Raw genomic sequence first — 849,259 nt, 5'->3', positions numbered from 1 at the left:
TCCTACCAGCACCCACCTAGTCTTCCATTATGACTAGAACCACCTCCGTAGGAACTAGTTGAACCCAGCTATTCCCTGTTTAACTCTGGGTTACCTATTACCCATGGGCACTCTGGGGAGAGGTAGACTCTGATGTAGCCTTCCCTCGGAGCGGTACTCTCTCACGTGATGGGACATACACCCCTTCACAAACAGCTAAAATGGAGAGTGGCCACACGATACTTAAAGTCCTAGATTTCAAACGTACGGACTTTAATAAAATGGGAGAGTACCTGAAGAAAGAACTGTTAGGATGGGAAGACATAAGAGAAGTGGAAAGACAGTGGTCTAAGCTGAAAGGAGCGATAAAAATGGCTAGGACTTTTATGTGAAGAAAATAAATAAAAACAAGAGAAAAAGGAAACCGATATGGTTCTCCAAACTAGTGGCGGAGAAAATAAAGGCGAAAGAGTTGGTGTCTGTGAAATATAAAAAAACCCCAAGAAGAGGAGTGCAGAAAGGACTAGAGGGTGAAACTGAAAGAAGCCAAGAGAGAAATACGTCTGGCGAAAGTGCAGGCAGAAGAACAAATGGCTAAAAATATAAAAAAGGGAGACAACATTTTTTTCAGATATATTAGTGAAAGGAGGAAGATGAAAAATGGAATTGCTAAACTAAAAGATGCTGAGAACCGATATGTGGAGAGTGATGAGGAAAAAGCAAATGTGCTAAACAAATACTTCTGTTCTGTGTTCACGGAAGAAAATCCTGGAGAAGGACCGAGATTGTCTGGCAAAGTAACACGAGAAAATGGAGTAGATACTGTGCCATTCACAGAGGAGTGTTTATGAGTAACTTGAAAAACTGAAGGTGGATAAAGCGATGGGACCGGACGGGATCCATCCCAGGATACTGAGGGAACACAGAGATGTTCTGGTGAGTCCTATTAAAGATTTGCTCAACAAATCTCTGGAGACGGGAGTGGTTCCTGGGGATTGGAGGAGTGCGGATGTGGTCCCTATTCACAAAAGTAGTCACAGGGATGAAGCGGAAAACTACAGGCCTGTGAGCCTCACTTCGGTTGCTGCAAAAATAATGGAGGTGTTGCTGAAAGAAAGGATAGTGTATGTCCTTGAATCTAATGAGTTACAGGATCCGAGGCAACATGGCTTTACATAACATAACATTATTCTTCTATACCGCCACAATCAAATGAATTCTAGGCAGTTTACACAAAAGAGAAACTGGACAATCAGCGAAATACAAAATATTTTAAGTTATGATAAAACTTTGAATTAGGAGATAAATTTATCAAATAGTATAGTCTTGATTTCTTTTCGAAATGCGCCGTAAGAAAGCATGGGGCTCATAATCGAAAGAGAAAAATGTCCAAAAAACGGCCTAAGTCGGCACTTGGACGACCATAAGTCAAAAACGTCCAAGTGATGAAACTAAAACCGGGTTTTGGATGTATTTAAAAACGACCTAGGCCTTCATAGTGCTGCTGAACGACCAAAGCTAAATGTGGCTTTTCAGTTGGAGTGTCAAGGGCGAGAGTTGGGCGGGACGTGGGCGGGCTTAGACTTAGTTGTACAGCATGTATAACCGAAAGTTATACAGCCCAGGATCGACGGAACTTGGACATTGTGACTTAGTCATGACGGAACTTGGACATTGTGACTTAGTCATGACTTAGACATGGTCTAAGTCACAAAAACCCACCTAAAGTCACCAGATAAGCACTGCAAACACATAAAACAGACCCCCACACACTACCCCAGTGATCACCGACCCCCCCCCCCTACTTTACAGAGAGGATGGTGGATGCCTGGAATGTGCTCCCGAGAGAGGTGATGGAGAGGAAAACGGTGACTGAGTTCAAAGAAGCGTGGGAGGAACACAGAGGATCTAGAATCAGAAAATAATATTAAATATTGAACTAAGGCCAGTACTGGGCAGACTTGCATGGTCTCTGACTATATATGGCCATTTGGGGGAGGAAGGGCTAGAGAGGGCTTCAATGGCTGGGAGGATGTAGATGGTCTGGAGTAGGTTTTGATGAAGATTTCGGAAGTTGGAACCCAAGCACAGTACCGGGTAGAGCTTTGGTTTCTTGCCCAGAAATAGCTAAGAAGAAAAAATTTGAAAAATTTAAATTGAACCAGGTTGGGCAGACTGGATGGACCATTCAGGTCTTTATCTGCTGTCATCTACTATGTTACTATGTGCAGGAGACAGAAAGTGTTGGACTCGTGGAGAGAGGGAGAGATGGACAGGGAGGGCAAAAAGGAGGGAAGGAGAAATGCCACACTCAGGGAAAGGGGGAGAGGGCAGAGTAAAAAATTGGACTCATAGAGAGAGAGAGAGAGATGTCGGATGAGGGAGGGAATGAGGACTGGAGGAGAGAAAGCATGCAGGAGGCAGAGAGAAAAAAATGTTGGACTGGTGGAAAGGAGGGAGAAATGTTGGATGTGGCAGTAGAGGGAGTGGGAGAGATGCACCCTGGATTTCTCTCTTTCCGCATTCCTCGTGCAGCAAGGGAGGGAATGAGAGGACAGTGAGAGAGGGAGACATGTTGGCAATGGGGGTGGAGGAGAGAGGAAGAAAAACTGGACTAATGGAGGGACAGAGAAAGATGTTGGTTGGGGAAGGGAATGAGGTCCGGAGGAGAGGAAGCGTGCAGGAGGCAGAAAGAAAATATTGGATACACAGTCAGAAGGAAGTGCAACCAGAGACTCATGAAATCACCAGACAACAAAGGTAGAAAAAAATGATTTTATTTGCAATTTAGTGATTGAAATGTATCAGTTTTGAGAATTTATATCTACTGTATATTTTGCACTATATTAATCTATTTTTCTATAGTTGCTACTGAGGTGACATTGCATATTTTAAAATCATCTGCCTTGACCTCTTGGAAAAAAAAATACAAATGATAATTACCATTTTCTCTGCATAGTATGCTTTGTGCTTTTGTTAAATTTTCTGGTTACCATTATGTATTAATAAAATTATATTGTGTGCATATGAAAAATGGATGGAAGAAATTGCATTACAATTAGTACTATTATTATGGAGGTGGGGTCTGGGGCAGAGCTTGGGTGGGAGTACTTGGTTGATATTTGTTAGACTTAGGGCTATTTGGCTTGAAGAAGTTGAGAAACACTGCTCTAAAGTATACATATACCTTATAACGGATACCACCGACCATTTTAGTAGCCTTCCTCTGGACTGACTCCATCCTGTTTATATCTTTTTGAAGGTGCGGTCTCCAGAATTGTACACAATATTCTAAATGAGTTCTCACCAGAGTCTTATACAGGGGCATCAATACCAACATTTTCATTCTGGCTATACTTCTTCCTAAGCACTCTAGCATCCTTCTAGCTTTTGGTATCACTATGAATACACAAAATCAAATGAGAAGAATATGTTTCAAAATACACCTCATTCCCAACTCACAGAAAAAGAATAACAGGTACAACACTCAACTAGGTTGTTGATCAGAGGAAGTGGACATTTTTGACGCACAACCTTGATATCATCAATATTTACCTGGGTGCCAGATTGCCATTAAAAAAGGAAGGCTGCTTTTGACAGCCTAGGATCCGTGCTGAGGTTTCTGACCATAAACATCTGTATAAAAATGAATTTATCTCTGGACAAAGAAAACTGTAGAGTGCAGAAACAAATGACAAAGTCCTCTTGATGACTTAAAATACCTGTCCACAAGTCCTAATGCATTATGTGCAAAGAAGGGGTTAGGAAAGTAAAATGGACTTATAGTTTGGATAAGGGACCAAGTAGCACATATATCGGAGTTTCTGGTGGATTTGAACCCACCACATAGAGAAGATGGAGCAAGGAACATTAGCTATTGAGCCACATCAGCTGCTCAGTAGGAGCATATGCCCATGTATGTGTTAGAAGATAATAGTCCGCATGGAGCAGGGGGCCTGCAGTGTGCAGAAGAGAAGATTCTCTCTTTATATTTATATAATGGTTTTGGCCAGCATGATAGCACATTACTCCCTACACCAGAGGTCAGCAACCTACATGCGCTCTTCTCCCTTGTATAGATAGGCCCGCAACACCTACTGAAATACTTGGTGGCACAACAGGGCTCTTCTGGCAGGAGTATGCCTTCTCACTCTTGCTTCCTCACAACTGCCTTCTAAAATAGCTGCCACAACCTCTTGCGGCAGCTTGCGGTACTACAGGAAATGCTGCGAGAAGCTGCTAAAGGTCATGGAAACCATTTTAGAAGGCAGCCGCAAAGAGGCAGGAGCAAGCAGGCCATGCTCCTGCCCCAAAGGCCCTCAAGGTAAATCCTTGGGGGGGAAGGGAAATCATGAGATTGGGAGGGAGATCAAAGGGTCGGGGCCTGGAGAGGGCCTTAGCTATGGCTTGGGGGAGGGGGAAAGATGAGAAGAACAGAGACCTGTGAGGGGTTGAAGGGGAGAAAGAGGGGAGAGAAGCTAGACCTTGGGAAGAGAGTGAGAGACCTGAAATAATTCAAACCCCCTTCTCTACCCATTGCAGCTCTTTGTAAATCTTGGGTCAAATATTTAGGAAAAAAGGCTCTTTGCTTTAAAAATGTTGCCAACCCCCCTGCCCTATACCCTCCATCAAATCTATGAAAGTGAACACACTGTTACAAAGAATCTCATTTTCACATTATTGGTCATCATTCAATATGAGATATATAAGGCACCAATAGGCACACTGTCCTGAATCATGCTTAGCAGCGCCTATCTGGAACCGCCTGAAAAATAGACCAACTTTTGGCACACCTAAAATGTAGGTGTGGATATAGACACCTACTGGGAATGATTCTGTTAGAGGCTGCCTAACTACAAACCACACCCATACCTATCTCCGTAGGTGACTGTTTTTTTTCTTAGAGCGCCTATAATTTTCTAGGCGGCTTCTTACAGAATCATGTTCAACTTATAGGCACCTAATTTTCAATTATCCCTTGTTAAGAGTGCCAAATGGGGCTTATTATTCAATTAATGGAGGTGCCTACTGAGGTAGCTGCCTCCAAAAGAATTTCCTAGTTAACGCTTTTTCATGAATTCTACTCTTATTGTCATTCAACCATTGATATTTTGATTGGAGGCAAAAGAAAAAAGGATATCTAGCATGTTTTACTAGAGACAGACATTCAGAAAATTTGCATGCCATTTTGTTATGGAAATTTTTGTTTCCAATGAATGCCATTAATAGTGCATCCTCTTCTTAAGGAGTATGCATTATGGCCCAGATACTATAAACAGTGCCTGAGGTTAGGCGCCTAGATCAATGCGCCTAGCTGATCTAGGCAACTTAATTTTTTTAACTGTCTTAATCTGTACCATTAATTGAAAGCACCATTAAAATTAATTAAAAAATTAATTAGATGGTAGCTGCCTACCACTTCGAGGTAGGTATCTACTCTAAGGTGACTACCAGCAAGTAGGCATGGTTAGAGGTAGATTCTAGGCAGATTTAGGGTGTGGTTGGACTTAGGCGCACTCATTTAGGCCAATAAAACCTTGGCCTAAATGGCAGTGTGCCTAAACTTTCAATGCTTGCTGGTGCCTAGTGGATGATCGACAATTCAACTCGATGTCTAGCAGTTAGGCACCATTTATAGAATCAGGGCCTAAGAGCATAATGCACACTCTTTCCTAAAAGAAACTTTACAGGGGTATTATGACCCTTGACAGTGAGACTACCTTCAGAGTATGCCATCCTTTAACCTGTCATTACAAACTGACTATGGGCTCAATAGCAAGAACTGAACAGTTTTCAGGAAAGAACCATTATTTTCATTAAACATTTATGCCACCCATAAAACAATTCTGTCAGTATAAACAAACACACAGTATCTCCCATTTCATATTCTATGTACTCTAATCCGGTGTTTCTCAGCTTGGTCCTGGAGTATCCCCTTGCCAGTCAGGTTTTCAGGAAATCTGCAATGAATATGCATAAACTTGATTGGCATACACTGCCTCCATTATATGCAAATTTCTTTCATGCGTATTCTTTGTGGATATCCCTAAACCTGACTGGCAAGGGAGTACTCCAGGACCAAGTTGAGAAACACTGTTTAATCCCCTCCTCAACCTTACATCTTCTAAATATTTGCAGGCCTGCAAATAATGTGGAGGAATGATGCCATCTCCTGGACAAGATGCTTCAATATATTAATCTGAAAGTGCTTAGGTAGTCCCAGTCTGTTAAAATAAAAGACTAGAGAGAGAAAACAATTATCAAAGACAAAGGCAACAGAATACTGAGAACTGTCACAGTGATGACTAAGCTAACTGAGTAAGCTGATAATATGGAATAGGAGAAAGCTCCAGGTAGTTACAAATGATGGCTGATTGCATTTGGTCCTACCTACAGGTCCAAATGAACAAAAATCTCAAGCAGGATTATTATACCAGGTCACTCTGCTCCAAAAATAGTGTAAGCTACTATGAAATAAAGTGTTTTGTAAGTTTATACCCTCTAATGGTTAAAGCAATAGGCCACGAAAGCAATGTTACTTACCGTAACAGTTGTTATCCAGGGACAGCAGCAGCTATTCTCACTAGTGGGTGACGTCATCCGATGGAGCCCCGATGCGGACGTCTCACAAACATACTTGCTTGTAGAAACTTTAGAATTTTCGAGTCGCCCGCACCGTGCATGCGCGAGTGCCTTCCTGCCCAGTGCACCGGGCGCATCTCCTCAGTTCAGATAGCTAGCAGAGAAGCCAACCCAGGGGAGGTGGGTGGGACGTGAGAATAGCTGCCTGCTGTCCCTGGATAACAACTGTTAAGGTAAGTAACATTGCTTTATCCCAGGACAAGCAGGCAGGTATTCTCACTAGTGGGTAACCTCCAAGCTAACCAAAAGGGGATGGTGGGAGAGTTGGTAACTTAGGAGAATAAATTTTGTAATACTGTTTGGCCAAACTGTCCATCCTGTCTGGAGAAAGTATCCAGACAATAATGAGAAGTGAAGGTATGAACCGAGGACCAAGTGGCAGCTTTACAAATTTCCTCAATCGGTGTTGATCTGAGGAAAGCAACAGATGCTGCCATTGCTCTGACCTTATGTGCTGTGACCTTACTGGGTAGGGGTAATCCAGCCTGGGCATAGCAGAAAGAGATACAAGCCGCCATCCAGTTGGAGATGGTACGCTTAGAGATAGGACGTCCCAACTTGTTCGGATCAAAGGAGATGAAAAGTTGAGGAGCAGTTCTGTGAGGCTTGGTGCGTTCTAGGTAGAAAGCCAAAGCACGCTTACAGTCCAGAGTATGAAGAGCTGATTCTCCAGGATGAGAATGAGGCTTTGGAAAAAACACTGGAAGAACAATGGATTGATTTAGATGAAATTCCGAGACCACTTTGGGGAGGAATTTTGGATGAGTGCGAAGGACCACCTTGTCATGGTGGAACACTGTGAAAGGTGGATCCGCAACCAATGCTTGAAGCTCACTGACTCAACGGGCCGAAGTGAGGCCAATGAGAAACACCACTTTCCAAGTGAGATACTTCAGATGAGCCTTGTGAAGAGATTCAAATGGGGGTTTCATAAGCTGAGAAAGAACTACACCACGGGGGGAATGGGCTGCTGCGCTATCTGAAGAGGAAGGCATCGCAGCAGGTGTCGGAGCCTGAGCCGGCACAAACGAAGCAGGCTTGAGCAGACTCGGAGCCGCAGAGGTGGAAGGCTGAAGAGTCGAGGAGGAAGTCGAAGGTGTAACGCTCTTTGATGAAGACAGCTCTGTCAAAGCCTCCATGCTGAACAGCGACTCCCACAAGAAGCAGCGACGCTTGAACACATGTGCTGTAAGTGTGGAGCAAGGCTGGCACGATTTCAGAAGGTGTTGAGGCCCGAGACACCGAAGACAGCGTCGATGAGGGTCTGTCAGCGAAATTGCGCGCTGGCATTTGACACACTTTTTAAAACCGGTGATAGGCCAGGACATAGGCTGAAAAAGCTCCGCCGCAAGATCGAAGCCATGGGGCTGTGGCCACGTGGCCTGCCCGGTCGAACGGAAGAAATTTATTTTTTATTTTTTGAAAAAACAAGAAACACGACGAAAACCGACAATTATGAGTAAAAAGAACCCAAAACCATGGACTCAGAAGGCACAAGTGAAGTTACTTCGCGCAGAGAGTCGAAGACGGACTTCTCGGCTCCGCGGAAAAGTAAGAACTGAGGAGACACGCCCGGTGCACTGGGCGGGAAGGCACTCGCGCATGCATGGTGCGGGCGACTTGAAACTTCTAAAGTTTCTACAAGCAAGTATGCTTGTGAGACATCCGCATCGGGGCTCCATTGGATGACATCACCCACTAGTAAGAATACCTGCCTGCTTGTCCTGGGATAACCAGGGGAACCCAGTTCAAACCCCACTGCAGCTCTTGTGATCTTGGGCAAGTCACTTAACTTTCCATTGTATCAGGTATAAACTTGGATTATGAATTCTCCAGGAACATAAAAAGCCTACTGTACCCAAATGTAATCCGCTCTCATATATAAAATTCAATAAATAATGTTTTTTTGAAACACTGTATTGTCCAAAAATTAAATTAAAAATGTTTTGCTGACCTACACGAACACTCTACTTTTCCAATGTGAAAGAATACAGAAATATTCAAGAATATGAAACAAATGCTGTTTTATCCTTTGCCATAGCATACCCAAATTAGATATTTCCCAAAATTGTCTTAACAAGCCCGAGTGAAATAGATCCCATCTGTGTTGAACCATTGTATCTGAGTTAAATCCAGTACTTCAGGGCATTGCTGCCCGATTTCCGATTCAAATCGATTCACCTTAGGTGAATCGATTTGTTTTTCTAAAAAAAATCAGCCTGGCCGATTCGGTGGGGGAGTGTCAGTCAGGAAGTGCTGCAGCGCTTAGGCGCTCTTTGCAGCATCCTCCGGCTTCCCCCGTGGCCTCCCGGTCTTATCTTTACCTAATTACGGGATCACTACAGCAGCACGTTCCCTGTGCCGCGGTCCTGCCCCTGACATCAGAGAAGAGGTGGGATTGTGGCAGAGGGATTGTGCTGCAGAGACCGACATTTTTGCCTTCTTCGTGTTTTTTCACTTATTTTTTCCTTCATTCAATTAGTGCTCTTGTAGCGGTAAGTGCCTGAGTTCGTGCATGTCCTGTTCGTATAGCTTATAGTTTTATTCGTATTTTTCCTTAACGCTTTTACTTTATGCAGCTTTATTTGTGTTTTAGTAATTTATTGTCTTCATTTTGTTTGTTCAAGAGACTACCGTATTTTCACGCATATAACGTGTGCGTTATACACGATTTTTACAAACCGTGCATAACCTTGCGCGTTATACGCATGAGTGCGTTTTACAACTTTTTTTTTACATAGTTCCCCCCCGACGTCCGATTCACCCCCCCGCAGGACCGCTCGCACCCCCACCCCGAAGGACTGCTCGCACGCACTCGCACCCCGAAGGACCGCTCGCACGCACTCCCACCCGCACCCGCACCCCGAAGGACCGCTCGCACCCCTACAGCCTCCCGACCCCCCCCCATCATGTAGAAGCTCCTACCGTTGTCCTGCTGCTTCCTCTTGGCGGTCCTGGCCCTTCTGTGAGCCCTGCGTCTGCGCTGCTTCCTCTTCCGACGGTCCCGCCCTTTCTCTGACCCGTGTAAAACCCGTGTGCACGTTTTACACGGGTGCATGGTATATGAGTGAAAATATGGTATTTTGCCTTACATTATGGGCTCCTTTTATCAAGGTGCGCCGGGGGTTAGCGCGTCGGACATTTCATCACACGTTAACCCCTGCGGCAAGCCAAAATATTAACACCTTGTCAATGGAGGCGTTAGCAGCTAGCGCAGCAGGCGGTTACCGCGCGTTAAACCCCTACCGCGCCTTGATAAAAGGACTTCTATGTTTGAGCACCTTTATGCCTGTAATTAAATACGTTCATTCTCTGGGGTCTGGGCACACAGTATTGGTTCAGACTGTAGAAAGACTGTGGTCTCGTCACTAAAAGAAAGGCATGGTACTTTTAGTTTTTTACTCCATCTTAGTATTTTTATTAAGTGCTCCAGTATTTTTAGCGCTGTAGTTCGATCATGTATCGTTTTGTTAAGTTCATTTGATGAAGTGCGCCAGCATTAGTAAGTGCTTCAGCTTGCTCAAGTTGTCTTTTAAAGTTAAATTAGCACTTGTCTGTAACGTTTTGGCTTCATGTAGTCTCGTCTGTGTTTGATGTAGCCTCCGCACCTGCACCAGCATATCCTGTGCTGTGCTGTGCCGGTGCCCAAAATTTGCCTCTGGTGCTGGGCCTTGAGCATGTGCGCATGCTCAAGGCCTGAGAGTTCACGTTGGACGTGAGAGTTCACGTTGGATGTGAACTCTCAGGCCTTGAGCATGCGCACATGCTTAAGGCCCAGCACCGGAGGCAGATTTTCGGGCACCAGCACAGCACAGGACATGCTGGTGCAGGTGCGGAGGCTACATCAAAGTAAGAAGAGTGTTCGGGTGGGTTGGGGGGACCTCAGGTCGCAGAGGGGGGGTGCCCGATGGCGGCGGGGGGGGGGGTGCCGGATTGCGGGGGGGAGGGTGCCGGTTCGCAGGGGGGGCGCTCGCAAATCGAGGTGCGCTCGGTTTACGAGGCACCAAGTTTGCAAATGTTTTGCTCGTCTTGCAAACCGAGGTACCACTGTATTGTTTTATCTCTTCAGAGATTATACTATCTATCCACTGTATAGTACTTTGGAGCCTATTAAATGTGTTGTTTTGCACATGATTTTAGAGAAGACATACAGTTTTTATAGTTTCTATTAGTTGCAATGAAAGCCCCTATGCTTTCAGTTTCATTTTGTATTTATGCCGTTTTGGAAATGAATATCATGATATGTTTTATTTTTATTTAGAGTACGATTTGAGTGACTTAAGTATTTTTATTGATTTCAATATTATATCAAGTAGACTTGTACAGAAAGCAAATTTAACCAAAGCATATTACAATCATATAAATCCATACTTAACAATGTTAAGCAATACAAGAAAAACTATTATGGTAAAATTAGCTCAATCCTCATTAGATCCAAGAATTAATTGTGAGAAATAAAGAAACAATCAAAAAAAGTAATGCTATTCCTATAGATCAGGAAGGAAGTTACTATTTTTTTTTAGAGCTCAAACTTGAGTTTTCTCCTTGTCCAGGAGGGACATCACCAGAAAATTAGTCAAATGTTGTGGCTCAAAGAATACATATTTAGTTGAGTGATAACGGACAATGCACTTACAAGGATGTCTCAAATAAAATGTAGCTCCCAATGAGATGACCCCCGGTTTCAAAAGAAGGAAGTCACGTCTACGTTTTTGCGTTTCCCTTGTAACATCAGGGAACATTTGAATTTTACAACCAAAAAATTCCTTTTGTTTATTCTTTAGAAATAGTCTCAATAACCAAGATTTATCAATAGAAAGAGCCAAAGTGACTACTAATGTTGCAGGTATTACCACTTCCTTATCTGACTTCTCCAGAATCTCTGTAATATTCATTACTTGTCCTTCAGTAGGCTCAGGTTGCTGTTGATGTGGAATTTTGCTGGGGAGATAATAAAACTTGGACAAATGGTTGAAGATTACCTTCCGGAACTTCCAAAATTTCTAATAAATATCTCTTGAGCATATCTCTAGGGTGTTACCATAGTTAATCTTGGAAAGTTTATCAATCTCAAATTATTACTCTGTGCCTGATTTTCTAATGACTCCACTTTTCCTCTAAGATTCAAGTTATCTTTAATTATAGTTTCCTGGAGTTGTTTTATTTTAACCATATCCTGCTAAGTCTTTTCAAGTAAACTATTAGAAGAAGTCATATCCAATTTTAATTTTCCTAATTCTTCTGAGTGGTGGATAAGTTTATTTTCAGTCTGTTGGAAATTGGGACTAATTACCTTCCCAAAATTTGCTACCAGGTCCCAGAGGGCTTCTAAGGTCACCTCAGCAGCTCTAACCCAAAAAGTAGCTTGTATTGTAGTGCAGAGTCTCTCACCTTCCTTGGTTTGTTCTGGCTTCGGTTCCTTCTGGTTCAATCCTCCTCCGGGATCCCAGAGTCTTCCTTGGAGGTTGCCTGAACCGGGATCTCCATTTTCAAGCTTCCCGGTGTTAAGTTGTCTGCCTCTGGGGAAAGTAATACCCCTTCTTCCGGGGTTTCCTGACCCCTGAGTGAGCTGGCCAACTGTGGTGGAGGAGGCGGTGCTCTAATATCCGGGCTAAGAGTGGTGTCTGGCCAAGAGGAGTCCCGTCGGTTTCACTTACACCCGGGATCCTCAGTGGGTTAGCGTTTGGATTTGCAGCAGCAGCTCCTGCATCTTCCAAAGAAGTTCTTCAATGTTGCCGAGGGACGGCAACTCGGAACACAGTAAGGCACCAGCAGCGCTCCTGCCTCTCCTCTTCAGCATTGCGTCGCGGAAACAGGTACAAGCAGGCCGTGAACTACAGTCTCCAGCCAAAAATCATGTAACTAGACGAGCTTCGATCAGTGGCGTGTACCCGATCACTTAGGCAGCGGCTATCTTGGATCCTGCAAATCTTTTATAATTTGTGCATATATTAACTGACAGACTCTTAAGGTATGCTATTTGATTATTTATTTGTTTTTAGGTTTGCCTGTTTAGTTTGTCAATTTTATATTCAGAGTATATGACCTCTTTATTATGTATTTATTCTGTTCTTATTTATCTTGAATGCTTTTTGAACATATTTACATTTTTATACATTAGTATGTATGATTGGTGTGCATTTTTGTTGCAATTAGTAATTTATTAGTGCTGTCCTTTTATTTTGTATGCAATGTTTTAAATATGCTTATTATACATATGTCACATTATTTCTTGATATGAGGTGTTGGTTCTTTATGGTTGGTTCATATCTTTTGATCATTTTATTGCATGTTATTAATATGGTTATGCATTAACTATGTATGATTTTATATATATTTTTAATTAATTGGTGCCGTCTTTCTTCTTTTATTCATTGATCCATATATGTTTATTGCTATTTTTATAATTTTTGTCATTTTCATTTATTGTTTTTATATGCTTATGATATATTTGCAATTTTATTGATTTTTATGCATATATTTATATATTTGTTCCATTTATTAGTTGTGTCTCTTATGCTTGTAGACTTCTGAAGCAGGAAGGTTTGGCCAAAACATGTACATGTTGAGTCATTGAGTTTGAACAAATAAAAGAGACTTGTGAAATAAATTGAGTCCACCAGTCTTGATTGGACATCTCCACTTCTTGCTTTATAAAATAAACCCACCAGGATGTTTGGAAAAAACCCCCAAAAAACCCCACCCAATTGGGCAGGAAAATTGAATCGAATCGATTCAATAGGCTGAATTGAATCGAATCAAATTTTTTTCCCCCTGAATCAGGCAGCACTACTTCAGGGTGAAGAACATTGCTGCATCTGTTATCCTATATAATAAAAAGCTAGTCGCGCATGCACACTCCTATCGGCGTGCTTCCGTGATTAGTAGGTCTGTGGCCGCAGGAGTGCACATGCGCGCTTATTACCTCATAACAGCCTCCCTGCTCTCCACCTAGCGCTGCTTTCAAAGGGCCCGGTAAAGGTCAGAGAAGGTGGCGATCGTGAGAGGAGCCGCCGGAGCGTTAAACTGGTCGGGGCTTGGCCTGTTCGGTCCGTGCAAGCTCCTCTCTCGTGGTCTTGCCGGCAGCCAGGAGGGAAGACGCAGACCAGCACGAAGCTCCAACTCGGCGCGCCTTTGTCGGCACGCGCTTTTGACCTGTCACCAGCTCCGACACCAGCAGCAGCGCCACTGCCCACCCGCCGCACCTCCTCTGTCAGCTCACACGGCAGCTCCAGCAGTCCCCGGTGATCCATGTAGCCGCCCGCCTCGCACAGTCCATCTGCGGACGGCTCGGTTATCTGCCCCCAGTGGCTCAGCGTCGACCGACAATGCCAGGAGGGCAGCGCCACGTTCAGGAGCTGCCTTAGGGCGCACGCCAGCTTCACACCCGGGAGGCTGCCGGGCCGGAGCGACATCGGCCAGGTCAGAGCTGCCGGGCGGTTTCGGGGGCCGCTCGGAGGTCTGGACGCTCATCCTCGGCTTTGATGAACATGAGCCCGCCTAACCCATGGAGAGAAAGGGAAGGTAATATCCTTGGCATTCAAAAAATAGGACAGCATGGTCTGATGTTGACCCGTTTTTCACAGGGCATTGATGGGCCTCTCTATATCTGACCTTTAATATACTACCTGCAGTTCCCCCACACATGCTATTGAAAAGTATGTCACTCTCAGCAGAGCTGGTTTTTACAGGAGAAATCTGCTTAAATTTATTGGGCCGATGCAACACTTTTGTTTTGTATGAAACCTACCTGTTTTTGGTTTTTTTTTTCTCATAGTCCCTAAGGCATATTGGTAAACCTGGCTAGCTGCTTAAATCTGACAGCCTATTTTATATCAAGGGGGTGAAGAGTAATGTATTTTACCTATTTTAAAGCAAAGTATAACAAAAAAATTGTGTCCCTCCTTTCCCTATCATCACAAATCTAAAGTCCCTTTTATCAAGTTGTGTTGGGGTTTATTGCAGGCCACTGTGGTAAAAGCTCCGATACTCATAGAATTCCTATGAGCTTTGGCGCTTTTACGGCAGTGATGCTCATCCTCAGCTCCCTGCCGGCCGGTGATAGGTATATGTGAGGGAAGATCCTGGATGGCGGCTGCGGGTAGCTCTCAGCTGCTTCCTCCGCCGGTTCCCCGGGACCGGTTATTCTCTCCACAACAGTTGACCCACCAGTTGTGTTTCGCTGGGATGGTAGTGAAAAGCAATCTAGAACTGGGCCTTCACAGTATCACCACTGATTGGATAATACCAATCAGACAGATAGTGGGAGGGAGGGAGACAGAAAGAAAAGAAGAAGGAGACAGGGGCAGGGAGAGAGACAGAAAGAAAGAAAGACAGCGGCAGAAAGAGACAGAAATAAAGACAGACAAATATATATTCTAGCACCCGTTAATGTAACGGGCTTAAAGACTAGTATAAAATGAATCTGTAGAAAAATTCTAAACAAGCCAAACAAGGAGTTGTTACCCCCCTAAGATAAAGTTATTCAAAAGGAAGATGGCTATAAGAAAATTTCAGTGTGTTTGAATATCTCCTGGGGCACTGTCAGTTCCATTATTGCTAAGTGGAAACTGTGTAGAACCATCAGAACACAACATTGATCAGGCCTCTTCTACTGTAATATTATCTATGCTGGAATAACTCGAGCTTTAAATCATAAATTACAGACCTTACAAAATATTTGCAGGCCTGGAATTCAGGGTTGGAATCTCTATTTCAACCCCTTGCCTCTTTATATGTCTTTTTATTAGTATGTATAGAGATCTTGTATGATCATATAATACCCTCTTATCGGATACTGCATTGGTTGCCAATGGAGGTGCGGGTGAAGTTCAAGTTTGGTTGCTTTTGCTTCAAGGCTCTGTTTGGTCTATTTCCCAAATATATAATTGAGCTCTTCTCTTTTGCAACCAATAAACACAGGAGAAATTTGTATTTGAATTTTGTTTTTCCGCCTGTTAGGGGCTGCAAATTTAAAAAACATCATGAATATCTTCTGTCATATCAAGCAGCATTATGGAGTAAGGACCTGGACCATCTGATTATGCTTTCTGATTCCTATGTGGAATTTAGGAGACATTTAAAGACATATTTGTTCCTGAAACATTTAGGCAACTAATTGGTATGGATATTGTAATGAACCACCTAGATCATTATAGCATTATTTCTAATTATTTGGTTATCTAATTTCATCTCTTAATTGTAATCTTTTTAATTTTTTTGTAAACCACATAGAACTTTACGGCCCTGCGGTATATAAATTGATCATTATTATTATGGACTCTGTCTTATTTATATTTGGAGTTCCTTTCTAGTATATTGTAGACTGTATAATAGATTAATTCGTTAATTAAATAAATAATTGGCAATGGCACAGAGATTAAGGGGTCCTTTTCCTAAAGCACTGGCAAAAGTGACCTTAGCAAAGCCCCCTACATGAGTGTTTCTTATGCACTAAGGCCACTTTTGCTGTGGCTGGAAAATGGTTGAATTTCCCATTTTCTGAATTAATAGCCATATGCTAATTTTACCATTAGCGTACAACCATTAAATAACTTATCATATAAGCCCTTATCACCATTGATTTTGTAGGCAGTAAGACCCGGATTCTACACCGGATTCTGTAACCAATGTCCATGTTGCAGACGCCGGTTACAGAACTGGGTTACTTTAGATGCGGCCACTATACTTAATCGCAGCAAGGGATCTCCTTGCTGCGATTAGTATAGCAGCCGCGGCTACAGCCGCCAGTCTCCCCGATGATTGTGGCAGGAGGTTGCCCAACCCCTCCTGACCACAGAACCCACGATCGCCGGCAGGAAGGTGTTCAACCCTTCCTGCCGGTAGACTCCCCCACCCCACCCCCGACGATCACGGCAGGAGGGTGCCCAACCCCTCCTGCCCACAGAACCCCACGATCGCTAGCAGGAAGGTGCTCAACCCTTCCTGCCAATAGGCCCTGCCCTCCCCCCGAAGATCACCTGCAGGAGGGTATCCAACCCCTCCTGCCAGATCCCCTCAATGACCCCCCATCAAATCGTCCCAACCCCCTCCCCGGACCCCCCCAATGAAACCCCGCAACCCCCCTTCGGGCTTACCCGCAAGTTGGCCAGACGGGTCCTCGCACCGTCCAGCCAGCAGGCACGCCTCTGTCTGTGACTGAATTCAAGAAAGCATGGGATAGGCATGTGGGTTCTCTTAGACTCTAAGGAGTGTCAAACTCAATCACATAAGGGGCCGAAATCTGAAAAAAGGCTATGTTGTGGGCCAAATTTTAAAAAAAAATAAATACTTAAGGGGTCCTTTTATTAAGGTATGCTAACTGATTTAGCACGCCCTAAATGCGCACCTTAATATAAGGACCTTTTTAGTCCTCAGCTGCAGGTCTGCTTGGGACCTGACTCTGCAGGTTCATACTGCATCATCTGTAGGTTCACGTGGCCTGCCGAGGATCGCTGGTCAGCAGTAGCGATCCTAGCAGGCCACCGTAGCCTCAGCTGCACGTTCCCTCTGGCGCAGTCCCGTACGTCAGAGGAGGGACATCTTTTTCTCCCCCTTACTGACTCTGAGCCAATCTATAGGATTCTCAGTTTATGTGTATGCTGATGACATACAACTCCTGCATCCTCTGAATACAAAAGATCCTAAAGACATCAGTAACATAAACACCACATTAGAACGAATTATTCAATGGCTCAGAGACAATACGTTGCAACTAAATATATCAAAATCAACATCAATGTTGTTCCCGTGGAAAGATGGCCTTACACTGTCATCTCAAATCATCTTAGATAAAATCCCACTACAAATTGTTAAGTCCACAAAGATATTAGGAGTAACCCTTTATCACAAGCTCACTTACCATGATCAAATCAGCTCTGCAGTGAAATCTTGTTTTTACAAACTACTCCTAATTAGATCATTATCAAAAATGTTAGATCCAGCAGCTTTAAACATTCTAATTCATTCCCTCATAATATCAAGGCTGGACTATTGTAACTCATTATATAAAGACATCTCCGAGAAAGAACTTAAAAGGCTACAAATAATTCAAAACACAGTCATAAAGATCATCACTAACTGAAAAAAATTTGACCATGTGACCTCCCTTCTGAAAAATGCTCATTGGCTTCTAATTTCTTAGAGAATTACCTATAAAATAGCATTAATGATTTTCAAAATTTGACTTACAAATTATCTGATATTTCTTGATTGCCTACTCATTCCTTATACTCCATTGAGAACACTAAGATCGACAGAACATCATCTGCTCACCGTCCCCTCCATGAATATTATTGGTACAAGGCGGTCAATAATTTTCTCAGTGACAGGTCCTGAGCTTTGGAACGCCCTACCAGGGTATCTACGTAATGAAACAGCATTAGAAAGATTTAAAGACTCCCTTAAAAGTTTTTTTATATAGGGATGCCTTTGAGACTTAACTTCGCTGAGTGTGAGCATTCCTTCATTCATACCACTTCCAGCTCCGATGATCAAGCCCCTTTTCAGAGGCCCCTTGATTTTTTTACTATTCCCTTTAAACCTGCCCTGTTGTGCTCATCCTTACTTGTTCTTGCTTTACTATAATATTTGTAGTTCCTCCCCTTTTTCTTTTATACCAGTCTTACAAGTTTGTCTTTAATTGTGTCTATGTACAATACCGTTTCCCCAATTTTAGATTTGTAATACGCTTTGAAATTATGACAATGCGTGCACATCAAATTTTAAATAAAACTTGATGCTGCAAATGTGAAAAGGAGTTAGATGTCTAGGCTGACAAAGAGCAGGCAGAAGGAGGTTGGGGGCTATTACTGGTAGATATTGGGGACTAAAGAAAGGACAAGATCAAGAGATGGAGTGAAAGAAAGAGGTCTCATACAGCCAATTTATGCAGCTTACAAGGTGATAGGGGGTTGAGGCATGGAGACAGGTCTGATGGGAAGAGGAGACTGGAATGGAAGAAGGAAGAATGAAGAACAGATAAACTCTATATTATTTACATAAAATGCACTAAGGGCTCATTTTCAAAGAACTTAAGACACTCAAAGTATCATAGAAATCTATTGTACTAATTGTTTATTGAACACTTCTATGCCGCTACTAATGACTGGGCAGTCAATTCAGAGCAATTTACATGAGATTCTAAATTAAACCTTAAGTTTGTATACCGCATCATCTCCATAAAGATAGAGCTCGGCACGATTCTGTAATGGTGTTACAATATATGAGCTTCTTCAAAGGTGTTACAATACAGAGTTAGTGTTTTCTGAGATGGTTTTCAATACAGACACAGCTATAGAAATAATTAATAGTAGTAATAATTATACCATAATCAATTATCCTACATAAATGCACAATTTATATCATAATCAGAAAGGAAATAAAAAACTATACTCTTCAAGAAATCCCTTAATAAAGCTTAATACCATGATAAAGCTTAACCCCCCTCTTACCATCCCCTCCCTAACCCCAGATCCTACTTTTCCCTCTCTTGGAAACCTTCTCTGATCTAACATTGTAACCCTTCTTCCATAACTCTTTTTGTAATCCGCTTTGAACCGAAAGGTAATGGCGGAATAGAAATCTGTAATGTAATAATCCAGTGTATTGCAAACTGTGTGCCATGACAGATTCCAGGTGTGCCGCGAGACACCAGTGCTGGCTGCCTACAGGACATGCCTCTAGCCACAAGAGGCATATCCTGTAATCAGTCAGCCGGTGCTTCTTCTCTTCATCAGTGCCTCTCCTCCTCCAGCACCCCCCTCCTCACCGGCGGTAACTGGAGGCTCAGGGCCATGGCTTGAAGGCATGCACAGACATAAACATGATGACATCACACATGTGCGTGATATCATCACATCGACATCTGTGCATTTCCAGATGCTTTCCAGGCGCAGCCCCACATTTAGTGTGCTGAAGCTTCAAAAAATTTGTGGCAATACTGCCATAATCAATCTGCAATAATCATACTGCCATAATCTATTATATACACCTATAATAGCATTGTGTATTGTGTTCATACTAAATCCTACTTATTTGCATAGTACCTGTAATGCATTCTATGTTTGTCTTGGCTTTACAAGCTTTTTTGTGTACAAGTGCTTTGAAAATAAGCCTCTGAGTATATTATCGGGATGGAAACTTGCCCTTCTCAACAAAAAGGCGTTCCGCTTACCCTATTAGCTCTCATACCACAATTTGATGACATGAACGCAAACCCAACGAAACAAGGCAGAATTTTTAAGGCTCAGGTTGTCCACGACCAAAGCCCCTCTTGCTGTTAAGCTAAAACAGATGCCATTCATCTCCAACCGCCTCACTTAGACGGACGGTAGCAGAGCAGAACTCAACTCATAATCTGAGGTATACAACCGGTAAACAAATCCAACACCCATCCCCGGAGTAGACAAGCAAGAAAAAAACCTAAACTGAACCGACCAAGGAGGATAATTTAAAAATAGCGGCAAGCTCCCTCCCACCTTACATCACTTCCGCCACCCCTAACCCGGGAAAAAGATCGCGCCGTTCTCTTATTAGCATGGCTCCGCCCACGGCCCCTCCCTTCATTGTCTGATTGGTATTTCTTGTCCAAGCAGTCCTATTCCCTCCTTACGTCCTTAGGCCTTCCTGCAATTTAATATCCTGTTCCTGCCCTTTTACCCAAGGCTCCTCCTTCCTATGTCGACCTCCTCTGTCACCTCTTCCCCTCCTACCCGGTGCTACTTTAACCATGTTTCTCACTTTGCGTTCTCTCTTGCGGCTCAGCGCCCGCCGGAGTCGTCTCTCGTCCTCTGCAGCAGCGGTCGCAGCCCCTGCTCATCCGGCGCAGTCTTTGAGAATGGTGAGCAAGAGCTGCTTCCCGGGGCGACCTTGGACCGTCTTCGCGACGGAGACTTGGGCGCCTCGGGTCAGGGGACTGGGTTTCGTAGCTTATGCAGGGACGGCGCACGTGAATGGAGTCCCCGGGGACGCGGGGTAAAGAAGTGTCTGGGCTGATTCGGTTAAAGGCTTTGGGAATGATGTACAGGCTAAAGTTATACTTTAGATCCCTGCGACGGATCCTATGCAAAAGTCCCCCCCCCCCACCGCTGTTTGTCTGGTCGTAGGCCTTTCTACCATGCGTTAGAATGATTCATTTAAAATAAATTGCCCCTGGTATATGACATTTATTTTTGACGTGGATTTACAAAACCGGGGGATATGAAGGGAAGTAATAACTGCAGGATAGTAAAGAAGGAGGTGGTTCTATAAAGCTTTTCTTGATCTTAAAAGATTTTTTTTTTTTTTTTTTTTTTTTGGGGGGGGGGGATATATGCTTCCTAAGGAGGAGAAGCCTACTGGTTAGTATAGTGGCCTTAGAATCCGGGGGATTGGGTTTAATTCCCACTGCTGTTCCTTTAGAGAATGACACAGGGACAAAGCTGTCCCGTCCTCTCAAGCTCTGTCCACATCCCCGCGGACTCTGTCCTCATTTGCACAAGCCTCGAACACTTAATGATTTTATATTTCAATCTTTTTATTAAAGTATAAAAGCTTTATAAATCAGAAACAGAACTTCCATTTCGATCTGGTTTTGGTACAACCTTTCCAAAGATTTAGTTGCCTATGTTTTTACATCATCTGGGAAGGTAATCCGATTGTCTTTCAGATATGAATGTAGAAGAGAACCTAAATTGTGTGGTGGATGAACAGGAAAATAAGTGTTTATTAAATGGAAATGCTTCTTGATGCCAACAAGGCTATGGATGGATTTATTGCAGTAATAGTAAGGTGCTTGAGCAGCTGAGCATGATGGAAGGACCTTGCAGATGGTAGGAGTCCGATCAGCAGACAAGACTTGTTGCCACATCAAAGGCAGACAAGACACAAATGATGTCCATTTAACAGTAGTTCATTTAAATCCAAAAAACAGCTTCTGCAGTTGGGTTTTTTTCCTCATTGAATTCAGTTGCCAGCTGTTTAAGATGTGTGGTTAAGGTTTTACATGTTGATACTAATCTCTAGTTTTTAGAGAAAAACAAGAGAACAATGTTTGTCTCGGTCTCTGTCCCCACCCCTGCCCTGTGGGTTCTGTCTTTATCCTCACTTTATCACCCCACTGTTAATTGTGGGTCCCTGTGTCATTCTCTTCTTGTGACTTTGGGCAAGGCACTCAACTCTCCATTACCCCAAGTACAAAATAAGTTCCACTATATATGATATGTAAACTGTTTGTAGTCTTCTGCAGTATATCAAATAGCATCCTTTTCCTTCATTAGATTGTAAACTCTTTTAAGCAGGGACCGTCTTTTCAGTATTTAATGTACAGCTCTGCTTGTAGCACTATAGAAATAATAGCAGTAGTTACTGCTTTGTAGCTCATTTTTAGATAGGGTAAAGGCAGTTCTATAGGTGCCCACATTTGTGTTCTTTGTGCAGGTAAATATTTATAATAGCATATACATAATATGCACACATCTGTATAAGTACTATTCTGCAAATACTTGCTTAGCCTAATTTTTTTCAAGGGGGGTGTATATAGGTGAGGAGCCCGGGCTTAACACTAACTTTTAGAATACTATCTGGTCAGTACTTAGCGTTTTTATGTGCTATCCACCATGGGCAGGATTAGATTCAGATATTCAGTGCTGAGCCATGTTGTGGCATCAGCATGGAAGATCTGGATCTGACTGGTGAATAATTTATTTTAAAAATTTTTAACCTGCAACATCTTACTATTCCGTGCAGTACAATAAAACATACGCAGTTAAAACAAATACATACATCAAAGACTATTGCTATAATTGGTAACATGGAATACAATGCAACTCTCAATTGTAAACATTATCAAAAAGAATTGTCTTTAAAACTTTTCAAAATTGCAAAATTCCAGGTAAATTTCTGACTTCCAAGAGCAAATCATTCCAGTGATACATACCTTGAATGGAAAACATAGCATGCCTGTTTGTAAGGATTTTCACTAATTTAAATGGTCTAACTACCAACAATAATCTGTCTACTGAATGTAAAGGTCACAGAAGATAATATTGTTGGAATGAAGAGACAAGGTGAATTACAGTCATTTAGTGCTGAAATGTATGTGGGTCCTGTCTGACTATTGACTTGGACTTGGCATAAATTCCGTTCCCTGCACCAAACACTGATTCTCCCTGGAAGAATTTCTGACTCTCCCTTGGTAAAGCTGTGATCTCCAACCCTCCCAACTCCCCCGGAGGAGCATTGGGTCCCTCAACAAGACCCCAAGCATCTCCTGTAGGCACCCCAGACCTATCTTTAAAATTCCTGGTGGTCTAGGGTCCACAGGGTAGCAGTATGTCAGCTGTGGCTGTAACGTCATAATGACTGCTGAGATTTCTAGCAGCAGCCTAATGGCACTACCCTGTGGACCCTAGACCACAAGGGATTTGAAAGATAGGGTTACAGGTTGGAGCCAGTACACAAAACCTTCCAACTCTGACGCCTTTATTTATGGTATTTCCACTTCGATTCTGACTCCTTTATGTATTTGTATAGGAGTTCTAATCTGCTACTAGAAAGGTGGAAGCAGATTAAATAAATAAATATCAATAAATAAAGCTATTCCACTTATGTAATGTAGCAGCACTATCCCCAACGGAAGAAAAAGCCTCAGGTAATATTATCTAAATATATCCAAAGGTCTAGGTTGGAAAATCAGGAGTATATTTTTCTTCAGAAGGACACCTCAGCCCCACCACTCCACCACTAAACCATCTTAAGAAAGCGGGAGATTTACATGGTGCCTCATCATTGGCCGTCCGTCTTGAGTGCTACATTAATAATTCATTTATTCATATATTTGTTAAATTTTTTAAAAATTAAGTAGTGTATGCATATAAAAATATATATTAAAGAGCTTGTATACTTAGCTTAAACACAGCCAAACCTGGGAGTCTGACCCGACATATTTCGCACATCTAGTGCTGTCTCAAGGGTCTCCCTGTGTGAATAACAAAAGTATAAGGAAGCTGTAGTGAATCGTTCTACAAACACTACCTCCCCCCAACCATCACTCCCCTCATTCAACTCTGTCTTACCGAGGTCGCCGTTGTCATCCAACTCACAAGTAAGGTATATGTGAAAGATGGTGCCGGCGTCCTCGGCTCCCATTTAAATACAAACGTTGTGATGTCATAACCACTCTCCCCTGAAACATTCATTGGTCCGTTCATCCACCAATCAAAGTAGCCCATTCAACCTCACCATTCAATCCCCGAGGTTCCAACGTGTCCAGTGAAAAAATCAGCCTCTGTTCTTCTTCATTTAGTCTCCTTAGATCTTTCCCACCATTCCTCCCCGTTATCCTATTAATGACACGCTACCTAATCTCATCTACACCATGATTAAACCGATGCCAGTGTGTTACCAAAGGAGCTTGGGTGACCTTGTTGATTATACGCGATTTGTGCTCAGTTAATCTAACCTTAATCTTGCGATTGATCCGACCTATATAAACAAGATCACACGGGCATACAATCGCGTACAGGACATCCTGTGAATTACAATCTGTAACTGTATTAGAATGTAAAGTCCTTGGTCTACCCGGAACCCTCCAAGATTTACCTCTAATAGTAGAGGGGCACCACTGGCATTTACCACATTGTTCGTGATAGCCCCTCACTCTCACCTCCCTTCTACCATATTTTTGTGAATTGCATCTCTGTCCCAATGTCACACCCCTGGAGTATGCTATCCGTGGGAAGTCACACAAGGGTGGGTGATTGTACTATATACCAGTACTGTCTTAAAAAACCCACCACTAGTTTTGAAACCCTCGAAAATAGAAGCACACAAGTCAAGAGCTCGTTAACAACCCTGACCGGTCCCTCTGGCTCTTTCAAAAGCAATTCCCTCTGGGCAAATCTCGCCCTTGATTATGCTTGCCGGATAGATCTTTCCGGATATCCCCTCTTACGAAATCTATCAGCTAACAGCAATGTTAAGGACTCTACGGGCCCTTAAAAATTGAGCAATAGGTAAGTTGAAACGCAGTTTGAAGGGGTGAAAGTTGTCAAAGTGCAAAATTGTGTTACGTGTAACTGGCTTACAGTATAGAGAGGTCTGAATCATCCCGTCTTGTATTTGAATGTTAATATCTAAAAATACTATTTGGGTACAGTGGCATGTCATAGTATATTTTATATTATCGTCCACCGCATTCAGGTATTGGAAAAAACGGTCAAGTTGTTCCCTAGTATCCTGCCAAATAAAAAAGATATCGTCAAGAAACCGGCCCCAGAATACAATTTGAGAATACCATTCAGATCCATATATAAGACTTTCTTCAAATTTAGCCATATACAGGGCTGCGACTGAGGGGGCCAAAGTGGCCCCCATAGCCACACCCTGAATTTGTTGGTAAAATTGCTGGTGGTATTGGAAATAGTTGTTCTGAATAACCCATTGGGCCAGTTGCATCAAGAAAGCGGTGGACATACGTTGGGGGGGTACTCTCCGCTGCAAAGTCAGATGAATGTGAGTGGAGTAATGAATAAGCCCTGAAGAAACAGCTACACGCCATGAAACATTGGCCTATATACAGCATCATTCACAACTTCACAATTTTTGAAGGCAGCTTACGCATTTTGTCCTGCATAAATAAGGTAGTGGACATTGCACATTCCCCTTGGAAGGTTTTTGCCAATGATGTGGGTGGAGGAGGTTTGAACATCTTCATGCTCTGCCATAATATTACCTGAGGCTTTTTCTTCTGTTGGGGATATTACATAAGCGGAGTAGCTTTATTTATTGATATTTATTTGTATAGGAGTTTGTGGGGATGGGGACAAACCTTGTCCCTGTGTCACCATCTAGGTGCCGACTTAGGCCGGTTTTTGGATGTTTTTCTCTTTCGATTATGAGCCCCATACTGTCTCCCACCAAAAATGAAAATTCAAGTGTGAAGTCTTTCCAGTTCTTAACTATTGATTGTATTGCCTGCCACTCCAGACAGTATCAAGAACAGCTTATTTCTATTAGCTGACAGTAAGGTCACTGAAGTAGCACGTGTTCCACCTATTGCTATGCTATATGAAAAAGGTATACAAATTTCCAATATATTCTGTATTTTATTCCAATCCACACTTATTTCCAGAATGTTTGAACCAGTGGGCAATAAAACAAAAGATGATCAAATGTACCCACTTCCTTTTTACAGATCCATGCGATATCTTTGATAGTGCTCCATATCCGGAACCAGAAGAGTTGGCTAGAGCTACAATGAAAATGCATATGATCCAAAGTTCCATCTTCTTTATGGCAATGCCAACATGGGGGTTTGGTCTCAGTTTAGCCTTCCAGATACGGAAGGGGGTCCAAATTGCTTGCCACATAGGAAAATACAACGATTGAGAAAATCAGATCGCCACAACTGGGGTCCCTGTCGACGGTTGTTGGTAAGTGAGCCCTCTTTTAGTGCGCAACAACCCGTCATGCCAGTAAAATCGGCGAAAACACCGAAACACAAAATTGACTACTCCATGCTCAAAATGGCGGCGTCACCAATTCCCACTCCAACCTCGATACACTGGAGTGAATGGGCACAGGAAATTTCAAAAATGGTCACTAAATCCTTGGAAGATAAACTTCATAAATTACAATCAGCAGTTGACTGTATTAATGACCGCTTTGAAACACAGGCTGGCCGTATTACAGCAGTAGAACAGAGGATATCTGAAAATGAGGACGCAGTACTACATGAACGGGAGAGGGTGATTAGTTTACAGACCCAGGTGACAGCACTGACAGAACGTTTAGATGCTCAGGAGAACCGTCAGCGTCGTAATAATATACGAGTAGTGGGGCTACCTGAGCTCCAAGCAGACCAAGACCTCTATCACTTCTTCCAAGTTTGGCTACCAAAGCAACTTGGCCTGGTGACCCCAACGACTGGTTTTTTATGCGAACGGGCACACCGTTTGGGCCAACGTACAAGTGATAACAACCACCCGCGAACAACAATTGCTAGATACATCAACTGGAAAGAAAAGGAGCTTATCATGCAAGCTTTTCGGAAATCTGGCCGGCTTGAATATAAAGGACAAAAATTGCTACTATTCAATGACTACTCTTTACATGTATCCTCCCTTCGTAAGGCGATGGCACCACTATGCTCCATACTTCATCATCGAGGAGTGCGATTTGCACTTATATATCCTGCATCCCTACGCATTTGGCATGATGGGAAATCACACACCTTCACAGACACAATAACTGCTCAACAATTTATAGATTCTATACCTGTGACAGTAGCTGGCGGAGCCCTGGCGATGGATCCAACGGTTTAACTCCTCCTTATTTTTGCATCTTCTAAACCTACCTTAGATTGATCAATATAGATATATGACATCCTGCTTGGATAGCTCCAAATTCACTGTCTATTTTGTCTATTCATCTTCTTATAATTCGTAATGAATTGTATATACTATGTCATATATTCTGCTAAATCAAGCACACTAATCTCAAATTTTCTATTATTGAATAGGTGTGGAATTTATTAGTTGTTCCATATGTGTTATTATTCCGTGGTCACAGGATCACATTTAAATTGTTTTAAAATATGTAGAATAGTGTGGTCCACTCTTTTTCTGACCATATACTATGCTGATATTATTGATTTCTTCTCTTTTACTTTCACACTTTTCTTTATCTCTTTTCTTCTTAGACAGGAGTGTCTGCCCGAGCTTACAATTATATCAGATATTTTTCTGGACAGAGGAGATATAATCTATGATTCAACAATATATATCATATATTATGGCTGATTTACATGTTTTTTCCTTTAATGTGAATGGTCTTAACCATCCCATTAAAAGGAAAAAGATAGCCAATTATGTATCCAATAAACATCCTGATATAATTTATTTGCAGGAAACCCACCTCCTACCCGCTGCTGCCTCGAAATTTCAACTAAAGGGATTTTCAACTCACTTATATTCCCCTGCAACTCATCAAAAGAAAAATGGTGTGTCAATATTTCTCAATGATAAACTATTTCCCGTTATTCACAATTTTAAAATAGACACTGAAGGAAGATGGTGTCTAGTACATGCTGCGATACACTCAACTAATTTTATTTTTCTTAATATATACGGCCCGGTCAAAGACCACCCAGACTTTTTCAAAGAGCTTCAGCTGGCGATAGTTGAATTTGATACTTGTTCTCTGATATTGGGAGGGGACTTTAATCAAATTCAAGATTTATATATTGACAGATCTTCTTCTTGTAAACCCTCCAAATCCAAGTCTTTCACAGCTCTTCATGCTTTAAAGGACGCCTATTCTCTTGTGGATCCTTGGCGCTTGCTTTACCCGAAAGGTAGAGAATACACACATTTTTCACCTCCACATAATACATACTCGAGAATTGATTATTTTCTCTTATCCCCTTCTCTTATTCAAGATCTCACCAATACCATTATACATCCAATCTCTCTCACGGATCATGCTGCCATCTCTTTATATATTTCCATCTCAGCCCCACATAAGGAATCCCCCTCATGGCGGCTAAACAACGCCTTACTGCTAGACGAGGAAATTATTGAAAAAATCAATTCTTTCACTGCGGAGTTTTTTGAAAATAATTCTAAAGATCCTGAAATTTGCCCTTCCATTGTCTGGGAAGCATACAAAGTAACCCTTAGAGGCGAATTGATTAAAATTGCCTCTTGGAAAAAGAAACAGTCCATGAGAAAGGAAAAAGATTTAGAAAACTCCATCAAAACCTTAGAATTACAACATATGTCTAACCACATACATGACCCAAATACTTTCCAACGTATTCAAAATCTTAAATATGAATATAATACTTTAGTTTCACATATAGCTAGGCGTGATATTTTTATCTCTAACTCTGGTCATTACATGGGAGATAATATAATGGGTCGTCCTTTGGCCAGATACCTTAAAAATAAATCTAAAAGACTACATATAACGGCTATTCAGAATCCATCAGGTCAATTAGTCAAAACCAGATCTCTAATTTCCTCTCAATTTGAAAAATTCTATACTTCTTTATACCAATCTGAATCTACCACTCCTGAAGCAGATATAGACTCATATCTTACCTCCTTAACTCATCCGACCATTCCAGAATCTGTTAAATTGGAACTTGATTCTCCAATAACTATATTAGAAATTGAAACTGCCATATCTTCCTTACCTGCTGGGAAAGCCCCTGGCCCAGACGGCTTCACGAACGAATTCTTTAAGCAATTTCGCACCCTACTAGCTCCTCATCTCCTTAAATATTATGACTTCCTCCACTCCACTCCGGACAAGCAATTCAATTTCACTGAGGCCACCATTGTAGTAATCCCTAAACCTGACAGAGATGACACTTTAGTTAAAAACTTTCGCCCCATCTCTCTCCTCAATTTAGACTACAAGATAATGGCAAAATTACTTGCATTAAGACTTACCAAAATAATCCCACTGCTTATACATAAAGATCAAACAGGGTTCATTAAACAAAGATATATAGGAGACAACCTGCGCCTATTTCACTATATTAACGCTCATGCTAAAACAATGTCAGACCCTGTAATAGGCCTAGCTATTGATGCTGAAAAAGCCTTTGACCGAGTGGAGTGGCCTTTCCTTTTCCGTGTCCTGAAGTGGTATAATTTTGGCCCATTTTTTACAAACTGGATAAAAACGCTATATCATCAACCCACAGCTCGTATTAGGATTAACAACTCTTTATCCAATAAATTTCCCCTCCATAGAGGTACTCGACAAGGCTGTCCTCTCTCACCATTGCTATTTAATTTAGTGTTAGAGCCACTCCTTTCAGCTATACGACAAAGTCCCTCAATTAAAGGTATTCCCTCCTCTGATCGAGATTTCAAATTAGCAGCTTATGCTGATGATGTTTTACTTTTTCTGAGAGACCCTTTACTCTCCCTTCCCAATCTTATTCATATTATCACTCAATACTCCCTCCTTTCCGGATACTCTGTTAATTGGGAGAAATCAGAGATCTTCCCTCTAAATGATAATATACTTCCATCAGATTTGGCTCATTTTCCTTTCTCATGGTCACATGAAGCTGTGAAATACTTGGGGATTTTAATACATAAAGATTCGGTTCATGCTCAAGATCTTAATATATCTAAAGTCAAAAATCTAGTTCTAAACACTACATCTAGATGGAACCCACTCTTTCTATCCTGGTGGGGTAGAATTGCATCTATCAAAATGACTCTGGCCCCTCAAATTAATTATATTCTTTCTATGCTCCCTCTGTTATGCCGGAAATCATTATTTCATTGGTTAAATATGAAAATATCTGAATTCATTTGGAACAAGAAAAAACCTCGAATCGCTCTCGCCAAACTGAAAGCCTCTAAGATCAACGGTGGTCTCAACTTTCCTGATTTCTATCACTATTATATTGCTTCATTAGCCAAATATGGAGCTTACTGGCTCACTAATTCCTCCACTCAAAATCTTCCCACTCAAGATCTTCCTGCCTGGTTTGAATTGGAATGTTTTTTATGTACGCCTTTACACATCTCATGCTTACTAACGGTGTCAATACCAAGGCACTTAAAGAGATACTCTTTATTGGGTGCAACGCAGCATGCTCTTTATCTTATAGATACATTGACTGAAATCTCAGTTAAGGTTAGTCCACTCATGTCCCTTTGGAACAATCCCAAAATTCAAAATCACGACAAATCTCTATCATGGAAAAGGTGGCAGCGGGCAGGTATATGGTTTGTCCATCAATTGTCTACCCTCAACTCGTTAATTCCATTCGATATACTGTGCTCTACATACTCGCTACCTCCCTCTACTTATTCACAATGGCGTTCTCTCACTGGAGTGTTGCCGTCTTTACATATACGATTTGACTATATGACTTCCAAAAATACTATTTACAACTGGTCTTCTCTGTCTCTACTAAAAGGTAAGGCGATATCATCCTTCTACAGTATTTTAAGAGATCACTCCTTCACTTTTTCACCTCAATCTATGAAGCACTGGGACGCTATACTTACCACTCCGCTTTCTGACATTGATTGGGAGCTTTTCTGGTCATCAACAAATCGCCCGCTTTTATCTTCTAGAGTATCACAATCAATGTACTTCCTTATGTGGCAGGCAATATGGACCCCACTTCGCATGTGGAAAGCTAACTTAAAACAAGACTCTGTTTGTTGGAACTGTTTGAAAGAGGAAGGAACTCTTGATCATATGTTATTTCATTGTACTCTAGTCCGCTCTTTTTGGACCTACGTCTGGAACACCATACAATCTATTACTAACTGCCCAGAAGAAATCTCTATAGACATTATAATCCTTCGCTCTCAACACCCATGTTTCACACAATCAAATTGTCCACCTAAACTCATTGATACCATGTTGGTGACTGCCCTCATGCACATTCTAAAAAATTGGAAATCACCCTCGCTATTAGATTATACCTTTTGGTGGAACTCTCTGAGTATGTATCATAGATTTGAATCCTACGCATATGAGAAGAGAGTTACATTCCGAACCTGCATGAACTTGAAATACAACAAATCTCCATGGTCATTCTTAGATTCCTATGTACGCTCATCTTCTTAGACACTCCTGTTATCCTTTTCTTCTCCTCTCTTCTCTCTTTCATTTTTCTTTCCTTTTTTCTTTACTGCTCTCTCTTATCTTTATTTTATATATCCCTTACATACATTTTTAATAATTGGAGCCTTTGCTCCTATACAGTTAAACATAAATTTATATATTTTATATACAGAAAGCTTTATTTTGTTTCTATGTACTTTAAATGATTCTTGTATCCTTTAAAATACTTAATAAAAACTATTGAACTTGAGAAATTCTTTTTTTTTTTTTAATTCTTTATTCATTTTTACATCAAATACATAGTGCAAACAAGTAAAATAGCATACTGCACTCTGTTCCAATCGAATAATATACAGTTATTACATCCAACCTCCCAACCTCCCTCCCCCTCCTGGATGCATATAACAATCTTTCACAAAACAAAGGAAAATAATATTAATTTATCATAATTTGCAGTACTTTGTTAATGGGCCCCAAATTTCCTTAAATTTACTATGATGTCCTCTCTGTATAGAATAAATGTTTTCAAACTTATAAATTTGACATAAGGACTCCCATCAAAAGCTATAATTCAAGTTATCCCAATTTTTCAGAATCATCTGCATGGCCACTCCTGTCATGATGAGGAGCAATTTATTCTGATTTGCATTTATAGGTTTCTTGGTTAATAATATCGTACCAAATAATACTATTGATAAATTCTTGAAGAAAGAAACGGGCAATTAGTCTTGGACCAAAATAATTGCCAACCTATGTCTGAGATATGAGTTGTCAATTTGTTCGATCATTGAGAAAGTATAATGGTAATCTCGTAGGATCCAGTAGATGACGGAAGTAGCTTTCCCCTGGGCAATAGCTAAATCACTCCAGCGTTGAACAGTGTTCAATGTGCTGACATAATCAAATTTCAAGACAATATTTTTCATTACAGAAACCAGTAATAGCCATTGTGCATAATAATGTTGGATTTGTGGGAATTGTTTACATAATGATAAGGAGATTACAGAATCTTTACAAAATAATTGTTGCACACACCAGAATCCGGCCTTTTGCCATTTTTTCCAGAAAAAGGTTTTACCTTTATGCTTGATTTTTGGATTATTCCAAATTGACATAAGAACATAAGAATTGCCATTGCTGAGTCAGACCAGTGGTCCATCATGCCTAGCAGTCCGCTCACGTGGCGGCCCTCTAGTCCAAGACCAGCACCCTAACTGAGACTAGCCCCACCAGCGCACGTTCCTGTTCAGCAGAAACTTGTCTAACTTTGTCTTGAATCCTTGGAGGGTGTTTTCCCCTATAACAGCCTCTAGAAGAGCATTCCAGCTTTCTACCACTCTCTGGGTGAAGAAGAACTTCCTTACATTTGTACGGAATTTATCCCCTTTCAACTTTAGAGAGTGCCCTCTTGTTCTAACTACCTTGGAGAGGGTGAACAACCTGTCCTTATCAACTAAGTCTATCCCCTTCAGTACCTTGAATGTTTTGATCATGTCCCCTCTCAATCTCCTCTGTTCGAGGGAGAAGAGGCCCAGTTTCTCTAATCTTCCTCTGTACGGCAGCTCCTCCAGCCCCTTAACCTTCTTAGTCGCTCTTCTCTGGACCCTTTCGAGTAGTACCGTGTCCTTCTTCATGTACGGAGACCAGTGCTGGACGCAGTACTCCAGGTGAGGGCGTGCCATGGCCTGGTACAGCTGCATGATAACCTTCTCTGATCTGTTCGTGATCCCCTTCTTTATCATTCCTAGCATTCTGTTTGCCCTTTTTGCTGCCGCCGCACATTGTGTGGACGGCTTCATCGACTTGTCGATCAGAACTCCCAAATCCCTTTCCTAGGAGGTCTCTCCAAGTACCGCCCCGGACATCCTGTATTAGTGCATGAGATTTTTGTTACCGACATGCATCACTTTACACTTATCCACGTTGAACCTCATCTGCCATGTCAATGCCCATTCCTCGAGCTTGATTATGTCACGTTGCAGATCTTCGCAATCCCCCTGCGTCTTTACTACTCTGAATAACTTCGTATCATCCGCAAATTTAATCACCTCGCTCGTCGTACCTATGTCCAGATCATTTATAAAGATGTTAAAGAGCATGGGTCCAAGTTACTAAACACAGAGATATCAACTGATTTATCTAGATAACATAAAGCTTGTTGCGTTGCATTCAACCGTGTAAATTTTTTTAGCAATTTGGGAATATTCATGTTGCATAAAGCTGGTAAGTGGTAAGGAGAACACAATTGTGTTTCAATTTCTAGCCAAGTGGGAAGCTCTAATGGGGGTTGGCTATGAAACCAATGTGCTCCATATTTGGCGAGCTATGTGATAAAAGTGGAAATCTGGGAGATTCATACCTCCATTATCCCGGGAAGCTGTCAATTTTATGAGAGAAATATGTGGTTTTTAATTATTCCAAATGAATTCTGAGAGTTTTTGGTAATCCAGTGATAGAGTGACTTATCACAAAAGGAAGGTAGCATAGAAAGTAATTTGAGGGGTAAGAGTCATTTTTATGGATGCAATTCTTCCCCTCCATGACAAGTAAATGGGGAGACCATTTGGTAATTGTCTGTTGAATATTTAATTCCATAACGTGAAGAATCTTTATGAATCATAATACCTAAATATGGGGTCCTTTTACTAAGGCACGCTAACTGATTTTGCGCATGCTATATACTAAGGCGCCCATTATATTCTATGGACGTCTTCGTATTTAGCGCATGCCTTAGTAAAGGGACCCCTATTTAATAGCAGCAGATGACCATTTGAATAAAAACATTGCATGAATATACAGCCTCATTCTACATAATTAAAAACGAATCCTTGTTTCATGATGAATCATTTTTGGGCTATAATGTATCTTAAATAGAAAAAAAATCTAAAGATAGTTCTTCAAAGTAGCATTTCATTTTAAAAGTGTCCAAGTTAAATTTTTTAAAATTTTGATTTTTATATTTTAAAATCATTGATTTTTATCTACTTTGGTAGGTACTGCATTCTCCACTAGTCTGTAGCTGTTATTGCTCTTTTAGAAGTAATCTTCAGAAGATGCCATGGTGTTCCCTGTTCTACAGGTCCTGCCTCTTCCCATGGTTTGTAAACAAAGTGTTAATAGGACTGAAGGAAACAGAGAATAAAATATCAAAATGTTTTTTCATTTTTAATTGGTTCCTCTTGGTAATTTTTCAGACTTCTCTGTTTTCCTTTGAAGGGAAACAAAAGGCATAACAGATCTCAGATCCTGACACACACGGTGTTTAATGGAAAGGGGATGCCAGGGACTGTAATACAAGTCATTTTAACATCCCTGGCATCTCCAAATCTGACTTTTCCAAGAAAAGTACTGCCTTAAGGGTCATGACTTGTAACTGAGTTCTGCTGCTCTGCTTTTGTTTTTTGTCCTGGCAGTTTGCTTCTGCTCCTTTTGGGCTTTTATCAGAGCTGCGCTTTGACTCTTATGAACTTTCAATCACAAACTATCTGGGGATATTTCTCCCTATTTTATATTCCTATCCAACTTTGGTCCAGTCCTTATATCGACAATCCTCAGCTGGAGGCAATACACCAAGACTCTAAGGAGCCCTAAATACAGCCACTAGGTGTCACTGTGACTTAGACTCCTTCCACTCAAGGGGCTGCAAACTCTACCTCTACATATAGTATCTTTAGGCCTAGGCAGCCTGGGGAGTGGAAGATCTAGCAGTTTATATAGTTCTGAAACATAGAGACAACGTTCTAATTATGACAGTTGTAAGCACTAACTCCTGCCAACCTTCTTATCTCAAGGCCAGCTCCAATGCCTACAGAGTCGAATATGACACCTTTGGGGAACTCAAAGTGCCAAATGACAAGTACTATGGTGCCCAGACTGTTAGGTCTATGATGAACTTTAAGATTGGAGGCGTGACAGAAAGGATGCCGGTGAGTAACTTCAGGGGGTATTTTTGAATATGTACGAGTATGTGGAGTCTGATGTATCTTTTCACCATTATTTTTATTTTTTCTTGCAGTACTTTAAATATTACTCAAAATTCTGAATGATTGCTTTGTTAAAATAATGAAACATAATCAGTTTTGAGTGATAATCTAATTTGAAATACAATATAGGAAAAGGTTAGCAAAAAAAACCACTTTTTTTGACAGTTTCCTTAGGATTGCTGTAAGAGAACATCATGACCCTCAGAACCCTTTCCTTCCCTTTATCTCTCCCACAAGCTCAGTTGCTCTAAAGCTCCCTCTTCCTCACCAGGTCCCATATTTCAGTGCTTATCCTTTTACCATTCTTAATTTTTGAAATTCAGATTTGCTCTTTAATTTTTATTTACTTATTTTAAGTTCATAACTTTACAACATAGAGCTATCCAGTGGTACCATTCATCACTATAAGAATAACATACAAATGCCAAGTTCTAAACAGTTTAATATAAACCCTCTCCCTTTCTGCCCCAATCTGTGTTTCACTAAATTTCAAACCTGTTTCATTAATAGAAACATAGAAACATAGAAATAGACGGCAGATAAGGGCCCACGGCCCATCCAGTCTGCCCACCTTAATGTCCCTCCCCTACCTTTGCCCTGTGAATAGATCCCATGTGCCGATCCCATTTTGACTTAAAATCAGGCACGCTGCTGGCCTCAATCACCTGTAGTGGAAGACTATTCCAGCGATCAACCACTCTTTCAGTGAAAAAGAATTTCCTGGTGTCACCTCGTAGTTTCCCGCCCCTGATTTTCAACGGATGCCCTCTTGTTGTCGTGGGTCCCTTGAAAAAGAAGATATCTTCCTCCGCCTCGATGCGGCCTGTAAGATACTTGAACGTCTCGATCATGTCCCCCCTCTCTCTGCGCTCCTCGAGCGAGTATAGCTGTAATTTGTCAAGCCGTTTTTCGTATGGTAGATCCTTGAGTCCCGAGACCATCCGGGTGGCCATTCTTTGCACCGACTCCAGTCTCAGCACATCCTTACGATAATGCGGCCTCCAGAATTGCACACAGTATTCCAGGTGGGGCCTCACCATGGATCTATACAATGGCATAATGACTTCCGCCTTACGACTGACGAAACCCCTTCGTATGCAGCCCATGATTTGTCTTGCCTTGGACGAAGCCTGCTCCACTTGATTGGCAGACTTCATGTCCTCACTGACGATTACCCCCAAGTCTCGTTCTGCTACCGTTTTTGCTAGGATCTCGCCATTAAGGGTATAAGACTTGCATGGATTCTGGCTGCCCAGGTGCATAACTTTGCATTTTTTGGCATTGAAGTTGAGTTGCCATGTCCTAGACCATCGCTCCAGTAGGAGTAGGTCGTGCATCATGTTGTCGGGCACTGAATCTTCGTCTGTTGTGCATTTGCCCACTACATTACTCAGTTTGGCGTCATCGGCGAATAATGTTATTTTACCTCGAAGCCCTTCTGCCAAGTCTCTTATAAAGATGTTGAATAGGATTGGGCCCAAGACTGAGCCCTGTGGTACTCCACTAATCACCTCCGTCATTTCGGAGGGGGTGCCGTTCACCACCACCCTTTGGAGCCTACCTCCAAGCCAGCTCCCAACCCATTTCGTCAATGTGTTACCTAATCCTATAGAACTCATCTTGCTCAGTAACCTGCGGTGTGGTACGCTATCGAATGCTTTGCTAAAGTCCAGGTACACGATGTCCAGGGACTCCCCAATATCCAGCTTCCCCGTCACCCAGTCAAAGAAGCTGATCAGGTTGGATTGGCAGGATCTCCCCTTAGTAAATCCATGTTGTCGGGAATCCCGTAGATTCTCCTCATCCAGGATCTTATCTAATTGGTGTTTGATTAGAGTTTCCATTAGTTTGCTCACTATCGATGTTAGACTAAACTGGTCTGTAGTTTGCTGTCTCCATCTTTGAGCCTTTCTTGTGGAGTGGAATGACGTTAGCCGTCCTCCAGTCCAACGGGACGCTGCCTGTACTAAGGGAGAGGTTGAAGAGCGCGGACAGTGGCTCCGCCAAGACATCACTCGGCTCCCTAAGCACCCTGGGGTGCAGGTTGTCCGGCCCCATTGCTTTGTTAACCTTGAGCTTTGACAGCTCACCGTAGACACTGCTGGGCGTAAATTCAAAGTTACACAGTTCAAGTCCTCCCTCCCCAAGCCATGCTTCTTACTATATAGATCAGTATATCGCAAGTGTGCCACAGCAGATTCCAGGTGTGTCCCGACGAGACACCGGTAAGGAGAAGAGGGTGCCGGTGTGGGCTGGCTGCTTATAGGATGTGCCTCTCACGGCAAGAGGCACTTCCTGTAGAGAGTCAGCCGACACCGATAATTCTTCTCTTCACCGGCATCTCTCCCTTAGGATCCCCCACCGAAGTGATGGATTCAGGGTTGCAGCCAGATTGGCCTCCGCGCCTGTGCGGACATTAATGTGATGACGTCATGCATATGTGTGATATCATCGCGTCAACGTCCGTGCACTTCTGGGTGCTTTTCAGCCGGGGCACTGGGTTTAGTGTGGCTTCCAGTCGGAAAGTTTGCGGGACACTGCTAAAGATCATTATCCCAGGACAAACAGGCAGGTATTTTCACATATGGGTGACGTCATTGACGGAGCCCGGATGCGGATGCCTCACAAGCAGACTTGCTTGAAGTTTCGAGTCACCCGCACCGCGCATGCGCGAGTGCCTTCCCGCCCATCGCAGGGCGCGTCTCCTCAGTTCTCAGTTTTCTGCGGAGCCGAGAAGTCCGTCTTTGACTCTCTGCATGAACTTTGTTACTTAGTGCCTTCTCTGAACCGCTGTTTGTACTTTTTTTCCTCATGAATCACTGTTTTTATTTTATTGTATTTTATTTTAGTTAAAAAAAAAAAAAATTTCTTCTGTTCGTTTTCCGGGACAGGCCGCTTGGCCGCAGCCCAAGGGCTTCGATCTTGCGGCGGCTATTTTTTCTTCTATTCTTCTGTCTGTTAACGGGCTTCAAGAAGTGTGGCAAGTGTCAGCGCACGATATCTCTTACGGACCCACATCGTCGCTGCCTTGGGCCGAATCATCATCCTAGGTCATGCCTGCCTTGTCAAACACTTCAGCCTCGTGCGTTCAATCATCGTTGTATCTTGGTGGACTAGCTCTTCGGGATGGAGTCTTCTACTGATCCCTCGACTTCGAAGGTGACTTCGGCCTCGACTCCTACCGAGGCTTCTACTGCTTCCACCTCGAGCCTCATCAGACTTTCATCGTTTGCAGCGGCTCTTTCTTCGATGACATCTGCTGTATCTTCCCTTGTTTCCTCAGGTCAGATAGCTCAGCAGTCGGTTCCACCGGTAGTGCTTAAAGTGCCTAAGACTCCCAGGTCGAAGCATACTCACACTACCTCGAAGGAACCTCCAGCCAAAGCAGGTGGTCCAGTTTCAGACGCGGATCCATCCTTGCCGGCTTCTTTCCAGACCATGTTAGAGAAGCAGTTTCTTCAGTTACTTAGAACAGTGTTTTTCAACCTTTTTTGGGCAAAGGCACACTTGTTTCATGAAAAAAATCACGAGGCACACCACCATTAGAAAATGTTAAAAAATTTAACTCTGTGCCTATATTGACTATATATAAAGTAATTCTCTTGAATAGGAATCAAATAAACACAAAGAAAGTATTTAATAATTACTTTATTATGAAATATTAAGTAAACAGAATAGTGAAAAATTATAAAATACTTTATTCAGTGCGAAACCTGGGCCTGTTTGGCTGAACACAAAGCTGATATTCTGGCTGGAATCGAAGAAAGACACACACGTAGCTCTTCGTCAACAGCCGTTCCCTTCACCGCTCCGTCACCGTCACCGCCATCCCTTTCACCGCCCCGTCACCGCCACTGCCATCCCATTCACCGCCCCGTCACCGTTCCCGCTGCATCCATATAAGCCTTAGTACTGTAATATTTAGCTTATTCCTTTCTTATAAATCAAAGTTCCTGCTGCTGAACTAGAGAAAGAGATGTTCAGCTGGCAGGGCTTTGTTTATAAATTTTTATCAACACAACTAATATACTATTTTATCCTAAAGCAAAAAATAAATAAATAAATATAATTTTTTTTTCTACCTTTGTTGTCTGGTTTCTGCTTTCCACATCTTCTCATTCAATTCCTTCCATCCACTGTGTGTCTTCTCTCTACGTCTTCCATTTGCTGTTACTGTGCCTCTCCCTTCACCCCCCCCCAATTGGTCTAGCACCCATCTTCTTCCCTCCGCTCCCCCATAGTCTGGCATCTGTCTTCTTCCCACTCTGTCTTCCACATTTCCCTTCGGGGTCTTTTCCTCTCCACCCTCCTTCAATGTCTGTCCTATTCCTTTCCACCACCACCCTTCCCTCCCTCCTTTACCATCTGTTCCTTTCTACTACCCTTCAGCTCCTCTCACGTGGCTTATCTATCTACCTTCCTCCCTCTTATTTTCATGGCATGTTACAATGTAATTTGTGCAAGCCACTGGAGCCTGCGAGCTCGGTCCCTGTCCCATCCCCACAAACCATCTCGCTTCTGTGCTCCTATTTTCTCCATTTCTAATATCTCCCCTATGTATCTGTCATTGCCCCCCCCTCCTGTGTCCATATACCATCCCCATGGCATGTCCCCTTTATGTCTCTGTCCCTATGCCCCATGCACATAATTTCCCCTCTTTCTGTTACCTTCCTGTGTCCAGATTTCCCCTATCTTCCTCTTCCATACCAGTGTGTCTCTTCTTTTCAACCCCATCTAGCTTTTTTCCCCTCTTTCTTCCCCCCCCCCGCTTCTAGCATCTGGCTCACCTGCCTGTCCTTCCCTTTCTTTCCTGCTGTGGGTTTTTCTTTCCGTCTTCATCCCCTTGGCCCAGAATCCTTTTCCCTTTCACTCCCTCCTTCCAATTTGAGCCGGGAACACGAGCGATCGCACAGTCCCCGCAGCCACCACTCGCCTGCCCAATCGATCCTACTGTTTAGCCAGCTCTCTCCCTTCGCCTCACCTTAGTTTGTAGGTTTTGTTTTTCGGCGACATGCACGCTTTCCCAAAGAGCCGCGCACGCGCAGCTGCTCAGTGTTCAATCTTCTGCTCTGCTGCAACTTCCTGTTTCCAGTTGCGTCAGAGCAGAAGATCGAAACTGAACAGCAGCGGGGACCGGGGGAGTCTCATGGGAGCGCGTGCGGGACCTGGCCTGAGGCCTAATCAGTGTCTGCACCGTACGGCACACCAGGCAACATCTCGCGGCACACTAGTGTGCCGCGGAACAGCGGTTGAAAAACACTGACTTAGAAATATGGGACCGAAACTGCTTCCTCTTATCCAGCCTGGGCATTCAGCAGACTCCCGCGAGGTCGAGCCGCTTCCTTTGCCTCAGTCTGAGTTTACACACTCTTTGCAGGGAGCAGAGACTCTGCGAGTGTCTGGTCTGGTATCTAAGCACGTGAAGCAAGGAGAAGATTCTTTGCAAGTGCCTCGACAGGAATTCTCACACTCTATACAAGGAGCAGAGTCTTTGGAAGTGCATCGAGGTTCCTCCATCAAGCCTCTGGAGCTTCGATCTATAGCCTCCAGTCCTATCCATTCTTTGATAGCATCGGCTGCTTCCGTCTTGGAGGCGAAGTCTCCTCGATCCTCGAAATCTGCTTCCAGGCACAGTTCTCACCGACGATTGAGGCCTTCATCGAGGCATCCCTTCAGGCATAGTTCTTCTTCTAAAGAATGACCTTCTTCAACTAAGCCTCGATCTACTCCAACTTCGACTAGACCACCTTTCCTTCGTCAGATGGCTGTAGACTTGGATCTTCAATTAGACACTGTTCATAAGCTTTTGAATCAGACTTTTGGTCGATGCATGGAGACACCTTTTTCCATACCAGCTGTTCCAGGCAAATTGGACTCTAGGTATAACATTGTGCATCGCAAAGGGTTTGATAACTGCTTGTCGAGTCCTCCTTAAAGAGGTCCCATCTTTCCAAGGTTTATGCCACCGTTCCTCCTGGAAAGGAAGGGAAAACTATGGACAAATTCGGACATCGCATCTATCAAAATGCTATGATGTCCTCTAAAGTCCTCAACTATAATTTTCAATTCATCACTTATTTTGAATTCCTTATTTCTTTACTACCAAAGTTCTTGAATTATTTGGATATTCAAATGCACTTTGAATTTCAAGAAGTCCTTGCTTCTTTGTCTCTACTCCGTTTGCATATCCTCCAGTCATCTTATGATGCCTTCGAGTTGTCTGCCCGAGCAGCTGCTTGCTCCGTAGCTATGCGTCGTCTTGCCTGGCTTTGTACCATTGACATGGACCCTAATCTTCAAGACCGCTTAGCTAATATTCCTTGTGAGGGCAGTTACCTCTTTGATGAATCTATCGAGGCAGCCACCAAGAAATTGTCTGTCCATGAAAAATCCTTTGCTTCTATTGTCAGACCTAAGCCAAAGCCAGCTCCTGCCAAACCTGCATGCCCTGCTCTTATCTATCAACGGCGTTTTGCTCCGAAGCTGGCTCCTTATACTCACCCTCCTCTTAAGAAACAGCAACCTCAGAAGCAACAAAAACCTCAACCTTCTGCTGCACCTAAGGCTTCTCAGCCTTTTTGACTTTACAATAGAGCATAACCTCCATCTTTCTGTCTCTGTCTCATTTTCCCCCTATAGGAGGTCGTCTCCATCATTTTTACCACCGATGGACGTCAATTACATCCGACCTCTGGGTCTTTACCATCATCAGGGAAGGATATTCTCTTCACTTCATTCAGGTTCCAGCAGAGCTTCCTCCAAGAGAGTATCCTTCCAATCCTTCCCAGACTGCCCTTCTTCTTCAGGAAGCTCAAGCTCTGCATCGTCTCCATGCCATTGAACCAGTTCCCTTGGAACAGCAGAACAGGGGGTTTTACTCCCGTTACTTCCTTGTTCCGAAGAAGATGGGCGATCTGCGACCCATTCTGGATCTCAGGGCTCTCAACAAATTTCTAGTCAAAGAAAAGTTTTGAATGTTGTCCCTGGCATCCCTTTATCCCCTCCTCGAGCAGAATGACTGGTTATGCTCTCTGGATCTCAAGGAGGCCTACACTCATATCCCATTCACCCGGCCTCCCGTCAGTACCTCAGATTTTGGGTGGGGAATCTGCATTATCAATACAGAGTACTACCATTTGGCCTGGCCTCGTCTCCCAGAGTGTTCACCAAGTGCCTGGTAGTGGTAGTAGCAGCTCTAAGGAATCATGGTCTTCAAGTGTTTCCCTACCTCGACGACTGGCTCATCAAAGACTCCACGTCTCAAGGGGTTATTGTAGCGACCTGACAGACTACCTGGTTCCTACAAAGTTTGAGATTCGAGATCAATTTTCCCCAAATCTCAGCTTCAACCCCCACAGACTCTACAATTCATTGGAGCTGTTCTGGACACTGTCCAACTCAGGGCATTCCTTCCACAACAATGACTGGAAGTTCTTCTTCAACTCTGTCAAACAGTGTCTTCTCGCTCTTCCATCTCAGCGAGACACATGATGGTTTTTCTAGGTCAAATGGCCTCTACAGTACACGTGACTCCTTTTGCCAGACTTCACCTCAGAATTCCTCAGTGGACCCTGGCATCTCAATGGACGCAAGTTTGCGACCCTCCCTCTCGACACATTTCAATCACTTCTTCATTGAAGAAGTCTCTCCGTTGGTGGATGCTCTCTTCCAATATTTCCAGAGGCTTGCTTTTTCAAATGCCCCCTCATCAGAAGGTCCTCACGACAGACTCTTCGAGCTACGCTTGGGGCGTTCATCTCGATGGTCTCCATACACAAGGCCACTGGACCAGTACGGATCGTCAATGTCACATCAATCTGTTGGAACTCAAGAGTGATTTTCAAGGCTCTCAACGCTTTTCAACATCTTTTTCATGACCAGGTAGTCCTCATCCGGACGGACAGCTAAGTCGCCATGTATTACGTCAACAAACAGGGAGGGACGGGATCTGCCTCCCTTTGTCACGAAGTTCTGAAAGTTTGGGACTGGGCAATCCGCCACAACACTTTCCTCAAAGCTGTCTACATTCAAGGGGCGAATAATTGCTTAGCAGACAACTTGAGTTGTCTCGTACAGCCTCACGAATGGACACTCCATTCCGCCCCTCTTCATCACATTTTCTCACAGTGGGGAACACCTCAGATAGACCTCTTTGCAGCTCCCCACAACTACAAACTGCCTCAGTTCTGCTCCAGGATATACTCTCCTCATCGCCTTGAGACAGATGCTTTTCTTCTGGAATGGTCAAATCTTTTCCTCTATGCATTCCCTCCATTCCCTCTCATTCTCAAGACTCTGGTAAAGTTGAAGAACGATCATGCCACCATGATTCTAATTGCTCCTCAGTGGCCAAGACAACCTTGGTACTCCCTTCTACTTCAACTCAGCAGCAGGGAACCATACCTTCTACCAGTTTTTCCTTTTCTGCTTACACAGAGTCAAGGATCTCTGCTTCATCCCAACCTGCAGTCTCTACACCTGACAGCCTGGTACTTTTCAACATAACTCCTCTTCAGTTTTCTCAATCTGTAAGAGATGTTTTAGAAGCTTCTAGGAAGCCTACCACTCGACAATGCTATCACCAAAAGTGGACTAGATTTTCTACGTGGTGTTTTTCTCATCATAAGGAACCTCAGCATTCCTCCTTATCTTCTGTTTGGACTACCTTTTGCACTTATCCAATTTTGGCCTCAAGTTTACATCTATCCGAGTCCATCGCAGTGCAATTACGGCTTTCCATCAGCCTATTGAAGGGAAACCCCTCTCTGCTCATCCAGTGGTTTCCAAATTCATGAAAGGACTCTTCAATGTCAAACCTCCTCTCAAACCGCCTTCTATGGTTTGGGACCTCAATGTTGTCCTTACTCAACTAATGAAGCCTCCATTTGAACCAATTGATAAGGCTCATCTGAAGTATCTCACTTGGAAAGTGGTGTTTCTCATTGTCCTCACTTCTGCTCGAAGAGTCAGTGAGCTGCAAGCTTTAGTTGCTGATCCACCATTCACGGTGTTCCATCATGACAAAATAGTTCTTCGTACTCATCCTAAATTCCTACCGAAAGTGGTGTCGGAATTTCATCTCAACCAATCCATTGTTCTTCCAGTGTTTTTTCCAAAGCCTCATTCTCACCCTGGAGAATCAGCTCTTCATACTCTGGACTGTAAACGTGCTTTGGCCTTCTACTTGGAACGCACCAAACCACACAGAACTGCTCCTCAACTTTTTGTTTCCTTCGATCCAACTAAGTTGGGCATCCTATTTCTAAGCGTGCCATCTCCAACTGGATGGCGGCTTGTATCTCATTCTGCTATGCCCAGGCTGCATTATCCCTTCACAGTAAAGTCACAGCCCATAAGGTCAGAGCTATGGCAGCTTAAGTAGCTTTCCTCAGATCTAAACCTATTGAGGAAATTTGTAGAGCTGCTACTTGGTCCTCGGTTCATACCTTCACTTCTCAGTATTGTCTGGATACTTTCTCCAGACGGGATGGACAGTTTGGCCAAATTGTATTACAAAATTTATTTTCCTAAATTGCCAACACTCCTACCATCCCATTCTGGTTAGCTTGGAGGTCACCCATATGTGAGAATACCTGCCTGCTTGTCCTGGGATAAAGCACAGTTACTTACCATACCAGGTGTTATCCAGGTACAGCAGGCAGCTATTCTCACAACCCACCCACCTCCCCTGGTTGGCTTCTTTACTAGCTATCTGAGCTGAGGAGACGCGCCCTGCGCTGGGCGGGAAGGCACTCGCGCATGCGCGGTGCGGGCGACTCGAAACTTTGAGTTTCTTCAAGTAAGTCTGCTTGTGAGGCGTCCGCATCCGGGCTCCGTGGATGACGTTACCCTATATGAGAATAGCTGCCTGCTGTCCCTGGATAACACCTGTTACGGTAAGTAACTGTGCTTTCTAGCTCTACCACTGTTCGTAGTTCCACTGTGCTTACACTTGCTATTCTCCATTTGCTGAATGGTTCCCTAATTTTTTATTTTTTTTTAAATAAGCCAATTCTATTTTAACAATACTGTAAGTTTAGACATTTTATTTATTTATTTAAAAATTTATATACTGCATAAAAACATATTAAAAATACTAAAACATATTTCGACAGAACAAACACAATAAAACATTAAGGGGGAAATTCTTCAATAGCATTGGAGCTTATCACACATTTAGGGAAGTAGTGCACACTAAATGCTGAAGCCCACTGTAACTCCCTGATCCAAAATGGCAGGCCTTGAAGCTGGAGGGTCATGCTTCCCTCCTGCTTCCAACTTCTGAAAAAGGTACCGGGGAAGGGGGGGTATAGAGGAACATGTGGTGGCAGGAGGGAATGGGCATCTCTCCTGATTATATTGGGGGGGGAAGGGGTAGGGTAGGGATGGTTTCGGGGAGGACCCTGTTGGCATGAGGGAGTGGGTATCCCTCCTGCCAATTTTCTCTCACGCAGGGGTGGGGGTTGTCACCATGGCAAGAGAGAGTGAGCATCCTTCTGCCAATTTTCCACTAGCACTGGGTTGAGGTGGGGTGGGGGGTCAGTCTCTGGTGCCAGTTCATCGGTGAGATGTCAGGGAGAGCTGTCATTGGTGGTGGGTTGTTTTTTTTTAAATGGGGCAGATATTGTGCGTGTGTAACACACACACAGCATCTGTGCCCACTTAAAAAAACCAAAACAAAAGATTTCCTGCCACGAACAGCTGAGTGGTAGGAGCCTGCTTTGGGGTTTCCCCTGTCGGCTCTGCGCATGTGTGAGAGTCGCTGTCACAGCAATCAATCGTACAGGAGAGTCAGGGATTATGATGAACCTCCTTGCGAATCATTACCATGCAGAATTTTTAGTGCAGAGTTTCTCAACACGTGGTATGCTTACCCTTAGGGGTACACGAGCCACTTGTTGGGGGTATGCAGCACTGTGTGCGTCTCCTGCCCCCTTCCTCCTTAATTGCCGGCCGCCATTGGGGATCCATGCCCTCCCTCCTGCCTGTCCCACTTCACCGAAGCATCGCCGCTGCTAGGGATCCCATGCCCTCCTTCCTGCATTCCCCTGTCCGCCTAAGCTGACCCGAAAGGTTTCCCTTCGATGTCAGAGCTGACGTCAGAGGGAAGTTTTCAGCGGAAGATCCCAGTTACCTCCTCAAGGATGTGTCGCGGGCAGCAGCTTTTGCAAGCTGCACATGGCTGACCCAGAAGCCTTCTCTCTGACATTAGAGGGAAGGCTTGTGGGTTAACCACTTGCAGCGAGTAAAAACCGCTGCCCGTGATGCGTCCCTGTGTGTCTGAAGGGAGCAAGGAGCAGCTGAGCTGGACGGCCCTGAAGGAAGTGAGTGCGTTGTAGCAAGTAAGGGAGAGAGGGGACATAATCGTTCAGTGTTTTCCCCAGAAATTTTTTCCAGCCGGGTGGCATGAAAAAGTAGCCGGGTGGGGCGGGATGAGGAAATTTGGTGGTGGGGAAAATTAACCCCCTCTTTTACTAAGGTGCGCTAGCATTTTTAGCGCGCGCAAACCCCTGCACTACGTGGGAAAACTAACACCAGCTCAATGCTGGCATTAGCATCTAGCGCGTGTGGCAATTCCTACGCACGCTAAGCGCATGCTAAAACCACTATTGTAACTTAGTAAAAAGAGCCCTAAATGTGTACTATTTTTATTAGTTAATTATTATTATTATTTTCCAATGCTCAATATGACTTCCTTTTTTAAGGTTTGACACTTGTGCCAGAATATTTTTACTAAATTTAAGAAGTATATGCCCTTTTTCAAATGGTATAGAGGTTAAAAAAAGGGACAGGCGTTAATGAAGTCATTAGGTTCAATCTAGCCATTTATTTCTGCATGAATTTAAACAACAAAAAAAAAAAGATAAATACAGTGGTACCTTGGATTACGAGCATAATCCGTTCCAGGAGCATGCTCTTAATCCAAAATGCTCGTATATCAAAGCAAGTTTCCCCATAGGAAGTAAGGGAAACTTGCTTTGATATGTTCCCACCCCCCACCTTCCCCCCCCCCGAGGCCAGCAGCGCTGCAGCCCCCCCCACGAGAACTGGCATTGCTCCCCCTGAAGGCCCCCCCGCGAACCGGCACCCTCCCCTCCACAATCCGGCACCCCCCCGCCGCCATCAGGCACCCGCCCCCCACCGCGACATGAGATTCCCCCAACCCACCCGAACCCTCTTCTTACTTCCATTGTAGCCTCCGCATCGGCATCAGCACCAGCACCAGCATGTTCTGTGCGTTGGTGCCGGTGCCCGAAAATCTGCTTCCTGTGCTGGGCCCGTTCCATATGGCATCTTCCCTCTTTTTATGCTCCTTCAATAAACTGTCTATCCTGTGCCCCTTCTCTTCTCCTTTGTACATGATTGATTTCAGCTCTGCCACCTCTCCATTTTTCTCTCTCTGTCACCACCCCGTCCCCTATGCTCTGGCATCTCTCTCTTCTCCTTTCTTTCCTTCGCACCCCACAGTCTGGTATCTTCCCTTCCCTGATTCTCTGGCATCTCACTCCTTTCCTTTTCTTCCATCTCTCCCTCCCCCTCCATGCTCTGACATCTCCTCCTTCCTTTCCCCCTTCCTTTTCCCTTGGTCTGGCATACTTTCCTCCTTCCCTCCATGCCCTGGCATCTCTACCTCCCTCCCTTTCCTCCAATCCCTGGCATCTCGTTTCATTCCCTCCTTCATCTTCTTTCTCCCTCCAGTTGGGTGCAGCAAGTCTCTCCCCTTCTGCTCCCTTTCCTCCTTCTATCACCCAAGACCTGGCGTCATGAATTAGCATTCACAATTTGCTGCTGTTGCCAGCTTCGGGCCTTCTTCTCTGTCGGGTCCTGCCTTCATGGAAACAGAAGTAGGCAGGACCCGGCAGAGAGGAAGACCTGAAGCTGGCAACAGCAGTGAATTGTAAATGCTGTTGCTAGCTGAAGAAGTTCATGACGCCAGGCCGAGCACCCGGGGCAGACTGCTACTCTCCCCCCACGACCCTCCTATCTCTCCCTCCCTCCCATCACGAGACTCTAAACAGCACTGCTCTACTCTAAGCAGGCTGCTTCAGGGCTTTCTCCTGCCGTGATTCCCTCTGGCACGTCACTGATGAGGGAAGGAGAGAGAGATAGGAGGGTCGGATCGGGTTGGGGGGCGCCCGGGATGATGATGAGGCTGCTGCTGCTACCAGCGAATCCAGCAAGGGTGAGGCCCCAAAACACAGCACTGGCGGGCCTCCCCTGACCATTTCGGGCCCTAGGCCTGTGTCTACTGGGCCTATCCTTTAATCTGGCCCTGCTTCCCCCCCCATATGCCCTGACATCTCTCTCTTCCACTCCATGGTATGGTATCTCCTTTCCCTCCCTCCCATGGTCTTTGCATCTCTTTCCTCCTTTTCCTGATCTTCCTTCTCCCTCCTTCCCTCTCTCTCCCCAATTGGATGTAGCAGTATTTCTCTTCCCCCTCCCCCCATTGGGTACAACAGTATCATCAGCATTTATCTTCCCCCCCCAATTGGGTACAGCAGAAGCAGCATTTCTCTTCCCCCTCCCCCCTAATTGGGTGCAGCAGCATGACTCTTCCCCCTCCCCCTATTGAGTACAGCAGCAGCATCATCATCATCATCATTTGTCTTCACCCCCCAATTGGGTACAGCAGAAGCACCAGAATTTCTCTTCCCCTCCCCCTCCCCCTCTAATTGGGTACAGCAGCATTTCTCCTCTCATTCCCCCCCCCCCCACCCCGTCTCACACACCCGGCAGATTCGCTACAGACAAAGGCAAGTTGCAAGATTCCCTTGGATACTGACCTATCTCCCAAAGGGCAGCGACAGAGGAAAGCTTACAACTTGCTGCTTTTGCTTACTTCGGGCCTTTCTCGTTGCCGGGTCCTGCCTTCGCGGAAACAGAAAGTAGGCAGGACCCGGCAGCAAGATAGGCCTGAAGTAAGCAAGAGCAAGTAAGCTTCCCTCCGTGGCTGGCCTATCTCTCGCATGCTCCAGGGCTCTAATGGTCCGTGCCGGCTTCTCTTTTCTACCCCCCCCCCCCGACGTAACTTCCGGTTTCGGAGGGAAACCGGGTTTGAGTCGCTTGCTGGGGTTTTTTTTTGTTTAAAGTCCAGCGGGTCTTTCGGCGTCTCTTCAGGCTGTGCGTTAAGCAGTGGTGGCAGCAGGATTCGGCAGATGACAGCCGGGCGGGCATCTAAATTTGCTGGGTGTTGCGCCCGGCTGAAAAGCGCTGGGGAGAACACTGTCGTTGGCCAAAGGGAGAAAGGAGGGGGGTGGGAATTTGGGACAAAGGCAGGAAGGCATGAACTCAGGACACTGAAGGAAGGGAGGGGGGATGAACATGGGACTCAGAAAGGAAGGAGGAAGGAAGCACTAACTTGGGAGAATTGTTGGGCTTGAGTGTGTGAGTGAGCGGGAAATAGATGATGCACATGGGGAAAGGAAGAAAGAGAAAAATTGTTTGGCATAGAGAGAGAGACGATTGAGGTAAAGATGCATGGGGAAGAGAAAGATGAGAGGGAGAAATGTTGGATATGGTGGTGGAGTAGGAACAGAGAGACAGATTGAAGGGGATGCAAGGGGGGGGGAATATTGGACATAGTGATGGAGGGAGAGATGTGGCATGGTGCTGGAGAGGGGTGATAGAAGGAGAAATGGGCATGGGGCTGGTGAGCAGTGGTGAAAAATGTTGCACATGATCTGGGGGATGAGAGAGGGAGAAATGTTGGATGTGGCAGTAGAGGGGGATGGGAGAGATACACCCTGGATCTCTTTCTCTCTCTCCCCACTCCTTTTACAGCAAGCGAGGGAATGAGAGAAGGACAGTGAGAAAGAGAGGGAGTCGTTGCTAATAGGGGTGGAGGAGAGAGGAAGAAATGTTGGACTCATGGAAGGACAGAGAGAGAAGTTGTTTGGTGAAGGTCTGGAGGAGAGGAAGTGTGCAGAAGGCAGAAAGAAAAAAATATTGGATGAACAGTCAGAAGGAAGTGCAACCAGAGACTCATGAAATCACCAGACAACAAAGGAAGGAAAAATGATTTTATTTTCAGTTTAGTGATTGAAATGTGTCAGTTTTGAGAATTTATATCTGCTGTCTATATTTTGCACTATATTTGTCTATTTTTCTATAGTTGTTTCTGAGGTGACATTGCATATTTTAAAGTCATCTGCCTTGACCTCTTTGAAAAAAATCCCCCAAATATAAATGATAATCTCTCAGGCTGTTGCTGTAAATGCACTACAGCTCCATAAGCTGTGTCAGACATTTAGCTTAGGCTATAAAGTCAGATGCATACAAAAACAGTATTAATAAAATTTAATCTCTACATGCTTCTGTTTAGAGATTTTTTTTATCTGCTGAGAACCAGAGAAATTTCTGTGACTCTCGTGACATGGTTCAAAGATGTCTTACACATATGTATCTGGGAGTGGGGTTAAACACAGAACACACAACTTCCTCTAGGGCAGTGGTCGGCAAACTGCGGCTCGCGAGCCGCATGCGGCTCTTTAGCCACTTGAGTGCGGCTCGCGGCTCATGTCCAACCTGCTTCCCTTCCTCACTGCTCTCCCCCAAGCCACCACCATTTGGGAACAGGCTGCCATCGCCACCATCCGGGAACAGACCGCCGCCAAATTCTCCCTGCTTCCCAGCTGAAGCGCAGGGCCGACCGACTCTCGGCACCTGACGTCAATTCTGACTTCAGAGAAGAAGTTCTGGGCCAGCCAATCGCTGCCTGGATGGCCCGGAACTTCCTCTCCGACGTTAGAATTGACATCGGGTGGCGAGAGGTGGTCGGCCCTGCACTTCAGCGGGGAAGCAGGGAGAGATTTTTATAAACAGACTACTTTTATTGACGGATTGAAAAAAAAAGGACTTCAGTTTTGGGATTCACCTTTTCAATTAGTCATGCAACACTGTGCCATTGAGAAAGTCTGTTTTGTAAAGCTGACAGTCACCATAGATTTATTTTCCAAAGCCAAGCTAAAGGTGAGCTGTTTTAATGACAGGTTATTTCCCTGCCCAAGTGAGTGTACAGTCTATTCTATTCTGAGGCTTTTACTTAGCATTTTTCCTATAGAAAAGAGAATCTTTAAGTCTCTAAATGACTTGTCCAAGGTTATTATGAGTAGTGAGTGGCATGTGTCTTAGACTGAACCCACTTAACCACTATGTGAATTCATTTCACTTCCCTATGTCAGAAACTATGCATCCTTATTGCTGATTCATTAGCCATCACCTGTATCACTGGCCATCCACCTCTTACCACCTATTATATCATGGCTACTTCCTTTCCATACAAACAAACGACACAGTCTGAAGAATGGGGACAATGATGTCTTTAATAGATAGCGGCAATGTCAGCCTATTCCCCGGCGGCGGTGGCTTGGGGGAGGGCAGGGAGGGAGTCAGAAAGAAAGAAGGGAGACAGACAGAAAGAAAGAAAGTAATGGAGCATGGAGAAAGAAAGAAATGGGGCACAGAGAAAGAAAGACAGACATACAGAAATAAAGGGGGCATGGAGAGAGAAAGAAAAAAGGGGCAGGGTGAAAGAAAGAAAAAGTTGGGGGAGGGAATGAGGTCTGTAGGAGAGGAAGCATACAGGAGGCTGAATGAAGGGAAAAAATATTGGATGCACAGTCAGAAGAAGAAAGTGCAACCAGAGACTCATGAAATCACCAGACAACAAAGGTAGGAAAAATTATTTTATTTTCAATGTAGTGATCAAAATGTGTCTGTTTTGAGAATTTATATCTGCTGTCTATATTTTGCACTATGGCCCCCTTTTACTAAACCGCAATAGCGGTTTTTAGCGCAGCTAACCTATGAGCATCAAGAGCAGTGCAGGGCATTCAGCGCAGCTCCCTGCGCTAAAAACCGTTATCACGGTTTAGTAAAAAGGGAGGAGGTATATTTGTCTATTTTTGTATAGTTGTTACTTAGGTTGTTACTTAGGCAAAAAAGTCATCTGCCTTGACCTCTTTGAAAACCCGCAGAATATAAATGATAACTAACATTTTCTCTGTGTACAATGTGCTTTGTGTTGTTTAAAAATTTATTGTTGGTAGATCATTTTGACTTGGCCACAAAGGTAAGGGGGAGGGAGGGAAGGAGGGGAGCTGCTGAAAGACATCTAGTAATCCTTGCAGGCTTGATTGTGCAGGGAATTATTTTTGTAAAATCATGTTTTGTTATGTGACTGGCATTATTTAGACTTTAATTTCTATGAATGAATAGAATAAAAATGATATAAAATTGCTTGCTTGTTTTTATGTGCGTGCGCTTAAAGGAAGTGGACAGATAGTGGGCTGAGGACGCTGAAGGGAAATGGGGAAGAGATAGTGGGATAAAGACGCTGATTTATAAATTAATAATTGTACAGAATATTGTTTCTTTTTATACTTTAATATAATAAGTTCAGTATAAAACTATTCGAGGCTTGTGTGGATGTGATCAGATGGTTTGCGGAAACGGGGACCGAGCTCACGGGGACAGGGCAGGGACGGAGACAATTTTTTTCCCCGTGTCATTCTCTAGGCTCTGCCACAAATCGATTTCGATTACGTGCGGGCGAGTGGGGTGTCAGTCGGGTTGACGTAGCCGTTGTAGCGCAAGTGGGGTATGGCACTCAAAAAAAATCTTAATCATTGTACTGCTGATTTTGGCTCTTTTGACTAATGAGTTTGCCTAGCACTGCTCTAGGGCAGTGTTCTTCAACCACCGGTCCATGGACCAGTGCCGGTCCACAGGGCCAGCACGTGCATCAGGCCCAAAACAGTGTTCTTCAACCGCCGGTCCACGGTGCGTTCGATGCGGTGTTATCTTCGAGCCAGCTCCCTCTTCCTAACTGATTTAGTGCACAAAGCCACGGGCAGTAATTGCATGACCTTCACTTCACCTAGGCCACCAAAAAATTAAACACCTCCAGTTACAGTTCTACATCCTGATATCCTTTTAAATAGCTACTTCATCAAGTTTCCCTGACTGGCAATTTTTCTGTTTCTTGACCAGCAATAGAAAAACTTTTCTTTTTTGCTCAATAATGTGCCCCTCCCGCCAAAGTCAACAGCTATAATCTAGTGTGTAAAATTCACTCTTACTCTAAATGGATTATTGCAGTTTGAGTCACAGTAGGCTCAGGAAGACTGCAACATGTAACACAGAAACATCCACCTTCACTAATATTACCTCTACAGAATTCCTTCACTCTACTAGTGCACTGCGATACTCAAGAAAACAGAAGGGAGGTGGGACTGGAAGCGATGAAGGTAACTCAAGAGAACAAGCGCACCCTAAGCACAAATAAAAAAGCCAAAAACAGAAAACTATTACTGTTGGGGGATTCCATCATCAGAGGCATTAACCTTGGAACACAGGGCGAGGAGACCAAAATAGTGAAATGTCTTCCAAGATCCTCAGCTACCAGGAGTTCCAGGCAAAAACTGACTATAATTAAGGAAGAAACTAAGGATTTTAACACTGATGTTGTTATTCATCTGGGAACAAATGACTTGGCCAACAACTCCACACTTGCAGCACAGAAAGCTTTTCGGGAGCTTGGTGAGGGCGTGAAACCTTTTGTAAAGACTTTAGCTTTTTCTGAAATACTGCCTGCATATGGAAATGGAGAGCAAAGAGTGAAAAACACAGAGGACTTTAATAGATGGCTCAAAGCCTGGTGTCATCAAGAAGGCTTCAGGTACATAGGAGGATGGGGAAATACATGGAAGGACAAGAAGCTATATTGCACTGATGGGCTACATATTACTACAGCAGGAAAAAGAAACCTTGCAGAGAAATTTAGACAATATTTTTCTAGGCATTTAAACTAGAAGGTGGAGGTGGTGTATGTACGAAGGACAATTATAGAGACCACCCCCGGCAAAAAAAAAGATGTAATAGTAATAAAGACTGCAACACAAGCAATATCAGCAACTCATTTCTTAGTATTGCAACGGAAAGTGAAACAACACAAAAATCCATATCGCTGAAAAATAGCTAAAAAGCGATGACCACAAATACTCGCAGTCTAAGCAACAAAGTTCATGATCTGCAAGCCCTGATGTTAGAAGCAGATCTAGATATTGTCGCTATCACAGAGACATGGTTCAGTGAATCACATGGATGGGATGCAAACATACCAGGATATAATCTTTTTAGGAAGGACAGAGATGGTCAAAAAGGTGGAGGAGTAGCTCTCTATGTAAAGATCAATATCCAAGCGACCGAAATGCAAGGGACCTGGGGAGAGGAAGAAGCGATATGGATTGCTCTGAAAAGAGAAGATGGAACTTCTATCTACGTGGGTATAGTCTACAGACCTCCAACTCAATCGCAGCAAATTGATAAGGATCTGATTGTGGATATCTAAAAGTTTGGAAGGAAAGAGGAGGTTCTGCTGTTGGGAGATTTCAACCTGCCGGATGCGGACTGGAATGTTCCGTCTGTGGAATCGGAAAGAAGTAGGGAGATAGTGGATGCCTTTCAAGAGGCTCTGCTCAGACAAATGGTGACGGAATCCACAAGGGAAAAAGCGATATTGGATCTGATCCTCACAAATGGAGAGAGTATCTCTAATGTTCGAGTGGGTGCTCACCTGGGAAGTAGCGATCATCAAACGGTTTGGTTTGATATAACGGCTAAAGTGGAGAGTGGCCGCATGATACTTAAAGTCCTAGATTTCAAACGTACGGACTTTAATGCAATGGGAAAGTACCTGAAGAAAGAGCTGTTAGGATGGGAGGACATAAGAGAAGTGGAAAGACAGTGGTCTAAGCTGAAAGGAGCGATAAAAATGGCTACGGACCTTTATGTGAAGAAAATCAATAAAAACAAGAGAAAAAGGAAGCCGATATGGTTCTCCAACCTAGTGGCTGAGAAAATAAAGGCGAAAGAGTTGGCGTTCATGAAATATAAAAAAACTCAAGAAGAGGAGAGCAGAAAGGACTACAGGGTGAAACTGAAAGAAGCCAAGAGAGAGATACGTTTGGCGAAGGCACAGGCGGAAGAACAAATGGCTAATAATGTAAAAAAGAGAGATAAAAATTTTTTCAGATATATTAGTGAAAGGAGGAAGATAAAAAATGGAATTGCTAGGCTAAAAGATGCTGGGAACCAATATGTGGAGAGTGATGAGGAGAAAGCAAATGTGCTAAACAAATACTTCTGTTCTGTGTTCACAGAAGAAAATCCTGGAGAAGGACCGAGATTTTCTGGCAAAGTTACACGAGAAAATGGAGTAGATTCTGCGCCATTCACGGAGGAGGGTGTTTATGAGCAACTTGAAAAACTGAAGGTGGACAAAGCGATGGGACCAGATGGGATCCATCCCAGGATACTAAGGGAGCTCAGAGAGGTTCTGGCGAGTCCTATTAAAGACTTGTTCAACAAATCTCTGGAGACGGGAGAGATTCCTGGGTATTGGAGGAGAGCGGATGTGGTCCCTATTCATAAAAGTGGTCACAGGGATGAAGCAGGAAACTACAGGCCGGTGAGCCTCACTTCAGTTGTTGGAAAAATAATGGAAGTGTTGCTGAAAGAAAGAATAGTGTACTTCCTTGAATCTAATGGGTTACAGCAGGGGTGCCCAATACGTCGATCGCGATCAACAGGTAGCTCAGGAAGGCAATGTGAGTCGATCGCAGAGCCCATCCCGGGCTCCGTGATAGACTCGTGTTGCCGTCCCGATCTACCGGGCCTATCAGCCTTCCTCTCCCCGACGTCAAAGACGCCGACGCGGGCATTAGGCTGTTTTTGTCATTTCAGGTGGGGGGTGGCAGCGGCAGCGGCAGCAGCCTGAAAAAGAAATCATCCTGGCCGGGGTCGGTGTCATGCTCCGGAGCTTCTACAGCCTTCCTATCTCCCTCTCCCTTCTACCTGCTTCTGGCCACACCCCCTGCTCCGTGGCTCTCTTCGGCAACTCAGCAGCAGCGATCGACACAAGCTTCTGACGTCGGGGCCTGCCCTCTGCGAGTCCCGCTTGTTTCAACTTCCTTTTTCCACAAAGGCGGGACTCGTAGAGGGAAGGCCTCGATGTCGGCAGCTTGTCTTGATCACCGCTGCTGACGAGTTGCTGAAGAGAGCCGCAGAGCAGGGGGGTGTTGCCGGGTGCAGGTAGAAGGGAGAGGGCCAGATGCAGGACTCGTGGGTGAGAGAGGAGAAGAGAGAGAGAAAGAGAGAGGGGAGGGAAACAAAAGGAAATATTTCATACTGGGCTGGGCCGGAGTGGAGGGAGGGTGGAAAGATTCTGGCTACCGGGTGCAGTAACAAAGGAAAAGGGGGGAAAGCTGAAAATGGAGATAGTGACACAAAGAAGAGAAAGGGTAAGCAGGACCTACTGAATAAGGATAGAGATACAGAGGGGACATGAAGAGGAGGTGAAATAGAGACATAGAAGTAATGCTGAAAAAGTGTGTGTGGGGGGGGGAGATAAAGACATTGAAAGGGCAAATGGTGAACATGGGGTAAAGACAAGGACAGAGACAAATGAAGATTCTGAAAAAGTGGTGAGATAGGGATATAGGTGAGATGGACACAAAGAAGGGTGATGCTGGAAAATAGGTGGAATGGTAATTCTGACAAACAGAGAGACAAACAGAGAAGGGAAATGCTGGATCAAGGAGAGATGGGGCTCAGGCTGGATGGAATGAGGAGAAATGCCTTGTTGGCCCTGAACTTCCTCTCCTACGTCAGAATTGACGTCAGGGAGCGTAATGCTGGTCAGCGCGACGCTTCTGCAGGGAAAGCTTGGAACAGCGGTGGCTTGGGGGCTATTCCCCGATGGCGGTGGCAGCAAACCGAGTGGCTTGGGGGAGGGCACGGAGAAAGAAAGAAAGGGGGCAGACAGGGAGACAGAAAGAAGGGGGAACAGGGAGACAGAAAGAAAAAGTTGGGAGAGAGAATGAGGTCAGGAGGAGAGGAAACATACAGGAGGCTGAAAGAAAGGAAGAAAGATTGGATGCACAGTCAGAAGAAGAAAGTGCAACCAGAGACTCATGAAATCACCAAACAGCAAAGGTAGGAAAAATGATTTTATTTTTAATTTAGTGATCAAAATGTGTCTGTTTTGAGAATTTATATCTGCTGTCTATATTTTGCACTATGGCTCCCTTTTACTAAACCGCAATATCGTTTTTTAGCGCAGGGAGCCTATGAGCATTGAGAGCAGCGTGAGGCATTCAGCGTAACTCCCTGTGCTAAAACCTACTATTGTGGTTTAGTAAAAAGGGAGGGGGTGTATTTGTCTATTTTTGTATTTTGTTACCGAGGTGACATTGCATAGAGTCATCTGCCGTGACCTCTTTGAAAAAACCCGGAATATGAATAATTAACATTTTCTCTGCCTTTCATTGTGCTTTGTGTTTTTTTTAAATTTTATTGTTGGTAGATCATTTTGACTTAGTCATTATAAAAGTAGCTCACAAGCCCATAAAGTGTGGGCACCCCTGGGTTACAGGATCTGAGGCAACATGGCTTTACAAAAGGTAAATCGTGCCAAACGAACCTGATTGAATTTTTTGATTGGGTGACCAGAGAGCTGGATCGAGGACATATGCTAGATGTAATTTACTTGGATTTCAGCAAAACCTTTGATACAGTTCCTCATAGGAGGCTGTTGAGCAAACTTGAAGGGCTGAAGTTAGGACCCAAAGTGGCGAACTGGGTCAGAAACTGGCTGTCGGACAGACGCCAGAGGGTGGTGGTTAATGGAGGTCGCTCGAAGGAAGGAAAGGTGACTAGTGGAGTCCCTCAGGATTCAGTGCTGGGGCCAATCCTGTTCAATATGTATGTGAGTGACATTGCTGAAGGGTTAGAAGGAAAAGTGTGCCTTTTTGCAGATGATACCAAGATTTGTAACAGAGTAGCCACCGAAGAGGGAGTGAAAAATTCGAAAAAGGATCTGCAAAAGTTAGAGGAATGGTCTAATGCCTGGCAACTAAAATTCAATGCAAAGAAATGCAGAGTAATGCATTTGTGGATTAATAATAAAAAACGTATATGCTGGGAGGAAAGAAGCTGATATGCACGGACGGGGAGAGGGACCTTGGGGTTATAGTGTCCGAAGATCTAAAGGCGAAAAAACAATGTGACAAGGCAGTGGCTGCTGCCAGAAGGATGCTGGGCTGTATAATGAGAGGCGTAGTCAGTAGAAGGAAGAAGGTGTTGATGCCCCTGTACAGGTCATTGGTAAGGCCCCACTTGGAGTATTGTGTTCAATTTTGGAGACCATATCTGGCGAAGGACATAAGAAGACTTGAGGCGGTCCAGAGGAGGGAGACGAAAATGATAGGAGACTTGCGCCAGAAGATGTATGAGGAGAGACTGGAAGCCCTGAATATGTATACCCTAGAGGAAAGGAGAGAAAGGGGAGATATGATTCAGGTGTTCAAATACTTGAAGGGTATTAACGTAGAACAAAATCTTTTCCAGAGAAAGGAAAATGGTAAAACCAGAGGACATAATTTGAGGTTGAGGGGTGGTAGATTCAAAGGCAATGTTAGGAAATTCTACTTTACGGAGAGGGTGGTGGATGCCTGGAATGCGCTCCCGAGAGAGGTGGTGGAGAGTAAAACTGTGACTGAGTTCAAAGAAGCGTGGGATGAACACAGAGAATTTAGAATCGGAAAATAATATTAAATATTGAACTAAGGCCAGTACTGGGCAGACTTGCACGGTCTGTGTCTGTATATGGCCGTTTGGTGGAGGATGGGCTGGGGAGGGCTTCAATGGCTGGGAGGGTGTAGATGGGCTGGAGTAAGTCTTAACAGAGACCCAAGCACAGTGCAGGGTAAAGCTTTGGATTCTTGCCCAGAAATAGCTAAGAAGAAAAAATTTAAATAAACATCCTATAACTCCAATATTCTATACTTTACCAAAGGTACATAAGAATAAACAACATCCGCCCGGGCGTCCAATTATGTCATCTAGAGGTTCGGTACTTGAACCTCTTTCATGTTTTGTAAATTTCTTTCTCAGTCCTTTAGTAGAAATGAGTTCTTCATATTTAAAAGATACGACTCACGTATTGAACATACTTAAAGAGATTCCTGAAGAAGAATTTCCTTTTATAATGGTGTCTTTCGATGTGGCATCTCTGTATACATCCATACCCCAAAATGAAGCTATGGAGGTAATAAGAGATTTTTTGGATAATCGCCCTAGACCTCACCTTATCCCCACCGAGTTTTTAATGCAATTAACTTCTTTAGCATTAAAAGAAAATTATTTCATATTTGAAGACAAATATTACATCCAAAAAAAAGGTGTGGCTATGGGCGCCACATTTGCTCCCTCCATAGCGAATTTGTATATGTCAAAATTTGAATCTGAATGGATTGACAATTCACCATACTCTGACCATATTTTTGTGTGGCGCCGGTTCATAGATGATATCATCATGTTGTGGAAGGGTGACGAAATTGATCTCAAGAATTTTGCACAATGGTTGAATTCATGTGATGAAAATTTAATTTTCACCATGACTTATTCGAGAACTAAGTTAAATTTTTTAGATCTAACCATTGAACAGCATCAAAACTATTTCAATACAGATGTGTACTTTAAAGACACAGATAGAAACACATTGCTATCTTATGATAGTAGTCATCCTGGCAAATTAAAGAATAGTCTACCATTCTCACAATTTATTAGACTCAGGAGAAACTGTTCAGACTTTAAGAGCTTTAAGAAGCAAGGAAAAAGGTTAGAGCTCAAATTATTATCTAGAGGGTATCCCCAGAAAGTGATAAAAAAGGCCTTTAAAAGGGCAAAATATTGTAATCGAGAATGGTTGCTATTAAAAACATCTAAAAATAATGAAGAACAAAATGACACTATAACGTGTGTCATTAGATATAACAACTTTAGTAATATCATCTCTAATACTCTACACAAATTTTGGGATATCGTTACCATCCATCCTTCCCTGCAAAACCTTAATCTGAGAATAGCCTATTCCAGAGATCGGAATCTAAAAAAGATCTTAAAAAGCAGTGAAAATAAAGGTAGTGCTAAGGATAATAGTTTTCCTAAAGGGTTTTTCAAATGTCTCTCATGCAATATTTGCAAAATGAGCATACAAACAAAAACTTGGAAACCCTTTAGATAATAAAGAATTCAAAATTAATTATTTTCTAAATTGCAGATCTACCTTTATCATCTATATTATATTATGCCCCTGTAAAAAAATATATATGTTGGGATGACCACTAGAGCATTCAAAACACGTATACAAGAACATAAATCGAATATTAAACGCTCTATTACATCAGAGCCCATTGTAGAACATTGTATATTTCATCAACATAAGTTTGAAGATCTTCAGTACCTAGCGATAGACCATGTGACAGAGGACAGGAGAGGAGGTGACAGAAAAAAGAAGTTATCACAAAAAGAGAGTAAATGGATTTTCAGATTAGGATCCATAGAACCCGCAGGATTAAATAGTTTTATAGACTGGAAACCTTTCTTTTAGTCTTGCTATCTATTTTTATAAGATGAAATGACTTATACTATGTAGCTAACTGATACTCTGAATTCAATACGAGTCAGTTTTTTCACTATGTCCATTATTTATTTTGATTTATTTCAATCGTTGGGATGATTTGAATAGAGTATGTTTGTTAATCTATGTTTATATTGTTCACAGCAAACGCATGCGCTGATAATAATACACAAATCACATGGTGCTTCTGCATGAATCTGCGCATGCGTTTGTGCTTATATAAACCTGAACAATATGGCTGCTAGACGCTCCTGCCCTGAAAGTATGAGGAAGCTAAAACGAGGTTGGTAACTTTAACGGCATTTTCATGTAGATTAACTGATGGTGTTTTACTATTTTAGATTTGGTTAATTGTCTACAATATTGGTAAGATGTAGTATCGCTCCTTTATGAGTAGAAAATAATATGTCCCTTCAACTAAGCTGGAATACGGTAATCACTCGGTCAGTTTTTTAAATCGGATGTGAGCCTTGTGCTCTACCGAGTGTTTTACTAATGTTTAAATTTGCCTTTTTGATTCACTTGGGCTGTGTATAAATGGACTATTACCTTGTAGTGAAACACAAGCCATTGTAAATGCTGTCCTTTAAATTAGACGCAAGGTTTAGCGTTTGATTAGGAGGTTTTTAACTAACACTGAAAGTTACCCTCTATAAATAATTCAATTAGTTCTATATGTACAAACGCTGATCCTCCCACTGGAAAAGCTAATATAATCTTATGGACAAACATATATTACATGATTCAGCAGTTAATAGAAAATTAAGATGTTGAGATAGCTCTGAGTATAAAAATTTTCATTTCCTATCTGTTAATGTTTAATATAATAATAACTTTTGGACAATTTGGATTTTTTAGAGTTTATATTAAATAATTTACTCTGATATTAAATTATTTATCCTAATATTAGCTTTCATTAGTAAACATTTTGATTTGTGAGATTATAAGAAATAAATTAAGGAAGTTATTTATTAATTAATTAATAATTGATAATTTGGATATTTATAGTTTATATTAAGCAAGTTATTCTGATATTAATTAAACTGTTCTGATTAATAAATTTTTTTGATATTAGTTTTCATTAGTAAATATTTTGGTTTGTGAGTTTAGAAGAAATAGATTAAGGATGTCATTAATTAATTAAAGTTAATTAATTTATTAATCTTGATTAATTCTCATAGATATGCACAGGTGTTTTCTTATTGGCTATCTGTTTTTTTAATTATCTATATATTGATTTAAATTATGATTATGATTCCTTTTTTCATATAGAATATTTATAATTGTTTATTATTATTATTCATCATAAAATTTAATGCATTGAATTGTTGATGGTATAGATTTATATGTGTCGGGCACTTATTTAATTTAATTTATTGCTTAATATTTAATATTAATAATTTTAATATAAATAATTTTAATTAAATATAAATATTATTATAAATGCTTGGTTTTTAATATTTAAAATTTAATATTTAAAGATTATTATTTAATATTTAATAACTGAATTATTTAAATACTTATGATTGAAGAGGTATTTATTTAAGTTCTTTATATTATTTTATTTCTCTATATTATCCAATTGACATTAGATTATTACAAATTATTTATTGTAAAGTATACATTAGATTATTTACATACTTAAATTGATTTCCACATTGAAAGTATTTATTGAGTCATGATGAATTTGTAAAATAATAAACCTGTATAATAATAATTATGTAAAATTAATAATTAAGTAAAATGATAAAATGATAATTTAGTAATCTATTAATACATCATGTATTATTTATTTATATAAAGACGGACCATATAAACTAACTATGGTTTTTAGCTAGGTATAAAGTTAAAACAGTAGTTCTCAGGACATGATGGTATAATAATTTGTTTATTCTATGTTTATTCTATATTGTAATATGTGTATTTTATATCATATAGTGCTCCCTGCAGGAACCCTTGAAAAAGCCATTGTTGGCGAAACGGGTCCCGTCGGGCAGTATTGCTTGGAGCAAGAATGTTTGAATGAATGAAGAATTTTCAATAAAAGAAATGAGAAGAAAGATACAAGTTGGTCTATTCTTCTATTGTGCATCCTTTCCTGTTGAGTGAGGATTTGTTTGGTTTGAAGTGATTCCTCCTTCCTGCCCTCCACCCACCTGCCGAAGCCGACACAGAGGGCTTCCCTCTGATGTCAGAGCTGATGTCAGAGGAAAGCCTTCAGGGGTCAAGGGGGGGGGAGGTGTTCCTAGTTACCTCCTTCTGCAGCAATTGTTGCAGAGATGTACAGGCATCAGTTCACACGCTGCACTTAGCTGACCTGGAAACCTCCGACATCAGCAGGAAGGCTTGTGGGTCAGCCACGTACAGCATGTGACTCGCTCTCTGCGTGTCCCTACAACGAGAGCCGCCGAAGGAGCGAGTACAACTCGAGCAAGTAAGAGAGAGAGGGGACATGATCTGGGAGAAAAGGGGAAGGAGTACATTGGGACTTGAACATAAGCAGTGCCTCCGCTGGGTCAGACCTGAGGTCCATCATGCCCAGCAGCCCGCTCACGCGGCGGCCCAACAGGTCCAGGACCTGTGCAGTAATCCTCTATCTATACCCCTCTATCCCCTTTTCCAGCAGGAAATTGTTCAATCCTTTCTTGAACCCCAGTACCGTATTCTGCCCTATTACTCCCTCTGGAAGCGCATTCCAGGTGTCCACCACACGTTGGGTAAAGAAGAACTTCCTAGCATTTGTTTTGAATCTGTCCCTTTTCAACTTTTCTGGATGCCCTCTTGTTCTTTTATTATTTGACAGTTTGAAGAACCTTTCCTCCTCTACTCTCTCCCCCTAAGCGAAATAAAGCGAGTTACCTGGGCTTTTACCTCCATCTCCCTCTCACCATCGGTCCCCCGTTACTCCCTTCTCTGCCACCCCCCTTTTCTTTGGTCATAATTCTGCTCTCCCTCCTGCTACAGGCGCCTTAGGATGGAAATAGGGATGGGGCAGCCCTCCCTCGCTTCTTCTGATTTCCACAGTCTGTTTCCAACCCACAACACTACGGTACACCCACAAATGAGTGCAAGACAACTGCACTCTGACAAAAGCGGAGGAGCACGGTTTTGGGACAAAGGCTAGAAGGCAGGGTGAGGGGTCACGAACTCAGGACACAGAGGGAAGGGCTTGAACATGTGATACAGAAGGGAGGGAGGAAGGGGACACTAACTTGGGTCATAGCAGGCAGGGAATAGAAAGGGAGAATTGTCGGGCTTGAGTGTGTGAGTGAGAGGGAAAGAGATGGTACACATGGGGAAATGAAGAAAGGAAAATTGGGCATAGAGAGAGAGAGGAGTGAGGTAGAGATGCATGAGTAATAGAAAGATGAGGGAGAAATAGTGGATATGGTGGTGGAGAGGGAACAGAGGGACAGATTGAAAGGTATGCAAAGGAGAAGAATGTTAGACGTGATGGAGGGAGAGAAGTGGCATGGTGCTGAAAAGGGGTACTAGATGGAGAAATGGGCATGGGGCTGGTGGACAGTGGTGAAAAATGCTGCACATGATCCGGGGGATGAGAGAGGGAGAAATGTTGGATGTGGTAGTAGAGGGGGTGAGAGAGATACACCCTGAATCTCTTTCTCTCTTTCCCCACTCCCTTTACAGCAAGCGAGGGAATGAGAGAAGGACAGTGAGAAAGAGAGGGAGTCAGAGAGGGAGTCATTGCCAATAGAGGTGGAGGAGAAAGGAAGAAAAGTTGGACTCATTGAGGGACAGAGAGAGAAGTTGGGGAAGGGAATGAGGACTGGAGGAGAGGAAATGTGCAGGAGGCAGAAATAAATAAATATTGGATGCACAGTCAGAAGGAAGTGCAACCATATAAATGATAATTAACATTTTCTCTGCATACAATGTGATTTGTGTTTTTTAATTTTCTGGTTACCATTATTTATTAGTAGGATTATATTGTGTGTATATGAAAAATGAATGGAAGAAATTGCTTTACAATTCTATTGTTATGGGGATGGGGTTTGGGGTGGAGCTTGGGCAGGGGTACTCAGTTGATATTTGTTAGACTTATGGGGTACTTGGCTTGAAGAAGTTGAGAAACACTGGTCTTGATGGCCAGTCTCATGTTTTTGAACTCATTTGGAGAGAGGTCCCTTGGCCTTTCACCTGGATATTTCCAGTGTTTGATTTAAACCATAAGGCCAAAAGTGCTAAACTCTAAAAATTAACCTTTCTTCTTGTGATAGTCTCTTATTCAGGTCACTCCCTCACCAGGAGAGACACAACTTGTAACACATATTTTAAATTCTTCAAAAATGTGTTCTATCTGCTTACAATTCTCAACCATAGGCGTTTCCAAATAAGTTTGTTTCAGGCAGCTTTTGTGTTCAGCAAGTCTTTGGGCTCCTTTTATTAGGCTGCATTAGTGTTTTTAGCACATGCAGCATTTTAGCGCGTGCTAAACCCGCGCTATGTGGCAAGAACTAACGCCAGCTCAATGCTGGCGTTAAGTCTAGCGCGCGCGGCAATGTAGTTTGCACTATTCCGCACGTTAAAGCCCTAACGCCTCTTAGTAAAAGGAGCCCTTTGTCTCAATATCTGTTCATTTTTCCCCAATATAAAGAAGTTTATGAAGGCATACAATGACACAAATTACATTAGTTGTACAATTTGAAAAATTTGTTACATTTGAAATGACTTACTTGAAGTACTTATAGTTTTGGGACAGGTAAAGCTGATGGTACTAGCTTATCTTTCAGATTGGGGCCTCTGTTATATGACAACAGCAACTCACTTTTTTGAAAACAATCCAAATTTTGAAATAAACACCAGTTTTAAAAAATGTTTTGAATGTCTTTAGCTAAGTGAGAAAACTGGATGGCACATAACCATATGAGAGTCATTTTTTAAAACCTTTTTTTCTTGTTCAGCAATGCTTTATTGTCTGTTTGAGAGAGACTCTAGTATATTTTATGAACTCTTCAATATGGATTGCCTGGAAGTCAAACCAACTACTATAGATTCTCCAAGGTTTGACTGCTGATGTAAAAATGCATAATGCTAAATGTCCTGGAGACTTAATTTTGATGTATTTGAGAGAGAGACATATCTAAACACATTATGTTCATTATTTCAGGTCCAGATTATACGAGCTTTTGGCATCTTGAAGCGAGCAGCTGCTGAAGTGAATCAGGAATACGGTCTTGAGCCCAAGATTGCTAATGCTATTATAAAAGCAGCAGATGAGGTAGGAAGATGCTACTTTATAAAAACAGAAGTCAGGAATGTTTCCTGATTTTTATTCTTTCTAACACTTAGAACTTTTCATGGTAGTAACAGATTGTTTGATAAAAAGAATTTGGCATTCTGAGATGCAGAAGAAACTTGGCATTAAGCATCAGATTCCTCCCCCCCCCCCCCAAATTACTAGGCATATTGCTGCCAAAAAGCAATTTACTTATTTGAAACTTCTGGTTAATGCTTAAATTACAGTACTGGCGAAAGGGGAGTTTGGAAAAACACACATCTTGTTTATTCCAGTGCTACTTGTGCTTTAATGTAGCCCTTATTTGGAGAATTATCATGCATCACGTCACATCACAGTGACTGATGTGCCTTTATGTAAGGTGATGCGAAAACAAGCAACAGGAGGCAATTCACAGAATGGGCACTACCTTTTGCTTCTATTAGCATGCTTTTTTTTTTTTTTTTTGCTATAGTCTGGGTTAAAGAATAGCATTTCCAGGCAAAATAATATTTTTTTTGTTTTGTTTTTAAGAGTATTGTCATAAATAGTGCATGCTAATGACTTTGCAGGTAAAGTTTGAAAAAGGGAGGGACTTTGGGAGAGTGCTTACTTTTTAGCCTCGTGTTGGGGGTGAGGAGATGACATCAGGTCCACCGGGCAACTGAGGGGGGGGAGTGGAATCTAGGGGACCAAGGATTTGGGCCAGAAGACACTATAAATTTAACATAACATAAGAATAGCCTTACTGGGTCAGACCAATGCTCCATCAAGCTCAGTAGCCTGTCCTCATGATGGTCAGTCCAAGTCACTAGTACCTGGCAAAAACTCAAAGAGTAGCAACATTCCATACTACTGATCCAGGACAAGCAGTTGCTTCTCCCATGTTTTTCTCAATAAGTCTATGGACTTTTCCTCCAGAAAATTGTCCAAACCTTTCTTAAAACCAGCTACGCTCTCTGCTCTTACCACAAGCTCTAACAATATGTTCCAGAGCTAAGCTATTCTCTAAGTGAAAAATATTTCCTTGTATTGGTTTTAAAAGTATTTCCCTGTAACTTCATCGAGTGTCCCCTAGTCTTTGTAATTTTTGATGGAGTGAAAAATTGATCCACTTGTAACTGTTCTACTCCACTCAGGATTTTGTGCAATTCAATCATATCTCCCCTCAGCCGTCTCTATTCCAAACTGAAGAGTCTTTCCTTATACAAGAGGAGTTCCATCTTCTTTATCATCTTGGTCGCTCTTCTTTGAACCTTTTCTAGTGCCGCTATATCTTTCTTAATCTAATCTAATCTAATCCTTAGGTTTGTATACCACATCATCTCCACGTTCATAGAGCTCGACGCGGTTTACAGTAGGAGAAATAGGAAGGAACTACAACAGAGGGTTAGAGGTAGAAGTGTGAAGAAAATTTAGAGGACTTGGGATGCCAAGATATAAGAGTTTCCTTGATTCCTAAGTTGGAGGGAGACTTACATTTTTTGAGAAAAGCCAGGTTTTCAGATGTTTGCGGAAAACTTGGAGAGAGTTCAAGTTCCGAAGAGGGTAAGTAAGGTTGTTCCAGAGCTCAGTGATTTTGAAGTGGAGGGAGGTCCCTAACTTTCCTGTGTGGGAAATGCCTTTTAGCGAGGGGAAGGATAGTTTTAATTTGTGGGAGGATCTGGTGGTATTAGGGTTTGAGGAATTCCAAGAAAGAGGGATAAAGGGAGGGAGGATACCATATAGGATTTTGAAAGTTAAACAGGCGCATTTATAGTGGACCCTGGCGATTATTGGAAGCCAGTGGAGCTTGGCCAGGAGTGGGGAGACATGGTCAAATTTACTTTTAGCGAAGATGAGCTTGGCCGCGGCATTCTAAATCCGTTGGAGTCTGTGGAGGTTTTTCTTAGTTAGGCTTAAGTAGATAGAGTTGCAATAGTCCAATCTGGAGAGGATGATGGATTGGACAAGGAGGGTAAAATGTTTTTGATGGAAGCAGGATCTAATTTTCCTCAGCATGTGAAGGCTGAAAAAGCATTTTTTTTACCAATGATTGGAGGTGGTCATTGAAGGACAATGTGGAATCAATGATGATGCCCAAGACCTTGCTCGAGAACTCAAGCTGCAGAGAGGAGCCAGAGGGTAGTGGGTTGGAGGTGGGTAGGTGATCTAGTTTTGGACTGAGCCAAAGAAGTCTTGTTTTGGACTCATTCAATTTCATTTGCACAGTGTGGGCCCAGGATTTTTGGTTCATTATACAAGAGGATATGTTCTTAGACAGGTTGGTGATGTTCGAATCGGTCTCGAGGAGGACGAGGATGTCGTCTGCATAAGTGTAAATTGTTTCAAGGGGGGATAGGTGGAGGAGTTTTAGGGAGGACATATAGATGTTGAAAAGGATAGGGGATAGTGGAGAGCCTTGCGGGACTCCACAATTCGGTTTCCAGGGGGAGGATGAGGTGCCATTCATGTTAACAATGTAAGAACGAGAGCGGAGGAATTTAGAGAACCAACCTAGGACTGTGGAGTTGATACCTATCTCAGAGAGTTGGTAAACAAGAATATCATGGTGAACAACGTCGAAAGCAGCGGAAAGGTCAAATTGTAGAAGGACGGCGAACTTGTTTCGAGAGTGAAGTTGTTGAACCCTTGAAATCAGGGAAGACAGTAGGGATTCGGTGCTGAAGTTAGGACGAAAGCCATATTAATAGGGTAAAAGAATAGAGAATCTCTCTAAGTATGATGAGAGTTGGGAAGAAATGATGGAGATAAGGAGACCAGAATTGAACGCAATACTCCAGGTGAAGTCACATGATGGAGCGATACAGAGGCATTATAATATTCTTAATCTTGTTTACCATCCCTTTTTAAAATAATTCCTAGTATTTTGTTTGTTTTTTTGGCCACTGCCACACATTGGGCAGAAGGTTTAATCGTATTGTCTATAATGGCACCCAAATCTTTATCTTGGGCACTAACCCCCAAGGTGGACCCTAGCATCCAGTAGCTGTGATTTGGGTTATTCTTCCCAATGTGCATCACTTTGCATTTGTCCACATTAAATTTCATCTGCCACTTGGATGCCCAGTCTACCAATTTTCTAAGGTCTGCCTGCAATTTTTCGCAATCTGCCTTCATTTTAACAACTTTGAACAGTTTAGTGTTATCTGCAAATTTAATCACCTCACTCATCGTTCCAATTTCCAGATCATTTATAAATAAGTTAAATAGCACTAGTCCTAGTACAGATCCCTGCAGCACTCCACTATTTACTCTCCTCCATTGAGAAAATGACCATTTAACCCTACCCTATGTTTTCTATCTGATAACCAATTCCTAATCTATAATTGAACTTTGCTACCTATCCCATGACTCTGTAATTCTCCTGTAATTCTTTCAGTAGCCTCTCGTGAGGAACTTTATCAAAATCGTTCTGAAAATGTAAATACACTACATCAACCGGCTCACCTTTAACCACATGTTTATTCACACTTTCAAAGAAGTCAAGCAAATTGGTGAGGCAAGATCTCCCTCAGCTAAACCCATGCTGACTCTGTCTCATTAAATCATGCTTGTCTACATGTTCCACAATTTTATTTTTTATAATTCTTTCCACTATTTTACCCGGCATTGATGTCAGGGTTACTGGTCTGTAATTTCCCAGATCTCCCCTGAAACCCTTTTTAAAAATCAGCATAACATTGGCCACCCTCCAATCTTCAGATGCTACAGACTATTTTAGGGACAGGTTGCAGATCACTAACAGCAAGTCAACAATGCCATGTTTGAGTTCTTTTACTACCCTGGGATGTATTCAGTTCCTCCACATTATTACCCTTGAAAACCACTTCTGATTCAGGTAGAAGATCTCTTACATCTTCTTCCGTAAAGACTGAAGCAAAGAATTCATTCCGTCTCTCCACTATGGCCATATCCTCCCTGAGTGCCCCTTTTGCTCCTTGATCATCCAGTGGTCCCACGGATTCCCTCACAGGTTTTCTGCTTCTAATGTACCTAAAAAAATTGTTATGAGTTTTGCCTCTTTGGCAAGTTTCTCTTCACATTCTTTCTTAGCTTTCTTTATCAATGCTTTGCATCTAGCTTGCCAGTGCTTGTGTGTCTTATTTTTTCATTCGCATCCTTTTTCCATTCTTTAAAGGATTTTTTTTTGCTCTAATAACATCTTTCACTTCACCTTTTAACTATGCCAGCTCTTGTTTCCTCTTCTTTCCACCTTTGTTAATACGTGGAATACACCTGGTCTGAACTTCAACAAAATTATTTTTAAATAACATCCACGCCTGGTTTACAGTCCTAACCTTTGCAACTGATCCTTTTAGCTTCTTTTTAACCATTTTCCTCATTTTATCATAGTCGCCCTTTGAAAATTAAATGCCTCTACAATAGATTTTTTTTGCAACGTCACTCCAGGTATCAGCTCAAATTTGATCACGTTATGATCACTATTTCCCAGCGGACCAAACACAGTTAACTCCTGTACCATGCCTTGCATTCCACTAAGGACCAAATCTAAAATAATTCCCCCTCTTGTCGGTTCCTGGACCAGTTGTTCCAAGAAGCAGTCATTTATGACGTCTAGGAATTTTACCTCCCTAGCACACCCTGATGTAACATTTAACTAGTCAATATTGGGGTAATTGAGATCATCAAAAAGTAAAGAAAAATTATACTAGACATTGACAGAAAGAAATCACTGGCTTTAAACAAACCAGAACTCTGTACCACTGCAGGGATGACTTATCCAAGAGATACTGAAAACATACTGCTGAAAAACACACTATTGTGATGAAAAAAATAACTCAGTTAAGGCTTCATAAGTCTTTTAAAAAACTCCATTTATCCCAGAAGCGTGATGTGCAGATATGCAGAAGGACATACAGAGCAAAAACTTTTCAAAAATGCAAAAATTCACATAGCGTGAACTTCCCATTCATCACTTTGTCCCATAAACTCTCACAGACCTGAGCACAAATAGTCAAAAATGCAAAAAATCACAGAACATGAACTCGCAAAAGGACTTGCAGAGCAAAAACGTTCAAAAATACAAAAAATCACAAAACATGTTTCCTTGTTTGTTTGTTTTTTTGCAAGCTGGCGTCTGACTAGGATGTCATCTTTAGTGTTTCCTTATTTTTTTGTTTTTCTTTGGTTTTATTTTCAGTCTTCCTTAGTTCTTTCTGTCATTTATTCTTTCTTTTGAATTTTATTTTGTTTTTGTTTTACCTTAGATTTGAATTTGTTTTAGTTCAGGATGGAGGTTCCAGACATTGTTTTGTGCCGGTGGCCTGTGGAGCTCAACCGTCGATGTTCAAGTTTGTTGCGACTGTGTGCAAATTTGCCTTCCCTTGTGGTCTGCGAGCTTAGCTTTGAAGCTGCCTGCAGTCCTGACCTGACACAGTGGTTGCTTCTATCATGACAGCCATGGTTTTCTTGCCTGCCGTGTTAAGAGGCATCGGCCCTGATGGAGATGACTGGCTGTGGAGCCCTGTGTCTTTTCCCCTTTGGTGGCGGCAAGGTCTCAGGGTTGATGCGGCTTCTTCATTTGCTGATGAGCTGTGGTGCACACAGCTCATCAGCAAATGAAGAAGCTGCATCGAGTCCAGAGGCCTGCATGGCTTGTGATCACTAGCGTTGGATTGGCATTAAAGGATCTTCGCGACCTGCCTTTGATCCTTGCCTGCTGTCCTCGGCTGTTGGGATTGCTTGAGATATGCTGTGGCAACGGAGCTGATTTCTGCTTCAGGGAATCGGTGACCAAACAACAGAAATAATATCAGGCTGAAGAGATAATCCTTAAGACTGACCTTTATTCACCACTTTTATTGTTTGCTTTATTTCTTTTCTGTTTATTCATCATAATATTGTTTCTTTTTCCTTTCAATTGTTTCTTTTTCCTTTTCAATTCATATATATAGTTCTACCATTTTTCTTAAGTACCTTATATTAGATTTAACATGGTGGACTGCTGTGTTGTTTCAGATGACTACTGCCTTACACTGATCTCAACTTTTATTTTGTTTCATTTTTATTTTTTCTTATATTTCTTTCTTTCATTTATTGTGATTTAATACTTTTTTCTTCTTTCTGTTATATTCATATAGTTCCACCACTCACTTTTTAGATTGTGATCCCGTTTGGGACAGATAGGGAATATCTATGTGCCTTAATACCATGGTATGGTTTATTCTATCTTTAATGTTAATTTTTTCCTTGATGAATTATTTTTGTACACCGCCTAGAACCAAAAGGCATTTGCGCGGTGTATAAATAAAGACTTATGTTATGGCATGGTATGTTATGTTGTGTGTGACTGAAGTATTCTGTTAGCTTGATTTTCCTATGTAGCATTCTGTAGTAATTTGACCAGTTTTCTCGATAGTGGAGGGGATATTTGTGAGGGGGAGGAGAGGGGAGACAGGGGTTTTGTTGATCTTTGCTGTGTAATATTTGTGATTTATAAAATGACAATTGTACAGAATATTGTTTCTTTTTATACTTTAATAAAATAATTTGAGGCTTGTGCAGATGGGATCAGATGGTTTGCTGGGACGGGGCCAAGCTTGTGGGGATGGGGACAAATTTTGTCCCAGTGTAATTCTCTAGCTAGGATCTACATCTGGGGGTTTGGCCCTCAAGAGTGATACAGTATCCTCTCGCACTGAGGTTGTGTCTCCAGGGGCTTCTGCCTAGGAGGGAAAGATTGGGATGGCTGTTATAGTTAGAAATTTGATCATTAGGCATGCAGCTAGCTGGGAGGCTGGTGGACATGAGGATTGCTTAGTCATTTGCCTGCCTGATGTAAAAGTGGTGGACCTTATGTGTCATCTAGATAAGATTTTGACAGTGCTAGGGACAGGGAGGAGCCAGCTGTCTTGGTACATGTGGGTACCAATGACATAGGAAAATGTGGAAGAGAATATCTGGAAGCCAAATTCAGGGACTTAAGTAGAAAGCTGAAGTCCATTACCTTTAGGGTAGCATTTTCAGAAGTGCTTCCTGTTTCAGTGCAAAAAGCACATGAGTCCTGAACCTGTTGGTAGTGCATCTTCACCCACAAGGGATGCAGAAGGTATCATCTTACATTTTCAATTCCGTCTCCCTGCATCACTGGACATTGCCCTCTCTCCTCAGCTTTTGCCTTATGCAAGTGAGTTGAGAAGGTGTCTTTTTCATCTGCTCTGTTTAAATTTCTTATTTTCGGGTACCATTCAATGTTTTTTTAGAGGCTTTGAGTGCTATAGAGGTTCCCAGTAATTCTGGGACAGCTCTGCCTAGGAGAATCTGCAGATTCTGTGTTCTGAGGTCTCTAGCAGGGCGGGACACTTGCTGCAGGGCACCTGTCTAGTCAGTCTGCCCTAACACTTGGATTGGCTTGGGGTTCAGCCCCAGGAGTTAGCATAGTCTGTATTTGGGCTCCGCGCTGGTTGGGAGACCGTGTGGGTACCAGCTGCATCCCCTCCTGAAGAATCATGTGGAGACTGGTGGGGTAGAGGGTTACGGGGCTGTTCACCCTATGTAAAAGGCAGCCAGAAGAGACAAGTCCCTGGATATGCTCTTGCTTGTCTGAGGCAGAAAAAGCTTTTTCTCTATTTAGCTGCAGTGAGAGCTGATGCAGGAACAGCACATGGCAGCACAGTGAGTACAGTCTATTACTTTCTATGAGAGATCGGGATGGAGTTGTTTGGGTTTTTTTGAGAGTTTCTGGTGCTTCCTTCCCCTAAAATCCTGTTGACATTTTTTTTTTTTTTTTAAATTCTTTATTCATTTTCGTATGTTACAAAAAGTGTAACAAATAAACTCATTTAAAACTTAAAGATACACACTTGATTAACTCTCATATAAGCATCAAATTTAACATTTCATTACAAATTAAAATTCTACAATATTTTAAATATTATGAAAGAAATCTAACATTTATATCATTCTTATTGAATCTAATAATCCCTCCCCCTCCCTTCCTATTCAATAAATCATAAAATCATCCTTACTGTGAAATTATTGAAATACTCATGTATTATATAATAACAACAAGTAAAACCCACCCTTTTCCCCCCTAATCAAATACCTTAACATGGGAAAAGTTAATCATTCATTACAAAAATCTGTTAACAGTCCCCAGACTTTCTGAAATTTACTAATATAACCTTTTTGCGTTGCTATTGTGAGCTCCATTTTGTATATATGACAAACGGAATTCCACCAAAAATTATAATTTAACCTGTCATATGTTTTCCAATTGTATGTTATTTGTTGTATTGCTATTCCAGTTAAAATAAACAAAAGCTTGTTGTTATCTGACGAGATTTGACTTCTTGCTCTCATAGTTGTTCCAAATAAAATAGTATCATATGTCAAGGCTACCGGATTTTCTAGCATCCTATTAATTTGAGGCCAAATTGATTTCCAAAATTATAAAATAAATGGACAATAGAATAAAAGATGATCTAATGTCCCAGCTTCAAGATGACAGTGCCAACATCTATTAGACTTAGAACTATCTATTTTTTGCAAACGAACAGGGGTCCAAAAAGCTCTATATAAAAGGAAAAAACCACGTTTGTCTCATAGATGCTGACACCGTACATCTTAACCTCCAAGACCAAAGTCGTGGCCATTGAGATGCATTAATTTGATGCTTTATCTCAATGCTCCAAATGTCTCTAAGACCATTTTTTGGTTTTTTGTTTACAAATCCAGATATTAATTTATACCACTGTGCAGCTCTGTGATCCATTGAATCCATCTGAAAGCATAAGAATTCCAAACTATGATAATTAATGAGATTTTTCCATTCAGGGAACCCTACCTGAATGGCCTGCTTCAATTGCAACCATCTAAAATATTGCGATCTATTAAGACTAAACTTATGTTGCAATTGTGAAAACTCCAGCAGCTTACCATTTTTTATTACATCCTCCAAAGTACGGATTCCTGCCATCATCCAATCTTTTGTCTTTTTATAGCTCCCCTAGGCCATTTTTGGTGCCAAAATAGCTGCTGTTACGGCCATCTTAGATTTTATTTTAAAAAAAGCCTCTCCTTACTACTACTCAAAACACCTTTTTTGGGACTGGAAACAGTCAGGATGGACTTCACAGGTGGCTTTACCATGGTATCATGCCAATTTTGCACTTGATGGGTGCCTGGAATGCGAGAAAAAGGTAGGAACAGTGGGCTTAGCCTCTCCCCCCCCAGGACCCTCCAGAGGCTCAGAAGTTTTTACTCTTAGTCATTATAAAATTAAAATGGGTACTCAGATTTCAGACAACTGAATTCCACCTTGTGGAGTACCACAAGGATCTCAGTTATCCCCTATTCTCTTAATATACCATATATACTCAAATGTAAACTGAGATTTTTGGGCCAAAAATGGCCCAAAAATGGGAGATTCTGTTTGTATTCAGGCCCACCTTAAATCTTGGTAGTCCAGTGGTATGGTGAGCCAAGCCGGGACGGGAGCAATACCTTCCTCTCCCAAGGTGAGGTGTCTGGTCCTGTCCCGGCTGCCAGCTGGCTATAGAATAATTGTGTGCTCCTTCCTTCCCTCCCTCCCTCCCTGCTGTAGAATCAACATACATCTCCTTCCTCCTTCCCTGCTGTGGAATCAACGTATGTCTCCTTCCTCCTCCTGCGAGTCTGGTGGCTTTTGCTTCAGATTTCATAGATTGTGGAGTTTTATATTCATTTGATACCCTAACTCAGAGGAAATCTATTTTTAGCCGAAACAAGGACCGTATTGGGTCTATGTCATATACTGGAAAATGGCAGAAACACTGATAAAAGAAAAAATTGATGAACATTTTGAAAGAAACAAACTTCTGATAACCAGCCAACACGGTTTCTGCAAGGGAAGATCTTGCCTAACTAACTTATTGCACTTCTTCGAAGGAATTAACAAACGGATGGACAATGGAGACCCCATAGACATCATATATCTTGATTTCCAAAAAGCCTTTGACAAGGTGCCCCATGAACGCCTACTCCGGAAACTGAAGAACCATGGGGTGGAAGGAGATGTACATAGATGGATCAGAAGCTGGTTGGCGGGTAGGAGACAGAGGGTGGGAGTGAAGGGCCACTACTCGGACTGGAGGAAGGTCACGAGTGGGGTCCCGCAGGGCTCAGTACTAGGGCCGCTGCTATTTAATGTATTCATAAATGATCTGGAAACAGGGACGAAGTGTGAGATAATAAAATTTGCAGATGACACTAAACTATTTAGTAGAGCTCGGACTAAAGAAGACTGTGAAAAACTGCAAAGGGACTTGAACAAACTAGGGGAATGGGCAACGAGATGGCAGATGAAGTTCAATGTTGAGAAATGTAAAGTATTACATGTGGGAAACAGAAACCCGAGGTACAACTATACGATGGGAGGGATGTTTTTAAATGAGAGTACCCAAGAAAGAGACCTGGGGGTGATGGTGGACTTGACAATGAAGCCGTCGGCACAGTGTGCAGCGGCTGCTAAGAAGGCAAATAGAATGCTAGGCATCATCAAAAAGGGTATTACAACCAGAACGAAAGAAGTTATCTTGCCATTGTATCGAGCAATGGTGCGTCCGCATCTGGAGTACTGCATCCAATATTGGTCGCCGTACCTTAAGAAGGATATGGCGATACTCGAGAGGGTTCAGAGGAGAGCGACACGTCTGATAAAAGGGATGGAAAACCTTTCATACGCTGAGAGATTGGAAAAGCTGGGACTTTTTTCCCTGGAGAAGAGAAGACTTAGAGGAGATATGATAGAGACTTACAAGATCATGAAGGGCATAGAGAGAGTAGAGAGGGACAGATTCTTCACACTTTCAAAAAATAAAAGAACAAGAGGGCATTCGGAAAAGTTGAAAGGGGACAGATTCAGAACGAATGCTAGGAAGTTCTTCTTTACCCAGCGTGTGGTGGACACCTGGAATGCGCTTCCAGAGGGCGTGATAGGGCAGAGTACGGTACTGGGGTTCAAGAGGGAATTGGACAACTTTCTGCTGGAAAAGGGAATAGAGGGGTATAGATAGAGGATTACTGCACAGGTCCTGGACCTGTTGGGCCGCCGCGTGAGCGGACTGCTGGGCACGATGGACCTCATGGTCTGACCCAGTAGAGGCATTTCTTATGTTCTTATGTACACTATTTGCATAGTTTTGCATAGTAGCTATGCAGTTATCCAGCATCTACCAATCGCCATAAATGCTGGATAACTGAGAGTCTACTGTATTTAATTTGTTATCAATTATTAAATGAATTGTGGAGTAAGGATTTGGAATCTCTCATTAATAGAACACTGCCTTAGTACAACCACAAGTTTAAACTAGAAAGACATACATGAGAAGATCAAGCAGATTTTGATATGTGGCTTTAGTGAGAGAAATATAGTGTAACTGCACCACCATATAATTGGCTAAAAAGACCTTATGCATTTTTTATAATAAATTCTAAACCATGAAATAAAGTTCAGTCATCCCCACATCCGTATATATTTCTTCTTCACCTAATCACCCCCCTTTCACCTGTTTACAGGAAACAGCTTCACCAACATAGGCTGTATGTTGGCAGGCAGCACAAATGAGAGAACCAGGGCCATAGCAAGGTATGTGCGGGTAGTGCGGTCATGTAGGGCACAAGAGAGGTGGGGGCACTAAAGCTAGAAGGGCATAGCCTGTGGCACAGAGGGCTTTTCTGCCTCCCTACCCCACCCACCCCAAACACACAGTGCGGAATCTCTGACTGTCCCTTTCCTACCCTCTCCCCTCCCTCCCAGAATCCCCCTCTCTTCTAAACTTCCATTTACAGGTAAAAGTCCATTCAGCAAGCACAGCAATGCTTCATGGGGCCTCCTGTTCAAGCACATTCCAGGCATTGATGAGTCCTACCCACTTTTGACACACACTTCCTCTTCCTGTTGTTGGTTAGTCAGTACCTGGCCATGTTTGAGCAGGAGGCTCCACAAAGCATCGCTATGCTTGCTGAATGTGATCGTTTCCCCGCAAATGGAACGTTTGAAGAGCAGTGGATTCTGGGAGGGGGAGGAGGATAAGAAATGGACAGATAAAGATGTTGAATTATGTGTTTGGATGAGGAAAGCAGGAGGGCACTTTTCTGGGGGAGGAGGGGTGGGTTTTGCCATAGTGTGTGTTTGTACAAAGCACAGTTATAACTTGCTACAGCCCTAAGGAGAACCCATGTTGTTGCAGTTGAAACACATTGCAGACTATGAATTCTTGAAGTGATTCAAACTAGTAATATTAACAAAATTGTTTTGGCGCATCCCTCTGTTTTTTCTCCCTGCCAGTACTTACAGAGAAGGCCTGCAAATCTCCCAGTGGGATTTAGTATGAGGTGCTTTCAAAAACACTAAAATGAGCATCTCTGGAATGAAATGAATAGCTCAACAGTAACTTATGAATTGTAATAACTTTTGTTGCAGCTGGTATCTGAATTATTTAAAGGTCTCTCATGCTTACTTTTTTTTTCCATTCATTTTATATTATTTACATTGCTGGTAGTCCTACTAGTCTTTTGTTTCCACCCTGCTTTCCCCTGTTGCAGTACTGAGTTAGTAATAATTTCCTGACTGCTATGCTTGAGTTACAGCGTTAGCAGCTTTTCATTATTCTAGCTCAGTGATGCTTGCGCTGGTGCTGTCTGTCACAGAGTGGGAAAGCAGCGGACGAGTGAGTGACAGGTCTGAGATTATCAAAGTGACATTGTGTGTATAACTCTGCTGTTGCCTTTGCAGCATTTGGTACTACTGTATTTTTTATTGTTAAATTTTAATTTGCATCCTGTCAGACTGCTGCCTCATGCTCTTTACAGCTGTCATGGCCATCGATAATGCTGTTCAGAGACTAAGACCAAAATACAAGCACTTTCTGCATAAGGCAAAATGTTTGTGTTTTGCTTCTTGGGAAAACATGTCTTTCTGAAATGTCTTATAACTTGAATGTTTCTACTGTTTTCCATTATGGTCATTAGCAGATGCACATCCATAATCATTGTGTCATGAGGTATGACCTTGGCTTTTGGGGGGTGGGGAGGGTTAGTCTGTGGAGCTGTTTTAAATAGAGTACCTTGCACCCATGACCTCTGTTTGACCTCTTTGGATCAAATTTAGACATAATTGTGATCACTTTCCACTGTGTTATTTTAATTAATTAATATTAATTTTTCATCCTAAAAGGCAATTAGCAGCAAGGTGGCAAATTTCTTATTAGCAATTTCCTGAGTACTTGTCTCCAGCAGACAAACGGCTGTCAACAGTTGATATATTGGATCTATTCCTTGAATGTTGATACGATAGCCAACCCCTATTTTTTCTTTATTTTTTTTTTTAATGTGTCAGATCTACAGATGGCCTCAGACTTTCTATATGTAGAACAGCTAAACTTTACAGTTGGTAATAGGGGCAGAATGAGAATTGGTGAAAAAAGTTATGTTCAGCAGAAAATTCAGCAATGAGGGGGAAATTGTATGGTGTCTAAAAAATCTATGTGGGAAAAAAAAAAGGTCTGTGCTATTCTGTAAATCATGCCTAAAGTTAGGCACAGTTCAAAGAATAGTGCTTAGCGCCAGGACCCATGACTAAATTTAGGTATGACCATTTGCACCAACTAAAACCTGGTGTAAATCCACCACGCCTAACGTAGGCGCAGATCAGCTGTATTCTATAACAGTGTAAAATGCAGTGTGCTTAAATTTTCGAAATGCATATGACCTGCCCATGCCCCTCCCATGGCCAGTCTCCCTTTTTGGTTCTGCTCACTAGAATTTACATGTACCTCTTTATAGAATACATCTAAAAAGATGTGCGTGTAAATTCTAAATCTAGTATAATAGGAGTGTCATTCTGGACAATAGACTATTCTCCCCATGATCGCAAACTGTACAGAAGAAATCCATTCCATGTTTTCAACTCCTCCTTTTCCAGAGGGCTTTGCTTCCCCCTTCAATTTTTTTGCATGCAAACCAGAAAGTGTCTTTCTGATCTTCTTTGTATATTTCTTTATTATTTTTGGTATTTTCATGGTTTTTGCAGCTATTGGTGCACCAGAGCTCCCCAGTGCCGGGGGTATGCTCTGCCCATGTAGAAAAAAAGCAGGCTTGGGTCTGCAGCTGACAGGTTAATCCCTTTGGGACTTGTTTGACCAGGCTGCAGTAAACTTTATGGAGCTCTGGGTCCTTATCTCTAGTAGTTTACCTCATGTACTGAATCGCAGGGGCTTCAGTGCAGGCTGCTAGGCATCTGCATGGGGCTCAGTGAGGCTCTTTAGGGTTCCGGCAGCGATTTCTCCTACTCCTTTGCGTGCACAGTTCCATAGGGGTTGAGAATCAGTCTGACTGGCAACCTGAAGATCTCAGCGTTTGAGGATTGGCTAATTGAGACAGAGATTCTTCTCCCAGTTACGGCTTAGAGAAGAGGCAGGCTACAGCACCTTCAGAGCACATGTAACATTGAGTAATGCTATTACAGCCTATGGGAAAAATCGGGGGAGAGGAGGTCTGAAAAACCTATTTTTGAAGGTTTCTGTCACATCCTGTAGGGACCCTATCTCTAAAATCCTATTTTTTTTTTTTTTATTTTATTTTTTTTTTTTACTTTAGTTAGGTAATTTTTGAGATTTTTTTGGAGCTAAAATGCTGCTGCCGCGGCCATATTGGATTACCAATTTTTTTTCAAAGTTCTCCATATTCTTCAAATCACCTTTTTTTGCCTCAAAACTGGCAGGGATGGCATCCTCAGGCTCTTTTACCCCTAATTCATGCCAGATTAGCACTGGATGGACTCCAGAAGAGAGTCATTGTGAGCCACATGCCTCACAGCATGCGAAAGGGGGCAGGAACATTGGGCTTAGTTTTCCCCTTGGTCTCTAGCACTGAGAATCCTACAGGAAGTGTATTATTAGAAGAAGATCCCTCCCGGAGCCTCGGAGCAATAGCATACCTAAACGTAACAACATGGAAGCCGCGGAGCCCAAGAGACATAAGGTGGAATTACTGAAAGGGGATTCAGGGCTGCCTGGTAAAGCTCTTTCTCCTGAATTTAATTTGACATGGAGAGCTTATTTGGTTAGCCGGGATCCTCATCTGAGGTCTGGCAGTGAGCCAGGGTTCATGCAAGGGTGCTTGGGCTCCCAGGGTGTCTCAGGGTTATTGGCAGAGACTGACCAGGATCCGATGGACCTTTTTGACAGGGATTCGGAAGGCAAAGGGTCAGTCTGTATGCCCTTGCTGTCACAGAACGAGTCTTCCTTGCTGGGTGATATGGGGTCACAAACAGGAACAAGTATGCAGGAAGCAGCGGTAGCCCTTGACCAAGGGGAGCATCCCATGGTATGCTGGCTGTTCAGGCCTTTGGTGCTATTAGAGCTCATTACTGACTCCCTGCGGGAGTTGCAATTAGACGTCCAGCAGGCTACTTCCACTGAGTGTTAAGAACATAAGAATTTCCATACCGGGACAAACTGAAGGTCCATCAAGACTAGCATCCTGTTTCCAGCAGTGGCCAACCAAGATCTCAAGTATCTAGCAGAAACCCAAATAGTAGCAACATTTTAGAGCTCAAATTGTGATGTCATAAAGCCTCATTCCACCAACGCCTAAGAGCCAAACTCATCAGTGATTTCACAATGACTTGGTTTCCCTATACTTGTGCCCATTTACTAGGTGCTGGTCACCTATAAGTTTCCTGCCGGGGGCTTTAAAAGTATTTACTATTTATTATTTAACTTTTTTTGGCCTGTACTGATTCGTCCTCTTATTAATAGTTCTGTTACTGCCATGTTTGTTTTATGAGGGGATTTGAAGTTTTGCCAAATTTTTGTTTTGTAGTAAACATGGCATAAATTGCACATGAGGCAAGTCTCTTTCATTTGAAAGGAAGATCTGGAATGAGATGGCGTAGGATGAAGTTAAGAGGTAATAGACTCAGGAGTAATCTAAGGAAATACTTTTTTTTTTTTACAGAAAAGGTGGTAGATCCATGGAATAGTTTCCTGGTAGAGATGGTGGAGACAGAGACTGTGTCTGAATTCAAGAAAGCATGGGTCCGGCACTTGGGATCTCTTAGGGAGAGGAGGAGATAGTGGATGCTGCAGATGGGCAAAGTGGATGGGCCATTTGACCTTTATCTACCATCATGTTTCTATAAATCCCTGTCCATTTCTGCTTGTGAAGAAGGCCTGTGTATCACACCAATGTAAGGCTTTCATTCTCTCGTTCCAGATTTTTTTTTAAATTCTTTTTATTTATAACAACTTTCTTATTTCAATCAAGTAGAATAATTATAACTTGAATAGATCAATATAACATAATGGAAATTGGCAAAAGAAACAGAAAACAATTGTTTGGATATTTAGTCCACCATATTTGAAGGGATCAACAGGTAATACAATATTGAAGAATTATAATAACACAAAAGGAAAGCGGCATTACTCTGAATTTCCTACAGCCGGTATAGCAAGTTATACATTAGTTGCTACCGATGCTCCTCCTTCTCTTATTTCAATAAACTCTATCAGCTGTTTGGGTTCAAAAAATAAGAAATTCTTAGTTTGATAGGTAACAAAACATTTCACCGGAAATTTAAACAAAAGGTTCCACTTAAGGAAAGGATTTTTGGCCTTAATGCCAAGAATGCCTTTCTCCATTTCTGAGACTTTTGAGCCAAATCTGGAAATATACGAATTTTGGCCACAAAGAACTGATCATTTAAATGACGAAAATACAGATGTAGAATATATTCACGGTCACTTTCCAAAGCGAGTGTAACTAACAGGGTTGTCCTTTCAGTTACTACCTCTAATGAGCTCTCTAGGAAGGTTGTCAGATCTAAATCCCCCCCCCCCCCCATTATCTCCTTGGGGGTAAAAGCCTCCCCAGAACTTTTAAATTGTAGGTAATTAACTCTAACTATAGGAGGTAAATTTTCAGGTGGAATACACAATACTTCCTTAAAATATTTTCTAACCATCTCTATAGGAGAGATCACCGGAGATTTAGGAAAATTTAAAAGTCTCAAATTGTTCTTCCTCAGCTGATTTTCAAAACTCTCCATTTTCTAGCTATATAAGTCCTTTCTTTTAATAGTCCAAATTCTACTTGTTTCATTTCGGAGAGTTTTGTTTCTTATTTCTCTAATTTTTCTTTCATTTGAGCAATATGCATACCCTGTTGCTTAACTTTGGGAAAGCTTGTAGTTAAAGTAGAAAAAGATAGTTTAAGATTAGCATCTATAACAGATATAGCTTGCCATTAGTGCCTCCATGTCAATTTTCACGGGTTTCTCCAATGCTCCAAACTGTATGCTGGTCCCTCCCGAAGCACCTCTCACCTCAAACCCGGTGTGGGGCAGTTGGTCCTCTCTCTGCTTACCCACTTCCAACAGGGCTTGAGCTGGGAGCCCTCCTAAGCCAGACAGTGAAGATTCCATTCTAAGGAATGAAGCTTCCAGCTCTCCTTCCACCGGTGTACTTCCGGGTTGGAGCCCTCTCCACATGCACGGGATCTCCTGAAGAAACCAGGGTTCCCCCCGAAGTAGATAATGCAGACTCACCTGCACGGGAGAACGCCTCCATAATCGTCGCCTGCTGTAACTGCTGCTGGGTTACCGGCACCACCGGAGGGACAATGCAGGTCGCTTCCTTTCTCTTCCCCATGCCGTCAGGTAGAGGAAGGCTGTTCAGCAAAGTTGTCGCAGCGCGATATCGGAGCCTCTTCTCAGGCGTCCGCTTCCGACGCCATCTTTGAGCACTCTTTCCAGATTCTCGTTCACAGTGCCTCATCTAGTGTTCCTTTCTTACCTCAGTAATGCTGTCACTATAATATTGTCACTATAATATTAGTTTTAAGAATTTACATAATAAAAATAAGCTAGTGCAGTGGATAGTTTGGTTCTACATCCATACCAACAGCAGCAATCCTTGACAAATTCTGTTAGGATCTAGGAGGCAGACTTAAGAACAGTTGGAATATTTATTTATGCACAATCTCGCAGCCTGTGGCCATTCACTCCATGCACTTCAGCCCCTTCCTCCTAGCCCCAGCATCAGATCCATCTCTGTCCCAGCCTCTGTTTTTCACCTGCCTCCTGGTTAGCTACAGTCACCGTTTTAACCTCATGCCCTCAGCCCCCTTCTACTACTACTACTTATTATTTCTATAGCGCTGAAAGGCATACGCAGCGCTGTACATTTTAACATGTAATAGACAGAAGAGCTTACAATCTAATTTAGATAGGACATTTCAGGGTTGGGCAGGTTATAGTGGGTATAGGTATCTGACAGCAGTGAGGGGGAGTTAAGAGTTGAAAGCAGTTTCAAAAAAGTGGGTCTTTAGCTTGGATTTGAACACTGCTGGGGACGGAGCATGACGTATTGATTCAGGCAACCTGTTCCAGGCATACGGCACCGCAAGAAAGAAGGGACGGAGTCTGGAGTTGGCAGTGGAAGAGAAGAGTACAAATAAGAGGGGCTTGCCCGATGAGCGGAGATCATGGGGGGGAGGAGTATAGGGGGAGATGAGCGAGGAGAGATATCGGGGGGCTTCAGAGTGAACGCACTTGTAGGTCACAGTGTTAGGACCCCTTTATCCCACTTCTGTCTCTTAACATCTGCCCTTTCTCCCGTCTCCTGTCCCCATGCTATCTTCAGTTTTTCTCTTCCTAGTTTTAGCACTAGTCCCCTTTTTTCACTTGCTCCAGCATCAGCCCCCTTTTGCCACTCCCACCATTTGCCAGCATGAACCCCCTTCTGCTAGCCACAGCCCCCTTTCTCCCATTCTTAGACTTTAGCAATTGCCCATTATCCCAGGCCCAGTGACAGACTCTTCTGCCAACCCTATTCCCAGCATCAGCCTTCTGCCTGCCTGGCACTTTAAAATCCCCCTACAGAGAGTCAAGAGCCTGTGCTTTCACTGCCAGAGTTGTCGGGAAGATAGGAGGATGATACTAGGGTCAGCTGTTAGGAAATTTGGATGTGGCTTCCCCCTTCTCCAGCCTCACCCCCCAATTCCAGTGCCTTTGCACATCATCCTTTGTGTGACCCTGGTGCTACTATATTGCTGCCATTGTGCTCTGCGCTTTAAGTGCCAAATCCAATTTTTTAGTCACCATGACGACTTGGTACCTGGGGTTTGTTTAGTCCTGATAATGTCATATTAATATTTTATAACAATGATAATATTGTAATAGTGTACTCGGAGACCTTGGATTGAAATGAAAGCTGAACTGTTAGGCACTCCAAGCGGTATTGCTATTATTCTCAGCAATTTTTCTAAAATTTTATGTTCAAAATGGCTGTATTATTATCATGTATTAGTTTGAAAGAGTTAAGTTCTAAATATGTGCTCTTTTTATTCAACATAGGTATCTTCAGGTAAACTTAATGACCATTTCCCTTTGGTGGTGTGGCAGACTGGATCTGGAACTCAGACTAACATGAATGTCAATGAGGTCATTAGCAACCGAGCCATTGAAATCCTGGGAGGCAAACTGGGGAGCAAAGATCCAGTACATCCTAATGACCATGTCAATAAGAGCCAGGTCGGTACAGAATAGAATTGCTCATGTATTCTGGGTGATCATTTTTAATTAAATTTTATATTGTTACACATATTGTACCCTTTCAATAATCAGCATAATACAACTGTATTCAATGAATATCTTATTTTTTTTATTGGTGGGAAAGTTGCAGTATTAGATTCAAAAAATCCCAGGGTATCCATTTTCAGACTTGCAGCTGCCTGACTTTGGCTCTGTTGAAAATGATTCAGGGCTTACAGGGTAAATTTAGCTGCCTAATTATACTAAATACGAGCACCCAAAATGGCAGGCCTAAGTATTGGTGCCAGGTTATGACCACTTAGGTTTAGGAAAAATTCCATCTAAAGCGTCATGTTAAATTAAAATTAATTAAAAAAAAAAAAAAGGATATAAAATGAGGTGCCAGATTATTTTTTCAGGTATGTTTGGGAGAGGAGAAAGGCCAGATGTGGAATTGGAAAGTGCCAAGGATCATTGTGTGGAGAGTGTTCACTGTTGTTCAGTGTTCACAGAAGAAAATCTTGAGAAGGACCACTGATGACTAACTTGGGAGTTGAGAAAATGCCAGCAGCAATAGCAAAGAGGATGGAACACCAGTGGCAAAGGATGTCCAAGGGCACCAATAACTGAAAGCTAAAAGGATAAATACAAAGGATCCTTGAATGGCAAGATAATGGATTTCAAAATACAACAGTTACAATCCTAAGCAAAGGCATGGGAGGGAGTAACCTTCATAGAGTAGCAGTTACAGTCTTAGCCCCCTTACTAGGCCCAGTGTCCTGTTTCCAATGGTGCCCAAGCCAAGTCACACACACATGTGATAGAATCCTAGAAGAGTAAAATAGATTTCATGCTGCTTATCATAGAAATAAGCAGTGGATTTTCCCCAAAAGGCCACCTTAATGATTTACAGACTTCTCTTCCAAGACTTGTCCAAACCTTTTGTAAACTGGACTATGCTGACTGCTTTTATAACTTTCTCTGCCAACAAATTCCATTGCGTGAAGAAATATTGTCTGATTTGTTCTAAATGTGTTACTTAGTAACTTCATTGTGTTTCCCCTAGTCCTCGTATTTTTGCATAAACAAGTGATTCGTGTCTACCCATTTCACTTCACTCATTATTACATAAGCCTCTATTACATCTCCCCTCAGCTGTCTCTTCTCCAAGCTGAAGAGATACAATTCAATTGCAGTGTCTTTACATATTGTGTATTTTAGGTTTTACAATAACCATTTGAGGAAAGGCTATGATTTGATTCCATAGGCTTTATTTTATTCTTTTACTACAGAATACTAAATGGTTAAGTCACATTATTATGACCACAGCCTACCTGTGACATCGGGGATACACATGTCGTGCGAAGACTTCATGGATGTTAGCAAATTGCCAATATAGCAACTGTGCCTGTCATAGAGGAAAAAAGCACGATTTATCAGACACTGAAAAAGACATGATCATTGGCTACCAAGCCAAGGGTGGCAGAGTTTCGGAAACAGTGGAGTTTGTGAACTGTTCACAGGCTGAGTGGACAAATGGAACCTTTTTGATGACCTGATGCGGTAACTGGGACAGCATGAGCCATCGATGCGAGAGGTGAACATTGGCTGCGCAGGTTGGTGCACGCTGATCAGCAAGCTACCGTGGAGCAATTCACCATCCAAATAAACTAGGGGGCTTCGAAATGTGTGTCCCAAAATGACTGTGCAGCAAACCCTTTTGTGAATGGGGCTCCAGAACAGATGGCTGGTGACTGTACCTGTGCTCATGAGGGTTCATCACAAAAAAATGGCTGCAGTTTGCACAGGAGTACCGACATTGGACTTGTACTGACTGGCAGAAGGTTTGCCTTCTCCGATGAGTCACATTTTGATCTCCATCAAACAGATGAACGTTGGCATGTCAGGCGTGAAACCACTGAGAACAAATACCCAGCAACCAGTGTTGGACGTAGAATGTTAGCAGTACCGGCTATAGGAACGGAGTAGCTAAAAGCTTAATAAATTCTGCACATTTAGTATCCCCGACCCTGAGGAAGTATGAAACATGTCGGTGGGGACTGGTGCAGCAACATGAAGAATTACGTTCTCTATTTAACCCAGTTTAATGAATTAACTTATGTGGAAGTATTTGATATGAAGTATTTGATATGAAAGATTCAGCGAAAAATATTTAATAGAAAAACTTTTTAAAAAAGTAAAAAATAAATCTTTTTGATAAAATTAAGAAATTACATACCAGAATAAAAAAGGAAGCCTGTGAGGAGTGCTGCCATGCCATTCATATTGATTTGGGTGGCATTCTGAGATCTCTCAATGTGAATGAAAGAAAGAACTGCATGCCAGAAGTATATAGTGCTAGCAAGGGTTATGAGATTTGATATAGATAAGACTAAACAGCCAGGAAACATGCCATTCTATATCAGAAATCTCAGTCTATCTCTGTCTGCTGGTGAATGGACACAACCCATTCATCTGGATTTGTCTGCTATGACTAAGGGAAAGAAAATTATTGAGTAAGACATTATTTTACCTTAGTATCCAACCAATATTAAGTAATAATAGTTTCTAACCACAATTTTATGAATAGCTAGCTGCATTATGAGAATATTGTAGGACCATGAGTGACCTCTAAATTTGTCCCAAACTATTCCAAATTTTAATAATATCTTATCTGCATGAGGTAGAATATATTCAGACTTGTGAAGGCATGTTCTGATAAGGGTCTTATGGACCACCCTACTAGTCCTGGATATCTGGTTCATTATGGAGTGTATTGTAATAGGGACTAGAAATAGTACACTGAATTGGGATGTCAGTTCAAAAACAGCTGGCCAAAAAAGTCTCCATTCTGGAACTGTGTAACTTGGCTCACAATCAAAAGGTTTCCAACCTGGAAATTTGAGCAAGTGATTTTTATCTCTCCATTACCTCTGGTAGAAACTAGAGATGCTAAGATTTATTTATTGGATTTTTTTTTTTTTAGTTCTCCCAAAGGAGCTCAGAACAGATTACAAATCAGGTATGCATGTATTTTTCCCCATCTGTCCTGGCAGGCTCACAGTCTGTCTAATGTACCTGGGGCACTGGAGGATTAAGTGACTTGCCCAAGGAGCAGCATGGGGTTTTAACCCACAACCTCAGGGTGCTGAGGCTGTAGCTCTAACCACTACATCACACTCTCCTATGCCAGAGAGTGAGTTTTATGGGTGGATGGTGTGCCTGAAATATAAGTTTACAAAAAGCTTCACAAATAGAAGAACCAAAATAAAATATTTAGCTTTCTTTGCTTCTTCGGATAGGTTATAGACAGAGTGGAGGCAGTAATTATTTCTGGGCAAATTTCTCAGGCTGAAATTTGATAAGAGGTGGGGTATCAGTTTTTCATCAAACTTTTGCAACATCTTTATGGACAGCCCCATTGCAAATGAGCACTACAACAGTATAGGGGTAATTATATAAAGCTTTCCTCGCATATAGCTCATGTTTTATACACAGTTGTGCTGCCAAATTTGCGCATACAAGTACTTGTGCAGACAAGATTGCATGTGGCCATTCCCAGCACTATAGTTTGGGCAGAGTTGTAAGTCCATATCACATATTTTATACAAGAAAAAGCAAACAAATTATACGTGCTTTGTAGGTGTAGAATTGTGTGCTATTCTGTGTAAAAATTTTGAAAGCACTTTAACTTTCCATAGTATTGTAAAGTTTTAAATTAGAACTGTACTTAATAGCATATTTTACTACTAGTCTTTAAGCCCGTTACATTAATGGGTGCTAGAATAGATGTGTCTGTCTGTGTTTCTTTCTCTCTCTCTCTCCTTGGCCGATGTCTGTATCCTTCTGTCTCCCCCCCCCTGAGCAAAGCTGTCTGCCCCCAGGACACACCTCCCCCCCAAAGCAGGCCCCTTTCCCTCTCCCTAACTGTCTCTCCATGGCCCTCTTCTGTCTCCCCCCCCCCCACGAGCAAAGCTGTCTGTCCCCAGCACACCTCCCCCCAAAGCAGCCCCCTTTCCCTCTCCCTATCTCTCCAAGGCCCCTTCTGTCTCCCCCCCGGCACACCCCTCTACCCAAAGCAGCCCCCTTTCCCTCTCCCTATCCATGGCCCCTTCTGTCTCCCCCCAGCACACCCCTCCCCCCAAAGCAGCCCCCTTTCCCTTTCCCCCTAGCTCCCGGTATTGATTCCCTTCTTACCCTCCCAACATCCAGGCGTCTTCTGGCCTGCTCCTCTTCACCAAAGCAGCCTGCGATCGTGGTGGCCGGCTTTAGCGAACTTCGCAGGCTGCTCTCCAACTCGGTAGCACGTTCCCTCTGACGCGATTCCGTGCGTCAGAGGGAGCGTGCTACTGAAGCTGGAGAGCGGCCTGCGAGGTTCTTTAAAGCCGGCCACGATCGCAGGCTGCTCTGAACAGGAGAATCAGCGGCGGCAGCGGCGAGTGAGGGCGGGAGGTGACACGGTGACTCCTTCTTCTGCAGGAGGTGGAGAGCGGCTTGCGAGGTTCGCTACAGCAGCTGGCGAACCTCAGCAGGCCGCTTTGAAGAGGAGCGGGAGGGAGGAGTCGCTGGTGTCTTCTGCACAGTCACGTGCAGGCGCCGTGAGGACTGGCACAGAAGCACACCTCACGGCACCACCACTCACAAATTTTCAAGAGCGCATGCGCATCTAGTATTTTATTATCATTATTATTCATCTGAATAATGGGCATTGAGCTTTAACGTATATAAAATAAGGGTCATGAAATCAGAGATTATTTGGTTTTTTTTAGTAGGATTTAGCACAATAGAGCCTTGGATTTTTTATATTTGGATTTAAATCATTATGCAGTTGATTACAAATAATGTACAGGCAGACCCCGAGTTACAGATGCCCGACTTAAGTACGACTCATACTTAAAAACGCTGTTGTGGCTTCATCTGATTTCACTGAACAGTATTTCCAGTGGCATAGACTCCTAAACTTGTCCTGTAGCAGATTCAGGAATGATGGGTGGCCACATTAAGAACAGTGTGTGGTTTATGTCACAGTCCTACCCCGAAGGGGCAGCTTGTGCCAGAACAGGTTTTTGCTAAACCTGGGTTAGCCATACAGAGAGCCAACCACGGGGATAGGATTGTGACCAAACATAGAGAGAAATCTATGTTGCCCTTGTTTCCTGATGGAACTGATCTCCAGGGAATAGAGGAAGGTGAGGAGAACAGCTTAGAACAGCCTAGGAGGAATTCTCCTCCCTCTGTGAGTTCTCAGCTGAGGGGAATAATTAAAAGCCCCAGGAAAGCTAGGCAAACTGTGCAGGCTGCCCCTCCCCCTCAGAGAGCAGGGCGTGTTCACCTTGACAATTTAGAGGCTGCTCTGAGAAGGAGAAAGGCAGTCTACTCTAAGCCAGCCCAGAGAGAGGTCTCTCCTGATTGTTCTCCTGAGTTCCAGGACGTAGAAATGATTGAAGCAGACACAGACCCTGTGGCCAGCCAGTCAGCAGTGCCAGAACCCATGGACTGTTTAGAGCCTACCGGACTGCCTGAAGATATCTTCATGGAAGAGAGTTAAGTGGCAGGGCTGGGTAGTGTGAAAGAGAACAGTATCTCTTTGCTGGTATATATGGTTTAGGAAAGGTGTTCTGCTGGGAACTGAAAGGGACTTGTGCTGGCTTGTTTATTTAAAGAAGAAAAAAAAACGTTTTTGTTTTCTGAACTAAAGGTTCTAGGGTTGCATGGACTGTGACTGTTATAGTGTGCAGGAGGGAAGTAATCTATGGGGAGAATCCACTTTCCATACTGGTTGGGTTTGTGGGGCCATTTGTGGCATTCTGTACTAACAGAAAGTTTAATTGTGGATTCACTTACTCCCCTCCCCCACCAGCTGCGATTGAACTGGTTGGGACCAAGCCTGCCTACTTCTAAGGCTTGGACACTGCACAGTAGTGTTTGTTAACATTGGCTCTGCTTACTGGACTGACTCTAAAGCAGTAGTACTTTGGAATTGACCCTTTCCTTCTGAAGTCAATAGGATTGCAGAGGGTGTTTATGAGACTGTTATATAATTACCTGATGAAGGTGAGAGCTGAGTTCTGACTTTGTTTTTTTTACTATCAGCTCTATTTTTGTTTCCTGGACTTATGTTTTGTTTGGGAGCTGAGACTTATTGAAAGTCAACCCTGGGCATCAAAAGCCAATAAAGTGATTGGTATCTGAAATGTAAACTGACTCTTGTTGATTTTGTGTTTCATACCTGAGAGTGAATTTGGACCAGCAGGACTTCCTTCTTTACGGGAAGCATGCAGAAGGAGCGCTATCGTGAGCGGGGATAAAGACCTAACGGAGTCATAGGCACCGTCCCCGCTACATTATGCATGCTGTACCTTAGAGGGAATGGAAATAATTGATCTTCCCTAACCCTATAATAGGGGTGAGAGGAAGAGACAGCTCGAACCAGCGATAGAGGGAACACTGGTAGAGACAGTTGGCCCTTTTGTTAGCTGGGAGCAGAGGTAAGCACCAAAAATCTTAAGATCTACAAGTTCTGAGTTACATGAAAATCTGACAAGGACAACTTAAAAAAACATAATTCGTTCTTAACCCGGAGACTGCCTGTATTTGGGACTGAATTGAATTGAATATGAATATTCAGTACAGTCCTAGTTATTCAATATACTTTTTTCTTTCTTTGGACCTTCATATCAATGACATGCGGAGATCAGAGAATGAGATAACTCAAGCCTTCAACAGTGTCAATAGTTGTAATGATAGGTCCTCATATTAAATCAATTTTGAATATATTAGAAAAAGGTTTGTACTGTATTTACAAAAAAGAAAGAAAGCATTACGTAGCTTTCATGTCAGACAATCCCCAGACTTGGAATTCAAGCCAGTTGTCTGAAGACAAAGTTGTATGGTAAGCAGCCCCCCCAATAATGAGGTCTTGTACGTCAATGATTTGAAAACTTTCTTTCTTGTGTGCATCTCTTCAGTGTTCATTTAAGATAGCTTTATGTCTTGCAGGCGGAATATAAGAAATTAAAAATTTTAAAAGTAATAACATTTACTCTGCATTTTGTTTCTCAAAAGAGCTCAAATGATACTTTTCCCACGGCAATGCATATCGCAGCTGCACAAGAAGTCCATGAAGTGCTTCTACCTGGATTGCAGAAGCTCCACGATGCCTTGGCTGCCAAATCAAAGGAGTTTACTGACATTATTAAAATTGGCCGAACTCATACTCAGGATGCTGTTCCACTTACACTTGGTCAGGTATGAAAAGAAGGTTGATTTACCAAATCGTAGAAAATATGTTCATTTTATGAGCAGGAGTAGTCAACTAGTTCATCTGCTGTCCTTAAATAAGGGTTTTTTTTTTTGTTACAATGAAGCGACAGTTTTGCTGAAATTTTCAGCCTAACACAAAAAAACCTTTTTAGGATGTCTCTACTAAAGGGTAAAGGATTTGAAATATAGCCTGTGGTACAACCAAAGAGGTTTACATTTATTATATGCAATGAGTGTGGTCGGGCAATCAGTTTCCCAATTATCCTGATTTTGGTCTCCTGTAAAACAGCTCTCTAGTGTCTACTGTTAATTTTCAGACTGCTAAGGATGGTTTGCATTGAATTTGGCCTTGGCTGATTACCTCTTATGAGACAGCGATTTCTTTGTTTATCTTATCTGTTCATGCTATATGAATTCAATTAACCTGTGATCTGGAGTTCAATGAGAATTTTTTGCCAGTGGATATTCAGCAACTTTGAAGCAGCACAGAAATAGTCTCTGAACAAGTGAATGCATTCTTTCTAAGCTGCTGTCTTAGGCTAGGCCCCATTCTCAGTCGTGATTTTCATTGCCTGAATTGGTGCAATATACACAAGTTCTTTGCGCTAGCTTTTCAAATAAAAGACCATATGTCTTTTCACTTTAAAAACTGGCTAAGAGATTTTTCCGTAGATAACTTTTTATTTATTCAACTAAAATATGTTTCGTTTTAAAACTAACATCAAAACAAAACTGCTACTTCAGTTGTACCATTGATATCATCAGCAAACAGTGGTTGTCTCAATTATTCAATATATAGCCTTGCATATGGTATAATATAACCAAAATATTTGTATTTCTTGTATGGACCTTCGTTTTAAAACTAAGCACATTGCCATTCAGTCTGAACCTGCTCCAGGAAGCTCCTCTTCTCAAATGACAGCACAAGTCCTTTCAGCCGTTCACAGCTGAGGTGAACGAAGCACAATATGCTTATGAAAATCACAGTCCCTTTTTAAGATATAACCCTGTGCAGTAGTTCTTCAGACTGTACAAGCTCTTGACTGTTTGCTGTTGTGCAGTGTAGACTTGCAGCACAGTCTAATGGTCTGTATATTGACATTTTAAGATATTTATAGATAATATTTAGACAGCTTTATACTCTCTTTCCTACTATTCTTTATGTTTCTTCCTGTGGTAAATGTTCCATTTCATATTTAAATATTGTATTGGGATTCAAAGCCTGTGTAGATATGCACTGTATTTAGTTGTTCCAGTTTGGTCAGTCAGAGTGGATGCAGATCAAAGAAGGTTAATAACCAGTGGGATAAATCAATTTTCCATCTGTGTTCCAACTTGAAATTCTCAGTACTGTGTGTACTAGTTTCACCAACATCATTCCTGTGTTTATTTCTAATTGATATGAAGTTAAAAGTTTCAAAATAGAGTTAATGACTGATGTGATGATATCATCCTGCATCTTTTTTTATTTCTTCCACCTACACATTTTCTACCCTTTCTCTTCTATCTTTCCCCGAAGCTTCCTTTTACTTTGTATACTTCTGGCTGATTCTGAACTGGTGTTTACCAGACTTTACTATGACACCTTAAGCCAGTTATGACTTTATTCATAACCATATTCCCCTCCTATTGTCCTAGGTGTGTTTCTGGAGTATGCAAAATTTCTAAAGGTGTGCTTTACCTTTTAGCACTTACTCATTAAAGATGGCATGCACTCATGCTTCCAGTCTAATCCAATTTTTTTTTAATTACAGGTGGAGGGAATACATTAATGCATTTCCCTGTCGAGTGCACAGTTCTCATTCCAACTTTATTGGTGCTGTCTTCTCCCTTTCTTCTCTTCCACTTACCATCAGAAACACGGGGCAGTTCCCACTCCTTTTTTTACCACCCTGCAACACTCAACCCCCACTCACTCACTTCCCCCATTGTCTTCACCCATCTGACATCATCTCTTCTCTCCCATACACACTTAACCTCCCAACCCCCTTTCTATTTTTCCCCATTTTTCTTCCACCAGCTCATCTGATCACTACCATGTCTTTCCACTAGCTGTTGTAGTCCTGTGGGGGCTTTTTTCTCCTTTGACTGGGGGCCTGGGAATTCCCATCAGCCTCACTGATCCTGTTGCTGCTCCTCCCATTGCTTTCCATTTGTGTTTTTGTTCACCTGTTCATACGTGGATAGTTTGCAGATTTTTTTTTTTTTTTAATTATTATTTATTTATTCAATTTTCAAAATACAATTCAAGATTTACTTGTACAGAAAGCTTTTTAAGTCAAGAAAAGAAAATCACAACAATATTATAAATTTTAAGGATGCCAATTAACTTAAGTCGGCTCAAGTCCACAAATGATCCAAAATGTAATTATAAACGGAAAATACAAAGAAATAATATTAAGGAAAATAATGCAAGTCAGCTGATGAGGGCATCTTAAATTTCCTATACTCCTCCATTCTTTTCCTTCTCAAGCCGAGAAAGAGATAGAAAAGTTGTCAACTGGTAAGGCCTATGGTCTGACCCGGCGGAGGCACTGCTTATGTTCTTATGTTCTCAGGAACTTCTAGTATTTCCGTCAGGTATCGTTTTAACATTTCTCGCGGGGTAATTGTTGTAATTCATGGAAAATTAATCACTCTGATATTGTTGCCTCTTGAAAAATTTTCAAATGTTTCAATCTTCCTTCTTAAATTAACATTGTCCTTAATTAAGGTCTCTTGAAGTTGTTTGGAAGATTTTAATTCATTTTTGATACTGTCCAATGAATTATTTGAGTCAGCAATATCTTGCTTTATTAAAGTAATTTCTTTTTCTTGGTCTTTCATTTTCCCCTCCACTTGCACTTGTTGAACATTAATTGTCTTCGCCATATTTGCCACCAGGTCCCACAAGGCATCTAATGTAACTTCTTGGGGTTTAACTATAGTAGGAATTTGTAAGTGTGTATTTAAAAGTTTATGCTCACCATTCGACAGCTCTCCTCCAATTCCCTCCGCTTGAGTAGGTCCAGTTTTAGTTGTTGCAGCACTCCCGTCCGTATTCAGGCTCTCCTACATAGCCTGTGAACCTGAAACGGCTTCTTCAACACAGCTCCGCGCAGCCTCTAGGAGAGAGCTCATCCCGACTTCCGGTTGGCTCTCTACCCCTGGGGAGCTGGTTGCACGGGGGTGCAAAGGAGGAGGTCTTACGTCGGGGCTCAAAGTGGTCTCAAAACTTCGGTGAGACACCTCTGCTCCGTTCCCAAGAGGTGTCTCCAACTGAAATCCCGACGTCGTCATGGTGTCCTGAAAACGCCGAAACAGCGCTTCAATGTTGCCGGAGGTAGGTGTTCCGGAGCGCAGGGAGGCCCCACCGGTGCTCTTTCCCCTTCTTTTCGGCATGTTTAAGGCAAAATTCAGCTCAAAGGAGCTCAAAAGCTTCCAAACTTTAGCGTCAGTTCGGCGACTGCTTCAGCAGCTTGCATCCTCGGCCATCTTGGATCCAGTTTGCAGATTTTATGGTTACCTATATAACTTTCCACTATCAGAAGGTTCATGGATTTAAAGTCTGCATCTAGGTGCAATTGAGGAACACAGGAGACGTCAGGAATTGATGGTGTTCTTACGCTATCAAGAATTCCTAAAAATGCACAAACCAGGTTAATTGGTATTTTAAGTAACTAGGAATTAGTTTAAAAAAATTGGCACATTTGTATAAGAATCACTGCTTTCCGGTACAACTCACCAAGATTTGCAGTGCCGCAGTGAGATTGCAGGTATGCTGCAAGCCGCTGGCACTGGCTGACTACTTACAGAATGTGCCTCTTGCGAAGAGAAGCACGTCCTATAGACAGTCAGCCAGCGCCTCTCCTCCTCACTGGTGGCTTAGGGCCTGTCTGCAGGGCCTTGACTCATGCGCAGATGTCGGCGTGATGACGTTACGATGCACGTGAAGTCATCGCATCAATGTTCGCTCACTTCCAGGTACTCTCCAGCTGCAGCCCGCTGTTTAGTGGGCCGCTACCAAGTATGCTTGCTAAATGCTTGCTATTCCTATGAGTGGCTCGACATTTAGCATGCGCTGTTTGGTGGCACAGCTTTGTAAAAGCCTACCATAGATTCTTACTAAAGAGGGTAAAGGAGTCCAGATACTCGTCTACACTGTGGATATTATACCAGTCTGATGCATAATCCATAATAAAAAAATAAATGCGAGCCCTATGTGCTCCTGAAAATTGTAATTGAGCAATACATTTCTCAAATTATTTTCTAATATATAAACTTCATTTTGTTGTAATATAATTTATCTTAGGACAAGCAGGCAGCATATTCTCACATATGAGTGATGCCATCCACGGAGCCTGATACAGAGAGTATGAAAAGTGTACTGTCACTTTAAGTTTTAAGAAACTTCACGACTGTTCGCTCCATGCATGTGCGAGTGACTTCCCCCTGAGTACCTCAGTTCTTTGTTTTCTGTGGAGCGAAGTCTCTTTTTGACTGGACTCTGTTCAGTTGGCATTGCCTTCCAGCTTCGTGTTTCTTTTTTCTAGTTTCTAGTTTTTTACTTTTGTTTATATAGTTTCTATTCTAAAAAAAAAAAAAATTGTTTTCTCTTTGTCCAACCTCGGACTTCGACCTTTAGGTTCTTTCCCCTGGTGGGACTTTGCTCACCATTGAGTTTAATCTCGTCAACAAGATTTTTCCCATGTTGAAACCTACAACGGGGTTTAAAAAGTGCTGCAGGTGCCAGAGGCCTATTTCAATAACTGACTCCCATAATTGGTGCCTTCAATGTTTGGGCCCTGATCACCAAATTGAATCGTGTATTAAGTGTTCCTCCTTGCAAAAGCGTTCCATTAAAGCCCATCATAGTCAGTGGGAGAAGCTGTTCAGCTCCGCTATGGACATCAGGAAAAACTGCAGAACCGTCGCCTTTGAAAACTCCTACATCGATATCAGGAAATCTCCTAGCATTGGGGAAGCCAGTTTCCAAGTCATCCTCTTCCCAGCAAGCGTCGCAGGTCTCTAAAGCATCAAATCTCTTGATGCAGACCACACATCGATGCCATTGATCTAAGGATCTGCAGGTTGTCTCTACTAGGTGTGCATCTTCGTCGAGGTCATCCTCTCCGTGACAACCTGTTGCACTGATTGTACCGGCAGGTGAGCCTTCAGTACTGGTGCATGATGCTCAGCAGGCATCACAGGCCTTGATGGCATTGAGTCTCTTTATGCCAAAAGACATCATCATCGTTCTGCTGAGCTGCAGGTTGTTTCTCCCATATGGGGTGCATCTTCTGCCAGGTCACCCACACCGAAGCAACCTGCTGCACCAATGGTACCACCTGTTGCTACTGGTGCACTCTTTTCAAGAGAAGCTCAATGAATTCTATCACAGGGAGATTGCCACTGATTTTAGGTCGCACTGCATGCATCTCCTGTATTCAACTCCCTTGGTACCAGCCCAATCTGATTATACCACTATGAGGCATCAAGTTACTGATACCATTGATCCATTGGAAATACTGCTCAGGGATCATCTTTGAGGTGCCATAGTTCTATCTCTCGGCGCCGATTTTTCTCCAGGCATGGTTCTTCTCAACAATGCTCTCCTTTGAGACTTTGAGCTGCTTTTTTGGGCCTAAGTCCTCTTCTGTGAAGCGTTCCAGACCAAGACATCAGAGATCCTCTTTTAGTCAACCTCCTTTTTTGACGAGGCATCAGGAAGTTCATCAGTCCTCTTCCGCCTTTTCACCAGACCGATATTGAAAAAGTTGCAGGACTTCTAGATATTTTTTTCCAGAAGTTTTCTTGGATTTGAAGTATGACTCAGAGTGCGGGTTTTCCTTTTCTGAGCCTCTGTTGGTGCAGCTTTTCCCAAAAGAAGATCTTCTCCTAAAGAATTCTCCTTTGCTGCTTACATTAACCAGTTGTGCAAAGATTTGTCTCTTTCAGTGGAGACTGATGCTTCATTTAATGCTGAATTTCAAAATATATTGAATTATTGTGGATCTTCAAATTGCATGAACTGTTTAAACAAATCCTTTTAAAAAATTGGGAGATGCCTTTATTTATCAAGGCTGTTCCAGAGAAGATGAATTTGCTTTACATAATTTTCTCTACTCCAGGATTTGATAGTCCACAACTTCCACATCATTCAGTATTAGCAGAATCAACCCTCAAGAAGTATTTTCCTACCAAAATTCATGCCTCATTGTCTGTGGGACATGTTTGGACATTGCCTTTACCAAAACTCTATGCTGTTGAGCAGAATCCTTAATTACACTTTCTACATGTCTTTGTATTTTCAACAACATGTACAATGGTTGTCCAATTTTGAGCAATACGTTCCTTCAGAGTATGTTCTGTTATTTCAGCAGACTATTCATACTCTGTCACAGACTGCGACGTATCTTCCAAGATCATTGTCTGATGCTTTTCAACTGTCTTCCAGAGCATCTTCTATGTCAGTGGCTATCGGACACCTAGCTTGGCTCAGACTCTCTGATAGAGATCTCAATCTCCAAAATAGATTGGCCAATATTCCATGCCTAGGGAAGGAGCTTTTTGGCAAGTCCATCGAAGTTGCTGCACAAAAATTGGCTCAGCATGAGCAGACTTAGAGCACTTTAAATAAAGCACAATCTAAGTCTTTTTCTTCGAGGAGATCTACTAAACAACCTCCTTCACATCAGGGGCATATGCCTTCTTTTTCTAGACAGCCACCGCAATAGCAACAAATGTGCTAGTGACCTTGGACTGCTTCAAGGGCAATTCACAGGAGAGGCTGTTCGACTCTGCCCAATTTGTCCAGCTCAATTGGAGATTGCTTTCACTATGATATCAACGTTGGTCTTTCATATCAACTGACCTATAACTTTTCATAGTCCTTCTAGAAGGTTTATCTTTTTATTTTATAGCCAAAATGCCTACTGAAAAAAAACCCTCCAGTTCGCAGCAAAAATGGATTCCATTTCAAGTTTTGATTTTCAGCAGTATTTATACGTCATGTTTCCTAAGCACTTCACTGCACAAGCTTACATTAGTGGGAAATCCACCATGGGTGTAGAGCCTGTACGGTGTTTTTTTTCCTATTGCCTGGACTTCATTCCACTAAGAGGGGAATCTAACATGGGTGTAGGCAGTGGATGCTGCCAGAAGGATTCTGGGCTGTATAAAGAGAGGCATAGCCAGTAGAAGGAAGAAGGTGTTGATGCCCCTGTACAGGTCATTGGTAAGGCCCCACTTGGAGTATTGTGTTCAGTTTTGGAGACTGTATCTGGCGAAGGACGTAAGAAGACTTGAAGCGGTCCAGAGGAGGGTGACAAAAATGATAGGAGGCTTGCGCCAGAAGACGTATGAGGAGAGACTGGAAGCCCTGTATATGTATACCCTAGAGGAAAGGAGGGACAGGGGAGATATGATTCAGACGTTCAAATACTTGAAGGGTATTAACGTAGAACAAAATCTTTTCCAGAGAAAGGAAAATGGTAAAACCAGAGGACATAATTTGAGATTGAGGGGTGGTAGATTCAAGAGCAATGTTAGGAAATTCTACTTTACAGAGAGGATGGTGGATGCCTGGAATGCGCTCCAGGGAGAGGTGGTGGAGAGGAAAACGGTGACTGAGTTCAAAGAAACGTGGGATGAACACAGAGGATCTAGAATCAGAAAATAATATTAAATATTTAACTAAGGCCAGTACTGGGCAGACTTGCATGGACTGTGTCTGTATATGGCCGTTTGGGGGAGGATGGGCTGGGGAGGGCTTCAATAGCTGGGAGGGTTTAGATGGGATGGAGTAGGTTTTAACGGAGGTTTCGGCAGTTGGAACCCAAGCACAGTACTGGGTACAGCTTTGGATTCTTGCCCAGAAATAGCTAAGAAGAAAAAAATTTTAATTGAATCAGGTTGGGCAGACTGGATGGACCATTCGGGTCTTTATCTGCTGTCATCTACTATGTTACTATGTAAAGTTGGATTCCTCCAAAAGTCTTTCAGCAAGAACATCATAAATTGCCATGCATCACTCAACTTGCAACTGCTTCAGGATTCCACCATGGGGTGTAGAACCTGTAAGGTGTTTTTTTTTTCATGTTGCTTGGGTACTTTGCTATCAGGACATTGACGTGGTCTAACAGGTGTAGAGCCTATAAGTTAGATTGCTGACATATCAGATTTTTTTTGTACTGTTTTTTTATTTTTGAATCAAGATAAACCAGTTTTCTCTCACAACATGCCTAGTACCTTCCAGAACAATGAAGACCTCAGCACTTAATTATCCTATTTCCTGAATGAAGACTATTAACATAAATCAGTCCGTGTATGTAATGTAATGTAATTTATTTCTTATATACCGCTACATCTGTTAGGTTCTAAGCGGTTTGAAGAAAATATACATTAAGATTATAAATGAGAAGTAAGAAGGTACTTAAAAAATTCCCTTACTGTCCCGAAGGCTCACAATCTAACTAAAGTACCTGGAAATTAATAAAGAAGAGAAAATAAAGATGGTTGAAAAAAGAAAAATTCTATGTGAATTTATAGGATGGAAATTAAACTGACAGTGAAGAACTGTATGAAAAATACATATGGAATTCAGTTAGAGAGGGTAGGTTACAATCTATTTATGGTATTTGTTTAATTGGAAGATGTATGCAAGATGTTATCTCACAAATCTGCCTAATTCCATTCAAAAGTCCTTAGTTCAAAGTTTTGTAGTTTTCATAGGTCCTCAGAGGGCCACCACGCACTCAAATGTGTTTCATAGTGCGGGGCTTTATGCACCCTTTCGTCACCGGACCTGTATTTTAAGTTGTGTATAACATACGTCTTAATATCGTGACTAAAGTATAAGTATACTAAAAGTACTTAGCTTTTTGATTGACGCTAGTCGGGAGGGTAGAAACATAAATGTCCAACATGTTTCGCCCGTATGTCTCACAGGGCTTTATCAAGGCTCCCTCTCCCGTTCAATGACCACTTTCACCAACCACTGCGTCACCGACGAAGTACTTTTAGTATACTTATACTTTAGTCACGATATTAAGACGTATGTTATACACAACTTAAAATACAATTTAAAATACAGGTCCGGTGACGAAAGGGTGCATAAAGCCCCGCACTATGAAACACATTTGAGTGCGTGGTGGCCCTCTGAGGACCTATGAAAACTACAAAACTTTGAACTAAGGACTTTTGAATGGAGTTAGGCAGATTTGTGAGATAACATCTTGCATACACAGACTAGTACCTTCCAGAAGGCATTCATTTACTTCAAGTGTTTTTCCCTACACCTGTGCTTAAGGAATATTCCCCACAAAACTTTTTGATCCATCTCCTTTTTATTCTAAAAGGCCTGGAGGTTTGGGAGCAGCTGTAGGGGAGGAGACCACTATATCTTTTTTAGGATTTTTTTTCTCTTTTTGCTCCAGTTTATCTTGGTCCGCTTCCCGGAGAGGTAATAAGACAGAGTACAATTCTGGGGTTCAAAAAGGGACTGGATGACTTCCTGGAAGCGAAGGGGATAACAGGGTACAGATAGAGGTTTACCTTACAGGACATTGAGCGAATAGGGTATGGATATTTTAGGTTAGGTAGGGAACACTTTCAGGTCATGGACCTGGGGGGCCGCCGCGGGAGCGGACTGCCGGGCACGATGGACCCCTGGTCTGACCCAGCAGAGGCAATGCTTATGTTCTTATGTTCTTATGTCATAATCTCTGGACTGATGGTTTCTTCTGTATAGTCTACAATTAGACGCTTATGCATTCTGGAGTCAGTATGTGCATTACAAACCTGTTCCTATTGGGCTTTCCATACAGGTCTGCTACATTTTGTTCAGTTTTGCTTTCACACACAGATAATTTCTGTGTTCGGATGCACTTCATCTCAACTTCTCCTTGTTGCTGAGTTGCTCAAGTTCTACTATACTATATACCTCAGCCAGAGATTCTCATTCTTGGGTTTTCAGTCAATGAACCTAGAATATTTGTCCCTAGGAAATTACTCAACATATATCCTTCAATCCAAATTACCTTTTTGTTCTAGACATTCTTCTCCTCATTGTCTAGTAATGGTGGAGTATTCAGCGTGGTTTCCTGCGCTATTAACCGCTATTGTGTTTTAGCAAAAGGGGGAGTGAATTTCCAACTAAAGCATTGCCGGTTAAGTGTGATATTCAGCACACTGAAAAAAGATAGGACTGACTTTTATGCAGTCCTATTATGCGGCTACCTAGTCTGGTTAAGTCTCGACTCTGCTCCTGGAACACCCCCAAAATAGCCAGTTTTCAGATAGGTGCTATTTTTTCAGTGACGGTAACCAGTTAAGTGCTGCTGAAAATGAATGGTTAGCTCCGATCAAGCAATTTAACCGGCCAGGAGCCATTTCTGGTGGATAAATTGCTTTGAATATCAACCCTAACACTTTTTTTTTCCTACAAGCATACGTGTTACGTGAGTAGCAGCATGAAAGACAGTATGTATGGGATGTTGTCTTTTTTAGTTTCTAAATTTTATTGTGAATGTTTTTATTGGTACCTGCTTAGTTAATGAGCAAGTTATAGATCAGTGTCTCTCAAACTATGTGCCAAAGCTCAGTGGTGTGCCCCAAAGAGATTACGGGTTTGCCACGAGAGATTCCAGAATTTTACTTTATTTTTTAAAATTCCCTTCATAAGTATGCACTAGAATAGATGACATGTACATCACATATGCAAGAATTTGTCAATGTTATGCGCATCTGTGTGCGCAAGGATACAACCACTCAGACAAGCATCATTCTTTGACGTGATTGGTCCTTGAAAACTAATGTCAAGTAATTTTATTTTTATTTTTTATGCAGTAGTTATCCTAACTTGAGCAACAAAGCAAGCAAGGCTTTGTTACCGTTTGGATAGTCTTATCTTTGCGAATGTGGATTTTCAGCTCTGACAGAAATTAAATTGAAAAATGAGAACAACTGCAGATGGTAGATGATGAAATGAGTGTTTGCTTGTTGATTATCGAGCTGCATTTTGAGTTAATTTGTTCTCAGAAATGAGCACATCATCGCATTGATTAGCAATTCTATGCTATCTAATTTAACCCCCCTTTTATAAAATCGTGGTAGCGGTTTTTAGCGAAGGCTGGAACACTGAATGTTCCGCACTGCTCCCGATGCTCATATGAACTCTATGAACATCAGGAGCAGTGCAGAGCATTCAGCGAACTGACCTGCATCAAAAAAACTCTCGCGGTTTTGTAAAAACGGGGTTAGTTTCACTGTTATAGTTACCCATATATAGCTTAAAGAACTTTAAATAAATAGCTCTCAAATTTAATTTTTTGTTTGTTTTGCAATTTTATAATTTCAGTTATAATGTGCCATGAAAAACATTTGCTCCGTTTAGTGTATCAGAGCTAAAAAAAGTTTGAGAGACACTGGTATCGATGGAAAGAAGACTAAAATAAATAAATTGATTGACATCGCTGTGAAAGTCGGTAATAACCAGTTGGATCCAGTGTGCAGCATCTGTTCTGCTTTTGCTTCAGAGCTAGACAGCAAATATTACATTTAAATTGAGAGATGTGGTCCTTTCTGATTTTATATGTTTCAGATATATTTATAGTTCATGTAGGTACAGTTTTAAACAAAGAGTAAGTTTTAGATTTGAGCATCTGTTATCTACTCTGGTCATGAGAAATATGTCAAGTAGTCACTGACTTTGTTGCCTGTTTTTGTTTTGCTGCTGAAAGGAGTTTAGTGCTTATGTACAGCAAGTGGAGTATGGCATAGCCAGAATTAAAGCAGCTCTACCTCGAGTCTATGCACTAGCAGCCGGTGGCACGGCAGTTGGAACTGGATTGAACACCAGAATTGGATTTGCAGAGAAAGTTGCAGCTAAAGTAGCAGAGCTCACAGGTAACCTTTTAGATAAAAGAAATTTTATCCCTTTGCTATGTTAACAAAACCAAGTTTGCCCTTGAAAATGTGTTTAGTAACTTTTACAAGGATCTCTTGTTTTAGACTGTGAGATCGGAATCGTATTTATTTTAAAAATTTATATACCGTTTAAAACTAAACGGTTTAAATGGTTTACATACACAATGTTAAAATGATGACAAAATAAAAGCAAATACATGATAAAATAATCATATAATAAAAAAGAAATACATACAATCCTCAGGGAAATACCATAATGTGGAAAGAAGAGCTCATAGATAATTCATAAATTTTAGCTGACATAACTAAAAAAGGTCCTCTTATCTATACCCTTCTATCCCCTTTTCCTTCAGAAAATTGTCCAATCCCTTCTTGAACTCTAGTACCGTACCCTGTCCTATCACTCTCTCTGGAAGCGCATTCCAGGTGTCCACCACCGGTTGGGTGAAGAAGAACTTCCTAGCATTGGTTCTGAATCTGTCCCCTTTTAATTTTTCGGAATGCCCTCTCGTTCTTGTAGTTGTCGAAAGTTTGAAGAATCTGTCCCTCTCCACTTTCTCTATGCCCTTCATGATCTTATAAGTCTCTATCATATCCCCTCTAAGTCTCCGCTTCTCCAGCGAAAAAAGTCCCAATCTCTCTAATCTTTCAGCGTATGAAAGGTTTTCCAAGCCTTTTATCAAACGCGTCGCTTTCTCCTGAACCCTCTCGAGTATCTCCATATCCTTCTTTAGGTACGGTGACCAATATTGGACGCAGTACTCCAGATGCGGGCGCACCATCGCCTGATACAACAGCAGGATAACTTCTTTCGTTCTGCTTGTAATACCCTTCTTGATTATTCCTAGCATTCTATTTGCTTTCTTAGCAGCCGCTGTGCATTGTGCCAATGGCTTCATTGTCATGTCCACTATTATCCCCAAGTCCCTTTCTTGGGAACTCTCACTCAATAACAGCCCTCCCATTGTGTAGCTGTACCTCGGGTTTCTTTTTCCTACGTGTAAGACTTTTAATTTCTCTACATTGAACTTCATCTGTCATCTCGTCGCCCACTCCCCTAGTTTGTTTAGGTCCCTTTGTAAATCTTCGCAGTCCTCTTTAGTCCTAGCCCCATTGAATAGCTTGGTGTCATCTGCAAATTTTATTACTTCACTCTTCGTCCCTGTTTCTAGATCATTTATAAATACATTGAATAGCAGTGGTCCAAGCACCGACCCCTGCGGAACACCACTCGTGACCTTCCTCCAGTCTGAGTAGTGGCCCTTCACTCCTACCCTCTGCTTTCTGCCCGCCAACTAATTCCTGATCCATATGTCTCCTTCCACCCTATGGTTTTTCAGTTTCCGAAGTAGGTGTTCATGGGGTACCTTGTCAAAGGCTTTTTGGAAGTCTAAATATACAATGTCTATGGGGTCCCCTTTGTCCATCCGTTTGTTAATTCCTTCGAAGAAGTGCAATAAGTTCGTCAGGCACGATTTTCCCTTGCAGAAGCCATGTTGGCTTGTTTTCATAAGTTTATGCCTCTCTAGATACTTCTTGATGCTATCTTTTATCAGCGCTTCCGCCATTTTCCCCGGAACCAAGGTCAGACTTACCGGTCTGTAGTTCCCCGGGTCACCTCTCGATCCCTTTTTAAAGATGGGCGTAACATTGACTATCTTCCAATCCTCCGGGATACTCAGGGATAGATTACAAACCTCCTGTAGTAGTTCTGCTATTTCCTCCTTTAGTTCTTTCAATACTCTAGGGTGGATTCCGTCTGGGCCTGGCGATTTGTCAGATTTTAATTTTTCTATCTGCCTGTGTACGTCCTCAAGGCTTACTTCCATGGATGTTAATTTTTCTGCTTGGTCTCCTTTGAAGATTTGTTCAGGTTCCGGTTTCCGGATGTTTTAAAAGGAAGGATCGGCTGGAGGAGGTTTTTAAAAGGAAGGGCTGGCGGGTGGGCTGTGTTATTAAAGGGCACCACGAGGAGGATTGTAGTCAGCTGGGATGGACTACATTACATTACATTAGGGATTTCTATTCCGCCATTACCTTGCGGTTCATGGATCCCTCCTATCCCAGCCTACCACTAGATCACTAGAGGTGAGGGGGTGGCAGGTTACAGGTCAGGGATGGGGGATTGGGTGCAGAGCCTGGCAGGGAAGGGGGGACAGGGTGCAGAGCCTAGCAGAGAAGGGAGGACAGAGTCCTGCATGAACGTCTACTTTGAAAAATTGCGAGCCATGAAATCGAGGGTTATATACTCATGTGGTTTAAAAACTGGTTGGCGGATATGAAACATAGAGTGGGGGTAAATGGACAATACTCGGACTGGAAAAGCATTACGGGGGTTTGGTGCTTGGGCCTGTGCTCTTCAACATATTTATAAATGACCTAGAAATTGGCACGACAAGTGAGGTGATGAAATTTGCGGATGATACAAAGTTATTCAGAGTAGTGAGGGCACAGAAGGATTGCGAAGACCTACAACGGGACATAAACATACTCAAGGAATGGGCCGCGAAATGGCAAATGAGGTTCAACGTGGACAAGTGCAAGGTGATGCATGTCAGTAACAAAAATCATATGCACGAATACAGGATGTCCAGTGCTATACTCGGAGAGAGACCCCAAGAAAGAGACGGGAGTACTTGTAGAGAAGTCAATGAAACCGTCCACGCAATGTGCAGTGGCGGCGAAAAGGGCAAACAGAATACTAGGAATGATTAAGAAGGGGATCACAAACAGATCTGAGAAGGTTATCATGCCGCTGTACTGTATGTATGCCCCCACCTGGAATATTGCGTCCAACACTGGTCGACGTACATGAAAACGGACATAGTACTACTCGAAAGGGTCCAGAGAAGAGCAACAAAAATGGTTAAGGGGCTGGAGAAGTTGCCTTACAGTGAGAGATTGGAGAAACTGGGCCTTTTCTCCCTTGAAAAGAGGAGATTGAGAGGGGACATTATCGAAACATTCAAAATAATGAAGGGAATAGACTTAGTAGATAAAGGCAGGTTGTTCACCCTCTCCAAGGTATTGAGAACGAGAGGGCATTCGCTAAAGTTAAAAGGGGATAGATTCTGTACAAACGTAAGGAAGTTCTTCTTCACCCAGAGAGTGGTGGAAATCTGGAATACTCTTCCAGAGGCTGTTATAGGGGAAAGCACCCTTCAGGGATTCAAAAAAGGTTAGATAAGTTTCTGCTGGACCAGAACATAAGCAGGTAAGGCTAGACTCAAATAGGACATTGGTCTTAGACCTAAGGGCCGCCACGTGAGCGGACTGCTGGGCACGATGGACCACTGTTCTGACCTAGCAGAGGCAAATCTTATATTCTTATGCAGAGCCTGGCAGGGAGTGAGGGAGGCTGGGTGCACAATTTGGGGCTCAGAATGGTTTTTTCTCGTTTTCCTCTAAATCTAGGGTGCGTCTTATGGAGTGAAAAATATGGTAAATCTCACCTTGTAGTAGGCACCCTATTAGAAAATTCCCCTCATACATCATCAATAGTATTTACTTCTGAGTGTTCTGCCCCATATTCATGGGAGCAGACTGTGTTGAAATATGTGTTTAATATTGCCTTTTAACATATGTACTACCTGTAGCAGATTACTGCAACTGTGCCTTTAAGAATTAGTCCTCCTATGGGATGCTTTCTAGTAGCTGCTGATTTTCTAGCACACTGGGTTGGTAGCCTCCGTGTAATTTTGTACTGCTATTTTCTCTCTTTGGGCTAGATTCACTAAGGACACTGATCATGTCCCGACACTTTACGACCTGATTTTCCTCCGACCCGATTCACTAACCTCATGGCCGATCATCCTCTGATCAGGTCCGATCTGCACATGCAAATGAGGGGAAACGGCATGCAAAGTAGGAAGGACACGATTCACTAAACAAATGCAGGCAATTCGACTGGGCTGGCCGATCCAAAAACAAGTGACTGCTGAGGACCAGTCGCTTGTGAAAAAACCCTGCCCTCTGCCGCGATTCTCCTGCTCTGGCCACCCTTCTCTCTGTCGCGATTTTCCTGCTCTGGCCGTCCTGCTCTCTGCCCCGACTCTCCTGCCCTTCCCCGCAGTGCAAACCCATGGGTTTAAAGCAGGTTAAAACCACGGGCTCGCGAAGATAAATAAAAAGGCTCGCAAAGGTAAAAGAAGTAAAAGGTTTTTTTCCAGCTCTGCCGGGCACGGAGATTGTGTCAAGATTGTTGGAGAGCGATCCGTGCAGTTGGTTGTGGGCGTAATTCCGATCGTCCTCATTTGCATGAGGACGCGTCATGAATCAACCCCCCGGACCCTGATCGGACCAGTCGAGGAGTTTTGTGAATCTGGCCCTTTATCTGAGTAGCAGTAAGCCTCCATGTTTAGTCAACCACATAGCTTGAGAAAGCATTGTTCCATTAAGGCTTTTTAGCACACACTTAGCACTGTTATCTCTAAAAATTCAACCTTTTCCTCAGCAAGGAGCTGAAGTACATCTCTCAGTCCCTGGTCTAGGGTGGACATCGACAGGAGCAATAAATTCTGTACCAGCAACAAACTGTAAATTCATTTATTTCTTGTTTTTATTTCTGTATTAAAGATGGCTTAAGGAATTAAGAGTCTAGTTTGGTGGTGATCTGAGATTACAGTGCTAAAGGTTTAAGCTGTTAATATCCTCCAAGAGAGTCAGAACACTTTTATTTCCCAAAGCAATTCTATAAGTAGCTATTCATATGCGTAAAACATCAGTATACTCCTTTAAATCTCTTATAAAGTCGCCTCCTTAGTAACCCCCAGCAAACCAGCCTACTTTATATTCGCATATAGGATGGTCATTTATCAAGACGTCCTTTTCCGCAGGTAAGCTGTTTTATCCGTGGACATGGCTTTGACAGTTGCCCTTTTGTCGCTTTTAGCTTTCTTATTTTCTTGGTTTATAATTCAATAATCTTAATTTCTTCTGTGTGTCCAAATGGAGATATTTCTAATGGCTACTTTTCAATTCTTCCTTTTCTTTTTTCTCTCTCTTTAGGATTGCCATTTGTTACTGCGCCAAATAAATTTGAAGCTCTGGCTGCCCATGATGCTCTAGTTGAGTTAAGTGGTGCCGTGAACACGGTGGCATGCAGCCTGATGAAGATAGCCAATGATATCCGTTTCCTGGGATCTGGACCTCGATCGGGCCTAGGAGAACTCATACTACCCGAAAATGAACCTGGAAGCAGCATTATGCCAGGTAACTCACTACATTGTTACAAGAGTGACTTAAGAAAATGTTTAAGGGTAAAGGGTTGGGATGGAGTTAAAGGATGGGTTTAAGAGTCAGAAATTCCCATTTTAAAGACTGAATGATGGGTTTTGTTTCCCTTCCTCACTGTCCTAGCAGAAAAATTTGTGCCATGATATTTGAATATGGGTATATTGCTGGTGGATGTGTGCATAAGCAAAGTTGGGGGCAGAGCACACAGATAAATGCCTAATTGCATAATTCCATAGTTATGTACATTCCAACTCACAACTAAGCACAGGCATTTGCACCAGCTAATAGGGCTGGTGTGGTAAAAGTAAGCTCATTTTTGAACATTCTACAAAGAAAATTCAGAGCTTATTTTTCTTTATAGAATGGGCTTGAGAGAGAGCCATAATCGGCGCCTTTAGTAGGCACCCTGTTATGTCAGATTTTATTACATTATAACCTCTATATTCATGCAGCCCCATCATGGTTATTTCTGCACTAGGTCCTGCATTACACTGAGAATTAGATCTAGATATTCGATTTGATTTTCATCCGATCCGATTCACTAACCTCGTGGCCAATCATCCTCCGATCAGATCATTGATTCAAGGACCAGCTGCTTTATCAAGCAGTCTTTAATAGCATCCCAGTCTTGTCCTCCCTAGCGTACCATAAGATGGTATGACAAATTTTAAAAATCATCTTTAAAAATTCTGTTATGAATAGAATCCATAATTACTGATGCTGTTGTTTATAGGAAAAGCAACATAAAATACAAGTTCCCCACTTTTTTATTCATAACATATTTATTTTTCAATTTTTTATTTTGTTTTCCCTTAACTATTATTAATGTATTTTGCCAATTTTATTTTCCTTTCTAATTTCTAGCATGTATTACTTGTTAGTAAAGGAAGCTGTTACATTGTATGCCCTCTGGGCACAGGAAAATTTCTATTGTATCTGAATGTAACGTTCCTTGAACTACTGGAAACACACAAAGTAAATTATTGTTAAAAAAAAAAAAAGGAATTTTGGTTTTTACTAAAGAGAATATTGAGGCGATACCTACACCAGAAACCTTTTTTAAATTAATGAATCAGAGAAACTGAAATAAATCACTGTGAAATTGAAAGGGATAGTAGCTAAAGAATAACAAATCACCAGGACCTGATGGTAGCCACTCTAAACTCAGAACCGGAGCTCCCCCTTTAAAAAGGGGAGGGCCAATGGCAAGACAATCACTGCCTTGAAGAGCAGGGCAGGACGGAGAGAGTCAGGAGGCAGCTGAGCAGGAGAAGAAATAGGCGAGGAGAAGCAGAGAAAGCAGAGGGGAAAAGAGAGAGAGAAGGCAGGAGAGAGTGAGGGGCAGCGGCGAGTGATAGCTCCGCCCACCCCCCCAACATCATCTAAACTCAGAACCGGAGCTCCCCCTTAAAAGGGGAGGGACAACAGCACTCAGCCATTTGGCGCATGTCGAAGGCGAGCATTAAAGGCACTCGCCTTAGTGAGAGCACCTTTGCAAAGGGCCTTAAGAAGGGACGAGTCACTGTAAAGGAGAGGAGAGAGCAACCGCAGCAGATACAGAGGACACACAAGCAAGCAAGGAGAGCAGGGGGCAACCATAGAGGACACACAAGCAAGTAAAGAGAGCAGAGGACAACCGCAGCAGACACAGAGGACACACATGCAACAAGGATGCTACACAAGGAGAAGCCACTTCAGACAGCAGACCAGCAAGTGGACAGCAATGGAAGCAGCAGACAGAAGCAGAAGGTTGAGCTACCCAGTTTTCTGAACCGTTTGCCATATGTATGATTACCTCCCCTCTGGGAGGCAGTCTTATGTATGCACTCGATGCAAGGAACTGAAGGGCCTGAAGAAACAAGTTAGACTCCTGGAAGAAGTACTTCAAGCAGTGGAGGAGGAGGACAGAGAGGCAGAAAGCTTCAAGACAGAGGAAACCATTGAGGAAGAAGTCTGGGAGTTAGAGAAGTTCATCGAGGAGGCATGCAGGGAGGCCGTGGAAAATCACCCACATCAGTGTAACTGCCAAGATACACCTACAGTGAGGGAGGACCACCTGGAGGACAACTACAAGGAAGAAATGGGTGACACCACAGCGAGACCTGGAAATAGCGGAAGGAACCCACAGGAAGATGAGTCCGGTGCAAGCCAATGCCAGGATGAGGGAAGATGGAAGTGCACAGAGGACACGGACCTACAGCTGGAGAGATGGACATACACCGCGGACACGGACCTGCGGCCAGAGAGACATGAGAAGATAGAGAGGACAGCAATCGTCGTGGGGGGCTCCATCATCAGATAAGTTGACAGCCACATAGCTGGAGGAAGACTGGATCGGCTGGTGACTTGCCTACCAGGAGCCAAGATAGAAGATATAGTGAGCCGCATCGACAGGATCATCGACAACATGGAAGAGGAAGATATGGTGGTGGTGATCCATGTGGAGACAAACAACGTGAGCAACAGGAACTACAACAGGGAAGGACTGAAGGGCCAATTCTGGATGCTAGGAAGGAAGCTGAAGACCAGAACACAGAGGGTAGCGTTGTCAGAGATCCTGCCGGTACCCAGGGCCAACGAGAAGAGGCAGACGGAGCTGCAAGCAGTCAACGCATGGAAGAGGCGCTGGTGTGAAGAAGAAGGATTCCACTTTGTGTGCAACTGGATGACATTCTGGGGGGAAGAGCAAGCTATTCAGGAAGGATGAGGCAGAGGCAAAACGAGGCTACTTTCAAGCAACATCAAGAGAAAAATTGAGAAGTTTTTAAACTAGGAAGAAGGGGAAAGCCAACAGTCAACCAAGGGTCGATGGTTCGGGAACCGGTTTACCCAGAGGATACCGTGCAGGTGGATAGCAGGGAAGACTCACCGGATCATAGGCAAAACAGAAATCCTGACGGATCAAAAGGGACCCAAGAGGGGAGGAAAAGCAAGAAAGTAACAGGCTGCAAACTCAAATGTATGTACACGAACGGAGCGAGCCTAAGGAATAAGATGGGGGAATTGGAAGCTATGGCACAAAAATATAACCTTTCCATCATCGGCATCACGGAAACATGATGGAACGAGGAAAACATCTGGGACACTGTGTTACCGGGATACAAGCTATACCGCAGAGACAGAGTAGGTCAAAAAGGTGGGGGTATTGCCCTATACGTCAAAGAGGGAATTGAGGCTACCGGAGAGAACACGCCGGAAATGAAAAATAAGGTAGAGTCTCTATGGGCCAAAATTCCGGGAACAAATGGAACGGAAACGAAGATCGGCATCTACTACCGACTCCCAGGGCAGTTCAAAGAAACGGATGGAGAAATGACGGACAAGATTAAACGCAACTGCAAGGGAGGCAATGCAGTTATCATGGGTGACTTCAATTATCCGAGGATAGATTGGAACCTAGGCACCTCTGGCTGCGGTAGGGAGACCAAGTTACTAGAAGCTGTAGGCAATTGTTTCCTGGAACAACTTGTCAAGGAAAATACAAGAGGAAATTCAATTCTGGACTTAATTCTAAATGGACTATGAGGACGGGCACAAGGTGTAGAAGTAGAAGGGACACTGGGAAGCAGTGATCACAATATGATCCGCTTCAACCTGGACACGGGGGCAAAACATTGATCCAGAACAACGGCCACGGCACTGAACTTCCAAAAAGGGAATTGCGAAAGGATGAGACTCATGGTGGGGAAGAAGATTAAGAAGAGGATAAGCACTATAAAAACGCTGGAGCAAGCATGGTCCCTTTTTAAGGACATGGTCTCCGAGGCACCAATTCTATATATTCTGCGTATCAAGAAGTGATCCAAGAGGAAAAAGAACAAGGAACCAGCATTGCTCACTGTAGCAGTGAAAGAAGCGATCACAGACAAGAAAACTTAATTTAAGGAATGGAAAAGGTCAAACACGGATGAAAACTGGAAAAAGTACAAGCAACATCAAAGTGGGTGCCATAAGGCGGTGAGAGGGGCCAAAAGAGACTGTGAGGAAAAAATAGCAAAGGAGGTAAAAAACTTCAAACCGTTCTTTCAATATATTAAGGGGAAATGACCCGCAAAGGAAGTGGTGGGGCCATTGGATGACCATGGAATAAAGGGAGTGCTAAAGGAGGACAAAGCCATCGCCGACAAACTGAATATATTTTTTGTGTCTGTATATTACCAAAGAGGATATCCACAACATACCGGAAGCCGACAGGCTATACGCAGGAAACGAAGACTGGAAACTGACTGAGTTGACGATCAGTCTAGAAGAGATATGCAAAATACAAAAAAATCAATATATAAAAACGTACACAAGTTTAGCCCTAGTGGCATGCTATAAGTTTATATATTTGAAATTTTTGTTCATCTTTATATACGCTATGATTGGGCAGTGAGGTTATGGTACTGGGGTTGGTTTTCTCCCCAGTTCCTGCCTCCATGATTCTGAGCGTAAAATTTAGTAAAAAGCTATGAATCACTAATATAGTAAGTTTGCAAGCAACAGAAGAGTGATTTTTTTGTATTTTGTATTCTCTTCTTCATCATCACCCAACTTGTGAAATATTCAAGTGTTTGCCCCTACTTTTGTATATTGTAGAAGAGATATGCAGGCAGATTGATAGGCTTAAAAACGATAAATCCCCTGGACCCGATGACATCCATCCGAGTGTAATCAAGGAACTGAAAGGGGTTCTAGCTGAACTGCTTCAACTAATAACCAATCTATCGATCAAATCAGGAAGGATTCCGGAAGACTGGAAAGTGATAAATGTTAGGCCGATCTTCAAGAAAGGTTTGAGGGGAGATCCAGGATACTACAGACCGGCGAGTCTGACCTCGGTACTGGGAAAGATGGTAGTGGCGCTGATAAAGGACCACATCGTTGACCACCTTGAAGAGGACAAGCCAGCATGGCTTCAGTAAAGGAAGATCTTGCTTGACGAACTTGCTGCACTTCTTCGAGGGAGTAAACAGGCAGATAGACAAGGGTGACCCGGTTGACATTGTATATCTGGATTTTCAGAAGGCGTTTGACAAGGTCCCGCATGAACGACTGCTTCCAAAAATTGCGAGCCATGAATTTGAGGGTGAAATACGTGGATTAAAAACTGGTTAGCGGATAGGAAACAGAGAGTGGGGATAAATGGACAATACTTGGACTGGAAAAGTGTCACAAGTGGAGTGCCACAGGGTTCGGTGCTTGGACTCGTGCTCTTCAACATATTTATAAATGACCTGGAAATTGGAACGACGAGCGAGGTGATTAAATTTGCAGACGATACGAAGTTATTTAGAGTAGTGAAGACACAGAAGGATTGCGAAGACCTGCAACGTGACATAAACACGCTTGAGAAATGGGCTGCGACATGGCAAATGAGGTTTAATGTGGATAAGTGTAAGTTGATGCATGTCGGTAACAAGAATCTTATACACGAATTCAGGATGTCCAGTGCAGTACTTGGAGAGACCCTCTAGGAAAGAGATTTGGGAGTACTGGTCGACAAGTCGGTGAAGCCGTTTGCGCAATGTGCGGTGGTGGCAAAAAGGATTAACAGAATGCTAGGAATGATTAAGAAGGGGATCACGACCAGATCAGAGAAGGTTATCATGCCGCTGTACCGGGCCATGGTACACCCCCACCTAGAATACTGCGTCCAGAACTGGTCGCCGTATTCAAAGAAGGACACGTTACTACTCGAAAGGGTCCATACAAGATCAACTAAAATGGTTAAGGGGCTGGAGGAGTTTCTATACAGTGAAAGATTAGAGAAACTGGGCCTCTTCTCCCTTGAAAAGAGGAGACTGAGAGGGGACATGATTTAAACTTTCAAGATAACGAAGGGAATAGACTTAGTAGATAAAGACAGGTTGTTCACCCTCTCCAAGGTATTGAGAACGAGAGGGCACTCTCTAAAGTTGAAAGGAGATAGATTCCGTACAAATGTAAGGAAGTTCTTCTTCACCCAGAGAGTGGTAGAAAACTGGAACGCTCTTCCGGAGGCTGTTATGGGGGAAAGCACCCTCCAGGGATTCAAGACAAAGTTAAACAAGTTCCTGCTGAACCAGAAAGAAAGTAGGTAAGGCTAGGCTCAGGGTACAGGTCTTTGACCTATGGGCCACTGCGGGAGCGGACTGCTGGGCACGATGGACCACTGGTCTGACCCAAAAGTGGCAATTCTTATGTTCTTAAGAAAATCAATATTATCCATATCTTAAAATCAGTAAAATAAAGTGCACATCTTGAGAAATTAGGCTTGTATTTTCTTTCAAAATGCGGTTCAAGACAGCGGTTCAGTTTGGTCATGCAGCAGGTCTGCACTCTGAAACAGTTATGATATGTTCCTGATACTAGCCCCCACATTCCAGGAATGTTATGTTAATTAGGTTTTCTATTCCACCTTTACCTATCTAGGGGAGTCCCCAAATCATCCTTCCATCTCTGTTTCAGAACTATGAAATCTTTGCTTTTACCCACTAGAAACAGGGTTCTATGAAGATCAGAATTAATCAGTTTGCACAATATAATCACAAAATGCTTGCACCCTTTTGCCCAGCTGAAATCACAGGCTATTGTGATCTAAGAATGACACATAAAGCCTGATTCTATAAATGGTGCCTAACTTATAGGTCCCGGTCAGAGTTTTCAATCAACCACTAGGTGCCGCTTATAGAATCACACTTGGCGACGCCTAGGCATTGCTTGGTGTCCTTGTGGTAGGTGCTAGTATATTAGGCCAGGGTTTCCTGGTCTAATTTGCTGGGACCTAACACAGATGCCTAAGTCAATCACACCTATTCTCTGCCCCTAACCATGCCTACTTTCAGGTAGGTGCCATTAGGCACCTCGACTTAGGCGTTGCTAGGTGCCATACAGTATTCTGCACAGAACCCTAATTAACTAATTAAAAAATATTTTTTTATCAATTTTAATGGCGTGGTCAATTACCATGCCAATTTAAAAAAGTTTGTGTGCAGATCATCTTTTTGTGCTAGTGGGTACCAGCCACTTGGGACGGCTGGCTTCAAAAGTGACCATTGCTAGATGGATTCTTATGACCATTTCTTCAGTTTACGTCGGCAGCAGAAAGCAATTGCCAAGTGGCCATAAAGGTCCATTCTACCATCCCTGCCCAGCAGCCTTTGGAATATCATCCCATGGTCCAGGAAGCCAAAATGTTCTTGACAACACCATCCATGCAGCCACGCATTCATCTTCAGGATGTGAGCTTCTCTGCCCTAGCCTTTACCCTTGACAGGGAGAATCTATGAGAATACCACCTGCATGCCTAACTGCTTCACCTTCTCTCTCAGAGCCACAAAGTCACTTTTGATATATTCAGAGGGGTAATTAGCAGTATCATTAGTGCCAACATGGATGAGTAGCATCAGGTAATAGTCATTAAGCAAACTATCTGTAGCGTCTTGGATTTTGGCAACAGGCAGACAGCATACCTCCTGGGACATCATGTCTGGTCTGCAGATGGATGCCTCTGTAATCCTCAGAAAGCTGTGGTCAGGATAGAAGAGACAGTAATTGGGGAAAAAAGTACAGAAAGATCCTTAAGGAAAGTCTGCCATCCTCTGCAGCAAAGCTTATTCTGGAAAGGAAGTTCTCCTTTCCACATGCAGCAACCCAAAACATGAAGCATAGTGCATTTTTGGACCCAAAATTAATATAAGGCAGTGTCTTATTTCCGGGGAAACACGGTAGCTTAAAGAACTTTAAATTAGAGAATGACACAGGGATAAATTTTTCCCCGTCCCATCTCTGCAAGTTTTTCACTGTCCCTGCCCCATTCCTGTAAGCTCTGCCTTAACTGCACAATCCTTGGACACTTATGATTTCAAAGTGTTTGAGGCTTGTGCAGATGAGGACAGAGCTTGAAGGAATGAGGCAGGGACGGGAAAATGAGGTCCCGTGGGGACGGGAAAAAATTTGTCCCCGTGTCAATCTCTAGATAAATAGCTCTCAAATTTAACTTTTTGTTGGTTTTGCAATTTTAACAATTTCAATTATAATGTACCGCAAAAAAATTTGTTTAGTGTGCTGTGAAAAACATTTGCTCCGTTTAGTATGCCGGAGTTAAAAACGTTTGAGAGCACTGACTTAAACATTAGCTAACTTTTAATTTGGAAGTATTTTTCCCCCCAAATATCAAACTCAAAAATGCTTTTACAGTATTTTAATCTGGAGACTTCATAAGCCTTCAAAAACATGTGCTTGCTTAAATGTGTAGACTTCCTGATTTTAACATTTCACCGACTCCTTGCACAATTTTGTATGCTGCCCTTGGGGAAAATGTGTTAGCGAGTCCCTTGCACATCTGCCCTTGATGCAGGCTAAGAGCACTACAAAGAATATGGAAAGAACTGTAGACATCACATCTTACTAGTTGAAATTAATTCTTAGGACAACATTTCAAGAGCCTTCTACTTTTTCTGCTGTTGTGAGTTATTTTAGCTACAGCTGACTGCATCAATACATTAGGAATTTTTTCAGATTTTAGAGGAAGCTGGGTATTGAGTCTGAGTAGGTTTTAACTAGCTCTACAAGGCTCAGGATGCCGGATACCCAGATAGGGAGAATACAAAGAAGTGCACTTGATGCTGTAAACTGAACATCATAATAAAAGGAAGAGAGAATGTTTGAAAATATATCTTTTTAAGCTTTTTTTTGTTAAAGGTATTTTATTTGTATAAGCTGTAAGTCTTGGAAAATTGTCTAGCTTCTTCACTTGTAACCGCATTGAACTCAGATGGGATATTGCAGGATATAAGCCCGTAATGTAACATTGGCATGGATTCCATGAGCATTGGCTTTAGCAAATCTGAAATGGTGTTGATGCTTGTCTGCTAATTCTGTTCTGTCCATTTTCCACAGTTGGGATAAACTTAGTAATTCAAAAAGTGCTTGTTAATAGTATAATGAATACAAAAAAAAAATAAAAATCATTGATCTATCTTCTCTTTCTTTCCTGTCTTCTGAAGGAAAGGTGAACCCTACACAGTGTGAGGCCCTTACCATGGTGGCAGCACAAGTAATGGGAAATCATGTTGCAGTAACAATAGGAGGCAGCAATGGACATTTTGAGCTGAACGTTTTCAAGCCAATGATTGTAAGCCCCAAACCTTTTAAGGCTGATAATGTTTAATGCCACATTGTTGCTTTGAATATCTCTTCAACATGCATTTATAAAGTAATACATGCATTTTTGTTTTATATGTGCCAAGCTTCACAGCTGACTAAAGTCAGCATGCTGCTTGAAAAAGAAATGTCCATATACAGTGGTGCCTCGCATAACGGACGCCTCGCACAGCGAACGCTGCGCACAACGAACTTTATGTCTTGATCCGTACAACGAACTTCGTTTCACACAACGAAGTCGCCCGAGCTGCATCCTTCCGCGCAGGCACTGCGCTTAACTCCCTTAACAAGAGAAGGAGAGCCGGGGCACGAGGCGAACTGCGGCGGCGTCTCTAGAGGGGGTTTTCTTCTTTTTCTCTTGCAGGTTTTAGCCGGAGAGGGAGAAAGCCGTACAGAGGGGAGGAGGACACAAAGGCAGGCAGATCGGGGTCGCGGCGAGAGTTAGCTCCGCCCACCCCCGCGCGTCACAGGTCGCATCGGCCCGGGCTCCCCTTTAAGAGAAGGAGAGCCAACGGCGCCCAGCCGTTCGGCGCGCGGCAAAGGCGCTCGCCTTAGCGAGAGCGCCTTCGCGAAGGAGCCTTGAGAAGGAGCCCAGGCAGCCCAGCAACAAACCTAACTTTAACTTTAACAAAAAAAAAAAAAAAAAAAAATTGTTTCTTCTCACTATTTTCTTCCTTCTCTAACTTTTAGGCTTCTCATCCTTCTCTCTCTCTCTCTCTACTCTTTCAGCTAGCTGCAAGCCGAAAGCCACTCTCAACCACCGAGGGACCGTAGGAGCAAGGAGAAAGAAATGGAGGCTACAGGAACCCAGCAGAGCTACCCAGTTTACTGCGTCGAGTGTCATATGTATGACTACCTCCCCTCCGGGAGGCGGGCATACATATGCGGTCGGTGTCAGGAACTGGAAAGCCTGAGGATGGAGGTCGGCAGACTGAGGGTCAAGGTCCAGGAACTGGAGGGACTGGAGGAAATGCGCAACACAGAGGAGACGAGCTGGTCAACCGAGGACACAGACGGAGCAGGCCTCATTGTGGACCAGGTGAGGGACCTCGAGAAATTCATCGAGGAGGCCTATAGGAAGGTGGAAGGACAGGACCAGCAGCTGCACAGACGGATGTCGGCAGACGAGACCCAGGAACCACAAGGCGAAACCGGGGAAGGACCTAGCGGAGGAACCACACAAGAGGAGGAGACCGTGACTCACCGAGACCCCGAGGGTGAGACACCACACTACACCGAGGACACGGACCTGAGACAGAGGAGGTTGCTGAGGAAAGGGAAGTCTGCTATTGTGGTAGGAGACTCGATCTTGAGAGAGGTAGATAGTCACGTAGCTGGAGGAAGGGAGGACCGGCTAGTGACTTGTCTCCCAGGGGCCAAGACACGAGACGTCTCTGATAGGATCGAGAGGATCCTGGATGGAGCAGAGACAGAGGAGACAGCGGTGATAATCCACGTCGGAACGAATGATGTGAGCCGGAGGAACTTCAGCATGGCCACGCTGACTGACCAGTTCAAGGTCCTGGGACGAAAACTGAAGCGGAATACCCGGAGGGTAGCATTCTCAGAGATCCTACCTGTACCGAGAGCAGATGCAAAGAGGCAGGCAGACCTCCAGGCTGTAAATGCATGGTTGAGGAGATGGTGCCAGGAGGAGGGCTTCCACTTTGTGAGGAACTGGACGTCCTTCTGGGGAAAGAGTAAGCTCTACCGGCGGGATGGCCTGCACCTGAGCACAGAGGGAACTAGACTACTGGCTGCCAATGTGAGGAAGGAGATCGAGAGGGCTTTAAACTGAGGAGAGGGGGAAAGCCGACAGCTGATCTGATGTTGACGCTTCGGACAACAGTATCCAGAACAGATACTGAACGGGCTGACTCCAAGGAGGAAGTAGAAGGACCGGTGGATCTCATGATCAGACAGCGAGGGAAACAACAGGTAAAGGGAGCTTGCTGGGAGGAGGAGGAGACTGAGGGGCATGGAGACACAGGGGGACTGGATGGCAAGAAAGCGAAAGCTGAGGGCATTATAGGGGCTAAACAAGGCGAGGGGGATCGAACAGAGGCCGGGGCCCAGGAGGGGGCAAGAAAACCCAGAGGAAAAGCGGGGAAGTGGAGTGGCGGAAATGTGGGGAAGCTGAAAGCAACAAGGGTAAAGGCGGAGGGCAAAGCAGAAGTACAGGGAACAGGAGAGGTGGCCCAGGTGAATGCAGAGGTGGAGGAAAAACGACGAGACCTGCGGTGCTTCTACACAAATGCAAGAAGCCTCAGGGCCAAGATGGGTGAACTAGAGGTCGTGGCCAAGGGGGAAGACCTGGATATAATTGGAATTACAGAAACATGGTGGACTGAGGAGAATCAATGGGATGTGGCGCTGACGGGGTACAAGCTCTACAGGAGGGACAGGACCCACAAGAAGGGGGGAGGCATAGCACTATATATAAAGAACTCTATCGACTCAGTCGGGATGGATATGGCAAAGAAGGCAGAGGGGCTGGAATCGCTATGGGTCAAATTGCCGGGAAACAAGGGTGCAGACATAAAACTGGGGATGTACTATCGCCCACCTAGTACGCCAGAAGGAGTCGGACACGACTTGGAAGCTGAACTGAGACAGGAGTGCAGGACTGGAAATGTAACAGTGATGGGGGACTTTAACTACCCGGGGATAGACTGGAGTACGGGTCACTCCAACTGCACTAGGGAAACAGGATTTGTAGAAGCTGTGAGGGACTGCTTCATGGAGCAACTGGTCAGGGAACCGACGCGAGGGAGTGCTACTCTTGACCTCATCCTAAACGGATTAGGGGGGCCTGCAAGCGGGGTAGAAGTGGGAGGACCACTAGGCAACAGTGACCACAATGCGATCAGATTCACATTAGAAAGGGGGACACCCATAGTAAGGAGGACCGCAACAACTGCGCTCAACTTCAAGAAAGGGAACTATGTTGCTATGAGGAAAATGGTGGGGAAGAAGCTCAGAAATATCTTTAGGATGGAGACTGTGGAAAGCGCCTGGACCCTATTCAGGGACACCCTGCAAGAAGCACAAAAAATGTACGTCCCCAATTTCAGGAAAGGCTGCAAGAACAAGCGGTCAAAGGACCCGATTTGGATCTCAGCAGAAGTAAAGAGGGCAATAAATGACAAAAAAGTATCCTTCCGGAGATGGAAAAAGGAACCAACGGAGGAAAACCACCAGGCGCACAGGAAATGCCAAAAAGAATGCCACCGAGAGGTTAGAAAAGCAAAAGGGAAATACGAAGAGGGGCTGGCCAGGGAGGCGAAAAACTTCAAGGCATTCTTCAGTTACATAAAGGGGAAACGACCAGCGAGGGAGGAGGTGGGGCCGTTGGACGATGGGGATAGGAAGGGAGTGATTAAGGAGGATAAAGAGGTAGCTGAGAGGTTGAACACGTTCTTCTCGTCGGTTTTCACGAGAGAGGACACATCTAATATACCGGACTCAGAGGAGCTCATGAGTGGGGAACAGGCTGAAAAATTGGAACACATAGAGGTAAGTAAGGAGGATGTCCTCAAACAGATAGACAGGTTAAAATGCGGCAAATCACCGGGTCCGGACGGGATCCACCCAAGGGTTCTGAAGGAACTAAGACAGGAAATAGCGGGCACAATCCAGCATGTTTGTAACCTATCCTTGAAAACTGGAGAGGTACCAAAGGACTGGAAATTGGCAAATGTCACACCTATCTTCAAGAAGGGATCGAGGGGTGACCCTGGGAACTACAGGCCGGTGAGCCTGACTTCAATTGTAGGGAAGATGGTGGAAGCTATGATCAAGGACGGCATTTGCGAGCACATTGAAAGAAATGGTCTACTGAGAACAAGCCAGCACGGATTCTGTAAGGGAAGGTCGTGCTTAACGAACCTTCTGTACTTCTTTGAGGGAATAAGCAGTCGGGTGGACAATGGGGAACCCATCGACATCATTTACCTCGATTTTCAAAAGGCTTTCGACAAGGTGCCACATGAAAGACTGCTTAGGAAGCTGTGGAACCACGGGGTGGGAGGAGATGTGCACAGATGGATCGAGCACTGGTTGTCGGGTAGACTGCAGAGGGTTGGAGTAAAGGGCCAATATTCTGACTGGCGGGGAGTCACAAGCGGTGTGCCACAGGGATCGGTGCTGGGGCCGTTACTCTTCAACATATTTATCAATGACCTGGAAAAAGAGGCAAAGTGCGAGGTCATAAAATTTGCAGATGATACCAAACTGTGCGGCAGAGTTAGGTCCAGGGAAGAGTGTGAGGACCTGCAAAGGGACCTGGAGAAGCTGGAGGACTGGGCAGACAAATGGCAAATGCGCTTCAATGTGGAAAAATGCAAGGTCATGCATATAGGGAAAAAGAACCCGTTGTTCAACTACAAAATGGGGGGGGCATTGTTGGGAGACAGCAGACTTGAGAGAGACTTGGGTGTGCTGGTGGATGCGTCACTGAAGCCATCTGCACAGTGCGCAGCAGCCTCGAAAAAAGCCAACAGGATGCTGGGCATCATAAAGAGGGGCATCACAACCAGGACGCGGGAAGTCATCATGCCATTGTATCGAGCGATGGTGCGTCCGCATCTGGAATACTGCGTGCAGTATTGGTCGCCATACCTCAAGAAGGACATGGCGGTGCTTGAGAGAGTCCAAAGGAGAGCGACGAAACTGGTAAGAGGGCTGGAACACTGCCCATACGCCGAGAGGTTGGATAAGCTGGGGCTCTTCTCCCTGGAAAAAAGGAGGCTCAGGGGAGATATGATAGAGACCTTCAAGATCATGAGGGGCATAGAGAGGGTGGATAGGGACAGATTCTTCAGACTGAAGGGGACAACAGGTACGAGGGGGCACTCGGAGAAACTGAAGGGAGATAGGTTCAAAACAAATGCAAGGAAGTTTTTTTTCACCCAGAGGGTCGTGGACACTTGGAATGCGCTGCCGGAGGAGGTGGTCGGGCAAAGTACGGTACAGGGATTCAAACAGGGATTGGACGGATTCCTGAGGGATAAAGGGATCGTGGGATACTGAGAGAAGTATCCAGGAAATAAGTATAGAAACCCGACCAGGTCGTGCATGTGCAAAACCGGAGGGTTAGGACTTCGATGGGAAGATAGGACTTCAATGGGAAACCAGGGGGGCAAGGGGGCCCCTTCTGGTGATTCAGACAGGTGACCTGTTTGGGCCGCCGCGGGAGCGGACTGCTGGGCATGATGGACCTATGGTCTGACCCGGCGGAGGCACTGCTTATGTTCTTATGTTCTTATGTTCTCTCTCCGCCTGGTTCCCTCTTGCCTCCCCGACTCCCCGACACGATCGGGGCAAAAAGGAGCCCAAGCCCTCTTGCCCCGCCGATTCCCCAACTCCCCACACAATATCGGGCCAGGAGGGAGCCCAAGTCCTCCTGGCCACGGCGACCCCCTAACCCCACCCTGCACTACATTACGGGCAGGAGGGATCCCAGGCCCTCCTGCCCTCGACGCAAACCCCCCCTCCCCCCAACGACCGCCCCCCCAAGAACCTCCGACCGCCCCCCCAGCCGACCCGCGACCCCCCTGGCCGACCCCCACGACACCCCCAACCCCCTTCCCCGTACCTTTCTGTAGTTGGCCGGACAGACGGGAGCCAAACCCGCCTGTCCGGCAGGCAGCCATCGACGGAATGAGGCCGGATTGGCCCATCCGTCCCAAAGCTCCGCCTACTGGTGGGGCCTAAGGCGCCTGGGCCAATCAGAATAGGCCCGGGAGCCTTAGGTCCCTCCTGGGGGCGGGGCCTGAGGCACATGGGCCCAACCCGACCATGTGCCTCAGGCCCTGCCCCCAGGAGGGACCTAAGGCTCCCGGGCCTATTCTGATTGGCCCAGGCGCCTTAGGCCCCACCAGTAGGCGGAGCTTTGGGACGGATGGGCCAATCCGGCCTCATTCCGTCGATGGCTGCCTGCCGGACAGGCGGGTTTGGCTCCCGTCTGTCCGGCCAACTACAGAAAGGTACGGGGAAGGGGGTTGGGGGTGTCGTGGGGGTCGGCCAGGGGGGTCGCGGGTCGGCTGGGGGGGCGGTCGGAGGTTCTTGGGGGGGGCGGTCGTTGGGGGGAGGGGGGGTTTGCGTCGAGGGCAGGAGGGCCTGGGATCCCTCCTGCCCGTAATGTAGTGCAGGGTGGGGTTAGGGGGTCGCCGTGGCCAGGAGGACTTGGGCTCCCTCCTGGCCCGATATTGTCGGGGAGTTGGGGAATCGGCGGGGCAAGAGGGCTTGGGCTCCCTTTTGCCCCGATCGTGTCGGGGAGTCGGGGGGGCAAGAGGGCTTGAGCTCCCTTTTGCCCCGATCGTGTCGGGGAGTCGGGGGGGCAAGAGGGCTTGAGCTCCCTCTTGCCCCGATCGTGTCGGGGAGTCGGGGGGGCAAGAGGGCTTGAGCTCCCTCTTGCCCCGATCGTGTCGGGGAGTCGGGGGGGCAAGAGGGCTTGAGCTCCCTCTTGCCCCGATCGTATCGGGGGTGCCAGGGACCACACGGAGTCACCCACCGTACCACCCGATTCGGGTAAGAGCAGGTATCGGTGGGTGGCTTATTTGCGGGGGGGTGCCTTATTTTACATTTTTTTCTAAAAAGGGGGGACTGTCTTATTTGATGGCCCTGCCTTATCATCGGGGAAACACGGTAGAAAAAAAAAAAAAAAGAACAGTTAAGTCCCAGTTTTTGCCGCTGAGACTCTGCCCTCTCACTGTAAAATTAGACTCTACTTAGTCTGTCTTTAAATTTAAAAAATGTGTGTTGTTTTAAAAAACAATTATGTTTTTAGATGTATCTAAATAAAAATAATAACCAAAAATTTATCTTTTTTTATGTCATCTTAGCATATTTTATGCTACAGAACGAATTATTTTTTTTAACATGTATTGTTATGGGAAAACGCGTTTCACATAACGAACTTTTCGCATAACAAACTTGCTCCTGGAACGAATTAAGTTCGTTGTGTGAGGCACCACTGTAGTTTCAAATACAAGGGATCATCAAAAGATTTCTGCACTTTTTTTTAACGCTATTTATTAATATATCAAAAGCAAATTACATCACTTTTCCACATAATCACCCTGTTTTGCAATACATTTTTTTCAGTGTCTTACTAGCCTTAATGCCATCAGAAAATAATGTTTTTGGTTGTGCCCACTAAAATATGAAAGTGCAGAAACTTTGAAGAACCCTCGTATAATCAGGGCTTCTGATAGTAGATGGTTAGAAAATGTAGCGTTAGATGTTTTGGGATCATAATAAAAATAGTTGTGTATAAATCCTTTTGCATTGCAAAATAATAATGATTTAAATAATGAGAACATAAGAACTGCCATCTCCGGATCAGACCCATGGTCCATCGAGTCCGGCGATCCGCACACGCAGAGGCCCAGTCAGGTATACACCTGATGTAGTTTTAGTCACCCATATCCCTCTATGCCTCTCGTAAGGAGATATGCATCTAACTTGCCTTTGAATTCTAGCACAGTGGATTCCTTAATAACCTCCTTTGGGAGAGCATTCCAGGCGTCTACCACTCGCTGCGGGAAGCAGAACTTCCTGATATTTGTCCTGGACTTGTCCCCCCTTAGCTTCAAACCATGTCCTCTTGTCCGTGTCACGTTAGATAATGTAAATAATTTATTTTCCTGCTCTATTTTATCGATGCCTTTCAGTATTTTGAACGTCTCGATCATGTCCCCTCGCAGCCTCCTCTTTTCAAGGCAGAACAGTCCCAGTTTCTTGAGTCGTTCCTCATATTCTAAGTTCTCCATACCTCTCATTAGCTTCGTTGCTCGTCTCTGCACCCTCTCCAGCAGTTTTATATCCTTCTTTAGGTTGGAAGACCAATGTTAGACACAGTATTCCAAGTGTGGTCTGACCATTGCTCTATAAAGCGGCATTATGACTTTCTTCGATCTACTCGTGATTCCTTTCTTTATCATGCCTAACATTCTGTTTGCTTTCTTTGTCACTGCTGCGCATTGTGCCGATGGCTTTAGGGTCCTATCTATCAGTACACCCAGGTCCTTTTCTTGTTCGCTCTTACCCAGAGTTGCGCCTGACATTCTATACTCATGTTTCTTATTCTTACTACCTAAATGCATTACTTTGCATTTCTCCATGTTGAACTTCATCTGCCATTGCTCTGCCCATTTCTCTAACTGATACAAGTCGCACTGGAGTTCCTCGCTATCCTCCTGCGATCTGATTGCCCGGCATAGCTTTGTGTCGTCTGCAAACTTAATGATCTCACTGGATATTCCGTCTTCCAGGTCATTGATATAAATATTAAAGAGGATCGGCCCAAGTACCGAGCCCTGGGGCACACCACTAGTCACTTTCTCCCAGTCTGAGAACTTCCCATTTATGCCCACTCTCTGCTTTCTGTTTTCCAGCCATTTGCCTATCCACCTTTGTATATCTCCCTCTATTCCATGGCTTTGTAGTTTTCTGAGAAGTTTTTCATGTGGAACTTTGTCGAACGCTTTCTGGAAGTCCAAATATATTATGTCCACTGGCATTCCACTATCAATTTGCTTGTTCACGGTCTCAAAAAATTGAAGTAAATTCGTTAAACATGATTTCCCTTTCCTGAACCCATGTTGACTGGGTTTCAGCAAGTCGTGTGTATCTAAGTGCCGGACTATGCTATCCTTGATCAGTGCTTCAACCATCTTTCCAGGGACAGACATAAGGCTCACAGGTCTGTAGTTCTCCTCTCGATCCTTTTTTGAAAATTGGCGTGACGTTCGCTATCTTCCAGTCGTCTGGTATCTGTCCAGTTCTGATTGTCAGATTGGCAAGTTTTTGCAATAACTCTCCGATTTCAACCTTCAATTCCTTTAAGACTCTCAGGTGAATTCCATCCGGTCCAAGGGATTTATCACTTTTAAGTTTGTCGATCTGGTAGTATATCTGGTCCAACTCCACTTCGACTGTGGTGAGGCTGTCTTCTATTACTCTATTAAACACTTTCACTGCTTCTGGTATTTTTGCGGTATCCTCCTCCGTAAAGACGGACGCAAAGAAGGAATTTAGGTTGTCTGCAATTTGTTTATCTTCCTTGATGTACCCTTTTCTTCCCTGGTCGTCCAGGGGTCCTACCGCCTCTTTTGCGGGTTTTTTCCCTTTCACGTATCTAAAGAAGGGCTTGAAGTTTTTGGCCTCTTGTGCTATTTTTTCCTCATAGTCCTTTTTGGCATCCCTCACCGCCTTGTGACATTTCTTCTGATCATCTTTATGTTTTTTCCATGCTTCGGTTGTTTTCATGTGTTTCCATTTTTTGAAAGAGTCCTTCTTTTCTTTTATGGCTTCCCTCACCTGTCTGGTAAGCCATGCCGGTTCTCCCTTACCTTTTGTTCTCCCTTCTTTGGAAATCCTCGGAATGTGGAGATTTTGTGCTTCTGTGATAGTATTTTTCAGTAGGGACCATGCCTGGTCTACCGTTTCGAGTTTGTCCAACTTTTTCTTGAGTCGTTGTTTCACCATGGCTCTTTTTAAAGTTTAAGGTTGTGGTTAAGGTTTTGGCACGTTTTCTATTCCCGATGTCAAGCTTAAAGTTGATCACATTGTGATCGCTCTTCTCCAGCGGTACCGTAACCTCTACTTCTTTTGTCGGTCCCGTGAGGCCATTTAGTACCAAGTCCAGGGTGGCGTTGCCTCTTGTCGGCTCTTTTACCATTTGTTCCAGGAAGCAATCCCCTAGCGCCTCCAGGAACTTGGCCTCCTTGCCGCAGTTGGAGGTTCCTAGTTTCCAGTCTATCCTCGGGAAATTGAAGTCTCCCAATATTATTACATTGCCCGTCTTGCATTCTTGTTTGAGTTCCTCTATCATTTCTGAGTCAGTTTCCTCCGCCTGTCCTGGGGGACGATAGTAAAGGCCAATTTTCGTGTCTGCGCTGTTTTGGCCAGGAATCTTGATCCAGAGGGACTCCAGCTTCTCTTTCGTTTCCGTCATAGCCACTCCAACAGATTCTACTCCTTCCTGAACATATAGGGCAATACCTCCACCTTTCTGCCCTATTCGATCTCTTCTATATAGTTTGTATCCCTGTAGTACTGTGTCCCATTTGTTTTCTTCATTCCACCATGTTTCTGTTATGCCAATGATTTCCAACTTATCATGTCTTGCTATTGTCTCTAGTTCCCCCATTTTGTTTCCTAGACTTCTAGCATTCGTATACATACATTTGAGTTCTCTTCGTGTTACCTTTTTGGACTTTCTACTCTTTGCTGTCCGTACTGTTTCTTTCACGGTATCCTTAATCGCTCCAGTGTTGTCTCCCTTGCTTGCTGTGCGGTCATCCTCTCCTGTATCTGAGTTGTCCCTTTCTGCCTTGTCTTCCTTATTTGCTGTTTAAAGAAAAGTACATAGCCTCAGTATCAGATTCCCATCCTAGCATAGCTTCAGTACGCTGACCCTCTTTCTACCTCTGTTCGTGTCCCTAGGCTGTAGCAGATGTGGGAATGTGCACAAAAATAATAACTTCTCTTTCAGCCACACAATTATAATGTGTATTGTTGCTTGAACTATGGGGCTAAATATCTGTGGAAAACTATATAGTTCGAATATCAGTGGTTTGAAGGTGCAGGCCCCATACAGTTCAAACCTCTGAACTTTGAACTCAGTGGGCCTCTGTAGATATTGAGCTATGCAGCTCATAATACAAGGGAAGTTTCACTTATGGGGCCAGAGGATGAAAGAAAAAGAGTGGTAGAAAGAGTAGATGGGAATTGGGAGGAGGGGAGTGGTAGCAAAGAATCCTGTTGCAATAATATCATCTGGCCACAAGGGTAGCAGTGGATGATGTCATCAAAGCACCAAATGGCAGGCTTATTTTGGGAGGGGGAGGGATTTGGTTATAATAGAAAATCAGAAGCCCTAAGTATCATAAAGCAAAACCTCAGGGGGGAAAAATCAGATATTAGTTACTTCTATATATTGTTCAGTCAAGCCCTATCTTCTCCCCTGCCTAATTAAAGGAAGAATCCAGAGCTCAATTATTAATATGCCTCCAAAAATCTAATATTAGAAAAGTAAAATGATGATATAAGTCTAGCAATATCACAAACAGTTTCAAATCAATATAGCAAGATAAAACTAATAACTGTACAGCCACTCAAAGACAGAAACAGGCTTAATTGGGGCTTTTTTTTAAAAAACCAATATCAACTGACCAGTTCCAAAAAGTAGAAATGCCTTTCTCTGTTACAAAATTAAACATCTCCAGGGAAATTTAAGTCAAAGATTATTTCAATACACAACTTCTCAATGACATTCCAAGAACTTCCATTGTTTAAACTAAGTTTAAAATTTCTAAAAAAGACTTAGGGGCCCTTTTACTGAGCCGTGTTAAGCTTATATGAGTTTTACTATGTGGTAGACATCTGTGCAGGACTGTGCTAATGTGCACTGTATTAAAAAAAAGCAGCTAGCACGGTAAAAATCCCATGTTACTGCCTGGTGCAGGAGTGGACGGGAGCTGTGTGTGACATGGGTGGGCAGAAGAATGGTTGGCTGTAACAGATAGCATATGGGTTATTACTGTGTACTAGCTGTTGCAATGGCAAATAGTGCAGCTGCACTTATCACCACCTCACTTACCTCCCTATAATGTACCGGTAGCCAGTGAAGTTTTTGCAAAACTGGTATGAAGTGGTCGCCTTCTGTTAGTCCTGCTGCAGCATTCTAAATCAGTTGGAGCTGGTGCAGACCCTTTGCACTCAGACCAGTATAGACTGCATTACAGTAATCCAGTCTTGATGTTATCATGGCATGCACAACTGAGACAATACTTGCCTTCTCAATGTAAGAAGAGAGGCAGTGTTCTTGTCTCAAGTGATAGAAACAGCTCTCGAAGGTTGCTTAGATTTGAGGGATAAGAGTAAGGGTGACGGGATAATTGCGCGCCAGACACCAGCGCACCAACAAGCCGGCACTGACAATTCGGCGCAAGAAAGAAGTGTGCCGTGGGAAAACTTCGTTTTAAAGAGCTCCGACGGGGGGTGTGGGGGGGAACCTCCCCACTTTACTGCATCGTGTTCACGCTGCCATTGGGGGGGGCGTAGGGGGGTGCAACCCCCCACATTATAGAGAAAATGGAACTTTTCCCGAAAAAAATCGGAAAAAGTTCTGTTTTCTCTATAATGCAGGGTTCCAACCCCCCCCCAACAGCAGCGCAAACACTATGCAGTAAAGTGGGGGGGGTTCCCCACTCACCCGCTTCAGAGCTCTTTAAAATTAAGTTTTTCCACGGCACGCTTCTTTCTTGCACCGAATTGTCAGCGCTGGATTGTAGGCGCGCTGGTGTCTTGTGCGCAACAGACTATGAACCAGAGTAAAAGTTGAATCTAGCTGCATTCTAAGGTTCCTGACTTGTGATTTGAGGGGGAGTTCAAATTTCTCACAAGAGATTTTATGTCAGGTATGTGCCCACTTGTGCTAGGGGCCCATAGAAGCTTTGTTTTACTTGGATTCAGGCAGAATTTGTTGTTTTTAGCCCATTCTTGAATTTATGTTAGGTAGCCAGTTTGTGCCGAATTCAGAGCTATGGGTAAATCAGGTTCAGTGGGTATAAGTAGTGTACATTATCAGGGGTGTCAAACTCAAATCACATAAGAGGCCAAAATCTAAACACAGGCTTAGTTGTGGGCCGGATTTTTTTATTAAGATACTTACCACCTACTTTGACACACAGCGTGGGCCCCAGTGCCGGCAGCTGCTCCGATGCTCACAGGACTTCTATGAGCGTCATATCAATTACTGGAACCAAAACCCACGCTGCGCACAAGCAAAGGATAGGATTACCGGTAGTCTTAGTAGAAGTATAGGGATACAACCTCTCCAACCCCACGCCGGCTACAAAATAAATTAAAAAATCTTTTTCTCTCTTTTAGGTCCTAGTTCACACTTGCTGTCTAACACCAGCTCTGGCAGGATACACATTTCAAATCTAAAATAGAAAATAAAATTATTTTTTCTACCTTTTGTTGTCTGGTCATTTTGCTTTTAGTCCCAGTTTCTCTTTTTGATTTTGTCTATCTTTTAATTCTCTTTCCAGTGTCTGCTGTCCATTTTTTTCTCCTCTTCTCTCCAGTCCCTGTCTCCAGCATATTGATTTTTCCCTTTCAACTTTTCTCCTTTTTTCTTTTCTGCCTCTGTCCACTTAAATCTTGCCCTCTTTCTCATCCTTCTCCTTTTTAAATTTTCAGCTACCTATCAATTTTCCATCTTCTCTTATTCTGTAGCTCTCCCATTTCCCATCTCACTCCTTTCCCAGCCTCCAATTTCCTTGTCTCTCTTCTCTTGGTCCAACATTTTGCTCCCTCTCTTTTCTGTTGTTGTTCTTCCCTCCCCCTTTGATGCTGAACAATAAGATGGAAGGAAAAAAAAAAAAAGAGATGTTGCATCTCTCTCTCCCTTCCACCCCTAGGCCTAACATTTCTCCCTCCCTCCCTTCCATCTCCAAATCCAACTTCTCTCCCTTTCTCTTCTCAACTATCCCCCATCCCATCTCTCCCCCCTGTCTGTCTATCTTCCTCCCTCCCCCCAGGTCCACCATTTCTCCCTTTCTCTTCCCAACGGTTCTCCCTTCAAGTATCTTTTTCCCTCTTCCTCCACACTACCCCAGGTCCATCCTCTCTCCCTTTATCTCGCTCTCTTCACAGCCCAGCATGTCTTTCCCTCCAGCGCCAGTCCCTCTTTCTTCACAGCCCAGCATGCTTTTCCCTTCAGTGCCGGTCCCTCTCTCCTCACAGCCCAGCTTGCCTTTCCCTCCAGCACCAGTCCCTCTCTCCTCACAGCCCAGCTTGCCTTTCCCTTCAGCGCCAGTCCCTCTGTCTTCACAACCCAGTTTGCCTATCCCTCCACCGCCGGTCCCTCTCTCCTCACAGCCTAGCTTGTCTTTCCCTCCGTTGCTGGTCCAATGTCGCCGCCAAGCCAAGGAATCTGCCGGCCTCAGTGATTCAGCAGTGGCTCCTCCTGCTTTTCGCCTGCCGCGGTCTGTCTCCAAAGACGTGTAACTTCCTGTTTCTGCCCGAATGGACCACGGCGGATGGAAGGCAGGAGGGGGAGCCACCGACAACACTGCCGAATCCAGCAGACTTTCCGGCATGACAGAGACGTCAAACTGGTGCAGGAGGGAAGACACGCTGGGCTGTGAGAAGGGGAAGTTCGGGAGCATTGCCGTGGGCCATGTAAAAAGGCCAAGCGGGCCGGATTCAGCCTGTGGACCTTGTGTTTGACACATGTGGTGTAGATGTAGAACGTAGTGTACATTGACTGAATTAGCTTGGCTAGTGGCTTGAGGTGGATATTGAATAGAATAGGTGACAGTATCAATCCACAGTGAAGTGCTGCCAAACAATATGGACTGTTGTCTATCTGATAGATTAGATCGGAACAAAGCAAGTACTATTCCATTGATAATGCCAGCATAATATTGTGATCCATAATGTCAATAACTGTATTAACACTGAGGCAAATCCTCTGTTTCGTTTTCTGTGAAGATCTAGCAGGGATACAAGGACTGTTTCTGTTCCATAACTGAGTTTGAATTCAGATTGTCATGGATCTAGCCAATTTCTCTCTTCTAGTCAGTCAATGAGTTGAACACAGACTGTTTGCTCTTTATGTTTTCCTAGAAATGGGATGTTAGATGCTGGCCAATAACTTTCCAGTTTGTCCTGATCAAGAGTATTGCAGCATTGTCCTTTTTAATGTTGTTGGTAGTTTCCTATTTGAAATGAGTTCACAATTTTTGTGGTGCCTTCTATAAGGCCCCTACTTGCCTGCTGCATTACACTACGTAAGAATTTTTTTTTTGTTATTGTTCATGGGTAATAAGTGTTTTTTCTTAATGGCCATTTTCTATACTTTTGTGTCATAGGCAATTATTCCTCTCAAACTTTGCTTTTTGGCCCTGATTCTATAAAGTGTGCTTAAGTCCCGCCTAACACTAAGCGGGACGTAGGTGTCCAAACTAAGTGGTTAATGAGTGATTTAAGGGTCTTAACAAGTACTAATTGGCAGATGGGCGTCCTAAGAATGTAGGTGCGAGTTTTCAGACGCTTCTACATTTGTGTGGGCGCCCTTCGGGAACAACTGTACCTACCTATATAGATGTGGCGTTGCATGGAAGAGGCTTCGATGTGGACGTCTCTTCACTCATTAACATACATTTGGGCTCCATAATGCGTCCGTGTAATGCCAAAATTGTAGGAGAATGAAAACCAGGTCTACTTTTCAGTGTAGTTTGTGTTTAGTTAGACCTGATTTCTGTGAAAGCTTAGGAAATCCTAGCCATCCTTAGCATATCACTAAGCTCTGATATCACGGCAGTCAAGAGACACCTGACTAGAAGCTGCTGTGGCTCAGTGGGTAAAAGCCCTATGCTTATCTTCCAGAGGTTGTGGGTTCAAATCCCAAACAACTCCCCCCCCAGCCCATATTCCTATTTTAATTGTGGCATTCTACCTTGCAGGTGCACCTTGATCTCACAATGAGGTCAGCATTGTGCAGCTGCACACCTCCTTTTGCAATGCCATGCTAAGGTCCGTATCTCTTTTTTTTCTCTTTTTAACCTTTTGCAAATGAAGTTATCTATGCAATATATAAATTCTTTTCAAGTGGTTTGCTTGCTGAATGTACTTGTTTTAAGAATCGGCTGATTGGAGCACTGTTTTAGTGAAAAAAAAGGGTTGTTTTTTTAGCAAGAAGCCTAAAGCTGTGTTTTTTTCATGTGCTGTAATTAATAAATAACATTGCTGTTTGGCCAGAAAACTAGTAGGTTTGGCATGCAATATGTTTGTATTGATGTGCCCATTGATATGGTGGCTTATTAAATGTATTTTGAGCTTAATAAAGCAAAAATAAATCCCTAAATCCTATTTACAAGATCGCATCAACATCGTCCAAAGCCTAAGTCCTGTCCACAGAAATCACGTCTTATCAAACTCATGTCTATCTGAAGCCCAAACTATGCTCAAAGGTATACTGCCTTACAATGCCTATAAGACCTAGGGCTCCTTTTACAAAGCTGCGCTAGCGGTTTAGCATGCGCTTAGCACGCACTAAATTGCCGTGTGTGCTAGATGCTAACGCCAGCATTGAGCTGGCGTTAGTTCTAGCCGCGTAGCGCGGGTTTAGCACACGCTAAAATTCTGCGTGCGCTAAAAATGCTATTGCAGCTTAGTAAAAGGAGCCCCTAGTTTTACAATTGCTATGCAGATTGTAAGTTTCCTCTGTAGCACACTGGTTAAAACTACAGCCTTCTACACTGATGTTCCTGAGTTCAAATCCAACTCAGTACCTCTAACAGAAAATAAATAAATAAAAACATTAAACTAAACAGATTTTTAAAAAATGGTATGGTGCCAACATTTTACAATTACAGTCAAACCTCAGTTTACGAGTAACGCAGTTTGGGATTGTTTTGCAAGATGAGACAACACTCGAGCAAACTAACTCGCAAACCGAGCGTCAACTCGAAGCCCCTGGAACCGGCTTTGCTGCTCCTCTGAGGCCACCGGCAGTGCTCCTTCCCTTCGCGACCGCAATCACCTCCTCTCCCCTCTGACCGGCCCTGTCCTTACCTGTGCGCCAGTGCTGAAAGTGCCTGCTGCCAGTTCTCTGCTGGGCTGCTGTGGGGCCTTGAGCATCTGTGCATGCTCAAGGCCTTCTGGCTCTCACCCTCTCTGAGATTCTCATGAGATCTCGAATCTCACGACAATCTCGGAGAGAGTGAGATCCAGAAGGCCTTGAACATGCGCAGATGCTCAAGGCCCCGTAGCAGCAAAGGGAGGGATCAGCGCCGGTGGCTTCGGGGGAGCAGCAAAGCCGGTTCCCGGGGTGGGGTGTCAAAGTGGAGGACAGCAGTGGGAAAAGACAAGAAGAGATATGGGTCGGCTCGGGAGTCGGGTTGGAGAGATGTACTTACCGGTATTAAGTCAGTGGAACAAATCATCCGAGTTGCCATTATGGCCTATGGGGAAAGTTGCTTTGATATATGAGCACTTTGTATTACGAGCATGCTTCTGGAACAAATTATGCTCGCAAACCAAGGTACCACTGTATAATAAAAAAAAAAAAATAGCATATATTCACCATTCTCATAATGTCAGAATTATAACATTAAGGACATTAATTGGACTCCCACCTAAAAGAAACCCGATTCTGTAAAGAACATAAAAAAACCTGGACGTTCACCTGACACTGAGCACCGCTCAGCATTATTAGGTGCAATTCTGCAAAGTGCGTCTAGCGAGGACATCCAAACTACGCCCAAAGTTAGGCGCACTTTGCAGAATCAGGGCCTTTGAGCAATCACAGTGACTGAAATTCTGACATATTGTTAATTTTGAATGATTATGTTTTACTGTGTTTTAGGTCAAACTTTTTTAATGCGCAATAACTTCTAGTTAGTAATACTAAAATTATGGTATCATCAACATAGGTTGAGATAATTAAATGTTATTTAATAGTAATACTTATTTAGTCATATGTAAAGTTTCTCAAAATTCAAAACAATTGCTGAGAAAATGACAAAAAATTCTAGAGGGTTATGTTTTTTTTGCCTCACTCTGTATATTCAGCACTGCTGATTTATATGTTTAGCAGCACTGAATAATACAGTATGTATTAAAATACTGACGCTAGTGTTTAAATTGCTTCCATCACCACATCAATTGAATATTGACCCCATAGATTTTAAGAGTAGTATTTTAAGCTCACCCTTCTCTACTTGAGCATTAACCCAGGTAATCTCATTATCTGGTTGTTGTGATAATCAGCTTTAAACCTAAAAGTTTTTTTCATCAAAGTAGTTACTTCATTTTTTTTTCCTGTTGTCAGAGAGAGGACAATGTTTCCTATTCAATCTTCTTTTAGATTCACAGTTTCCTGAAGAAGGAAAACTGCATTTGGAAGTAGCTAATTCACAAAGACAGAATTACTTTTCTCTTTAATTGGCTTGTTTAAACCCTTGACATTTAGAAAAAGTATCTTAAACTTTGGATTTTCCATTAAATCTAAGTAAATTCAAAATTCTGGCTCACAGAGCATTTGACGTAAAGCTTAGGTGTAGTTAATAAAGCTGTTTCCTCCCGGAGGACACTTAGCAAGTAAAAAGCCACCAAGAGAAAATTGAAGAACTGGTAAAATAAAAGCTAACACAGCTTTTATTTTTATACCAGTTACACAGAGCATTCACATAGGTAAAAATCTGCAGTTATAAAACATGCTTCTCTCTTTCTTTTTCATTGCATGACTGGGAGGGATGGGGGGAGGTTGGGTAGGTGGGCGAGGGTTTGGGAGGACCAGGAATTAATGGTCTAAGAAGGAGTTTCACTGGGGTTCATAATAATCCAAGGTCCAGTTGTGTTATAATGTTCCTTTGGGTTATTCCTCTGTTGGGCTTGTCGAAGAGTTATTTATTCTTTTTGTATAGTCATGGCCTAACCTCTTTATTGTTCACATCTTTTGAGGTGGTGGGGGTGGGGGAGAAGGGGTAGGAATGTTGTTATATTATGTACTTTTCACTATTGTATTTTCATTCTTGCATTGTCAATATTTCTGTATTATTCTGTCTTCTGATGTTACAATTTGAAATTGATGTAGAACTTTAGATGTTCTTTGTATTAGCTATATTCCTAAATTTGCCATTGTTTTTTTGCATCAATAAAAAAAATTGTTTGATCGTAAAACATAGCATTAATCCTACCCCTAGACTAGCACAAAGGTCTAAACCCAGTCCTTCGGGCACACCCAGTCAGGTGGGTTTCAGGATATTCACAATGAATATGATTAAGATAGAAGTGCATGCACTGCTTCCTTGGTATAAAAATCTATCGCATGCATATTCACTGTAGATATCCTGAAAACGTGACTGGCTATGTGTGCCCTGAGGCTGATTGGCTGCACGGGCTAACTGATTGGCTGCCGCAAGTTCACAGCAGCTAGTGGCTCTGAATGGGTAGGAGTGAAGAGAGGTCGTTCCTGCCGAGATTCACCATTGGACTACCAGGGATACTAAAGGTACGCAGGGGAGACAGGAAGGAGGTAAAAATTCTTAGAATCGGCTTGGACAGGAAGTGGGAGGGATCTTTCCCGTCCTGGCCACCGCTGGACCACCAGGTCTCACGGCAAGCCCTATGGAGGCTTGTAAGTCATTGGCAGAGGGAGGGGGGAGAGGGTACAAAACCTGGAAGGGAGAAAGTGGAGCTGGGTGCAGGATCCAAGTTTTGGCATATCTAAACGCCTTCCGTAAGGGACACTGGGCCAGGCAACTGAAGTAACAAAAGAAACTTGACAAAACAGTTAAGCAGCAAAAATGGCGCTGCCAAACTTTCCAGCGCCATTTTTATACTAGCATCAGGCTCTTGAAGACACAGCGTTTGGCTACGGGCAGCAAGTGAGCCAACGATAGAGCTTGGGAGACAGGGGCGTGGAGGGTTTTTAGAAGTCTGATTGCCGTGTTTTGTATACACTGGAGACGACGTATGCATATGTGAAAAACCGATTGTTGTGAGTACCACTCATGAGATCCATTATACCATTCTGTCTTTTGAAGCATTACACTTGTGATTTTTCGGTCCTGCTTAGGTACAGCATCTGCTCAGTAAAATATGTGGCAATACTGAACTGCCTTCCTCTAAGGTTTTGTTTGGGATGTGTTGCACCCTGCCAGAACTTCAGCATGGCATTGCCTGAGACAGTGCTCATGCCTTGTATTTCAAAGATTCCACCTGTCAAATATGCTACTTGCACTGGTCTCCAAAAATAATGAGGCAATATTTCTGAACACTGAAGTCTTCATCTGTTAACATCCAATGGTCTCTTTTCTTTTATTTACAGATTAAAAATGTATTAAACTCAGCAAGACTACTAGGAGATGCTTCTGTTTCCTTCACTGACAACTGTGTGGTTGGAATCCAAGCAAACACAGAACGGATCAACAAACTAATGAGCGAGTCTTTGATGCTGGTGACAGCACTCAACCCACACATAGGTAAAAATGGAAATTATTGCATCTTGTTTGAAAAAAAAATATATTAATTAAAGCTCAACAAGATGTACTGTGGAACACCTGGCTGATCTCTAAAGTCGTCCTTAAGTTTGTTGTATCTTTCCAACTTCCTTAAAAAACACCACCACAATATAGAGTATGAAATTGATTAGCTCTTTGGAATAATGTTAGAATGAACAAGCACAGCAAAATCAGTTTTATTTACACACATTTTACCTAATTTAGCATCCCCATATCATTGTCTGTGGGTGTCTGGGTTTTTTTTAATTACGGTACTCCCAAAGCATTTTGTATTTAACTCACAATTTTTTAAGGTGTAGTTCAAGGCAAGTTGCATTCAGGTACAATAGATTCTTGTCCCTGGAAGGCTTACAATCTAAGGGCTCCTTTTACGAAGCCGCGTTAGCGGCTTTATTGCACGCAACTTTTTAGCGTGCGCTAACCCCCGCGCTAGCTGAAAAACTACCGCCTGCTCAAGAGGAGGCGGTAGCGGCTAGCGCAGCTGGAAAATTAGCGTGCTATTACGCATGTTAAACCGCTAACGCAGCTTTGTAAAAGGAGTCCAAAGTGTGTACCTGAAGCTATGGAGGGTTAAGTGACTTGTCCAAGATCACAGGGAGCCATAGTGGAATTTCAATTGTGTTTCTCTGGTTCTCAGCTCTAACCATTGGTCTGCACCTCCATTTTGATTGGCGGTTCACGTACCAGAGTCTACTCAACGATGTGCAAGGTCTAGCATGCCACTAAGTTGCCACCTGACTCCACGTCATAACAAGCTAGTCCAGACCAGATGTTACTACTACTACTACTACTAATTATTGTATGCATGGACATATACTTCTGATTTTCCCATCAAGTGTCCCAAGAAAATCAAAACCACAAGTCCTTGCTTGTAATAGGGTACAACCAGGTCTGAGCTAGATTATTCCTTATGATGTAGAGTCATGGAGCAGTCCTAGCTATGGTAATCATGACACTGATTAAAAAAAAAAAAATTAGATTATGAAATATATTGCATTAGAATCACTGAGGTGGAGACACTGGAGAAAAATCAGCAACATTTGCCAAAATGTCATATAATTTCCGGAAAAAACTATCAGATTTCAGTGTGGTAAGAAACATGCTATTGAAAAAGCAATGAACCAGATGTCTTCTTGGCTTTTCAAGTGGAGGTTTATGATGTGGTGATATCACAGTGGGGGATGGGTCACTGGACTTGATTGCCCTTTATCGGGAATGGTTGCTAAGTGACCATAAAATCTCTCCATGACAAGTCACCAACACAGCAGCTTTTGCATGCTTGGCAGAGAAGTGTTAAAAGGAGAACTAAAGGTGAGGAAAAGACAAAGGGGCAGATAAGAGAGGAGGAAGGGTAGGATGCACTCTTCATTTATTTACTTTATTTACAGCTGCTTGTCACACAAATCTAAATTTAGCCCCTCTTCAGCTTTGTTCATGATGGACTAACAAAATTAAAATATAAAATCAGGCCATGAAAATCTCATAATTAAGTTTACCTCACTAAATATAAAATAACGAAGCATATCAAGGCTATGAATTTAGGATCCATGTACATTGTTCAGAATTGCAAATGTAGCCTCTGTGTATAAGGGGACTTTTCTAGATTTCAATGGTTATCGATATTTAGAAAATCTCTTTAAGTTTGGGAGTTTTATTTCAAAAATTTGGGGCTGCTGAACAGATAACTTTTAATCAGATATTTTCATGTCCAGAAAAATGAAGGAGGGCCAGAAGGCATTCTTAGGTTTATACTTAACTATGCAAGGGAATTCAAATTATCAAAGGTGATATATTATATCAATCACTATCATTAATCACCTTATAGTTCCATCCAAACTAAACTGACTCAATGCTAATTTCAGCTGGTGCACTTAGTGAACACTCAGACCCACAACTTTATCCCAGTGAAAAGAATCACGGAGTAGCTGTGTAAGGATTCCATCATAGTTGTTCACGAACCGAGCATTGAGCTGACGGCTTCAGGGTCCTATCTATCAGTACCCTCGGGTCTTTCTCTTGTTCGCTCTTCCCCAATGTTATACCTGACAGTTTATACTCATGCTCCTTGTTTTTGCTGCCCAGGTGTATCACTTTGTATTTTTCTACATTAAAACTCATCTGCCAATTTTCTGCCCATCTCTCAAGTTGCTTCAAATCTCTCTAGAGTTCCTCGCTGTCTTTTTGTGATCTGATTGCCCGGCATAGCTTTGCATCATCTGCAAACTTGATGATAACACTGGTCGTTTCTTCTTCCAGTCTCCTCTTTTCAAGGGAGAGGAGGCCCAGTTTCTCCAATCTCTCACTGTACGGCAACTCCTCCAGCCCTTTAACCATTTTAGTCGCTCTTCTCTGGACCCTTTTGAGTAGTACCATGTCCTTCTTCATGTACGGTGACCAGTGCTGGACGCAGTACTCCAGGTGAGGGCATACTATGGCCCGGTAAAGTGGCATGATAACCTTCTCCGATTTGTTTGTGATTGACACGGGGAAAAAAATCTGTCCCCGTCACTGCCCCGTCCCCACCGTCCCCTTCACTGCCCCATCCCCGAACCCGCCGTCCCCGCCTTCCCCTTCATCGCCCCGTCCCCTCAAGATCCACCCTTCCCTCTCGCCACCTCACCGCCCTTCAGCGGCTCGAGAATCTCCCTCCCTCCCCCTTACCTTCGCAACGTAAAGAAACTTAAGGAAGGGAAGGCGCACGGTCACCGATCGCACGCACGGCCCCTTCCCTCCCTCCCTCCAGCCAAATCTATCTCCTTCCATTCCCCTTACCTTCGTGGTGCTTTAGAAAAGAAACTGATGCCGACGAATCCTGCCTGTGCTGCCCTGCAGTCACGTGTATGTGGGCGGAAGCTTCTCCTCTGACAATTGTCATTTTTTAAACACAAAAAAACAGAGCAAGGTTCAACAAAACCCATCTCCCCTCCCTTTCACAAATATCCCCTTCACTATTGTGAAAACTGAACAAACCAAGTTACTACAGAATGCTACATAGAAAAATCAAGCTAACAGAATACTTTAGTCACACATGGCAAGAATAATGTAAGAGGAGTGCAACTAGAGCAACTGCCCCCAGTTCAGAGAGAGAGAGAGCCTAAGCCAGCTGGAAGCTAAAGAAGTACAGCCTGGACTTTGCAGTCTCCAGTTATGTCTAATACCAGCTCTAGCAAGATACATATTTCAAATCTGAAATATTCTAATCACAAAATATAAAATAAATTATTATTATTTTTTTGGTAAATCATGTTTATTGAGGCCAATAAGAGTAACAAAGGGCATACAAGAAATATGGATGCTTTATTCTTCAAATCACATTGGTCTCAGGCTTTGGTTTTAGGTTCCTTCTGTGTTCATCGTGGCATGGCTGGCTCCTGAAGGTAAAATAGGCGCAAGAGGAGCTGGGGAGAAGATGCCGAGTCTGACACAGGCGCAATTGTTTTTTTACCACAGGAGTAAGATTTTTCACCACTCCCTCAGGGCGGTAAAAGGTCTTGTCCCCATTCCCGCAGGGCGGTGAAAGGTCTTGTCCCCATTCCTGTGGTAAACCAGTTGAAAATGTTTCCATTCCTGCAGATTTACTGCGGTGACCTGCAGTTTACCACAGTAAATGGTCCCCATGTCATTCTCTATTCGTGATCCCCTTCTTTATCATTCCTAGCATTCTGTTCGCCCTTTTCGCCGCTACCGCACATTGCGCAGACGGCTTCATCAACTTGTTGATCAGAACTCCCAAGTCTGTTTCCTGGGAGGTCTCTCCAAGTACTGCCCCGGACATCCTGTATTCGTGCATGAGATTTTTGTTACCGACATGCATCACTTTACACTTATCCACGTTGAACCTCATTTGCCATGTCGATGCCCATTTCTCAAGCTTGATTATGTCACATTGCAGATCTTCGCAATCCTCATGTGTCTTCACTACTCTAAATAACTTTGTATCATCCGCAAATTTAATCACCTCACTCGTCGTACCAATGTCCAGATCGTTTATAAAGATGTTGAAGAGCACGGGTCCAAGCACCGAGCCCTGCAGCAACCCATTAGTGACGCTCTTCCAGTCCGAGTCTTGTCCATTTACCCCTACTCTCTGTTTTCTATGCTCCAGCCAGTTTTTAATCCAGGTGAGTATTTCACCCTCGATTCCATGGCTTGCAATTCTCTGAAGTAGTCGTTCATGTGGAACCTTGTCAAACACCTTCTGAAAATCCAGATGTACAATGTCGACTGGGTCGCCCTTGTCTATCTGCTTGTTTACTCCCTCAAAGAAGTTCAGCAAGTTCATCAAACACGATCTGCCGTTGCTGAAACCGTGCTGATTGGCCCTCAGCAGCCCGTGTCCGTCAAGGTGATCAATGATGCGGTGCTTTATCAGCACCTCTACCATCTTTCCCAGTACCGAAGTCAGACTTACAGATCTGTAGTTTCCCGGATCTCCCCTCGAACCTGTCTTGAAAATCGGCATAACATTCGCCACCTTCCAGTCTTCTGGAATCTTTCCTGATTTGATTGACAGATTGGCTATTAATTGCAGCAGTCTAGCTATAGTCCCTTGATTACCCTCGGACGGATGCTGTCCGGTCCCGGGGATTTATCGCTCTTAAGCCTATCAATCTGCCTACATACCTCCTCTAGACTGACCATCAACCTTGCCAGTTTCCCATTTTTGTTTCCAGCATATAGCCTGATGGGTTCTGGTATGCTGTGTATATCCTCTTTGGTAAATACAGACACAAAAAATGTGTTCAGTTTGTCGGCAATTGCTTTGTCCTCCTTTATCACTCCCTTTATTCCATGGTCATCCAACGGTCCCACCACTTCCTTCGTGGGTCGTTTCCCTTAATATATCGAAAGAACAGCTTGACGTTTTTTGCCTCCTTGGCTATTTTTTCTTCGTAGTCTCTTTTGGCCCCTTTTACCACCTTATGGCACCTGCATTAATGTTATTTGTGTTTATTCCAGTTTTCGTCCATCTGTGATCTTTTCCATTCCTTAAACGAAGTTTTCTTGTCTCTGATCGCTTCCTTCACCTCTACAGTGAGCCAAGTCGGTTCTTTGTTCTTTTTCCTCTTGAATCCCTTGTTGATACGTGGTATATATAGATTTTGCGCCTCGGTGACTATGTCCTTAAAAAGGGACCAAGCTTGCTCTAGCATTTTTACAATGCTTATCCTCTTCTTAATCTTCTTCCCCACCATGAGTCTCATCCCTTCTTAATTCCCTTTTCAGAAGTTCAGTGCCGTGGCTGTTGTTCTGGACCAATGTTTTGCCCCTGCGTCCAGATCGAAGCAGATCATATTGTGATCGCTGTTTCCCAGCATCCCTTCTACATCTACATCTTGTGCCGGTCCTCGTAGTCCATTTAGAATTAAGTCCAGAATTACATTTCCTCTTGTATTTTCCTTAACAAGTTGTTCCAGGAAGCAATCGCCTACAGCATCCAGGAACTTGGTCTCCCTAGCGCAGCCAGATGTGCCTAGGTTCCAGTCTATCCCCGGATAGTTGAAGTCACCCATGATAACTGCGTTGCCTCCCTTGCAGTTGCGTTTAATCTTGTCCGTCATTTTTCCATCAATTTCTTCGGACTGCCCTGGGGGTCAGTAGTAGATGCCGATCTTCATTCCATTTGTTTCCGGAATTTGGACCCATAGAGACTCTTAACGTATCCGTCAGTTGTGGCATGTTCTCTCCAGTAGATTCAGTTCCCTCTTTGACATATATGGCTATGCCCCCACCTTTTTAAGCCACTCTGTTTCTGCGGTATAGTTTGTATCCCAGTAGCAGTGTCCCAGACTGTTTTCCTCAGTCCACCATGTTTCCGTGATGCCGATGATGTCAACGTTATCTTTTTGTGCCATAGCTTCTAATTTACCTATCTTATTCCTAAGGCTCCTTGCATTCGTGTACATACACTTGAGTTTGCGGCCTGTTCCTTTATTGCATTTCCTTCCCCCTTGTGTCCCTTTCGATCTGTCTTGCCTGTGATCCGGAGAGTCTTTCCCTCTATACCGGTTCCCGAAACATCAACTCTCTTGGTCGACTGTCAGCTTTCCCCTTCTTTCTAGTTTAAAAAACTTCTCAACTTCTCTCTTAATGTTTCTTGCAAGTAGCCCCGTTCCGTCTCTGCTGAGGTGGAGTCCGTCCTTCCTGAATAGCTTGCTGTTCCCCCAGAATGTCATCCAGTTGCGCACGAAGTTGAATCCTTCTTCCTCACACCAGCGCCACATCCACGTATTGACTGCTTGCAGCTCCATCTGCCTCTTCTTGTCGGCCCTGGGTACCAGCAGGATCTCAGAGAATGCTCTCCTCTGCATTCTGGTCTTTAGCTTCTTTCCTAGCTTCTAGAACTGATCCTTCAGTACTTCCCTGTTGTAGTTCCTGTTGCTCACGTTGTTCGTTTCCACATGGATCACCACTGCCGTATCTTCTTCTTCCACACTATTGATGATCCTGTCGATGCGGCTCACTATGTCTTTTCCCTTGGCTTCCGGTAGGCAGGTCACCATCCGATCCAGTCTTCCTCCCGCTAAATGGCTGTCGACTTCTCTGATGATGGAGTCCCCCATGATGATTGCTGTCCTCTCTATCTTCTCCTGATTCTCCAGCCGCAGGTCTGTGTCCCTGGTGTATGTCCATCTCTCCAGCCGTAGGTCCGTGTCTTTCGTTCTCACTGCTGTGTCACCCATTTCTTCATGGTGGTTGTCCGTCGGGTGGTCCACACTCTCTGTAGGTGTATCTCGGCAGTTCCACTGTTGCTGGTGATTTTCCATGGCCTCCCTGTATGCCTCCTCTATGAACCTCTCTAGCTCGTACTTCTTCGTCGATGGTGTTCTCTGTCTTGATGTTCTCCGCATTTCTGTCTTCCTCCTCCACTGCTTTGAAGTGCCTCCAGTTCTAGTACTCTGCCCTCCAAGAGTGACTTGTTTCTTCAGGCTCTCCAGCTCTCCGCATCAAGCGCATATGTAAGACCGTCTCACAGAGGGGAGGTAGTCATATATATGACAGATGGTGAAGAAAACTGGGTAGCTCAACATCCTGCTTCTGTCTGCTGCTTCCATGGATGCCTGCTTGCCAGTCTGCTGTGGATGTCTTCTGTGTCTGCTGTGGCTGTCCTCTGCGTCTGCCTGGCTGTGTGTCCTCTGCGCCTGCTGTGTCCTCTGTGTCTGCCTGGTTGTGTGTCCTCTGTAGCTGCTGTGTCCACCTGGTTGTGTGTCCTCTATAGCTGCTGTGTCCGCCTGGTTGTGTGTCCTCTGTAGCTGCTGTGGTCTCCTTCTGCTCTCCTTTAGCGGTGGCTCATCCCTTCTCAAGGCCCTTCGCAAAGGCGTTCTCACTAAGGTGAGTGCCTTTAACACTCGCCTTCGACGTGCGCTGATCGGCTGAGCGCCATTAGCCCCTCCCCTTTTAAGAGGGAGCTTCGGTGGTCGACGTCAGGGGGTGGGCAGAGCTATCTTTCGCCGATTACCCCTCTTAGTCTCCTGCCTCTACTTCTCTCTCCTGTGCTTTTCTCCCCTTTAGCTTCTCTCTCTCTCTGTGCCTCTCTCTGCAACTGCTTCTCCTCTCCTGCTTGCCTGCTCCAATCAACTCCGTGCCATTGCCCCTTCCCTTTTAAGGGGGAGCTTCAGTGGTCAACGTCGGGGGTGGGGTGGGCGGAGCTAACTCTCGCCGATTCCCCTTAGTCTCCTGCCTCTGCTTCTCTCTCCTGTCCCCTTTAGCTTCTCTCTCCCTCTCTCTGCAACTACTTGACAGAGTACAAACAAGTGTGGGATGAACACAGAGGATCTCTAATTAGAAAATAATGGCTATACATTGAAGGAACTAAGGCCAGTACTGGGCAGGCTTGCACGGCCTGTGTCCCGTATATGGACATTCAGTTGAGGACGGGCTGGGGTGAGTTTTGATGGCTGGGATGGTTAAGATGGGCTGGAGTGAGCTTTGATGGATACTCCAGTAGATGGAACCTATGCACACTACTGGGCAGGGCTCTGGGTTTCTGGCCCAGAAATATCTAAGAAAAAGGACCATTTAAACTAAATTAATTTATAAAGTATGTATGGTTGAGCAGACTGGATGGACCACTCGGGTCTTTATCTGCTGTCATTTACTATGTTGTTATGTTTGTTTGTGTGAGTGTCTTGAGTGTTGTGAACAGGAGAATAGAGAAGAGGGGCATGGGAGTTTAACTGGAGGAATTCCCTAACTCTTAAGTTTCAGTATATCAAAGTTTCTATGATGCAGAAGCTGGAATTTCCAATAGAAATGAATTAAGCAATTTGGTAGTGGTTTTTGGGGGTGTTGTGATAGAGAGAAGATAATTTTTCAAAGCCCCTGGTATGATCCATTGTTATTCCCCTTACTATTCTGACCTCCAAGACAAAGATTCATCTATCATCCATTCTAAAGGAAATCGAACTATGGATGACCGAATTCAAATTGAAGCTCAACACCGACAAAACTAAATTTTTCCTGGCAAGCCCTAACGACAAAATCAAAGACTCATCGATCTCCTTGAATAGTCAGGACTTCCCTATTGGACCACTCCATTAAAATCCTGGGAGTCACCCTAGATCACCACCTCACTCTAAATGCTCTCACAGATTTATTAGTTAAAAAATTGCTTTTTGGTTCTATGGAAACTCAGAACTATAATAAAATACTTTGATGCACCATCCTTCCGCTAACTTTTTCAATCTTCCATCCTGAGCTTGCTCAATTATTGCAACATTATTTACTTGGGTTCCTTCAAAAAACCATCCTAAGACTCAGAGTCATTCAAAATTCGATAGTCCGACTGATCTTTAGGCTGAAGAAATGGGAGCACATAAGCCCCTACTATCAAAAACTCCATTGGCTGCCCCTAGAGGCGCGAATCCTGTTTAAGTTCTCCTGTCTGTGTTATAAATCAATATTTGGTCTGGCCCCCTCTTACCTGGTTTCCCACTTCAACCTGGCAAGTTATCTTAGGCTCACACGAAGAATTCATCTGTTCACCTACCCGACAATAAAAGCCTGCCACTACAAAAGATTCTTGGACAGAACTCTTGCCTTCCAGGCAGGCAAATGGAACGATTGCCTTAGTAACATCTTCGCGCTCTCATCATCCTACTCCAATTTTAGAAAACTGGTAAAAACAAATTTGTTCAATCGATTTGTAAACTAAGAATCAACTCAGCTCTGCCTATTCAACCAGTAACCCTAAGAACTATATAGCTCTCATATTCTTTCATTATGTAAGATTGTATTGCTGACTTTGGTTGTAACCTCTTCGCTGATTGTCCAGCTCTTCTTGCTGTAAACCGCCTCGAACTTCTATGGCTTTGGCGGTATATAAGAATAAAATTATTATTTTTATTATTATTATCTAGCAAATTTTCACATTTAAGGGTTTTTTCCACTGATTTTTCCCCACACTAACCCCACCTCCTCCCTTTAAGAAGTCACAGGCTTTTTTGCTTGCTGTGGTATTAGCTCCGACACTTGTAGAATTCCTATGAGTGTCGGAGCTAATACCACTGCAACCGATAATAAATAAAACCCTAATGTGACTTCATAAAAGGGAGGAGGGGATAAATTTGTTCTCTGTTAAATTTTGAGTTTTTTTGCTCACCCCCCTCACCCATCCTGGCCAATCCCTACCTAGAATTAATGGGAAAGGGCAAGAATCCAGGATAGCAACTTGCAGGTTATACTTCTTTCTATCATGCTCAATCTCTACCTTAGACAGTGGGTAACATCTAGAATCCCCATGCACACATCTCACAGACACCCTATTCAATTTTCCCTTCCTAAAGGGAGAGGTCTCAACCTGCTTCCACAGTTGGCGCGAGATTACTGATTGTTCGGCCCCTGTGTCAAGCAATGCCTCTATCCTTTTCCCGGCCACCCATACCGGGACCTGGCAACCTGACGTGTCTGGTCTATTAGACTCCTGAAGGATAACAAAGTCTCTTCTCTCCCGGCAGAACTTTTGAGTATGTCCTGCCTTTCCACACCTGTAACACTTCCTCTCACTTCCCTGAGTTTTAAGCCTAGGTGTAGGAGAGGACGAATCCTTAGAAGGGGGTTTCTTATTCCAGCCCTTACTCTGTTCCACGGGACTCTGCCTAAGTGTGTGCCCCTGTACTGTGCCTGAGCCTTCTCCTGCGGGTTCTTGGGAGTCAAGGTAGGCCTCCGCAACTTCCAGGATCTGCCCCAGCGTTTTACAATTTTGCCTCTTTACCCAAGATCTGATACTCTTAGGGACAGCCTCCAACAATTGTTCCTTCACTATTTCGGCAAATAGGGCCCTAGCGTCATTCAAGAAAGGCTGTAGCTACTTTTCAGCCAGCTTGGTGATACGCTGGAGTAGGGCCTTAGGCCTTTCTGAATATAACATCTGTGTTGCCCTAAACTTCTGCCTATAGTGCTCACTGGTAAAACCAAGATAATCCAAGATATGGGCTTTTACAGTGGGGTAGTTGTTAGCATGCTCGGGGCCTAGGGTCTGGAATGCTGCTAGGGATTTCCCGGCCAAACAGGGCAACAACCTAAATACCCATTGCTCCTGGGGCCACCCTGCAGCCACCGCTATCCGCTCAAAAGAACAAAGAAAATCGTCCGGGGCATCTCCGGGCGCAATTTTGCACAGGTTCACATTTGTCAATGGATTCAATCCTACCGGTGGAGATGTTATACTCGCTATCTCTGGCCTCGTTGGTTGTGCAGTCGTCTGCTGGAGAATCTGTGCAAATATTTTGGCCTGCTCCTGCATGGTTACCATCAGTTCCCCATGCTGCCGCAACATAGTGTCTTGGCTGGCTTGCCAACGCTCCTCGCTGGACCTCAATATGCCCTTAAGTTCTTCGGCCTGTCTTTGCCGCTCTCCGGCCAGCGCTGCCAATATCTGGGCCTGCTCCATAGCACGGACCTGAAAGGCAAACAAAAAGAAAAGGAACCCAAGTGTGGCCGCTTGGAAAGAGTGTTCCTCCCTTACTAGCCTCCCCCCAGCTTCCAGTCCTCCCCAACCAGCACCACTTTATCCTCACCAGCTACCCCTAGGTACTCTTACCAGAGGTACTGATGAGTCTTCGCATTCGTGCTGATTGGGTGCACCGCCCGTGCTGTCTCCGGTCTGGAACTGGGTCTCCGACTCAGTCCACTGGTCCCTCTGGGTCCTCCTGGAACTCGGCTCTGGAACTCTGGTCTGGCTCTCTCCAACTCCAAACTCCAACTGAGCTCCTTGCTGCACTCCTCCAAAGGATATGCTGCTGTCTTTATCCTGGTTTCCTCCTTCCAGTTTTGGTCCTTGTAGACTCCTCCTCCGGTTTGGCCACAGGAAACTCCAGATAAAGTATTCCAAAAGTATACCACTCCAAACAAAACAATTTGGTTAATAGTCCAACATTCACTGTATCAACATCCAGGATACACAAGTCCAAAAATGGCAAAGCAAAAGAAAACTATTTTTTTTTTTTTTTTCAATAGCAGTTCCCTGGTGTGTCCTGCAGGAGGTGCAATATCCCACTCCTGATACCAAAATTATGTCACCACCACTATAGCCCAGGGCTGGGCCCTATAGCAATCCCAGTGGTTAACATAAACAGTACACCAGCATGTGACCCGGCATGGAGCCATCCTGCAGTAATCAAAGTTAAAGCCAAGACAAGTAAAGTTCCAACAATGGTAGTGGATTATAGAAATAGTTCTTTTTACTCAATCCTTCATGCAGGTAAGTAATTCATTAAACTTTCACACCATTGGTCAGGATTTCACACAGCATTAAAGAAATATTGTCAAAATGGCAAGAAAAATAGGACAGTCCAAAATAAAGTCCAAAACTTTCTTTCACACCTAATAAAGACTCAATTGCTCTTGAGCTCACAGCTCTCCACAGAGCTAGCACTGCCTGCTCCAAAGCAGGTAATTCAGTAACTCAAAAAAATGCAGTTCAAGATAATAGTTTCCTCTATTCTCAGTCCTTAAGAAAAATGAGGAAAGCCTCTGGCAACATTTATGACTGCCAGGAAAGGAGAGCGTACAGGTTTTGTCAAAAATACAGCCACAGAAATGGCTTTCAAAATCCCACCCAGGGTGACTACAAAACCTCTCCCCACACACTCCTAGCCTTCCCAAAACCAACATAAAAAAAAAAAATACAGCAAACAAACAGTTCCCAATAATCCAAACTCACTGTTTGTAGCTTGAGGCCAAGTCCACCTGCATAGGCTCAGGATAATTATATTCACAACCTGCACAAGCTTCTTGACAATCCATAGGCTCTCCATTCAGGAGTGGCAAGTCTTCATCTTGTCCAGCCTCAGTGAGCTCCATAGGCAAAGGTCTGTTGCTCCTGTTTGGCCCAGGTGGATTTTCAGGGAGGCAAGGCCTGAACTTCCTCCCTAACTGGCCTGCTGGTTTGAATGCCACTGCTGGCTTGCATACCCTAGGGGTGTGTCCTGATCTGAGTGAGTCAGCAGAAGTCCAGGGGCCTCTTGAGCTCCCCCGGTGGTGACTCGAATAAAGCTCACCTACTTCCTCCTCAGATGAATCCAGCTCCCTCTGGTGGTCAATGGCATTATCTCCTGAAACATAACCCTGGGAGATCTGGGAATTTCCCTTCCGTGTTTTTATTTTAACATTTTTCCTTGGCTTAACTGGGACCTTGGCAGAGCCCGGGTCTGACTGGTCACAATATATATATACAATTGTTGTTTTTCTTGATAGATTTACAAGTGATATTTTCAAGAATATGTATGATTTTAATTTGTACACTTGTTGAAAGATTAAAAATGAATAAAGATTTATTTAAAAAAACCAAACAAAACATTTACTTGGACAAGAAAGCTGTTTTGAAAGTTGGCCCTGGATATGGTCAAAGTATATAGCTGCATTGTATAAAATGCATAATTTTACTGGGACTTTCATAGAGACTTTTCTGGGGTGGAGTTAGGCAGGGGGGGTACTTTACCCATTGTTTTCCCTGGAAAAAAGTAGGTGCAAACCTAAGGAGGTTGTTTTTATTTGTCCATTTCCTAATGTTGAGAAACGGTTCAAAATCTACCAGTAAAAGTTGTGCAAACCATAAATACCTAAGCATCATCATACAGGGATATACAAAGGTCCATCAAAAGTGGTTAATCCAGGTTACAAGTTTCTGACAAGATCCCAAAAACAAAAAGCTGATTTTATGCTGCTTATCCTAGGAATAAGCAATGGGTTTTCTCAAGTCCATCTTAACAATGGTCTATGGACTTTCTTTTAGGAAATTGTCCAAACCATCTTTAAACCCTGATAAGCTAGCTGCTTTTTACTACATGGCTCTGGCTCTCTGGCAATGAATTCCAGAGCTTAATTACACATTGAGTGAAGAAATGTTTTGTTTTAAATGTACAGTAGTACTGTAGTAACCCCTCATCCTTGTATTTATGAAGAGTAAAGGAATTTGGCCCTATTCTATAAATGGTGCCGAGGAGTACAGGTGTCAATCATAAATTAGGTGCTGTTTGAAGAATTATGCCTAGTGGTGCTTAAAACAGTCTTAGGCGTACTCTGTGCTAGGTTTTTCTTGACCTAAATGATTTGCCTAAGTTAAGTGCCTACCGGCACTCAAATCAAAACACACCCAAGATCTGCCCGCAGTTTGCCCCAATTACGCCTACTTTCTAGTTGACATCTTAAAGTAGACGCCTACCTTGAATTGGTAGGCACCTACCTTCTAATTAATTATGATTTAATTGCAATTTAATTACCGTATTTTCGCGGATATAACGCGCGCGTTATACGTGATTTTACGTACCGCGCATACCCCTCGCGCGTTATATGCCTGAGCGCGGTATACAAAAGTTTTTAAACATAGTTCCCACCCCGCCCGACGCCCGATTCACCCCCCCCAGCAGGACCGCTCGCACCCCCACCCCGAACGACCGCTCGCACGCGCTCCCACCCGCACCCGCATCCACGATCGGAGCAAGAGGGAGCCCAAGCCCTCTTGCCCGGCCGACTCCCCAACGTCCGATACATCCCCCCCCCGGCAGGACCACTCGCACCCTCACCCCGAAGGACCGCCGACTCCCCAACAATATCGGGCCAGGAGGGAGCCCAAACCCTCCTGGCCACGGCGACCCCCTAACCCCACCCCGCACTACATTACGGGCAGGAGGGATCCCAGGCCCTCCTGCCCTCGACGCAAACCCCCTCCCCCCAACGACCGCCCCCCCCCCAAGAACCTCCGCCCGTCCCCCAGCCGACCCGCGACCCCCCTGGCCGACCCCCACGACACCCCCACCCGCCTTCCCCGTACTTTGTGTAGTTGGGCCAGAAGGGAGCCCAAACCCTCCTGGCCACGGCGACCCCCTAACCCCACCCCGCACTACATTACGGGCAGGAGGGATCCCAGGCCCTCCTGCCCTCGACGCAAACCCCCCTCCCTCCAACGACCGTCCCCCCCCAAGAACCTCCGACCGACCCGCGACCCCCCTGGCCGACCCCCCCACCCCCCTTCCCCGTACCTTTGGAAGTTGGCCGGACAGACGGGAGCCAAACCCGCCTGTCCGGCAGGCAGCCAACGAAGGAATGAGGCCGGATTGGCCCATCCATCCTAAAGCTCCGCCTACTGGTGGGGCCTAAGGCGCGTGGGCCAATCAGAATAGGCCCTGGAGCCTTAGGTCCCACCTGGGGGCGCGGCCTGAGGCACATGGGCCAAACCCGACCATGTGTCTCAGGCCGCGCCCCCAGGTGGGACCTAAGGCTCCAGGGCCTATTCTAATTGGCCCACGCGCCTTAGGCCCCACCAGTAGGCGGAGCTTTAGGACGGATGGGCCAATCCGGCCTCATTCCTTCGTTGGCTGCCTGCCGGACAGGCGGGTTTGGCTCCCGTCTGTCCGGCCAACTTCCAAAGGTACGGGGAAGGGGGGTGGGGGGGTCGGCCAGGGGGGTCGCGGGTCGGTCGGAGGTTCTTGGGGGGGGGCGGTCGTTGGAGGGAGGGGGGTTTGCGTCGAGGGCAGGAGGGCCTGGGATCCCTCCTGCCCGTAATGTAGTGCGGGGTGGGGTTAGGGGGTCGCCGTGGCCAGGAGGGTTTGGGCTCCCTTCTGGCCCAACTACACAAAGTACGGGGAAGGCGGGTGGGGGTGTCGTGGGGGTCGGCCAGGGGGGTCGCGGGTCGGCTGGGGGACGGGCGGAGGTTCTTGGGGGGGGGGCGGTTGTTGGGGGGAGGGGGTTTGCGTCGAGGGCAGGAGGGCCTGGGATCCCTCCTGCCCGTAATGTAGTGCGGGGTGGGGTTAGGGGGTCGCCGTGGCCAGGAGGATTTGGGCTCCCTCCTGGCCCAATATTGTCGGGGAGTCGGCGGTCCTTCGGGGTGGGGGTGCGAGTGGTCCTGCCGAGGGGGGAGAAGAATCGGACGTGGATGGGGGGCATCAGGCTTTCAGGATGGGGACAGGACTTCAAGGGGGGACAGGCAGATCTTCAAGGGGGACAGGCAGACCTTCAAGGGGGACAGGACTTCAAGGGGGGACAGGCAGACCTTCAAGGGGGGACAGGCAGACCTTCAAGGGGGGACAGGACTTCAAGGGGGACAGGCACGGAGAGGCGGGGCAGTGCACCGAAAGTCAGGGCGGGTGAACGGTGAGTCGGGGCAACCAGAGGAGAGTCGGGGCAGTGCACCGAAAGTCAGGGTGAGTCGGGGCAACCAGAGGAGAGTCGGGGCAGTGCACCGAAAGTCAGGGTGAGTCGGGGCAACCAGATGAGAGTCGGGGAGGGCGAAAGGAGAGTCGGGGTGGCCAGAGGAGAGTCGGGCAGCATGCGCGTTATATGCCTGAGCGCGGTATAGAAAAGTTTTTGTACATATCATCGTGATTTCTGCGCGCTATACCCCTGTGCGCGTTTTACAATGGTGCGCGTTATATCCGCGAAAATACGGTACAGTTTATTTTCAATTTATTTATGATTTAATTTTAATTATAATTTTCAGATAACTGCGCCAATTAAGACTTATTTAAAATAATTAAGTTAGGCGCCTAACTTTAGATCTCTTTTATAGAATTAGGGCCTTTACATCTACCCGTTTCACTCCACTCAGGATTTTATTACATTTTATAATAGATCTCTATCGCATCTTCCCTCAGCCTTCTCCAAGCTGAAAACTTCTTTATCTTTCCTCTTTGTGAAGTTATCCTATCTTCTGTCATTTTCATCACCCTTCTATGTACCTTTTTTTGAGATGTGTTGACCAAATTGCAGAGGATCCATGGTGCATTTGCAGCATGGAGCAATACAAAGGCATTATAACAGTCCATTTTTTTCCTAAAAATTTTTAACATATTGTTTGCTTTCTTAGCTTCAGCTGCTGCTGTACACTGAGCAGAGGGTTTCAGTGTATCATCAAGATAAATCCTTGTACTGCTAGCACAATGTTGAAAATTGCCCCTTAGATATAAAGAGCTTGCCCTTAGGAAGAGGTGGTCGGAGCATAGAACGAGTGATTTAATTTACTCGCCAGCGCTCCGGCTGCTCTCTCCTGCCTCTCCTGCTGCCCTCTCCTGCCTCTCCTGCTACTCTCTCCAGTGTCCCCCCCGAAAAACCGTATTTGCAGTTTTTCAAGATTCGCTGGGGTTCCTGGAATGGAACCCCCGCGAATATCGGGGGAATACTGTATATACCCAAGCTATAGCTAACATTTCTGTTTTCTTAAGATTTTGATATTACATTTTTCAGAGTAAAGAGCATGCAAATTGGAGAAATAATTGTTTGTCTTCTAACTACTCTCCTTTCTCCATCATAGTGCTTTTTTATGATACAGATAAAAAGAAAAGAAGAAAAATGCAGTTTCTCTACTATGTGTATTTTGTTTTATCACAGGATATGATAAAGCAGCCAAGATTGCCAAGACAGCTCACAAAGAAGGTTCAACGCTCAAAGAAACCGCTATTAAGCTTGGATACCTAACGTCTGAACAGTTTGACCAGTGGGTAAAACCCAAAGACATGCTTGGCCCTAAGTAATATAATTAAATGTAATTACCATTAAAGAAAGAAATGAAATAAAATATTTTGCTGTGTATATATTGATGGCCATTCTTCATATTTCCTAATAAAATATTGACTTCATTTTCTTCTGGGAGAACACTAAATTGCTTGCTTAAAATGTCTTTAAAAATTATAGTACAATAATCCACCTTAGAAAGATGGTTACTGCATGCATCCTTGTGACAGGGTGTAATACCTGTCACTTTTCAGTGGAGGAAGCCTGAGCAGTGGAGCTCATTGAGCCTGAGTGAAGAGCTAATTTGCATTGAGTTGCAGATGCTTCTGGGAGCTGTCCATTCACGCTGAGTGGATTGTGCTGAAAAGAACAGCTCCTGGCCCAGCGAGCTCAGAAGGAAGGAGTTCCTTAAGGAGCTGGTTGGCACTGATAGGGGGCCCAGCAGAGCAGCCAGGCCAGACAAGATGGGGGTCTGTGAGGACCTATACAGTGGCAGAAAAGAGCTAGAAGAGAAGCTGGAGGGCCTGGTAGAGCCTGGAGTTGAGGAAGTGACTAAGGCTTGATGATCAGTGAAAAAGAATCCAGACAGTGGGGACCCAAGAGGCCATGGAGTGAGGGACTGGCAATGGCTCCACAAGTAGAGTCCTCAGTGCATGTGTCTGTGCTAAGACAACTGAGAGGCTTGAAGAGCTCTCAGTGCATGTGTACTGAGTGACAGTCCTCAGTTCATACATCTGCAGTAAAACAGCTGGGGCTGGGGGAACCCTCAGTGCATGTGTGCAGGATAAGATGACCGAGTTATAGAGAAACTGGAAGAGTCCAAGGCTGAGGAGGAAGGACTGACAGCTGACCAGCAGAGGGATCAGCTGGGATGGTGGTGACCAGCGGAGAAACCGATAGCAGTTAGTGGATCTCTAAAAGGCAGCCTGGTAGACACTGGGAGCATTGGCCAGAGTTCTAAGAAGTGTCCAGTGAAGGGACCGATTGAGACGATGGCAACCGGTAGAAGAACTGGTTGTAGCTCTCCTGGTAATGTCTAGCTTACATCTTTTGTAATCTGCCTAGATCTGTAAGATAAAGGCAGAATATAAATCACTAATGTAATGTAAATGGCACCAGAAGCTCCCAAAGACCTAGAGGGCCAATGGAGGGTCAAAGAGGACTCTGGAAAAGACCTGGAGAGACGAAGTCCAGGGAGGACCTAGAGAATGACCAGAAGGAGCTGGGAAGACCTGATCAGGGATTTTAAGGGAATGTATGATGTTGTGTATTTAACCCTGTATGCTTGTGTTATGTTTTAACAGAGAACAAAGGTGCCTGGGGGTGGATATGTGACGGGTATAACCGCCTGGCCCGGTAACATGATCACAATCTCCTGTACAAAGTAAACTTATTAAGACTAAAGCAAGCCTAACAAATATTCCTTGGGTAAAGCACAGATCAAGATTTTAGGAGCCAACAGATAAAACTCTCTCAACCTCTGTCATCCCCACAGACTGACAGGAGAAGTTAACATCAAAGCTACATAGCATGTTGGCTGTCTTAAATTTTTAGAACTTCCTCCAAGGTCTGGTGCAGCTGCTTGAGGGCCTGATTTAATAGGAATGCTAGGGTGCAGAGGGAGAGGTATGTCCAGTAGGAAAAAGGAGGTATTGATGCCCCTTGTATCTGGTGAGACCTCATTTAGAATATTGTGTAAAATTCTGGAGTCTGCGCCTTCAATGAGATATCAAAAAGATGGAGTCAATCCAGAGGAAGGCTGTGTGGTCTTCGTCATGAGGCGTAGGGAACAGACTTAAAGATCTCAATTTATATACTTTGGAGGAAAGGTGAAAGAGGGGAGATATGATAGAGACCTTTAAATACCTACATGGCGTAAATGCACATGAGTTGAGTCTTTCATTTGAAAGGAAGCTCTGGAACGAGAGGGCATAGAATGAAGTTAAGATGTGATACGTTCAAGAGTAATCTAGGAATTTTTTTTTTACAGAAAGGATGGTAGATGCGTGGAACAGTCTCCCGGTAGAGTTGGTGGAGACAGAGACTTTGTCTGATTTCAAGAAATCCTGGGTTGGCAGTGGGATCTCTTAGAGAGAGGAAGAGATAATAGTTACTGCAGATGGGCAGACTGGATTGGCCATTTGGCCTTTATCTGCCATCATGTTTCTATGTTTTTGTGTTATAATTTTCCCATACAGAATATAAACGGCTCCAATAAAAAACTGCTTCCTTCCATAATTGGCTTCACATAACATAAAATTTTATTTGTATACCATAATAAACCATAAAGTTCAATATGGTTAACAAAAACTAAAGACCATATATGAGCGGTGAGGGTACAAATACAAACAGCCTGTGTTACAGTTACATTTACAGATAGGGATTACCAAGTATATGTAGCAAGCAAGGTAGGTGCCTGTTTATTCCATCTATGGCTTACTATACCGTCCTTGTCCTACGTTTGGTATGTGTTGCTGTTTCACTCTGGTCTGCTTTCTCTTTAGAAGAGAGAAACGCAGAGGATTTGGTAGTTTGAACTGTGCCATTCAAAGTGACTACAAGCCACATGTCTAAGTCAATTGAGCACTTAAGGAGCAATTCTGTAACATAGATGCTAACATTTGACACTTCCATTGCATGAGTAAATGTTCAGAATAATGGTATTTACATGCACATATGTGCAGAAATGCACATAATTGTCAAAATTAGTTCATATTTGTAGTAGCGGTATACACATGGGTGGAGCAGGTGATTAGCTTCAGATCACAACTGATGGCTATGTGCACAGTATTATGTGCTAGCACCTACATAGCCAATTGGGTAAAGTTAGGACTGCTATTTATGTAGCTTGATTAGCTATGCAGTGAACATCACAGTCTCCTCTTCTACATTAGTCACCTCTCAATACTCAATACTTAAAAGACTAATGTCTCCACTGTCTCATCACCTCTATAGTAATTGTTAAATTTTTAATTTTTAACGGGCTTCAGACATGCCATTTTTGTACGCCCACATTTTTGGGCGATACAAAATGCTCTTAATGGCTATGACTGCGGCTTCTTCATTCGCCCATATTATTTATATTTTTATTTTTATTTATTTTTAAAGTGCATAGTGCCCTCATAAATATTTGCAATAAAAATATTTTGCAATAAAATTTGACTTATCTTAAATATCTGTTGGTTCCTTAATAGGATAAAATATCGGGTAGGGGCTTGTCACATCGATATGTTTCGCCGTGAGGCTTTTTCAAGATAATATCCCCTATAAGAATAAAAGAAGACATAATGATTAGCTATGCAGGCACCTTCACTGAATATTGCCAGAACCAGCATAACTTCCAATTCCATCCCCTGCAATGTCCCTCTCCTGCCCACTTTCAGCATAGCAGTAAATACCCAAATTAGGCTACACTGCCTGGTAAAGTGCTGCTGAATATCAGAAGCCAGCCTGCTGAACATGGTTTAAGTGGACAGGAGCATCTCCTGTGTACCTATATTGTTTTGAATATCAGACTCTTAAATTTGCTGAGTTACTAAAACATCTTCCCCAAGATCACAATGTGGGATTTGAACCTAGCTTTCCTGGTTGTCAGCCTTTGTATTCACATAAACAAATCAATACCTATACTCTAGGAAAGACAAAAATAGAAGAAGCTGAAGGCCAGAAATTATAGCTATAATTGTGAATAATCTTGGATTCTCTACAAAGAGAACTGTTCAAGCAGTTGGTAATGGAACCATGCAGGATGGGGTCATACTGGACTTAGTGCTTGCAAATGGGACTTAGTACTTACAAATGGGGAAAGTGTTTCTGATGTTATATTGGGTGATCATCTGGCATCCAGTGATCACTGCATGGTACAGTTTAATATTAAGATGGGTATAGAGGCTCATTCAAAAGCAAAGATTCTAGACTTAAAAAAAAAAAACCTTTGTTCAGATGGGGGTTTATGTCAAGGAATTGTCTGGGTGGGAACGTCTAGCAGTAGTGGAAATGCGATGGGCAAAACTGAAAGCGATTGTAAGGACGACAAACCTTTCTGTGAGGCAAGTAAAAGTAAGAGGAAAAGAAGGCCGCTTTGGTTCTCAAAAGTAGTAGCTGAAAAGGTAAGGAATAAGAGGTTAGCTTTCATAAACCACAAAAGATCACAGAAAGAGGAAGACAGGCAAAAATATCTGGAAAAGTTAAGAGAGGCTGGTCGTGTAGTCAAGAAAGAAAAGATGCAAATGGAAGAAAAAATAGCTGACACGGTAAAATGTGGAGACGACATTTTTTAGATATATTAGTGATAGGAAGAAGTGCAAAAGTGGCATTGTAAGACTCAAAGGTGAAGGGGAGGAATATGTAGAAGCTGATAAAAGGTTGGTACAGTTTAGGGGGTGAAGAACTTATGTGCACAATGGAAAAGTGGGACTTGGGTATGATTGTATGTGATGCTCTTAAGGTGGCCAATCAGGTTGAAAAGGTGACGGTGAAAGCTAGAAGGATGCTAGGTTGCATAGGGAGAGGTATGGCCAGTAGGAAAAAGGAGGTATTGATGTCTCTGTATAAGACTCTGGTGAGACCTCATTTAGAATATTGCCTTCAAAAAGATATAAAAAGAATGGAGTCGGTCCAGAGGAAGGCTACTAAAATGGTGTGTGGTCTTCGTGATAAGGTGTATGGGGACAGAGTTAAAGATCTCAATCTGTATACTTTGGAGAAAAGGCAGGAGAGGGGAGATATGATAGAGTCATTTAAATACCTTCATAATATAAATGTGCATGAGTAGAGTCTCATTTGAAAGTAAACTCTGCAATGAGGGCATAGGATGAAGTTAAGAGGTGATAGGCTCCAGAGTAATCTGAGGAAATACTTTTTTACGGAAAGGTCTCTCCCCTCCCCATTCTCTCCTGACCCCTGAAGTGACTTTGGAGTGTGAAATGAAGCAAAGGGTTGTTGTTTTTTGTTTTGTTTTTTTTTGGAACATCTGTGTATGGCAGTCTATGCAGAGCAATTATGTTTTTGCTTTTACTGCTTCTAGTTTTACTTCACTGAGATCACTGCCTTCATTTTTCTATCTGGTCTGTCTAGCCATGCCATCTATTATACCCTCCTCTCCCTTAAAGATCTAACATACTTTTCCCAAACTTTCTTGAGTTCAGATACACTTTTTGTCTCCACCTCCACTGGTAGGCTGTTCCAAGCATTCATCATCTTTTCTGTGAAAAAGTATTTTCTGAGGTTACTTCTGAATCTATCCCCTTTCACCTTCCTTGTGACCCCTCATTCCAGAGATTTGTCTCATATGCATTTATGCCATGTAGGTATTTATGAGCATCTCTATCATAGCTCCCTTCTCCTGCCTTTCCTCCAAAGTATATATGGTGAAATCTTTAAGTCTGTCCTGTACTTATGATGAAGACCACCAACCATTTTAGTAGCCTTCCTCTGGACCAATTCCATCCTGTTTATATCTTTTTGAATGTGTGGTCTCCAGAATTGTATACAATATTCTAAATGAGGTCTCACCAGAGTCTTATACATTCAATACCTCCTTTTTCCTACTGGCCATTCCTCTCCCTATGCACCCAAGCATCCTTCTAGCTTTCACAGTTGTCTTTTCAACCTGTTTGGCCACCTTAAGATCATTAAATACTATCACATGCAAATCCCGTTCCTCTTTTGTGCACAAATGTATTTTACCTCCTTAAACTGTACTGTTCCCAAATGCATGACCTTGCATTTCTTAGCAATAAATCTTAGCTTCCAAATTTCAGACCATTCTTCAAGCTTCGCTAGGTCCTTCCTCATGTTATCCACACCATCAGGGATGTCCACTCTATTGCAGATTTTAGTATCATCCGCAAAGAGGCAAATCTTATTCAGACAGCTTGCTGGTGGCCATGAAGCTTCTGCACCTGTAATTTAAGTAAGTGTTGAGTTTTTTTATTGTTCATAACCAAAAAGAATTATGCTGTTACTGCTTTTCCAATATTTGTGGTTTTCAGCTTGGTTGGGGTTTTTTTTTCTCTCTTCCCGGGTATTTGTTTTCAGGAGGGCTTGTTTTATTTTTCCTTCCACCAGCTTCCTCAGAATATTGGCAGTTTTCTTTCTGGCTTAGTGGTTGCTCGCCTCTCAGTCTGAGGTGAGCATGATTGTGTGCTATGTTTGAAAAAAAAAAAAAAAAAATGGTATCTGTTATTGAGCACATTTTCTGTCTAAGCCAGGCCACACTCCAGTTATGCAGCTGCAATTCAGTGAGGTATCTCATCTGCACAGTCCCCATACTTTTGTGCTGTTTGGCCTTCTATGTTTTTTCCCTGCCTTCTTGTTAGCTAGTGGTACTCAGCTAAATTTGCTAATTTTCTCCATAATGTGACAGTTAATATTAAGCCTTTTTGTAGTGTGCAAATGCAACCGCTTCTTCTTTGGTTCAGTTTTGTGCTGGTTTGATTTACTGCTGCTATCATTCTTAGGGCTTTTGGCTGAACTCCCCTAGGTCAGTGGTCTTCAATGCAAGCCAATGGTGGCCTTCTGAGACTTATTGGGTGACCGGTGAAGACTATACCAGATCCCCCTCCAATGTTCCCTCTAAGTTGTGCAGCTGCAGAACTTTTAGCAGTTTCACCACACAGCTGGTGGTGTTAGGACCAGCACTTTCTCTCTCTGGTACTACTCTCTCACCTTATCCTGCTGCTGCTTTCCTCAGCCTGCTCTCGCAGACCTCACTTCTTTTGAGGCAGAGCCAGCATCCATAGATACATATGGGAAGTTCCCACAGCAGGAAAGCAGCAGCATCTGTAGGAATGCTAGGGGGCATATGGTGGATGTGGGATAGGGGAGAGGGGCAGATGCTGGTGAAAGTGGGAACAGATAGATGTGGGGTAGGTGGAACAGGGGACATGCTAGTAGTAGAGGGGGCAGATTCTGTATAGAAGTGGGAAGATAGAACAGGGAAGAGAAAAGGCAGATGGGGGTGGGACAGAGGAGGGAGATGATGGAACAGGGACAGAGATTCCTGTTGGTACAATAACTAACCACACCATGAAAGCACATTCTGAAGATAAAGCTTAAAAGTTTAATATAGGCCTTCAAATTTGCAATTAGAGGTTACATCAGTATATGTTTAAATATTTTTTATTGATTTCAATATATTATCAAGTATAACTTCTACAGAAAGCAAATGTAACCAAAACATATTACAATCATATAAATCCATACTTAACAAATGTTAAGCAAATTACCGTACAAGAAGAATTATGGTGAAATTAGCTCAAGCCCTCATTGGATCCAAGAATTTTACTAGCGAGAAAAACAAGAAATAACCAATACTAAGAAGTAATGCTGTTCCTATAGATCGGGAACAGAGTTACCATTTTCCTTTTAGAGCTCACGATTGAATTTTCTCCTTGTCCAGACGGGACATAGCCACAAAATTAATCAAATGTTGAGACTCAAAGAATACATATTTAGTTGAGTGATAACGAACAATGCACTTACAGGGATGTCTTAAATAGAATGTAGCCCCTAATGAGATAACCCTTGGTTTTAAAAGAAGAAAGTCGCGTCTACATTTTGCGTTTCCCTTGAAACGTCAGGGAACATTTGAATTTTACAACCAAGGAATTCCTTCTGTTTATTCTTTAGAAATAGTGGTTGCATCAGTATATATGATTTGTAGATTTGAAAGATTATTGCTAATATAATGGCTAATATAGCCATTATATTAGCAATAATATTCTTTATGGCTTTAGCCCCAGTTATATGAAGAATATTTTGACAATTTATACTATTTCTAGGAGTTTTTGTTTATTCACCGCTGTTTCCAGTTTTATTCAGTTGTTATCCATAATGTCACTCTGTTCTGATATGCATTAGGACATCTGAGGAAGGAGTGTTTCTCTGAAACACGGACCATGTCGGGTCCTATAAGTCCTTTTGGAAACAAACTGTTTTATGTTTTTTATGAATAAAGTCTTGGCGTCCTGTACACCCCCACTGCAGTTTTTGGTTTTTGTTCTTCGTTTCGTCACCTTACTGCAGTTCATTTGGATTTTCTGTTTGTTGTTGCCATGATCTATTACCACATAAACTACAGAACATTGATATCTCTGATTCAATTTTATATTGATTCAATGGGTTTCAAAAAAGCAAAATTATGTACCGTACTTATGTTGTGTACCACACAGATTTCAGGCTGCAGAGATCCCCAGTTGTTTTCCATATTATTTTCAGCTCCTTATGGACTGAATGCAATGCAATAGGGCTATCTTATTATATAAGCAGGATCTTCAAAAGGTTTCCACACTTTTATTTTTAAATACTATTTATTAAATATCTCAAAAGCAAATTACATCACTTTTCCAAATAATTACCCTGTTTTACATTACATTTTCCCCAGCGTCCTACTAGCTCTTCATGTATGCATCAGAAAGAATGTTTTTGGTTGAACGTATAGCCACTAATGCACTGCTGCTTTCACATCATCATCACAGGAAAATCTTCAGTCCCTTAAAGCTTCTTTGAGTGATCCAAAGAAGTAGAAATCAGATAGCATTGCTTTCTGGTTCATAGTATTGAACCTATGTTTCATCACCAGTGACTATCTGCTGCAGAAAGTTTTCACCTTCTTTATGATAACGGGTCAAGTGTTGGGAACAAATGCTCCTCTGTCAGTTCCTTAGGCACCCACCTTGCATACACTTTATGGAAGTTAAGGCTGTCATGAATCAGGGAATATTCAGATCCAACACCAACATTCAGCTTTTATGCCATCTGATCAACCATAATTCTGTTTTTGCAAATCAGTTCCAGGGCTCTTCATTCTGCATAGAAGTGGCTATCGCTGGACAACCAGAGCACTCTGCATCAGTAACATTCATACGGCCATTTTCAAACATTTCTATCCACTCATTGATGACTCCACAAGAGAGAATTTTGTCCCCATATTGAGCACACATACGGCGATGAAATTCTGCTCCTAGTACACCTGCCCACAAAAAACCTACATCTTCTCTGGTGCAAATTGTAAGCTAAGCAGCCATCTTCACCTCAGCATAACAGCTCTCCCCCTGTCTTCAAAGTGAGCTGGCTTGCCTGACTGGCTAATCATATAACATTCTATAACACGCCCTCTTACACTTCTCCCACCCCAACCATTTCCTGCAAAAATATGAAAGTGCTTAAACTTTATGGAAGAACCCTTGTATATGCAGATGAATTGCAAATATTTTTCCTTCATATAATTTCTCTGGCTGAAACTTTAAAATATATGGATATTAGTCTTAAACATATTTCTGCTTAGATGTTCACCCACTTAAATTAAACACAGATAAGACAATTCAATTGTGAGTGGGAGAGAAACTGAATCCTCTGCCAACTTCTAATCCTGTCTTAGAAAGAAAGGCCATCCATTTCCAGATGGTGGCTTGTAGTTTAGGAGTTTGGGTTGATTCAGCATTAGAAAGAAAATCTCAATCATGCGGTAGCTTCAGTTTTACAAAAATGATTTTTTATGTCAGATTAAAGTGAATTTCAAAAGCTGGGTCATTTATTTTTTCTTGACTACTGTAAGTCACTGTATTCAGGAATTTCAAAAGCTTTAGTAACTATTTTAATTACTGTAAAATTCTGCAATGAAGATTTTTTTTTTTAAATAAATTCAGATTTGATACAGTGACTTTGCTCTTGAAGGAGCATCTTGGACTGCCAATAATAGCCTGTATTGATTTAAAATTTTATGTTTTTCTTTTGTTTGTGTACAAATTGTCCTTTCTATCTAGTATCTTTTGAAAGATATAGATCAAGCCAGGAGATGCATATTAATAAATTTGAGCTCCCAGCTCTCTCATTTGTATGTCTTGCATTAACACAGAAAATAAGTGTTTGCTGTAGTAGAATTTAGGGGAGGAATTCACTAATGTGAGCCACTGTTAAGATGGGCTATTATACTGCACAAGTTGTGCAAGGTCTCATTGGATAAAATGGGGTCCTATGTTAAAATAGCAAGACTTGTGGTAAAATAAACATCTTAACAGTCGCACACAGTGCAACTCATTACCTGTTGAAATCAGAAATCTAATTAACTACCTCAATGGTTCTTAAACCTGTCCTGGGGGACCCCAGCTAGTTGGGTTTTCAATGAATACACATTACTATTCACACTAGGAATACACTTGAAAATCACTGCGTGTGTGTTCAAATTTTCCACCCAAAAATACAAGTCCACTTTGAAATAAGTCAACTTCTCATTCAAAATATTATTTTGAAAAAATTTTTTTTAAAAAATATGATGTTCTCAGACTCATAGCCAAAATGCCGCAGGATAGGCAAGGGTTACCATGGGACCATCATCGCCACATCAATGTCCCAACCGCCATGCTTTGTTACACTTTTACAATATTTTTGTCACCATCTCATATATATCCAGTGTACTTATCTTTATAGTGTGACTGGCGGTTCTTCCATTTCGTGGCTTGCCTTGCTGTCTGGACATTAATACCCTATTTGACATGGTTAGACTGTACCCTAGGGCAGGGGTAGGCAATACCGGTCCTCGAGAGCTGGAGCCAGGTCAGGTTTTCAGGATATCCACAATAAATATGCATGAGATAGATTTGCATCTCAAGGAGGCAGTGCATGCAAATCCATCTCATACATATTCATTGTGGATATCCTGAAAATCTGACCTGGCTCTGGCTCTCGAGGACCAGAATTGCCTACCCCTGCCCTAGGGTATCCTGTAACCAAAAGATAACTCCAAAAAGCCTGCCAGAGAAACTTAACAAGATACCAAAAAGGAGGCAGAAAAGATCATACGGTTCTCGGAGAGACTGCTTGCTGACCAAACGATTGTGAGCACACAAGTAGTGAGAAATCAAGATGTAATTAATATAATTGAATAATGGAGTGCCCTCAGTGTGATAAGGCAGCGAAGGGAGCAATGCTCCTACGCTTCACATCATGAGACAGGGACCAACCAGTCCCTGCCCCCACACCATCATGGGGTACTTCCAAGGTGTGTGAAATAAATCAAAAACGTGAAAAAAAGTGCAAAATAAAGCACAAAGCAATAACACAAGTGAGGTCAATCAAACAGTCTCTCAGAGAACCTCCCCCAGAGAACTCCCAACAGAATCAAAAAAGCCGACTTAGCTGAAGATGAAAGCAGGTGATAAAACGGTCTCCCGAAAGCAGAGAGATCCGCAGGATACCAGGTCCAACCAAGCCTGGTTTCGGGAACCAAAATCACTTCTCCAGGAACCCAGATTACAGAACACTGAAGACCATCGAGCCGGCTGGGAGAGGGCGGAGATAACAGAGAGAAGCGCAATTGCGCATTAAGAAGCCAAGACTGTTTGATTGACCTCACTTGTGTTATTGCTTTGTGCTTTATTTTGCACTTTTTTCACGTTTTTGATTTATTTCACACACCTTGGAAGTGATGGTGTGGGGGCAGGGACTGGTTGGTCCCTGTCTCATGATGTGAAGCGTAAGAGCATTGCTCCCTTCGCTGCCTTATCACACTGAGGGCACTCCATTATTCAATTATATTAATTACATCTTGATTTCTCACTACTTGTGTGCTCACAATCGTTTGGTCAGCAAGCAGTCTCTCCGAGAACCATATGATCTTTTCTGCCTCCTTTTTGGTATCTAGGGTATCCTGTGGCATTTTGGTTATGGGTCTCAGCACATATATTTTTTTATAAAAATATTTTTTAAAAATATTATTTTGAATGAGGAGTTGACTTATTTCAAAGTGGACTTATGTTTTTTGCTGAATAATGAATATGCATGAGGTGATTTGTATGCCTGTCACCTCTACTATATGCAAATCTGCCTCATGCTTAGTTCATGAAATACAAGTTTGGAACATTGTTCATGGAAAAGTCATTTGAAGATAATGGACTATGATCATCCATGCCTGAGCTGTATTTTGAAAAAGGAGTTAATGATTAATGAGAGTGGGTGATATATTTATGATATTTATGGTAAAGAGTGGGAGATTGAATAAATTAATTCTGAATTGTGAGTATATGTAGCAAGTTCTCTTCTTCTAATTATATATTATATGCTTATTCATTAGGGATATCTTGCAAACCTGACTGGCTGCGGGTCCCCCAGGACAGATTTAAGAACTACTGAGCTACATAATATTGCAAAAAATGTTTGAAAACAGTTTTTTAATTAATATTTTTATAGGTTTCTTTATTTAAAACCTTTATATCCATGCATTTCCGGATGTCCTCCAGCCACAGCTCCGCATGTAGTGTGCTGCGGCATCAAAAAGTTTGTGGCACACAGGCCTACAGCTATAGGTCATGATGGTATATAAACCCCTTGTTTATCATAATTAATAGTAGTAATAGTATTCTGAGACAGATTTAGACCAGGGCATGAGATGGTGCAGAGTTAATTTTGTTAACCCAACGGGTTCATTAGATGGCTCTGCAAATTGTCAGCATTGAAAACAATAAGGGCCATAATCAAAAGAAATGTCTAAGTCCGATTGTGACGTAGGCCACTAGTCGCCCAAAGTCAGCAGCGGCAAAATGTCCATTCTCGAAAAGTACATCTAATTTCTTTTTTTTTTTTTTTTTTTTTTATGAAAATCATCTATCTGTACGTCCAGGCATTTGATCATCCAGATCGCCACTACGTCTATCTTTATACCACATTCTCAATTAAAAATTACAGTTAGAGGTTACAGCATAACAGCACAAATTCAGAGAGAGAACTTATGCGCTGGGGTGGTGTGTGCAGGAGGAGAGAAAAGACCGGGGCTTATACTATCAAGTAAATTTGTTGAAAAAGTGAGTTTTTAGTGCTTTTCTGAATGAGTGGTAAGACAGGGCATTTAGGAGAAGGCCACTTAGAGTATTGTTCCAGATTCCTGCTTGAAGGGATAGTCTCCCTTGGATATGTTTAGCTTGAAATGTGCTGTATTGATGCTGGATGCGAGGCCTTCTGGAATCAATTGTTATAGCTTTGGATGGCAGTTGAAAAAAATGTGCATCCATGCACCAGATACAAAATTATTCTGTCTTTTTAGACAGCAGCAAAAGGATAATTCACTACACTGATTTATGTATTTAGAACTCTGTTCTGCCATAATTCTGAGCACACAGAGGAAATGACTAAGTATTGATGGGGTAACTGTCTTAGCTGGATTTGTTCCTTTTTGAAGCAGGAGTAATCATATTCATTTTTTGTGCTTTAGAAGTGGTGTAAATGTCACACTAGAATAAGTCCTGGTAGGCAGGTCTGTGGGTGCTTATTTATTTAGTTTATTTCTGAAAACTTTAATATACGGCTCATTCAAACATTGTCTTCTCTTGAGTGTCTTCGTAGCTGAACTCATTAGTGGAGAGCAGGGGCAATTCTAACATTTGCCTCAGGCAGAAAAATTGTGGAGTGGCAGCAATTCTTCTCAAATTACCCCTGGAATGGCAGCTTCAGTTTGCTCCCAGTTTATTTCTAGGCATGGCCTAGATGGCACAGAGGGATTGATGTTGGTGAACAGTTACCTCAGAGGAGATGGCTGTTGAGACAGAGGTAGTAATACAGCCATTTGAGACTCCATGACACTTTTTATGCTATTGACCAGGAGAGCTTGAGCTGGGCAAGGAGACACAAAGTGAAAGAAAGGATGATACGAGAGAGAGAGAGCTCAAGAATGAGTGAAAGGAGGAGTAAGGGAGAACTAAAGGATAAATAGGGAAGGAAAGGAAGGAAGATGGGAGGGAGGAAGAACTGAAGGGTAAGTGGGAAATACGTAGCCAGAAATTCATTTTTGGGGAGACTCAAGGGTAGACTGGTGGGGGTCGGGGGGTCGGGGGGGGAGGTATGGATATTCTTTCAGCTCTTTTCTGCCCCACTGTCAATACCACATAATCAATCATACTTTTGCTATTGGGGATTCCCAAACATAGCAGCCAACTTTCCACGCTGATTGGAGGTGCTACACACAACAAAAATAATGCTCCCTCATCAGAGTAATGGAGTTTTCTCAGTATTAGGGGATGCTCAAGCACCCACAGAGCTGGCTTTTATGTGCCCAAGCCCCACCAGTTGAAGCGATTCACTGCCTGAGCCCCTGCCCTTGCTGTCTTGAGCAGTGAGGAAGTTGGTGGCATATTTCAGTCGAATCAAAAAATAAGCCCCTCACATTCAATAACGTCAAAATAATATAATAATAAAAATGGAAAAGCAAAAAAGTGTAGATGTCAGAAATAGACTTATAAACAATTTACAAAACTTTATTCATTTCAGAAATATTATAATATGAAAAGTATCATTAACTTAATAAGATTATTATAAAATCAGTATAAAGATATATAAAAGACTCAAGCCCCACTAGCAAAAATTGTAAGCTTCATGATCATGAATGAAAAAGGGATCCTAATAGCAAAAGTTTCCACCCTTTAAACAATTTTAAATCTAGAAAATATCATCTATATATACCAAGAAGAGTGCTCAGAAGCAAAAGCATCAGTAGTAGAATGAATAGATACAATTTTAAATGTATAAAACAAACATGTTGAGGAAAGTTAGATCCTGCTTCCATCAAAAACATTTTACCCTCCTTGTCCAATCCATCATCCTCTCCAGATTGGACTATTGCAACTTTATCTACTTAAGCCTAACTAAGAAAAACCTCCACAGACTCCAACGGATTCAGAATGCCGCGGCCAAGCTCATCTTCGCTAAAAGTAAATTTGACCATATCTCCCCGCTCCTGGCCAAGCTCCACTGGCTTCCGATAATCGCCAGGGTCCACTATAAATGTGCCTGTTTAACTTTCAAAATCCTATATGGTATCCTCCCTCCCTTTATCCCTCTTTCTTGGAATTCCTCAAACCCTAATACCACCAGGCCCTCCCACAAATTAAAACTATCCTTCCCCTCACTAAAAGGCATTTCCCACACAGGAAAGCTAGGGACCTCCCTCCACTTCAAAAGCATCAGTAGTAGAATGAATAGATACAATTTTAAATGTATAAAACAAACATGTATGGTAGCATAACAGCTTAAAAGATGCAAAAACGATTACATTCAATTACAGTTACAGACAAAGCGAACACAGGCAAAAAAAGCACATGAAAGGGTCACCTGACAATCAAGTGAAAATACCGTGCAAAAAATAAAGAGTTCAATCAGATAAAAAGTGAGAACAAGTTCAGGCAAAATCCAAACAAAAAGAAAATTTAAGGCAAGTGTCCTGAAAGCAAAGCAAGTCCAAAAAAAAGAAACAAAGAAAGAAACAAAGTCCTTAGAATCCTGAAAGCTGGCAGTAGGATCAACCAGGAGATATGTATAAACGTCAGCATCGGAAAGCAGGGAAGAGTTAGGATTATCTGTGTTTAACTTATCTTCTAGACACCTTTCTATATCTGAGATCTCCGTTCTACAGTTGGGGATGTCCTTTGTTCCTTTTGCTCCGGTTGACAAGTATGATATTTATGCTCACCTTCATCGCTTTTTTAGAACCTTGAAATTGAAATTATTCTTTGGTTGGAATACTGTCCCTAATGCCAATCCTTCTTTCATAGACAGTCATCGTATTCCCTCTACCTGGACTCCACCGGGGGATCCTGATGTATTCATTTCTGTGTTCGAAAAATTAGTTCTTAAGGATCTGGATCACCTGCAGACTATCAATTCAAAATTACCTTATAATCTTTCTCAGGCTCAGAATATGGCCATTAAAAATCTTGCCCAAGATCCCACCATTGTAATTACCAGGGTTGACAAGGGTGGCGGAGTTGTAGTCCTTGACTCTACAATATATTTCATGGAAGCTCTTCGTCAACTTTCCGATGCTGACGTTTATACATGTCTCCTGGTTGATCCTACTGCCAGCTTTCAGGTCGAGGTGTTTAAACTTTTATCCCAAGCTCACCAGGAAGGGATTATATCTTCCAAAGAATTTAAATATCTTTACCGTCAGCATCCTGTTATCCCTGTCATTTATTTTCTTCCTAAAATTCATGTCTCTTAATCATCCCCCTGGTCGCCCTATAGTTTCGTGTAGAAATTCCTTGTTTGAACCCCTGTCTCAGTTTATTGATTTTTTTCTTCAACCTTTTGTGTTCAAGATCCCTTCCTATATCCGTGACTCTATGGACTTTATTACCCATCTGTCCAAGATTGAGATCCCTGCCAATAAAAAATATTTCATCATTTTAGTTACCATGGACATCACGGCCCTATACATCAGCATCCCTCAATCTGAAGCTATGCTTACTCTCAGAAAAGTTCTATCTGAGTCCTCTGAGGTTGGCAATTGGATGGAACTCATTATGTCGATGGCGGATTTTGTCATCAACAAAAACTATTTTCGGTTCAATGAGTCCTTTTACATTCAGAAAAAGGGTGTTGCAATGGGGGCCTCTGTTGCCCCCTCCATTGCCTGTTTATTTATGGCTATGTTCGAGGAGGTTTTCATCTATCCCTCTGATTTTTTTCAATATATCCTCTTTTGGAAAAGATATATTGATGATATCTTTTTTATTTGGCAGGGGTCTCCATCTGATCTGGATAATTTTTTGGTTTATTTGAATCAGTGTAATAGTAATATTCAGTTTTTTATGTCTCATAACTCTAATGTTATCAACTTTTTAGATGTTCAACTTCATTATGTTGATTATCATTTTGAGACTTCCATCTTTCGTAAATAAACTGATACCAATACTGTTCTTCACTACCGCAGCTATCATCCCAAAGCCCTGCGCAACAGCATTCCTATGGGCCAAATGCTTAGGCTGAAATGGATATGCTCATCCAAGGATGACTTTAGGGCCCAATGTGGTAACATGGCCCGGAGATTTCAACATCGTGGTTATCCCACATCAGTCATCAAACAAGCCTCCAAACGTGCCATGAATGCTGAACGTCAATGGCTTTTGCATCTCAAAGTTGACAAGGACATCCCTGACTGTAGAATGACATGTGTTCTACCTTTTTCTCCATGTTTCGACAAACACGTCTTCCTACAAAATACTATTGGTCAGCACTGGCATTTGCTTGGGTTTCATCCTGAATTCAAAGAACGTCCCAGATTTGCTTTTAAATGTGGCATAAATCTGGGTGAACAGCTCAAGCACCAGGCAAATGCCACTGCCACCAATACTATTTTGGGTCACACTCTTTGCCATCAATGCAAATACTGTCAATATTCTATGACTATTGATAAAGTTCTTATTCCTAATTCTAACAGATATTTCTTCCTACATCATCAAACTAACTGTAATTCCACCCAGGTGGTGTATGGTATTTTTTGTCCTTGTCAGAAAGTATACATTGGCCAGACTAAGAGAGCTGTAAAATCTCGTATTGCTGAACATTTGAGTTGCATCAGAACATGTAAAGCTGAGGCCCCGTTGGTTGACCATTGGTCTCAACACAATCATTTAGTCTCTGACCTCCGTTTCTGTGTACTCAAATGCTTGGCAGCTCCCGCTGATGGTGACATCTCTCGTTTGCTCACGTATCATGAGCAAAAACTAATTTTTGCCTGGCAGACTGTTATCCCTAATGGTCTGAACAGGGAAATAGAATGGCTGACTTTGAATTAACGTTTTCATGTATTGTTGTGTATCCCTGTCTGTCATGTTCTTGTTGGATTCTTTTTGTGCTGTTGATTTGATCTGTGGACTCCTGTTTAACTTTGATCCAGTTCTGGCTTTTCTTTTAACTTTTCAGATGCTCCCTGGTGCTGTCCTGATGCCTTATTCATGGCACCACCTTAATTAATAGTCTTGTCAACTGTTTCTTGTTTTGCTTAGGATATTTAAATGCATTTGTAGCTCCCTGTCGTCTCTACGTTTGCGTGGCGACGGTGAGTCTTATCTCTGATGAGCCGTGCTTTGACTTCCTGCCCAGTAGGTTTGCTTTTCATCTGTTTGCTTTTGTGTTTTTTAACTTGCTTTTTTGATTTTTTGTTTTTTTCTTTTGTTTTCTGACTTGTTGGCTAGCTCATATTTACTCTTTGGTTCTAGTGGCGTTTCTTCTTTTTGAAAAAGAAAGCTTGAAACACGGCCTGTGTCAAGGAAGAAGGAAGGAGGAAAAATGAGTTAAGAAGAATGTTCATGACTGATTTAGAACTGCCCCTCTTGCTCGTGGGCTTCTTGACTGTGAATTTTTGGTGTGTCCGTGGTGGTCCCTTACCTTACGTCAAAGACTTTAGTATACAGGATTTTCAGTCCCAGGATTTTCAGTCCTAGGATTCTAAGGACTTTGGTTCTTTTTTTTGGACTTGCTTTGCTTTCAGGACATTTGCCTTAAATTTTCTTTTTGTTTGGATTTTACCTGAACTTGTTCTCACTTTTTATCTGATTGAACTCTTTATTTTTTGCACGATATTTTCACTTGATTGTCAGGTGACCCTTTCATGTGCTTTTTTTGCCTGTGTTCGCTTTGTCTGTAATTGTTATTGAATGTAATCATTTTTGCATCTTTTAAGCTGTTATGCTACCATACATGTTTGTTTTATACATTTAAAATTGTATCTATTCATTCTACTACTGATGCTTTTGCTTCTGAGCACTCATCTTGGTATATATAGATGATATTTTCTAGATTTAAAAGTGTTTAAAGGGTGGAAACTTTTGCTATTAGGATCCCTTTTTCATTCATGATCATGAAGCTTACAATTTTTGCTAGTGGGGCTTGAGTCTTTTATATATCTTTATACTGATTTTATAATAGTCTTATTAAGTTAATGATACTTTTCATATTATAATATTTCTGAAATGAATAAAGTTTTTGTAAATTGTTTATAAGTCTATTTCTGACATCTACACTTTTTTGCTTTTCCATTTTTATTATTATATTATTTTGACGTTATTGAATGTGAGGGACTTATTTTTTTATTCGACTACTTTTTGCCCTTCTTATTTGTATACTAATTTTTTTCTCTCTTTTTCTTGGTTGGGCATATTTCAGTCACCAACAAAGCACTCCTGTGCATGCTCAGTTTACATAACATGAACTGAGGAAGCCCAGAAGCACGGGCATAGGCAGCTGAAGCATACCACCCACTTCCTTGCTGCGCAAGCAGTACGGGTAGAGATCCATCAGTGAATCTTTATGGCTAGTGGGGCTTGGACATCCCTACCAGACATTCAACCAGTATCACAATTTTGGAGGGGACCTGTGCCCATAGTGGGCTCATTCTCTTGAATCCCTTCATAGCAACTCCACTGGTATGTGGATAGAGAAGCAAAGAAGATGGAAGGAAGGAGAGATGAAGTTTCAGTACATGGGGAAGGAAAATAAGAGGAATAAGGAGGAAAAGAAGGGAAAGGTTAGAAGAGAGGGATAAATTGGTGGATTATATTTACATTACATAAATATTTATGAATCATTAATATACCCCAATAGGAGTTCAATGTGATTTACAAGTTAATAGGAAGCTGACCAGCACCAGGAATTATAATCTTACATTAAAAATCAAAACATAACCACAGAAGATCTGCTCATCTATTAGAGTGAATGAGATATCTTGCAGACAAATAGATTTTCAAGATCATCTTTACAAAATCATCTGTTAGTGTGAATTAGATATCTTACAAATAAGACTTTAGGCCTTTAAGAAACTCCCATAGTTCTAATCATATTAGAAGAGCTTTCCACCATTTTGCTGCCAATTATGTGTATTATTTTATATTTAATACCTCCAGGATTTGGAAATCGTAACTTCAGATGATTGCTAATCAAGCTATAGTTGTTCTTAAGAGATGGTAGTTCTACTAAATTCATCATATAGTCTGGGATTTCCCCATGGAAGATCAAGTAAACCAAGCATAAAAATGCCCCTTGCTTTCAAAGGAAGTCAATGTAATCTGAGGTATAAAGGTATCACTTTATCATATCTTATTGCTGAGAATATAAGCCTAGCAGCAACATTCTGGATGGTCTGTAATTTTTTCCATATACAGTAATTACTATACAACCTACATAGAGTCAAACAACAGAAGAAGACCCAATATTTACACAGTGAGTTGAGAAACCAAAAACAAAAGAAACTGTGGAAAAGATGTTCTTGATGTAAGCTTTTATTAAGTCTATATAGGAAATATAGAAACAATCCACATATGCATAAGGTGAAGGGGACCCAACATGGTCCATGTTTCGACAAACACGTCTTCCTCAGGGATGTTAATGTTTGCTATTAAATCAAAAGAACAAATATGGATGTTGAGAAAGTAACATAAACCCGAGAGTATGGATTATTCTACAAAGTCTGCACTCTGATAAACAGAGAGAACATTACAGTAATCTAGTTGAGACAATACAAGTGATTGAGCCAATAGCCAAAAGTGTTCTCTATCAAAGCAATGCCAATTTTCTCTTAATTTTCTCAGTCACAAACACTTTCATAGTTAAAGCTCATATTTGTGCTTCCCATGTCAGATGCCTATCAACTATAATCCTCAAAATTTTCAATTCTGATTCCAGTTTCAGTGGGATATTGTACAATACCAACTGAGTATCATCACTAGTGTTCCTAGCTGGACTTAACAATAAAAATTTGGTTTTATCTTTATTCAGTTTCATACTATCTTCCCAATCATCAACTAGACTTATAACTTCACATACCAAATTGTTAATCTTATTTTAATTCTTGAAAAAGGAAGATAATTGCATAAATGTAACAGATAGCAGAACTCTCAGTGGAGTTAGTGTACAAACAATTTAAACATCTAAGCATCCACAAACATCTCTCCCAATGCACTCAGATTATTAAATGGTCCCCTAACAGCAATCTTAAATGCTAATAATCAAAAATAAGTAAACACTGTCAATTCTTAGGCAAAAATGTAGCTAGGAGACTGTAATTAATTATAATAAAATTCTCATTGTTGGGCTTTTCAAAAAAGGTAGAAATATATGAGGGTGGTTTGAAAAGTATGGTAAAAAAAAAAAAAAAGAAAGTTAAACAACATAGGGGTCCTTTTACTAAGGTACAGTAGCCGTTTTAGCGCATGCTAAACTCTAATGCATGTTAATGCGTCCATTATATCCTATAGACTCATTAGCGCATGTTAATATTTAGTGCACGCTAAAACGGCTACCGCACCTTAGTAAAAGGACCCCATAGTCTCCATTGAGGGCTCTTTTTACTAAGGTGCGCTAGCGTTTTTAGCACATGCTAAAGATTAGCACGCGCTAACCATGCGCTAAATAAAAAAATACTAATGCAAGCTCTGTGGAGACGTTAGCATTTAGCACGCATGGCATTGTAGTGCGCGTTAAGTGTGCGCTAAAACTGCTAGCGCACCTTAGTAAAAGGAGCCCTTAGTCCAGCGAGTTTCCAGTTTTTTTTGTATCATAGAAAAAATAGCTTATGAAGAAAATGGAAACTCACTGGACTTAGTGTATAGCCCTCGATGGAGACTACGTTGTTTAACTTGCTTTTTTACTAAACTTTTCAAACCACCCTCATATACAAAGGAAGGGGTAAGAAAACAATGAAACTAATATTAACTATGACATATTAAATAATCCATATGAATAAAGTAAGATACTTGTAAAAAGTATCAAAAAGTTTTAATGGATTGGTAACTCTTGACCTGCTCTGAGCATTCATGCATTTTTCACACTTCCGTGCAGACCGGACAGTTGTTACAATCCTCAGCAATGTGCCTTTAGGCTCCGATTCTAGTAAGGGTGCTTCCAAAAATGGCACCGACCGCATGTCAATCACACATAGGTACCGTTAAGAGAATTGTGGCTTACGTCTAACATAGTCACTGGTAATGTAGGCCAGGGGTTTGCAGGCCTACAATCTAGGCACCATTTATAGAATACTGTTAAGTCTCATAAATGCAATTTAGGGAAGTTATCTGTTATGGCTTTGCTTTTTTATCCACTCATTATCCCCCCCCCCCTTTAACAAAACCGTAGTGCAGTTTTTAACACTGGCTGCAGCGGTAATGGCTTTGACACTCATAGGAATTCTATAAGCATCGGAGCTGTTACCACTGCAGCCGGTGCTAAAATCCATGCTACGGTTTTGTGTAAAAATACAAAAAAAAATGGGAGGGAGGTATATCAGCAGTGTAATAAAGTGCACTCTTATTTTATAAGAAATATTATTATTTTTTTAATAGATTTTATTAATATTATGATATAAATTAACAAACTTACTATTTAACTGTACAAATCATGATAGTATGTACATATGATTATGTAATAACATACATGAAGTAATACATAGTGGAGTCAGTACATGTGGAGGGGCATAATCAAAAAAAGCGTCTAAGTCCCCTTTTGGCCTAAGTCCTTAAACGTTCAACGCAGAAGCAGGGAAAGTGTCCATAACCAAACCAAACGTCCTTGTTTTGATTATAGCCTTCCTCTGCCTAAACGTCCAATCACCACTACGTCTAAAAGTACACCCACACCACGTCTACACTTTTCAGCCATAATGAAACAAAAAAAACGCCTAAGCCACACACGTCCAACAGAAGGGCTTTTAGGCGAAGGAGGAGCCAGTCCTTCGCCTAAAAACTGGATTCTGTAACCGGTGTCTGTCAAAAACAACACCGGTTACAGAACCTCCCCCACACACACACACAACGATCCAGGCAGGAGGATGCCCAAGCCCTCCTGTCATGTCGAACCGCGACCCCCCCCCCCCCCGACAACATCGGGGCAAGAGGGAGCTCAAGCCCTCTTGCCCCGGCCAACCGCGGCACCCCCGACATATCGGGGCAAGAGGGAGCCCAAACCCTCCTGGCCCCGGTGACCCCCCCCCACCACTACTTGTTCGGGCTAGGAGGGAGCCCAAGCCCTCCTGGCCCCGGTGACCCCCTACCCCCACCCCACACTACATTACGGGCAGGAGGGATCCCAGGCCCTCCTGCCCTCGAAGCAATCCCCCCTCCCCCCAACAACCACCCCCCCATAACCCCCGATCGCCCCCCCAGCCGACCTGCAACCCCCTGACTGACCCCACAACCCGCCCATCCCTACCCCCCTTCCCCGTACCTTGTTTCAGATGGCCGGACAGACGGGTGCCAAACCCGCCTGTCCGGCAGGCAGCCAACGGCAGAATGGGGCCGGATTGGCCCAGCTGTCCCAAAGCCCCACCCACAGGTGGGGTCTAAGGTGCCTGGGCCAATCAGAATAGGCCCGGGAGCCTTAGGCCCCTCCTGGGGGTGGGGCCTGAGGCACATGGGCCGGGTTGGACAACCTGTAAATGTTTTGGTTATACCTGTTGTATGCCTAGGTGTAGGTCGGCCCACCTCCCACCCACTGCCTGCCCTTTCCCCTCCTCTAAACACACCTCTTTTCTCTCTGTGTGTTTAGTGGCAGGGGAAAGGCCTAAACTGTTTTTAGATACATCTAAAAACCAGTTTTGGTTATGGGTACTTGGACGATCAGGCTTTTTGATCTTCCAAGTAGCCATTTAGGACACTTTTAAGACTTTTTTTTTTTTTTGATTATTACCCCCATATTATCCGTAGGAGAAATATTGTGAATATGGAGGAGCACATTCAATGAGCATCATATTAATCTGACAAAAATTAGTCATTATAAGTATTAAACAATATGTTTTAAATTACTCTATGTCAATGGTCCAAAACGCAGTAATTTTGGACAGGGCTCCAAATTTTAAAAAATGTGCCAGTGGATTGATGTTTTCCTGCAATTGCCCCTTCAAACTTGGTAGTAGTGCATCCATGTTCCACCAGACTATGAATTCGACTGTGGATAAATTCTTCCAAGAATGCAGTATGTTCTTAATAGCTAAAAATAATAATATATTGAGGAGGCAAGCATTTGGTTCTGAAAGAGGTTGTGCAAGGCCCTGTTGGCCAAGGACAATAATTTTAATATGTAACGATTCGTGGATCTTCAATATGGATGTGATGGTATGCCAAACCTTGACCCAGTAAACTGTAAGATGAATGCATTGAAATATCATGTGGGGTAGCATTCCCATTGATACCTCACAGGACCAACATAAATTAGAAACTTTGTGTGAGAATTTGCTAAGCTTATATGGGGTCCAATGAGCTCGAAGTAGGAAGAAGTATACTGACTGAAGAACTGAAGCTGATCTAATCGACTTAAAAGCTCTGGATCACACATCTTGCCATAGCTCATCACCTGCAGTAATATCTAAGCCAGTATTCCAAGCAATCATCAATTGTGGCATGGACACAGGCTGCCCTTGACGCAACAAATCATACTATTTGGAAGCTACTCCTTTGAGAGGAGCAGTGCTAGTACATTGATGAAGGAGATCAGGTATGGGTTTTAATTTTTCCATATCTGGAAGCGCTGTATTAACACATTGCTTTAACTCGAGCCATCTGTCAAGTTGATTAATTGGTAAGCTAAATTTATTACATATTTCTTCAAAAGTCATTCAGCAATTATGCTCAAGAAGATCTTGTAAGGTATGGATCTCACAATTTTGCCATATCTTCCAATTCAAAGTAGAGCCTTGGATTTTAAAGGCATCATTATTCCACAAGGAGATCATTGAGGTGTCATTCCATTTGATTTGCATAGCACTGTCAAATTGTTGTAATACTGACATAGTTGAGCAATGAATGTTATTTATTTGCTTTTGTATTTTTGAAGAGGGAGAGATTGACAGAGAAAGTGCAAGCGTGTTGGCACCAAGTAAACTTTTTTCCAGCGCTAGCCATGATGGGGGATTAATTAAAATTTTACTGTGAATCCATATCCACCAATGTTTGGTGGTATCTAAAGAAATCGGGAAAATTGACACCTCTATTTGACTTTCCAATTTTAACCTTGTGTATTGCAATTTGTGGCTTCTTGTTATTCCATAAAAATTTGCTCAGGAGTTGTTCTATACTGTTGTATATTTTCTTATGTAACAGGTAAGGTAGCATGTTTAACACGTAGCAAATCTGAGGCTGGATCATCATTTTTATTGTAGCAAGACGGCCCCTCCAGGTGATTCTAAATGGTGACCATCTATGTGTTAAGTCTTTTAGCATATCTAATATGTATTTAGAATTTAATCTTTCGGTATCTCTCAGTGATGGGCCTATGAGAATTCCTAAATATTTCAATTTATTTTCATTCCAGGCAAATCCGAGGGATTTGATGATTTGTTTGTCTTCTAAGCAGTTAAGCGGCATTAGTTCAGACTTAGAAGTATTCCATTTATATCCTGATACGTGAGCATACTGCTTAATAACTTGGATGACTTGTGGAATAGAATCCGGAGTTACTCATAGCGTGACATCATCAGTCTACGCAGAAAATTTGATTTCAATGTCTCTGTATGTAAAACCATGAATGTCCGGTTCAGCCCTAATGGCCGCCAGTAATGGTCCTAATGCTAAATTAAAAAGCAGCGGAGACAGAGGGCATCCGTGTCGAGTACGTCTAGATGGCTTAAATCTTTCTGAAAGGTGGCCATTAATGGATATTTTTGTTAACATGTTTATGAATTGGCCTGGTATATTGAATTTGCATAAAGTGGAAAAAATGAAAGGCCATTCTACTCTGTCGAACGCTTGTTCAGCATCCAGACTTATAAGTGCTAGTTTGTTAGAAACAGACCGACAATTGGCAATTATATTCAGTAAAGTACAGGAGTTGTTAAATGAATGCTTCTTGTTAATAAAACCCGTTTGATCTGTTGATATCAACTGTGGGATGACTCATTGTAGCCTTGTCATGAGTATCTTGGCATAAATTTTGGCGTCTACATTGATCATTGAGAGCGGTCTATAATTTGTGACATACTATGGATCTTTTCCAGGTTTAGGGACAACAATAATAGTTGCTTCTGTAAAGGAACCGGCAGATCCTTGCATTATCAATTGATCAAAAAACTATTGCATATAAGGGGCTAAGATATTTTGAAAAGACGAATAAAACTCAACCGTAAACCCATCTGGACCAGGTGATTTGTTCTTGGCCATTTCAGAAATGGCATCCATAATATCCTTTTGCGTAATGACTGAAGAAAGCAGTTCTTGGTCTTTGATGGGTAAGGTCAGAAGCTCAATTCCATCTAAAAAGTTATACGAAATTGTTTTATCCACTAACTCTGAGGTATATAGTTTTCCATAATATTTTTGGAATTCATTTAAAATATCATGGGTAGAGGAGACGGCGTTACCAGAATCAGTGATTAAGCTATCAATTGGCTTCTTTTCGCTTTTCTTTTGCAAGAAAGTCGCAAGAAGGTGGCCAGGTTTGTTGTTTTTGGAGTAATAATTAGCTTCTGCGATGAAACAGAGTGGGACGCATCTTTCTGTAACTTAGAATTAAGCTAGAAGTGGAATTTTTGCAGGTCCAAGAGAATATTAACGCTGTTGATATCCCTTTGGTGCTCAAGCTCTTTGTTTTTAATATCACGCTCCAGCGCGTTAATTTCTGCAACTTTTGTTTTTTCAATTTTGGAGTTGATTGAGATGATCTAACCTCATTTGTATGCTTTGAAGGCATCCCAACTTGTTACCCAATTGGTATCTTCGGGTTTATTAAATTGAAAAAATTATTTAATAGCCTTGGCAATGTGTTCCTTAAAATCTATTTCAAGAAGTAAACTGGAGTTAAATCTCCACTGCCTAGAAGGCAGAATTTGTGTGATGTTATCTAGAGGTAGGGATATGGCAGCATGATCTGAGATTGAAATTTCTTCAATTGAGGCATCCTTTAAAAATTGCCAAAGAGAGTGAAGGAACATATCTATTCGTGAATATGAGCAGTGAGGTGGTGAGTAATATGTGAAGGGTTCGTCAGACATCATGCAAATCCAAGTGTGTCATAATATCTATTAGGGTAGCCCTGGCCTTAGGTACCCTATAGGTTGCTTTCGATATTCTATCTAATTGGGAGTTCATAATCATGTTGTAATCACCAACTATAATATGATGCAGGACATTAGTTGCTTCTAATTTGTCAGCCAATTTTCCAAAGAATTCAAGAGAGTCTGTTGTGGGGGAGTAGATGTTAGTTGAAGTCAATGTAATATTGGTTATGTTTAGAATGATTTAAATCCACCTGCCCTGAAGGGTTTTGTTTTTGTTTTTTTTATCATACTTACATATGTAAAAAAAAAAAAAAAGAAAGATGGCAACCTTGACTGTTTTTTAATTTTTTTAAAATGCATCTTGACTTACATTTTCATTTTCCCATTACTTTTACACCACAACTCCCACTTAAAGTCCGCTAAAATCTGCAACCTCTTCTCATTTTGTAAATTGCATCATCTGCATTTTGGAACATATTTAGAGAAAAAATTCCAATACAATTTCATCATTTAACTAAATATAAAATAGCCTTTAAAGATATTTAGCAATTTTCTGATCCAGCCATGAGACTGAAATCCTATCATTATTTTATGACCATAATGATCTTTTAAATTAATCATGCATTGTACTAAATGCTTTCCTGCATATATTTTCATTATCCCATTACTGATATATTATCTGTAGCTGATGCATTCTAAAACTTGAGTTAACACAGGTAAATCTAGTCAGCTATACTAAAATCTTCATCCAGAACTTCTTGCTAGTGTTTACTCATTGCTTTGCTGTCTTCTATGCTTCTGGTGATCATTTTTTGTCACTTGCTCTTGTGGAACACAACAGTTTAGGGGCAACTTGACATTATGTTTGAAAGCTCGTATTTGTAAAAGACTATACATAGCCTAGTTGCATAGTTATTTGGTTATAAAAAGACATTTTATAATTGGGTGCCACTTCTTAACCTACTTAGTGAGAATTTCTTTTTGGTTTTGGCAGGCACTTTCCTCCCTAAGCCTGTGCGGGGTTCTATTTGTATTAGCATTTTATAATATTGATCATCCTTCTAACTCTCCAAATATGCATATTTGTTTCTCATCATTTTAGGAAAGGAAAATATCCCTTGTAGAATTTTAGCCAACTATCTTTGCCAGGCATATATTTAACAACAATGTAATCAATGTAAATTCTCAAATCAGTACTTTGTTTTGCATCTGAAATTAGAATATCTAGTAATTTCATTGACCTATAAGAAATGGATACTTGGGAATAAGATCCACAAACAGAAGGAAATATCAGCTCCTGCACAAACTCCAAGAGTTCTTTGTTCTACCTTAGATAATTTTACTGGTGTCGAGACCACTCTGTGATTGTGTAAGCAATGTGGAAAGGGAAACCCTGGTCTGTTGACACCAAAACAGCCTCCAATTTTGATCTGTGAGGGAATCATTAACTCATATGTCATTACGTTTTGAGAACCACCACAATAAGGATTACTTACAATTTGGAGAATATTATAAAAATTGGAAGCTGCCATTGACAAACAAAACATGTCACAGCTGCAGCCATTCATAATTCATAGTAGTAAGAAGATGAAATTCTACTTGTAATTGAATGAAAGACTTCAAAACTGAGTTTTTCATCAACTGCCACACCAACCAGATAGCCCACTCATATACTGCCAAAGATTTCAAGATGTATACTTTGGAGGAATGGCAGGAGAGGGGAAATATAATACAAACATTTAAATGCTTACATTGGCATAAATGCATATGAGCCAAATTTCTTTCATTTGAAAGGAAGTTCTGGAATGAGAGGGCATAGAATGAAGTTAAAAGGTGATAGGCTCGAAAGTAATCTAAGAAAATACAGAAAGGGTGGTAGATGCATAGAATAGACTCCCAGTAGAGGCGGTGGAGACAAAGACAGTGTCTGAATTCAAGAAAGCATGGGACAGGCACGTGGGTTCTCTTAGAGAGAGGAGGAGATAGCGGATGCTCTGGATGGGCAGCCTTTATCTGCCATCACATTTCTATGTGTATAAGATGTCCAAGTGCCACATTATGCCATTTTATGGACTTCTTTCTTTTTTGAAAATGGGCCACATGGATTCTGGAACTTGGAGGCTTAGCAGATGGCAGGCTAACTGCTGAGCTCCCTCCTATGGGCATACTTTATTAGTTTTAAAGTAATAAATATTCTCCAGATTCATTTTAAAAGCTGAAAGAATTTGAAAGAATGGCATCAACAAAATTAAAACTACAAGAAACTTCTGCTAAATCAACTGGGAAGGCTAAGAGATTAAAGGAAGATTCACAAACTGTCAGTGGAGTTCCATTACCTATGGACGCTCTGGACATTATTGAGGTAATGGAAGAATTAAGAAATATTAACTTAAACCTAATGGAAATAAAAAAAGAAGTGAATCTCATGAACAGTAAGTTTGATATTTTAAATAATAGAATAGACAAATTGGAAGACAAAGTTGGGAAAATTGAGCACATACAACTAACTTACAAAGAAGATCATAACATCTTGATGGAATTGAATAAGAAAGTAATAGATATGGAAAACAGATCTAGAAATCAGAACATTAGAATTATTGGAATAAAGGAGGGAGCTGAGGGGAAGAATATGATCTCTCATTTTTTGGAGGATCTAATACCAAAAATTCTTCCAATAAAAATAAAAGGTAATTTAGAAATAGAAAGAGCACATAGAATTGGAAAGAAAAATCCTCAACATCAAGAAAAATCTAGAACTGTAATATTAAGACTTTTTAGATTCCATCAAGTACTGGACATTTTAAAAGCTGCAAAAGAGATTAAAAATATAACATACAAAGATTCCAAATTGATCTTTCTCCCAGACTTTGCAAAAGAGACTGTTCAGGTTAGGAAAAAATTTTTACAACTTAGACAACCTTTGAAAGAAATAGGAGCTCAATATGGTTTATATTATCCTGCGCTATTGAAAATTACATACAAAGGAAAATACCATCAGTTTAGTGATCCAGAAAAACTTAAGGATTTCCTTTCATTACAAGAAACATCTATGAATTAGAAATTAATTTACTTCATGATATGAAATGTTGACTAAGAGATAATTAAAGAAAGTTATTAGTTAATTGAATATGAAGTTTGGCTAGGGGAAAAGAGGAATAAAAGGAAATTATTATTTTTTTTCATATACTTTAATGGACATTAAGATGACTGCTACAAATGACTCATTAACTGTAATAGAACGATTAGAAAGTTTCAAATTAAAACTGAAAAGGATTCTAATACAGAATTGAAAACAAATGAGATGATGAATATTCATAAATTCATATTTACCTGACGTCATAGGAGGGAGGGTGGAGCATCGAGTGAGGCCTTGAGGGAATTTCCTTTGGTAACAGCCAGGGAGATTCCTGAGACTAATCCCTGGAGGGTGAATGCTGTGGAACTTTGTGAATGGACAACGGTTGAGTTGTAGGTGAGCTGCTGCTGCTCTGTGGATTGAATTCCCCTTATAGAGGTAAATAGCGGCTCGCCTCCTCCCTATGGTTTTTGGTGCAGTAGTTTCGCCTTGAGCACTAGGGTGCAGGAAGAGTATGCGCTTCGGTAGCTCCTGTGGCATTATGAAACATTTTTGGACTGCAAATTGTTCAGCAGACTTCCTGGTGTCAAATAACTTCAGTGCTTCTGATTTCAGGCATCTAATAATGCTAAAGGGAGCAGCCATTTGTCACAGCTCTAGAGCCTAGATCTGAGAAACTACATGCCGGAGCGATACCCTACGTGTCCTCCACTCCTTGTAGCTCATTCTTAATCTGGGCAAAAACAGCTGGTGTCGGATAGTATCAGCGCTTTTTGTTTAAGGGGATAAACAACGGCGAAGGAAGCTGACAATGTCCAAATGGCAGCACAATCAAATATGGCTTTAATGACAGAATCGGAAGAAATATCTGAGCCCAAGGAGGTGAAGTTTAAGGATGTTGGAGTGTTTAGATTTACAATATGGAGAAACAAGATGGCGACGAGAGCGGACGCCTGAGTAGGAGGCTCCCTCTCTTGCAGTCGGCAGGCGTTTTGCTGAGTGACCTAGCAACCCTCTTACCTCGATATGGGGAAGAGGAAAGGAGCCCTTCACAGCAATCCTCCGGCAGCGATAGCGGCACCGCGTCTGGTGCAAACTACAATCGAGGGAGCGTTAGCCCACTCGAGCGAATCTTCGGGGGCTACTTCAGGTGTAAGCCCGAATACATCGGGCGAACTCAGCCAGCACATTCGGGCATTGTTGAGCCCGGAGCAGAGGCAGCCACCACCACAACCCGGAAACAGTGCAGAGTCGGGAGTTCCTGAGGAAATGATGACCCCGGAAGGCACATCGATCCCCAGAGAAGGAGGACAGCCAGCTCCAATTCTATCGGGAGCTGAAGAAGCTAGAGAACAGCAGCAGCTTTCCCACCCTGCAGAGGAGCTGAGAGGAGGAAGCAACATCAACTTTGGGGTGTTGGAGAAGCCTAAGGTAATAAATATGGAGGCTTTATGGCAGGCCATATCAGTTATGGACGCTAACCTCAAACTATCCTTTTCCACTTTAAAAATTGATTATGGGACTATTCACTCTAAAGTGGAACAACAGGGCTTGGTCCTTAAAGATTTAAGTGAGAAATTAGAAAAACAGGAGTCAAGAATATCCGAAATGAAAACTTTGGATTTGGAATTGGTAAAAGAAAGATCATTTACTGCCAGGAAAATGGAAAGTTTTGAGAACCAACTAAGGAAAAATAATCTGAGACTCCTAAACTTTCCTAAATGTCCCTTAATTTCACCAATGGAGATGGCAAGAAAATATTTTAAGGAAATTTTGCTAATTCCCACAGAAAGTTTGCCACCAATTGTTAGAGCTAATTATCTTCAACTAAAGAAACCTGTAGAAGTTTCCACTCCTAATGAGATTCAAGGGACAAATAATGACAACATGAATTTAACGACGTTTCTGGAGAACTCTTTAGAGGTTATAACGGAAAGGAAAACCCTGTTAATAACTTTTGCTTTAGAAAGTGATAGAGAATATATACTACGCTTGTTTTTTCGTCATATTAATGATCAATTTTTAGGTTCTAATGTTTGAATATTTCCTGATATGTCATTGAGATCTCAGAGGCGTAGGAAGGAATTCTTGGCATTACGGCCAAGAGTCCTAGCCTTGGGAGCAAATTTTATGTTGAAATTTCCTGTAAAATGTTTTGTTTCATATCAGAATAAGAATTACTTATTTTTTGAGCCTAAACAATTGATAGGATTTATAGAATCTAAAGAGCATGTAGTGCCTGTAACTGAAAATGAGTAACTTGCTATGAATGGCTGTAGCACCGCAGAAAAATGCCGCTTTCTAAGTTGGATAAGACTTGTCTTATTTCTTATTTTTATTTTTTCTTAAGTCTCTCTCCAAAAGTTGTGGACTGAATAATTTGAATTATTATTGAGTAACCAAAAACACTGTGTTAAGTGGAATTGGGGTTATAGCTTTTTCTTATAATATTTTGTGTAATCTGTGTACAAGTATGTTTATTGCTTGTTTGTATTAATTAAATTGAATAAATAAATAAAATAATAGATTTACAATATGGACGTATCGTTGTTGGCACCATCCGCTCCTGAAAATATAGATGCTGCCAGATTAGGTGCCTCAGAGAGAGCTATTATACAGACAAACCAAGGGACAAGAATACTTTGCTGAGGGTTTGTTAATTTCAGTTTTAAAATTGTAGGCCTTTTCTATCATAATTCCTATAGCAGCAAATTAAAATGATATTTATGAAAATATTAAGGCCAAAATGATGAGTCATGTTAAGTATATTCAATTTTACTTTTAGGAAAGTGACAGTGGTTAACAGAAATAGATTTATTATAGAAAGTGTAATGTTACAATAGTAATTCTTAAAATAAAATGAAATATTATATTGATATTATCTTAAATAAGATTTGAAAATTATTACATTTTCTGATGTCATAATATTAAAAAGAAAATCCTTATTTTATTTTAAATCATTAATATTTAAATAATTCTATAGTTTTGATGGAGTTTAAATTAACTCAGTGATTTTCATGAGGTGGATAATTATTACTTTGGTGGTAAACATACCTTAATAAAGTTATTGTTTAAATTAATTAAAGTGAACTTATAGCATAATTGATGTTGATACATTGTATTATTGTAATGTACTAATAGTTTTAAAATCAATTTACCACTTTTAAGAGGGGATGTAAAGAAAATTCTATTGCAGTTTTCGGATTTAGATGGATCTTATTAATATAATGTAATTCAAAGTACATATTCTTAACTGAATTGAATTCATGAAGATTTTATATAAAAAGCTAGATATTTAATTAAAAGGTAGTAAGGAGTTTTAATTATATAGATTGAACAATTTTTTTTATAGTAAAGGAGGAATAGTCAATCAAGATACTTATGGGAGGGAAAGGGCGGCTGGTCTGAGAAGATGTCTTCAAGTTATCGCATTATTAGGAGAGGAGGGATAGGGGAGGGCATAGGGAATGATTTTTGGTATCATAGAAATATAATATTTAAGGAATTAAGAGTGGGGAAGAATGTTTTATATAGTAAATGATTTATGTGTATGCAAATTATAATAAATTAATGTATTTGTTGGAGTTCAAATGTGCTAGAAATAAATATATAGATGGAACTTAAATTATTTTCGCTAAATGTAAATGGCCTCAATCAATCAAGAAAGAAGGTACTTTTATTCTTAAAACAACAGAATATTGATATATGTTGCATCCAGGAGTCTCACTTATCAGCTTTAGAGTCTCAAAAGCTTCATGGAGACTGGGTGAAACATTGCTTTTATGCCCCAGCTGTAAAGAAAAAAAGCAGGTGTTGCTATATTGGTGAATAAGAGATGTAATGCTACATTCAATTTAATTGCTGCTGATCCCTTAGGAAGGTGGATACATGTAGACATGAATCTGGGAAATACTACCATGGCGCTATTCAATGTATATGCACCTAATTCGAATCAAATTGAATTTTTCAAATCTCTACAACAATTATTGTTACCACTGGCTGCTTCTAATTTAGTTGTGGCAGGGGATTTTAATGCTGTTATAGATCCTTTAATGGACAAAAAACTAGTAGAATTATGAAATCATTAGGGTTGGATAATCTGGTTCAAAATTGTGATTTAAAAGATATATGATGAATATTTCATTTTAATGATCAGGAATTTTCGTTCTGCTCCCATGTCCACAAATCATTTTCAAGAATAGATTATATATTTATTTCAAATACATTAGTTCAGCAAGTAACACAAGCCTCCTTTGATCCAATTATTTTATCTGATCATGGTGATCAGGAGGTTAGAAGATCTGTGTGGAGATTTGATAATGCTTTGCTTGTAGAACCTAATTTTATTGAGAAAATTCAGTTAAAAATAAATGATTATTTTCAAATAAATAATATGGAAGATATCTCAATGGAGACGTTATGGGATGCTTTTAAGGCAACCATAAGAGGCCAAATTATTTCTTTTTCGGCGTATACTAAAAAACAAATTAAATATCAATTTTCTAGGTTACAACAAGAAATTAAGATATTGGAATCAAAATTAAAGGATAAATGGGAATATTCTATTTTACAAGATCTTTTGAAAGCTAAAGGGAAATATAATGAGATTTCTTCTAATATGATAAGGAAAGATTTATTTTCTCAACAAGCATTGTATTATGCAAATTCAAATAAGGCGGGAAGATTACTGGCAAATTATTTAAAAGCAAAAAAAAAAAAAAAACAAATGTAGTGGCGATAAAAGATGAAAAAGGAAATTCTTGTACACAAAATGATTCTATTTTAAAATAATTTTTACAATTTTATAAAGATCTGTATTCTTCTTAGCCTTATTTAGATAAAGAAAAAGATGGATTGGAATTTTTAAATTTAATCAAGGGGCCGAAAGTTCCTGAGTATATAAAAGAAAGTTTAGAAAAGCCAATATCAATTAAGGAATTGCAAGCAGCATTGAAGTCCCTTAGAGTTGGATCCACTCTAGGTGGAGATGGTTTTACAGTAGAGTTTTATAAATCATTCCAAATTACTCTATTACCATATTTACTAAATTTATATCAGAATCAACTAACTAATGGTTGTATTACAGCTACCATGGCGGAATCATTAATTATAGTCTTGCCAAAGCCAAATAAAGATCCCTCTCTGGTTTCAAATTACAGGCCTATTTCTTTAATTAATGTTGATGGAAAACTTTTAGCTAAAACTTTAGCAATACGTTTGGGTAAAGCTCTCCCTATTATTATTGGAATGCACCAAACTGGATTCGGTGCTCAAAGACATTCTTCTAATAACATTAGGCTTGCCTTGCATATGTTGAATTTATCAAAAGCCTTAAATGATCTGGCTTTTTCTGTATCCCTTGATGCAGAGAAGGCCTTTGATCGTGTTGAATGGACCTTCATGTATCAAGCGATGGAATGGTTTGGTATTGGTTCAGGATTTATACAAATGGTTCAAACTTTGTATAGCTCCCCTGTTGCTAAATTGTATATTAATAATAATTTCTCAGATGGCTTTAGGTTGCAGAGGGGGGTTAGACAAGGCTGTCCTTTATCTCCTCTGCTTTTTGATATTGTATTGGAACCCCTGTTACTAGCTATTCAGCAAGCAGATGAGATTCAGGGTATTCCTCGTAGATATCGGTAATATAAGGTCTCAACTTACGCAGATGATATATTGCTCTATTTGAGAAATCCTGAGACAACCATTCCTTGCTTACTTGAAATGATTGTGAAATTTGGAAAATTTTCAGGTTACAAGATAAATTGGAGTAAAACAGAAATTCTTCCCCTCAATGTCAATTGTACAAAAGGTTTGTTTGATTCATTTCCCTTTATATGGAGGGAAGATGGAATAAAATATTTAGGCATTTGGATTAAAAATACAATGGAAGAAACAATAAAAATAAATGAAAAATTGTTATTACAGAAGGTCACAGAATTGTGTGAACATAAGAACATAAGAACATAAGAACTGCCATCTCCGGATCAGACCCATGGTCCATCGAGTCCGGCGATCCGCACACGCGGAGGCCCAGTCAGGTATACACCTGATGTAGTTTTAGTCACCCATATCCCTCTATGCCTCTCATAAGGAGATGTGTATCTAATTTGCCTTTGAATCCCAGCACAGTGGATTCCTTAATAACCTCCTTTGGGAGAGCATTCCAGGCGTCTACCACTCGCTGCGTAAAACAGTACTTCCTGACATTTGTCCTGGACTTGTCCCCCCTTAGCTTCAAACCATGTCCTCTTGTCCGTGTCGCGTTGGACAATGTAAATAATTTATTTTCCTGCTCTATTTTATCGATGCCTTTCAGCATTTTGAACGTCTCGATCATGTCCCCTCGCAGCCTCCTCTTCTCAAGGGAGAACAGTCCCAGTTTCTTGAGTCGTTCCTCATATTCCAAGTTCTCCATACCTCTTATTAACTTCGTTGCTCGTCTCTGCACCCTCTCCAACAGTTTTATATCCTTCTTTAGGTTGGGAGACCAATGTTGGACACAGTATTCCAAGTGTGGTCTGACCATTGCTCTATAAAGCGGCATTATGACTTTCTCCGATCTACTCGTGATTCCTTTCTTTATCATGCCTAACATTCTGTTTGCTTTCTTTGCCGCTGCCGCGCATTGTGCCGATGGCTTCAGGGTCCTATCTATCAGTACACCCAGGTCCTTTTCTTGTTCGCTCTTACCCAGAGTTGCGCCTGACATTCTATACTCGTATTCCTTATTCTTACTACCTAAATGCATTACTTTGCATTTCTCCACGTTGAACTTCATCTGCCATTGCTCTGCCCATTTCTCTAACTGATACAAGTCGCTTTGGAGTTCCTCGCTATCCTCCTGCGATCTGATTGCCCGGCATAGCTTTGTGTTGTCTGCAAACTTAATGATCTCACTGGATATTCCGTCTTCCAGGTCATTGATATAAATATTAAATAGGATTGGCCCAAGCACTGAGCCCTGGGGCACACCACTAGTCACTTTCTCCCAGTCTGAGAACTTCCCATTTATGCCCACTCTCTGCTTTCTGTTTTCCAACCATTTGCCTATCCACCTTTGTATATCTCCCTCTATTCCATGGCTTTGTAGTTTCCTGAGAAGCCTTTCATGTGGAACTTTGTCGAATGCTTTCTGGAAGTCCAAATATATTATGTCCACCGGCATTCCACTATCAATTTGCTTGTTCACGGTCTCGAAAAATTGAAGCAAATTCGTTAAACATGATTTCCCTTTCCTGAACCCATGTTGACTGGGTTTCATCAAGTCGTGTGTATCTAGGTGCCGGACTATGCTATCCTTGATCAGTGCTTCAATCATCTTTCCAGGGACAGACGTAAGACTCACAGGTCTGTAGTTGCCCGGTTCCCCTCTCGATCCTTTTTTGAAAATTGGCGTGACATTCGCTATCTTCCAGTCCTCTGGTATCTGTCCAGTTCTGATTGTCAGATTGGCAAGTTTTTGCAATAGCTCTCCGATTTCAACCTTCAATTCCTTTAAAACTCTCGGGTGAATTCCATCCGGTCCAGGGGATTTGTCACTTTTAAGTTTGTCGATCTGGTAGTATATCTGGTCCAACTCCACTTCAACTGTGGTGAGGCTGTCTTCTATTACTCCACTAAACACTTTCACTGCTTCTGGTATTTTAGCGGTATCCTCCTCCGTAAAGACGGACGCAAAGAAGGAATTTAGTTTGTCAGCAATTTGTTTATCTTCCTTGATGTACCCTTTTCTTCCCTGGTCGTCCAGGGGTCCCACCGCCTCTTTTGCGGGTTTTTTCCCTTTCACGTATCTAAAGAAGGGTTTGAAGTTTTTGGCTTCTTGCGCTATTTTTTCCTCATAGTCCTTTTTGGCATCCCTCACCGCCTTGTGACATTTCTTTTGATCATCTTTATGTATTTTCCATGCTTCGATTGTTTTCATGTGTTTCCATTTTTTGAAAGAGTCCTTCTTTTCTTTTATGGCTACCCTCACCTGTCTGGTAAGCCATGCCGGTTCTCCCTTACCTTTTGTTCTCCCCTCTTTGGAGATCCTTGGAATGTGGAGATTTTGTGCTTCTGTGATAGTATTTTTCAGTAGGGACCATGCCTGGTCTACCGTTTCAAGTTTGTCCACCTTTTTCTTGAGTCGTTGTTTCACCATGGCTCTCATGCGATCGTATTTGCCCTTTTTAAAGTTAAAGGTTTTGGTTAAGGTTTTGGCACGTTTTCTATTCCCGATGTCAAGCTTAAAGTTGATCACATTGTGATCGCTCGTCCCCAGCGGTACCTTAACTTCTACTTCTTTTGTCGGTCCCGTGAGGCCATTTAGTACCAAGTCCAGGGTGGCGTTGCCTCTTGTCGGCTCTTTTACCATTTGAGCAATGGAATCCTTTACATCTTTCATGGTGGGGGAGAGTCCAAACTATTAAGATGATGATCTTGCCTGTGGTTTGTTATCAGATGGGTATGTTGCCAGTTTATTTTCAAGGGTCCTTTTATAAAAAATTAAATAGTATTCTTATAAAATTTATTTGGCTAGGTAAAACTCCTAGAGTGGCCTTGGTATTTTTACAAAGGCCAATTTCAGAAGGGGGGGTAAATTTTCCCAATTTTTATAGGTATCATCAAGCCTATATTTTGTGCCAGGGTATGTATTGGGTCCTCCCAGAGCTCATGGAAAAACTCCCAGATTGGTTGTGGCTTGAATGGCAACTCATGTCTCCTTTGCGCCTATCATGTGCTCAGTATCAAAATGCCTAGTTACAGTAAAGATAACAGAATATTAGCTGATACATGGAAAACATTGCGTTATATAAGTAATTTAACAACAATTCCAATTCACAAATCTACAAATCAATCTATATGGTTGAACTCCAAAATTCAAATTGGCGGAGAAAGGCTCGCCTGGAAGCATTGGATGATAGCAGGAATACGTTTATTAGATGATGTTATCTCTAATGTTAAAATGCTTGAATTTTCACAGTTGCAACATAAATATGGTCTTAATAAATCAGAATGTTTTAGATGGTTGCAACTGAAGCAGGCCATTCAGGCAGGGTTCCCTGACTGGAAAAACATTAATAATCAATATAGTATGGAGTTCTTATGCTTTCAGGAGGACTTCTTGGGTCACCAGGCCGCCCAGTCGTATAAATTGCTGACTGAATTTATTAAAAAGAAACTAAACACTGGTCTGAGAGACATTTGGAGTATTGAGATTAAGCACCACTGCATCTCAATGGCCACGAATTTGGACTTGGAGGATGATATGTACAGTGTCGGCATCTATGAGACAAACTTGGTTTTTTCTGTTACATAGAGCATTATGGACCCCTGTTCGATGACAAAAATTGGATAGCTCTAAGTCTAATAAATGTTTGCACTGTCATCTCGAAGCAGGGACTTTAGATCATTTATTATTCTATTGTCCATTTATTATGAATTTCTGGAAATCAATTTGGGACCAAATTAATTGTTTATTAGGCAACCCAGTGGCATTATCATATGATACTGTGCTATTTGGTATGGCAATGAGAGCAAAAAGTCAGATTTCTACAAATAATAACAAATTATTACTTATAATGACTGGGGTTGCCATTCAACAAATTACGTATAATTGGAAAAATTTGAGTAGATTAAATTATAATTTCTGGTGGAATTCCTTATGTTTATAAAATGGAAAGATTTATTGCAATACAGCGCAGTGTTTTCAGGAAATTTCAGGTATGTGGGAGCCATTTAGATGACATTTTATTTTATTTTTTTTTTCCCTTAAATTTACAAGTTTGATTGTGTGGGGGGAGGGGAGGGTAAATTTATTGTTACATATTGTATAAGGTATTGATTATATGATAAGAAAAGGTGGGAAGGGTGGGAGATAAGAGCATATTATTTGTACCATTGATGATTATTAAGTGTTATATTTATTTTTAATTTGTTTGGATATATTGTTACACTTATTGTAAATTTGAAAATGAATAAAGAATTAAAAAAAAAAAGAAAATGGGCCACATATTGATAAACTACAAAAACATGTTTGTTTACATGGATAGAATAAAGAATGCGACAGAACAAAAGATTAGAATAAAAAGTTCTTTAAATGCTAGAATGAACATTAATTGGGTATCAAAATACATGCTCCCTAGGGCCAAAAATGCCAAACCTGTTTGTTTCCCAATAGGATAGTGATTACAGATCTTGGCTTATACAACCTTAGAAGGTGATGTAAGTCTTTTCCTTTTTGAGGACATATGGGACCAGCAGGTGTTTGCTTCATCTTAGGTAGTGCTCACACTTGACCCTCAGCTGTTGCTGCAGATCTGACACTCTGAAATGTTCCAATTATAGATGAAGTCTGAAGTGAAGTTGTAGAAGTCGAAGGTGGGTAGCTTATCTCTTGCTACAGCAGTTGCCTTTTTATATCATTTTGGCATCATCAATGTCTATGAATTCTGAGTTCCAGGCAGGCTGGGGTTAATATAACTGAGGGTCCTTATTATATAAGAACATAAGAATTGCAGCTGCTGGGTCAGACCAGTGGTCCATTGTGTCCAGCAGTCCGCTCCCGCAGTGGCCCTAGGTCAAAGACCAGTGCTCTAACTGAGTCTAGCCTTACCTGCATACGTTCTGGTTCAGCAGGAACTTGTCTAACTTTGTCTTGAATCCCTGGAGGGTGTTTTCCCCTATAACATCCTCCAGAAGAGCATTCCATATTTCTACCACTCTCTGGGTGAAGAAGAACATCCTTACGTTTGTACGGAATCTATCCCCTTTTAACTTTAGAGAGTGCCCTCTCGTTCTCCCTACCTTTGAAAGGGTGAACAACCTATCTTTATCTACTAAGTCTCTAAGTCTATTCCCTTCATTATCTTGAATGTTTTGATCATGTCCCCTCTCAGTCTCCTCTTTTCAAGGGAGAAGAGGCCCAGTTTCTCTAATCTCTCACTGTACGGCAACTCCTCCAGCCCCTTAACCATTTTAGTCGCTCTTCTCTGGACCCTTTCGAGTAGTGCTATGTCCCTCTTCATGTACGGCGACCAGTGCTGGACACAGTATTGCAGGTGGGGGTGTACCATGGCCCGGTACAGCAGCATGATAACCTTCTCCGATCTGTTTGTGATCCCCTTCTTAATCATTCCTTCTTGCTTGCATCAGCCATATTTTCTAGACTACATATGGGCAACTCCGGTACTCTAGGTTTTCAGGATTTCCCCAATGAATATGCATTGAAAGCAGTGCATGCAAATAGATGTCAGGCATATTCATTGGGGAAATCATGAAAACCTGATTGGATTCCAGCCCTCGAGGACCGGAGTTGCCCATGTCTGTTCTAGACTCAAACAAATGGTACTGGAGCCCACTAGAAACCAGGCGATACTAGACCTGGTACTCACCTACGGAGACAGCGTCACAGAAGTATTGGTAGAAGATACGCTGGCCTCCAGCGACCATAACATGGTATGGCTTAACCTCAGATGGGGTTTCTCTAGATCAAATACAGTGACGAGAGTCCTCAACTTTAAAGGCACAGACTTCGAACACATGGGAGATTTTGTCCACCGGGAGCTGCAGAACCAAGCACAAACCGACAACGTGGAGAATATGTGGTCGACTCTGAAATCCACCCTGCATGAAGCAACAAATCGCTATGTAAAAACGGTCAGCAAAAGTCGGAGAAACAAGAGACCCCAGTGGTTCAGTACTGAAATTTTGGACCTCGTTAAGGAGAAGAAAAAAGCATTTATCGCCTACAAACATTTAGGAAAGCAGGAGGCAAAAGAAGACTATCAGGACAGGTCTAAAGCTGTCAAGAAGGCAGTCAGAGAGGCCAAGCTCCGAATAGAGGAGAATCTAGCGCGGAACATTAAGAAAGGGGATAAATCCTTCTTTAGGTATATTAGTGACAGGAAAAGAAACAAAGATAGGATAGAACGACTCAGGAAATCGGACGGGAATTATGCAGAATCGGATTCCACTAAGGCCGAGCTACTAAATGAATACTTCTGCTCGGTTTTCACCTGTGAGGCACCGGGATCCGGTCCACTTTTACAGACAAGGGAAAGCCAGAAAGACCCGTTTCAAGACTTCAAGTTTACGCCCAGTAGCGTCTACTGCGAACTTTCAAGACTCAAAGTGAACAAAGCCATGGGACCAGACAACCTACACCCCAGGGTGCTCAGAGAGTTGAGTGAAGTCCTGGCGGAACCATTGTCTGTGCTCTTCAATCTCTCCCTAAGCACGGGAAGAGTCCCCTTGGATTGGAAAACAGCTAACGTTATTCCACTCCACAAAAAGGGCTGCAGGACAGAGACGGCAAATTACAGACCGGTAAGTCTCACATCCATAGTATGCAAGCTCATGGAAACACTGATCAAACAGAAACTTGATACAATACTGGATGAAGAAAATCTACGTGATCCCCATCAACATGGATTTACCAAGGGCAGGTCCTGCCAATCAAATCTGATTAGCTTCTTCGACTGGGTAACAAGACAACTGGATGCCGGGGAGTCCCTCGACGTAGTGTATTTGGACTTCAGCAAAGCTTTTGATAGCGTCCCACACCGCAGGTTATTGAACAAGTTGAAATCGCTGGGATTAAGGGAAACACTAGCTGCATGGGTTAAGGATTGGCTGAGCGGTAGAATTCAGAGGGTGATGGTAAATGGTACCCCATCCAAAACATCAGATGTGACCAGTGGAGTGCCACATGGCTCGGTCTTAGGTCCAATCCTATTCAACATATTCATAAGTGATATGACACAAGGGCTCAGAGGAAAAATATCATTGTTCGCCGATGACGCCAAACTGTGCAACATAGTAGGTAAAAGCACTATGCCTGACAGTATGACGCAGGACCTACTACTATTAGAACAATGGTCATCGACTTGGCAGCTCAACTTCAATGCTAAAAAATGCAAAGTGATGCACCTGGGTAAAAGAAATCTATGCAGGACTTACACGTTAAATGGTGAGATCTTAGTTAGGACCACGGAAGAACGGGATTTAGGAGTAATCATTAGTGATGACATGAAAACTGCCAATCAAGTGGAAAAGGCTTCCTCCAAGGCAAGGCAAATGATGGGTTGTATCCGTAGAGGTTTTATCAGCAGGATGCCAGAGGTCATAATGCCACTGTACAGGTCCATGGTGAGACCTCATTTGGAATATTGTGTTCAATTCTGGAGACCACATTACCAGAAAGATGTGCTGAGAGTTGAGTCAGTTCAGCGGATGACCACCAGGATGGTCTCGGGGCTCAAGGATCTTCCGTATGAAGTAAGGCTGAATAAATTGCAGCTGTACTCACTTGAAGAACGAAGAGAGAGAGGAGACATGATTGAGACATTTAAATATATCACGGGTCGTATCGAGGTGGAAGAGGATATCTTTCGTCTTATGGGACCTTCGTCCACCAGAGGGCATCCGCTGAAAATCAAGGGAGGGAAATTTCATGGGGACTCCAGAAAGTATTTCTTCACTGAGAGGGTGGTCGATCATTGGAATGAACTCCCACGGCAGGTGATTGAGGCCAACAGCGTGGCAGATTTCAAAAATAAATGGGATATTCATGTGGGATCTCTAATGAGGTAAGGGCAGGAGGTTGGTGAGCAAACTCATGGGGGAAGGGTCACTGGAGTGGGCAGACTTGATGGGCTTTGGCCCTTTTCTGCCGTCATTTTTCTATGTTTCTATGTTTCTAGATGGATATCTATGCTGTTCATGTAAATCTCAAGGGAGCACATTAGAGGCATGGATTGGGTGGACTTATGACTTGTACATTTTTCTAATAAGAATGCAAGCAAGACTTCTCAATATATATAGGATTTCGAGTATCTAATATAATAAAACGCTAGACGTGCAAGCGCACTGAGACCTGCGTGATCTGAAATCCCTGATCTGTGAGATGTATGTCCGTGGCTTTGCAGATGCGCATGCGCGAGTCCCCAGCTTTACTGCTTCCCAGCTGCATTGCTTGCCAGCCGCAACCGTTGGACTCCCTGCTCTCCAGATCGCGGTGTACAGACCGGTAGGAAACTGGGAGCTAGGGAAAAAGCAAGGGCTCAGTGCGTCTTCATCGTCGTCTTCGCCCCTCCCCCCCATCCCCGTTGAGCCTCCCACCCGATTTTCTCTTCTCGCGGTCTGGCCGGCTACCTTAGTCCCTTGCCGCCGCCGCCACCCTCTTCCCTTCCCTTCCCTTCCCACGGTCGACAAACCTCTTGGCTCCAGCAGCGGCCACAGCACTGTAAACACGCTGCTTCGCCACCTCTACTGCCTTGATTTGCTCTTCTGTGTCCCTGATGACGTCATCAGGGACACGAAAGAGCAAATCGGGGCAGTAGAGGCCGCGAAGTAGCGTGTTTACAGTGCTGCTGCCGCTGCTGGAGCCAAGAGGTTTGTTGACCGCGGGAAGGGAAGGGGGTGGCGGCGGTGGCAAGGGACTAGGGTAGCTGGCCAGACCGCAAGAAGAGAAAATCGGGTGGGCCACGAAGAGACAGGGAGGAACTGGAGCAGAAGAGGGAAAGGGGCCTGCTTTGGGGGTGGGGTGTGCTTGAAGGCAGACAGCTTTGCTTGGGGGGGAGACAGAAGGGAGGCCATGGAGAGACAGGGAGGAACTGGAGCTGGAGAGGGAAAGGGGCCTGCTTTGGGGAAGGGCTGTGCTTGGAGGCAGACAGCTTTGCTTGGGGGGGAGACAGAAGGAGGGCCACAGAGAGACAGGGAGGAACTGGAGCGGGAGAGGGAAAGAGGCATGCTTTGGGGGAGGGGTGTACTTGGAGGCAGACAGCTTTGCTTGGGGGGGGGGAGACAAAATGGGGGGCCACGGAGACACTGTCAGGGAGGAATTGGAGTGGTAGAGGGAAAGGGGGCTGCTTCGGGGAGAGGGGTGTGCTGGGAGGCAGATAATTTTGCTTAGGGGGAAAGACAGAAGGGGGGCCACGGAGAGACAGTTAGGGAGGAACTGGAGGGGGAGAGGGAAAGGGGGCTGCTTTCTAGCAGGCTTAAAGACTAGTAAATATATAAAATGCAACTATACAATCTTCACATACACTCAGAAAATGTGTGAACCGACCAAGAACCATAATCAAATATTTTAGAATATGTCCAGGGCACAATTTAGATGTCTGGGGCTAGACCTGTTATAACAGCAAATAAATGGCAACAAGGTGACCAAACCAGAGAGATGAGAACTCAGGCCCATACTCCACTTTAATTACTTCACTTACGGTGGGATTTGTGAGTTATGTTTATGTTTTATTAGCATTTGTTATACTGCATCAGCATTTTACAGACCTAAGCGGTTTACATTAAAATACAAATAATTTATGAAAGGAACTCCATTAGAGATAGGAAAGCACTTACAAAACCCACCCTAATCTCACTGTTCTACATATAGGTGTTACCTGCAGACATTAGGGCTATTGGTGTGGTGTAAAGTTGGGTACAGTAGGTTTTGGGTGGATTTTGGAGGACTCACCATACAGTATAAGGGGTGAAATGGTGAAATGTGTACCTGGGACTTTTTATATGAGATTCACTACAAATCTCCCTAAGATGCCCTAGTGTTCTGCTGAGATGTCTGTGTGGCCAGTCTACTATAAATGCTGCCCCCCCCTCCTATATCACAATGGTTTGTTCTGTGCATTTTTCTTTTGGATGTGGTTTGGTTTTTTTTAATGGTTCAAAAATGCAGATGTACAGAGCACAAACATCAATTTTTGGGAAAAAAAAACCTAAGGTATTTATTCCTTGGTTAAGATTCCTCACACATGACTTTGTGTACACCATTGGTAATACTCACCAGCATTTTCACAGCATTGGTGATTTTAACCATAGTTCACTATTCACGGGTGACATACACTCGTTTGTAATCACACCTCAATCTTTCTTTATGCCATTTCTCAATAAGACCCCTGAAGGAGTGTTTCTCCGAAACATGGACTGTGTTGGGTCCATTCTCCATGTACACGAGAGCCATCCTTTAGAAAACAGTATTTTATTGATTTTATAATAAGCTTCCTGTACCTTGTACATCTCCCTCTGCAGTTTCTTTTTGTCTTTGGTACTTTTCCTTCACTGCAGACTCATTGGATTTTTCTTTGCTTGGTTTTCTATCTTTCACCCAGTTCATAATCTGTAATAGGACATTAAGAACATAAGAACATAAGAACATAAGCAATGCCTCTGCTGGGTCAGACCTGAGGTCCATCTTGCCCAGCAGTCCGCTCACGCGGCGGCCCAACAGGTCCAGGACCTGAGCAGTAATCCTCTATTTATACCCTTTTCCAGCAGAAAAATGTCCAATCCTCTCTTAAATCCCAGTACTGTATTCTGCCCTATAACGTCCTCTGGAAGCGCATTCCAAGTGTCCACCACACGTTGGGTAAAGAAGAACTTCCTGGCATTTGTATTGAATCTGTCCCCTTTCAACTTTTCCGAATGGCCTCTTGTTCTTTTATTTTTTGAAAGTTTGAAGAATCTGTCCCTCTCTACTCTCTCTATGCCCCTCATGATCTTATAAGTCTCTATCATATCCCCTCTAAGTCTCCTCTTCTCCAGGGAAAAGAGACCCAGTTTCTCCAATCTCTCAGCGTATGAAAGGTTTTCCATCCCTTTTATCAGACGTGTCACTCTTCTCTGAACTCTCTCGAGTAACGCCACCTCCTATCCCATGACTTTCTAATTTCCTCAGAAGTCTTGTCAAATGCCTTAAGAAAATCCAAATCCATAATATTTGATATGTTTAGATTCTATATAAAAGAGGCTTATATCAATATTATGTTAGCATCAATCTACTTAGGAAGATAAAAATTTTATCTGTATAATTGAGGTGCAATTGATAAAAACTAGGCTTTTCCCATATCATATGCCACGACGTGAACCTGCGCAAAAGAGGTGGCCAGTTCAAATTTATGTTTAGTAATTGGTTATTCACTTTTTCAAAATTTGTTCTAGACAACAGAAGTGAGACAAACATATGGTAACTATTATCATGAAAAACAAATGGTAAAAAATGAGACCTTCAGGGCTTTTTCTGCTGCCTATAACAAATGTACAAGGAATGGAACCTTTCATTATCCAACCGAGAACTGATTTTGAACGGTTCCTAAAAATAAAGGCAAACTCTAAAGAATGATAAAAACAGTAATTATGAAAGATCAAAATAACTGTGATACAAACAAAGAACACTGAACAAATTATAATTTCTTAAGGAATTGTCATGATTCTTTATAATAGTCTTAGAGTTTGTTAATGGTGTCCATTTGTCAAAACATGATATTTTCTACCAGCTTTGATATATTTGTAGTTACTCTTCACAGTGTCCCTTCCAGAGGCTGAGAATTAGGATGAACTTTCTCATTTTAGCACTTCCTTTCTGCCTCAAATAAAATTGGAACTGGAAATAGTTTTAAAACTTCTGGTGGAGGGAAATATTTCCTCTACCAGATTTAGAAATTTACTTGAGCTTGGATTGCATATGAGAGTAATTGCAGTGCCTTCTAAAAGTCCTCCTTCTCGGGTACATTTTTCACATACTGCTGTTTACTTCAAAGGCGGACGTTTTAGAAGGGTTCTTTGAGTTTGAGAGACACATGCAGTGCTGTACATGAAATACTTAAGAGATGGTCCTTGTTCGAAAGAGCTTACAATTATTTAAGAAAAAGGATGTTATTTGAAATACTGCCTATCTATGGTTAGTATTGGCATGTGTCTCTTACATAAAATCCATTAAGATATCCTTATTATTATGTATCTCTTACTCACTAGTACTTAATAGTATGTAACACATAAATAGTAACAAATAAAAATACAAAAATATTTACAAGATAAAGGAAGGGATGGAGGAACTGGTATAGATGATTATTGCTTGAAAATTGGACAGAATATGGACTTGGGATAATGTACGTTATATGAGGTCCTATGCACTGAAAACTGTCAATAGTGTTTGATATACCTTCTTCCTATTTGACCACTTGAGGATTGTTTGACTGGGCTTTTTATGAAAAAGAGAAAAATTGATAAATTTGATTCAATTAAACAAAGAAAAAACTTGAAGGCTCTTTTTGAGCCACATGTTACTTTTATATGAATTGATAATTATATTTCCGTTAACCCTGTTTAGTTTGGATTTTTATAGTTGTGGGTTGGATTTTGATTAAAAAGATCCGTCTTCTCTATGTATGGTTATAATCAAAGCAGTTTACATATCATATATAACTTATGAGGCTCATAATCCAAACTTTGAAATGTCCAAAAAAACCAGCCCAAGTCGGCACTTGGACGTCCTAGTAGTCAGGACGTCCAAGTGCTGATAATCAAAATTGACTTTCTGGACATCCAGCAGTACTTCTAGGCCACTGTGCATCCATAGCTCAAAAGGACATGTTGGGAGGTATGTTATGGGTGGATATCAGGAGGGCTTAGACCTGGACATCCTGCAGCGATAATCAAAGCTTTCCTAGGACATCCTAGATAGAACTTAGACACCGGTAGTTAGATCTGTTTTAGTTGCATCTAGGTGCCCCAAAGGTGCCCAAACTGACCAGATGACTACTGGAAGGATTAAGGCATGAGCCCCCCTTACTCCTTCAGTGGTCACCGACCCCCTTCCCACCACCCAAAGATTGAGAAAAAACAGTACATTGAGGGCTTGCCATCAGCTGATCACGGCAGGGGAATCTCCAACAGCTGAGCTGGTTTTGGAATTCCTGACAGCTCAGCTGATGGGTATTCACCTTGCCAGGATGAGCTGAACTGATAGGGAAATTCCTCTCTCCCTCACAGGCACTGATCCCCTACAGATCTCTCATACGAAGAAAGACTGGGCAAGTTGCAGCTCTACACTCTAGAGGAGCGTAGGGAAAGGGGTGACATGATTGAGACGTTTAAGTACGTCACAGGTCGTGTCGAAGGGGAAAACGACTTAGTTTTTCCCAAGGGACCCTCGGTCACAAGGGGGCATCCGCTCAAACTCAGAGGAGGGAAATTTAATGGCGACACCAGGAAGTATTTTTTCACAGAAAGGGTGGTAGATCACTGGAACAGACTTCCAGTGCAGGTGGTCGAGGCCACCAATGTGCTCGACTTTAAGAATAAATGGGACATCCAGTGGGATCCCTACGAGAGTTAAGAAACCAGGTCATCAGCATTCAGACCTAATGGGGTGGGTAAGTGGGGTGGGCAGACTTGATGGGCTGTGGCCCTTTTCTGCCGTCATCTTTCTATGTTTCTATGTTTCTAGTATATCTCCAAACTAACCAAAATAAAAGAAGAACTCCTGAGTCTTCTACCCCTCCCACATCTCCCAACATTCCTGAACCCCCCCAAAACCTCCCCCCATATCTCTGAACATTCCTGGACCCCCTGACATTCCTGTACCTTGGGATGACAAATCTGCAGGAGGGAAGCCCACTCCCTTCTGCCTATAGGGCTGCGTGCTTAGAATGATACGCCTTTCCCCTCCCAACGCATCTTGGAATACAGTGGGAGGAGCCTAAGGCCATGATTGCTGCTTGAATATGATAATTTGAGGCTTTTTCTCTACAATTTGATAATAAATATAATAATAATAATAATAATAATTTTATTTACCGCCAAAGCCATGAAAAGTTTGAGGCGGTTTACAACAAGAAGCGCTGGACAATCAGTGAAGTGGTCAACAATTCAAAGAGATCTATACAATCTTATATAATGGAAGAAGTAGAAAGCTATAAAGTTCTTAAGGTTAATGGTTGAATTTGCAGTGCTATGGAATTCTTAGTTTACAAATTGCTTGAACAAACTCATTTTTATCAATTTTCTAAAATTGAGGTAGGTTGAGGAGTTTGAGATAATGTTACTCAGCCAATTGTTCCATTTGCCTGCCTGGAAGACGAGGGTTCTGGGCAGGAATCTTTTATAGTGGCAGGCCTTTATTGTTGGGTAGTTGAACAGATGTATTCTTCGTGTGGGTCTAATAGAACTTGCCAGATTAAATTGGGAAACTAGGTAAGTGAGGGCCAGACCAAGTATTGATTTATAACACAGACAAGAGAACTTGAAAAGAATTTGCGCCTCCAAGGGAAGCCAATGGAGTTTTTGGTAATAGGGGCTTATGTGATCCCATTTCTTCAGCCCAAAGATCAGTCGAACTGCTGTATTTTGAATGACTCTGAGTCTTAGAATGGTTTTTTTGAAAGCTCCCAAGTAAATTATGTTGCAATAATCGAGCATGCTTAAGATGGAAGATTGAACCAGTAGGCGGAAAGATATTGCATCAAAGTATTTTCTGATGGTTCTGAGTTTCCAAAGTAACGAAAAGCATGTCTCTCTTTGTGGTAACCCTATGGCTGGCTAGTAACAATTTTAGTTTTTTGATTGCTTATTGATTCTGTTACTATCGATGATTGTTTTGGTGGCACATATCATTAAAAAATGTCCAAAGTCACTATTAATAAGTTATACAATATGTCGCATGAAAGACCTGCTCAGCAGTGGAGAAAAAAGCCTTAAAAACACTTCCTGCAGCAATTTATACTGAGTAAAATATAGCTGCCACATTCTTATCAGAGGCAAAAAAAACTCCACTTTAACATATTCAATAGATCACAAAACAAGACAGATGCCGATTGTGCGTGCAAGTCAGTCAATTATCTGAGCTTGTTAAGAAGGTTCTTCTGGCTCCAATAGACCCGATATCACTCGGATGGCTCCCCAACTTCCAAATCTATCCATGAACGCTCATAAAACTCCCAACAAGTTATTCACGTTTTTGTGTGATACAATTATCATTTAAAAATACCATCTTGGAAGCCCAGACCAAATGTATTCAACATTTTAACAAAGGTGGAAAGAAGAGTGAATGACAACTAGCATGGTTAAAAGCTGAAGAGAAAGAGGCTATTAGAGCTAAAAATACATCCTTCAAAGAATGGAAAAAGGATTTAAATGAAGAAAAGTTAGATGAAAAGCTAAAAAAGAATATGAAGAGAAACTTGACATAGAGGCAAAAAAAAAATCACAGTAACAAATTTTCACGTACATCAGAAACAGAAAGCAAGTGAGGGAATACATAGGACTGTTAGATTATCAAGGAGTAAAAGGGATACTGAAGTAAGACAAGGCCATAGTGGAGAGACTGAATGAATTATTTGCTTTGGTCTTTACGGAAGAATATGTGAAAGATCTACCTGTACCAGAAATGGTTTTCAAGGGTGACAATGCAGAGGAACTGAAAGAATTCTTGGTGAATCTGGATTAGAGAATGACATGGGGACAAATTTTTCCCCATCCCACAGGAACTCACTGTCTCTGTCCCATTCCTGTAAGCTCTGCCTTAACTGTACAGGACTCATAAACTTATGATTTTAAAGTGTTTGAGGCTTGTGCAGATTAGAGAGTTGCAAGGGGACAGAAATCTCACCCATCCCCGCCTGTCCCCGCCAGGATCCTCTCCGTCCCCACCCGTCCCCGTCAGGATCCTCTCCGTCCCCACCCATCCCTGCAAGGAATTACCTCCATCCCTCGCCCGTCCCCATAAAAAGGAGCAATTCCTGACAGGATCATCAGTTCCACAGTTTCTTTTGTGTTTGAAGCTGTTTTCCTTGTGGAATCTCTTTGGTGGAACCCTTTTTTTGTTTTCTGTTCAGGTAATTAAATTATAAACCCCCTCTTTTACTAAGGCTGACATGTCCATTATATTATATGGACGAACCCTGCTTCGAAAGTGGGAGTTCCGTTGGCTAGAGAGGGATCCCCGTGGGTTAGGGGAGATTCCCGCGATCCCCGTTCCCGTGCAGACCTCTAGTGCAGATGAGGACAGATCTTGCAGGAATGGTGCAGTGGCAGGAAAAGAACTCACCAGAATGGGACGAGAAAATAAGTTTCCGCGAGGATGGGCAAAAATTTGTCCCTGTGCCATTCTCTAACCTGAATGACATACTGAGTCAAATCAATATGTACTAGATGGTATACTTCCCAGGTTACTGGATAAACTCAAACATGAAATTGCTGGTCTGCTGTTAGTGATCCGTAACCTGTCTTTAAATTTGTCCATAGTACCTGAAGAGTTTTAAAAAGGGTTCCAGAAGTGATTCAGGAAATTACAGTCTGGTAAGCCTGACTTCAGTGCTGGGCAATATAGAAAAAACTATTATAAAGAATAAAATTACAGAACACACAAACAGTTTAATAAAACTTGATATACCACCTATAACCAATGCATGGACCTAAGTGGTGTACAATATAAAAGACAATAGACACAAAAATAAAGATTTTTGTGCTAGCCAGGCTGGGTCAAGAGTGGGGAATAAGAACATAAGAATAGCCATACTGGGTCACTTTGGTCCATCTAGTGCAGTGGCCAATCTAGGTCACAAGTACCTGGTAAAAACCTAAATAGTAGCAACATTCCATGCTACTAATCCAGGACAAGCATCAGCTTCCCCCATGATTACAGCACTCGGTTTCAGTGTGAGAAAGTTTGGAGGGTTAGTTTGGGGCTTGGCTCTCCTCACTTTATAGCCTCGCCCTCTTGATTAGACTTGTCTCCTTTATTTCCCCTCAGAGAATGGGCTTCATTCAGGAGAAAAACAGGTATATGGTGCCCAAGTGAAGCTTTCAGGGAGAGAGATTGATTTGAATACATTGGCTGGTCTCACTGGTTGCATTATCTGATGATAGCTGTGCCCAGCTCCAAGCTTTTCTTGTTAGTTCTGCCAGTTTTTCTGAATGTTGAGAAAACCTGCAACACCAACCGGATCCTGAATTGAGAAGTGAAGATTCCATGGGAATTTTGCTGATAAAGAACTTCCTTGCAGGCTTGTGGGTATCAAATATACTCAGGAATGAAAGTAAAGCAAATTTATTAAACATGATCCATATGCACCAGTATTGCATACTCTAAACCAGTGTTTCTCAGCTTGGTCCTGGAGTACCCTCTTGCCAGACAGGCTTCCGGAATATCCACAGTGAATATGCATGAAAGAAATTTGCATGTAATTGAGGGTGTATGCAAATCAAGTTTTACATATTAGAAACATAGAAACATAGAAAATGACGGCAGAAAAGGGCTATAGCCCACCAAGTCTGCCCATTCCAATTATCTGCCCCCCAGTGTTCATTCCCCTAGAGATCCCACGTGAATATCCCATTTCCTCTTAATATCCGTCACGCTGTTGGCCTCAATCACCTGCAGTGGGAGTCTATTCCAATGATCCACCACTCTTTCGGTGAAGAAGTACTTCCTGGAGTCGCTCTGAAATTTCCCTCCCCTGATTTTCAGCGGATGCCCTCTGGTGGTTGAGGGTCCCATGATACAGAAGAGATCATCTTCCAACTCGATACGTCCCGTGATGTACTTATACGTCTCAATCATGTCTCCCCGTTCTCCTTTTTGCCTGTCTTGTCTGTTTAGATTGTAAGCTCTTTGAACAGGGACCGTCTTCTTTGTGACTCTGTAGAGTGCTGTGTACATCTGGTAACATTATAGAAAAAATTAATAGTAATGATAGTAGAGTTGAGAAACACTGCTCTAAACTGTAGAAAGAGATCATAGATAACCAAAAAGCATCAATTAGATTCACAATGTAAAATAATAATGAGAAGCACAATGGCAAATTTAAGTTTGTTTTACCATAAAGGGCATATTTTTCAATATGCATTAGGACAGTATCCTTTTTAACTCCCTTAAGGAATTAAGCATCAACGAGCCCTTTCCTTTTGTTTTGTTTTTTTTCCTTATTTGTCTTTCGTTTCTATCCAAATTGTATTTCTAACCCTATTTCCTTTCGTCTCCCGTCTGTCTGTCTCGTTTATCCCTTTTTAATATGCCAATTATTAGTTGATGTTTCTTTGTAATTGCTTTCTTTTTGTAAGTATTAATGGTATTGTTAATGGCATTTTTATTATGTTCATGCTCTTTTTTTATATATATTGTAAACTTGCTTAGAAATTAGATAAGCGATTAAATCAAATTTTAATAAAACCTTGAAACCTTCCAGTCCTCCAGTGACATAAATGGGTGGGATTTTCAGACTATCCATAATGAATACATATGAAACAGATTCACATACAATGGAGATCTATCTAATTGTATATTCATTATGCTTGAAAAACTCATCCTGCTTGTGACCCTAGAGAACTGTCAGTGAAAATCTCTCTGTTAGGAAACTGTAAAAAACCCCAACAATTTTTCTCTAATTTGTTTTATAATAGAAGCAGTGCACTGCAGACCATGTATTTTTGTCCTTCAATTACCCTTGTATGGTGACTAAAGTCACTTGGTTTTCAATCCCTGATGTGTGTAATTAGAGGACAATAGTGCAGTCATGCCTTACATCTAGATTCTAAACTCATTACCACAGTTTTGTTTCTCAACAAGGATACATGCCTGACAGTACAGATGATTATGGTGTCTGGAAGTAAATCATCTTTGTCAATTGGAAATTATCACTGTAGTGAATTCAGCAATCAGCATCTTGAGTTTGAGGAAGTTTTTACATTGACACAAGTGAAAAAAATAAACCCATGGAGGGCATAATCAAAACATATGTCTAAGTCCGATTTGGATGTAGACGTTAGTCGTCCAAAGTCGGCACCGATAAAATGTCCATTCTCGAAAAGCACATTTTTTGGAAACTGTCTATCTGTATGTCCAGGCCGCAACTACATCTGTCTTTATACCACATTCTCGACCAAAAATTTGTCCAAGTCCTAAATGCCCAGAACAGGACCTTTTGGATTGGGAGGGACCAGCATTGTGATGAACTGGCCATCCAGACATGGCAACAGAGCATTGGGGCACCTTACAGGGCACTGCTGTGAATTTCACAAAAAAGGGGCCACATAAACATCTCACCAGAGGACATAATTTGAGGTTGAGGGGTGGTAGATTCAAAGGCAATGTTAGGAAATTCTACTTTACGGAGAGGGTGGTGGATGCCTGGAATGCGCTCCCGAGAGAGGTGGTGGAGAGTAAAACTGTGACTGAGTTCAAAGAAGCGTGGGATGAACACAGAGAATTTAGAATCAGAAAATAATATTAAATATTGAACTAAGGCCAGTACTGGGCAGACTTGCATGGTCTGTGTCTGTATATGGCCGTTTGGTGGAGGATGGGCTGGGGAGGACTTCAATGGCTGGGAGGGTGTAGATGGGCTGGAGTAAGTCTTAACAGAGACCCAAGCACAGTGCAGGGTAAAGCTTTGGATTCTTGCCCAGAAATAGCTAAGAAGAAAAAATTTTAAATTTAAATTGAATCAGGTTGGGCAGACTGGATGGACCATTTGGGTCTTTATCTGCCGTCATCTACTATGTTACTATGAAATACACTACTCACAATGGCTGTGCTTCAGAGCAAGTGGATGTATCTGATGCACAAACTTGACATCATTGTGACCTCATCAATATGCACCTAGATGGCAGAATGCCACTAAAAAAATAGGAATAAGTGCTGGGGTATCTGACCATACTTGCGATTTAAACCCATGACCTTTGGAAGATGGAAGCAGAGCTTTTAACCAATGAGTCACAGGTGCTTTCTTTTAAGCAATGGTTTTTGCCATGTGAGATGATACCCTAGGACATCATAACCATCTCAAAGTAAAAATAAGTTTCCCCCTGGACCCTGGAAAGGGCAGAGTGCAAATGTAAATGACAAAGTCCACAATTCATACTCTCTTATGAGACCAAAAGGAAGCTATTAAGGTATTGGGGGGGGGGGGAGGGTTGTGGAGGTTTGAACCCATAATCTATAGACGATGGAAGAAGTGCCTTTAACCACTGAGCCACAGGAACTTTTGTTTAGGTAGGGGTTCCTATTATTTTTTAGTGGCATTCTGCCATCTAGGTGCATATTGATGAAGTCACAATGATGTCAAGATTGCGCATCAGACACATCCACTTGCTCTGAAGCACAGGCATTGTGAGTAGTATATCTCTTTTTCTTTTCTTAACCTTTTGGAAATGAGGTTTAGTATGCAAGATATATATATACATATTTTTTTTTCATGTGCTTTGCTTAAGTAATGCATTATTAAACATATTTTCACCTTAATATCAACCTGGAGTCCTCTATACCCCCCAAATAAAAGCCCCATTCACATTTACGTCACAACTAAGTGATGCTTACATCGCGCCTACCTAACTAGCGTCTACCTAGCTCCCAGCTCATGCTCAAAAGTAGACCTGGTTTTGTAATGCCTACATTTTAGGCATTAGGTAGATGCGTTTGGGTGCTGAGTGGCATGCAATTCTCCAAATGGACGTCAAAATCAAAGCCACACTTATGCCATGCCTAGACCTATTTTTTAGGCACAACTTTTCCCGATGGGCATCCACGAAATTGTGGATGTCTATTTGTAGAATCGCGTCCTGCATTTGGACATCTAACTTCCAATTAATGTTTGTTAAAACTGTTAATTGGGCTTATTATCCACTTTATTTGGATGCCTAAGTTGATGAACGTCCACATTGTGGACACCTAAAGTTCTTTACAGAATCTGGCCCATAAAGCTTAAGGCAATAAATGCTTCAGCCTTGAGTGGTGTCACTGAGGTTCTTGGGAGACAGTGCTTTAAAACTTGGAAGAAAGTGGGTATATGTTTAGAGATAGATAGATAGATATAGATATGCAAGTATGAAGTGTGATTATCTTTGAACCCCAAGATAAGAATCGTACCTGAATTGAAGGGAATTTTGAATATCAGCCTACACAGTTGAAACTCTATTCTAGCTTCAATTGGCTGAAGAAAAAGGAGACTCTTGTATTTATGTGCTGAAAATATTAAGTGAGCTGTCATCTCTCATGACAATCTAAATAGATAACGTTACAATAATTTAACTGAGATAAAAGAGGTAGCTGTTCTTTCTGATTGTCAAATACTAGATATTTTCTAAATTTTCAAAAGCTCCCAATATCAAGAATTTAATTTTCTCCTTATTTAATTTTAGAACATTTGAATTGGAACAATTCTCTATCAAATCATAACATCTGTATTGATGTAGGCTTTTCCAGTCCAACTCTGCTCTCGGTCTTTCCCCACCGCTCCCCCACCACATGCGGACTTTGGCTTCCCCTCGCCTTAACTCTTAACCAGTGCAAGCAGCAGCTGCAGCCTGCTGCTCGCACTGGCCTCAGCTCTCCCTTGCAGGACTAGGAAGTGACATCAGAGGAAGTGCTGAGGCCAACGCGGTTAGCAGGTTGGAGATGCTGCTTATGCCGGTGAAGTTAAAGAGGGATGGGAAAGAGAAGATGTATAGGGAAGGAAGAGGCATGGGGGAAGGGAAGAGGTGCGTGTGCATGACGGGGGAGGGGGGAGGGGGAAAGCAATGGAGTGGGGCTCAGAAAAGAGGGTGGGGGCATCAGGTGCCTCTCACCCTCACTGCACCACTGTTTGTAGTTATAGAATTAAGGGGCTAGCTTATACTGTATATGCACATTATTTGCAAAGAGGGAAGCCATTGTGCCCCTGACATTAGAGGAGGGGCGGGACCACATCAGAGGGAATGTGCTTCTGAGGATGGTGGTAGTCTACAAGGATTGTGTACAGCACTGGTGATCCTCTCTGCAGTCTGCAGTAAGAGCAGGAGGCCCGAGGGGAAGCCGGAGGACCTGCAAAGAAGTGAAGGGGGGGGAGGAACATACAGGCCTTCAGGGGAGGGGGGCCCTGGTCTAGAAGTACACGGAAGGAGGGAAGGGAGAAGGGGTACTGCTGGACAGGGGGAGCAGGGAAGGGAGAAGGGGTACTGCTGGAAAGGGAGGAGGTAAAAGAAAGGGAGAAGAGGTGCTGCTGGACCTGGCAGAAAGGGAGAGAAAAGAAAGGTGCTACACACTGGAGGGGAGGATGAGATGGTGCATGGGGAGAGAGCATGTTGGGTTGGGGGATGGGAAGGAGGGATGCCACTGAGGGAAGAGGCAAGTTCAGAGAGAGAAAGCATGCAGGAGGCCGAAAGTATTGGACTCATGCAGAGGGCAAGATGGATGGGGAAGGAGAAATGTTACACTGGGGAAGGAGGGAGAGATGCTGGATGAAAGGGTAGTTGAGAAAAGGAGAGATGATGGGTTCCATTGCTGGAGCTGCAGGGATGGAGATGAAAAAAAGGAAGATTCCAGCCCTCTGGGAGAGGGAAGGGGTGGACAGAGATGGTTAGCACAGAGAAAGAAGAAAAAACAGACCCTGGCAAGTGAGTTATCAGAAGACAACCAGAGCCTGGGACCAACAAGATTTGAATAATGACCAGACAACAAAAGGTAGAAAAAATAATTTTATTTTCTGTTTTGTGATTATAATATTTCAGATTTGAAATGTGTATCCTGCCAGAGCTGGTGTTAGACCGCAAACGTGAGCTAGGATTTAACAGAGAGAGGAAAAGTCTTTTTTGTTTGTTTATTTTGTTCACACCACAGCATCAGTGTGAGTAGGAGAGGGCAAAGGGGGTGAAGAAGCTATAAAATTAACCCACCAGGATGTTTGAAAAAAAAAACCAAACAAACCCAAAAATAAACCACCCACTTAGGCAGGAAAATCAAATCGAATCGAATCGAAAAATCAATTCAATAGGCTGAATCATATCAAAAATTTTTTTCCTGAATCAGGCAGCATATATGTCGCTATCTGTTAGTTGCTAACAGTGCTAACTGCTAATGTGATGTTAAAATAACACTGGTATACAGATATACTACCAATAACTGTCCTAATAACTGCCTTCACTCTCTCTATAGAGTCTCAACAAATTGCATGTTTGACTTCTTCCCTCAACCCTTGAGAGTGCTGGCACCACAGGTTAAGAATCATATGTTAGGAAAGGATGGGAAGGGGGGGGGGGGGGTGATAAGAGTTTATGATTTGTATCATTGCTGATTATTAAGTGATGTATTTATTGTTAATTTGTTTGAACATTTGTCACACTTATTCTAAGTTTGAAAATGAATAAAGAATTAAAAAAAAAAAGAAAAAAAGAATCCCTGATCTAAATGAACACATAAAATCTTCAAGGTGGAGAGCATTGTAACCAATGACCCTGCGATATTACATGGGAGATTAATTGAAGAGATACCTTTTGAGAAAAGAGTATAGCTTTTTTTCTTCTCAGGATTTAGCTTCATTTTATGTGAGGAAAGCTGTTGAGCCTCTGAAGAACATTTGGAATTTAGGACAGCAATCCCATGGTGATTTTGAAGATCAAGATTAGTCATAATTTGGATGTCATCAGCATAAGTAAAAGATGTCAGTTCACGTGATAGGATAAATGCGAGTAAAGGAGTCATGAATACATTAGAGAAGATCAATAAGGCTCTCCATTTGTGTGATTATAGGGTTCCATATTATGTTTATTCTATAATATTATGTAATTTCTGTGTAAAACATATGAAGAACTGCAATAATATAATATTATGTAATTTCTGTGTAAAACATATGAAGACTGCAAGTCAACACTAGTTGATATCAACATCCTGAAGCATATTGATCAGTAGATTATGATCCACTAAGTCAAAAGCTGCAGATAAATTGAATGAGAGTAGTACAACTGTTTGATCATGATCTAAATGCATCTTAATATACATGGTAAGCCCTAAAAGTGCTGTTTCAGTTCCTGAAACCTGTCTGATTTGGGTGAAGCACATTAGCTTTTTTCAGATATATATATTACGTTCATCAGCTATTAAATGTTCTAGTCTCTTACAAACAAATAGAACATTAACCACAGGTCTGTAGCTGGAAAATACTGAATTGCTTATAGAGATATCTTTAAAATGTGGACAGATTATGACACTTTTCCAAGCTAGAGGTATGAACCTGCTTTGGAGGCTATTACGAATCATATGAAATAAAATGATAGTAGAAGTCTAACCAAGTTTGATGAAAAGGGATCAAGAGGGGCTGTGGTGGGTCTAATGGATTTTAAGGTCTTTTGAACAGCTAAAGATAGTATATTAAAAGCTGAGAAATGGCTAGAGAGAGAATTTTCTTCCTGAGAGTCTTGTGAAATATTGTGAGATGTTACTGAAGATGGTGGAAGCAATGCTGAAAATTATGTACGTGGAGTATAACTTTTCCTGTGAAAATAATGTGCCAGATCTTCAGCAGTAAGATTAAAATATTCAGCAGTTGAACTGATCGGTGTGGTAAAGCATTTAAGAATGCTATATAATGTGCTGGAATGCGAGGCTTTTTTTCAGTTTGGGCAGAACAGTATTTTTTATTTGCTTCTGTAAAACATCTCCTATATAAATATGCTTGATTATTTTTATATCTAACCAAACAATATGGGTTATGATGTTTTTGAAATCTACATTCCCAAGAGCAGAATTGATGTTTCATTAGTGTCAAATCACCACTGTACAATAACTCTTTTCCTTTAGATGAGTTGTTAAAGGATCCAGATAGTGTCAGAGTGTAAAAAATGTCAGACTGAAGCATGGTCAAAAATGTAGCTTGATCAGCTAAAAATAGTACAGAAAAAGATACCATGGAGATGCATTTTCAATAGGACATCTAAGTCTGACTTTGGATGTTTCCCGTAGGATGTCCAAAGTCAGAGACGGAGAAACAGCCATTTTCAAAATTGCAAGAGGTCCTAAAATTTTTCTTATTGAAAACCACTTACTTAGACATCTTGTCCACCAGGACATCCAATTTTGTTTGCCATTTTTGACAACAAAAAGTCCAAGTTCAAAACATCTAAATCCAGACCATTTGGATGTGGGAGGCACTAGAATTGTAATGGACTGGCTACACAGACATACCAAGAGTAGTGGGGCATCTTAGAGGGCACTGCTATGAACTTCACATAAAGGGTTCCAGAAATACATCTCATCTTGCAATTTATACTGAGTTCTCCAAAACTCCCCCCAAACCTACTAAAAAAGTCTTGGATTGTTTCCTAAAAAATAAGTCCTTAGGCTATTATTGAGATGGTTTGGGGAAATCCATTGCTTATTCCTAGGATAAACAGCATAAAATATGTTTTACTACTTGGGATCTAGCTAGGTACTTGGGACCTGGGTTGACCACTGTTGGAAACAGGATACTGGGCTAGATGGAATGACCCAGTCAATCTGTTCTTATATTCTCCCAGAATGATATGTTCTCACTGTGCTAAAATGGTTTGTAAATTTGAGACACTATTTCAAGTAGCAGGGAGAGGATAAAACACTGGGAGAAAGTCAATAGACAGAGATAAGTCCAGTTTGATAGACACACCATCAATGGAAAGACAGGACAATGTATTAGTGTGTTGAAGGGATAAAAGGCCTGATTTTGTAAGAGCACCTAATGTGGCAGATGCCTGGAAAATGGGTGTCTGCCATGTGCCAATCACGGACAGGTGCCACCTACAGAATTGTGGCTAGCAAGGACTCTAGGTGCTGGAAATGTAGGCCAAGGTTTTAAAGGCCCACATTTCTGGTGTCTAGGGTTCTTTTAGAATCACAGTGCCTAGTGATACCAAAGACTGGCACTGCCACAAAAAATGCCCCCTTCTGGGCTTTGGCATCACTAGGTGCCATGGATCCAGGCACCTGTTCTAGAGGGCATCTAAGATTTTTAATGCTGCAACCAATTATCACACTACTTAAAACCAATTAAAATACTTAAATTAATTGCTGGTAGGCACAATCTAGGTGCCTGCTGGCGCCTAACTTTCAGCAACCTTTGCAGAATCAGGCCCAAGTGTCTGTATAAATAATTGCCAAACCATAATCACATTTTCCTGATTGATTGATAAAATGATATTTACAACTTGTGGGGTCAGCAGTGGCATACGGTCAGGGCTTTCAGTGGATTCACCTTACCCCCTGAAGGCCCTGAGGGCACTGCTCTGAATTTGATTGGTTGAGCAGGCAGAAGGCAGAAGCTGCTCAACCAATCAAATTCAGAGCAGTACTGTTAGGACCTTCAGGGGATTGGGTGAATCTCCAGCCCTACGGCCCTGCCTTTTGTTGTTGTTTGTTTGCGTACTTTTTGCACCATTAAAAAGCAATAAAAAACAATTAGCTGGTAGGTGCCTAACTCAGTATACACCTATCCCATTTGAGGTAGGCATCTACTCCAAGGTGCCTACCAGAGAGTAGACATGGTTTGGGTCAGATTCTAGATAGGTTTTGGGCATTATTTGACTTAGACCTAACTTAAGCACACTCATTTAGGCCACGAAAAACCTGGCATAAATAGGAGTGTCACAACTATAAAGAGAGCAAACTGATACAATATATTCTAATTATTCAAATCTCATACACCCTGGACATTACTTGAATTACTTCCATTCCCATTACTAGGGTGGTGTATTCATCATTGGTCTGCTGTACATTAACAAAAGATGTGCATTCAAAATAGTGTAAATATGAAGAAGCATTTAACTTAAGCCCAACGGCTACTCAGCTTAAAGTGCTGTCAATTAAAGTGGCCATTGCACAACATGTGAGGTCATGCAGGAAGGAGACACAGTTCAGATCCCCAGAAGAAAATCAGTGATTTTAAGATCACTTACAATATCTGATACAGTGGGGGTGCTACATTGTGTTACATTGGACACACTATGAGTTTTAAAACATGATTCTTTGAAAATTGGAGTAATATTAGTCTTAAAAAACAGACTGATGTGCTCACCCAACATTGTATTGAGAAGAATCACCTGTTTATTGACTTTAAATGTTATATGCTGAAGCACATTCCTGTGACACAACACAGGGGCGATATAAAAAGAATGTTGTACCAACATGAGCAGCGATGGATATTTTTCTGTGATACAATCTGGCCCAAGAGTCTCAATCAAAGGGTGGAATGAAGCACCTTTTACCAGCTGGTTGTCTCACAGCTGATGGATCACATCAGCAGACTGGAAATGAAGACACCAGAAACAGTGGAGTCGCGGATATTTTAAGTCCAGACACGTGTCTTGGAGCCAGTAGTGCATGGAAATGTGGTTATTGGATCCAGCTTGAGAATTCTCCCTGATGCAGCCATAGTGTGGTGAAATAAGGGCCTTGTTGGAGGCTTTAGCGTGTGGTGTTTGCTTGACAAGGGCGTTTCAACAATTGTGTGCTGGGGTCTGAAAGTTGTGAGGAGACAACGCCATAATGAAGGAGCTACCAGGACTTTAAGCTGAGTAAAAAACATTTTGTATTCCATCCCTGTACACAGTGGTGGGCATAGTCCCTATTTTGAAATTTACATATTTGTAAGTGGAGTTTTTTTATGCCTATCACAAAAAATGAGTGGCTTAAAATCTATGTGGATTGCTGTCTCTAATAAAACGCTTGAAGCTTTTTCTCCACTTGGTTATTAAATGCATTTTTCTTTGGGTAAATCCACCACTGGCTGGTAACATTAATATAATTTGAAGAACTTAAATGTCTCTATCATATCTCCCCTCTCCTACTTTTCCTCTAAAGTATACATATTGAGATCTTTAAGTCTGTCCCTATATGACTTATGATGAAGACTACTGACCATTTTAGCAGCCTTCCTCTGAACTGACTCCATCCTGTTTATATCTTTTTGAAGGTGCAGTCTCCAAAATTGTACACAATATTCTAAATGAGGCCTCACTCACCAGAGTCTTATACAGTGGCATCAATACCTCCTTTTTCCTACTGGCCATATCTCTCCCTATGCAGGGTATACTTGGTGGTATAGAATATTGGCACTTTTTCTATTGCTTGGTAAAATTAACACATGCCCCACTCCCCCCAGTATTAATGAAGCCAGATAATAAACAAAAATCTAGAGCAATAATTCTGATGTTTGCCCTATCTGATATATCAGCCACAGAGCCTCCAATGAACTCCTTTTAAAATGTAGTTCAGTGTGGCAGCCCTACCAAGGTTTTGTAAGGGCTTGCACAACATGCTCTGTTTAGCGGAGGGACAGAGGTTCAGAGGGTAGTCTTGCTGTACTTATACATGGGGTTTTTTCCCACTTATCTAGCATGCCAATTAGCTTTTCAAATGAAGAGCTATAATAATGAATGCTATGAATGGAAGATAAATGACTGGGCAAGTTAAAATGTCTGTCAAATGTGATCTGCTCTTTCAGTGCAAGAACAATGCTTTCAGTGTAACCGTTGACAATTGCATGTACATTGCTTTTTTTATTCCAGAATAAAAAGACCATTTGATGTAACACCAGTGTTCTCTGTATCCATCTGTCATGGGGAGATAGGCCTCTATGCCTTTGAGTGTCAAAAGACTAGTAACTGGAGCTTCAAAACAAACAGTTTAGCTATTGGGATAAGGTAAGCACTGAGTTGGGTATGCTAGACTATACCTGGAGTGGTCAGGGCTGTGATGTGGAGCTGCAGTTGTTGAGCCAAAAGCAGCTACTTGACCTATCACCAATACGGTACCATATGACACAGCTATCAACCTACAGCTTTTAATTCATCACCCCTTAATTATGGGGCGATAGAGACCTAGAGCATGGCCACCAGAGGAGAGACACCTGAGGGCAAGGTAATGAGAAGGCTGACCATTTCAGCTGAAAACCAGAACAAGGCTGCACCATATCTCCTTCTTTCTTCATATGTCTTTGTGAAAGATCCCAGAGGTGAAGCAAGGATGAAATCACACATAGAGGGGACGTGTTGGCCAAACTGAGGGAATATCATAAAGGAAATAATCTCTTGTGTGCTCTATCTAATCCTACGGGATCTTATCCAAACGCTTCATAAATTATTCCCCCAGTTCTTTACTGGGACAAGTCTTCAAGGTGGAACAAGTCCTTATTCCAGGAATATAACTTGGAAGCATACAGGCTGTCTGATCTCACCCTGGTCCCACTGTCTGGGCTCTTCTAGCTTATCTTCTAGCTTATGCTGGTGCTCTGAAGTCTTTCAGCCTATCTTGGAACTGTTTTGGGACTCTTTGGGTATTTTAGGGCCTTCTAGCCAATTTGGTTGTCACATTGGCCTTCATTATGTATTCCTGGACCTTCCTGCCAAATATTGCTGCTTTTTAGTTCACTTTATTCTTTTCAAAATATAATAAACAAAACAGCAAAAGTATAACAAAGTATAGTAAAAATAACAGTATAATATGCTCAGTGGCAAAGAGGGGGGGAAGAGGGGGGTGCACCAGCACTTCTTCTCTCTGTCCCCCCCTCCAGGTCCTTAAGATGCAATTTGTCCTCTTCTTCTGTGTTGAAGAACATTGGTTTTCTATCTTTATTGAGTGGTAGTTTTGAAGTTGTTTGGTTGGTGGAGTTTTTTTGAGACCAATGGCTGTACTATAGCCCCAGTTTCCACGATTTAATGTGCTATATGGTGTGGGGTCATTTCTTTCAGGTCTCTTTCTCTCCACGTTTTTGGATGATTGTAATCTTCCCATAGGGGTCATTTAATGTATTCATTGATTTGATATTCTGCTATTTATATATAGTTTAGTTCTTTTGAAATTGACATTTTACTCATTATCAACTTTAAGGTAAATATAATACAAAAATCGTAGATTTGTTCTTGATCTGTCTCTGCTATCCTTGGGTCACAGACAGTAGAATGACTGGCACTGATCCTACTTTCCAATAACTGGTATTGCCGTCAAAACTCAATCCTGTCTATCCATAATCAGGACACAGGCCATAAAATATGCCCAGTACTGGCCTTACTTCCCTACGAATGGAATTGCAGTCTAAGCACTGACAAGTTTTTGTTTTGATTCCATCCTTTTTCACACACTAGCTACCCGTTGAACATAGAATTAGTTACAAAATCTTACTTTTAACTTTTACAACACGTTCAAACAATCAACCAGAGTTTATTGATAGACTCTTAATTCCTTACAGTCCTTCTAAATTGCTTTGTTCAGTGTCACAGAATCTCCTTGTCATTCTATCACTAAATTCAATCAACACGTTGAGATCCAATAATTTCGCTGTCACTGCACCTTCTCTTTGGAATTCGCTGCCTAATCATTTACACATCGAATCCGTATTAAATCAATTTAAATCAAAATTAAAAACATTCTTGTTCCAGGATGCTAAGGGCCAAAACAAGCTTTATAGCTTTTTATCCTTTCCTATTGTTTTTCCCCTTTTACTGTGCTCTTTTCCTCAATGATTGTAGTTCTAGCCCTTCTTCCCCATCTGTGTGAAGTTAGTTCATATGTTTTGTTATATGTTTTATTAACCTACCCTGGTCTTGTTTAGTACTTCTAATTTTAATTTGTTTTTATGGAAATTTTTTTTTACATTGTACACCGCCTAGAAATTCGATTAAGCGGTATAAATTTTTTTAATAAACTTGAAACTTAAGGATTATTTGGCCCCAATATTCAGACCACTGGAGGCAGCCTGGTTACATCCTGTAGTCAACAGCAATCCTGGATATTCAATGCCAGGGTAAATTGCTCCACCACGAACTTAACCAGCTAAGCTGATATTTATCAGCTGGCTGGCTGGCTGGCTAAGGCCTAGCAGCCAAAGATAGAATGGCTTTGCAGATGGGTCTGACCACTCATTTTAGCTGGTGAGTCAATGAATATTGGCTATCTCCCACTGCATATTGGGCAGTTTCTGTTTATCCCACCCATTTTTTAATTCCATGACTGTTTTCTCTATTACTTCCTCCAGGAGGGCATTTCAGGCATCCACCATCCTGTCTGTGAGAAAGTACTTCCTGACATTACTCCTAAGTCTATCACCCTGTAATCTCAATCCATGTCTTCTAGTTCTACTGCTTTCTCAACTCTGGAAAAGATTTGTATGCATAATGATACTTTTCAAGTGTTTAAATGTCTGTATCATGTCTCCCCCTATCCCTTCTCTCACCTAGGGTATACATACTCAGGTCTTCAAGTCTCTTCTTTTATGGCTTTTGTCACAAACCCCATATCATTTTTATTACCTTTCTCTGGACCATTTTCAGGTTTTTTTATGACCTTACCTAGATATGGCCTCCAGAACTGAACAAAGTACTCTGAGTGGGGCCTCATCTACATTTTGTATAGGAGTATTAGCACCTCTTTTCTTCTGTTGGTTATACCTTTTCTTCTGTTGGTTATCCTTCTAGCAATGGCACTGCCATGTCACATTGTTTCAATGCCTTCATATTCTCATATACTATCACTCCAAGGTCTCTCTCCTGAATCACACTTGTCATTCTCTCACCTCCCATTTCTTGTACATCTCCTTTAGATTTCTACACTCCAAATGCATTACTCTGCACTTTTTTTCCTATTATATTTAACTGCTAGACCTTAGACCATTCTTCCAATTTTCTTAAATCCCTTCACATGTTTTCTATTCTATCTGTAGTGTCCACTCTGTTGGATATTTATATGCCATCTGTAAACTTTTCCTTATATTCTTTCGCCAATGTCACTCACAAATATATTAAATAGACTCGGTCCCAGTACTGATCCCTGAGGCCCTCCACTATTCATCTTCCTTTCCTCTGAATTAATTCCATTCACCACCACCCTCTGTTAGCTCTCAATCAATCCATTTTTTATCAAGTTCATAACCTTGGGTCCTAACAATAGACTGCTCAGCTTATTCAGGGGCCTCCTGTGAAGGACAATGTCACAGGCTTTGCATAAATCCAAGTAGATTATGGTGCTCATTATATGGTGCTCATTTTCAAAAACATAGATGAGCAAAAGACGGATAAACTGGCACTTGGATGTCTTACTAGTGAAAACATCCAAGTGGGCATTTTTTTAATTGACTTTTTAGATGTCTATCTATTCATTTTATCTCCAGTTCGTCTAAATATTAAGGGCGCCTGTTTTGGGCAGGATTAGGGTAGATTTAGCACTTGGACATTTTAAAGTGATAAACATTTTACAAAACATCCAGGGCACAATTTGGACATTTTGGGCTAGACCTGTTTTTAAAAATAAATAAGGGTCAAAAAGGCCAAACTGGGCCAAACTGACCAGAAGACCACTGGAAGGATGAAAATACGGCCCACACACACCTCCCCAGTGGTCACTGACCCCTTCCCACCCCTGCAAATATCTGCATGAAACAGTACATATCTGTTTCTATGACAGCTGGAGAGTACTATGGCCAGTTCTAGTAGAGCTTCTAGTAGGTCTCTGGAGTAGCCTTGTTGGTAGTGCAGTGGACTGCAGAGAAGGGGACTTAGGCTCATATGCCACCCTAACTAGTTCACTTGTGGTGGAAAGTATAAGCCAACCAAAACCCATCACAAACCCACTGTATTGCCATATAGGTGATACCTGCAGACATAAGGGCTACTAGGGTGGTAGATAGATGGGTACAGTAGGTTTTGGTGGAGCTTTGGGGGGCTCACCATAGAATGTATGGGGGTTATTATGAGATGTGTACCTTGCATCCTTAATGTGATGTTCACAGCAATGCTCCCTAAGGTACCCCATTGCCCTGCTGACATGTCTGTATAGCCAGTTCATTTAAAAAAATGCTGGCCCCTCCTACATGTAAATGACTTGTTTTGGACATTTTTAATTTGGATGTGTTTTGATAATGGCAAAAAAAATAATAATTATCATGTAACTGAGCCATTTTAAAAAAATAACCCAAACAAACAAAAAAAACATGTTTTTCAGATTCAAAAATGGACATTTTCTCCACCTGATTTTTGGAAGTTTTTCTCAAAATGTCCAAAGTTGGGCTTAGACATCCTTTTGAAAATGCCCTTCCACATCTAGTTCATGTCCTTTATCCAGTTTTCTGGTCTTCTAGTCAAAGAAATCAATCAGATTTCTTTTGCAGGATTTTCCTTAGGTAAAACCCATGTTGCCTTAGATCTTGCAACCTGTTAACTTCTAGGAAGTTCACTATATTTTCCTTCAGCAGTGTCTCCATTAGTTTCCCAACCACAACAATGAGGCTTACTGGTCTGTAGCTTCCCACTACTTGAATGTCCAAACATCCACTCTTTTCTAATGTTCCAGAACCACCCCGGTCTCTAAAGATCTATTAAATAAATCCTTAAGAATCTGGGATGTATTTATCCCATCTGGCTCCATGGCTTTGTCCATTTTCAATTTTCTAAGCCATTCATAAACATTTTCTTCCATGAATGTTGTATATCTTAGGGTTTTCTTGAGCCATCTTGCATCACTGGTGAGCCTCCAACATCCAATTAGTTAACCCAAGACCCCCCCCCCCCCTTGTGGTCCTTCTCCAGTACTTTCTCCTTGAACACAGAACAGAAATATTTGTTTTTTGCACATCTGCTTTTTCTACATCACTCTCCATAAAGCAGGTCCCAGTATCTTTTAGTCTTACAATTCTATTTCTATCTTTCCTGCTTTTTTATCAACATACCTGAAAAAAACATTTTGACACTTCTATTTATATATTTAGTCATTTTTTTTTCACCTGTGCTTTTGCCAGGTGTATTCCCATCTTTGCTTCTTTAAATTTTTCCCAGTAATCTTTTCTGTGTGTGTCTTGTGCTTTCCTGTATTTCGTGAATGCTACTTCTTTGCCTTTATTTTTTTTCAGTCACCATTACAGTCACTGTAAAGGTTTCCCTTTTCTCTTGATTTTGTTTATGATCCATACATAATGATCTATTGCTCTATTTATAGCTTATTTCAGTTTGAACCATTGTCCTTTCACTTTTCCTTTCACCCCTTCAGCTCTTTCTTCAATCATACTCCATTCTACTGAAGTGAACATGTATGAAATCCAGGACTATAAATTTTGTGTCTGTACTGCATTTTAGCTCTTATATCAAACCATATTGTGTGATGTTACTGTTGCTTAGGTGGACACTTACCAGGACACTAGAGATACTTTCTCCATTTGTGAACACTAGATCCAGAATCATCCTTGCTCTTGTGAGCTCTCTTGTCATTTGTCTGAGCAGATCACTTTGGTAGGCATCCATAATCTCTCTGCTTTTTTTTCCCGATTCTGCAGATGGGCCTTTCCAATCCACATCAAGCAAAGTGAAATCTCCCAACAACAGCACCTTCCCTTTCATTCCCAGCCTACGAATATCTTCAATTAGATCTTTATCCAGCTTCTCCATCCGGACATCTGTAGATAACACCAGATGTTTCACCTGTACCGTCTTCGTCAGAGGAAATGCCAAAACAGTGCCTGAAAGATTGAAAAAATAGTTAATTACTTTCTTTAAGTAATAAACTATTTTTTCAATAAGCATTCTTTAAGTAATTAACTATTTTTTCAATCTTTCAGGCACTGTTTTGGCATTTCCCCTGACGAAGCCGGTACAGGTGAAACGGTGGCCCCGTCGGGTCTTAAGTGCAGTGTCAAATTTCACTAAGATAAGTGCCGATTATTAGTTTATGCACTATCGTTGAATGTTTGATATTTTGATTACCTTATAATTTCAAACATTTTCTATTTAATATTTATTTGAAAAATATATTTAAAAATATTTAAAGCACGTATATGTTTGTGCCACAAGCCAATGATTGAGATTCTGACCTGATGATGCATCTAGCAGCACACTGCTTGAATTCAAGGTCTCTGAGGCATGTTATCAATTAGCTTTATATTGCATCAGTGGCTAGTTCTAGAACTATTATTTAGTGTCACATGAAAGGTTCAGTGTCTGCAACATGGTGGAGGGCATTTGCTTGTGAAGATAATAAATCATTTTGAATACTGGACTAACTCTCCTTAGTGTTTTGGGAAGAGGAAGGCAATCCAGAAAACCCAGAGTGGATTAGTTTCCAGCCATGAATTGAAGTCCCAGAAATTTTAGTGTGTCTCCGACCCAAAAGAAAGTGTTGCCAGAAGCAGACATGTCTTCTAATCAGGGTGAGAGTGACCAGGGACACCCAAATCATATTGAGAAGGACTTGCCATATCTTAATATGTAGTTCCTTTTGATTCTATACTTTATGTTTAATGTATTCGGAGGATTATAATTTGTTTTTCTCATTGTGATCCACCTTGAGCCAATTTTTATTTAAGTGGAATATAAACATTCAGATTAGGTTAGTTACTAAGATTAGTGCAAAGCCAAATATAAATTAGGGATAATTATAGTAACATAATTATAAAATAAATGAATGGCAAAGAAAGATTAGCATAACCATCGAGTTTGATCGAAAAGGTTTTTGGACAAGTTATCTTCTCTATACTTATTTTGTTGGGATTTTACTGCTACTCAGTGCTGGTCACTTTTTTCACAATTGTATGTTGAGATTGTACCTGCAATGCAATGACAGGTCATGTTCTCCATGCCCTTATTGTTATGGTTGTACCTGCCAGGCAGGGCAGGTTACATTCCTTGTGATGTCTTTAAATTATAAAACCTCATAAACAATCCCAGCATATAGAGTATATAAATTTTACAGATGTAACTCTCATTTCATTATAAAGATTTGTTTAGGACCATCAGAGGTGGCACATTTCACATGAGCTAAACATGTGGAGGGGCATAATAAAAAAAAAGTCTAAGTCACATTTTGGCCTAAGGCCCTAAATGTTTAAAGTAGAAGCAGGGAAAATGTCCATTATCAAAAAAAATGTCCAAAAGGAGGTTTGTTTTGATAATGGCCTGCCTCTACGTTCAGCTGTTTAAACACCTAGACCACCACTACGTCTAAACTTACACTATATAATCAACCTAAAAAAAGCCTAAATCCCAAACGCCCAAAACAAGGGCTTTTAGGCAAAGGAGGAGCCAGTCCTTCACTTAAAAGCTGGATTCTGTAACCGGTGTCTGTCAAAAACAACACCGGTTACAGAATCCACCCCCCACAATGATCGGGGCAAGAGGGAGCCCAAGCCCTCCTGCCCCAGTGAGCTGTGACCCCCCCCCACCGACATCGGGGCATGAGGGAGCCCATGCCCTCTTGCCCTGGCGAGCCACGACCACCATGCCAACATTGGGCCAGGAGGGAGCCCAAGCCCTCCTGGCCAGATGACCCCCCCCACACTCGATTCGGGCAGGAGGGAGGCCATCCCCTCCTGCCCAGGTGACCCCCCCTACTCCCACCCCCACTAAGATATGGGCAGGAGGGATCCCAGGCCCTTCTGCCCTCAACGCAACCCTCCCACATTGCCCCCGAACCCACAATCAGCCCCCCATCCACCGACCCACAAGAACCCCCCACCGACCCCTTGACCCCCCACCCCCAATCCCCCTCCCCGTACCTGTAAGATTTGTTGGCCGGATGGGCGGGTGCCAAGCCCGTCCGTCTGGCAGGCCAGCCATCCCTCAAATGGCTGGCCTTAGGGCCTGATTGGCCCATGTGGCTCAAACCCCACCCACAGGTGAGGCCTGAGGCGCCTGGGCCAACCAGAATTGGCCCAGTAGCCTTAGGCCCCTCTTGTGTTCATTTAGACATAGGTCGAGGATCATTCAGTATAAATTAAATTACATGGATAAATAATGAAATGGAACCAAGGAGGCCAACCAAACTAGTAAGAAGTCTTCATCAGAAGACATATATGAAGAGACTGACAGTCCTAAATATGTATACTGTAGACTAGAGGTTTAAAAATCATCAGTTGTTAGAAAAGCATACTTAAAAGCTAGATATGCCCAACACAAACTATTGTTGCAATATAAATCTCAGGTTCAGGAAGACAAGCTGGTGGCAATTTTTCCATATTCTGTCATCAGTTCTTCAATAGCACAAATGATTTTAAAACACTGGAGTGTGCTTATATGTTGTTTTTCTGAGTCTCCGATCTTTGCTTTCAATGAAGCCAAACTATAGGAGAAATATCAACCTAAAAACGTCTTGACTATCTGCATAGTGGTGCTGTTAAACTTGAACATTCTAAATGTGTTGGATCCCAATGGTGTCCATGTACTAAAAGCTTTGGGGCTCATTTTCAAAGCACTTAAACTCACAAGGCTCATCTCTCTCTCCTATCCTTTTCAACATTTATATATCCTCCCTCAAACTCCTCCATCTCTCCCTCCTTGAAACACTTTACACTTACGCAGATGACATCTTTGTCCTCCTTGAGACCGACCAGAACCTCACCAACCTCTCTGCGAACGTATCCTCATGTATTTCGAACTGAATGAATCCAAAACAAAACTTCTCTGGCCCCAAATTGGACCAACTGCCCACCTCCATCCCTCTGTCCTCTGGCCCCACTCTGCATCTTGAATACTCAAGTAAAATTCTGGGAGTCATCATTGACGCTACACTTTCCTTTAATGATCACCTCAACTCCCTAATAAAAAAATGTTTCTTCAGCCTTCACATGCTGAGGAAAGTGAGAACCTGTTTCCATCAAAAACATTTTGCTGTCCTTGTCCAATCCACCATCCTTTCCAGACTGGACTATTGCAACTCTATCTACCTAAGCCTAACAAAGAAAAACCTTCAAAGACTCCAGCAGATTCAGAATGCCGCTGCTAAGCTTATCTTCGCAAAAAGCAAATTCGACCACGTCTCACCGCTTTTGTCCAAGCTCCACTGGCTTCCGATAATCTCCAGAGTCCACTTCAAATGTGCCTGCCTTACTTTCAAGATCCTACACGGCATCCTCCCCCCTTTAATTCCTCTTTCTTGGAACTCCTCTCACTCCAATTCCACCAGATCGACCCAAAAACTGAAACTTTCCTTTCCCTCTCTAAAAGGCGCCTCCCTTGTAGGAAAACTAGGTTCCTCCCTCCCTCTTAGAATCACTGAGCTCTGGAACAACCTTACCTCCCCACTTAGGAATCTGAGCTCCCTCCAACTCTTCCGTAAACATCTGAAAACCTGGTTATTCTCAAAAATGTAACTCTTCCTCCCTCTCTGTTTACTCTAGTCCTCTAAATTTCCTCTTCATCTTTCCCTCCACTGGAGTTCCTTTCCACCCTAATTCTTGTTAACCATGTCGAGCTCTGCGAATGTTAAGATGATGCGGTATACAAACCTAAGGTTTAGTTTAATTTAGTTTAGATGAAGGCAGATAAAGACCCGAATGGTTCATCCAGTTTGCCCAACCTGATTCAATTTAAATTTTTAAAATTTTTTCTTCTTAGCTATTTATGGGCAAGAATACAAAGCTCTATCCGGTACTGTGCTTGGGTTCTAACTGCCGAAATGTCCATCAAAACCTACTCCAGGCCATCTACATCCTCCCAGCCATTGAAGCCCGCTCCAGCCCTTCCTCCCACAAACGGCCATATATAGACACAGACCATACAAGTCTGCCCAGTATTGGCCTTAGTTCAATATCTAATATAATAAAACGGTAAGCCGTGCATGCGCACTTCCTATGTGTGTGTCCGTTTTCTGTGAGCTGTGGTTAGGAAGTGCGCATGCGCGGCTTACGGTCTGGCCTCGGAGCAGCAGCTGCCGGCCGCTAGCACCCCCTGCCATCTCCGTTTGCCTCCCGGCTCCAGCGGCATGACAGTTTTCAAAGAAGCACGGCTAAAACTCCTGGCGCTGACTCCCAACTCCAGCCTCCAACAGATGGCTGCTTCACATTGGATCCAGCCGCTGGCAGGTCTCGCGTTGTCCCTCCCCCCGAGGTGGATGTCGGCCGCGGCGGCTGTCGGCAGCCCGAGGCGGATGTCGGCCGTGGCGGCTGCTGGCCGCCCGAAGCTCTCTCTCTCTCTCTTCCTCCCCCCCCCGAGGCGGATGTCGACCGCGGCGGCCCGAGTCATAGACAAGTGCTTGCATCATTTAAACATACTGGAATACAGAGTTCTCTTTTTGTCACAGGCTAAAACTTTGGAACACATTGCCTTAGTTTACTTATGAATTAGTGCTGCTTACTTTTCAAAATCGGGGGGAGGAAATTACTGCACAGGGAAGTGGGGTGGGAGGGAAATGGAGGGGCAGAAAAGGGGTTGATGGACAGGGGAAGAGGTGCTGATGAACAGGGAGGGGGCAGAAAAATGAAGACAAGACTACTGCTGGACAGGGGGAGCAGGAAGGAGGTGATGATGGACAGGGGGAGGTAAAAGAAAGGGAGAAGGGCTTCTGCTGGATAAGGTGAGCAGTGATGGGGTGGTGGAGGACACAGGGGAGGTAAAAGGAAGGGAGAATGGACAGGGGGAGCAGGCAAGGGGTGGTAGTGGATAGCCAAGGGAAAAAAAAAATGACAGACAGAAATACAGAAAGCGGCTATGGAGAGAGAAAAAAAAATAAAGACAGACACACACACCTATATTCTAGCACCCGTTAATGTAACGGGCTATAAGACTAGTTTAATAATATTTTCTGATTCTAGATCCTCTGTGTTCATCCCACACTTCTTTGAACTCAGTCACCGTTTTCCTCTCCACCACCTCTCTTGGGAGCGCATTCCAGGCATCCACCACCCTTTCCGTAAAGTAGAACTTCCTAACATTGCTCTTGAATCTACCACCCCTCAACCTCAAATTATGTCCTCTGGTTTTACCATTTTTCTTTCTCTGGAAAAGATTTTGTTCTACGTTAATACCCTTCAAGTATTTGAACATCTGAATCACATCTCCCCTGTCTCTCCTTTCCTCTAGGGTATACATATTCAGGGCTTCCAGTCTCTCCTCATACATCTTCTGGCGCAAGCCTCCTATCATTTTCATCACCCTTTTCTGGACCGCTTCAAGTCTTCTTACATCCTTCGCCAGATACGGTCTCCAAAACTGAACACAATACTCCAAGTGGGGCCTTACCAATGACCCGTACAGGGACATCAACACCTTCTTTCTTCTACTGGCTACGTCTCTCTTTATACAGCCCAGCATCCTTCTGGCAGCAGCCACCGCCTTGTCACACTGTTTTTTTGCTTTTAGATCTTCGGACACTATCACCCCAAGGTCCCTCTCCATGTCCGTGCATATCAGCTTCTCACTTCCCAGCATATACGGTTCCTTCCGATTATTAATCCCTAAATGCATTACTCTGCATTTCTTTGCATTGAATTTTAGTTGCCAGGCATTAGACCATTCCTTTAACTTTTGCAGATCCTTTTTCATATTTTCCACTCCCTCTTCGGTGTCTACTCTGTTACAAATCTTGGTATCATCTACAAAAAGGCACACTTTTCCTTCTAACCCTTCAGCAATGTCACTCACAAACATACTGAACAGGATCGGCCCCAGCACCGAACCTTGAGGGACTTCCATTAACTACCACCCTCTGGCATCTGTGTGTTGATATGTGACTTCCTGCATGTCACATCCTATGACTGCCACTCTCCATCAAGGACATGCCCCTTTTGATAGTCCTCATATCTGAGTACAATTTTACACATACATGACAATGATGTGCCCTTATAGAATATTGCTTAACAACACATAACATTTGTATATCACTTTACCTTTCAGATCTATGTGGTTTAACAAAAGTGAAATACTGCTACAACAGAGAATGAAATACATTTTCAATGTTTCAAAAATTTCTTAAATAAATAAATCTTTAACAGTTTCCTAAAATTTTGACATGATGTAGATATAAAAAAATAATTGATAAAAATCAGTATCCCAAATAGCTGCTTGAAATGACAGTAGTCGATTATGATGTCTTTTATAGTTGTAACCTTTGAGTGATGGAAAATCAAAAAGGGAAGCTATCCGAATAGGATGTCTATGATGGGAAAAAATAAATTGATCAACTAAATAGGCTGGAGCCATACCAGATATTACTTCGTAACACAGACAACCACACTTAAACTGCACTCTAGCTTCAATGGGGAGCCAATGCAGCTCCCTTTATTAAGGTGTTATGTGGTCCGATTTTTTTAAATTTAAAAATCAGACAAATTGCTGTATTCTGTTACATGCACATTTTCTTCCTAATTCTATAAACACGTGCATCCAATTTGATGCATAAAAGGGCATTAAGCATGCTAGCATATGATAACTGTTAAAGACACCCATTATATTACTATGGGCATCTTTGGTGGTTAGTGCATGCTAACACAATTGCATGCACTAACTCGCTTAATGCCCTTAAATGAATTCCCCCTTTAGTTATAGAACAGTGTTAGTTTCATGCATAACTTTAATAATTAGCTGCTAATTGGCATTAGCCACCTTTCTGTGGTTACGATCAAAGCAGTTTACATATACTATATGCAGGTATGTTTTCTGTCCCTATTGGGCTCACAGTCTAAGGGCTAGATTCACAAACCTGCCTGATCGGGACCAACCCGTTCCCGATCCGCGCTGGTCCAATGAATTCTTCAAAGTTGAATATGCATATGGGGGCGATCGGAGGAACGCCCCCATCTGCCAGCATGGATCGCTGGTGTGCGATCCTGACGCATGCGCAGATGCATGCGCAGACCATCGTGGCCTTCTGCAAGTGATTCCCTTTGCCACGTCACTGATGATGTCATCAGTGACACAGCAGAGGGAATCACAACCAGAAGGCCACAAACTGCAAAGCAGCCTGTTTAGAGTGCTGCGGCTGCCGATGAGTGCTGGAGGGAGGTTTGTCAGTAGTCTCGTGGTGGGTCGGCGGGCTTCGCATGGGAGGGAGGGCTAAATGTTTCTTTTCAGAGGGACCGCGGCTACAGGAAGAGAAGCGGTCTGCCCTGGGTGCTCTGAGGCCTGGCATCTTTAACTTTGTCGGGCAACAACAGTGTTTACAATTAGCTGCTGTTGCCGGCTTCGGGCCTTCCTGTCTGCTGAGTCCTGCCTACTTCCTGTTTCCATGAAGGCAGGAGCCGACAGAGAAAAAGGCCCGAAGCCGGCAACAGCATCAACTTGTGAATCCTGATGCTGCTGCCTGAAGAAGTTCATGATGCCAGGCCTTGGAGCACCTGCTTAGGGGCTGCACTGATGATCAGGGACAGGGTGACAGAAGGAGGAAAGGGAGCAGAGGGGGAGAGAATTCCTACACTCAACTGGAGGGAAAGGAAGGAATGAAAGGAGATGTCAGGGTTTGGAGGGAAGGGAGGGAGGGAGGGAGGAAGAGATGCCAGGGAATGGAGGGAAGAAAGGGATGGAGGAAGAGATGCCAAGACATGGAAAGAAGGAGGAAGGTATGCCAGACCAAGGGAAAAGGAAGGAGGAGATTTCAGAGCATGGATAGGGAGGGATAGATGAAAGGAAAGGAGAGAGATGCCAGGGAATCAGGGAAGGGAAGGAGATAGATGCCAGACCATGGAGTGAGAAGGAAAGGAGAAGAGAGAGATGCCAGAGCATAGGGGAGGAGGTGGTGACAGAGAAAAATGGAGAGGTGGCAGAACTGAAATGAATCATGTACAAAGGAGAGAAGGGGCACAAGATAGACAGTTTATGGAAGATGCCATATGGAATGGGGAGAGGGCGGACAGTGGATGGCAGGGGCAGAGAGAGGGCAGACTTGGAAGGGGCTGATGCTGCATGGAAGACAAAGAGAGGACAGATGCTGGCTAGAAAAAAGTGAGTGAAGACAAGATGATTAAAGCAGAAATGACAAAAGATAGAAAAAGATTTTTTTGTCAATAAATAAAATTATTATTATTATGATATCTGGTTTTATTTAATGTTAGTAGCTAGTTTAAACGGACTCCTAAAAACATGGTTCTTGAAAAGAAATTTGGCTCTCAAAAGAAATCTTAATCGTTGTACTGCTGATCTTTGGCTCTTTTGACTAATGAGTTTGCCTACCACTGACCTAGGGCAATGGAGGGTTGAGTGACTTGCCCAGGATCACAAGGGCCCCAGTTCTATAAAGGATGTCTAAAACATACATCAGATGCCAAGGAATGTGGTGCATAGCACATATCAATCATGAGTTAGGCACTATTTATAGTATTGCACCTAGTAGTTCCTAAATTGGATTTAGGTGCCGGTAGGCACCAAAATCTTAGGTGCCCCCTATTTATGCCAGGGTTTTCTTGGACTAAATACCAATTCCTAAGTTAGGCATTTACCCAACACCTAAGTCCAACTTAGGTGCCTATGTGCAAAAAATGCCCAGTATCCCCTTGCTCAGGGGTAGGCAATTCCAGTCCTCGAGAGCCACAGGCAGGTCAGGTTTTCAGGTCAGCCACAGGCAGGTCAGGTTTTCAGGATATCCACAATAAATATGCATGAGCTAGATTTGTATCTCAAGGAGGTAGTGCGTGCAAATCCATCTGAGACATATTCATTGTGGATATCCTGAAAACCTGACCTGCCTGTGGCTCTCGAGGACCCAAATTGCCAACCCCTGCTCTAGCTGAAAGTGATAGGTGCCTACCGAATTCGATACCTGCCACAAAATTAATTTAAGCCAATTAAGATAATTAATTAAGTTAGATGCCTAGATTGGCCTAACTTTAGGAGTCTTTTATAAAATCTGGGCCAAGGAGCTGCAGCGGGAATCAAACCCAGTTCCCCAGATTCTCAGCCCACTCACTAACCATTAGGTCACTCCACCACTCCATAATTGGTGTTAATTGGCATTAATTGGCACTAATTAGTTGTTGTGTATGTAACTTCCATTATTTGGTGTTCTATAAATTGTGCGAGCACAATTTCAAGAGGGATGTGGATCTGGGAGGATCATGGGTGAGTTAGGGACATCCTTAGCAATAGCATAAGAGCTAGTTACAACTGTTGAGCTAGCATAAATGCTTGTATCTAACGTTAGGCATGTATTCTATAATTCATGCTTAGCGCCTGGCGCCAAACCTTAGGTATCCTTTTCAGAATTACTCCTTGCCATTTTTGCACATTAAAATAGCACGTAACTGCCATTTGCCGAGGAAAGGAAAGATATTTATCCACCACTTTAAATCTCTTAGGAGGGACAGTAGCTGTTGCATATGGTAGTGTTAAAAACTCCTTAAATTCCTTACAACACAGTAAAGAAGACAAATTTTGATGAAAGGAGATAACAGCGTTACCCTTCTCCTCCACTGCCAATTCCAGCCTTCGTTTCTTTCATCTAGCTGCCCCCTATGCCTGGAATAAATTACCCGAGTTTGTCCATCAAACCCCTTCCCTTGTTTAAAAGCAGATTGTAAAACCATGTTTTTGATATAGCCTTCAATCCTTAATCCTACTCCTCTGCCATCCAACCCAGCCAGCTGATTAACCGTTCCCCTTAACTGTATCCATGACTTCCTGTTTGTCTGTTTTGCCTGTTTAGATTGTAAGATCTTTCGAGCAAGCACTGTTTTCTTATTCTTTGTGACTCTGTGCAGCGCTGTGTGCGTCTGGTAGCGCTATAGAAAGAATTAATAGTAGTAGTAGTAGAAAGACTAAGGGACTTTCCGCTAAGCAATGCTAGCAAGAATAGACAAGTATTGGTGGCAAAGTGCTGGTAATTGCTGAAACAAGCCTTTGTTTTACTGGGCTATATTGGCAGTGCCATTTATGGATTTTTTTGTTATTGCTGCCCTAAGGTACTGGGGAATAATTTCACTACTACATGAGATGGGTCATTTTCCCTGTCCAAGGATCACCCTGGCATTATCAGATTGAGGAATCTAATGGGGATATATTTTCATCAGACTTTTTTTTTTCTCATGCACAAATTTTTTAACAACCCCCCCCCTTTTTTTTTTTTTTTTTAATCACTGGCTGTGGCAGTATTAGCTCTGCCACTTTTAGGAATTGTATGAGCGTTTGATCTTTTACTGCCATGGCCTGTGATTAAAAAAAAAAAAACCCTTATCAACTTCACAAAAAGGGGAGGGGAGATATTTTTTTATTATTTTTATTTTTTCACTTTTTATTGTTTATGCTGTGGTGAACTTGGGAGCGAGTATTATCATCAACATTTTTCCCGTGACTTATTCCAAGATCAACTACTTAATGGATGTGCCTGAGATAATTTTGGGCCAGATTAAGGTAAGTGGACATTAATTCTTTATTTAGATTATTGATATAGCAGACACAGTGAAATTGATTTAGCTGACTAAAATATTAGCGTGATTTGATCCATGCTATAATAGTTGACGAGAACAAAGTGTTGCTATGATGGTTCCCGATCCCACAGGTCCACATCATTTGACCTTTGAGTTGGAACACTGAGCACACTGACACCTTATATGATATATTTAATTTATTGTGTTTGTACATTTTTACATTTGTGATAATTAATAGTACTGAAGATATAGAAACAAAAGGCATGAAGATTTGTTGATATTATTTTGTGTACCTTTTTGAAAAAAAAAAATAAAGTTTCCCAGCAATTTAAGTTAAGTTGTCACTATCTGGTTAATGCCTTGGCAATTTATAAAGATATTCAGTGGCACTATCTGGATACTGCCACTGAATATCTCTCTTGGTGGGATTTATCCAAGTAGGAGCCATGCCTATCTGGAGAAGTCCTGCTGTATATTGATTCTTTTGTTTTCAAACCTCCTATAAGAAACCATATCAAAGGTTTTGCAAGCCATTTATCTATGCAGTTATCTTCACATCCAGTTAAAGAAATCAATCATATTAATTTGGCATAATTATAAACAAATAAGATTTTATTGCCTTAATTTTGTATATGGTAAACTTTCTAGTATGTTCTCTTCTCATGTTATTTACTGTAGGTTTGTTAATGGCAAAAATTTAACACCTGCTTCAGAGTTGGTGCTTCCTTAAGTCCCACAAGATGTCCCATTCTAATTAGGCCAAATATGAGTATAAGGACTGGTTAATATAGGGGATTTCAACCCTTAACACAATGTAGAAGTTCTCTTTGAGGACAAATATTATCTTCCCCACTGGTTTGAAGAAAAAGAGGCCTCCAAACCCTAATTATTTAATTTCCTCATAACCTTTTGGAATCATGAAGTCAGGACTTCCAAGCTCTGACATACCATCCCATTTTGCCTCGTTCCCCACAGAACATCCCACACATCTGACCTTATTAAAAACAGTACTGACTGTTTTCTAGAGCCTTTGACTTTTTCCTACCCTGGATTTCATATGCCAGCTTCCTATTAGCTAAGATGTTGGGGAATCTTCTAGGGGAAGAAAGGTGGCATGGGGCGGGGGGGGGGGGGGGAGAGAGAGAATGAGGCCATTTCAACACTTTCAGACTTTCAGATTTCTTCATGGGTCTAAAGGGGAATGGTGTTTGCCCAGAGATCCCTTTCTCTTGATGCCAGGTGCAATTTTCCCACATCAGCAAGTGGAAGTCCATTACCTAAGTTCTTATTGAGGAGTGATGCTGCAGTCTTATAATTTGCCCCATATGGGCAACATGCTTGCCCCATATCATTGAAACATAAGATTGATGCACTAAGTTATTGGTAAGTGTAGATAGTGGACTCTCAGCTACCTTAGAGGAACAACTTGAGAGTGAAGAAGGCAGACATGGATCTCAAAGACCCTTTACACTTTGTGATCGGGATGGAGGTGTAGAGTCCCCCATGCTAATCATGACTTTAATTCTGAGGAACTTAACATGACTTTTTTTTAACAGGATACAGTAAGGATACACACCATACTTTTTTTTTTTTTTTTAGCTTTGTTTACATTGGTTTTGTAGCCATGCAACATTTTTTTTTATACTCAGCCCATTAAACTTATTGTATATACAGTACTACATTAGGTGGCTCTTTTTTCTGTGCACGATAAATTTTTACCAACGTACATGAACATTTTTTTTTATAGCACAAGTTCAATTGCAGAAGTCTGTGTGTGTATTTGATTTTGCTTAATGGAAGTAGTACCCCAAGGGGAGACATGCAGCAGTCCCATGACAGGTAGCATTGCCATCACACACACACACACACACACACACACAAACAGGCGACAAGAGGCAGAGGAAGCAACGGGCTCCCCTGCGACGGTTCAGCAGTGCCCCTACCACCACCCTTTCGACGTTTAATTTTCACGTGACGCGCCAGAGAAAGCCGAGAGTGCGCGGGCGAGAGACCGGGAAACAGAGATTGGCTCTGGGCTGGCGCGCGGCGGGGAGGAGAAGGCACGCTCTCTCATTCTACGAGGTACCGGGAGAGCGAAGGAAGGAGCCGCAGCGACGGGGGCGGGGGCTACAGAGGGAGGAGGAGGAAGAAGGGGGGGGGGGGGGAGGAGAGATGCTGGCGAGCTGAGGCGCCGAGTTATTTGTGATGAATTGCATTCCCATTCCTCCGCTTGCCCGCTGAAAGGGACCCGCCGGAGCCCGAGGCAGGGAGAGCTGCTGCCGTGACCTTGACTCAGGTACTTGAAAAAGGAGGGAGGGGGCGGGCGGAGGAGAGGAAGAGGATATATATATATTTTTTTCAAGCAGAAGTCCTTTACCTGCGAATGCAAAGAGATTGGGCTGCGGCTCGCTTCTGCTGCTGCTGTCCGTGGTGCTGAAATTGGCTTGCAGCAGACTGCCATTTGCCGAGAGACGGAAATAGTCTGAGTGGGGGCTCCGACAGCACGGACGTGTCTGCGGACTCCCCTTTCTCTCGTGTAAGCAGCTGCATGTCACCCCCTCCTTTCTCTCTCCCTCCCCTCCTCCGGTCAAACTGGGTTAAGCTTGGGGCGGTTACTGAGCGCTTTGCTCAAAGTGCACGTTTTGGCAGTCTGGTAGGCAGCGATTCTCATCGATGTGGACGGGGCGGTGGTGATAGGGATGGAGTGGCCATCTGCTTGCCCGTCCTCTCGGCCGGAGAAGGGTCAACGCTTTCGTCCTCTATTTCTGGTTGGGTTCACTAGAAGCAACTTGTGACAGTTTTGCTTGGCGAGGTGACTCTGGCCAAAGTGGTGCAGCTACTCTTAGAAGAGTAAGATCGGTTCTATTATTATTATTACAGAAAGAGAATCACAGCAGCTGATGGGTGTATAGAAAAATAAATAAGACTCATCAGCTTTTATATAGATTGCAATAGAAAATATACTTATGAATATACAAAGTCATCTATCTCCATATATAAAGATCTCAATCTTTTAAGAGAAAGGGACAGTAATTGTTGAGTTTGGTACTGCAAAATCTACCCACATTTCTTGCAAGAGTGTGAAAGAGGATTTTGATGATCAGAGATTAAGAGAGAAAGACTCATGGCCTTTCTGTCAACTAATCTGTGTTTGCAGAAACAGACAAGTAGTGGTAGCGAAATGGTAATTGTTGAAACTGGGGCCTTGCTTTGCTAGCTGTGTTACCGAGTTATATTTGCACCCAGGGCAGGATTAACCAATAGGCCAAGTAATGGTCAGGGGAGCCCGATGAAGGAAAGCATCAACATTGTTTTTTCCAAACGGTGATGGGCCCTTCCAGCATCGATCAGCAACGCGGGCCCCCCCCTCGACGGAAAGTAAGACAAGCAAGCAACGCGGGTATGAAAGGCAACGAGAACTGTAATTGTGCAAGCGGTGCTGCTTGCCCAAAGCTTCCCTCTGACGCAGCTTCCTGTTTGGGCGCATGGTGGGGTGGGGCGGGGCAGGGGGGCCCAGTGTACTTGTGTGCCTAGGGGCCCTTGACAAATTAATCCTGCCCTGTTTGCACCAACTGATGGGTTCTAATGAATTTATCCATTCTTAGTACTTTGGTCCGTTTCTATGCAGAAGAAGCTTTTAACCTGGGAAGATAGGCACTGAAACTGGAGGGACTGAGTCAGAAAGGTCATGTCGTACTGATGTTTGCTTTCATCTCCTTTGTTTTCTAGAGCTCTTTAGTCAAGTCTATTATCTAACAGCAGAGCAGGGGAGGATATGGCGCAAGGAAATAACTATGGACAAGGCAGTAACTGCGTGGCGGATGAATCTCCGAACATGCTGGTTTATCGAAAGGTAAGATCCGATGATTTTTTGTGTTTTTTTTTTTCATTTATTTGTTTTTTTTTTCTAATTCGTTTTTGCTGTACATGGCCCTATTTCATTTCATTTGTTTTATTAAGCTTTCCTAACTTGCCTAAGTAGGTTATGGTATGCTGGACTTCCGTAAACATTTCTAGACTTCACTGCCGTGCTTTCCATGGGGCCTGTTTTATGTGCACTGTGGTTATGGATATTCATTTAGCAGCAAGCATAGAGAGAAGACATAGTATTATGAGATATGCATGTTTGTTATATGCACAAAAGACCAGTAGCTATGATACGATTAGATATGATTAATATAAAAAAATTTTTGAGTATAATTGTTTGCTTTGGACTTGAAAAACCTGTTTTATGATGGCCTTTTACATGCATAAATAGCATTTTTCTTGTGCTCAATTTCAGTTATTTGTACTTCTTCTAGTAATTTATGTGGCTTTTTGTGTGTATAGATTTGAAGGGATTTCCCCCACCACACACACTAAAATGTGTTTGATGTGTTGTATCATACAACATAATTTAATAAGAGAAAGATAGTGTAAGACATCCTCACTATTATTTCTTCAAAATGTCAGATATTTTTCCACTTTTATTAGCAGTCTTTTTTGCATAATCTTTAGGCTCACTCAAAATAAGGAAGTCAGTTACGCATCCCCCAACCCCCTCCCCCCTTGATATTGGTAGCAATTGGTTAACAATACAGTATTTGAAGTCTTATAATGGAACTTATTTGGTAGGCATCTGCAGAATTCTAGAGCTGGTGATACCAGAATGTCTGAACTGATGGGCAGCATTGTCCATATCTTTAGAGTTGATTAACTGTGATTTTAAGAGTAAAATCATTGTAAAGACTTTCTAAAGTAAATAAATTGATTATTACTTTCAAATATGTTGGCGTATTATAAATAAATGGATTCCATAAGCACTTTTGAAGCACTGTGTTTACCTTGCATTAATGACTGGCATCATAATATTGCTCTAACATCAAAGAGGATATTTTTAGAAACAACAGTACTTTGATATTAAGACTATACTTTTAGTCTAATGTCTGTGTAATAAATCAAATACATCAACCTGTAAAAATGTACACTTTTACTAAGTGGGAACTTACTGCAAAACTGATCACATTATACAGCACAGTCTCTTGCTTATAATTGGATAGTTGAAGTCCTGCTTAGGATAAAGATAAATTGAAATGCATAGTCAACTTTGAGCTTGGAGCTAGAATGCAGAAACTTTATATATGAGATTGGGGTATAACAAGGCTCCTGTACAGAGACATTATGGGGTCCTTTTACTAAGGCACATTAGTGTGTCTTAGCACATGCTAAATGCTAATGCATGCTAATGCATCCATAGGATATAATGGATGAGTTAGCACGCTAAGACGCACTAGCGCACCTTAGTAAAAGGACCCCTATGTGTTTGAAATTCCTACAATCCATGAACTTCTAATTTGTTAACATTTTGGGCTCCTTTTACAAAGGTGTGCTAGCAGTTTTAGCACGCGCTTTGTGCATGCTAAAATGCCACACGCGCTAGCCGCTACCGCCTCCTTTTAAGCAGGCGGTAGTTTTTTGGCTAGCGCGCGCTAATCTTGTGTGTGCGCTAAAAATGCTAGCACACCTTCGTAAAAGGAGCCTTTTATCTTTGTTTCTGAAGCCCCAGTGCAATATTTTGAGGTTCAAGCTATTATTCTCCCTATTGCACAGGTTGACTATTATAACATATTGAAACATCTTTCAAGAGTAAGATGAAAAAGTATTCACGGCATAGTTAAATTTAAATGATTTAATGCTTTTTGTTCACAGTTACAGTGCAGAAGTGTAGAAAATGTTCTTTCAATATGGAGCTGAGAACAAGTTTGTAAAACCCCTAGGATGATCTGTCTTTTAGCATTATTAGATCATAACCTAATTTCAGATAAGAAAGTTAACCTCACTGAATAAATAACTTAGACAAAAAAGGATATACTTGAATATTTATTCTATGGAGTATAAACATATATGAACCCTTCATTCTGTAACTAATAAATGGTACTTCCTTAAGGAGCAATAACCAACTAAATATATATTTATTGTATGTGTTAATCTAATCTAATTTAATTTGATCTATGTATTTATATAACACCAGCTGCCTCTATATAAGGGTAAATATTTGTGTGGGCAATGAATTGTCTGGTCAAAATTTGTCCTATCATTTGTGGTGGCGGGGTGGGGGTGGGTGGGGAGCAGTATTCTAAACCATGAAGATTTGCCTATCAAAGGGACTGATACAGGAAGTCACCATGGGCCTAACCATGTAGTTACCAAGGAAGCATAAGGTAGTGGTGTTTGGTCATTCCGTTCTGAGGGATACAGAAGCATCCATATGCAGACCAAATACGCTGTCTGCCTGGTGCCAAAATCCAAGATGTTACAGAGAGCTTGCCGAGACTCTTCAAGCCTAATGACTATTATCCAATGCTACTCATTCATGTTGGCACTAATGATACCACTAGGTACCCCTCCTAACATATAAAAATTGACTTTGTGGCTCTTGGAGAGAAGGTGAAGCAGTCAGGTGCACAGCTGGTATTCTCATCGATCCTCCCTGTTGAGGGTATAGGCCCAGGAAGAGAAGCTTATATCTTGGAGATGAAAGCATGGCAGTATGGATGGGGTTGTCGAGAGCATTTTGGCTTCCTGGACCATGGGATGATTTTCCAAGGGCTACTAAGGTAGGTGTACATCTATCAAAGAAGGAAAGTAGTGTCTTTAACAGCAGACTGGCTAACCCATAGGTGTCAGAATGGGGTAGGCAACAGGGACCATGGTCTCCTCAAAAATTAGCAACCAGAAGTATGGCTCTCCCGACTCCCCCATCTACCACCTCCCCACCACTGTAATTTAAAATCTTCAGGCAGTCAGCAGCACAACGAAGTGAGCCTGCCCAGGAAGTGTTCTTTCTGCAGCATCCTGCCTACATGGGAAGAGGACATGCTGCAGAAAGAACACTTCCAGGGCAGGCCAATAGCAGGAGGCTTGCTTTGTTATGCTGCTCAAAGATTTTAAATTATAGTGGCAGGGAGGTGCTAGGTGGAGGAGTCAGGAACTGGGGAGAGGTCGTACCACAGGATCCAGCTGTGGGTGGGTGTGTGTGTGTGTGTGGGGGCCTGGGTTGGGAATATGGGAAGGACAGGTGCTGCACGGGCTGCGAGGGGGTAGGGCAGGAGTATTGGGAAAACAAGAAGGACAGATGCTGCACAAGCTTGGAGAGGGGTGGAAAGGACAGATGCTGCAAGGGCTTAGGGTTAGGAAGAGAGGGAAAGAGAGATTCATGGGTTGGGTAGGGGGGAGGGAGGGAAAGAGAGATACTGCTAGTGGGTGAGAGAAGAGAAAAAGAGATGCATGGGCTGGGTGGGAGGGAGGGAGAGAAAGAGAGATGCTGCTAGTGGGTGAGGGAAGAGAAAAATAATTGTTTGACATAGGTGTGTGGAATGGGAGGGAAAGAGAGATGGTATACATGGGGAAAGGAAGAAAGAGGGAAACTTGTTGGACATGGACATGATGGGAGGAGGGAGGGAGAAATATTACACCGGTAGGGAGGAGAGATGACTCAAAGAAGGAAGAGATGTCAGATTACAGAGAAGGGTGATGGAAGGAGGGATGAGAGAGATGTCAGACCACTGAAATGGGAAGGAGAGAGAGATGCCAGACTGCAGGAAGGAGAGGAGAGAGATGTCAGACCATGGAAAGGAAAGGAGAGATGGAGAGAGATGTTAGATCACAGGAAGAGGGAAGGAAAAAGAGAGAGATGCAAGACCATGGGAGAGAAGATAAATTCTAAGTTATGGAAAGGAGAAGAGAAAGATGTCAAACCATAAGAGGGAGGAAGGGGGAAGACAAAGATGTCTGATGGAGAGAGGGATAAGATGGTGCACAGGGATGGATGGGGAAAGGGAGACAGAGGGAGGAGATGGTGCACAGCAATGGGTGTGGCAGGGAAGAGATAAGAATATATACTTCTTATGGACAGATGGATATAGGGGATAAGAAAGTGGTAGGAGATGGTACACATGGATAGTTGAGAAGGGAAGGGAAGATATGGAAAAGTAGATAGATTTTGAGAAGTAGAAAAATGGAAGACAGTTGATTGTTAAAAGTTAATGCCAAAGATGGGTGTAGAATAAATATGAAGGAAACTGACTCCAGAGAGTGATCCAATTTTATATGGTACGCTCAGAAATATGAAACTCCAAAAGAGGGGGATACCCCCCTTGCGGTAAGAGTTTACCGTCCACTCATTCAAACTTCATATATATGATCACTCTCTGAGACTTAGAGTAAATTTTGTATGAATTTTTATCTTTTTGTATGTATCACTTATCTTTTGGCAAAATAATCTGGGGAGTCCCAACGTGGCCCCGTTTCAAGATCTGCTTCAGGAGACCCAATTGGAAGCTTACAAAATTCTCAATTTGAAAAAAGCTTTAACACGTTTGTAAATCTCCGTGATTCATGGTCGTATCTGCAATACAAAAAGTAATTTTAAAACAGCATATACTATGGACTAAACCTCATGACCACACTGCTATGCAAACTTATAAAATTTCGTTAGCAAAACATGTGAGAAGAAGCGCCTAAATCATTACATACCACTGCTGAATGTCAATGTTTGCACAAAAAATTTCCAACCGACAAAGGATGCTATCCTCTAAACTAAACTAAATTAAACCTTAAGTTTATATACCGCATCATCTCCACAGATGTGGAGCTCGGCACGGAGGTGCTCTCTACGTGCTTCTGCGTGATGACATCAAACACTTGCTGACATTGCAAATAGTGCATTCCAAAAGGTTCAATAAAGTTGGGACTTTCAAGATGCAGCATGGTATTAAAAATGCAGTTATAGTATTAAAAATAATGGAAAGCCATGCGTATAGCACAGGGCTGCCCAAGTCCGGTCCTTGAGATCTAATGGCAGGCCAGGTTTTCAGGATATCCACAATGATCATGCATGAGAGAGATTTGCATGCATATTTCATTGTGGATATCTTGAAAACCTGGCCTGCCAGTAGATCTCGAGAACTGGACTTGGGCAGCCCTGATATAACATCTAAAAGATGATCAACATTCTTCAGAGGAGGGCTACCCACTCAATTTCATTGTTAAGTCCATGTGGATGGAGCGTATTGAGAGTGTAAATCCATTTTTGTTCTTTTTTTCCTAGCATATGTGCTACATCCCCACTTCTGGTGCTAATGACAGTATCCAATACAGAATATCTCAAATCTGCAAGATCATGTTGATGGTTAAGCCAGTGTAATACCAGTGGAGCTTCTTGTATACCAGATCGAATTCTACTTATATGCTCCCCTATCCTGGTTTTAATACTGCGAGTCGTGCAGCCCTCATAGAGTAGACCACATGGGCACTGAATGATATAGACCACTCGTTGAGAATTGCAATCCGTTGCCTGACGGGTCAGTCTATATACACTTTTTGCTGTAAGATGCATCTGTTGTAGACTTACACTGTGTTTACACATTTTACAATGTCCATAAGGGCTGTGTTCTCCTGGTGTACTGGGCTGTGAGTGACATCTTAGAAACTGAAAGCGCACCAACTGCTGTTTCAAATTCTGATTTTTAGAAAACGCAAATCTAGGGGGATTTTGAAATTCCGGATGGTATTTCATAATATCCCAATGTTGTTTGATAACACGCTTGATTTGAAAGGCAAGGGTGGAATATGGAAGAACACATACTAGAGCTTGTTCATCTTGACTAGGTTTGAGTGTAATAGTAACGATCAATTTGCATATAAGGCTCTCTTATATGCTTTATGAATGACTGAAGAAGGATACCCTTTTACTTGAAATCTGAGTTTCATATCACTGGCTTAATTAACATATTCTTCAACTGTGGTACACAGTCTCCAGAGGCGTAGGAACTGGCCTACCGGAATATTGTTCCTTAAGTGTTTAGGATGGAAACTATTGTATTGCAAAAGATTGTTTCTGTCAGTGGGTTTACGATAGATACTAGTATGGAACAACCCCTGATGTAGAAAAATGTTAATATCTAGAAAAGACACCTGACTTTCATCCATGGTCATAGTGAACTGTAAGTTCTTATCACAGCCATTGAGCCATTAAAAAAACAAATTAAGACCTGCTGCTCTGCCTGTCCATACTACCAGAATGTCATCTATATACCGTTTCCAAAACATGAGATGTATCCAATGTTCTGATGGGTATAAAAAGATATGTTCAGACTTAGACACATACAAGCAGGCAATGGAGGGGGCCATCTTGGCACCCATCACGGTACCTTTAATTTGTTTGTAGAACGTCATATCAAATGAAAGCAATTCATACCCAACACTATAGAGGCCAATTGTATCAAAAAGTGAACCCTAATATCTGATAACTCTAAAGCTTGTAATTCTTCCTTGATGATATCAATAGCTTCTTTTTGTGGTACATTGGTATATAGCACTATGATGTCAAGGGTGAATAGTATGATGTTAGAAGGTACATTCTGAAAATTAGCCAAAAAATTAATCATACTAGCAGAATCCAACACATATGAAGGTGCCAGTGGAACTCTATCTTTAAGGTATGTATCCAATATAGCAGATAATGGTTCTAGTACAGATCCTATCCCCCGAGACAATGGGTCTCCCCGGGGGATTAATCAATGATTTATGGATCTTCAGGACAAAGTAAATCACAGGTGTTTTTGGGTGTTTACAAAATAAGAACTTAAATTCTCTTTCAGTAATAACTCCCGTTTCCAAAGCCTGTACTAAGAGATAAGAAATTACATCTTGGATGTGCTCCGGAGGATCACTCTGTATAGGCTCGTAATAGGTAGAATCCAAAAGTTGACGTGTAGCCTCGATATCTTGGAGAACCACCCCTCCACCTTTGTTGGCTGGACGGATAATAATACTTTTGTCTGCTGCCAATGACTGCAACGCTGCTTGCTGGGTCCGAGATAGGTTGAAACATGTGGGAGAGGGGTTGTTCTCCAAAATACCTACATCTGTCAATATTAAATTCTCAAAAGTTTGGATATGTGGATCCACGGTGCCTGGAGGGCACCATGTGAATTTTAACTTTAGAGATTTATCATATGTGGATGATAGATCCATGGAGTCACCTTCCTTCTGAAAAAATGTTTCAATTTACATGTCCTGATGAATTTAAACAATGCTATTCTAGTATCAAATGAATGGTAGGAACTAGTTGGCACAAATGAAAGTTCTTTGTTTAAGACAGAAAGTTCCACTGTTGTCAATATTCTATGGGAAAGATTAAACACATTCGATGTCAGGGATGCGTCTTCATTTGTTTGGACCTGATAGGTCTCTGGACATTTGACTTGGGTCCTCTCTGAAAATTGACACTTTGACCCTGAGTAGAACTTTTTTGTTGTTTCTTATCATCATTAGATGTATCTGAGGACGTTTGTGTGTATGTGGGGCGCTTCATACGCCTATTGTTACGGGACTTGTTCATCCACACATAGACAAAGCCATTAGTATAATCTAGCTCGTCCCAATGTAATTTTTTTATTTTGGTTTTTCTTAAATCTTCCTTAGAGGTTTCAATTTTGGTGTTAAATTCCTGCATTGGTACTATTCTCCAAAGAGCCATTTGCTTGTTGGAACTCACTCCAATATGTTAGTAATTCAGATTTGGTCATTTCTATAACTAGAAGCATTAAATCCAATGAGAACTTATTCAGTATGGCATTCCATTTGTCAAGAAATGTCGTGCTAACAAGAAACAGTCTGGGCTCCGTCCTCATACGGAGCCCCCGCAGGATCCTTTTGAGATGGCAATATTCTGCCAATGTAGCAGCATGTAATTCAGCTCACACTATGCGTTTTTGTAGTGTTTTTAAATGGTCCCAGTCTGTAGGTATAGTAGTGCTATCCTCAGAAGTGAATAAATGAAATGATGATAGCAGGTCACCAGCCTGCTGATTGTTTTAAGAGTGCGCTTCCCAACCTATGGATGCCATGTTTCAACCCTGTAGCTAGGTACAAATCTGTTTCTTTAGAAAAATCAGGGAACGTAAATTCAATACTAGAAGTCAGAAAAGTATTTAGAATAAATATGAAGGAAATTGACTTCAATGAAAGTACTGTCTCCAGAGAGTGATCCAATTTTATATGATACGCTCAGAGATATGAAACTCCAAAAGAAGGGGATACTCCCTTCGCAGATTTAGGTGCTTCTTCTCACATGTTTTGCTAACGAAATTTTATAAGTTTGCATAGCAGTGTGGTCATGAGGATTAGTCCACACAGTATATGCTGTTTTAAAATTACTTTTTGTATTGCAGATACGACCATACATCACAGAGATTTACAAACGTGTTAAAACTTTCTTCAAATTGAGAACTTTGTAAGCTTCCAATTGAGTCTCCTGAAGCAGTTCTCGAAACGGGGCTACGTTGGGACCCCCAGACTATTTTTCAAAAAGATAAGTGAAGCGTTTACTCACTTTTCCAGTGATTTTTTCGTCTATATGCAACTTAAGATATTTAAACCATATAAGAAAATGAAGAGTTGATACAATTTTAAAAATTAAAAAAGCTAAAAAATACATACAAAATTCACTCCAAGTCTCAGAGAGTGATCATATATATGAAATTTGCATGAGTGGATGGTAAACTCTTACCGCGAGGGGGATATCCTCCTCCTTTGGAGTTTCATATCTCTGAGCGTGCCATATAAAATTGGATCACTCTCTGGAGACAGTACTTTCATTGAAGTCAGTTTCCTTCATATTTATTCTAAATACTTTTCTGATTTCTAGTATTGAATTTATATTCCCTGATTTTTCTAAAGAAATGGTAGGGCAGAAAGTGAAGGAGAGAAAAATAGCAAATAATAAGAAGGCCCTGGAAACATAGTTAAGAGCACAGACAGAAGGAAGTTCAACCAGAGTCTGGGAAAAGATGATTGGAAAAATGAAATTACCAGACAACAAAGGTAGGAAAAATAATTTTATTTTCAATTTAGTGATTGAAATATGGTGGTTTTGAGAATTTACATCTGCTGTCTATATTTTGCACTGTTTAGGAAGAAATGCATTTTCTTCTATTTCTCTGATGTACTGCGTGCAGAGTCTGACATTTTAGGGGTTGGTTCGTGTATATTAGGACTTTTAGTTTGTGCATAACTTTCGGGCCCTCCAAACAAAAACGCATTCTGCTGCCTTTGGGCTAACCTACTGAAGAGGGCTTTTATGCTCTTCTCCTGTCCGCTGTGCCCCATGCTCGTCTCCTGCCTGCTGCCCCGATGCACTTCTCCTGCCCGCTGTGCCCCATGCTCTTCTCCTGCCTGCCGCCCTGATGAAAAAAGCAAAAATTTTAAAAAGGCATGACTCCGAAAACCTCCTGCAGCCCCGACTCTCCCGGACTCTCCCACTGCCCCGAAGGCCTGCCTACCCCAAACAACAGCCTGCTCCGACTCCCACCCTTCCCCACAGTGCAAGCCCGTGATTTTAACATGCGGGCTTTTAAGTGGGTTGAACCACGGGCTTCTAACGTTAAAAAAATAATAGACAAATCTAAGCCAGGCCCGTAGATCTAGCGCATGCGTGCCTGCAGATGGGGGCGTTCCTCCGACCGCCCTCATCTACATATTTACTTGTTGGAAATTCGTTGGAGCTGCCCAGATTGGGCCCGATCGAGCAGGTTAGTGAATCTGGCCCTAAATGCAGTATGTTGTAACTGCAAGCTAGTGCCAATTAGCACCAATTAATTCCAATTATAGCCAATTGTTTGCTAGTGTCAATTAGTGCCTAATTTAGGCCCCCTTTTATTAAGCTGGAGTAGAGCGTTTTAGCATGGGCCAGTGAGGTAAATGCTCCAACGCCCATTCAATTCCTATGAGAGTCAGAGCATTTACCTCACTGACCCGCACTAAAATGCTCTACCACAACTTGATAAAAGAGAACATTAGTAATTATATGCATAGTTAGTATTATTCTATGACCTGCATGTGCAAATTTGTGCACTTAGGGGGAAATGATGTTGCCTAAAAAACTGGTGTCAAAAAAATCTGCTCTTAGCGCTATTCTATATGCTGCATCTGGAATTAGGCATGGTTTATAGGATATACTTTACATAGTGCCATTCCCAGACTAAAATTTAAGGTGGCCATTTACGCCAATGAAAATCTGGCATAAAGGTCTGCGCCTAAAATTTGCTTGCATCAGACATTTTCTATAACAGTGAACCTAACTTTTAGGAGTGCCCAAGGCTCACCCATGCCCCTCCCCTGGCCATGCCCCCTTTTAAGAGCTGTGCAATAGAATTTAGGTGATCAAAGCCCCCAACTGAGTATAAACCCTTAGGCCTCTACACAATTGGGAAAAGAGGGCAATGTATGGAAAGCATTATAATGTCTGGAAAGCAGTATATATTAATACTCGAAGTATGGGAAACAAGGTTCTGGATCTAGAGGCTGTGATGGAAGAGGCTGAGTTAGATTTAGTGGCAATCACAGAGATATAGTTCACAGAGAATCATGACTGGGATATAGTTATACTGGGTTATAATCTGTTCAGGAAAGACAAGGTAGGAGAGAAAAGGAGGGAGACTGTCTTTATATGTTAAAGATCTTATTAAAGTCACATGGTTGCAGGATCTGCAGGGTAAGGAAGAAACATTATGGGTCAATCGGGAAAGAGAGAATGGAAAATATATTTCCATAGATGTGATACAAATATACAGGCCTCCTTCACAGGCATAGTTAGTTAGTAAAATTTGCTTGCATCAGACGTTTTCTATAACAGTGCACCTACCTTTTAGGAGTGCCCAAGGCTCACCCATACCCTTCCCCTGGCCATGCCCCCTTTTAAGAGCTGTGCAATAGAATTTATGTGCCCCACTTTATAGAACACGCTTGGAAAGTTGTGAGCGTAATTTCTAATTATTGTCAATGAGTGCAAATAATTGATTGTTAATGGCAATTATGGCACAAACTGGCTTGTGAAGTAATTAAGTTGCACACACAAATTGGGAATATGCAAAGATTTTGTGCATGCAACTCTAGTTGGGGTATATGGAATCTGGGCTTAAATGCAAAAATGTACTGCATACACAATATTATAGAATGAGGGGTTAATGTTTAAATTAGCATGTGCTAGCTGTTGCTGCATGAGCATGGTAGCAGCTACTGTTTGGCATGAGAGCATATGCATGGCATGCATGACAGGAAGTGCTTACTGTGTTAGTGGATGGGAGTTAATTGGTATGGACTGCAAAATTACATGGAGGCGTTAAAGTACATTCTATCCCTACTACAAATAGTTCTAACAAGTGGTAAAGACCTTTTTAGTGTAGTATCTGCAGATGGTATGCTGTGAATGCCCCAACAGTTAATGCACAAGCTTCGCATATATCAGATGCTAATAATTGCTGTTAACGTGCAGTAAGTGGAAATAAACTTACTGAACTTTAGTAAAAGGGCCCCCACTGTCAGTACTGATGTAACCCTCTTAAATGAATGTATAATATCTGCACATGTACTCTGTTTTATACTGAGAAGCTTCCTCAGATCTTTTGGGTATTATTTATATATTTTTAAATCATTTTCTATACCTAGTACGAGGGGCTGCTGAAAAGTTCTCAGCCCAACCAACAAAGTTGGGGCAGTCTCCAGCAAAGTTGGGACACTTACCCCCTTTCTTGCAAAACTAAATTACCTGCACTGCTCCCGATGCTCATAGGAACTCAATGAGCGTCGGGAGCAGCGCGGGCCATTCAGCGTGGCTCCCCACGCTAGAAACTGCTATCGCAATTTCGTAAAAGGAAGCCTAAGTCCAGTGAATTTCCATTTTTTTCATTTCATATTTTTCTGATGGAATGAAAAAAGTGGAAAATCACTGGACTATGTGTATAGCCCTCAATGGAGGCTGCCCCAACTTTGTTGGTTGGGCTGAGAACTTTTCAGCAGCCCCTCGTATATATGAAGATATGATCTAATATGTAAAGCTTTGGCTTATAATCTGGAATTAAATTGTGGATCATGAGTAGGGTAGAATTACTGCTATGTGGCCTTGGTCAAGTTCATTTGATCATTTTTGTCTCTGGGATGTGATTGAAAAATACATCTTAATCTGACTTTCCTGATCAACACATTTTGTAATGTGTGATTATTTATAAATCACCTGTTTCATTGTGATATAAATATTTCTACTATAAGATGTATACAATCTGAAAGCATGAGCTTGATTTTAACTATATGCTCCATTGCATATACCCTGAATAGATGAAATTTACTAACCTCCTTAAAGCCGAAAATCAGTCAAATTGATTGTTCAAGTTGACCTTTTCCAGCACATAAATTGCTTCTATTTGAATGACAGATGCTACAGTGAAGTCATAAACAATTTCTGCATAGGGCCTCCCCCCCAAAAAAACAACAACAAGTGGTTACATTGTATAACAGCTATTAATGTATTTAAGAGTGTAGGGTTAATTCTAAAAAGATTTTTCTGTGTGTAAACATGTTTTACATACTAGAAGAGAAATCTTATTGCACAGTTGAATACACATGTAAAAATAGGTGCATTGACATGATGGAATATACTTATACACGGGCTGCATGTGTGCATTCCTGTGCATAGGATCCAGGTCTGTGAGTTCCCGTAGTCTCTTGAGACTACGATGGGAACTCCCTGCAGCTATTTGCTATGAGTGATCTACACGGGACAGGTAACCACTAGGTAAGGTCTGGAATGCCGGGAAGAAGGCAGGAGAGAGATGGGGAAGGTCCGGAATGCAGCTTTATTTAAAAAAAAATAAATAAAAAATTGCAAATAACCGAATCCGTGGATACTGAAACCGCGGATTCGAAAGGCTCACTGTACCTTGAAGCAGCTGCAAATTTTTGTGTGAGCATTTTTGTGCTGTTAGGAATAGTTCTGAAAGCCAGTTTTATAAAACATATAGGCACCCATGTTGCTTTTATAAATAGACATAAAAAGGTACCTTTTGAGATAAGCAGCCTTTTACAAAATTAGCTCCTACTTGTATAATTATGGTGAAGTGCTTCTGTTCAACAGTTCTTTTATTTTTAAGCTGTAAGCCTATCCTTGATGTTATGAATCCTTATTAATCTTATGTAAGTCACAATGATTCCTAGCAGACAATTGTGGGGTATAAGAAACAATATGGTACTTGATTGGTTTAAATCATATTTCACAGACCGATCTTCTACCGTACTCTTCAACAACTCTAGCTCTAAGACATTCTCTAATTCTTTTGGAATTCCTCAAGGATCGATTCTATCACCACTACTGTTTAATATTTATCTCGGTGTCAGGTCAAAAGCGCGCCGGGACAAAGGCGCGCCCAGACAATTGAGCGCAGCGCGCGCCGCCGCGCCGCTCTAAATGACTGTTTTTAGTGCTCCGACGGGGGGGGGCGTGGGGGGAACCCCCCCACTTTACTTAATAGACATCGCGCCGCATTGTGGGGGCGTTGTGGGGGGTGTGGGGGGTTGTAACCCCCCACATTTTACTGAAAACTTCACTTTTTCCCTGTTTTTAGGGAAAAAGTTCAGTTTACAGTAAAATGTGGAGGGTTACAACCCCCCAAACCCCCCATAACGCCGGCGCGATGTCTATTAAGTAAACTGGGGGGGGTTCCCCAACAAAAACCCCCGTTGGTGCCCCTAAAAACTGTAATTTAGAGCATTGAGGCGTCGCGTGCTGCGCTCAATTGTCGGCGCACGCTTTTGTCTTTCGCGCCACTGTCTATGAACCATTTATCTCGCTCCTTTACTGACTCTATGCCCATCCATTGGCATCACAGCATTTGCTTATGCTGATGATATTCAAATCATTTACCCTATCGATACTGCAAATGACTACAAAATAGATGAAATAAATAAGAAGTTAACTAAAATAAACAATTGGCTAAGGGAAAATATGCTTTTCCTTAGTATCTCCAAAACAAACTGTCTCCTTTTTCCTTGGAAAGATGGTTTACAAGTAAACTCTCCCATCTGCATTGATAACATTGCTATTAACCAGATTAATTCAGTTAAAATATTAGGTGTAATTATTGACTCTAAGCTCACTTTCCACGCTCAAATAGGTACAGTAGTTAGAAACTGTTTCCATACATTAAGAATGATCAGAGCACTATCTAGTTTCCTAGATCCTCAGTCATTAAATATATTAATTCACTCACTTGCAATGACGAAAACTGATTACTGTAATTCCTTATATAAGGGTATATTACAGAAAGAGATCCGGTGTCTTCAACTCATTCAAAACGTAGCTATTACGGATCACGTTACTCCGTTATTGATAAAGGCACACTGGCTTCCTATTCCCCACAGAATAACATATAAACTCGCCCTGATAATATTTAAAATACAGAAAATGAATGAACCAGCATTTCTAGATAAATTGATTAATCCTCATGAACCATCTAGGACACTTAGATCCTCAAATCAACATATTCTTTTTATACCCTTGTTGAAAATAATCGGCACTCGCCATACAACAATATTTTCTGTAACAGCCCCCACAATCTGGAATTCTCTACTTTTACACATTAGCTCTGAAACTAACTTAGAGAAATTCAAAGGCGCCTTAAAATGTTTTTTTTTTTCACAGATGTCTTTGAACTCTAGATACTCTTTCCACTTAAAGATATCTAGTGACGCCAAGTACCTTTTACATATCTCCTATTCGCCTTCTCCTGTTTCTTTTCTTTCTTTTAACAGAATCTTAGCAGCACAAAATGTGTCTTCCCCTCCATTTTTGTTTGTTCCTTATATGTTTCTTTTCTTAAATTTATTGTAGTTCCTACCTCCTTTCCTGTCTTTAGTTTGAAGATATTTGTGTTTTAAACTATTGTACCCCTATTTTTGATCAATATTGTACTTTCACCTAGAATTTTGATAGGCGTGTAATCAAATTTTAAATAAACTATGAAACTATGATATGGTATGGTATGGTAAATAAGCTACCGTTATTATTCATTGATGAGGCTATGGGGCTCATTTTCAAAAATGAAAACTATCCCAAAAAATGGCATAAAGGGGCAGATGGACATATTTTGTAGATAGATTTCTATGGTGCTTGTCCACAGTGCATCTAAATCTCAAGGGGGCATGTTAGAGGTATGGTTTGGGTGGGGATAGTATGAGCTTATGATTTGGACATTTTTCTGTAATAATCTATCATTTCAGAAAATGTCGAGGGCACAATTTGGATGTTTGGGCTAGACCTGTTTTAACAACGAGTAAATGCCAAAGTAGCGCTCAAACTGACCAAATGACCACTGGAGGGATGAAGGCATGACCCCCCACAGTCTTCCCCAATTGTCACTGACCCCCTCCAACCCCCCAAAGATGTAAATGAAACAGTACATATCTGCCTGTATGATAGTTTCAGATGTTATGCGAGCAGCATAACAGAGCACATCAGAGCAGCCTAATAATAATAATAACAGTTTATATACCGCAGGACCGTGAAGTTCTGTGCGGTTTACAAAGATTAAAAGATGGTACAAATTGATTGAATGTAACAGAGGTGAAAGAAAGTGGTTAATAGGTCAAGAGAACCGTTATTGAAGAGAAAGAGTTGTACGGGTCAGTTGTCTAGATACTTCAGGAACAGATATGTTTTTAGGCACTTCCTGAATTCCTCATAAGTAGTGGGTGAAAGCAATTGTTCTAGATCTTTTCCCCATAATGCTGCCTGATGTGAGAGAAGATGTTGATGGCATTTTTTGAGTTTACATCCTCTAACTGGGGGGGAAACGAAGTTCAAATGTGAGCTTCTCTTATGCCTGTTGGCTGAGAAGGAGAAAAGGTCAGTTATGTATTTAGGGGCTAGTCCGTATAGTACGTTAAAGCAGAGGCAGGCGAACTTAAACTTTATGCGTGCCTCCATTGGTAACCAGTGAAGCTGTCGGTAGTAAGGTGTCACGTGATCAAACTTCTTCAGCCTGAAAATTATTCTGATCGCTGCATTTTGCATTAATTGTAATCGTTGCATATTCTTTTGGGAAATAGCTAAATAGGCGATGTTACAGTAATCAAGTTGACTCAGTATGAGGGATTGTATCAGAATTCTGAATGCTGACATATCAAAATATGCTCTAATGGATCGAAGTTTCCAGAGAGTAAAAAACCCCTTTCTGATTAAGGAGTCTACTTGGTCTTTCATGGTTAGGCATTGATCTAGAGTTACACCCAATACCTTCATAGTATTCTGAATAGGGTAACTAAATTTATTGATGCATAGTGGTGTTTTGATGTCAAGTGGATGTGGCGAAGCGACAAAAAATTTCATTTTTTCTGAATTAAGTTTTAGCTTGAAGTCAGTCATCCATTGCTCCATCAAATTTAGTGCTTCTGATGCCTTGGGAGTAATTTCCGAGAGAGAGTTAGCAAATGGGATGATGATCGTAAAGTCATCTGCGTAACTGAATAATTTTATCCCCAGCTGGGTTAATTGCGCATCTAGTGAGGACATGTAGATATTGAAAAGCAATGGGGATAGCGGTGACCCCTGCGGTACGCCAGATGGATTGTTCCAGGTATCGGAGAGATCATAATTGAAATGTACTTGATAGGTACAGGACATAAGGAAGCCGCGAAACCAGTTCAACCCCTCTTCCCTGATACAAATAGCATCTGGGCATTGTAGCATTTTCCAATGGTCTACTAGGTCAAAGGCAGAGCTCATATCAAACTGCATGATCAGGGCATTGAGGCCCTTGCTAAACAATAGACACAGATTATCTAAGATAGCCGCAATTACTGTCTCAGTACTGAACAAAGGTCTAAAACCGGATTGAGTTTCATGTAAGAGAGAGAACTGGTCAAGATATTCCATCAGTTGGGTATGTACCAATCCCTCCATGATTTTTACAATAAAAGGAATGGATGCTACTGGTCTATAGTTGGTTACCAGTGCTGATGATTCTTTACTATTTTTTGGAATTGGGGTTATTATTATGTGACCGTAATTAGTGAGGAACTTCCCATTTTTTAGGTTATGGGCTAAGTAGTGCAGCAAAGATAGTTTAAATTCTAATGGCGGCTGAATAGGATCCAAGATGGCTGCCGCTGTCTGATGCTGGAAGGACGCCTGAGAGTGTTTTCCTTACCTCTTTGGAAATGCCGAAAAGAAGGGGCAAGAGTGTTGGTGGTGCCTCCCAGCGCTCAGAACCCACGGTTCCTACAATTGAAGACATCTTCAGACGCCTTCAAAACGAGCAAGTCGGTTCGGGGAATCGCCCGATGGAAGCGTCGGCAGAGAGGAGTGCTTCGATGACATCCCATGGGCTAGACGTGACTCTGAGCCCCGACGTTAGGACGCCTCCCCTCCAGCCGTTGCCGCTGGGAGCTAGCTCACCGCGAGAGGAGAGCATGTCAGACGAGAGTGTGTTCTCCCCTCGAGAAGCCAGCACGTCGGAGGGCTTGCAGCAGGAGACAACTCAGAGGGACTCGCTCCCTTTGGAGAAACCAGCGACTGGGACAACTCGTGCTATGGAGGAACAGGGCACTGAAGAGGTAGACCAGACATCTGAACTATCTTTGCCTACACTAACAATTCCTTTTGTTCCAGTTAAACCCCCAGAAGTCACTTTAGACTCGCTCTGGGAGTTAGTTGTGGCTTTGGATAATTCTCTGACTCCTCAAATTAAAAACTTAGATAAAGAACTTAAAGACCAGAAAGAAGTTATTAAGAATTTGAAAGAAGACATAGAAATATTGAAATCTGATACCCAAGAAGATAAGAAGGACATAAAAATGATAAAAAGTAATCATGACTTATTGGTAAAAGATGACTTGATAATGAGGAGAAAATTGGAAGCACTTGAAAACAATTCCCGGATTAATAATTTGCGTTTAATTAATTTTCCAAAGGTCTCTTCAATTTCCCCAAGAGACATGATAAAGCGTTACTTTCTGGAAATATTAAAAATTCCTGAGAATTCATTACCTCCATTGATAAGAGTATATTATTTACCTATAAAGACTCAGGATGCTCAGAAGAAAGACGCAATTGGAAAATCCCAGGAAAGTTCTATGGATGTATCTGCTTTATTAGAGCAGTCGGACAGAAAAGTGGCTATTCCAGCCACTCTCCTACTGACTGTAGTTCTGGCTCCAGATAAAGACTGGATCCTTAAACTTTTCTTTAAAAATAGAACCACAGACTTCCTGGGTTTTCATATTCAAATTTTTCCGGATGTCTCTAAGGAGACTCAAAAGAGAAGAAGGGAATTTCTAATGTTGAAACCTGGTGTGACCCAGATTGGGGGTTTATTTTTCCTTAGATATCCTTGTAAATGTGTAGTAAGGTATCATACTTTGAAATATGTGTTCTTTGAACCAGCTCATTTGACAGCCTTCCTCTCCACGAAGCACCTTGGGAATGAAGGAAAATCAGCGTCCAAGGAATAATTAGCTCCTTTTCAGTATCAGATAATGTGATTTCCTTTAGTTGTTATTTTGTATCCTTAAATCACTCCGTTTCTTAAGTCTTGGATCCTAATTTTGAGGACTAGTGTGCGATTAAGTTGAGAGTTATTTCTTCTTTTTTGGATAAAAAGTTTTTTTAATGTTGTGTTTAATATTATGTTTTCTTAATTGCACTTTCTGTACAAGATGATATGCTTGTTAAATAATGTAAAAATTTCTAAAATAAATAATTAAAAAAAAAAAAAAATAATTCTAATGGCGCTGCTTCCATAATTTCCAGGGGACTTGAGTCCAGAACGCAGTATGATTTTGAGCAGAGGTATCCAACCTGCGGCCCCGTGAAGTATTTTGTGCGGCACCGGTCGAGGGCGATGCAGTATTTTCCGCAGCTGCCCCCAGGTGTTTACCATCTTGCCGGCTCCCTCCTCTGTCTTGCTGCAGCATTTGCACGGCCCCAGAAACATTTTTTTCGGCCAATGCAGCCCAGGGAAGCCAAAAGGTTGGACACCCCTGATTTAGAGTATTTGTTGTATAGTTTGATATAATTGTTCCATTCTAAATCTTGAAAGGAACTCCAGATCATTTCCTTGTATGTTAGCTATTTGATGATCACTAGGGTCATTTGTTGAACAGTTGTTTCTTAGATTTTTAATTTTTGAATCGAAATGCTGTGTTAAATCATTTGCAGAGGGTAGTTTAATATTATGCACGGGTTGAGTGTGGCGTGTGGTGTCAAATAAATTTGTGATCAAGTTGAACAGCTCTTTTGTATTGATTCCTTGTGAACCCATGCAAGATAAGTTGATTTTAGTAGAGTAGAATGCTTTACGTTTGTCTTTTATCAGTTGTTTGTAGATTTTTATGTTAGATATCCATTTGTTACAGTCTGCCAATTCTCCTGTTTTTTTCCAATAGGCGGTGTAGTCAACCATAGAGATGGGGAGTCAGGCTCACATCCCACTCTAACTACTACACTTATGGTAGAATATTTGAGCTTTCCACAACTGACACCTGCAAGCATAAAGGCTATTTGGGTAGTATATACGGGTACAGCAGTTTTTTAGTTGGTTTGGAGGGGTCTTACCATACCCTATAAGGATTATGATGACACATATACCTGGGCCATTTTATATAAAGTTTACTGCAGTGCCCCCTAGGGTGCCCCACTGCTCTGTTGGGATTTTCCTGTGGCCAGTCTACTACATTCCAGTGGCTCATTTTGTGTATTTTTCTTTTGGACATGTGTTTTTAGAAAATGGTTCAAAAAGATAAAAGCACTGAGGATAAGCATATCTGAGAAATGACCATTTTTGAAACAAAATATAGACTTTTTCTGTTTCGAAAATGGTCGTTTACTACTGGATTTTTGTACATCTTCCGTAGAAAGTCCAAACTCGGATTTGAACGTCATATCGAAAATACCCCTCTGTATGATCTAGAAAAGCCCTTATAGCATGGACAAGGACATTGATGATTAATCTCTTCATAATATAGGGAAGAAGGGAAAAGCAGTCACACAAAAAGAAAATACAGGCTTTATTGTCCATTATGTCACAGCTTTTTGCATAATAGTCCTGCAGTTTAAACACTGTGGATATATACAATATGGTGCTAGATTACACTATTTCCGAGTTTAAATGTTCAGGCTGCAGAATGTGAAATAGTTTGATTTAGTACGAGGCTGAAAAAAAGTAAAATGCATTATTATATCACCACCCATGGAAAGGCATGTCAGGGTTATAGTACTTGAGGGAATCCTTTTCTTTTAATAGAAAGTCATCTGCATTACTCATTTTAGAAGTCAGCCTAATTATAATGTAATGAAATGTGGCATGCCTAGCTGTTGCACATGTACCTTAGGAATAGCCTTAAATTTTCCTGCCATTAGCCCATGGCAAGTATGAAAATTTAACAAGATTTTCATTTATATGTTTGTTTTTTGCTGAGCCTATAGCCCTCTTTTACAAAGGCGCGCTAAGCGTTTTAGTGCGGATTTAGAGCACGCTAAATCAACATGTGTGCTAACCGCTAATGTGTCCATAGGGTAAAATGCATGTGTTAGCATTTAGTGTGTGTTTAGCGCGCGCTAATATTTAGCGCATGCGCAAAAGCTTAGCGTGCCTTTGTAAAAGAGGGGGGAATGTTTGGCTGCAATTAAAAACTAAGGCCCTCTTTTACTAAGGTGTGCTAACCAATTAGTGCATGCTAAATGCTAATGCATGCAAGTTAGTCTATGGACACATTAGCGTTTAGCATTAACTAATTCGATTAGCACACCTTAGTAAAAGAGGGGGGTAAGGTATCCTTATACTAAGCTGCGGTAAGAGCTAGCGCACGCTTACCGAAGCTTAAAATTTCTTAGCCTGGGATGCACTCCAGCATCCTGCAGTAGGTTTCAAATCAGCATGTGTTAACCAAGTGCAAAAAAACACGTTTAAATTTTTGTTGGAGAAGGCATGTCTGGGAGGTAGCGAGTAGGCATTCCTGCACTAATCTTTTAGCGTGTCCACGTTATCATGCGCTAACTGGTTAGCATGGGATTACTGTGTGAGCCTTTACCGTCTACAAGATAGGTGTTGGTAAGAGCTCATGCAGTAATTCTTTTTAATGACCATATGAAAATGTCAAAATTAGCACGTGGTTATTAATTGGAAAAAAATAGGAAACTGCCTATTTTCTAGTTGCCTTATAAATGTTCTTAGCATGCAAGAAAAGTTGTGCTTAGTAAAAGAACCCCTAAATTAGATTTAAACATCAGCATTCAAGCATCAAATAAGTTATTAATGGCAGTTTACATTTCTTGCATCTTTTAGAGAGTGATGCAGAAACAAAAATTCATTCCCATTTCCTCCCTGCAACCAAAGATTTTTTTTCCCGTTCCTACCCTGTCCCCGCAGTGAAGTACACTTTGTAACCCCCATACCCTGCATTTTCCATTCCTGTCCCTTCACCGTCCCCACAATCTTAATTTTCTTCCCTGCATCTCCTCCCTCCTCAAAGCAGATAGGAAGATTTTATATTACTCTAGTCTAATACACCACCAATCTCCTCTGTAATTAGAATGCACCTGTTAAATGACTCTCTAAGAAAAATAAAGTCAATGCACAATCAGTGCTAGCAGAAAACCATGTCTTTTTCATACACACACAACAAAAATATGGAATAAGTAATCACAAACTAAAAATAGAAATAAAAATTAAACTGAACCCCAATGAAGCCAGACTCTGCATACAGTGCAACACTAGAGTAAGAGAAGCTGTGATGCATATCCCCCTGGTACTTTGGAAACTATAAAGATAGAAGTAAATTTCAAAACCTGACATATTCTAATCACTACAAATATAAATACAAACTAACAAATATAAAGAAATGGAAATATGATACCATTTTACTGGACTAAATACATTTTTCAATTAGCTTTCAAAGGACAAAACTCCCTTCCTAAGGTCAGGACAGTATAATATTGTTATACAGTAGTGTCCCATTCTAATCAGAGGAAGGTTTTAGTCTCTGAAAGTTTGTCTAAAAGGTATTAAAATTAATCCAATAAAAAGATAACACTCTATTTCCATTTTCTATTTTATTTATTGATGTTTTTTTAACATAGCCACTATACTATTTTAATAATTTTAAATAGAAAATAAACTTATTTTTTCTATCGTTTTTTTATTTCAGTTGTGTTGGTCTCTAGTTTATGCTTTCCTCATTTTCTCCTAACTCTCTTGCCAAGATTTCCTGTCCATTTCTTGTTTCTCTCTCCTATTCCTTTCAGCTTTCTTTATTTTCTGTCTCATTCTAGATTAAGGACCCTTAATCTAGATTAAGCCACTCTAGATCAAGCCATTCTAGATTAAGCCATTCTAGATTAAGCCACAATAAATACACCAAAGTCTATTCAATTCCTATGTGCTTTGGTGCATTTACCACAGCAGGATCGCTACTGCAGCTTTGTAAAAGGAGCCCTAAATACTTTCTTATCATCCAGTCCTCAATTTCCCTCTTTTTGCTGTGTCTACCTATAGCTTGTCACCTCTTTCCCTCATCCCAAGTCTTCCATGTTATTCCACTTATTCCTCCATTATCTCTCTATCTTCTTCTCCATCTGCTCTTTTATTCCTTCCTTCCATCCAGCATTTGCCCTCTTTCAATACCTCTTTCCATACAGCATCTGCCCCCTCTCCTGCTCACTTCCATCCAGCATATTTCCCTCTCTTTTCCCCTCTTCCGTCCAGTGTTGTCCCCTCTCTTTCTTCTCCCCACTTCCATCCAGCATATGACTCTCTCTCTTCTCTCTGCTTCCATCAGCATCTGCCTGCCCCCTCTCTCTCCTCTCAACTTCCACCAGTATTTGCCCCCTCTCTCTCCCCTCCCTCCCTACCTCGTTTCTAATAGCTTCTGCCCTCTCTCTCCTCCCACTCCACTTCTACCCAGTGGAATAGCGAGGGTAAGAAGCACCCTTGGCAAGGGTGCCCCCTGCCCTTTACTCCATCCCTGCCCCTTCTCCCCCTTCCCCGCTTGCCTTCCCTTCCCCATACTTCTTTAACTCTTCGCTGGTGTGAGCAGCATCTCCAATCTGCAGTCAATGCCAGCCTCAGCTCTCCTTCTGAAGTCACTTCCTGGTCCCGTGACCAGGAAATGAATTCAAGAGAGAGTTAAGGTCAGTGCAAGAAGCAGGTTGGAGATGCTGCTTGCACTAGTGAACAGCCAAAGAGGTACAGGAGATGGAGAGGAGGAGGAGAAGTGCTGGTACACCAACCAATATACACCTGGGGCAGTCCGCTCCCTCCCCCTTACTGTGCTACTGTTTCCACCAGTATCTCTGCCCCCACCTTGCTATATCATTGTTTCCACCATTTCTCTCCCCCATTCTCTTCTGCCATTATCTTTCCCATCTCTCTGCCGCACCCAACATCCACTATGTCTGTCCCTTATCTGTCTACTACCCCACATCCACCAGCATCTTTCTCCTAGCATCCACACTTCTACTGCTGCTTTCGTGAAGCAGCAGTAGCATAAGAAAGCTGAAACATAGCGGTTGCAGGAACTTCCCATACATATCTGTGGCTGCCAGCTTTGCTCCAGAAAAAGATGTGACATCGGAGAGGGTGGGCCAGCAATTGGGTTTTTTAAAATAGTGCTTTCAATTAATGGCACCAATTAAGCCAATTAAGAAAATTAAGTTAGGTGCCTAGATCGCCTAGACATGATGATCTAGTGCCTAATTTCAGGTGCTATTTATAGAATCTGGCCCCATAAGCAGGGCAGGATTAATTTGTCGAGGGCCCCTAGGCACACAAGTACACTGGGCCCCCTGCCCTGTCCCACCCCACCATGCGCCCAGGCGGAAACAGGTAGCTGCGTCAGAGGGAAGCTTTGGGTAAGCAGCACCGCTTGCACAATTACAGTTTCCGTTGCCTTTCTTACCTGCGTTGCTTGCTTGTCTTACTTTCCGTCGATGGGTGGGGGGCTGCGATGCTGATCGGGGTGGGGCCCGTGTTGCCGATCAATGCTCGAGGGGCCCATTGCCGTTTGGAAAAAACAATGTTGATGCCCTCCTTCATCGGGCCCCCCTGACCATTTTGGGCCCTAGGCACGTGCCTACTTTGCCTATTGGTTAATCCTGCCCTGCCCATAAGCTTTCATTGACAAATATTGGGCAGTTTCCGTCCCCCTGTCCCCTTTTTTTAATCACCCTTGCTAACTTACATTCATTGTAACGATAAGACTCTTGTTGGGAGCCATTCACAATCCTAAAAGCAAGGACCCGAAATACAGCCATTATGATTCCCTTTCCAACTAGGTAGACTTTGCATAACTCCCAGCCCTGGTTTAGCTTGGGAAATGGAAGTCCTGAGCTATGAATCAAAACCAGGTCCTTTCAAATGGTCTCAACCAATAGGGCAGCTCAAGAATGATTTCTAAACAAGATATTAGGCAAGTAATAAAAAACAATGATTATACAAAATACAGAATAATTAAATGTACATGCAGGATAAACTACTGCATTGAAATAGCAAAGGAAAAGAAAGTGGTATAGATGTGTGCACCTTATTCCTGGATGTTAAGCAGTTCATACTATAACTGTGAGTAGACAGATTTTCTTTTTCTTTTCTTTTTTTTAAAATCAGAATATCTGTAATTGCAGTAATGTGAGATCACAATAGCAGCTTTGAAGAAGCCTTACTCTGTTCAGGAAACAGAAGCCGCGGGGTTTAAGGCATGAGAAATCTGATTCACTCACAGTATTATGTTACCTTATAATTATTATTGAGAGCTGGTCTATGGAAATAGTATACACCCCTGCTTTTTTCTGATTTTCATGAAAAATGATTATAACCTTCAAGAATGATAATGATCTATCTAGCTGCAATTTGAAATTTGCAATGGAAGGAGAGGAATGCATTCTTTTTAAAAATAATTTTTATGTTATATGCATGTTAGGTAGATGCTGAATAGATTACAGTTTAATGCTTCATGCAATAGTTGAGCTCACAGCCAGTATTCAACATTGGATGTAATGAATTGATTTACAGCTAAGAAAACTGATATACACTAACACAATAGTATACTAGTAATTTTGTCTCTTGTATAAAATGGGACCCACTGTATAATAAATAGACATTAATAGCAGTAGTGTGTGCTAGTGTTAGCTATTCTAGCTGTTATTTTGGTACATGGTCAGGCTTGTTTTCTAGTAATAACTCAAATAGAACATAAGAATAACCATAATAGGTCAGACCAATTGTCCATCTAGCCCAGTATTCTGTTTCCACTGTTGCCAGTATAGATTATGAGTACCTGGCAGAAACCCGAATAGTAGTAACATTCCACGTTACTGATCCCAGGGCAAGCAGTGGTTTCTACTATGTCTGTCTTAATAGCAGATTATGAACGTTTTCTCCAAGTACTTGTCCAAACCTTTTTTAAACCCATCTATGTCAACAGCTGTTATGACATCCTCTGGCAATGGGTTCTAGAGCTCAACTATTCTCTGAGTGAAAAATATTTCTTCATATTGGTTTTAAAAGCATTTCCCTGTAACTTCATTGAATGTCCCCTAGTCTTTGTAATTTTTGACAGAGTTAAAAATCAGTTCACTTCCACTCGTTCCACACTACTCAGGATTTTGTAGACTTCAATTATATCTCCCCTCAGCTGTCTCTGTTTCAAGCTGAAGAGCCCCATCCGCTTCAGTCTTTCCTCATATGAAAGCAGTTCCATCTCTTTTATCATCTTGATTGCTCTTCTTTGAACCCCTTCTAATTCCGCTATATCTTTTTTGAGATACAGCAACCAGAACTGAACACAATACTCAAGGTGAGGTCACACCATGGAGTAACAGAGAGGCATGATAATATTCTTAGTCTTATTTACCATCCCTTTTCTAATATTTCCTAGCATCTTTTTGCTTTTTTGACCATCGCACTACATTGGGTAGAAGATTTGAGCATATTATCTATGATGATACCTAGATCTTTTTCTTGAGCGCTGACCCTAAGGTGGACCCTAGTATCTGGTAACTATGATTTGGATTATTCTTCCCAAAGTACATCACTTGCATTTGTCCACATTAAATTTCATCTGCCATTTGGATACTCAGACTTCCAGTTTCCTAAGGTCTTCCTGGAAAAGCATCATGAGTGGAGTGCCGCAGGATTTGATGCTTGGGCCTGTGCTCTTCAACATATTTATAAACGACCTGGAAATTGGTACGACGAATGAGGTGATTAAATTTGTAGACAATACAAAGTTATTCAAAGTAGTGAAGACACAGTAGGATTGTGAAGACCTACAAAGTGACATAAACACGCTCGAGAAATGGGTTGCGACATGGCAAATGAAGTTTAACATGGATAAGTGTAAGGTAATGCTTGTTGGTAACAAAAATCTTATACACGAATACAGAATGTCTGGTGCAGTACTCGGAGAGACCCCCCAGGAAAGAGACTTGGGAGTACTGGTAGACAAGTCAATGAAGCCGTCTGCGCAATGTGTGGCGGCGGCAAAAAGGGCAAACAGAATGATAGGAATGATTAAGAAGGGAATCACAAACAGATCGGAGAAGGTTATCATGCTGCTGTACTGGGTCATGGTACATCCCCACCTAAAATACTGCATCTAGCACTGGTCACAGTACATGAAGAAGGACATAGTACTACTCGAAAGGGTCCAGAGAAGAGCGACTAACATGGTTAAGGGGCTGGAGAAGTTGCCATACAGTGAGAGATTAGAGAAACTGGGCCTCTTCTCCCTTGAAAAAAGGAGACTGAGAGGGGACATGACTGAAACGTTCAAAATAATGAAGGGAATAGACTTAGTAGATAAAGACAGGTTGTTTACCCTTTCCAAGGTAGAGAGAACAAGAGGGCACTCTCTACAAGCATTCCGTACAAACATAAGGAAGGTCTTCTTCACCCAGAGAGTGGTAGAAATCTGGAATGCTCTTCTGGAGGCTGTTATAGGGGAAAACACCCTCCAGGGATTCAAGACAAAGTTAGACAAGTTCCTGATGAACCAGCATGTACGCAGGTAAGGCTAGATCTATTAGAGCACTGGTCTTTGACCTAAGGGCCGCCGCGGGAGTGGACTGCTTTGCACGATGGACTACTAGTATGACCCAGTAGCGGCAATTAACATAAGAACATAAGAATTATCACTGCTGGGTCAGATCAGTGGTCCATTGCACCCAGCAGTCCGCTCCCGCGGTGGCCCCCAGGTCAAAGCCCTAACTGAGATCAACCCTACCTGCGTACGTTCCGGTTCAGCAGGAATTTGTCCAACTTTATCTTGAATCCCTGGAGGGTGTTTTCCCCTATAACAACCTCCGGAAGAGCGTTCCAGTTTTCCACCTTTCTCTGGGTGAAGAAGAACTTCCTTACGTGTCATCTGCAAATTTAATCACCTCACTTGTCACTCTGGTTTCCAGATCATTTATAAATATGTTAGGTAGCACCAGTCACAGTACAGATCCCTGCAACACTCCACTATTTACCCTCCTTCTATGAGAAAAATAACCATTTGACCCTATCCTCTTTTTCTGTCCAGTAATCAATTCCTAATCCACAAAAGAATTTTGCCTCCTATCCCATGTTTCTTTAATTTTCTCAGGAGTCTCTTGTGAGAACTTAGTTGAAAGTTTTCTGAAAGTGTAGATACACTGTGTCAGTCAACTCTCCTTTATCCACATGTTTATTCACATGTTCAAAGAAATGTAGTAAATTGGTGAGGCAATGCCTCTCTTGACTGAATCCATGCTGACTGTCCCATTAAACCATGTTTGTCTTTGTGTTCCATAATTATCCCTCCCTTTTACTAAGCCACGGTAGTGGTTTCTACTTTGACCCAGAGTGCTAAATGCTCTGCCACTCATAGAATTCCTATGAGCGTTGGAGCATTTAGTGCTCCAGGCCATTGTAGAAACCTCTACCATGGCTTAGTAAAAGAGGGCCTATATTTTTTTATAATATTTTCCACTATTTTGCCCGGCACGGAAGTCAGGCTTACCAGTCTGTAATTTCCTGGATCATCCCTGGAACCCTTTTAAATATCTGCAAAACACTATCTACCCTAATGAAGAAATAATACTGTGATTTTTAATTCACTGTTAAGCCAAAAGAATTTCCATTTTTGTGTCATTTCATTTTGTTTTGCATTGTTTATTGTATACTGAGATGAAATGGTGCATTCTAACATTAAACAAAACAAAAGTAATATGAAGTAAAAAAAGAAATGAAGAAAAAAAGAATTGAAAAGGTTCTGCCCACACAAACCCATTAAGCTACTGTCCTAATTTATATGAACATATTACTTCAGAATTCAACTTATTGTATTCTATTCCCAGTTCATTTGTCAGCTAATCTTCATAGAAGGAATTTTTCATAGTACCAGAATTCTCTTTTTCTAACAAATTTAATAATATTCTTGTTAGCTGTGACCTTGGATCGTTATCTGCTTACAATTACGATATCCTCATTTGATGGAGAAATGACCTTCAAGCGAACTTGAAGTTCTTGATACACCCATGGAACCCAATTTCTTAGTTTATCAACATACCCCTGAAAAAGATCATCAAGCTTCTACTGGAGATACATTTCATAAAATTACAGATAAAGAATGCTAGTGTCACTAGGCATAATCCCACAAAACCCAGGTTCACAGTACCTGAAGGACTTAAACCTTGGGGGAACACTGTTATCACTCTGGATGATGGTCTTGTTTTGTGAGATCCAATTGCACCTTTATTTTGGTTAAACATCTATGGTTGCAGTCCTGCTGAGTTAAACTGCCTGCTGCTGTTTTATCTGCTTTGGTCTGAGGTTCTGCCTTCCTGCTCCTTCCAATCTGCTGTGAGGCACATCTACCTTCTGGTGGACCACCTTGGGCATGACAATGGGGATTTTTGCAACATGGGTTTTACATTAAGTAAATCATTCATGAAGTGTGTGACCAACTTCAGTTGTGAAGCTAGAAACATAGAAACATGATGACAGATAAAGGACAAATGGCCCATCTAGTCTGCCCATCCACAGTAACCATTATCTCTCTCTCTCTGAGAGATCCCATGTGCCTATCCCAGGCCCTCTTGAATTCAGACACAGTCTCTGTTTCCACCACCTCTTCCAGGAAACTGTCCAATACATCTACCACCCTTTCCACAAAAAAATATTTCCTCGATTACTCTGGAGCCTATCACTTCTTAACTTCATCCTATGTCCTCTCATTGCAGAGTTTCTTTCAAATGAAAAAGACTCAACTCAAGCGCATTTACATTACATAGGTATTTAAAAGTCTCTATCATATCTCTCCTCTCCCGCCTTTCCTCCAAAGTATACAGACTGAGATCTTTAAGTCTGTCCCCATATGCCTTATCACGAAGACCACACACCATTTTAGTAGAAGGTGAACTATTAACAAATGATAAGCAGAGAGTACACTAAGATGAATTCTGATTGAAGATATTTGAAGTCCAAGGCAAAATAAATGATACAGATACTGTAGAATCATCATGGAAGGATAATTGATCAGGTCATAGCCTTTAGTGGAGCATCAAATTGTAAAACCTTTCCATTTGACTGCATATGTAGGCTTTTTTTTTTTTTTTATTATTATTACATTGTTGAATTCAATAGGTTTTATTGAATTTTAAGAACATAACAATGTAACTGAAAATAAAGTAATATACAAAGTCAAATCAACAATACAGTAATACAGTCCAATAGCTCGTGTATATTTAGTATTGCATGAACCATAGATAAGCATGTCATATTATAAACATGTATAAACGGTATGTACCCAAATGAGTACTATAATGTATATTGACAATTAGCCTTCCGGCATGTAATACATGGCTGACTAGATATATGAAAGAGAATATCAGATGAGTGTAGATATAGTAATATCATGAACTATCTCTTTGGCAATAAGATAACAAAGGTGCCCATATTTTTTGATAAGTAGGCAATGAATTGGTGCGTTCTGCAGCTACATGTTCATATTTGGAGTAGAGGCAAACAGTATTCCACCAGATATTATGATCAAGTAGTGAAAAGTCTTTCCACGCTGAAAGAATTGATTTAAGTGCTATAAGTAACATCAGCTTCAGTAATCTAGACTCAAATTTATCTAATGCTCTCTGTATGGCTAAGTCACCAAACATCACAATCGAGAAAGATAAGGATACATCAATAGGTAATATCTCACATATGGTGGTCCAGATAGATGTCCAAAAATGTTGCAGAATTGGGCATTGAAAAACCATGTGGTGCAAAGTACCTACTCCAGTCAGGCAGGACCAGCATTTGTTAGAAGCTGAGGGTTGCAATTTTGAAAGTTTAACTGGAGTCCAGTATGCTCTATGATAGAGAAAGAGTGCTTTAAATGAAGTCAACCAATGGTTTTCCCAATCTGACATATCCAATTCCAAAGAGGAATCCTGTGCCCATAATTCCTTAAGTGTTTCTGAGAAGGTAAATTTATCATGTTGGAGGAGTTTATACCAGTTTGAAGCCTGCCCAGGAAGTAGAGTGAAAGTGTTAATCCATTTTAGAATGGTAGGTGGGTCCACTGATAGCGTAAATCTTTGGAGATAGTACTTGATACTATGTCTTAGTTGTAGCCATTGAAAGTAATGAGTTGGTGTCAAACCATATGTGGTAGATAGAGTATTGTAATCCAGGAATGAGTTTCCACTCATTAGGTGGTTGAGTGACCATATGCCAACTCTTCCACTCGATATGTTGAACCTGTATTTTTATATGAGAATTACGCCAGACTGAAGAGTACAGCGTCGCATTCCATTTCAATGGAGCGATTGAGTCAACTACAAGCAGTGCTTCTTTGGTAGAGGAGAGAACACGGTTGAGTCTAGTAGTTTCATCAGGAACAGTGAATGAATGATATTTCAAAGTCATCTTACCAAAAAGACTGCGCTCCAGTTGTACCCAGGCGGGAAGTTGAGAAACAGTGTGTTCCCTCAGCCAGTAAGAGCCCTGCCTACATAAAAAGGCTATGTGATATTCGTATAGGCTAGGAAAATTAACCCCACCGTTTTCTTTGTTACATTTGAGTTTGGCCAAGGCTATGCGCGGGGTTTTATTATTCCATAAGTAGCGAGTCAATGAAGCTTCAAACTTTTTATAGATGGATTGTGAGAAAAGAAAAGGTATCATTGACAATACATATGTAATCTTAGGCATCAACACCATTTTTATTGAATCCAGTCTGCCCCACCAAGATAGTTTGAGAGGTGACCATCTGCCTGTTGTGTCAGAGATGATTCGAGATATATAATCCACATTGAATGACTGAATTTCTTCAAGTGTTGGTCCAAAGTAAACACCCAAATATTTCAGTTTAGTCTGAGTGTATTTGAGATGGAGGCTCTTAATAATATCAGAGCAAGGTGGACCAGATAATGGCATGACCTCTGTCTTTGTGGTATTTAGTTTGTAACCAGATACCGTAGAGTATGTCTCAATCGTCTGCAAAACAGTAGACAACGAATCCGCAGCAATATACAGTTGAACATCGTCTGCATAAGCTGATAGTTTTATAGTCAAATCTGCAATCTGAATGCCCCTTATTGATGGATTAGATCTGATGGCAATAAGCAAGGGTTCCAGGGCAATGTTGAAGAGCAGTGGTGATAAAGGACAGCCTTGCCTGGTACCTCTGGTCGGATTAAAAGCTGTAGAGAGTATATCATTGATGCGAAGTCTGGTAGATGGAGCAGAGTATAATACTTTGATCATTCGAATGAAATCAACAGGGAAACCAAACCATTGTAAAACCTGGAACATAAAAGACCATTCTACACGATCAAAAGCTTTCTCTGCGTCTAATGCCAGGGTCACCAATGAAGCCATATCTGAAGAAGCTTGGGAAATGATATGTGTGAAAAGTCGTGTATTATCACTTGCCAACCGGCCTTTCATGAAACCAATTTGATCGGTATGAATTATTTTAGGCATAACATGTTGAAGCCTGGTAGCCAAAAGTTTCGCAATGAGTTTAGCGTCCACATTTATCAGAGACAACGGACGGTAATTTTGGACGTCCAACGGATCTTTATCTGGTTTCAATAATACAATGATTATGGCTTCTGTAATGGTTCCCTGTGCAGAACCCCTGTCAATGAGGTGGAGTAAGTAATTTAACAACATGGGAAGTAGTGTTTCTTGAAACGCCGAATAAAACTCCACAGTGAGGCCATCAGGACCCGGTGATTTGTGTTTAGCCATGGAATGTAATGCATCTTTAAGGTGTTCTAGTTCAATAGGCTTAGTGAGGATCTTTTTATCAGTGTCATCAAGTTTGGGTCCCTCTAGCTGATGCAGATAAGACTGAATGGAAGATATAAGCGGATTTTCGGTTGTATATAGGTCAGTATAAAATGATCTAAACTGATTAGAGATGTTGTCCCTGTCAAAGACAGTCTCTCCTGAGGGTGTACGTATAGCAGGGATAGATGTTTTCTCTGATTTTATTTTCAAATAAGATGCCAGCTGATGTCCTGCTTTATTAGAAGTTGCATAGTAGTGTGCAGCTTGCATGAACACCTCAGAAGCCGCAGAGGAGCTAAGTTGTAAGTTGTATTCGTAACGGAGTTTACGCAGTTTAATTTGTATGGAAACATTTGAGAGATCAGCAAAGTGAGACAATTCTAGTGTTGAAATCTGATCTTGAAGAGATTGTAGAACACTTCTACTTGCTTTGCGTGCTTTAGCGGTATAGGATATAATCTCTCCACGAATATAGGATTTGAATGCATCCCATGTGTTATACCAAGATGTGTCTTCAGCTTTATTGAAGTCAAAAAATTCCACTATACATCTGTTAATATGTTCACAAAATACAGAGTCAGACAGTAACGATGAATTAAAACGCCATATACCTCTTGATTTAGGTATGAGCATATCACGTAATTTCAAGGAAATTGAACCATGATCCGATACAGTAATCGGATATATCTCAGACCATTCCACTTTATTTACCAGTGAATGAGTAATCAGGAAAAAGTCAATCCTAGAGTAGGACGAGTGTGGAGGTGAGAAAAAAGTATAGGATGACTCATCTGGATGCATTAATCTCCACGGGTCCACCAGTTTGAATCGGTAGATGAGGTCCTGTAGAGAATGCCACGCTTTGGATTTCTTGAATGACACTTTTGATTTCCTGTCTTTTTCTGGAGATAAAATCAGGTTAAAATCTCCCCCAACAATATAAGAATTGTCTCCAAGTTGCATATGTAGGCTTTGAAGTAACTGTTGAGATGTCTTGGATGGGCTGAGGAATATCGAGAGTAGACACTAGAGACTTCCAGGTTTTAAAAGCTAGTGACTTAAAGTCTGGAAGAAGAAATTGGTCCTTATGTTAAGTGATCAGTGCTGGAAACTGAAACAACTTGCAAGAAGGTAGAATTTGCAAGGTTGTAAGGGAGAGGGAACCAATTCTGTAGAGGCCAGCTAGGCACTTTAAAATTTACTGTGCAACAGTTTTGCTGGAAATTGTGCAATACTTTTGACAATCAAGGGGTTACAAAAGGAACCAAAACTTGGTGTCAAGTAAAGAACTGATTAATATAATTAATTTATCAGAAAAGAATTTGTCATACATGGAAGAGTCTGTTATGCAATATGGGTTATCTTTTGAGCCGTATTCCCCATATGATTCTTTTTCAACTAGAGTTTGTTTGTACAGATTTTTTTCAGAAGTTGCGCTTATGAGTGTTTTTTTCACAGCAAGAGGAGATTCAGCAGGATGGGATTCAGCATGATGAGGTTTACCATGATGGTGGTAATGTGGCATTTTCTGATAAGTATAAGGCGCGCTAGTGCGTTGTAGTGTGCGCTAAATATTAGTGCACGCTAAATGCTAATGCATGGCAACGCGTCCATAGGATATAATAGATGAGTTAGCATTTAGTACGCACTAAGACGCACTAGCGCACCTTAGTACAAGGACCCCTAAATCTCATTGGGTCCCTCCAGGGCATAAAGATCCTGTGGTTGAAACTTTTCAGCAGCTAGTATTGCAAAGATTAGATCAAATTGAAGGCAGAACTTTAAATGATTTTCACAATTAAACTAGAAAACAAGAGCGAACTCTCAAAGATTTAAAGGAAGATCAGTCTGTTGTAATAACTAGGGCTGATAAAGGGGGTGTGGTGGTCTTATTAAATAAATGTGATTATGAGAGGGAAGCCATTAGGCAACTTGATGATCAGGGATATTATCAAAGTTTGGGCACGGTAGATCCAACATATGAATTTGGGTGTAGAGTAAATGAATGTTTTAATTTGGCTAAGGCTAGTTAGGACAAAAAACATCTGCTATAGGAATTTTGTGAAATTGTCATTAAATGCAATTAGTCCAAGTTTGGAAATCAGTATAACTTGCAAACAAAAGGAGTGGCCATGAGAGCCACAGTGGCTCCCTCCATTGCCAGCCTTTATATGGCACGTTTTGAATAGAGGTTTGTATATGATAGCCAGAATAGTCGGGGTATTGTTAGTTGGAAGAGATTTATAGATAATATTTTACTGATATGGTCAAGAGGTGAAGAATCTTTGAAAGAATTTTTGCAATATTTAAATACCTGTGATCCAAACATCTCTTTCCAAGCTACGATATCTACGGAGAGAATTCAGTTTTTTGATATAGAGATAAGTTTATAATCAAGGTCGTTTTATAACTTCAATTTTTAGGAAACCCACGGATCAGAACACTATCCTTCATTATAATAGTTATCACCCTAAGAATTTGAAGGACAGTGTTCTGGTGGGACAATTTCTAAGAGTAAAACGGCTCTGTACTGATCACATTAGTTCAGTTGTAAAAATTTGTTTCTTCAAACTTCGCCTTATTCATTCATTAACCTCGATTCTAGGGACAGATGCAATCAAAATTTTGGTTCATTCTTTAGTCATTTCCCACCTAGATTACTGCAACTCTCTTTATAACGGTCTCCCCCAAAAAGAAATCCAACGCCTACAACTAATACAAAATACAGCAATAAAACTCATTTACAAAATAACAAAATGTTACCCCGCTTCTGAAAGAGGCACATTGGCTCCCTATCTCACATCGTATCACCTATAAAATCATCCTGCTGACCTTCAAAATAAAACTCTCACACCAGCCTTTATATCTTGATAAGGTTCTCATTCCTCAATGTTCTTCACGTACTCTGAGATCAACAGATCAAAAACTCTTACTAATTCCTTCCATAAAAGATTTCTATTACACCCGTAAAATAAATTTTGCAGTAGTCGCCCCAACGTTGTGGAATGCCCTGCCACAGCAACTCCGAGATGAACAACACCTAGATAAATTCAAGATTAGCCTGAAGACTTTTTTATTTTGTGACGCCTTCACCTGTGCTTAGAGCTATCATCTTTTTTTTTTTTTCTCCTCTTCTCTCTCCTTCTCTCTTCTGTTCCTCTCTTATTTAACCAACCGCTTTAAAAAAGCGACCCCACCCAATATGTTTTACCCCACTTCCACTTTCTCCTTCTCTTCTCAAAACATGTAACTTTTCCCCACCTTTCCCTTTTACCCTCACTTTCATGTTTGTCCAGTTAATGTTTTTGATGTTCACTCTCGTCATTTTTAAATATCTATGATTTTTTTTCTCTTTTTAAAATTTTATTGTTAACCGGCCAGATACTTGTTGATGGTCGGTATATTAAAAAGAAAATAAACTTGAAACTTGATTCAGAAGTCATGTAAGATGACGGAGTGTATTAGCCAAAGGGGTATCCTAATAAAATCATCCAGCGTGCATTTAAAAGAGCAAAACACACGGATAGGAATTGGTTAATGATGAGAGCAAATAGAAGTCAAGATGGACAGATGATGTGTATATTGTCTTATTCAACTCAATCTCGACTTATTAAACAAGCAATACAGCAGAATTGGCAAATTTTGAACCTCCATGCTGAATTTCAGGAATTGCTGAGATTTGCCTATACTCGAGGCCGCAACTTGCAGGAGTTTCTGTCCAACTATTTGCATATAAATAAGGTAGAAGTTAGTTTGGGTAGACATTCTAAATGCAATGGGTGTGTATATTGTAAGTTTGCATTAAAAGTGAACAGGGTAAAAATACCCAATAGTGAGAGGGAGTTTTATTTATGTAATTGTACTGACTGTAATACTAGTCAGGTTATTTATAGAATTGTATGTCCTTGTGGAAGGTGGTATTTGGGGCAAACTCAAAGAAAAATTAAGCAGAGAGTAGTTCAACATGTGAATAATTTGCGTTTAGAAAAAGTAGATCTACCGTTGGTGGCTCAACCTCAACATAACATTAAAGAGTTGAAATTTGTGGTATTAATTTTAGTTCAATTGACAAGGGGAGGTAACATCTGAGAGGTCCTGTTGAGAAAAGAACAAAAGCTAATTCATTTCTGGGGGATGATAGAACCTAATGGGTTAAATAAAGAAGAGTGGAATTTATTACAATGAGAAACAGATGGGGGTGAAGGATATATAAGAAGTATGAAATAGGGTTGGACAGCAAGTGTCATTCTCTGAAGCAATTTGCTCAGGGTAAGATCCTGATTTGGGTGTCTCATCTCTGAAGCTTCTGCTAGTTGAGATATTGTAAAAACATTTTTATAATTTTTTTAAAGTATTATAGAAGATGACAATTTAAATGTTGTGAAGAATATATGTTAAATTATGATGATTATGCTATGGGGCTCATAATCAAAAGAAAAAAAGTCTAAAAAGTGGCCTAAATGGCTACTTGGACGATCCAAAAGCCTGATCATCCAAGTACCCATAATCAAAGCTGGTTTTAGACATATCTAAAACCAGCTTAGGCCTTTCCCCTGCTTCTAAACGCACAGAGAGAAAATAGGCGTTTTTAGAGGAGGGGAAAGGGCAGGGCAGGGTGGGAGGTGGGCCGACCTAGACCTAGGCGTGCAGCAGGTATAATCAAAACTTTAGGCAGGTTGCCTAGTCAGCACTTATACGTTTTGACTTAGACGAAGTCAATACAGGTCTAAGTGCCGAAAAAGGGGCCGCTGAGCTGATCATGGCTGCTGCGATCAGCTCAGCGGCCCCAGCAACCTGCCTAACCCCTACAGCAATGATCATGGCAGGAGAGATGCTTCATCTCCCCTACCGCGATGCCATCACTCCTCTACCCACCTGTGGGCGGGGTTTCAGCCGCCTGGGCCATTCTGGAGCCGGCTGGCCTGCCGGACGGGCGGGCTTGGCACCCGTCTGTCCAGCCAACATTTAACAGGTATGTGGGGTGGGATTGGGGGTGGGGGGTAATGGGGTCAGCGGGGGGGGGTGTTGTGTCAAGGGCAGGATGGCCTGGGATCCCTCCTGCCCATATTGTAGTGGGGGATGGGGGGTAGGGGGTCCACCTGGGCAGGAGGGGTTGTGCTCCCTCCTGCTCGATCTTGTAGGGGGTGGGGGGCAAGAGGCCAGGAGGGGTTGGGCTCCCTCCTGGCCGGATCGGACTCGGGGGGTGGATCGCGGGGCAGGAGGGCTTGGGTTCCCTCCTGCCCTGAATGTAATCGAGGGGGGGGGGGATCGCGGGGCAGGAGGGCTTGGGTTCCCTCCTGCCCCGATGTCATGGGGGGGGGGGGGGGTTGGGTTAGATTCTGTAACCGGTGTTGTTTTTGACAGACACCGGTTACTGAATCCAGCTTTTAGGAGAAGGACTGGCTCCTCCTTCGCCTAAAAGCCCTTGTGTTGGACATTTGGGGCTTAGGCGTTTTGTAGGTTCATTATGGGGTATAAGTTTAGACGTAGTGTGGTGGTCTGGGGTTTAAACAGCTGAACTTAGAGGCAGGCCATTACCAAAAAAAACCTCCTTTTGGACCTTTTTTTGATTATAGACATTTTCCCTGCTTGTACTTTCAACGTTTAAGGCCTTAGACCAAAAGGGGACTTAGACGTTTTTTTTTATTATGTCCCTCCATGTGTTTTAGAATGAAAGAGGAGCCTTTATCAGTTTTAGCTTCTGAAGATGATTAGTAGCGAAACACAGACCTGTGTTGGGCTAGACTGTGTGTGATGTTTAATAACCAGAAGAACTACAGTGAACAACAACATAAATGGAGCATTATTATTATTATTATTATTCAGTATAAATATGAACAATTAAGTGGAATAGTGCTACGAGATCGAGAGAAAAAAATATATGAGTTAGTCAGTGGCGTACCAAGAGGGGGGCGGGGGGGCGGTCCGCCCCGGGTGCCAAGCCCTGAGGGGGTACTCCCGGTCAGGTCCATTTCCCCCCCCTTCTGCGCCGGGTGTCGCGTCTGGAAACAGCCTGCAGCAAGATCGCGATGCCAGAGATCTTTGCCTGCTTCGGCTGTTTCCTCCGCCACGGTCCTGCCCCCTCCTCTGACAGAGGGGCGGGACCGCGGCGGAGGAAACAGCCGAAGCAAGCAAAGATCGCTGGCATCGCGCGATCTTGTTGCAGGCTGTTTCCCCAGGGCAGTAGCGTACCAAGGGGAAGCGGGGGGGGGGGAGGTCCATCCCGGGTGCCACCTTAGGGGGGGTGCACAGCTGGCCCGGCCCCTATCGCACTCCTACCCTCCCAGCGAAAGCAGCATCGGAGCCATTACTGAAAAAGGTAATGGCGCCAGGCCTTGGAGCACCGAGGCAGACCGCTTCTCCCCCCTCCCAGCCGAAACCCCACTGACCATCCTATCTCTCCCCCCCAAGTGAACCTTTCCGACCCTCCCAGCGAAAGCAGCAAACCTCCCTCCAGTAGCGTCGGCTTTATCCTCCCTCTGCCGCATCACTGATGACGTCATCAATGACGCGGCAGAGGGAGGAGAAAGCCGCGAAGGAGGTTTGCTGCTCTCGCTGGGAAGGTCGGAAAGGTTCACGGGGGGAGATAGGAGGGTCAGCGGGGGTTTGGCTGGGAGGGGGGAGAAGCGGACTGCCTCGGTGCTCCATTACCTTCTTCGGGCAGCAGCAGCGTTTACAATTCGCTGCTGTTGCCGGCTTCAGGCCTTGTTCTCTGCCGGGTCCTGCCTACTTCCTGTTTTCATGAAGACAGGACCCGACAGAGAGGAAGGCCTGAAGCTGGCAACAACAGTGAATTGTGAATGCTGCTGCTGCCCGATGAAGTTCAGGACATTGGGGAAGGAGCAGGGAGAAATCGGCTGCTGGCTTGGGGGTGAGGGTAGGGAAAGAATCATGGAAGTGGAGAAATTGGCACGATGGCTTTGTGCGGGCTAGGGGGAGAGAGAAAGAAAGGAAAAAATAAAGAGGGGGGGCCAGGGGGAGAGAGAAAGAAAGGCAGAAATAAAGAGGGGTCAGGGGGAGAGAGAAAGAAAGGCAGAAAGAAAGAGGGGGACCAAGGGGAGAGAAAGAAAGGCAGAAATAAAGAGGGGGTCAAGGGGGAGAGAGAAATAAAGAGGGAGGCCAGGGGAAGAGAGAAAGAAAGGCAGAAATAAAGAGGGGGGCCAGGGGGAGAGAGAAAGAAAGGCAGAAATAAAGAGGGGAGCCAGGGGGAGAGAGAAAGAAAGGGGGGGGGGGCAGGAGAAGAAAGAAGGACCAGAGACTCATGAAATCACCAGACAAAAAAGTAGGAAAAATGATTTTATTTTCAACTTAGTGATCAAAATGTATCCGTTTTGAAAATTTATATCTGCTGTCTATATTTTGCACTATGGCCCCCTTTTACTAAACCGCAATAGCGTTTTTTAGCGCAGGGAGCCTATGAGCGTCGAGAGCAGCGTGGGGCATTCAGCGCAGCTCCCTACGCTAAAAACTGCTATCGCAGTTTAGTAAAAAGGGAGGGGGAATATTTGTCTATTTTTGTATAGTTGTTACTGAGGTGACATTGCATAAAGTCATCTGCCTTGACCTCTTTGAAAACCCGCGGAATATAAATGATAATTAACATTTTCTCTGCGTACAGCGTGCTTTGTGTTTTTAAAATTTTATTGTTGGTAGATCATTTTGACTTGGCCACAAAGGTAAGGGGGAGGGAGGGAGGGGAGCTGCTGAAAGACATCTAGTAATCCTTGCAGGCTTGACTGTGCAGGGAATTATTTTTGTAAAATCATGTTTTGTTATGTGACTGGCATTATCTAGACTTTAATTTCTATGAATGAATAGAATGAAAATGATATAAAATTACTTGCTTGTTTTTATGTGCGTGCGCTGAAGGAAAGTGGAGAGAGAGTGGGCTGAGGATGCTGAAGGGAAATGGGGAAGAGAGTGGGGAGAAGACGCTGATTTATAAATTGACAATTGTACAGAATATTGTTTCTTTTTATACTTTAATATAAACAATTCAAGGCTTGTGTGGATGGAATCAGGTGGTTTGCGGGGATGGGGACCGAGCTTACGGGGATTAGTCCAATAAAATGGTATTTTTTTATTTCTCATTATTTGTTTTATTTTTATTTGTTAATTTGTAAAGTGGAGATTGTTATGTATCAGTTTTTTCAAATTTACATCTACTGTCTTTATATTTTGCACTGTGTTAGAGGACATGTGTTACTGTTTTTTGTGGTGTTGCATTGTATCCAGGGTCTGGTTTCTTGGCGGATCAGTTTAACTTTTGTCTACATATTTCTATTTTTAGTTTGTGATTATTCCATTTTGGGCGAGGGTGTATCTCTGTTCTGTGTGTATGAAAAGAACACAGTTTTCAGTTGGCATTGACTACAGGATCAATTGACTGTGCGGGATCTGGCTTGTTTAGTTTTACAATGTATGTGTTGGTGTTCTAGTGCTCACTGCAGTGTTTAAGATGCAGCCTTTTCCTAGGTACACTCTTGTGGTGCGATATGTAGATTGTTACTAAAAATCATATTTTTCATATAGATGGGGGGGGGGTGTCAAAAAATGATGGGCCCCGGGTGCCACATACCCTAGGTACGCCACTGGAGTTAGTCACATGGACTTATCATGAATTTTTGTCATTAATTATCTAGATCACTGTTCTTCAACCGCTGGTCCGCGGACCGGTGTCAGTTTGCAGAAAATTTCTGCTGGTCTGCGCAGGGCCGACGAGATCAATTCGGCAGTTAAATTTCCTGCCGACTGCGGTTCCTCCCGACTGCGGTTCCTGCTGACTGCTGTTCCTCCCAGCCTCAAGCGATCAAGACAGGCTGCCGTCGTCGGGGCCTTCCCTCTGTGAGTCTCGCCTGTTAGGAAACAGGAAGTTGAAACAAAATAGGCGGGACTCAGAGAGTGAAGATCCTGACATTGGCAGCCTGTCTTGATCACCGCCCCTGCTGAGTTGTTGAAGAGGGCCGCAGGGAAGTTGCAAGTAGAATGGAGAGAACTTCAGATACAGGTGCAGGTGGAGGGAGATGGTCAGCGTGTGCGAGCAAGATCCTGGGGAGCCTATACAGTGGCTGTCTCCCCTCCCACCAGCTCTCCTACTTGCCAGGGTAGTGATTTACCGGCAACTTCCTGCAGGCAAGTAATGAGAGCTGCTGGAAGGGGAGGAAGCCACTGTAGGAGGCTGGGAAGCTGCTGGATAAAGGGAGAGCTGTTACTGGACTTGGAGGGAGTTAGAAGAAGAGATGCTGCTGGGATGGGAAGAGAGTTAATGTTGGATAGAGGGAGGAGGGAAGGGAGAAGGAAAAAAGGAAGGAGAGAAGGGCGAAAGAAAAAAGGAAGGAGGGAAGGGAGAAAGAAAAAAAGAAGGAAACAGCTGGCAGGGAGATTACAGGAGGGGAAGGGGGGTCAGGGTGGAATGAAGAGATCAGATGAGGGAAAGGGGAGAGAGAGGAATGAGAAAGTAGAGAGACATTGATGCTGGAAAGGGGGTCAGTAGAGAAATGAGAGAGGGATAAAGATGCTAGATCTGGTGTAGGAGAGATAAAAATGAAGAAGGCAGTGAAGCTGGAATGAATGATGTAAAAAGGAGAGAGGAAGCACAGGCTGGATGGACAGGGGAGAGTAAACAATACAATGAAACCTTCCAATGTGTGGTGGTGGCCAAAAAAGTAAACAGAATGCTAGGAATTATTAAAAAAAGGGATGGTTAACATGACTAAGAATGTTATAATGCTCCTGTATCGCTTCATGGTACGACCTCATCTGGAGTATTGCATTCAATTCTGGTCTCCTTATCTCAGGAAATATATAGTGGTGCTTGAAAAGGTTCAAAGAAGTGCTCCCAAGATGATAAAGGGGATTGAACTCCTCTCGTATGAGGAAAGACTAAAATGGTTAGGGCTCATCAGCTTGGAAAAGAGATGGCTGAGGGGAGAAATGATTGAAGTCTACAAAATCCTGAGTGGAGTAGAACGGGTACAAGTGGATCGATTTTTCACTACGTCAAAAATTACAAAGACTAGGGGACACTTGATGAAGTTACAAGGAAGTACTTTTAAAACCAATAGGAGGAAAAAAAATTTCAATCAGAGAATAGTTAAGCTCTGGAATGTGTTGCCAGAGGTTGTGGTTTGAGCGGATAGCATAGCTGGTTTTAAGAAAGGTTTGGATAATTTCCTGGAGGAAAAGTCCATAGTATGTTATTGAGAAAGACATGGGGGTAGCCACTGCTTGCCCTGGATCGGTATCATGGAATATTGCTACTCCTTGAGTTTTGGCCAGGTACAAGTGACCTAAATTGGCCACCGTGAAAACAAGCTACTGGGCTTGATGGACATTGGTCTGAACTAGTAAGGCTATTCTTATGTTCTTATGATGTTTCGTTTCGTCAATGTGCTGTCATTGAATTCCTTGCAGAAATTCTCCAAAGACTTCAGCGTACATATAGAGATGTGTGTATGGGCGCTAGCAGTGTTAGGAGATAGGTGAAACATTTCAAAGAAGGAAACACAAGCATCCAAGATCAGCCCTCGCACTGCCTGCACTGAATGCAACAAGGAAGGGGTTGATAAAATCATTAAAGAAGATAAACATGTTACTAAGAATGAAGTCACAACAAAACTTGGAACAGGACACAGTGCAGTGCAGGAAATGTTTGAAAGCTCAGACTACTGAAAAATTTGTGCCTGCTGTGTCCCACATTTGTTGACCGAAAACTACAAAGTTCAGAGAAAAAAAATGTCACTCAAGGCACTTTAACTTAGTAAGATGACCCGGGACTTGTTCCCGGATTGGTCTATAGTGTTTTTGATGTCCAGGGGGAGGAGTATAAAGAGTTTGCAAAGGACACCGCGGCCATGTTTAATTGCTGAAATGGTCACGGGATAAAAGGAATGTTGGAAAACAATAGGTGGGTAGGTCAAAAAATTGTTTTTATGGAAGGTATATGGATAGTTTGGATGTATGTTAATTTGGAGTATGTTTGTTGTTTTGTTTCAGTTAAAGCACTAGCCCCGTCCTGAAGAAGAAATCAAAACGCGTAGATGGGCAGCAGTGCGCTAATTAGCTGAACAAAAGCCGAATAAATGCTACACAAAAAGCTAAGTTCATTCATGAAAATGATGGATTGAAAAGCAGAAAAGTTTAAAAGAAAGAGTTTTATGAACTTATATGAAGGTTGAATAAATGAGAATAATGGAATACAGATTAGTTACTAATTAAAGACAATAAATAGAGATAGTAAGTTTAAATTATATTAGGTTTTAATGATTGATACATAATAAATGCGGCAAAGAGCTCCGATACACACAGGGTGAATTTGGTGAGGAGTGCTGCTACGCTGACAAGTATCCATCAGAGTAGCTTTCTGAGATATCCCCAGTGTGTTAATATCATTGAAGAGGTCTTTGCAACTTTGATTACATATGGCAAGATAGATTTTTTTGAACTCAAGGCCTTCATCAGAGATATCGAAATGAAGGAGATGATTTTCCGTACCCTACCTACAGTCCCAACCTGGCACCCTCTGACTACCACCTTTTCGGTTTTGTGAAGAAACAGATGCAAAGCCAACACTACGAGATGGTGGAGGACATCCAGAAAGCAGTGTGTCTTTGTCTTCAGGCAGCTGAATCGGAGTTCTACTGCAAGGGAATTTTCAAGCTTGCAAAACAGTGGGAAAAATGCACGAGTGTAGAGAAATGGCGACTATGTTGAAAAGTGAAGAAAAGTCTGTACTTTAAGATGATTTACTTGTTTTTCCTATATTAATAAATTCTGATTTTTAAAAAATCATTGCTCATTAATTTCAGTATGTCCCTCATAGCTGAAGTAGTTCCTCAGTTCTCTTGACTTATTTGCTCTCACAAGTGAGATTTTAAAATTGATAAATGCTTTCTTTGCAAATGGCCCAGTTATTCTGCCTAAAACTAACTCCTTTCCTATTTTCTTTTCTCTGCCTCTTGGATTCTCTATAGCAGACTTTAGATTTCTTGTCATGGCCCTTGGGGATCATCATAAGGAAGGACAAATATTATCCAAAATCCTAATAGCTTCTTTTTTCTTGTACCTTTCAAAGTTCTTAGAAGCATGTTTAGATATTTGGATAAAAGTATTGTCTACTAGATAAAGGTACTGGATGAAGTTATGCCCTCCTTCGGGTCTCTTTTAACATTGGCCTCTAATATTAGTCTCCCCTTTCTTTTTTTTAAGCACCTCATCCGGGGATATTCTTATCACCCATTCAACATACATTTTCTTACAACTCCCTTGGTACTTTCTGAACTCTTTAAATAAGCTGCAAATGCTTCTATTGGGTCCTTCTTGCAACTCCCTCTTGTAGCTGGTTCTGTCACCTCTTCTCTACTCTTATTTCATATCACTTTGTCACTGCTTGAACCCTGTCTGTTGTGCATGTGCTCCTGTCTGTGAAAAACTATTGTGCCTGCTAATAGCCCCTTTGACAACCATAGGCCTGTGTTCTTCTTATCAAAGAATAATCTGTATAGAATGAACTAGAGAAGCCAAAATGTGGAGATGGTCCAAAAGTGAAATGTAATCACAGGTCCAAATATGAAAACTTCCCCCCTTTTACTATACCACAAGAGCGGTTATTAGCGCAGGGAGCTGCGCTAAATGCTCCCCGCTGCTCCCGACGCTCTAAGGAACTCTATGAGTGCCAGGAGCAGCACGACGCATTCAGCATGGCTCCCTGCACTAATAACCGCTATCATGGTTTAGTAAAAGGGGTGGGGGGGTTGGGGGTTTTCTAATAACTGGGTCAGTTATAAAACTTCATATTTGGACCTGTGGTTATGCCTTCATTTTTGGGTCACCTCCGCATTTTGATTTCTCTATATTCTTATGCCATTTCAGGTTTATATCGTCTGTCTTATTCCTACAAAATTATTGATCATACTCTTCCGATATACACTTCTCCCTCTGTATTTGTAGTTTCAGCAATCGCAGTTTCGATTATTCATGGTTTGTAGCTTGCTGGTTCCTCCCCCCAAATTACATCATCTTGCATAGAGAAATCGCCGATTCCAAACGTTTACAGAGAAAATCACTGATTCCCAGCACTTTCTTCACCGTGTTTTGCCTCTCCTTCAGGAACAGGCCGTGTCTCCCACCATGTTATTCATGGTTCCACCATATTCACAGTGGTTTTTTAAATAGAAAACAGCGAATAACATATGAAAAAGTTATTCGTAGTTTTTCTGTATTCGTGGGTCTGTTAATCCCCTATCACAGCGAATACGGAAGAAGAAGTGTACTACCTCCATGCGCCCTGTATGCTTCATATAAAACATTTTTATATGTGAACACTGCACAGCATTTCTACAGAGCCTCTCCAACAATGATTCCTGCTAATATTCTAAAAGCAGCAGACCAGCTTGCTATGTTGTCACAGCTTCATCCTTCTATTCTGTAGCCTTACATTTCTCATGACAGCTCCTTCTGTCACCGCTTTTATTGCTCTCCCTATTGAAAAATGAAAACATTGCTGTCTACTCATTCTTCCTAATCTTTTCTTTAACTGCTGCAGATACATATCCAGCCAGTAAACTGGCAGGACATCTGTATTCTTCAGGATTCATAGCTGGCATCTGTCCCCTGCCACCATCCCTGCAGCCCTTTTTTCTCTTTTTAATACCCCCCTCCCTACCGCCTGTAATTTAGTCACCTTGCTGTGTGCTCCCAATACTGTGGCCTGATTTTTTTTTTTTCTATATCTCCAACCTCCTGGCCATTTAAATCACTTTAAATATCGGGGGCCCCTAGTTTTTGTTGTCATGGCAGCAATCATCACATGTCCCATAAGAGGTATGTAAAGGATCTATATGCATGAGAAAATATGAAAAATCAAGGCATATGAATTACCACACAGCTTCCTAGCATGATTAAAGTGGCTATCTGTAGCAGTAAAACTAACCCCCTCTTCTACTAAACCACGCTAGCGTTTTTAGCGCGGGGAGCCACGCTGAGTGGCCCGCGCTGCTCCCGACGCTCATTGAGTTCCTCTGAGCATCGGGAACAGTGCGGGCCATCCAGCGCGGCTCTCTGCGTTAAAACTACTAGCACGGTTTAGTAGAAGAGGCCCTAAAAGTAGTTGTAGAAGTTTTTAAGCTATACCTAATAATGGCCAAGACTGTATTGGGGTGATTCTATAAGGAAGATATCAAGAACATACATAAATGACCAGAATGCTAGCATATATGTACATATATACATAAACACCAATCTTCTGGCTATACACTGTTCTATAAAATGGCACCTAAATGAGATAACAAGTCATTTGAAGGTGGATGTAGACATGGGTGGGATCTCAATTGGGGAGCACAATTGTGCTCAGGTGGGGAGCACAATTGTACACATATGTTGTATTTTACATGTGTTTTAAGAGTCTAGGCATGGGAATTTATACCAGCTTTGTACCTGGTTTATATGGTTGCACCTAAATATATATCTTCCTAATTTTATTTAGGGCACCACATGCTAATTCGTAGTTATACATGAATATAAGCGATTTGGGTGCACCTTAGATTTTTAGGAGCCAGTACAAACTAAATGCATATTCGCATATGCTCAACTTCTTCCTACGAAATCTATGTCTATGACAAATCACCCTTATAAAAAATGATGGATTCAGGAAATGCTCTTCTCTTTTTCTACTATATTAAAAAAAAAAAAATTTCTGTTATCATTATTATTATGATACATATAGGGATAAAAGACCTCAAGTGCTCACGGCTGACTAAGGACTGGCTTTTTTCTTTTTTTCACCAGAAATAGACACAGGTGGGGGAAGAAAGCCTTAGTAAATCATATCTTAAATCTTTAACCAATTACTCAGAAATATGGGGATGATACTAATTAACAGAACTGGCTATAGATGCTCCTTCTGATGAACTAGCAAAATAAAATCATTGGTGCTCTAGTGATGTTTACTGGAATTCATGATTAGCTTCTGGTTTGTAGTTTCCTCATCTATATTATAAAAGAAAGCATTTTACAATGGCCTCTCCACTCCACCTAAGTTGCTTTGCAAAGTACATGGCTCCTTGCTATGCTTTTAAATACATTCATGGGTCTTAGTCCTGCTAACAAGCATGTCCTACAGCACAACAGTCCTCCCGTTGCTTTCAATCTAAGCGAATTAGCTTTGCATGCTGGTATGCACAAGATGGGCCCGGATCAGTTGCTAATTGCTATACTGTTGCTTAATTAATGTTTTGTAATAGTAGAATACTGCACATATTTCACACACTCTCTCATGAAAGCTTTTTTTTTGGGGAAAATGAAATACATAACTATATTGTTTTATTCCATGGGTTTACTATTTATTTATTTATTACTGGTTGTGTTGTTTTTTTCAAAACCAACACTGTTATAATTTAAATAGCTGATCCAGCATCAGTTAGATCTTTCCATTCCTTCCATAACTAAAGAAGCATTAGGTAGTGTGCCAAAACATGAGCTAATTTACGTTTCTGTGTGTGGCTCGGATGAAGTCTGTGCGCACTGAACAAACAGCCTGTTTGCAGGTATTGCCAGGGAATGGATTCTCCATAGATCTGATTTAAGAGCTGTCAGGTTTTAATATTCTCAATGAAAGGTGAGAACAAAACACAGTTCACATATATATCATAGTAGATTACATTAAGGTATGGGGCTAGTTTATCAAAGGGTTTCACCTGTAGGCTCACAACAACATAAAATCTTTTGAGAATCAGTTGGATATCCTTTCTGAGCAAAATATTTTTAACATAGATAAATTATGTTTATTAGAAAATAAAAATATTTGGGGCCTGATATTAGAGACAGAACGAATAACTCTTGCAGTTGGCATTTATCCACAGTGTTTTTGACTGCTAAAAAGTTAAGGGGCTCATAATCAAAAGAGAAAAACATCCAAAATCTGGTCTAAGTCGGCACTTGGACGATCATCAGTCAAAAACTTCCAAGTGCCGATAATAAAACCGGGTTTTGGACGTATTTAAAAACAACCTAGGACTTCACAGTGCCGCTGAACGACCATAGCTAACGGGGCATTTCAGGAGGAGTGTTGAGGGCGGGATTTGTGCGGGACATGGGCAGGCTTAGACTTAGTCGTACTCCATGTATAATCGAAAGTTATATACCACAGCATAAACGGAACGTGGACGTTGTGACTTAGACCACAGTTCTTCAACCGCCGGTCCGCAGACCGGTGCCGGTCCGCAGAAAATTTCTGCCGGTCTGCGCAGGGCCGGCGAGATCAAGTCGGCAGTTAAATTTCCTGCCGACTGTGGTTCCTCCCGACTAATGTTCCTCCTAGCCTCAGGCGATCAAGATAGGCTGCCAACGTTGGGGCCTTCCCTCTCTGAGTCTCGCCTGTTCGGAAACAGGAAGTTGAAACAAAATAGGCGGGACTCAGAGAGTGAAGGTCCCGATGTCGGCAGCCTATCTTGATCACCACCCCTGCCGAGTTGCTGAAGAGGGCCGCGGGGAAGTTGCGATTAGACTGGAGAGAGCTGCAAATTCAGGTGCAGGTGGAGGGAGATGGTCAGCGTGTGCGAACAAGATCCTGGGGTGCCTTCACAGTGGCTGTCTCCCCTCCCATCAGCTCTCCAATTTGCCAGGGAAGTGATTTACCGGCAACTTCCTGCAGGCAAGTACCGAGAGCTGCTGGAAGGGGAGGAAGCCACTGTAGGAGGCTGGGAAGGTCTGGAAAAGGGAGAGTTGTTACTGGACTTGAAGGGAGTTAGAAGGAGAGATGCTGCTGGGAGGGGAGGAGGGAAAGGTATGGGAAGAGAGTTAATGTTGGATAGAGGGAGGAGGGAAGGGAGAAGAAGGAGAGATGCTGCTGGGAGGGGAGGAGGGAAAGGGATGGGAAGAGAGTTACTGTTGGATAGAGGGAGGAGGGAAGGGAGAAGAAGGAGAGATGCTGCTGGGAGGGGAGGAGGGAAAGGGTTGGGAAGAGAGTTACTGTTGGATAGAGGGAGGAGGGAAGGGAGAAGAAGGAGAGATACTGCTGGGAGGGGAGGAGGGAAAGGGATGGGAAGAGAGTTAATGTTGGATAGAGGGAGGAGGGAAGGGAGAAGAAGGAGAGATGCTGCTGGGAGGGGAGGAGGGAAAGGGATGGGAAGAGAGTTAATGTTGGATAGAGGGAGGAGGGAAGGGTGAAGAAGGAGAGATGCTGCTGGGAGGGAGGAGGGAAAGGGATGGGAAGAGAGTTAATGTTGGATAGAGGGAGGAGGGAAGGGAGAAGGAAAAAAAGGAAGGAGGGTAGGGAGAAAGAAAAAAGGAAGGAAACAGCTGGCAGGGAGATTACAGGAGGGGAAGGGGGTCAGGGTGGAATGGAGAGACCAGATGAGAGAAAGGGGAGAGAGAGGAATGAGAAAGTAGAGAGACATTGATGCTGGAAAGGGGGTCAGTAGAGAAATGAGAGAGGGATAAAGATGCTAGATCTGGTGTAGGAGAGATAAAAATGAAGAAGGCAGTGAAGCTGGAATGAATGATGTAAAAAGGAGAGAGGAGGATGGACAAGTAAGAGGGGCATAGAAAGAAGTCAGATACATATGGAAGGGGGAGAGGGCAGACATTGGATGGAACGGGCAGATGCTGGAAGGAAAAGAGTGAAAAGAAGATGAAAGCAGAAACCAGAGACAACAAAAGGTAGAAAAAAATAATTTTATTTCTATTTTGTCATTAGAATATATCAGATTTGAATTATATATCCTGCTAGAGACATAACTGGGGACTGCAGTATTCTGTTAGCATGATATTTCTATGTAGCATTCTATAATAACTTGGCTTGTTCAGTTTTCTTGATAGTAGAGGGGATATATGTGAAGGGGAGGGGAGACAGGGGTTTTGTTGGTCTGTGCTCTGTATATTTGTATTTATAAAATCACAATTGTTCAGAATATTGTTTCTTTTTATACTTTAATAAAATACGTTCAATATAAAATCATAATTGCGGCTTGTGCAGATGGGATCAGATGGTTTGCGGGGACCGAGCTCACGGAGATGGGGCGTAAACGGGGTTTTTAAATTTTAGTCCTAGTAGTTTGCCGGTCTACAAAATAATTCTTTTATTTCTGCCGGTCCACGGGTGTAAAAAGGTTGAAGAACACTGACTTAGACCATTTAAAACATGGTCTAAGTCACAAAAACCCACTTAAAGTCACCAGATAAGCACTGCAGACACAAACTACAGACCCCCACACACTACCCCAGTGATCACCGACCCCCCCACCCCATAAAAATCTTAATCACACCTTTAAAATTCAGCCTCCAGACCATCATCACCTGGCAGCCTGGCATAGGAAAGCCTAGTCGACCTGCACAGAGGCAGCTTAAGTCATCTTGGGGGTGGGTTAGGGACCCATGGAGAGGAGGACCCATGCCCATAAGCCACTGTAATCACTGCATTGCTGGTTACACATATGCACTCCCCTAAAAAAAACCAAACCCTTTTGTACTGCCATATAAGTGGCTTCTACAGCCATAAGGGCTATTGGGGTGGTAGTTAGGTGGGTCTAGGGGATTTTGGAGGTGGTTTGGGGGGCTCACCATTATCTATAAGGGAGCTGTAGCGAGATGAAGACAAGGCACCCTTTTTGTGAAGTTCACAGCAATGCCCTGTAAGGCAACCCACTATCTGGGTGCTATGTCTGGTTGTCCAGTCCATCACTTTGTAGACCCGTCCCACATCCAAAAGGTCTGTTTCTAGGCGTTTTTGCCTTGGACGAAAAGTTGGATGAAAATGTGGTATAAAGATGGATGATTTAACAGCTTGGATGATCAGATCATCAGGACGTATAGTTAGACGAGTTTTGAAACAGAAAATAATTTGGATGTATTTTTCAAAAATGTGTCCTAAGCAGTTTTTTTTACTTTGGACGACTTGCGAGTTGGACAAAAATGGACTTAGATGTTCCTTTCGATTATGCCCCTCCACCTGTCTAAGTCAATATTCAGTGTTGACTGCTGTTTAAGTGGTTTGATTTTGGCCGCTAAACTTAGTTATCTCTGCTGAATATTCACATTCGACCGATTTAAGTGCTATTTAAGCGTCGTTTCTGTCCGGCAAAATAAGACTGAATATTGGCCGGTTTGTCTTTTGTTTGTTGAATGTAAACGTTTTCATTTTCCATGCCATATACTATATAACATAACATAAACATATAACATAAAACTCACTTCCATACAGCAATTACTGCTAAGTTCTATGAAGTTCACAAAAGTTATAGTCTAGAGAGAGACTTGGGTGTGCTGGTGGATGCATCACTGAAGCCATCTGCGCAGTGCGCAGCAGCCTCGAAAAAAGCCAACAGGATGCTGGGCATCATAAAGAGGGGCATAACAACCAGGACGCGGGAAGTCATCATGCCATTGTATCGAGCGATGGTGCGTCCACATCTGGAATACTGCGTTCAGTATTGGTCGCCACACCTCAAGAAGGACATGGCGGTACTTGAGAGAGTCCAAAGGTGAGCAACGAAACTGGTAAAAGGGCTGGAACACTGCCCATACGCCGAGAGGTTGGATAGGCTGGGGCTCTTCTCTCTGGAAAAGAGGAGGCTCAGGGGAGATATGATAGAGACCTTCAAGATCATGAGGGGCATAGAGAGGGTGGATAGGGACAGATTCTTCAGACTGAAGGGGACAACAGGTACGAGGGGGCATTCGGAGAAACTGAAGGGAGATAGGTTCAAAACAAATGCAAGGAAGTTTTTTTTCACCCAAAGGGTCGTAGACACTTGGAATCAGTGTTCCCGCTAAGCTGCGCTGGCGTGTGCTGGCGCACAAAATATTACATCGCAGCGCACAAGTTTCACGTCACAGCGCACACTCGAGCGGAGGTGAGAGGAAGCGGCGGCGGTCTGCCCTGATCGCCTAAGATGCAGCAGCGGCGGCATCCCCGTAATTTACGGGGATCATGAAAGGAGCCGCCGCTGCTGCATCTTAGGCGATCAGGGCAGACCACCGCCGCTTCCTCTCACCTCCGCTCGAGTGTGCGCTGTGACGTGAAACTTGTGCGCTGCGATGTAATATTTTGTGCGCCAGCGCAGCTTAGCGGGAACACTGCTTGGAATGCGCTACCGAAGGAAGTGATCAGGCAGAGTACAGTACAGGGATTCAAACAGGGATTGGATGGATTCCTGAGGGATAAAGGGATCGTGGGATACTGAGAGAGGTGCTGGGATGTAATACAAGTATAAAAAGCTAACCAGGTAATAAGTATGGAAACCCAACCAAGTCGTGAATGTGCAAGACTGGAGGGTTAGGACTTCGATGGGAAGATAGGACTTCAATGGGAAACCAAGGTGGCAAGGGGGCCCCTTCTGGTTATTCAGACAGGTCGTGACCTGTTTGGGCCGCCGCGGGAGCGGACTGCTGGGCAGGATGGACCTATGGTCTGACCCGGCGGAGGCACTGCTTATGTTCTTATGTTCTTATGAGTACAAAAGATAAGAAGAGAGGCATAGCATGCCTAATTTCCAAAGTATTCAATGAAAAGATACATTTTTAAAACATGTCGCAATCGTAGCTAAGAGTCAGTTGACATAATTAAGGCGTTCAAATCCTTATCCCATAGTGTCACTTGAAAAGACAGCAGATGTTGAAATCTTTTAAATTTACAGCCTTTAGCAGATGGAAAAGAGAATAATGTGTGCGATTTCCAGGAATGTTTGGAGTTATTGAATGTAAATGATTCTAAGAGATATTCTGGGATTAAGCCTGCCAATACCTTAAAACAGAAACATCCAAACTTGAACTTAATCCATGCTTCAATTGGTAGCTAGTGCAAGTTGCGATAGTAAGATATAATATGATCAAATTTCTTCAGATTATAGATCAAGTGAACTGCTGCATTCTGAATTAATGTGCAGTCTCTGCAGATTTTTTTGGGCTCCAGCAAGATGCACAATGTCGCAATAATCAAATTGGCTCAAAATCAAATCTTGCACTAGCAATCGAGTTAATGTCAAATAAGCTCTTATGGTTCTAAATTTCTACAATGTGTGGCAACCCTTCCGTACCATAGAGTCAACCTGATTTTTCATAGTTAGGTTCTGGTCGAAAATTACACCAAGTAACTTGATGGAAGAGTGAACAATATAGGTTTAGCATTTAAGATAATTGATATAACCTCTTCCATCAAATTCAGTGAAACGCAGAAGAATTTAGGGCTCCTTTTAGAAAGGTGCGGTAGCAGTTTTGTGCGCTAAAATGCCACGCGCGCTAGCTGCTACCGCCTCCTTTTAAGCAGGTGGTAATTTTTTAGCTAGCGCATGCTAATCCGGTGCATGTGCTAAAAACGCTAGCGTATCTTTGTCTTCTTGGTATTAAGTTTTAAATTAAATTTTACCATCTATAATTCAATGGCCGTTAAAATGTCAGTAACCATTCCATTAATCTGGGAGAGAGAAGTAGAGATAGTAACCAAAATTGTAATATCATCTGCGTAACTGAATAATTTAATCTTAAAGTTGGACAATCTAGCACCCAGAGATGCTAAATAAACATTAAATAGTAAAGGGGACAGTGGTGAGCCCTGTGGAACGCCACAAGGGTTACTCCAACTGTTAGAGAGCTCTTTGTTCTGCCTTACTTGATATGTACGAGACATTAAAAAAACCTTCAAACCATTCAAGGACCTTACCATGCACTCCAATAGAATCTAAACATTCCAGTATTTTTTATGGTCAACTAAGTCAAAAGTGCTACTCAAGTTCTATTGTAGAATTAGTACACTGGTAGCCTTACTGAAGACGTTACAGAGATTATCCAAAATTGAGGCCAGAACTGTTTCTGTGCTATACAGTGGCCTGAAACTCAATTGTGATCCATGAAGAATGGAAAAGTAATCCAAGTAATTCAACAGCTTTTTATATACCAGACCTTCTATAATTTTTACAAAAAATGGAATGGACGCAATGGGTCTGTAATTGGCTACTCAGGAAATAGATTCTTTGGGATTTTGAGGAATAGGAGTGATAATAATATGACCTCCTGATGATGGAAACTTACCATTTTCTAGCAAATAAGTTAACCAGCTAAATAGATCCAATTGGAATTTTAAGGGAGCTGATTTCATAATTACTGGGTCTAAAGAGCAATATGATTTTACATTAGATAGATTGTGAGCCCACCGGGACAGACAGGGAAAATGCTTGAGTACCTGATTGTAAAAACCGCTTAGATATCCTTGATAGGCGATATATAAAAAATCCTAATAAACTTTATAAATTTAAACTTAAACTTATTGTAAAGCTGTTTAAAAAGTCATCCCATTCAGGGTGTCTGAATGTGCCCCAGGTTAGATTTGCATAGCAACTTTCTTGTGGAAAATGCATAGAATCCAGATTTTTCCTATTGACCAATGAACAGGATGATCTTAGATTTTCAATTTTTTGAATGAAATAATTTGCTAAATCTACAGAGTTTGGAGGTATGTGTCGATTGGGAAAATGAGGACATATCAAACATATTAGTAACAAGTTTAAATAGTTCTTTGGTGTTTGTGCCTGTTATGCTAATTTTGATGAATAAAATGCCTTGCATTTATCTTTTATAAGTTGCTTATATGAATGTACCTTTTTCCTCCAGATATCACGATCAATTTGTTTCCCAGATTTTAACCAGATCTGTTCTAGTCTTCTTACCATACTTTTTAAAGTATAAAGATCACTATCAAACCAAAGTTTGTTCTTGTTCAAAATTGATCCTCTAAACACAAATGTTTTTATTGGATATAAGCAGGATTTGAGAAATGTCCCTACTGCTGTTTACATGGAAACGGGCCACAAGAGAGACAATAAACAAAAGTCTGCAGAACAAGAAGGGGACGGAAAGGAAAATGGATCGCAAGGGAAACCAACAAGAAAACAAATCCATCGAGACTTAAACTGTATGTACACTAATGCAAGAAGCCTGACAAACAAAATGGGGGAACTAGAAACCAGGGCCAAAGATGAGAACCTAGACATCATAGCAATCACGGAAACATGGTGGAACGAGGACAACAAATGGGACACAGCACTACCAGGGTACAAGCTCTACCGAAGAGACAGGACACATCAGAAAGGAGGAGGAATAGCACTTTATGTAACGGATACAATTCAATCGATCGGAGTGGACACACCAACAATTAATGACCAACTGGAATCAATATGGGTTAAAATACCAGGAAGAAAGGGAACCGAGATAAAGATGGGGCTGTACTACCGCCCGCCCGGACAAACAGAAGCAATAGATGAAGAACTGAGAGCTGAGTTGAGGCGAGAATGTAAAAACGCTAACACCATAGTTATGGGAGATTTCAACTACCCAGGGATAGACTGGAGCCATGGAGTTTCCAATTGTTCAAAGGAATTGGAGTTCCTAGAGGCTGTAGGGGACTGTTACTTGGAACAGCTCGTCAAAGAACCAACGAGAGGGGCAGCTATTCTGGATTTAATCCTTAATGGGCTGAGAGGACCTGCCCAAGAAGTGGAAGTAGCAGGACCTTTAGGGAACAGTGACCACAACACGATCCAATTCAAAGTGGAACTAAGTATGCCAAAGGGGAGGAGAACCACTGTAACAACGTTCAACTTCAAGAAAGGGAACTATGATGCCATGAGACACATGGTAAAGAGAAAACTCAAGAACAGCACCAGAAAGGCACTGACGGTGGACCAAGCCTGGACCCTTTTTAAGGACACAGTGAACGAGGCGCAAAGCCGATATATACCCAGATTTAGAAAAGGGGGCAGAAAGAATCAAGCAAAGGACCCAGCATGGTTAACAAGAGAAGTTAAGAAGGTGGTAGGAGATAAGAAAAAATCCTTCAGGACCTGGAAAAAGGATAAAACTGAGGAAAATTGGAAAAAGCACAGGAAACACCAAAAAGAATGCCACCGCGTAGTCAGAACAGCAAAGAGAGAATATGAAGAGAAACTTGCAAAGGAGGCACGGAACTTTAAACCTTTCTTTCGATATGTGAAAGGGAAACAGCCGGCGAGGGAGGAAGTGGGACCCCTGGATGAGGGGGATAGGAAAGGAGTGGTAAAGGAGGAAAAGGAAGTGGCGGACAGATTAAACACGTTCTTCTCTTCGGTCTTCACAAAAGAGGACACATCCAATGTTCCGGAACCGGAAAAATTCTTCAAGGGGGACCAAGAGGAAAAATTATCGTGCATGGAGACGTACTCAAACAGATAGATAGGCTAAAAACTGACAAATCGCCAGGCCCGGACGGAATTCACCCAAGAATACTAAGAGAACTTAGAAACGAAATAGCGGAGTTACTGCAACAGATTTGTAACCTATCCCTGAAAACAGGGGTAATACCGGAAGACTGGAGGATAGCAAATGTTACACCTATCTTCAAGAAAGGAACCAGAGGCGACCCGGGGAATTATAGACCGGTCAGCTTGACCTCAGTTCCGGGGAAGATGGCCGAATCATTGATCAAGAACAGTATCAGTGAGCACATAGAAAAAAATAAGCTGATGAGAACAAGCCAGCATGGTTTCTGTACGGGAAGATCCTGCCAAACAAACCTACTGCACTTCTTCGAGGGGATAAGCGGACATTTGGACAAAGGTGACCCCATAGATATAGTATACCTAGACTTCCAGAAAGCCTTCGACAAGGTACCTCATGAGCGCCTTCTAAGGAAACTGTGGAACCACGGGGTGGAAGGGAACATACACAGATGGATCAAAAACTGGTTGGCAAACAGGAAACAGAGGGTAGGAGTAAAGGGACACTATTCTGACTGGAAAGGGGTCACAAGTGGCGTCCCACAAGGGTCAGTGCTGGGACCGCTGCTATTCAATATATTTATTAATGACTTGGAAACAGGGACAAAGTGTGAAGTTATAAAATTTGCGGATGACACAAAACTCTCCGGTAAGGTTAGATCTGTAGAGGAATGTAAAAAACTCCAAAGGGATCTGGACAAACTGAGTGAGTGGGCAGATAAATGGCAGATGAGTTTTAATGTGGAGAAATGTAAAGTTATGCACATAGGGAAAGGGAACCTGATGTACAACTACATGATGGGGGGGATGACATTGGGAAAAGGCAACCTAGAAAAGGACTTGGGGGTTTTGGTGGATAAAACAATGAAACCGGCAGCACAATGCGCAGCGGCCTCAAAAAAGGCGAACAGAATGTTGGGCATTATCAAAAAAGGTATCACTACCAGAACCAAGGAAGTTATCCTCCCGCTGTACAGGGCAATGGTGCGACCGCATCTGGAGTACTGCGTCCAGTACTGGTCGCCGTACCTAAAGAAAGATATGGCGATACTCGAGAGGGTCCAGAGAAGAGCGACAAAAATGATAAAGGGCATGGAAAACCTCTCGTATGCTGAGAGGCTGGAGAAGTTGGGGCTCTTTTCCCTAGAAAAGAGGAGACTTAGAGGGGATATGATAGAAACTTATAAGATCATGAAGGGTATAGTGAAGGTAGAGAGAGACAGATTCTTCAGACTGGCGGGGGCAACAAGAACTAGAGGACACTCAAAAAAATTGAAGGGAGATAGTTTTAGAACAAATGCTAGGAAGTTCTTCTTTACCCAGAGGGTGGTGGACACCTGGAATGCGCTTCCAGAGGGGGTGGTTGAGCAGAGTACGGTTTTGGGTTTCAAAAAGGGATTGGACGAATTCCTGAGGGGTAAGGGAATCCAGGGGTACAATTAGAGGGTTACTATACAAGACAAAATGCTCTTGAGTAATAGATCACTACAGGTCATTGACCTGGGGGGCCGCCGCGGGAGCGGACTGCTGGGCATGATGGGCCTATGGTCTGACTCGGCAGAGGCCATGCTTATGTGCTTATGTGCATAAAATAATTAGTTAAAGCCAGATCCATGGGCTTAGAAATAGAGGGTAAGGGTAATAGATCTGATATATTACCTAGCACAGAAAAAGAAGTTTACATATTATAGTAGGTTTATAATCTAAGGGCTCCTTTTATCAAGCTGCGGTAGGCGGTTAACGCACGGAATACCGCGCGTTCAACCACCTGCCGCGCTAGTCACTAACGCCTCCATTGATGAGGCATTAGTTTTTTGGTGTGCCGCGGGGGTTAGCGCGTGATGAAATGTCCGACGCACTAACCTCCGTTGCGCAACTTGATAAAAGGAGCCCTAAGTTTTGTACCTGGGGCAATGGAGGATTAAAGGGCTTGTGTGGGTGTGTATGGGGGGGGGTTGTCACAAGGAGCCACAGTGGGACTCAAACCCAGCTCTTGGTTCTGAGCCCTTTGCACTAACCATTAGACTATTCCTCCACTTCACTGTTGTTATATTTTCTTACGTATGGAATTTTAGAGATATATAGAAGAAATGAGGTCATTAACGGGTCCTTTTACTAAACTGCACAGTTGAGTGCCACATGGAAAATATGATGTTCATTTAATTCCTATGGGCATTGGAGCATTTATCGCACCTGCCCGCACGGTTGGGCTTTGTAAAAGTGGGGTGGGGGCTAATTAGACTCCGTGGAAAATAGAAATATATCGTATGAGTTCAAAGACAATAATCATTGGGCTGGTAGTTCAGGAAAATGAACTTTTCCAGAGATTCCCCATTATTATGCTATGGGCCTCATTAAGATGCTATGGATGTTGACACATGCCCCTCAATATTTAGTCAAAAGTATATGGCAAATTTGCAAACGAAATGTATATCGGGTACAATGTTGTAAACTATATAAATGTGGTGTACCCAATTATAATATTTATATATTCTTTCAAATACTTTTTCAAAACGAGCCTCAGCCCCACCACTCCACCGCATATATTTACTTCACATCGCGGGAAGTATATTGTGGTGCTTCATCATTGGCTACAAGTTATGAAAATTATTTTGAAAAAAATTTTTTTATTTTGATTTTATGAAAAGTCTTAAAGAATAAATATCAAAATGGATTTCCCATTACTATGTCTCTTTTAAAAGTAAGTAATACTTAGCTTCAGCCAAAAACCCAGGGAGTCAGACCCGACATGTTTCACACTTTGGTGTTTTCTCAAGGGTCTCCCTGCAAAATACACAAGTAGAGCTGTTATAATACGTTTACAACCCGCCCTGCCTGAATCTGTTTCTAAAACTGTTCTACTACCATTTCGCTATTTAGTGCTTACCAGGGGTGCCGCTGTCATCCGACTCCTATCGCTTATGGAAAAAAGATGGCGGCGGCGTCCTCTGGCCCCGGTTTAAATGCTAATTTCAAATGAGTAAGACTCCGCCCCCCACAGCTGATTGGATCTGACCAGAGTTACAGTGAACCCCATTCAATCTCACTGTTGAGCCCACACGGCTCAACAGTGTCAAGACTAAAGATCAATCTTTGTTCAGTTTCGTTCAATTTGACAGAATCTCCCTCTCCAGCCCGCCCTGTTATTTTCTTTATGACCCGCCACCTAAAGTCATTAACAGTGTGTTTGAACTTAAGCCAGTGTTCAACCAGCGGAGCATGCATGATTTCGTTAAGAACACGCGATTTATGTTCAGTCAATCTGGTCTTTATCCTTCTACTCGTGCGCCCCACGTATACGAGGTCACAAGGACATACAATGGAATAAATAACTCCTTGGGAATTACAATCTGTAATATGCTCTGATTTTAAAATAATAGATCTTCCCGGAACCTCCCAAGAGTCCCCCTGAATGGCTGAGGAACACCATTGACAACGTCCGCATATCCCGTGGGTGCCCCCTATCCTTACCTCGGGGTCAACCCTGTATTTTTGAAAATTACAGCGTTGTCCTAGCGTAATACCTCGTGTGTACGCTATACGAGGAAAAACTTCAAGGGATTTGTGGGAACGCACTACAAACCAGTATTTTCTCAGTATATCCACCACTGTTTTTACTGCTTTAGAGTAAGGAAGAACACACGTAAGAATCTCATACACTTCTTGCTCCTCTGTATGTTCCTGTAGTAATAGATCTCTTTGAGCAAATTTCGCCCTATATAGGGCCTGTTTTATGGATTTCTCAGGATAGCCTCTGCAATGGAGGCGATCACTCAATTTAGCAGCTTGAATTTTATATTCTTCCATTGATGAACAAATCCTGCGTAATCGCAAGAATTGGCCTATTGGTAAATTAAAGCGAAGTTTGAATGGGTGGAAACTGGTGAAGTGTAATATGGTATTCCGAGTTACTGGTTTGATATATAGGGATGTAGAAATATTCGCCCCGTTAGCTTGGACAGTAATGTCCAAAAAATCTATCGTGGTCTGGTGGCATGTCATTGTGAACTTGATGTTAGTGTCCACTGTATTCAAAAATTCAATAAACTTGTCCAAATTCTCCTTGGAGCTGTCCCAAATAAAAAAGATATCGTCTAGAAATCTGCCCCAGAACCCAATATACGTGTTCCATGGGGATGGATATATCCAGGTTTCTTCAAAACGTGCCATGTAAAGGGCAGCCACAGAGGGGGCCAAGGTGGCACCCATTGCCACCCCCTGGATTTGTTGGTAGAATTTATGATGGTACTGAAAATAGTTGTGTTTAATGACCCACGTGGCCAAATACATCAAAAATGTGGTGGAAATACGGTGAGTGGTTCTACTTTGGAGGGATTCTTTGATAACTGCCAATGCTTCCTCCTGTGGAATCTGAGTGTATAACGAAACAACGTCCAAAGTCACTAACCATCTGTCAGTCGTATTAAGTTGGAGAGCTGTAATATTCCCTTGAAGTTTTTCCTCGTATAGCGTACACACGAGGTATTACGCTAGGACAACGCTGTAATTTTCAAAAATACAGGGTTGACCCCGAGGTAAGGATAGGGGGCACCCACGGGATATGCGGACGTTGTCAATGGTGTTCCTCAGCCATTCAGGGGGACTCTTGGGAGGTTCCGGGAAGATCTATTATTTTAAAATCAGAGCATATTACAGATTGTAATTCCCAAGGAGTTATTTATTCCATTGTATGTCCTTGTGACCTCGTATACGTGGGGCGCACGAGTAGAAGGATAAAGACCAGATTGACTGAACATAAATCGCGTGTTCTTAACGAAATCATGCATGCTCCGCTGGTTGAACACTGGCTTAAGTTCAAACACACTGTTAATGACTTTAGGTGGCGGGTCATAAAGAAAATAACAGGGCGGGCTGGAGAGGGAGATTCTGTCAAATTGAACGAAACTGAACAAAGATTGATCTTTAGTCTTGACACTGTTGAGCCGTGTGGGCTCAACAGTGAGATTGAATGGGGTTCACTGTAACTCTGGTCAGATCCAATCAGCTGTGGGGGGCGGAGTCTTACTCATTTGAAATTAGCATTTAAACCGGGGCCAGAGGACGCCGCCGCCATCTTTTTTCCATAAGCGATAGGAGTCGGATGACAGCGGCACCCCTGGTAAGCACTAAATAGCGAAATGGTAGTAGAACAGTTTTAGAAACAGATTCAGGCAGGGCGGGTTGTAAACGTATTATAACAGCTCTACTTGTGTATTTTGCAGGGAGACCCTTGAGAAAACACCAAAGTGTGAAACATGTCGGGTCTGACTCCCTGGGTTTTTGGCTGAAGCTAAGTATTACTTACTTTTAAAAGAGACATAGTAATGGGAAATCCATTTTGATATTTATTCTTTAAGACTTTTCATAAAATCAAAATAAAAAAATTTTTTTCAAAATAATTTTCATAACTTGTAGCCAATGATGAAGCACCACAATATACTTCCCGCGATGTGAAGTAAATATATGCGGTGGAGTGGTGGGGCTGAGGCTCGTTTTGAAAAAGTATTTGAAAGAATATATAAATATTATAATTGGGTACACCACCTCAATATTTAGTGGCACTTAGCCAGCCAGGAATGACTCCCAGCCAACTAAGTATCACTTAGCTGTCTGTCTGCTAATATTCAGAGGGTGATAGCTGGCTGTCTCCCGCTGAATATTCGGTTTGCCAGATTGGCTGGTGACCAGCTATGTTGCAAGACATACAAGTTGGTCACCACTAATATTCAGTAGCTGGCTGGCTAAGGCTAGCGGTTAGATAGATCCACCTATAAAGAAGGTCTATTTTTCACTGTTTTGCCTTAGTTGGTCAGCCGCTGAATAATGGTGGAAAACTTTGACCCAGATATTTAATGCCGTGGCCAGATACAGCCTCAAAATTGAGTAACTGGGATCACCGTGGACTGCAGGAGGTAGCTGGGCTGCCTCCTACCGTCTGAATATTGGGGCTATGGAAAACAAAAATTAAAGCATCTAACAAAAGATAGCATTTTTCAAGCCACCTTCCATCACACATCCCAAACAATACTACCCCTATACACTCCTCCAAAATTCCACATAACCTTCACATTCTCTTCTCCTTATTCCAGTGAATCGCAAACTGTGTGCCGCAGCACACTAGTGTGCCTTCTGAGATTTCTGGTGTGCCATGGTATACTGGGGAAGAGGAGAGGTGCCGGCATCGGATGACTGTTTAGAGGACGTGCCTCTCACGAAGAGAGGCACGTCCTGTTAGCATACTCCAGACCCTGGCACCTCTTCTCGCTGCCAGCCCTTCTCTCCAGCGTGGATCTTTCTCTCGGCGCAAGCCCCATTTGAAGAGCCTTTGCGCATGTGCTGACGGTGGCGTGCTGATGTCACGCATGCGCATGATGTCATCACACTGATGCCAGCGCATTTCCGGGTGTCTTCAACCGGGGACACTAGGTTTCATGTGCCCCGGCTCGAAAAAATTTGCGGGACACTGCGGCTTATTCACATATGCCCTCACATACAGAACAGTCTCTATTATCCAACCTTTGCTAATCTGACCATCTGGCATAACCAATAGAACCCACTGGTGACATCATCGCATTGCCATTAAGAAGCGTGGCTTCTTTCTCGGTTTTCTGGTGTAGCACAGAGGGATGTTTGGCACCTGAGACAATTTTGGTTTTGACCTGGGATCCTGCTTTTACTGCAATACAGCACCGTGGTGACCCAGGACTCTGCTTTTACTGCCTTTGTTTATGCATTGTTTGAGGTGTTACCATTGTTTTTCTATTTTCGGACTTTTCAGTTATCCAACAATGGGTCAGTCCTGTTTACGTCGGGTAATTGAGACTATACTGTGTTTATCTCATACCCACCATATTGCACCCACCCATACTATCCCCATCTGTACCCCCACATAGTTCTGTCACATATGCATTGTCTACACACTCATATTCTATCCCAGCCATAAATACTTGTAACTTATTGACATCTCCATACCCCTCATACATATCACCCAGACATACAAACATACCTACTCATAAATCTTAATTGTTACATATAACCCCACATATATTCATATCTATAACATCATATACAGTATACTATATCCATCTAAACCATCTGAACATACATGCACATACACCCACTTTCTTAAAACCACACACACATATATCTTTTAAATTCACCCTTATAAAACCTCTTCTATATCTAAAAGCCTCTTCAGTCACATCTTACCCTATAATACAGACACACAGGAAAAGACACAGGTGCACACTTTCACGTACCGATGTTCACATAGACACACACAGACTGTTATAGAAGCAGATACAGATTCACCTGAGATATATGACAGCTCATGTGCCCATGCCTAAATGTGTCTATGTAGCCCACTCTTCCTTGGAAAGGGTGATTCCTCTGCAGACTGTAGGCACAACATAACAACTGCTGAGTAGACAGATAACAGCAGTTCATAGATGAATTTATTGGCTACTCGTACTTGAGCAGTTATTCTTGCAGATTTATGTTCACGTATCTCAGTTTTGCCGCACCCATTGCTGTTTTTATTTTTTTTGCATGGTATAGATATTGGCATCAACTGCATCAGAGTTTTCAGAGACAAGTTTTGTTGATCTAGTCAGTAAACACCACTAGAGTCTGTTGTTCTCCATCTCCTCCGCTGTTGTTTTGTCCACTCTTCCTTGCCAGCCCAACACTACTTTTTCCAAGGTTGGAACAAATGAAACATGTTGCAGCAGAGAAAAAACATACTGAAACATACGTACAAGTCAGTATGTGATGTAAAAATTCTATTGTCACCTTCTACAAATCTGAACTGGACAGCATTCCAAAGTTACATATCTGCATGCTTGTTAGGGTAAGATTTAAGAATTAAACACAGCAGTATAAAGGGAACAGGAAGGATTTATTTTGTTCAAGTGTTGCATTATGCTGGAAATTTAGAAAAGTGGTGATGATGTATACATATCTCTAAACAATCAATGATTGAACTTGGAAAAGCCTAAAATATATTTTAAAAATCTATTTGTTCTAATCAAGTCGGTGACATTTATTTTTGGTTTTCTCCTTTCTTATTTTTAATTATTTATTTTGGAGCTCAGTAAGTTATTCATGAATAAAAGAGAATGCATTGTTTTTGATGATACTCTTTTAGTGTCTATAAAATTTACATAGAATCCTAGAATAACTTATTTTACTTTCTAGGAAAAACCTTTCCTTGATTTTATTTATTTTATTGGGATTTCTATATTGCTTTTGCAATTGTAGATACAACATTTATAGAATATATGAAACCTCTGGGTCCAGGGCTGCCAAGAAGAAAGGCAGGGGGCAAGATTCTCCTGGGCCAGGTCAACAGGGGGCCGGATGCTGGCCATAGAAAAACCATCCTGGACATCATGGTCCTGCATTTCCCTCCCCTTCTTCCCTTAACAAGCCTGTCTCTGAAGGTGTCACCAGTAGTGGCAGCAGCAACTCTCACATGCTGCCTGTGGCTGATTAGGAAACCTCTTTGCCTCATCCTATCCCCATCTCATGTAAATTCCTGATGTGGCAGAAGGGAGGTTTCCCAGTCAGCCATAGGCAGAGTGTGAGAGTCACTGCTGGTGGAAGGGGGGGGGGAACAGGGGCCGGAGGCTGGATCCTCAACATTGTTTGCTCTGGGCCCGGCTTTGTCTCTTGGTGGCCCTAACTGGGTCAAATGTTTGCCTAGGCAGCTATTTATGGTTCACCCCACGGAGTGGGAACCAGGATCACAACCAAATCTATTGATTTCAGGAAAGAGGCCCCCCCCCAAAAAAAAAAAAAATCATTTCACACTTCTAAAACTCTCCCCACAATAATTAAGCCAACTTCAAGGATGTTGCTCTAAACCAATTTTTAAAAAATCATTTATAGTTACACTGCAAAGCATTGAACATGTAATAAAACTTCAAACTATAACAAAAGTAAGGCATATGGGGCAGACTTAAAGATCTCAATCTATATACTTTGGAGGAAAGATGGGAGAGGGGAGCTATAACAGAGACGTTTAAATAACTACGTAATATAAATGCCACGAGTTGAGTCTTTCATTTGAAAGAAAATTCTGCAATGAGAGGGCTTAGGATGAAGTTAAGAAGTGATAGGCTCCGGAGTAATCTAAGGAAATACTTTTTTACAGAAAGGGTGGTAGATGGAAACAGTCTCCCAAAAGAAGTGATGGAGACAGAAATAGGCACATGGGATCTCTCAGAGAGAGAACGAGATAATGGGTACTGCGAATGGGCAGACTAGATGGACCATTTGGCCTTTATCGGCCATCATGTTTCTATGTTTCTACTGCTTTAAACTCCTAAATCCCACCACCGATTGTGGTAGGGTCATACAGTTCTTTTTAGCATGGTTCCTGCTGCTGAGTATAGGTAGGATTAGCAGCTCTCCTTAATGAGATTATCAGTGCTGTTATCACTTACAGTTAGTTTGCTGACACTTTTGATGGAATACCTAGGTAGATTGTTCTTCAAACAGTGACTTTCAAATTCAGGCCCAGATTCTCTAATATCGCCGATAAAATCTGTTGGGTCACTGTAGTGCCGGCAAATTGTCTGATTTCAAAATGGCGATCGATATTGAAACAATTTCACATGTAAATGAGTTTCATAGAGATTCACCATAATCCAATCCAATCAGTCACTGGAAAAGCAACTGACAAATGCGCAGAGCTGGTAGGGGAAGCCTGAACAGCTGAGTAGCGGAGGAAACCCTGAAGCAACCTCCTGCTTGGAGCAGGAAGACTTTCTTTTTTTCTTAATGGACACACATATCTGTCCTCATTAAAAAAAAAAAAAAAGTTGTGCTGGCTACTCCCCTTCCCCCCTCCCACCTAATGACAGCCCCCAAACAAAAAAACAAATGATGTCCACTCCCTCCTGACTCAGCCACTGAGACCCTCCACACCCCTGACACCCCCCCCCCCATGAAGATCTGCAGGAGGGATTAAAATGAGCATTCCGACCAATGCCCCAACATCACTTTGTGATGCGCAAATTGTAGCAATGACTTTTAATGACTTGAAATTACCAACAGGTCTGGAGGTGTTGGTAAGCGTGTTACCAAAAGGGATGAAGGCTGCATACATATGCACTAAAAGCATATTTTATATGTGCCCCACTTACCTCAGCCATCCACTGGACCCCTGGATCCATTGGACATTCGACCCCCCTCATAAAGATCAACAGGAGGGGTGCCCACTCTCTTTTGCCTTGGCAGCCACCCGGACCCCCCCACACCTGACCCCTCCCCATGAAGATCGGCAGGAGGGATGCCCATGCAAGTAAGAACTGCGCTTACCACAAAACTCATGTGTGTTATAAATAAATAAATGTGACAGTTAAAACAGAAAGTGCAAGAGTACATTAGCACCCTTCCCCTGCACCATGAAATATAACTACCACAAAAGAAAAAAAAAGGGTGATGCTGATTTTATTAATAATAATATTTATTTTTATGGTGTCCTTTTGTTTTAGTGATAAGGATCCCCCTAGCCCTGAAGCAGCTTTAGTAGTGAAAAGCACAGTTACTTACCGTAACAGTTGTTATCCAGGGACAGCAGGCAAATATTCTCACACTAGTGTTTAAGCCCGTTAGATTAACGGGTGCTAGATGTCTCCTGCTTTTGAACTTGGGCAGAGGCAGAGCCGGGGCGGGAGGGAGTGACGGTGGGAGAGCAATTTCAAAGCCTCAGCAGCGGCGGCTCCTTGACCAATCCGCGCTTACAACGTCCCCACACTTGCAGTCTGGCTGGCTCCCCCACCAAAGCCCTTCGCAGTGGCAGCCCCTCCTGCATCCGTCCCCACGTCCCAAGCCTCTCCGAAGGCCGGCTCCCACGAAAATGGTACCCCTCTGTCCAAAGCCGTGGCGGCAGCCTCCCTCAAGACACATTTCAAATCTGACATATTGTAATCACAAAACAGAAAATAAAATTATTTTTCTTACCTTTTGTTGTCTGGTCATTATTCATATCATGTAGGGGTCCCAGGCTATGGTTGGCTTTTGATGACTCGCTTGCCAGGGCCCCTTCTTTCTTCTTCCCTCCCTCCATCCCGGCAGCTGAAGACAGACACCATCCCCCAGTGGTCTGAGACAGGAGGGAGCAGTTAGGAGAGGGTCTGAGGGCAAAGAGGGGCTCAACAGCGCACAACCACCTTTCCTTCCCTCCCTCCATCAGGTGCAGTGCAGCTCCACCAATGTTAAAAGGAACCGCGTCGAAATCGGAGCCCTGCCACTGCCGTAGCACGTTTCCCTCTGCCTTGGTCCTGCCCCTTCTCTGACATATGAGACCGCGGCAGAGGGAACATGTTATGGTGGCGGCAGGGCTCCAATTTCAAAGCAGCTTCTTTTAACATAGGCGGAGCTGAACTGAAGGGAAGGAACGGTGGGGCCGGGTGAGGAAGGCCGCCGCAGCCTCGCGGCTAGGTAGGGGGACAATAATGGTGCTTATGCTCAAGCCCCCGCCGCAGCTCCTCTCTCGATCCTGGTGCGGTTCGAGAGAGGAGTCGTGGTGGCGGCTTGAACATAAGCGCGATTGTTGTCCCCCTACCTAGCCGCGAGGCTGCGGCGGGGTTTCCATGGCAACCCGATTGCGGATCTCAGTGTAGGGCCGGGTCTGGCGGCGCCGTGTAGGGTGGAGGTGGGACCTCAGCACTGCACCGCCGGGCGGCTCGCGCCACCGGCCCCCAGGAGCTCGAGGCCGGTTGCGGACATGCCTGGCGTGGCATGGTGCAGGAGGAGTGATCGGTGGCGCGAGGTGGAGAGCAGGTGATGACAGTGATTGGTGGCGCGAGGTGGAGAGTAGGTGATGACATAAAACGCGCATGCGCACTCGTGTTTTCGCGACGGATCAGGGAACACATTTTTTTTAGTGCGCATGCGCGGCCTAGCATTTTATTATATTAGATATGGGTGACATCACCGACAGAGCCCGGATGTGGACAGCCTCGCAAGCAGACTTGCTTATAGAAACGTAGAAGTCAGCCGCACCGCGCATGCGCAAGTGCCTTCCCGCTCAGTGCAGGGCGCGTCTCCTCAGTTCAGATAGCTAGCAGAGAAGCCAACCAGGGGAGGTGGGTGGGTTGTGAGAATAGCTGCCTGCTGTCCCTGGATAACAACTGTTATGGTAAGTAACTGTGCTTTATCCCAGGACAAGCAAGCAGCCTATTCTCACATATGGGTGACCTCCAAGCTAACCAGAATGGGATGGTGGGAGCATTGGCAAATTAGGAGAATAAATTTTGTAATACCCTCTGGCCAAAATGGCCATCCCATCTGGAGAAAACATCCAGACAATAGTGAAAGGTGAAAGTATGAACCAAGGACCAAGTAGCAGCTTTGCAAATTTCCTCAATAGGTGTAGATCTGAGGAAAGCTACTGAAGCTGCCATTGCTCTGACTTTGTGGGCTGCGACTCGACTCTGTAGTTGTAATCCAGCCTGGGCATAGCAGAAATAAATACAAGCAGCCATCCAGTTGGAGATGGTATGCTTAGAGATTGGATGTCCCAACTTGTTTGGATCGAAAGAGACAAAAAGTTGAGGAGCAGTTCTGTGTGGTTTGGTGCGTTCCAAGTAGAAAGCCAAAGCACATTTACAGTCCAGAGAATGAAGAGCTGATTCTCCAGGGTGAGAATGAGGCTTTGGAAAGAACTCTGGAAGAAAAATGGATTGGTTGAGATGAAATTCTGAAACCACTTTAGGTAGGAATTTAGGATGAGTACAAAGGACCACCTTGTCATGATGGAACACAGTGAAAGGTGGATCAGCAACTAAAGCTTGCAGCTCACTGACTCTTCAAGCAGATGTGAGGGCAATGAGAAACACCACTTTCCAAGTGAGATACTTCAGATAAGCCATAGACATTGGTTCAAATGGAGACTTCATCAATTGAGCAAGAACAACATTGAGATCCCAAACCACTGCAAGCAGTTTGAGAGGAGGTTTGACATTGAAAAGTCCTTTCATGAATCTGGAAACCACCAGATGAGCAGAGAGGGATTTCCTTTCAATAGGCTGATGGAAAGCAGCAATTGCACTGAGATGGACTCGGATCGATGTAGACTTGAGGCCAGAGGTGGATAGGTGCAAAAGATAATCCAGAACAGAAGATAAGGTGGAATCTTGAGGCTCCTTATCGCGAGATATGCACCACGGAAAAATATAGTCCATTTTGGTGGTAGCATTGTCTAGTGGCAGGCTTCCGAGAAGCCTCTAAAATGTCTCTTACAGGTTGAGAAAACTGAAGAGGAGTTATGTTGAGAGACACCAAGCTGTCAGGTGTAGAGACTATAGGTTGGGATGAAGCAGAGATCCCTGACTCTGTGTAAGCAGAGATGGAAAAACTGGTAGAAGATATGGCTCCCTGCTGCTGAGTTGAAGTAGAAGGGAGTACCAAGGTTGTCCACCGAGGAGTACCAAGGGAGTACCAAGGTTGTTTATCGAGGAGCAATCAGAATCATGGTGGCATGATCGTTCTTCAACTTGACAAGAGTCTTGGGAATGAGAGGGAAAGGAGGGAATGCATACAGGAAGAGGCAATGAGTAGAATATATCCTGGAGCAGAACTGGGGCAGTTTGTGGTTGTGGGGAGCTGCAAAGAGATCGATCTGAGGCGTTCCCCACTGCAAAAAAATGTGATGAAGAGGCGAGGAATTGAGTGTCCATTCGTGAGGTTGCAGAAAATGACTCAAGTTGTCCGCCAAGCAATTTTTCACCCCTTGGATGTAGACAGCTTTGAGGAAGGTGTTGTGGCGGATTGTCCAGTCCCAAACCTTCAGAGCTTCTTGACAAAGGGAGGGAGATCCCGTCCCCCCCTGTTTGTTGACATAGTACATGGCGACTTGGTTGTCCTTCCGAATGAGGACTACCTGGTCGTGAAGAAAATGTTGAAAGCTTTGAGAGCGTTGAAAATCACTCTGAGTTCCAACAGATTGATGCAAGACTGACGATCCGTACTGGTCCAGTGGCCTTGAGTACGGAGACCATCGAGATAAGGTCAAGGAATCTGTTATGAGGACCATCTGATGGGGGGAGGGGTGTTTGAAACAGCAAGCCTCTGGAGAGATTGGAAGAGATCATCCACCAGCGGAGAGACTGTCTCAAGGAAGGAGTGACTGCAATGTGTTGAGAGAGTGGGTCGCAAGCCTGTGTCCACTGAGATGTCAGGGTCCACTGAGGAATTCTGAGGTGAAGTCTGGCAAAAGGAGTCACGTGTACTTTGGAAGCCATGTGACCTAATAGTACCATCATGTGTCTCGCTGAGATTGAAGAGTGGGAAGACACTGCATGACAAAGTTGAAGAAGAGCTTCCAGACGTTGTTGAGGGAGGAATGGTCTGAGTTGGATAGTGTCCAGAACAGCTACGATGAATTAAGATTCTGAGAGGGCTGAAGTTGGGATTTGGGAAAGTTGATTTTGAATCCCAAGCTTTGTAGGAACCACGTAGTCCGTTGGGTCGCTACAATAACCCCCTGAGATGTAGAGTCCATGATGAGCCAGTCATCTAGATAGGAAAATACCTGAAGACCATGGTTCCTTAGAGCTGCTGCTACCACCACCAGGCACTTGGTGAACACTCTGGGAGATGAAGCCAGGCCAAAGGGTAGCACTCTGTATTGATAATGCAGATTCCCCACCCAAAATTCGAGATATTGATGGGAGACCGGATGAATGGGAATATGAGTATAAACCTCCTTGAGAACCAGAGAGCATAACCAGTCATTCTGATCTAGAAGTGGATAAAGGGGCGCCAGGGACAACATGCAAAATTTTTATTTTATTACAAATTTGTTGAGAGCCCTGAGATCCAGAATGGGTCGCAGATCGCCCGTCTTCTTCAGAACGAGGAAGTAACGGGAGTAAAACCCCCTGTTCTGCTGTTCCAAAGAAACTGGTTCGATGGCACGGAGACGAAGCAGAGCTTGAGCTTTCTGAAGAAGAAGGGAGGTCTGGGATGGACTGGAAGGACACTCTCTTGGAGGAAGCTCTGGTGGAACCTGAGTGAAATGAAGAGAGTATCCTTTCCTGGTGATTGACAGCACCCAAAGGTCAGATGTAATTGTTTCCCATCGGTGATAAAAATGATGGAGACGACCTCCAATGGGGGAAGAGAGGACAGAGACAGAATGGTGGAGATTATGCTCTGTTTAAATAGTCAAAAAGGCTGCGCAGCCTTAGGTGCAGCAGAAGGTTGAGATTTCTGTTGCTTCTGATTCTGCTGTTTCTTGGGAGGCGGACGAATGTAAGGAGCCGTTCTCGGAGCAAAACGCCTCAGGAAAATTGGAGGAGGACGTGCTGGCTTAGGCTTTAGTCTGACAATGGAAGCAAAAGATTTTTCATGTTCAGACAATTTCTCGGTGGCTGCCTCAATAGATTCATCGAAGAGGTCATTGCCTGCACAAGGAATATTAGCCAAGCAGTCCTGCAGATTAGGGTCTATGTCAATGGTACAAAGCCAGGCCAGGTGGCGCATTGTTAAAGAACAAGCAGTTGCCCTGGCGGACAACTCAAAGGCATTATAAGAAGATTGAAGAAGATGTAATCTGAGTTGTGACAGTAGCTATGACTTCTTGAAATTCGAAGTGCTTCTGTGTATCTAAATAGCTGAGAAATTTAGGAAGAAGATCAATGAGGAACTTGAAATAAGTGATAAAATGAAAATTATAATTGAGGACATCATAGAATTTTGGTAAAGGTGACATCCAAACTTGTCCATGGTTTTCCCTTCCCTTCCAGGAGGAACGGTAGCATAAACTCTGGAAGGATGGGATCTTTTCATGGAGGACTCCACAAGCAGGAATTGGTGAGACAATTGCAAATTCTCAAATCCTTTGCAATGTAGAGTTTTATACCTGGAGTCCAGTTTGCCTGGAACAGCAGGAATTGCATAAGGAGTCTCCAGGCATTGTGTGAAAGTCTGAGACAAAAGCTTGTGAAGAGGAAGCTTAAGTGACTCTGCAGGAGGTTGAGGAAGATGCATGACTTCGAGGTACTCCTTAGAGTATTTAGAACCAGCATCCAATTGAAGGTCCAGATCAGCAGCCATCTGGCGAAGAAAAGAAGAGAAAGATAGCTGATCTGCTAATGCCCTGCCTCGAGAGGGACTCGAGGACCTTGAGGCAGCCTGGGTCGAAGATGAAGCCTCGGCGGGAAAATAGTCTTCAAAAGAATAAGGAGACTTGGACAAAGCAATAGAAGCCGCTGAGTCCTCGAGGTCTGGAAGTGGAGACCTCAATCGAGGAGTCGGTGGTCTGGTAGAGCTGGAAGGTGTAGATTGAGGCTTAGTTGAAGAAGGACGCTCTTTGGAAGAAGAGCTATGCCTGGAGGTATGCCTCGAGGAGTGGTGCTTGGAAGCAGGTCTCGAGGATCGAGGAGATTTCGCCCTGGAGATGGAAGCAGATGTTGCTACCAAGGAATGGATAGGGCTAGAAGCTGTAGATCGAAGGTCAGGAGGCTTGGTGGAGGAATCTCGAGGCACTCCCAAAGACTCTGCTACTTGTATGGAGTGTGAGGATTCCTGTCGAGGCACTTGCAAAGAATCTACTCCTTGCTTAGAGTGCATAAATGCCAGACCAGACACTCGCAAAGACTCTGCTCCCTGCATAGAGTGTGAAGTTTCAGCCTGAGGCATAGGAAAAGGCTCGATCACGTGGGAGTCTGAAAAATGCCCAGGCTGGATTAGAGTAGACAGCTTCGGTCCCATTTTGGTTAGGAACTGAACAAATTGCTACTCTAACATGGTCTGGAAGGAAGCCAGCAAGGATGGATCTGCGTCTGAAACTGGACCACCTGCTACAGCTGGAGGTTCCAAAGTGGCAGTGGAAATGTGCTTCAACTTGGAAGTCTTAGCAAGCTTGAGGACCACCACTGGAACTTTCTGCTGAGATATCTGACCTGAGGATCCAGGGGAAGATACAGCAGGTGTACTCGAGGAAAGAGCCGCCGCAAACGAGGAAGGTTTGATAAGGCTCAAGGTCAGAATCGTGGAGGCAGGAGGACCCTCGGTAAAAGGTGGAACTGAGGCCGCTTTCAAAGTCGAGGGTGTGACTGAAGAGTCCATCCTGAAAAGCTTTTCCAAAAAATCCAACAACATTTAAGGGCTCGAGGTTGAAGAGTAGCACAGCGCTCGCACGACTTTGGTTGATGGTTCGGCCCAAGGCACTTGAGGCACCAACGGTGTGGGTCCATGAGGGAAATCGCACGCTGGCACTGGCTACACTTCTGGAAGCCTGTTGCTGGCCAGGACATAGGAGGAAAAATAGCCGCAGCGAAGTCAAAGCCCGCGGGCTGCGGCCAACCGGCCTGCCCCGTCAATCGAATGGAAGATAATAAAATAAGATTTTTTTTTTAAACTAGAAATAAAGAAAAGAACACAGCATTTTGTGAAGAAAATAAACACAAACCGCGGTGAAAGAAGGCACGAAATAACAAAATTAAACGCCGAGTGTCAAAGATGGACTTCTCGGCTTCGCGGAAAACTGAGAACTGAGGAGACTCGCCCTGCACTGGGCGGGAAGGCACTCGTGCATGCGCAGTGTGGCTTACTCAAAACTTCTATGTTTCTACAAACAAGTCTGATTGCGAGGCTGTCAGCATCTGGGCTCCGTCGGTGACGTCACCCATATGTGAGAATAGGCTGCCTGCTTGTCCTGGAATAATGCTGGTCATTGTCGGCGTCAGGGTCCTAGCTGTTTAAACTTAAGTATGATTTTGGGCGTTTTTGAAGAGAAGATTTTGAAATTATTAAACCTTGAAGTTGAAGGCTTTTGACAAGATAAGTTGGAGCTTTTGATATTATTCATTTACATTGCATTGTTTGAAATTGCTACAGTTATATATAGTCATATTAACTGGAGGTTTTTCTATGCCGATGAAAAAGCACTGTTAAGCTTATGAGGACAGAAGGTCCTGAACTGTACCCTGAGGCTTTTGCTACTACTTTAAACTTTATTCTTAATTTTATTTACAATTTCAATTGAGCACCCTTACAGAAATCATTTTGGGATCGTGTGGAATTATTGCTTGTATGAAATGCATTACTAGTCCCTGCTTGCATACACCTGTGACAAACAACTCTTTTGCCTTATTGGTTCTCATCCTCCACCCAGAGGCAGGTATCCCCACAGGCCAACTCTATAGAGCAGAGAATCCCGCACCGCACAGCCACATGGGATAAAAATAGGTCACTCATCCGATTACCAATCCCAGATAATGCTGCTCAGCTTCCCAAACAGAGCCCACACAAATAGTGGCATAGTAAAGGGGGTGAGGATGGACAACTCTGGGCACCGCATAGGTGGGGCTGCTGGCACCACCCTGCCACATCATGCCACACTCATGCCATTCCTCCCCCCCCATCCTGTACCTCTGCAAATCTTTGTTAGCGTGAGCAACTTCTCCTGCCTGTTACATGCTCCAGCCTGGTTCCCCTCTGAATCACTTCTACTCGCATTGATGAAGATTTAGAGGTATGGGAGAGTGTGAGTGGGGAGTGAGGGGGGGAGGGTGCCGCCACCCTGGGCACCTCCTACCCTTACTATGCCACTGCACACAAGGCCTTACCTCTAAAGGCCTGTAGCAGATTTAGGTAAAAAACAAGCAGGGTGAAGCAAAAGCAGCAGTAAGGGAGAAAAGAGAGAGCTCTTTATGCAGATCTTTTCAGGCTGCTGATAGAAAGACAGTGAGCCTTACGGAACACTGGATTTTAAACCACCTGTTGCCAATATCCGCTCCACCCCAGTTGCTCTGGTCACTATTTGCTCCTCGAGACATCAGACCAACATCATGACTGATACGCACAAGGCCCTGGGAGGTGCAGCGCTGGTCTGTCGAGTGTGTCTACCTCTGTTATCTGTGGCCACACTTGTATACTGAGGACAATTAAACCAGTCCTGAACGAGACTAGCTTCAAGACAGAAGCACAATGTGTCCTACTACCAGACATGGACTACTGCAACTCGTTATATTGTAGCATTAAAGAAAAAGAATATAAGAGGCTTCAACTACTACAAAACAGAGCTGCAAGACTAATTCTCAAACGGAACCAATACGAGAGGGTAGGCACACTATTAGAGCAACTACACTGGCTGCTGATGAAAAAAAGAATCCAGTTCAAGATAGCCTGCATGGTCCACAAAGCGATCTATGGCGAGAACTCAGAGGGACTTACTTCTGATATTAAAGTCCCACATTCCTTATTTAATTCACACACTACACAACATTACAAACTATCCGTCCCCTTCCTTCTAAACCACATTCCTTCTAACAGTGTAACTCAAGAACTTGATCTAAATCTTATTGTAAACCGCATTGATTCATTGCAGAAAACTGTGATATATAAAACAATGTATTGTATGCTCTCGCAGGCCATTCTGAGGGTCTTAAAAAACTGAAGAGTAATTAGCAGAGTAAAGGTGGGGGGGGGGGGGGGGAAATGGATGGGAATTTCCAGCTGAGAGACAACAGAAATGCCAAGTTACCTAGTTCCAGGCTGGATATTTTAGGACAGTCCTAGATTTCAGCCTACCCCAACCTGGTGCATTATGGGTCTTGCAGCACTGTTTTCAATGAGCAGGATTGAGCACTATAAATCTGACACTGTTCTGGGTTGTAACTTCAAAACCAGACTTGTTCCAAACTTCCTGCCTGGAACTGGGTAACTTGGCTTCTCTGAGGGAATAAGGCTTAGTGTGACTCTTCTGAAAGGAAGAAGATTGAAAGCGGGCAGATGGCTCCAGAAGCGATGACTTGTTTATTCACGAACAGCTAGAAAAGAAATCCCCATGGCTGAGAGATATGATAGAACGCCAGTAGGGGAAGTAAAGTTGTGGGCTATGACAGACTTTGCTGGCCTGCCATCTTGGTATGTGGAAAGATGGGACCTGTTAATTCCCCTTGAGCTGCCTCATTTTTTGCCTGGGTTAACTCGGCACTATCCAGAGAGACGTGATTTTCTGCACTGCTACTCAGATAATTATTTAGATAATATAAGACAGCAAAAAGGCTGTCTTAAATATATCTGGACAAGTTATCTTAATGGAGGCTGAATATTGCCTCTCTCCAAGTACCTCATTGCTCTGTCTGGATATTTAGTAGAAGCCAATATATATTCAGGTTTTTTTTCCCTTTTGGTGGCTGGCATTTATATTTAAAAAATGATGACCATTGCTGTCTCAGTATCAGGGAGATGATTTTTATCCTCAGGGTTTTTAAAAAAAAAATATTTCTTAAGGGTTAATGCAAACTTACTCAATATGTTTGCTCTCTTGTTTATTTCTTCCTTGCTGTTGGAGCTATTATTAAAACTGCTCTCAAAGTGCATTCAACACACACTTCCTGTACATTTTCAGAAACCCAGTAGGCAAATAAAAATAATTAATTCATGGACAAACAGCCAATGAAGGAACCAATAATGTTCCAGCATGTGCATCATTATTGAATTGTGGCACAATTTGTCATCTCCATTGAAACATTGAAACAAGCTGAATGTATTATCTCATATAAGGTGGCTGTTTAGAATTTATATGCCACTTGAAAGTTGTGTGCTGGTTACTAAAAGCTTTAATGAGATGTAAAAGAACTGGATATATTCTCCTGCTGTCACTGATGCAGCATTAAAATAGGACTATCTATTTAAAATCTGAATTTTGTCATCCATTAACTTTTTTGGGACCAATCAAAACTTGGCATGAACTGCTTTAGCATTTTTATCAGTTTCTTGCCATAGAGATACATATTTTTCATAGTAATGTAGCAGCTTAGAAGATACAGGCCGATAAGAACCACACCAGATTCTCAGGACATATCCTGGGGCCCCTGTCAGTTCTGATACGTATATTTATTTATTTATTATTTAAGCATTTATATACCACTTATAGTCTAAGTGGTTTACATTCAGGTACCCAAGCATTTTTCCCTATACACTTCTTCCTCAATATTTGCAGGGGTTAGGGGTAGAGCCCGCAATTATTTAAAAAACATGAATAATATTCAGGTCGGTTCTGACACACACACCGCCTTCCACCGGAATCCCGGACCTTACCTTAAGCCCTCTGAGACTCCCCGGAACCATACCTGGTGGTCTAGCGTGCTTTCGGGGCAAGAGCAATCTTCCTATGCTCCTGCCCCGTGCAGATCACTCATAGGAAATGGCTGCCGTGAGCTCCCGTCGTAGTCTTTGCGTTAAATATGATCTTCACTGCAGTGTTCTGTATAATTTGGATTCTTCTTATTTCTTTTTTAGTTATGCCCTTATAAAGCACGTTACAGTAATCAATACAGGTGCCATCTTAGAATAACCAGAAAAAAAAGATGATGGTTTGAGTCTAGATTCTATAAATGGCACCTAAATATTGGCGCTGATAAAACAGTGCTCAGCAGTGGCGTAGTAAGTTGGGGGGAGGGGGTTATGGACCACCCTGGATGCCATCTTGATAGGGGCACCAGCACCTCTCCTTCTCTTCCCTCTTCCTCCTCGCTTCTTCCCACTCCTCCTTCACCATGCTTGTGCCTTCACTTCCTCCCGTACCTGTAGCTCTTTGCCGGTTCGAGTAGCAGCTCCAGCTTACTGCTTGTGCAAGCCTTGTGCTCCCTTTGAAATTGCTTCCTGGTCCCGGTGCGGGTAGCAAATTGGAGATGCTACTCGCGCGGGGCAGTTAAAGATGTACAGGGGATGGGAAGGGGTGCATGTGTGTGACAGGGGAGGGGGGAAGGAGCTGGAGGGTGGTAGAGAAGAGGGTGGGGGCTCCACCACCCTGGGCGCCTCCCACACTCACTAAGCCACTGGCATTCAGTGCTATTTTATAAACAGTGCTCAAAGTTAGGTGCTGTTTATGGAGTAGCACTTGGCTCTGGGAATCACATCTAACTTTAGGCACAGCCATTTATACCAAATGCAATGTGGTGTAAATTCTGGTGCTTAAATTAGATGTGGATCTCTCCTTATTCAATAACCACACACATAAATTTCAGGAACACCCCTGATCTGCCCATGACCCTCCTATGGCCATGCCCCCTTTTCAGAGCCACGTACAAAATTTCAGATCCTGTGCCTAAAAATACGTGCGTAAATTTTTATTGATTCCAACTAGGCACATAAGTGCCTAAGATCCCAATTACTGGCAGCAATTGGCTCATTATTCAATTAAATTACATGCACAAATTGGGAGCACGCCCCAACTTATGCATGCAATTTTTAGTGCTTTTAATAGAATTAGGATGAAAATATAAAAGGAGCAATGCTTGGAAGAATGAATTCCGTGATCACCATGAATGATCACCATGTTGCCAGAGAATTTACCTCCCTTTTTACTAACCCATGGTAGAGGTTTAGAGCACTAAATGCTTCAAAACTCATAGAATTCCTATGAGTGTCGGAGCAGTGTTGGAGCATTTAGTGGCCCGGGCCATGGTAGAAACCTTTACCATGGCTTACTAAAAGGGGACCTGAGTTAAAAGCCTATCTCTTTGAGAGTGCTTTCAACTCCTCACATTGGGATCTAAATCCCCAATCCTATAAGTCATGTCTGTATATCCAAGTTAGATTGCAAGCTCTTCCAAGCAGGGACCATGTATTACATGTCAAAATGTACAACACTCAAGGCACAACAAAGGAGTCATAAGGATGAGATGTCAATAATTCAGCCACGGATGTAAAGTTCAAAGTTCTCTTTATTGATAGCACTGTGAGGATTCAAAGACTCGACACTGACAGTGTTTCGGCATCTATGCCTTTGTCAAGAGTCTCAATGGCTGGTAGTTCTATCACATAAATAGAGCATTCTATACAGGCCAAATTTAGAAGGAACAGGAAAATATCTGGTGTCCAAAGCGAAGCTGAGGGTCACAAGTTAAAAAATGTACAACACAACAGCACAAGCAGAAAGAAGACTGGGTGAATAGGGGATAAATGGCTAGCAGGTAAAAGGAGGTCTGAATAGGATTCTGGTAAGAACTTATTTAGAATACTATGCAACAATTTTGGAGATGCTTCTTCAAAAAGATATAAACTGGATGGAGTCAGTCCTGAGAGTAGCTACTAAAATAGTGGTCTTCATTAAGCTCATAGGGGTAAACTTAAAGATCTCAATATGTATACTTTGGAAGATGGGACAAGGGAGATATGATAGAGAAATGTAAATACATTTGTGGAATAAAGCACTGGAGTCATTGTAATGAAGTTGTGGAATGGGGGGGGGGATATAAGATGAAGGTGAAAGGGGACAGATTCACGAGTAATCTTGTAAAGAAATACTTTACAGACAGGGTGATGGAAATAACTTAATTTCTGATTATCATATTGTCCAAATGATGATTAAAAATCATCCGCAATCAGTACTGATAAAAAATGCATCACCATTTGCAAAATCACTGTTTGTAGCTCTCCTATTACAGATACCCAATTCCCAGGTGATCTATAAATAACTACTAATCTTATGTCAATCCCACTCCAATCCTCACTTTCATAATTGAATATAGACTCTCTACTTTCAAAACCTTATTAAAATTAATTGCAAATCCTCTGCCCCTTTTCACTTTTCTATTTTAACAGTGAATCATATATCCCAGAGGGCAGATTGTTTGCCTCTTAGGACCTTCACTATCATTGAGCCAGTCTTATAATTATAGCCATACCATAATGATTGTCACCTATTAAATATCTAAATATATAACTATATTAAACGTTGATCTTGTGGTAACGTAACAAACCATGACTAGTACTAGTACCATGACTTTTCCTTTGTATTTTCATTATCACTATTGGTTTCAAGAAAGCCAGTAATTCATTTTATAGGATCTATCATCATATCTGCCTCTATCTACATTCCTTTCTGTGCTTTAAGTTCATTAGACGTTAACAGGATGGTTTTGTTGAATCTACAATCAGCTCACCTAGGGCTCCTTTTACAAAGCCACAGTAGAAGTTTCTGCATGGGCCGGCTAGGTAAATGCTCTGATGCTCATAGGAATTCTGTGAGCATTGGAGCATTTACCTTGCTGGCCTGCAGTAGAAACCTCTACCACAGCTTTTTAAAAAACAGCCTTAGATTCTTCTAGATACACAGATTTTTTACTTTCTGGCTTCTTCTTTGTGGAATTCTCTTCCTGACAACTCATTTGCTGAACAATCCTTCATTTGTTTTAAGGCCCTACACAAGACTCATCTCTTCTCATCACCCCCAAAATGAACAGACCACTATGATACTTGGCCTGGGATGTGGCCAGGCAAATGACATAGATTTTAGAATCTGTGTGTATTTGTTGCCTGCTGTATGATGTTTCTGTCCTTTATTTTAATTTTATGGAGTTCCTTTCCCTTTTCCTAAATTGTTATTATTGTATGTAAACCTCTTAGATCCTTAACTAGTACAGGCATTATATCAAGCCAATAAATAATATCTAATACAGTTTGAATATAATCAATTAATCCCCATTTTTATGAAGCTGCGTTAGCGTTTTTTAATCAACGGCTGAGACGGTAAAAGTTCAGATGCTCTTGGAATTCTGTGAGTGTCGGAGCTTTTACCGCCACAGCCGGTGATAAAAAATGCTAATACGGCTTCATAAAAAGGGTGGGTGGGTGGGTGGCGGGGTTTAAATCGGTTCATAGACTTGATATACTGCCTTGCTGTTGGTACAATCATAGTTGTTTACATATATGCAGGTACTTTTTTCTGTCCCAAGTGGGCTCACAATGTAAGTTCTGTACCTGGGGCAACAGAAGGTTAATTGACTTGTTCAGGATTACAAGGAGCAGCAGAAAGACTCAAACCCATTACTCCAGGTTCTTAGCCCACTGCGTTAACCATTAGGCTGCTGTTCCACTCAAGTAGTATTCTCCAGCAACATAGTGCTTCCCCCTTTTATTATTTATTTATTTAAAAATTTATATCTCACCTCAAAATACCTAAGCGGTTTCCAATTAACATTCATAATCCTTTAAAAAAAACAAACATTACATACATATATAATAGAACAATTAAATATCTGCCCTGCTTCTCAGCCTTCTCACTCCCTCACATAAAAGCACTTACAAACAAATGAGTCTTTAATAGTTTTTTAAATGTTGCTTTCTCCTCACACAACCACATTTGCCCCGGCAAGGCATTCCAAAGTTTTATCCCAGCTGATGAAAGCATTGCATTATTTATCTTTGCATGATGTACCCTGGCTACTTTATCTACTGACAATCTCATGCTACTTACAGATCTCTGTGGCCGGGACGAGCGAGTCTTGGCCTTAGCCCAAGCCTTTCCACCCTGCTTGCCATGCCCGGATATCTTTTTTTTCTTTTATCAAACCCCCTTCTTAAGAATGTAATGTTTTTATTTCTCTCCTTTCCCAGAGTGCTGAGATATTCCATTCTTTTTGTATTGTTTCCCATTAAAAATGCAGTTCCATAAAACCCATATACTTACTTGTATAACTTGCTCACTATCAATCATTCCTTATATTACAATAAAACATATCAATAAACATATTGTCATAGTCAGGAGCATTTCTGTCCCAGTCCATGAATCTGACCCTAGATTCCTTTAATCATGAAGAGTTGAAATTTTAGAAACCCCCACAACACCAGTAGCTAGGGAGTTCCAAGACTGGAGAAGAGGGGAGGAGGAGTCATGGATGTCCAAGAAGCTTTGCAAGACTGAGGTTGAGAGGAGTAGCCAGGAAGAAGATGTGCTTCCCTTGATCCATAGCAAATATGTTATGGATTCCAATGGATCTAGGGGAGACAGGTTCCACATGAGACCCAACTGGCAAGAAGAAACCATTCCCATGGAAGTAGAGAAGTATGAGTCACTAGAGGATGATATAGTACCAGAGTTAGAGGTTATGGACTGTTGTGAAGTAGCCCAGTGGGTAACTTCCCTGAGATAAGAACTAGGTATGAGAAGAGGGGACTTACTGAAAGTTACAACTGCTTGATTAACAGCATGGAGAGGGGGACAGTGACCTTTTTCATAAGTTAACTATCTGAACAGCTGTCAGGTTCCCAGAGCTCAAAAAGCTGGAGGAAGAGCCAAAACAAGAAGAGAACAGAGAATGTACCAGATTCCTAGGAGGAGCCAAAACAAGAAGAGACCAGAGAATGTACCAGATTCCTCTGGACCTAATTTGCATATATTTTATGGATGTTTTAAATCCTTGGATTAGGGGGCCCTGAGGAAGGAGTCCAAGGTTTAAAGCATCTCTGAGGAACTTTCACAGTTCAATATGTATGAGTTTGTGATTTTGAGGATAATGGAATGATGAATGTATTTATTTCCCCTGAATAAGAAGGCATCCCTAAACCAGGACTTCAGGAGCAGTTTGCTAGACAAGCTACTTACTGGCTCTCTGGGATTCTCCAGACAGGAGAAAGATATTTTATACTTTGTGAATCAGACATCTTCCATTGGATTTCAACACAGACTGGGTAATTGTGTAGATCTGAAGACTAAAGAGGATCTTACCAATAACAATATCAATTATTTTTAAAGTTGCTTGCAAAGGAGTATAATAAAGGGCAAGGCATGTTTTCTTTGGTAGTATACCTAAGGCAGCACTTTTTAAGCTTCTTGCATTTTCAAACAGCACACTTGGACACTGATATCACTGAAGGGGCAGGTCCATTCTGCACTGCCCATGGTTTCTCCTTATTCCCTAGCATGGGGATTCACTGCTGTCAGACAGATGAAATTTATGATGGTAAAGAGTGTCTAAGTGTCTCAAGCTTCTCCCACTTTTCAAGCACCAGACTCAAAAATTGATGATTTCACTGGAGGGATGGTGTCATGCCACACTTCTCAAGGTCTCTTATCCCTGCTCGAGCGGTTCATAGCACGGGAACCTACAGCTGCCAGTCAGATGAAAGATAATGATGGTAAAGATTCAGATACTCAGATACTTCAAGTATGTCACATTTTTCAAACACAAATAATCTCTAAGGGAGAAGGAGAGATAGTAGAGATTAGTAGATTACATGAATGGGCAGACTGGATAGGTCAAATGGTCTTTAGCTGCCATCAGTTTTTATGGGATTGATATTCAAAGTGATTTAACTTGCCAGAAATGGGTCCTGGCTAGTTTAACTAGGTCGTGTTAAATAGGGTTTATGTATTTTTTTGAAAAACCTATTTAACACGACCAGACTCATCCCAAGCTCCACCTACTATACTATCTACTCCTTATCAAATCTAAAATGTTCAAATTACCCAACATGTATTACCTAATTTCACGACAATTCTTATGTAATCCGCCTTGAACCGCAAGGTAATGGCGGAATAGAAATCACTAATGTAATGTAATGTAATTTAATTGCTTGTTCAGGGCTATCCACTGATATTCAGTGAACCTAACTGGTTAATGCTGCTGAATGTCACCACAGACCACTAAACTCAAAGCTGGCTGTTTTGTAGGCAGTCCAAGGGCGGAGTCATCAATTATATGGTTTTAAGCACTTATCTGCCTAAATTTAGTGGTTACATTGGACTACATAAAAATCAGTTGTCTTTATGCAGAGTGCTATGTGGTAAGTGCTGAATACCGCTTAAGAGACAGCCAGCTGCATAAACCTGGATATTTGATGTTGTCCCCAGCTGAATTGACCTCTGTTTCTCTGTTTCTATTCCCCTGATAGAGGCTAGAGGCAGTCAACATTTTCAAAAGTGCTGTTTGTCACTAGATGAATTTGATGAGAATATTCAGTGCTGGCCCTAATCCAGGCACTGGCACTGAATATCCGAGTCTTAGATGGCAGCCAGAACTTATCTGGGTACTTGCGATTCAGATTAGTACCCAGGTAAGTGTCAGCTTAAGAAATGTGTAGCCCTTTTGCAGTTCTAATTTTATCTAGGCACTTACCTAGTTAGTGATCTGAATATTTCACCTAACCAGGCAAATATTAGCGCTACACTGACTCTGCCTCCAGACCACCCAGTACTAGCTATGTCACATCATATTTTAAGCAGTACTGTGCTGGTAAGTGCTGCTGAAAATCCAGAAATGGCCTGTTCACTATGATTTAATTGGGTTGGAGCTTCTTCTGCTTGTTTAAATCATTCTGAATATCTGCCTTGTTGTTTCTATGACAATCTGTAAAGACCTCACAGTGCAAAGAAAAGAGATGCACATTCAAACCTAAAGAACTGGTGTGCTCAAGGAAGGCTGATTTAGGATAAAGACTCAGATTGTATACTGTGATTTTTGACCTGACTACCAATCAAAATGAATGCAAAAAACATTGACTTATATTAGCAAAACAGTCTTCAGGTGTTCCTTCAACTACATTTACTCCCACCATTTCCATCCAACTTCAGAAATAGAAAGATTGGAAGGAGTCATTGAAGGTTTGGTGGGAAGAGAATAACTTCTACTTTGTCTCTACTGTCATACCCTGCAAATTATTCAGACTATCTAAAGCCACATAGAATTGTAACCTATCCTGCTGCTTCCGGGAGTGCTCCTTGTAGGGTCACATTGTGGGGTTTGAGTTAGGTGTTGTGTATGGGATCTTTAGCTTAATGAGACTGGTTGGGGATTGCTTTATTGCTTTTTTGCCCTTTCTTTTCTTTATGTGCTTGGAGACCTTTCCTAGTTTGTGGTTTGAGTCATGGGATCTGTCACGGTGTGTGTGTGTGTGTGTGGGGGGGGGGGGGGGGGGGGTTATGCACTGTTTACAGTGGGGATTTATTGATATTTGCTGTATTCTTGCTGGGGGTTTTGCTAGTGTTCTTTTTTACTGGTTGTACTTTCCTGTACATTTCATCAGTTTTGTTTGTATTTGCTGGTGTTCTTCGTTTTTCTTCACTAAATAAAAAGCTTTTGATTAAAAAAAAATTATTTCTATTGTATTTTCCCCTCTTTGTTTCAATCCTCATACGATTTAGCAAAAATTAAATCCTCTCTTTTATTTCTTCGAAACATTACCCTCACATCTGCACTTATTACTGAGTGTACTGTATCGTCATCCTTTGTCTTTAAGTTTTTGTTTTTCTAATTTCCTCCCTTTACTTCCCCTATTCTTTAAATATCGATCAAGAAAATCATTAGTACTCTTAATTTACCAGACTTGGTCGTAAAGAGTTCGCAAAACGATTGGTACATGATCAGTTTGCTTTGTGAATCTATGCCTTGGACGTTTTGACTAGCAAGAAGTTCAAGTGTTAGTTTATGCTGTCTTTTGGACATCTGTCTTTTTTGAAAATGAGCCCCATAATGTCCCTCATTTGCTAACCTAGATTAACATGTTTACAGGTATTAATACATATCAATACATATTAATGCAATATAACAAACATTAAATAACACAAACTCCAGCGGGGCCTATGTATATACTCCAGTGGGGCCTATGTACTAACGTAGTGCTAAACTCAGCTTAACACACTTTAATGTGCATTACACTTATTAAAATGTTAACGCAGATCAGTAATTTTTTGATCTTTGTAATGTCTGCAACATAGCAAAATCACATTTAGAACAAACAACCCCCTGAAAATACACTCAGAGTATGATGAGAGAGAGCCAGCCTTACTTCATTGTTTTTTGGGGGTTCCACCTTGCCTCCATACCTGCCCTAAACTAGAGATTGCCTTTTTGAATATACAAGTAAGCTTTCTATATCTCCTCTAAAAAGCCTCATATCCAAATAGATTTACTTCAGCTCTTAGCAAAACTGGGACCATTTGACTTCCCTTATGCCCACGAAGCAATCATAGGGCTAGATCTACTCATTTCAATTAATGCGTATTATTGTTTCTATATCATTTAATACAGGCCCCATTATTGTGTTTAAGCCTGCTACATTAACGGGTGCTAGAATAGATGTGTAGAATTTCTTTCTTTCTGTCTCTCTCCCTCCTGCTGTCTATCTTTCTTTCTGTCTCTCTCCCTGCCCCTGTCTTTCTTTCTTTTTCTCCCTGCCCCTGTCTATCTTTCTTTCTCTCTCTCCCTGCCCCCTTTCTTTCTTTCTGTCTCTCTCCCTGCCCTGTCTTTCTTTCTTTGTCTCTCTCCCTGCTCCCATCTTTCTTTCTTTTTTTATCTTTCTCCCTGCTCCCTGTCTGTCTGTATGTCTTTCTTTCTTTCTTCTATTGGCTCCCAGCACTATCCATCACCATTTCCTTAGTCCTCTGTACCTTTTAGCCCTCATCGATCCCCCCACTGCATTTATCACCCTTTCAGTCCAAGCTCCATTCCTATCTATCCTTCCTTCCATTGCCTCCAAGGCCATTCTTCCTGTCCCTATATTCCACCCCCACCCAGCTTCTCTTCCTTTTTTACCCTTTCTCTTGTATCCCACCCCAGGACCAATTTCTCTCTCGTCTTTCCCCTGCCCATCCCTCTGGTACTGAAACTCGCCCCCCTCCCCATTCCAACATCTGCTACTTTAACCCTCTTCACCCAACCATACCCCAATACCAGAGCCTGCACCAATTCAAACCCCACCCCCCAATGGTATCCTCAGACCAATGTTCCCTCTAAGGATTGATGAGGTGTGTGCAAAAAAAATATATGCATGAGCGACAAGTTGCATACTCCACAAATTTATGAGCAGGCACGGAGGACGAGTGCCCGTGAGATTGTGGAAGAGTTAAATACTCAAAACTTAGAAGAATAACAATTTACTTAAAGTTTTTGCTTCGCCAGCTTTTTGGTATCTATACATACAGTGGCATACCTAGCATATGTAACATCCGGGGCCCATCATTTTTTGGCACCCCCCCATCTGTACGAAAAACATGATTTTTAGTAACAAGCCACACGTCACACATGAGTACCTAGGAAAAGGCAGCATCTTACATATTGCAGTGAGCAGTACATCAATACACCCATTGTAAAACTAAACAAGCCAGACCAGCACAGATCAATCCTACACCGTCAATCCTAACAGAAAACCATGTCTTTCGAACACACAGAACACAGAAAACACCTTCGCCTAGTATGGAATATGTCATCACAAACTAATCCCTCCCCCTTTTACAAAACTGTAGTGTGGATTTTAGCCACGGTGGTAACAGCTCTGACGCTCATAGAATTCTGAGCATCAGAGCTGCTACCACCATGGCTGGCGCTAAAAAATGCTCCACAGTTTTGTAAAAGCGGGGATAAAATAGAAATACACAGCTTCAATGCTCTAGCTCAGGGGTGCCAAAACTTTTTGGGCTTGCGAGCTACTTTAAAATGACCAAGTCAAAATGATCTACCAACAATAAAATTAAAAAACACAAAGCACACTATACGCTGAGAAAATGTTAATTATCATTCCTATTCTGGGTTTTTTTCAAAGAGGTCAAGGCAGATGACTCTATGCATTGTCACCTCAGTAACAACCATACAAAAATAGACAAATATACCCCCCTTCCTTTTTATTAAACCACAATAGCAGTTTTTTAGCACAGGGAACTGTTCTAAATGCCCAGAGCTGCTCTCGACGCTCATAGCTCCCTGTGCTAAAAACACTATTGTGATTTAGTAAAAGGGGGCCTAGTGCAAAATATAGACAGCATATATAAATTAAGACACATTTTGATCACTAAATTTAAAATAAAATCATTTTTCCTACCTTGTCTGGTGATTTCATGAGTCTCTGGTTGCACTTTCATCTTCTGACTGTGCATCCAATCTTTCTTCCCTTCTTTCAGCCTGTATGCTTCCTCTCCTCCAGACCTCATTCCCTCCCCTAACTTTTTCTTCCTCTCTCCCTGCCCTTTTTCTTTTTTCTCTCTTGATGCCCCCTTTCTTTTTTTTCTGTTTCCCTTCTGTCTCCCTGCCTGTTCCCTTTCTTTCTTTCTCCCTACCCTCCACAAAGCCACTGCTGCCACCATCGGGGGAAACAGGCCCCAAAGCCACCGCTGTGGCTGCCCCAAGCTCTCTCTGCTTCCCACCATCGGGCCGACCAGCATTCCCCCGATGTCAATTCTGCCGTTGGAGAGGAAGTTCCGCCCAGCCAGGCAGTGATTGGCTGGCCCGAACTTCCTCTCCAAAGGCAGCCTTAGGGGGGATGCACAGCTGGCCAGATCCGGACCTGGCCGGCTATGCACCCCTCCAAGGCTGCACCGGGGCGGACCTCCCCCCCCGCCCCCTCCTTGGTACGCCACTGAAGACATGGCAGCGGCTCCTCTCACGATCCCCAGCTGCGTCGGAAGTGCGTCGGTGATCTTACTATGCAGTCCTCAGTTTCCCACAGCAGTATTTTATTGAGCGACATGAGAAAAATTATGAACAACGCCAATGAAAATAGTGAGCGATTGCTCATGCGCTCAGCTTAGAGGGAACATTTCCTCAGACCATTCTCTCCAGCTCCTGACTCCCCCACCTACCTCCTCCCTGGCTACAGCACTGAATTTTTGGGCAGGCTGCCCCTCCCCAGCCCTTCACCCTGATGGACCCTCCACACACATACTTCTGGTCCACCGCCTCCACAGGTCTGCCCTTCCTCCCTCCACATGGGTACAATTTAAACTATTGACATTAGCACAAAATGCTTTTTATGAATTGCAACCATCATATTTAAGTACATTCTGGCCGATATCGGGACCACAGGAGATCACTGGCGATCTCTTGTGGCCTGTAGCAATACTGGGAATTCAATGCCCGGACCGTATCTGGTGACTGGCATTGAATTTCCTGTTGGTCTATTTTTGACTGGCAGAGACACTGTTAGCTAGGCCAATATTCAGCGGCTAGTGGGCTAAGTTTTAATGGACAAAGATCACCCTTTTAGGCAGCTCTATCTGGCCGTCAAACTTAGCCATCGAGCTGCTGAATATTGGCGGTGACCGACTTTGTTATGAGACATCGTGGAACATCGTCCATTCCATTAAGCTGGATATTCAGCATGAGAAAGCTGGCCATCTACCAGTGAATATTGCTGGATAACCCACTACATACTATTTAGCCGTCCGGGAGCGTTCCCGGCTAGCTAAATAGATCTACATATTTAACCCATTGACTATACCATATGTACCCCTACCAGGGTTCTTAGATCCTTGCAGGATTGTTGGATGGTTATGCCCCACTTGGCTAGATCAAGATATGAAGCTAGACGGGAGAAAGCTTTTTTTTGCTTAGCACCACAGTTATGGAATGATCTTCCAAAATATTTGCATATTGAAGCAAATTTTTTAAAAAAATTATGCTTAAAAGCCTTTATTAGCCAATCATTTGATGTAGCCAGTGGTGGTAATTGGATAACTACCCGGTTAACTTGGAATAGCCTTTATGCTGTCTTAAGTTAACTATACTGTATCTGAGCATTGCAATGAATACCGGCTGTGCCCAGGTAACTCTCAGTTCCATCAAGACTGTGCTCCCAGACTATCTCAGCACTATCCGGATAGTGCCATGGTTGTCTACCCAGATTTTTAACAATACTATTTGGTTTTGTGCTGTTGAAATTCCAGATATGACCCAGACAGCATTACTTAACCAGATTAAAGCCTCTTTTGCTTGATTAAGGAGTGTCAAATATTTGGGCCCTAAGTTGGTATTCTTCATGTAACCCATAGCAACTTATGGAGAGAAAGTTCTGAGTTGATGATTCAAACAGAAAGAATCACTATTATTATACAGGGCAATTTAATTATGGATCATTAGCACGGTTTTATTTTATTTTTATCACTTGGTTTGTACATTTCAGATTTTATGCTTCATTGTTTGAATTCCAGGCTAATGATCACATACTTTAATAAATGTAGCCCTTATTCTGTAGAATATCAGGCAATATTCAAAAGCACTTCTATGTTTTACAGCAGCTGATAAACATACAACTGCTCCGACTGTGAATTTTCATTGGTGATATATGCGTAATTAAGACACTTGCACATCTACTCTGCTCTCCTTATCAAACCAAAAATAAGTCAGCCAAACTAATAATTGGCAAAACCGCTTTATTGATTAACAAGATCCCATCAACTTTGAAAATTCAAAAATTTCTTGAACAATAACAAATAACTCATCAATAGCAGTTGTGGTTATTTAATTGGATATTTATGTTCAAATCTATTTTATTAAGCAACAGTAAATACAACTGCAATAACAAACATGGTATGCATTGACAGGATCCGCGAGGGTCCTCATTTGCCCTCCTCCCTCCAGGATTCATGACAGTATTGCACATGAACCAATCCCTCAACACCCCATTCCCATTTCTTCTTCTTTCTTTCTAACTGAATTCATCAATTACAATTATCTTTCAAACTGCACTGCAACAAAATTTAACCACCCTCCCTATAAAAATGGAAAAAAAGGGTCAGAAAATGTTCCTCCCCTCCCCTATTACCCTTCCTTTAACCTAAGAGCTAAGGATGGGCGCGCATAGGGTTACCAAATTTTCTATCTGGTAAATGAGAATGTGTGGCCCCGCCCTGTACTGCCCCCTAGCCCACCAAGTTCTGCCCCCCCAGGACTGCCCCATTCCATCCCCCCAAACCCAGCTCCATACAAGCCTTGTCTCTTTGGGCCAGGTCAGGAGTTCCTCAAAACTATGCTCAAAGCTGATTGAAGCAAAGGCAGGGTGTTGATCCAATCAACTTAATCATCAAAGCCCTTCTCCTGACTTCTTCTCATCTATCAAATGTTATTCCCCTCAGATAGCATACCCTTTTAAGTCTCACTCATTCTTCTTTTCCCTCTTATCTCAATTCCTCAGATGGAGTATTAGCTCAGCTTCTTTATGGTGCCCCCCTGCTCAGTGACGTAGCGAGGGTGAGGTACGCCCAGGGCTGTGGCGCCCCTCCATGCCTTCATCGCCACCTTGCTCCTTCCCCAATTCCACCTGCTGTGTACACCCCACTTCCCTTCCCTTCCTCCATACCTCTAGTTGAACTTGTTGCTCGTGGTGGTCAACAGTGTGCTTTTTGCGACCCCGTCAACTTTCCCTCTGACATCACTCACTTCCTATGAGTGGCTCCCGGAAGTGGCATCAGAGGGAGAGCCGATGAGGTTGCAAAGAGCACGTTGTTGACTGCCGCAAACAACTTCAACTAGAGGAATGGGGGAAGGAAAGGGGGTTGCTCGCAGTAGGCGGGATTGGGGAAACATAGAAACATGATGGCAGATAAAGGCCAAATGGCCCATCTAGTCTGCAGTCTAGTCCATTATCTCTTTCTTTCTCCGAAAGATCCCATGTGCCTATCCCAGGCCCTTTTGAATTTAGACACAGTCTCTGTCTCCACCAGTTCTTCTGGGAGACTGTTCCATGCATCTACCACTCTTTCTGTAAAAAAGTATTTCCTTAGATTACTCCGGAACCTATCACCTTTTAACTTCATCCTATGCCCTCTCATTGCAGTTTCCTTACATATGAAAGAGACTCAACTGAAGCGCATTTACATTACATAGGTATTTAAACATCTCTATCATATCTCCCCTCTCCTTCCTTTCCTCCAAAGTATACAGATTGAGATCTTTTAAGTCTGTCTCCATACGCCTTATGATGAAGACCACATACCATTTTAGTAGCCTCCTTCTAGACCAACTCAATCCTTTTTATATCTTTTTGAAGGTGCGGCCTTCAGAATTGTACACAATATTCTACATGAGGTCTCACCAAAGTCTTATACAGGGGCATCAATACCTCCTTTTTCCTACTAGCCATATCTCTCCTTATGCAACCTAGCAACCTTGTAGTTTTTGCCATCACATTTTCAACCTGTTTGGCCACCTTAAGATCATCACACACCCAAATTCCGCTCTTCTGCCATGCACATAAGCTCTTCACTCCCTAATCTGTGCCGTTCCCTCGAGTTTTTGAAGCCCAAATGCATGACCTGCATTTCTTAGCATTAAATTTTAGCTCATACATTTCAGACCATTCTTCAAGGTCTTTCTTCATGTTATTCACATCATCCGGCATGTCTACTCTATTGCAGATTTTGGTATCATCTGCAAAGAGGCAAATCTTACCCAACAATCATTCATCAATATCGTTTATAAAAATGTTAAAAAGAACAGACCCAAGAACAGAACCTTGAGGCACACCACTGGTAACATCCCTTTCCTCAGAGTGATCTCCATTGATCACTACCCTCTGTTGCCTTCCACTCAACCAGTTCTTGACCCAGCCTATCACTTTGGGACCCATCCCGAGGGCACTCAGTTTATTTATTAGACGTCTGTGTGGAACACTATCAAAGGCTTTGCTAAAATCTAAATACACCACATCTAGTGCACATCCTCTATCCAATTCTCTGGTCACTGAGTCAAAGAAATTAATCAGATTTGTCTGACAAGACCTACCTCTAGTGAATCCATGTTGCCTCTGGTCCTGTAATCCACAGGATTCCAGAAACTTGACCATTTTCTATTTTAAAAGTGTAGAAGAAGCCTGGCAGAGCGGAATCAAGATGCTGCACTCCGTGCTGGCTCTTCAGCAAATTTCCCAGAGGACCTTCAGCACTGCTCCTCCAAGACTTTTTAAGAACAGGGTCCCAGAAAAGCAGAAGATTTTCCAGGAAGATAATGGTCTTCCCGTTCACCTAAAAGGAGGGGTAGGAGATGCCATACTATATAGAATTTCCATGGCTCTTACTGTTGGGGGAACAGGCTACGTTCTTCATGGCTTTTATGCCCAAGAAGTAGAAGTAATTCCACATCCAAAGTTTTCACCTCTGTTTTTAATCCTAGTAATGTCTGTCTGGATGTAATGCTTCAGGGTCCTCTCTTGTCCTTGTCCTAGAAAAGCTATTCCTGTCTTGGGGATCAACATTTATTAAAATGCACTGTAGAAACTGCAAGCAATAAAACAGTTTTTACATGACTGTTAAAAAAAAAAAAAAAAAAAGTGTTTCCATTAATTTGGAAAAGAGCAGGTAGGAGGCGTGCGGCAGGTGGGATTAGGGAAGGAGCATGTGGAAGGAAGGAATGGGAAGAGGTGGGGGTGGAGATGAAGAGAGGAGGAGAGGTGCCGGCACCTCACCAACATGGCACCCTAAGCGGACTGCCCCCCCCTCTAAATAAGTTAATGTCCCTGCTTAATATTGCTGGAAGACACTCATATAGTGCTGCTAAAGATTCTTAAAAACTGCCTGGCCCAATCTGGATAGTGAAAAGGTGAAATAGGGTATGGAAATTCTGCCCAGCTATTTGGATTTTTAGTCACTGTCCATATATCTATATTTAGAGTGGCTAAATGTCATCATTATACATAAAGTTCAGCAGTCGCATGTATATTCAGCACCTCTGACTATACATACAGAGATGCTGAATATACACTACATGATTGATTTAATGCGACAACTGGCATTTAAAAAAATACTGACCTTAGGGTTTAAATATTGATCCCTTAGAAGTTTCCTTTTTATAATAAAGGGTCTTCTAGTTACTATAAACAGAATTCAAAAAGAAGGGTAATAAATTTTATCCACAGATATATAACTTGGACAAGCAGCACTAAGCAGAGCAGTGGAGCAAGAGAAAATGTTTCCATAATTCCTGCTCAGAGAATCACAGTAATACAGCAGGTGAACAAACATTGATTTTAACATCATGTGATTTTTCTCTATGCTCACAAGTACGTGATATTGTTTATTATCTTGCACAATGATATGTGATATCAAATGAAATGGGAAACCATGTATGGTACCTAGTTTTAGTAATTTTCTACATATTGAGGTGAAGGCAAATGGTTGTAATATTCATACAATGATTTACAAAGGAATTTAGAGTCACAGTAACATAGTAGATGATGGCAGATAAAACCCGAATGGTCCATCCAGTCTGCCCAACCTTACCCTCTCTTTAAATTACTGATTTAATTTAAATCTTTCTTCTTAGCTATTTCTGAGCCAGAACCCAAAGCTCTGCCCAGTACTGTGTTTAGGTTCCATTTACTGAATTCTCTGTCAAAGCTCACTCCAGCCCATCTAAACCATCCCAGCCGTCAAAGCCCTCCCCAGCCCATCCTTAGCCAAATGACCATATACGGACACAGACCGTGCAAGTCTGCCTAGGACTGGCCTTAGTTCTTCAATATATACCATTATTTTCTGATTCAAGATCCTCTGTGTTCATCTCATACCTTTTCGAATTAAGACCTCTGGTTTTACCATTTTCCATTCTCTGGAAAAGATTTTGTTCTACGTTAATAACTTTCAAGTATTTGAACATCTGAATCATATAATAATAATGATAACAGTTTATATACCGCAGGACCGTGAAGTTCTATGCAGTTTACAATGATTAGAAATGTTACAGATTGAGTGAATAAACAAAGTTACAGATTGAATAAACAAACAAAGCCTCATATCTCCCCTGTCCCTCCTTTTCTCTAGGGTACACATATCCAGGACTTCCAGTCTCTTCTCATACGTCTTTAGGCGCAAACCTCCTACCATTTTTGTCACCCTCCTCTGGACCGCTTCAAGTTTTCTTATGTCCTTTGCCAGATACAGTTTCCAAAACTGAACACAATACTCCAAGTGGGGCCTCACCAACGACCTGTACAGGGGTATCAACACCTTCTTTCTTCTACTGCTTACACCGCTCTTTATACAGCCCAGCATCCTTCTGGCAACAGCCACCACTTTGTCACATTGTTTCTTTGCCTTTAGATCTTTCTACACTATCCCCCTAAGGTTCCTCTCCCCATCCATGCATATCAGCCTCTCACCTCCCATCACATACGGCTCCTTACGATTACTAAACCCCCAAATGCATTACTCTGCATTTCTTTGCATTGAATTTTAGGGGTCCTCTTATCAAGCCGTGTTAGCGGGGTTAGCACGTCGGACATTTCATCAAGCGCTAACCCCCACGGCTGGCTAAAAAACTAACGCCTGCTCAATGCAGGCATTAGAGGCTAGCATGGCAGGCAGTTTAACGCGTGGTATTACGCGCATTATACCCCTACCGCAACTTGATAAAAGGACCCCTTAGTTGCCAGATAGTAGACCATTCCGCTAACTTTTGCAGATCTTTTTTCATGTTTTCCACTCCCTCCTCGGTGTCTACTCTGTTACAAATCTTGGTATCATCTGCAAATAGGCAACCCTTTCCTTCTAACCCTTCAAACACATTTCACTTAATTTGGGATGGTTACACTATTAAAGAAAAACTTTAAATATACTGTAGCAAAAATAAATATTTAGCAAGATGGCCTTTTATGAACACTAGAGGCAGGTCATTCACACAGTATGAAGACTCTCACAAAGGCTCAGTTCAATTTGCTTTTCTCTCATTTGAACTATTTGAGAAGATAAATATATCACATTGTTCTATTATGAAAATTCTGAGAGATCTGCTTTGCTGGTCTCATTTGTATTCAAACAAGATCTTATTGCTGTTTTGTGATTTTATTTTTGTTATTCATAAATGCTCTTTTGTGGTCAAAGGATCTGGGTTTTCCCCAGATGTTTCATAAAACAACTCAGGATAAAAGAGGGCTCTTTCTTGCTTTGAGACAGGACACCAGGGCTCTAGGGGCAACTTTTTTTTATTAACATATCCCTGCAAATGCCTGGTAAAATTTGCTGGGACAAAATAAAGTATGGCCTGGATTCTTTACACAGCGCCTGTATTAGCAGCCATCTAAAAACAGCCACCAGTCATGTGTCAATCACACATTGGTGCCATTTATAAAATTGTTTTTTAAACAGGCACCTTAAATGTAAGCCAGCATTTTATAGGCCTACATTTAAGGCACCTATGGATGCCTAAGGCTACTTCGGTCATAAACCATGCCCATGTTGGCCTAAGGCAGGGGTAGGCAATTCCGGTCCTCGAGAGCCGGAGCCAGGTCAGGTTTTCAGGATATCCATAATGAATATGAATGAGATGGATTTGCATGAACTGCCTCCTTGAGATGCAAATCTATCTCATGCATATTTATTGTGAATATCCTGAAAACCTGACTTGGCTCCGGCTCTCAAGGACCGGAATTGCCTACCCCTGGCCTAAGGCATCCTTAGGCATACCTAGAGAAGCTAAAGTAGGAGCACTCATAGACAGTGGAACACTTTTTCGTTTGGGGGGCCCAAAGGTTCTTCCCTAGCCCCAGTAGGATCCTGTGGCACAACCTCTCTCTCCAGCAACTTCCCCAGTTGCTGTAATTTTAAATCTTCCGGCAGCTGCTGTGCAGCATCAATGAACAGGCCTGCCCTGGAAGTCTTCATTCAGCAGCAATGCTGCACAGTGGCTGCCCAATGATTTAAAATTACAGCAGCCAGGGTGATGTGGTTGGGAGAATAGATCCATAATCAACTCTTCTGACTGCCATTTTTTGGGAGGCCATGGCCCCTGTGGCTTTTCCCCATTTTGACACCTTTGTGAGTACCATAAATATACCAAATAGCCAACAGAGCCTTGGAACACTTCACAGCTGAAGATATGCATGTGTTTCAGATTTGTTGCTTTTACATATTATTGTACAAGTACATCTTATCTCTTAAATATGAGGTGAACCAGTATAGAACCTTTCCAGAAGTGCCAATGATTTGAAATCTGTAATAACTACTTGTGGTCAACTAGATCAAATGCTGATAACAATTCCAATAATAGCGGAATGACCAATCTGTATTGGTCTCTCATTAGTGGAATCACTTGTGAGGATGAAGAATTCAACTCAATAGGGCTGATATTCAAATCAATTTAAGTGGGCAGCAACCTCTCCTGCCCGCTTAAATTGCTTCCTGCTGCCTAAGTGGGATTATTCAGCGGCATTTAACCAGAGAGAGTAGCTGAATATTCCCACAGACTGACCAGCTAAAAAGTGGAGCAGTTTAGGGGAAGTGCTGGGGGCGGCACTGTGGAGTAGCCCAGGATTTTGCAGGAGCTGGCACCCACATTGCTATGCGGTACCATGAGCTGCAATGAGAGGTCACCATAGCCATTTTGGAAGGCAGCTGTGAGGGGGCTACACTCCTACCCCTAAAGACCCCCCATAAATGACCAGGTAAACAGATATGCCTGGGAGGAATATCTGGACATTGGGAGGGTGGGGATTCATTTGGAGGGAGAGGGAGGGGGAAGGGACAAACAGGATTTTGGACATCATGGAGGGAGTAGGTGGGGATTAAAAGGCCCTAGGTGGATGGGGGTGGTTAAAAAAACTAGTTATGGAGATCCCGGCTTGATATTTAGCTGGGGCCTGCATAAATCGCTTATGTGGGCCCAGTTGAGTATCAGCCGGGCCCGCATAAGCTCTGACAGGCTGCTCGCCCACACTTAGCCCCTAGTATTCATGGCCCGGCACTGAATATTGGGGGCTAATTCACCCGGCAACAGTGAAAAAACACCATTTTAACCCACATTAGATACCTAGCGTACCTAGCATATGTGACACCCGGGGCCCATCATTTTTTAACACCCCCTTCATCTATATGAAAATTATGATTTTAGTAACAATCCACATATTGCATAACAAGAGTGTGCCTAGGAAAAGGCAGCATCTTAAACACTGCAGTGAGCACTAGAACACCAACACATATATTGTAAAACTAAACAAGCCAGATTCCACACAGTCAATTGATCCTGCAGTCAATGCCAACTGAAAACTATGTCCTTTTCATACACACAGAAGAGAGATACACCCTCGCCCAATATGGAATAATCACAAACTAAAAATAAAAGTATGTAGACAAAAGTTAAACTGAATCGCCAAGAAACCAGATTCTGCATACAATGCAACACCACAACACCACAAAAACAGTGACACATGTCTCCTAATACTGTGCAAAATATAAAAACAGTAGATGTAAATTTGAAAAACTGATACATAACAATCACCACTTTACAAATTAACAAATAAAAATAAAACAAATAATGAGAAATAAGAAAATACCATTTTATTGGACTAATCCATTTTTCAATAATCTTTCAGAGGCCAAATCTTTCTTCAGAACAGGACAGTATACTGCTGTTATGGTATCCTGTCCTGACCTGAGGAAAGGGGTTTAGTCCAAAAACTTGCCTTATTTCCATTTCCTATTTATAAACTTTTATCAATACAGTTACAATACTACTTTATTCTAAGTAAAGCAACAAAAAATCTTTCTACCTTTTGTCATTTCTGCTTTAATCATCTTCTCTTTGCTCTCTTCTTTTATACAGCGTTTGTCCTCTCTCCCTTCCATGCAACATCTGCCCTCTCTTTGCTCCTTCCACCCAGCTTCTGCCCTCTCTCTTTACCCCTTCCATCTACTGCCCACATTCTCTCTGCCCCTTCCATCTACTGTCCATCCTCTCTCTCTTCCATATGGTATCTTCCCTCTTTCTATGTCCCTTCAATAAACTTTATATCCTATGTCCCTTCTCTCCTTTGCACATGATTCATTTCAGCTTCACCCCATTTTTCTGTCTCCACCCCCTCCCCTATGCTTTGACATCTCTCTCTTTCTCTTTTCCTATCCTTCATTTCTTTGTTCCCACTCCACACCATGGTCTGTATCTTTATCTCCTTCCCTTCCCTCCCCCATGCCATGGCATCTCTTCTTCCCCCTCCACGGTCTGGTATCTCCTTTCCTTTTTTCCTTTCCCTCCCTCCCATGGACTTGGCATCTCTGGTTCCTCTCCCTTGTCTTCCTTTTCCCTCCTTCCCTCTCTCTCCCCAATTGGGTGCTGCAGCAGCAGCATTTCTCTCTCCCCCCCTTCCCTGTGCAGCAGCAGCATTTCTTTCCCCCCTTGCCTGTGCAGCATTTCTCCCTCACTTCCCTGTGCAGCAGCAGCATTTCTCCCCCCTTGCCTGTGCAGAAGCAGCATGTCTCCCCCCCCTTGCCTGTGCAACATTTCTACGTCCCCTCTTTCCCTGATCAGCAGCAACATTTCTACACCCCCCCCTTCCCTGTGCAGCAACAACAGTTCTCTTCCCTGCCCAGCATTTCTGGCCGGTTCCCCTGTTCAAAGTCACGGGCATCTACACCTCACGCAATCCGCGGCTACGTCGGAAGCCTTCTCTCTGACGTCGTGACGTCAGAGGGAATGCTTCCGACGCAGCCGCAGATCATGCAAGGAGCCGACGCTCGCAGCTTTGAGCAGGGGAGCCAGCCAGAAGTTGAACAACCGCCGGAGGGAGCACCCACGGACACCCCTGTTTACTGCCGCTGCTGCTGGTTAAGGAAAGCAGCAGCGGCAGAATAGGGAGGGTGGCCAGCTGTGCACCCCCTTGGGGCGTTCACCCGGGGCGGACGGCCCCCCTACCCCCCCTGAGTACGCCACTGCAATGCATTCATTTAACAGCTATTAAATTGTTATCACACTTTTATAAAGAGGCATTTAAGTGTTAGATAATTATTTCCTATGTGTATAAGACTGATATATGCAATCACACACAAAAAAATTGCTAATTTCATCCAGACTTTTTCTGGATAACTACTGTATATTCTTTCATCATATAAAATATGTTTTATATAGTTTATTTAAATTGATATCTTATTAATTGGGAACAAGATCACATATTCAAATAGAAATAATTAATTTAGCTCCTGAGAACTCTTCTTCTATAGTTATATCTCTAACAATATTTACTTTAAATTATTTCTAAAATCTCCTTGTTGCCATAGTAACCAGTGTTGATTATGACATTTACATGCAAAATACTGATTTCCAGAAAAGAAATCAAAATGAGGGGTTGGGGGAAGGGAAGGAAGAGGAATCAGATTTAGGGGGTAGGCCTTTACTTTTAGGAAGAAAGGATCTGATTCTGGTGGGGGGGGGAGGGGGAGGGAGGGCAGAGGAACCAGACCTAGGTCTGGTTAGGGTTACCATATAGCTCTAGAAAAAGGAGGATGGATTGAGACATCCAGGTTTTACTTCCACTGAAAGCAATAAGGACAGATAAAGACATCTGGGTTTTACTTCTATTGAAAGCAATGGAAGTAAAACCCAGATGTTGCAATCCATCCTCCTTTTTCTGGAGCCATATGCACAGCAATTTGCACGTGTGGCACATGCTCCAGAGCTCCAATAGGCCAAAATTGATGCCTGACCCTAAATTTTCCAGTGTACTTGGTGAGCTGCTACCAGGGCCGGCATTAGTGTGTGGCGGGGCGGAGGTGGGGGTGGCCAAACAGGGCAGTTGCTTTGGGCCCCAAAGTTCCAGGAGACTTTTTGTCCCCAGTGACTTTTTGTCACCTAGCATATGTGGTGTGCCGATCAGCCCCAAGATAAGTGGGATTTTTTCCTCTATCAGAAATTTTGTACATGTGAAGCACAGTTTTTGCTAAAATGTTTATAATGCTCACTTTTAAATGAAGGTTTTGCCTGTGAGGTTACCGCTCAACCACCTTTATATCCACCTTTGTGGTGGTGGGAGGGCCCTTTCTGAGGCTTTTTCCTTCCTTTTGAGCAAACTTAGAGCTTTACTGGCTTCTCATTACCTCTGCAGAATTTTACTACTATAACTTTGTTTGACTATACCAGTCTCCAATTGAAAGAGTTATTTTCACATACATTGGTTTTCAATACATCTGAGTTGTTCACAGCATCTAGCATATGTGACACCCGGGACTCATCATTTTTGGCACCCCCCAATCTGTACGAAAAACATGATTTTTAGTAACAAGCCACATGTCACATAGGAAAAGGCAGCATCTTACATACTGCAGTGAGCAGTACAACATCAATACACCCATTGTAAAACTAAACAAGCCAGACTAGTATAGATCAATCCTACATCATCAATCCTAACAGAAAACCATGTCTTTCGAACACACAGAACACAGAAAACACCTTCGCCTAATATGGAATATGTCATCACAAACTAACCCCTCCCCCTTTTACAAAACTGTAGTGTGGATTTTAGCCACGGTGTAACAGCTCTGATGCTCATAGAATTCTGAGCATCAGAGCTGCTACCACCATGTCTGGCGCTAAAAAACACTCCACAGTTTTGTAAAAGGGGGGATAAAATAGAAATACATAGACAAAGGTTAAATTGAACCAGCAAGAAGCTGGACTCTGCATACAATGCAACACCACAGAAACAGTGACACATGTCTCCTAAAGCAATAAATAAATAAATAGAAAATTTTTGTTCTACCTTTGTCTTCTCTGGTTTCTGCTTTCCTCATCTTCGCATTCAATTCCTTCCATCCACTGTCTCTCTTCTCTCTGCGTCTTCCATTTGCTCTGTTACTGTGCCTCTCCCTTTCTCCATCCTTCCAAATTGGGCTGGCACCCATCCTCTTCCCTCTGCTCCCCCATAGTCTGGCATCTCTGTCTTCTTCCCTGCCAACGTCTTCTCCCCACTCTCTCTTCCCCATGTCCTTTCAGCGTCCTCCCCACTCTGTCTTCCCCATGTTCTTTCAGTGTCCTTCTCCCCCCCTCTGTCTTCCCCATGTCCTTTCAGTGTTCTTCTCCCCCCCTCTGTCTTCCCCATGTGCTTTCAGCGTCCTTCTCCCCACTCTGTCTTCCCCATGTGCTTTCAGCATCCTTCTCCTCTGTCTTCCCCATGTGCTTTCAGCGTCCTTCTCCCCCCTGTGTCTTCCCCATGTGCTTTCAGCGTCCTTCTCCCCCCTCTGTCTTCCCCATGTGCTTTCAGCGTCCTTCTCCCCCCCTCTGTCTTCCCCATGTGCTTTCAGCGTCATTTTCCCTCATCTGTCTTCCCCATGTGCTTTCAGCGTCCTTCTCCCCCCTCTGTCTTCCCCATGTGCTTTCAGCGTCCTTCTCCCCCCGTCTTCCCCATGTGCTTTCAGCGTCTTTCTCCCCCCCGTCTTCCCCATGTGCTTTCAGCGTCTTTCTCCCCCCTCTGTCTTCCCCATGTGCTTTCAGCGTCCTTTTCCCCCCTCTGTATTACCCATTTTCCTTCAGCGTCTTTTCCTCCCTTTTTCCCTCTCTGCCCCTTACTTTCGTGGCGCTTTCTTCCCCCCCCCAGGACAACAGGCCCGGTCCGATAAATGTCCCTGCCCTGTGGCCGGCAACGTCTAAACTGCCTTCATACAGCAGCTGGCTGCTGTATGGCTGCCTTAAAGGTCATCTCTGATGCAACTTCCAGTTGCGTCAGAGATGACCTTTACAGTAGCCACACGCAACTCCAGCTGCTGTAAGAAGATAATTTAGACTCGCGGCCATGAGGTAAGGGACAGGGAGGGAGAAAGGGAGCTGTTTCAAATTCACCGCTGAATTTTCTGGACCTGGCCAGCTGTGCACCCCCCCTAAGCCTGCACCTGGGGCAGACCGACCCCCCCCCTCCCCCCCTTGGTACACCACTGCGTGTCCCAACACCTTTTCCCCAGCAGAGTCTGACATAGGCACCCGCAGCTTTCCTCTCTCTCTCTCTGTTCCACTCCCCACAGTTCCATAGTGCATGCTCACCTTCCTCAATATGTGCTGGTAGAGACACTGCAGCAATTGAAAGGAGCTGTGCTGGGGCTTCAGTCTTTCTTATGATGCGTCTTGCCTCCTCTGATCCAACTTCCTGTTCCGTATGGGCAGGACGCATCAATGGGAAGAATGAAGCTCCAGTGCAGCTCCTTTCAATCACTGTGGTGTCTCTGCCAGCAGCGATTGGGCCAGGTGAGCAAGCACCATTGAACCATAGGGAATGGAACAGAGAGAGTCGCTGGTACCACAGGGAGAGGGAGGAGAAAGATGCTGGATTTGAATGGAAGGAAGGAAAAACTAAGTGCTGCTTTGTAGGATCAGAAAGGAGGAACAGACAGGAAGAGGTGCATTAGGGAGAGGAGTAGATGCTGAACCAACCTGGAGGGTGGCGGGGGCCTACAGTGACTGACTGACTCACTAGGGGAAGAAAGGGGAAAGATGTTGGATGGATGAGGGGGCAGACCCCCTGGAGACATACTGAACTGGGGAAGTTGGAGAGTGTAGAGTTACCAAATGGCTCCAGAAAAAGGAGGACGGATTGAGACATCCATGTTTTACTTCCATTTCTTTCAATGGAAGTAAAGCCCAAATGCCTCTAGGTGTCCTTCTTACTTCCATTGCTTTCAGCAGAAGTAAAACCCAGATATCTAAATCCGTCCTCCTTTTTCTGGAGTCATATGGTAACCTTAGGAGAGTGGAATGAAAGGGAAAAATCCTGGGACTCTCTGATGCTCCGTTTCCTTCTTTAAGGCAGTGGCTTGCTATCAGAATAATTCCTTAAGATAATCAATCTCTCTTCTCTGCTCAGGTTCTATCTTCGTCACACTAACTGAGTTATTAGAACCAAAGATCCATGGATCGCCACAAAGATTCCTACAACAGGATCTGTTTAACCAAAGTCTATGCACAATTCAGTTAGAATTCCAGCTGGTATTTACCAGTCAAGTATTTCTTTCAACATACAATATTTATGCACACTATTTCAAAACAGGTAAGATTCTTGCTTATGATGATGGACTAGGCCAAGGGTGTCCAAGCTTTTAGCTTCCCTGGGCTGCATTGGCCGAAAAATATGTGTCTCGGGCTGCACAAACACGCAAATGCTGCAGCAAGACAGAGGAGGGAGCCGGCAAGACAGTAAACACCCGGGGGCAGCAGAGGAAAACACTGCATCCTCCTCGACCGGGGCCGCACAAAATACTTCAAGGGGCTGCAGGTTGGACACCCATGGACTAGGCAAGAATCCTGGTCTGTGATGCCACTTGTCAACCCCCTGGTGGTGAAAGATGGTACTACAGTTGGTGCATTTAAAATTAATTTTGTCACAAATTTTAGGGTTTCCCAGTTAAAATTTCACCAGCCAGCGTGTTGCACAAGAAAAATATATTTATTTTTACTAGTTGTTAGGATTTCAAAATAACACACACACACACACAAATAATTATCATACAAAACAATTTCAATTAAAATAAGCTTGCATTTCTCTAACAGGAACTCATTTTGTATCTTAGCTGAGAATACTAAAAGATTTCAGCAATTATTCTCTCTTAAATGTCTTCAAACCCAGATTTTTTTATAAATCTGACCTGGGTCAGTGTGCACACTTTTAAAAATATTGATCTCAGTCACTTAGCTTTCTCCTCTTCCCAGAGCTTTCTTGAATTTTGGGTACCTTTTGTCTTTCCTTTCTGGTCACCACGGTCAGGAACTTCCAGCGACGATCTCAGTAGCACACCTACTAGTCTATCTATACCAAATTGATTAAAAAAATCTACTTCCCTAACAATATGTAATTCAGAGTATTCTGGCACTTTCTAGAATATCGCCTCAACATAACTAAATAACTAACTAGCCCTAAGAAATAAAATTTAACAAAAACAGTCCCTGACTTTCTCACCCAAAACCAAATCACTATCTCATACAATCAGGGAATATAAACATCAATATTTTGCAGTCCGTGCAAAACAATTTACAGGCACCAAATGTCCTACTCTGTGCATCAGAGACTGAATCTGAGCCTCTATAGAAACAAAGCCTCTCACTTTCAGATTTTCTTTTAAAATCCCAGTTTTTTAAAATTCAAGGTTTCTAGCTAGGGTTCCTTTCACACATTGCCTGCGAGAATTGAGAGCTGATGACTCTTGCACCCTTCCCTGGTAAGCCCTAACTAGCAGCTTTACATTGCTTAGAACAGCTTTACCAGGCTGCCAGCCATCAAAGCTTCTCTGCACAAATGTACACTTCACAGGAACTTTATTCTATTTTAGATATTCCTATTTCCTCTATAAACAGTCATCCAAGAGCAGGCCTAACATCTCGCGTTTGCTCTTTCAGCCACTTCTCTCTGTCTTTCACCAGTCAGTTTTCTTACCAGGTTGATTCCTTCCCCTTAAACCTTACATATACTCATAGTCTCCCTTAACCTTTGTGGTACACAGCCTATGCCTGCTAGGTGTGTCCCTAGTGCAGAGCCCTGTTTAAAGGCCAACCCTTTCCCCAGTGTTACCGATAAACCTTTTTTTGATTCTCCTGATGCTATTTCTCCCTTGCTCTCTAGAGGGAGTCAGAGAGCACGAGTGCAGAGCACCCATCCCCCCCCTCTCAGGCCCAGGGTTGCTGATAGGAAATTCTTCCCACCTGAGAGTTGGGGGCGGTGCTGCAAACTAGTTGCCCAGAAAGGAAAGCTTCTGGGAAGTCAGTTAAAAGGAGGAGAGGCACAGGACAGGCAGGAGAGCTCAGGGCTAGGAGATACTGATGGCAGTTCTCCACTGGAATCTATGGAGCTGATGGAAGCCGGAGAAGAATCTGCTTTCAAGGAGAATGAAGAATCCCAAGCCATGGAAATTGACCTAGATTCTTCTGCAGCTCCAATGAGTGAAATTCTTCCAATGGAAGTGGGCTTCCTGGAAGGCAAGCCGCTCGAGGAATAAATGTGAGTAGCTGTGACCTTATTATATGAAGGACTTCCATGATTATGCATTGCCCTGTGGGAGCTTTAGTAATCAAGACTCCAAAAGATTGAAAGACTTTTGTGAAGGTTTTTTTTTTTCTTTGTGTTTCTCTTCCATGAGAAAGGACTGTTAACAGCCCAGGTAGTGGGGGTTCGCCTCACGTATTTTTGTGGTGGGATTGTGGGCCTGTTTGGCAGTTTATCACCACGTGAAGCGCACTACCTGCCCAGTATTCTAGCAGCTGGGTAAGTCACAGCCGTAGCTCTGACTAGTGCTATGGTAGTTAATTCAAAGACTGTTTGTATTTTGAATATTTTGTTTTTCATTGCTGAGAAATAAGTATGGGCTGAAGCCAATAGCCTGAGTTTTGGAAAGACTTGAACTTTTGAACATTTCCATTTTGGGACAGTTTGCTGTTTTGTGCTTTTTTTTCTTTTTACTATTTGGGACTATTTGCTAAACGCAGGAATATCCTGACAAGATTTATGTTTACTACCAGTGCAAGAATAAACCCTGATTTTGATTTAAGTAACTACCCTTACCTGGTGTGGCAGTGTTTTTCTTCCACTTTTATTTTTCCTTGTGCAGTTCACCGCGGCTCACAAGAGCACAACTCCCTTGTCCCAGCCGCTCAGGGCCCATTGTCCTGAGCCGGTTGGTGACACCTTTTAGAGGAAAGGTTTCAAGGTGAACGCTCAAGGAATCAACCAAATTTCAGCTATGAGAGCAGGACAACTTAACACAGACTTCACCCACTATCATTTTTCAAGTACCTTTCTTATTTCTAATCTTAATGTATATTTTCTGTAAACCGCTTAGAACCTAACGGATGTAGCGGTATATAAGAAATAAATTACATTACATTACATTACATATCTCCCTCCCAACTGACTCTCACCTGCAACTGTAGCATCTGGAATGTTTACACCCTGGTTACCAGGGCGACCAGCAAGTACAATGCAAGTGCATGGCTGCACAGAATAATTTTTTCACCCCTTTACAGTAGGAAGAAGGGAAGAGAGAGGGGTGGGTCAGTGAAAAGATGCTAAGCATGAAGGGAGAAGAAATAGGGGCAGCGGAGAACAATACTGATCATAGGAGGTGATAGGGGCAAAGAGGAACATGCAGGGCAGGGCAAGACAAAGATACAGAGGGAAACTGATGAATATAATGGCAGGATCATATCAGGATACTCTGAGAGCAAAATTTGAAACTGGAAGAAGGAAAGAGACAAAGGGGAGATTTTGAACAGGACCGATGAGGATGTAGATGGATGCTGGACATGGAGAGAGAAGAAATGTCAAACAGAAGACGTTGCAAAGACAAGAAAAATAACAAAGCATAAAACAGACACGGATCAAAGGTAGGAAATATTTTATTCAGTATATATTAATTGGAATATGTTAGCTTTTGGAAATGTGCATCTGATAGTTTGTATTTTAGTTTCTTTAGCATTTCTGTATGTTGAATCTGATTTCTTGAAGTTTCTAGTTCAGTTTTTTTGCCTTCGGGTGTTTTTAATGTGTGACCAAGGTGCAGTAATTCTGCTAGCATACAGTATTTGTGAGGAAATCTTGTTGCAGTTCTATTTTTTCCCACTATGTAGTGTATTGTGTTTTAGGGCCCAATGTGCTGTCTTTTCATGCATAAGAACATAAGAATTGCCTTACTGGGTCAGACCAATAGTCCATCCTCATGGTGGCTAACCCAGGTCACTAGTATCTGGCAAAAACCCAAAGAATAGCAACATTCCATGCTACTGATCAAGGGCAAGCAGTGGCTGCCCTCATGTCTGTCTCAATAACAGACTATGGACTTTTTCCTCCAGGAACTTGTCCAAACCTTTCTTACAATCAGCTACACTCTCCGCTCTTACCACAACCTCTCGCAATGTGTTCCAGAGCTTAACTATTCTCTGAGTGAAAAAAATTTCCTCCTATTGATTTTAAAAGTATTTCCATGTAAATTCATCGCGTGTCCCCTAGTCTTTGTAATTTTTGATGGAGTGAAAAATTGATCCACTTGTATCCATTCTACTCCACTCAGGATTGTGTAGACTTCAATCATATCTCCCCCTCAGCTGTCTCTTTTCCAAGCTGAAGAGCCCTAACCTATGAGAGGAGTTCTTTCACTTTTATCATCTTGGTCGCTCTTCTGTGAACTTTTTCTAGTGCCACTATATCTTTCTTGAGATATGGAAACCATAATTGAATGCAATACTCCAGGAGAGGTCACACTATGGAACGATATAGAGGCATTAATATATTAATATAAGATATATTCTTAGTCTTTTTAACCATTCCTTTTTAAATAATTCCTAGCATCTTGTTTGCTTTTTTGGCCGCCGCCGCATATTGACTCCTCAGTCATTAGTGGTGGTTTAGAAGCTCTCAATAAACAAACATTGGGTGGAAGGTTTCATCATAGTGTCTACAATAACACCCAGATCTTTTTCTTGGGCAGTAACCCCCAAGGTGGACCCTAACATCTGGTAACTGTGATTAGGGTTATTCTTCCCAATGTGCATCACTTTGCATTTGTCCACATTAAATTTAATCTGCCATTTAGATGCCCAGTCTTCAATCTCCTAAGGTCTGCCTGCAATTTTTCACAATCTGCATGTGTTTTAACACCTTTGAAAAGTTTAGTGTAATCTGCTTGAGGTTGTTGCTCTTCCTGTCCTAGGAGTTAGTGCTGTTATGGTTTGGTAAGGTTCTGAGTGTGTTTTTGCCCATTTTTGTATAGACTTTTGCAGTGAAGGGATTATTTGCTGGCCTTACTTACCAAAATATTAGAAATGGTTTTAGAGTCTCAGGGCCCCTTTTACAAAGCCGCAGTAGCTATGCTGCCATGGTAAATGACTCAAAACCCATAGGAATTAAGAACATAAGAAGTTGCCTCTGCTGGGTCAGACCAGGGGTCCATCGTGCCCAGCAGTCCGCTCCCACGGCGGCCCATCAGGTCCATGACCTGTAAGTGATCCTTTGTCTAAAACCTTTCAATCCCCATTATTCTTCTATCTATATCCCTCAATCCCCGTATCCTTCAGTTTTGTAAAAGGGGCCTTAAATTATGAGACACTGCCTCTTGAGGGATCTTTAAATACAAATACAATCCTGGGCCCACACTGTGCAAATGAAATTGAATGAGTCCAAAACAAGACTTCTATGGCTCGGCCCAAAACTAGACCAACTACCCACCTCTGTCCCACTACCCTCTGGCTCAACTCTGCAGCTTGAGTTTTTGAGCAACGTTCTGGGCGTCATCATTGATTCCACTTTGTCCTTCAATGACCACCTCCAACCCTTGGTAAAAAAATGCTTTTTCAGCCTTCATATGCTGAGGAAAGTTAGATCCTGCTTCCATCAAAACCATTTTACCCTCCTTGTCTAATCCATCATCCTTTCCAGATTAGACTAATTCAACTCTATCTACTTAAGCCTAACTAAGAAAAACCTTCATAGACTTCAGCGGATTCAGAATGCCGCAGCCAAGCTCATCTTCGCTAAAAGTAAATTTGACCATGTCTCTCCACTCCTGTCCAAACTTTACTGGCTTCCGATAACCGCCAGGGTCCACTTTAAATGTGCCTGCCTAGCTTTCAAGATCCTACACAGTATCTTCCCTCCCTTTATCCCTCTTACATGGAATTCTTCAAACCCTAATACCACCAGACCCCTCCACAAATTAAAATTTTCCTTCCCCTCGCTAAAAGGCATTTCCCATTCAGGAAAGCTAGGGACCTCCCTCCCCTTCAAAATCACTGAGCTCTGGAACAACCTTACCTCCCCTCTTTGGAACTTGAGCTCTCTCCAAGTTTTCCACAAACATCTGAAAACCTGGCTTTTCTCAAAAATGTAAGCCCTCTCCAACTTTGGAGCCTCTCCCCTCTTCAGAACTTGAGCTCTCTTCAAGTTTTCCGCAAACTTCTGAAAACCTGGCTTTTCTTAAAAATGTTAGCCTCTCTCCAACTTTGGTATCCCAAGTCCTCAAAATCTCTTCATATCTGGCTTCCCTAGTCCTCTAAATATTCTTCATTCTTCGACCTCTAACCCTTTATTGTAGTTCCTTCCTACTACATCTCCTGTAAACCGTGCCGAGCTCCGAACGTGGATAAGATGCGATATACAAACCTAAGGATTAGATTAGATGAATTGTTTCTACAGGTATGTTGGCTGAGGGCAAGTGGGATGTGTAAGAGAGAAGAGAGGCAGATTAGTTCCAGGCCTCTATGTTGGTGTAGGTATCATCTACGAGCACTTTTTTCAATCTGCTTTAATTTAATTGCCTAAAACCTAGATACTGTATATCTATTGAAGGTTATACCTTTTAATTTTCTTGCCATTTTATTTTTTTGCATTTGATACTTATTTATAGACTTAGGCCCCATGCCCAGTCACACCTACTTTAGTCTCCCAACACAGTCCCTCGTTCTGTATTTGGTGAAGGTCTGTCTGCGTTTAAGAAAAATACAAAGAGGCAGAAAAATATAAAAGTCACTTATAAGAAAAAAATAATTCCTAAAGATCGATCTTGAATAAAGATTCCAAAGCTATGAATAAGCACTCTACCAAAATTGTTGTTATGATAGTAGCCCTGAGAACCGCTTTGTATGTTTTAGGAAATCTTGCTAAGAGAATTCAGTATTTACACGTTACTCAGATAAGTTGCATTTTTATTTACTTGCACTGTATATTTTTGTATTTTCATATTTGCTACTTAAGACCTTCCCAATCAGTGGGTTCGGCCACATGGACTGTTGCACTTCATGTACTTAGTAGGACCGATCTTGAATATAGCAGCACATTTCATTCAGCCTTTACTTTATAGACACCTTGGTAAGTTTTTTTAGACCCCAGGGAATGGTTTAAAAAACTTGAAAGAGATATTATGATGTATAGAGTGGCCTCAATTAGTCACTGAATTTGTGAGTGCTACAATTGAGCTAGTTGCCTACAGCCTGGCTTTCCTGGGTAGGCCCATTCTTGCTATTCTAGCTAAGCAGGGTCAGGCTTGGCTAGTACATGGATGAGGGATCACTGGAGAATATTAGGTGCTTTAGGCTGCAGGGTCTCATGTTGGGCAGCAGCAAAATAGTGGAGCCACACACTGCACAGGAAAGGGCAATGGCTAAACCACTTCTGTACTCTGTTTTGAAACATCACAGGGAAGATTCCTCACTGTGCATGCAGCCATCAATAGTTGTCATAAAGGCATACTGACACCATCTTGGTTTAAACTGCCCATAGTTATCTAGAGCAGTTGCTCTATACTGAATAATCTTAGCAAGATTTTCTAAAACCATGCAAGTATTTTAGATCAAAGATTTTTATTGATTTTAACGTGTAAAAAGTACACATGGGGGTGTAGCTCGGTGGTAGAGCATTTGACTGCAGATCAAGAGGTCCCTGGTTCAAATCCAGGTGCCCCCTTGCGCAAAGATGACTTGCTCTTTATATCCTTTGAAAACCAAGACCCTTTAATTTAGGGGGAGTGTGTGGCGCAGGGGTTAAAGCTAAAGCCTCAGCACCCTGAGGTTGTGGGTTCAAAAACCCACGCTGCTCCTTGTGACCCTGGGCAAGTCACTTAATCCCCCCCATTGCCCCAGGTACATTAGATAGATTGTGAGCCCACCGGGACAGATAGGGAAAAATGCTTGAGTACCTGAATAAATTCATGTAAACCGTTCTGAGCTCCCCTGAGAGAACGGTATAGAAAATTAAATTCAAATTCAAACAAGGCAAGATACAAAAGCAAAGAGTCATAAGATATTATCAATATAATATAATACAGCAAGCAGTCCTATGCCTATCTAGAAGGAGGAGAGTATCAGCACATCATGCAGCCAGAAGCTCATGTAATATCCAAAGCACAGAGAGACACCGGAGCCATACACCTATAGGAATGTGTGCTTATTCATAGTTTTTGAATCTTTATTCAAGATCAATCTTTAAGAGTTATATTTTCCTTATAAGGGACTTTTATATTTTTCTGCCTGTTTGTATTTCTCTACATATAATCTATTGCCAGTTTCTCTGGGGTGTTTTTTTTTTTGTATTTACAGATTGTATGTGAAGAAGTCATCTGATTTAAAGTTGTTTTATGTGTGGTAATAATGGTAGGTAGGGAGACTGGGAGGGGAGAGGCAGGGAGGAGAAAGATTGGGGGGCCCCTCTTTAATTTCTGCCCTGGGCCCCAGCATGTCTAAAACCGGCCCTGGCTGCTGCTGCTAAGGATCACAGGCAGCCATCAGTGTCACCAGAGGTTCATCTGGACCGAATCTGAGGATGGGGTAGTCTGAAGAGCATTTGAGAGCTCAGGTAAGGTGTCTGCTGAGGGTTAGCAGATTTTCCATCTGGAAAATCCAGACCCCTAGATCTGCCCCCAGGCCTGCCCAGTCCCACCAGTCCCGTCACAACCTAGTTCCGCCCCATCACATCCCCCCGATCCCACCTCCAAGCCCGCCCCAGCCCCACCTCCAATCCCGCCTCCTGCTGCCTGTTCTCATCAGGCAGCACATCCGCGGCCCTCTTGCACAAAGGAAAGCTTTTCAAAACCCAGACAAAATGCTGGGTTTTGTAAAGCCGTCTAGAGACCCAGACGTGTCCTCAAAAGGAGGACATGTCCAGTGAAATCCGGACATCTGGTAATCCTATCCTCATGACATATTTTAATTTTAGAATGTAGTTTTTGATCCATGGTGCTCGGGCTCCAGAAGTTCATTTAAAATTAGTTTTTTGTGTGTGCTTGAAGGGTCTGGAGGTCTTAGGAATATGGGCTGAGGAGTTGTTGGATCTGGTCCAGGTTTAAAAGGCACTACTGCAGAATGCATTCAGATATCCTGTGGTAGTTTTGTGATCGACATGTGCTTCTCACTTGCTAAAAATAGATTTTGTTTTTTTAGCAAAGAGGTGTGTTTGGGGGTTGGTGAGTAGGCATGCCTTGCCCTAATTGGCTAGCATAACTACACTAGCACATCATTAGTCTGAGAGACCCTATCACCTAGAAAATAGGTAGCAGTATGGGCTCATGGGTTACTGGCCATGCACTAATTTGGAGATTAGCACATAACCATTAATTCTGAAAGTAGAAAATGCAGCCATTTTATAGCTATGCTAAAAGTGGCCTTGGCATGTGGGAAACACATGTGCAGGCCTCTTTTTAGCACAGCTTAGTAAAAGGGTCCCTTTATTTGTTAAAGTTGGTGTTTTCGTAGCAGAGTGGAGCACAGAATTTGGTAGTCCTGTTTTTAAGGTCCTGACACTCGGAAACATGACAGGGAATTTACTCTCTTCTTCCCATCCCCCTTACTAAGCTGCGGTAGAGGTTTCTACCAAAGCCTGGAGTGCTAAATGTTCCAACACTGCTCCGACACTCATGAGCGTCGGAGCAGCTGTTGGAGCATTTAGGAACCCGGGCCATAGTAGAAACCTCTACCGCGGCTTAGTAAAAGAGGGCCTTTAATTTTTTTGGAGAATGATTTCTGATGTTTTTTGGGAGAATATTGATGAAAAATAGCACAATTTAAAGTGCTTTGAAATTTTGGAAGAAATATTGTGATTTTAGTTTAGTCTGGTATGAGTTTAAAGTAAATTTGAGTTACGTTTGTAGTCATTTTTGTTGTAAAACTATTAAAAATTATCATTTCCAATGTTAGCCTATGTAGAAAATGGAATTCAAAATCCTGTAAAATATTAGTTCTGTACATGCAAAAGTTAGAAATATTTTTCATGTGCATTATTCTGATCGAAGAAAGGGAGCAACGGCAGGTGAAGTGACATCATCTGATTCACTGTTGCCTTAGTAACGGCTTTGGTGAAGGCAGAAGAGCTGAAGAACTGGAAAAAAAAAGTCTGTGGGAGTGTCTCTGAGAGAAGGAAAAGGTTGAGAAATTGTGTTTGAGGAGCTGAGAAATGTTTGGCCTTGATTATATTTATCAAAGTAGAGTGACTGGAATAGAGTTTGGTAAAGAATGATTTTTTAAACTATGATTTTAAATATGACGCTAATGGAGGTTACTGAGACTGCTTATGTTTGGCTGCTGCTCTGAAAGAGTTTACAGGATTAACAGAAATTGTCTGTTTAATTTGTGGATGATAGGGTTGTTCTGGTCAAGTAAGCTGTGGATGGCAAGTCCTGTCAGTAAAAGGTCCAAGGTGAAAGGCTTAAGTGATCCTAGTGTGACTATGGCCCTGTGTGATCCTACTTGGCTGCTGCTTCATTTGGATTGATTACAAACTAGACACGTGCTCTTCATTAGCACAGGGACCAGTTATAGTTTAAGACCACAATTATTTCTTTAATTTTAGCTAGCTAGCTGGCCCAGCAGGTTTCTAATATAAAAGAGTATGGCACAGTGGTTAAAGCTACAGCCTCAGCACCCTGAGGTTGTGGGTTCCAACCCATGTTATTCCTTGTGACCCTGGGCAAGTCACTTAGTCCCCCCATTGCCCCAGATAAATTGGGAGCCTGCTGGGACAGATGGGGAAAAAATGCTTGAGTACCTGAATAAATTCATGCAAACTGTTCTGATCTCCCTTGGGAGAACAATATAGAAAATTAAATAAATGTAAAGCTCCCAGATGGTGTTCCTGTGGAAAGGGTAGATGTGAATTGCTTGTTTAGTCTTTCCAAAAATATTAGGACTAGGGGGCATGCGAGGAAGCTACTAAGTAGTAGATTTAAAACAAACTAGAGAAAATATTTCTTCACACAACGTGTAATTAAACTGTGGAATTCATTGCTGGAGAATGTGGTGAAAGCAGTTAACTTAGCAGGGTTTGAAAAAGGTTTGGATAATTTTCTGAAAAAGAATTCCATAGGCCATTATTGAGATGGCTTGAGGAAATCTACTGCTTATTCCTAGGATAAGCAGCATAAAATCTGTTTTACTACTTGGAATCTAGTTAGGTACTTGGAACCTGAGTTGGACCACTGTTGGAAATAGGATACTGGGTTTGATGGACCTTCGGTCTATCCCAGTATGACAATTCTTAAATTCTTAGAAACATAGAAGATGACGGCAGAAAAGGGCCATAGCCCAAGTCTGCCCACTCTATTGACCCACCCCCCTTGATTTTACCTCTTTAAAGAACCCACGTGTGTATCCCATTTCTTTTTAAAATCCGGCACACTGCTGGCCTCAATCACCTGAAGTGGAAGTTCATTCCAATGATCAACCACCCTTTCGGAGAAGAAATACTTCCTGGTGTCGCCATGTAATTTCCCACTCTTGATTTTCAGCGGATGCCCTCTTGTGGCCGAGGGCCCTTTAAGAAAGAAGATATCATCTTCCACTCGATACGGCCTGTGATATATTTAAACGTATCTATCATGTCACCTCTCTCTACGTTCCACGAGCGAGTATAGCTGCAATTTATTCAGCCTTTCTTCATACGGGAGATCTTTGAGTCCCGAGACCATCCTGGTGGCCATTCGTTGTACCGACTCAACTCTCAGCACATCTTTTTGGTAATGTGGTCTCCAGAATTGAACACAATATTCCAGATGAGGTCTCACCATGGATCTGTACAACGGCATTATGACTTTGGGCTTCCGGCTGACAAAACTTCTACAGATACAACCCATCATTTGTCTTGCTTTCGATGAAGCCTTCTCTACTTGATTGGCAGTTTTCATGTCTTTGCTAATGATCACTCCCAAATCACATTCTGCCTTAGTCCTGGCTAAGGTTTCACCATTTAGTGTGTAAGTTTTGCACGGATTTCTGCTGCCAAGGTGCATGACTTTACATTTTTTAGCATTGAAGCTTAGCTGCCAAGTCAAGGACCACTGTTCCAATAGAAGTAGGTCCAGCGTCATACTGTCGGGCAAAGTGCTCTTACTTATTATGTTGCATAGTTTGGCGTCATCGGCGAATAATGTGATTTTACCTTGAAGCCCCTGAGTCAGATCTCCTACGAATATGTTGAAAAGGATCGGGCCCAAGACCGAACCCTGCAGCACTCCACTGGTCATCTCTGACGTTTTGGAAGGGGTACCGTTTACCACCACTCTCTGAAATCTACCGCTTAGCCAATCATTGATCCATGCAGTCAATGTTTCTCCCAGACCCATAGATTTCATCTTGCTCAATAACCTGCGGTGTGGGACGCTATCAAAAGCTTTACTGAAGTCTTAAGTACACAACGTCGAGGGACTCCCCCACATCCAGCTTCTTTGTTACCCAGTCAAAAAAGCTAATTAGATTGGATTGGCAGGACTTTCTCTTGGTAAATCCAAGTTGACGGGGATCCTGTAGAGCCTCCTCATCCAGGATCGTATCTAATTTATGCTTAATTAGTTTCCATGAGTTTACTCACAATGGAGGTGAGACTCACCGGCCTGTAATTCGCAGCCTTTGTCCTGCAGCCCTTTTTGTGGAGTGGGATGACATTAGCTGTTTTCCAGTCCAAGGGGACTCTTCCTGTATTCAGGGAAAGATTGAAGAGCACGGATAATGGCTCTGCCAGGACATCACGCAACTCTCTAAGCACCCTGGGATGTATATTGTCCGGCCCCATGGCTTTGTTCACTTTGAGTCTTGATAGTTCGCATTAGACGCTGCTGGGTGTAAACTCAACATTCCAAAACGGGTCTTCCGTGCTTGCAGCTGTGGACCGGACCCTGGTGCCTCGCAGGTAAAGACTGAGCAGAAGTATTCATTTAGTAGTTCGGCTTTATCGGAATCTGATTCTGCATAATTCCTGTCTGAATTCCTGAGGCGTACTATCCCATCTGTGTTTTTTTTTTTTCTATCACTGATGTACCTAAAGAAGGATTTATCCCCCTTCTTGATATCCTTTGCTAGATTCTCTTCTATACGAAGCTTGGCCTCTCTGACTGCCGTTTTGACAGCTTTAGACCTGGCTAGATAGTCTTCTTTTGCCTCTCCTTTTCCTGACTGCTTGTAGGAAATAAATGCTTTTTTTTTCTTTTTAACGAGGTCCGAGATTTCTGTAGTGAACCACTGGGGTCTATTGTTTCTCCGTCGTTTGCTTACTGTTTTTATATAGCGTTTTGTTGCTTCGTGTAGGGTAGATTTCAGGGTTGACCACATAGCCTCAGAAAAAAGACAGAGATAGGCCTATTACATCTTTACCATATGTAGCTGAAGTTATTGAAAAGGTTGTATTTGTTCAATTTATTGACTTTCTTTATACTGAGGTTGAGGGGTGGTAGACAGGAGTAGTTACAAAATTATTTTTCATGGAGAGGGTGATGGATGCCTAGAATGTCCTCCTGAGGGAGGTGTTGGAATTCAAAAAAGCATGGGTTGAACACAGAGGATCTCTATCTAGAATATAAATGGGAAAATTTTCATGGTCTGAATCCCGCAAAGGAGATGGTTTAGATAGGCTGGAGTAAGCTTCAACGGCAACCCCAGTAGTTGGAACCTAAGGACAGTATCGGGTGAACTTCTAAGGTTTGTGGTCCAGAAGAAACAAAGAAAAGACAATTCAATCATGAAATTGTAATGCATGTAGGTACAGGGCAGACTGGATGGACCGTTCTGGTCTTCTTTATCTACTGTCATTTACTAGGTTTCCAAATTTTAGATACCGAAACTCTCTTGATCTCAATGTTGTACATTGTACATGGGGAATTTGATAAAGGAAATTGTGTCTTTTTCATCAGCTTAGATATCTCTGTTACGTTTGATTCTATAAATCAGAATATTTTACTTTGTTGACCTGTCAGTTGGGTTTGGTGGTGTTGCACTTCAATGGTTCTGTTCATTTTTGTCACACAAAATGTTCTAGGCTACAAAAAAATCAGCAGAAATCAAAATTAGAATTGAAATTTTGTTGTCTTTTTCTAGTGTACCACAAGGACTCTGCTTTATCTGCAACTTTTTTTTTATTATTTTTAGATCCATGTGTGTCCCGTTAGGGAGATGTGGACTTCAGTATAGAATATGTGCTGATGCCATTCAATTTTTCTTCATAATTGAGAATACAATTCTTAAGAGCCTTGATCTTTTATGCTTTTATTTATGAACGATTAACTGTTGGATGAAGTCAAATCGCCTTAAATTGAACGTGTCTCAAACTCAAATAATGTTGTTGTCATTCTATTATTGATATTCCCAAGTCTTTTTGCATAGATGGTGTTAAAACTGATTTGGTTGAGAAGGTAAAATTATTATGGGCTCTTTTTACTAAGCTTCGTTAGCATTTTTAGCGCGTGCTGCAGAATAGTGCACGCTGCCCCCGCACTATGTGGAAAAACTAACGCCAGCTCAATGGAGGCATTAGCGTCTAGCACGCGCTAAAACCGCTAGCGCAGCTTAGTAAAAAGAGCCCAATGTGTTATTCTTGACTCTGCCCTAACTATGGGCTCCTTTTACAAAGCCACAGTAGAGATTTCTACCACAGGCCGTCAAAGTAAATGTTCTGATGCTCCTAGGAATTCTGTGAGCATCGGAGCATTTACCTTGTCGCCCCGTGGTAGAAACCTCTATTGCAGCTTTGTAAAAGCTAGTTTATGAGAGATCAAGTAGATAAAACTGCATTGTCTTTCCCAAGCTCAGAACATTCAAACTTCTAAGAGATTATCTCAGTCCATGAAATTTTAGACTAATGGTGCAAAGTGTTATTATTCCACATTTTGGCTATTGTAATAGTTTAATTGAATTACCAAAAATGGCACTGGTTGCCAATTGAGGCACAAATTTTATTCAAGTTTTCCTGCTTTTGCTATAAACTGGTGTGGGGAATGGCCCAAATTTAACTATTACCTCACTTCGAACTTTACACCCCATAAGGACAACCAGAAATCGCAACCTCTTTGCCTACCCGAAGGTCATAAGTTGCAAATACAGAACCTTTCTAGATAGAACTTTTAAGTTTCAAGCTGGCAGACAGCAAACCTGGCTAGGCAACTTCACTGACAAAGCCAGGCAGACCTATGGTGCCTTTCGGAAAGAAATCAAGACCGCTGTATTCAATAGATTTATTTCCCAGCCAGACAACGCCCCCCCCCCATCCTAAAACTTTTCTCTTTATGCTAATACTACGCTTCTTCACAAATGTATTCTGTTCTTCTCTTGACTATTCAGTGTCTTCCTCACCATCTGTATTCTGTAATTCGCTGACCATCCAGCCCCTTTGATGTAAAATGTTTAAGATTATACTGTAACCTATCTGTAACCTGTAAACCAGGGGTGTCAAAGTCCCTCCTCGAGGGCCGTAATCCAGTCGGGTTTTCAGTATTTCCCCAATGAATATGCATTGAAAGCAGTGCATGCACATAGATCTCATGCATATTCATTGGGGAAATCCTGAAAACCCGACTGGATTCCGGCCCTCGAGGACCGACTTTGACACCTGTGCTGTAAACACTACTCAGTGACTTCCTACCTGTTCTCACCTTGTAATTCGCTGACTGTACAGCTCTCTTTCACTGTAAACCGCCTAGAAGTCGCAAGATTATGGCGGTATAGAAAAAATAAAGTTTTTTATTATTATTATTACAATAGCACAAAGAGCCAGATTTTATAAATGGCACCTAAATTGGCAGATGCCTTGAAAAAAGGTGCTAGCTGCATGTCAATCATGCTTAGGCACTGTTTACAGATTCGCACCTTACAGTACCTATCACAAAACTTAGGCACCGGGAATATAGTCCAAGGTTTTACTGGCCTACATTGGAATTTTTTCAAAATCGTGCCTCTGTCTCCACTCCTAAACACACCCATTTAGGCATTAGGCACCTACCTTTTATAGAATTGGGTAGGCGCCTATCAGACAAGTAAATTTTTTACCAATAATAATCTTGTTAATGCTCATTTAGGTGATTAATGTAGGCGCCTAACAAAGGTGTTCTTTATAGAATCTGGTCCAAAGTACCACTGCTTGTGTGTTATATGGTTTATGTAGATTTGACCATATCTTGCCAACACTGATGCATCTTCATTGGCTTCCAGTGAATATTGAATTCAGTATATAACTATTACTGTTTTTTAAAGTTTAGACTAATTTTGTACCTGTTGCAATTGAATCAAGTTTACATGTGCATCTAGTTTCAAGGTAGTTACTTTCTGTATCACGTGGAGGAGCATTTTTGATATGACGTCTTAAGTCCAAGTTTAGACCAAAATGTCCAAAAATTCAGTAGAGAAAATGACTATTTTCAAATCAGAAAAATGGCTTTTTGTTTTGAAAATGACTATTTTCTAGATGTTTTTGAGCTCGGTGGATCTATCTTTTAGGACCATTTTCGAAAACAAAATGTCCAATAGAAAAAATTCACAGAAACAAGCTATTAGGATGTAGGAGTGACCAGCATTCTTAGCAGACTGGCCACACAGACATCTCAGCAGAGCAGAGGGGCACTCTAGAGGTACTGCAGAGAACGATACATACAAAATCCCAGGTACAGATCTCATCATAACTCGCTTATATTGTATGATTAGCCCTCTAAAACCCATCCCAAAAAACTTACTGTATCCACCTGTACACTAATGCCTGTCATCTTTATGTAGGCACAATAGGTTTTGGAGGACCCATTATACAATATAAGTGGGTTACGGTGACAGTGGCGTACCTAGGGTATGTGGCACCCGGGGCCCATCATTTTTTGACACCCCCCATGTAAAAAAATATTTTTTGTAATAACCATGAAAAATAAATGGTCATAATAGAAACAGGCACTGAAAATTTTCTTTTATTGAACCTCATATATGTAACCATTAATCCAAACATAACATAAATTATGTCTGAATTGTCATGACATCAGAAGTACATATGGAGTAGTTGCAGGTGATGCTTGGGACAGTTCTGATTGTGTTAGTTTGGTTTTATGTGTTTTTTGAATAGAAGGGTTTTTATTTCTTTTTTGAAGGTTTTGTAGTTTGTGGTCGAGGTCAATAGGTTGTAGAATTGGGGGTCGAGCGTTAGGAGGTTGTTGAACAGTTTTTTTTTTTTTTTTTTTTTTTCTTTTGACGATTTTGGTTGGAGGGTGTGTAAATGGTGTACGAGTTCTCCTATGTCTGGTTGAAGTGGATTTAATTATTTAGCTAAAGAAATTAGTTACCCCCCTCCCATTCCACACACATTAATTCTCTTCCATTATAAAAAACACTAAGTTTCCAAAAAAAAAAAAAAAAATACATTAAAATAAAAAGTGAAAACAAAGGCCCCTATAGATGAAAACATAACATAAGAATAGCCTAACTGGGTCAGACCAATGGTCCATCATGTCCAGTAGCCCATTCTCATGGTAACCAATCCAGGTCACTAGTACCTGGTCAAAACCCAAAGAGTAGCAACATTCCATGCCACCGATCCAGGGCAAGCAGACACTTCCCCCATGTCTTAATAACAGACTATGGACTTTTCCTCCAGGAATTTGTCCAAACCTTTCTTAAAATCAGCAATGCTATCTGCTTTTACCATAATTTCTGGCCACTTCATTTTTAAGCTTAGATCTTTTCTTCCAAACAGAGACCTTGCTAGATGTCAAATACAGAAAGAACAAGGTAACTTCACAAGGACTTAGCTGTGCAGGAAATGTGAATCTCCTCATACACCCACCATATAGTGCAAAAATGTGCAAAGGTCTGGTTTTTTCTTTCGATCACTACATAGCCTAATGCCACAAAAGCAGCGCTGTTACAAACATTCTGAAGGTCAATGCTAAGGTTAACAAAGTTTCCTTCCTTAGACCACAAGGAGATACTGACAAACCACTGGAAGAGATCCCAAAACAACTACCCAGGCACAACACCCAAAGACCCACTCAGTGTGTGAACCAGTTGAATGGAGTGGACTAACTGGGGGATGGAAATGGGCCCGGAGTTTGCTCAGCAGAATTTCCCAGACCACCTCTTCCTCTCAACACATTGACACGCTGCCGCCACCATCACCACCATTAGGAACACCTCACTGGTTAGGCCAGCAATGCTTATAAACTTTATAAAACATATCATTATATTTTCTTATAAAGCACATATTTTAACTGAATTCTCCGACATCCTCAGCCTTGCCATTCACAAAAATAGAAGGAAGAAAATTTCCTGTTTCCTGCTGTCTCATGTCCCCGGCCTATACAATATTTTTCTTCTGCAGACCCTTCAAAAGTCTGACCAAATCCTCGTTTCACTTGCATTATAAAGTACTGAGGATGCCATTTCTCTCCAATCCCAGGTCCTAAAGTCTAAGACAGTAGTGCAAACTAGTGCTGCCCGATTCAAGAAAAAAAAAAAAATTTGTTTCGATTCAGCCTATTGAATTGGTTTATCGATTCAACTTTCCTGCCCAATTGGGTGTTTGTTTGTTTTTTCAAACATCCTGGTGGGTTTATTTTATAGCTTTTTCACCCCCCTTTGGCTTCTCCTAACCACACTGGCGCCGTGGTGTAAATAAAATAAAGAAACAAAAAGGACTTTTCCTCTCTGTTAAATCCTAGCTCATGTTTGCAGTCTAACACCAGCTCTGGCAGGATACACATTTCAAATCTGACATATTGTAATCACAAAACAGAAAATAAAATTAGTTTTTCTACCTTTTGTTGTCTGGTTATTTTTCAAATCTTGTTGGTCCAAGGCTCTGGTTGTCTTCTGATAACTTGCTTGCCAGGGTCTCCTTCTTCCTTCTTTCTGCATGCTAACCATCCATCTGCCATCTCTGTCCTCCCCGTTTCCCTTCCCTCTCCAGGAGGTCTGGCATCTATCCTTTTTTCGTCTCCTTCCACAGATCCATCTTTTCTTAACTACCCTTTCATCCAGCATCTCTCCCTCCTTCCCCACCACCCCAGGGTCCACCATCTCTCCCTTTCTTTTCCCAACTACCCTCCTATCCAGTATCTCTATCCCCCCTCCACACCATTCCTTGTGTCCAACTTCTCTCCCTTTCTGTTCCTTCCCTCTCTAAAAACTATGGTCCATCATCTCTCTCTCTCTTCTCTATTTTCTGACCCATTATTTCTTCCCACCCAAAGTCCGGCATATGCGCGTCTCTTTGAACCCCCCCATTCCCTCTGTATTTTTACACCAGGGCCCCCCTCCCTGAAGACCTGTGCCCCCCTTAAAGGTCTGCATCCCACCCCTGAAGGCCTGCATCCCCTCTTGAAGGCCTGTCTGCCTGTCTCCCCCCCCCTTGAAGGCCTGCCTGCCTGCCCGACCGCCCGCCCCACCCCGAAGGACCACTAGCCCCCCTGGCCTCCCTGCACCACCTATGAAGCACCCCGCAGCAGGATCGCGATGTCGGCGATCCCTGCGCTGCTTCGGCACTGCTTCCTGCGCTGCGGTCTCGCCCCTCCTCTGACGTCAGAGGAGGGGCGGGACCGCAGCTTAGGAAGCAGCGCCGAAGCAGCTCAGGGATCGCTGATATCGCGATCCCGCTGCCGGCTGCTTCTTGGTGGTGCAGGGAGGCCAGGTGGGCGAGCGGCCCTTCGGGGGTTGGGGGGACTGAACGGCAAGGCTGGGAGCACCCCCTCAGGGCTTGTCACCCGGGGCAGACTGCCCCCCCCACCTCCCCTTAGTACGCTACTGTACGGTGAAATGTGTATCTAGGACTTTTTATGTGACGTTCACTATAGTACCCTCTACAGTGCCCTCTAGAGTACCCTCTAGAGTGCCCTTCTGCAGATGTCTGTGCGGCCATCTGAAGCTGTCTTACAGGCTGGTATGTGCTGTTTCTTTTACACCTTTGAGTTTTGGAAGGGGGTTGGTGACCACTAGGGGAGTAAGGGGAGATCATGCCTTAATCCCTCCAGTGATTATCTAGTCAGTTTGGGCACCTTTTTGGCCCCTTATTCATTTTTATAAGAGGTCTAATTACAAATGTCTAAATGGTGCCCTTGACGTTTTGTTAAATGTTCAATTATCACTGCAAATGTCCAAATCCTAAGCTTGTCCTAAGCCTGTGCAAAATATTCCTTCAACACGCCCCTTTAGAAGTTAGACAAACAAGAGATGAATAGCCTAGAAAAATGTCTAAAATATGGATTTTGAAAATAAAGATTTGGATGTTTTAGCAAGAAAATGCCCAAATGCCACTTTTTGCTATTTTTTGGAAGTTTTTCTCTTTTGAAAATGAGCCCCTTAATCTACTTGATATTCAGTTCATCTGGAAGAATATAGGTCCTCAATATTTTACATAGCTAGCCTAAAACTTTGGAAAACTTTGCCTCTTTCTATGAGATCACCGAGAAACATGGAACATTTAAAGAGATTTTTAAAACTATTATTTCGATATTCAGGGCTCCTTTTACAAAGGTGCGCTAGAGTTTTTAGCGCACGCACCGGATTAGCGTGCGCTATAGTGCGTGCAACCCGAAAAACTACCGCCTGCTTAAGAGAAGGCGGTAGCGGCTAGCACGCGGCGCAATTTAGCGCGTGTTAAGGCCCTAACGCACCTTTGTAAAAGGAGCCCTCAATGAGAAATGAGCAAATGCCTGAGCTTACATGATATTACGTTTTTGGCAAATTGGAGAGAGATAATTTAAAAATTTTAATGAATGTTATTTGTTCATTTGAGTACAAAGTTAGTATTTGATTATTTATGTTAACACCTTTTTGTGCATGTTTATTGTAATCTGCCAAGGATAGTAGATTGTACAGAATATAACTTTTTTACTAAAATAAAATAACAGGTGTAAGTGGGTATGTCTGAATGTGGCAATAGAGCTCATAACAAAGTATTCTGTAAGTTTTTATATGTGAATATTGGATCTGTCCAGGTTTGGTCCATGTTCCTCCCTTGTAAGCTTCCCTTTACATTTACAATTACGAACGACCTGTTCTGGACTAAATTTCTCAATCTATTCTTCTCCGTTCCTCAGCCTGCAGATTCAGAAACCAACTGGCATAACTGGGTCGCACTCTCTGAGTCCACCTCGCCCCTCTTTCCACTAAAACCATTTCCTACTCCCGTAAGGCCCCTTGGTATCTCCCTTATCACAGAGAACTAAAGCAGAAATGTCGAGCTCTGGAGCGCAAATGGAAAAAAATCTAAATCCCCTATAGACAGACAGTCCTGGAGGGTCAATATCAAGTTTTACAATACAGTTCTAAAAAACGCAAGACAGAATTTCTACGGAGATAAAATCTCCAGATCCAAAAACCAGAGCAGTACTCTATTCAACATCTGGCGTTCCTTAACTTCCAAAAAAGGCTCCACCTTGGTCCCCTCCTCTCCCTCAGCTGATGTTCTGACAAAATTCTTCAACAATAAGATCACTACTTTGAGATGCTCCTTCCTACCTACAGTCCCCTACAACTCTCTGGTGCCCACTGACTCCAATTCTACCCTAATGACCTCCATCAAAGTCGACAGATCCTGGTCCACCTTTAAGCACATATCCAAATCCCCGGTCCTCAAACTCTGTCTCAAACTGAAATCCTGCAACTGCTCCTTAGACCCATTCCCCTCCTACCTATACGAGAAAATTCCCATGCAGGCCATCTCATCTATTACCGAACTCATAAACTCCGCCTTACACTCAGGCCTTTACTCCCCAGAAATGGGTCATATTGCCCTGACCCCACTACTGAAAAAATCTGACCTAGACCATCCAGCTATCGCCCAATAGCAAATATCCCTTTACTAACCAAGATGCTAGAGTCCATCATATCTACCCAACTCTCATCATATTTAGAGAGATTCTCTATTCTCCTACCTTACCAATATGGCTTTCATCCCAACTTCAGCACCAAATCCCTACTGACCTCCTTAATCTCAAAGGTTCAACTACTTCACTCTCGAAATAAGTTCGCCATCCTCCTACAATTCGACCTTTCCACTGCTTTTGACGTTGTTCATCATGATATCCTAGTCTAACAACTCTCTGAGATAGGCATTAACTCCACAGTCCTAGACTGGTTCTCAAAATTCCTACGTTCTCGTTCTTACACAGTCAACATGAATGGTTCCTCATCCGCCCCCTGGAAACCAATTTGTGGAGTCCCGCAAGGCTCACCTCTATCTCCTATTCTTTTCAACATCTATATGTCCGCCCTTAAACTCCTCCATCTATCCCCCCTAGAAACAATTTACACTTATGCGGATGACATCTTAGTCCTCCTCGAGACCGACCCAAACCTTACCAACCTCTCGGAGAACATATCCTCCTGTATAACGAACCTTCAATCCTGAGCCCATACTGTCCAAATGAAACTGAACGAGTCCAAAACTAAACTACTTTGGCTCGGCCCAAAACTAGACCAACTTCCCACCTCCATCCCTCTGTCCTCTGGCACCACTCTGCCGCTTGAGTTCTCAAGCAATGTTTTAGGCATCATCATTGATTCTACTTTGTCTTTCAACGACCACCTCAATTCCTTGGCAAAAAAATGCTTTCTCAGCCTTCACATGCTGAGGAAAGTAAGATCCTGTTTCCATCAAAAACACTTTACCGTCTTTGTCCAATCAATCATCTTGTCCAGATTGGACTATTGCAACTCAATCTACTTAAGCCTTACCAAGAAAAACCTTCACAGACTTCAGCGGATTCAGAATGCCACGACTAAGCTTATCTTCACAAAAAGCTTATCTTCACCGCTCCTGTCCAAACTTCACTGGCTTCCGATAAACACCAGGGTCCACTTTAAATGCACCTGTCTAACTTTCAAAATCCTTCACGGCATCCTCCCTCCCTTTATCCCACTTTCTTGGAACTCCTCAAATTCTAAAACCACCAGACCCACCCACAAACTAAAACTATCCTTTCCTTCATTAAAAGGCATTTCCCGTGCAGGAAAACTAGGGACCTCTCTCCCCTTCAGATTCACTGAGCACTGGAACAACCTTACCTCCCCCCTTCGGATCCAGAGCTCTCTCCAACTCTTCCGCAAACATCTGAAAACCTGGCTATTTCCAAAAATGTAATACTTACTCCTTCTCTGGCATCCTAAGCCCTCCAAATATTCTTCTTACTATATCCTTTAACCTTCATTGGAGTTCCTTTCTCTCCCAACTCTTGTAAACCGTGCCGAGCTCTATGATTGTGGAGAGGATGTGGTATACAAACCTAAGGTTTAGTTTAGTTTAGTGAAACAAGTTATACATGCCATTCATAGAATAACACTGAGTACTCAGTTAGCATTTATACTACTTCTACTATTTATTATGTCTATAGCACTACCAGATACACGTAGTTTAGTACATTAAACACTAAAGAGATGGTCCCTGCTCGAAAGAGCTTACAATCTAATTAAGATAAGACATACAAGACAAAGGTGAATCTTAGCATATTGCTCAGGTTGGGGACTATAGAGGGAATGACAGATTTTTATTTATTTATTTAAAAAAATTATATACCGCCTAAGATGGTGTTTTACAGGTTAACAGCTGGGCGAGACTGGAAATGAACCCTTACTTATATAAGTGCTAGTATTTTATAAATTCATGTGAATTGGTGCATAATTGTACACATCATGTTAAAGAAATGAGGGAGATAGTGTATATCTTATCTGCCGAGGATTTAACGATCAAGCGGAATATAAATATTATAAATCAATCAATCAATGTATGTGTTAAATAGGTGTATTGTTTGCAGTGGTGTAGTAAGGGGGGGGGAAGGATCCGCCCTGGGCGCTGTCTTGGTGGGGGCACCAGCCCCCATCCTCCTCTCCTTCCCCCTGCTCCTTCTCCACCTCCCCCACTACTGCACGTGTGCGCCCCTTCCCTTCCCTCATTCCTCTTTAACATTCATGACGTGAGCAGCAACCCCAACCTGCTGCTCATGCCAGCATCGACTCTTCTTCTGACATCACTTCCTGAACCTGAGCCTTGGAAGTGACATCAGAGGAAGAGCCAGCGCTGGTGCGAGCAGAAGGTTGGGATTACTGCTCGCGCCGGGAACGTTAAAGAGATATGGGGGAAGGGAAGGGGCGCGTAGCAGGAGGATGCAGAGAAGAGGGTGAGGAGGGGTGCCTCTCACCCTCGCTACACCACTGGTTGTTTGCCTTTCTCTTGCTGTGCTTTTTTGCAGTTTAGATGGAGGATGAAGACCAGTCAATTTAGTCTGCTCATCAAGGTGGCTAAAGGCTTCTTTGCTTCTTTGTGCAGAACATGCAAGTTACCCCCTGTGTGATTTTTATTAGGCCTTTTAGATGGAGGATGCAGTTTAGATGGAGGATGAAGACCAGTCAATTTAGTCTGCTCATCAAGGTGGCTAAAGGCTTATTTGCTTCTTTGTGCAGAACATGCAAGTTACCCCCTGTGTGATTTTTATTAGGCCTATTAACTGCTTTTCCTTGCAGGTTAGCTCTTTTTATTCCTTATGATTTCAGCTACTTCTTTGAAGAACCTTAGTGATCTCCTTTTCTTCTTACTTTTATTTACTTTCCTAATCCAAAGATTTGTACCCTTAGAATATCTTTCAGTTTTGCTCACTGCTTTTCTACTTCTTCCAGATGTTCCCATCTAGCTAATGACTCCTTGAGATTCCCCCCATTGTAACAAAGCTAATTTTCCTGAAATCTATGACTGGAATGAACCCTGTCCTCATATGTACTACTGTAATATTTAACCACAGCATCCAATGATCACCCACTATAACATCAGAAATACTATCCTTATTCTTAAGTACTTGGTTCAGTATGGTCCTTTCTTGTGTGGGTTCCATAATTGTTTACTGGAACAGTTCTTCCTCTATAGAATTGAGAATGATATTCATTTTATAGTAGGAACATAAGCATTGCCATACTGGGATAGATCAAAGATCCATCAAGTCTAGTATCCAGTTTTCAACAACGACCAATCCAGGTCCAAATACCTGATAAGATATGAAAAGAATAAAACAGATCGTATGTTGCTTATCCTAGAAATAAGCAGTGGATTTTTCCAAATCCATCTTAAGACTGTGTGATAAAGCACTGATCAGGGAAAGCAACATTTTGGGTGCAAAAGAATTAGATTGCTGTTATCAGCAGTGATTCTTTTTCAGGATCAACAAAATCTGTTGGTGCTGGACTAGGTAGCTTCTTGGTGGGAGAGTTCAGGGATGGCCAAAAGCCAACTAGTTTTGCTGACAATCTGTTCAGTCTTTGCAATTCATCTGATGTCCATTGTACAATTTGCAGGATTTATGGGTGCACAGGGGCCATATTGGTGGCCTCTGAGATAATCAGACATGAAGAGACTTGAGAGTTGGGGAGCAGACCACCCAGTCTGGTTTCAGATGTGAAGATTATCTGTTATGGGTTGTCCTTGTGATTCAATGAGACTTCAAGATCAAAAAGAATCCAGATAATTTGATAATGGATGGTCATTTTAATGGAATTTTTTTTACATTATTCAAAGCAGGTGGTGTAACATGCAACTGTTGTGTAGAGATTAGTAACCAGCTGAGAGGCAGGCGACTGAGGATAGTTGTAAATGGAATTTTCCATAAAGAAAGGATAATTAGTAAAGTGCCTATGGGACTCATTATGGAACATTTCTTAGTGAAGGCTAGATGGCTCAGGGGAATATTCAAAGTGTTACATACACAGCCTTTCACTTTTAGGGCACTGGCTTATATTTCAACTAATGTGGTCTATGGGAAATGAATTGGTGATTTTAGTTCAGTTCAAGGGACCAGAGCAGGATTTTTCCTATCAGATAATTCCTGGTAGATGCCTATGAATCTGTGAATTCTACTGTGTTTCTTATGTGTTAACAAATTATATGAGGACACACAACATATAATATGTTCATATAATGAGTCAAAATGTTGTGTGATCATGGCACCGAGGTACCCCCCCTCTTCAATCCCAGTGTGTACCCAAAAAGAGGGAGAAAAAGCCTCAGATTAATGTAGCAGTATAGAACCAAAAGGTACAAATCAAAACTGATTTGATACTTTCACTGGCAAAAAACTTATCCCTATCTTATCCCTAACTTGTACCAAGGACAAGATGAGTATTATTTGTAAAAGGGTAGTAGAAAAATCACATTTCATGAATGAATTAAACTGTTTAGCTGCACTGAATTGCAACCGAAGATATATCAAGTCTTTGTAAATACAAAAGAATGCTAAAATAAATAAAGATTAACTCCTGCAATTAATTAAACAATATACATTTGCATTTATTTGTTTATTAAAAAATTTATAAACCGTATAAAACTATGTAGATATACAGTGGAACCTTGGTTTGTGAGCATAATTCATTCCAGAAGCATACTCATAAATCAAAGTGCTTGTATATCAAAGTGAGTTTCCCCATAGGAAGTAAGGGAAACTCACTTGATTGGTTCCACATCCCCCCTCCCCGAGGCCCCGGCGCTGCTCGCTTCCACCCCACCCTACCACATCCCAAAAGACCCCCCACACTTCCAACCCACCCTCGAACCTGAATCACCCCTCTGTCCACGAGCGCCCCCCCCCGAGAACTGGCATCACTTGCCCACCCAAACCCTTACCGTGATCTGGCACGCAGCACCAACTGACAGGATGTGCCTTTGCTGGAAGAGCCTGCCTTTTGCCATTGATCTCTGGCAGAAGGGATACCCAGTCCCTCCTACTGGATACCCCCATCCCCTGAAAGTTTGCTGGCATGAGAGATGCCCAGTTCCTATTGCTGGACACCCCCCACCTCACTCGAAAGTTTGGTCACTGGACCCCCCCAGCTCAACCTTATCCCCCCTCAAAGCCCACCTGATGGGACCCCCAAAGCCTAAAAGTATAGATGCCTCACCAGAATGGTGGGCCTGCCCCTTCCTGGTGCATTGTGGGATGCACCGGGAAAGGGTCTAAAGCTCTGAGTGGTCAAGGTGCCTAAGGCCCCTCCTATAGGAGGGGCCTTAAGCACCTGGCCAACTGGAATCTTAGGGCTGTCTCCCAGTGCATTCTGGGATGCGCTGGGAGTAGCCTAAGATTCCAATTGGCCAGATCCCTTAAGCCCTCCCATAGGCTCTTGCCATAGCACTGGTGCACTTAACACCATGTCTTAGAGTGGTGTTAAGTGCAACAGTTGTGTCATCTAGCTGGTCAGCAATAGCTGACAGTGCTGGCATAGGCACCAGCTCTTTAGTTGCTTTGAGTGTCTGAGCACTCCTAATATTATTCCCTGTAAATCTCTAGATTTGAAACAAAAATCTCCATGCATCAGATCTGCAAGGAAACATAGGAAGGAAATGCTTCCACCTCCCTCTGCAGTCTGTTGGCTGGATCTGTTCTTCTGATGGAGGAGGGAGTTGCAGTTGCCACTGGGGACTAAAAGTGCAACAGACAAACAAAAAAAGACAGATTAAGAGCTTTATTGATGTGACAATTTTACAAACTGTACTGTTGCCAAAGTAATATCTTTAGCACTTAAAGTTAAAGAAAAGTACTAGGAGAGAAGTAAAGGGAATAAGAAAGGAGTGCAGGGTTTGAAATAAGTTACTGCCTGGGAGAGAGAACGTTGATCTGAAATGCTGGATGAGACAGAAAGCAGCTGTAAAGGAAAGAGAAACTAGGTAATGTGGACAGGCATCGGGAGGGAAACTGAGTGGCGTAGAAACAAGCTGTGAAGGTGAGAGGATCTCAGAGAGGGGGCATAGGCTGTTTGAAGAAGGAAGCTGGAAGAACGAGACATGATGGGGGGGAGAGAAAAAGAGCAGGCAGAGGAGGTCCACCACAGAAGTAGAGGAAGTGAAAGAGATGAAGAATAGCTACAAGTATGTGGGATTTTTGAAAAGAGCAGTTGAGGGGAAGGGGGTTCATGGAGGATAGAAGAGAAAAAGGTGAGAAGTGGCAGGAGGATGAAAAACTGGAAGAAAGTGAGATGAGAGAAGCTATAGAGCATAGTGCTGCCCAATTCAAATCAATTCACTGTCTAAAAAAAACACTGCACAACAATTTTTTGGTTAAGTCTTGATTCCTGAAAAGTTTTTGGTGATTATGACAGGTACCAACTTGGTATGCTCAAATATGGTTTTGGTTTTACTGCATCACGTAAGAACTATGAGAAATAGACATTTTTATGTTTACTGACAATAAAATATATAGTCAAGTTTACGTTTCGCACAAGCGACTAAATGAAACAGAATTAAAAGTGTTTTGCTCCTGAGTTTCTTTTATATTCAGTGTCTGGTGCATCACGTTGTAGCATCCAACAATAGTCGGCAAGCATTGACGGATTCCAATTGCCCTGGTATCGTTTCTCCATCGTAGCTATGTCTTGATGAAACCTTTCACCGTGCTCGTCACTCACAGCACCGAGATTTGCGGGGAAGAAGTCCAAGTGTGAATGGAGGAAATGAATCTTGAGTGACATATTGCACTTCATTCTCTTGTATGCTTTGAGAAGTTTGTCTACCAGCTGAATGTAGTTTGGGGCTCTGTAATTGCCCAGAAAATTGTCAACAACGTCTTTCAAGGCTTTCCAGCCAATTTTTTCCGGCCCAACTAACAGATCTTCAAATCGCTTGTCACTCATATAACATGTCTGATCTGGGGGCCAACAAAAATACCCTCTTTGATCTTGGCATCAGTTATTCTTGGGAACATCTGTCTTAAATAACGAAAACCTTCCCCTTCCTTGTTCATTGCTTTCACAAAATTCTTCATGAGTCCCAGTTTAATGTGAAGAGGAGGCAAAAATATCTTTGTCGGGTCAACAAGCGATTCATGTGCTACATTTTTCTGTCCTGGAACTAACTTTTTACGGAGTGGCCAGTTCTTTCTAGAATAGTGCGACTCTCTGTCTCGGCTGTCCCATTCGCAGATGAAACAGCAGTACTTTGTATAGCCAAGCTGCAGTCCTAGTAACAGAGCAACGACTTTGAGGTCTCCACAGATATTCCAGTTATACCTGGTATACTGGACATACTTTAGTAACATTTCCATATTCTCATATGTTTCTTTCATATGTGCTGCATAGCCAACAGGTACTGAAGGATAAACGTTGCCATTGTGCAACAGAACAGCTTTCAGGCTTAACATTGACGAATCAATGAAAAGACGCCACTCTTCCGGGTTGTGATCACAACCAAAGACCGAGAACAATCCTTCAATGTCACAACAGAAACAGAGACTGTCGACTTGTGCAAAAAATTTGGTTATATCATGATGCCGGTCTCGAAACACAGAAATTTTCGTACCTGGTGATAGCAAACACCATTCCTGCAGTCTCGAACCTAGCAGCTCAGCTTTTGCTTTTGACAGACCCAAATCTCTGACCAAATCGTTCAATTCGGACTGTGTTATCAGATGTGGATCGCCTGATGAGGATGGTTCAAAATCCGGGTCAATGTCACTGTTAGAACCCTGCACTGCAGTTTCTTCATCTGGTTCGTCTAAGGTCCAATCCTCTGGTGGTTTCGGAACTGGAAGACTGTCATCATGTGGCATGGGTCTCATTGCTGAAGGCAGATTAGGATATTCAATTGACTTCTTGTTTTTGGCAGAGAAACCAGACACATTAGTCAAACAGAAATAACAGTCCGTCACATGGTCTTTCTGTTCTCGCCATATCATCGGAACAGCAAATGGCATCGTCTTTCGAGTACCTCTGAGCCAGGCTCTCAGACTAACAGCACATGTCGCACAGCAAATGTGAGGCGCCCATTGCTTGTCTTGATCACCTATTTTGCAGCCAAAATACAGATGATAGGCTTTCTTTACAAGGGCAGTCATCGAACGTCTCTGAGGCGTAAGTGTATATTCCCCACAGATATAGCAGAATGTGTCGCGGCTGTTACGACACCGACGAGACATATTGCCCGACACCAAAACGTCTATAGCATCAAGCTTACTTACTGTTATATTGCTACAGCTACTATACTACTATACTTTACTATACTGATACTATATACACACACGGACTATCTATATTAACCAAATGAGCAGGATCGGTGTATGGAAGCCACCATTATAGCATGGTGAGACAGCGCAAGCTCGTTCAGACCTGCCCAGACATGCCCAGGATGTCATCTTCCATAAAACAGCTTCCAACCTGGCTAGATTTTATGCATGGACATACCCAGGCGGCACAAACCGTTGTTGATAAGACACTTATGGGAGAAAAAATTGTTTGCATCCAAATATAAGAAAAAATCACGACAAAATTGAAGATTTCTCTGAAATGGTACGTGATGGGTAATTTTTGATGTAATATTCATGATCAGCACCCAAAATTCTATAAGAAACACCCAGCAGTGTTCAGGAAGCAAAAACTTTGTTGTGCAGTGAAATCAGACTCACCAATTCAGTGAGACCTGACACCTCTAGATTTCCTAAAGCAGCAGAAGTGGTGACTGGCAGGAAGAGGCAGTGCTTAACAGGCTGCTCTTGGTCTGCCCTGCTGGGGCCTTCCTCCTGCTGTGCCACTGATGAAGTCACTGATGATGTCTGGGAAGCTTTCAAATGAAGGAGGAAATCTTTCATGCAGCACGAAAATTAAAGGATTACAAATGGAATAATTTAAGACTGGATATTTATCAGGATGTAGCGGCTGTTACCTTGCGAAAAAGGAAGGATATGCAAGAGGTGACCACCTATCTTCGCAGAGAGGGTATTAAATATAGGTGGCTTTTTCCATTTGCTTTGGCTCTGACAGTGGGGAATACAACTAGTTGGGTTCGAACAGTAGTGGAGGCTTGGTCGGAGTTACAAAAATTAGGAGCTCCTAATCTCCCGGAGAGAATATGCTGGTGACCAAGGAAAAGATATAATTGGACCTTCTGGATGGCGTCGACAAACCAGAGGAATCACAGCACAAAATGCAGGAAGTCGACCGGATTTCTGGATGGTCTTGTTTATTTGTAGTTGCATGGTGCAACATCTGTCTATCATCACCCCAATAATTTTTAGGGTGGGTTGTATGGGTATTTGACAGTGTTTATTTCTATTTCTGTAGTGGTTGGAGTTTTGTCTTTTTCAAGTAGTAGGAATTTTGTTTTGTCTGTGTTCGGTTTTAGTTTGTGGTCTGTCATCCATTTTTCAAATGTTTTTAAAGTTTTTTGCAGTTTCTTAGTATAGATGAGAGTTGATTGGTCAGAAATGAGAATGGTGATGTCATCTGCATATCTGTGTGATGTGATGCCTAAGTGGTCTAGGCTGGTGCTGAAGGAGGTGACATAAAGGTTGAAAAGCGTTGGAGATAGTGGAGATCCATGAGGTAAGCCGTAGGGGTTGAATCAGGATTTAGATTTCTCCCTATTTGTCTTGACTCTATAGAATCTGGATTGCAGGAATACTTGTGAGTATCCTTGCAGTGTTCTTGAAATATATGCAGGTACTCTAACACTTGGCTGCCAATCAACCCTAGCTCCTCAGTCCAGCATTGTCCTATTAGTAAAAGGAGCCCTAAATAAAAAAAAAATAATATATAAAACTAAAACTGAAAATAAGGTGGTACCCTTTTTATTGAATTAATTTAATACTTTTTTTTCTAGTTTTTGGAGGCCAAAGCCTCAAATAACTCTCAATTCCCTTCTACATCAGCGGGCACAAAAATCCATAGCTTAATATAAATATCAACTATATAAACAAGGGAATAAAGGGGGAAAACTATTGGCCTGTTTGATTTCAACGGGCCTTGATAAATGACACTGCACAACAAAGTTTTTGCTTCCTGAACACTGCTGGGTGTTTCTTATAGAATTTTGGGTGCTGATCATGAATATTACATCAAAAATTACCCATCACGTACCATTTCAGAGAAATCTTCAATTTTGTCGTGATTTTTTCTTATATTTGGATGCAAACAATTTTTTCTCCCATAAGTGTCTTATCAACAACGGTTTGTGCCGCCTGGGTATGTCCATGCATAAAATCTAGCCAGGTTGGAAGCTGTTTTATGGAAGATGACATCCTGGGCATGTCTGGGCAGGTCTGAACGAGCTTGCGCTGTCTCACCATGCTATAATGGTGGCTTCCATACACCGATCCTGCTCATTTGGTTAATATAGATAGTCCGTGTGTGTATATAGTATCAGTATAGTAAAGTATAGTAGTATAGTAGCTGTAGCAATATAACAGTAAGTAAGCTTGATGCTATAGACGTTTTGGTGTTGGGCAATATGTCTCGTCGGTGTCGTAACAGCCGCGACACATTCTGCTATATCTGTGGGGAATATACACTTACGCCTCAGAGACGTTCGATGACTGCCCTTGTAAAGAAAGCCTATCATCTGTATTTTGGCTGCAAAATAGGTGATCAAGACAAGCAATGGGCGCCTCACATTTGCTGTGCGACATGTGCTGTTAGTCTGAGAGCCTGGCTCAGAGGTACTCGAAAGACGATGCCATTTGCTGTTCCGATGATATGGCGAGAACAGAAAGACCATGTGACGGACTGTTATTTCTGTTTGACTAATGTGTCTGGTTTCTCTGCCAAAAACAAGAAGTCAATTGAATATCCTAATCTGCCTTCAGCAATGAGACCCATGCCACATGATGACAGTCTTCCAGTTCCGAAACCACCAGAGGATTGGACCTTAGACGAACCAGATGAAGAAACTGCAGTGCAGGGTTCTAACAGTGACATTGACCCGGATTTTGAACCATCCTCATCAGGCGATCCACATCTGATAACACAGTCCGAATTGAACGATTTGGTCAGAGATTTGGGTCTGTCAAAAGCAAAAGCTGAGCTGCTAGGTTCGAGACTGCAGGAATGGTGTTTGCTATCACCAGGTACGAAAATTTCTGTGTTTCGAGACCGGCATCATGATATAACCAAATTTTTTGCACAAGTCGACAGTCTCTGTTTCTGTTGTGACATTGAAGGATTGTTCTCGGTCTTTGGTTGTGATCACAACCCGGAAGAGTGGCGTCTTTTCATTGATTCGTCAATGTTAAGCCTGAAAGCTGTTCTGTTGCACAATGGCAACGTTTATCCTTCAGTACCTGTTGGCTATGCAGCACATATGAAAGAAACATATGAGAATATGGAAATGTTACTAAAGTATGTCCAGTATACCAGGTATAACTGGAATATCTGTGGAGACCTCAAAGTCGTTGCTCTGTTACTAGGACTGCAGCTTGGCTATACAAAGTACTGCTGTTTCATCTGCGAATGGGACAGCCGAGACAGAGAGTCGCACTATTCTAGAAAGAACTGGCCACTCCGTAAAAAGTTAGTTCCAGGACAGAAAAATGTAGCACATGAATCGCTTGTTGACCCGACAAAGATATTTTTGCCTCCTCTTCACATTAAACTGGGACTCATGAAGAATTTTGTGAAAGCAATGAACAAGGAAGGGGAAGGTTTTCGTTATTTAAGACAGATGTTCCCAAGAATAACTGATGCCAAGATCAAAGAGGGTATTTTTGTTGGCCCCCAGATCAGACATGGTATGAGTGACAAGCGATTTGAAGATCTGTTAGTTGGGCCGGAAAAAATTGGCTGGAAAGCCTTGAAAGACGTTGTTGACAATTTTCTGGGCAATTACAGAGCCCCAAACTACATTCAGCTGGTAGACAAACTTCTCAAAGCATACAAGAGAATGAAGTGCAATATGTCACTCAAGATTCATTTCCTCCATTCACACTTGGACTTCTTCCCCGCAAATCTCGGTGCTGTGAGTGACGAGCACGGTGAAAGGTTTCATCAAGACATAGCTACGATGGAGAAACGATACCAGGGCAATTGGAATCCGTCAATGCTTGCCGACTATTGTTGGATGCTACAACGTGATGCACCAGACACTGAATATAAAAGAAACTCGGGAGCAAAACACTTTTAATTCTGTTTCATTTAGTCGCTTGTGCGAAACGTAAACTTGACTATATATTTTATTGTCAGTAAACATAAAAATGTCTATTTCTCATAGTTCTTACGTGATGCAGTAAAACCAAAACCATATTTGAGCATACCAAGTTGGTACCTGTCATAATCACCAAAAACTTTTCAGGAATCAAGACTTAACCAAAAAATTGTTGTGCAGTGTGATCAAGGGAAGTGGGTTATAACTGATCAGGAGATAGGAGATATTTTTTTCTGCTATTATAAGTCTCTTTATGGCCCTCTGTTAGAAAGGGGATTATTGGCAGGTTCATATTTGGATGGTATAAAATTGCCCTGTATTTCTGAGAGTGATAGGGAACATCTGAATGCGCCAATTACTCCGGAAGAAGTGTACTGGGCAATTGAGAATAGCCCTCTGCTGAAGGCGCCAGGTAAGGATGGCATGCATGTGGAATTCTATAAACTTTTAAAAGAAGAGATTATTAAACCTTTTGCTAGGATGTTTAACATTATGGTTGGTGCAGAGGCTTTGTCTGAAGGTAGGAATATGGCACAAATTCTGGTGTTACCTAAGCCGAATAAAGACCCCGAAAAAGCGGGATCATATCGTCCCATTTCCTTATTAAATATGGAGGTTAAACTGTTAGCGAAGATTATGGCAAATAGGATGGCTACTGTTCTGCCCTCCCTCATTCATGTTGTTCAGGTGGGATTTGTGAAAATTGTTGCTGTCTTTGGAACAGAGGACGATTTATAATTTACCTTCGGTGCTGATCAGTTTTGATGCTGAAAAGGCGTTTGACAAGGTACGATGGGATTTTCTATATGATACATTAAAAATATATGGTTTTGATGTTTTTTTTGTATCTGCGGTCTGTGCTTTGTATGCTCTTCCACAAGCTAAATTGGTGTTAAAGAATTTTGAAACTGATAAGTTCTCTATTTACAGGGGATGAGACAGGGTTGTCCCTTATCTCCGTTATTATTCGTACTTACTTTAGACCCCCTTATTTGGGATATATATACAATGCCGTTTAAACGAGGGATTGATATCGGAAATACAACTTTTAAACTTTCGGCTTTTGCAAATGATATTTTAGTATACCTCACGGATCCTTTGCCGCCTTTAATGGCAATATTGGAATTGATTAAAGAATATGGTGAATATGCAGGTTTCCGTTTAAATTTAGATATATCAGAGGCGCTAGCGTCCTCTGTGGCGGTAAAGGCCTTATGGGGGTTGGAGTTTCCATTGACTTGGGCGCAAGGGCAATTTATGTATTTGGGGACAGTAATGACTATGTCGACTTCCCAATTATATCGCCTTAATGTGGATAGGCTTCAACAAAAAATGGAACTATTGTTGGATACCTGGTAAACGTTGCCCCTTTCTCCATTGGGTCGCATCTGCTTGGTCAAGCTGTTTATCTTTCCTAAATGGTTGTATATGTTACAAACTTTGCCGTTATGTTTACTGAAGAAAGATTTAAAGATCTTTTATAAAAAAATTACTCGTTTCTTTGGGTTGCTAAGAAACCTAAACTAAAGTTGACATATTTACTGGGTAATTGGAATAGAGGAGGGTTGGGTTTGCCGGATATGCAGGTCTATAATTATGCATGTTTACTTCGTCATTTAGGTGATTGGGTAAATGTGACAAGCATTTACACTCCACTTCAGATGGAATAGGAGTTTTTAGTTCCTTATGATATTTTTGCGTTACTACATAGTACGCGGAATGCATTACCATCTCTTATTCGTTCAAGTGTTGTATTTAATACTTTACAGGCATGGTGTTGGCTTGTGCAATTATTGGGAGGGAATCCGATGGTTACTGATTTCTTGCCTTTGCAGGGTAATCCGGCTTTTCTTCCGGGTAGAGACTCTAGGGAGTAGATTATGGGGAGCATGAGGAATTTAAAGACTGGAACATATACTGGGAGATGAGGGGGAGCTATTGACCCGTGCAGAATTGTTAGCTAAGGTGGAGAGACATGGGGAGCTCAGTTTACATGTATACAAGTGGAACATTATGTGAGATCCCTTGACAGAGCACAGTTGAGTTTGCATTTGGGGGCTAGATTGAGAGTTTTTTGTTCAGGAGGAGGGGATATCTCTTTCGGTGTCTAGTATTCATGCTATTTTGCAAAAACTACAACCAGATAAGGACTATCAGAATATTCGGGAGAAATGGGAGAAAGATTTACAGCTTAATTTGAGTCATTGGGATGTTGCTCGTACTTTAAGAGCGACACCTGGGGTGATTCCGTGTACATGTTTAAGAGAAACGCATTATAGGGTTACATTACGTGCCTATTATACGCGTACACAATTGTTTTATAGTGGAGGTCTTCCTACACCATTATGTCATAAATGTGGGAGGGAGGGTCATACTTTAGGACATGCATTTTGGTTTTGCCCCATAATTCAGCACTTTTGGAAGTGAATAATAAATTATATGTCAAAGATAATTGGAAGACCTTTGCACTGTTCTCCTTCCCTCTTTATTTTGGATTTGCCAGAAGCTTTTGGCCATTTGCCTAAGGGACATAAGGCGCTGTGTAGGAAAATGAGTCTATTGGCTAGAAAATGTATACTTCAATATTGGACGATCCCTGACCCTCCGAGGTTTTGGAATTGGCAGAACCGATTACATCAGTTGGCCATTTGGGAAGCTAGAGATGCTGGAATTACTAGAAAGCGAAAGATGTTGTTTCTACAAACCTGGGATTCATATTTGCAAGACTTACATCCTAAGGGCTGTAGTGCAGTTTAAGTTGGGTCTCTTAATTGGGCTGTTATTTAATTGAATGAAAATAATACTGGTATGTTTTGATAAGGTAGGGTAGAGAGTACCATTGGGTGGGGTGGGGAGGGTGTGGAGAGGGGTGGTAGAGGTTACTGAAAGGTTCAAACACATAGACACATAGATAAAGTGGGGGTTTATTGAAAGTGGAATATGTTTATTTTATTATGTATATTTTATTATATTTGATGCATTATTGTTGTAATCAATGCCTTGATGTTGTATTTGTTTTATTTGATGTTTGCATCAATAAAACTGTTTGAATCTAAAATAAAATTTTTTTTTTAAAAGAAAGAGAGATGAAACCAAGAACATATAGAGAAAGAGTACTGAAGTTAAACTACATATACAAAAGTTGGAAAATTGTTTAAGGTTTTAGCAAAGATTTCTATGCTACCAGGGCTGGGTCAAGGGTTGGCAGTTACAATATTTTGCCCTTTTCTAGCCCTTCAAATCACCAGGATCAATACATTATTTTACTGAAAGGATATGGTGGAGCAGGAGGGAATTGTGCCAGCATGTGATACCATGTGCCATCATAAGATAGTTTGAAAAATCTCTTAAAAATTGTTAATTTTTGACACTTCTGTAATGGAGAAGACCTATAGTCAAACCTCAAATTGAATGGGAGATGGAGAAGAATAGTCTCCCTGTTTTCATAAAGTAATTATTCCACCCATTACATCTATGAGAGACAGTAAGGATGGACCAAATGGGCTCATTATGCAACATCAGCCCAAAGAAATAGTATATATCGCAAGAAGAGATTACAGGAGGGTTAGAAGGAATTTGGAATGGGAAAAGGCGTACACTACCCCTAAACTATATGTTTCTTTTTTTGGTGTTACTTTGGGCTCAGATACTGAGCCCTAGCTTCCCATCTCACTTTTAGCATATGTCTGTTGCTCAACTCTTGACTCACCTCAAGCTAGCTTTTGTGATGTGTGATCTCTGTGGCTACGGGGGCCACCATAAATGAACGGATATTGCTTTAATGAAGTGCCACCCCCCATGTTCTTCTGAGCGTTGGGAGCAGCGCAGAGCACTCAGTACATTAGCCTGCACTAAAAACTGTTATCGCAGTTTTGTAAAAATGGGGGCGGGGGTAGTAAACAGACCCTTAATTATTAATGTGAAACCATGCTGCTAGCATACATTAAAAGCCACATTAAACACTGGTCCCCCAATTCTATAAATGGTGCTCAAAATTGCGAGAGCAAATTTGGGCACGGGCCCAAGTTGTGTATGCAATTTAATTAAATAACGAGGCAATTAACACCAATAATTCTTGACGTTAATAAATTTATGTGCCTATCTTGTTAGGCAATGTTTTATAAAGATGTGCACGCACATTTTTATCACGTAACTGAAAAGGATGCATGGCCATGGGAGGGGCATGGGCAGGTCGATACATTCACTAAAGATGCCTGAATTATTATAGAATCTGGGAGATCTGCACCTGATTTGGGTGTGAGAATTTATACCATGTTTCAGTTGGTATAAATCCTTGGTTGTGGATCCCGGCACTAAGCGCTATTCATTATACGATGTTCAACTTGAAGCGCCATTTATAGAATAGCAATCAGTGCTCATTTTTCAGCACCCAAATTTGGGTGCCATACACTGAATCTAGTCCTAAATGTAGTTTAGTACATAAATCTCTTAATAAAATCCAAATAAAATTGCCATGCCCACCACACCGAGTAGTTAATCAGGCAGAATAGAATGGGTTTCGTGGTATCATACAGAATCAAAAGGATGAAACAGGATCCTCTATCATCACAGACAATAGCTGCTTGCAAGGAGAAAACTTACCCTACTGTGGACATTAACAAGCTAATAGCAAATTACGATCCTGCTAAAGAATATAACTGCAGTCATGGTACATGGGCTTGTCATGCTTCTGGGGCTTGTGCACATCTGAGAAGCTGAAAACTATGTTGGTAGTTTTGCTACCAGCAGGGCCTCCCAAGATGGACAGGTTTCAGCGGAGATGTCAGACTAACGATGTACCACCTATCTGGGCAGCAGCAGATGGGCAGTGCTGGAGGTGGAGGATCGCATTTGATGCAACAACATCAAAGTTATAATGTGCAGAAGAAAGTCCCGGCAATCTTCTTCTCTATTCTGCCACAGAAACTTGATAATGTTCATCAAGTCGCTAGAACTCGAACACGAGTCGATGGCACCTAACAACAACAAAGGGCTTCTTTTACTAAGCTGCGAAAGCGTTTTTAGCATGCGGAGAATTTTAGCGCACGCTAAACCTGCGCTATGTGGCTAGAACTAACGCCAGCTCAATACTGGCATTAGCGTCTAGCGTGCATGCTAAGCGCGCGCTAAAACCGCTATCACAGCTTAGTAAAAGGAGCCCAAAGTCTGTAAAGTGAAAATGGCTTCCTGTACACCAGAGCTCCCATTTCCAATAGAGTAGGCGAACTGGAATGAAAGACTTCTTTGTTATAAGGTGTTATATTACTGCTATTGTACAAAGCCAAAATATGTGTGAATAGAAAACGATTTTGAAGTTTGCAATATAATTTATTTATTGTATCAATTTATTTATTCATATTTTACCCACTTGTATCCTAAGGGGAGTACAATATCATATTTATAATCTTAAAACAAGAGTCAGCTAAATAATTTGAGAATATTTGGGATTTCAGAAGTATTTCTGCCAAGACTAGTAGAAATTAAATTTATGAAGGTCTTTCAAACTGAAAGAGCGCCTTACAATACCATCAGCAATGAAAAATAGGCAAGGCCAATGGTGATTCATATTTAGAGAGATCCTCAACTGTTGAAAATTCTGAGAATAAAGGTTTTGGAAATAAAGGTATTGTAGGAAGAAAAAAGTATTTGATTCCTGTGGAATTCAATTACATCACAGCATTAGAAATGGAAGAAACCTTTGACAATGGGAGAGGGACTAGGTAATATGAAAGCATGATACAAATTGTTCCATCCAGCAAAGACTGAAGTCACTGTGAATAACAATAATACATCTGAGAAGCTTGAAGAATTACAAGGTTATATTGATTTGAGTTCAGAAGAAAAAAAATTGGAAGTGAATTTAACTGTGAAAACAAGAACACCCAGGTAGTTTATTTGAAAAAAATAAAGTCTTCCAGAGCATGCCTGAAAAATGCAGTCATTATATGGAACAATAATGTTCTGCGCAAGTATTTTACAGCACATCTCATTAATTTTAAATCCTGAACTTTATTGGTAACCATGACTTTGAGGCTGATATTCTAAAAGTTCAAAGGCACTTCAAGAAAAAAGACTCCCCACCCCAGTATTCAGCCAACAGTGAGCGCTTTGCTGTCCACCATGGTGCCTGGCATTTTGCACTATTGTTTGCTGTCTGCTGCCAATGTTGAACTTGAATATTCAGTGCTGGGCCATTTCTGGTGACTGGCATCGAATATCTAGTTTCATTTTTAGTTGCAAGCCAATAACCAGCTAAGCCAATATTCAGCATTAATCAGCCATCAACTAGCGCAGTGTTTCTCTACTTCTTCAAGCCAAGTACCCCCTAAGCCTAAGAAATACCAACTGAGTACCCCTGCCCAAGCTCCGCCTCAGACCTGCCCAAACTCCACCCCAGACCCGCACAAGCTCTGCCCCTGACTCCACCCCCATAATAATAGTACTAATTATAATACAATTTCTTCCATCCATTTTTCATATTCACACAATATAATCTTATTAATACATAATGGTAAGCATAAAATAATTAAAAAAAACCTCACAGCACACTGTACGCAGAGAAAATGTTATTTATATTCGGGGGTTTTTCCAGAGAGCAAGGCAGATGACTTTAAAATATGCAATGTCACCACAGTAACAACTATAGAAAAATAGACAAATATAGTGCAAAATATAGACAGCAGATATAAATTCTCAAAACTGACACATTTTGATCACTAAATTGAAAATAAAATCATTTTTCCTACCTTTGTGTCTGGTGATTTCATGAGTCTCTGGTTGTACTTCCTTCTGACTGTGCATCCAATATTTATTTATTTATTTCTGCCTCCTGCATGCTTCCTCTCCTCCAGACCTCATTCCATTCCCCAACCAACATCTTTCTTGGTCCCTCCATGAGTCCAACTTTTCTTATTCCCTCCTCCACCCCTATTGGCAACAAGTCTTCCTCTCTCTCTCACTGTCCATCTGTCTTGAGAGATCCAAGCATCTCTCCCACCCCCTCTACTGCCACATCCAACATTTCTCCCTTTCTCATTCTCCAGATCATGTGCAGCATATTCACCTCTGCCCACCAGCCCCATGCCCATTTCTCCTTCTATCACCCCTCTCCAATACCATGCCACATATCTCCCTCCATCAATATGTCCAGCATTTCTCCCCCTTGCCTCCCCTTCAATATGTCCCTCTGGTCCCTCTCCACCACCATATCCAACATTTCTCCCTCTCATCCTTCTATTCCCCATGCATCTCTACCTCACTCCTCTCTCTATCCATGCCCAATTTTCCTTTCTCCCCATTTGCCCCATCTCTCACTCATATTCATGCCCAGCAATTCTCCCTTTCTATTCCCTCCCCCTATGTCCCCCTTCTTCTCTCCATTCTGTGTCCCATATTCATGCCCCCTTTCTTTCTGTGTTGAGTTCGTGCCCCATCCCCTTCACTGCCTTCCAGCCTTGGTCCCTAAATTAAGTTACATTGCCGGGGATCTCTGCCTGCCCTGCCCACACACTCCCTCCTTCCCCCAAAGCCGACATGTCCACAGAAGTCGCAGGTGCAATCGTGGATCCCTGCCTGCCCCTTCCCCTGCAGCCGACCCATCCATAGAAGCCACCAGGGATCCCTGCCCGCCTGCTTGTCCCCAAAGAGTTCTTCACTAAGACAGGGAATATTCACTAGATGATCAGCAACATTAATGTCAATGTCAGAAACTCGCAACCATGCAAGACATCTCATAGCAATAGACATAGCCGATACTCTGGATGTCACATCAAATGCATCAAAAACTGATCTTGCTATAAACTTTCTGGTCTGAAGGAAGCTATGAGGAAGAGTGTGTGGTGCAGTGGTTGGATCTACAGCCTCAGCACCCTGGGGTTGTGGGTTCAAACCCCACACTGCTCCTTGTGACTCTGGGCAAGTCACTCAGTCCTCTATAGCCCCAGGTACGTTAGATAGATTGTGAGCCCACCGGGACAGATAGGGAAAATGCTTGAGTACCTGATTGTAAAAACCGCTTAGATAAGCGGTATATCAAATACTAATAAACTTGAAACTTGAACTTGAAACTTGAATTCTGGAAGACACTCAGATTGGATATATTGTTCAAAATCAGCCAACTTCTTTATGAGTTGTTTAAGATAGAATGACTTATAGAAGTTGTAGCTGAGAATTCTGCTAGTCAACATAGAGTTCTGGAAGAGGCAGTGCCCAAACTTATCCATGGGAAGCATCGATGCCAGTACCGTCGGTATCAATGGCATCAATTTGTCTCTGGAGGCCATGGTCAATCCAAACAGCTTCTCTTGCTACCGTGTTTCACCAAAAATAAGCCCTACCCCGAAAATAAGCCCTAGCATGATTTTGGGGGTAGGTCTTAATATAAGCCCTAGTTGTTGACAGCCGTGCTTCCCCCCACCCACACCCCACCACGCAGCTGATCCACCGAACCCCTGCTGACTCTCCATCCTTCCCTCTCAATTGAACCATGCCGACTGCAACCACAAATACCTTACAGCAGAGCAGTATCGGGTCAGCAGCACTCTAAACAGGCTGCTTCGTGGTCTTCTCGCTAGGGAAATCCCTCTGCTGCATCACCGATGATGTCATCAGTAACACTGCACACAGAAGGCCCCAGTGAGAAGGCTGCTAAGCAGCCTGTTTAAGGTGCTGCTGGTCCCACGCTGCTCTGCCGGATGGTATTTATGGTTGCAGTCGGCGGGGTTTGGATGGGAGGGAAGGATGGAGGGTCAGCAGGGGTTCGACAGTTTGGCTGCACAGCAGGGGTGGCAGCGAGTGCTCAAGGGTTCTGCTGCACAAGGCATGGAAAGGAAGGATGGAAGCTGGGCAAGGGTTCTGCTGCACGAGGGATGGGAGGGAAGGCACAAGGGTATGGGTGAGAGGGGAGGAAAGATGTTGCAAATGTGGGGGAGAGAAAGGAAAGAGGAAGAATTGGGGTGAAGGAGAGGAAGGAAGAGATGATCACGTACATGAAAAAATAAGCCCTACCTGAAAATAAGACCTAATGCCTTTTTTGGGCCCCAAATGAATATAAGACACTGTCTTATTTTCGGGGAAACACGGTAGATGCATCAAGCCTAAGAGCATTTTTGTAAAGTAGAACAGCAGATACAAGTGTCTACTCGATGCTCTGGCCCCAGACACTGAATGCACAAGCTGTGCAGATCAGTATTGGAGATGGGCCATTGGTAACATGTTCACTTTTTGAACTGACTGGAAGGCCTCAACATGTGAGGAAAAATCTCGGAGGTGAAGACCACCTGTTATGGCCTTCACCAACTGACCACATGCCAACCCAATATGCTGGTATAAGTAATTTATATTTTATTAATCATCGATAACAGGTTACAAGAACAAATATTTCAGCATATGGAGCTGACAGATTAATATACATCAAGCGCTTGAGTATACTTGGGTGTCTGTCCTCCAGAAGTTATCAAAAGACTGTCCTTTTATATATTTCTGCCAGTCTGAGACCACGTTGGTACATATTATGTGTATAATTATTGGACATACACAGTTTGTCATAATGGTCATTTTTCTTATCATTTCATTAATTGGACAATATTTTTACTTTCCTAAGTCATATTGCACGTGATATCCTGTTACCAAAAAATTCTAATCTATTCTGACATATGCCTTTTTAATATCAAGGTTCTCCAATTTTCCGAGCAAGGTCTGCCCATTCCTTATTTGTACAATAATTATTTTTATATTCTTGATTAAGATATGTAGTAATCCTCTTCTGTGCTGGTAATTTTATTCTCACAAATAGACTTCTCTATTATGATACTTCAGCAGATGTTTGCTGGCTTCTGTATGAAGGATGGGTTCTGCTTGGCTTGCTAATTTTAGCAGAGATAAAGAGTTTGTGAGAAATGTAATGTTTCAAAGTATTTTTCAGGCCTGTAAAATGTATTGCCATTTTCCTATTATTCTGGGTATTTCAGGGGGCTCTGTCTTCACCTCCAGTTTCATGGAGGTCTTACCTTCTTCACCTGTACGCACCTGTACAGGCCTTTCTCCTCCCCCTCCTCCCTCAGTGGCAAGGATGAAAAATATAATGGTTACACCACGAGAAGGAAAACCAGTGAGAAAACCCAGAGAGAAAAAGGCCCGAACGCCCAACTGAGGAGATAAAAAATAACGAGGAAATTCTCTTTTTTTTTTTCTTTAAAAGAGACCGAAGAAAAGATTACTATAAGTGAATGAAAATAAAAGAAAACCAAGCCAAAAGGCAAAATGTAGGTTGACTGGGAATGCAAATTGAGTTGGATATATTTCAAAACACACCTTCTTCGCTTCGCGGAAAATGAATAACTGAGGAACCGCAACTGGGAAGAATGGCACTGGGAAGAATGGCACTAGCACATGCATGGTGTGGGCAGTTTTGAAGCTTCTTAAGAAGTTTAAAGTGACAGTACACTTTTGTAATGTCCATTCAAGGCTCTGCTGATGACATCACCTACGTGTGAGAATATGCTGACTGCTTGTCCAAGGATAAGTTGCCTTATGCATCCATAGGTGTTGCTATGTGTCTCCATAGGCATGAGACTGGTGCCTTAAATATAGGCTTTTAAAATGCTGGCTTACATTTAAGGCACGTGTACAAAACTATGGGCCCGATTCTATAACATGTGTTTAGTAATTGATTGACAACCATGCGGCTGCAAGTCTACAATGTAGGTGCGCTAAGGCACAATTTGTAGAATCAGGGACTTTTAGAAAGATGTTTAGAGAAGGATCCAAGATGGCCGCACGAGGAGTCACTTGAGTTTCACTCTCCCGGGAACTCCTTAAAATATTTTTTCCTACTTTCAACTTTTACCTGTTGCGATGCCGAAGAGGAGGGGATGGAGCGCTGCTGGAGCCTCGCAGCACTCCAGAACGGCTGTCTTCAGAAACATTGAGGAGTTAATGAGGAGAATGCAGGGCACGCCGACAGCTTCGGGGAGTTCCCCGCAGGAGACGCTTGGCGGAGGCGCGTCAATGACGTTCACCATGGGGCCGGAGACATCGCTAAGCCCCGAAGTAAGAGCACCTCCCCCACACCCTCAGTCGACCAGTTCCCCGCGAGAGGAGGAACTTCCTGAGGTTGGAGTTCACCTCCTCTCGGAGGCTAAGGAGAACTACGGGGGGGACTGTGCTGCAGGACTCCCTGCTAGAGCAGAGGAGTCTGAACGCGGAGACTGAGGAGGAAGCAGTGGGGGATGAGAGAATTCAACAGACTGCAGGAGGAGACACGCTGCCAGAGGGTGAGCTAACTAAATTAAAACTACAACCATTTCAAATTGTGAAGCCCCGAGAGCTTACATTAGACTTTCTGTGGGATCTGGTAGCCAATTTGGTAAGATCCATTAACCTGCAATTACAACAATTAGAAAAGAAACTAAAAAATCATGAAATTGAGATTAAAAATTTAAACATTGGACTTGAGGACTCAAAAACTTCAACACAAAATATTCATCAAGAATTAAAAGTTTCCCAACAAATTACTGAGGTATTAATCAAAGACAATACTAACTTAAGAAGGAAGATGGAGGCAATGGAAAACTTTTCTCGTGATAATAACCTCAGACTGATAAATTTCCCTAGGGCTTCTGTGATAGCCCCAAGGGAAATGTTGAAACGCTACAGGACGGAAGTATTGGAGCTTCCTGAAGAGTCATTACCACCATTTATGCAGGTTTATTATCTCCCAAATAAGCCTCAAGACCAACAACAGCAACAACAACAGAAATTGGGACCTGATTTAATGAATATATCTATCTAGTATTTTAGCCCGTTACATTAACGGGTGCTAGAATATATGTCTGTCTGTCTGTTTTTATTTCCGTGTCTCTCTCTCTGTCCTGCTGTCTTTCTTTCTGTCTGTCTCTGGCCCCCTTTGTCTGTCTGTCTTTCTGTGTCTCTCGCTGTCCCTGTGTCTTTCTTCTTTTATTTCTGTCTCCCTTCCTCCCGCTGGTGGTAGAATATATGTCTGTGTTTCTTTCTGTTTCTCTCCATACTCTCATTCATCTTGTCATCTCCCTTTTGACCTCATACAAATGGCTCACCACTTTCAGAATACCCCTCCCTCTCTCCACTGGTCAGTCTATATCTCCCTGTCCCTTTCTCTTCATTCCCTAGAATCTTCTTATCCCAGCTCTTTGCCCTCCCATGGATTCTTTTTTCCTCCATTTTCTGTTGTTCTTCTTCCTTCCCCCCTTGATGCTGAACAATAAGATGGAGGGAAAAAAAGAGATGCTGCATCTCTCTCCCCTTTCCACCCCCAGACCTAACATTTCTCCCTCCCTTCCATCCCTAGGTCCAACTTCCCTCCCCCAGGTCCACCATCTCTCCCCAATAGTCCTCCCTTCAAGTATCTCTTTCCCCAGATCCAGCTTCTCTCCCTTCAGACCATTACCTACCATCTCTCTCTCTCTCCTCTGTTCCTGGCCCCATAAGCTGTCCCCCATGCCCAGTCTGGCACTTCTTTTAATACTTTTCCCCTTTGCACTTTATAAAAATTAAAAAAAAGTTAATCCAGGGAATTTCCTAGGCCCAACATGTTCTCCCTCTTCTCTCCATTCCATTCCGATATTGCCTTCACCTTCTGTGTCGCTGAAAAATCCGCTGGCCTCAGCTGTGATTCAGGAACGTTGTCCTTGGCTCCCCTTCCTGCTTTCAATCTGCCGTGGTTCTCCCCCTCCCCCCCCCCCCCGGCGGAATGTTTCTGAATCGCAGGCGAGGGTGGTGGATTTTTCAGCAAAACAGAAGGCGAGGGTGACATCAGACCGGTCCCTTTCTCCCTATCTCCTTCCCTACTTCCATGTGCAGCAGCCGCAGCATTCCCTCTCCCTCCATTAACCGCGAGAGGAGCTTGCACACGGACCTAACAGGCCGAGCCTCCAGCAGTCTAACTTCCCGGCGGCTCCTCTGACGATCGCCCTTCTCCGACGCAGGAGCAGCTCGTGAGAGGAGCCGCTGCAGCGTCTGTGAAGTTGAAAAAAACTTCGGCCCGTTTCTGTGCTCGGCCACGGCGGGCTACAGGTGCCGCGGTCTGCAGCCGCCGACATTCGTTTTGACTTTTTTTTTTTTTTTTTTAGTTGAAAGACGCGGCTGTGGCTCTTCTCATGATCCCCACCTGCGTCGGAAGTCCGACGCAGGCGGGATCGTGAAAGTAGCCACCGCCGCATCTTTCAAAGAACCGTAAGCCGCGCATGCGCACTTCCTATGTGTCACTACAGCTCACAGAAAAGCGGCGCACACTTAGGAACTGCGCATGCGCGGCTTACCATTTTATTATATTAGATATTTTGGAAATGTCTGATAGAGAATTAGTGACCCCGGCAACTTTACTTTTGACAGTAGCTCTCGCACCAAATAAAACTGGTTGCTGAGACTTTTCTTTAAAAATAAACAAAGAGTTTTTAGGTTGTAAAATTCAGATGTTCCAGATTTGGCCAAGGATACGCAGAGAAGGAGACGATAATTTTTGTTAAGGAAACCTGGTGTTTTATCTCTGGGGGCGACCTTTTACTTGCGACATCCGTGTAAATGTGTTGTTAATTATCATTCTCATAAATATGTTTTCTTTGAGCCATCTCAACTGACAACTTTTCTCTCAACTGCATCTCTGGAGAAAGAAAGTGCTTAGTTTAAGAAAGGGTGCTTTAATCTCATCTTACTAGTTATTGCCTGGTTTAAATAATTTATTTGATTCGCCTATTTCCCTTCTTGGATCTGTTTGAGGACTTGAGTAGAAATTTATGCTCATATTTGATATTCTTTGATATATGTTTTCATTTGTATTAATTTCTTGCTAAATTTCCTTTCTGTACAAGTTGTATGCTTGAATATATTGAAAAATTCAATAAATATTAAATTAAAAAAAAAAAAAGAAAGATGTTTAGAATACTCTTATCTTGTTTGTTTCAGGCAGAATCCATAATCTGTCATTAATTCTCTAGTAGCCATTGTTTTAAATGAAAAGCTGAGTCACTGCAGGAATCTATTGGTAAGCTGCAGACAGCTTAAGGATATTCTATTGCAAGCTACACCTTTTTTTAAGTAAATAGCACAGTTTCTCTGGCTTTTACATTTACAAATTCTCTGAGGTAGGCAACATAGGAATGTGGGCGAAGGTGCCTAGAAACTAGGATTCACTCCCTTTTCCTCCACTTTCCCTTCTTTTGGGAGTTTCCTCTCTTCATCAGTCTGCTGCCTCTGGTTGCTGTAAACTTAAATCCGGCCCTGCTATGGAGTAAAATCCAGTAATTTGTAATCAAAGCTTTAACTGGAGTACATAACTAAGTTCGGGAGAGAGGACTACAGCCACTGGGTTAAAAAAGTGTATATTAGTCATGTGATATTAAATACTGAGTAAGATCATATTGCCTGATTTTAACAGAAAAGTCTAGGATTCAATCTAACCTTTAACATACAGGCAGTCCCTAGTTTAAGAACACCAGACTTATGTCAAACTTGTACTTATGAACTACGGTTCTGCCTTTTCCTAATGCACCCATCGTCATTCCCTCCATTCTGTGTCGCAAATTCGTGCTGCCCACGAGCGTTTACCTCTTCTGGCCTGCTCCCTCCTCCCAGTCACACTTCTTGGAGCTGTTACCACTGCGGCTGGTGCCTAAAACCACGCTACAGTTTTGTAAAAGGGGGACAGTTTTTTATTCTGCCATTCTGAGCTCTTTTCAGCATATTGCGTGAAAACAATGAAAAAGCTAAATTTGTACTTTTCCATGTGGTCCACAGAGTGTAAACAAACCAAAACAAGAGAAACTGCAAACGGGCATACAATGATGCAGGCAAAGTTTATTAATAAAATGCGGTTAAAAGCAAATGAACCAATGGACCCGACACGGTCCGTATTTCGGAAAACACGCCTACATCAGGGGTCCCAAATGAAAAGCCTCAGGGCTCCAGTGCGACCTCTGAACTTGTTTGCAGTTTTAACTAATTCTCTTCATTTGGGACCCCTGATGAAGGCGTGTTTTCCGAAACACGGACCATGTCAGGTCCATTGGTTCATTTGCTTTTAACCGCATTTTATTAATAAACTTTGCCTGCATCATTGTACGCCTGTCTGCAGTTTTTCTTGTTTTGGTTTGTCTTCATATTCCTGACTGCAGACTCTGTTGGTTCTCCCCTTAAGTTGCCTGCTCCACAGAGTGTAAAAAATAGTTCAGGAGATGGGATCCAAGATGGCCGCTGCATCTCTGCTGCAGTGAGGACGCCGTCGAGAATTTCCTGCAACAATGCTGAAAAGACGGGGTAGGAATGTCGGAGGAGCCTCCCGGCGACCTTTAACTCCAGCGGTTACTATAGATGACTTTCTCCGACGCCTACAGCGGGAGCAGGAAGTGTCGGGTGCCAGCTCGCTAGGGACGCCGCCGGAGAGTAGCGCGGTGGTGAGATCCCCTGGGCTCGATGTCACCCTTAGCCCCGACATCAGGATGCCACCCCTTCAACCGACGCCGCAAGCAGCCAGCTCTCCACGGGACCAGAATGCACCCGAGAAGGTAGCTTCTCTGTTTCCAGAGGCTAGCATGGAGGGCTCGCCGAACAGAACAACGCAGAGTGACATGCTCTCTCTGCAAGGATCTGCGACCGGGACAACAGAGGTTGGGGGAATACAAGACTTCACTGAGGTAAAGCTAACTTCAGAACAGTCAGACACTACACCATTACAACTTTTTTCCCCTACAAAACCTCCTAAAGTTACACTTGAAGCATTATGGGACTTGGTAGTGAATTTGAGGAATTCTTTAAATCCTCAAATAAAAAGTTTGGACAAGGAATTAAAAGAACAAAAAGAAGAAATAAAAGTGTTAAAACAGGATATATCTCAATTAAAAACAGAGACACAAAATACAAGTAAGGAGTTAATATCTTTAAAACAAAATCAAGATTTGCTGGTTAAAGATAATATAATACTCAGGAGGAAGTTGGAAGCTCAGGAGAATAATGGCCGAGCTAACAATTTGAGATTTATAAATTTTTCAAAGATCTTGTCAATTTCTCCTAGAGAAATGGTGAAAAGGTATTTTATGGAAATATTGGAAATTCCTGAAAGCTCTTTACCTCCTCTTACAGGAGTGTATTATCTGCCTGCCAAGCCCCAATCCAAAGAAGAAGAGAAAATTGAGGAATCCCGGGACAGATCATTGGACATTTCCGCAATTTTGGAACAATCGGATAGAGAATTGGCTGTTCCAGCCACTCTCTTGTTGTCTGTGGCTTTGGCTCCAGACAAGGATTGGATATTAAAACTTTTCTTTAAAAATAGGTCCAAAGACTTTCTGGGACATCAAATTCAGATTTTTCCTGATGTCTCTAGAGCAGTGATTCCCAACCCTGTCCTGGAGGAACACCAGGCCAATCGGGTTTTCAGGCTAGCCCTAATGAATATGCATGAGAGAGATTTGCATATGATGGAAGTGATAGGCATGCAAATTTGCTTCATGCATATTCATTAGGGCTAGCCTGAAAACCCAATTGGCCTGGTGTTCCTCCAGGACAGGGTTGGGAACCACTGCTCTAGAGAGACTCAAAAGAGAAGAAAAGAATTTCTACTTCTAAAACCTGGAGTGATTCTAATAGGGGGTATTTTCTTTTTGAGGTATTCATGTAAATGTGTAGTCAGATATTTATCTTTGAAGTATATTTTTACAGAGCCGTCTCATCTGATTAGTTTTCTCTCAGCGAAACGTCTTGAGAAAGGAATAACAGCGCCCATGGAAGGTTAGCTCCCCGCACTGTAGTAAGACATGGATTTCCTCTTAATTTATTTGATTTATATATGTTCTACTCTTTAAATCTTGGATCCAATATATGGAGGACTAGTGTGTGATCAATTAGACCATTTATTACTTTATTTATCTATTTTTATTTTTAAATTGAATTATATATTATGGTATATCTTAATTTCGGAAATTTAGTTTATTATGTTGTTTGATCTCACTTTACTGTACAAGATGTATATGCTTGGTAATATTATAAAATTCTATAAATAAATTAAAAAAAAAAAAATAGTTCTCATGGCATAAAATAACTCTTTGCAAGCTGTCCAGCATTTACTTTACTGCAAAAAGCCATGTCTGCATTCTCAAGCACTTTAACAGGGCTAGAAAACAGTCAGATCTGCAATTAATATTTGGATCTATACACTTTAGGAGATCTAATTTAAAATCTATTTTGCAAGCAGATGTGATTTGGCATTTTCAGTCCTCAGTTTACTATTTAATGGATCAATAGCTGTGGTTTTAATGTCTTCTTCTGCTTGAGTGCTTTATTTAGCTATGCCATGAAAAATTTGATATGTATGTCCTTTTTTTTTCTTTTGGTGGAGATAAAAATAAACCCATTTATGGTTACATTTAGTCAGTTTTTTTCAGCAATTTAAAACATAGATACCATTTCAGTCACTCATTTAGCATTTTTTTAAAGACACAGTAATGAGAGATCACATGATGCACTCAGCAGAGCAGACATGAGAAGGGTGTGAATTTTCTGTGATTCAATGGTGATCCGATATGGAGAAAGGAGTTTGAACAATGGAAAGATCTAAAAAAAACAAAACTAAGAAAAAGTGTGGAGAGGACAAGAAAGTAGAGGTGCCGGTAAATGTCTCCAATCTTATCTCTGCCCCTCTCCTTTCCCTTCTTCCCTGCCATTCTTCTTTTGTGCCCTCTGGAAAGTCTCCTCTGTTTCTAACAAGCTTGTTTACATCCATGTCCTCTTTATCTCTCGTTCTCTCCACCTCCTTGCATTAACTCAGACCTGTATCCGCCCCAGTGACTCCATACGCCTCACCTAGCTGGTCACGGTGGCGGTGTTGGGCTGTTACTCTCACCCTCCTCTGCATTCCAACCTCTTTCTCCACCTCAGTCTCACTGCTTTTCTTCCTTCAAAGTCTATTCTATCCGTTTATTTGTCCTACTACTTCTCTGAGTAGCAGTCATTTACCAACCTCTTGACAAGTCCATTTCTTCCTTTCTTACCAACCTTGACTCTTGGCTTTCCTTCTTTCTTGAATTTTCATCTTCATCCCTCATCCTTGATGACTTTAACATTCATACAACCCCTCTGACTCCTACACTTCCAGTCTTCTAGCCATAGTATCTTCATTCAATCTTCAGCTGTATTCCACCACCCCTACGCACCAAGATGGCCATTGACTTGATCTCATCGTCTTCTCTAACTGCTCCATTACTAATTTCTTCACTGCAGCCTTTCCCTCTCTGACCATCATTTGATAACTTTCACAATTCAGCACCCCCTCCCCCCCTCAACACATTCCCTCCAATCTCCACCAATACATTTAGGAATTTGCAGGCCATTGACCCCTGCACCCTCTCCATCACTTTATCATCCCTCCTCTCAACCACTATGTTGCACAAGTCAGTCAATGAGGCTGTCTGCTTCTATAATACCATTCTCTCCTTTGCTCTAGATACTCTCACTCCCCCTACTCTGTATTCTATAAGTTGCACCATACTCCAGCCCTAGCTGATTCCTAAAATTTGCTACATGCATTCCTGTGCCAGGTCTACTGAGCATCTCCGGCTCAAATCCCACACTCATGCTGACTTCATACATTTCAAATTCTTCCTTACCTCCTTCCAGTCTGCACTTTCCCTTGCTAAACTAGATTACTACACCCATTCGACCAACTCTCTCGGCTCCAACCCTCACCATCTCTATGACACACTGAACTCCCTAATTAAAGTAAGCACCCAATCCTTCCCCTCACCTCCAAACCCTCCCTCACTTTCCCCAGATTATGGCTGAGTGATTCTAAGTCATGGTTCGCAAGATTAATTTTGAGTTCTCAACCATGCCACTTCCACCTCTCCCTTCCCTAGCCCACTCTATCAACACTCCTTCAGTCCCTGCCGCCTTCTCTTTCTTTCCTGAAATCATCGAGGATGAAACCACACATTTTCTTTCCTTCTCCAAACTCACTACCTGCTCTTCTGATTCGATCCCCACCCATCTACTCAGCAACATCTCTCCATATCCTCAGTCTATCCCTTTTCACTACAACTGTCCCTGATGTCTTCAGACATGCCGTAATTACACCGCTCCCCCAAAATCCTTCACTGAACCCTACCTGCCCCTCCAACTACCACCCCACCTTCCTCCTCTCCTTCCTATCCAAACTGCTTGAATACACCATTCACCAGCGTTGTCTTGAAATAGGAGTGGCCCAACGAATTTGGCCAATCAAAATTTTGGCCACTCCCAATGCATCCCAGAATGCAGTGCAAATTGGGCCTTAGATTCTGGTTGGCCCAGGGGCCTTAAGCTCCTGGGCTAATCAGGGCTTAAGGCCTCTCCCCGGTGCATCCCACGATGCACTGGGAAGGAGCAGACCCACCATTCTTGAGAAGACGGGCGAGCTGGCTGGAGGCAGGAAGGATGCCTCCGGCCGACCAATGATTTAAGGTAGGGAGGGTTTGGTGGGTGGGATGGGGGTCCGGCGGGGGGGGGGGATGCCCGCTGTTTGGGGGAATCCAGCAAGAGGGACTGGACACCCATCATGCTGACGATGTACCGGGGGGGGGGGGGTTCCGACAGGAGGGACTGGACATCCCATCTACCAGTGATGCAAGGGGAGGGTGGAGGAGTTCCAGCAGGAGGGACTGGGCATCCCTCCTGCTGGCGATGTAAGGGGAGTGGGATGTGTGTGTGTGGGGGGTGTTCCAGCAGGAGGGATTGGGCATCCTTCCTGTCTGTGATGTACCGGGGGGGGGGGGGGGGCAGCTGCGGCCACTAAACTTATCAAGGTAGGGAGATCCTTTGCTGCAATAAGCTCAGCGGCTGCGGCTGCTTACAATGTAGGCCAGCATTTTGCTGGCTTACATTGTACTCCTCTACTGTAGGCCTAGTGAGGCATGTATGGCCACCTAGGTCCACCTAAGGCTACTTCCGAGCCAAGCCACATCCACGCCTAGTCTTAGTCGAACTTAGGCGGGCTTATGTGCCTCCCTAGGCTCCCAGAGGCGCCTCCAACCTAGGAGGCCTGCTTCGGGAGGCTTTTTTTAATTTTTTAAGTGCATCCTGATTGGGTGGTTAGGCAGCATTTGGCCGTCTACAATCAGGACACCGTTTATAGAATTTGGTCCATAGTGTCCAGGGTCCAGGTATTTTAACATTTCTTTGCATAAGCATTCCACAGACCAGGAGCATTAATAAAGGATACAAAGAAAAATCAAAAATCCTTTTCAAAACTTTGCACTGTAGCAAACAAACTGTAGAACTCCGTCCTTAGGTCCCCACCCTAAACAGTTCAATTGGACAGCTACAGGTTCAGCATATAACATGTAGTCTCTGGCAAAAACAATATTGCAGCCACTTTAGGGTTAAACATTCTGACCTGTTGTGATTAACTGAAGTCCATGTTCTTCTCCCCTGGCTATTCCAAACTGGAGGCATTTTCCCATTCCATTTCCTGGTCTCTCTCAAAGTTTTCTTCCAGGATTCTTTCCTCTGGTATAGCTTCACGCATATCCCAGTCCCTAGAGCAGACGTGGGCAACTCCGGTCCTCAAGGGCCAAAATCCAATCGGGTTTTCAGGATTTCCCCAATGAATATGCATGAGATCTTTTTGCATGCACTGCTTTCAATGCATATTCATTGGGGAAATCCTGAAAACCCGATTGGATTCCGGCCCTCGAGGACCGGTGTTGCCCATGTCTGCCCTATAGCATGGCTGGGTTCTGGTCACATTAGCACTGCTTGCACCTAACTCCCCCTGCCTCTTCTCAAACATCTTCCTGGGGAAAAGGGCTCTGCTGGGCTTTGTCCCTCCCCCCAGCTGAATCTTTAAAGGGAACTATTCTTTCTCCCCAGGGTTATGCTCTGGGGTTTCTTAAAGGGCCAGTATTAAAGATTCCTTCTCTGGGCTGTTTCTTTCTTTCCTTCTGGATAGCCTGGGGTTTAAAGCTGGTAGGCCTGGTGCCAAGGGTAAGTATGGGACTCTGAATCCTGTCTGCTCAGCACAGGGTCCCTGTCACAATATACAAAGCCATTTAAGCAGGTCTGAGAGACTCCTGTCTGCTTAAATTGAACTCGGTGGGCCGGCCACAAATATTCAGCAGTGCCGCCGAATACTAGGTCTGAACAAACATTTTGGAAGTGGGTCGGAGAGGGGCATTCCAAGTTCAGAGTCAGGGAGGAGCTAGCAGCTCTGAGTGTTAGCCATGCGAGCAGTGGTACTGAATATTACTAAGTGACCAAAGAGGACCGTATGAATAGCACCCCTGACTTTGGTTGCTTAGTTGTGCTGGTGCTGGCACTGAATATTGACCACTATCCACATAGCTTCTGCATAGTGGTTGAAGCTGTGGTTCAGCTCTCTTTCAAACACAAGTATTGCCCTATGCTATCATATACCAATAGTGCACAACCCCCATTGATAACAAACACCTGTAAGTACCTTCCCTTAAAAATGCACCCCCCCATAACCAATAATATACCTCCTCCTGGCACCTTCCCCTAATATCACCTCCACCCTGATAACAGACCCCACTTACCAGCACCTTCCCCCATAGCTCACACCTCCCCTAATAACAGTCAACTCCAGCACTTTCCCATAAGAGAGACCACCACCCCTCAATAACAGAGCCCCCCTCCTAGTCTGTCCTCGCCCACCTACCTGTAGATCCCCTTAGTGATTTCCTATAGCTCTCTAGATGTCCAGTTGGTCCGGTCACGCAGAAATATTCAGTACCAATATTTTTGCTTGTATGTGCTTTTTGATACATAAATGCAGTATAAAAAATAAAGCTTTGACTCATGACCCCAGTTCAATTGTTATTCCTTTAGGTAGGTTCTTCCACTTTACCAGACTTAAGACAAAGATACAGCATAGGTAGTAGAAATGAAAGCTTATTGCTTTTTTTCTGACAATGTTCATAAACATTGTTGTCAAAGACTTGCCCATTAGGGATGAGAGGATAACTGTTTCCATGGTAATTCTTTTCCTGATCTCTCTAAAAGGGCCAATGATATTAATTAGTACCAGTTGTGATGCCGGGTTTACTGATATGGACATCTGCCTACATAATTATTCCCAGCTTAATTCTTCATCATTATGATGTTTTAGCCCTGCAATGCTTTTAGTGCCTATCTCTATCCATTTCAATATATCAAGAACTAGACTGCATTGGGTTAAGACAGGCCTGCACAACTCCGGTCCTCGAGGGCCGAATCCAGTCAGGTTTTCGGGATTTCCCCAATGAATATGCATTGAAAGCATGCATGCAAATAAATCTCATGCATATTCATTGGGAAAATCCTGAAAACCTAGCCTGGCGAGGGCAGAAGTTGTGCAGGCCTGGGTTAAGAATTAGAACTAGCATCTCATTATGACGTAATTAAGCATTTTGCTGGGAACATGGATTATGTTATTTCCCTTTTCTAAGTTAGCCATCAAAGTGCTGACAGGTTTTTGATATTTGTTAAGACAAATATGTTTCAATTATTATTATTTTTAATTTATTAAGTATAACAATTTATTATATATACAATATTCTAAAGAAACATGAATCCACATCAAGCATTCTTAAACATACTTAAGCCAAAGGAAATAAGAACATAAGAATTGATGCTGCTGAATCAGACCAGTGGTCCATCATGTTCAGTAGTCCGCTCAAGTGGCGGCCCCTAGGTCAAAGACCAGTGCTCTAAATGAGTCCAGCCTCACCTGAGTACGTTCCAGTTCAGCAGGAACTTGTCTAACTTTGTCTTGAATCCCTGAAGGGTGTTTTCCCCTAAAACAGACTCCCCTACACCAGTGGCGTACCTAGGTTATGTGGCACCCGGGGCCCATCATTTTTTTGACACCCCCCCATGTAAAAAAATATTTTTTGTAATAGCCATGAAACGGAATAAATGGTCATAATAGAAACAGGCAGTGAAAATTTTCTTTTATTGAGCCTAATATATGTAACCATTATTCCAAACATACCATAACATAACATAAATTATGTCTGAATTGTTATGACATCAGAAGTACATGTGGAGTAGTTGCAGGTGATCCTTGGGACAGTTCTGATTGTGTTAGTTCAGTTTTATGTGTTTTTTGAATAGAAGGGTTTTTATTTATTTTTTGAAGGTTTTGTAGTCTGTGGTCGAGGTCAATAGGTTGTAGAGTTGGGGGGTCGAGTGTTGCAGCTCGAATGACTAGGAGGTTGTCGAACTGTTTTTTTTCTTTTGACGTTTTTGGTTGGAGGGTGTGTGAATGGTGCGTGAGTTCTCCTATGTCTGGTTGAGGTGGATTGAATTATTTAGCTGAAGAAATTAGTTACCCCCCATTCCACACACATTAATTCTCTTCCATTTTTGTTCCCATTATAAAAAACATTGATAAGTTCCCAGAAAAAAAATACATTAAAATAAGAAGTGAAAACAAAGGCCCCTACAGATGAAAACATAACATAAGAATAGCCTAACTGGGTCAGACCAATGGTCCATCATGCCCAGTAACCCATTCTCATGGTAGCCAATCCAGGTCACTAGTACCTCATCAAAACCCAAAGAGTAGCAACATTCCATGCTACCGATCCAGGGCAAGCAGATGCTTCCCCCATGTCTTAATAGACTATGGACTTTTCCTCCAGGAATTTGTCCAAACCTTTCTTAAAACCAGCTACGCTATCTGCTTTTACCATAACTTCTGGCCACTTCATTTTTAAGCTGAGATCTTTCCTTCCAAACAGAGACCTTGCTAGATGTCAAATATAGCACAAGGTAACTTTACACGGACTTAGCTGTGCAGGAAATGTGAATCTCCTCATACACCTACCATATAGTGCAAAAATGTGCAACGGTCTGGTTTTTTCTTTCGATCACTACATAGCCTAATGCCACACAAGCAGCGCTGTTACAAACATATTCTGAAGGTCAATGCTAAAGTTAACAATGTTTCCTTCCTTCAACTGACAAACCACTGGAAGAGATCCCAAAACAACTACCCAGGCACAACACCCAAAGACCCACTCAGTGTGTGAACCAGTTGAGTGGAGTAGACTAACTGGGGGGTGGATATGGGCCTGGAGTTTGCTCAGCAGAATTTCCCATACCACCTCTTCCTCTTAACACATTGACACGCTGCCACCACCACTAGGAACACCTCACTGGGTAGGCCAGCAATGCTTATAAACTTTATAAAACACATTATTATATTTTCTTATAAAGCACATATTTTAACTGAACTCTGACATCCTCAGTCTTGCCATTCACAAAAATAGAAAGAAAAGTTCCCATTTCCCCCGGCCTATACAATATTTTTCTTCTGCAGACCCTTCAAAAGTCTGACCAAATCCTCGTTTCACTTGCATTATAAAGTACTGAGGATGCCATCTCTCCCCAATCCCAGGTCCTAAAGTCTAAGACAGTAGCGCAAACTAGTGCTGCCCGATTCAGGAATAAAAAATTTGATTTGATTCAGCCTATTGAATTGGTTTATTGATTCGATTTTCCTGCCCAATTGGGTGTTTTTTTCAAACATCCTGGTGGATTTATTTTATAGCTTTTTCACCCCCTTTGGCTTCTCCTAACCACACTGGCGCTGTGGTGTAAACCAGTGGTTCCCAACCCTGCCTTGGAGGACCAGCAGGCCAATCAAGTTTTCAGGATAGCCCTAATGAATATGCATGGAGCAGATTTGCATGCCTCTCACTTCCATTATATGCAAATCTCTCTCATGCATATTCATTAGGGCTAGCTTGAAAACCCGATTGGCCTAGTGGTCCTCCAGGACAAGGTTGGGAACCAGTGGTGTAAACAAAATAAAGAAACAAAAAGGACTTTTCCTCTCTGTTAAATCCTAGCTCACGTTTGCGGTCTAACACCAGCTCTGGCAGGATACACTTTTCAAATCTGACATATTGTAATGACAAAACAGAAAATAAAATTATTTTTTCTACCTTTTGTTTTCTGGTCAATATTCAAATCTTGTTGGTCCCAGGCTCTGGTTGTCTTGCTTGCCATGGTCTCCTTCTTTCTTCTTTCTCCGTGCTAACCATCAATCTGTCATCTCTGTCCTCCACTTCCGTTTACCTTCCCTCCCCCGGAGGTCTGGCAACTTTCCTTTTTTTCATCTCCATCCACAGATTCACCTTTTCTCAACTACCCTTTCATCCAAGATCTCTCCCTCCTTCCCCACCATCCTAGGGTCCACCATCTCTCCCTTTTTCTTCCCAACTATCCTCCTATCCAGTATCTCTAGGCCCCTCCACACCATCCCTTGTGTCCAACTTCTCTGCCTTTCTGTTCCTTCCCTCCCTAAATCCCATTACCCACTCCTCTGTTTTTAGACCCATTATTTCTTCCCCCAAAGTCCGGCATATGCACGTATCTTTGAACCCCCCTTCCCTCCCTCCCTCCCTCCCTCTGTGTACTTCTACACCAGGACCCCCTCCCCTGGAGGTCTGTCCTCCTCTGAAGGCCTGTCCCCCCCAAAGAACTGCACCTCCCCCCGAAGGTCTGTCCCCCCGAAGGCCTGCACCCACCCTGAAGGCCTGCACCTCCCCCCGAAGGACTGCACCTCCCCCCCGAAGGTCTGTCCCCCCTGAAGGCCTACACCCCACCCCTGAAGGCCTGCACTCCCCCCCCCCCCCGAATGACTGCACCTCCCCCCCGAAGGTCTGTCCCTCCTGAAGGCCTGCGTCCCCCCTGAAGGCCTGTCCACCCCTGAACCCCTGCACCCCCCCGAAGGTCTGTCCCCCCCAGGCCTGTACCTCCCCCCCTACACCCAAGGACTGTCCCCCCCTCCCCCTCCCCCTCCCCTCGGGAAGGCCTGCGTGTTTCCTTCTGGCCTCCCTTTACCCGATTCCTCTTCAAAGCAACCTGCAGTAAGGATCGTGGGTACTTCAGCGATCCTTGCAGGTTGCCATAGGCCTCCCGAGCTGTCCCTCTGACCGCGGTCCCGCCCCTCTTCTGACGTCAGAGGAGGGGTGGGACCGCGGCAGAGGGACAACTCGGGAGGCCTATGGCAACCTGCAAGGATCGCTGAAGTACCCACAATCCTTTCTGCAGGTTGCTTTGAAGAGGAATCACAAAGGGAGGCGAAAGCCTTGGGGTCGGGCCATGAGAAGGGAAGTTCCCGGGCCATGACTCCAAGGCTGGGAGCATCCCCTCATGGCTTGCACCCGGGGCGGACCTCCCCCCCCACCGCCCCTCCCTTGGTATGCCACTGCCCTACACCTATAATTTTTCTTTTTTTAAATTTTAGGTCTTAATTTGAACATTTGTCTCTCTAACAGGAATCTTTCCAAATGATCAGGTTCAAAAAAGGCATATGACATATTTAAATAAGTAACCATACAGTTAGAAGGAAATTTTAGGAAAAAGGTAGCTCCCAGCGATAGTACTCGAGACTTATACTGAAGAAATTGTTTCCGTCTAAATTGCCCTACAAAAATCTGGAAACATTTGTAGTTTCTGCCCACAAAACAAGAAATCTTTTTTCAATAAATAATTTTTTATAACAATACTTTTACAAGACTCTGAGGCAAAAGTAACCAAGAGTGTGGCATGTTCAGAAATTTCATCCTGAGTTGTTTCTAAAAATAAGGTTAAATTTTCCAATGGAATCTTTCTTCTGATTAGATCCATCAAATATACCTCACTCTTGGCTTACTGACCCTCTCACTGGGAGATAGAAACATCTATTCAAAACAAGTGTCAGCATTGCTCATTTCTAGAACCTCTTAGAATTATTTTTTAAGTAGTATCTCAGGAGAAAGCAGAGAACATTTTGGAAAATTCAATATTCCCAAGTTAGAAGCCCTCAAATGATATTCCATAATTTCACATTGCCTATGCAGCCATAGACTATCCTTAATTGTTGACGTATTAGGGCCTGTTTTACAAAGCTGCGCTAGAGGCTGCTGCACGGTAACGGCCCCCAAAGCCCATAGAGATTTAAAGGACTTCGGCACTGTTGCCATGCGGCTTTGTAAAACAGGCCCTTACTTTGCTATAACAATCCCATTTGAACTTCTGATTTTTTAATTGCTCCTTCTAATTGATTAATTTTTTCTTCCATATTTTCTATTTTAGACACTACTTGAGTTGAAAAAACACAAAGCTTTTGTACTGGACCCTGTAAAACAGCTTCGGAAATATGTTTCAATTATGTCTATTTTGTTAATCAAATGACTTGCAAATGGTTCTCTTCATTTATGCCATAACTGTGGGCATAAATGGCATGCTTTCTGGAAATGTTCAGGCTGATATTGAGCCTGCGTTGGTCAGTGAATTTAAAGGTGCTGACCTCCACAGGATGAATCTGGTATGGATATTCTGTCTTGGTTTTGGCAGTTGTCAGAAATTATCTGAGTGCTGGCTGACATTCAGACTAGAGATGGTCTGTCATTTGCAATGAGATTGGAAATGTCAATAACATGGGAAACGTCATTGACATATTCTATTTCATTGCAAGCAAAAAAAAACTCCCAAACACTTAGTGATTTTTCATTTGCCAATAATAGTATGCACTCTTTTCTCTGAGGACAAGCAGGACATTATGTACTCACAACTGGGTAACATCATCTGATGTAGCTCGAGCATGGATGTTATCCAGCATTATTCCTAGAATCTTTTGATAGGCTCAACCACACATACACAAACACTTTCCTACATGCTTCTCTCATGCAGGACTAGCAGTCACCTTTTTCTAGGGGGTTGAGAGGACACATTTGCTGTTTCTCTCTTCAGTACCGTATTTTCACGCAAATAACACGCACCTGTATAAAACGCGCACACGTGTATAGCGCGCAGAAATCACGATGATAAGCACAAAAACTTTGGTATAACGCGCTCACGATTATACCGCGCATGCTGCCCGACTCTCCGTTCACCCCCCTGACTTCCGTGCACTGCCCCGCCTCTCCGTGCGCTGTCCCGACTCTCCGTTCACCCCCCCTGACTTCCGTGCACTGCCCCGACTTTCCGTGCGCTGTCCCGACTCTCCGTTCACCCCCCCCTGACTTCCGTGCACTGCCCTGAATTTCCGTGCGCTGTCCCGACTCTCCGTTCACCCCCCCTGACTTCCGTGCACTGCCCCGCCTCTCCGTGCGCTGTCCCGACTCTCCGTTCACCCCCCCTGACTTCCGTGCACTGCCCCGCCTCTCCGTGCGCTGTCCCGACTCTCCGTTCACCCCCCCCTGACTTCCGTGCACTGTCCCCCCTTGAAGGTCTGTCCCCATCCTGAAAGCCTGATGCCCCCCCCCCGACGTCCGATACATCCCTCCCCCCGAAGGACCGCCGACTCCCCAACAATATCGGGCCAGGAGGGAGCCCAAATCCTCCTGGCCACGGCGACCCCCTAACCCCACCCCGCACTACATTACGGGCAGGAGGGATCCCAGGCCCTCCTGCCCTCGACGCAAACCCCCCTCCCCCCAACGACCGCCCCCCCCCCCAAGAACCTCCGACCGCCCCCCCAGCCGACCCGCGACCCCCCCTGGCGACCCCCACGACCCCCCCCACCCCCCTTCCCCGTACCTTTGGTAGTTGGGCCAGAAGGGAGCCCAAACCCTCCTGGCCACGGCGACCCCCTAACCCCACCCCGCACTACATTACGGGCAGGAGGGATCCCAGGCCCTCCTGCCCTCGACGCAAACCCCCCTCCCCCCCAACGACCGCCCCCCCCAAGAACCTCCGACCGCTCCCCCAGCCGACCCGCGACCCCCCTGGCGACCCCCACGACCCCCCCACCCCCCTTCCCCGTACCTTTGGTAGTTGGCCGGACAGACGGGAGCCAAACCCGCCTGTCCGGCAGGCAGCCAACGAAGGAATGAGGCCGGATTGGCCCATCCGTCCTAAAGCTCCGCCTACTGGTGGGGCCTAAGGCGCGTGGGCCAATCAGAATAGGCCCTGGAGCCTTAGGTCCCACCTGGGGGCGCGGCCTGAGGCACATGGTCGGGTTGGGCCCATGTGCCTCAGGCCGCGCCCCCAGGTGGGACCTAAGGCTCCAGGGCCTATTCTGATTGGCCCACGCGCCTTAGGCCCCACCAGTAGGCGGAGCTTTAGGACGGATGGGCCAATCCGGCCTCATTCCTTCGTTGGCTGCCTGCCGGACAGGCGGGTTTGGCTCCCGTCTGTCCGGCCAACTTCCAAAGGTACGGGGAAGGGGGGTGGGGGGGTCGTGGGGGTCGGCCAGGGGGGTCGCGGGTCGGCTGGGGGGGCGGTCGGAGGTTCTTGGGGGGGGGACGGTCGTTGGGGGGGAGGGGGGTTTGCGTCGAGGGCAGGAGGGCCTGGGATCCCTCCTGCCCGTAATGTAGTGCGGGGTGGGGTTAGGGGGTCGCCGTGGCCAGGAGGGTTTGGGCTCCCTTCTGGCCCGATATTGTCGGGAAGTCGGCGGTCCTTCGGGGTGGGGGTGCGAGTGGTCCTGCCGGGGGGGGGGATGTATCGGACGTCGGGGAGTCGGCCGGGCAAGAGGGCTTGGGCTCCCTCTTGCTCCGATCGTGGATGCGGGTGCGGGTGGGAGCGCGTGCGAGTGGTCGTTCGGGGTGGGGGTGCGAGTGGTCCTGCTGGGGGGGTGAATCGGGCGTCGGGCGGGGTGGGAACTATGTTTGAAAACTTTCGTATACCGCGCTCACGCATATAACGCGCGAGGGGTATGCGCGGTAGGTAAAAACGCGTATAACGTGCGCGTTATATGCGTGAAAATACGGTACTTCTTTTCCTAATGCTTTATTATTTTTAGTAGTTTGGGGTATTTTTAAATTTCCTTGTTTTTTAATTTTCCTTTACTTGCAGCCGGCTTGGGACTGAGCACATGACTGGGTTTAACAAAAAAAAAAAAAAAAAAAAATCATTGAGGCATTTGATTTCACTTTAGCTATTTTTTTTTTCTTTGATATCCTAGAAGACTCCCAGTGTTTTCAAAAAGAAAAAAGGGAAAGGGATTGGGACTTATACACCATCTTTTTGTAGTTTTACAACCACACTCAAAACGGTTTACATACAGGTACTTCAAGCATTTTACCTATCTGTCCCAGTGGGCTCACAATCTATCTAATGTACTTGGGGCAATGGAGGATTAAGTGACTTGCCCAAGGTCACAAGGCACAATACGGCGTTTGAACCCTTGTACTTGAAACCCAACTATTGTACCTCTAACTGTAAGCTCTGTTCTCATATGCAGACGAGAACCCAGAAAGGGCCAAGAGGACCTGCATGAGAGTCTTTTTTTTTTTTTCTGCATCCAAGCCTGGTCCACTGGCATCAGAGGCATCGGTTACAATGACTCCCAGAGCTGCATCAGATACTGGAGACACTCTGGCATTTAAGAGGTCTCCACTTACCTTGACCTCAGGCATCGATAGTGTCTCTGTGGCCAAGCATTCTTTTACCTGACATCAAGGACATATAAGAACATTGGAGGCAAATAAGCTCTGACATTAGACCTCCTTGAAGCACAGTGACAGGAGTTCCAGGGCACTGACATCATTAGTTCCCAAGTAGTGGCACCACCATGAAGACCATTCCTCCTTCATACTGCCTTTCATAATTAGATTGTAAGCTCTTTGAGCAGGGACTGTCTCTTGCGTGTTTAATGTACAGTGTTCTGTGTATTTGTTAGCACTATAGAAATAATAAACAGTAGTAGTAGTAGTAGTAGTAGTAGTAGTGTCAGTGCTACTACAACAGTCTCCTTGGAGCCAAGAATAGTCTTCCGATTCAGTCCCTCACATCTTTTCATACTGTTACTATACCAACATTGGCCCCACCTTTATTGATGCCTGCCTCCGAGGAGCAGCTCTGGCCTATAATACTGTAGTTCCCCCTCATCTCCAGCATCCAGGAGAGAACCCACCCACTGACACTCTCACCCAGAATATGGCTATAAGTCCAGTGGCCCACAAAGGATACAGACTCGGCCAACTTGTGGTGAAGATATGGTCTTCTTTTAGGAGGAATCCACTGGAGGAAAGGAAAAAGTCTCCCTCAGAGGAGCTCTCCTATGTCTCTTTTTTATGGGAAATAGCAGAGTTTATCCCATTTAAGCTGGAAATTGAGGACAAGCTCAGAGCTGAAATGACAGACACAGATGAAGAACTGAGAGACCCATCTCTTTGTGTAGCTTGTACCTAAGAAGGCAGACTATGTACAGAGTACAGAAGGCTCCAGGATTTCAGAAATAGCAGCTTTCTCACCATTCTATGGCGATCAAATCCCTCTCAAAATCCAGGTGTTCTAGAACCCATGCTTCAGCACCCATGGGAAAGGATGCTTGAAACCTAAAGTCTTTTGTGAGGAAGGTTTATCAGGACTCTATACTCAATTCTCATATGAGCCTGCATTTGAAGAACTTGGTGCACAAAGTAGCAGAGTTTGCAGATCCTCTAACCCAGGGATCTCAAAATCCCTCCTTGAGGGCGCAATCCAGTCGGGTTTTCAGGATTTCCCCAATGAATATGCATTAAAAGCAGTGCATGCACATAGATCTCGGGCATATTCATTGGGGGAAATCCTGAAAACCCGACTGGATTGCAGCCCTCAAGGAGGGACTTTGAGAGCCCTGCTCTAACCCAAAAGCAGGCTGCTGAACGCTGTCAGCTAGTAGCCAAGCACAAGGAGTACCTGAATCACATGACCTGGGCAATCTAGGATGCTTTTGATGTGGAATTCTGAGTCTCCATATTAGGTATCAGTATGCACAGACTTGCAAGGCTGTTTGTTTCCAACCTAAAACCAGCTGTTCATTAGAAACTCTCAGATATTCCTTGCTGAGGTGATGATGGGGGTTTTTAGGACACAACAACCCCCCTAAAGCATACTGCCTTACAATGTCAGAGGCCCCAGCATACTCCTTAACTACAACCACTAGACATTCTACTTGGCTGAGCTAAGCCAGTTATTTTCTTGCTGAATACCTGAGAGCCTAGCTCTTAGGTCTGGCTAGGACTAGACCTTGTACCCAGATGAAGGAAGACTGTTACAAGACTATGTTTGGGGTGTGGCTTCACAAACCATGGCCCATGTCTGGGTTCTGTCAGCCTCAGGCCTTCTCAGGAGAGTGAAGCATTCATTGATGAAGTCCTCCAAGAACTGTCTCAAGACTCCGAGCAAGTGTACGAGACACCCGAACCGACCAGACTTGCAGCATTTGAAGTAACGACTGGGGTACAAGAAGAGACTCAAGACACCTGGCAACTAGTCACCTCTGCAAGCAAATACAGAAGGCAGTCCTCGTTATCTTCATACAAGCACAGCAACCCTACAACGACACCGTAAATCACCCTGAGCAACAGATTTCAGCTCCTACAAGAAAGACCCGCCAGCAGAACTCAGGAGGATATTCAGGAGGACATCCAGGAGTGTACTCCTGAAACCCAGCAGACGACTCCAACTCAAGAAGCAATGAATCAACACCCCTCCAAGAAGCGCAGAGTGGTTGTCATTGGGGACTCTCTGCTAAGGGGTACCGAGGGACCGGTATGTAGACCAGACCTGCAATCAAGAGAGGTCTGCTGTCTACCTGGAGCCAGGATCCGGGATGTGACTACCTGCGTAGGAAAAATAATCAAGTCCCAAGACCACTACCTGATGCTCCTCGTCCACGTTGGGACAAACGACACCACCAGGAACTCACTGAAGAAGATACCGGAAGACTTTAGAGCCCTGGGTGAGGAGCTGAAGCAGATGAAAGCACAGGTGGTTTTCTCCTCCATCCTACCAGTAAGAGACAAGGGGAGAGCTAGAGAAGAACGGATCCAGAGGACAAACGAATGGCTACGGGGATGGTGCAAAGAAATGAACTTTGGCTTCCTGGACCACGGAAAGGCACTTCAGGGACTGCAGGGACCAGACGGGCTACACCTAACCAGAAGAGGGAAGAACATCCTGGGACTACGCCTGGCTCGCCTGCTCCAGAAGGCTTTAAACTAGGTGAGCAGGGGGAGGTAAGGTAGGGTAGTAGGGTAAGGAACTCCATCTTGGAGCCTGAGGTAAGTAATCACGCGAGTACTGAAGGGGACAGAGGCAATACCAAAGGAAACAAAGGCATGATTGAGGGGGACATAACATCTCACATCAATACTGAGGGAGAAAGTGCGAGAGACAGAGACTCCATCTTGGAATCTGAGGTAAGTAATTGCGTCAATAAAGAAGGAGACAGAGGGAGAGACGGAAACTCCATCTTAGAGTCTAAAATAAGTAATCACGTGAATACCGAAGGGGACAGAGGCAGGATAGAGGGGGACAAACTATCTCGGACAGAGAACACTTCATACAAACTGAAAGAATGGACCGCCATGTATGCTAATGCCTGAAGCTTGGGCAATAAAATTCTGGAACTGGAAACAGAAATGAGAAACGCCAACCTTTATGAATGCACTACAGTACTTTTATGCATGCTTGGAGATCATCGACAGTATCCTACTGCCCAGGTGTCCCTCAAGACTCCAGTCAGATGGGCCCAACTGGAAGTTGTGGTCTTGCCATGACTTCCCTATCCCATTGTTTTAAGCTGGGATTTCTTGAAGTTTGGAGCTCTCTGGGATCAGTAACTACTAGCTCTCAGGGAAAGGAGGAAGGTTTTTAACTAAGATTTTACTTTGGAAGACCCCAGACTCTAGAAGAGCCCAAGGTGCCTAAAACCTGCCAAGAGAGGCATCAGGAAAAGTTGCACTGTACCCTGAACTTGGGGGCTACATTAGATAAGGATCCAGAATCAGGTGAAGAGGGATAGGATATCCCAGACCTATTGGAAAGCCTGCCCGAGTACAGTGGGAGTGGGACCCCAGGGAAGTTTAAGAGGTCTCAAGCTGAGGATGAGTTTGTTAGGATAACCAGATCTCATGACGGTGTATGGAAACTCTGTTGGCAATCAATATCCTTCTAAAATAGCAATCCTGTACTTTATAATTAAGAGGGATCTGGTGTATAGGGTGGCCAAAGGAACCCTGGAGGGGGTGGAGATAGAGCAGTTGTTAGTCCCACAGCTATATCACAAGCAAGTCATACAGTCAGCCCAAGTCACCTGTTAGGAGGTCAGTTGGAGAAGGAGAAAACCCGAGAATGGATTTTGGCCTGGTTTTTATGGCCAGGCATATACAAGCAAATAGAATTGTTCTGTCAATTATGCCCAACTTGCCAGTTGAATAGTCCTGCAAGGATTCTATTGACCTTTCTTATGCCTATCCCTTGGTCAACACCCCTTTTGATCGAATCGCTATGGACTTTGTGGGACCTCAAGAGCATACCACATGGGGTAATAAGTATGTTTTAGTCATTCTGGATTACACCACTAGATATTCAGAGGCCATTGCTCTGTGCAACATGAAGGTTACTACAGTGGTCACTGCTTTGTGGGACGTCTTCTCCAGGATGAGAATCCCTATGGAAATACTGACAGACCAAGGGACCACCTTTATGTTCAGGGTCATGAAGCAGATATGCGCCCTGCAAAAGGTAAAGACTTTACTGACATCCATTTACCATTTACAGAAGGATGGCCTGGTAGAGCGTTTTAATAAAACTGTTAAGCAAATGCTAAGAAAATCTGTGGCCAAAGATGGGAAAAACTGGGATTCTCTCCTTCTGTATGTGTGTTGTTTGTCATTCATGAAGTAATCCAGGGCTCAACAGAGTTTACTCCATTTGAATTGTTGTCTGGGTGGAGGCTGAGAGGAATTCTAGATATGTGGTAGTTCAGTTGTCACTTTGCAGACTGGATGTACATATTTCCCTACATGAACAATTTCCTGGTTCATTATCAACTATCCAGTCCCTTCCCTTCCCATTCCAGTTCAGAGATTGGAGTTCACTGGAGCCTGATAGACATGGTTAAGTCCCAAGCCTTCCTTCTAGAACCTAGAGTGGATTCCATGATTGATATTATTCTGTGGGTTTTTCAAAGCAATCAAGTCTCAGCTCAGAAGATATTGAGATTAATAGGCCCCATGACTTCCACTGCCCAAGTCACACTGGTGGCACACCCCCATTTGAGGCAGGCTTAATGGACTTTAGGTGCCAGGCCACGCTGAATCTAGCAGACACCATCACTGTAAACTGTAGAGGTTGTGGTGGATAATTTGGTCCAATTTGATCCTGGGACTACCATTCCAAATTCTACCTCTTCACAAAACACTGATAATGGATTTGGCTTCACACTCAAGACTACTCAGGAGTTTCAATTTCATATCAACCTCCTGGAGCTCCAAGACATTTGGAAAGCTTTAAAGGCTTTCAGAGATTGGCTAATGCAGAAAACTGTCATTATTCAAACAGACAACCAGATTTCTTTGAGCGATTGATTTTATGTAAGACTGAATTTGTCTGTTTTTTATTTTTATTTTGTATAGACTTAATACTTTATGTATGTAACTCCTTGTAAACCGTTTTGGGAAAAAAACGGTATAGAAACTTTTTTAAAATAAATAAACTGCAATATACTTTGGGGCTCATTTTCAAAACAGACATAAATGGTATAAAGTGGCACTTGGATGTTTTTCTCCCCAAAATGTTCACGTCACCATTTCTGAAACAGAATTTTCTGGTTCTGCTAGGCTTTTTGTCTGTAGTGTGTCTAAATCTCAGGGGGCCATGTTATGGGTGAGATTTGGGTGCGATTACCGTATTTTCACGCATATAACGCGCGCGTTATACGTGTTTTTACAAACCGTGCATAACCTTGCGCGGTATACAAAATTTTTTTTACATAGTTCCCATCCCGCCCGACGCCTGATTCATCATCCGGAAGGACCGCTCGCACCCCCACCGCTCGCACTACCACCCCGATGGACCGCTCGCACTCCCACCCGAAGAACCGCTCGCACCCCCACAGCCTCCCCCCCTCCCCCATGGAGAAGCTGTCTACCTTGTTTCCTGATTCCAGTGAGCCCAGCTGCTTCCTCTGCCGGCGGTCCTGCCCCTTCTCTGAGCCCTGCGCTACACTGCTTCCTCTTCCGGTGGTCCCGCCCTTTCTCTGATGTCAGAGAAAGGGCGGGACCGCCGGAAGAGGAAGCAGCGCAGCAGGGCTCAGAGAAGGGGCAGGACCGCCGGCAGAGGAAGCAGCTGGGCTCACTGGAATCTGGAAACAAGGTAGACAGCTTCTCCATGGGGGAGGCTGTGGGGGTGCGAGCGGTTCTTCGGGTGGGAGTGCGAGCGGTCCATCGGGGTGGGAGTGCGAGCGGTGGGGGTGCGAGCGGTCCTTCCGGATGATGAATCGCGCGTCGGGGGGGGGGGGGCTTCAGGCTTTCAGGGTGGGGACAGGACTTCAAGGGGGAGAGGAGAGTCGGGGTGGCCGAAAGTAGAGTCGGGGTGGCCAGAGGAGAGTCGGGGCAGTGAATGGAAAGTCGGGGCGGGTGAAAGGAGAGTCGGGGCAGCCAGAGGAGAGTCGGGGCAGCATGCACGGTATACTCGTGAGCGCGGTATATAAAAATTTCTTTACATAAATTTGTGTTTCCCGCGCGCTATACCCGTGTGCGCGTTTTACACGGGTGCGCGTTATCTACGTGAAAATACGGTAGTACTTGGACCTTTTGCAGCCATAATCAGTTTTTATAAAACATTCAGAGCACAATTTGGACATTTGGGGCTAGACCTGTTCTAAAAACAAATAAGGACATAAAGGTGCTCAAACTGACCAGATGAATTTAGGTTTATTTGGTTTTCTAGCCTGTCCTCCCAAGATAGCTCAGAACAGGTAACATAGATACTTTCTTATTTAAATTTACATATATAACATATTATATCATAACAATAATGTCAGCATAAATTAATTATTGTAAAAAAATCATTGCTGCTTTATAATTTACAGGCCCAATATTCATCTAGTTGTGATCAGTAGTTTGCTGACCACTGCCGTGTTATACCTGGAAATTCAGTGCTGGGCTGTGTCTAGGCTTTGGCATTGAAATTTTGAGTATACAGAACCAGTATAATCAGAGCTGATTAAGCACAATATATAACACTGAGCTGGCTATGAAGAACTGTATAAAGACAGGATTGCTTTTTAAGAGATCCTACTTATGTGATTATGTTCAGCACTTAACTAGCTATGTGCCACTTCTGCCCCCAGAAAACCCCCAGAAGTACTAACCGGGCATTTTCAATGACACTATCCAGGTAAATGCTGTTGAAAATGCCTGGTTAGCCCTGAATAGATGATTCCTGGGCATTTAAAACATTTTGAATATCAGGCCCTACGTGTTTATGTAGAAATTGATGGGGGTTTTAGTTGATTTTTTGGGTTCATAATCAAAAAACATAGATGTATAAAAAGCATCCTAAATCGGCACTTGGACATCCTAATCACCAGGACTTCTAAGTGCCAACAATTGAAACTGATTTTCTGGATGTCTAGCAAGGTGTCCAAGCCTCTGTGCATCCAGAGAACAAGATGGGTGTGGTGAGGCATGTTATAGGTGGGCTTTGGTCTTGCCTAAGGGCGGGTTAGATTTGGACATCTTGCAGCGATAATCAAATGTTTTGCAAGACATCCTGGACGGAACTTACATGTTTGGAACTGAACCTGTTTTAGAAGCATCTAACTGCCATAGAGGTGCCCAAACTGACCAGATGACCACTGGTTACCATCAAGGTAAGACACCCCCACACGCCCCATGCTCACTGTCCCCCTTTTATTACACACAAATGAGAAAAACAGTACATATCTGTCTCTAAAACAGCAGCATCTGGTATGGGGAAGCCTATTAGAGCTGCACACAGGTGTCTTAAGTAGCCTGGTAGGTGGGCTAGTGAACCATAGAGAGGAGGACCTAGGCCCATAAGCCACCTCTAACCAGTAAATTTATGGTAGAATGTGTGAGCTCACCCAAACCCTACTATACTGCCTTACAGGTGCCACCTGCAGCCATAACTGTTTTTGGGGTTGAACACAGGTGGGTTTTTTTTAGTAGTAGTAGGTTTGGGGGTTTTTTTGGGGGGGCACCATAAATTATAAGGGGGTTATGGTGAGATATACTGTACATCTGGCACCCTTTATGTGAAGTTCACAGCAGTGCCCTCTTAGGTGTTCTATTGGGATGTCTATGTGGCCAGTCCATTACTATGCTGGTCCCTCCCATGTCCAAATGGTCTACATTTGGGCATTTTCAATATGGATGTTTTTCTCATCGAAAATGGGGTATAAAGTTAGATATCCAGTGGCCAAGATGTCTAAATAGACTATTTTCAAAAAAAATTATATTTGGACAACCAGCAGTTTGCTATTTGAAAATGGCCATTTCTGTTCCTCTAACTTTGGACATCTAGCTTGAAACGTCCAAGTTGAACTTAAATGTTCATAGAGGGACCTTTTCAAAAATATCCCTCTATGTATATGTAAATGCCAACCACTGTGGGGAGCATTAGCCCTGGATACAGATTGCTGGGCCCCAGTTAAATATCAGCTGGGACTTACATAAGTATTTTCAAGTGCCCCTGCCTCTACAATCCTTTCACCCATGTCACAATTTCAATTTCTCCCCCCCCCCCCCGAAGAAGAATGGTATCTGGCCCTCCAATCCCCCGGGTCCTGATCGCCTCACACTCCCCATTCATGAAGTAGTCTGGGCCTGAGGCCTCCCCCCCCACATACTCTAGTAGGTACCCCCTCAGTCCTTTGAAAATCTATGGTTGGAGGAGGAAGTGACATCATTAAGAAATATGGCCACTTAATTATTGAGCTCCGTTGGGGCTCGAGCTTTTCAGTTTTATAATTTCAGTTTTATAAGTGCGAGCTTTCCTTTGGAGAGTACAATCGCTAAGTGTATGGCGAGTAAGAAAAAGTTGGAAAAATTCAAATTCCTGGGTGCTATGAGTATGAAAACACAATCGCATGTTCCTAGCTCCCCGACGACTCCGCTCAAGATGGCGCAGCCAGTCGCGGCCTCGCAGGCTGGATCCTCTTAAGGCTAATTCTTTGTTGGGTGAGCAGTTAGTGGAAGGGAGCATTGAACATTGGTTCCGGGATCTTAAAGCTGAAATGGTGGGCCTGCGATCAGACGTTAAGGCGGCCCTGGCGGAGATTCAGGCAGAGGTAGGTGATCTGGGAGGCAGAGTTTTGGTCTCTGAGGATCAGCTAGACCATGTGGAGACATCATTGCAGGAGACCTCCACAGTGGTGGACATGGCGGTGACACAGCTTGACGATCTGCGGCGGCAAGTCGAGGACTTGGAGAACAGATCGAGATGCAATAATATGCGTTTCACAGGTATCCCTGAAACTGAACGATATAAAGATGCAAGGGAAGTGGTGCTAGAATTTTGTAAACACTTGCTTGCGGAGGAGGATCGGGTGGATCAGTCTCATATTGCCCTGCAGCGGGCCCATAGAAGTTTGGGCCAAGCACGTGGGGCTGGTAACCGAGATATAATTACCTGTTTTGGAGACTTTTTGGTGAAAGAAAAGATCCTTCAGGTGGCACGTCGCCGTCCCTCCTTTACATGACAGGGGATAGCAGTCAGGGTTTATCAAGACTTGGCTACTGCTACCCTACAAAAACGGCGATCCTTTCGGGAGGTTATCCTTTTGCTGCGAGCTGAGGGATACCGATACAGATGGCTTTTTCCATTTGGATTGCTTTTCACTATTAATGGGAAACATCATAAAATGGACACTGTGGCGGATGCCTGGATGGCCCTGAAAGACATGGGATGTCGCTTGCCAGTGGAACAGCAAGAGCGGAGCTCTCCTGGCATGAGTAATGAGGTGGGTGGTCGGGCCCATCGGGTCCCTGCTGAGACTAGCCAGCCCTCAATATCGGATACTTGAACTGCTCTGTGTCTCTTTGCTTTTGTTTCTCCGATTCTAGCCCTTACTAGGGAAAGATATGTTCACAATCATGTTGCAGTGTTTTATAGTTTTCGCACTGTTGTACCTTCTGTTGTGGTTCATCATTTGTTTCTTGCTAAATGCCTTGTAGGGGTTGAGCTGCCAAGCTGCCAGAGAAGTCACAGCTCACTAGGTGATTGTGTGCTTGGCTGTTTTCATCTGAGTAGTGAGGAGAGTGTGTGGATTTGGATTGAGGGGGGGAGGGAATGGAAGGGATGAATGAATGCAGAGAAAGGGAGTGTGGTGTGCATGAGCCTCTTCGATATGACTCATTTTTCTCAACCTGGCTGATTCGAGGTTCATAGGATCAGCTACTTGGAGGGAGTAGGGTTGGGATGGAACCTGGCAGACGACAGGAGGTGGGCCGGGTGAGACGTGCTATGGAGGAACCAGAGGTTATCATTGGGTCCTGGAATGTAAATGGGCTTAATAATCCTGGTTTTTCGAGATCTAAAACGCATGAATTGGGATATTTTCTTATTACAGGAGACCCATTTGAGACCCAGAGATGTGGGTCTCCTCCAAAGACCACAATTTGATTTGATATGGACACATCAGGGGTAGGGAGCCACTAAAAGAGCTGTAGGGTTGGCCATATTGGTACGCAAAGGCTTGGGGTTACAGGTGGAACCTTTGTGCATGGCGCAGTATACCTAGGGGGGATTTCAATGTCTCACCGGATCCCTTTTTGGATCACTCGGGGGTGGGTGTAGATCACTTCAGAGCCCTGCCAGAGCACTTCGAACACTGATGCTCTCGCTGGCCTTGGTTGATAGTTGGCGCTTGCTTCACGGCTCCCAAAGGACCTACACCTTTTACTCTCATGCCCAAAATATTTATACTAGATTGGATGGGTTGTGGATTCATAGGAACCAGATGGGATGGCTGCAATAGGCGAAAATAGAGATGATGCACATTTCAGATCATGCACCAGTCTGGGTGGCCTGTACAGGTTTGTTGGATCAAGGGGGGTAGAAGATATTGGAGACTTAATGAGTCTCTATTGAGTTCCCAACAGTTAGTTGCTGCTGTAGAAAGAACGATCAGGGAGTACTTGGAATTGGATGATAATGGGGAGGTCTCTGATGCCATTTTGTGGGATGCACTAAAAGTTGTTGTTCAAGGGGAACTTATTAAATGGGGGGCTAGAGACATGCGCCAGCACACCCAAAATTTCCTCCAGTTACGTGCACGTTTTCTCCAGCTGGAAACTGTTCATCAGGCTCAGCGGGATACTCAGACACTGGCCCAACTGCAGCGGGTGAATGATGAAATTTATCAACTTCAGGTGGCAGAGACTGACCGAATGAGAGAACGTTTCCAACTTAACATCTACAAACACAGTAATAAGGCTAGTGCACAATTTGCTAGGTACATTAGGATCAAACAGACTTGGGCCACTATAGTTCGGATTCGAGGTGCTGATGGGGGAGAGTCGAAGGTAACAGATTCGGCGATTCAGCAGGAGTTTTTGAATTTTTATTCCCAGATCTATGGTCCTCCTGAGGCGATGGATAAAGAGGCACAGATTAGATTCCTTGACTTGATACCATTCCCTGAGCTATCGGTCTCAGATCTACAGGAACCCATTAAGTTGTCTGAGGTTCTCGGGGTGATCCGGGCATTGAAAAATGGCAAATCTCCGGGGTTGGATGGGTACACTAGTCGATATTACAAACTATTTTTTGCACAATTAGGGCCCTTAATGATCTGGGTGGCTAATGGAATCCCACAGGGGGGCACTCTACTGAAATCAATGGGAGAGGCTGGGGTGGCGATATTTCTGAAACTGGGGAGGGACCCCTTATCTTGTGGGTCATATCGTCCCATTTAGTTACTAAACTTAGATGCTAAGATTCTGGCTAAGGTTCTGGCCTTGAGGTTGGGAAAGGTGTTGCCTTCCTTGATCCATCAGGATCAAGTTTATACAGCGTAGGCAAGTGAGTGATAACATTAGGCGAACCCTTAATCTGCTTTGGGCGGCTAGATCCCGTCCTGATAAGACGGTAATGATGGCTATAGATGCAGAGAAGGCCTTTGATCGAGTCTTGTAGGGATTTCTATGGGACGTATGGGTCTGGGGGGCACCTTCAGTGCATGGGTTCAAGCCCTGTATGAGTCCTCAAGGGCTTGCCTTCGGATTAATCAATCCTATACGGATTTTTTTTCCATCCATCGAGGGACCAGACAGGGATGCCCGTTATCACCCCTATTATTTGCCTTGGGTATTCGTCACCACCCTGACCTAGTTCGGATCTTGCAGAATGGGGAGGAACATCGCATAGCGCTCTTTGCAGATGATATTTTATTGTATGTGGGACAGCTGGAGGACTCTATCCTGCGCTTATTACAGCTTTTTGATACATATGGGAAAGTTTTGGGGTTTAAAATAAATTTAGATAAGACAGAACTTCTGAACTTGACCCTGACTGCACTGGAGGTGGATGGGCTCCAGGGGCGCTTCCCATTTCGATGGGCATCTCACGGGATTAAATATTTACAAATTTATATCCTCAGGGATCTTTCTTGGGTATATGAGGATAATTATCCACCTATTTATCAATGGATTATATCTGATTTACAGCGTTGGAATGGCCTATGGCTGTCCTGGTGGGGCAGGATAGCCATTATGAAGATGAATGTGCTCCCGCAGTTGTTGTTCCTCTTTCAAACGCTGCCATTGCCAGTGCTTTCGGGGGAGCTGCGGGGGTTGGGGGCGGCACTTCGAAGTTTCATTTGGCAGAGGAAGCCTCCCAGGTTATCTCAATCTCTAATGTGGGCAGCCAGAGAAGTAGGGAGTAGAGGGATCCCTAATTTGTGGTGGTACTATCAATCTGCACAGATAAAACTGGTGCTTGATTGGGAATTAGGGGAACATAAAAGGGGGGTGCAACTGGCACAGGAGTATGGGGGTCGGGAGTTGCTGAAGAACAGGCTCTGGGTGTCGGGTTCACAGCGCCTCTGGATCCAGAGCATCAATAACCCCTTTGTTCGACATTTGGCACAGTTGTGGACCCAGCTATGGGACAAATTGGACAATGGAGCCTTGGTGTCTTCCTTGGCGAACATACAGGTGGAGCCCCTTTTTCAGGTGGGAAGGGACAATCGGATATTTCATTGGTGGGCCCAGAAGGGGTTGCTAGTATTTAGAGATTTGATGGGGACCTCTGGGATCCTTTCTTTTGCCATGCTTCAGCGGAAATTTGACTTGCTTGATGGGGACTATTTGGCCTATTTCCAGATTCAACATTTTATACAAGCTCAGGGTTGGGGTTCCCAGTCTTCAATCGAGCGGGAACATTTGGAGAACTTGTGGTTGCTTCTGCAGAAGGTTCCTAGACCACTTTCACTGGTGTACCAGTATTGGAAGGGACATTCTAAACATAGTAACATAGTAGATGACAGCAGATAAAGACCCGAATGGTCCATCCAGTCTGCCCAACCTGATTCAATTTAAATTTTTTTTAAAATTTTTCTTCTTAGCTATTTCTGGGCAAGAATCCAAAGCTTTACCCGGTACTGTGCTTGGGTTCCAACTGCCAAAATCTCTGTTAAGACTTACTCCAGCCCATCTACACCCTCCCAGCCATTGAAGCCCTCCCCTGCCCATCCTCCACCAAACGGCCATACACAGACACAGACCGTGCAAGTCTGCCCAGTAGACTTTGTTAACTTTGTTAACACACCCATGTTTCCTTTCAGACACATTGGGAGGGGGATCTGGGTTTGCAATTTACTATTAAAGAATGGGGAGTTATATGTGGGGAGGTCTATAAGGTTTCCTAGTGTGCATTGGTTCAGGAGAATACTTATAAGGTTCTGACTCAGTGATATTACACCCCAGAATGACTGCATAGAATGTTCCCCGGAGTGTCTGATCAATGTTGGAGATGTGGCATGAATGTGGGGCCTTTCCTACATGTTTGGTGAGACTGTTTGACCATTCTACCCTTTTGGAAAGCAGTGATTCATGCTATGTCTGATCTTCTGGGGGTTCCTGTGGGGGAGACACCTCAGAGCTGTTTGTTAGGCTTATATAATATACGAGAACATCTCTGGCAAACTAAGCTACTTAGATGGGGTATGGCGGCAGCAAAATGTTTAATTGCTAATCATTGGAAAAATAAGGCAGCCCCTACTCATCTTGAATGGCTTAATTGTTTGTTGTCCCTGGGGAGGATGGAGATGGAGGTGGCTAAATGTTGCTTCATGTATGCACCCCAAACTTCTACTTTTCACAAAATAGGAGATATTCTGACTGCTCTTTAGAGGAATCCTTGGGTCCTGATAATCTGTTGGTCTGCTAGTTGATGGGGGGAGGTGGGGGGAGGTGGGGAGGGTGGGTTTTGGTGGTCACTTGTCGTTGAATAATGCTTTTGGGGGGTGGGGGAAGGGGAGGGGGGTTATGTGGGAGAAAATTGTAATGCTGGTGTGCTTTTCTACTTTGCATTTGTTGTTTCATATGTATTTGTTGACCATGTTGAATGCTGCAGTGACTGTGTTCCCTCTAAGCGGGCGGGTGTTGTGAGCAAACTTTTTTCACTGTGAGCTAAAAATATCGGGCGCCAGCAAGTTATGAGCCAAATAAATATGTTGCTTTCTACCACAGAACTTCCTTACGTTTGTATGGAATCTATCCCCTTTCAACTTTAGAGAGTGCCCTCTCGTTCTCCCTGCCTTAGTTACTAAGTCTATTCCCTTCAGTACCTTGAATGTTTCTATCATGTCCCCTCTCAATCTCCTCTGCTCAAGGGAGAAGAGGCCCAGTTTCTCTAATCTTTCGCTGTACGGCAACTCCTCCAGCCCCTTAACCATTTTAGTTGCTCTTCTCTGGATCCTTTCGAGTAGTACCGTGTCCTTCTTAAAGTACCAGTGCTGGATGCAGTACTCCAGGTGAGGGCGTACCATGGCCCGGTACAGCAGCATGATAACCTTCTCTGTCTCTTCAGTCCAGCATCTGCCCCTTCCATTCACTGTCTGTCTTTCCCTGCCATCTCTCCTCCTGCCCCCCCCCCACCCCCCAATTTGGTCTAGCATCCATCATCTTCCTTCTGTTCCCCTCATGGTCTGGCATCTCTATCCTTCCCTCCCCCCTGTGGTTTTTAGCATATCTCTCTTCTCATTTCCTCCACTCAGATCTGATCATTCTCTGCTCTCTCTTCCCTTTTCTTCTCTGGTCTTCCTTCTCTATTTTCTGCCTCCATCTAAATTAAATTCTTTCTTACTATTTAGTCCCGTTTCCCTCTTTTCACTGTGTCTACACACAGCTTGTCACCCCTTTCCCTCACCCCTCCATTATCTTACTATTTTCTTCCCCCTTTATTTATCTCCTCCTTCCATCCAGTATGTGTTCTTTCCCCACTTCCATTCAGCATCTGCTCTCCCTTCTCAACTGACATCCATCTGCCTTCTGCTCTCTCTCCCTTCTTCTCACTTCCATCATCTGTCCCCTTCTCTCTCTCTCTCATCTCCTCCATTCCATCATCTGCCCCTTCTCTCTCTCTCTCCCCCCCCCCAACTTCCATCATCTGCCCCCCTTCCCCTCACCTTTGTGGGTCACTTTCTTTCCCCTGAGGGTGGCTCATGTCACAGGGGAAGCTTTGGCCGAGCAGAACCGCTTGATTGACAGTGGAACTTACTTGATTGATGTCGATGCTGGGGCCCGTTGCCGTTTGAAGGAAAAAAAAAAAGGTGGAAAAAAGGAACCTGTAAAGGCGAGAGGAAGGGAAACCTCCAGGACAGCTGCTTTTTGCCCTCCTTCAGCGGCCCAAGAGTTCAGACCAGCAGCGGCAGCTCTGTATGCTTTTAACTTCGGCACAGAGCTGCCCCTAATCAATAGTTTAGCGCGGTTTCATGAGGCAGCCTCGGGGCCTTTGATAGCCGGCCCGCTTCGATGATGCGATGTGGGCCGGCCTAGCAAAGGCCCCGAGGCTGCCTTATGAAACCGCGCTAAACTATTGATTAAGGGCAGCTCTGTGCCGAAGTTAAAAGCATACACAGCTGCCGCTGCTGGTCTGGAGGTGCGGAGACAAGGCAGGAGGCAAACGCGGTGGAAGGCAGGAGTCCCGGCGAAGGCAGGAGTCCCGGCACAGCGACTGCAACAGGAAGTTGCAAGTCAGCTGACGCCGGCCTTTCGTTGCGGCGGGGACCGAATCCTTCGCGGACCGGCAAGATTTTGTTTGCGGACCGGCGGTTGAAGAACTGTGCTCTACACTGTGTGCGCTGTGATGAGAAACTTGTGCGCTGCGAGGTAATATTTTGTGCGCCAGCGCACCCCAGCGCAGCTTAGCGGGAACACGTGAGTGTATATTTCTTCTTACAAAACTTTTAATAAACATTTAAAGATTAAAAAAAAGAAAATCTATGGTGGTCTAGCGGAGGCATATGGAAAAATGTTCACTCCCTCCTGTCGGCCACAAAATGACTCCAACAACCCTTAGTGGTAGTCTTATGGTATTAACGGTGCTCATGGTACTAAAGTGTGCAAATTTTAGGACACCAGTAAAAGGGCCCTGAAATTAGAAGATCACAGAACAGTATTTAAAGTAGCTATAACACAAGTAGATGGTGAAGAACTGCAGAAAGTCATTGCTAGACTGGATAGATGGGTGCCACAATGGAGTGGAAGAGTTGTCTAATGGTTAGATCAGTGGATTTATATAATCAGGAAAGCCAGGATTCAAATCCTACTGATGCTTTCTATGACCATGAGCAAGTCACTCAAACCACTATTGCTTTAGATATAAATTTACACCCCCACCCCCCTTTTACAAAAGCGCAGAAAAGGTTTTTAGCGCCAGCTGGTGCACTGAATGCTTTGTGCTGCTCCAAAGGTCATTGAGTTCCTATGAGCATGGCAACAGCACAAAGCATTCAACGCGCTGACTGGCGCTAAAAACCTCTTCTGTGCTTTTGTAAAAGGTGGGGGGGGGTTTAGATTGTAAGCACTCCTGGGGTTAAAATAATATTTCTGAACCCGAATGCAACTCCTCTTGAGCTTCTACTGAAAAGATATGAGTTGACTCCAAAAATTCCTTATCCTCCCTATGATCATGTCTGCAAAACGGTGGTTGCAGTTTTGATGCGGCATTAAAAGCGTTTAATGTCTCTAGACCAGTACCCATCATCCGCTAATAATAAGCAGGTGAAATGCATCTTTAATGAAGAGACTACAGGAAGTGACATATGACATTGCTAGAACTAAATAGAATTGTAAATATTTTATTACACTGGCTCTGTGCAATTATTTTTTTCTTAAAAAAAATTATATATATATATATATATTCAAATATTTAAGGCATTTCAATGATCTATTATCCTAGATGTTTTTCTGCTAGTTTCAAGCCACAGACAGATGGTATTGATGACTGAGCACTTAGACATTCTAGTAGAACTTCTGCTGAGCTAATATGGTGCAGCAAGTCTGCTAAGACAATTTGATAGCCAAGCAATCATTGCTTAAAGTAATAGTTTATTGATATTAATTTTGGATATTATGTTTGATTTCATAGTGTGATGTCATGCACATTATTTTCTTTGCATTAGAAAAAGATCTAAGTAAGCAGTAGGGGAAGGGGGGTAGCCTAGTGGTTATTGAAGGTTAGAGCCAGCAAAACCAGGTCTCACAGCCTGTTTTTTTTCTCACTAATGCTCCTTGTTACCTCAACCCTCCATTGCCTCCAGGAACGGCTTAGATTGTCAGAGAAATGTCTCATTTACCTGTTTATGCCTCATGAAATGGGGACAAATTTTCCCTATGCCCACAGGATCTCTCTATTTCCGTCCAATCCCTTTGTCCCTGTCCTATTCCTGCAAGCCCTGTCCTCATCCACACAAGCCTCAAACACTTTAAAATTATTGAGATTTCTTGGGGACGGGGACAAATTTGTCCCCGTGTCATTCTCTATAGCATCACCAAGCATATTTTACTAAGCTGTGGTAAAAAGTGGGCCACGTGAGTAATAACTCGGTTAGCACTTGCCACAGGATGCTCAAATGTATCTCGCATTATGCCATTTTAAGCTGTGTTAGACACACATTAGTGCCTAATACAGCTTAGTTAAAAGGCCCCTAAATCTCAAATCCATATATAAAAATACTTGATAGTTATTTTTGTTTTTATTACATTTGTCTTTCTCTTCTTTACATAGGTACTAGGGCATGTCAATTTTAGGGGTAGATTTTTATTTTTTCAAACTTTACAAACTTTTAATGACTAGATTATTTATTTATTTAATTTTAAAGATTTCTAACCCACTTAAACCTAAGTGGTGTACAAAATACAAACATATAAATGAAAGAAAAAATAGCTGACATGCTAAAATGGGGAGACAAGACATATTTTTAGATATATCAATGATAAGAAGAAGTGCAAAAATGGCAGACTCAAAGGTCAAGGGGAGAAATACGAAGAAGCTGATAAAGAAAAGGCTGAATTGCTTAACAAATATTTCTGTTCTGTATTCACGGCTGAAGTGCCAGGAGCAGGACCACAGAAGACAAATGCAAATAATAATGGAGGAGTGGTAGACCCTGATCTATTTTCAGAGGGCTGTGTTTGTGAGGAGCTAGCTAAATTAAAGATAGACAAAGCAATGGGGGCCAGATGGTGTACATCCGAGGGTGCTGAAGGAACTTAGGGAAGTTCTGGTTGCTCTGCTTACTGACCTTTTCAATACTTCTCTAGAGTCAGGAGTGGTACTGGAGGACTGGAGAAGGGTGGATGTGGTCCCTTTCCACAAAAGTGGATGTAAGGAAGAAGTGGAAAATTACAGGCCGTTAAGTTTGACTTCTGTGGTAAGCAAATTAATGGAAACACTTTTAAAACAGAGAATGGTGAAGCTTCTACAATTTGGTAGATCACAGGACCAGAGGCAACATGGATTCACTAGAAGTAGGTCTTGTCAGACAAATCTGATTAATTTCTTTGACTGGGTGACCAGGGAACTGGATAGATGGAGTGCGCTAGATGTGGTGTATTAACAAAGTCTACTACTACTACTTATCACTTATACAGCACTGAAAAGCGTACGCAGTGCTGTACATTTTGATATTTATAGACAATCCCTGCTTGGAAGAGCTTACAAACTAACTTGGACAGACAGACACGACATATACTGAAATACTTAGGAAACCAACCTATACAATCTTAGTCCTCAACAAACGATCTCTAGAACTGTTAATCACTAAGTCTGTACTTTGTTTATTCCACTCAATCTATAACATCTTTAATCATTGTAAACCGCATAGAACTTCACGGTCCTGCGGTATATAAATTGTTATTATTATATAGGGTTGGGGATGCAGAACCTAAGGTGAAAGGAGTTAGGAGTTGAAAGCACTCTCAAAGAGTTCAAAGCACTCTCAAAGCTTATGTCAGTGTTCCACACAGACATCTAATAAATAAACTGAGTGCCCTCGGGATGGGTCCCAAAGTGACGGGCTGGGTCAGGAACTGGTAGAGAGGAAGGCAACAGAGGGTAGTAGCCAATGGAGATCACTCTGAGGAAAGGGATGTTATCAGTGGTATGACTGAAGGTTCTGTTCTTGAGTCTGTTCTTTTTAACGTTTTTTGTGAACAATATTGCTGAAGGATTGTTGGGTAAGATTTGCCTTTTTGCGGATGATACCAAAATCTGCAATAGAGTGAACCCCGCAGATGGTGTGAATAACATGAAGAAAGACCTAATGAAGTTTGAAGAATGGTCTGAAATTTGGCAGCTAACATTTAATGCTAAGAAATAAAAGGTCATGCATTTGGGCTGCAAAAACCTGAGGGAATGGTAAAGTTTAGGGGGTGAAGAACTTATGTGCACAACAGAAGAGTGGGACTTGGGTGTGATTGCATTTGATGATCTTAAAGTGGCCAAACAGGTTGAAAAGGTGACAGTGAAAGCTAGAAGGATGTTAGAGTACACAGGGAAGCTATGGCCAGTAGGAAAAAGGAGGTATTGATGCCCCTATATAAGACTCTGGTGAGATCTAATTTAGAATATTGTGTACAATTCTAGAGGCTGCACCTTCAAAAAGATATAAAAAGTATGGAGTCGGTCCAGAGGAAGGCTACTAAAATGGTGTGTGTCTTTGTCAAAAGACGTATGGGGACAGACTTAAAGATCTCAATCTGTATACTTTGGAGGAAAGGCGGGAGAGGGGAGATATGATAGAGATGTTTAAATATCTACGTGATGTAAATGCACATGAGTCGAATCTCATTTGAAAGGAAGCTCTGGAATGAGAGGGCATAGATGAAGTTAAGAGGTAATAGGCTCAGGAGTAATCTAAGGAAATACTTATTTACAGAAAGAGTGGTAGATGCATGGAACAGTCTTCCGGTAGAGGTGGTGGAAACAAGAGACTGTGTCTGAGTTCAAGAATTCATGGGGTAGGTATGTGGGATCTCTTAGACAGAGGAAGAGATAATGGTTAATGTGGATGGGCAGACTGGATGGGACATTTGGCCTTTATCTGCCATCATGTTTCTATGTTTCTATTACAAACATATAAAAAGTATTCATATGGGACACATTTTAGGTATAAATTATGCAGTGTTGTATGCTGAATCTAAAGCTATCTTCAGAAACTACTTAAAGGAAGTCTTAACTTCATGAAATCACAGTTGAAATATATAGAGATTAAATAATATTTATTTGAATACTAGTGTTTAAGCCCGTTAGATTAACGGGTGCTAGAATAGATGTGTGTGTCTCTTTTCTTTCTTTCTCTCTCTCCCCTTGACCACTGTCTGTCTGTCTATGTTTATTTGTATTTCTCTCCTTGGACACTGGCTGTCTCTCCTTGGACGCTGCCTGAATGTCTTCCTTTCTGTTTGTCTCACTGGCCCCCTGTGTGTCATTCTTTGTGTCTGTGTCCTTGTATCATTGCCCCACCCCCCCAGAGCAAAGTTGTCTGCCCCCAGCATACCCCTTCCCCTCTCCCTGACTGTCTCTCCATGGCCCCCTTCTGTCTTCCCCTTCCCCCCCCTCCGAGCAAAGCTGTCTGGCCCCCAGCAAACCTCTCCAACAAAAGCATCCCCCTGTACCTGCAGCATTGGCACGACACCCTTCAGCCAATCGTGAGTGCTCAGAGCGCGAGAGGGAGGGGGGCCTGCAATTTTTTAAGCGTCGGTGAGGAAGGAGAGGTTGGCCCAACTCAGGGGCTTTGTGGACAGTCTTCTGCGGCTCGAAGCCCTCCTCCCAGCAGCCACTTCTAGCAGCACTCCGTACTGCCTTCCTCCCGCCGCCCAGAGTAGATGTCTGTATGTCTGTATTTTTTTATTTTTATTTTTTTTTAATTTGTCTCTCTCTCCTTGGACGCTGTCTGTCTGTCATTCTTTGTGTCTATGTGTCTCCCTGGTCCTCTGTCTGTCCGTCTTTCTTTCTGTCTGTTTCCCTGGCCCCCCTGCTTGTCAAAACAGCCCTCTTTCCCTCTCCCCCTGTTCTGCAATGCCTACCTGCTCCGTGGCCCCCTTCTGTTCCTCCCCCACCTGATTGCTGTCTGCCCCCAGCACACCCTTCCCCCCAAAGCAGCCCCTTTCCCTCTCCCCCTATTCTGCAATGCTTACCTGCTCCATGGTCCCTTTCTGTTCCCCCCCCATGATTGCTGTCTGCACTCATCACAACCCTCCCACCAAAACAGCCCCCTTTCCTGTCTGCTCCATGCCCTTCTTTTTCCTCTTCCCCTCCCTGCATCCATGTTTTCTGCCACCGCTGCCACTCCTATTTAAAGCGGCCTGCTGAGGTTCGCGGCCGGCTGTAGCTAACCTCGCAGGCCGCTGTCCACCTCAGTAGCATGTTCCCTCTGATGCGATCGCGTCAGAGGGAACGTGCTACCATGTGGAGAGCGGCCTGAGAGGTTCACTATAGCCGGCCGCAAACCTCAGCAGGCTGCTTTGAACATGAGCGGTAGCGGCAGTTGCGGGAGAATGGGGGGGGAGTCGTTGACGTGCAGGCCCCTGTGAACAGGAGTGGCGGCAGGACCATGAGGCGGGAGTGAGCTGTTCGGCTTCCCCTATCTGGGGAAACTGCCGTGCCGAAGAGAGCCGGAAGTGAGTTTTTTGACTTTCCCCTATTTGGGGAAACCGCCGTGCCGAACTCAGCTGCGCGTCGGGAGTGAGTTGTTCGACTTCCCCTATCTGGGGAAACCGCCGTGCCAAACTCAGCTGCGCGTGGTGCCGTAGTAAGCGCGGGGCATGCTGCACTCTTGGCGGCCACGGACATACGGATCATGGAAGCACGCCGATAAGAATGCGCATGCGCCGCCTATGGTTTTATTATATAGATACTAAGAACATAAGAATTGCCACTGCTGGGTCAGACCAGTGGTCCGCTCCCGCAGCGGCCCTTAGGTAAAGGACCAGAGCTCTAACTGAATCTAGCCTTACCTGTGTACGTCTGATCTACATCTGTAACCACATAATTGCCTTTAAAATGTAATTTATGCACTCATTTTAATATTATTTAATAAGTTCTAGCAAAGTGACCATTTCTTTTTTTCATCCGTTTCTCCTCATGAGTTCACTGCAGGAGAAACGGATGACCCCTAATATAATGTTCCCTCCTCTCCTGATTGTACACTTGACCAGCAGCCTCAGTTGTCAGCTAAATCTTAGTAGTGCCTTTGACCTAGTAGATCATGAGATCCTGTTGGACACAATAGGGCTTTCAGGAAGGGTTTGGAGTTGGTTTCAAGGTTTTCTGAAAAAAAGATCTTACCAAGTGGTTAGTGACGGCAATTATTCTCATTCTTGGAGCAACCCATGTGGTGTGCCCCAAGGTTCTCCTCTGTCGCCCACTTTGTTTAACATCTATATCTCTTCACTTGGATGTCTATTGCAGAGTTTAAACTTGAAATTTTATATTTATGCTGACGATATCAATATCTTGATTCCTCTAAATAATTTTGCTACCAATGTTATAAATCAGATATTATCCATTATGACTCAGATAGAACAGTGGACTATCAGTTTCAAGCTGAAACTCAGTGGCAGCTAATATCCAGGTACTGCTGCTGAATATCTGATATATTTTACCTGTGGCAGACAGTGTTAAAGAAAATAAAAACATTCGCTTTTGCAGGCTCAATATTAGGGGATTGCTTTTCTTCTTTTAATTAGTGCATCCATCTGTGACTCATGGAATGCTCATTTAAATACATCAAAATTGTATCTGCACATATGTCATTAGATATGCTCATTAGGTAAGACATGTAATTCTCAGATTTCTAATTTTTGTCTTCACTAAGATTTAACGTCCTTATGCTAAAATAAATGACTTTTCAGTTTCTTTAATTTCACTGCATATTGGAATAACTAATTTCCAAGATAATTATGTAAAAATAAAATTTCACATGCTATTTGCAAGATAGTTATCAGACTAAAATCTCACTCAATAATATTATACATATCCTATTATTTTATCAGGTTCATTAATCCTTTAGAAATATGTTTGCCTAAATGTTTCTTTCCCACGCCCCCCTTCCCCCCAAAAAAAGGTTGTCTGAGACAGGGCTTCTCAAATGTGGGATTTGGAAGGCTCACATAATCCACCATAAATGTAGTAGTTATTGTGGGATGTGGACCTGAGTCCCCATCTCAATGGTTGACTACACCGTCCACTAGGCTACTCCATGAACCAGCTTGCTGATTTACTAGGAGTGACCATAACATCTCAAGCTATCATACAGGCAGGTATGTATTGTTTTATTCACATCTTTGGGGAGCAGAATGGGGCCAGTGACCATTGGGAGTGTAGGAGGAGTCATGCCTTCAGCCCTACAGTACCCTTATGAAGAACACTATGAAAATCCTGAACAGATATCTAGTTCTTCTCAACAAAAACAAAGTGGTTGTGGAAAAACACACACTCCCCTCTGAACAGTTTTAAATCTTACATCAATAAATATTTCAATTATTTTATCAGTGTTTGGTCTTTTTATTTTGTGGCTGGAGCAGGCTAGCTAGCTGATCCTCAAATTGTAAGTTTCCTTAAATCTATTTAGGAGGAGGAAGGGCTACAGCTCACTGAAAGAGGAAGGGCTGTAGCTCACTGGTAGAGCTGCTGCCTCATAAGTCGTGAGATCAAATTCTGGTGCTGCTCATTGTGACCTGGGCAAGTCACTTAATTCTCCAGTGTCTACCACTTTGAATACCAAAACCAGAAAAAGGCAGTATACAAGTCCCCTTTCCCTTCAGGCATAGTGCAACTCAGAAAAACTGAGAATAGAGCTAAGTGCCTAACTTTTTTTTTTAATTGGTTTAATCGAAGCTGATAATTGAAAGCACCAATAAAAATTAATTAGTTGGTAGGCGCCAAACTTGATAGATGCCTACCACTTCAAGGTAGGTGTCTACAACAAGGCACCTACCAGAAAGTAGGCATAATAGAAGCAGATTCTGGGTGGAATTTGGGCATGGCGTCACTTAGGCACCAGTAGGTACCAAACTTAACATAGAAACATAAAAACATGATGGCAGATAAAGGCCAAATGGCCCATCCGGTCTGCCCATCCACAGTACCATTTATCTCTTCCTCTCTCTAAGAGATACCACGTGACTATCCCAGGCTTTCTTGAAATCAGATATAGTCTCTGTCTCCACCACCTCTACTGGGAGACTGTTTCCATGCATCTACCACTCTTTCTGTAAATAAGTATTTCCTTAGATTACTCCTGAGCCTATCACCTCTTAACTTCATCCTATGCCCTCTCATTCCAGAGCTTCCTTTAAATGAGACTCGACTCATGTGCATTTACATCACGTAGATATTTAAATGTCTCTATCATATCTCTCCCGCCTTTCCTCCAAAGTATACAGATTGAGATCTTTAAGTCTGCCCCATACATCTTTTGATGAAGACCACACACCATTTTAGTAGCCTTCCTCTGGATCGACTCCATCCTTTTTATATCTTTTTGAAGGTGCAGCCTCCAGAATTGTACACAATATTCTAAATGAGATCTCACCAGGGTCTTATACAGGGGCATCAATACCTCCTTTTTCCTACTGGCCATACCTCTCCCTATGCACCCTAGCATCCTTTTAGCTTCCGCTGTCAACTTTTCCATCTCTTTGGCCACCTTAAGATCATCACATTCAGTCACACCCAAGTCCCGCTATTCTGTCGTGCACTTAAGTTCTTCACCACCTAAACTGTACCGTTCCCTTGGGTTTTGCAGCCCAAATGCATGATCTTGCATTTCTTAGCATTAAATTTTAGCTGCCAAATTTCATTACATTCTTCAAGCTTTGCTAGGTCTTTCTTCATGTTATTCACACCATCCTGGGTGTCAGTAAAAAATGCTATTTTGAACTTAATTTCAAGGCGCTTACTAGCACCTAAAAATTGATGCTGGAATCACGCCTCTGTAGGCACTTTAGGATGCCTAATGCCACTTTAGACATGGCTAATGTTGAAAGTGGCATTAGGCAACCTAAAGCACCTATGGAGGCACAATTCACATCAAAGGTAGGTGCCGGGAATGTAGGCCTGAAAAACCCGGGCCTACATTTCCGGTGCCTACCTTTGCCTGAAATGTAATTCTGTAACTGGTGCCGTTACGTGATTGACATGCGATCAATGGCCACTTTTAAGGTGGCTGCCGACAATGGTACCGGTTAGAGAATCTGGGCTTAAGGACTAATGTTATCCTGTTAGCACCTAATATTATCCGGTTAGCACATACTAATCAGAATGCACTAGCTGGATTGTGCTTCCATGCCTATTCCCCACCTATAACATGCCTCCTCCCAAAAATATTTTTGAAAAATAAATGCGTGCTTAGTGTGTGCTAACATCCAACATACCGAAAAATACTTTAACTGAACTACAGTAAGGGAAAGGGTGCGATACCCCATTAAGTAATATACTAACTCCCAAATCTCCCTGACTCCCCAAGCATACCTCACTTAAAAGAAACTAATTTACTCTTACTTCAGCCTTTCCCGAACCAATCCTGCACACCAACTTGCATTTAAAAACTGCAAACAACTTCTCTTAAACTTTACAAGGCCCACAAATATAACAGAAAATCCCCTTCCCTGAATCTACAGAAATTATCCCCAAATCTTACCAATTCAATAAAAACTAGACCATTGGAACTGTCACAAAACTGGTGAACACTAGGACTTGCAGCACTTAGAATGGGCTAGGGTTACCAGATGTCCGGGAAAACACGAACATGCTCTTTTTTTCGAGGACTGTCTGGGTGCTCGGACGGTTTTTCAAAATGGGGAGCCTGAACGAGTTTAGCTAACTCTCTCAACTCCCCCACCTACCTCTTCCCCGGGCCTGTCACTGTAACTGAATCCTTGGGCAGCCGGAAGCAGCAAGCAGGTAAGCCTGCTACCACTGGCTTGCCCTGGAAGCCACCTCTCTGCAAATCCTACCTAAATGGGAATAAGAAGTTGCTGCAGAGAGGCGGCTTCTGGGACAGGTCAGTGGCAACAGGCTTACCTCGTTACTGCTGCTGGCTGTCAGCTGCCTGAAGATTCAGTTACAATAGCTGGTCCGGGGAAGAGATAGATGGGGGAGTAAGGAGCTAAAGAGCAACATCGAAGAAGGGAGGGAGGTTGGAAAAATGGCATGGAAGGGAGAGGGGGAAGAGGATTGAAGTAGCAGGATGAAGGGAGGGAGGGAGGACTGGAGAAACTGCATGGGGCTGGAGAAACAGCATCATGGAAGGAAGAGGCGAGACTGGAGAAACAGCATGGAGGGAGGGAGGGCTGGAGAAGCATCATGGAAAGGAGAGAGTGATAGAGAAAAAAGAATGGAGTAGGGTAGTGCTGGATGGGAGGGGAGAGACAAAAACAGCATAAGAGGAGGTTGAATAGAAATAGAGGGGCACCCGCAGGAGAGGGGAGTTGGAAGCAGAGAGAGAGAAGCACCTGTGGAGGAGGAGGGTTGGAGGAAGGGAGAGAGGAGCATTAAAAGGGTACAGAGAATGGGAAGGGAGACAAGGAAATGGGTGCAGTGTGGGCGGGGCTATGGGTGGACAGGGTCATGTAGCTTCTTTTTTTTGTCTCCAAATATGGTAAACCTAGTATGGGCACATGGCCATGAATGGCACCCCCCCCTGCCATGAGAAGCAAAAGTCTACTCCACACAACAGCCCAGTGAAGCACACTGTGCTGCCAGCTGTGTCTTAGGCTTCTAAACAGCTGGTTGGGTAAAGGATTGCCATCCAAAATAATTCATCAACAGTTCAATAACGGTTAACAAAAAGAAAAGCAAAATAATTGTCAGAATGGTCACAAAGTTTTCTCAAACTGTTCCCTTGTATTTTGAACAAAGATTCAGTAACCTTTATGGCATAACATGAGGGCTACTAGTCCTGGACTGTGCATTCAAATCAACCTCTCCAGCAGAGAAAAAGAAAAAGAAAAAAAACCCGCAGAAAACAAAACAGTCACAGTTTAGTGCATTCCTTGGTCCATTGGTATATCTAAGAGCTCTCTGCGCTCCTAGTGCTTCTTTCAATGGAAAAAATGCAGAAGGTGTAGGCAAAGCCTCACACTTTAGTTCACTCGAGGCCAGATTCACTAACCTCTCTTTTCCCATCTGATCCGTGGGCGATCCCAATTCATAATGTGCCTGCATGCAAAGTAGGTCGATCGGAGGCACGCCCCCCACCGACTACACGGATCGCTAGAGAGCGATCCTGATGCATGCGCAGGCCATTTTCTTTTCCTGTAGATGGTCTGTGCATGCTCTCCGTGCAAGTTATTCTCTGTCTCCCAACTGAATTACTTCAGCTATCTCCCCCTCGCCCCACTGGATCTTAGGCATGATAGAGACAAGCAAACTATTTCGAGTGGAACAAAAACCCCACTCTAATGTTGATATAAAGGCTTTCATTTCAATGTTCTTGACCTGTTTCTCCACTCCAGAAAATGTCTATTGGTATCTCACTTCCTTCTTCATCTGGAGCGCTGCATTCCCATTCCATTTCAATCTCTGTAGGAGAAACTTGTTCAGGTGGGGACCTCCCATAATCATCCTCCTCTTAGGCATTTTTTAGTAACTCGGAGCTAAAGCTCTCTGGGATCTGTTGCTCCTCTCTAAGTTCTCCCCTGGAAACCCTTACCTAGACTTTTATGTTCCCCTTTCTGGGTGGAACATGGAACCTGCTGGTAAAGCTTTCCTCTCTTAAGGAATGAGTCAAGTGTTAGTCCTTTGCAGTTGCCTAGTTCTTTAGGCCAATACGTCCTTTTCTTTCCCATCCCCTGGGGAAACTACTACCAATGGCTTAGTCTGGAAAAAAGGCTTTTTCCTATCAGTCAGGGGCTCTCTCATATGATCTTCCTCACGCTTCCCTTTATACTTTTTGGGAAAAATAGGCTATATCTGGGCAAGGAATATATGTCATCAACTGGGCTTTATCCCTAGAAACTGGGGTCTTAGACACCTTTGCACTACCCCTTTTGTGACAACACTTATTCCCACTACTTGCCGCTCAGCCTGTCACCCAGTATACTGACAAACCAGCTAAACGAACAGTCCATAGCTGCTCTCTTTACAAAAACTTGTACCTTTCAGAAAACCTGCCTGGACGAGCAGCCAGTCACACAGCCAACAGAGCCTCAGATGAGGCCCTTTCCAAAGTAAGCAAAATCATCCACAGACGTTCTGTCATTCCCTATGCTGTGATTAGGGCCTCCAGAGAGGAAGAGGAGTGTGCTCAGCCATAGTCTTACCCTCAGAGAAGTCTTTGGGGCTTTTAACTTTTCACAAACCTAGTCAGACATTACCTCATAGTTAATGCCATTCATTAATTCTGCATGTTCAAGATTAAAATAAAAATACATAAAACCCTAGAGAAATATATCTGTTATGTCTCATTTCTCACATGAAACAACATACACAAAACATCAAAATGTTTATTATCATTTTACCATGTAATAAATTGCAACATATTAATTGTGGCATTAACAGCTAACATTGTCCTTTATTATAAGGAACATAAGAATAGCCTTACTGGGTCAGACCAATGGCCCATCAAGCCCAGTAACCCGTTCTCACAGTGGCCAATCCAGGTCACTAGTACCTTGCCAAAACCCAAGGTGTAGCAATATTCCATGCTACCAAGCAGTGGCTTCTCCCATGTCTTTCTCAAAAACAGACTATGGACTTCCTGCAGGAACTTGTCCAAAACTTTCTTAAAACCAGCCAGTGGCGTACCTAGGGGGGGGCGTGGGGGGCGGGCCGCCCCGGGTACCAGCCCTAAGGGGGTGTTCCCGGCCTTGCCGTTCAGTCCCCCGCCACCCCCGAAGGACCGCTCGCCCCCCTGGCCTCCCCGCACCACCTATGAACAGCCGCAGCAGGATCGCGAAGTCAGCGTCAGCATCCCTGCGCTGCTTCCTGCGCCGCGATCCCGCCCCTCCTCTGACGTCAGAGGAGGGGCGGGACCGTGGCGCAGGAAGCAGCGCAGGGATCGCTGACGCTGACTTCGCGATCCTGCTGCGGCTGTTCATAGGTGGTGCGGGGAGGCCAGGGGGGCGAGCGGTCCTTCGGGGTGGGTCGGGGCATCAGGCCTTCAGGGTGGGGCGGGCGGGCAGGCAAGCAGGCTTTCAAGGGGGAGGGGGGTGACAGGCAGGCAGGCAGGCCTTCAAGGGGGGACAGGCCTTCGGGGGGGGGGGGTGCAGACCTTCAAGGGGTGCAGGCCTTCAAGGGGGGCAGGCAGGCCTTCAGGGGGGTGCAGGCCTTCGGGGGGGGTGTAGGCCTTTGGGGGGGTGCAGACCTTCAAGGGGGTGCAGGCCTTCAAGGGGGGAAAGGCAGGAAGGCCTTCAAGGGGGGGACAGGCCTACAAGGGGGGGGACAGGCCTACAAGGGGGGGGGACAGGCCTTCAAGGGGGGTGCAGGCCTTCAAGGGGGGTGCAGGCCTTCAAGGGGGAGACAGGCCTTCAAGGGGGGGAAAGGCAGTCAGGCAGGCCTTAAAGGGGGGACAGGCCTTCAAGTGGGGGACAGGCCTTCGGGGGGGTGCAGGCCTTCGGGGGGTGCAGACCTTCAAGGGGGGGACAGGCAGGCAGGCCTTCAAGGGGGGGGACAGGCCTACAAGGGGAAGGGACAGGCCTTCAAGGGGGGTGCAGGCCTTCAAGGTGGGACAGGCAGACCTTTAAGGGGGGACAGGCCTTTGGGGGGGGACCATGATTTAGAAGTACACGGAGGGAAGGGGGTGTTCAAAGAGACATGCATATGCCAAACTTTGGGGGGGGGAAGAAATAATGGGTCTGAAAATAGAGGAGAGGGAGAGAGATGATGGACCATGGGATTTAGGGAGGGAAGGAACAGAAAGGGAGAGAAATTGGACACAAGGGATGGTGTGGAGGAGGGATAGAGATACTGGATAGGAGGGTAATTAGGAAAAGAAACGGAGAGATGGTGGACTCTGGGATGGTGGGGAAGGAGGGAGAGATGCCGGATGAAAGGGTATTTAAGAAAAGGTGGATCTGTGGAGGGAGATGAAAAAAAGGAAAGATACCAGACTTCCTGGGAAGGGAAGGGAAATGGAAAGGGAGGACAGAGTTGGCAGATGGATGGTTAGCATGCAGAAAGAAGGAGACCCTGGCAAGCAAGTTATCAGAAGAAAACCAGAGCCTTGGACCAACAAGATTTGAAATATAACCAGACAACAAAAGGTAGAAAAATTAATTTTATTTTCTGTTTTGTGATTATAACATGTCAGATTTGAAATGTGTATCCTGCCAGAGCTGGTGTTGGACTGCAAACGTGAGCTAGGATTTAACAGAAAGAGGAAAAGTCCTTTTTGTTTCTTTATTTTATTTACACCACAGCGCCAGTGTGGTTAGGAGAAGCCAAAGGGGGTGAAAAAGCTATAAAACCCACCAGGAGTTTTGAAAAAAATCACCCAACTGGGCAGGAAAATCGAATTGAAAAACCAATTCAATAGGGCTGAATCGAATCAAAATTTTTTTTTCCTGTATCTGGCAGCATTAGTTTGCGCTACTGTCTTAGACTTTAGGACCTGGGATTGGGGAGAGATGGCATCCTCAGTACTTCTTATTTTAATGTATTTTCACTGCCTGTTTCTATTCTGACCATTTATTCCATTTCATGGTTATTGCAAAAAAAAAAAAAAAAAAAAATTTTTTTTACATGGGGGGGGGGGGAGGGTGTCAAAAAATGATGGGCCCCGGGTGCCACATACCCTAGGTACGCCACTGAAACCAGCTAAGCTATCCGCTCTTACCACATCCTCTGGCAACGCGTTCCAGAGCTTAACTATTCTCTGAGTGGAAAAAAATTTCCTTCTATTGGTTTTAAAAGTACTTCCGTGTAACTTAATCATGTGTCCCCTAGTCTTTGTAATTTTTGACGGAGCGAAAAATCGATCCATTTGTACCCGTTCTACTCCACTCAGGATCTTCTAATAGCTAATGCAGCCTCCCTCTTTACATAACTGTAGCGCAGGTTTTAGCGCCGGCCACGGCAGTAACAGCTCCGACACTCAGGAATTCTATGAGCGTCGGAGCTGTTACTGCCGCGGCTGGTGCTAAGAACTGCGCTATGGATCTGTAAAAGGGGGGGGGGGGGAGGGAAAGGTCAGCTTGGCATGGGAGAAACATAAGAACCTCAGGATACCAGTTCAATCCTGATTAGAATTAAGGGGGTTAATGTCTAATGTTAGGTGCCAGTTGTGTGCGTAAATTATGAAAAAGTTTAATTTAGTTCAGTTTATTTATATTTGCCATATAGCTTTTACTGCATAATAAAGGCCATAGCAATGTATAGTCAAATCAATATAAGGAAAATAACGCCAATAAAATTATAGAAAAGCCCTGAATCAACTGAATAAGAGCATTTTTTTTCTAAAATGTAGAGAGATGTCTTTTTTTTTTTTAATTTATAAGAAAGCAGCCTTTGCCTTGAATGATGTTTCAATAATTGTGCTACTTGTAATCCTCCTTTTGCTTTATTGTCTCAAAAACCTCTAAAATGCCAGAGGAACTTTAATGCCATGATTTTTGAAAGGCTTTGTCATTGTACAGGCAGTCTCCTTACTTGTGCACCGAGGCTTAAATAAATTCCAACAAAACGATAGCAATTCCCAGTAGATGGATCAAAATAAGAAGCCTGCTGTAGCAAATACTAAGATTCAGCTTATATGCTCATGAACTACAGTGGAAAAATAGAACTAAAATTAGCTCTGACATACCTCAATAGTTCCTTTCAGCAGTTAGAATATTTCACTGCTAAGATAGGGAAGGGTGATTTGGATGAAGTGTGAAACTAATCTATACCACATGTCAAAGGCATAATGCAAGAGAACTCCACTTATAAATCAGCATTTCTAGGGAAAAAAAATACTGTCAGGGTACGAACACCTTCAATATCTAATGATGTACAATTGTAAGTAACAGAGGAAAAAGACCTCAAAAGAACCCCGGTGTCAAGTCAATAGAAAGACATCTGTGTTAGTGGTTTTAAGGGTAATATCACTAGGCAAAAAAACCTTCTGTTGGTGTGACGTGCAAATTTGTGAAATATAATTTAAATCAAATACAGTGGATCCTTGGTTTACGAGCATAATTCGTTCCAGAAGCATGCTCTTAAACCAATTTACTCATATATCAAAGCGAGTTTCCTCATAGAAAGTAAGGGAAACTCGCTTGATTCGTTCCATCTCCCATCCCCCCCCGGCCACCAGCGCTGCTCCACCCCACCCCACCCCACCACATTCCCAAAAGACCCCTCCACTCCCAAGGCCACTGGAGCGCATTTATATCTCCCCCCCCCCTGCAAACCGGCATGGTCCCCTGCCCACAAACGCTGCCCACCCCCGTGAACCGGCATCCCCCCCACGGCATCCCCCGCCCACCTAAACTGCAAGCTCAGAGAGAGGCGGGAGCCAGAAGGCCTTGAGCATGCACAGATGCTCAAGGCCCAGTCAGAGGAGAGGCACGATCATCAGGCACCAGCACCGGCACCTCCTGTGGCTTGGTGCTGTGTGACGGTGCCACATTGGAGGGTAAACTTGCAGTTTGAGTGGGCGGGGCATGTCAGTTCATGTGGGGGAGGCAGGTGTTTGCGAGGGGAGGGTGATCCCGGTTCATGGGAGGGCAATATTTACGGGCCGGGGGGGATGCCGGTTAGCGGGCGGGGAGAATTGCAAATCGAGTCAATGCTCGGTTTGCGAGTCATGATTTGCAAGAATGTTTTGCTCGTCTTGCAAAACACTCGCAAACCGAGGTTTGACTGTATATATTTTTCTTTATCTTTACTGAACCTACTATTCCTTTAGTTCTTTCTAAAGTGCTGATTTGCTTCCATAATCATATTAAAGGGAAAAAGAGCAACCGCATATATAAAGCTTAATGCAATAATTTCTTGCTTGAACATGCAACAACTTTAAGGGCTCCTTTTACTAAGTTGCAGTAGCGTTTTTAGCACGCGCTGAAGGTTAGCGTGCGCTAACCCCCGCGCTATGTGGAAAATACTAATGTCAGCTCTATGGAGGCGTTAGCATCTAGTGCATGCGGCATTGTAGCGTGCGCTAAAGCCACTAACGCAGCTTAGTAAAAGGAGCCCTAAATGTCAAACGTAAATAGTCAGGCACTTATCTCTTTCTTCCCAACGGAGGCCCAACCCGTTTCACTCTATGATCAAGGAAAGTGCTCAATAAACTGTTCAAGCTATACCATTGCTTGTGTGGTTGCTTTTACATGTCTTACGATCACCCATATTTCTTTACCCACAATACTTGGGCAATCATAAGGCATGTAAAAGCAACCACACAAACAATGGTATCACTTGAACAGTTTATTGAGTACTTTCCCTGAAGAAGCTAACATAGGGGTCCTTTTATTAAGGTGTGCATGCTAAATTTAGAAATAAACCTGGTTGGATATCCAGAGAGTAAATAATTCCTCTAAAATACCTCAGCCCCACCACTCCACCGCTATGTTTGCTTCAAAACAGCGGGAGATTTGCGTGGTAACTCATCATCGGTATTTTTACCTAACTAAATGCTGTGGCAGTTTTAGACAATTTTTATCATTTTTTTATCATTTTTTTAATCCTTTTGATATCTTTTTTTTCATATATATCTATCTTTTTTATAAAACAAGTTATACCATAGTAATGGGTATACTTAGCTTTTAACCCACACAGCTGGACCTGGGAGCCAGACCCGACATGTTTCGTACAAACGTACTGTCTCAAGGGTCTCCCTAGTGTGCAAAGATAAAGAAAAAACGACTTAGGGAAATAGCAGAGAGATCTAATCCTACCTGCCACCTCCCATATGAACCTTTTCAAAAGTACTTAGTCAAAAAGCGCTCACCGAGGCCGCCGTTGTCATCCGACTCACAATCAAAACTTCTGTGGAAAGATGGCGTCGGCGTTCTCAGGCTGTTTTTAAATCCAAAAAAACAATGACAGACACCCCCCCCGAAGTAACCAAATTTAGTGCACCTTAGCATTTAGCGCACGCTAATCTTTAGTATGTGTTAAATCAGTTAGCGCGCCTTAATAAAAGGATCCCATAGAGTGATGCCGGAGAGGGAAGGCCCCGGTGGGGAAGGCAGTGAAGCAGCCCATTCAGAGTGCTGCCGCCGCTGCTATTTTGGAGGCTTTAGAGTGGAGCTTTGTCAGGCTCACGGTGGGAGGGTCGGTGGGGTTCCGCTGCACAGAGGGATGGGAGGGAAGGATAGAAAAACACTGCAGAGGGAAGACCCAGCCCCAGTGGGGAAGGCTGCAAAGCAGCTCTTTCAGAGCGCTGCCGCTGCTTTTGCAGGCCTCTGGAGCTGCTGCATAAAGGTATGGGTGACAGGCGAGGAAAGATGCTGCACATAAGAACATAAGAAACGCCATTCACCGGATCAGACCTTAGGTCCATCTAGTCGGCGACCCGCACACGCGGAGGCCAAGCTAGGTGCTCCCTGATGGAGACCTTGATTACCCGTATCCCTCAATGTGATTTGCAAGAAGGTGTGCATCCAACTTGCGCTTGAATCCCAGAATGGTAGTCTCCATCACATGGGGGCGGGGGAGAAAGGAAAGAGGAAGGGTTGGGGTGGAGGAGAGGAAGGGAGAGATGATTGGCAAATTGGGCAGCCCTAGTGTCAGGGATGGAGTCGGGGCATATCGGGGTGGCTTCAGGGGTCAGTCTTAACTAGGGCTTATTTTTAGGGTAGGGCTTATATTAGGAGCATCTTTAAAAATCATGCTAGGGCTTATATTTGGGGTAGGTCTTATTTTTGAGGAAACGTGTTCTTTTCTATCCAGTTTTCAGAATAAAAATACTCATACATCTCTGGTTTTAAATTGACCCATGGAATTTCTGCTGATATTTAGTGCTATTTAATTGACCAGGAACGGCAAATAACCAGCTATCTCTGCTCAATATTAGCTGTTAGTGGCTTATACTTGGTCGGCTATATCGCGTGATAGCTGCCAATTTTAATCGCTTACTGTCCAAGTTGAACGGCCATGTCAGACCACACAAAAAGCAGGTCTATCTTTGGCTTCTATAACTTAGGACTCCTTTTACGAAGGCGCGTTAGCGGTTTAATGCACGCAAGCTAAATTGGCTAGTGGCTACCGCTTCCTCTTGAGTAGGCGGTAGTTTTCTAGTTAGCGCGGGGGTTAGCGTGTGATTAAAAGTCGCACGCGATAAACCTTCTAACGCGGCTTTGTAAAAGGAGCCCTTAAAATTTGAGAATAACTGACTAACCTCCTCCTCCCCACTTTATCAAGCTGCGCTAAAGGATTTTAGTGAAGTCTGGCGAGGTAAGTACTCCAATGCTCATAGGAATTCTATGAGCATCAGAGCATTTACCATGCTGGCGTGCACTAAAAACCTCTAGCGCAGCTTGATAAAAGGGACCATCAGTTTGAGGCTGCGAAAGATAGACTGGATTTTTAATGCCTGTCACTGGAAATGGCCCGGCATTGAATATTGACAAACAGCAATGACTGTGGGAGTTAGCTGGCCTCCCTTCAGCGGTCTCAATATTGGCCCCTTTATGTATTTATATTTACATCTGCTCTTTGGCATGCATGCATTTTATTGATAATTTTACATACACTGATATGTACACTTCCCCCTCCCCATTCGCAGTTTCCGCACTTGCGATTTCATATAATTGCAATTTTTTTGTGGAGGGGTAAAAAAACAAACCCATATTTTTGCCTTCCCCCCGGCATCCCGGCATTACCTGGTGGTCTAATGGGCTTTCGGGGCAGGAGGGATCTTCCTACACTCCTGCCCCGTGTAGATTGCCAATAGGAAATGGCTGTGGGGAGTTCCCATCGTAGTCTCAAGAGACTACAGGAACTCCCCACAGCCATTTCCTATTGGCGATCTGCACGGGGCAGGAGTGTAGGAAGATCGCTCCTGCCCCAAAAGCCTGCTAGACCACCACGTAAGCCCGGGAAGGCGGGAGGGAGGCGAGGGTGGGACAGAGCTAGATATTCGCGGTATTTCCTTATTCGCGGTCCGGCTCTGCCCCTATCCCCCGTAAATAACGAGGGAGATGTGTATTTTCAAAAATGTTTGCATAAATGCAAACCCCTCACTAATCCTCCCTGGGAATATCTCCACTCAGTCTGAATAAAGTTGTACACTTATTTGCAATACTGTAAACACCTTTATCTGTGCACCCAACAATGATTTAGTGAGAGAAATAGAAGGGCATTTCAAAAACATATGTCTAAGTCCAATTTGGACGTATGGCACTAGATGTCCAAAGTCGGCAGTAAGAAAACGCCTATTTTCAAATGGCAAACCATTATACGTCTAGAAATATATATGGTTTTAAAATCCACTATCTGGACGTCCAAGCTATTGGGACTTCCAGACTGCCAGGATATCTATCTTTATACCACATTTTTGACCAAAATATTATCCAAGTCTCAAATGCCCAGAACAAGACCATTTGGACGTGGGAGGGACCAGTCCTATAATGGACTGGCCACCCAGACATGGCAACAGAGCACCTCAGAGGGCACTGCTGTGAACTTCACATAAAGGGTGCTAGATAAACATCTCACCAGAACTCCCTTATAGATTCTAGTGAGCCATCCCAAATCTCCCCAAAACCCATCTGTCTACAATCCCAATAGCCCTTATGGCTGCAAGTGGCACCTATATAGCAGTAGAGTAGGATTTTGGGGTTTTTGGTGGGTTCACAATTTTCACCATGAATGTAGTGGTTAGAGTGGCTTATGGAACTTACTTCTCCTCTCTATGGTTCACTAGCCCACCCACCAGGTTACTTAAGACACTTGTGTGCAGTTCTACTAGATTTTCCTATGCCAGGTGCTAATGTCCTGGAGACAGGTACGTACATTTGTATTCTGATCTTTGTGGGTGTGAGGGGGTCAGTGAGCACTGGGGGAGTGTGGGGGTATCTTACCTTGATGCATGCAGTGGTTATCTGGTCAGTTTGAGCACCTTTGTGGCAATTAAACCCTTCTAAAACAGGTCTAGTTCCAAATGTATAAGTTCTGTCCAGGATGTCTTGCAAAATGTTTGATTATCACAGCAAGACGTCCATGTCTAACCCCCTCCTCCTTGAGATTGCCCAAAGCCTGCCCATAACACGCCTCCACCAAGCCATCTTGTGCTGTGAATGTACAGAGGCTAGAACACCTCGCAAGATATACAGAAAGATGGTTTTGGTTATTGGCACTTGGACGTCCTGGCGATTAGGATGCTTTTTGAATGCCTATGGTTTTTTTTTAAAAAATTATGAGCCCCACAGTGTTTTAGCACCCATGCTTAAGTGTCCTTGTCAAATCTCAGCAAAATACGGTGTTACTCAGGGGCAATGTGAAAGAAGCATAATGACAAATCTGCCTCCAGTCTGTTTCCTTTGCCAGAAAGTAAAGTAGTCCCAGCTGAGATTTCAAGCTCGCAACCAAGCTGCTGAGTATACAGTATGCCAGTCTGGGAATGTTTTTAAGCTATGGAAATATGGATAGCTGAATTCCCAAGTGGAATCTGGGCCCTTTTGAATGATGAAGTCATATGTATTCGCTCTAAAGCTAGAAAACCGAAAATCTTCAGCATCTGTCTCAGGAAGGCAGTGGTGTCAAGGATACCTTTGACTGTTGAGAATATTCCTGGGGAGTTGAATGAAACATATTCACTACAAAGGACTTTAAGATAAACACATTTTTGTTGTTAAGCCCTGTATTGAAAATATAGTATGTTGACAATAGCAGAAGGGAAGGGAGGGGGGAGGTTGCCCTGAATACATTCATAGCTGTGATATTTTGTTTGAAATACCATATTTTTTTCCATGGAAAACTGAATACTTTTTTTTTCGGTGTTAGTTTAAAGAGTTTTCAGGTTTATAAATGCCTGATGTCATTGTGCTGCTGTTTTTATACCTGATTCACTCTGGCTTTTCTTCTCAATAACACTCGAGGCAAAGATTTGCAGAATATATTCATGCAAAGCTGATGAGCAAAGATACCATTATTTCTGCTATCCTATCACAAATGTATTTCTTCCCTTAGTTCCCTTTTGTCTTGATCTGTTCATCCATATATCTATAGTAATCAGTATATTATTATTAGTTTTGTACCCATTTTAATTTTTGTACATCACTTACAAATTGGCTAAGCGATCAAATCAAAATTTAATAAAACTTGAAACACTTTACATGAAACTGGACATTCAAGTTATGCCTTGCAATCTCAGTGTTAATACAGTACATTTGAGGATAATGTATGCAAATGTAAGCCATGCTAGAAATTTGGTATTTTTCATGTAAAATGGCATGGTAGAAGAGGAAGGAAGATAGAGCAAAAATCATGGTGTTACAGCAAGTCTTTTACAGGTGCAATAAATAATTTACAGGTGCAATAAATTATTTAGGGGAGGAGAGTTATTGACATGGGTCTTCCTTTTTGTTTTATCAACATGTATTACCATTACGACAGGTTATTTTACCACACTTAAGGGGGAATTCATCCATAGGTGCAAAATAATTTAGTGCGTGCTAAACGCTAAGATGGTCATTATATGCCTATGGGCGTCTTTAGTGTTTAGCATGCACTAACACAATTAGGGCCTGATTTTGTAAGGGCTGCGATCTCAGCAGATCAGATGTCAGTCACACATTGGCACCCTTTACAGAATTGCAGCTAGTTTTCCTGACAGATGCCTTAAATGTAGGCCAGTATTTTGCAGGTCTAAATTTAATGCATCTACCTCACATCTATGGAGACACATAGGGAGGTTTAAGCATACTCAAGGCACTTCTGGATGAAACCACACCCATACCCCACCTTGGGCATGCTTAAGTGTCCCTATGCGTCTCTGTAGTCACACTACAGACACATTCCTCGCAGGCATCCTTCCTCACATAATTTTTTTCTAAAAACATGCATTCTGATTGGGTGCCAGACGACGGTAGGGTGCCTACTGCTGCCTAAAACTGAGAAATGTGGTTTGAGAATCAGGCCCTTAGTGCATGCTAAATTGCTCAGGGCCCATTGATGAACTCCCCCTTTATTGTTTTTTTCACACAGGTTCCCACTGTGGATAATAAGACCCTGTGCTAAAATAGTATAATGTGGTAAAATAACCCAGTGTAATGGTAACCCTCATTAATAACCCCCCTCCCTTAGTTTCATCTGAGCATATTCAGTGCAAAAAATTAATACCCTGACATTTCCCATTGGATATTCTAAAAGCCAAGAATATGCAAATACAATTTATGTGAGGTACTAGAAAATGTGCTTGCTCATAGGTAAATACTGAGTGATTGTTAACTGCTGGGTGCTGTCCCTTGTGATTTTTCTTGTTTCCCATCCTTTTGGTTCTGCTCCTGACATGAATGGAGTGAAAGTGACTGGCCCTGGCTATTAGTCTTAATTTGTATATGGATTTTTGTTTCAGTGTTAAGGGTCTGCATGCTGATGCTTAAGCAGAAAAGAACACGGACTACCGTGATGTCTCATTTGGAAGATAAACCTTCAAGGACAGAATACACTTCTCCCTCCGTATTCGCAGGGGTTAGGTGCAGAGCCGGCCCGCGAATAGGGAAAATTGCAAATAATTTTTGGGCCGGCTCTGACTCACCCTTGCCTCTCTCCTGCCTCCCACCTGCATCCTCGACCTTACCTAGTGGTCTAGCAGTGACGCGGGGCAGGAGCAATCTTCCTATGCTCCTGCCCCGTGCAGAGTCGTCATCAAAATGGCTGCCGTGAATTCCAGTTGTAGTCTATATTTCAACATCTCACTAATATTTCTACCTCGTTAGTAAGCTATCACTGGGAAATCAGTAATATTGCATGTAACTGTACCACATACCAATAATTATAAATTATTTGTACAAAAGATTTTGGTATAGAAGACTATGAGCACATACATGTCAAGAAATCTCCTTCCCTCTTCTCTTTATCCTTCAGCAATTGTTCCTTATAAAATAAGCTGCTTGCCCTTCAAACAAGAGTGACTGCTAATAGAATGACCCTCCAGAAGTCCATTGACCTGAAACCTAGATCTACAATATATCTGTAGACCAGACAGGAGAAAAGGAAGACCATGATTGAGATCTTCTGTTTTTATAAATGTGTAAATGACTTGCAAATTTAGGGTCACTTTCTGCTCTGGATTGAATATCATCAGGTGGTTTGTGGAAAAAACTATAAGTGAAGCTATTTATGTTTTGCTGGTTGATTAGGAACAATCAGCATTTTAAAGGCCAAGGTCTTTTTAGGAAGTAATGAATATAATTGTTTTCATCTGTTTTTAAATGGCAATGAGCTACCTTTTGAAATGCTGAAGCAAAATTACTCTGAGTGTGGATTTCCTGCCAGAATTCAGTATCCAGTGCACTGGATGTCCAGAAGGAAGCCTCTGACTTCTACAGCTATAAGTATAGTAAATTAATGGATAAACTCAAGGCTATTATTAAAAAAAGATTGCAAAAAGACCCGATGCAGATCTGTGTTTTGCCTCAAGAGACAACAATTCACTGTAAATAGGTATAGATGCATATAATATTCCTACAGATGAACTGCAGAAAGAAGAAGAAGCTGCATCCAAAATAGTGAGTCTATTTAGCATGCAGGGTGATTATCAATGATACAGTGAAGATTATTGCACTTGTAGCATAAAGCCGCAGGTCAGTAGAAAAATAGTGACAGGGATGAAATGTCACTCTCTGATAATAGTATACAGTCTTCTTTAAATGTGTGTAGTCTTTTCCAATAGTGGCCTGTGCAAGAGTGCACACTCTTTAAGAAGAATGCATCTTCGTTCACTTAGGGACAGATTCTATAATTGGGTACCTAAAAAGATAGGCACCTGAAATTAGGCACCTACCGTATATACTCAAATATAAGTCGAGACCCTTATTTCCCCCCCCAAAAAGGAGGACAAATGGTTGACTCGAATATAAGACGGGGGCTTAATATTCAAGTGCCATGCTCTGCCAGGCTCTGCACCCAGCCATCTTCCCTCCCTGCCCTCCCAGGCTCTGTACCTAGCCCCCCTTACTCCTTGCCAGGCTCTATACCCACCCTGCTTCACCTTCCTACCTCTGGTGGTCTAGTGGAAGGCTTGGACAGGAGGGATGCCTCCTGTCTCTCATCCCGGCCGTTTAACTTTTTTTTTTTTAACACCCCCTCCCCCGGTGCAAGCTTACCTGCCATTTTTAATCCTTTGTGATTTAGCGATGTACGGGGCAGGAGCGATCTTTCCACGCCCTGTCCTCTCCATCTCCATTTCTTTTTGGTGGCCCGCGGTGCACCCGACAGGGTCGAGCTCTTCCTTCTTCCTGCTCGGCCCCGTGCTGCTCTCTGAATGGCCACCACCAGTTCTCGTCCCGTGAGAACTTGCAGCGGCCATTCAGAGAGCAGCACTGGGCTGAGCAGGAAGATCTCAGCCCTGTCAGGTGCGCCGCTGGCCGCCAAAAAGGAACGGGGACAGAGAGGCTCAGCATAGGGCAGGACGCCACGGGGCGGAGCAGCACAGGGTGGGGCGTGCACGTGGCGGGGCAGCACAGGGCGGGGCGTGCACCCATTACACCCGTACACCTATACACCCATTACAGAATCATACCTAACTAAAAGGGCACCTATTAGGCGTCTAGAATGTAGGCCAGAGTTTTAATAACTTGCATTATAGGAGCTTAAATATATGTTTATTTAAAAGATTTCATACCTGCTTATACCTAAGCAGATTACAACAGTACAATCATAATACTAAGACATACATACAAGTAACATACAATAATATATATCTTCATACAATTAAATTAATTCTTTAAACACCTCTTCATCCAATAATGTTAAAACAGTACTCCCCCAATGTTTGCGGGAGTTCCATTCTAGGAACCCCCGTGAATCTTGAATAACCGCAAATTCAGTTTTTCATGGGGGAGACTGGAGAGGGCAGCGGGAGAGGCAGAAGAGAGCAGCCGGAGCGCTGGCGAGTGCAGGAAATCACTCGCTGTATGCTCCAACCGCCTCTTCCTGCACTATGTTGGGCCTTACCAATCAGGAGCTGTGTGTCAAAGCAGCTCCTGATTGGATAAGGCCCGACTTAGTGCAGGAAGAGGTGGTTGGAGCATACAGCGAGTGATTTCCTGCACTCGGCGCTCTGGCTGCTCTCTCCTGCCTCTCCAGCTGTCCTCTCCTTGTTGGCGGTTCACAGTCGGAAAATACCACGAATGACCGGGACCGTGAACTGCTGAACATGAACGATCGAGGAAACACTTTATCTCATAAAATATGAATTCTTTCATTTGAACGCCTCAACAGAGTAGTTTTAAGTATTTTCTTAAACTTTTGTAAAACCAGAAGTGCCCTCAATGGCCCTGTCAATTTATTCCATAATAACACCCCTGCTATGGAAATTGCAGATCCCCTTGTACTTTCATAATGTACTTGTGAAAACTCATTCAGTGACAATCGTATTGCTCCTTCTGACTTTAAAGATCTAGAGGGATGATACTTTAGAGAATTGCGCCTAATGGTGCCTAAGTCCTTCTCCATCTCTAAACATGCCGACTTTGGAGTTAGGTGCCATTAGGTGCCATAAAATTAGGTACCTAGCTTTTGTAGAATCATGCCTAAGAAGATAGGCACCTATCACCCAATTAATTATTATTTTTTCAATTATGAACTTATTAAAGCTCATAATTGAAGCCAATATACTAATTAAGTTAGGTGCTTAACTTAGGTTCCTATTTTTGTAGGTGCCTATTTTTAGGCCCCTTTTATAGAATTTCCCTCATAGGGTTCACTTTTTAAGAAGAGGGCATCCTCTTTGCTCCATACCCCCTAGAGATCACTGGAGAAGGACATCATGTTTGGGAAGATCGTAGGAACCAGGCGATGAGGGCGACCTGCAATCATATAGCTTGGCACATTGAAAGCAATCATGGGGAAGATGCTGGAGGATCTTTCCAGTTTAGCACAAAATTGATTTCTTTTTAGATCCGCAATTCATCAAGTCGCTAGGACTTGAGCACGAGTCGATGGCACCTAACAACAACAATGCTTAGCTGCTAATTGGCATTCTAAATCATTTATTGACTAGAATTTGTTTTAATTGGTGCTAACTGACACTAATTAGCAGTTATGCATGCAACTTCCTTAAGCAGAGATTCTGTAAATTGTGCGTGCAAAATCTATCATGTGCAATTGCAATGGGGTGTGCACCTTGAACCTGTTGTGTAAAAGAACTTGTGTATATATGGGTGTGCTCATTGTACAGCAGAAAAAGAGTGAACAGCTTTCAATCTAGAACATGGTTACAGGTGCTCAGAAACTCCTGGTCTGGAGTGATGTATCTCTGAAGATCAAAACAGGGAAGTTAGAGAATCTCAGTAGGGAGTTTGCAATTAAGACAAAAACAGCTCCAATGCTCTTAAGTACAGGGTAAGCAGAGCTGAACTATTCCAAATTATCCCGTCAATTGCTGGGCAGATTATAAAAACAGCAACAATATACACATGCTTTAAAATGTTTGCATGCAAATGCTAGAAGTCCCAAAACAAAATGAGAGAGTTATATATACTACTTATGAAGAGGTAGAAGTTCGAGGGACCGTTGAAAAGTTCTCAGCCCAACGAAGAAGAGAATGATATAGAGTAGAGAATGACACGGGGACAAATTTTTCCCCATCCCCGCGGGAACTCATTTTCCCATCTTGTCCTGGCAAATTCTTTTCCTGCCCCTGCCCCATTCCTGCACAAGCCTCAAACACTTTAAAATCATAACTGTTTGAGACTTGTGCGGTTAAAATCATAACTGTTCGAGACTTGTGTGGTTAAGACAGAGCTTAAAGAAATGGGGCAGGGACAGGGACAGTGACAAAACTCACAGGGACGGGACAGGGAAATTGAGTTCCTCTGGGGACAGGAACAAATTTGTCACCGTGTCATTCTCTAATGTGGAGCCATGAAACTTACAGGTTATTCCATACTTTTCTTGACACTTTTCGTTTCATTTCATATCATTGAAACAAAATTGGCAGAGATATCTGGTTAGCAGAAGGCTGAATATTTTTGCTAACATAATAACTCTGGGAACAGCCTTAACTCTGCCCTTCAGATGCTCCGGTGTTATCAGTAATCATTTTTAGCAGTATTATCCAATTGGTTCTGTCATCATTGATTATTCATGTAGCAGGATGATGATGGTACTATTTGTTGAGAACATTGTATGAAACAGGATAAAAGTTTTGTGGGAAACAAAATGCATTCTGGGATTATTATTAATAGAAATTCCATATGTGATGTCAAAGAGGATAGCAGTGGGCATATACTACCATTCAAATAGCCAGTACAAAAATATAGTAAATGAAATTCTAATAGAAATTGTGGAAGCTGACACAGTGCTGTGAACAAGGCTGCCCTGTGAACTTCAATAAGATAAGTTGTTCAACATTTCATATTCTGCTCTTTTCACTGGTTTTCAGCATTATATCTGCTTAATTTCTCTTCTCCCTGTTTCTTACTTAAAAACAAACAAACAAAAAAGCACAAAAAATAAACCCTTCTCTTTCCTCTGTTAAATCTTATTTCCTCTTCCTCTTCATAGGAATAAGGGTAAGACTTTATTAACTCTAATTAAATCCTGGTGCCTGTGGCTCAGGGTGACTAAAGTAGGGAAAATCCTGTTATAAATCCTGTGTTTTAGGGTAGCCACTGATTTGTTTTAGAACCTGCATTTCTGTTTAAAATAATGTGTTTTAGGTGGTATAGAGCAGGGGTGTCAAAGTCGATCCTCGAGGGCCGCAATCCAGTCGGGTTTTCAAGATTTCCCCAATGAATATGTATGAGATCTATGTGCATGCACTGCTTTCAATGCATATTCATTGGGGAAATTCTGAAAACCCGACTGGATTGCGGCCCTCGAGGACCGACTTCGACACCTGTGGTATAGAGCCTATATTTCTGACTTACTAGTATTCAGCCATTGTTTTCTGCTGATTAGGTGGAGAAGGGAGGGGCTCTGTTTTACTTCTAAGGTTAACTGCATTATCTTTGGGACAGTGCTGTGAACAAGGCTACCCTGTGAACTTCAATAAGATAAGTTGCTCAACATTTCATATTCTGCTCTTTTCACTGGTTTTCAGCATTGTATCTGCTTATTTTCTCTTCTCCTCCCTGTTTCTTACTTTAAAAAAACCCAAAAAACCACAAAAAAAATAAACCCTTCTCTTTCCTCTGTTAAATCTTATTTCCTCTTTCTCTTCATAGAAATAAGGGTAAGACTTATAGTCCCATCATATATAGAGACCCAAATAACCAGGACTACTCAAATCAAGTCACTTCACAACCAATCAAGATGACCTTTATTCTATGCAATCACTGTGGTGCTTTAATTCCAAGACATACTATTTGGAGGCTTAAGGCTTGCCCCATCTGTCTTCAACTTGCTAGTATTAAGGAGGAGCTCTGTAAACTTAAACAGGAACTGAATACAATTAAAGCAGCTTCCATCACTCCACAAAATCATACCAACTTACCACCTCTACCTCAAAGAATAAAACAGCCCAGGAATAAATGGGTCACAGTAGGCTCAGGAAGACTGCGACATGTAACACAGAAACATCCACCTTCACTAATATTATCTCTACAGAATTCCTTCACTCCACTAGTGCACTGCGATACTCAAGAAAACAGAAGGGAGGTGGGACTGGAACCAATGAAGGTAACTCAAGAGAGCAAGCGCACCCTAAGCACAAATAAAAAGGCCAAAAACAGAAAACTATTACTGTTGGGGGATTCCATCATCAGAGGCATTAACCTTGGAACACAAGGAGAGGAGACCAAAATAGTGAAATGTCTTCCAGGATCCTCAGCTACCATGAGTTCCAGGCAAATACAGACTATAATTAAGGAAGAAACTAAGGATTTTAACACTGATGTTGTTATTCATCTGGGAACAAATGACCTGGCCAACAACTCCACACTTGCAGCACAGAAAGCTTTTCGGGAGCTTGGTGAGGGAGTGAAACCTTTTGTTAAGACTTTAGCTTTTTCTGAAATACTGCCTGCATATGGAAAGGGAGAGCAAAGAGTGAAAAACACAGATGACTTTAATAGATGGCTCAAAGCCTGGTGTCATCAAGAAGGCTTCAGGTACATAGGAGGATGGGAAAATACATGGAAGGACAAGAAGCTATATTGCATTGATGGGCTACATATTACTACAGCAGGAAAAAGAAATCTTGCAGAGAAATTTAGACAATATTTTTCTAGGCATTTAAACTAGAAGGTGGGGGTGGTGTATGTAGAAGGACAATTATAGAGACCACCCCCGGCAAAAGAAAAGATGTGATAGTAGTAAAGACTGCAACATAAGCAATATCAGCAACTCATTTCTTAGTATTGCAACGGAAAATGAAACGAAACAAAAATCCATACGAAAAAGGAGATTATCGCTGAAAAATAGCTGGAAAGCGATGACCACAAATGCTCGCAGTCTAAGCAACAAAGTTCATGATCTGCAAGCCCTGATGTTAGAGGCAGATCTAGATATTGTCACTATCACAGAGACATGGTTCAGTGAATCACATGGATGGGATGCAAACATACCGGGATATAATCTTTTTAGGAAGGACAGAGATGGTCAAAAAGGTGGAGGAGTAGCTCTCTTTGTAAAGATCAATATCCAAGCAACCGAAATGCAAGGGACCTGAGGAGAGGAAGAAGCAATATGGATTGCTCTGAAAAGAGAAGATGGAACTTCTATCTATGTGGGTGTAGTCTACAGACCTCCGACTCAATCGCAGCAAATTGATAAGGATCTGATTGTGGATATCCAAAAGTTTGGAAGGAAAGAGGAGGTTCTGCTGTTGGGAGATTTCAACCTGCCGGATGCGGACTGGAATGTTCCGTCTGCAGAATCAGAAAGAAGTAGGTAGATGGTGGATGTCTTTCAAGAGGCTCTGCTCAGACAAATGGTGACGGAACCCACAAGGGAAAAAGCGATATTGGATCTGGTTCTCACAAATGGAGAGAGTATCTCTAGTGTTTGAGTGGATGCTCACCTGGGAAGTAGCGATCATCAAACGGTTTGGTTTGATATATCGGCTAAAGTGGAGAGTGGCCGCACGATACTTAAAGTCCTAGATTTCAAACGTACGGACTTTAATGCTATGGGAGAGTACCTGAAGAAAGAGCTGTTAGGATGGGAGGACATAAGAGAAGTGGAAAAACAGTGGTCTAAGCTGAAAGGAGCGATAAAAATGGCTACGGACCTTTATGTGAAGAAAATCAATAAAAACAAGAGAAAAAGGAAGCCAATATGGTTCTCCAACCTAGTGGCTGAGAAAATAAAGGCGAAAGAGTTGGCATTCGTGAAATATAAAAAAACCCAAGAAGAGGAGAGCAGAAAGGACTACAGGATGAAACTGAAAGAAGCCAAGAGAGAGATATGTCTTGCGAAAGCACAGGCGGAAGAACAAATGGCTAAAAATGTAAAAAAGGGAGACAAAATTTTTTTCTGATATATTAGTGAAAGGAGGAAGATGAAAAATGGAATTGCTAGGCTAAAAGATGCTGGGAACCAATATGTGGAAAGTGATGAGGAGAAAGCAAATGTTCTAAACAAATACTTCTGTTCTGTGTTCACAGAAGAAAATCCTGGAGAAGGACCAAGATTGTCTAGCAAAGTTACACGAGAAAATGGAGTAGATTATGTGCCGTTCACGGAGGAGGGTGTTTATGAGCAACTTGAAAAACTGAAGGTGGACAAAGCGATGGGATCAGACGGGATCCATCCCAGGATACTAAGGGAGCTCAGAGAGGTTCTGGCGAGTCCTATTAAAGACTTGTTCAACAAATCTCTGGAGACGGGAGTGATTCCTGGGGATTGGAGGAGAGCGGATGTGATCCCTATTCATAAAAGTGGTCACAGGGATGAAGCAGGAAACTACAGGCCGGTGAGCCTCACTTCAGTTGTTGGAAAAATAATGGAAGTTTTGCTGAAAGAAAGGATAGTGTACTTCCTTGAATCTAATGGGTTACAGGATCCGAGGCAACATGGCTTTACAAAAGGTAAATCATGCCAAACGAACCTGATTAAATTTTTTGATTGGGTGACCAGAGAGCTGGATCGAGGACATATGCTAGATGTAATTTACTTGGATTTCAGCAAAGCCTTTGATACAGTTCCTCATAGGAGGCTGTTGAACAAACTTGAAGGGCTGAAATTAGGACCCAAAGTGGTGAACTGGGTCAGAAACTGGCTGTCGGACAGACTCCAGAGGTTGGTGGTTAATGGAAGTCGCTCGAAGGAAGGAAAGGTGAGTAGTGGAGTCTCTCAGGGATCAGTGCTGGGGCCAATCCTGTTCAATATGTTTGTGAGTGACAGATGTTTGTGAGTGACATTGCTGAAGGGTTAGAAGGAAAAGTGTGCCTTTTTGCAGATGATACCAAGATTTGTAACAGAGTAGACACCGAAGAGGGAGTGGAAAATATGAAAAAGGATCGGCAAAAGTTAGAGGAATGGTCTATGCCTGGCAACTAAAATTCAATGCAAAGAAATGCAGAGTAATGCATTTGGGGATTAATAATAGGAATGAACCGTATATGCTGGGAGGAGAGAAGCTGATATGCACGGACGGGGAGAGGGACCTTGGGGTGATAGTGTCCGAAGATCTAAAGGTGAAAAAACAGTGTAACAAGGCAGTGGCTGCTGCCAGAAGGATGCTGGGCTGTATAAAGAGAGGCGTAGTCAGTAGAAGGAAGAAGGTGTTGATGCCCCTGTACAGGTCATTGGTAAGGTCCCACTTGGAGTATTGTGTTCAATTTTGGAGACCGTATCTGGCGAAGGATGTAAGAAGACGAGGCGGTCCAGAGGAGAGCGATGAAAATGATAGGAGGCTTGCACCAGAAGATGTATGAGGAGAGACTGGAAGCCCTGAATATGTATACCCTAGAGGAAAGGAGAGACAGAGGAGATATGATTCAGACGTTCAAATACGTAGAACAAAATCTTTTTCAGAGAAAGGAAAATGGTAAAACCAGAGGACATAATTTGAGGTTGAGGGGTGGTAGATTCAAAGGCAATATTAGGAAATTCTACTTTACGGAGAGGGTGGTAGATGTCTGGAATGTGCTCCCGAGAGAGATGGTGGAGAGTAAAACTGTGACTGAGTTCAAAGAAGCGTGGGATGAACACAAAGGATCTAGAATCAGAAAATAAGATTAAATATTAAACTAAGGCCAGTACTGGGCAGACTTGCATGGTCTGTGTCTGTATATGGCCATTTGGTGGAGGATGGGCTGGGGAGGGCTTCAATGGCTGGGAGGGTGTAGATGGGCTGGAGTAAGTCTTAACAGAGATTTCGGCAGTTGGAACCCAAGCACAGTACTGGGTAAAGCTTTGGATTCTTGCCCAGAAATAGCTAAGAAGAAAAAATTAAAAAATTTAAATTGAATCAGGTTGGGCAGACTGGATTCAGGTCTTTATCTGCCGTCATCTACTATGTTACTATTAATAATGGCTGATTTCCATTACCTCAGTATTTACTAGAAACATATCATAGGATACATAGAAAAAATTAAAAAATTTAAATTGAAACAGGTTGGGCAGACTGGATTCAGGTCTGTATCTGCCGTCATCTACTATGTTACTATTAATAATGGCTGATTTCCATTACCTCAGTATTTACTAGAAACATATCATAGGATACACAGTACTGAAGAGAGAAAGTCTCTAGATGAAATAAATGACTAATTCTTATAGAAGTTCATAAACCATTACTAAGAAGACTTGGGGAAGGCTATTGCTTACCCCTGAGAGTAATCAGCAAAAATGGTACTACTTTTTGGTATCTTGCCACATGGTCAAGACCTGGATTGGCAACTGTTATACAGTAAATAGGATAGTTGGCTTGATGGACCTTTGATCTCACCCAGCATGCTTCCCTTATATGCTCTTAGTTCAGGAGTTCTTAACCTAATCCTCAGGACACTCCTAGCCAGTATAGTTTTCAGAATACTCATAATGAATATGCATGAGATAAATTTGCATGTACTACTTCCATTGTATGCACATCATTCTCATACATATTCAATATGGATATCCTGAAAACCAGAGTGGCTGGGTATGTTCTGAGGACTGGGTTAAGGACCCTCGAGTCAAGGGCCTTGACCAGTGGCATGCGCCTAAGAACAGCACCTGCATTATAAAACAAAAAAAATAAACATGCATCTCAGTTGGTTCATTAGACAGCAGTAGGACGCCTATCACTGTCTAACTTTGGGATGCCGTTTGGAGAATTTGGCCCAAAGTGTCAATATTCAGCATTTAACCACCTAAGTTACTGGACAAATCTACTGCATGAGTTCTATCTTTATAAGTTTTCGCTTAGGCAGTTAAGTGCTGAATATCACAGCTAAACAGATGAAGAACAGTCAAACCCAGCAGTGCTGGTGCCGGACATGGCCCAGCATTACATATCTGGGCATAATGACGGTGGAAACCAAAAAAAAAAAAAAAATGCTGAACACTCCCAGCAAAATATTTACCCCTGTAAGTTTAGGATCATGCATTTATTTTATTACAGTAGATTCTCATTTAACCAGTACCCATGGGGATTGATAGATGCCGGAAAAGAAGCCAATCTGGGGAGGTGGGAGAGTTGTGAGAATATCTGCCTGCTGTTCCTGGATAACACCTTAATCCCTCCATTGCTCCAGGTTCCATAGTTAGGCTGAGAGCCTGTCAGGACAGATAAGAAAAATACTTAAGTGTACCTGATTACTATTCAGTATACTGTAACCACTTTGGGTGAATATATTCATGAAAAAAGCAGTTAATAAATCTCAATTACAGTAGACTCTCTGTTAACCAGAGCTCAAGCAACCTGAACTCTCATTGTTGCTACAACCATTTTAATTTTCAAGGGCATCTATCCTGGCTTTTTATACCTTTTTTTCTACTTACAAGCATCTCTCTTGCTCTTAAATAGTGGATTCTGTCAAAGTGTCCACTTAGCAAAGCCTTTCATTCATTGAGTAAACTAGTAAAAATAATTTCTGATCAACAGTGCTTTTGCTGTGATTCCTTCCTGTCTGACTACCCCTTTCACTTAGCTGTCGATAGAGAGGAATTTGCCGGTTCCTGAACCAAAATTTACTGTAATATTTGTACATACAGTTTAGCTGGAGTTAATTGATAAGCCACACTCAAGGGAAATAATGTGGAAGTCAGAGCACATTCATCTGACAGACAGCCAAATTAAATCAGTCCATCAGTCCAACATGGAAAGGTAATGAATGAGTTCAAGCCAAAGTTTGCAAAGAAATTCAATAGAGAAAGACTGGTTCTTAAACACAGGCTGTAAAATTATATTGCAGAGTCAACCAGTATCTTCTAAGTGGATGTTTTTTTTCCCCTTTTTTTAAATCACAGTGTGAACACACTAGAATAGTTGTTGAAGCTCATTCTGTATGTCTCTATCCTTTACTTCACTTTAAGGTCATATGCTAAACATATCCCTTTTTGTATTCATGTTTCTTCAACACAGCATGTGGCAGGAGAATTCAATTCAGAGGTGCTCAGACTGCTTTGCTAAATTGCTTCCTAAGCTTTGCTTAATCGTAATCTCAAGTAAAAACATCTCTGTAGCTTTTGTGTTCCCATGTTTTATTTGGTCTTGATTTCTCTCGGCTTACTATCTGTAAAATGCTGCTTATAACATTAACATTTCATCTGCAGAAGAGCAGTTTAGCCACTTAATGCATTTTATCAATACTCATTATGCCAGTTGAATTCTAGTGGTTTATGCATTAGATTTTGAAAAAAAATATATATACCCAGTGGTATTTTGTGGCCAGAATATTTTTATGTTTTCTGTTCTGCTCCAGGGGATAGCTGAAATGTATTTCTATTCAATTTGATTACACATTATAATCAACTAATTCACTCAACAGAATTCATTAGATGGTTGAAACAATTCATTTGCTGGTACTGTTTCCTGAACCACCCATCTGGATGGTATTTTAAAACTGTGAACAATGTAGCAAAACCAGCTTGAAAAATTTTATGCCATTGCTCTCATAGAGGTGCAGAAAAAAATACTGAGGCCCTCCGTTCTTCGACGGAGGGCAGATAACATTGGCCCAGCATCCATGAGCCAATGGGAGGAGATGAAGTGAGTTGTTGTGGGGCAGGAACAGGGGAAGAAAGAGTGCAGATGGAGGCAAGTAGTAAGTAGCTGGGCAAAGTTGGAAAATAACATTTTACCATGAGTTGAAGCCCAGCCCAGTGGCACCATGGAATTGTGCTGTGGGGTTGGGGATGTTGTTATATGATGGAAGAGATGATCAGCTAGTTCAGTACCATATAGCTACCGGGGGGGGGGGGGGGTGTTTATCTTATGGTTATTGTTAATGATATATTGTTCGGATTAAATGTTGTTAGTGCAATAAAGCTGCGTCTGATTTAGTGCCACTGAATCAAACTTATTTGTATATGGTGTTGTTTTTATAGGCATAGGAGTCATGTGTGGAACAAGGGCAAATATGATTGTGTGTGTCAATGTTAGTATATACTGTACATAAGGCCTAGTATTCAACATTCTGTATGGCATAGTTTGAAACTGAGATAAGTTTCAAGTTTGTTTAAATCTTGAAATACCGCACAAGAGCGAACCATCTGAACAGTTACAAATATAAAATATCAATATTTAGAATGGAAAGGAACTACACATATATTCAATAGGAAAGGGATTGGCAAAAAAAAAAAGGGAGAAGTATAGGATTTTATAACAAGCAGAGAAAACATTCAGTAGTTTGTACCCTGCTCTTCGGATGGGCGAATGCAGGGGTGGGCATAAGTTGGTATATACATATTATAAATTAAAGGCATCATAAAAATAGAAGTTTTTAATTTTTGTTTACATTTCAGATGAGCTTGTTCTAGTCTTAGAAATATGGGCAGTCCTTATGGTTGAACTCCAAGATTCAAATTGGCGAGTCTAAGATCCTCTGAAAGCATTGGTTGCAAGCAGGCATACGTACACTAGATGATGTGATATCTAATGGGAAAATGCTTGATTTTTCATGACTGCAACAATCATTTGGAATTTCAAAATCTCAAATATATAAGTGGTTGCAGTTCAAGCAAGCCATTCAGAAGGGGTTCCCTGATTGGTGATATCTAAAAGATCAGTATAGCTTGCCGGGCCTATGCTTCCAGACAGATTTGCTGGGGCATCAGGCAGCCAAGTGGTATAAATGAGTATCTGGCTATATGAATAAGAAACCAAAAACAAGTCTGAGAGATATTTGGAGCATTGAGTTTAAGCAGTAGATTTCTGCTACTCAATGGCCACGGATTTGGTCTTGGAGGATGAGGTGTACAGTGTCAGCATCTATGAGACAAACTTGGGGTTTTTTTGTTGCATAGAAGTTTTTGGACCCCTGTTCGTTTGCAGAAATTAGATAGTTCTAAGTCAAATAGATGCTGGCACTGTCATCTCGATATAGAGACACTGGATCATCTCTTGTTCTATTGTCCTTTGATACTCAGTTTTTAGAGATCTATATGGGAACATATTACTCTGATTCTGGAGACCGTGGTTCCGTTGTCATATGAAGCGATATTATGTGGGACACTGTTATCTACTACATCTCCAGTAGACAGGCATAAAAACAGGTTATTGGGTATAATGACTGGGGTAGCCATCCAAATGATTATGAAAAACTGGAAGAATTGTGGCCGCTTAAATTTCACTTTTTGGTGGAGTTCAATATGCTTGTGTTATCTTACTTTGCTGTAGCCTCCGCAGCAGCACCGGCACCAGCATGTCCTGTGCGTTGGTGCCGGTGCCTGAAGATCTGCCTCCTGTGCTGGGCCTTGAGCATGTGCCAGGACATGCTGGTGCCGGTGCCGCTGCGGAGGCTACAGCAAAGTAAGAAGAGGGTTCGGGTGGGTTGGGGGGACATCAGGTCGCGGTGGGGGGGGGGTTCCCGATGGCGGCAGGGGGTAACGGATTGCGGGGGGGGAGGGTGCTGGTTCACGGGGAGGGGGGGCTCGCAAATCGATAGCAGATAAAGTCCAAATGGCCCATCTAGTATGCCCATCCGCAGTAACCATAATCTTTTCCTCTCTCTGAGATCCCACGAGCCTATCCCAGGCTTTCTTGAATTCAGACACAGTCTCTGTCTCCACCACCTCTTCCGGGAGACTGTTCCATGCATCTACCACCCTTTCTATAAAAAAGTATTTCCTTAAATTACTCTGGAACTTCATCCTATGACCTCTCATTCCAAAGCTTCCTTTCAAATGAATGAGACTCGACTCATGCACATTTATATTACATAGGTATTTAAACGTCTCTATCATACCTCCACTCTCCCGCCTTGTCTCCAAAGTATACATATTGAGATCTTTAAGTCTGTCCCCATACGCCTTATGACAAAGATCACACACCATTTTAGTAGCCTTCCAATTTACCGACTCCATCCATTTTATATCTTTTTGAAGATGCGGTCTCCAGAATTGTACACAATATTCTAAATGAGGTCTCACCAGGGTCTTATACAGAAGCATCAATATCTCCTCTTTTCTACTAGCCATACCTCTTCCTATGCACCCTAGCATCCTTCTAGCTTTCACCGTCATCTTTACATCCACCTTAAGATCATTGCATACAATCACACCCAAGTCCCACTCTTCTGTCATACACATAAGTTCTGTACCGTTCCCTCGGGTTTTTGCAGCCCAAATGCATGACCTTGCATTTCTTAGCATTAAAATTTAGCTGCTAAATTTCAGACCATTCTATAAGCTTCGCCAGGTCATTCATGTTATTCACCCCATCCAGGGTGTCTACTTTATTGCAGATTTGGTATCAACCACAAAGAGGCAAATCTTACCCAACAATCCTTCAGCAATATAATTTATAAAAATGTTAAAAATAACAGGCCCCAGTAACAGCTATGGGGAAGGGTCTGCTCAGCCTGGTTTCCCCATCAGCGGTATTTTTATGATACCCCTATACAATATGCACCGGGGTTTGCTCCTGCTCAGAGCGCACTGGCGTTTAAATGCTGGGAGGCTGTAGGGCTACGTGAGTTAGGTCAGTTGGTACTTCAGGGAGGTTTAGTGTCTTTTGCAGCCCTCCAAGATGCGCATGACTTGCCAGCCATGGATTTTTTCACTTATGTTCAGCTTTGTGATTTTTTACATAGGAAAGTGCTCCCTGAGAGGCAGACTCTGCTTTTTATGAAAGTATTTCATAAGGAGGTAGGGGTGAGCCTGATATCTCGGCTGTATAAGGCATTATTGTATAGCTGTCCCTTGGCTCGGTCTTATAAAAATAAATGGGAGATGTTATTGGATTTGACTCTGGAACAACAGCAGTGGGCCAAATATACACTAAACTGCTCTGAATTTCCTTGGCTACACCCTTGATTGAGCAGGGGTATAAAATGTTATTCCAATGCTATTATACCCCTGTAAAACTGTACAGATTGATTTCGCATGGGAACAGAAAATGTTGGAGAGGTTGTGGGGAAGAGGGGAATATTCTACATATCTGGTGGGACTGTGATAAAATTATTTTGTTCTGGGGTGGTTCAGAATATACTGCAAGCTGTTTTACGAGTTCCTGTACTATTACAAAAGGATGTTTACCTTCTTACTAACCCAATGTACAAAAAAAATATTCAAAACTATATATACCAGAGAAAAGGAACAAAAATATATTACAACTTTAGTCATAGACCCCAAAAATGGAGAAAAAGACATCAGTATTTCCAGGGATAACAATCACCTAGAGCAGGGGTGCCCACACTTTTTGGGCTTGCGAGCTACTTTTTAAATGACCAAGTCACAATGATCTACCAACAATAAAATTTTAAAAAAACACAACGCACACTGTACGCATAGAAAATGTTAATCATCATTCCTATTCCAGAGTTTTCAAAGAGGTCAAAGCAGATGACTCTATGCACTATCACTTCAGTAACAACCATACAAAAATAGACAAATATACTCCCTCCCTTTTTACTAAACCACGTTAGCAGTTTTTAGTGCAGGGAGCTACGCTGAATGCCCAGCACTGCTCTCGACACTCCTAGGCTCCCTGCGCTAAAAACCTCTATTGCGGTTTAGTAAAAGGGGACCTTAGTGTAAAATATAGACAGCAGATATAAATTCAGACACATTTTGATCACAAAATTTAAAATAAAATCATTTTCCCTACCTTGTCTGGTGATTTCATGAGTCTCTGGTTGCACTTTCTTCTTCTGACTATGCATACAATCTTTCTTCCCTTCTTTTAGCCTGTATGCTTCTTCTCCTCCAGACCTCATTTCTTCCCCCAACTTTTCCTTCCTCTTCCCTGCCCTTTCTTTCTCTCTGCCTCCCTTTCATTTTTTTCTGTTTCTCTTCTTTCCTTCTGTCTCCCTGCCTGCCCTTTTTCTTTCTTTCTCCCTGCCCTCCCCCAAGCCACTGCCACTGCCATTGCCATCGGGGACCAGGACCCAAACGCCACCAATAACAGGCCCCAAGCTCTCCCTGCTTCGGCCAACCAGCATTCCTCTCCCTGACGTCAATTCTGCCATCGGGAAGAGGAAGGCTGATCAGCCCAAGATCGCGATCGACCTATTAGGGGAAATGCTGCCGGGTCCTGCCTTCGCGGAAACAGAAAGTAGGCAGGACCCGGCAGGAAGAAGAACAAATGCTTGTCTCCCGCATTAGCCCGTAGCGAACGCTTGCTTCAGGGCTCTCAACATGTGCGCGCCGGCTTCCCTTCTCCCCTCCCCCCCCCCGGACATAACTTCCGGTTTCGGAGGGAAGAGAAGAGAAGCCGGCACGCACATGTTGAGAGCCCTGAAGCAAGCGTTCGCTACGGGCTAATGCGGGAGACAAGCATTTGTTCTTCTTCCTGCCGGGTCCTGCCTACTTTCTGTTTCCGCGAAGGCAGGACCCGGTTTTTTGTTCATCAGCGGCAGATGACAGCTGGGCGGATCGCCCAGCTAAAAGGCCCTAGGGAGAAAGAAAACTGGAGAGGAAGGCTGATCGGCCCGTAGATCAGGACGGCAACACGAGTCTATCACAGAGCCCGGGATAGGCTCCGCGATCGACTCGCGTTGCCTTCCTGAGCTACTGGTCGATCGCGATCGACCGCGTTGGGCACCCCTGACCTAGAGATTTCTATGCCAGCTTCAAAGCTGCTATAGGAAATGCATCCTTGGTCTAAAAAAACCTCCATTCTCTTTTTTTTTTTTCCAAATTTTCTAGTTATTCAAAATTTTCACTATTTCCAAACTTTTCAAACTCATCTATATATATAAAACCCCTAGCCGCGCATGCGCACTCAACTGCGTGCTTCCGTGATCTCTGATCTGTGAGATGTAGGTCCTTGGCCGCAGGAGTGCACATGCGCGAGTCCCCAGCCTCACTGCGTCCCAGCCGCCAGCGTTGGACTCCCTGCTCACCAGATCGCGGTGTCGGCTCCTCTCATGAGCCGCACCAATGTCGGAGAAGGCTTCCGACGCTGGCGGGGATTGAGAGGATCCCTGCAACACTCGCCCAGAGCAGGCCAGACCGCAGACCGGGCAAGGAAGCACCGAAAGAGACTCCAGCTGCGAGCCGCTCAGTGGGACCAGGCAGGTAGCCACGCGAGGGAGGGAAACAGAAAAAAAAAAACGGTACGTGCAGGGAGAATCTGGGCCTGCCTGCGGGAAACACGATAAGGGAAAGGGGGGGCCCTTGGAGCACGCTACACTGCGGGAGGGAAGGGGGAGGGGCCAAAAGAAGCATGCCATATCGTGCTAAGAGTAGGGAAGGGGGGTGGGGGAAAATGCTGATACTGCTGCACAGGGACTTGGAGGGGAAGGGAAATACCTGGAGGAAAGACACAGGGAGAGGGACAGAAAGACAGAGAAAGGGGGCCATGGAGAGAGAGAGACAGTGGGAGGGAGAGAGACAGAAAGACAGACAGACATATATTCTAGCACCCGTTTATGTAACGGGCTTAATGACTAGTAAGTTCATAAACTTCCAATGTTCAAAATAGTTCAATAATTCATAGTGCATTTATCTGTAAAAGTGTACCAACTATAGAATCAAAAAGTCCATAGCAGAAATCCACGGCTTGAAAATGTAGTTTCAGTGATACATTAAATTCCCTGTAATGGTCTCCTTCATATCATTCCATAGATTTTCCTTCTTAATAAACCAGTTGTAGGTTTGGAGAGGGGGGAAGGACCACTTTGTTGCTCTGGTTACTATGGCTGCCAGATTGTGCATTGATCTTATTGGAAAAAGGATATTCTTCCCTCTCGAGCTGAACTTCTCCTTAAATTGGATCATATTTATTTGATGTTGAAACTAACTGCTCTTAAGAATGACACTTGTGGTTCTTTTGGCCAGATTTGGCTTCCTTACTATATCTGGAGAGGCATTGCTCGATGTACTTTGGGGACAGCTATCTAATCGATTCCATACTGACTCTGCTTGTTTCTTATTTTGGGAACGATACTGATCAACTGGGGGGGGATGGGGGAGGATATGTTTTTTTCTTTGGGGTTTTGGGTTTGTATTTATAGTTGGCATTCAGCCTGTGTAATTTCTTGCTTTACAAAAATAAACAATTTAATTACAACAACAACAGAACAGGCCCAAGAACAGAACATCCCTTTCCTCAGAGAGACCTCCGTTGATCACTACCCTCTGACGCCTTCCAATCAACCAGTTCTTGACCCAGCCCGTCACTTTCAGTCGCATCCCGAGGGAACTCAGTTTATTTATTGAGCATCTGTGTAGAACACTGTCAAAGGCTTTGATAAAATCTAAATACACCACATCTAGCATACTTCCTCTATCCAATTCTCTGGTCACCCAGTCAAAGAAATTGATCAGATTTGGCAAGACCTATCTCTAGTGAATCCAATTTTCCTCTGGTCGTGTAATCCACAGAATTCCAGAAACTTGACCATTCTCTGTTTTAAAAGTGTTTCCATTAATTTGCTTACCACAGAAGTCAGACTTACCGGCCTGTAATTTCCTACTTCTTCCTTACTTCCACTTTTGTGGAGAGGTACCACATCCACCCTTCTCCAGTCCTCCGGTACCACTTCCGACTCTAGAGACTCATTGAAAAGGTCAGTCAGCGGAGCCACTAGAAGTTCCTTCAGCACCCTCGGATGTATACCATCCGACCCCCATCGATTTGTCTACATTTTTTTAGCTAGCTCCTTATGAACACAACCCTTTGAAAATCAATCAGGATCTACCATTGCTCCATCCCTGTTTACCAAGAATTGCTAAAAGCTTTAGCTTCATCACCACTTTAAATTACCCAATTAATCACTGTTTTGGAGACCAGTAACCAATTCAAGAAACACAGGCAACCCCACTGTTCTCAAAGATTATGTTCACTAAACAGCAAAATTCAATTGCAATTTAAATATATGCTTCACATCAAAAATGCAAGGAAAACCAATATATTTCTCTTTTTCTGATGATAGAATATTGTATTTCTGTTATTCCTTGCTTTTTTGATGTAAAGTATATATTTATATTGCAATTAAAAAAAAGTCATGGGATAAGAGGCAATGTCCTATTGTGGATTATAAACTGGTTAAAAGATAGGAGTGGTTGAATGGTCAATATTCTCAATGGAGACTGGTTTATTTTTTAATGTTTTTATAAATGATCTGGCAATGAGAATAATGAATGAACCCCCCCCCTTTTTTTTTTTACAAAACAGTAGCGTGGTTTTTAGCACTGGCAGTGGAAGTAACAGCTCCGATGTTCCTAGGAATTCTAGGAGCATCGGAGCTGTTACCGCCGTGGCCGATGCTAAAAACCATGCTACGGTTTTGTAAAAGGTGAGAGCAGAACGTTTCCGTTTGCTGATGACACAGTTACTCAATGTTGTTAAATGACACGAGAACTGGGAAAACTTGCAACAGCAGATGATATTGATCAATGTGTGCTACTGTTAAGATGGGTTATTTTACTACAAATTGTGTTATTTTAGCACAGTCGCCCATTTTATGCAATGAGGCCTTGTGCTAAATTTGAAAGACTTGTGGTAAAACAAGCAGTGTAAAATCTGTTTTTACTGTTTAAGGATCTTGCCAGGTACTTGCGACCTGATTGGCCACTGTTGGAAACAGGATAATGGGATTGATGGAGCTTCAGTCTGACCCAGTATGGCAGCGTTTGTTCTTATGTAACGATACACACAAACAGGAGATTCTCTTTTCTCAGGGTAAAACAAAGAGAAGCAAAAGAGGCGACTTTGGTGCTCAATCTTTTTATTCATTCAAAACCTGACACGTACATGTTTCAGCCGTATGGCCTGCCTCAGGGGTCTTATAGTGAAACAATCTAAATGTAAATAAATGAATGGTGGTTTGAAAAGATGGCCTTAAAAAGCTAATCAGCTGTGCTTAAGAGCAATGCCTATCTCCACTAACCATTCATTTATTTACATTTAGATTGTTTCACTATAAGACTCCTGAGGCAGGCCATAAGGCCGAAACATGCACATGTCAGGTCTTGAATGAATAAAAAGATTGAGCACCAAGGTTGCCTCTCTTTTCTTTTGTAACCACATCTGTTCATATCCATTCATCTGGGACCACCCTTAAATTTACAGAATAATTGAAAAGGTCAGAGAGTGAAGCCACAAGAAATTCTCTTAGTTCCTCCTATATCCTCAGATTAAAACTATAAATCCTATCTTGTCCCTTTGCTTTGTTTACTTTTAGTTTAGTTAGCTCCTCACAAACAGTTTTCTATGAATCATTGAATGTCTACCTCATTTCCATTTCTATTTGTTTTTGATTGATCTACAGTCCTTTCACACTAAAATCTGGTTAAGCAATGCTGCTTTTTTACTTAACAGCTTCTCCATATTTCCCCCTTCACATTTGAGTTTCATACTGTCAGTGTCTTCTTCACTATATCACATCTAACAAAATGCCTTCCTCCACTTGTTGCTGTATTAGCTATTTTTTCTTCCATTTGCATTTTTGCTTTCCTGACTGTTTTCCTAGCTCTTCATCTTTTCTATATAGTGTTGCTTCTTTTCCTCTTTCTTTGTTCTCCTGATGCTCATCAACATTAATATTTTCAAAACTACATTTTTCAAGAACTGTAATAACCTCATTTCCTCATACTTTGATTGCTGCTCTTATTATATCTTTAGGCTATAGAGTGGATCCTGGATTTGAACCAAGGACATTTTGATCTACAAGTACATGTTCTGCAGCTGAGCTACTCTCTCATGTAGGCATCTGTATCAGAAATTGACATTATCATTGTTCCATTGTTAATTTTCTGCTCAATTGTTACGATCAACAATTAATGCTAGAATTATTTTGTGTTTTTTAAATGTTAATACTAACAATCTTTTTTTTTTCATGATGAACTATGCTTATAATTGAGGTAGTTAAAATCTTCAAACATGATAACCAATTAATATGAGGTACTGTCGTTACTAAATAAAACTGCCAAAATAGAGGAAAGCATAATGAGTGCAGTCAGTAAACTGCTCATTGAAGGTGGCTTTTACTCACATCAGTAATCACAACAAAACCATGCATATGACTTGACTTTGAATATTGCCACAGGAAGAAAAAGATCCCCAGAGATCTGCACCTGCTTTTTCTGTGGGTAATTTTCCTTTGGAAATAAAGTACAGTCAAACCTTGGTTTGCGAGCATAATGCGTGCCAGAAGCATGCTTGTAATCCAAAGCACTCGTATATCAAAGCAAATTTCCCCATAGGAAATAATGGAAACTCAGATGATTCTTTCCACAACCCAAAAACTTTAATACAAAATACTATACGTACTTGTATTGCAAGACCTCGCTCATCAGAGAGAGAAGAACCATCGGCTCAGTTGTGATGATGTGACGCGTGTATACTGTATGTACTCATATTGCAAGACCTCGCTTGTTTAGAACAGACACTACACTCCCGCTGTGTCAGAGATTGCAGAACCATCAGCTCAATTGTGATGCGTGTATACTAAATGTGCTTGTATTGCAAGACTTTGCTTGTTTAGAACAGTCACTACATTCTTGCAGTGTCAGAGAGAGTGAGAAGAATCACCGACACAGTTATGATGTGTGTATACTGTATGTACTTGTCTTGCAAGACATTGCTAGTTTATCAAGTTAAAATTTAATAAAATGTTTTGCTTGTCTTGCAAAACACATGCAAACCAAGTTACTTGCAATCCAAGGTTTTATTGTATGTAGATGTGAAAAATTATTGTATGCTATGATCTTCTCTTAGTAAGTATGCGTTCAGGAATACACCAAACCATTTGGGAAAATTGTGCACATTGTCCTGCCTTTTGCTCCTTCGTTCTCATTGACTTTCTCTGGATTACTTCTAAATATGTCAGTTTGAAATTATTTTCTTGCCATTCTCTGTTTTGTTTTGTTTCTTTTCAAATTAAGGTAATACATCACTGTAATCTTAGCAACAAAATGTAAGTGGGGTACAAACGGTGGCATAACGAGGGTGAGAGTCACCCAAGGTGGTGGAGCCCCTCCCCCACCCCCATCCGCTTATTCCCTGCCCCCTCCTGATGCTCATGTCAGCGTCAGCTCTTCCTCTGACATCACATCCTAGGCATAGGTCCAGGAACTGATGTGAGAAGAAGAGCCGATGCTGGCATGAGCAGCAGGTTGGGGTTGCCACTTGCGCTGAGAACATTAGAAAGGTTCGTGGGAAGGGAAGTGGCATGTGTGGTAATGGGGGGCAGAGAAGGAAGGAGGCAGAGAGGAGGATGGGTGCTGGCACCCCCATCAAGAGGGCGCCCCGGGCTGACAGCCTCTCCCACCCCCCTTACTACGCCACTGGGTACAAAATATGTGCTTGTATATAATATGTAAACTGCTTTGCTTGTAACCACAGAAAGCAGTATATCAAGTCCTATTCCCCATATAAAAAAGTGTCATTAGTATGATAAGATTATAGAATAATAAAACCTGTGTGCATGAATGTCACATTCAAATGCATAAGTGCTAGGTGCATGTAAATGGGATAAAAGCCAGATTGATACGCTCGATTTTATACGGTGCAGTGCAAAATACACGGACTCCTGAGGAATGTATAGGCTGCTGAAAGACGAACCATGTTGGGTCCTTAGTATATCCACTCATCTGGACTTTGCTGCCTTATTTTTTATAGTACTTTTAATAAACTGATTTTATTTTGTGCTCCTTCTTTTATCCTGGTAATTTTTGGGTTTTCCACTCTGCATTTTAGTTTTTTGTGGTTTGCCACCCCTGGGGGGGGGGGGGGGGTTGATACATAGATTCTGATATGCGCTAGTATTCTATAACAGATTTTATCCTGTTGGAAACAGGTTTTGTCAAAATCTGCAAAATACTCATTGACGGCATCTCATGGAAATTTACCAAATCTTTCAAACCACCCTTGTAGTTCAGAATTCTGCTGCATGAGTTTTTATGAGCTCATTTTGCCAATATTATCTTCATTGCAGTGGCTAACAATTATATGGAGGATTAAACTTAAAGTTCGGACAGATAATATAGGGATGAGCATTCATTAACAACGACAGAGGAAATGTCAACAACATTCCTAAGTTGTTTCCTGTCATTGGCAAAATAAAATACTCAGGCTTTGTTTAGCAATGACAAGAGGCTGCCCTAAGATCCAAGCCTCCCATCCCATGATCCAAGACCTTCCAAGATCTAAAGTCCTTCCCACAACCATAAACGCTCCAAGGCCTACTTGAAATTCTAGTAGTATAATGGAGGTCCAATTGGGGCAAAAATGAGGTGCATTTACTTGAGTCCTTAGCTACAGCTATATCCAATATGGTGGAGGAGCTGGAGGACGTATTACACCTTAGCCTGGAGGTGCAGTAAGCCATCGAATAGGTGTTTCCAAGTCAGGATCCCCTGGACATGGCAGATTTCAGTGCTGTGAAGTTTACAACAGAATAATCTCTGGTAAACATAGATGATGCTGTGAATAAAATTAGACTGAAAATTAGACGGCTGGATGACAATAGTGTGATGGTGGTGAGAGGTTAGACAAATGTGGGACAAGATGGCAGACAGGCTTACCTTTTGATATTGCATTCAAGAGTTGAACAAGATAACTATAACTTAATCACCAATAGCAAATGACTGCCATTTACTGGATGTCTTTGTACCCCTGAGGCAGGCTTTAATGCTGAAACACAGATCGTGTCGGGTCTACAACTAAATTTGTACTCAACTTTTGAATAAAAGACTGTTTTATAGACTTTTCAATAAATATTTATCTATTTGTTTTTCCCTGGTCGATATGTATAGTTCCATCCCAACTTCTTCATTATCTGTGTTCCATTTGCATTTCTAGACCACAAATACCTTTCAGTTCATTGCGGTGTACAAAGAGACGAAGAGACTGGAAAACAACAGTGACTTACAAAATTTGCAGAAAACAATTTTTAGTTAAAATAGTAAGAGTTTTTAGTTATATAAATAAAAGTTAACAGATTTTCAATTACCAATAAATTTAGGAAACAAAGATGATTTCAATAGTTTTCTAAACTGCAAATATGAAGAAAACAATGATAGTAATTTATGAAATTCAACGTCTCAACTAGCGGCCTGAAAAAAGATCAATTGATGTAAAAACTTTTTATAAATACATTCTCTTACCGATGGAAAAATGAATATGGAAGTAATCCGTAAAGGGCAATTTGTATTAAAAAAAACTAAATTGGGCCATTAGGTATCCTGGAACTTGTCCCTGAAGAAATTTATAACAAAAAGTTCCAAATTTAAACAAGACCCTTGCCTTAAAAGGATGCCAGTGAAGATCTCTATAATATTGAGATACATGGTCAGACTTCTTCAGATTGATGATCAGGCGAACAGCAGCATTTTGGATTCTTAAGACCTACCCCCTCTTCTATGAAACTGCGATAGCAGTTTTTTAATGCAGTGAGCCGCGCTGAATGGCCCGCTCATAACGCAGTTTCATAAAAGGAGGCCTTAGCAGTTCTTTTGGAATAGAAGAGAGAGTTGATTTTAAGATTTTAGTTTGTCATAATTATTATGTTTGTTTTAACTGGTGTGAAATGTTTAGTTTTTAAGTGGTATAGAAAACTGTAAAATAAATAAATAAATTTACGCTCTTATGGGTTTTGGGGGTGGAGCAGGGATAAGTATTTGAGGTAAAGAACCTATTTGGAAATGTATACTGTATGAGTGCACGTTTCCAATCTTCTTTTTTTTTTTTTAAACTAACTCCCCCCCTTCACCTTTTTACTAAACCGTAGCGCGGTTTTAGTGCCAGCCGCAGCGGTAACAGCTCTGATGTTTATAGGAATTCTTTGAGCTTCGGAGCTGTTACCGCTACGGCTGGTGCTGAACACTGCGCTATGGTTTTGTAAAAGGAGGAGTAAATAATTAAGTAAAAATTGCAATATTGGTTGTCTCAAATGCACCTCTCTTTCATGAATGAAACAGACGAGATGACGAACAATTGACATTTCAAGTAATAATTTTTCTTCTTCAGAATAGATGTAGAATAGTGGAATTATTTGTATCTCTTCCATATTTCTCAGACTGTGAATGCCATTTAATCAAATTATTTCTTTATTGTCTGATGAAGCACAGAATGTGATTAAAATGCCAGATACCATTACAAGTGTAAGCCTAAATATCAAATATCAACTAAATGCTAGTGCTGATTTCTTGCTGAATAAACTAGTCAATTAAAGCTAAAAGTTTATTAGATACTAGGGAGCTACCTGACATGAATTCCTTGTTTGCTCTTTCTAAAGGTAGGAGGACTAGGGGGTATATAATGAATTTTCTTAGTACATTTAGAACAAACTGGAGAAAATATTTCTTCACGCCCAAATTCTGAATGCGGCGCCTAAGGTTAAGCACACACATTGTCGCACCTAGCCGGTTTATGCACACAACTTAATTGATTAATTGTCTTAATTGGTGCTAATAATTGGCAATTAATACCTCACATGATTCTATAAAACGTATGCACCATTTGCAGTATGCAAATTTTAAAAGGGAGCATGGCCAGGGTAGATCAAGGGCATTTCTATAAGTTATGCACATTGTTGTAGAATTTGCTCGATCTGTGCACACCTTAAGGCACCTAGGCCTGGTTTTACTGCCTTAAATGGGTGTGCCTAGAAGTTATCTGATGCACTTGATTCTGTAAGGTATGCATAACTTTTACAGAATCACGCTTAGTCCACACTGGTCAGAACCGATTGTTTAAGCAGAGCAGGGCAGGAACTCGAAGAAGCAGAAGCCAGAAACCAGACGTCGCTGGGTTTATGGCCAGAATACTGCAGAAAAAGAGAAGCAATAGAAGGGAAGATAATTCAATAAATAAATGGAGTGATTAAATAATCAACTCTAACAACATTGATAACTAAATCAGGGTCATGATAGCATCTAACGAATCAAATCTAGATCAATAAATTCTGAAAATGTCTTCATAAGAGGTTCCAAAGACTGAAGTCTGTATAATCTATGATATGTCCACCACTTTTTTCCTAAAACACTCAATAAGGATTGTGACTTAACATTTTTTATGAAGACATTTTCAAAATTTATTGATCTAGATTTGATTCGTTAGATGCTATCATGGCCCTGAATTAGTTATCAATGTTGTTAGAGTTGATTGTTTAATAACTCCATTTATTTATTGAATTATCTTCCCTTCTATTCCATCTTGTTAACAATTACTTGATTTACAGGGTTGATACATGTTTAAGGCCCTACTATATAATATCTCTAAGGAAAAGAGAAGCAAGGCAGGCACTTGGTGAAGCCTAAGTTTTTAGCCTTTGATCCACGTTTTTTGCCTTAGGACTTCCTTTGCGACCCCAGAGGAAGACAGGGTTGTCAAAACACGGACCGTGTTGGGTCCATAGTCATAAGAATATAAGTAATGCCTCTGCTGGGTCAGGCCAGAGGTCCATCACATCCAGCAGCCCACTCACGCGGTGGCCCATCAGGTCCAGGACCTGTATAGTAATCATCTAACCCTTCTATCCCCTTTTTCTTCAGGAAATCATCCAATCCCTTCTTGAACCCCAATATTTTACTCTGTCCTATCATTTGGGTCCTATCATACTCTATCCCATCATTTGGGTCCTAGACATTTTATCATGTGGACTAAATGACTGTATTTTAAATAAGGCCTGCATCTTAGACATCTCCTCCACATTGTTTTTGTTTTTTGGTTATTCTTTGGTTCTGTGGAGCATCAAGGGTCAATTTCTGTTTGTTAGAATCAGGTCTTTAACGTAAAATTAAGCTCTGGAATTTGTTGTTTTAGCATATGGTAAAAGCAGCTAGCAGGTTATCTTTTAAGAAAGGTTTGGACAAATTCCTGGAAGAAAAGTCTATAAACTATTGTTGAGCTGGACTTTGGAGAATCTAATGCTTATTCATGGGATAAGCAAATCTATTTTACTCTTTTGAGAACTTACCAAGTACTTATGAACTGGATTGTCTAAAGCTTCATCCTTTTTTCCATATTCTCCAGTCTCTTCTGTCTTTTAGCCCTTATTCCATTTCCTGTTTCCTCTCCATCTTTTTAAACCTATTTTCATCCGTATTCTTCTTTTTCAGAGTACCATCTCCTTCCTCTCTCACAGTATCCCCCATCCTTTTTCAATACACCTCATCTGTTCTCCAGAACTTCTGATTATTCACATATATGTTGCAACCTCTTCCCACATTTCATCCCTTCTCATATCCTCATTTCAACCCCTCACTCATAATCCCAGATTATTTAACCATGCCATTCCCCCATTCATACATCATATTCCCTCCAAATCCCCATCAGTTTCACAATTCCCTAACAACTACCCTTCCAAATTTCCATTCAGTCTTTCCCATACATAATCTCCTGCTCTATTCCCCAACACTTTCCCACTCAGTCATCAAATCCCAGTTCTTCCAAGTTCTATCTAGATTCTGCTACTCTCCCCCCAGTCCCATTCAATTTCTGCTCCCCTCTCCCCAAGGTCCATCCAGCTTCTGCTCCCATTCCCTTCGAAGTCCCACCCAGCTTTTACTCTCCTCCTCCCTTAGTTCCATCCAGCTCTTCTCTCAAGTCCCATCCAGCTTTTGCTCTCCTTCCCTCCTGAATTCCATCCTTCTTCTCCCCTTCCCAACTCCCTTTTCAGCCCCAGCATCTTCTCCTATCATCTTTCTTCCCTCCCCTGCTCCCCCAGTCAAACATTTTTCTCTCTTTATCCCCTTCAGACCCAGCTCCAGTTGCAACAACACTATCAACCTCTTCCCCCCCCCAATTCAGCAATTCACCTTCTCTTTCATCCCCTTTCTTGATCTGCCTTTTCCCTAACACTTCCCCCTTCCCCACGGGCTATCTTAGACTTGGTTTTCTTTCTAGCAGTAGCCAGAAATGGTAGTGGATCACATACTCTACCTGCAAATGACCTTTGGTAGCTTTCTTTGCTACATTCTGTCCTTGTAGAAACAGGAAGTTGTGTCAGAGAGGGCGAAACATAGCAAACAGAAAGCACCAAAGGCAGGTTACAAGCAAGGAAGTAGGAGGGAAAAAGATTTGTTAGACCTGACCTTTCTTTTTTCTTCATTCATTGACTCATCTGGGCCAGGCTGGTTCAATTTTAGCAGGCAGCAGTTGGATACAGACATACTGACATAGTGATGCTGATAGGTGAAGCAGCCACAAAAACAGTAATTCACTACTCCACTATTAGTTCAAAACCCTAAAAGACTTGAGAAGAATCAAGTTTAATTCTTTATTGCCTCAGTCTAAAAGTTTAATTTGTTATTTTTGAGAAATAGGAAAAAGAAGGATTTCTATAGGGCTTATGTGCAGCTCAGTATTCATAATCTAGAAAGTTGTCCCCAGGCCAAAGATCTATCATGCTTCTGAGGTCTAGTTGTTTTAAAAAGCACTGAAGAGGAGGATTAAGTCAATAAATATTTAGGAGTCAGTTCAACAAAGGATGCTAAAACTTAAGTACCAAGGCTCAGATTCTCTAACTGGTGCAAATTTTTTAGGCGTTCAAGCTCAGTAAAAAAAACACAGTTTTTAACTGAATTTCAAGGTGCCTTCTGGAGCCTAAACATTTGGCATTGGAATCATGCCTCCATGCCTAACACTACTGTGGGCGTGGCTAATGCCGGAAGTGGCGTTAGGCGGCCTAAAGTGCCTAAGGAGGCATAATTCACCTCAAAGGTAGGCACCAGAAATGTAGTCCTGAAAAACCATGGCCTACATTTCCTGCACCTACCTTCACTGCAGATGCAATTCTGTACCCATCGCCATTGCATGATGGATATGCGATCAGCAGCCGGTTTTAAGGCAGCCGCCAACAGAGCTTGTTACAGAATCCAATCCCCAAGAATTTGGGCACTCAGATAGTATTCTATAGTGGCATATTTACAGACCTAATCTGTTATAGAGTACCAGCGTACCTACCCAACTTTAGGCACAATCACTTATGGCAGGTATAAATGGCCACGCCTAAATTTGGCAGTTGCATACATAAATGTGGCTATTCTATAGCATGTGTAAGAACAGTGGGAATGCTGATGCCCCACCCATGCTCTTCCCATGTGAACAGCTCCTTTGAAATTACGTGAACGAACACTTGCGTACCCAGTAACAGAAGAGTGCATAAGTGCATTTTTGAGGCACCTAATTTGCGCCTAACTTATGGCATCCTATGTAGAATTAGCCCCTTAGGACAAACATTATCAATGTTTGCTACTATTAAGATAGATTATTTTACCACACATCTATGAGGGGTACTGAAAAGCTCTCGGCCCAACCAACTCCCTAAATCTGACGTTATTTTGCCACTGTAGCTGAAAAGAGTGAAATTTTAGTTTCACAAAGTGCCAGTTTGCAGATTCTAATGAAATAAACTAAAATAACACTCTTTTCAGCTACAGTGGCAAAATAACGTCAGATTTAGGGAGTTGGTTGGATCGAGAACTTTTCAGCACCCCTGGACAAAAAAGAGAGAATTATGCAGACTGTGATGGGGTGAGGTTTTGGATTTAGCTCACATCTTTTCAGTGGTAACTCAACTTTTAAGGAAGAACTTGAGACAACCCAGTTGTTGCTTGTAATGTATAAACTACAGATCTATTACTTTATGTTCAGCTACAGATGTGTATAACATTTGTCACCATGAATTTGTTGTTTTTAACTGCTAAGTCAAGCATTATTATGAGTAAGAGCACTTCATGCGGAAGATTTGAACATTCTACTTTTGGCATCTGACCCAAATATACAGAGATAAGTATTATTTATCTAGTCACATAAGCCACAGGAAAGGCAGGATGTGTGTATGCAGAACAGTGTGGAAGCTCGCTGGAGATTGCATGCAATTTATATATTTTATACTTTTTTATTCCATTAGCCAGTGAATAAGTATCTGTGTCATCATAAGTAAGGAGTGGCATAGCTAAGATTTTATGGACCCTGGGTATTAAAAGCAGACTGAAAACCTACCTTTTTGATATAGCTTTCAATCCTTAACCCTACTCCTCTGCCCTCCAACCCAGCTCGCTGATTAACAGTTCCCCTTAACTGTATCCATGACATCCTGTTTGTCTGTATTGCCTGTTTAGATTGTAAGCTCTTTCGAGCAGGGACTGTTTTCTTACTCTTTGTGACTCTGTACAGCACTGCGTGTGTCTGGTAGCGCTATAAAAATAATTAATAGTAGTAGTAGATGGGTCCCTATAATATCTTCTCTCCCTAGGTAATGGGAACTAGGGGGTAGGGGAAGATGAGACACCCTTTCAGAGTTCCAGTAAACAAACCTTGCAAAAAACAAACACATTACGGATCGATATAGAAAATCTGTCCCAGTAATAAAAATAGAAACTGAAGTGCAAGATATCAGCGATACTCATTTCCCTCTCACTTTTCTATCTCTAACATCTACTTTTCCTCCATGTCCCTATCCACAGTGTCCAGCAACCCCCCCCCCCCCCCTTTGTGCCCCTGTCCCTATCTTCCCCCAATGTTCAGTACTGTATCTGCCTTCTCAGTGTCGCTATTCTCTCTTCATATTCAGCATCTGCTCTTTTTATCCTTATACTATTCTGTCCAGCTTCTCCCTGTATCCTTCTCCCTCCCCTTTTGTTCAGCATTGCCCCTGTGTCCCTGTACTTAAGCTCCCTCCATGCTCAGCATCTCTTCTGTCCCTCTCCATGGCTTGTTTCTCTCTTCTCTGTTCTCTTCCTCCTGCATCCTCAACCCTGACCTCCCTCCAGCATTTCAGCCTCCCTCTCTACTTGGTCCAAGGTCTCTTCCCCTCTCTCCAGTCTCTCTCTCTCTTCCCTCTGTATACACCCCTTTCCCCCTCCCTTTTGGTCTAGGTCTCTCTCTTCATTCTGCTTATCCCCCTGTCCTGCATCTCTCCTCACTTTCCCCCCACCTTTGTTATAGGTCTTCTCTCCCTCTAGGTCTCACTCCTCCCTCTTCATGGTCAGGCATATATCTCTCTCCCCTCTTTCATCCTTCCTTGTTTTAGGGTCTCTTCCCCTCTCTTCAGTCTCTCTCTTTCCTTTATATCCCTCTCCCCCCTTAAGTCTAGATTCTGACCCTTCTCTTATACCTTACTATCAGTCAAGGTCTTTCTCTCATAGTGTAGGGAGATGTTAAAGAATACTTTCCTTTTAAGAGATAGGGGAGGCAAGCCCATTAGCAGGATCCTTATGCTTTAGGAATCTGTGGTCACTTTTCCATCCAGGATTGCCAATATACCTTTCAGGGCAAAGGAATGGGGAGTTCACAGTTCTCAGAGGGCAATAAAATCTTCTCAGGAGATAAAGGAGAGGGGGAAGAAGCTACTGTTAAGGAAGGAAAGCTCAGATTCTATTAGCGGCACTGTCATCGTCGTCTGCCTTAAAAGCAGCCACTCATCATGTGTCAATCACATAACAGCACCGTTTATAGAATTGTGTTTTTGTGAAAGGTAGAGTTATCATATTTGTAAAGACAAAAAAGAGGACACATGACAACACCTCGGCCACACCCAGCCTTGCCCCTGGCCATTCCCCCAGTTCCGCCACAGCCCATCCCTAGCTTTGCCCCTCCCCTAGGCAGATGCCTGCTGTGTACAGTCAGGACCGTAGTAAGCTATAATTGCACCCCATGCAACTTGCCCTCCATGGTGCCCCATCCTTTCTTGCACTGCCCCCACACTGCCCCCACCTTCTTCCCTGTGATATATCAGACTTTCAGTTGTGAGTTTGTACTTTTTTTCAAAATTAAAAATAAAATCCTTTTTTCTACTTTTCTAATCATGTTGGTCTCAGTCTCTGCTTTCCTATGTCTTCTCTTAACTCTTATACCAGGGTTTTATTTCATTTGTCATTTTTCTCTTTCCTCCTGTCTTCTTCATCTCCTCTACTACCATATTTCCCCGAAAATAAGACAGTGTCTTATATTAATTTTTGTTCCCAAAAATGCACTAGGACTTATTTTCATGGATGTCGTATTTTTTGTCATGTACAACGATCATCTCTCCCTTCCTCTCCTCCCCTCCAATTCTTGTGCCACATTGCAGAGGGTTGTGTACCTTAATAATCTGTCCCCTTCCACATTTGCTTTGGATGAAGGAAACAAAATAAATAAGCCAAATCAAAAGCACCTCTAAGCTTTTGTAACTGCCCCGTTGCAGTTGGTACCCAAGAATAAGGATGAAGAGGAGAGGTCTGCAGGGTAGAAACTCCCTTATCTGCAAGCCCCAATTTACCTTCAACCTACCTTCTACTCTGTCTTCCATCACCCAGCCCCATATATATTTATATTTATTTATTTATTTTATTTATTCAATTTTCAATACCTTTCTCCCAAGGGAGCTCAGAACGGGTTACATTAATTTATTCAGGTACTCAAGCATTTTTCCCTGTCTGTCCTGGCAGGCTCACAATCTACCTAATGTACCTGGGGCAATGGGGGGATTAAGTGACTTGCCCAGGGTCATAAGGATCAGTGTGGGTTTGAACCCACAACTAATAAATATCTCAAATACAACCCCACACAGAACAAACGAACCTGCTCAGCAACGCTACAAGGCTTAAACATATATACACCCAACCATTCACAGCAGGAGAAACACTCAATCAAACAGAAAACAAAAAAAGAAGTGGAGAAAAAGCCTCAGTTCAGCTTCATTTGGCAAAAAACTCCACTTCACATACACTCCTACATAAACAAACCGGTAGGGTGAAGAAAGCACTGTAATAGCTTGCAAAGTCAATGTTCAAAAGCACCAGGGGTACATAACCCCACACGTGAAAAAAATGTGGCAACAGGGCCTAAGGTACAGTGATCCGAAATCATAGCATTAGGCCAAAAAAATCACTTAGCTGCCAAAGTCCATCAGATATGTCTCAATCCAGCTTAGTAACACAGCAGCTAGAGTACCCACAACCCCAGGGTGCTGAGGCTGTAGCTTTAACCACCGCGCCACACACTCCCTCCAATATGCATGATACCCCAACTACCGGTCAAATGATAGCCTCTGCGCCCTGCTTGTCTGACCCATGAGCCTGCCTAATAAAACCGTTGACCCTCCCACCCATCCCCCCCTCTATGCAGCAGAACCCCTCCGACCATCCCACTGTGAAACCGATATACCATACCTCCCCTCCCTTCACCATTGGCAGCAGCACTCTGAACAGGCTGCTTTGCAGCCATCCCCGCCGGGGACTTTCCTGTGCTGCTGCGTCATTGATGACATCATTAGTGATGTGGCAGTTGTATATACTGGCCCTCTTTTACTAAACTGCAGTAGGGTTTTCTACAGTGGCCCAGAGCGCTAAATGGTCTGATGCTGCTCCAACGCTCATAGCAATAAAGCATTTAGGACTCTGGGCCATGGTAGAAACCTCTATTGCAGCTTAGTAAGGAGGAATAATGAATTAAAGAGATGAGACTGTCCTGATATCATGACAGAGTTTTCTCTATTAGGGCTCCACTGGATTTGAATTCCCTTCAAAGAGGTCTGTCAAATTTTAAGAAGGGTCATAAAACATTTTTATTTATCTGTGTGTGTAGTTATTGCAGATAGGATGATTTTTGTTTTTAATGTTGCTGTATTTTATTTTGTTGTTTATCTCATGAGTAATTTTATAAACTATTTTTTGTGAGACCCGCCCCCCCCCCCCCCGATTTTTATTTGTAAATTAGGTTGTGCCTAAAAGTAAGTACAGAAAATATCTCCTCCATTTTATATAAACTAATACAGAATTTCAGTACTACTAATCATTTTGTCTTTTCTTTTGATGTTTGTGCTGTATGAAAAAGAAATCTGAGTACTTTACATCACTGTGATTTCTGACAGGCCCTATCATTTGTTATATAATTTTCATTATTGTAAGTGTATTTAGATGCTTCATTGTGCATCAATGAAAATAACTCTTGAAGTAACAATTAATCAGAAGATGGATGATTCAGACATTTACAGGAGTGAAAAAAAAAATCCAGTCTTTCAGATTCTTTTCATACACCGTTAAACATGTCAGCACAGAAAATGACTTGACATTAGATAATTGCAGAGTGCTCGAATATTGTGGATGGCCATCAGACTACAAAAATGTTTTGTATGCATCAATTCAGGGGAAAGGCTTTTTTGGTTCTTTCATGATTAGGTCTATCGAGCTTATTTTAATAAAAGATGGACGTCCAACAGAAAGCATAAATTGCCACATGAATATCTTACTAGTCAAAACGTCCAAGTGGGCATTTTCAAAACTGACTTTCTGGACATCTTTCTGGTTGTTTTGTCTCGTGTATCTAAATCTTATGGGGATATGTTAGAGGTGTGTTTTGGGTGGGATTAGGGCAGGCTTAGCACGTGAATGTTCAGCAAGGATAATCAAACCTGTAATAAAATTTCCAGGGCTTTTTTTTTTTTTTTAATACGTTTGGAGCTAGACCTGTTTTAAGAGTCTAAATCATAAAAAGGTGCCCAAGCTGACAAGATGACCACTGGAGGGTTTAAGGCATAGGCAGCAGAACACTGTTTGGGGAGGAGGGGGGGGGGGGCAGGAGCTCTGCCCTAGCCACAACGGAATCCAGCAGCTTGGCCTATCACCAGCTCCCCACTCAACTTCTTACCTCCTCCCAGCATTGTATTTTAAATTTTCAGGTGGAGGAAATATGGGCCATGGCCTCCCCAAATATTGGCGGTCGCTGGTTAGTGCCCACTCTCCCACCCATTTCCTGATGATGTACTTTAAATCTTTGGGGAAGCCATCGCGCAGTGTCAATGGGCAGGCCTACCCCCGGAAGTAGAATGAAGGGTTCCAGGACAGGCCTGCTCATTGACACTGTGTGGTGGCTTCCCCAAAGATTTAAAGTACATCATCAGGAAATGGGTGGGAGAGTAGGCACTAACCGGCGACCACCAATATTTGGGGAGGCCATGGCCCCTATGTCCTCCCCCATTCTGACACCTATGGTTTAAAGCTTGACACCCCCTTCGCCTTACTCCCCAAGTGGTCCCTGATTCCTCCCTACCACCCATGGATGGAAAAGTACTTTTCAATTGTCCTATCATGTGAAAGACTTCCCATCAGCTGATCGCAGCAGGGGAATTCCAATCAGCTGAGCTGGTTTTGGTGACTCCTGCTGGCTCAGTTGTTTGGGGATTCCCCTGCCAGGATCTGCTAAACTGGCATGGAGAACCATGATTCTTCTCTCCCTTCCTTCCTCACACCCACTGATCCTCAGAGCCCTACATTCCTTCCCCCAACATCCACGGACACTCCCCAACATCACCCAACACCCCCCACCATCACTGATACTCTCCAACATCACCCGACACCGCCCGCCGACATTACTGACAACCGCGTACCTTCCGATGAAAAATTGGTAGGAAGGAAGTCCACTCCCTCCTACTGATAGGACCATCTCTTTAGAATGACAGGCCTTCCACCTCCCAAAGCATCTTGGAATGAAGTAGGAGGAGCCTAAGGTCCTGATTAACTCAAATTCCATTTCCATTTTACCAAGAGAATGGACAACAAAGATAGATGTACTAGGGACCAAAAGTTCTAGATAGGTCATTCTCAAAAGAAAAAGACATCCTGATATTTTGAGAATGGCCCTTTCCTCTAAATTCATTTATAATGAATATTCCTTCAACTACAAGATAAGTTGTCTAGATGCTTTCATTAATTTATAAATTTTAAGCATATACCTACAATTCTGCACAGTGGATGAGTTATGGAGATGGAGGGAGATCTATGATTATAACATGGTTCAATCTAGCTGAACAGCTATTTAGCTGGTCTGTAAAGACTAGAAGCTACTGAGGTCTTTTCTCCCTCTAGAACATTACAAAACATTTGGTTAATATAATAAGGGGCTCATAATCGAAATGGAAATACGTCTAAAAACTGGCCTATATTGGCACTTGGACGATCAGTAAGACAAGTTGTCCAAGTGCTGATAATCGAACCGGGTTGTATACTTATTTAAAAATGACTTAGGCCTTATCAGTGCTGCAGTACGCCAAGAGCTAAAAGTGGCATGTTAGGAAGAATGGTGAGGGCGGGATTTGGGCGGGATGTGGGCCAACCTAGACTTAGTCGTACTGCAAGTATAACCAAAGGTTTAACAAGATTGCCTAGATGGAGCTTATACATAGTGACTTAGGCCATCTAAAAACAGATCTAAGTGGCAAAAAGGTATCCAAAGTGACCAGATAACTACTGCAGACACAAAGTACAGACCCTCCCACTCTCCCCCAGTGATCAATGATTCCCCCACACTGCCATAAAAATCGGAATAGAAACATACACATCTGCCTCCAGAACATCAGCACCTGACAGCCTGGCATAGGAAAGCCTAGTAGAGCTGCACACAGGTGGCTTAAGTGGTCTGGGGGGTGGGCTAGTGAACCATAGAGAGGAGAACCCAGGAGGACCCAGGCCCATAAGCATGGTGAAACATGTGCACCCCAAAACCCCAAAATTGCCATATAGGTGGCACCTGCAGCTTAAGGGCTATTGGGGTGGTAGACAAGTTGGTGTTAGTGGGTTTTGAGGGTATTTGGGGGGGCTTATCATAACCTGCAAGGAAGTTGTGGTGAGATATTTATGTGGTACCCTTTTTGTAAAGTACACAGCAGTGCCCTGTAAGGTGCCCCACTACTCTGTTGCTATGTCTGGGTGGCCAATCCATCTCTTTGCTGATCCCTTCCATGCCCAAAAGGCGTTTTTGACTTGGACAAATTTTTGAACAAGAAAGGGGTATAAAGATAGATGACTTAGCAGTCTGGACGATCAAACTGCTGGATGTATAATTAGATGACTTTCGAGAAAACAAAATATTTCGGATGTATTTTCGGGAATGGACTTTGGACACTGCCAACTTTGGACAACTAGCGACTTAGGACCAAAACGGACTTAGATGTTTCTTTTGATTATGCCCCTCTAAATGAATATTTAAGATAACCTTTCTGGGCACATTAAATGACAATAAGTACTACTTATTGAATTAGAGAATTCCATTTCTGGTTCTAATTTGGTATTCTTTGTGAGTCCATACAGGCTACAAAGTGATATATTCTGCTGCAAAGTCTACTGTCTCACTACTCTAATACAACGTATGGTCTGTGAATTATGTTTTTATTAATAGTAAAATCCCTACACATTATATAATATGGCCTGTATTCTCTAAATGGTGCCGGTAGGTACCCAAACTCAGTAAAAAATGCCACTGAAATGAGCGCCTAAAAAATTGATGCCAGAATCATGACTCTAAAGATGCTTTAGGCCGCCTAACGCCATTGTGAGCATGGCTAATGCTGGAAGTGGTGCTAGGCAGCCTAAAACGCCTACAGAGGTGTGATTCACATCATAGGTAAGTGATGGAAATATGGGCCAGGAAAACCCTGGCCTCCATTTCTACCTTTGCCAGAGTTGCAATTTTCTACCTGGTGCCATTGTGTGATTGTCACATGATTGGCGGCCGCCGACAATGGCGATGGTTACAGAATCCGGGCCTATGTATGTAGAAACTATGGGGTAAATATTCAACCTGCGATAGTCAGCATTTTTTGGCCATCGTCAGCATTCATGACTAATTCTTATGCAGTTAAGTACAATATTCTGTACATAACCACCTAAGTAAAACTGAACAAAAACAAGAATGAGTTTTATGCAGTCCAATGTACCCAGTTAGCTTAGATGATTAAGTGCTGAATATCAGCATTTAAAGTGCCTGAGTGCTAGCTCCGCCCCCAGCCCACCCACAAAATAGCTGACTATGGCTTTAGCAATTAGTGCTGGTATTCAGGAACACTAATTGGTTAAGTGCCGCTGAATATCAGCAGATAGCTCCGCCCGAATGATTTCACTAGCCAGGTGTCTCTCCGCCCAGTTAAATCACTTTAAATATTGACCTTTATATCTCTGTCATTGATTCATGTTAATGCTTGATAGAGGTGGCCGAGGGAATGGAGGGAGATGTAGATAGACCTAAGTCAGCAGAACAAGTGGTGATGATTAAACTTGAGTCCCAGTAGTCCACCAGCCAAAATAAAAAGTGATACTTTTCAAGAGGAGAGAGTCAGCAGCTGCAGTTTATAATGAAACTTTGAAATACCGGTTGTCTGCTTCCACCTCCACACATGTGCAAAAACAATCTCCCATAATGGGAAACTAGGATGCACTGAAAATATCTCTGTGATGGAAGACTGTAATATCAAAGCGATTGTGCTGGGTAGCATGTATCTAAGATTAGAAGCAGAAACAAAGAATAATAAAGAAGGCTGAAACTGATATTCTAATGCACTTTAAGAAGGTACTTTATAAAACTTTATTGTTCTGCTTCTAAAATGATGATTAGCGCATATAAAAAGGAATCTTACAAAATTAGGTCACACCTAAAATTTTGTGATGCACAGTAGGTTTTTTCAGAGGTGGAGTTTGGTCAGAGTATGGGTAGAGTTGCCATTTATTAAATCCATGCACATACATATGTATTTTATGCCCTAACATTTGTTCCTGTTCAATAGGAATCCTCTCCTTTTGTTCTCTCCCCTCCCTATCATTTCTCCCCCTCTTCCCCTTGTCAAAAGCCTTTCTATGTATTTAATATGTCCATGCATACTGTTAAATTACTTTTTAACATTTTTTTGTACATCGCCTAGATTTTTTTTTTTTTTTTTTTTAGATAGGGGTCTATCAAAACCTAATAAACTTGAAACTTGAAATGTAAAGGCTCTGATTCTATAAAAGCAAATTATGTGGTAGGCACCATTGAAAACGGCACCTACCGCATGCCATTCAAAGTTAGACTCCCTCTAACTTAGGCACTAGTATATTAATTCAGGGTTTTCTTGGCCTAAAATAATAGCATCTAAGCCAGGCGTCTAACGGTGCCTAACTCCATGCCCAAACTCTGCCCGTAATCATGCCTACATTTTGGGTAGGCATAGGAAGGCATACACAGGTGCCTCGGTGTTGATGCCTATATGGTGTAGGTGCCTATCTGAAAGTCAATATTTGCTAATCTTTTTTAAATCTTTTTTAAATTTCAATTAGCGCTGTTTTATTAACAGCGCTAATTGAAACAATTAAAAATTAAGTTAGGTGCTTAGATTGGTTAAGTATGCCAATCAAGATGTCTAACAGCAGGCGCTTTTTATGGAATCAGGGCCAAAATGTCAGTGCTGACAATCCAGGAACTATTTCTGCCCGACTAAACTGTTATAAAATAACTTTCTAATAGCATGGAAAAAGATACATTCTACTAGTACTACTATTACTACTATTATACACTTCTATAGCACTAAAGGACATAGGCAGCGCTGTACATTTTGACATTAAATAGACAGTCTCTGCTCAGAAGTGCTTACATTCTAACTTGGACAGACAGACATGACATAGAGGGTTGGAAGTGCAGAGCCCAAGGTGAGAAGAGTTAGGAATTGAAAGCAGTCTCAAAGAGGTGAGCTTTTAACTTGGGCTTGAACACTGCCAGAGACGGAGCCCACCGTATGAAGCAGCAAGACAGAAGGGACGGAATTTGGAGTTGGCAGAGGAAGAGAAGGGCACAGATAGGAGGGACTTACAAGTTGAGCAGAGCTCGCAGGGGGTGGGGAAAAGACATATGGGGAGAGATAATGAGGGGCAGCTAAGTGAATGCAATTGTAGGACAGTAAGAGGAGTTTGAATTGTATTTGGAAATGGATGGGAAGCCAATGAAGTGACTTTAGGAGAGGGGTAACATGAGTATCGCAGCTCTCATGGAATATGAATCATGCAGCCAAATCTGCTTGCCATCCCACTCCTGCCCAATTCCAAGTAAGAGTACACATGAACTAGTTTCCAAGTTTATTTAAATTTTCTTATACCACTTAATCAAATTTCTAAGCAGTGTACAATTATAATAAAAGTAACTACAACATACAATAATAATAAGATGGACAGGGGCAAGGTAAAAGGAAGGGAGAAGGGGTACTACTGGACGGGGGAGGTAAAAGGAAGGGAGAAGTGCTACTGCTGGACAGAGGGGAGCAGGGAAGGGGTACTGTTGGACAGGGGGAAAATAAAAGGAAGGGAGAAGGGGTACTGCTGGACAGGGGGAGCAGAGAAGGGGTACAGCTAGACAGGGGGAGGTAAAAGTAAGAGAGAAGGGGTATTGCTGGACGGGGGAGGTAAAAGGAAGGAGAAAAGGGCTACTGCTGGACAGGAGGGAGCAGGTAAGGGGTACTGCTGGACAGGGGGGAAATAAAATGAAGAGAGAAGGGGTACTGCTGGACAGGGGGATCAGGGAAGGAAGGGAGATGATGGACAGGGGTGAAGTTAAAGGAAGGTAGAAGTACTGCTAGACAGGGGGAGCTGGGATGGGGTCCTGCTGGATGGGAGAGGTAAAAGGAAGGGAGAAGATGGACAGGGGTGAGGTAAAAGGAAGAGAGAAGGGGTACTGCTTGACAGGGAAAGCAGGGAAGGGAGAAGGGTAGTGGTTAACGGTACCCTCTCCAAAACGTCAGAGGTAAACAGTGGAGTGCCGCAAGGCTCGGTCTTAGGCCCAATCTTCTTCAACATATTTGTAGGAGACCTGACCAAGGGGCTTCAAGGTAAAATAACATTATTCGCCGATGACGCCAAACTATGTAACATAGTAAGTAATAGCAATTTGCCTGACGGTATGACACAGGACCTACTCCTGTTGGAACACTGGTCCTCAACTTGGCAACTTAACTTCAACGCTAAGAAATGTAAGGTAATGCACCTTGGCAGTAGTAATCCGCGCAGAAATTACACCCTAAATGGTGAGACCTTAACTAGGACTGCAGCAGAGCGTGATTTAGGAGTAATCATTAGTGAAGACATGAAAGCTGCTAATCAAGTGGAGAAGGCTTCATCCAAGGCTAGACAAATGTTGGGGTGTATCCGTAGAAGTTTCGTTAGCAGGAAGCCCGAGGTCATAATGCTGTTGTACAGATCCATGGTGAGACCTCATTTGGAATACTGTGTACAATTCTGGAGGCCACATTACCGAAAAGATGTGCTGAGAGTTGAGTCGGTTCAACGAATGGCCACTAGGATGGTCTCGGGGCTCAAGGATCTCTCATACGAGGAGAGGCTGACTAATTTGCGGCTGTACTCTCTCGAAGAACGTAGGGAGAAGGGAGACATGATTGAGACGTTTAAATATATCACCGGTCGTATCAAGGAGGAAGATGATATTTTCTTTCTTTAAAGGACCCTCGGCAACAAGAGGGCATCCGCTAAAAATCAGGGGCGGGAAATTTCATGGCGACACCAGGAAGTATTTCTTCACCGAAAGAGTGGTTGATCATTGGAATGAACTTCTAATGCAGGTAATTGAGGCCAGTAGCGTGCCAGATTTTAAGAACAAATGGGATGCACATGTGGGATCTCTAAGAGGGTAAATTGGGAGAGGGCAATCAGAGCGGACTGACTTGATGGGCTATGGGATATCTAGGAGGGTAAAGTTAGGGGGGTGGGTCATTAGTGTGGGCAGACTTGATGGGCTTTGGCCCTTTTCTGCTATCATTTTCTATGATTCTAAGGGCTACTACTGGACAGGGAGCAGGGAAGGAGTATTGCTGGACAGGGGGGAGAAGGGATACTGCTTGATAGGGGAGGTAAAAGGAAGGGGGAAGGGCTACTTATGGACAGGGGGAGCAGGGAAGGTGTACTGCTGGACAGGAGGGAGGTAAAAGGAAGGGAGAAGATGGACAAGCGTGAGGTAAAAGGAAGGGAGAAGGGGTACTGCTGGACAGGGGGAGCTGGGAAGGGGTACTGCTGAACATGGGAGGTAAAAGGAAGGCAGAAGGGCTACTGCTGGACAGGGGAAGCAGGGAAAGGGGTACTGCTTGACAGGGGGAGGTAAAAGGAAGGGAGAAGGGCTACTGCTGGACAGGGAGGGAGGGAAAAGGAAGGGAGAAGATGGACAGGGATGAGGTAAAATGAAGGGAGAAGGGGTACTGCTGGACAGGGGGAGCAGGGAAGAAGTACTGCTGGACAGGGGGGAGGTAAAAGGAAGGGAGAAGATGGTCGGGGCGAGGTAAAAGGAAGGGAGAAGGGGTACTGCTTGATAGGGGAGGTAAAAGGAAGGGAGAGGGGCTACTTCTGGACAGGGGGAATAGGGAAGAGGTACTGTTGGACAGGTGGGAGGTAAAAGGAAGGGCGAAGGGCTACTGCTGGACAGGGGGGAGGTAAAAGGAAGGGGGAAGAGGTACTGCTGGACAGGGGGAATAGGGAAGGGGTACTGCTGGTCAGGGGGGAGGTAAAAGGAAGGGCTACTGCTGGGCAGGAGGAGCATTGGAGGTAAAACAAAGGGAGAAGAGGTGCTGCTGGACAGGGGAAGCAGGGAAGGGAGAAGGGGTACTGCTGGACAGGGGGGGTAAAAGGAAGAGAGAAGATGGGGGAGGGAAGGAGAACCAGAGGTGAAGCATGCAGGAGGCCCTGGAAACATAGTTAAAAGCACAGGAAAATAAAGTCACCAAACAAAGGTAGGAAAAATGATTTTATTTTCAATATAGTGATTAAAATTTGTCAGTTTTGAGAAAGGAAAGATGTTAAACTTTAACTGTGAGGGACGTAGAAAAAATAGGGTACTTGGAGGGTTGCAGAAAAAATAGTTAATGTCTTATTAAAGAAATGACAATTTTGCATGAGGTAAAAACTCTTTATAGTTTATAAATCTTTCCTTTAACAGTTAAAGGAAAGATTTATAAACTATACAGAGTTTTTACCTCTTGCAAAATTGTCATCAGTAATAATAAAAGATAAGTGAAGGTTGATGGGGAAAGGGGAAATGGAGAGGGAGTTCTATAGAGGTGAAGGACGGAGAAAAGGGACAGATTTTTAAGTTGGTGAAAAAAGGTGGAAATATGGAACGTAAAAGGGGAAATGGGAGCCTGAATACGGGGGTAAGACATAAGAAGAATAGCCATACTGGATCAGAATAATCTATTCTAGCACCCGTTAATGTAACGGGCTTAAACACTAGTACATTATAAAGGTTTATTTTAGATAGCAAAATAAACAACCAACGGCAAAAACAATCCATTAACCGTTTTGATTACTAATATTTACAGCATGTCTAATAAAATGAGCACAGTGTCTTTTAGTTTACCCATACACTCTACCAGTAAATAAACCATATGACCTGTCGGTAACAGTACTGACTTTAGGAACATCTTCTGGTCCTCTTGTAACCAAGTTTTTAAAAAAGTATGAATCCTAGGGTGGGGGAATGCAGTTTGTTCTTGTTTGTGCTATAGCTCAGTGTTTTTCAACCGCTGTTCCGCGGCACACTAGTGTGCCGCGAGATGTTGCCTGCTGTGCCGCAGGGCCGCCGGGCCCGGAGCTGACAGGGGGCCCGAGGCAGGGGCGCCAGTAGCTCGCCAAGGCAAAGTGAGTCGATCACCCAGGACTCACTTTGTCTTGGCGATCTAATCTATCGAGACGATAAGTCTTCTTCTGCAGTCGGAGAGGAAGTTCGGACCAGCCAATCGCTGCCTGGCTGGGCGGAACTTCCTCTCCGATTGCAGAATTGACGTCAGGGAGAGCATGCGTCGGCGTCGGCTTTGGGGCCTGTTATCCATTGGTGGGTCCGACTCCTGTTCCCCGATGGCAGCGGCAGTGGCAGTGGCTTGGAGAACGACAGGGAGAAAGAAAGAAAGGGGGCAGGCAGGGAAACAGAAGGAAAGAAGAGAAACAGAAAAAAAGAAAGAAAGGTCAGGGAGAGAGGAAGAAAAAGTTGGGGGAGGGAATGAGGTGTGGAGGAGAGAAAGCATACAGGCTGATAGAAGGGAAGAAAGATTGGATGCACAGTCAGAAGAAGAAATCACCAGACAAGGTAGGAAAAATGATTTTATTTTAAATTTAGCAAAGTGGAGGCAGTATTACCACAGTTTTCAAAGGAATTTGCCCAAATAACTTAATAGTTAACTGGGTAAATTCCCAGAGATGAAAACTTCCCTTCACTTACTATGCACAGTTCTGAATTTATTATATCTGCTGTCTATATTTTACAATATGGTCACCTTTTACTAAACCGCAATAGTGGTTTTTAGCGCAGGGAGCCTATGAGCGTCAAGAGCAGCGCTGGACATTCAGCGCAGCTCCCTGCGCTAAAAACTGCTATTGTGGTTTAATAAAAAGGATGGAGGGTATATTTGTCTATTTTTGTATGCTATAAAAACCAAATACAGAGAGAGACTGAGAGCTGTTGACGAAGAGCTACGTGTGTGTCTTTCTTCGATTCCAGCCAGAATATCAGCTTTGTGTTCAGCCAAACAGGCCCAGGTTTCGCACTGAATAAAGTATTTTATAATTTTTATAATTTTTATTTCGTAATAAAGTAATTATAAAATACTTTCTTTGTGTTTATTTGATTCCTATTCAAGAGAATTACTTTATATATAGTCAATATAGGCAGAGAGTTAAATTTTTTAACATTTTCTAATGGTGGTGTGCCTCGTGATTTTTTTCATGAAACAAGTGTGCCTTTGCCCAAAAAAGGTTGAAAAACACTGCTATAGCTGGTATGGTGCAGGGACTATAGAATTATGAGAGACATATTAGTACAAAGCATACACTTGCCTGCTGGTTGCCCTGGTAACCATGGTAAACATTCTGGTTACTGTTGTTGCCTGGCATTATCAGTGAGGAGGGCTTGAAGATGTGAGACTGACGTTTGACTGATGTGTACCTGAGACTGGCTTGTTTTATAAAATTAAGGTAAAGGTAAACTGAAGTTTAGAAGGCTAATTAAAGATTGAGCTTCACAGATTTACTGGGTTCAAGGTATGTGTGTATTATGTATACCAAATGACAATAAAGGAGAATAGTGAAGTAAAAAATATATATATATATATCAGTTTTGCCAGTGTCAGGCCATTGTAGGGTTTTTTTTTTTTTTTTTTACTGACTGTGTAAACTAAAGTGATGGACCTGCCAAAGAAGAAAAAAGCATGTTCTGGTATAAATTGGTGCATTTGTCAGATATGTGAGAATGTGTGTGAGTGCGAGTACACACAATCTGAGTTTTTTTTGTGAGAGTGCTAACTAGGAGAAAAGAAAAATTATCTGTTTGATTTTATTCTGGCTAGCCCTTGTAAATAAAGTAATAGCAAGCAGAAGTGGCGTATAGGTAACGTGACCATTTATTTTTTTCATCAAAACGGGACATCTATTAATTTTCAGTCCCACCCCCAATCCCACCCTAGCCCCGCCTCCATCCCTGTCCCAAATTTCTTCCATTCATTTTTCATATACACACAATATCTTTTCAATTCACAATGGAAACCATAAAATTTTAAAAAGTCCACAAAGCACTGTATGCAGAGAAAATGTTAATTATCATTTACGAGTTTCGTGTTTTTTTCAAAGATGTCAAGGCAGATGACTTTAAAATATGCAATGTCACCTCAGTAACAACTATAGAAAAATAGACAAATATAGTACAAAATATAGACAGCAGATATAAATTCTCAAAACTCACACATTTTGATCACTAAATTGAAAATAAAAGCATTTTTCCTACCTTTGTTGTCTGGTGATTTCATGAGTCTCTGATTGCACTTCTTTCTGACTGTGTATCCAATCTTTCTTTCTTTCACATCCAACATTTCTTTCACAATCCAGCCCCATCCCCTTTGGGTCCAGGTCTCTCTCTCTTTTCCCTCTGTTACCCTTCCCAGATCCAGTGTCAGTTCTCCTTTGTACCTACCACCACCTTTGTTCCTGGTCTCCCTCTTTCTTCCTCCTCTGTTATGATCTTCCATCTCTCTGTTCTTCCTCAGGGTCTCTCCTACTCTGTCTGCATCTCCCATAGTCCAGGATCTGCCTCCTGTCTTTCCCCTTTGGTCCAAGCCTTTCCCTCTCTAGTCTTTCTTCTGCTTATAACCCCCCTCTTTCTCTGTCTCTCCTTCCTCCCTCCCTCCTTCCTATGTCTCCCTCCCTGCCTTCCAGCCTTTGTCCTACCCCTCCCCTGAAGCCAGCCAGCCTGCCTGCCTGCCTGCCTCCCTCCCTGCCGCACCGAAGCCTGCCTGCCTTTCTGTCTGTCTCCCTCCCTCCAGTGCCAAAGCCTGGCCTACCGCCGATTCTTCTGCTCATAACACCCCCCTGGTGTGGTGTGGAAGGGCAGAGGTGCTAGCGCCCCCACCAAAATAGTACTTGGTGTGGTCAGCACCCCCTATCCCCCTTACTATGCCATTGGTCAGTGCAGTGGATTGCAGAGAAAGGGACCCATGCCCATATCCCACTCTAACTACTACACTTGTGCTGGAGAGTGTGAGCCCACCAAAACCAATCCAGAACTTACTGGACCATCATAATGCTGACATCTGAGGTCATAAAGGCTATTGGAGAGGTTTGTAGTTGGGCCCAGCACATTTTGGGTGGGTTTTAGAGGGCTTACCACACAATATAAGGGGGTTATGGTGAGATGTATATCTGGCACCTTTTATGAAGAGTTTACTGCATTGCCCCCGCTTTGCTGGGATGTCTGTGTGGACAGTCTACTAAAAATGCTGGCCCCTCCTACTTGTTTAGTGTGTTTTTCTTTTGGATGTGCTTTTTTCTTTAAAAAAAAAAAAAAATCAAAAATAGTTTTAAAAGATAGATGCACATTAGAAAAAAATGGCCATATAAAAAAAGGATGGACATTTTGCAAATGTTTTGAAAATGGGCATGTCTGGTATTGGATTTTTGTGAATCTTCTGCAAAACGTCCAAACTTGGATTTGGACATCATATCGAAAATGGCCCTCCACATGTGCCAAGGAGTAGTTACAAATACTGATGTAGAAATATTAGGTCACATATGTGCATTCCCTTGATGAAATGGGTAGTATACGCACTGATTTTTGACCTAACAAGGCCATGCCCAAAACACATCCCAACATCCCCTCTTGCAATTTCTACATATTATCAACAGGTATGTATAAATTGAGCATTTTCTGAAATAACCACTTACACATGTATATTGTTTTTGAGTTTAAATACCAAATTCTCTTTGTTGAAAATGTGAATATGGCTTCTACCTTTTAGATTGCATTAATATTTTTATTCTGAAGCTTTTTTTATATTTTACATTTACTTTACAGATGGAAGATATTATAGCCCGCATGCAAGATGAAAAAAATGGAATTCCAATTCGTACTGTGAAAAGCTTTCTTTCAAAGATACCCAGTGTGTTTTCAGGTATGATGCAAACTCCTTTATGTAAACCTAGAAACACCAATATAAATCCTTTTAGTTAAGAAACTGATTTTGACTTATTAGATATCAGTGGACACACCACTAGTGTCTCAGTGGAGGGGTAGCAGTGGCGGGGGAGGAGGTCCGCCCCGGGTGCACGGCTTGGGGAGGTGCACAGCCGGCCAGGTCCGGGTTCTCCTGCCCTTCCTAGCCCCCGGCCCGCGCTGCTGCAATCTTACTTCCCCCCGCTGACAAGAAGTCTTTCCGACGTCAATTCTGACGTCGGAGAGACGTTCCAGACCAGCCAGGCAGTGATTGGCTGGCCTGGAACGTCCTCTCCTACATCAGATTTGACGTGGAAAGACTTCTTGTCAGCAGGGGGAGGTAAGATTGCAGGCGCAGACCGGGAGAAAGGAAGGGGAAAGGCGCTTTTTTTTCTCTTTTTTCCGCGGCAGGGAGGGCAGGATGTAGGCAGGCAAGCTGGCTGGCTTTAGCACAGCAGGGAAGGAGGGAGATAGGTAGGCAGATAGGCAGGCTGGCTTTGGGGGGTGAAAAAATCTGGAAGGCAGTGGGGGGGGGAATTTAAGGAGGCACTGGGGACACTAAGGACACGGGAAGGAGGCACTGGGGGCACCATGGACACGGGAAGGAGGCACTGGGGGCACTAAGGACACGGGAAGGAGGCACTGGGGGCACTATGGACACAGGAAGAAGGCACTGGGGGCACTATGGGCACGGGATGGATGCACTGGGGGCACCAAGGACACAGGAAGGAGGCACTGGGGGCACCATGGACAAGGGAAGGATGCACTGGGGCACCATGGACACAGGAAGGAGGCACTGGGGGCACTAAGGACATGGGAAGGAAGGAGGGAGGGAATAGAAAGGGACAATTGGGCCTGAGTGCAGAAAGAAAGAAATGAAAGAAAGGATACACGGTCAATTAATAGATGTCCCCTTTTGATGAAAAACGTAAATGGTCACATTGCCTCTGACTTACTTTCTCTGCAGTAGAGTCAGCAGCCACGCTGAGGTGCAGGAAGGTCCCGCGATGACTCGTCTGTCGGCTCTGCTCCGGAAGAAGTAAGTTACGTCGGAGGGGGTGGACCCGGCAGACGCAGTCATTGCGAGACTTTGCCACATCTCCCTGCATCTGCCGGAGCAGAGCCAGCAGACGATTCATCGCGGGACCTTACAGCATGCGGCTGCTGAGTCCACTCCAGAGCAAGTACGTCTAAGTGGGATGGACTGGCAGCCGGCAGCTACAGTCATTGTGGTACCTTGCTGCATGAAGGGAGAGAAAGGAGCAGGATTGCTGGAATGGAAGAGTTATGAAGGGAAAGAAAGGGGGCAGGGTGGTATGGAAAGGGTGGTGCTGATAGAATTGATGTACAGAGAAAGGGAAGAGACATAAGGGGGAAGGATATTGGAGGGAAAGAAAAGGGGCAGATGCTGATTGAAGAGGGGTGGATGGCGAGAGAAAGGGCAGACATTGGATGGTAGTGGGGAGCCTATGCTGGATGGAAATGAAGATTGGAGAGATAAGAGAGCAAATGCAGGAAGGAAATGGGAGGAGAGAAAGAGGGGAGCAGACGCTGGATGGAAGTAGACAGAGAGTGGAGAAGGTACTAGATGGAAGGGTTGGAGAAAGAAGGTACATGATGGAAGGAGGGGATAAATAAAAAGAGAGCACATGATGGGGAGTAAAGGATTGAGTTAGGGAAACACTGGAGGAGTGAGGGAAAGAGGTGGCAAGCTTTAGGTAGACAGTAAAAAAGGATATTGATGAGAGGGTAGTAAGAACGTAATCTAGACAGATGCAGAAAATAAATTGAAAAGGAAAATGAGGGAAAAAAGGGAAAGAGATTGCAGAGGAAAGGAGTGGGAGAGGGAAGGAGAGGAGAGAGATGCCAGACCAATGGGGTGAACGGAGAGATGGAAGGGGGAGGCATACAGTTTCTGGAAGGGGCATAGAAGGAGAGAAGATGCCATATAGGGGAAGAGAGACGGCAGACAGTAGATGGAAGGAAGAGAGTTACAAGAAGATGAGGAAAGCAGAAACCACAAAAGACAAAGATAGAAAAAAATGTTCTATTTATTTATTGCTTTAGGAGACATGTGTCACTGTTTCTGTGGTGCACTGTATGCAGAGTCCAGCTTCTTACTGGTTCAATTTAACCTTTGTCTATGTATTTCTATTTTATCCCCCCTTTTACAAAACTGTGGAGCGTTTTTTAGCGCCAGCCGTGGTGGTAGCAGCTCTGATGCTCAAAATTCTATGAGTGTCAGAGCTGTTACCACCATGGCTAAAATCCACACTACAGTTTTGTAAAAGAGGGAGGGGTTAGTTTGTGATTACATATTCCATACTAGGCGAAGGTGTTTTCTGTGTTCTGTGTGTTCGAAAGACAAGGTTTTTTGTTAGGCTTGACTGCAGGATTGATCTGTACTAGTCTGGCTTGTTTAGTTTTACAATGGGTGTATTGATGTTGTACTGCTCACTGCAATATGTAAGATGCTGCCTTTTCCTAAGTACTCATGTGTGACATGTGGCTTGTTACTAAAAATCATGTTTTTCATACAGATGGGGGGGGGGGGTGTCAAAAAATGATGGGTCCCGGGTGTCACATATGCTAGGTACGCCACTGAGGTGTAGACTTCGGGAGTTAGCTCAGTTTGAGATTTGGTCCTATGCTAGATCTCCGCACAAGACCCAATAGCATTATGTTACCCTGTGGGAAAGCTTGCGAGAGCTAATGTCATCTTGAGAGACTGGGGGGGGGGGGGGAGGGTGATGGTTCTTTCATCTTTGGTTTGAATATAAAGATATATTGATATTAAATGCAATGCATAAGTTCTGCAAAATTGTTTTCAGGAAAAATGGCATGGCAGTTTTGCATAAGTCACCTGCTTTTCATGCACAGAGAAAATATATAAAACAGAGGGATTGAATAACAAGTAAAAGAATGTAAGAAGGCATTAGAATTATTACACCACCTGGTAAATGACTAGCAATTCCTATCCAATTGGGAACCAGACACAGAACCCCCGAAATCTGAGGACTGGGCAGCTAAACTGCTAAGTGCTGTAGCTCAAATAAAATATTCTTCTATAGGTTTCATCGACTCATTAACCCCATTTAATCTTATCACACATTTTCATGTAAAGACAGATTTCCCCCCTGATATTGAAAGTTATTTAATTGGCCAGGAATGGCTCTTGGCTGGTTAACTAGCATATAACCACAGGTATTGAGTGGCTGGGCATGGATAATCAGCGTCTAACCAGCTATGTTGAAAAGCTAAAATATGCTATATAAATAACAGACTTATCTTTAGCCACTAAGTAATTAGGGATCCTTTTACTCTGACACAAATTCTATGAGTGCAGTAGAAACCTCAACTGCAGCTTTGTAAAAGCCAGCATTAATGAGCTAAAGATAAAACTGGATATTCAGTGCCAGTCATTGGAAACAGTCCAGCATTAAATATACATATTGAGCTCCAGCACTGGGCTACCCTGCACCAGCTGAATATCAGACCCACAGTTTTTAACTCCTCTATAAAATATCTTTAGCAGCCAATTTTGGTCAGGCTCAGGAGCGACAGGAGATATCATGTTTCCCCGAAAATAAGAGCTACCCCGAAAATAAGCCCTAGCATGATTTTTAAAGATGTTCCTAATATAAGCCCTACCCCAAAAATAAGCCCTAGTTAAGATCGACCCCTGAAGCCACCCTGACACTCCCCGACTCCATCCCTGACACTAGTGCTGCCCAATTTGCCAATCATCTCTCCCTTCCTCTTTCCTTTCTCTCTCTCCCCCCTCCCTTGTGCAGCATCTTTCCTCACCTCTCATCCATCCCCTTGTGCAGCAGCTTCCAAGACCTACAAAAACAGTGGCAATGCTCTGAACGGGCTGCTTTGCAGCCTTTCCTGCTGGGGCCAGGTCTTCTCTCTTTAGCGTCTTTCTATCCCTCCTTCCCATCTCTCTGTGCAGAACTCCACTGATCCTCCCACCGTGAGCTTGACATACCTCCACTTCAAAATAATCCAAAACAGTAGTGGCGGCAGCGCTCTGAACAAGCTGCTTTGCTTCCCCCGCTGGGGCCTTCCCTCTGTCGAACCATGGAGATATTTAAACATCTCTATCATTTCCCTTCTCTCCCATCTTTCCTCTAGAGCTGGGGTATCCAACCTTTTGGCTTCCCTGGGCTTCATTGGCCGAAAAAATTTTTCTGGGGCTGCACAAACGTGCAAATGCTGCAGCAAGACAGAGGAGGGATCCGGCAAGACGGTAAACACCCGGGGGCAGCAGAGGAAAATACTGCATCGCCCTCGACTGGGGCCGCACAATATACTTCACGGGGCCGCAGGTTGGACCCCCTGCTCTAGAGTATACATATTAAGTTCTTTAAGTCTTTCCCCATACGATTTATGACCACTAACCAACTTTCTAGCAGCCATCTAGACTGATTCCATTCTATTTATATCTTTTTGAAGGTATGGTCTCCAAAACTGCATGCTGATTTGTGCACACAATCTAAGGTGCCATATATAAAATTTAGGGGTCACTGCATTTCTATTTTTGCAGCTTTTGTGCACCACTGAAAAAATTAGCGCAAGACCTGAAAAAATAAAAATTAAAAAAAGCCTTATCTTTGGGCCACGTATCAAATGGACTTAGTGTGCAGGAAAGTCCCACATTAAAATGTGCTAAACCCATTTCTTAACATATTTCAGTAAAAGGGCTCCTTTATAAGCATTATCTCTCCAAACTAATTTTCTGGCATTACAATCACTGGTCAATAACTATGAAGCCTGCTTCAACCTGAGAAATAAATACACATGTAAAAGAATAATAAAAATACTTATTATGTTCAGCCTCTCAAATTGTTTGACCAAATGTAAAAGATTAGATACCTCCAAAGCTGTTTATACACCTGCAAATACATGATTGGCATGTAGATGTTATACTGTTTATTTATTTAGTTAGTTATTAGACTTTTTTTGTTGCCTTTTTGAAGAAATTCACCCAAGGCAGTATATAGCAAGAAGAATCCAAACATAAGCAATAGACCAGGGGTGTCCAACCTTTTGGCTTCCCTGGGCCGCATTGGCCGAAAATTTTTTTTCTAAGGCCGCACAAATGCTGCAGCAAGACAGAGGAGGGAGCCAGCAAGGCGGTAAACACCTGGGGGCAGCAGAGAAAAACACTGCATCGCCCTCGACCAGGGCCGTACAAAATACTTCACGGGGCCGCATGCGGTCCTTGGGCCGCACGTTGGACACCCCTACAATAGACAATTGTAGTGGGCTCATGCCTGGTTAAACCCTGCTTAGCTGACTGGCTACCAATATTCTGTGACTCTTAACTAGGTAATGCCACTGAATATCAGCTCCAACTCTCCATTTGCAACCGGCTAGCCAAGGGATTGTTCATGGGTGGAGTTCAGGCAGAGCCACAGCTTTTTAATCGATTAACAGCAATATTTAGTCTGCTAACTACTTAAGTAAATGGATACAATTAGGACAGCAAAAAGGCAGTCTTAACTTTATCCACCGAGCTAACAGAGCGGCGGCCAGTGAAAATCAGAAGGTGCGTGTGTCTCTCGGCTTCAAGGAAGTCAATGAAGGGATCTTTTACTTTCCAGGAAGGAAAAGAAGGGGGTGCACTGTTTACAAACAAGGTGGAGTTTCTGGGGTGCATGGCAACCCAAGCCTGTGCACTCAATGCGCATGCCCGAGCCCAGATTGCGGGTTGCAGAAGGCTCCTGACCGCAGAGGTAGATACCTGCAGAAATACATCTTCCTCTGGCTGCCATCCTGATCCAAGGTCTATGCATGGCAAGCATGATCTCTCACATGGCACCGACAAGCAGCTCTCCCACTCTGGTGAATCACATAGCCACCTCAGGTGCTCTGCTCCTCCATGTCCTGCATGTTTCCTCTCTGATCCCCAGGTGTGTGTACACTCCACACTTTCCCACTCTCAGATCTCTACCCGGGCGACTGTTTTTTTATTGCTTTTTTTATCTGCACGCTGAAGGATGACTCTGGGATGATGTCATTTGGGGGAGGATCCAGCAAGCCAAAAACTGTGAATAATCGAAACCACGAGTGCTGAAACCATGAATACGGAAGGAAAAATGTATAACACAGGAAGTGTTTACTATATATGAATGAAATGTGAATAGTAAAAACTTAAAGGTATGAATTATGACTATTAAAAAGCATCATGATTTTTTTCTTTCTAAAAGAAGTGTGTGAAAAATGTGTAGTTCTGATATGAATTTGAATAGACAGTTCCACTATGACTAGAATAATAAATCTGTTATAGCTTTCTTCTGACATTTTTACTGTAAGACAAATGAGAGAGTTCTTCCTAGCTCAGTTCTGTGGTGGTATCAGTCTGAAAACAATAAACCCATTCTTATTCTGTTTAAAAGAACTATTGCATTTTTTCTTTGATTATATGTGGGGGGAGGGGGGGGTAAGACTCCAGAAATTTCAACATAAATTGTATGGCGCAAAGCTTTTCTTCTAAATTCTTAGCAATATAAAATTTTGCAAACAGTTTCTGCATAGGCTTGAATGAATAGTGCTTTAGCTTTGTTTTAGCTTGGTTTGGCTTGTTTTAGCTTGGTCTGTTACAGTTATCAATTTGTAAAATTTAGAGAAAAGTAGTAAAGACTACAGTATCAAGAAAAAATTATGAATCTATATAAGCATGATAAATTAAAGGGATTTTCTCATTTTGAAGATGATATTAGAATGTGCAATATAAATACGTGAATTGGCTAGTACAGGGGCTGTTTTACCAAAGAGTTTTAAGCACTTAGGCCCATATTCTAAAAATGCACCTTAAGTTAGGTGCTGGTAGGCGTCCTACTGATGCCAAACGTAAGGCTCATTTTACTAAACCGCTAGAGGTTTTTAGAGCAGACTGGCAAGGTAAATGTTCCAACACTCACAGAATTCCTATGAGCATCAGAGCATTTACGTTGCTGGCCCACACTAAACCTCTAGCACAGTTTAGTAAAACCCTGCATTAATTGGTAAAGCCATTTAAAAATCATTTATAAATAAAAATATAAGCACCTTCTAGTGTCTAAAAAAAGCAATGCCTTTATTGTGTCTACAGAGGTACCTTACAATGCCTAGGTCACAGTAGGTGTGGTTAAACACCATAAACTACCTTAGGCGTTCTAAGACACCTCCGTAGATGTGATTCTCATCAAAGGTAGGCTGGAAATGTAGGCCTTTAAAATCCTGGCCTACATTTCTAGCACCTACCTTTGATGAAAGGTTCTTTAAACGGTGCAGTTACGTGATTGCCATATGCTTGGTGGAGAAGGCAGCACATCTTTCTGAGAGGAGAGGAGAGGAGTTAAAGACATATCTTTGAGTAAGTATATATTATTTTGTTCTGAGCTTTGCTAAGTTTGGGGATAAAAGCTAAATTGTAGGTTCCCTTATATAGACAGTTTAGATCTTAAAATAGCAGACTTTACATACCGTATATACTCGACCATAAACCGAGATTTGTGGGCCCAAAAAATGGCCACATGGGCCAAAAGTGGGGGTCTTGGTTTATATCTGAGCCACCACCTGACTATCAGCACTGGCTGTTCTCTTCCTGCTTCCCGCTGAACTCCTGCATCACCCTACTACATGCAGGCCGCCCCTCCCCCCTTCCTTGAGCTGTTATCTGCAGCACACACACCCTCTCAATGAAGCCAATATTCAAAATACATGCCTCTACGCCCCAGCCACTGACCTCCATGTACTCCTGGGTGCCGCTGCAAATCCGCTGACCATGCATAGGCCTGACTAGCCTCTGGAGTCACCAACTTCCATTCATTTTCAGGTTCTGCCGCTGCCGATCCACTTTCTGTGCATTAGGCCACCAATCTCTACCACCTCTCCCATGGGAGCCACTGACCTCCATGCGCAGGCCCACACATGGAACCACTGACCTCCACTCCCAGGTGCTGCTGCTGCTGCCGCTGATCTGCTCTCCTTGCATCTGGCAATTGATCCACTGACCATGCACAGGTCCAACTACCCTCCGGTTGGTGATCTGCCATATGTTGAGCATCTCTGCTTGCTCAAAGTCTGCCAGTACCTGCTAGTGCTGCTTGATTCTGCTGCTGGGGATGGGGGGGAGGGGTAAGAAACAGGGAGGTTATGTGGGAGGGATTGTTTATCTAAACAGATATTGTTAAAACTGCTGTTATTGTAAGCATTGTTTAGTTTTACACTAATAAAAATATTTAATGTAAAAAAAAAAAAATAGTGTTAAAACTTATGGCAAGGATGTGTAGTCTTTGTATACTGGCTCACCAGGATAAACCAAGTTTCTAATCTCAGTTTATATTTGAATCAACCTTTTTTTATCTCCTTTTTGGGAAAAAAAGGGGTCAGCTCAGTTTATATTCGGATCAGTTTATATTCAAGTACATATGGTAGCTTGTCTTCATAGAATAAAAGCCTTTTATAGTTCTACAGTTTTTAAGCTTGAACTTTCTGCTAAAGATAGTCTCTAGCAGGCAGCGCAGGATCTGCCCACCCTCCCCACTCCTGCCTACTCCTAGCTCATTTCTTTACTTATAGACTTAATTTATAATCAATTTTTCTAATTAGGACAACAGAATCTTTATTACATATTCTTATTATATTTCATTACCTGCTAAGAATCAAACACTAAATAAGCATATAATATAATCCTAAGGCTCTCTAAGAAACAAACAATAAATAAAGCATACAATGTAATTCTAAGGTTCTCTATACTAGTCTAATATATTCCTAGTAGCTTAATAGGGTTTAATTAATCAACTCAATAATAAGATGGAGATAGGAGTGCTATCCAGTCTGTTGCACTATTACACTTATGATTATCTCCCAGTTGGTGAGAAGTAATAAGTGTGTGCTCACTGCAAAGAGCTCCTAGCTCTGAGAATGAGTCCGTTCCCTTGAGACTAGAGTAGCAGACTTGGAGGTGCTGAGGGAGACAGAAGTACATAGAGGAGACCTACAGGGATGTTGTAGAGAAGTCCCACCTCCAGTCTGACAGCCCCTGTACTGCCTTGGAGGAGGAAGGTTTCCTAAAAGGAGAGCATCACCCTTGTGAAGTAGGAAATAATCCTGTAGCCACGACTTGCCCACCAGTGGATGCAATATCTTCTTGCTTTGAGGATGTGTCTCCAGCGCCTTCTTTTCAGGAGCGAAGGGTTAGGACAGCTGTTGTAGTTGGTGATTTAATCATTAGGCAAGTAGGTAGCTGGGTGGTTGTTGGGCAAGATGATTGCCTGGTCACTTGCCTGCCTGGTAGAAAGGTGGCAGACCTCACACATCACTTACATGTAGATAGGATTTTAGATAATGCTGGGGAGGAGCCAGCTGTTTTGGTACATATAGGTACCAAAGATATAGGAAAATGTGAGCAGGAGATTCTGGAATCCAATTTTAGGCTTTTAGGTAGAAAGCTGAAATCCAGATCCTCTAGGATAGCATTTTCAGAGATGTTCCCAGTTCCATGCACAGGACCTAAGAAGCAGGCAGAGCTCCGAAGTCTCAATGTGTGGTTGAGATGATGGTACAGGGATGAGGAATTTAGATTTGTTAGGAACTGGGCAACCTTCTGGGAAAGGAGGAGCTTGTTCCAAAAGGATGGACTCCACCTTAACTGGGATGGGTCTAAGCTGCTGGCACTATTGTTTAAAAAGAGAGCAGCTTTTAAACTGAGATGGGGAGGGAGGGAAGAGATTTTATGGTTTGAATATTAAATAAGGATTGTTGGAATGGAGTTTGTGTGTAGGTTTCTTGAAGTTAAGGAATGTAATTGATTGGGGGAGGGGGGATAAATTATGATATGTATTTTAACAGATTTTTAAGGGGTCCTTTTATCAAGCTGCGGTAGGGGCTTAACACGCGTAATACCACGCGTTAAACCGCCTGCCGCGCTAGCCGCTAATGCCTGCATTGAGCAGGCATTCGTTTTATTGCCGGCCGCAGGGGTTAGCGCGTGATGAAATGTCTGATGCGCTAACCCTGCTAGCGTGGCTTGATAAAAGGACCCCTATGTGTTGTATTGGAGATCAAAATGATTTAAATGCTATTACACTTATTGTAAGTTTTTTTAAAAAAATGAATAAAGAATTGGAAAAAAAACAACAACTGAGATGGGGAGGAGTTGACAGTTGCCCAAAAGCAGATGGTTTGGTGTAAAGTATCCTTGAAGGATACTATTGAAACAGGATATTTAGGGAGTCTCAATAGAAAGGTTTCCATAATGGTGAAAGAAAGCCAGAAGTGTTTAAGAGAAAGGCAGAGTATAGGACTCAAATTTATCCTGTCATCTTCTCAGCAGCCTGTAGACACAAGGAAAAATCAGAATTTGAAAAGCCTATATACAAATGTTAGAAACCTAAAAAATAAAATAGGAGAGTTAGAGTATATACTGTATTTTTCGCTCCATAAGCGCACCCTTATTTCCACCCACTTTTATTGGGGAAAAAAAAGTGTGTCTTATAGAGCAAAAAATATGGTACTTTTATACTAATCTTAAAAAGGCTCTGTTCATTTGTACACTATGAAATATATGGTAAGTGTAAAATCTTTTTTTACCTTTTTTTCATTTGTACACTATGAGGCGTGCCTGCTTGCTCGACGTGCAAGACCCATCTGTAAGAACAGGTTTGGTGGAGTGGGGGTTGTTAGCGCCGGGGGGGGTGCGTCTTCGGGCAGGAGGGATTGGTCACCCTCCTGCCAGCGACCGATATTGTCGGGGGGGGGAATCGGTAATGTCGGGGGGGCGGTCGGTAGTGTCGGGGGGGGCGGTCGGTAGTGTCGGGGAGGGGGGTGCGTCTTCGGGCAGGAGGGTTTGGGCACCCTCCTGCCAGTGATCGGTCAGGGGCCACGGCCCACTATATTTATTGCGGCAGAGAGATCCCTTGCCGCGATAAGTATAGCGGCCGCGTCTACTTACAATGTAGACCAGCATTTTGCTGGCCTACATTTTTAAGCTTCTCATCTACTAGGGAGACGCGTAGGGCTGCCTAGGTTCAGCCTAAGGCCCGCCTAAGGCCCTTAGACGAGCTTAGGCATCTTGCGGGTCTCCCTAGGCTCCCAGAGGCGCCTTCAGGCCTGCCTGGGGAGCATTTTTTTAAAAAAAACGTGCATCCCGATTGGCTGATTAGACAGCTGTAGGATGTCTACAGCTGCCTAAAATCGGGACGCACTTTTAGAGAATCAGGGCCAAAATATCCAAATATGAAACATAGGCCCTCTTTTACTAAGATGTGCTAAACGAATTAGCGCACGCTAAACGCTAATATGTGCATGTTAGTCTATGGATGCATTAGTGTTTAGCGTGTGCTAATTCGATTAGCGTGGACTAACGCACCTTTGTAAAAAAGGGGGTTAGTCTTAGGGCTCCTTTTACTAAGCTGCGTTAGCGTTATTAGCACACACAGCATTTTAGCGTGTGCTAAACCTGCGCTACGTGGCTAGAACTAACGCCAGCTCAATGCTGGCATTAAGGTCTAGTGCGCATGACAATTTAACGTAATCCGCTGACAGACATGTAGAACAGTATAAGATAAAACCCGAAGCCGTTGAGCAGATTAAGATCTCAGTGCAATGTGGATAACTGATCTAATAAAACTATTTATGAGTTCACTACAGTGAAATATAGCTGGAGAACATTAAAGAAAGGGCTCCTTTTATCAAGCCGCGCTAGCGGTTTAATGCGCGTAATAGCACACGTTAAACCACCGGCCGCGCTAGCCGCTACTGCCTCCTCTTGATCAGGCGGTAGTTTTTAGGCCATCGTGGGGGTTAGCGCCTGATGAAAAGTCGCGCACGTTAACCCCGCTAGCTCAACTTGATAAAAGGAGCCCGAAAAAATGCATACCAAAATCTCGCATAAACTGCTCAAAGTCAGACTCAGGCATTTGCAATTGACTCTGCAAGAAAATCTTTTCCTTAATAACCATCAAAAACTTTGGCTTTTGAAAAATCCCTATTTATGGAAGCTTTTTTAAATAGATGTGAAGCACTGTTTAATAAGAAGCAATAGATATAGAATGAGGAATTTTATATCCATGTTTATTATTTTGTTATTGTTATTTGTAAGGCATAAGGTATTGTTCAGCCTTGCACCTAATTATCTTGTGGATTTGTTCACATTTGTAAATTCAAAGCACTCTTGACGCACGCATGCTATATTTATCTTTCCTTCAGTTAAAGGTTGTCAATATAAAAAATATCATCAACCTCTTCTGTCATTTCAAGCTGCAATATGGGATAAAGATTTTAATTCTCTAATAGTGACCTCTTGCTCATATCAGCAAGTTAGGAGACAATTGAAAACATATTTGTTTACAAGATTTTTAGGAAATTAATGTATTATATTCAACTGTTTATATGCAGCTTTTTTATTCTATCTTGTAAACCACATAGAACTTAATGGTATTGCGGTATACTGTAGAAATAAATTTTTATGTCTGTTATATGTTATTTTATTTGTATTTTATGTATGTGTTTTTGTAACCTGCTTAGGATTTATGCGATATACAAGTTTATTAAATAAATAAATATGTATGATTCGATTATAACATCCCATCACGAATAAAATTTAAAACTTCATGCATCATACACCAAATAATTCATGGAAACTCAGCGGCTCCACTCATCCAACTCTTCTCAAAAGCATGGTCTACCTCCCACAGAACCCTTAACAGGATACTACTGAACTTCCCTTCAACAAAGAATCTCCAATACAAGCAAGTCTTTCACTCCATGCTCACCTTCCTTGGAGTGAAAACATGGAATAACCTCGCTGAAACGACCAGAACAGAACCCAACTACTACACATTCCAGAAAAAACTGAAAACTAGCCTCTTTGATACTTAAACTTCTCAGATCTTCCCTTGCCCCATGTTTCCCCTTTTCTCCTTCCCTACTCTCTTCTCTTTGTAAGTCGTCTTGAGCCTGCTTAGGTATGTGGGACGCAGAAATAGAAGATTATATTTTCTCACAGATTACAGAAAGTAGGAAGTTTGTATTTTTAGATGACCTGAATAGCTACTTAGAAACATAGAAACATAGAATATGACGGCAGAAAAGGGCTGTAGCCCATCAAGTCTGCCCACCTTAATGACCCACCCCCAGACTTCACCCGGCTAGAGATCCCACATACATATCCCATTTCTTTTTGAAATCGAGCACGTTGCTGGCGTTAATCACCTGCAATGGAAGTTCATTCCAATGATCGACCACCCTTTCGGTGAAGAAATACTTCCTGGCGTCGCCATGAAATTGCCCACCTTTGATTTTCAGCGGATGACCTCTTGTGGTTGAAGGTCCTTTAAGAAAGAATATATCGTCTTCCACCTCGATGCGGCCCGTGATATATTTAAAAGTCTCAATCATGTCCCCCCTCTCTCTACGTTCCTCGAGCGAGTATAGTTGTAGTCTATTCAGTCTTTCCTCATATGGGAGGTTCTTGAGTCCCGAGACCATCCTGGTAGTCATTCGCTGAACCGACTCGATTCTCCGCACATCTTTTTGATAATGTGGTCTCCAGAATTGAACACAATATTCAAGATGAGGTCTCACCATGGTTCTGTACAGGGGCATTATAACTTCGGGCCTCCGGCTGACGAAACCTCTTCGGATGCATCCCACCATTTGTCTAGCCTTGGATGCAGCTTTCTCCACCTGCTTGGCAGTTTTCATGTCTTCACTAATGATTACTCCCAAATCACGTTCTGCCCCAGTCCTAGCTAAGGTCTCACCATTCAGAGTGTAAGTTCTGCATGGGTTTTTGCTGCCTAGGTGCATGACCTTACATTTTTTGGCATTAAAGCCCAGCTGCCAAGTCGAGGACCAATGTTCCAATAAGAGCAGGTCCTGCGCCATACTGTCGGGTAAGGTGCTGTTATCTACTATGTTGCATAGTTTGGCGTCATCGGCGAATAGTGTTATTTTACCTTGAAGCCCTTGAGTCAGGTCTCTTATGTATATGTTGAAAAGGATCGGTCCCAAGACCGATCCCTGTGGCACTCCACTGGTCACCTCCGATGTATTGGAGGGGGTACCGTTAACCACCACCCTCTGGATTCTACCGCTTAACCAGTCATTGACCCATGTCGTCAATATCACTCCCAATCCCATCGAAGTCATCTTGCTCAGCAATCTGCGGTGCGGGACGCTATCAAAAGCTTTGCTGAAGTCCAAGTACACGACGTCTAGAGACTTCCCCATATCCAGTTTCCTTGTAACCCAGTCAAAGAAGCTGATCAGATTGGATTGACAGGACCTTCCCTTTGTGAATCCATGCTGCTGGGGATCCTGTAGATTCTCCTCGGTCAGGATCGTATCTAATTCTTGTTTAATAAGTCTTTCCATGAGTTTGCTCACTATTGAGGTGAGACTGACCGGTCTGTAATTTGCAGCTTCCGTTCTGCAGCCTTTTTTGTGCAATGGAATGACGTTAGCTGTTTTCCAGTCCATGGGGACTTTTCCGGTACTTAGGGAAAGATTGAACAGCACGGATAGCGGCTCTGCCAGGACATCACACAACTCCCTAAGAATCCTGGGGTGTAGATTGTCCGGTCCCATGGCTTTGTTCACCTTGAGTTTTGATAGTTCGCCATGGACGCTGCTGGGTGTAAACTTGAAGTTTTGAAACGGGTCTTCCGATGTTTGCCTTGCTTGCAATTGTGGACCGGTCCCCAGCGCTTCACAAGTAAAGACTGAGCAAAAGTATTCATTTAGTAGTTTGGCTTTATCAGAATCCGTTTCTGCATAGGTCCCGTCTGTTTTCCTGAGACGTACTATTCCATCTGTGTTTCGTTTCCTGTCGCTAATGTATCTGAAGAAGGATTTATCCCCTTTTTTAATGTTTTTCGCTAGTTGTTCTTCTGTTTGAATCTTGGCCTCTCTTACTGCCGCTTTGACTGCTTTAGACCTGGTCAGATAGTCTTCTTTTGTCACCCTGTTTCCTGTATGCTTGTAGGAAATAAAAGCTTTTTTTTTTTCCTTAACAAGATCTGAGATCTCTGCAGAGAACCACTGGGGCTTGTTCTTCCTCCGTCGTTTGCTTACTGTTTTTATATAGCGGTTTGTTGCCTCATGCAAGGTGCATTTCAGGATTGACCACATAGCCTCTACATTATTGGTTTCAGCTTGGTTTTGTAGCGCCTGATGGACGAAGTCTCCCATACTTAGCTTGGCTTCATTTGCAGCCTCCAAATGGATGAGTTGATCTCAATAAAAATAAGAGTGAACAAGAGAAGAATGTAACAATATGACACATAATTTATGTTCTTAAAGTAAATTAATGTGTTTCAGCATAAAAAAGCATATGGGAAGAGAATGTGACACTTTAATAATGTACTGTATAAAATTTATCAGTGAATAGCATAAGAGATTTAAAATCTCATATTGCTAAATTGTCACAACAGACTGTATAGTTGCAAGATTAAACTGAGCCATTAATCATAGGTAGGACAATTGTGCTACATTTTTGCACAGATAAGCATGTTTAGCCAAGTAAAAACAGCATTTGAACAACAACAACAACAACAAAAAAATCACACTTTAACTACAGAAAAAAGTTGTGGGAAACGGTGTTCAGCTCAAGGGAGAGAAAGTATATTGGTGGATTTTATTTTGAAATACCAAAAATGTATGTATGTTCCACTGTTAATGCACATTTTGAAGAGAGATTTATATTAGGTGGAAGGTTCCAGTGGCATAGTAAGGGCATAGTGTTAGTCTCGGCTCCCTCCTGACGTCACGTCCTGGTTGCAGGACCAGGACATGACATCCTAGAAATAAGTAGTGGAATTTCATTTTATGTCTGTTTTATGTTATTTTATTTGTATTTTATGTATGTGTCTTTGTAACTCGCTTAGGATTTATTTAGGATTTATTCCTAGGATAAGTAGCATAAAATCTGTTTTTCTCCTTGAGATCTTGCCAGGTACTTGTAAATTGGGTTGGCCATTGTTGGAAACACAGGATACTGGGATTGATGGACCTTTGGTCTGTCCCAGTATGGCAACTCTAATGTGGAACCTTGCATCACATAGCTATAGCATGGGTTCCTCTTTCCCACATGCATCCTTTTTGCACTTGCTCTCATTAAATGTCACTTGGTTGCCCAGTCTCTCTGTCTCGCAAAGTCCTCTTGCAATTTTCCACAATCTTCTTACAATTTAACAACTTTGAATAATTTGTGTCATTAGAAAATTTAATTACCAACAATATTCTTCTGTCCCCATATCTTAGCCTTTTGGAACTCAATCTGGGATCAAATAAATTGTTTATTGGAAAACCATGTAGCGTTATCTTATGATACTGTGATATTTGGAATGTATATGAGAAAAAAGAGTCAGATATCATCGAGTAATAATAAACTTTTAATGATCATGACTGGAGTTGCCATCCAACATATTACTAATAACTGGAAAGATCATACTAAGTTGAACTTTAATTTTTGGTGGAATTCATTATGCCACATATATAGAATGGAAAGATCAATAGCGATACAAAATGGAAATTATAATAATTTTATTAAAATTTGGGAGCCATTAATGTCTTTTTGTCATGATTAAATGCCATTTTTCTATTAATCATACATAGTAATGGGAGGGGGAGGGATACAAATATAGGTTTCTTATTATGAATGAAGAGATTTGAGGGAGGGTGGGGAGAGGGTTACATTTGTATGTTTAGATTATAATGATAAGATATGCAAGTGCTCTGATTAATTGTGTTTATTATGATACGTTGTACACTTGATGAAAGTTTTAAAAATGAATAAAGAATTAAAAAAAAAAAGAAAATTTAATTACCTCACTAGTTATTCCCATCTCTAAATCATTTATAAATATGTTAAAAAGCACTGGTCCCAGCATAGACCCCCTAAGGAATCTCACAATCTACCCTTTTCCATTGAGAATACTGATCATTTAATCCTATTCTCTGATTTAACCAATTCTTAATCCACAATAGGACATTACCTTGTATCCCATAACTTTCTAATTTCCTCAGGAGTCGTTCATGAGGTACTTTGTCAAATGCCTTTTGAATTCCAGATACATAATATCAACTGGCTTACTTACTTACCTTTTTCCACATGTTTATTCAGCCCTTCAAAGAAATGTAGTAGATTGGTGAGGCAAGATTTCCCTGGACTAAATCCATGTTGGCTTTGTCTCATTAATCCATGCCTTAGTATATACTGTGGTATCTTAGTACCACAGTTTGCTGACTCACATGATAAATGAATTACTCTGCTTGCAAGCCACCTTGAAAGCAGAATTATTCTAAGAGCACAGATGTGCCAGTCACCCCTCTCCTTATCATATTGCCCAACCCCAGATTACAGACCACCCCCAGTCACACTTTTAAGGAAAAGCGGTATATCAAATAAACTGAACATACATACATACATACATATGTGCTGGCATGGTGCCATTATTTACTTGGGTTCCTTCAAAAAAACCATTCTAAGACTAAGAGTCATTCAAAATTCGGCAGTTCGTCTGATCTTTAGGCTGAAAAAATGGGAACACATAAGCCCCTACTATCAAAGACTCCTTTGGCTGCCCCTAGAGGCGCGAATCCTGTTTAAGTTCGCTTGTCTATGTTATAAATCAATATTTGGTCTGGCCCCCACCTACCTGGTTTCCCACTTCAATCTGGCAAGTTATCTTCGGCCCACACGAAGAATACATCTGTTCACCTATCTGACAATAAAAGCCTGCCACTACAAAAGATTATTAGACAGAACTCTTGCCTTCCAGGCAGGCAAATGGAACGACTGGCTTAGTTACGTTTTCGCACTCTCTTCATCCTACTTCAGTTTTAGAAAACTATTAAAAACGAGTCTGTTCAATCGATTTGTTAACTAAGAATCTACTCAGCACTGCTTATTCAATCCAGTAACCCTAAGAACTCTATAGCTTTCACCTTCTTTATTATGTAAGATTGTATTGCTGACTTTGATTGTAACCCCTTCGCTGATTGTTCAGCGCCTCTTGCTGTAAACCGCCTCGAACCTATATGGCTTTGGTGGTATATAATAATAAAAGTTATTATTATTATTTTGTAAATACCTGTTCAATTTACATAGTGCATCTTCACAAGTGGGGCATACCCAGGGGAAGAGCATGTGCAAGACACAGGTATAGCTCTCAATTACACATGTAGTTTGCAGAATATTATAACATCTATGTACCCATTATGTGCATAAATGATTCGAATAATGGCATTTTTGAGCATATACCCAAATGTATACTATGCAACAGTTTTTGTGGTTCCTGCATTTTTGTACTTTGTGTTTATATGTTCTCTCTGGAGGCTATTTTACTTGTACAAGCTGGGAATTACAGCGTTTTCCAGTTTGTGACTCCTGAAGCAGACAATGTTTGCGAAACACAGTTCTATATCATATCTGCTGTTCTGTAATAGTGCTCTATTATAGTCCTGATGATCATACAAGTTTTTAGAGTGTCCTTCTACTATTGTTTTTCTAACAAAATTTTTATATTTTTAACTTTCGACCATCTGGTGCCTTTCATTTATTTTTATTGGAAGGTCTGTGTGTCATGACTGCACATGGGATAGTTTTGCATGCCAAGAAGGCAGCACATGTAAATTAATCTCATACATAGTCATTTTGGATATCCTGAATATCTGAACAGTTGGGTTTGCCCCAAGGACTGGATTGAGAAGCACTGCTGTAGAACACCAGTGCATTTACAAGGAAAATTTAAAAAGTCAGATTACTAAACATCCCTACATAGAATCTCCATGCTAACAGAATACCTGAGCTCAGTCACACACACTGGGAATATAGATAGATCCTCAGAATACAAAATAAGTGACCATAGATTAAAAATAGAAATACAAATATACATAAAAATGAAAATGAACTCCCATGAAGCCACACTTTGCATGCAGAATAACACCAGAGAAATATGAGATGCAACTCCCTCTATACTGTGCAGTAGATGTAAATTCCAAAAACGACATATTCAAATCACTAAACTGAAAATAATATATTTTTAAATTTTGTTGTCTGAAACTTTTATTTCTGGTTATTTCTGGTTTCTCCTTCCAGAGACTCCAACCCATCTGACATTTCCCTTGTGTGTTCCTCACTTTCTTTCCTACATCCATCTTAAACATTTCTCAGCTTAATTCCATTTAATTATCTTTCTATATATGTATTCATTAAGACTTCATTCCTCCTCACCATTCTCTCCTCTTCTCCCTCCTTTTACTACAGCTTCCTATAGCTTTTCATCTTTTTTCCTCCACCATTCCCCATCTATCTCTTCTTTCTCAATTTTTCAACAACTACTTTCTCTCCTATATCTATACGAACACAAGAATAGCCATAATGAGTCAGACCAATGGCCCATCTATCTCAGTATCCTCTTTCCAACAGTGGCCAATCCAGCTCACAGGAACCTGGCAGAAACCCAAATAGTAGCAACATTCCATGCTACTTATCCCAGGGCAAGCAATGGCTTCCCCCATGTCTGTCTCAATAGCAGACTATGGAGTTTTTTCCAGGAACTTGTCCAAATCTTTTTTAAACCCAGCTGTGCTAACTAATGTTACCACATCCTCTGGCAATGAGTTCTAGAGCTTAATTATTTGTTCAGTAAAGAAATAAGTATTATTTTTTTTTAAGTGTTTCCATGTAACTTTGCAATTCTCATTCCATTAAGCAGAAGTTCTGCTTAATCGAATGAGTATTACATAGAATAGCTTTCCTTAGAATAGACAAGGGACTCCTTTTACTAAGGTGCGTTAGGGCCTTAACGTGCGGAATAGTGCACGCTAAATTGCCGCACATGCTAGACCTTAACGCCAGCATTGAGCTGGCATTATTCTAGAAGCGTACCGTGCGGTTTAGTGCGTGGTAATTTTGTGTGTGCGCTAAAAACGCTAGCACACCTTAGTAAAAGGAGCCCAAAGAGTATTTACCAATAAGTGAGTGACTATCCATGTAACTTTGAGCATCCCCTAAGTCTTTGTAATTTTTGAAAGTGTGAAATATCAACTCATTTTTACCTGTCCTACACCAGCTAAAAGCAGATTAATTCCTGTCTGCATCTGGCGAGTTGTTACAGTTAGCTGGACAATCTTAGGCCTGCATTGGAAACATCTAGATATAGCCAACCAAATACTGTAGGAAACAGAAAATTGTATAGCTTGAATCAATTTTATTTCAGCAAAAGCATAAAAAATAGCATTATGAAGAAATGTTCCAGGGTCCCTTTAGAAAATAAGTGAAAATACTGCTTTTTATAGTATGTAGGAGTAAATGGAAATTGAATAGTGATAAGGTGTTTAGCATTACACTCTCTTGGTATAAGTGAGAGGGACAAAACCCTCTCTTTTCAAGCTGGCAAATGGAATGATTGCCTTACCACCCTCATCTCTCTTGCCCCATCCTACCTATCCTTCAGAAAATCTCTCAAAGCTTACCTCTTTGATAAATTTCTCTAACTCCATCCTTCCTTCCTTTCCTCTCCTTCCTCACCTATATACCTCTTCTTCCCCGGATCTTACTATCCTCATTCTGCACTCCCTTGTAACTGTATATATTCCTTTCTCTCCTCTCTTCATCCTTCCAAAGTATTTTAGATCAATGTAGTCTTGTTAGAATGTTTATTTCTTATTTTTCCTCTATCTCTATTTTTCACTTCTTTGTTATTCTCCAGGTACTTTAGTTAGATTGTGAGCCTTCGGGACAGTAAGGGAATTTCTAAGTACCTATCTTACTTTTTAATTTTAATTGTTATTGTTACTGGTTACTTTACCCTGGTTAATCTGACTCTGCATCTTCGCTGTAAATGTAAAGTCTCTTCTCCTGTAAACCGCTCTGAACTGTTTTGTGGTATTGCGGTATACAAAAATAAAGTTATTATTATTATGTTATCAGATTTCCTTATAAGGGAATTTTTGAAATCCCCAAAGAAAATGGAATAGATATCTAAATTAAAAATAAAATAGATTAACAACTTTCTGGTGTTCTAGGTAATTGCAAGTCTGAGTACAGGTTATATCCGGTAGATTTATATTAAAGAATCCATATACACCACCAAAAATTATACACTGGACTAAATTAAAATAGAAAATGATATTACTGTTTATATAAATATAATGTGATGAGCTCAGAACCCATTCAACACCTGGATAATTAACCCCAGATGAGAGGAGAGAAGCTGTTAATAAGAGTTATTGTTGTATTTTTATTTTCACTGGAGAGCACACTTGAATTACATGGAACACTGGGTCCATTGATGTTAGAACACCACCCACAAACTGAAAGATAAGTTTCTTTTAATTTTTATGGGTAAAATTCCATTATTAAATGTAGTGGTTATAAGGGTTAATGCTGCTGCCCTGTCAAGCTCCATCCATGGCAGTATTCAAATCCAGACTAAAAGCCCATCTTTTCGAGGCTGCTTTTAACTCCTAATCCCCACTCACTTGTATATTACCCATGCCTGAGAAACTCCCTAACTCCCCTACTGTTTGTCGGCTAAGCTGTACTGAGCAGAAACTATCTCTTGAATATTTTAATGTAGTGCTGCATACGTCTAGCAGTGCTATAGAAATGATTAGTGGTAGAAAGAGATGGGTCCCATGTGTACTGCAGTTCATTATGCAGGTGTTGAATGTGTTCTGAGCATATCATGTACATAAAAATAATAATATCATTTTCTATTTAATTTAGTCCTGTGTATAATTTTTGGTGGTTTAGATGCACACAGGGGATTGATGGTTTAAACTCCCTATATTGGCTATACACTGTAGAATACACACACACACATATATATGATACTGTATATATGTTGTGACAGGGAAAAGGCAAAAGTCCCTAATACACCAAGGTTTCAAGCTTTAAACCAGTGTCCCATAAACCTTTTGACACCGCGGCCCATTAAACTTGGTGCTGCAGCTGGAGGGCAACTGGAAGTGTGCGGACATTGACATGATGATGTCATGCACATGCATAAAAAAGAGCATTATGAAGAAACGTTCCAGGGTCCCTTTAGAAAATAAGTGAAAATACTGCTTTTTACAGTATGTAGGAGTAAATGGACTTGTAGGAGTAAATGGACAGTTAGAGAAATGGGCAGAGAAATGGCAGATGAAGTTTAATGTGGAAAAGTGCAAAGTAACGCATTTAGGCAGAAAGAACAAGGAACACGAGTATAGAATGTCAGGTGCAACTCTGGGTAAGAGCGAACAAGAAAAGGACCTGGGCGTACTGATAGATAGGACCCAGAAACCGTCGGCACAATGTGTGGCAGCGCAAAGAAAGCAAATAGAATGTTAGGCGTGATAAAGAAAGGAATCACGAGTAGATCGGAGAAAGTTATAATGCCGCTTTATAGGGCAATGGTCAGACCACACTTGGAATACTGTGTCCAACATTGGTCTCCCAACCTAAAGAAGGATATAAAACTGCTGGAGAGGGTACAGAAATGAGCAACAAAGCTAGTAAAAGGTAATGGAGAAACTGGAATACGAGGAACGACTTAAGAGACTGGGATTGTTCTCCCTTGAGTAAAGGAGACTGCGAGGGGATATGATCGAGACTTTCAAAATACTGAAAGGAATCGACAAAATAGAGCAGGAAAAAAAATTGTTTACAATGTCCAATGTGACATGGACAAGAGGACATGGACTGAAGCTAAGGGGGGACAAGTCTAGGACAAATATCAGGAAATTCTGCTTCACGCAATGAGTGGTGGACACCTGGAATGTTCTCCCAGTGGAGGTTATTGCGGAATCCACCGTTCTAGGATTTAAAAGCAAACTCCTTACAAGAGGCATAGAGGGATATGGGTGACTAAAAATACGCCAGGTATACACCTGGCTGGGCCTCCGCATGTGCGGATCTCCGGACTTGATGGACCGAAGGTCTGATCTGGAGATGGCGCTTCTTATGTTCTTATGCTTTTATGCATGATGTCATCACATTGACATCTGCGCATGCACGGAGGCCCTGAGCCTTTTTCTACACTGGTAGGAATTACTGATGGAGGAAAGGTGTGGGGAGAGGAGGAGAGACGCTAGCGAGGAGGAGAGGTGCTAGCACCAGCTGACAGCCTACAGGACATGCCTCTCGTGTCCTGTAAACAATTGGCTGGTGCCGACGCCTCTCCTCCTCCTCCTCAGCGTCCTGCGGAACACCTGGAATCTGCTACGGCACAGTTTGTGATACACTGCTTTAAACCATGAAACCTGTCCTGTCACTAAGAGGGAACCCAAGAGCAGCAGCTATTCAGGTTAGGAAAAGGCCCTGGGAAATAGGAACATTTCTAGTTCAAAGGAAGGGGGGGAGAGTGAAAACTAAACTACAACCAAAGGCTGAGAAACAGGCAAGCAGAGCTAGTACAGCTCAGCCTATTACAACCCCAGGCACACCTGAGCTTCTGTTTAAACAGGCAGGAAAGCTGAGAGCAGGAGGGATGTGCCTCACTCACCGGAAACCTAGAGCAGAGGAGAAAGTGCAGCAGTTCACTGACAGGGCTGATCTGCAAAGGAAGCCTGAAGCCAAAAGAATTGCTGACACCACATTGAAAGGGAAAGAATTCAGAGACTCTATCCAGAACTATGTAGATCAGGAAATGTTATCTGATTATTCTGAGTATGAGGAAATGGAGTCTCTAGGAGCTGTCTATGGAAATACAATATATGATAATGTCTCTGAGGGTTTTAGCTCTGAAGCTGATATGCTGTGGGAATCAGAGCAGGGCTCATAGGAGCCATTATAACCAAAAGCAAGTAATGATTATAAAGATATTCCCCAGTGAGTGTGAAAGGCAAAGGAATGAATGTTTGTGTGGTAAAGCAGGGCAATGCTTAAGAAGGTTTAAACCCTCATTCAAGGGATTCATTTGGGAGGGACTGTTACATCTATAAGGATGGTTAGAGGTCCCTTCTTACTGAACTCCTTAGTGCAGTAAGGGGAGTTCATTGTGGCAGTTGGGGTATGTGCACTGAATTTGAGGAAATAGAATTGTATGGAAGAGTGACTTAAAAGAATTCCAGTATGTAAAAGTGTGAATGGAGTTCCAGATGAGAACAGGCAGAGGTGAATTAGGCCCAATGTAGGGAAAGCCTCAAAGCCCTGCTCTTACCTCTTGTGGGAGGAGAATTTCAAGCCCATAAATTTAGGCATTGTTACAAAATGCCTGGGAGCCATAGACCCAGGAAGAAATGATATAGAGCATTTTGCTGAAAAATTTCAATTGTAGAAGCTGCTTGAAAGCTGGACATTTTATATGTATGTTAACAACACAGACTGTGTTGAAGCACTAGTTTAAGTGTTTGCTTTTTTTTGTGGTTAGAGCACCAGAAAGTGTTTGGAGCCCAAGGTAAGGGCTAATATGAACCGGGTATGCAATATAGACATGTGCAATAGCCTTGGTATATATCCTTTTGTATTGGCTACCCTCAGGTAAGGGACAGGAGGAAATTAGACCGAGTTGTAAAGAAGAAATCTCATCAGTTGTTTATTTCCAGGTCCACACTTTAAGGCCACTCCAGGGAACCACTTGGCCTGGAGCTAGGCAAGAGTCTTGGCTGATTTCAATGCACCTCAAGCATGACTCTATCTATCTATCTAACATAAAAATGAAGAGTGTGTGGGAGATTGGCAGGATGTTTATGTGAGTGTGTGGGAGATTGGCAGGATGTTTATGTGAGTACCAGTTCACATGTACAACCTGATGTGAGATTTCAGCCACCACAAGGGCTGAAGTGGACTTGGAAATGGAGCAGGCTCATGTAACAGCTGCATTGGCTCATGCATTAGAGTGAAGAGTAAAGTCAAGACTGTAGAAAGAGGAAGACAAACAGAAAATCTCTGGAAAGTTAAGAGAGGCTGCTTGAGTAGTCAAGAAAGCAAAGATGCAAATGGAAGAAAAAAATGGCTGACTAGATAAAACGGGGACAAGACTTTTTGTATATAGATATATTAGTGAGAGGAAGAAGTGCAAAAGTGGCATTGTGAGACTCAAAGGTGAAGGGGAGAAATATATAGAAGCTAGTAAAGATAAGGCCGAATTGCTTAACATATATTTCTGGTCTGTGTTCACAGCTGAAGCACCAGGAGTGGGACCGCAGACGGCAAACACAAATAGGGATGGAGGTGTGGTAGACCCTGATCAATTTTCAGAGGATTGTGTTTGTGAGAAAGATGTTGAGTAGGCGAGTCGGCTAGCACTAGTGTCTCTTCCTCACAGGTGCCTCTCCTGCTCTCTGCACCTCCTCACCGGTGTAATCATTTCAGTGTTAACAAACTCAGGACCCCGTCTGGAGGGCCTCTGCACATGCGCGAATGTCAACATGATGACATCAAACATGCACATGATGTCATCACGTCGACATCTGCACATGTGTAGAGACCCTCCAGCCGTGGCCCTGAGTTTTAAGTGTGCCACAGCTTGGAAAAATTTGCAAGACACTGGTTTACAAAAATGTACATCTGAAAAAATAATATAGGCTAAAATCATAACACGGACTCAAAACATCATGCAACAAACTTGTTTCAGAAGATGTGGGCAAACAAGCAAGCTTTATAGTAGTTTCAGAAAGAGAACAGATTTGCTCCCCTCCCCTCCCCCCAAATCAAATGGAATAGTTTCAAGTTTATTATTTATTTGATATACCGCCTAGCATTACATCTAGGCGGTTTACAATATATTTTAAAAAATCATATCTAAAAAAAAAGCAGGGGATTAAAAAATAAAAACATCAGACTGAAATACACAGTCAAAGAGACACAGTGACCGGAGACAAAAGGGGGGAGAGGAAAACAATACAATATTCAAACAAAATAAAAAAAGGAAAAATAAAAAGGTCACACAATTAGGAGGGGGTAAAGCTAATGATCTGTACTAAAGGACAGGAATTTCTTAGATAGTATAGGCATCCTTAAACAGAAAGGTCTTTAGATTCATTTTATATACAGTACTAGTATTTAAGCCCGTTACATTAACGGATGCTAGAATATATGTCTGTCTGTCTTTCTTTATTTCTGTCACTCTCCCTCCCACTGTCTTTCTTTCTGCCTGTGTCTCTCCCTGCCCCTGTATCTTTCTTCTTTTCTTTCTGTCTCCCTCCCTCCCACTGTCTGTCTTTCCTTCTATCCCTCCCCCTCCATTTTTCTGTGCAGCAGCAGCAGCATTTCACTCCCCCCACCCCACTTCCCTGTGCAGCAGCAACAGCATTTCCCTCCCCCTACACCACTTCCAGGTGCCTAGCCTGGGCCAATCAGGCCTTAGGATTAGTGGGGATGGGCGGACCCGCTATGCCTAAGGCCTGATTGGTCCAGGCTTCTAGAGCCTGGGCCAATCAGGCCTTAGATTTAGCGGGGATGGGCCGGGAAGGGGCGGGCCCGTCTCATTTCCACGAGGCGGGCCTGTCGGCTGGACGGCAGCAAGACCCGTCCAGCCGACCAACATTGAAAGGTTAGTTGGGGCGGGGAGTCGTCGGGCTTTCCGGCAGGAGGAGTTGGGCATCCTCCTGTCGGCGATTACGAGTTTATGGGGGAGGGGGGTCCGGGGTTCGGGGTTCCGACAGGAGGAGTTGGGCATCCTCCTGCCGGTGATAGGACAGACGGCCACGGCCGCTATACTTATTGCAGTAGAGAGATCCCTTGCAGCGATAAGTGTAGCGACTGTGTCTAATTTAACCCGATTCTCTAACCGGCGTCTGTACCATGGACGCCGGTTACAGAATCGGGGTTTAGTGTAGGACTGATTCTGTATAGGATACTCTCCTGGGCGTCCTATACAGAATCAGGGCCAGAGGGCTTAATTCTATACTGTATATTGCACCAACTAGAATGGCACATAGTGTAATTCTACAAGATGTATGTACCTTTTATAGAATCTTGCTTAGTGTCTGTGTGCATTATATAACTTAGACACACTCATTTAGGCCAGCTAAAACCAAGTCTAAATGCCTGTGCCTACATTGTGCACAGATCAGGCATATTCTATAACAATGCACATAACTTTTAGAAATGACCATGATCCATTCCCCTGGCCACACCCCTTTTTCAAATTTGTGCACTGCAACTGTTGCATACTTGTTTTTAGAATTACACTTTTAATTAGTGTCAATTAGCAATAATGAGGTGTTAATTGCCAATTAGCACTGATTAGGCCAATTAATGAATTAAGGTGGGTGTGCACATTGGCTTCATGCTCCGATGTGTGTGCTCAACCTTAGGCACTGTTGGGAAACATATTTGCTAAGCCAGTCTGCGTGGAATTGCCTTCATTGAATTCATGCTAAGTGTGGATGATCCCATTGTCTAACTTTGGGTGACCTATATAGAATTCAGTAATTATTATAAAATAGGTTTTCAGACTTGTTTGTTAGGTGCCATCAACTCATGCTCGAGTCCTAGCGACTTGATGAATTGCGTATCTAAAAAGATATTGGTTTTGTGCTAATCCAGAAAGGTCCTCTAGTGTCATCACTATGATTGTTTTCATGATTGCAGGTCACCTTTTTCGCCTGGTTCCTTCGATCTTCCCAAACATAATGTTCTTCTCCAGTGATTTCTCTCTTCTGATGGTGTGATCAAAATAAGACAATGGTAACTTCATCATTTGGGCTTCGAGTGACATAGCCAGTTTGATCTCTTTCAGAATCGATTTGTTAGTTCTTCTGGCAGTCCACAGCATGCCTAAAATCCTTCTCCAGCACCATAGTTCAAATGAATCAATTTTCTTTCTGTCTTGTTTCCGTGGAGGGGCATAATACAAAAAAAACATCTAAGTCCCCTTTTGGCCTAAGGCCATAAACGTTGAAAGTAGAAGCAGGGAAAATGTCCATTATCAAAAAAAAGTCCAAAAGGAGGGTTTTTTAAAAAAAATAATGGCCTGCATCTATGTTCAGCTGTTTAAACGCCCAGAACACCACTACATCTAAACTTACACCATATAATCAACCTAAAAAAAGCCTAAGTCCCAAACGTCCAAAACAAGGGCTTTTAGGCGAAGGAGGGGCCAGTACTTCACCTAAAAGCTGGATTCTGTAACCGGTGTCTGTCAAAAAGAACACCGGTTACAGAATCCCACCCACCCCAGCAACAATCGGGCCAGGAGGGAGCCCAAGCCCTCCTGGCCCGATGACCCCCCCGGCCTATCCGATCGGGCCAGGAGGGAGCCCAAGCCCTCCTGTTCCGGTGACTGCCCACCCCGCAGAAATGATCTGGGCAGGAGGGAGCCCAACTCCTTCTGCCCAGGCGACCCTCCCCCACACTTGATCCCGGCAGGAGGGAGCCCAACCCCTCCTGCCCAGGTGACCCCATACCCCCCACCCCCACTAAGATACGGGTAGGAAAGATCCCAGGCCCTCCTACCCTCAATGCACCCCCCTCCCACGATTGCCCTCCCCCGAACCCCTGATCAGCCCCCTACCCGCCGACCCACGAGACTCCCTCTGACGACCCCTCCCAAACCCTTCCCCGTACCTGTAAAATTCCTTGGCCTGTGGGCAGGGTTTGAGCTTCCTCCGCCATTCAAGGGATGGTGGGCTTGCCGGACGGACGAGTCCAACGAATTTTACAGGTATGGGGAGGGGGATTGGGAGTGGAGGAGGAGGAGAGGTCGAGGAGTCGGCGGGGCAGGGTTCTCATGGGTCGGTGGGTGGGGGGGGATAATCGGGGGTTCGGGGGCGATCGTGGGAGGGGGGTGCATTGAGGGCAGGATGGCCTGGGTTCCCTCCTGCCCAGATCATTTAGGCAGGATGGGCAGTCGCCGGGCCAGGAGCGCTTGGGCTCCCTTCTGCCCGGATCATTATCGGGGGGATGTGGTGGATCGCTGCAGGAGAGATGTCTCATCTCTCCTGCCACTTTAGCGATCCCAAGTGCTGCGTTTGGCGGCACTTGGTGGTATCGCTATTGTGGCAGGAGAGATGAGGCATCTCTCCTGCCGCAATTGTTGCGGTGGGGGGTGGGTAGGTTGCCGGGCTGCTGAACTGATCGCGCCAGCTGCCATCAGCTCAGCGGGCCCTTTTCGGCACGTATACCTGTTTTGACTTGGTCTAAGTCAAAACGTATAAGTGCTGACTAAGCAACCTGTCAAAACGTTTGGTTATACCTGTTGTACGACTAAGTGTAGATCGGCCCACCTCCCGCCCTTTCATCTCTTCTAAAAATGCCTCTTTTTGCTCTATACATTTACAGGCAGGAGAAAGGCCTAAGCTGGTTTTAAATACATCTAAAACCAGCTTTGGTTATGGGTACTTAGATGAGCAGGCTTTTTGATCGTCCAAGTACCTATTTAGGCCACTTGTTAGACTTTTTTAAAAAAATTATTATGAGCCCCATAGTGTTCAGCTTTCGCATCCATAACTGACCACTGAGAAAATGAGTGTGTGGAGAAGTCTTTTTTTTTTTCCATTTCTTTATTATTTTCAATACTTACAATAAGTGTAACAGTAAATACAACATTTTATACTCGAATATCACACTTAATATTCTTATAATATCCATTACAGAATCAATCCCCCCTCCCCCTAAACAATCACAATGCCCATACATAAAATATCTATAATAATCCATATCAATTATTCAAAATTCATTAACCTATCAACCCCCCACCTCCCCCCTCCCAGATGTGCATATTTAAAGGGGAAAATACTATTTAAACGTTATAATATTTTGTTAATGGCTCCCAAATCTCCTGTGGAGAAGTCTGATCTTCTATTGGAGTGTTACCTTCTTGCCTTTGAATACTTTGTTGAGAGAGTCTTCATTGAAGGGCAACTAAGTTCTATTCAGCAGAGTATTTCCTCTCTGCTAGTTGCTTCTTTGGTTATAAAGAACCCAGGAGATAGAACAGAAATTGTACAGGATTTCAGTCACCTTCAAGCTCAAAATCTTCATCATTTTCCATGTTCATGATCTTCATCTTGTTTATGTTCAGCTCTAATCCAACGTTATGACTTTCGGCTTTGACTTTTCTCAGTAGATACAGTATGTCTTCTTTGCTGCTAGTGATGAGCATTGTTTCATCTCCTTAGCACAGGGTGTTTATATTTCGGCCACTAACTTTGAAACTGACATTCTCTTCTTCCAAATTTGCTTTTCTGAAGATGATTTCACCGTACAGGTGACAAGATGCATCCTTGCCTGATGCCATGTTTTATTGAAAATAAATTAGTGTTGCCATATTCAGTTCTCACTGCAGCTTCTTGATTTCATATAGAAACATTGAAACATGACAGCAGATAAAGGCCAAATGGCCCATCTAGTCTGCCTATCCACAGTAATCATTCTCTCTTTCTCTCTCTGAGAGATCCCACGTGCCTATTCCAGGCCCTCTTGAATTCAGAAACAGTCTCTGTTTCCACCACCTCTTTGGGAGACTATTCCACATATCTACCACCTTTTCCATATAAAAGTATTTCCTCAGATTACTCCGGAGCCTATCACCTCTTAACTTCATCCTATGCCCTCTCATTGCAGAGTTTCCTTTCAAATGAAAGAGAATCAGCTCATGCACATTTATATTATGTAGGTATTTAAATGACTCTATCATATCTCCCCTCTTCTGCCTTTCTTCCAAAGTATAAACATTGAGGTCTTGAAGTCTGTCCCCATACGCCTTATCATGAAGAGAGAGGGCGGAGAAGGCAGCGAGTGGAGCGGAAAGAGGAACGGAGTAACAGAGCAGACCGGGAGAGAGGCAGACGGTACACGGAAGGGTGAAGAGGCGAGAGTTAGCTCCGCCTACCCCCCGACGTCACCAAACTAACTCCCCCCATAAAAGGGGAGGAACCAACGGCGGAATCCACAGCGCTGGGCCAGCTAAGGAGTTGCGGGGCGAGCTGAGCCTTGTGAGCACGTGGCTAAGTGCAGCTAACAGAGAGGGCTAGCAGAGGGCAGAGCGGAGGAGACAGCAAAGCCGGTGCAGTGAGGAGAACCGGAGAGAGAGCTAGCAGGGAGAGAGAGGAAAGAGCAGGCAGCGGAGGAGAGAGTGGAAGCAGAGCGGAGGAGGCAGTTAAAGCGGAGAGAGGGCGGAGAAGGCAGCGAGTGGAGCGGAAAGAGGAACGGAGTAACAGAGCAGACCGGGAGAGAGGCAGACGGTACACGGAAGGGGGAAGAGGCGAGAGTTAGCTCTGCCTACCCCCCGACGTCACCAAACTAACTCCCCCCATAAAAGGGGAGGAGCCAACGGCGCGCAGCCGTTCGGCACGCGGCGAAGGCGAGCGGCAAAGGCGCTTGCCTTAGCGAGACCGCCTTTGCGAAGGAGCCTTGCGAGGGAGCCAGAAACGCCAAGTAATTCACTTTTCTCTTTTCTCATTTCTCTTTTTCTCTCTCTCTTACCCACAGCAGGAGCACACCAGCACTTCACGAGAGCAATGGAGGACCCAGGATCCCAGAGGTACTTTCCGGTATACTGCACAGAGTGCAATATGTACGACTATCTCCCCTTGGGAAGGCGGGAGTACATATGCAGTTGGTGTCAGGAACTGGAAAGCCTGAGGATGGAGGTCGGCAGATTGAGGGTCAGGGTCCAGGAACTGGAGGGACTGGAGGGACTGCGCACCACAGAGGAGACGAGCTGGTCAACCAAGGACACAGACGGAGCAGGCCCCATTGTGGACCAGGTGAGGGACCTCGAGAGATTTATCGAGGAGGCCTATAGGAAGGTGGAGGAATGGGACCAGCAGCGGCACAGACGGATGTCGGCAGACGAGACCCAGGATCCACAAGGTGAAACCGGGGAAGGACCTAGCGGAGGGACCACGCAAGAGGAGGAGACCGCGACTCACCGGGACCCCGAGGGAGAGAACCGCACTACACCAAGGACACGGATCTGAGACAGAGGAGGTTGCTGAGGAAAGGGAAGTCTGCTATAGTGGTGGGAGACTCGATCTTGAGAGAGGTAGATAGTCATGTAGCTGGAGGAAGGGAGGACCGGCTAGTGACTTGTCTCCCAGGGGCCAAGACACGAGACGTCACTGATAGGATCGAGAGGATCCTGGACGGAGCAGAGACAGAGGAGACTGCGGTGATAATCCACGTCGGAACGAATGATGTGAGCCGGAGGAACTTCAGCATGCCCACACTGACTGACCAGTTCAGGGTCCTGGGATGAAAGCTGAAGCGGAGTACCCGGAGGGTAGCATTCTCAGAGATCCTGCCTGTACCAAGAGCAGATGCAAAGAGGCAGGCAGACCTCCAGGCTGTGAATACATGGTTGAGGAGATGGTGCCAGGAGGAGGGCTTCCACTTTGTGAGGAACTGGGCGTCCTTCTGGGGAAAGAGTAAACTCTACCGGCGGGACTGCCTGCACCTGAGCACAGCGGGAACTAGACTACTGGCAGCCAATGTGAGGAATGAGATCGAGAGGGCTTTAAACTGAGGAGAGGGGGAAAGCCGACAGCTGACCTGATGTTGACGCTTCGGACAACAGTATCCAGAACAGATGCTGAACGGGCTGACTGCAATGAGGAAGTAGAGAGACTGGTGGATCTTATGATCAGACAGCGAGGGAAACATCAGGTAAAGGGAGCTTGCTGGGAGGAGATTAAGGGGCATGGAGACGCAGGGGGACTGGGTGGCACAAGGGCGAAAGCTGAGGGCAATATAGGGATGCCACAAGGCGAGGGGGATCCAACAGAGGCTCAAGGGATGATAGCCCAGGAGGGGGCCGGTAGGGCTAGAAAACCCAGAGGAAAAGCGGGGAAGTGGGGTGGCGGGAATGTGGGGAAGCCGAAAGCTACGAGGGTTAAGGCTGATGGCAAGGCAGAAGCACAGGGAACAGGAGAACTGCCCGAAATTCAAGGGGAGGCGGCCCAGGTAAATGCAGAGATGGAGGAAAAACAACGGGACCTGCGGTGCTTATACGCAAATGCAAGAAGCCTCATGGCAAAGATGGGTGAACTAGAGGTCGTGGCCAAGGGGGAGGACCTGGATATAATTGGAATTACAGAAACATGGTGGACAGAGGAGAATCAATGGGATGTGGCGCTGCCGGGGTACAAGCTCTACAGGAGGGACAGGACCCACAAGAAGGGGGGAGGCATAGCAATATATATAAAGGACTCTATCTACTCGGTCGGGATGGATATGGCAATGAGGGCAGAGGGGCTGGAATCGCTATGGGTCAAATTGCCGGGAAACAAGGGTGCAGGCATAAAACTGGGGCTGTTCTATCGCCCACCTGGTATGCCAGAAGGAGTCGGACATGACTTGGAAGCTGAACTGAGACAGGAATGCGGGACTGGAAGTGTAACAGTGATGGGGGACTTCAACTACCCGGGGATAGACTGGAGTACGGGTCACTCCAACTGCACTAGGGAAACAGGATTTGTAGAAGCTGTGAGGGACTGCTTCATGGAGCAACTAGTCAGGGAACCGACATGAGGGGGCGCTACTCTTGATCTCATCCTAAATGGATTAGGGGGGCCTGCAAGAGGGGTAGAAGTGGGAGAACCACTAGCCAACAGTGACCACAACGCGATCAGATTCACATTAGTAAGGAGGACCGCAACAACTGTGCTCAACTTCAGGAAAGGGAACTATGTTGCTATGAGGGAAATGGTGGGGAGGAAGCTCAGAAACATCTTTAGGATGGAGACTGCAGGAAGCGCCTGGACCCTATTCAGGGACACACTGCAGGAAGCACAAAGATTGTACGTCCCCAGTTTCAGGAAAGGCTGCAAGAACAAGCGGTCAAAGGACCCGGTTTGGATGTCAACAGAATTTAAGAGGGCAATAAATAACAAAAAAGTATTCTTCCGGAGATGGAAAAAGGACCCAACGGAGGAAAATCACCAGGCGCACAGGAAATGCCAAAAGAAATGCCACCGAGAGGTTAGAAAAGCAAAAGGGAAATACGAAGAGGGGCTGGCCAGGGAGGCGAAAAACTTCAAGGCATTCTTCAGTTACGTAAAGGGGAAGCGACCAGCGAGAGAGGAGGTGGGGCCGTTGGACGATGGGGATAGGAAGGGAGTGATTAAGGAGGATAAAGAGGTAGCTGAGAGGTTGAACACGTTCTTCTCGTCGGTTTTCACGAGAGAAGACACATCTAATATACCGGACTCAGAGGAGCTCATGAGTGGGGAACAGGCTGAAAAATTGGAGCACATAGAGGTAAGTAAGGAGGATGTCCTCAAACAGATAGACAGGTTAAAATGCGGCAAATCACCGGGCCCGGACGGGATCCATCCAAGGGTTCTGAAGGAACTAAGACAAGAAATAGCGGGCACAATCCAGCATGTTTGCAACCTATCCTTGAAAACTGGAGAGGTACCAGAGGACTGGAAATTGGCGAATGTCACACCTATCTTCAAGAAGTGATCGAGGGGTGACCCCGGGAACTATAGGCCGGTGAGCCTGACTTCAATTATAGGGAAGATGGTGGAAGCTATGATCAAGGATGGCATTTGCGAGCACATCGAGAGAAATGGCCTACTGAGAACAAGCCAGCACGGATTCTGTAAGGGAAGGTCATGCTTAACGAACCTTCTGTACTTCTTTGAGGGAATAAGCAGTCGGGTGGACAATGGGGAACCCATAGACATCATTTACCTCGATTTTCAAAAGGCTTTCGACAAGGTGCCACATGAAAGGTTGCTTAGGAAGCTGTGGAACCACGGGGTGGGAGGGGATGTGCACAGATGGATCAAGCACTGGTTGTCGGGTAGACTGCAGAGGGTCGGAGTAAAGGGCCAATATTCTGACTGGCGGGGAGTCACGAGCGGTGTGCCACAGGGATCGGTGCTGGGGCCGTTACTCTTCAACATATTCATCAATGACCTGGAAAAGGAGGCAAAGTGCGAGGTTATAAAATTTGCAGACGATACCAAACTGTGCGGCAGAGTTAGGTCCAGGGAGGAGTGTGAGGACCTGCAAAGGGACCTGGACAAGCTGGAAGACTGGGCAAACAAATGGCAAATGCGCTTTAACGTGGAAAAATGCAAGGTCATGCATATAGGGGAAAAGAACCCGTTGTTCAACTACAAATTGGGGGGGGGGGCATTGTTGGGAGACAGCAGTCTTGAGAGAGACTTGGGTGTGCTGGTGGATGCATCATTGAAGCCATCTGCACAGTGCGCAGCAGCCTCGAAAAAAGCCAACAGGATGCTGGGCATCATAAAGAGGGGCATAACGACCAGGATGCGGGAAGTCATCATGCCATTGTATCGAGCGATGGTGCGTCCACATCTGGAATACTGCGTTCAATATTGGTCGCCGTACCTCAAGAAGGACATGGCAGTACTTGAGAGAGTCCAAAGGAGAGCAACGAAACTGGTAAGAGGGCTGGAACACTGCCCATACACCGAGAGGTTGGATAGGCTGGGGATCTTCTCTCTGGAAAAAAGGAGGCTCAGGGGAGATATGATAGAGACCTTCAAGATCATGAGGGGCATAGAGAGGGTGGATAGGGACAGATTCTTCAGACTGAAGGGGACAACAGGTACGAGGGGGCATTCGGAGAAACTGAAGGGAGATAGGTTCAAAACAAATGCAAGGAAGTTTTTTTTCACCCAAAGGGTCGTGGACACTTGGAATGTGCTACCGGAGGAAGTGATCAGGCAGAGTACGGTACAAGGATTCAAACAGGGATTGGACGGATTCCTGAGGGATAAAGGGATCGTGGGATACTGAGAGAGGTGCTGGGATGTAACACAGGTATAGAAAGCTAACCAGGTAATAAAAAATAGTATAGAAACCCAACCAGGTCTTGCATATGCAAGACCGGAGGGTTAGGACTTCGATGGGAAGATAGGACTTTAATGGGAAACCAAAGTGGCAAGGGGCCCCTTCTGGTGATTAAGACAGGTCGTGACCTGTTTGGGCCACCGCGGGAGTGGACTGCTGGGCAGGATGGACCTATGGTCTGACCCGGCGGAGGCACTGCTTATGTTCTTATGTTCTTAAGACCACACATCATTTTAGTAGCCTTCCAGTGGACCGACTCCATCCTTTTTATGTCTTTTTGAAGGTGCGGCCTCCAAAATTGTACACAATATTCTAAATGAGGTCTCACCAGAGTGTGATACAGAGGCATCAATACCTCCTTTTTCCTACTAGCCATACCTCTCCATATGCAACCTAGCATCCTTCTAGCTTTCACCGTCACCTTTTCAACATGTTTGGCTCTTTATCAGCTGAGATATGATTGAAGTCTACAAAATCCTGAGTGGAGTAGAACGGATACAAGTGAATCGATTTTTCACTCTGTCAAAAATTACAAAGACTAGGGGGACACTCGATGAAGTTACACGGAAATACTTTTAAAACCAATTGGAATATTTTTTTTTTTCATTCAGAGAATAGTTAAGCTGTGGACCACATTGCCAGAGGGTGTGGTAAGAGTGGATAGTGTAGCTGGTTTTAAGAAATGTTTGGACAAGTTCCTGGAGGAAAAGTCCATAGTCTGTTATTGAGAAAGACACAGGGGAAGCCACTGCTCGCCCTGTATCGGTAGCATGGAATATTGCTACACCTTGGTTTTTGGCCAGATACTAGTGATCTGGATTGGTCACCATGAGAACGGCTACTGGGCTTGATGGACCATTGGTCTGACCCAGTAAGACTATTCTTATGTTCTTATCTTTGTACCATTATACTACTTTGCAATATTCTTTCAATAAAACATTTAGGGCTCCTTTTACGAAGGTGTGCTAGCGTTTTTAGCGCGCACTACAATGCCGCATGCACTAACCCCGTGCTACACGGAAAATACTAACGCCAGCTCTATGGAGGCGTTAGCATCTAGCACGCGTTGTAAAAAGAGCCCTTAGTAAATCTTTCTGACCAATTCAATCCAGGAGCAGATCTTACTGGGCTTGTTCTGGAACTTGCCCCACGGAATAAGATATGATTGTTGGGTACTCGCTACCAAGGTCCAGTTGCCGCTTGCAAATTCACTTTTATAAAATACAGTGGTTACTATATGTTGTCTAAAATTCATGGATAGAGCACACAGTGGCATAACTAAAGAGGTTGGCACCCACAGTGGTGGAACCTGGCATCAACACGCTGTGCACACCCTACTCTAACCATGCCATGATATATGCTCCCCATACCTCTTGAAATGTTCGCCAGTGCAAGAAGCCTCTTCCACCAGGAAGTGATATCAGAAGGAAGCCGAGGCCAGTGCGAGCAGAAGGTGGAAGAGACTGCTTCTACTGGCATACATTTCAAGAGGTACAGGGGAAGGCAGAGGTACTGGAGACAGTGTCCCCATAAAGACAGGTCCTGTATTGGTTCCCCTCCCTTTACTATACCACTAAGAGCACATATCTTTATAGCGTCTGTCACTATATAGATAAATGCTTTTGAACAGAGAGCCAGTAGTTTACTATGCATGTGTTCAAGTTCAAGGAAAAGAAGACAGGGTTAGATTGTGGGATTGAAACTACAAACGGGGGAAGGGGGAAATTCTATAAACGGTACTCAAAATTCAGTATTGAAAAAAAAAAATTGACGTTGAATGGTATTCTATAACAGGTGTTCTAGGATCAATGTCCCTTAGAGCATAGGGCCAGGATTAACACTCAGCATGAAGAGTTATACCAAGAAATACATGAAATAGGCACGTGAGGTCTCTTAGAGAGAGGAAGAGATAAATGGTTACTACAGATGGGCAGACTGGATGGGCCATTTGGCTTTTATCTGCCATCATGTTTCTATGTTTCACTGAAAGTTAGGTACAGATCCCATGAATTCTATAACACTGCACATATCTTAAGGGAATGCCCCTGGCTTGCCCATGCTGTATTCAAGGCCACGTGCCCTTTATAGATCCACATGGAAATACATTCGCTATTGTATGGATACGTGGTAAGTGTGTTTTTACATGTATCTGCCATTTCTGCCCCATTTTTGCATTTTGCAGCCATTAGAACACAGAAGTAGCACCTAACATTTTATATGCCATATATAGAATTTCACTGAGAGACTTCAGTTTGAAATCTCCAAATATAGTTTCATATTTGTACTTTAAACCTGCTTTCAAGTACCCACATTCCACTACTGGCTTGAAAATTAACTTGAATACATGCAAACAGTATAAAAATGGATTCTATAGTTAATCATGGTAGTGTATATAGTAAATGAAACAAAGTATAATGAACTAAGAATATGCTTTTCTTTTCTCTAGGTTCAGATATTGTTCAATGGCTAACGAAGAATTTAACTATAGAAGACCCAGGTAAATGGAAAAAAACATTTAGCATTAAATTGTAACATAAAGTAGAATTAGTAAAAATCAAAGATCTCCCTTGTGCCACCCCAATCTGGCCACCCTGACTTGAAGGGTCCCTCCTAGTAGTCAACTCCTCACCTGAAAGTGTCCCAGTCCCTAACCAAAGACCAGTCTAAGGCAGTAACACCTCTCCCAGATGCCCCCCAGGTCTATCTTGGTCTAAATTCCTGGTGGTCTAGTGGTGCAACAAGAGTAAACCTCAGTTGCTCCTGCCCTTGCCAGTGACTTCCTCCAAAATAGCACAGGCAAAACCTTATCGTAGTCTTGGGTCATTGGTGCCATTTTGGAAAATGATAGGAGCCACTAAGGATTTTTCCAGCCTAAACCACTAGACACCAGAGATTTAGGGATCCTGTACAAAGGTACGCTAAGCGCACGCTAAAATGCCCCGTGCGCTAGCCGCTACTGCCAACTTTTAAGCAGGTGGTAATTTTTTGGCTAGCGCGCGCTAATCATGTGCATGTGGTAAAAACGCTAGCGCACCTTCGTAAAAGGAGCCCTTAGAGTAGACTATGGTAGGCTTTGGGGGGGGGGGTGGCTTTGGGATGGGGGACTTGGAGAAGGAGTTACATACTTGGGAAGCTTCGGTTGGTAGAGGGGCACATAGGTGAAGGAGTGGCCACTATGGGAGAACTGTTCAGGTTGGGGGTCTAGTTATGGTGCAGGGATCTCAAAGTCCCTCCTTGAGGGCCACAATCCAGTCTGGTTTTCAGGATTTCCCCAATGAATATGCATTGAAAGCAGTGCATGCACATAGATCTCATGCATATTCATTGGGGGAAATCCTGAAAACCCAACTGGATTGCGGCCCTCAAAGAGGGACTTTGAGATCCCTGTTATGGTGGTACAAGAGGGAGTCCTTGATTTGGGAGGAGCCATGATGTGCTTTCATCCTGAGAAGAAGGTGCTCTGGCCACCACTAATAAGGAAGGACAACAGTTCCTTAAACATATTGGGATGATCCTGGGTGGTATAATAAAATTTCTGGCAAAGTGGCTTACAAGCAACCTAATAATAATAATACAAGCAACCTTATTTTTCTACTGCAGGAGTCAGCAACTTGTGGTTTTCAGATACTGAAAGTTGGTGACTCCTATGGAATTTGTAATTTACGGTGCAGTCTTTTACCATACTTTAATAACTTTTCCCTTTAATATGTTAACCAGGATATTATCTGAATGATAATATAAAACCTCTTAAGCTCAAAGGAGAAAAATATAACCGTATCTTAACATTTGATTTATAAATTTTTATAGTTAAATGATCAAATATATACAAACATTATTCTTTAGCGATAATGCTTGTTTCCCACTTCAATCTGATTTTACTTGTGTTGATATGGTTTAAAAGTACAAGCAGGGAATGTATTCAGAAACTAGGAATCATGAAAGCTTTTCAATTGAATTTAGTAAAAGTAGTATATGCATAGGAAGGTTTTGGTGAGAATGAAGGGGATGGAGGCAGGGGTGTAGATGAATCGGTGGATTTGGCACCTAGTTGTGATATATGTATTGGGGGGGGTTTGCTTGTGAATGAATGCAGGAGTAAGTGTGTGATGGAGGCAGAACTGGGTGGGGTTGGGGTGCAATGGGGCGGGGCTGGAAGGAGAACTGGGTGGGGCCACGTGTCCAGGGTTTTGCGGTCTGAAATATGGTAACCCTATCATGGGTAAAAACATGTGTGCATGCATGTGCAGGCTTTAAGTTTCAAGTTTATTTAAGATTGATATACCACCTATTATAGAGTCTAGCCCCCTCTTCTATTAAACTGCGTTAACAGTTTTTAGCGCAGAGAGCCACGCTGCTCCCGATGCTCATAGGAACTCTATGAGTGTCGGGAGCAGTGCAGTGCAGCTCCCAGCGCTAGAAAAATGCTAGCACAGTTTAATAGAAGAGGCCCTAAGTGGTTTACATAAAAATTAACAGATATATATATAAAAAGAAATAAAAATAGACACTAATACAAAAGAAAGACAATACTAGATACAAAAGGTAAGAAGGTTGAAAAGTTACAATTTATTATTTTTTTTTTTTTAAAAAAGGGAAAAAGGAAAGAACAATGAAGGGAAAGGGTTAATAAGTATTTTTTTTTAAAAAAAGAAGTTATCACTTCTTAGACCTCAAAAGCATCTTTAAATAAAAAATGTCTTAAGGTTTGATTTAAATTTAGAAACATGGAGGGGCATTATCAAAACCAACGTCTAACGCCCCGATTCACTACAGTCAGCGATTGTCACTAAACCTGGCCAATCAGGGACTTCCTTAGGCTCCTTCCTAAGGAAATCCCTGATTGGCTCAGATGCCTCAGGGACAATCCCGAGGGATCTGAACCCTTCCCGTGCATCACATGATGCACTGGGAAGGGGCCTAAGGCCCAGTGTTGTCAGAGAAAAAGAGGAGCAGAGTTGTTTTGAGTACTTTCTGCTCCCAGCTTTAAGGTAGAAGTTACAGGGCACGGGGGTGGGGTGTGGAGGGGGGCCTCTGGTGGCAGGAGGGAGTGGGCATCCCTCCTGCCATTTTTTTTGGGGGGAAGGGTAGGTTCTTCAAGGCAGGAGGGAGTGGGAATCCCTCCTGCCATTTGCGGGTAACCGCGTTTGTCGGGGAGGGGGGGCATGTTTGTCGGGAGTCATTGGGGGAGGGCTGCGGTGGGGGATTTAAAAAAAATTTTATGGGATAGATATTTTGTGCATTTAATACATGCAAAATATCTGTACCATTAAAAACAAAACAAAAAACCCTGCAGAATCCCTGACAGCAGCGACATGAGGCTACTTATCCTGTCACTACTGTTAAGACTTTGCGCATGTCTCACTGAGCGATTGAGCCAGTGGGTATGCGTGCAAATCATTTGTATGCAAACTTAATACTGAATCAATCGCTGTTGGAAAATCAGCCAGAGAACTGGCCAACAGCGACTGAGTCGCTATTGTTAGTGAATATAGTCCTAAGTTCCCTTTTGGCCTAAGGCCCTAGGCACTCAAAGTAGGGAGCAGCGAAATGTCCATTCCTGAAAAAAACATCCAAAATGTGGGTTTTTTACTTTCAAGAATAGCTTACCTGTACGTTCAGCAGTTTAATCACCCAAACCACCACTATTTGTATGTTTAGAACACATTCCCGGCCAAAAAATCGTCTAAGTCCCAAAAGCCCAAAACAAGACCTTTTAGGCGAAGGAGGGGTCAGTCCTTTGCCTAAAAGCACGATTCTCTAACTGGTGTCTGTCATAACGCCGGTTACAGAATCGTGGAACCATCTGTGTCCCGCCTCCCCTCCCCAATGATCGCAGCAGGAGAGCTGCCCAATCTCTCCTGACAAAACCCGCACGATCTTCGCCAGCAGGAGAGATGCCCAGTCTCTCCTGCCAGAACCCCTCCCCTCCCGAACCCACATGATCTTCACTAGCAAGAGAAATGCCTACTGCCAGTGAAGATCGCTATTGCACGGGTTTGGGGGGTGTCTGGCAGGAGGGACTTGGCATACCTCCTGCTAGTGAAGATCATGCGGGTTCAGGGGGGTGATCGGCAGGAGATTGGGCATCTCTGCTGCCGTAATGTGTTGGGGGAGTCATGGCGGGTGGCAACAGGAGAGATTGAGCATCTCTCCTGCCACAATTGTTACGGGTGTGGGGGGATGAGTTGCCTGGGCCGCTGAGCTGATCTCAGCAGGCACCCAATCCGGAACTGATACCCGTTTTGACTTCGTCTAAGTTCCGTCTGGCAACCTGTCAAACTTTTTGATTATGGCTGCCGGACGACTAAGGGCTCCTTTTAATAAGGTGTGCTAGCATTTTTAGTGTATGCTAACCACGTGCTAAATGAAAAATACTAACGCAAGCTCTATGGAGGCGTTAGCATTTAGCGCATACGGTATTGTAGCACGCGCTAAAACCGCTAGCGCACCTTAGTAAAAGGAGCCCTAAGTCTAGGTCGGCCAACATCCCACCCAACACCTCCACTCCACGCCTCCAAGAACACCCCTTTTCACTTTGAGTGCACAAAGGCAGTGAAAGGGCCTAAGCTGGTTTTAGATACATCAAACCAATTTTGATTATCGGTACTTGGACGACCTGTCTTTTTGATCATCCAAGTACAGACTTAGGCCAGTTTTTGGCTTTTTAAAAAAATTATGAGCCCCATAGTTTTCCTGTCTGAGATTGGTAGGAAGAGAATTCCTTAGCATGGGTGCCACAATTGAGAAAATAGATTTGCAGGTAGTATCATAGACTATCTGGCAAATGGTAGGAATTAAAAGAAGGTTTTGCTGGGTTGATCGGAGTAACCTTAAAGTAGTATATGGAAGTAATAGTCTGTCAATAAATGCTGGGAAATGTTCTGATTTTACCTTGAAGGTGAGATGTAATATTTTAAATGGGAGCCAATGAGCGTCTTTCAGAAGAGGGTTAACATGATCATATTTTTTTGGTTTTATAGATAATCTTTACAGCTGTATTTTGTATAATCTGAAGCCTTCTGATTTCTTTCTGTGGGATTCCTTGATAAAGGGAGTTACAATAATCTAAATATTAGTTATCTCTCATTTAGAATAGAATATTAAGAGATTTGGAATCCAAGGTGCAGAGATACAGTGAATCATTTTTAGTTTATAGAAGCATTTTTGAACAACTGAGCTCATCTGTTGATGAAAGGAAAGTTTATCATCTTAAGATTACACCTACGCGGCGCTTAACCAAGATGGCAGCTGGTAGCTTGTATTGAGACGCCACAGAGCTGCTGGTAAAACCTGTTTCTTACCATTTTCTCGATGGTTAAGAGGAAATCCAAGGTCCGGGTCTTCCCGAAGGAATCTAGTGTATCAGTTGGCCCGATGGATGTCTTTCTCGAACACGGAGCTCGAACATGAGATCCGGAGAATTCCTCAGCTGGTGGAGGCGTGCCGGCTGAAGCGTCAGTCCTCTCCTTTGAGGGTACCGCCTTATCTCTAGATGAGCACAGTCCTCTGACTCGCCCCCGGAGTGCCAGAGGGAATGTTGGAGGAGGAAACGGCCCAGGGTGCTCTCTTTGTAATCCAACAGAGTACTGGAGTTGACACTGGATGGGATCAGAGAAGCCTTTGGGACAGTCATCTAAGCATTCGGAGAGTGAGAAGCAGGAGATCCCTGAAGATTTCCTCAAGTTAAAAGTGACTCCTGCTGAGGTTACAGGTAATTTGATTCAAGCAGTGGGCCCTGGAACAGAGCTTGTTCCCATGCAAAGACTCAGGTTTGTCAACATGGAAACATTATGGGAAGCAATATCTAATTTACAAGTCTCTCTGGGGACTCAAATGCAGCATCTTGCATCGCATTATACGATGGTTGTTTCAGAGAATTTGAACCTAAAAAACAGAGTATCAAGTCTGGAGAATAAAGTTGATGGACATGAGACCAGATTAAAAGTTGTTGAATCTCAGGCCTTGACTTGGGTTAAGGACAGTGGGAATCTTCATTTCAAAGTAGAAATGCTGGAGAATGTGACTAAGCGATGTAATCTTTGGATTATAAATTTTCCAAAGTTATCATTTATGGCAGCACATGATACGTTTAAGAAATACTTAACTGAAATTTTGAAAGTCCCTGAGTCCTCCTATCCGCCTCTCTCTAAAATGTATTACTTGCCTAATAGAGTTAAGGTCTAAAATCCAAACCGGCAGAACTTATCTGCTGATAGCTTAGATTTAACAAATTTTTTAGAGCGATCCGATAGTGAGGCTTCGGTTACTGCTACGCTGCTGGTACAATTTGCCATTGATTCAAACAGGGAATGGTTGCTTAAGCTCTTTTTAAAACATAAGGATGTTCTATTTATGTCAAAAGTAGTGAGAATGTATCCTGACGTGTCATGTTCGACACAGAAGAGAAGAAAATGATTTCTCATTTTGAGACCCCATGCTTTGCTGTTGGGATCAACGTTCGTTTTGAGATACCCTAGCAAATGTGTAATGGTCTATCATGGGAATAGATATGTATTTTATGAACCTATGCAGTTGTCAAAATTTATTTCTGCCAAGGGACAAAATGTAGTTACAACGTGAGACCTGCTACTCTAACATTAACTCAATGAAGTTAAGTTCAGGGCCCATCCAGCCACATCTTTATTTTTCCTTTGTTTAATTACCAGTGAAATATTTCAGTTAATTTGCAGCTTCGCCGTCTATATAGTGGACTAACTATACAAGCCGGCATATTTATTTTCTTTCTTAAATTGTGAGGATGATTTTTGAGAATGACTGTTAAACTGGCATTGTATTATTTATTTTCTTTTTGACTAATATGTTTGTCAAAAGTTAAATATATAAATAAAGAATTAAAATAAAAGATTACACCTGGAAGTTTAATGGTTGGATCTAATTTAATTAGAATTGATCTTATGCAGATAGGAATAATTAGATTTTACCTAAATGGGCCGCCACGTGTGCGGCTCACCGGACTGGATGGACCTCGGTCTGATCTGGTGAAGGCATTTCTTATGTTCTTATGTTTATGTTTCATTGTTACCACTTGGGAATAGAAGAGCTTTAGTCTTACCAATATAGAATGAAAGCAGATTTTGGTAAGCCATTGGCTAATTTTGTCTAATTTTTTATTGATTTCATGAATATCTTGTATGTTCTGAGTTTGGATCGGGTGAAGCAGCTGGATATCATCTGCATAAGCGAAGACTGTAAACCCAATTGATTGTGTGAGAGTCAATAAAGGAGCCAGGAAGAGATTAAACACCCAAATTCTGAGCATATTGTTCTGATATCGAAATAGGGAGGTTAGCCTGATAAATATGAGCCTCAAAGTACGATTCAAATCATGACAAAGCTGTTTTTGAAATTCCCAATGATTGAAGTCTCTTTAATAGCAAAAAATGGTCCATAGTATCAAATGCTGCTGTTAAGTCTAATGAAATAAGAACTGATTTTCTGTGGTCTAGGAAGTATCTAATAGAGGTTATGAGGCCTAAAAGTGAAAGTTCAGTGGAATGGTGTGGCCTGAAACCTGTATGATTGGGAATGCAAGGCATTTGCCTTTTCTAAAAAGGAAGTCTGTTGATTAAATAATCTTTTCTGTTAGTTTAGCTAAGAATGGAAGATTTGCAATAGGCCAGTAGCTGGAACAATAAGGACAACTAGTTGGCTATTTAAGGATAGGTCGAACAGTAGTCTTTTTCCACATTTTAGGCATAATACCCATGGATAGACTTTGGGAAATCATTTTTTTAATAAAAGGGCCAAAAATGTTTTAATAATGCAAAGTCAAAGATAACTCTGAGGTTAGGGCCTTAAGTTACATTAATTGATTCTTAACACAACTTAAGGCTCTAACACTGCCTGACCTAAGATACTGCATTGATAAATAAGTCACTGTGGGTTAGGTAGTAATAAAATGCAAAATATTCAAATACATGTTTTACATATCATTACTATGCAAATTTCCTAATGTGATATGCTTTTGCTGAGGTTATTTTTCCATCCGGGAGCATTGGGCCACAAAGTTTCAGCCCAATGTTCCTGGGTTATTCCCTCACTCAAGCCCCCTGGAGGTCAATGCTCCAGCCCACCTCTATCTTACTATTTTCATTAATGGTTCATGTGTGGGAGTTTTCTGTAGGTCTAGGACAGGGGTCCTCAAAGTCCCTCCTTGAGGGCCGAATCCAGTTGGGTTTTCAGGATTTCCCCAATGAATATGCATGAGATCTATGTGCATGCACTGCTTTCAATGCATATTCATTGGGGAAATCCTAAAAACCTGACTAGATTCGGCCCTCAAGGAGGGACTTTGGGGACCCCTGGTCTAGGGGGTCCTCTGGAGTCTGGGGGGGCTCATTCAGGAGTGCTGCTCAGTCACTTCTGCCCTGTCCTTTTCCAGCTGCAAAATGGTGCCCCTAGCAGTAGTTTCACTTAACTACAGCTGGGGGGGGGGGGGGGGGGTTCCAAACATTCTATGTAAAGGGGAGGGGGGGCTTGAATGAGGCATCCCTGAGCTAGTGGCCCAAGAGCATCGGGCTATGACTTTGTGGCCTCATGCTGCTAGGCCACAGGAATAACACTGCTTGTGAGGTGGCATAGACAGATGAATGGACAGAGTGCTAGATGAATACAAACATAGATTTACAGGTAAAGAAAGACAAAGAGGACAGAGAGGTTTGAGGATGATCAATTGAAAAAAAGAGGGAGAAACCAATGTACATCTATGTTGAATATTCATAAATGGATTTATTTGTATGTGTGTGGTTGGTACAACCTAGAGCTACTCTTATTTTTCAAAATTATGGTAACCGAAAAAAAACAAAAAAAGCATAAGAAATGAAAATTACAGATACAAATCTCAAATTATCATCATCATCACCATCAACTAAACAAGCAAATATTGTAGGAAAGAAAGTACACAGGTCTATAAAAAGAAATAATAATAATAATAGAAGCAGAATCCAGCTGTTCAACCTAGCCCTACATTATTCTTACTACTCACCAAAATTTAATTCACCTACTTGTTAGTTTCTTCTTATTTAATACAAATGTTTCTAGCTGTGAATGTTCACTTTGCAATATGAAGCATAGAACTTAACGGTATTGTGGTATATAAACTGTTATTATTATTATTATTTTACTGGTGAGAAAGGCCTGGAGAAGCCCCTACAGGAAAAAGAAGGAATTAAGGGCTCCTTTTACAAAGGTGCGCTAGCATTTTTAGCGCACGCACTTTATTAGCGTGCGCTAGCTGAAAAACTACTGCCTGCTCAAGAGGAAGCGGTAGCGGCTAGTGCACGCGGCATTTTAGCACGCGCTATTCCACGCGTTAAGGCCCTAACGTGCCTTCGTAAAAGGAGCCCTAAGTCTCTGATATTCTGTGTATTATGGGATGAAATAATAGGCTGTCCTGTGTAGAGATGTAGTCCATCTAGTCTGCTCAACAGTCATATAGGAAATGTTGAACCAACAAACCAGTATATTACATTTTATTTGCTAAGTTTCACTATAAGATGTCTTTCCCTCCCCCCAAGGTATGCAAGACCTGTACTCAAATATGAATGTGGTATAAAATGCACATACTTGCTCATGATCCATCCTTTTCATTTTCAGGACTCAGACTATAAAATGTCTACCCTGCACTGGCCCTACTTCCCAGCTACCAAGATGCCATCAAAACCTACTCCAGCCCATTTTAATCTGTCTTGCCATATATGAGACACAGACTGTAGAAATCTGTGTGCTATCACTTATGAGCTGAGGAGATAGGGAGGGAGCTGCCATTTAAGCACCACTCCTGTGCAAGTGTACATCATTAATGAAGTTATAAGTAGCTGTTCATCTATCAAGTTTTGTTTTGATACTATCCTTTTTCTATTTAGAGACACTTTGGAACTGATAATTTATAGGACACCCAGTCTCAGCAGCCGCCTAAGCGGCTTTTGAGAATTGCACACAGTAATCCTGTATAGAATCGCATTTGTCCCATATAACCACCCAAGTTCTCTAGCCGGCGTCCATGTCACAGGCGCTGGTTAGAGAATCGCATTGCCACTGAGCTAATCGTGGCAAGGGAATCTCCCTGATGCGATGAGTTTAATGGCCACAGTAGGGAACCCACTCCTCCCTCCACCCAGGAAGTCAGCTGGCAGGAAGAATGCCCACTCCCTCCTGCTGGAACCCCCGAAGCCCCCCCCCTCCTCATAAGGAGGAGTGCCCAATTCTTCCTGCTGCAATGGTGAACCCTTCCAACACAGTCCAAGGCAGGAGGGATGCCTACTCTCTCCTGCTGCCACCCCAAGGCATCCCCCGGCAGGAAGAATGCCCACTCCCTCCTGCCGTTGGCCCCATCATCCCCAAAACTCCACCATGAAAATTTGGGCATGTCCAAGGTTAGTGCAAGATGGGTTCCAAGAATGCTGATGCCATGTTAGAAGGCCACGAGGCTCCAGTGCTGTCAGGAGAACTTAGAGATGCTCCTTGAAGGTCAAGTGAATTTTTTTCATCATTTGGTGACTGGAGATGATACTTGGGTCTATCACAGAGATCCTGAATCCAAAATGGAGTCAATGCAGTGGAAGCACATGCCATCCTCCACCCGAAAAAAGGTCAAGACAGAAAAATCTGCAGGCAAAGTCATGGCAATTGTCTTCAGGCAAGATGAAGGACTTTTGCTTCTGGTGTTCATGCCACATAAGACAACCATAACTGGGGAGAGTCACACCAACACATTGATCACTTTGAGGGAGTCATGCAAGGAGAAAAGATGAGGAAAATTCACAGCAGGCGTGCTGCTTCTTCATGACAATGCACCGATTCACATGTCACGACAATCACAGGCTGCCATCCGAGAATGTTTATTTAAGCAGCTGAATCATCCACCCTACAGTCCTGGCCTAGTTTCCTTGGATTATTTTGTGTTCCAGATATTGAAGAAATCTCTCCATGGACAGTGGTTTTCAAGTGATGAAAACATCAAGGAAGCTGTGACATCCTGGTTTAAATGTCAAAAAGAAGAATTATTTTCAAAGGGGTTAAGGTCATTGCAGGAAAAGTGGATGAAGTGTATGGAGCTATCAGGGGACTATATTGAAAAAAAGAGGCAAATCTTACCAGACAACCCTTCAGCAATATCGTTTATAAAAATGTTAAAAAGAATAGATCCATGAACAGAACCTTGTGGCACACCACTGATAAAATACCTTTCTTTAGAGCGCTCTCCATTGATCACTATCCTCTGTTGCCTTCCACTCAACCAGTTCTTGACCCAGCCCGTCATTTTGGGACCCATCCCGAGGACACTCAGTTTATTTATTAGACGTCTGTGTGGAACACTGTCAAAGGCTTTGCTAAAATCTAAATACACCACATCTAACGCAGTCCCTCTATTCAATTCTCTGGTCACCCAGTCAAAGAAATTGATCAGATTTGTCTGGCAAGACCTACCTCTAGTGAATCCAATTTGCCTTCGGTCTTGTAATTCACAGGATTCCAGAAACTTGACCATTCTCTGTTTTAAAAGTGTTTCCATTAATTTGCTTACCACAGAAGTCAGACTTCCGACCTGTAATTCCCTACTTCTTCCTTACATCCACTTTTGTGGAGAGGGACCCACATCCGCCCTTCGCCAGTTGAATGGATGGACTTGGGTAGTTTACTTCAGGCATACAGGGCAGTGAGCTGAAAGGAATGATGTCTGTAATTGACAATGTAGGAGAAGGATACAGATAAAAACCTAAATAAACAATTACTAGGTGACCCAACTACAAACAGGAACTCAACCAGCCTATATACCGAAACCCTACAAAGTCCCAGCAAATCCCACAACAACTTCTCTCAGCCACACACAGAATGGATACAAGCACACCCAAACTCATCCTTGCTATACTACTACTATCCCTCTTCATAGACAAATGGAAAACAGCAGGATACCACACACAGCCAATCCCAATCATTACAGTACCACACAAATCCGTCCTACAAACCAGGAAACTCCAAACCCCTAGAACCTTGATCCTCTGCTCACCATCCAACCAAGCAAGCATACCCACAATCTGGGGAAAAAGACATACAACAAAACCCAAGATAAGCTCTCAAAGACCTCAGACATCACAAAAAATACAATCAAATATAGCTCCTACCCCCTTCCCACTCACAAAAATCTCACAAATAGCATGTTCATACTTAAATATATGATCGGTAGGTCCAAAAACAGAACTAATCAAAGACTGGCTAATCAAAGACAACTTAGGATGCCTCTTCCTTACTGAAACCTGGCTCATATCCGACACAGACCCTCACATTACTGAAATCTGTCCCAAAGGATACAAAATTGAACTAATATGCCGAGCTAACAGAAGAGGAGGAGGGCTAGCAATTATAGCAAAAAACAACTTCAACATCAAAGTCCTAGCCAAGCACTCCACCCCCCATCTAGACCTTCTAGCCTGCCAACTCTCTGACACCACCCTTACAGGAAATCTAAACTGCCTTCTATGCTACATCACCCCAGGAAAATGGAACAACACTAAACACGAGCTAGAAGAGTTCATCCTCCAGAATTCTCTTTCCTCTACAAACAATCTGATCCTTGGTGATTTAAACCTCCATCTAGAAGACCACACCTCAAAACAAGTAGTAGATATTATATCTTACCTCAGTACCCTATCGTACCAGATCCTCAATCCGGAACCAACACATGAAAAAGGTCATCAACTCGATATTGCAGCATACTCATCCCCAAACCTCAACTCACAAAACATCCAAATCACCAACGGCACCTGGCAACCCACCCTATGGTCGGACCACTTTAAATACAACTTCACTATCAACTGGGTACATAACAAAAATAAACTCACTCCCCTCAAAACAAGCTCCATGACCAGACAGAAAATCGAACCGAACACATTCTGGAACGCAGTGGACCCAGAAATAGACTCCAGCAACCCTAGTGAATTCATAAACACCTGGCGTTCTCTCAGCGAATCGACCTTGAACAAACTAGCACCACTAAAAGAAAAAAACAAAATACACAGACAATCAGATAAATGGTTTGACACTGAACTCCTACAACTAAAAAGGAAATGTAGACAACTAGAAAGGGCATGGATAAAACAAAAACAAGAAATTACTAAAACAGAATGGAAAATCCAAATCAAACAATACAAAATCAAATTGAAGGAAAAACGCAAAGACTATTACTCCAACCTCATAGGCACCGACAAACCAGACACAAAAAAACTGTTCAACCTAGTAAGAAACCTTACCGACACTAAACCATGTCTAGCCACCCAGGAAAACCTAATACCTACAGCCTCTCAGTTAGCAGACCACTTCAAAAATAAAATCATCTCAATTAGAACAACATTCAACAACTCACAAAACAACACAGACAAGATTCTAATAAAACCCACATCAGATGAAGCAATATCAGCTGACAGGTTCTGGACCGACTTCCCTACAACCCAGTGGACTGAACTGGACAGGCTATACAAAAAATATTGCAAATCATCATGTGATCTGAATAACTGCCCACCATACCTACTAGCAACAGCTTCCACCAACTTCAAAGCTAGCTACACATTATGGCTACAAACCACACTCAGGGAAGGCCAGTTCCCACCAGAGCTCGGAGAAATTATAATCACGCCTATACTGAAGGATCCCAAAGGTCTAACAAATAACCCATCAAATTACAGACCAATCGCTTCTATCCCAACATACGTCAAAATAATAGAAGGACTAGTTGCACAACAAATGTCCACTTACCTTGAAGCCCACAATATCCTACATCCATCCCAATCCGGATTCAGAACCAACTACAGTACAGAAACTCTCCTGGTATCTCTACTAGATATAGCTCGAAGTCACCTCAGCCAAGGAAATAGACTGCTAATCATCCAATTTGATCTCTCAGCTGCATTCGATCTAGTGGACCACTCCATTCTTCTCCAAAAACTAGACGCAATAGGAATTTCAGGTAAAGTTCATAACTGGTTCCAAGGCTTCCTTAAAACTAGAACATACAGAGTCAAATCTAAAGACATTCTATCAGAACCATGGTCCAATCCATGTGGAGTACCACAAGGCTCTCCCCTCTCTCCCACACTTTTCAACCTATTCATATCCTCCCTAGGCACCACCCTAGACACCCAAAATATTACTTCTTTCAGCTACGCAGACGACATAACCATCCTCCTTCCATTCGACATACACAACCCAATCTCCACAGAACGCCTGAAAACTACATTAGAAACAGTGGATAAATGGATGACAGATCACAAGTTGAAGTTGAACTCTGACAAAACCAAATTCTTATTACTAGAGAAGGACAAAAAACCATCCCTAACAGAACTGGAAGTAAACTCAATCAAGTACCCTATACAGAACTCCCTTAAAATCCTAGGAATACATTTAGACAGATGCTGCACAATGCAAACACAAATCCTAAAAGTCACCCAAAAAGCATTCTTCACAATGCGAAATTTAAGAAAAATCAGGAAATTCTTTAACAAAGACCAATTCAGGATCATTGTCCAATCCCTTGTGCTAAGTATTGTCGACTATTGCAACAGCCTCTACCTACCTTGCCCGACCAACACAATAAAAAAACTACAGACCATCCAGAACACAGCCCTCAGACTCATATACTCACTCAGCAAATACGACCACATTACCAATGCATACCTAGAATCTCACTGGCTACCAATAAAAGCAAGAACACAATTCAAACTCTACTGTCTCATTTTCAAAGTAACCCATGGCACGGCACCCAATTACCTAATTAATCGTTTCCATCACTATCAACCACCAAGAAGAAGGAGAACACAGAACCTTTTCACCTATCCACCACTCAACGGAACTTGTCGTAAGAAACTATACGACAACCTCCTGGGGACACAGGCAGCCAAAATAGACTCTGACATCTCAACATTACTGACCAAAACAACAGACATAAAAGAGTTCCGCAAAGAAATAAAAACACTACTGTTCAAAAAATATCTCCCATCACTCTAACCACCACCCAATGAGTTCCCAACCAACGACTTCGGAAACACCCATCTATACTATCTCTTTGTCTGTGACCTAAAATGTAATGTAACTCTTCTACTTTACACCCGATTTAAACGATCGAGTTGCCAAGTATTACCTCTGCAAAATACACTATCTTCTGTTATATGTAATAACTTCTGTGACAAGTATTATCTTCTGTGAACTTGAAGTATCATAACTCTTTACTGTTACTGTAATATACTCCTATCCTGAAATGTAATTCTACTGGAACTGTCCAGATATCTTCTATAATGTAATCTGCCTAGAACCGCAAGGCACAGGCGGAATAGAAATCCCTAATGTAATGTAATGTAATAAAAACAATTTGGCTTAGGAATAGAGTTCTTAGTGAGGTGTACAAGGGGAGAGAAGAGAGGAGAGATACTGAGGGGCTGCAGAACAAACACACTAATAGGTTAGTAATAGGGGTTTAAACTATATGTGAAGCTCAATGGTGCGACCTCACCTTGAGAATTGCGTTCAGTTCTGGTCTCTTTATCTCCAAAAAAGATATAGCAGAACTAGAAAAAGTTCAAAGAAGAGTGATCAAGATGATAAAGGGGATGGAACTTGTCTCGTATGAAGAAAGACTAGAGAGTTTAGGGCTCTTCAGCTAGATGGACCATTGGTCTGACCCAGTAAGGTTATTCTTAAATTTCTTATATTGTTGTGTTCTTAGGTGGGGTGAGTGTAGCAAGGTTGGCAGAAGATGAGTCGTACAGCAGAGTTTTGTACAGATTGCAGGGTGGAGAGGCAGTTCAGCAGGTGACCTGTTAGAAGTAGATTGCCGTAGTCTAAGTTTTATGATACGAGAGTGTGGACAAGGGTCTGGGTAGTGTGCTCAGAAAAGAAGGAGCAAGTTTTGGTGATGTTGTAGACAGGGTTGGTTTGAGCTAGAGAATGACATGGTGGCTGTTACCCGTGGGTAGCCGTGGGTAACCCGCCAAAATGGTGAGGAAAAACCTGTGTTCACCGTGGCTAGCTGTTAATGGTGAAAATTCAGTGGAGGTAACCAGCTATCTCCCACCAAATAGTAGTTAGCTATTTAACCAGCCAAGGGTGCCTAAATAGAGGGGCCCAGTAATAACTACAACTGATATAAATAATTTATTTTGAATATCAACCAGGTAGATTTCAAAGAGATAGATGGAGAAGAAAGATGAGACATATTAAAAAAGAAACATAATGGAAATGAGAATCTGGCAAGGAAGCAGGACTAACAAGATATAGATGAGACTGAAAACAATATAATGATGCTCTTATTGGTATTGATCCCAGTGAGATTGTTTATTGTGATCCACCTTGATCTTCATTGGTCAAGCTGACTGCAAGTGTCCATATTGGATTAATTTCAATTAAATTAAAATTCAGCTGAGTAATCAATAACTCACTTTGGGTCTTTTTCACTAAAACCTTGTGCAAATGCAGCACGCACAAAGGCGCAGATTCTGCAAATGGAGCTGTAAGTTAGGTGGCGGTAGATGCCCTACTGCTGCTTAACTTAATTGTTTTAATTGGTTTATTTGGCATACTGACTGTGCCAATTAAAAACCAATTAAAATCTTATTTTAAAAATGTAGGTTCCCACAAGTGCTTACCAAAAGGGCTCCAGAATTGTGTTTACAGAGGTGCCAAGGTCAAAGTAGGCATGGTTTCAGCTGGAAATGCCTTAGGCATTGTTAGGTGAAATTCTCCGTCAAAGGTAGGCACCGGTAATATTAAGCCTTTAAAACTCTGGCCTATATTACCAGTTCTTACCTTTAAAGGGAGCTGTGATTCTGCAAACAATGCCTTAGCATGACTGGCACGCGATCGACACCATTTTAGTAGGTGGCCGCCAATTATGGCGCAACTGGCAGAATCTGGTCCTAAATGCTAAGATGTTCATTACAGTACTCCCCTGAAATTCGCGGGGGTTCCGTTCCAGGAATCCCCGCAAATTTTGAAAAACCGCAAATGCGGTTTTTTGCCTGTCAAAAGGGAAGGGAGGTGGGAGAGGGCAGCTGGAGAGGCAGGAGAGGGCAGCTGGAGCACTGGCGGGTGAAGAAAATCACTCGCGGTCTGCTCCAACTGCCTCTTCCTATAGTAAAGTCAGACTACACCAATCAGGAGATGCTTTGACATGCAGCTCCTGATTGGTTTCAAGTTTATTAATTTTAATATACCGACCATCGACGGGCACCTGGCCGGTTTACAATGTTAAAAATGAAAGGTTAAAAATAAATTATTATAAAGGGAGGGGAAATGTGAACATTAAATAGACAAATTACAAGTAGCCCGACTTTACTACAGTAAGAGGCAATCGGAGCAGACCACGAATGAGTGAGCCCATGATTCGCGGACCGCAAATTCGCGGGGGAACAGTGTATATACCTATGAGTTTCTTAGAATGTAGCACTTGCTAAGTCTGTCAGCTCATACTAATCTTTAGTAAAAGCTCCTTTGTTTTTTGCACTATCAATGCATCCTACCACAGAATTTGATGCATGTATTCTACATAACATGTGCCTCAAGACTGCAAGTATGTGAATTACTCATATTATATTATTATAGGTAGGTTACCAGACGTCCAGGAAAACCTGGACATGCCCTCTTTTTAGAGGACTGTCTGGGTGCCCAGGCAAACTTTCCAAAACCCGATAGTTTGTCTTCCCTGATTTCAAGGGTTCAACAACTTCACTCTCGAAACAAGTTCGCCATCCTCCTACAATTTGACCTTTCCGCTGCTTTCGACGTTGTTCACCATGATATTCTTGTTTACTAACTCTCTGAGATAGGTATCAACTCCACAGTCCTAGGTTGGTTCTCTAAATTCCTCCGCTCTCGTTCTTACATTGTTAACATGAATGGCACCTCATCCTCCCCCTGGAAACCGAATTGTGGAGTCCCACAAGGCTCTCCACTATCCCCTATCCTTTTCAACATCTATATGTCCTCCCTAAAACTCCTCCACCTATCCCCCCTAGAAACAATTTACACTTATGCAGACGACATCCTCGTCCTCCTCAAGACCGATTCGAACCTCACCGACCTGTCTAAGAACATATCCTCTTGTATAATGAACCTACAATCCTGGGCCCACACTGTGCAAATTAAATTGAATGAGTCCAAAACAAGACTTCTTTGGCTCGGTCCAAAACTAGATCACCTACCCACCTCCATCCCACTACCCTCTGGATCCTCTCTGCAGCTTGAGTCCTCGAGCAAGGTCTTGGGCATCATCATTGATTCCACATTGTCCTTCAATGACCACCTCCAATCCTTGGTAAAAAAATGCTTTTTCAGCCTTCACATGCTGAGGAAAGTTAGATCCTGCTTCCATCAAAAACATTTTACCCTCCTTGTCCAATCCATCATCCTCTCCAGATTGGACTATTGCAACTCTATCTACTTAAGCCTAACTAAGAAAAACCTCCACAGACTCCAACGGATTCAGAATGCCGCGGCCAAGCTCATCTTCGCTAAAAGTAAATTTGACCATGTCTCCCCGCTCCTGGCCAAGCTCCACTGGCTTCCGATAATCACCAGGGTCCACTATAAATGCGCCTGTTTAACTTTCAAAATCCTATATGGTATCCTCCCTCCCTTTATCCCTCTTTCTTGGAATTCATCAAACCCTAATACCACCAGATCCTCCCACAAATTAAAACTATCCTTCCCCTCGCTAAAAGGCATTTCCCACACAGGAAAGCTAGGGACCTCCCTCCACTTCAAAATCACTGAGCTCTGGAACAACCTTACCTCCCCTCTTCGGAACTTGAGCTCTCTCCAAGTTTTCCGCAAACATCTGAAAACCTGGCTTTTCTCAAAAAATGTAAGTCTCCCTCCAATTTAGGAATCAAGGAAACTCTTATATCTTGGCATCCCAAGTCCTCTAAATTTTCTTCATACTTCTACCTCTAACCCTCTGTTGTAGTTCCTTCCTATTTCTCCTACTGTAAACCGCGTCGAGCTCTACGAACGTGGAGATGATGCGGTATACAAACCTAAGGATTAGATTAGATTAGATTAGATCTGACCTCCGGCCTGATCTGGAGGGCTTCTGAGCATGTGTGGATCATGTCAGATGCATTCGTGCATGTTCAAAGACCCTCTAGACGTGGCCTGGAGGTCAGAGAAGAAATTCAAGGCTTTGTGGGGGTGGGGCTGGGGGGTTGTAACGGGGCAGGGCTGAGCTGGAATGGAATGGAGCGGATCCATGTGTCTGGGTTTCTATTTCCGAAAAACTGATAGCGCTAATTATCCTAGGACAAGCAGTCAGAATATTTTCACATGTGGGTGATGTCATCCATGGAGCACAGTACCGACAGTGATAAGTGCATCGGCGCTTTAAGAATTCATAAGATTTTAGACTGCTGCACCGTGCATGCATGAGTGCATTCCTGCCTGACAAGGGCTCGTGGTACATCAGTTCTTCATTTTCCATGGAGCAAAAAGTTGTGTTTTTCTAGTGCTGTGTTACCTTCCCTCATTGCATTCAATTGTGAGATATAGTTTCACATGTTCGGATTTTGGTTTTCTTCTTTCTTTAATTTAAAAAAAAAAAAAAAAGACTTTTCTTTATTTTGTTTTATTTTATTTACCTCAGTCCTCTTTTGAGGCCTGGGTGTCTCAATTTTGTGTCAACGGTTTTTCTTTTTCCTAAAAATTGAGTTTAACTTAGCCGCTTAAATTTTCCCATCCATGTCTAAGACACCGAGCGGGTTTAAAAAGTGTTAACAGCATATTTAAAAAGAGTCAACAACATATTTCCATCACTGACAAGCACAGCTGGTGTATCCAATGTTTGGGGCCTGAACTCTTGCATTCATTGTTCTACTCTTCAGAAGAGTTCATTGAAGGCCCGACAGCTTCAGCAGGAAAAAATTTTTGATTCCCTTATGGAGGAAAGGTCTCAGACCTTGGTACCGATGGTGCCTGCATCAACATCGGCATCGGACATTCCTGCCTCTGGAAAGCCTGCTAAGAAGCCGACCATTTCTCAGCCGGCATCATAGGCCTCTTCAGCATTGAGTCTCTCGATGCAGGCCAAACCTCAATGCCGGTGTTCTCCTTCAGTGCAGGCTATGTCTCTTACTGGGCATGCATCCTCCTCGAGGGCTCCCACCCCTAGACACCCTGCTGAAACAATTAATACCCACTCAGTCTCAGGAATTGGTGCATGATATTCGATCCAGGGTCGATAACTTTTTGCTTTAAAAAGATTGGAGATATGTTCAAACTAATCTCCACGCCAGTGTCCACACTGACCTCATTGGTATCGGCCCAGCCTGAGCGTAGTTTTCACAGGCCTCAAGAGTCTTCTCCTAAGCATAGCTCTGCTTTACATCGACTTTCCTCAAGTCGACGTTGACTTTTGTCCTCGGAGCATCTTTATGCTTCCATAAGGCATTGACGCTCTCGTTCCTAGCACCGGTGATCCTCTTCATCAGAGATTCAATTTTTGTCAAAGCACCGATATCCTTCACATTGAGATTCTGCTTTGAGGCATCAAGGATCTTTATTGGGACACCGAAAAGCTCCTCATCTAAACATTGACATTCTCCATCTAAGTATTCCACCTCGAAGCATATGATGGCTAGATCATCACAGTACCAACGATCTCCATCGTCAGCTTCATCAGGTCGATACCATCATCACAGAGACTCTCCAAACCTTGACCAAGATTCTGATTTACTTTCGAATCACAGTGACTTAGAATGAGAGGCTAACTTATCAGCTCCTGAGTCTTATGGTATACCATCAGATCTGTTTCCTCCATCATCTAGGAGAAGATCACCTCTTAAACTGGTCCAACGTAAAAGACATTTTTCAAAATTTTGTGTTCAAAAATTCACTCACCTCCTCCAATTGCTTATTACTTAGGGTCTAAACCTTCACCTTAAATCTACAATCAACCATTCAGTATTAGAGTTTCTAACCTCCTTGAAAAACTTAGATTCTTCTTGGTTACCTTTTAGTTCCACATATGTAAAAGCCCAACATATTGACTTAGTTGCTACTTCTTCCAAAGACCCTCCTCTATCTCCATTATCCACCTCAGATGACAACTAGATTCAGTCATTGTTATCAGACCATTACATATTCAAATTCAACTGTCTCAAATCTAGAACCAGAAATTCCTCTCCATCAATTACCATACTAAACAGAGGAAAAATTGAGGAGTCTGCCTTCTGGTCAAGCTATGACAACAAATTTATTAACCATTCAATGGATGACTTCTGTTCTTTAGCATCCACACTCTAGATCACCTTGCATCCAAATGGCTTAGACATAAACGCCAAAGAAAATTTGACAAATGGTTTGATAAAAATCTACTCTCATTGAAACGTCAGGTATGTCGCCTAGAACGAGCTTGGACCAAGAGAAAAAGTGAAAGCATTAAACTAAAATGGGAGTAAAATCCAGAGAGTACAAGTTCCATTTGAAAGAGAAACATATTTTTTTTTACTCTTCTTGTATAAACTAATGGAGTAGCTATCCTTATTCATAATTCACTCCAAGCCACAATAATATAGGTTAATGATAGCCAGGTTCTATTAGAATTAAATATTTATAACACCAATTACTGGTATGTGTTTTAAAACATATATGTCCCTAAAGTTGATACACCAGAATGTTTTCATGAAATTGCCACGGAAATTGCCATATCTGGTCAGATATATATGATCTTGGTTGGCGATTTTAGGCAATCCAGTAGTCCCTGTAGATTACTGAATTTAAAAAAACTCAATTTGGCTTGGCAGACCAATGGAGACTAATCCATCCCAAAGAAAGAGATTATACTTCCTCTCTACACACACACATCGTAGCTTTTCACATACTGTGTATTTCTTTCTTATATTCTCCTCCTTGATACCTCATATCCCTAGGGCTGATATATTAAGTAGAACCTTATTAGACCATTCTGCAGTCTTCTTAAAATTTGATATTTTCCTTTTTTATTCTAAACTTCCTTGGAGATTTAACACTTCTCTTCTCCAGGATGAGAACTTTGTTAAGCTCATCCAAGATAAGATTAAAGAATGTTTCTCTAATAATTTTGCAAAAGACTGTAAGATTGAAGTTTGGTGTGGCATTTTCAATGTGACTATCAGAGGTAATATTATAAGTTATACAACTGGAAAAAGTAGGGAGCATTAAAGAATCACTAGACAAAATGGAATGGAATGCCAATATTTATTGGGCTCCAATCCTCACACATATGCTAAACTCCATCTTTAAAATATAACTATAATTCCATTTTAACTAAAGATGCCTTCTATATAAAGAATCTGCAGACCTCCATATTTTATGCAGAAAACAAAGCTAGCCATTCTCTTAAAAAAACAAAATCTAATAGATCCAGAGTTTCGCATATATTTGATTTATCTGATATCTCACACTACTCTGATCAAGATATTGTACAATTCCAAAACTATTATAAAAAAAATACTCCTCTGAGATAAACTTTTCCCCCTCTCTATTTCAAAATCCCCCCCCCCTCCTTTTACGAAGCCGCGTTAGGCTTTTTTTATTGCTGGCTGTGGCGGTATTAGCTCTGATGCTCATAGGAATTCTAAGAGCATCAGAGCTAAAATTGCTGTGGCCAGCAATAAAAAAGCCTAACATGGCTTCATAAAAGGAGGGGGTTTGTTAAGGATCTCGTGCATCCATCAGTTTCCTCATCTCACAAATGCTTTATTAGAACAAGATAGAGCAATCTAAGAAATATCCGAGACAATTCAATCTCTTCCAGGGGAGAGCCCCCTAGTAATGATAATTTTTGTATTGAATTTTACCAGAACTTACCTATTTATTAAGTCCTAGACTATATATATTTTTTTCAATCCATGTTAACTGACAATGGACTCCTTTTACAAATCCACGATAGAGGTTTCTACCAGGAGCTGACAAGGTAAATGCTCTGACACATACAGGAATTCAATGAGCATTTGAGCATTTACCTCGCTGGCCTGCGGTAGAAACTTCTACTGCAGCTTTATAAAAGCCAGCAACTATTCAAAGAAACACCTTTGTTGAATCAACTATTGTTGTCATTCCCAAGCCTGAAAAAGATCACATGAAAATAGAGAACTGTAGGCTGATCTCTCAGATAAATAAACCAAACCCCTTTTATCAAGCTGCACTTCAGGTTTTCAGCACAGGCTGGTGAGGTAAATGTCTGATGCTCATAGGAATTGTATGAGCATCAGAGCATATACCATGCTGGCTCGCACTAAAATCCTCTAGTATGCTTGATAAAAGGGGCCAATAGATAATAAAACTATTGCAAAAATTATTGCCCTCAGAATAACAAAAAATTATTCCATTGAGTTCAAAATGGTTTTACTCCCAGTAGACCCCCTAATGACAATTCAAGACTTTTCTGGAATAATCTATCTCATACCGCCCTCTTGAAAAAATTCTTGCTGACAGTTTCCCTCAATGCCAAAAAAGTGTTTGATAGGATAGAGCAAGAATATCTTTCTGAAACATTGTCATGATTTGGCTTTGGTTCTAAATGTATTAATATGATAAAAGCTTTCATTTTTGTCAATGGTACTCTTTCTAATTTTTCCCTTTAAAAAGAGGTATAAAACAAGGACACCCCTTATCCTCTTTACTGTTTAACTTGGCTCTTAAACCTCTGGTTCTAGCCATTAGAGCAAACTCCTCTATATATGCAGAAAGCATTTTATTATACACTTATCTGGACTCCTTACCAAATTTACTCACATATTAATTCTTTTTCTAAGATCTTGGAATACAAGATCAATTGGAACAAATCTGCTATTATGCCTTTAATGCCCTTTGTTATGAAATATCATAGTTCAGATTTTCTGTTTTAGTGAGAACCGGTCAATATAAAATACTTTGGGTATATGGTATGGAAAATCCATGACCAAAACTATGGCATTGAATACCAAGGGGATCATTTTTTAAGCCGACATTTTGGATGACTTGCTAGGCTTCTTAGCCACTGTATATCCAAAGTTAGAGGAAGCATGTTAGAGGCATGTTATGGGCAGGATAGCACTTGTACATCTTGCGATAATAATCAAACCTTTCCCAAAAGTCCAGGAAGGAACTTGGATGTCCGGCGGTAGACCTGTTTTAAAAGTGTCTAAGTGCCAAAAAGGAACCCTCTGGAGGGATTAAGTAATGCCCCCTCCCCTATACACTCCTCCTATGGTCACTGACCCTTCTCCCACCCCATAAAGATCTGAATGAAACAGTACATACATGTCTCTATAACAGCAGCATTTGGTGTGGGAAAGTTTAGTAGAGCAGCACACAAGTATCTGGAGTAACCTGGTGGATAATATAGTAAACCATAGAGAGGGGGACCCAGACCCCAATTCCACTCTAAGCACTACATTTATGGTGGAAAGTGTGAGGCCACCAAAACCCATCAAATCCAACTTTATCCCAGGACAAGCAGGCAAATATTCTTACATGTGGGTGACGTCATCCATGGAGCCCCAGTACAGACACTTTAAAAGTACATTGCCACTTTAATAAATTTAGAAAGTTCATGATAGCCTGCACCATGCATGCGCGAGTGCCTTCCCGCCCAACATAAGTGCATGGCTCCTCAGTTCTGTTTATTCCACGGAACTAGAAGTCATGCTCTTCGTTTTGCCTTGCCTTATCGCTCACGCGTTATTTTATTTTTTTATTCTTTCAGTTTCTCCCTCGGTTAAAAAAAAAAACCAAAAAATGTTTCAGAAGTCCAAATTTCCTCGTCAGCCGTCCCACGGCTTGACCGGCGGGGCATTTTTCATGCTTCAGCTATCGAGTTTGATTTGGCTGAGGTGGGCTTCCCGTCGATGTCATGTCTGGTGATGGGTTTTAAAAAGTGCAACCGGTGTGCTCGACTATTTCAATTATAGACCCTCAGAACTGGTGTTTACAGACCAGACCACACAATCCTGCACACGTTGCTGAACTCTACAGAAGCGCACCATTCGAAGCCGCATTTTACAGCATGGAGGCAGATTTGTCATTGACACCATCTACAACTACATTGACACCATCTGCACCTAGATGCCTGTGGGTGCCCAACTTATCACCTTATAAATCTGGTTCTGTTCATTGGTATCTCTTTACTCTGTTTCCTGGTCTGTCTTAGGTTTCTCTTGTGTTTCACCCTTGTTTTCCATTATCATTTCACCTATTACTTCTTCTGATTCTGATTGGTTGGGTACCGGCTACTGATGCTGCTCAGCTAATCTGGCAATTTTTCTTCTGGTGCTCTTTTCCAGATCTTGCTTTCTCTTTCTACATCAATCCTCAATTGTTTTAACAATCTGTCACTTATATATTTCTTTATTTTAATATTTTTGAATTATAGATCTTAAATTTCAGTTGTTTTTTATTTCTTTTTATTTTTTATTTGCAGACTTTTCCTTTGATTATATTCCTCTTTCTTTTGATTTTTGACAAGCTATCTTTATGAACCCTCTCAATTCAAGGGCCCCTTTTACAAAGCCGCAGTAGTGAGTCTCAGCGTGACAAATGCAATGCAGCCCATAGGAATTGAATGGGTTACTTTGCATTTGCTACATGGAAATAGATACCATGGCTTTTTTAAAAGGGGCCCTAAATGTAAGGTTTACAAAAATAGAAGTTCTTTCCTCTTATCTTCAATGGTCCACCTTATTGTGGTTAGCCCTCTTAATGTTTTTATGGTGGTTTGTTTATGAACAGGTTCACCATGTCATATAGCAGCATCAAAGATGGTATCTATACTGTTGATACAATCATCATTAGCCCTGGTGCTGAGTCTAAGGTTTGGCACTGTTTGATCCTGGGCAGTGTGTGACCAATATGAATTTTTCTTTTCCTTCCTTTTATGCTGCATTCATAGAGATCACCTGGCTGAATTTTGGTCTAATCACCATCATTTTTTCAGCATTCAAAGATTTTAGGGAGCTCCTACCTTGTCCTGACCAATCTTACTCCCCTCCTCCAACTACACCTGTCTAGTCTCTCTCCACTCTGCCAAACCCTGACCCACCAATCACTCTTCCAACCAGCCATGCTCCATCAGTCCATCTCTTCCATCCAGCCCCTTCCCATCAGTTTTTCTCACTCAGGCTCTGATCATTAGCTTCCTCTTGCAAATCTCTTTCTCTTTCTCTCTCCTGTCTGCCAGTCCCCACTTGTATTTCTCTTTCCCATTCAGTCCCTCGCCACTAGTTCTTCTCCGCTCTTGTCACCGTGTCATTCTCTAGTCTATTCCTTTCTAAACACCCATCACATTTCTGTCACATAAACTCCTCCTTGGTAGATTCTCCCTCCTCCAAACTGCCAACTCATCTCTCTCTCATTGGCTCTTGATCCTGCTCTAATAATTTATTTCTCTAGTCATTCTCTCTTTTCTGCTAGGTTCCTCTCCCTTTCAGCCTCTTCTTCAGCAAATGACTATAAACTTTTTATCCAAAGACCTGCAAGTAAACTTTCAAAATAAAATTCTAGGCCCAGTAGAAGTGAAGATGCATTCCTACCCACAGGCCTTGCATGTGGGAATATAAAAATGATTCAGACCGCCTCAGGAAAGGGACATATATAATCAAAATTTCCTCAATTTATGCCCTAAATGGAACAACCGGGGATCTTTGGGACATTGCAAGGCCTCCCCATCCAACACACACACACACCACTCACTCACTCACTCAAAACCTGAGAGAGAAGGACACAGAAAAAGAAGTGGAGAAAAAGCCTCAGTTCAGCTTCATATGACAAAAAAACTCCACTTCTGTTCAAGCAAGCAGACCAACTGAAACCACTTGTGTGAGTGGTGTGTGTGTGTTGGATAGGGAGGCCTTGCAGTGTCCCAAAGACCCCCGGTTGTTCCATTTAGGGCATATATTGAGGAAGTTTAGAATATAAAAATGATCCCTAGTGGTTGACTTTCCCACCCTCTGTCTGAATACCTGACAGCTATCTCACTCTTCCTCATGATCCCTGGCAGTCATCTTTTCCTAGTTCTCTATGTCCATGGCTCCTTTCTTATTACCTTCCCTTCTGCTCTGCTTCGCTCTATTCCCTACTCCTTGCCCCTTCCCAAGTAGTGGCATAGAGGCAGAGCAGGATTAATTCATCGAGGGCCCCTAGGCACACAAGTATACTGGCCCCCCTGCCCTGCCCCGCCCCACCCCACCATGTGCCCAGGTGGAAACAGGAAGCTGCATCAGAGGGAAGCTTTGGGCAAGCAGCACCGCTTGCACAATTACAGTTCCTGTTGCCTTTCTTACCTGCATTGCTTGCTTGTCTTACTTTCCATCGATGGGGGGCCGTGTGCCGATCGGGGAGGGGCCCGCGTTGCTGATCGATGCTGGAGGGGCCCATCGCCATTTGGATAAAACAATGTTGATGCCCTTCATCGGGCCCCCCTGACCATTTTGGGCCCTAGGTACGTGCCTACTTGGCCTATTGTTTAATCCTGCCCTGCATGGAGGAGTAGCCTAATGGTTACAGCAGCAGACTGAGAACCAGGGTGGCCTAGTTCAAATCTCACTGCAGCTCCTTGTGCGCTTGGGCAAATTATTTAACCTTCTATTGCCTCAGGTACACACTGAGACTGTGAACCCTCCAGGGACAGAAAATTACCTTCAGTACCTGAAATACACTGCTTCTATAGCCTTCAGGCTTGCAGGTGATGCTTTCCTCCATGGCTTCTTCCTGAGGGCCATGGTCCTTTCCTAGGTATCTTTTCAACTTTCATTTCTCTTTGTGGTCTGTTCCCTATTTCCAAAGGTTACCATAGAGATTTTGCAGACACTACCTTGTAATTTAGCCTGCACCCTAATACCCCAATGGCTATTACTCAAGATGCAAACAGCCTGTGCTTATGCCTCTGACAAGGTCGCAGGCAAGCTACTCCCAGGAGGATTGACCCTGAGCCCAAAGTTGGCACACAGCAGGCTGGCTCCACAGGTTCACCAAAGCGTGCCCTGTGAAGCTGCAGTCCAATTCTGTGGAAACTGTGCTTCATTTCTCAGGCAGAAAACTCCTTCAAAAGGGGTCTCCCGGCACCGAAGCCACCGAAACACAAACTTAAGAAGGAAAAAAAATAAAAGATATAAAGAAGCAGAGCAGATCAGAAAGACTTCTGCACAGTTTGCTTGCAGAAATGAAAAACTGCAGGGGGCTCTGTCTCTCTCAACTAAGTAGGAGGAGCAGATGAGAAAAGTTGTGTGGATTTCTGAAAGATCCGGTTTGCGGGCATGTATTGAACACCTATAGTAATGACTCCAGAAGGGATGTAACAGAAACTGCAATCTTTTACCATGATTTAATAAAAGTGTCCCTAAATTCAATGGTAATGGTGCTAATTTCTCTACTCATATCTCAACATACAATGTGCTTCTAGTTAGATAAGGAACTAGACCAGAGTGCCTGATTTCATAACATTATAAAGAACAGTCATACTCTGTCTTTCCTTTCCCCTCTTTCTTAAACTATAAAATCAAGGAAGCTGTGGGATTTAAAATGCTGCTGCTTGAATGTGACACAGTATGGAACAAAAGACCTGCCACTTTCTTCTTTCACACTTTCTTTCCTCATCACTTTTTTCTCCACTGAGGCTAAAATTATAACTCTTGGTTTAGATGTGTTAGGAGGTTTTAAGATTAAAAAAAAATCTCAATGGCACAAATCTCTTAAATTGATATCCTCCTTGTTCCAGATGCCAATTTTTATTGTTATTGTTCCTTAACATCCTTAATAGGTCAGTCCAGAACTTGTGATTGTTCCCATCATCCAGCAGATGTAGATGATACTAATGAGCTGCATGGTACCCTTTAAAGGTACCATGCAGTCTCAGCTGTTCAGTATTTCTTTGTCTCCAGCAGATACTGATGGGTGAATTAAGCAGTTCCTGAACTGATTCTGGAAGGAACTTCCCGGCTCAGTTGGAGAACTGGTAACCAGGAAAGAAAGGGGGATGATCCATTTCTAAATGTATTTTGAAATATATGAATACATAAGAAAAGAAAAAAGGAGCCTTGGGTATACCTTGAAGGAATATGAGAATTTCTCCCCTTCTCCTTCACTCCTTTATACTGCCAATTTTCTGGGGCAATTGCCCAAAATGTTTAAAGTTGAAGACATTACGAATTACAAAAATGTTTGTTTAACATTGCATGAATTCTATAAAGCATTCAACAAAAAACAAGCACATTTCAAGTATTTTCTGTTACTTTTTTTTTTTCAGAATCAGTCTAAAGGTTAAGTATTTCATTTGCATTCCACAACAGTGATGGTTATTTGAAAGTACCTGTGAGGCATGGGCATTAGGTGAAAAGTGAAGATTTTATAGTCATGATATTGCATGGGGGAAATTTTATAAAATTATGGTGAAAATTGTAACAACAGTTTGACTGTGTTTAATATTGGAAAAACTCTGTAGAAAGCGAAACATAAAAAATATTGCACTATGTTGGAGTTTGGAGTCTCTTTCTTATGGGGATACCTGGGAAATGCCAAATCTCTAGCCCTTTTCAACTCTTTCCAGAATAGTTGTTTATAGATTGTTTGGTGGTGCATTAGTTAGGTTGTCAGTTATCTCAGTATTTCTCCTCTCTTGTTACTCCCTATACTCCCCTCTGGGAATTCCACTCATCAGACAAGTCCCTCCTCTCTGTACCCTTCTCCTCTATCGCCAGCTTCTGTCTCCATCCCTTCTACCCCTGGTAGCACTAAAGAAATAATAAATTGTTGTTGTTGTCAGTTGCTGCCCCTAGAGATTGTTTACTAATGGGTTAGAATCCTTCTTCCCAACGTCAATTCTGACGTTAGAGAGGAAGTTCCGGGCCAGCCAATCACTGCCTTACTGGCCCGGAACTTCCTCGCCGATCTCAGAATTGACGTCGGGAAGAAGGATTCTGGAAAGCAAGCAGCAGACTGGGTGGAGGTGGTTTGAATCGGCGCTGGAGAAAGGCTGGCAAACAGCAGCGGCGGTGGGCCGAGGGGGGGCAGAGGAGGGTAATTGGGCGCGGCAGGGAGGGGAAGCGATCGCCTGTCCCATTATCCCCGAGCACAGCTTCGGGACGCTGTCCCTGAAAATGGGACATTTCGGCGTCCCAAAGCTGTGTGTGGGGCAACGGGACAGGGAATCGAAAAACAGGATGTATGGTCAACTTAGTAATGTGTAAAAAAGTAGCACTGCATGATTTTTGAAAACTATAGTGTATACGTTTTTAAATAAAATTGAAAGATTGTTGAGCTAGTATCACTCTTTTACAGATTTGCCAAGTATATTCTTGCTTTCTGTGCTGGAACTGGACTTTTCTTTTCTAGTCTGTCTGTCTCTTTTTTTGTGATATTTTATTGTAGTTTCATTAAATTTTACATATTTCCCTGCTATTGTGAGTATAGTATGAGGGGTTGCTGAAAAGTTCTCAGTCCAACCAACAAAATTGGAGCAGTCTCCATTGAAGGCTATACACTTAGGGCTCCTTTTACGAAGGTGTGCTAGCATTTTTAGTGCGCGCTACAATACCACGCGCGCTAACCCCGCGCTACACAGAAAATACCAACACCAGCTCTATGGAGGCGTTAGCGTCTAGTGTGTGCGGCATTGTAAAAAGAGCCCTTAGTCCAGTGATTTTCTACTTTTCTCATTCCATCATAAAAATACAGAATAAAAAAGTAGAAAATTCCGTGACTAAGTATATAGCCTTTAAATGAGACTGCCCCAACTTTGTTGGTTGGGCTGAGAACCTTTCAGCGGCTTCTCATAAGTAGATATTAAATCTTATTGTGTTTCAAAGATCGTGCTTCTTCGGGGGGGTCCAGAAGGAGGGGCTGGGCATCCCTCCTGCCAGTGAAGATGCGCTACTTTGGGAGAGCTGCCAGTAGGAGGGTCTGGGCATCCTTCATGCCCTAGAAGATGCACCACTTCAGGAAAGGTGCCTGCAGGAGGGAATGGGCATCCCTCCTGCTGGCGAAGGTGCGCCACTTCGGGATATGTGCCAACAGGAGGGACTGGACATCCCTCCTGCCAGCGAATATGCGCCATTTTGGGGGGGGGGGTTATGGCAGGACAGACTTGGCATCGGTCCTGCTGGCAAAGATGCGTCGCTTCAAGAAAGATGCCAACAAGAGGGACTGGGCATCCCTCCTACCAGCGAAGAACGTGCCACTTCGGAGGGATGGCAACAGGAAAGATTGAGCATCTCTCCTGCTGGTGAAGATCGCGCCGTTTCAGGGGGGGTGGCAGGAGAGATTGGGCATCTCTCCTGCCACGATTGTAATGGGTGCAGGGGGGACAGGTTGCCTGGGTCACTGAGCTGATCACAGCAGCCACGATCAGCTCAGTGGCCTGCTCTGGAACTTATGCCTGTTTTAACTTCATCTAAGTCAAAATGTATGTTCCGTCTTGCAACCTTTCAAAGTTTTTTGATTATGGCTGCCAGACAACTAAGTCTAGGTCAGCCTACCTCCCCCCCTACCTCCCGCCCTATCCACTCCTCCAAAATGCCCCTTTTTGTCTGGTCGTTCAGAGGCAGTAAAAATGCTTAAGTTGGTTTTAGATTAAAACCAATTTTGATTATTGTTGCTTGGATGACCTGTCTCTTTGATCATCCAAGTACCAATTTGGCTGGTTTTTGGGTGTTTTTAAAAATTATTATGAGCCTCATAGTCTCAATTGCAGTCTTTACACTTAGTCCAGTGAGTGTCCAGATTTTCCAACACATTGGAAAAATAGATTTAGTCAAATTTTAAAAAAATATGGGCCTGATTCTGTATAGGTCTCGGCGGCTGCCTAAGAAGCAGCCAAGAGTCAAGCACCAACATCTCATACAGAATCACATCTACATTAAAGCATATGTGCCTTACCCTCTGATTCTCTAACCAGTGCCCTTGTCTAACTGATACCAGTTAGAGAATCGCACCTACCTGATTGCAAAGATAGGCATCTCAGCCACTTACCTTTAACGAGGGTATCCCTTGTCATCAGATGATTGTAGCACAGGAATCCCAGATCAGCTAAGCCGGCAGAACTCCCCCAAACAGCGGCTTCAGGGAGTCCTGCCAGCTCACCTGATTTGGGGGGGGGGGGGGAAATGTCCCTATCGTGATCTGCTGAGCCGGCTGCGGCAGAGGACCCCCTAGACCCACCCCCAAGACCAGCAGGAGGGATGCTCACTCCTTCCTGCCGGCCCCCTCCCCCAGGATCGGAAAGAGGAATGCCCATTCCCTCGTGCCTGGACCCCTCAGGATTGGCAGGAGGGATGCCCACTCCCAACTGCCATCAGGTCCCCTCAATCCCCTGACACCACACTCCAACATCTATAACACCCCCCTGTACCTGTACACTGGCAAGAAAGATGCCTAGTCCTTCCTGACGGTAGGCCCACCTCTAGTATCCAATCAGAACGCACGCATCTGTTACAGCTCTACTGAGATGCATAGGGACACTTAAGCATACCTAAGGCTGGGCATAGTTTTGCCCGAAATGGCCCTGGGCATGTTTAAATATCCCTATGTGTCTCCCTAGAGCCGCGACAGACGCCTGAAATATAGGCCTGCATAAAGCTGGTGTACATTTTAATCATAAAAGTAGACACCGCAGCCAGCTGAGCCGATCAGGGCACAGGAATCCCTGATCAGCTGAGACAGCACAACTCCCCAAAACTTCAGCTTCGGGAAGTCCTGACAGCTAAGCTGATTGGGGAAAAATACTCCTGCCACCATCAGCTGAGCCAGCTGTGGCAGAGGAACTCCCCAACACTCTTCCTTGAGATCAGCAGGAGGGATACCCACTCCCTCCTGCCTGACACCCCTCACCCCATTAAGATTGGCAGGAGAGATGCCCATTTCCTCCTGCCACCGGGCCCCCTCAATCATACAACACCCCACTCTGAACCCCCAACACCTCCCAAACTCCCAAACACCCCACCCTGACATTCCCCTCGTACCTGTAGATGAAGACTGTCAGCCTAGAGGCCTCTGGGAGATTATATCAATCTGACCCTGGCATGGGAAGGCAGATAGACCCTTAGTGCAGGGAAACTGTTTTAAGTAGCCCTGATTGATATATTTTAAGTTTCAAGTAGCCCTGATTGAATCATGGCTAGCTAAAAGGTGTTAATGCCTGATTAAGAGGGTGCTTAGGACAAGGGTGCACAGATCAAGCCAGAGACTTAATCCCATCAGGTTTCTCACCCTCCTTTGTTAATTAAATTAACCATTGTCTCAAACAGTTTACAAATTCTAAACAGAAAGATACTGGGAGATACAATATTTTCTCTATTCAGAATAAGATTCCAAGGTATAAAAGCCTGCTCTCTGCTCTATCAAGTTATCTCTCTCTTTTTCTATGGAGCTATCAGGAGAGGGGTCTTCACTCTCCCTCTCTCTGTCTATCCTTCCCTTTATCTATGGAACACGAAGCTTCCTAGAACTACAAGCTTCTATGTCCCTCTTTACCTCTGACCTCTGTAAGGCAGTGAGACTGCTTGCTCTCTGCTTAAGTGTAATGCTCTCTGCTTAATTGTAATGCTTATAAATATTACTTTTCTGTAAGACTATTTCTATAATATATTCTTTATATAATCACCCCTGGCTGTGCTTCTTATTTGATTCTATCCCTAATGAAACTTCTGTGAAGGAACTGAACCTGGGACCTGGCGTTTGTCAGTACGCCTTTCACTTAACCCCTACCACCTAATATTGTGGGGGCCACTTTCAAACTGACAAAGACCAGCAAGAGGGATACCTAATCCCGCCTGCTAGTATGCCCACCTGTTCAAAATGGAGAGCCTTCCCTTTCCCATGAGAGTGGCCTTTAGTATCTGGGCCAATCAGAGTCTTAGGGCACTCCCAGTGCAACCCAGGATGCACCAGGAAGGAGAAGGCCTGCCATTTTCCCAGTCCACCTAAAATTGGGACGCACAATTAGAGAATCAGGCCTACAAACTGGTTCTAAACACTCAAAAAACAAAATCCATGCTTTTCACTTGGAAAAGAGATATATTCCAAAAAATACCATTCACACTTGACAATATTCCTATAGAACCGGTACTTAAGCTAAAAATCCTAGGTGTAACAATTGATGTAGATCTATCTTATCATGATCATATCAGTGTAATAGTCAAATCATGCTTTTACAGACTACGGCTTTTACGTTCAATCTCTACATTCTTGGATACTAAATCTCTCAATATTTTAATTCACTCTCTTATTATTTCCAAACTGGACTACTGCAATTCTCTTCTAATTAATATAACTCAAAAAGAAAATAGACGTCTCCAAATTATCCAAAATACAGCAATCAAACTAATTCATAACGCAAAGAAATTTGACCATGTCACCCCCTTATTAATTAAATCACACTGGCTTCCTATAACCCATAGAATTACGTTTAAAATTTTATTCCTCAATATATTGCAAAAATGATTGTCCCACACAAAACTTTACGTTCTCTTAGATCCTCTTCATCACAATTGCTCTCAGTCCCTTCATTAAAAGTCATAGGCACTAGGCGAAATGATATATTTTCTGTAAAAGCCCCCACATTGTGGAACTCCCTTCCAAATTTCATTAAAAACGAAACTGACCTTGTTACGTTTAAGAAAATTTTAAAAACTTACCTATTTCAAGACGCGTTTGACATATGAAATACCACCTTTTAAGGTCCAATATTCTTCCCAACCCATTATTACCCGATGTGCTTCCCCTTTGATGTCAATTTCTAACAAAGAACAAGATTGTAACTTTTCACCTTTCCTCCCCCCCTCCTGTTCGTCTAATTTTGTCTGTCTTATGAGTGACTACTGTAAACTAATTGTATTACCACATTCTGATGGTTTTTAACACTGTACATCGCTTAGATATTATTATAAGTGATTCATCAAATAAAGGTCAAACTTGAAACTTGAAACTTGAAACTATTTGTTTAACTTGTTTTTTTACTGAACTTTTCAAACTACTCTCGTAAACAAGAAAATGCCATCTTCCAACTATGAATAAAACAAAAATTATAAAAAAACTCCAAAAGTGTGCTCTGAAATTTAGGGCTCCTTTTACTAAGGTTTTAGCACACGCACAAAATTACCGTGCGCTATAGCGCACGCTAGCAAAATTATTACCACCTGCTTAAAAGGCAGTAGCGGCTAGTGTGCGGGGCAATTTAGCGCGTGCTATTCCATGCGTTAAGGCTCTAGCGCACCTTTGTAAAAGGAGCCCTTAGTGTCTAGTTCCTTTCTCTAAATGTTGAGGTTTTTATCTCTTTCCAGTGATTCGTATTTAATTTAGGTCTACTTTTTCAATTTTGAAATCTTAATATCTATGCAACTACTGGGCTCTGGAAATTATAATGTATATTTTGAGAAAGGGCTAAAATTTTTGTTAAAAAAATGTTTTATTACTTGGGACCTGGGTTGGCCATTGCTGGAAACAGGATACTGGGCTTGATGGTACTTCAGTCTGTCCCAATATGGCTGTTCTTATGTTTTTATTATTGAACTCATGACTTTACAAGTTAGAACAAACACCACACCATTAAGCTAGCTAGTCAGTCTACAATACCTGTAAACTTTCAACTTGATTATGTTTACTGCTAAATACAATATAAAGCTTAACATACCAACTTTCAAATTTCATCCCTATGGACAGAAGATAAAAATTGTAAAAATAAAAATGCCTTCTTTGAAGAGTTATGTCTAATTTCTTCCTGTAAAATATCAGGCTTTAATCTCTTTCTGGTGACTATTTATTTGAGGTCCACTTTTTTTATCTTTCAACCCTTAATATCTAAGGGACTACTGGGCTCTGTAAATTATAACTTATCTTTTCATTCAGTGCTCTATGCTCTATCTTTAATTTGATTTTTCATGTACAGTATTATCACAGTTTACACGAAGCTAATGGACTTTAAAGAAAATTCTTCAGAGATGGCATCTGAGTTTCGTGACGTTCTGCTGTTTAAAGAAAAACCCATGTTCAAATGTCCAGCAGTTATGGCTCTAGAAAAAGGGTGTCAAACTCAATCACATAAGGGGCCAAAATCTAAAACATAGACTAACGGCCTCTTTTACAAAGCCGCACGGCAACAGCCACGAAGCCCTTTAAATCTCTATGGGCTTCGGGGCCATTAGCACAGCGCAGCCGCTGGCGTGGCTTTGTAAAATAGGCTGTAGTCGCGGACCAAATTTTTTATTAAGATACTTAGGAGTTCTTTTATTAAGGTACACTAACCGATTTAGCACGCGCTAAAGATTAGCACACGTTAAATGCGCACCTTAATAAAAAGGACCCCTTAGTCTTAGTAGAAGTATAGGGTTACAACTTTTCCAACCCTATACCGGCTCTGTGATGTAAACAAAATAAATAAAAAAGATTTTTCCTCTCTCTTTTAGGTCCTAGTTCATGCTTGCTGTCTAACAGCTCTGGCGGGATACACATTTCAAATCTGACATATTATAATCACAAAATAGAAAATAAAATTATTTTTTCTACCTTTTGTTGTCTAGTCATTATTCAGATCATGTTGTTTCCCAGGCTCTGGTTGGCTTCTGATAGCTCGCTTGCCAGGGTCTCCTGCCTATTTGTCATTTTCTTCTTTCTCCATGCTAACCATCCATCTTTCATCTCTGTCCTCTCGTTCCATTTTCCTTCCCTCCCCCGGAGGTCTGGCATCTTTCCTTTTTTTTGTCTCCATTCCCACAGCTGCAGCAATGGACCCCACCATCCCCAGATTTACCATCTTTCCTTTTCTCAACTACCCTTTCATCCAGCATCTCTCCCTCCTTTCCCATCACCCCAGGGTCCTCCATCTCTTCCTTTCTCTTTCCAACTACCCTCCTATCCAGTATCTCTATCCCCATCCCCTCCACACCATCTCTTGTGTCTAACTTCTCTCCCTTTCTATTCCTTTCCGCCCTCCGTCCCATTGTCCACCATCTCTCTCCCTCTCCTCTGTTTTTAGAAGCATTATTTCTTCCCCTCCCCCCCTCAGTCCGGCATATGCACGTTCTTTGGACCCCTCCTTCCCTCCTTCTGTGTACTTCTACACCAGGGCAGTGCCCCCCCCCCCCCCCCCGGTCTGCATGTTTTTCCCCTTTTTAGTGTTCTCTGGCTTCCCGGTCTCATCTTCAAAGCAGCCTGCAGAAGATCACCGGTCGGCTGTAGCGAACCTAGCAAGCTACCGTCGGCCTCCTCAGCACATTCCCTCTGCTGCGGTCCCGCCCCTCCTCTGAAGTATGGGACTGCGGCAGAGAGAATGTGCTGTGGAGGTCGATGGCAACCTGCTAGGTTGCTACAGCTGACCAGTGATCCTCTGCAGGCTGCTTTGAAGGTGAGACTGGGAAGCTGGGGAAAGAGATGAAAAAAATGTGATGGAGGAAGGAAAGGAACAGAGGGCATTTAGTCGTGGGCTAAATCTAAATACCTTGCGGGCCAAATTTGGCCTATGGGCCTGAGTTTGACACTCCTACTCTAGAGGGAAAGCTATTCAATTTATGTGTGTGTGGGGGGAAGGGGGGTGTTTCTAAGTATATTACATTCTTATTACAACGCAGACTATGATAAATGTGTATTTTATGGATCATTTTAGTTTCAAGCATGTAAAATTTGGAATAGCATGCTACCTAAGATTAGCCTAGAATCATCTTATACTCATTTTTTGACACTGAAAGGCCTTTGTATTTTTTTAAAACCAATCTGCACTAAAGAATTTGTTTTGCATGTCTGCACACTAAGTCCATTTCTAGCACGACCATCACAAAGGGCTTGTTCCTATTTGCTTTATTTGTGGCCATGTGCTAATGTTAGCATTAGCATGTAAACATTTAAAAATATTATCACACAAACACTTTTTGTCTCTTATTTAGCAGGCATTAAGAGCTGCCACATAATGGATGCATTAACATGTTAATATGGTGGTAATGTTAGTGCAGTAGCTGATTAGTGCTCCCCTTTAGAACCACAGAACTCTGGAACAACCTCACATCCCCGCTCAGAATTTCAAGCTCCCTCCAATCTTTCCGCAAACACCTGAAAACTTGGCTCTTTTCAAAAGTCTAACACCTCCCGCTCTTTGGTACCCTGTCCCTCTTTATCTTCCTAGCTCCTTTCCTATAACGCTTCATTGTAGCTCCTTTTCAACCTAACCCTGTAAACCGTGCCGAGCTCTATGCTTGTGGAGATGGCGCAGTATACAAACCTAAGGTTTAGTTTAGTTTAGTTTAATGTTGATTCTTCACTCCTGACATGCCTCCTTCCAGAAATATTAAAGGTAATTTGCATGTATTTAGCACATGCAGATGACAAAACTAATGCGGAATGCTTTCATGTGCACCGCGTTTGTCCATTTTTGCTGCATTAAGAGGTGCTGAGTAAATATTTGCTAAAGGGAAGAAAAACTCCATTGGAATATTTTACATGCTGGCATTCAGACTTGGGAAAAGGTAAACTTGGGCTTCAGTAGGTTATTTTGTTGTCTTTCTCTTATTTTAGTTCAATGTTCTGCTTTTTCAGCAAAGTCAGTTTAAGCAATAGTGTAGCCTTTAGAGTCTCTGTTAGAGTTTTATATAAAAAGTGTATTAGTCTAGATCAGTGTTCTTCAACCTTTTTACACCCGTGGACCGGCAGAAATAAAAGAATTATTTTGTGGACCAGCAAACTACTAAGACCAAAATAAAAAAACACATTTTCGCCCCGTCTCCGCAAGCTCGGTCCCCACAAACCATCTGATCCCATCTGCACAAGCCTCAGTTATGATTTTATATTGAACGTATTTTATTAAAGTATAAAAAGAAACAATATTCTATACAATTGTCATTTTATAAATATAAATATTCAGAGCAAGGACCAACAAAACCCCTGTCTCCCCTCCCCTTCACATATATCCCCTCTACTATCAAGAAAACTGAACAAGCCAAATTATTACAGAATGCTACACAGAAATATCATGCTAACAGAATACTGCAGTCACACATGATAGGAATAGTGTTAGGCTTTGCAGTCCACAGTTATGTCTCTAGCAGGATATATATTTCAAATCTGATATATTGTAATGACAAAATAGAAATAAAATGATTTTTTTCTACCTTTTGTGGTCTCTGCTTTCATCTTCTTGCCACTCTTCCTTCCAGCGTCTGCCCGTTCCATCCACTGTCTGGCCTCTTTCCCTTCCATATGTATCTGACTTCTTTCTATGCCCCTCTCCCCTTTCCATCCAGCCTGTGCCTCCTCTCTCCTTTTTACATCATTCATTCCAGCTTCACTGCTTTCTTCATTTTTATCTCTCCTACACCAGATCTAGCATCTTTATCCCTCTCTCATTTCTCTGCTGACCCCCTTTCCAGCATCAAAATCTCTCTACTTTATCATTCCTGTCTCTCCCCTTTCCCTCCTCTAATCTCCCTGCCAGCTGTTTCCTTCCTTTTTTCCTTCTCCCTTCCCTCCCTCCCCCTATCCAACAGTAGCTCTCTTCCCATCCCTATCCCTCTTCCCCTCCCAGCAGCATCTCTCTTTCTACCTCCCTCCAGGTGCAGTAGCAGCTCTCCCTTTATCCAGCAGCTTCCCAGCCTCCAACAGTGGCTTCCTCTCCTTCCAGCAGCTCTCAGTACTTGCCTGCAGCAGTGATTTCCTTAGGCAGCCTTGGGTCCGTTGCCACCTCTGAGGAAAGGGGAAGTTGCCAAAGTGAATCACTGCCCTGGTAAGTACAGAGCTGCTAGGAAAGGAGACAGCCACTGTTGAAGGCTCCCCATGATCTTACTCCTGCTGTGCCCTGCACATTCGCGACCCCCCCCCCCCCCAAGCCGGCAAAAACAGCTTTGCACCGCAGGTCCTGCCGCCCAAGACGAGCCGGAGGCCCCTACCCGCCGCATCCTGCATGTGGGTATACTCTCAGAACGAACGCTGCTGATGGCCCCAATCGACACGCTGACCTCCCCGCGCATGCTGACCATCTCTTCTCTGCCTGCACTTTCCCCACGGCCCTCTTCGGCGACTCGGCAGGGGCAGCGATCAAGACAGGCTGCCAATGTCGGGACCTTCCTTCTCTGAATCCTGCTTATTTTGTTTCAACTTCCTGTTTCCGCATAGGCGAGATTCACAGAGGGAATGGCCGATGTCGGCAGCCTGTCTCGATCGCCCGAGGCTGAGAGGAACAGAAGATTTCTGCGAACACCACCGGGGCAGGAAATTTAACGGCGTCCATCTCGCCGGTCCTGTGTGGACCGGCAGGAATTTTCTGCGGACTGGCACCAGTCCGCGGACCGGTGGTTGAAGAACTGTGGTCTAGATTAGTATTTTAGGTTGCATATTGCAGCATAAGATCACTTCAGATTAGGGCATAACTAGCAGTTAAGAAATTCTCTGTCTAGTGTTTAATGCCCTCCCACCCTTACCAGATTCCACCTACCCCAAGGCTCTTCAGCCAATTAGGAACAGGACATTGCTTTGGTAGGATTTTTTCTGCTTTTTTTTTTTTTTCATTGGGTATACTTCTGCAACAACAACATGGCTTGGAAACATTGTGTCACCAAAGCTGTTGCTCAATCTCTGTATAGCTTCAGTCTCTGTACAGACAGAAAATGTTATCTGTTACCAAGCAGAGGTAATGTTATACGTTACCTGAGCAGAGCATGTGCCAGCTGTCTTCACCTTGAATCCCTCATGAAGTAGAGGAACTGAGAGGTAGCAAGACTGAGAAGCATCCATGAGAATGAGAGGTATATTGATGAAATGCTTCATGAGGTATTAAAAACACCATGCTGAGGGAGGGCAGCTGGACTCAGATTACAGGACCATGCAGGATTGATACTGTGATGTTGAACTGAAGAACCAATATGCAGTCCAGGAAGTGGAGGACATGAGAGCATCACAGGGAAAGGAAGGGCCAAAGCGTGAAATCCCCAAAATTGCCAGATCTGTGATTACTAGGAGGTATAAGATAGTGGTGGTTGGTGATTCCCTTCTGAGGACTACAGAGGCATCCATCTGCAGACCAGAAATGATGTCTAGGGAGGTGTGCTGTCTGGGAAAGAAGGTGAAGCAGTCAGGTGCGCAGATGGTATTCTCACTGACCCTCCCTGTTGAGGATACAGGCAAAGGCAGAGAAGCTCCTTTCCTGGAGATGAATGTGTGGCTTCGCGGATTGTGTTGTTGAAAGCATTTCAGCTTCCTGGACCATGGGATGATTTTCCAAGGGCTGCTGAGCAAGGATGGTATGCATCTATCAAAGAAGGGAAGAAGTGTCTTCAGTAGCAGACTGACCAACCTACTGAAAAGAATTGTTGGGGCAGGGATGATCAAGGTCCCAGATAAGTATAAGCCCTCAGGTATGTGAAACACTAAATACCTCTGCACAAATGGGAAAAAGGGGCAATGTCTGGAAAGCAGTATATACTAATGCTCAAAGTATGGGAAATAATGTTCTGGATCTAGAGGCTGTGATGGTAGAGGCTGAGTTAAATTTAGTGACAACTATGGAGACATGGTTCATGGAAAACCATGACTGGGTATAGTTCAAAAAAGACAAGGTAGAAAAGGAGTGGGAGTGGCATATGTCAAAGATCATATTAAAGCCACACAATTGCAGAAGCTACAGGGTAAGGAAGAGGCATTATGGCTCAATTTTGAAAGAGGGAAAGGAAAACGAACGCAAGTAGGGCTGGTCTCGGTTAGGGCACTGGTCTTTAACTTGGGGGTCGCCACGTGAGCGGACTGTTGGGTGCGATGGATCACTGGTCTGACCCTGCAGTGGAAATTCTTATGTTCTTAAAAGGGGAAGAACTACTAATAGGTAATTTTAATATGCCAGATGTTGAGTGGGGTATCTCTACTTGTAGAGTCTCCTAGAAGTAGGGAGATCTTGGATTCTTTACAAGGAGAATTGTTCCATCAGTTGGCAATGTAACCCATGTGGGATAGGGGCCATACTGGACTTAGTGCTTACAAATGAGGAAAGTGTTTCTGATGTTATAGTGGGTAATCATCTGGCATCCAGTGATCACCGCATGGTGTGGTTAAATATTAAGACAGCTGTAGAGAGGTCTCACTTGATAGTAAAGGTTCTAGACTTTTAAAAAACTAACTATTTTCAGATGGGGAATTATGCCATGAAATTGTTGTCTAAAAGGGAACATCTGGAAGAAGTAGGAAAGCAGTGGGCAAAACTGAAAAGAGCTATTGTAAGGGCAGCAAACCATTTTGTAAGTAAAAGTAAGAAGAAAAGAAAACCACTTTGGTTTTCAAGAGTAGTAGCTGAGAAGGTAAGGAGAAAGAGGTTAGCTTTCATAAACTACAAAAGATTGTAGAAACAGGAAGATAGGCAAAAATATCTGGAAAAGTTAAGAGAGGCTGGTCAAGTAGTCAAGAAAGGAAAGATGCAAATGGAAGAAAAAATAAGCTGACATGGTAAAATAGAGGGACAAGACATTTTTTAGATATGTTATTGATAGAAAGATGTGCAAAAGTGGCACTGTGCGACTCAAAGGTGAAGGAGAGAAATATGTAGAAGCTGATAAAGATAAGGCTGAATTACTTAACAAATATTACTGTTCTGTGTTCAGAGCTGCAACATCATGGTCGGAACCACAGAAGACAAACACAAATAGGACTGGAGTTGTGATTAAACCCTGATTGATTTTCAGAGGACTGTGTTTGTGAGTAACTCACTAAACTAAAGGTGGATAAAGCAATGAGGCTGGATGATGTACATCCGAGGGTATTGAGGGAAATTCTAGTGGCCATGCTGCTGACCTTTTCAATGATTCTCTAGTCAAGAAGGGAGGAGTGGTGTAGTGGTTAGAGTTGCTGCCTCAGAACCCGAAGTTGTGAGTTTGATCCCAAAATGACAGACTGGGTCAGGAACTGATTGAGTGAAGTCAACTGAGGATAATGGTCAATAGAGATTGCTCTGTAGAAAGGGATGTTCAGTTCTTAAACCTGTTCTTTTTAACATTTTTGTAAGTGATATTGCTGAAGGGCTGCAATAGACACCACTGATGGTATGAATAATATGAAGAAGGACCTAGTGAAGCTTGAAAAATGATCTGAAATTTGGTAGCTAAGATTTAATGCTAAGAAATGCAAGGCCATGCATTTGGGTTGCAGAAATTCTAAGAAATGGTACAGTTTAAGGGGTTAAGAACCTTTGTACATGAAAGAGAAGCGGGACTTGAGTGTGATAGTATGTGATGCTTTTAGTGTGGCCAAACAGGTTGAAAAGGCAAGGAGGAAAGCTAGAAGGATGTTTGCATGCATAGGGAGAGGAACTGGCTGTAGGAAAAAGGAGGAACTGATACTCCTGTATAAGACTGGTGAGATCTCATTTAGAATATTGTGTACAATTCTGGAGATCACAACTTCATAAATATATGAACAGGTCCAGAGGAAGGCTACTAAAATGATTGTTGGCCTTCATCATAAGGCATATGGGGACAGACTTAAAGATCTCAATATGTATACAATGGAGGAAAGGCAGGAGAGGAGAGATATGATAAAGATGTTTTAAATACCTACGTGGCATAAATACATATGAAGCAAGCCTTTTTCATTTGAAAGTAAGCTCCGGAATGAGAGGGCATAGGATGAAGTTAAGAGGTGATAGGCTCAGGAGTAATCAAAGGAAATACTTTTTAATAGAAAGGGTGATTGATGTGTGGAATAGTTTCCCTGTAGAGGTAGTGGAGGCAAACGACTGTGTCTGAATTCAATAAAGCATGGGAAAGGCACATGAGATCTCTTAGGGAGAGGAAGAGATAGTGGATGCTGCAGATGGGAAGACTGAATGGGCCATTTGGCCTTTATCTGCTGTCATGTTTCTATGTTAAGAACATAAGAATTGCCACTGCTGGGTCAGACCAGTGGTCCATCTTGTCCAGTAGTCCACTCACGTGGCGGCCAGTGCTCTAAATGAGTCCAGCCTCACCTGCGTAGGTTATTCTTGAGGTTTATAACATGTATTGTATACTTGCATTAATTTCCTGACTATTGTATCACCATGAGCTGTAATGGATTAGTTGGGTTAAAAGTAGAATTGCCAGATTTCCTCTTAAAAAAAAGAGGACACGTGGCCCCAATCCCCACCCCATTCCACCTCCAGCTCTGCCCTGTTCTTCCCCCAGCCCCACTCACACATGAACCTCTCTGAACTCAGAGCCGCATCTGGAGGGCCTCTGTGCATGTGCGGATGTCAAGATAATGATGTCACATGCATGCATAAATGCATATGATGTCATTATGCCAACATTCATGCATAATAGCCAAGCGATTGATTCACTTACTTTGCTTGGCTATTGATTCACTTACATTGCATTGGGTTTTACCGATCCTAAAACCCGATTGCTGTAGAACAGTTACTGACAGGTCTGCCTGGTTTTTTTTGTTTTGTTTTTTTTTCAATGGCACAGATATTTTGTGTGTGTTACACATGCAAAATATCTGCCCAATAAAAAAAAAAAAGAAAAATGTCTCCCAACAGCCCTCCCCAACGAACCACGACAAAGCACCCCAAACCACGACAAAGTATCTTCACCTGACAAAGACCTCCCTCCTTCCCCAAACCCCCCAAAATGGCAGAAGGGATGCCCACTCCATCCTGCCACCGGACACTTCCCCCAATCCCCGGGATGGGCTGTGGCTCGGGGGCGCCAACACAAGGGGGCACGGCACTGCACGGGGGGGGGGGGGATGGCGCACATCCTAACAGAAGTAACAGAAGGCTGCTTTCCCTGTCACTGCTGTTAGGGCTGTGTGCATGTTTCAATCACTCACTGAGCAATTGAATCAGTTGTGTTTGCATGCAAATGATTTGCACCTTAGTACAAATCATTTGCATGCAAACTTGATAGTGAATCAATCGCTATTGGAGAATTGGCCAGAGAACTGGCCAACAATGATTGAGTCATGATCTTTAGTGAATCTAGCCCTTGATTATTAGAAAATGTTAATATGTATTAAAACTCTTTACTGTGCAAAAATCCATTGCAGATGCATTTGTTTGTTCAGTTTTGTGTGTTAATGCATGTTAAATCAACTTTGTGTACACTAAATTTTTCAGGCTCAGTAACAAACTAAATGAATGCTAATGAATGCACATTCTTACAACCAGTGATGAGATGTGTCAAAACAATGCACAAACATTTGAAAATCCAAAATGTATATTCGTTGTTTTCTTCCCCAGCTAAATGTTCACATGTTGTAGAAGCAAAAGCATACTTTTAGCAATTTTGTGAGGCATATTATTTTACCCATAAGATCTATTTAGGTAACTAATAGAGAATGATATGGCCTCAAATTATTCCCCGTCCCCACGGGAACTCATTTTCCCATCCCGTCCCTGCGAGTTCTTTCCTGTACCTGCCCCATTCCTACAAATCAACATATGACCATTATTATGGAATAGGAAGAAAATTTTGATATTATGATTCTAAATAAAGTCAGATCTTAAAAAGGGAAGAATTTTAGAAACAGAGAAACATGACAGCAGATAAAGAACAAATGGCCCATCTAGTCTGCCCATCCACAGTAACCATTATCTCTTTCTCTCTCTGAGAGATCCCACGTGCCTATCCCAGGCCCTCTTGAATTCAGACACAGTCTCTGTCTCCACCATCTCTTCTGGGAGACTGTTCCATGCATGATGCGGTATATAAACTTAAGGTTTAGTTTAGTTTAGTTTAGTACTCTGGAGCCTATCACCTCTTAACTTCATCCTATGTCCTTTCATTGCAGAGTTTCCTTTCAAATGTAAATGATTCGACTCATGCACATTTATATTATGTAGGTATTTAAATGTCTCTATCATATCTCCCCTCTCCCACCTTTCCTCCAAAGTATACAGATTGAGATCTTTAAGGCTGTCCCCATACTCCTTATCATGAAGACCACATACCATTTTAGTAGCCTTCCTCTAGACTGACTCCATCCTTTTTATATCCTTTTGAAGGTGCGGGCTCCATAATTGTACACAATATTCTAAATGAGAGTCTTATACAGAGGCATCAATACCTCCTTTTTCCTACTGCCATAAATCTCCCTATGCAACCTAACATCCTTCTAGCTTTCACCATCACCTTTTCAACCTGTTTGGCCACCTTAAGGTCATCACATACACTCACACCCAAGTCCCGCTTTTCCGTCGTTGCACATAATTTCTTCACCCCCTAAACTGTACCGTTCCCTCTGGTTTTTGCAGCCCAAATGCATGACCTTGCATTTCTTAACATTAAATTTTAGCTGCCAAATTTCAGACCATTCTTCAAGCTTCAACAGGTTTTCTTCTAGGTTATTCACACCATCCGATGTGTCTACTCTATTGCAGATTTTGGTATCATCCGCAAAGAGGCAAATCTTACCCAACAACTCTTCAGCAATATCATTTATAAAAATGTTAAAAAGAACAGGCCCAAGAACAGAACCTTGAGGCACACCACTGGTAACATCCCTTTCCTCAGAGGGATCTCCATTGATCACTACCCTCTGTCGTCTTCCACTCAACCAGTTCCTGACCCAGCCCATCACTTTGGGACCCATCCCAAGGGCAATCAGTTTATTTATTAGACGTCTGGTAAAACAAGAGCTAGAGACAGTGCAAGCATATCTTATACCCTAGGCAAAACATCAGTCTTTCCCCCATCAATTTGCCTCCCCCTCGCCCCTTATCAATCTTGCACTCTCCAACCTGAGATCATTGCCAGCACCAGCCCAAGCAGATTCTGAGAGCTCAGTTCCTGAAGCCAGAAGAAGAAGTTATCTTAGAATGTGCTGCTTTTTTCTGAGGTGCAGGATCAGCAGAGTTAGCTAAGATCATGAGGCCAGAGGATGAAAAGCACAGGTATAAATATCTATTATCAGTAGCTGAGCCATCTGCACTAACCTCATACCTCAGAGGAAAACAACAAACTCTTAAGTTCTCTTCTTCCTCTAGCTTCAGGAGCTGAGTTCCAGGTAAATTTAAAAAGCTTGTTTGCTGCCCTTGTTCCATCCCCAGAATGCCAGCACTCTAGATGATTGCCTAGTTCACCTAATAGAAAAGCATACCCTAAGAAGAGCAACTACAATAAGTAATTTAAAAGGAAGATTCAGGTGTTATATCCAGCAAATATAAAAGTGATTGTGAATAAAAAGAACAAAACATTTGAGGACCTTGAAGGACTACAAGATTGTATTGATTCTTTTTCAGAAAGCAAAATGGAGACTATGATTTATATGTGCAGAAGAAGGAGACAAATGGAGAATACTAGGGTGAGACAGTAAGTTTTATGTACTGTTTTCCTGGCAGTCTTTGTGCTGATCCTCTTATTTTCACTGTTATTGTAATCCAAGTAAGTACCTATGAAACTTAGAAAGATAGAGCATCAAGACAACAGTTTAGTCTCAGCTCTAAAAGCAGAATTATTATTTTATGTAACAATTTATCATATAAATAAAATAAAGTCCTGTAATGTTGCTATGCAGTGCGATAAATCTACAAGACACTTCTTGTGAACTGTTAATGGTATGCAAAAGGTGCATCATAGTGATCCAGTTTTTTATGGAAATCTTGCAGTTATGTGCTACTATGTCTTTAAGGGGCCAATGAACTGAACCACATTAACATTGGCTATTATTGCAGTGTTTAATGTGTTAAGGATACAAGAACATAAGAGTTACCAAAACTCTATCAAGCTCAGTATTCTGTTTCCCAACAGTGACCAATCCAGGTCTCATGTACCTGGCAAGATCCTAAAGATTAAAGCAGGTTTTATGCTGCTTATCCTAAACATATGCAGTGAATTTTTCCAACTCCATCATAGACTTTTCTTTTAGGAAATTATCCAAATATTTTTTAAATCCTGCTAAGCTAGCTGCTTTCACCACATTCTCTGGCAACGAATTCCAGAGTTTAATTACACACTGAGTGAAGAAATATGTTGTTTACTACATAGTAGCTTCTTTGCATGCCTCCTAGTCCTAGTAGTTTTTGAAAGAATACATATGCAATGCAGGTCTACCCATTCTACTTAACTCAGTATTTTATAGACCTTTATCTCCCCTCAGTCATCTCTTTGCCAAGCTGAAAATTCATAGTCACTTTAGCATTTCTTCATGGGGAAGTCATCCCATCCACTTTATCATTTTCGTTGGCCTTCTCTCTACCTATTCTAATTCCGCTATATCTTTCTTAGCCAACACTGCACACTGAGCAAAGCGTTTCAATGTATCATCAATCCTGATTGGTGCTTCTGTATGTACACTTCTAAAACTCCCTCTCCTTCTTATGTTTCTGCTTAGGGTTTAATTATACCCTTACTTTAATCCCATTTCTTATTATATGAACATTTGTAACCTAGCCACCCTATGTGAGCCTCTCTTTTTTTTCTTTTCATTGTTTATTCTTTAATTTAGTTTTTGTAAACTGCTGAGCTATTTAATGATTTTACAGTGCATTAAATGAACCTTTTGGCCACTAGAGGACATGGCAGTCATTTTGAGAACAGAGCTGGCATGGGCAGGAATGATTGGGAATCATACCTGCTCTGACTATACCACTTAGACCCACTGGGGATTCTATGACAGACCCGGGGTGGGGGTGGGGGAGGGGGCACCTATGATGGCGGAGAAACAACTCCTGTTTGGAAGGGAGGGTGAAAGAAAGGAGATAATTTATGCTTTGTCCTGTTTTTCAGCTTCCACTGAAAATTCACAGTCGGTTTTGACTGAAACCAAAAACCCTGGCCACAACTTAAATTAACCTTTTGGCCACAACTAAAACCAAAAACTAAATATGAGGGGAAACTTTCAGAACTAAATCCAACGTCTGAAGGATAGGGTATCCAGAAAAAATGAAACCCCCACAGACTAAAACCTTCAGTCTCAATTAATAATATGTGTAGTGTACTCATAGAGACAGTTGAGTCTTATAAAGCAACTATTGGTCCACCTTTTAGGGTAATCATAGCACACAATTTTAAACATAACACATTAAATTATCACTATTTATGACTAAATATAAGTAATCAAACTTATCTTGTGATGGCTTGCATGATTCAGAACCTGGCCCCGACATGGACTGTGTTTTACAATAGCTGCGTCAGGGAGCCAGAGGGACAAACTTTCACAACATTTTGAAAATTTTATGTGAATGAACAGGAACATCTTTTTTGTAGAATCGGGCCTAGCAACACCTAAAGCATGATTCTGTAAACTGTGAATAACTTTAGAGGCATTTTTTAGAACCACACTAAGCGCCATCCTTTTCATCAGTAATTTTTTTAGAAGTTACATATACAGTACAGTGTAATATGGCCCTTAGTGCTTATCTGTCAATTAGGGCAGCAGTTACGCATTCAAAGTATGCATAACTGCAAGCACTCATTTATAGAACAGACTCCTGAATGCAGACTCTCATTCTTTGTACATTCTCTTCCTTGTGCCAGATCTGTCCATGACAGCTGTTCCTTTTTGACTCTCAAGGGTTCATGCATAAACCATTGCATGCAGAAATATGATTATGTCTTTGAAAATTTCAGATAGACTTGCAAATGTCTATATATGTTGCAACTAATCTGAGTAAACTTGACTTTTTTTTAAAAAAAATCCAGTTTGGGTCAGAACTGGGCCAAAACTGACTTACGATTATCTGAACAATTTAAAATGCAAAAAAAAAAAAATAATACAAATTTCAGATTTGGTTGAAGGAGGTTCATCCATTTCTACAGTTGACCCTGCTAGTCAAGGATAATTATTTCATGTAATTTTTTTTTTCTTCCTACTATGAAGATGTATTCATCAGTAATTTAGAACTTGTATTAGCAAAAGCAACATTAGTAAAATAATCAGAAAAATGGCTTCTAGATTTGCCTTTGTGTATAGGATCCAAATAGTAATACATTAGAATATCCAGTGGCATAGGAAGGGTAGGAGGAGGAACCCAGGGCAGTAGCACTCCGCCTGCCTCGCAAGCTCGCACCTTCCCTTCCCTTCCCTCTCATACCTCTTTAACTCTTTGCCGGAGAAAGCAACATCTCCAACCTGCTACCCACGCTGGCCTCGACTCTACCTCTAAAGTCACTTCCTGGAATCCACAACCAGGAAGTGACTATAGAGGAAGAACCAAGGCCGGCATGAGCAGCAGGTTGGAAATGCTGCTCATGCCGGTGAAGAGCCAAAGACGTACAGGTGGGAGAGGAGTAGAGGTGGTGGCACCCCCACCAAGATGGTGGTCCACTCCCCACCCCCCTCTTTACTACACCACTGAGTATATCCACTGATAATATGACAGGACAAAGCAAATTTATGTCTCTCTTGGTTACAGAATTGGAAAAGTACTTCTGTGCTCTTGCTGAATTGCCCCTGCCTCACTACATCCACCTCCTCTGGAATGAAAGCAGGGTGGCCATTAGAAAGCCACATGTGAGTGTCTTCTTGTTCTACTTTGGCTATGATGCCACTGTTCTCTGATAGATGCATAATTCTGTGGGAAACACAATGCAATCCAGTTTGCCCAACAGCACTTTGCTATTAGAGCAATGCTGCTAATAGCACAGTTTTCTACAAAAGGTCCATTTTGCATTAATGTGTATGCTATTTTTCATTTAAAAAGGAAACTACTAATTACACAGCTATTGTGAATTGCTTTACAATTGCTAAAACAAAACACAGCTTTAAATTACAGACAGAAGCAAAGAGGACACTGAAAGGCTTGGTTCAGAAGACTTAAGCTGTATGTGATATTGAAATGAAATTGCAAGGCTCAATTCTATTGTTTCTTCTTTTTTTAATTCAGTTACCCTATATCACATATTCTGGTTAAAATTTTCAATGGGTCATCTAGCAAATAATTTCATATTTTGTAAATATTTTGTGATGCTATACATTTACAGGGGCATTTTCAATAGGACATCTAAGTTTGACTTTGGATGTATCTCACAAGATGTCCAAATAACAGGGTGGGGAAACAATATCCATTTTATAAAACCGTTAGACGTCCAATTTTTAAAAAAATTAAAAATGACATATTTGGACATCTTAGCCCCTAAGAACATCTAACTTTTTTTGGCCATTTTCAAATTCCAAAACGTCAATGCTCAAAATGTCCTAATCTAGATCATTTGGATGTGAGAGGGGCCAGAATAGCAATGGATTGGCCAGATAGACATCCCAACAGAGTAGTGAAGTACCTTAGGACATTGCTGGAAAGACAGTGGTCTAAGCTGAAAGGAGCGAAAATCAATAAAAACAAGAGAAAAAGGAAGCCGAAATGGTTCTCCAACCTAGTGGCTGAGAAAATAAAGGCGAAAGAATTGGCGTTCGTGAAATATAAAAAAACCCAAGAAGAGGAGAGCAGAAAGGACTACAGGGTGAAATTGAAAGAAGTCAAGAGAGAGATATGTCTGGCGAAAGCACAGGCGGAAGAACAAATGGCTAAAAATGTAAAAAAGGGAGACAAAAATTTTTTCAGATATATTAGTGAAAGGAGGAAAATGAAAAATGGAATTGCTAGGCTAAAAGATGCTGGGAACCAATATGTGGAAAGTGATGAGGAGAAAGCAAAAGTGCTAAACAAATACTTCTGTTCTGTGTTCACAGAAGAAAATCCTGGAGAAGGGCCAAGATTGTCTAGCAAAGTTACACGAGAAAATGGAGTAGATTCTGCACCGTTCACGGAGGAGGGTGTTTATGAGCAACTTGAAAAACTGAAGGTGGACAAAGCGATGGGACCAGACGGGATCCATCCCAGGATACTAAGGAAGCTCAGAGAGGTTCTGGCGAGTCCTATTAAAGACTTGTTCAACAAATCTCTGGAGACGGGAGTGATTCCTGGGGATTGGAGGAGGGCGGATGTGGTCCCTATTCATAAAAGTGGTCACAGGGATGAAGCAGGAAACTACAGGCCGGTGAGCCTCACTTCAGTTGTTGGAAAAATAATGGAAGTTTTGCTGAAAGAAAGGATAGTGTACTTCCTTGAATCTAATAGATTACAGGATCCGAGGCAACATGGCTTTATAAAAGGTAAATCGTGCCAAACAAACCTGATTGAATTTTTTGATTGGGTGACCAGAGAGCTGGATCGAGGACATATGCTAGATGTAATTTACTTGGATTTCAGCAAAGTCTTTGATACAGTTCCTCATAGGGGGCTGTTGAACAAACTTGAAGGGCTGAAGTTAGGTCATAACTGGGTCAGAAACTGGCTGTCGGACAGACGCCAGAGGGTGGTGTTTAATGGAAGTCGCTCGAAGGAAGGAAAGGTGAGTAGTGGAGTCCCTCAGGGATCGGTGCTGGGGCCAATCCTTTTCAATATGTTTGTGAGTGACATTGCTGAAGGGTTAGAAGGAAAAGTGTGCCTTTTTGCAGATGATACCAAGATTTGTAACAGAGTAGACACCGAAGAGGGAATGGAAAATATGAAAAAGGATCTACAAAAGTTAGAGGAATGGTCTAATGCCTGGCAACTAAAATTCAATGCAAAGAAATGCAGAGTAATGCATTTGGGGATTAATAATAGGAAGGAACCGTATATGCTGGGAGGAGAGAAGCTGATATGCACGGACGGGGAGAGGGACCTTGGGGTGATAGTGTCCGAAGATCTAAAGGTGAAAAAACAGTGTGATAAGGCAGTGACTGCTGCCAGAAGGATGCTGGGCTGTATAAAGAGAGGCAAAGTCAGTAGAAGGAAGAAGGTGTTGATGCCCCTGTACAGGTCATTGGTAAGGCCCCACTTGGAGTATTGTGTTCAATTTTGGAGACCGTATCTGGCGAAGGACGTAAGAAGACTTCAGGCGGTCCAGAGGAGGGCAACGAAAATGATAGGAGGCTTGCGCCAGAAGACGTATGAGGAGAGACTGGAAGCCCTAAATATGTATACCCTAGAGGAAAAGAGAGACAGGGGAGATATGATTCAGACGTTCAAATACTTGAAGGGTATTAAAGTAGAACAAAATATTTTTCAGAGAAAGGAAAATGGTAAAACCAGAGGACATAATTTGAGGTTGAGGGGTGGTAGATTCAAAGGCAATGTTAGGAAATTCTACTTTACGGAGAGGGTAGTGGATGCCTGGAATACGCTCACGAGAGAGGTGGTGGAGAGTAAAACTGTGACTGAGTTCAAAGAAGAGTGGGATGAACACAGAGGGTTTAGAATCAGAAAATAATATTAAATATTGAACTAAGGCTAGTACTGGGCAGACTTGTACGGTTTGTGTCTATATATGGCCGTTTGGTGGAGAATGGGCTGGGGAGGGCTTCAATGGCTGGGAGGGTGTAGATGGGCTGGAGTAAGTCTTAACAGAGATTTCAGCAGTTGGAACCCAAGCACAGTGCAGGGTAAAGCTTTGGATTCTTGCCCAGAAATAGCTAAGAAGAAAAAATTAAAAATTTAATTTGAATCAGGTTGGGCAGACTGGATGGACCATTTGAGTCTTTATCTGCCGTCATCTACTATGTTACTATGTTACTATGCTGTGAACTTCAAATAAAGGGTGCCAGATATATATCTCATTATAACCCCCTTATAATTTATGGTAGGCCCCCCAAACCTACTGTACCCACCTGTATACCACCCTAATAACCCTTATAGCTGCAGGTGGCACCTGTATGACAGTATAATAGGGTGTGGGTGGGTTTTGATGGGCTTATATATAATACCATAGATGTTGTGGTTAGAGTGCCTTATGGCCTGAGTCCTCCTCTCTATGGCTCATTAGACATAACAACATAACATAAGAACATAAGAATTGCCGCTGCTGGGTCAGACCAGTGGTCCATCATGCTCTGCAGTTCGCTCACGCGGCGGCCCTCTTGTCAAAGACCAGCGCCTTAACAGAGACTAGCCCTACCTTTGTACGCTCTTGTTCACCAGGAACTTGTCTAACTTTGTCTTGAATCCCTGGAGGGTGTTTTCCCCTATGACAGACTCCGGAAGCGCATTCCAGTTTTCTACCACTCTGGGTGAAGAAGAACTTCCTTACGTTCATACGGAATCTATCCCCTTTCAACTTTAGAGAGTGCCCTCTTGTTCTCCCTACCTTGGAGAGGGTGAACAACCTGTCTTTATCTACTAAGTCTATCCCCTTCAGTACCTTGAATGTTTTGATCATGTCCTCTCTCAATCTCCTCTGTTTGAGGGAGAAGAGGCCCAGTTCCTCTAATTTTTCACTATACAGCAGCTTCTCTAACCCCTTAATCAGGGCCGCCATCAGGGCATTACCACCAGTCCTGCATTCAGGGACCCGGAGCTGACAGTGGGCCCAGGCTCCCCCAGGGTTCTAGGCCACAGTCTAGGGGGAGGGGCGGTCTGCCCCACGTGGACAGGAGAGAGCTGGACGGGGGACCCGCGGAGTTCAATACATCTCGAGCCGCGAGGTTCGTCTTCTGTTCCTGCCTGCCCTGCCGCTCACATATAGCCGATCGCAAGTGTTCCCCGTGTCAGCGCTGACGTTGGATAATACTTCCGGTCGGCTATTTGTGCGCGGCAGGGCAGGCAGGAAACAGAAGACAAGCCTCGCGGCTTGAGCTTCGTTTTGCTGAGAAAGTTGCAAAGATGGGCTGGGAGGCAAACTCGGAACACAAAAGGGGGGAGGGAGTGCGTTTTGGACACAAGGCATGAACTTGGGAGAGAGGAAGGGAGGGAAAGAGATGCTGAGGTGGGGGAGGAAATGGGTTTTTGGACACAGAAGGCATGGACTTGGGAGAGAGGAAGGGAGGGAAAGAGATGCTGAGGTGGGGGAGAGAATGGGTTTTTGGACACAGAAGGCATGGACTTGGGAGAGAGGAAGGGAGGGAAAGAGATGCTGAGGTGGGGGAGGGAATGGGTTTTTGGACACAGAAGGCATGGACTTGGGAGAGAGGAAGGGAGGGAAAGAGATGCTGAGGTGGGGAGGGAATGGGTTTTTGGACACAGAAGGCATGGACTTGGGAGAGAGGAAGGGAGGGAAAGAGATGCTGAGGTGGGGGAGGGAATGAGTTTTTGGACACAGAAGGCATGGACTTGGGAGTGAGGAAGGGAGGGAAAGAGATGGTTGTGTACACGGGGAATAGAAGAAAGGAGAATTTTTGGTCATAGGGAGGGAGGTACAGATAGTGGCATACCAGGGTGGGGGGGGGGCGGTCCGCCCCGCCCCGGGTTTACGTCCCAAGGGGGTGCACAGCTGGCCACCCTCCAGTGTTCTCCCTAGGCCGGCAAACTGCGGCTCTTTAGCCACTTGAGTGCCACCGCCGCCATCGGGAACAGGCCGGCGCCAAGTTCTCCCTGCTTTTCCCTGTGGGGCCGGCCAACTCTCGCCACTCTTGTCAATTCTGATGTCGGAGAGGACGTTCTGGGCCAGCCAATCACTGCCTGGCTGGCCTAGAACGTCCTCTCCGACGTTAGAATTGACGTCGGGTGGTGAGAGTTGGTCGGCCCCGCGGAGAAGAGAAGCAGGGCGAACTCGGTGCCGGCCTGTTCCCAATGGCGGCAGTGGCAGCCTATTCCCCAGTGGTGGTGGCAGCATTTTCCCAATGGTGGTGGCATAGGGGAGGGCAGGGAGAAAGAAAGAAAGGGGGGACAGGAAGCCAGAAAGAAAGAAAGGGGGCAGGGTGAAACAAAGAAAAATGGGGCACGGAAAGAGAGAGAGAGAAAGACAGACATACAGAACGAAAGAGGGTATGGAGAGAGAGAAAAAGAAAGAAGAGGCAGGGTGAAACAAAGAAAAAGTTTGGGAAGAGAATGAGGTCTGGAGGAGAGGAAGCATACAGGAGGCTGAAAGAAGGGAAGAAATATAAGAAATATTGGATGCACAGTCAGAAGAATAAAGTGCAACCAGAGACTGATGAAATTACCAAAGGTAGGAAAAATGGTTTTATTTTCAATTTAGTGATCAAAATGTGTCTGCTTTTAGAATTTATATATGCTGTCTATATTTTGCACTATGGCCCCCTTTTACTAAACTGCAATAGCGTTTTTTAGTGCAGGGAGCCTATGAGCGTTGAGAGCAGCGTGGGGCATTCAGCGCAGCTCCCTGCGCTAAAAACCGCTATCGCGTTTTAGTAAAAAGGGAGGGGGAATATTTGTCTATTTTTGTATAGTTGTTACTGAGGTGACATTGCATAAAGTCATCTGCCTTGACCTCTTTGAAAACCCGCGGAATATAAATGATAATTAACATTTTCTCTGCGTACAGCGTGCTTTGTGTTTTTAAAATTTTATTGTTGGTAGATCATTTTGACTTGGCCACAAAGGTAAGGGGGAGGGAGGGAGGGGAACTGCTGAAAGACATCTAGTAATCCTTGAAGGCTTGACTGTGCAGGGAATTATTTTTGTAAAATCATGTTTTGTTATGTGACTGGCATTATTTAGACTTTAATTTCTATGAATGAATAGAATGAAAATGATATAAATTACTTGCTTGTTTTTATGTGCGTGTGCTGAAGGAAAGTGGAGAGAGAGTGGGCTGAGGATGCTGAAGGGAAATGGGGAAGAGAGAATGGGGAGAAGACGCTGATTTATAAATTGACAATTGTACAGAATATTGTTTCTTTTTTATATTCATCCATAGCTGCATGTTAATGATGTGCTCATATGCACTTATTTATCATCATAACATATACATCATCATTAACATGCAGCTGTGGATGTATAAGGACAGGCTGAGGAGGATGGATGGGAAGGAAGGAAGGTGCACATATCAACATATCGTACATTTTTAACATGCATAATGCAGCTATAGGCAAGCTGAGGAGGATGGGATCATACAGATGTGTATGTTCAGATATGCGCTCAGATGTGTAGTTTTTTCTGATATATTTATTAAGCTTACAGTATTTATAAAAACACATTTAATACTTGTTACAAAAAATATTGTGCAATTGTGATCTACTTCTGGCCTACAAAGGTCAAAAGAAATCCTTAACTGAGATTTTACATTCAAAAGTGAATTATAGCTACTAGCACTATTATTTATTAGTTATTTATTATGCAGATGTTTGTTAGTTTGTTATTAGTTCAGTATTAGACATATGTTAGTTTAGAATAGATAGGTATAGATTAGTTTAGTTTAGGTTAGGTTAGGGCCCTGCTGAAAGAGTCTACCTTGACGTGGTTGCAGGCTTACAAATCTTTTGGTCAAAGAGTGCAGCGACAGAGAAAAGTATGTGTGTATTCGGCCCATGGAAGAAGGGGGGGTCTGGGGGGGGAAAGGGGTACGTGGGGGGCCCAATAGGATTGCTCAGTAAGGGGCCCAGAAATTTCTGATGGCGGCCCTGCCCTTAATCATCTTAGTCGCTCTTCTCTGGACCCTTTCGAGTAGTACAGTGTCCTTCTTCATGTACAGCGACCAATATGACAGTACTCCAGGTGAGGGCACACCATAGCCCGGTACAACGGCATGATAACCTCCGTTCTGTTCGTGATCCCCTTCTTTATCATTCCTAGCATTCTGTTCGCCCTTTTCGCCGCCGCCACACATTGCGCAGACGGCTTCATCGACTTGTCGATCAGAACTTCCAAGTCTCGTTCCTGGGAGGTCTCTCCAAGTACTGCCCCGGACATCCTGTATTCGTGCATGAGATTTTTGTTACCGACATGCATCACTTTACATTTATCTACTTTGAACCTCATCTGCCATGTCGATGCCCATTCCTTGAGCCTGATTATGTCACATTGCAGATCTTTGCAATCCCCCTGCGTCTTCACTATTCTGAATAGCTTCGTATCATCTCTTTCACAACCAACAGACATAGGAGAAGTTCACATCCGATATTTGTTTCTCCACTGGTTAGAGGTTGTAAATTTAAAAGTCATCACCAACATCTTTTCTCACATCAAGCAGTAAAGACCTGGAACAACTGCTTGTGCCTACTACTTATAGGGAATTCAGGAAATGCCTAAAAACACATCTGTTCCTGAAGAACTTAGGTAATTGACCTAAACAATCTTAGTCCTCAACAAATGATCTTCGAATTGTTATTCACTAACTTTGAACTTTGTTTATTCCACTCAATCTGTAATACCTTTTAATCATTGTAAACCCATAGAACTTCACGGTCCTGCGGTATATAAACGTTATTATTATTATTATTATTATGTCCAGATCATTTATAAAGATGTTGAAAAGGATGGGTCCAAGAACCGAGCCCTGTGGCACCGCACTAGTGACGCTCTTCCAGTCTGAATATTGTCCATTTACCCCCACTCTCTGTTTCCTATGCTACAGCCAGTTTTTAATCCACATGAGTATTTCACCCTCGATTCCATGGCTCGCAATTTTCCAAAGTAGTCGTTCATGTGGAACCTTGTCGAATGCCTTCTGAAAATCCAGATATACAATGTCGACCGGGTCACCCTTGTCTATCTGCCTGTTTACTCCCTTAGTGTGCAGCAAGTTTGTCAAACAAGATCTGCCTTTGCTGAAACTGTGCTGACTGGTCCTTATCAGACCGTGTCCGTCAAGGCGATCAATAATGCGGTCCTTTATCAGTGCCTCTACCATCTTTCCCGGTATCGAGGTCAGACTTTCCGGTCTGTAGTTTCCTGGGTCTCCCCTCGAACCTTTTTTGAAGATCGGCGTAACATTCGCCACCTTCTAGTCCTCTGGAATCTTTCCCGTTTTGATCGACAAATTGGCTATTAGTTGAAGCAGTTCAGCTATGGTCCCTTTCAGTTCCTTGATGACCCTCGGATGGATGCCATCTGGTCCCGGAGATTTATCGCTCTTAAGCCTATCAATCTGCCTGTATACCTCTTCTAAACTGACCGTTAACCCTTGTCAGTTTCCCGTTTTCACTTCCAGCATTTAGCCTGATGAGTATGCTGTGTATATCCTCTTTGGTAAATACAGATGCAAAAAATGTGTTCAGTCTGTCAGCGATTGTTTTGTCCTCTTTTAGCGCTCCCTTTATTCCTCGGTCATCCAATGGTCCCACCACTTCCTTCATGGGTCGTTTCCCTTAAATATATTGAAAAAACGCCTTGAAGTTTTTTTGCCTCCTTGGCTATTTGTTCCTCTTATCTTTTGACCCCTTTTACTGCCTTATGGCACCTGCGTTGATGTTGTTTGTGCTTAATCCAGTTTTGGTCCATTTGTGATCATTTCCATTCCTTAAACGAGGTTTTTTTTTTGTCTCCGATCACTTCCTTAACCTCTGCAGTGAGCCACACCGGTTCTTTATTCTTCTTCCTCTTTGATCCCTTGTTGATACGCGGTATATATAGATTTTGCGCCTCGGTGACCGTATCCTTATAAAGAGACCAAACTTGCTCTAGCGTCTTTACAGTGTTTATCCTCTTCTTAATCTTCTTTACCACCATGCGTCTCATCCCTTCGTAATTTCCTTTTTGGAAGTTTAGTACCATGGCCATCGTTCTGGACCGATGTTTCACACCTATTTCTAGGTTGAGGCGAATCATATTGTGATCGCTGTTTCCCAGTGTCCCTTCTACTTCAAGTTTCAAGTTTATTTATACATTTGATGGATCGCCTATTAAAATTGCTAGGCGATGTACATAATCCAAGTAAAAAACAGAGAAACTAACATATTAACAATATAATTACATAAAATACATACTTGAGGTGGGAGGAAAGAAATTAAAAAGTTACAATCTTGAGTTCGGTAAAAAAGGTAAAAACAAGAGGTAAGGGGTTAAAAAAACCAAAGCACAGTTTAAGAAGTATCCCTAAAGCAAATAAAAATTTCAAGTATTAAAAGCATCATTAAATAAATAAGTTTAAAAAAGTTTTTTAAATGTTACGATGTCGTGTTCAGTTCTAATATACTGAGGAAGGGCATTCCACCATTGTGGTCCCATCACTGTGAACATGTCTGATCTCCTTGTCCCTATGATTTTCAAAGAGGGTACAGAAAGTAGATTTTGATCAGATGATCGAAGTGGACGTTGGGTATTGTGTGGGATTAGTGATCTAGAAATAAATTGTGGTTCATTGGATGCTAAAGTTTTGAAAATGAGAAGCATTATTTTGAACATAATCCTATGGCCGATTGGTAGCCAGTGAGCGTCTTTTAGTAGTGGGGAAACGTGGTCATATTTTTTCGCATTATAAATTAATTTTATGGCCGTATTCTGTATTAACTGCAATCTCCTTTTTTCTTTCTGTGTAATGTTAATAAGTAGAGCATTGCAGTAGTCAATTTTTGATATTACTAAGGAGTGAATAAGTATCTTTATTGAAGATGAACTAAGAAATTTGGCGATTGAGCAAATCTGACGTAATTTAAAGAAACAGTTTTTAACGATAAGAGAGATGTGTTCATGGTAGATCAATTTATCATCTAGTACTACGCCGAGAATTTTGACCGAGGATACCAAATTAAGTGGGATGTTATTAAGGATGAACGGTTTTGAAAGTATTATGTCTTTTTTCCAATTGAATAACATTGATTTGGTCTTATTGACATTTAACGCTAATTTGTTTGTATTAAGCCAGTTTTGTATTTGTTCCAATTTATGTTTAATGGATGTAATTTCAATGTTATTTTCCGGGTCCAAAGGATGAATGAGTTGAATGTCGTCGGCGTATGAAAATGGAATGAAGCCTATGGATTGACAAATTCCTAATAGTGGTGAGAGGAAAATGTTAAACAGTAGAGGGGATAGAATGGATCCTTGAGGTATTCCAAATGATGAAGAGTAAGAAGTGGATTCTTCATTATTAAATCTGACAAAAGAAGTGCGGTTAGCAAGATAAGAAGTAAACCAAGCTAGAACTCTCTCATTTATTCCTATTTCTTCAAGCCTGTTTAAAAGCAGATCATGATCTATGGTATCAAAGGCGGCAGAAATGTCTAAAGAGAAAAGAATAACAGATTTATGATGGTCTAGGTAGTATTTAATGTTCGAGGTTAAGCCTATTAAAGAGTATTCTGTATTATGAAATTTTCTAAATCCTGTTTGATTAGGATCCTAATCAAGTCAGAAAGTCAGAAAATCAGAAGTCAGAAAGTTGGTTAAAGATCAGTTTTTCTGTCAATTTAGCTATAAATGGTATGTTAGCTATCGGACGGTAATTGGAAAGTTCATTGATGCTAATTTTGTGATTTTTGAGGATAGGAGTGATGAAAGCAGTCTTCCATTGAGGTGGAACTGTAGCAGTAAGTAAACTCTTCTGAATAAGTGACATTATGAAAGGTCCAAAATGTGAAAAGTGTTTTTTCAGATTAAAAGGTGGAATGATTTCAGATCGGGAATTTTTTTAAGTTTACTTGTTGAAGAAGGGATTCTATGTCTTGAAGTGAAGGGATTTTAAAGTTTGATTGTCGGTATGAGTTTTGTTTGATCAAGGCTTGTAGGGTTGTTTATTGTATTTTGAAAAAAGAAATTACGAATATTATTAATCTTTTGTGTAAATGCATCGGCTAGTTCTTGAGCTTTTAGTATGGATTTTTGAGTGGAGTTATTTATTTTATTTTTTGGATCTATTGATTTTAAAATATTATAGACTGTAGAAGAGTTTTTTGCTTTTTCGATTTTGTTGGAGTAATATGTGCCGGTCCTTGCAGTCCATTTAGAATTAAGTCCAGAATTGCATTTCCTCTCGTGTTTTCATTGACAAGTTGTTCCAGGAAGCAATCACCTACCGTTTCCAGGAACTTGGTTTCTCTAGCACAGCCGTAGGTGCCTAGGTTCCATTCTATCCCCGGATAGTTGAAGTCGCCTCCCTTGCAGTTGTGTTTAATCTCATCTGTCATTTCTCCATCAATTTCTTTGGACTGCCTTGTGGGTCGGTAATAGATGCCTATCCTCGTTTCCGGTTCATTTGTTCCTGGAATTTTGACCCATAGAGACTTAACTTATCCATCTGTTGTGGCATATTCTCTCCAGTAGATTCAATTCCCTCTTTGACGTATATGGCAATGCCTCCTCCTTTTTGAGTCACTCTGTCTCTGCGGTATAGTTTGTATCCCGGTAGCACCGTGTCCCAGACATTTTCCTCAGTCCACCATGTTTCCGTGATGCCAATGATGTCAACGCTATCCTTTTGTGCCATAGCTTCTAATTCACCCATCTTATTTCTAAGGCTCCTTGCATTCGTGTACATACACTTGAGTTTGCAGTCTGTTCCCTTCTTGTGTGTCTTCCCTTTTGTGTCCCTTTCGGTCTGTCTTGTCTGAGATTCGGTGAGTCTTCCCCTCCATCTTCCTGCACGGTATCCTCCGGGTATTCTGGTTCCCGAATCATCGACTCTCTTTCTCGGTCAACTATCGGCATTCCCCTTCTTCCTAGTTTAATAACTTCTCAACTTCTCTCTTGATGTTACTTGCAAGTAGCTTCATTCTGTCTCTGCTGAGGTGGAATCCATCTTTCCTGTATAGCTTGCTCTTCCCCCTGAATGTCATCCAGTTGCACACAAAGTGGAATCCTTCTTCCTCACACCAGCACCGCATCCACGTGTTGACTGCTTGCAGCTCCATCTGTCTCTTCTCATCTGCCCTGGGTACCGGCAGGATCTCTGAGAATGCTATCCTCTGCATTCTGGTCCTCAGCTTCCTTCCTAGCATCTGGAACTGGTCCTTAAGTACTTCTCTGTTGTAGTTCCTGTTGCTCAAGTTGTTCATCCCCACATGGATCACCACCGCCGTATCTTCTTCTTCCTTACTGTTGATGATCCTGTCAATGCGGCTTATTATGTCTTCTACCTTGTCTCCCAGTAGGCAGGTCACCAGTTGATCCAGTCTTCCTCCCGCTTTGTGGCTGTCAACTTGTCTGATGATAGAGTCCCCCACGACGATTGCTGTCCTCTCTATCTTCTCTTGATTCTCCAGCTGCAGGTCCGTGTTGCTGGTATATGCCCATCTCTCCAGCTGCAGGTCCGTGTCCTTCATTCCTATCCATTTCCTCTCATCCTGACGTTTGTCTTCTTGTGGGTTCCCTCCACTGTTTCCAGATCTTGCTGCTGTGTTCCCCATTTCCTCCTGGTGGCTGTCCGACTGGTGATCCACATTCTCTTTAGGTGTATCTCAGCAGTTTCACTGTAGCTGTTTTTTTTTCCATGGCCTCCCTGTAGGCCTCTTCTATGAAGTTCTCCAGCTCCCAGACTTCTTCCTCGATGGTGTCCTCCGTCTTGATGATCTCTGCATCTCTGTCTTCTTCCTCCACTTCTTGAAGTGCCTCCAGTTCCAGTATTCTGCTCGCCAGGAGTCTGACTTGCTTCTTCAGGCTTTCCAGTTCTCTGCATCGAGCGCATTCGTAAGACCACCTCCCAGACGGGAGGTAGTCATACATATGGCAGACGGTGCAGAAAACTGGGTAGCTCAGCATCCTGCTTCTGTCTGCTGCTTCCATTGCTGCCTGCTTGCCGGTCTCCTGTAGATGTGACTGCTGTGGATGTCTTTTGTGTCTGCTGTGGATGTCTTCTATGCCTGCTGTGTCTTCTGTGTTTGCCTGGTTATGTCCTCAGTGTCCGCCTGGTTGTGTGTCATTTGTGCCTGCTTTGTCCTCTGTGCCTGCTGTGGCTGTCCTCTGCGCCTGTTGTGTCCTCTGTGTCTGCCTGATTGTGTGCCTCTGTACCTGCTAGGTCTGCCTGGTTAGATGTCCTCTGTACCTGCTGGGTCTGCCTGGTTGGATGTCCTCTGCGTCTGCTATGGTCTCTTGGTTATGTGCCTCTATACCTGCTGGGTCTGCCTGGTTGTATGCCTCTGTACCTGCTGGGTCTGCCTGGTTGGATGTCCTCTGCGTCTGCTGTGGTCTCCCTCTGCTCTTCTTTAGTGGTGGCTCATCCTTTCTCAAGGCCCTTCACAAAGGTGCTCTCGCTAAGGCGAGCGCCTTTAACGCTTGCCTTTGACGCACGCCAAATGGCTGTGGGCCGTTGGCCGCTCTCCTTTTAAGGAGGAGCTTCGGATCTGCTGTGGGTGATGTCAGGGGGTGGGCGGAGCTGCCTCTCACCGCAACCCTTCACCCTCTGCCTCCTCTTCTGTCTCTTCTGCCTCCTCCTCCGACTCCTCTTCTCTCCCTTCTCAGCCCAACTTCTCCTGCCTGTGTGTTGCTCTACTAGGCCCATACCATGTTCTAGAGCCAGGTATGTACCTTTTTGTTCTCATTTTTGTGTGGTGGAAGGGTGTCATGAGCATTGGGGGAGAGTGGGTGTGTCTTATCTTGATGCATGCAGTGGTCATCTGGTCAGTTTGGGCACTTTTGTGGCAAACATTTCTTAAATAAGTCTAGCTCCAAACATCTAAGATCCATCCATGACATCTTGGAAAACGTGTGATTATTGCTGTAAGATGTCCAAGTCTAACCCACCCTTATACATGCTCAAAGCCCACCTATAACACGCCTCCACCACACCCATCTTGAGCTCTGGACACACAGAGGCTGGGACACCTCTCTAGATGCCCAGAAAGGCGGTTTCAATTATCATCACTTGGACGTCCAAGTGCTCATTTAGAACGCTTTTTGGCCATTTGTATTTTTTTATTCTGTGCCCCTTAGGGGGTAATTCTCAAAAGGTCGCCTAAAGTTAGACTCTGGGCCTGGGATGAGGCATTTTAAGTGTGAACTCTATAAAAGCCTAACGTACCAGTGGACTACTTTTTTATGCCCACTGGTACGTGCCTAACTTTAGGAGGGTATATGCTAGCTTGATGGTTGGTGTAAATGCTTACAGTGGGCATGTAACTGATAATATCTATAACCATAAGTGCTAGGCATGCCCCTGACCCACCTATGTCCCTCCCAGGTCCACACCCCCTTGCAGTTGCATGCTATGGATTTTGCCACATAATTTGAAGAATCCCAATTGAGGGCAGTTGTGTGCATAACAGTTAATTCATGCCAATTAGCACCAATTATAGCCATAATTGGTTAATGCCTTTGCAGCACTACTTCAATTAAATCCCTTCACAGTCACTAACAGTGCTGCAACATTCTACTATTTCTCTTACATAAATATATCAAAAGACATCTTCCAGTTTACCTGTTAATTCACAAACCCTTTTTAGAAATCTTCTCCAAGACACAGGCTCTCACTACTACTACTACTACTATTACACCAAAGAACCTCAGAGCTTTTCTAAAATCTTAAAATCTTATCTATTTAGGTTTAACACTTCCTTCAAACTTCCTTTAAATCGGTTTCCATAGATACCTTAAGGCACTTAGAAATTATTCCAACTGCTCACTCTAAATTATTACTCAAGTACTTAAAAACTACACAGTTTCTAATCAAAATTCAGACCTCAATAACTGTACTTAAGCTCACCCAATCAACAACAACCAACTCCTCAGTACTGAGCCCCAAGGGGGTGCACAGTTGGCCACCCACCGGGGAATAGGCTGCCGCCGGGGAAAGGCTTCCACTGCCATCATCGGGAACAAGCCGGCCGAGTTCTCCCTTCTTTTCTTCCCTGCAGGGCCGACCAACTCTCGCCGCCTGATGTCAACTTTTACGTCAGAGAGGATGTTCTGGGCCAGCCAATCACTGCCTGGCTAGCCCGGAAAGTCCTCTCCGATGTTAGAATTGATGTCAGGCGGCGAGATTGGTCGGCCCCGCAGGGAAGAAAAACAGGGCGAACTCGTAGCCGGCCTGTCCTGATGGCAGCAGTGGCAGCCTATTCCCCAGCGGCGGTGGCAGCATTTTCCCAAAGGCGGTGGCAAGGGGGAGGAGAGGGAAGGGAGAAAGAAAGAAACAGGGGGGGGGGGGGGAGGACAGGGAGCCAGAAAGAAAGGGGGCAGGGTGAAACAAAGTAAAAGAAAAAAATGGGGCACAGAGAGAGAGAGAGAGAAAGACAGACAGAGAGAAAGAAAGAGGGCATAGAGAGAGAAAGAAAGAAGGGGCAGGGTGAAATAAAGAAAAAGTTTGAGGAGGGAATGAGGTCTGGAGGAGAGGAAGCATACAGGAGGCTGAAAGAAGGGAAGAAATATTGGATGTCAGTCAGAAGAATAAAGTGCAACCAGAGACTGATGAAATTACCAAACAAAGGTAGGAAAAATGATTTTCTTTTCAATTTAGTGATCAAAATGTGTCCATTTTGAGAATTTATATATGCTGTCTATATTTTGCACTATGGCCCCCTTTTACTAAACCGCAATAGCGGTTTTTAGCGCAGGGAGCCTATGAGCGTTGAGAGCAGCGTGGGGCATTCAGCGCAGCTTCCTGCGCTAAAAACTGCTATTGCGGTTTAGTAAAAAGGGAGGGGGTATATTTGTCTATTTTTGTATAGTTGTTACTAAGGTAACATTGCATAAAGTCATCTGCCTTGACCTCTTTGAAAACCCGTGGAATATAAATAACATTTTCTCTGCGTACAGTGTGCTTTGTGTTTTTAAAATTTTATTGTTGGTAGATCATTTTGACTTGGCCAAGAAGGTAAGGGGGAGGGAGGGAGGGGAGCTGCTAAAAGACATCTAGTAATCCTTGCAGGCTTGACTGTGCAGGGAATTATTTTTGTAAAATCATGTTTTGTTATGTGACTGCCATTATTTAGACTTTAATTTCTATGAATGAATAGAATGAAAATGATATAAAATTACTTGCTTGTTTTTATGTGCGTGCGCTGAAGGAAAGTGGAGAGAGAGTGGGCTGAGGACGCTGAAGGGAAATGAGGAAGAGAGAGTGGGGAGAAGACGCTGATATATAAATTGACAATTGTACAGAATATTGTTTCTTTTTATACTTTAATATAATAAGTTCAATATAAAACAATTCAAGGCTTGTGTGGATGGAATCAGGTTGTTTGCGGGGATGGAGACCGAGCTTAAGGGGATTAGTCCAATAAAATGGTATTTTCTTATTTCTCATTATTTGTTAATTTGTAAAGTGGTGATTGTTATGTATCAGTTTTTTCAAATTTACATCTACTGTCTTTATATTTTGCACAGTATTAGAGGACATGTATTACTGTTTTTGTGGTGTGGTGTTGCATTGTATGCAGTCTGGTTTCTTGGCAGTTCAGTTTAACTTTTGTCTACATATTTCTATTTTTAGTTTGATTATTCCATATTGGGCGAGGGTGTATCTGTCTATGTGTATGAAAGGGACATGGCTTTCTGATAGCATCGACTGTACAGGATCAATTGACTGTGCAGGATCTGGCTTGTTTAGTTTTACAATGTATGTGTTGGTGTTCTAGTGCTCACTGCAGTGTTTAAGATGCTGCCTTTTCCTAGGTACACTCTTGTTGTGCGATATGTGGATTGTTACTAGAAATCATATTTTTCATATAGATGGGGGTGTGTAAAAAAATGATGGGCCCCGGGTGTCACATATGCTAGGTATGCCACTGCCGGCACCCCAGAACCTCTTTTTTGGGAGCAGGGGGGTGCTCAGTCCCTCCTGCTCCTCCAACTCCAGTGATGCATCTGCCTGGGCCTTAGGCCCTGCCACAGTGCATCATGTGATGCACAGGGAGGAGCCTAAGGCCCTGATTGGCTCAGGCGCCTCGGGCTCCTCCCACCTTGGGGAAGGGCCTGAAGCACCTGAGCCAATCAGGGACTTCCTTAGGGAAGAGGAGCCCAAAGTGCCTGAGCTAATCAGGGCCTTAGGCTGCTACATGTGCATCACATGATGCACTGGGGCAGGGCCTAAGGCCCAGCAGACACGTCACTGGAATCAGAGAAGCAGGAGGGACTAAGCACCCCTCCTGCTCCCAATGAAGAGGTACTGGAGTGCCGGGCCGGGGGTGAGAGGCCTCTGGAGCAGGAGGGACTGAGCACTCCTCCTGCACCCAACTTTTTGGTGCCAGGGGTGAGGGCCGTGCTGGTTGAGGGGGGTGGGGGTGAGGGCCATGCCAGTTGGGGGGGGTGAGTGCCAGTCACAGGAGGGAGATCTACGGAGCAAGAGGGACTGAGCACCACTCCCTGCTCCCAACTTTTAAGTACAGGGGTGTCAGTTCGGATCGTGCCGGTCGGGGGGTCAGGGGGGTGTCAGGAGGCTTTTTTTCTTTTTTTTTTTATAGGCCTGATATTTTGCGGCCTAATAAATAAAAATGGGGGGAAAAAAATGACGGTAGAAGCCCTGACAGCAGTGACAGGAGGCTGCTTCTTCTGTCACTACTGTCAGGGGCTGCGCATGCTCCAGGATCGCTCTCTAGCGATCCTGGCCGTGGGTGGGGGGTGTGTGTCAACGATCATCCCCATTTGTATGCAGGCCTTTTGTGAATTTGTCAGCCTGCGTGAAATCGGGAACGAATCGGAGATAGACTCGGGGATTAGTGAATCTAGCCCTAAGTCCCTTACTGTGTATCAAATATATTTTAAAGTGGAGGGTAGTAAAATTACGCTTCTTTTAAGTTTTGGGGAGAGAGGCATATTTCATGCACGCTTGTTAAAAGTCAACATTTCTTCTTGAGCTCGTGTATGATATCCTTGTCTTGTGTGTTTCTGGCTGTGGGTCTTGATAAATTACAAACAAATTACAAGATATACCTGAATTATCGTAGTGTTTGGAGATAAAGGCATATTTTATGTGCGATTGATAAAAGTCTCTCCTGCTGCCAGTAAGAGTGTGTTGGGGTTTTTTTTACAGCGTTTTTTTCTGTGCATGTGCCCATTAGTGATGGGCACATGCAAATGTAGGAAATCTTCACTGCTGTCCACCGATCTTATGTACATACATGATTTTTTAAGAATGTCTTGGGTTTTTAGATTCAGTATCACAACGGCTATGTTAGCAGACTGTCGCTTTTTAACGTGGGCTTTTGAGAATCCTGTCCCCAGGAAACAAGCCTAGGCACACTCAGAGAAAACAGGATTTGGCCCCTTTAACCTTTTCCTATCGTAACAAATTTTACATTACGCTGGTTCCAATCGTAATTATTTTAGCAAAGTTTTGTATTATTCACCATTATCATTTACGGCTATTGTAAACATCAAGTAAATAAGTCATAAGTCTGTACATTCAAATATTTTGTGTTCCTGTTGTGTACTGTATGTCCCATGCCATGGGACATATGATGGCAATGACATTTTTGGAATGTCCCGTCATCCGGGACACACGATAGAAAAAGGTTAAGTACTTGTCATAAAGTTGCTGGCTAAGCAGACGAGAGCTGTATCTCTTCCGTCTCTGAAAGGTGACATAATCAGGCTTGAGGAATGGGCATGGACATGGCAGATGAGGTTCAATGTGGATAAGTGTAAAGTGATGCATGTAGTTAACAAAAATCTCATGCAAGAATACAAGATGTCCGGGGCGGTATTTGGAGAGACCTCCCAGGAACGAGACTTGGAAGTTCTGATCGACAAGTCGGTGAAGGCGAAAAGGGCGAACAGAATGCTAGGAATGATAAAGAAGGGGATCACGAACATAACGGAGAAGGTTATCATGCCATTGTACCAAGCTATGGTGTGCCCTCACCTGGAGTACTGCCGTACTGGTCGTCGTACATGAAGAAGGACACTGTACTACTCGAGAGGGTCCAGAGAAGAGCGACTAAGATGGTTAAGGTGTTGGAGGAGCTGCTGTATAGTGAAAAATTTGAGAAACTGGGCCTCTTCTCCCTCAAACAGAGGAGATTGAGAGAGGACATGATCGAAACATTCAAGGTACTGAAGGGGATAGACTTAGTAGATAAAGACAGGTTGTTCACCCTCTCCAAGGTAGGGAGATCAAGAGGGCACTCTCTAAAGTTGAAAGGAGATAGATTCTGTACGAATGTAAGGAAGTTCTTCTTCACCCAGAGAGTGGTAGAAAACTGGAATGCTCTTCCGGAGTCTGTCATAGGGGAGAACACCCTCCATGGATTCAAGACAAAGTTGGACAGGTTCGTTCTAAATCAGAACATACGCAGGTAGGGCTGGTCTCAGTTGGGGCGCTGGTCTTTGACCAGGGGGCCGCCGCGTGAGCGGACTGCTGGGCACGATGGACCACTGGTCTGACCCAGCAGCGGCAGTTCTTATGTTCTTATGTCTCCCCCACCCCCCACTCTGCAGAGCAGGGCAGGGCCCAACACAAACACAGGCATTTTGAAGCCTTGGAGCCTCAGTTGGAGAGGTAGGCAAAGGAAGCAGACACTCAGTGAAGCTCCTGATCCAGCTGAGCCTGAAGATGTGATCATGCAGGATGCAGAGGATTTTCTGCTGCCAGGACAAGAGTATGCTGTAGAGCCCATTGAGGTTTTGATTTTTCCAGAGCCACAGAGTGAGGACTCCATGGAAGTGAGTTGATGAATTTCTAGTTTAAAAAGGAACTTTCTTGCGCTGCTGTTTTTGAAGGCTTTTTTGGGAGTTTGGAAAGCTGTTTTCCCCCCCCCCCTGTGATAAAGATTGTGAACATTATAAGAATCAGAGAAGTTAACTGATGGGGTGTGGCTCAGTACCACATCAGTTTGTTTGGAGAAAGTTTTTGTGCCTTTTTGCTTGTCTGCTACAAAAAGACTGGGGTTTTCCCCCTTTTCTCCCTGTGTGCTGGGGTAGTGTACAATATGGCTGCCAAGGGGAGAAGTTAAGAAGGATAAAAGGACTGGGCCAGAACAAGTTGGAAGCTGGCTACTGGTCTATTTCATTTTAAAAGTTTGTTTTGCATTTGCCTTTTTCTGTTTGGTGAAACACCCAGGAGTATTGAGAGGGTTATGGGGAGAATACATTCACCATCTTTGGAGAGGGAATGTAGGCAGCATTTTTGTCAAGCGCTAAAGAAACGTGAATTTGCTAACTCTCCCTCCTGCAGCTCTCTGTAGCTGAAGTTCAGCTATAAAAAAATAAGTTTGAGAATATTGAAGCCCCTGCATTTTTTTTGTGCTTTGTGTGAACTGCTTTTGGAGACTGTTTGTTTCTTGAAGAGGCTGGCACCTGAACTGAGAGTGATTAGGCCTCACTGATACCAGAAGGAAACTTTAATGTTATGGAGAATGAAGCCTTGAGGCCCTGCTAGGCCAGGGTTATAGAACCACTGTTGAAAAGCCATTCTGAACATTTTTGTTGAGGAAGTTTTGGACTTAAATATCTTTCTTTACTTGATACTCACCATTTGATGCTGTTTGGTTTATACAGAACTTGAGAAATCCAACTAAGCAGGTTCTTCCTCCATCTTGGGGAAGCACGCTGGGCCTATAAGAAGTGACATGTACCAGTCCCTGCTGTTGCCTGAGGGACGGCCACACTACAACATGTAATCTCTGTGGTTTCAAAATGTGATCCTTGCTGGGCATCCAGAGCTCAGGGTGAGCATGTGGCAAAGAATCTCAGGTAGGCTCTACAGGCAGAGAGTGGCCATTGGTATGGAATCTGAGTACCAGGGGAAGTATTGCAGTGCAAAAGGGAATGGGGAAGCAGTCTCAGAAAACATGAATATGTCTGAAACCATGGAGAGCACAGCAGGGAAATTATCCATGCATGTGATCAACAGTGAGTCAAATTGAAAATGAATTAAACCAACTAAGGAAAGGAAAGTCTCACCGGTAGAGGAGAGTGAGAAGTGGGAAGCAGTGAAGGGATAGTCTAATTAGTATTATAATAATTGTTGTGGCACAATGAGATGTTATTAAGTTTGTAACGTGTTATAATGAGCTGTTTTTAAAATTGTAAACCGCTATAACACTTTGTTTTTTAGCAGTATATTAAGTACTGAAATCAAATCAAGCAGGAAGAGAGCTATTAAACTCCCTGCCCCCAAATATAAAACATCAAATTATGCCTGTGCAAAAGCAGAATAAAATAAAAAGTGAAGCGGGAATAAGGAGATGGGAGAGGACAAGGAGGAGGAGGGAGAAAGGAAAAGAAATCAGGGGAAAGTGAAAAAAATTGAAGGAAAATAATGTGGTTTAGATGATGGGCTGAGGGACTGATTGGCGAGAGAGGGAGTCTGATGCTGACAAGGTGTGAGGAGAAGGAGAGTGTAGCAAGACCCAAGCTTTTGATTTGTCCACATTACATTTCCTGCTTTACAAAATGAAGGGTGGGTTTTCAAATAGCTCATTTATCCAGAGGACGTGGTTACAGAGGTTAGCATATCTGGGTTTAATATGGGTTTGGACAAGTTCTGGAGGAAAAATCCATACTCTGCTATTGAGATAGACATGGTAGAAGTCACTTCTTACCCTGAGATCCATAGCATAGAATGTTGCTATTATTTGGGTTTCTGCCAAGGCACTGTGATCTGGATTGGCCACTGCTGAAAACAGGAAACTGGGCTAGATGAACTATTGGTCTGACCCAGTATAGCCATTCTTATTTATTGTAGTAGCAGAAGGGAGAGGTTTGAAGGGAGGGAGATATGGGGGGAAGGGGTAGAAGTTGGTGCTGAACTGCAGAGGAAAAAAGGATTAAATGCAAGATTGGCATTCAGATGGTGCTGTTTGAAGTCCTCAGGATACCTCCACTCATCGTATCGGGCTCCCAGATGCATGTAGACATTGCCTAGACTAGGTAATGGGATACTTTTGTGAAAAAATAAAATATTTATTGATGAAAAGAAAAGGTATAATTCTGCAGTGAATGACTCTACACTGCAAGCGTTTTGGTAGAGGACACTACCTCTATGCTGAAGAGCTTGCAGCATAGAAATCTCCTGAAAAAGGGATAGTCCTCTACACCAGTGTTTCTTAACCTTTTTAAGCCAAGTACCCTCTAAGCCTAACAAATACCAACTGAGTACCCCTGCCCAAACTCCACCCCCATAATAATAATACTAATTGTAATACAATTTCTTCCATCCAATTTTCATATACACACAATATAATCTTATTAATACATAATGGTAACCACAAAATTAAAAAAAAACACAAAGCACACTATATGCAGAGAAAATGTTAATTATCATTTATATTTGGGGGGTTTTCAAAGATGTCAAGGCAGATGACTTTAAAATATACAATGTCACCTCAGTACAACTATAGAAAAATAAACAAATATAGTGCAAAATATAGGCAGTAGATATAAATTCTCAAAACTGACACATTTTGATCACTAAATTGAAAATAAAATCATTTTTCCTGCCTTTGTTGTCTGGTGATTTCATGAGTCTCTTGCTGCACTTCCTTCTGACTGTGCATCCAATATATATATATATATATATTTATATATTTCTTTCTCCTGCATGCTTCCTCCACACCTCATTCTATTCCCTAACCAACATCTCTCTGTCCCTCCAAGAGTCCAACTTTTCTTCATCTCTCTCATCCCCAGATCATTTTTCACCACTGCCCACCAGCCCCATGCCCATTTCTCTGTCTATCACCCCTCTTCAACATCATGTCACATCTCTCCCTCCATCACTATGCCCAACATTCCTCCCCCTTGCATCCCCTTCAATCTATCCCTCTGTTTTCTCTTCACCACCATATCCAACATTTCTTCCTCTCATCCTTCTATTCCTCATGTATCTCTACCTCACTCCTCTCTATGCCCAATTTTCCTCTTTCTTTCCCCATATGCACCATCTCTTTCCCTCTCACTCACACACTCAGGCCCAACAATTGTCCATTTCTATTCTCTCCCTCCCTCCATTGTCCCAAGTTAGTGCCCCCTTCCTCCCTCCTTCCTATGTCCAAAGTTCGTGCCCCCTCCCTGACTTCCAGCCTTTGTCCTCCCTCCCTCCCTGCCATGCCAAAGCCTGCTTGCCTGCCTCCTTCCCTGACATGCCGAAGCCTGCTTGCCTGCCTACCCTTTGCTGATTCCTCCTCCCCCATGGTCCACCATCGCCCCTGCATTTAATTATCCCCCATTGCAACTCTGGGATGGGAAGGGCCAGGCGCTTGCAGTGATTGCACGCCACCGGCCCACAAGCCTTCCCCCAAATGTCAATTCTGATGTCGGAGAGAAGGTCCAGGCCAGCCACAGATTGGAACACTCTACTCTGTGGTTTCATGACAGTGGATGTGGGAAGCTGAAATAGGTTGCTTGATTTATTTATTTATTTATATAGCACTTATATAGAGATAAGGTAGTTACACTTGCTGTACAACATAAGTTCATCCTCTGGTTTCCAGGGAAACCAGCAGTGGTGTACAGTTTTCTCTGAGTTTGAGAGGTGTGTGTGTGAGTGAGTGAAATGTGGGGCCGCTGAGCCCATCTTGCCGTTATGGAGAGGTTTTTCAGGATCAATGATAGAAATCTGTAGCCTGTCTTAGATTTTAAGTGTTATTTTATCTAAGCAGGTTTCTGAGATTGTTTTCCTCTCTTAGAAATAATAGCTTTGAAATGGTCCGTAATTTACTGTGTAGTTTCTTGAGATCTTTTTGAGGTTTGGTACTTTTTCAAGATTTCCCCAATGAATATGCATGAGATCTATTTGCATGCAGCGCCTCCATTGCATTCATATAAATCTTATGCATAGTCATCATGGAAATCTTGAAAACCCAACCTGGTGACGAACGAGGTTGGACATCATTGGTTCAGCATAGCTACTGAATCCCTTGCTATAAATGTCACTGCACATCATTGTTTGTTAGAGACTGATGATTGCAACCATAAGAATGAATGCAAATTTTAAGTGGAATTTTTCACCTCTACAAGGTCCTCCAGGCATCTCTGTGTGCTTAGGAATTTCTTGCATATCCATTCCAATTGGGTGCATGCCATTTTGTTTAAAAAAAACAAAAACAAAACAGAGGAAAAAAAGGGCATACATTATACTCAGTTACACTAAGGGGTCTTTTTATTAAGGTGCACTAACCAATTTAGTGCAAGCTAAATGCTAAGGCACCCATAGAATATAATGGGCACCTTAGCATTTAACGCGTGATAAATTGGTTAGTACACGTTAATCAAAGAACCCCTAAGAGAATTGAGACAGAGTTAGAGATCATAATTCTGGGGAGGATCCAAGATGGTGTTTTCCTAAGCAGATGCTTTTATCAGTGCTACGGACTTATTGAATATGTTTGCCTTTCTCCTTTTCCCTTTTCATCTCTTTTTTTGAATGCGATATGGCTCCAAAGAGGAAGGGTAAGGTGCGGAGCCATTCCTCTAAGCCTCCTGCCAAAGATGATCTGAAACAGATGATTTTGAAATTTGTTTTGAACTCCCCTGTGTTGGAGCAAGCAGCGACTTCTGGGCTCCTGAAGGAGGATTTGGCCCAGCAGCTGCTCGAGGCTTCTTTGAGCTCGATTATTCAAAGCACTCTGTCTCCTTCTAGTTCCAGATTGGAGCCGGCATAGTGCACTTAATCAAATGCCGAAGAGCAGATGGATCCGGTGCAGCTCGGAGAGGAAGATTGAGAGGTAATACCTCTTGAACATTTTCGGCAGAGGATTCAACTTCTTCTAGAATGGAAATAACTAAGAAGGAGTTAATGTTTGCAACTTCGATAGTTAAACCCCAGGTAGTTTTAATGGAGACTGGCTCGTCAGAACTAATCTCTAGTCCTGGGAAAGGTAATCCTGCTTTAAGCAGCAGATCTTCAATGTTGACGTTGGATTCAATTTGGGATGTCCTAGTGCGTTTGGAATCTTCAATAATGAAGTATTCCAATTAAATGAATATTCTTTCTACGAAATTAGATTCAAATTTTACTAAACAGGAAGAAAAAATTATCTCTCTAACTCAGAGGGTAAAAACTTTGGAATAACGTATAGAACAACAAACTAATTTGACAAGTACTGTAGTTTAAGATCAATTGAAAATAGGATTAGACTTTTGAACTTAAGATTTGAGAATTTTCCCAAAATACCTTATGAAACTCCTAGAGATACTTTAAAGAAATACTTTCTTAACATTTTGAAGATTCCAGTGGAGGTGTTACCTTTAGTTGCTAAATGCTATTATTTGGTGAGAAAGATACTGCAGGGAATAGAAGAGCAACCTAAAGAAGTTCCAGGAATAGGTTTGGATATTCCTAATATTTTAGAATCATCAATTGAAGAAGTAACAGAGCCACTCTTCTGGTCTCATTTCTATTTAAACAGGACAAAATATGATACTTAGACTGTTTTTTTTAGGAATTGGTTGACTTTATATTTGGGTCAAAAGATATGGATATTTCCAGATATATGTAAATCCTACTCAAGACAGGAGAAAGAAATTTCTTACTGAATCCCAAGAGGCTAGGTCTCTTGGTTTGAAAGTTATAATTAGATTTCCTTGTAAATGTAAAGTAATGTATCAATCCCAAAAATATGTCTTTTTTGAACCATTACAATTTCTAAATTTCCTTGAAAGTAGAAAAAGCTCTCAATCTTATGGATAATATTAGACTTAAATTTTGAAGTCCAGACTAGTTATTTGAAGATGTTATCGAAGTGGTGAAGATTGTAAGTGATAGTGCCTAATATTAATAAAGGGGTAGTTCAGGTATAATTTATCTGTAAAAAATTTTTATTTTTATTTTTTTCTCCCATTTATTTCTTTTCCTGGATCCATCCAAATGTTTTGGTTCTTGGGGGGGTTAATTGCTTTCAAGTTGAAGCTGATTCCTGGCAACCATATAGAATTAATATCTGATTGCTGGTCTTCCACATCCTCTTTTTACTTTAACCTTGCCTGGCATAATTGTTTTTTTGGGTTTTTTTTCTAGGACTCTGGCTATTTCATAATATGACAGGGTTCTCCAGAAACACATTGTATTTCTATGAAATTATCACTTAAATATCCTTTTTCTCATACATTTATTTATTTAAAAATTTTATCAACCACCTATTCCTAGGCGGCATTACAAAAGTAACATACACACACAAAAAAAGGACTTATACAGGTATCTTAAGTTACAAATGCATAATTACGTCTTAGGGAGCCTTAATTCAATAAATCTTCACAGTACCATTCATCCTAAAAGCAGCATTAAACAACATATATTTTATTGAAAAGCTTCCAAAAATAATGTAGTTTTAAGAATTTTCTTAAACTTCTAAATGTCAGATAGTGCCATTAGCGGTCCAGTTAATTTGTTCCACAGCGTTACTCCCATGATAGAAATGGCAGAAGTTCTAATATTTTCATAGTGCATTTTTGAGAAGTCTGTCAAAGCCAATCAGATCGCACCTTCAGATCGCAAAGCTCTAAGGAGTCGTTAGATCACCATAGTTCTAGATAGATACCAAGGGATTTCCTGATAAATGACTTTGAACACCAGAGTTAAGGTTTTGAAAATGACATGAAATCGCACTGATAACCAGTGCAATTTCTTCAGCCATGGTGTTATATGGCCACATTTTCTAACCCCACAAATTAATCTTGCAGCAGCATTTTGGATCATTTGTAGAGCTTTGCACAGTACTGTAGGAACCCCTAAATAAAGGGCATTACAATAGTCCAGCTTCGATAAGACTATCATCTGAACCACGATCCGAAAATCAAATGTTGACATCATCAATTTTAGGCGACTTAGCAGTTGCAATTGGAAGAAAACCCCTAGAATTTTCAATTTTCATTGTATCAGTATAACTTCGTCAGTAACCTTGATCTCTTTTGGCCATTATGGGCCATACTTTCTCCCGATCAGCATAACCTCTGATTTTGAAAAATTCAGAACCAATTTATGTTTCACTATCCACTCGTTCACATTTTTCATACATCCAGTCTATCTTTCATTCAACTCAACTCTCCAATCTATCATTGAAAAGAAGAACTGGATGTCATCAGCATAGATACGATATGCTACATCTATTTTACGAAGACTCGATCCTCAATAAATCTGTGGGAGCACCGGCGAAACATTTAAAGGGAGTGTTCCATCATGCCGAGATTAGATGACATCAGTGAGCGCATGACACAGCCCCTCCGGGGAAAGGTTGTGGCAGGCAGAGTATGATCTGTAGTACTCTCAGAAATTTACTGGTTATATAAAAGATATGGGATTTTATTGATGTTGATTGAATTATTATTATATAGGAAATTATAATTTTAGGTGTAGTGAAGGTTGTTGGTACACAGACATTGAGGGGTACATTGGTTTTTGTTTCACATTTTTTTGTTTTTGTAGCATTCCTTCCTGAGGAAGCTTATCACTAGTGAAACTCGAGTCGAAGGACGACTCGGTAATCAGTTTGAGAAAATAAGAGCACAGGCATATCAGTGAAGTAGGAACCGTGGATTCCACCAGTAATAACATCTTGAAGATAAGTGATTATTCTTTACAACTTTCAGGTTTTCGTTCTGGTGGACTGGAAACTGTGAAGTGTAATGATGGTTCCCTTGGCAGCCTGTGCTTATTAACGGAGCACTTCACTATCATTATTGTTGAATGTATGAAAAAGGATATTTAAGTGATAATTTAATAGAAATACAATGTGTTTCTGGAGAACCCTGTGATTAAGAGAATATTATTAAGATGCACCGGTTATTTTAGTTTTCTGAACTCCCTGTGATTATCAAGTATTTCATAATATGGCCAAAATACAAGGGATCTTCAGAAAGTTTCCAACTTTTATTTTTGTAAACACTATTTATTAAATATATCAAAAGCAAATCACATCACATTTCCACAGTCACTCTGTTTCCTGTCTAACTAGTCACATTATATTCTAAGACACACCCTCTTACCACTTCTACCCCAAACATTTCCCATGACAATATGAAGGTGTGGAAACTTTTTGAAGAGCCCTTGTATTACAGCTTCTGCCTGGTCACGTGACTTTTTAGTGAAAATTCAAATTTTATTTGGTAAAGGATCCATCTGTTTGATTTCTTGGTTACCCATAGTATTCATAATACTAACCTGGTTATTTTAAATCAGAGATTGATACAAATATCCCATTACATCCTCATCACAAGAAGAATCCCAAGTGTTCCTTCAATCTATCCAGTTCCTCTTCAGGTTTTTACCATTAGTTCATTGTTGGCTCCCAGGGTATCTTCAAGATGCCTTTTCTGATGTTTCCTAGCCAAGGGCATCTAGAATTCCAGTACTTGGGACTTTCCTTTCTGAAAGAGAAAAACAAATAACAAATGCACAAATACTGTACAATGGGAAATACAAAGTTCTTCTCCAAGTGCAGCCACTTGACTAGGTAAAGAGAGGTGAACTGAAACCCAAGGATGAAAGATTGTTAGTTATATCCTGTGGAGAGCAGATTACAGACTAAATGGTTTATATGACGCACTGGAAAGATTCTGTAAGAAAGAGCTGAGAACAGTTTCTCATCTAGTAGCTGACTGATAGCAGAACATTTCTATATGGAAAAACACAACAATCTTTTTTGGATCCTTTCCGCTTTGGCTGTACTTCCTTTGCATTGCTAATCTCATAACCTCAAATTATGAATTGGTTTAGTCTTTCACTTTGGCTGCATCAGCTACTTCTGCTTACATGTGCCTCAAACTATCCAAGGTTGACTCAATTTGACAAATATCATTCATAATGAATGAGATTGGAGCACTACAGTATGTTAATATAAAGGCATGCCCTAAGTGCTGGTTTCATGTATACAATTTACTATGAATAAGTAGATATTTTTCTCAGCTCCAAGGTCTCATCTCATTTCTATAAGTGTCACAGGGGCTTTAAAAGCCTGTTTTGCAAGGTATCATCTAAAAAATATTTGTCATCTGCCCTATATGCTTTATGACATAATTAATAGTTGACTGATCCAAGCCTCAGCCCTCCTGATATTTAGCACTATTTATCCTGGTTTCTTAAATAGCGCTAAGCCAGCTAAGTGCTAAAATTTAGTGTGAGATGGCCACTGAATATTAGCACGTAGCAGCTAGCCTGCTATGTCGTGCAACTTTGCCGGCTATCCATTAAATTTAAAGCTAAATTTAGCAACCAAATTGGGCTGTATAAATAGCTGATCTTTCTTTGGTTGCTCAAACTTAACCAGCCAGCACCGAATATTGACTAATGCTGGCTTTTACTAATGTGGTAGAACTTTTTATTTATTAAAAAAAAACACATTATTACTCACCACATCCTACTATTCTGAGTACGTCACTCTATAAAAAATACTTACTGTGGGCCGGTAAGGTAAATGCTCTGATGGTTATAGGAACTGAATGTTTGTCGGAGCATTTACCTTGTTAGCCCGCTGTAAAAAGCTCTACTGTGGTTTAGTAAAAGGAGTCCTAGAAGTCAATTAAGTTTATAGCAGCCAAAAATAAACTGGATATTCCATGCCAGTCACTGAAAATGGCCTTGGTTTGAATTGGCTCAGTGTCATTTTTTAGAACATTCAATACAGGTAAGCTCGTATTAGCTTTAGAAGAGGTGGGTTTTTTGCAGGCTATATAGGAAACTGCAAAGGGTTCATTATGAATTGCTCTATTGGAGTACAATAATTGGGAATTATTGTACTCCAACAAACATGTGTCTGTATATGGCCGTTTGGTGAAGGATGTGCTGGGGAGGGCTTCAATGGCTGGGAGAGTGTAGATGTGCTGGAGTAGGTTTTAACGGAAATTTTGGCAGTTGGAACCCAAGCATAGTACCGGGTAGAGCTTTGGATTCTTGCCCAGAAATAGCTAAGAAGAAAAAAATAAAAATAAAAATTTAAATTTAAATTGAATCAAGTTGGGCAGACTGAATGGACCATTCGGGTCTTTATCTGCCGTCATCTACTATGTTACTATGTAGACAATAATATCCTCTGGATTTTATATATCACGCCAACATTTAGGTGCACTTCCAAGATGCATGCACAACTTAATTTGCAAATGAGCTGTTAGTCATCAATTAGATGCTAACAACCAACTGCTGGGTGCCTAAATCTCACAGCGCACACCCCAGAAGGAAGCATGGCCATGGGATGGATATGGTCAAGTCAGGGGTGCTTTAAAAAGTTGTGTGCAGTGCTGTAGAATGAGATTCCATGGGGACGCAAGGATTTACATCAGGTTTGAGGAGGTGTAAGTCTGGCACCCAGAGTTGGTTGTGGTAATCAGCGCTAAACGCTATTCTTTAAAGAACATGCACTCTTTATAGAATAGTGCTTAGCAATGACATTTCCCTGCGGTCATTTTTGAGCACCATTTATAAAATCCCCCCCCCCCCTATGTCTTTAGACAAAGAAAAATAGATCAACAATATTTCTTGTATGCCTTGCAGTCATAAGTGTGTTCTCAGGAAAGATGTGAGCGATGTGATCCAAGGCACTATTCTCCATTATTTAAATTCAAGCAATAAAGTATTCTCTGCTATCTTCTTTTCTTTTGCATGGAACAGTGGAGGCACTGCATATGGGGACTTTAATGGCAGCCCATGGCTACTTCTTTCCAATCTCAGACCATGTACTAACGTTAAAGGATGATGGCACCTTCTATCGGTTTCAGGTAGGTCCTAAATGCTTAATTTTAAGTAGTCTTTGAGTAGTTATCTCAGCGTATTGTTAAAGTTAGGGGTTATTTTTCAGAGTTTTATGTCCATTACATTTAACTTGTAATGGCATGTGTGTGTCTGTTCTAAAATCTCTCTGTGTCTGGGTAAAATGTTAACCACACAAAATTACTGATATATGACATTTACTTCGACAAAAGGGATAGGGCTGGAGGCATGTTGGTGTCAGGCACTGTTAATTTATCCAGTTAGCACTAAAGTAATTTTATAATTATTAAAGCTCATAATTGAAGCCAATATGCTAATTAAGTTAGGTGCCTAACTTAGGTGCCTTTTATAGAATTTCTCTCTAAGTGGCATTTTATAATGTCAGCATATCACATAGATGGAGGTGCCATTAAAGGAGATATGTTTGAGGCACAGAATGGGCAGCCACTGGACAGGACTAGCTACAAGTGTGCAGCGCACATTCTTGTGGATGAAGTATAAAATGTATATTGAGTTCTACACCTGCTCTTTAGAGTTTAAACCTGATATAGTGTGCACTTTGAAGTTCTCTACTTTGTCAAAAGAAATTATGCACACTGTATTTTGAAAAGAAACTGCCATATACTCCAAAATCATGACTATTTGAAAGATATTGAATTGGTAGTTGCTTACGCCTTAGACAAGAATCTAAAGGAAAGGATAACTTTCTCAGCACTATCAGAAAAGACCTTTCACCATTCTAAAAGTGATCATTTAACCATATGTATTAATTCATTAAACACCCTTTGAAATATTTTATTTAAAAATATTCAGAGTAGTCTTATGACTTTTTTCTTTATCAAGGTATTTTAATTGGTTATATAAAAGAAAAAAGTTCAATAAAAATTTAAACAAATTACACCCCCCCCTTTTACAAAACCACAATAGCAGTTTATAGCACAGGCCAGCGTGCTGAATGCTCTGCGCTGCTCCTGACACTCTTAGAGTTCTTATGAGTGTCGGGAGCAGCTCAGGGCATTCAGTATGCCGGCCTGTACTAAAAACTGCTATTGCAGTTTTTTTTTACAAGGGGGGGGGGGGGGTAAATAAAAAAAATGTGCTTTTAAGTCTGATCTTGAGCATATGGGATCTTGGAAGGTTTAACAGCAGACTAATTCATTGCATTTATTTTATTTTGCTCTTCAATTCTCAGTCTCTCATCTTTCCTATCACCGTTATCATTTTTTTTCTATAGCGCTTTTTTTGTATCTATTATTTTTCTTCCCTATATTTTTTTATTGAAAATATTTTTATTTAGTCTGGCTAGATAGTCCTTTAATAGATGGTATGTATCACATAAAGGGACTCTTTTGGAAAGCTTAGCATGCGTTAACTGCTGAGAAGCTCATAGATATAAAATGGCATTTAGTGCATGCTAAGGTTTAGTAAAACGGCCCCAAAATTTGAAATTTGAAACACCGAGGCCCTCTTTTACTAAGGTGCGCTAACTGATTAACGCATGCTAATCGAATTAACACGCGCTAAATGCTAACGCATGCATGTTGGTCTGTGGATGTGTTAGCGTTTAGCGTGCGCTAAGTCGATTAGCGCGCGCTAAGTCGATTAGCGCACCTTAGTATAGAAACATAGAAACATAGAAATTGACGGCAGAAAAGGGCCATAGCCCATCGAGTCTGCCCATACCAATGACCCACTCCCTGATTCTTACTCCCCTATAGATCACACATGAATATCCCATTTTCTCTTAAAATCTGACACGCTGTTGGCCTCAATCACCTGCTGAGGCAGCTCGTTCCAATGATCGACCACCCGTTCGGTGAAGAAGTACTTCCTAGCATCACCTTGAAATTTCCCTCCCCTGATTTTCAGCGAGTGTCCTCTGGTTACCGAGGGCCCTGTAAGACTGAAGATTTCATCTTTCACCTCTATACGCCCCGTGATATATTTAAAGGTCTCAATCATGTCCCCCCTCTCTCTTCGCTCCTCCAGTGAGTACATCCGCAGTTTTTTTAACCTTTCTTCATACGTGAGATCCCTGAGCCCCAAGACCATCCTGGTAGCCATTCGCTGAACCGACTCAATTCTCAACACATCTTTCCGGTAGTGTGGTCTCCAGAATTGAACACAATACTCGAGATGAGGTCTCACCATGGATCTGGCATTATGACTTCAGGTTTTCTGCTGACAAAACCCCTACGGATGCAGCCCATCATTTGTCTTGCCTTGGATGAAGCCTTCTCTACTTGATTGGCAGCCTTCATATCATCGCTAATGATCACTCCTAAATCACGTTCCACCGTGGACCTGGACAAGGTTTCACCATTTAGTGTGTAAGTTCTGTGTGGATTTTTTTTGCCTAGGTGCATTACTTTACATTTTTTAGCATTGAAGCCTAGCTGCCAAGTTGATGACCACTGTTCCAGCTGTCGTAGGTCCTGCGTCATAAAGTCAGGCATACTGCTTTTATGTATTATGTTGCATAGTTTGGCATTGTCGGCAAACAGAGGGGGTGAGTCTTTTTTCATCCTGTAGAGCTTACATTCAGAATCATTTTTCAAAACTGTAGCACAGCAGGTGTCATATAGCTTCTCATTGTAGGTCCTTGTGACTCTGGGCAAGTCACTTAAACCTTCATTGCCCCAGATACAAAATAAGTACCTGTATATAATATGTAAACCACTTTTCATTCCGTTCATTAGTTCATTCTGTAACTAGCAGGTACTCTTTGTGAGTAAAACTGTTAGACCAGATAGAATTTAAGTTCAGTAATATTTTATTGACATTTAAACTACAAATAACGGAACATCGCCACACCCACAAGGCACCAACAAGAGCCAGGTTTCATAAATTTGTACATCAGTCTGACGATAAGAATCCAACAAACTCTATACTTTAGGAATATGGCAATCACCTCTGTTTTATAATGGCTACTTCCTCACTAAACAGCATTATTACTGATATTTATAAATTTAGATTATTAGTTTAACTATTCTATCTTTCCTTATGATGTAACTATAACACTCATTTTCTTGGATCTTTAGGGTTTTTTTTCCTTTGCCTTCAATGTTCTTTACTTTCCATGGGGTACTTTCTTTTCCTCCTTCTTATTACTGTATATATCTCCGTATGTTAGTGATGTCTTCTCTTAAATGCTTAATTAGATTGTGAGCCCGTTTGGGAAAGAGAGAGTAGCTCAATGCCTATATTTAGTATTGTAAACTGCTTAATTCCTATGCTCAAGAGGTATATCAAATGCAATAGATCCAATCCAATCCAACCCATTCCACCATGCACAATCTGAAAGTTCAGAACTATTCTTCCAGCAAGTCAAAATTTGCTGAATTGCTAAACACATTAATACAGGAGCGTGCTTTGGCACTGATGCTTGGCGCTGAGTGGCTTCCTGACTGGCTCCCTTTCTATTCCCTCCTATGTTCCAAGTTAGTGCCCCCTTCCTCCCTTCCTTCTGTGTCCCGTGTTCAAGTCATCTCCCTTCCTTCTGTGTCGAGTTCATGCCCACTCCCCCTTCTCTTCCTGCCTGCCAGCTGTTTTCCCAGAATCATGCCCCAACATGCTCCTTCCCCTCCCCCTTTTCTCCCTTTGTCCCAGAAAGATCATGTTCCCTTACTTATTTGAGCCGCACTTACTCTATCTGCCTTTAGTGGCTTGTTGGGGAGACCCACAGGCAGTGATTCACACACTGCACATGGCTGACCCACAAACCTTTCCTCAAACGTCAGCTCTGATGTCAGAGAGAATGTTTCCGGGTCAGCTACGTATAGCATATGAACCGCTGCCAGCTGTGCGTCTCCCTAACAAGCCGCTGAAGGCAGAAGGAGTGAGTGCAGCAAGGAGGTAACTGGGAACCTCCCCTCACCCGCTGACCCAGATGGCTTTCCTCTGATGTCAGCTCTGACATTGGAGGGAAGCCTTGTGGGTCGGCTTCTGAAGGGAGGGAGGAGGGGGGGCAGGCAGGGATCCCTGGCAGCGGCTTCAGTGGGTGGGGCTTGCAGCAAGGAGGGATTCCTGGTGGTGGCAGCATGACTTCGATGGGTGGGCAGGGAATATTCTCCGCAGCAGCCATGCTGCATACTCCCAGCAAGGTACGCGTGCCGTGTGGTGAAAAACACTGCTCTAGCTGAAGCTAGCAGTTGGCAGCACTTTTCCTTGGCTTCCACCACACTGCCCATCATGCTTGTTTTTTTGTGAAAACCTATCATGCATGGGAATGGGAGGCCTTGCTTGGCAGCAGCCTAGGAAAAGTGCCACCCACTGCTGCTGGATAGAAGCATGGCTTGGCCATTATAGGTTATGATTCTTTAATTGGGGAACCAAATGTCTTTGTGGCCCTCTGAGCCATGCCTCTTCAGATTATTGCTACTGTTACTATTGATTATTTCTATAGCTCTACCAGAGGTATGCAACGCTGTACAGAGTCACAAACAAGACAGTCCCTGCTCAAAGAGCTTATAATCTAAACAAAGGGTAGATCTAGTTATCACTTATTCTGACACTGTCTAATGGAGTGCCATTGCCATAGGCCCACCCAATAATCAGAATAGAATGCTAGGTATTATCAAGAAAGGTATTACAACCAGAACGAAAGAAGTTATCCTGCCGTTGTATTGGGTGATGGTGCACCTGCATCTGGAGTACTGCATCCAGTATTGGTCGCCATACCTTAAGAAAGATATGGCGATACTCAAGAGGGTTAAGAAAAGAGCGACGCGATTGATAAAAGGTATGGGAAACCTCTCACATGCTAAAAGATTAGAGAAACTAGGGATCTTTTCCCTGGAAAAGAGGAGGCTTAGAGGGGACATGATAGAGACTTACAAGATCATGAAGGGCATAGAGAAAGTGGAGAGGGACAGATTCTTCAAACTTTCGAAAACTACAAGAATGAGAGGGCATTCGGAAAAATTAAGAGGGGACAGATTCAGAACCAATGCTAGGAAGTTCTTTTTCACCCAAAGGGTGGCGGACACCTGGAATGCGCTTCCAGATGGTGTGATAGGACAGAGTACGGTATTGGGGTTTAAGAAGGGATTAGATGATTTTCTGAAGAAAAAGGGGATAGAAGGGTATAGATAGAGATCATTATACAGGTCCTGGACTTGATGGGCCGCCACGTAAGCGGACTCCTGGGCATGATGGACCTCTGGTCTGACCCAGCAGAGGCATTGCTTATGTTCTTGTGTAATCATAAAAGGGTATCAGCTCTGTCCATAATGCCTTCTTAGAATGACTTTATCCTCTAAACTAAGAACAATGCTATTAGTACAATCAGATTTTTGCCAATCACTGCAATGCACTCCAGAGATTTCTTATCCTGCCTCTCTCCCATCCTTGTTGAGTTTCTGAAAGAAACATTTTCTAACATAACTATTTTTTTCTAAATGGTAGAGGCTCAGAGTCAGAAGAACACAGACTTTCCAATTGTAGGACTAATGCTGTTTAGATATGCCACATAATGCTATTTACAGGATTCCATCTTGGCCATTCAGGGATCCCAGTGCCAGTGGACTTTGTACAACAGGTACAACAGCTGAACATGTTGGTCATGGCAGTACATAGCCATTAGTCTGTGTGATAGACAGACCTCTCACAGAGTTTCCAAACTAACCAGGTGCTAGAGGGCAACATATTCCTAGTGATAATCTTATATCTCACAGGTGTGTGATCTCTGTTGTCACATTTCAAACAACTTGCTGTATTGTAAAACATGGTAAGTATTAACAAATTTAATTTGATAAACCACAATATAAAGCAAAATATCAAAGTGATTTACAATAATAAACTACATAAACTAAGACAAGGAGAATAGGCAGGTATAATAAGTGGCCTAGGGCAAGCAGGCAGCATATTCTCACAAATGGGTGACGTCACCGATGGAACCCCAGTACGGATACTTGAAAAGTGAATCGCAACTTTAAGTTTTAGAAAGTTCACGATCAGCCCATACTGTGCATGTGCGAGTGCCTTCCCGCCCGACGTAAGCGCGCAGTCCCTCAGTTTCTTAGCTTCCGTGGAGCTAAGAAGACACATTTCAACAGTTGTTGAAAACTTTTTTGCCTTCCTGCTCTTATGTCAGTGACTTGTTAGTCATTTTCGTGTTCTTTTCTTCTTTTATTTTTGTTAGTTACTTCAGTTAAAAAAAAAAAATCTGTTTTTATCCCTCGTGGGTTTTTGGCCCAGTGGGGCCTGTTGTACCACCTTGGCCTCCGATTTCAATTTCGCTGAGGCAGTCTTACCGTCGATGTCATGCCTACATATAGGATTTAAGAAGTGCAGTCGCTGTGCTTAGCCCATTTCTGTGACTGACCCATAGAAATATAGAAAATGACGGCAGAAAAGGGCCACGGCCCATCTAGTCTGCCCACACTAATGGCCCATCCCCTAACTACCTCCATGAAGATATCCCATATGCCAATCCTATCTTTTCTTAAAATCTGGCACGCTGCTGACCTCAATTACCTGTTGTGGAAGATTATTCCAGCGGTCAACCACCCTTTCGGTGAAGAAATATTTTCTGGTGTCGCCATGAAATTTCCCATCCCTGATTTTCAATGGATGCCCTCTTGTTGCCATGGCCCCAGAGACCCAAATATAGAAAAAAACGTAAAAAAATGTTTTTGAACGTTCACATGTTGTTATAGGAGGCTTGTGATCCCTAAATCAGTGTTTTTTTTTTATTTTGACATTTTAGTAACTTTTGGGGAGGATGTTGTAAAATTGCAACGCTGGGCCTGTAAGGTAGCAGAATTTCAATAGTGTCACTCTCTCTCTGAACACATGTAAGGAATAATTAAAAGTTTATTTGTACTTTACAGCTTATAAAGACCCACCTAAGTTTATGTATATACACAACAACAATAGTATAATAAAGAAAAAAGTAATTTTTATTATCAATTTAATACAAAAAATGAGTATCATATAAAAACGCAAATTTTTCCCTGTGAAGCGCCCATTGACTTCTATCAGCGGTAATCAAGAAATTTCGTGTTTTTGCACAAAAAATTTCATGTTAGCGCAAATACAGGTAAAAACGGCCACGCTATGAAATAGCACTTGTGCTATCTTCATAGCACGGTTTTGTGAATCGAGCCCTATATGTGCATGTTTTATTTGTTCATTTATTCAGTTATGGTAGTTCCAAAAACAGTTATTTTGCTCTGAAAAGCACAGGCGAACATTGCACTTCCTGCAAAGTGTGTTGGTATAGCCTTTTGCACAGTGTCGGCACCGTCCTCTATCGGCTTTGATGGGAAAATGTCCAATCATGTCCTTGCAAACTTCCTTTGGAGGGTGTGCATTTGACTTTTTGGCTGTCATGGCAGCTGAAGAACCTCCATCATCTGTAAACTGCCTCTTTTGGGAAGTCAAGGTGCCCCCTCTTGATGAAACTGGGCTTGCAGATGGTCGCCCTCGCTTTGACACTGACCCAGCCGTTCCGATCAGGATAAGAGAAGATGCCAACTGGGCCTGAAACATTCTCCTGTTTAGCATCTGTTTCTTTGGGATATCCAAAGCTTTGCAGTCCCTTTTGTACAGGAGCCAAGCATTGATCACAGCTAGGTTAATGGTGTGCCAGAAGATGTAAAGGTACCAGCGGTAGGACTTCAGTGGAAACTTGTATTTTGCTGCAAATGAGTCTAACAAATCCACTCCGCCCATGAATTTGTTATAGGCAGCCACGATATAAGGCCTCTCAACTTCAACAAATCTTTTGGCAGTTTTGTCCCAGCGTTGAATCTTCTCCACTGGTTGTGGGCCAGCAAAGGAAGACACAAGTGTAACCTGTCTGTTGTCAAACCATTTCACAGCACAAATGTTGTGATTTGACTCCACTCTGACATCAAAGCTTCCTCTTCCCTTTTTCTTCAAGCTTTTCTCATCCTCAAGATTACAGTTTGGAAGGCGCACTTGTCTGGCTGTTCCTGTGTAATGAATTCCACAATCCAGCAGCCTAACTATCAATGGGATGCTGGTGAAAAAGTTGTCTGCATAGATCTTGTAGTTGTGACTATGTGGAAGTGTGGAAGCAAGTTTCATCACAACATCCCCTGATAGTCCAAGTTCAGATCTTGCCCGTATTCCATTCACACTGCCTTGGTACACATCAAAATCACAAAGTATACCAGAGATTCCAGTCCTTGCCCACAGCTTGAACCCCCATGGGTTTGGCTTGCCACGCATGTACTGTTTGATGCTGCTGAATTTCCCCCTGAAAGGGATCATCATTTCATCAACAGAGTTATGTTCTTCAGGGACCACTTTTAGGCATTTCTCTCTGAAAGCATCAAGCCATGGTCTGAGTTTCCAGAGTTTGTCACTTTTTTGTTCCATCTCAGACACGGTTAGATTGTTCACAAAATGTAATGATGTCAACAGAGACTGGAATCTGTTTCGTGACATTACATCAGCGACAGGACTGTATCTTGTGTCTGCTTCCCAGTACATACGGACTCCAGGCATTTGGACAAGACCCATCTTCAGATACATGCCAATCATCTGCTCTATTTCCTTTGTGTTTGTGTTTATAGATGATCCTTTCTTCTGAAAACTGTACTGATTTGTGCTATCTGCCAGAGCGTTGATCATATCTTCTGTCACAAACTTCTGAAAGTACTCCAGTGGTGTGCAGAGGGAATGGACATCATTACTGACATCCTGACCAGAAAAATCAGTACTGGGAGAGATGAAATTCTTTTTCAGCCATCGATATCTGTCACGGGGCCCAGTCTTGGCATCAGGATGTTCTGCCTCTGTTGGGATGATTTGAACATCAGAAGTTAGGTGGTCATCGGGTAATTTATTTTCCTTGTCCACTTCACCGATAACTCCATATTCCACAACTTCTATCAAGTAGACCTATTGTTCAATTAGACATGCAAACACTTTAATCCTCACCTCCTGGAGATTTATCACCTTCTCAAGTTTAAAGTGCAGACAAAACCTTGCTATCACTTTGACCCACTGTTGTAAAATTACAACATAGAAATAACCAGCTCTAAATCTCTTAAAATCAGTATATTCAATGATGTCATAAAATCTGCATGATCTACACATATTAATGATCACATAAAAAAATATTTCAAGCTTTTTACTTACTTTAGTCCTGATGTATCCCGTCCAAAACAACAAGATGATATACTCCAAAGCAGGCAACAGGGTTGTATGACTTCATGGCCAGATAAACAGACCTATTTACACATTCAACCATCCAATGGTGTTGCAGAACTGAACAATAGGTTCTATTAGTAATGTACATGAAGTTTTAAAAAGAAAAAAAATGGGGGAGGGTTTATTTTGTAGCCTTAAATGTGATGTTGTAATATTACAACACTGGGTCTCAGGGGAGTGCAGACAAAACCTTGCTATCACTTTGACCCACTGTTGTAAAATTACAACATAGAAATAACCAGCTCTAAATCTCTTAAAATCAGTATATTCAATGATGTCATAAAATCTGCATGATCTACACATATTAATGATCACATAAAAAAATATTTCAAGCTTTTTACTTACTTTAGTCCTGATGTATCCCATCCAAAACAACAAGATGATATACTCCAAAGCAGACAACAGGGTTGTATGACTTCATGGCCAGATAAACAGACCTATTTACACATTCAACCATCCAATGGTGTTGCAGAACTGAACAATAGGTTCTATTAGTAATGTACATGAAGTTTTAAAAAGAAAAAAATGGGGGAGGGTTTATTTTGTAGCCTTAAATGTGATGTTGTAATATTACAACACTGGGTCTCGGAAAAAGAGATCCTCTTTCACCTCGATACGGCCCATGACATATTTGAACGTCTTGATCATGTCTCCCCTCTCTCTGCATTCCTCGAGTGAGTACAGCTGCAACTTACCCAGTCGTTCCTCATACGGGAGATCCTTGAGTCCTGAGACCATCGTGGTGGCCATTCACTGAACAGACTCAACTCTCCGCACATCTTTTTGATAATGTGGCCTCCAGAATTGTACACAGTATTCCAGATGGGGTCTCACCATGGATCTGTACAACGGCATTATGACCTCGGGCTTACGGCTGATGAAACTTCTACGGATACAGCCCATGATTTGTCTAGCCCTGGATGAAGCTTTCTCCACTTGATTGGCAGTTTTCATGTCTTCGCTAATAATCACCCCAAGTCACGTTCTGCTATAGTCCTTGCTAGGATCTCACCATTTAGGGTGTAAGTCCTGCATGGATTTTTTGCTGCCAAGGTGCATGACCTTGCATTTTTTGGCATTGAAACTTAGTTGCCAAGTCTTTGACCAATACTCCAGCAGGAGTAGGTCCTGCGTCATACTGTCGGGCATTGAGCTTTTGTCGGGCACTGTGTTTTCATCTGTTGTGCAGTTGCCTACTATGTTGCATAGTTTGGCATCATCGGCGAATAATGTAATTTTACCTCGAAGCTCCTCAGCCAAGTCTCTTACGAAGATGTTAAATAGGATCGGGCCCAAGACCGAGCCCTGCGGCACTCTGCTGATCACCTCCGTCGTATCGGAGAGGGTACCGTTTACCACTACCCTCTGAAGTCTACCTCTAAGCCAGTCCCTAACCCATGCGGTTAATGTTTCACCCAGTCCCATCGAACCCATCTTGCTCAATAACCTGCGGTGTGGGACGCTATCAAATGCTTTGCTGAAGTCCAAGTACACGACGTCCAGGGACTTCCCTATATCCAGCTTTCTTGTTATCCAGTCAAAGAAGCTGATCAGATTTGATTGGCAGGACCTTCCCTTCATAAAACCATGTTGATGGGGATCTCGTAGATTCTCCTCATTCAGGATCGTATCCAATTGGCATTTGATTAGTATTTCCATAAGTTTACTCACTATCGATGTGAGACTCACCGGCTATAATTCTCAGCCTCCGACCTGCATCTCTTTTTGTGGAGTGGAATGACGTTAGCCATTTTCCAATCCAACGGGACTCTTCCTGTACTCAGGGAAAGATTGAAAAGTGCGGATATCGGTTCCACCAGGACGTCACTCAACTCCCTGAGCACCCTGGGGTGCAGTTTGTCCGGTCCCATAGCTTTGTTCACCTTGAGTCTTGATAGCTCCTCGTAGACACTGCTGGGCGTAGACTCGAAATTTCAAAATGGGTCTTCCAAGTTTTCCCTCGTCGGCAGCTGAGGGCCGGATCCTGGTGCCTCACAAGTGAAGACCGAGCAGAAGTATTCATTTAAAAGTTTGGCTTTGTCGGAGTCCAATTCTACATAGTTCCCATCGGGTTTCCTAAGGCGTACTATCCCATCTGTGTTTCTTTTTCTGTCGCTAATATACCGGAAGAAGGATTTATCACACTTCTTGATGTTCTTCGCAAGGTTTTCCTCCATTCGGAGTTTGGCCTCCCTGACTGACATTTTGACCGCTTTTGACTTGGCCAGATAGTCTTCCTTGGATTCTCACTTCCCTGATAGTTTGTAGAGGATGAACGCTCTTTTCTTCTTTTTTATGAGGTCTGAGATCTCCTCAGAGAACCACTACGGTCTATTGTTTCTACGCCGTTTACTTACTGATTTGACGTAGCGGTTGGTTGCTTCGTGTAAGATTGATTTCAGAGTTGACCACATTACCTCTACATTATCTGTTTCGGCATGGTTTTGCAATGCCCGATGGACGAAATCTCTCATGCTTTCGAAGTTTGTGCCCTTAAAGTTGAGGTCCTTGGTTGATGTGCTTGACTTAGTCAAACCTATCATGGTGTGGTCACTGGAGGCCAACGTATCACCTACCGAGATCTCTGTGACACTTTCTCCGTTGGTGAGTATTAGGTCTAGTATCGCCTGATCCCTAGTGGGCTCTAATACCATTTGTCTGAGTCTCTCTCCCTTTATAGAGGTTAATAGCTTCCTGCTGCCGATGGTCATAGCGGAAAGTGTGTTCCAATCCACATCAGGCATATTGAAGTCTAACAATACTGTGTCTCCACGCAAAGTGATATTCTCAATGTCTTTGATTAATTCTATATCCATGTCCTCCTGTTGTCTTGGAGGTCTGTATACTATACCAAGATACAGGCATTTGTCCTTCCACATAGCCAAATTCACCCAGAGAGATTCCCCGGTGTACTTGACATCTGCGATTTTGGTAACTTTGATGTCCTCTTTAATGTATAGTGCTACCCCTCCTCCCATTTTGCCCTCTCTGTCCCGCCGAAGTAAGTTGTATCCCGGTATAGCCATATCCCATCCATGGGAGGCCGTGAACCAAGTCTCGGATATCGCCACCACATCTAGGTCGGCGTTCCTCATTTCCATCTCTAATTCCAGAATCTTATTGCCCAAACTGTGGGCATTAACGTACATAGCCCTCCATACCTTATGTTTGCTATGTCTCTGTGTAGATATTCCTGCTTGAGCTAATAATACTGTTTGCAATGTGTGTACTTACCTCTGACTCAAAAATGCAGTTACCTCGGACTCAGAAATAGATTGTCAACTTACCTCGCCAAGTTGGTTACTTGCGCCAGCACGTGAGTGGGTACCCTCCCCCAACTTACCTAGCTTAAAGCCCTACGAAGTAGGCAGGCTAGTCGGTGTCCAAAGATGTTCTTTCCCCTTCTGGTCACGTGAAGTCCGTCAGGTCCCTGTAGTCCTTGCAGCGCCTCTCCATGGTTCAGGAATCCGAAGTTCATCTCCCTGCACCATCCGTGCAGCCAGTTGTTTGTCCTCTGGATACGATCCTTCCTGGCTCTCCCCTTGCCTCTCACTGGGAGGATCGAGGAGAAGACCACCTGCGCTTCCATCCTTCTCAGTTTCTCACCCAGGGCTCCAAAGTCTACAGATATGTTCTCCATGGGGCTCCTGGCAGTGTTGTTCGTTCCAACGTGGATAAGAAGCATGGGGAAGTGGTCATGGGGCTTGATAAGTCTGTCCAGGCAGGCGGTTACATCTCAGATCCTGGCTCTTGGCAGACAGCAAACCTCTCTTGATTGCATATCTGGTCTGCAAATTGGTCCCTCGGTGCCCCTCAGCAGGGAATCCCCAATGACTACCACTGTGCGCTTCTTTGGGGGGAGCTGATCTGTTGTCTCCGGAACCGGAATCGTCCGGTGGACAACTTCGCTAGTGGCTCCAGTGTCTAGGGCCCAAGCACTGTCTAGAATCCTGTACTCGTTATTCATCACTTAAAAAATGTACTTTGAAAAACCGCATTCTTCAACGTTTGTTCAGTGTCGCTATGGAGGGGGAGCTGACATTACTTTTTTTTTTTTTTTGTAATCATTTTTATTAGAAAGGGTACAACAACAGGCAACAGGCAATACAGAAAAGGCAAAAGTGCAAGTATAAAAAAGCAAGAATAATACAATAGAAACATGTACTCTATCCCTATGGGCCGGAGCAAAACTGGTAGCACAGAGCTAGAAAGCAACAAAATAAAACGACGCCACTGACCAAGGTGACACCGCACTCATCGACACCGGTAGAAACATCTGGGGTATCAAAACCTTCAGTGGGTAAGCTGGCTAAAAAATTTCAGAGAACCAGATTATTTGTCAAGACTTGTTCATAATAATGTGGGAATGTAGTGGTGGAGGACTGTGTCACACCAGCTAGTATAACAACAACCACCAAGAAGCAGATTAATCAAAGTAAAAAACGTATGATTTATTAGCAACAAAGACCAGATGTGGCCACGTTTTGCGTGGAGGCTGCGTCAGGGGTAAAAACTGCATGAAAAATATGACACACAACCTCTGCTAGTCAGCTTTTCCAAAACACAGAGCAAATCAATGTGTCTTCCCTCAAAATGTCAGCAAATCTTGCAATCCAGAGCCTGAGGGTAAAACGTAACCACATCGGTTCTTTGTTGCTAATAAATCATACGTTTTCTACTTGGACTAATCTGCGTCTTGGCTGTTGTTGTGCATATTATGGCAGATATTTGCCTCTATTTTGTGTGTACTACAATGCCAGATATGTACAATTATTCTGTATTTTGTTATGCTACGTTTAGACAAATAAATGCATCCTTATATATAGGCTGGGAAGTATCTATATTATCCATTGGTGTGAATGGTTGAAGGGAGAGTGAGGTCAACGGAAACTATGGTAGGACTCTGGTGAATGTTATATGTGCAAATTTTATATGTGTATGAGTCTGAGTAGTACTGGATAGAAAATCTAACAATGTCCTAGCCTTATAAAGCCTATGTGGAGTAATATTCATATACCCTTACTTTTGGTCTAACAGCACACATATGATTTGCATGTCATTACCATTGAGCATTGGGGAGCTAAGTTTTTGTGCTGCTCCCATGATATGGTGCAGAAATTGTTCACGCTAGCATCAAAGCTTTGAGTAGCAGGGCCTATCACTGCTGCGTAGCACAGGACCTGTACCATGATTCTTATGTTTTATGGCTAAAGCAGTGTTTTTCAACCGCTGTTCCGCGGCACACTAGTGTGCTGCGAGATGTTGCCTGGTGTGCCGTACGGTCAGGGCCGCCATCAGGGCAGTACCACCAGTCTAGGGAGAGGGGCGGTCCGCCCCACGTGGACAGGAGAGAGCTGGACGGGGGACCCGCGGAGTTCAATACATCTCGAGCCGCGAGGCTCGTCTTCTGTTCCTGCCTGCCCTGCAGCTAACATATAGCCGATCGCAAGCGTTCCCCGATGTCAGCGCTGACGTCGGAGGGAGGGCTTAAGCAAAGCCTGCCCTCCGACGTCAGCACTGACGTTGGAGAATACTTCCGTTCGGCTATTTGTGCGCGGCAGGGCAGGCAGGAAGCAGAAGACAAGCCTCGCGGCTTGAGCTTCGTTTTGCTGAGAAAGTTGCAAAGATGGGCTGGGAGGCAAACACGGAACACAAAAGGGGGGAGGGAGTGCGTTTTGGACACAAGGCATGAACTTGGGAGAGAGGAAGGGAGGGAAAGAGATGCTGAGGTGGGGGAGGGAATGCGTTTTTGGACACAGAAGAAATGGACTTGGGAGAGAGGAAGGGAGGGAAAGAGATGCTGAGGTGGGGGAGGGAATGAGTGTTTGGACACAGAAGGCATGGACTTTGGAGAGAGGAAGGGAGGGAAAGAGATGGTTGTGTACACGGGGAATAAAAGAAAGGAGAATTTTTGGTCATAGGGAGGGAGTGAGGTACAGATAGTGGCATACCAGGGTGGGGGGGGGGCGGTCTGCCCCACCCCGGGTTTACGTCCCAAGGGGGTGCACAGCTGGCCACCCTCCAGTGTTGTCCCTAGGCCGGCAAACTGCGGCTCTTTAGCCACTTGAGTGCCACCGCCGCCAACGGTGTTGTTGGCGGTGGCAGCATTATAAAATACTTTCTTTGTGTTTATTTGATTCCTATTCAAGAGAATTACTTTATATATAGTCAATATAGGCACAGAGTTAAATTTTTTAACATTTTCTAATGGTGGCGTGCCTCGTGATTTTTTTCATGAAACAAGTGTGCCTTTGCCCAAAAAAGGTTGAAAAACACTGGGCTAAAGTACAACCTAATGGAGCACTCAGATGACAGAGACTTGAAGTCAACCTGTGGCAACATATGTGCAGTGAATGCAAATGTGTACTTGTGTTAGGGCTGCTGAAGTGAGATGTGTCCTGGTAGGGTGCTGCCAGATCTCATATACTTTGTGCACAGGTTCATTCTTCTCTCTCCCTTTCCAAGCTGTTGTGAGTAATTATTGCTGCTATTTCCTCAGCCAGTTCATGTAGTCTATCTAGATTTTCAGAAAGCTTTTGACAAAGTTCCTCATGAGAGACTCCTGAGAAAATTAAAGAGTCATGGGATAAGAGACATTGTTCTGTTGTGGATTAGGAATCAATTATTATACAGAAAACAGAGGGTAGGGTTAAATGGCTATTTTTCTCAATGGAGGAGGGTGAATAGTGGAGTGCCACAGGGATCTGTATTGGAACGAGTGCTATTTAACAATATTTATAAATGATTTGGAAATTGAAACAACAGGTGAGGTGATTATGACCCCTTTTTATGAAGTCACATTAGACTTTTTTTTATCACTAACCGGGGTGGAATTAGCTTTGACTCTCATAGAAATTCTATAAAAATCAGAGTTTTTACCACTGTGACCGGTGATTAAAAAAAAAAAAAAAAAAAGCCTAATGCAGCTTCATAAAAATGTGAGTAAATTTGCAGATGACACAAAACTATTTAAAGTTGTGAAAACACATGAGGACTGTGAAAAATTGCAGGAAGACCTTAGGAAATTGGAAGACTGGGCATTCAAATGGTAGATGAAATTTAATATAGACAAATGCAAAGTGATGCACATTGGGAATAATAATCCAAATCATAGTTGCCTTATGCTAGGGTCCACCTTAAGAATCAGCACCCAAGAAAAATATCTGGGTATCACTGTAGACACTACGCTGAAATCATCTGCCCAGTGAGCAGCTGTGCTAAATAAAGCAAAGAGGATGCTAGAAAGTATTAGGAAAGGGATGGTAAATAAAACTGAGAATATTATAATACCTGTGTATCATTCCATGGTGGTTCCTTACCTTGAAAATTACAGTATCCAGAACTATGCGCATCTCAAAAAAGATATAGCAGAATCAGAAAAGGTTCAAAAAAGAGCGACCAAAATGATAAAGGGGTTGGAATGCTTCTCTTATGAAGAAAGACTAAAGAGGTTGAGGCTCCTCAGCTTGGAAAAGGGACAGTTGAGGGGAGGGGGGTTATGACTGAGGTTAAAAAAATTTATTTTGAAAGTGGCAATTTAGACATGTTAGCAAACAAAACATCCAAAAGCCACTTTATGTCATTTTTTGGACATTTTTTCTCTTTTGAAAATGAGCCCCATAGTGTGTTATAGAGTTTGGTTTTGCTTTCTTCTGGATTGAAAAGCAAAGGACAAATATCTTCTAGGTAACTAAATACTAGTTAGTTAGGTGCCATTGACTTGTGCTACGTAGCTATGGGTGTGAAACTGTTTTAAATCCTTGATGATTTGTATCCATCTTTGTTGCTGCTGTGTGTTTTGTTCCTCAATGTTCTCTTATTGCATCTTTTACTCCCCATTCATTCTTTTGCATTAGATTTTAGAAGACAAGAAAACAAAAGCCTTGAAAATTTGTGCACATAGCTATTATTAGAATAATATTATGAGCATAATGCAGATGTACAGAAGTCTGTCAATACTATGTCATAGCTACCATGGCAACCATGATTTGGCATCTTGTGCACTGATATGATACCGCATACAGTATCACTTCAGGAATGAAGACCATATGAACTACATGTGAAAAGAACTGGAAGAAGCATTGATATGTGGGATGAGTAAAAGAATAACATTTGCTGAGATGATAGGAGAAGAAGGGTTTAAAAGCTGATATCATAGTAACCAAACAAAAAAGAAAAAGAGAGGGGCATATGAAAAAGATTTACTGAATGGGCTAGAATAAAATTGTAGGGAATAGCAGAAAAGAGGAAGTGAAAAGGGGGATGTATTGTTTTTAATGAGAAACATATTGATCTGATTTACAGACATGTAGTTTCTTCTCTCTTCTTTTGGTCCTAAAATAGCTTTTAATAATATTAAAACATCAGTCTATATTTATGTAAGATTTAGTAAGAGGTGTTGACATTTACTTGCATTTGGTGGCATTTTGGGGATTGTCGGTCCAGAGGAAGGTTATTAAAATGGTCATAAGTTGTATGGGGATAGACTTAAAGATCTCAATATGTATACTATACTTTGGAGAAAAGGCGGGAGAGGGAAAATATGATAGACATTTAAATATCTACATGGCGTAAATGCACATATGAGGAAAGTCTCTTTCATTTGAAAGGAAGCTCCAGAATGAGAGGGCATAGGATGGTTAAAAGGTGATAGGCACATGAGAAATTGGCGTCCCGATTGTACATGGCCAACTGCTACCTAACCAGCCAATCGGGATGCATGTTTTCTAAAAAAAAACCTCCTGAGGCAGGCCGCCTACCTTGTAAGCACCTCTGGGAGCCTAGTGATGTGCGTAAGCCCACCTAAGCTCGCCTTAGGTTAGACGGCGTGGCTTGGCCCGGAAGTAGCCTTAGGGGGCCGTACTCGTCTCCCTAGGCCCACGGTAGACAATGCTGGCCTATATTGTAAGCAGATGCGGCCGCTGAGCTTATCCCAGCTAGGAATCTCCCTGCTGTGATAAGTTTAGCGGCTGCCCGTCCCAGTTCCCCCGTACATCGCTGGCAGGAGGGATGGCCAAACCCTCCTATAGGAACCTCCCACCCCCACATCTGAATGATTGCAGTAGGAGGGATGCCCATTCCCTCCTGCTGACACCCCGTGAACCCCTCCAATGATCGGAGGCAGAAGGGATTCTCAGTCCCTCCTGCCAACACCCCCAAATCCCCCCAAAAAAGTTTGCAACACTCCTATGGACCCCCCTAAAGGTCAGCTCCGGGCCCTTCCCCCCCACCAGGACTCCACCCGGACCTTCCCCTAACCTGTTTTCATGGCCGGCTTTCTCCCACTTGAATCCAGCCGGTAGGCCTGCCTTCAAAGGAATGGCGGGCCTGCCCCTTCCCAGTGCATCTTGGGATGCACCGGGGAGGGGCCTAAGGGCCTGATTGCCCAAGCACTTAAGGCCCCAGATGGGCCTAACATTCTAGTTGGCCCAGGTGCCTAAGGCCTCTCCCCGGTGCATCCCAAGATGTACCAGGAAGGGGCAGGCCCGCCATTCCTTCGAAGGCGGGCCTGATGGCTGGACGCAGGCAGGAGCCATCCATCTAGCCAATGAAAATAGGTTGGAGGATCCAGGTGGGGTTGAGGGGGGTTCTGATGGGGGAGTGGTCCGGGTGGGGGCAAACTTTTGGGGGATTCCGGGGGTAAACTTCCCAGGGGAGGGGGTCGGCAGGAGGGGCTGGGCATCCATCCTGCCATTGACCATGGGGGGGTAACGGGGTGCCGGGTGGAGGGACTGGGCATCCCTCCTGCCACGATCATTTGGGGGGGGGGTTCAGGTAGGAGAGATTTGGCATCTCTTCTGCCGGGGAACTTTGGAGTGGGTTCGTGGGTGCCAGGCAGGAGGGACTGGGCATCCTTCCTGCCCTGATCATTTTGGTGGGGGGGGAGGTATTCCGGCAGGAGAGATTTATCATTTCTCCTGCTGTGATCATTGGGGGTGGGGTAGGGGGGTTTCCTTCAGGAAGGATTGGGCATTTCTCCTGCTGGGGAACATTGGGGTGGGTTCGCAGGTGCTGGACAGGAGGGACATGGCATCCCTCTTGCCCCGATCGTTTTGGGTGGGAGATTCGCGGCGGGTATCAGCAGGAGGGAATGGTCATCCCTCCTGCCGTGATTGTTCAGGGGGGTGTATGGAGGTTCCGGCAGGAGGGATTGGGCATCCCTACTGCCGGTAGTTTTCACAGGTGGTAGAACAGGTTGCCCCTAAACTTATCATGGCAGGGAGATTCCTTGCCGCGATCAGCTCAGCGGCAACCCGATTCTCTAACAAGTGCCTGTAACATGGACGTCGGTTAGAGAATCGGGTTCTTAGGCGGACTTAGGCGCAATTCTCTTTTTGACGCCAGTGTGCGATTCTCATAAGCCGCTTAGGTGGCTTCTGAGACGGCGTCCTATACAGAATCTAGGCCAAAATGTGGTAGATAAAATACAAATTTTATTTGTATACCACCAATACCTCTTCAAAGTTCACAGTGGTTCATAAACAATAAAATATCTAGACCCAGTTCATTTAGAAAAGTTTCTTTCAGACAAACCGAAATTACCTGTTACTAGTGCTGAAGCTGAGAAGGAATGAAATATGAAGATTATCATAGCCTGATGTTAGAGTTTATTAGAATATTGATGTTTAGTTCTATACTTTTTTGGAATATAAAATCGGCGACAAGATTAGGTAGTCAACCCTAAATAATGTGGACTTGTTAATGTTTATATTTTAATTTGAATTATTTCCTTTATATTTTGTATGTTTGCTTGAATTTGTTATGATGTAACAATTAATAAAATTTATAAAAAAAATAAAATAAAATAAAATATCTAAATATTAGGTGCTCGGAAAATATCCCTAACTGCCAATAGGTTCACAATCTGACTAAAGCACCTGTATACACAACTGCTTACATGCTGAGGATACATAAAAAGAAGACTAAAGGAAAAACAAAGAACAAAAGAGAATTAAAATAAAACAAAAGAGAATTAAAGTTTAATAAAAATATAAATAAGGCTCTGTCAGATTAAAACTACCCACATTTTGAAAAGTTCAGCTTCTAGTTTCATATAAACAAGCTGCAATGGGCCAGACTTACCCAGGGCCATTCATTGTAGGCTTGTGACCTCCTCTCCTGCCTGGCCTTGGGTTCAAAATGGCAGCTGCTGCCCTCTAGTAGTAACCTTACAATGCTATTACTAGGTGTCAACCCTCTATTTAAAGACAATCTGACAGGAGATCACGTGATGCTGTGAGCTGGGAAGTAGCACCTCGCGCTGGCTCCAGAGCCCTGTTCCCCCTTTCATCATACAACGGAGGATCGGTGTGTGAACTTTGCTTGCCTTTTCAGCACATTTCTTTGTTGATACATGGACAAATATTTATCAATTTTGCAACCAGCTATGATCTCAAAAACCACTAAAAAAGAGCGAGAGAAGAGTAAGGCCGGAGAGGACAAAATGGCGGAGGAGCCTCGTGCAGCTAACCCGGCGTTTACTACCGAAATGCAAGTAGAACTTCAATAGGCAGTCTTGCAAGCTTTGGGTCCTCGTATGGAGCACATCAATTCCCAACTTACCAAACTTGAATCGCTCCTGGAGCACAACTCTATTCGTGAAACAGAATTAGAGAATCGGGTCGAGGATGAGGCCACTTCTATGGCATCGGATGTTGCTACACTCACGACTCAATTACGCACTTGCCAAGAAAAACTTGAAGATCTCGGGGACAGATCGTGCCGGGGCAATTAGAGATTTATTGGATTGCTGGAGACTATCGCTGACTCCGTGCTTCTCTCCGTAGTGGAATCTTGGTTGGCCAGTGAGTTGCCGATGCCTACCTCTTTGGGCCCCGCATGCTTTGAGCGGGTACATCGCGTGGGATCCCACTCTGGGACAGATCAACAACCAAGGGTGGTGATCGGTAAATTGCATAATTACCGGCACAAGGTAGAATTGCTTCGGGCTTACCGCACAAAGAGAGACTTGCTGCATTATGATTCTACTCCAGTGCGAATTGGCCAGGATTATTCAGGGGCTTTAACGGACAAAAGACGGGAGTTTCATCCTCTCTGTGCTAAACTCGTTGAACAGAAACGCTGCTTTATGTTTCTTTATATGGCAGTGTTAAAAATTCACTACAATGGCAAGTGGCATGTCTTTGACTCAACGACTCTGGCAGGAGAGTTTATTAATTCTTTGGAACCTTCTTCCTCGCTTCCAACCTGACTGTTCCTGCTTTATTTGGTTTCTACAAAAGTTGATTATGCTGGTGGTTCATTGTTTGTTATATATTCAGGGTTCACATGGTTTTTCTCTTTCCTTGTTTACTAGCTCACCTTAGGGGAAGGGGCTCTGAAGACGTCTTTCTCGTGCTCTCTTTTCCCATTGCCTGGTTGGTTTTGGGATATTTTTGTATTTGGTGGGATGGGTAGGGGTGCGGGATATTGGAGTGGGTTGGGAGGGGGGAGAGGGATGGATTAAGGAATGGAGGGGGGGAGGGGGTTGGGGATGTATTTTTTCTATATTTCAGTGTGTCTTTCTCTATTACCTTTTTGTTTTTTCTCATACTTTTGTAGTGGGGATTCTAAAATTTTGCTTCCTGGGGAAGGCTGGGCGCTCGGGGAGTCTTTTACAGTGGGTATGTTGGTGGGTGCTTATTCTCTCACTCGTGAGTGGTAGGACTTTTCGAATACTGTCCTGGAATGTGGGTGGCATCACATCTCCTATAAAGAGATCTAAATTACTCCAATGTATCCAAAATCATGCTGCGGATTTGGCATGCCTGCAGGAAACCTGACTTAAGGATGCAGAACATGCCAAATTACAGAAGGGGTGGGTGGGCCAAGTAATTTCAGCTTCTTCGTCTAATAAGAAAGCAGGCGTAGCCATATTAATATGGAAGGGGTTCCCAGGCAGGGTGGAACGTTTATATGGTGACAATGATGGGAGAATTCTTTTGTGCAAACTTACAATGTCTGATCAATCTTATTTTCTCATGGTAGTGTATGCACCTAACCAATATGATCATAAATTTTTTTCCTCCCTGGTAAGTCTGGGTCTTCGGGACCAGACATCTCCACTGATATTACTGGGAGATTTCAATCAGGTGTTAGACTAAGATTTAGATAGAACGGGCCCCGGTTCTTCCCATCACTCTAACACACTTAGGGGTATCCCTTTTCTTTACGATACGTTAGCTTTGATAGACCCATGGCGCCTCTTGCATCCTACGACAGAGATTTTACCCATCAATCGAGAGCGTATCACACTTTTTCCAGAATAGATTATACATTGCTTTCATCATCTATCTTCTCCCAGGTACATTCTGCAGAGGTGGGCCCTCTCTCTGTATCAGATCATTGTCCCATTTGGGTGGATCTTTTACATAGTGATGGATTTCCTACCCAAGGGTCCTGGAGATTTCCCTCCTATTTACTTAATAATTCAGATTTTACTCGGTATTTTACTTCAAAGTGGGAAGATTATGTTACTTTTAATTCTCAGCATAAGGATACCCCATTATTATTTTGGGAAGCGGCCAAGTCCGTTATTAGGGGAGACATTATTTCCTACGTTGTGGCCCAGAGAAAGAGACTCTCGCAGGGGATTTTACGTTTGGAACGGGATTATAGAACGTTGAAGCGAGCGCATATTGCATGTCCTTCTGCTCAGTCGCGGGAGGCCTTGACAGCGGCACAAGTAGCCCTGAACACTCTTCTACATGAGCGTACACAGCGTTATCTTTACTACTGTAGATTTCATTACTATAAATTTGGAAATAAATCTGGGAGACTACTGGCGACCTTGACTAGGCCTAGGCGACCCAATTGCTATATCCCTCACCTCCCATTTGGTTCAGGAGTGGAGGTGACTACTAGACCTGCTATTGCAGATAGTTTTCACAAATATTACGCTGCTTTCTACTCTGCCAAGGGAAATTTAGAGGGTCCTGAGGCCAGTGATTATTTGGCTGATGCGGGGGTACCACGGTTATCTTCTCCTGATCGAATACACTTGAATCAGCCTATACAGGGAAAAGAGCTTCAGAGGGTGGTTAAGCAACTCAAGAATTGTAGTTCCCCGGGTCCGGATGGCTTTTCCCCAGAGTTTTACAAAATATTATTTCCTTCCCTGTGTGGTCCTTTAGTGGACTATTACACGGCGGCCCTGGCGGAGGGTGAGTTCCCGACGAGAGCGAACCATGCACACATATCTTTAATCCCAAAACCGGGAAAACCGGAGGCTGATATTGAATCTTATCGTCCGATATCTCTTATTAACGTGGATATTAAGATTCTGGACAAAATTTTTGCCAACCGACTGGCGTTATTATTGCCGAAATTGATTGTCCCGGAACAGGTTGGCTTCGTACAACATCGTCATTCAGTCCTGAATGTCCGTAGATTGTTAACTGCTGTGCAGCGAGTGAAGGACACCGCCAATAAGGGGATTTTGGTTGGCCTAGATGCGGCTAAGGCCTTCGATCAAGTTAATTGGCAATATCTTTTTCAGGTGCTCACTTATATGCTTTGATGGTTGGTGTTATGGGATGATCCGCTTATTATATAAAGACCCTAAAGCGTGCATTTTAGTTAATGGCACCCATACACCTCCATTTCAGATCCAGAGAGGTACTAGACAGGGAAGTCCATTGTCACCACTTCTCTTTCTTCTTTACTTAGATCCCTTTTTACGTACGCTTCTACTTGATGATGAGATGCAGGGCTTACCTGAGGGGGCATCCCAATTGCGAGTGCTGGCCTTTGCGGATGATCTTTTATTAACTTTAGGAGACCCGCAGAGATCCCTTACCCGAGCATTAACTTTACTGGATGAATATAGTATGTACTCTGGCCTGGTATTAAATAACCAAAAATCGATAGTCTTGCCTTTATCTCTGGAGATTCCGAATGATTGGAAGGGTGCTTTTCCATTTACTTGTGCCCCGGGCTATTTGACTTATTTGGGCATCCTTATCTCTCCTGATCTTGCTCAATTGTACTCTTTAAATATTACTCTCCTCTTGATGGCCACTAAACAAAAGTTGCAAAGTTGGGGGATATTCCCACTTTCCTTGATGGGGAAGATTGCTTTATATAACATGGTACTGGTGCCTCAATGGCTTTATGTTTTTCAAATGTTACCTGTATTGTTTTCTGTTAAACATGACAAGGAAATTGGAAGGGCTCTACAACTTTATTTGTGGAATGGAAAAAAAGCTAGATTGTCTTTGTCTCATATGGCTAGGCCGTGGGACAGAGGCGGTTTGGGCTTGCGTAGTATTAGACTCCTGTCTCAGGCTTGCCAGATGAGACATCTTAACGACTGGTTTCGGGGGACTCGACATTTTTCAGCTACCAGTCAAGAACTTTCCCTTTGTGCTCCTTATCACTTCAGCTGCTTACTTCATGCTAAACAATTGCCTTTGAAGACATCATCTGCACGGGACCTTTTCTTACTACCATTGAGACGATTATGGAGGATTATTTGCCAGCATCTTCATATTCCTTTCCACGTAACACGTTATTTGCCATTGCTGGGAAGTGGAGATTTCCTCTCCGGACAGTCGCCAGAACCCTCCTCAGTGTGGTCTCGAGACTCTAATCGTTACATCTTTCAAATGGTCCATTCTAATGGAGTTTTGAGACCCTTGGGAGAACTTCAGAGGGGCCAGGATTGGACTGCTCAACATTGGTATTTTTACTTACAGTTATCTTCTTATATACGTTCCCTCCCACAGGACTGTCTCACAGATGACCGTATGGAGTTAATTTCTGAAGCCTTAAGTTTGTCTGCCCAGGTACCGATTCCATTGCGATTTCATCATCGTTTTCTTCAGGAATGTCTGGGGGAACTTTCTTATGACTCTTATGCCACCAAATGGTCTATGGATTTGCCCTGCGAGGTTTCTGCCCTTCTAATTAAAAGAGTGGCTCACTTGACGCCTCAAAATTAAAATGAACTATAAATTTTTGTTAAGGCTTTATCACTCTCCCGCTTATATGTATCGGGCGAAACTGTGTGCTTCAGATCGCTGCCTTAAATGTCAATATTCACCTGCTACTCTTGGTCATCAGTTGTGGCCCTTTGTGAAGGTGCAGCTGTTTTGGCTACATATACAGCAACATATCATGGCAATGTGGCACTATAAATATACATTTTGCCCGGTTAAGTTATTTACTTTGGAGTCTCTTCCTAGATCTTCACTGAAGGGTTTTCGGAGTTTTTTGGATCGAGCGATCCTGTTGGGGAAGAAAGTGATATTTCACTGTTGGATTTCTTCGGACTCTCCTACGCTTGCCCATTGGCGTATGTTGATGATACAACTCACCTCCATGGAACGTTTGTCTCATTCATCTTTAGACTCTTTACAGGGGCGAGCATATTGCACTCGATGGGAGCCCTTCTGGAATACATTGACACCCAGAGCTCGCAGCCATTTGTTAAATGTTTGATCGTCACTGCTATTGGACGCACTGGACTGGAATATTTCTCTTGCACTTTGTGATGGGGATGGGGGGACAACAGGGACGGGAGAAGACCTGGGCTGAATTTTTGTACTCATCGCTTATTGTTGTACACTTTGTTGCTGTTTGGTGTTTAGTTTTGAAAATTTAATAAAATATATTGCAAAAAATAACCAAACAATCTGACATGAGGCGGAGTTCATGTAGGGGGATCTTGATTGCTACAGGGCCTTTACCATTGGGGACTAGTTGGTGGATCTTGAGTGCTGCAAGTCTTTGAAATGGGGGAATTCAGGGGGTGGTATCTTGAGTGTTGCAGGCTCTTTGACATGGGGGGAGGGGAGTGTTCAGCATCTTGACTGCTGCAGGGATTTTTGACATGGGGGTCAGAGGGCTTAAGGTGCCGTAATTGCAAAAACCACAATATAGTAAACATACCTCCTAGATTGTGTACCTTTTGCAAAAGTGTACATACTTTGGAAACAATTTTAAAAAGAGAGATTGAAAAGATGTCAACAAAACTAGTGGACTGTTTGCAACATGGGGAAAACACAGATCAAGGGAAACCAGTATCTTAACAATGTCTCATGAATACATTAGACAATACTGTAAGAATATAATTTAATGATAAAAGAAACCTATGCTTTAAACCTGATGAAACCATGAAAACAATTGGTAAAAGTGTAAATACAATTTTGTATTAAGTTGTTGTTTTTTTTTTTGTCTAATCTATATTCCCTTGGTTTATTGCTTTTGTTTTGTTATTATTTTTATAGACTCCCTACTTTTGGCCATCTAATTGTTGGGAGCCAGAAAATACAGACTATGGTAAGTTTAGATATATATTTCTTTACCCATACAGGGCCTTTCAGTGCATTTCACAAACTGTATGTTCTAGATTAATTGTCAATTCTACTGTCAGATAAAACAGTCCAAGAAATGGTAATGGCAATTGGAATTAGTACCGCCAGTATTGAACAAACTCTTTGGGCAAGACTCTCAAAAGTTTAATGCTGGTGCTAAACTGTTTTCCGGTGGTATAACCTGTACACTGTTTAGCAGCAGATTATCAAAAGGGATTATCTCCATCTTTAGTGAGGTTTCTAGCAGTCTCCAACACTGACATGAAAATGGGCTCTTCAACACTGAAATAAGCCGTCCGGTGGATTCTTAAAAAATGCCGAGCCATATTCAAAAAGTGGCATCGGCTTTTGGCAACAAAAAAAGAAACTGGTCCAGGGGTGCCAGTCAGTGTCAGAGACTGCTAGAAAGCCCTATGTTGTTATGCGGTGGGAGAGATGCTCATTCTCTCCGCTGCATCACAACACCCCGTCCCTAAAATCCCGGCCATGATCCCTCTGCAACAGGAGAGATACCCACTCTCTCCTGCTGCACTAAAATCCCCTACTCGACCGCCACAAACCATCCGCCCCCCCCCCCTCGCAGCAGGAGAGATGCCCAGTCTCTCCTGCTGTACTAAAATACCCGATGCGAACACCCCGCCACTGACCCGAACACCTCCTGCAGCGGGAGAGATGCCCACTCTGCCCTGCTTTCAAGTGGCCTCCCTCCCCCATCTCCACTGTGCCTCTCCCGCTTACCTCAACATAGATGAGCTGGAGGAACATGGCCATCTTCCTCCCAGCTGTTGTTGCGTCATCTAAAATTGTAATTCCCTCCTCGGTGCATCTTGGGATGCACCTGAAGGGGCCCGAGGCTCTGATTGGCCCAGGTTGTTTAAGGCCCCTGGGGAAGCTTTTGTGCAACTGGTGGTTGTTCTTATGTTACAGGAACTATACTTTGAGATCCTGTTTGATGGCCCATGTTGTAAGCGCTCTTACCTTGAAGCACTACACTAAACTAAATTAAAACTTAGATTTATAGACTGGGTTATCTTCATATAATAAAGCTCGACTTGGTTTACATAAATTTAAAACAATACAGAAAAGAACATGAGTTTATAATTTAGAAAATAACCATGTTTTAAGTTTTTACAAAAAAGTTGAAATGAACTTAGTTCTCTTAACCTTAGAGGAATATCATTCCATATTTCTGTTAGTTTGCACTATCTGAGAGAGTCCATAGCAGCATTTAATTTTACCATCTACTGTGTGTGACTGGTTGTTCTTGTGTTACATGTACTAGTACTTTGAAGCATATCTGATTGCTTGAGATCCTATTCGACAGTTGAGTCTTCAGGTCAATGACCCATGATGTAAGCGCTCCTAACCAGAAGCATTGCACTATTTAAGAAAATCCCTAGTATTCAGTATAAAAGCACAACACCCCCCCCCCTCTCCCTTTTCACTAAACCACAGTAGAGGTTTCTACCGCAGCACAGAGTGCTAAATGCTCTGATACTGCTCCGAAGCTCATAGGAATTCTATGAGCGTCAGAGAACATAAGAACATAAGCAGTGCCTCCGCCGGGTCAGACCATAGGTCCATCCTGCCCAGCAGTCCGCTCCCGCGGCGGTCCCAAACAGGTCACGACCTGTCTGAATCACCAGAAGGGGCCACAGTAGAAACCTCTTCCTCTAAGGCCCCTGGGGGACCTTAAAACAACTTGGGCCAATCAGAGCCTCAGGCCTCTCCCATTTTAGATGACACAGCAGTAGCTGGGAGGAGGGTGTCCACATCCCTCCAACTTATTTGTGTTGAGGTAAGGGGGAGGGGTGGCGGTATATGTAATCACAAACTAACCCCTCCCCCTTTTACAAAACTGTAGTGTGGTTTTTAGGCACGGTGGTAACAGCTCAGACACTCATAGAATTCTGAGCATTGGAGCTGTTACCACCATGGCCAGCACTAAAAAATGCTCTAAGGTTTTGTAAAAGGGGCGATAAAATAGAAATACGTAGACAATGCAACACCACAGAAAAAGCGATGCATTTCCCCTAAAGCAAAAATATAAATAAATAGAAATTTTTTTCTACCGTGTCTTTTCTGGTTTCTGCTTTCCTCATCTTCTTGACAATATCTTCATTTCATCCACTGTCTACCCTCTCTCTGCCCCTTCTATATGGCATCTTCTCTTCTTCTATGCCCCTTCCAGAAACTGTATGCCTCCCCCTTCCATCTCTCCCTTCACCCCCCATTGGTCTGACATTCATATTCTTCCCTTCCCTCCTCTAATGGTCTGGCATCTCTCTCCTCTCCTCCCCTTCCCTCTCCCACACCCCCATGGTCTGGCATTTCACTCTCTCCCTCCCCCACCCCTTCCATCAGCATCTGCCCAACCCCCACCCCTCACCACACTCTTGGTACGCCATTGGGTAGGGCCACCAAGCAACATACAGGTACAAATTCCCCCTCCCCTCCTCTTTTACTAAGCAGAGGTAGAGGTTTCTACTGTGGCCCCGAGCGCTAAATGCTAAACGCTTTGGAGCAGTATCGGAGCATTTAGCGTTCTGTGCTGTGGCTTAGTAAAAGGGGGGTTTATGCTTTTATATACTAGGGATTTTCTTAAATAGTGCAATGCTTCTGGTTAAAAGCGCTTACATCAGGGGTCACGTGACCTGAAGACTCAACTGTAGAATAGGATCTCAGGCAACATTCAAGCAATCAGATATGCTCCAAAGTGCTAGTACCTGTAACACAAGTACAATAACCAGTCACACACAGTAGATGGTAAAATGAAATGCTGCTCTGGACTCTCAAATAGTGCAGTGCTTCCAGGTAAGAGCGCATAAATCACGGGTCAAGTAATCAAACAGGATCTCAGTTCCTGTAACATAATAACAACAACCAGTTGCACAAAAGCTCAAAGGCAATATACATTCAGGTACAGTGGGTATTTTCCTGTTCCAGTTGCAGTTATCAAACAAGCCTTCAGGGAATTTTAAAGAGCAAAATATTTTTTATTCATTTAGTCATGTTTCCAGATTTTATTTGTGCAAATCAACTAAACAAGTGTGTAACTGGAGCATTTTAATGGATGTTTGGGAGTTGTCTAGAATGTACTTGAAATATGGATAACCTCTGTAATAAACAATATTTAGTGGGAATCAGAATCCACTGGGATGCCATAAACAGCTTCAATCTCTCTCCAAACTACCCACTCTCTCAGTAAGCCAATCTATTCCAAAAGCTGTTTTAGATTAAACCTTTTTAGGCAAACAAATACAATATACAAGGATAGATACAAGAGAACAGCAAGGCAGATGGTCTGTGAGATCCAAGATGGAAGATAGACAAAAACAGACTTTAATGAGTAAGGATGTGCTGAGAATGGCCACCCGGATGGTCTCAGGACTCAAGGATCTCCCGTACGAGGAACGACTGGATAAGTTGCAGCTGTACTCACTCGACGAACGCAGAGAGAGGGGTGACATGATCGAGACATTCAAGTATCTCACGGGCCGCATCGAGGTGGAAGAAGATATCTTCTTTTTCAAGGGTCCCACGGCAAGAAGGGGGCATCCGTGGAAAATCAGGGGCGGGAAACTGCACGAGGACACCAGGAAATTCTTTTTCACTGAAAGGGTGGTTGATCGCTGGAATAGTCTTCCACTTCAGGTTATTGAGGCCAGCAGCGTGCCTGATTTTAAGGCCAAATGGGATAGACACGTGGGATCTATTCACAGAGAAAGGTAGGGGAGGGTCATTGGGGTGGGCAGACTAGATGGGCCGTGGCCCTTATCTGCCGTCTATTTCTATGTTTCTAGTCTTTATTGTTTCTTTAAAAAAAAAAACAAAAAAACACTGTTGCCTGATGTGGCCACGTTTCACCTGTTGGCTGAATCAGGGGCAATACAGAAATGCCAAAAAATCTTATTAAAACATAAATAATAAAATATTGCATTCATAAATTAATGCAATACAATCAAGCAGTTCAAATCATAAATATATAGGGCATTTCCAGCATTAAAAAACCCCTTAAAACCAGCTCAAGAAAATCAAAACTCGATATGATAAACAAAACTACCGTACATCTTTCCTTACCCAGTTGATCAATTCCAGCTTCCACCAAAATTGGTCAGAACTGATTGAAAAACCAAAGCACAACTCAGTAAAACCACTTTAACCTCATGACTGACAGCAAAGTTAAAAACCCCCAATAATAACTAAAAGTATAGAAAAAGAAAACTCCCATTACTTACCAACACCTCAGTCTGTGATCATTTGTATTGAAAGCTAAACGTGCTTAATGTGACAAACTACCTTACGATATGCTTCTGATGTGGCTTGTATGCATAATCTAAAAAAAAAAAAAAACCCTTTAAAAGAACTAAAGCTCCACCTAAAACACTTTTAAAGTCCATAACATTTAGTGGCATTATAAGAGGGTTGCGGACTGCCCTTGGCACTGTCTTGGTGGGGATGCAAGCTCCTTTCCTTTCTTCTTCCCCATCATTCTCCACCCCTCCCCCACACCATGCATGCCTTCCCTTCTCCCCGTACCTCTAACTCTTAGCCAGTACGAGCAATATCTCCAACCTGCTGCTCGCACCAGCCTCGGCTCTCCCTATGAAGTCACTTCCTGGTCGCAGGCATGTGAAGGGGGGGAGAGAAGGAACACATATGGCAGGGGGAGCAGAGAAGGAGTGAGGCAGAGATGAGGGCAGGGGCCTACCGCCTCAGGTGCCTCCTACCCTTGCTGTGCCACTGATAATAGCGACTAAAATCATATTAATAAATATGTAAATCACATAAAAAGTCTGTTTCTATGACTGGTTATAGTAAGCTTCCATTGGGCTACAAGTAAACAAAAACCAAAAACAAACCTATCCAGAGAAAGGCTGAGGATATTTTTTAAAACCTTAAAACACATATCTGAGGGATATCTTAAAGCACTAAACATGGCAAATTGGCATGTAGGGGATGAAATAAGATGAGGGTTGCTATCTACAAAGTAATAACTTATTTTTAAGAATTAAAATTAAATCAAAATACATTTAAGCCATCCCATTGGAGGATAAAAATAATGAATAACTCTCATAGATATCAAACTAAAAGCAGAGGATTCCAGATAAAAATATGTTATCAAAGAAAAACAGAAGGCTAAAAAATAAAATACAATCGCGCTTATACTATATATAAGTATCTGTGATCCTTCAGTTGAATAGTGGTGCCATCTGCTGGTTATGGATAGATCAAAACAAAGTGAAAGCATTTGAACTCATAGCTAGGCAAAACATAATTCCATATTTTAAAAAAATATCACAGTTCAAAGGATAAAACAGGCACATAAAATCATCAGAGAAACAAGGAATATAAAATAAAACCATCATAGAAACACTGGAAAGTCTATTTCTTGATTAAATCTGTGTGGTATCAAACTATTAAATCTGAAATTGAATCTTTGTTCCATTTACAATAGCAACTTATCTAAATTGCTCCCATTCTTCTCCAGGAGGGATGTGGCATGCACAATATAAAAAAAAACTTGTAGCCCTCAAAAAAGTGTTTTTTAACCAATGAATGCTGTACCAATTTTTCTGTCCACCAGAGAACGTTTGATTGTCATTTAGTAAAAGGAGCCCTAAGTTAGAGGCTCGATATCTGCAAGGTGTCGAAGTGCTTTATCTTTTCTCATCTCTTTTAAATATTATTTTGTGTTACTGTGCTCCAGGGGCTTTGTCTTTGATTCATGAATATTTTGTTGCTTGGCTAACCTCAACCAATTTTAATAGTTGTGATATTATAATGCATGTAGATTTTAATGTCCATATGGATGAGAGGGAAGTTGACCCTATTGGTGACCAATTTCTGGGATTATTGGAAGTTTTAGGAGGGTCACAGCTTATTGATAACCATACTCATGAGAAGGGCTATATTTTAGATCTGATTTTCTTAGAACAGGACTTAATGTCCCCATTAGGGCAATTTGTTTGGATAGTGTTCAGCCAGTGAACCATATTTTCCTTTCCCCCCCCCACTTTATAGCAGGGGTGTCAAACTCAATCACATAAGGGGCCAAAATCTGAAAAAATGCTAAGTTGTGGACCAAATTTTTAATTAAGATACTTAGGGGTCCTTTTATTAAGATACGCTAACCGATTTAGCGCATGCTGGTCACTGGAAAGCCCACTACAGCAGAGTTGGTTCCCGAGGAAGGAGTGTTTTCCATCGAAACGGAGCCCTGTTGAATGGGTTTATTCACCATTTGCTGACTACCTAATAAGAAGCTAAGGGGCTCATATGCGAAAGAGAAAAATGTCCAAAAACCGGCCTAAGTCGGCACTTGGATGAACATTTCTCAAAAACGTCCAAGCGCCGATAATAAAACCGGGTTCTGGACGTATTTAAAAATGACCTAGGCCTTCATAGTGCCACTCAACGTCCAAAGCTAAACGAGGCGTTTCGGGAGGCTTGTCGAGGGCGGGAGTTGGGCAGGACGTGGGTCGACTTAGACTTAGTCATACAGCATGTATAACTGAAAGTTTAACAACAGAGCCTAGACGGAACTTGGACGTTGTGACTTAGACCATGTAAAACATGGTCTAAATCACAAAAACCCACCTAAACTCACCAAATAAGCACTGCAAACACATAACACAGACCTCCACATACTGATCACCAACCCCCCCCATAAAAATTTTATTCACAACTTTAAATTTCAGCCTCCAGACCATCATCACCTGGTCGCCAGACATAGGAAAGCCTAGTCGTCCAGCCCAGAGGCAGCTGAAGTCGTCTTGGGGGTGGGTTAGGGAGCCATAGAGAGGAGGACCCATGCCCATAAGCCCCTGTAATCACTGCATTTTTTTTTTTTTAAATCTTTATTCCTTTTTATTTCTTTCAACAAGTGTACAGTATTATTACAATTAATTTACATAACACACTTGGCATTCTTAAACAATATTATTATACATGTTTTTATTCCCTCCCCCACCTCCCACCCTTTTCCATATCAATAAAATATTCCTTACAAATTTATATATAATTATATATCCCTTTTTGATAATATAATTAATCTGACATGAAATCTGTCCCTCCCCCCATCCTTCTTCCTCAAACACTTTAAACATTTTATTATACCCAGTAATGCACAACAATAAATATCCCATCCTATTACATATATCTCCTTATTTTTCATAACAACATATTTCCAATATTTTTCCCTCCCTATCCCTCCCATCCCATCCCATTTCTATATATTATCCCCTAAGGAAAAAGAATAAAATTTACTCGTTATAATATTCAATTAATGGCCTCCACACCTCTTGAAATCTTTTAAAATACCCCTTCTGTAACGCAAGAAATCTTTCCATCTTATACATATGACAAACTGAGTTCCACCAAAAATTACAATTCAATCTAGAACAGTCTTTCCAATTAGTTGTTATCTGTTGAATTCCCACTCCCGTAAGAATCAACAATAATTTATTGTTTGCTGTAGATATTTAGGTAATAGAAAAAGACTGACTTGATTAATAAAGCCAACATATGAGAAGAACCTGCTAGACTGCCACGTGGCTCAGAGATATGTAACTCTGAAGAGGGGGAGGTCACCCCCTCTTAAAATAAGAGTTTTTCATCCAATCATAGCTTGATATACAGTATTGTCAGGTTCGACTCAAGAAGGCAATTGTATTCATTAATTCTAAATGATACTTTGGAAACTCTAAAGCTTTGAACAAAAACTTTAAACAAAAAGGAGTTGCATCCAGGTTGCACTGAAAATATAAAGATGCACTTAGCTCATATGCAAAATAACTTCTCAGGGTCCCGACGTGGCCCCGTTTCGGCGACTGCTTCAGGAGACCCCGCCACTCGAGAGTTAAAATTTTTGCACAATGTCGCAATAGTGAAAAGATTCAAACCGTGATCTAAAATGCAACAGCACAAAACAAGTAGAATGCATTAGATACAGACGTAGAAACTCAAAAAACTACTGTATCTAGGCATAATTCAAAAATATTAACAGCTGACAACAGGAAGGAAAGCACAAAATAAGAATAGGTACATACCGGTCAAAAGCTGAGAAAGTTCTGAGCAACAGAGAACGCCCGACACCCGCTCTGGTATTTAACCCCAAGAGGGGGAGGGGGTGCCCCGTGCAGGTGAACGTGATGACGTCATAAGTTCACCGTACAGAAGTAATACGTAAAAGTGCTGAAACTGCAGAACGTGAAAAAGATGAAGTCACAAAAATGCTATCCATTCAATTTCACTGTTAAGACCATTAGGATGAAGGGAGTTCAAATTGAAGATCCATTTCTGTTCTCTTCTCCACAGGATACGTGCAATATCTCCCCCTCTGGGACAGGCAATACAGTCCAAAACCGTAAAGGTGAAGTCTTCCAGAGTGTGATGAGCATGTTGCCAATGTTGAACCAAGGGTGCCTCCTGTACCCCTGTACGAATGCGACTCATATGCTCACCAATCCTGAGTTTCAGCTGGCGGGTAGTGCAACCAACATAAATAAGCTGACATGAGCATGAGATAGCATACACAACATGATGTGAATTACAATCTGTGCTTAACTGTGTGTACTTCAGATTTAAGGGAAGTTGCATGTGTTGAACCGTGACGCTGTAAGAACATACTCTACACCGCCCGCACGGGGAATGTTGCCCCCGTGGGGATTGTGAAAGAGGATGACTCAAAAATTGAGAATGGGTAAGTTTCTGTTTGAGATTCAAGGCTTTTGAAAACGCAAACCTAGGCACCTCATGAAATGCTTCATGATACTGTAAAATTGGCCAATGACGTTTAATGATTCTCTTAATTTGGAACGCATGGATGGAATATGGGATCACACATACCAATGAGTTAGATTTAGGTTCAGATGTTGACTGTAGTAACAAAGATCGGTTGGCGTATAACCCTCTTTTGTAGGCTTTTTTAAGTACTGCTGGCGGGTAGCCTTTTAATAAGAATCTGTGCCTAACCTCTTCAGACTTCTGCACATATTCTTCCACCGTAGTGCACAGTCTTCTGAGACGTAAGAACTGTCCAACAGGTATATTGTTTCTTAGATGTTTAGGGTGGAAACTATCATATTGAAGAAGGTTATTCCTATCAGTGGGTTTGCGATAAATTGATGTCTGAAAACAACCCTGATGTAAAACAATTTTGATATCTAAGAAAGAGACTTGATGGCTATCCTTAGTCATAGTGAACTGGAGATTAGGGTCACAACTGTTCAGCCAATCAAAAAATGCCGCCAGATCTGACTCTGTGCCTATCCACACAGCAAAAACGTCATCAATAAATCTTCTCCAAAACAGAAAATACTGCCAATACTCAGATGGATATAAGAATTGATGTTCAAACTGTGACACATATAAACAAGCTATAGAAGGGGCCATTTTAGACCCCATAGCAGTGCCCTTAATCTGTTTATAGAAATGCTGGTCAAATTGAAAATAGTTCATATTGAGCGCCACTTGCGCCAAGTTCAACAAGAGCTGAATCCTAGATGTAGAAAGATCCAAATTGTGTAACTCTGCTCGAATAACTTCAATGGCTTCATGCTGGGGAATATTGGTGTACAGAGCTGCAATGTCAAAGGTAAGTAAAATGGCATCCTGGGGTACATTCTGAAAAGATGACAAAAATTGGATAATGCTTGTAGAATCCAGAACATAGGAGGGGGCAAGCGGAACCCTGTCTTTAAGGTAAAAATCCACAAAAGCTGACAAAGGTTCAAGAAGGGATCCAATACCAGATACAATTGGTCTACCCGGAGGGTGAGATAAAGATTTATGTATCTTCGGAACAAAATAAATCACAGGTATCCGTGGATATGGACAGTTCAAAAATCTAAACTCCTTCTCAGTAATTACCCTTGTTTCAAGAGCCTGAACCAAAAGGTGAGAGATGATATCTCGTATGGACTGTGTAGGATCCTGCTGCAATTGCTCATAGTATATAGAATCATTAAGTTGACGCTGTGCTTCCATAATGTAATCTTGAGTGTCTTGAATAACAACTCCCCCTCCCTTGTCTGCTGGATGTATAACTATACTCTGATCTGTAGCTAGCGTGGAAACCGCTAGATATTGTTGTCTGGTTAAATTAAACCGGATGGGGGGAGTAGCACTTTCTAGATTCCCAATGTCATGCAATACTAGATCTTCAAATGTTTGAATATGCGGGTCAACTGTGCCTGGTGGGCACCAAGAGGATTTGACACGTAAAGAATGAGAGCTATCATACAGTTGTTCCCTATTGACTTCATCCGTATGAAAAAATTTTTTAAGTTTACAAGACCGAATAAACTTAAACAAGGCCACTCTAGTATCAAAAGAAAAATATGGGCTCGTAGGTACAAAGGAGAGACCCTTGTTTAATATTGAGGTCTCTACTGGAGTCAACGTGCGATGTGACAAATTAAAGATGTTGGATGTTAAGGTGGTGCTTTTGTGGGTCTGGACCTCACCGGTCTTTTGCTGGATGGTTTGGGACCTCCTTGAAAATGGACATTATGAGTGGGATTTGAAACATTCCCTTGCCGTGTTTTATGATCATCTTCCGAAGAATCTGAAGATGTCTGAGTGTATGTAGGACGTTTCTGACGTTTGATGTTGCGGGCTTTGTCCATCCATATATACACAAAACCTTTAGTGTAGTCCATTTCATCACGACGTAGTTTTTTGATCTTAGTTTTTCTCAAATCTTCCCTAAATGCCTCAATTTTTTGATTTAATTCCTGTAAGGATTTAGTGTACTCATCATTATTAACATTTTGTTGTAAAATGGCCTTGGCTTGTTGGTATTCTTCCTGATAAGTGTCTAGTTCTGTTTTAGTAGTTTCTATAACTAAAAGCATAAGGTCTAATGAACACTTATTAAGTATCGCGTTCCATTTGTCAAGGAACGCTGAGTTGTCCAGAAATAACCTGGGCTCTGTCCTCATACGGAGGCCTCGGGGAATCCTTTTCAGTCTACAGTATTCAGCTAAAGTTGTTCATATAATGAACAACAGGCAACAGATTTATTATCCACCTTTCATCTATTCACCGCAGAAGATCAGAATGTTTTACCTACTGATTGGGAGCATGCAGAGAGTTTACATAAGCGTATAGTCCGAGCTGAATTGCACGCAGCTACTTTAGCTGAATACTGTAGACTGAAAAGGATTCCCCGAGGCCTCCGTATGAGGACAGAGCCCAGGTTATTTCTGGACAACTCAGCGTTCCTTGACAAATGGAACGCGATACTTAATAAGTGTTCATTAGACCTTATGCTTTTAGTTATAGAAACTACTAAAACAGAACTAGACACTTATCAGGAAGAATACCAACAAGCCAAGGCCATTTTACAACAAAATGTTAATAATGATGAGTACACTAAATCCTTACAGGAATTAAATCAAAAAATTGAGGCATTTAGGGAAGATTTGAGAAAAACTAAGATCAAAAAACTACGTCGTGATGAAATGGACTACACTAAAGGTTTTGTGTATATATGGATGGACAAAGCCCGCAACATCAAACGTCAGAAACGTCCTACATACACTCAGACATCTTCAGATTCTTCGGAAGATGATCATAAAACACGGCAAGGGAATGTTTCAAATCCCACTCATAATGTCCATTTTCAAGGAGGTCCCAAACCATCCAGCAAAAGACCGGTGAGGTCCAGACCCACAAAAGCACCACCTTAACATCCAACATCTTTAATTTGTCACATCGCACGTTGACTCCAGTAGAGACCTCAATATTAAACAAGGGTCTCTCCTTTGTACCTACGAGCCCATATTTTTCTTTTGATACTAGAGTGGCCTTGTTTAAGTTTATTCGGTCTTGTAAACTTAAAAAATTTTTTCATACGGATGAAGTCAATAGGGAACAACTGTATGATAGCTCTCATTCTTTACGTGTCAAATCCTCTTGGTGCCCACCAGGCACAGTTGACCCGCATATTCAAACATTTGAAGATCTAGTATTGCATGACATTGGGAATCTAGAAAGTGCTACTCCCCCCATCCGGTTTAATTTAACCAGACAACAATATCTAGCGGTTTCCACGCTAGCTACAGATCAGAGTATAGTTATACATCCAGCAGACAAGGGAGGGGGAGTTGTTATTCAAGACACTCAAGATTACATTATGGAAGCACAGCGTCAACTTAATGATTCTATATACTATGAGCAATTGCAGCAGGATCCTACACAGTCCATACGAGATATCATCTCTCACCTTTTGGTTCAGGCTCTTGAAACAAGGGTAATTACTGAGAAGGAGTTTAGATTTTTGAACTGTCCATATCCACGGATACCTGTGATTTATTTTGTTCCGAAGATACATAAATCTTTATCTCACCCTCCGGGTAGACCAATTGTATCTGGTATTGGATCCCTTCTTGAACCTTTGTCAGCTTTTGTGGATTTTTACCTTAAAGACAGGGTTCCGCTTGCCCCCTCCTATGTTCTGGATTCTACAAGCATTATCCAATTTTTGTCATCTTTTCAGAATGTTCCCCAGGATGCCATTTTACTTACCTTTGACATTGCAGCTCTGTACACCAATATTCCCCAGCGTGAAGCCATTGAAGTTATTCGAGCAGAGTTACACAATTTGGATCTTTCTACATCTAGGATTCAGCTCTTGTTGAACTTGGCGCAAGTGGCGCTCAATATGAACTATTTTCAATTTGACCAGCATTTCTATAAACAGATTAAGGGCACTGCTATGGGGTCTAAAATGGCCCCTTCTATAGCTTGTTTATATGTGTCACAGTTTGAACATCAATTCTTATATCCATCTGAGTATTGGCAGTATTTTCTGTTTTGGAGAAGATTTATTGATGACGTTTTTGCTGTGTGGATAGGCACAGAGTCAGATCTGGTGGCATTTTTTGATTGGCTGAACAGTTGTGACCCTAATCTCCAGTTCACTATGACTAAGGATAGCCATCAAGTCTCTTTCTTAGATATCAAAATTGTTTTACATCAGGGTTGTTTTCAGACATCAATTTATCGCAAACCCACTGATAGGAATAACCTTCTTCAATATGATAGTTTCCACCCTAAACATCTAAGAAACAATATACCTGTTGGACAGTTCTTACGTCTCAGAAGACTGTGCACTACGGTGGAAGAATATGTGCAGAAGTCTGAAGAGGTTAGGCACAGATTCTTATTAAAAGGCTACCCGCCAGCAGTACTTAAAAAAGCCTACAAAAGAGGGTTATACGCCAACCGATCTTTGTTACTACAGTCAACATCTGAACCTAAATCTAACTCATTGGTATGTGTGATCCCATATTCCATCCATGCGTTCCAAATTAAGAGAATCATTAAACGTCATTGGCCAATTTTACAGTATCATGAAGCATTTCATGAGGTGCCTAGGTTTGCGTTTTCAAAAGCCTTGAATCTCAAACAGAAACTTACCCATTCTCAATTTTTGAGTCATCCTCTTTCACAATCCCCACGGGGGCAACATTCCCCGTGCGGGCGGTGTAGAGTATGTTCTTACAGCGTCACGGTTCAACACATGCAACTTCCCTTAAATCTGAAGTACACACAGTTAAGCACAGATTGTAATTCACATCATGTTGTGTATGCTATCTCATGCTCATGTCAGCTTATTTATGTTGGTTGCACTACCCGCCAGCTGAAACTCAGGATTGGTGAGCATATGAGTCGCATTCGTACAGGGGTACAGGAGGCACCCTTGGTTCAACATTGGCAACATGCTCATCACACTCTGGAAGACTTCACCTTTACGGTTTTGGACTGTATTGCCTGTCCCAGAGGGGGAGATATTGCACGTATCCTGTGGAGAAGAGAACAGAAATGGATCTTCAATTTGAACTCCCTTCATCCTAATGGTCTTAACAGTGAAATCGAATGGATAGCATTTTTGTGACTTCATCTTTTTCACGTTCTGCAGTTTCAGCACTTTTACGTATTACTTCTGTACGGTGAACTTATGACGTCATCACGTTCACCTGCACGGGGCACCCCCTCCCCCTCTTGGGGTTAAATACCAGAGCGGGTGTCGGGCGTTCTCTGTTGCTCAGAACTTTCTCAGCTTTTGACCGGTATGTACCTATTCTTATTTTGTGCTTTCCTTCCTGTTGTCAGCTGTTAATATTTTTGAATTATGCCTAGATACAGTAGTTTTTTGAGTTTCTACGTCTGTATCTAATGCATTCTACTTGTTTTGTGCTGTTGCATTTTAGATCACGGTTTGAATCTTTTCACTATTGCGACATTGTGCAAAAATTTTAACTCTCGAGTGGCGGGGTCTCCTGAAGCAGTCGCCGAAACGGGGCCACGTCGGGACCCTGAGAAGTTATTTTGCATATGAGCTAAGTGCATCTTTATATTTTCAGTGCAACCTGGATGCAACTCCTTTTTGTTTAAAGTTTTTGTTCAAAGCTTTAGAGTTTCCAAAGTATCATTTAGAATTAATGAATACAATTGCCTTCTTGAGTCGAACCTGACAATACTGTATATCAAGCTATGATTGGATGAAAAACTCTTATTTTAAGAGGGGGTGACCTCCCCCTCTTCAGAGTTACATATCTCTGAGCCACGTGGCAGTCTAGCAGGTTCTTCTCATATGTTGGCTTTATTAATCAAGTCAGTCTTTTTCTATTACCTAAATTACTTTTCTGACTTTACCTGTTACATTGTCCCTGGTTATTGGAAACATTGCTGTAGATATTTGGCATTTGGCCCTCATACACATTCCAAAAATCACTGTGTCATAGGATAAAGCCACATGACTCTCCATCAACATATTAACTTGATCCCATATTGATATCCAAAATGCCTGAATACATGGACAATAAAATAAAAGATGGTCTAGCGTTCCAACTTCAATTTTACAATGCCAGCATCTATTAGACTTAGAGCAATCTAATTTTTGTAATCTAGTAGGGGTCCAGAATGCTCTATGCAACAAAAAGAACCATGTTTGCCTAATAGATGCTGACATCGTACCTTTAATTCTCCAAGACCAAATACGTGGCCATTGAGATGCATTAATCTGATGCTTAATCTCAATGCTCCAAATATCTCTTAATCCATTTTTAGGCTTCTTATTCAAATAATTAGATATAATTTTATACCACTTTGCGGCCTGGTGACCCAGAAAATCTGCCTGGAAACATAAGAATTCTAAGCTGTAATGATCATTTAAAGATTTCCATTCAGGGAACCCCACCTGAATAGCCTGCTTCAATTGCAACCACTTATAACTTTGTTTTTTATTCAGACCATATTTATGTTGCAATTGTGAAAATTCAAGCATCTTACCATTATCAATTACTTCCGTTAATGATCTTATACCTGCTTTAATCCAATCTTTCCAGACAACCTTAAACCCGCCTATTTGTATCTTGGAGTTTACCCAAATAGTCTGTTGTTTCGATTTTAAAATAGAATCAGTAGTTAATTTGTCTACAAACCTTAATGTTTTCCAAGTATCCATTAATACTCTATTGTCCTTACGTATTCTAGGCACTTTTATACCAAGCAAAAGATCAAGCCTAAGTGGAAAGATAAGTGATCTCTCCACCCTTAACCATTCTGGTAATTGTTCCAAAAGCTCTGGGAGGACCCAATACATACCTTGGCGCATGATATAGGCCTGATGATACCTATAAAAATTGGGAAAATTTACCCCTCCCTCCTCAATTGGTCTTTGCAAAGACACTAAAGCCACTCTTGCAATTTTACCCAGCCAAATAAATTTAACCAGAATACTATTTAATTTTTTATAGAAAGACCCCTGAAAAAACACTGGTATCATTCCCAATTGATAGCAAACCACAGGCAAAATCATCATTTTAACAGTTTGTACTCTTCCCCACCAGGACAAATGTAAAGGATTCCATTGCTCACACAACTCTGTAACTTTTTGTAAAAAAATTTTTCATTTATTCTCATTGTCTCTTCAAGTGTTTTATTCAGCCAAATACCTAAGTACTTTATTCCATCCTCTTTCCATATAAAAGGGAAAGAATCAAGTATACCTTTTGTACAATGCACATTTAAAGGTAAAATCTCTGATTTAGTCCAATTTATTTTGTATCCTGAGAATTTTCCAAATGTATCTATGACCTTCAGTAGACATGGGATTGTTGTTTCCGGATTCCTCAAATGAAGCAAGATGTCATCTGCATAAGCAGATACTTTATATTCCACTCCAGCACATGGAATACCCTGTATGTCCTTTGCCTGTCGAATAGCTAATAATAAGGGTTCAAGAACTATATCAAAGAGCAAAGGAGATAATGGACAACCTTGTCTAACTCCCCTCTGCAACTTAAAAGCATCCGAAAAATTATTATTTATATATAAGCGAGCAGTTGGGGAGCTGTACAATGCTTGTATCATTTGTATAAATCCGGATCCAATACCAAACCATTCCATAGCTTGATACATGAAACTCCATTCTACACGATCAAAAGCCTTCTCAGCATCTAGTGAAACCGAAAAAGCCGGATCATTAATTTGTTTTGTTAAATAATACATCTGAAATGCCAGTCTAGTATTATTAGAAGAGTGTCTTTGAGCAACAAATCCAGTTTGATTCATTCCTATTATATGCGGAAGAGCTTTAGCCAATCTTAATGCTAAAATCTTAGCTAATAATTTACCATCTACAATTATTAAAGATATAGGCCTGTAGTTTGAAACCAATGTTGGATCTTTATTTGGCTTTGGCAAAACAATAGTTAAAGATTCTGCCATAGTGCCTGATATACAACCTTTATTCAGTTGATCCTGATATAATTTTAATAAATACGGTAATAGGGAAATTTGAAATTCTTTATAAAACTCTACTGTAAATCCATCTCCACCTGGAGCGGTCCCAACTCTAAGGGATTTCAATGCCATTTGTAACTCTTTTAATGATATAGGTTTATCTAAACTTCTTTTTATATGATCAGGAACCTTAGGACCTTCAACTAAACTCAAAAAATCCATCCCATCTTTCTCTTTATTTAAATAAGACTCCGAAGAATACAATGACTTATAATATTTTAAAAATTGTTTTAATATATTTCCAATTTGAGAATGAGAATTTCCTAACTCATCTTTAATTATGCTTATTTTCTCTTTCCTTTTCTTTGCTTTTAAATAATTTGCCAATAATCTTCCAGCCTTATTTGCACTACCATAATACACCACCTGCTGAGCAAAAATATCTTTCCTTACTAACCCAGAGGAAATTTCATTATATTCACATTTTTTTTTAACAATATTTGAAATGTCTCCTGTTCCCATTTATTAACCAATTTTAATTCCAAATTCTTAATTTCTTTTTCCAAATTCACATATTGTTTTCTTAACAGTTTCTTTTTATATGCAGAATATGATATAATTTGTCCTCTCATAGTTGCTTTGAAAGCATCCCATAAAATTCCAATCGAAATTTCCTCTAAATCATTAAGTCTAAAATATTCATTTATTTTATTTTGAAATTCTGTGCAAAATTTAGAATCAGCAAGCAATGTATTATCAAACCTCCATACAGGTTTGGAATTATCTGGATCTACTAAGTTAACTTCTATCCATATACCACCATGATCAGATATTACTATTGGTTCTATGTCAGCTTTTATAACTTGCTGTACCATCTGATCTGAAACAAAAATATAATCAATTCTTGAGAACGATTGATGAACATGTGAACAAAATGTAAATTCCCGATCATTAAAATGAAGAATACGCCATATATCTTTTAAATTACATACTTGTACCAAATTATCTAATCCCATTGATTTCATTATTCTACTAGGCTTTTTATCCATTATTGGATCTATAACAGCATTGAAATCCCCAGCCACCACTAAATTAGTAGTAGCCAGTGGTAAAACTAATTGTTGTAGAGATTTAAAGAATTCACTTTGATTCGAATTAGGTGCATATATATTTAGTAACGCCATTGTATTACTGCCCATGCTCATGTCAACAAGTAACCACCTTCCTTGAGGATCTGCCTTAACCATATTAAATGTTGCTGGACATTTTTTATTAATCAATATTGCAACTCCTGCCTTCTTTTTTACCGCTGGTGCAAATAAACATTGTTTTATCCACTTATCTGTCAGCTTCATAGACTCTGTTCCAGACAAATGTGTCTCTTGCAAGAAACATATATCTATATTTTGTTGTTTAATATATTCCAATATCTTTTTCCTTTTTATAGGGTGATTAAGGCCATTTACATTCAAAGAAAAAATTTTAAAACCCATTTTACAAATAAAATATAAAATACATATATAATCCACTCAAACATAAAATATACATTTTTTCTTTTTCCTTAAACCAATATATGAGTCTCCCCCCTCTCCCCTCTATCCCCATCCCCCCCCTATTCCCATCCTCCACCCTCCCCTCCCCTAACACAAATGCAAACTTTGAAACGCACATATTACTGAGCAAAAAATAAACTCCCCACAGGCAATAACATACTCATTTTTCTTTCTCTAATCTTTCAAACAACCAACACTAAATTCTCCTGCAGTCAATCCATTCTTCAATACCCTAAATACCCATATTTACTATAATTCTTTATTATATACTTCCCCCCTCATTTAAATTTCCAAACATTCTTCCATCCTATACCTCTAATATATTTATAAAAGGATATACCCAATATTTCGGAAACCATTTCTTACAATATATACCCCCCCAAGATTAATATTATTATTTTATTTTTTGTCTAACCTAAGTTTCTCATAACTTCAATGGAACATATATCACTCCATCCTATAATATTCATTTTTTTTTTTAACCTTACATCAAAAGAAGGATCAAACATTTCAACCAAGCAGACCTCATATTTTTTTAAAACTCTCATTAATTTTCATTGCATCTTCAATCTATTACAGTCTATTCTCCATTCTGCACAACTGTAACACTTGTACATCTTCATCCTGCTGTTTCAGTCTCTTATTCCATCTTCTTGCAGATTGCTATTTCATCTTTCTCCAATAAAGTATTTTTGCAACATCATCCTTATATCTCAGTCAATTTCAGATGCAAATTGTAAATCTAAATAATGCTCAAGTCATTTTCATCAGTCCATCTTCATATCTTCTTCTCTTTACATCAATAGTCTTTTGTATTTTTCATCTTATTATATTCTAAGTTCCCATATTTCTCCAATGCAGCATTTATGTGTCCTCATATTATTATCTCAGTCACGCTCAAATGCAAATTATAAATTCACATTAAGAAACCATCCAAATCTTATAATTGTTCCTCATATTTTCTTCACTTCCTATATGCTCCATCCCTCTTTTTACCTTGTCAAAATCTTCTTTTTTTTCTTTTCTTATTGTCTCTTTAAAATTTTTCATTTCTATTCTTTAAATCTTGTTTGAAATGTTGATCCCCCTTAAACCTAACTGCAACAATTTTCTAGAAAATATTTTTCTCCTTTTCTATTTTTTTTTTTCCACTTTTTCCTTCTTTATAAAATATCTTTCAATTTTCACTCAAAAATATAAACCAAAAATAATCTAAGTATATTATTTATTACATTTTCTAAATACTTTCATGAAACCATAGGCAAATTATATTGATCTAGAAATTCCTGTAATTTGCCTGCTTCTTCAAAATTATAAGTTTTATTCTCATAAGTTACCCTCATAATAGCAGGGTATATCAATCCATATCTTGCTCCCATTGCTCTCAGTTTAGGTCTTAAATCCAAAAGCTGTTTTCTTTTGTAGGCTGTAGCTTTTGCAAAGTCAGGTACTATAAAGATCTTAGAATCCTGGCATTTAAGATCCTTGTTTGTTTTAGCCAGTTTTATAATCTCTACCACTTGCTGATGTCTTAGCAGCTTAAAGATTAGTGGACGGGGACCCTTCTGACTATTTGATCTTTTCATCGGTATCCGATGTGCTCTTTCTATCTCCAAAGGAAAAGAACTTTTAAATGGCAAGATCTTTGGGATAAAATTAGTCACAAATTGAATAGGATCATTCTGCTCAATCCCCTCAGGTATCCCAATCAGACGCAAATTATTCCTTCTTTCACGATTTGATAAGTCTTCAAAATCCTTTTTCAACGCCTCTATTTCTCTGTGATCTTTTTTACACACCAGCATCTCTGCCTCAGATTTCTCAGCATGCTTTTCTAACTGCTCAATTTTGAAGTCAACTGCCTGCATTCTATTTGTCAGACTCTCTATTTCCTTCTTCACATCTTTTATATTTTTAGCGTTATCACTTACTATTTCTTTAATTTTCTGAAGTTCATTCATCAAATCACTGTTATCAATTTCTTCCTGAGGCAACGGGACCGCTGTCGGGGATACCAAATCTATTTTTGTTCTTTTTTTACTTCCTGCTCCTGAATTCACCGGATTACTTTTACTAGTTTTACCAGAAGCCATTTCTTACTTCAATTCTCTCTTTTCCTTCACTTTTCTTTAATTTTAACTGCCAAAATCTTAATAAAATTTGCCTGTCACAACAGAGCTAATCCTCTACCCAGCCATCTTCGTGCGCTGCAAAGTTCTAGAATTTTATATAATCACTGCATTGATACTGAAACATGTGCACTGCCCTGTACACCCCAAAACCCGTTTTTACTGGCATTTAAGTGGCTCCTGCAGCCATAAGGGCTATTGGGGTGGTAGATAAGTGGGTCTAGGGGATTCTGGAGGTGATTTGGGGGCTCACCATCACCTATAAGGAAGCTGTAGTGAGGAGAAGCCATGGCACCCTTTTTGTGAAGTTCACAGCAGTGCCCTGTAAGGTACCCCACTATTTAGGTGCCATGTCTGGGTGTTCAATATCTCACTTTGCAGATCCCTCCTACGTCCAACAGGGCTTGTTCTAGGCGTTTTGGACTTGTACGGAATGTTGGACGGAAATGTGTTATAAAGATAGATGATTTAGTGGCTTGGACGATCAGATCGGCAGGACTTATAATTAGACAATTTTCGAAAGTAAAAAAAAGTTGGACATATTTTTCGAAAATGTGTCTTAGGCTCTTTTTAAGTTTGGACGACTTGCGATATGGACGTAAACGGACTTAGACGTCCCTTTCGATTATGCCCCTCCACGTGTCTTCTCTCGATTGTGTCTGTGCTGGCTTGGTCGATTCTGGATGCCATAGTACTCTTGGATGAGGGGCAGAGATAGCCTAACAAACTTATTTATTTGTTTTCCTTATTTAGAGTTTTCACTTTTAGCACACTTATTTGTGCACTAGTTGTTCAAGGTATAATTTGCACATGGGTTAGCCCAGGGATGTTAGCCTTTTGGGTGTATGACTGTGGCAGCTGGTGCTTTAGGGCGTGTCCCCATTGCAGGCTGTGTGACTGAGGGCTTTCCCTTCACAAAAATATTTTAGAATTATTGGTAGTGTGTTCGTTGGGGCTATCTCTTCCCTTCACCCCTTGTTTTTGGGTCAGGGGAAACTATTTTTGTCTGATGCAGTATTCTGTGGCATGTAGAGGTAATTGGGGGCTTTCAATACTTGGCTATCACAAGCTTTTCTCGCTAGGTCTGGGGTTGCATACATGTGTTTACAGAGAGGATTCATGCCATTTTTAGATTTAACTGGTAGTTATATCTTGTTTTGCAAGTAGAAGGAAGCTCCTGCAAGTTTGAGAGGTAACAGACAAGTAAGATTGTCCGAACAAAACTGAAAATAAAAGCACATATCAGTGTTTGCTCTTTTGTGCTTAAATCTGAGCCTTGCAAAAATGTTGTATAGATACTTTCTGTTGGGTTCATATTTAGGCACAGAAGAACAGGTGACAATGTGTACTTTCACTTCCTATTTTTGTTTGGAAATGCACAAAAAAACCAAGCTTACTGCAAAGCTTTTGTGCACACTGTGTCTCCATTAACCACTAGTTTTCCATGTGTAAAAATTGCATAAAATCAGCTTTTTGCAAGGCACTGTATCACACTCATGGTAGAAGCCATGTGCTCAGACATCTGTGTGAAATTCTACTACAAGCCTTCCTGCATCTGAATCAAACTGGATACCTAAGAAAATAGAGTGTTGCACTGACTGCTTCTCTAAAAGACACATGTGAATTGAATTTTTACTATTGTTTTATTGCTGTGATTGCTTTTATCAAGAAAATTTTGAATAAATTATCTCCAAGGTATGAGAACATTGTATTTCCACAGTCTCTTTTGTTTGGATCTACTTCTCTATTGCTTCCAGCTTATCTGTTGAATAATATATGTTTACTTCTGGTTGGGGGACCAATATTGATAATACTACTAGTGCTGTAGTTTTTCCCCTTGACAACGGGATAGTGATGTATTTATGTTGAAGATAAGGATATGAATGAGCATGTGATCTATGTCAGGGGTCTCAAACTCGCGGCCAACCAAGTACTATTTTGAGGCCCTCGGTATTATAAAGAATGATTCTTTATGGAAAACTTGTGCCTTAAGTGTCCAGTGGTCGTGTCCACAACTGCCTTCAGCTCTCATCTCCTCCAGCATCGGACACACACACAAGCTGCACTGCCTCCAATGGTTACCTTATGTTCTGGAATGTTGCCCGCCTCACTGCTGTAACCTCACACAAGCGCTTTCCTGCATCTGTACGCGATTGTGAGGTGGAGTGGAGAGGACAATCGTGTGACTCTAAATGGCACCCACAGAGGGTGGCCTAAGGGATATGGCCAATTGGAGTCTTATGCCACTCCTAGTGCATCCCACAATGTACTGGGAGGGAGGCCTATGATTCCGTTTGGCCCCTATGGGAGGGGCCTTAGGCACCTGGGCCAGTCAGGGCCTTAGGCACCTCTCCGGTGCATCCCATGATGCACCAGGAAGGGGAAGGCCCATCATTCCGTTGAGGCAGGCCAGCCAGCCAGAGGGAGTAAGCATCCCTCCATCCGGCCTACAAGAAAAAGATAAGGGAGGGGGGAATCCGTGTGGGCATGGGGGGCAAGTTTTTGGGAGAAGGGGGTTCTGACAGGAGGGAGTGGGCATCCCTCCTGCCGTTGATCTTCTGGGGGGGGGGTCTGGTAGGTGGGACTGGGCATCCATCCTGCCGGTGATCTTCGGGGTATGGTGGCAGGAGGAATTGGGCACTTCTCCTGCTGAGGCCATTAGGGGTGAGGCTTCAAGGGTTCTGGCAGGAGGCACTGGGCAACCCTCCTGCTAGCTGACTTCATGGGGGGGATAGGTTCCGTTCTGTGGCTGCTAAACTGATCGAGGCAGAGAAATTCCCTTACCGCGATCATTTCAGCGGCCGTGTCTATTTGAAATGTAGGCCAGCATTTTGCTGGCTTACATTTCAGGTGCCTATCAAGGCCCTAGGGAGATGCCTAGGGCCGCCTAAGCTCACGTAAGGCCACTTCCGAGTAAAACCATGCCCATGTCTAGCCTTGGGAGAGCTTAGGTGGCCCTAGGCGTATCCCTAGGCTCTCAAAAATGCCTACAATGTAGGCTACCTGCCTCGGGGTGCTTTTTTTTTTAAAGCATGCATCCTGATTGGCTGGTTAGACAGCAGTAGGACACCTACTGCCACCTACAATCAGGATGCCATTTATAGAATTTGCCCCTTAGTGTGTGGCCATCGATACAGAAGATAGGGGAAAAATGGCCAATTTTTCTGTGGTAAAAATGGCCTTAGCACACAGGAAACACCCACAAAAGGATGTGCTAAGGCCACTTTTTCAAGCAGTTTGGTAAAAGGGCTCCAAAAACAGTTATTCAGGAGTAAGATGATTTTTCCTACCAACTGTTCTTTCCCTCTTATCATAATAAGTTAGAACTTGCAACTTCCTCATTGTGAAAGAGGCTAGAATGTCCAAGAGACATGTATTGCTTTTCCTGGAAACTACCACTGTTGAACAAAGATAAAAATTAGATTGCTTATATCATAAGCAGCCGAGCGCTGCTTTGTTTGTGGGGGCCTAGGAGCTCTGCCCTAGCACACAACCTCTCGGCAACTCCTGAGTCCCCCACCCACCTCCTCTTGGCACTATAGTTTTAAATCTTTGAGCAGATGCCGCTCAGTGTCCACGGGCAGGCCTGCCCCTGAAAGTAGAATGAAGGGTTCCGGGGCAGGCCTGCTGTTTGACGCTGTGCGGTGGCTGCCCGAAGATTTAAAATCATAACACCAGCAGACGGGAGGTAGGGTGGGCAACAATTGGCGACCAAAATTGTTGGGGAGGCCATGGCCCCTGTGCTCTCCCCAAATCTGATGCTTATGGCTTATATTATAGGCACTGATAACCATGCAAGCACCCATACTGCTAGATTTCAGCTGTACTACAGGTGCTAACCTTTTCAAAGGACACTAATGCATTCACATCCCTCATTTTTTTAAAAAAAATTGCTCCAACGTTATTTATTAGAATGCACTCTGAACATTCCTTGTATACCAGAGAGGTTTCTTAGTATGGTTATTCTTAGTTCTTTTTTGAAAAATCATAATTCAATAGTTCATATTCATATTTGAATGGTTAAAATGAATACACATATATATGTTACCTATTTACGTTAGTCACCATTTCATAAAGCAAAGCATTTATGTGGCTTACCCACAGAGAGTCTGATTCAGAACTTAAGACAAATAATTCTTCTGACACCTACTCCTGCTTCCAACCATTAAACTACTGTTCTCCCTTGCTTTAAATGGCACGTACTGTAACACTGTGAAACCAATAAGTATGTGACACACAATAAAATGCATAGCACAAATTTCTTGCCTACGGTGTGAACAAAGATCTTATTTCAACTAAGACCGAACACATCTATTAACAACTAATCAGATACACCTTGTCAAAATGTTTTTCTTCTTTAAATTGTTAAATTGCTTCCAAAGCTGAAGAGCTGCCATTGTTCAACCTCTTCAATGTTGTACATGAAAGATGACCTGAATGTACAATCATTAATCTTAAACTAGAAATGAAATAAGGTCAAATCACCAGAATTGTTCATTCATTAGCAAAGCTAATTTGAAAAAAAAAAAATCTTCTGTTCATTTTATTAGATTAAATTATCGTATTTTCACGCATATAACGCACGCGTTATACGTGTTTTTACAAACCGTGCATAACCTTGCGCGGTATACGCGTGAGCGCGGTATATAAAATTTTTTTTACATAGTTCCCACCTCGCCCGACGCCCGATTCATCATCCGGAAGGACTGCTCGCACCCCCACCGCTCGCACTCCCACCCCGATGGACCGCTCGCACTCCCACCCGAAGAACCGCTCACACCCCCACAGTCTCCCCCCCTCCCCCATGGAGAAGCTGTCTACCTTGTTTCCGGATGCCAGTGAGCCCAGCTGTTTCCTCTGCCGGCGGTCCTGCCCCTTCTCTGAGCCCTGCTGTGCTGCTTCCTCTTCCGGCGGTCCCGCCCTTTCTCTGACGTCAGAGAAAGAGCGGGACCGCCGGAAGAGGAAGCAGCGTAGCGCAGGGCTCAGAGAAGGGGCAGGACCGCCGGCAGAGGAAACAGCTGGGCTCACTGGCATCCGGAAACAAGGTAGACAGCTTCTCCATGGGGGAGGGGGGGGAGGCTGTGGGGGTGCGAGCGGTTCTTCGGGTGGGAGTGCGAGCGGTCCATCGGGGTGGGAGTGCGAGCGGTGGGGGTGCGAGCGGTCCTTCCGGATGATGAATCAGGCGTCGGGGGGGGGGGGGCATCAGGCTTTCAGGATGGGGACAGGACTTCAAGGGGGGACAGGCAGACCTTCAAGGGGGGACAGGACATCAAGGGGGGACAGGACTTCAAGGGGGGACAGTCAGGACTTCAAGGGGGGACAGGCAGACCAAAGGGAGTGAAAAAGCTATAAAATAAACCCACCAGTGTGTCAATGTGTTGAGAGGAAGAGATGTTCTGGGAAATTCTGCTGAGAAAACTCTGGGTCCATTTCCACCCCCCAGTTACCGTAGTCCACTCCACTGAACCGGTTCACACACTGAGTGATGTTGTGCCTGCGTAGTTGTTTTGGGATCTCTTCTAGTGGTTTGTCAGTTTCTCCTTGTGGTCCAAGGAAGGAAACTTTGTTAACCTTAGCATTGACCTTCAGAATATATTTGTATGGCATTAGGCTATGTAGTGATCAAAAGAAAAAAACAGACCTTTGCACATTTTTGCACTATATGGTGGGTGTATGAGGAGATTCACATTTCCTGCACAGCTAAGTCCTTGTGAAGTTACCTTGTTCTTTCTGTATTTGACATCTAGCAAGGTCTCTGTTTGGAAGGAAAGATTTAAGTTATGGTAAAAGCAGATAGCGTTGCTGGTTTTAAAAAGGTTTGGACAAATTCCTGGAGGAAAAGTCCATAGTCTGTTATTAAGACATGGGGGAAGCGTCTGCTTGCCCTGGATCCGTAGCATAGAATGTTTGCTATTCTTTGAGTTTTGACCAGGTATTAGTGACCTGGATTGGCTACCATGAGAATGGGCTACTGGGCATGATGGACCATTGGACTGACCCAGTTAGGCTATTCTTATGTTATGTTCTCATCTGTAGGGGCCTTTGTTTTCACTTCTTATTTTAATGTATTTTTTTCTGGAAACTTATCAGTGTTTTTTATAATGGAAACAAAAATGGAAGAGAATTACCGTAATGTGTGTGGAATGGGGGGGGGGGGGGGGGGGTGTTTAACTACCATAATTTCTTCAGCTAAATACCGGTAATTCAATCCACCTCAACCAGACATAGGAGAACTCACGCACCATTCACACACCCTCCAACCAAACACGTGAAAAGAAAAAAACTGTTCATTCTTATAAACAACCGTATAACTTTTAATCTAGAGTTAGTGAGCATGAATTCAGTAACAAGAACAGAAATTACATGTTCATTCTTATAAACTATAACATTAACCGGTAGATCAAACGAAGTATCGAGGACAAAATAATCTAAATACAGTTACCGTAATTACGGTAAAGTTGTAAATAAACAAAGTTTACAGGTTTATTCAGTCATCATCATCACAGTCATCTGAATCCTTGAATCCATCAAAATCGGAATTGTCATCATCGTCATTAAATAAAGTGAGCACGGCCTGCAGACGATCCTCGTTTATTTCCGAAGTAATATCGTCATCATCGTCATCATCATCGCTGATATCCATGTTGTTGCCTCCTTCCGCTGCACTGGTAGTACCCGTAGTGTCATTGGTTTCATAAACAATGCCCGCTTTTCTAAATCCGTTTCGAATGGTATCTGGTGTTATTTTGTCCCATGCTGAAGCCACCCACTTGCAGACTTCTGTGAAAGTTGCCCGCTTCAGCCGCCCCGCGGGTGTGTACTCATGCATGCCGCTCTGCATCCACTCCTCCCACTCCTTTCTAATAAAAGTCTTGAATGGATGATTCACTGCGATGTCAAGTGGTTGCAGCTTACATGTCAGGCCTCCAGGTATCACAGCGATGTGGGCACGAGTAGAATTAATGTAGGCCTGAACATTTTTTTCTTTGTGGGCAGCCATGGCATCAAAAATTAACAAGGATTTTTTTGCAAAGAATCCACCCTGTCTTGCCCTAAAGCATTTATCTACCCACAATCTCATTACATTGCAGTCCATCCATCCCTTCTTGTTGCAGTGCACAACCACACTGGTGGGCAGCTTTTCACGGGGCATAGTGACCCTTTTGAAAATGTCTGAAGATAACCTCAATAATGGTTGTACTCAGGGTACCTTATACACTCCAATGGGAATTCAGATTCCACTTTCTCAAAACGAGTCAGTGGTGTTGGAATTCTTCACCATTCCCATTACATGGAGAGTATTAAATATCTTTTATGGAGATATATATTTTTTTGAGATTTTTTCTTTTTCTTTTTACTTTTTATATCCTTAATTATTATCACATCCAAATAACTTATAGCTTAAATAGCTTGTAAATAGAAAAGGATTTAAAAGTGTATCACTTAACTTAGATCCTTATCGGTTCCCCTTCCCGACGCGTTTCGGAGTTCTTTTTCAAGGTCGGGGGAACAAGAGATAAGGTTAATCCTCAACCGTACATTTTCTGCCGCTGGCTATCTGAAAATGAGCATGGGCTTTAACTTAACCCCGCTAGCTGAGCAACCAAGAACGACTGTAAAACACGTTCTTTCATGCCCAGTTGTGGTGATGGCAACAGATTTAGTACCTGTGGGGGCTATGGTTCTTGTTGCTGGAATGTCGAATGCCATTGGAATTTCATCCATGTTGATGACGTCCTTTGCAGTGATGCCAAGTTCAGATATTTCTTTGGCGACAAAGTCACGGAAATCAATCAATTTTTGCTGCCAGTCATCTGGAAGTCGCTGGCCAACAGTTGTTCTCATTCTAACTGATAGTCCGTTCCTTTTCATAAATTTTGAGATCCATGTGAAGCCAGCTTTGAAGTCGGGTATTCCTCTTCCATTGGCAAGTAATTTTGCCTTCATCTGAATCGCAACAGTAGAGACTGATTGATTTTGCTCCCTTCTCGCCAGAATCCACTGCTTCAAGTCATCCTCCAGCTGAGGCCATTTTGGTTTGGCCCCACGATGTGCCCGTTTTCGCGGATTGCATTTCTCCAGTTCCTTCTTATCTTTTCTCCATTCACGCACCGATGTTTCTCCAACATCGAACTCTCTCGCTGCGGCCCGGTTGCCTATTTCCTCAGCTTTCGCAACGACTTGAAGCTTAAAGTCCGCTGTATATGACTTTCGTCTCATTCCTGCCATTATGGCGGTAAATTTAAATTTAATTGATAAACTCTACTACCGGGTAGATATATGCAGAATACCAATCTGAAGAGATCAAATTAAAATGTGGGCTCTACATGCAGCATTAATCTTTTATAGGCTTACCCAAAGGTTGAGATGCTGTTGTATAGTCAAAATAGTATTCACTGGGCAAATTACAAGGCCAGATAGAGGGGGGCCACAGCCATGTGGTGAAAAGCACACCGCCAGAAAAAACGCCTTGGTGACAGGTCAAAAGCGCGCCCCCACAACCCGGCGCAGAAAACTAAGCGGCAAGCATGCTCAGACCATTGCGCATGCTTACAGAGCTGGGAGCAGGGCAGGGCGGGCGAAAGGAGAGTCGGGGCAGCGCACGGAGAGTCGGGGCAGCGAACGGAAAGTCGGGGCAGCCAGAGGAGAGTCGGGGCAGTGAACGGAAAGTCGGGGTGGGTGAACGGAGAGTCGGGGCAACCAGAGGAGAGTCGGGGCAGCGAATGGAAAGTCAGGGCAGCCAGAGGAGAGTCGAGGCAGTGAACGGAAAGTCGGGGCGGGTGAACGGAGAGTCGGGGCAACCAGAGGAGAGTCGGGGCAGTGAACGGAGAGTCGGGGCAGCGAACGGAAAGTCAGGGCAGCCAGAGGAGAGTCGGGGCAGCGAACGGAAAGTCAGGGCAGCCAGAGGAGAGTCGGGGCAGTGAACGGAAAGTCGGGGCAGGTGAACGGAGAGTCGGGGCAGCAAACGAAGAGTCGGGGCAGCGAACGGAAAGTCAGGGTAGCCAGAGGAGAGTTGGGTCAGCGAACGGAAAGTCGGGGCAGGTGAACGGAGAGTCGGGGCAGCCAGAGGAGAGTCGGGGCAGCGAATGGAGAGTCGGGGCAGCGAACGGAAAGTCAGGGCAGCCAGAGGAGAGTCGGGGCAGCCAGAGGAGAGTCGGGGCAGCGAACGGAAAGTCGGGGCAGGTGAACGGAGAGTCGGGGCAGCCAGAGGAGAGTCGGGGCAGCGAACGGAAAGTCGGGGCAGCCAGAGGAGAGTTGGGGCAGCCAGAGGAGAGTCGGGGCAGCGAACGGAAAGTCGGGGCAGGTGAACGGAGAGTCGGGGCAGCCAGAGGAGAGTCGGGGCAGCGAACGGAGAGTCGGGGCAGCGAACGGAAAGTCAGGGCAGCCAGAGGAGAGTCAGGGCAGCCAGAGGAGAGTCGGGGCGGCATGCGCGGTATACCCGTGAGCGCGGTATATAAAAATTTCTTTACATAAATTTGTGTTTTCCGCGCGCTATACCCGTGTGCGCGTTTTACACGGGTGCGCGTTATCTACGTGAAAATACGGTACTTTTCAGAAGCGACTTCATTTTCTTTTCTTCCTGTCATTGAAATTATGGAATCTTCTTGATGCTCTTCCATCCACAGCCCCCGCCAACTCCCCTATAAAAGAAACATTAAGATAAGCTCTATACTTGGAGTTTGTTATCTTTATTTTGTCCTTTACTCTGAGGTCAAAGTGAATCTCCAAGTTCCACTGATAGCAATTGTCATTCAGTGGCACCGACACGTCACATATTTCTAGGAAACAATGGAAAGTCTCTCTGGGTATATGAAGCATTTCCCTTGTCCCCATAACCATACAGTAAGCTTCAGTTCATCATTGTCCAACTAAAACAACAAACATTTTATCTCTCAGTTCACTGCTAAGGTTTGCTTTAGATCTTTTTTTCTTTTTTTTTACTTTAAGGAAAAAGTGTTACTGTACTTTTTTATTACAGGAAGTATATTACATATCAAAAATTGCAAAGACTAGGGGACACTCGATGAAGTTACATGGAAATACTTTTAAAACCAATAGGAGGAAATTTTTTTCACTCAGAGAATAGTTAAGCTCTGGAACGCATTGCCCGAGGATGTGGTAAGAGCGGATAGCGTAGCTGGTTGTAAGAAAGGTTTGGACAAGTTCCTGGAGGAAAAGTCCATAGTCTGTTATTGAGAAAGACATGGGGGAAGCCACTGCTTACCCTGGATCGGTAGCATGGAATGTTTATTAAAATTTGATGCAAATATAAATTAAAAATATAAAAAAGTAAAAAGGGGTTACAGGAACATTTCACACATACGTTAACAAAAATAGACAGACTTACAGACAACAATGGGAGAGGGAGTGGAACTCCAAAAATTTTAGAAAAAGATAATAATGAATGGCCACATAATAGGGGGGGCTAAAAGCAGAAGCAAAAATATTTAAAAGCAAAAGACCTACAAAAATAAGTTTGGTGAATTTTAATTATCAAAAGCATCTTTAAAAAGGAACATTTTCAAAAAACATTTAAACTTATCTAGAGCGGGTTCTCCTCTAAAATATCCAGGCAAAGAATTTCATAGTTGAGGTGCAGCTACTGAAAATATTTCTGTTCGTCTCGTGCCGATAACTTTAAGATATGGTACTGAGAAAAGGTTTTGGTCAGAGGACTGTAGAGTTCTGGATGGAGTATAAGGGATCAGTAACCTGTCCAAAAAGGTAGGCAGATTAGATTGCTACTCCTTGAGTTTTGACCATGTACTAGTGACCTGGATTGGCCACTTTGAGAACAGGCTACTGGACTTGAAGGACCATTGGTCTGACCCAGTAAAGCTATTCTTATGTTCTTATCTTCAGAATATCAAATGCATTACCCTTACCATCATTATTGCATGTTATTTGTCCTAGGGTCCACTACATAAAGAAGACAATTCTATAAATTGTTGCCTCTTTTTAGACATGCCGATGCCATGCACTAGACACCAGCTCTATAATGGCATCTGAGTGCCAAGATGTTCTTCTAGAATACTAGTCAACATAGGCATGCCTCAGTTTAGGATCATCCATTTTCAACTTGTCAGTGGCAGGTGTAAATGGCAACTACATGTGCCAAGTAATGTGAGTAACTGATAGTATTCTTACATGTGTCAACATGCAGATATGCCAGTGACCCAGCCATGCTCTACTCGTGTATATACCCCACTCAGTTAAGCACTATGAGCTCAATGGCCAGCAAGGTTAATGCTGGCTTCACTTGTAACATATATAAACATAGTAGATGACGGCAGATAAAGACCTGAATGGTCCATCCAGTCTGCCCAACCTGATTCAATTTAAATTTTTTTTTTTTTTTCCTTCTTAGCTATTTCTGGGCGAGAATCCAAAGCTCTACCCGGTACTGTGCCTGAGTTCCAACTGCCAAAATCTCCGTCAAGACCCACTCCAGCCCATCTACACCCTCCCAGCCATTGAAGCCCTCCCCAGCCCATCCTCCACCAAACGGCCATACACAGACACAGACCGTGCAAGTCTGCCCAGTTACTGGCCTAGTTCAATATTTAATATTATTTTCTGATTCTAAATCCTCTGTGTTCATCCCACGCTTCTTTGAACTCAGTCACAGTTTTACTCTCCACCACCTCTCTCGGGAGCGCATTCCAGGCATCCACCACCCTCTCCGTAAAGTAGAATTTCCTAACATTGCCCCTGAATCTACCACCCCTCAACCTCAAATTATGTCCTCTGGTTTTACCATTTTCCTTTCTCTGGAAAAGATTTTGTTCTACGTTAATACCCTTTAAGTATTTGAACGTCTGAATCATATCTCCCCTGTCTCTCCTTTCCTCTAGGGTATACATATTCAGGTCTTCCAGTCTCTCCTCATACGTCTTCTGGCGCAAGCCTCCTATCATTTTCGTCGCCCTCCTCTGGACCGCCTCAAGTCTTCTTACGTCTTTCGCCAGATACGGTCTCCAAAACTGAACACAATACTCCAAGTGGGGCCTCACCAATGACCTGTACAGGGGCATCAACACCTTCTTCCTTCTACTGACTACGCCTCTCTTTATACAGCCCAGAATCCTTCTGGCAGCAGCCACTGCCTTATCACACTGTTTTTTCACCTTTAGATCTTCGGACACTATCACCCCAAGGTCCCTCTCTCCGTCCGTGCATATCAGCTTCTCTCCTCCCAGCATATACGGTTCCTTCCTATTATTAATCCCCAAATGCATTACTCTGCATTTCTTTGCATTGAATTTTAGTTGCCAGGCATTAGACCATTCCTCTAACTTTTGCAGATCCTTTTTCATATTTTCCACTCCCTCTTCGGTGTCTACTCTGTTACAAATCTTGGTATCATCTGCAAAAAGGCACACTTTTCCTTCTAGCCCTTCAGCAATGTCACTTACATACATATTGAACAGGATTGGCCCCAGCACCGAACCCTGAGGGACTCCACTAGTCACCTTTCCTTCCTTCTAGCGACTTCCATTAACCACCACCCTCTGGCGTCTGTCCGATAGCCAGTTTCTGACCCAGTTCACCACTTTGGGTCCTAACTTCAGCCCTTCAAGTTTGTTCAACAGCCTCCTATGAGGAACTGTATCAAAGGCTTTGCTGAAATCCAAGTAAATTACATCTAGCATATGTCCTTGATCCAGCTCTCTGGTCACCCAATCAAAAAATTCAATCAGGTTCGTTTGGCACGATTTACCTTTTGTAAAGCCATGTTGCCTCGGATCCTGTAACCCATTAGATTCAAGGAAATACACTATCCTTTCTTTCAGCAACACTTCCATTATTTTTCCAACAACTGAAGTGAGGCTCACCGGCCTGTAGTTTCCTGCTTCATCCCTGTGACCACTTTTATGAATAGGGACCACATCCGCTCTCCTCCAATCCCCAGGAATCACTCCCGTCTCCAGAGATTTGTTGAACAAGTCTTTAATAGGACTCGCCAGAACCTCTCTGAGTTCCCTTAGTATCCTGGGATGGATCCCGTCTGGTCCCATCGCTTTGTCCACCTTCAGTTTTTCAAGTTGCTCATAAACACCCTCCTCCGTGAACGGCGCAGAATCTACTCCATTTTCTCGTGTAACTTTGCCGGACAATCTCGGTCCTTCTCCAGGATTTTCTTCTGTGAACACAGAACAGAAGTATTTGTTTAGCACATTTGCTTTCTCCTCATCACTCTCCACATATTTGTTCCCAGCATCTTTTAGCCTAGCAATTCCATTTTTTATCTTCCTCCTTTCACTAATATATCTGAAAAAATTTTTATCTCCCTTTTTTACATTTTTAGCCATTTGTTCTTCCGCCTGTGCCTTCGCTAAACGTATCTCTCTCTTGGCTTCTTTCAGTTTCACCCTGTAGTCCTTTCTGCTCTCCTCTTCTTGGGTTTTTTTATATTTCATGAACGCCAACTCTTTCGCCTTTATTTTCTCAGCCACTAGGTTGGAGAACCATATCGGCTTCCTTTTTCTCTTGTTTTTATTGATTTTCTTCACATAAAGGTCCGTAGCCATTTTTATCGCTCCTTTCAGCTTAGACCACTGTCTTTCCACTTCTCTTATGTCCTCCCATCCTAACAGCTCTTTCTTCAGGTACTTTCCCATTGCATTAAAGTCCGTACGTTTGAAATCTAGGACTTTAAGTATCGTGCGGCCGCTCTCCACTTTAGCCGTTATATCAAACCAAACCGTTTGATGATCGCTACTACCCAGGTGAGCACCCACTCGAACATTAGATATACTCTCTCCATTTGTGAGGACCAGATCCAATATCGCTTTTTCCCTTGTGGGTTCCGTCACCATTTGTCTGAGCAGAGCCTCTTGAAAGGCATCCACAATCTCCCTACTTCTTTCCGATTCCGCAGTCGGAACATTCCAGTCCGCATCCGGCAGGTTGAAATCTCCCAACAGCAGAACCTCCTCTTTCCTTCCAAACTTTTGGATATCCACAATCAGATCCTTATCAATTTGCTGCGATTGAGTCGGAGGTCTGTAGACTACACCCACGTAGATAGAAGTTCCATCTTCTCTTTTCAGAGCAATCCATATCGCTTCTTCCTCTCCCCAGGTCCCTTGCATTTCGGTCGCTTGGATATTGATCTTTACATAGAGAGCTACTCCTCCACCTTTATGACCATCTCTGTCCTTCCTAAAAAGATTATATCCCGGTATGTTTGCATCCCATCCATGTGATTCACTGAACCATGTCTCTGTGATAGCAACAATATCTAGATCTGCCTCTAATATTAGGGCTTGCAGATCATGAACTTTGTTGCTTAGACTGCGAGCATTTGTGGTCATCGCTTTCCAGCTATTTTTCAGCGATAATCTCCTTTTTCGTATGGATTTTTGTGTCGTTTCACTTTCCGCTGCAATACTAAGAAATGAGTTGCTGATATTGCTTTTGTTGCAGCCTTTACTACTATCACATCTTTTCTTTTGCCGGGGGTGGTCTCTACATACACCACCCCCACCTTCTAGTTTAAATGCCTAGAAAAATATTGTCTAAATTTCTCTGCAAGGTTTCTTTTTCCTGCTGTAGTAATATGTAGCCCATCAGTGCAATATAGCTTCTTGTCCTTCCATGTATTTCCCCATCCTCCTATGTACCTGAAGCCTTCTTGATGACACCAGGCTCTGAGCCATCTATTAAAGTCCTCTGTGTTTTTCATTCTTTGCTCTCCTTTTCCATATGCAGGCAGTATTTCAGAAAAAGCTAAAGTCTTTACAAAAGGTTTCACGCCCTCACCAAGCTCCCGAAAAGCTTTCTGTGCTGCAAGTGTGGAGTTGTTGGCCAGGTCATTTGTTCCCAGATGGATAACAACATCAGTGTTAAAATCCTTAGTTTCTTCCTTAATTATAGTCAGTACTTGCTGCAAGGAGATCATGCTTGTCTAGTATTGCAGTAATGTTTGGACTTGGGACCACACTTTTCAGTCAATGAATCATTTTAATCTTAGACAATACTTCTCTGAAAGTAAGCTATAATTTTTGGACCTGGGGCCCCACCTTTGCAGTGAGGGAACCATTTTTAATCTGTTTCTAACCATGCTTGGTTGAGCATTGGATGAAGATAAAGAAAATGCTAAAGAACATTAAAGATGTTTTGAGCTAAGACCTTGCTTTTATGGCATTATAGCAATTTTTGGACCTGCCATGCTGCTGCTCTGCAGTGGCAGCACTATTTGACCCAAGAACCTGCTTTTCCTGGCAGGGAATCATGTATGATTTGAAACACTGTAAGATTCTTGTGCGCAATGAGTTTTATGCACTACTTTATATATACACCTTTTCCTATTCCTGTGTTTTCATTTACATTTGTAGCATTTTCTCTGTTCTTATTTTCATTCCTAGATCTGTTTTGCCTGTAAATTTGAGTGCAAGTTTCCAATTTTAATTCTGTTGTCTTGATGTCTGCTTCACACTGCTATTGACTGGAGAAGACATAGCAGTTAACTTGAGAAATGGGGTTCCAATCATGCTCTCTACAATTGTTGATTTACATTTTGGAATGTACTTCTCAGTTCTATATTTCTGTTCTCACTGCCTACTGTAGAAGTCAATTCAAGTGCAGCCAAACACACAGTAGCTAAAATTGTTAAAGTCAAATTATAGTAAACTTGGAGTATGGTTCCCAATTATTTCTTTTCACATTGCTTGCTATAGACTACAACTCGTGAGGCTGAACACACCAAAGGCGTATCTATGGATGGACCTTGGCCCACCCAGCATTAGTGCCTCCCCCCGACAGCCAGCCTGGGGGGGAGGTCCTCGGACTTGCATTTCCCTCTTTCCCTCCCATAGCAAGTGTTTTTTCTTCAAAAGAGAGAGGCAGCAATTTATATTCATTGCCCATGGCTGACCCTGAAGCCTTCCATCTGCTGTGTCCTACCTCTCTCTTACACAACTTTCTATTCTGTCTGGGGGGGACGTTGCAGACAGAAGGCTTTGGGGTCAGTTGCAGGCAGCAAATAGGAATTTATTTATTTAGTTAAAACATGTACTGTATGTCCCACACATTCCAAAAATCTATGCGGGTTAGATGAAACATACATAATATATAAACATACTTGCTAAAAACTACATTCTTCACAAAAATATTATCACTTCACACTTTACAAAAAGCCTCCTGGATATAATGTGCCTTGAGGTACTTACGTAAAGATAAAAATGTTGGAATCTGACAGACTGCTTCTGCAAGGGCATTCTACAATTGAGGGCCTGTCACGCACAAAACTTGAGAACGAATCGATATCCTACTAAATTGTCTCAGAGGCTATTTCCAACAAATGCATGGACTGAGATCGCAAAGAACAAGAAGACTTGTAAGACACAGTTAGATTAGTTACCACCCCAAGCAAAACTTGATGGGATTGGGAGGGTTTTCTATTTTAATTATAATTGCTTTACATATTAAATGTATTACATAATATTCAAGATATTATAGAATATGAATATAAGAATGATGTGTTGTACTTAAAGTATTACATGAAGGAAAATCAAGTGTGTATTTATAAGATCATATGACTTTTTCGGATACACTTGTTGTGATATGCAAAAATGAATAAAGAAATTTAAAAAAACCCAAAAAACTTGATGCAATATCTTATACACTAAAACTACATTCTTGAACTGAATTCTTTAAACAATCGGAAGCCAATGCAAATCAATTAGTAGAGAAGACAAATGCTCAAAACGTGAAACACCTCCCGTCACTTGCGCTGCTGCATTTTGGGCCATCTGAAGGGCCCAGGTGATCCCTCAGTGAATTTTTAGGCAGTCCACACAAAAGAGCAGTTCAATAATCAAAATGCGGTTGTGCATAATATTGCATAACCTGCTGAAAATTGGTGGGAGAAAGCAAACCCTGCAGATTTCAATACCAACCAAATCTTTAAAAAAATTCCTAAACACTACTACAATATGACCCTGAAATGATAGTGAAGAGTCTAATAACACCCCTAAGCTTTTTATCTCATGTTGCACTGGAATCTGAACTCCATCATACTCAAAAGTTAAGGGGAATCCCAATGCCCCAGAAGCTGACAACCAGAAAATCTTTGTTTTAAAGATATTCAAATACAAGTATAGACAATTCACCATCATCCAATCCACAATAACATTCAAATACGAAGTAAGTAATTGAAAACTTTGCTCACAATCATCAGGTAACCGAAAGAAAATTTGCAAATCAACCACATAGATCAATATTTCACCCCAAGACCAGCAAACTTACCAACAGGTGCCATAAATAAGTTGAATAACAAAGCTGACAGGGAAGAACCCTGAGGTAGAGAATGGCCCAGGGACAAATTTGTCCCCATCCCCACGGGAACTATCTCCATCCCCGTCCAGTCCCCGCGACTTCTGTAAGATGTGACATCATCTGCACAAGCCTCAAACACTTAAGTGAGATTCTGCAGGGACAGGGACAAATTTGTTCCCATTTCATTCTCTGCCCTGAGGTAACCTGCTGGTAAGGGGGAAGAAAATCCAATCTTAGATTCCCAGTTACAATACAGAAACTTTGATTAGAGAGACATGACTAAAACCATCTAAGAACGGTTCTTGAAATACCAAAGAAGTGCAACCGATCAATAAGCAGTACATGATTGACAGTATCAAATGCTGCAGCCAAATCAAACGATACTAAAAAGTATTACTTCCCTTTATCAAACTCTTTCCGTATCTCTTCACAAAGTGATAATAGAAGCAATTCTGTGTTTTGGCCATGACAAAATCCAAATTGGAATTCATCCAAGCAAGCTTTGAAACCCACATAATCCACTAATTGCTATAACACAACTTTCTCCATGACCTTAGGCATTAACATATGATTTAAAATAGGTTGAAAACGTTCCACCTTTGTAATATAAAGAGAAAAACCCTAAGAAGAGGACAAATTGCTGCCTGCTTCAACATATCAGGAACAAATCCTGTAGCTAGAGAACAATTAATGATACACTCAACTGATGGGGCAATCTCTGCTTTTAGAGACTTAAACACTCTCGGAGCACACACATTCAAAAGACAATTTGCATTACTCAGACTTGATAGCTTGAACTACCTCTGCTGCTGCTCTTTTAATGAAAAATACACTTGCTATGAGAGAGGGAGTTGCAAGCCTGCAGATCTGCCCCCCATGCAAGCTGTCAGGTGGGCACTGTTGCTGGGTGAGCCTGAGCTTTTAGAGAAGCTTGTTAAGGCAGGGGGTGGATCTAGACCAGGGGCACTAAGGAAAAACTGGACAAGAGGAGGGAGGAAGGGATTGTTGGACATAGGGAAGGACAAGAGAGTGAGAGATGCTGCATGGGGGGGGGGGCAAGAGAAGGAATGATGCTGCATGGGGGAAGTTAGAAATAGACAATTTTCTTCTAGAGGCTTGCAACTCAGGTTATATTACCATCAAAGAACATTAGTTTCTTACTGTACAATATCCCATTACACCGGTTTTATATCTCTTGCCAAAAATACACAAAGATCTTCGCAAGCCACCAGAACGGCTCATCATTTCATCCAAAGGCTCTTTACTTGAACCTTTATTGGTTTACATAGACACCTTTTTATGTCCCTTTGTCCCTCTTGCAGAGTCATATGTTAGAGACTCCACCAATTTCATGACTCAGTTGGATAGGTGCCAAATTCCACGCAATGCATCCCTTTTACTGGTGACAGCAGACAGAGGCACTTTACACCAAAATTCCATAAGACACAGTGGTTCAGCTTATAGGAGATGTTTTAGAAATTAGAACAGATATTGAACATCCACCTACCTCTTTTTGACCACACTATTACAGTTTGTCCTACAAAAGAATTATTTCTTGTTTCAGGATAAATATTTCTTCCAAATTAAAGGCACCGCAATGGGGGCCACGGTTGCCCCTGATATTGCCAACCTCTGTGTGAGTGATTTCAAAGTTCGTTTTTTAAGTGATACGACATGGAAGATTCGCATTCAATTTTGGAAGAGGTTTATCGACGACATCTTCTTGATCTGGGAGGGTAATGAGGAACAGTTAAGCAATTTCTTCATATGGCTAAACACCTGTGACAGCAACTTACGATTTACTTATTCTTACTATCGGGACAACATTTGCTTCTTGGACTTATCCATCTCCCGTACGGATGAAGGTTTCTTTTACACGATTTTCTCGGAACCTACAGACCGGAACACACTTTAACATTGCACAAGTAATCACCCTATTCACTTACACTGGAATATTTCAGTAAGGGCAGTTCCTGAGACTAGGGAGGATATGCTCAACAGCTGAGGAGTTTGAATCCCAGGCAACTAGATTAAGACAACGGTTTCTTGCTCGTGGATATCCTTCCTCTGTGGTAAAAAAAAAAAAAGCTTATAAGTGGGCCCGATGGGCTGAAAGATCTTATTTACTGTTGCCCCAGTTGAAACAACCATTGGAACAAATTACCTGTGTATTGCTATATTCAACAGGTATACAAGAAGTTCAACAATGTATCAAAAACATTGGTATGTGATGCAATTACATGAGATCTTCCAAGAGCCTCCTCAATTTGCATTCACTAGAGGTAGAAATCTCAAAGAGTTGGTTTCACCATCATATCTTCCAGCAAAAGGTGTCATCGTGGACTCACCACAAGGCCATTACCCATGTGGGCACTGTAGTTTATGCGGGTGTTCTTTTTCTGGTCAATCAGAAACGTCAAATGAAAAAAAATGTACGATGGCCTCCTAGCCACTCAAGCAGCAAAACTAGACTACCAACTCTCCAATTTACTAATCACAACCTCAGACTACTAAACCTTCAGAAAAGAAATAAAAACCCTACTATTCAAGAAATCCTTACAGACAAACTAACACAGCAAGAATCATGTCAATCCCCAATTGCAACCCTCTATTCTGTATTACCACTGAAAATGTTCAGATAACTCCTTATGTATTCCTAAATGTCCAGCTAACTCCTTATGTAATCCGCCTTGAACCGCAAGGTAATGGCGGAATAGAAATCAGGCAGAATATAAGTCAGTAATGTAATGTAATGTAAATGCCCGATTTATTCATTTGAGACATAATTCAAATTGTTTGACGGCCCAAGTAGTGCATGCCATCTGGTGCCCCTGTGGCTTAGTTTATGTGGGCGAGACCACTAGGTCTTTAAAAATCTAGACTTTTAGAACATAAATCTCGTTTACGCCATCAGAATCAAGATGCACCTTTAGTGGGTCACTGCCTGCAGGCACAACATACATTTACAGATCTGAGATTTGTAGTCCTGGAGATAATAAGGACTTCACCTAGAGGCAGGGATGTGAGTGCCATTATCTTGAAAAAGAGCACTGTTAAATCGTAGCACTGACAGTGAGGAGTCCCACGCCCTGATGCAGTCTACTGGCGAAACACCCAGCTAGCTATCGTCGGCAGTGGGGGGACAGTACTAACAACATATAGTTCCAACAGTACCGACAGCACAGTGACTCGAGCAAAGATAAGTGACTGATTCTGGTTTTTTGACCTCTCACAGAGCTTGAATGTACATTGAAGCATTGTTGAACAGCTATGAGATTTATAAGTTTTGTTCGAGCAGGAGGTTTTTCAGCCTATGAAGTTATCTCCGGTCTAGTATGCTTTTTTCAGCTTTGCGCTTGTACGGGGATCTGAGGCTTTTCCTCCTTTGCTAAGGTCAATATAGCAAGTAACAGTAAACGTTATACACCAGGAGTACATTTAAGATATACTTTTTGAGTTGTATGACACAAAAAGGTGGGGTTTTTTTTGTGAACCCCACTATTTATCCTTCACCATTGAGAATACTGACCATTTAAACCTACTTTCTGTTTTCTGGTCTTTCAACCAGTTCTTAATAATAGGATATTGCCTCCTGTCACATGACTCTCTAATTTCCTCAGAAGTCTTTCATGAGGTACTTTGTCAAACGCTTTTTGAAAATCCAAATACACAATATCAACTGGCTTATCTTTATTAACATGTTCATTCACCCCTTCAAAGAAATTCAGTAGATTGGTGAGGCAAGATTTCCCTTGACTAAATCCATGTTGGCTTTCTCTCATTAATCCATGTTTTTGTATATGTTCTATGAATATGTGAAAAACACAATGTTCAACACCCTTACAGTGGCATACCTAGCATATGTGACACCCGGGGCCTATCATTTTTTAACACCCCTCCCTCCCATCTGTATAAAAAACATGATTTTTAGTAACAATCCACACTTCACACAAAAGCGTACCTAGGAAAAGGCAGCATCTTACATACTGCAGTGAGCAGTATAACATCAATACACCCATTGCAAAATTAAACAAGCCAGACTAGTACAGATCAATCCTGCACAGTCAATCCTAACAGAATCCCATGTCTTTCGAACACACAGAACACAGAAAACACCTTCACCTAGTATGGAATATGTAATCACAAACTAACTCCCCCCCTTTTACAAAACTGTAGTTCAGTTTTTAGCCATGGAGGTAACAGATCAGATGCTCATAGATTTCTGAGCGTTGGAGTTGTTACTACCAAGGCCATACTAAAAAAATGCTCTACAGTTTTGTAAAAGGGGGGATAAAATAGAAATATGTAGACAAAGGTTAAATTGAACCACCAAGAAACTGGACTCTGCATACAATGCAACATCACAGAAACAGCGATGCATCTCCCCTGAAGCAAAAAAATAAATACCGTTATTTTCGCTCCATAAGACGCACTTTTTCCATCCCGGAAAAGAGGGTGGAAAAGTGGATGCAACTTATAGAGTGAATACACCTCCGCCCCCCAGCGTTCTGCTGCTGCTCATTGCCACCCCCTCCTCCCCACTGCTGGTGCTGCTCGCCGCCCTCTTATCTGCTGGCCGCTGCAGGAAAGGAAAGGAAGGGGCGGTGATGTGCAATCAGGCCCACAAGTCTTCCCCGATGTGAATTCTGACATCGGAGAGAAGGTCAATATATCAGATTTGAAATATGTTGTATCCTGTTAGAGCTGGTGTTAGACATATGGTAACTGGTGACTGCAAAGCCTAGGCTGTGCTTCTTTAGCTTCAAGCTGGCTTAGGGCTCTCTCTGAACAGAGGGTAGTTGTTCTAGTTGTACTCCCCTAACATTATTCCTGCCATGTGTGATTGAAGCACTCTGATTTTTCTGTGTACCATCCTGTAGTACCAATTTGACTTCAGTTTTCTCAATAGTGGAGAGGATATTTGTGAGGGGAGGAGAAGGGAGACAGGGGTTTTTGTTGATCCTTGCTCTGTATTTGTGATTTTATAAAATGACAATTGTACAGAATATTGTTTCTTTTTATACTTTAGTAAAATAAGTTCTGTATACAATCATAACTATTTGAAGCTTGTGCAGATGGGATTAGATGGTTTGTGGGGATGGGGTGGGGACGGGAACAATTTTTTTTCTCTGCATCATTATCTAGCTTGAAGTTTCTTCCTTATGGTGCCAGCATTAGGAAGAGCAGTGCTGTTTACAGAGACTACCTTAGCCATGCTATATATCTCTGCCAGATCCTGCCCCCTCTAACATACCCTTTCTGTTGGAGTGGAACCTAGCAGAGATGGGAGTGGGGCGGGAGGAATGCTGGAGCCACACTGGCTTACACTGTGAAAATTTATTTGGATAAAATCAGATCATTTAAATTGTTGAGGGGGAACTTATCAACATGGGCTGTGGTTAGGATGGGTTATTTTACTATTAACCTGGGTTATTAGTAACTGGTTCTCTTGGTGTAAAATAGCACCTGTGCTAAAATAGCAGGAGTTGTGGTAAAATAGTTCGTCTTAATGGTAGCCCACATTGATAACTTCCACCACATCCAAATGGCCATATTTTATCCAGATAATAAGAAACGGAGATTAGCAAGATAAGAGACAGATCTATTGTTTGATAGAGTCACAGGGTCAAGAGTGTGTTTTTAGGATAGGGCAGACAAGAGCCTCCTTCCACATTTGAGGAAATGTTTCAAAACTGCTGCTGCTCTTTATCATAGAGTAAACTAGGGATAAAAGCCCAAGATGTGGAAGAAACAATCAAGAGGTGGGAATTAGGTCAAGTGCACAGGTTGCATAAGCAATTGTGGTGAAGGTTGAAAGTATAGTAAGTGTCCCAAGAGTATGTTAACATAGGAGATAGCCCTGACAAGTCAGTCTCAGATGATGAGATTGCAGGAGGTAAGGTCTACATGGAGAGACGTGAATGGAAGGATAATTGTAGTGAGGCAACTTTGTGAACAAAAAGCTATGCTAGATCATTTGATGAGAATGCATTTGGTGCCATGGAATTTATTTCTAGGTGACATCGGTCCGGTTGCCTCCTAAGATACACCTCCTACCCACATGACCCCCTTCCAAGAGGCAACCCCCCTCCCCCCGAAACCCCCCCAAACAAACCTTAATGCTCCTCCTCCCAGGAGTATGCAAAGGGAGAAGAAAGTAAAGGTTAAATATTATCCCAATCAACTTCTAAGTAGTCTATAGATGCAGGAAAAAATCAGAATTTGAAGTATCTGCATACAAATGCCAGAAGCCTGAAAAATAAGATGGGAGAGTTGGAGTATATACCACTAAATGAAGAGTTAAATATATTAGGCATCTCAGAGACCTGGTAGAAGGAGGACAATCAGTGGGATACTGCATTAGGGTACAAATTATATTGAAATGATAGAGTGGATCAAATTGGAGGCAGGGTCGTGCTATATGTTAAAGAGAAAATTGATTCAAACAGAATAAACATTCTACATGAAACAGATAGCAGCATGGAATTCTTACCGATAGAAGTTCCATGTGTGAAGGTAGGACTATACTACTGTCCCCCAGGACAGAATGAGCAGAGAGATTAAGAAAGGTTTACAGAGGTTTAGAAAGATGGAAAATTGGGCAACAGTATAATAGGTTATTTCAACTACCCCAGTATTGACTGAATAAATGTTACATCAGGGAGAGCTAAGGAGGTAAAACTCCTAGATGTAATAAATGACTGCTTCTTGGAGCAACTAGCTCAGGAATTGATAATAGAGGGAGCTATTTTAGATCTAGTCCTTAGTGGAATGCAGAGCATAGTACAAGAGATAAAGGTGTTGGGTCTTCTGAGAAATGGTGATCATAATGTTTGTTTGTTTATTAAAAGTTTTAACCGCACTTCGGTTTGTCAACAGCACAGTGCACAAAATATATAAAAACAAGAAACGAAAAGAATGCCATAATAGGACAGCAAATTAAAAAAACAATAGAGACCAGAAATGAAATGAAATTTAAAAGTTAATTAAATCTAAGTAATCTAAATCTAAAAAGAAAATAATTTTGTTTAAATCTTGTTTAAATAGTTGCCAAAAAGGTTTCACAATTTACCAAATTTCTCATAAAAATGCTAAACCAAAAAGATACGTCTTAACCATTGATCAAAATTTTACATAAGATAACTCAGAACGAATCATAACAGGAAGAGAATTCCACAGGTGAGGAACTGCTGCCAAAAAAGGCAGGTTTTTGTGTAGATGCCAACATGATCAAGTTTGAGCTAATATCCCAATGCGCGACGGCCTCAAGGAAAGCAAACCAAATGTTGGGTATCATTAAGAAAGGTATTACGGCCAGGACGAAGGAAGTCATCATGCCACTGTATCGTGCAATGGTGCGCCCATATCTGGAATACTATGTCCAGTACTGGTCGCCATACCTCAAGAAGGACATGGCAGTACTTGAGGGAGTCCAGAGAAGAGCGATTAAACTGATAAAGGGTATGGAAAACTTCTCATGTGCGGACAGGTTGAAAAAGCTGGGGCTATTCTCCTTGGAAAAGCAGAGACTTAGAGGAGGCATGATAGAAACCTTCAAAATCCTTAAGGGCATAGAAAAGGTAGACAGGGACAGATTCTTCACACTGTGGGGAACCACAAGTACAAGGGGGCACTCGGAGAAATTAAAAGGGGGCAGGTTTAGAACAAACGCTAGGAAGTTCTGTTTTACCCAGAGGGTGGTGGACACGTGGAACGCGCTTCCGGAGCCGTGATAGGACAGAGCACGTTACAGGGCTCCAAAGAAGGTTTGGATAGGTTCCTAGATGATAAGGGGATTGAGGGGTACAGATAGGAGTTGAGGTAGTTTATAGGAATAGTCAGGGACCACAGCACAGGTGATAGATCTGAAGGGCCGCCGCGGGAGTGGACCGCAGGGCAGGATGGACCTCTGGTTTGACCCGGCGGAGGCAAATTCTTATGTTCTTATGTTCTTATCTGAAGTCATAAAGGAAATCTACTATAGAGGCATTTAATTTTTGAAATAGCGACTATGATAAAATAAACATAGAAACATGATGGTAGATAAAGATCAAATGGCCCATCAAGTATGCGCACCCACAGTATCCACTATCTGTTCCCTAATTGATCCCATGTGCCTGTCTCACTTTTCTTGAATTCAGATAGTCTTTGTCTCCACCACCTCTACTGGAAAACTATTCCACGCATCTACCACCTTTTTGTAAAAAGTATTTCCTTAGATTACTCTTAAGCCTATTGCATCTTAATATCATTCTATACCCTCTCACTCTGGAGTTTCCTTTCAATTGAAAGAGACTCACCTCATGTGTATTTATGTCACATAGGTATTTAAACGTCTCTATCATAACTTCCCCCTTCCGGCTTTTCCTCCAAAATACATATATTGAGATTTTTAATTCTGGCCCTATACACCTTATGACAGACCACTGTCCATTTTAGTTGCCTTCCTCTGGACCAACTCCATCCTCTTTATATCTTTTAGAAAGTGCAATCTCCAGAATTGTACACAATATTCTAAATGAGTCTCACCAGAGTCTTATACAGGGACATCAATGCCTCCTTTTTCCTACTGATTATTCCTCTCCCTATGCACCCATGCATCCTTTTAGAGCTTTCACCTTTGTCTTTTCAACATGTTTGTCTACCTTAAGATCATCATATACTATCACACTTAAGTCCCTTTACTCTTCCTTGCTCAAAAGTTCTTCACCCCCTAAACTGTTCTCTCAGGTTTCTGTAGCCCAAATTCATGACCTTGCATTTCTTAACATTAAATCTTAGCTGTTACATTTTAGACCATTCCTCAAACTTCACTAGGTCCTTCCTCATGTTTTCCACAGCATCAGAGGTGTCTACTCTATTGCAGACTTTGGTATCATCCACAAAGAGGCTAATTTTACCAATCATCCATTTAGCAATATCACTTACAAAAATGTTAAAAAGAACAGGTCCAAGAACCGAACCTTGAGGTAATATCCATTTCCTCATTGCAATCTCCATTGACCACTATCCTCTATTGCTTCCACTCAACCAGTTCTTGACCTAGTCTGTCACTTTGTGGCCATTACCAAGAACACTCAGTTTATTTTTTTAGATGCCTGTGTAGAACATTGTCAAAGGCTTTGCTAAAATCTAAATACACCACATCTAGTGCTTGCCCTCTATCCAATTATCTGGTTACCCAGTCAAAGAAATTGATCAGATTTGTCTGACAAGACCTGCCCCTAGTAAATCCATGTTGCCTGAGGTCCTGTAATCTACTGTATTCCTGAAACTGGACTATTCTCTGTTTTAAAAGCGTTGCTATTAATTTACTTACCACAGAAGTCAGACTTATCGGCCTGTAGTTCTGTTCTTCTTCCTTAATTCCACTTTTGTATATAGGGACTGCATCCACCCTTCTCCAGTACCACTCCCGACTCTAGAGAAGCACTGAAAAGGTCAGCCAGTGGAGCTGCCAGAACTTCCTAAGTTCCTTCTGTATCCTTGGAATAAAATTACAGAACATGTAGACAAACATGGTTTAATGGGTCAGAGTCAGCATGGGTTCAACCAAGAAAAGTCTTGCCTTATCAACTTGCTTCATTTCTTTGAAAGTGTGAATAAACATGTAGATAAAGGTGAACTGGTTGACTCAGAGGAGCATTTTTGATGACGTCCAAATTCAAGTGTGGACATTTAACTGAAGAAGTATAACAATCCCATACAAAAAATGTCCAGTTTCAAAACTGCAAAATGTCTATTTTATTTTTTTGAAAATGGGTTTTTTCAGATGTGTATTTATCTTTTTGAACCATAAAAGAAAAAAATCCAAAAGAAAAATGCACATAACAAGCCATTGGGATGTAGGAGGGGCCAGCATTTCTAGTAGATTGGCTAAAGAGACATCCCAGGAGAGCAGTGGGGCACTGTAGTAAACTTTACATAAGGGGTCTCAAGGAAAACATCTCATCATAACTCCCTTATAGTGTATTTTTAACCCTCCAAAACCTACCGGATCCCAACTGTATAACACCCCAATAGTCCTTATTCCTTTAGGTGTCACTCAGTGGCATAGTAAAGGGGGTGCTGGGGGTGCGGTCTGCCCCAGTAGGGTCTTCCTAAAGGTGCGGTGGCACCCGTTAACCTCTCCACCCACCCGCTTACTCCCCGCTCCTCTCCTTGCTGCGCACACCCCTTGCCTTCCCCTTGCCTTTTTGGTGCTTTCTTTGACATCACTTCCGGGACCTACGCCTAGGAAGTGACATCAAGTAACGGGGGAAGGCAAGGGGGCGTGCATGGTGGGGGAGGGGCGCCACTGCCCCTAGCACCTCTCACTCTTACTACACTATTGGTGTCCCCTATATGTGTGTACATTAGGATTTGAGTAGATTTTGGTGAGCTCACATGTTCCACCACAAATGTAGTGGTTAGAGTGAGGCATGGGCCTCAGTTCCCATCTCCATGACTGACTACCACCACCCACTTACCTACTCCAGAGACCTGCTTGCTGCTGTACTAGGACTTCCCATAACATCTGAAGCTATCATATAGGTAGGTGTGTACTGTTTCATGTATATCTTTGGGAGGTGGAAGAGGGTCAGTAACCACTGGGGGAGTGTGAGGGTGTCATGCTTTTATCTTTCCAGTGGTCATATAGTCAGTTTGGGCATCTTTATGGCACTTATTCATTATTAAAACAGGCCTAGCGCCAAACGTCCAAATTGTGCCCTGGATGTATTCTTAAATGTTAGAATATGGCAGTAAAATAAGCATGCCCTAGTCCTGCCCATACAACCTCTCTAAACCCCTCTGCGAACTGCAGAGGAATAGCATAGAACCCTGCTTAGAAAATAGGTTTCAAAAATAGCGATTTGGATGGGTTGGCAAGAAAAACGTCCATTCACCCTTTTATTCCACTTTTTTGAATTTGTTTTTGAAAATGAGCCCTATAGTGTATCAACAAAGTTACTCATGAGAGATTCCTTAGAAAATTAAGGAGTCATAGTATAGAAGACAATGTTCTGTTGTGGATTAGGAATTATTTATAGGACAAGAAACATAGGGCTCCTTTTACTGAGGTGCACTAGCGTTTTCAGCACACGCACAAAATTACCACATGCTACACCACGTGGCACTCTTCTAGAATAACGCCAGCTCAATGCTGGCGTTAAGGTCTAGCACGTGCGGGAACTTAGTGTGTGTTAAGGCCCTAACGCACTTTAGTAAAAGGAGCCCATAGACTCTCTGGCCTGTTTAAATCACTCTGAATATTAGCCTGAATGAATGTAATCAATTATGTATTTACATCTACATTTCCCCCTCATGCTAAGTAAGCAATTGATTTGAATAATATGTATCATATTATATTATAAACCCTAAATACCAAAGAAAAAGTCTTTGATTTTAAGTGACTGAAAGAAAAATTTTGGATCTTTGATGTTTGCTAGAAATTTTTTAAAAATGTTGCTTATTTTCTGTGTTACAGCGGTTTACCTCTGCAAACGAACAATGCAAAACAAAGCACGTCTTGAGCTCGCAGACTATGAAGCTGTAAGTTCTATTGGCTTTTTTCTAAGGCTTAGATATGAAATAATAAAAATATTGATCATTTATTTTACACACACACTCACACAAACAAACCTGCGTTGACATAATTCCTAAAATAGATTTGACACATAAATACGACTACACTAGATGATTGCCAAAGAGACAGACTAGTCATATGGGAATAATAATGTTCAAAACAAAAGGTTAAACACATATTTGTACTTTGGGGATCATATTATCCCTTTTCTGTAACTTTGTATGGAACCCTTAGGTGGTCTATATACCAAATGGTGTTAAATCTAGCACACACATTTCAACACATTCAATTAATATGCTAAGCAATTCCACTGCCCCAAAACTTCCAAAGCAATGTTAAGTCCCAAAATGCAGCCACATTAAAAATGCTAACAGCATAAATCATTTTTAATATTTACCTCAGTTGTTCTAATGTTGACCACATATGTTGATTATTTATATACTATGGTAATTATCTGATTAGGCCAGGTAGCTGTATAATTCTTTATTATTTGTGTACAGATAGTCCCCGTTTTCTAACATCTGACTTATGTCGGACTTGTACATATGAACGAGGGTCCTATACTACCTTTGGTGTCCCAATTTGCCCCTTTCCCTCCCTCCAGAATCCCAACACACCCCTCTCTCTCCCCAGTTCCAAAGCGCCGTCTGTCCCTCCCTCCCTCCATTCTATGCCCCCTGACAGAACATAAGAACATAAGCATCGCCTCTGCCGAGTCAGACCATAGGTCCATCGTGCCCAGCAGTCCGCTCCCGCGGCGGCCCCCCAGGTCAAAGACCTGTTAGTGATCTTTTTCTTAAAACATTTGGCCTTGTATAGTATCCCTCTAACCATACCCCTCAATCCCCCTTTCCTTCAGGAACTCGTCCAATCCCATTTTGAAACCCAAAATCGTACTCTGCTCAACCACCTCCTCTGGAAGCGCGTGTTTACCTTCTGGCCGGCGCCTTCCTCCTTCCAGTTACAGTTGTTTCTCTGCACAAAGCCGCAGTCAGTGGCTTCTATGCACATCCTGCAGCTGAGCCGGAAGCCTTCCCTCTGACGTCGGAGGAAGCTCCTTCCATGTCAGTGGGAAGGCTTCCAGCTCAGCTGCGGGACATGCATAAGAGTTGCTGTCCACTGCTTTGTGCAGAAAAATGACTGCAGCTAGAAGGTGGCAGGAGCCGGCCAGAAGGTAAATACCCGCCGGAGTTAGGCACGTACTTGGGGCACAGAATGGAGGGAGGGAGGGAGGGAGAGTGCTGCGTTGGAACTCAGGAGGGAAGGAGAGCGGCACATTGGTACTCAGGAGGGAAGTATCACAAATATTGGACAAAGGATAGAAGGAAGGAGAGAGAGGACATGAACATGGGACACAGAATGGAGCATGAGCCATAGGATGTAAGAATGGAGGGAGTGAGGAAAGAGATGCTGAGATGGGGAAGGGAATAGAAGGGAGAATTGGGTGTTTGAAAGAGAGGAAAAGAGAGATGGTGCACATGGGGAGATGAAGAAAGAGGAGAATTGTTGGGGAGGGAATGAATTATTAAACATGGTGGTGGGAGAAGAGTGAGGTAGAGATGGGAGTAAGCGAAGAAAGGGAGTAATGTTGGGTGTGGTGGTGGAAAGGGAATAGTGGGATGGATGGAAAGGGATGGAAAAGGGGCCTCAAGGAGGTGGAGAAGGTGGGAAGAATACTAGGATCCGAGTTACATACAAATTCAACTTAACCCAGGGACTGCCTGTATTTATCTTCCACTAAACACCTAGGTGACTTATAATTTAATATACAGTACGTATGAGGGGGTGCTGAAAAGTTTTCAGCCCAATGATATGGATATGGTTCAATCAATGATCTGAAACAATGTCAAAACATTTCATTTCGTAAAATTGGCACTTAACGAAATAAGATAACACTCTTTTCAGCTACAGAAGCAAAATAATGTTCAAAATTTAGGAACTTGGTTTGGTTGGACTGAGAACTTTTCAGCAACCCCTGGTATGACTAGATGTTCTAAATTTTGCTCTGCCATACATATTTTACTAGACCTGCTGAAGTGTAGTTAACTCTTAGCATGCTGGCCAAGTCAGCAGTGCTAACAGTTTTTGGCACAGCAGAGTGACAATGACCTTGAATTTATATTAACTCCCCCTTCTCCCCACTGCCTTGATGATCAGCCTCACATTTTTTTCAGCTGGCTGACAGAAAGGAAGTTCTTTACTATGAATATGCATTCTTTTTACGTGAAAGAGAAAACCAACAAAATTGTAGGACTTAGCTTGCACTTTTCTTAGTAGTTCAAGATGAGTTACATTCAGGTATAATACAGTAGATGTTTTCTGTTCCCAGAGGTCTTACAGTCTAAATTTGTACCTGATACAAGGGAAAGTTAAGTGACTTGCTGAAGACCACAAGCAGTGACAGTGAGATTTCAACCTGATATCTTTTAGTTCTTAGTCCACTTCTTTAGCCATTAGGCTTTTTGTTGTACTTTGTGTAGAGTTTTCCTTTTATCAACAATTGTCTACACTATTGACAACATTGCCTTGAAGTGTAAAGAACAAATAAACAAAAATCCCTTAAAAAACCAAATAAAAAGAACAATCCTGTAAAAGACCTTTATCTGATCAGCAGGGATGGGAGTATATCAGTTGACGTTCTATGAGTTTGAGAATTCCTCTCCCCCAGCTCTCAAAGCACTTAAGTGCCTATGTTTTTATGGTATGTTCATGGAATTTTCTGACCTCTTCCAGAAAGAGATAGAAAGTGAATGAGTATAGGAATGTTAACTATAATCAGTGCAAGGAACTGGTGGCAAAGGGACCCTTCCCTCGCCCTAGCTACAAAGTAGGTTCTCAATAATGAAACCTTGTCTTTGGCTCTTCCTTACAACATGACCATTGATCCTCTTTATTAAGAAAAAGCATTCCAGTCAATGCCTTAGCAACATAGATCCCAACAATAGGAACTTAACCCCTATAACATCTAGGTTAGAATATTAATAGGCATAAGGAGTAAGGATGAAGTTCACAGTATCCCTCCAGAAACTACAACATTGCTGACCAGTTTGGTATTAGAGGATAGGGTCCTTCTGCATCTCTTCTGTCACACTGAGGAGAAAGAGAGACTAGGCTATCATTGTGCACCTGGGCCACATACAGTACCATATGAGATCTATTTGCATAAATGGAAGCAGTACATGCAAATCAATCTGATGCATATTCATTGTGGAAATCTTGAAAACCTGACTGGGTTGTGGCTCTCGAGGACTGTGGTTGCTATCCCTGGCTCAGACTATAAGTCAATTTGGGCAGAAAAATATCTCCTGAGCCTGAATGTGAGTTACCTTGAGCTTAGATTTGGAAAAGGCAAACAATTAAAAAAAAAAAAAAAATCCATATTCAGCAGGGCTCTTCCCAGAAGCTCTAAATCCAGTCAGCAAGTGTCGCCCTTAATGATTATTCCTTTTTCACAACTATAGGGACTCTCAATGCTGCCTCTGCAGCTTTTCTAGCCAGATTGACTCAGCAATTTTCTGTAGAGCAGGGTTTAGAATTTACAGTGAGTCAGTGGATCACCCTGCCATTTTTGAATAGGCAAACACTGTCTATTTCTCTTTCTACTGTGCAGGCTTAAACGATTTCTGTGTGATTGCAAGGGGAAAAACATGACAGTACTTTAGATTAGAAGCTAAAGGAAAACTATAACTTTGAATCAAGCCCTAAACTGTGATATGTTTACAGGAAAGCTTGGCCAGGCTTCAGAGAGCATTTGCACGAAAATGGGAATTTATTTTTATGCAAGCAGAAGCACAAGCAAAGTGAGTTCTTTTCAAGTTCTTTGTCAGACCTGTTACAATTAGACTGTTTCCCTGAAATACCTGTGCTGTAATTAACACTAGTTGTCTTCATTAAAACACTGACAGAGTTGACAAGAAAAGAGACAAGATAGAAAGAAAAATTCTTGATAGCCAAGAGAGAGCATTTTGGGATGTACACAGACCAGTGGTAAGTTAATTCATAACATTGCCTTTCTTTTGAAAATATTTGCAAGAAAAAAATCTGTATCCATCATTATTACTTCCTATACTTAAACTTAATCATAACTACCATTCCCAAATATGGGTATGATTATGCAAAAAATATTGCATTACCTTATTAACTGAACATTACAGTAAAATATCAGAAGATACGGAGAAAGAATAACTTTCAAAGGCATTTCCACAGGCAACAACAATGCTTTAGTATTGAAATAGCCTGCTACAAAATAGTGGATTAAGGAGCAGAGGCACTCCACTGTTTTCTTCTCTATCTGCTCCAATATCAGTCTCACTATTACCCTCCTATTCCCTGCAGGATGCTTGGGATAATAGGGTCTGGAACAGGAAATAGAAGGCTGTTTCTTTATTATCCTGCTAGACCAGTTCAGATGCCTGGATTTATGTCACCCTACCAGCAGATGGAGACAAAACACATAATTTTTCCAGTGGCATCATCACTGAACTAAAGAAATGGTACAGATGAGGCACTTGCCAATATTCCCTGTCGCCAGCTAATTTGCAGAATTGTCATAACAGGATTACTGAGGTTCCATGGACCCTAGCTGAAGAACTTCTAGGTTGAGTAGGAATAATCCGAGGACTGCTTCCCCTAGTGGAGCAGATTCCCTAGCTCCCAGTGCAGGAGTTTGAGAACTGCCGCCTCTTGTTGGTCAGCTTCTCTCCTTGATCTCTGATAGGGCAAGACTAATTGTTGGGTTCCCAGGACATCTACCTCCTCCAGATTACTGATTGAATAGGGGTGGTAGTCCTCAATTCAGGCTCCTTATCCCACGATAGTCAGCAATGCTTCCACTAGAGACCCTCCACAAACCTCCCATTCTCTTTTCCCTCTTTTTGGATTTAATGGATTACAGAAGAAGATTAAGACAGTTTGAGAATCAAGAGCAGTCTATAAAATTAGAACAATAGAAGTCAAAAGAAAACAAAGGGGTTTTCTAGCCCTTCAGTGGCTGCAGGAGCACTGCTGCCCTTAAAAGCCACATACCGTAGCTACTTTTCAGACTGGCTGCTAGGACTGGATCAGTTGGATTAGATGTACCAATAACTCAGAAACAGTGAAAGATCCAGTATCAATATATAAACAACACATTCACATGGATCGTGTAGGAAGTGTAAACAGCTACAACATGAATCAGGTAGGACACCACTGGGAGGAAAAGCCTCAGACAAAACCCTCCCACCGCCAAAGCTGTGGCATAAGGTATTCAGGCGGAGAACCTCATCGGTAGAAAAACCTCCCGTGGGGCCTAGTAAAGCTCTATGTTGTGCAATGTAAATAAATAACAAGTGGTCACAATTTTAGGTATAGAAATGACTCAAACTTATCTTTTTCAATGTGATAAATTTGTAAAGCTCGGTCAGAACACCAACAGTGGCCAGCGTTTAACGTAATGCTGCCTCAGGGTGTGATCTCCGATCATGAGCTAAAAATTCAAAAAGAAGAAACAGATAAGAATAAAAGTATAAATTCTTACCTTAATATCACCACTAAGGTCGTGTCATGCACATAAAACATATCTTTCAAAGTGGGGCACGGTGAATCGTGTCTCCTTACACAAAAAAAGATGGCACCTAAAACACAGCTAGACAGAATTTAAACAAACTGATGTAAAGACGCAACTGGAAGTGACCTCGCGGCATTACCATAGCAACAGCAGCGCCACGGAGAAAACCTCCTGGAAAGTGCCATATTAAAAATGGAATCTAAATAGAGTGTCAATGCACAAAACAAAAAAATACAAAAGTTCAGAAATTCAAAACTTAAAAATAAGAAACACTGATTCCATTCAATTTTCTGGTTCAGGTCCTCGGGTTTCTCACTGTCTAGAGAATGTATCCAAAATTGCTCGAGTTGTAACAGACTGCATGTCTTATTGGTATAACATTGGGAACATGATTTATAATGAGGCAGCGCAAGTCCATAAATTGATGTTAATATTCGAGGCAATGGGTGATAGGAGCTTTTACTCTATTATGAAACAGACAGCTTTTATGTTCAGTCACTCGCACTCTGAACTGTCTTGTGGTTTGCCCTACATAGATTCTAGGATAAGGACAGAGAAGCATCTAAACTACATAGGAAGTAGTACACGTAGTGCTGTATCTAGTTGCAAAGCTTTGACTGGTGCACGGATGAATAAAGCTGCTTGTATATTCCAAAGTGATGTCACATGTAAGTCAATTGCCACACTTAGAATGGCCACCCATGCCTTTGTTGAACTGTGTCACTTTGCTGATGTCAGATGGACTTAACAATTCCTTGAAATTCTTTTGTCTGGAGTATGCAATACAAAAATGAGTGTCTGAAAATGAAATTACATTTCATAATGTCCTAATGTTTCTATAACATCTTATTTGTGACAGGGGATGTGAAGGTGGCATTGAGCAAGCCTTCAAAGCAATGGCCTGCTCATGGAAAAGCTGCTGGATGGGGACATCATGTAGTCCCTATGTCAGACCATACATGAACAAGAAAGTCATGAACAAGAAAGTTGGCATCTTAGATATGACACATAGGTCTGTGGAAGAAGTACCCTTTTTGTCTGAGCCCCTCTGGCTCTATCCCTAGCTATTCCCACACAGTTAGCCCTTATAGTAGAAGGGTTATAGGATCCCTTCCCTTGATTAGGGATTCTTTTAGGTTCTTTTTCTCCTGAGATTGTTTTAGGGCTCCTTTTATCAAGCCGCGCTAGCGGGGTTAGCGCACGTGACTTTTCATCATGTGCTAACTCCTGTTCTGGCCAAAAACTACCGCCTGCTCAAGAGGAGGCGGTAGCGGCTAGCGTGGCTATTACGTGTGTTAAACCACTAGCGCAGCTTGATAAAAGGAGCCCTTAAATTAATTTAGCATTTCCTTACTGCCTTTTCGTCTTATAAACAAAGTGGCTACAAAAATATAAAATTCAATTGAAAACTTTAAAAATAAAGACAAATTGTTTTGTGGTCATAAGATACAAGTGTTCCCAGAAATGACTTGGGCTACTCATTTGAGGAGAAAAAACTTTCTATAATTAAAAGAGAAGGTTTTAGTTCTTGCAGCCAATGGCATAGTGAGGATAGGAGGCACTTGAGGCGGTGGAGCCCCCCCATCCCCTCTCCATTCCTTCTGTGCCCCTCATCTTCTTCCCCCCCCACACGCCACACTCACACCCTCCCTTCTCCCTGTACCTCTTTAAATATTATCCAGTGCGAGCAGCTTCTTTGATCTGCTGCTTGCGCCAATATTGGCGTTTCTTCTGTCACTTCCTGGCCCTGCGACCAGGAAGTTATTTCAGAGGGGAGCCAGGCCGACATGAGCAGCAGGCCAGAGAAGTTGCTTGCATTGGCAGGGCAGGATTAATTCTTCGAGGGCCCCTAGGCACACTAGTACACTAGGCCTCCTAGCCCTGCCCCATGCCCCACCCACAAACTAAACCCCTTTTTTTACAAAAGCACGGAAGAGGTTTTTAGCACTGACTGGCGGGCTGAATGTTCTGCGCTGTTCTGACGATCATAAGAATTCTATGACCATTGGAGCAGTGCAGAGCATTCAGCATTCAGGCTTGTGCTTGTGCCTTTCTTACCCACATTGCTTGCTTGTCATATTTTCTGTCGATTGGGGGCGCGTTGCCGATTGGGGGGGGGGGGGTCCGCATTGCCGATCGATGCTAGAGGGGCCCATTGCCGTTTGGAAAAAAACAATGTTGATGCCCTCCTTCATCGGGCCACCCTGATCATTTCGTGCCCTATGCACGTGCCTACTGGGCCTATTGGTTAATCCAGTCCTGTGCACTGGTGAAGATTTAAAGAGATATAGAGGGGGGAGGGAAGATGCAAGCATGTCGGTTGGGGAGGGGTGGCGGAGAGGTGCCAAGACAGCACCTGGAGCTGTCCGTCTCCCCTTACTACACCACTGCTTGCAAACCTTTTTTGAGATTTCTGTGCAAATGCTTGATTGCCTCTTGGTCTTTATTGATTCCTCTCAGCTTCAGAGATTTTTGTTGAATTCAAGGAATTATCTACAAGAATTTCTGTTATAGTTTCACCTTCTTGAATAATTCTGTTAGCTTGGAGTTTCTAAGTTGAAATTTGTAGCAATCCAGCCTTTTTAGTTTCTCCGGTAGATGTATAATATTAATGTCCAAGAGCCCATTATAATATTTACTGTGCTTGTCTATTTCTGTGTAGGCTTCCTGTGTGAATTCTGGCTCTGAATAACTTTTTGTAGGGTTTTGTAATATTTCTCAATACTATTTAAATTTTTTATAAAAGGACCCCTGAAAAAAAAACTGGTAACATGTCCATTTGATAACAAATCACAGGCAAAATCATTATTTTAATAGTTTGGGCTCTCCCCCACCAAGAAAGATGTAAAGGATTCCACTGCTCACACATTTCTGTTACCTTCTGTAATAAAAATTTTTCATTCACTTTCATTGTTTCTTCCAACGTGTTTTTTTTTCCAAATGCCTAAATATTTTATTCCATTTTCTTTCCATAGAAAGGGGAATGTTTCAAATATACCTTTTGTACAATGGACATTAAGTGGAAGAACTTCTGATTTACTCCAATTTATCTTACAAAATTTATTTGGCTGGGTAAAATTGCTAGAATTGCGTTAGTATCTCTACAAAAGCCAATTACAGAGGGAAGGGTAAATTTTCCCAATTTTTATAGGTATCATCAATCCTATATTTTGCGCCAGGGTATGTATTGGGTCCTTCCAGAGCTCATGGAAGAATTCCCAGATTGATTGTGGCCAGGTTGGGCCCATGTGTCTAAGGGGCCGCCCACAGGAGGGGCTTAAGCCTACTGGGCCTATTCCGATTGGCTGAGGCGTCTCAGGCCCCACCTGTGGGTGGGATTTGAGACGCCTGGGCCAATCAGGCGCCTAAGGCCAGCCATTCAACGGATGGCTGGCCTGTTGGACAGACGGGAGGGGGATGTAGGGGATGTCATAGGATCAGCAGGGGTGTCGTGGGGTCGGCGGGGGTGTCGCAGGTCGGTGGGGGGCAATCGGGGGTTGGGGGGGCCTCTTGCGTCGAGGGCAGGAGGGCTTGGTCTCCCTCCTGCCCCGATAGTTTTGGGGAGTTTGGGGTGCCACGGGGCAAGAGGGCTTGGGCTCCCTCTTGCCCCGATGTTAGCAGGGGGGGAGAGGGTCATGGTTTGCCAGGGCAGGAGGACTTGGGCTCCCTCCTGCCCTGATCATTGGGGGGGGGAGAGATTCTGTAAATGGTGTTGTTTTTGACAGACACCGGTTACAGAATCCAGCTTTTAGGCAAAGGACTGGCTCCTCCTTCGCCTAAAAGCTCATGTTTTGGGCGTTTGGGAGTTAGGCTTTTTTTAGGTTGACTATATGGTGTTAGTATAGATGTAGTGGTGGTCTGGGCGTTTAAACAGCTGAACGTAGAGGCAGGCCATTATCAAAAAAAACCTCCTTGTTAACGGTTTTTTTGATAATGGACATTTTTCCTGCTTCTACTTTCAACGTTTAAGACCTTAGGCCAAAAGAGGACTTAGACGTTTTTTTTTTATTATGCCCCTCTAAGAGTTTTATTATAGTGGATAAGCACATACACCATAAATCATACTATTATCATATAGTATAGTTGTGGAATTCACTCCCTTTGAAAACTCGTGCAATTATTTCTTATACAGTTTTTTGTATAAATTTAAAACTTGGTTATTTAAATAATTTCTGTTAGAAGGGTAAGCTCTATTTTTTTCTGATATTTGTAGTTTTCTGTATGTAACTTTGATTTATGTCTGAATTGGCTCTTTTTTTTAATGTGATCCACTTTGAACTACATTTGGTGAAGATACTACAGAATACAAGAATATAACATAACATTATAAGGGGATTATGGTGAGAGTTGTACCTGGGACCGAGTTTTCAAAATATTTTTGTTTTATTTTTCAATATAGTCCCCACTTTTTCTACAATGACTTTAAACCCTTTGAAAAGAATTCTTCTGTTTGACCTTCAAATCAGAACGTCACAGATTCCTTGATGTCTTCATCACTTGAAACCCGCTTTCCACAGAGATTTCTTCAAAACTCGAAACAGAAAATAATCCAAAGGAGCCAGGTCAGGATTGTAGGGTGGATGTTGAAGCTGCTGAAACTCACATTCTCAGATGGCAGCCTGTGATTTTCATGTCATATGCACTGACACATTGTTGTGAAGAAGCAGCGCACTTGCTGTGAGTTTTCCTCGTCTTTTCTCCTTGATTCACTCCTGCAAAGTGATCATTGTATTTGCATTGCTCTCTCCCATTATGGTTGTCTTGTGTGGCATGAACTCCAGAAGCAAAAGTCCTTCATCATCCCAGAAGAAAGCTGCCATAACTTTACCTGTAAATTTTTCAGTCTTGAACTTTTTTGAGGTGGGGGATGACTTGTGCTTCTACTGTATTGACTCCATTTTGGACTCAAGATCTCTGTGATAGACCCAAGTCTCATTTCCAGTCACCAAACTGAAAAAAATTCACTTTGTCTTCACAGAGCAACTCCAAGTTCTTCTGACAGCACTGGAGCCTTGTGGTCTTCTGATATGGCATCAGCTTTCTTGGAATACTTCTAATCTAATCTGATCTAGTCTTCGGTTTATACACTAGGTCATATTTCATTGGAGCACAACTCAGTTTACAAGTAGTCAGGAGACCAAAATATCCGTACACAAAATAAGGAGAAGTAAAGATGGTAGAAATTAGGTAGTTTATCATAAAATTAGATCTTGCAATGTTAGCGATTAGTAGATTCTGCAGGTAAACTATTTAGGTATTGTGAGAATAGCAGGGTTTTTAAGGTTTTTTGAAACAATTGCAATTGTCTATCGTTCTAATAGAACCAGGAAGTCCATTCCAAATCTCTATCAACTTGAAAGCATAGGAATGACAAAGTTTCCCAGCTGATTTAATTCCCTTGAAAGAGGGAAACGATAATTTATACTTCTGTTTGACCTTCAAACCAGGACATCACAGTTTTCTTGACATCTTCATCACTTGCACTAACCTTGGACATGCCCAACTTTTCCTGAATTATTTTCCAAACTGTACTTGCCAAGATGCCCATTTTTCCAGCTAATCAGGAAACCTTAATTTGTCTGTCTGACAAAATTAAATCCTTGCCTTTCTTGAACATTTCTGTGGAAGTTGCTTCCTTAGGCCTTCCAGTGTGAGGGTCATCTTCAATGGACTCTCTACCCCACTTAAACTGCTTTTTCCAAAATGTTATTTTGTAGGATGATGGAGCAGACTCATCATAAACTGCAGTCATGCGTTCGTGGATTTCCTTTGGCTTTTTCCCTTCTTTTGTGAGAAATTTTATCACAAAACAGTGCTCTAGATCTAGCAGTTTCTTACTTGATTTACACGAGGACTCTCCTGATATTCTGTCTCTTGGAATGTCAGACTTGCACTGAGCTATAACTATGCATGAGTAACCTTGAGACATGTCACAACATACACAGACTTGTTTCAACACTCTTGCTACTTTCGTTCATACTCAGATAAATTATTTAACACCCCTCATATTTTCTAGTATTTAGAAATAAAAGGATTTCATTGGTTATAGTGGCTAAGAATGATTCTGTATTCTATCACTGATGGAAACCAGCCAATCAGTATTCTGCTAGTGGTTGACATTTCTTTAAATACTGACTGCTGCCAGCTAAATTAGACATGGATATTCAGTGCCAAGCCATATCTGGGTAACTGCACTGAATATGTGGTTCTTTGGAAGTACCTAGAGCCTTTCCATTTTATCCCATTTTCTGTCTCTCATCTTCTGGGTTTTATCAGATTTTATCAGAGAATTCTGGCTTATCAGGTAGCATCCTGGGATAGGAGTGTTGGTAAATTGATACAGGATTCTGGCCCTTATCAGGTTATTAGAAAGATGTTGAAGACATACCTGTTTGACAAATTTTATAAATGAGTCTATTATTTGCTATGCTTGCCTAGCTTTCTTTTATTTTTGTAAACTGCCTAGAACTGAGAGGTATGGCGGTATACAAGTGGATTTTATGTTATGTTATGTTTTCCTGTGGCTTCTACAGTATGATCTTCCCTTACTGAAGGGGAATACGTTACCTAAAGTTCTTTCTGGAGCAACCTCTTCCCTAGATGTTCCTGTCTTTAATTTATTAATGCACCCTAAGGCCTTCAAATGCTTCCAATCTCTTCCTAACAAACCTAAAGGAGGTGGGATAGGATGGCTACATTAAACCTACTGTATATGTCTTATCTCAACATTGAACCCTCATGTTTCTTAAGAGGTATGAGGTGGTTGCTCCGTAGCTGCGTATCAAACACAGGAGAAATTACCTTCTCACACTGGAGAAACAAAACAGGCAGCAAAGGTAACCTCAGGGTACTAATGTGCTTTATTCATTCACATAGAGACTTGACACATATATATTTCAGTCAGAATGGCCTGCATCAGGAGTCTATAGATCAAGAAACAAAATATATAAACATACACATATATCATATATAGAAAATATATACATAACTAGTCTTATAGCCCATTACATTAACGGGTGCTAGAATATATGTGTGTGTGTCTGTCTTTATTTCTTTCTCTCTCTCTCCTTAGCTGCATTCTGTATTTCTTTCTTTATGTCTTTCTTTTTCCGCGGCTGTCCACCACCACCTCTTGGCTGCTCCCCCTGTCCATTCTCCATTCCTTTTACCTCCCCTGTGTCCACCCCTTCACTGCTCCCCTTATCCAGCAGCAGCCCTTCTCCCTTTGTTTTACCTCCCCCCTGTCCAAAAAGGCAAAAAAAGGGGCCAAAATTTAAATCTTAAGTTTATACTAGAATCTGCTGGCATTCCTCCACTTCCCTCCCCCACCCCCCATAATGTCCGGTATTATTTCACTCCCAAACAGAAGCCTCTCCCCAAAACACACCCATAGGTAAAACACCCCCCTCCGGCCTACTGGAGAGTCAAAGCAGAGCTATTCTCAGACAGGGCCAGATTAAAGTGTGTATGACACGTCGTCTACTGGGTCCTGCGACCTATGGCTCCAGGGGGGTCCCGTGGCCCGCCATCTCCCAGCATGGCCTGACGTTGTCCCCCTCCTTTCCCACTCACACTCCGATTCACAAAATCCATGTCCCGCAGCAGCTCCTTTCGGCCACCGCAAAGATTTCTCTCAGTCGGAAGTTGCGTCGGAGAAAGGCAGGGCCAGAACGCGGCGGAGAGTGAGCTCTAGGCGGCCAGTCTGATGATCTTCTTCCTTACTATTAACTTTGCAGTGCAGTGCTACGCAGTTGTCGCCTTCTGGATCTGAGCTCTGCTGCTAGCAGCAGAGTGAGAAGATAATCCTGCTTTGCCTCCTCAGGTCTAATTCTTTGGTGCTCCCTAGACGGCGGCTATCCTCACGATTGCCACCTTCGTCGCAGTGGTGCAAGGTAGAGAGCAGGGAGGCTTGTCTGGCGCGCATGCACACTCCTACCGCCACAGCCCAACAGATCAGATCTCAGGGAACATGCGGTAAGAGTGCACATGTGCACTTAGCATTTTATTATTATAGATACTATATAAAATTTTAAGATTTCCTATACAAAAGAGTATTATCTTGTCTGTCTGTCTGTCTTCTTTCTTTCTGTCTCTCTCCCTCCCGCTGTCTGTCTTTTTTTTCTGTGTGTCTCTCTCCCTGGCCCCCTTTGTCTGTCTGTCTTTGTGTCTCTCTCCCTGCCCCTTCTTCTTCCTTTCTTTCTCCCTCCCGCTGTCTGTCTGTCTTTATTTGTATCCTTTTTTTTTTTAACTCTTTCTTGGCCCTTTGCTTAGATCCTTTGACAGTTGGGAGTGATCTCCCCCTCCCCTCTTTTTTTGGGCATCCAATCTTGCTCCAGGGGAGTTTACTTTGGGGGGGGGGGGGTCACAGCTGCGGTCACAGTTTTTGTTGTTGTTTGGGGGGGAGAGAGAAGCCCTGCCCTTCCCTGCTGCAACCGGAAGTGCCCCTTTCCCCCTACGTGACAGCAATTTTTTTTTCAGCAAACAGAGAGAGGGCGGGAGGGGGGAGTTACCACCATGGTGATAGCCAGTGGCTCGGAGTTTGAACTGTCTGCACTCCGCCGACAGCCTCCAGAAGCCGCAGCGGCCTGCAGGTGCCGACAGCCACCTCACCTCGAAGCCCTCCTCCTGGCATCCTCCGCTCCGCACCGCCTTTCACCTCGCCTCGAAGCCCTGCTCCTGGCATCCTCCGCTCCGCACCGCCTTTCATGCATCTTAGCGCGCATGCGTACTCTGCCGGCCACATCCCGACAGATCAGGACTCAGGGAACACGGAATAAGAGTGCGCATGCATGCTTAGCATTTTATTATTATAGCTAAAGCATTAAGTTAACATATATTAAAATATCTTAAAATAAGCAACGTATAAATGTATAGAAATGATGATAAATAGATCATCACCTCACTATATATATCATATTACCCCCCAAAAATAAATAAATAAAAAACAAATGATTAAACCCAAATCAATAACATGAAAATAATAAAAACAATTTTAGCTCAAAATGGAATAAACAAAATAAGTGTAAATTATTAATCATCATGAAACATATATATTTCAACCGTCACATTGTCTTGAAATAGAAATCAAAAATATGAAAAGATGGATTTACACAAATTGGTCATGCGGTTAAGCATAAAGAATAAGCATCCCGTCATCTCCGTAGGCACGAGACAGACACCTTAAATATAGGCCTGTAAAATACCTACATTTAAGGTGACTTTTAGAAAAAAAATGTGATTACACACATATGGGAGCCATTAACATCTTTTTGTCATGATTAAATGCCATTTTTCTATTAATTATTCACCACTTAGTATTGGGTGGGGGGAGGGTTTCAAGTATATGATCTTATAAAGATTTATGGGCTTTGAGGGAGGGTGGGGGGGTTACATTTGTATTTATAGGTTATAATGATAAGATGTTCAAGTGGTTAAATTAATTTTGTTTATTATGAATTTTTGTACACTTGATGAAAGTTTAAAAATGAATAAAGAATTAAAAAAAAAAAAAAAAAGAAATATAGGTTGGGTGGTTTTTTAAAAATGTTGTAAGGATTTTGTTTGATCATAAATGCATATATGATTAATATTATTTGTCGATACTGTATTGCATTTTTGTTAGCTTTAGAAACTAAATAAAGATTTATAGAAAAAAAATGTGATTCACTAAGGAACGCAGTTGTGTGATTGACACACAATCGACGGCCGCTTCTTAGGCAGCCATCGAGATTGGCATCCTTTAGGGAATCAGGGTCTGAATGTCCATGTGTGATACAGATTGCTGCTATTATCTAGAGATAATGGTAATATTCAATGTAAGATAAATGTATGAAAAGCTTAGGACAATGATTTTTCTGTCCTAAGTTAACCAGATAATTACGTAGATCTCTACTCTGCCCAGGGGCTACCCCCACTGTACTTAGCTAGCAGTGGGAGCAGTTTGCAAAAATATGGAATGGAATTAATTACCTGAATAATGTCAATAAAAATCTGAGGATGGCCCTGATCAGTGCTGATTGTACAGGCGGTATACTATCTGGATAAGTAGTTTTGAATATTGTGCCATTTATATATATAATAAATAAAAACTTAATATTATATGGAACATAGGCATGATCAACTTTGTGGAAAGAGCCTTACCAAAGGTCCAGAAACATGACCGCACACTTATATTTATCTCATTGTACTGTATTTGTTACTCTGCAGGCCAGGTCCCTCTATTCTAGTTCAAGACTACAGGAAGGTAGAGAATCAGTTAGACTTTGCTTTCTGTTTAATTGTTCATCAGCTAGAAATAATTTATTTCCTTAAACTACAACTAGTATTCTAAATGTCAGCAAAGATCTTAAACATATAAATTTAATGTTCTTTGGTAGTTTTGTACAAAATTTTGAAAGTCTACGGTCAAGACTTAGGGCTCCTTTTACAAAGGTGCGCTAGTGGTTTCAGCGTGCGCTTAGCACATGCTAAAATGCCACATGTGCTAGCCGCTACTGCCTCCTTTTAAGCAGGTGGTAATTTTTCAGCTGGCGCGCGCTATAGCGCTAATCTTGTGTGTGCGCTAAAAACACTAGTGCACCTTAGTAAAAGGAGCCCTAAGAATTAAGAAAGGCAAAAAAAAAAAAATTATTTGTTGAAAACTCCTAAACTTTTTTTTTTTTTAGTTCAAATATTTTTATTAAAGTTTATGAGGAAAGTAACAGAAGAAAACAGAAAGGATACACTTTTAACAGTATGTTCATGAGAATAACAAAACATGTGTGATACTTCATCAATAAACATATGATTGCCGGTAAGCACATACATAGAAATAGGCATACAGTACCATGAAATCTAAGTAACAATTCTACAGTTAAGACATGACGTTGGGCTCAGTGCAATATCTAATTAAAGGAGACCAAACAGTATTATATTTGCAAAGGGAAGTGGAACGTTCTGCCAGTGCTTTTTCATATTTGCTAATCAGACATAGATTATTCCACCAGGTGTGATAGTCAATCTTAGATAAGTCTTTCCAGCAACATAGTACATTTTGAGTAGCTAGAGACAGCATGATAGTCAACAGTTTACATTCAGATGAGTCAAGAGGAGAGGAAATACCATGGGAATTCAAAATAATGATATTAAAGGTAAGCGGCTCTTGAATATGTAATATTGAGCATATTATATTCCAAACCTTTTCCCAATACAAAGTCAGATGTTTACATGAAAATAAGAGGTGTTTGAGAGTACCAGGATGATCTAAACAAGACCAGCAGTCTGTAGAATTAGACAAATCTATTTTATTAGCCAATATGGGGGTCCATAAAGCTCTATGCAACATGTAATACATAGATTGTAATAGAGATGCTGATCTGAGGGACCTAAACATTTGTAGCCATACAGCAGACCAGTCTATAGCATCTGACGGTAAGTTTAAGTCTACATTCCATTTGAGAACTGTGTTTTAGGGAATGCTGAAATAAGCTTTTTGTAACCATTTGTACCAAAGCGAGGCTTTATTATGCCAAGCAGAGAATTTGGTCAGTAATGATTCTAAGCCTGGTCGAGAGACTAAGGTAAGGGCATCCGGTATAATTTTCTTGATGCAATGTGTCAATTGAAAAAACTCCTAAACTTTTGATGGTCCTAGCAAATCAGAACAATTTGAAATATTCACTAAGGTGAAACCAAAAATTGCTGACACAACTTACAATTTTCAAATCCATTTATGTGGGAAAATACTGAATATCAATTTATTCTCATTTTAATAGTATACAGGAACTCATCTTAGATGTATGAGTATATATGGCTGAACTTCTTCAAGGGGCTCTTGTTATACTGCCAGTTTATATTATTGACCACGGTAATGTACCCCACCCCCCTTGCCCGATATTCAGTTCATGGTAGTTAAAGGATTTAAAACCAATATCACCACTGGCTGAATCTAATCCAGATATTCAATGCTGGGGCCATTTCTGGACACCTGCATGGATATCTGGATCAGCCGTTGACTTGGAAATTATGGAGGTGCTGGCCAATATTCAGGGCCAGCACCTGAATAGCTAAGCAGGCAAAAGAAGGACTGACTTTTGTACAGTTCTATTTTCCTCATTAGCTGAGCTGGTACTGGCACTGAATATGGCTGATGCCCACATAACTGATGGCTCCTCTCTGATTCTGCCCACAGAACACCCTAGCACTAATTGCACAGTGTTGTAGCACTATGTAGTGAAGTGCTGCTGAATTTTCAGGGACAGCCTGCTGAGCAGGATTTAAGAGAGCAAGAGCCTCTCCAACCTACTTAAACCCTGCTCCTCCCCCTGCTATTTATATTCTCTGTCACTGAATCTGTCCATTTTAAAACTGAATAATTATGAAATGATCATGTAAAATAGAGAATTCAAGTTTAAATATTTATATTTTTCTCTCTTCCCGTTTTAGCCAGGTTGCGTAAACACCACAGAAGTTGATATAAAAAAGTCATCAAGAATGAGAAATCCTCATAAAACAAGGAAGGTAAGTTAGTTTTATTGGATATCAGCAAAGAGTCAGAGGCCTAGATACATTATTCTAAAGTCCTCAAGGAACTGATCGAAGAACTGCTCCCAACATCCAACCAGCAAAAGCCCAGTGGACTGAAGGAATACCAGTTTGATCCTTGATCTTAGGAGAGATCTTCTAACCTATAAGTCTTACGTTATGATCCATTCTTGATAATGGAGTTCCATAACTATCAACTTACCAATATTTGCCAGCTATGCATCATTGTTGAGCCATGTTTAGAAATCATCTTTTTCCCACTGCATTTTTAAAATCATACCATTTATTGAGCAAAAGTAGCATACCATTTATTTCTGACGATATCTCATTTCATGAAGTCACACTTTAGTTGTTCATGTTTCATTCATTAAATGTATATCAATTTGTTACTTTCATAGGGGTCAGATTAGAAAAAAAGTAACTCCCAGGATTAGCATACGGGGCTCATAAAACAAAAATACATCCAAAAACCAGCCTAAGTCGGTACTTGGACAACCTAAAAGACAGGTCATCCAAGTGCCGATAATTGAAGCTGATTTTTGGACATATCCAGAGACTTTTTAGATCTCTGAATCCAGCTGTGAAGGATTCTGCCAATTGCTTTATCTTTCTTTTTTGAGAATGGACATTTCCCTAATGCCGACTTTGGGCGCCTAGCACCTTAGGCCGAAAAGGAAGTTAGAGTTATTATGCCCCTCAGTGTTTAAATACAAAAAAGAGTTATTACTATTTCTAGTGTAATGTGTCTAGTGGTCATGAATGCTAGTAGTCCTGAATGCTAGTCTTATGCATCTGAACACGCAAATTGCTTGCAGAATGCTGTCAATCATCTTTGAGCACAGCCTCCTTCCCAGGCAGCTGCTCCTACTCCCTTAGTATTTTTTCTGCAAGCAAGTTGCTCAGAAGTGTTTCTGCTCTGCTCTGCAGTTTTATTATTTTGGGGTACTTTTTCTTAATGTTTGGTTTGAGGCTCGGTTCCCACTTGTTGGGATCTCTGCCTGAGAGAAGATGCAGACTCGTGTTGTAGAAGCCTGCTGCTAACAGAATTAACCCATCGGGGACACCTAACTAGCTAGCCTGCTTATGTATTTTTTGGAGCTCAGAGGCCATCCCCTGCATAGCTGCTCGCATTCCTGATTTATCAGAAACTTGAGCGTAGGCCATTTGGCTCTGTCCCGGCTTGACTGGGCTTAATAGTAGGCTGGCTGCATGGTCCTCTTCCCCTTTCTGGCATAAGATTTTTGGGAGTTGAGACTCAGTCAGACATCAGTTCGACTAGAAGCCCGAATATCAAGTTTGTCCAGCAAACCTGTGAAGCAGAGTTCTTCTCCATGTGTCCCAGCTGCATTTCTAAGCTGAAGCAGGCAGGCACATGGCACAGTGAGTAAGGCTATTATAGCCTATGGGGAAAATCAGAGGTGGGGGGGGGGGTTCTATAAAAGTGAAATTTTAAGTTTTCTGCAGCCAGAGCCAAGGTTCCCCATCTTTAAAACCTCTTTCCCTACATTTTCTGTGCTTCAGGGGATCCTCATGGGCCATTTTTTTGAGCAATATTGCTGGTGGTAGCCATCTTAGATTTTAAAAGATCTTTTTTTTCTAAAGCCTCTATATCTGCCTCAAAACCTCTCAATTTTCCTTAAAATCAATAGGAATGGACCCCTCAGGTCCTTGCACTGGATGGCTGCTGAGGAGCATCCATGTCCTGTGTGTGGCAGAGCCTGTGGGGAAAGGGGGTGGGAGCCTTGGGCTCAGCTTCCTCTGGTTTATCCAGAGCTGGGGATCTGCTGTAGGTGCAATCCCAAGGGAAGAGACCCTTTTGAGAACCACTTGAAGATTCACTGACTAAGTGCAGTCGCATGGTTGCTGCCGAGCCCAGGTAGACCTGCAGGGGTTCCCTGCCAGAGTCCTTGAGACCCACAGTAGAAGGCTTCACCCTGGATTTTGTGAGCCTTATGTGGAATGCCTATTTGAACTGCCAAAGGTCCTCAGCATCTGCGTTAAGTGCGATGGAGGTGGTGGCACAGGGGATCTCCCCTCAGCACGTGCCCCAACCAGACAAGGACACAAAGCTGGTCCAGGATGTTCAGTCTGACATTGACTGGGAGGATGGAAAGTCCAATTCCATGCCATTATTGTCTCAGGATGCAGTTTCTTTGGCAGAGTCTGGTTCTCTGCATGAGAGCAGTGGTCCAGAAGTGATGGTGACCTTGGAACAGAGGGTAGACCCCATGGTTGTTCAAAGTCTCTGCACTCTCGAGCATTATATCTACCTTGCTGCAAGAACTGAAGCTGGAAGTTCTTCCAGCCCCCTTATAACATAACATAGCATTTATATACCGGAAAACTATGAGGATCCTTACAGTTAAGAAAAAGCTGAACATCAGGTAACGAATTACAAAAAGTATAAGATGATCAGTTTGAAAAATTTATCGTAGAAATAATTTTTTTTTTTTAAGTCAATCATTTTTATTTGAAAATAAAACAGAATGCAACATAGCAAAACAACAACAAGGCACAGGCAGCATCATCAATAAAAATCAATAATAAAGGCAGATAGCCATATGCACACAGTAACAGAATGAAAGCACACAAGATACTACATCACGTGCAGGTACATAAGCAAAAAGCAAATGAAAAAGAAAACACTGTACAGATAGTCAGCTATTGCAATATGCTAGCAAGGGAGACCAAATGCGATGAAAAGCAGATTGCATTCCCCTGTGTTCAGCCATGCTAAGCTCATACTGGTAGGCATTAAGAACCATGTGCCACCAGCGAGAAGTAGATACTGGGGACTGTTGTTTCCAATGTAGCAGCACAGTCTTGATGGCCAGTCCAAGAAGAATGTCAAATAAAGCAGAGTGTGGACGAGGTAGTGAAGGCTCCAAAATGGCAGAGTGTAGTATCACTGTACTTTAGTCCAGAGTAGCAATAACAGGGAGAATGCGACTCATAAGATCCCCCATCTCTGACCAGAAACCAGAGACGAAGGAACAGTCAAAAAGCAAGTGTTGAAAGGTGCCAACATACGCCATGCATCTCCAGTATCTGGTAGAGGATGTTGGTGAGATCTGCTGCTGTTTGACAAGAGTCCATAATGATTTATGAAGGGGGAGAGAAACAAGATGGCGATGAGAGCGGACACCTGAGAGGGAGGCTCCCTCTCTTGTACTCGGCCGGCGTTGCTTTTTTTGAACTAGCAGTTCCCTTACCTCAGTATGGGTAAGAGAAAAGGAACCCTTCGCGGCAACCCTCCGGCGGCGACAGCGGCACCGCGTTTGGTGCAGTCTACAATCGAAGGAGCCTTGGCACGCTTGGGTGAATCTGCGGGGGCTACTTCAGGGGCAAGCCCGAATTCATCGGGCGAACTCAGCTGGCAGTTTCGGGTGATGTTGAGCCCGTAACAGATGCAGCCACCACCGCAACCCGGAAGCAATGCAGTGATGGGAGTTCCTGAGGTAACATTGACCCGGGAGGAGTCCTTGATCCTCAGTGAAGGAGGGCTGGTAGCTCCAATTTCATCTGGAGCCGAAGAAGAAGCTGCAGTACACCGACAGCTAACCCACACCGCAGAAGAGATGAGAGGAGCTTCGGGAGGAAGTAAGATCACTTTTGGGGTGCTGGAGAAGCCTAAGACAATAGATATGGAGGCTTTATGGCAGGCCATTTCAGTTATGGATGCTAATCTCAAATTGTCTTTTTCCACTTTAAACATTGACTATGGGACTATCCATTCTAAAGTGGAGCAACAGGGTTTGGCCCTTAAAGATTTAAGTGAGAAAATAGAAAAACAGGAGTCAACAATTTGTGAAATGAAAACATTGGACTTGGAATTAGTAAAAGAAAGAACATTTATTGCTAGAAAAATGGAAAGTTTCGAGAGCCAATTAAAGAAAAATAATTTGAGACTCCTAAATTTTCCAAAATGTCCCTTAATTTCACCAATGGAGATGGCAAGAAAGTATTTTAAGGAAATTTTGCTTATTCCTACTGAAAGTTTGCCACCTATTGTTAGAGCTAATTACTTTCAAATTAAGAGACCTGTGGAAGTTTCCACTCCTAATGAGATTCAAGGGACAAACAATGAAAATATGAACTTAACAACTTTTCTGGAAAACTCCTTGGAGGTTATAACGGAAAGGAAAACCCTGTTAATAACTCTCGCTTTGGAAAGTGATAGAGAATATGTATTGCGTTTGTATTTTCGTCATATTAATGACCAGTTTTTAGGTTCTAATGTTCGAATATTTCCTGACATGTCTTTAAGATCCCAGAGGCGTAGGAAAGAATTCTTGGCATTAAGGCCAAGAGTCCTTGCCTTGGGGGGGCAAATTTTTTGTTGAAATTTCCTGTAAAATGTTTTGTGTCTTATCAGAACAAGAATTACTTATTTTTTGAACCTAAACAACTGGTAGGATTTATAGAATCCAAAGAGCAAGTAGTGTCTATGGCTGAGAATGTATAACCTGCCATGAATGGCTGTAGCACTGCAGATAATTGCCGCTTTCTAGGTTGGATAAGATTGTTTCAATTGTTAAATTTATTTTCTAAAAATCTTTCTCCAAAGTTTGTGGACTAAATATATTGGAAACATAAGTGAATAACCTAAACACTGACTTCAGTGGATTGGGTTTATACATTTTCTTTTTAATAATTTTTGTTAATCTGAAATATAAGTAGTGTATTGCTTGTTTGTATTGATAAAATTGAATAAATAAATAAGGAAACAAACATAATGATTTATGAAGAACAAAGAACAGAGATTGTCGAAGGGAGGCTGAACGCAGGGGTCAATTACAGGAGTGTCACACCTGGGACCATTGACGCTCAGTAATGGTACAGTCAAGATCCCACATCGACAGCCGCTGGATAGAAAGAGGACGCTGCGCTCCTGAAGTTGTAAGAGTGCCATAAATTATAGACATTATATGGGGTCTTGAACTCCAATGAGCTAACAGCGGAGCATAATAGGCAGGGCCCAAGTGCATGCTTTCCAAAGCAGGCCCAAAAGCAGCATGAATACTATGACAAAGTTGGAAATATCTATATGCCTGATGATGAGGCACCCCAAAAGCTGATTGTAGCTGAGCAAAGATCAAACTATGGTCTACAAGTAAATCCTGTAAATGCCATATTCCATAATTAATCCAAGTAGGCCAAAACACCGTACAGGACTCAATAGTGATGCGCGGGTTACCCCAGATAGGGGAATGTACACTGGTATACATAGGGTGTGGTAAGGTATGCCCAAGATTGAATAATGCCTTTTGAGTAATAGAAAGCACCACCCACTTCTGGAAGCAGGGAACATTGTTAGAAAAGCAGGTTGTAGCTAATGTAAAAGGAGCTACCAAGCCCTCCTCTAGCATCCCCCAATAGGGCAAAGCATAGCTCGACTGTGGCAAAAAAACACTTACTAGCGTCCCGAATCAAGGCTGCAGTGGCATAAGAGGAGTAATGAAGGAAGTTGACCCCCCCTTGACTCCAGGGTTTTTTGAGAGTAGATAAGGCTATGCGAGAAGGTTTCCCATTCCAAAGGTATTTGGTCAATATCCTATCCACATTTTTGAATAAGGCAGGAGAGAGGGGCAATGGGAGCATTTATAAAACAAACAAGATTTGAGGGGTCAACGTCATACGGATGGTCTCCAATCTACCCCACCATGTTAAGCGCAGAGGGGACCATCGAGAACAGAATGTTTGAAGTTTAGTAAGCAACAATTGGACATTCAAGGCTACCGTAGCTTGCCAGGTGTTACAGAACCATATACCTAGATATTTAATATCAGAGGAGCACCAGGTAAGACCATATTGAGCTATCATAGCTTGGGCGCAGTAAGGATTCAGAGGAAGAACCTCAGTCTTATCCCAATTAACATTCCCAATTGATATTCAAGGTTTTGGCCTGAAAGCCGGCCAAAAACAGAGATAAGAGAGAGGATAGCTGGAAGACTAGTCTCCAGCCTGGAAATGTAGAGGAGCACATCATCTGCAAAAGCAGAGGCGCAGACTTCACTGGGACCCACCTGGACAATCTGGATGTCTGGATAGGAGTCTAATTGCCGCAGCAGAGGTTCCAGGGCCAGATTGAACAAGAGAGGCGAAAAGGGACAGCCCTGTCTCGTTCCCCGAGTCAGGGAGAAATAAGGAGATAAATAGCCATCAACATTCAATCTGGCCCTGGGATTAGCATACAAAAGACATACCATATCAATAAAAGCATCACCCAACTAGAACCACCGCATAATATAAAATAAATACCTCCACTCCACATCGTCAAAAGCTTTCTCTGCGTCAAGAGACATCACGCATGTGGGAATGGAGGTATTTTGGGCGGCTTGTAGTATATGACAGAATACCCTTGAATTATCAGCGTTCAGCTGCCCCTTTAGAAATCCACATTGGGTAGGGTGAATGAGCAACGATAAAGCTTTAGCCAGTCTTTCTGTAAGAAGTTTCGCAAAACTTTTACAATCATAATTGAGTAAGGAGATGGGTAGAAGGGGATCCTGACCAGGTTTAGGAAAAACCACAATGTCAGTTTCAGCAAAAGTTCCCCCGCTAGTCCTTCTATCTAAAAAGTCATCATACAACCTGAGTAACTGGGGAATTAAAAGCGATTGAAAAGTTTTATAGAAAGCCAAGGAATACCCATCTCCCCCAGGAGCTTTTCCAGATTTTAAGCCAGCAATAGCCTCTCCAATTTCCTCTGCGGTGAGGGGCTGATTAAGATCCGCAAGGATCTGATGTGACAGTGTAGGTGGGGCCATGTCCTTGAAAAAAAGCATCAAAGTTGTCCATGGATGGATTAACTCCCTAAGTATACAATTGTTCATAAAAGGAGCGAAAATGATCAGCTATGGCATTAGGGTCAGTGATTAAGGGACCAGATGTCTTAATGGCCTTGATATGGCTAGCCCGCTCTTTCTGCTTGACATAATTGGCCATCGTTGTGCCTGCCTTGTTGTGATATTCATTCATCAGCAATATACCAGCCCTTTCGGAAAGAATAGTATTATATTGAAATTTGAGCTTACGAAGTTGCATCAAATCAGAGACAGTGGGAGAGGTATGATAGCGGACTTTCAAAGACTTGATTTGGGTGTCCAATTCAGTCAAAAGCCTTTTATGTTCTTTATTTAGGTGAGCGGAATACGCTATTATTTCCCCTCTCAAGTATGCCTTATAGGCATCCCAAAGGGTCTGATAGACCATACCTGGAGTGTCATTGTGTAGAAGGTATTCCCTGGTCCAGGTGTCAAACTTGGCAAGAAACTCATCAGCATTCAGGTGCCATTTAGAGGCAGGAGAGGAAGGAGCAGATAAACAAAGAGAAACTGAGATCGCTGAATGATCTGACAGAGGACAAGGAAGTATAGAGGGATTCTGTACAAAGTGCAGGAGAGAATGGGAGATAAGGAAATAGTCCAATCTCATGACAGATGAATGGGGTGCTGAGCAAAATGGATATTCAAGGTTCTTAGGGTGGAAAAGGCGCCAGACATCAGCCAAGCCATAGGACTGGATAACATTTATTAGGATAGGGTGCATTTTCGGAGGCCGATAGGAAGCCTGAGATCGACGATCCATATGCTCATCAAGAACCAAATTCCAATCACCACCCACCACAAAATAGTCAGTGGTGATAGAAGCCAGCTCCTTAGCCCAGGCATGAAAGAACCACAGATCAGCAGTATTGGGCCCATATATCGTAAAAAAGGTATAGCGTAGGGAATCAATGTCGAGAGTTACCGTGACCCATCTACCCTGAGAGTCATGGGAGGAGTGTATGATAGAATATTGGAGATGTTTAGCCAGCCACCCTTAGAGGAAGAGAAAAAACAGTGAGAGACCTAATCCCGTTTCAATTTAGCAGATTCAATGGCGTTCAATTTGGTTTCTTGCAAAAAGATCACCTGAGCAGAGTGATGCTTGCAAAATAACCACATTTTCTTCCTCTTGATAGGATGATTTAAACCCCTAATATTCGGAGATAATACATTAAAAACTGGCATCTTAGATATTCAGACTGAATAATAACATGATCCCTTGGTGCGAAGACAAGAGAAACTGTACAGCATATTCACATACGTCCCGCTGCCTATAGAACCCAGAAATTGAGAAAAGCTGCCTAGCCCGTAACAAACACAAAAATCCCCAAACACACACACATACATACATCCCCTCACCCTCCCAACAATCATCCGAACCCCCACCCGCCCATAAGATAGAGGCCTTGTAACCATCCCGCCAAAAAGGCGACCCATAGGCCTGCGGAGGGGAAGAGAAACCACAATACGGAGGCTCAAGGCCAACTCCTCCCACAGCCCCGCAAATAAGAACATAAGAATTTGCCTCCGCAGGGTCAGACCAAGGGTCCATCGAACCAAGCGGTCCGCTCCCGCGGCGGCCCATCAGGTCCATGACCTGTAGAGTTGTCTTTTGTCTAACCCGTTGAGTCCTACTCTTTTATATCCTAAAAAAAACCTTTTCCCTTTTATCTATACCCTTTTTTGCTCCTGTGAACTCCCTTATCTGTAGCCTTCAATCCTCTTATCCTTCAGGAATTTATCTAGTCCCTCTTTGAAACCCCTTAATGTAGTCTATCCTATTACATCTTCCGGAAGCGCATTCCAGGTATCCACCACCTTCTGAGTGAAAAATAACTTTCTAACATTGGTTCTAAACCTGTCCCCTTTCAATTTCTCCAAGTGCCCTCTTGTTTTTGTAGTTCCCAGTACGCTGAAGAACCTGTCCCTCTCCACCCTCTCTATGCCTTTCATAATCTTGTAAGTCTCTATTATGTCTCCTCTGAGTCTCCGCTTTTCCAGGGAGAAGAGCCCCAGTTTCTCCAACCTTTCAGCGTATGAAAGGTTTTCCATACCCTTGATCATTCATGTAGCTCTCCTCTGGACCCTCTCAAGTATTGCCATATCCTTCTTAAGGTATGGTGACCAATATTGGACACAGTACTCCAGGTGCGGGCGCACCATTGCCCGATACAGCGGCAGGATGACTTCCTTCGTTCTTGTTGTAATACCCTTTTTGATAATACCCAACATTCTGTTTGCTTTCTTTGAGGCACCACGCATTGCGCCATTGGTTTCATTGTTGTATCCATCAACACTCCCAAGTCCTTTTCAAGGTTACTTTCCCCCAGTACCAACCCCCCATTTTGTAGCTGAACATCGGATTCTTTTTCCTTATATGCCTGACCTTGCATTTCTCTATATTGAAGTTCATCTGCCATTTATTTGCCCACTCCTCCAATGTTGTCAGGTTTCTTTGCAGTTCTTCACATTCCTCTATAGTTTTAACCCTGCTACAGAGTTTAGTGTCATTTGCAAACTTTATAACTTCGCACTTTGTCCCTGCTTCCAGGTCATTTATAAATACTTTGAACAGCAGCGGTCCGAGTACAGACTCCTGTGGGACACCGCTCGTTACCCTTCTCCAGCCCGAGTAGTTGCCCTTCATTGCAACCCTCTGCTTTCTGTCTGCCAACCAGTGTTTAACCCATCAATGTACGTCACCTTCCACCCCATGGTTCCACAGTTTCCCAAGTAGCCGCTCATGAGGTACCTTGTCAAAGGCTTTTTGGAAGTCGAGATATGATGTCTATGGGGTCCCCTTTGTCCATCTGGCTGTTTATCCCTTCAAGGAAGTGTAGTAAGTTCGTTTTGCATGATCTTCTTTGCAGAAGCCAATGATATGGAAATACAGAAAACATAACGGTTATAACATTTCACTCGCAACCTTATATGAGCATGTCAGGCAAAGCTGCCATAACTTCACAGCGCTAATGCAACGAAGTTAAAGAAATCAGACTAAGTAATGAGCCACAGAGGCAATCAGCTGTCCATACGCTGCAACTCTTCCTGTTCCCTAAGGAAACGATCCACCTCCTCAGGGTCGGTATAAGTTTTGGTTCTATTTTGATAAGTAATTTTAAAGTGCGCCGGCGACAGGAGACCAAAACCTGCCTCTATCGCACGCAGACGAGGGCGTAAAGCCAAAAACTTGCATCATTTTTCCACTGTAGCCTTGGTGTAATCAGCAGAGATATAGATGGTTTGACCCTGCCATTCAAGTTTATGGAGAGTCTTCATCTTGTCCATGATTGTCGGCACATGAGGGAAGCACAGCAATTTCATCACCACCGGTCGTGCCCGCTGTGATCCAGAAGGAGATTTGGTCGGAACCCTGTGGGCCCTCTCCACCTCCAGGGCCCTGTCAAACATCAAGGAGAGCACCTTGGGTAGCCAATCTTCAAAAAATTTGCAGGCATCAGGGCCTTCAATCCCCTCATGTAAACCGCTGATGCGCAGATTATGCCTACGACTGCGATTGGTGATGTCTTCCAGCTGAACCTCCAGCGCGCAGGGCCTTCCGATCCATTTTTTGATTGGTGGCGATTTTGTCAATGAGCTGACTCTTCCGTTCCAAGGTAATCAATTTAGTGTCCATTGCCAGCATTTTCTCTGTGAGATTAATAATCTCGTGTTTAATAACCATAATGTCGTCTTTGCTCTCAGACAGCATGTTGGAGATAAGTTGTAATTGATCCGACACTGTAAGCTCAGGTTTTGCACGTGGCCTGTTCGCATCACCTTTGATAGGGGACGGTGGATCTTGTTCTGGCCGTTTAGCCCCTGAAGTGCCGGCAAAAGCAGCCTCAGTTTTGCCTTGCTTGGGAATAGGCATCGTTTCAGCAATGAATAGCGCAATTTATACTGCAGTAAGCGAGTGAAAATGTAGAAATAGCGGAGCTATCGGCGGGAGCTCGTGTCTCAAGCCTCCATATTGATCGGGCTCTCTAGCGCTCCCCGTAGAAATAAAATTTTAACTTCTTTCTAAAGTTCTAAAGTTCATATAGAAGGTAGAAGTAAGAAATAGTTGATGGAGAAGAGAATCCCAAGTAGCTGCTTGATTTGAGAGCAGTCTGTTATAAAATCTTTTGTAACGGCATCCCCTGGCTGATAGAAAATCAAACATTGTTGAAATATGTGAAGAGTGTTAAAAATTAGAAAAGTTAAAATGATCCACTAAATATCCTGGACCCATACCATGCACCACCTTATAGCATAGACATCCAAATTTAAACAACACCCTTGCCACAGGAGGGGCTTAAGGCAACTGGGCCAATTCTATTTAGCCCAGGTGCCTAAGGCCCCTCCTGTGGGTGGGGCCTTAGGCGCCTGGGCCAGTTAGGCCCTAAGGCCCATCATTCGGCAGATGGCGGTCCTGCCGGGCAGACGGGCTTGGGACCCATTTGTCTGGCCAACGTTTTTTAGGTCGGGGGTGGAGTGTCATCGGGTCGCCGGGGGGGGTGTCACGGGGCTCAGGGGGGCCAATCAGGTGTTCGGGGGACAGTCGTGGAGGGGTTCTTCATGGGAAGGAGAGGTTGGGCTCCCTCCTGCCCGGATTGGTTCGGGGGGATGGGGGGTCAATGGGGTTGGAAGGGTTGGGCTCACTCCTGCCCGGAAATGATCAGGGGGGGCTGTATTGGGCAGGAGGGGTTGGGCTCCCTCCTGCCCGTATTTTAGTGTGGGGGGGTCGCGTCTCGGCAGGAGAGATTGGCTATCTCTCCTGCCGCGATAGCGATCCTCCAAACTGCTGCCAACCATGGCACTTTGTGGGGGAGGATTGCGGCAGGGGAGATGCCTCATCTCTCTTGCCGCAATCCTCACCTTGAAGTGCTGTGGTTGGTGGCAGTTCGGGCGATCGCCATCACTGCTGGGGAGATGAGCCATCTCTCCTTCCACGATCATTGCGGGGGAGGGGAGGTGGATTCTATTACTGGTGTTCTTTTTGACAGACACCGGTTACAGAATCAAGCTTTTAGGTGAAGGACTGGCCCCTCCTTCCCTTAAAAGGTCTTGTTTTGGACGTTGGGACTAAGGCTGTTTTTTGGTTGGTAATGTGTTGTAAGTGTAGACGTAGTGGTGGTCTGGACTTTTAAACAGCTGAACGTAGAGGTAGGCCATTCTTAAAAAAAAACCTCATTTCTGACATTTTTTTTGAGAATGGACATTTTCCCTGCTTCTACTTTCAGCGTTTAGGGCCTAGGCCAAAAGGGGACTTAGATGTTTTTTTTTTATTATGCTCCTCTAAGCATACCGCAGTATTTTGTATCAAATGCAGGTGATAGTAGATTTTTTGGAAGACCCAAATATATAATGTTACAGTAATCCAATATTCCCAAAACAAGTGATTGGACCAATAGTCTAAATGACCGATCGTCAAAGTAAGATCTGATGGTGCAAAAGCTTCCATAACATAAAAATAATACTTTCTGACATGGCGTCTATTTGTGCAGTCATTGATAAATTTCTATCCAAGTATACTGTACACCAAGTATTCTATTGGTTGAGATAAGTGGGAAAATTATTCCATTTAAAGTCGTTTTCCTCATCACATTTAAATGGAGAAGCTAGGAAGAATCTGGTTTTCTCTGAATTTAGTTTGAGTTTATAATCCTTCATCCACTCCTCCACCATCGTTATTATTGATGATAATATTTGTAAAATATTTGATATGTGAAAATGTAACAGAAATATGATAGTTATGTCATCAGCGAATCTGTAGAATTTTATTCCGTAATTGCATAATTTTTTCGCAACGATGCCAAGTAGATGTTAAATAGTGACAGGGAGAGAGGGGAACTCCACAAGGGTTATCTCATGTTTCTGATAGCTCATTGTGAAAACTTACTTGATAGGTTTGAGAACTGAGAAAACCCTTAAACCAATGCAGCACATTCCATGAAATGCTTGTGCCATTCAGACAATCCAGCAGCATTCTATGATCCACTAGATAAAGGCACTACTCAAATCAAGTGTTATGATTGCTCTTGAACCAACTGTAAACAAAGAGAATAAGTAATCTAGTATAGATGCCAATATGGTCTCCATACTATGTTGAGAATGGAAACCTGATTAAGAAGTATGAAAAAAATGAAAATTTATCTTGATATTCTTCTAATTGTAAATTAACTAAGCCTTCCAGTAATTTAACAAAGAAGGTATAGAAGCAATTGGTCTATAGTTAGATGGTGATGTAATTTTTTCTTTCTGATTTTGTACAAGTGGGGTGATTATTATATGCCCCCCGGTTGATGGAAAATATGAGCGACTCAGTTACTCCAATTGCATTCTTTCCCTTGCATCCGGATATCACAAAGCTGGGAGTTGCCAGAGGGGTCCCTGCAAGTGGCTAACACTGCCCAAGCTTTACCCTATAGCTCCAGATTTCCAACAGCTGTTTGTTCAGCCAAAGATGGTTTCGCTGGTGTCACAGGTCACTTAACGAACCTCTTTGCCTAGTGAAGGAGGTGTGATGTTAAAGGATATTCAGGACCGTAAAGTGGACATGGTCCTCAAGAAGCAATTTGAAGCTTTGGTCCTAGGGATTAAGGCAGCAGTCACAGCTTGTTTTGTCCCATGTGTTTGCCACACCCAACTGTCTCGAGTCCCGGCCTTGGAGGAAGATGAGGATCCCCAAATGCTCCTACTGGGGTGAATTATATGGTGGACACTCTGTATAACATCATAAGCAAGGTGTCAGCCTATGCTATCTCTGCCCATCGGATGCTCTGAATAAGACAGTGGACAGGAGATTCAACCTCTAAAGCCACACTGAGCAGGCTTTCCTTTCAGGGGCAGAGGCTATTTGGCAAGGGTCTGGATGACCTGATGGCCAGTGTTATGAACTGTCATCTTAAGGCTTTGCTGGACAGCAGATCCCAGAAGGGTCCAGGACGTGGGAATTTGAATCTCATAAATTCCTTTATGCAGGAGGCTAAGTGATAAAGATGTCCTTTCAGGGGTCATGATAGAGGTTCAGTGGGAGCAGGAGACTGCAAGCCTCTGACTCTCAACTCTATCCAGCCTCTAAGAAAGCATAATGACTCCAGGACAATTCCACACACACCCCATCCCCGCTATAGAGAACAGGCTGTCGACCTATTGGTTGGTCTAGGCTCAAATTGACGCAGACTGTTGGGTCTAAAGTTGTTCGAGAAGGTTTAAAATTGAGTTCTATGGCTTCTTTCTGGACCTTTTTGTAAATTCTATGGCCAGCCAGCTGGAGAGATCCCTCAGATTTCGGGCAACACTGCGAAAGCTACTGGCTTTTTGTGCCATAGAGTCAGTCCTGGATAAAGAATTGGCCTCGGGCAGATACTTCATATATTTCATTGTGTCAAAGAAAGGCTCAAACAACTGGAGGCTTTTTCAAAACCTCAAGTTGGTGAATGCTGCACTGAAAATGCCGCACTTCTGCATGGAGACTATTCAGTCGGTCATAGCGGCAGTGGCTCTGGTGGAATTTCTTGCCTCCCTCAATTTTACAGAAGCCTATCTCCACATTCCCATTTTTCCAGCCTACAGTTTCATGTGCTGGAGCAGCATTTTATGTGCTCCCCTTTGGTTTAGCAATAGCACCTCACACTTTTACCAAGGTCATGGTGGTGGTAGCAATGCACCTCCACAAATCAGGGCCTAAATGCACTCATATTTCAATGATTGGCTAATCAGAGCCCCATCCAAGGAGGAAGGGAAATGGATAGTTTCAAGAGTGATCCAACTTCTCCAGAACTTCAAGAAGAGTCAGCTGGAGCTGACCTACCGCCTGGAGTACCTGGGAGTTTTATCTGACACGGCCTTGGACCAGGTTTTTCTTCCAGAGCCATGCAGACTGAAGCTTCAGAAGCAGATTTTGGACCTGCTACAGAGTCTAACTTCCACAGTGTGGCATTTTCTGCAGGTCCTCGGGTGGATGGTGGCAGCTATAGAGGTGGTCCCTTGGGTGAGAGCACATGAGATAAATAGGTAGTATAACAAGAGCTCTATGAAGAAGGTATGTTACTATTCATGCTGATGGACTGATTAATATTTGAAGGTCTTACTCCTAAAACTTTTTATATTTTTATTTTGCTTATTATGGACGAGATTTTGTTTATTGGTTAATGTGGAAGCTTTTCTTTCTGTGACTGGGGAGAAGTATGCAGCGGGATGACTGGGGACAAACTTGATACAGCTAGTGAAATACGAGTCATTGTCAATAGACTATTATGTGCAGCTTTCCCCAAGCTTCCTGTTGCAGACTCTGTCTCTCATCTCTATGATCTTCCTGCAGCTCACAGACTTTGTGTATGGGCCCATTCCCTCAGCATTTCCTCACCAATTTCTCTGCTTTAAATGTTTTTTCACCCTGTTACACTTTCAGTTTTTCTCTATTTTTTTCTACATCTCTATCTTCTTCTACTTATAACTTTCCATCTCTCTCATCCCATTATTCTCCAGTTTTCTGCTAACTCTCCCCTCTCCCACTTTCCAGCCCCTTCCAACATCTTCTCATTCTCGCCCCCCTCTTTTCATTTCTGACTAGTTTCTCCTCTCTTCCCTCCCCCATCCCAGTATATCCTTTCTACTCTTTCTTCCAACACCTCATTTCTCTCTCTCCACCTCCATCCAAGATCTCTTCCCATCACCTTACTTTTCTCTCATATGCAACATCTCTCTGGGTTCCTCTCCCCCCTCCCCTTCTGTCAACATATCCCCTATCTGCCTATTTCTCCAATGTCTCCCATCTGTCTTCCTATTCACTCCATGTCCAATTTTTTTCACCCTATAGCCCCTATGTCCAGCATTTTCCCATATTCCGTTTTTCTTCATTATCTGATCCAGCAGCTCCTTTCTCTTCTTTCCTAAGCCAGACAGCCCACCATCTACCCCCATCCCATTCCAATACATACTCTCTCTTCCCCATCTATCCAGCATCTCCCTTCTATCACCCTACTCTCTCCATGATCACTATCTTCCTTCTACCCCCAAGCAGGCCTATTCCCTTTCTTTCCATCCCTTATTCCATCCTCTATCCAGCATTTTCCTCTCGTCTCCCTACTCCCTCTACCCATGTCCAGTATCTATCTTTATACTCCACCCTCCTATGGTCAGCATTTTCCATGTCACTCTGTTCCCTGAAAAGGTCTAGCATCTGTCTTTGTATCCCTATTCTTCCCACTCCCACCCAGTTCCAATAACTGTCCTTCCCCAAGCTGATCCATCATCTCCCTTCTGTCACACCAATCCTCCCTGTGTCTACCATCTCCATTCCCCTAACAAGCATATTACATTTTTCCCTCTCCACACAATCCAGCATCTGTATTTCCTCCCTTAGCTGTATCACTGACCCTGATCTATATCCCCTTGGCTATCTGGCCCTGATCTACTCCTCCAGCATTCAGTAGCCATCAACCTTGCCTTCAGCCCTGGTCCTACTAAACCGGGCAGCAATTGCAAAGACACACACCATAGGAGCTTCCCTCTTGCCTGCATCACTATAAGCTCTGCTAGTCTTGATCCTGCCCCTCAAAAACAGGAAGTCACTTCAGAGGCTGGCAGGATCGAGACTGGCAGAACCTAAAGCGATGCAGGCAAAAAAGAAGAACATAAGAATTGCCATCTCCAGATCAGACCCTGGGTCCATCAAGTCCGGTGATCCGCACTCGGATCCACCAGGTGTACCCTGGCCTAGTTTTAGTCCCCATATCACCGTATGCTTCTCAAGGGAGATGTGCAAGTAATTTACCCTTACCCGTGTCACTCTATGCCACTCTTAAGGAGATGGGCATTTAGGCCCCGCAGCTTCTGTCTTCATTATAGGTATTGCCATCTGGTTTAACTGGACTGGGGCCGAAGGCAGGGTTGATGGCAGCTGGGTCTGCAGGGCCCTCTGGAGTGTCTGACCCAGGGCAGCTGTCTGTTTGTCTCCCCCCCCTAAATGCTGGCCCTGTGTGTCTACACTGCAAGCACAAAATTCTATGCATCCTGAGGGGATGTAGAATTCTACACTTACAGAATTCTACCAGGAGTACTTTATAATATCTCAACAATTAAGGAATTTTTAAAGAATTTTTTATTATGGCTGACTGAAATGTCTCACCCTGCATTCTCTGTGGCAGGGGTGGCACTTTCATGAGGCCAACTGAGGCAGGGGCCTCAGGTGGCACTTTTGATAGAGTGGCATCTTGTAAGCAGGTAGGCTGGCTTGTCCTTGGATAACTCTCCTTTCCCTTCCACCCAAGGCTGCAATCTGGCACCTCCCCCTTCCTTCATCAAACTCCTTCCAATATTCTAATGATTAGACACCTTGGACACCTTTTTATTACATAAGAATATTTTTAGTATGGGATTGGGGTGGTATGTTTTGTATTTTAATGGGTTTGTTCCTGATGAATGGGTTGGGTGTGGGTGGGGTCTCTTTTATATGCATTTAATAATAATAATGTTAAGAATGTCAAGTGATTTTGTACGAATTAATTGATTGAATATTGTACACTTGTTGCAAGATTTGAAAATGAATAAAGAATATAAAAAAAAAAAAAGAATTTTTTTTATTGATGTGATTATTTAGGTTATTCATTGTAGGAACATTATAACTTTTGTTTTGTTATTAAAATGCATGTACAGATAAAAAAAATGTAATACACTTCTTTCTGTGCTTGCACCTAGTCAGTCTATGGATTACAAAATGATATTCGAAGCCACAGCCCAACCCATATACCAGTGACAGAATCAAAACCACCAACAGAAGACGAATTACACCAACAGGTCTGAAAAGCTTTGAAATCAATATTTACAATGTTCTGTAACAAAAAGCTGTTGAATCATGGAACATAATCTAAAAAAAAAAAGTGAGATATTTTTACTGTGAGATTCCATATACTTGTCTATAAATTGATCGAGTGTATAAGTCAATAGCAGTTTTAGGACTAAATATGGCCAAGAATGCTGTGACCTATGTAAAAGTCAAGGCTTGGTGCCACATTGGTCCCTCTCTCTCTCTCTCTCCCTTCCATCTTGAGGTCCAACATTGCTTTCTTTCCTCTCCGGAATCTCCCCTGCCTTCCTCAAACTCACCCCCTTCCCATAGCCCACAGCTTCACAGATTTTAACAGCATCAGATCAGATTGAAAGCCAGAAGGAAACAGCTAAATCATCAGATTTTAGTATGTATTTATCAAGTTTCAAGTTTTATTTTAGCTTGATATACTGTATTTTGCAGAGCAACTATGTGGTATACATGTGTTTTCTATAGGCAATGGAGTAGAATAGAGAGAAAAGAGGAGAGGAAAATTAAGATGAAAACAGAACTATAATAAGCAGATAGGACAGGTAAAGAAGGGAGGAAAAGATATGCTGAGCAGTCATGCAGGATAGCCCCTCTGACATGGCAGAGTGTGATGAGAGGAGGAGGTTTAATCAAAGGCATCTTTATAGAGAAATGTTTTTAATAGTGATTTGAAATAGCCAAGGGAGAGCTCTAATCTTAGGGTACTGGGGAGGGCATTCCATAGGATGGGGGCCTAGAACTGAAACGATACTGGGAGAGGGTACATAGGGAAGTAGGAGATTGTCCAGAAAGGAGGGGAATGAGATTGATGTGTTTTGTAAACTAGGAGCAGGATTTTATAGGTGAGATGATGACATATAGGGAGCAAGTGATTGGCTTTTAAGAGGGGGGTTATGTGGTCATATTTTTTTTTCTTTCCTGTAATTAGTTTAATGGAGGTGTTCTGTACCAACTGTACATGTTTGAGGTCTTTGAATTTAATACCGCAATAGAGGGAATTGTAATAATCAATGTGACTGATTAGCAGGGAATGGATTAGGAAGTTAAGTGTGTTGGGGGGAGGGGGAATTGCAAGAGGCTGGACATTGAATGACTTGAGCGTAATTTGCAGAAGCAGCATTGGATAATGGATGTGACCTGTGATTGTAAAGTCAATGTGGGGTTGAAATTAACGTTGATTGTAGGTGATAGGCGCTTGGGAATATTAGAAAGGAATATTGGGGAGAGAAGGTCTTGAGTACCGTCATTAGTGTAAAGGAGAGCTTTGTATTTCTGAGGGTTGAGTAACAGATGATTCTCATGAATCCAGATCGTAATCTTGTTTAACTTTGCATTTGTCTTTTATTTCCTGAGTGTCTGAGAGTGAAGAAGTTGGATATTGTCAGCGTAGGTAAATGAAATGAAGATGAAAGATGAAAGATTGAGCAAGGGAGAGTAGGAGGTCATGAAGATGCTGAATAAGGATAATGCAAGAATGGATCCTTGGGGGGATTCCACAGGGCAGGGTGAAGGGATTGGAAGATTGGTCATGAAGGCAAACAAAATAATGATGATTTGAAAGGTAAGATGCAAACCAAGTTAGGGTTGTTCCCATAATGCCAATTTGGTGGAGATAGGTTAAGAGTAGAGTGTGTCCAATGGTGTCAAACAGAGCTGTAAGATTGAGAGAGATGAGAAAAACAGACTTATGGTGATTGATATGATATAGAATGTTTCGGTATAATGGTGCTAATGGAAACCTGTTTGATTTGGATGGAATACAATTTTTTTCCTCCAAAAATCGTCTAAAAGGTGGAAGATGTGTTTTTCTGTGATCTTGAGTACAACTGGGTCAGTAGTTGTTACAGACTGTTGTAGGTAGCTTAGTATTTTTTAGTTTTGGATGGATAAGTTAGTTTCCAGGTATGAGAAACTTGTAAAGTATCTCTCCTCTCATATCTCTCCTTATACTCCTCCCTGGGTACTCTGTTCATCTGGTAAGTCTCTCATATCTGTACCCTTCTCTACTGAGTCAGTTCATCAAGCTCTGACTCTGGCAGTATTCAAATCTAGGCTTAAACATAGAAACATGATGGCAGATATAGGCCAAATGGCCCATTCAATCTGCTTATCCGCAGTATCCATTATCTTCTCCTCTCTCTGAAATCCCATGTACCTATCCCATTCTTTCTTGAATTCAGACACAGACTCTGTCTCCACCACCTCTTCCGGGAGACTGTTTCATGCATCTACCACCCTTTCTGTAAAAATGTATTTCCTTAGATTGTTCCTGAGCATATCACCTCTTAAATTCATCCTTTGCCCTCTCATTCCAGAGCTTCCTTTCAAATGAAAGAGACTCAGCATATGAGCATTTATGCCATGTAGGTATTTAAACTTCTCTATCATATATATCTTTCCTCTCTCGCCTTTCCTCCAAAGTATACATATTGAGATCTTTACACCTTATGACGAACACTATGCACCATTTTAGTAGCCTTCCTCTGGACCAACCCCATCCTTTTTATATCTTTTTCAAGGTGTGGTCTTCAGAATTGTATACAATATTCTAAATGAGATCTCACCAGACTCTTATACTGTATCGGGGCATCAATAACTCCGTTTTCCTACTGGCCATATCTCTTCCTATGCACCCTAGCATCCTTCTTGCTTTTGCCATTACCTTTTCAACCTGTTTGGCCACCTTAAGATCATAGAAACATGATGGCAGATAAAGAACAAATGGCCTATCTAGTCTTCTCATCCATAGTAACCATTCTCTCTTTCTCTCTCTGAAAGATCTCATGTGCCTATCCCAGGCCCTCTTGAATTCAGACACAGTTTCTGTTTCCACCACCTCTTCTGGGAAACTGTTCCACGCATCTACCACCCTTTTTGTAAAAAAGTATTTCCTCAGATTACTCCGGAGCCTATCACTTCTTAACTTCATCCTATGCCCTCTCATTGCAGAGTTTCCTTTCAAATGAAAGAGACTGAACTCATGCACATTTACATTACATATGTATTTAAATGTCTTTAGAAACAATACTAGCAATAACAATCTAAATAGATAAATAACTGCAGCAAAAAATGTTGCAAAAATGTTATAAGCCAAGTGGTGGAAATATCCTTTGAAAAACCATTTAAGTAAAGTGGAGAAAAAAGCCTCAACTAGTTTTATATGCAGACGGCAACCCAATGAGTTTTTTAGCCGTTCTTAATCATAGGCAAAAAAACTCCACTACTTCTCTAAATGTAATCTTTCAAAATAGGAAAATATTTCACCACTGTGCACAGGGAACAGGAAAAAAAACCTTCAGGAATGTTACACTTATCTTCACAGCTGTTGATGTAAGCCAGGACCGCGATCCAAAAACGCAACGATCTTCCTACAGTCACATTTCTGGCATTGACGTGAAGAAAAGGAACCGATGTCCAAATCCAACAAGGCACTTGTTTCACCAACAAATTGCTGCTTCAGGGAATTCCCTCCTATTCCTTCCACAATTTGGCTCCACAATGGTGTCTGACTTATAGCTCCTGATATCGTGACATCACTTCCTCACGAAACTCAAAAAGTAGAATTTTATTGAAAGAACAAAATGCAGAACTTTATTGAAAGAACAAAAATGCAAAGGCTCATAACTTAATAAAACGCATACCATTCTATTTTTTGATTTAAACCCTTGGGCCAAATGGTATTCAAAAGTAAATTGATCTTTGCTCACTCTGGTATAATTTAGTTTTTACATCTCTTCTACGTGCTGTTGCTGGGATATGATCAAGTACAAAGCATTTGAAGTCCTCAAACGAGTGATCTTTTTCAGCACAATGATGAGTCAGTACATCATATGTCTTCTATGGGTAATGTTTGACCGGTGGTAAAACAACCTAGTTTTTAAACATCTCATAGTATGCCCTATATAACAAAGATCACATGGGCACACTATTGTATACACTATACCCATAGTTTCGCAAGTAACCAGACTTGTCATTTTCCAAGATTTTCTTTGTGGAATTAGGACTACATCTCCTTCACTAATCAGAGGACAAACAGTACAGTTATTACAATGAAATAAGCCCACCCTTTCCATCCCTTTACTAGACCAAATGTCTGCCTGGCATAACAGATTTTTTAAATTTTTATTCCGTGAGAATGCCACTTTACAATCCAATTCTTGGCAATTTTGTTTAGTTTGCACCATTGGCCATAAGCTTTTAATCTTTCTTCCTAGTCGTTGAGAAACATCAGAAAATCGCATAACACATGTCACAAAGTCAGTATTTTCTAAATGATGCTTATACTGTAAAAGTTGTTCCCGGGAACTATATTTTGCTCGTTTATACACCTTAGTAATCACTGATTTTGGATATCCATGTACTTCATATTTATGTTTCAGCTCTACCGCTTTACTAGTAAATTCCTCAGTTGAATGACAAATTCTTCTATACCTGAAGAATTGCGATACTGGGAGATTGTTCTTTAAAACACTCGGATGCATACTTGTGTATCGCAATAATATATTTTTATCAGTTGGTTTTGTGAATACAGATGTTAAGAAATTCCCATTTACTTGATTAATCTTAACATCTAAAAATGTCAATTCATAGGTGTTACTCTCCATTTCAAATTTGATGGTAGGATGGCATTCATTTAAATACCTCAAAAAATTCCTTAGCTGTTCTTGAGTTGATGTCCACAATAAGAATATATTGTCTATGAATCTCTTCCATAATTTAATGTGAACCATAAAATTTGATTCATAGATCCAATTATTTTCAAATTTAGCCATAAAGAGATTCGCTATTGAAGGGGCAAAAGATGCCCCAATGGCCACACCTAATTTTTGTTGAAAAAACTTCTGATCAAAAATGAAGTAATTCTTTGACATTGCTATAGTAGCTAAAGATAGCAAAATTTCAGTGGGTACCTGATGAGGTCTAGGGCGATTCTCTAAAGCTTCTCTCACTACCTCAAGTGCTTCATTTTGAGGGATACAAGTGTACAACGATTTTACATCTAGAGTAACCATTATCACAACATCTCCTTCTTGATTATGATCTGCCAGACATGTCAAAAAATCAGTCATGTCTAGTAAAAATGAAGGAATAGTAAGCATTAATGGTTGCAAAAAGACTTCAACATATTTACATACTCTTTCCAGTAAAGATCCTCTGGCAGATACAATCGGTCTTCTGGATTTTTTTTTTTTTTTTTTAAATCCTTATGGACTTTTGGAAGAAAGTACATAATGGGGATAGTAAATTGTTGAAATGTCAAAAATTTATATACAGCATTAGTTATACATCCCAAAGCTTTCCCCTCATTAACTACAGTTAAAATTTCAGTAAAAATCATATCTGAAGGATCATCTGGTAAGAACATAAGAAGTTGCCCCCGCTGAGTCAGACCAGAGGTCCATCTTGCTCAGCGGTCCGCTCCCGTGGCGGCCCATCAGGCCTAGTGCCTGGTAGTATTGAATAAACATTTGTATCATTTAGCTGGGAATAGATATTCATCTTTACCCCCAAATAACTACCCCTCCCCCTTTGTCAGCTCTCCTGATGACTATAGTGGGACCATTTTGTAAATCCATTAACATCTTACGTTCTTGTACTTTAAGATTCTGAGATTGATGGTAATGTGTATTTTCTGTTTTTTTCCAATTCTGCGTATACTAAAGCTTTAAACCCAGCTAGCATTGGATCCAAATTACCAGGAGTCCATTTACTTTTTGCATGAACAACAGACCTATCTACTTTCGGTTCTGAATCAGAAAAGAAAAATTTTAACTGAAGAGCTCTAAAAAATCGCTCAATATCTACACGTAATGTAAAAGGATCATATTTCTTCAAGGGAATAAATGAAAGGCCTTTATTCAACAAAGAGATCTCATCTTCTGATAGCTGTTTAGAGGATAGATTAATTATTCCATCTGAACTAGTTTGGCTGACCGCGTTATCGGGCCTCCTTGAGGCATTTGCTTCCAAAGGTCTTTTCTGGATTGACCTCTTTTCTCCAAAAAAGGCTTCAGCCCTACGGTCTTATTAATATCGTCACTACTACCAGACGAGTCTGTAGTGGAAATTCCTTTACTCATCGTTTTACTTCCATCTTCATTTATCCTTATCCATTTATAAATAAAACCCTCTGTATAGTCTTTTTCATCTCTCTGATATTTTTTATACTTTTTCAATTTTAATTCATCTTTAAATTTATCTACCTTAGTCTGTAGATCTTGAAATTGTTGCTGGAAATCTACCTCTTCTTTTAGAACTTCAATCTCTTTATTAATCAACTCTGATTCTTCTTTTATTTTTTCTTGAGACGTTTGAATTATCAACAACATTAAATCCAATGAACACTGGTTCAAAATACTGTTCCAGCGTTCCACAAATATCTTATCATCTGTAAATAGTCTTGGTCCCTTATTCATCCTCAAACCTCATGGAATTATTTCTTTCTTGCAATAATCAACCATAGCCCCACTATGAATTTCAGTTTGAGCCACACATTTAAGTCTATTCCAAAGTTCAGCCCATTTAGGATTCTGGGCTACGTTACCTATTGTAGCATAAGCGTATGACCTTTCATTTCTTAGCATTAAATTTTAGCTGTTAAATTTCAGACCATTGTTCAAACTTCGCTAAGAGTTTATTCAAGTTATTCACACCAGCCGAGGTGTCTACTTTATTGCAGATTTTAGTATCATCCGCAAAGAGGTAAATCTTACCTTACAGTCCTTTAGCAATATCGCTTATAAAAATGCTAAAAAGAACAGGCCCAAGAACAGAACCTTGAGGCATACCACTGGTAACATCCCTTTCCTCAGAGCGATCGCAATTGACCACTACTCTCTGTCGCCTCCCACTCAATCAGTCTGACAAGACCTACCTTTATTGAATCCATGTTGCCTCTGATCCTGTAACATTGGTCAACAAGCATTTTGCTACTGGAGTTTTGTCACCTGTACCTTAACAAGGGCCACATGCTGACTCTAAATCTGAAAACGGTTTTCGTCTATCACATCCTGTTTTTAAGTTATGTGTCAGTTTGTGTTCATATCATTTTTGTCAATAATACTACCATGAAGTTTCAGTATTTTACTGTTTCTGTAACACAATATTGCATTTTAGGACAGCTTATCGATCACATATACCAGTAATTTGAAAGTTTATACTAAAAAGTGATTGTGCTGCTTTCTCTACCTGTGAATTTTTATATTTTGTATGTTTTTGTCTAAGATATTCTAATTATTATGAATAGAGAGGTTATGTTAACCATCCTGATAATATCTGTTATGTCTGCAGACAATTTACTGCACAAGATCAGCAAAATAATCTGTCCATCAGACTTCAAAGGGCATACAAGCATTATTTTGGCTGTAAAGTTGGTGACCAAGATAAAGCGTGGGCACCTCATGTGTGCTGCACTGTCTGCTATTCTGGATTAACAGCATTCATGCTGGTTGTTCAGAATTTTCTTGGTAATCACAGATAAGAGAATTATGCTGAGCTTGTGGAGAACATGCTGATAGCATATCGGCTAATGGGTGCCAGAATGTCACTTAAAAATGCACTTCTTATATTCTCACTTTCCCACCTAATCTTGGTGACGTCAGCGATGAGCATGGGGAAAGATTTCATCAAGATATCAAGGTGAAAGCAGATAGGGAATGTTCAATCACAGTATCATGGAAGACTATTGGTTCTTGCAAAGAGAGATAAATGTACAGTACAAGTGTAAAAGCAAGTGTCTCGAACATTTCTGAACATGTGAACATCACTTTTGTGTGAGTTAAGAGAGGCATAAATATATGCTGTAACATGTCTCCTTATTGTCTTCATGTTTGTTTTCAAAGTAAACTCCTTAACACAAGTTTGGTGGGACACAGTTCATATTGCCAATACTGTGCCGATATGGCAAACTGTCTAAAAAAAATCAGTAACGTGTATCTAAGAAACCTTAAGTGCTAGCTGAATTTTAATTACAGATCTGAAATCGGCATCATTAAGGGGTCCTTTGCTAAGGCGCGCTAGCCGATTTAGCATGTGCTAAATGCTAACGCATCCACTATATTCTATGGATGCGTTAGCATTTAGCGTGCATTAAAACAGCTAGCGTGCCTTAGTAAAAGAACCCCTAAATTGACTAAGAACACTTCTTAAGTTCTCAGTAGCAAAGACAAACTTTTTTTTGTTGTCCTGTATAATCCATCGGATTCCAAAAACTTCACCATTCTCTGTTTTAAAAGTGTATCCATTAATTTACTTAGCACAGAAGTCAGACTTGCCAGCCTGTAATTCTCTACTTCTTCCTTACTTTCACTTTTGTGGAGAGATACCACATCTGCCTTTCTCCAGTCCTCCCGTAACACTCCGGATTCTAGAGAAGCATTGAAAAGATCATTTAGTGGAACCAGCAAAACTTCCCTAAATTCCTTCGGCACCCTCGGATGTACACCATCCGGCCCCATCGCTTTGTCAACCTTTAATTTAGCTAGCTCCTCGTGAACACAACCCTCTGAAAATAGATCAGGTTCTACCACTCACTACTCCATCCCTATTTGCATTTGTCTTCTGCGGTCCCGCTCCCGGCACTTCATCTGTGAACACAGAACAGAAATACTGTATTTTCTTTATCAGCTTCTACATATTTCTCCCCTTCACCTTTGAGGTTACTTGTAACTTCTAACTCCCACTCACTTGTAAAGTACCCATATCAGTTTTATCATTCTTTCTGTGAGAAATGTTTAATGTTCAGCACTGTGTATGTATAGCAGCACTATAGAAATGATAACTAGTAGTAGCAGCCAATCAAATGGCTTTTAGCTGTAGCTGTCTCCAGATCACCTGATAATTATGCACATTTCCCTGCAGGCTTGCTCTCTTCTCATTGTACTTGCTCAGCATTCAACCATCCAGAACAGTTACAGATTTTAAACAATCGCTACTGTTTTATTTTCATCACTCTCCTGTATCACTTCAACACCTCCCTCCAAACCTCTTCTGTTTAATTTTAACACTGTTTAAGCTCACCTTGAATTAAGCATTCTTCCTTTACCAGAGACACTAGTTCTTTCTTCTCAAGCCAACTTCAGCACAGCCAGAGTCCATTCACTGTACATTGCTTGCACGAAGCTAGCAAAAGCAGGAGTGCTATGGCACTGATGAGAATGACCCATAGATAAAATCACCCTTGTTTATTGATGGAATTTTGAAGTCATATTTTCTTGACAGATGAGTACCGTATTTTCACGCATATAATGCGCGCGTTATATACGGTTTTTACAAACCGTGCATAACCTTGCGCGTTATATGCGTGAGCGCGTTGTACAAATTTTTTTTACATAGTTCCCTCCCCCGACGTCCGATTCACCCCCCGCAGGACCGCTCGCACCCCCACCCCGAAGGACCGCTCGCACCCCCCCGCACCCCCACCCCGAAGGACCGCTCGCACGCACTCCCACCCGCACCCCCACCCTGAAGGACCGCTCGCACCCACACAGCCTCCCGACTCCCCCCATCATGTAGAAGCTCCTACATGTCCTGCTACTCCCTCTTGGAGGTCCCGGCCCTTCTGTGAGCCCTGCGCCTGCGCTGCTTCTTCCGGCGGTTCCCGCCCTTTCTCTGACATCAAGCCCTCTTGCCCCGCCGACTCCCCGACACGATCGGGGCAAAAGGGAGCCCAAGCCCTCTTGCCCCGCCGACTCCCCAACTCCCCGACAATATCGGGCCAGGAGGGAGCCCCAGCCCTCCTGGCTCTGGCGACTTCCCTCGACGCAAACCCACCTCCCCCCAACGACCGCCCCCCCCAAGAACCTCCGACCGCCCCCCCAGCCGACCCGCGACCCCCCTGGCTGACCCCCACGACACCCCCACCCCCCTTCCCCGTACCTTTGTGTAGTTGGCTGGATAGACGGGAGCCAAACCCACCTGTCCGGCAGGCAGCCAACGACGGATTGAGGCCGGATTGGCCCATCCGTCCCAAAGCTCCGCCTACTGGTGGGGCCTAAGGCGCCTGGGCCAATCAGAATAGACCCGGAGCTTTAGGTCCCTCCTGGGGTTGGGGCCTTGGGCACATGGTTGGGTTGGGCCCATGTGCCTCAGGCCCCGCCCCCAGGAGGGACCTAAGGCTCCCGGGCCTATTCTGATTGGCCCAGGCGCCTTAGGCCCCACCAGTAGGCGGAGCTTTGGGACGGATGGGCCAATCCGGCCTCATTCCGTCGTTGGCTGCCTGCCGGACAGGCGGGTTTGGCTCCCGTTTGTCCAGCCAACTACACAAAGGTACGGGGAAGGGGGGTGGGGGTGTCATGGGGGTCGGCCAGGGGGGTCGCGGGTCGGCTGGGGGGGCGGTCGGAGGTTCTTGGGGGGGGCGGTTGTTGGGGGGAGGGGGGTTTGCGTCGAGGGCAGGAGGGCCTGGGATCCCTCCTGCCCGAAATGTAGTGCGGGGTGGGGGTAGGGGGTCGCCGTGGCCAGGAGGGTTTGGGCTCCCTCCTGGCCCAAACAACTAGCGGGGGGGGGGTCGCTAGGGCCAGGAGGACTTGGGCTCCCTCCTGGTCTGAACAACTAGCGGGTGGGGGGGTTTCGCCAGTGCCAGGAGGGCTTGGGCTCCCTCCTGGCCCGATATTGTCGGGGAGTTGGGGAGTCGGCGGGGCAAGAGGGCTTGGGCTCCCTTTTGCCCCGATCGTGTCGGGGAGTCGGGGGGGGGGCAAGAGGGCTTGAACTCCCTCTTACCCCGATCGTGTCGGAGGTGCCGCGGTTGGCTGGGGCAAGAGGGCTTGAGCTCCCTCTTGCCTCGATCGTGTTGGGGAGTTGGGGAGTCGGCGGGGCAAGAGGGCTTGACGTCAGAGAAAGTGCGGGACCGCCGGAAGAAGCAGCGCAGGCGCAGGGCTCACAGAAGGGCCGGGACCGCCAAGAGGAAGCAGCAGGACACTGGTAGGAGCTTCTACATGATGGGGGGGGGGGGTCGGGAGGCTGTGGGGGTGCAAGCGGTCCTTCAGGGTGGGGGTGCGGGTGTGGGTAGGAGTGCGTTCGAGTGGTCCTTCGGGGTGGAGGTGCGGGTGCATGCAAGCGGTCCTTCGGGGTGGGGGTGCGAGCGGTCCTGCGGGGGGGGGGGGTGAATCGGACATCGGGGGGGGGGGCATCAGGCTTTCAGGGTGGGGACAGGACTTCAAGGGGGAAAGGAGAGTCGGGGCGGGCGAAAGGAGAGTCAGGGTCTCCAGAGGAGAGTCGGGGCGGGCGAAAGGAGAGTCGGGCGGCGACGGGAGAGTCGGGCAGCATGCACGGTATATGAGTGTACGCGGCATACAAAATTTTTTTACATATATGTCGGTTTCCCGCGCGCTAAACCCGTGTGCGCGTTTTACACGGGTGCACGTTATCTACGTGAAAATATGGTATATATGTTGTGTGGTGTCTTTGGGGTAATAGTCAACACTGGATGCATTGATAGAGACTTGATGGGTACTCATAACTGAGATTTATACCAAGAATCAGAGAAAACATGCATGCAAGATTTTGTTTTGAATAATACCCTCCTGGAAAATTGCACAGACTCTTTCCTGTGCTTAATTATTCCACTTAGAAAAACACATGCAGTTTTTGATTATCAAAAACCGTGGTATATCTCTGGTTTTGTTCACACTAGGAACAATTTCTGCTCTCCACAGGACAGGTAAAAGTTATCAAAATGAATACACATACCTGAAGGGGCAAAAAAACCAAAGCCTCAATATCCATTGATAAAATATCATTTTACATATGGAAAGCATTTTTATTTATTGCCTCTTGTGGGTGTAATTTTATGAAATAATTTTTATGCAAAGATTTCAATATATGATGTATAAAGTCTCTTATAAGATTACTTTGTGCAAAACGGCAAATTCATTATTGGTGTAGGCAAGTTCTGGGGTGGAATTTAGGCAGAGTGTGAGTGAATAAAAAATATGTACAGTTCTAAACATGTTTTTGATAGCATTTTAAAACAATAGGCAATTGGAACATTAGTGATTTTTTTTGAGTAACATTCAAGACATTGCACACTGTACTTTATGGAAGGCAGAGAACAATAAAGTGCAATGAAGGTTCCAAAACTATTGTGGTCTGAACTGCATTAGCAATGGCCTGGTGGTGGCACTGAGCACTTTATGATTATTTATTTACATTTATTTATATTTGTAATGTAGTTATTTGGTCATGAATTGAATATTTAATATAAGAAAATTGTATTTTGAATGAAAGTGGCACTATTGTTAGCTGAAACAGTGGTTCCCATAGGTGGTATGTTTAGAGCAATCGTATGCATTGTACACATACATATTTACACCTGTTTCTGGGTTAGTGGAAATCTACGCAAGTCTGCTTTACCAGTGATATTCTGCATGATTTGTGTAAATATTTTATAAAGACACATGTGCTTTTATAAAATAGACTGCAAGTAGGTGTTTTTGTGCCCTTTTTTTTTTTTAGGGCTCCTTTTACGAAGCCTCGTTAGCAGCTTTAGCGCTTGTGACTTTTAATCACACGCTAACCCCTGCGCTAGCTGAAAAACTACCGCCTGTTCAAGACCGCTAACGTGCCTTTGTAAAAGGAGCCCTAAATCTTTATTCATTTTTAAAACTTTGAACAAGTGTAACATAAGATACAATCACTTTATACTTTAACATCACTTAATATACCATCAAAGTTTAACTCACATCAAATACTTCTCCCTCCATATACCCAACAATTGTACTTAAGCATAATAAATCATAAAATATTCCCTCCCCCCCTCCTCACCCTGGACGTGTATGAACAAAGGGAGAAAATAATATTTATTCTGTACAATATTTTGTTAATGGCTCCCAAACATCCCTAAATGGTGACCAGGTATAAAATCACCCTCTGTATAGCTGCATTAAAGTTCTTGTGTACTATAAGTATTCCACAAGTGTGTTTGAGATTAATGTGGAAAAAAAAAGGATTGTGCCATACAAATATATTAATGGTGACAATATAGAGTAATGTTTTCAGTTTGCTGGATTTGCCAGGGAAACTTCTGGTGATTGTTGAATTCGTAAGGAATCCAAACAAGACAACCAGTAGAAAATCCACAGAAAAAGAGAGAGAAAAATCTTAGGTCCCCTTTTATGAAGCCGCATTAGGCTTTTTTATCGCCGGCCCTGGCAGTATTAGCTCCAACTCTCATAGAAATTCTATGAGTGTCAGAGCTTATACCACTGCAGCCAGCGATAAAGCCTAACCCAACTTCATGAAAGGGGAGGTTAGTTTGGTATTCAAATGTATAAAAAAACAAATAACAGATTGCATTTCAAAGTTGAAAGAATGACCCTCAGGCCTGGATTCTGTATAGGACGCCAGTCCGGGCGTCCTATATAGAATTGGGCCTACACCCATTCAAAGTTAACCCAATTCTGTAACCGATGTCCATGTTGCAGACGCCAGTTACAGAATCGGGTTTAACATGCCCAGCCCCCCTCCCCGTATCCCCCCAATGGCCCCCCTGAAGATCGCTGGCAGGAGAGTGCCCAACTCCCTCTGGCGGACCCCCCAACGCCCCCCCTTAGTCTTACTTTCCAAGTTGGACCGGACAGCTCCACGCACGTCCGGCCAGCAGGCCCGCCTCTGTCCAAATGAGGTGGGCCCGCCCCTCCCCTGCCCAACCCACAGGATTCTAGGGCCTGATTGGCCCCAAGTGCCTAAGGCCCCTCCTATAGCAGAAGGGGCCTTAGGCCTTAGGGAGATCCTTGTCATGATTAGGTACAGTGGCCATGTCTACTTACCATGTAGGCCAGCATTTTGCTAGCCTAAATAGTAAGCGTCTCCTGTTCTGCTAGGGTGATGCGTAGGGCCGCCTAGGTTCGCTTAAGGCTATCGCCTAGCCTTAGGCGAGCTTAGGCGGCCTACGGGCCTCTCTAGGCTCCCTGGAAGCGCCTTCAGTATAGGTGGCCTGCCTGGGGAGCATTTTTTTTTAGAAAAAGTGCCTCCCAATTGGCTGATTAGACAGTTGTAGGATGCCTACAGCTGCCTACAATCGGGAGCACTTTGCAGAATCAGGGCCTCAATGTTTTAAGTATTACTTTTATTTGAGTTTAAAAAAATTGTATAGTACTGGGGTTTCAAAGATGAACATTTAAAATCTGAGATCAGACATTAGGTTTTCCTACAATTAATGGTACTTTAAAACTGAAGATCCCCTACTTTGTTTAACATTTACATTGCCTCTTTAGGGAACTTATTGCAAAGTTTAAAAGTAAAATTTTATGTCTGTACGGATGATATCACTATAGTTATTCCTTTTACTAACCTGAATTCTGAGATAAAGAATCATCTGTCTTTTATTTTAAAGCAAATTGAATTGTGGATGACTGCATTTAAATTGAAACTCAATTCTGACAAAACCAAATTCTTTCTGGCAAGCCCAAATGACAAAATTAAAGATTTATCGATTTTTTTGAATGATCAGGTCTTATCAATTGATTATTCCATAAAAATTTTGGGAGTGACATTGGATCAATCCCTGACTTTAGATGAACATACGGATGCATTGGTTAGAAAATGCTTCTCGGTATTGTGGAAACTAAGATCTATCAGAAAATATTTTGATGCTGTATCATTCCGTTTTTTGGTTCAATCTTCCATTCTAAGTATGCTTGACTACTGTAATTTCATTTACTTGGGAACTTTTAAGAAAACCCTTCAACGACTTCAAGTTATTAAAAAAATGGGAACATATAAGTCCCTATTATCAAAAATTACACTGGTTGCCCCTGAAAGCAAGAGTTCTGTTCAAATTCTCCTGTCTTTGTTTTAAATCAATATTTGGGTTAGCCCCTACGTATCTGGTCTCTCATTTTAAACTGAACTGTTCTAACAGGCCTACTTGTAGAATTCATATGTTCACATACCCTACAATAAAGGCCTGTCGATATAAAAGATTCTTGGATAGAACTCTTGCTTTCCAGGCAAGTAAATTAAATGAATGGTTGGGTAATATCATTATGCATTCCTCATCCTACTTCAGTTTTAGAAAATTAGTAAAAACAAAATTATTTAACCGATTTGTAAGTTAAGGTTTTACTGTTTTTACTTTCACATTGTATACACGTACTGATGATTTTATATTCTGTTTTATTCCCTGATTGTCCAACACTTCTTGTTTTAAACCGCCTCGAACTATTATGGCTTTGGCGGTATATAAGAATAAAATTATTATTATTATCATCAAGTTAAAGATTTTAACCTAGTTAAAGGTAAGATTTTAGTTTTCTTCAGTCCCTATACCAGTGGTTCCCAACCCTGTCCTGGAGGAACACCAGGCCAATTGGGTTTTCAGGCAAGCCCTAATGAATATGCATGAAGCAAATTTGCATGCCTATCACTTCCATCATATGCAAATCTCTCTCATGCATATTCATTAGGGCTAGCCTGAAAACCCGATTGGCCTGGTGTTCCTCCAGGACAGGGTTGGGAATCACTGCCCTATACCATTTCCAGCTACACCAAACGAGAGAAAATCAGTCATAAGAATGCAACAAGTCAGCATAATAGGTTATTCAGTAATTGACCTATTTGCCAACTACCTCCTGTTTCATGAAGCCAGTTAACAATTTTCAAAATAATTTCCTGAGATCGGATAAGTCTAGCAAATCAATTAATATCTGATGCCTTGTTTAGGTAATGTATTGAGACACTCCTATGCTAGTTAAATGGTCTCAACAGCTTGCTTTAATTTCCAGCACAACAACAAAAGTACAAGAGGTATTTTACAGTTACGCCCTCCATTTCTTTGAGAGATCATAGAGACTTATATCACAGTTAGCATGACTCATCACATCTCCCTCTTGTTTTCTACATATTAGGTTGGTGGTCTTGGTCAAAACATTTCCTAGTGGTAACGGCAGTCTGTGGTTGTTCCACGACTGGCTGTGATCAGATTCTTTTACTGACAATGCATATAGCACAAATTCTACAAATGTTCAATTGAGGCGTAACTTCTCCTGGATTAAACTAATAAATTTTTCTCTGCAACTGACAAAAATGGCCTCAATAGTACAATCATGATCTGTTTTGGCCTGCTCGATAGCTTTTTCATAGCCATAGAATAGCAGGTCATACTTTTCATGCTAGGACAATGTATTGTGAAGTCACCTCTGAAATTCTTCTAGTGCTACCGATATTCCAAAAGGAAATCAGCACTACCTATATATCTCAAATGGAATGTCAAGTGTAGTTATAGAAACATAGAAACATAGAAATAGACGGCAGATAAGGGCCACGGCCCATCCAGTCTGCCCACCCTAATGACCCTCCCCTACCTTTACCTTGTGAATAGATCCCACGTGTCGATCCCATTTGGCCTTAAAATCAGGCACGCAGCTGGCCTCAATCACCTGAAGTGGAAGACTATTTCAGCGATCAACTACCTTTCAGTAAAAAAGAACTTCCTGTTGTCACCTCGCAGTTTCCCGCCCCTGATTTTCCACGGATGCCCTCTTGTTGCCGAGGGACCCTTGAAAAAGAAGACCTCTTCCTCTGCCTCGATGCGGCCCATGAGATATTTGAACGTCTCGATCATGTCTCCCCTCTCTCTGCGCTCCTCGAGCAAGTATAGCTGTAATTTTTCTAACCGTTCCTCGTACGGGAGATCCTTAAGTCCCGAGACCATCCGGGTGGCCATTCTCTGGACCGACTCCATCATCAGAACATCTATGCGATAATGCGGCCTCCAGAATTGCACACAGTATTCCAGGTGGGGCCTCACCATGGATCTAAACAATGGCATAATGACCTCCGGCTTACGGCTGACGAAACCCCTGCGTATGCAACCCATGATTTGTCTCGCCTTGGATGAAGCTTTCTCTACTTGATTGGCAGCCTTCATGTCCTCACTGACGATCACCCCTAAGTCTCGCTCTGCTACCATTCTTGTTAGGATCTCACCATTTAGGGTATAAGTCCTGCATGGATTTTGGCTACCCAGGTGCATAACTTTGCATTTTTTGGCATTGAAACTGAGTTGCCAGGTCCTAAACCAGCGCTCCAGTAGGAGTAGATCGTGCATCATGTTGTCGGGCAATGAGTTTTTGTCCGTTGTGCTTTTGCCCACTACATTGCTTAGCTTGGCGTCATCAGCGAATAATGTTATTTTACCTCGGAGCCCTTCTTCCAAGTCACTTATGAAGATATTGAATAGGATTGGGCCCAAGACCGAGCCTTGGGGCATTCCACTGATCACCTCCGTCATTTCAGAGGGGGTGCCGTTCACCATTACCCTTTGAAGCCTACCTCCAATCCAGTTCCCAACCCAATTTGTCAATGTCTCGCCCAATCCTATAGAACTCATCTTGCTTAGCAACCTGCGGTGTGGTACGCTATCGAATGCTTTGCTAAAGTCCAGGTATACGATGTCCAGGGACTCCCCAACATCTAGCTTCCTCGTCACCCAGTCAAATAAGCTGATCAGGTTGGTTTGGCAGGATCTCCCCTTAGTAAATCCATGTTGACGGGGATCCCGTAGATTCTCCTCATTAAGGATCGTGTCTAATTGGTGTTTGATTAGGGTTTCCATTAGTTTGCTCACTATTGATGTGAGACTCACCAGTCTGTAATTTGCTGCCTCTATTTTTGAACCTTTCTTGTGGAGTGGAATGACGTTAGCCGTCCTCCAATCCAACGGGACGCTACCTGTACTAAGGGAGAGGTTGAAGAGTGCGGACAGCGGTTCCGCCAAGACATCACTCAACTCCCTGAGCACCCTGGGGTGTAGGTTGTCAGGCCCCATAGCCTTGTTAACCTTGAGCCTTGACAGTTCACCGTAGACACTGCTGGGTGTAAACTTGAAATTACTAAATGGGTCGGCCGAGTTAACCCTTGTCTGTAGCTGAGGGCCTTGCCCCGGCGCTTCTCGGGTGAAGAATGAACAGAAATATTCGTTTAATAGTTGTGCCTTTTCTGAGTCCTTTTCCACATATTCTCTGTCTGGTTTCCTAAGACGTACTATCCCTCCCGAGTTTTTACTTCTGTCACTGATGTACCTGAAGAATGATTTATCTCCCTTCTGGATGTTCTTTGCTAGAGACTCCTCCATGTGGAATTTAGCCTCCCTGACCGAAGTTTTGATGGCTTTCGACTTGGTCAGGTACTCTGCTCTAGAGTCTTGTTTCCCTGATTGTTTGTAAGAGATGAATGCTTTTTTCTTCTCCTTGATGAGGTCTGAGATCTCCGCAGTGAACCACTGCGGCTTATTGTTCCTACGCCGTTTACTTACTAATTTAACATAGCGGTTAGTCGCTTCCTGTATGGTGGCTTTCAGAGTCGACCACATTTCTTCTACGCTATCAGTTTCTGCTTGGCTTGTAGCACCTGGTGAACAAATTCGCTCATGTTTTGGAAGTTTGTGTACTTGAATTTGAGGACCTTGGTCAGTGTGGTGGTTTTAGTGAAGCCTTTCCTAAAATTGAACCATATCATGTTGTGGTTGCTGGAGGCCAGTGTGTCTCCCACCGAGACTTCTGTGACACTTTCCCCATTGGTAAGTAACAGGTCCAGTATTGCCTGATCCCTTGTTGGGTCCAACACCAGTTGCCTGAGATGTGCTCCCCTCAAAGAGTTCAATAGCCTCCTACTGCTGCCGGAAGCAGCGGTAAGTGTGTCCCAATCCACATCGGGCATGTTGAAGTCACCTAACAATACTGTGTCCCCACGCAAGGTGATATTCTCTATATCTCCGATTAAATCCATATCTAGGTCAACCTGTTGTCTTGGGGGTCTGTAAATTACGCCAAGATACAGGCATTTGTCCTTCCCTCTGGCCAAATTAACCCAAAGAGATTCCCCAGTGTACTGGACGTCTGCGATTCTTGTGACCTTAATGTCATCTTTTGTATATAATGCTACACCTCCTCCCATTCTGCCCTCCCTGTCCCGACGAAGCAAGTTGTAACCCGGTATGACCATGTCCCATCCATGGGAGTCCTTGAGCCAGGTCTCAGATATTGCCACCACATCCAGGTCGGCATTTCTTATTTCTGTTTCCAGTTCCAGGATCTTGTAACCCAAACTGTGTGCATTAACGTACATAGCCCTCCATGTGTTATTATTACTTCTCGTTTGAGCTACTTGGACACTATTAGCATTATGCTCATATTTTGTATTCTCCCTAGACTCAAAACTATATCGTGTACCTAACCCGGACTCCCCAGATCTAGAACTACAGTGTGTGCCTATCCCAAATATGGAAGGGTGTGTATCTTGTGGGGGTGTTCCCGCGTGGGCTACTTGAGCTCCTTTGGTACAATATGCAATGTGTGTACCCCCTCTGGACCCAGGATTACAATGTGTACTTCCCATAGTCCCAGAATTACAATGTGTACTCTCCCCGGACCCAGAATTGCAATGTGTACTCTTCCTAGATCCAGAAGTACAATGTGGCCCAGAATTAAAATATAAACCTACCTCAGCCTCGAAAGTGTGTATGCTCTCCCCTGACCTAGAATTTCGGTGACCACTTACCTCAGCCTCAAAAAAGAATTGGCAATTTAGCTCGTCAGGTTGGTTGTTTGTGCCTGTACCCTCCCCCGACTTACCTAGTTTAAAGCCCTGTGAAGTAGGCGGGCTAGACGGTGTCCAAGGACGTTCTTCCCTCTTCTGGTCAGGTGCAACCCGTCTTGTCCCTGTAGTCCTTGCAATGCTTCTCCATGGTGTAGGAACCCTAAGTTCATCTCCTTGCACCATCCCCGCAGCCAGTCGTTGGCCTTCTGGATGCGATCCTCCCTGGCACTACCATTGCCCCTTACTGGGAGGATCGAGGAGAACACCACCTGCGCATCCATCCTCCTCAGCTTCTCACCCAGGGCCCTGAAGTCTTCAGGTATGCTGTTTGGGGTGCTCCTGGCGGTGTCGTTGGTCCCGACGTGGATGAGTATCATGGGGAAGTTGTCTCGGGGCTTGATGAGTCTGTCAAGGCAAGCAGTTACATCCTGGATCCTGGCCCCTGGCAAACAGCAGACCTCTCTAGTTAACTTGATACTCTGCTCATCTAAGACCACATGCCAGAAACCACTCATTGTCCAGGAAGGAAAAAAATATTAGTGTTGTGTAAATCTGGGAGAATATCCTCTAAGATTGACATGGTGTAATGATTTTGATGGAAAGCCAATTTGAATGATTTCAGGTCTATGCATATTCTGATCTTCCCTTCTGATCTTCTGACCGCCAGCAGTGCTGATATCAATTTTTCATCTCCTGAATCTTAACCAGAATTCCATGATCTTCTTCTAACTCTTGTAGCTCCATTTTGACTTTCTCCTTGCCAGCAACTTGCAAATGTCACAAAAGCATATGGACTGGTTAGATAGTGAAGTCTTCTTTTAAGTGCAATTTGCCATATCCAATGAAGATCTCCATAAATGCATCACATACCTGGTTGCTTGTCCACTTACCAGCAGGTATTCAGCATTATTTATCCAGCCAGAAATGGCGCTGACCTGTTAAGTAGTGCTTAACCAGTCAAATGCAAATATTCAGTGCAAGATAAAACAGATGGGCTTGGGACCTGTCCGTCTGGCCAACTTTTTTAAGGTAAAGGGGGGGGGGGGTCGAGGGTGGGGGGTGGGGTGTTGCAGGGTCGGTGGGGAGATCGCGCAGGTCGATGGGTGGGGGGTTTTGGGGGGCCAATCAGGGGTGTGGGGGAGGTGCGTCATGGGCAGGAGGGTCTGGGGTCCCTCCTGCCCATATCTTGATAGGGGTGGGGGTTTTGCCAGAGCAGAAGGGGTTGGGCTCCCTACTGCCCAAATTGAGTCAGGGGGGGGGTCAATGGGGCAGGAGGGGTGGGCTCCCTCCTGCCTGGATCAAGTGGAGGGGGTCGTCGTGGGCAGGAGGGCTTGGGCTCCCTCCTGCCCATGTTTAGTTGGTGGGGTCATTGGGGCAGGAGGGCATGGGTTCTCTCCTGCCCGAGCCGATCGCGGGGCTGCATCGGGGCAGGAGAGGTTTAGCTCCCTCCTGCCCGATCTTGTCGGAGGAGGGTGGGGGGGGGTAGTGATGGATCGCAGCAGGAGATATTGGCTATCTCTCCTGCCACGATAGCGATCACCCCTCTACTCAAACTGCCACAAACCGCAGCAGGAGAGAATGGGCATCTCTGCTGCAGCAGGTCGCGGCAGTTCGGGTAGAGGGGTGATTGCCATAGCGGCAAGGGAGATGAGCCATATCTCCTGCAGCGATGGTTGTGGTGGGGATTGGGCAGGTTGCCAGGGCCGCTGAGCTGATCGTGGCAGCCGCGATCAACTCAGCGGCCCCTTTTTCGGCACTTATACCTGTTTTGACTTGGTCTAAGTGAAAAACTAAAATTTAATGCAAAAAAGTGCAAAGTAATGCATTTGGGGATTAGAAATTGGAAGGAGCTGTATGTACTGGGAGGCGAGAGGCTGATATGCATGGCTGGGGAGAGGGACCTTGAGATGATAGTGTCCGAAGATCTAAAGGCAAAGAAACAGTGTGACAAGGCAGTGGCTGTTGCCAGAAGAATGCTAGGCTGTATAGAAAGAGGCATAACCAGTAGAAGAAAGAAGGTGTTGATGCCCCTGTATAAGTCATTTGTGAGGTCTCACTTGGAGTATTGTGTTCAATTTTGGAGACTATTTGGCAAAGGACATAAGAAGACTTGAAGTGATCTAGAGAAAAGCAATGAAAATGTTAGGAGGTTTGCACCAGAAGATGTATGAGGAGAGACTGGAAGCTCTGAATATGTATACCCTAGAGCAGGCTGCCCAATTCCGGTCTTCGAGATCTACTGGCAGGCCAGGTTTTCAGGATATCCGCAATGAACATGCATGAGAGAGATTTGCATACCAAGAAGGCAGTGCAGGCAAATCTCTGTCATGCATATTCATTGTGGATATCCTGAAAACCTGGCCTGCCAGTAGATCTCGAGGACCGGAATTGGGCAGTCCTGCCCTAGAGGAAAGGAGGGACAGAGGAGATATGATTCAAACGTTCAAATACTTGAAAGGTATTAGCATAGAACAAAATCTTTTCCAGAGAAAGGAAAATGGTAAAACCAGAGGGCATAATTTGAGGTTGAGGGGTGAAAGACTCAAGAGTAATGTTAGGAAGTTGATGCCTGGAATGCGCTCCCGAGGGAGGTGGTGGAGAGGAAAATGGTGAAAGAGTTAAAACAAGCATGAGATAAACACGGAGGATCTCTAATCAGAAAATACAGTCAAATCTCGGTTTGCGAGTATCCCAGTTTGCGAGTGTTTTGCAATCGAGTGTTGACTAGATTTGCGAGCACCCCCCCCCCCGATAACCGGAATCGCTCCCCCCAGCGCGAAACCGGCACCCCCTGCCCGAACAACTTGAACTTACTCCCCCCATCTGGCACCGGCACGCAGCCCACAGGACGTGCTGGTGCTGCTAGAAGATCTTGTAGCGGCACCGGCATGTCCTGTGGGCTGTGTGCCGGTGCCAGAAGGTGGAGGGGAGGGGGGGTAAGTTCAAGTTGTTCGGAAGGGGTGCCGGTTCGCGCGGGGGGGGACCTTTGCCATCGTGTGGGTGGGGGGGTGCAGCGCCGCTGGCCTCGGAGGGGGCGGGAAACGTATCAAAGCGAGTTTCCATTATTTCCTATGGGGAAACTCGCTTTGATATACAAGTGTTTTGGTTTATGAGCATGCTTCTGGAACGAATTATGCTCGTAAACCAAGGTTCCACTGTAATGGGTATATATTGAAGGAGCTAAGGCCAGTACTTGGCAGACTTGCACAGTATCCCCCTCTTTTACTACGTCACTGTCCCTGTATCCAACTGGAACCTCACCAACCTGTAAGCATGTGTGTAATTTTTCAAGTTTTCATTTTTACCTTTTCTTAAGGCCCTGAAGCTTTCTCTGTCATCATTATTATCAGCCAAATGAGTATACATAGAGAATGACATGGGGACAAATTTGTTCCCATCCCCACAGGAACTCAATTTCCTTGCCCCATCTCCGTAAGTTTTGTTACTATCCCTGTCCCTGCCCCATTCCTATAAGCTCTGCCTTAACCGCTCAAGCCTCACCTCAAGCGTCAAACATTTATAATTTTAAAGTGTTTGAGGCTTGTGCAAATGAGGATAGAGCTTGCAGGAATGGGCAGGGACAGGAAAAGAACTCGCTGGGATGAGAATATGAGTTCCTGCGGGGACGGGCAAAAATTTGTCCCCTTGTCATTCTCTAAGTGTATATTAAGGTGGCTTCTGCCTGCACTGGCAAAATTATTATTATTATTATTATTTTTCATGCAGAGCCTTTCAGAGTTTCCATCCCCGGAGAATGCTTCCTTCTTTGCCTCCTGACTTGCTTCTAGCCACTGAGTTATGCTGAAATAGCTCTTGGACTTTTTCCTTGCCAATCATTGCCTTTAAGCACTCATCTTGTTTCTGTGGCATATTGTGGTGGCATGATTCAGGGTTAGCCTTTTTTATCTGGAGAAACTTCTGTCAAGTAATGTCTTTCCTGATGCTGATAACAATTCTGTCCTGTATGGTCAAATTTTCTATATCTCTGTACTCACACAACTATTAGGAGGAAGGAGTGGACTAGTGGTTAGAGCTACAGGTTGTGGGTTCAAACCACACACTACTCCCCGTCACTCAATCCTTCATTGCCCCAGTACATTAGATAGATTGTGAACCCACCTGGACAGATAGGGAAAATGTTTGAGTACCTGGTTGTAAACCACTTAGAGACGCAGCATAGAAATACCTAATGGTAAATTAAAAAACTTCTGTTAGATAAATTGAAAAGATTCATTATCCCAGGACAAGCAGGCAGCCTAATCTCACATATGGGTGATGTCACCGATGGAGCCCGGATGTGGACAGCCTCGCAAGCAGACTTGCTTGTAGAAACTAGAAGTTTCGAGTCAGCCACACCGCGCATGCGCGAGTGCCTTCCCGCCCAGTGCAGGGCGCGTCTCCTCAGTTCTCTGTTTTCCGCGGAGCTGAGAAGTCCGCCTTTGACTCTCTGTGTTTAACTTTGTTATTTCGTGCCTTCTCTCACAGCGGTTTGTGCTTATTTTCTTCACGAATCGCTGTGTTCTTTTATTTCTTTTATTTTCTAGTAAAAAAAAAAAAGTATTTCTTCCGTTCGACTGCTGGGGCAGGCCGCTCAGCCGCAGCCCTTGGGCTTCGACTTTGTGGCGGCTATATTTCCTTCTATGTCCCAGCCAGCAGTGGGCTTCAAGAAGTGTAGCCAGTGCTAGCGTGCGATTTCCCTCACGGACCACACCGTTGGTGCCTCAAGTGCCTTGGGCCGGACCATCAATCGAAGTCGTGCGAGCGTTGTGCTACTTATCAACCTCGAGCCCTTAAACATCGTCGGATTTTAGTGGAGAAGCTTTTCAGGATGGATTCTTCAATAACTCCCTTGACTTCGAAAGCGGCCTTGGTTCCACCTTCTACCGAGGGTCCTCCTGCCTTCACGACTCTAACCTCGAGCCTCATCAGACCTTCTTCGTTTGCAGCGGCTCTTTCCTCCACTACACCTGCTGTATCTCCTCCGCATTCTTAGGTCAGATAGCTCAGCAGAAAGTTAATCAAGGTGGCTAAGACTTCTAAGTCGAAGCACATATCCACTGCCAATTTAGAACCTCCAGCCAAAGCAGATGGTCCGGTTTCAGACACGGATCCATCCTTGCCAGATTCTTTCCAGACCATGTTAAAGAAGCAATTCATTCAGTTCCTCACTAATATGGAACCGAAGCTAGCTACTCTAATCCAGCCTGGGCATTCTGCAGACTCCCGCGAGGTCGAGCCTCTTCCTATACCTTCGGCTGAAGCTTCACACTCTATGCAGGGAGCAGAGTCTCTACAAGTGTCTGGTCTGGCATCTGTGCACTCAAAGCAAGGAGCAGATTCTTTGCATGTGCCTCGACAGGAATCCTCACACTCCATACAAGGAGCAGAGTCTTTGGGAGTGCTTTGAGATTCCTCCACCAAGCCTACTGAGCTTCGATCTACAGCTTTCATCTCCGGGGCAAAGTCTCCTCGGTCCTCGAGATTTGCTTCCAAGCACCACTCTCGTCGATCAAGGCCTTCCTCGAGGCATACCTCCAGGCATAGCTCCTCTTCCAAGGAGCGTCCTTCTTCAGCTAAGCCTCGATCTACACCTTCCAGCTCTACTAGACCACCGACTCCTTGATCGAGGTCTCTGCTTCCAGACCTCCAGGACTCAGCGGTTTCTATTACTTCGTCCAAGTCTCCTTATTCTTTTGATGCCTATTTTCTTGCCGAAGCTTCATCTTCGACCAAGGCTGCCTCGATGTCCTCGAGTCCCTCTCGAGGCAAGGCATTAGCGGATCAGCGATCTTTCTCTTCTTTTCTTCGTCAGATGGCTGTAGACCTGGACCTTCAATTGGATGCTGGTTCTAAATACTCTAAGGAGTATCTCGAAGTCATGCATATTCCTCAACCTCCTGCAGAGTCACTTAAGCTTCCTCTTCACAAGCTTTTGTCTCAAGACTTTTACATGATGCCTGGAGACTCCTTATTCAATTCCTGCTGTTCCTGGCAAATTGGACTCCAGGTATAAAACTCAACATTGCAAAGGATTTGAGAATTTGCAGTTGTTTCACCAATCCCTGCTTGTGGAATCCTCCTTGAAAAGATCCTATCCTTCCAAGGTTTATGCTACCGTTCCTCCTGGAAGGGAAGGGAAAACCATGGACAAGTTTGGACGTCACCTCTACCAAAATGCTATGATGTCCTCCAAAGTCCTCAATTATAATTTTCATTTTGTCACTTATTTCAATTTCCTCATTGATCTCCTTCCAAAATTTCTCAGCTATTTAGATACTCAAAAGCACTTCGAGTTTCAAGAAGTCATAGCTACTCTGTCACAACTCAGATTACACCTACTTAAGGCTTCTTATGATGCCTTCGAGTTGTCCGCCAGGGCAACTGCTTGTTCTGTAGCAATGCACCGCCTAGCCTGGCTTCGCACCATTGACATAGACCCTAATCTTCAGGACCGCTTGGCTAATATTCCTTGTGCAGGCAATGTCCTCTTCAATGAATCTATCGAGGCAGCCACCAAGAAATTGTCTGAACATGAAAAATCTTTTGCTTCTATTGTCAGACCAAAGCCTAAGCTAGCTCCTGCCAAGCCTGCATGCCTTCCTCCAATTTTCCAGATGCGTTTTGCTCCGAGAGCGGCTCCTTACACTCATCCTTCTCCTTCTCAGAATCAGAAGCAACAGAAATCTCAACTTTCTGCTGCACCTAAGGCTACGCAGCCTTTTTGACTGTTTAAAACAGAGCATAACCTCCACAATTCTGTCTCTGACCTATCTTCCCCCATTGGAGGTTGTCTCCATCATTTTTACCACCGATGGGAGACAATTACATCCGACCTCTGGGTGCTGTCAATCATCAGGGAAGGATACTCTCTTCATTTCACTCAGGTTCCACCACAGCTTCCTCCAAGAGAGTACCCTTCCAATCCATCCCAGATCGCCCTTCTTCTTCAGGAAGCTCAAGCTCTGCTTTGTCTCCATGCCATCGAACCAGTTCCTTTGGAACAGCAGAACAGGGGGTTTTACTCCCGTTACTTCCTTGCTCCGAAGAAGTCGGGCAATCTGCAACCCATTCTGGATCTCAGGGCTCTCAACAAATTTTTAGTCAATGAAAAATTTTGAATGTTGGCCCTGGCATCCCTTTATCCCCTTCTGGATCACAATGACTGGTTATGCTCTCTGGATATCAAGGAGGCCTATACTCATATTCACATTCATCCGGCCTCCCGTCAATATCTCAGATTTCGGGTGGGGAATCTGCATTATCAATACAGAGTGCTGCCCTTTGGCCTGGCTTCATCTCCCAGAGTGTTCACCAAGTGCCTGGTAGTAGTAGCAGCAGCTCTACGGAACCATGGTCTTCAGGTATTTCCCTACAGGCTCAAAGATTCAACATCTCAGGGAGTTATTGTAGCGACCCAACGAACTACGTGGATCCTGCAAAATTTGAGATTCAAAATCAACTTTTCCAAATCACAACTTCAGCCCTCTCAGAATCTACAATTCATCGGAGCTGTTCTGGACATTATCCAACTCAGAACATTCCTTCCGCAACAATGTCTGGAAGCTCTCCTTCAACTCTGTCATGCAGTGTCTTCCCACTCTTCTATCTCAGCGAGACACATGATGGTACTACTAGGTCACATGGCCTCCACAGTACACATGACTCCTTTTGCCAGACTTCACCTCAGAATTCCTCAGTGGACCCTGGCATCTCAGTGGACACAGGCTTGTGACCCACTTTCTCAACACGTTGCAGTCACTCCTTCCTTGAGACAGTCTCTCCGCTGGTGGATGCTCTCTTCCAATCTCTCCAGAGGCTTACTGTTTCAAACGCCCCCTCATCAGAAGGTCCTCACAACAGATTCCTTGACCTACGCTTGGGGCGCTCATCTCAATGGTCTCTGTACTCAAGGCCACTGGACCAGTACAGATCGTCAGTACCACATCAATCTGTTGGAACTCAGAGCAATCTTCAATGCTCTCAAAGCTTTTCAACATCTTCTTCACAACCAAGTAGTCCTCTTCACAACCAAGTCGCCATGTACTATGTCAACAAACAGGGAGGGACGGGATCTTCCTCCCTTTGTCAAGAAGCTATGAAGATTTGGAACTGGGCAATCCGTCACACTTTCCTCAAAGCTGTCTACATTCAAGGGGCAAACAATTGCTTGTCGGATAACTTGAGTCATCTTCTGCAACCTCACAAATGGACACTCCATTCCTCGCCCCTTCATCACATTTTTTTCACAGTGGAGAACACCTCAGATCTCTTTGCAGCTCCCCACAGCCACAAACTGCCTCATTTCTGCTCCAGGATATACTCTCCTCATCGCCTCGAGGCAGATGCTTTCTTACTGGAATGGACAAATCTCTTCCTGTATGCATTCCCTCCGTTCTCTCTCATTCTCAAGACTCTTGTCAAGTTGAAGAACACTCATGCCACCATGATCCTGATTGCTCCTCGGTGGCCAAGACAACCTTGGTACTCCCTTCAACTCAGCAGCAGGGAGCCATATCTTCTACCAGTTTTTCCATCTCTTCTTACACAGAGTCAGGGATCTCTGCTTCATCCCAACCTGCAGTCTCTACACCTGACAGCTTGGTACCTCTCAACATAACTCCTTTTCAGTTTTCTTAACCTGTAAGAGACATTTTAGAGGATTCTAGGAAGCCTGCCACTAGGCAATGCTTGCACCAAAAATGGACTAGATTTTCTATGTGGTGTTTTTCTCACGATAAGGAGCCTCAACATTCCTCCTTATCTTCTGTTCTAGATTATCTTTTGCACTTATCCACCTCTGGCCTCAAGTCTACATCGATCCGAGTCCATTTCATTGCAATTGCTGCTTTCCATCAGCCTATTGAAGGGAAACCCCTCTCTGCTCATCCGGTGCTTTCCAGATTCATGAAAGGACTTTTCAATGTCAAACCTCCTCTCAAACCGCCTCCGGTGGTTTGGGATCTCAATGTTGCTCAATTGATGAAGCCTCCATTTGAACCAAAGTCTACGGCTCATCTTAAGTATCTCACTTGGAAAGTGGTGTTTCTCATTGCCCTCACATCTGCTCGACGAGTCAATGAGCTACAAGCTTTATTAGCTGACCCCCCTTTCACTGTCTTCCATCATGACAAGGTGGTCCTCCGTACTCATCCCAAATTCTTACCTAAAGTGGTTTCAGAATTTCATCTCAATCAATCCATTGTTCTTCCAGTGTTCTTTCCAAAGCCTCATTCTCACCCTGGAGAATCAGCCCTTCATACTCTGGACTGTAAACGTGCTTTGGCCTTCTATTTGGAATGCACCAAACCACACAGAACTGCTCTTCAACTTTTTGTCTCCTTCGATCTAAACAAGTTGGGACATCCAATCTCTAAGCGTACCATCTCCAACTGGATGGCTGCTTGTATCTCTTTCTGCTATGCCCAGGCTGGATTACAACTACAGAGTTGAGTCACAGCCCATAAAATCAGAGCAATGGCAGCTTCAGTAGCTTTCCTCAGATCTATACCTATTGAGGAAATTTGCAAAGCTGCTAATTGGTCCGCTGTTCATACTTTTACCTCTTGTCTTGTCTTTTACTATTGTCTGGATGTTTTCTCCAGATGGGATGGCCATTTTGGCCAGAGAGTATTACAAAATTTATTCTCCTAAGTTGCCAATACTCCCACCATCCCATCCTGGTTAGCTTGGAGGTCACCCTTATATGAGAATAGGCTGCCTGCTTGTCCTAGGATAAAGCACAGTTACTTACCATAACAGGTGTTATCCAGGGACAGCAAGCAGCTATTCTCACAACCCACCCACCTCCCCTGGTTGGCATCTCTGCTAGCTATATGAACTGAGGAGACACGCCCTGTGCTGGGCGGGAAGGCACTCGTGCATGCACGGTGTGGCTGACTCGAAACTTCTAGTTTCTACAAGCAACTCTGCTTGCGAGGCTGTCCGCATTTGGGCTCCGTCGGGTGACGTCACCCATATGTGAGAATAGCTGCCTGCTGTCCCTGGATAACACCTGTTAGGGTAAGTAACTGTGCTTTTTGATTCCTTCAGCCTGTTATTCAGGATGTAGTTTTAGTTACATCATTTTTGTTTTTCCGATGCAGTAATTTTTGAAAGCATTGAGGATTTTCTTCACATCAATTTTATCTGCATTGTTTTAGGTTAGGTTCTTATGCAGTTCATATGCTTCCATTCTAATGCATCACAAGAAAATGGCAACACATTTCTTCATCAGTTGTTCCTCCAGGTTAATTGCAATTTCATAATTCCACCACTGACTCTTGAAATGTTTAAAATTCATAGCGCATTCCCCTGCCAGAACTGGAATCAATATGTGAACGTCCATTCTATTTTACCTCTGATACCATGTAACATATTGAACAACTCACAGGCTAGTTAAACAGTCTCAACAACTTACTTTATTTTTCATCACAGTAACAGGAAATGATGTATTCTACTCAGGTATGCCCTTTAGTTCCTTGAGAAATCATAGAGACTTACCTTTATCATCCATACCCTCTATTTTTTTTATCTCCAAGCCTGTGAGCCAGCTATCTGCCTTTAGTATATTTGGTGTACTGCATACAACCCTGGACCCACCTCTGCTTCTAATAGTTTTCATTTTTTTAAAATTATATATTTTTATAATGCATCAAATTATCAAATTTTCCATTATCCAAATGATCCAGGTCTCCAGGCGAGTGAATAATAGGTCAGTTTCTGTACCTTCATATTTCCAACATCACTGCTAGGAGTGTGACATTTAATGTAAATAGTTACATTTGCACAGAAATTGTATATCTATATCAGTGTCTTGCATACTTTGCGAAGCCGTGGCACACTAAACTGGTGACCATGGCTCAAGGGCATCCGAAAGTGTGCAGATGTCAAAGTGATGATGTCACACGTATGCGTGATGTCTTCATGTCAATGTCCACACATGTGTGAAGGCCCTCCAGACAGGGCCCTGATCTACCAGTAGGGGTGCTAGAAGGGAAGAGGCTCAGAGAGGCACTGTGGAGGAGGTACGTCCTGTAGACAGTCAGCCGACACCGACACCTCTCCTCCTCCCCGGCGTCTCGCGGCACACTAATGTACCGTGGCACACAGTTTATGATATGGTGATCTACTGTATATCAAGCAAAAGACCTGGCATGGATAACCAATGAAGTCAAGAATGTGATTGGGGACAAGAAAAAATCATTCCGGAAGTGGAAAAAGGATAAACGGCAGAGTTGCTGCAGCAGATTTGCAACCTATCCTTGAAAACAGGGGTAATTCCGAAGGACTGGAGGATAGCAAATGTTACACCTATCTTTAAAAAAGGATCAAGAGGCGACTCGGTGAACTACAGACCGGTGAGCTTAACCTCAGTTCCGGGGAAGCAATGAGCATATAGAAAGAAATAATCTGATGGGAACAAGCCAGCATGGTTTCTGTAAAGGAAGATCATGCCAAATGAACCTGCTGCACTTCTTTGAGGGGTTAAGAGAACAATTGGATAAAGGTGACCCCATAGACATCATATATCTGGACTTCCAAAATGCCTTCGACAAGGTACCCCTTGAGCGCCTACTAAGGAAACTGTGGAACCACGGAGTGAAAGGGGAACTGCACAGATGGGTCAAAAATTGGCTGGCAGACAGGAAACAGAGGGTAGGAGTAAAGGGACACTACTCTGACTGGAAAGGGGTCATGAGTGGCGTCCCACAGGGGTCAGTACTGGGACCGCTGCTGTTCAATATATTCATAAATGACCTGGAGTCAGGGACGAAGTGCGGAGTTATAAAATTTGCGGATGACACAAAACTCTCCAGTAGGGTTAAAACTGTGGAGGAATGCAAAGAACTACAAAGGGACCTGAACAAACTGAGTGAGTGGGCAGACAAGTGGCAGATGAGCTTCAATGTGGAGAAATGTAAAGTCTTGCACATAGGGAAAGGAAACCCAATGTATAACTACACGATGGGGGGGGGGGATGGTACTGGGAGAAGGCAAACTGGAAAAGGACTTGGGGGTTTTAGTGGATAGGACAATGAAGCCGTCGGCACAATGCGCAGCGGCCTCAAAGAGGGTGAATAGAATGTGGGCATTATAAAAAAAGGTATCGCTACCAGAACAAAGGAAGTTATCCTGCCACTGTATCGGGCGATGGTGCACCCGCATCTGGAGTACTGCGTTCAATACTGGTCGCCGTACCTTAAGAAGGATATGGCGATACTCAAGAGGGTCCAGAGAAGAGCAACAAGGATGATAAAAGGCATGGAAAACCTTTCATATGCTGAAAGGCTAGAGAAGCTTGGGCTCTTTTCCCTGGAAAAGCGGAGACTTAGAGGGGACATGATATAAACTTATAAGATCATGAAGAGTATGGAGAAGGTAGAGAGGGACAGATTCTTCAGACTAGCGGGGACAACAAAAACAAGAGGGCATTCGCAAAAATTGAAAGGAGACAGATTCAAAACAAATGCTAGGAAGTTCTTCACTCAGAGGGTGGTGGACACCTGGAATGCGCTACTAGAGGAGGTGGTAGGGCAGATTACGATTTTGGGTTTCAAAATGGGATTAGATGATTTCCTGAAGGAAAAGCGGATTGAAGGGTATAGTTAGAGGGTTACCATACAGGATATTAAAGGATTAAGGAATAGAATGTTTTAGGTATAAGATCACTTACAGGTCATGGACCTGGGGGGGCTGCCACGGGAGCAGACTGCTGGGCATGATGGACCCATGGTCTGACTCGGCAGAGGCCATGCTTATGTTCTTATCAATAAATATATGAAAACCAATCTAAACTGGCAAAATATATACAGGGTGGTGATGCCAACAATCCAATACCTGCCTTACTCTGATTCACTCACACTATTTCCTCTAAGCTGATTGGGAGTCCTCCATCTGTAGACTTGCCAATGGAGGTGCTGTTTCACTATCATATTTTCAATAATGAGGGGCAGGCAATCTCTGTAGGACTCCAGGGAATTTATCTGACCTAGTGATTGAAAACACAATATTGAATCATTGCCCTCCACTGGCAGCAATGCAGTTGCTCAGCTTAGAGAAAATAGTGCTCACTCCCCAGCCTGACTGCATCACAGTACCATTTTCCCTTTTCTACTGCTGCCACAATGTGTCTTTTCTGTTTGTATGGGCATATCTGTGCTGTGCTCATGTGGGTCACCTAACCCATACATGTGCATACCACAGGCCACTAACAGATGGACAGCATGGTTCAAAGTAATTAGATATGATAGATAATAGGTAGATAGGTATCCATATCCAATAAACTGTGGTAATCTCATAGGCTTACTATGTTTGGCCATGGAACCATAAAATCATTGAATTCAGTATTTACTATTTTAAGATAAAATCCCAAGGTACGAGGGGTGCTGAAAAGTTCTCAGGCCAATCAAGAAGGGAATGGCATGGAGCCATGAACCATATAAGTTATTCCACATATTCACCCTTAAGTTGACACATTGTGTTGAAGATTCTGTAATCTTCCAAAAAATACTCTGATGTCTGGTCACTGAAATACTGCTTGCTGCTGCAATCACCTCTGAATTACTCAAAAATTGTCACCCTTTCAAACTCTTTTTAAGGTTTGGAAACATAAAATGGTCAGATGGCGCAAGATCTGGTGAGTAGGGTGGATGGTCTCTGCACTGAAACCCCAACTGCGTCCAAACATCCATTGTTTTGCCAGCCTTGAGAGCAGTGCATTGTTTTGCAAAAAGAGAACTTCTTTCTGCAACTTCCCTCTCCTTTTTTCTTTCAATGCCTCCCTTAATCAGCACAGAAAGTATTCTTAGAAGATAAGCATATATCATACAACACTTTCCTGATTCGAAAACACTGTGGCCATGACCTTTCCTGTTGACTTTTGGGTGTTGAATTTCCTTGGCCATTGCATAGACTGTTGTTTTGTCTCAGAATCATAATGGTATAACCATGTTTCACCAACATTCAAAATAGTTGGCACTGGCTCACAGAAAATGCTGCAAAATCAACTTGGAAATGTCCACTCACCTTCATTTCTTGTCAGCATTCAAACATTTGAGCACCCACTTGGCTGACAGCTTCTGCATATCCAGCTGCTTGTGGATTATGCACCTAGCAAATCTATAGTCTATCTATAGTGTCCCAGCATTTGTTTTAGCCACTATTTGCTGATCAGCCAAAATCACATAATTGGACATGGTCAACAATTTCAGGAGCTGACACCATTTGAGGCCTCACAGACTTTACTACATCTTCCGTTTTGAAATCTCTACACTGAAAGTTTGCACACCACTTCTTCACTGTGTTTGATGGACATCATACATTCATGGATTTCCTTTGGAGTTTTCTTCTGCAGGAATAGGAACTTCACGATGGCATGGAATTCCACACTTGAAAATTCCATACTGTTCATTGACATGGTTCAATCAGTGATCTGAAACAATGTCAAAACATAGCATTATGATTCTGCAAATTGGCACTTTGCAAAATAAAATAACACTCTTCTTAGTTCTAGTGGCAAATAATGCTCAGAATTTAGGAAGTTGGTTGAGCTGAGATCTTTTCAGCACCCCCTCGTATGAACAATAACAAAAATTGTATAGAAGTGTTACTATATGCAATCCTGTATGAAAAAGATGAAATCTGTATCTGTGTCTATAATTTTTACTATCCCCCTCTTTTACAAACGCATAGAGTGTGTTTTAGCGCCAGCAGCGGTGGTAACTGCTCCGACATTCATGAGAATTGGAGCAGTTACCGCTACTCATTAGTAAAAGAGGGGGGATATATATATATATACATAAAGCCATATATTTGCTAAAACCTGCAAAATATTTGTGGTCAAACTAATTCCTTTATAGTAACATTTATAAATACATAGGTCAGTATTTGCATGCTGCAATCATTTTAAATGCTGGCCATGGCATTTAAATTGTCCATGTATATTTCAGCACTGCTGTCTGCTCTATGGATAACAGTAATATTCAGATGCTATTGGAATAACTATGTAGTTAACCTCCTTTTTACTATAGTTGGCAGCGTGAGCCAGCGCGGTAAATGCTCTATCACCAATAGGAAATGAACAGGTGTTGGAGAATTTGCCGTATAGCACTTGACTGCGCGACTTTATAAAAGGAGGCCTAAGTTATCACAGCTTTTTTGCTGTGCTATTTTCTCTATATAGCTATATTGATAGCAACTTGATATTACTATCTATAGAGTTAAGTGGAAAGCTTACACTCTGCCCTTGCTCCTCCCCACCTCTATCCAGGTAATGCCACTGAAAATTCACAGACTGACCCAGGTAGGACAAAAGCTGCTGCTATTCAGTTAAGTGCTATTGAATACTGACCTGACAGATGTTCTAGTCATTCTTTTACAAAAAAAATGTAAACAGAACTTCAGAGGAGAATCCAGACCTTGAGGACAGGGTGAATTGGAAATGGAGAGAAGTGTCTCTCCATCATGCTCTACTCAGGTTACCCTTCAGATCCTATTTCTTCTCCCTTTCTACATCTCTACTCCTCTTTCTCTCCCTTTCAACCCCCATCCCTGATACTCTTATCAAATATGCATCTACCGTTCATGTTAATCCCTACTTTCACTTATTCTCTGTCTCTCTCTCTTTCATACACACCCATACATACCTTTTCTCACCCTTGACCCAGCTATTCCATTCTAATGTTCTCTTTAGTCAGTCCTTTCTTTCACAACAGACTTTACTTTTCCCCTCTTTCACCTTCTGATACCCTCCAACCACTTCCTAACTCTCACACTTATTGATCCATTATCAGTCTCCTTTCTCTCCCCCTATGATGCTTTATTTTGCTATCCAATATAACTTTAAATATATGCACCCTGGATAGAATAATAATTTTAATTCAGTATGTATGTTTTTAAAGGACACCTCAGCCCCACCACTCCACCGCTATAATGATTTGCTACTGCGGGAAGAATTATGTGGTCCTCATCATTGGCTGTTCATTTTATTTATACTTTATAACATGTTTCAAAAGTGTTCAAACCATTTCTTCAATTGTGAAAAAATTATTTATTATATATATATTCAATTGTGTAAAAATATAAATAGTACTTATCTCAGTCAAACCTGGGAGTCAGACCCGACATGTTTCGCACTAAAAAAGTGCTGTATCAAGGGTCTCCCTATGAGATAAAGAAAGGAAGCTATTACATATGTTACTGTCTTAGCCCCTCCCCACATGACTTAAAAAAACTTTTTAATCGTTCAGTCTATGTTGATTTATCAAAAAAACTCAGTCTAAGTTATTTTGCTATCCAGCACCTCCAGATTGTGGAGCATACAGGGCACAGGCAACTCCTTTGCTCTATAGTCACAGCCCCACACTGTTCCTGAAGCACAATATGGCCAGTACCACATCTCTTACCACAACCACCACTGTTTCAGCCAGAAGCAAATATCAAAAGCCATTTTATTTAAAATCTGCCTTCTCAGTTGCATAATCAAAGTATGATACAATATCATATACAATAAAACTGCAGTTCAGCCCCTACCCCCCACCCCCATTGCCTCCATGGCATCAAGGTCCTCATTACCACTCTCTACTAATGTTAAATCTGGTACAGCCTGTCTCTGCTCGTGCCTCTGCTACTATGACTTGTGCAGCTTATCTCCTTCATGAGGCAGCATAGTTTGGCATTACTTTCTCTTCCTGGTGCTTATGTTGACCACAAGGTGGCAGTATTATCTATTAGAGGCTTAAGTTTCAGCAATGTCCACAAGGTGCCAGTGTTTCCAGACAGGGCCTAATTCTATAAATGGCGCCGTTATCATCGGTCACCTAAAAAATGGCCACCAATTGTGTGTCAATCACGCAACAGCACCACTTATAGAATCACAGCTTTGTGAAAGGTAGGTGCTGGAAATATAGGCCAGGGTTTTAAAGGCCTACATTTCCGGCACCTACTTTTCATGTGAATCGCAGCTATGGAGGCACTTTACTCTGCCTAATGCCACTTCTGGCATTAGCCACACCTAAAGTGGTGTTAGGTGTCATAAAGTTCCTCTGCAGCCACAATGAAGGAGCCATTTTTCTAGGTTCCAGTAGGCGCCTACATTAAAAAAAGCCTTTAATTTGTTTGGTTTTTTTTAAAACTTTTACCACTTAAGTTAAGTACTGGTAGTTCTCCTACTGGCGCCTAACTTAAGGTGTCATTTATAAAATATGGGCCAAAGTGGGTATATTGCAGTGAGGTACATAGATGCTTAAGTTCATTTTAAAATGTATCTTAAAAGCAGTAGAGATTTAAAGTGAGGAAAGCTGATGTATTCAGAACTTCTGCTTATGCTGACAAACTGAGCCTTAACTGTGTAAATCAATAAAAAGGAAAAGCTATCCAACTGAAGGAAAAGTTTTCTATTTATGCCATTGTTTTGCCTTCATTTTGCAGATAAAATTTTGGCAAATTCAGTTAGATAGACATCGATTAAAAATGTCAAAAGTTGCAGATAGGTAAGTACTATACATTGTAAAATCTCTGTTTTATCAAATGTAAATATTGATAATTTTGTGAGCAAATGAAAAGTTTCTTTAGTCACCAAATTTAATTCAACAGTATGCACAAAAGACTTGTATTTCCTAATTAATGCTGGGTTTTACTAAACGGTTGTAGAGGATTCTACCATGGGCTAATGAGGTAAATGCTCCAATGCTCGTAGAATTCCTATGAGCGTTGGAGCATTTACCTTACCGGCCCAGGACAAATCAACATCGGCTGTATCATATGATACTTATGACTTTCTACTTGAATGGTTGCTCCCAACTGGTGATCTCTGAGTCTATTTATTATATGGGGATTGGTGAGTGAATGTAGTTTGGTGGATTGGAGGGAGAGTAAATATCTTGGTGAGAATGTGGTGAAAATGTAGTTTATAAGGAGAGGTACAATTGTGATTGTGTGGTGTTGTGGGGATTTTAGATTCGATTGATGTGTGGTGGGGTAGGTTTTTCTTTCAGTGGATTTGGCACAGTTATGGGATGTTAGAGTGTGAATATGTGTGACCATGCATAAATGGTGCTTCACTTGAGGTATTATGCTTTGGACCCTGTGAATTTAAACGGGGTCTTTCTAGCTTTGAGTATATATATTTGCATGTGCCATGCTAATCAGTTACAGTCGTGCTAGATTTTAGATGGGGACACGTGTAGATGTTCCCACTTTGGCTGATAGATGTTTTCCATTAGTTGCTTGTTGTTTCCAGTATTTTCTAGCAGACCCTATGGTAGTGCAGCACCTGTCTGAACATCTTTTGGGTCTTTAATGTAGGTATGTGAAATGCAGAAATGCTTTGTGTGTGTGTGGAGTGAGTTAGGGATGAGTGAGTGGTCTCAGGAGTGGGTGGGACTTTGGACAGATCACATTGGGTTGTGACTTGGGCATTCTGGTTCCTGTTTTGTATAGGGAGCTGGAAATGTCTCATAAGAAGTTAGGAGGGGTGTATGGGTTTTGGAGTCATGGGACTACAGTGTGTAAGGAGGTTGATTTATGTTATTTACTCATTTTGCTCTACGGGTGGATTGGGATGGGAAGGAGGGTGGGGGAGGAGGGACATGGATGTCTTTTAATCTATTTCTAATGCTGTTGGGTTTTCTTGCAAGTGTTGGATGAGCATTTACCCTATTGCAACTATTGTTCTTAGTACTGTATGTCCAGTTTATATAATATGGCTTTTTGGACTTTCTTCTATTATTTGTAGACTTAGGCCCTCTTTTATTAAGGTGCGCTAACCGATTAGTGCGGGCTAAATGATTTAGCGTGCACTAAACGCTAACGCTTGCATGTTAGTCTGTGGACGCCTTAGCATTTAGCATGCGCTAATCGGTTAGCGCACCGTAGTAAAAGAGAGGGTTAGTGGTCCAGGTAAAGGCTGGAAGCCTGGAGCACTTGCGTATTTGTTTACTAAGCAATCATTGTTAGCAGCTATATTTCTTGATGGTTTCCTCTAAGTTAAAACTAGTCACCTGGAATGTCTCTGGCATTACTTCCCCAGTAAAGCATACCAAGATCCTCTCTCAATTGAAACGACGGGCTGTTGATATTGCCTATTTGCAGGATACTAAACTTACCGATGTAGAACACTCTAAACTTTGTACTGCATGGGTGGACCAGATATTCTACTCTAATTTGCAAAAGAAAGGTGGAGTGGCAGTTTTAACTCATAAAGGCTTTATGGGACATATTACTCAGATCCAGAAAGATGGCAACGGGAGATATGTCAGGCTCCTAGTTCCTTTCTCTCTATCTCCTCCTCCTCCTCCTCATCACAGAATATAGCCTGCCCTAAACCCACCCGATCAGCAGGCTTCTAGTTCCTTTCTCTCTGCCTCCTCCTCCTCCTAATCACTGGGCCAACATGACCGACCCTACAGGAAAGCTTATTGCCCTCCTCCTTCTCTACTTGCTTGGCACGAGAAATTGGATCCCAAGAACCTTAGCATTTGAACCTATCCCAACCTACTTCTCATGGGATAGAATCACTGGGCCTGAAAAATCACTTCACCCCCCTCGTGTCTTCTACAACTGCATGGAATCTGGCCCCTTCCCCATCTCCGTGGTTAATGCCACCCGCCACTCCTCCAGACCATCGCACAAAAGAAAACGACTCCTAAAAAACTTACAGCGTGCTGAGCTCTCAACACCTTCGGAATATCACACTATTTCCAGCGCTTACCTGAACATTCGTTCGGTTAGGAACGAAGCTCAACTGGTCAAAAACTGGCTAGAAGAAACCCACCTAGATATTCTACTCTTAACCGAAACATGGCTAATCTCCGACCAGGATGCTATCATTGGTGATCTACTACCTCCAAATTACAAAATTATTCCCCTATCAAGAAACTCAAAGAGAGGAGGTGGTTTAGCAATAATCCTCCGAGATCATTTTCAGTTTCAAATCCTTGACTCTAAACTAAATAATGACCTGGAAATCCTCACCTGCAAAATATCCAAAGAGGACTATAAAGATAATTTGATCACTACTGTATTTTCATACCCCCCTAACAAATGGAACCTAGCTAAAGAAGATCTTACCAATTCCTCCTTACAAACTCGGCAACCGGCCCCTACAATCTACTAGCCAGTGATGTCAATCTACATCTCAAGCAGGAAGAGAATTCCAATGTTGCTGATCTACTTTCCTTCCTCACATCTCTAGGCTTTTCCAAACCACCTCCGACCAAAACTCACAGGAAAGGTCACCACTTAGATCTGATCACATTTCTTTCAAATGCCCCAACTACCCCCAATGTAAGTTTTAAAGGTGAAACCTGGGCTAACACCCCCTGGTCAGACAACCTTCTATGCAACTTTGAATTACACTGGTTCAAAAAACAACCCCCCAAAAAACCCAAAGACCACTCTTAAAGAGAAAATGATATGGACAAGAGGACATCTAAACCCTGCAGAATTCTGGTCACACCACAGCTTAATATCCATCCCTGACTTAGACCCAAATTTCATCCTAGGCTGGAAAAATTTCAGCAATCGGGTTCTAAAAGATATTGCACCATTGAAAGCCTGTAAGAAAAGACACCATATATCAGCTAGCTGGTTTGATGCAGGTTCAACTGCTGACATGATCTGGAATCATTTTGAAAACCCAGACTGGAACCAATTCCTTAAGCTCTACTCCAAATATGCAAAATCCAACTGCCTACTAGACAACTGCCCTCCGATTATCATGAAAACAGCCCCCTTCACATTCAAGGCCGAACTCTTCACCTGGGTCTCTCTTTGCCTGTCCAGTGGCTACTTCCCATCAGAACTCGGCCACATTCTAGTGACTCCTATTATCAAAAACTCCAAGGAATCAGTTTCTTCGGTTTCCAATTACAGACCCATTGCCAACAAACCTCTCTTCCTCAAACTAATGGAAGGTCTAGTTAATCTTGACCTCATGACATACCTAAAGAAGTTTAACATTCTACACGACTCCCAGTCAGGATTTCGCACAAACTACAGTATGGAAACTGTCTTAGCATTGTTAACCGATCACCTCTTCCATCTGTTTTCTCTGGGAAAAAGCGCACTGGTACTTCAGTTTGACTTAAGCAGTACCTTTGACCTTATCGACCATGACATTCTGATCAGATGCCTCAATTCTATTGGCATTTCGGGACAGGTACTAACCTGGTTCACAGGCTTCCTAAAAAACTGCACCTACCAGGTCCACAGTGATGGGACCTTTTCCCATTCTTTCCCCTGCGGAGTTCCACAGAGCTCCCCTTTCTCTCCTTCTCTGTTCAACATCTACTTGGCATCACTGAGACATAAGTTATCCAACTTAAAATTGAAATCATGCATATATGCAGATGACATTACAATTATCATCCCCATAACCTCACTGACACAAGAGACTAAACAACTCACCTCATCTGTTCTCTATGGTAGAACAATGGACTACACAATTCAAACTAAAATTAAATCCAGAAAAAACTAAACTTTTCCTTGCAAGTCCCAACCACAAACTAACGAATACCTCTCTGAAATTAAACAGGCTAACTTACCCAATCAATTCCACTATTAAGATCCTTGGAGTCATTCTGGACCGATGCCTGACCTTTGAAGACCATACCAATGCTCAGGTGAAAAAATGATTTTGCACCCTCTGGAAACACCGTACCATCAAATACTACTTTGACTTCCTCTCCTTCCAATTGCTGGTTCAGTCTCTAATCTTAAGCACCTTAGACTACTGTAATATCATATATTTGGGATCCTTCAAGAAAACCATCAAGCGCCTGAGAATCATTCAGAATACTGCTATCCGTCTCATTAATGGTCTCAAAAAGTCGGATCATGTAAGCCCGTTCAATGGTTGCCAATGGAGGCAAGGGTCATCTTCAAGTTTGCCTGCCTTTGCTTCAAAACCTTAACGGGTTCATCCCCAATTTACCTGTCGTGCCATTTCGTGTTTCCAGGTACCACTTGCACACGTAGTGCCTATCTGTTTGCTTTCCCCTCCCTGAATGGCTGTGTCTACAAGAGATTCCTTGATAGAACACTGTCATTCCAAGCTGGCAAATGGAATAAATGTCTAACCACCCTCATTTCAAATGCACCTTCCTACTAATCCTTCAGGAAATAAATTAAAACCTATCTCTTTGATAAATTTCTCTGACTCCTTCCTACCTTGTAATATCACTGAAATACCTGCTGTATCTCTGACATATTTCTGGTTATACCCAACCTCTCTCGGCTCACTAATGTAATTGAAATTTGTTACCAATGTACTTGACAAAATTTTCTGTAACAATGTTGTATATGTACAGTTTCTTCCTCTGTAAACCGCTCTGAACTGCTTGTGTTACTGCGGTATACAAAAATAAAGTTATTATTATTATTGTTGAGAGTACAGGTGTTGGGTCTGGGTTTTTATCTTCTTCCTACAGTATTTATGAGCCTAACACCTTTTGTAAGCTGGTTCAATTGGCTTTACATGATGATCCTCTGCCAGTGGTACTTGCAAGGGACTTCAATCAGGTTCTTAACTATCAGTTGGATAGATCTGAACCCGTTAGGAGGCCTGAGTTGGGCTCTAGGAGAGGCTTACCATACCGTTGTCAGTCTTTGAATCTTGTGGACCTCTGGCATCTGCTAAATCCTACTGTTAAAGATTATACACATTTATTCTGGGCTCATGACTCATTGTTCAGAATAGATTACATTTTAATTTCCACATCTTTATTCACAGACTCTCACAGTGGAAATTGGTCCCATAGTTGTTTCTGATCACACTGTTGGATAGAATTTGATTCACCCTGTTCTACTCCTGGGATGTTTATTCAAGGATATCAAAGTCCCTCCTTGAGGGCTGCAATCCAGTTGGGTTTTCAAGATTTTCCCAATAAATATCACGAGATCTATGTGCATGCACTGCTTTCAATGCATATTCATTAGGGAAATATTGAAAACCCAACTGGACTGCGGCCCTCAAGGAGGGACTTTGAGACCCTTTAGGTGGAGGTTTCCATTGTATCTTTACGGCCCTCAAGGAGGGACTTTGAGACCCTTTAGGTGGAGGTTTCCATTGTATCTTTATCAAGATAAACACTTTTACTCTTACTTGCTCTCTAAATATGAGGATTATTGTACTTTTAATGAGCAACATAGAGAGATACTCCTACTTTGTTTTGGGAAACTTTTAAGGTGGTCCTGAGGGGGGATATTATTCAGGCAGTAAAGATTTTGGCTTTCACGGATGATATCTTATTGGTTTTAACTAAGTTGCACGCCTCTGTCCAGGGCTTTGTTTGATATTTTGGATGAATTTAATTTTTATTTTATTCTTAATAGGTAAAAATCTGTAGTCCTCCCATTAGATCCTACTCTTCCTCTAACTTGGACTATAGATGCACTCAAATATCTAGGCATGTGGATACCAATTGACTTATCTAACCTATACTCCCTGAATATTGATGTGCGGCTGCAAGATATGGAGCATAAGTTGTCCTTTTGACAATCCTATCCCTTGTACTTAATGGGTAAGGTTTATCATTATAATATGAAACTTTTACCATCTTTGTTGTATCCGTTTCAAATGCTGCCCTTAACAGTTTCTGCAGATGCACATAAGCGTATAGTCTGTGCAATTAATACATTTTTATGGAATGGCAAAAAGCCTAGATTGTCTTTTATGGCTGTAGCATCACCTCGGGACAAGGGATATCTGGGTCCTTTGTATGTTAATTTGGGCGTGTCAACTTTGCCATATCAATGACTGGTATAGAACATTCTCATTTTTCCTTTACTTCGGTAGAATTTCACTTACTGTCCCCTCTTGAGTTCAGTGCTGTGTTGAATGCTCTTTTGCATCATTTGTACTCTGCTTTGTGAATTTACCTGGTGTACTTTCCTATTCGGAAGGCCTGGCAGTGGCTGTGCCTTGTTAAAGTTGAGGATCAATGCTTCCCCTCTATTATCTATTACAGGCAATCCTGCATTTGTGCTGGGTATGATGTTGGCTGTTTTCCCACGTTGGGCAACTAATGGGATCTTATACCTTTATCAAATTTTACAAGAGGATGGTTCTATAAAACCCTATTCTGATCTGAAATCAGACTTTCAGCTTGGGCCTCAGGCCCTTTTTTGGTTATTGACAATTATTCCATTATGTGAGTTCTTTACCTGAATCCTCCTTAACTTTGGAGGTGTTGGAGGCTCTTAAGGAGGCTCTGTGTTTGGATGCTCAACAGGCTATCCCCCTGAGTTATCATCACAGATTTATTCAGGAAATGTTACCAACTTTGTCTCTGGTGGTCACAGGATTTGGAGGTTATCTCAATTAACTCTGTCAGTATCCACAAACCATGTCCAAATTGAAATTATCCCTCCCTTTGTGGAAATTAAGCTTTAAAATGGCCATGTGCTTGCATGTGTCCCCTAAATGTGCTCAGCAAATTAGGTTGCGGACAGATTCTTGCTGTCCGAAATGTAAGCAGAAGGAAGCTTCTTTGGATCATATGTTTTATTCTTTTGGAGGAGGATCTTGTGTACTCAGCAAATTAGGTTGCAGACAGATTCTTGCTGTCCAAAATGTAAGCAGAAGAAAGCTTCTTTGGATCATATGTTTTATTCTTTTGGAGGAGGATCTTGGTACATATTTCTTTTCTGTGGCATGCCTGTTGTATTTTTTTCATCACATTTATTGTTTTCTGTTTGTCATGTGGTGGCATCTGTGCTGAAAGGCATGGGAGAATTCCTGAAAAGAGCCCTTTTGTTGGGCAAGAAAGTAATTCTATTGTGATGGCTGGAAACTGAGCCCCCTTCTTTGGAGCACTGGAGAGCAGCCGTGATTCAGCTCCTTCAGATGGAAAAACAGATGGTGACTGATATGGACTCTCAGGGAGGGAAACAGTTACGAACAATTTGGGAACCCTTTTGAAATTCCTTGTCAGCTACTGCTAGGAGTCATTTGTTAAATTTGTAAATTTCTTCTGCGCTGCTGTGCTGTTTTTTTAACTAGTCAGTATGCTTGGTTGTTACTAAACTAAACTAAAACTTAGTTTTATAGACCAAGTCATCAACCAAGAGGAGCGCGACTCAGTTTACAATAATGTAAAACATAATACATAAATTTGACAAGAAAAAGTAGACTGAAATAGTTAATTTCCAAAATGTTTAGCAAACAAAAAAGTTTTCTGAACTTTCTGGAATAAAGCATAAGAACCTAAACTTCTTAATGTAAGCGGTAAAGCATTCCAGAATTTGGTTAATTTAAAAGCAAAAGAATAACTAAATCTCTTAAAGGTTCTGTTTTTTACCACTGAGAGAGGGAAATGTAAGTTTTAATTTTTGAAAACATCTGGCAAGATGAGATCTATGAACATTCCAGTCTAAAGGAATCAAAGTGGTAAAAATGCCAAATAGGATCTTAAATGCAATACAAATACACCTAAATTGAATTCTGAGATACACTGGAAGCCAATGTAATTCCTTGAGCAGAGGGGTTACGTGATCAAATTTACTCTTACCAAAGATAAGTTTAGCTGCAGTGTTCTGTATTAATTGAAGTCTCTGCAGACTGACCTTTGAAAGACCCAAATACACAGAATTGCAGTAATCCAGCCTTGACAAAATGATTGAACTAATACAGAGAAGTGCTCTCACTCTTCTCAGAGCACGGAGGCTGAAAAAACTTTTTAATAAGCGAGTTTAGTTGGTACTTAAATGTAAATGAAGAATCAATAACAATACCTAGTATTAATGAGGAAAACTCAATTTTCAAAGATTCTCCTGAGACTAAGATCACTGCAGAAGGGAGAGAATCTAACTTTGGGCCAAGCCATAAAAGCTTGAGAGGGGGAGTGGATAAAAATGAAAAATTTATATTTGATTGGCCTTATTTGTTCCGTAAAGACTTTTGTACCTATATGATTTGGCTGGAAGTTTGTTCTTTGACCTAAATAAATATATACTTAAAACAATTTAATTTTCTGGTAGGCATCTACAACTTTGATATACACCGAGATGCCTACCTGTGCCTACCCAGAAAGTAGGTATGGTTAGGGGTGGAATTTCAGTGTGTATATTAGGCCAGGAATAACCTAATATACTGGTGCCTAACTCAATTTAAGAACCCCCTAAGTGCAATTTTAGAAACAGTGCAGTAGGCGCCGTTTCTCTTGACAACTACTGAGTTAGGTGCTATTTATAGAATCAGGGCCTGATTCTGTAAATGGTGCCACTAAGTGCCCTAATTGAGGATGCCTAGTGACACCTAACTAAAATTCATGCACAACACAATTGTATTTTAATGCATTAAATGGCATGGCAATTGACCATGCCATAAAAAAACAAATTTTTGATTGATAATTTTAGGGTGCACGTGGATATCCGTGCTGCACCTAATAATGCTTAGTTTGAGGTGCCTTCCGACACCTACCGATTCCTGTCCAAAAAATAGGCTTAGTTAGGGGCGGAGATTAGGCAGGGTTGACATAGGTGTTGCTAGGTGTTGTAGTTACAGGCTGGTAAATTAGACCAGGTAAAACTGGGCCTAATATACCAACGCCTACCACAGGAATACCTAGCGATGCTTAAGCATGATTCTATAAGTGGCACCTAGCAGTTGATTGACAACTTTGCAAACTGGGACCTAGAAGTTAGTGCCGTTAAGCACCTTTATTGAATCAGGCCCTCAGAACCTAATGAATGGTCTTTATTTTAGACCAAAGTTTGCAGACCACTATCCTCTCATATATCCATTCATTTTATTTTCTTCACCATAGAGTCCTTTGGGCTTCACAGCATAAATCTGTAGTAGGTTTGTCTCCTTCAAATTTGTGCTGGTCATGTAAGGAACAGACAGGCACTTTTCTACACTTGCCCCCTGTTTTACTAAGGTGCGCTAAGTGTTTTAGCGCACGTTTAGTGTGCACTAAATCTACGTGTGCGCTAAAAAGACTAACATTCACACGTTAGCATTTAGCGCATGGTTAGTGCGCACTAAAAAGCATAGCACACCTTAGTAAAAGGAGCCCTTAAGAACATAAGAAATGTCTTCACCGGATCAGACCGAGGTCCATCAAGTCCGGCGCTTCAGTTTTTTGGAATGATGATTGGTGTATGGTGAAAAGAATTCTTCCCATCAATGTAGACATCACAAGATCATCATAAGAACATAAGCCGTGCCTCTGCTGGGTCAGACCTGAGGTCCATCATGCCCAGCAGTCCGCTCATGCGGCGGCCCATCAGGTCCAGGACCTGTATACTAGCCCTCTATCTATACCCTTCTATCCCCTTTTCCTTCAGAAAATTGTCCAATCCCTTCTTGAATTCCAATACCGTACCCTGTCCTATCACTCCCTCTGGAAGCGCGTTCCAGGTGTCCACCACCCGTTGGGTGAAGAAGAACTTCCTAGCATTGGTTCCGAATCTGTCCCTTTTTAATTTTTCGGAATGCCCTCTCGTTCTTGTAGTTGTTGAAAGTTTGAAGAATCACTAGCTCTGGATGAAGACCCAACAAAAATTGTTTGATCATAGAAACATAGAAAATGACGGCAGAAAAGGGCTATAGCCCATCAAGTCTGCCCATTCCAATTATCCGCCCCCCAGCATTCACTCTCCTAGAGATCCCACGTGAATATGTAATGTAATGTAATTTATTTCTTATATACCGCTACATCCGTTAGGTTCTAAGCGGTTTACAGAAAATATACATTAAGATTAGAAATAAGAAAGGTACTTGAAAAATTCCCTTACTGTCCCGAAGGCTCACAATCTAACTAAAGTACCTGGAGGGTAATAGAGAAGTGAAAAGTAGAGTTAGAGGAAAAATAAAAATAAAATAAACATTTTAACAAGACAGCATTGATCTAAATACTTTGGAAGGTAGAAGAGAGGAGAGAAAGGAATAGAAGCATGATGAAGTGATGAAGTGGAGCAAGTACGTTTAGTAGGAGCGATTGACGTTTCCAGAAAGGGCTTCTTCAGGGAAGAGACTTGGCCGACAGTCCCAAGAATATCCCATTTCTTCTTAAAATCCGTCACGCTGCTGGCCTCAATCACCTGAAATGGGAGTCCATTCCAATGATCCACCACTCTCTCGGTGAAGAAATACTTTCTGGAGTCGCTACGAAATTTCCCTCCCCTGATTTTCAGCGGATGCCCTATGGTGGTTGATGGTCCCATGAGACAGAAGAGATCATCTTCCGACTCGATACGTCCCGTGATGTACTTATACGTTTCAATCATGTCTCCCCATTCTCTTCTTTCCTCAAGTAAGTACAGCCGCAACTTTTTTAGTCTTTCTTCATACGTGAGATCCTTGAGCCCCAAGACCATCCTTGTCACCATTCGTTGAACCGACTCGATCCTCAGTATGTCCTTACGGTAGTGCGGTCTCCAGAACTGAACACAGTACTCCAAGTGAGGCCTCACCATGGATCTGTATAACGGCATCATTATTTCAGGTCTCCTGCTGACAAAACCTCTGCGGATGCAGCCCATCATCTATCTTGCCCTGGAGGAAGCCTTCTCCACTTGATTGGCAGCCTTCATATCCTCATTAATAATCACCCCTAGATCGCGTTCTGCAGAGGTCTTAACCAATGTTTCTCCATTCAGTACATAAGTTCTACGCGGATTACTCTTGCCCAGGTGCATTATCTTGCATTTTTTAGCATTGAAGCCTAGCTGCCAAGTAGTTGACCATCTTTCCAGCAGCAGTAGATCATGTGTCATATTGTCAGGTAATATGCTTTTGCCTACTATGTTGCAAAGTTTGGCGTCATCAGCGAACAGTGCAACCCTTCCTTTAAGTCCTTGCGTCATATCTCTTATGAATAAATTGAATAGAATCGGGCCCAGGACTGAGCCCTGCGGCACCCCACTGATCACGTCCGACGCCTTGGATGGGGTACCATTCACCACCACCCTTTGAAGTCTACCGCTCAGCCAATCCCCAACCCATGTAGTTAGAGTGTCTCCCAACCCCATTGTTTTCAACTTGTTCAATAGCCTTCTGTGTGGGACGCTATCAAATGCTTTACTGAAATCCAAATATACCACATCCAGTGATTCTCCGGCATCCAGTTGTCTAGTAACCCAGTCAAAAAAGCTAATCAGATTAGATTGGCATGATCTACCCTGGGTGAACCCGTGTTGGTGGGGGTCACGCAGGTTATCCTCGTTTAGGATTGTGTCAAGATTCCGTTTAATCAGAGTTTCCATGAGTTTACACACTACAGATGTGAGACTCACTGGTCTGTAGTTTGCTGTCTCTGTCCTGCAGCCCTTTTTGTGGAGTGGGACTACGTTAGCTGTTTTCCAGTCCAAGGGGACTCTTCCTGTGTGTAGGGAGAGATTGAAAAGCACAGATAATGGTTCCGCCAGGACTTCGCTCAATTCCCTTAGCATCCTGGGGTGTAGGTTGTCCGGTCCCATGGCCTTGTTTACTTGGAGTCTTGATAGTTCATTGTAGACGCTACTGGGTGTAAACTCGAAATCCTGAAACGGGTCTTTCTGGTTATCTCCCGTCTGAAGTTGTGGACCAGCTCCTGGTGCTTCACAGGTGAAGACTGAACAGAAATATTCGTTTAGTAGGTTTGCCTTGGCAGAATCTGATTCCGCAAAGTTACCGTCCGATTGCTTCAGCCGTTCTATCCCAACTTTGTTTCTTTTCCTGTCACTAATATAGCTAAAGAAAGATTTATTCCCTTTCTTAATATTCCGTGCTAGCTCTTCTTCCATTCGGAGTTTGGCCTCTCTGACTTCTTTTTTGACAGATTTAGCTCTGTCTAGATAGTCCTTTTTCGCCCCCTGGTACCCTAAATGTTTGTAGGTGATGAATGCTTCCTTTTTCTTCTTAACTAGGTCTGAAATTTCTTTAGTGAACCATCGGGGTCTTTTGGTTCTCCTGCTTTTACTTACTGTTCTTATGTATCGGTTTGTTGCTTCATGTAGGATAGACTTCAGAGACGACCACATATCCTCTAAATTGTCAGATTTTGTTTGTTTATATAGCTCCTGATAGACGAAATCTCCCATGCGGTTGAAGTCCGTGCCTCTAAAGTTGAAAACCCTTGTTGCTGGGTTGACTTAGAGAAACCTTTCCTGAGGTTGAGCCATACCATATTATGGTCGCTGGAGGCCAGTGTATCACCCACCGAGATGTCTGAGATGCTGTCCCCGTTGGTGAGTACCAGGTCCAGTATCGCCTGGTCCCTGGTGGGTTCCAGTACCATTTGCTTGAGACGTGCACCCTTTATGGAGGTTAATATTCTTTTATTGCTACCTGTAGTTGCGGTGAGTGTGTTCCAATCTGCATCGGGCATGTTGAAGTCTCCCAGCACTACTGTGTCTCCGCGTAGTGTGATGTTCTCTATGTCCTCGATTAATTCCATGTCTTTGTTTTCCTGTTGCCTGAGGGTCTGTATATCACTCCAAGGTACAGGCATTTTTCATTCCCTCTGGCCAGGTTCACCCAGAGTGATTCCCCGGTGTATCCTACATCTGTGATTCTGGTAGTTTTGATGCTTTCCCTGGTGTATAGCGCCACACCTCCTCCCGATTTACCTTCCCTATCACAACGAAGTAGGTTGTAGCCCGGTATGACCTTGTACTTACCATTGCTATTAAAACACTACTTTTGAATTGGAAAGATGATAGTTTTTTAAAATATTCAATTTTTGGTGACTGTTTATAAAAGCAAACTATGGTTGGTTGTTGAGTCCTAAACACAAACTAATACACGGTCAAGTCACATTATTATGGCCACCTTCTAATATCCAGAATAACCTCAACACTAACTAATACAATAGTCTGTCTTCCATCTATTTCTAAAAACTAATTTGAGGTTTCCTGAGTTTCAAATGTATTCCTTTCCTTGTCCTCCTCAACCTTATTCTCATATAACTACTATAGTTTCATTATTTGATCTATGTATAATGTTGACATTATACTTTTATTACTGTTTCTTAAAGATTTGTATTACTGTTTCTACATTTGTACTTAAAAATTAAATAAAAGTAGTGTGAACTTTAAAAAAGAAAATAGCTACAATGTATTCACGTTTTTATTGTTTTCAGTAGTCTTCAAACCAATTTCAATTTTTTAAATAAAGTTATTTAACACCAATAAATAATTGATAGTATACAATATTGGATAGGTATGTTGATTTGCTGGTTAGAAAAGTCAAGTTGGGTCAAATGCTCTATATTCAGCTGGATCCCTGAAACATTCAATAGTGGGTCTGTGCCAAAATTTAAAATTTTGACTTCCATGATAGGCTTGTGAAACATATGGAAAACAGGCTGGCTTAAGAGTACTCTGCTATTATTTTGAGAAACACTGGCCCAACCCAAACTTCTCTGTAATATCTTGAAGTAATTAATGGTGATCTTATCCACTTTTAACATTTGAACCACCTTTAACATTTGACCCATTACACAACAACTGTCTTCAGTGACAAAATTCTTATTCTCAAGCCCTAGGGGAAATGCATGAAGATCCCAGAGCCAGATTAAATAGCCAATGAATAATTGCCCATGCTTATCACACCAGTTGATTTAACACATTATTTCTGATAGAAGCTCTCAAGTGCCCTATAGCACATATGATACCTGCAGGAGTACATTCAGCAGTTATTCTAGATGCACTTCAATATAGCATGACACATTTATAACCCAAGTCTGTCTACCTGAGTGGTATAAATAACCAGTATGACTTAAATATCATATAATCCACTCCATTGGAGGGGTACAATTAACATTCATATAATATGTTAATCAATTATTTTTCAAGGAAAAAGGCCTCAGAATTGGAGCACTACGCAAAGTGTTTTCATCAACTAGTGTTATCAGTGAAGTTACAATCCATGTTTTTGCTCCATAATCCAGTCATTGGCCAAAAACCTGATTTTCTAGTTAGTCATTTTATTGTTTTAGTTGATTTATATTTTTATATTTTTTCTTTTTTCTCAATTGCTTAATATTCAATCACTTAGTATGTTCAAAAATTCCTATAGTACACCACTCTAACAGTTTGAAAAGAACTAACAGGTGATTACTTATCTTAATCAATATCCATAGTCCTACAGAACAGTTTTTTCATGTTTGAAGATCACCTTTTTCAGCAAAAATCTGGTATAGCAATGGGCATAACAATGGCCCCCTTCAGTTTCCATGGTATCATTTCTAGATGTGAAGACATACACAGCAACAAAAGTGCTCCACTCTTTTGGCTAAGAGCAATGCCTTGAACAGAAGAAAAAGCCTCAGGTCTATTTTAGGTTGAGCAAACGTGCTCAAACCTCCTCCACCCACATCATTGGCTCCAAAAAACTTCCTTACAGACTTTGCTATTGCTGCTAGGCTGATAAATTCCAGCGTGGGGCAAAAATCGCTAACGTAGCAATGCTCTTGTAAGTGTTGAGGTCTAAATGTGGCGTCACTTTAAAGCCAATGTTTCACAGATTACTAATAATAATAATTTTATTTTTTATACACCGCCATACCCGGTGAGTTCTAGGCGGTTTACATCAATTAGAATAGGATCTACGTTTTCAAGCAGATTTACAAATAAATAAACAATTAAGTAACAAGTAAAAATCGAAATTGACAGAGGATGGAGGGAGGTTGTTGAAGAAAGGGAAGAGAGAAGCTATAAAGGGGGTAGAGAGCTGAGGGGGAGGAAGGGGGGGAGGAGAAATGAGAGCGGGTGGGGCCGCTAGGGGTCTTGTTTGGTGAATAGGTAAGTTTTGAGAGATTTTCTGAAGTCGAAGTAGGAGGGGGCCTCGAGTATCATTTGGGCCAGCCATGTGTTGAGCTTGGCTGCTTGGTAGGCGAAGGTTTTGTCTATGAATCTTTTATAGTGACAGAGTTTTAGCGAGGGGAAGGCGAACAGTTGAGTTCTACGGGATTTCTTGTTTATGTGATAGAGGTTAAAGTGGGGGTTGATGTAGCTTGGTGTAGAACTACCGCTTCTTCAGGGCTTCCTGACACCCCTCTTCATCACACTATTGTGCCTTTTGTTTGTGAAGAAAAGTGATGCCACTTTTAGACCTCAACACTTACAAGAGCATTGCTATGTTAGCGATTTTTGCCCCAAGCTGGAATTTATCAGCCTAGCAGCAAAAGCAAAGTTTGTACGGAAGTTTTTTGGAGCCAATGATGTGGGTGGAGGAGGTTTCAGCATGTTTGCTCAACCTAAAATAGACCTGAGGCTTTTTCTTCCATTCAATGCATTACTCTTAGCCAAAAGAGTAGAGCACTTTTGTTGCTGTGTATGATATACAATTCTACACTACACTAAAGTAGATTAAGTTAGATGTGAAGACAGAAATTAGAGAGAATGCCTTCCATACAGAAGTCTATAAAAAACCAACTCTATTTCTCAAGTGCCAATCCTTCTACATTGAAAAGAAGCCTCCCCTATTCTCAGTTCTTGAGAATTAGAAGAATATGTTCATCTACTGTGGACTTCAAGAAACAAGCTAATGAAGTCAAAACAAAATTTTTACAAAGAGGATATCCCTTAAAAATAATTAAAGCAACGTATAAAAGAGCACATTTTAACCACCGCAAAGCTCTACTTACTCCCAAAGTTTATTTAAACCGGCAGTCAGAAGAATGGACAATAACATGTGTACTGACTTACTCTCAAGACAGTTATCAAACTGTCCAATCTCTTAGAAAATATTGGGAGATTTTAAAAATCTCTGGAGTGTTTAAAGATCACAATTTAAGAATAGCATACAGGAGAAATCAGAACCTAAAAGAAATCTTTTGTCCCTCTATGCTTCCAAATAGTAATGCAAATACAGAGACTACACATTTGGGACATCGGATATGTGGTTCATGTGAAATGTGTAAAATCATGACATGTACGGATAAATTATGCAATCCACAGGACAAAAAAGAATATGTTCTTAAACATACCTCTGATTGTAAAATGGAGGGGCTGATTTATATAATAAAATGTCTATGTGATCTCCTGTATGTGGGGCAAACTTCCAGAAAGTTCAATATTAGACTCACAGAACATAAAAGCAATATCAAAAATCATGTTTTAGGAGCACCACTAGCAAGACACTGTACCGAAAAAAAATCATGAGTTTATATCTTTAAGAGCTGTTGTGATAGAAGTAGTATGGAGAGGGAAGAGAGGAGATTTCAGGAGATACTTAGCTCAACACGAACAAAGATGGATTCACCGACTAGATACACTGAGTCCAAAAAGTCTCAATAAAAATATAGAATGGCAACATTTTTATTGAGTAATCTGTTCGTGAATTTGAATTTAAGATCTTTTAATTCCTGACCAATAAGATTGGAAGAGAGGAGCTATGATGCTACGTAACTTAGGGAGTATAAATCACACGCCACGGCCATCTTGCCGGCGTCTGAAAATTACTGACAGAACAAAGTAGAGATGTAAGTAATGTTCTGCTTGGCTTTTATGAATGTTTTGTATGAATTGTCACTGCATGTCTTTCAATTTGTAGAAATTACTGTGCCCAGTTATTGGCCCTGAAGCAGCGGATTAAAGTATGTTCCGCGAAACGCTGGCCGCATCAGCTCCGGTTATGGGTCCGGCTGCTTACTAGATGGCATATACGGGAAAAGATATTGATTAAGATAAGTAATCACCTGTTAGTTCTTTTCAACCATTGGGGTGGTGTACTATAGGAATTTTTGAACATATTAAGTGATTGAATATTAAGCAATTGAGAAAAAAGAAAAAAATATAAATATAACAACTAAAACAATGAAATGACTAACTAGAAAATCAGGTTTTTGGCCAATGACTGGATTATGGAGCAAAAACATGGATTGTAACTACGCTGATAACACTAGTCGATGAAAAGATTTCATGTAGTGCTCCAACTCTGAGGCCTTTTTCCCTGAACAATAATTGATTAACATATTATATGAATGTTAATTGTACCCCTCCAACCGAGTGGATTATATGATATTTAAGTCATCTAATATAATAAAATGGTAAGCCGCGCATGCGCACTTCCTATGTGTGCGCCGGTTTTCCGTGAGCTGTAGCAACACATAGGAAGTGCGCATGCGCGGCTTACGGTTCTTTGAAAGATGCGGCGGTAGCTATTCTCACGATCCCCGCCTGCGTCGGACTTCCGACACAGGTGGGGATCATGAGAGGAGCCACCGCCGCGTCTTTCAACTAAAAAAAAAAAAAAAGTCAAAACGGATGTCGGCGGCTGCAGGCTGCAGCAGCTGTAGCCCACCACAGCCGAGCACGGAGACGGGCCGAAGTTTTTTTCAACTTCACAGACGCTGCAGCGGCTCCTCTCACGAGCCGCTCCTGCGTTGGAGAAGGCGGCGATCGTTAGAGGAGCCGCCGGGAAGTTAGACTGCTGGAGGCTCGGCCTGTTAGGTCCGTGTGCAGGCTCCTCTCGCAGTTAATGGAGGGAGAGGGAATGCTGTGGCTGCTGCACAGGGAAGTAGGGAAGGAGATAGGGAGAAAGGGACCGGTCTGATGTCGCCCTCGCCTTCTGTTTTGCTGAAAAATCCACCACCCTCAGCTGCGATTCAGAAACATTCCGCCGGGGGGAGGGGGGAGAACCGCGGCAGATTGAAAGCAGGAAGGGGAGCCACGGCCAACGTTCCTGAATCACAGCTGAGGCCAGCGGTTTTTTCAGCGAGACAGAAGGTGAAGGCAATATCAGAATGGAATGGAGAGAAGAGGGAGAACATGTTGGGCCTAGGAAATTCCCTGGATTAACTTTTTTTTAATTTTTATAAAGTACAAAGGGGGAGAGTATTAAAAGAAGTGCCAGACTGGGCATGGGGGACAGCTTATGGGGCCAGGAACAAGGACAGAGAGAGATGGTAGGTAATGGTCTGAAGGGAGAAAAGCTGGATCTGGGGAAAGAGATACTTGAAGGGAGGACTATTGGGGAGAGATGGTGGACCTGGGGGAGGGAAGTTGGACCTAGGGATGGAAGGGAGGGAGAAATGTTAGGTCTGGGGGTGGAAAGGGGAGAGAGATGCATCATCTCTTTTTTCCCCTCCATCTTATTGTTCAGCATCAAGGGGGGAAGGAAGAAGAACAACAGAAAATGGAGGAAAGAAGAATCCATGGGAGGGCAGAGAGCTGGGATAAGAAGATGCTAGGGGATGAAGAGAAAGGGACAGGGAGATATAGCCTGACCAGTGGAGAGAGGGAGGGGTATTCTGAAAGTGGTGAGCCATTTGTATGAGGTCAAAAGGGAGATGACAAGATGAATGAGAGTATGGAGAGAAACAGAAAGAAACACAGACCTATATTCTACCGCCAGCGGGAGGAAGGGAGACAGAAATAAAAGAAGAAAGACAGAGGGACAGCGAGAGACACAGAAAGACAGACAGACAAAGGGGGCCAGGGACAGAGACAGACAGAAAGAAAGACAGCAGGACAGAGAGAGAGAGAGATGGAAATAAAGACAGACAGACAGACATATATTCTAGCACCCGTTAATGTAACGGGCTAAAATACTAGTACAAGTATAACCCAATAAGGCAATTGCGATATGAGGGAGGTATGTAATATTGTACATCCTGAGATCTTTAAGCTGAAGGCTCTCTTACCCATTATAAATATTTAATCTTAACTCTAGGCCTCTGATCCTTCTAGATGAAAATAGATACACAATGATACCTTGGTTTGTGAGCATAATTCATTCCAGAAGCATGCTCATAATCCAAAGTCCTCGTATATCAAAGCAAAGTTCCCCATAGGCCATAATGGCAACTCGGATGATTTGTTCCACTGACTTAGGTACATCTCTCCAACCCGAACGCCTGAGCTGAGCCAACACCCAACCTGACCCCCATCACTTCTTCTGTCTTCTCCCACAGCTGTCCTCCACTTTGACACCCCACCTCCGGGAACTGGCTTTGCTGCTCCCCCGAGACCACTGATGCTGCTCCCTCCCTTTGTGACTGAGATCACCTCCTCCCCCACTGACCGGCCTTGTCCTTACCCGTGCACCGGTGCTGAAAGTGCCTGCCTCTGGTTCTCTGCTGGGCTGTTGCGGGGCCTTGAGCATCTGTGCATGCTCAAGGCCTTCTGGCTCTCACCCTCTCCAAGATTCTCATGAGATTCAAGTGGACAGGTATTTGACTTTAAAATACTATTTAGGAAGTATGAACTCCTCCTAAAATACAAGCCAGGAATTCTGAAATACTGCTAGATTCATCACTTATTTTGATCCTTCAAATACCAAAAACCTTTAAATATTGTTTCTGTCACCTGTAGCTACTAAGAAATCTCTCTCCATATATCAAAAAAAGATGAGTCTTACCCAGTGGTTCATGCCATGATAACATCAAGACTAGACTACTGTAATGCACGAGACACTGGTCAAACCCAGAGTTTACACCAGTTCCAACTAATTTAGAATGCTACAGCATAACTGATAAAGGGCTACAAGCAGCATGACCACATCACACTCTTTCTGCAAAAACTGTACTGGCTACCGGTAGCTTCCGTACAGGCCATATTTAAAACTCTGTCCTTGAAGTCCAAGGTTCTCAAACAAAATAAGTCAAAGTATCTAAAGAAATGTTAGCCCACTACACTCTTTTAGGTCTCTAAGGTCCACTTAAGTGCATCACTGTGTGTCAAAAAGAAATTGCATGATGTGATATATGCCAGCAAATTTTCTCAGGAATAACTCCCTCAATCTAGAACTCAACTCCAGATGGTACCAAATTTAAGACCATTTCAACTTTAGGAAGAAAGTGAAAGCCTGACTCTTCTACTAATACATAGGGGGCTAGATTCTACAGCAGCTGCCAAAGGTTAGGTGGCAGTAGCTACCCTACTGCCACCTTACTTAATTGGTTTAATTGCCTTTAATTGATGTGATGATCGATTGCATCATTTAAAAGCAATTAAAACATCATTTAAAAAAAAAGATGGCGCCTCCACATATGGCACAGGAACCCCAACTAAGGAGGTATGTACCAGTGCCTAAGGGTAAAATAGGCATGATTAATGCTAAGCTTTGGTAGATGCTTCCATAGTCACAATTCTCATCACACAGGCGCCAGAAATATAGACCTTGAAAACCCTGGCCTACATTTCCTGCACTTATCTGTAGCATGGCCTCAGTTCTATAAACATCATCATCACATGATGGACATGCCATTGGCGCCACTTTTGTGTGCGGCTGCCGATCATGGTGCCATTTATAGAATCCGGGTCAGGGTGACTGACTATCCATTCACTCTACATCTGAACTAGCTTACCCCATACTCTATAACTTAAACCAGTTTCTCATATCATTTTCAATTTACATATAATTTGCCTTCAGTTTAGCCACTCATCTACTTGTCCCAATGACCTTATACTACCCATCTTGTCCTGTCTATGTATCTCAATTGCACATAGCCCTTCAGCTGTTTTGAATGTTCTAATGTGTTGCGTATTGCCGTGTTTCATTTGTATTGCACTGATATCATGAGTATCATATTTGTTATATGAATGTTCTTCCATGCTGCCTATTATGGTATCATTCATATTCTGCTGACAATTATCATATGTGCAGTGCATCTAAATCTCAAGGGGTCATGTGGTGGTGTGTTTCAGGTGGGAGTAGAGTAGACTTATGATTTGTACTATCAAATATAAATGCAACTATATTAACATATCATCTTTACAACCACCTCAAAAGTGAAATACAAGTTTAATACCACTTTAATGTGTAATGAATGTGCTCAGTACCCCCATATACACTGGTCATTTGAGCAAAAGCAAGACCAATGAACCGGAGAACTACATAAGAACATAAGAATTGCCGCTGCTGGGTCAGACCAGCGGTCCATCGCGCCCAGCAGTCCGCTCACGCGGTGGCCCCCAAGGTCAAAGACCTGTGCCCTAACCGAGATCAACCCTACCTGTGTTCGTTCTGGTTCAGCAAGAACTTGTCCAACCTTGTCTTGAATCCCTGGAGGGTGTTTTCCCCTATAACAGCCTCTGGAAGAGCATTCCAGCTCTCCATCACTCTCTGGGTGAAGAAGAACTTCCTTACGTTTGTACAGAATCTATCCCCTTTTATCATGGCATTATTCTGTTCTCCTCTCATATTGAACTCAAATGGCTTAGGAACATGAGAATGTAAGTCATAAAGTGGATAAATTTATAAATTTAATGACATTTGAACTTGAATTTGAAGCAGAAAAACAAGTGAGCATAGTGAACAAAGAAAAAGTGCATCAATTATTGGCCACCCAACAGATAAGTGATCTTTGTTGCACCATTTTTTTTTGCATTCATTATTAGCATATCATCATTGCATTTATCCACTTTATGACTTACATTCTCATGTTCCTAAGCCATTTGAGTTCAATATGAGAGAAGAACAGAATGATGCCATGATGGTTCTCTGGTACATTGGTTTTGCTTTTGCTCAAATATTCATTACATATTAAAGTGGTATTAAAGTTGTATTTCACTTTTGAGGTGGTTGTAAAGATGATAGGTTAATATGGTGGCATTTATATTTGATAGTATTAAACGGAGTGCCAATATATACTAATAATCCCTATTATATTGTGTGGACTTATGATTTGGACATTTTTCTGTCTGCCTTTGTTGTGGCAATAAAAGTCTTGTCTGCTGATCAGACAATATCCTTCCTTCCTGTTCCCAGCTGCTCAAGCAGCTGGCATCAAGGAGCATTTCCAACATTTAATAGACACTTATTTTCCTTTTCATCCACTACACGGTGTAGGTTCTCTTCTATACACATGTCTGAAAGACAACTCAATTATCTTCCTAGATCATGTAGAAACACAGGCAATTGAATCTTTGGGAAGGTTATACCAAAACCAGATCAAAATGGAAGACTCTATTTGTGATTTATAAACAGTTGTACAGAATATTGTCCCTTTTTATACTTTATTAACAAGATCTAAATATAAAATCATAAGTGTTGAAGGTTTATGCAAATGAGGGCAGAGCTCACGGGGCTGGGGACAGAGCCTTTGGAGATGGGGCAGGAATGGGTTTAAACTTTGTTCCTGTGCCATTCTCTAAAGACCAGTTCCTTTTCTCTCTTCCACACTCTCCTTCATAGCCTATCCAGCACAAATCATCATTACATTTCCAAATACACAAATCATCCAAGCATTTCCAAAGGCACAAATCATTACTTTTTTTATTTTTTTGCTATGTCGTATCAATCATCTTGAGAAAAGAAAAGCACAGACCTAATCTAAAGGTGATAAAACAACTGAGAAAAATGTACTGTGAAGCTTTAAGTATTTTATTTACACCTGTCTAGGAGTGAAGTCTGAGGTTCTGTACAGGATAGGAAAGAATCCAAGTATAAACTTGCCAAATTCAATTTTGTTAATTTATGTAATGTAATGTAATGTAATTTATTTCTTATATACCGCTACATCCGTTAGGTTCTAAGCGGTTTACAGAAAATATACATTAAGATTAGAAATAGGAAAGGTACTTGAAAAATTCCCTTACTGTCCCGAAGGCTCACAATCTAACTAAAGTACCTGGAGGGTAATAGAGAAGTGAAAAGTAGAGTTAGAGGAAAAATAAAAATAAAATAAACATTTTAACAAGATTTTAGTTTCCAGAAAAAGGGCTTCTTCAGGGAAGAGACTTGGCCGACAGTCCCAGGATGTCTATGTCTCCTCCCCTGCGATGTTCTCCCATCCATGCATTCCCTCCCAGACACACTGCCTGTGCCCCAGCCGCTCCAAGGAGGCTGCCCCAGATGAGGCCCACGATGAATGCAGGATTCTCTCCTCTGCGGGAAAGCTGCCCGGAGCCGACAGTCGATCTTCATAGCGGATTGCAGGGGGGGAAGAGTTCACATTCTTGGTAGGATCGGGTCTGTGTTCTCTCGGTGGTTGTGGCTGGTCTCGTTGCTGCTTAGGTGTAAAAGCAGTTGATCTCCACTGCTGCTGATATTTAAAAGCAGGCAGATTGATCTCTCCAATGGACTGCAGGGGGAGGAGTTCACAATCCTGGCAGGATCGGGTCTGTGGGCTCTTGGTGGTTGCGGTAGGTCTCGCTGCTGCTTGTATGTAAAAGCAGTTGTTTTTCTACTGCTGCTGATATTTAAAGCAGGTAGATTGATCTCTTAAACGGGATATAAGGGGAGGAGCTCTCGATAGTGGCGGCTGGTCTTGGTGCTGTTTAGGTGTAAAAGCAGTTGATCTCCCAATGCTGCTGATATTTAAAAGCAGGCAGATTGATCTCTCCAACGAATTGTATGGTGAAGAGCACACACGCCTGGCAGGATTGGGACAAAGGCTCTCGATAGTGGCGGCTGGTCTTGGTGCTGCTTAGGTGCAAAAGCAATTGATCTCTTACTTCTGATGATATTTAAAAGCATGCAGATGGATTTTTCCAACGGAATGCTGGGGGAAGAGCTTACTTGTCTGGCTGGATCAGGGCAAAGGGCTCTCGGTAGTGGTGGCTGGTCCTGTTGCTGCTTAGGTGTAAAAAACAGTTGATCTTCCTAGTGGACTGCAGGGGGAGGTGGAGCTCACACTCTTGGCTGGATCGGGTCTGTGGGCTCTTGGTAGTTGCGGATAGTTCCGCTGCTGCTGAGGTGTAAAAGCAGTTGATTTCCCACTGTTGCTGATATTTAAAAGCAGGTAGATTGATCTCTCCAATGGACTGCAGAGGGAGGAGCTCACATGCCTGGCTGGATCGGGGCAAAGGGTTCTTGGTAGTGGTGGCTGGTCCTGCTGCTGCTTAGGTGTAAAAGCAGTTGATTTTCCTAGCAGACTGCAGGGAGGGTGGAGCTCATATTTTTGCAGGATCGGGACTGTGGGTTTTTGGTGGGTTGGTCCCGTTGCTGCTTAGGTGTAAAAGCAATTGATCTCCCTCTGCTGCTGATATTTAAAAGCAGGCAGATTGTCCAGGGAGAGGAGCTCTGCACTCAAACTGCCATCCTCCTCGCCTCCAAGTTCATCTTGTGTCCATCAAATTTCCCAATAGAAGCTATAGTCAGAAGTAGCATGCTTTCCCTTACCACTTGCAGTGCAATAATTCTGATTCAGTTATAGCCACACACACTGTCTTCAATACCTGGCACAAAACTGTCTCCTGCAAGAAGACAATATACTAGATTGCTATAGAGCTTTACAGAGAAGCTACACTAGCTGTACCTGAATGCAACTCACACTGAGCTAGGATCTTGAATAGGGAAGTAATTAAATATAAAATTCATATCTAAATCAGACACAAATACTGGCCCTTACCAAATGGAGAACACATGACTATAAATTAGAACATGGGAGTAGGGGAACACTACTCACTGGAGGGTTGGTGAGAGGAGACTTAATTTCAGCCCCAATTGGGTGGCTTTTTCCAAACATTCTGGTGGGTTTATTTTATAGCCTCTTCACCCCCTTTGCCCTCTCCTACCCACCCTGGTCCTATGGTGTAAACAAAATAAACAAACAAAAAATGTTTTTCCTCTCTCTGTTAAATCCTAGCTCACATTCGTAGTTTAACATCAGCTCTGGAAGGATAGTTTCAAGTTTCTTTATTTTTGATATACCGTCTATCAAAACAAGTGTCTAAATGGTATACAATATAAAAAGATTGTAGTAAACAATTAAAATAGGTAAATAAAAGCAATATTTTATCAAATATTAAAATCTGACATATTGTAATCAGAAAATAAAATTATTTTTCCTACCTTTTGTTGTCTGGTCATTTTTCAAATCATGTTGGTCCCATGTTAGTCTGGTTGTCTTCTGATCAGGCTCTCCTTCTTTCTTCTTTCTCCATGCTAACCATCCATCTTCCATCTCTGACTCTCCTTTTGTTTCCCTTTCCTCCCCCAAAGTCTGGCATCTTTCCTTTTCTTCATCTCTATCCCCCCGCAGATGCAGCAATGGACCCCACAATCCCCAAATACACCATCTCTCCTTTTCTCAACTCTCTTTCATCCAGCATCTCTCTTCTGTGTCTCTGACCCTAATCTCCTCTCCAGTACTGTCCCCCTTGTGTCCCTGTTCCTATGCTCTCTCCATACCCAGCATCTTATCTCTCCCCATATCCAACTTCTTGTTTCTCTAATCCTTACCTCCTGTATCCCCTTCCCAAGGTACAGGCTTTCTCCTAATATCTCTCCTGCCATCCTTACCCTGCCCACCTACTTTGGAGCAGTATCTGTCCCTCTTGAACCCTTCCCCTTGTGGTCTTGCATTTCTCTCTCCTTCTCTCCATTAGTCCAGCACTTCTCCTCTCCTTTCCTCCCCCTCTTTTTGGTTTGGTCTCTCTCTTCCCTTCACTTCACCCCAGGTCTGGCATCTCTCTTACTCCTTCCTCCTCCTCCCTCTGAATAGGCTTGCCTCATGCCATGAAGGCACTCTTCCTCCTCCTTCCCGCTACAAAGGCCTGCTACTCCACAAAGGCCTGCCCCCCCCCCCCCCCGCCGTGAAAGCACTCTTCCTCCTCCTCCCCACCGAAGGCTTGCCCCCCCCATCGTGAAGGCACTCTTCTTCCTCCTCCCCGCCGAAGGACTGCTCCCCCCCGCAAAGGCCTGCCCCCCCCCCGCCGTGAAGGCACTCTTCCTCCTCCTCCCCCCGCCGCGAAGGCCTGCTCCCTCCGCAAGCCTGCATGTTCCCCCAGCTTCCCCACACTTACTTTAAGTAGCTAATACAGCAGCCTGCAGGATTGCTGGTGCTATACGTGCTGACGTCAGAGCAGGAGCAGGACCATAGCATAGAGAATGTGCCGCTGAGGACGACGGGTAGCTGCAGGGATCGCTCTAGCACCAGCGATCCTGCTGGCTGCTGTATTAGCTTTAAGGTAAGAGCGGGGAAGATGCAGGCCTTTCTGATTGACCCTCCCCCATCAAGCAGGAGTGGCAGCAGACGGCCAGCAAGAAGCAGCGCTGTTGCTCCTGCTTCAGGAAGGCATGGGGGAAGGGTCGGTCATCAAGTTGGGAGGCTGATTTTTTTAAAAATTGAATCGAATCAATTCACCTGATTTGAATCAGTGAATCGATTTGAATTGTGAATCGGGCACTACTAGCACAGAGGAAGGTGACGAAAATGGTAGGAAGCTAGCACCATAATACATAAGAGGAGAGACTGGAAGCCCTGAATACGTATACCCTAGAGTAAAGGAGGGACAGGGGAGATATGATTCAGACGTTCAAATACTTTAAAGGTATTCATGTAGAACAAAATATTTTCCAGATAAAGGAAAATGGTAAAACCAAAGGGCATCATTTGAGACTGAGGACTCCTTTTACTAAGGTGCGTTAGGGCCTTAACACGTGGAATAGTGCACGTTAGACCTTAACGCCAGCATTGAGCTGGTGTTATTATAGAAGTGTAGCGCGCGGTTTAGTGCGCGGTAATTTTGTGCGTACGCTAAAAACACTAGTGCACCTTAGTAAAAGGAGCCCTGAGTGGTGATAGACTCAAGATTAATGTTAGGAAATTTTGCTTTACAGAAAAGATGGTTTATGCCTGGAATGTGCTCCCGAGGGATGTAGTAGAAAGAAAATAACATAAGAACTGCCATCTCCGGATCATACCCTGGGTCCATCAAGTCCGGTGATCTGCTCCCGCGGAGGCCCAGCCAGGTGTAACCTGGCAAAAACTTAGTCACCCATATCCCTCTATGCGCCTTTCGAGGAGATGTGTATCTAACTTGCCCTTAAATCCTTGAACAGTGGGTTCCGCAGCAAACTCCACTGGGAGAGCGTTCCAGGTGTTCACCACTCGCTGTGTGAAGAAGAACTTCCTGGCATTTGTCCTGGCCTTGTTCCCCCTCAGCTTCAGTCCATGACCTCTTGTCCTAGTCACATTTGACATCGTAAGTAACTTTTTGTCCTGCTGTATCTTGTCGATTCCTTTTATTATTTTAAAAGTCTCAATCAGATCCCCTCGCAGTCTCCTCTTCTCAAGGGAGAACAGTCCCAGTTTTCTAAGTCGTTCTTTGTAGTTCAAGTTTTCCATACCTTTTACGAGCACCCTCTCGAGCAGTTTTATATCCTTCTTTAGGTAGGGCCAGTGTTGGACACAGTATTCCAAGTGTGGTCTGACCATTGCTCTATAAAGCGGCATTATGACCCTCTCCGATCTACTCATGATTCCCTTCTTTATCATGCCTAACATTCTATTTGCTTTCTTTGCCACCACCGCGCATTGTGCTGATGGTTTCAGTGTCCTATCTATCAGTACCCCCAGGTCTTTTTCTTGTTCACTCTTACCCAGAGTTGCACCAGACATGCTGTACTCGTGCTCCTTGTTCTTTCTGCCCAAATGCATTACCTTGCATTTTTCCACATTAAACTTCATCTGCCATGTCTCTGCCCATCTCTCTAACTGGCTCAAGTCTCTCTGTAGTTCCTTGCTGTCCTTTTGTGATCTGATTGTCCGAGATAGCTTTGTGTCGTCTGCAAACTTGATGATTTCACTGGACGTTCCTTCTTCTAGATCGTTGATGAAAATATTAAATAAGATGGGCCCAAGAACCAAGCCCTGAGGCACAGCGCTAGTCACTGTCTCCCAGTCTGAGAGCTTCCCATTTATGCCTACCCTCTGCATTCTGTTTTCCAGCCATTTGCCTATCCACCTTAGTATGTCTCCCTCTATTCCGTGGCTTTGTAATTTCCTGAGAATTCTTTCGTGTGGAACTTTGTCGAACGCTTTCTGGAAGTCCAAGTATATTATGTCCACTGGTTCCCCGTTATCAATTTGTTTGTTTACTGTTTCAAAGAATTGTAGTAAATTCATCAAGCATGACTTCCCTTTCCTGAAGCCATGCTGACTGGCTCTCATCAGGTTGTGTGTATCCAAGTGCCGGACTATGCTATCTTTAATCAGTGCCTCAACCATCTTTCCAGGGACACGGTGACAGAGTTCAAACAAGCATGGGATGAACACAGAGGATCTCTAATCAGAAAATAATGGGTTGAAGGAACTAAGGCCAGTACTGGGCAGACTTGCATGGTCTGTGTCCTGTATATGACCATTCAGTTGAGGACAGGCTGGGGAGGGCTTCGATGACTGGGATGGTTTAGATGGGCTGGAGTGAGCTTTGACAGAGACTCCAGTAGATTGAACCTAAGCACACTAATCTTATCTAATCTTTGATATTTTTATACTGATTCATCCCAACAGGAGGGCTCGACGGTTAACAAAATATTAATAAAATTATACAAGAGATTAGAACAGAAACTATGGGCTCCTTTTACTAAGGTGCACTAGCGTTTTTAGCACGTGCGCTAACCCCGCGCTACGTGCCAAGAACTAATTCCAGCTCAATGCTGGTGTTAGCATCTAGCATGTGCAGTAATGCAGTGTGCACTAAAACCACTAGCGCAGCTTAGTAAAAGGATCCCTATATCTTTTAGGCCAGAATTTTATCTTTTATGATTGATTTGAAAGAAAAGGATCATTATTAAATTTCTGAAATAAATATGTCTTCAATACTTTATGAAAGTACTCTAATTATAGAAGGAACAGTGGCGTACCAAGGGGGGGGGGGCGGTGCGCCCCGGGTGCCAGCCCTAAGGGGGTGCTCCCGGCCTTGCCGTTCAGTCCCCTCCAACCCCCGAAGGACCGCTCGCCCCACTGACCTTCCTGCACCACCTGTGAAGCAGCCCGCAGCAGGATCGCGAAGTCAGCGTCAGCGATCCCTGCGCTGCTTAGGCGCTGCTTCCTGCGCCGCGATCCCGCCCCTCCTCTGACGTCAGAGGAGGGGCGGGACCGTGGCGCAAGAAGCAGCGCAGGGATCGCTGACGCTGACTTCGCGATCCTGCTGCGGCTGCTTCATAGGTGGTGCGGGGAGGCCAGGGGGGCGAGCGGTCCTTCGGGGTGGGTCGGGGCATCAGGCCTTCAGGGTGGGGCGGGCGGGCAGGCAGGCAGGCTTTCAAGGGGGAGGGGGTGATAGGCAGGCAGGCAGGCCTTCAAAGGGGGACAGGCCTTCGGGGGGGGGTGCAGACCTTCAAGGGGTGCAGGCCTTCAAGGGGGGGCAGGCAGGCCTTCAGGGGGGGTATAGGCCTTTGGGGGGGTGTAGGCCTTTGGGGGGGTGCAGGCCTTCAAGGGGAGGGGGACAGGCCTTCAAGGGGGGGACAGGCCTACAAGGGGGTGGGACAGGCCTTCGGGGGGGGGGGGGTGCAGACCTTCAAGGGAGTGCAGGCCTTCAAGGGGGGGTGCAGGCCTTCAAGGGGGGGTGCAGGCCTTCAAGGGGGAGACAGGCCTTCAAGGGGGGAAAGGCAGGCAGGCAGGCCTTCAAGGGGGGGACAGGCCTACAAGGGGGGACAGGCCTACAAGGGGGTGGGACAGGCCTTCAAGGGGGGGACAGGCCTTCGAGGGGGTGCAGACCTTCAATGGAGTGCAGGCCATGGGGTGGGGTGCAGGCCTTCAAGGGGGTGCAGGCCTTCAAGGGGGGACAGGCCTTCAAGGGGGGAAAGGCAGGCAGGCAGGCCTTCAAGGGGGGACAGGCCTACAAGGGGGGGGAGAAGCTACAAGGGGGTGGGACAGGCCTTCAAGTGGGGGACAGGCCTTCGGGGGGGGTGCAGGCCTTCGGGGTGTGCAGATCTTCAAGGGGGGGATAGGCAGGCAGGCCTTCAAGGGGGAGACAGGCCTACAAGGGGATGGGACAGGCCTTCAAGGGGGGTGCAGGCCTTCAAGGGGGGACAGGCAGACCTTTAAGGGGGGACAGGCCTTTGGGGGGGACCATGATTTAGAAGTACACGGAGGGAAGGGGGTGTTCAAAGAGACGTGCATATGCCAAACTTTGGGGGGGGGGAAATAATGGGTCTGAAAATAGAGGAGAGGGAGAGAGATGATGGACCATGGGATTTAGGGAGGGAAGGAACAGAAAGGGAGAGAAATTGGACACAAGGCATGGTGTGGAGGAGGGATAGAGATACTGGATAGGAGGGTAATTAGGAAAAAAAAGGGAGAGACGGTGGACTCTGGGGTGGTGGGGAAGGAGAGAGAGATGCCGGATGAAAGGGTATTTAAGAAAAGGTGGATCTGTGGAGGGAGATGAAAAAAAGGAAAAATACCAGACTTCCTGGGAAGGGAAGGGAAATGGAAAGGGAGGACAGAGTTGGCAGATGGATGGTTAGCATGCAGAAAGAAGGAGACTCTGGCAAGCAAGTTATCAGAAGAAAACCAGAGCCTTGGACCAACAAGATTTGAAATATAACCAGACAACAAAAGGTAGAAAAATTAATTTTATTTTCTGTTTTGTGATTATAATATGTCAGATTTGAAATGTATCCTGCCAGAGCTGGTGTTGGACTGCAAACGTGAGCTAGGATTTAACAGAGAGAGGAAAAGTCCTTTTTGTTTCTTTATTTTATTTACACCACAGCGCCAGTGTGGTTAGGAGAAGCCAAAGGGGGTGAAAAAGCTATAAAACCCACCAGGAGTTTTGAAAAAAATCACCCAACTGGGCAGGAAAATCGAATTGAAAAACCAATTCAATAGGGCTGAATCGAATCAAAAATTTTTTTCCTGTATCTGGCAGCATTAGTTTGCGCTACTGTCTTAGACTTTAGGACCTAGGATTGGGGAGAGATGGCATCCTCAGTACTTTATAATGCAAGTGAAACGAGTATTTGGTCAGACTTTTGAAGGGTCTGCAGAAAAAAAATATTGTATAGGCCGGGGACATGAGACAGCAGGAAATGGGAACTTTTCTTCCTTCTATTTTTGTGAATGGAAAGGCTGAGGATGTCAGAGAGTTCAGTTAAAATATGTGCTTTATAAGAAAATATAATAATGTGTTTTATAAAGTTTATAGCATAGCTGGCCTACCCAGTGAGGTGTTCCTAGTGGTGATGGTGGCAGCGTGTCAATGTTGAGAGGAAGAGGTGGTCTGGGAAATTCTGCTGAGCAAACACCGGGCCCATTTCCATCCCCCAGTTAGTCCACTCCACTCAACTGGTTCACACACTGAGTGGGTCTTTGGGTATTGTTTTGGGATCTCTTCCAGTGGTTTATCTCCTTCTGGTCCAAGGAAGGAAACTTTGTTATCCTTAGCATTGACCTACAGAATATGTTTGTAACAGCGCTGCTTGTGTGGCATTAGGCTATGTAGTGATCGAAAGAAAAAAACAGACCTTTCCACATTTTTGCACTATATGGTGGGTGTATGAGGAGATTCACATTTCCTGCACAGCTAAGTCCATGTGAAGTTACCTTGTGCTGTATTTGACATCTAGCAAGGTCTCTGTTTGAAAGGAAAGATCTAAACTTAAAAATGAAGTGGCCAGAAGTTATGGTAAAAGCAGATAGTGTAGCTGGTTTTAAGAAAGATTTGGACAAATTCCTGGAAGAAAAGTCCATAATCTGTTATTAAGACATGAGGGAAGTGTCTGCTTGCCCTGGATCGGTAGTATGGAATGTTGCTACTCTTTGGGTTTTGACCAGGTATTAGTGTCCTGGATTGGCTACCATGAGAATGGTCTACTGGGCATGATGGACCATTGGTCTGACCCAGTTAGGCTATTCTTATGTTATGTTCTCATCTGTAGGGGCCTTTGTTTTCACTTCTTATTTTAATGTATTTTTTTTCTGGGAACTTATCAGTGTTTTTTATAATGGGAACAAAAATGGAAGAGAATTAATGTGTGTGGGATGAGGGAGTAACTAATTTCTTCAGCTAAATAATTCAATCCACTTCAAACAGACATAGGAGAACTCACGCACCATTCACACACCCTCCAACCAAAAACGTCAAAAGAAAAAAACTGTTCGACCACCTCCTAGCCATTCGAGCTGCAACACTCGACCCCCAACTCTACAACCAATTGACATCGACCACAGACTGCAAAACCTTCAAAAAGAAATAAAAACCCTTCTATTCAAAAAACACATAAAACCGAACTAACACAATCAGAACTGTCCCAAGCATCACCTGCAACTACTCCATATGTACTTCTGATGTCATGACAATTCAGACATAATTTATGTTATGTTATGTTTGGAATATAAGAAAATTTTCACTGCCTGTTTCTATTCTGACCATTTATTCTGTTTCATGGTCATTACAAAAAATATTTTTTTACATAGGGGGGGGGGGGGGTGTCAAAAAATGATGGGCCCCGGGTGCCACATACCCTAGGTACGCCACTGAGAAGGAACTCTAATTATAGAAGGAAGGTCATTCCAAACTTTTATGAATAAAAAAAGAAATTGATCGACAAAAATTAACCATAGTTTTTATTCATTTAACAGTAGGAAAGCCAAGTTTATATTTCTGAGAGCTCCTAGAATTAGAGATTTCTTGTGAGACAGTAACCAAAGGTGAAAAAATATCATATAGGATTTTAAAAATTACAGTTACATATTTAAATTGGATCCTCCAATAAACGGGAAGCCAGTGAAGGGATCTCAATAAAGGTGTGATGTGATCATATTTATGTTTACCGTATATTAGTTTAGCTGCCGAGTTCTGGGTTTCTGGCCCAGAAATATCTAAGAAAAAGGACCATTTAAATTAAATTATTAATTTATAGAGCGTGTACAGTTGGGCAGACTGGATGAACTATTTGGATCTTTATCTGCCATCATTCACTATGTTACTATGTAAAGACAAAAACAGAAATACAAATTCCATGAAAAAAGAAGATGCATTTAGTTCAGAACCAGCGAAATGCCTTTCTTGTACTGTTTAGAATACAAACTTATGAGGTATACTGTACATCCCAAAGATGATACATTACAATTACTATACTGAAAATAAAATTCCTATATCTAATTTTCTTTTCTGAACATTTTCATTGATCTCTTTTTATGGCTTTCTTCATCAGTCTTTTTCTTTCCCCTCTCTGTCATATTGAAAAAAAGAACATTTGGATGAGGCAATAATTGAAAATTATAGTCCAATTGCTGTGGAAAGATCATTGAAAAAGTAGTCTTGAAACAGAATGTTTTGTTGAACAAGAGCATTTACTGGATATTCATCAGTATGGTTTTCGTACAGGACACAGTGTAGAAACATTGTTGCTTTCTACTATTGATGAATTAAGGTTAGGGTTGGATAAAATTGAAAATGTTTGTCTTGTGTCGTTAGACGTGTCATCAGCTTTTGACACTGTGGTTAGTTATATTGTTAATAAATCCTATCTAATCACTAGTATATCTACTAAAGTCCCTTGAGCAAAGGCCAAGTTAAGATCAAGAAGATCCTTGCTTAGTAATGTCAGGGATAAAGACTGCAAATCTCAAGTGCCCATGGCCAGTTACCAGAACTAATCTTGGTTACTTAGCCTATATATGGGCTATCATTGATCAGAGTCTTTCCCAGCTATATGAGCATTTTTTGCATTTATTTTTTTGCTATTAAAACAACTTATTGTTCTTAATGTTCAATAATGCTGTATAATACTTAGCTCGGGTATTATGTATTGCCCGGCTTTCCCCCAACGGAAGATCTCCATTTCGCTCTCATGTAATACTGAGAGCTTCTTCAGGACAGAATTATATTATACAGATTTTTCTCCCCTGCCTGTAGTAATACACCGTAAGGTGAGCACTTGAGATTTGCAGTCTTTATCTCTGACATTACTAAGCAAGGATCTTCTTGATCTTAAGTTGGTCTTTGCTCAAAGGACTTTAGTAGTTATATTGTTAGGCAGACTGACAGCCATGGGGATTGATGAATCAGTATTTCTTTGGTTTATGTCCTGTTTTTGGGATAGGTCAATCCAGGTAAAGATCAGAGAAAGTGTTTCTGCCTATCTGTAAAGGAGTACTGCAAGGATCTTTAATCTTTACCTGGCTTCCTTGGGAGATGTCTTAAAAAAGTTATGGGGTCCTTTTACTAAGGTTTGTTAGTTATTTTAGCGTGAGCAAAATGCTAACGTGTCCATATAATATAATGGACGCATTAGCGTTTAGCGTGCTAAAACGGCTAGCGTGCCTTAGTAAAAGGACCCCTATCTTAGCTATGGGATATATGCTGGTGATATCCATTTTTTTTCCCTATGTCTGACTGTCGGAAAAAATTGAAGGAGAAATTAGCACTGTGTTTGAGATATGTGAGTGAATGGATGTTGTGCCAGAAATTGGTTCTGAATGTGGCTAAAACTGAATTACTGATAGTGGGGATAGTGGAAGACCCTATATGGCCAGATGAAATTGGGGTGGATGGTGTGAAACTCCCAGTGAGGAGGAAAGTTAAAATTTGGGGAGTTTGGTTAGATTCAATTTTGTCAATGAAAAATCAAGTTTTGACTAAAGTTAAATCCTCATTTTATCAATTGAGGCTTTTAACCAGATTAAAACCAATGTTGTCACATTATGATTTTAGAATTGCAGTTCAATCTATGATATTGAAGCTGAATTACTGTGATGCTCTATACCTAAGGATGGTATCCTCTGGGTGTAGAGCACTGCAGGTGATTCAGAACGCTGCTGCATGGCTTATTTGTGGAGATGGTAAGTTTGTGCATGTAACCCCACTTTTGCGGCAATTACATTGGTTGCCTGTTAAGAGCAGAATTGTATTTAAGGTATTGGTGCTAACTATTCAGGTTGTACACAGTGGGGGTACCTTGGAACTTAATCACAGTTTATCATATGGTATCATCCACTTCGCTCATTAAGATCTGAAGGGATGATGTTTCTGTCAATGGATTAACATAAGAACATAAGAAATGCCACTGCTGGGTCAGACCCGGGGTCCATCGTGCCCAGTAGTCCGTTCATGCGGTGGTCCTCTGATCAAAGAACAGCACCCTAACTGAAACTAGCCCTACCTGCGTACGTTCTGGTTCAGCAGGAACTTGTCTAACTTTGTCTTGAATCCCTGGAGGGATTTTACTCCTATGACAGATTCCGGTAGAGTGTTCCAGTTTTCTACCACTCTCTGGGTGAAGAAGAACTTCCTTATGTTCGTACGGAATCTATCCCCTTTCATTTTTAGAGGGTGCCCTCTTGTTCTGCCTACCTTGGAGAGGGTGGACAACCTGCCTTTATCTACTAAGTCTATCCCCTTCAGTACCTTTAATGTTTTGATCATGTCCCCTCTCAGTCTCCTCTGTTTGTGGGAGAAGAGGCCCAGTTTCTCTAATCTTTCACGTACGCAACTCTTCCAGCCCCTTAACCATCTTAGTCGCTCTTCTCTGGACCCTTTTGAGTAGTACCGTGTCCTTCTTCATGTACGGCGACCAGTGCTGGACACAGTACTCCAGGTGAGGGCATATCATGGCCCGGTACAGTGGTATTATAACCTTCTCAGATCTGTTCGTGATCCCCTTCTTTATCATTCCTAGCATTCTGTTCGCTCTTTTCACAGCTGCCGTACATTGCGTGGATGGCTTCATCGACTTGTCGATCAGAACTCCCAAGTCTCTTTCCTGGGAGGTCTCTCCAAGTACCACCCCAGACATCCTGTATTCGTACATGGGATTTTTGTTTCCCACATGTACCACTTTACACTTATCCACGTTGAACCTCATCTGCCATGTTGATGCCCATTCCTCGAGCCTGATTATGTCACATTGCAGTTCTTCGCAATCTCCCTACGTCTTCACTACTCTGAATAACTTCGTATCATCCGCAAATTTAATCACCTCACTCATCGTACCAATGTCCAGATCATTTATAAAGATGTTGAAGAGCACGGGTCCAAGCACCGAGCCCTGCGGCACCCCACTGGTGATGCTCTTCTAGTCCGAGTATTGTCCATTTACCCTCACTTGCTGTTTCCTTTGCTCCAGCCAGTTTTTAATCCACATGAGTATTTCACCCTCGATTCCATGGCTCACAATTTTCCGAAGTAGTCATTCCTGAGGAACCTTGTCAAACGCCTTCTGAAAATCTAGATACACAATTTCTACTGGGTCGCCCTTCTCTATCTGTCTGTTTACTCCCTCAAAGAAGTGCAGCAAGTTCGTCAAACACGATCTGCCTTTGATAAAACCGTGCTGACTGGTCCTCATCAGCCCATGTCCATCAAGGTAATCAATGATGCGGTCCTTTATCAGTGACTCTACCATCTTTCCTGGTACCGAAGTCAAACTCACCGGACTGTAGTTTCCCGGATCTCCCCTTGAACCTTTCTTGAAGATCGGCATAACATTCGCCACCTTCCAGTCTTCCGGAATCTTTCCTGATTCGATTGACAGATTGGCTATTAGTTGAAGCAGTTCAGCTATAGTCCCTTTCAGTTCCTTGATGAGCCTTGGATGGATGTCATCCGGTCCCGGGGATTTATCGCTCTTAAGCCTATCAATCTGTCTACACACCTCCTCTTGACTGGCCGTCAATCCTGTCAGCTTTCCATCTTTGTTTCCAGCATATAGCCTGATGAGTTCCGGTATGCTGTGTAAATCTTCTTCGGTAAATACAGACGCAAAAAAATGTGTTCAGTTTGTCAGCGATTGCTTTGACCTCCTTTAGCGCTCCCTTTATTCCATGGTCATCCAACAATTCCACCACTTCCTTCGCAGGTCGTTTCCCTTTAATATATCGAAAGAACAGCTTGAAGGTCTTTGCCTCCTTGGCTATTTTTTCCTCGTAGTCCCTTTTGGCCCCTTTTACCGCCTTATGGCACCTGCGTTGATGTTTGTGCTTGTAGAGTTTCACCTTTTCCATTCCTTGAAAAAAGTTTTCTTGTCTCTGATCGCATCCTTCACCTCTACCGTGAGCCACACCGGTTCTTTTTTCTTTTTCCTCTTGGATCCCTTGTTGATACGTGGTATATATAGATTTTGCGCTTCGGTGACTGTGTCCTTAAGAAGGGACCGAGCTTGCTCTAGTGTTTTTACAGTGCTTATCCTTTTCTTAATCTTCTTCCTTACCATGAGTCTCACCCCTTTATAATTCTTTTTTCGGAAGTTCAGTGCCGTGGCTGTTGTTTTGGATCAATGTTTCTCCCCTGCATCCAGATTGAAGCATATCATATTGTGATCGCTGTTTCCCAGTGTCCCTTCTACTTCTACATCTTGTGCCGATCCTCGTAGGCCATTTAGAATTAAGTCCAGAATTGTATTTCCTCTAGTATTTTCCTTGACAAGTTGTTCCAGGAAGCAATTGCTTGCAGCATCCAATAGGTGAAATATGGTGAAATATGCTGAAACCAGAACTAAGGCTCTTTGACTATCTGGGGTGAAATTATGGAAGAGCTTAGTTGGACAGTTGAGGATGGTAAATAAAATGCAGAATTTTAAAAAGCTTTTAAAAACATCTCTATTTGTGGAAGCTTTTTTTAAATGACAGAAGAACACTGTTTAATAAGAGGCAGTCAAGTAAGATTTGTTGTTTTTATTATATTATTGTTTGATGTTTTTGATTTTGTTGGTATTTTATATATGTAAATCTCTCCTGCCACGGGTTGTGGCAGTTCGGGTACAGGAGTGATCGCATCGCGGCAGGGGAGATGGCCAATCTCTCCTGCCGCGATACATCACCCCCTCCTGACGATATCGGGGCAAGAGGGAGCCCAAGCTCTCTTGCCCCGGCGATCGTGCCCCCCCCCCGACTCGATATGGCCAGGAGGGAGCCCAAGCTCTCCTGGCCTCGGTGACCCCCCCGCCTGGATTGGGCCAGGAGGGAACCCAAGCCCTCCTGGCCCCGGCGACCCCCTACCCACCACCCCCACTACAATACAGGCAGGAGGGATCCCAGGCCCTCCTGCCCTCGACACAACTCCCCTCCCCCCAATGATCGCCCCCCCCCGAACCCCCGATCAGACCCCCCCGCCAAGCTGCGACCCCCTCCGGATGACCCCACGACCTCCCCACCCCCACCCCATACCTTTAACGTTGGCCAGACGGACGGGTGTCAACCCCACCCATCCGGCTGGCCAGCCGGGTCCAGAGTGGGGCTGGATTGGCCCAGAAAGCAGAAACCCCGCCCACAGATGGGGCCTGAGGCACCTGGGCCAATCAGAATAGGCCTGGGAGCCTTAGGCCCCTCTTGTGGGCAGGGCCTTAAGCACATGGGCTGGGTTGGGCCCATGTGCCTAAGGCCCTGCCCACAGGAGGGGCTTAAGGCTCCGGGGCCTATTCTGATTGGCCCAGGTGCCTCAGGCCCCACCTGTAGGCGGTGTTTCTGCTGCCTGGGCCAATCCAGCTTGGGCTCCTTCTTGCCCCGATGTTGTCGGGGGGAGGGGTTTCGCGGTTCGACAGGGCAGGAGGGCTTGGGCACCCTCCTGCCTGAATCGTTGTGGGGGGGATTCTGAAACCGGTGTTATTTTTGACAGACACCGGTTACAGAATCCAGCTTTTAGGCGAAGGACTGGCTCCTCCTTCGCCTAAAAGCCCTTATGTTGGACGTCGGGCTTAGGCGTTTTTTTGGTTCATTATGGGCAAAAAGTGTAGACGTTGTGGGGGTGTACTTATAGACGTAGTGGTGATCTGGGCATTTAGTAGAGGCAGGCCATAATCAAAACAAGGACGTTTGTTTTGGTTATGGACACTTTTCCTGCTTCTGCTTTGAACGTTTAAGGACTTAGGCCAAAAGGGGACTTAGACGTTTTTTTTGATTATGCCCCTCCACACTTTTCACCAAATCTCTGAAAAAGTCCTAACTTCTCAAAGCTTCCTTTTTTCATCCCTTTAACCCCCAAATCAACCTGCTCTACTCTTTTTTTCCCCAAAAAGGACCAGAAATCTTTTTGTAAAACACCCTCTTTTTTTTTTTAAGTTCAATCATTTTTTTATTAAATTTTGTAGGTAATACAAAACATAAAACCAACAACAACAAGTTGTGCATTGCAGAAATACAATCATTTGGACAGTAAGGTGCAAGAACAGCGAAATAAACATAAGAACATAAGCAGTGCCTCCGCCGGGTCAGACCATAGGTCCATCCTGCCCAGCAGTCCGCTCCCGCGGCGGCCCAAACAGGTCACGACCTGTCTGAATCACCAGAAGGGGCCCCCTTGCCACCTTGGTTTCCCATTGAAGTCCTATCTTCCCATCGAAGTCCTAACCCTCCGGTCTTGCACATGCACGACCTTGTTGGGTTTCTATACTTATTACCTGGATACCTCTCTCAGTATCCCACGATCCCTTTATCCCTCAGGAATCCGTCCAATCCCTGTTTGAATCCTTGTATCGTACTCTGCCTGATCACTTCCTCCGGTAGCACATTCCAAGTGTCCACGACCCTTTGGGTGAAAAAAAACTTCCTTGCATTTGTTTTGAACCTATCTCCCTTCAGTTTCTCTGAATGCCCCCTCGTACCTGTTGTCCCCTTCAGTCTGAAGAATCTGTCCCTATCCACCCTCTCTATGCCCCTCATGATCTTGAAGGTCTCTATCATATCTCCCCTGAGCCTCCTTTTTTCCAGAGAGAAGAGCCCCAGCCTATCCAACTTCTCGGCGTATGGGCAGTGTTCCAGCCCTCTTACCAGTTTTGTTGCTCTCCTTTGGACTCTCTCAAGTACCACCATGTCCTTCTTGAGGTACGGCGACAAATACTGAACGCAGTATTCCAGATGTGGACGCACCATCGCTCGATACAATGACATGATGACTTCCCGCGTCCTGCTTGTTATGCCCCTCTTTATGATGCCCAGCATCCTGTTGGCTTTTTTCGAGGCTGCTGCGCACTGTGCAGATGGCTTCAGTGATGCATCCACCAGCACACCCAAGTCTCTCTCAAGTCTGCTGTCTCCCAACAATGCCCCACCCCAATTTGTAGTTGAACAACGGGTTCTTTTTCCCTATATGCATGACCTTGCATTTTTCCATGTTAAAGCGCATTTGCCATTTGTTTGCCCAGTCTTCCAGCTTCTCCAGGTCCCTTTGCAGGTCCTCACACTCCTTCCTGGACCTAACTCTGCCGCACAGTTTGGTATCATCTGCAAATTTTATAACTTCGCACTTTGCCTCCTTTTCCAGGTCATTGATAAATATGTTGAAGAGTAATGGCCCCAGCACCGATCCCTGTGGCACACCGCTCGTGACTCCCCGCCAGTCAGAATATTGGCCCTTTACTCCGACCCTCTGCAGTCTACCCGACAACCAGTGCTTGATCCATCTGTGCACATCCCCTCCCACCCCGTGGTTCCACAGCTTCCTAAGCAGCCTTTCATGTGGCACCTTGTCGAAAGCCTTTTGAAAATCGAGGTAAATGATGTCTGTGGGTTCCCCATTGTCCACCCGACTGCTTATTCCCTCAAAGAAGTACAGAAGGTTCGTTAAGCACGACTTTCCCTTACAGAATCCGTGCTGGCTTGTTCTCAGTAAACCATTTCTCTAGATGTGCTCGCAAATGCCGTCCTTGATCATAGCTTCCACCATCTTCCCTATAATTGAAGTCAGGCTCACCGGCCTGTAGTTCCCGGGGTCACCCCTCGATCCCTTCTTGAAGATAGGTGTGACATTCGCCAATTTCCAGTCCTCTGGTACCTCTCCAGTTTTCAAGGATAGGTTGCAAACATGCTGGATTGTGCCCGCTTTTTCTTGTCTTAGTTCCTTCAGAACCCTTGGGTGAATCCCATCCGGGCCCGGTGATTTGCCGCATTTTAACCTGTCTATCTGTTTGAGGACATCCTCCTTACTTACCTCTATGTGCTCCAATTTTTCGGCCTGTTCCCCACTCATGAGCTCCTCTGAGTCCGTGAAAACCGACGAGAAGAACGTGTTCAACCTCTCAGCTACCTCTTTATCCTCCTTAATCACTCCCTTCCCGTCCCCATCGTCCAACGGCCCCACCTCCTCTCTCACTGGTCGCTTCCCCTTTACGTAACTGAAGAATGCCTTGAAGTTTTTCGCCTCCCTGGCCAGCCCCTCTTTGTATTCCCCTTTTGATTTTCTAACCTCTCGGTGGCATTCCTTTTGGCATTTCCTGTGCGTCTGGTGATTTTCCTCCGTTGGGTCCTTTTTCCATCTCCGGAAGGATACTTTTTTGTCATTTATTGCCCTCTTTACTTCAGTTGACATCCAAACCGGGTCCTTTGACCGCTTGTTCTTGCAGCCTTTCCTGAAACTGGGGACGTACATTTTTTGTGCTTCCTGCAGGGTGTCCCTGAATAGGGTCCAGGCGCTTCCTACAGTCTCCATCCTAAAGATGTTTCTGAGCTTCCTCCCCACCATTTCCCTCAAAGCAACATAGTTCCCTTTCCTGAAGTTGAGCGCAGTTGTTGCGGTCCTCCTTACTATGGGTGTCCCCCTTTCTAATGTGAATCTGATCGCGTTGTGGTCACTGTTGCCTAGTGGTCCTCCCACTTCTACCCCTCTTGCAGGCCCCCCTAATCCGTTTAGGATGAGGTCAAGAGTAGCACCCCCTCGCGTTGGTGCCGTGACTAGTTGCTCCATGAAGCAGTCCCTCACAGCTTCTACAAATCCTGTTTCCCTAGTGCAGTTGGAGTGACCCGTACTCCAGTCTATCCCCGGGTAGTTGAAGTCCCCCATCACTGTTACACTTCCAGTCCTGCATTCCTGTCTCAGTTCAGCTTCCAAGTTGTGTCCGACTCCTTCTGGCATACCAGGCGGGCGATAGTACAGCCCCAGTTTTATGCCTGCACCCTTGTTTCCTGGCAATTTGACCCATAGCGATTCCAGCCCCTCTGCCTTCATTGCCATATCCGAGTAGATAGAGTCCTTTATATATAGTGCTATGCCTCCCCCCTTCTTGTGTGTCCTGTCCCTCCTGTAGAGCTTGTACCCCAGCAGCGCCACATCCCATTGATTCTCCTCTGTCCACCAGATTTCTGTAATTCCAATTATATCCAGGTCCTCCCCCTTGGCCACGACTTCTAGTTCACCCATCTTGGCCATGAGGCTTCTTGCATTTGCGTATAAGCACCGCAGGTCCCGTCATTTTTCCTCCACCTCCGCATTTACCTGGGCCGCCTCCCCTTGAATTTCGGGCAGTTCTCCTGTTCCCTGTGCTTCTGCTTTGCCCTCAGCCTTTACCCTCGTAGCTTTCGGCTTCCCCACATTCCCGCCACCCCACTTCCCCGCTTTTCCTCTGGGTTTTCTAGCCCTACCGGCCCCCTCCTGGGCTATCATCCCTTGAGCCTCTGTTTGATCCCCCTCGCCTTGTGGCACCCCTATATTGTCCTCAGCTTTCTCCCTCGTGCCACCCAGTCCCCCTGTGTCTCCATGCCCCTTAGTCTCCTCCCAGCAAGCTCCCTTTACCTGATGTTTCCCTCGCTGTCTGATCATAAGATCCACCAGTCCCTCTACTTCCTCCTTGCAGTCAGCCCGTTCAGCATCTGTTCTGGATACTGTTGTCCGAAGCGTCAACATCAGATCAGCTGTCGGCTTTCCTCCTCTCCTCAGTTTAAAGCCCTCTCGATCTCCTTCCTCACATTGGCTGCCAGTAGTCTAGTTCCCGCTGTGCTCAGGTGCAGGCCGTCCCGCCGGTAGAGCTTGCTCTTTCCCCAGAAGGACGTCCAGTTCCTCACAAAGTGGAAGCCCTCCTCCTGGCACCATCTCCTCAACCATGCATTCACAGCCTGGAGGTCTGCCTGCCTCTTTGCATCTGCTCTCGGTACAGGCAGGATCTCTGAGAATGCTATCCTCTGGGTACTCCGCTTCAGCTTTCATCCCAGGACCCTGAACTGGTCAGTCAGTGTGGCCATGCTAAAGTTCCTCCGGCTCACATCATTCGTTCCAACGTGGATTATCACTAAGGATAGTCAATCGCCAAAGCAATAACTCAGCAGATCATTTGGCATTTACATTCAACATTATTGGCATAGCAAATTAGACTGATTTGCAATAATCCAATACAGGAGGCCATACCTTATGATACGTAGAGCAAGAATTAGTCTTATCAGCAGTGATTAGTTCAAATTTGGATAACAAGCATACAGTATTCCAATAAGAATTATAATGTATAGCCGAAAAGTCTTTCCAATGAGACAGAATAGTTTTGAGTGCAGTAAGAGTTAAGCATTTGAGTAATCGGGCTTCATATTTATCCAACAGTCGTTTCTGTAGGGCATTCGACCCATATATAACAATGGCAAAAGATTGGACACCACTCAAATTGTCCAAAGTATGGCCTTCCATTTCAAACAAATGCTGGTCTTGTGTAAATGCTGTGGGCACCCTAGATCACATGATTTATCATTGTAAAACACCCTCTTTAACTTTTTTGTAATCCGCCTTGATCCGCAAGGTAATGGCGGAATAGAAATCCCTAATGTAATGTAATATAATCCCAAGTATCTGGACTCTCTTCCCTGGATTTTTTTATTTCTTTATCACATTCCCCTGTACTAATCCACATTCTCAGTTACCATCAAGTCCTTCTTTCTCCTCTGGTCTGTGATGTCCCTCTCTCCCTACCATGTAAATAAGCTGATCAGCTCACCAAATCTTGCATACCCCAACAGCCATATTCTATAAATGGTGCCCTATTTAGGAGCTGCTGTGTGCACTAATCACAGCTGCTTAGTGATATCTAAGTTTGGGATCCGTGCTGAACTTAACTTTTTTTAATTGGTTTAATTGGCATGGTAACTGACCACGTTGGTTTTCAGACATTTAAAAAATAAATAAAATTAAGCAATTTAAGAATTTAGTGCCAAACTCTTAGAATGCCTAAGGGCTCCTTTTATCGAGGTGTGCTAGTGGGGTTAGCGCGTCGGACATTTAATCACACGCTAACCCCCTGCGGCAAACCAAAAAACGAACATCTCAATGGAGGCATTAGCGACTAATGCGGCAGGCGGTATAACGCGCAGTATTCTGCGCATTAAACCTCTACCGCGCCTTGATAAAAGGACCCATAAGTGGAGGTGCTATCCAATACCTTGGAACGCCTAATGATACCTATGTTAAAAAGTAAAATGGTAATCTATTAGCAAAATAAATATATATTAGAGATCACTTAAAGAAAATCAAAAATGAACATCGACTCTAGATTTACTCATTCAATCATAATACTTATTTAAATTAATTTATTTATTTAGCTAAAATCTAAATTAATTATAACTTAATTAATTAATTAATTTAAATAAGTATTATGATTGAATGAGTAAATCTAGAGTCGATGTTCATTTTTGATTTTCTTTAAATGGTCTCTAATATATATTTATTTTGCTAATAGATTACCATTTTACTTTTTAACATAGGCATCATGCAAAATAGTTTGACTGCGTAAAACCCAAGGAAATCTGAACAACTCTGCTCTGTTTTTTAAACAACCATGTCCAATGCTGGACATAAAACTGCTTTTTAGGGTATTAGCACAAGCTACAGCTCCATGCTGTGTTGATATTGGCATATAAACCAAGAGCCATGCAATGTGGCTTTAAGCCCTCAGTTTAACAAAGAGTTAGTTAAGTACTTGCCCAAATTTTATATAACTATATCGGGTCTCTTTAATCAATAGAATGTCATATTAAAGGTGAACCAGAAAACAGTTTTATATCCAGCATTGGACATGGTTGTTTAAGAAACAGAGCAGAATTGTTCAGATTTCCTTGGGTTCTACACAGTCCTTGCAGTCAAAACTGCAGATTTCCATGTCTGTCCTGTGCTTATGTAGTCAATTTGATTTTGATACATGCCATTTGGAGAGATCCATGTGTGCTGACGACGTTTGTGGTGTTGAAAATGCATATTCATTTTGCAAGTGTACTAAGTTGTTACCAACTTAATTTCTTTCGCCTTTGCTGTGCTTTCCAATCACTGCATCTTCAGGTGTACTTTCTACTTTTGCTTTGAAGTCCCCCATAATAAACAGTAGATCTTGTTTCGACGTTTGATCTATTTCATTTTGAAGTTGTTCATAGAACAATTCCACATCCTCACCTTCTGAGTCTTTCAGAGCATATGCTTGGATCAAGGTGCCATTGATCGGCTTTCCCTGTAGACGGATTGACTTGACTCTATCACTGATAACATAAGAACATAAGAAGTTGCCTCCGCTGAGGCAGACCATAGGTCCATCCTGCCCAGCGGTCCGCTCCCGCGGTGGCCCATCAGGCCCATTGCCTGAGTAGTGGTCTATACCTATCTATACCCTTCAATCCCTTTTTCTTCTAGGAATCTATCCAAACCTTCTTTGAAACCATTTAATGTTTTCTTGTCTACAACAGCCTCTGGAAGCGCGTTCCATGTATCCATCACCCTCTGAGTGAAAAAGAACTTCCTAGCGTTTGTTCTAAACCTGTCCCCTTTCAATTTCTCCGAGTGCCCCCTTGTACTTGTGGTGCCCCATAATTTGAAAAATCTGTCCCTGTCTACATTTTCTATGCCCTTCAGGATCTTGAAGGTTTCTATCATGTCTTCTCTAAGTCTCCGCTTTTCCAGGGAGAAAAGTCCCAACTGCTTCAATCTGTCAGTATATTGGAGATTTTCCATTCCCTTTATCAGTTTAGTTGCTTTTCTCTACTCCCTCAAGTACTGCCATGTCCTTCTTGAGGTACAGCGACCAGTACTGGACACAGTTCTCCAGATGCGGCCGCACTATTGCACGATACAGCGGCATGTTGACTTCCTTCGTCCTGGTCGTAATACCCTTCTTAATGATACCCAACATTCTGTTTGCTTTCCTTGAGGCTGTGGCGCACTACGCCGATGCCTTCAGTGTTGCGTCTACCATCACTCCCAGGTCTCTCTCCAGGTTACTGACCCCTAGTGGTGTTCCCCCCATTTTGTATGTGAACATCTGGTTCTTTTTCCCCATGTGCATGACCTTGCATTTCCCTATGTTGAAGCTCATTTGCCATTTTTTGGCCCACTTTTCCAGCTGCGTTAGATCCTTTTGGAGATCTTCGCAATCTTCCCTGGTTTGAGCCCTGCTGTATAGTTTGGTGTCATCTGCAAATTTAATGACCTCACACTTGGTTCCCGCCTCTAGGTCGTTTATGTAGATATTGAACAGGAGCGGTCCTAGCACCGACCCCTGCGGTACTCTGCTCGTGACCCCTTTCCAGTCTGAGTAATAGCCCTTTACGCCAACCCTCTGCTTCCTGTTTGCCAGCCAGTTTTTGATCCATCGGTGGACCTCCCCTTGCACCCCGTGGTTCCATATCATCTTAAGCAGTCTCTCGTGTGGTACCTTGTTGAAGGCTTTTTGGAAGTCAAGGTAAATGATGTCTATAGATTCCCCTTTATCCACCTGGCTGTTCACCCCCTCAAAGAAGTACAATAAGTTTGTGAGGCATGACCTACCCTTGCAGAAGCCATGTTGACTCGGTTTTAGCTGCCCATTTTTTTCGATGTGTTCACAGATGCTGTCTTTAATCAGTGCCTCCATCATCTTTCCCGGGACTGAGGTCAGGCTCACCGGCCTGTAGTTTCCTGGGTCGCCCCTTGAGCCCTTCTTGAAGATGGGCGTGACATTTGCTATTTTCCAATCCTGCGGGATCTCTCCGGTTTTTAAGGATAGGTTGTATATCTGTCGAAGTGGCTCCGCTATTTCGTTTTTTAGTTCCTTGAGTACCCTTGGGTGAATGCCATCCGGACCTGGCGATTTGTCGCTCTTTAGTCTGTCTATCTGCCTGAGTATATCTTCTTGGCTTACCTCTAAATTGACCAGCTTATCATCTTGGTCTCCTATTACGATCTCTCGGGTTCCGGAATGTTGGTTGTATTCTCCATCGTGAAGACTGACGTGAAGAACTCATTTAACCTGTCAGTTATCTCTTTCTCTTCTTTTACTACTCCCTTTCTGTCTCCATCATCCAATGGTCCCACTTCTTCTCTTGCCGGTTGCTTCCCCTTGACGTATCTGAAGAACGACTTGAAGTTTGTTGCTTCCTCTGACAGTCTCTCTTCATATTGTACTTTAGTATCATCTTTGAAAGCTTATTATTGAGGATGAATGCCACACCATTTTTCCTGTGTGTTTCATGACCAGAGTAGCAGATCCAATGCGCATTTGATTGAAAATGGCCCTGTCCTGTCCATTTAAGTTCGCCAATCCTTATCAAATCCAATTTTGTGAATTCCCATTTGATCTTTAACAATTTCCAGTTTTCCTTGATTCATGCTTTGTACGTTCCATGTCCTATGTTAAAAATATCTTTACAGCTTCTCATCTCCCTTTTCTGTCCAGCAACATCAGCATCAGGATGGCCTGGTGGCTTTGATCTGTCAGCTTCACAAACACTGGGCATAATCTGGGTGATGATCAGCTCTTCCCTAGTAGCATGGTGAGTGCCTTCTGACCTAGGGAACCATCTTCCAGCACTATACGTCAATTCTTTGTCTCATCATCAAGTTTTCTTGGCAGAATACAGAAGTGGGTTGCCGAGTCTTTCTTCTGTGCAGTATAAATTAAATGTTGCCACTGTTGCATCAAATGTGATCCTCCGCCTTCAACACTGTTCATCTGCTGCTGCCCAGATGGGTGGTACATCATTAGTCTGTCATCTCCACTAAAACCTGTCTGCCTTGAGAGGCCCTGCCGGTAGTGAAACTACTGACAGCAATCCTATCAGTTTCTCTGATGCGCGCAAGTCCCAATGGCACGACAAGCCATGTACAATGACTGGTGTGATATGGCTATATTGCCACCATCTAGAAAAATGCTTTAGGGCTTTGACCTGAATGTGTTTTTTTTAAAGGCTAAGAATCCTTTGGGCGCGCTCTTCAGCCAAGGTTTCATAATGATGTAGGCATTGGAAATCAGAACTCCTATGTCTTGGGTTCCAGTTGCCTGACACAAGATCATGAAAATGGGAAAGAAACATCTGTGATCTTATTCTGTATTTTTGGAATATACTTTATACAAAAGGTAATGTTTAACAAGGCATACTAACACTGACTTTCATAATAGTTCAGCTACTTTGGGCACTTTCTTTGTCAATGGCTTCTATTACCTCTATATGATCTGTACAGAATGAAATATGCTTGTCCATAATACGATCACTTTACAACCTGGCTCTTAATATAATTTCTATCCTTAGAGCATGTAGTATACGTAATCCATATCAAATCTCCAGAATCTACATATTTTGAATTTCTTATAGGCATCAGCTAGTGCCAGTAAGACCTCAACTGGTCTCATAGGTCAGAGCTGTACAAATCAACTTCGTCACCACCCTTTATGTCACAAACTGCATATTTATAATTAATACTTCTTATAGCAAATACTATCCTCCATATATGGGCATTTATATAAAACTCAATCAAATATCACGTATCTTTATTTAGTCCATTCAGCTTGGGGTAAGTATTCAACATTTTCACCCAATAGGCTTTATCAAGGATAACCCCTGCAATAATATATATGAAATATTAGTCAAAACTTTAATAAATTATGCCTGTTATTTCTAAAGGAGGAAGTGCTCACAGAAAAACCAGGTACAAATCACTATGCCCCCTCTAATCCTGGAGGGATAATCCAAGCAAAAGTGTGTCTGTATTGTGATTGGATTAGTCATGGAAACTTGCATGTAAAAAAGCGTGGGCCATTTTATTAATGTAATCAGTCTGATTATTGCTCCCCTCCCCACCCCCACCTGCATAGGAACTAGAAATTGGCAAGATCATGATAGCCCCAAGCAAGATATTAATGTCCATCACTTGTAAAACATTTAAGGTGATTAAATGGCATGGTCTGCTGCAATTTATTCACTGAAGGACAGTTAATTCTGTACAGCACAGGGAAGACATAAGAACAAGGACCTGTTGAGTTACAGCTCCACAGTTATGGAATTCTTTACACATAGAACTTCAAAAGAAAATGATTTGGGGAATTTTGGGGAACAAATTGTAAATGTGTTTTTGGGTTTTTTTTATTTTGTGAATGCTATAAAAACTTTAATATTTTTTTATTTTTGATATTTACTGTTTTATCTGAGAAAAATTGTATTAAAAAGGCCTCCTTTTATCAAGCCATAGTAGAGCATTTTAGCGCTGGCCGGTGAGGTAAATGCTCTGATGCTTATTCAGTTCCTATGAACATTGGAGCATTTACCTCACCAGCCAGCGACCACGGCTCAATAAAAAGGAGGCCAAATAGTTTGTTATTGATGGCAGTATTGTGAGATTGACAGTATATTAAAAGGTGTTAAATAAATAACCCTCCCTTTTACAAAACCGTAGCGTGGTTTTTAGTGCCAGAGAATTCCTATGAGCATCACAGCTGTTACCACCATGGCAGGCGCTAAAAACCATACTATGGTTTTATATAAGAGGGGGGTGGGGGGGTGTAAATGTTATGTAAGCAGTAGCTTAGGGATATCCAGCATTTGTTTTCAAAAAATCTTTTCATAATATAATTGACAGTAAGAGAAATGTATAATGGTTTTGTTTCCAGTTTATTAGCCTACACAGAACAGTATGTGGAATACGATCCTTTTCTTGTGTCACCAGACCCCTCCAATCCATGGATGTCAGATGATACCACCTTCTGGGAACTAGAAATAAGGTCTGTCACTTTTAAAAAATATTTAACACAGACAAAAAAATGTCGCAGAAACATTTTCAGCCTTCACCTGAAATGAGCAAATGCCATTTTTGTATGGGGCATGTACAGTCAGATTAAAGAAAAGCTGCCTGATATTTAGTGCTATTTAAAAAGCAAGAAATGGCTCCTGGCTGGTTAAATAGTGCTAAGTGGCACAGTTCTAGATGGCTGCTATATATTAGCGCTTAGCAGCTAGTGAATAGCTGAAATTTAAAGTGCCGGCCAGATAAGTTTAGTGATCATTTAAATAGCTCATCTATTTTTGGCTGCTATAAACTTAGCTGCCCAGATATTCACTGGAGACATCCCAGCATTGAATATCTGGGTTCAGCAACAACCATGGGAGTCAGCCCAGCTTACTCTCACAATCTGAATATCAGGTCCTATGAGCACAATACCTCAATGGGTTTAACCAAGTAGAACGCTTATTCAGTTAAATCACAATGAACAGACCGGGAGGGGATATTCAGTGATTCTTATTTGGGCAGTGCTACTGAATATCTCCTTTCATTGCTATGGAACTCTGGATTGTGCCAGAGTGGCCTGAAGGCAGAGTTGAAGCAGTACCAGAAGTTATGAGGGCACCAACAATATTTATTGCACCAATTCACACTAGTTTAGTTGTGCTTTTTATCATAATATTAAATTTGATGTCTTTTGTAGATTTATTATAGTTTTGTTTTTGCTGACATATTATTTGCACATCCAGGGAAGGGGAGGGTGGGAATATAGATTTTAAATTAATTTCTTATCTTTCATGAGGGTTTGGGAGGGGGGGAGGGTATTTTGGGGGTTTTGATAACAGTTTCTGAATGTTTATAAGTGTTCAATTGTTAATGGTTATGACATATATGTTATAGTGCACTTATTATAAGTTCAGAAAATTAATGGATAATTTGAATATGAATTGATGGGTGGGGTGGGGTGTTTGAGTCATGTAAGGTTATTAAGTGTTGTTTAAGTGCAAAATGTTTTCTATATTTTCACTTATTGAAAGTGTTAAAAATGAATAAAGATATATATTTTTTTAAACAAACAATATTTGAGAATAGTTATTAAAAAAAAAAAACATTTTAGAAATGGAATGGACAATGTTAAAATAAGGCCTGTGCGCATACAAAAGAACAGCATATTATGTAATAAACATCCAGTGCATTCCAAAGGGCTCATTGTCAAAAAGACAAACACGTCCAAAAAACGGCATAAAGTGACACTTGGACGTTTTAATCACTAAAACGCCCAAATCACCATTTTTAAAACCTATTTTCTAGAATTTTTATGTCATTTGTCAATAGTTTGTCTATATTTCAAGGGGTTGCATTTTGGGCGGGACTAGGGTGGACTTATGACAATGTTTTACAGCAATAATCAAACATTCTACAAAACACTCAGGGCACAGTTTGGGCGTTTAGGGCCAGACCTGTTTTAATAACGAATAAGTGCCAAAAATGGTACCCAAATTAACCATATGAGCACTGGATGCATGAAGCCCCACACACACACTACCCCAGTAGTCAGTGGTCTCCTCCCACCCCACAAACATTTGAATGAAACAGTACATACCTGTCTGTATGATGGTCAGTCCTAGTAGAGCAGCAGGCAGGTGGACTCCAGAGGGGGAGGGGTTTTAGGTATCTGGACAATTGGAGTCTTAGGCCATTCCCAGTACATCCCAGGAAACACTGGGAAGTAGGCCTAAGACTCCGGTTGGACCCTATGGGAAAGGCCTTACTCATCTGAGCCAATCAGGGCCATAGGCCCCTCCCCAGGGCATCCCAGAATGTACCGGGAAGGGGAAGGCTCATCATTTTGCAGTGGCGGGCCTGGTGGCAGGAGGCAGTGAGCATCCCTCTTGCCGGCCATCAGATAAAGGTACGGAGGCATTCGGGGGGAATTCAAGGGGTGGTAGTAGGATCTTGAGGCTGTCAGGAAGTTGTCAGGGTGGAGTCAGGGAGTGTCAAGGGGATTTTGGGGTGTTGGGAAGTGTCAGGAAGTGGAAGTGGAGCCGGGGAGTGTTTGATTGGGTTTGGAGGATGATGGGTCAACAGCAGAAGGGAGTGGGCATCCCTCCTGCTGGGGGATGCCTTAGAGGGGTTGGCGGCAGGAGGGAGTGGTCATTCCTCCTGCCTTGGACTGTATCGGGAGGGTTTGCCATTGCAGCAGGAGGAATTTGGCATTCCTCCTGCCGTGGACATTCGGGAGGGGGGGAGCTTCGGGGGTTCCGGCAGGAGGGAATGGGTATCCCTCCTACCAGCTGACTTTGTGGAAGGGTTCACTAGATAGCACAGTTACTTACCATAACAGGTGTTATCCAGGGACAGCAGGCAGCTGTTCTCACATAAGGGTGACGTCATCGACAGAGCCTGGATGCCGACGCCTCACAAGCAGACTTGCTTGAAGAAACTCAAAGTTTCGAGTCGCCCGCACTGTGCATGCGCGAGTGCCTTCCCACCCAGCGCAGGGCGCGTCTCCTCAGTTCAGATAGCTAGCAGAGAAGCCAACCAGGGGAGATGGGTGGGTTGTGAGAACAGCTGCCTGCTGTCCCTGGATAACACCTGTTACGGTAAGTAACTGTGCTTTATCCCAGGACAAGCAGGCAGGTATTCTCACATATGGATGAACTCCAAGCTAACCAGAATGGGATGGTGGGAGTGTTGGCAATTTAGGAGAATAAATTTTGTAATACTGTTTGTCCAAACTGTCCATCCCGTCTGGAGAAAGTATCTATACAATAGTGAGAAGTGAAGGTATGAACCGAGGACCAAGTAGCAGCCTTACAAATTTCCTCAATAGGTGTAGATCTGAGGAAAGCTACTGAAGCTGTCATTGCTCTGATGTTATGGGCTGTGACTTTACTGTGAAGGGGTAATCCAGCCTGGGCATAGCAGAATGAGATACTAGCCGCCATCCAGTTGGAGATAGTACGCTTAGAAATAAGATGTTCCAACTTATTTGGATCGAAGGAAACAAAAAGTTGAGGAGCAGTTCTGTGTGGTTTGGTGCATTCCAAATAGAAGGCCAAAGCATGTTTACAATCCAGAGTATAAAGGGCTGATTCTCCAGGGTGAGAATGAAGCTTTGGAAAGAACACTGGAAGAACGATGGATTGGTTGAGATGAAATTCCGAGACCACTTTAGGGAGGAATTTAGGATGAGTACGAAGAACCTCTTTGTCATGATGGAACACCGTGAATGGTGGGTCAGCAACTAAAGCTTGCAGCTCACTGACTCGATGAGCAGAAGTGAGGGCAATGAGAAACATCACTTTCCAAGTGAGATACTTGAATGAGCCTTATCAATTGTTTCAAATGGAGGCTTCATGAGTTGATTAAGGACAACATTGAGGTCCCAAACCACAGGAGACGATTTGAGAGGAGGTTTGACATTGAAAAGTCCTGTCATGAATCTGGAAACCACTGGATGAGCAGAGAGGGGTTTCCCTTCAATAGGCTGATGGAAAGCCGTAATTGCACTGAGATGGATTTGTATAGATGTAGACTTGAGGCCAGAATTGGATAAGTGCAAAATATAGTCCTAAAAAGAAGATAAGGAGGAATGGTGAGGCTCCTTATGATGAGAAAAACACCATGTAGAAAATGTAGTCCATTTTATATTATAGCATTGTCTAGTTGTAAGCTTTCTAGAAGCTTCTAAAACGTCTCTTACAGATTGAGAAAACTGAAGAGGGGTTATGTTGAGAGGTACCAGGCTGTCTGGTGTAGAGACTGCAGGTTGGGATGAAGCAGAGATCCTTGACTTTGTGTAAGCAGAGAAGGAAAAACTGGTAGAAGGTATAGCTCCCTGCTGCTGAGTTGAAGTAGAAGGGAGTACCAGGGTTGCCTCGGCCACCGAGGAGCGATTAGAATCATGGTGGCATGATCGTTCTTCAACTTGACCAGAGTCTTGAGAATGAGAGGGAATGGAGGAAATGCATAAAGGAAAAGATTTGTCCATTCCAGAAGAAAAGCATCTGCTCGAGGCGGTGAGAAGTGTATATCCTGGAGCAGAACTGAGGCAGTTTGTAGTTGTGGGGAGCTGCAAAGAGGTCTATCTGTGGCATTCCCCGCTGTGAAAAAATGTGGCGAAGAGGTGAAGAATGGAGAGTCCATTCGTGAGGTTGCAGTAGATGACTCAAGTTGTCCGCCAAGCAATACTTTGCCCCTTGAATGTAGACAGGTTTGAGGAAGGTGTTGTGGAGGATTGCCCAGTCCCAAACCTCCAGAGCTTCTTGACAAAGGGATGCAGACCCTGTCCCTCGTTGTTTGTTGACATAATACATGGCGACTTGGTTGTCCGTTCGAACGAGGACTACTGTGTCGTGAAGCAGATGTTGAAAAGCATGGAGAGCTTTGAGGATCGCTCTGAGTTCCAACTGATTGATATGACACTGACGATCCGTACTGGTCCAGAGGCCTTGAGTACGGAGACCATTGAGATGAGCGCCCCAAGTGTAGGTCGAAGAGTCTGTCGTGAGAACCTTCTGATGAGGGGCATTTGAAAAAGCAAGCCTCTGGAAAGATTGGAAGAGAGCATCCACCAACGAAGAGACTTCTTCAAGGAAGGAATGACTGAAATGTGTCGAGAAGGAGGGTCACAAACTTGCGTCCATTGAGATGCCAGGGTCCACTGAGGAATTCTGAGGTGAAGTTTGGCAAAAGGAGTCACGTGTACTGTGGAGGCCATGTGACCCAGAAGTACCATCATGTGTCTCGCTGAGATAGAAGAGCGGGAAGACACTGTGTGACAGAGTTGAAGAAGAGCTTCCAGACGTTGTTGTGGAAGGAATGCTCTGAGTTAGACAGTGTCCAGAACAGCTCCAATGAATTGTAGATTCTGAGAGGGCTGAAGTTGAGATATGGGAAAGTTGATTTCGAATCCCAAACTTTGTAGGAACCAAGTAGTCCATTGGGTCGCAACAATAACCCCTTGGGATGTGGAATCTTTAATGAGCCAGTCGTCGAGGTAGGGAAATACCTGAAGACCATGATTCCTTAGAGCTGCTGCTACCACAACCAGGCACTTGGTGAACACTCTGAGAGATTGAGGCCAGGCTGAAGGGTAGTACTCTGTATTGATAGTGCAGATTCCCCACCCGAAATCTGAAGTATTGATGAGAGGCCGGATGAATGGGGATATGAGTGTAGGCCTCCTTGAGATCCAGAGATCATAACCAGTCATTCTGCTCGAGAAGTGGATAAAGGGATACCAGGGACAATATTTGAAACTTTTCTTTGACTAGAAATTTGTTGAGAGCCCTGAGATCCAGAATGGGTCGCAGATTACCCGTCTTCTTCGGAACAAGGAAGTAACGGGAGTAAAACCCCCTGTTCTGCTGTTCCAAGGGAACTGGTTCGATGACATAGAGACGAAGCAGAGCTTGAGCTTCCTGACGAAGAAGGCCGGTCTGGATGGACTGGAAGGATACTCTCTTGGAGGAAGCTCCAGTGGAACCTGAGTGAAATGAAGAGAGTATCCCTTCCCTGATGATTTTAAGCACCCAGAGTTCGGATGTAATTATCGTCCATCGGTTGTAAAAATGATGGAGACGACCTCCTATAGGGGGAAAAAGAGACAGAGACAGAACGGTTGAGGTTATGCTCTGTTGTAAACAGTCAAAAAGGCTGAGAAGCCTTAGGTGCAGCAGAAGGTTGGGGTTTCTGTTACTTCTGAGGTTGTTGTTTTTTTCAGAGGAGGGCGAATTTAAGGAGCTGGCTTAGGAGCAAAACGCCTTTGATAGATAACAGCAGGGCGTGCAGACTTGGCAGGAGCTGGCTTTGGTTTAGGTATGACTATAGAAGCAAATGATTTTTCATGGTCAGATAATTTCTTTGTTGCTGCTTCGATGGATTCATCAAAGAGGTCGTTGCCTTGACAAGGAATGTTAGCTAAGTGGTCTTGAAGGTTAGGGTCCATGTCAATGGTACGAAGCCAGGCAAGACAACGCATAGCCACAGAGCAAGCAGCCGCTCGGGCAGATAACTCGAAGGCATCATAAGATGATTGGAGGAGATGCAGACGTAATTGAGAGAAAGAAACAATGACTTCTTGAAACTCAAAATGCATTTGGTTATCCAAATAAGCCAAAAACTTTGGTAGAAGAGAAAGAAGAAATTCAAAATAAGTGATGAAATAAAAATTATAATTGAGGACTTTAGTGGACATCATAGCATTCTGGTAGATGCAATGTCCAAATTTGTCCATAGTTTTTCCCTCCCTTCCAGGTGGAACTGTGGCATAGACCTTGGAAGGATGGGATCTCTTCAAGGAGGATTCAACAAGCAGAGATTGATGAGATAACTGTGAGTTGTCAAACGCTTTGCAATGTACAGTTTTATACCTAGAGTCCAATTTTCCTGGAACAGCATGTATGGAAAAAGGTGTCTCCATGCATCGAGCATAAGTTTGATTCATAAGCTTATGAAGTGGAAGCTTAAGACACTCTGCCGGAGGTTGAGGAAGATGCATGACTTCTAGATATTCCTTAGAATATTTGGAGCCAGTATCCAATTGAATATCCAAGTCTACAGCCATCTGTCGCAGGAAAGACGAGAAAGATAGCTGTCTGCCAAAGCTTTGCCTCGAGAAGGACTCGAGAACATTGAGGCAGCCTGTGTCAAAGAAGAAGCTTCGGCATGGAAAAAGCATCAAAGGAACCTGGTGACATGGACGAGGGAATCGAGACCGGAACATCCTCGAGGTCCGGCATCGGAGACCTCGAAAGAGGAGTCGATGGTCTGGTCGAGGTTGGAGTAGATCGAGGCTTCGAGGAGGATGGTCTGTCCTGAGAAGAAAAACGATGCCTGGAAGGATGCCTCGATGAAGGCCTCGAATGGTGGTGAGAACTGTGTCTGGAACCAGATCTTGAGGATCGAGGAGATTTCGCCTCGGATACATAAGCAGCCGATGCCGATGTTTGAATAGGGCTAGAGGCTGTAGATCGAAGCTTCAGAGGCTTGGTGGAGGAACCTCGATGCACTCTCAAAAACTCTGCTCCTTGTTTAGAGTGTGAGGATTCTGCAAAGAGTGTGGAAGCTCAGACTGGAGCAAAGGAAGCGGCTCGACCTCGCGGGAGTCTGCTGAATGCCCAGGCTGAATAAGAGGAAGCAGTTTAGGTCCCATGTTAGTAAGGAACTGAATAAACTGCTTTTCTAACATGGTCTGGAAAGAAGCCGGCAAGGATGGATCCGCGTTTGAAACCGGACCACCTGCTTTGGCTGGAGGTTCCTTCGAGGTAGTGTGAGTGTGTTTCGACTTAGAAGTCTTGGACACTTTAATCACAACCGGTGGAACCGACTGCTGAGCTATCTGACCTGAGGAAACAGGGGAAGATATAGCAGATGACGTCGAAGCAAGAGCCGTCTGATGAGGCTCGAGGTGGAAGCAGTAGGCGCAGACGGAGCCTCGATGGAAGTTGAGGCCGAAGACGCTTTCAAAGTCGAGGGATCAGTAGGAGACTCCATCTCGAAAAGCTTGTCCACCAGAATGCAACGATGCTTGAAAGCACGAGGCTGAAGTGTTTGGCAAGGCAGGCATGACCTAGGATGATGTTTCAGCCCAAGGCACTTGAGGCAGCATCTGTGAGGGTCCGTGAGAGAGATCGCGCACTAACACTTGCTACACCTCTTAAAGTCTGTAGCAGGCCGGGACATAGACGGAAAAATAGCTGCTGCAAAGTCGAAGCCCTCGGGCTGCGGCTGAGCGGCCTGTCCCAGAAAACAAACGTAAGAAGAAATTTTTTTTTTCTTTTTGACTAAAATATAAGAAATAAAATAAAACAGCGATTCGTGAAGAAAAAACACAAACTGCGGTTGAGAGAAGGCACAAAGTGAACGAAGTTAAACACAGAGAGTCAAAGACGGACTTCTCGGCTTCGCGGAAACTGAGAACTGAGGAGACGCGCCCTGCGCTGGGTGGGAAGGCACTCACACATGCGCGGTGCAGGCGACTCGAAACTTCGAGTTTCTTCAAGCAAGTCTGCTTGTGAGGCGTCCGCATCTGGGCTCCGTCGATGACATCACCCATATGTGAGAATACCTGCCTGCTTGTCCTGGGATAATAATTAGCTGTAAAGGAAGAGAGTTCCAATCATTATGACAGGAAAGCATAGATAAATTTAAAATCTTCATTTAAAAGAGACAGCAATAAAGAGGTTAGTGAGAGGAAGAAAACAGACAAATAAACAAGTGTGTTCATGCAACCCATTGATTTCCACCCAGTTCCTATAGGTCAGCAAAAGCCATGGCTAATAAGTGAATTTTGAGGCATGCATGGAATAGGAGACCACTATTCACATATGCAAAGCTAGCATTCCATAAGGTCAGAGCTAGGAAAAAGAAGACACAATACTTTGTAGATTGCAGCTTTACACACAATGAGGGAATTAAGGAGATCTGGTAAAAAGGTAACTGGAACTGAAGAAAAAAATATTTGTTCAAAATCAAAAATTTTTATAGACCAGAGAACAAATTCATATCAAGTTGCATTGAATTACTAGACCTCAAATACCCAAGGCATTACTTGGATAATTTTTCATGCCCTTACTGGGGTGGTATATTCATCATTGGTCTTGGTAAAGTGACCTGTGCTGTACGTTTTTTAATAGTTTTAAATATATTTAAATATCAATTTCAATAAATATAAAGTGCATAAGGTGCTATAGGAAGGAAAGCACTTATCTTTTGTGCCCGACGGCTGCCCAACCGTTTCACACTCGGTTTCATCAGGGGCTATGCTTCCTTCTATTAATGCACCAAACTTTTTTAGAAAACAGTTATCGAAGCAACAGTGACAAGCACCCGCACAGCATATATTGAGTCACACAAAGAATACCATGTTCTTCCACACTGTGCTGTGTTAAGGTGCAGAGTGTAGATTTGCTCTGCAACCGAGACCAACGCAGGTTTTTCCTCAAGTTTGAGTTTTTTACTGTTGTGGTTCTCGGCTGCAAGAGGCGCCTATGATTAACTTGTTGTAGCCATTGTGGCTGAATGAGGCTTGGTGAGTGTTTGGATTACTTCACCTTGGTTTCTGAGGCTTATTTTTAGTAATATCTAAGGTTGTGGCTCGTGCCTTTCTCAGCACTGTGTGGGAAGTTTGTCAAGATTTAAATTAATTTTTGAAGTTGTATTTGACAAATTTACCTTTATAAAAGTTTTTGCAAGTTTGTGCATATTTGTGCATATTTGTGAACCCAACATATAATCCTAATAGCAGTGTTTTGAAGTGATTGGGGGTGTTTTAGGTCAGCAGCAGAAACTGGATTGGATTACATACATTGCATTACAATAGTCCAAACAAAAATATTAAAGTGGTAAAGATCTGAGTGCATTGGACAGCATCATCTAAAAAGCATCAGATGATGTGAAACTTCCTCAGTGCAAAAAGCTGAGTCTTAACCATGGCAGCCAATGGTGATGTAAATGTAGGTTGATAATCTTTAATAACATCTGGGAGTTCAATATTCAGCCGGTGACACTCACTGTTTTGCTAATCGCTGCTGGTATTTTGCCCATAAATTCAGTGCCAAGACCATGTTCGGGCTTTGACATTGAATTTCTGGGTTTCCAGAGCCAGCTACACCATACCCAATTAAGAACAATATTCAGTTACCAGCTAAATATCTGGTTAAATTGGGACAGCAAAACGGCTATCCCAATACTGCTGTTGAATCAGTGACATGCCAAAGTCGGGGTGAAGGGAGTGGTCTGCCCTAGGTGCAGACAATAAAGGGGAGCATCACAGAGTCATGAGTCTGCAGGCTCCATATGCCTGCTTTCAGCTCTTCCAGTCCCTTGTCCCTTGCCCCCTCTCACATCAGCTCCCTGTTCCAGGGCAAGGGACTAGCAGTGCTGATAACATATATATGCAGGGGAGGGGGGTGATGTTAAAAAGTGATCTGGGTATAACAGATCCTAGGTATGCCACTTTGCGAAATAGCTTTGGAACCTGGGTGACTACCAGCAGGACATTAGTGCTGGCACTGAGGCCCAGATTCTATAAATGGCATCCTGACTGTAGGTAGCCAACTACTGCCTAACCAGCCAATCGAGAAGCATGTTTTCTAGGAAAAAACCTCCCAAGGCAGGCCGCGTACATTGGAGGCACCTGCGGGAGCCTAGGGAGGCACGTAAGCCAGCCTAAGCTCACCTAAGGCTAGGTGTGGGTGTGGCTTGGCCTGGAAGTAGCCTTAGGCAGACCTAGGTGGCTGTACGCATCGCCCTAGATCAGCGGTAGACATGTACAATGTAGGCCAGCAAAATGCTGGCCTATATTGTAAGCAGAAGTGGCCGCTGAGCTTATACCTTCTCATGATCAGTTTAGCAGCCATGGATGCCCATCCTTCCCCCCCCCCCCGTAGATCGCTAGCAGGAGGGATGTCCAATCCCTCCTGCTGGAGCCCACCCCCGAATGATCGTGGCAGGAGGGATGCTCAGTCCCTCCTGCCAGGCACCCCCGAACCCACCCTGATGTTCCTCAGCAGGAGAGATGCCTAATCTCTCATGCCAGAACGACCCCCCACCCCGAATGATTTCAGAAGGAGGGATGCCCAGTCCTTCCTGTTGCCACCCCCCACCCCACTCATACATCGCCGGCAGGAGTGATGCCCAATCCCTCCTACCGGAATCCTCCCCTGAAAGTTTGCACCCACCCCCACCAGGACCCTCCTAATCTTGAATTGATGGCCTGCCCCTCCCCAGTGCATATGGGATACACCAGGGAGGGGCCTAAGGACCTGATTGGCCCAGGGATGAACTGAGAGTGACCTAAGATTCAGATTGGGCAGATCCCCTAGGCCACCCCCATGGGTGTGAACTTTTTTTTGGGGGGGGGGGTTCCAGCAGGAGGGATTGGGCATCCCTCCTGCCGGCGATGTATGGAGGAGTTGGGGGTATCAGGCAGGAGGGACTGACTGTGATCATTGGGGAGAAGGATTTCAGCAAGAGAGATTGGGCTTCTCTCTTGCTGGGGAACATTGGGGTAGGTTCGGGGGTGCCAGGCGATAGATTGGGCATCCCTCCTGATGCAATCGTTTGGAGGGGGGGGTTTCTGGCAGGAGGGATCAGACATCCCTCCTACAGGTAGTCTGTACTGGGGGGGAGGGGGTAGTGATGGGTTGCCACTAAATTTATTGCGGCAGGGCGATCCCTTGCTGCGCCAAGTTCAGCGGTGACCCGATTCTCTAACCAGCATCTGTAACATGGACGTCTGTTAGTGAATCGGGTTCTTAAGTGGGCTTAGGTGTAATTCTGTATAGGATGCCCATGTGCGATTCTCAAGCTGCTTAGGTGGCTTCTGAGACCATGTGTCCTATTCAGAATCCGGGCCTGAATGTCTAAGCACAGTTCAACAGCAGTGGCTTATGTTTAAAAAATTTTGCCTGCTGCTGGCTGAATATTAGTCTCATAGATAGCCATTTACCTGACTTTTCAAAATGATTACTTAGTTGTGTAAAAAAGACTATTTGAAAGTTCTCTATCTTTTATTTGCAGCTTGGTTGGCAGGAGGTGCCTGTCCAAAATAGCTACAAGTCTCTCTGTATATCTTTCCTTTGGGCACTTTTCAAAGGAGAAGCATGCACCTACTTTCTTTTTGTGAAATGGTACAAGGGACATAGGAAAGACATACCTATTGACATATGGATTTGAAAATAGAGCCTATAAAATTAGAAATCTGGGATGGCTTCATAAAATATTTCTTTTTATAAAATGTTACATTATTTCTCTTATTTTGTTTTTCTTTCAGCAAAGAGCCAGGCCAACAGAGGGTAAAGCGGTGGGGCTTTTGCATGGACGAAGTACTGAAGGACCCCGTAGGAAAAGACCAGTTCCTTAAATTCCTAGAGTCAGAATTCAGCTCTGAAAACTTAAGGTAAGAATTAACAGCTGTGCTTTGTTCTCTTACCGGTCGATATTCAAAGCAATTTAAGCAGCTAGCAGAGGCTCCTGGCTACTTATATTGCCTGTGTAATTAGTGACACTGACTATCAGCACTGACCGCTAAACAGAAAGCTGGCTATTTGGTGGACAATCTAGGAGCAAAGTTAACACTTATGCAACTAAGGACCTCTTCTATCAAACTGCGCTAGCAGTTTGTAGCGCGGTGAACTGTTCTGAATGGCTTGCGCTGCTCCCGACGCTCATAGAGTTCCTATGAGCGTCGATAGCAGCGCAGGCCATTCAGCGCGGCTCTCTGCACTAAAATCTGCTAGCACAGTTTGGTAGAAGATGACCTAAGTGCTGATATTCAGTACTTATATAATTAAGTGTCAGTATTCAGCACTTAACTGCTTAAGTTAAGCAGCCTTATTGGACCACATAGATGATTAAGTGCTGAATATTACACTTAACTGTATAAGAGATAGCCAGCCGCAAAAACCCAGATATCCAATATCAGTACTTGAACATGACCTGGCATTGAATATCCAGAGATAATGCCAGTGATGACTAACAAAAATTGCTCATTTCCAATGGGTGTATTGATGTTCTACTGCTCACTAGAGTATGTAAGATGTTGCCTTTTCCTAGGTGCACTCTTGTTGTGCGATGTGTTGATTGTTACTAAAAATCATGTTTTTAATATAGATGAGGAGAGTGTCAAAAAATGATGGGCCCCGGGTGTCACATATGCTAGGTATGCCACTGTGTGCCGGGTTACTCGGTGGGGTTTAACCAGGCAGAAGCCTCTCATGCCTGGTTAAACTCTTTTGACTATAGACCCCTGGATCTCTAAAGCCTAGTTTGATATGAGCCGCCATGTTTTAGACATACTGGAGTCTCTTTGTTGCTTATGCTCAATAAAGAATTTTTACCTGATTTTGTTGTGGCTGTGAAAAATAGCTATTTAAAAGCAACCATCAAAAGTTACATATACATGAACATTTCATAGGACATAGGAAAAATTATAGTCCATAAAAGGGAGCATCAGTCAAAAATTTGGGCCAGTCTAAAAATATGTCCAAGTCCCCAAATATCTGGATTTTGGGTGGATAAATTCAAAGCATATATTCTTTTTATGCTGTGAAGTAAAAGATTGATAAATATGCCCTGAAGTGTAATACTTTACCTGTTTCAAAAATTTGCCTTAGGTTCTGGATGGCAGTAGAAGACTTGAAGAAGAGGCCGATGCGTGAAGTTCCCAGTCGTGTTCAGGAAATTTGGCAGGAATTTCTTGCCCCAGGGGCCCCCAGTGCCATTAATCTAGATTCAAAAAGCTATGACAAAACTACCCAGAATGTGAAAGATCCAGGAAGGTATACATTTGAAGATGCTCAGGTTAGTTAGTATATTGTACTTACTGTCACCCATTCTTTCTTTTTTTCCAATTCTTTATTCATTTTAAAAAAACAATTACAATAACTGTAACATGATTTATATCATTTTAAACTCCAATACAACACTTAAATATTCTGTTAAAATCCATATCAGAATTTATCCCCCTTCCCCCCTAATCAATTACATTCTTTAAATTCAAGAAAACCTACCATAAACCACATTTCAATATACCTTATTTAATATTCAAACCATAAAAACCCCTCCCCCATCTTGGATGTGCATTTTTAAGGGAAAGTATCATATTCAGTCATTACAATATTTTGTTAATGGCTCCTAAATCTCCTGAAATTTTCTAAAATTCCTCTGCTGTGTGGCTATTATCCTTTCCATTTTATAAATGTGACATAAAGAGTTCCACCAGAAACTGTAATTAAGTCTCTTCCAATTTTTCCAATTACTCGTAATCTGTTGTATGGCAACCCCTGAAGAAAGAAACAGGGGAAAAAACAACACCACAACCACAAATATGCAACAACCAAAGTGGAATTGTCCAAAAATGAATGATGTGCACTAAAGAATTGTCCTACAGTTCATCTGGTGAAATGATGATCTTTATTGTTCAAACATCAAATTGACAAATTGACTCGACATGCGCATGTTTCGGCCATCAGGCTTGCCTCAGGAGTCTTGAAAGTCACTAATGAAGATATACGAGGTGTACTATCACGCGAATGAATTTAACCACAGATCAATCAAAGAGGAGTGTAATCTGCTTTAAGCGTACAAATAGACGTGGTTAAATTCATTCGAGTGTTAGTACACCTCATATATCTTCATTAGTGTCTTTCAAGACTCCTGAGGCAGGCCTGATGGCCGAAACATGCGCATGTCGAGTCAATTTGTCAATTTGATGTTTGAACAATAAAGATCATCATTTCACTAGATGAATTGGAGGACAATTCTTTAGTGCACATCATTCATTTTTGGACAATTCCACTTTGGGTATGGCAACCCCTGTCTTAATAAGTAAAAGCCTGTTATTCTTAGATGATATTTGGCTCTTAGTCCTCATTGACATGCCAAACAGCACAGTATCATACGATAATGCCACTGGATTTTCCAACATACAATTTATTTGACCTCATATTGATTTCCAAAAAGCAAGAATCAATGGACAATAGAATAATAAATGATCTAATGTCCCAGCTTCGAGATGATAGTGCCAGCATCTATTTGACTTAGAGCTATCTAACTTCTGTAAACGAACTGGGGTCCAAAATGCTCTATGCAACAGAAAAAAACAGGTTTGTCTCATAGACACTGTACTGTCACCCATTCTTAACAGAAATGTTTCTTTTTTTATCCCAGTGGGGAATTTTGCATTACTTATTTAGGAGAGAGGGAAAGAGATGAAGTACTTATTTTTGTAAAGGGATTGGGATCGGGGCCGGAAGGAAGGGATGGAGAATCCTGTGAGACAAGGAGCTGTTTCAGAGATGCTAAGGTTGAACCATCCCAAAGAGTGAGATTTAACACACTAAAGAGTAAGATTGAAGGCCAAAGAGTGAGATTTTTCAGACACTACATCCAGAGTATAAATCTAGAATGCTTTTAGTATTGCTTTGCAAATGAATCAAGACATCATTACATGATATTAGCTTTTCTTTGGAATCTCTGAAAAAAAAAACACCACAAAGTGAAGAGCAGTTTGGGTACATTTTTTGAGCTGAAAATTGTCTTCTGCATAGGCAGCGGAACACTTTTGTTTGAGGGACTGAGGGGCTCTGCCCTGTGCCCCGGTGGAGTCCTGAGGCATGACCTCTCACCAGCTCCCAACTCCCCCATTCACTTCCTCCCAGTGCTGTACTTTTAAATCTTCGGGCAGCCGCCATGCAGCGTCAATGAACAGGCCTGCCCCGGAGGTAGAATAAAGGGTTCCCGGGCAGGCCTGATCATTGAGGCTGTGTGACAGCTGCCTGAAGATTTAAAAGTATAGCGCCGGGAGGAGGTGGGTAGGGGAGTAGAGCCATAACTAACCAGTGATTGCCAATCCTTGGGGAGGCCGTGGCACCTGTGGCCTCCCCCGTTCTTATGCTTATGTCTTCCACCCAGTAGTTAAAAGTACAGTATGTACTTCAGCTTCATAGCACATGTACTTGTATTAAAGGGAAAAGGGACAGGACAAGGGAAAGCAGTAGGCAGGAAAGTGTGCTCAGATTTCTTCCTAGTGGTTGGACCATTTGGTTTATTTCTCTAAAGTTTCCCTCTCATGAAAGCAGTGATCAAGATCAGTGTTCTGTCATTGAAGCTACGATGAGTGAAAAATAGGGTTCAAAGAGTGTCAGAGTGAGAAAGCTTTCAAATGAGAGTGGCGCCCTCCTAATGAGCAGGAGACTTGTCATCTCTACTGTTTTCATTTTTGACAAAGGAGAAAGGGATGGAAGCAAATGGGTGTTGGGAGGAGGTCAGGAAGTGCATTTGCTTTCTTCCCCACACTGTATTTTTTAGCCATTCACTACTGCCTGTTACTGCTGCTTTTCCTCTCCACACAAGCATTCTGTTGGATAATGCAAAAAGTTAATTTGCAAGCCCCTTCCTCCTTGGAGAAATTCCTCCCTACACTATTCAAGAGGCCAAAAGGTATTTGCCTCAGACAGTCTTTGTTTATTTGATGAGCAAGAAAGAGAGAAGAAGTCTTGCTGTTGTAAAATATTCTTGACTTTCATATAACAGATCAAGGTAAGAAAGGACAAGATGTCCACTATTTGGGGCAGTTTTCTTGAGATTCACGAATCAAAGGAAAAGCATGGAAACCACGGGACAATTTATTGGATGACTGCAAAAGTCAGGGTGAAATGGAAGGAAGAGGTGAAGGACATTATTTTATACTATTTCCAAAGCCAAGAGGGAGGGTAGCTGAAGACATTTAGATCTGCTATTGTAGCATCTAAAGTTGGCTAGCTATATGCCAGGCTAAATCCCATCCCAGGCCTGCCTGCAATTTGACTGTCATCTCAAGAAAATAGTAAGATCGTGGGGGTCTAAATTTAAGATAGTGATTACAGTGAAATTTTCAAAAAAGTCGCTTTAGCTAATTAAGGACTCCTTTTACTAAACAGCAGTAGAGGTTTCTACCTTGGGCCAGCGAATTAAATGCTCCTATGCTCATAGGAAATCTATGAGTGTCAGAGCATTTAACTTGCTGGCCCACGCTAGAAACCTCTATTGCCATTTTGTAAGTCCAGTGTAAGTCTGTACTCATATCTTTGACTCATATCTTTGAATATTGACCTCAAAGTGAGAGCACTCATTGACTTCAACTTTGAAGGTACCTATAGACTTTGCATCAGTGCAGGCATTTTGAAAATATCTTCCTTACAGGACAATCTCGCAATTCCATTTAAAGCCTTCCTCCTTTCACTACTCGCAATATACCTGAAAAGTCTTGTCACCATTCTATATCTTTTTAGCCATTTGTTCTTCCACTAGATCCTTTACCAGCATTATTTCTCTCTTCACTTCATTCAGCTTTATCTGGTAATCTATTCTATGTTCCTCATCCTGCATTCTTTTATATTTCATGAATGCCACATCATTTGCTTTTATTTTGTCAGCTACTTTTTTGTTTTAAATTTTTTATTCATTTTCATACATCCACAAGTGTAACATAGAAATTTAAAACGATCTCATAAAACATACACTTGAATTCCTTTCATGTACCACTGTAAATACAATATATTATTCTGTATCAGTTTCCTTTTTCAATTGTTCCTTATTCTCTTATTCTTGTTAACCTTCCTTATATAAAGATCTGTTGCTAATTCTATAGCTCCCTTCAGTTTGAACCACAGATCCTCTACTATGTCCTATGCCCATTCTTCAGGTATTCTCTCATTTTAATAAAGTCAACATGCTTAAAATCCAGGATTTTGAGGTTTGTGAGGTTTGTGAGGTTTTGAGGTTTGTATTCCACTTTAGCCTTTACAATTCTAGAGACTGTCCTTTCAAAAAGATATAAACAGGATGGAGTCAGTCCAGAGGAAGGCAATTAAATGGTTGTTGATCTATGTCATACAGTGTACAGGGACAGACTTGAAGATCTCAATACTTTGGAGGAAAGGCGTGAGAGGAGAGATATGATAGAGACATTTAAATACATTTGTGGTATAAATACCTATGTGGTATCAATTGAAAAGAGACTCCAGAGTGAGAGGGCATAGAATGATGTTAAGAGGTGATAGGCTCAGGAGTAATCTAAGGAAATACATTTTTACTGAAAGGATGGTAGATTTGTAGAATAATCTCCCAGTAGAGGTGGTGGAGACAAAGACTATATCTGAATTCAAGAATGTGTGGGACAAGCACGTAGGATCTCTTAGAGACTAGAGGAGATAGTGGATGCTGCGGATGGGCAGACTGGATGGGCCAATTGGCCTTTATCTGCCATCATGTTTCTATGTTTCTATCAAACCATACAGTGTGATTGGCCAGGTGGGCACCTACCTTGATGTTGGACACACCTCAATTCATGCGCACAAGATCTAAGAAATAACATAAGAACATAAGCAGTACCTCTGCTGGGTCAGACCAGAAGTCCATCATGCCAGCAATCCACTCATGCAGCGGCTATTCAGGTCCAGAACCTGTATAGTAATCCTCTATCTATACCCTTCTATCTCCTTTTCCTTCAGGAAATCATCTAATCCCTTCTTGAACCCCAATACCGTACTCTGTCCTATTACACCCTCTCGAAGCGCATTCCAGGTGTCCACCACCCTTTGGGTGAATAAGAACTTCCTAGCATTGGTTCTGAATCTGTCCCCTCTTAATTTTTCAGAATGCCCTCTCGTTCTTGTAGTTTTCGAAAGTTTGAAGAATCTGTCCCTCTCTACTTTCTCTCTAATGTTACGCTTCCCTTTGTAGGTTCCATTACCATTTGTCTCAGCAGTAAACTTTAGTTTTAGTCTTGGTTTATATTGTAAACCACCTAGACATAATGGCAGGATATCAAATGTATAATAAACTTGAAATTTAAAATACATCTACATTCTTTCTACATCTGATGCCACAGACAGGACCTTCCAATCCACATCCAGCAGGTTGAAATCCCTCAACGATAGCAGAAAGATCTGTGGCTCAACTGGTAGAGCTACTGCCTCTGCACCCAGAGGTTATAAGATCAAATCCCAGTGCAGCTATTTGTGACCCTGGGCAAGTCACCTAATCCTCCAGACTCACCACTTTGAATGTCAGCTTTGAGTTCCAAAACCCTCCCCTATTTTCCCAACTTTTGGATATCTATGATCAAAAATATGTCTCTGTGTGTCAGAGGTCTGTAGATAACACCCAAATGGATGTATATTCCATCTTCTTTTTCTAAGACAATCCATATTGCTTCTTCCTTTCCCCAGAACCCCTGCATCTCAGCTGCTTTAATGTTTCTCACATATAAAGCTACCCCTCCACCTTTATGACCAGCTCTATCTTTCCTAAATAGGGTATAACCTGTTATGTTTGCATCCCATTCATGGAAGTCATGGAACCACTTCTCTGTGATAGAAACAATATCCAAATCTGCCTGCAACATCAGGGCTTGCAAATCATGAACTTTGTTAAGCAGACTGCAAGCATTTGTGCACATAACTTTCAAGTTACAGTTGTCTCTCTCACCCTCTGTTTATTCTTCTGTTTAATTTTCCCATTTGCCATTTTGCTAATAAGTGATTTGCTGAGATGGTTTATTTTCTTTTTCAATCAATTCAAAAGTCCTACTCCTGATTCTCTATATTCCTTCTTTGCACATGAGAAGCTACTGTTTAAATATAGTTTGAACAGGATGACTAATCAGTTCATGGGAACTTCCTCATAATATCATAAGGAATTCACATGGGTATATCCACAGCGCATGAGCGTGAAAGCGCCCTACAGGATTTTACCCACAAACATTGCTATCGTTCGCTTGCTTATGGTTTTGGTGGGAGTGACTTATAGAGTTCATCCACATCTGTTTAGAACTCAAACCTTCTAGTTTAAAAGCCTAGAAATGTATTGCTTGTATTTCTTCGCAAGTATTCTTTTTCCTGTATCAGAAAGATGTAGGCCATTGTAGCAAAACAGCCTTTTGTTTTTCCAAGTTTTGCCCTATCCTTCTGTGTAATTATAACTTTTTTTTTGGCACCAGGGTTTTAGCCACATATTGACGTTTTCTGTATTTTGTAGTCTTTCTTCATCATTTCCATAGCCAGGCAGTGTTTCAGAAAAGGCTACAGTCCTTACTAAGGACCTAAACCCTTCCCCAGCTTCTGGAAAGCTCTCTGTACTACTGCCATGTAATTCACTCCCACTTTTGTTCCCACATGTATTACAACATCACTTTTAGAATCTTAACTCTCTTCTCTAATCATTTCCAATATTTGGTTTGAATTCTTTCTGGTTGAGGAGCCTGGAATGCATACGACTTTGTTGGAGCCCACAGAGTCCCCTTCCAATGTAATGCTTCGAATAATGGAATCCCCTTCCAGCAAGAACTTTGGGTTTTGAGATATTTTGTCTGTTTATTAGTAGTACTTAAGTTCTAGTTCTTAAGTATCATAATCTATTGCTGCAAATGAATTTTGTAGGGGAATCACTTGGTAAAATGGATGTCTCTGTATGACCAGTTGCAATCTACCAGAACATACTGTAAGACTGGTGGGAGGCAGTCCTAGTGAGAGGGTTTTAACGGTGTCTGCACTTATACTCACATTTCATTAAATATGATAAATTTGTGTGTCTCAAAGCAGATGTAAATGGGATGGGAGTACTATTGGTGGAGTAATTTTTAAAGGGTACATATGCATATACTTTCTTTTAAAAAAAACTTAATGGTGTAAATTCCAATAGCTATATCATATTCTGAAATACAGAATTCACACGTTACTAGAAGGTCTACACAGAGTGCATCTACCCAAAGTGCGTCTTTGTGTGTAATTTACCTAAGGTTTCTAAATTTTACTCTTATCATTTAACTATAAGAATACTCTCTGTCCCCTGTTGATTTTGCAATGTTATAATTGTTAATATACTGTGTAAATGTGATCTGATGGTTTTTAGTTTTATCAAATTAATTGCCAAAGGATGTTTTTGTTTTTCAAGGAGCATATTTACAAATTGATGAAAAGTGATTCCTATCCTCGTTTTATACGATCCAGTGCCTATCAGGAGCTGCTACAGGCAAAGAAAAAGGTATTGAGCAAGGGTGCTGTCTATTCTACATATCTCTGATTGATGCTCATTTTTCTTTCTCTAGTGCCTGGCCTACTGGGTTGGTAGAAGGGTGCAGATTAAGTTATCCATCCATGTAAACTCTCATATGCTATCATGTCATACCTTCCATAGTTATTTTGCATGTAAGCATGGTTATAAAGGACCTTCGTGAGTCTGTGAACTCTTAGGCACTCCTGTGCATATTGGTGCTTTGATTGCTGCTTCAGGCCAATACCTGATGAGCTCAGAGCAGAGGTACAGCAGTGGCAGGCAGCAGCGGTGGCATCAACTACATTGGTAGCAGCAGGAGGAGAATTGACCAAATCTCTAATATGGCAGGGCCAGCGTTACAGGTAAGAGTGCTTGATTTGCACAATTCTTGGCATCCTGCAAAGGTCGGCAACAGTAACCCCCACCCCCATCCTACCTACCATGCTCACCAGGTTGCACTGGCCTCGAGGCCAAGTACTGTTTAGTGGTGTTAAAAATTGCTAACTCAACATTTTAATATTATACCGACCATTCTAGAAAGGCATAAATGAACAAACAATCTTTTTTTTCAAAAAAGGGGAAGATGTAGCTTTAAACGATATGAAATGAAGTTGTAAGGAGATAATTTAAGAAGAACATCGGGAAATATTTTCTCACAGAAACAGTGACGGATGCCTGGAATGTCCTAGTGGAGGGAGTGAAGACAAAAGTAGTGATGGAATTCCAAAAAGGCATGAAAATAAATAGAGAATCCAAATGTACAGTAGCAAGAGGATGGAATTAAAGTAAAACTTAATAACTTTTGTACTTTAAAAAAAAAAAGGCATAAAGAGGCAATGAGCAACAAGTTCATCCCAAAATGGAAGGAATAGAGAAACCAACCAGCATAGAGTGGTAGGTACAACTCTAGCCACTTTACTAGGCAGACAAGATGGACAATATTGGTCTTTATTTGCTCTCATTTACTATGCTACTTTGTTAATATCTGATGCCTATCTTTTATTGAAACTAGGCAAAGCAATGTTAAAAAATAATTGGAGAAAGTGGGGAGCCCTGAGGAACCCCACATTATATCTCTCATGATATTGAGTAATCACCCACCCATTTCTTTTGGTGTGATATTTTTTCAGAAATCCTTTGAACCAAGACATAATGCAACTGGAAATGCCTATTACACTTAATAGATGGAGTAGCAAATCATGATCTAGAAGATCAAAAACTGCAGACAAATCAAACTATAATATCACTTGATTGATGACCTAATGCTGATTGCAGTCTTATGTCAGATAATAGTGCTCCCAACAAAGTTTCCGTTCTGAAATCTTTCTGAAATGTGGATTGAGTGTCAAAGAGAATAGCCAACCTCGCCTATTTAAAGCCTGTGCCCCCCGCCAACCTTCCCAACCATGCCCCTGACTCTCTAACCCCAGTCCCGATACTTTACTGCAACGCCAGATCCGTATGTAACAAGACCCAAATTATGAAAGATCTCCTCACAGATTCTGATCCTGGATTCTTCTGTATCACAGAGTCCTGGATCAAAAAAGATGATTATTTTACACAAAACGAGATTTGCCCCCAGGGCTACCAAGGCCTCTTTTCTCCTAGACTAAACCGAAAAGGAGGCGGATTGGCACTCCTCTACAAATCTTTCTTCAATGTTGAACTTCTCGAAAAAGGCAGCCACCACTCACTAGAATATATGCTAGCCTCAATCAATGATGAGCTCCATCTACACCCACTAGGTATCTTATTACTCTATCGCCCACCCACCCCCTGGAGCAATTCCTCCGAACTTGTTTACGAGACCATATCTAACGCATTCCTTAAGTTCCAAAGACTACTGATCATCGGAGATATCAATCTCCACCTTGATGACACCTCCAGCAAAGATGCATCCGATTTCAATAATTTCCTCATCTCTCTCGGCCTCTCCCTCCCTGCCCCCTCTCCAACCCATGAAAAAGGCCACACACTAGACCTCATCAGCTTCCTCGATCTCACGGATTACAAAACTTCAACCGATGACATCCGTTGGGACCACGTTCCCTGGTCCGACCACTACCTAGGAACCTTCTGTCTCCCCATCTTCATGTCTCACCTTGGAACCTCTCCTCAGCCCTCTAAGTCCATTACTTTCCGCAAGAAAATTTCAAGTGATCAGTTCTGGTCCAAATTTCTTGACACTCTCTCATCCAATCCTAAACCATCAGATTCTGCAACCAACTGGCACAATTGGACCACTCTCTCAGAATCCACCTACCAATCTCTCGCCCCGCTGTCCACCAAAACCATCTCCTACTCCCGTAAGGCCCCCTGGTACCTCCCACAACACAGGATGCTAAAACAAAAATGTCGATCCCTGGAACGCATCTGGAAAAAATCTAAATCCCCCGCAGATAAACAAATCTGGAGAGTCAACATTAAACTCTACAACAATACACTCAAAAGAGCTAGGAAAAATTTCTATGGTGACAAGATCTCCAGTTCAAAAAACCAGAACAGTATGCTGTTCAATATCTGGCGCTCCTTAACTCCCAACACCAACCCTTCTATACCTCCCTCCTCCCCATCAGTGGACCTACTAGCAAACTTTTTCAATGAAAAGGTCACCGCCTTGAGAAGCTCCTTCCCTCCCATAGTCTCCTACAATCCTCTGGTGCCCGCCTCCCCCGATCCTACTACAAAGGTCCCCACCCCCGTCCCAGTCAACAGATCCTGGACTACCTTTGAGCAAGTATCCGATTCGCAGGTCCTCAAACTCTGCCTGAAACTGAAATCCTGTAACTGCACCTTGGATCCATTCCCATCCTATCTATTTGAGAAAATACCCACACAGGCCATCTCTTCTCTCACCATACTCATAAATTCTGCCCTATCATCGGGCCTCTTCTCCCCTGAAATGGGACGCATTGCACTGACCCCTCTACTGAAGAAAGCTGACCTAGACCCCTCCTCCCATCCAATTATCGCCCAATAGCAAACATTCCGCTCCTAACCAAATTGCTAGAGTCCATCGTCTCCTCCCAACTCTCAGCCTACCTGGAAAGATTCTCTGTCCTCCTACCCTATCAATACGGCTTCAGACCCAACTTCAGTACCGAAACCCTCCTGGCCTCCCTAATCTCGAAGATCCAACAATTTCACTCTCACAAAAAATTTGCTGTTCTCCTTCAATTCGACCTCTCTGCCGCCTTTGACGTTGTCCACCATGACATTCTAATCTTCCTACTCTCCGAGATAGGCATTAGTTCTACAGTCCTTGACTGGTTCTCGAACTTCTTACGTTCTCGCTCTTACACCGTCACCAAACATGGTTCCTCTTCCTCCCCATGGAAACCGACTTGTGGAGTCCCACAAGGCTCCCCCCTTTCTCCCATCCTCTTCAACATTTATATGTCCTCCCTGAATCTTCTCCACCTATCCCCCCTAGAAACACTCTACACTTACGCCGACGATATCCTGGTCCTCATCGAGACCGACGCGAACCTCACCAATCTCGCAGCTAACATTTCTTCTTGCATAACCAAACTTCAATCCTGGGCTCACACTGTACAAATGAAATTGAACGAGTCCAAAACTAAACTACTTTGGCTCGGCCCTAAACTTGATCAATTACCCACTTCCATCCCACTGCCCACAGGCTCCTCTCTACAGCTGGAATTCTCTAGCAAAGTTCTGGGCATCACCATAGATTCATCATTATCCTTCAACGACCACCTCAACTCCCTGATAAAAAAATGCTTTTGCAGCCTTCACATGCTGAGGAAAGTGAGATCCTGCTTCCACCAAAAACACTTTGCCGTCCTCGTACAATCCATTATCCTCTCCAGATTGGATTATTGCAATTCCATTTACCTAAGCTTAACAAAGAAAAGCCTCCACAGACTCCAACTAATCCAGAACACCGCGGCCAAACTTATCTTCTCAAAAAGTAAATTTGACCATGTCACACCGCTCCTATCCAAACTCCACTGGCTTCCCGTTATTTCCAGGGTCTACTTTAAATGTGCCTGCCTAACCTTCAAGATCCTCCATGGTATCCTTCCTCCTTTTATCCCTCTATCCTGGAATTCCTCAAATCCAACCTCCACTAGATCCACTCAAAAATTAAAACTATCCTACCCCTCCTTAAAAGGCATCTCCCTTGTTGGTAAACTTGGCTCTTCCCTCCCTTTCAGAATCACTCAGCTCTGGAACAGTCTCCCTTCCCCTCTCTGCAATTTGAGCCCCCTTCTACCATTCCGTAAGCATCTGAAGACCTGGCTCTTCTCCAGAACGTAACCCCGTCCCGCTCCTGGCACTCTCACACCAACCTCTCTTCTCTCATACTTATATAATTCCACTGGAGTTCCGTTCCTTCCCTAACCATGTAAACCGTGTCGAGCTCCATCTGCGGAGATGATGCGGTATATAAACCCAAGATTTAGATTAGATTAGATTAGGTTATGAGTTTATATAATCACTCAGTTGAGTAGTAAGAATACTTTCAGTGATTTTAGTAAACAAAGGGATGCTGGCGATTGCCTTAAATTGAGAGTTCAGAATGATCTAAAGAGGAATCTATGGGTTTAGGTGTTAAAACTATTTTTTCCCAATAATAAGAAAACTGATAATATTGAATTAGTTCAGATAATACCTTGGATGTACTGAAGAATACAAGTATGAGAGACAGACATCTAATGAACAATGTGATTTGGAAAGATATCAGTATCCTATGTTGTAAGGAATTGATCCCAAATTCAATCGGCAGGAGCAGATAAAGGACCAAATTCAAAGGTAATATGATACCAGAAATGTTAATTGAATTTATTAACTTATTGCTCCTCAACTTTGAGATTTTTTATTCAAAAGGCCAGCTAGATTGTGGATGGTAATAGTGTCTTCACTAAATAAGTTTGGAGTGAGCAGGGACTTAACCTGAGTAATATCATAAATCTTAAAAAAGTTGCTAAGGTATAGTGCTTCCTCTCCTAGCTGATGGGAATAGTATTCCTTCTTTGAAAAAGTCATTTGAATCTTATAAGCATTCCAAATTCTTTCCAGGTCAATTTTAGATCAGCATCTTGACTTTTTCTCCACTGACATTCAAGTCACCTACATTCTCTTTTCATGCTAAGCAATGATTCATTAAACTATGAATTGATATTTCTCTTGGAAAGTGGGCATAAGGTCTGTGGGGCAATTTGGTCTAAATATTCTATTACCAGAGAATTCCAGTCCTTAGCAGGAACCTGATTGTTAATCTAAATAAGGCAGCAAAGGAATTACACCTTGCCAGAACAAGTCCAGAAGAATTATGCTTCTTGATAGAAAGAGGGGAATAAGTTTTATTAGACTCCATTTTCACCCTCCAGTTCAGAGGCAAGACTAAAGGAGGACATTGAATTCCCAAAGAGCTAAAACAAGATGAAGCTAACACTGTAGAACAGGGGTGTCAAACTCAATCACATTAAGGGGCCGAAATCCAAAACACAGGCTAAGTCATGGGCCAGACCCCGCCCAATCTCCACCCCAGACCCCGCCCCCATAATAGTACTAATTGTAACACCATTTTTTCCATTCATTTTTCATATATACATACACATGCAATATAATCTTATTAACACAATGGTTAACCTCAAAATTAAACTACACAAGCACACTATATGCTTCTCAACATTCATTCCTATCGGAACACAGATAATCCCTATGCAAATACGGGACCACAAACTAAAAGTACTAATATATACAAACAAAACCCTAAGATTCAAGAATCTGCATGAAGTACAACCACCAGAGAAAAAGAAACAAATGTATTTCTTCCTGAGCAGTGCAAAATATCGACAGATTAAAATTCTCAAAATTGACACAATTCAAACACTAAATTGAAAATAAAATCATTCCCCCTACCTTTGTTGTCTTCCTCTCTCCATGCTGTGCCTCTCTCCAGCGAGTGTCTTACCTTCTAGCCAGCTCCCATCTGCCCGTTTTATGTAGTCCGCGGTCCGATGCCCCTGGTGTTATCTTGTAGCCGGCTCCCTCCTCACTGCTGCACAGAGCCGCACTCCTCGCATGTCCTGCGCCTGAACCGGGCGTCGCAACATTGGAGGGAATGCTTCTGGATGAGGCGCGGGATGCTGCACATGGCTTTGTGCACACTGCGGCAGTGAGGAGGAGGGAGCCGGCAACAAGATAACACTGGGGGCGTTGGACCGCGGGCCACATGAAACAGCCAGGCGAGCCGGATTCAGCCCGCGAGCCTTGAGTTTAACACCTGTACTGTAGAAGTTGTAAAAATGAAAGCTCAGTTCCATCAGGAAGTCATTAAAGTTACAAACCACAGGATTGTTTAGGTCATCTAAATGTAAGTTGACGTTCCCCAATAATAAACAATTTTCAAATCTTAATGCACTTGAAAAATTAAGGACATATAAAGGTTCTTTACAAGACAAACAATTTCTAGGAGGCCTATATGCCAAAATACAACCTTGTACCGGTAATCATGTGAGCAACTGGAAGGACTGGACTTCTCATAAAATGCAGCTTGTCTCTCATACAAAATCACTGTACTCTGTCCCTGACAGGTTTCACACTTCTAGGATTACCATATGGCTTCAGAAAAAGGAGGTCAGATTGAGACATCCAGGTTTTGCTTCCATTGCTTTCAATGAAAACAAATCATTTTTCTTACCTTTGTTGCCTGGTGATTTTAAAGACAGAGACAAGAAAAATGGAAAACCAACGAGTCTGCAGTGAAGATACAGTGAACCGAAGACAAAGAAAAAAACTGCGGACAGATGTACAAGATGCAGACAAAGTTGGTTTGTTTGGTTTTTTTCAGTCTTTTTTTTTTAAAAAAAGTTCTTTGTTTTGCTCTCGGTTTGAGTTTGGAACTTCTGGTGGACAACCCTCAGTGTGGTGAAGAAGTTTCCCAGGAAGTGCAAGAGGAAGGTGATGCTACACATGATCACCTGCCACTATCTGTCAGCTGTGTCAGCACATTTTCATCGCTTACATACACAGCTGACAGATCAGGCATATTTGTTGTGTGTCCTTTGAAACCACCATTTTATGGGACCCCTGAAGAAGACGTGTTGATCAAAAAACAGACCGTGATGGGACCCATATTCTGTATAAAGTGGTTTATTTGTACACAACAATGTGTTTGTTTAAAATAAACCTTGCCTGCATCATGTACATCTGTCCGCAGTTTTTTTCTTTGTCTTTGATTTTAAAGACAGAACAAAATGATTAGAAAAATAAAATCACTAGGCAACAAAGGTGAGAAAATAATTTAATTTCATTAACTTTTGCTATCTATATTTGTCATTGTATGAGTATAGAAGGAAATGAGAGAGAGGACACTATATGTGATTAAAAATTTTAATTGCAATTAATCGATGTGCAGCCCTAATGAAGATGGGTTTGCCGCATCAATAATTCCACTGTAGTCAATGAACTGCTGAGGTAGGATATGTTATAGCATGAGAAGCTCTAAGAGCTTTTTAGTAGGTGCTTGATTTTGATTTATGTCAGCATCAATAGTAAATATTTTTGTTTTAACAATATACTGATCTAAAATGATGTAAAATACAGCTTCATTTAAATGAGGCAACCGGCTAGATTTTTAGTTAATGTCTATTTTCTATTCTTACTATTTTTTAGGGTAAATCACAGACATCAAAGAGGTTGACCAGCTGAAGTCCCAATGAAAGAACGACCTTGTAGCATGGGAGCAGTGCATATTGTGGCTCATTGATTGCCTAAACTCAGAGGACAGTAGACCAGTTGTTGCATGAGCAAGGACCCAAATTGTTTTCTTCTGTGTATACCAATGCATAACAGACTGGTGAACTCAGTCTTCTGATGCCTCCATCCCAAAAGATAACTGTTAACATCGTCCTCCATATCAGCTGGATTTCTGTGTCTCATATTCTCCTGCAAAATGAAGTACAGTGCAAGACGAGAAAAGCTTCTGCTATAAACTGTTTAGTACAAAACACTTATCAGTCGCAAAATGGAAAAAAATATAAAAGAAAATATGCATAAATTTGGTATATTCCATCACATATATTGCACAATAAATTAGCACAGATTGTTTCATTTCATGATGTATTCATATTCAGAAACACGTACCTGTCTGTTGTATGTATATTCTCTGTTAATGTTTTCTTGCATTTATTTTTATACCACTCCTTTTAATCAAAAATGTATTAAAGTTGATCCTTTCTCTGTAAATTGTGTATCTTGTTTATATGGTTGTTTTATCTTTCATTAAAAGATACAGAATCTCTTTGCTTTGGTAACGTTGGACTCACAAGTTGAATTTGGAAGATGAACTATATAGTTGAATTAGTCCTCTGCATGTTTAATGTTTAACAAAGAAGGTGACTGGTTGGTGCTCAATTTCTTTTATTAGATAATATGACACTGACTCAACACGATCGTGTTTCAGCCAAAAAAGGCCTGCCTCAGGAGTCTGATTGTGTGAACTGAGGAGAAGGATATTGAGGAGTCACAAATGTGTGATACTTTTAGTCTTTATTAAGACTCTTAGGGCCTCTTCTAGCAAACTGCACTAGCAGTTTTTAGCGTAGAGAGCAGCGCTGAATGGCCCGCGTGGCTCCCGATGTTCACGGAGTTCCTATGAGCATCGGGAGCAGCACTGGCCATTCAGCGCGGCTCCCCCGCACTAAAAACTGCTATTGCAGTTTGATAGAAGAGGTCCATAGTTTGCCTGTCAACAAAAGAATAACAATATAATTAGTTGAAGTAAATCAAAGGATCATGTGCTTGCCTTGTAACTAACATACCATTTGTAACCACTATATGTTGGTTACAAGGCAAGCACATGATCTTTTGATTTACTTCAACTAATTATATGAAAGCTTTGAGTGGGTTTCCAATGGTAATGAGTTCCAAAGTGTTGGTACAGTCATGAAGAATGCCGAGTGTCTCATAGAAACTAATTTTGCCATATGAATACTGCAGCCAAACTGATCTTCTCAAAACGCAAGTCTGACTATGCCTCCCCACTCCTTGCCAAACTTCATTGGCTCCCAATAATCTCCAGAATCCATTTCAAATGTTCCTGCCTGGCTTTCAAGATCATTCACGGAATCCTGCCTCCTCTTATCCCACTGTCTTTCAACTCCTCCAGTCCCGACTCCTCCAGAACTGCCCAAAGGCTTAAACTAGCCTTCCCCTCTCCACGCGGCATCCACTATTCAGGCAAACTGGGAAAATCCCTTCTCTTCAAAATCACAGGTCTTTGGAACGACCCCACCACCCCCGCTGCGGAACCTGAGCTCCCTTCAGTTATTCCGCAAACAACTGAAAACCTGGCTTTTCAGCAAATTGTAGCTCTATCCTTCCCCCCTTTCTCTCCCCCCTTCTACACATAAGTTCATGTAATCCTTTTTCTTCTTCTCTACCCACTATTTTAAGTTCTTGTAAACCGTGTCGAGCTCCATTCTCATGGAGATGATGCGGTATATAAATTTAAGGTTTAGATTAGATTAGATTAGATATGAACCGGGGAATTAGTAGCTGATGAACTGAGAATGATTGAAGTGAATGAGAGGGTCTGTATGGAATAATAGTGTTTGCCAAGTATTGAGTTAGGCCAAAATGAAGAGCTTTGAAGGTGTCAATATCTTATGGTGAATACGGTATTTGATTGTATTCACCATAAGATACTGACAGTCACCTTCAAAGTTCTTCCTTTTAGCATAGTTTTAATTCAGACTTCTAAGAAGGCTATGATAACTTACACAAAGCCACTATATTGTAATCCTAATATCAACAAACAAAAGTGGGGACAGGCCAATATTCTTACAAATTCAAACCAGGTTTATTAAAAGACCTGAAGCCATATTTTGGCAGCAAAAGCCTCCTACCTCAGGAGTCAAAATATCTCTATAAATAGTGTGGTTAGGGGCAGAGAATAGACATAGTAGACTTAGGCATCCAAGATAGGTGTCGGTAAATTAGGCCAGGTAAAACCTGGCCTAATATACCGGTACCTACCTCTAGGACACCTAGTGATGCCTAAGTCTGCTTAGGTGCCACTAGGCATGATTCTATAAAGGACACCTAGTGGTTGATTGACAACTGCACGGACCAGCGCATAAAAGTTAGGCACAGTTAAGAAGCTGTTTATGGAATTAGGCCTACAATGCACTATCCAAGTGGGCAAGATTGAACTTAACAAATTTGCAGTGTTTGAGGAACTTTTCAGCCAACTATTTAAGAGCCACAATGGATGACTTAGGGGCCACGTGTTGGAGACCACTGACTTACAGAATACTGTAAATTACAAATCCCTACTGCATTACTACACCCACAGTTACACCAGTTGGTGTAACTATTAGCATGAACATGTTAGATGTGCTGATACTGGCTTATATTAGTACTAGTTTTTAAGCCCATTACATTAACGGGTGCTAGAATAGATGTGTCTGTCTGTCTGTGTTTCTTTATCTCTCTCTCCTTGGCCGCTGTCTGTGTCCTTCTGTTCCCTCCCCAGAGCAAAGCTGTCTGCCCCAGCATACCCCTCCCTCCAAAGCAGCCCCCTTTCCCTCTCCCTAACTGTCTCTCCATGGCCCTCTTCTGTCTTCCCCCCAGAGCAAAACTGTTTGCCCTAAGCACACCCCTCCCCCCAAAGCAGCCTCCTTTCCCTCTCCCTGTCTCTCCATGGCCCCTTCTGTCTTCCCCCAGAGCAAAGCTGTCTGTTCCCAACACACCTCCCACCCAAAGCAGCCCCCTTTCCTTCTCCCTATCTCTCCATGGCCCCTTCTGTCTCCCCCCAGCACACCCCTCCCCCAAAGCATCCCCCTTTCCCTATCCCTGTCTCTCCATGGCCACTTCTGTCTTCCCCCCAGAGCAAAACTGTCTGTCCCCAGCACACCTCCCCCCAAAGCAGCCCCCTTTCCCTCTCCCTGTCTCTCCATGGCCCCTTCTGTCTTACCCCAGAGCAAAACTGTGTCCCCAGCACACCTCCCCCCAAAGCAGCCCCTTTCCCTATCTCTCCATGGCCCCTTCTGTCTCCCCTCAGCACAACCCTCCCCCCAAAGCAGCTCCCTTTCCCTCTCCCTCTGGCCCCCTGTATTGATCCCCCTGCTTACCCTCCCTCCATCCCGGCATCTTCTGGCTTGCTCCTCTTCAAAGCAGGCTGCGATCATGGTGGCCGGCCCCAGCGAACCTCGCAGGCCGCTCCCCAACCCAGAAGCACGCTCCCTCCCGACGCGATCCTGTGCGTCAGAGGGAACGTGCTACCGAGGCCGGAAAGTGGCCCGCGAGGCCTGCCAAAGCCGGCCACGATCGCAGGCTGCCCCGAAGAAGAGGATCAGCGGCAGCAGCAGCGGTGAGCGAAGGCGGGAGGAGGCTTGCTTCGGGTTGGTGAGTGAGGGCAGGAGGAGGGGAGTGGCCAGAGTGATCCCTGGCCGGGTTCTAAAATGGAACAGGGCCACAGATCACACACCACAGCAGCAGGGATCACGCTTTTTTAAAAGCGCATGCGCCGCTAACGTTTTATTATATAGGATTCTTTAACAGCACCTGTATGTTATTATAAGATACATTCCTATCCTATATTCTCAAGGTATCTAAATTGAGGGGCACAGATATAGAATTTTCCCTTTCATGACCCTTTGTGTTTCATAAACTGTTCATATTAAAAACAATTTTCAAAAACTATTTACCTAGATAAATTTTCTACCTTGTCTACAGATACAAATACAATATGCATATTAACAGCACTCAGATGGGCTAAAAAACGGAGTTCGGTCATGGAGTCAATAGCATGTATAGTTTAGCCCTATTCAAAGCTACTTGTACTATTTTGCAGTGAAAAAGTATTTACATTTTCTATAGAAATTTGCTGCAAATGCAAATGAACTTGTGGTTCTTTGAATCTACAGCAAATTTTCTTTTATTGGATCTTCAATTAACTTAAGAAACAGCAAAAGCATTTTAACAATCTAGCCTTATTTAAGCAAGGGATTAATAGTATATACATACAAAAGGAAACACCCTAAATGTAATTCCTAAAGACCATTGATAAAAGAAGGAAAACTTAATTGGTAGAAAATTTCCACGCACAATTTCACTTGAGTTCACTTGAGCATAGTGGGTAAGAACTCTGTATGTTCTGAGCTATACAAACACAAAGTAAAATCTTTAAAAAAAAAATGACCCTTTTGGTGCTGGTGGCAGTGTCCTATCAGCACCCCCTCCCATCCCTTGAATGTCTGGTGCGTAAGTATATCTTACTAATTTCCCTATCTTGTAAGAGACCCAAATGTAAACCAATCTGATCCCAAAATGAGGCACTATCCCTTTAAGTCCAATTTATAGCAGTAAAAAAGGATCAAAGCCCTTGATGGGATCCTATCACCACCCATCCCAGGCTTCCCCCATTGTAGTAATGAATACTTTCAGAATTCCAGAAGATAATAGCCATGCTAGTATGAAGAACCAAAAATTAAAGAGGTTGGTGAAATAGATAGATAATTGCAGCAATTTTTGTAACCAGAAGAGAGGTAAAACAGAATTTGATTTGTATGAAGACGTTACTTACACATTTTTAAAGACTGATGTGCAAAATATAGAACAATTCATATTGAATTATAATTTTGAAGTTTTGTATAGATTTATTCCTGATGTAATCATATTGGCAAGAAATATAGTCCTCTTGCCCCGGAGGCACCCCGACTCCACGACAGCATCAGGGCAAGAGGGAGCCCAAGCCCTCTTGCCCTGCGATCCCCAACCCCCTCCCCCCCCCGCCGAGTCCGATGGGGCCAGGAGGGAGCCCAAGCCCTCCTGGCCCGGTGATCTCCAACCCCCCCCCCCCCACGATCCAGCCAGGAGGGAGCTCAAGCCCTCCTAGCCCGGCGACACCCCCTAACCCCCACCCCCCTACTAAAATACGGGACTGGCTCCTCCTTCGCCTAAAAGCCCTTGTTTTGGGCGTTTGGGACTTAGGCTCTTTGTAGGTTGATTTCATGGTGTAAGTTTAGACGTAGTGGTGGTCTGGGCGTTTAAACAGCTGAACGTAGAGGCAGGTCATTATAAAAAAAAACCTCCTTTTGGACTTTTTTTTTTATAATGGACATTTTCCCTGCTTCTATTTTCAACATTTAAGACCTTAGGCCAAAAGTGGACTTAGGCGTTTTTTTAATTATGCCCCTCCACATATATAAGAATAACAGCCATAAAGACCATCAAAGAACATGTCAAGACAGTACAAGATACAGAATGCAATCCAATCCAATAGGGAGGCTTGCTACTCATTCCAACCCCCAACCCCCATCTTAATACTGTCAAACATCAAAATCAACATCTCCCAGGTACAAATCCCTCCCCTTACTTAACCCCCCAATTTCTTGAGCCGTGGGGATCACAGAAGTACCCATCAGCAATGACACACATAATAGATAAGTATTTCACATATCCAATTCATTCATGATCAAGCTTCTAGCCCTAAGAGGTAAGGATGGTATGTACGGCTCCCAGGTCTGCATAAACAGTCTTTTTCGGCAAGGAGCAGGGCAAGCCTCCTGAACCTCATAGGTCAACAATAGATGAAATTGATTTCTCTGAGACCAGAACCAGGTGGAGTGTCCTTCCATCCAGTAATGTAAAATACATTTATGAATGGTTATTTTTATTAAACCTTTTGCACTTACTGGTTGCTTTTTTTTTTTTCCTTTTTGCTATGAATGGTCCTTGCTGCAGTTAATAGTTGAAACATAGAAACACAATGGCAGATAAAGGCCAAATGGATCATCCAGTCTGCCCATCTGCAGCATCTACTTCTCTCACTAAGAGATCCCACTGCCTGTCCCACTTGCTTGTTAAATTCCACCCCTCCCCAATAAGAGCTTTGCCCAAGATAATAAGGAGCTGTTATGGGATTTGAACTGGGTTGCCTTGGTTCTCAGCCCACTGATCTAACCATTATGCTACTTCTAATTTTTCTGCAAAAACAAAAGAGACCAATAGATTGGCTCTGTTAGCTTCTTCTAACGAAGACTCTTCTAACATAGCTGTTACACCTAGGCTATCAGGGCATGAGAGAATTTTCTCTAATGCAATTCCACATTCCCTCTTTGATCTGGTAGTTAGTACAACTAAAGAGCCAGAGCACTACTTTCCAGGAGATATAATACAACTATTAACTATTTCTTCAAAATCATCTTTGTTGTTCAGATTTACAATGCACAAGGTCTTTATCTTATATCAAGTTAACATTCATTTACTTAGCCTTCAACAAACCCTGCTTGAGAGTCCTAATCCTAGTAGTCACCCCAATAAACTGGAACTCTGCTTTGGGGGATAACATTTCCATATTCATGAGAATTAAATAAATATCCTTTGTACAGGTACTGATAGAATAATTCAGTCTCACCAGCGCAGTACAAACAGAATCCAGGATGATGGTAGATGGCTTCATCAGGTGCAGAAGGAGCCCATCAGATCACTCCTCAACTGACCAACTATTACTTTTTACACTTCCAGTCTAAATGGTAGGTGCTCCAACTACTATTGTTGTTCCAGTGTGTTGGATCTCAGTTGCACCAGTAGATGGTCCTCCCAACATGGCCCACCTAGTAACCTCATCAATCTGTGCCTTCAACGCTGTAGTTCTGGAGCAAAATTCAAGCTGTTGCATATAGATCGACTACAGGGAGGAAAATGACATCATTCAAAGAGATGAATCCTCCTTCCCTCTGCCTCATAATGGGACCCTCACACAGAGAGGGTCCCATTCCCCACCCCCAAGGAATGTCGATACAAAAAATTCCTTGATAGGACACTATCCTTCCAGGCAGGCATCTGGAACAACACATTAAGCGCCCTCTTGAACGCCCCGTCATATCAATCCTTCAGAAAATCTCTGAAATCCTACTTATTCAACAAGTTTACCTGATCCTTCAAAACCCATCCTCCCCACCTACATTCCCAACATGCACCCCCTCCTACCCGCGTACCCCCTCCTAGCCGTGCACCTCCTCTAATCCAACTCTGTAAGCCACGATACCTGCGGTATCCATTCTGTATTTCTACTTTACCGTATACCATTTTGAACTGAATAGGTATGACGGGATATAAATAAAGCTATTATTACTATTGCATACCTTCCCTACTTCTCAGTACACTGCTCTGACAAAGGCCACTCCACTCAAAGAAGCATTTATACAATCACCCATGTCCACTAACAAGTTGCTACTGATGCCACTCCCAGAACAAGGATCTTCAGTTTTCTGTATGCTTTTTCTCAAGAGGAGAAGTATTGGAGGAAAGATATGAATTAAAATTTTTGGGAGTAAGGGAGAGAAAGAGTGAATTTAAATCTAGGTTGATATGAGGGCACATAGTAGGGATCCACAAATATATGCTTGATAAAGGCCCCAACTAGCTTTAATCCAGTCATTAAAGATATTCATCCTTGTCATTAGAATATAATGAGCCAGCCCATTTGTACAAAATGCCCCCTTCATTTTCAAGGGCAATAAAGGAAATTAATAAAAAACAAAACAAAAACACAGCAGGACTCAGAGCCTGTGACTATCGTGCTGCCATCTTGACTCCGTCCTCTCCCCACATTAGAACTTTTTTTTCTGTATAGAAATCAATTGTAAAAGCATTAATTTGTAGGTTAATGTTCATTAAATCAGTTTTAGGCACATTACAGTTTTAAGGTGTATTAAAGAACCAAACATGAAAAAAAGAAAAAAGTATTGTAAAGATTAATTTAAAATTGTTTCCCTTATATTTATCAATTTAAGGTGCAGGGAGGGGGGGATTTTATTATTACATGTTTTATATGATAATGGAATATATGGGAAGGAGGGTTGGGATAGGGGAGGGGATAAGTATTTATGAAATGTATCAATGATTGTTTGTAAGTGATGTATTTATTGTTAATGTGAATGAGTATATTTTAACACAATGTAATCTTGAAAATGAATAAAGAATATAAAAAAAAAAAAAAAAGAACCAAACATGCACTCACAAATACACATTCCTAATGTGCAGACTTTCAACACATTCATTATGTTGTTAACTTTCCAAGCAGGTGTTATTTGAGTCAAGGGTGAATAGC

At 42.6% G+C, this 849,259-nt stretch overlaps 2 protein-coding genes and 1 non-coding gene across 5 annotated transcripts; all 3 read left to right on the top strand.

Moving 5' to 3' along the window:
• Nucleotides 1–20,265: 20,265 nt before the first annotated feature.
• FH (fumarate hydratase) lies at nt 20,266–156,057 on the top strand. 2 transcript variants are annotated; one of them, XM_033935367.1, is made up of 10 exons: nt 20,266–20,461; nt 35,001–35,135; nt 65,807–65,917; nt 85,275–85,451; nt 92,517–92,699; nt 104,435–104,600; nt 109,629–109,832; nt 118,826–118,953; nt 138,838–138,991; nt 155,855–156,057. In XM_033935367.1, exons 1-10 carry the CDS (start codon nt 20,351–20,353, stop codon nt 155,995–155,997), a joined length of 1,512 nt encoding a protein of 503 aa, XP_033791258.1. In that variant the 5' UTR covers nt 20,266–20,350; the 3' UTR covers nt 155,998–156,057. The 2 variants fall into 2 exon arrangements, with proteins under 2 accessions (XP_033791258.1, XP_033791259.1); XM_033935368.1 differs by lacking the exon at nt 35,001–35,135.
• A 189,680-nt stretch (nt 156,058–345,737) lies between these two features.
• RGS7 (regulator of G protein signaling 7) lies at nt 345,738–841,441 on the top strand. 2 transcript variants are annotated; one of them, XM_033939445.1, is made up of 16 exons: nt 345,738–345,945; nt 495,461–495,557; nt 533,749–533,799; nt 614,249–614,355; nt 640,762–640,813; nt 690,039–690,103; nt 693,861–693,937; nt 694,043–694,124; nt 708,106–708,180; nt 725,721–725,819; nt 762,802–762,863; nt 812,510–812,620; nt 824,402–824,527; nt 825,744–825,930; nt 833,065–833,154; nt 840,814–841,441. In XM_033939445.1, the coding sequence occupies exons 2-16, from the start codon at nt 495,461–495,463 to the stop codon at nt 840,847–840,849; spliced, it is 1,317 nt and encodes a 438-aa protein (XP_033795336.1). In that variant the 5' UTR covers nt 345,738–345,945; the 3' UTR covers nt 840,850–841,441. The 2 variants fall into 2 exon arrangements, with proteins under 2 accessions (XP_033795336.1, XP_033795337.1); XM_033939446.1 differs by lacking the exon at nt 345,738–345,945 and adding an exon at nt 347,178–347,327.
• Nucleotides 351,325–351,396, top strand: TRNAC-GCA. The gene has a single exon. It is a non-coding gene; the product is annotated as a tRNA-Cys (tRNA).
• Nucleotides 841,442–849,259: the final 7,818 nt, after the last annotated feature.

The sequence above is a fragment of the Geotrypetes seraphini genome, chromosome 3 (assembly GCF_902459505.1).
Source record: "Geotrypetes seraphini chromosome 3, aGeoSer1.1, whole genome shotgun sequence".
Taxonomy (NCBI): domain Eukaryota; kingdom Metazoa; phylum Chordata; class Amphibia; order Gymnophiona; family Dermophiidae; genus Geotrypetes; species Geotrypetes seraphini.
The sequence above is the reverse complement of the archived record's forward strand: the minus strand, read 5'-3'. Positions and strand labels throughout refer to the sequence as shown.

Excerpts from the sequence above, each read along its gene's own strand:
- RGS7 (XM_033939445.1), top strand. The coding sequence starts at position 495,461 with ATGGAAGATATTATAGCCCGCATGCAAGATGAAAAAAATGGAATTCCA. Across the intron at positions 495,558-533,748 it reads GATACCCAGTGTGTTTTCAG|GTTCAGATATTGTTCAATGG; the intron begins GTATGATGCAAA and ends TCTTTTCTCTAG. Across the intron at positions 690,104-693,860 it reads AGCTCGCAGACTATGAAGCT|GAAAGCTTGGCCAGGCTTCA; the intron begins GTAAGTTCTATT and ends ATATGTTTACAG.
- FH (XM_033935367.1), top strand. The coding sequence starts at position 20,351 with ATGTTTCTCACTTTGCGTTCTCTCTTGCGGCTCAGCGCCCGCCGGAGT. Across the intron at positions 85,452-92,516 it reads ACCATGTCAATAAGAGCCAG|AGCTCAAATGATACTTTTCC; the intron begins GTCGGTACAGAA and ends GTTTCTCAAAAG. Across the intron at positions 92,700-104,434 it reads TTCCACTTACACTTGGTCAG|GAGTTTAGTGCTTATGTACA; the intron begins GTATGAAAAGAA and ends TGCTGCTGAAAG.